This window comes from Typopeltis vanoorti, chromosome 21, assembly GCF_054136105.1.
Source record: "Typopeltis vanoorti isolate ZY-2024b chromosome 21, IOZ_Tvanoo_1.0, whole genome shotgun sequence".
In the NCBI taxonomy this organism is placed as follows: Eukaryota; Metazoa; Arthropoda; class Arachnida; order Uropygi; family Thelyphonidae; genus Typopeltis; species Typopeltis vanoorti.
Window position 1 is genome coordinate 20,783,798 of NC_143569.1, and position 1,134,978 is coordinate 21,918,775.

General features: G+C 36.2%; 2 protein-coding genes, 1 long non-coding RNA gene and 1 other non-coding gene across 8 annotated transcripts; 3 read left to right on the top strand and 1 right to left on the bottom strand.

Moving 5' to 3' along the window:
• Positions 1-1,749: 1,749 nt before the first annotated feature.
• LOC150094665 (NPC intracellular cholesterol transporter 1-like) lies at positions 1,750-539,435 on the top strand. Of its 5 annotated transcripts, none has more exons than XM_090411500.1 (27): positions 1,750-1,851; positions 39,622-39,677; positions 108,498-108,657; positions 119,694-119,931; positions 130,027-130,266; positions 161,128-161,357; positions 181,710-181,829; positions 191,213-191,576; positions 218,188-218,320; positions 232,639-232,838; positions 234,704-234,883; positions 261,864-261,924; positions 287,772-287,900; positions 304,110-304,292; positions 317,775-317,889; positions 329,742-329,869; positions 349,804-349,944; positions 365,300-365,389; positions 388,232-388,425; positions 411,163-411,284; positions 415,489-415,603; positions 438,037-438,104; positions 450,256-450,400; positions 474,437-474,668; positions 486,154-486,267; positions 510,869-511,028; positions 539,300-539,435. In XM_090411500.1, the coding sequence occupies exons 2-27, from the start codon at positions 39,624-39,626 to the stop codon at positions 539,362-539,364; spliced, it is 3,981 nt and encodes a 1,326-aa protein (XP_090267626.1). In that variant the 5' UTR covers positions 1,750-1,851; positions 39,622-39,623; the 3' UTR covers positions 539,365-539,435. The 5 variants fall into 5 exon arrangements, with proteins under 5 accessions (XP_090267626.1, XP_090267627.1, XP_090267628.1 ...); XM_090411501.1 differs by lacking the exon at positions 1,750-1,851 and adding an exon at positions 3,922-4,000; XM_090411502.1 differs by lacking the exon at positions 1,750-1,851 and adding an exon at positions 5,595-5,613.
• TRNAK-UUU (transfer RNA lysine (anticodon UUU)) lies at positions 522,287-522,359 on the bottom strand. The gene has a single exon. It is a non-coding gene; the product is annotated as a tRNA-Lys (tRNA).
• Positions 539,436-560,757: 21,322 nt separating the features above from the next.
• On the top strand, positions 560,758-675,098 carry LOC150094667 (uncharacterized). Its single transcript, XR_016550189.1, has 2 exons — positions 560,758-561,067; positions 674,921-675,098. It is a non-coding gene; the product is annotated as an uncharacterized LOC150094667 (long non-coding RNA).
• Positions 675,099-806,785: 131,687 nt separating this feature from the next.
• Positions 806,786-1,066,468, top strand: LOC150094668 (adenylate cyclase type 8-like). Its single transcript, XM_090411618.1, has 22 exons — positions 806,786-806,869; positions 885,586-885,749; positions 903,847-904,619; positions 920,384-920,604; positions 933,166-933,315; positions 935,834-935,970; positions 964,095-964,206; positions 967,643-967,770; positions 975,673-975,831; positions 977,055-977,208; positions 986,818-986,943; positions 996,326-996,571; positions 1,002,365-1,002,462; positions 1,007,902-1,008,103; positions 1,015,025-1,015,105; positions 1,015,279-1,015,451; positions 1,024,256-1,024,337; positions 1,048,997-1,049,155; positions 1,055,997-1,056,137; positions 1,060,272-1,060,364; positions 1,060,461-1,060,572; positions 1,064,960-1,066,468. The coding sequence occupies exons 1-22, from the start codon at positions 806,786-806,788 to the stop codon at positions 1,065,520-1,065,522; spliced, it is 4,158 nt and encodes a 1,385-aa protein (XP_090267744.1). The 3' UTR covers positions 1,065,523-1,066,468.
• Positions 1,066,469-1,134,978: the final 68,510 nt, after the last annotated feature.

The following is a 1,134,978-nucleotide window of genomic DNA, read 5'->3' on the forward strand; positions in this document are numbered from 1 at the left end:
ATGTGCCCCCATTCAGCTTGGTGCTCGGGGCTGACCCCCCACCCCTCTGGGTATGCCACTGGATCCGATACACAGCTGGCATAATAGACTGGACAAAAGAAGACCTAGACCGCAAAACTAGAAAAGTAATGACTATGCATCATGTATTACATCCACGAAGTGATGTTGACCGGTTGTACCTACCGAGGAGAGTAGGGGGGGAGGGGTCTGCTGCAAGTGAGCAGACGGTGAAAGAAGAAGAAATTAGTTTAAGAAATTACATTGACAATAGCTCTGAGCAAATGCTTCAAGCAATTACACAAGCGGGCCTTCTAAAATCAACAGGAAATAAATCCGATTACAAAAAGTTATAACAAAATAACCGATATGTGCGCTGGAAAAATAAACCCTTACATGGCCAATTTCTTCAAGATACTGAGGACAAAATTGACGTGAACAACACCTGGTAATGGCTACAATATGGATATATTAAAAAAGAAACAGAAGGATTTATTCTACCAGCTCAAGAACAGACATTACAAAAGAATGCAATGAAAGCAAAAATTTTTAACATCAATAATAATAATAACACCAAAATGCAGATTATGCGATCAGAAAGATGAGACTGTAGAACATGTAATCAAGTACATGCAGCAAGATAGCTCAAACTGACTATAAATACCGCCATGATCAAGTGGCTAAAATAATTCATGGCATGTATGCAAAATATATGGCTTTCGTACTTCTGATGGCTTCTAGTTAGATGGATCCATCAGTTAGATGGATTCTTCTAACTGGTGGCAGCATAAAATAGAGACTGTATTGGAAAACGAAACAGCAAAAATTCTCTGGGACTTTAAAATACAAACTGATCGGCATTTGGAACACAATAGACCTGACATCACAATTATCGAACATCGACAGGTTTGGATTATCGATATCGCAGTATCCAGTGATAACCACATTAACAACAAAGAACTGGAAAACATTACTAAATATCGAGATCTGGCAATCGAAGTTGACTGACTGTGGCTTAAACACACCGAAGTCATCCCAGTAGTTATCGGTGCACTTGGTGCATCTTCAAAGACTCTATCCAACTATTTACAGCAATTTTGAACATCAACGAAGTGACCCCATATGACCTACAAAAAACAGCATACTTGGAACGGTCCATATTTTACGACGCGACCTGAAGGACTGTTCTTAGATTATTGTGTAGAATCTGAATTGTTCTGAATCACCAGTCAAATTGTTGTATAAATGATATCTTGTTTTGACTGTGTATCAATTATGTGAATGAAATAATAATAATAATAATAATAATAATAATAATAATAATAATAATAATAATAATAATAATATTATTATTATTATTATTATTATTATTATTATTATTCACCTTGCCAGTCTTATCTTAATGTCTAAGATGGCTTTGCGTCTTTTTTATCCAAAGAAACTTTGTTACAGTCTGTTTTCCAGTACTTCAGATCCCTGTACTTGTATTAATATATAGCAGGTTAATTCTCCTAATACTTCTCAAGCATGCATATTATAGTGTATCAAATATGAAATCCATGACTACAGATGTATATGTATGGAATTTCATGCGAGTAATTAAAACTGCTTTGCGTGCTCTTCGCGATGGTCATTACACAACTGCATTGGCAAATGTTATAGTACGTCTGTTTACAGAAGTGTACACGTGACTAAGTACTGTAACCAATATCAAACACTTGTCTTGTAAACTAGAAGAAAGTCGCAGCTTGGCAAATTGATCTACGAGATCTGCAACAGCTGTGTCTGAAGAGCATGTCGTGGATTATTCATAAATTCCCGTTTCGTTTGTTTCTCCAGTGATTACTGCAACAGGTACGTACTCGCTCTATAATGGAATACTAGGGATTATATCTGTAATGTCTTTGTATTTATTCATACTGTTCACACCTCAGAACAATTTACAGTATTATAAATGGTCGAAGTAACAAAATTTGATGTTTTATTTATATCATAGTTAGTAAACCATTTATTAAAAGCTTCTTTCCTGCGCATACACTTGAAATGTTTTATTTTAACTGGTGTTCATTCCAGCCTTTTGCGAGATCATGCCTGCTATTGGTCTTTTCACTTGAGCTTTCGTGTTTAAAATATTTATTCTATTTATGGAATCGTTCTCCTACAGCTGCAATAAAAAAATTAAACCCATTTCTTTTACTTAGCATAATCTAGAACATGCCCTGAGTTTCATATGATCCATAGGATCTGATTTTCCTAATGAGGAAGGGAGTGAGATTCATGTACCCATCACCCTAAATCTCGTGTAATGGCATTAGGTATATACTGTTAGGGACACAGTGATATTACTGGGACTAATAAGTACATGTGGAGAAAGATTATACTTCAAGCGCAATTAAAAACAGTGGTTTACTCAAAAGAATTGGAATATTTAAATGCAAGTATTTTTCAAATCAAACTGTTCATACTTTCTTAACTATTACCTTCTAGTAATAGTCAAAAAGGACAGAAAGTAATTTTCTGTCCTTTTTGGTCGAGTGGATAGTGTTTCATTCGGCAACTTACTGGACTTGGGTTTCAAATCTCAGCGTGGAATGAATGCCTGTATTAATAGCAGTAGATGATTTCGTAACCAGTGCAAATCATCACTCCCACGTGATTGGGGAGGGGGGGGAGTGCCATATTTGGCCCTAGTGTAGAGTTCATGAATTATCTATCCATTGTAGTGAAGTGTCATAGATTTACAGCTTTTCTTGGGATGTAGCCTATCATGAGATATTATGTTATTTTCCAGTTAGAGGGCACTCCCGCATTTTGGAAACATTGCTCGACAAATTTTAGGTGCCGTTTTTGAATAGCTGGTTGAGTAGAAAAAGATCACTTCCTAGTTTCGATCTTACTTAGATTTTTTTCCCTATAAGATTTTAGTTATAAGATTTACGGCAAGAGATATAAGTTGGATGTATGCCTAGCTACACATGGAGATATGGAAGTTATTAATCCCAAATGAAAAAATTTACATTAACTTCTCGTGCACATTATTTATTATTGCTAACAGAGCATGCTTTGGTAGAAAAATTCTGCCGCAGAAGGAAATCAAATTCGAAATAGCTAGAGTTCTTTCCTAAATTCAACTCCATACGCCCACTAGTAATTATTATAATAGCTTATTAAAATACAATAAATGTTCAGCTATCGAAACTAACAGAATAGAAGAAGAAGACAGATAATCGAATTCTAAATTTGAACCATAACATCTTAGAGTTTAAGCTGGTCTAAATAAGTTCCAGCAAAGATTTTGATAGCTTGTTCTTATCGTTAGGAGAGGATAAAATCATAGCTACACCATTTTGTAGAGCATACATTTGTAGCGATGAGCTGGAACTAGTTCTCAACGGTTCTATAGAACAAGTTGTTAAATTTAAATAATTACGCTTTCAAGAACCAGTTCTTTAAACTTTGTGGATAGGCTTTATTGCTGTTACTTTTAAAGAAAGAGGGTGTCATCAACGAAGCATTTTGTGAATATTGATTAATATTATTGTTATTATTATAGTCAGTTAATATAATATTAACTGACTATATCCAGTGAGTTCAAGGTTCGTCCGTTAAAAATATGGAAATAAAATTTGCAATTTTTAGACGAATTTTACGTATTTGTGTGCGTTTAGTGTTTTTTTATTATTATTTATTTATAATTCGAGGAAACGATCTGAAATGCCCTGGCTCTGTGTGACAGAGGAGAAATAATCCAAAGTCCAGCAATTAGGGTTGCATTTTGGCAGTCAGTGAAGATAAATTATATACAAACGAATGTAAACATTCCTTTGTATATGCATGTGTAAGCTAATCAAAAAGTGAAGTTAACTGCCGATTGATTCACTTTTTCAGTGAAGCTTTTAGATAACACATGCAGTCCTGAAAAACGAAACGATCGATGCAAGAAAACGACATTCTTTATTGGTTTTAGGTGTTACAGTCAGGACGGTTTAATTTTGGTCCACAGGTACTGTTTTTTTTTTTTTGTGGAGCCATTTTTTTTTCATTTACAAGTAGATTTTATATAGATATAATGTTATTTCAGCTTTTATTATAACTATTAAATTGTTATATTATCTTTAATTAAATTTTAGTAGGCCTGTGTATCCCTGTGGAAATGACATGCTGACGGGGAAGCTTCCCGATTCGTGTTGATCGCTGATTAGTGACCGGCACTAATCAGCGGTTGGTCTGTGGAACAGTTTTAATGCTAATACTGTACTCTGGAGTGCTAGAACCCCTATAGTGCAACTGGCATGTCAAGTGAAGGGGGGGGGAACAGAAACAATTACTCATTAAGCAAGATGGTGATATTTCACCGAGGGATGTCAAACATCTGCTACCTAGAGATCAGTTGGCATTTCAAACTGCATATTCCAGTTTTCGCATCTCACTTCGCGATTACCAAATCTAATAATCTTAATACTTACCCTGTGTACTGCTTGGACTTTGGACGTGGCGCAATATAATTGCCCAGAAGCCAATAAAACCAAATCAAATCATTCAAGTTATAAATGTCTGTTTGTATTTTTCTCTGGAAAACCTTTATGCTTTCGTGGCGAGATTTCCGCTGAACACAGTTTAAGAAGCATCGAGTGCCGTAAATATTTATTGTAGAAATGCATTTATCAGCAAGAATTTATTTCTTAGTTGGCTATTGTGTGTGTGAGAGACTTAACAGAACTGCGTTGTTACACTCTTCGTTAAATTGACAGTACTAGCTATAACCGTTAATTTAATAAGCACTATTAGTTTCGTCGGTGCGCACAAAGAGAAAACGATTCAGAGAATATTTCAGATAGGCGACGTGCTTGTAAGCAGGCAACAGTTCTGTACATCGATATAATTCTCCCTTCCCCTATTATTCTGAATAGGTAACTCTTATTGTTCGAACTATTTAGCATTGCTAATTTTAGATATTTTTGAGTTTAATGTTATTAAGTTTGGGTTGAAAGAACAAGAAAAAAAAACCATGCAAGATGTTTGTTCTGGAGAAACAGTGGCTGTCAAACAGAGACGCAGAAATTTAGCTGGAAGTCGTTTGCAATTACTGCCGAAGCAAGACTATAAGGCCAATGTATTATGTCTGTAAACTGCATATGTTGTTGTGACCTTTTTTCCCCTTTCGAGAGAGGGGGGCGATGCCACTACCGTATGAGGCCGTGCGTCCGAAAGGATAATTACATGGCCGATCGTGTTGAATATACAAGATCACGCACGTGACACGTAGGTTTTCACAAGAAAAGTGTACTACTCCTTCGTAAGCAGTGCATCGTAATCGCAGTATTAAAAGCAAACGATACAGATCTTAAGAAGTCTAACATTGTGCTCTGCAGTATACCTTGTGAAAAAGGAAGATTAGTGAGTCGAGTGTATGATTAGTTAACAAGTTACTCGAGTTTAAGTGGTGTTATGTACGAAAATCGTTAAGAGAAAAAATTAGTAAACTTAAATTGCAGGCAACGTCATGTGGGGGAGGAAGGTAGAAATCAGAGGATAAAATTCTTCAGAGCTTGAAAAAAAATATTCTGCCAATATTTCCAACTTTTTTGCGTATATGGATTTCGAAGGATTAACCTGGTGAGTGTTATAAGGGAGTTAAATAGACTCGTTTTCCAATTACGTGAATTTTTAACAATGATGTTAATATGATAGATATCGCATTACAATTTGTGGAGATTCAATGATAGCAATCTCCGCAAGAAGTTGGAAATGTATATAGTCGCGTTGCCTGGTGCGAAGATTTAGGGTAAGTGTGCTCTTTATAAGGAAATAAATTCTGAGGTATTCATATTTAATAGGATCCAGTTACTTATTATTAAGATTATTTAAGAAAACGTAGGCGGATTTTTAGAACTCATTTTCTTGTAAAATGAAGATTGAATACATCAGATTCCTAAGTAAACTGACTAGACATGATTTTATGTACGTGATCGTTTCTTAATGACTACATACACATGATTGCTGAAGTTCACATTAAACTGGGTAACTTCGTATTGGTGTGATGCATAAAAAAATTCTGGAGAGAAATCAAAGTTGCTGTAACAGAGAGAGAGAGAGAAAAGCAAGTATATAAGGTAGTGGTGGGTAAACGGCCAGTAAATTATGTCTTCGAAATATGATTTATAGAAGTTTACCATTTATTTACCTAATGCAAGAAGTTTAAAAATAAGCTCCCATGTTTGGAATTAGTAGCTGGAGGTAATAAACCTCCAGCTACTAATTATAATTAGTAGCTGGAAATTAAATAACCTATAACAGAAGTTACCTAAACTTGGCATATTATGTTATGAGGAGAGACCAAGTGGACAAAGGAAAAGTCAGAGTAAGTAATTTGAATCAGTGTAGTTTCACTAAACATACGGGAAGCAAAATTAAGAGCGAAAATCTTTTATCGCAGCAGAAAATTCAGTGATATGGGCCAGTTGTTTTGTGATCGAGGAAAGGGTCAAGTTTAAAAATCGGACGATTTTAATATCGGTGGTATTGAGTAGGAAATAAAACAGCAGTAATTCAAATAGGTAGCAATTTGGAACAGCTTTTTTTAAAAACAACGTGTACATGAAGCCATCTAGCAAGATCTTAAATTTAAGATTTAATATTAAAATCAAAGGCACTACTAGTTGGTTATATTAACTCATTGCTGCTGTGTGATAGTGATCATTTAATCCTAGTATGGAAATTAAAATTAAGGGAAATGATAAAGGCTGCAATTTTAAGACCTTATTTTTCGGGTATAAGAAAATTGAAATGCGTAAGTTGGTTTGAATTTATTGAATGACTATTAATAGCAAATGGAAACTTTTAAGAATAGCTTTCATAATTAGATGTTTAAATTTATCTTGAGAATTATATTGAGAATGAATTGAAAGACACGGGTTTGGTTGGATGAATAACCATGTTCTTAAGGACGTCAATCAAAAAAAAAAAATAAATAAATAAATAAAATAAAAACTTCGAAAAGAATATTAATCTGGAAAATAATCTGAAATACATGATAACTATATAAAATTTACAGTTATTATTAACTAAATCATTTTAAAGATAAAAAAAAGAGTTGAATTACAATTGGTTAGAAATGTGATAGAGAGAGACCAAGCGAAATAGAAGTTAATACAACAGCTCTACGGATAAAATAAAGATCTATGGTACAGAGGAGTTTAATAATCATTTCGCGTATTGGCATAGAAGATGAGATTTTGTCTTCTATCTTGCGACAATGCAAGTTGAGAAGGCAAAAGCATCTATGGATCTACAGGATAAGGAACTTGTAGATGTTTGAAATGTCTGGCAATCAACAAGGCACCTAGACATGTTAAAGTAAATAAATGGTAGGCATGATTATTTTCAAGGAATCGTCCCTGCTGCTAATTGGAAATTTGCACTGACCAAGAAGCCATTTCGTAAAGGAAAGCTCATTGTATAAAATAGAAAACTATATGCCAGTTAATCTCATAGGAGTTGCTGACAACTCCTATGAGATTAACTAAATAGAAAAATTAATTCGGAACCATATCCAGTATTACATTCTTGACAGGGATCACTCATTAAGTGATCGGTTTTGGGACTTTGTTATTCGACACAATTATCAATGATTTATGTTAATGTATTAAGAGCAAAGTTGTTCTCTTCGTTGATGATGTAAAATTGTGTACAGTGATAAATTGTCCAGACAGCGTAATCTTAAACGACCGGAAGAACGGACTAGGACTTGAGGATTAACATTTAAATAAATAAATCGCTAACGTGTTTTATTGTCCAAAGGGAATAGGTATTGGAAACTGGTGGCAGCCTGTTCTCCATCATCAGCCAAACATGATAGCTAGCCCAAGACTATAAAGTGACTTTAATTGGCATTCGGAGAAAAGACTACCGTAGACACCTCGCCATCTCGTAGCATAAATTCGATTTGGTAATGAAGTAGAATTAGATTAAAAAAAAAAAAATTGAAACGGAAGGAATTACTGAATATAAGGACTTGTGTGTTATGGTAGATAAGAAATTTAAATTTCTGGAGTCATATTTGTTAAGACGAATAGCGAAGGATTGATTGTCTAATTAAAAGAAGCCTTACTCATTGGAGGAAGTTATAACATCTGTATAGGGATTTCTAATCGATGTTAGAACTTTAGAAAAGTTCACTAAGTATGTTGAAGGGTTAAATTAGAAAAGTCGACACGGTTGGTAAATTATTACTTATTGAGCTTAACTAACAAGAGAAGTGACTAGTTAATTAGTCATTAACTAGTAGGGTATACAAGGATTTCGCTGATTTACGATCTGGGAAACCTTGTTCCTTCTCCTCCCTGCACAGGTATTGAGTTATTGTGCACTTTATTATCTCTCTCTTAGAGCTTCCATCCATACGGCTACTTCACTAGGGGAAATATAGAGCAAGGTGGATTCCTGTTGCCTGCCTTGTTCAGCAATAATCTTCTAAAGAGGTTGGGTTTTTCTCATTCTTCAGATTGTTCGCCTTATATGCTTCACACCATTACCACTTATGGGTGATCTTCCGCTGATCCGGATGAAGGTCTTGCAGCCCAACATCCAGCAGGCTGTAACTTATTTAATGGTGGTTAGATCTCGCCATGTCGCATCCTTGTCATAGAGACAGCCATGCCACTGAATATCTCACCACTTCTTGTTGATAGACGCCGTCGTATTGTCCGCGACTGATATTTACAGGTTTCCTTGATTATTCTCAGCTAATCTCCGTATCTAGAGGCCAGTTCTCTATTCGCAACCTGGAGCCGTGCTTGCAGCATGGAACCCACTCCTCAAGATAGACGCCTCATATAAGAAAAATATGGACATCGTTGCCAATAATTTGTTAGCGTCCCTCCGAATATAGATTTTTATATGATTGATGATTTGTATACCATTAAACAATTCAATAGAGAATAATTTTACTTATTCTCCTTCTTCAGCTTCATTCCCACTTCAGTGAGAATGAAGTTGCAGTCGCTTCGGTGGATCAACCTTCTGACTAAGACCATATTCTCCTCCTGTCCGAAATCTTCGAGGTCCTTTCTCAAGCTACCCAGTCATCGTTGTTTAGGTTTCCCCCAACTTGTTTTGCCACATTTTGTAGGAATATTAATATAATTAGCATTAGTAGTCACGGCGTAGAATTCAGAGTTTTTGATGCATGTGGTTATTTCTCTGTCTTGGTTTCTTATCTTAGCGATGTTCTATAATCGGTAATATGACCATATTCTAATATATATTGCATGCGTATGTGTGCTGGCGAGCATAAATGAAAGTGCAGGAGGATACAATAAACGGATGACGCTGCCTCCTGGTCGAATCCTAAAGTGGTATTATTGCGTGTGAAATAGTGTGTCTGCGAACGACTTTTGTTAGTTGCAGGCTTAACTTCCTAAAGATTCACTAACTCAGAAATTAGCTGAAAAAGATTCTGGTCTCGTTTGCTAGTCTGACATCATGAATACCTCAACCTGCAGGTGCTAGTCCAACAAAACTGATATTTCATGACTAGTTGCTACCGACAACTTTAATCTAAACTAGTCTATTATTTGAGAGGTCTCTGATTGGATCAGCTCTTAATTTTTGATCTAACCAATTTCTTTAATCTATTTAATCTAACCTATCTATATCTCTGTCTTCTTTTGGGTCTTTTTCCTGCCATTTTTGCTTCAAATACTTGTTTTACTAACCTATCACCCCCCCCCCCTTCCCCCATTGTATGCAAGTGACGAAAACATCCTAGATTATCTCTGCTTCACGTTCTTGAATATTAACAATGTCATGTTCTTTTTGGATTCTTTGGCTTTTATATATACAGAAGTTGAGAAACTTAAAAGCATTTTCTCCCCACTCTTTTATTTGAGCATGATAAATTTGCTTTGGTCATAATCTCAGCAGGGCTTTATTCAAAAAAATGCTTGCATCTCATTTTTATATGCGAGAATATTATCTTTCTGGGATATAAAAGTTCTCCATGTCCATAAAACTGTTATTGTAGATATATCAGAATTCAAATTATTGATGGACAGTACGATCGTCTATTGACCATCAAGTGTTTTCGGTAATATGGCCAGCAGTTCCATTTCGTGAGAATAGTCTTTCCCCAGCACAACCCCTCCTCCTGCTGATCCCATTTCGGAATGATGTGCTATCGAGTCTAAGAATTTCCGCTTATAGTGAATTCTCAGGCCCAGAACTTAAAAGACATGGACACTGGTAACATGAATCTTTGTCCATGTTACCAGATCACGGTTTTCGGATTATATAAAATATAAACAAATCTACAAAATATATAATATTAATAAAATTCGTAAAAAAAAAAAAAAAAATCCTTATTCCCTCACTGCATTAATGTACTATAGCTTTACAACTTTTCGTGTTTTGGGGTCCAATTAAAAAATAAATAAATTTGTTTGATTGTACCTTTCTTCTGAATTGAAAGAAAAATTCAAACTTTCATCCCCACAGAAGCTTTTTTTAAGACTTTATATATTAGAAATGTTAGTCTAACAAACGATTTTGATACGAATAATCTTGCATTCTTTTCATGAAAAAAAATGAGTTCACTGAGAAAAAAAAGTATGTACAGATTTTATGGTTTATCAAAAAAATCTGAGTCGGGTAGCATTTGAATCTTATTATTGTTAGGAAATATTACAATCACTTAAAAGGGAGTTTGAACGTGTTTGGCTTACCATATTTTACAATTTGCAAAGGACTGTGATGCTTTTATTTGGGTACAAATCCGATAAGAAAATGTTTCTTGCATCAGAACTCTTTCAAGGTTCTGAAAATATGGATATGAAATTAATAAAAAATCTATTAGGATATTGTTTTTGAGGTTTTAATTACTTGTTCGGTTACTATATTAAAATTAATTTTGTTAATAAAATGTTTGTGTATTATCTTCGTTTTTTTATATTACCGATTTTTTAAGTTATTATTTCTTTATTTCTTTATTTTTGCTGTCTCGGTTTATAGTAGATGGCCGTGTATCCTAACTTTCTTAACGGTACACCTTTTAGCGGAAAGACCGTTTAATAGATTCCATTCTAGTCGTCGAATAGAAGAAACTCTTTTAGGAATTCCAGAGGAACCGTTCTTCAGCTAGTTCTCGAATTATTCGGTTCTTTGGCGCAGACATATGCTTTTCTTCCTGAAGAAAAGCATATGTCTTCCTCAAGCTTTTAACCTTGAAGCTCAGAAAATGGTCTGCAGAACTCACTGTTTCAGAAAATATCACCAGTAGGATTAGAAACACGAGAGGAACAGTTGTCTTCATTATCTTTTGTCACTCGTAAGTTTTCAAGTCGTCGGCAGTCGTAACCTGTCAGTCGGCTGCACTTAAAGATTAACAAATGTTGAGAAGGAAAGACGTTAGAGGATTTTATTTTATTATTTATATTTTATTTGTTTTGGTTTACAGTTAAGGTTTGAAAAAAAAATGATTGTTTATACATAAACGTACATGAATTTATTTTAATTAATAAATTAATTTTTGATTCATGAGTCAAAAATCTTCCTTTAAAATTTACTAACCGAGATGATTTAGTGTTTTAAATAATCCCGGTTTTAAATCCTTCGTTCCCACCAATAAGCACGTCAGAATTTCTGAAATTTTCCTTACGTGTAGCTCTATTTAGATCTAGTGTAAGTTAATACTTGAGTAATATTCTTGACACGAATAATATTGACACGAAATATTTTCTATCTTTTGTTACTAGAAAAAGTATCATATTCTCTTAACATAAGTTGCTATAATTCTCTTACCGTAAAATCTTATCAAATATTTTAAAGCTAACATTTAAAGTACGCGCTTGTGTGTGTGTCTAATATACAATTAGATAAAATATCCCACTGGTTCGAATTTTCCTTCTCTTTTCAATTTATCTACCAAAAGCCAACTATTTTTACCCCAATTATGACTAGAATTTTCAATTTCTTAATTCGTCGTTTCCATCGCAACAGCCATCTCCACTAAATAATCCTACTCAATCTATAGGTTTTCTAGATAACTTATCCACAATCATTCCCAAGCAGTTCTCTTCAAACGCTTTCTATATTTAAGTGATGTGAATCAAATAACCTGATAATGGGCTAACCTCTGTTATCTGGGCGAATTCTCTCCTCGGAAGCTTGCACTCTACACTGCACTATTTCAGACGTACTGGTTATTATGTTAAGTATTGGCTTTCATAATTCAGCTGTTTCAAGTGCTGCTTGAAGATCAACCTAATATTACCTTCACAACCTTCTTTGCATTTCATATGTTCGGCATAACGCCTGGCTTGACATAATAGTATTATACGAACAACTCCTGTCCCCGATCATCTCTTCTGAAATAACGCCTATTAAATTTCCTTCATATTCCAAGAAAATTAAAAATGACTGTTACTCTAACTGTAATATAAACACCATACCGCTTACAACATAATCAGTCTTTATGCTTTAATTCAGTACAGTTTTCATAATATGCAGTACAATAAACAATCGAAAGTTATGGCGCTCACAGCACTTATATGATCAGAGCCTTGTATTCTAGGCTATACTTACAAACGTCCACATTTCTTTAAGCTCAAGGTTGTACAACTGTTATGAACCATCTATTTGAATCAGGTATATATATTTCTTATGGATGGAACAGAAATTCCATATGAAATCTACAGGAAATAAGATCACTGGGGTAATGGGCCCAAGAATTTGAGAGCTATGTCTTGTCATTTGGGAAACACTTTTTTTTTAACTGCGCGCTTTTCAGTTTGAGATAAATTTACAATAACTCCTGCATCCTCCAGCCAAGAATGTCTCGGCAACAACACAACTCGATTTCCTTTTCCACTCAGTCAGAAGATTAGATTAGTTGCTTATCTTTGTTATCAACAGGAGGAAATATATATTGATATATGGCAAGTCCGTAAGAACAAATCATTTGTTATTGTTCGCGTATGTGAGTATCCTGGATACTCCCATACGCTATACCAGTATTAGCATGTGGATCCGACGAAATGAGGTCAAAAATTACTACTTCATAGCGGGGGGAGGGGGGGTGCTTTCATCATTCCCTGAAGTATTCTATGTCTGCATGTGTGGTCATTACTCGGTTTGCCTATTTTAAGGCAAACTAGTTTCGAGAGGAAAAACTCTCAACCACCGTATGAACCCAGAATTTCTGGATTCTTTCCGTCTCCAGAATTTCTTTCCGCCTCCTAATGGGCAGTCTAACTCACCTTCATTTGGAAAGTCCCGATAAAGGTTAATCGCATCCTAAACTGGATTCGAACTCATATCTTTCCAACCGAAGGACATCGTCGAAATCAACTGAGCTACGGAGGCTTTTTTTTTTGCTTTGTTTCTTGGCATTCAACTAAAGTGTCTGGCGATCTTTTACCAGACACTTTCTCCATCCTCTTTCTCTCCCTCCCATCCCGGCAGAATGGTGTTGTTCTCTTCTACTGTGTACTATGGTCAGCCCTGAATCAAAGATCTTGGCGAAGGGGGGAGGTCCGCCCCTGGCGGGGCTTTGAACCTTTTTGAACCTTTTCTGTTAATTCTAAAATACAGTCTCAAGAACTCATTTCTAAATATTGTTTTTAGAAATACTAGTTTTTTCTAAATAAAATTGATTAAGAATCACCTACATTACTATGAAATAGACTTCGCCAATGTCATTGACGATTTTGCTAAAAGCAAAGCAAGAATAATAACATTTTAGAATGTTGAAATTAAAGTTTTACTTCAAAAATAAACAGTGTTTTATTTCCCTATACGTCGTTTTAACTTTCTGTAGTCTTTTTGGTGTGTATTGAGAGGGGCGGCAAAAACTCTAGCTACACCACTGAGTCTTGGTTTTTAATATCTAAACTGGTTCACCATTTCTGTATCATTCATAAATTTAATGGGAGGTAAGCTTTCCTTCATAACAGGAACACTAAATGCAGCTGACTTTGTCGAATCATTCACCAGTCACTGCGGAAGAACGGCCAAGTCGACATGATATGAGGTAATACAGCACTTATCTCCTTTTTAAAGGGTTACTATGCTCTGTCTTCGAGAGGTTTATTCCTCCTTTATTCTAGGGGTTGATTACTGTAAGCCTAACAAGTGTGGTTCGCTCCCTGGTTTTGGGATAGTTATGATACTTGGAGAATTTTAATCTTTCATGAACAGATGTTATTCTGACTCTATCTATATACACCTTCCTTTTTATTCCTGCTTTAAGCCTTCTTTCCTTTTTGCTGTCGGATATTTTCTGGTATATGAGGGGCTTTTCTACAAAAGCCTTCTTATATCCATCTGTTTTTTTATAAGAGAACGTGGATTTCAAAGTGGCTAAGACTGGATTGTTTTATTTCATCTAAAGATGGTGTACATCCAATCCAATCCAGACGATGCTTCCTCTTCGTACGGTCTTGTGCATTCAGCAACCCTCTTAGAGCATGTTTTTCCACTTTTTTTTTTGGACTTATTTAATAAATGGTAAGTATGATCATCTTATGATTATATGTGCACAGACAGCGCACATACCAATTGAACAACGAGACGCAAATAAGGAATGATTTGATCGTTAACGATGCACACGCGCGCCCGCAGACACAAATACATATGTGTGTGTTTGTTATATAGAAAATAGGTGAGGGGAATACCTTAACTGCGAAAATCTTGGCGATTTGCCAAGATATTTTACAGTAAAAGTTATTGCACAAAGTTTTTTTGTCCTTGAATAATTCCTTCTTTCGCTGTTTCCTTAAAAAAAATTTAAAACATGTATTAAAGTTATAAGTTTTAATTAGATGATTATTTTTATTGTCTTTAACCGCAATGATTTCCTAGAACTAGGAGTAATCATTACTTGCAATTTTACTCGCCAAGGCAAGGTATTATCCTCTCTTCCTTCCCTCCCTCCTGTTGACTGTTACTTACAACATTATTAATTCATCTTCGTATCCGGCAGTGATTCATACTACCCAGTGGAATGGTGAAGTGTTTACTCCTTGTCTTACTGTGAATAGTTGTCTACATTTCTTTAAGTAAGTCGCACACGTACATGTAGTTTTTTCTTATGTTTTATTTATTCTGCATGCATTTCTGCATCCTATGTTTATATATTTTCTGTTACAAAATTCTTTTTGGTTTTTGAATTTTTCTGATTATTAGCAATTATTCTAATTTACATGGTGAAGTTGTACATCAGATCGGGGTGGTTAACTTTTGTTTTATAGACTTGCGGTTTAAGAATTCCATTAAATTAATGTCTATTAATGTTATGAATGAGTCTATTACTCTATAAGTACGAGTTTAAAATAATAGCCAATAATTGTATTATTATATTTGTTGTAATTAAGTCTGTATTTTTTTTTCTCTCCAAAGGAAATGCTGCTTCTTCCGTAAGTAGTAATAAAATTAATAAACGTTAAGGGAAAAAATATTAAACTTGAAGGGAAAAAATATCAAATATAAATACTGAAGTATTTAATTTAAATGCATTCGTCAACGTAAATGATGTTATGTCCCTTTGGACATCACATGAATGCTGGCGGGCGAAATAATTAAAATTGAACGTAAATTGTGCTTAAGACTGGAGCGTAAAGGTTTTTTCGCTGTTTAGGAAAAGGAAGAAATAAGTTCAATATGAGTTGTATGCGCGATTCAGCATTTTCAGAATAAATGAAGCTGCAGCGACTTTAATTTTCTTTCTCTCTCTTTCTCTCTCAACTTAATATAGTCAAGTCGCTTTCGATGTGTACACTTAATTATTTTCATAATCCAAAATATCTAAGGGTGTAAGCAAAAGGAACCCCAAATTTTCGAATTAAATTCGGAAATTGTTCCACAGTGTTTCCGAAATGCGTGCCCTCTCCCCATTTCTGGAAACTTGAAAATAATATCAGGATGATTGTCAAGTTATGGAGGATCGTAATTTAACTTTGCTCTTTTCTTTATGTGAGTGCTGACTGTTTTTTTGTGGGAGATATCTTTCAGAATCAAGATATCCAGTGGATAAACTAGAACCTCAGATTTTACAACTGTTTGTTTACACGTCTCGAATTTTGAAGTCTTCCTTTGTTTCAACATGCAGTTCCTGCTGAATATACATAATCATAATTATGGCGAATTTACAATGAACTTTTCCTATCGGTATTAGTGATATGCTGAACGGTACATAACTAATAAGGCTTATACTACTATGCTTTTATAAAGTATTCTGTGAACAGTGAACTGAGCAAAGCCTAACTCGAAACATGCACTAAAATTTTTTTTGAGAATGTGTAAGGATCAGGTATTGAGTGACCAAAATGGTGATCGGTTTGTCGAGTATGCTTCCTATGAGGATAGACTAACGGTTTTTGGATTACAAAGTTTAATTGATAGAACATAAGTTATTAAATTGATTTTCTAGAGTAGGAGTTGAAGAAATCTTCCAATATATGACACGACATGAGGGGGTCGCCCTGAACTGCATAAGAATGCGGGTAACAAGTGTATGTTCTTTTGCTTCAACAGTGACAAATGAGTGGTATGATTGTCATGAGTGCTTTGTCAAGGAAGAAGTTTACCGAGAAAGAGAGATGATATAAGTGTTGTGTAAATAATTAGCGAGTCTCCCGCAATGAGTTCTTGGACTCCGTGGAGGTTTTTTGTGTAATAATAGTAAATATTGCCAGCTTCTTTAGATTGATTTGATTATCCCACTGCTTGTTATTTATTATGAATGGATTAGCTTTAAACAGTTTCTAAATCAAATCAAATTGGCATTCTATTTGCACACGAATACTAACTCGAACTTGATGCTTACTACGATGCTCATTATCTTACTCTCGCTCTTCATACCTTATAGATTTTAATGGAATGAGCGCGCATGTGCATACATAAAATTTTGAATAGGTGAACAACTGTTTTAGATCAGGTAATATCAACAGCTGAACTTGAAAAATATTTGCATTTCAGATATATTTTTAGTCTCTTCTTCTTTTTTTTTTTTGTGGAAATCCTAGATTGCATGCGTTCAAAATTTCTTCATATTCTCATTTGCATCATTTAAATAGCAGTTTGAATGATGCAAACAATCTCTTTAACAGCTAACGGGATAAATAACGTATTTAAATTGCTAGCTCAAAGATTCAGAAGTATCGCAGAAATAAAATCAAGGTAAACTCGTCTTCGGAATTTCTTCTACGTAGCAGATGGACGGGTGTGGATGTGGCGGATGCCCGGTGAACGTCTCATACCAGAGTGCATAACTCCAACTATGAAATTCTGAGGTGGCGGTGTGATGGCATGTTTCTGATTTTGGGGTTTGGCCTCGGACCTCTGTGTCAATGCAATGCCTCCTACTTTGTGCAGTTTCTCCGGAATTGACCTTTGCCTTTTTTTTTCAGACAGACAATGAACCTTGTCATAAGGCTGCTGCAGTAACAGCGTAGTTTGTGGACATGAACGTCACCACAATTGACTGGTCTCCACAGAGCTCTGGTCTCAATCCTAGCGAAAATCTGTGGGATTAACGAAATGGTTGGATAAGGTCATGAGACGTCCGCCCCACAATCATCCAGGACCTCATTGCATGCCAACAGGAAGAATGGTCTAAAATTTCCATTGATAGCTATTGTACGCTTGTGTGAAGTATGCCCGTAGGATTGTTGGAGTTATCGCAGCGAAAGGAGGTCTTACATCTTATTAAGGTGGGCGCTATGGCTGTTTGTTCCTTACACTATGGTGTCCGATGACTTCTTTCCAAGCTGTGTATGAATGATGTGCACTTGTTTACCGAATACTAAAGATATGACAGTACGGGAAAACCTCGCTTAACGCGATTAATTAACCCATAAATTAATACATGCTAAGAGATATCGCATTAAGCGAATACAATAAACAATAGGAATAATTATAATTCGTCCATCAGTTAGCGTAAATTTGGAAAAAAATACAGTATAAGCTATATTAGAGGATAAAATCATCAAAGTTAATAAAAATCATTTGTTTAGACATGAAATAAAAATTTAAGCATTTGATTGAGCTACTTATTTTACAAAAAAATCAAATAAAGATGTTTGAGTAGTGCTCGACTTTTTTTTTTTTCATGTTGTCATGAAATTTGCGCGATAGCTGGCGATCGCTTTATCAAGATTTCGGCGAACTTCAAAGCTTCGTTCCATATCGGAATCAGCATCAAACAAAATTTCCTTAGCATACTCAATATGATTGAAAACTAGCTCAAGTTCATTTGCAGTTAGCTTCTTAGTCGTAACATTCTCTTCTTGTTCGCACTCCTTATCTCTCCACATGCACGCTGTTCTTGTAGTTGAAGGCGATCATTCTCGCTAAAATGTTCAAAATGGGAATCGAGCAAGTTTCTTACATCTTCATTATCCAGTTCATTAAATCCAAGTTCTTTTCCAATGTGCTGATTTCTTCAATAATGTTAGATCTTGGATTTTGCCCACGATAAACTAACATAGGCTTGAGTTTAAAGTCGCCTTCTGTATTGCCTCCTAATAAAAGCGTAAGAGGATCTTTAGATACTTCGTATCCTGGTTGACATGTTTCAGGTTTAGCTAGGAAAGTTTTTGTTGGTATACTCTTCCAAAAGAGACCAGTTTCGTCGACGTTGAACATTTGCCGTTCGTCATAATCACCCTCCTGAATTATCCTTGCAATTCTTCAGGGAACATGGCCACAGAATCTTCAGGCACTAGCAGATTTCCCAGTTATTCTTACGTAATGCAGTCCGGCTCTATTTTTAAACGGTCAAACCATTCTAAACTCGCAGTAAAGCTTTCACATTTCTCTTGAAATTTGGTCTTTTTCAACGAGATAAAAAGATTGGGAACTTTTGCCTGAATATTCCCTGTACTAAGAGGTATTATTTTTTGGTTATAATCCTCCAGAGTGATAAAAGACGCTCCATCTCGATCATTAAATGGCTGCTATTTCGGGTGATCTGCATGTTTAAAGAAGCAGTATTAACTTTACTTTCTATTCTTTGTTCTTTATTTAATAGCGACCAAACTGTAGACTCGCTGTATCCCAGGTCTCGCACAATCATTGTATTACTAGCGGCACTTTCATGTCTCTTAATGACGTACAGCTTTTCGAAACATTTGAAGCACATTTTTGAAGCATTTGACGTATACTCCATTTGAAGCATTTTTCGAAGCATTTGACATCCGTATCACCGGGTTTTGTCGCCAATCTACAGCAAGCAGATATTTTCACATGACGTAAGAAATCGAGTTAACTGATTAATCACGCGCATTTGACTCAATCGCGCATATCGAATTCGCATAAGCGAGGTTTACCTATATATCCTTCTTATTGGATGCAGAAAAATGATTATACAGGCCGCTATTTTATAAATTAATATATTTTTCAAGATGTTTCAAAATATTTAATAAAAATGAATTTTATAAATTACTAAAATTTTTATTAAACTGATATTAAATTTAAATAGTAACTGTACAGTAAATTTTAATATCACTTAAAATTATTTAATAATTTACTATTTATATATAAAACTAAAATGAAAACAGTTAAATTGAATGCAATAATATGAAATTTGAATTCTTTAGTAGATCATCCACATGAATACATGCGATGGTGTACATTTGGTAAACAGAAATACATCCCTTATATTTTTCAAGAGATGTAGAGGGACTGCCGAGTTTGACAGCATTAACCCCTTAACGTACCAATTAAAAATCAGAAAGCGGTCGTTTTTCTGCCAATTTTTTGGGCGAGGGTGATTTGCTGGATCAAATTCATCATTATTTGAAGAATAATGATGAATTTGTGCAAACGAAATAGCCGATAACACGCCGTTGGCAACTCTTCTTGGCTGAAAGGAAATAGGCACAAGATTGTCTAGCGTCTATATTCAGTTGTATTTATATGTGAAACCAAAATTCAAAATCAATTTTGGTGCAATAAACTAAAGACGTGTCACAGACGTCTTTGTATGTTAAGAGGTTAAAGTAGTCTGGTCACTCGGCTGATGAAGCAGCTAGAAAAGAATACTTTCAATCTTTTTTTGATAGTCTTCTTTTCTAGCTGCTTCATCAGCCGAGGGACCAGACTACTTTAACCCCTTAACATACAAAGACGTCTGTAACACGTCTTTAGTTCAAAGAATAAAAATTTCCCTCAATAAAAAGTCCATTTAAGAATGGACTTTTTATTGAGGGAAGAACCAAATCAGGTCGCTGTGGTAAGAAAACAGCCCTCCAAAAGAGGATGAACCCGCGTGCAAATCACTTGGGGGAGGACGAGGAGACGCTCCGACCTGCATCGTTTTAGCACAAACACTTTTCATAATTATAATGCCTACAGTTGGGCATAAAAATGTTGTCTCTTTCCGCTTGTATCAAAGTGATGATCTTATACGTCTACTAATAATAATGCGGTACATTTAAGATTGGTATTGTCGGTGAGTTGGGAGTTAGATAATCTAGACGCCCTGTTGAAGAGACCAAAATGGAAGTTTCAAGTCACTTCAGGCATATAATAAGGAAGATGATTTCACATCGAACAATGAAATTTATTCCAACACCAACTGAACACTGCAAATATCCTGCCTACTGGGGGAAATCGAACCCATAGGCTGATTGTTTCAGGGCCGTAACGCTATCCACTTAACCATCAAGGCCAGATTATTAGTTATCAGATTTTTTATGCGTATTTGACACTAACCTATATTCAATAGTTGTTTTTATCAGAGAAGAACAAAAAATAATCATAGCAATCAATAATAGCCCGTTGTTAACTGAGTTTCTGTGTCCTTCGATCAGAGAAAAGTAATGTCTATCTCCGAATAAAAAATACTGCTGATAAGAAAAATGCTTAATATTACTTTTGTTTACTTCATAATAGAAGAACGATAAAGCACTTTTAAATAAATACAGGATTCTATAAGGAGTTAATGAGCCTATATATACAGTTGATGCCAATCCTATGAAATTAGATCCTCGGTTCTGTATCACCAGATAAGTAAAATGCGCTGTGTCATTTAGTGAACTATGCTCTTTGAACGTGGAGGTAATTTATATTCAGAATATTAGTAATAGTGATGTAATCATCCAAAGAAATAAAATTGCTGAAAAAAGATTGCGTCATACATATCTATTAGATTCATAACTGCAATCAGATTCCATGTAAAAAAGAAAAAAAAAGATTAATTTTTTATAGCAGCCAAACTTCGTTAAATAAAATAAGATATTGCAAAACTATCTCAACTTAAAAGTTTTAAGCTGAGATATAAATAAGCAGCATTATTATTATCTAGTAATCAAGTCTTATCATTACACCTTAACCTTTTAAAGAGCATTATTAATTTCTATTGATGTAATTTTTATAGCTGATGTAACTTAGGCGAACAGGAACAGCTAGAAATTATAAAATGCCGTGTTTGGTCTCCAGAACAGAGTTCCCAGATTTTGTAGCCTTTAGCCTACTTAATGTAGAGCTAGTTCTCAATTTGTTTCTAATCGGAAATGGCATTAAAATAAATGAAACTTAAGATTGCACGGTGTATCTACAGTATAACAGAAGTTATAAATAATAGTTTGTTCTTTAACCTGTTTCTTCAGGATAAAGAAACATACTTCATTTTCTCTATATTTAACATTTTAGCTACGCCATTCGGATAAAGCACATGATCAAATCCGAGTATCAATGTTGATCTGGCTGACCTGTTGTCTTTCATGTTCCATCTCTGTTAGGTTAAAGTGTTTTTATGAGCAGGCTTCCACGGCTAGACATTAAATCTTGATTCCTATTAGTTGAAGGAATCATTTCCAACATTTTATCAGGAAATTGATTAATTCAATATGTACCCCAATGGGTATTTAGGTTACTATGACAGCACTACATGATTAAATTTACATTATTATTAATCTCCTATTCACAGTTTTGCTCAAAATTAGTCTATTACTTGTGAGTACTCCAATATTATCGTATCTAACATCCTGTTCTTCTAAGGGACTTCTAACTGAATCAGTCCACTTTGATCTTCCTCTGGGTCTCTTTCCTGCTATCTTCGCATCAAATACCTGTTTTTGCTAACCTTTCCTCATCCATTTTATTTAAGTGACCATACCGCCTTAGATTAGTTCTGCTTACACATTGTTGGATGCTAACAGTGCCAAGTTCCTTTCTAATATCTTCATTTTTGATATGATTCTGCCATTGATGCCATCGGTTCGCTTCCCTAATTATTTTTCTCAGAACCCTCATATCTGTGGTCTCTAGTCTTTAAGTGCTTTATTTCTAACCCAACTCTCAGATCCGTAACTTTAAAACTAGTTTAAACACTGTCTTGTATAGTGCTAGTTTGGTGTTTTGTCAAATTCCATATAAATTTATTCAGCTGGCTATCCACTATACCAGTTTTGCTCTGATTTTAATCTGCCATCTTCACTAAAAACTGTGACTTAATAGCTGAAATATTTTACTTGTTCTATAGGATCTCCATTCAGAATGCAGTTGAAGTTTTCTGTGTTCCTACCTATTTTCAAAGTTTTTGGTCTTTTTATTGCTGATTTTCCTGCCAAACTTGTTCTGTTATTCAATTTAGTTAGAGAATCCTGGAGACATGCACTAGATGTGTTTAGGACTAGTATAACTTCATCTGCATAAAGCAAACAGCTAAGTTTGACATGTCCAATTCTAATATCAGGCCTAATTGCATTTCCTTTATAATGTGATCGATATAGGTGATGAATAAGATATTGTGCATCCCTGTCTTACCCCTGATTTTATATCAAACCATCTTCCCATATTTCCTTCAATTCTAACTGCTGACAACTTAAATATAGATGATGTATTGCACTGTATAATGTTCCATTTACTCCATATAATTGTAGTGTTCTGAAGAGCTTTTTCTGGGACACCTATGCCTTTTCTAGATCTACAAAACTTAAGTACAGATCCTTGTCATATTCTCACGAATGCATACTTAAATCGTAGCTGTATCACTTAGTAGAGAAATTCTTCTGTAATTCCCACATTCAGCTTTATTCCCTTTTTTATAGATAGATACTATAAGAGCTCTATTCAGATCATTGGGAATTCGACTTTCTGTCCAGGCCCTCTGAATTGTACACTGTACCTACCGCAAAACTTTTATACTTCCATACTTTTTTAAAGTTCCAGATGTAACTAATTATATGAGATACGAGACATTTCGGTTTGCAGCTATATAACGTTATATTTCTCCCTGGTTGTGTGCACGGGCACGAATAGATTATGATTATTTTTTCCCTGTACATCTCTATATTCACTTATACGAATTTCTCATGAGCTTCCATCTGTTCTGCATAACAAATTCCACAAGCACAGTATGTATTGTCATTTCCTGTCTACTTTAATGGCTTATGAGGTGGCTAAAGTAATTTTATAAAATAGCTCGTACATTGTTTAGAGAGATGAAGGCAACTTATACTGTGTTGTTTCAAGATTAGATTATTCTGTCGATCACCTTTTTGTATAAGAAAGTGAGAGTATACAATACGCTTACTGTCATTAACATGTTATAATATACACTTAGAGAGGCATCCAGTAGTTAAGAAAATTCATAAATGCAGAGATGCTATCTTTTATTACTTTACATTAAAAAAAAAATGAATATCACGCAGGAAAATTCAGGTTTTGAAATAAAATAGCATAAAAATAGTACAAATCTTAATTTGTATAAACAAAGTATCCGTCACTCTACGATCATCAAGGCTCATCATTAATATTAAAGAAGCCAGGAGTTCACAGCATCCACTGTGCCTAGCGGACCTTGAATATTTTTTAGTTGGCAGTAAAACCAAAATGTCTTATATCTGATAAGTTACTCCGGAAGTTCAGAGAAGCGTAGGAAATGATTCTCTTATCCACGTGGTACAGTAAGAATTAAAGTTTAACAGTCAGCAGTCTGTAGTTTTTTTTAACAGCTTAACTTGAGATGAAAGACAACACATCAGCCAGATCAACATGATGCTTGTGTTTGATTAAGTACATACCGTATTTTTCTGTGTATAAGACGAACCCTAATTTTTCGAACCCAAAATTAAGAAATCAATATTTTAAACATAAAACAGAACACATTTGACATTTTTTAAAATATTCAAAGTATATTTAGTAATTAGGTAATATTTTTAAGATACATACTAAGAAATTATGCATAGTTCCAGACATATCACTTTCTTCAACCTCTACTGCATCACTGCTGCCTTCTGAGTCACGGTCTATATAAATGAGATCATCCTCATTTCCATCCATGGCATTGCTGATTCCACATTTCTTGAAGAACTTCATGAAGGCATTTTATGGGCTAACTTGGTTTGTGTTCTCATGGCCAACTTTTCTCTCCTCAAGAAGTTGAAGCACCATTTTGCCTTTCCTGTGAAATCAACAATGTTAATTTTTCTTGCAAATCTTTTTGTTTCATATTGAATAAGCTTGGTTGACACACATATCCCACTCTGGCGCTGCTCCATAATCCAAATCTTAAGCCTCTGTTCCAAGTTTGGCCATTTTACTGGTTTTCTTCTTAAGGCCCTCTTCTTTTTTTGACATCTTGAATACTTGTTCTTCCTGTTTTCTCCACTGTCTAATCATACACTCAGTAGGAGGAGGTACAAACTGTCTCTCTGAAGCTTTATTTTCATGTTCTTTGGCGTAATTGACGACTTTTAAGTTGAATTTTGAAGAATATAGCAATCGTTTTTTTTTATAATTTTTTTTTTATTTATTTTTATTTTCGGACATTTTTATGGGCTAGTGCTCGAAATATTGTTAATGCATTAACTTACCCCGCCAACGAGTTGCAGAACGTGTGAATGCTTACAGAGTTCTGATTGGTTTATTCAGAATCAGCCGTAAATGAAGTCAGTCGATTGAGTTAACAAAAGCAGTGATTGGCGGAAGCCTGTTCACGGAGACAAGGTACCGGCACTTTAGCCACGGCAACCGCCGGTCTCTCAACCTCTTATCCCCGTGTATAAGACGACCCCCAATTTTTGGTCTAAAAATTTTAGAAAAAAGTATTGTCTTATACTTGGAAAAATACGGTATATATATGAAGTCTGTGTTTTTACCTAAACCTCTCTGAAACAATTTTTGAATGATGAATTTAATGTTCTCTGTATCCAACATATTTTAAGCAGATTTTTTTTTACATTATCTTTATCTTGCGGAAGCAAACCATTCATGATTACAACGGCATAATTCTTTAGAGCTTGCACAATGGTTTTAATAGGGAATTAATTCATTGTTGCTAAGTGTAAAGTCATACTCCTTGGCTAGAGCAGATGGAACAAGGTGTAGTGTGTTGGGGGGGGGGATCTGGGGGTGGTAGTGAGTAGAGGATCATTGGATTCACTGCAAAAATTTTAAATTTACTCATAAAATTGGTGACATAATGCGAAGGATACTAACATAAGGAGGTGGCAATGCTGCTATACAAAGGACTAGTCAAGCCATATCTGTATTTCTGTGCGCAGGCCTTGGATATCCAAGTGATAAGGAAATAGAGTCGAAAAGCGAGTCATTAAAATTGTCTGGAGACTGTGGAATGTCACTGCGCAAGGTCGTACAGAGAGAAATTGCCCAACAGAGACTGCCAAGAAGGAATGGTGTCATAATATATTTTATTTCCTTTGTGTGCAGTTTATTTAGTAATATCAAATATAGTCTGTTGTGACAAGAACTCTTTATTTCATTACAATAAGCATTTTCTTGTTCGAAGTTGTTTAAATACTACGTCTTCTAATGTATATAGATATTTGTCTTGAATTACAAATAGATTATTAGTTGATAATTAAAGTTAACATGACACTCCTGCCCCCTCCGATATTCTTACGGTTTACTCTGTGCATGTGTATCATACGTCACCGAGTTAATTTTCGATGTTTACTTTGCGCAATGGATTGATTTTTCCATTCTTTCTTAATTTGACATAAATAAATTTTGGTATAAGCCTCTATGAATAATACTAAATAATGATAAACACTTCAATGGAATAGAAATAAGTCGTATACATGAGCTCCGCAGTAGTGCAGTTTAGGGAAAAAAAAAAAGACATTGCACCCCTCGATTGGCAAAGATCCGAGTTCAATTCCCGTCATGACGAAAGAAATCTTAATTTGGGCTCTTTCAGTTGAAAGTGAGTTAACCGATCTTTTATATGGAGGTGGAAGGTCATTTTTGGAAACTGTGGTTTTTCATCCCTATACAGGCAAATTGTCCATTGAACACACTCAGTAAATAAAAATGCTATTGTGGGAGGGAGAAGAAGATTACGGTGTATACCGTGGATTGTGTATGTGGAATAAGAGGTGTTGTCACGTTATAATAATGGTATACTGTCATTTTTTTTGCATTTTACAATACACTGTGCAGATGTAATATTTGTCTCAATGACATTAATACATCAGAAGTATGAACGCTTGCAATTATTAAACTGACGTCAGTTAATTGTCAAAAATATTTAAAAAAAGTAATATCTTAAACGTTGTTTCATTTCCCAAAGAGAGGAGGCATTTTTCTAGCCATGACTTCCAGTAAATAAACCAGCATGTAGTTGATAAAGATATTGTATTTATTGAATTAAGTTATTGAGATATAAATGGTGATAAGAACGTGGCGGGTCGTGGCTTGAAATCGTGGCGGTGCTGCAAGTTTCGAAATATACATACACACTGTCAGTACAGTGTATACGTGTTTGAATAAAATATCAAAATTATGGTAAAATTAAACATGAAAAAATATTGTTTATTATCGATAAAATGATACAGTTCGGTATAATTCAAAATTACTTAAAAATAAAATCCATTATCATAACCCCAATAATGTTCTAAAATAAAAGCTATAACAAATGTTATGTCTTTAATTGTAATGTCCAAATATTTAAAAGAGACGAAGTGAACACGATAAGTACTATGAACACTCTGCTATTGGCACAAACTGCATATAAATAACAGTTGAACTGCGCAACAGACAGTGCCGCATTACGCTAATAGCTATCTATTGGACGTGCATTGTGGTAAACACAGTGCTGCTAGCATCCTTCGCCCTCCTAAGTGCTACAAGATGGATTTTTATTATTATTTTATACAAAATAAGAGAATTGTATAGGATGTTGATGATAAAATTAAATATTACAAGCAAATATAAATATATTTATATATCGAGAAAATTTGGGAGTGCTTCAGTTCCGTAGTGCCTATGCACGAGCCGCCCCCGGATAAGAAGTTAATTACAGCAATCACTAAAACGTTTCCTCCCCCTCCCCCCTTCCTTTAGGAAGGGAAGACACTTTTTAGTGAAGTAAGCAACTCCGTTGGGCTTACTTCTATTTCAAAAAAAAAAAAAAACTGCTTATGCTATTAATGTATGTGATAAGTGTTCAGAATGTACCCGAAGTGGATGTATATTTCGATGCGTACTTGATATTATTACAGCGCAGAACATGGCTGTGCATGTTTAGATAAATTAAACCAGTGGTCGCTGTATACCACTATTGTGAACCAATAACGCTTGAGAACGTATTTCGCGATGGTTATTATCATGTCTGATAGCCAGCACCTAGTGACGTGTTTCTATTACTATTTATTTTTTAATCCCAAATGTAATGAAAATATGATTTATTGAAATAAGTATGAGATGATGCTATGGAAGTATTAGCGGATCCATTACTTTTCTCAGTTCATCTAACTTTTTTTTTTCCCTTCCAAAAGAAAAACGCCTTTAGCACAATAATCTCATTACTGGAATGAATTCCTGACGCGTTTTGTGTTCCTGAGGTTAAAATTTTCGAAACAACAGATTTGTGGACATCGAGGTCATTAAATAAGATACATAAAAATAACCTTGCGCAGTAATCATGCTTCCACCAGATTTCACTGCCTTATAGGCAATTCGTCATCTCTAAAGCGTTGGCAAGAATATTGTATGCGGTAGACTTCCACAAGATACACATTACACTTGCGGCCCGACCCTTCGCTAAGTAGTTTCACTAACTTAAGAATCGTTTGCATCAAAGTCACTGGTTAGGAAACACTCTGGTTTTATGAAGAGTTGCATGACCATGAAACATCTTCCCCACCTCTAATATCGTCTTTTCGATATCCATCTGAGCTCCGCAAACGTGATCGTGCAGTTTTGTTATCATGCCACTTTTCAGTTGACACAAGTATGGGATCCGGAAGCTTGATAACATTTTTCTCTTTCTTTTGCTAGTGTATAACGTTTTCCAGTCTTAGTCGATGTTCAATGCCTCTCCTGCATTAATGGCGTCTTACTAAATACTGACGAATCGTTTTCACTGCTTTTCCTTGATTTAAAAAAAATAATAATAATCAGCTAACGCCTTTTTATTCCCGTATACGGGAGTAGGCGAGGCCATTTAGACCTATCTAACTTTGATTTATCAACTTAAAATTGCCTCGGTGTCTGCAGACCATCCCCCCCCCCCACCCATACAATTCAAGTTTATTAAAAAAAAAAAAAAGAACAAAAGTCTATAACCAAGAAAATCAGTGACAAAGTATCACTCATAGGTTCGTTCCAACATTTAATATCTGAATTGCTATGCTCTGCAGTACTATTCCTGAAACGCAAAAGAAAGAGGGAAGAGTAGGGAGTCAATACCTGAGTGGGAGCCCCCTTTCAAGGCTAGCCTGCCATGATTTAGCCTTCTCTGCCCAGGGGTTCATAGGACTCCATCCCCTCTAAGAACATTACATTATTCATTGGATTACTTGCTGGTTCTGAAGTTACTAAAGGTAAACAAATGAAGTGTCAGAAAAATTAGAATTCTGTCATTTCTTGTCGTGCACCAATACTATATGAACTGAGAGTTTTCCGAAATCGATTGTTATAAAGGCAGAAATTTAGAGATAGAAGCTGTGGAAGGCTCTGATTATCATGGAATATAACTTGGTTGCTGGATTTTGTGCGTTCTGTTTCCGCTCCATAAAAAAAAAAAAAAATACTAGTGGTGGTCGGTAGATGGCGTTGGTGGTAGTAGTAGTGATTGGCAGATTAAATGATGGTATATATTGGTATATTTTGTCAACTAATGCGAAATCAGATACCTCTTATTAGAGGACAGTAGTTAAAGAAGTGATTGTTTGTTTGTTTCAAGCCGCCATATATGGAGCAAATTGGGATGTCTGTCTGTCTGTAATTTACAGTATGTTATCTACTTCACTGGTGAATTCCCGTGTGCTACCCACCAGGACAAGTCTTGCTTGGAAGGGTAGCAGTGAAGTTTGCAGAGACTATTTGAAAAAAAAAAAAAAAAAAAAATTCGTATATGCGTATATATTCGTTGCTAAGGTGATTTTGAAATTGGAAGATTTTTGGGTACAATTGTTTAGATTTTAGAGATAAGATTTATTCCTTTGACTGATGTTAGTCTAATATATGGCATGTAGTCTGATACCTAATTCGCCTGTCGGTACATATATCACGTGAACATTGAATTTGACTATTATATTTTTTGAAATTGACGTCTCCCAATCCACTCTGTGTGTGTGTGTGTGTGTGTGTGTGTGTGTGTGCGCGCGCGCTTAATTCCTCTTTCTTCACACAGATATGAGACGGTAACAATTCTTGTACTAGAAATATCGGATCAAAGAAATATACTTATTCTGCTGTAATTCACATCAGAAAAAGCATTGACCTATTCATTGTTATTAAAACAAAAAGTTATTCACTTTTCTATCTGTGTATAATTGTTAATTTTTTAAGATACCAATTAGGTGTAGAAAATATATGCATGATCGGAAATAAATAAAATTGAAATATGTGCCTCTGTAACTCAGTCGGTATAGACGAAGCCCTTCTGGGCTCGATTCCGTCCATGACGTGAGGAACCTTTATCTAGTCTCACTCGACTAAAAGCGAGTTAGCGTCTCATACGGTGGTAGAGGGGTTTTCGTCCTTCAGAACAAGCAAACCTTACAGGAGTGTCTTATGTTCTACCGACATAAGACACTCCTGGAATAAGGATTAACCATCCTATTCCGAAGGATTTCGGTTTGAACACCTACACGGTGCAGTGTGGGTCTGCGCGTGAGCGTAAATCAGGATGTGAAGCTTGTCTCTATCTTACTTAAATAATAATACATTTTAAAAATATATTAAAATATTTTATTACTACAGTATAACAGAACTTTTTTTAAAATGTTATTTATTTAAAACACGAGGAAAGTATTCTTAATTTAACTTCTTTAAAAGAAAAAAAATAAACAAATGGAGGACAATGCGTGTCCAAAATTGTACTAAATTCTAACTGCTTTGTGACCATCGTTCAGATTCCACTTTTTCACCCGGTGCACGCAGATTTATTCCGTTTCTGTGCTCTGTAACTCATCATTTTCATACTTCGTTTACATATTTCTTTATGTGAATCCCACCCATGAAAGATTGCTTGCACATTGCTACTGAATATTTTGCCAGCCTGATTGGCTGAGTGATTGGCATATCTGCCCTCCAACCAGCAGGCTACTGGTTCGAATCCTACTGGAACATGGGTTGTCTTTTGGAAGCCTGAAGTGGCTTGAAAATGTTTCATGTTTGGTCTCTAGAACAGGGTTTCCAGACCAGGTAAAAAATAATAAATGAAAAAAAATATAATAATAATAGACTAACGTCTTTTATTCCCTTATGGGGAGTAGGTGAGGCCTTTTAAACTCTATCTAGCTTTTTGGAGACTAAGTGGGCAGTTCAGTCTCCACCGGTAGCCAATCGTAGATAGCTGGCCCATGTCTGTCACTAATTAAAGCAGCCACCGGCAAAGAGACCAGCAAACAAGTGCTGCCTTCTCTTAGTACCTAACATGATATGTTACTATCTGAAATAATGTGGGTTCTATGGTCGATTTCTTGAGTTTATGGGATGAAAAACCCGTTTGCCTATGCCAGAGCTCAGCTAACTCGGGAACCGGTCTTAGAAACAGGAACTTAGAAGAAGTTCCTCTACTCGGCGACTAGACTCAAGCTATAAGTCTGACTTCGTGTGGCCCAGTACAGAGGATGCATGTGCCACTTCCACTAATAACAAGAATGTTATCTCACGCCAAGCAATGGTAATTATCTACCATCTATTGATCCACAGTGAAAATTTCATTGCATCAGCGTTGTAAAATAAAAAAAAGGTGCTTTGTTCCGGAGTAATCCGTTCGTTTTTATCCATTCACTGTTTTCTTTGAAATATTTCCAGTTATTTATATTCCAAAATGAAGGAAATCAGTGACTGTCATCCAAACTTGCGTTGCTTTGGAAACGTGTGGAATGTAATTTTCTCTTAAAGCACTGAATAAATGCTGTATCTTAGAACTAAATACATTCTTAATCTGCACGTGAAGTCACCTGAGGTACATTGTCAACAATTACCTATACTCCGTCATTTGATCTGTCTTATCTGTACTGTGTCAATAATTAACTCTTACCCATGTCAGCACTTCGCCTTAACATTTCGGTAACTCCAGGAAGTGTGGAATGAGAATATCTTGAGATAACGCCCTTTCTTAAGTACCTCCTTCTGGTATGTATGTTTAATGTTTCTGGGAAATCAAAAATGCACCCTTGTATCAAGACTATTGATTCTCTTACCCTGATATGAAACAGATAATTTTCGACATTAATAAGAAGTTCATCTGGTGATAGTCCTTAGAAATTGACTAATTACTATCAGCATGCGGAGTTACCTATAGTCTACAAACTGTAGCCTACTTTAGACTGCTGAGATATTTCAGCCAGACAACAAATTGTTTTCGAAAATACTGTTTGAGTGGCAAGAATATTTTTCGTGAGTATTTTACCAAAGAATTCTACAATTAAATAATATTCTCAGTTTGATTTAATGGCAATCTTTCTTTTTATTTAATAAGTGTTTTTAGTAGCAATTATATTGCAGTATTGTCTTTATCAAAACTCATTAATGAATTAATATGCTTTTATGACCAATCGTTACGATATTCATAATACATCAAAGAAAATTTATCCACAAATATTTCTCTTTAAATATCGGTCGGTTTTCGTATGTCTGAATTGTGACCCTGTACAATTCATTTTGAAGATAATGGTTACAGATGCGAGCGGTGAACTCTTTCCTCAGATTTAATAATCTTAACCGGAAGGAACTACCATATTGGAAAAATTCTGTAGTGCCAGAGGAGGAGTAAAACACTTGGTCCTAACGAAATCACTGAGGCAGCGCAACAAAATTTCTGACGGTCTCCAATAACCCATTGCAAGTTTCTTGGGGGGGGGGGTTACAAAAATTCGTACTTTTAATTTTCGTTAACTTTCGAAAACGAAAAAAGTGACTGTCTTCTTCAATCCATCCGTTCATAGGAAAGATAGTCTCTCTCCTGATTAGAGGTAATGGCTCATGAATTAATACATTCGTATGAGACTCGATAACTCCTCACAGTGGCGTTGCTAGAGCTTTTGCCGCCCCTCTCAATAGATACTAAAAATGCTATAAAAAGTCAAAACGACGTATAGGGTAAGGTTCAAAGTGGCGCCCGGAGAGGGTCGCCCTCCCCTAGCAAAGCCACTGACTCCCCAGTTGATTGAAAAGACCTGATAAAGGTTCCTCATCTCATAGAGGGATTCGAACCTAGGTCTTTCCAACCAAAGGGTTCTAGTAAAACAACTGCGGAGGCTCAAAAATGACTGTAGAACTGTCGAAACCATCTTACATCGTCGGTATAAGATGGTTTCCTGTCAGGTGACGATGATATCACCTGACAGGAAAAAATCTGAAATATCGGAAAACTGTCAGCTATTCATGTACTTTATGGATGCACCTCCTGTAATACGACACACATCAAAGCGATAGTCCATTTCTTGCCAGACTCTTTGTAACTGGTCGACAGTTACTGAATTCACTGCTACTACAATTAGATGCCGAAGTTCTTGCAATGTGGTGGGTAAGGGTGGCAAGTTAACGGTCTCCATTTTTCAATGAGATAATTACGGACATTACGGTGAGAGTGAGGCGATGTCCCATCTTGCATGAGTATGAAATCAGCAGAGTCGTCTTTGAATTATGAGGAAACAACTAGATTTGTAACATGTCGAGGTATGACATCCCAGTTTTTGTTGCCTCGGCAAAGAAAAAAGACCCATAACTTTTCCTGAGAGAAATGGCACAAATCACGTTCACTGTGGTTGAGTTTTCATGTTCAATGTTTTCAAGTGGAGATTTAGCACCCTCATATTTTCACGTTATGATGATCACTTCACCACTTTAGCGAAAGTTGATTCATCAGAGAAAAATGAGTCATGCTGCGAAGGCATTGTCATCCAACATCTTTATGCAAAAGTCTATTTTTTTTTTCTTTGTCCCCGGAATGTAGTGCCTGCATTTACTGCACCTTGTAGCCTTTCATATGCAATCGTTTCCTGAGAACACACCATACCGTTGTTTTGAGGTATTCCTAAGTCCTTGCTTGCGCGGCAAGAACAAGTTGAATTAACTGATTGGCAAGGGAGTTAAGCAGGGTTACCTATTTCTCCTCACCTGTGATATTATGTGTGTAGCATTAGGTGAGCTGAATACAGGAATTAGAATAAGTGGGAGACTCATCAGTAGTCTGAAGTACACTGATGATATTGTAATAATAAGGCAGAACTAGGACGAATCCATGACAAACTTAATGAGGTCAGTAAGAACAGAAAGCTTCAACTCAATCTCAGCAAGACATAGATTATGGTTCTCAAAGGAAATATAGACAAGGGAGCTTCTGAGAAATAAACTGTACCTTAACGACCAAAGAATTGAGAAAGTCAGCAAGTTCGAGTACCTTGGATCTATTATTAATGTTTATCCTCTGATGTCTTCTGAACATTAGGAATTGCTAAAACCACAGTCAGATACATCCTTCCAGATTTCAGGCAGGTCTCTAACTCCATAATTCGCTGTTTTTCCAACACCGACTTATTGATGTAAAACTTAGAACCTGATCTGATAAGAAAAGGATAGCCGCTTTTGTGCTGATGCGATGTTACAGAAGATCATATACTGAAAGGCAGTCAAATGAATGGGTGTGAGAAAGGATTGGTAGAACTTTAAGGCTCTTTAAAGATAATGACAAAAGAAATCCGATATGTTGGAAGCAGTACTTCTTAAAACAGTAATAGAAGGTCAAGTTCATAGGGAAAGGGGATAGACCTTTAATGATATAGAAGGATGGCGTGTCTTAAGTGACTGATCTTCAGAGAGTTGAAGCCTCCAGGAGAACCAACAACGACCGCCTGGCGAGGACTGGTGTGGCGCATCACCAAGGAACGAAGTGACCATGTGGCATCTGATGATGTCCAATGAACAGATGGATGAATTGTATATATGTAAATACAATAAATACTGTGAATGTACGATAAAACATTTTAAACTTTAAAATAAGGTAACAGTATTATTATTATTAACAGACTCCTCCAGGGAGTCAGGAACGCATCTAGGGAGGCTACATACATGCATCAGCTATGATACGTATTCTTGAATTCATTTGCACTGCTTGCACTCACAACATCCAATAGCAATCCATTCAGTCACGCACGCCTATGAGAGAAAACTCCAGCCCTCACCTCCTTCTTAGCTGCATTCATTCTCAGCTTCCAAGGATTCCCTCTTGTTGTTTCCCCATTCTCAAAAATTAAATTCCACCAACTGAAATCCTGTATGACCCTTACAAACTTCTGAAAGTCTCAATCATATTACGCCTCTTTCTCCTATTTGCAGTCTAAATCCTCAATCTGTCTTTATAATCAGTATTTCACAATCCTGATATTATTTCTAACACTCATTTGCACTCTCTCCACTGTATTAGAATCACAACAGAAACCAGAGCTGCGCACAGTAGTTCCAGTGTGGTCTTATCAAGACCTTGTAAAGAGACAAAATGACATCCTATCTTTGTGTGTAAAAGTTCGTTTCAGCATTGCAATTATCATTTCAGTTATATTTGCAATTTTTGTTACATGGTCCCTGAACTTCAACTTACTATCTACTAACACTCCAAGATCCCTAACCTCATCAGTTTCTTCATGCATAATCCCACCAATATAATACGGCATTGGATATCTATCTAATCACCTCAAACTGCAAGATTTTGCATTTACTGATATCCATTTTCCCATGCTCGCAATTCCAGCCTATTGAAATCATTCTGCGAGTACTGCATATCACAATCATTCCTGATTACCCTACCAATCTTTTGCATCATCAGGAAATAGCTATATGTCGCCTGTCAAATCCTTCCCAATATCATTAATGTACAGATTGAATAACAGTGGACTAAGCACTGATCCTTGTGGTGCACCACTAGTTGCCTTAAATCTTGCTGACTCGCATCTCCCGTATATTACTTTTTTAATATGGCAGTCAGCCATCCTCTATTCCACGCTAATATTTTATAATCCAAACCCCATATTCTCCAGTTTATGTAGAGTCTTTCATGCTGTATTCTGTCAAAAGCCTTAGCAAAATCCACAAGTATCATGCTGTATCCATTTCCCTTGTGTAGTTCAATGGTAACATTGTTATAGAATGTGAACAAGTTGCTAAAACATGACCTTCGTTTAGTAAATTCATGCTGTGCATTGAAAAGTACAGATTCACTGTCTACCCATTTCTGAATGTGAGCCGTAACCATTTTTTCTAATCTTCACCACCACTCCTGAGATATCAATTGGTCGCTAATTGGATACATAGGTCTTTGCACCACCCTTGTGCTATGGAATTATCATACATTCTTGTTTCAATTACCATAAATTCCTGTTTCAAGACGTAGATTATATAGCCTGGTCAAATGAATAACCATTTGGGCTGAACTCTACGTTCAGACGAGTTATTCTTTCATATTCATTCTTTGTATTACTTGCAGCATATAGGTAGAATTCTTGTGGGTTGTCTTTAGCTTGCAAAGTCAGCTTCTTTTCATACTCAGCTTTCCGTACAAGAGTCACAACTCTTGCTTAATAAGATTGCGCATCCATTAGATTCCTACCCTATTTATTCTTCGAACTCTCGGAACACATTCTGATATTGAATTATTTAAGTGTTTTGTAAATGCTGCCCATGCACTCTCGATATTCTTACCATCCAGTAACCGATACCATTCCGCTGAACTCGGTGTACTTCTCAGTTGGTCATAATTTTCTGCTTTGTAGTTCAGCATGTAACCTTTACTGAATGGAACATTCATAAACTTAGTCACTTTCCAAGTGAGTACCACATGATCACTGTCACCAAAAGGCAGAATTGTTATGTCTTTAACTGAAACAACCTCTGACACTATAATCAAATCTAACACTCTTTGACCTCGTTCCTTCTGTCACATGCTGCTTGAAGAAGTTGTCTCGTAACAGCTCAATAAATTCAGTTTCATTCTTCTCATGAGATTTTACTCCTACCCAATCGATAATTAAAGTCGCCTATTATGATTACTCTTTTCGCGCCCATCTCTATTGGGCGATGCATTTCTTCATTACTAGCAAACGATCCACCAGGTCTGTAACAACATCTTCTTGTTGATCTTCTTAGGTTCCACCTCACACCAGATGGTTTCAAACTCCCTGCCACGTGAAATACTGTTAGTAGTAGTAGTACTACAATCATAGGTCTCAAAACTAACTGGATTCAAGTTATCCGATACCATTAGCAGCACGCCTCCTCCTCTCCTATCATATGTATCCTTCCTAAAATTGCTTTATCCTTTACACTCCATACCAGTTAGTATGTCTGATTCTGATAGCCAGGTATCGCTAATCTGAGGTCCTAACATATTGACCAACGCAACAAACTCAATCCCTTTTTTTCTGATACTCCCAGCATTCGTGTATAGATATAATAATCTTCTTGCATGTTCTTTTGTATACTCTTGTCTACAGTCTGCATAACGTAATTGGACACTTTCCTTAGTGCTTTATACATGTAGATATCTTTGTGCACGTTTGATGGGTCCGAACCGGATGAACGCAGAGACACAAAGTCGAAATCGTTCTTTCCTCGTAATCTTTTCATGATAATGCTCATTCCCGTCATTAGCACAATTAAATAACATTGTCACTCTTACACTCATGTTCTCACCATTCCTCCTATTATAGTTTAGTTTCCCTGACTCTCTGTGTTTGGTCTCGCACCAGTTATTACACGCCTGATACTAAACTCATTCAGATATAAGCCGACCCTGTTATACAAATCTAATCTTTCCTCAATCTCACTCCACACATCCAAAAACTCTCATCCATTCCTTCTACATAGTCTACGCATCGAGTCGTTTGCCATCATAGATCTTCTTAATTCATTTTTATCATAACGAGGTAATTTACTTACTATTTTCCTTTGTCACTCTTGCCTCTTCCAAAACCCTTTCATGTCCTGTCTCATACTGAACTAATCACTAGTTAAATCGTTAGTATCTACTACAGTTATGATCTCGTTTACTTTTCTTTTCTGTTTTTGAATTTTTGCTCCTGGAAAACTCAAAGTTATAACCCGCTCATCAACAGCATGTTTTATGATAGAGCCGCCATACCAAATAACTTCCTTTTCACAAAGAACGTTACTTACTGACTTACCTGATTCCGTGCTTTGGTGTTTGTTATTTTGCTACTTAATTTTCTTTTCCTGTGTTCATTCATACGCCTCTCGAGTTTCTGTAATTCCCACGTCGTCTCTCTCTGATAATTTGCTTTAAAATGTCGCTATTTTGGAGGTGAATTCATTTTCAGTTATCTCCTCAATATCCCCAATAACCTCCTTAGCAGGGCAAGCCTTCTTGTTCTGGACTTCGCTGCTCTTCTTAGCGTTGAGTTTCTTGCAATAATAAATATAGAGTAGTTTAAAATAGCTCCAAAAACTCGCAAGAAACATGCCGCTAAGAAGAGAAACAAAGTCCAGAACAAGAAGGCTTGCCCCGCTAAAGAGATTTCTTTATATCTTTATTGGTCTTCAAAAATATGTTATAAAACACTAAATACACTAAAAGATGAAAATCTATTCTAATCTACTCTATAATATAAAATGATAAGCCATTTTTTTGTAACGTTTTTTATCAAGTTATTTGAAACGTTTTGAAACTCAAGGCTACCCTGAGTGTCGAGTCTTCAAAATTCGAGTCATCAGAATTCAAGGAGAACAGGCTTACCAGTCCGGAACTCGGGGGGGGGGGGATCCGGGGGGAAGGGGGAGGAAACCCCCTTTCGAGTCATCAGAATTGAAGGAGAACCGGCCTACTAGTCCGGAACTCGGAGGGGGGGGGCACGGTAGGCGTCAGGGGGAGGATACCCCCTAGTATACTACAAAATAGTTATTTTTCTAAGGGAAAATCAGATAAAAATTACCAATTTTACACGAGCCCTAAATTCACCGACCAATCACAATGTAGCCTCGAACCCAATGTTAATTTTAATTAATTGGTGGCTTAAAACTATAAAATATGAATACAACAAACCAGAATTTCACCTTTTATAAGTAACATTTTTTTTACTTTTAATTGGTAAATATCAGCTCTATAAAACGTTAAAATGCATCTACATTATCAACGCTGCATATCATCATGTACTATTCTGCTACTCGTGTTAATGTCTTGACTGCTTTATAACTATTCTCGAAGACCAATAAAGATATTATTAAAATTATTATTATTAAACTTTGCATTGCCTCGTGATAACATATATGTTCGATTGCAATCATCGACTAGAGCTTTTGGTTAATTCGAGTTAGTTGATCTTCCGGAGGAAGCCGACCGCAAAACACACTTTGGTATAAACAAGTAAATACATTTTTTAATGGACGTATTTTAATAATATCAGCGTTTTTGGCTATGCTAATATCTGTAACTGTAGAATCTTACTCAGTAGACATGGGATTGCTGAAGTGATATCCTTATAACTTTAATTAGAATAAAGTTAGTGGCTGAACACACTTCATTTAAAATATGTTTCTCCACTAAGTTCATTTTAATGTTAGTCTCGTGATAGCGATTCTATGAAATGAATATATTCAGTATTTGTTTCGAGACATGTAATATATTTGAGGACTTTCGTTAGTTACTCATGGCGATCTACCAGGAGCATTGCACTTCGCTGAACGCAAGCGAAGTGCAAAGTTCACTGTTATCAGATTTCATTCAGTTATATGAGCACCGGGCATGATTTATAGGCTTTGGCGCTTTAGCAGAAAATTCCAGTGTCGTATTTTAAATTTCACGTAGGTTTTTTAATTTTTTTCGATGTAATTTTATAATTATCTGTTTGGTATAATAATAGTTGGCTTTATTTTAACTCTGATATAAATTTTTTGAATTTAAACTGAGGTAAATTCTGATTTAGTTTCCAGACATACTCGCAATTGTAAACTAAAGTACGTATGATGCTGGAAGACCGTTAAGTCTGAAACAAGATTAAAGTTGAGACGGTATCCATATCACATCCTACAAGTGTCATTGGCCGAGAAAGAGCACTTCAGCATTTAACAAAACATTTGTCCTTGATTTTTTAAATGAAATCGCTGTTAACAGACTTCTCAATATAGCGTTTAAAACGTTGTTTTAAATTTATTAAACGGTAATAATTTCTTTCTTTCTTTCTTTTTTTTTTCCAGCCATGGCTACTCTACCACATATTTTGAGTGTGGCACTTTTGCTGATGAAGCTATCGGTAAGTGGTATTATTGGCTATTTTGTCAATATCAAGATTTTGCTCGCTTTGGATACGTGTGATTGTATATTAATATTATTCATTCCATGCTATGTAAGTGACTTCAGATTAAAATATGTTTTTACTCATTGATTTAAAATTATATTATTATAATAACTGTAATTTCTCTCCTCCCCCCCCCCTTCAACAGAAGGGGGGAAGGAGTTTTTTTTTAGAAAATCACCATTTTGTTAAAGAATTTTTTGGATGTTTTAATATATCCAATACACGTCGGATACATTTATATATACAACTGCTGATATATATAAATATATCAGCAGTTGACTGATCTATTCTTCTTGGTAATGTGTTCATCTTATTTTTAAAAAAGCCGATTTATTACCTGAAATGCTGTAAATATATCGTTACTCAGCAAAATAAAGGAAGTTAATATCATCCTATTTACTTTAAGACGATCTGAAAAATTGCTACAAAGTAGCTTGAGTGTCATTCAGGTCCAAACTAGAATTTCTATGATATACCTTGTAAGAGCTGATGAGCTGTGATGAGGAGCTTTCATAGTTTTCCATTGATGGGGAAGGCAGACGTCGATATTATTTGTAAAATGCAGCGTAGATTTTTTTTTTTTTTTTAATTTTAATTAAAGCTCATTTTATGGCTGAAATGGACTGTTTCCTTCATCCATAATCGCTTTATGTAATTATTGTCGAGGTAACTTGATTTTCCCCTTTACTCTGTTTCTCCCCCCCCCCCCCGCCCTCTTTTTTTTTTTTTCTTTTTCCGTTTGTTTTTAGTGTATTGCTTCCTGTTCAAGGGGGGGGGGAAGAGCGCATGGATGGACGAAAAGCGTGTGGTAATTAACAAACTGCAATACTGCTACTCTTATGGCAGTTTCATTGTCTCTTGCTATTGAGGCGTTCTTACCCCCCTCCCCCCTGCTTTTTTTATGTCTTTGTTTGCCAATATAATTAGCTGTTGTAGTTGAATTGGCGCCATTACACGGTAGGTATGCGATGTATTATTATTATATTATTATTGAGTAATGAGAAGTAATAGAGGAAAAGAGCTAGTGGTAATTGTGAGGAGAATGAATGATTTGTTTGGACAGAAGAAGAACGTGAGAAAAGATATTAGCAGGTTACTGAGGAATGCGAAAGACGACTGCATGATGATAGAGAAAGGCTGGGTGCTGATGAGTTGAGATGGCAAGCAAGATTCATGAAGTACCTTGTCAGATATGCGTGAGTTGATGAGTGAGATGCATTTGAGGAAAGGATAGAATTGTACAAAAGTGACGGATTGCATTTAACTCGATTTAGTGTGAGTCATCAGGGGATGATTAATGCTAAAACGAAGTGTAAACGGGCGATATGAACAAGAGATCAGTGAAAGTAAGAGGTGATGTGAAGAATAAGGAGCTGGAACAGGCGAGGCAGAAGTGTTTGTAAACGGAGAAAATAGCAATGTCACCGATGAGGATGAGGGACGCACAAGCAGTGGTGTAGCTGGAGCTTTTGCCACTCAGGGCGATCCCTGAGTTTGCCGCCCCTCTCAGTACACACCAAAAATACTACAAAAAGTCAAAATGACGTGTAGGGAAATAAATTAAAACACTGTTTATTTTTGAAGTAAAACTTTAATTTCAATATTCTAAAATGTTATTTTTCCTGCTTTTCGTTAGCAAAATCGTCGATGACATTGTCGAAGTCTATTTCATAGTAATGTAGGTAATTCTTAATCAATTTTATTTAGAAAAACTCCTCTCACAACTAGCAACACTTACAGCAATTGTGAAGAAAATTCGCTGTGGTATTACAATAGTTGGAACTGAGTTTCGAGACTGCATTTTAGAATTAACTGCAAAAGTTTAAAAAGGTTCAAAGTGTCGCCCGGAGCGGAACGCCTACTTCGCCCCCTCTAGCTACGCCTCTGCGCACAGGAAAGCATCTTATAAGGAGAAGAGGGTGGAAGCTAGTGAAAGGGTATATTGGGGTTAGTCAGCATAGGAATGAGATAGCCTAAGAAGTAAGGTGAGTTGTTAAGTTTATGGGATATGAGGTAAGCGGTGATAAGGGTGATTTCGCCATGATCAGGTGAGAGTAATAACACCTGAGTGGTAGCGGTATGAGTGGTTATAGATCTAAAAATGAGTTTTGTTTATTTAAGAATGCCAGGAGAATCAGAAATAAGGGAGACGAATTTTCACTAATTGAGTTTATTCGCTCCAAAAGTTTTTTGAATAAACAAAACATGGTGTGATGACGATGATATTCTGGCAGAAAGAGAAATGGAGAGTTACTGTGTTTTTTCCTGAGGATAGGAGGGATGAGAAGAAAGGGGGGGGGGTGCTGTTGATACCAGCAGAGGAATTACACCTGCAGTAAGAGGAAAATAATGGCACTGATCTTAAGGTAAGTGTCAGGAGAGATATTTAGTTGAATGTTTATACAGGGTGTCCCAAAATTCACGCAAGATTTAAATTTAGCGCCATTTGTGCGGTAAAGTATTGCCAACGAGAAAAATAAAGACAGCATGACAGCTGGCAGTTCAGGGTTATTAAAAATGGATCGCTACACGAAAGAACAACGCATTTTCATTGTTGAGCAATATTTTAAAAATAATGAAGGTTTGGCAGCTACAGTTTGCAATTTTCGTACAAAATATGGTCGGAATAGTGATTTAACTTCATCAACTGTGAAAAGATTAATTAAAAAATTCAAGGAAACTGGATCAATTAGTGATCTTATACACTCTGGCCGTCCTTCAACAAGTCGTTCAACAGAAAACATCGAAGCAGTTCGTGAGTGTGTTGCTGAGAGTCCAGGAACATCAATTCGGCACCGTGGTCTTGAATTGGGCATTTCGAGAAGCTCTCTACAGCGTATTCTCACGAAAGATTTGCATCTTTATGCATACAAAGTTCAATTGACTCAAGAACTGAAGCCTACTGACCACACAAAGCGAAGAGAGTTCGTTGAATGGATTATGGAACAACAACAAGTGGATGCTTATTTTTCGAACAAAAGCATCTTCAGCGATGAGGCTCATTTTCATCTTGATGGCTTCGTTAATCGACAAAATTGTCGCATTTGGGGTTCAGAAAATCCACGAATGATTGTTGAGAAACAAATGCATCCACAACGTGTCGCTGTTTGGTGCGGATTTTGGGCTGGAGGCATCATCGGTCCATTCTTCTTCGAAAATGTGGCTGGTAAGGCAATAACAGTTAATGGTGCTCGCTATCGCGACATGATAATCCAGTTTTTTGTGCCTAAATTGCAAGATATGGATGTGGACGACATGTGGTTTCAACAAGATGGTGCCACATATCATACAGCCCGAGAAACAATTCAATTACTGCATGAGTCATTTCCTGGTCGTGTAATTTCCCGTTTTGGTGATCAGAATTGGCCGCCCAGATCATGTGACTTAACGCCGTTGGACTTTTTTCTTTGGTTTTTTTTTTTTTTTTGAAGTCTAAGGTTTATGCCAACAAGCCTACGACCACCCACGCCTTGAAGGAGGAAATTGAGCGCTGTATCAACGAAATTTAGCCACATTTATGCAAAACGGTCATGGAAAATTTCGACAAAAGAGTGCGTATGTGTCAGCAAAGCCGTGGAGGCCATTTACCCGATATACTATTCCATGCATAACCCCATACTGTATACTTTATGAATCAATAAGAAATTACAATTTTTAATTAAAAACCTGTGTTTTCTATCAAAATTACTTCTAGCGTGAATTTTGGGACACCCTGTATAAGCTGGAAAATGTGAAGGATAGTGATGATGAACAAAAATTGTAGGCAACGTGAGTTGGTGAACAAAGAGTGATGATTATGGATGATTTTAATTGTGGTAAATTAGATTGGAGTGAAGAGATGCCATCCGGGAATAAAGAACTTGAATTCTTGTTTTTGAGAGAAATCTTAATCAGCATGTACTATGTATCAGAGATCACACAAGAATCCAGGATCGCAGATCTGATCACCAGATTAGGTGATTGTGAATGAGGTCTCATTTTTCTCCAGTTGACGAGAGTGATCATGAATTGATCATCTGGGTGGTGTCCACCTAGATGAAAACCTTCTGTGAGGAAAGGGTGTATATGGAACTACAAAGTCAGTGATTATGAAAAGATTCGGAGATAGGTTCGTATTGTTGCATGGAATGAGGGTTAAGCCAGAAAGGAGAACTGCTTAGGTAGTGATTAAGAGCTACTGGACAGCAGTCATGTAGGAATACATTCCAAAGTTCAAAGACGAATAATTTAGATGTAAAATGAATGGGTGAAGAGGCTAAGCATGCAATCTGGAAAAGAGGGCACTGTGAAGATAGCACAAGCTAAAAACTGGTGGTAATCAGCTACATGAAGAGGACAAATAGTAGTAGGCGAGGGAGATATTCAGTTGGTAACTGCAGCAAAAGAAGTAAGAGTATAAACTAGGTAATCAAGCCAAAAAAATACCAGAGTTCTTTCGATACTTGGCAAGTAGAACAAAGAGTGATTACGATAAAAGGATATTAATAGATGAAAATGGTAGATTATTAACTTCTGTAGAGGAAAAAATCGACGTATTCTATTAGCAGTTCCACTCTACAGAGGTGGTAATAAGGATGAGGCTACAAATTATAGACTAATCTGTATGTCTGGAGTATGATTAGGGTGTGGAGAGATTGATAAGACTTAGGATTTAGAAATGAGTTGATAAGTAGCAGTGGTTTCTATTATGGTCAGTATGAGTTTAAGGGAGGTCACGTTTTACAAATTTACTTAAGTACTACAACAAGGCGGTGAATACATTGCACAAGGTAAGGCTTCATCCATATGTTCACTGGGCATCCACAGATGCTGTATGGTCACTCCGATGCTCGGTGATGTGCCACACCAGGCCTCGCCACATAGTCCTGTTGTATGCTTTTCTGGATGCTTCAACCTCTGAAGATCAGTCACTCCACACACACATTTGATAGATTGCCGCACGACAAGTTGGTAACTAAACTGTACCAGATGGGGTTAGATAATGAATTGAATAGTTAATTGCCTGCCAGACGGACATTGACAAGTTGCGTGTGGCGATGCAATATCCCGAAAGAAGAAAGTCACTCACTAGTAGTGTGCTGTACCGATCAGTGTTGGAACCATCGTTATTTATCGTGTATATTAATGATATTGGGATGTGTTTAACAAGAGATATGCAGATGGTGCAAAGTTGGGAAGAACAGTGAAGAGTTAAGCAGATATGGTCCTACAGGAGGATCTAAATAGACTGTATAAGTGATCAAGCGAGTGGAGCATACTCCGTTAAGTATGCCTAAGTGTTTTAAAGTTTCGTAGTCAGCTCTCAGCTGTGACTATAAATGGAAGATTTTTTTCACTTGTTTATAAAATAAATTATAGTTGATAAGAAATTCTTCTTTCAATTCTTAAGCAGGTGTAGCAAACAGAGTTCCGAATGAAATAACCTACAGAAAGCCTGCTTGTATATAGAGGCTGTTGATTTCATCGCAATTGCCATAGTATTCCAATACAAAACACGCTTTCTTTGGAACTTGTATATTACTAAGCATTGCGGGACCTGTCACCACCCAAACTAGTTTCGACATATATCGACTTGTTAGTAAAAGACAGACCCAGAAAGATACTAATGTTGAATCATAGCAGAAGTAATCTTTCAGATCCATTTTCGATATACTTGATGGTTCTGGAATAAAACATTTCTCAAAGCAAGGGCTCAGTTTTGAGAATCTTCCTTTCATTGCAGTTTATAGTTACAGAATAAAGATTTTTTTTTTTTTTTTTAATCTGTTGGTTATTTGCCTGTTTTAAGAAACACCACGATTCTGCTTTTCCTCCAGATTGCTGTCAATGAAAGTGTTCCAAGACAGTAGTTAAACGGACATAAAATATAATGTTGACACTTGCGTCAAAATGTAATAGTTTTTCATTGCACAAGGTCATCTCCTGCACTTCAATTTTAGGAAATTCATACCTATGTTAAGTTCTGTTATATCAAAAGGTGAGCTAAATTGTCTGTCTCAGTTGGACTTTCTTTTTCTTCTTCTTTTTTTTTAATTAAAGATGGAACTCTGATCAACAGCGACGTCAAAAATGACATCTTTTCCCCCCCCCTGTATTTAATAAAACGTATAATCCAGTGCCTCATTTTTTTTTTCATCCACTTGTCACGCCTGGTGATAATATGCCATTGCAATGGTCAGATTATTACTAGCTGACATGGTGTCCTCAAGAGACACCATATCAGATTATTTAATATAATGTTTGATATTTTTATATAATTTACTTTAGTTCATATAGTATTGACCCAGTTCCGTTAGCATATTATGCTCCACACCCTCTTCGCATATGTTGTCTTAATGTTTTCTGCAATATCTTAAGAAGGTAGGATAATTTTTAGGGGGGGGGGGGTGTTGTCAATGTTATTTAGTTGTACTTTCTCATAATCAAAACATTGGTGAAAAGGGATTATGTTAGGTGACTAATTTCTCAATTTTGAACCATGATGGGGCTACCAGCCCTGACTGTTTTCACACAGTTCTCAGTAATGTTGCTAGCAAACGTAAAGTCAAGGTTAGATCTCCAGCACTACTTGCCTCTGTTAAAGGAGTAAAACAGTTTGAGGGATATGTAATAAATCAAGAGGAAAAATATTTTGTCCACTGTTCCGCATATTCATCATCGTTATTTGTTTCTGATATCCCCAGTCCACAGTGTGGCTGTTAAAATCGCCAATAAAAATGTTACAATTTGCTGTTATCTTAAGACAGTTAAGGATATTGACTCTATGTTGGGATTTTGTAAATATATGAGGCTACGATGTTTCCTACTCCAACACTGACGACTTCAATGTCGCCATATCTGGTAAGCTCAGAAGATGTGTCATGCAGGAATATGAGATCGCCTTGCACTACTCTAACGCTCCTGTTGGTCTCCTGCAAGCAAAGGATAACTCATTCTTTTTCTTTGCATATTTGTGCAATAATGCCCGGTTTTGTTATTAAAATTCCTATTTTAAATAATACAATGTTCATTTTCGATGCTTAGAGGGAACCTAAATTGCGAGACTAAATTCACATCAAAGTACGGTGTTGCATAGTGTTTAATAAGATCTGCGGGGAAAGAAAGATCCCTTGGGGAGCGATGTGGATTTTCTTTCAATCGCTCCACGCCAGAGCACTACTAATATATATCAGGCATGCACAGAATTTTCTTAAAATAGATGAGAACTATTAAGTGTTGTTAAACATTTAACAACACTTAGGTATAAAAGATTTTTTTTTTTCATATTAAAATTGCCATGTTCAGTCGCTTATGTGGTCGGTTTGGTCAGCTGAATATCTAGGTGATAAGGCTCAGGAGAGAGAAGGGAAATAGTCTTGCATAGCTTGACAGATGGGAGGGAAGGGACGATATAATTGAGAGTATGCAGAAGATTCACCGAAAATAATTCATTCATCAAAGGAAGCTATCAGTCAAATACAAATTAACTGTTGTATGGGGCAGTAGATAATGCGAAAACGAGAGGAGATCCCTAGAAACTGTATAGGCGTAATATGAATAAGGAAATACAATAATTAAAGTTTTTTTGTTTGTTTTTTCGTGAAGAGTGAATAAATGGACTGTCATGCAGAAGTAAGTGGCAAAATGAGCCAACGTTAAACGTATTTAATGCAAGTTAAGAAAGGTAGCTGGCTATATTGACGCCAGTTGACGAGAGCGATCATGTAGTTTTGACCTGATAGGTAGCTTTAGCGAGAAATCGACACATGTCGATTTCTTGCTAAAGAAGGGTTTTATATGTGGAATTACGGAGCTGGTAATTTTGATAAACTCAGGAGACAACTTGGAGAGATGCTATATTATAACAGACTGCAGGAGAAGCATGGTAGTAGTAGTGCATAGGAAATAAAGTAGGTATTAAATGGATGAGTATCATCATTAAACAGGAGTTGCTAAAAAAAGAGGCTTGTGGAGGACATTTAAAGAGAAAGGTCATCAATAATTTCATGAGCAGTATAGTATAGCACAGGCTAGAAGGGTGAGCAGAATGGTAAGGAAAGCAAAGTCAGAGTAAAAAAGAAATTAGCTGAGCGAGCCGAAAGTTAATCTGAAAGAGTTCTATGTATATGCGGCAAGTAAAAGGAATAATGACTATGGTAGAATAATTCTGATGGATACTGATAGTAGAGAGGTTTCTGAAGCAGATAAAATAAGTTTAATTCTCTGGTGATAACTTTGCAAAGATGTATCATCCAGGTGGAAATATTGCAGTAATAGATGTAACAAGGGATGATATGTTTTATTTTCAGAATGTTAGTGGAAATTGCTCTATTAACTTACATAATCCATTGAGGTATCCATAATAATAATTGCACAATGCGTGATGAGACGAAAGTAGATTGTCATCGATCCCTGTTGAAAAATATTCGAGTGTGTCACCCTCATATCCTCCAAGTGACAACATTATTCAACAATCAAGATAACAGACCAAGAAAGATATATTGAAATTTTGAATATGTTGCAGTTTTGCTTGTGGCACAAATAATTTCTCCCCACAATATTTGGATTGGCTACTACAGTTAAATGAGGAGATAGTCAAGGTCTAGGAAGATGAAAAATACACTGCTTGAAGTCCCGACACCATAATGTGAGAAACAAACGGCCATGGCGCCCACCTTAATAAGATGTAGGACCTCCTTTCGCTGCGATGACTGCAGCAAACTTACGGGGTATACTTGGAGCAAGTGTGCGATAGTGATCAATGGGAATTTTGGACCATTCTTCATGCAGGCATGTAATGAGATCTTGGGCTGTAGTAGGGCAGAGACATCTCTTGACCTCACCCGACCATCCCACAAATGTTCAGTAGGGTTGAGATCAGGACTCTTTGGCGGCCAGTCAAGTTCGGTGACGTTCATGTCCACATACCACGCAGTTACAGCAGCCTTATGACAAGGTGCATTGTCTTGCTGAAAGAGACAATGGTCAGTTCCGTAAAAATGCCACAAACTAGGAAGCATTACATTGCCTAGGATGTTCAGATACCTCTCGCAGTTCATTGTTCGTGGCAACACAAACAGAAGTCCAAACGAGGAAATCAGAACCATACTCACACCACTACCTCCGAATTTCACAGTTCGGATTAAGCACTCTGGTAAGAGACGTTCACTGGGCATCAGCCACATCCACACCCGTCCATTTGCACGGTATGGGTATGGGATAGCATGATTCATTGCTCATAACATAACACAACTCTCCATGTCCCACTGTACACGCTCTTTGCACCACCGAAGACTACACTGCATGTTGGTTTGGTTTGGTTAATTTTGAGGTTTGCATATTGCGGTCCTACCTTGGAAAAACCATGTTGTGAGCCTCGGTTTCTGAATATTTTTGAGCAGTTCGTGTTTCAGTCGATGCCCAGAACTCCGTATTTGACGTGTTGGCCGATGAATGGCGTGTTTCACATTATAATCTTTTGTAGTACCCTACAATCACGTTCGGTGAGTGTGGTGAGTCACCGAACGTAATTACAGGAGTCAATCACCGAACGTGATTGACTCCTGCGATTCCATCTCAGCATGGTATCACTGGTTGTTGATTGCAGGTAACCCAATTTGTCAACAATTTACTGAATAGATAGGTCTATAACATGGCATCCTATTATAATGCATCTTTCAAATTCCATTTAGTTCCCTTCTTTCAGCCATTTCACTTGGACACAATCGCACTGACTTAGGAGCATCATATTCCTCCAATTTATACCGGCTACAAGACTCGTTACATGGCACGATGCACCTTGTTCATCGGAGTTTCCGTTAACTTCTTTGCAAGCAGTGTATTTTCTTATATATCTTAATTTATGTCATCTAAATGGTTCCCTCCAGTTTGTTATACACTTTGCATAGCTTGTAGTTCCATCTTTGCAAATTATAGTAGATTATTTCTCATTCTGGAATCAATCCTATCTTCAGGGTATTGAAGCTGGTAATCTCATATATTTAAACCTTTAATTTTTCGAACGTACTCGTAAATTTTCCTTTCTTATAAATGAATGTTTTTTCGTAAAGCATGTTAATGCCAATCAAAAATTTAGAGAATTTTTATATCCAGTTCTCAAATTCATGTTGAAAAAACCTTGAGACTGTTTATTTATAAATTGCTGAAATTTAGTTTATTATCTTATGAATAAAGAGCTTGAATTTATGAATATACGAGGGTGGTCTGAAAAGTTCTAGGCCTCTACCATAGATTGCAACATTATATGCACGATTTTTTTTTCTAAGTTGGTACATCTGTCATAAGCATCCATGTGAAATTGCAAGTCATTCTGTCAAGTAGTTTGTTTTATAGTTGTCTGCATCCCTTAAAATGGATAAAATTGAGTATCGTGCGGTTATAAAATTCTTTGTAAAAGAAGGTTTAACGCCAAAATAAATTTATTCGAAGTTCATAAAAGTTTATGGGCACTTTTCTCCTTCGTTTTCGACAATTAAGAAATGGGCTGCTAGTTTAAATGTGGCCGTACCAGCCTTGAAGTGATTCACGTGAAGGACGTCCAAAAAGTGTAACAACACCAGAAGTCATTGATCAAGTGCACGATATGGTACTTGAACTGGCGAGTCCGAGTGCGTGAAATTGCTGAGACTATGGCATTTCAAAAGATCGTGTAGAATATATTTTGCACGAAGAATTGCAAATGAAAAAGGCTTTGCACAAGATGGGTGCCGCGCTCCCTCACAGCAGATCAAAAACGCACTTGCATGAAAATCTCTGAACAGTGCTTGGAGCGTTTTAACAAGAATAAAACTGATTTTGTGCGTCGATTTATTACTGAAATGGATGAGACTTGGATTCATCATTAATTACACACCAGAATCCAAACAGCAGTCAAAAGAGTGGACAGAAGCCGGGTGTTCAGCGCCAAAGAAAACAAAGTTAATTCCATCAGTCATAAGTGTTTTGGGATTTTGTTTATTAATTATCTTGAAAAGGGTAAACCAATAACATGGGAATATTATCCCGATCTTTTAACCAGACCAGACGAAAAAAATTCGTGAGAAAAGACCTGGTTTTTGTAGAAAAAAAAAATTACCTTTCATCATGACAGTGCACCTGCTCACAAAGGTGTTTTGTCAATGGGAAAATTAAGGCATTCGCACTATGAATTGTTTGAACATCCGCCCTATTCCCCAAATTTGGCTCCCTCTGGCTTTTTTCTCTTCCCAAAACTAAAACTCTTGCACGCTGGTCAGTGTTTTTCTTCGAATCAAGAGGTGATTGCAGCTGTAGAGGGGGTATTCTGCAGATCTTACTGAGAACCACTACAGGGACGGGACAATAGCGAGCATCGCTGGAATAAATGTATTAGTCTTAAGGGAGATTATGTTGAAAAATAAAAATAATTTTGAATTTATAAATCCGTTTTATCATTGTTACGCTGAGAACTTTTCAGACCACCTTCGTATAGCTTGAATATATTCCAGAGAGGAAAATAGTGTAAAGACAGTAAATAGAAATTAAGTTTATATTTTTGCACATTTGTTTTACCTCTGAAAAATACTAGCATTTAGTAAATAAGATCAAGAAATGTAGTTTAATACATTAAATAAAATTCGTTGCTTCTTTTTTTTTTTTTTTTATTTGCTAAGCCAAAAAAGAAGAAAATCTTTGTGTAAATAATTGTTAGTCAAGATTTGGCATGATCGAAGATAACTTTTTGTTTTTTTCCTTGGAAACTTGTTTTAATTCAACTCAAGGAAATTACCACAGAACTCATTACTTCGGGCAATAATGTGCAGGGATAGAGACTGTAAGATGCAAACAGATGCCTGCCGCCAGCTTATTCCTTACGAAAGCCATAATTTTTACGCAAGACTCTCCTTACATAGAAATGGTTAATGGAATGATGTAATTGTTTCTACAGTGAGAGTAAGCTAGACTGAGCAAAAAATAAAAAAAAATGGTATGCTTGTTATGTTCTTGCTATTCTTGATCCGCGAAATAAAATTTAAAATGGAGGAATAATTTGGCTCAGGTCGGATATCACTCCCTGAGCCCTAATTTTGCGTTGCTTAGGAAGCCGCACGTTTGATATGAAGTATCCAGTTTAATAGAAAAGTATGATGGCATATGCTTCCTTTACCGTCCCCATACATTACTGACATCAAGCCGTAAGTTTTCCAAACCTTAAATCTGTTCCCTAAGTTGAAAGAACCACTCTATATAAAATGCTTCACTACCATTGACGATGTTTATTAAGCAATGATTCGACTTAAGAAGCACACGCAAAAGCAACACTTACCGAAATATTGGGTAGTATTTAGAAGACTGAATGAAGATTATACTGAAGGCCTGTATAATGCGTCTATTGTTATGCTGTTTGGTTTAACAACACAACTTTGAAAATAGCCCACGCATGACCAACTGTATGCATTTTAAATTAACAAGCCGGCTAAATTTAAGCAATATGTTTTCTTCTAAGATTGTGCATTTCACTTGTCATGACCCATCTAAAACTTAAAAAAAAAAAAAAAATCGTCAACGTATCATTTTTAAGATGCTTATACTATTCATGGTGTATTCTTCACTGCAAGATGGTATCACCTGTTGGGATGGAGATTACTACAACAATCTGCTTCCTTTGATAGTAACACAAAATGGAATAATCAGTTATGGCCATTACTCATTTTTTTTTTTTTTCCTAGACGTATTCAACTGACTGTTTTTCATTCTTAACATTTTTGATTTCAGAAATCTATATAATTTTATACTATACTTAGAAATAACAATGCAAATTTTTCCATATATAATGTAGATTATGGTTTACGCTGTGGCCGGAACTTGCTGGCTACAGAAAGACTACCTCATGGGGCTAAATAATGCTGACTTGTATTTTAAACTTCTGCTGTAGGAAATTCCTCTAAATGTCATATATCATGGATACAGTCACTTCATTTTCTAGTGACTGTATCACATGCATTCGTATTTTACAACAATTAGTATGACTACGTCCATTGGTTACGCACCCTGTGCAGTTCCTTCTAGTCCATTTTCTGTTCTTTATTGCTAAGTATTGTCTTTAACATGTCAATCTACCCATACCCACCAATGAATTAGACACATTTATTTAAACCTTGTTGGATCTCTTTTAGCCCGAATTACAGCACGTGTGAGGTTTGGCATAGATTCCACAATGGTTGGATTGCATCTACGTCTACATCATGAGGCATTCACCAGACAGTCCTTTAATGGCTCAGATTTGTTGATGGGAGAGGACTTTGCTCTCGGATCTGTTTTTCTAACGTGTCCTGTACATTCCCAATGGGATTCAGATCCGGGCTTTGTGGTGGCCAGGGAAGATATGAAGTAGCTGTCATGCCTGCTGAACAATTCTTTCTACATGGAAAAGATTGTCATTAATAAAAACAACGTCATCTTCTGGATAAAACGTATTGCAGGATGGACTTGATCGGCAACAATGTTCAGATATTCCTTGAAGGACACCCGACCTTCCATCAATATCAGGGGACCCGTTCCATACCAAACAGAACATGCCGCACACCATGACACCACCTCCAGAACCTTGAGTTGTGTGTACAAGACAAATTTGGTTCATTGCTTCATAGGGCTCACGCCAAACACTGCATATCGTTGGTATAGAACAAAATGTACCGTGACTCGTCGTACAACATGACTTTTTCCCAGTCTCCTATCACGATATCCCTGATATAGACGAACTTTCGGGTTTTCTTCAGAAATGGCGATTTCTGTATAGCCATGTCTTATTTTCTCTCCAGAAAGGAAATGGAAAAACCACTCCAAAACGCTCGCTTTTATGATGTGGCTCATTTCTATATAACGCTGACAACGCCACTCGTTTGTATACCATAACCAGACTCAGCATCACATTTTACAATTATGTAAATTACTGTACTACTGATTTTCATGTGTTCTGTTTTCTCTTTCCACCTGAGTTATTGCAATTTTTCTCTTTGTTCCTTAATTTATGAAAACCAGTTTATATCTAACTCACTGGCAAAAAGGTTGCAAAACTATACCACTTTAGTGCTGTGTCCTGGGAAGAAAGTGCTGAATTCACATTTTATGTGCTCTTGCCCCAGGCTAGAAATCAGTAATTGAGTGTACATTTCAAAAAAAGCTTCTCAGGACTGTCGTAACCCACTAGACAGCTCAGGAGTGGCAAAAAGCGGCAAAATTTTATCTCAACCATAAAAACGCCGTTTTTTGTCGTATTTCCTTGAATTTAGTTCCGTGCTTGCATCCTAAGAATGGTTCTGTATTTAGTATATATGCTATTAAAGCAGTGTGCTGTGAAACAATTGCAATGCTATTATAAAACTGTCTATTCAGATAGGAAAAAATAGTATTAAAAATTATATATTGAAAACATTCTCCCCGCCCCTAGATTTGACATTTATAAATTCATTAACAAGGTCCTCAAATGATAATTTTTTCTATTTTTGTTAAGTCGCAATTTTATTTTATAAAAGCGCACTACATGCAAAACTTAGTTTACAAAGACACGATTACAAGAGCGTTTCTCTATGGAAAAAAGGTAGAACGTAGAACTGTAACTTGCGCAACGTAAGATGACTGGGCATGCGTAAATTGTCGCTTATAAAACTACAAGGGCACTAATAGGTGACAGCATAATGAATGAGTGGATTAACTAGTTCTTAAATTTCAATTTTCTTTATATATCACTCTCACACACGCCACATGTCACAAGGTGTATAGCAAAAAATGCTGTTTGTGAGCTGGATCTAGAGTAAAGTAATCTAATATTCTTAAAGGTATTCTTGATTTTTTAAAGGACTGGAGTTGGTAGTCCTTGGGAAAGGCTCCCCCACAAAGGGAGTTAGACGGAATAAAAAACAACAAGGAGTAACTGATTTGGTGAGTCTGCACTTGAACTAAAAGGATCTTTCAAATTAAAGAGTAGTGGCACTGGTTAAGAGCACTCGGGCACTCCACTAGTCACCAGTCAGCCTCGGTTGCACTTCACCATACACTGTCTATCCGTCAGTCTATCCATGCCACCAGCCTCATACCCGTTCCAATTTGCTTCAACTTAGGTAAGTTTCCCATGCGGTATAAGTACACATCAAAAGTTCAGCAGAATCATGGTGTAACTATTTCCTTTATTCATTTTCGCTGTCACTTTTTTTATAATACGTCAATAAATTACTAAGGCTGGATCTTCCGTTTAAGAAAGCCGTGCTGTCCCTTACAGAGTATTCCTATCCACTCCACCTATTGTTCTAAAGCAAAGTTGCGTATCTTTTAAAATTACATTAGAAAGAATTAACACGAGGATGCATTGTCTCTGGCTGTTTTCATTAAAAAAATAATAATAAATAAAAATAAGGGTAGATGCAAATAGGAGTTCACGGCATGATTAATATTACGAACGTGGAATTTACGATTCCCCCCCCCCCCCCACCCATCACAACTGACAGTCACTTTATCTTGCTTTTCACGAAAACATGATATAAATATTCGGATACAGGTGTGCATCCCTTGAAAGTTAAAGTTGTTTATTATAGAGTGGAAGTAGTAATACTAAATATGAAAGGTGAAGATTTGGATGAAAAATTAAGGATAGTATATATGAAGGAGGATAAGTGTCCTGAAAACCAGAAAATTAGTACCAATGGAAGTGTTTCAAATATTTTCAGAAGAGTTCAGAGCTTGTTATATAACTTTGTTACGCATGTTGGTTGTTTCGAATTTAAGGCTGAAGCAGCTCAGTCTCTGTAGCCAGTCTATTACGCATGTTAAATGCGTGTGCTTTTATGGTTTTATATATGTTTTGCGAGAGGAAGAACCTTCCACCTTCAATTAAAATGCCCTGATAAAGGTTCTACGCACACCCTAGACGGCATTCGAATCAGGTCTTCGTAAATGAAGACATCGTCAATACCTGACTGAGCTAGGGAGAAAACACTTCGCAAGACAAGATGATTATTATTAACCTCTTTAATGAATGCCAAAATTAACGCGAGTAGTGAAAAACGAAATTTTAGTATTTAAGATTATATTTATATCATAAAGATAATTTATGATATAAATATCATAAATTCTATTCTAAAACAAGAACAGATCACTAAAACTTTTCAAGGTTTTAGTGATCTGTTCCGGCCTTAGAAGTCATCGTTAAATTTCTTTAGAGGACGTCCTGGTTTTCCTTTTCCTAATGGCTTGTAATCGAAGGCTTGTTTTGGTAATCTTTATTTTCATTTTATCAACGTGTTCCATCCATTTATGTTTATATTTTTTAATTTTTTCTATTACTGGCTTAATTCTTTCATACTTTTTTTTCTTTCTTTTGTGATCGAATAGAGTGTACTTTGCAGTTTTTCTCATAAATTATATTTCAGCTGTTTATTAATCTTCGTTTGTCTTGTTGTTTTATTATCCAGATTTCACTTCCATACAATAGGACTAGTAGGACTATTGTATGGAAATTCACGCTTTTTTCCATTCTGTTGGTAGGTTACTTCTTGAATATATTTATGATATATTATAAGAATTAAATAAAAATAATAAGAATCTTATTTTTATTTAAAAATAATAAGATTCTTTCTTTGAACCTTATTCCTGCAGATTTATATAATGTGCAGGAATTCCTCTAATATCAGTTCGGTGTGTAATTTTACGCTTTCTTTAGTATCTGTACTTAAGTGTTTCAAAATCTTATATACATTGGGTCTTATTTTATAAAAATCATACAAATTTCTTCCATGATTCTCTGTCTTTTCTGACTTCTCTTTTAGCTATGGCTCTTATTCTTTTATATTCTGTTTCATCTTCTAATCTTTTACTGCTCAGCCATTTATCATATGCTTCTTTTTTCATTTTGATTATTTATTTGGTTGTATCGTTCCATATCTTCAGTTGTTTCTTTTTACTGAATTTTTGATCTTTCCTATACTTTCATTTGCTGCTATATTTAGTACTGTTTTTTTATATATTAAGCCATTCTATTTTTTCATTTCATTTTATTTTTCTAAATATTGGTTAATTCTTTGTTCATATAGCCACTGTATATATCTGTCATTTAATAATCTAGATTTATATAAAAAAAAATTAATTTTCTTTCTGTTCTTGTTATTTGTAGCCATTTGGGTGGTAATCTTAATTTTATTTTAACGTGGAAGTGGCCACTACCTATTTCATATCCTCTGTGAACTCTAACATCTAAAGAGAATTTTGTCTTTTCATTTAAGATAAAGTAATCTAATACTGATTTCCATCCTTTTGCTGCCTAAGGATATTTATGTATGTATTTATGTTTATAGAGAGAATTCATTATTTTAAGGTTATTATAAACTACAAAGTCGATCAATTTTTTACCATTCCTGTTTAGAGTATGTTCTCCATATATTCCTATATTATTATTAATTTTCGTGTTTCCAATTGTTGCATTTAAATTTCCTGCTAATATTATATAACACTTTTTATTTATTTTAATTAAAAGAAACGCAAGTATTAACCACAGTGAAAATTATTTACTTGTAAATATTTCATCCTAAGTATCTTAGGACATCATCAGTATAGTAGTTGAAACAATAATAGGAATAACATACAGTTAGGGCGCATGATTACAATAGAATCTCATTAATCGTACGTAACGTGTTACAGAAGTAAAAAAAAAAACTAATAATTATTTTACACAATTCTGTATGACAATTTCCCATACTTTAGGAATAGTAAGAACGTCGTTGCGGTTTAAATTTGGTTTGTGTAGTAGGGCTTCAGAACTATCTTTATGTAAACGTTTATATAAAGTTCTATGTAAAAGTTTAGACTTTTCCCAATGGATCCTATGGCTTGGATTTTCAATTCCGTGTTGAGAGAGGCCAGATTTCTGCGGTTTAAAAAGACGAATGTGGTCTTGATGATCCGAGATGCGTTACTGAACAGACCTACCTGTCTGTCCAAAGTGAGACAATTTGCATGCGCATGGAATCTCATAAACGCCAGGCAACATCAAAGGTGAGAGTTTGTCCTTAGGAGAAGGTAACAAGTTGTAAATTTGGTTGATAGGTTTGTAAGTAGTGGCAAAATTGCATTTCTTAATAATTTTAGAAAGACTTTCGGAGATGCCTTTGACGTAAGGTATGGGAATCCTATGGACTTCTTCTTGTCTGGTTTGATGTGTGGGAAAGCGACTGATGATTTTTTGAGTTGATTTAGGATTATAACCATCTAGGATGGCTGTATTTTTGATTATTTCTAATTCTTGGTTTAGAGATTCTTCAGAGGAGCAGAATTTGTGTGCTCTGGAAACTAGTGATTTAATAATGCCAGATTTCTGAGATGGATGATGAGTGGAAGAATTGTGAATGTAGGCTTGTGAAAGACAGACGTAGCGATGGAACCGTCTTATTTTCTTTGAATGTGTAAATCCAGAAAGGAGATACCCTGTGGAGATTATTTTTCTAACGTAAAGTTGATGCGATGATGAAGAAGGTTAATTTTATCTAGAAACAGTTGTAATTCATGTTCGGGATGATCCCAGACTGCAAATCGACATATCTTAACCAAATTTTTGGTTTGGGTTCAAAAGTGAACAGTTTTCCCTCAAGGTGTTCTAGAAACAAGTTTGCTAGGTTTGGTGATAAAGGAGATCCCATTGCTGTTCCTTCTTCTTGCTTGTAAAATAGTATCCATTTGGAAAAGTCTAAACTTTTACATAGATCTTCATATAAACATGAACGTTTATATGAAGAAAGTTCTGAAGCCCTACTACACAGACCAAATTTAAACCGCAACGACGTTCTTACTATTCTTAAAGTATGGGAAATTGTCATACAAAATTGTGTAAAATAATTATTATTAGTTTTTTACTTCTGTAACACGTTACGCACGTTTAATGAAATTCTATTGTAATCATGCGCCCTAACTCTATGTTATTCCTATTATTGTTTAAACTACTGTACTGATGATGTCCTAAGTTACTTAGGATGAAATATTTACAAGTAAATAATTTTCACTATGGTTAATACGTGTTTCTTTTAATTATGATCGCATCACAGGTTTCGTTATTTAAAAAAGTTTTATTTATTTTATTATATACATTTTGTAATTGATTATAAAATTCATTATCTTCTCTTCCTTCTTTTGAGGAATATAAACCAAGTTTTGTTAAATAACCTCTGTCTATTTTTATTCCAGCTTCTATATTCGTTCATTCCATGATTTATAATATTTTAACCGTTTTGAGTGAGCCTCCGTAGCTCAGTCGGTATAGAAGAAGCTCTTTGGTCGGAAATACCTGGTTCGATTCCCGTCAGTGACGTGAAGAACCTTTATCTGGTTTCTTTCGATGAAAGGTGAGTTATCCTGTCTCATACGGCAGTAGTTTTTTTTTTCACCCGGAAACTCGGGTTTTTCGTCCCCCAGAACAGGCAAACCGGCCCCGTGTATACACACGGATTACAGTCAGGAATACTTAAAACTGTCACTCCAGCCATAAGTCTAATTCGTCATCTACGCCCGTCCCGAGCCCGGATAAAAAGAGGGGAAACTGAGGTGTTGCCGTACCGCTCCATAAAAGGGCTCTCGGCCGTTGAATCACCATACGAAATAAAAATAAAATAAACTGTTTTGAAAGGGAATTATGAATCCAAATCATAACACATACTTGTGCTCTTTGGTATCTGTCAACTCCACTATATATTGCAATAAAAGTTCGCATAGTTCCTTTTTAATTTCTTTTTTTTTTCTTTTTCTTTGTTTCAGTGGATACTGCTATTTGAAAATTTCTTTCATTTAATATTTAATCTCTTACGTTCCAGTTTACTATATGTATTATATTTTGTCGTTTCCATTTTCGTTTTACCTTTTCCATTCCTACCATAGATTCATTTCGATTACTTTTCTCTATTAGCTCAGAAGTACAGGGTGTCCCAAAATTCACGCAAGATTTAAATTTAGCGCCATTTGTACGGTAAAGTGTTGCCAAAGAGGAAAAAAAGACGGCGTACCAGCTGACAGTTCAGGGTTATTAAAAATGACCACACACAGCGAAGAGAGTTCGTTGAATGGATTATGGAACAACAAGTGGATGCTTATTTTTCGAACAAAATCATCTTCAGCGATGAGGCTCATTTTCATCTTGATGGCTTCGTTAATCGACAAAATTGTCGCATTTCGGGTTCAGAAAATCCACGAGTGATTGTTGAGAAACAAATGCATCCACAACGTATCACTGTTTGGTGCGGATTTTGGGCTGGAGGCATCATCGGTCCATTCTTCTTCGAAAATGCGGCTGGTAAGGCAAAAACAGTTAATGGCGCTCGCTATCGCCACATGATAATCCAGTTTTTTGTGCCGGACTTGCAACATATGGATGTGGACGACATGTGGTTTCAACAAGACGGTGCCAGATGCCATACAGCCCGAGAAACAATTCAATTACTGCATGAGTCATTTCCTGGTCGTGTAATTTCCCGTTTTGGTGATCAGAATTGGTCGCCCAGATCATCAGTCCATTGTGACTTAACGCCGTTGGACTTTTTTCTTTGGGGTTTTTTGAAGTCTAGGTTTATGCCAATAAGCCCACGACCACCCACGCCTTGAAGGAGGAAATTGAGCGCTGTATCAACGAAATTCAGCCACATTTATGCAAAACGGTCATGGAAAATTTCGACAAAAAAGTGCATATGTGCCAGCAAAGCCGTGGAGGCCATTTACCCGATATGCTATTCCATGCATAACCCTATACTGTATACTTTATGAATCAATAAGAAATTACAATTTTTAATTAAAAACCTGTGTTTTCTATCTAAATTACTTCTTGCGTGAATTTTGGGACACGCTGTAGATTAATGTTCTCCATATAAGGTTATTAGTCTTACGATGGATACTCCAGTGGTAGAGCTTACAGCTTCTGAACTAGACTTCTTCCAAATTTAAACCCGTAGGAGGAATAGGGTATATTAAAGAGTAGATTTTAGAGGGGAGAGAGATATAGGCTAGAAATGGAAGGTACCCCCGAGTTATATTACCATAAAATAAGAAGAATTGGCTGATAAGGCCTTATAGGAAAGGTTAAAGTGAGCGGATCTTCCTCAAAGTAGAGGAAGAAGAGGATAGATCCGACTAGGGAACCATGAGAGTGCCACTAACCTTACAATCAAGGTGATGGCCCTGTTGGTTCACGAGTCCTTATTCAATATTATATTTATATATTATATTTAATTATTATATATTTAATGTTAACGTAAAATCGATCTTTCCATGGAACTTTCAGAATTTTTATAATAAACAAGTCCTTACATCTAGTCTGAAAGAACCATGAATATTTTTTCGGCATGTTTTTTAAGAATATGGAACTTTGAAAACTGCACTCTTTTAGGTTGTTGTTGACTGGTCAAGTAATCTTGCGGACGCCGCCGCGTGGTGGTGCTATTGAAATTTGCTCTTCAACCTCGTAAAATGTGACGTGTAAAATTACTTCAGTATACAGGTATCCCTTGCTTAACGCGGATTTGATTAATGCTGCGAAATTAATTGCGGCCATCCCTTGATATATGTGGCAAGATTTTTGATTAACGCGCCTTTAACCCTGAGGAGCTCGCAGCTGATCTGACAGATACATGCAAAATGTTTAATATAAATATTCTTACACAATTCAGTGTATAGCTTGGAGGTTATGAGTAGCTGTGCATTCATATATTACAAGTGATATTCCACACTGTTTTTTTTTGCTGTCAGTTTGGTTTTAGACATGTTAAGTAAAGGTTTGTGATATTTGACAGTAAATTGTATCTGAGAGATATGGCGACCTCCGATGTCAGTATAATATGATTTAATTGTTGTTTTTATTCTCTGTTCAATAATTTCTAGATTGTAACTGAAAATAAATAAACTGTGTATTACTGAAATAGAGAGTCAAATGCTTATTTATCATATATGTCCTCTAAGAGATGTGCTGTACATTATGGAAAATTGTAAGGAAAGTGATCTGGAGCTTAGTCCACCTTTACTACCAGTTGCCTATAAGGTTGCTTATGCTTGCATCCGCCGAAACTTTTATAGTTTCTATATGTTCGGCACGAAGCTCTTGTAGTTTCTATATTCGGCTATGAAATAATGTTGGATTCAATATCCACTTAATTTGTACCATCATATATTACATTTGCAGTGTTTTTTCTTTGTTTTATTGCTGGTTTGCCGAGGTCTAGGGAATCATTTTGCTTGTTATCTAGAATTTATGTGCCGATAAGAAAAAAAACTAAAACTGTTCAAACGACTCTTGATAACTTCTTTTGATAAAAAAAAAATTGCAGTAAATAATGTATAAGTGTAAATGTATAATGTGTAAGGTATAAGTATTTATTAAACATTTACTTTGCATTCATTTTTTATCTTTCCTAAAATAGTACCATACAAAACGAATAATTAATACAGTAATCGATCATGGACGAATTGTAATTTTTACCATTTATTATTAGATTTGATTAACGTGATTTTGATATACACGGTAACATCGAGGGATTAATTAACCACGTTAATTAATCGAGGGATACCTGTAATTTATTATTATTATGTGATACCTCCAAGGACTCATTGCGGGAGGGTCTCTGCTACATACATTACACCGGCTCTCCTACTAATTTCGTTAAATTTAAATATATACAAGATACTACTACTATGAACTGCCCATCACTACCAACAATAGTATTTTTTGGCTGTAAATCGCTTGTGTTCTCCTGGCCAAATTTCCTGTACGCAGGAAGAAAAATCAGAGTTTCCGGAAATCTGCTACCCCCATATGAGGTCGGCTCTCTCACCTTCAACTGAAAAAGTCCATGTAAAGAATCTTCTCTTCATAACCAGAATCGAACGTAGTTTTTTTTCCAGTCAAAGGGCGAAATTATCCGCATTTTATTCCAGTTGTGCTACGGAGATGTGCATAGGCATTTAGAGAAAAATGCAAGTAGAAAACTTGCAAAATGAGTTTAAAAAATGCAATTAGAAAGGATGTAATGTTCTCTTTATTGCTTTTAGAAGGTTGGCATTTGGCAAAAACTGCAAGACGAAGATATTATCATTATTATCCTAAGAATCCCACGGAGTCATGGACTCATCTACAAGGTCCTTTGTCGTATACACAGCTCGTTATACTGTGCCTTGAACACATTCAGATTTTATGCAGACACCACTCCCCGAGGCAGTGCATTCCAATCATTCACAACTCTCCATGTAAAAATTCTGCTTCTCACACCCTTCTTATACAGCTTCCAGGGATGAACTTGTTCTCTCCCCGTCTCCCACCAGTTTATGAAAAACCTCTTCAACGTTAATCCTATAACAACCCCTTACCAACTTGTACCTCTCTATCATATTACCTCTCTTACTCCTATCCACCCCACTGTGTAATTTGCATCTTTTCAACCTTTTTTCATATTCAGCATTACAGAGATCAGAAACTACCTTAGTCATTCGCCTGTGGATCGTTTCTATACACAGTAGCCCATATGTGGTAATCAAGGCCTTATACAATCAAACCAGAATCTCTTTACTTCAAATCAGTGTCTTCTGCACATTGCCAGAATTCATTGTATTCTCCTCACAATTTTGGCAACGTGTCCTCTAAATTTTAGATCCTTATCTACCATCACCCCAAAATCTCTTATTTCCCCCACCTCCAACAATATATCCCCACCAAGAGTAAATTCTACATTCCATCTTTATTTCTCAAAATTTAAAACATTACATTTCGCAACATTGAACTGTAATCTCCCACACCTGTGACCAACTACTCAACTTGTTCAGGTTTTCTCATAAGGCCATACATCTGTTCTACTCTGCACAGTTCGTCCCAACTTTGCATCATCTACAAATAATTGAATATTCCAATTCAAATCTTCCTCAATATCATTAACATATGGAGTAAATAGCAATGGCCCTGAAACATCCCTGAGACACACCACTAGTAACTTTCCATCTCTGGGATATTTCTCCCCATACACAGCTTGCTGACATCTATTAGATAGCCAATCTCCAATGCACTAGTTTAATATCCAAACCCATCCACTCTAGTTTGACCATCAACTTACCATGTGGTAATCTATCAAAAGTCTTTGGAAAATATAAGTATCCATCTCCCTTGTTCAATGCAGCTATCACCCTATTGTAATAACTAAGTAGATTAGAAAAACACGATATCCTTTTGCACAGCATTTCCCAAATTTTTCCTACGACGGAACCCTTCATAAATCCTGAAATTTTAACGGAACACTTTGGTTAGAGTCGAGTAACATTCTCGTATTCAATGTAAAGCTAAGCGCACACTATCGTATCGCATTGACTTTGCTTGCTTTTAACGCACGTTTCCCCTCCATACTTCACTTGCACTCGGACAACCACGGGTTGCTCTCAGCCAGCGGCTGAGTCAAGGCCACCGCATGCTGGCCTTAATAGCATAATTCGCATGCAAAATAAGGCGCGCCTGATTTTTAAACATGTTTGAACTTGTCACAGCATTTAAAACCATTCCAGGCTCATATTAATTTTGATAATTTTTCACGGAACACTTATTTGCCTTCCATGGAACACAGTTTGGGAAACCCTGCTTTAGCAAATCGATGCTATCCATCAAATATAATACCACTGTTTTCAACCCAGTTTCAGATCCTGGTTCTCACTAGCCTTTCCAACACTTTAAGCACAACACCTGACACACAGATTGGCCTATAATTTGTTGCTCGAGTTCTGTCACCTTCCTTATGAAGCCGTACCATCTTGCCTTCCTTCCACTCATTTGGAACTTGAATAAGTGTAAGACTCATATTAAACAGATATGTCAAGGCACATGTAAACTGCCTCATACATTCGTTCAAAATATGTGGTAATATATCATCAAATCCCACAACCTTATTAACATCAAGTTTGCTAAATTTACCCCATATTCCTCGTCCTCACTCATAGCCAGTCTCTCCTCCTCATCATCAAAAACTCACATGGATGAAGACCTTTATGAACTGTTCATTAGTATCTCAATTGCATGCTCCATAGCAGTTGTTCTTATACCATTTTCTCCAATCAATATCATCACACCATAATCATTCTTTTTTTTTTTTTTGCTAGCTCCATATCCAAAGAAATCCCCAGGCTTTTTGGCTTCATTGGCTAACTACTGTATATACTGCATTTTTGATTTTCTTACCAAACCGAGTCACCCTCCTTGCCTGTTCTTTCGACTCTTCATGGAATTGATTATTACCATTCGTCTTTGGTTGCTTCCACAATGCATTCTTTGTCTGCATTCAGGCCCGGCTGGTAGCGTGTGTGAAGTGTGCAATATACGCAGGTGCCGCAGAAGAAAAGGCACTTATTAGATGTCAAAAAATATGAGATAAGAGTTTAAACAAACAACGAATGGTACAGAATGGTACATATAATTATGAATGTACATTGTCTTCCGTTCGGGCCCCTTCAGATCTTCCCGGAAACGAAGAAATAAATTCTGAAATTGTATCCTGGACCCGATTATATCATAATTTTTGATTAAAATTTACGAAAAATATACCTAAAATAGTTCTTATTTATTTTTTGATGTATCATAAATCAACTTATGATTAATTGTTGAGTTCCATGTAAAAAAAAATGTATAAGCAGGACTAATCCGTAGGCAACATTATACTGTAAAGCGGTTTTCATTTGTTTTTCATTTCCTGTTCGTTTTATTCACACTTTATTCAAAAAAACATTTTTTGGAAAGGCACTAAACATTAATCGCGCACACAAGAAAAAGACTATGCGCCGGTGCTGTCTGCATTGCACGCTTAATCTCTTCATTCGTTCACTGCACACCTACCGTGTTTAATTTTCTGACCCTTGGAATACATTTACCGATTGCTTCTACAAAATAGTTCTTGAATATAACTGAAACAGCATTGATCTCCTTACCATCCCACTCTTCATTCCATGCTACAGCTGCAACCTGTCTCCTCATATGGCTGGCAACCACAGAGATAATCACTTCATGGTCACTCTTGCTAACTGTAGAGAGATTTGACACCTCTTTATAATATCCTCTGATGAGAGGATCATATCCAGACCCTCAATCCTCGTGAGTGCTCTGTTACTTACTCCGTGATGTGATTGTCCCGCAAAAACTCGGCAAACTGATTTTCTTCAAGTTGCTATCTCATGATCTCTGTCTATATTACCTTGATTACAATCACCTATAATGGTCACCATTTTCATATTTGTTTGGCTAATTTCCTTATTTCCTGTTCCCTATTCTCCACATTATCAGGTCTATAGCAACATCTAAGTGTTTCATTCTATTCTCTTCTATCTCACACCATACTGCCTCAAAACTACTGTTATTATTTCCTCCTTGCATCTGTACCTTTTATGGACATATAACTCTTTTTCTATCATCAATAGCATCCTACCTCCCCTTTTATCTTGATGGAATACTTCACATTCCATCACTATTTTTCTATCAGGATGTCATCCTCTAATAATCGTGAATCACTCATTCCAACAATTTTTCGGTGAACGAACCCAATCAATGTAATCATTTGATTTCCCTTATTTTTGATCCTTGTAACATTCTTATACAATTTTATTTATTTGTATGGTGAAATACAGCAAAATAGGGCTATTTACATATACAGTATTACAAATAAAGTTTTAAATTGGACAACCATTGCACTACTCCCTCTGTAGCCTGATATAGTTCTGCTATTTCCCCTGGGAAATTGGACAGGACTCCACTATATGAGACATGGTTTGCAGAGCAGAGTATTCAAAATTTGGCTGAGTGGCAATTTTCCATTTATGAAGTAGATATTTTCTTCTTCCGTGGCCCATCCTGATCCTGTTTAGGAGGACCATTGTGTGGCAGATCAAATCTAGGAGGCTCAGAACAGGGATCATCAATAAGTGATCGATTGGTAATATTAGAATTGTTCCAAAGATTCCTCCATAGTCTTCAGGGGTTAAGTTGTGAATTTCGATTAATTATGCCTCAGACCAAAAGGGAGTACGTGATCTGAGTCGGGTTTGGGGCGGGTTGTTTATTATATTTGAGATCGTTAGTAGAAGATCAGATTTAAGTGTTTATATTTTTTCAAAGTTGTCGCCTGTCTTCTAAGATCTGGTGGGGTGACATTTGCCAGCACAGGAAGTCATTCAACTTTAATATGAGTTCCTGAGATAATTACGCAGGATTTGGTTCGGTTTTATATCCGTTAATTTTAACTTGACATGAGTATTTCTACTCCAGACCGGAGCACAGTAATCTGCTGTTGAGAAGACCAGCCATTTCTTTTTGGTTTCAATCTTCTTTCCCAGTTGTTGTATATATATTCCCAGTTAGGTGAAAGTTCTGTCTAGGATGGGTCCTAGATATTTTGGGTAAACTTCACAGTTTATGATTAGTAAATTAAGATTTAATGTGCAGTTGGCTTCAGAATTGAGCAGGTCGAATGTAGTTGAAACAGTTTTTCCTGGATTAGGTCTTAGATACCAGGAGTTGAAATACTTTTCAAAGTTGTATTAGGTTATTGTCAAGGGATTTTTTCCACTTTGCCAAAAGTAGGCTTGTGACTAATGATAGCTAGGTTATCTGTATACATAAACTTGTGGGAGTTTATGGATGGTAAGTCAGATATATAAACATTGAAGAGCTGGAGACGAAACTGATTCCCGGGGCACGGGAGGGGGGCGTTTTGGAGGAATCTTTCCTGCTTTTTCTTGCACATGGAATTTTCGATTTGAAAGCATTGACTTTAAAAGATTAGTTATCTTTCTGCATTGGAGGATATTTGTTAATTTAAATAAAAGTTCTTTTTCCATATGGTATCATATGCAGATGAAGTAAAATCTATAAAGATGGTCCTGTTTTCTGGTTTTCCTGGAATGATTTTTAATATGTGCTACAATTGAAAGCACCCGGTCACAGCAATCTCGGCTAGGTCCGGAACCCACTGTTCTGGGAGTAAAATACTTTCTAAGATGGGGGTGGGTAATTCTGAGGATTACTCTTTCAAAGAGTTTGTAAGAAGAGAAATACGTCAGAAGTTCTTTGGATCATCAGGCATTTTCCCAGGTTTTTAAATGGCAAGGATTTTTGATTCTTCCCACTTTTTAGAAAGTTTATCAGACTGAATTATTGTGGAATAAAGTGCTGTAGGCCAGCCCTGTGCACATTCTCCCAGGTTTTTTAGGAACTCTTGGAGGATACTATCAATACCAGGTGCACAGCCATTTTTTGTTCATTTTAATGGTTATTTTATTTCTTCTATTGTGATCCGATCGGCTAGGCATGATGGTTCTTGTCTAGATGCTGATACACTCCTCAAAGACTTAATCTTTTGGAGTTTTTACTGGGCTTTATTTTTGAAGTTTTCAGTAAACATGAAACTATACTATTTGCTGTGCCTTGGGATTCTTGAGGTGCAGTCATAGAGGCTGCCTCCGGTTTTCTAAGAAAGTTCCAGCTTTTCTTACTGGATTTCGTGAAATCCAAATTCTCCATAGTTTTGATTTCTTCTTGCATCAAGTGTCCCTAACAACAGTTTTGCTATTTGAGGATATAGGCTTTCTTTGCATTGTTTAAGGAGGCCATCACATTCCTTATTCCAGCATGGAATGAGGGATATGGTACAAGGGATGGCATTTTTAGCAGTTGAAATTAGTAGTTTGGTAAAAGTCCTGTAGTTTACAGGTATGGGATATGTATTAACGATTTCTTCTTATATTATATTTCTAAATTTTTCCTAGTCTTCCTTGTTCAGATTCTAGGTAAAAGAGTACTTTTGAAAGTACAGAGGGTGATACCTATTTCAAGTATAATGGGGCAATGTTAGCTTTTCGGAAACTGTTTCAAAACTGTTATAGTGTCAGGAATTGGGAAATCCTGACTGTTCCTTGTTACAAAGCACATATCAGGAGTGTAACTCCTATTCCATCTGCCCAAGTTGAAATTACCTGGCTATTTTGCATCAAACACCAGATGCAGTCGAGCTCTCTGCCCATGTGGCTAGCTTCTCTCTCTCATTATCATTTTGAGGGTATCCCCTGCATATCATGGTGCGAGTTGACGTCACCAACTATAAAGCTAGGATGAGCAGTACAGTAACGAGGGTATGAAAAGCCTGTGGCAAGTATCTAACTTGCACCCCATAACCCAAAAATGACAAAAATTTTGAAAAATTTAAATGTAACAAGTTAAATTTTACTAAATGCAATATGTTAAATACTTACTATTAACCCCATCAAAATGAGTTGCAGTGTGTTGCAGAATTTGTGTGTCTAAAGCAGCGTATTGCCGAAATTTAAAAATACAATATAAAATAGCAAACTTTTATATCTATTTATTTATTTTTTTTACATTTTGCACCCCAAACCGAGGGTGTGGCGAAAGAGGTGCGCCCTTGGCAGGCATCCCTTTCGCCACATCCTCGTTATGGCACTGAGAATGAGTTGAAATCAAGGAGCAAAATGTTGGCCAGGTTTTAGAAGGAAGCATGTACACATAATAGATTGTTAGGTTTTCTGATTTTATGCCAGTACATGGTTCATTCACTTGGGAGAACTGTAATAGAGTTTTTTAGGCAACGCCATACAAATATAGTTAATACGTGCTTAGGATTCAGCAATTAGGTTGTATGCAGGAACCCTGTGTCTAGTTGTCGCTGTTTCAGAGATGTGGGTTTCCTGCAATGCCAGAATGTCCATGGAATTATCAGCAGCCATTTTCCCAAGTATCTCGCCCTTAGATCTCGAAATTCCCTCAGTATTAAGGTGGAAAATCTGAATACTCTGGTGGGCGAGAGAAGGTATGCATTTTTTAGTCTGCTTTATCCTGACGGAGTTTAGAAATTGCAAGTTTGGAGACTGTAGCTTACTTATCATGGACTGCATTCTTCCTAAGCAGTCCATGCGCCTCTTGTTGTTCTAGGCGACGATCAAACTGGCAGGTAAACATTTTGTATTCGTATTCATGTTGAGTGACCAGGTGATGACATTAGTTTCCCCTGGCATGACATGGTGCTCAGAGGAACCATGTGAAGGCTGTCATCTTCCCCCATTCCTATACAGTCATATATAATAATAATAATTATTATTATTATGGGCAACCAAGAAGTCCTTAAACTCATCGAGGGAGGTTCTGAACATCATATCAAGAACAACTATATGGGAGAACCATCACCAGACCTGTTTTGAAAAATTTCCTCTGAATTATTCTTGTAAAAACAATTCAGTAATTTGAATGTCTCAATCATATTACCCCTTTTCCACCTATCAAACAATTTCTCTAACCCACAGATCTTCAACCTGTTCTCTTAAGGTTCATTCCATAGACCTGCTATCATCTTGGTCATTCGCCTCAGGATCCTCTCTACCTCCTCCCCATCAAGAAGAAACCCTGGTGCCCAGATCTGGGTACAGTAGTCAAGATGGGGTTGTATCAAGGCTCGATAAAGAGGAATAATAACTTACTTATCTCTGCTCATCAAAGTATTCTTCAGTAACCAAGTGATCTGATGAGATGATTTAGCCACTTTTTGCTATGTGTCCCCTAATCTTTGACTCCCTATCCACCAGCACACCCGAATCTCTGGCTTCATCAACCTCCTGGAGTAAAGTTCCACCAATGGGATATACTGCTGCTAATTTTTAACCCCAAAATGCATAACCTTACACTTTGCTATATTAAACTGACATCCATTCTCATTAGCCCAGACTGCCAATTTATCCAAATCATCCTGCAAAATTTTGACATCATGTGAATTCACTATTGCTCTACTCAACTTTGCATCATCAGCAAATAAATGAACAGTTCCTCTCAGATCCTTTCCTATATCATTAATGAACAAATTAAATAGCAGTGGTCCAAGAACAGAACCCGGTGGCACACCACTAGTAACAGGCTTTCTTTTGAACTCCACTCCTGAATAAACTTCTCTCTGATACCTTTCCATCAACCACCCTCCTATCCATCTCACTAACTCTATATTCATCCCCATGTGCTGCAGTTTACTGATTAGAATTCAATCTGGTATCCTGTCAGAGACCTTAGTGAAGTCCAGCAGTATCACAGTAAATCCATTACCCTTATCCAGTTCAGCTGTCACTGTATTATAACATCTGAGCAAGTTACTGAGGCATGATTTACCCTTCACAAAACCATGCTGTCCTCCACTCAGTATCCCATTTTCATCTATCCATTTCTGTATTTTGCTTTTGACTAATATCTCCAAAACTTTGACAACGATTCCGGATATGCTGATCGGTCGGTAATTTGCAACAGCAGTCTTGGAACCTCATTTATGCAATGGAACTATCTTCCCCTCTTTCCACTCCCTTGGGACTAACCCAGAGCTGAGACTTAAATTAAACAATATGGTCAAGGGGACTGACAATTCCTTTGCTACTTCATGTAAGATTCAATCCCATAGACGTATTTACATTAAGGTTCTGTAATATACTATTCACCTCCATTTCATTCACTTCAATTCCTGTATCAGCCATTCGTTCTCTCATTCCTGCAACATCACAGCCTGGATGATATACTCTTGCAAAGTGTTTGCTTAGTAATTCTATTATTTCAGCTGATTCAGTTACTTCCCTGTCATCGGCATTCCTTAGAATTATTTTGCCATATACATTTTTTCTTATTTGCAGCATATCAAAAGAACTGTTTGGGATTCACTTTAGCTTGCATTGCTAATTTCATGTCATAATCTGCTTTTGTTTTTCTTACCACACTAGTTACCTTTCTGGCCTGTGCTTTGTACTATTTGTGTGTGCCTGCAAGTTGCCTTTCTCCTTAAATTTCATCCACAATTGTTTATTTTTTTTGCAGCTCAAGCTTAATGGTGTTATTCATCCATTTAACTCCCACTTCATTTACTCTCTGGACTCTAGGTATGCAGTCAGCCATTACCTCCCTCAAACGCTTCTCATGCACTATCAACATCTGGTCCTTGCAGTTTGACATGCCATGGCACCGATCCAAGCAATCTCCAAAGCTTGTCATACTTTCAAGCTTGGTAATTCCACATGTACCCTATCTTAATTGAAAATTCTACACATTTGGCCACTTCTCAGACCTTATGATCACTCTCACCAATTGGTGACAATATGGTCATATTCATAATAGTCAATTTCTCAGATGCAATTACTAGGTCAAGCACTCTCAAACCCCTAGTATATTCCATTACATGCTGTCTCAGGTAGTTATCCTTTAGTAACTGCATAATATTCATTTCCTTCCATTTTTCCTCTCCTACCTCCAATCAGTGTTACCCTAGTTGAAATCCCCCATAATAATTACATGTCCTCCACTCATTGAGTCCATGTGCTTATGCATACTGCTTCCATCATCTATTCCATTGCCTGGTCTATAGCAGCATCCAACTGTAAATTTTGTTCTGCTGACCTCAATCTCACACCAGATGGCCTCAAATGTGCTATTTCATTATCCTGAAGTTGAACTTCTATTCTCTTGGGCTGCAGTTCATCATCTATAACACTCTTCCCCCCCCATTCTTTTCTCTCTTGTCTTTCCTGAACATACTCTGCCCATCACGTTCTCTCCCACTAAGTATATCATCTTCTGTTAGCCACGCCTCACTAATGCCAATAACCTGTGACCAGGAAGAACTAACCAAGGCCAAAAATTCCTCCTCCTTATTCCGCATACTACTGGCATTAGTGTACATAAAGTGCAGAAATCTCCTAGTCCCACCACTATTTTGACACCTTATACTAACAATCCAATTTTGGTTTGTTATCCTTTGTCGTAACTCAGGCATATTACAGTGCCATAACGAGGACGTGGTGAAAGAGTTGCCCGCTACGGGTGCAACTAGGTTTGGGGCGAAAAATGTTAAAAATAAATAAATAGGTATAAAAGTCTGCTATTTTCTATTGTATTTTTAAATTTTGGCAATACGCCGCTTTAGACACAAATTCTACAACATACTGCAACTCATTTTGATGGGGTTAATAGTAAGTATTTAATATAATGCATTTAGTAAAATTTAACTTATTACATTTAAATTTTTCAAAATTTTTGTCATTTTTGGGTTAATGTTAAGTTAGACACTCGCCACAGGCACTTCATGCCCTCGTTACTGTACTTGTACTATCATATTATACACATTCTTGCACTCAACTGTCTCACTGATGTCTTAATACATGACCTCTTAACAGTATCCCCACCCTCCCTAAAAGTTCTAGTTTCTCTGATTCTGTACATCCATTTTCACTTCATTCAGCAACAGTTTTTCCAGTCTCCGAACACCAAATTCATTCAGATGCAAACCATCCTTCTTGTATAAGTCCTTTTGCCTGTCAAACTCACTCCACACCACTCCTCTTGCATAACCTACACATAGTCATTTGCAATTACTGCCTTCCTTCTCAACCCTACTGTCATACTGCGGCAACAGACTAACTATCTTAACTCTCTCGCTCTATGAAAATTTTCACCTTTTAAATCATTTGTTCCTGCCACTACTATCATTTCTTTCACCTTATCCTTCTGTGCTCTAATTGCCCCACTTACATTATTAATTTTTGCACCCGGAAAGCACGATTTTGTCAAACTCTCATCTATTACACCTTTTACTACTGAATCACCATATAATACTCACTCCTTAATTTTTCTTTCTCTCCCGATCATGTTCTCATTTATCTTATCATGCACTTGCTTCCTTTTGTTAGCTGATCTGCTCGGTAGACATTTTTGTAATCGCTCCAGCTGCTGCTTCGCCCTATGTATCACTCAGTGCAACCGAGCTATCTCCCTCATTGCATCTAACTCTTCATTTTTTTTATCAGTCAAACCATTCTCTTGCTCTGTACTTTTACTTTCACCATCAACTGTAACACTTTTAAACTCACTCTCTATGCTATCTGGCATTAATCACAATTTTCTATTGCATTTACGAGCCTTATCCAAATGTGGCTTGTTAAATAAATAAATAAATAAAAAAAAAAAACACGTATCCCTATTGCGTGTGTCTAAATGCCCATCTTTATTATTATTATTATAAATCAACAAGGAAAGGCACACTGCTCTACGCCTCATCTTATCTTATCACCCCATAAAAATTATGGATACGAATTTCACGTATTGTAGTTGTATATTTTACTAATTTTGCATGTTTTCTAGTTGCAACTTTCCATATATCATGTATAAATTAAAATACGTAAATAATTACACCGTTCACATTTCTCACGAAATCGAATTGTCCACATTGCACGATGCCATCCACAGGATTCCATGGCTTAGCAATACCTGAAAAAAATAATGCAGTGTTCATAGTTCGATATACTGTATTTGCAAAGAAACTCCAAGTGCGTAAAAAAATTCTTATCTTTTAGTGCAGAGGTAAATAAACTCTGTTACATGTGAATTGAATGCTCAACAAAACTAGGTCATTTATCGCAGCCACCTTCCAATCCACATCCGTTTGGTAAATGACACACACTTATTTAGAATAATATGTAGTTTGATTTTTAAAATAATATGTTTGAGTTTAAAAAAATGATGCCATTATAAAGAAAAAAACATTACTGTAACTCTCAAAAATACTCTGAGCATTTTGCAACATTTTTCTTCAAAACAACGTTACTGTCATTACAGAGAATATGAAGGCTTTCAATGATACATCCCGGTCATTGTACCAAAGAGGTTAACTAAACATCTTCATGCACATGCCCAAAGACTCATTGCTGGAGGTATATAGTAACAGTGATTCACACAATGCCTATCTTAATTCTCCTTGAATTAATTTAGTGACTGCACACTTGCAAACACTCATAGCATTTCTTTTAAATTATTCACCCCCTCTAGCTAATTTTTTAACCCACAAAGCTATCCTCATACAAAACATTCCATTGACCTTTCAATCTTCTCCACTGAGGATAATGTTCATTGTTCCTACTTGTCAGTATATCTTTCAACATTCAAGTTATCCTCTATACTGTTTTGTCAAGTGATCCTATGTACTGTTTTCCAATTGTTGCAACTGAACTTCATCTCCCTGTTTATTTTCACTCCTAAATCTTAGACATCATCAGCTTCCAACAGTGAATTCCTTCCAAGCTTTTCAGTCCACTTCACTGAGGTGGATTTGAAAAGCTCGGAAGCTATCCATTATAAATGCATACCTTTTATGCTTTGTCAAACTAAACTGACATATTTTGTCTACAGTGACAGTTTAAGTCATTTTGCAGATATCTATCACTTTTATATACTATTGTCCTGACTAATTTAACATCTTCAAAAAACTGAATATTGCTTTCCAAGTCATCTTCACAATCGTTAATTAATCTACACATTAAACAGCAGTAGACAAAGTTTAGAGCCTTGTTGCATACCTGGTCACCTGTTTTCTCATTGATCATTCTGCCCCAGAATACTTTTCTTTTGATGTCTGTCAGCCATATGTCTGTTTATTCATTTCACCATCCTTATTTGCACCAAGTTGCTTGACTGATTACTATGCAGTATATCATAGTTTAGCCTTTATCCAACTTGATTGTTACTTTATCGTAGATGGAAAGTAAATAGCTAAGGCAACCCCCCCCCTCCTCCTCACAAAATCATGAATCCCCCAATAGTATCATATTCTGATTTACCCATTTCTCAATTTTAGTCTGTATCAGTTTTTCCAAATGGAACTGTTTTGTCCTTTTTCCACTCTCTTGAAACTTTAATTAAACTGTCTGGCCAATGATTGGAATGCCTTGCCTGAGAGTATGATGTCTGCAGAGAATTTGAGTGTGTTTAAGGCATGGTATGATGAGCTGTGTATATGATAAAAGGACCTCCTAGATGAGTCTTTGACTCCATGGGGTTGGGGTAATAATAATTTCTCTGCCAAGTTCTCTTGCATGTTGACATAACATACAGACTGATATCCCATCTAATTCCAAGGGCTATTTCAGTTGAGGTTCTGTAAGTTCAAGTGAGGTCCTTAGCACCTCCAATTAATTACCTTAATCTTATATCAATCTTGCAACAATTGCTACATTATCATCCACCTGGATGATACATCCTTGCAAAATTCAGCTATCTGTCACTTTCAGATTATCTATAATTATTAAATATCCTTCCATAATCATTCTTCTTACCTGTCATGTAGAAAGCACTCTCTTGGATTTCCTTTGACCAAGCTGACTAATTTCCTCTCTATCTCATTTTACCTTCATTCCCTTGCTTTCTCTGCTGAGTGCATTTCACCATATATTTTCTCTGCATTTTCTGTTTCTTTTATTAATGTCTCTGCTTAATGATGCCATGCATCCATTTAACTCCTAGCCGATTTATCTTCCTAACTCTGAATGTGCAGTCTGATACTGTGTCATGACTAACTCAGTATTAGACTGCTGATATCATACTCGGTTTGTTGTAATCACCAGCTCTGTAAGTCCACATTTATCCTTTTTAATAGCAGATGGTAGTGTGATGTAATGATAATAAAATTCCATGAATTTAGCCATCTTCCACATCAAGATTGCAGGATCACACTTTCAATCTTACTTTCAATCTAGCATTCTCAAAGATATTCTGCCCCAGTTAATTGCTGTTATCTCCAATCAGATGCATGAAACAACATAAATTTAATTTCCTCCCACAGTTACTCCTCTTTATTTAATTTTTTAATAATTATGCCTGTTAAATCATTACTTCATGTTGGAGGTTTAATGGAATATTATCACCACTGAGAAAAGATTAAAACTAATTTTAATACTTCCAATATTTCGTCTGTCATAGAGACATCTTCAGGGATTACAAAAAAAAAACTTTTTGTAATCCCTGAAGTAAATTTAGTAAATTCAAAAAAGAAAGATTATTCTTTGAAACTGCATCTGCACTCAGGAATCAACCTAATTTAAACAAATACAGTTGCATTAAACTTCCCAAAATTTGGGAAACATTAATTATCAGAGATCCCTCTTTACATCCCAGGCCACCTGCAAATGCCCATAGAGGACACGCCACCTAGATGGGACCTTAGTTTCACTCATTATTGTATTGTATTTGTGTGTGTGTTTTTACAAAAAAAATTTTTTTTTTGTAATCCCTGAAGATGTCTCTGTGATGGATATGAAATATTGGAAGTATTAAAATTAGTTTTAATCCTTTCTCAGTGCTGATAATATTCCATTAAAATTCCAACATGAATTCTACACAGCACTTAAACCTCAACACACGGATTCTAAATCATTACTTCAGTTTATTTCAAGCTATTTCTCTGAAGTAAATAGTCGTTAATTCATAGATAGATACTGATTCCATTCTTAGGTGGTACTTTTCCAGTAACCTTAGTAAACATTCTACTTATCCAACCTCCTATTCTCATCTGGTCAGTTACTTTTTCAGGCATCATGTAAAACAGCCTTCAGCTTACTTTCATTGTTAGTATGATCCAGTGTCTCATTCATGGTGGTTTTATTTTATTATTATTATTTTTATTATTATCATCTGACCTCCATGGAGGCAGAGACTCATCGTGGGAGGTATACACTATTGCACACAATGTTCATCAAACTGTGCCTTAAACTGATTCAATGTGTCTACATTCACAACACACTCAGGCAATGCATTCCACTCTCCATTCAAAGAACTGCTCCTCACTCCTCATTTTGATTTTACAGTGGTGGGGGGGTGGCAGGGGGAGGCTCTTGAATTATGGTTTTGTTTGTTTTGTCACTATGATTTCATACAAATTGGAATAAAACACATTCATTTTGTTATATATGTGGCAGCTATGCTGTGGATATTTAAACATTCAAAGACACTGAATTTTATTTTTTATTTTTAGGTACGTTATTCCCACGTGAAAGTTTAACTTGGTGCAAGATAAGTACTGGGTCTTATCTTGCACTCAATCTTAATGCTGCAATGCAAGTTGCAACATGCATTGCAGCATTAAGATTGAGTTGAAGGCATGCAGAACAGTATATCGTTTTTTGGCATTCTTATGGTATGATGAGAATCAAAGAACCATTTTTTTTGATAGCTACTCCAGTGGATGCTGTGATATCCTGACAGGAATAAAGATAGAGAAATATGAATATAGAAATATGTGAATAGAAAAGGCAAAATGTGAGGAGTACTGTTGTTAATAGCAAAGGAGTTATACAGATGCAAGGTGGAGATGAGGGAAATAATGGCATGTTTTGAGTGCAGGATGGGCATTTCCATGAACATTCAGAATAATAGTTTATTGAAAGTTGATTCACCAAAAGAAATAATTTAGTCATTGAACAGAAATTTATCATAAAAAAATAATTTATTGGAAAAACAAATTACTAATAATTTTGATTGAATTCCTTTTCATAATTGGAGTTGATTTGATGTCAAAAGAGACCTGTCTGTGAGAAATGGAGGCTGCATTTGAACATGGAAAGACATAGGCATCTGGAGAGATCATTGTTCTGTGGACAAGTCAGTGCTGACCCAGAGTCAGTAGTAGTAGTAGCAGAGATGACTTGTCTTTCAAGATTCGAGCGATCCTCTGTACTGTTTTGCCTACTATTGCTAGTGAAATTCACTGCTGAAAGCTGACGATCCCCAGGTTTGGGAATGAAAATGGACAGGGGGTTGAGACAGGATATTATATCCATATATTCACTCATATGCATATTTTATTATTATTATTACGTGACACCTCCAGGGAGTCCAAAGACTCATCGTGGGAGGGCACCTACTCTACAACTCTCCATCTCCATCAATGCCATTTACTGCCAACCACTAGTATTTTCGCAGACAATCACAAACATCCATGCCCATAGCAGGATTCGAACCCGCAGTCTTCTGGAGATCAGATATGCTGACCACACACAACTAGGCCAGCAAATATTTTCACTCCCAATCCTGGGGATTATCAGCTTCCAGTAGTGAATTCACTTGTCACTTATTGCATTAATTCGTATTACACTACAGTAATACTTCTTTATTACAGTATTAGAGGGTGTCGCATTAGGACTTCAGATTTTTTGTCTATTACAGTTTGAATTGTTTCACTTACTCATTTTCACATGTGACATGTTGTTTGCTCTGAAGATGGTTTGAAATCTAGCAAAATATACACTAGTTAATAAACATCTTTTTATAATTTAGTTTGTTTGGTATTACAATGGTTTTACTGGAAATAAGTTATGGACAGCTGAGTTACTATTTTAATGCTAATAAGTGGCAGGATTGCAATTTGGTGTGTAGAGGCATAGAGCTGTGATGTAACGGAATTGTACTCCAAGAGGAGAAATTAGGGATCTGGGGGTGATGATCATCAGGGGCGAATTCTCCATGCTTGCTATGCTTGCTGCGCAAGCTCATTAATTGAGAAAGAAGTAATATTTATTTGTTAATAAATGCATGCATTTCTAAGCATTTCATTTAGGCTTTTATTTTTGTAGACAGAAGACGTCTTAAGCTTACGCAGCAATAATTGAGCTTTGTATTGTGTATCAAAGCTGATGCTTGCTTGTCTAGTCAAAGCTACCTTGGCTTGCTCGGTTGTAGGAGCTTCCAGATTCTCGCAGCAGCACTGTGATTTCATGCGCGCGCATACCCATTTCACATAGTCTCACTCTGTTGGTTAAACACAGGCCATATGCAGTCAACGTAGCTCTAGCCAGTGAGCTTCAGCCAGCCTTTAAAAGTGTGTGTGTTGCTTGGGAAAATTAAGTTACAACCAACTTTTTATGACGATGTTATTGACCAGTTCATAAAGAAGAACCGTAGGGTAGAATTTGTATTCAAGTCATTTGTGAAATAATGTTGTATTTGTATGATTAAATGTACAAAATTTTTAAATATATAGTTTTAAATGGTCAGTAATTCATTATTCCACTAATCAGACTTCAATCACACCTCTCACTCCCTGAATGATAACAAGAGCAAGCATGAATTTCAAGACCAGCATTCGCTCCTGATGGTCAGCAGAGGTGGTTGGGTTTGGATTGTTTTGAATTACATACAAAGCAACTAAAACACTGAGCCCAGTGTTGTCTAGTTTGTGTGTGTTATAGCTGGTTTGCATGTTTTGCAGAATGAAAAACCAGATTCCAGGAGAAGAAAACCTGCCATCTCATTATGAGACCATATAACTCATATGCAGTTGAAAAGCCATTATAAGGTTCATTTTGTGCTAGATGGGATTAAACCTGACTTTTTCAGCCAAAAAGTATTATCGTTGTTATTACACAGGTTTCTCCATGAATAACTCTGTAGACCTGTAGAAGTGCATTTGCTTCCTTAGTTCTAGGTTGCCTGAAGAAAGCCATTCTTAGTTCAAATCAAGTCACCAACTAGTGGAACTTTTTTTTAACCTTTCTTCAAAATGATTTTTAAGTTAGTTGATCTAAGGCACAGGCAAGCGAGTTTTTTCTAGTGAAAACTGGGGGTTTGTGTCCCAGAAATTCAAGAAAATCTTCTCCAGAGTTTCTATGGAGTTGCTTAAAAATAATGCCTCTGCAAGGCAAATCTCATCTCTGCAACTCCCTCAAACCGAGTGTGCTCTTGAATGTTACTCGCTTCATTAGCATCACTACTATCTCCATTATATCAGCAAATAGATATGCTTTATTAAAGCCTTATATAGGTTAAAAATAACTTTGCTGTCCCTGTTTGACAGTGAATTCTTCATCAACCATGTAATAGGATGTGCTGTTTTGGCTACCTTTGCAATATGCCCCCTCAACTTCAACTCCGTCCACAATCATCTGCACAAGTCCATGGCCTCATCAGTTTCCAAAAGTTGATTCCCATCAGTATAATGCACTGCTTGTAATCTCCTTTTCCCAAAAGCATCATCACTTTATACTTAGCACATTACACTGGTAGTCATTTACATTTGCCTATACTGCCAATGTATTTGTCTTCCTTAAGAGATCTTTGCACATTACCTTAATTTACTATTGCCCTTCTCAGTTTGGCATCATCAGCAAACAATATTTCCTTTCAAATCATATATTAATGATGTACAAATTAAACAACAGAGGACCAAGTACTGAGATCTGTGGTACACCACCAGTCACCTGCTTTTTACTGGTCTCACTCCCCCATGAACCACTCTTTGGTATTTGTCAATCAACAATCCTCTAATCCAAATCACCAGATTCATACCATCTCGAATTGCTCCAATTTTGCAACAGAGTTCTATGTGAAATCCTGTTAAATTCCTTTGCAATGATATCACCATGTACCCATATCCCTTATTCAACTCCATTGTCATTTTATCAATCAACAATCCTCTAATCCAAATCACCAGATTCATACCATCTCGAATTGCTCCAATTTTGCAACAGAGTTCTATGTGAAATCCTGTTAAATTCCTTTGCAATGATATCACCATGTACCCATATCCCTTATTCAACTCCATTGTCATTTTATTATAAAAAATAAAAAAATTACTAAGACAAGACCTACCCTTCACAAAACCATATTGTATCTTATAAAGTATGTTATTCCTGTCCATCGTCCTGAATTCTGTCTTACATCAATTTCCTCAATACATGAACCACTGCTCCGGAGATACTCATTGGCCTATAATTATTACTTCTGTCTTGGAGATTCTTTTTTTACAGCAGGATTATTTTGACCTCTTTCCACTCCATTGGCACTTTTGAGTACTGAGTCTTCAATTAAACAACTTGGTCAGAGGAGCTGATAATCTCCTTGCACATTCCATTCTCGTAATACACAGGCTGATATATCATATAATCTCATGACAATGTTCCCATTAAATTCTGCAATATTTAAAGATTACTCCATTTCTCCTCTTCCTCCACTGAGGTGAAATGGATTTCTCCATTTTCTATTTCACCCTCTATGCTGCCATCAGTCATTGTCACGTCTGACATTGCAACACCACCACCATTGGATTGTACACCCCTGCAAAATGCTCACTCAGTAATTCAACTATTTGGTTTGCTTCTGTTTCCTTCCCACTATCATCACTTTTTGAAGTAATTTTTCCATAGCCTTTCCTCCTTTTACTTGCCACATAGCAAACAAACTTTTATGATTTCTTTTGGCCTCATCAGTTCGCTTTCTCTCATAATTAGCTTGTGTTTGTGGTGCATGGGAAGTGATCAAGGGGTGTTGGAAAAAAAGTGATATCAGAATGTATACCCAAAGTCAGAATAATTCAGGTGGGAGTTAGAGTTAGAACATCCCTTGATCACTTCCCATGCACCACAAACATCTCTCCCTTCCAAATTCTTAAGCCATAGCACTGCTGAAAGCTGACTCCTCAGCTTGTCATAATCACCTACTCCATAATTCCATATATATGGAATTACAGAGTAGGTGATGGTGTGTAGTGTTTGTAGAGAGCTCCTGAACAGATAAATGTTATTTTAAGTAATAATTGGTAAATTTGCATGAATCTTAAATAGTATTATTTACTTTTCGTATATTAGCGTGTCTGGGTGATTTTTGTGTTTTCTGAGTTTCCAATTAGTAATTTGATAGATACGATTATTTGTGCACATGGCGCCGATAAGGAGGAATATGAATACAATGGCATCCAGGTCGCCATCTTTGTCTAAAACTTTTAATTTAAAGGATTTTATTCAGTGTACTGTTTGTGAAATGTATGCTTTCAGGAGAGCGGTTGGAGTCTAATTAGATGATAGTGGAGTGAATGTGTGCAGCAAGTGTAAGGAATGTGAGGATTTAAAGAGTGTTTCAGGTCGTGAGAGTGATATCATTGTTGAAAGTGAGAATGTAGAAAATAGTGATATTTGCGAGGTAGTGCCATATAGCTATGAGAGTGATGTTGAAAGTGAGAATGAAGGTAAAAATACAGAACGAATGAATGAATTAATGGATAATAAAATTGATGAGACAGATGCAATGAGTGAGATCGCACGGTTACACGGAGCGATACACAGGGCACATCAGCAGCTGGAGCGTTGGCAAAAATGTTTACAGAGCGTACCAACTAATAAGTATGATGTGTTTACACTCACTATCATAAGAGTATGATAGTGAGTGTAAACAAAATGAAAGAGCGAGTGTTGTATGGAGATTCTTTAGTAAGAAGTGTGATAGATGAGAGTTTAACAAAATCGTACCAACCTGGTGTGAACATTAAGGATGTGAGTCAATTAGAATGCAAAAACAGAGGGTGAAAGAATGATAGTAGTAACAGGAACGAATAATTTGAAAGGAGACAAAATGGCTATGAGAGAGGATTTGAAGTAATTACTTGAGGTAGCAAAAGAGAAGAGTGAGAGAGTTAGTATGGTGAGTCTGTTGCCGCGGTATGATGGTGAAGAGTATAGAAGAGGGCCAAAATTGCTAATGACTTTATGCACGGATTATGCAGGAGTGGAGCGAGTTTGATGTGCGAAAGGATTTATATAAGATGCATGGTTTACATTTGAATGGATTTGGTGTACAGAGACTTGAAAAGATGTTGTTGAATGAAGTGGAAGTGGATGTGCAGAATCAGGGAAACTAGAGTTATTAAGGGGGGGGGTAGATATGCAGACTTTAGGGAGACAGTTATGTGTATGAATGTGTGTAATATGCCCAAGCTAGTACGAAGGACAACAAATCAGAATGGGATAGTTAGTATAAGGCACCAAAATAGGGATGGGACAAATGGGCTTCTGCAATTCATGTATACTAATGCCAGAAGTATTAGGAATAAGAAGGAAGAATTTTTGGCCTTGGTTGGCACTTTCAGGCCACAGTTTATTGGCATTAGTAAAACGTGGCTGACAGAAGATGATATAGCTAGTGGGATTGAATGTGAGGGGTATGATGTGTTCAGGAGTGACAGAAAATGGGGTGAGGAGTGTTATTGATGATAGCTGATGAGCTACAGCCAAGGAGAATAGAACTGGAACTGCAAGATAGAGAAAAGAGCACATTTGAGGTTATTTGGTGTGAGATTGAGCTAGCAGAACAAAATATACAGTTAGGTGCTGCTATAGACCAGGTGATGGAATAGATGGTGGAGATAGTACATAAGCAAATAGAAGAAATGAGTGGAAGGAGGATAATTATTGTGGGAGATTTCAACTATGGTAACATTGATTGGAAGAAGGAGAGGACACATGGGAGGAAGGAATTGGATTTTCTGCAGTTATTAAGGGATAACTATCTGCGACAGCATGTAATGGCAAATACTAGGTGTCAGAGAGTGCTTGACCTAGTAATTACATCTTAGAATTTGGCTGTAATGAATATGATCACATTGCCACCAATTGGTGAGAGAGATCATAGGGTCTTGACTTGGGAGGTGGCTAAAGGTGTGGAATTTACAATTAAGACAGGGTACATGTGGAATTATTGGGCTGGTAAGTATGACAAGTTTAGGAGTTGGATTGGTTCAGTGCCATGGCATGTAAAACTTCAAGGGCTGGATGTTGATAGTGCATGGGAGGCGGTTAAGAAATGTTTGTATGAGCAATGGCTGACTGTATATCTAAAGTCCGAATAATAAATCAAGTAGGGGTTAAATGGATGAATAACACCATTAAGCTTGAGCTGCAAAAAAAGAAACAACTATGGAGGGAATTTAAGGAGAAAGGTGACCGGCAGGCACATGAACAGTATAAAGCGCAGGCCAGAAGGGTAACGAGTGTGGTAAGAAAAGCAAAAGCGGATCATGAAAGAACATTAGCTATGTGCAGGCTAAAGAGAATCCCAAACAATTTTTTCGATATGTTGCAAGTAAAAGAAAAATGTATATGGCAGAATGATTTTAAAGAATGCTGATGGTAGGGAGGTAACTGAATCAGTTGATATAGTTGAATTACTGAGCGAGCACTTTGCAAGAGTATATCATCCAGGTGGTGACATTGCAGGAATGAATGAACCAATAGCTTATATGGAAATTGTGGTGAATGAAGTCGAGGTGAATAGTCTATTACAAAACCTCAATGTCAATACATCTGTGGGATTTAATGGTATACCAGCTCATGCCGTACGTGAAGCAGCTAAAGAATTGTCAGTATCCTTGACCATTTTGTTTAATTTGCATCTCGGATCTGGGTTATTCCCGAGGGGGTGGAAAGAGGGGAAAATAGTTCCACTGCATAAAGGAAGTTCCAAGACTATTGTTGTAAATTACCGATCGATCAGGAATCGTTGTCAAGGTCTTGAAGAAAATAGTTGAGAGAAAAATACAGTATTGGATAGATGAAAATGGGATACTGTACTGAGGACAGCATGGTTTTGTGAAGGATAGATCATGCCTCCCTAACTTGCTCACGTTTTATAACACAGGGATGGCTGAGCTGGATAAGGGTAATGGGTTTACAGTGATTCTACTGGACCTTGGTAAAGCCTTTGACAGGATACCACATGGAATTCTAATTGGTGAACTGCAGCATATGGGGATGGATATATGGTTGGTGAGATGGATAGGACGGTGGTTGATGGAGAGATATCAAAGAGTGGTTTATTCAGGAGTAGAGTCCAAAAGACAGCCTGTGACTAGTGGTTGCTGCAGGGTTCTGTTCTTGGACCACTACTTTTCAGTTTGTTCATTAGCGATATGGGAAAGGATATGAGAGGAAGTGTTCATTTGTTTGCTAATGATGCAAAGTTGGGTAGAGCAATAGTGAGTGCACAGGATGTCAAAATTTTGCAAGGTGATTTGGATTGTTTGGAGGAGTGGGATAAGAAGAATGGATGTCAATTTAATGTGGCAAAGTGTAAGGTTATGCATTTCAGGGTGAACAGATTAGAGATCAGTATATCACATTGGTGGAACTGTACTCCAGGAGATTGACGAGGCCAGGGGTTTTTGAGTGTTGGTGGATAGGGAGTTGAAGTTTAAGGGGCACATCGTATAAGTGGCTAAATCAGCTTATCAAATCATTTGGTTGCTAAAAAATACTTTAACAAGCAGAGACAAACAGGTTATTGTTCCTCTGTACTGAGCCTTGATAAGACCCCCATCTAGACTACTGTGCCCAGATTTGGGTGACAGGGTTTCTTCTTGATGGGGAGGAGGTGGAGAGGATCCAGAGACGAGTGACCAAGATGATAGCAGGTCTATGGAATGAACCTTATGAGAACAGGTTGAAGATTTGTGGGTTGCAGAAATTGGCTGATAAGCAGAAAAGGGGTGATATGATTGAAACATTTAAATTACTGAAGGGTTTCTATAAGATTAATTCCAAAGATATTTTTGAGAATAGGGCTGGTGGTGGGAGTAATAGGGACCCATACATGGAAGCTGGGCAAGAGTGTGGTTAGCAAGGGTGTTAGAGCTAGGTTTTTAACTTGGAGAGTGGTGAATGAGTGGAATAAGCTGCCAGTCTGTTGTGGGTGCCATGACTGTGAACGAGTTCAAGGCGAGGTATGATAGATATTGTGTGAATGTCGAATTGTTGTTCTTGACATGATGTTAGGGCATCCCTCGATGAGTCTAAGGACTCCTTGGAGTTGCCCGTAATAATATCCTTTCTTAACAGAAAATAATGCATGTCTGGCAATCTTCCAAGTTGGAAGAGATGATCACTTTCTCCAAGCAGAGGCAATGTAGTTGGTAAGTTGGTAATTAGTAAATTAGCATAATGAGTGCAGATCAAGTAATTATTATGGGGGATTTCAACTATAGTAGGATACAGAATGGGAAGGAATAGTCACAGGACAGGAAAGAAATGGAATTTATACAGCTGCAGAGAGATAATTGCCTAAAGGCAGCAGGTAATGGAGATGACATGACATTTGAGGATACTGGATCTGATTATACAATCAGAGAACTTAAAATCAGATCCAGTACACTCAAATGTCATGTCATCTCCATCTCCAGCAGGTAATGGAGATGACATGACATCTCCAGCAGGTAATGGAGATGTCATGTCATCTCCATTACCTGCTGCCTTTAGGCAATTATCTCTCTGCAGCTGTATAAATTCCATTTCTTTCCTGTCCTGTGACTATTCCTTCCCATTCTGTATCCTACTATAGTTGAAATCCCCCATAATAATTACTTGATCTGCACTCATTATGCTAATTTACCAATTACAATGCATGTCACATAGGTTGTGCCTGGCAAAATATATAATTGATTATAACAGCAACCAGTTATATACATTGTCCTGTTGGCCTGTCACCCCACACAGCTTCAAATGTACTGCCCTCTGCATCCTTGTCCTAATGATATATTTATACTCTTTTTGGCTTCAAATCCTCCATCATTAGCAATCTTCCTCTCAATCCTGTTCATTATTTCTTCTCTGAAGATACTTTGCATTCTCTTCCTATGGTTACATAATCCTTGATCAACCAAGTCTCACTGATGCCTATAACTTTTGGCCAAGTTGATCTATCCATTGCCAAAAAACTCCTCAGTGTTACTTTGAATACTTCTGGCATTAGTATACATGAACTGCAATACCCAGGAAGTTAAGTACCTGGGGTGCTATATTTAACATCATGTGATCACTCTCCCACTTAACCTCTAGGTTGCCTGGATCCATACTCACCTGCATCCCTCCCCCAAATGTTCTAGTTTCCATGACTCTGCACTTCCAAACTCTCACTGAGAAACACTTCTCAAGACTCCTGACTAAAAATCTATTCAAATTCAAGCTATAGATGTTCCTTCTATTAAACTCACTCCAAACTATTCCTCTTGCAAACCTGTGCACTTATCATTTGCAATTATAACTTTGTCTAAACTTGCCTCTATCATACACCATGGAAAGAGACTTACAACTCTTACTTTCTCACTTTCTTTTTCACATACACTAGCATTTTCTTTCATATCTTCGTGTAAACTACATGTGTTACATGCTAAATCATTTGTAATAGCTAAAATAAACATTTCTTTTAATTTCACTTTCTGCATCCTTATATCATTATTATTAACATCTTTAATCTTGGCACCAGAAAAACTAATTTCATTACACTCTCCTCAGGCACTCATGTTTTTAATGAATCACCATATGAAAGTTAGTAGTCAAACTAGAGTGTGGATGGGGTTAGATATTAGATTAATGCATTGGATTGGAGGCTATCTGATAGGTATCAGAATGTTGCATATGGTGGAGCAATATCCTTGAAAAGGAAAGTCACTAGTTGTATGCCTCAGGGTCTTTTTTAAGGCCATTGCCTTAAAATAGACCCTGTTTTATCCTTTCTTTTAGACACTTACACAGTGATCTGAATACATTTTGGAAAATTATGGAGACAACTACCGTGTTTGAGTAAAACTTTAGTTTAATATAAACTAAGATCCACTTTCGATGTTTCGACCTTTATATCAAGGCATTAGTTTCATCTTCTGGAGCATATGCACTATATACAGAAAACAAGCTACATAATACAATCTACATGGTTTGTTAAAGTTACTGATCAACGGTTACAACAATTATTGGCCTGACCTCTGGTGAAAAAAATAAATGAAAGAATTTTTTTATTTATTTTTATTTATTTATTTTTTATTGGCCTGATGTCTGGTGGAAAAATAAATGAAAGAATTTTTTTTCTTTTATTTATTTATTTATTATTATTTTTTTTCGCCAGAGGTCAGGCCAATAATTGTTGTAACGGTTGTTCAGTAACTTTAACAAACCATGTAGATCGTAGTGTAGCTTGTATATAGTGCATATGCTCCAGAAGATGACCTTGATATAAAGGTCGAAACGTCGAAAGTGGATCTTAGTTTATATTAAACTAAAGTTTTACTCAAACATGGTAGTTGTCTCCATAATTTTCCAAAATGTAGACCCTGTTTTAAGGCAATTCCTTCTCCCTGTGGGCAATTTCTGTGTTATGATATTGGTGAAGATTTGGATGGGGGATACTCAGTCATTTACAGATGATGCAAAGTTGGGACGAACTATGAACAGTAGAGAAGATATGTGGCCTTGTGAAGACTTGAATAGATTGAGTAAATGGGCACAGGAATGGGGATGTCAGTTCAGTGTTGCAAAATGTAATGTGTTAAAATTTGGGAAACAAAGATAGGATTAGAATTTATGCTTGGTGGGGATATATTGTTGTAGGTGGAGGAAATAAGAGATCTTAGGATGATAGTGGATAAGGATCTGAAATTTAGGAGACACATTACCAAAATTGTGAGGACAACATGATGAGTCTTTTGACTCCATGGAGGCCTGAATAATAATAATAATAAACACAAAGAATTCTGGGAATGATGTAGAGGACACTAACTTGTAGAAGTAAGGATATTCTTGTTCCATTGTATAAGGCTATGATTAGGCCACACATGGACTACTGTGCACAGATTTGGTCACCTGGTTTATAAAAATGTTGGAAAGGGTCCAGAGGCAACTGACTAAGGTAGTTTGTGATCTCTGGAATGTCAAATATGAGGAATATCTTCATGGTTGATAGAGACCTAGAAGTTAGTAAGGGGATAGGATTAGTGTTGAAGAGCTTTTACAGAAAGTGGTGGAAGATCAGGAGAGAACCAGAAGTCATCCCTGGAAGCTGTATAAGGAGGATGTGAGGAGGGCAGGTTGAAGCAGGTTTTTTGCATGAAGAGTTGTGAATGATTGGAATGCCTTGCCTGAGAGGGTGGTGTCTGCAGAGAATATGAGTGTGTTTAAGGCACAGTATGATGAGCTGTGGGTATGACAAAAGGACCTCCTAGATAAGTCAAGGCATTCCAATCATTCACAACTCTTCATGCAGATTCTATTACCCTAAAACTTCATGTAGTTTTAGGGTAATAATAATAAAATACAAATCTTATTCTCATGCTTATGTCCTTCTTGCATCTCCCCTTTTTTTCACTTCTGTGTCATTCCATCTGCCAGGCATTTCTCCAATTATACAGTATCATGGTTTGTTTTGTGGAGAACTCCATGTTAGTATGCAATCTTTTCTTTTACCATCTGGTCATTCTCTTATTTTTCCACTGCTTCAATCATAGTCACTGATATACCTTGTAACATCAACCTCACCAATTGCATTATCATGCATTTTGTCTTTCAACTCCCTTCTGTCATTTTTTCTTACTCTCTTCATACTTCTGGCATTTGCTCAAAACACCTACGAAAAAACATGTTCTCCAATATAAAAAGATGTAAAAGATCTTAATCTAAAGAGAGCAACATCATGACCAACTTATTTTATATTGATAAGAACATCGGTTCTATCCTTTTAAGGCATTGATTACACCACAGATGGAAGAATAATGTTCACACATTTTGCTCAGTTTCTCCCATTGAATGTAATTAGACAAAATCTAACAAAATAAAAAAAAAACTGAAGATTTATTTTTAAATTTTATTATAGACATCCTTAGTACACAAAACAATTTAACTCCATAAACAAACAGATAGTCCACATATATCCATTGCAAAGTTGTATTGTAATTATTGCATGAGCATTTCATTAGTGCATATCACACTGGTGCAAATGCTGGGCAATATGTAGAAGGGAGGCAAGCATTAGGAGAATTAAAAGTGAAAGAATCAGAGGTAATGATAGTGTCAATAAAGCTGTGGAAATTGGATATGCAAAACAGTAAGCCTATGCATCTGATCTGGTTATTTAATGAAAGTCTTGCAGTAGGTAAAGTTCCTAGGGAGTGGAAAATGGCAAAATACTACCATTCCACAGGCATGGTTCTAGGAAAAGAAAAGTTTTTCAGTTATAGACCACTCTGTACATCTGGATTTGTAATCAAGGTGTTGTGGAGATTGATTAAGAGTAGAATAGTCCAAGATAGAGGACTGGGTTGACAGACCTGGGATTCTTAATAATGTTCAGCATGGATTTGTAAAGGGTATGGCTTATTTTAGCTCTTCTTGTAGAAAGGCTTATACGCTGGTTAAACATGATTATTAAATTCTTAAGGAATTGACAATGTATACTGGAATATAAATTAAATCAAACTTTAATATATACTTTCCAATATTTCGGCAATGTCACGTTGCCATCTTCATGGGAACTTAAGATAAAGACGTGCACACAAGTACTACACAACAGCAAATGAGAAACAAAGAGAGGAAGCTACCGTTTTCCTAAAGGCCTGATGGTGCCCCCCCCCCTCTAGCGGGCTATATTAGGTGTTCTTGGCCTTCGGGCTGAAGTTCTCCTGATGTATGTTTCCCAAATTTGGGGCAGCCTTATGCATCCAAATTTGTTGAGGTTTGGCATGTTCCTAAGGGCTGAGGCTGATTCCATGAATATTCTTTCATATTTGAACTTGTTGCGATGTATTACTGTGGCTTTCTTCCACTTCATTCTGTGGCGAGTATCCAGAGCATGGTCTGCAAGCCCAGAGTGGCTGTACTGGTGAAATTGGATGTAGTCCTTGTGTTCTGAGATTCTGATGTCTGGCTGGCCGAGTGGTTAGCGTATCCACTCTCCAGCCAAAAGGGTTCAAATCCTGCTGAGGGCATGTATGTTTGTGATTGTCTTTGGAAATACCAGTGGTGATGGTTGGCAGTAGATGGCGTTGGTGCAATTGCGGTCAGTTGGTGGCAGAGACAGGAGTTATAGAGCAGGTGCCCTCCCTCGATAAGTCTTTGGACTCCCTGGAGGTGTCTAATACTAATAATATTTGCTGTCCTGCCTGTTTGGCCAAAATAGGACAATTTACAGTTGCAAGGGACCTGGTATACACCAGGTTGGTCTAGGGGAAATGGTTGGTCTTTAGTGGAGTAGATAAGGAATGCCAATTTTCTATATGGTCTGTAACAAGAGGTCAAGTCATGTTTTTTTCAAGTCGTGGTGGAAGAAAGCCACAGGAATACACCGCAGCAAGTTGAAATAGGAAAGACTATTCATGGAATCAGCCTCAGCCCTTAGGAACATGCCAAACCTCAACAAATTTGGATGCATGAGACTGCCCCAAATTTGGGAAATATACATCAGGAGAACTTCAGCCCAAAGGCCAAGAACACCTAATATAGCCCGCTAGGGGGCACCATCAGGACGTTAGGAAAATAGCTACCTCGCTTCGTTCTCATTTGCTGTTGTGTAGCACTTGCATGCACGTCTTTATCTTAAGTTCCCATGAAGATGGCAATGTGACGTTGCCGAAATAATGGAAAGTATATATTAAAGTTTGATTTAATTTATATTCTAGTATATGCTGTCAATTCTGTAAGATAATTGGACTTATTTTAGCAAAATTTGCTTGCATTTTATGATAAGGTGACAAGTGTGTGTGTGTGTGTGTGTGTGTGTGTGTGTGTGTGTGTGTGTGTGTGTGTGTGTGTGTGTGTGTGTGTGTGTGTTAGATTATCTCATGATAATGTTTTTCATTCTCCTAGATTTCTACACACAAAAAATTACTCCTTGTATCCTTCTTTACCACACTCTTACAACTTTCACGAATAGCCTCTGGTTCTTCCCCCTTTCACCTTCTACTCTTTTTATGATACCCTCTCTGAATCCCATAAAATTCACTTACTAACTTAAATGTCTCTATCAATTACACCTAAACTCTTTTCCACCTATCCACTAAAGTCTGCAATCCACATTTCTTCAGCATCTCTCCATAGCCTGTATGCCAGAGTCCCGAAATTGTCTTAGTTACTCTTCTCTGAACCTTCTCCAGTGTTTCCACATCAAAATGAAAACTATGTGATCAAAATCGGAGCACAATAGTCTGGGTGTGGTCTGACCAGTGCTATATACAGCAGAACAACCACCACCTTATCCCTTCATGTCAGTGTACTCCTTATAACAGCAGCAATGTGACATGAAGTCTTTTCAGTACTTGAATGTTTCCTCTGAACTTGTCTACTTATACCTATCACACCCAAATCTCAAATGTTATCCACTACTTCAAGCACAGTTCCATCAACAGTACACAGCTTATATCTTCAAAATGCAACACTTTGCTCTTATTAATATTAAAGCCAAAACCCTCGATCATTTGCCCAAGTGGGGTTATTCGGATCTTTTAAAAGAATTAACATCAGCAAATGTTGCTTATAATTCTCTCTATCTTTGCATCATCAGCAAACAACTGATGGTCCCCAGTCAATCCACACAAAATATCATTAACAAACAAGTTAAACAGCCGGGGCCCAAGAACAAAAACCTGAAGCTCACCACTGGTTACCTTCCTTTTTTTTGAGACACTGCTCCATAATATGCAACTTGCTGGTGTCATTTAATGGAGTCTCGTTCATTACGAACATAACTTGAAAAGTTATGTTGGTAATGAGTGAGACTATTTCCAAACTGAGCATAATATCAGGTGTGCCAGACAAAGATTGCAAATTTTGTTCTTAAAATGTCCAGCATGTTTTTAAAATGAGAGGTAGTCTTCCTCTGAAAACAGAGAGCAAAATTGACACACTTGGATATGTTATGTGTGGGACAAGCAATACAAGTAATAACAGTGCACATTTAAAGGATTATTCAGCTTGTAGATCTTGGGAAAAACTCATTTACACTATACACTCACTACTATAACAGACAAACTGTTTTACTTACTCATGGGTCTCTGAAAGAAAAATCTACAAAATCGGCATCAATTCAACCTTAATATCTTTCTTGGTCTAGCTCCTACTGATGAGATCTCAATAAAGGTCAAAACCAGAGCTTTTCCAGAGATCTCATCAGTGGTATGAGATCTCTGGATAATACATAAGAATATAATATCTGAACAAAAGCGCACTTTGTTATTCATTATTAAGGCAGTTGATGTGAAATCAATAGCCTCTATATACAAATAGCCTACTTTGAGGATACTTAGAGTGCAAACTTTGCTTACACTCGATTAAAGGATTTAAAAAAAAAAAATATAGAATTTCTTGGAAAGTATAATTTGTTTTGTAACCAAATGAAAAACATTCTGCTCAACTTTTTTTCACAATCTGGAGTCTAACCAGGTAACCAATAACTACCTTTATGGATTCTGTCACTTTAGATTCTCATCATATTTCCTAACATACTACTTGATGCACACCATGGTAGGTGTGAATAGACCTGTGCTGTTGCTATCCTTTGGTGTACATTCCACTCTCTGTAACTGGGTCTAGTTTTTCTCTTTGGTCAATCACTGTATCTTGTCTTGGCTCTTCAGACTTGCTAACCACTACAGGATGTACAACAACTCTTCCTTAAAATATCTCTCTTTAAATCATCATCCCAACTAGAAATATAATCATATTAGTGAGTTATAATCCGATTTATAATGTTTATTTGAAGAGAGCAACCAATAAGTTCCTCTCCCCTGTAGAATTAAAGAAATTTTTCCTTCACCTAATGTCTGTCAGATTTATATGAGGACAAGTAAAAGTAAACCACGTCTAATATATCAACTTATGAATTATGAATATTCCCACTTGTGAATTTCTTCTTTTGGGATACTGCATCCCATACACAACTTGCTGATATCTATCTGACAGTCAATGACCTATCCAACTCACTAATCTAATATCCAGTCCCATCTGTTTCAGTGTAGTTAACAACTTGTGTGACAATCTATCAAAAGCCTTTGCAAAATCAAATATATCCCTATATGCACATCTCCCGTGTCCAGTGTATTCGTCACCCTGTTATATTGCATAATTAAATTGCAAAACATGACTGTTCTTTAACAAACCCATGCTGACAGTCATAGAGCATGCTCTTAATTAATCTATTTCTGTATCTTAGTTCTCACCAGTCTTTCCACCATCTTAACTACTTGCCCAGTCCTGAAAATACTTCTCTTCTGCTCTTACTGTTAGCCAGATTAATAAACTCAGCAATCTTACATAATGTTTAGAGTTATGATGATTATTTAAAGAAAAAACTGAAGTCTTTTATGGCCAAAAAGTCTTAATGGCCATGGCCAATCATCTTCCTAGGTTATTTGGTATCTTTTCAAGGTATATTTGGTCATTTCATTGGTATTTTTTATAGGTATTATCATCATCATCATCCTAAGATCTCATGAAGACAAAGAGACCTCCTAGATGAAGACTCATCTATGAGGTCCCTTTGTCATATACACACAGCTCATTATACCTTGTCTTAAACACATTCAAATTCTCTACAGACACCACATTCTCAGGCAAGTCATTCCAATCATTCACAACTCTGCATGCAAAAAATCTGCTTCTCACTCCCTTGCTCACATCTTCCTTATACAGCTTCCAGGGATAACTCACTGTTTTCTGAAACCTCTTCAACATTGATCCTATAACAACCCCTTACCAACATGTACATCTCTATCATATCACCTCCTCTTCCTCTTATCCACTAGACTATGTAAATTGCATCTTTTCAATCTTTCCTCATATTTAACATTCCAGAGATCAGAAACTATCTTAGTCAGTTGCCTCTGGATCCATCCAACATCTCTTCAACATCTCTTTCTTTTTGAAAACCATGTGACCAAATCTGTGTACAGTAGTCAAATGTGTGGCTAATCAGAGCCTTGTAACAGGAATCTCCTGATTTCCACAGGTCAGTGTCCTCTGCATCATTCTCAGAATTTGCTGTTGTCCTCGCAGTATGTCCTGTAAATTTTAGATCCTTTATCCACCATCAAAAGCTCTCTTATTTACTTCACCTTCAAGAATATATCCCACCAAGTGTAAATTCTTCGTCCCCTCTTTGTTTCCCAAATTTTAAAACCTTCATTTTGCAACATTGAACTGGCATCCCCACTCTTGTGCCCATTCACTCAATTTACCCATTCACTTGTAAGGCCACAACATCTGCTCTACTCCTCATAGTTCATCCCAACTTTGCATCATCTACAAATAACCTGAATATCCCTATCCAAATCTTCCCAGATATCATTAACATAAAGGTTAAGCAGCAATGGCCCTAAAACAGTTCCCTGAGGAACACCATCAGCACTAGTGACTTTCTTCTTCTGGGATATTGCTACCCCCATACCCAAATGTTGATCATTTCATTGGTATCTTTTAAAGGTATGTTGGTCATCCTAATGCAGACGTACTCTGGAAAAGATTCTGAAGTTTGTTTTTAAAGTCTAGATTATTTTTAATATAAGAGGGGAACTTTCACAGGAGAACGGAACTGTAGAGAGCAAAATTGGCAGAATTCTTGGATAGGTTATGTACTCAATAACAGGTCTTAAGGGAATTCTAATTGTGGATTGTATCAACTTTCCCCACATGTAATCTATCTAAACATTCTGGAAGTTTTGTGGTCTACTTTGACAGGAGAGTTCATCCCTCATATTAAGAATAATCTTACATTACAAAAAAAAAACACTTTGTACTCCCTGTCTGGGAGCATGTAATATTATTTGTAAGTTTGGGTATAGTCTCACTCTTCAACATACTTTTAAAAGATACCATTGAATTATTGAAGCAAGATTTTCCTGTTGATATTAGCTTACAGTGTTATTTGATTTCATTATGGACCTAAGAATTGAAGGTTCTAAAATGCAGAGCCCTATTTCTCTTCACACTCATGCATACTACTTTTTTTTTTTTTTAGAATACTATGAACAGTGTTTTATGAGTAATATTTCTCCTAAATCTACATTACAGTACAGTTATGCTATACTGTAATGTACATTTGGTAATTTTTTATGTAATTTTGAGATCTTTTGATATTGAAAGTTTTGTGTCCTAGATAAATGTGGTTCACTTTAGAAAAAGAAAAAACTCATCCTGCTGATTTTTCATCACTCAGATTGAAATTTCTTTATTTTTGAAGAAAAAATCAATTTTTTTATCATTGTTAAAAGCACTGTTTGTTTTTATTATGTGGCTATCTGCATGGGGTCAAGTGATGCATCACGGGAGGCCCACACTAACCTTTATACATAAACCTATTATTTACATCTCACCTTAACTCATTCACAGTCAAACTCACAACTCATAACTACTGCCATTCCATTCATTCACCACTATCCAAGCAAAAAATCTAGTCCACACATCCTTACTAACCATACTCTTACACAATGTCTGGAGGGAGGGGGGGGTGACCCCATGTTCTCTATGTTTGTTATGTATTGAAAAAGATTTTTGTGTTTATTTTATAAAGCCTTTTTAGTAACTTATAAGTTTCTATTCTTTCCCTCTCCTCCACCTGTCACCTAAACTTTGCTTTTGAAACACATACTTTCAATCTATGATTTCAATCTTGAGAGTGTGTGTGTGTGTGTGTGTGTGTGTGTGTGTTGGCTAGCGTCGCCGTAGCACGTGGCGGTGAATTTGAGCTGTGTAGAAGAAAGTGATTTTTAATTGGTGAATAGTCCGTTTTTCTACGTTTTTGAGTGCTAAATTGTTTCTCTGAATACGAGTGTACTTCAGTGGTTGTTTTTTGGAAGTTAGTTGCTGTCGCGATATAATATATTTTGGTTACCGTCGGAATCGAATGCATAATGGTGGAAGACAAAATGAAGCTAAGTTTTCATTCAGTACTATAATTAGTTATATTTCATTTTATTTAGTGTACTTAAAGGTTTTGTTTTGCTTGTAATTGTTTGTACTTTTTTCTTATTTATTTAACGGAATTTATTAATTGAATAATTAACGATTATGCTACTCGGCAGTAAGGAATGATGGCGGATTCAGCTGCAGTCGCAAGTGACGTATTGCCAAGTCCTCCGCCATTTAAGAACTCTATTATAAGCAATATCATAAGGAACTTTGTGGCATGCAGTACTTGCGGCATGTATGCGTCTCAGGAATTGGATATGTTGCTTGTGAAAGAGAGCGGAGAGCGTATGTACACAAAATGCAGGCAGTGGGAGGAAATAAGTGCATTCGAAATATCAGTATCCGACCTTATTGCTCCAGGAACGGGGAATGAATGTAGGAAGACAAGTAGTGTGATAGGAGAGAATGAAAAAAATATATATATGAATGAGAAAATAATAGTTGATAGTATGGAAGGCGTGAGTGACTGTGAAAGTTTAGGAGATGGTTTTGTTTGGAAGAGTGAATTTAGATTAAGAGTGACTGACCTGCAGATGGAGATAGATGAGTCGAAAGAGGAGGTGGAATGTCTTGTGAATGAGAGCAGAAGTATGAAAGATAAGATTAGGAGAATGGAAGAGATAAATTCAAGCTGAATCAGAGTAGGGGAGGGAGAGAGAATTTTGGGAGCGTTAGAAGAGGAGAGAAAGGAAACAGTAGAAGAGAGGGAATGAGCGAGAGGTATGGGGGTGCTAGAAGAGGAGAGGATGGAAACAGTAAGAGAGATGGAATGATAGAGAGATATGGAAGTGCTAAAAAATAAGAGGATGGAAACAGTAGGAGAGACAGAATGAGAGAGGGATATGGAAGTGCTACAAAATGAGAGGATGGAAACAGTAGGAGAGACGGAATGAGAGAGGGATATGGAAGTGCTAGAAGTGGAGAAAATGGAAACAGTTGGAGAGAGGGCATGAGAGAGATGTATGGGAGGGCTAGAAGAGCAGAGAATGGAAACAGTAGGAGAGAGAGGTATGGGAATGCTAGAAGAGAGAATAGCAGTAGAGGAGAGGGAATGAGAGAGACCTATTGGAATGAAAGAAGAGGAGAGAATGAAAACAATAGGAGAGAGAGAATGGTAAGAGGTATAATGTATGGCGACTCAATGATTCGTGGTGTTCAAGATAGGATGCGTGAGGAATGTTTGCCAGGAGGAACAATAGAAAGGGTGGCCATGGCAATTAAGAGAGGTGAAAGGGTGGATGACTTGAGTGATAATGTAAGTCGGGCAGCGAGAGATATGAGATTTTTGCTTGAGGCTCTACGGAAGAAGACAGAAAGAGGAAAAATAGTGTGCGTGTTGCCTAGGTATGATAATGATGAGCTGAGCAGAAGAGCGGTGATATTGAATGTCATAATAGCGAGAATGTGTGCCAAGAGAGGACTGATATATATGGATGCTTGGAGTGCGTTTGAGGAAAGAGAAGAATTGTATGCGAGAGACCGCTTACATTTGAATGAGGAAGGACATAGGCATCTGGAGTGATTGCTGTTCTGAACGAGTCAGTGTGTCCCAGGGAGGATGATAGCAGGGGTGGCCTCTTGTGGGAATGGATACTTTGGAGAAGGGAAATGACATCAGATAACACTGAGCCCAGTGGAGTCTAGAGGGGATAATGCTGGGTATAGAAACAACGGCATTTATATGCTTTATACTAATGCCAGGAGTATCCGGAATAAGGGAGAGGAATTGGTGGAGCAGATAGCATCAGCCTGGCCAAAAATCACTGAGACTTGGTTGGCAGACAAGAATATAATAACAGGATTAGAAGTCGCTGGGTACAGCATTTTTCAGGAGGATAGGAAAGAAAAGCATGGTGGTGGGGTACTGCTTATGATAAGTGATGACCTATGTCCTCTAAGAGTGGAGGCTTTGGAAGGAAGTGAGACAAATGATTTTGAGAGCATATGGTGTGAGGTAGAGGTAGGCAAGACAGGATATTTAGTGGGGTGTTGCTACAGACCCAGGAGCACAGAGGATGGGGACCAGGAAATGTTTAGACAGTTAAGTTTGGCAAGTGCAAGAAGAATGATTTTTATGGGAGATTTTAACTATAGTAATATAAATTGGAGAGAGGAAGATGTGTGTAGCAATAGGGGAATGGAATTTCTAGAATTCTTGAGGGACAAATGTCTTAGGCAACATGTAACAGAGGGAACAAGAGGTTCAAGAGTTTTGGATTGGGTTATAGCATCGGAAGAGTTGATAATAACTGAGATGACATCTCTCCCACCAGTTGGAGAGAGTGACCATATGGTTTTGACTTGGAAAATGAATAGACATGCAGGAGTATCTAAGAGACAGGAACGTATTGTGGAATTATAAGGTAGGTGATTATAATAGTCTAAGACTTCAATTTGGGGAAGTTTCATGGAGGGAGGAGTAGGAAGGCCGGGATATCATTAGTGCGTGGAAAATAATGAAAGAATATTTGTTAGCAGCAATGGTAAGTTGTATACCAAGAGTGAACAAGAGGACACAATTTGGAGTAAAGTGGATGACAAACAATATTAAACAGGAATTGCATGCAAAAAAGTGGCTGTGGAAGAGATATAAGGAGACAGGTGAAGAGAAGATGCAAGACACAGGCCAGAAGAATGACTAGTATGGTAAGGAAGACGAAACTGGAATATGAGAGGAGATTAGCCCTAAGATCCAAAGAAAATCCTAGAGAATGTTTTAGATATGTGGCCAGTAGGAGGAGAAATGACTGTGGAAGAATGATATTATGGGATCAAAATGGGAATAGAGTGACTGATGCAGAAGACATAGTAGAATTGTTCAATGAACACTTTATTGGAGTATTTCATCCTGGAGGAGTCAGTTTTAATGCTAGAGGGATAGGACAGGTTTGAGGTTTAGAGGTACAGGAAAAGAGTGTTTCAAATACTGAGTACTCTGGATGTCAGCAAAGCTGTGGGACTGGATGGTATTTCATCACGAGTTTTGAGAGAATGTGCTAGGGAACTGACAGTGCCTTGGACCTGGCTTTTCAATGAAAGTCTGGCTGCAGGAAAGGTGCCCATGGAATGGAAGGAAGGTAAGATAGTACTATTGCATAAGGGTGGTAGCAGACTGGAAGTGTCTAATTATAGGCCAGTTTGTGTGTCATCAGTAGTTAGAAAGATCTTGGAGAAAGTAGTGAAGGACCGTATACAGCATTGGGCAGATGAGGGTAATGTTATCGGTGAGAGTCAACTTGGATTTGTGAATGGGCGCTCTTGTTTTAGCAATATGCTAGCTTTTATGATAAAGTTACAAGAGCATTAGATGAGGGAAAGGCATATACTGCCATTTTCTTAGACTTAGCAAAGGCATTTGAGAGGGTATTACATGATAAGCTGATATTTAAGTTGCAGCACATGGATCTGGATGTCAGATTGGTCAACTGGATTCAGTATTGACTGTCCGATAGGTATCAGAGAGTTGTATATGGTGGGGCAGTTTCAAGGAAGCAGAGTGTTACAAATGAGGTCCCACAGGGCTCAGTACTGGGACCTATATTGTTTAACCTTTATATCAATGACATTGTCAGTGGATTGCAAGGGGATATTCAGTTGTTTGCAGATGATGCAAAGCTGGGAAGGATTATTAGTAATAGTACAGATGCGGCAGCCCTGCAAGAGGATTTAAATAAGTTAGATAGATGGGCAAATGAATGAGGGTGTCAGTTTAATGCAGCAGAATGTAAGGTCTTGAGGTTTGGGAAACATCGATGGGACACTGCATACTCTATGGGAGGAGTTATACTGGAGGAAGTAGGGGAGACAAGAGATCTGGAGTTGATGATTGATAGCAATCTGAAATTTAGGGCACATGCAAAGGTGGTGCAGGTAACACAGAGGATTGCTGCAATAATGAGAAGGACACTGACCTGCAGAGATAAAACAGTTATCATTCCATTGTATAAGACTCTGATCAGATCACACTTGGACTATTGTTCTCAGATTTGGTCCCCAGGATTTAAAGGGGATGAATTAACTGTGGAAAGGGTACAAAGGCGGATAACAAAGATGGCTTCAGGACTGTACAATGATAGTTATGAGGATTGACTGAGGGAATATGGACTGCAGAGTTTGGTGGATAGAAGAAGGAGAGGTGATATGATTGAGACGTTTAAACTGTTGAGAGGTGGTTACAGCGTTGACACTGGGGAGTTCTTTCGCTTGGTTGAACAGCGGGAAGGATTGATGACAAGAGGCCATCCCTGGAAGTTACGAAAGGAAACTGTGAGCAAGAGGGTTACGAGTGGTTTCTTTGCATGGAGGGTGGTTGAACCATGGAATGCATTGCCTGATGGAGTGGTGAGAGTGAGAACGGTCCATGAGTTCATGGAGTGATATGATAGACTTTGTGTTTCTTAGGAAGGACCTCCCACGATGAGTCTTTCGACTCCATGGAGGCCTGAATAATAATAATTCAAAATTCGCAGCTAGCAAAGGCAGGCTTGAAATTTTTAAATCTAGGGCTGAAACTAAGAATGTAAAAATAACAGGTGAAACTGCAAGTATCGATGAAGACTCTGCATCCACATTTCCTGCTGAGCTGCAGAAAATTATCGAAGAAAATGATTACAATTACTGCCAGATTTTCAATGTAGATGAAACTGGTCTCTATTGGGAAAAAATGCCATCTGAAACTTTTATATAAAAAAAAAAAAACAGCAGTGAAGCCTGGCTATGAAGTATCAAAAGATTGCTTCACTGTTATGCTTGGAGGGAATGCTAATGGAGATTTTAAATTGAAGCTGCTGCTTGTCTATCAAACTCAGAGCCCAAGGACTTTAAAAGGATGTAACAGAACGCTTTATCTGTAATTTGGCAGGTGAATCAGAAGGCTTGGGTTACCCAAACTCTCTTTGCAGATTTGGTTTAAGTCTTATTTTAGCCTGGCAGTTGAAGCTTATTGCAAGAGAAATAACTTAGCTTTCAAAGCTCTTTTGCGTTTAGATAATGCACTTGGTCATCCAAATTCTCTTAATGATCTGTGTGAGAATGTGAAAGTTTTATTTTCCCCACCAAATACGATATCGCTGCTGCAACCTATGGACATGGACGTCATTGCAACTTTCAAAGCCTATTTTCTTAAAACGACATTCTCAAAGGCAGTAGAAACAACAACGGGAGAAAATGTGATTACGCTACAAGAATTTTGGAAAAAATGTAACATTAAACACTCAATTGAAAACATTCATGACTCGTGGGTGCAAGTGTCATCTAGCTGCATGAAAGCTGTTTGGAAAAACCTTTTGCAGCATGACTTAGATGGTTTCCAAAATCCTGTGAACAAAGTGGTTGAAGAAATCATTGCAATTGGTGAAGACCTTGGTTTGATGGTGTTGATGCAGATGATGTTAAAGAATTATTGGATTCAAATTCAAGAGATTGCAGTATCTTCTTGAAACTGAAGAACAACGTGCATATGAAGACAACGAACAAATGGATTGTAAAGATGAGGTTCCAAAGGAGATAATAATCAAAGAAGTGGATGGAATATTTCGCAGTTTAGAATCGCTTAAGCAGCAAGTAATGGATATTACTTGTGGTTAGCATATCCGCTCTCCAGACAAAAGGTTGCGGGTTCGAATCCCGCCGTGGGCATGGATGTTTGTGATTGTCTGTGGAAATACCAGTGGTGGTGGTGGTAGGCAATAGATGGTGCTGGTGTAGATGATGATGGAGATGAATAGATGTAGAGTAGGTGCCCTCCCTTGATGAGTCTTTGGACTCCCTGGAGGTGACAAATAATAATCATAAATAAATATGGATCCAGATGTTAATCGAAGAATGCTTGTCTGCCAAGGTTTGGAAAGTCATTTTGCTTATTATCGTAGAATTTATGCCAATAAGAAAAAAAATTAAAACTGTTCAAACGACTCTTGATAACTTCTTTTGATAAAAAAAAATTGCAGTAACTGATGTAGTTACAAGTATTTATTAAAAATTTACTTTGTATTCATTTTTTATCTTTCCTAAAAGAGTACTATATAAAACGAACTATTAATACAGTTATCAATCATAGACGAATTGTACTTTTTACCATTGATTCTTATATTTGATTAACACGATTTTGATATACGCGGTAAGATCGAGGGATTAATTAACTGCATTAATCGAGGGATACCTGTACTTATGGAATTGTGCTTGAAGTAGTAGATGAGATTTTAGATTTGGATATAATGATTAACAATAGACAAGTTTAGTGGAAATGTTCAAAATTGAATATCACATTGCTGCTGTGATAAGGAGTGCACTGACGTGAAGGGATAAGGAGGTGGTTGTGCTACTGTATAATGCACTGCTCAGATTTGGATACATGATTTTCAGTGTGATATGAAAACATTGGAAAGGATCCAGAGAAGAGTTAATAAAACTATATCAGGACTCTGGAATGCTGGCTATGAAGAGAGGTTGAAGAAATATGCATTGCAGAGTTTGATGGATAAGAGGAAAAGAAGTGATATGATAGAGATGTTTAAGTTAGTGAGGGGGATTTTATTGGATTAATCCAGAGAAGATGATGATGAGAGTAGAAATTGAGAGAGAGAAAGAAAGAAGAACCAGAGGCCACCTTTGAAAGTTATGTAAAGAGTGTGGTGAAGAGGTGTATTAGGTTGATTGATAGAAGTAAATTTTTTACATGTAAAATTGTGGGTGAATGGAACACATTACTAGAATATGTTGTAAATGCAGGGAGTTTTAAGATTCAGTATGATATTGGTTGAGTGAACTTTCAACTGTGTGTTGCTGACTGCATGGAGGTTGGTGTGAAAATAATAATAAACAATGACTAATTATGTAAGCTAGAAAATTATTTCATATAAAATTTTCACTTAGCAGCATAATACTTAAAGAACAGCTGTTTAAGTATGATTTCCTTTGATGACAGTTGATTTGAGTATTGTTAATAACTAAATTAATAACTTTATTTTTATAAATAATTAAAAATGAAGAAATTGTGAAAGCTGGAAAATTATTTGATATAAAATTTAAACCAGGTAGCAACAGTGTATGTTAACATGTGATCACAAGGTATGCATAGAGCAGCAATGTGATGCTAAAGGAAAAAATACCCATTTGACAGAGATGGACATTTCTTATTAAATCTCTTGAGATAATGCAGTTTAGCAGTGTATCATAATTCCCATTATATAATTTTTCCTGAGGAAATTACTCTTATGTCATGTGTTCATCCCATTGTCAGAGAAACTTGTTCTTAGTTAATGGATTTAATTTTTCTTCATTTAATTTTTTTTAAAATTTAACTTATCCCTTCAATAGGACTTGAGTTGTAATCAGACCATGCTGCTTCGTGTGAACATGTGACCCCAGCATTTTGATTCTGGAATGTTTGTGCTTATATTCCAGCTCAGTTGCTTGTTAATTATTTTTAGAATATATCTACCGTAGTTACATTTCCATTAGTGATAGAATAATAACTATTCTATGCAAATTCCAAAGATTTATTTAACTCATGAAAAACATTTCTATATCAGGCTGCTGTTGGCTTACTGCACTCTTCTTTTATGTATCTTGTTTAATATGTCTTTTTTATTAATTTATTTGTATTAATAGCCTGATAACATCAGGTAACTGATGAAGCAGAAAAAAATGAATATTCAGTGATTATCTGGCACTCAAATAATCAAACTTCAGTTACTAATCATATATTCAGTTAATACTCTGAATTAACTGACTAGGTGAGCCTCTGTAGCTCAGAGTCCCTTTGGTCGGAAAGACCTGGGTTCGATTCCCATCCATGAAGTGAGGAATCTTTATCTGGTCTCTTTTGACTAAAGGTGAGTTAGCAGGTCTCATATGGAGGTAGAGGATTTTTTCACCCAGAAACTCAAGTTTTTCATCCCTCAGAACAGGCAAACCAGCCTGTGAACACGCAATGATCTACAGTCATAAAATACATCCTTAATCCCTCACTAGAAGGACTCAACTAGCCATAAGGGATGGTCAAGGAGCTGGGGGAACCCCCACACAAATAAATAAATAAATAAACTGACCAGGTAATTGATCTTCTAATGCTGTGAGATAATTGATTGTTTTAAGTTATTCCTGCAGTGTGATAGGAAATTTACTATGTCTAATAATGAATGTGTTTTGTAAAAAAAAAAAAAAAAAAAAAAAAAAAGCTTTAATATTATTAAATAGATCGATAGCAGCAAATCTGAAAAACTACGGTACATCTGTTGTTCTTGGAGAGTTACGTTTTCTGATTGTTGTTTTTTTTCTGTGTAATTTTATATATCTTGCTATTTTAGATAGCTGTTGGTATCTTCATTGTGCAGTGTGAGACCACATTCTGCTTATTGGTAGTCTGAAGTAGAATGCATCAAATATTCTCTTGTTTTGGTATTTGACCCATTTGGCATCTTTGCAAATACTTAACTTCGGCTGAATTGGTAGAAAATTCAGTGTTCAGCCTGCTGAATCAGAAAATGTCCTGTTATATATTTTCATAACAAGCACAATGAATCAGGGAAAGCTTCCTGTTATCTTTCATGAACTCATTGCATGCTATAATTATTTTATTTGATATTGTCTGTGTTTTTATTTTAGTTTATATTATGCAGTCTTGAAATTTGTTTATTTTTATGAGGTCTTAAAATATTTAAAGAGTACAGTTTTTGGCCATGAATAATAAAAATTTATATGAAGATTCAAAATTTACAAACTGTAAAACATAACAGTCAAATATCTTGGGGTGGTAGAGGAAAAAATGCATGTAGTACATCTGTTTATGATTAATTATGGAAAATAAGCAGAAAATAATATAAACCAAAATTAAGAACAAATAAGTAGTCAGAATATACAGTAAATCCACCAAACAAACAACAAAACATTTCATGTTACAGATGAATATATATAAAAAAATGGGAGTTAGATGATAATTATGATTATTCCTTATCTGCTTGGAGTTAATAACTAATCGTGGGACAAAGGAGCAAAATTTGTTGTATTAATCCATAGTTGAAATGATTGCATTGATAACATGGCATGCTGAATTCTTCAAAATAAAAATTAATTACAAGACTGATGAGTAAACTTACTTCACAGTACAATTTGCCTCAAAGATATTTTACAGAAAAAAATTATATTTAATGACCAATTGTAGCTATTAATTGTATCTATTAAAAACAAGAGTGAGGATGCTAAATTTATTTCTTTTACATAGGAATATATTATTATTATTATTACGTGACACCTCCAGGGAGTACAAAGACTCATCGAGAGAGGGCATCTACTCTGCAACTCTGTCTCCACCAACTCAATCCACCAACTACAACGAACTGCAACTACCGTCATCATCTACACCAACGCCATCTACCACCCATTACCACCACTAGCATTTTCGCAGACAATCACAAACATCCATGCCCACGGTGGGATTTGAACCCACAGCCTTTTGGCTGGAGAGTGGATATGCTAACCACTCAGACAACCAGGCTGGCTATATGGACCTGTCATCATACAAACAAAACTTCACAGGTGGCTTGAATAGAAACTTTCAGTGTAATTATATAGTTCAGAAATGTCAAGGTTTTTCTAGGAATAAGTGAGATGATTAAAAAAAATTCTGCTGTGCTAAAAATGTGGAATATTACCCATTTCTGTTATTGCAGTTGGCAATAACAGAAACTATTGATTCACAGATATCAATATCCAGTAGTGTGTGTGTGTGTGTGTGTGTGTGTGTGTGTGTGTGTGTGTGTGTGTGTGTGTGTGAAAAAAAAACTGGAAGAACATTTTAACAATACTCTTGCCATATGCTTGAAATTGAAAGATAAAAAAAAAAATCTGCTAATGCCATTTATTTTCCAAAGAAAGTAGGTAAGACCATTTAGCCCTAATTTATGGATACTAGTGGAGAGCCAACCTCCATCCTTAGCCCATCACAGAAACTTCGCCTAAAACTATCAGTGATTTTAATTGGCATCCATGGAGGGGAGGATGTGACAGACAATTGCTGCCTTCTTGTGGTCTCTAATACTATATATTGTCAAAGAAATAGTGAGTTCTATGGTCAGCTTTTTTTTTTTTTTTTGAGTTTCAGAATTAAAAACTCAAGTTTCCAGGGGGAAAACCCCTTCTTGCCCAGTCAAAGAAAAGCTAAGAAAAACATCCACTAGTTAGTGAATAGAATCGAATTAAAAGATGTTCAAACTGAATTAAATGTCAGCCATATAAAATTAGTTCAAGATTACCTTCTAAGTGGGAACTCTACTTTTTATGTATTACAACAAATACAAGAACAGAAAAGCATTAAATATCTATGCACTGAACAACAATTTAAATTTGTTAAACTGAAATCAGTTGTCTTTAATGGAGGCCACTGGTAAATTTACAGGAGCCTTTCGAGTAATTTCATAAGTGTTTCCAACTATTACAACTCTTAAACTCTGTTTACCCAAAGATGAAGATAATTTTTATTTATTATTATTATTTATTTTTATTTTTTATTTTTGAGTAGGAAAAATGGAAAAATTTGTCTATGAAGACCTAAATAAAGATTCGTTACTTTCATCGAAATTTAATGTTATACATTTCTACATTAGACCAAAGATTTAAGGTGGCATTTTTCAAGTCGGATGAGAAATCAGATTTGGAAATATCAAGTGATGAAGTCAATATTTATTTATTTTTATTTTTTAATCAGAAAAGTGAGATTGATGAAAAATTATAATGAAAACAAAAAATAAGAGTAAATTATTGAATTGTTTTGATGATTATCACTTCAGAAGTTCATTTACTGCTATGTTACCATCAAATCAAAAGCAGAATCAACTGCAGAAAAACATTAATGATTAGATTATTAAATCTTTTAATAAACCATTCTTAATAGATCTGTTAGTGTGGTGGCAAGAATCCATTTTGAGTTAGCATATCTGCTCTCCAGTCAAAAGGCTGCGGATTCGAATCCCGCTGTGGGCATGTTTGTGATTATCTTTGAAAATATTAGTGGTGGTGCTGGTGGGCAGTAGATGGCGTTGGTGTGGATGTTGAGGTTCGCTGTAGTTGGTGAAGACTGAGAGTTGTAGAATCCTCCCTCAATGAGTCTTTGGACTCCCTGGAGGTGTCACTTAATAATAATAATAATTATCATGCATATATTTTAATCTTTCCTCAATATTTTACAAAATCAATTCTTTGCCAAATTTGAAACCAAATATTCATTTATTAGCCAACTGTATTCATTTATTAGCCAATTCATGCTTCAGCACATCTCTAGTCTGGCATACACTAAATGTCCAGTAGGAGTCTATGTCCTTTCTGGATGGAATTCACATTTAAAAAAAAAAATGCTATCTAATTCTGCCATCAGTAAATTTTGAATATCCTTCCTTACATCACTCGAATTTCTGAGAAAGTTATTTTACTCATACAAAAATATATTTCATTTAGGTAACAGAAACTGTTCCAGATGGCCACTGTGTGTCATATAAAGTTTGCCAGACTGGACTGTTGGGTGCTGAGCTGTCTTGTGTTTATAATGGGCCTCCAAAGCCTTTTCCAAAGGAGCATGCTGAACTACTTAAAGATACTTGCCCTGATTTACATACAGGTATACCATAAGTTGTCTGTTTTCTTTCATTATTATATTTCTTATCTAAAAGGAAAGATATTATTATTATTATTAATAGTAGCAATAGTAGTATCAGAACTCCACAGAGTAAAAACTCACCATGGAAGGTTGCACTCTCACACACAGCTCATGATATTGTGACTTAAAGGCTTCACACCACCACTTTCAGGCAGTGCATTATAACTGCCTACCACTCTCCATAGAAAAAAAAAATCTATTCTTCAGTTCCTTTCTCACACCCTTCTTATGCAACTTCCAGGGATGGCCTCTTGTTCTAGCCCTGTCTCAACCCATTCTCTGAAAATTTTCGTCCACATTAATCTAATAATAATCCCTTACCAACCTGTATGTCTCGACATGTCCTCCCTTTTTTCTTCCATTCAAATTGCAAATTTGCAATTCAAATTTAATGCCCTTAATCTGTCTTCATACTCAACTTTCCAGAGACCTTAGCCAATCATTTGAAACCCTTTTCAAGATCTCTTCATCTTTTTGAGCACCAGGTTACTAAATTTCTGCACAGTAATGCATTTGCAGTCAGATCAAAGCCTTATACTGTGGAATTTTAACATCCTTATTTCTACATGTTGGTGTCCTTTACATCATTGCCACAATCCACTTGCATATTCATCCAGTTCATTCAAGTCCACTTGTAAGGCCTTTCTGTTCTAATTTTATAGCTCTTCCCAGCTTTGTATCATCTGCAAACAATTCGTTATCCATATACAAATCTTACCCAGTATCATTAAACTAGGTGACGCTAGTGTTGCAAGTGAACGTGGCGGTCGTTTTGAGCTATGTCAGAAAAAGTGTTTTTAAATTAAAGTATAGTGAGGTTTTTTGTCTCAAATTGTGCTTCGGTTGGATATAAGTTGTGTTATTGTTGAAACTTTGTATATATATTGTGTTTTCACTGTTTTGTTGCACTATTTCAGCATCTAAAGATGGCTTCCATCAAGAGATATCTATGAGTGGCTCAGAGGACTTCTATATGAAAGTCTAGCTCTGCCTTGGATTTTTCGCAGTGGATGCATTGCAGAAACTGCTATATGTATGCGACGAAGAATGTGAAGGATCTGTGGACTGTTTGGCTATGAGAAGAATGAAAACGTCGGCATATGTGGAAGTGTCAGGATAGACTGAGGTGATTAGGAATGGAAGCAGATGTCGGGACTGTAGCGGAAGAGCTTTTTCGCAGTGGATGCATTGCAGAAACTGCTATATGTATGCGACGAAGAATGTGAAGGATCTGTGGACTGTTTGGCTATGAGAAGAATGAAAACGTCGGCATATGTGGAAGTGTCAGGATAGACTGAGGTGATTAGGAATGGAAGCAGATGTCGGGACTGTAGCGGAAGAGCTTCGACAGGCGTTCATGAAAATGAAAAGTGACCTTCATTTCCTGCAAGAGGAATTGGAAGTGCTCAATAAGGAGGTTCTGGAAATTAAAACTGAGTTAAATGTGTTGAATAGAGAAATTAGGACTATGGAGATTACATTAGCTGAAGTAACTAGAACAGGATTAAGTAAGGGAGAGTCTTTGGTGAATGATGAAGTAATAAATCGCAAATGAACTCATGGCCTTATTTGCTATGCTGAATAGCATAGCAAATGAGGCCATTAGTGGTGACGCTTGCTTGGATTTTAATGAAGTTATGAGTGGTACAATATATGGTGATTCTATGATTAAGGGTATGGAGAGCAGTTTGCCTGAGGAGTGCTTGGCTGGTGGAACAATAGATAGTGTCACTTCAACAATGAAGTGACTTTAGCAATAAAGAGAAGGCATGATGAAGGAAAGATGATAGTTATGGTGGGTACAAATGATCTGAGTGGTAGTATTAATCAGGTAACAAAAGATTTAAGAACACTGTTAGATATTGTGAAGAAGAAAAGTGTCAAATGGAGGATAGTGTGTGTGCTACCTCATTTTGACAGTTATGAGTTAAGTAGATGAGCGATGATAATGAATATGATTGCAAGAATGTGCAAAAAAAAAAAGAGGTCCAGAATTTGTTGATATCTGGAGTGTATTTGAAGGCAAAAGACAGCTGTATTTTTATTATTATTATTCGTGACACCTTCAAGGAGTCCGAAGACTCGTCGTGGGAGGACACCTACAACTGTCTCAACTACTACACCGAACCTCTACTACGAATCATCTCCATCAACTCCCTCTACTGCACCACCTCCACCACTACCACAACTAGTATTTTTTGTCTGTAAATTGCATGTGTTCTGAAGGGCCGATTTGTCTGTATGCGGGATGAAAAACCCGAGTTTCCGGGAGAAAAAACCCTGCTACCTCCATATGAGATCGGCTAACTCACCTTCGATTGAAATCGTCTAGATAAAGATTCCTCCCGTCATGACGAGAATCGAACTTAGGCCTATTCCAATCGAAGGGCGCAATATACTGTCGTTCTTCCAATTGCACTACGGAGAGATGGGTTGCACATCTGATCATGGAAAGTCATAAGCAATTGAAGAAGTTAGTTTTCTGAACAAGTTGAAGTAATTGGGCAGGGAAACTAAAATTGAAAAGGTTGAGTGTAAGGGGGAGAAACTTATGCAGTGAATGTGTATTTGTTTATCCTTGTTTGCAGAATAGAGTGGATAAAATCAGCATGGGACTACTGAAATTAGTGACATGTATATCAGTTCTAAAGTGGGTACAAGAACTAAAGGGAATCTGCAATTTTTGTATATTAATGCAAGAAGCATTTGAAATAAGAGGGTTGAATTTTTGGCATTAGTCAGTGCAATCTCACCAAAAGTTGTAGGCATTAGTGAAACTTGGCTGTCAGCAGAAGATGTGGTTATTGGAATTGAATGTGATCGGTACAGTATTTTCAGGGAGAAGAGAGAATGGGGAGGAATACTGTTGATGACAGCCGATGAGTTGCAGCCAAAGAAAGTAATATATCGAGAGGATAGACATGTTAATAATAGTTAATTTGAGGCAGTCTGGTGTTGAAATAGTGACCAACTCAACCAAATATACAGTTGGTTGCTGCTAGGCCAGGGTGTACAGGGGGTGATATTGAATTCATGCATCAGAAAATTAGTGCAATCAGTGCAGGGTTAGTTATTATTATGGGGGATTTTAATTATGGTGATATCAATTGGAAGGAGGATATATCACGCAGCAAAAAGGAAATGGAATTCATACACCTTCTAAGAGATAATTACTTGAAACACCATATAACTGAAGGGACTTGTGGTGTGAGAGTGTTGGACATGGTCATTGGTTCAGAGGACATATGCACAAGTAAGGTGTCCTCGTTACCTCCAATTGACGAGAGCGATCTCAAGTCAATACCGCTATGTGGTATCGACTTGGGAAGATGAAAATTTGTGGATTTCTCTCTTAAGAAGGGGTATATATGGAACTACAGGTTAGGTAATTATAATAAGCTTCAGAGTGAGCTTACAGCCATCCCATGGCAGAACATATTGCAGGGGAAAGATGCAATATGTTCTGTGCATGCAATAAAATCAGCAAGTATCCGAGGAAGGCAATATCACAACGTATTATTCCCATGGTCAGGAAGACAAACAAGGTAAGTGTTAGATGGATGAGTTGCAGGCTTGATCCGCAAAAAAAGAAAATGTTATGGAGGATTTACAAGGAGAAAGGTGATCAGTACACCCATGAGCAGTACAAGGCTCAAGCTAGGAAGGTTACCAGCATAGTAAGAAAAGCTAAATCAGATTATGAGAAGACCTTAGCCTAGGAGATCAAGGGTAATCCCAAATAGTTCTTCTGCTATGTGGAAAGTAAAAGGAAGATTGACTTTGGAAGGATAACCTTAGTGGGTGCTGATAGTACTGAGGTGACCAATTCATGTGTAATAGTATAGTTACTGATGATCACTTTTCAAAAGTCTATCACCCAAGTGAAGATATCGCTGTACCTGTAGCAATAACTAATGTTAGAACTGAAGTTAATAAATCAGAGGTACTTAGTATATTGCAGAATTTAAATGCAAACACTGCTGTAAGTTTAGATGGAATATCAGCTCAGGTGTTGAGTGAATGTGCAAAGGAATTGTCAGTGCCTCTTACTTGTTTATTTAACTTAAGTTTGAACTCTGGTATGGTTCCTAGGGAGTGGAAGGAAGGCAAAGTACTTCCTCTGCATAAAGGTTGCTCTAAGACTGCAGTAGTTAATTACAGACCAATTACCATCTCAGGAGTGGTGGTAAAAGTATTGGAAAAGTTAGTTGAAGACAGAATTCAAGAATGGGTGGATCAGAATATGATACTCTATAGGGGCCAACATGGTTTTGTTAAAGGTCAATCCTGCCTTAGCAATTTATTAACTTTTTATAATAGAATGACATCTGAGTTGGACAAAGGAAATGACTACACAGTGGTACTTCTGATTTTACCAAGTCTTTTGACAGGATACACCCATGGAATACTTGTGCAAATTGGAACAGATGGGGATGGACACTAAACTGGTGATATGGATAAGAGAATGGCTCAGGGAGAGATACCAGAAAGTGGTGTATGGAGGAGCAGAGTCCAGGATGAGGCAGGTGAACAGTGGTGTGCCTCAGGTCTCTGTGCTTGGGCCATTATTGTTTAATTTGTACATAAATGATATATGAAATGGCTTGAAAGGAGATATTCAGTTGTTTTCTGATGATGCAAAGTTGGGTAGCACAATAAAAAATCAAGCTGATGTTCAGAGTTTGCAGGATGATTTAAATAAGCTGTGTGTGTGTGTGTACATTGGGATGTGTGTGTGTGTGTACGTGTGTGTGTGTGTACGTACATTGGGGTGTGTGTGTACGTGTGTGTGTACGTACATTGGGGTGTGTGTGTACGTGTGTGTACGTACATTGGGGTGTGTGTGTACGTGTGTGTATGTACATTGGGGTGTGTGTGTACGTGTGTGTGTGTATGTACATTGGGGTGTGTGTGTACGTGTGTGTACATTAGTACGTGCATGTGTGTGTACATTAGTGCGTGCGTGTGTGTGTACATGTGCGTGTGTGTGCATGTGTGTGTGTGTCAGTGTATAGGTGTGTACGTGTGTGTCATTGTATAGGTGTGTACGTGTGTGCATGCGTGTCTGTGTATAGGTATGTGTGTGTGTGTCTGTGTATAGGTATGTGTGTCTGTGTCTGTGTATAGGTATGTGTGTCTGTGTATAGGTGTGTACGTGTGTGTGTGTCTGTGTATAGGTGTGTACGTGTGTGCATGCGTGTCTGTGTGTACGTGTGTGCGTGCGTGTCTGTGTATAGGTGTGTACGTGTGTGCGTGCGTGTATATATGTGTGTCTGTATATATGTGTATGTGTGTGTATAGCGGCGCCTGCATGCGGGCGCTGCTATGACACAGTTCATAATTTCGTTTTTAAGAAACAAAATATTTATCATAAAAACAAAAAAATTCTTAGAATGATCAATATTAAAATAAATAAGGCCGGATACACCAAATAATAAAAAAAAAATTGTATATTGCCACCTCTTTGATCAGCTGGCTATTTATAATTTTGCAGCGAGAGCAGGCGAAATGCTTGCTTGCAGAATGTTGTGTCTACTGCAGTCTATCTAAAGTGCAATGGTGAACTGTTTTTATGCACAGAAACGAATTTTCGTACAAAACATTTGTTGCTAGTTAACCAGTCATGGGTACTCATCTCAGGCTACTGACAGTAGCGCAGTGCAAACTATTATTTCATCTGTGTGATGTTGTGTAATAATTTCTTGTGGGTATAAAATAGAAATGGAATCAAAAATTAAAAAAAAACGTTATCTGGTGCAGAAAATTGTAAGCATCATGCTGCAAAAGAAGCAGCTATTAAGAAACAAACTGGGGCTCTTAATAAATTTGTTAAAATATTAAAATATTCTGATGCAGATTGTAACCAACTTGATACATGAGAAATCACAGTTGAAGAACCATGCACATCATCCATTTTTCATAAAATTACTATTGCAACTATTGAACAAGATAACAAGACGCATGATTTAATGAAAAACAGTTAGGGGAAAATTTAGTTGTAGTTGACCACAAAACTAACACATTGTTAATCTCTGAAAATTTAGAAGATCCAGGTAAATGAGGAAATATTGATGGAAAATTAAGAGTTGTTTTATTGAAATGGGGCCTGTTCAAAAGAAAAATATAATATTACCCTTTTACTGTTTTTTTTTGCTTTTGTTGCAAACTTTTCGCACCTACCGAATCAAGTAGTCTTGTAGAAGGTTATAATGATTGGAGAAATGTAAGTACAACTTTGCACAGACATGAGCCTAGTTTAACTCATATGAAAAATTTCTTAAAATGGAAGGAACTTGATAAAAATTTAAAAAACAAAACTACTATTGATTGCCAGACTCAAAGAGTGTATGAAATGGAAAAGAAACATTGGACGAGTGTTTTAGAACGCTTGATTGAAATTTAGCTTTTTGCGAATTATCTGATAAATTATATGAAAGGAATAACAGCAATTTTTTAAAATTAGTCGACTTGTTTGCGAAGTTTGATCCTGTTATGGAAAATCATGTTGAAAGAGCCCTACAAAAACTATAGAGTACACTATTTGAGTAAAGACAGTCAAAATGAAATATTGGAAACTTTAAGTAACGCAATCAGGGATATAATTTTATTATCAATTCGAAAATGTAAATATTATTCCATAATTTTAGACTGCACACCATATGCAAGTAAAACAGAACAAATGACCATTATTATTCGTTTTGTGTCCTGTGACAATGGAATTGTCAACATCAGGGATAACTTTTTAGGTTTTGCAGATATATCAGATTCCACAGGACGTGGTTCATGTGCAACAATAATGGAACAACTGGAAAAATGGAACATTCCCATTGAAGACATGCAAGGTAAAGGGTATGATAATGGGGCAAATATGAAAGGGAAAAAAATATGTACTCCAAAATTTGCTTTTGAACAAAAATCCTCCAGCTTTTTACGTGCCATGTGCAGCTCATACTCTAAATTTAATCATTAATGATGCAGCAAAGTGAATGCAGATACAATTAGTTTCTTTGCAATTATTCAAGAAATATACAATTTCATTTCATTCTCTTACAAACGTTGGGCAATCCTTTCAAAGTTCGTAAAAAAATTAAGATTGAAACAGCCATCAGAAACGCGATGGGAAAGTAAATTAATGCAATGCGCCCTCTATGATATCAATTAGGAGAAATTTACGATTCACTTTTTGAAATTTTAAATAATGAAAATTTTAATAAAGAAACTCAGCATGAAGCACAAACATTATGTGCTAAAATAAAGGACTACAAATTTATTTGCTCTCTTATAACTTGACATGATTTACTTAACAGAATAAACCCTGTGAGTAAAATGCTTCAAGACAAAAATATGAACATTATACTTGCTTTAGAATCTATCGAAAATTTAAAAATATTCTTACAAGAATTTTATTATTATTCCTGATACCTCCAAGGAGTCTGAAGACTCATCGCGGGAGGACATCTTCAACTCTCTCTACACCTTACCTCTACTACGAATCAACGCCATCTACCGCCCACCTCCAACACCACCACAACTAGTAATTTTTGTCTGTAAATTGCGTGTGTTCTGAAGGGCCGATTTGTATGTATGCGGGATGAAAAACCCGAGTTTCTGGGAGAAAAAACCCTGCTACCTCCGTATGAGATCGGCTAACTCACCATCAATTGAAATCGACCAGATAAAGATTCCTCCCAAATTTTAAAGAAGTTCTAAAAACGACCAAAGAACTGAGTGAAGAGGTGGATGGAGAACAAGAATTTAAAACTGGTACGCAAGTTCGATGAAAAAAAAAAACACGACAATTTGACTAAGAGCATCATGACAAAACGCCACAATCGCCAGAAGATAAATTTAGAGTGGATGTGTTTTATACGCTTCTAGACGTTGCACTGCGTTCGTTAATAGAACGTTTTAACCAACTAAAAACATATTATAATAATTTCAATTTCTTGTATAGATTACTACAAATTAATGACGAAGATTTATGAAAAAATTGTGACGATTTAAAGATTCTCTTGAAGGTTGGTGACAATAAAGACGTAAATGCAATAGAATTATATGACGAGTTATGTGCTTTCCAGAATATTTTTTTCTGAAGAATAATTTAAATATTCAAAACCCTTTTGATATTCTTAATTTTATTGTGTCCAAAAATTTATCTTTCCCTAAGTTTTCAATTGCTTTAAGAATACTATTAACCTTACGAGTTAGTGTAGTGAGCGGTGAATGTCCCTTTTCCAAGTTGAAATTGATTAAAACCTACTTAAGAACATGTATGCCAAAAAAAAAGTTTGTTAGTTTGTATTGAAAATGATATGTGTGGAATTAAACGTTAAGACCATTATTTCTAATTTTGTAAATATGAAATCAAAAACCCTAAAATTTAAATTAAAAAATTTCAAGTATATTTATGTAATTTAATTTTATTTTCTGTTATTCTGTAAAGATGTTATTTTTTGGATACTTATATTAAATGTTCTAATTATTTCTGAATTCTTTTCTTATTTTCTCATCTATCTCGAGTTTCTTTTATTTTCCTAAAAGATAGTTCCACTTGTAAAAATTTTTTAATAATTTTTATAAGTTACTAAGAATTTAGTAACTTTTAAAATGCAAGAATTTTTTAAGCTTTAGTTCAAATAAATTTTAACTTTAATTAAAATTCATTTTAATTTTGTTAGCGATTCGGGTCGGTGAGAAGGCTATAATCCCTGTGTCATTATATTCAACAATTAAAGTGAAGTGGCTTTATCAAAATTTGCTTTAACTTTTGAGAATTTTTTGGGGTTTTTAATGATTATCCTGCCTGGTCAACACCCTCGCTTCGTTACATTTTGCGAACCAACGTGTGTCTGTTATTTCGAAATTAATTTAAGAAATTTCAAATAATTGAAATTTTTATTATTGTAAAAGAACCACAGACGTCCGGATCATTACAGGGGCGCTTCGATAGAAATCGCATGCGGGCAGCAAAGACCCTAGCGCCGGCTCTGTGTGTGTGTGTGTGTGTGTGTGTATATATTTTGACAAAAATTTTTTTAAAAATTTTTCTGCAAAATTTGAACATCATGTGCATTCACTATTGCTCTACCCAACTTTGCATCATCAGCAAACATCTGAACAGTTCCTCTCAGATCCTTTCCTATATCGTTAATGAACAAATTAAACAGTAGTGTTCCAAAAACAGAACTCTGTGGCACACCACTAGTCACAGGCCATATTTTGGACTCTACTCCTCAATAAACTACTCTCTGATATCTCTCCATCAACCACCCTCCCATCCATCTCACCAACCCTATATCCATCCCCATATGCTGCAGTTTACTGATTGGAATTCCATGTGATAGTCTGTCAAAGTCCTTAGCAAGGTCCAGCAGAATCACTGTAAACTCATTAAACTTATCCAGTTCACCCGTCACTGTGTTATAAAATGTGAGCAAGTTACTGAGGCATGATCTACCCTTCACAAAACCATGCTGTCCCCCATACAGTATCCCATTTTCAGCTATCCATTCCTATATTTTCCTCTTGACTACCTTCTCCAAGACCGTCACGACCACTCCTGATATGCTGATCGGTCGGTATTTTGAAACAGCAGTCTTGGAACTATTTTCACCTCTTTCCATCCCCTCGAGACTAACCCAGACCCACCACTGAACAAAATGGTCAAGGGCACTGACAATTCTTTAGCAGTTTCATGTACGACAAAAGCTGGTATACCATACAATCCCACAGATGTGTTCTCATTAAGGTTTTGTAATAGACTATTCACATCCACTGCATTCACCACAATTCCTGTATAAGCTGTTGATTCCTTCATTCCTGCAATATCACCACCTGGATGATATACTCTTGCAAAGTGCTTGCTCAGTAATTCCACTATATCAACTGATTCTGTTACCTCCCTACCATCGGCATTCTTTTAAATCATTGTCGTATACATTATTTCTTTTACTTGCAACATATCGAAAAAACTGTTTGGGATTCTCTTTAGCTTGCATGGCTAATTAACTTTCATAATTCACTTTTGCTTTTCTTTCCACATTCGTTACCCTTCTGTCCTGCACTTTATACTGTTCGTGCCTGCAGGTCACCTTTCTCCTTAAATTCCCTCCACGGTTGTTTCTTTTTTTGCAGCTCAAGCTTAAGGGTGATATTCATCCATTTAACCCCCACTTGATTTACTATTCGGACTCTAGGTATACAGTCAGCCATTGCCTCCTGCAAACGCTCCTTAACTACCTCCCATTCACTATGAGCATCCAGCACTTGCAGTTTTACATGCCATGGCACTGAACCAAGCAATCTCCTAAGATTGACATATTTACCAGCCTGGTAATTCCACATGTACCCTGTCTTAATTGAAAATTCTACACATTTAGCCACCTCTCAGGTCAAGATCCTATGATCACTCTCACCGATTGGTGGCAATGTGATCATATTCATTACAGTCAAATCCTCAGATGTAATTACTAGGTCAAGCACTCTCTGACCCCTAGTATTTTCCATTACATGCTGTCGCAGATAGTTATCCCTTAATAACTGCATAAAATCCATTTCCTTCCTCCTGTGTGTCCTCTCCTCACTCCAATCAGTGCGACCATAGTTGAAATCTCCCATAATAATTACCCTCCTTCCACTCATTTCATCAATTTGTTTATGCATGCTATCCCCACCATCTATTCCATCATCTGGTCTATAGCAACCCCCAACTGTATATTTTGTTCTGCCAGTTTCAATCTCACACCAAATAGCCTCAAATGAGCTCTTTCCATTACCCTGCAATACTACTTCAATTCTCCTTGGCTGCAGAATGAATAATGAATGTCACTGCATAATAATCTGGCTATAAAACCCATTAGCTTGATCATCTTTGATTATTTCTTGACTTTTTAAACAAACTAAAAGATTTATTTTGTTATTTTAAATTTTCTTAGCTTTATATTTATTTTAAAGCCTGTTTTTCTTTGTTGAATTTAAAGTATGTTTTAATTTTTTAGATACAGAATTAAATGTTTGCTGTGATTATGAGCAACTCAGTGGCTTGGCATTTCAGATGAGATTAGTTGGTGGTTTAGGTCTGAAGAGATGTCCATCTTGTATAAGGAATATCAAGAAATTGTTTTGTGAAATGAGTTGTTCTCCACAACAGAGCCTGTTCATGAATGTGACAAAAATGGAAAATATGAAAGATGGAAGACAGAAACTTAAAGAAATAGATTTCTATTTCTCTGGACAGTAAGTTTTATTTATAATGATATTATTATTATTATTACTTTTAACTTATAATTGATCAAAAATGATATCCCCACCAAAAAAAAAAAATATTTGGTTTAATCCATTATCCAAGTGTAAGCAAACAAAGTTTGTGCCTGAAGTATTTTCAGGACTGGGGCAACTTGTGGCAAAGGTGGTATAACTTCTCATCACTTGCCTTAGTATCCCATAATGCTATTCATTAATCCTTTAACTGCTGAGATACTAAATGACCAGTATGACCCTGCTTGCTGAGTTATTTTCACAATTATAAAATATGAATAGTTATTATAATGTATTGCACATTTTTGCACTGTTTTCTTGTGTAAATTGAAGTCACTGAACAAAACTGTTATATAGGAATTTTATTTTCAAGTTAGGGGTGTCGAAAATTTATCTTGAAATTTATTTGTTTATTCCATGTCAAATAATGTCACACACAACTTCAAGTGAGAAACATCTCCCCCAAAATACTTCAGTATTGTAGTAGTGTGTGGTAATTTTGAAAGCAGGGGGCGTACACATAAGGCTATGCCACATTTGGCATACACATACCAGTTCTCTTTTCTTTTTCTTTGCACCAATGTGGTATTCGAACACACATGACAATGCCTAGTGGGATTTGCTTTCTTGGATGTGGATGGCACAGGTATTAGGAAATGTCTTTCTCTCGGTCTGATGGGTTCGTCACCCTGTGATGGTTGTCCAGATGTAGTGGTCAGTCTTGGCATGTGGAACTTTTGAAAAATTTCTCTGATGAGAGTCAATTGAAAATTAGCATGTGTGATATTTTCACCAGTATGTACATTATACAAAATATGTGAATTGAGAACAGTGAGATCCAAGAGATGGAAAAAGAATTTTCTATACCATTTGAAGGCCTTTCGCATACATTCAAGAAAACCACCCACCATGTATGTCCTGTCCAACAGCCCCCATATTCCTATTATATCCATGACACTCAGCTTTCATTATTGGTGTGTTTGTTGTCCTGTCAACTTTCCCTGATTGTTTCATAGTCTGTGTGGAGTATGGTCAACATACAAACTTCTCGTTTATCAATCCATTTTACCACCATCATATTATCTCTGTGTCTGGATTCTACCTGTCCTTTGTCTAATTTTTTGTTCAGTTTTGTCAACCCTTTCCTGTTTTTCCTAACAGTCCCACATGCATTGGTACCATTTTTATGTAGGCCAGTCGTACAGAAGAGGGCCAGAATACCAATTGTCTAACCATAATGTGTGTCCTTTCTGCAAATACTTTGCCACTAGGGTTTGCACCACGGCCCCAGAAATCCCAAATTCACGTTCTGGAATAATGTCTGTAGTTGCCCCTGTGTACACTACGAAATCTAACACATATCCAGTCTCACAGTCGCACAACACAAAAACTTTGATCCAGAATCTATGCCTTTTCGAAGGAATGTACTGTTTGAACTAGAGGTGGCCCTTGGACAGTACTAAGCTCTCGTCAATACATATATTTTGAAAAGGGGTAAATACTTCATTGTAGGTTTTTCTCAGATGATCGATAATTGGTTGTAGTTTGTGTAGTCTTTGTCCCGGAACCAGAGTTTCATTGTCATTGAAATGTAAAATACGTAAAAGTAAAAGGAATCTGTCCCTGGACATGTAGTCTGTGAACTACTCCACAGTTCACAGTGGGGAGTAGTTCACCATGAGGGGATCCTTGGACCAATATTCTGCTATTGTTAGTTTTTTTATCCTAGCCATAAGCATTATGATTCCAAAAAGTATATATAATTCCTCTAGGGTAGTATTTTTCCATTTTTCAAACGAGATTGAGGTGTTGGTAGTAGTTTCTGAGTCAAAAATACATAATATTTATTAGTTTTGTCAGCAATATGATGCATTATATGAAGGGGATAAATAGTTTGAAAAAATCAAAAACAGCTGAACCATCATCTATAATTGCTGAAATACCTGAATTATCATTATTAAATTGGTGAACTCTTGGGCGAAAATTTGTATCGTGCAATTGAAACAATGAAGCGTCAGTATGATTTCTTTTTTGCAGATGCACTGGTGCTGGTGGTTCGTTATCTCACTATCACTATTTTCACAATTTTCTAAAAAATAAATATCATCATTGTCACTGTCACTCAAATCTGATAAATCGGAAGATAAAGTTTCTAATACTTCTACTAATTTCGCCTCAGTAAGAGAACACTGCCGTCTGCTTGTCGAAGCCATTTTTACTAACCCTGGAATCACCGCATCACGTGATCGCCTATTGTCAATGACCTATTGAATAGCTCCTATTGTCAAGGACGGCTCTGATAACATTGTGCATGGTCTCACAATTTTTTACGAAGATAGTGCCCCAAAGCAGACAGAAGCTTGAAAATTAGTTCCTTCTAATCCTAAGAGATGGCACTATAAGCCCGCTCAATTTGAATGCTTTCACAAACTAAATTAAATGAGTATTACACATTGAAAGTTCAAATCAAGTTAACTCGATCGTAGCAAGGTTGCCATTTTTTCCGCACTTGAGTTAACTCGACCATAGCAGTTAAAGGGTTAAGGGAAGGGTCACTACCCAGACCGGTTTCGACCTTTACTGAGGTCTCATCAGTGGGATCCAAGTGAAAAAACTTCCATCATCGTGATACCCAAAAGTTTCTGTGCTTACACTAATTGGCCCACACTTGTAATAACTGATACAAACTGACTTTGGATATTAACCGCAGAATGGTGAATATGCATTGTGTATTATTCTGTGTTTTTGGTGTTGACTATGAGTTTTATTAGCTGTATATGTGTGCATGTGCGTATGTATGTATTTAAGCTTTCAGTTCATGAATATTTGATGTGGGGGGGGGGGTATTTACATTCTAAAATGTCATATTTAGATTAAGCTTTTAGACATTTTTATGTTACTCCTGCTAAAGAAAGGTTTCAAGCTTAGAGGATAATTAATACTGTGCAATGGGCCAAGATATTATTATTATTATTATTATTATTATTATTATTATTACGCAACACCTCTAGGGAGTCCAAGAACTCATCACAGGAGGTACTCTACTTCACTAAATACATCTCATCCTCTCCACTGCTATTTAATTCTCCAACTATGACACTACTACTCTCTTTAAGATTTCTGCCTGGTCTCTGAGGATGAACCAATAAGTTCGAAACATATCTCAGTCCAGTGAAACCTTATCAAAATGGACCAATAGGAGGCAAATATACGGATGCTTGATAGCAGTCATCATCACCTATTCGCCGGCTAGGGCAACTTATAAATGCCGGCTAATGTATTCCCATAATCTCTCTGATCATTTCGTATGAAATTTGACCAGAGAGATTACGGGAATACATTCACCAATGTTTACAAGTTGCCCTAGCCGGACTTAATAGGTGACGATGACTACTATCAAGCGTCTGTATATTCGCCTCCTATTGGTTTCTGTATTCGGCTTTGAAATAATGCTGGATTTAATATCCACTTAATTTTTATAAATTTTGCATCGCTGAACTGAAGCTTTTTGGCTCTTTATTTTAGTAAACACATTTTGATACACCGGCCGAGAGTTCGCTTATGGAAAATACACCTCTCCGATGTTTCAAGTTCCTTAGTATTTAGTGGATTAATTAGAGTTACAAGTCAGAGAGTTTGACGAAGACAGACGTGCTTACTTCCATCTGCTAAAAATCTGCGCTCTTTTAGGCTGTATTACTGTACTTACAGAGGTATTCCGTGAATCTTGCATTGCACTGGCTCTAACCCTGCCCGAATTCCTATTATCTCTCCCTCTACACGAAATGTGTACTAGGTCAATGGCTGTGTAGGCCCCCACCGTAATGAGGACCAGTAATGGATGTGTGGTTTTTATGGAGGTAGGTAATTCATGCCGAGCCAAGTAAGTTGACAGTTTCATCCCACAACACTACAACACTTATTGATTTTTATCTCACAAATGCTGCTAGTGGACCACCCCAGTCTACAGGATTTTTGCTGGCAGGTCCCTAGACCTGCTGGATTTTACTTGCGATTGATCGTACATTTAACTCCATGAGTGATATCGATCCAGAAGCTTTCATAGACTTGCTCAATAAAGTACTAGCATGCTGCTATTTAAAAAAGCTTCTAAAAAAGTTTGAGCTTGAGTGGCCCGGCTTCCTTAATTTGTTATCCAGTGATGATGATGAGAATGAAGACACTCCTCAAACAGAGGAAATATTAAATTTAGTGGTATCCACTCCTGCTCCCTCTGATCAAGGAGAGATCCACTTGTGCAAAACACATACCTTGGAACCTTCCAATGATGATGGAATGGATGAAGACGCTCCCTTCAGATTCCTCTGCCTCCCCCAACAAGAGGGTGCCCCTGATTATCCTAAGGGAAAAACAGAGATGGACAGCTTTAAGATCCACCATGGCTAATCTACAGATAAACTACTCTATGGCCAAAAATGTAGATGAGGGCATCAAAATGCAGCCTGCCATGGTGATAGCCTACAGACAATTAACAAAGGAAATGGATGGCAGAGGTATTCAATACCATACTTTTTTAACTTCCCTTGGAAAAAAATTTGAAAGTGGTGCTCCGAGGTGTCTCTGAAGACAGATCTTAACTTACAAGATCTACCTCCTATAAAGGTCAGATAAGACCCCTATGCCTTTAGTTCTTGTGGAGATCCACAATATTTATAAAAATATCTACAATTTAAAATCAATCTGTGGGCTCTGAAGCACTGAGGAAAAGAGCATCTTCAGGGCAATGCCACAGGTGCCAAAAGTTTGGCCATGCCCTGAAGTTGTGCAAAGCTTCGTGCAGATCTTAAAATGTGGCGAGACCCACCCCACAAACACTTGCACCAAGGTGAAAGCCACCCCAGCTAAGTGTGCTAATTGCAGCGGTCCTCACCCTGTATTCATCATCCCAAAAACAGGCGGACTGAACTAAACAGATGATCCACTTCATTATCCATGACAAGAGCTCCAGAAACTCAAGCTCCTCATTCCCCCACCAGTACAAAAAGGGTGACAGGTGACCACCCTCCACTAACTGTGAATTTCCCAAGAAAATAAACTCTCAACAACCACGTCTGCATAACAATATGCAGACGTGGCCTGCCCAAAAAGACAGTCCAGGATCAGAATCTGCCTAAACCACATTTAAATCTAACAGCTGTCATCACTTCTTCTTTTTGCAAATATTCTGCAGGACTTCAGGAATTCAAGTCCTTCATTAAATACTATGAGAAGATTTTTACAGCAAACCCAGTCCATTTTATCTGTACTCCTGGATGTATAGGAAAAAACTCTCCCTAGATTCTCTAAATATTATTGAGTGAAATGCAAATTGTCTTAGAAACAAAGTACTAGAAATCCAAGAATTCACTGATAGATATAACCCAGATATTTTATTAATTAATGAAATGCACTTTGAGACCTTCTGACAATCCCAAAAATCAAAGGATACCAGCTCTACAGAAATGATTGATTCGATTACAGAGGTGGAGGTACTGACATCTTCATCAAAAACTACATTAACCACCATTCAGTAACCAACCCTTCAACCACTAACCTTGAAATCACAGGTATTGAAGTCATCACAAACACAGCTGGAAACCTAAAAATTTATGCAACCTACAACCCATCATTAAAAACATTGCTGACTTCAGACCTGGATGCTCCTTGGAGTTGAAGAGCCAGTCATTATCGCTGGAGACTTGAATGAAAAACATCCCACCTGGAGTAGTAAATCTACCAATAAGAATGGCCGTATCCCTTTTAACTACTCTAGTTACAACTGCTCAGCTGTGGCTGGCCCCACAGAACCAGCCCATCATAGATATGAAAAAATGATAAAAATGGGAATTAAGTGTGACTGATGCAGAGGACATAGTGGAGTTGTTCAATGAGCACTTTTTTGGAGTATTTCATCCTGGTGAAGAAGGTTTTAATACTAGAGGGATAGAGGAGGTTTAGAGGTGCAAGAGGAGATAGTGTTCCAAATACTGAGTACTCTGGATGTCAGTAAAGCTGTGTGACTGGATGGTATTTCACCATGGGTTTTGAGAGAATGTGCTAAAGAACTGACAGCTCCGTTGAGCTGGCTCTTCGATAAAGGTCTGGCTGCGGGAAAGGTAGTGCCATTGTATAAGGGCGGTAGAAGACTGGAAGTGTCTAATTATAGGCCAGTTTCTGTGTCATCAGTAGTTGTTATGGTCTTGGAGAAATTAGCGAGGGACTATATACAGTGTTGGGCAGATGAGGGTTATGTTATCTGAGAATCAACATGGATTTGTTAATTGGTGCTCTTGCTTTAGTAATATGATCATTTTTTATAATAAAGTGACAAGAGCAGTTGATGAGGGAAAGCCATATACTGCTATTATTTTGGATTTTGCAAAAGCATTTAATAGATGCCACGTTATAAGCTGATATTTAAGTTGCAGTACATGGGTTTATATGTTGGGTTAGTCAACTGGATTCAGGATTGACTGTTATAGTTTTCAGAGAATTGTGTATGGTGGGGCAATATCAAGGAAGCAGAAGGTTACAAATGGGATTCCACAGGGCTCAGCACTAGGACCTGTATCATTCAACCTTTATATTAATGGCATTGTCAATGGATTGCAAGGGGATATTCAGTTGTTTGCAGATGATGTGCAGCTTGGAAGAATTATCAGTAATAGTGCAGATGTGGCAGCCCTGCAGGAGGATTTGAATAAACTAGACAGATGGGGAAATGAATGGGAGTATTGGTTTAATGCAGCAAAATGTAGTCTTGAAGTTTGATATCCATTGATGGGAGGCTGTGTATTCGATTTGAGGAGCTGTACTGGAGTAAGTATGGGAGACAAGAGATCTGGGGGTAATGATTGATAGAAAACTGAAATTCAGGGAGCATACAAAGGTGGTGAAGGTAACCCAGAGGATTGTTGCAATACTGAGAAGGATGCTGACCTGTAGAGATAAGAGTTATCATTCCATTGTATAAGACTCTGATCAGACCACAATTGGACTACTGTTCTCAAATTTGGTCCTCAGAATTTGAAGGGGATAAATTAACTGTGGAAATTGTACAGAGGCAGATAACAAGATGGTTTCAGGACTGTACAATATCAGTTATGAGGATCGGCTGAGGGAATGTGGACTGTAGAGTTTGGTGGATAGAAGGAGGAGAGGTGATATGATCGAGACTTTTAAACCATTGAAAAGCAGTTACAGGGTGGACATTAGGGAGTTCTTGCACTTGGTAGAACAGCGGGAAGGAGCGATGACAAGAAGCCATCCCTGGAAGTTATGAAAGAAAGCTGTGTGAAAGAGGGTGAGGAGTGGTTTCTTTGCATGGAGGGTGGTTGAACCATGGAATGCATTGCCTGAGAGAGTGGTGAGAACAAGAACTGTCAATGAGTTCAAGGATTGGTATGACAGACTTGGTTTCCTAAGAAGGATCTCCCGCAATGAGTCTCTTGACTCCATCGAGGCCTGAATAATAATAATACTCCAAAGATACTGATTGGTCTATAATTCTTTGCATCAGTCCTAGCTCTATCCTTATGTAATGGAATTATATTGCTCTTCTTCCAGCCTTTACATTAATTAACCTCCCTACTGGCTGAAGTGGATGAAATAGTGGGAACAAATTGCAATTCTTATCCATGTTATTCAATAGGTGTTACTGAATCGTATCCAGATTTAGCTGGACATACAAGTAGCAAAAAAAGGTGTTACACCTTATTATTAAAATACTCTGAATTAGAGATGTAGAAAATTAATTGCACATCTATCTCTAATCCTGAGTATTTTAACAATAACATTTTAATAATAAGGTATGACCCCTTTCACTACTTTTATATGGGATATATGTGACTTCTGCATTACGAAACCTTGGTATCTCTTTTGGTTTACACTGATGAGACCTCAATAAAGGCAAAAACCAGTCCCTCCCATAATGCATAGCATTATACATAGCCAAAAGAATGTGTGCTTTGTATTATGGGATATTGATCATGCCCCTAATCAGAAACCACAGTAAATCACCTTATCTTTTTATAATGTTAGTGGGGTTTGTGGGACTTGTTATACAAACAGAAATGAGGTATTGTATATATTTACAAATGCTAGAATTATTCAAAACAAGGGGAATGAAATTGTAGCATTGACAGAATTCATTCACGCAAAAATTGTTAGTATGAGTAAGGCATTTTTAAACAAGGATGACATTCTGACAGGAATAGAGATGGAAGAATGTAGTCTTTTGCAAAGACAGACAAAGCAAAAAGTTATTGATGATGGCAGAGGAGTTATGTCCATCTAGGGTGGAGATGCAAGAAGCAAATACTAACATTGGTTTTGAAGCAGTATGGTGTGAAGTGGAGGTGGACAGGATGAAATGTTTAGTAGGCTGTTGACATTGCAAAGGGCTTAAATGGTGATACAAAGTTGTTGTGAGTAGTAGAGCAGTTGTAGTTTTGCAAGAGGACCTAAATAGACTGTCTGAATAGATAAGTGTAGGGTTGTCAGTTTAATGTTGAAAAGTGTAAGGTTTATAAATTTTGGGAAGCAAAGATGGGATGCAGAGTATAGTATTGATGGGGGGATAAGGAGGTGGTATAGATGAAGAACTTATGGGTTATGTGGATAGGGACTTGAAATTTCATGGACATTTAGCTAAAATTGTGAGGACCATACCACAGTTTATGGAATGATGTGGAGAACACTCACGTGTAAAAGTAAGGATCTTTTGATTCCATTGTACAAGCTTTTGATCGGCCCACATATGGATTATTGTGCACAGATTTGTTTGCCAGGTTTTTAAAAGGATGATGACATGTTGGAGAGGGTAAAGAGACAATTGATTAAATTGGTTTCTGGTCTCTGGAATGCGGAATATGAGGACAAGTTTGAGAGAATGCAAATTACAGAGCCTAGAGGATAGAAGGAAGAGTGAAGACATGATTAAAACATAAGTTGGTAAGGAGTAATTATCAGATTAACATGGATGAGATTTTCCATAGCATATCTGGAGATGAGGAAAAGGAGAGGCCATCCCTGGAAACTGTATAAGGTGGGTGTGAGCGAGAGGGTAAGGATTAGATTTTTTGCATGGATAGTGGTGGGTGATTGGAATGCATTGCCTGAGAGTGTGGTGAGTGTTTGGAATGCATTGCCTGAGGATGTGATGAGTGCAGGAACAGTGAATGCATTTAAGTCGAGGTATGATGAGCTGTGAATGTGAGAGTGGGACTTCTTACGATGAGTTTCTTGACTCCATGGAGGTCGGTTGATGATAATAATAATAATTTCTGGTTTCTTGTGAACATCTTTGTGTTGGAACAAAGTGTTTATAATAATTAGTTCATGTCCTCCTAATCAGAAATACAGCATGTACTTCAGTAGTTTTGCTCATGGTACTAGGTAATTCAGCAATTAATCAAATGATATATTGCTCTTTCGTTCCTACTTTATCACAAGTATTCTTTCTTGTTCTGAAGATGATATATCATTTTAGAAATCAGCTAAATGAAAATAATTTTAACTACTTTTTTAATTGTTATCTTATATTCCATAAAATTATGGTTATGTGTTGATTATTTATTTTATGTCATTTTTATTTATTTTTATTTTTATTTTATTTTTTTTTGCCATGCTATCTGAAGATTTCTACCCTGATGCAGCAGTCATCAGCTCACAAAAGATGCAAGTACATAGCAATATACACTGTCACTGTTCATGTAGCCCACTGATCAGATAGACTGATGGTTGTATCATGTTCATAAATTGTTCTAAGTTTAGGATATATTTTGGAAGGAAACAATAGCATTTCTATTTCAAGGCAAAACAAAAAGTAAAAAAAAAAAAAAAAAAAAAAAAAATACTTTCTTGATTTTATGTGAGACTAGTTTGTTTAACCTCATTTGAAATGATCAAATCCTAGACATTTTTTCTCATCCTTGTTTTCCCAGTCAAGGAAGATTGTTGATGATAATTTTAAATTAGTTTAATTTTAATTAGTGACATATAGGTAATTTGCTTTTGTTTAATGTTGAGTTCAGAATTTTTAAAAAATATTCTTTTATTTTTATTTTTTTGCAGAGAAGCGTATATTTATTATCAGTCTTGTAAGGATGTACAGGGACTTCAGCCTGGTACAACTGTACTTGAACTTATTTGTGGTGAATGGGGAAAAGATTGCTCACATGAGAGGTGGCTAGACTATATGGGATCTACGAGTAATGGCTACACATTTCTTAGAATCAATTTCAGGTTGTCACCATATGAGACAGTGAATGTTAATGGTCATAATTTCTATCCATTTAAAAATAACTTTACCAGGTAAATGCTGATTTTTTTTTATTTATTTATTTTTGTGGTTAAACATACTTTACTGTGCATTGTAAAGAGTGATAAAAAGAATTGAATAAATTGAATTGATGTTAAATTGAACTGAAAGAAATGTGGAAGAAAATTTTTATAGAATGGGACCAGTATGTAGATGGTGGATCATGTAATAATGTGGAGATGGTGGATTAAGTAGAGGGTTTTCTTGTGATGAGTACTTGGACTCTGGAGGTATCACATAATACTATCTAACATACTCCAAAAAAATGATGGTTAATACCATTTGCAACAAATTTGAAGTATCTTCCATGTTTTGTCGTGTGCAGTCTGTACACCAAATTAAAGAGCTTGTTTTTGCAAGTAAAAAATATATAGCTTATTTATGTGATTTCGAGGTAAATTTTTTGGGAAGACCGAAATACTAAATTCATCAGTTGGTATTGGCAACTGATGTATTTACATCACTTACCAATACCTTTGACTGCCCATTGACTGGAAAGAGCTGGGTTCAAATCCTGTCTAGGATGTGAAGAAGCTTCATAAATGCTTTTCAATTCTGACTGAGTTAAGCAGTCTCATGTAGATGAGGCAAGGTTTTTCCTCCCAGAAACTTGGGTTTCATCTTGCAGAACACAAACTCACCAGATGAACACATGCAGTTAACAGACATAATGCACACTGGCCTTATATAACCTTAGTTGCTTTGGCTGTAATTCAAAATAAAGCAAACCCAAAGTTTGTCTGTTGATGAATTTTAAAGGTTTGAATTAAGACATACTGCAGTTGAGGCAGTATGAAACATGTGCAGAGCATATGGATAGAATGCAGGAAATAAAAGCAGAGTACTGCATTTGACTTTTTTAAAGAGTTCAGGGCTACTAACATCATTATCAGATATAAATCTGATTCTGAAATTAGTACTTTCAGTCAACCCTGACACATGTCAAGTTGTCCGTTTTTTTTTTCCTCCTTTGGTATTTTCATGGAGTCAAAGATATATCATAGATATGGAGGCCTACACCAACCATTATTCACACAATACTCATCATAATTCTCCATGAATTCCTTTACTGATTAAACACTTATGACTGACTCTTGCAACCCATCTCACCCATTTACCACTTAGATATAGTCCTGATTGACACCCTTCTTCATCCTCTTATACTGTTTCTAAGAGTAATCCCTTGTTTTCTCCCTTCTTGTTATATTTTTATGTTTCTATCATAGCCCCTCTTTCCTACCTATTAACTAGCCTTTCTTGTCCACAAAACCTTTAACCTATCCTCATGGAAATTGGAAGTCTCCATAGCCTAGTTGATTTAGATGTTGGCTTTCGGTTAGATGTCTTGTTGGCTTCAGATGAGTTAGACATCTAACTCATCTGAAGGTGAGTTAGATAGTCTCATATGGACATGGAAGTGTTTTTTCTCCTAGAAACGCATATTTTTCATCCTGCAAAACTGGTTCACTGGCTAACATATGCAATATAAACACATAGGAGACTACTAGAATAAGGATAACCACCCCATTCCATTGGATCTGGTTTTGAAAGCTTACATGGTACAGTGCAGGTCTATGCTAAAGTGTAAAACAGAACATAGTGAACATTCCACCAGCCTGTCATTATCTTGGTCACTTTGCTCCTGAATCCTCTCTGCAATTTCATTATCTCAGGAACTCAAGATCTGTGCATAATAGTTCCATGTAGATTGTCCAAACAGTACTCATAAATACTCAAAAAGTAACTTATTTTAGTCATTTATAAATACTTAAGAAGTAATAATAACTCAATTGTTCACACTCAGTAAACGAAAATCTGTGCAAAGTAAGTTCCCTAACCCTGGTGAGAGCAATAGAGCTGTGAAAATGTTCATAATTTGTCACTACACAAGCTGAGCACTTGGAGAACTGTTCATTGGTTTCAAGGGCATCCAATGAGCTGCTAGCTGTAATAAATGTAGTCTGCTTAAACAGTCACACACAAAATCCAAGGATAGTTGAAGCTTGAATTTGTATTCCTGAGTGAAGCAGATGTGTGTGCGTGCACACACACAAAGCAAGAACAATAATTTTGATAGAAATTTAAGATTGTGCAGCTGATTGCAGAAAAGAATCACCTCAAAGTTGTCATTGTTTAAAGAATTTGATCAAAGGGAGTTCGTCCAGTGCATTGTCTGTGGAATATTTGCTTTGCTGAGAGCGGCTGGAGTTTGATTTGAGAGAGATGATGGTGGGAAAGTGTGTCGAAAATGTCATGAAAGCGAGGATCAAAAGTGTGTCTCAGGTCGCGAGATTGATGTAGTGGATGAAAGAATATGATTGAAAATTGTGATGTAATGCCAGATAGCATTGAGAGTAAGATTAAATGTGACAGTTGAAAGTGAGGGTAAAAGTGAAGAAAGAGAGAATAGTTTGACTAATATAAAAAATGAAGAGTAAGCTGCAATGAGGGAGATAGCTCAGTTGCACGAAGCAATTGCAAAAATGTCTACTGAGTGGATCAGCTAATAACAAAAAGAAGCAAGTTCAAGATAAGAAAAATGAGACAATGATAGGGAGAGAAAGAAAAATTAAGGAGCGAGTGTTATGCAGCAATTCAATCGTAAAAGATGTGATCAATGAGACGTTGACGCACTTTCCTGGTGCAAAAATTAATGATGAAAATGAGGCTATTAGAATACAAAAGTGTAAGGTGAAAGAAATGATTGTTACTGGCTGGGAATGAATGATTTAAATGGAGAAAAGTATGATATGAGAGAGGACTTTAAAGAATTACTGGAAGTAGCAAACGAAAAGAGTGAGAGTTAAGATAGCAAGTTTGTTGCCACATTATGACAGTAGAGTTGAGGAGGAGGGCCATAATAGCGAATGACCATGTGGTAGGAGTTCTGTGGAGTTTGTGTATGTCTGGAGTGAGTTTGATATGCAAAAGGACTTATACAAGAAGGATGGTTTGCATCTTGAATGGATTTAGTGTTCAGAGACTGGAAAACTTGTTGAATGAAGTGAAAAGTAGATGTGCAGAATCAGGGAAACTGAAACTTTTTTTTTGGGGGGGGGTAAGCTGTTGTAAGCTGTTGTGCAGACATCAATGAGGCAGTTGGGTGTAAGAATTTGTATAATATGCCTGAATAAGTACTGACGGTAACAAACCTGAATGGGATAGTTAGTATAAGGCATCAAGATAGGGGTGGAACTAGGGGGCTTTTGCTCTTTATGTATTAGGAACAAGTAGGAGGAATTTTTGGCCTTGGTTGGCTCATCCTGGCCAAAGGTTATTGGCATTGTGAGACATGGCTAACAGAAGATGATATAATTAGTGGGTAGAATGTGAAGGGTATAGTGTGTTCAGGAAGGATAGAGAGAAAAGAATGGGGGAGGAGTGTTACTGATGATAGTCGATGAACTACAGCCAAAGAGAATAGAAGTTCGACTGTAGGACAGTGAAAATAGCACACTTGAGGCTATCTGGTGTATGAGATTGAGGCAAGCAGAACAAAATATACAGTTGGATGCTGCTAGACCAGGGGATGATGGAGATAGTATGCCTCTTGCATGATCAATGATATGGACAAAAGAAGTATTGGATTGGATTGGATTTCATGAGAGGCAAAATTATCACGACACCAACCAAAATCACGATTGGAGTGTTAATATCATCAGATTTGCAGGAGTGAGTGATTTGAGGAAGGATAGACAGATTGTGTTTGAATCATCTTGAAAAGGCTTTCATCTAGCAGTGGATCGACAACTGATGATGATGATGATGATAATACATAAACTGGTAAATTTGATATGAGAAAAAGTAGAGATACCCTAAGAATGGAAAGAGTTCACTAATTATTCCAATATATTAGCCAGCCTGGCTGGCTGAGTGATTAGTGTATCTGCTCTCCAGCCAAATGGCTGCTGGTTTGAATCCTGCTGTGGGCATGAATGTTTGCGATTGTCTTTGGAAATACTAATGGTGGTGGTCGGCAGTAGATGGCATTGGTGTAGTTGGGGTCAGTTGGTGGATTGAGTGGCGGAGACAGGAGTTGTAGAGTAGATGCCCTCCCTCGATGAATCTTTGTACTCCTTGGAGGTGTTAATAATAATATAAAAAGGGAAATAAAAACGAATGCAAAAATTAGAGTGATATTGCTTCTTTCTGCAGGCTACAAAACTTTATCTAATATTAAAATTGGAATGATGAGATGTCCAACTGCTTATTATATTGGTGGAATTATGCTTGGAGTAACTGACAGGACTGCAGATTTTGGGATGTCCATTGGCAGAGTATTGCTTTCCAGTTTGTAAAAGAAGTCATCTGAAGTCATCACATAGTTCACAGCTTGTTGAACTGGACACAGTTTGACATAACAATTAGAAACATCCCTAATACTTTAAGGTTCACTCCTCTTCCATGGTTTCCTGTTCTTTCCCACAGGCTACTGTCAAAGAAATAAATAAAATCAGAAATAACATCAACCTTCCCATTTATCAAGATATCTCTCCACCTCCAGCTCTAGGGAACAGATTGAAGTCTGGAAGTTCATGTCAGGACTGTGCAGGGTTGTGGAAGGTTGTCACATGTTGTTCCATAAGATCAGATACTTCATGTAATGAATGGTATTTTTTGCACAATAATTCCCTATATACATAATAGTATTCTAAAGAAATTCACCAAAGTGAGTTCTCCACTATAAACAAACTATACTGTAAGAAGTGCAGTGAATTCGATGGATTTTGATCCGAGTTTCGTACCTGGCTATAAAATAAAACTATATTGTAGTTCCTGTGATCTATGCTGAAAGAGCTATATCATGTCTGTAGTTGATTCTTTTGGGTAAATATAGATTTGACTATGTTATTACTTGGAAGCATAGTCTAACTAGATTATTTTAAGTAGCCAAACCAAGGATGTAGACTCATCATCATATCCATCAAATTCCTGATATGTACCCTCAAGGGATGTACAGGATATTGATATTATGACAGTACTAGATAAGAACTTAAATCATTGCTAACTTCCTATCATTACAATCTTCCTCCAAATCAATCTGTTATCAGTCATATATTTTATAGATCTTATATTTCTGTCTTCTAAGGAAGTTTTCACTGTATCAATCCACCTATATCTTGGTTTTCCTCTGGGTCATTTTTCTGCCAACCTCACGGAGAACACTTGTTTTGCTAATCTTTCCTCCCCAATTCTGTTTAAGTGACCATATCACCTGACATTAGCTCTGCTCTCACATTCCTGGTTGCTAACAATATCAAGTTCTTTCCTAATATCACTGTTTTTAATATGATATTGCCACTGATGCAATCTGTTCATGCTTCTAATCTTTCTTACGACTCTCATATCTGTGGTCTCTAGTCTTTGTTTAATTGTCTTATTTCTAACCCAGCTCTCAGATCCATAAGTTAAAATTCGTTTGAACGCTGTGTTGCATACAGCTAATTTAGTAATTTGACTAATTTCTCTCTTATTCCAGATAAATTTTCATATAAATGGAGTTCTTTTGATATGTAGCCAGCATAAAAAAGAATGATTATGGAAAGATGACATTGATTGGTGAAAATGGCATAAGGAAAACTGCTGCAGAAGATATAATGAAGATACTTCGATTGAGTCTTCGGACTCCTTGGAGGTGTCACGAATAATAATAATAATAATAATACTTAATGAGCAGTTCATAAAGGTATTATTTCATACTTGTGAATGTGACATCATGGAGAGATTGAGAGGAGTTGATGATGGAGAGGAGAAACTAACTATAAGTAACCAAGATGTGTATGGAGAATTGAGCAAACTTGATGTTAATAAGGCTGTGGGACTTGATAATATATCACCATGTATTCTGAAGGAATGTGCCAGTGAGTTTACATTTGCCTATTTTTTATAGACACATTTTTTTAATATGAGTCTTGTACTGGGTCGAGTTCCAAAGGAGTGGAAGGAGGGCAAGATTGTGTTGCTTCATAAGGGAGGTGATAGAACTCAAGCATCAAATTATAGGTCTTTCTGTGGTGTTGTGGTGTTCAGGTGTTGTGGTTAAGTTGTTGAAGAAGCTGGTGAGAACTAGGATCCTCTCAAACTAGAGTGGATGGAGTTGGATATTAGACTAGTTCATTGGATTGGAGATTCACTATCTGATAGGTATCAGCAAGTTGTGTATGGGGGAACAATATCCTGGAAGAGGAAAGTCACTAGTGGTGTGCCTCAGGCATCTGTTTTAGGGCATTGCTATTTAACCTGTATGTTAATGATATTGGCCAAGATTTGGATGGGGATATTCAGTTGTTTGCAGATGATGCAAAGTTGGGACGAATTATTTACAGAATCTGGTAGACTCTGTAAATTGCATGAAGAGGGGTGATATGATAGAGACCTACAAGTTAGTAAGGGATTATTATAGGATCAATGTTAGAAAGGTTTTACAGAAAACAGTGGGAGATCAGGAGAGAACCAGTGGTCATTTCTGGAAGCTGTATAAGGAGGGTGTAAGCAGGAGAGTGAAAGGCAGGTTTTTTTTTTCATGCAGAGTTGTGAATGATTGGAGTGGGAGGTCTGCAGAGAATTTGAGTGTGTTTATGGTGCGGTATGATGAATTGTTTGTGTGTATGACAAAAGGACCTACTGGATGAATCTTTGACTCCATGAGGTCTTGGGATAATAATAATAATAATAATAATCTAACTATTAAACTCATTCACCATTTCTTCACTCACCATACTCTCAAAATAACTGAGTGCCTTAAAACTTATTCACTGTTTCTTCAGTTGGCATACTTTCATGTAGTGCATTCCATTCACTAATTACTCTACATGTAATGAACTTGCTGCTCACTCCCTTCCTACATCCTCCTTAGACAGCTTTCGTGGCCTTTTGTTTTACTACTCTTTCCTCCACTCTGCAAAAATTTTCATCGATATTAATCTGGTAACAACCTCTAAACAACTCACATGCCTCAATCATACCCCTCCTTTCTCTTCTGCTTTGCAAGCTCTGCAAATGGCATTCCCTGGGTCTGTCTTTATTTCTCAGAGATTAAACACTGCCTAATTTAATTTTCTCTGGACCTTCTATAGAGAAGGTCCAGAGAAAATTAAATAAGGCAGTGTTCAAAAGGTGTCCAACAGAAGACACCCTTGGGACCTTTGGTATGTGTATCAATGACTCTCAATACATCCTGGTACGTGGAACTCATAGCCAACCATTTACAACCCATTTATGTCTATCATGTGATCCCAATGGAGATGCAGTCTATCAACAAGACAGCTGTTCATCTCACAGGTCCAGGCAGGCTACTGCTTGGTTCTAGGAGCATTCTGTTGACTTTGAAATAATGAAGTGGCCACTAAGAAGCACGGATTTAAATACCATCGAAAATCTTTGGTTTTTTTCAGTGTTTAATCTCTGTTTGGGCCCATGTCCCATAGAGGATGCATGGGATCACCATACCTGAGAAACATTTTCGCAAGCTTTTGGAGTCCTTGCTTCAATGTGTCGGCCATTATCAGGGCCAGAGGAGGGAGGGTCCAATATGTTACTAGGTAGCTATCCCTAATTTAATGGCACATCAGTAATCTGTAATCCCTGATATAGCAATCAGATATGGAACTTTTACTCAAATGATGAAATTCATCTCCTGGATAAAGACAATCACAAACATCCAATTCCTCCATCATAATTCAGACCCATAGCTTACTGGTGGAGAGTGGATATGTTAGCCACTCAGCCATAATTAAAATTAGGTGCCACAGGTATCAAAATATTGTATGAAGGTGCCGGAAGTTTCAACTCTCACATAGAAAGGCCATGTGTGAGATCTCACATATAATGGCCAAATGTGAGACCCCATGGTCTTACGCTTTTTTCTGAAAAGCTGACTGGAGGCCCAAGATGGCTAAAAAAACATACTAATTCTTAGAGGCCTGAAATGGCTTTAAAAAAAGTTCAGTGCTTAATCTCTAGTGCAGTAATTCAGGATTACTTAACTCTGAACTCACTCAGTATCAACATACTATAGGTTTGCTACCCTTCACTGTGGGTGGCTAATATAAATTTTTTTTTAAATATTCTCATCCACTAAAGGTCGCTTACCTATAGGACATTAGTATCATGGCTGGTAAGGGTAAGGGATAATTTTCTTTACAAGGAATTATTCCAGGGTAAAGATATGTGCAATACATTTCTAATACAGAGACTTAGCCTCTTCATTACCAAGACTGCACTGCGTGGCGAAGCGCCTCATCCTTTCAGAGGTGCCCCTATTTTCAGAGAACATTGTGGATCTAGACTGGAAAGTCGAAAATTATTCCAGAGGAAGGCAATGGCAAACCACCTCTGTACCTTGTCAGGAATATTCTATGAACATGCCAAAAATGAGAAAGTACGATATGGTGCTGGATGGTAAGACCCCCCCCCCCCAGGCCTGAAGGCATCCAACATGCAACTAACTGGGGAAGAACAGAGGGCTTCCACAAGTAGAACTAGTTTTTATGATGTGTCCAGGTCAAACCCAGAAGGAAACTTGGTCACAGTTGTTGCTGGTTGGAAAAGGGAGGCTCCCTGTTTCACAAGAAACCACACGATTGGAACGTGCAATGTTAGAGGTATGAACCAAGGTAAGCTGGAAATAATAAAGATGGAAATGGAGTGCAAGAAGCTGGATATATTGAGAATAAGTGAATTTAGATGGACAGGAATGGGCCATTTTCAGTCTGATGCGATGCTCAAGACATGAGACAAGTAGTAAAAATGGAGTATCTTTCTTACTCAGGAAAAAAGAAGGCTAGGTATGTATTAGGTTATAATCCAGTGAGTGACAGAATCATTTCTCTCAGAGTGAGTGGACATTTCAATGAATATGACCATCATTCAGGTTTATGCACCTACTACAGAGGCACCAGAAGAAGACATTGAAGAATTTTATGGCAAGTTACAAGAAGTGATAGATGCAACACCAAAGCGAGATTTATGGCTACTTATCAGAGATTGGAATACAAAGGTGGGAGAGACTGAGGAACAAGGAATAACTGGTCATTTTGGTTTAGGTATTCATAACACTTCAGGGAAGAGACTAGTTGAATTTTGTGCAGAGAATTCTTTGTTTGTTGCTAACACCTGCTTTAAATAGCACAAAAGAAGATTGTACACATGGATGTCACCTGATGGACAATACAGAAATCAAATTGACTATATACTTTTACAAAGAAGATGGAGAAGTGCAATTCAGTCTGTCAAGACTTTTCCAAGTTCAGACTGTGGAACAGACCATGAGTTATTAGTGGCTACGATACATGTAAAATTACAGAAACTGAGAACAACACAAATGTTGATCAGATATGATCTTGGAAATATAGCGACTGAATACAATATTAATATACAGAACTGATTCAACACACTCAATTTGTGTGAAAGAGAACCAGATGAACTATGGGAAGAAGTTTAAATGGCTGTCAGAAGATGCCATCAAAACTGACCAGGGAAGGAGGAAAATGAAGGCCACAGGAAATTTGCAAGAAGTATGGCATTTGAATGCAGAGCTTCAACGACAAGCGAGAAGAGACCAAGAAAAATACTTTAACCAGGAATGCCAACAAATAGAAAACCAAAACAAAAGATCTTTTCAAAAAGATCAGAGAACCAACAAGGTAACAATACTGAAAAGTAAACACAAAGAATATCTTACAAAAGACATCAAAGAAAGATGGAAAGAGTATACAGAAGCCCTTTACAAAAAGGACTCCAAAATTACTGAGAAATTTGAAGAGCAGGATTATACACAGGAGACAGTACCACTGGAGAGTGAAGTGAGGTGGGCACTGCAATAGCTATCCAGTAAGAAGGCACCAGGAGGAGATGGAATACCTATTGAGCTGCTCAAAGCCCTGGGAGAAGAGGCAGTTAAAATTTTAACAGCTGTATGTCTGCGAATATGGATCACAACTACGTGTTTAGGGAATGAAAAAAAAATTAGTTTATATACCTTTATTGAAGAAAGGCAATGCAAGAGAGTGCAAAATTTACAGAATTATAGCACTGATTTCTCATGCAAGTAAAGTCTTACTTAAGATCATTCAGAAAAGACTAGAATCATTCATGAAGAGAGAAATGCCAGATGAACAGGCAGGATTTCGAAAAGGCAGAGGAACAAGAGATCAAATCACCAATGTGAGATGAATAATAGAAAGAGCACAGGAATATCAAAAGAATGTCTACCTTTCATGTTAAAATGTATTTTCTTGACCACAAAAACTATGGAAATGACTTCTATTGGGATTTATTGATCAAGTATATTTTGGAAACAAATATGTTATACCAACTAGTTTCACCAACTGAGGCTGTTGGCATCTTCAGGGTACATAACTGATATAAGGCACTTAAAGCTAAAAATTGTTACAAACTATAAATCAACCAATTCCAATTATATTTGACAAAACAGAACACTTACAATACATGCAGAGCGTGTGCATGATCTCAATTGTTGTTATTTAGGAACGTTCTATAATTGGCACTATAATTTAGTTCTTTTATGTTTATAGATCTCATACGGGTCTTCCAGATCTCTGGCAAGATTAATGGTTCCTGTTTAAGTTTTGTACAGAACGGGCAACTGTTGTGGCTTCTTTAATAATTTGGGAGCAGAAATCCTCCTCCATGTAAGGAATGGAGCTTTTTTCCCATTCTGTGATATGGTTAGTTCTTGAGAAATGAAACGATAGACCCGAATTTTCTTCTATGTTATTGTTGACGTCTCCGATGTGTTCCCTTTGTCTAATCTCAAGGCTTCTTGAGAATATCTTGAGAATTATATTGGCCAGACTTCAAAGCTTTTGAAGTCTGGCAAGGCTTTTGACTCTGTAGATCATGTGAAACTGTGGAATGTGTTAAGAACAATGGGAGTCCCAGAGCATTTCATTATCCTTCTGAGGAATCTTTATTACGAACAAAAAGCTACTGTCTGAACAGATCTTGGAGAAACTGAGTATTTCACAATAGGTAAAGGGGTGCAACAAGGATGTATTTTATCTCCATACCTGTTTAACTTGTACAGCGGATGCATTTTAAGAATGGCAGGGGTGGAGGAGTCTTCAGTTGGAATTAAAATTGGTGGAAAAAATATTAATAATTTGAGGTATGCAGATGATACTACCTTGCTAGCAGAATTATTATTATTATTATTATTATTCAGGCCTCCAAGGAGTCAAAAGACTCATCGAGGGAGGTCCTTTCTAAGACATAAAGTCTGTCAAGACTCATCGAGGGGAGGTCCCCCCCTGAGAAACACAAAGTTTATCATACCACTCCTTAAACCCACTGACCGTTCTCGCTCCCACCACTCTATCAGGCAATGCATTCCACGGCTCAACCACCCTCCACACAAAGAAACCACTCCTTACCCTCTTGCTCACAGTTTCCTTTCGTAACTTCCAGGGATGGCCTCTTGTCATCACTCCTTCCCGCTGATCAACCAAGCGAAAGAACTCCCCAGTGTCAACCCTGTAACCACCTCTCAACAGTTTAAAAGTCTCAATCATATCACCTCTCCTTCTTCTATCCACCAAACTCTGCAGTCCACATTCTCTCAGCCGATCCTCATAACTATCCTTGTACAGTGCTGAAACCATCTTGGTCATCCGTCTTTGTATCCTTTCCACAGTTAATTTATCCCCTTCAAATCCTGGGGACCAAATCTGAGAACAATAGTCCAAGTGTGGTCTGATCAGAGACTTATACAACGGAATGATAACCCTCTTATCTCTGCAGGTCAGTGTCCTTCTCATAATAGCAGCAATCCTCTGTGTTACCTTCACCACCTTTGCAATATGTCCCCTAAACTTCAGGTTTCTATCAATCATCAACCCCAGATCTCTTGTCTCCCCTACTTCCTCTAGTATAACTCCTCCCATAGAGTATGCAGCATCCCATTGATGTTTCCCAAACCTCAAAACCTTACATTTTGCTGCATTAAACTGACACCCCCATTCATTTACCCGTCTATCTAGCTTATTTAAATCCTCTTGCAGGGCTACCACATCTGCACTATTACTAATAATCCTTCCAAGCTTCGCATCATCCACAAACAACTGAATATCCCCCTGCAATCCACTGGCTATGTCATTGATATAAAGGTTAAACAATATAGGTCCTAGTACTGAGCCCTGTGGGACCCCACTTGTAACCCTCTGCCTCCTGGAAACTGCTCCACCATACACAACTCTCTGATACCTATCAGACAGCCAATCCTGAATCCAGTTGACCAATCTGACATCCAGACCCATGTGCTGCAACTTAAATATCAGCTTATCATGTGGCACCCTGTCAAATGCCTTCGCCAAGTCTAAGAAAATTGCAGTATATGCCTTTCCCTCATCTAATGCTCTTGTAACTTTATTATAAAAGGCTAGCATATTGCTAAAACAAGAGCGTCCTTTCACAAATCCATGTTGATTCTCACAGATAACATTACCCTCATCTGCCCAATGCTGTACACGGTCCCTCACTACTTTCTCCAAGATCTTAACAACTACTGATGACACACAGACTGGCCTATAATTAGACACTTCCAGTCTGTTACCACCCTTATGCAATGGCACTATCTTACCTTCCTTCCATTCCCTGGGCACCTTTGCCAAAGCCAGACTTTCATTGAAAAGCCACGTTAAAGGTATTGTCAATTCCCTAGCACATTCTCTCAAAACTCGTGGCGAAATACCATCCAGTCCCACAGCTTTACTGACATCCAGAGTACTCAGTATCTGAAACACACTCTCCTCCTGTACCTCCAGACCTCGTACCAGTCCTATCCCTCTAGCATTAAAACTGACTCCTCTAGGATGAAATACTCCAATAAAGTGTTCATTGAACAATTCCACTATGTCCTCTGCATCAGTCACTCTATTCCCATTTTTATCCCACAATATCATTCTTCCACAGTCATTTCTCCTCCTACTGGCCACATAGCTAAAAAATTCCCTAGGATTTTCTTTGGATCTTAGGGCCAATCTCCTCTCATATTCCAGTTTCGCTTTCCTTACCACACGAGTCACTCTTCTGGCCTGTGTCTTATATTCCTCATGCATCTCTTCACCTGTCTCCTTATATCTCTTCCATAGCCTCTTTTTCGCATGCAATTCCTGTTTAATATTGTTTGTCATCCACTTTACTCCAAATTGCGCCCTCTTCTTCACTCGTGGTATACAACTTACCATTGCTGATAACAAATATTCTTTCACAATTTCTCACGCACTGGTGATATCCCGGCCTTCCAATTCCTCCCTCCATGAAACTTCCCGAAGTTGACGTCTAAGACTATTATAATCACCTGCCTTATAATTCCACATAAGTTCCCGTCTCTTTGATGCTCCTGCATGTCTATTCATTTTCCAAGTCAAAACCATATGGTCACTCTCTCCAATTGGTGGGAGAGACGTCAACTCAGTTATTATCAACTCTTCTGATGCTATAACCAAATCCAAAATTTTTGAACCTCTTGTTCCCTCTGTTACATGTTGCCTAAGACATTTGTCCCTCAAGAATTCTAGAAATTCCATTCCCCTATTGTTACATGCATCTTCCTCTCTCCAATTTATACTACTGAAGTTAAAATCTCCCATAACAATCATTCTTCTTGCACTTGCCAAACTTAGCTGTCTAAACATCTCCTGGTCCCCATCCTCTGTGCTCCTGGGTCTGTAGCAACACCCCACTAAATATCCTGTCTTGCCTACCTCTACCTCACACCATATGCTCTCAAAATCATTTGTCTCACTTCCTTCCAAATTCTCCACTCTTAGAGGACATAGGTCATCACTTATCATAAGCAGCACCCCACCACCACGCTTTCCCCTCCTATCATGGCGAAAAATGCTATACCCAGCGACTTCTATTCCTGTTGTTATATCCCCTTCTGTCAACCACGATCTCAGTGATCGCAATAATTTTTGGCCAGGCTGATGCTATCTGCGCCACCAATTCCTCTCCCTTATTCCGGATACTCCTGGCATTAGTATACAGCATATAAATGCCATTGTTTCTATACCCAGCATTATCCCTTCTAGACTCCACTGGGCTCAGTCTTACCTGACATTGTCTCCCTTCTCCCAAGTATCCATTCCCACAAGAGGCCACCCCTGCTATCATCCTCCCTGGGACACACTGACTCGTTCAGAACAGCAATCTCTCCAGATGCCTACGTCCTTCCTCATTCAAATGTAAACGGTCTCTCGCAAACAACTCCTCTCTTTCCTCAAACGCACTCCAAGCATCCACATATGCCAGTGCTCTCTTGTCACACATTCTCGCTATTATGCCATTCAATATCACTGCTCTTCTGCTCAGCTCATCATTATCATACCTAGGCAACACGCACACTATTTTTCCTCTCTCTGTCTTCTTCCGTACAGTCTCAAGCAAAAATCTCATATCTCTCGCTGCCCGACTTACATTACCACTCAAGTCATTCGTTCCTACCATCACAATCATCTCATCCACCCTTTCACTTCTCTTAATTGCCATAGCCACCCTTTCTATTGTTCCTCCTGGCAAACACTCCTCACGCATCCTATCCTGAACACCACAGATCATTGAGTCACCATACATTATACCTCTTACCATTCCATCGCTCCTATTGTTTCCATTCTCTCCTCTTCTTTCATTCCCATACCTCTCTCTTCTACTGTTTCCATTCTCTCCTCTTCTAGCACTCCCATACATCTCTCTCATTCCCTCTCTCCTACTGTTTCCATTTTCTCCACTTCTAGCACTTCCATATCCCTCTCTCATTCTGTCTCTCCTACTACTGTTTCCATCCGCTCATCTTCTAGCATTCCCATACCTCTCTCTCATTCCATCTCTCCTACCGTTTCCATTCTCTCCTCTTCTAGCACTTCCATATCTCTCTCTCATTCCGTCTCTCCTACTGTTTCCATCCTCTCGTCTGCTAGCATTCCCATACCTCTCTCTCATTCCCTCTCTTCTACTGTTTCCAATCTCTCCTCTTCTAGCACCCCCATACCTCTCACTCATACTCTTTAAATTCTCTCTCTCTCCTCCTCTGATTCGCCTTGCATTCATCTCTTCCATTCTCCTAATCTTATCTTTCATACTTCTGCTCTCATTCACTAGACATTCCACCTCCTCTTTCAACTCATCTATCTCCCTCTGCAGGTCAGTCACTCTTAATCTAAATTCACTCTCCCAAACAAAACCATCTCCTAAACTTCCACAGTCACTCACACCTTCCACACTATCAACCATTATTTTCTCATTCTCTCCTATCATACTACTTGTCTTCCTACATTCATTCTCCGTTCCTGGAGCAACAAAGTCGGATATCGATATATCTAATGTACTTATTTCCTCCAACTGCCTGCATTTTGCGCACATACGCTCTCCACTCTCTTTAACAAACCACATATGTAATTCCTTAGAAGCATACATGCCACAAGTACTGCATGCCACAAAGTCCCTTATGATATTGCTAATAATTGAGTTCTTAAATGGCGGAGGACTTGGCGTTACGCCACTTGCGACTGCTGCTGAATCCACCATCATTCCTTACTGCTGAGTAGTGTAATCCTTAATAATTATTCAATTAATAAATAAGAGGGGAAAAAAGTACAAACATCAGAACATTTAAGTACTAATATAATTAAATAAAATGAAATATAACTAAATACAGTAACTTAGCTTCGTTTTGTCTTCCACCGTTACGCGTTCGATTCTGACGGTACCAACATATATTATATCGCGACAGTAACTAACTTCCGAAAAACAACCACTGAAGTACACTCGTATTCAGAGAAACAATTCAGCACTCAAAAACGTAGAAAAACGGGAAAAAAACGGGCTATTCACCGATTAAAAATCACTTTCTTCTGCACAGCTCAAATTCACCGCCACGTGCTACGGCGACGCTAGCGCCACACACCAAATGAAAGAAGATTTGGAGGAACTTATTATGAAAGTTAAAGAAGAAAGTGCTAAATATGGTCTTTAATTTAATCTCAAAAAGACAAAAGTTATGGCAACATGTGAACTTAACGATTTTGAAGTAGATGGGGAGAAATTGGAAGCAGTTAACACTTTTGTGCTCCTAGGATCCCGAATTGATAAAGATGGTTATTGTACTGAAGAAGTTAGAAGAAGATTATCACTTGGAAAGAAAGCAATGACAAATTTAAGCAAGATCTTTAAAGATATTAGCCTTGAAACAAAAATCAGAATCGTGAAAGCAATAGTATTCCCTGTGGCACTGTATGAATGTGAAAGTTGGACCCTGAGAAAGAGTGAAAGAAGGAAGATAGATGCATTTGAATTATGGGTTTGGAGATGCTTACTAAGAATACCATGGACTGCAAAGCAAACCAATAAATCAGTGATAGACAGAATAAATCCAGATTGCTCCCTCGAATCTATGATCATCAAGTAAAAATTATCATTTTGACATATTATGCGAGCAAATGACAGTCTGGAGAAGATGATGATGCTTGTTAAAGTTGATGGAAGCAGGAGAAGAGGAAGACCAAGAATTGGATGGAGTTAAAGAAGCAGCTGGAGTATGCTTGGAAATTCTAAAAGACATGGTCAGGGACAGATCTGAATGGAGAATGTATGTTCATAGGATCACCAGGAGTTGAAAACGACTTGATGGAACATAACAACAACAACCATGGCTGGGCTAAGGATTTTTTTCTATTTGTATTAACTTTTATAATTTTTTGCATTTTTTATTTATTGTTTGCCTAGTCTGGAAACTGAACTCTAGAGACCAAACATGGAACTTTTTCTTTCAAACAACTTCAGGCCTCCAATAAGTGGAGTGGTCTTCCACTGAGCAGTGAAGTTCATCTACCACCTCAAGTTATCTAAATTCCTCTAAAGACACCTAAATTCATATACCACCTAAAACACTTTATATTAAATGAACTGTTCTAGATAAACAAAATATTATTATTATATGGGCGCCTCCATGGAGTCCAAAGACTCATTGTGGGAGACTCAGTCTATCCACACAATCCATTATACCTCTCCTTGAATCTATTAATAGAAAAAGAACTCACAACTGACTCTGGCAACCCATTCCACTCATTCACTACTTTCCAAGCAAAAGATCTATTTCTCACACCCCCTACTAACCACACCTTTATTCAACTTTCAGGGATGACCCATTGTTCTGATCTCTCTAGCCAAATGCTGAAACATTTTCCCTGCATCTATCTTTTAAAATCCTTTAAGCGATTTAATTGTTTCTATCATATCCCTTCTTTTTTTTCTATCAACTAACTTCTGCAATCTACACACCTTCAATCTATCCTCATAGGGCGCATTCCACAGGCCGCTCACCATCTTGGTCACTCGCCTCTGAATCCTCTCCATCGTTTCCTCTTCCTCAAGAAACTCAGGGGACCAGACTTGAGCACAAGAAAAGTAGTTGGAGTTTAGGCAGTGAGCAAACAATGAGGTTATATCTTGTGGGAACAAGGTACTTAAGATGTCAATGACCTGTACTACAGGAACGTTTGTAAAGAGAGAGGTGGCATCTAAACTGGCTAGAAGATCATTATCCGATATCTTGATGTTTTTTAGCTTTTCCACAAAATGTCCGGAGTTTTTAATGTAACTCTCTGAGTTGTGGATGTGTTGCTGTAAGAGTTTCGAGAGATGTTTTGACAATAAGTAGGTAGGAGAGTTGATTGCATCAACGATTGGGCGTAAAGGAATACCATCTTTGTGCACTTTTTACACGCCATAGAGTCTCGGAGTTAAAGGATGCATCGATTTTAGTTTTTTAATCAAGTCTGTTGGCCAGTTGGATAAATTGCATAATAATTCATTGGTATCATTGTGGTTTTTTAATGTTGGATCTACTACAGGAACAATTTTTTAATTGTTCCTGTAGTAGAGGTTATTGACATCTTAAGTACCTTGTTCCCACAAGATATAACCTCATTGTTTGCTCACTGCCTAAACTCCAACCACTTTTCTTGGAAAAATAAGATCTATCAACAATTAACAGGCTTGGCAATGGGGAGCCCACTCTCACCTTCATGTGTTGACTTCTTTATGGAAGACTTAGAAAACAAAATCTTATCGCAAATTTTTCCTAAACCTAAAATTTGGTTTAGATATGTGGACGATATCTTTATCGTATGGAACAATAACAAAGATGACATATATGATTTTCTCAAAAAGATCAACGCCTTCCATCATTCTATTAAATTCACTCTGGAACTTGAAAGAGAAAAACAACTATAATTTTTAGACATCTTAATCAAAAAACAAATTCATGGCAGTATAAATCTATTGGTGTACAGAAAACCGACCAATACAGGTCACTACCTACATTTCAACTCCTCCCACCACATCTCACATAAACTCAGCATTGTACACATCTTAAACAAAAGAGCGATTTACATCAACGGACAACAAGACCCTTCAAGATGAGTTAAAATTTATTTCCAACAATCTATACTTGAACGGCTATCCAAGAAGACTAGTCAATAAAGTCCTTTTCTCTGAACCACCACAAAGAGAACAAGAAGATATTCAATATATAAAAACGATTGCAATTCCTTTTGTAAGTGGCATCTCCAACAAGCTCGCCAATCTCCTCAAACAAACAAAATAAGAGTAACATTCAAACCAATAGAATCTATTCATAAACTACTAAGATCGCCAAAAGACAACCATCCTTTCTATAAATATGCTGGAGTTTATAATATTCCATGCTCATGTGGCTCTAGTTACATCGGACAGACTTCGAGAAGCCTCGAAATCAGGCAAAAAGGAGCACATTGGCTATGTCAAAAACAACAGACAGGACATTTCTGGCCTATCGTCTCATTTCTCTACAACTAACCTTGTCTTCGAGTGGGACAAAAGCTGTTCCCCTTACATAGAGGAAGATTACCATTCAAGAATTTTCAAAGAAGCAGCCACAGTCGCCCGTTCTACTGTCAACCTTAACAGAAATCAAGGCCTAATACTCCCAGAGATATGGAAAACCCTAATCAGAACCTTAAAAACGGAAGAAATTAACTTTAATACAAACTACAGAAAGTTCCTCAGCAACAGCTAGCTGATCTTGTACACGCAATACGTCTTTCACTCACGTTCGATACTATTTTATTTGTAATTATTCTAGTCAGTTTTTTACAGTTAATCTTGTCAGTTTTGCAGTTACGCATAATTGTGAGATTGTTTAAACCTCTATGTAAGTGCCCTGAAGATGCCAACAGATAAGTGTGGCGAAACTTAAAAAAACTTGGTTCAGTTAATAAAATTGATCAACACTTGATCGGTAAACCAAATATTATTATTTACTAATTTATGATCAAGAAAATAACCTTCATGATCATTGTGTAGCCATTTCCTTTATCCAACTCAGCTGTTACTCTATTATAAAAAGTTAGTAAATTACTAAGGCATGACCGATCCTTCACAAAGCCATGTTGACTCTCATACAGTATCATATTTTTATCTTCCCGTTCTTGAATTTTCTTTTTACCAATTTTTCTAATAACTTTACCACCACGCCTGAGATACTGATTGGTCTGTAATTTGCTACTGTAGTCTTAGAACCTCCCTTATGCAAAGGAATAATTTTGCCCTCTTTCCACTCCCTTGGAACTCTACCAGTTTGTACACAAATTCACATGGAGAGAAGAGGCTAGGAATAAGAAAATCTCATTGACTATGTTATTGTAGATAGTGATGTTTTCTTCCTGGTGCAGGACACCAAAGTGTACAGAGGATTTGAAATTGGAAGTGATCACTATTTAGTCTTGAGCAGGATAAAATTGATATTTGTAAATTTAGGGACACAAAAACACATGTGTTGAACAGATTATTTTGTTAATTACTAATAAAATAAAACTCGATGTTTCGACCCCTGTATCGAGGTCATCATCGGAAGAATACAAGTGTATAAGTCTAAAAGGTAATGCCACGGTCGAAAAGGACAGTGACCATTTTTTCGTGATTATAATGTCTTGGTTATTTTTTTAAGGATTTAAGGGCTAGATTTTCGGTTTTATTTAAGTTGGTGCTTAGTTTTTTGTTTGAATTTAGCTCCATATTTATGCCCGGTTGGAAAAAGCCTTGTTACGCGAACAAATCTACGAGGCACGTAAAAATCTAGCATCCACCCAGGCCAAAGTTCTACAACTTAAATTAGAGCTATCTGACTACGTTATTCCAGAAATTTGGGAGATTCTAGACAGGATCACAGATGACTCGGCCAAGCACTCATTATTGAAAAACAAAGAAAAATTAGTAATGAAATTTCAAGCCCTACAACAACAGAAAAGCACAAGACCATCAAGACACCATAACGAAAGGAACAGCTAATCACAAACCGACATCATAAGGAGCAGCCAATCACCCGCAAACAATGTTAGGAGTAACCAACCACCGTCGGACCACTGCTTGGTTATCAACCAATCAAACCACAATCTCACCCAAGGTGAACTCTCGCTACTAAAGAAAGGTTTGAACTACGCCATTGCTCCGAGGTCAGTAAACAAACTTGATATCGTGTATTATATCGAGAGAGGTTTAAGATCCCTCCCGACCATTTTGGCTGATAAAATACGAATGGAAACATCATGTATACTAAATTCAAACAAAAAACTAAGCACCAACTTAAACAAACCAAAAATCTAGCCCTTAAATCCTTAAAAAATAACCAAGACATTATAATCACGAAAGCAGATAAAGGCAATGCCACTGTCCTTTTAGACCGTACAACATACATTGAAAAAATGAACCATTTAATATCGGGCCACAGCACCTACCAAATGGTAAACTACAACCCCACAAAATGTAACAAAAAGAAAACAACTGAATTAATCAAATTCGTCCACACATGGCCTGAAGAAACAACAAAAAAATTAATACCTCATTATGCCCGTGTGCCCAGAATTTATGGCCTGCCAAAAATACACAAACCAGGCACACTGCTACGTCCAATTGTTGAAGGAATTGACAGCCCAAATTATCACTTAGCCAAAAAATTAGCTGCCACACTCAAGGAATTGGGTAGGTCAGCCCCCTTCCTACATAAAAAATACACAACATTTCATTAATAAAATTAAAAACATTACACTCAACGACCAAGATTTATTAGTCAGCTTTGACATAACTTCCCTTTTCACCAATGTCCCAATCAATGACACGATCTTGCTCCTACAGAACATATTTCCAGATGACATCACGGCCCTCTTTGCCCACGTGCTCCGCTCCGGATATTTTGTGTGGCAAAACAATTTTTACCTTCAAAAAGAAGGTACAGCCATTGGCTCATCACTTTCCCCCCCAATAGCTAACTTTTATATGGAAGACTTTGAGCAATGTGCTCTAGAGACAGCATCTCTAAAGCCCAAAATTTGGCTCAGATACGTCGACGATATTTTCGCCATTTGGCTCCCATGGCCGCAAAGTTCTAAATACATTCCTTAGCCACCTAAACAAACAACACAAACGTATCCAATTCACCATTGAAATGGAAAAAAACAACTCTCTTCCTTTCCTAGACAAACTTGTCACATTTCTTCTCTCTGGCTCTCCTTCTCAGTTTACCGCAAACCTACACACGCACAGGCCAATACATACACAAAAATTCTTACCACCATCCAACACAAAAATAGGTGTCATAAGCACTCTTAAACACAGAGCCCTAACTATTTGTTCTAATGAACAGGCTCTAAACCTGGAATACAAGATCATCAACCAAACATTTTATCAAAAATGGATACAGTAAAAAAACTATTCACAAGAGCCTCCATAAAGATACCAGTGAGAACAAAAAAGATTTCAAGAATGCTATTGCCATTCCTTATGTTAGAGGCATTTCTGATAAAATAGACAGAACACTATGCAAATACAACATTAAAACCACCTTTAAACCCCCAAATAAGTTTAGACACCTACTCAGTTTTTCTAAAGATCCTCTTCCACACCTAGCCCACCCAGGGGTATACAAATTACGATGAACATGTAACATACCATACATAGGGGAAACAGGGCACGAACTATCCCAATCAGACAAGACGAACACTTGTATTCTTTTATGTTAACACTTGTATTGTAGTATACACTTGTATTCTTCTGATGATGACCTCGATACAGGGGTCGAAACGTCAAGTTTTATTTTATTAGTAATTTAAAAAATAATCTGTTCAACACGTGTGTTTTTGTGTCCTTAAAGTTACAAATATGAGTGCTGATCACCGTATAACCTTAAAAGAAAGGATAAAATTGAATTTCACATTGAAAAGAATAACATGTTAGAAAGTTTTAAAGCGAATAAAAGTCGAGCAGCTCTCAGATGTGAACTGTAGACTAAAATACGCAACGATTATTGAAGAAAAAATGAAAGAGTTTGAGAACAGGAACTAAACTTGGAGATTCAGTGGCAAGCCTTGAAGACAACACTGATTGATTCAGCCAGAGAGGCATGTGGTGAGATTGTCTGCAAAGATAATAAAATCAGAACTCCATGGTGGACACGGGAAGTTAAAGAGGCAGTGAAGGAAAAGAAGAAAGCATATCAAAAGTTCCCTCTCAAATAAGTCAGCTTTTGCTCTTAGAGAATACAGAGACAAATGTAAAAAGCTAAACACTGTGTAAAACTAGCTAAACAAAAGCCATGGGAGGACTTTGGCAAGAACATAGAAAATAAATATCAAGTAGGTGGCAAGATATTTTGGAGGTTGTTGAAGAAGCTTAGAAATGGAGGAAAGAGTTCTGTAAAAGGAGTTAGAGATGATAAATGTGACATGAAAATGGAAGAAAAAGATATCCTTGAAGTATGGAGTAATTACTTCGAAAAATTGCTAAATGAAACAAGCAATGATAGCACAGTGGTAAAAAAACACTCAACAGGCATACAGTCAGGAATACATATCCATACTTGAAGTAGAAAAAGCCATCAAAGGCTTGAAATGTGGAAAGGCAGCTGGAGTAGATGATATTCGACCAGAAATGCTGAAGTATGGTGGTATAAAAGTCTTACAGTGGCTGCACTGCATAGTTCATAGGCCTGGACAGAGGGATGAATTCGTGATGATTGGAGTAGAGCTCTCTTAGTACCCATATATAAGAAGGGAAATAAAACTGAATGTGAGAATTACAGAGGTATTTCCCTACTGAGTGTTCCTGGTAAGATTTTTCAAGTATAATTGAGAAATGGTTGAGAAGAATTGTGGAAGAAAAGCTCGGAGAAGAACAAGCTGGATTCAGGCCAAAGGCTGTCAGGATCAGATTGTCACTTTATTTAGCAACTCATATGTTATAGTATAAGTTCTACATCACTTCAACCTGAGTATTTCTGGGTCTGGCTCCCACCGACAACACCTCAACAAAGGTTGAAACCAGTCTGGGTAGTGACCCCTCCCCCCCCATAATGTATAACATCATACATGTCTGCTAGGAGATGTGTTTTACATTATGGAAAATACTAAGGATAGTGATTAAAGCTTACTCCACCTTTACTATGAGTTGCCCCTGTCATGAAAGGTTTGCTTACGTTTGGATTCGCCAAAACTTTTATAGGTTCTATATTTGGCATGAAACTCTTGTTTTTCTATTCGGCTTTGAAATAATCTTCTTCTTCTTCTTCTACGCGTTATTCCCGCTTCCTATGCAGGGTCCGCGTGTTACTTTTAGATGCGACTTCTTGTTAGTACTACTCCCAACCGACCCGTCGCCTGGTCTGCCGCTGGGGGGGGGATATATTTTTGACTGTAGAGGCGTATGTTCACGGGGCCGGTTTGCCTGTTTGCGGGATGAAAAACGCCAGATAAACTGGCGGAAAAACCCTACTGACCGCGCCCAAGACCGGCTAACTTGGCTATGCCTGAGGAAGATCCTCAAATTCCTCACGTCTACAACGGGATTCGAACCTGGGACACTCCTTCCTATATATCTTTGCGAAGCGCAAAGCCACTAGGCTAACCGTGCGGTCTTCGGCTTTGAAATAATGTTGGATTTAATATCCACTTAATTTGAATAACGAAGCTAAAGATTTGGAATAGATGTTGGTGGATAGAAAACTAAGTTCAGAGGGCATATTGCAAAAGTCACCAAGGATGTTATCACTGCTCTTTATAAGACTTTGATATGGCCCTGTCTTGATCACTGTACATGGGTGTTGTTTGTTGGGTTTCTTAGGGATGAGAAAATGGAGAGAATCCAGAGGTGAGTGACCAAGATTGTAAGTATCTATTCAAGACATTGTGTCTGCATTGCAAAAAAGTTTTTTTTTGTATAACGAAACCTGTGCAGTATCCATAATTATAGAAACACGTGTATACTGCAGTAAAAATAAATTACTTGTACAGACACTTTGTCTTGCATAGTGTAAAGACATCATCAATGTAAGCAGAGAACTGTAGTAAGGAATTTGAATAGTAGAGCACTTGCATTACATTGGAATCCCTCTATATATACAGTCATGTGTTCATTGGTTAAAAACTATTGTGCTAAAATTAAATTAGATAATTTGAGTTTAACGGTTAAACTCATTTTCCACACTTTAGTAATTGTAATGCAGTCATTACAATTGAAGTTAGGTCAATGAAGTAGAACTTCAGCACTTTCTTTGTATAAACATTCATGTTTATACAAAGAAAGTATAATAGTTCTGTGTTTTCCCATTGGATCTGTGTAATAGTTTTGGTGTTTCTTCATTGTATCATGTGGCTAGTGGTTTCAATCCTGTGTTGTGTTAGTCTTGTGAAGTTTGAGCTGGATGTGACCTTTATGTTCAGAAATACATTTATTGATTGAGCTTCCAGTTTGTGCACAGTAAGGCAAATTGCATGAGCATGGTACTTAGTATATGTCAGGTAGTATCATTAGTGAGAGTTTGTCTTTTTGGGAAGGTAACAGATTATGAATTTGATTGATAGATTCGTCAGTAGTGATGAGCTTATATTTTCTCAGCAATACCTTTTGTATATGGCATTGAAGTCCTGTGGAGCTCTTCTTGCATTGGTTGCTCTATAGGACAGCTGTTAATTATTTTCTGTGTTATTCTTGAGTTGCATCCATTAAGTAAAGCTGTTTGTTAGAAGTGGATCTATTATATTCCAATTGGATATGTACATTTAGAAAGGAAATTCCTTTTTAGTGATTCTTTATTTCTATCATGAACTTAGTAAACACTAGGAGAATCATCAAAAGGAATTTTCTTTTTTAGATGTACACATTCACCAGGAACATGATGGATCCACTTCCACTTTGTTTACAGAACACCAACTTTTACAGGACACTATATTGACAATACAGCCAACCATTCATCTCAAATATATGATATCATAAAACCTTTAGTGGCTAGACACATAATTTTCCCATAGGATCTCTTAAACAAGAACTGGAAACTATCAAATTTTTACTTTTTTACAAACAGTTTTACTACATATATACAACTCAAGAATAACGCAGAAAATAATTAACAAATCTCCTATACAGCAATCAAGCCAAGAATTCCATAGGACTTCTATATCATATATTAAAGGCATCTCTGAATGAGTCGCAAAAATTATGAGAAAATATAAACTCATAGCTAACTACTAACTCCTCGACCAAATTCATAATCTATTACCTTATCAAAAAGACTCTCACCAGTGATGCTACCTGGTGTATACCAAGTACCATGCTTGTGCAACTTGTTTTGCTACAGATAGAAAGATCAGTCAATGAATGTACTTCTGAACATAAAGACCACATCTGGTTCATCAAAACCTTACAAATTTGGCTTAGCACAACATAGGATTGAAAACATTAGTGAGATCAAATGGGAAAACACCTAACTATTACACAGATCTGTGCATAAACATGAATCTTTAAACGTGGATCATTGGCACTCTCTTTATTCAAGAAAGTGCCAAAGCCTATTTCATCGACCTAACCTCAATTGTGATGTCTGCCTTACCATTCCTAAAGTGTGGGAAATTTTTATCCTTAAGTGTATTAAATAAATTTGTATTAAGTTTAATTTTTAAACTCGAATTACCTAATTTTATTTTCAGTCCAATAAAGTATACATGTTATATTGGGATTCCAGTGTAATGCATGCTATGTAGCGTTTCTTTCATTCAAATTTCTTACTATTGGTCTCTTCTCACACTGACATCTTATGATACATAAGATAGAAATATTCATGCAATAAATTAATTTTTACTATGTTACAGAAAGAAGAAAAGAGTGGGATGTGATAGAATAGTTTAAATTCCTTAGTTTTATAAGACTGATGTTTGATCATATTGGCTATAGGCAGAAGAAGGAGGGTGTGATTTCTGGAAATTGGAGTTAAGGGTGTGATATCAGGACTAAATTTTTTGCTTGGGGAGAGTGGTGAATGGAATGGGTTGCAGTCTGTTTAGTGCTTTGTTGGTTGAAGGAGAGGTATGACAGGTATTGTGTGAATGGTGTTGAGCCTGCTGCAATGAGTCTTTAGAGTACATGGCGATTTATTGTAATAATAACCACCACCAAGGAGTCCAAAGTCTCATTGAGAGAGGGCACTCCACAGCTCTCCGTTTCCACCACTCAACCCATCTACTACAGAACCGCAACTATCATCATCATCTACACTAGTTCCATCTACTGGCCACCACCACTAGTATTTTCACAGACAATCACAAACATCCACGCTCATGCCTGGATTCAAACCTGCATCATAAGTCATTCACATTTCTAGTATTTATGACATTATATTCTGGCATTATTTTCCACTTCCTCAGCATTCTTGATGTAAAAAATGTATTCCTCACTCCCTTCATCACACATTTATGTAACTTCAGGGATAGTTTTTTCTCCTCTTGCCTTTAACGCTATAATATCCCTTCTGAATGAATGTATGTTTCCTATGTATAAACCTCTGTTCATGAAAAACTTCACTTGAGAAATTTTTGTTTACTCCTTTCTGGGTAAAGGATGAAAACAAAAATATAATTTCTTGTGAATTATAAGTGATTCCCTTCCTTACTAATCCTGTAAATCCTGTCATCAACTTAAATATGTCTCATATCATCACTTTTCTGTGACGCTAAGCTTTGCAAGTTACATTTCTTCAACCTTTTCCCAAGTTTTCTCTCAAAATTCTCTCAAGTCTGATATTGCCTTAATAATTTATCTCTGGATTTTCTCCAGAGTTCTCTCATTACAATAAATATTGGTGAAGAAACTTCACAGAACAGTGCTGTAAAAGGAGTTAGAGGTGATAAAGGTGACATGAAAATGGGAGAAAAAGATATCCTTGAAGTATGGAGTAATTACTTTGAAAATCTTCTAAATGAAACAAGCAGTGATGACAGCATAGTGGTAAAAAAACACTGACCAGGCATGTAGTCAGGAATACATATCCATACTTGAAATAGAAAAAGCCATCAAAGGCTTGAAATGTGGAAAGGCAGCAGGAGTAAATGATATTCGACCAGAAATGCTGAAGTATGGTGGTGTGAGAGTCTTATAGTGGCTGCACTGCATAGTTCAGAAGGCCTGGACAGAGGGACGAATTCCCGATGATTGGAGTAGAGCTCTCATAGTGCCCATATATAAAAAGGGAAATAAAACTGCATGTGAGAATTACAGAGGTATTTCCGTACTGAGTGTTCCGGGCAAGATCTATGCAAGTGTACTTGAGAAACAGTTGAGAAGAATTGTGGAAGAAAGGCTTGGTGAAGAACAAGCTGGATTCAGGCCAAATAGAGGCTGTCGGGATCAGATCTTCACTTTACGACAAATAGTGGAGAAAGCATGGGAATATAACAAAGATCTGTATTTAAGTTTTGTCGATTTGGAAAAGGCATATGACAAAGTGCCAAGAGAGAAGCTATTCAATACGCTGCAGTTATATGGTGTCAATGGGGCATTATATCAAGCAATACTTAGTCTTTATTTGAGTTGTAAGTCAGCAGTTAGAATTGAAGGAAGTACAGGAAGATGGTTTAATGTTAAATCTGGTGTGAGACAAGGATGTACATTATCTATATGGATCACATTATGAAGGAAAGTGGTATTAAACATGATATCAAAATTGGAGATGTTAATGTCAGCTCTTTGCTTTATGCGGATGATGTTATACTTCTAAATAAATCTGCTACAAATCTGCAACATTCTCTGACTAAATTGAATAACTGTTGTAATAGATATGGTATGAAGGTCAGCAATAAAAAAACAAAGACAATGAAAATAGGCAGAATCATTGAAAATGTCAACCGTGTTGTGAATGGAGAACCAGTGGAACAAGTAAAACATTTCAGCTATTTAGGCACGATTTTTACTGAAGATGGTAAATTAAATATAGAAATAGACAACAGAATCAGCAAAGCTGGTATGGTGGGAAGTCAATTGAATAAATTCATACAGAATAAGAGAGAAATTAGTCAGAACACCTAAATTAGCTGTATACAAGACAGTGTTCAAACCAGTTTTAACTTATGGATCTGAGAGCTGGATCAGAAGTAAAACACTTGACCAAAGACTAGAGACCACAGATATGAGAGTCCTGAGAAAGATTATAGGCATGAACAGATGGCACCAATGGCAATATCATATTAAAAACGAGGATATTAGGAAAGAACTTGACATTGTCAGCATCCAGGAATGCATTAGCAGAGTTAATCTCAGGTGGTATGGTCACTTAAACAGAATGGGCGAGGAAAGATTAGCAAAACAAGTGTTCTCTGCTAGGTTGGCAGGAAAACGACCCAGAGGAAGACCAAGATATAGGTGGATTGATACGGTACAAAGTGCCTTAGACTAGCGCTTCCCAAACTGTGGGCCGCGGCCCCCTTGGGGGCCGTAGGTTTTGTTGAGGGGGGCCGTGAAATAATGAAAACAAATTTAAAATGTTTTAAGACTAAGTAGATTTTTTTTATTTTAAAAGAAACGTATTGAACTTTTATTATATATTATTTCTTCTTTGTTATTTTTTATATTTTAATGGAAAAATTCACACATTGGTGTTGGTTCACAAACTTTGCTTCCTGCGTATTTCGGCGCTTAATGAATATTAGTAAATATTGCTTATTCATGTTTCATTTCAAAGCAGTGGTTAATTGTATTTACTTCGAATGCTCTCCAGGGAAGCTCTAAATCTTCCTGTCCCTTTCATCACACGTTCATAATCAGGGACTGTTGATATTGACTTTATATACATATCAAAACTCGTTTTATATTATCACTGTCATCCGAGCTAGTTTTCTGTTATCAATAAAAGTTTTGCATATACTTCACACATGAAAAAAAGCTTAAACAAGTTCGTGTGGGGAGATAGTAACTCGCTTGCAGTGGTAAACAATATGCCCTCCCTAAGAGCCGCTATACTGCAGAGGCAATAAAAACAAGTACTTTTATTATGCCAGTGAATAAGGTATGAGGAGTCTGTGTAATATATTTCTCAACAAATAGTGCAATTAGAGACAACTGGAATAAAAACACACTCATTAATGAATCACATGTCCCCTCATACAGAAACTATGCTGTATAGACTGAAACAAAACCATATGTTGCATGGGTAAACACAGCATCTAACTGAAAACTATTGTTATTAATTAGATGTGTGTGAGTTCGATTTCCCAAGGTAGCAATAAAATTCAACCTAACGTGTTAAAATTCGTAAAAGTGTTAAAACTAAGTAATATATATATATATATAATGACTGTTATGGCAGTTTCACATATGGAATTCGGTTGAAGAGAGTTAGCATTTAAATTCAATTGTCAGCTATGCTTTTATCTTTCGGTTGTGCGATCTTTTGTTAATACTGCACCAATCATATTCACGTTTTAATAACCTGCCTTTGCTGTCTATTTCGCGTTAAGCTTAATTACCTTAAAGGGAGAAAAGTCACAAAAGGGAAAAATGTTCCTGGTCTGGGGATTTTCCTTATTCAGGTAATATTCACTAATTTCATGTTATCAGTCTGTGGTGTGCCAGTATCGGTAAGTGGTGATATTATTTGATCTATTCTACGTTAAAAAATTTAACCCTGAGATGGATAAGTGGCTCATAAAAAAAATTCCCGCGAACAATCAGAAGAAGCAGAAACAGACTCAAAAAAAAAAGGACAGTATTATTTTACCAGAACAGCCCGCATCGTCTTCAGAACCAAATGGTAAGAGGCAAAAAATGTAATATATGCATTTGATTTTTGCAATATTCGCTGTGTATGTTTTGTATTGAATATAAATACAACAAATATTATAATAATATATCTCTCTATTACGATTTTTTTTCGAGGGGGGCCGTGAAATATTTTAATTTTTGCAAAGGGGGCCTTGACATCCAGAAGTTTGGGAAGCACTGCCTTAGACGATAGAAATATAAGATCTGATAATGTTGGAGTCTTGACAAGTAACAGACTGATTTGGAGGAAAATTGTAGATAGGAAATTAATAATGATGTAATTTTTTTCATGTAGTACTATCATATCCTGTACACCCCTTGAGGGTACATAGCAGGAATTTGATGATGATGATAGAATTTTAACTTTGATTTTAGAGTTTTACAGTTAAAAAGAGCTTGAATTTAGATTGCTGCACTTCAATAGAATATTTAAAAGCAGTAAACATGAAATGAAAGTTCTCAACAATGAAACACTATCTTTTGAAACAGTGAATATTCTTTGCTTATTTAATCATATTATCATACTGTTTTCTTATATCTCTTCTAAGATGTATGGGATTGAATTGCATTTGTTTACCTGGTAATTTTCTGCATGGTTTCTCTGAAGATAGCTAAAATTATGTCTGTGAAAGTGTGAGATATATATCCAAATAAAAAGTGGATTTCTTATTTTTATATATTTTATCATACATAAATACATATTAATGTCTCATTTTCATTAGGTGTGATGTTGCTCCTGATGTGAATTCCACAATGTGCAGTTGTAATGATTGTGAAGCTGCTTGTGGTTTGGATATGTCATCTTTTCCAGTCTTGCCATCAGATGCAGAACCATGGCTTCTTTTAGAAATGGATGGATCATTAGTTATCACATTGATTGTGTGTTTTGCTTTGTTTGGTATTATCACTATTGTCTTCTGCAGAGGTAAAAGAACTTCAACCATAATAAAAGGTATATTTTCTTCTTTATTAATACTTGACAGACAAGAGAGTACCTGATGCTGGACCATGCCTTACTTCATGTAATATTCATCTGTTATATTATTTGTAGACTGGTTCCTCCTCTTCTTTCTTCTCTTCTTGCTCCTTGCCCCCAGTGCTATTAGGGAATTTGAGGGCTAGGGGTGAATCTTTTCTATTTTGCTGTGTCATTTCATCTTATGCACTATTGTGAGGCACAAACCTGTAAAGCCAAATTCCTCCCTATGAGGAGAATGTAAATAATGAATCAAGTAGAAAAATTACATACTGGCTCATCCATCACCCAGCATAAAAAAGGGACACGTCCTGGATTTAGGCAGAGGGTATATGTCGAAAAATATGCTAGTCTCCACTATCTACAATGAAACCACCTATAATGCACAATGACAGAAGGATATTAATAGGAACATATAACTGCACATCTCTATGAAATGATGATAGATTGGAAGAACTGATGAAGGAATTGGACCATATGAAATGGGATGTTGTGGGCCTAACAGATATAAGAAGGAAAGAAGAAATTCTCATGCAATTAAAAGATGGACAACTTGTGGCATAGGATTCCTAATAAATAAAACACTCAAATACAACATACTGTTTGTTAATAAAATAGCATCATATGAAGAGACTTAATTTATAGCTGACCTAAGTCTCTTCATATGAGGGTGGTTTGAAAAGTTCTCGACCTAACAATGAAAAAAAAAACGAATTTATAATTTCAAAATTATTTTTATTTTTCAACATAATCTTCCTTAAGACTAATGCATTTATTCCAGCTATGCTCCAGTGCCATTATCCTGCCTCTGTAGTGGTTCTCAGTAAGATCTGCAAAATACCCATCTACAGCTGCAATCACCTCTTGATTTGAAGAAAAACGCTGACCAGCAAGGAGGGATTTTGGGAAGAGATAGAAGTCACAGAGAGCCAAATCTAGGGAATAGGGTGGATGTTCCAACAATCATAGTGCAGATCCTTTAATTTTCCCATTGCCAAAACACTTTTGTGGGCAGGCACATTGTCCTGATGAAGGATGATTTTTTTCTTCTGCAAACCAGGTCTTTTCTCACAAATTTTTTCTTCTAGTCTGATTAAAAGGTCGGAATAATATTCCCCAGTTATCATTTTATCCTTTTCAAGATAATTAATAAACAAAATGCCTTTAGCATCTCAAAACACTGATGCCATGACCTTTCCTGCCGATGGAACCGACTCTGTCTTCATTGGTGCTGAACAACCAGCTTCTTTCCACTGTTTTGACTGCTGTTTGGATTCTGGTGTGTAATAGTGAATCCAAGTCTCATCCATAGTAATAAATCGATGCACAAATTCAGTTTTATTCTTGTTAAAACACTCCAAGCATTGTTCAGAGATTTTCATGCGAGTGCGTTTTTGATCTGATTTTGATCAGATCAAAAATCACAGCACCCATCTTGTGCAAAGCTTTTTCATATGCAATTCTTCATGCAAAATTTATTCTACACATTCTTTTGAAATGCCTATAGTCTCAGCAATTTCACTCATATTAACTCACACCAGTCATCCAATACCATATCGTGCACTTGTTACACTTTTTGGATGTCCTTCACGTGGATCATCTTAAAGACTGGTACAGCCATGTTTAAACTCGGCAGCTCATTTCTTAATTGTTGAAAATGAAGGAGAAGAGTGCCCATAAACTGTTATGAACTTCGAATGAATTTCCTTTGCCATTAAACCTTCTTTTACAAAGAATTTTACAACTGCACGATACTCAATTTTATCCATTTCAAGGGATACAGACAACACTTTTGCTTTAGACCGCTGTATAGAACAAGCTACTTGATAGAATGACTTGCAATTTCACATGGATGCTTATGACAGATGTACTAACTTAGATAAAAAATCCCTTGCTGATAGTGTTGCCATATATGGTTGAGGCCGAGAACTTTTCAGACCACCCTCATAAGTAAAAGATACCAATCGAAAATTATACATATATATGCCCCAACCATGGATCATCCAAATGAAGAGATAGAAGATTTCTATGAAACATTTGAATCCACATTAAATAATTCTAAAGAATTCTACATAATTATAATGGGTGACTTTAATGCCAAGATTGGAAGCAGAGATGACCTTCTGAACTCCATCAGTAAATTTGGATATGGACAGAGGAATGAAAGAGAAGAAACACTTATTGGATTCGCAGAAGAAAATAACCTCTTTATTATGAACAGCTTTTTCAAGAAGAAAATCAACCAAAAATGTACTTGGAGAAGCCCTAATAGACAAATCTGTAATGAAATAGACTTCATCCTCTCCAACAGAAGATATATAATAAATAATACCCAAGTGCTTAATAGATTTGCAGACTAGTAAGGGCAAAAGTATGGATTTAAGTATGAATGGAATAAGCTCATAAAAAAAGAGTCCAATTTAGTGAATCTACAAAACCTCTACCACAATTAAAAGCTGTTATAGAGAATTACTCAGAAATTGAACTAAAAAAGTTAAACACAGCTACTTCCATTGATGATGCTAATGAAATCTTAACCAAATCTCTCCTGAATTGTGCACTAGAAATAGGAGGTGTAAAAAGGCACCAAAGAGAGGAAAAACTAAGACAGGAAACCTTTAATCTGATGAAGAAAAGAAGAGATTTGAATGAGACCAATAAAATAGAATATTCAGAAATTTGTAAAACCATATGCAAAAGGATGAAACATGAAATTAGATTGTATAATTAATACTAGGAAAATTAAAGAAACAGTACAAAATAATATTAATATGAAGGTCCTAAGATGAACATTATTAGTTGGTACAAAGGAAATAGCTGCTGTAAGAGGGAAAAATGGTGAACTTATAAAAAATATAGTTCAGTATAAAATTAAGGAATTTTATACTGAACTCTGTGAAGACAAAGACTGAGACATCCAAGAATCAACTATGGATAATTCAAGTGAAGAAGAATACGATGCCCCTGAGATCTTACAAGGTGAAGTGGAAATGGCACTGTGGGAAATGAAAAATGGAAATGTCCTGGGGAGAAGATGGAATTATGGTTGACTTCTTAAAACTGGGAGGAAGCCCTGTCATGAAACAACTGACTAAACTCTTTAATAAATGCCTAAAACAGAGAAAAATTCCAAAAAATTGGAACAATTCACTTCTTCTTCTTATTATTATTATGTGACACCTCCAGGGAGTCCAAAGACTCATCGAGGGAGAGTGTACCAACAGCATTGAACGATTGATCCCTTCCGACTACTAGCCATGCTCAAACTTGCTTAAATTTTTGCTGAGCCATTAGTAGCAGAGGCTCTACCAATTGACCAACCTCTAATATTAATTTTTAAAAAGGGCAATAAGGAAGAAATTAAAAACCACAGACCTATTAGCCTACTCCCCACCATATATAAAGTCTTCACAAAAATTATAAATAATAGAATAAAGTCTAAACTTGAGGGAATGGAGTCCTTGGAACAAGCTGGATTTAGAAAGAATTGCAATATTTTGGACCATAATCACACATTAAGTGAAAAATGAATTGAATATGATAAACCCTTATATCTGGCCTATATAGACTAAGAAAAAGCATTTGATTTAGTTAAAACATCTGCAACACTAAAATCTCTTGAAATCCAGGGAACTAAGAAACCATATATTGAAACACTAAAACATAGTTACAATAATGCAACTTCTGTAATTAAATTATATAAAAACAGTGAAAAGTTCCCAATACAAAAAGGCATCTGGCAAGGCATCCATATCTCCAAATTATTTACAGCTGTACTAGAGGAAGTCTTGAGAAGCCTCTATAGGGAAACAAAAGGAATAAATATAAATGGAGAAAGGCTGCATCATCTGAAATTTGCAGATGATATTGTCCTAATTCCAAATATTGAAGATCTGGAAGAAAGGATAAATCAGCTAAATGAAGCCTCCAGAGTAATTGGATTAAAAATAAATAGAGAAAAAAACAAAAATAATGATGAATAAATACATAAACCATAGAACTGTCAAAGTTGAAAACCATAAAATAGAACAAGTTACCTCGTGTGCATATTTGGGCCAATTGTTTTCCTTTGAGGATTGCCAAAGAAAACAGATTGAATGAAGTTCACCTTGGATGGATGGCTTATGGGAAAATGAGAGACATATTCAAAAGTTACATCCCTATGAGTCTAAAAAGGAAAGCTTTTGACCAGTGCATACTTCCTGTCCTAACATACAGTGAAGAAACACTGACTTTAACAGAAGCCCTAAACAAAAAGCTAAAAACAACACAACATCGCATGGAGAGAAGTATGCTAAAAATAACATTAAGAGATAAGAAGACAAATACCTGAATAAGATCTCAAACAGGTGTCATTGATATTGTAAAATACATTAAACAGGTTAAGTGGAGATGGGCTGGCCATATTGTCAGATGTAATGATGGGAGATGGACTATAAAAACAATAGAGTGGAGACCAATGGATGGAGCAAGACAAAGAGGAAAACCAAGAAGAAGGTGGAGGGATGAACTGGAACAAATTGCAGGAGGGAGATGGATGGGAGAGGCAGTGGACAGAACCGAAAGGTTGAAGAAGAAGATGATGTTTAAATTGCAGGATGCATTTTCCCACAGAACAAATACTTGGAGAATTTCAGGCCAATGTTTCCAGTGCAAGAAACTTAATGTTTGTTCATTGTACTAAATTTAGACTAGATCATATATTTTTTTTTACATATGTTGGCAGCAGAAATTTGTGGAGGGATTATAAAGAAAAAGGCAATTAGCATGCTAATTAGCAATATAAAGTGCAAGCAAGAAGAGTGATCAATATAGTAAGGAAGGTTAGTTTGTTTTGGCATCTGATGATGCCAAAACAAATCCTAAAGAGTTATAAATTAAAGATGCCAAAAAATTATAATCCTATATAGGATCTGTGCTTTGCATTATATAATACTAAGGCAAGGTGATGTGAAGTCATTAACCTCTATGTACGAGTTGTCCAGTCCTGAAGTTCAGGCACAAGCTTTGTTTGCTTACACTTGGATAAAGGATTAAACCAAGAATATAATTTCTTGTTATCTTTAATTTATATTATAACCAAGTGGAAAAACTTCCAACTCCTAAATGGTTATTTCTTTATGTGGGGACGTAACAAACCAAATAGTTGAATTACTGAATAAGCCTTTTTCAGGGGTGTACCATCTAGGTGGTGATGTTGCAATGCCAGATGTGACATAGAAGTTGAAGAAATGAAGTTTCTTAAAATATTGCAGAATTTCAATGTGAACATAGTCATGGGATTAGATGACATATTGGGCTGTGTGTTACAAGAATTGCATGTGCAAGGGAATCATCAGCTCCTCTGACTAAGTTGTTTATTTTAAACTTCAGTAGTGGGAAAGTACCAGCAGAGTGAAAAGAGAGCAAAATAGCTCACTGTATAAAGGAGACTCTAAGATAGAAGTAGAAATTATAGATCAATCAGCATCTCAGGAGTGGTGGTTAAAGTATTGGGGAAATTGGTGAAAAACATAATTCAGGAATGGGTGTATAGGAATATGATACTTTATAAAATACAATACGGTTTTGTGAAGAGATCTTGTCTTAGTAATTTTTTTTATTTTTTGTAATAAAATGACAATAAAGTTGGATAAGGGATATGGCTACTTGGTGGTATTGCTGAAAAGGAATTTGATAGAACTCTGTTACATAAATTCGAGCAATTGGGAATGGTATGAATCTGTTTTGGATTAGAGAGTTGTTGATGGGCAGATAACAAAGACTAGTTTTTGGGGAGTTGAGCCCAATAAAAAGCAGATGACCGGTGGTGTACTACAGGTCTCATACTTGGTCATTATTATTATTATTATGGGCAACTCCAAGGAGTCCTTAGACTCATCGAGAAAGGCCCTAAATCATGCCAACAACTATTCAGCTTCCACACAGTATCTGTCATACCTTGCCTTGAACCCACTCACAATCATAGCACCCACAACAGACTCTGGCAACTTATTCCACTCATTCACCAATCTATATGCAAAAAACCTAGTTCTAATACCTTTGCTAACTTTACTCTTGCCCGGTTTCCATGGATGGCCTCTGCCACCAGTTATCCTCTGAATATCCTCTGAATTAATCTTATAGAAACCCTTCAGTAATTTGAATGTCTCAATCACCCCTCTTCCACCTATCAACCAATGTCTGCAACCCACAAATCTTCAACCTGTTCTCATAAGGTTCATTCCATAAACCTGCTATCATCTTGGTCACTCGCCTCAGGATCCTCTCTACCTCCTCCCCATCCAGAAGAAACCCTGGTGCCCATATCTGGGCAGAGTAGTCAAGATGGGGTCTTTTCAAGACTCAATACAGAAGAACAATAACATGCTTGTCTCTGCTCGTCAAAGTATTCTTCAGTAACCAAGTGATTTGATGAGCTGATTTAGCCACTTTTGCAATGTGCCCTCTAAACTTCAACTCCCTATCCACCAACACCCCCCCCCCACAAATCCCTGGCTTCGTCAATCTCCTGGAGTACAGTTCCACCAATGTGGTATACTGCTGCTAATCTTTTCATCCCAAAATGCATAACCTTACACTTTGACCACATTAACTTGACATCCATTCTCCTTAGCCCAGTCCCCCAATCTATCCAAATCATCTTGCAAAATTTTGACATCATGTGCATTCACTATTGCTCTACCCAATTCTGCATCTTCAGCAAACAAATGAACAGTTCCTCTCAGATCCTTTCCTATATCGTTAATGAACAAATTAAACAGTAGTGGTCCAAGAACAGAACCCTGCAGCAACCACTAGTCAAAGGCCGTCTTTTGGACTCTACTCCTGAATAAACTACTCTCTGATATCTCTCCATCAACCACCCTCCTATCCATCTCACCAACCCTATATCCATCCCCATATGCTGCAGTTTACTGATTAGAATTCCATGTGGTATCCTGTCAAAGGCCTTAGCAAGGTCCAGCAGTATGACTGTAAACCCATTACCCTTATCCAGCTCAGCCATCCCTGTGTTATAAAACGTGAGCAAGTTAGTGAGGCATGATCTATCCTTCACAAAACCATGCTGTCCCCAATACAGTATCCCATTTTCATCTATCGAATACTATATTTTTCTTTGACTATTTTCTCCAAAACCTTGACAACGACTCCTGATATGCTGATTGGTCAATAATTTGCAACAGCAGGCTTGGAATCTCTCTTATGCAGTGGTACTATTTTCCCCTCTTTCCACCCCCTTGGGACTGACCCAGACCCAAGACTCAAATTTATCCCCATTTCATTCACATCAATTCCCATATAACCTGTTGGAGCTTTCATTCCTGCAATATCACCACCTGAATGATATACTCTTGCAAAGTACTTGCTCAGTAATTCCACTATATCAACTAATTCAGTTACCTCCCTACCATTGGCATTCAATTAAAATCATTCTGCCATATACATTTTTTTCTTTTACTTGCAGCATATCGAAAAAACTGTTTGGGATTCTCTTTAGCTTGCATGGCTTATTTCCTTTCATAATCAGCTTTTGCTTTCCTTACCACACTCATTACCTTTCTGGCCTGTGCTTTATACTGTTTGTGTGCCTGGAGGTCACCTTTCTCCTTAAATTCCCTCAACAGTTGTTTCTTTTTTTTGCAGCTGAAGCTTAATGCTGTATTCATCCATTTCACCCCTACTTGATTTACTATCTGGACTCTAGGTATACAGTCAGCCATTACCTCCTTCAAACATCCTTTACCACTTCCCATGTACTATCAACCTCCAGAGAACCAAGCAATCTCCTGAGATTGTCATACTCAACAGCCTAGTACTTCCACATGTAACCTTTCTTAATTGAAAATTCCACACATTTGGCCACCTCCCAGGTCAGAACTTTATGGGCACTCTCACCAGTTGGTGGTAAAGTGGTCATATTCATTACAGTGAAATTCTCAGATGCAATTATTAGGTCAAGCACTCTCGAACCCCTAGTATATTCCATTACATGATGTCTCAGGTAGTTATCCCTTAATAACTGCATAAAATCTAATTCCTTCCTCTCATGTGTTCTCTCCTCCTTCCAATCAATGTTACCATAGTTGAAATCCCCCATAATAATTACCCTCCTTCCACTCATTGCATCTATTTGTCTATGCATACTATCTCCACCATCTATTCCATCACCTGGTTTATAGCAGCACCCAACTGTATATTTTGTGCTGCTTGTCTCAATCTCACACCAAATAGCCTTAAATGTGCTCTCTTCACTATCCTGCAGTTCAACTTCAATTCTCCTTGGCTGCAGTTCATCAACTATCATCAATAACACTCCTACCACCATTTTTCTCTCTCTGTCCCTCTTAAACACACTATAGTCTTCACATTCTATCTCACTAGCTATATCATATTCTGTCATCCATGTCTCACTAATGCCAATAACCTGTGGCCAGGAAGAGCCAACCAAGGCCAAAAATTCTTCCTTCTTGTTCCTAATACTCCTGGCATTAGTATACATGAAGTGCAGAAGCCTGTTAGTCCCACCCCTATCTTAATGTTCTATGTTCAACCTTTTTTACTACGCGAGCTACTGTTCTATAAAAAGTTATTTGGCGATCTAGTTCTTCTAGATCGCCAAAGAACTAGCATTAGTACTAGCGAAGAACTAGAGTTAGCACTTCTAACTACATCATTCAACTTATATATCTTTATCCTGCCACACTGTCAAACATCTTGATACATTCCTGAATACTAAGAATCTCAAGTTTCTTTCTAATATTTTAATTTTTAATACGATTCTACCATTGATGCCATCTCATCATTTTGCTAATCTTTCTCCAAACTGACATATCTGTGTTTACCAGTCTTTGATCAATCAAGTGTTGTTTTCTCCTTCACCTGGCTTTTAGATACAGATTTCAGACCCAGTTAAAACTGATTTGAATACTGTCTTTATACTGCCAGTTTAGTGTTTTGACTAATTTCTCTTATTCCACATAACTGCCTGCCTATAGGATTCCTTAATCCTATAGACAAGAAAGAGTTTTTATTAAGTTGGAGATCTTAATCTCCAACTTAATAAACATCATTAAATTTTGTATTCATAAATTACATACATCAATAAACACAAAGAGTGACAAACAATTTAACAAATCTTATAAAATTATGAACATTTTACAGTGGCACGCTTTGTCACTCAGTTCTCAGAAATTAATCAGTATCAGTGTTTTCAACTTAGCAACTTTGTTGCTAGATCCAGCGACGTTTGAGCTCTCACGGTGTATCCCCAAAAATTTTACCACACTTTGAGAACTACTGATCTATATGAATCACCCTATGAAGCCAAGTGGCATTAAACCTACAAGTGGCAACATAAAAAAAAAAAAAAAAAAACCTGATTAAGTCGGAGATTAACATCTCCAACTTAATCAGGTTTAATGCCACTTGGCTTCATAGGGTGATTCATATAGATCAGTAGTTGTCAAAGTGTGGTACATCTATCCCTTGGGGCTATGTGGTAAAATTTTTAAGGGTACACCATGAGAGTTCAAAAGTCTAAAAGGATCTAAAAAGATCTAGTAACAAAGTTGCTAAGTTGACAACAGTGATACTGATTAATTTCTGAGAACTGAGTGAAGAAGCGTGCCACTGTAAAATGTTTATAATTTTATAAGATTTGTTAAATTGTTTGTCACTCTTTGTGTTTATTGATGTATCTAATTTATGAATAAAAATTTAATGTATATATATGTGTGTGTTTGTGTGTGTGTGTAAATAAGTTTTTTTACCTTGGGAATAATGTATATTATGGTTACCAAGTAATTTTATAAACTTGGTTATTTTACTCCTAATCCCAAGTAAGCAAACAGTTAAGTTTGCACCTGAAACGTAGTTCAAGTCTAAAGGTGGTGCAACACCAGGGCAACTCATTGTAAAGGTGGATAAAGATCTGATCACTATTCTTAGTATTTTCCATAATGTAAAGCACATCTCACTAAGAGATGTATACTGCAATACATTATGGGTGGGGTCACTACCGAGACCAGTTTCAACCTTTTTTGAGGTCTCCTCAGTGAATAGCTAGACCCTTAACTGTTTGCTTACTTGGGATTAGGAGTAAAATAATCAAGTTTATAAAATTACTTGGTAACCCTAATATACATTATTCCCAAGGTAAAAAAAACTTATTTACATCTATATCTCCTCCAGAGATTATTCAAAATAAAAACCCCTTTTAGCAACTTGCATAGGTAAAGTTGATAAGGCTCTGTATTACTAAAACCTTACTATTTAGGGTCTAGCTACTCACTCAGGAGACCTCAAAAAAGGGTTGAAGCCGTTCTGGGTAGTGACCCCACCCATAATGTATTGCAGTATACATCTCTTAGTGATATGTGCTTTACATTATGGAAAATACTAAGAATAGTGATCAGATCTTTACCCACCTTTACAATGAGTTGCCCTGGTGTTGCACCACCTTTAGACTTGAACTACGTTTCAGATGCAAACTTAACTGTTTGCTTACTTGGGATTAAGAGTAAAATAACCAAGTTTATAAAATTACTTGGTAACCCTAATATGTATATATATGTATATATATATATATATGTATGTATTTTTTTATTTTATTCCCATTTGTTATACTATGATATAATTTTATCATCTACACAAGGGGTATGCCAGTTACATACACATTTCCAGAGGGTATGTGAAGCATAAAAGGTTGAGAACCACTGATATAGATGATGAATGACTGTGGAGATAGGATGCACTCTTGTTTACACTTGATGGTGCACTATTGTATTACAATTAATTTTACATTGAAACATTTCCTGTACTTCCTTAATTTCTAACTGCTGCCTTACTGCTTAAATGGAGACTGATTGTCGCTTTGTATAATTTCCCATTTTCACTATAGAGTGCAACCTATCTCGACTGTTTTTCATTATCTATTTGGATCATGTTAGAAAAGAAAGTGGTAGTAAACCTGATATCAAAATTGGAGATGTTAATCTCAGCTCTTTACTTCAGAATTTAGGAGTGTAAAAGCATCTGAATAATCTTCTCTCATTTGCTGACAGTGACCACAAGCTTATCACCTGGATTGTTGCCAATCACATAAGAACTTCTGTGAAGAAAGGATATATGTGAAACTACAGGACTGGTGATTATGAAAAACTCAGGAGACAATTGAGAGCTATAGCATGGAAAGAGGAGTTGGATGGAAAGGAGACAGATACTGCTTAGAAACTAATGAAGAAATAGTTAGCAACAGCAATGTCTAAGTGTATATCAAGGATGAAAAGGCTACATAAGGTAGGAGTAAAAGGTGAATGAAAGGATTAAGCATGAAATCTGGAAGAAGGCACTGTGGAGACAATACAAGATGATTGGTGGCAATAATCAGGTGTGTGAAAGGTAATAACTGGCTAGGATGATAACTAATATATTTCTTTTCATACAGCACAAGTGCAGTATGAAAAGAAATTAGCTAGACTCCTAGTGAGTTTTTGATACATGATACATAGTTGATGACAATGGTAGTTTCATGAAACAGATGGATGGAATTATAGATTAGAAGACTGATAATTTAAGGAAACAAATTGGTGACCTGCTGTGGTCTTATCAATTGAAGAGAGAGAGAAATCTACCAGGCCTAGAATTTGGTCCAAAATCAGTTATTCATTGCAATGTTGGATTTTATTCCTAAGGTTTTGGGAAGGTAAAACCAGGAATGAAATAAACAAAACATACAATATGTAGAAATTGCTGAGGAGGATGTTATGGAAACTTGTTATGGAGGTATAAAGAATTTATACTTCTCATTCTTCTTAGGAATGAGAAGTATAAGTTATGTGAGAAGTATATGAAGGTGACTAAGTAGTGAGGAAGGAGACTTTTTCACATGAAAGAGTGACTGAAGCAGCTAGATAAACCTTAGAGAATTCTAAGGTTTTGCCAATTCAGTTATGTGGCTAGTAGAAGAAATGTTGAATGGGTGAATGTGAATAACTGATAAGTTATATCAGTTATTCACATTATACTGATAACTGAATAACTGTGAAGAAGTTTTATGTTGAGGGGATAGAGTAGTGTTGAATAATGGAAGAGGGGAGGACAGAGGATTGAAATTTTGGGAATGTTAACTGTTTAGTGTTATGAATTTTAAGTAAACATGATTGTAAATAAGGCTGCAGAACTTGGTAAGATATCACCACATACTCAGTCTGCCTATTAAGTAATGAGACTAAAATTATATCAAAACAAAGAACTATATTTAGTATTGTCAATTACACAGATTCAAAATAATCTTCCCCCAACTCCATGCAACATTCACATCTCTCATACAGGTGTTTGAAGGAATGGAGGAAGTCCTAAACAGAACCCCCTTCAGTCTCTGAGTCACGCCGCGTTGGATATCCTCAGTGTTGCTGAAGCGCTCTGCTCCCTTTTCAAGGCATACTTCATCTTTGGGAAGAGGAAAAAGTCTGCAGGAATCAAATCTGGCAAATATGGGGGGGGGGGATGTTTGATCACACAGATCAACTTCAAACCAGAAACTGCTTCACAGGCAGTACATGGGCACACTTTCACCTTAGTATCACCACCTCTGGGTCTGGCTCCTACTGATAAAGATCGAAACAGTCTGGGTATGCATTAAGGGAAGGGCATAGCATTATACATGTCTGCAGGGAGATGTGCTTTGCATTATGAGATATACAAAGGCAAGTGATGAGAAGTTATACCACCTTTGCCACGAGTTGCCCCAGTCCTGAAAATAATTCAGATGCAAACTTTGTTTGCTCACACTTGGATAAAGGATTAAACCAAATATATAATTGTAGCATAGCCAAGTGGAAAAACTTCCATCTTCCATCATGGGCACATTGTTGTGCAACAGAAACCAGTTGTTGTCGTGGAACAGTTCTTTCCTGAAATGCCACAAGCAGGTGTACATACGTTACATTCTCCTAAATCATACTGACCGTTTTCACTGTGGTGCCCTCAGGAACAAATTTGCAGTGGATAATTCCAGCAGTGTCGAAAAAAATCAATGAGCATTCTCTTGACATGTGATTTTTGCAACCTGACTTTCTTCTGCCAGAGAGAAGACATTCTATGCCATTTCATTTCATACTCTAGCGTATCATTCATTCATCTAACCGAAAACACCAATTTTCATTATCACTGGTGACAATTCTTTGTAACATATCACGATCTTGATCAACTGCTTGGATGAAATTTTGACACCATGCAACCAGGTGCTCTTTCTGTTCATGTGTCAACTGTGCAGCACAAACACCAAGGCTGTAGAGCAAGTAGCCTAGTGGTTATTTGCCTGTCGTGGGCAACAATTTCTTTGGCTTTCACCACATTTTCATTTGTCCATGCAGAAACTGGCTGTTGACAGTGTTGTTCATCCTCCAGCGACTCCCTTTCCTCTTTAAACATTGAAAACCAGCAGAACACCTGTGCACGGCTCAGACAATCATTGCTGTAAAGGTCTTGATACTCTTCTGTAGAAGTTTTTCTAATTTACAGTAAAATTTTATCCCAGCTCTTTGCTCCATGACATAACTTCAGAGACGCTTTCCTTACACACTCTTACTTCAACGGTTGCACACAAAAACTACTTTGTTACCTGACTCAAATTGCACTGGCAGTTACAACACACACTATTGATCAAAACTAAAAAATCAACCTCGTTACTTAAATGGATACACTCTGTATATTAACATGCTCGCTGCCAACCACGAGTATACTCGTAGTTGATATACGAGCTCCACAAGCCAGCTACGAGTATACTCGTATGACGTTACCACTGGCAACGAGATTACCTGTACTGACCTTGAAGAAGTGAAAATGCTTGACGTGTGGAGCTAGCAGCAAAACTGTGTATACTCGCAGATGGTATATGCTCTTCACAAGCCAACTATGAGTATACTCGTATGTCGATTACCGCCAGTAACGAGATTACCCGTACTGACCTTGAAGAAGTGAAATTGCTTGGCATACGGGAACAAACTATGCCAAAGTAGCGTGGCAGCGAATGTGTTAAGATAATGTGCAAAATTGCTGGAAATCTCTTGGTTTGGTTGTTCAATAGGAATCTGGAAACAAGAAGAGTCCCAAAAGAGTAGAAAGAAAGAAAAATTATGTGACTGGTGGCTGTACAAGGGAGAATCCAAGTCAGTACTGCCTACATATAGACCAGTGTGTGTCTAATATCAGGTGTAGTGGTAAAGGCATTTAGGGAGACTGTTTACAGATAGAATACACGCCTAGATTGATAAGAACAGAAATCTTTCAAGAGAGCAGCACAGGTTTGCTAAGAGGAGATCTTATTCCAGTAACATGGTTATATTTTATTATAGTGTGAGGGTATTTGCAGAGAAACACTTGTATGTTAATTTTTCTAGTTTTTTGCTAAAGAATTTGATAGAGTATCATGTGATAAACTACTGTTGAGATTGAGCAAGAATGAATGGATAGTTGGTTGGTGGTTTGGTTACAGGGATAGTTGGCTGACAGGAGCCAGCAACTTGAGTATGAGACTACAGTGTCCTTCCCTCCTCCAAAAAATATGATAAATGGGGGGAGGTACCACAGGGTTCTTTCTAGATCTACTATTTTTCTTTTATATACCATGATGAGTAGAGATTTGGGAGGAGGTATTCAGTTGTCGGCCAATGATTCTAAATTAGAAAGAGTAATATCAGGAAGCTTTAATCTGATGCTCTTACAATAGAATTCGAATAGTTTGGTATTTGATGCTGTAAGAATGAGATATTGCTTATATGTTGCCACATTGCACAAGTTGTGAAGACATCACATTGGATAATAGCAATGATGCAGAGGATCTGACATGCAGAAATAGAGAGGTTATGATGCCATTGTATAAAGTCTTGATCAGGCCTCATATTGATTATTGTGCACAGATTTCATCACCATGTTTTTAATGATGATGAAGATATGTTGGAAAGGGTCCAGAGAAGATTCACAAAGGTGGTCAGTGGCCTGTGAATATGGAGTAAGAGGATAGATTGAGAGAATGTAAGTTGCAAAGCCTTGTGAATAGGAGGAAGAGGGTGGGGATATGATTGAGACATATAAACTAGTCAGGAGTTATTATCAGGTTCACATTATTATTATTATTATTATTATTACATCCTCCATGGAGTTGGCAGACTCATCGTGGGAGGTTCATTCAACTGACAACATATTTATCATATAGAATCTTATAATCCTTAACACTCCTTTAATTAACAACACACTCTGGTAATGCATTCCATTTACTGACAATTCTCCATGTAAAACATCTACTCCTCACACCCTCTTCACCACATTTTTACATAACTTTCAGGGATGACCTCTGGTTCTTCCCCTCTCACGTTCTCTTTTTATAATTCTCTCGGGATTAATCTGATAAAATTCTCTCACTAACTTAAATGTCTATATCACCTCTCTTTCTCCTATCCACCAAACTCTGCAATCCACATTTCTTCAACCTCTCTCCATAGTCAGCACTCCAAAGTCTTGACAATGTCTTAGTCACTCGCCTCTGGACCCTCTCCAATGTCTCCACATCACATTGAAATCCAGATGACCAGATATGAGCTCAATAGTCCAAGTGTGGTCTGACCAGTGCCAACCACTTCCTTATCCTTACATGTTAGAGTAGTACTTCTTATCATAGTAGCACCATGATGTGCAGCCTTTGCAACATGAGCAATATGCTCTCTAAACTTCAGTCTACTGTCAGCCATCATTCACAAATCTCTAATGTCATCTATTTCCTGCAGTACAGCAACATCAATATAGTACACAGCCTTATATTTCTGCACTCCAAAATGCAACACCTTGCACTTATTGATATTAAAACTACAACCCCAATGCTTTGTCCAAATAAAAAGTCTGTTCAAATATTCCTAAAAAAGAATTAACATACAGTTATAATTCTTTCCAACTTTTCATCATCAGCAAACAACTGAAGATCATCAGTCAGTCTGCATGATATATTATTTATAAACAAGTTAAACAGCAGGTGCTTGAGAACAGAATCCTGAGGTGTGCCACTGGTCACCCTCCTTTTCTGTGACACTGGTATTGTTCAGAGAACCAATCTATGATTCATCTAACCAATATTCTGTCTTTTCCAATCCTCTACAGCTTGTATACCAACTTATGTGGTAATCTATCAAATGCTTTTACAAAGGGTAAGCATATCACTCTATATGATTCTCCTTTATCTAACACACTTGTCACCTTATTATAAAATTCAAATAAATTACTAAAACTGGACCTAACCCTCACAAATTCATGCTGATCTCATAAAGAATGCTATATCTATATCCATCAACCCAATTCTGTATTCTATTCCTTACCAATCTCTTCAACACCTTGACCACAACCACAGTCATACAGACTGGCCTATATTGGAGAACTCTGTCTTTGAACCATGCTTGTAGAGTGGTACTATTTTGCCTTCTTTCCACTCTTTGGGAACCCTACACAATGCAAGCCTTTCATTAAATAACTAGGTAAAGGGCATAGCCAACTGTGGTGCACATTCCTTAAGAATACATGGTGATATCTCATCCATTCCCACAGCCTTATTACCATCCAACCCAACCAACATCTGATATACCGCTGATTCTTTCACTTCCAAATCTCCTAATACTTGCCTCTCTTCTATATATTGCACAGTGTCATTTACACCAGTATGATATATGCTGATAAATCTGCTGCCATGACTATCCACTAGTGTTAATCTGCTATAATTATTCTTTCTCTTGCTTGCGATATAGTGGAAAAATTCCCTTGAGTTAACCTTGGCCTGACCAGCTAATCTCCTTTCATACTGCACCTTTTCTTTCTTTACCATGCTCGTCACTTTTCTAGCCTGCGCTTTATACTCTTCATGGATTTGATCACCACCAATGCAAGATTTTTAATGAAAGTCTTACATTGGGTAGAGTTCCTACGGAGTGGAAAGTTGATTTTACTGTTTGTCCATTTCACTTCTACTCTATTTACTCGCTAATCCCTTAGTATGCAGTCATACATTGCTTTTACCAGATACTGCCTTATGAGTTTCCATGCATTGTCAATATCTTTTCCTCTCAGCTCATCTGCCCAATGTACTGATGCCAACTGACTATAGAGTTTTGTATACTCACCTGCTTTATACTTCCACATGTATCCATTTTTGGCAGTAACCTTTTCTTGTTTCACCACTTCCCAAACAAGTACCTCATGATCACGCTCACCAACCAGCAACACTGTCAACACTTCATTAACAACCACATCTTGTGAAGTTATCCCCAAATCCAAAACATTAAAGTCTCTAGTTGCTTCGATCACATGCTGCTTAAGATACTTCTCTCTCAGAAATTCCACAAACTCACTCTCCTTGTTCCCATACACTATCTTCTTCTTCCATTCTATATTCTTGGAATTAGTCTCCCATCAGAATCACCTTCTTTTTACATGGCCACCCAATTTGGCTTAACATTTCACAGTCAGTATTGTCTATATTCCCTGGCATATAACAGCATCCTATCAGATATACTAACCTGTTTATTTCAACTTCACACTACATAGATTAAAATTCCACATTTTGCAGACACAATTCCTCTTGTTGTTGTTGTCTTGTCCTTTGAAGAGTCTTAGATGTTTCCGTGTGCTCCTTGTACTGCTTTGGCTATGTCTGTGATTTTGTTTGTATAGAGCTGTTGTTCAGGATTAGGATCTATTTCTTGCAATTCCTCTGCAATCATTAATATCACCCCCCCCCCCTTCTTTTCACATTTCTGTCCCTCCGGAAAATTATATGCCCGTCTAATTCTAATCCTGACACATCCTCCTCAGACAACCAAGTTTCACTTATTCCACTTATCTTTGGGCATACTGTCTCAGTCAATGCAACAAACCCAGCTATCTTGTTTCAAATACTCCTTACATTTGTGTATAAACATAATAATCCCTGTGTTTGAGGCCATTCTACCAGCACCAACATTTTCTATTCTAGCTGCTATACCACATCTCCCCGTTTGGTCTGCACACTCCCGTTTCCCTGATGCTGTTTACATTTCTACGTGTCTCATCCTCACCTTTATGCATTACATCATCTTGTGCTGTTGCAACCACATCTTCAACCTCATATCCATCTTCCTCCTGTTGTACAATCCATTTATTTGTGCTATCTTACTTCACAAGTAGAATCTGATCATTTTCTACATTAACTTCTTGACTCTGTGCCTTCTCAGAAAACAATAGGCTTTCTAAATGTCCAACATCAAATCCATTGAAATGTAATCCATCTGCTTTAAACCATTCACTTCCCATTCCACTTCCATTCCACTTCCCATTCCATTGAAATGTAATCCATCTGCTTTAAACCATTCACTTCCCATTCCACTTCCCCTTCAAATTCACTCCACAGATTTACAAATCGAACCTCCTTTGTCTCACACAACTGAACTACCGTGCTATTCATTGTTTCTGCTATCCTTCTCAGTTCACTGTTGTCATATCTGGGCAACACACCTATGACTTTCCCAACAATATTTCTTCTTTATGGAAGAGGTTTTTTTATAGAATGGGAGAGCACGAGGGAGGGATAGAACAAGAGGCCATCACTGGAAACTGTATAAGGAGGGTGTGATCAGAGGAGTGAGGAGAAGGTTCTTTGCATGGAGAGCAGATGGTGAGTGGAATGCATTGCCTTGAGTGTGTTGTGAATGTAGACACATTGTTTTAAGTTTAAAGCACAGTTGAATGAGCATTGTTTGCAATAGTATGTACCTCCCATGATGAGTCTGACTTCATAGAGGTCAGATATTAACAATAATAATGTTATTGAGTGTAAAATCCAATACTTTGGCTAGAGAAGATGGAGCAGGATTTATTATATTGGAGAAACTGGTGGTGGAGGGCAAGGGAGCTGGTGATTTTGGTATATAGGGAAATGAAGCCCAAAGGGCAAATTGCAAAACTTGTTCTCTGAACTGCAGTTCCCTATTGCTACTATAATCACAAAAGACTCACCCTGAGAAGGTGATAATTTCACTGTATAAGGCACTAATCAGGCAGCATTTTGATTTTTTTGATCTAGTTACTTGATTATGTAGTTGACATGAAATATTAGAGAGAATGCAGAGGGAAGTAACTAAGACTCTCTCAGGAATTTGTTGAATATAAGGACAGGTTAAGAGAATGTAATCTACAGAATTTCAGTTAGGATTAGAAGAGGTGATATAATTGAGACATAGTTGCTGACAGAAGCCTATCAGATTGATTCAGGGAACTTATTGCACAAAGTTATAGGTGATGGGAGAAGGAGAGGTCATTCCTGGAAACTGTACACAGGTCATGTGAATATGGAAGTGCAAAGAAGTTTTTTGCATGGCAGGTGGTAAATGAATGGATTGCATTCCCGGTATGGGTGTTGAATTGTTCAAATCTGAATGTTAAGGCTCCATGAATGCCTGGAAAAATAATATATACAGTAGTCCCTCCTTATCTGCAGGTTTGCTCACGGTTAACCCTGTGGTCTGAAAATATTGAATGTTCCAGAAATAAACAATTGAGTTGTATTAAATTGCATGCTGTTCTGAGTAGCATGATGAAATCTTACATCCAGGATGTGAATCATCCCTTTGTCCAGCATATCCAACCTGTACTGTATATGCCACCCGCCCGTTAGTTACTTAGTGGCTGTCTGCTATGAGATTGAATGTTTTGGTGCTTGTGTTTAAGTAATCTTTATTTTACTTAATAATGGACCCTAAGCATAAGCATAGTGATGCTGGCATTTTGAATATGCCAAAGAGAAGCCGTAAACTGCTTCCTTTTAAGTGAAAAGGTGAAAGTTCTTGACTTCATAAGAAAAAAAAAATAAACAAAAACGTATGCTGATGTTGCAAAGATTCCATTCACATAACTTTCAACACAGTATATTCTTAAAATTGTTCTATTTTATTATTAGTTACTGTTGTTAATCACTTACTGTGCCTAATTTATATATTAAACTTGATCACAGATAGGAAAAAACATAGTATGGGTTTGGTACTATCTGCAATTTCAGTTATCCACTGGGAAGGTCTTTTAATGTATAAGGGGGGACTACGGTAATATAATATTGATAATAAAAGTAATCAAATATTCATCATTTATTCCCTTCATTCTTACATAATTCTTTAGATAATTCTTAATAATTATAACACATAAAATAGTGAATGTTTTTGAGATTATAATATATGTCACATCTTTTATATAAAATTCATTGTATAGTATATGATAACTAAGAAAGCTTTTAAAATTGAGAACTCTGTTATTTAGCTTCATCAAAAAAAAACTATGCCTTCCTTCCGGAAAATGCTCATGGTGAACCACGCTTTATCAGGGGAATTAATCTTGGCACACTAAAGGAAGTTGATCCATTAAGATCTAAATATCCAAGTAAGATTAATTTTTAAGTTTTTGAAAATTGTATTATCAGATTTATTCATTTTTTTATTATTATATGGTCTCCTCCATGGAGTCCAAGTACTTGTTGTGAGAGGCCATTCCCCATATGTGGCCCACTCCAAACTGACCTGCCTTGCAGATGTTTATACAAAAACAAATTTTAACAAATGTATGTTTCTGTGGCGATTTTTACTGTTTTGCAGAAAAACAAAAAGGAAAAAAAAACTGTTTCCACAAGAAAGTCAGGTTGAAACTAACTCACTAACTGAAAAATAATAAGTAATATATATAATATTGATAATAAAAACAATCAGATATTTGCTTCATATTCCCATCATCCTTACACTATTAATATTCCTTATGCTAACTCTCCTTGAAATGACTACCAGATAGTAGGTGCATGAAGAATGTTTTGCAGACTGCAGCAAGACAGCAAGATAAGTCAGTTTTATATTTATTACATGACAATATTATGTAATTTATAGATTGAGTGTTGCTGTGTGAATATCACACAGATATTGTTATTTACAGGCTACTCCATGGAGTCAGACTCATCGAGGGAGGCCCTAAATATTATGTCAAGCCAACATTTGCACAGTATCTATCATACTTTGCTTTGAACTTATTCACAGTCATGGCACCCACAACAGATTTTGCAACCTATTCCACTCATTCACCACTCTCCACGCAAAAAAACCAGTACTAACATCCTTGCTAACTGCACTCTTGTTCAGTTTCCAAGAATGGACTTTAGTTTCCCCACAAACACCTGTTCTGAAAAATTTCCTCTGAATTAATCTTGTAAAACACCCCTCAGTAATTTGTATGTCTCAATCTAATCACCCTTGTTCCACCTATAAACCAGTTTCTGTAAGCCACAAATCTTCAACCTGTTCTCGTAAGGTTCATTCCATAGACCTCCTACCATCTTCATAACTTGCCTCTGGATCGTCTCCACCTCTTCCTCATCGTCAAGAAACCCTGATGACTAGATCTGTGCACAGTAGTCAAGATGGTGTCTTATCAAGGTTCAATAAAGAGGAATAATAACCTTCTTGTCTCTGCTTGTGAAAGTATTCTTCAGTAACCAAGTGATCTGATGAGCTGCTTTAGCCACTTTTCTGTGTGCCCTCTAAACTTTAACTCCCTATCCACTAACACTTCCAAATCTCTGGGTTTGTCAATTTCATGGAATACAGTTCTATGAACGTGGTATATAGCTGTTAATCTTTTCACCCCAAAATGCATAACCTTACACTTTGTCACATTCAACTGAAATCCATTCTCCTTTCCCCAGACTACTAGTCTATCCAAATCATCCTGCAAAATTTTAACATAGTCTGTATTAACTGTTGCTCTACTCAACTTTGCATCATTGGCAAACAACTGAACAGTTCCTCTCATATTCTCTCCTATATAAGTAATGTACAAATGAAACAGTAGTGGCCAAAGAACACAGCTATGTTTCATGCCACTAGTCACAGGCCTTCTTCTGGACTCTACTCCTGAATAAACTACTCTCTGATATCTCTCCATCAACCACTCTCTTATCCACCTCACCAACCCTATATCCATCCCCATGTGCTGCAGTTTACTGATAAGAATTCCATGTGGTATCCTGTCAAAGGCTTTTGCAAAGTCCAGCAATATCACTGTAAACCCATTCCCTAATCCAACACAGCTGTCACTGTATTATAAAATGTAAGAAAGTTACTGATGCATGACCTACCCTTTACAAAACTATGTTGTTCCCCATATGGTATCCCATTTCTGTTTATCCATTCCTGTATTTTCTCTTGATCCACTTCTTCAGTGCCTTGACAACAGCTCCTAATAATTAGATTGGTTTGTAATTTGCAACATCAATCTTGGAGCCTTCTTTATGCGATGGAACTATTTTCCCCTCTTCCCCCCCCCCTTGTGACTAATCCAGAACTGAGATTTAGATTAAACAATATGGTCAAGGACACTGACAATTCCCTAGCATCTTCACATAAAACTCGAGCTGGTATACCACTTAATCCCATAGCTATATTCACATTAAGGTTCTGTGATATGCTATGCACCTCAATTTCATTTATTGGAGATATTGCAAAATCATTCTGCCATAAATATTCTTTCTTTTACTTACAGCATATCAAAAGAACTGTTTTGGGATTATTTTAGGCTTGCACTGCTTTCAATTTCCTTTCATACTCTGCTTTTGCCTTTCTTACCACACTGGTTACCCTTCTGGCCTCTGCTTTGTACTGCGAATGTGCTTGCTGTTCACATTTCTCCTTGAATTTCCTCCACAATTGTTTCTTTTTTTTTACAGCCCCAGCTTATTGATTGATCAACTAGTTCCACACATTTAGCTACCTCACAGGCAGGGCTGCCACTCCTTGGGATTTTTCCCAAGATCTAGGGAATTTAGCCTCAACTTACGGATTTTTCATAAAAAAAACTCTCAAAATCTTGGGAAATTTGAACAAAAGTTTGAATTTTAATATTTTTGTTATATTTTACTATTATATTCACGAATTTTTTTTTTGATAAATCTGATAAATAAACTGTTTTTGCTCTGTTCTGGTTTCGTTTTTCCTTTCTTATCACACAGGTTTTACATTGTTACATATAGCGCAACCTCTTGCAGTGTTATTGTAGAGATCCTTGTGCTTGTACAGTGTTTGACAAATTGTTTAAATTATCAGTATTTTTACTTATTTTGATATTTATGGTACTTCCAATCCAACCATATGGAGCAAAAAAACAAAAACAGAAGTGGTATTCTCAAGTATTTAAAGAAGATTGGTTAAAATATCCTGAATTAAAAGATTGGCTGCAGCAAGACATGAACAGCAAAGATACCAGTTACTGTAAGTGTTGTAATATTACATTTAAAAATGCAAACAAATCTGTGCTAATAAAGCATAAAGATTCAGCCAAACATAAAAGTAATTATCAGTCTGCTAAGTTGACAGCAGTTATTACTCAATTTCTTAATAAGAAAGCATCAACAGAGGATAAACAATTAGCTAGGAGTGAGTTAATAATCGCTAGCTTCTTTTTTGAGCATAACGTCCCATTTTCTCATGTTGATCATTTTGTAACGATGTGTAAACACGCATTTCCGGCTAGCCAAATTGCTTGAAAGTTGGCAATGAAGAAAACTAAACTTTCTTATGTTATTCAGGATGGAATATCATTCCATGAAAAGTCTCAACTTACCGAAATATGCAAGAATCAAAAATTTTCAATTATAATAGATGAGAGTACAGATATCTCCATCACTCAAATCTTGGCTGTTGTTGTACGGTATTTTGATACAGATAAAAAAAAGATGTAGCTGATGCATTACTAGACATAGTATGTGTAGAGAACAGAAGTGCTAAAAGTCTTTACAGTGCCGTCAAAACTCTTCTGCTGGATCACGGCATTCCCGTTAGCAATATCATTGGGTTTTGGTAGTGATAACTGTTCCTCCATGATGGGCATTGGCAGTAGATTTCAGAAACTGTTGAAAGATGATGTCCCATCTGTTTTTGTGATGGGTTGCATTTATCATTCATTTGCTCTATGTGCTAGTCATGCAGTCATTGTTTTACCCTCATACTTCGAAGCTTTTCTAAAGGATTTAACCTCCTACTTCTCCCGCAGTGCTAAGTGGCAAAGAGATTTTGTACTCATTCAAGAAGCTGCTGATATAGCTACATATAAAATTCCTAAACTTGCTCAAACCAGGTGGCTGTCGAGGGAAAAAGTGGTATCAACTATTTTAGAACAGTATGATGCATTAGTTCTATACTTTCAAAATGAATCAAGGACAGATAAAATTGACAATGCCAAAAAAAATTATGATACACTTACTGACCTTGGAACAAGACCAATGCTTTTTTCCCTTCAGTATATTCTTGAAAAAGTAAATACACTTAATATAGATTTTCGATCAGAGCATTTCAGGTTACACCAACTATTCCTAAATGTATCAACAGAATATCTCAATTTACTTAGTTGCTTCATTAAAGATGAGATTTTAAGAACAGCTAAATTATCAGAAATTGATCCAAGAAACCAAAACAACTATAAAAATGTCAATGATATCTACTTCGGTGGTAGAGCAATGGCGCACTTAATTAGAAGCCCTTTTGAAGATAACTCTGTTTTGTTGAGACTTAAAAATGATTGTTTCAAGGTTCTTGTGGAACTTAGTTCGCAAATAAAGAAAAGATTTGTCTTCGAAGAAGACAGCATTGTTGCAAAATTATGAATCTTGGACCCAAAAGTTGCTAGTGACCCTAGCCAGTCACAATCTACCAATATTCCTCTTGTTGCTCAATTCCCCTCACTTGGTGATGATATTAGGTTAAATCAAATAGATGACGAGTGGAGAAGTTATCGTCTCGTAGCATCGGATTTACCAATTCCTAAAGATATTGGCATTCATTGACTGACATAAAAGATGGCATGAATAATAATAAATATGGTTTACTGTCATATTTTATAACAAATCTTACTATTCTGCTGCATTCATCTGCATGCATGGAGCAAATTTTCTCACAAGTGAATTGTATAAAAACAAAATTAGCTAATTCATTAAAAACAGAAACTGTGAGAGACAGAATCCTAGCAGAGCAGTGCTTAGCAAGACAAAATGCAACATGTACTTCTTGGGAGCCACCAAAAACATTAATCAAGGAGTTGGAAAGTCACACAGTTCATAATAGATATAAAAATTGACTTAATACCACAAAGCAGCAAAGGGAATGTGATCAATTACCAGAAGATATTGGTGAAGAAGAAGAGGGAGGAAATGTTAATTAAAGTAAGTTAAGCACGTATTCTTCGTATAATATAAACTTATAATTTTTTTTTTTAAAATGAAAGTATTCTTTGTTACAGGAAAAGAGAAAGAGAGAATTAATAATAATTAATAAAAAAAATGAGCAAATTTTTAAGTCATTTTTCTGGTCAGTTAGTAGGTAACTATTTAAATATCAATTTTTGTATTTTATATTATGTTTTAATTTATGTGTAATATTTTAATTAAACCATGCAGAATTATAAATTAATAAAGGCAAATTGAAGTGCATAGATTGAGTTTTTTGCATATTTAAGAGCACATATTTCGGATGTTTTAAATGTGTTTAGTGTATATTTGGATGCATATTTTGCACTTTTTTACGACCTAAAAATCTGAGCCCTAGTTATTACTGCCTGGGGAATTTTTGAGGTCTAATCTGGGGAATTTCGAAACATGTGAGTGGTAGCCCTGCTCCCAGGTCAAGACCATATGATCACTCTCACCAATTGTGGCAACGTGGTTGTATTGATTATGGACAAATTCTCAGATGCAATTACTAGTTCAAACACTCTCAAACCCCTAGTATATTCCATCCTATGCTGTCTTGGATAATTATTCCTTAGTAACTGCATTCCATTTCCTTCCTCCCATGTGTCCTCTCTTCCTTCCAATGCATACTATCTCCATCTTTTCCATTCTCTGGTCTTAAGCGGTATCAGTGGAACCTCTGTTATAACAAGTTCCATCGATTTTTCTGTTCTTTAACTTGTAACTATACTTGTTCTCTATACTTGTGTCTATAATAAGTTTCAGTTCATTTATCTTATAGACACAGAAATGAACTGTTTATGTTTGTTTACAAATGTTAGAAATATCAGAAATAAGGAGAATAAAATTGTTGCATTGATAGTTCTTTTTGCCCAAAAATTATTGGAACAAGTGAAATATAGTTGGATAAGGATGACTTCCTGACAGGAATAGAGATGGAATGATATGTGTCCATGCAAGAGGGAAATAGTGGCAATGGTAGTGTGGTGTGAGATAGAGGCGAAGAGAAGAAACACTCAGTTGGATGTTGCTATAGACTTGGTGATGTGAAGAGCAATGGCATTGAAATGTTTAAGTAAATTAGGCAAACAAATAGGAAAAGGGTAATTTTAATTATGGTAATATAGATTATATAACTGGTCATAAAGATCAATGATGTGCAGAATATAATTTCTCTTGATCCACAGGAGAGGTGATATGATTGAGACTTTTAAACTGTTGAGAGGTGGTTACAACAGGGATGACACTGAGGAGTTCTTTCGCTTAGTTGAACAGTGGGAAGGAGTGATGACAAGGGGCCATCCCTGGAAATTATGAAAGGAAACTGTGAGCAAGAGGGTGAGGAGTGGTTTCTTTGCATGGAGGGTAGTTCAACCATGGAATGCTCTCACCACTCTATCAGGCAATGCAACCATTGCCTGATAGACTGGTGAGAGCAAGAACGGTCAATGAATCTAAGAAGTGGTATGATAGACTTTGTGTTTCCTAGGAGAGACCTCCCACAATGAGTCTTGATAGACTTTGTGTTTCTTAGGAAGGACTTCCTGCGAGGAGTCTTTTGACTCCATGGAGGTCTGAATAATAATAATAACGATGATCTGTAGTCACAGAAGGGAATCTGGTGACCAAGTATTTTTGGTATATGCATAACATCTTAAGTTGGAGAAAATGGCAACTAAATTTCTGTAAGGTTGGCATCTGCAAGGGCATGCTGCTGTAAATGACTCTTTGCCAGATCAAATTAACCAAATGCAGACAAACCTCATGGAAGTGGATAGGACTAGAGCATACCCCCAGAAGTGGTGTGTATGTCCTGGTCCCCACAAAAAATGGCAAGGGCAACCATACCAAGAGCAGGTGTGGCTAAAGAAGATAGCCCAGAGGAGGAGAGAGAGAAACTAAAGTCAAAAAGGGCTTCACACATCAGAATAGGAACTCTGAATATGGATTCCCCCAGTGGAAGAGGCTTAAAAGTTGTATACTTGATGTAGCAGAGAAGTCCATCGATACTGTATGTGCAAGAAATGAAATGGAAATTACAAACAGAATGAGAGATTGGAGGAGGAGGAGGAGGATCTAAGTTATTTTATTGTGGAATGGACAGACAGCAGAATGGAGTGGGAATTGTACTCTTTCAGGAACTTAAAGAAATGTGCTCAAAGTGAATAGGATATCAAACAGATGAACTACATTTTGTATGGACCTTGATGTGAAATTCTACCTTTGGTTAGTGTTTATGCACCTCAAGCTGGTTTGTGAAGAAGATGAAAATAAAGAAAAATTGAAGGGACCTTAGAGTGTATAATAAGCAGATTACAAAGCAGGGAATGAATCTTTATTTGTGGTGACCCTAATGGCCATGTTCTAAAAAGTAATGAAGGTAAGAAGAAAATACAAGAAGATATGAAGTCAGGGAATCAGTGGCAGGAAATGTTGCTTTATTTGAACACACACCTTTCTAGAAAACCACCAAATGACTGGTACAAATACAGCAGTGGGTGGATTATATACTCTGCAGAAGAGAACATACCAAGGAGGTACATAATTTTAAGGAAATACCATTAGAGGCAGTGGCAGGGCAGCACTGGCTCCTACTCTGCCGAGTGGAAATAAAAGGGGTAAAACAGAGACAGGTGAAAGGGATCATCAAAACCAGATGGAGGAGCCTAGCAGAAAATGACTGAGAGAATACTTCTTCAAAAAGGTAAAAGCAATAATTGCTGAAAATAGAAGATGGAAAATGGGAAAACTCCTGTAATATTAGAAAAGAGGTGTTGGTGCCAGACAAAAGGAAATATTAATGTAGAAACAGTGGTGGAATAGTGAAGTACAAAAGTGTATTAAAGAAAAGAAAATGGCTAAGGAAGTGGGACAGAGTAGGTGATGAGAATAGCTGAATGAAATATAGAGAAGCAATGAAAAAGGCAGAGAGAGTGGCAGCAAGATCTAAAGTTGAAGCCTGCTAACCTGTATGCAAATCTCGATAATGAGGAAGGAGGCAAACATAGTGGAAAAGTAAAGATATATAACAATCCAGAATGATCGTGGGAGAGGATGGTATGGAAGAAATTGATGTGTTAGATAGGTGGAAAGAGTATTTAGGAAATTAATGAAGTAAATAGGACAATAGGAGGATAGAAAAGGATATGAAGATCTGGTTATGGGTCCAATACCTAACATTACAAGAATATAGAAGTGGAAGTAGCATTGAGAAAGATAAAAAACAGGAAAACACTTAAATCTAATGACATCCCAGTAGAAGTATGGAAATGTCTAGAGGTAAATTGTGCATGATTCTATTAATAGATGACTTTAACATCATTGAAAATGAGAAAATGCCAGAGGAATGGGGGGGAGAGAGAGGATACTAGTTCTATTATATAAGAACAAAGGTGATATCCAGTTCTGTAGTAACTACAGAGGAATTAAACTATAAGTTGCACTATGAAGATAAAGGAAAGGTTAATTGAGAAGAGATTGTGAAGGTTTGTGTCACTTAGCAAAGAGCAATTTGGGTTTATGCCTGGCCGTGGAGTAACTGACCCTATCTCTTCAGCAGATAGGGTCAGTTGCTCCCTCTAAGACATATATCTCATAGAAAGGTACAGTGAGATGCATAATGATGTTTTACGAGAAAACATCATTATGCAGAGGGAAAAAAATATATTTATTAAACACTTACTAATATTTTGCTGGTTTTCTAACCAGCATCTTCAGAGCATAGTTATAACTGTGATAGGCACATAGCCTTAACTACATACTTGAGATGAACAATTTAAATTGTAACTGACAACAGAACATTAATAAGGGTAAATATGGCACCCTCTATGGGTCAGATAACTAATTCAGGAAAGAAGCTGGTGAACACATCCGTTTCTTTTCCGAATCTTGTTGACCAAGCGGTGGTTGAAAAGATTCAGACTAGTGACCAAAATGGTGACAGGGCTGTAGAATACTCCCCACGATGATAGGCTGAAGGTTTGTAGGTTACAAACTTTAGTTGATAGGCAGAAAAGAGGGGACATGATAGAGACTTTTAAAATATTAAAGAGGTTTTATAAAATTGATGCAAATGAAATTTTTCAATATATGACAAATAGTCAGAGAACCAGGGGCCATCTGTGCATAGTTGTGTAAGAGTGTGGTTATTAGGATGTGCAGACCAAATTTTTTGCCCGGAGAGTGTAAGTGAGTGGAATGGATAGCCGGAATTGGTTGAAAGTTCCCTGACAGTGAAAGGATTCAAGGAGAGGCATGATACAATTTGTGTGTATGGTGGGTGATATGGGTCTCCCTTAATGATTCTCTGTACTCCATGGAGATGCCATAAATATTAACAAATTCTCATTTTTTAATACTGTATATGTTTCTATATCCAATCTTTCTTTTGCTTGGAAACCTAACCTATTTTACAACTTTGTTTTAATATAAAAAGTCTTTCATTATGTATTCAAATAGTTGAGTATAAGTAAATAAATTTATATAAATACTTAACCAGAACAGTAGTACTATATTGCATTTTTTTAAAATATTTTTATTTCAGCTATTTCTGCCTCGTCACTTGATCACAGAAATGAACATATATCTAATGGGAACAGTGAAACATTTCACAGTGGTAAAGTACAGTTTGCTCCATTTGAACAGTCAAACTCTGTTCACTCTAAGAACTGTGAGTTTGTGAATATTGGTTCAAGAATAGAATACTTTCTACAAAATAAGTTTAGCATCTGGGGAAAATTTGTAGCACTTCATCCTGTAGCTGTTGTGCTTATTTCTCTGTTAATCAGTGTGACACTATGTACTGGTGCGATTTTTAACTTTCAGATCACTACTGATCCTGTTGATTTGTGGGTATCTGAAACAAGCCAAGCTCGTAAAGATATGGAATATTTCAATAATCATTTTCAGTAAGTCTTTATTATTTAAATGTTTTTCTTATGTTATTATTAACATACGCATGTGTGTGTGTGTGTGTGTGTGTGTGTGTGTGTGTGTGTGTGTGTGCGTGCGTGCGCGCGCGTGCGCGTGCGCGCGTGTGTAAAATCATAAAAATGACATTTTATAATTTCTGTATTAACAAGTTATGTAAATGGTGGTAATATCACAATGGAGTTTTGTGTTAAATTGTGCTGAGAAAACAGTATTTAAATCTTATTCAGTGAGCCCCGAATTATCCAAATGTCAATTAACTGATTGTCTTGTATAACCAAATTATAAGTTTCAGAGCAGCATAGTTTCAGTTTTTCACCACTGGAAACTTTATGTCCTGTTCTCTGTTATGATTGTTTTGCAGAATTGCAACATTTCACCTTTTCCTTGAACTCATTGACCATTCGCACTCACACCACTCTATCAGGCAATGCATTCCATGGTTCAACCACTCTCCAAGAAAGCACTCCTCACCCTCTTGCTCATAACTTCCTTTTGTAACTTCCAGGGATGGCCCCCTTGTTCTTGCTTCTTCCCCCCATTCCACCAAGCAAAAGAACTACCCAGTGTCAACCCTGTAACTACCTCTCAACAGTTTAAAAGTCAATCATATCACCTCTCCTTCTTCCATCTACCAAACTCTGCAGTCCATATTCCCATGGCTGATCCTCATAGCCAACATTGTATAGTCCTGAAACCATCTTTGTTATCTGCCTCTGTACCCTTTCCACAGTCAATTTATTCCTTTCAAATCCTGGGGACCAAATTTGAGAACAATAGTCCAAGTGTGGTCTGATCAAGGCTTTATAAAATGGAATGACAACTTTTATTTCTGCAGGTCAATGTCCTTCTCAGTATTGCAGCAATCCTCTGAGTTACCTTCACCACCTTTGCAATATCTTCCCTGAATTTCAGAATTCTGTCATCATTCCCCCCCAGATCTCTTGTGTCCCCTATTTCCTCCAATACAGCTCCTCCAACAGTGTATGCTGCCTCCCATCGATGTATCCCAAACTTCAAGGCTTTTCATTTTGCTGCATTAAACCGATACTCCCATTTATTTGCCCATCTGTCCAGTTTATTCAAATCTTCTTGCAGGGTTGCCACATCTGCACTATTATTAATAACTCTTTCTAGCTTCACATCATCTGCTAACAACTGAATTTCATGGAATGGAAGCAAGCACAATTCCAGGAATAAATAATTATATAAATCATGGAATGGAAGTGAACAAGACTACAGAAGTGAAAGAAACCATAGCAGAAAACGAAAATGAGTGACACAGTGGGAATGAGGAAATGAAAGAAATTAATGACAGACTGACAGATGGTGCCTTTGCCAGGATGAAAGACTTGAAAAATGAGTTGATCAGAATGAAAAGTGAAATGATGAAAGATATGCATAGTGAGATGAGAAGTTTTGTGCATAAAAATGGAAAATTCAAAAAGTCGAGATGAAGAAAAGCAGAAAAAAAAATATGACAAATGAGAATAAAATAGCAATGTTTTGAGATTTCTTAATCAGGTTTGTGTTGTAAATGACAGATTCCAATGGGCATGTTTTCCAGGAGGAAGAATTATTAGGATTAATGATGTGTTGGATATGAGAAGTAGATGGGCAAGCGAGTTGGTGCTGGTTGTTGGAACAAATGATGGTTGTGCATAAGCTGAATATGAGGATGGATATCAGGAAGTTGTTGAGGAGAGTGAAAGATAAGAGTGTGGTTGGAAAGGTAGTCAGTGTGTTGTTGTATGATAATGATGAATCAAGATGGAAAACAGGAATCATGAATGGTATGTTGGTAGAGCCATATGAGGAGAAAGGAGTGGAGTTTGTAAATATGTGGGATTTGAAGAAAGCATAGAATTGTAGAAATGTGGTGGGTTGCATTTAAATGAGTTTGGTGTGAGTCAGTTAAAGAGTCTGTTGCTGCAAGCAGTAGAAGTGAGTGATGTGAGCAAAAGAGCACAGGAAACAAGAGAAAGATTGAGACTGGTGAGCAGAGTGGTTGTAAATGAGAATAGTAGTCTGAGAGATAATGATGAGAATAAGGATGCAAGATGGACAGAGAAACCAGGGGAGTTTGGGTGGACAAGGAGACACACAGTATATAAGGAGAGTGGATGTGGAAATAGCAGTGAATAAATATTTGTATTATGATAGTCAGTATGAAGTATAGCTGAGTCTGAGGAGGTAGAGTAATTGGTGATGAAAGCAATTAGGAATGGTTAGATGTGGAGGAAATCACAGCAACAAGTAGCATTGGCAGGAATGGCTGTAGACCTAAAAGTAAAGTGCTGTTTATTTACAAATGCCAGGAGCATCAGAAATAAGAAAGATGAAATTGTTTTGCTGATTGAGTTTGTTCACCCGAAAATTGTTGGAATAAGTGAAACCTGATTGGATAAGGGTGATATCCTGACAGGAATAAGGGGATGATGTTTTTCTCAAGAAGGGAGGTGGGATGCTAGTATTGAAAGAAGTGAATTATGTTTGGACAAAGTGTAGATGTAAGATGTAAATGGTAACAGTGGTTTTGAGCCAGTATGGTGTGAAGTAGATGTTCTCAGGAAGTGATATTTTCTCAGGAAGGGAGATCAAAATTAAGGGCAGTGGTGGTTGATGTTCTGTAGGTTGAGGTGAGTTGTGTAGAATATAGTTTATCAAATGAAAGGGAGGAGTGCAATGTGCTGTTATCTGCAAAACTATGTATTGGGTTGGAGGTCAGCTGAATAGGATGTTTGCTATGTGGTAAACATAAGGAGGAATAAATATGGAAGTATCACTTTAAGAAGTTCTGATGGTATTGGCAGTAACAGAATGACTACTACCAAATAGCTGCATTACTGAGTGATAATTTTTCAAGGATGTACCATCTTGGTGGTGATATTGCAATGCCCAAGATTCATTGACTGATGGGAGAATGGATGTTGAAGAAATGGAAGTGCTTAAGAATATTGCAGAACTTCAATGCAAACATGGCCATTGGATTAGATGGCATATCAGTGTGTATTACAAGAATGTGCAATGGAATTATCAGCTACTCTGACTAATATGTTTAATTTAAGCCTTAGTACTGGGAAAGTGCCAGTAGAGTGGAATGAGGGCAAAATTGTCCATCTGCATAAAGGAGGCTACAAGACAGAAGTCTTGTAGCCTACTAATAAAATGACAGTGCAGTTGGATAGGAGAAATGACTACTCAGTGATACTGCTGGACTTTGCTAAGGCATTTCACAGGATTCCACATAGAATTCTGCAAAAAACCTTCTAATCCAAATCACCAGATTCACTTGAATGTGAATCTGGTGATTTGGATTAGAAGGTTGCTGATGGACAGATATCAAAGAATAGTTTATGATGAGATAAATCCAGGAGTAGGCAGGTGACCAGTAATGTATACCACAAGGCTCAGTACTTGGTCCTATGATGTTTAATTTGTACATCATTGATATGGGAAATATTCATTTTTTTGCTGATGATGCAAAAATGAGAAGTTGAAGGTGATGTAGAGATCCTGCAGATATATTAAAAGGCTAGTGGTATGGGACAAAGGTAATTGGCTACTGGTTTAATGTAGACAAGTGTAAAGTTATTGGGAAGAAGAGATCACAAGTAGTCTGCTATATTGATGGAACTGAACTACAGGAAACTGATGAGGCCAGGGACCTGGGATTGGTTATGAACAGGAAGTTGAAGTTTAGAGATATATTGCAAAGGCTGCCAAAACAACACACTAGATTACATGGATGTTGAAGAACACACTAAAAAGAAGGGATAGAGAAGTTAGTTTCCCTATATAAAGCTTTAATAAGTCCACATCTGTATTACTGCCCATAAATTTCTTCACCCGGTTTCTGTGGGGGTGAAGAAGTGATGCAAGAGGAGCTAGAGGCAAGTGACAAAGATTGCAGCAAGTGTGTGGAATGCTGCCATTGAGAATAGATTGTAGGTCTGTGGACTTCAAAAACCAGCTGATAGGAGTACAAGAGGAAACATGACAGAAGCAGATGAGTTGTCATTGGGGTTTTACGGGATTGACACTGTAGACTTTTTTTTAGTGAATGGAACGAAGGGCGACAGTGAGGGGTTGATAATTGGAAATTGTGTAAGAGAGTGTGGTTAAGTTAGCAAGGATGTTAGAACTAGATTTTGTGTGGTGGGTAGTCAATGAGCATAAATAAGTTGGCAGAGGTGGATGTGTGTGTGTTTTGTTAGTGTGAATTTAAAACGAGGTATGATAGGTAGTGTGTGTGAATGATGGATTTCCTGCAGTGTCTCTTCTGACTCTATGGAGATACTTGTGTAATGATAATAATTAATACTCTTTTTATTTGAAAGAGGAAGAGTAAATGACTGTAAGAATATCATTTTGTTCAGGAGAAGTGTTTAAATTATAATCAAGCAATCGTTATAATATAAATACGCCTGAACAAATTGATATTCTGATAGCTGATTACTTGTAGAAAGGTTTTTATAACCTGGGTATATTTAACCAAGTAATTTTATATAAACTTGATTTTTAATCCTATTTCCCAAGTGAGCAAACAGACAAGTAAATCAAGTTTGCGCCTGCACGTAGTGCAAGTCTGAGGCAACTCGTGGTAAAGGTGGATTAAGATCTGATCACTTTCCTTAATATTTTTCATTTAATGTAAAGCACATCCCCTTGTGGAGATATATGATGCTATGCATTAAAGGCAATGGTCACTACCCATACTGGTTTCCCTTTGTTTAAGTGCGGGGATACCTTTCCAAAAAATCATAAAATCCCCCTGATCACCCAATAATGAGCGACCCGCAGGATCAGAAAGTCAGAAACTCAGTTGGCTCTACACCGTGGCAGGCTCCCCCCCGCCACTGAGCAGAGCTGCTCATCTGGAAGGGTAACAGCAACAGCTGTGCCTCAGTTAACTTCACAGGCTACAGCATTGCCATTTATTACTCCACCACGCAGGCCCTGGGTGAGAGCAACAGCCGAGCCTCAGTTAAAACTTCACGGGCTACAGCATTGCCATTCATCACCCAAGCTTCCAACTGGTTTTGACCTTTATTGAGGTCTCGTCAGTGGGAGCCAGACCAGATAATGCTAAGGTTGAAGTAATGCAGAGCTTATATGAATTTTACCTAAACAAGTTGCCACAAGCAACTTTGACCTTCTTAAATAAAATCTCAGGATGAGAGATAGATGTAGAAAGTGTTTTAACTTGGGTATATTATGTATTCAAGATACCAAGTAATTTTATATAAACTTGATTTTTAATCCTATTTCCCAAGTGAGCAAACAGACAAGTAAGTCAAGTTTGTGCCTGCACGTAGTGCAAGTCTGAGGCAACTCATTGGTATCTTGAATACATAATATATCCAAGTTAAAAAAACTTTCTACATCTATCTCTCATCCTGAGATTTTATTTAAGAGGATCAAAGCACCTTGTAGCAACTTGTTTATGTAAAATTCATATAAGCTCTGCATTACTTCAACCTTAGCATTGTCTGGTCTGGCTCCCACTGACGAGACCTCAATAAAGGTCGAAACAGGTAGTGACCATTGCCTTTAATGCATAGCATCATATATCTCTGCAAGGGAATGTGATTTACATCATAGAAAAATACTAAGGAAAGTGATCAGATCTTAATCCACCTTTACCACGAGTTGCCTCAGACTTGCACTATGTACAGGTGCAAACTTGACTTACTTGTCTGTTTGCTCACTTGGGAAATAGGATTAAAAACCAAGTTTATATAAAATTACTTGGTATCTTGAATACATAATATACCCAAGTTAAAAAAACTTTCTACATCTAGTCTACATCTTTCTACTTTCTACTACTTCTTAAATAAAATCTCAGGATGAGATTTTATTTAAGAAGGTCAAAGCACCTTGTGGCAACTTGTTTAGGTAAAATTCATATAATCTCTGCATTACTTCAACCTTAGCATTGTCTGGTCTGGCTCACACTGACGAGACCTCAATAAAGGTTGAAACTGGTATGGGTAGTGACCATTGCCTTTTGATGCATAGCATCATATATCTCCACAAGGGGATGTGCTTTACATTAAAGAAAAATACTAAGGAAAGTGATTGGAGCTTAATCCATCTTTACCATGAATTGCCTAGAGTGGCACTACCATGAGTTACCTCAGACTTGCACTATGTGCAGGTGCAAAACTTGTCTGTGTGCTCACTTGGGAAAGAGGATTAAAAACCAAGTTTATATAAAATTACTCGGTATCTCATTATCATTTGGAATTAATAACACCAGACTTCCATGGAGTCTTAAAAACTCATCATGGGAGGCAAACATTGCAACACACAAAGACCATCAAACCAAGCTTTAAACTCATTCAGTGTATCTGTATTCACCACAATGTTTGGCTAATCACTCTATGTAAAGAAACTACTCCTTATGGCCCTTCTCACACCCTCCTTATACAACTTCCAGGTATGTCCCTTTGTTCTATCCCCTTTTTCTCCATTCTACAAAACATTTCTTCCACATTAACCTAGTAACAACTCTTTATTAACTTAAATGTTTTCCCTTTCTTCCTCCTATTCACAAGTTTTTGCAAAGTGCATTCCCTCAATAAGTCCTAGCTTTCCAAAGGCCAGTTACAACCTTAGTCGTGAACTGGTCTTTGGGATGTGAGGAGAGGATATGTTGGAAAGAGTCCAGTCATCTCTGGACTGTGTCCAGACAATTCATCATGGGAGAAAATTCATTGCAGAGACTTTCATCATAGGAAAATTAATCTCATGAAAATTCTTCACAGATATAATACGAGAAAAAAAAAGAAATATTTTATATATTATTTAATATTTTGATTATATTTAGCTTTCTGAAATTTTTTATTCTGTATAAAGTTATTAATATTCTTTCTCACTACAGGCTCTTTAGATGGAATATTAATTGTTGCAAAACTGGGGTAGGATAATTATGGAGAAAGAGAACCATATTTAAGAATATTTAATGATAATAATTATATCCAAGTGACATTTATAGTTAACTATTTACTTATTACTATTAACTATTCTAACTATTAATAGAATAGTTATTAGGGAGAATAAAATATTTAAGAATAGTAAAGGAGAAAGGGTACAAGAAATAACAATATTTATTCTTCTAACCATTCACTATTTTTCTGTTCTGTGCATTTAGACAACAATCCAGATGTGATATATTTTTTATCTGAACTAATTCAGAAGGTGATGTATTTCTGTTATTGAATGCATGCATATTTTGAAAGTAACTTCACTTTTCCTGTGTACGAAAGATATGTTGTACACTGTTATCGTTTACAGAGCTAGTTTAAGATATGGATGCACTTTTGAGTAATTATATTAAAGAAAAGGATAATAACATTACATAAATCTTATCATCATTACATAAATCAGCATAAGCAAAATTGCCATCTGCAGATGCAATACTAGTCTTTACCTTTTCCTCCAGTCCTAGTATGTTATAACACTAAGAAATTTTATATTTGTTTAGTCTTCTTTACTGAAAAAAAATGTGTGTGTGTGTATTCATATTTATATATACTGACTATAACCGAGACTAGAATAACAATTAAATTTATTCAAAACGCAACATGTTTCATCGGATTGTCCGACTTCTTCAGGCGTGGGAATATAGTCAGTATATATAAATATGAACATATCCCAGTACCGAGTTAATACTACAAATTGCTATATATATATATATATATATATATATATATATATATATATATATATAGATAGATAGATAGATACATATATTTTTTTTTTATTTTTTTTTTTATTGTAAACATAACAATCTTATATACAGGATTAACCGGTTTTTGGTTCTCTGCAGTCAGACAGAGAGGTTACATGCTCATACTCTTGTTGAGGTATGTTACATCGAAGTCACTTATAAGGCTAATTACATTTTTTTTTTTTTAAATAAATTAAAGCCATTAAGAGTTATTTTAACATGATAACATAAGATCTTATTTTAACATAAGAACATAAATGTGGAAGAACATAGAAGTTACTATTGCACAATATTATCTATTAACATGAGAGTGCCAGCTGATTAACTTTTGCACTGTTAAGCACAACAATCCTTCTTTCTTCCCCCTTTCTTTTTTTTTGGGGGGGGGGAGGTTAAGGTGTCACTTCTATGCTGGAAAGTGGATTATAATGCAGTCGCCCTGCTCAGCCAGGAGTTGATTCCGTGGATTCCATTCTTGGTGGAAAAGATCTAAGGTGTTGTTTTGCCTATGGTGGTGATGCTCGTGTAGGATCCGACATGTCACCTTTTGTTGGAAGGCTGCAGTGAGTTGGTCAGTTGCCTCTCTCTGTGAAGTTGCTGTGCTGTCTGGTCTTGTATGTCTGAGGTAGAAGTTGTATATTACCGCTTTTGCGGTGATGAAAAGGTAATTGCAGAATGAATGGTTATTTGAGTCCACATGGACGAGATTGAAATATTCCTCTTCTGTATGAAGATTACCACAGGTAAGAGCTGCCGTTTCCCGAGTCAAACTGATTAATTTAGTGTTGACTGGGCATTCCAAGTAGATATGCCGGACCGTTCCTAATTGGTAGCAGAAGAGGCAGTTATCTGAGACGTTTGAGCTAAATTTTCGTAATATAGTAGGAGTGGGTAATATATTATGCCACATTCTCCACTGAATATCTGCGTCAGGTTTGATGGCTCTTGTGCGATATGGTAGATCCCATTGAAATAGTGTTTGATCAGATGATGCAGGATTTTCCAACAAAGTGCTTTGGTTCAACTGTTGTGTTAGTGTGCTGTAGATCTTGTTGGTGTTGCTGGGTGTAAGTTTCTCCCATGAGTTATTGGTTTTTATCAGAAAGATAGGCGCCAAAACTTCTGAGTTTGGAGGGCTAAGCCCCACTTCTGTTATGCTATCAGGCATAGCGGCTTGAAACGTGGCCTTTACGGTGTCTATCTGCTCAGACTCATTCCCATATTCTAGGTTTTCGAGCGAATTTGAAAGCGCCAGGTGAGGCTTGGAGAAAGAATGTCACCCAAGATCCTCATGTTTCGCCAGCTCCATGGAGGAAAGAAAAATTCTTTCTGAGTGATCGAGCTTCTTACCATCGTGTTGTGAAAGATGGGTTCAATGAGGATTTCAGGTAGGGATGCTGTCTTCACTGTGTGCTGGAGGTTTAGCTTCTTCTATCGTCGAAGGGCATCTTTGTAGAAGTTTGTTAAATTTACAGGCACTTGAGCTGTTTTCATTCTTAAGGTGGTGGAGAGAGAGAGACCTCTAGTGGCAGAAGTGAAAATATACTCAGTGGTGCATTTGTGTGATATTTCCTGTTGTAGGGCATTTATGAGAAATCGAGCGCGGAACGTTGTTATCCTGTTGTCAATGGAGACCAACTTTTGTCCTCCATCTTTGAGAGAAGTACATAGCTGGGAGTAGGAAAGCCAGTTTGTTTTATTCCATATGAATCGATATATGGTTGACTTTATTTGTTTGATGAATTGCACTGGTGGCGTAAGAATTTTTAGTGTATGCCAAAGGACACTGGTGGCTATTTGGTTAACGATTATTGTTCTCCCTCTTGTGGAGGCAGAGGCTCGTATTGCTGCCCACTTTCCTAGAACTTGCTTGAAACGCTTGTTTAGTGTTTCCCAGTTCTTATCCACATAAGAGGGTGTGTTTCCTAGGTAAATTCCCAGGTATTTGTTTCCCTCTGTGGACCAGGTACCAGACATTGGGGAATCGGTTCGGTTTTTCCATTTGCCACACCACAGTCCTATGGTTTTATGTGTGTTTAGTTTGGCTCCTGAGGTTGCCTGATATTGTTGGTATGCCATTTGTATGTTATGAAAGTCCTCTTCTTTGCGGGCTATGATTGTAACATCATCAGCATATGCTGTCAGGGTTATGGTTTGGTAGGGAAGTTTAGGGTGGCATGCTTTGAGCAGCATGCTGAGTCTACACAAAAAGGATTCGATGGCAATTGTGTAAAGAGGACCGGAGAGTGGACAGCCTTGTTTAATACCTCTGCTGTATGGTGCAGTTATGGTAAGCCTGTTGTTTATTTTCATGCAAAACTGTGCCTTGGCATACAACATTTTAATAGAGTGAATGATGCCTGAGCCAAAGCCAAATGCTTTCAAGCAGTTGAAGAGGTAAAGGTGTTCAACGCGGTCGAAAGCTTTTTCTTGGTCTAGTGTTACAAGACTCATTGTTTCACTGTTGTTGTTCGCTATGCTTATGAGATCCCTTATGAGGTGTAAGTTTTCGTGGATAGATCTTCCAGGGATGGAATAGCTCTGATGCCTATTTATTATTTCGCTCAGAGCGGGTTTAAGTTTGTTGGCAATGGCTTTGGATATAATTTTACAGTCGGTGTTTGTGATAGAGATGGGTCTCCAGTTTCCTAGTTTCGTCATGTCTCCTTTCTTTGGAATGAGTTTGATAACTGATGTTGTCATATTGAGTGGAAAGCCATTGGTATTCGCTTCGACAAATACTCTGTAGAGGATAGGTCCAAGCTGTTCCCAGAAGGACTGATAAAATTCAGTGGTGAGCCCGTCTATGCCAGGAGATTTATCTTTAGGTAAGGAGGTGCAGGCAGTTTTCAGATCGTGTAACGTGATAGGGAGTTCTGTGTTACTCCTTGTTGTTGGTGAGAGTCTTTTCACCTCGGAGAGAATTATATTCGTGGCCTCCATAGATGTTGGGTTGGCTTGGTACAAATTTTTGTAGTACTGCAAGGTATATAAGAGGATTTCGTCATGATTTTCTATGATGTTTCCATTATCTGTTTTAATAGCAGATATAGTGGTGCACGCTTGTTGCCGTTTTTCTAGTGAAAAGAAATACTTTGTAGGGGCATCTGCAAAGTTAATATGTTTGCGTCGTGCTCTTATTAGTGCTCCTCTTGCAGAGTGCTCTAGGTGTGAGCGTATGGTGGCTTCTAGGGACTGGTATTCCTCAGATTCTGGATGATGCAATTGCTGTTGTTGTTGCAAATTTTTAAGGGCTGAATGCTTATTCAAATTTCTTCGGTGACTATATTTTTGGGTGAATACCTTAACTTTGGATTTAAAAAGTGACCACCACTCGGAAATTGATTGTGAAGTAGGTATATCTCTGATGAGAGTTTCGATATAGATTTTAGAGGTGCTGAGATATTCTGTATCCTTTAGTAGGCTGTTGTTAAATATCCAGTATGCTCCTCCTTTGTATCTGGTGTGTCCAGGAAAGCAAATGTTAAGAAGGATGGAATCATGGTCTGATGCATGAGATGGATGGTATGTGACTCTCCTGATGTAGGGTATTGTGTGCATCGATGTGTAGTATCTGTCGAGCCGTGCCTGGTATAAGACACTGGTAGGACCACCTTTGGCTCTCCAGGAGAACATTTTCTCATGTGGGTGCAAGTGTCTGAAGGTGTCAGTCAGCTCGAAGTCATTTATTACATCCTGGAGAAGCTGAGCTAGTGAGTGTCGATGTTCTTGGCATTGCTGTCTGTCCATTGCAGGATCCAGAGTGCAGTTGAAATCCCCTGCCAGTATGATGTGTTCATTGACCTTGCTGAGGTGGTTTTGCACAAACTCCAGTACCTGCACTGCAAGCTGGTCATTTTGTGGGATGTATATGTTAATGATATATATTTTCTTTCCTGTCTGAGTTGTAATGAGTGCATATATTGCACACCCAGGAAAGGTATCGATTATTTCTACTTTTAGAGCGCTGTTTTGGTGAATTCCAATGCTGACTCCCGATCCATGAAGTTGTATGGCAGGACAGTGGTGCATGGTATAAGGCCAGTTCTTCCAGTGTTGATATGAAGCTTTGCTGTTGCAATGGAAGTTTGTTTCCTGCAGCATAACTATTTCTGGCCGGTAGGCAAGGATATGCTGCAGGACCAGCCTGTTTCGCAGTGGTGTGGCACATCCTCTAGCATTTAGTGAGAGAAGGTTTATTGAGGTGCTCATTATTTTTATGGTTTAGTTTTATTTGGTGCGGTAATCCTCACTTCCTTTACAGATAGTTACGCTGCCGCTGGGATTCAAGCCCGTTTATCAGGTAGTATATCCTTTTCCTGAGATTGGTGGTTTTTCTCCCTCTTTTTCCTGCCAGAATAGTTCTTAATTCTTCCAGCTGGGTGATAAGGCCACTGATGTCAGCTGTGTAGTCATAGGCTGTCAGCAGTTTTTGTGAAGAGCCTCGAACTTTTTTAAGAAAGCTCTGAAGCTGCTCACTTGTAAGTGGGCCTTCAGTGTGAGGAAGACCTGCATTTCCAGTTTCCTCTTCATCATCTGAGGACTCAAGAAGCTCGATCTCTTCATCCCCCTCTACAGGCTGTTGGGAGGGTTCCAGAATGCTTGGAGGTAAAGGTTCCCTGCTGCAGCTGCGCTGGTTTGTCTTTGGCTTTTTTTCCGTTTTTGTTTCTTGCTCCTCTTCGTTATTTGTATCTTTATCAGAGTTAGTTAGTTGTCTGTGTTCCGTTTCCTTTTTTCTAGGATTGCTTTTAATCGATGTTGGTGGGGGTTCTTTCGAAAGTTGGGTTTCTTTAGTGCTACCACTTGATTTTGTCTCCTCGGTACTGGACTGAGAGCTGTTTCCTTGAGATCTTTGTTGTTTGTTAGGGATGCTCTGTGTTTTGGGGTTGGCTGCTTGCTGCTTCTGATTCTCTGATCCGCTAGGGTTAGTAGTATTGTTAACCGGTTTCTCATTTCTGGGTATATACGGTCATAACTTCCTTACATGGCCTTCTTCGTGGCAGTAAAAGCACTGAGCAGCAACAGTAATATAAAAGGTGTAGGGTACTCCGTCTATTTCTGTGTTGATTATTTTGGGTATGGAGCCGATTGTATTGTCGCCAAAGTGCATTAGAGCCTGTCTTCTAAAGCTCTTGATGTGAGCGAATTCAGGCCTAGTTGTAGAGGCGCGAAGCGTTCGGATTTTACCTGTCACTGCGCCGTATTTTGATAGTAATCCGCGAAGCATTTGATGGCTTATTTCCGGTGGGACATTTGACACTGTTACTTTTGTGGGAGCAAGTGCGATTGGTGAGACATTCACGTGGCATGCTCCGATGTCTATTCCCTTTTCAATTAATGTCTCAGACCAAGATGCGTTGTTAAAGTACATTTGTACGGTTCCAGCAACTCTTGAAATGTGAGTTATATTTTTGGGGGGAACATGTTGAGCTACTGCGTCTAGATACTTTTCCGGTGGGGTATTTTCGATTGCGAAAATTACAATTCTGTTATCTCGGGAAAAACGGTTGGCAAGGTGAACGCTTGTACGCGTGGTGGTCGTTGTTGCAGTAGTATTAATTCGTGCGGAGGTATTAGCTACAATGTTGGCATAAGAGACAGAGTGTACTGACCTTTGTCCGTTGTTGTCCGGGGGACTGAGACTGATGTCTTTTCCTTCTCTGGAGCTGTGTCTGGCGTCTTTTCCTTGATCGGAATTCTGCGACCTTTGACCGATTCCTGCTGCTGCTGGTGGTGATTTGCTGTGGTTTATACTGGCCATTGCTTCGGGCGAATATGGGGAAACGCAAGCTATCACAAATTCCCGGTACTCGAAGGCATACCGTTGTAACAATAAGCACACGAACAAAGAAGATTTTAAATTTTTAAATTTAATATAACTTTTCCTAGCTTCACAAAATTAGAAAACTAATTTTTTAACGCGATAGATTAGGTGCTTACGATTATGTAGGTATAAATCTTGAAGTTGATTGACGTATTCGACCGCACAAAATACAACTTTAGGCAAGAGCGACTTTGGACACGTCTGCACACTTCAGCGTAGATATATATATATATATATATATATATATAGATAGATAGATAGATAGATAGATAGATAGATATAGATAGATAGATAGATGCCTGCTCCCAAAGTGAAATAAGTAATTCATTAATAATTCTTATGTGAGAAATTTATTTTTTGAAACATTCAAAAATAACCTAATCAGAAATATCACGTGGTTAACAATCGACTGGATAACATACCCTCTCCCCAATGAGCTGTGGATTCGAAACTCGCAATGGGCACATATGTTTGTAATTGTTTTTAGGTAAGAGATGAATTTCATCATCTCATGTGAGACCACAGCACTGCTTATTGGAGGGGCTGAAGTGGCTTGAGTGGTTTTCCATTTGATCATGGAATTTGAGCAGGATTTCCAAAACAGGTTAAAATTAATAAAAATTACAAAGAAACAGAAAATAAGAAACTTGACAATCAATAAATTTATTACTTTCATTGTATAAGAATAAAAATATTATGAAAATCTAATTAAAATCTAAACAAATAATACATAAATACATAAAAGAAATATATTTTGCTTGGAGAGTTGTTCATGAGTGGAATGGGTTGCCAGAGTCAGTTGTGAGTGCTTTGTATTTTAATAGATTCAAGGAGAAGTATGATAGATTGTGTGGATAGTTTGGGGTCTCCCGAAATGGGTCTTTGGACTCCATGGAAGCACCCGTACAATAATAAACATAATAATAATAATAATATAATGGAACCAGAACCTTTTCATTTCTACAAGTTAAGGTCCTCCACATCATTACCATATTCTGATTTGATGTCTTCACAACTTGTAATGTGACCTCTGAACTTCAGATCCTTGTTTACCATCACTTCCCTTATCTTCTCAATTTCCTTCAAAATTTCCCTGCTGAGTGTATACTTTTCATTCCATTGCTGTGTACCAAATTCAGAGCCTTACAATTGGAACATTGAATCGACAGTCTATACTCTTTCCCACTCATGCAATCTATTCAAGTCCTCCTGTAAGGTCACAACATCTGCTTGATTTCTCATCATTCTTTCTAGTTTTGCATCATCTGCAAACAGTTGTATATCACCTATCCCAATTCCATTAATATTCAAATTAAATAGCAGTAGTCCCAAAACTCACCCTTGCAGCACACCACTAGTGACTTTCCTCTTTCGAGATAGTACCCTCATACACAACTTGTTGATACTTAGCTGATAGCCATTCACCCATCCAACTCACTAATCTGTCATTCAATCCCATGTGTGTTAATTTAGTGGCTAACATGTGGTGTGGTCGAAACTGGTCTGGTAGTGGCCCCTTGCCTTTAATACAAAGCATTATACATCTCCTCCAGGAGATGAGCTTTGCATTAAGGGTAAATATTAAGATTAGTGATCAGAGCTTATTCTACTTTTACCATATATATATATATATATATATATATATAAGATCCATATATATATATGGATCTTATATCTTACTTACATCTTAACTACAACTCCAGAAATACAGATCACTATGTAAGTTATTGCCTTAGCCTTATCACCATAGTTGGGAAGTGGAATGATTTTGCCTTCCTTCCACTCCATAGGGATTTATGCTGTCACAAAACTTTTGTTAAGCAGGTAGGCCAAGGATGATTCTTTGGAACATTACTTCAATACATGTAGTGATATGTCAAGTCCTATTGCCTTATTGACATCTAGCTTACTTAATTCCTCATATACCTCTTGCTCACTCACCATTGAGTCTTGTCTCATTTCATTCTATATGCTTTGGCTTCTGATTTCACACTGAGGATGAAACACTCTAATGAACTGTACACATCGACTATGTCAATGGCAGTTCTGAGGACATAGTCGAGGTGTAGTGGTCTAGGAATAATCATTCTTCTTTCTACTTGCCACATCAAATAAACAGATAAGGTTTTTTCTTGGCATGATTTGCTAATTTGTGCTCTTAATGCACTTTCATTGTCCTTACCAACTAAGTCACTTTCCTAGCCAGCTGTTTATACTCTTCATACAACTAATTATTATCATTCTTCATCTTGTGCTTCCTTCAAAGTGCCTTCTTCTTCAGATTTCTTGCTTAATCTTTTTTGTTCATTCATTTTACACCAACCTTATTCAGCCTTTTGACTTTTGGAATACATTCACACATTTTGCTCTTTAGTATTTTTTTTTGTCATTTCCCGAGTGGCGTTTATTTCTTTACTACTCAACTCTTCATTCCATGCAGTAGCTTCAAGCTTCCTTCTGAGCTTGTCATAATCACCAGCCTTATACATCCACATGTATCCTTTCCTTAAGAAGTCTTTATATGGCTAGCCACAGCCCATGTAAATCACTTCATGATCAATGTCATGAACTGGAGGGAAGTGCAAAAGAGCACTCACAATTGCATTCTATAATGAAAAATGATCAGATCCAAAATTCTTGATCCTGGCGTGCTCTCCTTTATTACTATTTGAAATAGTTGTCTCTTAATAACTTGAGAAATTCATTTTCCTTATTCCCAAATGCTATCTCTTCATTCCAATTTATATTGTCATAATTAAAACTGCCCATAATAATTACCCTTCCCTTGTTCACTAATCCAAGTTGTTTATACATTTCTTCATCACAACTCTCCATATTCTCTGGCCTATAGCAATATTCAACTAAATATCTCTTCCTGTCAACCTCCATCACCTTGTGTGGATATAATTCCCCTGCTGTCATCGTTAGCAGCACTCTCCTTCTCTTCTTGTTGTTTCTATCCTTGCAAAAAATATCATATCATTCCAATTCTATTCATGTTAGGATATAATCTTCATTTGCCAATGCTACACTTGTTCCAATGATTTTGGGGTGAATAAACTCAATCAGCGAAACCATTTTATCTCCTTTATTTCTGATACTAATGGCATTTATAAACACAGATCAGACATATGGTTTTCTAAGTTGCATGCATTGTTTTGTTGTTTATTATGTTTATATTTTGTTTAATTATTGAAAATAATATTATTGTGTTCATACTGAAAAAATTATATTTCATATTTTTAAATGCAAAAATGAATTGTATTTCAAGTATAAAAACGTTTTTTTTATAATATTTTCTTGAATTTAGAAGTTACGAAATATTGTGTATGAGCAGGAGTGCCATATACTCCAGGAACATTCTTGCTAAAATATTCTTTTTTTTCTGCTAAACTACACAAAATAATTTAGCTAGGTAAAGTTTTTGGTTTGAAAATAATAGCTGCTTGTGTTCCATTTTGGAAGTTTGGAAATTTCCAAACTTTGGAAATTTGTGTATGAATCTGGCTGTCTTAAAAATCCAAATCCTTTGAAAAAGAATTGACATGATTCTTTGACTTTCCCTGAAAATGTGTTAATTCTTCTTATTATTAGTTGTAAAAGATGATATACAGGATGATTCAAAAAGATGGACTAAATCTGGTACAGCTATATTTACAAAATTGAGTCCATCTTTTTGAATCACCCTGTATTTAGAACCAAACATTATTTCATTTATTTCCTTAAATTTTTTATCGATAGGAATTTAAACATCTCATGACATATTTTACTTCTCAGGCTTAAAAAATTGACAATGTAAGGCCTAGTGTACCTGTAGAAACTATACATAAAGAATAATGTCTATGTAATAAACATCTACTACATACTATATTGATATAATTTTTGAAATAATTTTATGTATCAAAACTTAATTTCATAACTTTTTTGGGGCTTTTCCATCTGTGTTTTTCCCATGTACTTTCTATATATATCCTTTCACTCTTGAAGTATAATTTCTTGAAAGTATTATTTCCATTTTCATTCACTTATTATTTTTATCCTATGACCTATGGAGACACATTCATCTAGAAGATCCCTTTGTCATAAACACAGCTCATCATAATGTGCCTTAAACACATTAAATTTCTCTGCATTTAAATCATTCCATGCAAAAAACCTGCATCTTGCTCCCTTGTACCCAACCTCCTTATAACACTTCCAGGAATGACCTTGATTGTTCTCCCCAATCTCCCACCATTTTATGAAAAACCTATTCAATGTTTATCCCATAACAACTCCTTACCAACTTGTATGTCTGTATCATATCAACCTCTTCCTCCTATCCTATCCTAAATTGCATCTTCTCAACCTTTCTTCATACGTGTAGAAAGGCTTATGTATTTGTCGTACATGTTGTTTAATTTTGATGGTATATATATCAGAACACAGAATTATAAGTAAATAATTATTTATTGACTTATTGCTGATATTTCACTGGTGTTATAACTAGCATCTTCAGAGCACAAAAACACAGTTTGTCATAGCATGCGAGACTATAACAACATGGTGTAACAAAGCGACTAGTTTAACAAAATTGTAGTAACAACACAAAGACTAAAGTTCTAAAAAACAGAGAGTGAAAGCAGGCCCTAGTTATGTCTTAAGATGACTGTCTCCTAAATCTTAGGCAAATTTATACAGTCATATTTGTTGAGATTCGGAGTATGTTTTAAGTTGCTTCTAAGAACAATCTCTCTGACTTATAAAAGCTTCTGTGCAGTACTTTTATTTTCTTCCAGTTGATTCTGTGTGCAGAGGTATCCAAATCATGGTCTGCTAGGCCCAACTTGCCATAGTGATAGTGCTGGATGTATCTTTTATGTTCACTGATGCGGATGTCTGCAGTTCTTCCTGTGTGACTGTAGTAGGGTTGATCACACGAACAGGGTACTTCGTAGACTCCTGGATATGATAAAGGAGGGATGCTGTCCTTGGGTGAATGGATGAGAGTTGCTAATTTGACACACACAGTCTGAATATAGTGCATAATTGATGTTTATTGAGAATTCTAGATATCTTTCCGATGTGCCTTTAATATATGGGATGGTGACTGTTTTGTTGTAGTTCTCTGTGGTGGATAGTGGGAGGGGATTTCTTAGGAGCATTTAGTATTTTGTTTATCTTATGGGGATTATAGGTATTGGCCAAGAAGGTGTGGCCTAAGCGAGCCAGTTCAGCAGCAAGAGCAATGTCATTGGAACAGATTGCTCTCACTCTGTGACTTAGTGTTTTTTAAGATACCATACTGTTGAGAAGGGTGATGGTGTGATTGTTTGTGTAAATATCTCCCTGTATGTGTGGGTTTTCTAAAAACTGAGAATGATAAGGAACCATCTGGAAGACATGTGATTAGTGTATCCAGGAAGGACAGACAGTTATTAGCTTCCAGTTCCATTGTAAAGTGGATTTTTGGATGTTGGCTATTTAAATGAACTAAGAATGTATCCAATGTGCCTGGGCCATGTGGCCAAATAGCAATCACATTGTCAACATAGTATAGCCAAAGTGTTGGTTTGAGAGAGGCTGTATTGATAGCTAGTTTTTCTGGGTGTTCTATGTAGAAGTTGGCTGGGGGGGGGGGGGGGGAGCATAGCTGTCCCATCTAATTGTTTGTATATTTTCCTTTCCATGTGAAATATCCTGCATGTATTGTGAATTTAAATAGTTTAAATATATTAGGGGGAAAGTGTGACTTTAGCAGATTAAAGGTTTCAATTAGTGATACATTTGTGAATAGTGAGGTGATATCAAAACTCACCATTAAGTCTGAGCTTTTTAAGGTATGATGTTCTAAAATACTTTTTAGGTGGGCAGAAGTTTTGACAAAGGAGTCTTTAGTCTTTGTGTTGTTGCTACAATTTTGTTAAACTAGTCCCTTTGTTACACCATGTTGTTATAGTCTCGCATACTGTGACAAACTGTGTTTTGTGCTCTGAAGGTGCTGGTTATAACACCAGCAAAATATCAGCAATAAGTCAATAAATGATTATTTACTTATAATTCTTTGTTCTGATATATACCATGAAAATTAAACAACCTTTCTTCATATTCAACATTCCAGGGAGCAGAAACTCCCTTAGCCAATCACCTCTGGATCCTTTCCTATGTCTCTTCATCCTTTTGAAAACATGGTGACCAAATCTGTGCACAGTAATACACATGTGGCTTAATTAAAGCCTTATGCAATAGAACCAGAATCTCCTTGCTTCTACAAGTCCTTAGCATCATTGCCAGAATTAATTGCATTTTCATTACAATTTTCAAATTGTGTCCTCTAAATTATAGATTCTTATCCATCATCACCCCAAGAGCTCTCTTATTTCTTCCACCTCCAACAATATATCTCTACCAAGAGTAAATTCTACATCCCATCTTTATTTTCAAAATTCATCAGCTATGCTGTCTAAGCATATGCAATCTTTGAATATCCTTATGAAAGAAAGATTGTGCAGAACTTGCCAGCAGCGGGGAGGGAGGAGAGGCCATACCTGGAAGCTGTATAAGGTGGGTGTGAGCAAGGGGAGTGAAGTAAATTTTTTGCATTGATAGTGGTAGGTGATTGGAATGCATTGCTTGAGAGTGTGGTGAGTGCAGGGAGAGTGAATGCATTTAAGTCGAGATATGATGAGCTGTGCATGTGAGATCTTGACTCATTTGGGGTCTCTTGATGATAAGAACATTTCACGACAAAGAACTAGTGTCCATTTACTCAACTCATTTATGGTAAGGCCACAATATCTGCCCTACTTCTCATACTTCGTCCCATACTCCTTTGGAACTTGACCCAGTGTAAGATTCATATTAAACAAATATCTCAAGGCAGATGTGAACTTTATGGCACATTCTTTCAAAGTATATGATGATATATTATCATGTCCCACAATCTTATTAACATCAAGTCTGCTCATTCCCTACATACCTCTTGTGTATTAAGTCAGTCTCTCCTGTTCATCATCTACTGCTCTCAAACTCTCCATAATATTACATTCTCGAGCATTAAAGGCTTTTATGAACTGCTCATTACATGTATCAACTATATCCTCCACAATAGTTATCCTTATACCATTTTCTCCAATCACTGTCATCCTACCATAATCATTTTTGCTTTTGCTGACTATGTATCTCTCTGGAGTTTTTTTTTCTTTTCTGCAATCTATTCAAGTTCTCCTGTAAGGCCATAACATCTGCATTGTCTGCAAACAGCATATCACTAGTTAAACCCATCCCAATATCATTAATATACAAATTGAACAACCGCTGTCCCAAAACTGACTCCTGCGGCACACCACTAGTGACCTTCATCTTTTGGGATACTGCATTCCCGTATACAATCTGATACCTATCTGACAGCTAGTCACTGATCCAACTCAGAATCTGTTATCCAATCCCATCTGTTTCAATTTATTTAACAACTTTTCATGTGGCAGTCTATCAAAAGCTTTTACAAAATCTAAGCACACCACTGTATATGTATCTTTCCTGTCCGAGGTAATTGTCACCTTGTTATAGTACATAATTTAGTAAAACATGATCTCCCTTAAAGAAATCCATGAGAAACAAACCCAATCATCATCATACTGTCATCAGCAGCAGCACTCTCCTTCCCTTCTTGTTCTTTCTGTCCTTGCAAAAAACACTGTACCCTTTCAATTCTATTCATGTTAGGATATAATCTTCATTCATCCATGTTACACTTGTTCCAATGATTTTGGGGCTAATAAACTCAGTCAGTGAAACCATTTCATCTCCCTTATTTCTGATACTTTTGTCATTTGTAAACAAACACAGCAATTCATTTTTAGGTCTATAACCAGTGCTATCGAAGCCACTTGTTGGTTATGATTTCCCCACCACACCTTTCCCAATTCTCTTGTCCAATCAATCACCTTTATCACCGCTTATCACATATATTTGCTCCTTCTCAACTTCTCCACCTACATTGCAATTATTTCCAATTCTATGCTGATTATCTCCATACATTCACTGCTACTTTGGACATCCACTTTCCTTATGCCATTCTCCTTGTTTGCCTGTCCCCCCCCCCCCCCACTTTCCCTGTTCCTCTTGCCATTCTCATTCTCTCTTCATCTCTCTCACAACTATTGTTTCCACTGCCAAGCACTTCCATCTCTTCAATACCACTCTGTTGATCTTCATCTCTTACTTCTAATTTCTTGCTTGCATTACACACACTGCACTTCCATCTAGCAGCTCTTTCTCCAGTGAATTCACTCCAAAGTCATTCAATTACAACCCATCATGCCTGCATAATTCCATTCTTCCCTTTACACACATGCCACACATCCACAAACTGTACTCTCTTCTCCTCACACAGCTCTGCTAACATAACATTCATGATTCTGACTCTCTATCTCAACTCATTGTCATGTGTCGACAACACACTGACAAGCTTTCCCACTATACTGTTATCTTTCACTCTTCTCTATAACTTCCTGATATTCACCCTTACATTCACCTTATGTCCACTTAAATCATTTATTTCCACACAACCACTGCTAATTCTCTTGCTTGTTTCCTTCTGATGTTCAAAGTCTAAATTATCCCACTCGTTCTTCCTCCTTAATAGTATACCTTATGGACTCTCTCACTAACTAATCCTCTAACAATAGAATCTCCATACCCTGCTATCCTGGAATCACTCGTCATCTCTTTTATCCTTTTTTCTTTCATTCTATTATTTTGCACACTTTCATTAGTTTTCACTAAATGTCTAATATCCCTCTGCATATTTCTCATTTCATTTTTCATTTTAAATAACTGTTTCATCAAATCTTGCATTCTGACAATTTCATTTTCTGTCACTCAACTCCACATGGCTTGTTACATGTAGTCTCACAACCCCTTGTTCTGTCACGCCTTACTTTTGTTTCCTCATTCATACTTCCTTTCACTCTCTTATCACTAACTTTCCCTTCTACATTCTTGTGTTTTTTCACTCCCTCAGTTCATTATCTTTTTTTCCATTTACACGATATTTTATTTCTTCAGTCTGTTTCGCATTCATGAACTCATGCTGTAATAATATATCACATTTTCTACAAAACCATAGTTTCTCTTTTCCCCTGTTCAGTCTCTCCACGAACATATCTCTCACATTCTGCCACACATACATATTACACTCATGACGTCGAACCATTTTTGAAAAGCATGCCATTAACAGCACTTGATTTTTATGGCACTTGCCTAGTTGCGTCATTTGACTATGGTTGACCTTGTGAGTACTGCCATTGTATTCTGTTTAAAGAAAGTAATTTCAATTAATAAATCATGCAGAAATTATGCCAAAATTAATGTAGACATAAGTTAACAAAAATAAACACCATGAGACTGAAATTCAAGCAATACTGCCAGTTTTTATTATTAAAATAGCACTTATTTTATCCAGAGCTCTTTTCTAACTACAAACCTTGACAAAAAATTATATTATATTATACTGTATTATACTACTCTTTGCTCCTTTCTTTTATTACTTTTTTTTTAACACCAATTCCACCATACTTTGATAAAAATGGCAGAAGAAACTTTGCCTATTTCATTGAGCAGTTAATATTTTGATAAACTAAGCAAATTTTGCTGTGTTGTCAGCTTCCACATATATCAAATGAGAAATAGCAAGGGTACTTAAAATAAGAATTTAAGATTACAATAAAAGAATGTTACATGCTTTCTCGTTTAGTAAAACTGCTTGTTGTGTTTTATGGTATTTTAGAGATTTAGTTTAGCCCATTGCATTTACTTACACTGATATATATATATATATATATATATATATATATATATATTTAAAAAATAGATTTAATGACTTAAATCGAGGTAACTTATAAAGTTTTAATGAGAATAATACAACTAGTTTCGGCTTATAACAGCCTTCATCAGGTATTCATTAAAGGAAGAGAATAGTAATAAACATTGAAGCATCTAAAAAACTGGAAATTACGGGTAAAAATTGCAACACATAATTGAAACAAAAAACGTTGTATTTTTTAAGTTGTTCTAACTGGCACACTATTGTTTATTGCGTGTATGCGTGCAGGCTCTCGTGAACGCCAATATTGAATAACTGCAGTATGGCTATCTGGGATGTTATAACTCAAATTGCTGTTTAAGTGTTCAGGATGATTTCCCTGGAAAAATTGTGGAATCCAGGGAAATCATCCTGAACACTTAAGTTCCTCTGAACCTAAATATCTGCCGGCCTGTGTTCTAAATTCCTTCCAAACGCTATCTTGTTTACAGGCATTACTCAGATACGAACACTTTCCTTGTTAGCTGTCAATCACACATCAAACTTCTCGACGAGCATGCGCACTCCTTGAAAATGACAAGCGAGAAACTAGGTGTATAATGGCTGACACGGTTGTTTCCGTTAGCGACAAGAGAATGTCTTCATAAAACACAAAACTTAATATTTCAAACTATAATAAATTTGTTTAAAGTAACACAACTATTCAAATCCGGTAAGTACATTAAATTTTTAACTGCTTTACATATCACTTTTAACAAAACAATTTCCATAACGGGCACATTGCATGTGCCGACAATGCATGTTATGAAACTAAAACTAATAAACATTTTAACAAAAACAATTCGTAAAAATATTCAGAATTTTAATATGATTATTTTTACAGAGCAATGTCTCAAAAAAGGAGGGTGACCGGTGGCATGCCCAAGAGTTCTGTTCTTGGGGCCCTGCTGTTTAACTTGTTTGTTAATAATATGTCATGTGAACTGACTGGGAATCTTCAGTTATTTGCTGATGATGCAAAGTAGGGAAGAATTATAAGCAGCACTGTTGATGTCATTTCCCTTCAGGAAGATTTGAATAGACTTTTTACTTGGACAAAGGAATGGAGTTGTAGTTTTAATATCAGTAAGTGCAAGGTGTTACATTTTGGAGTGCAGAAATATAAGGCTGTGTACTATATATTGATGGTGCCATACTGCAGGAAGTGGATGAGATTAGAGATCTGGGAGTGATTGTTGACAGTAGACTGAAGTTTAGAGGGCATATTGCTAGTGTTGCAAAGACTGCACATCATAGTGCTGCTATGATAAGAAGTACTCTAACATGTAAGGAGAAGGAAGTGGTTGTGCCACTGTATAAGGCACTGATCAGAACATACTTGGACTATCGTGCTCAGATCTGGTCACCTGATTTTCAATGTGATGTGGAGACATTGGAGAGGGTACAGAGATGAGTGACTAAGACAATGTCAGGACTTTGGAGTGCTGGCTATGGAGAGAGGTTGAAGAAATGTGGATTGCAGAGTTTGGTTGATAGGAGGAAAAGAGGTGATATGATAGTCATTTAAGTTAGGGATTTTATCAGATTAATCCAGAAGGGATTATAGAGAGGGGGTATAGAAACGAGTGACTAAGACAATGTTGGGACTTTGGAGTGCTGGCTATGGAGAGAGATTGAAGAAATGTAGATTGCAGAGTTTGGTTAATAGGAAGAGGAGATGTGATATCGGACATTTAAGTTAGTGAGAGGATTTTATCAGATTAATACAGAGGGAACTATAAAAAGAGTAGAAGGTAAGAGGGGAAGAACCAGAGGTCATTCTTGGAAGTTATGTAAAAAGGTGGTGAAGAGGGGTGTGATGAGTAGATTTTTTACATGGCGAATTGTCATTGAATGGAATGCATTATCAGAGTGTGCTGTTAATTCAAGGAGTGTTAAGGATTATAAGATTCTATATGATAAATATGATGTTAGTTGAATGAACCTCCCATGATGAGTCTGCTGACTCCATGGAGGGTGTAATAATAATAAACAGCAGTGTACACCACACTTCATGTTTATTGAGTGATAAGCAGGATTAGTTTTATTTAACATCATGTCTGTGGTCATAGTGATAAATTATTCTTTAGTTTGGTTGTGGGGTCACCTGTAGTCAATATCTTCTATAGTTGCTGATAACAGCAGCTGCTGCTTATGCTTGTTACACATAAATATTTGAATAATTTTTCTGTATCACACATTTTTTCATTCATGAAAATATAACTCTCTAATCTGAAATTATTTTTAAAATAAAGCTAGCTTAACAAAAAAAAAAAGAATTTCATCATCCTTTAAAAACAAAACATCAAGAATGAGTCAAATCAAAAATACTGCTGCAGTATTTTTGCAGTCAAGTAGGATATAAATTACTAAAATATAAACCAAACGGCTTCATCAGTGCTTAATTTAAGCACTAATGTAGGTTCCTGGGAAATGCTTGTGTTCAGTGCAAACCTAGGTAACTCTGGTACTGATGGTTATATTCTCATTAGCTCTCTAGTAAAATTTTTGAAACTTTAAATTCCCTTTTTATATTTGGACTGTAAAGAATAGCTGAAGCCATAAAATCCTCTATCGTAATAAATAAGATATATAAATCTGTTCAATGTTAGTATCTGACATTTTAGCACAGTTAAGAGTTTTAAGCTGTAATCCACATTTCTTTGCTCGTTTCCAAACTAAGTATTAATATTCATCTGTGTGAACAGTAGTTTATTGACTTACCGTTTTAACACAGTTTCGTAGCTGCATAATGATATAACCATTTTTTTTTTATTTGAATCATATTGCTATTAATTTCTTTCTATTTCTCAATCATTTGTCTAAGTGTTTTAGCAGCTTTCAATTTCTTTCTTTCTTGTTGTCTATTAGTATTCTTCTCATGCTTGCTTACAACAATGTTCACTGTATTCTTTGCAGGATCTGAATAAAATAATATAAATCTGCATTATTAATAATAATGCATCGTACTTTTCATACTTGGCTTCTTTGAACTTCATTTCTCAAGTACACATGTGCAGGGCCTGCTGTGTTATTTTATTTTTCTATAAGCAGAATGGAAATACTACTTTTTATTAGTATTACTTATGTAAATATATAAGTGCTTTGTTAATTCAGTCATTTTCACTGGATACAATATATTATATTAATATGCATGGATAATATATTCTGACTATACTTTTTCAGACCATTTTACAGAGTAGAACAAATTATCATTACACCCACAAATAAAAGTCGCTTTTATAGTCCAGTGTTTTTTGATGGAGGTCTTCACAATATTAGCTGGGGTCCGGTATTTAGACATGACTTTATATTGGAGGTAAGTTTGTTTTCTATTGTGCTCAGGAGATAATTTTATAACTTTGTGTATATATGTTTTTATATACTGATTTGCTAACACATAGCATTCCTTTCCCTAATTTCATTCATTGTCAGCAGATGCCTTGTGGTCACTCTGTCATCCATACCTTGGTGATATGCCACATGAATTCTTACTTGTTGTCTATTAGTATTCTTCTCATGCTTGCTTACAACAGTGTTCACTGTATTCTTTGCAGGATCTAAATAAATCCTATTGTGGACTGTTCTTGAAGCTTCAACTTTATGAAGACTTGTTACTTTTGACACACTAGCCATCCATCACTTTAAATTCTCACAGATTTATAACTTGAGGAAGTTACAAATTTGTGAGAGGATCCTTTCATTCCTTTCTATGTCCAAAGGATTTTAGCTTTTCTATTGATGCTCTTAAGGAGTCTCAAAGTTATACTGATCCTTTGATAGGTCTATCCTTCCAGACTTTAAATAAGTCTCTGATCATTGTCATAGCCATTCCTACTCTTCTTCTGATGTCTTCTGAATAGCAATTCTTTACATTAATAATGGCTCCCAGCTACTCAATTTGTAACTTCCTCAAATATTTTGCCATTAAAGTGCATTTCTTTCTCTAGACTTTCTCTGTCTGTATCTCTTTCAAGAACAATGATGTTCATTGAGGATCCACAACTTCAGTTAAATCTCATTAACTCTGTCCAGTATTCTCTGGCTGTTCTCTCTCAGTACAGAAGGATAATATTTCTTCAGCACATCTCAGATTGCTGTCCATCTGTCACCCATCCTAATTCCTGTCTGTCTCCCCCAATGTGATATGCATAATGTCCTCAGCATTGATAAAGTAAAGCAAATGTAGGCATTTTTGCCTAATTCACTTGCCTACCTGAAATGAGTTACCGTATTTTCTGGTGTATAAGACGCTCCTATGTATAAGATGCACCCAAGAAATTTAATACAATTTTCTGGAAAAAACCTAACACAAAATATCTCAACACGTCAACTCAATACTGATAAACATCGGTAACTGATTACTCAGATAAGATATTATGAAACTTGAATAGGGACTCCCCATTCTTAGCCAATGACGCGCTAGAAGTCACGTGAAGGTCATGTATCAATCTGATTGCACCATTAACTGCCTACAAAGATCTTGGAACATAAAAGGGAGTGTGTATGACTTTGAAAAGAGGAAACAATCTTAACCTTCATTATATAAGACACACCCCATTTTTAAGATGAATTTTTAAGGTAAAAAAGTGCATCTTATACACCGGAAAATACGGTAAGTTAATCCAAATTCTTACTTTGGCCTTCTTCCTCACTGTACAAGTTAACAGTGAGTTAACTTAATGTGTTAAGCAAAAACCTATTACCTTCCACAGTTTCACATGCTGAACACAATCAGAAGCTTTTGAATAGTCTGTAAAGCACATTACCAAAAAAACTGAAATTCCTGATGATTCACCTAAAGCAAAGGATCTGATCTCTGTTATCCCTCTCTTTAAAAACCTGCATTTCCTCAGGCATCTTTGCCTCAACTTTGGCCTGAATTCTATATAGAATAATCTTTAATCTCCCTACTGCCCACCATGTGTTTTGACATCTACCAAAATATGGATGTAAAGCATATGATAGAGTTGAAATAATGAATAAGAAGTGCAGGTCATCAGTTATCTCCATGAGGTGTAAATAATCCTTCACACTTTGGAAACTCTCAAAAAGGATTAATTGTATTCATAGCTGCATTCCAGAGTGTGAATCAAACCAAATACATGGTTCTTTACAGTATGTTCCTTACAGTATGCAGGGTAGCTCTGATTTTAAATAGAGATATTATAGTGTAATTTCATGCAGTATTTTTTCTGTTTCAAGTTCTTATGTTGTATAATTATATATTGTTGTAAATGGTAGAATGAAATAAAAGAGACTTCTGTATTGTAATGCATGTTTTTTGTTTAACATGTTCATACCAGATGATGTTTTCAATGCATTCTATTTCCTGCAGTAACTCTTTATCATACATTATGTCTCCTTTCCACATCAGGTGGGCACATTTTTATAAAGTTTTCCATACACAGGACATGTTAGTGTAATTTTTTCAATATAATTTTACTTGTAAAATTAGTGCCTCTATTATATCGAAAATATCAAATGCAATTCAAACTGATTTCATGTTTGAAAATTTACTTTACGTAAATCATTTGCTTGCTGCACAGAGTGACTGCATTATAAACAGATATTACCATATATTGTCTACAACTAAAAATTTGAAAGAGGATGTTAGGACATATGTATTTAGATACTTTGTTTGGTGCTACAATAAAATTTTGTTTGCTTGCATGTGTGCAGTAGCTGTCTGTGGGAACTGGGGATGCTTTTTCATCATTGCTTCCAAGCTTCCATGAAGCTGAAGACTCATTGCATTATGTAGGGTTATTTTCATTCCAACTGTCTTGATTTATATTAATTGTTCCTAAGTATAGTGCATAGCCTAGAATAGGTATATGAGTAAAAATTTATCTATTCCTCAATAAAAATGAATCCTTCTCTGTATTATGAACTGCATCTGTGATCTCCAATGAAACACACATGGAATGTCTAAGAAAATCAAATCGAAATGTACTCCCAAGCCCTTAAGAAACTGCATTGTGTGATCCAGAATAAATGAACCCCCTGGCATACTTACCAGGGGCGTTGTTTTGATTCGTGATAATGCCCACCCATATACGGCTGGCGTAACACAGCAACTTCTCGCCACCTTTGGCTGGAAACAATTCCATCATCCCCATATAGTCTTAACCTCGCACCTAGTGACTTTCACCTGTTCAAACATCTGAAATCTTTCCTTGGTGGCTGGCAGCTTCAAGACCATGTCGAGGTCAAAGAAGCAGTCAATATGTGGTTTGCGTCACAGGCAGCAACCTTCTACGATGAAGGTATACAACTCTAGGTGCCCTGTTATGATAAGTTCCTGAACAATGATGGAAATTATGTAGAAAACTAGTGAAGGATGTCTACTTTAATTTTTGTTTCTCTGACAGCCCATCAGAACTTACTTTTTGGACGTCCCTTGTATATATGACTAAGTAAAGTGTACTGGTCCTTAGTATATAAAAGAAAATTCTTAGAAAACAAAGAGAAATAAAAAAAAATAGAAATAAATGCACATAACAAGCACAGTAACAAGATGATTTGCTGCTCTTTCATTTCACTCATATTCTTGCTACATCTAAATAAATCACCTGATCAACATTATTAGTTCATTGGATAAATCTTCCCTGTAATTTACAAATGCATGCAGCTGCTGTTTATTATTGGTTAGTTAGTTATGTCTCACAAACAAATCTCTTTCTCTCTCCTCATAAGATTTGAATTATGCCCATAATAAATGTGAGTATGCATGCAGGGCCGGTGGAAGCAGGCCTGCATTTGAAGTGTTAGTATGAAGTTTCATTCTTTCTTTAAATTTTTGTAAACGAATTAAGTAATAATAATTAGGTAAGTCAATATAATTGCTGCAAATTTACATATTCTGCATAAAAATAGATCAGATTTTCTCCCACTAACAACATTGTCATGAACGCGCCTTCTTAGGCAGCAACGATACAGCAAACTGTATCGTTGTTGTGTATACTGTATCAACGATACAGCAAAAGTAAATGCAGATACAATTAATTTTTTTTTGCAACTGTACAAATATATAATTTTTTTTCATCACATCCAAGGCATTGGACAATTCTTTTGAAATTTATATCAAATATAACATTAAAACAGCTATCAGAAACTCGTTGGGAGACAACTTCAATAAAGAAATTCAAAATGAAGCACATTTTATGAAGTTTTATGGCTTAAAATCAAAGACTATAAATTCATCTGCTCTTTAATAATTTGGCACGGTTTGCTTAACAGAATAAATCCAGTTAGTAAAGCTCTTCAGGATAAAAATATGAATATATCACTAGTCTTAAGATCCATTGGAAATTTAAAAAAAATCATATCAGAATATCAATCAGATACAAATTATAAAAAAGTTCTTGAAATAGCAAAACAACTAAGTGAAGACATGGATGGAGAAATTCTTCTAATTCGAACTTCTAATACAGAGTTTAAATCTGTATTAGAAGTTCGACAACAGAAGAAAAAACAGTTTCAATATGAACATCCTGATGAACAGCCACAAACACCAGAAGATAAATTTAACTGCATGAACTTCGTTAAACAAACGTTTTGAACAACTTAAAACTCATGTTGATAATTTTAGTTTTTTGTATAGACTTTTCCAAATTATTAATGAAGAGTTAAGAAAAAACTGCGACGACTTAGAAATTATTTTGAAAGATGGTAACAATAAAGATATAAATGGAACTCTTTGACGAGATACAATCTTATACAGATATTTTTCGAAATGATACTTCAAAAATTGAAAACCCCCTCGATATTCTTAAATATATTGTGTCAAATAAAAATATTTTTTCCGAATTTTGCAATTGTTTTAAGAATATTATTAACTATACCTGTTAGTATAGCAAGCGGTGAGCATTCGTTTTCGAAACTTAAATTAATTAAGACTTATTTAAGAACAAGTGTCACAAACAAGGCTTGAAAATCTAGCATTAAATAGCTATTGAAAATGATATATGTGAAAATTTAGACATTAAGAATATTATAGATAATTTTGTTAATATCAAAACTAGGAAATTTAAATTTTAATTAATAAAATATTTTCAAGAACAAATGTGTAATTTAATTTCTTTCTTGTAAATTCTTTCCACATGATTACAATAAAAATAAATAAATAAATTGCCATTTGTTTGAGGTGCCCATTTCAGCTTTGCAGGCGGGTAACATCCAGCCTAGTGCCAGCCTTGCATGCAAGTCTACAGGATAATATATAATTTGCTCCACTTTAGGACTCAACTTATTGGACAAATGCATATAATAACACAACTATAAATTATTATTATTTTCTTAACTTTCATGAAGTCACAGGACTTATTGTGGGAAGTCACTAGTCAATGCAAAGTCTATCATGCCATCCTTTTAATTCATCTCCCATTTGCACTTTCACCACCATGCTCCTTTTCCATGCTCCTACAACTCTCCACGAAAAAAAAACTTACTTCTTACACTTTTACTCGCTACTTTTACTTTGGTCCTTGCCTGTGTTCTTTCCTCTTGTTCAACTATGAAAAATCTCAGTATTAATCCAATAATAACCCTTCAACAGTTTAAATGTCTCAATCATATCCCTCCCTCCTTTGTCTTCTCTCTCTCTGCCAAACTCCCCAGTCTGCATGCCCTTAGTCTATCCTCATAATCAACATTGTACAGCTCTGATATAATTTTTGTTATCCATCTCTGTTCCCCTTCCAAGGTTACTTCATCCCCTTCAAATCCTGGTGACCAGATCTGAGCACAGAAATGTTTACCATGTTTGCAATAATTTCTGTGTACAATCATCCCTTGCTTCTGCCAGTATAACTCCACCAAGTGAGTATCAAGCATCCCATGTGTGGATCTCAAATTTCAATTCAAATTCAAAATTTAAATCCTCTTGAAGAGCCAAAACATCAGAACTATTACTAATAAGCCTTCAAAGCTTCACAACATATGCAAACAACTGAATCACTCCCTGTTGTCCTGTGAGAGTATTATTATTATTATTATTACATCCTCAATGGAGTAGACAGACTCATCGTGGGAGGTTCATTCAATGAACAACATATTTATCATATAGAATCTTAAAATCCTTACCACTCCATGCATTAACAACACACTCTGGTAATATGCTCCATTCACTGACAATTCTCCATGTAAAAAATCTACTCCTCACAACCCTCTTCACCACAGTTTTACATAACTTCCAGGAATGACCTCTGGGTCTTCTCCTCACACCGTCTACTCTTTTTATGATTCCCTCGGATTAATCTGATAAAATTCTCTCACTAACTTAAATGTCTATATCACCTCTCTTTCTCCTAACCACCAAACTTCGTAATCCACATTTCTTCAACCTCTCTTCATAGCCAGCATTCCAAACTCCTGATATTGTCTTAGTCACTCATCTCTGGACCCTCTCCAATGTCTCCACATCACATTGAAAATCATGTGACCAGATCTGAGCACAATAGTCCAAGTGTGTTCTGATCAGTGCCTTATACAGTGGCACAACTACTTCCTTATCCTTGCATGTTAGAGTACTTCTTATCATAGCAGCACTACGATGTGCAGTCTTTGCAACACTAGCAATATGCCCTCTAAACTTCAGTCTACTGTCAACAATCACTCCCAAATCTCTAATGTCATCGATTTCCTGCAGTACAGCACCATCGATATAGTACACAGCCTTATATTTCTGCACTCCAAAATGCAACACCTTGCACTTATTGATATTAAAATTACAACCCCAATGCTTTGCCCAAGTAATAAGCCTATTCAAATCTTCCTGAAGGGATTTAACATCAGCAGTGCTACTTACAGTTCTTCCCAACTTTGCATCATCAGCAAATAACTGAAGTTCCCCAGTTAAACAGCAGGGCCCAAGAACAGAACCCTGGGACATTGGTTACCCTCCTTTTTTGAGACACTGCTCCATCATATCAGCCTGCTGGTATCCTTCAGAGAGCCAGCCGATCTCTGATCCATCTAACCAATATACTATCTATTCCTATCCTCTGTAACTTGTACACCAACTTATTATTATTATTACCCAAAACCTCATGGAGTCAAAGACTCATCTGGGAGGTCCTTTTATCACACACAGCTCATCATACCTTGCTTTGAACACATTCAAACTCCCTGCAGACACCACACTCTCAGACAGGCATTTCAATTGTTTACACCTCTGCACGAAAAAAATTTCTGTAAACAGCACTTCTTACTCATCCTTATATTTGCTAACCATTCAGTCAGTTAGTTCACATATTTATACCTTTTAGTAATTTAAATATTCCAATATGTACCTGCAAAATATAGGATTTTTTAAAATTATTTTCTAACATATCTTGAAACAAATGCATTCCTTTCCCCTCATGAAGATTTGGTTGTAATCAAAGAACCTATCACTGTGCGTGGTGCATCTTCTATTACGCAAACAGGAAGACCAAGAAGCTATATCTCATCTCACCACAGTCGAAGAGGTTTCTTATTCCTGACACTAGTGTGTTATTCATCAGTGGGGAGAGCCATCAATGGGAACTCTAAATAGTTGTAATTGCACATAAATATTTTATCTGCAAGGGAATGTTGGAGTTGATGTTAATTTTGCCTAATTAAACTTAGTGAACTGTGTGTTTTTTGGTCTCTAATAATCACTTATGTCAGGGTTTTAAAAAGTTCTCTGTTCTTTGTTTATTCATATTGTAGTTAGAAATCAACACTTTGCAGAATGAATGCTTAGTTTCTGCACTTTTTTTTATATGTAGGAAACAAAACATAAATGTTTATATATATCACAATGTTTATGAGAATTTATAAATGCATTTATAAATTTATTTTCCAGTACTCTGCACTGCATTTTCCTAGAATGCTTATTTTGAATTGACATAAATAGTTATGAAACAAATTGTTATATGTTGGATAAGCCCTCTGTATAAGGTTAAAACAAAAGCAATATTAATAATGTTGTTCTTATAATTATTTTTGATGCAGCTGATGCAAAATTAGTGAGAAAATAATCTTCCACTCTGTTTTTAGGAAAAAAAAAAAAGGAATCGTTGTTGTGAATTAAATTTAATTCTGAAAAGATCATGTTCCATGAATAATAATGATAAGAAAATATTACATATTTGAAACAAAATGCATTTTTACTGCTAGTTTTGATATGTCAAGGAAATATCAGTATTGTTGTTTACATTTTTTGTTCATTTTTATTCAATAGCATTTTTGTTTAACATTCTCATTTTCATGTTTTTGTTAATCAAAAGGATGAAAACAAGAAATTTCTCATATAAACTTGGCTGTGGTTTCAGAGCCCTTGGATGTGCCTTCTGGTCAGTAGTAGTGAGTAATCTCTCATGAGCAATCTTTTCTTTCTGCCTGGCAATTGCTAGAAAGTGGTAAAAAGGATTATTAGCTAGTATACTTAAGATGTAGCTGATTTCAGAAATTTCAACCATTAGCAATTGCAGTGATATTCAGAATTACGTTTTAAGGGTGGGGAGGAGTAACACTCGGGTAACTTGCATGAACTCTCTGGGTATCACTCTGGCATCTAATCTAGTGGGATGGGACCATATTCTTCTCCAGGAATAGTGTATACATCACTTCCATCAATTGAAGAGAGTGACCATGTCGTTTTGACTTGGATGATGAATAGACATGCAGGAATATCAAAAAGAAGGGAAATATATGTGGAATTATAAGGTGGGTAATTATAACAGTCTTAGATATCAACTTTTGGCAGTTCCATAAAGGGAGGAAATGGAAGGGAGAGATATCATTAGTGCTTGGGAAATTGGGAAGGAATATTTGTTAGCAGCAATAGTATGCTATATTCCACGAGTGAAGAAGAGGACACAACTTGGTGTAAAGTGTAATGACAAACAATATCAAACAGAAACTGCAGATGAAAAAAGAGGTTATGGAAGAGATATAAGGAGAGGGGTAAAGAGCAGATGCATGAAGAATATAAGAATCAGGCCAAGAGAATGACTAGTATGGTAAGGGAGACAAACTGGAATATTTGAAGAGATTGCCCTAAGATCTAAAGAAAATCCTAGGGAATTTTTTAGCTTTGTGGAAGAATGACATTGTTGGATTAAAATGGGAATAGAGTGACTGATTCAGAGGACATAGTGGAGTTGTTCAATGAACACTTTATTGGAGTATTTCATCTTGGAGAAGAAGGTTTGAATACTAGAGGGATAGGTCAGATTTAGAGGTGCAGGAGGAGAGTGTGTTTACTGAGTACTCTGGATGTCAATAAAGCTGTGGGATTGAATGGAATTTCACCTTAGGTTTTGAGGGAACATGCTAAAGAACTGACAGCTTTGTTGACTTGGCTTTTCAATGAAAATCTTTCTACAGGAAATGTACCCAAGGAATGGAAGGAAGGTAAGATAGTGTCATTGCATAAGGGCAGTATCAGACTGGAAGTGTCAAATTATAGACCAGTTTGTGTTTCATCAGTGGTTGTTAAGATCTTGGAGAAATTAGTGAGGGACCATATATAGCATTGGGCAGATGAGGGTAATGTTATGGATTTGTTAAAGGATGCTCTTGCTTTAGCAATATGATTGCCTTTTATAATAAAGTGACAAGAGCGGTTGATGAGGGAAAGGGATATTCTGCCATTTTTTTGGATTTTGCAAAGGCATTTGACAAGGTGCTACATGATAAGCTGATATTTAAATTGTGGCACATGGGTTTAGATGTCTCAGGTTAATCAACTGGATTCAGGATTGGCTATCTAATAGGTATCAGAAAGTTATATATAGTGGGGCCATATAAAGGAGGCAGAAGATTACAAGTGGGGTCCCCAAGGGCTCAGTAGTGGGACCTGTATTGTTTAACCTTTATATCAATGACATTGTCAGTGGATTGCAGGGGGGGGGATATTCAGTTGTTTGCAGATGATGTGAAGTTAGGAAGGGTTATTAGTAATATTGTGGCTGCCCTGCAAGAGGATTTGAATAAACTGGACAGATAGGTAAATGAATGGAGGGGGGGGTCAGTTTAATGCAGCAAAATGTAAAGTCTTGAAGTTTGGGATACGTCGATGGGAGGCAGCATACTCTGTTGGAGGAGCTGTACTAGAGGAAGTAGGGGAGATAAGAGATCTGGGATGATGATTGATGGAAACCTGAAATTCAGGGAACATATTGCAAAGGTGGTGAATGTAACCCAGACGACTGCTGCAATACTCTTTTATCTCTGCAGGACGTTGACCTGCAGAGATAAGAGTTGTCGTTCTATTGTATGAGGTCCTGATCACACCACACTTGGACTATTGTTCTCAAATTTGGCCCCCAGGATTTGAAGGGGATAAATTAACTGTTGAAAGGATATAGAGACAGATAACAAAGATGGTTTCAGGACTATACAGTGTTGGCTATGAGGATTGGCTGAGGGAATGCAGACTGCAGAGTTTGGTAAATAAAAGATGGCGAGGTGATATGATTGAGAGGTAGTTACAGTGCCAAAACTGGGGAGTTCTTTTGCTTGGTGGAACAAGAGGGAAGGAGCGAGGACAAGGGGCCATCCCTGGAAGTTACGAAAGCAAGCTGGGAGCAAGAGGGTGAGGAGTGGTTTCTTTGCATGGAAGGTCTTTGAACTGTGAAATGCATTGCCTGATAGAGTAGTGAGAGGATGAACAGTCAATGAATTCAAGGAGTGGTATGATAGACTTTGTGCTTTCTAGGAAGGACCTCTCACAATGAGTCTTTTGACTCCATGCTCCTCCACTGATACAATGCCAGGATATAAACAGTCTGATGCCTTGAGTTATCTATCACATTTTATGTCCAGGTACAGGTGCAGGTGCTTCTGAAGCAGGTATTAGTGGTAGCTAATCTATTAGTAGAGGCAAATTCTAGCAGTCATTTACCATAAGTGTTATGTTTTGTCTAGACCAAACCTATCATACTCTGACTTGTTATGTTCTTGGTTTTATATTGTCTGTGGTCTGTGTGACTATGTGACTGCCTTATTGTTATATCTCTAACTGTCTTTACTTTAACTTTACAGTTAACATAATTTTTTATTTGTATCACTTAATATCAGATATTCGTTTGCCGACAAATTTGTATTGATTAAAGACTGCACCAGCCGGCAACTAGACTCTGATACATTATCCAAGAATACTTAAAGAAAATGTAGGGATCATGAGGCATGCAGTCGTGGTCCCGATTCTTACACCACTATTGGTTTCCCCCTTAATGCACGGTACATAAGTTTTCAAACAGTAGCTCAATCCGCAGAAAGGATGATAAACTCATTTGATTGTATATAAAGAAACACATTTATTATGGCACAAAGACAAGTATACATGTTAATCAAATACTTAATATTAAAAGAGTCTGGGTTCCCTTTACTTAATTAATCACATCCAAAACTTCTATGTTATAGTCCCTTACTTGACATAAATTTCTCACTTCTATACGTACATCTATTCTCAGACTCTTATAACTAAGTTACCTAATATTATCACACATGTAATATTTCAATATCATATTAAAAATGAGGATATTAGGAAAGAACTTGACATTGTCAGCATCCAGGAATGCATTAGCACAGCTAATCTCAGATGGTATGGTCACTTAAATAGAATGGGAGAGGAAAGATTAGCAAAACAAGTGTTCTCTGATAGGTTGGCAGGAAAACGACCCAGAGGAAGACCAAGATATAGGTGGATTGATACGGTACAAACTGCCTTAGACGATAGAAATATAAGATCTGATAATGTTGGAGTCTTGACAAGTAACAGACTGATTTGGAGGAAAATTGTAGATAGGAAGTTAGTAATGATGTAATTTTTTCATGTAGTACTGTCATATCCTGTACACCCCTTGAGGGTACATGGCAGGAATTTGATGATGATGATGTAATATTGCATATATACACAAGACAACTTGATAATTCTGACATGAACTTCTCTAGGGTAATACTTCTTATTCTTACTTAATCCTCCCTCCAAAATTTTAAGCTAACATTTAATTACATTCTGACCATATAATATTACTGTTCCTAAATCACACAAACAGTTCGGGCGGCGTCCTGTTTGCCTAATATGCTTTCTTCTCAGCCACAGACAAAAGTGTCCGAATTGCAGACTGTTCTTATAGCACCACACGGAAATAGCATGTTTCCTTAACTTCTGCTTCCTTACCCCACGGCTACTTTAATCCAACGTTTAACATAAGAAAATCTTACACTTACCGTTCTTGCCTTGAACTGGATATTCTGGTCTGCTTACAGTGTCTTCACTGATGGCAGCCTTGCTATTCCTTTGTTTCCATACGAACCGAAAACACTCATACACAGGTTTGAACACTGACGTTGATCTCATCAGTGGCTCTTTCTTCTTATGGATCTGAATACATTGTAGTTGCAGCCTTGGCCCACGTAGCATACATAGCAAGGGAGGATTCTTGCTACACGTGGCGGCAAGCTCTACACAGCTCTCCAACAGGAACTAGGTGCTGACGAAACCCTGAGACAAGAGACAAGAGAGTGATTCGAATCCCCGCCGAAACCTTTATACCTCAAAACAGCTCCCTCACTTGGTGGTGTCGTCACGCATACGGCGACTGCCGATTGGACGCAGTGGCCACGGACTGTTTTTACATGTCTTAAAACATGCTCTAGCTTATGCATATTTACTTGGCAATTTATACATAATTTTATATTCTAATTCATTTACAACTATTCTCTATTAAACTCATGGGTTATTTTAACACTGTTCAGAGCTTACACACTGGATATTTACATGTTCTTGGGACATTAGTCGGTACATTTCCCATCTGGAGGCATATGTATGTCCTTATCCACTCCTGAGATAACTTGATGTTGGGTGGGAAAAAAAAAAGGCGACTTATCATTTTTTTCCGACACAACAGACTTAATTATTGTATTCTTTCCCACTTTTGCAAGTCTTATAGAATGAAGAGAACATCTCTCTCTCTCTCTCTGGCAGGCAGTCCAAAACAGTCTGTAGATTTCATAGAATTCCTCACCCTCCAATCTGAGTGAAGTGAATAAACTACTTTGCTTGATTGTGGTTTTATCGATATGGGCTGGATGAGCCATAAGTCTAATAAGAACTATTCTGTCATTTATGTTTTTGTAACCAAGAAGGATTCATAATAGTACTTTGTATAATGAACACCAGTAGAACAGATGAAATATTATTGAATTACTAATCCAATAATAACTAGTATGTTCAGAGCACAAATTACAACTGTGGTAATACACTTCACAGTCGGCTAGATTGTTGCAGAAACAGTTCAGATTGTAAATGGGGGAAGGGAAGATAACTTATTTTAAGGCAACCTATAGCTTGCCTTATCTGACTGTCTCCCAAATCATAGGCAAATTAATACAGCCATACTTAGGGGATTGTTTCATTGCTGATTCTGAAAATAGTCTCTCAGAGCTATAGAAATTTCTGTGCAGCACAAACGTCTTCTTCCTTTTAATTCTGTGTGAAGGAATATCCAGAGCATGATCTGTCTGTCCTGACTTGCCATATTGCAAATGATTGCAAATGGTATGTTCTTCAGGGCATATACTAACATATCTACCAGTCTGTCCAAAATAGGTTAATTGTAGGCACAATGAAACTTATTCATTCCAGAATATTCAGAGTGGTAGGAGCATGGAATGCATTGCCTGAGAGGGTAGTGAAATGTGCAGACAGTGGATGAGTTTAAGGAGTGGGATGATAGACTTTGTGTTGACCTCCCATGATGAGTCTTGTGACTCCATAGAAGTCAGGAAAATAACAATAATAAAATAAGATGAAGATAATAAGAAGTTGATTCTTCAGAGGTTATGTGAAGGTTTTAAAGGGGAGTTGTTGTTATGAACCTTTTGTTCAACAGACTTGTAAATGGGTAAACATTTACATTTAATTGGTGTAAACATTTCCTATAGGAGAGAACTGGAGGGCCCATAACTTTAGTCTGCTTTTGCAGGAAAAACTGTAGCATTCCAGAGAAAGTATCCTGATTACAAGACATAAGAAGAGGGCAGTAATATATGGTGAAAATTTGATTTGTAACAGCAGACTTGTCTTTAATAAGAACATTAGTGAGCTGGGCAGTGATATCAAAACTGACCAAATTCTCTTCAGTTTTGAGTTATTAAGGATTTTGTGTTGGATCATTAATTTTGTTAACGAAGTTGCTGTATGTTCTTAATTTAGGAGGAGAAAAACCAGTTAACTCCTTGAGTGTACTTAAATAATTAATTAGTGTTGCTGCTAGCTCTTTGCAAACTGGTGGGTCTGTCTATGACAGCTATTGGCTTGAAAGACGTTCCATGTTTGCCTTAGAGCAATGGTATTAATTGTTATCAATGTTATTAGAGCAATAGTATTAAGTGTATGATAGGTTTACAACTGTGAGCAAGATTTACAAAAAAACAAAAACAAATCCTACTGCATCATTCTCTTAATTTCCTGCTGCCATCTTATTCTCACTCACTTGACTGCATGCATTATTCAGTTTACTCACACCATTCATCTTGTTCAATCTGCTCTCACCCCATTTAGTGTACTTTTTTTAATATAATTTTTTGTTAATCATGTTCTATATTGGTAGAACGCTTTGATAGAATGTGCTTCATAGTAATCTTCTTTATTAGGTATTTCATCTCCAGGAACAGATCGAGTCCCTCACTGTGCAAAGTGGTAATAGAACTCTCACAATCAAGGATATCTGCATTATGCCACTTTCTCCAGTGAATTCATATTGTGCTATTCAGAGTATCTTTGCATTTTATCAGAACAATTTAACTAGATTAAAACAATATAATTATTTAAGCCACTTTAAAAACTGCTCACGGTAAGTACTTGCTTCATATTATTTCTAAAATAGGATTTTTATACATAGTGTAATCAGTAATTATCTAAACATCATGTTGGAATTTAATACCTTTGAGTGAAAAAATGCTTTTACTGAATGTTACTGTTAAAATATAATGGAGGGTCATTTTTTACATTGATCAAAATCTAGAATGATGTAATAACTATTACATTTGCAAAACTCTGCATAAAATTACTTTTCTAATTCTGTGCTTATATTCTATGTTTAAAAAAAAAAGTCTAGATGGATTGATATGTATTTTGGTTTGTTTCTGATCAAGCATCCATTGAGAGATTTGCCTACATATCAAGATTTCTCTGTAGTTTTTTTTTTCAGAAAGAAATATATTAAAAATAATTTAAAAAAATAAATAAAAGTATGTAGTTGGTCTTGTAACACTAAAGGAAATCATTTATGCTCAGAATTAACAAGTTAGAATGAATGTAATTAAAAGCAGATACAAACCTCTAGAACATTAAAACACCTAAATGCCACAATTTGGACTTGAAGACATTTTGGATTGAGTAACTGCAAGGTTAGAGAGTTAAAGTTCAAGCATCATATTCTAATCTAGTAAAGACAGCATAATGAATTATTGTGAAGTTTAAGAAGATATTAACTTAGTGATAAGGAAATCACACTTCCTTTGTATAGTTCTTTAATATTGCCACATCTGGACTGTTATCATTAGATTATCATAAGCTCTCAGGTCAATTTACGAAACTTTCATAGTTTCTATAAACATTCAACTTTGAAATTATGTTGGATCTAGTTTTCACTTTGTTTATGTAATTTTACATTGCCAAAATAAAACCTTATGGCTCTTTCTTTTAGTAATTACTTTTATGCATCGACTGAGAGCTCACTTATGAAAAATACATTTCTCTGACATTTCAGTTTCCTTGGTACTGAAAGGGAGTTTCTACTTTCTCTTAAGGTTTCTGCCTTGTCTCTGAAGAGAACCAGTCAGTTCACAACATCTGTCAGGCCAGTGAAACCTTTATCAAATGCACTAATAAAAGGCAAATATATGGATACTTGGGCATCATTCATGCGTTTTAAATAGTGCAAGCTAAGGCAACTTGAGGATGCCAAGGATTGTATTCTCATAAGCTCTCATATTACGAAACTTTCATAGTTTTTATAAACATTTGGCTTTGAAACAATGTTGGATCTAGTATCCACACTACCTACGTAATAATAATAACATTCTATCCTTAATAAACAACAAACATCATAGTTAGAATATGTTAATCCGATTATTTTCATAAAATCTTAGTCTAGCTTTGAAGATAATTATTATCATTATTATTATCATTCCTGATACCTCCAAGGAGTCTGAAGACTCATCGCGGGAGGACACCTACAACTGTCTCTCCTTGTTTTACTATCAGTCACTGTAATGATGCTTAATGTACTCAGAGTCCGCAGCACTTTAAAAGGAAAAATTTGAAAATACTATAGTTTTTTTTTTAAGAACCATGCATAAATAATCATACCTGTGGGATAATAATAAAATCATAGTCTTTATTTTTTGAGATTACTTCTATTAGTGTTTTGTTTTGCATATTGTTACTGAGCAATTTTAATGTCATTCAATAATTTTTTTTTATTCATATAAAACTGACAAATTGCAATTGAAAATATTATTTTGCATCTTTAAATAGTGTTCTTTAATTTAAGAGTATATCAATATTTAACTTTATCAATAATTTTAATGTTCATTTTTAAATATTCTAAAAGGCAAATAGACTAATTAAAAATAATAATAAATTGATCATATAAGATACTACACATAATGTTATTATTAACATATGGATTCAGTTTTTCCATTGAATTTTTAGAGCACCAACTGATATGAAATGTTTTGCATTATATGGTGGCCCAGTAGAATCAGTGGATGTGATAATTGGAGGTTTTGATGGCCAGAATTACACCAATGCTACTGCATTAATTATAACAATCCCAGTAAGGAATTACAACAATCCTGCAGAAAAACAAGATGCCATGCTATGGGAAGCAGTGTAAGTTTTCTGTTTAGTTAATTTTAAACTAGCTTTTGCATTATATTAGTATTTAACTATTAGAAAATTTCATATAACTAAGGGAATGATTCAAATATAGGGTGAACTAATCAAGTTTCAAATTAATTACTATACTTTCTGGTAATTGAATTCTTGATAGATGAGATGTACCAGAATATCAGAAAAAAAATCAGCTATTGGCTGATATTTTTATTTATTAGGGAGTAGGCAAGGCATTTCAACCCTGTCACACAGCTTTTTGAGACTAAGTGGGCAGTTCAATCTCCACTGGTAGCCAATCAGAGATAGTTGGCTTAAGACTATCACTAATTACAAGCAGCAGTTGATAAAGAGAAAGGCAAACATAACCTTAACAGGATATGTTTTCATCTGAAATAATGTGGGTTCTATGGTCTATTTTCTTGAGTTTACTTGATGATAAATCCAAGTTTCCAGGAGAAAAAACCTGCTTGTCCATGCCAGAGATCGACTAACTTGGGAATCAGTCAAAAAAAGGTTTAGAATAAGTTCCTCCATTCAGCAACTAAACTTGAACTTAAGTCTATCTTCATGTGACCTATATGTGAATGAAATATTTTCATTCACATATTCTTTTTTTTTTTTAAATGTACTCACATAAAAAACATTGTGAACATTAACAAGTTGAATTTAACATAATCGATATTCTTGTTTTATAGACATTGAAAGCTAGAGGAGCTTTTTCCATGCTGCTGTCCTGTCCACTGACCACACAAGTACAAAACATAATTTCTTCCCATCCTCAATTTAATTTGAAACCTACATATATATGAAATGCTCCTCTGTTTTCTGCCCATTGCATCAGGAGAATAATTCTTTCATTCACCTGATTATTGCTGTTTGTCGCTGAACAGAAGCTTTCACTTGCTTTAAGAATGAATCGTAGAATAATCATTATTATCTCTGCTGCAAGCACAGGAATCTCAGTTGTTATATTGATGCACTCTTCTGGCTGTAGAGAATGTAAAGATGTAGAGAAATTTTTTACACTATTTATAAAATTCTTCTGCATCTTAGACTTTTTTCAAGAAAATTTAGCAGTATCTTATACTTTTTTTTTTCAAGGCAAAAAAAACCACTTAGATCCAAGTAATTACCTAAGTTTTATTTAATTATTAAGCCAATATTGCACTCTGGTCACCAAGACATCTTCATAAGCATAAAGATAATATGCATATAGGCACACAGAAGGAAAGTACTAATCAGTATGATCCTAACTGTTGTTGAATTTCCCAGATTTGTGATACAGCCATATTTGTTGAGGTGAGGGAAAATATTTGTAGAGCTGTAGCAGATTCTAAAAATAATCTCTTCTGTAAAAGCTATTTCTTCTAGATTCATGGGAATGGTGTGCAATCCTAGAATAGCTGTAGTATACATGCTGAATGTAATTTTATGTTCATCAAATAGTGTTTTTTTTTTCTCAGAATGGTGAAAATATTCAATTTTCATGAGAAGAGAATCCTACAAATGCCTGGATGATGGACAGGAGATATGTGATGGAAAAGATCTTTGATTGGATAAAGGTAGCTACTTTTTGATAAGGCTCAAAAGTGTTACTGTTAGTTCTTTTTTTAATAACTTATGACACTTCTTCAGATGTACTCCAGATGTATGAAATAATGATAATGAATTTTTAGTGATCTGAGTTTTGGGAGCATACATTGCAGTTGTTGTAAAGAAAAAAAAAAGGTTGGTTCTTGTTGGAGATTTAAACAGCAGAGTAGGAAATAAGCATCAGACATAAAGAAATAAATATTTTGAAGAAATGAGCATCATAATAAAAATAAGAATCAGAAAAAAAATGCATGTTATAAGAAAATGCAGATAAATTCACATGGAAAGCATAAGCAAAATTAAGGAAAGTCTTCATGTTAATTTCACAGTGGCTCAGGATAAAAGTGTATAGAGGGAATTTGAAAGAGAACACCATTTACATTTCAACAGCATAAAAATGAATAAACTGAATATAGCATTTTCAAAGAAGACAGAGGGACAGGATGGGAACAGGAATTTTGCTAACAAAAGCAGAAGAATTGAAGCTAAAAGGAGTCAGCAGGAAAATAGGTATATAGAGGGTGGTTCAAGGCTCTCTGATGGGAAATAGAGGCAAAAGGGTGAAATATATAATTCATTGTTACTAATACCGTAACGTTATTACGAGGGGTGGCAAGGGAGAATTTGGATGGTGTGCATTGGTAAATTAGCACACTTAGTGCAGGACAATTAGTCATAGATGGGTAAGAGGAACAGTCAGAGGGAGAGAATAGAATTTTTTCATATGCCAAGAGATAATTACCCAAGATAGCATGTAATGGAGGGTGGGAATTCAAGTTTTGTGAGTGCTGTGTATGGTGAGAGTTTGGAGCAACCAAGGACTTGGGCACTACCTCTGATTAGGGAGAGTAATGAATGCGGTCTTAACCTGGGCATTTCCATATATGGAATTTTTGCTTAAGAGAGGAATATGTGGAATTGCAAAACTGTTGAAAGTTTTTTCACTTAGTTCTACTATAAATTAAAGATGCTAAGAAATTATATTCTTGGTTTCATCCTTTCTCCAAGTGTAAGCAAAAGTTTGAAGTTACTTCATGCACAAAGTTTATGCATGAAGTAACTTCATGATTGGACTATTTGTATATAGAGGCTGATGACTTCACATCAATTGCCTTATTATCCTTTAATGCAACACACATATTCTTATTCACTTCTCATACATGTATAATGCTATGCATTATAGGAAGGGCCACTACCCAAACTGGTTTCGATCTTTGTTGAAGTCTTATGAGTGGGAGCCAGACCCAAAAGTGATACCAAGGTTAAAGTAATGCAGAAGTAAGGATATCCATAAGGATATGTGTATTGCATTATGGGATCCTAAGGCAATTAATGTGAAGTCATCAGCCTCTATATACAAATATCCTAATTGTGAAGGCACTTCATGCACAAACTTTGTTTGCTTACACTTGGATAAAGGATGAAACCAAGAATATGATTTCTTTGCATCTTTAATTTATACAAAACAGATGATTATAACTCTGAGAAGCATGCTTAGAGCAGTCATAGGAGTGTTTAAAGAAAGCAGTATCAGTTTATATATCCAATGTCAGGAGAATAAACCAGGTAGGGGTTATATGGTGAATAGTATCATTAAGGAAGGATTTCTGACCAAGCTCTAAAGTGTATATAAAGAGAAATACACTCATCAGACATGTGAGCAGTACAAGGCACAGGCAAGAAGGGAGATGGTGGCTGTTAAGGAAGGCAAAAGCAGATTTTAAGAGCATACTAGCTGAGCAGGCCAGAGAAAATCTTCCAGAGTTCTTTTATTTTATGATGAGTAAAAGGAAAAATGCTAGGATAACTTTAGTGAGAGCTGATAGTGGGGGAAACATATAAACTAGTTATTATACTTGTGACATAGGGATTATTTTGTAATGGTGTATATCCACTGATTGATGTAAGTATAGATAAATTGGAGGTGCTTATGATGTTGCAGAATTTTCTTGGAGACACAGCCATGAGATTAGATGAGGCATCAACCCGAGTATTATGAGAAGGTGCAAGGGAATGGGTGGCTCCTCTGACTGTACTGTTTAAGTCTTAAATCTGCAAAGGTGTCAGGGGAGTGTAAAGAGAGCAGTATAGTTCCATTGCATAAAGGAGACTCTAAGATAGATATAGCAAATTAGACCAATCATCTTGGGATTGGTGCTTAATATATTGGAAAAATTGTTAAAAGGTAGAATTGACAATTGAAAATGACATTTGAGTTGGATAAAAGAAATGGCCATACAGTGATACTGCTGGACTCTTTGTAGAGACATCCAACAGGATATCATACAGAACTCTCTTATTTAAACTGGAGTACAAATGGCTTTGGGTATGATGTTGGTGATATGCATAAGTGGGCGGCTGATGGACAGATACCAAAGAGCAATATATGGAGGAAGTGAATCTTGGAGAATGCAGGTGACTAGTTGTGTGCCACAGAGCTCTCTCTACTCGGGTTCTGGTATTTGATTTTTATATGAGTTGTAGAAAATGATTTAAGGTGAAATAACCTTATAATCGGTTGTTTCCTGATTATAGAAACGGAGAGTTCAAGTAACCCAGTTTACTAGGAATGGCAATTCGCAGGATCCCAGATGATTGCTAAAAGTTGGTAAGAGGATGATGCATAGATAGTTTCAAGGGCAAAGCCTGCAGAAATAATTCAACAATGATCGACAGACTTTCGAAAAGAGAGAACTGTACATGAATATGAAATGTATTCAGGATCTGATTAAAAACATGTACGAGTTGTGACATTTATATTGATTGAAGAGACAGGTAAAAAAGTTGGTGAATTTTAAGCCTGTAGTCAGTTGAATAATAATTTCTAAATTATATTCTTTAAACCTGTGATTCATGTTCCTACTTCACTCCATAAATCGTTACATCAATTAGACAGGTTTCAGCACTTAGCATTTCACTGGTGGACATGTGTAAGAAGAGCTCCGGATTGAGATAAGTATTCTTGGAATAATTAAGTATATATGAGTATTTATTTGAGTAAGAGCTGCTGTAAAAGTTGTGTGCTACCAGTATTATTACTGTGGGGGATTTTCATTTGCCTAAACTTAATTACGAATTCGTTATTATTAGACCTTAGAGTAGTAACCGGCAGAGGAAATAACATGGCGGCAGCTTTGTCATTCCATGAATTTAATTTAGACTTCATTTCTTTCATTAAATGTGAGGTGTGTTATATGTATTCTTTCGATTACATAAATGACTTGTGGATGTTTAGGGCAGATGGAATGAGGAATTGATGAATGCAAATATGAAATTGATGACAGAAAGTGTTAGTAGTGAAAATGTCGCGGGGAAAATGAGTGCACGTTCGAAAGAGAAGAATGGTGTGAAAGAGAGGCAAAAGAATGTTAAAAAATCAGTAAAAAAAGAAAACGAGTGATTTAAAAACCGTAACGGGTGTTAAAAAAGATGAAAGTGAGGCGAGAGTGGCGGAAGGAAATGAAATTGAGAGAACGAATGAAACTGGAAATGGTATGATGCAGGAATCGAAAGTGGAAAAAATCGAAAGAATGAAAGATTGCACCAATGACCAATCATGCTTGGTCATGTTGGACTAAGCATGATTTCCAAGCATGCTTGGAAGTCCAAGAGATTGGACTTTCGAATCTCGGAAGAGATTCAGAAGTTGAATTGGATTGGATGAGGAAAGAGATGAAATCAATGCGGAATGAAATTAAGAAAATTCTAGTAAAAACTAGCAAAATTAATCATCATGGCACGAAAGAGTTAACGAAAGATTAGCAAGTGGCGTTATATGGCGACCCCATTATTAAAGGTGTGCTGGATAATAGGATGCACAAGATATGTATTCCAGGCGGTAAAATGAGTAGAGTGATTGAGGCATTGGATATGAGGAGGGAGAGAGCAAAATAATTGATGGTTTTAATCGGCATGACTGATTTGACAGAGGACAAAGAGCACGGCAGAATGGATATCAGGAGGCTGCTTAGAAGGATAAAGAGAATAGTGTGACAGGAAGGATAGTCAGCGTGTTGCCTAGGTATGACTGTGGTGAAATGAGGCAGAGTGCAAGGATTATGAATGATATGCTGGCTGAAATGTGTGAGGAGACGGGAGTACAGTTTGTTAATGTGTGGAATGAGTTTGAAGGAAGAAGTGAACTGTATGGGAGCGATGGACTGCCTTTGAGTGGTTATGGTGTGAGTCACTTGGAGAGACTGCTGCTTGAAGGTAGAGAAGTGAATAGAGAGAATGAATCAGATCGAGAGGGGAGTGATGTGGAAGAGCAGGAGAGTAAGACATGGGGAAGTGAGTGGTATGAGTATAGAAAATGAGTGAATGGGTGTGCAAGAGGAACAGAGAAACGGGGAGGCTCAGGGTGGACGGGTACACAGCATGAGAAAGGTGGATGCTCCAAGAGGAGGTGAGAGCATCTCTCGACGTTCGAATCCGCCATCTTGCTAAAAGTCACTTTCATAAAATAAAGGAAAACTAATTGCAAATTAATCACTGATCTAAGGGTAGAGAAATTTCTATTATACTGCACCACTCTATCCTTAGATAAGTCTATATGAATTAGTAGGATTAATTTAAAATTAGTTAGCAGTGTTTTCATTCATTCAGGCCGATGGTTCTATTTTCTTTCTGGGATTCCTGCTAGATCCGAATTTTTGTGAACGGTGCAGTAAAAAGAAATTCAGGCAAACACAATATTTAAATTAACAAACAAAACATTTAATATATGGTTATATAACAATTACATAAATTCCACTTCTAAATATGACAAACCAGTCAAGTTAGCATGTCAAGTCATTCATATTAATCCAATCTTCCAAACTTTCACATACAATTTCACAGTTTCAGAATCACTAAGTTCCTATACCCAACTTATCACAATAGAAATTCTTAATTAATCAGTTTCCTTGTATCTCTCAACTACACTCTACGATTGACTCATAACAGGCACTAACCACGGCAGATATCATTTCAATGTCTATATTTTCAACTCTCAGCCTCGATGGTATGCTACAGTTAATGTTAGAAACAGCGCAACGGAACTAATACTTAAATCTTCATACACTGAAATAAACTAATATGACTGTCCTTACCAGAAATAATCTTCAGTACTTCCAATATTTTGTGAGCACACTTTCAAATTGTATTTATCACACTTGCGAGATACCAAATAACTAAAACATTACTAATCGCGCTTCAAAAACTCCAGATAACAACTATAAGGTACATTAATTATTCTTATTTTTCATTCATCAACTAGTTTAACTCCGTACAATTCCTTTTTTCGTAGTATAGAAATAAGTCGTAATTGTAGACTGACTGGATTTATTCAGTATTCTTCTTTGAATGTCCAGTTCTCTAATTATCCGATTACGGCAATAATTTCTTTTTATTACTACGGCTGGTTTTGCTTTCAGCCAACTATAAGATTCACTTATATAAAAAAATATCTACTCAACTCCTATCCTTAGGAATCTTTTAATTACTTGTACTTCTTTAGTTTACTTCCTTGCTACCTTATAGTTCCAAAGTTCCGTTCCGACTCCCTATTTACTACTACGTATCTATTTTCTCTTCTCCTCTACAAACGCTCCCTTCACACGCGCTCGTTTATTTCCACGCGTCTCTATGACAACCGATAGACGTAAACATTCTCGCGAATGTTACATTAGGTTATAAAACTACATTCAGTTATTACATAACGTTAACTTTCATGAAAAGAATAAATAGAATATTTGCATTCCAATAAATGCATAGTTAAATTACAAATATAAGTTCTTACAATATTGACAAAATAATAAATAAAACAGCTTAATAATATTTAATACAGAATCTATTTACCATTAAAACATTTCTTTGATTAAGCAATTAAATATTTGACATAATTAAGGTAGTTATATGATATCAATTATAATTTATGGTATTTACATTAAATAATATTTACAAATATAGTTCTTGTGACGGAAAATCATGTTGGATTCTGAATTAAATAACATTTATTCTATTTTCTACATAATTAGAATCCAACAAGTGGTATGAGTATAGAAAATGAGTGAATGGGTGTGCAAGAGGAACAGAGAAACGGGGAGGCTCAGGGTGGACAGGGGTACACAGCATGAGAAAGGTGGATGCTCCAAGAGGAGGTGAGAGCATGTGTAGGCAGGAAAGGAATGAGATGACCAGGGATCAAGAGGAAACAGTTGGAATTGAAAAGGGTTCTAAAATGAAGAAGCAGCAAGGGAAATGGCCCCGGTCTAGCACGGAGAGATCACATCGAGTGAGTGGTATCAGCGGAACTAGCTGTAGATCCAGAAATGAGGTGTTGTGTTTGTATACCAATCCTAGAAGTATAAGAAACAAGGCAGATGAAATGGTTGCACTAATTGCGTCTGTTCACCCAAAGATTGTCGGAATAAGTGAGACATGGTTAGATGAGGACGACATCCTGACAGGAATAGAGATGGAAGGGTATGATATGTTTTGTGAGGAAAGAAGGGGGTAAAAAGGGAGGGGGGAGTGCTATTGATGATAGTGACAGGGGCGTGCTAGTAGTGTCCGGTGCCTGTGTGCAAACCTTTAGTTGGTGGCCCTATACCCCTCTCCCAATAAAAAATCACTTTATAAAAACGTATTAGTGAGTAAAAATGAAATACGAAATATATTAATTAAAAGTTTATTGAACAAAAAGTAGAAATTACAAAAAAAATGAATTAAAAACAATAAACATAGAAGAAGGGTACAAAAACAACAAAAATAATTTGGAAAAAAATAAAGTAAATAAATAATAAAATAAATAAAGAATAGTAACTTACAAGTATATAAAATAGGAACATATTAAACATTATTGGGTAAAGAAATAGTTAAATAAATATTTAAACAGAAAAAAAAATCACTTAGTGAATATTGAACTTTTTCTAGTTTTCATTAATGAAAATTCTCGAATCTTCTTCTGCAGCTTCTCCCAATTAAGAGGGGTCACTGTTGATGATGAGTCTCAAATGAAAATTCTCGAATAATATCATGTATATCTAGTTGATCTAAAATATCTGACTCTGTTGATATAATGGCAAGATTTGAAAGTCTGTCTTGTACCATTGTGGAGCACAAGTAGTTTTTAATAATTTTAAGTTTAAAAAAGGACCGTTCTGCAGATGCTACAGATACCGGTAATGACAAAAGAATCTAAGAGCAATTGGAAAGTTTGGATAAACTATGATTAAGTCGCTTGAATAAATATACTGAATTATCTGATATATATCGTTTTTAAAATTAGAAATAAATGGTTGACAGTGTAAAATTTCTTCGCATAAATCGCCTGCATCAATGTCTGAATGATTCTCATGTGTTAATTTTTGTCGTAACTTTTTACAACAAGATAATAAATATTCTTTATTTTGTGAAGTACTTAACAAATACAAAAACTGAAATGAATTCATATGTTCTTTTAATAAAGTAAATCTTTCCTGCAAAGATTGTAATGTTTGATCTATTATGCAGAGAAAAAAATTACTTTGAATGAAATTTTAGGATCTACTATATTTTCATTTTCATGTTCGTAATGAAATTGTGTTGTCTTTTTACGTCACCTTAGTGGTCTACTACTCTATTACAAAATACAGATTCTGCGTCAATTTTGCTGCAATTAATTTTGAGCTTTCTACAATTTCTTGGAAAGTTTCATCAGACCTATAATCGTTTAAAAATTGATTTAGATCATTCAATGCATCTAAAGCAAGATGACATTCATAGATGAAGACTGCAGTATTTTGCATACAAAATTCACTTTATTTAAAATATCATACCAAATCTCTGTAGCCTTTACTATCCTGGCACCTGTGTGCATCACACACATTGCACATATGGCCGGCACACCTCTGGATAGAGAAAGAGTTATGTCCATACAAAGTAGAGATGCTGGAGGGAAATAGTGGCAGTGGTTTTGAGGCAGTATGGTGTGAGATAGACGTGAATGGAATCAAATACTTGGTTGGATGTTGTTATAGACCAGGTAATGTTGTTATAGTCACCAGGTGGTGATAATGAAATGTATAATCAAATTAGCCAAGCAAATAAGAAAAGGTGATCATTATGGGCAATTTTAATTATGGAATATAGAATGATGAGATAGCAAGTGGAAGTAAAGAAAATGAGTTTCTTGAGTTTTTGAGGGATAACTACCTCAGACAGTATGTAACAGAGGGCACACGAGGATTGAGGGTCTTGGATTTGATCATCTCATCAGAGGATGTAATTATAAATGAGGTGTCAAATCATCCACCAATTGGAGAGAGTGACCATGAGGTGATTACCTGGGTGGTTGCCAGCAGTGTGAGGACCTATGTGAGTAAAGGGTATATGTGGAACTACAAGGGGAGTGATAATGAAGAGCGCAGGAGACAGCTTGCGTGTGTAGCATGGAACGAGGAGTTAGCTGGAAAAGAAATCAACGCAGCTTGGGGGATTTTCAAAAACTATTTAGTAGACGCAATGTATAAATGTATTCCAAGGGTGAGAAGGTTAAATAAGGTAATTGTGAGATGGATGAATAAAGAGATTAAGCATGCGATACAGAGAAAGAGAGCATTGTGGAGGCAGCATAAGAGAGTGGAAATAACCAATTCCATGCGGTCTACAAAGACCAGACAAGGAGGGTGACTTGGTTGGTGAGAGTAGCTAAAGAGAGGTATGAACAGCAGTTAGCTAATGAAGCCAAAAAGAATCCTAAGGAGTTCTTTTGATATGTAGCCAGCAAAAGAAAGAATGATTATGGAAGGATGACATTCATAGGAAAAAATGGTATAAAGACAGCGGTTGCAGAATGTGTGGTGGAGATACTTAATGAGCAGTTCATAAAGGTATTTCAATTTTGTGAATGTGACTTCATGGAGAGATTGAGAGCAGTAGATGATGGGGAGGAGAGGCTGACTGTAAGTGAGCAAGAGGTGTATGAGGAGTTGAGTAAACTAGATGTAAATAAGGCTGTGGGACTTGATAATATATCACTGCATATTCTGAAGGAATGTGCCAGAGAGTTGACACCTGTCTTGACATATTTTTTTAATACGGTCTTGCACTCGGTAAAGTCCTAAGGAGGGTGAGATCATGCCACTTCATAAAGAAGGTGATTGAACTCAAGCATCAAACTATAGGCCTATCTGTGTGTCAGGTGTTGTGGTTAAGTTGTTGGGGAGGCTTGTGAGAACTAGGATCTCGGGTTGGGTCGACAACAATGGTATTATCTTTGAAGTACAGCATGGATTTGCTAAAGGGAGGTCATGTTTAGTAATCTACATATTACAATAAAGTGACTGCTTCCTTGGACAGAGGAGAAGGTTACACAGTAATATACTTAGATTTCACAAAGGCTTTTGATAGAGTATCTCATGATAAATTGATAGTCAAACTAGAGCAGATGGGGTTGGATATTAGATTAGTGCATTGGATTGGAGACTGGCTATCTGATAGGTATCAACAAGTTGTGTATGGGGAAGCGATATATAGGAAAAGGAAAGTCACTAGTGGAGTGCCTCAGGGATCTGTTTTGGGGCCATTACTGTTTAACTTGTATATTAACGATATAGGTGAAGATTTGGATGGAGATATTCAGTTGTTTGCAGATGCAAAGTTGGGACGAATCATAAAGAGTAGTGAAGATGTTGTGACCTTGCAGGAAGACTTGAATAAATTGAGTGATTGGGCACAGAAATGGGGATGTGAGTTCAATGTTGCAAAATGAAAAGTTTTAAAATTTGGAAAACAAAGATGGGATGCAGAATTTATGCTTGGTGAGGATACATTGTGGAAGTAGAAGAAATAAGAGATCTGCAGGTGATAGTGGATAAGGATCTGAAATTTAGGGGACACATAGCCAAAATTGTGAAGACAACACAAAGGCTTCTGGGAATGATGCGGAGGACACTGACGTGTAGAAGTAGGGAGATTCTTGTTCCGTTGTATAAGGCTTTGATTAGGCCACACACAGACTATTGTGTCTGGATTTGGTCACCTGGATTACAGAAGGATGAAAAGATGTTGGAAAGGGTCCAAAGGCAATTGACTGAGATAATTTCTGACCTCTGGAATGTCGAGTATGAGGAAAGATTGAGAAGATGAAATTTACACAGTCTGGTAGACAGGAGGAAGTGGTGAGATATGATAGAGACCTATATGTTGGTTAGGAGTTGTTATAGGATCAATGCTGGAGAAGTTCTACCAAAAATAGTGTGAGATCGGGAGAGAACCAGAGGTCATCCCTGGAAACTGTATAACGAGGGGGAGTGAGAGGCAGGTTTTTTTCGTGCAGAGTTGTGAATGATTGGAATGCCTTGCCTGAGAGTGTGGTGTCTGCAAGGAGTTTGAATGTGTTCAAGGCACAGTATGATGAGCTGTGTGTGTGATAAAAGGACCTCCCAGATGAGTCTTTGACTCCATGAGGTCTTTGGGTAATAATAATAATAATGATAATAATTTCAATTTATGTCCCAAGGAACTGTATCTTCAATTACTTAAAGAGCCAATAGGCTTCACTTCGGCGATGTAACATTATTTAAATTAAGGGTATATTAAATCCCACATTATTTCAAAACCAAATAAGAAACTCAAAGATCAGAATCAAAGAGTTTCATACTGAATATAGTAGACTATAAAAGTATCGGCGGATACTGGCATAAGTCAAAGTACGTAGTACAAACTAGGGCAACTTGTAGCAAAGGTGGGTAAAGATTCTGACAATTTGTATAGCAAAGTATATAAGTTCTTTTCGCTATACCCTCAGTATTATTTTGATCTACCTACTCACTCATGAGACCTCAATAAAGGTTGAAACCGGTCTGGATAGTGACCTTTCCACCATAATGTATAACATCATACATCTTCTAGGAGATGTGTTTTACATTATGGGAAATACTTAGAATAGTGATTAGAGCTTTACCCTTTGCTACGAGTTGCTCTAGTTTGTACTACATGCTTTAGTTTACGCCAGTATTCGCCGATACTTTTATAGTCTACTATATTCGGTATAAAACTCTTTGATTCCGATCTTTGAGTTTCTTATTCGGATTTGAAACAATGTGGGATTTAATATCCCCCTTAATTTAAATAATGTATCTTCAATGATTCTTTCACAATAGTGGACTTGATTTACTCAATGAAATATCAGCTTTCCACCTGCTACCATCCTTTGATGCAGCATAGGTGTTTTTGTCTCAGAGATTATGCATGCCTCTCATATTACTTCATTCCATGTTTTTTCAATAATTCATCAGGTTTTAGATGTCCGTATTTCATGGCATTCTCATATTCAGTCCCATAGAACTTGTATCTTCAATGATGCACTCACTATAGATGTGCTGATTTGCTCAATGAAATATCAACTTTTTTGTCTGCTACCATTCTCTTAAGTCAACAACACACAGCTACAGACCCATCAACACAGACACTACCTTCAAGTCACCACAGAGATGCCAGCCATACTTTCTGTATTGAAGACAGTCCAATAGCTATTTTAGATCATAGGTTTCTTTCATGTAGACAGCATATCCGACATCTTGAGACTTGATGTCTATGAATAGTTGCCATTCGTGCGGGTCATGTTTTATTCAAAGTGCATTTATCAGGCAGTCTATATCACGGCAGAACAAGTCACTTCCATTCAGAATTAAGGCACAAACTGCTCATGATGACTGTGAAACACTCACTCTGACATTTTCCTTGTGAAAATTCATTGTAGAAGTCTTCATCCCAGTAATTCCACTTTGGCCTTGGACAGCTCCACATTGCGAACAAGATCATTCATTTCTTGTATGAAAATGTGTGGTGCAGATGATGCACTGTGGCCAACATATGGATCATTAGACAGCAAAGGCTCAGGAGAATCTCACATTGATTCACCTTCATCAACAACGGGAAGTCCTTTGCCATGCAGAAGTGGTCAGATTTGGGTAAACTATTGTCAACTCCCCCCCCCCCCCATGATGCATACTGAAAGAGGTGGTATCATGTAGAAATAGCAGTCATTTACATGATTGCTTGGCTCGCTTCAGACCATAGGTATAGCAAATGGTATCGACTTTACCACCTTTCAGCCACTTGGGAAGATTTCTAGCACATATACCACAGCATATGTGTGGGGCCCAGGCCTTCTTCTAGTCTCCGATCTTACATCCTAATTGAGGCTGATACACCTTTTTCTCTACCTCAGTGATGGGCTTTTTTTGTCTTGCAAACATCACTTCCTTGTAAATGTAACAAGTTATTTGTACTATTTAATACAAATATGAGCCATCACTACTGCTGGATTTGCACTGTGGAGATCACTTGTGTATTACTTCTGACACAGGAGTAAATGGGAGTGTAGCTCAGTAAGCATCCCTGCATTCCTCACTCTCTCTCTCTCTCTCCTTGGTCTCCCATTTATCCGCCTTCCTGTAATACAGGAATTGAGTGTAGTAATGGTCAAAATGCATCTCTTCACTGTAACTTGGCTACTGCCTCTTCCCATGGTTCTTCAGTTCCCTCTATTCTGTTATTCCCATAACTCTCTCTCTCTCTCTCTCTCTCTCTCTCTCCCTCCTACTCTCATTTGTGTTGCATTTATTCTTTTTAATGTCCTAATCTCTTCTTTCGTGTGTCTTAAATCATTCCTCATACATTCTACTTCTTTGTTCATCTCTCTCTCTCTCTCTCTCTCTCTCTCCAGGGAACCTACTCTCCCATAACATTAACTCTCCTAGTCAATACCAGTAGCACCATCTTTCAAACATATCACACACCTAATGTTATATTCACATGGTGCTCATCTTCTTCACCATCTCTTTCTCTCTCTATTGGCATTCACAAGTGAATGCAAACAGATGTAATGCTGCTAAATACTGTTAGACTAATTTCTATATCATTAAGTATCTCTCATTTTCTACATTTTAAGCAGACAGGCACTCCTTGGTCTCTCACCTGCCACATTTCTACCTGCTGGGATGTGAACATGATGCAAGCACTGCATACCACAAAATTCTTTCTTATGCTGTGTAAAATGTAGTCCTTATATGGTGGTGGACTGGGCAATAATATATTGGCAAACTAAATTGCGACAAACATTATTATTCCAATACTGAACAGAGAACACTAAAAAATTATACTAAAATATTATGTTAAATACATATTCAAAAAGCATAAATTATCCACGGACTATACATTCCGTCAGGTTAAACTTGCTTTAAATTTAAAGGAAAGTGTGTAGCGTTGATAAGGAGCTATGGAAAAAGCCTGCCCTTTTCACTAATATCCCAATCAGTGACACAATTCTTCTCTTACAGAACAAATTTCCACCTGCCATTACAGCCCTCTTTGTCCACGTACTACGTTCTGGTTACTTTGTGTGGCAAAATAAATTTTACCTACAAAAAGTAGGTACGGGCATGGGCTCACCACTATCCCCCCACCCATTGCTAACTTTTATATGGAAGCTTTTGAGTAAAGCGCTCTTGATTCCTTTACTCTAAAAGCTACAGTGCAGCTTAGATACGTTGACGATGTTTTCGTTATATGGCCACACAGCTGACAAACATTAAACACATTCCTTAGCCACCAGAACAAACAACATGAACGCATACAATTTACTATCGAAATTGAAAATCAGAACTTTCTCTCATTCTTGGATACACTGATCACACATCTTCCCTCAGGCAGTCTATCCTTCACAGTGTACCGCAGACCTATACATACTGGCCAATATATACATGCTAACTCATATCACCACCCATCGCAAAGATTTGGAGTCATTAACACCCTTAAAAACAGAGCTATAACAATTTCCTCTAATCAACAAGCTTTTAAATAAGAATTAAAAATTATTAGCAACACATTTATAAATAATGGCTATAGCAAAAATACTATTAATAAAGTTCTTCATAAAACTTCATCAAAAAAGAATATAGATTACAGTAAAACCATAGCTATCCCTTACATTAAAGGGTTATCAGAAAAAATCAATAGAATCCTACACCATTATAATCTCAATGCCACTTTTAAACCACCTATAAAATTAAAAAACATATTCAACTCTAAGGATCTTCTCCTTCCATTGGCTCATCCTGGAGTTTATTGCATCTACTGCACCTGTAACTTACCTTATATTGGTGAAACTGGACGTATAATCCCTATATGTAAAAAAAAATAAATAAAATAAAATAAAATAAAAAATAAAATAAAATAAAATAAAAAAGAGAGAGACATTAAATATAACAATTTTGGTAAAGCAGGCCTCTCAGATCATGCTCTCAACACCCTACACCAAATTGATTGGAAAAGTACCTGCTCTTTACATCATACAAAAACCTTGTATGAAAGAAAATTTAAAAGAAGCCTGTGAAATTCTGATTAACCACCCTAATCTCAACAATAATGGAGGCATAAAAATTCCAAGAATTTGGATGGCACATATTCAGCCTACTTAGTATCTAGCATACTTTAGGACTTTAAGCAATTTCAGCCTTTATTGGAAACTATCCCATACCATTTGGTTGAAATTTATATGTATAAATTTTTTTTAATATATATATATAAACATGTTGCTCTCCAGCCCAATTTAATTTTGTAACCTAATAGATAATAATAATAGGACTCTAGCTTTGATGTAGTAAAGTTTTTTTTTTTTTTTCACCAGAGGTCGGTCAGGTCAATAATTGTTGTAACGGTTGGTCAGTAACTTTAACAAGACATGTAGATTGTAGTGTAACTTGTTTCTGTGTATATATATATTGTGTATGCTCCAGATGATGACCTTGATATGAAGGTCGAAATGTCGAGCGTGTATTTTGGTTTATTTAAACTAAAGTTCTCTCTAACATGGTAGTTGTCTCCATAAATTTCCAAAATGTATTCTGATCACCGTGTAAGCATGAAAGAAAACAAGCACTATAAATAATTCTTGTAACCAATTCCACTAATTCACACACTCCAAGCAAAAAATCTAGCTGTAGCATTCTTGCTAAATTCACTCAAACAGTTTCCAGGGATGACCCCCCCAATTCCTCCCATGTATTGAAAAATTGTGCATTTCAACATCTCCAAGGGGAAGTTGAAATACATGCACAAATGCCTGAAGTATCAGAAATAAAGGAGAGGAGTTTTTAGCGTTGGTCAGCTCAACTTGGCCAAAGAATTATTGGCATCAGCGAGACCTGATTGTCAGAGAATGAAGTAGTTACCAGGATATAATATAATAGATATTGTATTTTCAGAGAAGATAGAAGAAATATGGCAGGAGGAGGAATATTATTAATGATAGCTGAAGTACTTCAACCAATAAAAATATGTTAAAGAATCTTTTAGATCTGATGAAGTGGTTCCTTTGAGTCTGTCTGGTGTGAGATAAAGGACAATAGGACAAAATATATTGTTGGTTGCTGCTATAGACCAGGGGATCCAGTAAAAAATGTGGATGACATGCATCAGCAGATTAGCACATTGAGTGCAGGTTGAGCAATTATCATGGGAGATTTCAACTATGGTGATATAGATTGAAAGGAAGAAAGGGCACATGGCAAAATGGAATGTATATAGTAACTAAGGGATTGAAACAGCATGTGATGGAAGGAATCAGGGGTTTGAGAGTGTTGGATCTGGTAATAGCATCAAAAGATTCTAACTGCAGTATAGTAACTCCCTCTAATTGAGGAAACTGACCATGCAGTCTTGTTGTGGAAGGTTGCTCAACATGTGGAAATTTCAGTCAAGAAAGGGTTTACGTGAACTACAAAGATTTGCAATTATGGCAAACTTAGGAGGCAACTTGGAGCAGTGCCATGGCATATGGAACTACATGGAATGAATGTCAGTAGTGCATGGAAAGTGGTCAAGGATTACTCAAGGTCAAGTGGATAAACCAAGTAGGGATTAAGTGGATGACTAGCAATATAAGGCAGGAGCTGCAAAAAAAAAAAGAAAAAGAAAAAGTGTTGTGGAAGGAATATAAACAACAAGGTGATCAGCATGCCTATGAACAAATGAACAATATAATGCACAAGCAAGAAGGGTGACTAGTATGGTAAGGAAGGCTAAATCAGATTTTGAGAGAAAATTAACTAAGCAGACTAAAATAAATCCAAAAGTTTTTTCTGCTATGTAGCAGTTAAGAGAAAGAATGATTATGGAAAGATAACTTTACTATGCCGATGGTAGGAAAGTGACTGAAGCAGAAGAAATAGTTCAGTTACTGTGTGATCACTTTGCAAGGGTGTATCATTCTGGTGGTGACTTTGCAGTTACTGAGGTGAGAAAGATTGATTTGAGCATTCGGGTAAATGAACTGGAAGTACCCAGTATATTGAAAAATATCAATATGAATACAACAGTTAGCCTAGACAGTACATCTGCTTGTGTGCTACGAGAATATGCAAGTGAACTGGCAGCCTCTGACGAAGTTGTTTAATCTGACCCAGCTCTGGCAAGGTTCCAAGGGAGTGAAAAGAGGGTAAGATAGTTCCATTACATAAAGGTAGTTCCAAGAAAGAAGTAGCAAATTATAGACCAATTAGTATCTCTGGAGTGGTGGTTAAAGTATTTGGAAAAGTTGGTTAAAAGTAAAATTCAGGAATTTGGTGGATAGGAATATGATACTTTATAGGGGCAGCATGGCTTTGTAAATCTCACATTTTATAATAAGCTGACAGTGAAATTGGATAAAGAAAAGGCTACACCATGATACCACTGGACTTTGCAAAGGTATTTGATAGAATGCTGCATGACAAACTATTACGTAAGTTGGAGCAAATGGGAATAGATACAAGGCTGGTGGCATAGAAATCGGGTTGGCTGATGGACAAACATCAGGGGTAGTGTATGGTGGAGTGAAATCAAGGTGAGCAGACTAGTGGAGTGTCTTAGTGGAGCTCTGTACTAGGACGACTATTCCTTAATTTATATATTAATGATATAGCAGAAGATTTGAAGGAGAATATTTAGTTATTTGCTGATGATGCAAAATAGGGTGGGCAATAGTCATTAAAGATAATGTAGATAGATATCTTACAGGATGATTTAAATAAATTGGCAGTGTGGGCAAAGAACAATTGTTGTTAATTCAATGTTGTAAAATGGATTCAAGGAGAAGTATGATAGATTGTGTGAATAGTTTGGGTCTCCTATGATTAATTTTCGGACTCCATGGAGGCGGCACAATAATAATAGCAAAATATAAGGTAATGCACTTTGGGATGAAAAGATTACATACTTCATATCAAATTGATGGTACTGGAAATTGATGAGGCTTGGGATCTGGGAGTGAGAGTGGATAGAGATTTGAAATTCAGAGGACATATTGCAACAGGTAGCAAAACAGCTCAGAGGAGTACTTACACTCTGAAGAACACGTTGACAAGTATAGATAGGGAGACTATTATCCCTCTTTATAAGGCTATGGCTACATATTGACTACTACTGTGCACAGATTTGGTAACTTGCATTTCTTGGGGATTGAAAGGTGGTAGAGAGGATAAAGAAATGAGTGACCAAGCTTGTGACAGGTCCATGGAATGTCCCCTGTGTTTCTATCATATGTATCCTATCTATCCTGTGTTTCTATCATATGATAGAAACACAAAACAGGATATCTGTCATAGATATGTCCTATGATAGAAACACAGGATATATGTGTTTCTATCATATGATAGAAACACACATCAGGGATATGTTTCTATCATATCCCTGAAGGGATATGATAGAAACTTTTAAGATATGATAGGAGAAGGGATATGATAGAAACTTTTAAGTTAATAAAGGGCTTCTATAAGATTGACACAAAAGAAAATGTTTCAATACGTGGGGAGTAGGGGGAAAGCGAGGGGTCACACATGGAAGTTATCTAAGAGTGTAGTTAGTAAGAGTGTGCAGACTAGGTCCTTTACTTGGAGAGCAGTGAATGAGTGGAATAGATTGCCAGAGATGGTTGTAAGCATCCCAACATTGAACAGGTCTAAGGAGATGTACGATAAGTATTATGTTAATGAATTTTGTGGGTATCCAGAAATATTATTTACATGGACACTACATGTAAATAATAATAATATCAAAGCTAACCAAAATATCCATATTATTTAAAATTAAGTTAAATTCCCAGTAGAAGTTTTAAAATGTGTAGACTTTTTATATAGGATATAGTATGACCGCTGGGGGGGGGTAAGAGAGCTTACTAACTGTTTTGCTAAATTATAATGTGGGGGAATCACTAACATCTGCTTTAGGTCTATGGGGATGGGGGAAATTTGGTTTTGTATTTTTGGTAAACCATATATCCAGGAAGGATGAAAATTGAAGGGTTTGAATTTTTTTGTGGTTTCAAGAGTCCAGGAAGCAACCTTTTTGAGTATACTTTAATTTTTGATCTGTGACTTAGTGAGATCATAATCTAATCATGGTCTGTTGGTAGGCATCCTGTTATTGGATAGTGTGGATTTCCAGCTATGAGTCTTTTGACTCCTTGTAGTACCCATGTAAATAATAATATTAAAGCTAATCAGAATATCCATGTTATTTAAAATTAAGTCAAATTCCCTGTAGAAGTTTTAAAATGTGTAGAATTTTTTATATAGGATATAGTATGACCAGTGGGGGAGGGGGGTAAGAGAGCTTACTGTTTTGCAGAGCAGTATCTGAGAATGATGTCCATTTTTCTATTGTATTCACTGACATTAAGATTAACAGTAGCACTCCCTTTGCCAAATTTGGGTTTTTGCATGGTGATTATTGCTATTCTACTGTTATTCTTAATTCCAGTGAATATAATAGAAAAACTGACATTCTCAGAGACTATTCTACCTACAAACCTTTAGATTATGATCCACTAAATCACAGAATAAAAATTTAAAGTGGTGCCATGAAGATGCGAGGGAAGTGGATATGCATTTGGCTTAGGACCAGTCCTCCTGTCCATTATAGGAGGCATAACTTCCATTTGAACAGGAGCAAGTGCCCTTGGCCTTTTTGAAATCAGATTTAGATCTGCTAATGACTGTTTAGCACTTGCTCTATGCTTCAGCGTAGGCTGATATAGCTGGAGTTCTTGATTTCTGTCATCTATGGTAAGCTGAATTTTTTTTTTTTTTTATTCAGCTGTTTCTTACACTTTGTGTTGAACCAGGGCTTGGAAAGTGGATTAGTATTTTGGGTAGAATAGGGAATGAAAGCCTGCATGTCAGTGAGGATAATTTATTTGACTTACTAGGAGCAGGTGTTTGGGTTGGAGAAATGGAAGCAATAAGTTATACCATAGAAAGGAGAAGTAGAAATTTTGGAAGTCATCTGGCATCTTTGAAGTACTGCTAGAGGACTTGAAGTCAGGAGTGGTTGGGGATAAGGTGTTCTGTGAGAAAGGAGATTTGCATACTGCATGGAGAAGAGGAGATGGAACAGAAACCAGATATACTACTCTGGAGACCATACATGCATTTGCCACTTCAAGCATCCAGTAAGCCCAGTGGTGATATTTCACCAGGTCATGAAGGCCATCTACTACCTAGTAGGTCTAATTACAGGCAGAGGATGTATATTGTGCATTGCCTGCCCATATCTTCAACTATCAGGCATTAGACAAAGCCATCAGATTGGAGACCAACTAGGAGGGGAAGTAATGTAGACTTGGATTAAGGTGTGATGCTTCTATCCTATAGAGGAAAAGTCAAGCATCTGTAGTACTAAGCATCACTATGCAGTAGGTGAGTTTTATCACCATTGACCCTTTGCTTACTGGATGCTTTAAGTGACTGAAAATGGTTTTGGATTCTAGAGCAAAGACCTGTTTACTATTTTCTGTATTTCTTCTAGCATGCAATATGAGTGATATTTTCCAATTTTTGCCAGACATAATGAGAAGACTCAACATTTCTTTGAGGTCATGTCTTTAAAGTGGTTATTCTGGAGATCGGCTGTCCGATATGCAATCTAGCAGCCCAGTCATTAGCTGATCTGCAAGTTTCTTAATGCATTAGGAGGCTTGCAGATCAGCTAGCAAGTAATCTTTCTGCCACTATTTTGCCAAGTGTGCCTAATGGGAATCTGTATAGTGATGCATGTGTGTGTGGAGGAAACACTGCATAGCCCATATGCCACAATTTGCAGAGCAGTTAAATGATATTCCTCTCTTATATGGCTTTTAAAAGTCAAACAAATAGATGAAACCTCCCATAGCCTTCCAAATTCACTTCACAAATATATGTGATCTTAGATACAACCAAACTATGTTCATTTTCACGCTCTGTTCTGCAAAACTACACCTTTTTTTCTAACAGAACTCAAGTTTCACACAGAGGACATTTTACCTCACTTTATCTATTTACTTGATTCTTTTTCATCTCATAGGAGGCATCTATTTTTTAATTTTTTTTTTATCTTGAGTGGATAAAATTCTCTGTCATATTCAGTCATATTTGATAGAGTAGGGAATTTCTCCAGTTCAGCTTTCCTCATGATGAGGTCCTTTTACTTGGAGATTTTCATGTTCACATCTCTAGCTGGTTTTTGTTTTCCAACTACACAGACCAAACAGATAGAGATCTCATGACATTTGCTTTCACATGTGATTTTAAACAAATCATAACCAGTGTTGATTTCCTCTACACACACACACACACACACACACACACACACACACACACACACACACACACACACACACACACACACACACACACACACACACACACACACAGGCTCTTCCTCTCACCCATCCATTATGTTTCTGGCCTTATAAGAATGCCAATGAAATGAGCTTCCATTCCTCACTAGTGACCCTTCTCAGTATACTGTAGATGTTTTGTTCTCTAGACAATTCAATCTGCAATGTACTGTTGATTTCTTAACCTGTTGAGTACTCACACAGGCTGCCTCTCTCACGAATCCATATGTTTCTGGCATTATAACAGTGCCAAGTTTTGCAACTTATTTGGTTGTTGGGTTAGTCTCTCCTCTATTTTGATGCAAAGACTTGCACTGAATGTATTAATTAAGAAATTCTTATTAATATGAATACAGTTATTCCCTGATCCCCTTTAAATTCTTATTCCTTAGTTAAGCCTTGGTTCTCCAGAAGTGTTCCAAGCCTACAAGAGAAGAACAGGAATATTGTGATGTTTTTTACTAAAATCTCCATCTTCCTTTTGCATTTTGGAAATATGTGGATTAGTTTGAGGGATGAATGGAGCAATGAGAGAGACTGCATTTAAATAGTTTGGGTTGGGAGACTAATGCTGGAAGGGAGAGTAATAGCTGCAGTGAACAGAACCACTGAGAGGGGAAGAGATGATGTGGAAGAGCAGGACCTTAGAGCTTGTGAATGGAGATATGAGTGAACAGAATGAGAGAAAAAAGGGGCCTAAGACACAGGGAAATCAACAGGTATCATTTGCTTATGTTGCTTGCCTTTGGACAAATGCCACAGAAGTTTGTAGCCAAGTGACTTCTCTTGATATCTCCAAGGTATTTGATCAGATTTGGCAGAAAGGTCTGTTAAGTAAGCCTCCATGATATGTTCTGGCTTCTACAACCAGATTGCCATCTGTTTTGTCAGGATACATGTGATGAACTTTCATCCATAAACTTTGCAACTAATTCTGGTGTTCACAATGCTTCATTCTTCATCTGCTGTCCTTGGTCTTATCTTAATGATCTTCTTAAGTTTACTGCAAATCCAACAGATTTTCTGATAATTCTACACTTGCGTCCTTCTCCTATTAGACAAACCTTGTACTACACAAATCACTGAAATTTTTAGAACTAATAGGATTATTGGAACTCCATTGAATAAGAGTTTGGAGATAAGAATACAGGTTCTTAAACAACCCTAAATTCTGATCTCCAAAGCATTTTTGTTGGGTGTTCTGATAACCTTGTTAATTTCAGTACTGCCACCAAAACTCAGTTATGTTTTGTTTCTTGCAAAAAAAAAAAAAAGTCTTACTTTTGACAACATCCAAATTTCTACACAGGATGATATTTCTCTTTTTGAGATTACCCTAACATGAAACCTGTCCTAGCATATTACAATTGGCTCTCACTATAGCAAACACTGTTATTAGGCACTTGCTCAGAATAATAAACTACTGCAAAGGCATATGACAGAATACCGGATTATAGGAGATACTGAGATAGGAGTGTTGGTATCTTGCTCCACCTTTGCAACGAGTTGCCGTGGTGTGTACCACCTTAACCCAGTCCTGAAGATACTTTCAGGCGCAAACTTTGTTTGCTCACACTTGGATAAAGGATTAAACTAAATTTATTATACTCTAACCAAGTGAAAAATAAACTTTCAACATCTTTCTCTAAATCCAGAGTAAATTATTAAAAAAGGGTGGCACACCAATTGGCAATTCCTATAGGTAGAGATGACCTGCTAATGCTTCTGCCTGATCTGCCTGATATCTCTACTTGGGCCTGGCTCCCACTGAAGAGACCTCAATAAAGGTCGAAACTAGTCTGGGTAGTGGCCCTTCCCTTAATGCATAACATTAGACATATCCGCAAGGAGATGTGTTTTGCATTATATAGGAGATACTGAGATAGGAGTGTTGGTAGCTTGCTCCACCTTTGCAATGAGTTGCCCTGGTGTGTACCACCTTAACCCAGTCCTGAAGATACTTTCAGGCGCAAACTTTGTTTGCTCACACTTGGATAAAGGATTAAACTAAATTTATTATGACAGAATACCATATTGAAAGCTGTTACAAAAGTTGGAACAAATGGGAATAATATGAAGCTGGTAGGAAAGGTGTGTGTGTGTGGGGGGGGGGGGAATTAGCTGATAGACAGACACCAGAGAGCAGTATATGAGGAGTGGATTTTAGGAGAATGAGGGTGACTAGTGCAGTACCACAGGATTCTGTACCAGGGCCACTACTCTTGAATATGTATATTAATGATATTAGGGACATATTTAGGGAAGGGGGTATACGAGTATTCAGTTGTTTGCTGATGATGCAGAACTAAGTTGATAAAGATGATGTATATACAAAAGTTTGGGGAATTTGAATATCACACATGAACCACTTGTTGTGTACCAAGGTAGGCAGTGTGTATACTCATAACCTTGGTTATGAGTATACACACTGCCTACCTTGCACACTGCCTACCTTGGTACACACTGCCTACCTTGGTACACAACAAGTGGTTCATATGTGCTATGAGTATACATCTGGTAACAGCATCACATCCAACCCTCTGAAACCCTCTTGTTCCCTCCATCACATGTTGTTTCAGGTAAGTATCCCTTAGTAACTGTATAAAATTCCCCCTAATGATTCATTGGTATCTTCCTGTGGACCCTTGGTCTATCGCAGCAACCAACAATATATTTTGTCCTGTTGCCCTCTATTTTGCATAAGATAGCTTAAAATGAATGATTTCTCTCAGATGTAACTGTTTAATTAGAATTTTTTGTTGGTTGAAGTTTTTTGGCTATCTTCAGCAATACTGCTTTTCCCTGTATCCTCCCTGAAAATGCAATACCCTTTACATTCTTCCCTTGTAACTATCATTTTCTGTCAACCAGATTTCACTGATATTTATTATTTTTGGCCAAGTTGAGCTGATCAATAGCAAAAACATTGACAGTGACCCTATGTTTCTGCAATTGGATCAATGCCAAAAATTAATCAAAATATCTTGATGAGTATCTTTAAAAAATATCTGATCTAAACACAGAATAATCTAACAAATTTATCAAAATCAATGCACACATCCTACCTTCCTCCTCCCACTTTGACTTCCACCGTGTGTGAAATAAACATATGAAGCGGTTATAGCTCAGTTAAAAATCTGTCCATCTACACACTTTTTAAGATGAAATTTAAGTATTAAAAGTTCAAATTTATTTTACTACTTTCCCTAAACACATTCTTATTAAAGATCATATTATAGAAGCTCAAACTAAATTTGAAAGTGATGCCACCAAAAATATGCTTTTTAAAATGGTAAATAATGGTAAAATAGTTTTAGTAAATAATTCCAAAACAAAATTTACCCTTCACCTTTCTCCATCAAAATAATAATAATAATAATATGAATCTTCTTATCAATATAGCAGATAAAGATGATATTACTATTATAATCAACAAAATCATGAATGACAATAAAATTTTATATTTTGTCAGCAACACCAAATACTTATAAAATAATTACAGAAGACCCTACTTCCAATATCATAAAACAAAGTGAAATCTTTTATATCAATGTAAAGAAGAAGAAAACCTATATAAATACACCACTAAAAAATCTCTCCTCTACAATGATACTCTCTTACTATTTTTTGGACAAGTAAATGTACACAAACCATTCTATCCTATAAACTCATATTTTCACACCAGGTTTTATAGCAGCTTTCCATGCTTGTTCAACAAGTCTTCCAAATGGTAGGTCTTTCTTGACCTACCATTTGGAAGACTTGTTGGAAGACCTACCATGAGGATGTTGTACCTTGGAGGTGGAGAAAAAAAAAAGTGGGGAGTGGACCAAAAAGCAGAAATAAAATTACTTGGAGTTCTGGTTATGATTTACATTTTTTTATTTTATTTTGTATGATGATACAATGTCTGTGGGCCCCTTTTATCAGAAGGTATGGCACCATCTCAATCCACACTATTTTATCTGGGCTCAGGACCAACATTACAGATGAATCAGGTCTATGAATGGGAGGAACCGTTTTTTAACCATTCCTGACTGTAATCCATGTGTGTTCATGGGGCTGATTTACCTGTTATGGGGGACGAAAAACCTTTCTAGGTGAAAATACCCCCTGCCTCTGTATGAGACCAGCTAACTTACTTTTCATCGAAAGTGACCAGATAAAGGTTCCTCACGTCATGGACAGAATCGAATCCAGGTCTTTCCGACCAAAGGGCTTCATCTATACCGACTAAGTTATGGAGGCTTGTTGGCTATGATGCTAATAGCATATAAAAAGTCTGTGATTCAGGATTGAGTTTGATATCAGCATGATTCTCTCTAGCTTTTCCTACTGAATCTCCATTGCTGGCCTAAGTGGATTAAGAAAGTAGCATTTAGAATATGATAAAACTGATAAGAATGCAGCAGTACAAATATGTTGGTTGTCTTATTTCTTTATAGATACAGATCACATAATCTATTGAGTTAGCAAGAACATTTTTTGATGATATTAGTATAGAAACATTCTTTTGAATGCTAAGTTATTATTTTTTATAATTCAAGTTCAAAGAAAAAAAATCAGTTTTTATTCAACAGCCTGATGAATGTTAATAAGTGGTGTTAATTTGGCAAAGATTTTTATTTATTAAATGTAAAGTTTATTAAATTATGTAATGATTTATGACTTTCATGACTATTCAACATAATTTTCTTTTAATTTCATTTCATTATGGTATAGATTTATTGAATTTATGAAAAACTACAGTAGTCCTAGTATGGAGATAGCTTTCAAGGCAGAGGTAGTATGCTTTGTCTAAATTTATTATGAAACCTATAAGTAAAGCATTTTTTGATATTAATGATTAAATGCATTGCCAGGTGTTGTGAATATATATATATATATATATATATATATATATATATATATATATTATTTTTGAGTCTGATTCATTGTATTAGATATGTATTTCTGTGATATCTCCTCGATTGAATCTGACTCCAAAGATTTGTTTATAATAGTAATTATTATTACTATTAAAAATAAAAGAAACAAAATTCACATAAAAATTGATCTTAAAAAAATTCTAAATAACACTACAATAGTTACAGTAAGATAATGATCAGCAAATTCCTAATTATATTTAAAAATGTAATTTGTTGACCATTGGTGTGTTAAATATCAAAGCTGGATAACTGGGAGGAGATCTTCATATAGTCTTTTAAGTACCTGGTTGATACTTAAAATGGTACCTATTGGTCAGAAAGGCTTCTGATGTACAATAAGATGACAACAGCATTGGACGTTGGAGATGGATTACCTCATGTTAAGTTGATAGTCAAAGAGCAGATGGGCTTGGATATTAGACTAGTACATTGGATTGGAAATTGCTGTCTGATAAGTGTCAGCAAGTTGTGTATAGGGGAGCAATATCCCAGAAGAGGAAAGTCACTAGTGGTGTGCTTCGGGGATCTGTTTTAGGGCCATTGCTGTTTAACCTGCATGATAATAATATTGGAGAAGATTTGAATGGGGGTATATAGTTGTTTCCAGATGATGCAAAGTTAGGATGAACTCTGAAGACTAGAGCAGATATTGTGGCTTTACTTGAATAGACAGACTGAATGGGCATGCAAGTGGGAGATTCCAGTTCAGTGTTGCAAAATGTAAGGTTTTAAAATTTGGAAAACAAAGATGGGAATTTATTTCTGGTGGGAATATATTGTAGGAGGTGTAGGAAATAAGAGTTCTTGAAGTGATGGTGGATAATGATCTAAAATTTGAAGGACATATTGCCAAAATTGTGAGCACAGCATAACCACTTCACGTATTGACTTGTAGAAGTAAGGAGATTCTGGTTCCATTGTATAAGGCTTTGATTAGGCTATATATGGACTACTGTGCACAGATTTGGTCACTTGGATTTTAAAAGGCAATCTCTTGCTAACCATAAAATTTGGAATGTTGAATATGAAGAAAGGTTGATGTAGTTTGCAGAGTCTAGTGGTTAGGAGGAAAAGGTTTGATATGATAGAGACATACAAGTTGGTAAGGGATTGTCATAGGATTAATGTTGAAGAGGTTTTTCTTAAAATGGTGAGAGATAACAAGAGGTCATCCCTGGAAGCTGTATAAGGAGGGTTTGAGCAAAGGAGTGAGAATCAGGTTTTTTACATAGAGTTGTGAATAATAGCAGTATACCACATTGGTGGAACTGTACTCCAGGAGATTGATGAGACCAGGGACTTGGAAGTGTTGGTGGATAGGGAGATGAAGTTTAGGGGGCACATTGCAAAAGTGGCTAAATCAGTTCATCAACTCACTTGGTTGTTGAAAAATACTTTGACGAGCAGAGATAAGCAAGTTATTGTTCCTCTGTACCGAGCCTTGATAAGACCTTATCTCGACTACTGTGCCCAGATTTGGTCACCTAGGTTTCTTGTTGATGGGGAGGAGGTGGAGAGGATCCAGAGGTGAGTGACCAAGATGATAGCAGGTCTATGGAATGAACCTTATGAGAACAGGTTGAAGATTTGTGAGTTGCAGAAATTGATTGATAGGCAGAAAAGGGGAGATATGATTGAGACATTCAAGTTGCTGAAGGGTTTCTATAGGATTAATTCAGAGGATATTTTTGAGATCAGGACTGGTGGCGGAAGAACTAGGGGACATCTATGGAAGCTGGGCAAGAGTGTGGTTAGCAAGGGTGTTAGAGCTGGATTCTTTACTTTTAGAGTGGTAAATGAGTGGAATAAGCTGCCAGAGTCTGTTGTGGGTGCTATGACAGTGAGTGAGTTCAAGGCAAGGTATGATAGATACTGTGAGAATGTCGAATAGTTGTGTGGACACAATGTTTGGGGCCTCCCTTGATGAGTCTAAGGACTCCCTGGAGTCGCCCGTAATAATAATAATTGGAATCCATTGCTTGAGAGCATGGTGCCTGTAAAGAGTTGGAATGTGTTCAAGGCATAGTATAATGAGCTGTGTATATGATGAAATGGACCTCCTAGATGAGTCTGTGACTCCATAGGGTCTAAGGATAATAATAGTATTCTGGAGACTATTTATTAAGTTTAGAAATGCAGGAAAGAGTACTATGAAAGGAATCAGAGATCATAAAGATTACATGAAAACTAAAGATAAAAATATGAATGAATGCGTAATGTTGATGTTTATGTGGAGAGTTGAATAAATGACAGGAGCAAATGTAGGAAGTTCAGTACATTGGTGGACCATGAAGCTTTTTGAAACAGAGTAAGGAACACCTCATCATAAGTGAAATGGATGCTGAGGAAAATTGTGTGAGAAACTATTTTCAGTAAAAAGTGCCTGGCTAACCATAAAAAATCTGTGAGAATGATGGTGAAAAACAGAGTGCAGACATCAGCAAGAAGATGAACGTAGTTGATGGCAAAAATGCATGTGCTACTGGTAATAAAATAGCAAGAGAAAATGATAGTGAAAAAATTATGCAAAATTTGAAATATGAGTTAGTGAAGATGAGGCAAGAGATGATGTGGAGTGAAATTACAAGAATTATAGATATGTAAGGAAGAGTGAAGTGAATGATATCTGAATGAAGAGGTAACAAAACACTTGCGTCTTTGTATGGGGGATTTCATTATCAGAGGTGTGGTGAACAAGAAGATAAAGGTTTATTTTCTGGGAGGTAGGATAATTAGAGTGATTGAGCATTGAATATGAGGAATAAGTGAGCAAAATAGTTGGTAGTGGTAATAGGAACAAATTACTTGATGGAAAACAAGGAGAATGTTAAGAATAGATATCAGGAGGTTGTTGAGAAGAATAAAAGTTAATATTGTTATATGAAAGATTGTCGGTGTGTTGTTGCCCTGGTTTGACAGTGATGAGATGAGACAGAGAGCAAGAATTATGAATATGTTAGCAGTAGGGACATATATACTGGGTGTGCTGTGAACATCCACAGAATAGCAATACCACCAATATATTTTTACATTTATTCCTGTTAAAGACTCCCTGATTGTTTCTTGGCTTCACATAATTTCTAAAATTAAATACAATACACTAATGCTTCATTAAGAAGACACTTTTTGATGTGTAAACATTGCATCACATTCACGTTAATAGCCCCAGGTGTGTAGAATTGATTATCGCAAATACAGACACCTTTGAGTCATTTGAACAAATGGTGCAGCTGGTCACATTCTTAGCATTTCAATGTTTCAAACCACCCAGAAGGCAGGGTGTGCACTAAGACAATAGCCCAGAAATCAGTAGCTGTGATTAGTTATTGTGTCAACCTATCCAATTGGACATTGTCAATTGTCATGAGTTGTGTTTTTGTTTTCTAAGCTTCATCTGTTTTGCACACGTGATGAGCCCTTGACTCCATTGAAGTCTTGAAGGGTTACTAGTGGGGTTCCACAGGACTCAGTACTGGGACAATATATCTTTATATCAGTGACATTATCAGTGGATTGCAAGAGGATATTCAGTTGTTTGCATATGATGCGAAACTGGGAAGGATTATTAGTAATAGTGCAGATGTAGTAGCCCTGCAGGAGGATTTGAATAAACTAGACAGATGAGGAAATGAATGGGAGTGTTGGTTTAATGCAGCAAAATGTAAAGTCTTGAAGTTTGATATCGATCGATGGGAGGCTGCATACTCGATTTAAGGAGCTGTACTGGAATAAGTATGGAAGACGATATCTGGGGTTGATGATTTATAGAAACCTGCAATTTAGGAGATATATTGCAAAGGTGGTGAAGGTAACACAGAGGATTGCTGCAATAATGAGGACACTGACCTGCAGAGATAAAAGGGTTATCATTCTGTCGTATAAGACTCTGATCAGACCACACTTAAACTATTGTTCTCAGATTTGGTCCCCAGGATTTGAAAGGGGATAAATTAACTGTGGAAATTGTAAAGAGGCAGATAACAAAGATGGTTTCAGGACTGTACAATGTTAGTTATGAGGATTAGCTGAGGGAATGTGGACTGCAGAGTTTGGTGGATAGAAGGAGAGGTGATATGATTGAGACTTTTAAACTGTTGAAAGGTTGTTACAGGGTTGACACTGGGGAGTTCTTTCACTTGGTTGAACAGAATAGGGGCCTGTCTGGGAAGGAATGATGACAAGAGGCCATCCCTGGAAGTTATGAAAGTAAACCGTGAGCAAGAGGGTGAGGAGTGGTTTCTTTGCATGGAGGATGGTTGAACCATGGAATGCACTGCCTGATGAGAGAGAGAACGATCAATGAGTGGTATGATAGACTTTGTGTTTCTTAGGTGGGACCTCCCCTCGATGAGACTTGATAGACTTTGTGTTTTTTAGGAAGGACCTCCAACGATGAGTCTTTTGACTCCATGGAGGCCTGGATAATAATAATAACTTCACATCACTTACCTTAGTATCCCATAATGCAAAGCACATATCCTTTCTGTTATGTATAATGCTATGCAATATGGGAAAGATCACTACTCAGAACGGTTTTGACCTTTATTGAGGTCTCGTCAATGGGAACCAGAGCTAGAGGTGATGGCCCTTATAAGGACTGGCTTAAAGGGGCGAAGCAAGAATGCTTTTCATCTTCCCTGTTTTCTGTAGAGGACAGTGTAGGGATAAGGTGTTATTGAGCTATTAAAGTTCTGATCATGGCAGGAGGGTAACAGCAATAGCCGAGTCTCAGTTAGAACTTCATTGGCTACAGCATTGCCATCCATTACCTTCCAAGGGTATTAATCACCACATCTCACAGTCTATCCAAATCTCCTTCCTTTTCCAATCAGAGGTGATGGCAAGGTTGAAGTAATGCAGGTCATATTTTCATATATGAGTTGCCAAAAGGTGTCACAGCTTATTATTAAAATACTGTGGATTAGAGATAGTTGTTGGAAGTTTTTTCCACTTGGTTATACTATAAATTAAAGATACCAAGAAATTATATTACCTTAGCTACTTAGGTGGGGTTAGAAGAACACCAGTCGTACATCCAGTACCTTGAACCCGAACAGTCTGGAATTGCAGAACATGCCATCAACACCAGACATAGAGTTAAGTGGAACAAAACAAAAGTCATTCACGAAAGTCTGTTCCTAATGGAACAGCTATAGAAAGAAACATGTAAAACATTACTTCACTCTCCTAACCTAAACACATCCGATGGTCTTTCCTCCTTGTGGGAGATAGTACTTTATAAAGCAGCAAATCTCTCCTAATATATAATTGTATACACATATATATATTAAAAAAATAAAATAATAATAATAATAATTATGATAATTTAATAATTAATAATTATTATTTAATAATTAAATAACTAAATAATTAAATTTAAAATAAAAAAATAATAATTAAATAAATTTAGGAAATTTAACTTTAGCTACTTAGGTGGCGCTTTGTGAATATAACAGTTATTGTTTAATTAGCCTTGTACCTGTACTGATGATGTCTATGATACTCAAGTGAAAATTCTATGAATAAAAATTAATTGACGCGAGTTAATTCCATTATTATAATAGTAATAAATAGGGTAGGAGGCAAATGGATATGTAATCCATTTGGAAATTCAAAAATCAAATGGAAAGAAACTGGTTCTGCATGCTAAAGATGACGAGGCTGTTTAATATTAGTCTCAGAACAGGGAAGATTCCCCAGGAATGGAAGGAATGTATGGTAATTCCATTGCGCAAAGGTAGTGCAAAGACTGATATATCCAACTATTCACCAATTAGTATCTCAGGAGTGTTGGTGAAGGTTTTGGAAAATTTGGTTAGGACTTGCATTCAGAAATGGGTTGACGGTGAATCTCTACTTTGCAATGAACAACAAGGGTTTACTAAGGGAAGGCCATGTTTTAGCAACTTGCTCACATTCTATAATAATGTTAATATTGAACTCATGCATTTTTGAAAATTATGGAGACAACTACCGTGTTTGAATAAAAACTTTAGTTTAATATAACTAAAATCTACATTCGACTTTTTGACCTTTATGTCAAGGTCATCTTCTGGAGCATACAACTATACACAGAAAACAAGCTACACTACAATCAAACTGGTTTGTTAAAGATACTGACCAACTGCTGCAACAATTGTTGGCCTGACCTCTGGTGAAAAAAAATAAATAAACATAAGATAAAATAAAATTATACATCAACGCTAGAGTCCTATTATTAGTGTTATCTGTGTTGTAGGAATACGTTGGGTGTAACAACAAGTATCTATCTATATACATATATTAACATCATGATTATACTTGTACATTCCAGCCAGTTGGTATGGAATGGTTTCTAATACTAGCTGAAGATTTGGCTAGAGTCCTGACTTATGCTGGATCATATATATTAGGTAGGCTGAATGTGTGCCATCAAAGAAAGGATTAATATTGAACTAGACAAGAGGAATGGATACACCATGATACTTTTGGATTTTGCTAAGGCTTTTGACAGAATATAGCATGGTAGACTGTTGCATTTATGCAACAGTCTACCATGACTCATATTGGAAAAAATGGGTTTTAGTTATAGAATATTTGCATGGATTAGAGGATGGCTGACTGAGAGATATCAAAAAGTGGTATACAGGGGGTGTGAGTCTGCAAGATTTAAGAATCTTGATTAGTTGCCAGTTGGAAAGCAGCAAATCTTGAAATCTTTAATAAGAATTCAAGATTTGGGAGTCCAAAGCGTTGTTGTCTTGGCTTGCACATCCCCTGAGACACTTCGCAAGTGCAGCAGTAGGTATGTGGCCTCCTAGGGGCGATTCCTGGATACCTTCGGGTGACTGGCTGGCCTGCTACACTATTCGTCCCTTCCAGGGTTAGCAGCCCTGGTAGGGTTAAGTTTCCTAGCTTGCAATAACTCATCAGATGAAGGCTCTGACTCTCTTATAGGCCAGAGCCAGGAAACTCGTCGAGTGTGAATCCAGATGTCTGTTTCTTGTTTGGAGGTGATCCTGCCACCCGTCCCAATGACGTCCTCAGGAATAAAGTTAAAAGAAAGCTCTGCAAGGTCTGTCATCAACTCATTTATTCAAGTTCTCATCATGCTTGTTCCGGTAGTCAAGGAGTTTCCAATCTCAGACACTTCGTATGTCAGGTCTGCAATCGTGCATTCCCCACCGCAGTCATGGCGTGCATCGCACCTTGAAATATCCAGCCGAAGCCAATGCTGCAATAAGAATGGAGCGCATCAAAGCACGTTGGACTGCTGAAGAAGAAAAGATTCTCTCCTCTTATGAGATCAAGTTGACAACTCGAGGGATAAAGAAAATCAACGAGGCTTTATTTAAGGTGTTCCCATCAAGATCTTTAGATGCTATCAAGTGTCATATACGGAAAGCCAGTTACAAAGCCTTAGTTCAAGAATTGGCAGCCCATCTGCCACAGGTAAGGACAGGTAATATCTCTGTATCTCCTGCCACTGCCTCTCCATCTTCCAGCCACCATCCTGTTGAAGAAGAAGAGGCTTTGGTTCTCAGACTGGCATAATCTCTTGATGATGCTCCTCTTTTCAGGATATAACCATCAAATTCTTAAATCTCTCATCCAGACTCACCTTCTGGGAATGGATATCACAGATCAGTTAAATGACTACCTCCATGCTGAATTCTCCGAATTCTTGATGCCTCGTCAACATCAACTTACTTCTCGTTCTACAATGGCTTTGTCAAATAGGAAGCAGAGGAAATAAAAAGAATAGAGGGCAATGTGCCAAAACCATCCTGGACAATGCTTCCCCTCCCTCTAGCAGATTTAAATGATGATTTTGTTAAATTCTGGAGTAGTCTTTTCTGCTCAACCTCCACACGTCCCTGATTATGATGACCAACTTACAATATTGAGGTCCATTCCTGCCCTTCAAATATACCAGCCTGTCTCCATCCAAGAGATTAAAGCAGCTCTTCCATCCAATTTCTCTGTCTCCGGTCCTGATGGCTTTCCTGCGTCTACACTTTGGAAGGTGCCATTTAAGATTCTTCAATACTTATTGAACATTCTCCTTTCCAGTAAAGCAATACCACCATACCTACGTGCTTCAAGAACTATCTTCATTCCTAAGAGAGAAACCTCAAGCTGTACATCAGACTTTAGGCCTATTACTATCTCCCCTGTGATACTTAGATTCTATCATAAAATTTTAGTTAAACGACTTCAGCAACATGTACAGCATGATTATAGACAGAGCTTTTGTCCCTTCAGACGGCTGTGCCAGGAATATATATATCGTCTTTCTTTTCTTCTCTCTGCTTCCAGATGCTGCTTTAAGCCTCTATATATGGTGTCGCTGGACCTCCAAAAGGCCTTTGATAGCGTCTCTCTTCCTGCTCTCCTTTGAGCACTGTCTATTGATGGATGCCCAGAATCCTTTCTTTCCTATGTTATGGAGCTATACTTGGGTAGCTCCATCACTATCACTACAGGGTCCCGTGCGACTTCTATTCCTGCAGTGCGGGGCTTCACCAGGGTGATCCTCTATTTCACCTTTTCTTTAACTGCATCATAGATGAGTTTCTTCACTCTCTTCCTAGCCATATAGGCTACTCTCTAGGCGCTTCTTCCTTTAATGCTATGGCCTTTGCGGACGATCTTATTCTCATAGCCTCTACAAACGTAGGCTTGCAGGAACTCCTTGACCAGGCATTTGACTTTTTCACTATTTGAGGTCTTTCTATTAATGTAGAGAAATCCTGCACTTTAACTCTTGTCCCCTCTGGTTGTGACAAGAAGCTTAAGGTCGAGACTATAGAGTTTTTCCCTGCACGGGAGGCTGTTGCATGCTTTGACCATCCTGGAAGAGTGGAGATATCTCGGTATCATGTTCACTCCAAAGGGAAGGTCTTCTGTCCCTTCTATCCTAGAAGCTGGGATCACTTCTTTGAGGAAAGCTCCTCTCAAGCCCCAGCAAAGACTGTTTCTCCTTTCCCACTATGTCCTACCTCGCTTTTACCACAAGTTGGTGCTTGGTAGGACATATATCTCAGTACTGTCCCGAATGGACAGGGCTATCCATTCAGCCATGAGATCATGGCTCCAACTCCTTCCTGACACCCCTACTGCATATTTCCATGCTAGGGTGAAGGATGGTGAACTCGGGGTTTCATCACTTAGATGGCTGATCCCACACCTGCGGCTGTCCAGAATCGCAAATTTAGAACTATCTCATTCCCCTATCTGCAGAGAGGTTTTCTATAGCCCGTTGATACAAGAAGACTTTAGGTGGGCTAAAGGCTGGTCCCATTATCAGGGTACCTTAATTGAGTCAGCACCTGCAGAACACAAGAGGTGGGCATCTCTGTTGCATTGTTCTGTAGATAGTGCTTCTTTAAAAGAGTCATATCTGGTGCTTCCCCAGCATGATTGGGTACAGGATGGCACCAGACTCCTCCCTGGATTCGAGTATATTGACCTTATTAGAACGAGGATCAATGCCCTGCCCACTCGAGCCCGCACAGCTCAATGGAGTAGTGATGATTCAAACTATAGGGCTGGCTGCCACTATAGTGAGATATTGTCTCATATAGCTCAGTGTTGCTTCCGCATCCATGGGGTCCGCGTGCGAAGCCATGATGCCATGGTCTCCATTCTGAACAACCCCTTTAAGAACAAAGGTTGGGTGACCGCGGTGGAACCTCTGCAGGTTTGCATAAGCCAGACTTAGTGATTAAAAGTGATGGTGACGTTTGGGTTGTTGATGTAGTGGGAACAGGGTGCCCACTAGCCTATAGCCATAATAATAAAGTAAATTATTATAAAAATAACCAAGCTAGTTAGTAAGATACGGGAGGAATATGGGGCAACCCCAAGGTTTACTAGCGCCACCATCTCTTTACATGACGTATGGAGCACAGATAGTTATATGGACTTAAAACAGCTTGGGCTTATGCAGAAGGATATAAAAGTTCTTTCCTTGAGGGCCCTACAGGGCACACTGGTGGCATGTTGTTGCCACCAGCAAATGACTACAATGATAAGTAGAACAGGCATAGGGTAAAACACTTGTAAAGGCTTAGGCCTATATATCAAGTCTGGATGTGATGTATGGGTAGTACTGCCCATAACCAGTACAAAGATTAAAAAAAAAAAATTAATAAAAAATGGTTTACCAGAAGGATCAGTGCTTGGTCCACTGTTATTCAATCCGGTCATTAATGATATTGGTAAGGATTTGAAAAGTGACAACTGCTACTTACAGATGATGCAAAGATAGGTAGGGTAATCTGGAATGTTGCTGATATGCAGTAATAGGCTGGAATTGTGGGCATGGGATAATGGGTGTCAGTTCAATATCAGTAAATGTAAAGTCATTCACTTCACCGTGATTAGATATCCAATGTCGTATTATATTGGTGGGATTATGTTAGAAGAAACTGATGAGGCTAGGGATCTTGGAGTGTTAGTAGATCGGAAGTTGAAGTTCAGGGGCCATGTGGCAAAAATTGCAAATACAACTCAAAAAATAATTGCAATGCAGAAATGAACTTTCACATGTAAAGATAAGGATGTTACTTTGTCTTTTTACAAAGTCTCTTTACAAAGTGATATGACCTTACTTGGACCATTGTGTGCAAGTCTGATCTTCTGGTTTCTGTTGTGATTATGATATATTGGAGAGAGAGAGAGTACGAAGGAGAGTGTTAAAAATGATATCAGGATTATAGAATACTGATTATGAAGACAGATTGAGAATTTGTAGACTGCAGACTCTAGGGAACAGGAGAAAGAGGGGTGATATTATTGAGACTTACAAACTTCTGAAAGGGTCATACAGGATTTCAATTGATGGGATTTTTCAATTTATGGAAGCTGGGGAAAGGGCATTCTTCGAGGCTGAGAGTGAAGGCCACTAAGAAGAGGGTGAGGGCTAGATTTTTCTATCATAGGGTGATGTGTGATTGTAATTGATTGCCATTAGATGTTGTGAGCACAAGCAGTGTGAATAAATTCAAGAATAAGTATGATAGCTGGTGTGTGTGTGTGTGTGTGGTATGTCTCTGAGTCCCTGGAGGTCCATTAATAATAATAATATCCTGATAGGAACAGAAATGGAAGTGTACAGTCTTTTTCATGAGAAGAAAGGACAAGGGAGGTGAGGGGGGAGGTGATGCTGATGACAGTAGTGGGATTATGTCAATAACAGGGTGCGAAGTATACACTTTGTGGGGAAATATTGGAGGAAATTGAGGAGTCAAGAGGCCTTGAAATGGTGGTTGATGAGTTCTGAAGGATCTGAAGTTTAGCAGTTACATTACACAAGTTGTATGAAGTCAACACATGAGATTATGGCAATGATATGGAGGACCTTAGCATTCAGAAATAAAGAGCTTCTGGTTCCTCTGTATGAGACCTTGATCACGCCTCATATGGATTATTATGCATGGTGATGTGGATATATTGAAAAGGGTCCCGAGAAAGCTGACTAAGATAATAATTGGATGCGAGATATGAAGACAGATTGAAGGATTGCAGTTTCTAAAGCCTTGAATAGGAGGAAGAGAGTGAATTTGTTTTGGACATCATCATCATCAACATCAAATTCCTGCTATGTACCCTCAAAGGGGTGTACAGGATATGATAGTACTACATGAAACATTTACATCATTACTAACTTCCTATCTACATATTTTCCTCCGAATCAGTCTGTTACTTGTCAGGACTCCAGTATTATAATTATCAGATCTTATATTTCTATCTTCTAAGGCACTTTTTACTGTATCAATCCACCTATATCTTGGTCTCCCTCTGGGGTCTTTTTCCTACCAACCTGGCAGAGAACACTTGTTTTGCTAATCTTTTCTCGCCCATTCTTTTTAAGTGACCATACCACCTGAGATTAGCTCTGCTAATGCATACCTGGATGCTGACAATGTCAAGTTCTTTCCTAATATCCTCATTTTTAATATGATATTGCCATTGATGCTATCTGTTCATGCCCCTAATCTTTTGCACTCTCATATCTACAGTCTCTAGTCTTTGGTGAAGTGTTTTACTTCTAACCCATCTCTCAGATCCATATGTTAAAACTGGTTTGAACACTGTCTTGTATACAGCTAATTTAGTGTTCCGACTAATTTCTCTCTTATTAAATATGAATTTATTCAGTTGACTTCCTACCATACCAGCTTTGTTGATTCTGTTGTCTATTTCCATATTTAATTTACCATCTTCACTAAAAATTGTGCATAAGTAGCTGAAATGTTTTACTTGTTCCACAGGTTCACAACACAGTTGACATTTTCAATGATTCTGCCTATTTTCATTATCTTTGTCTTGTTATTGCTGACCTTCATACCATACCTATTACAACAGTTATTCAATTTAGTCAGGGAATCTTGCAGACTTGTAGCAGATTTATTTAGAAGTATAACATCATCCTCGTAAAGCAAAGAGCTGACATTAACATCTCCAATTTTGATATCAGGTTTAATATTACTTTCCTTCATAATGTGATCCATATAGATAATGAATAACAGAGGGGATAATGTACATTAAATCAGGTGTCAGACAACTGATTTAACATTAAAGCATCTTCCTGTACTTCCTTCAATTCTAACTGCTGACTTACAACTCAAATACAGACTAAGTATTGCTTGATATAATGCCCCATTGACACCATATAACTGTAGCATATTGAATAGATTCTCTCTTGGCACCTTGTCATATGCCTTTTCCAGATCTACAAAACTTAAATACAGATCTTTGTTATATTCCCATGATTTCTCAACTCTTTGTTGTAAAGTGAAGATCCGATCCTGACAGCCTCTATTTGGCCTGAATCCAGCTTGTTCTTCACCAAGCTTTTCTTCCACAATTCTTCTCAACCATTTCTCAAGTATACTTACATAAATCTTAGGAACACTCAGTAGGGATATACCCTGTAATTCTCACATTCGTTTTTATTTCCCTTTTCATATATGGGTACTATGAGAGCTCTACTCCAATCATCAGGAATTCGTCCCTCTATCCAGGTCTTCTGAACTATGCAGTACAACCACTGTAGGATTTTTATACCTCCATACTTCAGCATTTCTGGTTGAATGTCATCTATTCCTGCAGCCTTTCCACATTTCAACCCTTTAATATCTTTTTCTACTTCAAGTATGAATTCCTGACGGTAGAGTGTTTTTACACCTTTGCTATCACTGCTTATTTCATTTAGCAATTTTTCAAAGTAATTACTCCATACTTCAAGGATATCTTTTTCTCCTATTTTTATGTCACCTATATCATCTCTAACTCCTTTTTTACAGCACTCTTTTCTTCATTTCTAAGCTTCTTCAACAATCTTCAGAATATCTTACCATCTTCTTGATATTTATTTTCTATGTTCTTGCCAAAGTCCTCCCATGCCTTTTGTTTAGCTAGTTTTACACAGTGTTTAGCTTTCTTACATTTGTCTCTGTATTCTCTAAGAGCACAAGCTGACTTATTTGCCAGGAACTTTTGATATGCTTTCTTCTTTTCCTTCACTGCCTCTTTAACTTCCTGTATCCACCATGAAGTTCTCATTTTTCTATCCTTGCAGACAACCTCACCACATGCCTCTCTGGCTGAATCAATTGGGGTTTTCTTCAAGGTTTGCTATTGAATCTCCAATATTTGGTTCCTGTTCTCAAACACTTTCATTTTTTCTTCAGTAATCTTCGTGTATTTTAGTCTACAGTTCACATCTGAGAGCTGCTCAACTTTTATTCGCTTTAAAACTTTCTTACATATTTTTCTTTTTCAAAATGAAATTAAATTTTATGCTGCTCAAGACTAAATAGTGATCACTTCCAATTTCAAATCCTCTGTACACTCTGGTATCCTGCACCAGGGAAAAAAACATCACTATCGACAAAAACCTAGTCAATGAGACTTTTCTTATTCCTTGCCTCCTCTCTCCATGTGAATATGTGCACATTTTTATGTTGGAACATGGTGTTAGTAATAACCAGTCCATGTCCTGAGTAGAAATCCAACAGGTATTTGCCATTATTATTAGCTTTGCTCTTTTCTCTAAATTTTCCCAAAATATTTTTGTATGTCTGACAATCATTTCCTACTCTGCTATTTAGATCCCCAACAAGGACCAACTTTTCCTTTTTCATTGTGTCAGTTGCTTTCTCTAAAGCATCAAAAAATTCCTCCACTTCTACCTTAGTAGAACCTTCTGTGGGACCATAGGCACAAATAAGTCTCATTATTAATAAGTTAATTATTTTTATTTATTTTATTATATATGTTTTGTAGCTGATTATAAAAATCAATATTATCCTGTTCTCTTCCTTCTTCTGGGGCATATAAACCAGTTATTGTTAAATAGCCTCTATCTATTTTTATTCTAGCTTCTATTATTCTTTCATTCCATAATTTATAATGTTTTAACTGTTTTGAAAGGGAGTTATGAATCCAAATCATGACTCCTGCTTGTGCGCTTTGGTCTCTGTCGACTCCACTGTATATCACATTAAAATTTTCGGTTCTCATAGTTCCTTTTAATTTCTTTTTTGTTTCAGTGATTACTGCTATTATAAAATTTCTTTCATTTATTGGTCTAATTCTATTTCTTTATATGCTATTCCTCTTACATTCCAGTTTGCTATGTGTATTATATTTTGTCGTTTCCATTTTTGCTTTACCTTTTCAATTCCAGGGTCATTTCCCATAAATTCAATCCGATTATCTTTTTCTGTCAGCTTACAAATAGGATTATGTTCTCCATGTCAGGGGACTAGCCTGATGATGGAATAGTTCAGTGGTAGGGCTGCTACCTTAAGGCTTCTGAACTAGCCTTCTTCCGAATTTAAACCCATAGGAGGAATAGGGTATATTGAAGGGGGGGGGGAGTAGATTATAGAAGAATTATAGTAAGGATTATAGAGAGGGCATAGTTGTAAGGCCAGAAATGAAAAGACCCCATGGGCCTTGAGTAGTCTAATAGCATAAGGGTCATAAAATAAGAAGAGTTGGCTGATAAAGCCTTATAGGAAAGATTAAAGTAAGTGTATCTTCCTCAAAGTAGAAGGAGAGGATAGATCCAGCTAGGGGTCCATGGGAGTGCCGCTTCCCTTACAATCGAGATGATTGCTCCTTATGGTCCTGTTGATCCATGAGTCCTTATTCAGTATATTCGGACCACCCCACCATATACACACACACACACACACACACACACACGGTGGGCTACCCTATCTGCCACCCAGGGGACGCGCTCTGTAGGGGTTAGAGGGTCCCCCGAGAGAAATAATAATAATAACAATTCTCTAAGAGCACAAGGTGAATTTATTTGCCAGGAACTTTTGATATGCTTTCTTCTTTTCCTTCACTGCCTCTTTAACTTCCTGTATCCACCATGCAGTTCTGATTTTTCTATGTTTGCAGAAACCTCACTACATGCCTCTCTGGCTGAATCAATCAAGGTTTTCTTCATTGCTTGCCACTGAATCTCCAAGATTTGGTTCCTACTCTCAAACCCTTTCATTTTCTCTTGAATAATGTTTGTGCATTTTAGTCTACAGTTCACATTTGAGAACCCCTCAACTTTTATTTGTTTTAAAACTTTCTTACATGTTCTTCTTTTCAATGTGAAATTCAATTTTATCCTGTGCAAAACTTAGTGGTGATCATTTCCAATTTCAAATACTTTGTATACTCTAGCATACTGAACCAGGGAGAAAACATCACTATCAACAATAACATAGGCAATGAGACTTTTCTTATTCCATGCCTCTTCTCTCCATGTGAATTTGTGCACATTTTTATGTTGAAACATTGTGTTAGTAATAACCAGTCCATGTCCTGAGCAGAAATCCAATGGTTATTTGCCAATATTATTAGCTTTGGTCTTTTCTCCAAATTTTCCCAAAATAAATTTGTATGTCTGACAGTTATTTCCTACTGTGGTATTTAGATCCCCCAACAAAGACCAACTTTTCATTTTTCTTTGTGTCAGTTGCTTTCTCTAAAGCCTCAAAAAATTCCTCTACTTCTACCTTAGTAGAACCTTCTGTGGGACCATAGGCACAAATAAGTGTCATTGTCCAGTTCCCCATTCTCACATTTGCCCACATCACTCTACTTGAGACTGCCTGCCATTCAAGAAGATTAGCCTCGTATTTTGTGTTGAATACTATGGCTACTCCTTATTTTCATTGATTGCCATTGCCTGAATATAACATTTTGTATTTATTGCTCAGAAAGATCTCGCCAGTTTTTTTGTTATTTTTGTTTCAGTCATCCCTATTATGTTGATATGATACTTATCTAATTCCTCAGCTAGCTCCATTTCTTTGCCATTCAGACTTTTTATGTTGATAATACTGATCTTTAACTCTGGTGATGTTGAGTTGGGGTATGTTTTCAGATTTGTTCCAGTAGCTGACTTTTGACTGTTTGCTCTGGTCCCCTGGTGAAAACAATGGGGCCTTGTTTAACCAGGCGACATCCCAGCCAGCATGAAATGCTGTCATGTTGTACCATTATTTTGGTTTAAACCAATAAGAATACAATTTGGTCAACTAAATCCCATATTGTTAGCCCATCCTCATTTGTTCAGTATCCAGGTTTATACCTAACAGGGTGCACCACGAAAAAGGTGCAGATTGGACATTGATCAGAATCCCTGGTAGGTTCTTCACATTCCTTTAAAGGCTATGTGGAGGTTATAGTTATATAGCTTTGACTCTTTAAGCACTCCTGTTTTGGACATTTAAGTTGGTAAAGGGTTATTACTGGGTTAATGTGGAAGCGATGTTTTATAGAATGGGAGAAGCGGATAGAACAATGGGAATATCCTCGTTCAGGTTTTTTGCATGGAATAGTTCATTGCCCGAAGAGTGGTTGGTGAGTGGAATGTATTGCCAGACATTGTGGTGAATGCAGATACATTGAATGAGTTTAAAGCATGGTTTGATGAGTTTTATGTGTAACAGTGTATACCTCCCACAGTGAATCTTTTGACTTTATGGAGGTCTTGTTTTAATAATAATAGTGCTATTAGAAAACATGCTATCTCTATCCTAAAGAGTGATGAAAAGGAAAACTGAAGAACTGCAACTTCTACTCAACTAACTGTCTGAGTTGTGTTCTAGGAAATTATTCTGAAAATTACTACTTTCTAATCATGCTGCACATCTAAATCATGATATGCCCTACAGAGACTGTTTCAATCCTGTGTATTGGTAGGCCTTCAAGCAAAATTTTCATCTCCTGAAACATCACAATATATGAGTGGCTTACAAACCTGTTCTCACCATGTGCATTTGTCTCCAGTCTAAAAGATATTAATTCCTTCTACAAACAAAATGAGGTTTGCAGAATTCCTTGTTCTGTGCTCTTTATACATGTGTCAGACTTCAAGAAATTTTGAGAGTAGAAAAAACGAATAACTAGGAGATTCAGCTCATAACAGAAGATCAGGTTTAGTTCATCACTCTTGGCATACACATAATGACATTGATTGGGAAAATAGTTCAATGCCATCTTGAAGACAGTTTCTTTTCTCATTAGATAAAGGAATCTGCTGTGCCATTTTTTTCTCATAGTCAGAACTAAGTACTGTTTCTAAATAACATTTGGGAATTTTTTATATTTCTTTGCACATCAAATTTCAACTTTTTCATCTAGTACCTCCAAACAATGCTGGAAAGTGAATGATTCATGCCACAGTTCTTCCAACATTTACTTGTTAATTTTTAGTTCTCATCTGCTAGCTTTACATTTATATTTGTTTTTACTCAGAAGATGGCACACATTATTGGTAGTGTGGAACTAGTCATTTCTTTTTATCTTTTTTATTATAATGACCTAATAAAAGCTTAGGTTTTCAATAATTGAACTTTTTTGGTCAAAAGTTCTACCTGAAACATTAGATATTAAGTTTGAATTTTTGGGACCCCATATTATTATTATTATTATTATTATTATTATTACGGGTATCTCCATGGAGTCAGTAGACTCATCACGGGAGACCCAAACTAGCAAAACAATATCTGTCATATCTCTTCTTGAATTCATTTACAGACGAAGAGCTCACAACTAAGTCAGGCAATGAATTCCACTCATTCACCACCCTCCAGGCAAAAAAACTTGTTCTGACACCCTTGTTAACCACACTCTTCTTTAATTTCCAGGAATGACCTCTTGTTCTTCCATCACTATCGCACAGCTGAAACATTTCCCCTGCATCAATCCTATAAAAACCTTTCAGTAATTTAAATGTTTCTATCATATCCCCTCTTCTTCGCCTATCAACCAATCTCTGCAATCTATCAATGTAGGGAGCATTTTGCACATCACTCACCAACTTGGTCACTCTTCTCTGAACCCTCTCCACAGCCTCCTCATCTCCAAGGAATCCAAGTGACCAGACCTGAGCACAGTAATCCAAATGTGGAAATATCAACGCTTTATAAAGGGGAATAATAACCTCTTTATCTCTGGATGTCAGTGTGTTCCTCAACAACCAAGTAATCCTATGTGCAATCTTGGACACCTTAGCAATGTGTCCTCGGAACTTCATCTCCCTATCTACCAACACCCCCAAGTCCTTAGCCTCATCAATCTCTTGGAGTACCTTTCCATCAATTTAGTACACAGCTGGTAATCTTTTAATCCCAAAATGCATGACTTTACACTTTTCCACATTGAACTGACATCCATTATCTTTTGCCCAATTCACCAGCTTATTTAAATCATCCTGCAAACTATCAACATCAGCTTGATTTTTTATTGCGCTACCCAACTTTGCATCATCAGCAAACAACTGAATATCTCCCTTTAAGCCATTTCCTATATCATTTATATACAAATTAAACAACATTGGCCCAAGCACAGAGCCCTGTGGCACACCACTGGTCACCTGCCTCATTCTAGACTCGGCTCCTCCATACACCACCTTATGGTATCTCTCCCTGAACCATTCTCCTATCCATATCACCAATTTAATATCCATTCCCATCTGCTCCAATTTGCTTAACAGTGTTCTATGGGGTATCCTGTCAAAAGCCTTAGCAAAATCCAGAAGTACCACTGTGTAGCCAGTTCCTTATATCTGAGGTAGTTTGACATACTAATATGTTTTTTAATATGTTTTTTGTTAATTTCTTTGGGCCAAGTCTCACAGCCTTATATATATATATCAAGTTATCTTAACTCTCCATATACACCTCTTCCACTGCTCTTGCACTCTCTATGATGTCAGATTCACATGGATGAAAGACCTTTATGAACTGCACATTAAATATCTCAGCTATATCCTCGCACTAGTGTCTTTATACCATTTTCAGCAATTAGTGCCATCCTACCATGATCATTTTTATTTTTACTGGCTACATATTAAAAGAGCCAGCAAAAGTTGGTCGATTGATAGAGTCTCTGCTACTAATGGCTCATGCAAAAAGTTAAGCAAATCTGAGTGTAGTTAGTAGTTGGAAGGGTTTCAATTGTTTGATGCTGTTGGCACTCTGCTGAGGTCTGGCCATTCTCACAGGGTTAACTTCGGCATGTAAACTGGCGTATGACATACCTCTGTACCCTCAAGGGCATGTGGGGATATGACATATCAAAAGAACTTCCTAGGTTTTTTTTTGCTTCATTAGCTAACTTCTGCTCATACTGAACTTTTGCTATCAACCGAGTCGCCCTCCATGCCTGTTCTTTGTATTCCTCATGAAATTCATTATTACCACTCTTATGTTGCCTCCATAATGCTTACTTTCTCTGTATTGCATGCTTAATCTCTTCATTAATCCATTTCACGCCTACCATATATAGCCTTCTGACCTTTGGAATACATTTAGACATTGATTCTGCTAGATAGTTCTTGAATATCACCCAAGCAGTATTGATGTCCTTTCCACCAAACTCCTAATTTCATGCTATAGGTGCAGGCTGTCTCCTGAGCTTCTCATAAACACCAGCCTTGTTAGTTCCACATGTATCCTTTCCTCCTGTAAGTTCTCATGTGGTTGAGAACCATCAAGATAATCACTTTATGGTCACACTCGCCAACTGAAGGGAAATTTGACACCTCATTTAAAATAACATCCTGTGATGAGAGGATCAAATCCAAGACCCTCAGTCCTCATGTGCTCTCTGTTATATACTGCCAGAGGTAGTTGTCCTTTAAAAACTCGTTTTCTTTACTTCCTGTTGCTATCTTGTCATCCCAGTTTATATTGTCATAATTAAAATCACTCATAATGATCACAATTTCCTTACTTGCTTGACTAATTTGCTTATACATTTCCTGGTTATCACCCTCCACATTGCCAGGTGTATAGCAAATCCCATGAACTATTTCATTTTGTTCACCTCTATCTCATGCTATACTCTCTCAAAACCACTATAGTATTTCCCCCTTGCATCTCTGCCTGGTATAGACATAACTCTTTTTATATTATCAATAGCACTCCACCTCTGTTTTTACCCTTGCAATCTTCACAAAACGTCTCACTTATTCCAGCAGTTTTTTGGTAAATGAACTCAATCAATGCAACCATTTCATTTACCCTGTTTCAGATTCACAGCCCATTAAGTAATGAGATTGATTGTTTATAGGACAGTTCTTTAAATAAAAGTAACAAATGTGTTTATTAACAAATGTGTGTCCTTTCCTTAACAAATGTGTTTATATGCTTTCCAGTAGAGTATATTATAACTGCAAGTGTCACTTTTATGTCAGGTGACAGCAATTTTCGCATGCCGACCGTTGAAGTAAGAGTGTGTGAGTAGAGCATGTCAGAAGTTGCGTCATGCCTATTCGAGTCTATCTTTTAATCAAGTAATAAAATTTTATTGTAAATTATGAAAAAATGCTGCATAAATGTATCAGGACCTGAAAGAAATTTACAGTGATGATTGTCTGAGCCATGCACAAGTGTCCTGCTGGTTTTCAATGTTTAAAGAGGGGAGGGAGTCCCTGGAGGATGAACCAAGCTGCAGACAGCCAGTTTCTGCAAGGACAAATGAACATGTGGTGAAAGCTAGGGAAATTGTTGTCCATGGTAGACAAATAACCACTAGGGTACTCTGTGTGCAGCTTGTTGTCTATAAGGAAATGGCCAGATTAATCTTAGAAAAAGGTTTTCACAAGAGGAAGAGTTATTTGAGGTTTGTGCTACACACGTTTTCACATGAACAAAGAGAGCACCGGGTTACAGCATACAAGGGTGGTCTGAAAAGTTCTTGGCCTCGACCATAGATGGAAACACTATTAGCAAGATTTTTTTGTTTTCAAGTTGGTACATCTGTCATAAGCATCCATGTGAAATTGCAAGTCATTCTATCAAGTATTTTGTTTTATACAGCTGTCTGAAGCAAAAGCGTTATCTGTATCCCTTTGAAATGGATAAAATTGATTGGGTATCGTGCGGTTATAAAATTCTTTGTAAAAGAAGATTTAACACCAAAAGAAATTCATTTGAAGTTCATAAAAGTTTATTGGTACTCTTCTGTTTCATTTTCAACAATTAAGAAATAGGCTGCCGAGTTTAGACGTGGACGTACCAGCCTTGAAGATGATCTATGTGAAGGATGCCCAAAAAGTGTAACAACACCAGAAATCTTTGATCAAGTGCACAATATGGTATTGGTTGATCGGCGAATCAAAATGCTTGAAATTGCAGAGACTATAGGCATTTCAAAAGAATGTGTAGGATATATTTTGTATGAAGAATTGCAAATGATGGGTGCCATGCTTGCTCACAGCAGATCAAAAACGCACTCGCATGAAAATCTCTGAACAGCCCTTAGAGCATTTTAACAAGAATAAAACTGACTTTGTGCATTGATTTTTACTATGGATGAGACTTGGATTCACCATTAAACACCAGAATCCAAACAGCAGTCAAAACAGTGGAAAGAAGCCTGTTGTTCAGCTCCAAAGAAGACAAAGTCAGTTCCATCAGCAGGAAAGGTCATGGCATTGGTATTTTGGGATGCTAAAGGCATTTTGTTTATTAATTATCTTGAAAAGGGTAAAACAATAACCGGAGAATATTATTCTGATCTTTTAAAAATTTGTGAGAAAAGACCCTGTATGCAGAAGAAAAAAATCATCTTTCATCAGGACAATGCACCTGCCCACAAAGGTGTTATGGCAGTGGGAAAATTAAGGGATCTGCACTACGGATTGTTGGAACATCCAACCTATTCCCCAGATTTGGCTCCCTCTGACTTCTATCTCTTCCCAAAACTAAAACTCGTCCTCGCTGGTCAGCTTTTTTTCAGCAATCAAGAGGTGATTGCAGCTGTGGAGGGGTATTTTGGAGATCTTACTGAGAACCACTACAGGGACAGGATAATGGCACCGGAGGACAAAGCGTGAAAAAGAATGTCTCGACACGAAATTCTGAAATTAGCATGTCATGATATTTCTTACCTTTCAGTGGAAATAGCGCGACTTACTAAAATTCCTGCTCGTTTCTGGTTTGGGAATTAATCCATTTCGAAAATCGGACTCCTTCCCTTCCAATGGCCGGTTCTTTAACATGGTAGCCTATGGGAGACCGCAGCAGACATGCTAATGCATGAATGGGTACCCCATCTTCATTCGCTACTGGAAGAGAAGTCACCAGAAGGAGGATGAAACGGAAGTAACATCAGGTTGACGTCACTGTGACACTTGGCTCTCTCTCTGGCTGCAAGTAGGATAGCGGCCGTTGTCTCCGTATGTCTCTGGTTACGATACGGTCGCTTGCGCGAATATGCGCGACCACATGCGGCTTGTTTACCGAGGCTCCCTATCTTGCTTTGGACAGTGTTTGACTCCTTTGGAAAATTGCAAGACACATTGAATGCTTAGGTTAGGTTAGTTCTTAAGGTTAGGTTAGGTTAGTTCTTAAGTTCTTCACTAATAAGTTTTATATGTGGTGACATCCAGCAAAAATGCTTCCGATTTGTGTTATAGCTGTTTTTTTTATATCCTACGTACGTTCAGTTCCTCTGGTAAAGGAATATCCATTTCGAAATCAGCGGGTGCCATTATTCTAGTAGCGCAAAGCTAGTCTTCTCTACGTGTGATGTCTGCCTGATGTATGCTAACGCATCGCGATGTGCACAGCGGTCTCCCATAGACTTCAATGTTAAAAAACAGACCATTGAGTCCCTTCTAAAAATGGATTAATTCAAAAACTAATGATTATCCATATTTCCGGTTGGTTGCATTGTGACATTCTGCAGGTAAGGGATTATGTGTCATGCTTTTTGCAAATTTTCAATCGAGACATTTTCTTTCCATAGATACCAATTCATTTTTTCATTGTTAGGCTGAGAACTTTTCAGACAACCCTCATACAACCCTGAGAGAGAAGATTTTTAAATTTTCTGAAATTTCTTGAAAATTTTGCACTGGGCTGCAAAATTTCATCCATGCAATTGATCAAGACTGATGTGCTACAAAAAATTGTCACCGGTGATGAAAGATATTGTTTTCAGTTTGATCTGGAAATGAAATGTCAGAACATTTAATGGTGTGGAATGTCTTCCCCATGGCAGAAGAAAGTCAGGTTGCAAAAATCATGGGTCAAGACTAAGGCAATGGTCTTTTTTTTTGACACAGCTAGAATTATCCACATGAATTTGTTCTTGATTGCGCCACAGTGAATAGTCAGTATTATTTGGGATAATGCAATGTCTGTATATCTGGATGTGACAATGTCAGGAAAGAACTGTTTCACAATGACAGTTGACTTTTGTCAGCATGACAACCTGCCCACTGTGAAACAGTTTCTGGCTTCAAAGTCTATGTGATTGAACCCCTCCCCCCCATTTGTGAGATTTGGCTCCTGCAGACTTTTCCTTTTTCATAAGATGAACTGTGCTTTGAAAGGGAAGTGCATCAGTGACATTGAGGACATGCAATGCAGTATGACTTAGAGATGGAAAGAGATTAATGTTCAGGACATCCACCTTGCCTTCAAACACCCTATGACAGATGTAAACATTGTGTGAAGTTAGAGGGAAATTATTTTGAATCTGTGTAATTGAAAATTCCAAATATAGTTGTTTGTTTTGATATATAACAGACACATTGTGTACAAACATAACAGCTCATTCCTGGATCTATAAAAAGTTTCATATACCAGTTATTAGATATGACTTTTCCATACTTTCCTGGAACCATTTCTTTCTCTCCTTACTTACCCCAGAACTTTCTTCAAATCCAGCTGTTTTCCCTACATCTCAGGTTATCACCTTCCCTTTTTATCTACACATGCATTCACGTCCTCTTGGAGCATCAACGTTTGGCGCACACTGTGCCCCTGTCTACACTGAGTCTCACCATCCCTGTTTGTCTTACATATTTCTCTACACTCATGCTATGCACTTCTTCATTCATAAGCACCACTTCAACTCTTCTTCTTTATTATCCTGCTCTTTCATATCACTTCTTACTTGCTCAGATTCATTCTCTGCACTTATTACTGTCCCTCCCTTCCAGCAGCAGTCTCTTCCAATGACTCGCATTTGGAGTCATGATTTGGATTTGAAAAAAAAAAAAAAAAAAGCCTCGCAACCATTCAAATGCAGTCTTTCACTCTTATACAGTTTAATTCTTTCTTCAAAATTATTCCACACATCAACAAACTGCACTCCTTTCTCTTTACACGTTTCTACTAACATATCATTTATAATCTTGCCCTCCACCTCATCTCATCACTGTCATACCTGAGTAACACACTCTTATACAGTTTAATTCTTTCTTCAAAATTATTCCACACATTAACAAACTGCACTCCTTTCTCTTCACACATTTCTACTAACATATCATTTATAATTCTTGCCTTCCACCTCATCTCATCACTGTCATACCTGAGTAACACACTCTTATACAGTTTAATTCTTTCTTCAAAATTATTCCACACATTAACAAACTGCACTCCTTTCTCTTCACACATTTCTACTAACATATCATTTATAATTCTTGCCCTCCACCTCATCTCATCACTGTCATATCTGAGTAACACACTGTGACTACCTTTCCTATCACACGATGATCGTTTATCCTTCTCAACAACTGCCTGATATTCAATCTTATGTTCTCCTTGTTCCCAGTTAAGTAATTTGTCTCTATTACTAACTCCTTTTCTCACTTACTCCGAATATCCAACACCTCAATCACTATTAATTTTATCTCCAGGAGAGCAAACTTGTGTATCTTCTCATTTATGACCTCTAATAATCAAATTGCTATACAGCTACACGCGTGGGTCTTTTGTTATCTTTTTCATGCTGACCTCATTTGTTTTTGTCTACTTTACTCTTCCATGTATATTTATATGCATATCAAGACATTAGAATGCCTACTATGTGGGTGGATTGTTGGCATTCTTATTGAGAAATAGCTATAAGATGGTTTATCAAAAGATATTTCAAAAGTTAGAACAAAGAGAAAAGTACAAGTAGCCATTCCAATAAGGGAATGAGAAATTGTTTTTTTGCATAGATAGAAAAGAGGGGGGGGGATATAGAACACATACCCTTGAAAGTGTAATGGAGAGTGTAAACTATAAATGCATTTAAGGAGTTACATGGTATACTTTGTGTAATCTACAGATTTCCTGTAATGATAATATCAGATTTAATGACAGTATCAAATCAAAGTTGCTATTTTATTTTTAGTCTTCAGATATAATTTTTATATGTATTAATTACAAAAAAATTAATATTTTTTTAGCGCTCTATTGAAGATGAACTACAAAGAGGTAGCCATTCAGATATTGTAACAATCTCTGTTAGCTACATCATTATGTTTCTTTACATCATTATTGCCCTGGGTGATATACGCAGTTATAAACTTATTTTGGTGAGTCATTTATTAATCTTCTCTTTGTTAATTTGATTTTTGGTTTTATAATTGTCCTTCATTTTATAGTTTCCAAATTTAAGACTATACAAATTTAATGCAGTTTATTGAGTTTGGTATCTATCTCTCTCTCTCTCTCTCTCTCTCTCTCTATATATATATATATATAACTGGCCTGCATGTTAAAGTGGATAGCATCTCTTCATTCTTTGCTATATGCTGTGAGTTTGAAATCATTCATTCCAGAGAAGGATTCAATCTTTAGTCAGTTGATGGTTTTCATTAGCTAATGAGTTGTTGTGTTTGTATACCAATGCTAGAAGTATAAGAAACAAGGCGGATGAAATGGTTGCACTAATTGCGTCTGTGCACCCAGAGATTGTCGGAATAAGTGAGACATGGTTAGATGAGGATGACATCCTGACAGGAATAGAGATGGAAAGGTATGATGTGTTTCGTGAGGATAGAAGGGGTAAAAAGGGAGGGGGAGTGCTATTGATGATAGAGAAAGAGTTATGTCCATACAAGGTAGAGATGCAAGGGGGAAATGGGGCCAGTGGTTTTGAGGCAGTATGGTGTGAGATAGAGGTGAATAGAATCAAATACTTGGTGGGATGTTGTTATAGACCTGGTAATGTGGATGGTGGTGATAGTGAAATGTATGGTCAAATAAGCCAAGCAAATAAGAAAAGGGTGATCATTATGGGTGATTTTAATTATGGCAATATAGACTGGAATGAAGAGATAGCAACTGGAAGTAAAGAAAATGAGTTTCTTGAGTTTTTGAGGGATAACTACCTCAGACAGTATGTAACAGAGGGCACAAGAGGATTAAGGGTCTTGGATTTGGTCATCTCATCGGAGGATGTAATTATCAATGAGGTGTCAAATCATCCACCAATTGGTGAAAGTGACCATGAGGTGATTACTTGGGTGGTTGCCAGCAGTGCAAGGACCCCTGTGAAAAAAGGGTATATGTGGAACTACAAGGCGAGTGATTATGAAGAGCTCAGGAGACAGCTTGCAGGTGTAGCATGGAATGAGGAGTTAGCTGGAAAAGAGATCAATGCAGCTTGGGGGATTTTCAAAAAATATTTAGTGGATGCAATGTCTAAATGTATACCACGGGTGAGAAGGTTAAATAAGTTAGGTGTGAGATGGATGAATAAAGAGATTAAGCATGCAATACAGAGAAAAAGGGCATTGTGGAGGCAGCATAAGAGAAGTGGAAGTAACCAATTTCATGAGTTCTACAAAGACCAGGCAAGGAGAGTGACTTGGTTGGTGAGAGTAGCTAAAGAGAGGTATGAACAGCAGTTAGCTAATGAAGCTAAAAAGAATCCTAGGGAGTTCTTTCGATATGTAGCCAGCAAAAGAAAGAATGATTATGGAAGGATGACATTGATTGGAGGAAATGGTATAAAGACAGCTGTTGCAGAATGTGTGGTGGAGATACTTAATGAGCAGTTCATAAAGATCTTTCAATCTTGTGAATGTGACTTCATGGAGAGATTAAGAGCAGTTGATGATGGGGAGGAGAGACTGACTGTAAGTGAGCAAGAGATGTTTGGGGAGTTGAGTAAACTAAATGTAAATAAGGCTGTGGGACTTGATAATATATCACCGCGTATTCTGAAGGAATGTGCCAGAGAGTTGACAACTGCCTTGACATATTTTTTTAATACGAGTCTTGCACTTGGTCAAGTCCCTAAAGAGTGGAAGGAGGGCAAGATTGTGCCACTTCATAAAGGAGGTGATCGAACTCAAGCATCAAACTATAGGCCTATCTGTGTGTCAGGTGTTGTGGTTAAGTTGTTGGAGAAGCTTGTGAGAACTAGGATCCAGAGTTGGGTTGACAACAATGGTATAATCTTTGATGGACAGCATGGATTTGCTAAAGGGAGGTCGTGTTTTAGTAATCTACTTACTTATTACAATAAAGTGACTGCTTCCTTGGACAGAGGAGAAGGATACACAGTAATATACTTGGATTTCGCAAAAGCTTTTGATAGAGTACCTCATGATAAGTTGACAGTCAAACTAGAGCAGATGGGGTTGGATATTAGATTAGTGCATTGGATTGGAGACTGGCTATCTGATAGGTATCAACAAGTTGTGTATGGGGGTGCAATATCCAGGAAAAGGAAAGTCACTAGTGGAGTGCCTCAGGGATCTGTTTTAGGGCCATTACTATTTAACTTGTATATTAATGATATTGGCGAAGATTTGGATGGAGATATTCAGTTGTTTGCAGATGATGCAAAGTTGGGACGAACCATAAAGAGTAGTGAAGATGTTGTGGCCTTGCAAGAAGACTTGAATAAATTGAGTGATTGGGCAAGCAAATGGGGATGTGAGTTCAATGTTGCAAAATGTAAGGTTTTAAAATTTGGAAAACAAAGATGGGATGCAGAATTTATGCTTGGTGAGAATATATTGTTGGAAGTAGAGGAAATAAGAGATCTGGGAGTGATAGTGGATAAGGATCTAAAATTTAGGGGTCACATCGCCAAAATTGTGAAGACAACACAAAGACTTCTGGGAATGATGAGGAGGACACTGACGTGTAGAAGTAGGGAGATTCTTGTTCCATTGTATAAGGCTTTGATTAGGCCACACATGGACTATTGTGCCCAGATTTGGTCACCTGGTTTTCAGAAGGATGAAGAGATGTTGGAAAGGGTCCAAAGGCGACTGACTAAGGTAGTTTCTGACCTCTGGAATGTCGAGTATGAGGAAAGATTGAAAAGATGTAATTTGCAGAGACTAGTGGAGAGAAGGAAGAGGGGAGATATGATAGAGACCTACAAGTTGGTAAGGGGTTGCTATAGGATCAATGGTGGAGAAGTTCTACAGCGAATAGTGGGAGATCAGGGGAGAACCAGAGGTCATCCCTGGAAACTGTATAAAGAGGGTGTGAGTAGGGGAGTGAGAGGCAGGTTTTTTTCGTGCAGAGTTGTGAATGATTGGAATGCCTTGCCTGAGAGTGTGGTGTCTGCAAGGAGTTTGAATGTGTTTAAGACCCGGTATGATGAGATGTGTGTGAGATAAAAGGACCTCCTAGATGAGTCTTTGACTCCATGAGGTCTTGTTTAATAATAATAATAATAATAATAATGAGAATGCCATCACCTTGCATACTGACTTCAGGATTATTATTATTTGTTCAAAACTTATATAGAATCACAAGACTCATATTAGTAGGCCCATCTTCGAAAACAGTATCATAAAGAACATATTGCTATTCCTCATAATGAAGAGTAATGGAATAACTACAGCACAAAGAGAAATAATTAAACAGTAGGTTTAATTTTTTTTCAGTATTTCATCTCTGTCACAGAGCCATCTTCAGGAATACAGTGTTAAACTGCAATTACACACACATGAAGATGCAAGAAACAAAAAGTGGGAGAAATGAAATTACTCTGTATGAAGAATCAAGTCTTATGAGGGGGCATTCTTTACTGGTGCTGTTGGCTAGCATTAGATGCTGGGCAGAAGGCTTAAAATTAGTTTTCCCAAATCTTGGGAAGTTAATGGGCTGTAGCTTCAAATTATAGGCTAATCTGGAGTTGTGGTGAAGGTACTGGAGAGAGATTGGTGAGGTATGATACAGAAATGGGTTGACAACAGCAATATTCTGTGTGGTTATCAGGTTTTGTTAAAGGGAGATCATCTTTTACTTACTAACTTATGTACTATAACAAGGTGACAAAACCCTTGGACAGGAGAGATGCATATACAGTAGTGTACTTGGATTTTGCAAAAGCTTTTGATAGACTGCCACATGACAAACTGTTAAATAAATTGAAACAGATGGAACTGGATAACAGAGTTCTGAATTGCATTAGCGACTGGCTGTGAGATAGGTATCAGAAAGTTGTATATGCAGGTACAGTATCTGAAAACAGGAAGGTCACTAGTGGTGTATTGCTGGGGTTAGTTTTGGGACCATTGTTCAGTTTGTATGTTAATGATATTGGGATGGTGATATGCAGCTGTTTGCAGGTGATGCAAAACTGGGGAAAGCAATGCAGAGTCAAGTAGATGTTATGGCCTTACAGGAGGACTTGAAAAGATTGCATGGATGGGCATGTAAGTGAACTGTAATTGACTGGTCAGTTCAATATTGCAAAGTGTAAGGTTTTGAGATTTGGTAAGCAATGATGGGGTGCCAAGTATACACTTAGTGGGGAAACTTTAAAGGAAGTAGAGGAGATGAGGGATCTAGTAGTGATGGTGGACAAGGACCTGAAATTCAGGGGCCACATTGCATGAATATTGAAGATGTCACATCGGATAATGGCAGTGATGCAGAGGACCCTGGCTTGCAGAAATAAAGAGGTTATGATGCCATTGTATAAGGCCTTGATCAGCCTCATATGGATTATTGTGCACCTGGTCACCATGAAAACCAGGTTTTCATGGTGACCAGGATATGTTTGAAAGAGTCCAGAGAAGATTCACAGAGGTTGTCAGTGGTCTTTGGAATGTGGAGTACAAGAACAGATTGAGAGAATGTAAGTTGCAAAGTTTCATGAATAGGAGGAAAGGTGGGTGGGGTATATGATTGAGACATTTAAGCTAGTCAGGGGTTGTTATGAGGTTGACATGGAAGCAATTTTTCATAGAATGGGAGATGGGGGGGGGGGAGAACGAAGGCCATAATTGATTACTGTATAAGGAGGGTGTGAGCAGAGGAGTGAGGAGAAGGTTCTCTGCATGGAAAGTGGTTGGCGAGTGGAATGCATTGCCTGATTGTGTTGTGAATGTAGACACACTGAATTAGTTTAAGGTATTGTTTAAGGCAATAGTGTGTACCTACCATGATGAGTCTCTGACTGCATGGAGATCAGATGATGATGATTATATGATCATAATAATCATAGTGATGGAGCATGATAGTTTTCTTCCATCTGATTCTGTGCAAGTTATCCAAAGCATGACTTACCATAGTCATGGCAGCAGATGTATTTTTTTTGTGCTCATCTGGGCAGATGTTAGTAGATCTTCCCACCTGATCATAATATGATTAATTGCAAGAACAATGAATCTTGTAAATGCCTGGAACAGAGAGGAGGAGGAAGTGGATCCTTAGGAGAGCAGAAAAGAGAAGCCAGCTTCAAATGAGGATTAAAAACAGCAAAATGCTCTCTTTCCCTCTATAAAGGGAAAGAGAGGAGCACTTCAGGAAAAATAACCAGAACTTTAAAGAAATATAACTCTAGTAATGGCATTACTGCAGTTATGTTGGGATGTATGGAGGTGGAAGGGACAGTTAATTTGTAGATCTTTTTGGCATTGTAACCATTGGACAGGAGGTTTAGTGAATAAAGGCAAGTTCTGCTGTAAGGAAGCTTGGGTACAACAGTGTTGGAGGCTCTCTTCACAACGGTTTAGATGACACCATTTTATTTGAGAGGGGTGGGAAGCTTGTATGTATCTACCTGTATCTGTGAGTTTTCTGTAAACTGCAAAAGAAAAGATGCTATTGAGCAGACACGTTATTGGAATATCTAAAAAAAAAAAATAAATAAAAAAAAAGCAAGCTGTTGTTTTCTTTTGTGAGCTGAATACTGGGGTGCTGACTGTTGAATTGAAAGAGGAAAGAGCCTAATGTGCCTGAGCCATGTTGTCAAATAGAGAACACATTATCAATGTATCTTGGGAAGTTTGAGACTGGTAGTATCAAGAGCATGTTTTTCAAAATGCTTCATACAGAAATTGGCTATAGTGGGAGAAGAGCCCATGAAAGCCCCTGTTATCTGTTTATATAAGGTGGCCTTCTAAAAGAAGTAACCAGTATGGATAGCAATCTAAAGCTTAAATGTTGACGGTTATTCATGACTTATTTTTAATGGTATTAACAATACCAAACAATTTTATCAAAAGATGTTTTATTAACTGCTTATAAGTGCTGCTTAATTCAAATCAGCATCATCAGAGGACAACACAGCTTGTATAAATAGTGAGTAAGTAGTTAATACAGTATGGATAGCAAAATTAAGAAAGATGAATAATGTCAGGGAGAAAGCATTTTTCAGTAAATTTAATTCCAGAAAGGGGAATATTTGTGAATAAGGAGGTGACATCAATGGTCACCATGATATCATTGTAGTTTAAAAATTAAATTCTAGATTAAGGATTTGAAATGTGTGGAATTTTTTATATAAGAGGATGTGTTTCTAGCAAGTGTAAGTACAGATTTAGCTAACTGTTAGACTAATTTAAATGACGGGGAGTCAGTATCATCTACTATTGAATGTAGAGGGTAATTGAGTTAATGAAGTTTTGGCAATCCATATATCTGGGGGTCGGGGGTAAAACTAAAAGGTTAGTTTTTTTATCAACTTCAGGAGGCAAAGATGTAACATATTTTAGAAGCATTAACGTTTTTTCTGAGACTTAGTGGAATTATAATCTAGTGGTTTATAAGTTGTATGGTCTTTGAGCAGTACATTCATTTGCTGATTATAATCACTGGAAATGAGGACATTAGTAGCATCACCTTTTTTGACTCTAGTAATGATTATGCTGTGGTCTTTACAGAGTTTACAAAGTGCCTCAATCTGGCTATTATCTATAATTTAGCTCAAGTAGCAATGACTTATTAACAAAGCAAACCTAATGCATCTGCAGATATCGAGAATTTTAGGAGAGAGAAATTTTGCTTCAAGCTTAAAACTAGTAGGTATGAATCTATCGTCCTTATACCTTTTAAGGAAGGCCAGCCAATTAAGTTCTTGGGATAAACATATTTTCCACTTACCATACTGTTTAGCTTTAATAAATTTAGTTTAATCCTTTATCCAAGTGTGAGCAAACAAAGTTTGCACCTGAAAATATATCAGGACTGAGGTAAGGTAGTACAACACTGGGAAACTCGCAGCAAAGGTGGATCAAGCTCCCAACTCCTTGTCTTAGTATCTCCCATAATGCACAGCATATCTCCTAGTGGACATGTATACTGCTATGCATTAAGGAAAGGGCCACTACCCATACCGGTTTCGACCTTTATTGTGGTCTCGTCAGTGGGAGCCAGGCCCAGAGTGGAGATACATACTAAGGAGTTGGGAGCTTGATCCACCTTTACTGTGAGTTTCCTGGTGTTGTACTACCTTACCTCAGTCCTGAAGATATTTTCAGGTGCAAACTTTGTTTACTCACACTTGGATAAAGGATTAAACTAAATTTATTATAGTCTAACCAAGTGAAAAATAAACTTTCAAACTGTTTAGCTTTGTGTACTATATCATCTCCATGCAGAATTTGTAAACAAGTATACAAGTATTTATGCTTGGATACTGGCTTACACTTATAATACAATTTTGTTTTGTGTGTATTATCACTATTTTAACATTGTATTCCTGAATATGTCTCTTCAACAGAGAAAAAATACTGAAACAATTAAACCTGCTGTTTTTTTTCTCTTTGTACTGTAGTTATTCCATTAAATTGTATTATGAGTACAAACAGAGCTTCAAGCCTCTTACCCAAGCTTCCCTTATAGCAGAACTTGCCTTTATTTGCCATATCTTCCTGTCCGATGGTTACAATGCCAAAAAGATCTACAAATTAACTGTCCCTTCCACCTCCTTACATCCCTCTCAACATAAAGACTACAATAATACCATTACTATTCCCTATATCCAGGGCACTTCGGAAAAAATAGCCATAATTTGAATGAAATATAATCTCTGTACTGCTTTCAAACTTCATTTGAAACTGATTTCCCTTCTCTGCTCTCCTAAGGATCCATTTCATCCCCTCTCTGTTCCAGGTATTCACAAAGTTCCTTGTTTTTGCAACTTATATTATGGTCAGACTGGGTGATCTGTTAATATCTGCCACAACTATAGTCATTTGGGTCTAGCATACCATTCCTTAGATACCTTGCACAGAATAAGATGGAAGAAAACTGTCGTGCTCCATCACAGTAAATACAAACTTATAGATTCTTCAGAGTCTTCTAGGAGATTTAAAAAAAAAAACAGCCTTATCTTAATAAATATGGTTGTATTAAACTTCCCAAGATTTGGGAAACTTGAATTCTTAGGCATCCCGTTCAACATATAATGCAAACCAACAACACCTATGCAGTGCACCCTTCATTAGAGTTTAGTCTTCATGTAGTCTAATTTTGTTTCCTCCACTTTTTTTGTTTCTTGTGTGTTATTACAATTTTAACATGGTATTCCTGAAGATGTCTCTGTGACAGAGATGAAATATTGAAATGATTAAACCAATTGTTTATTTTTTTTATTAAATATTGGTTAGTCTATCATCCCATTCTTAAACCTGTTCACTGTCTGCACTTTCATTGCCTTCTCTTTCATTGCAGTGCATATTATATACCACCCTCCCTGCAAGACAGCCAGTCCACACACATTTACTTGCCACTTTCTTTTGCAATCCCTAGTGATTTCCTAATTTTCTACCATATAGGAAATCTCTCTAGTTTTAATTCTGCATATACCTGTCTAGCAGTTGAAATTGTGATGTATCTACTCTTTCAACTTTTATCGAGAAAACTGCATGGTTTGCATTTTCTATTTGTCCTAATACCCAACACTGCAGTTCTGATATCATTTCTCAGTGACAATATCATTGACATAAAGATTAATCAGTCAGCAAAGGTCCCAGTATTACTGAACTTGTAGAACACAACTCGTGACCATCCTTTTCCATGATGCTATTTGCCCCTCCTCATACATAACTCTCAGATAGCCAATTTCCAATGTAGTTCTCTTACCTGATACATAAGCCTATATAAATGACAACATAAATATCCATTTATCATGTGACACCTTGTTAAATACGTTTGCAAAATTAAAAAGCAGTATATTCCTTTCCCTTATCAGCTTGTGCTTTTATTATTTTTTTTATAAAAGACAAGCCGATTACTGAAACAAGAGTACTCCTTAACAAATAAATATATATTATAAATGTATATTTATAAATATATATAATTATAAACTTAATAAATATTATCTTCATCTCCCCAATTTTGTATACATGCTCTAACTTGTTTCTCCAAAATTTTAATAACTATAGAAGAAATGCAAACTGATTTATAGTTTGATATCTCTAGACTTTCACGGAACAGCCAGGTCAATGGAGATGTCAGGTTCTTTAGAAATTCTATTAAAACATGAGAAAATTCCACCCATTCCCACTGTCTTATTGTCTTCCATATTGTATTAGAAATATATTCTCCTCATGTACTGCTTTACCAGTATGAAATACCAATAAAGTGATCATTAAATAACCAATGTGGTCACTTGACTCCCATCTCCATCTAGGGATGTTCATCCAGAATCATCTCCAACTGGCCACATAATGAAAAATTCCTTAGGACTTTCCTTGAATTGGAGAACTAGTTCTTCTCATATTCCAATTTTGTTTTTCTTTCTATATACACTTTCATGGCTCCAGTCTTGCATCCTAAAGAAAGAGGTGATGTGCAGCAGCTCATCACCTCTTCCTTTATGCTTTTTACATAACCTCTATTTCATCAGTTCCTCTTTGATTTTGTTATTAATCTACTTTACACCAAACTATGTTATCTTTTTTATTAAAGTTACGCTATTTCATTATAACAGAAAGTTATTGGAAGTTTTTCCTCTTGGTTATACCATAAATTAAAGATGCCAAGAAATTAAATTCTTGGTTTAATCCTTTATCCAAGTGTAAAGATTGTGCCTGAAGCACTTTCAGGACTGGGCAATTTATATAATCTAATGACTTCACATCACTTGCCTTAGTATCCTATGATGCAAAGCACATATCCTAATGGACATGTGTAATGCATTAGTATTATGTATTAGCATAGCATTACACATGTCCGTTAGGATATGTGCTTTGCATTATGGGATACTAAGGCAAGTGATGTGAAGTCGTTAGTTTCTATACACAAGTTGCCCAGTCCTGAAAATACTTCAGGTGCAAACTTTGTTTGCTTACAATTGGATTAAGAATTAATCATTACTTCATCATTACATTACAACCTTAGTATCACCTCTGGATCTGCTCCCACTAATAAGATCTCAATAAAGGTTGAAACTGGTCTAGGTAGGGATCCTTCCCATAATGCATAGCATTATACATGTCTGTAAGGATATGTGCTTTGCATTATGGGATATTAAGGCAAGTGATGTGAAGTCATTAGCCTCTATATACGAGTTGCCCAGTCGTGAAGTTACTTCACATGCAATGTGAACTAACATCTTGATAATGTCAATGTTATACTCATCAATACTTCTAGGAATAAGATATTCGTGCCTGGCAGGGACAAACTTACGTGTTGTATCTGCTTATGGAATGGATTGCAAGAAATTGAATTATGAATTATAATTCTTTTTCATATTGGGCAAGCACACCATGCATTTTGCAGTGCATGTGTTTTGGAAATAACCCAGGGTTAGATATGACACTGACTGATGAAAGAACAGAGGTTGATGAAATGGAGTTGCTTTTTGGTATTGCAGAACTGTAATGCGAACACTACCGTGGGATTAGATGGTATATCAGGTTGTTTGTTTTGAGAATGTACAAGGAAATTAGCACCTTCTCTTACCAAGCAGTTTAATTTAAGCATCAATTCTGGTTGATAAAAGAAGAAATCAAGACGTGATAGGAATGTGATACTTTATGTGGGGCAACTTTTTTTTTTTTATGAAGGATAGGTCTTGCCTTAGTAAGTTCTTACTTTTTATAATAAAATACAAGTGCAGTTGGTTAAAGGAAGCAGTTACTAAGTGTTACTGCTGAATTTGACAAGATTACACACAGAACTTGTGCGGCTGATGGGATATCAGCATGGGTGCTAAAAGAGTGTTCAGCTGAACTGGCTATTCCTTTAACCAGGCTATATAATTTCAGTCTTAGATTCTGATACAGTGGAGCAAGTGTTAAAATGATATCCGGATTGTGGAATACTGATTTTGAAGACAGATTGAGAATTTGTAGAGTGTAGACACTAAAAAACAGGAGAGAGAGAGAGGGATGTGATTGAGACTTACAAACTTCTGAAAGGGTCATACAGGAGTTCAGTTGATGGAATTTTTCAATTTATGGAGGGGTGGGGAAAGGACGAGAGGGCATCCTTGGAAGCTGAGAATGAAGACTGCCAAGAAGGAGAGTGAGATATAGATTTTTCTCTCATACAGTGGTATGTGATTGGAATGGATTGCCATTGGATGTTGTGTGCACAAGCAGTGTGAATTAATTCAAGAACAAGTCTGATATTTGGTACGTGTAGTATTCGGCCTCCCTCAATGAGTCCCTGACTCCCTAGAGGTCTCCCTTAATAATAATAAACTCTGTTGCATAAATTGGAACAAAATTAGATGGATATGAAGCTGATGGTTTAAGTTAGAGCAACTGATAGTCATCAAAGAGTGATTTATAGAAGAATTGAGTCCAGGAGAACACAGGTAATTAGTGTAGTACCTCAGGGCTTAGTACTTAGTCCTCTGCTGTTTAATTTCTACATATCAATGATACAGGAAATATTTTGAGTGGAAATGTTCAGTCTCTTGCTGATGATGCAAAGTTAGTGAATGAAGATGATCTAGAGATTCCACAGAATGACTTAAATAGATTAGCAGTATACGCTATGATAAATGGCTGCCAGTTTAACGTTTAATGTGCCAGTTGCCAACCCTTGATCTAGACCATGGCAAAAATATGCATTGGTGAAACTCATAACACATAAAACATTTAGTTTGGATTGCTACTGCTGTTTTAGAATTACAATCAAAGCATCTAAGGCTAGAATGGCGATGTATTAGGTCTGTAAATTGTGTGTTCTTTTAGCAAGTTTGGCTGTTTTATGGAATGAAAAAATTTGTCAAGTATGATGTGTGTGTTGAGAGTTTATTTTTCACTTGGTTAGACTATAATAAGTTTAGTTCAATCCTTTATCCAAGTGTGAGCAAACAAAGTTTGCACCTGAAAGTATCTTCAAGACTGGGGTAAGGTAGTACAACACCAGACAACTCGTTGCAAAGGTGGAGAAAGTTCTCATCACTCCTATCTCAGTATCTCCCATAATGCAAAGCACATCTCCTTGCGGATATGTGTAATGCTATGCATTAAGGCAAAAAAAAAAAAAGTTGTACACCCTTTGGCAACTCCTTTAGGTTGGGATGACCTCTCATTGCTTCTGCCTTAGTGTCTCCACTACTGGGCATGGCTCCCACTGCTGAGACCTCAATAAAGGTCGAAACTGGTATGGGTAGTGGCCCTTGCCTTAATGCATAGCAGTACACACGTCTGCAAGGAGATGTGCTTTGCATTATGGGAGATACTGATATAGGAGTGATGAGAACTTTCTCCACCTTTGCAATGAGTTGCCCGGTATTGTACTACCTTACCCCAGTCCTAAAGATACTTTCAGGTGCAAACTTTGTTTGCTCACATTCGGATAAAGGATTAAACTTAACTTATTATGGTGTGTGTGTGTTTCTGGAGTGGGGGGGGGGTTTGCTGTCATATCCATATGCAAAATTAGATTCACAAAAGAGATTTGTGATATGAACAGAAGAGTTGTAAACTAGTTGGTTGTCTGGCAGGTATCAGAAAATGATGTAGATACTAATTTTTGATAGTGGTATCCAGTTATTTGCTAATGATATTAAGTTGAGAGAGAGAGTGATAATGGACATATCTAATATAGAATCTCTGCAGGGAGAATTGAACACACAAATTCTGTGGACAAATGTTAATACATATATCAGTTTAAAAGGTAAGATTATGTATTTTGGACAGAGGACAGCAAGCAGAGTATTATATTAATGGAAATTGGCTGCAAGTAGTTAATGAAGCTAGAGATTTCAGGGTTATAGTAGATAGGTAGGTAGAGAGAGAGAGAATTAAAGTTTAGGGCCACATTGCTAAGATGGTTAAGGCACTGAATTAGATAACTGAAACTTGGAAGCAATGCTAACTCGGAAGAATGCAGAAGTTATTCTCCCTCTTTATAAGCTTTCATAATACTACATCAGGATTACCATGTGTAGATATGGTCACTTACATATGGTTACAAGTTTCAAAGGTTACCATATCTAGCAGGGAGTAAGGTTTATTCCCGAGAATTCCTGGGAAAAATTTGTAGTTTTTAAATTATTGATCGCCTGGAATAGCAGAAATATCTCCCAAAAAAAATTCAAGATTTTTTATGGTCTTTTCTGATCTAAAATTCCCTTTTCTCCTTGCATAAGAAATAAATTAACTGGTGTATTTGCTGAGTTCACCATAATCCCAGTCCCTTGGTGTGTATGTTATACATATCAGTATGAAAGCAAAGTTAGTAAAGTATTTAAATATTTAATTTTTAATAATTAATTTTGAATAAATACTAATTTCACTTTGCTATAGTTACCTCTAACACTGAGTAAAATGTATATAAGGAATGGTTGCATCATTTATTTATTTTTTTAAAAAATAAAGCAAGAAACCATACATTTTGTTTTCAAATGTGTTTCAAAACACTGCACTGCAAAACATCACAAAAAAGTGGAATTCGTCATCTCCAATATATTAATGGTATTTAAAGAAAATAAAAAAGCAGTGATAGTTGCAACAAATTTTATAATCCATTAATTTATCTTTGGTAAATAAAATTTAGATTATAAAAATTATTTAAAGCTAAATAAGAAATACACAGTAATTGTATAGTTTTTATAGCTTTCACCAGATATTTCAGTGTATACGAAATGGCTGTATTAAGAAAGGGATAAGAATGGAATATAGCTTAATATCAACATTCAATAGATTATAAAATTTGTTGCAACTATCAGCTGCTTTTTTTTTTTTTTTCGTGTCTTATCAGTATCTTTGTAAGAGCTTTTGAAATGAACACGATTTTTTTTAAAAGTTTTTCCCCTCATGCAAAATGGGAAACTGGCAGAGAACACAGTTCATAGACTGAATTACATATCATTGCCAGCCTAGTTGGCCGAGTGATTAGCGTATCTGCTCTCCAGCCAAAATGCTGTGGGTTTGAATCCCACCGTGGGCATGGATGTTTGCGATTGTCTGTGAAAATAATAGTGGTGGTGGTGCTCGGCAGTAGATGCTGTTGGTGTAGGCGATGAAGGTAGTTGTGGTTGGTGGAGATTGAGAGTTGTAGAGTAGGTGCCCTCCTTCGATGAGTCTTTGGGCTCCCTGGTGGTGTTATGTAATAATAATAATAATAATTTGCAAGGCAAATGAGCACAGTTTGGAGTGTACATAAAAAGCAGGTTAGCATAATGGGGAATTATTATCCCAAGATCTCATGGAGTCAATGACTCATTTGAGAAGTCCTTTTATCACACACACACAGCTCATCATACTGTGCCTTGAACACATTCAAACTCCTTGTAGACACTACACTCTCAGGCAAGGCATTCCAATCATTCACAACTCTGCACGAAAAAAAACCTGTCTTTCACTCTCCTACTCACACCCTCTTTATACAGTTTCCAGGGATGACCTCTGGTTCTCCCCCGATCTCTCACTACTTTCTGTAGAACCTCTCCAGCATTGATCCTAGTACAACCCCTTAATAACTTGTAGGTCTCTATCATATCTTCCCTCTTCCTCCTGTCCACTAGACTCTGCAAGTTGCATCTTCTCAATCTTTGTTCATACTTGACATTCCAGAGGTCAAAAACTACCTTAGTCAATCACCTTTGGACCTTTCCAACATCCTTCTGAAAACCAGGTGACCAAATCTTGGCACACTAGTCCATGTGTGGCCTAATCAAAGCCTTATACAACAGAACAAGAATCTCCTTGCTTCTATATGTCAATGTCCTCTGCATCATTCCCAGAAGCCTTTGTGTTGTCTTCACAATTTTGGCTATGTGTCCCCTAAATTTCAGATCCTTATCCACTATCACCCCCAGATCTCTTATTTCTTCCACCTCCAACAATGTATCCTCACCAAGCATAAATTCTGCATCCCATCTTTGTTTTCCAAATTTTAAAACCTTACATTTTGCAACATTGAACTCACACCCCCATTTCCGTGCCCAATCACTCAATTTATTCAAGTCTTCCTGCAAGGTCACAACATCTTCACCACTCTTTATGATTCGTCCCAACTTTGCATCTGCAAACAACTGAATATCTCCATCCAAATCTTCACCTATATTGTTAATATACAAGTTAAATAGTAATGGCCCCAAAACAGACCCCTGAGGCACTCCATTAGTGACTTTCCTTTTCCTGTATATCATTCCCCCATACACAACTTGTTGATACCTATCAGATAGCCAGTCTCCAATCCAATGCACTAATCTAATATCCAACCCCATCTGCTCTAGTTTGACTATCAATTTATCATGAGATACTCTATCAAAAGCCTTTGTGAAATCTAAGTATATTACTGTGTATCCTTCTCCTCTGTCCAAGGAAGCAGTCACTTTATTGTAATAAATAAGTAGATCACTAAAACACGACCTCCCTTTAGCAAATCCTTGCTGTCCATCAAAGATAATACCAATGTTGTCAACCCAACTCTGGATCCTAATTCTCACAAGCTTCTCCAACAACTTAACCACAACACCTGACACAGATAAGCTTATTGTTGGATGCTTGAGTTCAATCACCTCCTTTATGAAGTGGCACAATCTTGCCCTCCTTCCACTCCTTAGTAATAATATAGTATGTAATAGCCTCCAGTAATGGTCACTCCCAGGACTCCATGGAGATGTCTTACAATAATCATATAAAAATTTGAAGGTCATGCTACAATTATTAAATAACAATCTTGTTATTTCATGTAGAAACGTATTCACTAGGTACTAAAACCGTCTCTGATTTCAATAATATATAATATTTTAAAATTAAATACCGTTTCAATTACTTGAAATATTTGTAACAGAACCTTAGTTTTATGATGGTTTCTATGAAACTGGATTATTTAGATGATTCAAGTGTTTTATATGAAGATTCTAACAAAAAAAAAATTAAACTGGCTTCTTATAAATGCTGACAAATTTTCAGCTAACTCTACTGAACACAGAAAATACAATATGTAGTATGGCAAGCTCCTGTTTAATATTCAAAATTATTGACATTTCCATTTTTTTTCAGTTTCCATTTTGCATCACAATAATTAAAACTGAACTAGCTTGCTATGTGCTTTATCATTTTGTACTGATATGTTTAATAGCTGTAGAAATGAACATATTTCTGAAATTAATTTTCATATTTTAGGTGGACTCTAAAGTTTCTTTGGGACTTGCAGGTGTCATCATTGTGCTGATTTCTGTATTTGCCTCCTTTGGTATCTTCTGTTATGCAGGGGTTCCGGCTACCCTTATTATTATGGAGGTTATTCCATTTTTAGTTCTTGCTGTTGGAGTAGACAACATATTCATTTTAGTGCAAACATTTCAGGTAAAGTCTATATAAAATATTTGATATATTTAAATTTTATAATAAAAACATTTTTATATAAGCACTTAAAAAATATATATATATATATAATATCAATACAAAAGAACTGCTGGTACAAATGAATAACAGTTAAGAGCAGAGATTGTTAGTGTGCTGTTATGGTGGAATACAACCAGGATTAAAGAACCATGATTACAAATAAATCAATACATAGGTTGTGCAATTGGCATGGTAGGTAGTTGATTTATGGAGAGAGTTTAGTGGAGAAATATCATTTCATTTGTTTCCACTAAATGTCTAATATCACTCCACATGTTCTTCATTTCACATTTCATTCTGAATAACCCGTTCTTAAAATCTTGCATTCCGGCAATTTCACTCTGTTCCTTCCATGGGCTCACTACCAATTGTGATGACCTTACTTCTGTTTCCTTAGGACATTTTCATCACAAAATTTCTTCTTTTCACTCCTTTTCACTCCCATATCACTTACTTTTGCTTCTTCATTTTTGCATGCTTTCACTCCCTCAGTCTTCCTAGCTTTTGTTCATTTCTTTCATTTATATTAACTTTCATTCCTTCTGTCACTAACCAATGCTGCCAGCCTGCTTCTGAACAAGGCAAGTTGGATTGTAGTATGTTGTCTTGATCTGAGAAATTGCTAGATATGTGGAATTTTCTGTTAGGAAGGACTATACACTGAATTAGCTTTGCATTAGGAATCCCCCCCCCCTCGATTTACATATTTGCCTTGATAATGAAGTACAACGTGATATCAATGTCATGTGTGGCTACTATTGATATTTTTCCTGATACACCTTTGATATTTCCATATTAAGGGTGTATCAGGACTAGATTAATCATGAACAGACATCCAGCAGAAGGGCTCTCATTAGTCACCAATGCGTGGTCGAGCATTGGACATCATGACTGGTATTTCAGCAATGAAGTGCAACAGTACAATAGCGGGTCAGTTTGACCCATTTCCACATGTACTATGAGATGTACCTTGCTTCACCTAGGGTTCCACAGTCAGAGACCAACAAGGTACCCATGATGATGATGATGGTCAGGCATTGCAAACAACACTTCGCATGGGCCAAGGAACATCAGTAATGGACTCTCAACAGATGGAAGAAGGTCGTCAGAGGTGATGAGTCCTGTTTCCTATGCATCATGCTGATAGTTGGGTTTGCATTTGGTATAAACATCATGAAGTACTATCCCCTGATTACGCAGTTGGGGTTAAACAGGCCAGTGAAGGTGGTGTTATGGTATGGTCTTTTTCTGGCATATACTAGGTCCATTGGTTATCATCCATCAAAATATGAATAGTGAATGCTACAGTGATCTGTTAGCTGACCATCTCCATCCATATATGCAAGAGGTCTGTCCCAACCACAGTGCCATCTTTCAACAGGACAACATACCTTGTCATCAGGCTTGTACAACTACTGAGTTGTTGCAGGAGCACGACAATGAATTTGCCATATTGCCTTGGCCCCGAAACTCTCCCTGACTGTAATACATGTGTGGGATATGCTAGAATGTTGTGTGAGAACTGATAGAGTTGCTGCAGCAGACATGGGTTGAGTTATGCATGGAGGATGTTCAACACCTTGTGAAATCTGTTCCTAGGCTTCTACGAGCTGTGATTCCACAGGTAAATGGACCATTGTGTTATTAGGTGTTCCTAATGTAAAGCTAACTGTGTGTGTGTGTGTGTGTATATATATATAATTGCAGAGTATGTGATTATGACAGCTCAAGTGGTAGCTTGGAGTAGTTCCATTTCATAAGAATTTGGAAGGGAAAAGATGTTAGCATTACATGGAAGATGGGCAATAGATCTTTGAAGAAAGTAGTATCAGACATTATGCACAGTTAGGAGAATAAATCAAATAGGAGTGGCAGGAAAAGAAAAAAGTTTGGAGGACATATAAAGAGACAGGTAATCAGCAGGCTTATGAGCAGTACAAAGCATAAGAAAGAAAGATGACCAGTATTATTATTATTATTATTATTCCGGACAACTCTAGGAGTCGACAGACTCATCGAGGGAGGCCCTAACATCATGTGAAGAACAACTATTCAACATTCACACAGTATCTATCATACCTTGCCTTGAACTCATTCACGGTCGTAGCACCCACCACAGACTCTGGCAGCTTATTCCACTCATTCATCACTCTCCAAGTAAAAAACCTAGCTCTAACACCCTTGTTAACCACATTCTTGCCCAGCTTCCATGTATGGCCCCTAGTCCTCCCACCACCAGTCCTATTTTCAAAAATATCTTCTGGATTAATCTTATAGTAACCCTTGAGTAATTTGAATGTCTCAATCATATCACCCCTTTTCTGCCTATCGACCAATTTTTGCAACCCACAAATCTTCAACCTATTGTCATAAGGTTCATTCCATAGACCTGCTATCATCTTGGTCACTCGTCTCTGAATCCTCTCCACTTCCTCCCCATCAGGAAGAAACCCTGGCGCCCATAACTGGGCACGGTAGTCCAGATGGGGTCTTATCAAGGCTCGATACAGAGGAACAATAACTTCTTTGTCTCTGCATGTTAAAGTATTTTTCAGAAACCAAGTGATTTGATAAGCTGATTTAGCCACTTTTGCAATGTGCCCCCTAACCTTCAATTCCCTATCCAACAACACTCCCAAATCCCTGGCCTCATCATTCTCCTGGAGTACGGTTCCACCAATGTGATATACTGCTGCTATTCTTTTCACCCCAAATGCATAGTCTTACACTTTGCCACATTAAATTGACATCCATTTTTCCTAACCCAGTCCTCCAAACTATCCAAATCATCCTGTAAAATTTTGACATCCTGTGCACTCACAACTGCTCTACCCAACTTTGCATCATCAGCAAACAAGTGAACACTTCCTCTCAGATCCTTTCCTATATCATTGATGAAATTGAAAAGTAGTGGTCCAAGAACAGAGCCCTGCGGCACACCACTAGTCACAAGCTGTCTTTTAGACTCAACTCCTGAATAAACCACTCTCTGGTATCTCTCCATCAACCACCATCCTATCCATCTCACCAACCCTATATCCATTCCCATCTGCTCCAGTTAACTGATTTGGGTTCCATGTGGTATCCTGTCGAAGGCCTTGGCAAGGTCCAGTAGAATCACTGTAGACCCATTACCCTTATCCAGTTCAGCTGTCACTGTGTTATAAAATGTGAGCAAGTTACTGAGGCATGATCTACCCTTCACAAAACTATGTTGTCCCCCATACAATATCCCATTTTCATCTATCCAATCCTGTATTCTTTTCTTGACTAATTTCTCTAATACCTCGACAACGATTCCTGAAATGCTAATCGGTCAGTAATTTACAACAGCACCTTTATGCAGTGGAACTATTTTCCCCTCTTTCCACCCCCTCGGGACTAACCCAGACCCGAGACTCAAATTAAACAAAATGGTCAAGGGTACTGACAATTCTTTAGCCACTTCTTGTATGACATGAGCTGGTATACCATCCAATCCCACAGATGTATTGACATTGAGATTATGCAATAGACTACTCACCTCCACTTCATTCACCACAATTCCTGTATAACCTACTGGTTCATTCATTTCTACAATGTCACCGTCAAGATGATATATTCAGCAACTGATTCAGTTACCTCCCTTCCATCGGCATTCTTTAAAATCATTCTGCCACATACATTTTTCCTTTTACTTGCAACATATCGAAAAAACCGTTTAGGATTCTCTTTAGCCTGCATGGCTAATGTTCTTTCATAATCCTTTTTTGCTTTTCTTACCACACTTGTTACCCTTCTGGCCTGCGCTTTATACCGTTCATGTGCCTGTCGGTCACCTTTCTCCTTAAATTCCCTCCATAGTTGTTTCTTTTTTTGCAGCTCAAGCTTAATGGTGTTATTCATCCATTTAACCCCTACTTGATTTATTATTCGGACTCTAGGTATACAGTCAGCCATTGCTTCATGCAAACACTTCTTAACTGCCTCCCATGCACTATCAACTTCTAGTCCTTGCAGTTGTACATGCCATGGCACTGAACCAATCAAACTCCTAAGCTTGTCATACTTTCCAGCCCAATAATTCCACATGTACCCTTTCTTAATTGTAAATTCCACACCTTTAGCCACCTCCCAAGTCAAGATCCTATGATAATTGGTGGCAATGTGGTCATATTCGTTACAGCCAAATTCTCAGATGTAATTACTAGGTCAAGCACTCTCTGACCCATAGTATTTTCCATTACATGCTTTCGCAGATAGTTATCCCTTAATAACTGCAGAAAATCCAATTCCTTCCTCCCATGTGTCCTCTCCTTCTTCCAATCAATGTTACCATAGTTGAACTCTCCCATAATAATTATCCTCCTTCCACTCATTTCTTCTATTTGCTTATGTACTATCTCCACCATCTATTCCATCACCTGGTCTATAGCAGCACCTAACTATATATTTTGTTCTGCTAGCTCAATCTCACACCAAATGACCTCAAATGTGCTCTTTTCTCTATCTTGCAATTCAACTTCTATTCTTCTTGGCTACGGCTCATCAGCTATCATCAACAATACTCCTCCCCCCCATTTTATTCTCCCTGTCATTTTTGAAAAAACACTATACCCATCACACTAGCTATATCATCTACAGTTAGCCATGATTCACTAATGCCAATAACCTGTGGTCTGGAAGTGCCAACCATGGCCAAAAACTCTTCCTTCTTGTTCCTAATACTCCTAGCATTAGTGTACATGAATTTAAGAACTCCATTAGCCCCATTCCTACCTTGATGCCTTATATTAACTATCCCATTCTGATTTGTTGTCCTTATTCGCTCAGGCATATTATATTCATTTGTACATTCAACTGCCTCCCTAAGGTCTATATATCTACTCCCCCCCCCACTTAATAAATCTAGTTTCCCTGATTTTGCACATCCACTACATTCAGCAACACTTTTTCAAGTCTCCTTACACCGTATCCATTCAAATGCAAGCCATCCATCTTATATAGATCCTTTTGCTCATCGAACTCACTCCACACGTCCACAAATTCCACACCACATGTCATACATAACCCACGCATAAAGTCATTTGCAATTATGGCCCTCCTTTTAAATCCTAACTCTCTCACTCTTTTCTTTTGCTACCTCAAACAATTCATTCAGGTCCTCTATCATTCCAGTTTTATCTCCTTTCAAATCATTCGTACCTGCCACAACAATCATTTCTTTCACCCTTTCCTTTTGCTCTCTAATAGACTCAGTTACATCCTTTATGGGCCCACCAGGTTGGTACGATTTTGTCAAATCCTCTACTAACACGCTTCGTACTAACGAGTCTCCATACAGCACTCTCTCCTTCATTTTGTTTATGTTCACACTCGTACGCTTATTTTTCCTGTCATACTTTTTATTATTGGCTGGTACACTCAGTCGACTTGGTACACTCTAGCTGCCGCTTTGCCCTTTGTATCACTCCACTCAACAATGCAATCTCACTCATTGCATCTATCTCACCTTTTTTATTCTCTGTAAAACCATTAATTTGCCCTGAATTAATACCATCATTCACACTTTCTACATTCACGTCCTCACGGTTCTCTGGTACAACCTCGCCATTTCTTGTCATATCACTATTTTCTTCATTCTGAAGTTTGACAAAAATATCACACTCACTACCTGAAATACACTTCAATTCCTCATTCTCCTTACATTTTCTACATACATTCACTCCTTTATTATCATCTAACCATACTCCGACTGCACTCCGCAAAGCGTACATTTTGCAGATAGTACACTGAATCATCTCCTTTATATTACCGTTATTGAATAAAGATGGCGAACCATCATTACTGGCCGCCATTTTCCTTCGTACGAGAGCCATACCCACTTCTAACGTATTTTATCAAATTATAAAATGAAACACACAACCAGACACACTAAGATACGCAAGGCGAACAAACAAACGTAATATTGAAGTAAATTTATCAACGATAACTTAAAATAACACATCTTATCAGGAGCTCTCAACAAACACAAACGACTACGAATCCCTCTAGCGGCCCAATTTAAGGAAAGTATGGTTAAGGAAAGCAAAATCAGATTATGAAAGATGAAGCTAGCTGAACAGGCAAAAAAGAAAAGTGCAAAGAGTTCTTTTTGTGTCTTGTGAGTACAAGAAAGAATACTATGGGAGGATGACTTTAATGAATATTGGTGTTAGGAAGGTAACAGAAGCAGATGAAATAGTTGAGTTATTGAGTGATAATTATTATTTTGGAACCAATCCAGGTGGAGCTATTGCAGTGTCAGATGTGACACTGACTGATATTAGAACTGAGGTAGATGAATTGGAGGTGTTTAAGATATTACAGAACAGTAATGTTAATATGGCCATAGGGTTAAATGGGATATCAGCCCATATATTGGGACAATGTGCAAGAGAACTGGCAGCTCTTATGACCAAGCTGCTTAAGTTAAGTCTCAGCTCTAGGAAGATGCAAGAGAGTGAAAATATGACAAAGGAAAGATTTAAGATAGAGGTAGAAAATTATAGACCATTCAGTACCTCAAGAGTGGTGGTGGTTAAGGTATTAGAGAAGCTGGTAAAAGAGAGTAGTCAGGAATATGACTATAGGGGAGCATAGTTTCTTGAATGGTGGGTCTTCCTTTATTAATTTGCTCACTTTTTTATAATAAAGTGACACAATTACATAATGATACTGCTGGTTATTACAAAAGCATTGAACAGGTTGTTACCAAATGGAACATTGTTATATAAATCAGAGAAAATGGTAATGGATAAGATGGTTGCTGATGGACAGACTTAAGAGTAATGTATGGGGGATTTTAATAAATGAGAAGGCATGTGACTATTGGTATACTTCAAGGTTTGATACTTGTGCTACTGCTATTTAATTTGAACATCAGTGATATGGAAAATGACTTAAAGAGAAATATTCATTTCTTTCCATGGTGTAAAACTGATAGCCAGCGAAAATGATCGAGTAGGCCATCAAATGAGCTCAATTCATTACCTAGATGTTGATGAGCAAACTGACAAGTAGAGATAATGAGGTTTATCCCTCTTTATAGATCTTGTTCTTTAGGCTGTGGGTTAAAAATACCAACTGCTGAAAGGTGGAAAAGAGGGGATATGATTAGAAACATAAATGATTAAAGGAGATTTATAGAATTAACAAAGGAGAATTTCTTTTTTTAATACTTAGGACTGTAGAGGACAGAGAGCCACCCTTAGAAATTGTGTAGAAGTGTCATTAACAAGGATGTGCAGACACTCTTTTTATAATCGCCAGCTTTGTACATGACTTATTTTTTACGACTTATTTTACATTTGTACATGACTTATTTTTCACGGTATTAATAACACCACACAGTTTTATCAAAGAGATGTTTTATTAACTGCTTATATTTCGCTGATTTTCAACTCGGCATCATCAGAGCACAACACACTTGTACACACGACAGTGAGTTAGTGAAACATTGCAATTGCAATGGACAAAAGATATAAAGTCCTATTTTTGGCACCCTCTAATGGATAAAAATTAATGCAAATTAATTATAAAACAGCTATGCAAGAGTTTTTCTTAGGATAAGTCTCCCAAATATTTGGCAAATTAATGCAACCATATTTGTTAAGGTTGGATGCATTCTTCAAAGCCATTGCTGACTCAAAAAATAATCTTTCAGATCTGTAACGACTCCTAAATAGCACATTCGTTTTCCTCCATCTAATCCTGTGTGAAGGAGTGTCCAAAGCGTGGTTTGCCAGTTCCGACTTGCCATAGTAATAGTAACGAATGTATTTTTCATGTTCTTTCAGGAGAATCTTAACTGATCTTCCTGTTTGCCCATAATAGGCCAAGTCACAGTCACAAGGAACTTCATACACTCCTGGGTGTGCTAAAGGGTGAAGTTTATCCTTAGGCAAGCGGATCAGAATTACCAGCTTGACATGAGGTTTGAAAGTGGTGTGAGGGCCATGTTTCATCCTTTGGCTAGCTTTTCTGATGTACCTCTGATATAGGGAATAGAAATGGTCATGTTGTATTCTTGTGTATTAGGAGAGGGCAGAGTAATGGGCCTATGTAGTATTTTATCTATTTTATAGGGATTATAGTCGTTGGCTAAGAACGTATGGCCAGGTATTGGAGTTCTGTGGTCAGAGCTGTATCGTTAGAACAAATGGCTCTGGCTCTAACTGTTTTTAAAATGCCATACATAGAGCCAATGGATATAATCCCTACAAAATAGATAAACTACTACATAGGCCCATTACTCTGCCCTCTACTAATACACAAGAACAACATGACCATTTCTATTCCCTATATCAGAGGTACATCAGAAAAGATAGCCAAAGTATTGATGAAACATGGCCTTCGCACCACTTTCAAACCTCATGTCAAGCTGGTAACTCTGATCTGCTCATCTAAGGATAAACTTCACCCTTTATTGATTCATCTCATATTAATAACAGCCTTAGCTACAATATTTCTGATGCACACATTGCCACTGTCCAGTACTGGCGCACTCGTGTCAGCTCATGCACGTAGTCAACTTCAGTTGGAACTCAAGCACGCATTCCTGTTTTTAAATGTACTTGTGTGGTTTATACTAGTTCTGTTAATGTATTTTATTGTCTCTATTATTTTTTATTTAATTCTTTGCCTGTGATACCTGAAGAAGTTGAATTTCAACGAACTTAGTCTTATCTTAACATTAAACTTTTTCTTTCTCGGTATAGAGTCATTTAAATTCATTTTTATATACATTATCTACTGAGTATATTATGCTCAATTTTATATATATATATACAAAAGTAAAGTCAGGAAAAATTAGCAGATTTAAAAAGTACTATCTCCCACAAAGAGAAATATATCATCATCATCAAATTCCTGACATGCACCATCAAGAGGTGTACAGGATATGATAGTACTACATGAAAAATTTACATCATTACTAACTTCCTATCTACAATTTTTCCTCCAAATCAGTCTGTTACTTGTCAAGACTCCAGCATTATCTAATCTTATATTTCTATCGTCTAAGACACTTTGTACCATATCAATCCACCTATATCTTGGTCTTCCTCTGGGTCGTTTTCCTGCCAACCTGGCAGAGAACACTTGTTTTGCTAATCTTTCCTCGCCCATTCTGTTTAAGTGACCATACTACCTGATATTAGCTTTGCTAATGCATTCCTGGATGCTGACAATGTGAAGATCCTAATATCCTCATTTTTAATATGATATTGCCATTCTAATCTTTGGTCAAGTGTTTTACTTCTGACCCAGCTCTCAGATCCATAAGTTAAAACTGGTTTGAACACTGTCTTGTATACAGCTAATTTAGTGTTCTGACTAATTTCTCTCTTATTCAATATGAATTTATTCAATTGACTTCCTACCATACCAGCTTTGTTGATTCTGTTGTCTATTTCCATATTTAATTTACCATCTTCACTAAAAATCGTGCCTAAATAGCTGAAATGTTTTACTTGTTCCACAGGTTCTCCGTTCACAACGCAGCTGACATTTTAAACGATTTTACCTGTTTTCATTTTCTTTGTCTTTTTTATTGCTGACCTTCATACCATATCTATTACAACAACAGCTATTCAATTTAGTCAGGGACTCTTTGAAACTTCTAGTGGATTTATTTAGCAGTATAACATCGTTTGCATAAAGCATAGAGCTGACATTAATATCTCCAATTCCACTTCCCTTCATAATGTCAGCTTCAACGGTGCAAGCGGTGCAGCCACTGTAAGACCTTTATACCACCATACTTCAGCATTTCTGGTCGAATATCATCTACTCTTGCTGCCTTTCCACATTTCAAGCTGTTGATGGCTTTTTCTACTTCAAGTATGGATATCTATTTATCTGACTGTATGCCTGTTGAGTGTTTTTTACTGCTGTGCTATCACTGCTTGTTTCATTTAGCAATTTTTCAAAGTAATTACTCCATACTTCAAGGATATCTTTTTCTCCTGTTTTCATGTCACCTATATCATCTCTAACTCCTTTTACAGCACTCTTGCCTCCATTTCTAAGCATCTTCAACAACCTCCAGAATATCGTACCATCTTCTTCAAATTTATTTTCTATGTTCTTGCCAAAGTCCTCCCACGCCTTTTGTTTAGCTAGTTTTACACAGTGTTTAGCTTTCTTACAATTGTCTCTGTATTCTCTAAGAGCAGAAGCCGACTTATTTGCCAGGAACATTTGATATGCTTTCTTCTTTTCCTTCACTGCCTCTTTAACTTCCTGTGTCCACCGTGGAGTTCTAATTTTTCTATCCTTGCAGACAACTTCACCACATGCCTCTCTAGCTGAATCAATCAGAGTTTTCTTCAAGGCTTGTCACTGAATCTCTAATGTTTGGTTCCTGTTCTCAAACTTTTTCATTTTTTCTTCAATAATCTTTGTGTATTTTAGTCAACAGTTCACATCTGAGAGCTGCTCAACTTTTATTCGCTTTAAAACTTTCTTACATGTTATTCTTTTCAATATGAAATTCAATTTTATCCTGCTCAAGACTAAATAGTGATCACTTCCAATTTCAAATCCTCTGTACACTCTGGTGTCCTGCACCAGAGTGTACAGAGGATTTGAAAGATACAGAGAGAAAACATTGCTATCAACAATAACATAGTCAATGAGACTTTTCTTATTCCTTGCCTATTCTCTCCATGTGAATTTGTGCACATTTTTATGTTGGAACATGGTGTTAGTAATAACCAGTCCATATCCTGAGCAGAAATCCAACAGGTATTTGCCATTATTATTAGTTTTGGTTCCAACAGGTATTTGCCATTATTATTAGTTTTGGTCTTTTCTCCAAATTTTCCCAAAATATTTTTGTATGTCTGACAATCATTTCCTACTCTGCTATTTAGATCCCCCAACTTTTCCTTTTTCATTGTGTCAGTTGCTTTCTCTAAAGCATCAAGAAATTCCTCCACTTCTATCTTAGTAGAACCTTCTGTGCGACCATAGGCACAAATAAGTCTCATTGTCCAATTCCCCATTCTGATATTTGCCCAGATCACTCTACTTGAGACTGCTTGCCATTTAAGAAGATTAGCCTCTTATTTTGTGTTGAATACTAAGGCTACTCCTTCTTTTCCTTGATTGTCATAGCCTGAATATAACATTTTGTATTTATTGCTCAGAAAGATCTCGCAGTTTTTGTCTTTTTTGTTTCAGTCACCCCTATTATGTCGATCTGGTATACTTATCTAATTCCTCAGCCATAATTTCATTCAGGCTTCTTATGTTGATAGTACCGATCTTTAAGTCTGGTGATGTTGAGTTGGGGTGTGCGTTCAGATTTGTTCCAGTAGCTGACTTTTTTTGCTGTTCGCCCTGCTTACCTGGTGAAAACAGTGGGGTCCTTGTTTAACCGGGTGACGCCCCAGCCAGCATGAAATTTTGTCAAGTTGTACCATCATTTTGTATATAGGTTTAAGCCAATAAGAATACAATTTGGTCAGCTAAATCCCAAATTGCCAGCCCATCCTCGTTCATTCAGTATCGTGGTAGATACCCAACAGGGTGCACCACAAGAAGGTGAGGATTGGACATTAGGTCAGAAGCCCTGCTTGGTTATCCGCATTCCTTTAAAGGCTATGTGGAGTTCTCCTCTCAGTTATACAGCTTTGACCCTTAAGCACCCCTTATAGAGAAATATATTATTATGCTAATTCATAGTATTCTGATATTGAAGCAAACCTGTTCCCATAAATCCCTGTGCCACTCCCCACACATACATATGACACTGATGACACATTCTCAAAAAAGCCATGCCATTCAATTTGTCTTTCAAGCTAACACATGCAGTAGTGTCTGTCTCTCTCTCATTACCATTTTGTCCCAGAGCGCTACACCAGAAACAAAATACTGTCTAAAAAAATTAACAAAATGCCATGTACCAATCACAGATATCACACAGCAACACTGAGTCTAAAAATGACACAATATTGTCTCAAAATAAATATAAAATTAACTTATCTTGCTGGAGCCCTTACATATGATTTTTCTTCATACATTCACCATCAGAATAGCAAGAGTGGGTGTTTGTTTGTTAACTGAGTGCAATAGCAAGGAATTGAGGCATGTGGCAATGACAACAATGACATTATAGTGATATTGTCCTATAACAGAGGTTGTTGAATATGTGGATGTCTAGAGTGCAACTTATATCAGAAGAGAGAGAGTAGCATACAGTAAATGAGCATGTGAACAAGTGAGTGCTGAGTCAGGTAAAAAAGTAACACTGATAGAGTTAATATACTTTTTGCAGCTTTCACATGAGGCAGTAGGTAATTTTTATTGTCTGGTATTATATTTCTGTAAGCCTGCACATCTCACTTGCAATCCACATGCAAAATGAGGAGTACCGGATTTTCAAACATGTTTGCACTTGTTGCAGCATTTAAAACCATTCCAGGCTCATATTAATTTTGATAATTTTTCACGGAACACTTATTCACTTTCCGTGGAACATCAGTGTTCTGCAGAACACAGTTTGGGGAACTCTACCTTAAACCATGATGAGTTTTGACTTCATGGAGGTCTGATATTAATAATAATGGGGCACTAGTTCAAATCTCACTGCATGCTTAGATATGTGCAAATGTCTTCAGGTGAATTTTATCACCTTGTCCGAGTCCCTCACTCTGCTTATTCAAAGCCTGAAGTAGCTCGAGAAAGTTTTATGTTTGGTCTAGAAGAGTTTCTAGATTTTGTAAAAAGTTTTTGGCATTGAGACCATGCTTTTTAGACATAACAAGTTTAATGAAATAAACAGTATAACTTACAAGTTTCGTAAGTTGTCAAGGATGCTAACAAAAGTTATACACAAAAGAAAACTAGACACAGTCAATTACACATTTGTTTAGTATCTTAACGATGAAAGCCTGACAAGTTACAAAACTTGGGGGTTATAATGTTTATTTTATTAAACATGCCATATGTCTAAAAACACATGGTCTCAATTTCTGAACATTTTCTACAGAACTGCCAAATCAGAAACTTGTATATTTATCTAGAGTTTCTAGATTATCTAATCCTTAGTCTTTCTATGATACTAACATACAATAGGCTTATATGACTCACATGCACTAAAAGTATACTTAATATCATTCTAGAGGTATTGCAATCAAATAAGTATTTCACACACACACACACACACACACACACACACACACACACACACACACACACACACACACACACACACACAGTATATGGAGCCTGGTGAATTTAATAAAGGTTCACTTTAGTACCTCTCTTATAAATGCTCTGAGACAATTTTGAGATGTGTGCTGTTAACTTAATGTTGCTATAATATAACTCGGCTGAGGGACTGAAATAAATTCCTTTCATAAATTAATATAACATGTTTTGTAATAATATTTTAATATATGTTATTCCATTTTAAAGCGGGATAAACGACTTCCAGATGAAACAGTTGAACATCAGATTGGGAGAGTGGTGGGAGAAGTAGCACCTGGTATGATGCTATCAAGTTTTTCGATGTCTTGTTGCTTCTTTTTAGGTAGGTGTTTCATAATGAGTTACATTTTGTCCTTGGCATATGGTTTTCTAATTATTCTAAGAACATGCATACATTATAAAATATATGTACATATTTTAAATTTCCAGAATGTGACTATGCAGATAGAATTACTATTAATGAAGTGATGAAGAAATTCTACTGATATCCAAATATTGATTGAGTAGCAGTAGAATCTCATGAAAAGAATGAAAATGCATTTATTGAGCTGGTGTGGGACAAATTCCTCAAGCAGCATGCAACAGAAGGAACTCGAGGGCAAAGAGTGTTAGATTTGCTTATAGTGTCAGAGGACATTTCAGTTAAAGATGCAACTATTCTGCCTCCAGTTGGCGACAGTGATTGTGCGGTACTTACTTGGGAAGTGACTAAGTTTATGAGTGTTCCATTCAGAAAAAGAGATTCGTAAGAAAAGGATGATGTGAGTTATGAACTTTACAAGCAGCAGGCTAGAATAGTTACACTGTATTGTACAGAAAGCAAAGTCTGAGTATGAAAAGAAACTGGCTCTGCATGCTAAAGACAACCCACAAGAATTCTATCGATATGCTGCAAGTAAAAGAAAGAATGAATATGAAAGAATAACTCTTCTAAATTCTGATGATATGAGGGTTACAGATTTAGAAGAGGTTGTTTAGTTAATGAGTGCCCATATTGTTGAAAGCTATCAACCTGGTGTACACAACATTGAGTTCACTGTATTAGAACTGTTGCACAAATTGAATAAGAATTCAGCAATAGGGACTGATGGGATATCAGCACGTGCTAAAACAGTGTCCAGCTGAACTGGCCATCCCTTTGATCAGGCTGTTTAATGCGAGCCTCAGAACATGGAAGATTCCGCAGAAATGGAAGGAATGTATGGTAATTCCATTGCACAAGGGTTGTGCAAAGATCGATGTATTCAACTATCGACTAATTGGTATCTCAGGAGTGGTGGTGAAGATTTTGGAAAAATTGGTTAGGGCTTGCATTCAGAAATGGGTTGACAGTGAATCTCTGCTTTGCAATGAACAACATTTTTTAGCAACTTGCTCACATTCTATAACAATGTTACTATTGAATTAGACGAGGGAAATGGATATACCATGATACTTTTGGATTTTGCTAATTCTTTTGACAGAATACAGCATGGTAGACTGTTGCATAAATTGGATAAAATAGGTTTGGGTTATAGAATATTAGCATGGATAAAAGGATGGCTGACTGACAGATATCAAAAAATGGAATATGGGGGATGCAATTCTGCAAGATTTAAGTTTGTGCTTGGTAGGACATATATATATCGGTACTGTCACGAATGGACAGGGCTATCCGTTCAGCCGTGAGACCATGGCTCCGACTGCCACCTGACACCCCCTACTGTATATTTCCATGCGAGGGTGAAGGATGGTGGGCTCTGGGTTCCATCACTTAGATGGCTGATCCCAAGCCTGTGGCTGTCAAGAATCACGAAGTTAGAACTAGCTTCTATCTGCAGAGAGGCTTTCTTCTATAGCCCATTAATACAGAAGACTTTAAGTGGGCTAAAGGCTGGTCCCATTATCAAGGTACCTTAATTGAGTCAGCACCTGCAGAACAAGAGGTGGACATCTCTGTTGCACTCTTCTGTAGATGGTGCTCCTTAAAAAGTCATATCTGGTGTAAGGGATGGCACCAGACTCCTCCCTAGGTTCAAGTATAGTATTATTATTATTACCCCAAGATCTCATGGAGTCAAAGACTCATCTGGGAGGTCCTTTTATCACACACACACAGCTCATCATGCCGTGTCTTAAACACACTCAAACTCCTTGCATACACCACACTCTCAGGCAAGGCATTCCAATCATTTACAACTCTGCACGAAAAAAACCTGTCTCTCACTCCCCTACTCACACCCTCTTTATACAGTTTCCAGGGATGACCTCTGGTTCTCCCCTGATCTCCCACTATTTTCTGTAGAACTTCTCCAGCATTTATACTATAACAACTCCTTACCAACTTATAGGTCTCTATCATATCTCCCCCTCTTCCTCCTGTCCACCAGACTCAATATTGACCTTATCAGGACGAGGATCAATACCCTGCCTACTAGAGCCCACACAACTCGATGGGATAGTGACGACTCAAACTGTATGGCTGGCTGCCACTACATAGACATTCTCATATAGTCCATTGTTGCTTCTGCACCCATGGGGTCCACGTGCGAAGCCTTGATGCCGTGGTCTCCATTCTGAACAACCGCTTTAAGAACAAAGGTTGAGAAACCACGGTGGAACCACATTATAGGACCTCTGTGGGTATGCATAAGCCAGACTTAGCGATTAAAAGAGATGGTGACCTCTGGGTAGTGGGAACAGGGTGCCCACTAGCCTATAGCCATAATAATAAAGTAAACTAGTATAAAATACCCAAGATCTAGTTAGTAAGATACGGGAGGAGCATGGTGCAACTCAGAGTTTTACCAGCGCCATCTCTTTACATTGTGTATTGAGCACAGATAGTTTAAAGGACTTAAAACGGCTTGGGCTTACACAGAAGGATATAAAAGTTCTTTCCTTGAGGGCCCATCAGAGAATAACTACAATGATAACTAGAACAGCCATAGGGTAAAACACTTGTAAAGGCTTAGGCCTATATCAAGTCTAGACGTGATGTAAGGGTAGTACTGCCCATAACCCAGTACAAAGATTAAAATAAATATAAATAACAAGTGGTAAACCACAAGGGTCAGTGCTTGGGCCACTGTTATTCAGTCTGCACATTAATGATATTAGGAAGGATTTGACAAGCGACATACAGTTATTTGCTGCTGATGATGCAAAGATAGGTAGGGTAATCAGGAATGCTGCTGATATGCAGTACTTGCAGAATGATTTGAATAGGCTGGAATTGTGGGCATGGAAGAATGGGTGTCAGTTCAATGTCAGTAAATATAAAGTCATGCCAATGTCATATTATATTAGTGGGATTAGGTGGAGAAACTGATGAGGCTAGAGATCTTAGAGTGTTAACAAATAGGAAGTTGAAGTTCAGGGGGCCATGTGGCAAACATTGCAAATGCAAGTCAAAAGATAATTGCAATGCTAAAACAAATGTTCACATGTAAAGATAAGGTAAGGATGTTATTTTGCCTCTTTACAAGGCCTTGATAAGACCTCACTTGGACTATTGTGCGCAGGTCTGGTCTCCTGGTTTCTGTTGTGATTCTGATATATTGGAGAAAGTGCAAAAGAGAGTGTTAAAAATGATATCAGGATTGTGGAATACTGATTAGAAGATAGATTGAGAATTAGTAGACTGCAGATCCTAGGAAACAGGAGAAAGAGGGGGTGATATGATTGAGACTTACAAACTTCTGAAATACAGGATTTCAATTTATGGAGGGTGGGGAAAGGATGACAGGATATCCTTGGAAGCTGAGAATGAAGGCTGCTAAGAAGGGGTGAGGGTTAGAATTTTCTCTCATAGGATGGTGCATAATTGGAATGAACTGCCATTGAATGTTGTGAGTGCAAGCAGTGCGAATGAATCCAAGAATAAGTATTGATAGCCGGTGTGTGTGGCCTCCCTTGATGAGTCTCTGACTCCCTGGCGGTCTCTCTTAATAATAATAATTATAATTATTTGGATAGTACCACTGAATCAATTTGAAAATTCTTTTTAGATAACAAGATTACTTTGTTACAAGAAATTAATACACCAGCAATCCTCATCTGCTACATCTCTTTCCAGCTCCAGTCAGTTATGCCTGTCAATTCCATATGCTCTCAGATTAGTTTGCTTGTCTTTATTTTATTCATCTGAATCAAGACACTCACTGTGGTAGGTCTTCACTATTAAATAACAGTGCTCAAACTAATCTTTTTTTTTTGTTTAATTTTTCTACATTTCAGAGACAAAACATTTATTAAAAATATTTTCAGTGCCTTCATTTAAAAAAAAAAAAATAATAATAATAAATTCTGGGATGACATAGTCTGTCAGTTTCTCTCCTGTTTATGTAAAATCTTTTCTACATTAATCCAGTACAAACTGCCAAATAACTTCCATGCTTAATTATACATCACACCTCATTCACTAACTCTGCAGATGGCATTTCCTGAATCTTCATACATGACAAGAAAAACAGCAGTGCCTTTGTCATTTCTCTCTGCAACTTTCTAAAGTCTTTTCATTTAATTGAATTAGGAGACCAAATGTGTGCAGCTATTCAAATACAGTCTGAATAAGGCTTGAACAGTGGAAATATAATCTCTTTCCATCACTGTTAATCCTTATCCTCACTACCATGATTATCATTAATATTTGGATGACAGTATTCATATTCATGGAGTCCCAGAATACCATATACAATGCTTTCCATATCTCCTAATCAACTCATTCACCGGTAATGCACTCACATCTCCTTTTTGCAACCCTCTTCAAGGGCAAAAAAAAAATCTACTACTCACATTTTGCTAACCATGCTTCTGTTTCCTTGGGTAACTTGGTATGTTATTCTCTCTCGTTTTAAACATAGATTGAAAATATTTCTTTATTACATAAAATCCTTTTGATAGTTTTTAATCATTTAATAATTCTGTCCTATCTTCTCATTTCACTTACGAACCAAATTTTGCAACTCATGAACCTTTAATCTATTCTTGTTACAAGCATTCATCTTTGTTATCTTACTCTGAAGTACCCTTACTGTTTCTTCATCCCAAGGCAAACCCGTAAACCCAGGCAATCAAATATGAGCACATTAAGTCATGTTTGGCCATATAAAGGCCTTATGAAAATAAAAAAGGAAAATGACTTTCTTATCCTTACTCAGCACTAAAGAAGCTGAGGAATAATATTCTGTAACTATTACTCTTAAGCTTCTTTAACTTCTTGCTCTATAAGTGCCTCCATAGTACAACTGGAAGAACAACAGAACATTCTATCCATCAATCAGAAATGACCTGCATTCAATTCTTGTGATAATGAAAGGAATCTTTATGTGGGCTTTTTCCAGTGAAAGTGAGTTAACCAATCTCAATTAGCAGGGTTTTTGCTCCAGGAAACTCTAGGTTTTCATTCTGTAGACAGACAAATTGGCCATGAGAATACACATGATTTACAAACAAAAAATACTGTTATAATAAGAAATTTAGTTTAATCCTTTATCCCAGTGAGAGCAAACAAAGTTTGTGCCTGAAAATATTTTGCATTATGGGAGATACTGGGATAGGAGTTGTTGGTAGCTTGCTCCACCTTTGCTACGAGTTGCTTGGTGTTGTACTACTTACTCAGGTAAGATAGTACAACACTATTTTCAGGTGCAAACTTTGTTTGCTCTCACTGGGATAAAGGATTAAACTAAATTTATTATAGTCTAACCTAGTGAAAAATAAACTTTCAAAAAATACTGTTGTTGTTAGTGGCATTGTGTGTAGGTGGAGAATTAAGTAGTAGGTGAGATGTGTGTAGCAGAGTAAAATGCCTTTCTGTGATAAGTCCATGGACTCCTTGGAGGTGTCATGTAATAATATAAATGTAATACACAGACTGTAATCTCTTCAAACTAAAGTTCATATATGATCTTTTATTTGCAACAATGACCTAGCTCTTTGCTTTGCCTACAGTATCACTTGATTCATAACCATCTTCAGGATCTTTATATCAGTTTTCCTCTTCAGGATCTTTAATGTTGTCCTCTCTATCTTGAAAAAACTGGATATTCTTCTTCAAACTATTCTCAGTATCATTAATGTATACATTAAACTGCACAAGTGAAAACAATAGAGTCCTGTAGCACACTATTGTTTAGCGCATTCACCTATGCTCAAAGGTCAGAAAGAAAAGTGCTTTGGATCACTTGATTTAATAGAAAAAATAAGGAAGAAAGGCAAATGAAGGTGTGAGACTTGTGCAACTTCAGAGAAAAATGCTTCTCCAATACTTCTGTTTCTAGAGGTGTTGTTTTCATCACCAAAAGCCATTTACTCATCTTTATTGCTTTCATCTGAGTCATCAATAATAATTTGATATGATTTTGAAACTTTGTAATACCAGTGATGTAATAATATTTAGATAATATTTATCTCAGATAAAATAGGAGTTAGATAGATGAGTAATATCATTAAGCATGAGCTGCAGAAGAAAAAAAAATGCTGTAGAGGGTATATAAAAAAAAAGGTGACCAACAAACTTATGAACAGTATACAAGGCTTAGGCAAGAATGGTGACCAACATGGTAAGGAAGGTGAAATCAGATTATGAGAAGAATCTAGCTAAGCAGGCCCAAGGAAATTCCAAAGAGTTCTTTCATTATGTGGCAAGTAAGATGAAGAATTGCTATGGAAGGTTAACCTTAATCTTCCATAGCCATGATGATGGTCATGCGGAGACAGAAGCAGATAAAATAGTTGAGCTACTGAGTAACCACTATGCAAGGGTATGTTATCCTAGTGAGTTACTGCTTCAACATATGTGACAGACACTGATGTGAGAACAGAGGTGGATGATTTGGAGGTTCTTAGGAAATTGCAGAATTTCAATATAAATACAGCTGTAGGATTTGATGGAATATCAGCTGAGGTTTTGCGAGAATGTGCAAAATATGGAATATTGCAAACATTAATTTACTGCATAAAATAGGAAGTAAATTAAAGCTAGCAAACTACAGAGCTATTAGTTTGTTATACCATGTTTATAAGTTTTTCACTAGAATTATAACCAATAGATTAGAAACAAGACATGATTCAATACAACCCTCTGAACAAGCTGGTTTTACAAAGAACTTTTACTTTAATACAATAGTTCATATTCAATCAATAAGCCTGCTTATTGAAAAATGAATACAACCTTCCTCTTCACATGGCCTTCACAGATTTTAAAAGAGCTTTTGATTGCATAAAAACTTCATCCATAATAGAAGCTCTTAGAGATTATGGCATGGAAAAACAATTTATTGATGTAATAAAATATATTTATGGAAATGCTACATCAAATTTCATTTCTTAATGAAATTTGATGTAGCATGCAGGAAAAATTTCATATAAATCAAGGAGATACCATTTCTCCCAAACTCTTCACATTAACACTGGAACTTATGAGTTATTTAGAATGGTCCAATAAAGGAGTTAATAATAATGGAATTAAATAACCCAAGATTTGCTGATAATATTCTTATTATTGCAAACAGCATGAAAGATTTAAAAGAAATGATAGAAAATCTAACAATAAATCAATAAAAATTGGATTAGACATTAATTTTGAGAAAACCAAAGGCTACGATGAAAGATGCAATGTTATTTGGGTAAACAGTTAAGAAATTGATATAATAGATGAGTGCGTATACTTAGGAAAGTTGTTAACAATGAAGAAACAAGTCAGGGTAGATGTGAAAAGAAGAATAGGAATGGGATGGTAAGCTTTTGGAAAATTGAAGAGATTTTTAAACAGCAAAATAAAACCTTAAAACAGAGTAACACTGTTCACCAATGTGCACTGGCCTGTTGTGACATATGGAGCAGAAACCTGGCCAATCAAAAAGGAAATTAAAAAAAAAAAAAAAACAGAAAGAAGAATGGAAAGGTGTCTGCTAGGTATAAGACTCAGAGATATAATCAAAAATGAAGAAATAAGAGCTAAAACAAAATTTTTAGATATTGGAGAAAACATACTTCAAAAGAAATGAAAATGGTTGGGACACATTACAAGACTCAAGGACAATAGATGGACAAAAGTTATACTGAAGTGGTGGCCATATGAAGGTAAAAGATCAGCTGGAAGACCAGAAAGAAGTGGTTATAAAAAGGGTTAAAATAAGATGATGATTTAAAACAACATAGCAATTTTGTTGACACGGGACTTTGATATTCCTTTAAGACTAAGATGGTTAATGTAATACAAGCAGTGTAAAGAATGAATTAACAGATTGTTTTCAATATTTTGTTTCTTGCAGAGACATTTTCAAGGTACAATATAAATTGTAACATACATACAAGCAACACAAAATGAAGTGGAACTTTAAGAGACTTAAAATCTATCATCATATGTATAAAGAGAGTCTTTGTAGATGCTCTCAAGAAGCCATAGTGTTTATGTAGATATCTAAGAACATATTGGAATTTCTCACAACCATATTTGTTTAAGGTGATTTTTAAGGGCATTACGAACTAAGTAAAAGCCTTCTTATATTCATGTTTGCTGACATGATTTTATACATGTGGTGGCGAGTTGTATTTTTTGCATTCTTCTAAACTCATGTTAGCTGATTTTCCAGTCTGCCCATAATAATATACCGAAAGACTGATTAACATCTGTTTGAAAGAAAGGAAGATCTGAACATCTATGGGTAGTCAAGATCAGATCTAGTGTATCATGTCTTGGAAACTACCCACAGAATCAAATGGTAGGAAGCTATTGTGTTTCGTCACGGCAAGTTTAAATTTGAGATTTTTGTTTATATATATATAATTATATATATATATGTGTGTGTGTGCACGCGCGCTTGTGCAACTGTCCTTAAAAAACAGCCTGACTTTAATATTATCTCCAAATGCCCATGAGTCACAGAAAGTTTTGTCATATGCACAGCTCATCATTCTCTGCTTAAATACATTCAAATTCTCTGCAGACATACTCTCAGGCAATGCATTCCAATCATTCACAACTCTCCATGCAAGAAGCCTCATTCTCTCCCACTTGCTCACACTTTCCTTATACAGCTTCTAGGGATGACTTCTTGTTTCCCCCCCCCCATCCACTGCCCACCATTTTAGGAAAACCTCATCAACATTAATCTTATAACAATCCCTTATACTCTACAACTTGCATCATTTCAACTTTTCTTCATACTCAACATTCCAGGGACAAGAAATTACCTTAGTCAATTGCTTCTGTACTCTTTCCAATATCTCTTCATCCTTTTTAAAACCAGGTGATGAGATGTGCACAGTAATCCATATGTAGCATAATCAAGGCCTTAAAAAATGGAACCAGAATCTCCTTACTTGTACAAGTCAGTGTCACCTGCATCATTGCCAGAAAATGTGCTGTGTTGTCCTCACAATTTTGGAAATGTATCCTCTATATTTTAGATCTCTGATTTCCTCCACTTCCACAAATATATCCCCACTAGGAGTAAATCCTACATCCCATCTTTGTTTTCTAAATTTTAAAACCTTACATTCTTCCACAATGTTGAACCAGTGTCGCCTTTGTATCATCTAGCAACAACTGAATATCCCTATTTAAATCCTAAATATCAATGATCCTAAAACGGATCCCTAGTTACTCTCCTCTTTCAGGCACACTCTGCCCAGGATAAGAGAATTTTAAGCATTCCATTTAACAACTAGATCTATATAGCTGTAAAGGAAGCTAGGACTCAAGTCTGTTAAGTTCTAATTTGTGTTGCTTATGTGTACACTACAATTTATGTTGCAACTCTGAAAATCTCTCCTTGATAGAGACTAAACAATGACAGAATATTTAAATATGAGTCTAGCATGCTTGCTGTGTGCAAACCATTGTTATGTATAGGTGACCGCATGCAAATATAATATACTGGAGACTCATGTCATGCAAATTTTTTATTTTTTTTTTAAAGAATGTCATGTGAGTGTATAATTATTATTATTATTCAGGCCTCCATGGAATCAAAAGACTCATCGAGGGGAGGTCCCTCTGATAAGCACAAAGAGTATCATACCACTCCTTATACTCATTGACCATTCTCACTCTAACCACTCCATCAGGCAATGCATTCCATGGTTCAACCACCCCTCCATGCAAAGAAACCATTCCTCACCCTCTTGCAAACAGTTTCCTTTCGTAACTTCTGATGGCCTCTTGTCATCAATCCTTCCAGCTGTTCAACCAAGTGAAAGAACTCCCCAGTGTCAACCCTGTAATCATGTCTCAACAGTTGAAAAGTCTCAATCATATCACCTCCTTCTTCTATCCACCAAACTCTGCAGTACACATTCCCTCAGCCGATCCTCATAACTAACATGGTACAGTCCTGAAACCACCTTTGTTATCTGCCTTTGTACCCTTTCCACATTTAATTTATCCTCTTCAAATCCTGGGGACCAAATCTGAGAACAATAGTCTAAATGTGGTCTGATCAGAGACTTATACAACGGAATGATAACCCTTCTATCTCTGCAGGTCAGTGTCCTCATTATTGCAGCAGTCCCCTGTGTTATCTTCACCGCCTTTGCAATATGTCTCCTAAATTTCAGGTTGCTATCAATCATCAACCCCAGATCTCTTGTCTGCCCTACTTCCTCCAGTATAACTCCTCCCATAGAGTATGCAGTGTCCCATCGATGTTTCCCAAACCAAGACCTTACATGTTGCTGTATTAAACCGATACCGCCATTCATTTGCCCATCTATCTAGTTTATTCAAATCCTCTTGCAGGGCTACCACATCTGCACTATTACTAATAATCCTTCCCAGCTTTGCATAATCTCACCAAATTCTTTGAAAAAACAGAACACGAGGTTATCAAGATAAAATTATGAACCAATCCATATCCTGTGATGACCTTAGAGGTAAGATCTGATTTATTCTTCTGTTATTGACTTCACTGCGATATTTATTCTCTTGAAAATTCCAAAACTTCTTCCAGGTTGATTATGCATATTTGCTGCAGGAACAGATTCTACAGAAAATGTTTTTCTGCTCTTGTAAAAGGCCTCTCTAGAAACACATTTTTAACCTAGAAATACATTTTAATATAGAAGTTATAGATTGGGAAATTTCACTAATGTGATGACGAGACTGTTTATATCTGAAATATGTTGACAAGTACGTATATCCATACAGGGTGTTCGGGATAAATTTGACAGTTTCGTAAGGAAAAAGAAAATCTTCTTTGTATCTATTAAATTTAATGAATTGACAAAAAAACATTACAGGCAGAGTTAATTACAATACTATCAACAAGATTTACTCAAAATAACCACCATTAGCATCGATCACAGCTTCAATTCTGCTTCGGAACCTCGAACAAGCTGATGCTACAGTCTCCCTGGGAAGGGCCGCAAAAACTGTTTTAATTTTATCCATTAACTGGGTTTTGTATTACTGGAAGTGCGATTGGTGTCTTTTTCAACTGCGCCCCATACAAAATAATCCATGGGGTTAAGGTCTGGGGAGTTTGGAGGCCAAACATTTGGACTGGTGAAGTCGTAGAAATTTTCAGACAACCATTTTTGACTTTTCCCAGAGGTGTGGCAAGGGGCCGAATCCTGCTGCCATACATACGGCCTACCATTGGCTACCCTTGTTATCCAGGGCTCGACTACAGTTAGCAACTCCACGAACAAAGCCCGAATTCCAATGCCAGGGTTCTTCAACACCTGTTCCTGCAGATTTGCGAGGAATTCTGCTGTACGAACGCAATCAGATCGTCTGCTAGGGATCTTTCTTCTTGCTACATCCTCGTAGTCACCATTACAAGTCTCTAGTTCATTCCTGATTGTTTTTACTGTATTCAGGGAGCATTGGGCAGCAGTCGTAATATCCTTATTTTGATGGCGGGCACGAATCATCATGATACAAGTTATTCTCTTCCATGATTCAGGTGGGTTCCAGCTATCCATCCTTTCTGACATCTTGTATGTGAATGAAGAAGGGTCCAAACTTTTAAATGAAGAGAAGTGTGTGTTAATACATGTAACTTACGGAAAAATATAATTAATTATAAATATGTCAAATTTATCCCGAACACCCTGTATATAGTTAAACAATGTCTTGTCAATGTGAACATTTCTTGTTGTGTTTTAGCACACAGATATGTTTTGTTATGTTCAGAATTCTAATACACACACATATATACAAATACCTTTTTTCTTATTTTATAGGTGCACTAACTGAAATGCCTGCTGTAAAGATCTTTGCATTATATGCTGGAGTTGCACTTTTACTGAACTTCTTTTTACAGATGACTTGCTTCTTGAGTATTTTTACATTTGACACAAAACGCCAAGAGGTAAGCATTTACAAATTTAGAGCAATAACTTAATGGTAATTATTTTATTCTCATGCAACTGAAATGCCTGCTGTAAAGATCTTTGCATTATATGCTGGAGTTGCACTTTTACTGAACTTCTTTTTACAGATGACTTGCTTCTTGAGTATTTTTACATTTGACACAAAACGCCAGGAGGTAAGCATTTACAAATTTAGAGCAATAACTTAATGGTAATTATTTTATTCTCATGCATTTCCATCCCAGGAGGCTCACTGACCATTATTCTCACAATACTTATCATGGCTTTCTTTGAACTCATTCACTGACAAAGCACTCATCACCACCTCTGGCAAAACATTCACTTTACTCCAACCACAAAAATCTAATTCTGACACTTTTGTTAACCACAATCTTACATCATGTGTAAGGGATGAACCCTCGTTCTCTTTACATATACTGACGTCTTTAGTAACATTTGTGAATCATTTTAGAGTATCAGCATTGCTGTTTCCGCTATTATTTTGACTAGTTAAGCTTGTTCTAGAATGTTTTTTTTTTTTAATTGCAAAATTACATTCTGGAAATACTGCATTTTAAACAGTTTATCTAGTAGCTAATAAATTTCTATTCATCATGCATCACTTATAGTCTGTAAGGATGTGTTTCTTGAGCATTTTCCTTAGATTTTAACAGCATTTCATCTCAGAAGATATACATCATATATACATATACAGAAGCATGTAGACTTTACCATTTCATGGATATATGAATAAGAGTTTATAAGGCTGACTCTGATTAAAAATGTTTCATTCTAATTACATAGGATTTCTTCAAGTGTAAACATGAAAACTAGTAGACAAACAGAAACAGTAAAGACTAACGAAGGTAACAACTGCTAAGTAATTAGTGGAAGTCACCTTTGCATGTTTATGCATTTGGCTAATTATAGCTAGGATGTATTATGACAAGTTGATACTTGGGTTTATATTCAGATATTTTGGAGCCAATGCCATTTCTAAGGATTCTTACATTCTTCTCTCAGTTATGTTACAGGTGCGAGGGTGTAATGGTGTAATAGTTCAGACATGAACTAATAGTTCAGGGATGTCTGAAACACTGGTGTAACATTGTGTGGATCAGCTGAAGAGAGTACATGTGATGACAAAGCTTATTTTCAATATCTTGGATGTATTGCTCAATTTTTGTTTTTAATTTTTGTTTATCCGAACAATATCAAACAGGAACTGCAGGTTAAAAAGAGGTTATTAAAGATATATAGGGAGATGGGTGGAGGGCAGATACATGAAGAATATAAAACTGATCAGGACAGTAAAGTATGGTAAGGAAGGCAAAACTGGAATGTGGGAAGAGATTGGCCCTGAGATCCAAAGAAAATCCCAAGGAATTGTGGCCAGGAGGAGGAGAAATGATTGTGGAAGAATGACATTGTTGAATATAAATGGGAATAGAGTGACTGGTACAAAGGACGTAGCAGAGTTATTCAATGAACACTTTACTAGGGTATTTCATCTTGGAGAAGTAGGTTTTAATGCTAGAGGAATAGGGCAGGTTCAATGTTTAGAAGTGCAAGAGGAGAGAGTGTTTCAAATACTGAGTACCCTGGATGGCAATAAAGCAGTAGGACTGGATGGAATTTTGCTACTGGTTTTGAGAAAATATGCTAAAGAACAGAAGGAGGAGGCTCCATTGACCTGGCTTTTCAATGAAAGTTTGGCCAAGGGAAAGGTACCCAAGGAGTGGAAGGAGGGTGAGATAGTACTATTGCATAAGGGTGGTAGTAGACTCTAAGCGTCCAATTATAGACCAGTTTTTGTTTCATCAGTAGTTGCTAGATCTTAGAGAAATTAATGAAAGCCCATATATAGTGTTGGGCAGATGAGGGTAATGTTATCTGTGAGAGACAGCATGGATTTGTTAAAGGGTGCTCTTGCTTTAGTAATATGATTGCCTTTTATAATAAAGTGACAAGAGCAGTTGATGAGGGAAAGGCATATTCTGCCTTTTTTTTTTTTTTGGATTTTACAAAATATTGGACAGGGCACAACATGATAAGCTGATATTTTAGTTGCAGCACATGGGTTTAGATGGCATGTTAGTGAACTGGATTCATGATTGGCTATCTGATAGGTATCAAAGTGTTGTATATGGGGGGGGGGGGAGCAATGTCATGGAGGCAGAAGGCTACAAATGGGGTCAACAGGACTCAGTACTGGGACCACTATTGTTTAACCTTTATATCAATGACATTGTTAGTGGGTTGCAGGGGGGGGGGATATTCAGTTGTTTGCAGATGATGTGAAGCTGGGAAGGGTTATTAGTAATAGTGCAGATGTGGTAGCCCTGCAAGAGGATTTCAATAAACTGGACACATGGGCAAGTAAATGGAGGTGTCAGTTTAATGTAGCAAAATGTAGTCTTGAATAAATTTGGTTTAATCCTTTATCCAAGTGTGAGCAAACAAAGTTTGCGCCTGAAAGGTAAGGTGGTACAACACCAGGGCAACTCGTTGCAAAGGTGGAGCAAGTTACCAACACTATTGGTAGCAAGCTACCAATGCTTCTGCCTGGTATCTCAGCTTGGGCCTGGCTCCCACTGAAGAGACCTCAATAAAGGTCGAAACTAGTCTGGGTAGTGGCCCTTCCCTTAATGCATAACAATAGACATATCCACAAGGAGATGTGCTTTGCATTATAGGAGATACTAAGAAAGGAGTGTTGGTAGCTTGCTCCACCTTTGCAACGAGTTGCCTGGTGTTGTACCACCTTACTCCAGTCCTGAAGATACTTTCAGGCGCAAACTTTGTTTGCTCACACTTGGATAAAGGATTAAAGTAAATTTATTATACTCTAACCAAGTGAAAAATAAACTTTCAACATGTAGTCTTGAAGTTTGGGATACATTTATGAGAGGCTGCATACTCTGTCAGAGAAACTGTGCTGGAGGGGTTAGGGGAGGCAAGGGATCTGGAGGTGATGATTGATAGAAACCTGAAATTCAGGGAACATATTGCAAAGGTAATGAAGGTAACCCAGAGGATTGGTGCAGTGCTGAGAAGGATGCTGATCCACAGAGATAAGAGTTGTTATTTCATTGTATAAAGCCCTGATCAGACCACACTTGGACTATTGTTCTCAAATTTGGTTCCTAGGATTTGAAGAGGATAAATTAACTGTGGGTGGCTATGAGTATTGGCTGAGGGAATGTGGACTGCAGAGTTTGGTAGATAAAAGATGGAGAGGTGATATGATTGAGAATTTGAAAAATTTAAGAGATGGTTACAGGGCCGTAGCAGCATGAATATTAATCATCATCATCATCAAATTCCTGCCATGTACCCTCAAGGGGTGTACAGGATATGATAATACTACATAACAAAAATTACATCATTACTAACTTCCTATCTACAATTTTCCTCCAAATCAGTCTGTTACTTATCAAGAGTCCAACATTATCAGATCTTATATTTCTATCGTCTAAGGCACTTTGTACCGCCTCAATCCACCTATATCTTGGTCTTTCTCTGGGTCGTTTTCCTGCCAGCCTGGCAGAGAACACTTGTTTTGCTAATCTTTCCTCGCCCATTCTGTTTAAGTGACCATACCACCTGAGATTAGCTCTGCTAACGCATTCCTGGATGCTGACAATGTCAAGTTCTTTCCTAACATTCTCATTTTTAATATGATATTGCCATTGATGCCATCTGTTCATGCCTCTAATCTTTCTCAGGACTCTCATATCTGCAGTCTCTAGTCTTTGGTCAAGTGTTTTACTTCTGACCCAGCTCTCAGATCCATAAGTTAAAACTGGTTTGAACACTGCCTTGTATACAGCTAATTTAGTGTTCTGACTAATTTCTCTCTTATTCCATATGAATTTATTCAATTGACTTCCCACCATACCAGCTTTGCTGATTCTGTTGTCTATTTCTATATTTAATTTACCATCTTTAGTAAAAATCGTGCCTAAGTAGCTGAAATGTTTTACTTGTTCCACTGGTTCTCCATTCACAACACAGTTGACATTTTCAATGATTCTGCCTATTTTCATTGTCTTTGTCTTTTTATTGCTGACCTTCATACCATATCTATTACAACAGCTATTCAATTTAGTCAGAGAATCTTGCAGACTTGTAGCGGATTTATTTAGAAGTAACATCATCCACATAAAGCAAAGAGCTGACATTAACATCTCCAATTTTGACATCATGCTTAATACCACTTTCCTTCATAATGTGATCCATATAGATAATAAATAACAGAAGGGATAATGTACATCCTTGTCTCACACCAGATTTAACATTAAACCATCTTCCTGTACTTCCTTCAATTCTAACTGCTGATTTACAACTCAAATAAAGACTAAATGGATAATAATTGATGTTAAAAATAACTATACAAAACTATGTATTCTGTGTTTTTAATAAATAAGACATGTAACTTTTGGTTTGCATAAATTGTTATTTTATTTATTATAGTAAATGCTACATGTAATTTCTTTTAGTTATTTTTTAAGGGACAGCCAATAAAAGTTTGCACCTGGGTGGCAAATACCCTTGGTGCGTTCCTGGGTGGTTACAGGGTTGACACTGGGGAGTTCTTTTGCTTGGTGAAACAGAGTGAAGGAGAGAGAGAGAGGACAAGGGCCATCCTTGGAAGTTACAAAATGAAGCTGTGAGCAAATGGTTGAGGAGTGGTTTTGTCGTGACGACTCTTTTCTGTAGTGTTCTAATTACCATCTAGTCCAAGTCACTTTTATAATTAAAATAACTAATTACGAAGTGATCACCGATCCAAAAGTAGGGAAATTTATATTTATACTGTGCCACCCTATTCTTAGATTAGTCTATATAAATAGTGGGATCAATTCTAAATTAGGTTAGCAGTCATCTCATTAGGCCGAATTATTTATTATCATTTTTTTACTTGGGGTTCCCGCAAGATTCGAATATTTATGAACGGTGCAATAATAAGGAATTCAGGCAAATACAATATTTAGATCAACAAAATAAAACATTTAATATATGATATGGTTAACAAATACAAGAACTCTATTTTAAAATGGAACTATACAATTAACTTAACACATCTTCCTAAATCAGTATGCCAACTCAATGTTCTAATCTTCATATACAATTCACAGTCTCAAAAACGCAAATCTTCTTATCTCAAGTTAACATAACAACTTCACATTTAATCAATCATCACAAATCGATCAGCTCAATGTTTATATTCACAGCAGGCAATAAACTACGTAAGCAATAATCCAAGCAAATATATTCCGGTCCTTGAGCGTCGGAGATATATTACAGTTAATGCTAGAATAGAAAAACTTATACAACTACTCTTACCAGACAAATTCTTCAACACATCAAATTATTGAGAGAGCACTTATGAATTAACTTGATTAACGTTAGCGGAACACACATAATAAAAATTCTCCATAGTTTAAACTGTATTATTGTAAGTCGCACTTCACTATTCCAAATAACAGTAATTAGGTACTAATATCTTTTCCAGTTCACTTTCCTCCAAGTAATCAATATAACGTTTTCCTAGGGCAACATAGAATTTAATCGTAATCCAGATTAACTGGAAATAATCAGAATTTTCACATTGACTGTCCAGTTTCCTTTTATCTGATTACGGTATCAACCTTTCTTCATAACAACAGCAGATTTCGCTTATAACATTAAACTTTGTTTCACTACTTATAGGTTCACTTCCGAACACTATACTCATAAATTTCTGCCCTGAGGATTTTATAATCTTGGTTCCGCAAAACTCTCTCCTCACTCCTTAATAATCATTCTTCTCTTCCTCTCTATCTTATCTATGACCTTCCTTCTTCTTTACCCTTTTTCTCTATATTCTATATGACCTTCACTCCCACCTTACGTTCGAACGCCACGCTCTCTTCACTCGTGGTTGTTTACGCGTGCGTCTCCATGACAACAGACTAAACGTAAACATTTCGCTAATGTAATGTATGCTCTATTACTGCTACATGAGTGATTACATAACATTAAATATTTCACAAATAAAAACAACAGAATATTTAAGCTACTTCTTCAACTTTTGATTACATATACAGTTAAATATAAAAATACACTTTACGTTACACCATATATATTTGGTTATACAAAATTCTATACATTTTAATATTTTATAAAATTAATAGTAGGTCAGGTTTTGAATAAATATTTAATTGGTAATTCTCAATCAAGGAATAATAAATAAATTTATATGAGCCATGATTAATATTTAATAAGCAATGTTAAATGTGAATGAAAAATAATAAATTACAAAACATAGCTTCATTCACAATTTAACAGTTTATTTACGTGGAGGGTGGTTGAACTGTGGAATGCATTGCCTGATTAGAGTGGTGAGAGCATGAACGGTTAGGGAGTTCAAGGAGTGGTATAGTAGACTCTGTTTTCTAGAATGGGCCTCCCATGATTAGTCTTCTGACTCCATGGAGTAAGATGACCTGCATTCGCATCATAGCTGGTAGACACCTGGATATATAAGTGGGCACGTCAAGGTTTTGTGTATTGGAGGTGATCTCATCTTGATAAAGTGGGGCGAATACTGTTTTGATATCATGTTCTAAAGTATTTTTCCAATTTTTTTCGAAATAGAGCTAATATTTGGAAGAGTGATGAAGCCTTTGTTTTCCTCGTCATTAGAAAAATATCAAATTATGTGTTGGTTAAGCAGTCTAGAATTAATGTGTTCATTATAGTCATTTTGTAGAAGTGGTTTTCAAGTAGTGCAGTTCTTCAGCTAGTTTATCCTTGTCAGTAATGAGGCAGTGGGCTGTTGCTCCAAGTGTTGAGATTCCCGAGTTTAGTGGTTTGTAATGATGGGAAGAGGCATGTAGATACCTGTAAGTGTGTTTAAGCTTTTGAAATATAGGGACTTTTAATTTACCAGATTCTTTAGTTAGTTGAAGATCCAGAAATGGGAGTAAACCATTAGATTCTAACTTGCAGGTAATTTTATGTTAGATGTTGGTTATTGAGGTGCTCGTGGCAATTCAAAAGTGAAGGTTGTCCATGGTTCCAGACTTAAGAATATATTGTCAATATACCTTTTTTCCATGTTGGTTAATGATGATATTGTGTGTGTCTGGGGGGAGGGATATTTATTTTTACTTTACTTTCCACAACTTCAGTAGTTTAAAACTCTCAAATTCAAATGAAAACACTTCAAACTAAATTCCTGATTAACCTTGCACATAGGTTTTTATCCAAGATATCTCATAAACAACTTTACTTCTTAAATTAACCTGATAACTCATTAAGCACATTTAGAGATTGAGTCTTTATGATTTTTAACCAAAATAAAAATATTTAATTTATGTAAAAACAGATATATACAACAACAAATCGGCTATTTAACTACTATGCAAGCACAGTGTATTTTCTTCCTAAAACAACAAGAAAAAAACTATAGCTGCACAACTTCTTTACAATCACATAAACCATCAGATATTGTCCTATCCAGACAAAACTTTTGGAAGCTTAGTCTCTATGCTCCTAGACAACAAAACATTCTTTTCTCAGAAGAAGATTCAAACTCACAGCTTGTTGGCTAGAGAGCCTATATGCTCGCTGGTTGACCAACCTTTTAAACACTTTAAAAGTGTTCTTAAAGGTGTGTAGTGTAACTTTTGTTGTGAATTGTGCTACATTTCCCTCAGTAATACAAGTGTTCTTTAGTGGTGCTGCTTTTGGAATTTAGTTGTTTATATTGTGTTATTTTAGGTTACCGAGAAGGCGAGGTCAGAGTGGGACATCTGCAATGTAAGAAAAGATAAGTTTTTGTTATTCGCTATTTAGTATAGTTAAATATAATTTATACTTATAGTATCGAGTAAGTAAATTAGCTTACAGTAAAGTATATAACATAGTATTAAGTGTTTAGTTATAGTAGTTCCTTGGCACCATTTGAATGATGGCAACTGCCACTACTTCAATTACAAATGGCATATCACCAAGTCCACTCCCATTCAAGGACTCTATTTTGCATAACATAATAAAGGATTTTGTGCTGCGGGACTTGTTGCATGTATGCATCCCAGGAGTTGGATATGTGGCAGGTGAGAGAAGGAGGGGGGGTGCGTATATGCTTAAAATGTGGGCAATGGGAGGAATGCAGTGAGTTAGATGTTAAGAAAACAGACCTCGTTGTGTCAGGAGTGGGAGATTTTTGAGAGATGAGTAGTGTGATAGGAGAGAGAATAACAAGCAGCAAAATATGAATTAAAAAATAAGAGTGGGGAGCGTGGAAGGCTTGAACGATTGTGAAGTTTTTGGAGATGGGCATGATTGGGAGAATGAATGGTGAGTAAGTGGGGCTAACTTGCAGAGAGAGAGAAAGAAAGATGAGCTGAAAGAAATGGTGGAATGTCTCTGGAATGAGATTAGGCAAATGGAAGAGATGAATGCAAGGCAAATCAGAGTAGGAGTGAGAGAAAGTTATGGGAATGATAGAAGAGGAGAGAATATAAAGAGTAGAAGAGAAGGAATGAAAGAGAGGTATGGGAATGATAGAAGAGGAGAGAATGGAAACAGTCAGAGAGAGAGAATGAGAAGAATGTGAGGGGAGTGCTGGAACCAGGGATGGAGTGATGCCAGGAGAGCAGGTAAGTAGATAAACACAGAATGAAAGAGTTAGAGGAGAGAGAGAGTGAGGGATGGAGGTAAGCAATCAAGGAATAGAGTGCTAAGAGCTGTGATGTATGGAGGCTCGATGATCTGTGGTGTGCAAGATAGGATGCCAGAGGAGTGTTTGCCTGGAGGAACGATAAAGTGTGTGGCTATGGCAATTAAGTGGGGTGAAAGGGTGGATGAGATGATTGTGGGCACGAATGACTTGAGAGGCAATGTAAATCAGGTGGTGACAGATCTGAGATTCTTGCTTGAGGTTGTACAAAAGAAATGCAGAGATGAAAAATAGTGATGAGCTGAGCAGAAGAGAAGTAATAATGAATAGCATAAAGCCAGAATGTGTCAGAAGAGAGGATTGGAATATGTGGATGCTTGGAGGACAGAAAAGAACTGTATGCTAGAGACCACTTGCATTTGAATGAGGAAGGACGTAGGAATCTGGAGAGATTGCTGTTTTGTTCTCTAGGAGCAAAGAGACTAAGGTTCCAGAAGTTTTGTCTGGATAGGACAATATCTGATGGTTTATGTGATCATAAAGAAGTTGTGCATCTATAGTTTTTTTCTTGTTGTCTTAGGAAGAAAATACACTGCAGCTTGCATAGTAGTTAAATAGCTGATTTATTGTTATATATATCTGTTTTTACATAAATTAAATATTTTTATTTTGGTTAAAAATCATGAAGACTCAATCTCTAAATGTGCTTAATGAGTTAACAGGTTAATTTAAGAAGTAAAGTTGTTTATGAGATATCTTGGATAAAAACCTATGTGGATGGTAGCAGGGGTGACCTCTTGTAGGAATGGGTGTTTGGGGGAAGGGGGATGACATCAGATAACACTGAATCCAGTGGGGGCTGGAGGGGATAATGATAGGTATAGAAGCAGTGACATTTTTATGCTTTATACTAATGCCAGAAGTATCTGGAATAAAGGAGATAAATTGGTGGCACTGATAGCATTAGCCTGTCCAAAGATTATTGGGATCTCTGAGATGTGGTTGATGGAAGATGTTATAATAATAGGAATATTTTGGCAGGATAGGAAAGCGTTGGTGGAGTACTGCTTATGATAAGTGATGACGTATGTCCTCTAAGAGTGGAGGCTCTGGAAGACAGTGACACCAATGGTTTTGAAAGCATATGATGCGAGGTAGAGGTGGGTAAGATAAATATATAGTGGGGTGCTGCTACAAGCCAAGGAGCACACAGGGTAGGGAGCAGGAGATGTTTAGGCAGCTTAGCAAGTGCAAGAAGAATGATTATTATAGGAAATTTTAACTACAGCAGTAGAAGCTGGGAAGAGGAAAATAAAAGTAGTAATAAGGGAATGGAATTTCTATAATTCTTGAGGGACAAATGTGTTAGGGAACAAGAGGTTCAAGAGTTTTGGATTTAGTCATAGCATCAGAAGAGCTGATAATAACTGAGATGACATCTCTCCCCCAAGTTGGAGAGAGAGTGATCATGTGGTTTTGACTTGGAAGATGACTAGACATACAGGAGTATCAAAGAAAAAGGAACGTATGTGGAACTATAAGGTGGGTGTGATTATAATAGTCTTAGATATCAACTTGGGACAGTTCCATGGAGGGAGGAACTGGAAGGGCGAGATATCAATACTGCTTGGGAAATTGTGAAGGAATATTTGTTAAAAGTAATAGTAATCTGTATTCCACAAGTGAAGAATATAACACAATTTGGTGTAAAGTGGATGACAAACAATATCAGACAGGAACTGCAAGTGAAAAATAGATTATGGAAGATATATAACGAGAGGGGTGGAAAGCAGATGCATGATGAATATAACACTCAGGCCAGGAGAATGACTAGTATAGAGAGGAAAGCAAAACTGGAATATGAAAGGAGATTGGCATTAAGATGCAAAGAAAATCCTAGGGAATTTTTTAGCTATGTGGCCAGTAGGAGGATAAATTATTCTTGAAGAATGACACTGTGGGATAAAAACGGGAATAGAGTGACTGACAGAGGACATAGTGGAGTTGTTCAATGAACACTTTATTGGAGTATTTTATTCTAGAGAAATATGTTTTAATACTAGAGGGATAGGGCAGGTTCGAGGTTCAAGAGGAAAGTGTGTTCCAAATACTGAGTACTCTGGATGTCAATAAAGCTGTGGGACTGGCTGGTATTTCATCATGGGTTTTGAGAGAATGTGCTAAAGAGCTGACAGCTTCCTTGACCTGGCTTTTCAATGAAAGTCTGGCTATGGGAAAGGTACCCAGGGAATGGAATAAAGGTAAGATAGTCCCATTGCATAAGGGCAGTAGCAGACTGGAAGTGTCTAATTATAGGCCAGTTTGTGTCATCAGTAGTTGCTAAGGTTTTGTAGAAATTAGTGAAAGCCCATATATAGCGTTGGGCAGATGAGGGTAATGTTGTCTGTGAGAATCAACATGGATTTGTTAAAGGGCACTCTTACTTTAGTAATATGATTGCCTTTTATAATAAAATGACAAGAGCAGTTGAGGGAAAGGCATATACTGCCATTTTTTTGATTTTGCAAAGCCATTTGATAGGATACCAGATGATAAGCTGATACTTAAGTTGCAGTACATGGGTTTAGATGTCGGGTTAGTCAACTGGATTCAAGATTGGCTGTCTGATAGGTATATTATTTATTATTCAGGCCTCCATGGAGTCAAAAGACTCATCATGGGAGGTCCCTTCCTAAGAATATAAAGTCTGTCAAGACTTATCGAGGGGAGGTCCTCCTGATAAACACAAAGTCTGTCATACCACTACTTAAACTCATTGACTGTTCTCACTCTCCAGGCAATGCATTCCAAGGTTCAACCACCCTCCATTCAAAGAAACCACTCCTCACTCTCTTGCAAACAGTTTCCTTTTGTAACTTCCAGGGATGGCCTCTTGTCATCACTCCTTCCCGCTGTTCAACCACGTATCAGAGTGTTGTGTATGGTGGGGCAATATCAAGGAGGCAGAAGGTTACAAGTGGTGTTCCATAGTGCTCAGTACTGGGACTTGTATTGTTTGACATTGTAAATGGATTGTAAGGGGATATTCAGTTGTTTGCAGATGATGTCAAGCTGGGCAGGGTTATTAGTAATAGTGCAGATGTGGCTGCAAGAGGAAGGATTTCAATAAGCTGGATGGGCAAATGAATGTGGAATGAATACAACCATTCCATTGAATAAGACGCTGATCACACCAGACTTAGACTATTGTTCTCAAATTTTGTCCCCAGGATTTGAAGTAGATAAAGTAACTGTGGAAAAGTTAGAGAGGTGTATAACAAAAATGGTTTCAGGACTGTACAATGTTAGTTATGTGGATCGGCTGAAGGAATGTGGACTGCAAAGCGTGGTGGATAGAAGGAGAGGTGATATGATCAATACTTTTAAATTGTTGAGAGGCAGTTACAGGGTTGACACTGGAAAGTTCTTTCATTTGGTGGCACAGCAGGAAGGAGCAATGACGAGGGGCCATCGCTGGAAGTTACAAAAGGAAGCTGTGAGCAAGAGGGTGAGGAGTGGTTTGGATTGGAGGGTGGTTGAACCATGGAGAGCAAGAACAGTCAGTGAGTTCAAGGAGTAGTATGATAGACTTTGTGTTTCCTAGGACGGTCCTCCCATGATGAGTCTCTTGACTCCATGGAGGCCTGAATAATAATAATATGATGTACTAATTTCTTTTATTATGATCTACTCTTTAGCAAGGCTTTGTGAAGAGTACATAGATAATACCTATTTTTGTCTGCCCCTAATCAACTTTTCTAGTTTTACACCACCTTTCGTGATACCTAGTGGTGCGTGCTGCAAAGAGAAATAGCATTGTATTTGAATGGTGTACGAAAAAGTTTTTGTTTTTTCCTTAATTATATTATGTCTATTTTTATAATAATGCTTTTGTGTGATAGACTCGATATAATCATCGTATTACAGCTGTGGTTCTAAAAGGGTTTGCTTCTTCAGTTGTCATTTTGATTAATGTGGAAGTGCTAGTTAATGTTACAAAAATGGTGATAGTAAAGAAGCTTATGCTAGCAACACAGAAGATTTTTGTTTGGAGGTAGAGTTTTCCCCTGGACTTTTTGCAGGTGATATGATGCAACAATTGTTTTATGTAGATGATCAGAAATGCTAAATATTTATGGAATGTTAGATTAAATTATAAGAAAAAACTGAGAAGTGCAATGAAAGGTTAGGATATTCCAAATTAGGCTGATTTCTGAGAACCTCTGCAGCTGCTATTTTTGGAATTTGCAAAGATGTGTGAATTGTATTCCAAAGGTCAAAGGCTGAATAAGGTAGGCACAAAATGGATGAATGATGAGAGATTAAACCATGAAATCTGGAAGAAAGCACTTTGTAAGTTACAAAAGATCAATAACAGTAATGATCAGTATATAAAGAGCAGGCCAGGAACAGTGACTCAGTTGGTAAGGACAACAAAAGTGCAATATGAACAGAAATTAATATATCAGGCTAAGAAAAATCCTTGTGAATTTTTTTTCAATATGTGGCAAATGGAAGGAAGAATGATTATGGTAAGATGCTGTTAATGGATGAAAGTGGGAGATTGGTGACTGTTGCAGAGGATATAGCCAAGATATTCAATGAGCATTTTTTTGCACTGAGGATGAAACACATCAGAGTGTTTCATCCTCAGTGCAAAATCAGAAACTGAAGTGTCAAGAATGAAATGAGAGAAGACTTAATGGTGAGTGAGCAAGAGGTATATGAGGAGTTAAGTAAGCTAGATGTCAATAAGGACTTGAGGGAATGTTCCAGGAAGTTAGCGTCAGCCTTAGCCTACATTCTTGCAACAGCACAGCCCTAAAGGACTGGAAGGATGACAGAATTGTTCCACTTCATAAAACACCTTGGTGATAAGGCTAAGACAAAAATTATAGGCTGATCTGTATATCTGAAGTTGTAGTTAAGATATTGGAGAAGTTCTTTGTGATTGTCAGCATGGGTTTATTAAAGTCTGTTAAAGGGGAGGTCATGTTTAACAAACTTGCTTATGCACTACAACATCCAATACGAATGTATTGGACAAGGGAGATGCATATACAGTTGTATAATTGGATTTTGCAAAGGCTTTTGATAGATTGCTGCAGTACAAGTTGGTCATTAAACTGAAGCAGATGGGACTAGATGGTAGATAGTTAGTTGACTAGGTATCAGCGAGTTGCGTATGGGGAGTACTATCTCTAAAGAAGAAAGTCATTATTGGTGTGCCGCAATGGTCAGTTTTAGGACTGTTGTTATTTAATTTGTATATTAATGATATTGTCATAGGTTTAACTGGTGATATACAATGTTTGCAGAGGAGCAAAACTGGGAAGAGTGATGAGGAATCAACCAGACATTGTGGCCTTACAGAAGGACTTGAATAGAATTTATGAGTGGGCAACAGTTATGGAACTGTCAGTTGAGTGTTACTAAGTGTAAGGTTCTGAAATTTGGTAGGCAACAGTGGGATGCATAGTTATATACTTGGGAGGAAAATTTTGGAGTAAAATGAGATAAGAGACCTTGGAGTTGGTAGACAAGGACCTGATATTCAGTGGTCATATTGCACAAGTTGTGAAGACATCACATTATGGCAATGATGCAGAGGACCTTAACTTTTTGAAATAAAGATAAAGATATTCTATTCCATTGTGTGAGGCCTTGCACAGATTTGGTGCCCTAGTTTTCAGGGTGATGAGGATATATTGGAAAAGGTCCAGAGAAGACTAAGGTTGTAACTGGTCTTTGGTAAGTGTGGGATGTGATGATTTATGGAATGCAGTTTGGAAACCCTTGTGAATAGGAAGTACATGAATATGATTGAGACATTTAAGTTGGTAAACAGTTTTTACTAGTTTAACAAAAAAAAATTTCATAGAAGGGGTTAGAGGGGGGGGGTCATACCTGGAAGTTGTATAAAGGAGCGCAGAGGCTTGGAGAGTGGAATGTTTTACCTGAGGTTGGGTTGAATGCAGATATGTTTGAGTTTTGTATGTGGCAGTGTTTTTCCCCTGTGAATCTTTAGACTTCATGGAGGCCTGGTGTTAATACTACTAATAATTTGTATATTCCCAATGCCTTTCTGACAAAACATTGGAAAAGCATGCAGTGGGATATTAATAGAGTGGGAGGTGCTGTATACAATAGTTCGAAAAGAAAACTGAAGTTATAAGTTTCAGAATTATCTTTCGGTGATGTTAGCATGGTATTCTGAATATCTTAATAATATATAGTCAGTATACAACCTGTTTCGGTTAAGTCCACTCTGCCTTCTCATGGTGTGGGAAGGCAGAGTTGTTTTTCATGTAAGGGACTCGGGCAGCAGTGAGTATTCCTGCTGCAAAGAGATACCTTCCTACTTAGAGTAAATACTAGACCTACCTAGCGAAGTACCACCCTGCTTGTTGGAAACCAGAAGTTTGCTGTCATGTTTAGTTCCTAGGCCCTCTTCCCTCACCTTCTAAATGTATTATGAGCGATTATTATTCCTGACACCTCCAAGGAGTCCAAAGACTCATCGCGGGAGGACACCTACAACTGTCTCAACCACTACACCGAACCTGTACTACGAATCATCTCCATCAACGCCATCTACTGCCCACCTCCACCACCACTACTACAACTAGTATTCTATGTCTGTAAATTGCGTGTAATCTGAAGGGTCGATTTATCTGTATGCAGGATGAAAAATCCGAGTTTCCGGGAGAAAAAACCCTGCTACCTCCGTATGAGATCAGCTAACTAACCTTCAATTGAAAATCGTCCAGATAAAGCTTCCTCCCATCGCGACGAGAATCGAACTTAGGCCTATTCCAATCGAAGGGTGCAGTGTACCATCGTTCTTCCAATTGCGCTATGGAGGCACTTACTCATCAAGGGCATGCCACATATACTGCAGATATCCAGTATATGTGGATATCTGCAGTTTGTGATATCCAGTATATGTGGATTGCTCCCTTTCCAAATGGGAGCAATGATGACATTATTGCTCCCATTTGGTAAGAATTAGTTACAAATGAAGAATCGATCATACCACAACTGGCTATTATCAAGAACTTCATTTTTCCTTTCTGCTTATACCAAAGCCTGAAACAGATGCAAGAAAACCATCAGAACACATTGAAAAAAAACCTAATTTTGAAAGAGCCCAAATGAGAAAATATGTATCATGTCTGCAGGCAGTCATGCCTTTTGGCCTCTTGCCAAAGCAATCAACCACAACTTTTGTCCAGCACTGCCCCCTTCCCCATTTCACTGGTCTTAGTAACTGGTATCATTTGAGTGAATCAAATGATACTGTTGCATTGTCACCCACAGAAAAAAGCCAGTCTCTGGCTTTATACTTTCCTCAAATTCATACATAGCTCATGTTGGTAAATACACAATCCATTTCTAAGAAAGGTAATAAATAATTACCATTAAATTACCATCCAGTCTTTCTATCGCCAAAGTAATGGAACGTCTGTTCCTATCAACAAATTATCAGCATGGTTTCCATCTTCAAAAGATAAACGGTCTCACCTAGCTCTCTCTCTCTCTCTCTCTCTCTTTCTAATCTCTACCAAGTTCCTTGTGACTGTCATTGTTCTTACTTTGGACAAACTAGACCTTCTGTAGAAACAAGATTACAAGAACACCAATCTTATATTAGCAACAGCTTTGCACAGCATGGAATAGATACAGACTACAACATCCTGTGGTCTGAAACACGCTTATTTCATTGATGTCTGTATAAATTTGAATGTTTGTTTAAAGGAAGCACTGAAGCCTTAGTTCACTGGCCAAACTTAAATCGGAACAACTACCTCCCTCCCTAAAATATTTTGGGAAAGTCTTATTTTAATCACACAATGGACCCTCGACACCGCAAGGTAAAAGAGGGTATAAAGAAGATGAGATGAGATGAATGTTTTTTTTAGCTAATGAATAATTAATATTGCAATATTTTCTCAGTTATACGATTGTGTTGTTTTATATATAATATCACAATACTCTTACTTTTTCAAATCAATCAATTGTTCCTGTTGTACTTTGTAATTAACAATTGTTGCCTCTGATGATGGCCTGTAATATTCAGGCTGAAATATATGGCCATAAATAAATAGTATTACACATTCCTTGTGTTTTTCGTGTTAATTTGAAGAAACCTCTCATGGCACATGTATATCTTAAACAACACAGCCAAGATTTTTATATATAGTAAAACAATAAATAACTTTTTTATTATGTAAATATTTCATCTTGTCTCTTAAGACATCATCAGTACAATGATCGAACAACAATAGGAATTGAATTCAAAAAACAGTAGTATTCATGCTTAAATTGGAATCTGTTTACGTACACAGTCATGTGTTCATGAATTAAACCTAATGGACTGAAATGAAAACAATAAATTAGGTAGGGTCCTTACTTAATTTCAGAATGTTGGACGATCCAGAACTTACAAATAAAGACATGCCTCCGGTCATTTAGCGACAACAAATGCCCTTATTTGGCAGATTCAACTTGCAGTAATGACATAGCCCTACACTCATAAACAGTATGCACCCCGTTAACGTTTTCCCCTGCCCCAGTTTCCCCATAAGTAAGTAAACCCTTTCCCTTCTCCCCCCAAGAGCACCCTTAAACACAATATATATATATATATATATATATATTATCAATACAAAACCGGGTTTCCAAATTTATTTTTCCCCGCATCAACCCCCCCCCCCCCCCTCATTATAAACAACCTTCAGCAGGATCATGGAACTGGAAGACATCCTAGTTTCAAAACAAGGTATGTACAAAATTTTTCCACCTCTTTTATTCTGCTACAATTGCCTTCTATACTCACCCATAATGCCCTAAAATATATATACCCTTTTTTGAGTAATTATAGCCGATGTATTTAAAAGGGACACTCCTAAACAAAAACAGGCTATAATAGCCGTAATTTATAATAACAGTGTTTAAGAGGAGTAGCATAGGAATTTTCCCAGAAACTATACCTAAACATTCATGTTTATATATGAATCTATGTAGCCGGTTAATGCTTTCAATTCCATGTTGTACAAGGTCAGATTTGTGAGGTTTGATAAGATGCATGTGTTCTTGATGTTCAGAGATACCTTTATTTATAGATCTTCTTGTTTGTCCATTGTAAGACAAATTACATGAACATGGTATTTTGTATATGCCAGTTAGCATCATTGGTGAGAGTTTGTCTTTTGGAGAAGGTATCAAGTTGTGAATTTGGTTGATGGGTTTATAGGTAACAATAAGTTGATATTCTTTTTATAATTTTGCCACACATTCAGAGATGCCTTTATTATATAGTGTAGGAGGCCTGTGGGCTTCTTCTTGTATGGGTTGATTTGTATGATAATGGCTAATTATTTTTTAGGTTATTATTGGATTATATCCATTTAGTAAGGCTATTTCCTTGACAATTTGCAATTCTTGTTTTAGAGATTCTTTAGAAAAACAAATCTTATGTGCTCTGGATACCAAAGATTTTATGATGCCATATTTTTGAAATGGATGGTGAGATGATATAACAACCTGAAAAAGTTGGTCTTTGGTAGACAGAAGTGGAAGCATAAGCAAGATGGATCCATTTCCACTTCAGTCTACTGACTCTCCTACAAATCAATCTAGACAAGAAGAAGCCCACAGGACTCCTATACCACATATTAAAGCCATCTCTGAACATGTGGCAAAAATTATGAAAAAAAAAATAAATATATCAACTTATTGCTACCTATAAACCTATCAACCAAATTCACAACTTGCTGCCTTTTCCAAAAGACTCTCACTAATTATGCTACCTTGCATATACAAAGTACCATTTTCATGTAACTTGTCTTACTATGGACAAACAAGAAGATCTATAAATAAACATATCTCTGAACATTAAGAACACATTGTCTTATCAAATCTCATAAATCTGGCCTTGCCCAACATGGAATTGGAAATTTTTAATACAGGATTCAATGGCAAAATGCTAAGCTGCTACATAAATCCATATATATAAAAGCATGAACATTTATATAAAAAAATTGCTGAAGCCTTACTTTATAGGCCTAATCTTAATCGGAATGACTATCTTACTACTCCAAAATTGGTATGCATTATTCTATAGTTTGTGACATCATTAAGGTAGTCATTACCTATTCATCAAGGTATTACATCTCATAAGTGTGACATTATGAGGAGTTTCAGTGTTAAGGAAGTGATGGAGGAAGCAAAAAGTAGCAGATTTATGAGGAAATAACTAAACCTGATTTAATAGAGCAGTAGGTTATATATTTACTGTACACTGAAATAACTAAACCTGATTTAAGAGAGCAGATGATGCAAAGTTGGGTAGAATTGTGAAGAGTAGAGCAGATGTTGTGCTTTGAAAGGAACATGTGAAGGAGACTGTGTAAGTAGGTAGCTGCTTGGAGCTACCAATTTAGTGCTAGGAGGATTAAGGTTTTAAAATTTGGTAGGTAAGAATGATGAGTATACAGTCAGCTTGAAAATTTTAAAGGGATTAGAGGAGATAAGGACCCATAGAGGGTCACACTACTAAAATAATGAATACATCACAACAAATTATGGCAGTAACGACGAGGACCTTCACATGTAGATATCAAGATGTTATAGTACTGCTATATAAGATCACATATATATTTATTGTACACAGATCTAGTCATCTGGCTTTCATATAGATGAAAATATATAGCAGAGGGTTTCTAGAACACTGCCCACAAAGGAAGATTAAGGGGAATGCCAATTTCAGAATCTAATGAATACGAGAAGAGGGGTTGATATGATAGAAACACACCTTGGAAAGAGGTTGTTAAAAGATTAATGTGGAAGATATTTTTTTCATAGCATGAATGGACACATGAATAGAACAAGAGACCATCTGTGGATACTTTTAAGGATGGTATGAAGAGAGTATGTATGGGTAAGTTCTTTCATGAAGAGAAATGAGTGGAATGTATTGACTAAGTGAGTGGTAAGTGTGGTAATGGCAAACAAGTTTGTGCACAGTTTGAAAAATCTTTGTGACAGTAGGGACTTCCTAAGTCTTATGACTCCATGGAGGTCTAATGTTAAAAAAATTAATAAGAGGCCACGAGTGAATTAAAATATAAAAATATAACTTTTGGCATTAAAAAATTATATTTACATCTGTTAAGACAAACCCTGTTTTATTTGTTTCTATATTAATTAATATTTTGTTTAAAAAAATAATATTGAATTTATATTAAATCATTATTTTAGAAGCACAGATTGGATTTATGCTGCTGTATCCAGATTTCAGTTAAAGAAAAACCCATATTAACTTCAGAAGGATTACTGTACAGGTTTTTCAAAAATATATATGCTCCCTTTTTGTTGAAAACACCAGTAAGGTATTTGGTTGTAAGTTTCTTTTCAATTTACAATTTTCTTTTATTAAAATATAGTAAATATATAAAATATATAAAATAATAAAATATATAAAAATATATTTTATTAAAATATAGTTAAAGCTATTATACATCCTATAAAGCCATTCTAATAATGTTTCTATCATCTCTTTTCTGCCTATCAAACAGACTTTGAAATCCATGGATCTTCCATCTATCCTCCACCACTACCTGCTCATCTTCAAAGAATTCAGGTTACCAGATATGTGCACAGTAATCTGGGTGTGGCTTATTAAAGTCACACCCAGATTACTGTCATCTATGGATGGCCTCTTATTCTATTCCTTTGTCTCTCCATGCTATGAAAAATATCTTCTACGTTATTCCTGTAACAACCTCTTGCCAACTTATGGCTGTCATAATGTCTCTATCCCTGTTTTTCTGTGTGTTCTTCAACATCCAAGTAATCTGATATGCTATTTGGTTTAGTCAATAAGTAAAGAAATCTTTACTTATCAACTAAAAGAGGAGTTTGTTTAATAGTCAGTTTTATTTACATATGCCAAATAATTTGATATTTTCTTATTGCAGTCTTTTGGAGTATGTATAAGATTATGAGCACATCTTTTGTCAATTATCACTGATTTTGTCATAAGTGAATGTTAAGAGGATGGCATACACCCTTTTATATTTACAGAGTGGTCAGTTGTACTTCAAAGTAACCAACTAATCATGACACGATAACTTAAAATAGATGAACAGTAATAAATTGGCATATTATTCATAATGACAATATATGCAGAATTTGATAAATTAATTGTAAATATTAAAACATAAAAAGATGAAAGCAGTATCAACGTTTTTTTTTTTTTTTTCATTATCATCAAATTCCTCATGTATTCTTCAGTGGGTATATTGGATAGGTCATTACTAACTTTTGATCATCAATTTTCCTCCAAATTAATCAGCAGATTAAGTGGATCAATGAGGACTGTTATAGAAACAGAAATGAGTTTGTGTATGTTTACAAATGCTAAAAATATTTGAAACAAGGGGAATGAAATTGTAGCACTGATAGAGTTGATTTGCCCAAAAATTGTTGGAATAAGTGAGACATAGATGAATGAGGATAGCATTCTGAAAGGAATAGAGGTGGAGGGATGCATAGTCTTTCATGAAGACAGACAAGGCAAAAAGGAAGGAAGAAGTTCCAGAGGAATTGTGCCCATCTAAGGTGGAGATGCAAGGCACAAATTCTGACAGTGGTTTTGAAGCATTAAGGTGTGAAGTGGAGATGGATAGGATGAAATGTTTAGGCAAATTGGTTTGGCTAATAAGAAAAGAGTGATTATTATGGACAATTTCAATTATGGTAATATAAACTGGAATAAAGAGCATCTGGAATCAAAGAGAATGAATTTCTTGAATTTTTGTGAGACAACTATCTTATCTTATTTTTCATAGAATCTCTGAAGACAGGAAGAGAACAAGAGGCCATCCCTGGAAGCTGTATAAGGAGGGTATGAAAAATTGGTTGAGGAGTAGATTATTTGCATAGAGAGAGAGAGTCATGAGTGATTGGAATGTGGTGGATGCTAAGACAGTGAATGCATTTAAGTTAATGTATGGTGAGCTGTGCATGTGAGAGTGGGACCTCCAGTGATGCGTCTCTTGAATGGAGGTCTGATGATGATGATAATAATTCATTATCTCTCATGACTGCATTTTGATCTTCTAAGGCACTTCTTATTGCATCAGCCTACCTAGATCTTGGTCTTTCTCTGGTTTTTTTTCCTTAACATTCTGGCAAAAACACTTGATTTTGCTAACCTTTCCTCCTATTCTGTTTAAGTGACTATACCACAAAGATTAGCTCTGATAACACATTCTTGATTGCTAATATCCAATTCTTTCCTAATATTCTCAGTTTTATTATGCTTCTGCCTCTGATGCCTTTAGTTTTTATGTAGCTGTCACTCATGTAAACCTATAGTACATATAATGGGCAGACTAGTGATTTCTTTTTCTTCTATTTATCTTAATTTTTTTATATTTTCCTTATGTATTTTAATTTATTTATTCTACAGTCCAGAAATCCTGCTCTAGAGACAACATGGAACTTTTCAAGCCATTTTTAGACCTCCAATGAGCAGAACAATCTTGCACTGGACGAAAAAATTCATTGGGAAATCATTAAGACAATAAAAATGTCCATACAAACAGCAGAGTTGAACCTGTAACCTAACCACTCGCCCAAAAAGGCTAGCAGATCTGCTCACTTCTCTTTCTAACCCACGTTGCATATCTATAAGTTTTTTTCTCCTTTATTTTTCCAATTTAAATCTGCAGCTGAAAGGAAATGTGATCAGGAAGGTTAGGACTTTAGATACCTAGGTTCAACAGTGAAAGAAGATGGAGAGCCTGAGAAGGAGGTGGAATGCAGGATACAAGCTGGATGGAGGAATTGGAGAGAGATTGCTGAAGTGCTATGCGATAAAGTGCTGATCAATCTAAAAGTCAGATTCTACAGGACAGTAGTGAGACCAGCTATGATGTATACTATGGAAACTGTGGCCCTGAGGAAAAATAACATCAGCAGGATGGAGGTAGCAGAGATGAGAGTGCTTAGGTGGATGTGCTGTGTGACCAAAAAGGATCGTCTGGGAAATGACTATATAAGAAGAATAGTGAAGTTCTTCATCTTCAAGTCCTCCACCAGCTCCCTCTATCCCTTTGGCTGCCTGCAGATGGATGTGTAGGGGAGAGGAGGAAGTGCAGACAGCCAAAGAAGGGATGAAGGGAGCTGGTGGAGGAGGACTTGAAGATGAAGAACTTGGATGTGGTTACAGCCCAAGACAGGAGGATATGGAGGAGACTCACGAAAAACAGCAACCCTACTTAAGTGGGATACACTGCAGAAGAATTTTTCCAATTTAAATAATATCTTTATAATATTATTATTATTCAGGCTTCCATGAAGTCACATCGTGGGAGGCCCGTTCTATAAAACACAGTCTGACATGTATGACAATACCACTCATTGACCATTTGTGCTCTAACCACTCTATCAGGCAATGCATTTCATGGTTCAACCAACCTCCATGCAAATAAACCACTCCTCAACCTCTCGCTTGTAGGTTCCTTTTGTAACTTCCAGGGATGGTCCTCGTTCTTCCTCCTTCCCTTTGGTCCACCAACTGAAATAACTCCCCATTGTCAACACTGTAACAACTTCTCAACAGTTTAAGAGTCTCAATCATATTACCTCTCCTTCTATTTACCAAACTCTGCAGTACACATTCTCTCAGCCTGTCTTCATAACTGACATTGTACAGTCCTAATACCATCTTTTTTTTTTTTTTTAATCAATATCTTCTTCTTTTCCACATTTAATTTATCCCCTTCAAATCCTGGGGACCAAATTTGAGAACAATAATCCAGTTATGGTCTAATCAGAGCTTTATACAATAACATGCCAACTCTTATCTTGCACTCGGTCAAGTTCCTAAGGAGTGGAAGGAGGCAAGATTGTGCCACTTCATAAAGGAAGTGATAGAACTCAAGCATCAAACTATAGACTTATCTGTGTGACAGGTGTTGTAGTTAAGATGTTGGAGAAACTTGTGAGAACTGGAATCTAGAATTGAGCTGACAACAATGGTATTATCTTTGATGGACAGCATGCATTTGCTAAAGGGAGGTCATGTTTTAGTAATCTACTTACTTATTACAATAAGGTGAGTGCTTCTATGGACAGAGGAGAAGGATATACAGTAATATACTTAGATTTTGTAAAGGCTTTCGATAGATTACTGCATGATAAGTTAATAGTCTAACTGGAGTGGATGGGATCGGATATTAGATTATGCATTGGATTGAAGACTAGCTCTCTGATAGGTATCAACAAGTTGTGTATGGGGGGGGAGCGATATCCAGGAAAAGGAAAGTTACTAGTGGTGTGCCTCAGGGCTCTGTTTTAGGGCCATTGCTGTTTAACTTGTATATTAATGATATTGGTGAAGATTTGGATGGAGATATTGAGTTGTTTGCAGATGATGCAAAATTGGGATGAACCATGAAGAGTAGAGAAGATGTTGTGGCCTTACAAGAAGACCTGAATAAATTGAGTGATTGGGCATGGAAATGGGGATGTGAGTTCAATGTTGCAAAATGTAAGGTTTTAAAATTTGGAAAACAAAAATGGGATACAGAATTTATGCTTGGTGAGGATTTATTGTCGGGGGTGATGGTGGATAAGGATCTAAAATTTAGGGGACACATAGCCAAAATTGTGAAGACAACACAAAGGCTTCTGGGAATGATGCAGAGGACATTGACTTGTAGAAGTAGGGAGATTCTTGTTCCATTGTATAAGGCTTTGATTGGGCCACACATGGACTATTGTGACCAAATCTGGGCACAATAGTGACCAAATCTGGTTTTCAGAAGGATGAAGAGATGTTGGAGAGGGTCCAGAGGCGACTGACTAAGGTAGTTTCGATGTATCCCAAGCCTTTTCATAATAGAGTCTGGTGGACAGGAGGAGGGGAGATATGATAGAGACCTACAAGTTAGTAAGGGGTTGTTATAGGATCAATGTTGGAGAGGTTCTACAGAAAATAGCGGGAGATCAGGGGAGAACCAGAATTCATCTCTGGAAGCTGTATAAGGAGGGTGTGAGTAGGAGAGTTAGAAGCAGGTTTTTTTCATGCAAAGTTGTGAATGATTGGAATGCCTTGCCTTAGAGTGTGGTGTCTGCAGAGAATTTGAGTGTGTTTAAAGCACGGTATGATGAGCTGTATGTTTGATAAAAGTACCTCCTAGATGAGTCTTTGATTCCATGGGGTCTTGGGTAATAATAATAAGGCTTTGATAAGACTGCAACTCGATTATTGTGCGAGGATGCGGTACTGGGTTCTAACAGAATAAGTAAACTGGGGAAAGGGTGCAAAGAGAGTTACTAAGATTATATCCAGATTATGGCATGTATATTATGAGGACAGACTGCAAGTATGTGGATTACAGACTTTGGTTAGGAAGAGAAAAAGGGGTGATATGATAGAGGTCTATAAACTTCTGAATGGGTGTTATAGGATATTGTCTGATGAAATTTTTCATTATATGAGAGGTGGGGGAGAGAACATCGGGATGTCCATGAAAGTTAAGTTTGTTTGCAGTCAAGGAAGGGACAAGAGCTAAATTTTTCTCTCACAGAGCAGTGAGTGATTGGAATAGTTTTCCTTTAGGGGGTAGTGAGTGCATCTAGTGCGAATGAATTTAAGGGAAGGTATGACAGCTGGGATTTGGGTGATTTATAGCCACTCTCAATGAGTGCTTGACTCTCTGAAGGTCTGAGATAATAATAATTATCTCTGTAGGTCTTTTGGGTTATCTTCAGCATATTTTTGCAATATGTTCTCTGAATTTCAGGTTTCTATCAATCACCACCCTAAGATCCCTTGTCCCCTCCACTTCTTCCAGTACATTTTCTCCAACAGAGTATGCAGCCTCCCATCAATATACCCCAATCTTCAAGCCTTTATATTTAGCTGCATTAAACTGACAACACCCATTCATTTAAGTACATCTGTCCAGTTTAGCCAAATCCTCTTGCAGGGCTACCACATCTTCACTACTAGTAATAGCTCTTCCCAGCTTCGTGTCATCTGCAAACAACTGAATATCTTCCTGCAATCCATTAACAATGTCATTGATATAAAGGATAAACAATACAGGTCCCAGTAATGAGCCTTAATCTCCTTGATACTGCTCTCCCATTCACAACTCCCTGATATCTATCAGATAGCTAATCCTGAATCCAGTTCACTAACCTGACATCTAAACTCATGTTCTGCAACTTAAATATCGCTAATCATGTGGTACCCTGTTAAATGCCTTTGTAAAATCAAAAAGCAAAATATGTCTTTCCTCCTCAATTGTTCTTGTCACTTTATTGTAAAAGGGAATCATATTACTACAACAAGAGTGCCTTTTAACAAATGACTCTCACCAATAACATTACTTTGATCTGCCCAGTAAATGATGCCTCACTAATTTCTCCAAGATCTTAACAACTACTGATGAAATACAAACTGGTCTTATAGTTTGACACTCTGCTATCACCCTTATGCAATGGCACTATCTTATCCTCCTTCTGCTGCTTGGGTGTCTTTTTCATGGCTAGACTTTCATTGAAAAATGAGGTCTTAACACATTCTCTCAAAACTGTGGGAAAATTCCATCCAGTCCCACTGCTTTATTGATATCCAGAGTACTCAATATTTGAAACACAATAATTCTCCTTTTGCATTTCTAAATTTCGAACTTGCTCTATTCCTCTAGCATGAAAACCTACTTCTTCAGGATGAAATATCTCATTAAAGTGTTTATTGAATAACTCTGCTTTGTCCTCTGCATCAGTCACTCTATTCCCATTTTTATCCAACAATGTCATTCTTCCACAATCATTTCTTTTCCTACTGGCCACATAGCTAAAAAATTCCTTAGGATTTTCTTTGGATCTCAGGGCCAATCTCTTCTCATATTCCAGTTTTGCCTTATCCATACTAGCCACTCTCCTTGCCTGAGTCATATTCTTCATGTATCTGCTACCCACTCCTTTGCTTATATCTCTTTCATAATATTTTTTTATCTGCAGTTCCTGTTTGATATTGTTTACATCAAATTATGTTCTTTGCTTCATTCCCTGTATACAGCTTGCTATTGCTACTAATAAATATCCCTTTACAAGTTCCCAAGCAATAACAATATCTCACCCTTTCAATTCCTCCCTCCATGTAACTGCCTGGGGCTAAGACTATTATAATCACCTCCCTCATAATTCTACATTCATTCTGTTTTCTTTGACACTCCTGCATGTCTGTTCATCTTCCAAGTCAAAATCACATGGTCTGTCTCTCCAACTGGGGATAGAGATGACATGTCAATAAAAATCATCTCTCCTGATACTGTAACCAAATCTAAAACTCTTGAACATCAGTTCTACTACATGTTGTCTAAGATGTTTTTCCCTGAAGAATTACAAAAATCCCATTCCCTTATTACTACATGCAATTTTCTCTTCCCAGTTTATACTGCTGTAGCTAAATTCTCCCATAACAATTATTCTTCTTGCATGTGCTGAGCTCAACTGCCAAAACATCTCCTAATCTTCATCCTCTATACTCCCTGGCTTGTCCCACTAAAAATCCTGTCCTGCCCACCTATACCTTACACCATATGCTTTCAAAACCATTAGCGGTTTCAAAAGCATATGGTGTAAGGCCTGGTTGGCCGAGTGGTTAGCATGTGCACTCTCCAGCCAAAACCTGTGGGTTCGAATCTCGCCGTGGGTATGGATGTTTGTGATTGTCTGTGGAAATACTAGTGGTGGTGGTAGATGCTGTTGGTGTATTCGGTGGAGAGTTGTAGAGTAGGTGTCCTCCCTCGATGAGTCTTTTGACTCCCTGGAGGTGCTACATAATAATAATAATTAGTGCCATTGCCCTTCAAATCCTCCACTTTGAGAGGACATAAGTTATCACTTATCATAAGTACTACTCCACTACCAAGTTTTCCCTTCCTATTCTGTCAAAAAATGCTGTACCCTGCTGCTTCTTTGCCTGTCAGTATATCATATTCTGTCAACCATGTCTCAGAGGTACCAACAATCTTTGGACAGGCTGATGCTATCAGCACCTTTTATCAGATTCTTTTCCTTTATTTCATTGGATCAACGATTCTCCATGCATCACACCTCTTAGAACTCTGTTTTGGATAGTAATGGCATTAGTGTAAGGAATCAAGGCATTGTCACTGTTTCTATACCTCTCTTGTCCACTGGATTCAGTAATCCCTCTTCTCCCATGCACCTATTCCCACAAGAGATCACTACTGCTACCATCCACCCTGATAATTCTAGTTTCCCTGCACTGACATGCTGACTCATTCAGAGAACAGCATTCTCTCCAGATGCCTATGTCCTTCCTCATTCACATGCAGTCCATCTCTGGCATACAATTCTTTTCTTTCCTCAAATGCTCTCCAAGCATCCACATATTCCAAGCCTTGTTTCAACACATTCTGGCTATTATACTATTCATTATTGTTCTTTTTTTGCAGTTCTGCATTATCATATCTGGGCAACACACACACACACGCACACACACTTTGCCCTCTCTATCTTCTTCCATACAACCTCAAGCTCGAACACCTCAGATCTCTTGCAATTCACACTGCCTCTCAAGTGATTCATGTCCACCATCACAGGTGGATAGGACAGGATATTTAGTGAGGCATTGCCACAAGCCAGGGAGCATAGAGGATGAGGAGATGTTTTGACAGTTGAATTTGTCAAGTGCAAGAAGAATAATTGTTATGGGAGAATTTAGCTACAGCAGCATAAACTGGGAAGCCTTTCATTTTAGTAAAATGAATCAACTGGGAAGAGGAAACTGCACCTCATCTACCCTTTCACCTTGCTTAATTGCCATAGTCATACTTTCTATTATTCTTCCAGGTGATGCACACTCCTCAGGCATACTCTATTGCACAACATGGATCATCAAGTCTCCATATATCACACCTCTTAATGCTGTTTCTTCCTTACTCACCTGCATCCCCTTGTCTCTCTCTCCTCTACCACTTCCTTTGTTCCACTACTACTTATATGTTGTTCTGTCATCTCCCCATCCTTGGTTTCAACAGTTTCCCTCATTTTTCTCATTCCCTCTCTTTTACTGGTTCTCCTATTCCAATAACTCTCCTTACTCCTACTCTGATGGGTTTGGCATTCATTGTTTCCAGTCAAGTAATCTCTTCTTTCATGCTTCTCAACTCATTCCTGAGACATCCCACTTCCTCTTTCAGCACATCTCCCTCACTGCAAGCTATCTACTCTTGCTCACCATTCATCCTCCCAGTTAATACCATCTTTGAAAACTTCACAATGAGTCAAACTTACCATAATCCCTACTTTTATTTTTTTCATTTGTTTGCATTCTGCTCGTTATTCTTACCCTCGATTATGTTACTCATCTCTGTTGGTCAGTATTCTCCCATTTCTGATCTAATGCTGTCAAGGTCCATTATAGTAATGTTTAAATCACAAAGTTCTTCCCATTTTCTACATTGATTCTTTTAAACATAAATTAAATATTTTTTGTTTCTTTTCAGAGTTGCTACTGCATAATTACATTACTGACTATGTTCATCCAATGATCTTCAGTTAATCCCATTCAAACATTAGTGAGTTTGAGCCACTTTGAAAACCACTCATGTAATTAATAGTATAAGAAACAAGGCGGATGAAATGGTTGCACTAATTGCGTCTGTGCACCCAGAGATTGTCGGAATAAGTGAGACATGGTTAGATGAGGATGACATCCTGACAGGAATAGAGATGGAAAGGTATGATGTGTTTCGTGAGGATAGAAGGGGTAAAAAGGGAGGGGGAGTGCTATTGATGATAGAGAAAGAGTTATGTCCATACAAGGTAGAGATGCAAGGGGGAAATGGGGCCAGTGGTTTTGAGGCAGTATGGTGTGAGATAGAGGTGAATAGAATCAAATACTTGGTGGGATGTTGTTATAGACCTGGTAATGTGGATGGTGGTGATAGTGAAATGTATGGTCAAATAAGCCAAGCAAATAAGAAAAGGGTGATCATTATGGGTGATTTTAATTATGGCAATATAGACTGGAATGAAGAGATAGCAACTGGAAGTAAAGAAAATGAGTTTCTTGAGTTTTTGAGGGATAACTACCTCAGACAGTATGTAACAGAGGGCACAAGAGGATTAAGGGTCTTGGATTTGGTCATCTCATCGGAGGATGTAATTATCAATGAGGTGTCAAATCATCCACCAATTGGTGAAAGTGACCATGAGGTGATTACTTGGGTGGTTGCCAGCAGTGCAAGGACCCCTGTGAAAAAAGGGTATATGTGGAACTACAAGGGGGGTGATTATGAAGAGCTCAGGAGACAGCTTGCAGGTGTAGCATGGAATGAGGAGTTAGCTGGAAAAGAGATCAATGCAGCTTGGGGGATTTTCAAAAAATATTTAGTGGATGCAATGTCTAAATGTATACCACGGGTGAGAAGGTTAAATAAGTTAGGTGTGAGATGGATGAATAAAGAGATTAAGCATGCAATACAGAGAAAAAGGGCATTGTGGAGGCAGCATAAGAGAAGTGGAAGTAACCAATTTCATGAGTTCTACAAAGACCAGGCAAGGAGAGTGACTTGGTTGGTGAGAGTAGCTAAAGAGAGGTATGAACAGCAGTTAGCTAATGAAGCTAAAAAGAATCCTAGGGAGTTCTTTCGATATGTAGCCAGCAAAAGAAAGAATGATTATGGAAGGATGACATTGATTGGAGGAAATGGTATAAAGACAGCTGTTGCAGAATGTGTGGTGGAGATACTTAATGAGCAGTTCATAAAGATCTTTCAATCTTGTGAATGTGACTTCATGGAGAGATTAAGAGCAGTTGATGATGGGGAGGAGAGACTGACTGTAAGTGAGCAAGAGATGTTTGGGGAGTTGAGTAAACTAAATGTAAATAAGGCTGTGGGACTTGATAATATATCACCGCGTATTCTGAAGGAATGTGCCAGAGAGTTGACACCTGCCTTGACATATTTTTTTAATACGAGTCTTGCACTTGGTCAAGTCCCTAAAGAGTGGAAGGAGGGCAAGATTGTGCCACTTCATAAAGGAGGTGATCGAACTCAAGCATCAAACTATAGGCCTATCTGTGTGTCAGGTGTTGTGGTTAAGTTGTTGGAGAAGCTTGTGAGAACTAGGATCCAGAGTTGGGTTGACAACAATGGTATAATCTTTGATGGACAGCATGGATTTGCTAAAGGGAGGTCGTGTTTTAGTAATCTACTTACTTATTACAATAAAGTGACTGCTTCCTTGGACAGAGGAGAAGGATACACAGTAATATACTTGGATTTTGCAAAAGCTTTTGATAGAGTACCTCATGATAAGTTGACAGTCAAACTAGAGCAGATGGGGTTGGATATTAGATTAGTGCATTGGATTGGAGACTGGCTATCTGATAGGTATCAACAAGTTGTGTATGGGGGTGCAATATCCAGGAAAAGGAAAGTCACTAGTGGAGTGCCTCAGGGATCTGTTTTAGGGCCATTACTATTTAACTTGTATATTAATGATATTGGCGAAGATTTGGATGGAGATATTCAGTTGTTTGCAGATGATGCAAAGTTGGGACGAACCATAAAGAGTAGTGAAGATGTTGTGGCCTTGCAAGAAGACTTGAATAAATTGAGTGATTGGGCAAGCAAATGGGGATGTGAGTTCAATGTTGCAAAATGTAAGGTTTTAAAATTTGGAAAACAAAGATGGGATGCAGAATTTATGCTTGGTGAAAATATATTGTTGGAAGTAGAGGAAATAAGAGATCTGGGAGTGATAGTGGATAAGGATCTAAAATTTAGGGGTCACATCGCCAAAATTGTGAAGACAACACAAAGACTTCTGGGAATGATGAGGAGGACACTGACATGTAGAAGTAGGGAGATTCTTGTTCCATTGTATAAGGCTTTGATTAGGCCACACATGGACTATTGTGCCCAGATTTGGTCACCTGGTTTTCAGAAGGATGAAGAGATGTTGGAAAGGGTCCAAAGGCGACTGACTAAGGTAGTTTCTGACCTCTGGAATGTCGAGTATGAGGAAAGATTGAAAAGATGTAATTTGCAGAGACTAGTGGAGAGAAGGAAGAGGGGAGATATGATAGAGACCTACAAGTTGGTAAGGGGTTGCTATAGGATCAATGGTGGAGAAGTTCTACAGCGAATAGTGGGAGATCAGGGGAGAACCAGAGGTCATCCCTGGAAACTGTATAAAGAGGGTGTGAGTAGGGGAGTGAGAGGCAGGTTTTTTTCGTGCAGAGTTGTGAATGATTGGAATGCCTTGCCTGAGAGTGTGGTGTCTGCAAGGAGTTTGAATGTGTTTAAGACCCGGTATGATGAGATGTGTGTGAGATAAAAGTACCTCCTAGATGAGTCTTTGACTCCATGAGGTCTTGTTTAATAATAATAATAATAATGTGTGTATGCAGACTGAAGGGTTTTTATCGTGAGTGTTTATGATTTTAAATGTTTTTACCTTCATCATTTGTTTATAATGGCAAAGAAGAATTATTTCAGCTTTTTCATAATAGCAATTGAAGGCATATGGTATAACTGAAAATGCATTTGAAAATGGTCATATATTAGTAATAAATAGTAAAACATCGTCATGCATTACTGATAAAATGAGTTTTTCCTTCATGTCTCACAGACTGATAAACATACGATATATAAGTAGTTAACATAGTTTTTCCCCACTGTTAGTTACACAGAAATACAAATAACATGCAATAAGACAAGCTCGTAAAATGATCACCTCTAGAATTAAAAATGTTACTATGAGATATTAAGTGACCATGAGAAGAACATACCTAGGCTGACATCTGACTAGTGAGATATTTGCATAAGTGGTGAACCACACTAAATTTTTCAAATCCTACCTATATCATTGGTGAACAAATTAAATAACTGTGACCCATGTACAGAGTCCTGCAGTATACCACTAGTGACCTGCCTTCTCCCCGATTCATTTTTCCCATACAAACTGATGTCTGTCCATTAGCTGCCCTCTTACCCAAATTACCAGCTTCGTATTCATCCCATTCACTAAATTTTATCATCATTATTATTATTATCATCCCAAGACCCCATGGAGTCGAAGATTCATCTACAAGCTCATCATACCATGCATTAAGCACACTTTAATTAAACATACCATGCATTAAACACACTCAAATTCTCCGCAGACAGCACACTCTCAGGCAAGGCATTCCAATCATTCACAACTCTGCATGCAAAAAACCTGCTTCTCACTTCCCTGCTCACACCCTCCTTACAGCTTCCAGGGCTGACCTCTGGTTCTCCCTTGATCTCCTACCATTTACTGTAAAACCTCTCCACCATTGATTCGATAACAACCTCTTACTAACTTGTAGGTCTCTGTCGTATCTCCCCTCTTCCTAATCCACTAGACTCTGCAAGTTGCATCTTCTCAACCTTTCCTTATATTAGACATTCCAGAGATCAGACACTACCTTAGTAAGTCATCTGTGAACCTTTCCAACATCTCTTCGTTCTTCTGAAAACCAGGTGACCAAATGTGTGCTCAGTAGTCCATGTGTGGCCTAATCAAAATATTATACAATATAATGGAACAAGAATCTCTTTACTTCTACAAGTCAGTGTCTTCCACATCATTCCTGGAATTCTTTGCGTGTTATCCTCACAATTTTGGCAATGAGTCCCTTAAATTTCAGAACCTTATCCACTATCACCCCAAGATCTCTCATTTCTTCCACCAAGCATAAATTCTACATCCCATCTTTGTTTCCGAAATTTTAAAACCTTACATTTTGCAACATTGAACTCGCATCCCCATTTCTGTGCCCATTCACTGAATTTATTCAACTCTTCTTGTAAGGCCACAACATCTCTACTCTTCATAGTTTGTCCCAACATTGCATCATCTGTAAAAACTGAATATCTCCATCCAACTCTTTGCCAATATCATTAACATACAGCAATGTTATACAGCCATTGCTGTTTAACATACAGGTTAAACAGCAATGGCCCTAAAACAGACCCCTGAGGCACACCACTAGTGACTTTCCTCTTCCTGGATATTGCTCCTCCATACACAACTTGCTGATATCTATCGGATCGCCAGTCTCTGATCCAAGAGCACTAATCTAATATCCAACCTCATCCGCTCTAGTTTGAATATCAACTTATTAAGCAGTAATCTATCTAAAGTACAAGGGTAATCTGAAAACTTCTTGGCCTCTACCATAGGTGGCAACGCTATTGGCAACTTTTTTTTTTCTAAGTTGGTACATCTGTCATAAGTATCCATATGAAATTGCAAGCCATTCTAACAAGTACTTTGTTGTATACAGCTGTCTGAAGCAAAAGTGTTGTTTATATCCCTTGAAATGGATAAAACCGAGTATCATGCAGTTATAAAATTCTTTGTAAAAGAAGGTTTAATGGCAAAAATAAATTTATCTGAAGTTAATAAAAGTTTATGGGCACCTCTTCTCCTTCGTTTTTAATAATTAAGAAATGGGCTACTGAGTTTAAACGTGGCCATGCCAGCCTTGAAGATGATCCACATGAAGGACGTCCAAAAAGTGTAATAACACTAGAAATCATTGATCAAGTGCACGATATGGTATTGGATGACTGGCAAGTCACAGTGCATGAAATTGCTGAGACTATAGGCATTTCAAAAGAATATGTAGGATATATTTTACGTGAAGTATTACAAATGAAGAAGCTTTGTGCAAGATGGGCGCCACACTTGCTCACAGCAGATCAAAAACGCTCTCGCATGAAAATCTCTGAACAGTGCTTGGAGCGTTTTAACAAGAATAAAACTGATGCTGTGTGCCAATTTATTACTATGGACGAGACTTGGATTCACCAGTACACACAAGAATCCAAACAGCAGTCAAAAGTGGACAGAAGCCAATTGTTCAGCGCCAAAGAAGACAAAGTCATCTTTGTCTTCTTTGGCCATCAGCAGAAAAAAAGGATCAATATACACAAACTACAACAGTTCCATACATAAAGGGTAGACCATATGTACCAAAAGATTATCATAAGAAATGGTCTTATGATAATCAGTCATGGCATCGGTGTTTTGGAATGATAAAAGGCATTTTGTTTATTAATTATCTTGAAAAGGGTAAACCAATAACCAGGGAATATTATTCCAATCTTTTAACCAGACTAGATGAAAAAATTCATGAGAAAAGACCCAGTTTACAGAAGAAAAAAAAATCATCTTTCATCAGGACAATGCACCTTCCCACAAAGGTGTTTTGGACAATGGGAAAATTTAGGGATCTGCACTATGAATTTTTGGAACAACCACTCTATTTCCTGGATTTGGCTCTTCTATCTCTTCCCAAAACTAAAACTCTTCCTCTCTGGTCAGCGTTTTTCTTCGAATCAAGAGGCGATTGCAGCTATAGAGGGGTATTTTGCAGATCTTACTATGAATCACTACATGGATGGGATAATGGGAGTGGAGCATCACTGGATTAAATGTATATTAGTCTTAAGGGAGATTATGTTGAAAAATTAAATAATTTTGAAATTATAAATTCATTTTTTTCATTGTTAGGCTGAGAGCTTTCAGACCACCCTCGTAACTAATGCAAACTCAAGAAATTTATTAGCCTTGAAGAAACTGACATTACTTAAAACATGTATATGGAGATTGATCTGTTTCTTCTTGTATTTTAATAATGTATGTTTTTATATAGATGGTATTCTTTACTGCATGGCTAGGATCTTCTTTTGCTGTGATTGACAAACTGGACATTGGTTTTGATCAAGAACTCTCAATGCCAGAGGTAAGTTAGTGCTATAGATTTAAGAGGGTGGATCACATAACTTAAGACCATTTCTTATGATAATCTTTTGGTACATATGGTCTACCCTTTATGTATGGAACTGTTGTAGTTTGTGTATATTGATCCTTTCTTTCAGCAAATTTCAACATTGAATAGCACTCATGATATACAATTTATGGAATCAATACCTACCTATTTGAGATAAAACATTAATCATGATTACTTAACTTTATTAATTATTATCAGTTAATTTCTATATGAAACAGTTGTTGAATTCATAAAAAACATATATAATTATTATTAATAGTTTCCTGATCTCCATGGAGTCAAGACTCATTGTGGGAGGTCAACACTAAGTCTATCATACCACTCCTTAAACTTGTCCAATGTCTGCATGTTCACCAACCTCTCAGGCAATGCATTCTATGCTCCTACCACTCTCCATGCAAAAAACTTACTTCTTACCTTTTTACTCACCACTCCCTTTTGCAACTTCCAGTGATGGTCCCTTGTCTTTGCTCCCTCCCCTCAGTGTTTACACAATAATAACCCTCCATTAGCTTAACTGTCTTGATTATATTGCCCCTTTGTCTTCTCTCTGCCAAACTCTGTAGTCGGCATGTCCTAACTATGTCCTCATAATCAACGTTGTATAGTCCAATATCATTTTTGTTATTCATCTCTGCACCCTCTCCAGGGTTGCTTCATTCCCTTCAAATCCTAGTGACCAGATATGAGCAAAGAAATCCAGGTTTGGTCTGATTAAAGCTTTATACAATGGGACCACTGCACTTATTTGTTGTGGTCAGTGTCCTTCTTAACATTGCAACAATTCTCTGAGATGTCTTCACAACCTTTGCAAATTGTCCATGGAACTTCTATTCACATCACCCTGAGATTCTTTTCTTCCTCCACTTCTTCCAGTATAACCCCACTAAGTGAGTATGAAGTATCCCATCTGTGGATCCCAAATCCCAGTCCACTACCTGATATCCAAACTCATATGTTGTAACTTAAAATTCAACTTATGTGGCACCCTGTCAAATGCCTTTGAAAATAAAATGACAGTGTGTGCCTTACCCTCATTCATTGCTCTTACTTCTCTATTGTAAGAGGTTACCAGATTATTAAAACAAGAGCACCTTTAACAAATCTACCCTGCCATCATAAATAATGTTTGCCCAATTCTGTATATGACCTTTTACCAATTTCTTTAAAATCTTAACAACTACAGAAAGAAATAAAAATAGACATAGTTTGATACCTCCATTCTGCTGCCACCTTTATTCAGTGGTATATTTTACTCTCCAGGAATCTGTCCATTGCAAAACTTTTAGTAAAAATGGCACAATCAGTTCCAAGGCACATTCCTATAAAAACACATGGTGAAATTTTAGTAATGCTTAGCATACTCAGTATTTGGAATACATCCTCTTCCTTCACTCATTGAACTAGGAATATAGCCTACTGCACCAGGATGAAACACTCTAATAAAGTGATCATTAAACTATTATTCCTAAAATCTTTTGCAAACTTGCAAATTTTTGAGAATGCAACTTATTATTGTTAACAGACCTTCATGGAATCCATAGAATTGATACACTCCTGGCCTGTACAGTCGGTTGAACTTCAGCCAGTTCAACCGACTATACTGAAGAGTAGGGAAATCTGTACAAGTTAAATAAATATGACTTGATTTTCAGTTTACTACCAAGCTGAAACAGCCAAGTTATATTAATTATTGAATGTGTTTTCACTTGGTTAAAAATTATTATTATTGAGGCCTCCATGGAGTCAGAAGACTCATCGAGGGGAGGTTCCCCCCCCCCCCCCTGAGAAACACAAAGTCTATCATACCACTCCTTAAACTCATTGAATGTTCTCGCTCTCACCACTCCATCAGCCATTGCATTCCATGGTTCAACCACCCTCCATGCAAAGAAACCACTCCTCACCCTCTTGCAAACAGTTTCCTTTCGTAACTTCCAGGGATGGCCTCTTGTCATCACTCCTTCCCGCTGTTCAACCAAGCGAAAGAACTCCCCAGTGTTAACCCTGTAACCGCCTCTCAACAAATTAAATTAAAGATGCCACAAAATTATAGTTGTGTTTAATACTTTATGCAAGTGTAAGCCAAAAACGTTTCAAGTGAAGTATCTTCATTATTATATACTTGTATATAAAAGCCAATGACTTCACATTAATCACCTTAGTATTCCTTAATACAAAGCAAACATTCCTTCATGTGTGTTTATGTTATGCATAATGGTAAGGGCCACTATCCAGACAATTTGCAATCTTTGAGGTCTCATCAGTGGGGGGTCAGACCCAGAAGAGACACTAAGGTTGAAGTAATGCAGAAATCATATAATTCCCAAGTAGTTGACACTGGAATATATATTTTTTGGCATCTTTAATTTTTAACCAAGTGAAAATTTCAACAACTAGCTCTAATCCAGAGTATTTTAATAATGAGGTGTTGCACCTCTTCCCTACTTGTATATGGGAAATATATAACATATGACTTCTACATTACTTCAACCTTGGTATCTCTTCTGGGTGTGGGAATGATGATCTGATATACAGTCTGTTCTAATACATTTAACTCAACGTGAATTATTCATTCTGTTTTTAGGGACCTTGGGTGCATGACTTCTGAGATAAGTACCAGCTAGTAATTAGATTTATTCTATTTCTTTCTTAACTTAGAATTTCGGATTGCTTTACAAATTTTAAATAGGCGATCACCAGTGAAAAATACTAGCGTTCAAGCAGATGTTTGCACAGTTCAGAAATTTTTATGACTTCTTGCAAAAGAAATGGCCTAATAAACTCCAGGTTGAGCTTCGCTGAAGCATCAGCATCCCAGATTCTGTATTCAAAATGTGGCTCATATTTAATCTAGGAAACCTGAGGAATAAGTCTGGTGAATTTATGAACCAACATAAGGAAAGAGTGCCTCCTGGCTAGTTTGTTCCATTGTTCCTTGGCTCACATGATAAAAATGGCCATGGTTAAAAATTCTAAAATAAATTTTACAAAAGCCAGGAACACAAGTGGATCTGAATATAGTCAAGACAGTTTCTGACTACCATTAATTGATAAAACCTTATCAATTCTGACTACCTTAGTTGATAAAAATGTCCAATACCACGGGTTCATTTTAAAAAAGTGAAAAAACCTCAATCCATTACCATGGATGCAACTAGGAAAAGAGGCATTGGCCAGTGGAAATCAGTAAACAGTACAGAAAAATATATGACCTAACTACAGTGTGCAACCTGGCTATAAAACCAGAACCACTATAACAAAAGGCATAAACTGGACAATGCCACTATTACCAAAAATTCAGCCACTTGCAATGCAGCTACAGGGCCAATTTCCACTGTATTAAATATGGAGAAAACCATGTAATGACTTATTGCAAAAAATCAAAAATAGAGCTAAATGCACCAACTATAGTTGGTGGGCCACATCCTACCAACTACAGAGGGGTGCAAACAATACTTCATCACCCAAACCTAAGATCTCTAGATCTTCATCAACAACTGCATGGGCACCCACAACAAAGGCTGGCAAAATCCCGAAGTGCACAGCGAACCACCCAAGCACATGCCTCATACACAGAGGTGGTGGCTTCAAAACCCGCAGGAAAAACTGAACCCTAATCCCCAACCAAATTCCACAAAGCTGCAGTCATAGCAGCCACTTCAGACGATATGTCAATTGCACTCCGCAATGCAAACCCCAGCCAGGATTCCACAAACAAGTGGTAATGTAAGTCAGGCAGCGAGAGATATGAGATTTTTGCTTCAGGCTATACGGAAGAAGACAGAGAGAGGAAAAATAGTGTGCGTGTTGCCTAGGTATGATAATAATGAGCTGAGCAGAAAAGCGGTGATATTGAATGGCATAATAGTGAGAATGTGTGACAAGAGAGGACTGGTATATCTGGATGCTTGGACCGCGTTTGAGGAAAGAGAGGAGTTGTATGTGGGAGACCGCTTACATTTGAATGAGGAAGGACGCAGGCATCTGGAGAAATTGCTGTTCTGAATGAGTCAGTGTGTCCCAGGGAGGATGATAGCAGGGGTGGCCTCTTGTGGGAATGGATACTTGGGAGAAGGGAGACAATATCAGGTAACACTGAGCCCAGTGGAGTCTAGAAGGGATAATGCTGGGTATAGAAACAATGGCATTTATATGTTTTACACTAATGCCAGGAGTATCCGGAATAAGGGAGAGGAATTGGTGGCGCAGATAGCATCAGCCTGGCCAAAAATTATTGGGATCACTGAGACGTGGTTGACAGAAGGGGATGTAATAACAGGAATAGAAGTCGCTGGGTATAGCATTTTTCATCACGATAGGAAGGGAAAGCATGGTGGTGGGGTACTGCTTATGATAAGTGATGAATTATGTCCTCTAAGAGTGGAGGCTTTTGGAAGGAAGTGAGACAAATGATTTTGAGAGCATATGGTGTGAGGTAGAGGTAGGCAAGACAGGATATTTAGTGGGGTGTTGCTACAGGCCCAGGAGCACAGAGGATGGGGACCAGGAGATGTTTAGACAGCTAAGTTTGGCAAGTGCAAGAAGAAGAATGGGATATTTTAACTACAGTAGTATAAACTGGGGAGAGGACGATGCATGTAGCAATAAGGGAATGGGATTTCTAGAATTCGTGAGGGACAAATGTCCTAGCCAACAAGTAATAGAGGGAACAAGAGGTTCAAGAGTTTTGGATTTGGTTATAGCATCAGAAGAGTTGATAATAACTGAGATGACATCTCTCCCACCAGTTGGAGAGCGTGACCGTATGGTTTTGATTTGGAAAATGAATAGACATGCAGGAGTATCAAAGAGACGGGAATGTATGTGGAATTATAAGGCAGGTGATTATAATAGTCTAAGATGTCAACTTGGGGAAGTTTCATGGAGGGAGGAATTGGAAGGCCGGGATATCATTAGTGCATGGGAAATTATGAAAGAATATTTGTTAGCAGCAATGGTAAGTTGTATACCACAAGTGAAGAGGACACAATTTGGAGTAAAGTGGATGACAAACAATATTAAACAGGAATTGCATGCAAAAAAGAGGCTGTGGGAGAGATATAAGGAGACAGGAGAAGAGAAGATGCATGAAGAATATAAGACACAGGCCAGAAGAGTGACTAGTGTGGTAAGGAAAGCGAAACTGGAATATGAGAGGAGATTGGCCCTAAGATCCAAAGAAAATCCTAGGGAATTTTTTAGCTATGTGGCCAGTAGGAGGAAAAATGACTGTGGAAGAATGATATTGTGGGATAAAAATGGGAATAGAGTGACTGATGCAGAGGACATAGTGGAATTGTTCAATGAACACTTTATTGGAGTATTTCATCCTAGAGGATTCAGTTTTAATGCTAGAGGGATAGGGCTGGTTCGAGGTTTAGAGGTAGAGGAGGAGAGTGTGTTTCAGATACTGAGTACTCTGGATGTCAGTAAAGCTTTGGGACTGGATGGTATTTTACCACGAGGTTTGAGAAAATGTGTTAGGGAATTGACAGTGCCTTTGACCTGGCTTTTCAATGAAAGTCTGGCTTCGGCAAAGGTGCCCAGTGAATGGAAGGAAGGTAAGATGGTGCCATTGCATAAGGGTGGTAACAGACTAGAAGTGCCTAATTATAGGCCAGTCTGTGTGTCATCAGTAGTTGTTAAGATCTTGGAGAAAGTAGTGAGGGACCGTATACAGCATTGGGCAGATGAGGGTAATGTTATCTGTGAGAGTCAAAATGGATTTGTGAAAGGGTGCTCTTGTTTTAGCAATATGCTAGCTTTTTATAATAAAGTTACAAGAACATTAGATGAGGGAAAGGCATATACTGCAATTTTCTTAGACTTAGCAAAGGCATTTGACAGGGTGCCACATGATAAGCTGATATTTAAGTTGCAGCACATGTGTCTGGATGTCAGATTGGTCAACTGGATTCAGGATTGGCTGTCTGATAGGTATCAGAGAGTTGTGTATGGTGGAGCAGTTTCAAGGAGGCAGGGTTACAAGTGGGGTCCCACAGGGCTCAGTACTAGGACCTATATTGTTTAACCTTTATATCAATGACATTGTCAGTGGATTGCAAGGGGATATTCAGTTGTTTGCAGATGATGTGAAGCTGGGAAGGATTATTAGTAATAGTGCAGATGTGGTAGCCCTGCAAGAGGATTTGAATAAGCTAGATAGATGGGCAAATGAATGGGATATCAGTTTCATGCAGCAAAATGTAAGGTCTTGAGGTTTGGGAAACATCGATGGGCTGCTGCCTAATCTATGGGAGGAGTTGTACTGGGAGACAAGAGATATTTGGGGTTGATGATTGATAGAAACCTGTAGTTTAGGGGACATATTGCAAAGGTGGTGAAGGTAACACAGAGGATTGCTGCAATTATGAGAATGACACTGACCTGAAGATAAGAAGGTTATCATTCTGTTGCATAAGTCTCTGATCAGACCACACTTGTACTATTGTTCTCAAATTTGGTCCCCAGGATTTTCAGGGGATAAATTAACTGTGGAAAGGATACAAAGACGGATGACAAAGATGGTTTCAGGACTGTACAATATTAGTTATGAGGATCGACTGAGGGAATGTGGACTGCAGAGTTTGGTGGATAGAAGGAGGAGAGGTGATATGATTGAGACTTTTAAACTGTTGATAGGTGGTTACAGGGTTGACACTGGGGAGTTCTTTCGCTTGGTTGATCAGTGGGAAGGAGTGATGACAAGAGGTCATCCCTGGAAGTTACGAAAGGAAACTGTGAGCAAGAGGGTGAGGAGTGGTTTCTTTGCGTGGAAGGTGGTTGAACTGTGGAATGCATTGCCTGATGGAATGGTGAGAGCGAGAACGGTCAATGAGTTTAAGGAGTGGTATGATAGACTGTGTTTCTTAGGGGGGGGGGGACCTCCCCTCGATGAGTCTTGACAGACTATCTTCTTAGGAAGGACCTCCCATGATGAGTCTTTTGACTTCATGGAGGCCTGAATAATAATAATAATAACAAGTTTGTGAGACATACACAAAAAATCCATACTGCATTAGTCAATGGTTAACAAATGTAGAAGGCAAAAATCTCTACAGATTATGTTTCTGGAATGCCAGTGGTCTAGGAAACAAAATGCACGAAGTACAAGAATTCATGACATGCTATAGTGCTGATATAATCCTTGTAAAGGAAACATACCTTCAATCAGCTGATGACCCAAAGCTTAGGAAATATGTTCTATCCCATAGTGACCACTCAGCACCTTGGAGGAGGGGTTGTACAGCCCTGTTTTTCAAGCTCCATATAGAACACAATGAAACTGTAAATCCTGCCACTGACAACATAAAAATCATGGGAATGCCAGTCCAAACTGCAAATCTGGGTTTTCCTGAAAATATACCCATATACATCACTCTGTACACAAAACTGTGTACAGAGTGGAAACAAACTTTACTGAAATTCTAGACACAAATGAAGCAGTGTTAGTAGTAAGAGACCTTAATGCTAAGCACACGGTCTTGATCAGCAGAACTAAACATCAAAATGGAAGAACTTCTAATGACTTTGCTACCACCAGGAATACAGTAATTATAGGACCTCTAGAACCCATGTACTACAATGCTGCAGAATTTATTGATGTCCTTGACATAGCGATATTACAAAATACTGCACATCGATATCAAATAAATGCAGTGGATGACCTCAGCTTTTATCACAATCTAGTTTTACTCCAACTGGGCTTAGAACATGAAAATATCCCAGGCCAGGTCCCAACCATCAGCTAGCACCTGGTCTGGGACATTTTCGTGATGACCACTCTACAAACATTTTTGGACCAGTTCCAGCTATTGACCCAAAGGAAAAAATTGACAACTCAATTTTGGGTTTAGAAAAACAGATAACTGCATTAACAGCTGCCACTGCAGATGTGTCACAGTAGCAGCACAATCTATGACTTCTGCATGAGAAAAATCAGATCTATGAAAAGAACAGAGCCAGCTGCCTTTACTACAAACCACTTGCCTCAGAACACTGACAAGCACTCAACAGGGCCACAAAGAAAGTTTTGGATGTACTTAAAACCTATCAAAATCAACAGTGGACAATAAAACTTTAATCCTTGAACACAGAGGACCAAGTATTATGGAAAAATAACCAAAGCTTTACATACAGACTATATACCTCTCTCACCAATCCAATGTGATCTGATGTAGACAAAGATCAAGCCTTTGCTGAAAACCTGGAGGAGTGTAATACAAACTGCACCCATGCAGATCTAAACTTCATTAGTAAAGTGCATACCTGTATACATAGTATACTAAAATGCACAGAGTACCTAAAGCCCATCGAACTGACATCACCTGCTGAGGTACATGAAATCCTTACCAAACTTAAGGAAAGTGCCATACCCAGATGAGATTTCTAACAAAATCATCAAATGCCTGCTACATAAAAAGGTATAATGAACTTTGTTGCTATTATGAATGCAATATTAAGATATCAATACTTCCTAGCATGATGGAAAGTAGCAGATGTAATCTTAGCAGAACTAATATGCTGTCATTTAATCCCAAAACCAGGAAAAGCAGCACACCTTCTCCAAAACTATTGCCCATTTAGCCTGTTTTCCTGCTAGGAAAATAGTTGAGAGGATAATACTAAAAAGACTGCAGAAAGTCACTAAGAATTAAATCTCATCCTCTGTGAGCAGTTTGTATTTCAGGAGAACCATTCCTCAGAACAACAAGCATTAGACAAAATATGGCACAATGGGCTTCTTTTCGAATTCCTGAGTCCAAATTCCTACTAGTACTGGTCAAACTTACCAAGTCATACCTCGGAGATTGCAAACTCTGCAAGCTACAGGGAATTAGACCGTCTAAATGCAGTATCACAAACAGGCATCCTCCAGGACTCCCTGCTGTCATCTCTGCTCTTTGTTATCTTTGTGGCTAACATCCCTCTACAATGGTCCTGATAGTGCAGTAATGGTCTGCTCCTTGCAACCTAGACTGGCAGTCAAAAAACTGCAAAACCGTAGTCTCAGTACTAGAGAAATGGTTGAAGAAAAATGGTGAATTGATGTTAATGCAGATAAGAGCACTGTTGCTATTCACAAAGAGATGAGTGTTCCCAGAGGGTGAAGTTATGTTTGGCACTCCCATTCCATGGCAACCAGTAGCCAAATACTTAGGGGTACAACTAGGTAAAGGGTTTTGCTTCACATCTCATATCAATCATTTCTGCTGAAAAGCAAATAGGGCAGCTACTTGTCACTGAATTATAATAGCTGACTAATCATGTAACTTAAATTGCTGCAATGCAAGATACTGATCAGGCCAATCCTGATGGTATGGCTCGTCCATATGGAGTCACCCAACAGATTCAAATGTTAGCAAACATTTGGTCATATTATGCAAGCTGATGAATCATTGGAAAAGGCAGTTATGTTGGGGAAGACTGAGGGAATGAGAAGAGGAGGAAGACTGCAAGAGAGTTGGATAGACAACATAAAAGAACTTACCAACTTGATCTTACAGTTACTGAAAAAAAGGACAAAAGGCTGAGTGGGATGGAGAGCATTTGTTCACAGGATCACCAAGAGTCGAAAACAACTGGATAGCACATAACAAGACATGGTGTTAAGAGAAAAGTTGTTCAAAATGCTAGTTGTATGGTGTAAATGGTACATTATGCCCAGTAACACAGTCTATATTTGAGTTTTAAGTCAACAGAATTGAAAGAGGTACAATAAGATAATTTGATGTTAAATCAGGTGAAGCCAAGGGTGTACATTATCTCTTCTTATTCATCATCTATGTTGCATTATGAAAGGAAGTGGCATTAAACCTGATATCAAAATTGGAAATTTTAAAATCTCAGTTTTAAAATTTCCAAATTTGAAAACTGAGATTTTTAAAATCATTATTTTAAAATTTAAAAAATCAAAATTTTAAAATAATGCTGATGATGATATACTTCTAAATTAATCCAATACAAGTCTGCAGGATTCTCAGACTATGGCTGTATAATGGCTGTAATAAATATGGTGTGAAAATCATAAAAGACATCAATGAAAAATAGGCAGTAACATTGAAAACATCAACTGCATCCTGAATGGATAATCTATAGAATAGATAAAACATTTCAGCAATTTAGGCATAATTTTGAGTGAAGATGACAAATGAAATATAAAATTATATGGAACAAGAGAGAAATTAGTCAAACACTAAACTAGTTGTATACAGGACAGTTAATCCATAAGTTAAAGTTGAAAAACCAACTTTAACTTATGGATCTGAGAGTTGGATTAGAAATCTAACTCAACTCTAAAACTCCTGATCTTGATAGTTCTGAGAAAAATTAGGGAAATGAAAGAATGTATAAGGGATGGTATCAGTGGCAGTATTATATTAAAAATAAGGATATCAGGAAAGAACAAGACACCTCCAAGGAGTCCAAAGACTCATGAAGGGAGGGCACCTACTCTACAACTCTCTGTCTCTACCACTTAATCCAACTAGAGCAAACTGCAACTAATATCATCATGTACACCAACGTCATCTACTGCCAACCACCACAAGTACTTTTGTCTGTAAATTGTGTGTGTTCTAAAGGCCGATTTTTCTGTATGCAGGATGAAAAACCAGACTTTGCAGGAGTAAATCCCTGCTACTTCCATATCAAATTGGCTAACTCATCTTCATTTGAAAAACTCCATATATAACAATTCCTCTCATCACGATGAGAATCAAACTTAGGCCTTTTCCAGTTGAAGGTCACAATGTACCATCATTTTTCCAATTGCACTACGGAGGTGCTGAATTCCAACAAGACATTGTTAGAATTCAAGAATGTGTTAGCAGAGCATGGTCACTTAAACAAAATGAGAAAGGAAAGGCCAGCAAAAGAAGTTATAAATTTAGTTTAATCCTTTATCCAAGTGTAAGAACAAAGTTTGCACCTGAAGTATCACTTTAAGGGAAGGGCCACTACCCAGACCAGTTTCGACCTTTATTGAGGTCTCGTCAGTGGGAGTCAGCCCCAGAGGTGGTGATACTAAGGTGGAAATAATGGAGAAGTCATATTTACCTATATGAGTTGACAAAGGGTGTCGCACCCTATTATTAAAATTCTCTGGATTAGAGATAAGTTTATGGAAGTTTTTCACTTAGCTATGCTATTAATTATATATTGGGTTTTATCCTTTATCCAAGTGTAAGCAAACAAAGTTTGCTCCTGAAGTACTTTCAGGACTGTGCAAATCATGGTAAAGGTGATATAAGTTCTAATCACTTGCCTTAATATCTCCCATAATGCAAAACACATCTCCTTACAGACATGTATAATGCTATGCATAAAGGGAAGGGCCACTACCCAGTGCCCTTCCTTTAATATGTGGTAAATGAGACCTTTATTGAGCTCTTATTTACCACAAGTTGTCCCAGTTCTGAAAGTACTTCAGGCACAAAATTGGTTTGCTTACTCTTGGATAAAGGATAAAATCCAATATATAATTAGCAGCATACTAAGTGAAAAACTTCCATAAACTTATCTCTAATCCAAAAAATTTTAATAATAGGGTGTGACACCCTTTGGCAATAAGGGATGATTTATTTTTATCAACTAAATTTCAGAATGTTTCATCATTCTGATGTGATCTTAACATTATATCATGTTTTATATTTATAATTCCAAGTCTTCTGCAGTACTAATTTGGAAATCATCATCTTCCTCCTCCTAACATGGAATTTAGGCCACATGGCCTATTCCGGTCTCATGCCATCTCTTTCTTGGTCTTCCGATTCTTCTTTTTCCATTTATTTTGTATCTGTATAATATTTTTGGTAGTCTGTTCCATTCGATTTAAATGTTCTAGCCATTTTTGTTTATACTGTCTTATGTAGTAATTAATTGGTTTTATTTTCAGGGATTGTAAGATTTCTTCATTTGTTTTGTGGTTCCACTTGGTATAACCAGCTGTTTTTCTAAGGAACTTCATTTCTGCTATTTCAATTCGTTTTTTATCTTTCCTTTTCATGGTCCATGTTTTGCTTCTGTATAGTAGAGTTGGTTTTGACAAGACATTATATAGTCCGATTCTAGTGTGTTTTTGTACTAGGGATGGCCTGGTTGACTGAGTGGTTAGCGTATCTGCTCTCCAGCCAAAAGGGTGCAGGTTTGAATCCCGCCGCAGGCATGGACGTTTGTGATTATCTATGAAAGCACTAGTGGTGGTAATCGGCAGTAGATGGCATTGGTGTTAGATGAAATTTGGTGGAGTAGTGAGACGAGAGCTGTAGAGTTGATACCCTCCCTCGATGAGTCCTTGGACTCCCTGGAGGCGTGATATAATAATAATTTACTTTGACAAAGTTTTACTATTATTATTATTACTATTATTACGGGCAACTCCAGGGAGTCATTAGACTCATCGAGGGAGGCCCCAAATCATATTCATCACAACTATTTGACATTCATACAGTATCTATCATACCTCGCCTTAAACTCATTCACTGTCACAGCATCCACTACAGACTCAGGGAGCGCATTCCACTCATTCACTACTCTAAAAGTAAAGAACCCAGCTCTAACACCTTTACTAACCACACTTTTGCCCAGTTTCCATGGATGTCCCCTAGTCCTCCCACAACCAGCCCTGTTCTCAAAAATATCTTCTGAATTAATTTTATAGAAACCCTTCAGTAATTTGAATGTCTCAATCATATCTCCCCTCCTCCGCCTATCAACCAATTTTTGCAACCCACAAATCCTCAACCTGTTCTCATACGGTTCATTCCACAGATCTGCTATCATCTTGGTCACTCGCCTCTGGATCCTCTCCACCTCCTCCCCATCAAGAAGAAACCTAGGTGACCAAATCTGAGCACAGTAGTCTAGATGGGGTCTTATCAAGGCTCGATAGAGAGGAACAATAACCTGCTTGTCTCTGCTTGTCAACGTATTCTTCAGCAACCAAGTGATTTGATGAGCTGTTTTGGTCACGTTTGCAATGTGTCCCCTAAATTTCAATTCCTTATCCACCAACACTCCTAAATCTCGTGCCTCATCAATTTCCTGGAGCAGGGTTCCACCAATGCAGTAAACTGCCGCCAATCTTTTCACCCCAAAATGCATAACCTTACATTTTGCCACATTAAACTGACATCCATTCTCCTTAGCCCAGACCTCCAATCTATCCAAATCATCCTGCAAAATTTTGACGTCATCTGCATTCACTATTGCCCTACCCAACTTCGCATCATCCGCAAACAAATGAACTGTTCCTCTCAGATCATTTCCTATATCATTTATGAACAAATTAAACAGCAGTGGTCCAAGAACAGATCCTTGTGGCACACCACTAGTCACAGGCCGTCTTGTGGACTCTACTCCCGAGTAAACCACTCTCTGATATCTCTCCGTCAACCACCCTCCTATCCATCTCACCAACCCTATGTCCATTCCCATATGCTGCAATTTACTGATTAGAATTCCATGTGGAATCCTGTCAAAGGCCTTGGCAAGGTCCAGTAGAATCACCGTAAACCCATTACCCTTATCCAGTTCAGCCGTCACTGTGTTATAATACGTGAGCAAGTTACTGAGGCATGACCTACCCTTCACAAAACCATGCTGTCCCCGATACAGTATCCCATTTTCTTCTATCCAATCTTGTATTTTCCTCTTGACTATTTTCTCTAAGACCTTGACAATGATTCCTGATATGCTAATCGGTCGGTAATTTACAACAGCAGTCTTGGAACCACCTTTATGCAGTGGAACTATTTTCCCCTCTTTCCACCCGCTCGGGACTAACCCAGACCCGAGACTCAAATTAAACAAAATGGTCAAGGGTACTGACAATTCTTTAGCTGCTTCTCGTACAACACGAGCTGGTATACCATCCAATCCCACAGATGAATTGACATTGAGGTTATGCAATAGACTACTCACCCCCACTTCATTAACCACAATTCCCGTATAATCTACTGGTTTATTCGTTTCTGCAATGTCACCACCTGGATGATATACTTTTGCAAAGTGCTCACTCAGTAACTCAACTATCTCAACTGATTCAGTTACCTCCCTACTCTACCATCGGCATTCTTTAAAATCAATCTGCCATGTACATTTTTCCTTCTACCTGCTACATATCTAAAAAACTGTTTAGGATTCTCTTTAGCCTGCATGGCCAATGTTCTTTCGTAATCCTTTTTTGCTTTTCTTACCACACTCGTCACCCTTCTGGCCTGCGCTTTATACCGTTCATGTGCCTGCCGGTCACCCTTCTCCTTAAATTCCCTCCATAGTTGTTTCTTTTTTTGCAACTCAAGCTTAATGGTGTTATTCATCCATTTAACCCCTACTTGATTTATTATTCGGACTCTAGGTATACAGTCAGCCATTGCTTCATGCAAGCACTTCTTAACTACCTCCCATGCACTATCAACTTCTAATCCTTGCAGTTGTACATGCCATGGCACTGAACCAATCAAACTCCTAAGCTTGTCATATTTTCCCGCCCGATAATTCCACATGTACCCTGTCTTAATTGAAAATTCTACACCTTTAGCCACCTCCCAAGTTAAGACCCTATGATCACTCTCACCGATTGGTGGCAATGTGGTCATATTTGTTACAGCCAAATCCTCAGATGTAATTACTAGGTCAAGCACTCTCTGACCCCTAGTATTTTCCATTACATGCTGTCGCAGATAGTTATCCCTTAATAACCGCATAAAATCCAGTTCCTTCCTCCCGTGTGTCCTCTCCTCACTCCAATCAATGCGACCATAGTTGAAATCTCCCATAATAATCATCCTCCTTCCACCCATTTCTTCTATTTGCTTGTGCATACTGTCACCACCATCTTTTCCATCACCTGGTCTATAGCAGCACCCAATTGTATATTTAGTTCTGCTAGCCACAATCTCACACCAAATGGCCTCAAATGTGCTCTTTTCTCTATCCTGCAATTCAACTTCTATTCTCCTTGGCTGGAGCTCATCAGCTATCATCAACAATACTCCTCCCCCCATTTTATTCTCTCTGTCATTCCTGAACACACTATACCCATCACATTCAATCCCACTAGTTATATCATCTACAGTCAGCCATGTTTCACTAATACCTATAACCTGTGGTCTGGAAGTGCCAACCATGGCCAAAAACTCTTCCTTCTTGTTCCTAATACTCCTAGTATTAGTGTACATGAATTTAAGACCCCCATTAGCCCCAACCCTACCTTGATGCCTTAGATTAACTATCCCACTCTGATTTGTTGTCCTTATTTGCTCTGGCATATTATATTCATTCTTACATTCAACTGCCTCCATAAGGACTGTATCTCTACCCCCCCCCCCCTAACAAATCTAGTTTCCCTGAATTTCCACATCCATTACATTCAGCAACACTTTCTCAGGTCTTCTTACACCGTAACCATTCAAATGCAAGCCATCCATCTTATATAGATCCTTTCGCCCATCAAACTCACTCCACACATCCACAAATTCCACACCACTCGTCATACATAACCCACGCATAAAGTCATTTGCAATTATAGCCCTCCTTTTAAACATTTCACTGTCATACCGTGGCAAAAGACTAATCATTCTAACTCTCTCACTCTTTTCTTTTGCTACCTCAAACAATTCATTCAGGTCTTCTATCATTTCCATTTTATCTCCTTTCAAATCATTCGTACCTGCCACAACAATCATTTCTTTCACCCTTTCCTTTTGCTCTCTAATAGACGCAGTTACGTCCTTTATGGTCGCACCAGGTTGGTACGATTTTGTCAAATCCTCTACTAACACACCTCGTACTAACGAGTCTCCATACAGCACTCTATCCTTCATTTTGTTCATGTACACATTCATACGTCTATTTTTCCTGTCATACCTTTTATTATTGGTTGGTTCATTCAGTCTACTTTTGTTCATGCACTCTAGCTACTGTTTTGCTCTTTCTATCGCACTATTCAACAACGCGATCTCACTCAATGCATCTATCTCATCTTTTTTGTTCTCTGAGAAACCATTTATACTATCATTCACACTTTCTACATTCACACTCACAATTTTCATGTACAACCTTGCCGTTTCTTGTCATATCCCTATTTCCTTCATTCTGAAGGTTGACAAGTTTGATATTTTAGGGTCTATGTCTTTTCTTCTTCATATGATAGATCACATCCTAAGTATCTGAAAATGTTTACTTGTTCAAGTATTTTATTATCTATCACTATTTTATTTCTTATTGGGGTTTTCTCCTTTGAATGCCATTATTTTTGTTTTTTCTTTAGATATTGTCATATTATATTCTTTGAGATATCATTTAATGATCTTTGTAAGTCATCTTCTGATGTAGCTAATACTATTTGATCATCTGCAAATAGTAGTGTATCTATCCAGGGAGGATGATAGCAGGGGTGGCCTCTTGGGAGAAGGGAGACAATGTCAGGTAACACTGAGCCCAGTGGAGTCTAGAAGGGATAATGCTGGGTATAGAAACAATGGCATTTATATGCTTTATACTAATGCCAGGAGTATCCGGAATAAGGGAGAGGAATTGGTGGCGCAGATAGCATCAGCCTGGCCAAAAATTATTGCGATCACTGAGACGTGGTTAACAGAAGGGGATATAACAACAGGAATAGAAGTCGCTGGGTATAGCATTTTTCATCAGGATAGGAGGAGAAAGCGTGGTGGTGGGGTACTGCTTATGATACGTGATGACCTATGTCCTCTAAGAGTGGAGAATTTGGAAGGAAGTGAGACAAATGATTTTGAGAGCATATGGTGTGAGGTAGAGGTAGGCAAGACAGGATATTTAGTGGGGTGTTGCTACAGACCCAGGAGCACAGAGGATGGGGACCAGGAGATGTTTAGACAGCTAAGTTTGGCAAGTGCAAGAAGAATGATTGTTATGGGAGATTTTAACTTCAGTAGTATAAAGAGAGAGGAAGATGCATGTAGCAATAGGGGAATGGAATTTCTAGAATTCTTGAGGGACAAATGTCTTAGGCAACATTTAACAGAGGGAACAAGAGGTTCAAAAGTTTTGGATTTGGTTATAGCATCAGAAGAGTTGATAATAACTGAATTGATGTCTCTCCCACCAGTTGGAGAGAGTGACCATATGGTGTTGACTTGGAAAATGAATAGACATGCAGGAGTATCAAAGAGACGGGAACTTATGTGGAATTATAAGGCAGGTGATTATAATAGTCTTAGACGTCAACTTCGGGAAGTTTCATGGAGGGAGGAATTGGAAGGCCTGGATATCACTAGTACGTGGGAAATTGTGAAAGAATATTTGTTATCAGCAATGGTAAGTTGTATACCACGAGTGAAGAAGAGGACGCAATTTGGAGTAAAGTGGATGACAAACAATATTAAACAGGAATTGCATGCGAAAAAGAGGCTATGGAAGAGATATAAGGAGACAGGTGAAGAGATGCATGAGGAATATAAGACACAGGCCAGAAGAGTGACTAGTGTGGTAAGGAAAGCAAAACTGGAATATGAGAGGAGATTGGCCCTAAGATCCAAAGAAAATCCTAGGGAATTTTTTAGCTATGTGGCCAGTAGGAGGAGAAATGACTGTGGAAGAATGATATTGTGGGATAAAAATGGGAATAGAGTGACTGATGCAGAGGACATAGTGGAATTGTTCAATGAACACTTTATTGGAGTATTTCATCCTAGAGGAGTCAGTTTTAATGCTAGAGGGATAGGACTGGTTCGAGGTCTGGAGGTACAGGAGGAGAGTGTGTTTCAGATACTGAGTACTCTGGATGTCAGTAAAGCTGTGGGACTGGATGGTATTTCACGAGTTTTGAGAGAATGTGCTAGGGAATTGACAGTGCCTTTAACGTGGCTTTTCAACGAAAGTCTGACTTTGGCAAAGGTGCCCAGGGAATGGAAGGAAGGTAAGATAGTGCCATTGCATAAGGGTGGTAACAGACTGGAAGTGTCTAATTATAGACCAGTTTGTGTGTCATCAGTAGTTGTTAAGATCTTGGAGAAAGTAGTGAGGGACCGTATACAGCATTGGGCAGATGAGGGTAATGTTATCTGTGAGAGTCAACATGGATTTGTGAAATGGTGCTCTTGTTTTAGCAATATGCTAGCCTTTTATAATAAAGTTACAAGAACGTTAGATTAGGGAAAGGCATATACTGCAATTTTCTTAGACTTGGTGAAGGCATTTGACAGGGTGCCACATGATAAGCTGATATTTAAGTTGCAGCACATGTGTCTGGATGTCAGATTGGTCAACTGGATTCAGGATTGGCTGTCTGATAGGTATCAGAGAGTTGTGTATGGTGGAGCAGTTTCCAGGAGGCAGAGGGTTACAAGTGGGGTCCCACAGGGCTCAGTACTAGGACCTATATTGTTTAACCTTTATATCAATGACATAGCCAGTGGATTGCAGGGTGATATTCAGTTGTTTGCGGATGATGCGAAGCTGGGAAGGATTATTAGTAATAGTGCAGATGTGGTAGCCCTGCAAGAGGATTTGAATAAGCTAGATAGATGGGCAAATGAATGGGATGTCAGTTTTGAGGTTTGGGAAACATCGATGGGATGCTGCATACTCTATGGGAAGAGTTATACCGGAGGAAGTAGGGGAGACAAGAGATTTGGGGTTGATGATTGATAGAAACCTGAAGTTTAGGGAATATATTGCAAAGGTGGTGAAGGTAACACAGAGGATTGCTGCTATTATGAGAAGGATACTGACCTGCAGAGATAAGAGGGTTATCATTCCGTTGTATAAGTCTCTGATTAGACCACTATTGTTCTCAGATTTGGTCCTCAGGATTTGAAGGGGATAAATTAACTGTGAAAAGGATACAAAGACGGATGACAAAGATGGTTTCAGGACTGTACAAGGATAGTTATGAGGATCGGCTGAGAGAATGTGGACTGCAGAGTTTGGTGAATAGAAGAAGGAGAGGTGATATGATTGAGACTTTTAAACTGTTGAGAGGTGGTTACAGGGTTGACACTGGGGAGTTCTTTCGCTTGGTTGAACAGCGGGAAGGAGTGATGACAAGAGGCCATTCCTGGAAGTTACGAAAGGAAACTGTGAGCAAGAGGGTAAGGAGTGGTTTCTTTGTGTGGAGGGTGGTTGAGCCATGGAATGCATTGCCTGATAAAGTGGTGGGAGCGAGAACGGTCAGTGAGTTTAAAGAGTGGTATGATAGACTGTGTTTCTCAGGGGGGGGACCTCCCCTCGATGAGTCTTGACAGACTTTGTCTTAGGAAGGACCTCCCTCAATGAGTCTTTTGACTCATAATATGACTGAATAATAATATCTTCATTTGCAGGGTCATTTGTATACCAAATGGGTTATGCTGTTTCCAGATTATGATTTTATTTATATATATTGAAAGCAGAGGTGAGAGGGTACATCCTTGTCGTACTCCTCTTAATATATCTTTCCATTCTGTGATGTGTTCTAATTTAACTGCTATTTTAATTGTTGTATATATTTCTTGAATGGATTGTAAAAGTTGGTTTGGTATGTTTAAATCGGTTAATATTTTAAACAATTTTTGTCTACTAATTTTGTCGAAGACTTTTTCATAATCAATAAAGGCCATGTGTGTTCCTTTTTGAAATTTTCTTCTCTATTAATAATTTTAAAGTAAAAATTGGATCTATGCAGGATCGGCCTTTTTGGAAACCATTTTATTCTTCTAGTAATTTGTCTTCTACAATGCTGCTTAGTTTCTCTTTTAATATTCCTGCATATATTTTATATCCTGTATTCTGCAGGCTAATTCCCCTCTAATTATTGCAATCGTCTTTATTTCCTTTTTAATAGATTTGGATAACCAGTGCTTTTTTCCAAGAGTTAGGTGTTTTTCCAGACATCCAAACCGTATTAAAAAACTTTTCAGTAGTCTTTCATTAAATTTTTTACCTGCATTTTTGTATAGTTCTATATTTATATTGTCTTCTCCTGGTGTTTTCCTATTTTTCATCTTCTTTATTATATTTTTCAGTTCTAACATGATATTTTCTATTAGGTCATTCTTTGTCTTATAAAATTTTATTTCATTGTTCTCATTTGTCCAGAGATTTCGGAAATAGCTCACCCATTTTTCTAAATCTATTGTTTGTATTTTTATCTTTTTTTTTTTAATTTCTTTATTCATTGATTTTATTGCTTATAGGTTTTGGGTTGTGGCTTAAATAAATCCTTTTCTAGTTCTGTTACGAAATTGTTCCATCTTTCTCTATGTTTTTTCCTTACTTCTCATTTTGCAATTGCACTATTTCTGCTTCTATTGTTTTGGAATTTAGTCATTTATGGTAACTGTCCTTTTTTGGTTTTTATTATATTTTCTATTTCTTTGTTCCAGTCTCGTAGTCCTCTTTTTCTAATCCATTTGTGCTTTATTCCTAAGGTTTCTATTACTGCTTTTGTGAGAATTTGTTTCAAATTTTCCCATTTATCTTCTATGTCACTTGATTCATGTGTGGTTTCTGTTTTTAAGTTTGTGCATTTTTGATATTGTTGTCTAACTTGAGGATCCTGTAATGAAGAAATTTTGTAGCTTGGCTGGTAAGAATTTTCAATTTTATGTGTTTTTAGCCACTTTGGTTTAAATCAAATTTTTGCTGATACCATATAATGATCAGAATTTAATTCAAAGCCTCGATATGCTCTTATATCTAAAATTAACTCTGCTAATTTAAAATTTATGGTAACGTAGTCAATTAATAATTTTTATCCTCTGGCTGATCAAGTATATTTATGTATTTCCTTGTGTTTAAACATTGAATTCATTATTCTCATATTATTATAAATGACAAAATCAAGCAATCTGCGACCATTTCGATTACATGTATCTTCGCCAAATTTATCTATGTTTGTTTTGTATTTTTTTGTTTCCTATTCTGGCATTTAAATCTCTTGCTAGCAGTAAATAGTCAGTTTTGTTTGTTTTATCTATGACATTCTGTAATTCTTTATAAAATATATTACTGTCTTCTTCTTTTCCCTCTTCTGGTGCATATGCACCAATTATTATGTGACCTCTTAATGTATTGAGTGTAATTTCTATTAGTCTTTTTTATTATTAGTAGTAATTTTTATAATTTTTATTAGTATTTTACTGTTTCCTTGATAGTCCATCTGGCTTTTCTGTGCATGAAACTTGAAAGTATAACTGACTGTCACTCTAGAAAAGAATTCGGGCCACTAGCCTAGTGTGACAAAAGTGCATAACCCATAACTGGTGATATGCAGTTCACATGCACACTAAAAATGTGAAGGTTGTTTGATGCTTCAATATCTGGCACAGTGGCAGGCACTTCAAAAATATGTAAACATGGGGCGCACAGGCACCCAAGTGCCCACGAGTCCCATGTTGCTGACCCCTGTTATAGGTTATAAACTGATGAAATTTTTAGTTATATGAAAGGTGAGTAAAGGACAAGTAGGAATTCTTGTATATTTACTTTGTGTTCAGTTATTTAAGGGATGAGAGAGCTAAATTTTTCTCTCATGGAGCAGTGTGAATAAGTTTAAGAGCAAGTATGATGTTTGGTATGGGTAATCTATGGCCTCCCTTGGTGAGTCCTTGACTTCTCGGAGATTTCTGATGATGATATATCAAGAAGCACTACAGCCTTATTAACATCAAGTTTACTCAATTTTCATATATCCCCTGCACATTCACTATCATTCCTTTCTTTCTTTCCACTGCACTCAAGTCACACATGATGTAGGGCTTGAGTGCAGTGAGGAGGAAAAACCTTTATGGATTGGTTATTATCAGTTAATATCCCAGTTATATCCTCCACAGTAGATAGGAAGTCTGTATCAATGTCCTCTTTCACCCATAATAATTACCTTTTTCCTGTTTGTTGTGCTAAGTTATCTATACATTTTCTTTTCCCTGCATTTCCCATTACCAAATCAATAGCAACATCTAACGAAATATTTCAACCTTTCCACCTCTACCTTCTTTGGATTACAGATAAGTTTATGGAAGTTTTTCACTTGGCTATGCTACTAATTATATATTGGGTTTTATCCTTTATCCAAGTGCAAGCAAACAAAGTTTGCACTTGAAGTACTTTCAGGACTGGTGCAACTCGTGGTAAATGAGACCTCAATAAAGGTCGAAACTGGTCTGGGTAGTTCACAGATTCTGTTTCAAAACCACTGCCACTTGCATTTCTGTTTTGGATAAGCATAACTCCTGTACTATCATCAATATAACTAGCTTCATGCAAAACATCTCGCCCCCTCCATAAGAGTTGTTAAACTGTCTGCCTTCCACTTGAATACACATTTGTGTATTGTATGGTCATTTCTAATGGTGTCTGCAGGCACTCAAAATTCTTCAATGTAGTGTAATGTATACCATTTCATTTGGATAGCCATTTAGATGTTGTAATATTGTTTGTTTCTCTCTCTCTCTCTCTCTGTGTTATTGGTTGCTCATTTCTAATTTCTTCAGCATTCTGAATTCTGGAATATAATGTATTCTATTTCACATCCTTGGGAGTATAGCTATTTCCTTTATCCAACTGAACTCTCTTTATGCTACCTCTAACATCAGTCTGGTCTCAATTAGTCACTTAGTATGGCAGCTATTTCTTGTGCCTGTTACCTTCGTACCATGTGCAGTCACTTAAGTTATTTTATAATTATTCTTTCTCTTATTAATGGCACAGAGCATACCTATATTCTTTGACCACTGTGAATAACAGAAAAATAGAAGTAATAACAATATAAAACATTCTTGAAGTTTACAATTTTTTTTTTTTTTAATTAAAACTTATATATTTCAGGATTCCTATATGTTGAAGTATTTTCAGTACCTAAATATGTATTTGAATGTTGGGCCACCACTGTATTTTGTCATAACAGAGGGGTATGATTACAATAATAAAGTTATGCAAAACAGGATTTGTTCTGCTCATACAAGATGTGACAGCACTTCTCTTACATTCCATCTAAGATATGCTGCATTAATGAAAAACAAGTAAGTTTTTTTTTAATTAAAATAATTAAAAAGTTAGAAATTTATTAGACTTAGCAAAGATTAAGCAAAAAGTCAATTTAAATGATCATTACAAGTTTCTGATGAAGGTGTGGACTCACCAGGGATGGACTATTTCTACATTGTGTAATTGCACAAATACTAGGATTTCTGTGTCTCTTATAATTTTTGTGTTCGCAGGACTTTACTTTTTTTTCCTCAAGTCATGGAACTACATAGTTTCCAGTTTGACTTATGAAAATTATGTCATCTGAACTTCAAATCTGTTCACCATTATTCCCAAATCTCTAGTCTCATCAATTTTATACAGTCCAGTGCCATCATTATTATCTCAAGACCTCCACCCTAATGCAGCCAAAGACTCATCATTGGAGGTCATCATTCACAACTCTTCATGCAAAAAATCTTCTCACTCCCTTGCTCACACCCTCTTTATATAGCTTCCAGGGATGACCTCTTGTTTTCCCATCATTTTATGAAAAACCTCTTCAACATTAATTCTATAACAACTCCTTACTAGTGTGTATGTCTCTATCATATCACTGCTCTTCCTATCCACAAGACTATGTAAATTGCATTTTCTAAACCTTTCTTCATACTCAGCATTCCAGAGACCACAAACTACCTTACTCAATTGCCTTTGGACTCTTTCTAATATCTCTTTATCCTTTTGAAAACCAGGTATCCAAATCTCTGTGCAGTAGTCCATTTGTAACCTAATCAAGGCTTTATAAATGGAAGCGGAATCTCCTCCCTTCTACAAGTCAGTGTCATTTGCATCATTGCAAGAATTTGTTCCTCATGATTTTGGCAATGTGTCTTCTAAATTTTAGCTCATTATCCACCATCACCTGAAGATCTGATTTTCTCCACCTCCAACACTATATCCCCACCAAGCATAAACTCTCCATTACATCCTTGCTTTCCACATTTCAAAACTTATTTTTCTATATTGAATTGGCATCCCCATTTCTGTGCACATTTTCTCACTCTATCCCAGTCTTCTGTAAGGTTACAATATCTGCCCTACTCCTCATAGTTCTGCCTAACTTTCCATCATCCACAAGCAATGAATATCCCTATTCAAATTTTCCAATTTTTTTTATCTTCCCCAATATCATTAACATATAGGTTAAACAGCAATGGTCCTAAACAGACCTCCCTGAGGCACCTCGCCAGTGACTTTCTTCTTTTGAGTTATTGCTCCCCCATACATAACTTACTGATATCTATCACAAATAACTCATGAACTTATGTGATGATCTATCAACCATCAAAAATCTTCACAAAACCTAAGTATACCACTGTGCATCTATCTTCTTCATCCAGTGATGAAGTCACCTTATTGTAATATCACTAAAATGTCACCTTATTGTAATAAATAAGTATATTACTAAACATGACCTCTCTTTAGCAATTCCATGTTTTCCATCAAAGATAATACCACTGTTGTCAAGCCAATTCTGGATCCTGGTTCTCACCTCTCCAATACTTTAACTGCAACACATAACACACAAATTGACCTATAATTTCATGGCTGAATTCTGTCACCTCCCTTATGAAACAGTAAAATTTTGTCTTCCTTCCACTGCTTTGGAAATTGATCCATTACGATCCTCATTAAACAAATATGTCAAGGCTGCAACTCCCTGGCTCATTCCCTCAAAATTAATGGTGATCTATCAAGTCTCAAGTCTTATTTACGTCTAGTTGACTTAATTCCACATCTACCTCTTGCTCACTCAGTTGGAGGTAGAGACTGACTGAGTGAGCAAGAGGTAGATGCTCACTGACTGAGTGAGCATCTACCTCTTGCTCACTCAGTCTCTACCTCCAACTGTTCCACCTCATCCACTGCTCTCATACTCTCCATGATGTCATGTTCACAAGGATGAAAGAACTTTATGAACTGCTGATTTTAACATCAACTATATCCTCTCCAGTAGTTATCCTTATACAGTTTTCTCCAATTAGTGTCATCCTGTCATAATTTTTTTGTTTAATTAGCTAACTGCTACCCTTATCAACCAAGTCACCCTCCTTGCCTATTCTTTGTACTCCTCATGGAATCAACTGTTATCACTCGTCTTATGTTGCCTCCATAATGCCATCTTTATTGCATGCTTAATCTCTTATGAATTGATGATCTTTATGATCTTATGAATCTCTTATCTACCTTATGAATAGTAGACACTGTTTTGACAAGACAGCTTTTGAACACCACTCAAGCAGTATTGTCTCCTTTCCACCTAAGTTCTCATTCCATGCTACAGTTGCAAGCATCTCCTGAGTTTCTCATAATCACTAGCCTTGTAGTTTCACATACTCTTTCCTCACAGAAGTCCTCACATGGCTGGCAACCACTCAGGTAATCACTTCATGGTATTTCACCAACTGAAGCAAGATTTGACACCTTATTTATAATGACGTCTTCCAATGAGATGATCAAATCCAAGACCCTCAAATCCTTGAGTACCCTCTGTTATGTACTGCCTGACGTAGCTGGCCTTCAGAAACTCAAGAAATTAATTTTCTTTATTTTGAGATGCTATATTGCCATAATTAAAATTATACATAATGATCACCTTTTCCTATTGGCTAATTTGCTTATACACTTGATAGTCACTACTCTCCACATTACCATGTCTATAGTAACATCCACTAAGTATTTCATTCTGTTAACCTCCATCTCACACTATACTACCTCCTCAAAACCATGTCAACCATTCTCCCACCCCCATATCTCTACACTTTATGGACATAACTCCCTTTCCGTCAGCAATAGCACTCCACTTCCCTTTTTATCTTTTCAGTCTTCATGAAAATCATCATATCCTTCCATCTCTATTCCTGTCAGAATGCCCTGATATGTCTATGATTCGAACATAACAGCTGATTTCTGGTTCTACATCCATTTAGTGGTATCATTATGTGACATCTTCAATGCCCTCCTTGAGTGATTTTTCTCCTTGCCCATCCCAGAATCTTTTTCAAATCTAATTGTTTTACCCCTACATTCCAGGAAATCCTATTCCTTTCTTATTTACACATCCATTCACTTCCTCTTTGAGCATTGACATTTCTCTCATGGTATTCCCCAATCCACCCTGAGTCTCCCCTTTTTTCTGTCTGTCTGTCTTGCACACTTCTTCATTCATAAACACCACTTCAATGCAATCTTTCTATTCTTCTCCTCCATCACATCACTTCTCACTTGCTCAGATTCATTCTCTGCACTCCTTATTCTCCCTTCCAGCAGCATTCTCTCCAAATAACTCGCATCATCACTCTTATACAGTTCAATTCATCCTGGTATAAAAACAGCTGTTGCAGAATGTGTGGTGGAGATACTTAATGAGCAGTTCATAAAGGTCTTTCAATCTTGTGAATGTGACTTCATGGAGAGCAGTTGATGATGGGGAGGAGAGACTGACTGTAAGTGAGCAAGAGGTGTATGGGGAGTTGAGTAAACTAGATGTTAATAAGGCTGTGGGACTTGATAATATATCACCACGTATTCTGAAGGAATGTGCCAGGGAGTTGACACCTGTCTTGACATATTTTTTTAATATGAGTCTTGCATTCGGTCAAGTTCCTAAGGAGTGGAAGGAGGGCAAGATTGTGCCACTTCATAAAGGAGGTGATCGAACTCAAGCATCAAACTATAGGCCTATCTGTGTGTCAGGTGTTGTGGTTAAGTTGTTGGAGAAGCTTGTGAGAACTAGGATCCAGAGTTGGGTTGAAAACAATGGTATTATCTTTGATGGATAGCATGGATTTGCTAAAGAGAGGTAATGTTTTAGTAATCTACTTACTTATTACAATAAAGTGACTGCTTCCTTGGACAGAGGAGAAGGATACACAGAAATATATACTTGGATTTCACGAAGGCTTTTGATAGAGTATCTCATGATAAGTTGACAGTCAAACTAGAGCAGATGGGGTTGGATATTATAAGGCTTTGATTTGGTCACCTGGCTTTCAGAAGGATGAAGAGCTGTTGGAAAGGGTCCAAAGGCGACTGACTGAGGTAGTTTCTGACCTCTGAAATGTCGAGCGTGAGGAAAGATTGAGAAGAGATTAGTGCATTGGATTGGAGACTGGCTATCTGATAGGTAACAACAAGTTATGTATGGGAGAACAATATCCAGGAAAAGGAAAGTCACTAGTGGAGTTCCTCAGGGGTCTGTTTTAGGGCCATTACTGTTTAACTTGTATTAATGATATAGGTGAAGATTTGTATAGAGATATTCAGTTGTTTGCAGATGATGCAAAGTTGGGACGAACCACGAAGAGTAGAGAAGATGTTGTGGCCTTACAAGAAGACTTGATAAATTGAGTGATTGGGCATGGAAATGGGGATATGAGTTCAATGTTGCAAAATGTAAGGTTTTAAAATTTGGAAAACAAAGATGGGATGCAGAATTTATGCTTGGTGAGGATATATTGTTGGAGGTGGAGAAAATAAGAGATCTGAGGGTGATAGTGGATAAGGATCTAAAATTTAGGGGACACAGACAAAATCATGAAGACAGCACAAAGGCTTCCGGGAATGATACAGAGGACAGACATGTAGAAGTAGGGAGATTCTTGTTCCGTTGTATAAGGCTTTGATTTGGTCACCTGGTTTTCAGAAGGATGAAAAGCTGTTGGAAAGGGTCCAAAGGCGACTGACTAAGGTAGTTTCTGACCTCTGAAATGTCGAGTATGAGGAAATATTGAGAAGATGCAATTTGCAGAGTCTTGTGGACAGGAGGAAGAGGGGGAAAATATGATAGAGACCTACAAGTTGGTAAGGGGTTGTTATAGGATCAATGCTGGAGAAGTTCTACAGAAAATAGTGGGAGATCGGGGGAGAACCAGAGGTCATCCCTGGAAACTGTATAAAGAGGGTGTGAGTAGAGGAGTGAGAGGGAGATTTTTTTCGTGCAGAGTTGTAAATGATTGGAATGCCTTGCCTGAGAGTGTGGTGTCTGCAAGGAGTTTGAGTGTGTTTAAGACATGGTATGATGAGCTGTCTGTGTGATAAAAGGACTTCCCAGATGAGTGTGACTCCATGAGGTCTTGGGGTAATAATAATAATCCTTCAAACTCATTGCACGCATTAACAAACAGCACTCCTTTCTCTTCGCACATTTCTGCTAACATATTATTCATAATTCTTGCTCTCCATCTCATCACTGTCATACCTGGGCAATACGCTGACTACTTTTCCTATCACGATATTATCTTTTACCCTTCTCAACAACCTAATGTCCAGTCTTACATTCTCCTTGTTCTCAGTCAAGTCATTTGTTCCTACTACCACTACCATCTCTTGCCGACTTACTCCTTATATCCAGTACCTGAATCACTGAATTCATTTTACCACTTAAAAATGAACCTTGTATCTTCTCTTTCAGTACACCTCTAATAATTGAATCCCCATATTATACTACTCATGTCTTTTGTTACCTCGTTCATACCAATATCATTCATTTCCATCTTCTTTACTCTTTGATATATAAAGTCATACCCCGACTTACACGAATCCGGAGTTACATGGTTTCTTATATGTACGTATTCCTGTTCTGTTTCACCACTAGTTGTATGTTTCCGGCGCTGGCCACATTCGCCAGTGTCGCACATGCTGTGAACAAGCACTGACATGTTTCACATGTTCTCCATTCATAAACGATTTTTATAGTCTACAAACCTTGCGATTGTTTAATGTTATGTTCTTGATAGAAATTTTGTCACATAAAAAATAATAATGTCGTCCAAAAGAAGCAAGTCCGATTCTGATATAGCTAGCAAGAAAAGAAAAACATCGACTTTGGAAACAAAATTCAACATTATTAAGGATTTTGAAGGCAGAATGAAAATTTGTGAGCCAGCAAAGAAGTTCGGTCTACACGAATCCATAATAAGAACAATCATAAAAGAAAGGTTTACAGATTTTGGAGGACATAGATTCTAAGGGAAAACGAATTGTAGCCACAAGGCGAGGAATAAAAAATCATTAGCTTGCTATGAAGAAATTTTGCATGACAAGAAAAAGACATTATGCCATCAGACGAATCTATTAGATTTTATGAAACAAATGACATAGAAATAACTTTCTTTTTTTTATGTACGAAAACTTACAATTCTGATTATATTTCTTAAAAAAAAAAAAAAAAAGGTGTTTTTGTAAACCTTTGGTCCCAATTAACTAATATTTTGTATGTTTGTATATATAAATTACATACAAAATTATACCCAGAGTTACGCTCGACTTAAGCGCTTTTTGTAAGTCCCACCTACCACGTAACTTCAGGGTATGACTGTATATATCTACAATTCTCTTCATTTCACTCTACATATGCTTCATCTCATGCCTAATCTTCATCAACTGAGCTTTCAAAATCTTGCATCAATTTTTCATTATCATTCACTCTTGCTATCTTAGCCTTTATCCACATAAGCTTGTTCTTGTCAACTCTACATGCCATTTTACCATTAATTGCAATCTGTTTCAATGTCATTATCACACACTTTATCATCAATCACATTCTTTTATTCATTATCAGTTTCACTTGCTTTCTTGACATTCCCACAGCCTTCTTCAAACCATTTCTATTATGGCATGTTCCCTACTCTGATTTAAATAAACCTTCTGGTTCATCAAAATTTCATGGTTCCTGTACACTGACAGTCACTCCTTTCTCTTATCATGTCTCTCCACATAAATATCTGCAACATCTTCCCATGCATAGATACTGCATTTACAGCACTATACCATTCTTAAAAAATCCACGGCATCACTTTATTTGTCTTTTGCACCAACCTGTGCAACCTTTCATCACCATTTTTACCAGAGCACTAATAAACAATGAGTTTAAAATAATACTGCCTAAGAACTAATAAAATGCCACAATCCACACTCAAATATCACACAGTAACACTCCATCTAAAATCATACAATATTGTCATGCAATAAATATAAAATTAACTTATCTTGTTGCAGACCATACGACAACTGATGTTTAACAATTGTCACCTAGTCGCCAAAAAAAAATCCATTAATATGATACAAGGTATGTAATCTTTTGATCTAGAAGTGCATTACGTTACATTCTGCAACATTAAATTGACAAATATTTTTCTTTACTCATTATGCCAGTTTATTCATTTATTTATTTCACAAAATATCTGCATCACCTTTATCAGTAACTGTCTCTCCAGATTTACACCTTCATCAATCAACTGAATAGCTACACCCCCTCCTTACATCATTCCCTATACAAATTAAAGAGCAGTGACCATAGTATAAACCACTGAGGCACCTCATTAGTTACCTTGATTTGCCTATCAGCTATCCCTATCCATGCCACCAGTTTCATATATCAATTTTTAATTGCTCCAACTTATGTAATAGTTTTCCATGTGGTATTCTGTCAAATGCCTTTGAAACGTGATCTTGTTAACTACTTCCAAGTCCTTTATGTAATTCTGTGGTTACTTTATTATAAAATATGAATAAATTTATAAGGCAGCACTTATATTTTATAAAGCTATGCTGCCTATCATAGAATGCAAGGTTTACTATTCACCAATTCCTGAATTTGACCTTTAACCAACTTTTTTCAGTACTTTAATCAACACATCTGAGACATCAATTTGTCTGTTGCTGCTTCTATCTGGGAGCCATCTTTATGTTATGGAACCATCTTAGCATTTTTCCACTCCTTTTAAACGTTGCAAGAGTTTGAGAAACATAGAACGAACAACCCCATCAGAGGTACTTCCAGTTCTTGTGCACATTCTTGTAATACTTGGAGCGATGTGCACCATATTCACATTGATAATTTTCAATAGTTCATCTACCTCAATTTTCACATCAATCTCTGTTGCACTACTAACTGCAAAGTCTCCACTAGATGATACCCTTGTGAAGTGATCACTTATTAGTTCAACTATTTCTTAAGCTTATGTCACTTTGTTATAATTGAGCAAAGTTATTCTTTCATAACCATTTTTTTCTTACTTGCTACATAGCAAAAAAAAAAAAGTATGGATTTTACTTTGGCCTGCTTGACCGATTTTCTCTCGCTCTTATTTAACATTCCTTACCATGTTATTCACCTTCTATCCTGTGATTTGTATTGCTCATGAGCATGCTGCTAAATTTTTTTTTTGTTTGTTTGCATTCCCTCCACTTTTTTTTTCTTCACAATTCTTTCTGTGACTACTCATTCATTTAACCTCTACTTGGTTGATCCTTCTGCCCCTGAGTATGCAATCTGACACTTCTTTTCTTGAAAAACCTCTGACCACTTCCGATGAACTAATGATATTCATTCCTTGTAACTTCTCACACCTCGACACTGAACCAAGCTGTCACCTAAGTTTGTCATAATCACTAGTTTTGCAGTTCTGTGTAAGCCCTTTCCTGACTGAGAACTCCATATGTTGACCAATCACCCCAGAACAAGAATGCATAGTCGCTTTCCTCGATTGCAGGTAAAGTTGTTACCGTAGTTGTGAATAGATATTTTTTATAATTGTCAGATCCAACACACTGAAACCCCTGGTCCCCTCTTGAAGTCCTTCATGATAATTGCTCAGCCTATGCTCGTTGTGCTAATCTGTTGATACATGACACTACCCACATCTTCCTCTGGGCTCCCAGGTTATAGCAGAAACCAACAATATATTCTTTTTCTTATTGGCTTCTATCTCATACTAAGACAGCCTCAAATGAAAAATCCTCTTTAACTTCTAATTTTGATGCTCTTCTGCATTTTTAATACCCCTCTTCTTGTATTTCCTCTATTCCTTGTGGTCTATCCCTATTAACTATATGATTTTCTGTACACCAAGTCTACATGTAGAATGACAAAAACACCTCTCCCTTAATTCTGATACTTCTGTAATTTGTGTACATACCTTTCAACATTTCCTTGGGCCCAAGTTACCCTTATGTAATGTCATTACCAACCTACTCACATTCAAAACCAGGAAAACTACACTCAGCCATTCACAGTTATTTCTGCAGCTGCACTGATTTGTTCCACAGGTGGCTAAGACAAATACTTGATTATGTATTCCTTCTAATACTGCTAATTTTCTTGACCTTGCACTTCTAACCTCTCAATGAATAATAATTTCTTGAAACAAACTCCAAAACCATTCAAATGCAGTCCATCAGATATATACAAGTCCTTTCATCCATCAAATTCACTCCATTCCTCCTGCATAATCTTCTCATTTACCTCTTAATGACCATGACCCTTCTCAAATCTGTACTATCATGTCGAAGCACCAGACTCTCAATATTGACTTTCTCATTCTTTATTTTTGCATCTTACAACAACTTTCATATCTTCTCTCCTTTCAAATCATTTGCCAAAACAATCAGCTCTTTCAATTCTCCCTTCTGTGAACTAACATCCTAGATCTTCACACCTGGAGAATATGCTTTCATCACTTTCTCATTAAGTATACCTTTTATCATTGAATCTCCACACAATACCTTATCCTTACTCCCAGTTTCTCATTCCAGAGTTTCTCACACTTTTATACTTTTCCCATTTATTTTTTCTTTCCTTCTCTCTCTCTCTCTCTCTCTCTCTCTCTCTCTCTCTCTCTCTCTCCCCTGATGTATGACAGGCGAGTCATTTCCCCAGCTGCTTGTGTTTATGTATTGTTCTATGAAGGACACCATGTAGACACACTTTCTCTCCTTGGTGTCACCTTATTATCCATATTAATTCCAGCTCACTTCTTTCATACTCTCATTCATATTTCAAACACCATTGTTTACTCCTTCCACTACATTCTCTACAACACTTTCACCATCCTGCCTTAGTGGTTAATATTAGCTACTTCCTTCTCCCAGTTTCAATATAATTTGCATTTCATGCACTAGCTCAGGAAATGTTTCTGACACACTCTCTCCACGCTGAATATGCAAGTCTTGGTCACCATTTTTCTCTTATGCACTAGTACTATGCAGAATGCTTTTTTAAACACAATGTCATAATAAGATTCACAATTGAAGATACACATTCCACTACATAGTCTAAAATAAGGAACATTTCATCAATAATGATATGGCTAATATTTAATAAAAAAATACTTATCTGAAGAATGCATAATGCTGCTACTTCAAAGGATGATGCTAGTAACCTATCAATATAGTGTTATATTATCAAGTTTATTCAATCCCTATATATCTCCTGTTCAGTCACCAGTGCACTCAAGCTATGCATAATGTCACATTCACAAAGAAGATACAGTAAAATCTTGATTTAACAGACCCCAATTCAATGGACTTCAGATTTAACGGACATCATTTTACAAATAAATACAGATAATGAAATAATTAATAAAAAATAAATAATATGATGCTTAATCGGAAGCAATCGGCAGTGTTTATAAATTGCATCTTTGGATACATTCATGCGTACTCATAATAGTTTGTACATGTGCTTTGGTAGCATAGCTTCAGTAGCATTGCTAGCACAAAACATGTGGTGTTTAGACTGTTGCTGGAGTAATTTTTTGTTAAACCATTATTAATATCAGTTAATATGTCTGAGGTTAAAAGAAAATGAGTAAACTTGATGATGGTACAGAAACTTGAGTTAATAAGTAAGTTGGAAAGTGGTGCATCTGTTACTTATGTTTGTGAACTTTATGGAGTGAAAAAGCAAAACAGTTTCGGATATATGCAAAAATAAAGACAAACTTACTCAGTTTTTGCTAAGATATAGCGTTGAAAGCTCCCAAAGCGGTTTCACTGGTGGATAATAAACGTGAAGTTGGCCAAGCATAAGAATTTAGGAGTTTATAAGTGGTTCATTCAACAGTGGTCTAGTGGCGTTGTTGTTCGTGGTGTTGAACTAAGATTGGCTGCTGGAAAACTGGCACAACACATGGGCATACAGTTTCAGATGAGTGATAGGTGGTTTTGGCACTTTCTTAAATGCCATGGCATTACGAACAGGCAAACATGTGGTGAAGCGCTGATAATGAACAAGTTGAGCCCTTCAGAAAATACATCAATGATGTAATTGAATCTCAGGGTCTTATTTTGTCTCAAATTTGCAATGCAGATGAGACTGCTTGTTCTATCGTACTAGTCCCAAAAATACCCTCTTGAACAAACACGAGATTAGCATGCCTGGCCACAAGTTAAACAAGGAGCGCATTTCAGCCCTACTTTGTGCTAATGCCGATGGCATGCATCGCCTCACGCTTTTGAAGAATGTTATGAACCAGTTGCCTGTCATCTATTCCAAATGAAGAAATGCCTGGTTTACAAGTGACTTTTTTTCCGACTGGTTTTTCAATCACTTCATACCTGAGGTGCAAAACTACCAAGAGGAGGTCCTGAAACTCTCTCTCCTGAAGATGTAAAAGCTGTTTTACTTTTTGATAGTGCATCAAGTTGGTTAGTAAGAATGGAAGAATAAAATGTATCTTCCTTCCTCCAAACCCCACTTCTATAATACAGCCTACACACCAGGAAGTTATTGTTGCCTGCAAGAGGTTGTCTTGGAGAATGAAAACGATCCCAAAGAAAATTCAAGAAGAGCCAGGACACTTCAAAATTTGCACACATACAACATCAAGTCTGTCAATTCTTTAATTTTGCTGCAACTTGTAAGGAGATAAAGACTACAACATTAGCTAATAGCTGGACCAAGTTACTGAACAGGAGTGAACCAGAATATGATTTCAGAGGTTTTGAAACCTCCGATTTCCGTGAAACTTTGATGCAAGCTGGTGATAATGTCAGTGAGAATGACATTGAACAATGGCTGGACATTGACGAGGGCGACCAAATTCTCAGCCAAGAAGATTGCTGAAGATGTTCTATGGGACGATCAGGAGGTTGACAATGAAGAAGAAGAAGAAACGGTTCCAGCTGGTCTGAAATTATCGGTGGTTAGAGAACACATGGATGACATCATCTCATTCATAGGTGCATCTTCAGATCCAGAGGCGATTGCTTATTATGAAAATTTTTGGCAATTTTGATTGTTAATTATTAAGAAACAGTATGAAAGTGGAAAGCACTGAAACTTGATGCTTTTTTTTTTTTCAAGCCCAATCCTCAGTAAAATGGTATTTGCATAAAAATGTTCTCGTTAAAATATATTAATACTGTACCACTGGAAGTGTTTCATTTTCAATACTATTCCTAAGATTTGTGATTTAACGGACAACCCTTAGTCCCTAATAGTCCGTTAAATCAAGAGTTTACTGTGATATTTCAGCTATATCCTCCTCAGTGGTTATTATTCTACCATTTTCTCAAACCACTATCATCTTGGATATTTTTTTTTTCTTCTACTGGTGTATTATTATTATCATTATTATTATCATTATTCAGGCCTCCAAGGAGTCAAAAGACTCTCGAGGGAGGTCAATCAAGAGTTTACTGTGATATTTCAGCTATATCCTCCTCAGTGGTTATTATTCTACCATTTTCTCAAACCACTATCATCTTGGATATTTTTTTTTTCTTCTACTGGTGTATTATTATTATCATTATTCAGGCCTCCAAGGAGTCAAAAGACTCTCGAGGGAGGTCCTTCCTAAGACATAAAGTCTGTCAAGACTCATCGAGGGGAGGTCCCCCCTGAGAAACACAAAGTTTATCATACCACTCTTTAAAGTCACTGACCGTTCTCGCTCCCACCACTCCATCAGGCAATGCATTCCACGGCTCAACCACCCTCCACACAAAGAAACCACTCCTTACCCTCTTGCTCACAGTTTCCTTTCGTAACTTCCAGGGATGGCCTCTTGTCATCACTCCTTCCCGCTGATCAACCAAGCGAAAGAATCCCCCAGTGTCAACCCTGTAACCACCTCTCAACAGTTTAAAAGTCTCAATCATATCACCTCTCCTTCTTCTATCCGCCAAACTCTGCAGTCCACATTCTCTCAGCCGATCCTCATAACTATCCTTGTACAGTCCTGAAACCATCTTTGTCATCCGTCTTTCTATCCTTTCCACAGTTAATTTATCCCCTTCAAATCCTGGGGACCAAATCTGAGAACAATAGTCCAAGTGTGGTCTGATCAGAGACTTATACAACGGAATGATAACCCTCTTATCTCTGCAGGTCAGTGTCCTTCTCATAATAGCAGCAATCCTCTGTGTTACCTTCACCACCTTTGCAATATGTCCCCTAAACTTCAGGTTTCTATCAATCATCAACCCCAGATCTCTTGTCTCCCCTACTTCCTCCAGTATAACTCCTCCCATAGAGTATGCAGCATCCCATAGATGTTTCCCAAACCTCAAGACCTTACATTTTGCTGCATTAAACTGACATCCCCATTCATTTGCCCATCTATCTAGCTTATTTAAATCCTCTTGCAGGGCTACCACATCTGCGCTATTACTAATAATCCTTCCCAGCTTCGCATCATCCGCAAACAACTGAATATCCCCCTGCAATCCACTGGCTATGTCATTGATATAAAGGTTAAACAATATAGGTCCTAGTACTGAGCCCTGTGGGACCCCACTTGTAACCCTCTGCCTCCTGGAAACTGCTCCACCATACACAACTCTCTGATACCTATCAGACAGCCAATCCTGAATCCAGTTGACCAATCTGACATCCAGACCCATGTGCTGCAACTTAAATATCAGCTTATCATGTGGCACCCTGTCAAATGCCTTCGCCAAGTCTAAGAAAATTGCAGTATATGCCTTTCCCTCATCTAATGCTCTTGTAACTTTATTATAAAAGGCTAGCATATTGCTAAAACAAGAGCGTCCTTTCACAAATCCATGTTGATTCTCACAGATAACATTACCCTCATCTGCCCAATGCTGTACACGGTCCCTCACTACTTTCTCCAAGATCTTAACAACTACTGATGACACACAGACTGGCCTATAATTAGACACTTCTAGTCTGTTACCACCCTTATGCAATGGCACTATCTTACCTTCCTTCCATTCCCTGGGCACCTTTGCCAAAGCCAGACTTTCATTGTAAAGCCACGTTAAAGGTATTGTCAATTCGCTAGCACATTCTCTCAAAACTCGTGGCGAAATACCATCCAGTCCCACAGCTTTACTGACATCCAGAGTACTCAGTATCTGAAACACACTCTCCTCCTGTACCTCCAGAGCTCGTACCAGTCCTATCCCTCTAGCATTAAAACTGACTCCTCTAGGATGAAATACTCCAATAAAGTGTTCATTGAACAATTCCACTATGTCCTCTGCATCAATCACTCTATTCCCATTTTTATCCCACAATATCATTCTTCCACAGTCATTTCTCCTCCTACTGGCCACATAGCTAAAAAATTCCCTAGGATTTTCTTTGGATCTTAGGGCCAATCTCCTCTCATATTCCAGTTTCGCTTTCCTAACCACACGAGTCACTCTTCTGGCCTGTGTCTTATATTCTTCACCCATCCTCTCTTCACCTGTCTCCTTATATCTCTTCCATAGCCTCTTTTTCGCATGCAGTTCCTGTTTAATGTTGTTTGTCATCCACTTTACTCCAAATTGCGCCCTCTTCTTCACTCGTGGTATACAACTTACCATTGCTGATGACAAATATTCTTTCACAATTTCCCACGCACTGGTGATATCCCGGACGTCCAATTCCTCCCTCCATGAAACTTCCCGAAGTTGACGTCTAAGACTATTATAATCACCTGCCTTATAATTCCACATAAGTTCCCGTCTCTTTGATACTCCTGCATGTCTATTCATTTTCCATGTCAACACCATATGGTCACTCTCTCCAACTGGTGGGGGAGATATGTCAACTCAGTTATTATCAACTCTTCTGATGCTATAACCAAATCCAAAATTTTTGAACCTCTTGTTCCCTCTGTTACATGTTGCCTAAGACATTTGTCCCTCAAGAATTCTAGAAATTCCATTCCCCTATTGTTACATGCATGTTCCTCTCTCCAATTTATACTACTGAAGTTAAAATCTCCCATAACAATCATTCTTCTTGCACTTGCCAAACTTAGCTGTCTAAACATCTCCTGGTCCCCATCCTCTGTGCTCCTGGGTCTGTAGCAACACCCCACTAAATATCCTGTCTTGCCTACCTCTAGCTCACACCATACGCTCTCAAAATCATTTGTCTCACTTCCTTTAATATATAATGAGTGTATATTGATTGTGTAAGAGTGTGGTTAACAAGGGTGTTAGTAGATTTTTTGCTTGGAGGGTTGTAAATGGGTGGAATGCGTTGCCAGAAGTGGTTGTGAATGCTTAATCTGTGAATGAATTTAAGGGGAAGTATGACACGTATTGTGTGAATAACGGTTAGTATGTGAATGTTGGGTCTCACATGATGAGTCTTTTAACTCCATGGAGGCACATTACATAATAATAAGAAGAAGAACTGGGATTTTTTTTTTTTGTCTCATTAGCTAAACTAATGCTCATACTCCATTTTTGTTATGTTACCAACAGAGTCACCTTTCTTACCTGCTCTTTGTACTATTCAAACAACTAATTATTACCACTCATCTTATGGTTTTTTTCATAATGCTTTCTTCCAGATTTCATTTGTACTTCTTCATTAATCCCTTTCACTTACCTTATCCTCCTCAACTTTGGAATACATTCAGACATTGCCTCTGCTAGATAGCTCTTGAGTATAGTCCAAGAAGCATTCATATCATTTCCGCTCATTTCTCCATTACATGATAAAGCTGTTTACTGAGCTTTCACAATCACCAGCCTTACTGTTCAACATATATCCTTTGTGGAAGTATGTTATAGCTGGTTGTCACCAGGTGATCACTCTGTTATCACTTTCACCAGCTGGAAGATTTGAGATCCTGTTTTTCATAGCATCCTCTGATAAGATCAGTAGTATATGTAGGATTTTGGTACCTTGGGAAATTCAGAGGAACTTGCTTTTTTTTTTTTTTTTTTTAAGTATGGCAATTTTGATTAGCAGTAAATCACCTTTGATTAGCACTCTTAGCAACATCCCTAATGCAGTAGTGTTTCTATGCCTCTAGAAGAGATGATCAAATCCCAGATCCTTGTTTCTCGTGTACCTTCTCTTACATACTGAATAAGGTAGTTGTTGTTCAAAAATTTGAGAAATTCATTCTTTTTGCCCCTAGGTGTCACCTCTTCATTCTAATCTATATTATTATTATATTATCTTCATTGAATCAGAAGCCTCATCATGGGAGACCCATGATTCATGCAATACATATCATACCTCTCCTTAAACTCATTCATGGATGAAGTATTCAGAATGACTTCTGTTAATCCATTCACTGCCCTCCAAGCAAAAAATCTTATCTTCACATCCTTGCTAACCACACTCTTATGCCATTTCCGGAAGTGATCCCTTGCTCTCACCCTTCCTGCCATGTATTGAAAATGGTCTTAAGTGTTAATCCAATAAAATCCCTTTAATACCTTGTGTGCTTCTGTCATGTCTCCTGTAAAAGGTTTAAACCTATCATAAACCACCCACAATCTTTGTCACTTGCCTATGGAATTTCTCCACCACTTTTCATCCCTGTGGAATCCAGGTGACCAGATCTCTGCTCAATAGTCCAGATGTGGCTTATTAAATTATATTATAAAAGCCACATTATAACCTTATAGAAGCTTCAGATGATCTGATGTGTTATTTTTGCTGCCTTTGCCCTCTAAACTTCAATTCCTATTTACAGTTACTGCCAAGTCACTGGACTCAATTTCCTAGAGTTCAGTTTTAACAATGTAGTACAGATTTTGTAATGATCTACTGTTCCCAAAGTAGATCACCTTACACTTTGCCACTTTAAAAGAAACTACAATTTCATTTCTCTTAAACATTGGAGTTGTACATCATGCAACTTCAAAAAATTCTTAGGCCCCTATATCAGGTTGCTGCATATTACCATTTAAATGTTTTCCAGTATCATTAATACAAGTTAAGCAGCAAATTCAGGTTAAATACAGTAAAAAATTGCTGTATCGAACTCCAGGGAACTACAGACAGTTTAACGAATGGTTTGCTATAGTGAATTAGGGTAAACATACTAAGTCCCGCACTCGATTCTTCTTCTTAGCCATTTTCTTTCAACTGCTGGACAAAGGCCCAGTTCCTTCCACCTTTCTCTGTTCTTGGCAATGGTTGACCACATTTTCCCAACAAAATTTGACACTTCATCACTTCACCTTCTTTTAGGATGTCCTCTGCCTTGTTTCCCCTTCTTTTGGAATCCAGTTCGTTAGTATGGTAATCCATCACTCATCTTCTCTTCTGGATAGATGTCCAGCCCATTTCCATTTTAATTGCATGTGGTGAAGAATGATGTCAGTGATATGAGTCTAGCTTCTTATCTAGGTGTTTTGCTTTTTATCTTTTAATGTGATGATGCCTAGCATCAGCCTCTCCATTTTTCTTTGAGTTGTTGCTACTTTGTCAGTGACCAAGTTTCACAACCATATGTGATGACTGGAAGTATACACTGGTTAAATGTCTTACTTTTGAAACAGAGTGGGACATCATTGTTTTGAAAAATGCTTTTCAATTTTCTGAATGCACTCCAGGCAAGTTGAATTCTTCTATTTATTTCCTTTTGAAGTCCACAGTTTTAGATCAGTAAGATTATTATTACGGGAGACTCCAAGGAGTCCTTGGACTCATCGAGGGAGGTCCTAAACATCATGTCCATCACAACTATTCGACATTCACACAGTATCTATCATACTTTGCCTTGAACTCATTCACTGTCATAGCACCCACAACAGACTCTGGCAGCTTATTCCACTCATTCACCACTCTAAAAGTAAAAAACCCTAAATATGTATATGAAGATGTATATGAAGAGATTCTTTCCAAGAATTTTTTTTATATTTTTTATTGTTTTGATTTTGATTCTCATTTCTAAATTTCTGATTTAGAATTTTTGACCAAAAGAAATTGTCTGAAATAGAACACAACAAATCCTGCATTACTTATTCAATGTGAGGACAACAGAAAATTTAGACATAGCTGGCATAAATTGATACCTGATCTTTTAGAACTGAAAAATTAAAGAATATTACACAATATACAGTATTTCTTTAATTCCAAGTGTAAGTAAAAGTTATGAAATTTGTTTGGGTAGCACCTAATTTCATATTTGAAGGGAAAAAAAAAAAAAAATCTGCTAACGCCTTTTTATTCCCGTATGTAGGGAGTAGGTGAGGCCATTTTAGCCCTATCTAACTTTTGGAGACTGAGTGGGCAGTTCAATCTCCACTGGTACCCAAGGCTATCACTAATTAAGCAGCATACAGTGAAGAGAGATGACTCAACAAGTGCGCCATCTCATGGTCCCTAACACTCGTATTTAATGTCTGATATAATGTGGGTTCTACGGTTGATTTTCTTGAGTTTACAGGATGAAAAACCCGAGTTTCCGGGAGAAAAAATCCTCTTGCCCATGCCAGAGATCGACTAACTTGGGAACCAGTCGAAAAAAGGCTTAGAAAAATTTCTTCTAGTCGCCGACTAGATTCGAAACCAAGAAGTCTTCCTTTGTGCAGTCAAGCGCTGTGGTATGCAAACGCCACATCCACTGAGCTACACAGGCATCTGTGTAACTCAGTCATATTAGTGTAGCAGGCATCATATTTGAAATAATCTAAGGTAAAAAAAAAATGAAATTTCTGATTTAAAATTTTTCTAAATTTTTCTATTTTTTTTAGTCTGCACATATTTACAGTAGTTCATTATAAATATTTCAGGTAAGTGATACTTTAAGCTAATGTAACCATTCAAAATATAAACATTAACTCTAGTTTTTTTTTTAAATTGCATGTGCTAGTTCTTTCTTATGTCTCCTGCTATTGTTTGCATTTATACTTTTTCATGTTGTCACTGCATGTTAGTTGGCCAAGATTTTTCAGCTTTTACCGATTGTAATAGTGAGTTTAAAACAGCATTCGTTTTATGGGACATTTCTGTAGTTTGTTATAGTGATGTTTGCTATAGTGTGCATCTCTTGTATAATAATATTTGGATTGTCTTTGCAGTCCAAAATGCATAATCTTACATTGACAGTTCTTTATCATTTGCCCATATAATTGTTAATAATATATTATTCTCCACAGAGTCGAAAGACTCATTGTTGGAGAGCCACGCTAACCATGATTCATACAGTACTTACACATCTCTCCTTAAACTCATTCATTGTCAGGACTCTTACATCCTCTGGCGCAATACATTCCACTTATTCACTACTCTCCAAACAAAGAACATAGTCTGCACACCCTTACTAACCACACTCTTATGCAATTTCCACGGGTCACCACTTGTTCTCTCAGTATACTCATATCATATATTGACAATTTTCTATTCTGCAAATTTTATAGAATCCCTTTAGTAATTTATAACTATATCATGTTCATTCTCTTCCTACTGTCAATTAAACCATACAATCCGCACAACTTCAGTCTATCCTCATAGAGAGCATTCCACAGACTTGTCACCAGCTAGGCAACTCATCTCTAAACATTCTCCAACACCTCAAGATCATGAAGAAATCGAGGTGATCAATTCTGTGCACAGTAGTCAATATGTGGCTGAATCATAGCCTACTAAAGAGGTATAATAACATCCTTATTTTTTCTTCGTGTGTCCATCAAAATCCCAGAAGCCTGTTGAACTATTTTTGCAAACTTTTGCAATAAGCCCTCTGAACTTCAACTCTGTCCACCAATATCCCCAAGACCCTACTCTCATCAATTTCCTATAAACCAAGCTCCATAGAGTCTGGATACTCATCAGGTGGAAGACCCACACTAACATACATATACAAAACTATCATACTTCTCCTTGAACTCATTTACTATCAAGATCATTCATGACTAATTCTGGTAATTCATTCCATTCACCACTCTCCAGGTAAAAAATCTAGTTTGCATGCCTTTATTAACTACACTCCAGGGGCGAATGCTGGTCTTAAAATGCTTGTTCTTGTTATCATTCAGGGAGTGAGAGGCGTGATTGAAGTCTGATTAGCGGAATAATGAATTACTGACCATTTAAAACTACACATTTAGAAATTTATGTACATTTAATCATACAAATACAACATTTATTTTGTGTTTCTGTGTTCTATCTTTTTCAATTTAGCTACTTAACACGTTCGCTGCCAACTACGAGTATACTCGTAGTGGATAAACCTGCTTCACAAGCCAGCTACGAGTATACTCGTAGGACGCTTACCGCCGGGAACGAGATTATTGTAGTGACCTTGAAGAAGTGAAAATGCTTGGCTTGTGGGGCTAGCTTCAAAACTGTGTATTCTCATAGACCGTATATGCTCTGTACAAGCCAACTACGAGTATACTCGTAGGACGTTTACCTCCGGTAACGAGATTATAGTACTGACCTTGAAGAAGTAAACTGCTCGGCGTAGGGGAACAGACCATGCCAAAGTAGCGTGGCAGCGAACGTGTTAAATACAAATTCTACCCCACGGTTCTTCTTTATGAACTGGTCAATAACATCGTCATAAAAAGTTGGTTGTAACTTAATTTTCCCAAGCAACACGTGCACTTGTAAAAGCTGGCTTAAGCTCACTGGCTAGAGCTATGTTGACTGCATATGGCCTGTGTTTAAGCAACAGAGTGAGACGACATGAAATGGCTATGCGCGCGCATGAAATCACAGTGCTTCTGTGAGGACCTGGAAGCTCCTACAACAGAGCAATCAAAGGTAGCTTTGACTAGACGAGCAAGCATCGGTCTTTGATACATAACGCAAAGCTCAATTATTGCCGCGCAAGCTTAAGACGTCTTCTGTCTACAAAAATAAAAGCATAAATGGAATGCTTAATAAATGCATTCATTTATTAACAAATAAATATTACTTTTCTCAATTAATGAGCTTGCACAGCAAGCATGGAGAATTCGCCCCTGCTACACTCTTACACAAGTTCAATGGACCCCCCCCCCCCCCACACACACACACCACCAGTTCTCTATGCCCAGGGCCACTACCAGATTAGATTGCGCCCCAAGGCAAACAATTAAATATCGCTGATGATGGATTATAAGACAAAAATATAAGAAAATCTTCAATTGCTATTTTGTTTTTATTACAAGAGAAACATTAATGCAAAATGATTATATAATAATATTAATTAAATGTTTGCTCTACAGGGATATTGCACAATAAAGCTGTTTATAAGCTCTTCTAAACTTAAATTATAAGCTATGTCCACCTCTATCAGTATAGTTGCTAGACTAACCAATCTTTCTTGAGTCATAATTTTTAATCAGTTTAAGCTTGGAAAAACTTCTTTCTGTATTTGCAATGCTAACAGGAATTGTTAGCATAGCGACAGAGCCTACAACAATATGGCTGAATGAGCCCTTATTAAGGTGTAGTACAGAGGCAGCCTGCATCACGGTAGCCTGCCTCTATGCTACACCCTGTCGATGGTACTGTCTTTGTCACATATTGAAAAATTTCCTTTTTGCATTAGTTATATAAAACTCCTTTAATATAAGATATTAAAGTATACTATATACTTCAGTATACTTTAAAATTAAGTATATATAGTATAATATATAGTATACTTATGGAATAAGAGAGAAATTAGTCAAAACACTAAATTAGCTGTATACAAGACAGTGTTCAAACCGATTTTAACTTGTGGATTTGAGAGCTGGGTCAGAAGCAAAACACTTGATGAAAGACTAAAGACCACAGATATGAGAGTCCTGAGAAAGATTAGGGCATGAACACATGGTATCAATATCATATTAAAAACGAGGATATTAGTAAAGAACTTGACATTGTCAGCATTCAGGAATGCATTAGTGGAGCTAATTGAAGGTGGTAAGGTCACTTAAACAGAATGGGAGAGGAAAGATTAGCAAAACATGTGTTCTCTGCCAGGTTAGCAGGAAAACGACACAGAGGAAGACCAAGATATAGATGGATTGATATGGTAAGAAGTGCCTTAGAAGATAGAAATATAAGATCTGATAATGTTGAAGTCTTGACAGGTAACATACCGATTTGGAGGAAAATTGTAGATAGAAAGTTAGTAATGATGTAAATTTTTCATGTAATACTATCATATCCTGTACCCTTGAGGTAAATGTCAGGAATTTAATGATAATATAGTATATTAAAGTATATATTAGTAACATACTAAAACAGTATCTGCTCAACTAAGAGAATATTTCTGTCTATACACATATCTACCCCTGCACTCAAATCCTGCTTAGCTTTTAGCCATTCATAACCACTTCTATAAACTTGCAGGCATACCAGTAATTCTGCATATTTTTAACACAACTGTTATGTTACGGTTAAGTTACCATCTCTCTTCATGCTTTGAACCCATCCAGATTCAAGTGTCATTAAGTGACTAAGTCAAGGGTGTTTAATTCCCTAGAAGATTTCCATAAAATGCATAGCAAAGTCTTGTTAATACTTGGGATAGGTACTTATTGCAAGCACCACCCATCTTCCATCACTTTATTCTCTTTGTCTGGATAAAAAATTTTCACCATTTTTGAGCTATTTGTTCCTTATTTTATATTCATATTATTATGTTATATCATCTATTGTAGACATTGTCACACTGCCATAATCATTCCTTCTATTGCTGAACATAAAATTAAAATCTAACATAATTAGGTAGAACTTATAATTAAATAATATCATTCTGAGATCAACTTTTATTCTTAAAATGATATATGTTGCAATTAATTGATTGATTTTTTAGGACATTCATTGCTCTAAATCCTATTGGATGGATTGATAGTTTCATTGAGTTTTTGGATAGTGAATCTTGCTGTTTTCATTATCCTAACATGTCACATTGTCCATCTTTCAACTATGTGTCATGTAAGTATTTCATTTAATTATTTATAAATTTTGACTTAATTTAGTCAAATTATGATATGGCTTTCATGGAATTTTTTTTTTTTTTTTTTTTTAAATTTTTCTCCTGTTATCCAACTCTGGTAAAAAGAATATATAAAAAAAAAACATTCTATGTCCAAAAACTCTGAATATCATCCACTTTTAAATGACTAGCTTCTAAGTTTGCATACCAAATTAACCCCCAAAATGGCAGGTATGTCTTTGATAAATTTAGTTGCTTCTAGTAAATAACTTCATTAAATTTGAAAATGATATCTTTTCAGACAGAAATTTTTGGGCTCTTGTTGGGACAAAATATCACCAACTTGCTGAATATTACAGATAAAACAGAAATTTATTAGTCATTACCTAAATAAATTACACAGACTAGTTTTATCACCTAAAAGAGAACTGGTGGCTTCTTCAGGGTCAGACATATCAAAACAAATATAAATACAAAGCTCATGAAGTTGATTAAACACTAAAAAACCATTACAATATAAATAGGCAAGTTCATGATAGGGAGTAAATGTAAAAATACATGGCATGCATTGCTGTCTGCAGTTAGTGATAGAAGGTGATTCTTGGTGAAACTGAAATCTCTAATGTTGAAAGATTTAATGAGAGATTTTCAAATATCACTTAGTGTCAGTCCATGATTTCTTTATTCAATTATCCTTGTGAATGGATGACTGCAACAGATTCCTTCAGAAGTCTGGAATAAATGTTCTCTTCTAAATAAGAGTTGAAAGTTCCAAGAAACTGCATGGTTGGTATTCGAAGTATGGCTGTCTAAACCAAATCTGTTTTTTCTTTTTGTGGTCAACATCTACAACATATTCCTTCTTTCTCACAGCTTGTCTGTCCTATATAGCCAAAACCACAAGAGCATGGAATTCTCTATAATCTTGGATATTTGTGAAAAGGTGTGCCATTCTTTAGTAGGCATCAGGAGGTTATGAACAGTTAGAATTGGTTTAAGAGTTAATCTGACATTGTGATCTTTGAAACTGTGATCTTTAAGATGCTATTTTAATAGATAAACTTTCAACATATGGTATTGTGATGAAGTCTCTGAATTGGATATTTTGGTTATTAAAAGCTGAAGAGTTTGAAAATAAAATCCTTCTAGCAGAAGGCCTTGCTCTCAAAACCCACTGAGGTATGGAAGTGACCATACGGCATCAAAATGACGTGAAATGTGAATAACTAACTATTTTCTTTGAATTGTCATTGAGAACAAAGAAATTAGAAAGAGTGTGGAGTTCTGTTTTCAGTCTGTCATCATTTTGTGTATAGAAACTGCTCTATTCTTTAGTGTATAGATTATGCCTAATTTTTGAGCAGGATGGTGAAGGGATGAGCCACAAACATAACATCCTGTATGAGAAGGTTTAAGATACGCATCAAGAAGTAACATCTCTTTCAGGCTTTTTTGGTGATAAGAACATCAAGGGACAGGAGTTTTAACATCTTCAAGTTCTAATGTAATTTTGATTGTAGGTTCATAAGAGTTAAGAGAAATGTAGAAATTAGAGTTATAAATATGTAATTAGTGATTTGCATCAGCTACTGCTAGTACAAGCAACACTTATATGCAAATGTTTAACATGTTTGCTGCCACGCTCCTCAGGCATAGTTTGTTACCGCACGGCAAGCACTTCAACTTCTTCAAAGTCAGTACGAGTATATTCATAGTTTCATAGTGTGTTAAGAAAAGCAAAAGCAGATGATGAAAGAACATTAGCCATGCAGGCTGAAGAGAATCTCAAACAGTTTTTTCAATATGTTGCAAGTAAAAGAGAAAAAAAAATGTATACGGCAGATTGATTTTGAAGAATACTGATGGTAGGGAGGTAACTGAATCAGTTTATATAGTAGAATTACTGAGTGAGCACTTTGGAAGAGTATATCATCCAGGTGATGATATTGCAGAAACGGAAGAACCAACAGCTTATATGGGAATTGTGATGAATGAAGTGGAGGTGAATGGTCTATTACAAAACCCCAATGTCAATTCATCTGTGGGATTGGATGGTATACCAGCTCATGTCATACGAAAAGCGGCTAAAGAATTGTCAGTGCCTTTGACCATTTTGTTTAATTTGAGTCTCGGGTCTGGGTTAGTCCCAAGGGGGGTAGAAAGAGGGGAAACTAGTTCCGCTGCATAAAGGCGGTTCCAAGACTGCTCTTGAAAATTACTGGCCAATCAGCATATCAGGAAATATTGTCAAGGTCTTTTGGTGAAAATAGTCAAGAGGAAAATACAAGATTGGATCGATGAAAATGGGATACTGTATGGGGGACAGCATGGTTTTGTGAAGGGTAGATCATGCCTCACTAACTTTCTCATGTTCTATAACACAGTGATGGCTGAACTGGATAAGGGTAACAGGATTACAGTGATTCTACTGGACCTTGCTAAAGCCTTTGATAGGATACCACATGGAATTCTAATCAGTAAACTGCAGCATATGAGAATGGATATAGGGTTGGTGAGATGGATAGGAGAGTGGTTTATTCAGGAGTAGAGTCCAAAACACGGCCTGTGACTAGCAGTGTGCTGCAAGGTTCTGTTCTTGAACCACTACTGTTCAATTTGTTCATTAACGATATAGGAAAGGATCTGAGAGGAACTGTGCATCTGTTTGTGGATGATGCAAAGTTAGGTAGAGCAATAGTGAATGCTCAGGATGTCAAAATTTTGCAGGATGATTTGGAGGACTGGGCTAAGGAGAATGGATGTCAATTTAATGTAGAAAAATGTGAGGTTTTGCATTTTGGGGTGAAAAGATTATTAGCAGTATATCAGATTGGTGGAACTGTACTCCAGGAGATTGACGAGGCCAGGGATTTGGGAGTGTTGGTGGATAGGGAGTCGAAGTTTAGGGGACACATCGCAAAAGTGGCAAAATCAGTTCATCAAATCACTTGGTTGTTGAAAAAGACTTTAGCGATCAGAGACAAACAGGTTATTGTTTCTCTGTATCGAGCCTTGATAAAACTCCATATAGACTACTGTGCCCAGATATGGGTGCCAGGGTTTCTTCTTGATGGGGAGGAGGTGGAGAGGATCCAGAGACGAGTGACCAAGATAATAACAGGACTATGGAATGAACCTTATGAGAACAGGTTCAAGATTTGTGGGCTGCAGAAATTGGTTGATAGGCAGAAAAGGGGTGATATGATTGAGACATTCAAATTGCTGAAGGGTTTCTATAAGATTAATTCAGAAGATATTTTTGAGAATAGGACTGGTAGTAGGAGGACTAGGGGCCATCCATGGAAGCTTGCTAAGAGTGTGGTTAGCAGGGGTGTTAGAGCTAGGTTTTTTACTTAGAGAGCAGGAAATGAGTGGAATAAGCTGCCAGAGTCTGTTGTTGGTGCCATGACTGTGAATGAGTTCAAGGCGAGGTATGATAGATATTGTGTGAATGTTGAATAGTTGTTCTTGACATGATGTTGGGTCTCCCTCGATGAGTCTAAGGACTCTTTGGAGCTGCCCGTATTAATAATAGTTGGCTTGTGAGGCTCTAACATTATTATAATTCTTCACAAAGTTGTGCAAGTTTTAGGACAGTCTGCTGAAGCATTTTCATCAATATTAACAAATATAAATAAGAGAGAGGTGCTGATTGTAGATGAATTGAAAATTATTGGAATCCATAGATTTTTTTTTTTTTAATAAAGAATATGCTTATCATTTAAGCCCTATACTATTGGATTATTTCTACAGAATAATGACGTTAACTACAAAAAATAGACACTATCTCAAAGGAATGCATGAAATTGTTGCCCAAGACAATGGAAAAGGGTCCCATTCCAATGAACAAGTGAAAAGCATGTGAAATTACATAAAATGGCAAAAACTGATACTGCCAGTCTTCCCTTCTGTACTTTGATTATTGAACCAACTGCAAATATAGATGTCACTAATGGAGTGGTAAATAGTGTAATTGACAGTTTAGAATATATTGAGTACTGGGGGGAGCTTCCCCCAGTACTCAATACACTATTTAAGTAAAGGTAGGTTAAGTAAAGGTTATTAAATACACTATTTAAGTAAAGGTAGGTCTTAAGTATGTAAAGATATAATTGCTACTAGGTTAGTCATAGCTAAAGTTATACAATTTTTCTGTCTCCCATTGCATTGTTGCTAACTTCATGCCTTTTTTCCCTCTTCCAGATTCAAGTTGCATGTCATGCAGTACTCACAGTTCTCCTCTTCAGGATCCTGATGATTTTGCAAACCGTTTAGATTATTTTCTACAAGATGTTCCTAGTCCCTCTTGTCCAAAAGCGTATGTTTCAAAATAAATATATATATTAAATATATTCTTATAAACTTTGAATACACTACTTATTACTATTTCTCCTTCATTCAATATCTATCCAAGAACTGACTGGTTTTCTTATCATAAAATGCAGTAAAGATATTGCACTCTGCTCAATCATCTTTATCATTACTTTTTTATATTATTATTACCCAGAGACCCCAATGGTGTCAAAGACCCATCTAGGAGGTCATTTTATCACACGCACAGCTCATTACCACACTTTACACACTCAAGTTGTTTAAACTTGAGTGTGTTTCTCACCTCACTTGAGCTGCTTCTCACTTCCCTGATCATACCCTCTTTATACAGTTTCCAGGGATAACCTGGTTCTCCCCTGATCTCCCACTGTTTTCTGTAGAACCTCTTCAACATTGATCCTATAACAACCCCTTACTAACTTGTAGGTCTCTATCATATCTTCCCTCTTCCTCCTGTCCACTAGACCGTAAATTGCATCTTCTCAATCTTTCCTCATATTTGACATTCCAGAGGTCAGAAACTAACTTATTCAGTCACTCCCTTTCCAACATCTCTTCATTATAGAATGCAGGTTGACCTGTATTCTATAATGTCACCTGCAAAACCAGGTGACCAAATCTGGGCACAGTAGTCCATGTGGCCTAATCAAAGCCTTATACAATGGAACAAGAATCTCCCTACTTCTACAAGTCAGTGTCCTCTGCATCATTCCCAGAAGCCTCTGTGTTGTCTTCACAATTTTGGCTATGTGCCTAAATTTTAGATCCTTATCTACTTTCACCCCCAGAATCTCTTCTTTTCTCCACCTCAAACAATATATCCTTACCAAGCATAAATTCTGCATCCCATCTTTGTTTTCCAAATATTAAAACCTTATATTTTGCAACATTGAACTCACATCCCCATTTCCATACTCAATCACTCAATTTATTCAAGTCTTCTTGTAAGGTCACAAGATCTTCTCTCCTCTTCATAGTTTGTCCCAACTTTGCATCATCTGCACACAACTGAATATCTCCATCCAAATATTCGATAATATCATTAATATACAAGTTAAACAGTAATGATGGCCCTAAAACAGACCCCTGAGGTACACCACTAGTGACATTCTTTTCCAGGATATTGCTTCCCTGTACACAACTTGCTGATACATATCAGATAATCAGTCTCTGATCCAATGCACTAATCTAATATCCAGCCCCATCCGCTGTAGTTTGACTATCAACTTATGTGTTAATCTATCAAAAGTCTTTGCGAAATCTAAGTATATTACTGTGTATCCCTCTCATCTGTTCAAGGAAGCAGTCACCTTATTGTAATAAGTAAGTAGATTACTAAAATATAACCTCCCTTTAGCAAATCCATGCTGTCCATCAAAGATAATAAATACCATTGTTGTCAACCCAATTCTGTATCCTAATTCTCACAAGGTTCTCCAGCAACTTAACAACAATACCTGACAAACAGATAGAACTCAAGCATCAAATTAAAAGCCTATCACCTCCTTTATGAAGCAGAACAAACTTTTCCTCCTTCCACTCCTTAGGAACATGACCAGTGCAAGACTCGCATCAAAAAAATATGTCAAGGCAGATATCGACTCCCTGGCACATTCCTTCAGAATACGTGATGATATATTATCAAGTCCCACAGCCTTATTAAATCTAGTTTGCTCAAATTTCCATACCCCTCTTGCTCACTTACAGTCAGTCTCTCCTCTCCATCATTAACTGCTCTCAATCTCTCCATCTCCATGATGTCACATTCACAAGAATGAAAGACCTTTATGAACTGCTCATTAAGAATCTCCACTATATCTTCCGCAGTAGTTGTCCTTATACCATTTTCTCCAATCAATGTCATTCTTCCATAATCATACTTTTTTTTTTTTTTTTGCTAGCTACATATCAAAAGAACTCCCTAGGAGTCTTTTTGGCTTCATTGTCACATGCCGTGCCTGGACTTTGTAGTCCACATGGAATTGGTTATTACCAATTCTCTTATGCTGCCTCCATAATGCCCTTTTTCTCTGTATTGCATGCTTTATCTCTTTATTCATCCATTTCACAGCTACCTTATTTAACCTTCTCACCCTTGAAATACATTTAGACATTGCATCTACTAGTTAGATTTTGAAAATCCCCCAAGCTGCATTGATCTCTTTTCCAGCTAACTCCTCATTCCATGCTACACCTGCAAGCTGTCTCCTGAGCTCTTTATAATCACTTCCCTCTTGTAGTTTTATATATATACCCTTTTCTCACCGAGGTCCTTACACTGCTGGCAACTACCCAGATAATCACTTCACGGTCACTCTCACCAGTTACTGGGTGATTGGACACCTCATTTATAATTACATCCTCTTGGATTTGACTTGATCAAATTCAAGACCCTCAATTCTCATATGCCCTCTGTTACATACTGTCTGAGGTAGTTGTCTTTCAAAAACTCAAGGAACTCATTTTCTTTACTTCCAATCTCATCATCCCAGTCTATATTGCCATAATTGAAATCACCCATAATGATCACTCTTTTCTTATTTGCTTGGTTAATTTGATTATATATTTATCACTATTTGTCACTGTCATCCACATTACATTAGTGATAAAAGGGTATACTTCAGCACTGTGATCATCTGATGAGATGACTTAACAGCCTAGCAATGTGGGTCTTAAAATGCAACTACCCATCTACCATCATTCCATGGTATCTGATCTCACTGACCACTTGCAGCAGATTCCCATTCATACAATACTAGGTTTATAACAACAATCCAATCAAGTATTTCATTCTATTCACCTCTATCTCACACCATACTGCCTCAAAACCAGTGGCACTATTTCTCTCTTGCATCTCTACTATGTATACACAACTCTTTCTCTATCATCAACCCTTCCTTTTTACTGTTTCTATCCTCACAAAACACATCATACCCTTTCATCTCTATTCCTGTCAGGATGTGGTCCTCATCCAACCATGTCTCACTTATTCCAACAATTAACAGAGTTTATACAGTTACCATTCATCTCAAGGAATGTTCAACCAGCAATATATATTTGCTACAATGAATGTTACTGTCAATTCAAATGTTCCTGATACACTCTTACAGTGCATCTCACTCACCCACTACACTGAAAAAATAAATAAAAAATCCACTATTCACTCTGACTCTCATTCAATTCCCATGGGTAGCTTTTTGTATATCCTTTTCTACCATCTACTCTACTCTCCTCCATATTTGGTTATCCTCTATATCTAATAAGGTTTTCTTACAACCTAAAAGTTATACTGTAAAATCTGAAAAATTGGAAATTATGCATTATAATTGTTTTTCAGTGTTATAAATATTAAGTATCTTATACATTTTTTAAAATTAAGTTTTAGTTAGAGGATAAAACTTTTAAAATTTATTTGTACACATTTCTTAATGCAGCTGTTCATTTAGTATTATTAAAACTACCATGTGGATGAGAGATGGCAATATAAGGAAACAGATTATCTGTTTTCTTTATATTACCAGCTAACTAAAATATTTTTTAGTCAGCTGGCTTACCTTGATACTGTAATCCTTAGGGAGTTACATAGAAAAGTTGTCTATGTGTTTTACATCACATCATTGTACTAGTGACAGCCATGTTGGCATAACATTTGCTTTGAATCTTTGTGTTGGACACGTGTACACTTGCTGAATTGAATTTTGTAATCTTGGAAGTTCTTTTATGTGGATTTTTATCTACTCTCCAGGATGAACTGTGAAATTGATATTGAAGGACATACACTGCATCAAGCCTTCATATATCAGTGAGAGTGCTGTATGTTTAAAGTAACTAAAAGCAAGAAAGACACATTCTATACAGGGAAATGTAATCTACACTGGAATTAGTTTCCTTTGAATATCTTTTGAAACTGTTCAGTGAGGATGGTTATATTCATTGCCATTTTCCAAAAAATAAAGAAAAATGCTCTTCATCCACCTGATTACTAAAAGAAGCTTGTGATTTAAGGAGTTTGAGAAGTTTTTTTTCACTTGTATAACCAAGTGAAAAAAAACTTTCAAATCTATCTCTAATCCAGAGTATTTTAGTAATATGGTGTGACACCTTTTGACTACTTGCATATGGAAATATGACTTCTGCATTACTTCAACCTTGGTATCACTTCTGGGTCTGGCTCCCATTGATGAGACCTCAATAATGGGCAAAATGGGTCTAAGTGATGGCCCTTCCCATAATGTATAGTATTATACATGTCTGAAAGGATATATGCATTGCATTATGGGATACTAAGTCAATTGATGTGAAGTCATTAGCCTCTTTTCACATGAAGTTACTTCATGTGAAACTTTGTTTTACTTATACTTGGATAAAGGATGAAAACAAGAATATAATTTTTTGGTATTTTAATTTATAGCCTAACCGAGCAAAAAAAACTTTCAACAAAAGCTATACTGTACAAGTAGTAGCATGGGTTTACTAAAGAAAGGTCGTGTTTTAGCAGTTTGCTCTTATTTTATAACAATGTCATAAAATGAAAAAATATTACAATGTTGGATTTTTTAAGGCATTTGAAAAAATGCCAAACAAAAGGTTGTTGCATAAACTGGAGAATATGAGATTGGAATATAAACTCTTGATTTGGATCAGTGGATGGTTGATAAACAGATATAAAAAGTGGAATATGCTGGGTATGAATCTCCTGGTGACCAGTGGTGTTCAGGATTGAGTCCTTGGGCCATTGTTGTTTAATCTATATATTAATGACATAAGGGTTTAACAGAAGATGTGCAATTGTTTGCTGATGATAGGCTAATCAGAGATGCACCTGATATCCAGTATTTACAAAATGATTTGAATAGGCTGGAAATTTGGGCAAAAGAAAATGGCTATCAGTAAGGAAGTGCACCTTGGTGTGATGAGATTTCCAGTTGCATATTATATTAGTGAGGCTATGCTACAAGTAACTGATGAGGCTAGGGATCTTAGCATAATGGTGGATAGGAATTTGGTTCAAAGGTCACATAGCAAAAGTTTCAAATACAACTCAGAGGATAACTGTGACATTGAAGAAATTTTGACACATAAGGATAAGGAAATCATTTTGCCTCTTTAAGGGCCTTGATATGACCACACTTAGATTATTATCATGTGTTTTAATAGGAAAGGGTGCAAAGAAGAGTTTTTTATTATTAGTATTATTATTCAGGCCTCCATGGAGTCAAAACACTCATCATGGGAGGTCCTTCCTAAGAACATAAAGTCTGTCAAGACTCATCGAGGGGAGGTCCCCCCCCTGAGAAACACAAAGTCTATCATACCACTCCTTAAACTCATTGCCCGTTCTTGCTCTCACCACTCCATCAGGCAATGCATTCCACAGTTCAACCATCCTCCACGCAAAGAAACCGCTCCTCACCTTCTTGCTCACAGTTTCCTTTCGTAACTTCCAGGGATGGCCTCTTGTCATCACTCCTTCCTGCTGTTCAACCAAGCGAAAGAACTCCCCAGTGTCAACCCTGTAACCACCTCTCCTTCTTCTATCCACCAAACTCTGCAGTCCACATTCCCTCAGCCGATCCTCATAACTAACATTGTACAGTCCTGAAACCGTCTTTGTATCCGTTCCACAGTTAATTTATCCCCTTCAAATCCTGGGGACCAAATCTGAGAACAATAGTCCAAGTGTGGTCTAATCAGAGATTTATACAATGGAATGATAACCCTCTTATCTCTGCAGGTCAGTGTCCTTCTCATAATTGCAGCAATCCTCTGTGTTACCTTCACCACCTTTGCAATATGTTCCCTAAACGTCAGGTTTCTATCAATCATCAACCCCAGATCTCATCTCCCCTTTCCTCCAGTATAACTCCTCCCATAGAGTATGCAGCATCCCATAGATGTTTCCCAAACCTCAAGACCTTACATTTTTCTGCATTAAACTGACACCCCCATTCATTTGCCAATCTATCTAGCTTATTCAAATCCTCTTGCAGAACTACCACATCTGCACTATTACTAATAATCCTTCCCAGCTTCACATCATCTGCAAACAACTGAATATCCCCTTGCAATCTACTGGCAATGTCATTGAAACAATATAGGTCCTAGTACTGAGCCCTGTGGGACCCCACTTGTAACCCTGCCTCCTTGAAACTGCTGCACCATACACAACTCTCTGATACCTATCAGACAGCCAATCCTGAATCCAGTTGACCAATCTGACATCCAGACACATGTGCTGCAACTTAAATATCAGCTTATCATGTGGCACCCTGTCAAATGCCTTTGCTAAGTCTAAGAAAATTGCAGTATATGCCTTTCCCTCATCTAATGTTCTTGTAACTTTATTATAAAAGGCTAGCATATTGCTAAAACAAGAGCACCATTTCACAAATCCATGTTGACTCTCACAGATAACATTACCCTCATCTGCCCAATGCTGTATACGGTCCCTCACTACTTTCTCCAAGATCTTAACAACTACTGATGACACACAAACTGGTCTATAATTAGACACTTCCAGTCTGCTACTGCGCTTATGCAATGGCACTATCTTACCTTCCTTCCATTCCCTGGGCACCTTTGCCAAAGCCAGACTTTCATTGAAAAGTCACGTTAAAGGCACTGTCAGTTGCCTAGCACATTCTCTCAAAACTCGTGGTGAAATACCATCCAGTCCCAAAGCTTTACTGACATCCAGAGTACTCAGTATCTGAAACACACTCTCCTCCTCTACCTTTAAACCTCGAACCAGCCCTATCTCTCTAGCATTAAAACTGATATCTCTAGGATGAAATACTCCAATAAAGTGTTAATTGAACAATTCCACTATGTCCTCTGCATCAGTCACTCTATTCCCATTTTTATCCCACAATATCATTCTTCCACAGTCATTTCTCCTCCTACTGGCCAAATAGCTAAAAAATTCCCTAGGATTTTCTTTGGATCTTAGGTCCAATCTCCTCTCATATTCCAGTTTTGCTTTCCATACCACACTAGTCACTCTTCTGGCCTGTGTCTTATATTCTTCATGCATTTTCTCTTCACCTGTCTCCTTATATATCTTCCATAGCCTCTTTTTCGCATGCAATTCCTGTTTAATATTGTTTGTCATCCACTTTACTCCAAATTGTGTCCTCTTCTTCACTCGTGGTATACAACTTACCATTGCTGGTAACAAATATTCTTTCACAATTTCCCACGCACTAATGATATCCCGGCCTTCCAATTCCTCCCTCCATGAAACTTCCCAAAGTTGACGTCTAAGATTATTATAATCACCTGCATTATAATTTCACATAAGTTCCCGTCTCTTTGATACTCCTGCATGTCTATTCATATTCCAAGTCAAAACCATATGGTCACTCTCTCCAACTGGTGGGGGAGATATGTCAACTCAGTTATTATCAACTCTTCTGATGCTATAACCAAATCCAAAACTCTTAAACCTCTTGTTCCCTCTGTTACATGTTGCCTAAGACATTTGTCCCTCAAGAATTCTAGAAATTCCATTCCCCTATTGCTACATGCATCTTCCTCTCTCCAATTTATACTACTGTAGTTAAAATCTCCCATAACAATCATTCTTTTTGCACTTGCCAAACTTAGCTGTCTAAACATCTCCTGGTCCCCATCCTCTGTGCTCCTGGGTCTGTAGCAACACCCCACTAAATATCCTGTCTTACCTACCTCTACCTCACACCATATGCTCCCAAAATCATTTGTCTCACTTCCTTCCAAAGCCTCCACTCTTAGAGGACATAGGTCATCACTTATCATAAGCAGTACCCCACCACCACACTTTCCCCTCCTATCCTGACGAAAAATGCTATACCCAGCGAATTCTATTCCTGTTATTACATCCCCTTCTGTCAACCACGTCTCAGGGATCCCAATAATTTTTGGCCAGGCTGATGCTATCTGCGCCACTAATTCCTCTCCCTTTTTCCGGATACTCCTGGCATTAGTATAAAGCATATAAATGCCATTGTTACCCAGCATTATCCCTTCTAGACTCCACTGGGCTCAGTGTTACCTGACATCGTCTCCCTTCTCCCAAGAGGCCACCCATTGATGGATTTACAGGGCTACGAAGATTATATCGGGATTATGGGATTTAGATTACAAGGATGGATTGCATCTACATGGATTACAGACTTGCTATCAGGAGATAGAGGGATGATCTGATAGAGGTATATAAACTTTTGAATAGGTGCTATAAGATATAGTCTGATGAAATATTTCATTATATGGAAGGTGGAAAGAGAACACATGGGCATCCATGGAAATTAAATTTGTTTGCAGTCAAGAAAGGGATAAGAGCTAGGTTTTTCTTTCATAGAGCAGTGAGTGAGTGGAATAGTTTGCTTTCAAAGGTAGTGAGTATATAGAGTGTAAATGAATTTAAGAGAGGGTATGACAATTGGTTTGGGTGATTTAGAGCCTCTCTTGAGGTCTCAGATAATAATAATAATAATAATAATAATAATAATGTGATAAAAGAAATAATGGAAAAGATGAATACCAAAAACCCTTAGGTATGTCATTCATAGATTTTGAAAAGGCATTTGATTCAATATCAACAATAGCTGTTTTAGAAGCCCTTACAAATCAAGGAATATAAAAAAAAACTTATATTGATATACTTAGTCTTACATATAAAAATTCAACTACATCTATAAAATCAGGAACAAATATGAAATTTCCTATAAAAAAAAAGAGATTAGACAGCGAGATACCATTTCATCTAAATTATTATTATTATTATTATTATTAGACACCTCCAGGGAGTCCAAAGACTCATCGAGGGAGGGCATCTACTCTACAACTCTGTCCCCACCACTCAAATCCACCAGTGCCATGTACTGCCCATCACCACCACCACCACCACCACCACTAGTATTTCCATAGACAATCACCAACATCCGTGCCCAAAGCAGGATTCGAACCTGCAGTCTTTTGGCTGAAGAGCGGATACGCTAATAACTCAGCCAAGCCCTAGAAGAAATATTTAAAGATCTGGATTGGAAAAATAGAGGAATTATACATGACTTATTTTTCACGGTATTAACAACACCACAAACACTTTTATCAACAAAGATGTTTTATTAACGCTAATATTTCGCTGATTTTCAACTCAGCATCATCAGAGCACAACACACATGTAAACATGACAGTGAGTGAGTGAAACAATATAATTGCAAAAGACAAAAAGATCTAAAGTCCTATTTTTGTCCCCCTTTTACGAAAAAAGCAGTTATCCAGGAGTTTTTCTTAGGATAACCGTCTCCCAAATTTTTGGCAAATTAATGCAACCATATTTGTTAAGGTTGGGAGAATTCTTTAAAGCCATTGATGACTCAAAAAATAATCTTTCAGATCTATAACGACTCCTAAATAGCACATTCGTTTTCCTCCATCTAATCCTGTGTGAAGGAGTGTCCAAGGCGTGCTCTGCCAGTCCCGACTTGCCATAGTAATAGTAGCGAATGTATCTTTCATGTTCTTCCAGGCGGATGTTCACTGATCTTCCTGTTTGCCCATAATAGGCCAAGTCACAGTCACATGGAACTTCATACACTCCTGGGTGTGCTAAAGGGTGAAGTTTATCCTTTGGCGAGCGGATCAGGGTTGCCAGCTTGACATGAGGTTTGAAGGTGGTGCGAAGGCCATGTTTCAACAATACTTTGGCTATCTTTTCCGATGTACCTCTGATATAGGGAATAGAAATGGTCATGTTGTATTCTTGTGTATTAGGGGAGGGCCGAGTATTGGGCCTATGTAGTATTTTATCTATTTTGTAGGGATTGTAGCCGTTGGCTAAGAACGTATGGCGCAGGTACTTGAGTTCAGTGGTCAGAGCTGTATCATTAGAACAAATGTCTCTGGCTCTGTGTGTAAGTGTTTTTAAAATGCCGTACTGTTGGACTGGATGATGATGTGATTGTTTATGTAGGTATCTTCCTGTGTGTGTAGGCTTTCTGTAAATAGAAAAAGATAGTGATCCATCTGAAAGGCAGGTGACTAATGTGTCAAGAAATGGTAAACAGTTATTTGATTCTTTTTCTACTGTGAAGTGAATTTTGGGGTGTTGGCTGTTTAGGTAGGTGATAAAAGTATCCAAAGTGTCTTGTCCATGGGGCCAGATGGCAAACACATCATCTACATAGCGCAACCATACTTGTGGCTTGTATGTAGCTGTGGTAAGTACTTTGTTTTCAAAGTGTTCCATGTAAAAATTTGCTAACGGGGGAGAGAGGGGGGAACCCATAGCAGCACCATTAATCTGTTTGTAGAATTTCCCTCCCCATGTAAAGTAACCTGCATTCATGGTAAATTGAAATAATTCAAAAATATCTGGGGAAAATTTAGACTTGATTAATTCAAGAGTGTCTATAAGTGGTACATTGGTAAATAGGGAGGTGACATCGAAACTAACCATTATGTCTGAATTTTTTAGGATTAGATTTTTAACCAATGTTTTGAAATGGATTGAATTTTTTACAAAAGTAGAGGAGTTGCCAGTAAGAGGGCAAGCAACTTAGCTAAATGCCGGGCCAGTTTATATGTGGGACTATCTATGCTATCAACTATGGGGCGTAGGGGAATATTAGTTTTGTGGATTTTTGGTAATCCATAAATACGGGGTGTTTTAACATGAATTGGTTTTATTTTTCTGATGATTTCTTTGGGCCATGATGTCACTTTTTTCAGTAATTTTCGGACTTTTTTCTTTTGCGACATCGTAGGGTCTCGATGTATAATTTGATACGTGGAACTGTCACATATGAGATCTTGCATTTTTCTGTTTTACTCTTCTTTATTCATGATAACTGTTGCATTTCCTTTATCGGCTTTTGTAATAATGATATTTTTATTATTATATAACTTTTTTAGGGCAGTTATTTGCTTATGTGGCATATTGCTTTTTGGAGGCTTAGCCATGTTTAGAATACTTGCTATGTCTAGTCACACATTATTGGCTATTGCTGGCGGAAGATCGTGGATACCCTGCTCTACTTTCATCATAATTTCGAGTCTAATCCTAAAAAATTCAGACATAATGGTTAGTTTCGATGTCACCTCCCTATTTACCAATGTACCACTTATAGACACTCTTGATTTAATCAAGTCTAAATTTCCCCCAGATATTTTTGAATTATTTCAATTTACCATGAATGCAGGTTACTTTACATGGGGAGGGAAATTCTACAAACAGATTAATGGTGCTGCTATGGGTTCCCCCCTCTCTCCCCCATTAGCAAATTTTTACATGGAACACTTTGAAAACAAAGTACTTACCACAGCTACATACAAGCCACAAGTGTGGTTGCGCTATGTAGATGATGTGTTTGCCATCTGGCCCCATGGACAAGACACTTTGGATACTTTTATCACCTACCTAAACAGCCAACACCCCAAAATTCACTTCACAGTAGAAAAAGAATCAAATAACTGTTTACCATTTCTTGACACATTAGTCACCTGCCTTTCAGATGGATCACTATCTTTTTCTATTTACAGAAAGCCTACACACACAGGAAGATACCTACATAAACAATCACATCATCATCCAGTCCAACAGTACGGCATTTTAAAAACACTTACACACAGAGCCAGAGCCATTTGTTCCAACGATACAGCTCTGACTACTGAACTCCAGTACCTGCGCCATACGTTCTTAGCCAACGGCTACAATCCCTACAAAATAGATAAAATACTACATAGGCCCAATACTCGGCCCTCCCCTAATACACAAGAATACAACATGACCATTTCTATTCCCTATATCAGAGGTACATCGGAAAAGATAGCCAAAGTATTGTTGAAACATGGCCTTCGCACCACCTTCAAACCTCATGTCAAGCTGGCAACCCTGATCCCCTCGCCAAAGGATAAACTTCACCCTTTAGCACACCCAGGAGTGTATGAAGTTCCATGTGACTTGGCCTATTATGGGCAAACAGGAAGATCAGTGAACATCTGCCTGGAAGAACATGAAAGATACATTCGCTACTATTACTATGGCAAGTCGGGACTGGCAGACCACACCTTGGACACTCCTTCACACAGGATTAGATGGAGGAAAACGAATGTGCTATTTAGGAGTCGTTATAGATCTGAAAGATTATTTTTTTGAGTCAGCAATGGCTTTAAAGAATTCTCTCAACCTTAACAAATATGGTTGCATTAATTTGCCAAAAATTTGGGAGACGGTTATCCTAAGAAAAACTCCTGGATAACTGCTTTTTTTTTTTTTTTTTTTTTTTTTTTCCTGTTAGAGGGCGCCAAAAATAGGACTTTAGATCTTTTGTCTTTTGCAATTATATTGTTTCACTCACTCACTGTCACGTTTACATGTGTGTTGTGCTCTGATGATGCTGAGTTGAAAATCAGCGAAATATTAGCGTTAATAAAACATCTTTGTTGATAAAAGTGTTTGTGGTGTTGTTAATACCGTGAAAAATAAGTCATGAATAACCATCAATGCCTAAGCTTATCTGTTAGAGGAATTATAGTAAATGGAAAAGAATTAAATCACTTGTGATCTGCTAATGACATTGTTCTTTTAGGAAACTCTGCAGAATAACTTCAACTTGCAAAGAAGTTCAGTGAATTATTATATTAATATTGTAATATTAAACCATGATGATCATATCCCCCTCCTATGCTTGTCAGCGAAGCCCTGCAATCCACACAACTTCAGTCTGTCCTCATCAGGAGCATTCCACAGACCTGTCACCAGCTAGGCAACTTGTCTCTGAATACTCTCCTCCACCATCTACAGATCGTGAAGAAACTGAGGTGAACAATTCTGTGCACAGCAATCAAGTGGTTGAATCATGGCCTTATAAAGAGGGTCAATAACCTCCTTTTATACTTGTTAGAGGATTAATTGGATGTTGAAGAACACAGTAAGTTATTTGTAAACTCTTGCAGTATGCCGTCTGAATTTCATATCTCTATCCACGATTACTCCCAAATCCCTAACTTCATCAATTTCCTGTAATCTACTATGATTGGGGGTTACATACATACGAGGTATGTAACCCCTTTCATCCCAAAGTGTATTATCTTACATTGTACAACATTAAATTGACAACCACTATCCTTTGCCCACATTGCTAATTTATTTAATTTATCCTGCAAGATATGTATATTACCTTTATCAACTATTGTGCTCCCCAATTTTGCATTATCAGCAAACAACTGAATATCCCCCCTCCCCTCCCCCAACCAGCACATCTGCTATACCATTAATGTACAAATTAAAGAGTATTAGTAGTCCTAGTACAGCGTCCTGGGGAACTTCCCACTAGTCACAGTCACCCTCATTTGCCTTGATTCTACTCCTCCATACACCACACTCTGATGTCTCTCACCCCCCCCCCCCCATTCATGCCACCAGCCTCATATCCATTTCCACCAACCTTATGTAATAGTTTTCATGCAATGTTCTGTCAAATGCCTTTACAATGTCCAGTAGTATCATGGTATAACCATTTCCTTTATTCAATTCTGCTGTCATCATCACCATATTATAAAGATGTGAATAAATTAGTGAGGCAGGACTTACCTTTTACAAACCATACAGCTACCCTATAGAGTATCATATTTCTATCCACCCATTCCTGAATTTTACTTTTAACTAACATTTCCAATACTTTAACCACTACTCCAGTTTTTAACTTGGTCTATAATTGCTACTTCTGTCTTGGAACCACATTTATGTAATGGAACTATCGTAACTCTTTCCACTCACTTGGAACTTTACCAGAGCTGAGACTTGATTCGACAACTTCATCAGAGGCACTGTCGGTTCACTTGCACATTCTCATAGTGCACAAGCTGACATGCCATGCAATCCCACTGCTGTATTCACATTGATGTTTCTGAATATACTGAGCACTCCCAGTTCATCTACCTCAATTGTCACATCAGTTTTTATCACATTAGTAACTGCAAAGTCATTAACTGGATAATATACCCTTGCAAAGCAATCACTTACTAACTGAACTATTTCTTCTGCTTCTGTTATTATTCTACCATCGACACTGAGTAAAGTTATCTTTCCATAATCATGCCTTCTATTACTTAATTAGTGAAAAAAAAAAGTTTTGGATTTACTTTGGCCTGCTTAGCTAATTTTCTCTTAAAATCTGATTTAGCTTTCCTTACCATACTTGCTACCCTTCTTGCTTGCAGTTTATATTGCTCCTAAGCACTGTTCACCTTTTTGTTATTTTTCTTCCACAATGCTTTTTTTTTTTTTTTGCAGCTCCTACTTTATATTGTTACTCATTCACTTAATCCTTACTTGGTTTATTATTATTATTACATGACACCCTCCAAGGAGGGCACCTGCTCTACAACTCTCCACCAATGCCATCTACCTGCCTACCACCACTACTAGTATTTCCACAGACAATCGCAAACATCTATGCCAACAGCGGGATTCGAACCCGCAGGCTGGAGAGCGGATATGCTAATCACTTGGCCAGCGTGATCATCCTTCTGATATGTAATCTAATACTGTTTTGCTCAAACAATCCCCGACTGTTTCCCATGCAGCTTCTTACACCATGACACTGCTCCAAGTTACCTCCTAAATTTGTTATAATTGCCACCTTTCTAGTTTCGATAAACCTTTTCTTGATTGAAAATTCGACAACCTCCCAGGAAGTATATGGTTAATTCCCCCAATCTTGGTAGATTTGCTATTTTAGTTATAGATAGATGTTCTGATGCTATTACCAGATCCAACATTCTCAAAAACCCCTTTGGTCCCCTGGAAATGGAATTTATACAGTTACTGAAGGTTAATTACCTGAAAAAATTCCATTTCTATTTTGCCATATGCCCTTTCTTCCTTCCAATCTATATCCCATAGTTGAAGGAAGAAAGGGTCCTTTCTTCCTTCAACTATGGGATATAGTTGAAGGAAGAAAGGACCTTCCTTCAACTTCCTCCCATGATAATTGTTTGGCCTGCACTCAATGTGCTAATCTGCCAATGCAAGTCATTCACATCTTTTGGACATCCAGGTCTATAGCAGCAACCAACAATATATTTTGTCCTATTGGCCTCTATCTCACACCAGACGGCTTCAAATGAATCATTTTCTTCAGATTTACAATCTTCAGTAATTTCTATATTATTTGTTTGAAGTTCTTCAGCTATCATTAATAATATCCCTCCTCCTGCCCTATTTCCTCTATATTCTCTGAAAGTGCAATATCTGTTACATTTTATCCCTGTAACTACATCATTCTTTGACAACCAAGTCTCACTGATGCCTGTAATATTTGGCCAAGATGAGCTGACCAATGCCAGAAATTCCTCTAATTTATTTCTGATAATTTGGGCATTCATGTACTTGCATTTCAAAATCTCCTTTGGCCTACAGTTATCCTTATGTAATGTCATTACCTGTCCATTCAGATTCAAAACCTGGGAAACTGTATTCAGCTCTTCAGTCATTCCTGTACTCATACTTGTCGATCGTCAATGTGGCTATTTCCTCAGTTATTCCTACACTCACATTCATTTGTCCTAGAGGGTGGTTGTACGCATGCATAATGAGGATGACATTGACATGCAGAAGGAAAGAGGTTATGGTTTCCCTGTATAAGGCTTCGATCAGACCACATGTGGACTACTGTGCACAAATTTGGTTAGCTGCTATTCAAGGGGATGAGGATGTATTGGAGAGTCCAGAGAAAGTTTACTAAGTTCGTGTCAGGTCTGTGGAATGTCAGATGTGGGAAGAGATTGAGGGAATTTACATGAAGATGGAGAATCTTCTTTACATGGAGAGTGATTGGTGAGTGCAGAAATGGTTAATGGGTTCAAGACACAGCAATGATCTTTTAGCATGAGAGAGACCTCTGCAATACGTCCATGGAGATCAGATAATAATAATTAAACGAAATAGATTCCAGACTTTAATGAATGAGACAAAAGAAGATCAAGCTGGCATCAGATCTGGGAAGTCTAAAAATATAGACGATATTTTTAATTAATAGCCTCGCTGAAAAGCTGGGTGTACATCTTACTTATATACCGCAGATTTATTGACTTCAAACATTTGATTCTGTTGACAGGAACAAAATTATAAACATCTTGAAATCGACAATTTTAGATTCAGAAATACAAGCTTTTATTACGAATTATTATAAAGATACCAAAGCAACTGTCAAATTTTCTGTAAAAACAGAAAAATCCAACGTAAGAAAGAGAGCATGCAGTTGTGCCCACTCTCACCAGATTTATTTACTGTCTATATTGAAGAAATATACAAAACCATAGCAGAAGAACCAGGTCTATAAATAAATTACATGAATATCAACTATATTAAACATGCAGATATTATTTTTGCAGAATCTAGAGTACAAATGATAAAGACAAAAATTTTAGAATGTAAAACAATCAAAGCAAAACTAAAACAATGAAAATTGGAATAGATGAGACAAAAATTTCATAAACCTAGAAAATAATATACTTTAACATGTAAAGCAATTTACATATCTAGGCAATCTCATTACTCATAACTTCGACAGTACAGAACCAGTAAAATACAGACTTAATATAGGCTAGTCTAATATGAATAAATTAAACAATTTAAACTCTTAAACTTGAACTTTATATTGACTTTATTAGTTGACCAGAGATTTTTTTGAAAAATATAACAATTGTCTACAAGCTTCACCAGCAGTTCTGTCTGGCTTCTTCAGGATGTGTAACAGTACATGGAATTATTTCAAAGTGAATGACACAATATACGAACAACTTGATGGCTTAGCCATGGGCAGTCCCTTATCTCCCTGTGCTGATATGTTCATGGAAAAACTAGAAGCTGACATCCTTTCCAAATTAAACCCAAAGCCATTGGTTTGGTGGAGATATGTAGATGATGTTTTCATAATTTGGAGAGACACAGAAATAACCCTATTTGAATTTCTTACAAAAATAAATTCCTTCCACCAAAAAATACAGTTCAAGTTAGAGCTTGAAAAGAATAGCCAATTACCTTTTCTAGATACACTAATCAAGAAACAAGAGGATGGACAAATCCAGCTCACAATCTACCACAAATCAACACACACTGGATGTTACCTGCACTTCAAATCGACTCACCATATTACATAGAAACTCAGCATAATTCATATGTTTAAGAACAGAGCGACAACATTATCGCAGAAGAAAAATATCTCCTTGTTGACCTCACTCTCAATATCTCAGACCCTGGTAAACAACGGTTACTCAAGAAATATAATGAAAAAGATTCTTCATAGAAACCCTCCATAACAGCAACCTTCTGTCATGCAATATACATCGTCCATAGTCATCCCTTATGCAGGCTCAGTGTCAACAAAAATTGCCAAATTCCTTAAGTCCTTCAACATCAGAGTTGCTCTTAAACCAGTTAAGACAATACATCAGATTTTAAGATCACCAAAGAACATTAATGCCTTCTACATATACGCAGGTGTGTACAACATTCCATGTTCCTGTGGATTAAATTACATAAGGCAAACATCGAGAATCCTGGAAATTCGAAAAAAAGAACATGAATCGATTGGGATAAAAGTTCCATGCTTTATATAGAAGAGGATTTTCGATGTAGAAACTTCAAAGAAGCTGCAGTTATACTCTACTCTGGAGAAAATCTAAACAGAAATCAAGGAATGATTCTGAAAGATATCTGGAAAAGCCTAATAACTTTGCTCAGCTTACCAGAATTTCATTTTGCTAAAAACTATATAACGCGCTCAAAAAACAATGACTGATACACCACTTTCCATGCGTATGATGTTACACATTGATTTAATTTATTTCACAGTGTTACTTCATTCTTCTTTTGTACTAGCAAACGTTGAGTTCCATGTACCATTACACATGTCCTGAAGAAGCCAGACAGAACTGCTGGTGAAACTTGTAGACAATTGTATATATTTTTCAAAAAATCTCTGATAAACTAATAAAGCCAACATAAAGTTCAAGTTTAATATTTAATTAGTGACCAAATACAGCATAGAGATCAATTTAAACTATAAAACCATTATTATACCTATGGCATCAAGGCATGGAGACTCAATCAGGAAGAAATACAGAAATTCGGAGTATTTGAAATGAAATGGTTAAGAAAAATAAATAAGACTCAGCTGTGTTAAATATCTGTACATCTGATGAGGTTTTACATTATCTAGCATAAAACCTCATAGATGTACTAGATAATGTAGAGGATTTGAAAGTGAATACTCAGTTTAAGATAACAATAAACTAGAAAGATAAGAATAAATAAAGGTGAGGTTAAGCGTCTATAGAAGGTTTTCAATAGATTGACAAACAGTACATGCATAGGATACTGGATACTAGCTCAATGTTACCAAGTGTAAGGTTATCCATTTAGAGGATTACAAGCTGTGTATTTCATTGATAGGATTATGCTTTAAGAAAGTGTGGTTCACATCTGGGAGTGATTAATAGGGAGTTGAAATTCAAGGCCCATATAGAATAGTATAATGAAATAGTATAATGATGAGTACATGATCATCAGCAAACATCCAGCCTCATCAATGAAACTGACACTCAATGGGAAAAATATTGATCAAGTGTCAAGATATAAATATCTTGGTTGCTGGCTTAATGAACGGTGGGATCCAGAAATAGATATAAAGACAAGGATTGAAGTTGCATGGCAGTCCTTCATGAAAATGAGAACACTATTCTGCAATAAAGACCTAAACATGGAAGTCAGATGCCGAATGCTGAAATGTTATGTGTGGTCTATTCTGCTCTACGGAGTTGAAACATGGACATTGAAGGCGACAACCATCAAGAAAATCGAAGCCTTTGAGATGTGGCTATACAGAAGAATGCTAAAGATATCATGGACAGAAAAAATTACCAATGAAGAGGTCTTAAAATCCATTGGCAAAGCTAAACATCTTGTACAAATAATCAAGAAACGAAAAACATCATATCTTGGACACATCATGAGAAACAGCAAATACCAACTTCTACAAACTATTTTGGTAGGAAGAATTGATGGCAAAGGAACTAGAGGAAGAAAAAGAATATCATGGTTTGACAACATCAAGACGTGGACAGGAAAGAGCAGTGCACAACTGCTCAGATTGGCACAGGAGCGCGGTTTGTTCGCCAAGATGGTCGCTGACCTTCGATAGAAGATAGCACAATAAGAAGAAGATAATGATGAGTGGAGTAGAGAAGCTGCTTTTTCTTTATAAGAGTGATGGGAATGATTCAGAAACTGGTAGCTTGATTGTGGAATGCTGGCTATGAGGATATATTGAAGGTCGCAGACAAAATTTGATTCATAGATAAAAAGAGAGGGAATATGGTAAACAAGCAAGTTAATAAGGTGACATTAAAGAATAGATGGAGAATAAAATTTTTAATTCATGGCCTTCTGCAAAGAATTAAAAGAAGCAGTCATCCTAGGTCATTGAGTAGGTTAACTGGATGTGAATATTGTACTCATTTTTTGCTTGGGGAGGTAGTGATCAAATAAAATGGATAATTGGTTGTGATCAAGGTGTGGACTGCAAGTGCATTGTTAATGAAGAAGTTTAAATAAAGGTGTGATATAGGCCTTGTGCAATGGATCCTAAATATCCATATTATTATCTGGACAATAATTAAATCACAGGCCTCCGTGGATTCAAGAGACTTGCATGAGGGGAGATGCATTATTTCCTATAAAGCCAATCAACCACACCTTATGTTCATTCACTCTTTGCATGTTCACCACCCTCTCAAGCCATGCATACCATCCATGCAAAAAAACCTACATTTCATTCCCTTGCATAGCTTCCAAGGTAAGCCCCTTCCTTAGATTAACTTTCATAAAATATTTTGTCTGTTTAATAAAAGACTTTCAATTCAATCACCCACTCCTTTTATCCACTGTTTTCTGTAGATTCGTAAATCTATCTTCAGAAATTCCAAACTCCTTCTGTTATGTTGTTTCTTACTTATTATCCTTTCTAAAGTTTTCTCATCGATTGTGGCACTGTATAATGGAATTAAGAATTACCCTGTCAGTCTTCAGCATTATGCCAATTCACTGGGTGAATTAGCCACCTTTACAGTGTGTTATGAACACTTCAACACCCTGTCACAGATATCCTTTCCACCTTCTTCAGTATAGTTCGCCAATTATTACATGGCTGTCCATTGTTGAAAAAAATGTTTAAAACACTATGCTAGACCCACTATATCAACACCATTTCTAATAACTATCATCTACAAACAACTGCATATAACCTTGCAAACCATTTGTAATATCATTAACATACAAATGTATAATAATATCTTTCTTTATCAGATATTATTCTACTTGGATGGTTTGAGCCTATGTGAAACCTGAATGCCCAATTATTTTTAGAATAACTCCCCTCATTGGCATACTGTCTGCAATGTAATATAGCTTGTCTCTCTCCCTCTGTATTCCAGATTATGACCTTAATATGAAAATCAAAATGATGGGAAATTAAAGTAATTAATTTTCATCTAATTTCAATAAGGAGATTTTTTCCTTTAGTGTTGCACAGTAATTTGAAATGAATGCTGATCACTGTGTAACACTGAAGGAAAGGATCCCCTTATTGAAATGAGAATAAAATGAAAGCACACATGTATACATGAGATATGATAATTATCTTTACTTATACTTTGTAATATTTAGTGACATATACATATGAAGCATCACTGAATTAGGGATAGCTACCTAGTGATGTATTGGGGTGCCCTGATAATGGCCACCACCCAATGAGGCAAGGACTCCACAAACATACAAAAATGTTTCGTAGGTATGGCGATCCATGCATCCTCCAGAGCTACCCACAATTCTCTCAAGTTCAGCAGTCATGGGACACTGGCCTGAACACACTGCTCGACAGTATAATCCCAAAGATTTCAATGGGATAGCTTCTAGATGGCCACTTCATTATTTCAAAATCAACAGAATGCTCTTGGATCCAAGCAGTAGCTTGCCTGGGATCTGTGGGATGAACAGTTGTCTTCCTGTTTATGGAAGTTTTTTCACTTGGCTGTGCTACTAATTATATATTTGGTTTTATCTTTTATTCAAGTGTAAGCAAACAAAGTTTGCGCCTGAAGTACTTTCAGGACTGGGGCAACTCACGGTAAAGGTGGTATAAGTTCATCACTTGCCTTAGCATCCCTAGTACCTTAGTTGGGTAGTGATCCTTCCCTTAATGTATAGCATTATACATGTCCGCAAGGAGATGTGCTTTGCATTATGGGATACTAAAGCAAGTGATGAGAACTTATACCACCTTTACCACGAGTTGCCCAGTCCTGAAAGTACTCCAGGTGCAGACTTTGTTTGCTTACACTTGGATAAAGGATAAAAACTAATATATAATTAGTAGTTGTCTTCTTGGTAGACAGCATCTCCATTGGGATGCATGATGAACATAAATGAGTGTAAATGGGTGACCATGAGCTCTATGTACCAGGATGCATTGAGAGTCATTAGTACATTTACCAAAGGTCCAAATGAAGATACTCCAGGTCATCACTGAGCCCTCCAGCTTGTACAGTTCCAACCTGACATGTAGGATCCATAGCTTCATGTGGTTGGCACTATATCCTCAGTCTCCCATCAGTGCTCTGAACTTTAAATCATGATTCATCACTCCAGGCTACACATCTCTAATTTTCAATCGCCCCGTTTTGATGTTCTTTATCTCATGCATGGTGTTCAGTCTGGTGTCGTGTCATTAAAAGTGGGACTCTCGTATGTTGGCAGCCCCCGAAGCTAAGACAGTGAAGTGAATATTGCACAGTCCTTGCACTGATTTTCTGGCTGGAACCCTTATTCAGATGGGAGGTGATTTGAGATAATGTCTGCCCCCTATTGGTCCATACGATGCAAGTCAGATGGTGAAACCCATGATCAATGAAGGCTGGCTGCCTTTGGAGTTTCTCCATTTTTTTTTTTTTTTTTTTGCAGGAATTTTCTTATCAGGGATACGAACAGTCTTGAAACTATCATACGAGAAAATTCAAGTTCGTTGACAATTTCAGAGATCGAGTGATCCATCTGTCGGGCACCTACAATCTGCCCTTTGTCAAATGCATCTAATCCTGCACCTTTCCCCATTATGAATACTCGGGGAAGCCAACTCTGGTTATACATAGCTGACAGCTGAGTATAACCAGTTTCAGCCACATGTGTGTAAATGTGGGAGTTGCGGTACAGAATTTGCATAGAGTCTCCTATCCCTAATTCAATGGTACTTCACAGTGTATTCTTTTAGGAGCTGGAAATCACTATTCATTTTATAAAAGAGATTTCATTATTTATTATTTTATAAACTTTGTTTTCATCATTTATTATTATTTTGCTCATTCTGCATTGCATTATAGTGGAAAAGCAATGTTTGAATCATCAGTAGAACTAATAAAAATGGCAAATGGAACTAAGAAAATTGGAGGTAAATTTATAATGAAGTAAATAATTGCATTAAGATTCAGTATATTTTTATTTCTTGTTATCATTTTGTGTGTGATTTTGTTTGGATAGCCTTATAAAACATTTTAAGAGGGGGTGCTTAAGGGTCAAAATTGTATAACTGAGAGGAGACATCCACATAGCCTTTAACCACCCTATCGGCGAATATGGATGAAATAGTGACACCAAATTGCACTTCTCATCCATGTTATTCAATGAGTTTTAGAGCTTCGTATCCAGATTTAGCTTGATGTCTATAGACATCGTGGCCAGTTGGGGGGGGGGGGGTAAAGGAATGCAGAGAACCGACAAACTCTGGTAACCTAATGTCCAATCCTCACCTTCTCATGGTACACCCTGTTAGGTATCTATCTACATACTGAACGAATGAGGATGAGCTGGGAATGTGGGATTTAGCTGACTAAATTGTATTCTTATTATCTTAAACCACAATATACAATGATGGTACAACATGACAGAATTTCATGGCGCCAGCTGGGATGTCGCCCAGTTAAACAAGCCCCCTAGTTCCCCCGTTGTTATCACCATAGTTCAAGATCAGTACTATCAACATTAGAAGCCTGAATGGCAAAGAAATGGAGCTAGCTGAGAATTGGATAAGTACCAAATCGACATAATAGGGGTGACTGAAACAAAAAAAGACAAAAACCGATAAGATCTTTCTGAGCAATAAATACAAAATGTTATATTCAGGCAATGACAATCAAGGAAAAGAAGGAGCAGTCATAGTATTCAACACTAAATATGAAGCTAATCCTCTTGAATGGCAGGCAATTTTAAGTAGAGTAATGTGGCAAATATCAGAATGGGAAACTGGACAATGAAACTCATTTGTGCCTATGGTCCCACAGAAGGTTCTACTAAGGTAGAAGTAGAGGAATTTTTTGAGGCTTTAGAGAAAGCAACTGACACAATGAAAAATGAAAAGTTAGTCTTTGTTGGAGATCTAAAATACCACAGTAGGAAATGATTATCAGACATACAAAATTATTTTGGGAAAATTTGGAGAAAAGACCAAAGCTAATAATATTGGCAAATAATCATTGGATTTCTGCTCAGGACATGGACTGGTTATTACTAGCACAATGTTCCAACATAAAAATGTGCACAAATTCACATGGAGAGAAAAGGCATGGAATAAGAAAAGTCTCATTGACTATGTTATTGTTGATAGTGATGTTTTCTCCCTGGTTCAGTACGCTAGAGTATACAGAGGATTTGAAATTGGAAATGATCACCACTAAGTTTTGCACAGGATAAAATTGAATTTCACACTGAAAAGAAGAACATGTAAGGAAGTTTTAAAACAAATAAAAGTTGAGTAGTTCTCAAATGTGAACTGTAGACTAAAATGCACAAACATTATTCAAGAGAAAATGAAAGAGTTTGAGAGCAGGAACCAAATCTTGGAGATTCAGTGGCAAGCTCGGAAGAAAACCCTGACTGATTCAGCCAGAGAGGCATGTGGTGAAGTTTCCGAAAGCATAGGAAAATCAGAACTGCATGGCGGGCACAGGAAATTAAAGAGGCAGTGAAGGAAAAGAAGAAAGCATATCAAAAGTTCCTGGCAAATAAAGTCAACTTGTGCTCTTAGAGAATTGTTATTATTATTATTTCTCTGTGGGGACACTGTAACCCCTAGAGAGCATGTCCCCAGGGTGGCAGATAGGGGAGCCCACCATGTGTGTGTGTGTGTGTGTGTGTGTGTGTGTGTGTGTGTGTGTGTGGTGGGGTGGTCCGAATATACTGAATAAGGACTCGTGGACCAACAGGGCCATAAGGGGCAATCATCTTGATTGTAAGGGAAGCAGCACTCCCATGGACCCCTAGCTGGATCTATCCTCTCCTTCTACTTTGAGGAAGATACACTTACTTTAATCTTTCCTATAAGGCTTTATCAGCCAACTCTTCTTATTTTATGACCTTTATCCTATTAGACTACTCAAGGGCCATGGGGTCTTTTCATTTCTGGCTTTACAACTATGCCCTCTGTATAATCCTTACTATCATTCTTCTATAATCTACTCCCCCCCCACTTCAATATACCCTATTCCTCCTATGGGTTTAAATTCGGAAGAAGGCTAGTTCAGAAGCCTTAAGGTAGCAGCCCTGCCACTGAACTATTCCATCTAGTCCCCTGACTTGGAAAACATAATCCTACTTGTAAGCTGACAGAAAAAGATAATCGGATTGAATGTATGGGAAATGACCTTAGAATGGAAAAGGTAAAACAAAAATGGAAATGACAAAATATAATACACATAGCAAACTGGAATGTAAGAGAAGTAGCATATAAAGAAATAGAATTAGATCAATTATTAAATGAAAGAAATTTTAAAATAGCAGTAATCACTGAAACAATAAAGAAATTATGAGAACCGAAAATTTTAATGTGATATACAGTGGAATCGACAGAGACCAAAGAGCACAAGCAGCAGTCATGATTTGGATTCATAACTCCCTTTCAAAACAGTTAAAACATTATAAATTATGGAATGAAAGAATAATAGAAGCTAGAATAAAAATGGATAGAGGCTATTTAACAATAATTGGTTTATATGCCCCAGAAGAAGGAAGAGAACAGGATAATATTGATTTTTATAATCAGCTACAAAACATATATAATAAAATAAATAAAAATGATTATGTAATTTTAGCAGGAGACTTAAATGCAAGAATTGGAAACATGAAAATTAATTTACTTAAATATAAAGAGTTAATAAGCTTCATTTCGGCGATATAAACAATATTTTAAATTAAGGGGATATAAAATCCACATTGTTTCAAAACCGAATGAGAAACTCAAAGATTGGAATCAGAGAGCTTCATGCCGAATATAGTAAACTATAAAGTATCGGTGAACCTAGCGTGAGCTAATGCAAGTGACCCTAGTACGGTACCGGACCGGTACCGTACTATGTACTAGGGTCACTTGCATTATCTCATGCTAGGTTCGCCGATACTTTATAGTTTACTATGTTCGGCATGAAACTCTGATTCCAATCTTTGAGTTTCTCATTCGGTTTTGAAACAATGTGGATTTTATATCCCCTTAATTTAAAATATTGTTTACATCACTGAAATGAAGCTTATTAGCTCTTTATATTTAAGTAACTTAATGGTTGCACCTCTTTGGAAACTCATATAGCAGAGTATATAAGTTCTTTTCGCTATACACTTTGGTATTATAGTCTAGCTACTCACTAATGAAGCCTCAAAAAAGGCTGAAACCGGTCTGGGTAATGACCTCCCTCCATAATGTAATAACAGCATACATATCCTAGGAAATGTGTTTTTACATTATGGAAAATACCTAAGAATAGCGATCTGAACTTTTCCCCACCTTTGCAATGAGTTGTCCGGTACTGTACTACGTACTAAGGTCACTTGCATTAGCTCACGCTAGGTTCGCCGATACTTTATAGTTTACTATATTCGGCATGAAACTCTCTGATTCCAATCTTTGAGTTTCACATTCGGTTTTGAAACAATGTGGATTTTATATCCCCTTAATTTAAAATAATGAAAATTAATAATAATATAGGAATACATGGAGAACATACTCTAAACAGGAATGGTAAAAAATTGATCGACTTTGTGGTTTATAATAACCTAAAAATAATTAATTCCCTCTATAAACATAAAGACATACATAAATATACTTGGGCAGCAAGAGGAAATCAATATTAGATTACTTTATATTAAATGAAAAGACATCAAAATTTTCACTAAATGTTAGAGTTCACAGAGGATATGAAATAAGCAGTGACCACTTCCTTGTTAAAATAAAATTAAGATTACCACCTAAATGGCTACAAGTAACAAGAACAGAAAGAAAAAATTGAAACATTTGTTTATTATTATTATTATTATTAAAACAAGATCTCATGGAGTCAAAGACTCATCTAGGAGGTCCTTTTATCTCACACACATCTCATCATACCGGGTCTTAAACACATTCAAACTCCTTGCAGACACCACACTCTAAGGAGGCATTACAATCATTTACAACTCTGCACGAAAAAAACCTGCCTCTCACTCCCCTACTCACACCCTCTTTATACAATTTCCAGGTATGACCTCTGGTTCTCCCCTGATCTCCCACTATTCTCTGTAGAACTTCTCCACCATTGATCCTATAACAACCCCTTACCAACTTGTAGGTCTCTATCATATCTCCCCTCTTCCTTCTTCCCACTAGACTCTGCAAATTACATCTTTTCAATCTTTCCTCATACTCGACATTCCAGAGGTCAGAAACTACCTTAGTCAGTCGCCTTTGCACCCTTTCCAACATCTCTTCATCCTTCTGAAAACCAGGTGACCAAATCTGGACACAATAGTCCATGTGTGGCCTAATCAAAGCCTTATACAATGGAACAAGAATCTCCCTACTTCTACACGTCAGTGTCTTCCTCATCATTCCCAGAAGTCTTTGTGTTGTCTTCACAATTTTGGCGATGTGTCCCCTAAATTTTAGATCCTTATCCACTATCACTCCCAGATCTCTTATTTCCTCTACTTCCAACAATATATTCTCACCAAGCATAAATTCTGCATCCCATCTTTGTTTTCCAAATTTTAAAACCTTACATTTTGCAACATTGAACTCGCATCCCCATTTGCTTGCCCAATCACTCAATTTATTCAAGTCTTCTTGCAAGGCCACAACATCTTCACTACTCTTTATGGTTCGTCCCAACTTTGCATCATCTGCAAACAACTGAATATCTCCATCCAAATCTTCGCCAATATCATTAATATACAAGTTAAATAGTAATGGCCCTAAAACAGATCCCTGAGGCACTCCACTAGTGACTTTCCTTTTCCTGGATATTGCGCCCCCATACACAACTTGTTGATACCTATCAGATAGCCAGTCTTCAATCCAATGCACTAATCTAATATCAAACACCATCTGCTCTAGTTTGACTGTCAACTTATCATGAGGTACTCTATCAAAAGCTTTGCAAAATCCAAGTATATTACTGTGTATCCTTCTCCTCTGTCCAAGGAAGCAGTCACTTTATTGTAATAAGTAAGTAGATTACTAAAACACGACCTCCCTTTAGCAAATCCATGCTGTCCATCAAAGATTATACCATTGTTGTCAACCCAACTCTGGATCCTAGTTCTCACAAGCTTCTCCAACAACTTAACCACAACACCTGACACACAGATAGGCCTATAGTTTGATGCTTGAGTTCGATCACCTCCTTTATGAAGTGGCACAATCTTGCCCTCCTTCCACTCTTTAGGGACTTGACCAAGTGCAAGACTCGTATTAAAAAAATATGTCAAGGCAGGTGTCAACTCTCTGGCACATTCCTTCAGAATACGCGGTGATATATTATCAAGTCCCACAGCCTTATTTACATCTAGTTTACTCAACTCCCCAAACACCTCTTGCTCACTTACAGTCAGTCTCTCCTCCCCATCATCAACTGCTCTTAATCTCTCCATGAAGTCACATTCACAAGATTGAAAGATCTTTATGAACTGCTCATTAAGTATCTCCACCACACATTCTGCAACAGCTGTCTTTATACCATTTCCTCCAATCAATGTCATCCTTCCATAATCATTCTTTCTTTTGCTGGCTACATATCGAAAGAACTCCCTAGGATTCTTTTTAGCTTCATTAGCTAACTGCTGTTCATACCTCTCTTTAGCTACTCTCACCAACCGAGTCACTCTCCTTGCCTGGTCTTTGTAGAACTCATGAAATTGGTTACTTCCACTTCTCTTATGCTGCCTCCACAATGCCCTTTTTCTCTGTATTGCATGCTTAATCTCTTTATTCATCCATCTCACACCTAACTTATTTAACCTTCTCACCCGTGGTATACATTTAGACATTGCATCCACTAAATATTTTTTGAAAATCCCCCAAGCTGCATTGATCTCTTTTCCAGCTAACTCCTCATTCCATGCTACACCTGCAAGCTGTCTCCTGAGCTCTTCATAATCACCCCCCTTGTAGTTCCACATATACCCTTTTTTCACAGGGGTCCTTGCACTGCTGGCAACCACCCAAGTAATCACCTCATGGTCACTTTCACCAATTGGTGGATGATTTGATACCTCATTGATAATTACATCCTCCGATGAGATGACCAAATCCAAGACCCTTAATCCTCTTGTGCCCTCTGTTACACACTGTCTGAGGTAGTTATCCCTCAAAAACTCAAGAAACTCATTTTCTTTACTTCCAGTTGCTATCTCTTCATTCCAGTCTATATTGCCATAATTAAAATCACCCATAATGATCACCCTTTTCTTATTTGCTTGGCTTATTTGACTATACATTTCACTATCACCACCATCCACATTACCAGGTCTATAACAACATCCCACCAAGTATTTGATTCTATTCACCTCTATCTCACACCATACTGCCTCAAAACCACTGGCCCCATTTCCCTCTTGCATCTCTACCTTGTATGGACATAACTCTTTCTCTATCATCAATAGCACTCCCCCTCCCTTTTTACCCCTTCTATTCTCACGAAACACATCATACTTTTCCATCTCTATTCCTGTCAGGATGTCATCCTCATCTAACCATGTCTCACTTATTCCGACAATCTCTGGGTGCACAGACACAATTAGTGCAACCGTTTCATCCGCCTTGTTTCTTATACTTCTAGCATTGATATACAAACACAACAACTAATTTCTGGATCTACAGCTAGTTCCACTGATACCACTCACTCGATGTGATCTCTCCATGCTGGACTGGAGCCATTTCCCTTTCTGCTTCTTCATTTTAGAACCCTTTGCAATTCCATCTGTTTCCTTTTGATCCCTGATCATTCCATTACTTTCCTGCCTACACATTCTCTCACCTCCTCTTGGAGCATCCACCTTTCTCACGCTGTGTATCCCTGTCCACCCTGAGCCTCGCCGTTTCCCTGCTCCTCTTGCACACCCATTCTCTCATTTTCTATACTCATACCACTCACTTCCACATTCATTTCCACTCCTTCAATCTCTCCTGTCTTACTCTCCTGCTCTTCCACATCACTCCCCTCTCGATCTGATTCATTCTCTCTATTCACTTCTCTACCTTCCAGCAACTAGACTATTGAATAACACAACTGTGCACTGGCTATATGAACACAGAATTAACCAATATCTAGATAAAATAAAACAAAATGAAGAAATAGAAATAGAATGGCTTAATATAAAAACGATACTAAATGCAGTAGCAAATGAAAGCTTAGGAAAGACCAAAAAATTCAATAAAAGGGAAAAAACTGAAGATCTGGGATGATACCATCAAAGAAATAATCAAAAAGAAAAAAGAAGCCTATCACAAAGGGTTAAGCAGTAAAAGATTAGAAGATGAAATAGAATATAAAAGAATAAGAGCCATAGATAAAAGAGAAGTCAGGAAAAGACAGAGAATCATGGAACAAATTTGTTTCTAATTTAGAACATGATTTATATAAAACAAGACTCAATGTATATAAGATTTTGAAACACTTAAATGCAGATACCAAAGAAAACATAAAATTAAACACTGAATTGAAATTAGAAGAATTTCTAAATTACTACAGAGAATTGTGGACAGACAAGTATTTCAAAAAAGGCAACTGGCAAACAATTAACGAAACTGTAAAGGAAATAACTAAAGAAGAATTAGAAATCAGCCTGAAAGAAACAAGACACGGAAAATCACCTGGAGAAGAAAAGCTAGGTTCAGAACTATATAAATATTTAGGAACAATATTCAAATTAAGACTCTTATTATTTTTAAATAAAATGTATTCAACTGGTATCCCCCCAATAGAATGGAAAAAAACAATTGTGATTCCTATCTTTAAAAAAGGTAATAGAGATGACCCTAAAAACTATAGAGTTATCAGTATACTAAATTCCTACTTCATTTGTTACAAAATATATAGCAGAATCTTAAATAGCAAACTAATGAAATATTCCGAAAACTTTATCTTAGAAGTACAGAACGGATTTAGAAAAGGACGATCATGTATAGACCTGGCCTTTTGCCTAAAATTAATAATAGAGAAAAAAAGAGAATACAATTTAGAAACACATATTGCATTTATTGAATTTGAAAAAGCATTTGACAGATTAAAAGAAACATTATTTAACATATTAAAAAAAAGACAAATACCAAAATAATATCCTAAAAGTATATATGAACAAGTATATATGAAAATAATCAAATACAAATAAGATTAAATCACAAGCTGTCATAGCCAAGGGGTCCAACAGGGATGTCCCCTCTCAGCAATTTTTTAATATCTACTTAAATGAAATAATAATAAAATAGAATAAAAATTTACATCGAGGAATTAAACTTTCTCCTACAGTAAACTTAAACACTCTCTTCTTTGCCGATGACCAAATAATAATTACAAATTCTGAAGATAACTTACAGAAAGCTATTTTAGATCTAAATGAGATATCTAAAGATTATGGTATGATAATATCAACAGAAAAATCAAAAACTATGGCCTTTAAAGGACAAGATCTAGCAAGAACTAAAATAGTAATAGATAACAAGATCTTAGAACAGGTGAATTCATTTAACTACCTAGGATGTATAATCACATATGAAAAAGATGTAAACATAAAAATTGCAAAATATTTAAAAGTAACGGGTGTAATTAACTCTATATTTAAACCAAACCTAGTTCAAAAACAAACCAGACTAAAAGTATACAATACATTAGCCCTACCAGTCTTAATGTATGGAAGTGAAATCTGGACAATAAGACAAACAAAGATTAACAACAGCAGAAATGAAGTTTATTTGAAAAACTGCAAAGTATACCCTATTTGATCATAAAAGAAATGAAAAAATTATGAAAGAATTAAACCAAGAACCAGTAATAGAAAAAATTAAAGAATATAAACATAAATAGATGGAAAACGCTCAAAGAATGAAAACAGAAAGATTACCTAAACAAGCCTTAAAGTACAAGCCATTTGGAAAAAGAAAACCAGGACATCCTCTTAAAAGATTCAATGATGACTTCTAAGGCCGGAACAGGCCATGTTAGGCCTAAATCCTTGATACGCATGATGATGATTATTATTATTTGATACCTCCAGGAAGTCCAAGACTCATTGAGGGAGGCCATCTACTCTACAACTCTCCATCTCCACCACTCAACCTCATCCACACCAACGCCATCTACTGGGCACCACCACCACTACTATTTTCACAGACAATCGCAAACACCCATGCCAATGGCAGGATTCGAACCTGCAGCCTTCTGGCTGGAGAGCAGATACGCTAACCACTTGGCCAACCAGACTGACAAAGACAAATGTAAGAAAGCTAAATGCTGTGTAAAACTAGCTAAACAAAACTCATGGGAAAACTTATTATTACATGACACCTCTAGGGAGTCCAAAGGCTCATCGAGGGAGGGCAGCTTCTCTACAACTCTGTCTCCACCACTCAATCCACTAATTACTACGAACCGCAACTACCATCATCATCTACACCAACGACATCTATCGCCCACCACTAATATTTTTACAGACAATCACAAACAATGGTGGGATTCGAACCCACAGCCTTTTGGCTAGAGAGCGGATACGCTGACCACTCGGCCAACCAGGCCGGCAGTTGTATTAGTGCAAGAACTTTAAAATCTTGTATACTGGAAGAAAAAAGGCCACTTTGACATTGTAATCACAAAATAAAGGTAAGTGGAACTGTTTCACTGAAACTGTGGCTTCAAATTATGGACTGCTTATTCTACTATGAATATAAACAACCAGACTATTGTATTTTCCAGTTGATAAAGAGAAGCAATACTCAGTCACTCCAAGGAATGTTGCTCTTGCACTTTGCCTGAAACACATGAATCAAACATTATCAGACTGTCATGGAGTCAAAAGACTAATTACGAGAGGTCCCACCTTAACAACCGTAACTCATCAAACCATGCCACATTCACTTTCTGGTAACCCATTCCAATCACCTACTGCTCTCCATGCAAAAACCACTTACTCCTCACCCTCCTTATATAGCTTCCAGAAATCATCTGTTATTCTCCATCTGTCTTCACCATTCTTGAAAAACTTTTATTAATCTAGTAATAACGCATCACCAACTTATTTCTAACTTCAGGACAAGAATTGGCCTGAGGACTTGGACTGTTGGCATGGGATCCAAAGCAGGTATGCCACTGCACTGGCTTTGGTTTGATTAATTTGGATTTATGGCCAAAGCAACTCAAGCTATGAGACCAACTGCCCTGGGCAGTGAAACTGTCCTGTGATTGGAAGAGTTGAGCTTGGACCAGAATCAAGGTCTTCTTGTGAAATGCCTCAGCTTAATGATTGTGCCAGATGGTTCTTGTGGAATGAGTGATTTGGCCAGTGAATAATAGCCAACTCAGAACTGGTATGGACCAGGAGAATCCAACTTTCTAATAAAAACAAAGCAATGCAAGGGCCATTAAGAGGTGTATACAATATGATTTCTGCTTAGTGCTATGAATGTGTAAATGAAAAAATAGCAATCAAGAACAATTGGAATTGGTGGGAGTGATTATGCATCTCTTGATGGTAGACAGTTTGGATACCTGGTGCTCATAATTCAGTGAGCTAACCAGTGAAGTCAAATCATGGACATATACTACACTGTTCTTTCACATGTAATCATAAGGAACCATTTCACTGACTCTCAAAATGATGTTTAACTTGTTAAATCCAGTAGATGGTTTCAAAAGGACAACAAACCTTAAGGTTTTGGAAGTTTATTTTTCACTTGGTTAGACTATAATAAATTTAGTTTAATCCTTTATCCAAGTGTAAGCAAACAAAGTTTGCACCTGAAATTATCTTCAGGACTAGGGTAAGGTAGTGCAACGCCAGGCAACTCCGAGCAAAGGTGGACCAAGCTCTCATCACTCCTTGTCTCAGTATCTCCCATAATGCAAAGCACATCTCCTTGCGGACATGTGTACTGCTATGCATTAAGGGAAGGGCCACTCCGCAGACCGGTTTCAACCTTTATTGAGGTCTCGTCAGTGGGAAGCAGACCCAAACGTGGAGATACTAAGGCAGAAGCAATAGCTTTAGTGGCAAAAAAAAAAATAGAACAGTTCTGCTTTTCAGAATTCTCGTTTATCATACTAACTGTACTGAGACTTTATTTTTAACATTATTATAATGATGAGAGGCCATGCTATAAATAGTTCATTTTATTATTATTATTATTATTGACACCTCCAAGGAGTCTGAAGACTCATCGGAGGACACCCATTGTACAATTCTCCGTCTCCACCACTACACCGAACCTCTACTACCAATCATCTACATCAGCGCCATCCACTGCCAGTATTTTTTGTCTGTAAATTGCTTATGTTCTGAACGGCCAATTTGTCTGTATGCAGGATGAAAAACCCAAGTTTTTCATCCTGCATACAGACAAATGGATGGTAGCAGGGTTTTTTCTGGGGAAAAAACCCTGCTACCTCCGTATGAGATCAGCTAACTCAATTTGATTGAAAAAGTCCATATAAAGATTCCTCCTGTCATCATGAGACTCGAACTTAGGCCTTTTCCAATTGAAGAGTGCAATCATTCTTCCAATTGCGCTACAGAGGTGCTATTATTGTTGCAATTATTATTATTGTTTCATGAGGTGATATTTGTTATGGTTGTTTACAAGAAGTGAAGGAAAAGACTGATGCTAAAAGGTGCACTTTAACTTTGGTGATATTACTGTGATATTAGATGCAAGAAAAAGCAGATGTTATACTCAAAAAGTTTTAGCAAAGGACCAGAAGGCCTAACTGTTGGTTGAATGGGAGGCAAGCTTGTTTCACTTATGTCCTTATGAAGTTGGCTTTGGATGACCACAGATTGGCTTGTATTTGGTTAAACACTTATAATGCTGTTAGAGATGGCCGATCTGATTTTAGTGTAAAAAATTAAAAAAAAAAATGAAAGTTACATTAAAATATATATATATAAAAATTTTCTCTTTGGACAGAATATCTTATAAAAATGTTTTAAATTGACTGCTTTGTCCAGTAAATTGTTTTCCTAAAAACAGTTATTTGTAACACTATACTTATTGATTTGTCTACTTTTAAGTAAATGTTATTTTCATAATCTAGCAACAAATATAATGACTTATCATACAACCCTGAAGACTTCTCGGGATTTTTATGAAGCTTTAAGATGGTCTCGAATTGTGGCCCACTGGCTTACTGATACAATAAATGCCAATTCTTCTTCAGAGATCAGAGTGTTTCCTTACAGGTACTTATTTTCTAGTTCTAATATAGTATAAACCATTAGTTTTCCTCATATTTTTTTAGATTAAACCGCTTTATGCACAGTTAAGTACATCACTTAAATTTTGAATTATTATAAACAACTGAATTATTATTATTATTTAATTATTAAATTAATGATATAGGTGAAGATTTAGGTGCAGATAATCAATTGTTTGCAGATGATGCAAAGTCAGGACGAACCGTGAAGATATTGTGACCTTACAAGAAGACTTCAATAAATTGAGTGATTGGGCACGGAAATGGGAATGCGAATTCAGTGTTGCAAAATGTAAGGTTTTAAAATTTGGAAAACAAATATGGGATGCAGAATTTATGCTTGGTGAGGATATATTGTTGGAGGTGGAAGAAATAAGAGATCTGGGAGTGATAGTGGATAAGGATCTGAAATTTAGGCACATAGCCAAAATTGTGAAGACAACACAAAGGCTTCTGGGAATGATGTGGAGGACACTGACATGTAGAAGTAGGGAGATTCTTGTTCCATTGTATAAGGCTTTGATTAGGCCATACATGGACTATTGTGCCCAGATTTGGTCACCTGGTTTTCAGAAGGATGAAGAGATGTCGGAAAGGGTCCAAAGGCGTTTGACCTCTGGAATGTCGAGTATGAGGAAAGATTGAGAAGATGTAATTTGCAGAGTCTGGTGGACAGGAGGAAGAGTGGAAGATATGATAGAGACCTACAAGTTAGTAAGGGGTTGTTATAGGATCAATGCTGGAGAAGTTCTACAGAAAATAGTGGGAGATTGGGGAAGAACCAGAGGTCATCCCTGGAAACTGTATAAAGAGGGTGCGAATAGGGGAGTGAGAGGCAGGTTTTTTTTGTGCAGAGTTGTAAATGATTGGAATGCCTTGCCTGAGAGTGTAGTGTCTGCAAGGAGTTTGAGTGTGTTTAAGGCACAGTATGATGAGCTGTGTGTGTGATAAAAGGACCTTCCAGAGGAGGCTTTGACTCCATGAGGTCTTTGGGTAATAATAATAATTAACTGAAATTACTTTTAGGCATTTTCATCAGTTTATTTAATTGTTTCATTGATAATGTTTTGAGTGAATGGGCAAGGGAGTGGGGATCCAGCTCAATATTGCAAAATGTGGGGTTTTAAAATTTGTGAAACAAAGATGGGATGTGTTGTTGAGGTGGAAGAAATAAGAGACCTTGGGGGTGATGGTGGGTAAGGATCTAAAATTTAGAAGACACATTGCCAAAATTGTGAGGACAACGCAACGACTTCTGGTAATGATGCAGAGGACTGACTTGTAGACATAAGGAGTTTCTGGTTTCATTATATAGTCTTGATTAGGCCACATATGGACTACTGTGTACAGATTTGGTCATCTGGGTTACAAAAGGACGAACTGATGTTGGAAAGGGTAAGAGGCAATTAACTAAGGTAGTTTCTGATCTCTGGAATATTGAATGTGAAGAATAGTTGAGAAGATGCAATTTACAGAGTTTAGTGGATAGATGGAGGAGAGGTGATATGATAGATGTATAAGTTGGTAAGGGGGTTACTTATTGAAGAGGTTTTTCATAAAATGGTGGGAGATCAGGAAAGAACAAGAGATCATCCCTGGAGGGTGTGAGTAAGGGAGTGAGAAGCAGGTTTTTTGCATGGAGAGTTGTGTATGATAGGAATGCATTGCCTCAGAGCGTATTGTCTGCAGAAAATTTGAATGTGTTTAAGGCAAGGTACGATGAGCTATGTGAATGACAAAGGGACCTCCTAGATTAGTCTGACTCCATGGGGTTTTTACGATGCTGATAATAATATAATGAACAGAAAAATAAAGCCTCTCATAGCTAAATTCACAGCCACTTTGTAAGAGAACCATTTTTCAGTAGGATCTAGTAAGAACAAACTAACAATACATGACATGTTCACAGAGCCTGGCATAATGAGTTTAACAAAGGACTGAATTTGATGGTAGTACCCAAGACCATCAACAAATTAGATGTCATCTAAATATGTACCCACATATAAAGTGGATGAAAGATGACTATGTTGTAAACATCCATAGAGACTAGGTCTTTAACCAGTTTCAGTATATCAATTAATGGCCAACAACCTGGCTTTAAAACTTTGAGAGATAAACCTTTAACATGAGTCTTGAAACAGACAATTCCTAAAGGAATAGGAAGGGGATAAAATTGTTCTACTTCACAAAGGCTTATAATTTGCACCTTCAGTCAATCTGTGTCTGGAGCATGAATGTGCTGGAGAGGTTGGTGAAGGCTGGGATTCAGAATTGGGTTGATAATAGCAGGTATTTTCTGATAGTCAGCAAAAAGTGATGAATGTCATGGACAAGGAAAATATATATACAGTGGTATACTTAGATTTTTTAAAGGCCTTTGAAAGATTACCACATGACAAGATGGTAGCTAAATGGGGTTAGATAATAGTCAGTTGGACAGGTGACTGACTGATATCAGAGGGTTTGTTTATGAAGAAGTGGTTCCCAAAAGAGTAAAGTCACTAGCAGTGTAATGCACATAAATTTTAAAAAAACAATGAGGAATAAAGTGCATGTTGTGGTCCTACAAGAGAATATGAATAGACTGTATGAGTGGAGCTACCAGTTAAATATTGCAGAGTTTTGAAATTTGGTAGGCAACAATGGGATGCCCAGTATAAAATTGGTGGATAAATCTTGAAGTGGAGCAAATCTGGAAGAGTGGTGGACAGAGTTATTGCTGAAATTGTGAGTACATCATATGGCAAAGATAAGGAGGACCTTAATATATAGAAGAAAGAGGTTATGGTTTCCTTGTATAAGGTCTTGATCATGCCACATATGAACTATGTGTAGATTTGGTTATGTGGTTTTCAAAGGGGGGGGGATGATGAGGATACCTTAAGCGTTTGGAGAAGATCCCCCAATTTTGGAGCTGAAATGTAGGATGTGAGGAAATACAACTTGCAGAGCCTTGTGAATAGAAGGAGAAGGGTTATGATTGAGACATAAGTTGGTGAAAGGTTTATTATCAGAATAATATTGAGGAGATTATTCACAGAATAAATGGAGACAAGGAAAGGTGATTGGTTGGTTGGTGAGAGGAAGGCATTGCCTGAGAGTTTAGTGAGTGCAGAAAATGAACAAGTTTAAATCATGGTTCAATGATTTTTGTGAGAGTGTGGACCTCCAAGTGATGAGTCTGGACTCCTTGAACGGCTGATGTTAATAATAATAAAGCTATCCCAGATAAAGTATTGTACTGTAATTAAACTGATCTTCCATTTTAAAATAAAGTAGCTATAAATCAATAGATATTATAATCCTGGAAGATGTAAATAAAAACAATTGCAAAGAAAAAAAAATCAGCTTTTAAAGAATGATTACTTCTTAATCCTGTGACTAGTTAAAAAGTGAAAAGGCTGCATTATTTCTTCCTTTTCCATGCAGTTGTTTAAGAAACATAGGCTTGAAAATTCCCAGAAACTAATAATAGATGATAAATTTAATTAACTTACTTCTATGTACTTGTTAGATCCAATCTTAAAGGCAGGCAACAGCACCTATTTGCATCAGCAGTATTAGGCATCACTTTCCTGTACTGCTGATGCTATCCCCTTACTATAAACTTTCCTCTTGAAAATATGGCCTAAAATTGTTCTATTTACTCTCATTGAGAAAAATGCTCCAAATTCTGGCATTCTGAAATGAAATATATGCATTGTCAATAATGCATTTTCAATTTGGACATATGAATCTCAACTCTCTCACTATGTTCCTAAGAACTTTGATACTAACATTGGCATATTTGATTCACATTTGCCCTGGAACTAGTATGCTCCTAAACATGTTCTCCACCCCACAAGCTGACTCCACTCTGTTGCCATCACATGGAAAGACTCGGTCAATCACACTTGTTCACCAGCCAGTACACAAGATTTCTTTTTCAAAAAAGAAATCATAATGGTTAAAAAAGATATCAAATTTTGAGCCTCTGTAGCGCAATTGGAAGAACGACGGTACGTTGCGCCATTCGATTTGAAAAGGCCTAAGTTTTATTCTCATCATGACGGGAAGAATCTTTATATGGACTTTTTCAATCAAAGGCGAGTTAGCCGATCTCATACGGAGGTAGCAGGGTTTTTTCTACCAGAAACTTGGGTTTTTCATCCTGCATACAAACAAATCGGCCCTTCAGAACACACACAATTTATAGATAAAAAATACTAGCTGTAGTGGTGGGCAGTAGATGGCGCTGATGTAGATGTCAGTGTAGTGGTTGAGACAGAGAGTTGTACAGTAGGTGTCCTCCCGTGATGAGTCTTCGGATTCCTTGGAGGTGTCATGAATAATAATAATAAAATTTTTTGTACAACCTGGAAATCTCAAGCAAGCTCATGACCATGAATTTCAAAAGAAGCTGTTACTAGCTGTATATTCCATGGAATAGCAAAATGGCTAACTGGAATTTTCAAAAAACACATACTGCACTGATAATTAGGATATTTTCATGCCTCCATAAAGAGGAAATAATCACATTGTGATTATTTCTTCAATTACTGCTACCTTAAAAGTTGACAAGGAAAATGATGCAGACCATGGATTCAACAGAATATAGCCATGACGAGTTCTGCCAATAAATTAATCCTGGGAGATCTGAAATCACAAGTTAATAAACTAAATTAGTTGCTTTACAATGTTAATTCTTTGGATGATGATGCTATCAAAAGGTTAAGGATTTCTGGTGCTAGAAAACCTAGGATACATACATTTTGTTTCACTCACTGGTTAACTGTATTGGCTGTGTTGTATATAAGCTCTAAAAAGTTTTTATCTAATCTACTCAGTAGACTAACAGTAAATCTCCATCATGTATAGAGAATACCTCCAATTTCATTTCAAAGTGAAATATCTCCATCTTTGTCACTTCTGATGTTTTGCTCTTTGCTACTGTACTTTTGGAGAGAACTACTACTACCCCCCCCCACACACACACTTAACTTTCCACAAAAAAAAACCCTTAAATTATCTGACTCAACTGGCTTCACTGCACTGTGCAATGTAGTCAGATAATTTAAGGATCACAGATGAGTCTGTGACACCATTGCTTCTTGTCCCTCCACATGCTTTTGCTATACTAATATTATTATCTCCAGACTCCATGGAGTCACAGACTCATCTAGGAGGTCGCATTTGTCATACACACAGCTCATCATACCATGCCTTCAACATATTCAAATTGTCTGCAGATACCACACTCTCAGGCAACATTCCAATCATTAAGGGACATAACTTACCCTTATTCTCCCCCAATCTCCCACCACTTTATGAAAAAACCTCTTCAGGATTAATCCTATAACAACCCCTTACTAACATGTTTCTATCATATCACCACTCTTCCTCCTATCTGCTAGAATCTGCAAATTGTCATCTAAACTTTTCTTCATATTCAACATTCCAGAAATAAAAAAATATTTTGCTCAACTGCCTCTGAACCCTCTCCAACATCTCTTCATCTTTTTGAAAACCAGGTGACCAAATTTGTTCATAGTAGTTCATATGTAGCCTAATCAGAGTTTTATATAATGGAACCAAAATCTCCTTACAAGTCAGAGTCCTCTGCATTATTCTCAGAATTCATTGTGTTGTCCTCACAATTTTGGCAACGTGTCTAAATTTCAGATCCTTATCCACCACACCCTTATTTCCAGATCTCTTATTTCCTCCACCTTCAAACAATTTATCTCCAAGGTCAAGAGACAAAAAAAGTCTCTTGGCCCTGATTGCATTCCTCCAATTATCTTTGAAGGTTTGTGCACCAGAACTTACTTATGTTATTATTATTTCGGGCGACTCCAGGAGTCCTTGGACTCATCGAGGGAGGCCCTAAACATCATGTCCACACAACTATGCGATTTCATTCTTACAGTATCTATCATACCTTGTCTTGAACTTATTCACCGTCATAGCACCCACAACAGACTCTGGCAGCTTATTCCACTCATTTACCACTCTAAAAGTAAAGAACCCAGCTCTAACACCACTGCTAACCACACTCTTGCCCAGCTTCCATAGGTGTCCCCTAGTTCTCTCACCACCAGTCCTGATCTCAAAAATATCCTCTGAATTAATCCTATAGAATCCCTTTAGCAATTTGAATGTCTCAATCATATCTCCCTTCCTCCGCCTATCAACTAGTTTCTGCAACCCACAAATCTTCAACCTGTTCTCATATGGTTCATTCCATAGACCTGTTATCATCTAAGTCACTCGCCTCTGGATCCTCTCCACCTCCTCCCCATCAAGAAGGAACCGAGGTGACCAAATCTGGGCACAGTAGTCGAGATGAGGTCTTATCAAGGCTCAGTACAGAGGTACAATAACTTGCTTGTCTCTGCTCGTCAAGGTATTTTTTAACAAGCAAGTGAGTTGATGAGCTGATTTAGCTACTTTTGCAGTGTGCCACCTAAACTTCATCTCCCTATCCACCAACACTCCCAAGTCCCTGGCCTCATCAATCTCTTGGAGTACAGTTCCACCAATGTGGTATACTGCTGCTAATCTTTTCACCCCAAAATGCATAACCTTACATTTTGTCACATTAAATTGACATCCATTCTCCTTAGCCTAGAACTCCAATCTATCTAAGTCATCCTGCAAGACTTTGACATCTTCTGCATTCACTATTGCCCTACCCAACTTTGCATCATCAGCGAACAAATGAATTGTTCCACTTAGATCCTTCCCTATATTGTTAATGAACAGATTAAACAGCAGTGGTCCGAGAACAGAACCCTGCGGCACACCACTAGTCACAGGCCGTCTGTTGGACTCTACTCCTGAATAAACTACTCTTTGATATCTCTCCATCAACCAACCACCTATCCACCTCACCAACCCTATATCCATTCCCATATGTTTTAGTTTACGGATTAGTATTCCATGTGGTATCCTGTCAAATGCCTTGGCCAGGTCCAGCAGTATCACTGTAAACCCATTTCCCTTATCCAGTTCAGCCGTCACCTTGTTATAAAACTTGAGCAAGTTACTAAAGCATGATCTACCCTTCACAAAGCCATGCTGTCCCCTGTACAGTATCTCATTTTCATCAATCCATTCCTGTATTTTTCCCTTGACTACTTTCTCTAAGACCTTGACAACAACTCCTGATATGCTGATCGGTCGGTAATTTGCAACCATAGTCTTGGATCCTCCTTTATGCAGTGAAACTATTTTCCCCTCTTTCCACACCTTCGGGACTAAGCCAGACCTGAGACTCAGATTAAACAACATGGTCAAGGGCACTGATAATTCTTTAGCCGCTTCACGCAAGACCCATGCCGGTATACCATCCAATCCCACAGATGTGTTCACATTAAGGTTCTGTAATAGACTAGTCACCTCCACTTCATTCATCACTATTCCCGTATAAACTAATGGTTCCTTCATTTTTTTAATGTCACCACCTGGATGATATGCTTTTGCAAAGTGCGCGCTCAGTAACTCCACTATATCAACTGATTCAGTGACCTCCTTTCCATCGTCATTCCTTAAAATCATTTTACCGTGTACAGTTTTTTCCTTGCTTGCAGCATATTGAAAGAACTGTTTTGGATTCTCTTTTGCTTGCAAAGCTAGTTTCCTTTCATAATCCGCTTTTGCTTTTTTTTACCACACTCGTTACCTTTCTGGCCTGCACTTTATACCGTTCATGTGCCTGCAGGTCACCCCTTTCTTTAAATTCCCTCCACAGTTGTTTCTTTTTTTGCAGCTCAAGCTTAATGGTGTTATTCATCCATTTAACCCCTACTTGTTTTACTATTCGGACCCTAGGTATACAATCAGCCATTACCTCCTGTAAATGCTCCTTGACCACTTCCCATGCTCTATCGACATCCAGCCCTTGCAGTTGTACATGCCATGGCACTGATCCAAGCAATCTCCTAAGCTTGTCATACTTGCCAGCACGGTAATTCCACATATACCCTGTCTTAATCGAAAATTCTACACCTTTAGCCACCTCCCAGGTCAAGACCTTATGATCACTCTCACCAATAGGTGGCAACATGGTCATATTCATGTTGCCACCTATTGGTGGCAACATGAATATGGTAATAGCATCAAATTCTCCTGGTAATAGCATCAAATTGACCTGGTAATAGCATCAAATTCTCAGATGCTATTACCAGGTCAAGCACTCTCACACCCCTAGTATTTTCAATTACACGCTGTCTCAGATAGTTATCCCTTAATAATTGAATAAAATCATTTTCCTTCCTCACATGTGTCCTCTCCTCCTTCCAATCAATGTTACCATAGTTGAAATCCCCCATAATAATTACCCTCCTTCCACTCATTTCATCAATTTCCCTATGCATGCTATCTCCACCATCTATTCCATCACCTGGTCTATAGCAGCACAACTGTATATTTTATTCTGCCAGTCTCAATCTTGCACCAAATAGCCTCAAATGAGCTCCTTTCACTATCCTGCGATACAACTTCAATTCTCCTTGGCTGCAGTTCATCAGCTATCATCAATAATACCCCTCCCCCCATTTTATTCTCTCTGTCCCTCCTAAACGCACTATAACCTACACATTCTATCCCACTAACTATATCTTCTTCTGCCAGCCATGTTTCACTAATGCCAATAACCTGTGGCCAGGAAGAGCCAATCAAGGCCAAAAATTCTTCGTTCTCGTTCCTAATACTCCTGGCATTAGTATACATGAAATGCAGTGATCCCTTAGTCCCACCCCTATATCGATACGTTATTCTAAATGACCCATTCCCATTTTTTGTCCTTAGTGCTGGCTCGGGTACATTATATACATTCTTACACTCATCTGTCTCACTGATGCCTGCATATCCATTCCCCCCCCCCCTCCTTGGTAGTTCTAGTTTCCCTGGTTTTGCACATCCATTTTCACTTCATTCAGCAACACTCTTTCCAGTCTCCGCACACCAAGTCCATTCAAATGCAGGCCATCCATCTTGTATAAGTCCTTTCGCCCTTCAAACTCATTCCACACGTCCACGAATTCCACACCGTCTGCATAACCTACGCATAATGTCATTTGCAATTATGGCCCTCCTCCTAAACTCCTCTCTGTCATACCGCGGCAACAGACTAACCATTCTAACTCTGTCACTCTTTTCTTTCGCTACCTTTAACAATACTTTCAAGTCCTCTCTCATAAAAAATTTATCACCTTTCAATTCATTCGTACCCACCACAATTATTAATTCTTTCACCCTCTGTTTTTGCACTCTAATACTCTCACTTACATCCTTAAATTTCGTACCCGGTAAGTACGATTTAGTTACACTGCCATCTATCACCCCTCTTAATAACGAGTCACCATACAACACTCTTTCCTTCATTTCAGAAACTCTCTCATTCTTGCACTGTGTTTTTACGTTATCCGAATCACTCTGGAAAGAGTTTTGCAGGTGCTCTAATTGCCACTGCGCATTTTGTATTACTGCGCGCAACCTAGCGATCTCACTTCGTACAAACAATTCCTCATTATTTTTATCATTTAAACCATTTTCTCTCTCAGTATGGTTGCTTTCACTCTTTCTTAGATCACCGCTCTCATTGCCATCTTGTACATCGCAATTCTCTATCAAGCCACTATTTTCACTCACATTCTGGCAATTCTGGCTTTCTTCAACCATAACTATCTCACTATCTGACACATACTTCAACTCCTCACTTTGCTTACACTTTCTACGCATTCTCCCACCACTATCACTTTCAATCCAAATTCCAGCCTCATTCGGGAATGCATACATCCCACACGCATCACATTGGACAAACTCTCTCACATTATAGTTTTTGTACAATGGCATCGTATTTTTGGATGCCATTATCTTACGTCGCATTGGCGCCATATTCAAATCTATGAAACGTAACGTTATATACTAAATTAAATAACGTAATTCACACCAAAATCCCACAGACACAACAAGCTACCAAAATTAGGCAATATTATGTTATGATTTTAACCTATATTCTAATTTTTACTCAAAATTGTACTTAGCTTTCGGGAACTCTCTGAAAACACAACCATCCTTCTGGCCCTCTAGCGGGCAAACTTCCTGCCAGTATATACTCTCTTACTTCACTGATATCAATCCCACAGCCTGGAAATTGGCCTATGTTCAAACCTGTTCCCAAGAAAGGTGACAAATCACTGCCATCAAACTACCACTGTATCTCATTCACCTCAGTCCTATCTAAAGTAATGGAGAGAACCATCAATTCCCAACTCCTACACTACCTTGAAGGCACCCAGCTAATAAATGACCACCAGTATGGATTCTGTCACTGCTGATCAAGAGATCTAATTTTTTTTTTTTCTATTGTAATCATGCGCCCTAACTGTATGTTATTCCTATTATTGTTTTAAACTACTGTACTGATGATGTCCTAAGATACTTAGGATGAAATATTTACAATCAAATAATTTTCACTGTGGTTAATACAAGTGTTTCTTTTAATTATGAAGTTTAGTTAATCTCAAGTGCTTGCACTTCATATCTCCAAAGCTTTTGACTGGATCTGGCACAAAGGTTTACTAAACAAACTTCCATCATTTGGTCTGTCCCAGGACTTCTACAGTTGGATTGCCAGCTTTCTGTCTGAATGCTCACTATGTATGATGGTTCCTTATTCTCTCGCCATTCAACTAATTCCAGGGTTTCACAAGGTTCTGTTCTCTAACCAACCCTTTTCCTTCTATATATCAGTGATCTACTTCAGTTGACCTCCAGTCCAATACACGTTTTTGCAGATAACATCACATTGCACTCCTCCCTTTCATTTGATAAACCTTATTCTACATCAACCATCACTGCCCTCAATTCTGATCTCCAAGCCATTCTCCAATGGGGTTCTCAATTTCAATGCTAGTTAAACCCAGTTCTCCTAAAAAAAGCCATTTTCTCAGAGTATTATTTTTGACAACACTCAAATTTCCAGACAAGATGAGATTTCTGTTTTTGGAATAACCCTGACATTAAGCCTCTCCTGGCATAAACACATCACAACCATATCATCAGCTTCTAAAAAAACTAGGATTTCTCTTTTACTCAAGATGTTACTTCATCTACAAACAGCTGTTAACCTTATACAAATCACAAATCTGCCCACCTATTGAATACTGATCTCACATTTGGAGTGGACCCCCCCCCCAAGAGCTCCCTCAAAATGCTTGACTTAATACACAAGAGGGCATTTAGATTGATACTCACTCTGATAAGAGTACCGTACTCACTTTGATAATACATCTCTTACCAACTCACTCCTCCCACTTTAGCATAGGCATTTGGTTTCTGCAGTATATGTATTCTATAAATATTTCCATTGCAAATATTAATCTGAAATAGCACTGATAATTCCCTCACTCAGTGCTGTCTGTTGGAACACATACAGCTGCTGCTCAACATTCCTTCACATTACACCTTGAAACTCACAGAACAAGTTTCTTTTCCTCCTTACTACTGCTGTATTGCGGAATAGTCTTCCCCTGATGTGTTTTCCATGGGATACAATATACAGGCTTTAAATCAAATGTAAATAAGTTTCTCATTTGCCAAACCGCTATCCATATACGGTACTAACATACTATAGGTTGATTAACCAACCTCTCATGTATGGGATGAACATAAAAATTAGTGGTGGTAAAAGTACTGGAAAAATTGCTCAAAAAGAGAATTCAAACATGAGTGGTTAAGAATATGATACTCTATGATTGGCAGAATAGATTTTTGAAGGGTTGGTCATACCTTAGCAAGTTACTAACTTTTTATAACAGATTGAGAGTTGAGTTGAATCAAGGAAATGGCTGCATGATGATACTGCTGAATTTTTCAAAAGTGTTTGACAGGATACCACATGAAACTCGGTTATGCAAATCAGAACAAATGGGGAGGGATATGATACTGGTTACATAGGGTGGCTGATGGATAGATACTAAAAAGTAGTATATGGAGGTGCAGAATTCAGGAGAATGTAGTTAATCAAGGCAACATGGAGAGCTTGCAGGATGATTTAAATAGGCTGTCAGTATGGCCAAAAGCTAGTGGATTGTAAGTTTATTATGGAGAAATGAAAAGTTATGCATTTTGGGATAAATAGATTACAAGCTGTGTACTACATTGATGGATCTATACTCCAGAACGTAGATGATACTAGGGATTTGGGAGTGATAGTAGACAGAGTTAATGTTTACAGAGCATATTGTTAAGGTTGCCATGGTAGCTCATAGGATTGCTTGGCTATTGAATAACACACTAACAAGTAGAGACAGGAAATTGTTTTACTCTTTATAATGCTTTGATACATTTACATCTGGATTACTGTGTGTGGGTGTGGTCACTGGGATTTCTTTTGATTGAGGAAGCAATAGAGGATCTGGAGATGAGTGACCAAGATGGTGCGTGACCTGTGGCATGTTCGTAGATCAACTGATAGATTGACAGATTTTGGGGTGTAGAACTTGATTGACAGGAGAAAGGGTACATAAACAGAAATATTTATGTTAAAAAATTTTATAGGAATTATGCAAAGGAAGTATTTCAGCACTCAGCTACAGGAGCAGAATAAGAGGTCATCCCTGGAAGTTGAGTCAGAGTGTAGTTAGTTGGGGTGTGAGGACTAGATTTTTTACTTGAAGAGTGGTGAATGAGTAAAATGGGTTGCCAGAAACATTTGAATGGGTTTAGGAATGGTATAATAGATACAGATGTACTTAAACATCACTTATGCAGATGCAAAATACTTGGTCATGTATCCTAGACTCTTTAAGAATGCTTCTGATCAGTAATCATCAGTAGTGTTGATCACAGTGGTTTGATTGAGGGTTTATTGTGGCTCCAGCCCATCTGGCTGGAACCACAATTTTGAAAACAGAATGGCTAACGTTTCTCAAAAGGTGAGATATCTTGGGTGTTTAATCAGTGGAAAATAACCCAAATTGCTTGTCTATGAGGCATAACTCATCCTAAGAGTGCCAGGAATTAAATCATTGTCATCTGAGAAGACTTGTACAGAAAAACAGAATTTCCTGTGTGGAGCAATTGACTGAAGCATTTAATGAAGGTTGTTTCCAATCCATATCTAACCAAACTCTGCACAAGGAATTGAAGAAGATCGGTATTGGCAGTTACATGCCTATACAGAAATCAGTTGTTTCTGCAAAGTTTCTAATTCAGTGGCTGGTATGTGTGGAAAGGGCAAGGTACACACAATGCAGAATGATAACTATTTTTTTTCAAATTTAGTTAATATGGGGGTGGTCTGAATGTTCTCAGCCTTGAACATAGATGGCAACACTATCGGCAAGATGTTTTTTTCTAAGTTGGTACATCTGTTATAAGCATCCATGCAAGTCATTCTATCAAGTAGTTCATTTTATACAGCTGTCTGAAGCAAAAGTGTTGTCTATATCCCTTGAAATGGATAAAATTGAGTATTGTGCAGTTATAAAATTCTTTGGAAAAGAAGGTTTAACACCAAAAGAAATTCATTCGAAGTTCATAAAAGTTTATGGGCACTCTTCTCCTTCGTTTTTGACAATTAAGAAATGGGCTGCCAAGTTTGAACATGGCCTTACCAGCCTTGAAGATGATCCACGTGAAGGACATCCAAAAAGTGTAATATCAGAAATCATTGATCAATTTCTTACATGCTTACACAGATCATTGATCAAGTGCGCAATATGGTATTGGATGACTGGCGAGTCAAAGTGCATGAAATTGCTGAGACTATAGGCATTTCGAAAGAATGTGTAGGATATATTTTGCATGAAGAATTGCAAATGAAAAAGCTGTGCACAAGATGGGTACCACGCTTGCTCACAGCAGATCAAAAATGCACTCACATGAAAATCTCTGAATAGTGCTTGGAGCATTTTAACAAGAATAAAACTGATTTTGTGCATCGATTTATTGCTATGGATGAGACTTGGATTCACCATTACACACCAGAATCCAATTAGCAGTCAAAACAGTGGACTGAAGCTGGTTGTTCAGCACCAATGAAGACAAAGTCAGTTCCATCGGCAGGAAATGTCATGGCATCAGTGTTTGAATGCAAAAGGCATTTTGTTTATTAATTATCTTGAAAAGGGTAAAACAATAACCAGGGAATATCATTCCTATCTTTGAACCAGATTTTTTCTTCTTCAAGTGTCATCTCCTAGAAGGAGGTTGACAACCATGTCACGGAACCTTTTTCTTTCTTTTGCTACTCTGGAACATTTTTGGTAATTCAAGCCAGTCCAGTCCTTAATGTCTTCGAACCACATTTTCCTGGGTCTACCGCTCCCTCTTTTTCCATCCAATTTCCCTTCTAATATTAATTTCTGAATGCCTTCTTGTCTGGTTAGATGTCCAAAATATTTAAGTTTTTGCTCTTTAATTATTTTCATTCATGTTCTTTTCATTTTTGCTTTCTTTAAAACATCTTCTTTTTCATTTTCTCTGTCCATGGTATTTTCAACATTCTTCTGACGGTCCACATTTAGAAAGCTTCTAATTTTTTCTCTGCTTCTTTATTTAGAGTCCAAGTTTCACTGTTGTAGAGAAGGCTTGACCAGATATAGCATTTTATTAATCTTTTTCTTGTGTCTATATTAATGTCTCTGGATGTTAGAACAGTTTTCATATCAGTAAAGGCTTTTCTTGCTATCTCTATTCTTCTTTTTATTTCTTTAAGGGAATTTCCTTCGTCTGTAAACATTTGTCCCAAATATATAAAAGACTGAACCTGTTCAATTTTCTTTCTATTAACAGTTATGTTCAGTTTCTTATTTATTGGTTCTTTTGATATAATCATGCACTTTGTTTTCTTTAGGTTAATAATTAGTCCCATGTCAAAGCTTCTGTTGTAAGCTTCTGTGATTAAGTTTTGGAGATCAGATTCAGCTATAAGAACTGTGTCATCTGCATACCTGAAGTTGTTGAAGTTCCTACCTCCGACTTTTACACCCTTCAGTTGTGAAATATTTTTAAAAACTTGCTCACTATATATATTGTACAGTAAGGGTGATAAGACACATCCTTGCCTTACTCCTTTTTTGATTTCAAAGTTGCTAGAATATGTATTTTTATATCTTATTGAGGCCATTTGATTCCAGTATATATTTGTAATTATACATAGATCTTTTCCTTTTAACCCATTATTCTGTAGGATATGTATTAATTTCTTGTGATCTATTGAATCAAATGCTTTGGTGTAATCAATAAAACAAAGATATATGCTTTTCTGGTTGTCAAGGCTTCTTTCACATAATGTTTTGAAATTGAAGATCCCTTCTCTTGTACCTTTTGTCTTTTTGAAAACCTGATTGAGTGTCTGCTATTTCTACTGACAAAGTGCCTTTTATTCTTTCTAGGATTATTCTCAGTAGTAATTTTGCAACATGGCTTGTTAAACTTATTAGTCTATGTTCTGTACATTCAAAAGTTCTTGGAATTTTGGGAATAGTGACAAAGATGGATTTCCTTAGATCATCAGCGATGTATCCTGAATCATAGATGTTATTAAAAATAACCTTTAGGTCATTAAGTGTGTTTTCATTTACTTTCTTTAACAATTCAATAGGGATATGATCAGGGCCAGAGTAGATGAAAAATTCGTGAGAAAAGATCCGGTTTACAGAAGAAAAAAAAATCATCTTTCATCAGGACAATGCACCTGTCTACTTGATGGCAGTGGGAAAATTAAGGTATCTGCACTATGAATTGTTGGAACATCCACCCTCTTCCCCAGATTTGGCTCCCTCTGAGTTCTTTCTCTTCCTTGCTGGTCAGTGTTTTTCTTCGAATCAAGAGGTGATTGCAGCTGTAGAGGGGTATTTTTTAGATCTTACTGAGAATAACTATAGGGATGGGATAATGGTGCTGGAGCATTGCTGGAATAAATGTATTAGTCTTAAGGAAGATTATGTTGAAAAATAAAAATAATTTTGAAATTATAAATTCGCTCTTTCATGTTAGGCCGAGAACTTTTCAAACCTCCCTGGTATTAGGTTAATTTGTTACTTTATTTGTTTGTTTTTATAAGTGTGTGATTGACAGTTGTTTATATTTTGTATAAAAGCAAATATTATCAATATGGCTCCAGTGGAACACTAGAACAATGGCAGCCAATGTATGTTTTTTGAGAAAGTTTAATATGAGAGAATTTTTTTCCATTTGGCATAGTGTATGAGAGATGTAGTTGTCAAAGATTTGCAAAAGGAGAATCAGACTAATAAGCAAATATGTGGGAAGTGTTTTGCGAGTGAGAACCAGTCAAGTGTCGAGAGTAAAGCATGTGACAGTGGAGTAGAGAATATCGACAAAAGCCAGGAAAATGTATTGGCAATATTGTTGATGCAAGGGCATTGACTGAAGGTTATGAGAATGAAGCATCTCATGAAAGAAATAGCACTGTCAATCACCTAACCTTTCATAATTATTTGATCTTACATAAGTGAGTCTAACAATTACTGAAAGGTCAGATGATTTGCAAAACTGAAAAAAAAAAAAGGTGTAGAGTAAGAAACAGGAATATATAACTAAGCAAGAGAAGGAGAAATTTTCTATAGTAATTGTGTGATAAGAGGAGTATTAATAAGAAATGATATTAGTGAAACTGCCAGGGTGAAAAAAATAACTGTTTTGGCACTAATGACTAGAAAGGAGAAAAATTTGTATCCGAGAAGACATAAAAAAAGTTATCGAAAGAAGTGAAAATGAAGAATGACATTTGGGTGATTGCAAGTCTGCTGCCATGCTGTAATAGAAATTAGTTGAAGAGAATGATTGCAAGTCAATCAATACACAGGTTGTGCAAAAGAGTGATGTACAGTTTGCAGACCTATGGACTGAATTTGATGGAGGGAGGAACTTATATAATAATGATATGGATCTGAAGTTAAGCATCTTGAGAAAAAATTGTTCAGTTAGCATATAGAAGTGCAAATTCAATAAAATAGAGCTGCTATGATTGATTCAAGTGAATATACATGTGCAGGTACTTGTAGGGCGAGTGAATGATCGAAAAAATGTGGAATCAAGTCTCACAAGCGACAAAATTGCATAGGGTAGTCAATACAAGGTGTAAAGATATATGTGGGTCTAAGGGGATAACATAGTTTATGTATGCTAATACTAGAAATATCAGGTCTGGCAGTAGTTGAGGCAACCTTAAAAAATTTATAAAAGTCAGACTTAACTGACAGCAGATGATGTGGTTACAGGGATAGAATGTAAGGGATATGTTATTTTTAGGGAGAATAGGGAAAGAGTACTACTGATGATAGCAGATAACTACAGCCAAAAAAGAGGAGATCAGGAAGACAGGGATGTGGAAGGCTGTTTATCTGTGGCAGTTCAGTGCAATATTAGAGACAGCAGGATAATATCCCAGGTTTCGGCAGAGAATTTTAGCCAGGAGTTGTGGCGGGCTTGAATAATGAGAAGCGTACCAGCAGAGACGTAGCAGGCAAAAGCTTCTGCGTCGTACAGTAGTGGGATCGCGTCTGTGAACAGGCATTGTGTAGCAGCCAGGCCAATAAAACTATACCCAATTCTTTTAAAGCGCCTCCGTAGCACAAATGGAAGGACGATAGTACATTGCGCCCTTCGATTGGAATAGGCCTAAGTTCGATTCCCGTCGCGATGGGAGGAATCTTTACCTGGACGATTTCAATTGAAGGCGAGTTAGCCGATCTCATACGGAGGTAGCAGGGTTTTTTCTCCCAGAAACTCGGGTTTTTCATCCTGCATACAGACAAATCAGCCTTCAGAACACACGCAACTTACAGACAAAAAAATACTAGTTGTAGTGGTGGTAGAGGTGGGCGGTAGATGGCGTTGATGGAGATGAATCGTAGTAGAGGTTCGGTGTAGTGGTTGAGACAGTTGTAGGTGTTCTCCCGCGATGAGTCTTTGGACTCCTTGGAGGTGTAAGGAATAATAATAATATATTTGGTTGCTCCTTATAGACCAGGAGAGTAAGGGATGATGCTAATTTGCTGATGCATGCATCAGCAAATTAGCATGGATGCAGGTAGAGTAATTATTAGGACTTCAACTATGAGGAAGTAGACTAAAATAAAAAATCATGACATGACAGTATAGAAATGGAATTTATTCAACTACTAAGAGTTAATTACTTGAAATGGCATATCAGAAAGCGAACCCAGGGTTTGAAAGTGCTGGATCTAGTCTTGGGATCAGAAGATAGGAGAATCAGTACAGTCAACAATGAGTGAGGGAAATGTTTCATTATGGATTTTGGCAGATCATAGAAATGGGGATATTATTATTATTATTATTTCGGGCAACTCCAAGGAGTCAACAGACTCATCGAGGGAGGCCCTAACATCATGTCAAGAACAACTATTCGACATTCACACAGTATCTATCATAACTCGCCTTGAACTTGTTCACAGTCACAGCACCCACAACAGACTCTGGCAGCTTATTCCACTCATTTACCACTCTCAAAGTAAAAAACCTAGCTCTAACACCCTTGCTAACCACATTCTTGCCCAGCTTCCATGTATGGCCCCTAGTTCTCCCACCACCAGTCCTATTCTCAAAAATATCTTCTGAATTAATCTTATAGAAACCCTTCAGTAATTTGAATGTCACAATCATATCACCCCTTTTCTGCCTATCAACCAATTTTTATAACCCACAAATCTTCAACCTGTTCTCATAAGGTTCATTCCATAGACCTGCTATCATCTTAGTCACTCGTCTCTGGATCCTGTCCACCTCCTTCCCATCAAGAAGAAACCCTGGCACCCATATCTGGACACAGTAGTCTAGATGGGGTCTTATCAAGGCTTGATACAGAGGAACAATAATTTGTCTCTGCTTGTTAAAGTATTTTTCAGCAATCAAGTGATTTGATGAGCTGATTTAGCCACTTTTGCGATGTGCCCCCTAAACTTCAACTCCCTATCCACCAACACTCCCAAATCCCTGGCCTCATCAATCTCCTGGAGTACGGTTCCACCAATGTGATATACTGCTGCTAATCTTTTCCCCAAAAATGCATAACCTTACACTTTGCCACATTAAATCGACATCCATTTTCCTTAGTCCAGTCCTCCAAACTATCCAAATCATCTTGCAAAATTTTGACATGTTGTGCACTCACTATTGCTCTACCCAACTTTGCATCATCGGCAAACAAGTGAACACTTCCTCTAAGATCCTTTCCTACAGGGTGTTCGGGATAAATTTGACATATTTATAATTAATTATATTTTTCCGTAAGTTACATGTATTAACACACACTTCTCTTCATTTAAAAGTTTGGACCCTTCTTCATTCATATACAAGATGTCAGAAAGGATGGATAGCTGGAACCCACCTGAATCATGGAAGAGAATAACTTGTATCATGATGATTCGTGCCCACCATCAAAATAAGGATATTACGACTGCTGCCCAATGCTCCCTGAATACAGTAAAAACAATCAGGCATGAACTAGAGACTTGCAATGGTGACTACGAGGATATAGCAAGAAGAAAGATCCCTAGCAGACGATCTGATTGCGTTCGTACAGCAGAATTCCTCGCAAATCTGCAGGAACAGGTGTTGAAGAACCCTGGCATTGGAATTCGGGCTTTGTTCGTGGAGTTGCTAACTGTAGTCAAGCCCTGGATAACAAGGGTAGCCAATGGTAGGCCGTATGTATGGCGGCAGGATTCGGCCCCTTGCCACACCTCTGGGAAAAGTCAAAAATGGTTGTCTGAAAATTTCTACGACTTCACCAGTCCAAATGTTTGGCCTCCAAACTCCCCAGACCTTAACCCCATGGATTATTTTGTATGCGGCGCAGTTGAAAAAGACACCAATCGCACTTCCAGTAATACAAAAGCCCAGTTAATGGATAAAATTAAAACAGTTTTTGCGGCCCTTCCCAGGGAGACTGTAGCATCAGCTTGTTCGAGGTTCCGAAGCAGAATTGAAGCTGTGATCGATGCTAATGGTGGTTATTTTGAGTAAATCTTGTTGATAGTATTGTAATTAACTCTGCCTGTAATGTTTTTTTGTCAATTCATTAAATTTAATAGATACAAAGAAGATTTTCTTTTTCCTTACGAAACTGTCAAATTTATCCCGAACACCCTGTATATCATTAATGAACAAATTGAAAAGTAGTGGTCCAAGAACAGAACCCTGCGGCACACCACTAGTCACAAGCCGTCTTTTGGACTCTACTCCTGAATAAACCACTCTCTGATATCTCTCCATCAACCACCCTCCTATCCATCTCACCAACTTTATATCCATCCCCATATGCTGCAGTTTACTGATTAGAATTCAATGTGGTATCCTGTCAAAGGCTTTAGCAAGGTCCAGTAGAATCACTGTAAATCCATTACCCTTATCCAGTTCAGCCATCACTGTGTTATATAACCTGAGCAAGTTACTGAGGCATGATCTACCCTTCACAAAACCATGTTGTCCCCCATACAGAGTCCCATTTTCATCTATCCAATCCTGTATTTTTCTCGTGACTAATTTCTCCAAGACCTTGACAACGATTCCTGATATGCTAATCAGTCGGTAATTTACAACAGCAGTCTTGGAATCTCCTTTATGCAGTGGAACTAGTTTCCCCTCTTTCTACCCCCTCGGGACTAACCCAGACCCAAGACTCTACCAAAATTAGTACCATATCTACCAAAATGCATCTTAAATTTTTAATAGTACCTTCATCCCAGCTGACAAATCATTCATCAGATTTTTACTTAATTGGCTGCAAAAAAAAGAGGATATTATTTTGGCTCTTAAGTACTCTGATTGGCATTATACTTTTACTTTACAAAAAAAGCATATTATATTATGGTCAGTTGTTTGCTGATGATGCAAAGCTATGAAGAGCAACCATCAGATATAGAGATCCTGCAGTAGGACTTAAATACACCAGCATTATAAGCAAAGGTAAATGACTACCACTTTCACATGTCCAAGTGTAATGTTTGGGATGAAGACATCACAAGATATGTACTATATTGATGGAACTGAACTGCAGGAAATTGATGAGGCCAAGAGTTGGGATTGTGAATAGGGACTTCAAATTTAGTGGCACACTGCAAAGATAGCCAAAGCAGCATATCAGATTATGTGGTTATTGAAGTACACACAAGCAGGGATAAGGCCTTATGTTATTATTCTCATTATAAGGCCATCTGAATTACTGCATCTGGTCATCTAGATTCCATGGGATGAACTAGTGAAGAGGGTTTGGATGTAAGTATTTTTGTGGCAAGTCTGTTCAGTGCTCCTTGTGAGAATAATTCGAAGGTCTGCAGACTTCAAAAACTAGCTGATAGCAATAACAGTGGGAATATGATAGAAATATATAAATTATTAAAGGGGTTTCATAGGATTGATACCAAGACATTTTCAGTATATGGCAGGAAGGGAGAGAACAAGAAGTCATGCCTAGAAATCGTATAAGAGTATGGTTAGCAATGATGTTAGGACTAGATTTTTTGCTTGGAGGGTGGCAAATAGGCAGAATGTGTTGCCAGAGATGGTGGTGAGTGCTTCATCAGTTAATGAGTTAAGGATAGATATGATGGGTATTGTGTGACCAGTAGTTAGGGCAAGTCTTCTGTAATGAGTGTTTGACTCCATGGAGATGCCTGAGAAATAATGATGTTTTTTCCATATGGCTTCACCCTGAAATTGCTCTACCCTCTTTCCTAACTAAAATCAGCAACTTACACTCACCCCCTCCCCACACACACACACTGCATTAACTTCACAGAGACTGGAGACAGAAAATGATCCTTCTTGGACATCCTTTTCTTTTTTCTGTTATACTGAATACTTCTGTTTATCTGAAACCCACCTTCACTTGTATGCACTGTTATGAGCAAACAACTTTGAACTGTAGTAAGGTTTTTAGCTACAAAGGAAAGTAAATTATACTTGATAAACAATTACATTTTTGTTTTTATCTACATTTTACCTAAGTGTTACAAACAAAAGTTTGCATCTGAAACATTTTCAGGACTCTGCTACTTATATATATAGAGTATCTGGTTTTCACATTATGCTACCTTAATCCCACATGTACAAGCATGAATTAAAAGTTTGCTGTGCACTTATCGGATACTAGGGAAATTAATAGAAATCATCTGCTCTATACACAAGATGCTTAGTCAGGAAGATATTTCATATGCAAACCTTTTTGCTCATGTTGGGTAAAAAAAATGGTTGAAAATAAGTATGTAATTTCTTATCAAATACACTGGTGTCCAAAAGCTAACGACAAATTACATTTTTTTCCTGTATATTAAAAACTTTCATCACTACAGTCAAATGTGGATATAAATTTATTGCCAGCATGTGGATTTATACCAATAAATTATATTACACAAAAATGTGTTATACATTTCATATAAATTAAACTGCAATATGCTTTCCCCAAATGTTACAAATTTCCTAAGGATGTAGTTAAGGAAATAATGAACAGTGCTTACAGAAAACTATGCAGAGAGAGACGTTTCACTATGGAATATGTCCACCCTGAATGGTGATGCAGTTCTCATAATGTTGTACCATACTTACCACCAACTGAGTCAGGATTTCTTGAGGCAAACTGGCTCACTCCTCCTTCAGAGCAAGGAGGCAGCCTTGTTTGTTTTCTGAGTGGAATTTCAAGCAGCAATGCATCTCTCTATTGCATCTCAAACGTGTTCTGTGGCACTGAGATCTAGGGAGCATGCTGGCCACTTGATTCAATTAATATTTCTAGTCCCTACAAGTATCTCAATTGTTTATATATGATGTGTTGTGGCATTGCCATCCATAAAAATGAATTCTTTGCAAACAGCACCATAGAACAACTGAACAATATGTAGAAGAACTTCATTGTGATATTGTTTGCCAGTCTTAGTCCCTTTTTCCTGCATTTGTAGCTTGGTGCATCCTTTAAGCATAATGCCTCCTCACAACATGACCCCAGCAGTGCCATATCTATCCCTTTCAAGAACATTTTCACTATGGTAAGCAGTACTACTTTCACATCAGATCAAGTGTCATCTACAATTGGAGGAAAAGGTAAAATGACTCATGTAAAGAGTACATTAGCCCGTTGGTGTCTTGTCCAATTTTTATGGATATAACACCACTGAAAATGTGCTCTACAATGAGCTGTGGATAAAGGGATGCCTGTAGTCTGCATAGGCTTACTTGTCACAGTTTGGCAAGATATCCATACCTGTGCATGAATGGAGCCAACTTGCAAGCTGACCTGCCATGGTGCATTGATTACATTTTGCTGTTATAACCAAAAATCTGTCTTCATGCTCTGTGGTAGAGGAGGACAATCTCATAGTAAATGTCTGGAACACATTCCACTGGTATGAAATGCTTCCCAGAGCATGGATACATTGCTATGAGATTCCAATCTTCTGACAATATGAGTAATTCTGCAGCCTTTTTCAAGCTTTCCAATAATTAATTCCCACATGAAATCATCTAGATGATGTCTTTGAGATATAACATTACAAGACCTCCAAGTTTGCAACTTTATTCCTTCATGAAAAGAGCTTCCTTCAAACACAATTTGCTTAGTGCAGTGTTTTGCCTTTTATCTTCTTGAGTGTTACTACATGACCCCTTCGTGTGCAGTTTGAAAATTTGAACATTTTTTCTACTCGAAATCACAGTCATACAAATTGCCACAAGCTGATTCATCTGAATTTGCAGTTGTAATCTTCAGAAATAGGTGTTCATCCTTAGGTTTTGGACCCCAGTGTATAATTAACTTTTCTTAAGCATTTAAGATCATAGTACTCACAAAATGCAAGATATTTCTATGTTCACTTTTGGAGACTATAGCTATGACTTTTAGGAATTCTGTAGTATAAATGTCACTTCCCAAAATTGTATACAGTGTGTGAATTTTTTAAATATAAAAAGTCTTCAAAAGTTGTGCTACAGTTTTAGTTTTTTCTTTTGTAATCTCACTTGGAATTATCTAATTCTAAATATTTATTTTCAGTCTTCCTCATGTGTTCTATGAACAGTACCTCACTACCTGGTCCGACACTTTGAAAAGCTTAGGATTCTCATTTGCAGCAATTTTTGTAGTAACCTTTTTGCTTCTTGGTTTTGACTTACATTCTGCAGTGATAATCATTTTAACTATAGTAATGATAATTGCTGACCTCATGGGTTTGATGTACTGGTGGAACATTTCACTGAACGCGGTTTCTCTTGTAAATATAGTGGTGGTAAGTCTTTTTTTAAATGTTGCATCAAGCTTATATATAGATATAAAAGATAACTAGTTCCTGCATGCCTTTCATGTTGTTTCCATAATTCAGTACATTTTGCTGTTTAGGTACAGATAACTTCATGAAGAATGACGTTATCTGTACTAATGAAATTACTGAAATGAAACTACTGAACAGAGTTTCAAAGCCATTAACAGTCACTAAACAGTTAATACCTTAAAGGTTTTTCTTTAGACATCATATCTATATAGATAACCTGTGTAACCTAAAGTGGGTTGCTAATGGTTGTAAGTTTGGGATGCAGTTAAGTGTAACTAAGTCTGTTTCATTGCAGTTGAAGATTGGATTCATGTGGATTTATAGGTGACAGGAGAAGGTAGGAAAGTTTGTGAATGGAGAGATGAGTGGCACAAGTCAAGAGAATAAGAGAGAAGGAACATAGAGTGGACAGGGAGGCAGGGTAGACAGGGGGACTTTTAAGTAGTTTTATTCTGTTTCACAAGTTATTATTATCAGACCTGCATAGAATCAAAACCAAATTCATTCTGGGAAGTCACACTATCATGCACATAGCTTATCAAATTGTATCTTCAATTCATTCATTGTTTCTATGTTCACTGCACTCTCCATTAAAGGAAAAAAAAAGCTTGTTGCTTCTCTGATTACATCCTCCTTATATACATTTGAATGGATCTGATGTGAGTCAGTTGGAGAAACTCTTGCTGCAAGAAATAATGACTGAAGTGAATGCAAGATCTGAGGAAGCAAGAAATGCTGTGGAAGAGCATGAGAAGGTAGTCAAATTTGTGAATGGAGAGATGAGTGGCACAAGTCAAGAGAATGAGAGAGAAGGAACACAGAGTGGACAGGGGGACACTGAATGAAAAGTGTAGATGATGGTTTCAGGAGTAGATGTGTGAGTGCACAAGAAAGGATTAAGACAGTCCAAGATGTGGGGGTGTTTAGGTCTAGGGATGGGTGTAGTATCAGTGATGATAGACAGGAATGGATGAGGGAGAGTGTAGAGGAGTCATGTCCAAGATGTGAGGTTAGTGGGACTTGTTAGAGAAACTGAAATGAGCTAGTGTGCATGTTTACAAAGGCTTAAAGTATTCACAACAAGGAGAATGAAATACCATTGATAGTCCATCTGCCCCAAAAGTGTTGGTATAGGTGAGACAGATTGAACAAGAATGACATTCTGGCAGGAATTGAGATGGAGGGATATTTAGCCTTTAATGAAAACAGACAAACTAAAAAGGGAGGAGGAGGAGTGTTATTGATGATGATGGCAGAAGAGTTGTGCCTGTCTAGGGTGAAGATGCCAGGAGCAAATACTAACAATGGTTTGAAGCAGTATGGTGTGAATTGAAGGTGGACAGGATGAAATATTTAGTAGAGTGTTACTATAGACCTGGGAGGCAATGAGAAGGAAATATTTAGACAAATTGGTCTGGCTAATAAGAAAAGTGTGATCATTATGGGCAATTTCAATTATAGCAATATAGACTGGAATGAAGAGATAGTATCAGGAACCAAAGTGAATAAATTTCTTGAGATTTTAAGGGATAACTACTTTAATCAGTAAGTAACAGAGGAAACACATGGATTGAAGGTGTTGGATTTGATAATCTCATCAGAAGATATTGTTGTAAATGAAGTGTCACGTCATCCTCCAGTTGGTGAAACTGACCATGAAGGAATCATTTGGGTTGTGGCCAGCCATGTCAGGACTTTCGTGAGGAAGAGTTATATGTGGAACTGTAAGGTGATTGATTATGGCAAACTCGGGAGGCAGCTTGCAGAGATATCATGGAATGAGGAATTGCATGGGAGGAAATGCTTGGTCTCTACTTAGGAATTATCTAGCAGAGGCAATGACTGAGTGTGTTACAAAGGTCAGGAGACTGAAGTAGGTAGGTGTAAAATGGATGACTGAAGAGGTGAAGCATGCAATATAAAAAAAAAAACACTGTAGAGGCACAAGATAAGTGGAGATAATTAATTACATGAGGAGTACAAAGAACAAGTCAGAAAGGGGACTCACTTAGTGAGGGTAGCAAAAGTGTGGTATGAGCAGAAGTGTGCAAATGACACTAAAAGAAATTCTAGGGAGGGTTTTTTTATTTATTTTTTTTTATATGTAGCCAGGAGTAGAAAGAATGATTATGAGAGGATGATGTCGATCAGTAATAATGGGAGAATGATAAGCACTGGGGAGGATATAATAGAGGTGTTAAATGAGCAGTCCATTAAAGTATCCATCCTTGTGATTGTAACATAATGCAGAACTTGAGAGCAGTGGGAATGAGGAAGGAACCAGTGACAGTGAGCAAACAGCAACCTGCTTATCTTAGTTATTATAACAAGGTGATGAATGCATTGAACAAGGGGGATGCATATACAGTAGTGAATGTAGATTTTGCAAAAGCTTTCAATAGATTACCACATGAAAAACTAGTAGTTAAATTCAAACAGGTGGGGGCTGAATGGTATGGTAGATTAGTGTGTTGGATTGGAGATTGGCTATATGATAGGGATCAACAGGTTGTGTATGGGGAGTGATATCCCAGAAGAGGAAATTCATTAGCGGCATGCCTTAGGGGTCTGTTTTGGGACCACTGTTGTTTAATTTGTATGTAAATAACATGGAGAGTTTTGAGTAGTAGAGCAGATCTTGTAGCTTTGCAAGAGGACATAAATAGATTCCCTAATTGGGTAAGTGGGTGGGGAAGTCAGTTTAGTGTTAGAAAGTGTAAGGTTTTAAAATTTCGGAAGAAAAGATGGGATGCAGAGTATAGGATTATTTTGAAGGAGGTAGAGGAAATGAAGGTTTGGGGGTTATGGTGGATAGACACTTGAAATTTCATGGACATTTTGCTAAGATTGTGGAAATGATGTGTAGAAGTAAGATGTTTTGATTCCATTGTACAAGACTTTGATCAGGCCGCATATGGATTACTGTGCACAGATTTGGTTACCAGGTTTTCAAACAGATGAGATGTTGGAGAGGATCCAGAGATGATTCGCTAAGTTGGTTTTTGCTTTCTGGAATGTGGAATGAGGACAGATTGAGAAAATACAAATGGCAGAGCCTAGTGAATAGCAGGAGGAGGGGGAGACATGATCGAGACATAAGTTGGTAAGGGGTAATTATCAGATCAATGTGAAAGAGAATCTTCATAGAATATCTCTAGATGGGGAGAATGAGAGACCATCCAAGAAAGCCTAATAAGATGGGTGTGAGTAAGGGAGTGAGGAATAGATTTTTTGTATGGAGAGTGTTGGGTGATTGGAGTGCAGGGGCAGTGAATGCATTTAAGTCTAAGTACAATTGCACAGCTCATTCTACACCTAGACTTAAAATTACGATGTATATTATAGATTAGCTAATTTCATTCTCCCATAACCATTCTGTCTTCTCCTGGCCACATATGGAAAGGATTCCCTGAAGTTTTTCTTTGCCTCATTTTGCACTTGCCACTTCACTCATTTTGCACTTATGTCTTACCAAGCGAGTTGGTCACTTTCCTAGCATTTTCTTTGTACTCTTAATGCAATGGATTATTACCACTCATGTTATGTTGCCACAATAATGTCCCCTTCCAGACTGCATGCTTAATCTCTTTATTCATTCATTTCACATCTGCTTTATTTGTTCTCCTGACCTTTGGAATACATTCAGATGTCACTGCTGTTAAATTCTGACCAGCATTCAGTCAGCACTGATCTCCTTTCCATCCAACTCCTCATGCTATCACAGCTGCAACCTGTCTACTGACAGTTTTCCATTATCACCAGCTTGTAGTTCCTCATATGACTTCCCCACTATACTAGTGATCACTTTATGATCACCAAATGGAGAAAAATTCAACATCCCATTTACAACAATGATCAGATGATCAAAATTATGACCTTTGATCCTCATGTGACCTCCAGTACATACTACATAAGGTAGTTGTTCAAACTTCAGAAATCCATTCTCTTTGTTCCCAGATGCCATCAGAAGAGGCTGTTGTACATGGGATGTTGATATCATCCTCGTCTAGTATCTCACATATTCAAATAATTTTTGGATAAATGAAATTAATTAATATAACAGTATTGTTCTCTTCATTGTGTATACATTCTGTTAGTGTTGAGGTTAGAAATGCTGAAAGGAACACCATGGTTTAGAAGTACATGTTCACTACTAAAACTAAAATAGACACTGAATTGATTGTATAAAATTTAAAAAAATAACCTGTTCTTGCAGAATTTTTACCTGTTGGGGTATGGAGTGGCACGGTAAGTTAGTTGAGGAGTCATAAAAATTTCATGGGATCTACAGTCAGTCATCAGGGTGAAGTAATATTTAGAATGGAATTTTACATTTTTGGGTGCATATCGTAAATTATCAAACAGTAAAGAAAATGCACAGTTTTGCATTTTGTGTTGTGCCTGAGGTGGTAAAGAAAAGGCTAGCAGAGGGAGAGATTGATTACTATAAATTAAAGATAACAAGAAATTATATGCTTGGTTTAATCCTTTATCCAAGTGTAAGCAAACAGAGTTTGTGCATTAAGTATCTTTACAAAACTGGACTAGTTGTATATAGAGGCTAATGACTTTACATCAGTTGCCTTAGTACCCCATAATGCAAAGCACACATCCTTTAGGGTGTATATAATGCTGTGCATTACTACTAAAAGATAGACTTCTAAAAATAATGTTTATACCTACAAGTGGCATGTTAAATGGTAACAGGTGAATGATGGACTGTATGCAAATATGCAAAACTTTACATTTTCTTCGCTGTTTAGCAATTTACTATATACACCTAGATGTCAAAATCCATTTTAATTATTATTCCCTTCCCCCCCCACACAGTAGATGTTGACTGACTATAGACCCAGTGTAATTCTATGACTCCTCAAGTAACTGCTGGCCTGGTTGGCCAAGTGGTTAGCATATATGCTCTCTAACCTGCAGGTTCGAATCCTGCCTTGGACATGAATGTTTGTGATTTTCTGCGAAAATACTAGTGGTGATGGACGGCATTGGTGTAGATGACAATGATAGTTGCAGTTCGTTGTAGTTGGTGGAAGCAAAGAGTTGTAGAGTAGGTTCCCTCCCTGGAGGTGTTACATAATAATAACTTACTGTACCACTCTATACCTCCAAGTAAAAATTTCCTAATTACTTGTTATTTTTTTTAACTTTGCACATCCAGTTCACTTCCTATTAGTTATGGTTTCAGCATCTGGGTGTATATAGTAAATTATTAAACTTTGAAGAAAATGCTAAGTTTTGCATATTCATGTTGTGTTAAGTAGAAAAGAATAGGCTAACTCAGTACAAAAAAAAAGTTCATACTTGAAAGTGGCATGCTAAATGATCAGAAGTGCTCATCCATTACAATATGACTAGATGAATGATGAAATATGCAAAAGAGAAATAGTGGCAACAGTATTGAGGCAGTGTGTGTGTGTGTGTGTGTGTGTGTGTGTGTGTGGTGAAGATTGACAAGCAGAGATAGTTAATCAGACATTGCTATAGGCCAGAGAATGGAGAGGGTGGTGATAAAAAAAATATATATATATAATATATATATATATATATATATTAAGAATACCAAGCAATTTTTAAACCTGGTTTTACTCCATTTCCCAAGTAAGCAAACAGACAAATAAGTCATAAGTCAAGTTTGCACCTGCAAGTGATGCAAGTCTAGCTGATCCTACAGGTAGTGCAAGACCAAGGCAACTCGTGGTAAAGGTGGATGAGCTCTGATCACTAATCTTTATATTTACCCTTAATGCCAAAACACATCTCCAAGAAGGAGATGCATGATGTTTTGTATTAAAGGCAAGAGGCCACTACCCAGACCGGTTTCGACCTTTATTGAGGTCTCATCAGTGGGAGCTAGGCTAGAAATACCAAGATTTAGTAATACAGAGCTCATAAGTATTTTACCAGAACAAGTTGCCATAAGGTGTTTTAACCTTATTAAATAAAAATCTCTGGAGGAGATATAAATGTAGAAAGTATTTTACCTTGGGTATAATAAATGTTAAGAATACCAAGCAATTTTTAAACCTGCTTTTACTGTGTTTTGGCATTAAGGGTAAATATAAAGATTCGTGATCAGAGCTCATGCCACCTTTACCACGAGTTGCCTTGGTCTTGCACTACCTGTAGGATCAGCTAGACTTGCATCACTTGCAGGCGCAAACTTGACTTATTTGTCTGTTTGCTTACTTGGGAAATGGAGTAAAACCAGGTTTAAAAATTGCTTGGTATTCTTAACATTTATTATACCCAAGGTAAAATACTTTCTACATATATATATATATATATATAAGCAACTTTAGTTAACAAGGGCAGAATGATCACTGGGCAATTTTAATTATGACAATATCGATTGGAATGAAGACAGCTTTTGAGTATGAGAGACAGCATGTAAGGGAGAGCATGCAAGGATCGTGAATTTTACATTGAAGATATGCTTGCGAGTGGAGTGCCACATTTTCCTCCATTTAGTGAGAGTGACCATAAAGTAATGTGTTCTGAAGGTCAAAAGGCTGAAAAAGGTTGGCCTAATGGACGAATAAAGGGATTAAACATAAAATCTGAAAGAAGGCACTATAGTGGAGGCAGTAAGATGAATAATGGCAATAATCATTTACATAAAGAGTATGAAGAGCAGAAATTAGCAAATTGGGGGAGGGGGGTCCCAGGGAGTTTTTTTTTGATATGTGGGAAGTAGAAGGAAGAATAATAATTATAGCAAGATGTTAATGAATGAAAATGGTAGATTAGTAACTGCTACAGAGGACAGCCAAGGTATTCTATAAGCAATTCATCAGGGCATCTTCATCAGTGTGAAATCACGAGAAGCTCAAGAATAGAGGAAATGAGGAAAGACAGACTGGTAAGCAAGCAAAATGTATATGAGGAGTTAAGCAAGCTTGTTATTAAGTTTTTAATGGTACTTGTGACATAATACATGTATTCACAAAAATCAATAATATTTTTATATCAATATTTGATTGATATCAATAGGACAAAAGAACTTGATACCATGTGTCTTAAGGGAATGTTCTAGGCAGTTAGCACACCAGCCTTGGCTTACCTGTTTAATAAGAGTCTTGCAACAGCACTAGCTCAAAAGGAGAAGAAAGGTAAAATTGTTCCATAAGGTGACGATAAAGCTGAGGCTATAAATGACAGGCTGATCTGTATATCTGGAGAGGGTGGGTGCTAGGCTAAGGGAGTTGATAATAGCAGTATTCTTTGCGATTGTCAGCATGGATTTGTTAAAGGAAGGTATATTTTACTGACTTATGTACTGTAACAAGGTGACAAATATATAAGGAGATGCATGTACTATGTAGATTTTGAAAATGCTTTTGATAGATTGCAACTAAATTGCAGCAGATGGGATTGGATGCTAGATTAGCAAGTTCGACAGGTGACTGGATGTCAGCTAGGTATCAGCAAGTTCTGTATTGGGGGGGGGGGGAGTTATCCAAGAAGAGGAAAGTCACTAGCTGTGTGCTGTAGTGGTCTGTTTTGGTGCCATTGTTGTTTAATTTGTATAGTTATGATAATGGGATTGGTTTGACTGGATATGCAACTGTTTGCAGATGATGCAAAATCTTCTTCTTCTTCTTCTGCAGCTTCTCCCACTTAAGTGGGGTCACTGTTGATAATGAGTCTCCTCCACACCTTCCTGTCTTGGGCTGTCACCACATCCAAGTTCTTCATCTTCAAGTCCTCTTCTACCAGCTCCCTCCATCTCTTCTTTGGCCGCCCACGCTTCCGCCTTCCTTGCACATCCATCTGCATGACCCTTCTTCCCACATATTCGTCCTCCCTCCTCATCACATGACCAAACCATCTCAACCTTGCCTCCTGTATTTTCGCTCCTAAGTTCGTAACTTTCACTGTTCCCCTGACATAGTCATTTCTCAGATGATCCTTTCTGGTCACACCGCACATCCATCTAAGCATTCTCATCTCTGCTACTTCCATCCTGCTAATGTTATTTTTCCTCAGGGCCACAGTTTCTATAGCATATGTCATAGCTGGCCTCACTACTGTCCTATAAATTTTGCCTTTCAGATTGATTGGCACCCTCTTATCACATAACACTCCAGCCATCTCCCTCCAGTTCCTCCAACCTGCTTGTATCCTGCATCCCACTTCCTTCTCACCTCCTCCATCTTCTTCCACTGTCGAACCTAAGTATCTAAAGTCTCTCACCTTCCTGATGACATTTCCTGCCAGCTCCAGGTCTGTATCCTGGCCACCGCCCACTGCGCAACACATATACTCTGTCTTACTTCTGCTCAGTCTCATACCTCTCTCTTCCAGTACTTTTCTCCATCTTTCCAGTTTAGTTTCCGCTTCTTCTCTTGAATCTACACACAGCAAGCTGTCATCTGCATACAGCATTGTCCAAGGTGCATCTTCTCTCACCTCCTCTGTTACCACCTCCATCACAATATTAAACAGAAACGGACTTAATGCTGACCCTTGATGCAAGCCAACTGTTACTTGAAAACTTTCTGTCTGTTCCAAACAGGTCCGAACACTTGTCTTCACATTTCTGTACATTTCCTGCACCAACCTGACATATTTCTCTGGCACCTTCTTCTCCCTCAGACACCTCCAGACTTCTTGCCTTGGCACTCTATCGTATGCTTTCTCCAGATCAATAAATACCAGATGTAGCTCCCTTTGTTTCTCTCGATATTTTTCCATCATATGTCGTAACCCAAAGATAGCATCTGTTGTTGATCTACCAGGCATGAAGCCAAATTGTTCCTTTGCAATCTCCACCTCCTCCCTCAATCTACCATCAAGAACCCTTTCTAGGATCTTCATTGTGTGGGACATCAACTTTATTCCTCTGTAATTTTTACAGTCTTGTGCATCCCCTTTACCCTTGTAGATGGGAACAAGAGTACTCTCCCTCCATTCATCGGATATATTTTCCTGTTGGCAAACTTTCATGAACAAGTCCCACAGCAGGTCAATTCCCTCTTCCCCCAGTGCCTTCCATGCCTCCACTGGAATTCTGTCGGGGCCCACCGCTTTTCCATTCCTCATCCTCTTCATGGCCTCCATCACTTCCATTCTACTGATGTTCTGCACCATCCCCTCAGAAGGCTGCCCATCTCCTCTGTGAGTCCTTGCATTTTCCTCATTCAGAAGTCCCTCAAAGTATATTTTCCATCTGTTTCTTATGTCCACATCCCTCCATAATACTCTTCCTTCAGCATCTTTGATCTGCCTCACATGTAAGATGTCCTTAGCTGCTTTATTTCTACATTTCGCTAGTTGGTAAATTTTTCTCTGTCCTTCCTTTGTTTCTAATTGATCATACAGATCTTGATATGCCATGGCCTTCGCCTGTGCCACAACTCTCTTGGCTTCTTGCTTTCTCTCTTTGTACACCTCTCTGTCCTCTTCCACTCTTGACTCATCCCACTTCTGCTTTGCCTTCCTCTTAGCTGTCACTGCCACTTGTACATCATTATTCCACCACCAACCCTCCTTCTGCTCTCTAATCTTTCCAGATGTCTCACCAAGCACCTCGATTGCACAGCTCAGGATTACTTTTGAATTATGTTTCCACTAATCTTGTACACTTTCCAGTCCATCCGAAATCCTCTCTAACACTCTCTCCCTAAAATGATTCCTCACACTTTCTTCTTTTAAGCGAAACCACTTAATTGTCTTCATCCCATGGCAACCAGAAGTTCCTATCTTCGATCTTAATTTAAAGTCTGCGCACAGCAGTCGGTGTTGTTGTGCTACTTGATCTGTTGGAATTACCTTACAATTTGTCACAACCTTAAGATGTTTTCTTCTAGTCAAAATGTAGTCAATTTGTGAGCTGTTGTTACCACTTCTAAATGTTATCAAATGTTCTTCCCTCTTGAAGAAAAACGAGTTCACAATTGCCAGATCAAACGCTACTGCAAAGTCCACAACCCTCTCTCCTTCCTGGTTCATCATTCCCACTCCGTGGCCACTGAACCCTTTCACAGTCTCTATTCTGTCTTCCTATGTGCCCGTTCAAGTCTCCTCCGACAATCACCATCTCATTTTCTTCCAATTCCCTCAATTTCTTCATCTAACACGTTCCAGAACTCATCTTTTTCCTCTGCTGTACAACCAACTTGCGGGGCATATACACATAATACGACCACCCGCTCTTCTCCGAGACCCAATTTCATTCGCATGATCCTGTCGTTCCTTCTACCCACGTCCAGTACTTCACCCTTCATTCTGCCACACACCACAATTCCTACACCATTTCTTCCCTCGTTATTCGCTCCAGAGTAGAACAATTTATATCCATCTCCCAGTTCCTTTGCCTTTCCACCTTGTCTCCTGCACACATAAAATGTCCAACTTCCTCTTCCTCATCATGTCTGCCACCTCTCTTCCCCTTCCAGTCATGCTTCCAACATTCAGTGTTCCCACTCGCAACATCCTCTCCACCTGCTGGGCTCGCTTCTTTAACCGCACCCGCCCTTGATGCGGTAGCCCTCGTCCACTTCTCACAGCTGTAGGGCGATGTGGCTGCGCATCGCTTAAGGGGTACGCCCTAGCCCTTATATCATTTTCTCTTCGACTCATAATCATAGTTTGAGTTGGCACTGAAGTTTTACGACCGGATGCCCTTCCTGACATCGACCCTCGCATTTATCCGGGCTTGGGACCGGCACCTATTGAGGCTAGCTGGCCTTCTTCGGTGGCTGCATAAGATGAAATGACTTAGCAAGATAGGAAAGACTCACCACTAGCCCTCGAATACTCTAATAGCATCAGGGGGAAGGAGCAAGGAGAGGAGAAAGAAGCAAAGAAAGAAGAGGAGGGACCAGTCTACAGAATAATATAACAGATATATATTACATGAAGTAAGGCATGGTCCAGCATCAGGTACCTCGGGTTCCATATTTTGCAGATGATGCAAAATATGGAACAATTATGAGGAGTCAAGCAGATGCTGTTGTGACCATAAAGGACTTTGCTGGGAAATTGTTCCTAAAGATAGCAGTCCTTAGGAACAATCTCCCAGCTCATGTATTTCATTAAGACAACAATCTGAGGTCTTAAAATCAAATATTTATTTCTTGTCAACATTTTTACTCTCCTCAGTACTAATGAGCTATATATATTTAGTATACAGAATTACCTTAAAAGAATTACCTTAGCCAATAAGCAGCCTATTGTTATGGGGAGAATTCTTCCCTCCATAGCAATAAGTATATATTATAATGTAGATGACTACAATAGTGTGTACACACACACACACACACACATCACTGTTGCAATAAAATGCAGTTTTAAACAAATCTTTTTTAAAGCATTTGATCAGTGTATATGTGTGTATTTATTTATTTATTTTTATGTAATCTGACCTGTTAATGTTAGAATAATTCAGTTTCTGAAATTTATCAAGTATGTATTCAAACTTTTGCAGGGAATTGGCATATCCGTTGAATTCTGTTCCCATATCGTAAGGTATTTTGCTATTAGTGCAGAAAAAAGTAAAACAGAAAGAGCCAGAGAATCTCTACAGATTTTGGGTAGTTCAGTAAGTATACAATCCTCCTCATTATATTTAGTTACAAACAAGGTTTCTGATTTTACTGAATGATAAATGATATTTAATGATGTATATATATATATATATATCTGTCTACCTACTTATTTCCACTCAGTAATGTTGGGAGATGACATTGAATGCTCTGAGTTAAAATATACTGGACATGACGATCCAATATCCATTATTGCTTATCACTCTTGTTTAAGTATAAAGGAAATCAAATGTTTGGTTTCCAAAATGTTAGGGAGAAAACAGAATTCAAGTATTCCCCAACACAGACAATAGTCTTTATATATATTGTTATAATACAATCACCTATGACTATTTTGCCATTAATCTGTTTTGTCATTATCTTTGCAATAATGGATGGAAGTAAGTATGAATAAAGAACACTGTGTAAGATTATGATCATAAATAGCATCAAAAACATTACAATGAAACTGTAGAAAAGAAACACATTACTTTTACAATGAAAGAACAAGATAATCAGCATAAAATAGGTAGTCACATTGCAGATATCACTGATTAACCCTCCAGAAGTCGCACACGGACTGGGAGTCCGCACATTTGCTTTTTTGCATATATTTCTAAAGCAGCTGGTTAAATCCGGTTGTGCATTTATGTAGCGTCATATATAGGCAGGACATATGTTAGTGTAGAATATTACATTGATGCGATAACAACTGTTCCCACTGAGACATTGCGCAGTCACCAAAATTTTTAAAATTCATAAGTACTTGTAATTTGAATTTTATACAAACCTGAAATTCTGACTACCTATAACCATACAAAAGGAGGAGCAGATGTTGTTGATCAATTGTGTTCAACATACAATTGTGCTAGATCAACAAGAAGATGAGATAGCCTATGGTAGTTTTTTATCTTGCATTAACATTTGCTGGAATTAATTCTCAAGTTATTTACCATGCAAATAACATTAACAAAAAAATATTGCGACGTAAATTTCTGCAAGATCTTGGATTCTCTCTACTACAAGCACATTTGCAAGAAAGGGTATCAATTCAAAGTTTGCTAAGAAATATAAAACTAAGACTCACAAAATTTGTGGATCACTCGAGAACAGAATTGAGAACGAAACTGCAGTTGCATATCCAGAAAAAAGGAAGATGCTATTATTGTGATAGAAAAAAAAAACCATGCATCTAAATATTATTGTAAGAGATGTTACAAATTTATGTGTCTTGAACATGCTACAATCATGTGCAATGAATGTGTAGAACTTAAGTAAAAGAATGTTAATCCAGTTCTACACATTTATTGCACATGTAGCATATGCAGTTCTATTTCTAAAACATTTAATTATTTTTTTTATTTTGTTTTCTCTTACAAATACAGGGTGTTCGGGATAAATTTGACAGTTTCGTAAGGAAAAAGAAAATCTTCTTTGTATCTATTAAATTTAATGAATTGACAAAAAAACATTACAGGCAGAGTTAATTACAATACTATCAACAAGATTTACTCAAAATAACCACCATTAGCATCGATCACAGCTTCAATTCTGCTTCGGAACCTCGAACAAGCTGATGCTACAGTCTCCCTGGGAAGGGCCGCAAAAACTGTTTTAATTTTATCCATTAACTGGGCTTTTGTATTACTGGAAGTGCATTGGTGTCTTTTTCAACTGCGCCACATACAAAATAATCCATGGGGTTAAGGTCTGGGGAGTTTGGAGGCCAAACATTTGGACTGGTGAAGTCGTAGAAATTTTCAGACAACCATTTTTGACTTTTCCCAGAGGTGTGGCAAGGGGCCGAATCCTGCTGCCATACATACGGCCTACCATTGGCTACCCTTGTTATCCAGGGCTTGACTACAGTTAGCAACTCCACGAACAAAGCCCGAATTCCAATACCAGGGTTCTTCAACACCTGTTCCTGCAGATTTGCGAGGAATTCTGCTGTACGAACGCAATCAGATCGTCTGCTAGGGATCTTTCTTCTTGCTACATCCTCGTAGTCACCATTGCAAGTCTCTAGTTCATGCCTGATTGTTTTTACTGTATTCAGGGAGCATTGGGCAGCAGTCGTAATATCCTTATTTTGATGGTGGGCACGAATCATCATGATACAAGTTATTCTCTTCCATGATTCAGGTGGGTTCCAGCTATCCATCCTTTCTGACATCTTGTATATGAATGAAGAAGGGTCCAAACTTTTAAATGAAGAGAAGTGTGTGTTAATACATGTAACTTACGGAAAAATATAATTAATTATAAATATGTCAAATTTATCCCGAACACCCTGTATGTTGTAATTTGAATCGATAATCTTTTTTCTATAATATGCTTATTTATTATTATTCAAAACACCTTCAATTTTGTTAAAAATGAGTACAGAATGACAGTTTGCATGCGACCCTTGATGCCAAAAATTTTCTCGCGACCTCTGAAGGATTAACAAGTTAATAACTATTACACATGAAGCTAATTTGAAAATATGAAGAGCAAATAAATTAACTACAGAAAACAACAAATTAGCTTATATAAAATGTGTGTGTGCATGCACAAAATGAAAGCTTTGCACATTTTGAGAAGAGAAAGTATGATGGAAAAGAGAGGAAAATAAGAAGAGAGTTTAGTGTGAAAACTCCATGACAAGAAGAGTGTTTGAGGAGAGCATGATAGTCATATTTTTTGGGACAAAGATCAACAATGTTAGTCAATCTGTTAACATGAAGAGAGGAAATGCAACAAATTATATTGGCAGGTACAAATGATCTGTCAGGTGATAAGCATTGTATGCAAGAAGATATGAAAGTTGCTAGTGCAAGTGAATCAGAAGAGAGAAAAAAGATTGTTAGACTGCTGCCACAGTATGATAGAGGGAAGTTGACAAGAAGACTCATGATCACATATAAATCAATACATAAACTGTGCAGGTGAACATGTGAAACAAATACGATGCATGGAATGATGTAAATAAGGCTATTGATTTGTATTTGAATGGCAATGGAGTTAGGTTTCTGGAGAAATTGTTCAATGAGAGGTTAGAGACATAGGAGAGTGCATGTGAGTACAGGCATCCTTGAGCTGAGTGAGTGATCAAATAAATGCTGAATGCAGCTCCTCGGGTTCTGAAATTGAGTAGTATAGACAACACAAGGAATGAGAGAAAGAGATTGTGGACCAAAGCACATACTATAATTAATGTATATCAATACCAGAAGTATCTAGAATAACTGGAATGAGTTTTTGGTATTGGATAGTTTAACTTGATGAAAACTTGTAACAGTGAGATAGTTGACAGAGGATGATATACAGACAGAATACAAGGGGTATACTGTTTTCAGAAAGGATGGAGGCAACAAGATGGGATGGAAGGCATGGGGGAGAGAGAGAGAGGTTTTGCTAATGATAGCAGAAGAATTGAAGACAAAACATTATAATTAACATTTGACCTCAATGTATTCAGAGACATCTTCGGAGGTACAAATTGCACACAAAACTCATCTAATGCATTCCACTCCCCATGCAAAAAACCTGCTCTTCATTTCTCTCCTCACATCCTCTTAAACAGTTCCCAGGGATGGCCTCTTCTGAACTTTCTCTCCCATTCTATGAAAAATTTCATTTCTTCCATGTTAACCTGATAACAACCCCCAACTAACTTATGTCTCAATCATATACTCTCCTCTTCCTATTTACATATAGGATTTTAGAATAAACGGGAAGAAAAGTGCATTTGAAGCTATCTATTCAAGATAAAGACCAATGGAATGAAATATATAGTTGGTTGATGTTGTTATGGGCTGAGAGGGGAGAATATGGTAAGGAGAGTGTGGATGGCAAACATTGGCATAATCAGTGGGTGCAGAACAAGCAGATATTACTGGGAACTTTGGGGGAGAAAGAATAATCACAAGATGAGAAGAAAATGGAATTTATACAGCTTCTAAGAAATAATTACCTGAGACAATATGTAATGAGGGAAGACTTGAGTTTTATGTGTGCTGGATATGGTGAGAGCATCAGAGAACTTGGAAATAACCAAGTCAGCCAACATTGCCTGCCAATGGGGAGAGTGATCAAGTGGTGCTGACCTCGGAGATTTGCAGACATGGAATTTTCAGTAAAGAAAAGTACGCATGCAATTGCAGATCAGGTCATTATGACAAAATGAAGAGTCAAGCTTGGATTGGTGCCATGAGATAAAAATCTGAAAGGGAAAGATATTACCAAGAAAGTGGGAGAAAATCAAAGGGGTGTTTGAAGAAAGCAATATCAAACTGTTTATCTGGAGCAAGGATGATAAATCAGATAGAAACTGGAGGTGATCAGCAAGCAATATAAAGTACAGGCAAAAAAGGAGTGAGCAGTATGGTTAAGGAAAGCAAAAGATTGAGAGGAGATCTTTTGCTATGTAGTGAGTAAAAGAAGAATGAACTAGAAAAGATAAATATGAGTGTTGGTGCTGATAGTATGACGGTGTCAGAAACAGACAAAATAGTTGAATTACAGTAAATATTTCGTAAGAGTATACCATATGGTTGAAGACACTGCATTGATAGATGTAACATTCACTGATGTGAGAATAGAAGTACATGAATTGGAGGTGCTTAGGATATTTCAGCACCATATGATCTTTAATTAAGCCTCCATTCTAGGAAGACACTTGGGATGTTTAGAAAGATGGCAAAGTAGATCTGATGCATAATGTGTAGCGAATGAGAGAACAAGTATGCAAGACAAATGGGGAACACAGTGTGAGAAAGGATGATGCTCAAAGAGGATGTGAACATGTATAGACAAGAAGGGAATGGGATGACCTGGGATGTAGGAAGAGTTGGATTTGAAAAAGGTTCTGGGATGAATAAGTTGAAAGTTTATTTTTCACTTGGTTAGAGTATAATAAATTTAGTTTAATCCTTTATCCAAGTGTGAGCAAACAAAGTTTGTGCCTGAAAGTATCTTCAGGACTGGGGTAAGGTGGTACAACACCAGGAAACTCCTTGCAAAGGTGGAGCAAGCTCCCAACACTCCTATCTCAGTATCTCCCATAATGCAAAACACATCTCCTTGCGGATATGTCTAATGTTATGCATTAAGAGAAGGGCCACAACCCAGACTAGTTTCAACCTTTATTGAGGTCTCTTCAGTGGGAGCCAGGCCCGAGTGGAGATACCAGGCAGAAGCATTAGCAGGTCATCTCTACCTATAGGAGTTGCCAAATGGTGTGGCCCTTCCCTTAATGCATAACATTAGACATATCCGCAAGGAGATGTTTTGCATTATGGGAGATACTGAGATAGGAGTGTTGGGAGCTTGCTCCACCTTTGCAAGGAGTTTCCTGGTGTTGTACCACCTTACCCCAGGGATGAATAAGGAAAAAAAAAAAAAAAATGGGTTGAGGAAGGAATGGAGAAGTCACATGTAATAAGTAGTAACAGTGAAACGTTATAGATCCAGGAATGAGCTGTTATATTTGTATACATATGCTAAGGAAATGGAGGGATATGGGTGTAGTGACAAGTAGACATTATTGGGAACTTAAAACTTTTTGGGAGTTTTATGGTGATATGGCAATATACGGTAGAATGGAAAGACAAGATAGCAACCAGAAGTAAAGAAAATTAGTTTCTCAAGTTTTTGAGGTACAACTATGCAAGGATTGCAGGTATTGGATTTGATCATCTCATCAGAGGATGTCATTATAAATGAGGTATCGAATCTCCCTTCATTTGGTGATAGTAATCATGAAGTGATTACCTGGGTGGTTGCCAGGAATGTGAGGACCTGTAAGAAAAGGGTGTATGTGGAACTACAAGGCTGCCATTGTGGAGGTGACACAAGATGAGTGATAATAATCAATTCCATGAGAAGTACAAAGAACAGGAAAGAAGGTGACTTGGTTGGTAAGGGTAGTAAAAAAACCCTATGGAGTTCTTGTGATATCTGCAGGATATTCAGTTGTTTGCAGATGATGCAGGGTTGGGACGAGCTATGAGGAGTAAAGCAGCTGTTGTGGTCTTACAAGAAGACTTGAATAGATCGAGTTAACTGGCACTGCAGTGGGAATACCAGTTCAATGTTGCAAAATATAAGATTTTAAAATTTGGAAAACAAAGATAGGATGCAGAATTTATGTTTGGTGGGGATATATTGTTAGAGGTGAGGGAAATAAGAGACCTTGGCATGATGGTGGATAAGGATTTAAAATTTAGAAGCCATTGCTAAAATTGTGAGGAAAACACAATGAATTCTGGGAATGATGCAGAGGATGCTGATTTGTAGAAGTAAGGAGATTCTTGTTCCATTGTATAAGGTTCTGATTATGCCACACACATGGACTACTGTGCACATATTTGGTCACCTGGTTTTCAAAAGGATGAAGGGATATCAGAAAGGGTCTAGAGGTGACTAAGGTAGTTTCTGATCTCTGGAATGTTGAATGTGAGGAAAGGTTGAGAAAATACAATTTACAGAGTTTAGTGGATAAGAGGAAGGGGGTGATATGATAGAGGCATATAAGTTGGTAAGGGGTTGTTATAGGATCTATATTGAAGAGGTTTTTCATAAAATGGTGGGAGATTAGGGGAGAACAAGGAGTCATTCCTGGAAGTTGTATAAGGTGGGTGTGAACAAGGGAGTGAGAAGCAGATTTTTTTGTATGCAGAGTTGTGAATGATCGTAATGCCTTGCCTGAGAGTGTGGTGTCTGCAGAGAATTTGAATGTTTAAGGTGCAGTATGATGATCTTCTATGTGTATGACAAAGAGACCTCCTAGATGAGTCTTTGACTCCATGGGGTATTAGGATAATAATAATCATAAATAATAGGTAGCCAATGAAAAAAACGAATGATTATGGTAGAATGACATTGATTGGAGTAAATTAATAGAATAACTGCTACAGTTGATATAGTTGAGATATTTAATGAGCAGTTCATAAAGTTCTTTCATCCTTGTGAATGTGATATCATGGAGAGTTTGAGAGCAGCAGATGATGAGAGACTGACTGAGAGTGAGCAATACATATATCGGGAAATGAGCAAACTTGATGTTGATAAGGCTGTTGGACTTGATACATCACCATGTATTTTGAAGGAATATGCCAGGGAGTTTATGTCTCCTTTGACATACTTGCTTAATCTGAGTTATATTGGGTCAATTTCCAAAGGAGTGGAAGGAAGGCAAGATTGTAATGCTTCGTAATGGAGGTGAAAGAACTAAAGCATCAAATTATAGGCCAATCTGTGTGTTAGATGTTGTGGTTGAAATATTGGAGAGGCTAGTGAGAAACAGGATCCAGAATTTTGTTGACAACAGAGGTATTATCTTTAATGCAGAGCATGGATTTGCCAAAGGGAGATAGCAATCTACTTATTACAATAAGTTGACAGCTGCACTGGATGAGGGAGATGGATATACAGTAGTACACTTAGATTTTACAAAATCATTTTATAGATTAGTGCATGATAAATTGATAGTCAAACTGAAGTTTTTGTGGTTGGATATTACACGAGTATATTGAATTGGAGATTGGCTACCTGATAGGTATCAGTCAGAAGTTGTGTATGAGGAGTAATATCCCAGAAGAAGAATGTCAATAGTGGTGTACATCAGGGATCCATTTAAGGGCCTTTCTGGTTAACCTGTATGTTAATTATATTGGGAAGATTTGAATGGGGATATTCAGTTGTTTGCAGATGATGCCAAGTTGGAATGAATTATGAGGAGTAGAACAGATGCTATGGCATTACAAGAAAAACATAGAATAGACTTAGTGAATGAACATGAGAGTGCAGATGACATTTCAATGTTGTGAAATATAAGGTTTTAAAATTTGGAAAACAAAGATGGGATAAACGATTTATTCTTTGTGTTCGAGGTGGAGGAAATAAGAGATCTTGGAGTGATAGTGGATAATGATCCAAAATCTAGAGAATGCATTGCCAAAATTGTGAGGCTACCACAATGAATTTTGGCAATGATTTGGAAGACACTGACTTTATAGAAGTAAAGAGATTCTGGTTCCAGTGTAAAAGGCCTTGATTAGGCCATATATGGACTACTGTGGATAGATTTGATCATCTTGTTTTCAAAAGAATGAAGAGATTATTATTATTTTATGGGCATCTCCATGGAGTGCACAGACTCATCACACAATCTGTCATACTTCTCCTTGAAACCATTAACAGACAAAGCACTCAAAACTGACTCTGGCAACCCATTCCACTCATTCAAGCAAAAAATCTAGTCCTCGCACCCCCTAAACACATGTTTATTCACCTTCCATGGATGCCCCTTGTTCTGACCCCTCTAATCAAGTGTTGAAACATTTCACCTGCATAAATCCTATAAAACCTTTTAAGCAACTTAAAAGTTTCTATCATATCCATCTCCTATCAACCAACTTATGCAATCCACACGCCTTCAATCTATTCTCATAGAGAATATTCCACACACCACTTGCCATCTTGGTCATTCATCTCTGAATCTTCTCCACTGCTTCCTCATCCCCAAGAAACCCAGAAAACCAGACCTGAACACATTAATCCAGGTGTGGATAACAAGGCCTTATAAAGAAGAATAACAACTTCCTTATCTCTCCTTGTTAATGTGTTCTTAAAGAGCCAAATAATTGTGTGGGCAACCTTAGAAATATAACCTCTGAACTTGATTTATTACAAAATGCATAACTTGACATTTCTCCACATTAAACCGATAGCTGTTATTATTATTTTATTATTCCTGACACCTCCAAGGAGTCCGAAGACTCATTGCGGGAGGATACTTACAACTGTAAGCGTCCTCCCGCAATGACAACCCGAGTTTCTGGGAGAAAAAACCCTGCTACCTCCGTATGAGATCGGCTACCTCACCTTCGATTGAAATTGTCCAGATAAAGATTCCTCCCATCGTGACGAGAATCGAACTAAGGCCTATTCCAATTGAAGGGCGCAATGTACCGTCATTCTTTCAATTGCACTACGGAGGCACTTAAAACAAATTTCGTTGTTTTTTTTTTTTTATTACTTGACACCTCTAGGGAGTCCGAGACTCATTGAGGGAGGGCACTTGCTCTCAACTCTCCATCTTCACCACTCAATCCTCTAACTACATCGAACTGCATCATCTACACCAATGCCATCTACTGTCCACTACAACCACTAGTCTTCATAGACAATTACAAACATCCATGCCCACGGCAGGATTCGAACCCGCAGCCTTTTGACTGGAGAGCGGATACGCTAACCACTCGGTCAACCAGACCGGCATTATTATTCTTTTACCAATACTGACAGCCTTTTTAAATCATCCTTCAAGCTCTCCATATCACTTTGATTAGCTATTAATTTACCTAATTTTGCATCATCAGCAAACAACTGTATATTTCTTCACAATTATGTGCAAATTGAACAGTAGTGCTCCAGCACTGAACCTTGCAGCACACCACTAGTCCCCTGTTTTCACCTTGGTTCTCCCCATTCATATACCACTCTTTGATATTTGTCCAGCAGCCAGCCTATTATCCATTTAATCAGTGTCATATTTCTTCCCCATTTGCTTAACAGAGCTTCATGTAGTATTCTGCAAAATTTGAATATTTTGCAAATATTCAAATACCTTTGTGAAATCCAGCAGAATCGTCATGTAGCATTTCCTTTATCCAACTCGGTGGTTACTCTATTATAAAAAGTTTAGTAAATTACTAAGGCATGACCTACGTTTACAAGCCATGTTTTCCCTCATACAGTATCATATCTTTATCCACCCTTTCATGAATTCTCCTTTTGATCAATTTTTGCAGTACTTTTACCATCACATCTGAGATACTGATTGCTCTATAATTTTCTACTGCAGTCTTAAAACTTGCCTTATGGAAGGAAATTATTTTGCCCTCTTTCCACTCCCTTGGAACTCTACCACAGCTGAGACTTAAAGAGCCTAGTCAGAGGTATTGCCAGTTCCTTTGCACATTCTCTCAAAACCGGAGCCGATATCCCATCTAATCTCACAGTTGTATTCACATTGAGATACTGCAATATCCTAAGAACTTCCTATTCATCCACCTTTGTTTCCATATTAGCGTGTCACACTAGGATGATATTTATGCAAAGTGGTCACTCAGTAACTCAATTATTTCATCTGCTTCTGTCACCTGGTCACCATCATCACTCATTAAAGCTAATCTTCCATAGTCAATCTTCCTTTTAGTTGCCACATAACTAAAGAACTCATCGGGATTTTCTTTGGCCTGATTGGCTAGATTCTTCTCATAATCTGATTTTGCCTTCCTTGTTATGCTGGTTACCTTTTTTGCCTGAGCCTTGTACTGTTCATGCGTTTACTGGCCACCTTTCTCCTTATATACCCTCCACAGCATTTCCTTCTTCTGCAGCTAATACTTAATGATATTACTCGTCCATCTGACTTCTACCTGATTACCCATCCTTACCTTAGGTATACAATTTAATACTGCTTCCTCTAGATCATAGGTTCCCAAAGTGGGCGGTATCACCCCTAAGTGGGTGCTGAAGCCTTCTAGGGAGGCTATAGTGGGATCAGAAGCATTTGGGGGCGATCAGGCAGTCTAGGGGTCGGTGGCTCTTTATAGAAGAAATTAATAATATATATTTAAAAATTAATTATTTTCGTGATTTTGCAATTAGATAATCATTTAAAATTTAAATATTGCATTTTAATTCATCTTATGCTGTCTTACACGATCAATTTTTTTTTTTTTTTTTTTTTTTTATCAATTTTCTATTTCAATTATTTAATCATTTGAAAATTTACCATGTCAGATAGAAATGGATGTCAATTTCTATGTCAATGAGAAAATAGAGCATGTATATATGTGTGTATAATAGGTTATGTTTACAGTAGCATATGTATTCGTTATATTTCATTTCAAAATATATATAAAACCACTTTTCTAATTGAGTTGTACAAAAATAAACCCAATTTTATATAATGGCGGGCGTTACAAAATTTATGTCTTGCAAAGTGGGCGGTGGCCCGAAAAAGTTTGTGAACCTATGCTCTAGATGATCCTTAGCTATCTCCGATGCACTAGTAATATCCTTACCATGCAGTGTTTTATGCCATGCCACCGATTTAAGCTTGTGGTTCCACATATACTCCTTTTTGACAGAATATTCTTCATGTTTTACAATCTCCCAACTCGAGATTGCATCGTCACTTTCACTAATAGGAGGCAATGTGACCACGTTGGTTATGGATAGTTCTTCTAATCCTATGACCAGATCCAATGCTCTCACTCCCTTAGTCCCCTCCATCACATGCTGCCTCAAGTAATCTTTCTTCATGTGATCTTTCTTCCTTCCAGTCTATATCTCTGTAGTTGAATTCCCCCATAATAAATCACTCAAACTGTACTCTTACTAATCTGCTGATGCATGTCTCCCATTTCATCCGTGTAACCCCCCTGGCCTATAGCAACGATTCACTGTATATTTGTCTTACTGGCCTTGATCTCAACATCAGACTGCTTCAAATGAACAGCCACACTCCTGCCTATCTCCTATTCTTTTTTGGCTGCAATTCATCTATCAGCAGTACCCCTCCCCCAATCCTATCTTCTCTTTCTTCACTGAAAATACTAAACCCTTCACATTCTATCCCTGCAACTACATCATCTGCTGTTAGCCAAGTTTCACCAATGCCAAAATCTCCTCCCTCGTGTTCCTGATACTGCTGGCATTAGTATATAGAAACTGCAGCATCCCTTTATGTCCCCACCCACCTTTACTTACTGAATTGACAACCCTATTCAGTACTTTTTGCTTGCAAAACTAGAGTCCACACTCATTCACCTCATGGTGCCTTCACACAAACTCGCTGCTTCTATCCTAATTTCTTAAGTTTTCCTGAATTTGCACTTCAGCAAGCTTGGTGAACAAAGCTTTCTCTAGACACCTAACACCAAAATGATTTAGATGCAGTTTATCAGCATTACACAAATCTTTTTCTCTGTCAAACACAGATGACAAATTTACAAATCCTTCATCATTCTTTCTGCATATCGTACATATTGATTCATTTGTTACCAATGCCCTAGTTCTCAGTTCGTCTCTATCATGGCATGGCAGGAGACTTGCAATCTTCAACTTGCTCTTCAGGTTTACTTCTAACAACTTCTTTACATCCTCCCTCATAGAAGACTTCTCACATCATTTGTCCCAAATAACACAATCAGTTCCTTCGCTTTACCTTTTTCATCTGGACTAATATCGTGAGTTTTTGCACCAGCAGATTTTGTCATACTTTCATGAAGTACTCCCCTGTTCATTGATTCTCCGTATGTAATTTTCTCCTTAAATTGTTTTTCCTTTTTTGTTTGCTCTGTCTTTATTACTACTTTGGACTGTTTACTTCCATCTCTTCATGGCCTTGCTAATCTCTTGCCGCTTTTGCAATTTTTCAATTTTGCTGCATTCTGGTCACCTAATAGGCACTCAACTTTTGGAACATTTAATACATACTTTTTCTCCAGTTTCAATTTCCTTCCACATATCCTTTAATTTTCTTGATGAATACATTTCACACACATTGCACTGCCCAAAATCCTGCAAATTCTAATCACCTGACAACGTGGCCTTTGCTACCATTGTTCTACCATGCTGACTATATCCTATTTAAACAAAAAAATACAAAGTTTACTTGCAAACAACTCTGTTAATCACACATCCATTAAAAAATAAAAAAACAAATTAATCTAATATTATCAACTAAAATACAAAAGTTAAATATCCTTCTGGAGTGTTAATAACCTCTCTGCACACACAATACACCACCTAAATCCACAGGCAATTCACTAAGGTAGTTTCTGATCTCTGGAATGCTGAATGTGAAGAAAGGGTGAAAAGATGCAATTTATAGACTAGTGGATAGGATGAAGAAGGATGATGATGTGACAGACATATAGTAATAACAAAAGAAGCTCCAAGATAGAGGAGCAAATTACAGTCCAATCAGTAATTCAGGAGTGGTGGTTATGGTACTGGAGAAGTTGGTAAAAGGCAGAATACAGGAATGAGTAGACAGGAATATGATACTCTATAGGAATATCTCAGTTTTGTAAAGGGTGGGGCTTGCCATAGCAATTTACTTATTTTTTATAATAAAGTGACAGTTGAGTTGGATAAAGGAAATGGTTATGCAGTGATACCATTGGATTTGAAAAAGCATTGGAACTCTTATAAAATGCAACAAAATGGAATGAATATGAAGCCAGTAATATAGATAAGAGGATTGGTTGGTTTAATTTTTTTTAGGCACATAAGCTGCCTAATCTATAATTCACCATACTCATGGTATAAATTATAAGTCAAGAGAAAAGTATATACAAAAAAGATATGAAGTCTACAAATCTAAAATTAATAAATAAAACAGTCTCTTTCAAAGTAATATATATCTGTATATAATTAAAGAGGCTAGTCTTTTGTAGAAAAGACTAGCCTCTTTAATTAGCCACAACATGAGTATAACTAATTAAACTATGTTTAATGGTTATGCAGAACCAACATTCTCACACATAAGCATGTAATGTGACTAATGCCCATGTACAGTCAAGCAAGAACAACTTCCTTTTGCTCAGGCCAGACTGCCACAGTTTTAATTTCAGGTTTAATATGGTTATTACAGAAGTAACTGTAACTTAAGAGTTTTAGATCTAGTATAATGACAGAGAATCTGTAATTTGCAATGCATAGGTTTATTAAGGGAAGAGCAACTTGCTCGCATTTTATAATAATATTACTACTGAGTCAGACAAGGGGAATGGATACACTTCTGGATTTCGATAAGATGTTTGACAGAACATCTTATCGAAATTGGAATAATTGGATAATATGGATTGGCATGTATAAGAGGATGGTTGGCTGACAGATATCAAAAAGTGATATATTGGGGATGTCTAAGATGTAAAGTAACCAGTGGTGTACCACAAGGATCAATCCTTGGTCCATTGATATTCAATTTATACATTAATGACTTTCATATGGCTATAGTAATCAAGAGTGTAACTGATATGCAGAACTTGCAGAATGATTTGAATAGGCTGGAATTGTGAGCATGTGAAAATGGCTGTCAGGTCAATGTTAAAATGTAAACTCATGCACTTTGGTGTGATGAGATATCTCATGTCATATTATGTTGGTGGGATTATGCTAGAAGAAACTTATCCTGCTAGGGATCTTGAAGTTTTGGTAGATAGTTTAAGTTGAAGCTCACGGGGCATATAGTAAATTTAACTCAGAGGATAATGGCAATGCTGAAACAAACCTTAGATAAGACCTTGCTTGGACTACTGTATGTATGTGTGCAGGTCTGGTCTCCTGGTTTGGGTGGCGATTCTGATATAGTGGAGAGAGTGTTAAAATTATATTAGGATTGGTAGCTTTACCAACAGACTTGATATGAGAATTTGTGGACTGCAGACACTAGCAAGGAGGAGAAAGAGAGGTGATAAGATTGGACTTACAAACTTTTGAAAAGTTTATACAAGATATCTCAGCAGATGGAATTGTTCATTTTATGGAAAGTGAGGAGGATGGATCTTTAAGAATGAATGCCATCAAGAAAGGAATGAGAGCTAGAATTTTCTCATAGAGCGGTGTTTGTGATTGGAATGGATTGCCAATAAGTGTTGTGTGTGTGTGTGTGTGTGCAAGAAGTAGTGAAAATCAATTGTAAAACAGGTATGATAGCGGGTGCAGGTAGTACGTGGGCTCCCTTGACGAGTCCCTGATGTCTCTGTTAATAATAATCTATGGGTAATTATGTAGGGAAGAGGCAGATGATGGTATCTTAGGGAAAGAGCTGGCCCTAGCTGCTGCATTTGTAGTCTCGTATCCCACGATGGCAACATAGTTTATGGTCAACTAGTGAATATTTAGATGGAGGCTCCTTATCCAATAGGAGGAATGTTGGATCCTGAAGAGATCTTTTTGAATCAGTATAAATAATGCACCTTTGGCAGCATTTCAGTTTTATGTAATTTAATGCAAGCACTATTGCATATGGCTCACAGGATTGTTGGTGGGATCTAATTAGATATTATGCTCTGTGGGAACACAGCTATAGACTCCACCAGAGACATATTTTGAACATCCTTTGTGTAGAAAGATACAAAATTAGGGTATTCTACACTGTGTGTATTTGAAAGAGGTGCTGGTATATGAAATAATGTTTCACTAATCTGCAAGGGGAAACTAAACATCATAACTAAGCATCCCATAATGATGAAAAATAAGTATATTAAAAAACTGCTCTGTTAATGATTGAAACTGTTAATAATTTAAGTCAAAAAGAGAAGTATTTCAGGTGGACAGGGATGCAGAGACAAGTAAATTCAGTAGGAGTGGGGGGGAGATGAATGTAGATGCATGCATGGGCACATTAGCATGATAGGTGTGAGATGGATGAATAAAGAGATTAAGCATGCGATACAGAGAAAGAGGGCATTGTGGAGGCAGCATAAGAGAAGTGGAAATAACCAATTCCTTGAGGTCTACAAAGACCAGGCAAGGAGGGTGACTTGGTTGGTGAGGGTAGCTAAAGAGAGGTATGAACAGCAGTTAGCTAACGAAGCCAAAAAGAATCCTAAGGAGTTCTTTCGATATGTAGCCAGCAAAAGAAAGAATGATTATGGAAGGATGACATTGATAGGAGAAAATGGCATAAGGACAGCTGTTGCAGAATGTGTGGTGGGGATACTTATTGAGCAGTTTATAAAAGTCTTTCAATCTTGTGAATGTGACTTCATGGAGAGAGTGAGAGCAGTAGATGATAGGGAGGAGAGACTGACTGTAAGTGAGCAAGAGGTGTATGGAGAGTTGAGTAAACTAGATGTTAATAAGGCTGTGGGACTTGATAATATATCACCATGTATTCTGAAGGAATGTGCCAGGGCGTTGACACCTGCCTTGACATTTTTTTTAATACGAGTCTTGCACTCCGTCAAGTCCCTAAGGAGTGGAAGGAGGGCAAGATCGTGCCACTTCATAAAGGAGGTGATCGAACTCAAGCATCAAACTATAGGCCTATCTGTGTGTCAGGTGTTGTGGTTAAGTTGTTGGAGAAGCTTGTGAGAACTAGGATTCAGAGTTGAGTTGAAAAACAATGGTATTATCTTTGATGGATAGCATGGATTTGCTAAAGGGAGGTCATGTTTTAGCAATCTACTTACTTATTATAATAAAGGGACTGCTTCCTTGGACAGAGGAGAAGGATACACAGTAATATACTTATATCCAAAAAATATTAAAACCAGTTAACCCCTCCTCCCCCCCCCCCACTCTAAATCTGTCACTATTCCTTATATTCGTGGTACTTCTGAAAAGTTAACAAAAATCTTTAAAAAAATATGACTTGACAACTTGTTACAAACCATATCAAAAATGGGCATCTCTTATCTGCTCTCCCAAGGACCAGCCACTTCCTCTAGACCTACCTGGAGTTTACCAGGTCCCTTGTGGTTGTAAACTGTCTTACTATGGCCAAACAGGCAGGACTGCTAATATCAGGATATCTGAACAGAAGAATTATATCCATTTCCACCATTATAGCCACTCAGGACTTGCTGACCTTGCCTTGGACAATTGCTATAAAATACATTGGAAGAAAGCTTCCTTACTACACTGCAGCAAGTTTCAATATCAGATATTATTCTTAGAATCAGTCTCAGCCTTAAAAAACTCCCCAAACCTCAATAAATTTGGATGTATGAGACTACCCCAAATATGGGAGGCTTGCATTCTTAGAAAATCAGCCCAAACACCCAAGATTAATACTGAATTTGGCCAACTAGGTGGCACCCTTTACGACTCTAGGACTGACTTCAGTTGTTTTCTTTAGCCATTTTTGCTCAGTGTTAGTGCCTGCATACACATTTCATTAATTTTTATGTTCCCTGAAGATGGTAATGTGACATTACCGAAATACTGGAAGTATTAATTAAAGTTATTTAGTTAATATAATAATATAACTTGTTCTTTCCTTAAAATTAACAGTTATATATCACCAACGTATCTTGTTTTAGCAATATGCTAGCCTTTTATAATAAAGTTACAAGAGCATTAGATGAGGGAAAGGCATATACTGCAATTTTCTTAGACTTGGCGAAGGCATTTGACAGGGTGCCACATGATAAGCTGATATTTAAGTTGCAGCACATGGGTCTGGATGTCAGATTGGTCAAGTGGATTCAGGATTGGCTGTCTGATAGGTATCAGAGAGTTGTGTATGGTGGAGCAGTTTCCAGGAGGCAGAGGGTTACAAGTGGGGTCCCACAGGGCTCAGTACTAGGACCTATATTGTTTAACCTTTATATCAATGACATAGACAGTGGATTGCAGGGGGATATTCAGTTGTTTGCGGATGATGCGAAGCTGGGAAGGATTATTAGTAATAGCGCAGATGTGGTAGCCCTGCAAGAGGATTTAAATAAGCTAGATAGATGGGCAAATGAATGGGGGTATCAGTTTAATGCAGAAAAATGTAAGGTCTTGAGGTTTGGGAAACATCGATGGGATGCTGCATACTCTATGGGAGGAGTTATACTGGAGGAAGTAGGGGAGACAAGAGATCTGGGGTTGATGATTGATAGAAACCTGAAGTTTAGGGGACATATTGCAAAGGTGGTGAAGGTAACACAGAGGATTGCTGCTATTATGAGAAGGACACTGACCTGCAGAGATAAGAGGGTTATCATTCCGTTGTATAAGTCTCTGATCAGACCACACTTGGACTATTGTTCTCAGATTTGGTCCCCAGGATTTGAAGGGGATAAATTAACTGTGGAAAGGATACAAAGACGGATGACAAAGATGGTTTCAGGACTGTACAAGGATAGTTATGAGGATCGGCTGAGAGAATGTGGACTGCAGAGTTTGGCGGATAGAAGAAGGAGAGGTGATATGATTGAGACTTTTAAACTGTTGAGAGGGGTTACAGGGTTGACACTGGGGAGTTCTTTCGCTTGGTTGATCAGCGGGAAGGAGTGATGACAAGAGGCCATCCCTGGAAGTTACGAAAGGAAACTCTGTGCAAGAGGGTAAGGAGTGGTTTCTTTGTGTGGAGGGTGGTTGAGCCGTGGAATGCATTGCCTGATGGAGTGGTGGGAGCGAGAACGGTCAGTGACTTTAAAGAGTGGTATGATAAACTTTGTGTTTCTCAGGGGGGGACCTCCCCTCGATGAGTCTTGACAGACTTTGTCTTAGGAAGGACCTCCCTCGATGAGTCTTTTGACTCCTTGGAGGCCTGAATAATAATAATAATAATAATAATAAGTTATCTACAAGAGAAAGTTAAGTAATATACTTAGATTTCACAAAGGCTTTTGATAAAGTACCTCCAGATAGATTGATACTCAAACTAGAGCAGATGGGGTTGGATATTAGATTAGTGCATTGGATTGGAGACTGGCTATCTGATAGGTATCAACAAGTTGTGTATGGGGGAGCGATATCCATGAAAAGGAAAGTCACTAGTGGAGTGCCTCAGGGGTCTGTTTTAGGGCCATTACTGTTTAACTTGTATATTAATGATATAGGTGAAGATTTGGATGGGGATATTCAGTTGTTTGCAGATGATGCAAAGTTGGGATGAACCATGAAGAGTAGTGAAGATGTTGTGGCTTTACAAGAAGACTTGAATAAATTGAATAATTGAGCATGCAAATGGGGATGTCAGTTCAATGTTGCAAAATGTAAGATTTTAAATTTTGGAAAACAAAGATGGGATGCAGAATTTATGCTTGGTGAGGATATATTGTTGGAGGTGGAAGAAATAAGAGATCTGGGAGCGATAATGGATAAGGATATGAAATTTAGGGGACACATAGCCAAAATTGTGAAGACAACACAAAGACTTCTGGGAATGATGCGGAGGACACCGACGTGTAGAAGTAGGGAGATTCTTGTTCCATTGTATAAGGCTTTAATTAGGCCACACATGGACTATTGTGCCCAGATTTGGTCACCTGGTTTTCAGAAGGATGAAGAGATGTTGGAAAGGGTGCAAAGGCGACTGACTAAGGTAGTTTCTGACCTCTGAAATGTTGAGTATGAGGAAAGATTGATAAGATGTAATTTGCAGAGTCTGGTGGACAGGAGGAAGAGGGGAGATATGATAGAGACCTAAAAGTTGGTAAGGAGTTGTTATAAGATCAATGCTGGAGAAGTCCCACAGAAAAAGTGGGAGATCGGGGGGGGGGGAACCAGAGGTCAATCCTGGAAACTGTATAAAGAGAGTGTGAGTAGGGGAGTGAGAGGCAGGTTTTTTTCGTGCAGAGTTGTGAATGATTGGAATGCCTTGCCTGAGAGTGTGGTGTCTGCAAGGAATTTGAATGTGTTCAAGGCACGGTATGATAAGATCTGTGTGTGTGATAAAAGGACTCGTAAAGGACCTCCTAGATGTCCCTGAGTCAAAGATTCATCTGGGAGATCCTTTTATCACACACACACACACACACACACACACAACTCATCATACTGTGCCTTGAACACATTCAAACTCCTTGCAGACACCACACTCTCAGGCAAGCCATTAAAATCATTTAAAACTCTGCACGAAAAAACCCTGCCTCTCACTCCCTTACTCACACCTTCTTTATACAGTTTCCAGGGATGACCTCTGGTTCTCCCCCGATCTCCGACTATTTTCTGTGGGACTTCTCCAGCATTGATCTTATAACAACCCCTTACCAACTTGTAGGTCTCTATCATATCTCCCCTCTTCCTGCTGTCCACAAGACTGCCAATTACATCTTGTCAATCTTTCCTCATACTCGACATTTCAGAGGTCAGAAACTACTTCAGTCAGTCGCCTTTGGACTCTTTCCAACATCTCTTCATCCTTCTGAAAACCAGGTGACCAAATCTGGGCACAATAGTCCGTGTGTGGCCTAATCAAAGCTTTATACAATGGAACAAAAATCTCCCTACTTCTACACATCAGTGTCCTCCGCATCATTCCCAGAAGCCTTTGTGTTGTCTTCACAATTTTGGCTATGTGTTCCCCTAAATTTCAGATCCTTATCCACTATCACTGCCAGATCTCTTATGTCTTCCAACTCCAACAATATATCCTCACCAAGCATAAATTCTGCATCCCATCTTTGTTTTCCAAATTTTAAACCTTATATTATGCAACATTGAACTGACATACCCATTTCTGTGCCCAATCACTCAATTTATTCAAGTCTTCTTGTAAAGTTACAACACCTTCAATACACTTTATGGTTCATCCCAACTTTGCATCATCTGCAAACAACTGAATATCTCCATCCAAATCTTTACCTATATCGTTAATATACAAATTAAACAGTAATGGCCCCAAAACAGACCCTCTGAGGCACTCCACTAGTGACTTTCCTTTTCATGGATATCGCTCCCCCCATACACAACTTGTTGATACCTATCAGATAGCCAGTCTCCTATCCAATGAATTAATCTAATATCCAACCCATCTGCTCTGGTTTGACTAATCAATTTATTATGAGGTACTCTATGAAAAGCCTTTGTGAAATCTAAATATATTACTGTGTATCCTCCTCTGTCCAAGGAAGCAGTCACTTTATTGTAATAAGTAAGTAGATTACTAAAACATGACCTCCCTTTAGCAAATCCATGCTGTCCATCAAAGATAATACCATTGTTGTCAACCCAACTCTGGATCCTAGTTCTCATAAGCTTCTCCAACAATTTAATCACAACACCTGATACACAGATAGGCCTGTAGTTTGATGCTTGAGTTCGATCACCTCCTTTATGAAGTGGCACGATCTTGCCCTCCTTCCACTCCTTAGGGACTTGACGGAGTGCAAGACTCGTATTAAAAAAATATGTCAAGACAGGTGTCAACTCCCTGGCACATTCCTTCAGAATATTTGGTGATATATTATAAAGTCCCACAGCCTTATTAACATCTAGTTTACTCAACTCTCCATACACCTCTTGCTCACTTACAGTCAGTCTCTCCTCCCCATCATCTACTGCTCTCGATATTTCCATGAAGTCACATTCACAAGATTGAAAGACCTTTATAAACTGCTCAATAAGTATCCCCACCACACGTTCTGCAACAGCTGTCTTTATACCATTTTATCCTATGAATGTCATCCTTCCATAATCATTCATTCTTTTACTGGCTACATATCAAAAGAACTCCTTAGGATTCTTTTTGGCTTCATTAGTTAACTGCTGTTCATACCTCTCTTTAGCTACCCTCACCAATCAAGTCACCCTCCTTGCCTGGCCTTTGTAGACCTCATGGAATTGGTTATTTCCACTTCTCTTATGCTGCCTCCACAAGAGATTAAGAATGCAATACAGAGAAAGAGCATGCTTAATCTCTTTATTCATCCATCACACACGTACCTTATTTAACCTTCTCATCCTTGGAATACACTTAGACATTGCATCTACTCGATAATTTTTGAAAATCCCCCAAGCTGCATTGGTCTCCTTTTCAGCTAACTCGTCATTCCATGCTACACCTGCAAGCTGTCTCCTGAGCTCTTCATATCACCACCCTTGTAGTTCCACATATACCCTTTTTTCACAGAATTCCTCACACTGCTGGCAACCACCCAGGTAATCACCTCATGGTGGATGATTTGACATCTCATTTCTAATTCTCTGATGAGATGACCAAATCCAAGATCCTCAATCCTTGCATGCCCTCTGTTACATACTGTCTGAAGTAGTTATCCCTCAAAAACTCAAGAAATTAATTTTCTTTACTTCCAGTTGCTATCTCATCATTCCAGTCTATATTGCCATAATTAAAATCGCCCATAATGATCACCCTTTTCTTATTTGCTTGACTAATTTGATTATACATTTCATTATCACCACCATCCGCATTACTTAGTCTATAAGAACATCCAACATCCAATTCGAGATCCAACCAAGTATTTGATTCCATTCTCCTCTATCTCACACCATGCTGCCTCAAAACCACTGGCACTATTTCCCTCTTGCATCTCTACTTTGTATAGACATAACTCTTTCTCTATCATCAATAGCACTACCGCCCACCCTTTTTACCCCTTCTATCCTCAGGAAACACATGATACCCTTCCATCTCTATTCCTGTTGGGGTGTCGTCCTCTTCCAACCATGTCTCACTTATTCTGACAATCTTTGGGTGAACAGACGCAATTAATGCAACCATTTCATTTGCCTTGTTTCTTATACTTCTAGCATTTGTATACAAACACAACAGCTCATTTCTGGATCTATAGCTAGTTCCACTGATACCACTCACTCAATGTGATCTCTCCATGCTTGACTGGGGCTATTTCCCTTTCTGCTTATTCATTTTAAAACCCTTTTCAATTCCAACTGTTTCCTCTTGATCCTAGGTCATCCCATTTCTTTCACGTCTACACATGCTCTCACCTCCTTTCTCACGCTGTGTACACCTGTCTACCCTGAGCCTCCCCGTTTCCCTGCTTCTCTTGCACACCCATTCTCTATACTCACACCCCTCACTTCCTCATTCATAACCACCTCTTCGATCTCTCCTGCTCTTCCACATCACTTCCCACTTGATCTGATTCATTCTCTCTCACTGTACTCACTTCTCTACCTTCCAGAGCAGTCTCTCAAAGTGACTCACACCATAACCACTCAAATGCAGTCCATCACTCCCATACAGTTCACTTCTTCCTTCAAAAGAAGTGAACTGTATGGGAGCGATGTGGCAAGTAAAATGAGGAAGAGTATGCAAGAATGATGGTGGGGAGGTAACAGAAGCAAACCTAATAGCTGAGTTACTGAGTGATCATTTTGCAAGGGTATTTCATCTAGGTGGTAATATTGCAGTATTGGATGTGATATTGACTTGAGGTGTGCTTAGAATATTGCAGAACCCCAGAACAAACATGTTCATAGGCTTAGATGGCATATTGCCCCTGTGTATCATGAGAACGAACAAGGGAATTATCAGTTCCTCCCACCACACCATTTAACTTGTGTCAGTACTGGGAATGTGCCAATTGAGTGGAAAGAGCAAAATAATCCTATTACATGAAGGAGGCTCCAAGACAGAAGTAGCAAATTATAGACCCAATGAATATATCAGCAGTGGTGGTGGTGGTTACGATATTAGAACAACTGGTAAAACGGAATTCAGGACTGGATGGATAGGAATATGATACTTTATAATGGGAAACATGGTTTTGTGAAGGACAGGTCTTGCCTTACTAATCTGCTTAATTTTTATAACAAAGGGAAATGGCTATGCAGTGATACTGCTGAACTTTTGCAAAGGAATTTGACAGGATTCCACATCAAATTCTTTTGCATAAATTGGAACAAGTGGGGATGGATATGAATCTGGTGATTTGGACTAGCAGGTGACTGATGGAGAGATATCAAGGTGTGATTTGTGCAGGAATTGATTTCAGGAGAAGGCAGGTAACTAGCGTAGCACAGGGCTCAGTACTTTGTCCTTCGTTATCTAATTTGTACATCAATGATAAAGGAAATGATATGACAGGAAATATTCAGTTCTGTATTGATGATGCAAAACTAGGAAGAACAATAGTATGGGCAAAGGTAAACGGCTACAAGTTTAATATGGCCAAGTGTAAGGTGATGCACTTTGGGAAGAAGAGATCACACATCTTCTGTGTACTATATTGATGGAGCTGAATTACAGGAAGCTGATGAGGCCAGGGACTTGGGGGTGATTGTAGACAGGATGTTCAAGTTTAGAGGGCATATTGCAAGGTAGCCAAAAACAGATTACGTGGTTGTTGAAGAACACATTAAAGCAGGGATAGGGAGGTATTATTTCGTTTATAAAAGACTTGAATAAGGTTACATCTGGATCCTGGAGTCCCTCAGAAAATGAACAAGTGGTGGAGAAAACCCAAAGATTATGGTAGGTTCTGTGGAATACTCGCTATGAGAATAGATTGAAGATCTGTCTGTGGACTTCAAAAACTAGCTGATAGGTGAAAAAGAGGAGACATGATAAAGCATATAAAGTTATTAAAGGGATTTTATAGGATTGATACTGAAGAACCTTTTGAATTCATGGCAGGAAAGGGGAGAATGATTAGTTACTCATGGAATTGTATAAGGATTTGGTTTGGATCAGATTTTTCACTAGGAGAGTGGTGAATGGATAGAATGGATTGTTGGTGAATGAGATTAAGTAGAGGTAAATGCTAATGTGTGATTAATGAATTAATATATATGATTAATCTCACATGATGAGTCTTCTGATTCCATGGAGCTATATTATAATAATAATATTGTGCGCATACACAAACACACACTGTCAATAAAATTCTGCAGTGGAGCTTCAGGTCAAATGACATATTGTAACATTCATGCTGGATCATAAGGTTGTAGTGGGTGGTTAGTCTAATGATTTTAGAGTAGATGACTGCTTGAGACCTTACATCATTGTAAGGCCACAAGTGAGGCACATGACTTGAAATGTCTCAAAAAGAAAGAGGTATTAGAAATACATTAACTGCCACTGAAAATTATTTCAAATGCACATTTTTGAAAACATTCATCATTGTACAAAAGTATTATTATAATATATTACTTAACTTTTTATCTTTGTTTAATTTATAGGTCTTCTCTGGTATTACACTGACTGACTGTGGAATCCTTGTTTTGGCATTTGCTAAATCTCGCATTTTCCAAGTTTTTTATTTTCGCATGTTCTTAGGCATAATTGCTTTTGGTACGCTCCATAGCCTTGTCTTCCTGCCTGTGTTCTTAAGTATAATTGGTATGTATTTGATACATAATTGTGCATTTTGTTCAATATCAAAAGGATGTATAATTTGATATACACTGCTCAAAACAATTAGGCAATATTTTAGTTTCTGTTGGATAATTATAAATTTCTGCAAATAATTATAACTATTGGGTACTTTATACATGAATAAATATTTCTTACTTATGGATAGGGTGTAATCGATGAGATATTGTTTACATAATCGATATTTATTATAAATTTAACAAATTATACATTTTAGCGTGAAATAATTTAAACAAGAATAGACAAAAACGCTTTTGTTAATTTTTAATAGGGTCATGGTCTCCATTAACAGCCAAAACAGCGGTACATCTTGATTGTATGGACCAGATAAGATGATCAAACAGTTCTTGTGGGATATTTCCCCACTCTTCTGTGAGAGCAATTTCAAGCTCTTGAAGCGACCGTGGTGGCACCAGCCAAGCAGAAACGCGCCTACCTAAAGCATCTCAGGCATGTTCAGTTGGATTACAATCTGGTGAACAGGCAGCCAGTCCATTCGTTCAATATCTTCTTCCTCAAACCACTTTTGTACCCAATTTGCATGGTGTGGACTGAGCATTGTCATCCATAAAAATGAATTCTTGGCCAATTGCAGCAGCATATGAATGAACTATAGGTTCCAAAATCTCATCGCAATACCTTTGGCTGTTAAGGAACTGTTTCTGATAAAATAGAGATCAGTATGGCCATCTATACTTATTCCAGCCCATACCATCAAACTCCCACCTTAATGTTGGGGTTTTTCACGAACAAACTGTGGATTATTTCTTGTTCCACTTTCACGCCATATCAAGATACGTCGGTTATCTGGTTGCAGACTGCTGAACCTGGACTCATCACTAAAAAGTACATGAGTCCAATTCTCATTTCCTGCCTCTAGAAAGCATTTCCAAAGTCGCAAAATTACTCTTTGAGATACATGACATGCTTGAGCGACAAATTGCTGCATTTATCTAATCGACTGTTGGCTCTCCAAGCCATGGATTTCGGGATATCATGTTGCTCTGCCATTTTTATTATTATTATTATTATTTAGACCTCCAAGGAGTCAAGACTCATTGCGGGAGGTGTGTGGTAAGCAACAAGTTTACAATTGAAGTGATAATTATGCACTGTGGAAGTGAGTGCAACAAGCTATGCTTTTATACCTCCCACATGCTAAGAAGGTTTCGACAAGTCTTACCATGATTTTGTATGCAGTTGCATGTTTTATATACTATTGTATATTAAGAATATTTTAAAATAAATGTGTTACATTTGTAAATTATTTTTATAACTTTATAATTTACAAGAAAACCAAAATATCCCCTAATTGTTTTGAGCAGTATACATTATTATTATTATGATATAGGCATCCCCATATATAAAAATTCATTGCAGAACAACTATAATACTTCTCCTTGAACTTATTCGCTCACAAACTACTCACATAATCCCAATGGATTATGTGAGTAGTTTGTGAGGAGGAGTTTGACATTTTTTCATCATATTTCATCATTAAGGATTTTTACTTATATCAGGCCACATATGGACTACTGTGCACAGATTTGGTTGCCAGGTTTTCAGGGAGATGAGGATGTATAGAAGAATTTTTACTAAGTTAGTGTCAGGTTTATTGAATGTTATATATAAGGAGAGATTGAGGGAATGCAATTTACAGCATCTTGTGAATAGAAAATAGGGGATATCTTTGAGACATAAGTTGTTGAGGGGTTGTTACCAGAGTAATGTGGAGAAGATATTTCATAGAGTGAAGGGAGGCAAGGGCTATTGGCCATCCATGGAACTGTATAAGGAAGGTGTGAGCAGGGGAGTGAGAAGCAGGTTCTTTGCATTAGTGAGTGGAATGCATTGCCTGAAAGCGTGGTGAATTCAGAAACTGCCAATGGTTTCATGACACAGTTCGATGATCTTTTCCATTAGAGAGTATAGACCTCCCACAATGAGTCCTTTGACTCCATGGAGTTCAGATGTTAATAATAACACTTCTGGTAATACATTTCACTCATTCACCTCTCCAAGCAAATAAATAAAAAATTAGTCCTTATGCTCTTGCTAGCCACACTTTTACACAACTTCCAAAAGTGACCATTATTCTTTCCCTTCTTATATATATCTGTACACCAGAGGTAAAGGGCACTATGTCCATTTTTATACATGTCCGAAGTAAACAGCTACTTGTCCATTCAGTGCTCTTTACCTCGATACCATGATGGCACGTAGTACCCTTTCCAACTAGTCAGTGCCCAGCTGTGGGTAGGAGGCAACCTTGTGCAAAACGTTTTTCAGCACCCCCATAAAATAAGTTTCCATGAAAAATTTTTGCGAAAAATTTTACTTTGTTAAAAGTACAAAACAGTTTATACGCATACATAAAAATAAATTTTATTTAACAGTAGTAGAACATTGTAATCACTGAAATTCATTAATAAGGAATTTTTAATAATAAAAATTTTCAAAAATGTTTATTCCTTTATATATAAATATAAACAAAAATTACTTTTATTTTAATATAAAAAGAAATATTACATAACAAAGATAATTTGGAGATATACTTTTAACCTAATAACAATTAGTGTAAATGTAGATTTATTTTGCATGTTTATCTGTCTTGCTTTAGCCACCACAAAATTTTTAATAATATCTTTAATGTCTAATCAATCCATAATATTATTTTCAATTGATATAATTAATAAATCCATTAGACGTTCTCCAGACATTGCTGACTGCAACTAATTTTTTATTAGTTTCAGTTTTGAAAAGCTTCTTTCCCCTGATGCTACGGATATTGGTAATGTTAAATAAATACGCATCACAATCGCAGTATTCGGAAACGTGTTGGTTAATTTATTTTTGTATATATATTTAAAACATCCTGAGGAGCCGACTCTTTTTTAATAAAACATTGGGAAGTTTTTAATTACTCAAATGAAGTCATACCATCAATATCGCGATGTCGGAATCTTCATTGTCGCTTAGTTTTAACAATGTTTCATTAAATCTTCATCGCTCCAATCTTTTAATTTGATAATGTCTCTTATAACTTTAATGTCCTCGCTATGTTATTTTAAGAGTATGAATCTTTCCGTGACTGAAGTTATTGTCGTGTAGAAAATCGCGAAGAAAAAATTTATTTTAAAATTTTGTTTAGGATCATGGCGTTGTCTCATCTGATACTTCGCAACCAAACATTTTTGTTTTTGTTCTTTTGCAAATGTCATGAAAAATAGGATCAATATTAAGATCGTTTGCTACTTCTTTTGCAGTTCTAATGATATTTTCAAAATATTGGTCTGTTCGGGGAGTATTTAATTCTTATATAACATAATCAAGATTTTCTGAAATTTTTCCTATATCACATGTCAGGTTTTGCTTGCAACATTTACGAGACTTAAGATTTTGTACCAAACATGAATAGAGCAAATAAATTTAAACAAATAAATCTTTGAAATTAAGTTGTCTGCCTGAACTCTAGAATCGATATCGTTAGTTTCATCTTCTGTAATATCAAAAACAGCCTGATAAATTTCCTTGATATTATTTTTAAGTGGCTTTATTGCTTCTACTCTACTTTCCCACCTAGTAGCAGAAAGTGGTTTCAAATTTAAAATACGAATGTGTTTTTTTCATATAGCCAAACGCTTTACAGATATTGAAAAATAATTATATAATTCCTGTATTAGCCCCCAAAAAATTTAGTTTCACATGATATCTTAGCTGCATCATTAACTACTAAATTTAATGAATGAGCAGCACACGGAATAAATAAAACCCTTGAATTTATTTCAAGGATTTTTTTCTGCAGTCCATTATGTTTACCCCACTTATTTGAATAGTTAATATAAGCTTGGCCACATAAATCAGAAATGTTAATATTCCATAATTTAAATATTTTTTTATAAATAAATTAAAATAGTCCTTGCCCAGTGGTATCTTCTGCAGTTTGAAAACCCAAAAAATATTCCTGAATTTCTGCTACATTTGTATCTTTATTTTGATTAACAAATCTAATAACAATAGATAATTGTTCTGTGTGGCTTATATCCGGAGTAGTGTCAAGAATTAATGAAGATTAATTAAAAGAAACACATTATAACCAGAGTGAAAATTATTTAATTGTAAATATTTCATCCTAAGTATCTTAGGACATCATCAGTACAGTAGTTTAAAACAATAATAGGAATAACATACAGTTAGGGCGCATGATTACAATAGAATCTCATTAAACGGGCATAACGTGTTACAGAAATAAAAATAAAATAAAATAAAACAAAACATAAAATAATTATTTAACACAATTTTGTATGACAATTTCCCATACTTTAGGAATAGTAAGAACATCGTTGCGGTTTAAGTTTGGTCTGTGTAGTAGGGCTTCAGAACTTTCTTTGTATAAGCGTTCATGTTTATATAAAGATCTATGTAAAAGTTTAGACTTTTCCCAATGGATCCTGTGGTTTGGATTTTCAATTCCATATTGAGAGAATCCAGATTTCTGCGATTTAAAAAGACGAATGTGGTCTTGATGTTCCGAGATGTGTTTCTGAACAGACCTACCTGTCTGTCCAAAGTAAGACAATTTGCATGAACATGGAATTTCATAAACGCCAAGCAACATCAAAAGTGAGAGTTTGTCCTTAGGAGAAGGTAACAAGTTGTAAATTTGGTTGATAGGTTTGTAAGTAGTGGCAAAATTTCTTAACAGACAGGAAGGTCTGCTCAGAAACACATCTCGGAACATCAAGACCAAATTCGTCTTTTTAAACTGCAGAAATCTGGCCTCTCTCAACACGGAATTGAAAATCCAAACCATAGGATCCATTGGGAAAAGTCTAAACCTTTACATAGGTCTTTATATAAACATGAACGTTTATACAAAGAAAGTTCTGAAGCCCTACTACACAGACCAAACTTAAACCGCAACGACGTTCTTACTATTCCTAAAGTATGGGAAATTGTCATACAAAATTGTGTTAAATAATTATTTTATTTATTTTTTTTTTTTTTCTGTAACACGTTACACACGTTTAATGAGATTCTATTGTAATCATGCGCCCTAACTGTATGTTATTCCTATTATTGTTTTAAACTACTGTACTGATGATGTCCTAAGATACTTAGGATGAAATATTTATAATTAAATAATTTTCACTGTGGTTAATACGTGTTTCTTTTAATTATGATCACACCACAGGTCTCGTTATTTAAAAAAATAATTAATGAATGAATGAATAATGGCGGCCTGGCTGGCCGAGTGGTTAGCATATCTGCTCTCCAGCCAAAAGGCTGTGGGTTCGAATCCTGCTGTGGGCATGGATGACTGTGGGAAAACCAGTGGTGGTAGATGATGATGTTGAGGTAGTTGCGGTCAGTTGATAGATAATTAATGAATGAGTGGTGGAAGCAGCTGTAGAGCAGGTGCCCTCCCTTGATGAGTCTTTGGACTCCCTGGAGGTGTCAAATAATAATAATAATATTTCACCTCTTTAACCATTTCTAAACTTTTTTGTTTTATAGCTTCAGAAATTATACGGATGATTTCATTTTGTATTTTATCACCTAAATAATGAGCAATCTTCCTTTTTTTGTGATGTTTGGATGCAATGCAAGTGTTCTGCATTATCAAATCAAATTTAGCAACAGTTTCTACTAACTTTAAAAAATTGCCATTATCGTTTTCAAAACGTTTTTGTGAAGAACCTCTAAAAGCTATACACTCTCTTGATAAATATTGTATTGTGTAGATTAACCGGTCTATATCAGATTGCCAATATTTTTTCTCAGTTTCATATAATCTTTGTTGTGTGCAATCAATGCATTTCTTAATCAACGACATTTTAAGTTTGCTCTATTTTGAGCAGTTTTTAATGTGCACGGAACTTGTCTCGTGTATTTTTAGTATACGACTCAAAGGTTGCCAATTGTTACAACCGTATTCGTTAGTAAGTTGGGAATTTTGACTACCAAATATTTTACAATAATTACAGAAAACCGAATTTCGCGATTCTGAATAAACTAAATCACTTCGTAAAAGTTTTTCTCCATTTGCTAAAGTTGGATAATAGTATGAATCGGAAAACTTGTGGCCAGATTCATCTTTGGGAAATTCTTTATTAACTACTTGATGCGGGCAATGCTCAACTAAACTATCTCTAACTTTGGTAGTTATATGATTCGTCCAAGTACCTGGCTCATTAACATTAAAATTCAAAGTCTCGTGTTTCACTTAATCAGAATCCAATATTTCTTCTGCTGCAACTTCTGTAGACAGTAGTCAGGCCAGTTACATCTTCACATGTAACATTTGTTTCTTCATAATTATCTTGTGCCCTCTCTTTTTCTGTAGTAGAGCTGCACGGAGTACTTGCTTCGTCAGAACTGTCTGTTCTTCGTTTTTTACGTGGTCCTGAAGTTAAAAATTTATTCAGCGATCCAGCCAATTTATGTTGCAATTGTCTTTTCCTGTTTTTTGCACCAGATAACTTCTTTGGCTTTTTTCCCCTGACATCTGGGGGTTAACACACTTGGTTAGACTTTAAAATAAGAAGAGCGTTAAAAGTTGCCCACCAAAATAAATAATAATTTGCTGAAATTTTCCCTTAAACTTATTTTTTAACCAACTATTATTTTAAGGTAAATGGCCCAAAACTGACTTTTTTTTTTTTTTTTTTACTACAGAATTTGATTTTTCAGATGTTTTGAATAATAAATATGCTTACATTTTAGGTATTTTTTTTAAAATTAACATGCAGAGATATTAGGCACTGATTGATTTCTCAGTGATATTTAATTAATATTTTTTACATTCTTGTAATTGTTTAATAATTAAGAAATTTCTAGAATATTAAAATTATTTATTAAAGAAATTAGTAAAAGGACCCCAACCCGAATGTCTTCCAACCAGAACAAGAACAAATATATAAATAAATCTCTTATTGAAAATTATTTATTTTCTAGATGTCTACCCAACATAAGATAAAAATCTTTTGTTTTCAAAATAAGATAATTAACTAAAATGAGACAATGAAACTGATTTTCAAACTTAGCTAAAATATAATAGACATACTTACTTTACAAGAATAATAATCCAAATTCACAAAAACAAGTTAAAAATTGTCCAAAGTTCACTTAAACATAAACAATACACTCAATATGTTTCCCATTCAAAATTGAAATGATGCTGAAAAAAATGTAAGACGTGCATATTTGGATAGACACTATTTTGTCTATCCAAATTCGAAGTTGAATTTAAGAAAACGAACATCTATGTTTCAGACTAAATATTTGGATAGATCGGTGTTTCTGAAACTTCAGATATCTGTATACCCACCTTCTTTAATTTTTATTATTACCAAGTACCTTTTCAAAATACCCTTATCAAAATAATAAAAATATATTTCTTTGTAAATGTCTGTTTTATTTGAATTTAGATGTACATTTAAGCACAAAAAAAAAAAAGATTTATTTTTAATAGAACAAAATTTATAAAGATACTATACATTTTTGCTTAATATAAATAATTTATCATCAATGAGACAAGTGAAATTGCCTATTTCCATATCTGCTATATTGCTCTCTTTTGTACTTTTTACAAATACAGTCTTTAACTAATGATCCATACATAAGAATTTGAAAGCTAAAAAAATTACTGTATTTACTCGACTATAACTCGCACTTTTTTCCCAAAATTAAAGCTCAAAAATCGTGGTGCGAGATATATGCGAGGATTTTCGGAAACTAATGTTTTCAGAAAAAAAAAACTGAAAATGGGTATGGCTTACCAAGAAGCTTCTATTCTCCATCACTTCTGTCCTCGAGAGCGGTTTCCTTGTGTGCAATCTACCCAAATAGAGTTATCTTCTTTCCCATTATATCAAGCAAAAATTACCAGTAATTTCAGACTTGAGATACCTAATGAACAATCCTTGACAAATTACTAATGAGAAGTGAAAGATTGTAGGCCAGTAGAAAAAAAAGCAACTATTAAGAAGTGCATATGATTGGCGAGATATTAACAAAAGATCGCACGACCCAAACAAAACAAGCTGACAATTGAATTGAAATGCTAATTCTCTTAAACCGATTTCCATAATATCTGAAATGCATTCACTATATATTATTATTATTATTATTATTCAGGCCTCCAAGGAGTCAAAAGACTCATCGAGGGAGGTCCTTTCTAAGACAAAGTCTGTCAAGACTCATCGAGGGGAAGTCCCCCTCTGAGAAACACAAAGTTTATCATACCACTCCTTAAACCCACTGACCGTTCTCGCTCCCACCACTCCATCAGGCAATGCATTCCACGGCTCAACCACCCTCCACACAAAGAAACCACTCCTTACCCTCTTGCTCACAGTTTCCTTTCGTAACTTCCAGGGATGGCCTCTTGTCATCACTCCTTCCCGCTGATCAACCAAGCGAAAGAACTCCCCAGTGTCAACCCTGTAACCACCTCTCAACAGTTTAAAAGTCTCAATCATATCACCTCTCCTTCTTCTATCCACCAAACTCTGCAGTCCACATTCTCTCAGCCGATCCTCATAACTATCCTTGTACAGTCCTGAAACCATCTTTGTCATCCGTCTTTGTATCCTTTCCACGGTTAATTTATCCCCTTCAAATCCTGGGGACCAAATCTGAGAACAATAGTCCAAGTGTGGTCTGATCAGAGACTTATACAACGGAATGATAACCCTCTTATCTCTGCAGGTCAGTGTCCTTCTCATAATAGCAGCAATCCTCTGTGTTACCTTCACCACCTTTGCAATATGTCCCCTAAACTTCAGGTTTCTATCAATCATCAACCCCAGATCTCTTGTCTCCCCTACTTCCTCCAGTATAACTCCTCCCATAGAGTATGCAGCATCCCGTCGATGTTTCCCAAACCTCAAGACCTTGCATTTTTCTGCATTAAACTGATACCCCCATTCATTTGCCCATCTATCTAGCTTATTTAAATCCTCTTGCAGGGCTACCACATCTGCACTATTACTAATAATCCTTCCAAGCTTCGCATCATCCGCAAACAACTGAATATCCCCCTGCAATCCACTGGCTATGTCATTGATATAAAGGTTAAACAATATAGGTCCTAGTACTGAGCCCTGTGGGACCCCACTTGTAACCCTCTGCCTCCTGGAAACTGCTCCACCATACACAACTCTCTGATACCTATCAGACAGCCAATCCTGAATCCAGTTGACCAATCTGACATCCAGACACATGTGCTGCAACTTAAATATCAGCTTATCATGTGGCACCCTGTCAAATGCCTTCGCCAAGTCTAAGAAAATTGCAGTATATGCCTTTCCCTCATCTAATGCTCTTGTAACTTTATTATAAAAGGCTAGCATATTGCTAAAACAAGAGCGTCCTTTCACAAATCCATGTTGATTCTCACAGATAACATTACCCTCATCTGCCCAATGCTGTACACGGTCCCTCACTACTTTCTCCAAGATCTTAACAACTACTGATGACACACAGACTGGCCTATAATTAGACACTTCCAGTCTGTTACCACCCTTATGCAATGGCACTATCTTACCTTCCTTCCATTCCCTGGGCACCTTTGCCAAAGCCAGACTTTCATTGAAAAGCCACGTTAAAGGTATTGTCAATTCCCTAGCACATTCTCTCAAAACTCGTGGCGAAATACCATCCAGTCCCACAGCTTTACTGACATCCAGAGTACTCAGTATCTGAAACACACTCTCCTCCTGTACCTCCAGACCTCGTACCAGTCCTATCCCTCTAGCATTAAAACTGACTCCTCTAGGATGAAATACTCCAATAAAGTGTTCATTGAACAATTCCACTATGTCCTCTGCATCAGTCACTCTATTCCCATTTTTATCCCACAATATCATTCTTCCACAGTCATTTCTCCTCCTACTGGCCACATAGCTAAAAAATTCCCTAGGATTTTCTTTGGATCTTAGGGCCAATCTCCTCTCATATTCCAGTTTCGCTTTCCTTACCACACGAGTCACTCTTCTGGCCTGTGTCTTATATTCCTCATGCATCTCTTCACCTGTCTCCTTATATCTCTTCCATAGCCTCTTTTTCGCATGCAATTCCTGTTTAATATTGTTTGTCATCCACTTTACTCCAAATTGCGCCCTCTTCTTCACTCGTGGTATACAACTTACCATTGCTGATAACAAATATTCTTTCACAATTTCCCACGCACTGGTGATATCCCGGCCTTCCAATTCCTCCCTCCATGAAACTTCCCGAAGTTGACGTCTAAGTCTATTATAATCACCTGCCTTATAATTCCACATAAGTTCCCGTCTCTTTGATACTCCTGCATGTCTATTCATTTTCCAAGTCAAAACCATATGGTCACTCTCTCCAACTGGTGGGAGAGACGTCAACTCAGTTATTATCAACTCTTCTGATGCTATAACCAAATCCAAAATTTTTGAACCTCTTGTTCCCTCTGTTACATGTTGCCTAAGACATTTGTCCCTCAAGAATTCTAGAAATTCCATTCCCCTATTGTTACATGCATCTTCCTCTCTCCAATTTATACTACTGAAGTTAAAATCTCCCATAACAATCATTCTTCTTGCACTTGCCAAACTTAGCTGTCTAAACATCTCCTGGTCCCCATCCTCTGTGCTCCTGGGTCTGTAGCAACACCCCACTAAATATCCTGTCTTGCCTACCTCTACCTCACACCATACGCTCTCAAAATCATTTGTCTCACTACCTTCCAAATTCTCCACTCTTAGAGGACATAGGTCATCACTTATCATAAGCAGCACCCCACCACCACGCTTTCCCCTCCTATCCTGACGAAAAATGCTATACCCAGCGACTTCTATTCCTGTTGTTATATCCCCTTCTGTCAACCACGTCTCAGTGATCGCAATAATTTTTGGCCAGGCTGATGCTATCTGCACCACCAATTCCTCTCCCTTATTCCGGATACTCCTGGCATTAGTATACAGCATATAAATGCCATTGTTTCTATACCCAGCATTATCCCTTCTAGACTCCACTGGGCTCAGTCTTACCTGACATTGTCTCCCTTCTCCCAAGTATCCATTCCCACAAGAGGCCACCCCTGCTATCATCCTCCCTGGGACACACTGACTCGTTCAGAACAGCAATCTCTCCAGATGCCTACGTCCTTCCTCATTCAAATGCAAACGGTCTCTCGCAAACAACTCCTCTCTTTCCTCAAACGCACTCCAAGCATCAAAACATATCTTCGCCCGAACAGGGACTTGAACCCTGGACCCTTAGGTTAAAAGCCTAATGCTCTACCGACTGAGCCATCCGGACACACCGAATATATTTTAGTTTTAACACATTCATGATGGGGGTAGTGTCAAGCAAACCCATATGTTGCACCTGCAACATGTGGTTTGCTCCAGTCTATACAGCAGTTTCTGTTGAAGGGGAGATGTGATTATTAGTTAGTGTTTATATATTTTTATATATTCCCAGCTGTCTCTAATTGCACTATTTGTTGAGAAATATATTACACAGTCTGCAAATGTCTGTGAACCTTATAAAACTAATTGCTTTTCATGTTTTTGAAGTAGTTGCTGTTGTGGAGGGTGTGTTGTTTATTGCAGGGAGTAAAATATGAAAGTTGGGGGTGATAGTGATTCGCAATTTGAGTAGGAGAATTCATGCATTATATATATATATATATATATATATATATATATATAATATATATATATATATATAATGCTTTTATAGTCTATATATATAGACTATAAAAGTTTATGAAATTCACATCGTATGATACTTTATGGGTTGTTTCCTTAAGTATCTAATAAGTGGGTTCTAAAATGTTTAGTTTTAGTATGTAGGACTGTAATTTTTTTTATTAATAAAATATAATAAGCACATATTTAACTGTCGATGGGAACTGACACCTTTTCTATTTGCTAAACTAAATGCTGTATTTTTGTAAAATATCATGTTGCCATAATACGGCTGAACGAGCACCGTTAGGCAGGCTGCCTCTATGCTACACCCTGTCGACAGTACGACTTCACGGTCTGTCTTAAACTAACAATGTCCACTGAAAATATAATAAGCAATCGAGAATATTTATACAATTTTCGCTGAGTCGATGCTTACTCTGAAATAAAATCTGTGGTAATATTGATAACGTTTCACTTCAAACAAATTATAAAAAACTGGTGATATATTAAGTTAAAAATGTTGTTAGATTATTTAGAATTCATAATAATTTGAGTGATTTAAAATTTCATTTTTATTGCATTAACTATAATTTGTAATTGTGATATTTATATAGTACGATATAATTCAAGAATAAGAAAATTTATATATACACACACACACACACACACAGATATTTTTTTATTTTCTGTCATGATGCCTGCAACTGGCTAATCCACTTATTACACACAGGAGATAGTGCTTTGCACAACTGAAAAGAGCGTGAAACAAATATTAAAAAGGACATAGTGCCCTTTATCTCCGGTTATAGATATTGAAAAATGTCTTCTGCATTAGTCCTATAACACCATATCCTCTCTTTTCCATGAAACCGTAAATCCACATACCTTCAATTTATCATCATATGGAGTATTCCACAGATTTTATTTTATTTTATTTTATTATATTTTATCATCATATGGAGTATTCCTCAAGATCCTATCTTCTCCACTACTTTATCATCTTCAAAAAATCATCTGCAAACTTTAAGTATATTTTATGTATCTTTCAATATCTGAGTGATTCCTTTCAAGTTATTTTGTCATTTTTGCATATGCCTGCTGATCTAACTCACAAAATTCATGCTATCATCAGTTTATCCAGTTCTGTCAATGCACCACACATCTCAGTCATTTCATCCTAAAGTGTTATTCCCACTTCAGTCTGTTTAAGTCATTCTGAATGATCTCTACATCACCTTTATTAAAACAGTCTCCCTCTCATTTTGTATTACACAAAGAACAAGATATTATCTCTTCAGTTCAATTCCTGTATGATTACTGAGCAAATTAAATATTCAGATTAGAGCCCTTCATCACACCACTGGTCCCATAACTTCTATTGCATTTTACTTACCATACTATTCTGATGTCTGTCCAGAAGCCAGAATGTTTTCATGTTATTACCAATTTAATATCAGTCCCTATTTTCCCAAATGCCTCTGCACATATGGTGTCACTGTTTCATTTATCAACTTATTTTTGAAGGATACCCTCTGTACTTTCACTCTCTAAATTCTTACTGCCATAAGCTCAGCTCTCACTTTACTACAAAAGGCGAGTCCTGCTGAGGCAGTAATGTTCAAGAGCATTGGGAGTTCCTGTGACCCAGCTGATTAATTTAAGCTCAGCTCTTGCAAGTTCCCAAGGAAATGGATAGAAGGTAAAATAGTTCCATTACACAAAAGGCAGCAGGTTTCAATACAGAGTAGAAAATTATAAACCAATCAATATCAAAGGAGTGGTGGTTAAGCTATTAAAAGTGTTGGTGAAAAGCAGAATACAAGAATGGGTGAATAGAAATTCTTTATAGGGAGGGCAGCATGGCTTTGCGAACGGTTTGCCTTGCCTTGTATTAATAATTTATTCACTTTCTATAATTAAGTGGCAGTTGAGTTAAATGAAGGAAATGGCTGTATCAAGATTAATACTGTATCTGCAAGAATATTTGGAAGGATACTGTATGGAGTTCTGTTCTTCAACTGGAGCAAATAAGGATGGATATGAATTATCTGACACAAATAAAAGTGATCTGTAGATAGCTATGTTTGGTCTCCGGAGCATGATTTCGGGATTATCTAACTTTTAACCCATCCACAATACTAGTATTAATGAACTATAGGTTTATATTATTGCATATTAGTAGCTGGTATTCACATGCAAAAAACACCACCAAAAAGAAGTATGTGGTAGAATAAGATCAAGTAGGTGACTAGTTGTGGACCACAGGACTCTCTACATGGCTGCTGTTTAATTTGCAATTTAACGATATTAGGGACGTTTTCAAATTGAAACATCTAGTTGTTTACCAATGATGATGCCAGAACTGAAGAGGATAATGCTAATAAAGGCAACAGAGAGAACTGGTAGCTAAGCCTCCGTAGCTCAGTCAGTAACAGAAGAAGCCCTTTGGCCAGAAAGACCTGGGTTCGATTCCTGTCAGCGATGTGAGGAACCTTTATCTGGTCTCTTCTGACAAAAGGTGAGTTATCCAGTCTCATAAGGAGGTAGAGGGGGTCTTTCACTCTTCCCAGAACAGGCAAACCAGTCCTGTGAACACATATAGATTACAGTCATTAATATGTTCCAGCCATATGCAGGTCCCAAGGCTGGATAAAATGGAGTGGGGGGAGAAATGGTGAACTACCCTGTAAAAATCTCACAGAACACCTTATGGGCAATGCCTAAAAAGCCACCTAGGGTCAGAAACGACTGAAGGGATAATAAACAACCACCACCAAAGAACTAATATGATATGTTACTGTGGGGACAGGGAGTATAGCTTTGTAAAAGTTAAATCCTTACTTCATAATTTAACTATAGAAAGATTCCATGTCTGTACTCACACTGATATTTTGTAATGTCCAAAGGATCTATTTATTATCTGTTCTCATACTGGTCTGTCACATGAGCAACTGCAGTATCTCTACCTGGTAATACACTCTCACACAAAGTTGATCAGTAACAATTATTTCTTTTACCATTTTCATACCAACAGCATTCATGTATTCCACTCTTCCATTTTAATTTCTGCACAGCAACAACATAATTCCCCAACCTAAATGCACAAGAGGTCCAAAGACCTATAACATAATGTTGATGTCTGGGAGATCATTAAGGAGAAAGCCTGTTGATGTGTTTCTTGATCATGTGGAAGTCGATCATTGGTGAAAACAGTGTGAAAAAGGCTTTTATAAACAAGAGAGGCAAAGAGTGAAGGAGGATGATGAAAAGCTGGCTTGATAAGTTTGAAGCAGAATTCTGTTTGGATATTGGTCAGTTGCTGTTCATGTTTTGGATATTAGAGAAAATGGAGGTATGACAGTGGCTAGTTTGGAACAAATGTTAGTGCCCAAAAAAAGGCCTTAAAATGAATAATGCAGAACAGAACATGATTTGTGAAAGTAAGTGTCTGTGGAGGATCATCTGATAAATAGACTGCCCTCTTCTTGATATCAAGAATTTTTAGGGTGGTTTTAATACATCACCCCAAATGTGAGAACAGTATTCTAAAATTACATAAATCTCAAACCAAGTTTTAGAAGTTGCATAAGTGAGAATTGGTGCTGTGAATGAAAAAGGGCAAGTTTTTTGGAGGATGTGGTGTGTTGATATAAGTCAGCCAAGAAAAGAAATCTTTCTCAGTATTAAAGTTCAAAGGTCACAGAGCAAAAGTTGCAAATACAATTCGGAGGATAATTGTGATGTTGAAGCAAACTTTGACATGGAAGGATAAGGAAGTCATTTTGCCTCTTTATAAAGCTTTGATAAGACCACACCTGGATTATTGTGCACAAATTTGATCTACCGTGTTCTAAGGGGGATAAAGAAACGTTGGAAAGGGTGCAAAGAAGAGTTACAAAGATTATGTCAGGATTATGGGATTTAGATTATGAGGACAGATTGCAAGTATGTAGAGGGGTGATATGATAGAGGTCTATAAACTTTTGAATGGGTGTTATAGGATGTCAACTGACATCCTATAACACCCATGGAAGGGAGAGAACATGGGGCATCCATGGAAGTTAAGTTTGTTCACAGTCAAGAAAGGGGTAAGAGATATGTTTTCCTCCCAGAGAGCAGCGAGTGAGTGAGTAGAATAATTTGCCCTTAGGGGTAGGGAGTGCATCTAGTGTGAATGAATTTAAGGGAAGTTATGATAGCTAGTTTGGGTGATTTATAGCCTCCCTCGATTATGAGTCCTTGACTCCCTGGAGGTCTCAGATAATAATAATAGTAATTATCAAAAAATGTAAGAAAAGAAATGAGATCTTTTTGATGAGAAAGAAGACAAGACTATTTTGGAAGCATTAATTACTAGGTTGTCCTCATACCCCACTAGAGAGTTTAAGACACTGGTTTAGAAGAATGGATCTTTTGAACACTATAGTATCTATCAAATAGAAGAATGGATGTACTGTTGTCTGTAAAACCATGGAAAAGGTTTGAAGTTGGTGATAGAATGTCATTTACATATGGGAAAAAGAGTGGGTAAAAAATAGAGTCCTGGTTAATATGTCATTGGAATTTTATATTTATTAGAGGAAATTTATATGCCAAAGGCATTTGGCATATAAATATCTACAACAATCACACAAGTTTCTTCAAACTTTCCATGGCATGTGTCCAGAGGTGGATTGAGTTGGTTAGCCGATCTTCTATGGAGTAAAAGTAGCAGAATTTGCATGTTACTTATCACTAATTAAAAGAAGGGCCTCAAGATAATAAAGAAGTTGGCTACAGATAACATTATTCATTGCTTGGGAAACTTGAATAGAGTAGAATTTAATGATATGTAATGACTAAACATTTTAGTTTAAAAGGGTGGAAGTTGCTTTGGAAAGAAAATAAAGATTAGTATTTGAGTAGAAGGTAAGCTTTCTGCATTAATTGGTTGATTTTTTTTAACAAATGTTGCAGATTGCAGGATAGGTGAAGTGCAAAGCTAGAGTTTGACTTCCATACTTATATATTGAATTTTTATCTATGACTGTTTACACCTGTTGGATAATTCAGGGATTTGGGGTGGAGTGGAGGTGATGGTCATCATTCTGGCAAGTATTATTTCAGTTGGTTGAGGCAGGTGTTTCAATTTGGTGAGCAAGAACAGTATTCAAACCACTGAAAAGATGAGTAGAAATTAGTAGACTTAGAATGGTTGGTTGAAGAACATTCTATAGAAAAGGAAATGTAGGAAAGTTATGATATGAGTTACCAAGACTAGAGCCGACATTTACAGTATATTTTGAAAGGGAGGCTGATTTTGAAAAGGTGCATGGTGTTAGAAGAATGGTGAGGATTATTGTATTCTGGTAAGTAGAACAATTTGTCTATCATCTACCAACATACCAATGATTATTAAAGCAAAAATCATTGCCAAACCTGACTGTGGCTTGAAAAGTTCCACATTTTGGTTTTTTAAAGCAGTGTTTTATGTACACGGTATTAATTTACTACAGGTTCACAGTCTTATGTGGGATTTTCTCACACACACACACACACACACACACACACACACACACACACACACACACACACACACTTATGATAAGGGAACATGACATTTAAGGTTTTATTTTGTTCTCATTTGGATGCTTAGTGAAGCTAAAAAGTACTGGAAAAGGATTAAAAACACTATTTAATTCTTCCTTCAGTTATGCAAAGACAATAGTATGGCCATCAGAGCAATAAAGATAGCAGCGCAGTAATCCTTAACACACCAGTGAATACAATCAAAAAATGAATATCATTGAATTCAATGGCTCCACCATTAGATTATGATCATACTAAATCTCAAGTTATAAAAATCAAAGAGGTATCTTCCTGGCCTCCTGAAATCACAACAAAACTGATACCCTTCAGTTCTCACCCCCCCCTTTCCCAAGACTTATATGCTATGGATTCCTCCTGCTATAAATTAATTAAACAGTGAAATCTCTTATTCCTTTCACTGACTGTATTACATTATACTTAGAACCATTTTGAAACTTCCAGCGAAAATTTAATTGTAAATAATACAGATATTAGTTGGCTTTGACATCACCTCACTTTTACCAATATTCTCTTATGACACCTTAATTACACTTTTGAAAATGTTTTTACTCTTTACTCCTGTCACAGATCTCTTTTTCTTTACAATTCATTTTGGATATTTCTCTTGGAAGAACAAGACTTACAGATAGAAGGTACTACTATAGGTTCACTTCCCCTTACCAATTTTTTCATGGAAGATTTTGAAAAATAAGCTTTTTATTCAGCCACTCTCTCAAGCCTTCTATATGTCTAAAATATGTAGATGGTGTGCTCTTTATTTGGCCTGATAACCCAGACAGACTCTTTCCTCCATTACTTCATAGTCAACATCCTAGAATCCAATTTACAATGGTAAAAGAAACTAACAATAGCCTGACCTTCCTTGACATCTTGGTAAATCACTTTCCTAATGGTAACCTCTTCTTCACAACAATATACATGAAACCCACTCACACAACCTTCCAATCATCCTCCTCACCCCATCTTTCTATCTCAACAATATGGTATCATAACCAACAGAGCTTACCATCTTTATTTTAATGAGGCCTCTCTTGCAGTAGAACTCAGACATAAACACTACATACTATTTAATAACTACAGTTCTTACAGAAACCAAAAAATAATCAATCCTTCACAAAGTTCATGACCTCTTCTTCAGAAGGATTTTAGTAATCCTATCGGCATTCCCTAGGTCTGAGGCACATCAGAAAAAATAGCAAGAATACTAAAGAAATACAACCTCTGCATGTCTTTCAAGCCTCCACTTGAAACTAGATACCCCTTATCTATTACACTAAGGACCATTTAACTCCTCTCTCAGTTTCTAGTGTTAATAGTTTCCAGTTCCTGCAAGTTGGTCTACTATTGACAGATAGAAAAATCAGCCTTCATAAACATAGAAGAACATAAATATATCTGATATCATGACTATGGTCAATTTGGTCTTGCAGACCATGCTTTAGATGCTAATTCATGGTAGCACTTGGGGAAAAAACCACCATGTTCCATCAGAGCAAGTTCGGAAGAGAAAGACTGTTTTTAAAACAGTCTTTCTGCAGCTGTCCTCAAAAATCAGCCTGATCTAAATAAATATGAATGCATAAAGCTTCCAAAAATATGAGAAACACTAAGATTTCCAATAGGTGTCCAAAGAGGGTCCCATCTACTTAGAATTAGTCTTTTGTGTATGTGTGTTACAAGTTTTATACCATACCACCTGAAGATTTCTCTGTGATAGATAAAATATTAGAAGAATTAAATAGTGTTTTTAATACTTTCCCATTGCTTTTTTACTCCATTAAACCTCCAACATGAGTCCCCTCCCCTCCCTGCAGCATGCAATCCTTAACACTTGGGTGCTTAAATTTTTTGGTTAACCTGTTTATGCTAATTGTATAAAGTACTATTCTCTTACATTGTTGAGAGAATTTTCCTTCCTTGGCTACTAAATTAATTATAGTTCACAAGCAAATATTTTTTTTTTTCATTTTAATCTTTTAACAAAACATGAGTAAACAAAAGTCAACATGTGAAGTACCTTCACACCTATGCTATAGTTTCATAAATGAATTAGTTTAAGATGCAGTTGGACGAGCTTTGTGTGTGTGACAGTGTGTACATCCCACTGTACACACTGTACGATGAGTCTCTGACTCCATGGAGGTCAGATGTTAATAACAATAACATGAAATTCCATATGCCAATTAATATCTTGGTTATCCACTACTGGATCTTTACAACTGCCTTCCCATCTGCTTGGAATCCAGGTAACTATATCTGCATACATTAGTGTAGGTCATATCATCTCAATAAGGCAATTAATGTGAAATCATTAACCTCTATATACAAGTAGCTCAGTCGTGATGTTACTTCACATGCAAATTTTTATTTGCTTACACTTTTGATTACTTGTATGTGGGAAATATACGGGTTTTTCATTACTTTGGCATCTCTACTGGATCTGACTCCCACTGATGAGACCTCAATAAAGGTTGAAATTGATCTGGGTAGTGGCCCTTCTATAATGAATAGCATTATATATGTATGTCTGTAGGGATATGTGCCTTGCATTATGGAATATTAAAACAATTGATGTGAAGTCATTAGCCTCTATATACAAGTAGCCCAGTCATGAAGTTACTTCACATGCAAATTTGTTTGCTTACACATGGATAAAGGATGAAACCAAGAATATAATAATTTCTTGGCATATTTAATTTATAGTATAACCAAGTGAAAAACTTTCAACACTGCTATCACTTGTTTAGTTTTTATTTCACCACATACTTAGCCAATATATCTTACTATAATGACATTGAAGTGGAGTAAACATCATCTGTATACAGGAGACATAAAAGACTTGATCGAATTATAATTTAATTAAAGGATATTATCAATGGTGGTTGAAATGAAATCCGGCCATTATTTTAGTGTATGTATAGAGGAGTTTGAAAGTGATCTGGACACTTTTTTTTAAATTGTGTAAGGTTGACAAGAAGAAGAGATTTTTTGGATGCTGCTATAAGCCAAGGTACATGGAGGGTGATGATGAAGAATTATATAAGCAACTTCAGTTAGTGGACAAGGGAAGGGTGATAATTATGGGTGAGTTTAATTATGGCAGCATAGACTGGAATGAAGAAATAGCATTTGGGGGAATAAGAAAAATGAAATTCTCAAGTTCTTGAGAGATGACTATCTTATGCAGTATGTAAAGGAGGACACACAGGATCAAGAGTTTTAGATCTTATCATTTCATCTGAGGACGTAATTGCAAGTGAGGTTTCACATGAAACCCCACTCACAATCACATGATCACTCTCATCTCCAGTTGGAGATGAGTGATTATGAGGTGATCACCTAGGTTGTGGACAGCCATATGAAGACTTCTGTAATGAAAGGATATATGTAAAATTACAAAGCTGGTGATTATGAAAAGCTTAAGGCGACACTTTGGAGCTGTGGAATGAGGTGTTAAGCAGTAGGGAGAAAAATGCTGTGTGGGAAATGACTAAAAGATATTTAACAACATCGATATGTAAATGCATTGTGAAGGTCAAATGACTGAATAAAATAAGTGTCAGATTAATGAATACAGGGATCAAGCAGGAAATTTCCAAGAACAGGATACTGTGAGAGCACAAGATTAATGATGGTAGCAATCAATTGCATGAGAAGTATAAAGAGCAGGCCAGGAAGGTGACTCATGTAGTGAAGAACAGAAATGCAAATATGCCCATAATGCAAATATTGATAGTGCATGGAGAGTAGTAAAGAAGTGTTTGAGGGAAGTAATAGACTGCATACCTAGAGCCAGGAGAATAAATTAAGTGGCAGTTAAATAGATGAATATTATCATTAAGCTGGAGCTAAAAAAAAAAAAAAAAAAAAAAAAAAATCTGTGGAGAGAATTCATTGAGAAAGACTAGTAGGTACATGAGAAGTATAAAGCACAGACAAGTGTGGTAAGAAAGACAAAAGCTGAGTATAAAAGGAAATTAACACTACAGGCAAAAGATAATACCAAAGGATTATTTCAGTATGTTATTATTATTATTATTATTATTACCACGGGCTACTCCAGGAGTCCTTAGACTCATCGAGGGAGGCCCTAAACATCATGTTCACACAGCTGTTCAACATTCTCACAGTATCTATCATACCTTGCCTTGAACTCGCTCACTGTCATAGCACCCACAACAGACTCTGGCAGCTTATTCCACTCATTTACCACTCTAAAAGTAAAGAACCCAGCTCTAACACCCCTGCTAACCACGCTCTTGCCCAGCTTCCATGGGTGTCCCCTAGTTCTCCCACCACCAGTCCTGATCTCAAAAATATCATCTGAATTAATCCTATAGAATCCTTTTAGCAATTTGAATGTCTCAATCATATCTCCCCTTTTTCGCCTATCAACTAGTTTCTGCAACCCACAAATCTTCAACCTGTTCTCATATGGTGCATTCCATAGACCTGCTATCATCTTAGTCACTCGCCTCTGGATCCTCTCAACCTCCTCCCCATCAAGAAGGAACCGAGGTGACCAAATCTGGGCACAGTAGTCGAGATGAGGTCTTATCAGGGCTCGGTACAGAGGTACAATAACTTGTTTTTCTCTGCTCGTCAAGGTATTTTTCAACAACCAAGTGAGTTGATGAGCTGATTTAGCTACTTTCGCAATGTGCCCCCTAAACTTCATCTCCCTATCCACCAACAATCCCAAGTCCCTGGCCTCATCAATCTCTTGGAGTACAGTTCCACCAATGTGGTATACTGCTGCTAATCTTTTCACTCCGAAATGCATAACCTTACATTTTGTCACATTAAATTGACATCCATTCTCCTTAGTCCAGAAATGTTCCAAATAAAAGGAAGAATGTTTGTGACAGAATGATTTTAATGAATGCCAATGGTAAGGAGGTAACTGAATCTGACAAAAATAGAAGACTTATACTAAGTAAAGAATTTTGACAGGATATCATAAGGAATTCTAATCAATAAATTGCAGCATATTAGGATGGATATAAAGGGGTGAAGTGGATAAGAGAGTGGCTAATGGAGAGACATCAAGGAGTAGTTTATTCAGGATAGATTCCAGTAGAAGGCCTGTTTCATGTCACAGAGCCCTGTTATTGAGTTGCTACTATTTAATTTGTGCATTAACGACGTAGGGAAGGATCTGAGAGGAACTATTCAGTTGTTTGCCGATGATGCAAAATTGGGTAGAGCAATAAAGATGTTAAAATTTTACAGGATAATTTGTATGCTGAAAGTCTGGGTAAAGGAAAATGGATGTCAGTTTAATGTGGCAAAGAATAACATTGTGCATTTTGGGTTGTAAAGAATACCCGCTGTACTCCACAAAAGTAATGAAGCCAGGGATTTTGGAGTGTTAGTGAATAATCATGGACAGCTCATTGGATTACTTGGTTACTGAAGAGTACCCTGGTGAGCAGAGACAATCAGGTTATTATACCTCTTTATAGAGCCTTGTAAGATCCATCTTGGAAAATGTATGCAGATCTAATCACCTGGGTTTCATGAGGACTAGGAGGAGGTAAAGAGGATTCAGAGGAGTGACCAAGATGGTAGCAGATCAGGTTGAAGATTTGTGGGTTACAGAAATTGGTTGATGGGCAGAAAAGCATCGATGATATGATTGAGACATAGAAATTAGTTAGTTAATCACATGCGATGTCATTTGATGCCATATGGTTGTTCCTGTACTTTATTGGGTTTTGGGAGTGAGGTCTTCTGCTAGAAGCGGTAGAGTCACAGATGCCCTTTCCACAAAGAATTAATAGAATAATCACAAATATCCATGCCCCATCTGGGATTTGAACCTGCAACATCTTGGCTGGAGAGCAGATACACTAACCACTCAGCAAACCAGGCTAGCCTAACATACAAATTACTGAAGGATTTTCACAAAATTAATAGAGAAAATTTTTCAGAACAGTCTAGTTATGGGAGAATTAGGGACCATTCTTGGAAAATTAACAAGAATACAGTTAGCAAGGGTGTTAGGATTGAATTTTTGCTTAGAAAGTGCTAAATGAGTGGAAAAGGTTGCCAGACTGTCTTGTGTGTTTGTGCGTGCACGCACGTACTATGACTGTGAATGAGTTCAAAGCAAAATATCATACATACTGTGCAAATGTTGAATAGTGATGTTTAGGTGCATGATATTTAGCAGCTCTATGGAGTAGCCCATAACAATAATAATGATAATAATTTGTACTTTGTCCAAGCATATACACTCAGTAGGCATACTCTGGAAGATGACATAAAACAGCACAAACTTAGGAAGCCTGGAAAAAGATTATTGGAATCACTGAGAAGTGGTTGACAGAAGAGGATATAATAATAGGAATAGAAGTAGCAGGGTACAGCATTTTTCAGAAGGATAGAAAGGGAAAATGTGGTGGTGGTGGAGTACTACTTATGATAAGTGATGACTTATGTCCTCTAAGAGTGGAGGCTTTGGAAGGCAGTGACACTAATGGTTTTGAAAGCACATGGTGTGGGAAATTGCTACAAACCAAGGAGCACAGAGGGCGCTCCTTGGTTTGTAGATGTTTAGACAGTTGAGCTTGGCAAGTGCAAAAGAATGATTGTTATGGGAGATTTTAACTGCAGTATAAATTGGGAAGAGGAAGATGCATGTAGCAATAAAATATCAAATATCTTAGGCAGCATGTAATAGAGGGAATAAAAGTTTCAAGAGTTTTGGATTTTGTCATAGCAAGAGATGTCATCTTGATAATAACTAAGATGACATCTCTCCCACCAGTTGGAGAGAGTGAACCATGTGGTTTTGACTTGGAAGATGAATAGACATGCAGGACTATCAAAGAGACATAACTGGTAATTAATTTACGGAATTAACAACGCATATAAAGTAAATTAATTAAAGATAACTTTAATGAATCACTTCTATATTTCGACAATGTCACATTGTCATCTTCAGGAACATAAAGATATGGTATGTGCACTACAGGAACTAACAAAGCAAATGAGGAAGAAATTAAGACACTAATTTTGTTCCTAAAGTCCTAATGGTGCCCTCTTGCGGGCTAATTTGGTAGTCTTGGCCGTTGGGCTGAAGTTCTCATAATGAAAGTCTCCCAAATGATGAGAGATGATGCTGAAGTTCTCAATTATGAGAACTTCAGCCCAACGGCCAAGACTACCAAATTAGCCCGCAAGAGGGCACCATTAGGACTTTAGGAACAAAATTAGTGTCTTAATTTCTTCCTCATTTGCTTTGTTAGTTCCTGTAGTGCACATACCATATCTTTATGTTCCTGAAGATGACAATGTGACATTGTCGAAATATAGAAGTGATTCATTAAAGTTATCTTTAATTAATTTACTTTATATGCGTTGTTAATTCCGTAAATTAATTACCAGTTATGTCTAACCAACGTATAAGTCTTACCACTAGTATCAAAGAGACAGGAACTCATATGGAATTATAAGGTACGTGATTATAATAGTCTTAGACATCAACTTGGAGAAGTTTCATGGAGGGAGGAATTGGAAGGCTGGGATATCATTAGTGCTTGGGAAACTGTGAAGAAATATTTGTTAGCAGCAATAGTAAGCTGTATTCCACAAGTGAAGAAGAGGACACAATTTGGTGTAAAGTGGATGACAAACAATATGAAACAGGAGCTGCATATGAAAAACAGGCTATGGAAGAGATATAAGGAGACAGGTGAAGAGCAGATGCATGAAGAATATAAGACACAGGCCAGGAGAGTGACTAGTATGGTGAGGAAGGCAAAACTGGAATATGAGAAGAGATTGGCACTAAGATCCAAAGAAAATCCTAGAGAATTTTTTAGCTATGTGGCCAGTAGGAGGAGAAATGATTGTGAAAGAATGACATTGTGGAATAAAAATGGTAATAGAGTGACTGATGCAAAGAACATAGTGGAATTGTTCAATGAACACTTTATTGGTGTATTTCATCCTGGAGGAGTAAATTTTAATAGTAGAGGGATAGGGCAGGTTTGAGGTTTAGAGGTGCAGGAGGAGAATGTGTTCCAAATAATGAATACTCTGGATGTCAGTAAAGATGTGTGACTGGATGGTATTTCACCATGAGTTTTGAGAGAATGTGCTACGGAACTGACAGCTACTTTGACCTGGCTTTTCAATGAAAGTTTGGCTATGGGAAAGGTGCCCAGGGAATGGAAGGAAGGTAAGAGAGTGCCATTGCATAAGGGCGGTAGCGGACTGGAAGTGTCTAATTATAGGCCAGTTTGTGTGTCATCAGTACTTGTTAATATATTGGAGAAATTAGTTAGGGACTATATACAACATTGAGCAGATGAGGGTAATGGTGTCTGTGAGAGTAAACATGGATTTGTGAGGGGGGGAGGTGCTCTTCTTTTAGTAATATGCTAGCCTTTTATAATAAAGTTACAAGAGCAGTAGATGAGGGAAAGGTACATACTGCCATTTTCTTGGATTTAGCAAAGGCATTTGACAGGGTGCCACATGATAAGCTGATATTTAAGTTGCAGCATATGGGTTTGGTCAACTGGCTGTCCGATAGGTATCAGAGAATTGTGTGTGGTGGGGCAGTTTCAAGGAGGCAGAGGGTTACAAATGGGGTCCCATGGGGACCAGTACTGGGACCTATATTGTTTAACCTTTACATCAATAACATTGTCAGTGGATTGCACGGAGATATTCAGTTGTTTGTGGATGATGTGAAGCTGGGAAGGGTTATTAGTAATAGTGCAGATGGATTGCAAGACTCATGCAAGAGGATTTGAATAAGCTAGACAGGTTGGGCAAATGAATGGGGGTATCAGTTTAATGCAGAAAAATGTAAGGTCTTGAGGTTTGGGAAACATGTATGGGATGCTGCATACTCTGTTGGAGGAGATATACAGGAGGAAGTAGGAAAGACAAGAGATCTGTGGTTGATGATTGATAGAAACCTGAAATTCAAGGGACATATTGCAAAGGTGGTGAAGGTAACACACAGGATTGCTGCAAGAATGAGAAGGACACTGACCTGCAGAGATAAAAGAATTATCATTCCGTTGTATAAGACTCTGATCAGACCACACTTGGACTATTGTTCTCAGATTTGGTCCTCAGGGTTTGAAGGGATAAATTATCTGTGGAAAGAGTACAGAAGAGGATAACAAAGACAGTTTAAGGAGTGTGCAATGTTAGTTATGAGGATCGGCTGAGGGAATGTGGACTGCAGAGTTTGGTGGATAGAAGAAGGAGAGGTGATATGATTGAGACTTTTAAACTGTTGAGAGGTGGTTACAGGGTTGACACTGGGGGGTTCTTTCACTTGGTTGAACAGCGGGAAGGAGTGATGACAAGGGGTCAAATCTGGAAGTTACTAAAGGAAACCATGAGCAAGAGGGTGAGGAATGGTTTCTTTGCATGGAGGGTGATTGAATTGTGGAATGCATTGCCTAATAGAGTGGTGAGAGTGAGAACGGTCAATGAGTTTAAGGAGGGGTATGATAGAATTTGTGTTTCCATGGAGGGATCTCCCTGATAGACTTGCATTTCCTAGGAAGGACCTCCCGCGATGAGTCTTGACTCCTTGGAGGCCTAAATAATAATAATATGCAATGTATACCATAAGGCTTCAAATAATTTAAGTATTTTAGCCTTAATCTCCTTTAAGCATAGTAATCTCTCATTTTACATGGTTATGTATCTTGTGAAAACACAATGCAAAGTGTAAACATGTTAATCATATATAATAAGCAATGAAAAAATTTTAACTCATCAATGGGCTAATTTTTACTAAATTTTTTCAGATAAATTAAGTATTTATCTGAAATTATTAAGTATTTATTTAATAATAAAATGTATTTAAAAGAAAATTATTAGAAATATTTGAACAAAATACTTTGCACTGAATTTTGTTTCTTTTTTCCATGTGTGTATCTTGGTGACAGATCATAAAGTTTACGCTGCTGCTGCCTCATTCAATAAAAATTTCACGCAGAACAGGATTAAATGGAGTGCAATTCTTCAGGACAATTCTGGTAATGCTGTCAGGTCCAGGGGACTATATCTAATTTGGACAGGAATCTTCATAATTTTCTGACAAAATGTCATGGGGGGGGGGGGAAGGACATTGAGTATCGGGTGTTTGGAATATTTGGGAAACATTTACCAAAATCATCTTTGTATGCATTTGAGGAGAAGTATGAAGTCAGGAGGGTTTTTTTTTTTTTTTTTTTTGTGGGTGATGATGCAATAGAGCCCATCTGGATATTCTAATACACTACTGTTCTTCAGTAATTCATTACCTCTTTTTTCCTTTCATTCTATTATTTTGTCCTCTTTCATTTGTTTGCACTAAGCCATTTAATATTTCTTTGCATATTCCTCATTTTGCTTTTCATTTAAACAATATCTTTGTCAAGTCTTGCATTCTGGCAATTTCACTCTGTCACTCCTTCATTCTTATGTTCTTTCACTCCCTCAGTCTAACTACTTTTAATTCCATTATTCACACAGCCTGTTTTGCATTTGCTGATAACTCAGTCTAACAAAATATTGCCCTTTTTATAAATACATACCATCTGTCCTCTGCTGTTCAAACACATCTTTTGCATATTTGCCATGCATACATGTTGCAGTCATGACATCAAACCATTTTCAGAAAGTCTATCGTCAATAGACTTTGTCCTTCATGCTGCAAGGTGTGCAGATATCATTCGTACTGCCATTTAGTTCTGTTAAAGGTAAGGTTCAAAAATTCATTAAAAAAGTCAATATTAAATCGGATAAATTCAACAATCAGATGGTTACTAAGCTCCAAAAATAAACAATAACATATTAAAATGAGCAATATTGCCAGTTATTATGGAAAATAGCAATTATCTTTTCAAGAGCTGCTTTTTTTTATAATGAAATGTTTTTCTCGAGTTTACTTTTTTTTTTTTTACTAATTTTATTATTATTATGTTACATTTTTATAATGAAATATTTTTGTAGGGCCTTGTCGAAAGAAGAAAACTGCACCCCAGCATCTTCAAGAAGAAACAGAACCACTTAATTGATAGACATTTCATTAGACATGAAAAGATGTAAATAAACATAAGTTCATCCACATTAAAAATAGTATATATTATTAATGCTTCACTTTATCACTCTTTCTGACCAAGTGGTTTATATAGCTATATCAGTATCATTATATGTATAAAGGATGCAATAAGACAGACCTAATGAGGTTTGCAGAGAAAATTAAAGAACTAGAATAACTTCATTAAAATTATAATATCTATTTCAATTTCTTGATTGAACTATGTTTCAAAAGTAAATTATTGCTAGACAGTTATCTCATGGAGTTGGAAGACTCACTGCAGAAGATACACAGTACTTACTCATTCATTGTCGAGTCATTTGCAACTACCTTGGGCAATTCATTCCAGTCATTCACCACTCTCCAAGTTAATCTAGTCCTCTCACCCCTATTAGCCATACTCTTACCTAGCTTACCAGAGCTACCTCTAGTTGTTTCTCTACTCAGTGTATTGAAAAAAGTTTTTTTTTTCCCCTCAATCTTAGAGAATCCTTTTAGTAACTTGCAAGTTTCTATCTTGTCTCCCTGATAATTAAACTATGCAAGCTCCACACCTTTAGTGTATCCTCATAGGCAGCATTCCGCAGGCCCGTCACCAGCTTGGTCAGTCTTCTCTGGATCCTCTCCACCAGCTTCTCATACCCAAGAAACCTTGGCAACTAAATCTGTGCACAATAGTCAAGATGTAGCCATATTATAATCTTAATAAAGAGGACGAACCACCTTCCTATCTCTACTTCTTAATGTGTTCTTTTCTCCTTTCACTAATTTTAGAATTTCACAAATTCCTCTCCTCCATTTCTATGTTGAGACTAGACATGGTCAATGCTTAATTTCAGATTTATCTTGTGCACTTAGTTTGTCAGTTCTTCCTCTCATGACTGCCATTGAGTAATTAGCTGTGATCATATAAACTTATAAACATGCATAGAGCAGCCATTTGTATACAGTTCAAGATCTGAGACTTCTGTTGCAGTGTTTCCTGACCTTATTATATACAATCAGATCTTACTTGATTGCAGTAACAATTCAGCAGAGTTTCATGCCATTCAGCTTGTGCACATAAAAGGAAACTGCTACCAAAAATACATGATTTGTATATTAATAGATTTTTATAACCTATCTATAGTCCCATAGACAGACTATAGGCAGTTTATAAAAATCTGTTTGGTTGTGCTGGTTTCATGCCATTCAGCTTGTGCACATAAAAGAAAACTGCTACCAAAAATACATGATTTGTATATTAATAGATTTTTATAACCTATCTATAGTCCGATAGACAGACTATAGGCAGTTTATAAAAATCTGTTTGGTTGTGCTGGATTCCCAACATCATTGAAATTAATGGAAATGAGACTGAATATGCAGTTGATCTAGTAGAAACTCAGAAAGCACTCGATATGAATTGTACAAAGGAAATTAGAGGACTTGGCCTGTAAAGAACTCAGTGAATCTCTCTCTCTATACATATAACAGACATATTTTTGGTAGCAGTTCAAATTATCCTGAAAGTTCTCGTTGCCAACATGAAGAGCTTAAGGATCTTTTTCAGACATAGCCAAGTTACTGGTCTTGGGCATGGACAGCAGGGTTTTTCTTCCCAGTTTATCTGGGGTTTTTCCTCTTACAAGTAGGCAAACCGGCTCCGTGAACACACAGATTACAGTCAGGAATACTTAAGACCCAGCCATAGGTCTAATTCGTCAGTTATGCTGGTCCTGAGCCCAGATAACATTTGTGGGGATTGAGATGGCGCCATACTTCCCCATAAAAGGGGCCTTCGTGACCGTTATATCATCATACGAATAAATAAAAATCCTGAAGGATCCCTACATCTCCAATCCACCAAATATTATTATTTTGCAACACCTCCAAAGACTCATCAAGGAAGGACACCTATTCTACAACTCTCCACCAAACCTCTACTACCTTCATTTTCTGTAAATTGCATGTGTTCTGAAGGGCCAATTTGTCTGTATGCAGGAGAAAAAACCCTGCTAACTTATGGGTGAGTGAATATTTTCCCTCACCCCCTCCAGATGCTTTCTGACATCACTGACGTATACAAATTAAACTGGCCTGGTTGGCTGAGTGGTTAGCGTATCCGCTCTCCAGACAAAAGGCTGAGAGTTCAAATCCTGCCATGGGCATGGATTACATCCCATCAGTCCCTATTGCCAAATTCATATTCACTTTATGCATCAGCTCCAATACCTCCTCCTCATACATATGAGTTCATTCCTCCAGTGTAGAAGTAGTAGTTATATTGCATGTTGCATACACCAGGTTGATAGCTTTTAGCAAAATGGGTACTCATTAGTTGAAGAATTTCTTCTACATCTGATTATTTATCAGATTATCAGAATTATTTATCAGATTTCATAAAAGAAACAATATTAATTTGAAAACAATGCAAAAGAAAAAATTACCAGCTGATACATATTGTAAGAGTGCAAAGGGAAGAAGATCTAGAAAAGTACAGCTTAATGAAGGAAATGCACCAGATACTGATGATTCTTATGTAAGAGGTAAATTTAGTATGAACTCTCATTCCTATCATGGATTCTTTAAAAAGTCAGTCATTCAAAAAGAAGAACCGAAGTTTATAAGAATATTTCTCAAAAGTTTTCATTACTATTAAATTTTGACTAGATAGACAAAAAAAACTAAGATATAATAAATATATAAAACATTTTAATCTGTATATAAAGGACAATTATTCTCAAACAAATGAGCATAATTATCATTTATATGATATATTTCAAAACAAAATACAGTGAATTTTTAAAAACAATAAACTATATTTGAAAATTTTCCTACCTTGATAACTAATTCCTCTGGAAAAAGATCATTTGTGGGGACTGGGGCAAGTGTAAAAATGGAAGTCATCCTTCTACCTTGACAAATATACCTTCCTAATGACAAAAAAAAAAAAAAAAAAAAAAAAAAAAAGAAGGTGTAAATCTATGTTTTTTATATGACTGAAAATCAGCAAATTATCAAAGATGAGTGAATTTAATTATTATTGTATACATGTCTGGGTTGTTTGGTTGATGGGCTGGTGATGTTTGAATGAGTAAGAAAAAGACATGCATAATTCATAAATTGTTATATATTTATTCCATAAGGTTGATTCTAAATATTTCATTTTTACCTCATTTAATTTGTGTGTGTGAGAGAGAGTGATATGCATACTCTCTGAAGTGCTAGGCCTGAGACAGGCACTCCTCTTGCCCAGGTCTAAGGGCTGCATTACTTAGCAGACTTAAAAGACAAACTGCTTGGCAGTAGAAACAGTAATGCAAGAGGAACAGGGAAATGGGGGGGGACAAAGCTCAGGTGGACAAGGAGACATGGCATGGAGAGGGGATGTTGAAAGTAGCAGTGAATGTGTGTGTATATAAGGGCAAATAACAGGAGGTTATTGAGAAGAGTGAAAGATAGTAGTATAGTGGGAAAGCTTGTCAGTGCATCTGCCGAGGTATGACAATGATGAGTTGAGACAGAGCCAGAATCATGAATGTTATGCTAGCGGAGCTGTGTGAGGAGAAGACACTACAGTTTGTGGATGGGATGTATGTCATGTGTTTAAAGGGAAGAATGGAATTATACAGGCATGATGGGTTGCATTTGAATGGCTTTGGACCGAGTTCACTGGAGAAAGAGTTGCTAGATGAAAGCGTAGTGTGTGATGTAAGCAAGAGATTAGAAGTAAGAGATGAAGTGAAATATCAGGAGAGTAGTATTGCAGAGACAAACTGCTTGGCAGTAGAAACAGTAGTAGTGTGAGAGATGAAGAGATAACAGGAATGCAAGAGGAACAGGGAAATGGGGGGGGGCAAAGCCTGGGTGGACAAAGAGACATGGCATAGAGAGGGGATGTTGAAAGTAGCAGTGAATGTGTGTGTATGGAGATGGAGTTTATTGCGATGTGAGTGGGGAAGTTGAGACTAAACATATATATGTGGTAAGCAGTGATTGGGCAGGAGCATGTGGTGAGGAAATAACAACCAACAAGTGACTTGGATGGGATTGGCTATATACCTAGAAATTAATTGCCGAGTTTGTTTACATATGCCAGAAGTATCAGAAATAAGGGAGATGAAATGGTTTCACTGATTGAGTTTATTTGCTCCAAAATCATTTGAATAAGTGAAACAGTTGAATGAAGATGATATCCTAATGGGAAATAGAAATGGAAGAATAAAGTATTTTTCATGAGGATAGAAAGGACAAGAAGGGAGAAGGAGTGCTGCTGATGATACAGGGGAATTATGTCCACATAAAGTTGACATGAAAGAGGGGAAACAGTGGCAGTAGTTATGAGACTGTGAGGTGGATGTTGACAGGAAGACATATATAATTGGATGTTGCTATAGGCCATAGAATGTGAAGGGTGGTGGATGAAGAAATGTATAAACAACTTGGATTAGTGAACAAAGGAAGGGCAATTATTATGGGTGATTTTAATTATGGGAGTATAGATTAGAATCTTGAGAGACATATCTTGGGCAGTATGTAAAGGAGGGCACAAAAAAAGTGAGACTGTAGATCTAATTGTGTCATCACAATATAATTGTGAGTAGGGTTTGCACTTTCCTCCAGTTGGTGAGAGTTATCATGAAGTGATCACCTGGGTTGTGGCTAACCATATGCAAACTTCTGTGAGGAAAGGATATATATGCAAATACAAGGCTGGTGATTATGACAATCTTAGGAGATAGCTTGGAGATATACCACTGAATGAGGAGTTGAGCGGTTAAGGAAATAAATGCTTGGGAACTGACAAAAAAAATAAGAAGAGAAAAATGTGTGAATGTATTCCAAAGGTCAGAAGGCTGAATGAGGGGCTTAAGCATGAAATCTGAAAGAAGGCACTTTGGAGGTAGTACAAGATGAATAATGGTAATTATCAGTTACATGAAGAGTATAAAGAACAAGCCAGGAGAGTTACTCGATAAAGACAATGATTAGCAAATCAGGCAAAAAAAAAAACCCTAGAAATGTTGTTTTTTTTTCTTAAGATATGTGGCAAGTAGAAAGAAGAATGATTATGGCAAGATGATGTTAATGGATGAAAATAATAAAATGGTAACTGCTGCATAAGACTTGTTTCATCCTCATCAGGGTGAAATCATGAGAATCTTAAGTGTAGTGGACACAGCAGAGGATGGCTTAATTGTTAGTAAACAGGGGGTAATTTGAGGAAATCAGGCCTCATATGGATTATTCGGCACTGATTTGGTCACCAGGTGATGAGGATATGTTAGAAAAGTTCCAGAGAAGATTCAAAAGGTGGTCAGTGGTCTTTGGAATGTGGAGTACTAGAACAGATTAAGAGGATGTAAATCGCAAAGCCTCGTGAATAGAATGAGGAGGAGTGGAGGATATGATTGAGACATAAGCTAGTTAGGAGTTATCAGGTTAACATGGAAGAGATTTTTCATATAAGACAGGGGGGGGGAAGTAGAACAAGAGGCCATATCCCACAAACTGTATAAGGAGGATGTGAGCAGAGGAGTGAGAGGTATCTTTGCATGAACAGCAGTCTGTGAGTGTGGACACACTGAATCAGTTTAAGGCATAGTTGGACGAGCTTTGTGTGTACCTCCAATGACGAGTCTGACTCCACGGAGGTCAGATGTTAATAATAATATATAATAATTTTAAAATAATGAATACATTCTACAAACATAAAAATTACATGGTGTATTTTTTTTTTAAATATACACAGGAGGACAATAATCAATAATAGACTACCTTATAACAAATTTAAAAGCAGCAAACTTCATTCTAGATGTTAAAGTCAGGGGAGGGCTAGAAATAGATACAGATTATTGAGGGCAGGCAAAATTAAAGTTTCCACCAAATTGGTTACAAAAAAAATAAATAAATAAACTAGAGAAACAAAGTCTTGTTACAAAGTAAACCTATGATTTAAGTATTAGAAATTTATACTAAGAGAGGATTATTAACTATTTAGAAAAAATACATGCCCTGTAGATAGAGAAATAATGGAATAATATAAAAGAAATTATTATATCAACAGCATATGAAAGTCTAGGGACATACAAAAAAATTCCATAAAAATAAAGTTTGGAGAGCCTCTGCTACTAATGGCTCATGCAAAAAGTTAAGCAAGTTTGAGTGCAGTTAGTAGTTGGAAGGGTTTCAGTCATTCGATGATGTTGCCACACTCTCCCTTGATGAGTCTTTGGACTCCCTGGAGGTGTCACATAATAATAATATATGGGACAATGAAATAAAAACAATAATTGAAAATACAAATCTGGCCTTTAAATGATGGTTAGCAAATAACAAGAATATAAAAGAAAAATGAGCAATAGTCAAAAGAGAAAGCTGGGAAAAATTTGCATATAAAACATTAAAAGACATGAATGCAGATATAAAAGAAACTGCAAATATAAATTGCAAAACAGATTTAAAATAATGCTTGGATTACTTAACAGATCTTTACACAGATAATACTAACATTAAAAAAAAAATGACACCAACAACCTACAAAATGCTTTAAATGATAATGATATAATTAACAATGAAAGAATTTAAGAAAACTTCAGTAAAATAATAAATGATAAATCAGCAGGATAAGATGGGATAAACCATATAAATTTTCTGGAAAAAATTTGAGATTATTAAAATTTTTAAATAAAATATATACAAATGGAAAAATATGAAATATCTGCATTTAAAAAAGGAGGATAAAAGAAATCTTGGATTACTTGCTGAATGTTTTAAATAATATATGAAAGAATTAAAGGACAACCTAAATACTTAATGAAAAATTGAAAATATAGTGAAAAAATATAAAAAAAAATTAGAATGTCAAAATGGATTTTGAAAAGGATGCTCAACAGTAGATGGAGTTTTTTTTGTTTAAAACTACTTATAAAGAAAAGAGAATTTAATTTAGAAACTCATTTTGTTTATAGATTATGAAAAAAGCATCTGACAAAGTAAAAAAGATATATATTCTGTTTGATATACACAGTATCTGTTTGAAGGCATATTGGAAGACTTCAAAACCAGAAACTGCTTCACTGGCCATACACAGCATGGTTCATCCTCTAGGGACTCTCTCCCCTCTAAGCATTGAAAACTGATGGAACACCTGTGCATGGCTCAGGCAGTTATTATCGTAAACTTTTTTTTTTTTTTTAGGTCTTGGTACACCTCTGTAGCAGTTTTCCTAATTTACAGTAAAATGTTATTACACTTTGCTCCATAATGTAACTTTTGGCATGCCTCCAATCACACACACTTACTTCAACAATAATAAATTTAGTTTAATCCTTTATCCAAATATAAGCAAACAAAGTTTGTGCCTGAAGTATCTTTAGGACTGAGGCAACTCATGGTAAAGGTGGACCAAGATCTCATCACTTTCAGTCTCAGTATCTCCCATAATGCAAAGCAATATGATACTGAGAAAGGAAGGGCCCTACTCAAACGGTTTATTGAGGTCTCATCAATAGGAGCCAGACCCAGAAAGGGCCACTACCCAGAAACTGCTCTGGCCCTTCCCTTAATGCATAGCAGTCCACCTTTAGCATGAGTTGCCTCAGTCCTAAAGATACTTCAGGTGCAAACTTTGTTTGCTTACACTTGGATAAAGGATTAAACTAAATTTATTATAGTCTAACCAAGTGTGTGTGTGTCAGGGGGGGGGGGGGACTTCCAACATCTTACTTAAACAGTTGCCACAAGAAAACTGCTGCATCACCTGACTCAAAAGTTTTACCTGCGATTATAACACACTCTAGCTGTCAACACTAAAAATATGTTTGTTATTTTTATTCGAAAGGGCATCCCATAAAAACCAGTCTTGTTACTTAACAGTCATACTATGTATTACGAAGAATAAATATCCCTAAATTTTATTATTACATGCAATATTGGATATATGCAAAGATGATGAAATAAAAATAAATGAAAACAATGTCTGAAAAACAATCTATAAATCAAAGAAAGTAAAATACAAAATGTCCTCAGTATCCAAAACTAATATTTATACAGGGTGGTGCAAAAGTAGCGAAGGGGTTTACAATAATAATATCTTTTTAAATTATAAGTTTTAAATTATAAGTTTTAAATTTATTTCCCTTCAAAACAGTAACATATACTCTGTGGAGAATTTTACGAGCTAGGTATGGAAGACTATGTCCTGTAAGTGACTGTCATTTTCAGCTTCACAAAGTTGGGCTCTTTTTCATTACATTTTCCATTACGCATGTCAGAGTATCTGGCGTTAATTCCCGTATTTCGGCTTGAATGTTCTCCTTGAGCTGCTCTGTGGTTCTGGATTTATTCACATACACCCTCTCCTTAAGATGTCCCCAAAGGAAAAAGTCAGGGCCGTTAAATCTGGTGAATGAGCAGGCCAATTGAATGCTGAATTTCATGAAATAGACGTTCACCAGAAATCTCCCTTAAGACCCCCCCCCCCCATCGTGGCTCGAGCAGTGTGTGCAGTGGCCCCATCTTGTTGGAACCACATCTCTGGAGTATCAGCAAGAGCTGGTCTTAAAAAATTATTGATCATATTGCTCATCGGTTACAGTTACGTCACTTCGGGCAGAATGTGGTCTTCCAGATCTTGCACTGCACCTTGCTACCAAAAACCTCTGAATCGATGATCCAAATGTCGGATCATTGATTCAGAGGATGCATTTCGTGCATTAAAATGAGGTGATAGGCTTGTTGGGTCTGGATTATTGAATGATGTTCAAAATAAAGCTTTATGATCTTGGTTTGTTGCATAATGGTGTAACGTTCCATACTAAATCTCCCAGATGTACTTCACAAGCTCTGAAAAGAAAAATTAGAACATTGAATTTCAAAACGTTATGATTTTTTTCAACCCCTTCACTACTTTTGTGCCACCCTGTATTAATGATATATTAAAACAGTGAAACACTTTAAATAATCCAGATATAGAAATAAATACACAATGATTTGCAGATGATCAGGAAATACTATGAGATAGTATTGCCTGATATGCTGATTGCTTGATAGATATGTTTATTAGCATGCACATGGTGCTGATAAGAAGGAATACAATGCCGTCCAGATCACCATCTTCGTCCAAACATTTTAATATAAAGGATTTTATTCAGTGTACCGTTTGTGAAATGTATGCTTTGAGAAGAGTGGTTGGAGTCTGGTTAGACAATGATAGTGGAGTGAATGTGTGCAGAAAGTGTAAGGAATGTGAGGATTTAAAGCGTGTTTCAGGTTGTGAGAATGATATCGTTGTTGAAAGTGAGAATGTAGAAAATAGTGATATGTGAGGTATGAATAGTAATATTTGCGAGGTAGTACCAGATAGCTGTGAGAGCGGCATTGAAAGTGAGAATGAAGGTAAAAATACAGAACGAATGAATGAATTAACGGATAATAAAAATGATGAGACAGATGCAATGAGTGAGATCGCACGGTTACGCAGAGCTATACATAGGGCAAATCGGCAGCTGGAGCATTGGCAAAAATGTTTACCGAGTGTACCAAGTAATAAATGGCAAAAGTATGATAGCGAGTGTAAACAAAATGAAAGAGCGAGTGTTCTACGGAGATTCTTTAGTAAGAGGTGTGATAGATGAGAGTTTGACAAAATCGTACCAACCTGGTGCAAACGTTCAGGATGTAAGTGAGCCAATTAGAATGCAAAAGCAGAGAGTGAAACAATTGATAGTAGTAATAGTATCAGGAACGAATGATTTGAAAGGAGACAAAATGGCTATGAGAGAGGGTTTGAAGGAATTACTTGAGGTAGCAAAAGAGAAGAGTGAGAGAGTTAGGATGGTGAGTCTGTTGCCGCAGTATGACAGTGAAGAGTATAGAAGGAGGGCCAAAATTGTTAATGACTTTATACACGGATTATGCAGGAGGAGTGGTGTGGAATTTGCAGAGTGAGTTCGATGGGCAAAAGGATTTATATAAGATATAAATATAAATTTATAAAAGGATTTATGTACAGAGACTTGAAAAGGTGTTGTTGAATGAAGTGGATGTGCAGAATCAGGGAAACTACAGTTATTAGGGGAGACAGTTAAGTGTATGAATGTGTGTAATATGTCCGAGCGAGTACGAAGGACAACAAATCAAAATGGGATAGTTAGTATAAGGCATCAAAATAGGGATGGGACAAATGGGCTTCTGCAATTCATGTATACTAATGCCAGAAGTATTAGGAACAAGAAGGAAGAATTTTTGGCCTTGGTTGCCACTTCCATTCCACAGCTTATTGGCATTAGTGAAACATGGCTGACAGAAGATGATATAGCTAGTGGGATTGAATGTGAGGAGTATGGTGTGTTCAGGACTGACAGGGAGAATAAAATGGAAGGAGGAGTGTTATTGATGATAGCTGATGAGCTGCAGCCAAGGAGAATAGAAGTTGAACTGCAGGATAGAGAAAGGAACACATTTGAGGCTACTTGGTGTGAGATTGAGGCTAGCTGGATGTTGATAGTACATGGTAGGCAGTTAAGAAGTGTTTGTATGAAGGCTGACTTTATACCTAGAATCCAAATAATAAATCAAGTAGGGATTAAATGGATGAATAACACCATTAAGCTTGAGCTGCAAAAAAAAAAAAAAAAATAACGAAACAACTGTGGAGGGAATCTAAGGAGAAAGGTGACCGGCAGGCACATGAACGGTATAAATTGCAGGCCAAAGGGGTAACGAGTGTGGTAAGAAAAGCAAAATGCCATGAAAAGCAATCTTTAGATTGCATGGCTTCAGAAAAGCCATGCAATCTAAAGAGAATCCCAAACAGTTTTTTCGATATGTTGCAAGTAAAAGAAAAAATGTATATGGCAAATTGATTTTAAAGAATGCCGATGGTATGGAGGTAACCGAATCAGTTGATATAGTGGAATTACTGAGCGAGTACTTTGCAAGAGTATATCATCCAGGTGGTAACATTGCAGGAATGAACGAACCAATAGCTTATACAGGAATTTTAGTGAATGAAGTGGAGGTGAATAGTCCATTACAAAACCTCAATGTCAATACACCTGTGGGATTGGATGGTATACCAGCTCGTGTCATAAGTGAAGCGGCTAAAGAATTGTCAGTGCATTTGACCATTTTGTTTAATTTGAGTCTTGGGTCTGGGTTATTTCCAAGAGGGTGAAAAGAGGGAAAAATAGTTCCAGTGAATAAAGGAGGTTCCAACACTGCTGTTGTAAATTACTGACCAATCAGCATATCAGGAATCGTCAAGGTCTTGGAGAAATTGGTCAAGAGGAAAATACAGGATTGGATAGATGAAAATGGGATACTGTATGGGGGACAGCATGGTTTTGTGAAGGGTAGATCATGCCTCAGTAACTTGCTCATGTTTTATAACACAGTGATGGCTGAACTGGATAAGCAAGCCGGCAGAAGCAGGCATGCGGGCGCTGCTACGAAGGGGGCGCCACCACCAGGGCATGGTTCATAAGTTCATTTTTAAGAAACAAAATTTTTATCATAAAAACAAAAAATTCTTAGAATGATCAATATTAAAATAAGGCCCGATACACAGAATAAAAATTTAAAAAAATTGTATATTGCTGCCTCTTTGATCAGCCAACCCGTTTACAATTTTGCAGCGAGAGCAAGCTAAATGCTTGCCTGCAGATGTCGTGTCTACTGCAGTCTATCTAAAGTGAAACGGTGAACGGCTTTTACGTGTACGAGTCATATGGTACGCATCTCAATAGTCTACTGACAGTAGCGCAGTGCGGACTATTATTTCATCTCTGTGTCGTGTTGTGTAATAATTTCTTATGGGTATAAACTAGAAATGAAATCAACAATTTAAAAGAATGTTATCTGGTGCACAAAATTGTAAGTGTCTTACTGCAAAAGAAGCAGATATTAAGAAACAAACTGGGGCTCTTAATAAATTTGTTAAAATATTCTGATGCAGATTGCAGTGGCGCACTCAGGATTTAATCTTGGACGGAGCTGAGCACTCAGGATTTAACCTTTGGGGGCCCCCCCCCCCGAGTTGAGTAGACGTTTTGCGAATAAACACTACACATCACATACAACCTATAACTGAGCATCTGCAGTGATCGCTAATTCATAAGTAGCACACAACAAAAAAAAAAAATGAATTTTAATTAGGAAAAGATTTTTGGAAATTTTTCTAGTGTTTTTTCCTTTTCTTTGGGGGGTGCCCGGGGGCACTTAGCCCCTCCCCCTCCACCCAGAGGGGGAGGGGCTAAGTGCCCCCGGGTGCGCCACTGGCAGATTGTAACCAACTCGATACATCAGAAATCAGAGTTGAAGAACCGTGCACATCATCCAGTTTGCATGAAAGTATTGTTACAACTATTGAACAAGATAACAAGATGCATGATTTAAGAAAAACATTTAGAGATTTAGTTGTAGTTGACCACGAAACTAACACATTGTTAGTCCATGTAAATTTAGAAGATCCAGGTGAATGGGGAAATATTGATAAAAATTTATGGGTTGTTTTAATTGAAATAGGGCCTGTTCAAAAGAAAAATATAATATATCCCAGAGATACATATGGTCGTAAATTTGGCGACACATATTATAATAGAAAAATGGAAAACGGGGAGCTTGTGCCAAGAACATGGCTCATTTGTTCCAAAACTTTAAATTCTGTTTTTGCTTTTGTTGCACCTACTGAATCAAGTAGTCTTGTAGAAGGTTATAATGATTGGAGAAATGTAGGTACAACTTTGCATAGACATGAGACTAGTTTAACTTGCATGAACAATTTCTTAAAATGGAAGGCACTTGATAAAAAATTAAAAAAAAACAAAATACTATTGATTGCCAGACTCAAAGCATGCATGAAATGGAAAAGAAACATTGGACGAGTGTTTTAGACCGCTTAATTGAAATTATAAAATTCCTTGGTAGCCAAAATTTAGCTTTTTGCAGATCATTAATAAATTATATGAAAGGAATAATGGCAATTTTTAAAAATTAGTCGAACCGTTTGCGAAGTTTGATCCCGTTATGGAAAATCATGTTGAAAGGGCCCTACAATAAAACAACAGAGTACACTATTTGAGTAAAGACAGTCAAAATGAAATATTAGAAACTTAAAGTAATGCAATCAGGGATACAATTTTATTATCAATTCGAAAATCTAATTTTAGAGTGCACACCTGCTGCAAGTAAAACAGAACAAATGACCATTATTATTCGTTTTGTTTCCTGTGACAATGGAATTGTCAAGTTCAGGAAAAACTTTTAGGTTTTGCAGATATATCAGATTCCACAGGACGTGGTTTATGTGCCACAATAATGGAACTGGAAAAATGGAACATTCCCATTGAAGACATGCGAGGTCAAGGGTATTACCATGGGGAAAATATGAAAGGGAAAAAATATGGGCTCCAAAATTTGCTTTTGAACAAAAATCCTTGAGCTTTTTACGTGCCATGTGCTGTTCATACTCTAAATTTAATCTTTAACGATACAGCCAAAGTGAATGCAGATACAATTCGTTTCTTTGAAATTATTCAAGAAATATACAATTTCTTTTCATTCTCTTACAAACGTTGGGCAATCCTTTTAAAGTTCGTAAAAAAATTAAGATTGAAACAGCCATCAGAAACGTGATGGGAAAGTAAAATTAATGCCATCTGCCCTCTACGATATCAGTTAGGAGAAATTTACGATGCACTTTTTGAAATTTTAAATAATGAAAATTTTAATAAAGAAACTCAGCATGAAGAACAAACATTTTGTACTAAAATAAAGGACTACAAATTTATTTGCTCTCTTATAACTTGGCATCATTTACTTAACAGAATAAACCCTGTGATATGAACATTACACTTGCTTTAAAATCTGCCTAAAACTTAAAAATATTCTTACAAGAGTATCGATGAGATACAAATTTTAAAGAAGTTCTAAAAACGGCAAAAGAACTGAGTGAAGAGATGGATGGTGAACAAGAATTTAAAACTGGTACGGAAGTTCGACGACGAAAGAAGACACGACAGTTTGACTATGAGCATCATGACGAAACACCACAATTGCCAGAAGATAAATTTAGAGTGAATGTGTTTTATACATTTCTAGACGTTGCACTGTGTTTGTTAATAGAACATTTTGAAAAACTATAAACATATTATGGTCATTTCAATTTCTTCTATAGATTACTACAAATTAATAACGAAGATTTACGAAAAAATTGTGACGATTTAGAGATTCTCTTGAAGGACGGTGACAATAAAGACGTAAATGGTATAGAACTATATGACGCGTTATGTGCTTTCCGGGATATTTTTCGGACGGATAATTTAAATATTCAAAAGCCCTTTCGATATTCTTAATTTTATTGTGTCCAATAACTTACTTTCCCTAACTTTTCAATTGCTTTAAGTATTATTAACATTAAGTGTTAGTTTAGTGAGCAGTGAACGTTCCTTTTCCAAGTTGAAATTGATTAAAACCTACTTAAGAACAAGTATGTCACAAAAAAGTATGTTAGTTTGACTTTAATAGCTATTGAAAATGATATATGTGTAGAATTAGAAGTTAAGACCATTATTTCTAATTTTGTTAACATGAAATCAAACGCATTAAATTTTAATAAAAAATTTTCAAGTATATTTATGTAATTTAATTTATTTTCTGTTATTCTGTAAAGATGTTATTTTTTAATACTTATATTAAATTTTATAATTATTTCTGAATTCTTTTCTTATTTTCTCATCTATCTTGAGTCTCTTTTATTTTCCTAAAAGATAGTTCACTTATAAAAATCATTAAAATTTTTTACAAGTTACTAAGAATTTACTAACTTGTAAAATGCAAAAAATGTTTAAACTTTAGTTCAAATAAATTTTAACTTTATTTAAAATTCATTTTAATTTTGTTAGTGATTTGGATTGGTGAGAAGGCTATAATCCCTGTATCATTATATTCAATGCTTAAAGCAAATTTTGATAAAGCCACTTCACTTCAACTTTTGAGAATTTTTTGAAATATTCGGGTTTTTAACGATTATCCTGCCTATACAACACCCCTAGTTCATTAGATTTAGCAAACCAGCATGTGGCTGTTCTGTCAAAATTTATTTAAAAAATTTCAAATCATTTAAATTTTTATTATCGTAAAAGAACCACACATGCCCGGATCGTTACAGGGCGCTTAGATAGAAACTGCATGCGGGCGGCAAAGATCCTAGCACCAGTTCTGGGGATAAGGGTAATGGGTTTACAGTGATTCTACTGGACCTTGCTAAGGCCTATGACAGGATACCACATGGAATTCTAATCAGTAAACTGCAGCAGATGGGGATGGATATAGGGTTGGTGAGATGGATAGGAGAGTGGTTGATGGAGAGATACCAGAGAGTGGTTTATTCAAGAGTAGAGTCCAAAAGATGGCTTGTGACTAGTGGTGTGCCGCAGGGTTCTGTTCTTGGACCACTACTGTTTAGTTTGTTCAATAACGATATAGGAAAGGATCTGAGAGGAAGTGTTCATTTGTTTGCTGATGATGCAAAGTTGGATAGAGCAACAGTAAGTGCACAGGATGTCAGAATTTTGCAGGATGATTTGGATAGTTTGGAGGACTGGGCTAAGGAAAATAGATGTCAATTTAATGTGGCAAAGTGTAAGGTTATGCATTTTTGGGTGAAAAGATTAGCAGCAGTATATCACATTGGTGGAACCATACTCCAGGAGATTGAAGAGGCCAGGGATTTGGGAGTGTTGGTGGATAGGCAGTTGAAGTTTAGGGAACACATTGCAAAAGTGGCTATATCAGCTCATCAAATCAATTGGTTGCTGAAAAATACTTTAACAAGCAGAGACAAGCAGGTTATTGTTCCTCTGTATCGAGCCTTGATAAGACCCCATCTAGACTACTGTGCCCAGATATGGGTGCCAGGGTTTCTTCTTGATGGAGAGGATCCAGAGATGAGTCACCAAGATGATAGCAGGTCTATGGAATGAACCTTATGAGAACAGGTTGAAGATTTGTGGGTTGTAGATTGATAGTTGGTTGATAGGCAGAAAAGTGGTGATACGATCGAGACATTCAAATTACTAAGCGGTTTCTATAAGATTAATTCAGAAGATATTTTTGAGAATAGGACTGGTTTTGGGAGGACTAGGGACCATACATGGAAACTGGGCAAGAATGTGGTTAGCAAGGGTGTTAGAGCTAGGTTTTTTTTACTTGGAGAGTGGTGAATGAGTGGAATAAGCTGCCAGAGTCTGTTTTGGGTGCAATGACTGTGAATGAGTTCGAGGCGAGGTATGATAGATACTGTGTGAATGTTGAATAGTTCTTGACATGATGTTAGGGCCTCCCTCAATGAGTCTATCGACTCCTTGGAGTTGCCTGTAATAATAATAATAATAATAATAATAATAATAAGGAAGACAATTTACAAAACAGCAATATGCAATTTAAACATTATGGTAGAATAATTTGGAATGGAAACATCCATAGATAAAACTACAAGAATGGTATTTTGTGGACAAACTCACGTTAGAAGTAAAACTGTTAATAATAATAAAATAATAGAATAGAAATAGCTAGAAACAGAATTGACAGAAATTTCAGTTATCTTGGATGTGAAATATCATATGAAGGAGAAGAAGACAGAATTAAAAATTTCACAGATTATAGACCTGATAAATAGGATGGTCAATCCAAACCCAGTACAAAAAAGAAACACATTTTAAAATAATTTACTTTCGCAGTACCTACATATATAACAGCAAAATCTGCACCATAAACAAACAAGATAAATAAAGAAAAAGTTAACAGGTTAACATGGAAGAGATTTTTCATATAATAGAATGGGGAGGGGGATTAGAACAAGAGGCCATCCCTGAAAACTGTATAAAGAGGGTGTGAGCAGAAGAGTGAGTACAGGTTGTTTACACGGAGAGTGTTTTGTGAGTGGAATGCATTGCCTGAGTGTGTTGTGAAAGTAGACACATTGAATCAGTTTAAGGCATAGTTGGAAGAGCTTTGTGTGTGATAGTGTGTACCTCCCATGATGAGTCTCTGGCTCCATGAAGGTCAGATAGTAATAGTATGCAATTCTATATGCCAATTAATATCTGCTATTATCCACTGCTGGATCTTTACAACTGCCTCCCTATCTCATTGGAATCCATGTAACTATATCTGCAGATATTAGTCTAGATTATTATTATATTGTATGGCCACCTCCATACAACCCATTCACAACTCTCCAAGCAAAAAATCTAGTCTCTAATAACCACACCTTTAGTCCCTCTAGCTAGATGAAACATTTCCCCTACACCAATCCTACAAAATCCTTTAAGCAACTTAAAACATTTCCATCATATCCCCCTTTTTTTCTCCTATCAACCAACTTCTGCAATCCACACACCCTTGTCTATCCTCATAGGGAATATTCCGTAGGCTACTGATCATCTTGGTCACTCAACTCTGAATTCTCACCACCACTTTCTCATCCTCAAGAAACCCAGGGGACCAGACTTGAGCACAGTAATCCAGATGTGAACATATCAAGGCCTTATGAAGATGAATAATAATTTCTTTACCTTTATTTGTTAATGCATTCTTCAATAGACAAGTAAACTTATGGGTTACCTTAGCAACATGTTCTCCAAACATTAACTGTGTCTATAACCATCCCTAAATCTCTAGCTTCATGTATTTTCTGGAGTACAGTGCCATCAATGTGATATACAGCTTGTAATCTATTTATTCCAAAATGCATAACTTGACATTTCTCCACATTAAACTGATATCCATTATCTTTTGCCCATAATAATAGCCTATTTAAATCATCCTGCAAGCTCTCCACATCGCCTCCATTAACTGTTACTCTACCTAATGTTGTATCATTAGCAAAAAAACTGACTATTTCATTTCAGGTTATTTCCTACATTGTTTCGACCTGGTAGCAGATCCACTCTCCAGATAAAAGGCTATGGGTTCGAATTCTGCCATGGACATGGATGTTTGTGATTGTGAAAAACTAGTGGTGGTAGTGGGCAGTAGTTGCAGTTCATTGTAGTTGGTGGAGACAGAGTTGTAGGTGCTCTCCCCCCTCAATGAGTCTTTCCACTCCCTGGAGGTGTCACGTAATAATAATAATAATTTATGTACAAATTAAACAGCCATGACACAAGCACTGAACCTCGGCACACTACTAGTCACCTGTTTACGCCTTGATTCTACCCTTCCATATACCACTTTTTGATATTCATACAGCAGCCATCCTTTTATACAATGGTACTAATGTGTGTAACAGAGTTCCATGTGGTATTGTGTCAAATGCATTTGCCAAATCCAGCAAAACCATCGTGTAGTCATTTCCTTTATCCAACTCAGCTGTTATTGTATTATAAAATGTTAGTAAAATACCTAGGCATGAGAGATCCTTCACAAAGCCATGTTGATCCTCATACAGTATATTTTTTTTTTATCTACCCATTCTTGAATTCTCTTTTTTACCAATTTTTCTAGTACTTATAACACCACACCTAAAATACTGATTGATCTAATTCACTACTTAAGTCTTATAACCTCCCTTATGCAAGGGAATTATTTTGTCCTCTTTCCACTCCCTTGGAACTCTGCCAGAGCTGAGATTTAAATTAAAGAGCCTACTCAAAGGCATTGCCAGTTCTCATACACATTCTCGCAAGACCCTAGCTGATATCCCATCTAATCTCACAGCTGTATCTACATTGAGATTCTGCAATATCCCAAGACCCTCCAATTCATCCACCTCTGTTCTCACATTAGTATGTCATGTAGGTTAAAGCAGTAACTTAACTAGGATGATATACTCTTGCAAAGTGGTCACTCAGTAACTCAACTATTTTATCTGCTTCTGTCTCCTCATGACTATCATCACTCACTAAGGTTAATCTTCCATAGTCATTCTTGCTCTTACTTGCCACATAATGAAAGAACTCTTTGGGATTTCCTTTGGCTTGATTGGCTAGATTCTTCTCATAATCTGAATTTGCCTTCCTAGCTATGCTGGTCACCTTTCTTGCCTGAGCATTGTACTGTTCATTAGTTTGCTGGCCACCTTTCTCTTTATATACCCTCCTCAGAATTTTCTTCTTCTGCAGCTCGTGCTTAATGATATTACTCATCAGTCTGACTCATACCTGATTAACCCTTCTTACTCTTTATATACAATTTAATACTGCTTCATCTAGATGATCCTTAACTATATCCCATGCACTAACATCCCTATTCTGCAGTGTTTTATGCCATGGCACAGATTTTTAAGCTTCTTCCTAACCTTGTCATAATCACCTGCCTTGTAGTTCCATGTATACTCCTTCTTGGCAGAATATTCCTCATGTTGTACAATCTCCCACGTCAAGACTGCATGGTCACTTTCACCAATTGAAAGCAATATGGTCATCATGGTTATGGATAGCTCAAGCCGCTTGCTGCTTGTGAAGTAATTTGCTATGGCACTCGAGTCAAATTTTATTATTTTTTTTTATTGTATTTATCACAAAAGACAAAAATTCATGATGTGTGTATGTCTATATTTAATCTTATATTTTACGGAGTCTATTTTATTATTTTTAATAATGAAATTGTTTAGAAAATATCTTGCGTTTGGCAAACTTCTGATATTCTATAGTACTAAGTATTCAAGTAGTCATTTTGACTGTGACAATTCTCGTGGAAATATACAATATAACAAAGTAATATTAATAGAAACGACTGTCAATTGAGTACGTTTATAAAAATACGAGTGCGCATAAAGTTATAGCGTGTTTATAACAGATTGTCTTATGTATTCAATGCAACAACTTTTTTTTTCCTAATTTTTTTCAATGTTACACATGGCCCGACTGAAACAAAATTAAATTATATTAATTTTAATAGAGATTCTGTATACCAAATTGATTAAATCCAGCCAGCGCGGAATTATTCTTAATTCAACTGGCGAAATTTTGCCACAAAAAAGCACCCATTGAAAACCAAAATGAAAATACGGCATCAGGTGTATATTCTAAATACAAAATTTCATTAGCATCATTGATATTACTTATCAGAGGCGGAGTTACTGCAATATACTGTATAATTTCGACATGTTTTTTCTCCCCGCCCCTTCATTGTAATCGGTGCAATTAGAACAAAAATTGGATGGACTTAATTATTATTATTATTTTTTTTTTTAATAAGAGTTCCAAATACCAAATTTAAGTAATATTCGTCCAGCCAGATTCTTTGAATAAATTGAGTACCGACGACTCATAGATGCGTACTAAATTTTAAAAAAACGCACCCAATTGCAAATATGAACTGGCTCACTATACGATAAAACGATGTTTGGATATGGGTTCCCAGCATGTGGTCTTGTGTGGCTTATGCACTGTGTTTATTAAAATGTACTATTTTAATTTTTTTTTCTTCCCTAAGAAAATCTGGATTTAATTAATTCAATTCATGTTTCGTATGTAGTAAGGAGATAAAAATTATTAAAAACAGAGCGAGATAAAAATTATTTTTTTTCTCCATTCAATACATGTTGCAATTCGTATTTGTGAATTATAATATGTATGAAACAAAGGGAAATTGAATCCACAGTGTATAAGTTGAAAAGTGGGGATCCACTTGACTACCTTGGCCGGCATTGATGAATATTTTAATTTTCTGTGAAAAAAAAAAAAAAAATCCTTTCCCTTCGTGGGGAGAATATTTTTTTATTCATAATTATCTCATCAAAATATTCATCAAAACATGTAGTCTCATCATAATGCATGTATCATATCTGGTACATCCCTTTCAGGGTATATAAAGAAGATGAGAATACCAGTGTTAGCTTTCATCAAATATAGCGTAACATATCGCTGCATAAGGTTGAATGGGGTGCGCTCCCTGACCTTTGACTTAATTCATATCTTTATATCAGAACACCACTTTCAACTTGCTCGAAGTTTCTAAATTACTTCTTAGTATCAATGAATGCTACACAGCTTCCATCTACCAGGATCTGCGATACTTGTCCTCCTTTACTTCTCTTATTCAAGTGAAGAGCCAAGTTTCATGCTCTGTCTCTAGGATACGAGTTATCTCCTGAGCAACGGACTAGTTCGGAAATGAAACTTAAACAAGGCGCATTTCCTTCTTCCCAACGTGCTCATATACCGGCTGGTACTCGAGATTTTTTTTGTGACGTCATTCTTGGCATGCTGTACTACCTGCAGTCTGGGCGTAATTGTTTGTTCTAAAGCGAATCGTTGAATAACAATTCACCGCACCACAGAGGAAATGAGTTACAATTCAAAACGACAGTTAGGAATCAGCCATTTCATTTTGTGCGCGTTTTTCAAGTGTTAAGGTTCAATTGTTAGCTGTTTAACTGAAAAAATTTAAAAATAAGGCCGAAAGTTGTAAAAATAAAAAATAATTAAATGCATTGGATATATCCAATGCATTTAATATAATTGGTTTTAGCAGCATCAAATGACAGGATTTGTAGTTAATATGTAAACACGATATAAGTTTATAACTGGATACTAATTACTGAAGTGACTCTCCTAACGCGAAGTCTGTGTTTCAAGTTGACAGTAAGTAATGGTGCTTCCCAGGGACCGAGATATTAACAAACAACGTTCCGCTATGGCAGTCCATTCTTGTGATAATAATAGCGAAAGTAGTGGCAAGTGGATCAGGTAAGCTCCTTGCAATATACTTGTTTACAATTTGAGGAAAATTATCTCACCTTCTATCCAATGCCTGTATTATTATATCCTATTATACTCCTCCATCCTAAGACGGTTTGAGTCCCGCCATCCCCACCCCTAATGAGGAGGCTTACGACTAGTTATTGCAGCCGGGTGTCACTCCTTACTGCATTCCTTCAAGGACAGTATTTCTGGTTGTAATCCGTGTGTTCACGGGGCCGGTTTGCCTGTTCTGTGGGACGAAACCCCCCCCCCACCTCCATATGAGACCGGCTAATTCACCTTCCATCGAAAGAGACCAGACGGGAATCGAACCCGGGTCTTTCCGACCAAAGGGCTTTGTCTATACTGACAGCTATGGAGGTTCATATTAATATATGTTTAAGTATATGACACCTGTTCGTTCTTTGTAGCAATATACATTCGTGGCCTTCTTGATGCTCTGAAATAAAAAAAAGAGTTCAGGTAAACGGAGCAGAACCTTTCTGAACAGCAGTACATTTTGCTTTCAATAAACAAGCCTCATATCATATAATTAAGGTATTTTTCAATGTCACACCTAGGAAATTCCAAAAAAAGGAAGTTATGTTTGAGAGCATTTCTTCCTCCAGTAGCGGAAAGCCTATCTGCCTAACAAAATCGGCTAACCGGTTAGAGAACAGGTGCATTTTACAACATACGAGTACATATCGTATATCAGCAGGCATTTCTTTCCTATCCTCCTTTGTGTTCTCCTGATTTCTTTAAAATCATGGAAGTAAAGGAAAAAGAATCTCTTCTTGGCAGCATTTTAGGAGGCAAGGTGAAATGAACGTACATACATTTTTTTGGAGGAAATTTATTGTGCAAGCAATGTCTTAAGTACAAACTGAAACAGCATAGCACGTGATAATATAGAAATGAACAAAACAATGCCTTCACTCTGCCGAAAAATTCTATATAGATTGAAAGCATCCGGACAGACGTCGAAGTGATAGCCCACAATTGTGTGTTTATTAGTTGCTATTGTAAAAAAATTTCTAGGAGATTTGTCAACTAGAAATTTTCTTAGTACTAAATTCGTCATCTTAGGATGACGTTATAGTTAGAGTTCCTAAGAAACTGTATTTACACTTTGGTGTCCCTAATATGATTCAGCTGCTGTTCTTGAGATGTCCGTGATAAAAATGCCCCTGGAAGGCAGTAGGAGAGATTTCAAGTTGAAGAAGTCATCTGCCAGAGGTCTGGCACATGGTGGGGACCATCGCTTAACGTTATAGAATGTTACAACTTTCTAAACACTTTACCATAACAAAGTAACTAATGCCACTGACCATAAATCATGAAATAAAACTATGCTAACACAAACTTCACAACCGTCTCTACTGTGTTCGTAATGTGCGTCACGATTTTCTCCATCCATCGCAGGACGCTATGGTAATTATCTTTCCTGTACGTCATGATTGAAGACTATACTATAATCATGATAATGATCTCATCGAGTCATCGCAAACTTGCAGAAGACTTCATTGTCACCTTATTATATAGGCTACTGCAACATTCTTAAAGGATACGTGCTCTCAAACAAAGAGAAGTTTGTACTTAATTTGAATTCTTGTATGTCTAGTCAAGTTTCACAATTCCGTCTTCAGTGGGAATTTTGAAAAGAAATAACCAAAAATCTCACTTTCTAATTTCACTAGTCCAAGTATCGTTGTACGAGATGATATGAAAAGCTGTAGTATGTTGTACCATCATCACGTGAGTGAGCTCGTTTAGATATCACATCCAGAATGGTAAACTCGTATATTTTTGCTCGACTTTTTAATCAGAAATGTTTTCAGTTCTCGAGCAATACACAATAAAATTTACTTATAATATTCACTTCACTAGCTCTCGCGCATGCGATATTTCAAGATAAAATTTCCAAGTACATGTACAAGAATTTTTTTTCTGATTTTGTCTATTAATTTCTTTAAAAATTAATCTATTTTGCGTTAAGACTAAAGACCTCTAAATAAGAAAGCGATACACAACTAGGAAGAGAACCGTCTTGAAATCTTGCAGATACTGAAAATGCAATTCAATTTAAAATTATAAATCGGATCAAAATAGAATAGGCTTCCGAATGTTTTTCATTGCATACTTTATTTATATTTGCAAAGCGAAACTTCTTAAAGAATTTTGCATTTAAAAATAAAAAAAAAAAAGAACTTTAAATCTTAGCAGTGAAGCTATATTTACATTTTGGCATAAAGAAGGTACATTGAATAACACTTTCGGCCTTTGCTTGAAATAGATCAAGAAATTTATTAACAAGAAGAGTAGCAGTCGGTTCACTTTTATTATTTTATATGTTATATTCGTTACGTTTCCATGGAGATGCCAATATCACTAGGAAGAGCCGGGCAGTCTCCGATAATGTCTGCATCGATGATAAAGTAATGAAAATATTATAAAAAGCCAAACGGCTATTTTTTCTGGCCAAATTAATTAAATTAAGGGTATAAAAATCCCTTATTATTTTACAACCAGTATGCGAAACTCTGAGATCGAAAACTACAATCTAAGAGTTTCATGCCGAAGAACTATCGGCGAATCCATGCGTAAGTGAACACCTGGTAGTACAACACCAAGGCAACTCGAAGCAAAGGTGGAGCAAGAGCCCTCACTATCCTTGATATTTTATCGATACTACCAGGTGTTCACTTACGCTTGGATTCGCCGATAGTTCTTCGGCATGAAACTCTTAGATCGTAGTTTTCGATCTCAGAGTTTCGCATACTGGCTGTAAAATAATAAGGGATTTTTATCCCCTTAATTTAATGAAAATATTGTTTACTTTGGGGGAAAATGATGTATTAAATTACACAAAGTGCTGCCTGGCCCAAGTAACTTAAGGTTAGAAGGGAGATACATGTCTCCTATATAATGCAAGCATTCTCAGGCTTTCTATGTTAGTGTAACAAGATTCTTGTTTTGAAAACTGATGAGCAACATGAGTTTAAAAATTTCCTGTTAAGTAAATTAACAAAATTTGATATTGCAGAAATATATATGATTTCTCTTGGTCGGGTACATTAAATAACTCGATAATTTTCCTTTGGTAAATTGCTACAATCAGAAAACTATTTTAGTTTGTGAAGTGTTCAAAAACCTACCTTGGAATAAACTGCTGAAATAAAACTCCCTCCTACTACAGAATATGCTAGAAAACTGATCTTTATTCCCATTTATATTAAGCTGTAAATACATATAAAAAGAGAGTAGGGTTTACCCTTTATAAATCTATAAAGAATATCTCACACAAGAATACAGAGATAGTTCAGATACAGCCGATAAATATTTCATAGCTTGTATTTATGATTAGGTTTATTTTATACCCAAGAACTTCTGGGTATGAAATAAGCTTCTCAGAAGCCACATATGACTTTCCTGTCAAACAAGGGGAAATTTCTCTATTCAACGTTAACCAGTTTCTTCTAGCAATGGAATTCACGTATTTGTATAATCTTTATCAGATAAAACATCATTAAAGAATGTTTCCACTGCTTTCCTCTGGAGAAATATATTTCGTTTTTCCATACTACGGATACTTTCCCCATAAGGATTAAAAGGCCAAATATGGTTTATATGCATTCGCATCCGTACTTACAGGCATCTAATAACTGCTTTTCAGAAAACCCCGAGTTTCTAAAATGTATCTCGGTAAGCAATATTTATTTAAATGAGCGGTGGCTATTTTCCCAGTTTCTATTACATATTTTGCGATCAGTTCGATACATAAAATTTACAAATTAAATATAAAATAAAATTACGCAAATTCCTTGCGCAAGTGGATGATCCTGTTGTAAATGATACGTATGAGTGCGCGAAGTGGTAGACGATTCGAAAAGATCAAACATGATGCATAAGTGTAGCGGTTTTACAAGGGCTTAGTTATGGCAGAAGCACAGAAAAAAAAGTATCAAGCCAGTGTATTATGTTGACTAATTTCATGTATTCTTCTGTCCCGTTTGGTTATTTTGATGATAAACGCAAGTTTCGGAAGGACAAAGAAACAGAGCCCTGTGATACACCATTAGTTACAGGCCTTCTACTAGACTACTCCTGAATAAATTACTTTCTGATATCTCTCCATCAACGACCCTCTTATCCAATTAAACTTTATATACATCCCCATATGCTACAATTTATTGATTAGAATTCCATGCAGTATCCTGAGAAAAACTTTGGCAAAGTCTAGCTGTATCACTATAAACATATTACCTTTATCCAGCTTAGCTGTCACTGTATTATAAAACGTGAGCAAGTTAATGAGGCATGATCTACCCTCCACAAAACCATGTTGCCTCCATACAGTATCCCATTTCCATCTATCCATTCCTCTATTTTTCTCTTGAACAACTTCTCCAGTACCTTGACTACGACTCCTGATATGCTGATCGGTCGGTAATTTGTTACATCAGTCTTGAATATTCCTATGCAAAAGGAATTATTTTTCCTTCTTTCCACCGCTTGAGTCTAACCCAGAGCCGAGACTAAAATTAAACAAACAACGTGGTCAAAGGCAATTCCCTAGCATCTTGTAAAACTCCAGGTGGTATACCATCTTATCCCATGCTGAATTCACATCAATGTTCTCTAATATACTATGCACCTCCAGTTAATTTTTTTCACTTTTAACTTTCTGATCTCTTGTTTCTGCAATATCTCCACCTGGATGATATACACTTGCAAAGTGTTCACTTAGTAATTCTACCATTTTGACCGATTCAGTTACCTCCTTACCATCGGCATTCATTAAAATCATTCTGCCATGAACATTCTTCTTTTTGCTTATATCAAACATAAAGAACTCTTTGGCCTGTATGAAATTAGCACTAATTTCCGTTCCTACTCTGCTTTTGCCTTTCTTAGCATACTGATAAACTTCATTTCCTTACTACCATGTTTATCTTTTCCTTCCAATCTATGTTCCCATAATTGAAGTCTCCCGTAATAATTACCCACTGCTTTTTACTTCTCATGTGCCTCCTGGTCACCTTTCTCCTTGAATTCGCTCCACAATTTTATTTTTTTGTGGCTCCAACTTAATGATGGATGGTATTCATCTACTTAACTCCCACTTGATTTATTCTGCCGACTCGAGGTATACAGTCTACTATTACTTCCCTCAAGCATTCCTTCACCACTTCTCATGCACTATGAACATCGGGCCCTTGCAGTTTGACAGTCTATGACACTGATCCAAGCAGGTTCCTAAGTTTGTCATACCAGCCTTGTAATTCCACATACACCTTCCCCTCTTAACTGAAAATTCCACACATTTAGACACCTCCTAAGTCAAGACTATATGATCACTCTCACCAGTTGATGGCAATGTAGTAATATTTGTTATGGACAAATTCTCTGATGCAATTACTCTATCTAGCACTCTCAAACCCCTAGTACATTCCCTCACGTGCTGCCTCAGGTAATTATACCATAGTAACTGCATAAATTCTGTTTCCTTTCTACCATGTTTCCTCTCCTCCTTTCAATCTATGTTCCCATAGTTGAAATCCCCATAATAATTACCCACCCTCTACTAATTGAGCTTATTTGCAGATACATACTATCCCCATCATCCTTTCCATCTGTTGGTCTACAGAAGCATCCAACTGTATATTTTATTCTGCTCGTCTATTTCATACCATATGGCCTCAAATATGCTATTTTTCCTGGCTTGCAGTTGAACTTCTACTCTCTTTGGTTGTAGTTCATCGGCTATCATTAATAATACTCCTCTGCCCATTCTTTTCTCTATATCTTCCCTGAACACACTATATCTTTCACATTCTATCCCACTATACAATTATCCATCAGTCATGTCTAAGTAATGCCAATAACCTCTGGCCAGGATGAACTAACGTATGACAAAAACTCCTCCTCCTTGTTCCGGTGTACATAAATGGCAAAATCCCTTATGCTCTCACCATCGTGATGCTTTATACCAAGTATCCTATTCTGGCTTGTTACTAGTGGAACTAACTTAGGCAATTTACGCATATTCTTACACTCAACTGCTTCACTTTATTTTATTTCGTATGGAGTTTCCTACTTTCCTCCCCCCATCCCTTAGGACGGGCTGAGCCCTCCTAATGCGGAATTATTGTATTTTATGACTGTAGATCCCTGTGTGTTCACGGGGTCGGCTTGCCTGTTCTGGGAGGGACGAAAAACCTACCCCTACCTCCATATGAGACCGGCTAACTCACCTTTAGTCGAAAGAGACCAGATAAACGTTCCTCACGTTTTGGGCGAGAATCGAACCCAGGTTCTTTCCGACCAGGCTTCGTCTATACCGACTGAGCTACGGAGGCTCCCTGATATCTGCATATCCACACAACAGCTCCGCCTGCCCTAAAATCCCTATTTTTCCTGATTGTGCAAATTCACTATCACTTCATTCAACAACACTTTTTCCAGACTCTGAACACCATATCAATTCAGGTACAAACCATCCGCCTTGTACAAGTCCTACCGTCCTTAAAATTCACTCCACACATTTGCAAATTTCAGACCATTCCTCATGCATAACCTACGGATCGACTCATTCGCTATTGTGGCCCTCCTTCTCACTTCAACTCTGTCATACCGCGGCAACAACTCACTCTTTTCTTTTGCTACTTCCCGTAACTCTTTAATGTCCTCCCTCCTACCATTCTTTTCTTCTTTCAAATGATTCGTTTCAGTCAACGCTAAATCCTAATACAGGGATGCCTGTATATAAGGATTTAAAACATAAGAATTTATGTCTAAAAAAAAAGGATCGTGGGTCTTGACAATTTCCCCACCCTGCACCTTGTTATATTAACATCCCATGAAGCACAGAAAAGCCACGTGCGGTATATCATTAGCGCGTAATCCCCTGCATTCAGACTTTCATTTCGTCTAATGAATATTTGATTCTCGAACATTTCTTCATTGTTCAGAGTTGGATGTTTTTATTCAGTAATGGATGTTATGAAAAATAAATCCTGTTTAATTGATTCCCCCTAAAATAGTAAGAGATAACAAGATCTTACAACAGGTGAATTCATTTAACTACCTAGGATGTATGATCACATATGAAAATGAAAAAGATATAAACGTAAAAATTGCAAAATATTTAAAAATAACAGGTGTAATTAACTCCATATTTAAACCAAACCTAGTTCAAAAACAAACCAGACTAAAAGTATACAATACATTAGCCCTACCAGTCAATGTATGGAAGCGAAAATGGACAATAAAACAAAAAGACAAACAAAGATTAACAACAGCAGAAATGAAGTTTATGAGAAAAACTGCAAATTATACCCTATTTGATCACAAAAGAAATGAAGAAATTATGAAAGAATCAAACCAAGAACCAGTAATAGAAAAACTTAAAAAATATAAACATAAATGGATGGAACACGTTCAAAGGATGAAAACAACAAGCCTTAAAGTACAAGCCATTAGGAAAAAGAAAACCAGGACGTCCTCTTAAACGATTCAACGATGACTTCTAAGGCCGGAACAGGCCATGCTAGGCCTAAATTCTTGATACGCATGATGATGATGATTTATTCCCCCTCCTCATTTTTTATAGCTTCTAATCCTTTAGTTTTAGATTACTCTTGTAAAGTTTTTTTTATTCAAGTTACAGCAAATTCAGAACTAACTGATATGACCTTGTTGATAACCTTTGTGTGAACTTATTTTTAGGTGATATCTAATATTTAGTGGCAAAAAAACGAAGTCTACTTCTCTGAAGTTTCAGATTATCGCATAATTTCATACACTTCATTTGAGACACCAACCAGATCCCTTTATTTCTAACAATAAAATATTTCCCAAAACTATCGAGATCTAGAGCTCTAGCAAGTCAGGTTAGGCTGCCTCTGTAATGCGATGTTTTTCTTCTTTATAGAAATAATTTCTAGTCCTGACCAATAAGTCATAAGTCGAAAATAGACTAGTATCTTTGGTTTATAGTTACGTAGATGATGCAATTAGATTGAACTAGTACTTACACGTTACTTAATTTTTTAGTGAAAACACAGAAAATAGTATATTTTGATATGTTCAAGATAAGGCAGTTTCTTTGTTCATTCACTTCTTACTACTTAGATGTGAATAGATACCAAGATGAATTTTCGTGATATGAACTTATCGTGTGGTCTTTATTACTCTTCGAATCGGATGCTTTTCGCAATAAAAGAGACGTCCGTGACGTGATTCTAACAAATAGTGTCACATATGAGATCGTTTCGTAGCTCAAGGAGATGGCTTGTGATAGTGCGTCGAGAAAAAACAAGAATAAAAGGGACATTCTGGCGCCAAGGAAAGCAAATAAAAAATATGAGCTACACGTGTTCTTGACCGATATTTTGTCTCGATGATTGTCGAATCATATCAGTTGTGTCATGCTCCAGTTTACTTTAAGAGTTATGCAACTACGATATGTGAGGGGTTGTAATCTAGACAAGAAGTAACATGTTTATGAGTACGAGTTCATCTCGTTCAGTATTACATTGATAAGTTTGGTATCATTTAGTGGGGTTTCAGGCTGACAAGGCAACTATTATCGATAACAACTCTTGCATGATTGCATCGCCCGATTTGAGACCTCCTGAGGTGGCTTGTGAAAGTCTCATGTCGGATCACTGAACAGTTTTTTAATAAAACAGACAAAAACGTGCACTGTCTGCGTTTGAAATGCGAATCCTATTTGTCAAAGTAGGGAAAGGCAGTAAGTTAAAAACTCTTATAAAAAATAAAACAAGTGAGATACGAACCTCCGAAAAACATTTCTCTACATAATCCCCTTCAATATTTATACACCTGTCCCATCGCTTTATCAGTCTTTAAAAACCAGCGGCATAGAATTCTTTTGTCTGTTGTTTCAGCCAACCCCACGCCTCATTTTCAATCTTCAGATCATCAGCGAGATGTCTTCTAAGGTGCTGTTTCAACGAGCTAAATAGGTGAAAGTCGCTTGGGGGCGAGGCTGGGAACTGTAAGGTGGATGTTGAAGGTGTTCCGACTGAAGTTCTTGAATTCTCTTCAGTGTTCCTGTAGCTGTATGAGGTCTCGCACACAGTCATGTAGAAGCAATACTCCTCTTGCCAGAGAGGAGAATATTTTTGGACTCGGCTATGAACTGCTATACGTGACAAAACACTTCTTGCTATAAACAGGATACGTGTCTTCATGAATTCCCTTCGTAGAAAGTCTATCCGTCCCATCCCCCCCCCCCCAAAAAAAAACGCACAACACCATGCTGTTCGACAGTTGTACACTCCTCCGGCGTGGTCGCCATTTTAAGCTATGGAAAAGAGCTACAAAGCATACGCATCTACTACATGTACTGATATCTTCATCCTAGAACTGTGCTGCTACCTAGTGATGCATACTGAAAAACCATTCATTTCCAATTCATTTGCTCTCCCTTTTGTTTATAACTTACCGACTTTCCCTCTTATTTCAACGAGAAACAATGGATTAGAGAATCATCTGGAATAGAAATTGTCATAAGTATCCATGGGAGATGCAGGCTATAAAAGAGAAAAAAAAAACGCTTAAAAATAGCTAAAACATGATTAAACACCTTCCGAAACAGTAGTACTGTTGGAATTTAAATCCGAGATGTCCATTTATTGTAAATAGATAATCTGGCTTTAAGTATAAGGAAGACCACACGAGATAGATTCCTAAAATGTTGCCGTCTCTATTTACAGTCTGTAGAAGTCTGGATCATTAAAATAATATATGTACTGAACTTTCCGATATTCCTGGGACAAACTGCTACAATTTGGTTCAACTATTTCAGATCAGGTACTTCCAACAAATGTTATTTCTATTCTTAAGATGATGCGTACTTTCAAAAATAAGGCATCCGTCTCTATCATAATTACTTTCAAGCATTTGACCTTAATCCATCCAGATCTATAGTATACACATCGGGACAAAATCTACTATATTAGAAAGCTGGCTTTAACTTAGATATACAGTTCGCTCACAAGTAGAATTTTTATAGCACTATAGTATTGCATGAATTCTATGGATTACATCACAGAATTCCGATATATGGATTCAGTTGCTTACGACGCTTCCCTATTTTCGCGTTAGCAGATTTCCTTCCTCGGGGAGTTTGTGATCAACTCCTCGAAACGTTAATGGTACGACCATATTTCATCTTCAGATGAAATATATTCTTTCTCTTTATAGCGCTTTTATCGTGATTAGTGCAGGGTCCGCTATGATTATGCGACTGTGGGAAATCCCAACCGGCTTGTCGCAGAGTCTGGCTTTGAGGGTAGAAGGTACAATTTTTATGACTGTAGAAATTGTGTGTTCACGGGGCTGGTTTGCCTGTTCTGGGGGACGAAAAACCCGGGTTCTGGGTTGGAAAAAATCCTACTTCCGTATGAGACGGGCTAATTCACCTTTTTATCTAGTCTCCTAGTCGAAGGAGACTAGATAAAAAGGTTCCTCACGTCTTGGACGGGATTCGAACCCAGGTCTTTCCGACCAAAGAGCTTCGTCTATACTGACTGAACTACGCAGATACTCATGTTCAGATGAAATATATACTAAAGTGAACCAGTTAAATTTATCCACGAAGATCCTTGCTTACGATAGAACGCGACAAAAAAGAAACACCACAATTCAAGCAGTGAGGTCAGTTTGACCGAGAAATTTTCAACACATCAGTGAAAACAAAATCCAGAAACTTTAAACAAGCCAGGACCGTATCCCTGGAGATCACACATAACTTAACCGCTTCAAACTTCCTGTCATTGAAAGATGAGGGTAAATTATATCAAACGATGAAAATCATCTTTCACTTTTTTTGTTCTTTTGGCAGGGGAGGAGGATGTAACATAAATAACTTCAGCTTAGCTAGACGTTTTATAAGCAATATCATCGTGGGATTCAAAACCACAGCCTACGGCAACAAAAGGAAACATTTACCTCTCAGTCACTAAGGAGGGCAATAAATTATTCCTACCTACTCTGATACATATCACGCAGTAATTTTCGGTTGACATTATAACAAAGCAACTAGAGCTATGAAGTCAGTATATTACGACTGTCAATGACGTATGTTCACCAGCTGATGTGCCTATATATATGCGGGAATGGCAAACTCAATTTTCCTGGAGGGGAAAAAAAAACAACAACTCAACATCCATGTAAGATCACCTCACTCACCTTCATCAGAAAAATCTCTTACCGTTCCTTACGTAGTTGTTGGGATCCGACGTGCAGGATGACATGAATACCCGATATGGCATCGACAAGAACCCGAAATGAACTTTTTCATGGGATTTACACCCTATTTCAGCTACAAATTCTCGAAGACCTGGGTAGAGGTAAAAGCTGTTATTGCAAGCACTGGTCTAAAAAGGTATACTGTTAGTGGCGCTGATATAAACAGTAAGGACGGCATTTTTCGTGCCATTGAGTCTCCAGTAAGAAAGGCAGACATATCACATCAGGATGAAAGTTGTCACTTTAAGACTATCACCAACATCCATGTCACAGTGTAATCTTATGCTTAGCAAAGAGTAAGCGTTATCTATTCGGCTGCTCCGCAGCATATCTCGTTTATTAGGAGGCCTAGGGAAGACTTTTTTGTGCTTCGAAAAATAAATGATAATATATGCTTGTGAAACGGAACACTTTCGAAGAAATCCCTTAAACAGGAAATAAATTACATTTTAACTAGATCATTCATAATCCCTAGGTAAAAAGCTGCAATGCTCATTAAAAATAATTTACGGTTAATAATAAAAGTATTATAGTGCAATATACTTTTTTCAAAAGTACATTACACTGTAATTGGAATATAGATTGTTACCCACAGAACTGGAGAACTGAATCCCAAATACAATACATAATATCAATAAGAGTAAATAAAAGACGGTGGTGTAAATTATTGGTTAACAGCGAAAAATGCCACTAATAGAGTTTTGCTCCTGTTTCTCATAATGAAAAAAAAGAGGGAGAGAATTGAATAGACCTGAACCACTGCAGAAACTTCAGTTAGTGTAAAGTGGGAAATAAAATTGTTTCATTTGAAATATATTTTTTAAAAATATATTTTAGTACGAAAACCCTATACTAAAATCATCATTTTTAAAGATGTCAAAGACCGAGACATGTGAGTAACGGTGAGCAAAATGCGCTCACCATTATAAACGAAAATGTAGTATGATTTTATATATGCTAACAGCATACTGGTGGAATGAAAATTATTCCCCCCCCTCTTAAAAAGATGGATATATTATATCGGGCACTGATTTCGGCAAATTAAATATGCGATCAATTGACTTTAAGGATGGAGGGAGGGCTTTGGTAATAACAAAAAATTTTAGTTCGAAGAAACATTCAATTAGAATATCAATGAATTTTATGCAATCCCCCCCCCCTCCATGGAATAACGTAATCTAACCTTAGGAAAATCATACGCATCTCCCACTGAATAACACGTATTATTCTGCTCTTAAAGAAGAGAATCTTTATAATGAATACGCTAAACCATCGTATTATGTCTTACATTCACGCTTGAATTTCATTACGAATAAACTCCCAAAGTGGCGATCCCACAGATGAACAGATGAGTGCTACGAATCAAGATGACGTTTTGGATTTCTCTCTTTCTTAGCTGCAAAGTTAGTCAATCTTGGCAGTTCCCCTCCAGGGCTAGCGAAATCGCAATTTAGTTGGTAACGTTACGGTATCAAATTTCTGCGCCGTCTGGTCGTTAAGTTGATGGACCCCGAGGCTAGCAAATGGTAATGTGGCCGTCAAGGATGAGAGAAACGGTCGAAAGCGTGACGTGCTTTCTATAATGTACTGCAAAGAAGGAAACAGTTGCGATTTACAGGGTCACAGTAGAGAATTCAAGAAATGACAAACTCTACAGATGAAATTATTATCCTTTTGTAGCAACCTCTAAAAATAATAAGAAGCAAACGAAGCAAAACTCCGTTTTGTGGACAACTTTGATATGTGACGTTATACTGTGTGTGTGTGTGTGTTGGGGAGATCGCAAAACACTGCATCTGTATTTCCTGATCATATTTACATTTTTCATTTTATTACCAAGTTTATCGATCCAATACAGATCAACGTTTAAATAGATTTCTAATTAATCAAATGCTTCATACAATATCATCCAGCTACTATCCACAGTAAGTGAATTGACAAAATGAGATTATACTCTAAATCAGTGCTAATTGTTCAGGGATTGAAATATAAAATAAAAAAACATTAAACTAAATTATATTAGAGTAACTGCATACAGTTACTAAGAAACTACACTCAATGTTAATGTTGGATGATAGCTGTTTAATTAATTATATGTGTTCGATGAGCTGTTCATTGATGTGTGAGATGGAACTCTTCCTCCCTCTCACAGTCTTATCCCAGGACCATAGAAAGCGGGGAGAAATTCTTTGACGGATTTGAACTAGATCACTTATTCGATGCGTGCATAGTTGACTTAGGACTAGTAGGCCTCCAGGCTCTAGATGTGCCATTATTTCTGGGGTGTTTGGGCTGAATGGCTAACGTACTTGCTTTCCAACAAATAAGTTTGGAATCCTGCAGTGGACATGGATGTTTGTGATGGGGGGGGGGGAGAATCGCATAATACTGCACCTGTATTTCCCATCATATTTACATTTTTCATTTTATTACCAAGCTTGTCGATCCAATACAGACCAAAGATCATCCAGACAAATATGTATAATATGTATACTCTTCCCCAGCAGTGGGGAAGTTACAGGCTGTTTTCATTCATTCAAATAGTTTCAGTCGAAACCAAAACTGAAAGAGCAAAATCAGTCCAAGAAAATTGTGTTCGCTGTACACAAGCGAAAAAGGCGTAGACATTTCATACAGCCACCTATAACTTTTGATGCTCTCATCCATTCATTAGCCTTTAAATCATGTAAATTTACTATGATTATTATGATAGCTGCCTCGGAAACGATGAGAATAAAATATAATATCGACAATAAAATTCAACTTTAACCAATATCATAGACTACACTGTACGTAAACAATTACAGGATAATCTGCTGCATATTTGATCATATGTGCCCTTTGTGGTACAGTGATTTTCGACTAAAATTACTGTACCTAGATTCCTTCTTCCATTCCTGAGAATGGAATTTATTTATAACTGAACTGTTTTCTTTAGAAAAATGAATAGAAACGATAAACCTTTCCAGAATGACTGAATCTGTTGAAATTTGGTATTAACTATCCTTAATTTGTGGCAATTTCAACTATACCATTATTATTATTATGCGGGAACCTCCATGGAGTCTGAAGACTCATCGCGGGAGACCCAATCTATCAATTTCATCCATATTTTAATGGAAAAATTTGGCAAAACAAAATTAACTCTACAATAAACAGTATATTGACATAAACAGCCCTAGGTTTAACTGATAAGACAAGAAATCATTGTTCACAATGATTTCCTTGCTAGCGGATACTTGTATGTGTAAAACGAATCGTGATCTGAAACATATTTAATAGGCTTGTAAAGTTGTTAACAGTGGCGGCTGGTGAAAATTTAAAGTGGGGGTGCTGCATATACAAAAAAAAAAAAAATCGTTACTGATTAAAAAAAATAACTTTTTTTAGATCAGTAACGAATTTATTAATAAATAAATTTACATATTAAAAATTGCTTTATTAAAAATATTTCATCCTCACCACGAACAAACACCAATAATAAAAGTTTCGTATCAATAGCAATGACAAGTGCAAACGAATATCGGCGTTAGATCGCAGTGCATTTGTTTCGTGTAACGATAATTGAAAAAATATAATTATTTTCATATTTTCAACAGTGACACTCGTTATAATTCAGCCTTGTATCTATAATAAATAAATAATTATATGTTATTTTAACAAAATTAAATAAGATTTACAAAAAATAGTTCACCACGCACCAATAATAAATGTTCTTATCTCACAGAAATAACGCACTGAATCATACTAAAGATACACTGCCGTTTGAGCAGTTACAGTTGGGAATGACGTAACGTGCAATGACAAGCGCAAAAATATCGGCGTTTAGTGCATTTGTTTGTAATCTAAAGAGTTAATAGAACAATTCCAATTTTTAAGACTTTTAATGGGATTATATTGATCAAGTGCATATAATAAAAAACTAAGTTATACCAACTAGTTTCACCAACTAAGTCTGTTGGCATCTTCAGGGTACATAACTAATGTAAGGCACTAAAAAGTAAAAAACTGTTACAAACTATAATCAACATTACAAACTATAAAAAACTTAGTTTTTTATTATATGCACTTCATCAATATAATCCCATTAAAAGTCTTTCTTGATCAAAAGAGCTTTTTGATCAAGAAAATTAATAATTGGAATGTTAACTATTCAATCAATGTCAAAACATAAGCTGTAACCTTTAACATGTTGTACTGCATTTATGTAATGTTGTAAGCATTGTTATTATTTATAAACAAACAAAATTTAATTTTTCATGTTTTCCTTAGGGGTGCTGTAGTGTATCAGTGCTCATGTACGGGCCGCAACTGGTTATTAATAAACTGATTTTGTTTAAAAAGCAAAAGTAGTAATTCAGAACTTGACTACTGGAAATCAGGAATGCAACTGATATTCACACACTATTTAATATTCTAAAACTAAGTCAAACCATCACTGAATTCAAAAGTTAAAGTTGGATTGCTTTGAATTATGATCGAAGCCAAATACTATCACGACTGCGTATTTGTTAAATACGTGTTTCTTTTGCAGGTGTTTATCAGGATGAAAAACTCTGCCAAATGGGTTTTTCATCCTGAAAAGTGGGAGAATTAAACATTCAAGTATGTCGACAGTGGGAATACTTGTTTCAATACCGCAGGCTTCAAAGCAGTATAACATGTACTCTCAAAGAATGTATACAATAAAAATAGAAGAAATTATTACATGTTCTCAAATACTCCTCCCCATTTAGCGATATAGTGAACAATACAAGCTTTCGAGGAGGTTACTCCGGTTTGTAAAGGAGGTGTACATAAACATTTTCAAGATCTTAGAGTTGCGACATAAAAGTGATATCTAAACAGATAAATCAAATCAGGCCAGCCTGATTGGCCGAGCGGTTAGCGTATCCACTCTCCAACCACAAGGCTGTGGGTTCGAATCCCGCCGTGGGCATGGACGTTTGTGATTGTCTGTGAAAATACTAGTGATGGTAGTGGGCGTTGGTGTAGATGCTGCTGCTACTGACAGAGTTAGAGAGTAGGTGCCCTCCCTCGATGAGTCCTTGGACTCCCTAGAGGTGTCACGTAATAGTAATAATAACAAATTAGAACATTTCTTCGATCCCCTAAGCTCTTAAGCAGCATTCAGGTGTGTACCCGATAATACTTGGCAGAGTGATGGATAGTAAAACCAATTAGAGAGAGAGAGGGGGGGGAGGCCGTTTGATCGTAACTTATATATATCTACATATAAGCCTCGACATTTCTGAAATCCTACTAATATAATGTACTAATAATACATGTAACAATATACTCGCCCAACACGAAATCATTAAAAAAAACGACTGTCTCAATAAGTCAGTAGGAAATCCATAAACTGAACAAGAGTACTGTGTTTATATAAAATGTTTTTTTTTTCAAAATTTTTTTTCATAAAAGTATATTTTCTTTTAGAATATATAAGAAGACAAAGTTAATTTTTATTCCAGGTGTTTATCAGAACTTTTTAGCTATCCCCCCCTCGTGTGCGTGTGTGTGTATATATATATATAAAATAGTAGACAAGAAACTGCATTCGTTTTCCTATACACCAAGCGTAAGAAAACAAAGCTTGAGCATGAAGTATCTTCACGACTATGCTACTTGTATATAACTGCCTGACGTGACATCAATTGCCCTAGTGTGTGTGTGTGTGTGTGTGTGTGTGTGTGTCAAAAACATGACCACCTACTTAGTAACGTGTTGGTCTCCTTTGGCCAAGATAACTGCTTGCATCTATCTCGACAATGACTCTATCGGACCATAGATGGTGTTCCGGTATTCTGGACCAACTAGATAGGATAAGGACTCTGAGGTCAGGGACCGAGCGAAATTGGCGTAGGCTGGCAGATGGTGCATTTCATATGATCCCAAAAAATGCTCGAAGGGATTTAAATCAGGAGAATTACGAGTGGAGGAGAGCACACTGAATGCTTGGATGTGCTCTTCGAAATATGCTTGTACAATGCAAGCCTTATGACATAAAGTGTCCAAATCCGTCAGGCCACCACCATGTAGGGCAATACCTCTCAGAAACAATTCCTAAGTGTATGAATTAGCCTTTTTCAATGGAGATGGCAGAACCGAGCAATGCCTGTGAGAACAATCTCCATACTAGGAGATAAGTTTGTTCAATAAACTCCTAATATGGCCACGCATATTAGGTGTGTGTGTGTGTGTAAACCGTTAGTGTCGGTTTCTGGCGAACAGTGCAGTCTGTTTTGGTCGAAAAAGACCTAGTAATCATGTTTTCGGCTCATAATTGTATGTATAAATTCACTCGCGCACACACACACATACCGATGGTCATTCATACCGACTTCTATGATTTCAACACTTTCTAGTAAACGTTAGAAAATCAGCCACCCTTCATTAGCAATTAAACTCCACATGTAGAGCAGAACTACGAATCTTCATTTTCTCATTAATATAATTAACGGCTATTTTAGCCTGTTTTTGTTTAGGAGTGTCCCTTATATTTAATACATTGGCTAACATAACTCAAAAGGGGTGTATATATATATATATATATATATATATATAATTTAGGACATTACGGGCGAGTGTAGAAGGCAATTATGGCAGAATAAAAAATGTTGAAAAATTATGTACATACCTTGATTTTGGTTTAAAGATGCCTTCTAAATCCAAGCTCTTGTGGAAGGGGGGGGGGGAAGAGAGGGAAAGAACATGGGGATATACTTGGGACACGGGAAATAAGTTTGGGAATCCGGGTTACTATTAATAATATTAATTATATTAATAGTGTTTTAGAGGTATGGCCCCTAGTCTTCCCACCACCAGTCCTATTCTCAAAATACCTTCTGAGTTAATCTTAAAGAAACCTTTGAGTAATTTAGATGTCTCAATCATATCACCCCTTTTCCGCCTACCAACCAATTTCTGCAACCCACAAATCTTCAACCTGTTCTCATAAGGTTCATTCCATACACCTGCTATCATCTTGGTCACTCATCTCTGGATCCTCTCCACCTCCTCCTCATCAAGAAAAAACCCTGGGGCCCATATCTGGGCACAGTAGGCTAGATGGGGTCTTATCAAGCTCGATACAGAGGAACAATAACTTGTTTGTCTCTGCTTGTTAAAGTATTTTTCAGCAACCAAGTGATTTGATGAGCTGCTTTAGCCACTTTTGCGATGTGCCCCCTAAACTTCAACTTTCTATCCACTAACACTCCCAAATCCCTGGCCTTCAATCTCCTGGAATACGGTTCCACCAATGTGATATACTGCTGATAATCTTTTCACTCGAAAATGCATAACCTTACACTTTGCCACATTAAATTGACATCTATTTTCCATAGCCCAGTCCTCCAAACCATCCAAATCATCTTGAAAAATTTTGACATCCTGAGCATTCACTATTTCTCTACCCAACATTGCATCATCAGCAAACAAGTGAACACTTCCTCTCAGATCCTTTCCTATATCGTTAATGAACAAATTGAAAAGTAGTGGTCCAAGAACAGAACCCTGCGGCACACCACTAGTCACAAGCCGTGTTTTGGACTCTACTCCTGGATAAACCATCTCAAAGGCTAGAGAGGCAATGACGACGATAAAAGCAATTATAAGTGATTGGGATATGATCTATAAAGTTTCACTGTATGTTAATGGAGAACAGTCGAATATTATTCATTTCTTCTGTTAGTGGGTTCAGAAAACAGTCTCTGATGAATTCTAATATCAAGTTGAAAGGGCACAAAGCTTACTGTTGCAAGATGTAACAACACCTGTGGTCAGTTTTGATTTTGGAAAACTGTTCCCTTTGAACTGGGCACTTTATACATAAAATATTATACAGGAGCTTCCAAATAAAAAAATAAAGTAATTTATGCAAAATACTACAAGAAAATAACATTGACGTTGTGCTTCTTCAAGAAACGCATGCTGAAAACGAACGACCTTAATAGAAGGAGAAAAATAACTGGTTACACTTTGATTGGTGCTACATACCACCGGAATTATGGCATTGCAACATATATCAAGGATGATATAGAAAATGCTTCTGTCCTGAACGAGATGTGATAACGATACCCATCTTGTGAGGGTGAAAATTCACAACATAACAATAGTCAATGTCTATAAACCTCCTTTAACATCATGGTCTATAGATGTGATACCTACTTATCAATATCCAAACAGTATGGATTGGTGATTTTAATAGCCATCATGAAGAATGGAAGTACCGTGATAACAACGACTGCGGTACTACTCTCGTTCAATGGGCAAAAATAAATAATATACACCATGTATTTGATGCCAAGGAGAGAAACACCTTTAGATCATCAGCATGGCAAACAGAGTCTAATCCGGACTTATGTTTTGTTTCAATAAACACAAAGGGCAACCATTACCAGCAAGACGATATGTACTTTCTAACTTCCCACACGGTCAACATCGACCGGTGTTACTGGAAATTGGTATGACACTACCTATAGCAAGATCCTTTCCACGACCGCGTTGGAATTATAAAAAAGCAAATTGAAAAAAATTTGCAAATGAATTGGATAAATATGTTCGTTGGATACCTGCTAGAGTTTCAGAGTACAAGAGATTTGTAGGAGCAATCATATCAACTGCGAAAAAATATATCCCTAGAGGTTACAGAAAAGATTATGTCCCCGGATGGAATGAAGAGAGTGAACATCTCTATAGAGAGTTCCTGAAAAGTGAAGATCCTGTAGCAGATCAATTACTACATAGCCTGAACTCATCTCGAAAAATAAAATGGATTGATACGATTGAAAACCTTGACTTCAAACGATCAAGTAGAAAATCTTAGAATCTTCAACTATCCACAACTAATCTACCTAAAAGAAAAAGCACAATTATCTCCCCTGAGAAAATAGCTAATCAAATCGTTAATATGTCAAGGGCACCTAGGGACCGTGAACATACCAAGAAAGTTAAGAAAGAACTTAGAGCTTTAAAAACAAATGCCCCGGCTTTCTCACAATATGCCTAAATCTTCATTATAGATGAAGTAAAAGCCATCATAAAAGATATCCAAGTAGGCAAGGCCCCAGGTTTCGACGGTGTTCATCCTGAATTTCTGATTAATAGCGGGCCAAATACTATAAAATGGCTCTGTGAATTCTTTTCTGATATATTATTGACTGACCGACTACCTAGGCAGTTTAAATAGTCAAAACTAATTGCTATTCGTAAACCTGGAAAACCACCCCAGGAGGAAAAAAATTACAGATCTATTGCTTTATTGAGTTGCACCTATAAAATGTTAGAACGCCTTCTGTAACAGATTGTCCATACCAATTATCCAGCATGTCCTGATTGAAAAAGCTGGTTTTAGAGAAAAACGTGGTTTCTGTGATCAAGTGCTCACTTTAACAACATCCATAGAAACTGGATTTCAGAAGCAAGAAAAAACATCAGCTGTCTTCTCGGACCTAACAGCAGCCTATGATACACTATGGCGTGAAGGTCTTATATACAAATTTCTTAGCATTGTCCCATGTAAACGGACTGCACACTTAATTTCCTCCATGCTCACTGAACGTTTCTTTCAAGTTATATTAGGAAATAAAATGTCCCGACAACGAAAACTTAATGGTCTTCTACAAGGGTCAGTATTGGCACCCTTACTTTATAACCTAAACACATATGATTTGCCTGCTACCATCTCATGCAAGTTCTGTTATGCTGATGACACTGTAATTGCCATTCGACACAAAAACATGAGTCAGGCTGAAGAGGTACTTACAAAAGATCTGAAAACAATAGGTGAATATAACAAAAAATGGGGGCTCCAGCTCAGTCCAAAGAAAACAGAAGTATCAAGCTTTCACCTTAATAATCACATGGCAGATGTCACTTTACATATCTTCTATGAAGGATGTTTACTACGACACAATAAGTTTTCAAAGTACTTGGGCGTGACCCGGACCACATGCTCTCTTACAAGCAACACTTAACAAACGTTTCTGCTAAGTTAAGAACCCGTAACAACATAATACAAAAACCAATAGGCACGACATGGGGAGCAACAGCTGATAATCTGCGGATTACAGCTCTTGGTCTAGTTTTCTCTGTTGCCGAATACTGCTCACCAGTGTGGCTAAATAGCACACATGTTAAACTTGTTGATAACCTACTAAATAATACAATGAGACTGATTTCTGGCACAATTAAATCAACGCCAGCACACTGGCTTCCAGCTCTTAGCAACATTGTTCCACCGAATCTGCGCAGGACTAAGGCTCTCTTACAGGAGTATAAGAAAATCTTGGAGAACACAGCCCTACCAATACATTTAGATCTCCCCGACTTAAGTGTACGACGATTGAGATCAAGACATCCACCACTACAATTAGCCCAACTACTACTACAATCTAACTTTGACCTGAAGCAGAAAAAGTGGCAAGAATAGTGGGAGAGCCAGACAGATGACATCACAAAATTTTCTCTCAAAGAATTACAAGGAAGTTTTATGCTTGCTCGCACCTCCCACGAAAATCCTGGATTATTGGAGCTCAAAGACAAACTGTGGACTATTTGTGACTCAGTGTTATCTCAGAGCATATTCAGGAGACAAATTGGACTTTTTAAGTGCTACACCCGAAGCTATGTTCGGGTGTAGCACCATTTGATCAATATGGATGTAACCTTTTAATTTTATTGATTTTAAAATGACTTTTAATTTTGTATGTTTTTACAGTGACAGTGTATTGTACTGCATGTTTTGTTATTCATACCTACGAATAAATAAATAAACTTGACTAAAGTAGATATGCTGAATTTTAAGAGCATTAAGAGTGGGCAAATATTTACTGAATTGAGCGTTACTGCTTAGGAACTTAAAATATCTTTCCAAAGATTTGACCAAATCTCTATTTATTTATATCTCTCTTCTTCTCGTCGACCTGTTTATTAAAAATCTTTATTCAGGAATGCTGAATGCCTAAGTGCGTCATTTTCCACTTCAGTGATATTATCCGTGCTTACCTCGGGATATGCAAATCTTTATCAACGTCAGAGCACCAAATTGTTCATTTCCGCTTTATTATATCTCGCATTTCCTGCTGCTTTCTCTGTCTCTCGAAACGAATAAAGATCATTATTGACATGTGAACGAGATGAAGGTATGTGTAGTCAGCACTCTTCATAAGCAAGATCTTAATAAAAGCTGGTCCGAGCCATTTATAACATCATCGTGAAATATGGAATAAAGGACAACATCACTCTTGTCATTGTGATATAAAAATTCCTCTAAACAACACACACGTTTATACGTTACGAAGAATTCATTTTGAAACCCATAACGTAGTTTAAAATAGCTCCATCGCTTTTTCCAAAGGATAAAGGTGATAAATGCAAGAGGAAGAAATAAATATCCCTCGGTTATATATGATGAGGTTCAACAAAACACATTCTTATTAAATTTCCCTGACCGGATCCTATTACATATGAATTTGAAGACGCACTCAGTGATTTATTTGAACTTGTTAGGTAAGAGCTCGGGAAAGAATTTCTCTATTTTGAGACTGACTTGTATCATTAAGCGAGATCAATTTTGTACATCTGAATGTGTATTATGAAAATGTTTGCTACAAGACGCAAATATTACATTAAAAAACAGTGAACAATAGGTTTTTCTATATCAGGATGATCAAGAATACGAATGCTACTTTATGAAAAATTTATATTGAATATTGAATAAATTTATATTGAATATATTCTTAAATGCTCACCAATTTGGAGCATATAAGAGTAATCTGATTTTGTTATGAACTCCAAGAAGTTCCAGTACATTACTGGTTTATTCCAATATATAACTGGTTTATCGCTTCCTTAATAATGTGGCTATTCTGCTATCAAAGTCTGGGTTGGATTAATAACCAAATTGCTAGTCTTAATAACCATTTAACAAAACAAATGTTATTTACAGTACAGTAAAGTTATACTTACTATCCTGTAAATACTTACTGTGTTTATAGGACAGTAAGTATAACACATTTTTCTAGCTCAGACCTAATTCTATAAAGACCGAACAAAGCCATAAATCTTGCTCAAATACCTCATATGACAAGCGGTAATACCTTCATTGTTATCAATCCGTTAAGCTACGTTGATGAAAGGCTAAAGAATGTTTGGAGAAGTCCAAAGGTGATGTATTTTTAGCATTATGCTACTTGTTTGTTACAAGTCTGTATGTGTGTATACATGTGCACGGTCATAGCTTTTCTTTGTTCTTTCTTCGTACACACGTGCGGTGTCGCCAATTCCGGCATTTCCACACAACGAGCTTGTTACAGAGTTGCACGCGCAAAACATTGGGATGAGATATTGCCAGGTGAATTTGATAAGCGAGCTGCGTGCTAGCGATCGATATTTCTGTAGGATTATTTTCTGCCTCCCCTAATCTACTCAACTTACGCCCAGAAAAATAGGTGCTAAACACGTCTCTAGAAACAACAACAAAAAAAAAAAAAGGACAAAGCATGAAATGAGATAAGCAAATAGTTTCCCGTAACAGTAAACAGTCGCACTATAAGCCGATATATTATTGCATTTACATCAAATTCCACATACAAGAGATTTCACAACCTATAGAACGAGGAAAAGGAGCCTAATGTTTTCTTTGAATAGTTGGAGGTTGAATCACTTGCGATATACTTAGTGAGGAAGACTGTTCCGTGAATAGAAGCAGATGCATGAAAGAGGATGATAAGGCAGATCTAACGGGTTTAGCAGCTGGACTGTGAATGGAAGTTTAACAGCTGATGCTCGCGCTATTATAAAGGTAAGCGAAAAGTTGAACATCAGTTCAGTGGAAAAGTGCCCATGGAAATATGTAGAACCGATGGTAGAAAGAGATCGAGAATGAGTTTGAGAAATGAATCATCAATAAATCAAATTGCTTTGATGGAGATAATTTTATTTATTTTTTTGTCACACCGCTTCAATGTGAGAACAATATTCCAAGGTTGCGGGTATTTGGAATGTGCACAAAGTCATGAGAGGGAAAAGAAAACCCAAGTTTTTGGAGGCTAAATCTGTACATGCTGTGCTATTGGCAGCAAAGACTAGTAAATGTCAGCCCAATAAAAGAAGTGGTGTTCTTGCGAAAAGAAGATATGAAATGACTAGGTTGTCCGAACTAGACTGAAGGATGGGGTGGAGAATAATGTTTAAGGCGTTTTATTGTTTTTCTATAGAGAATATTTAACCTTTGGATGTTTGACCAATGCAAAGTTTTCTTTTTAAATGAGAACGGAAGGAATCGCAGGCACATATAAATAGGATAAAGTTCGAAATTAGTAAGAGATCATTGATCACGTATTGATGGAAATATCTGAGTGATAGCTGATAAAAAGAAATTATGCCAGATCCAATCAGATGTTGAAAAGGAAAAAGCGATTGCACATGATTCTTTAAAACTTTTTCAGGTGTCCTGATAAGAGTGATGTAGGATGAAAGATCCACAATGAATGTAGCGTGATAAAATCCATGCTGGTTGTCACTGATTAGATGTTGGGTCTGAAAGTGGAGTTGGGAATAAGTTAACGTAATGACGTTCTCTGTGATTTTATAGGAATGAGGTAAGGGCATTGGGTTATTAGTTATCATTACAGACTTATTGTGGATTATGCTCACTAGGCTTCACAGTAAGTGAACATGAAATAGTGTGGATATGATATAGGACCAGTTTTAGTTGGGAAACAACTTCAGTAGATTTAGAGGGGGGGATCCGAATCAGAAGTTTTCTTTCTTTTTATAATCAAGCCTTATAAAAGAGCTATCATAAGCGTCTAGAGCAGGCTTTTACAAACATCCATGCTCAAGGTGGGATTCGAACCCACAATCTGTTGGTTGAAGAGTTGGTACGCTATCCACTCGGCCAACCAGGTTACTACATAGTTTATTTAGGACTTTTGCAAAATTTCAGGCGAAATACAAAATGAAGCATGCAGGAGTAACGAAGGAAACAAGATTGAGTGTATTGCACGAGGTTTAAGCTCAGAAAAGACAGGCAAAGGTTACCGCTATTATATACATCATAGCTGAGAGCCAGGCGTGCTTTACACAGCTAACACTTCATTTATTCTGCTTGATCAGTAGAATATTAAAAAAAAAAAAGAAACAATTTGAATTGGTTTCTTTTTCCCCCCAGAAAATTAAGCTTTACTGTTAAAATCGTTGAAAAAGTCATGATGATTTCACTTTAGCAGGAGTACGTACCTACGTTGTGAGGTATGGTATCATATGGAGTTTATCCTGAACAGTCAGGATGTAGTGGTGGATTTAGCTGCAATTTGAAATTCAGTTTAAAACAGAGATCGTACCTGGACAGTTGTGAGTAAATGCACCATCTCTGTTTATGCCGAAAATGATAGTTAAGTGGCGCTGCTTTTGAGTTTCATGCATTTTTGGTGCTGTTTTTGCGGAAGTAAGTATTTTTAAATGAAGCAGTGATGCTATAATTGTTTTGTAATGGCTAAGTGTAAGATTCAAGAGAAGTTAAAAATACCCCAATCCTACTTATCATAGAGATTTCCTCAATACACGACCGTATTGAGGGAATCTCTGATCAGGTTCTATCCCATGTACAATCTAACGGTGGCTTAAAAAGACGTAATTGTTACATTCGCGAATGGTGAGAATTCTCGTCTCCATAGTATGTTTGGCGTGCATAAGAAGAACGCCAGTCATTTCGTATATTAGCTGCCATGAAATTATGAAAAATCTACCTTTTAAAACTGTATTCGTAATAAACATGATTTATATGCATACTCAAGCTTTGTTGCATAGCCTGTCTATTATTACTGATTTTTTTTTTTACTGCAAAATTCAAAGCAAGAGAATTCTCGTAGAGATTTTACATAGTTTACAATTTCTATTTCCACTAGTTATTCTTATAAACGTGCGCTGGTTAATAAACTGACTCAAATGCAAAACGTTCGGAAATTATGGAGAAAAGCTTACTACCACTACTTGGTCTGCAAGGTCATGCCTACAGAAGAGTCCGGTATGTGGGGCATATAATACGGAAAGGTTTGGACAAAACTATGATTATGATATTTCCAGAGCATCTGATTGGGTATGATCAGCTTCGCAAACGGTTAATCCCCCCCCCCCCCCTCTCTCTCTCTCTCATTGTGTGATCCTCTTCTCCTTACAAAAAACTGTTAGCGTATAGTTTATTCATATTAGTACCATGCATGGGTTAAGGATTGTATAATCCTATTCTGTAAACTGAACGCTACACTTTTTCAAACCATTTCATCAGGCTTCCAGTAAGTAGGATGGAAATCTTACTCTACTTTGCGAAGCAATTAATCTATAACCAAAAACTGGGTAGCACCACTCTCTTTAGACGATCGCTGCATGTCATGGTAGTGATTTTTACCCGGACTTCCCACTAATGCATGAGTGCCCCAAGAGATCTGCAACTCTGCTCTATCAGTTACTCTGTTTGTCACACATACCTTCTCTCCATGACCTAATCCTGGCCCCAAAACATCAAGCGTCAAGATCTTTTGCAATCTTAAACGCAGACCTTCATACCATTATTCAATGGAATGAGGATGACCTAGTCGATCATCAGTACTAAAACACAGCCCTGCTTTTTTTTCTCGAAAAAAAGGATATCACTAATTTATCTAACTTATCCTTGTTGACATACAAATTACCCAAAGGAATAATCAGATATTTTGGGTTGACATTTATCTCGTCATTCCTGGCACAAACACATCACAATAATTGCTTTCTCAGCCTCTCTAAAAATATTTATCCTTTTCGCTCAAGATGCTATTTTTTATTATTTTTTTTTTTTACCAACCCAACTATTAACAAATCTCAAATTTACAGAACCTTAGAACACTAACTGTTTCGGGCGGTGTGCCAAGGACCTCTCTCGGAATTCCTGATGCCGTATATAAGAATGGACCACTGAATAATCAGGCAAACAAAAGCAGCTGCCCAACTTTCTTTTTATAGTTTAACCGCAAACCCCTCGATTCTGCTTCTCTTTTGTGGGATTTTCTAGCAAAATCCTCCTCAAGAAGTGTTCAACTACAACTTTCAGCTCTTCAAGAAAAATATTAATAAGCTCCTTATTGCTTAATTCCATACTTGGCATTAATGTGCTATAAATTCTGCAGCCTTTAGGGTACAGAACTGATATAGGTAGCAAAACAAACAAACAAAGTCTGCAGTGAGTCATGTTCTCATGCAGACTTAGATACTGGATTGAAACAAAAAACGAACATCCCCAAGTATTAAATAATTTATTGATACGTCTATACCATGAGTCTAACAAACAGTATACACCGTTTGTTAGTCTCAAACTCTTTGGTAGGAAAGACCTGGGTTCGATTCCTGTCAAAGACGTTAGGAACTTTTATCTGATCTCTTTCGACTAAAGGTGAGTTAGCCGATCTCATACAGAGGTAGTTTTTTTTTTTTTTTTTTTTTCACCCAGAAACTTGGGTTTTTCTTCCTCCAGAACAGGGAAACCAGACCCGTGAACACGCACATCTACAGTCATAAAAAACTGTCTCCCCCCCCCCCCCAACGCCAGATTCTGCGACAGTCGTATAATCATATCGGAGCGGACCCTGCATCAACCGGGATAAAAACGTTATAAAGATGAAGGAGAAACTGTGAGTTTAAAGAAAATCCATAGTCGTTACGGTTTGAGATCCTACTTCTTCCAGACAGTCCATTACTCGGTAGATCGGATTATCGCATATTTAAGCCAAATATTCCTCTGGAATATTGTCGGTTTGCTTAAAAAGGAGAAGGCAGCACATAAGCGTTCGAAATAGAAAATAATCTGCAGTTAAAAGCATCTGTACTACTAAATGGAGCATTTTCAAACCTAGAGATCTGAATGATTGCAATATATTTGAATGATTCCAGTGTATTATCTCTGTTATCTGCGATAAAGTTGCGGGATGAAAATTCTAGCTGCTTCCGTAGAATGCACTCCTGATACCTTCCGACATTGTACAGAAACACATTTTACAACACAATTTATAACCTTTCGCGGGGCTTTTTTGTTGTTTTTTTCTTTTTTGTCATGAATTTGTGCATACTCTGGATCAGGCACATGACAAGCTTCGTGTGCATGGTTTTCAATAATTGGTACTGCAGACATTTACGAGTACGGATAGTTTAATTATGATAACCTGGTATTTGATGTATTTAGAACATGGCCTCTGAGTGATTATGACCTACTTTCATTAACGGTCGCGCACACATATTCATTCTTAGCCTTCTACAAATTAGCTACATTTTCCGAGGGGAGTTCTCATCATTACGCTTAATAACATAATGACATAGGTCGCTTAGGTTTAGAAATGTCAACGGAGTTCAGATAATCACGGATAAGTCCGAATGCCATGCACTCGGACTTATCCGTGCTTAATAAATAAACACGATATGCCATGCCTAATTCTACAAGGCTGCGTGCAGTTATTTTAAATGCAAAACATTTAATTAACAGAAATATGAAAAAAAAAATCCGGTTTGACCGTAGTTGTCATCACATGCTAAATAACGCATTTTATTTTCGTTTGCTAAATATAGCTTATAAAGTTTAACTAATTAGTACTAATCTTCTCCACTGCTGAATAATTTACGACTGCATTTCATGAAATTTATTTTTCAATAACGAAGCATCTGAAAATTTGCATACTAAGTCATGACGCTAATTCTTAATGAAACTTCAAATGAAATTTGTCATTTTTTTTTTTAATATCAGACCTGCACATGAAAGGTTGCAAAACTCACAACTCCAAATCTGTGCAGTCAACATTTAAAGAGAAAGATGAAAATTTGATGTGTTTCTCCTTCAGCCGACAATTGTAGTCATGAGGCTGTTGTCTCTAGCAATTCTCAGAAATAAAGGAATTTTTTTTCCCTGAGATTATTCTCTGAACATTATTTTTCAAAAGGAAAAGAATAAAATAAAATTTCAAAATCGAAATAAAACTAGAATGTTATAATTAGGAAGGAAACTTAACTGTAAAATTGAAGCTTTACAGTCCACAGAACAAGCCTGAGAACTAGAAGAATGTAGAAGAAAAAAAAAAAAAAACACCTTTGTTCTCATTTGAAGAGAAAACGAAGAAATAAAAGTTCTCGTTGCTAAGTAGTTAACTAGATAATTCCCTGAGACCTCAAATAAAATGTAGAACGTGTGTGTAATTCGTGACTACACTGCTGCAGATTATTGCAGATCAGAGATAAACATACTTAGCTGTGGAATTTAATTAAACTATTCTCTTGGAGCAGATATTCACTGTAAGAAGCTAAAAGAATGTAATGAATAATATATACGACTGGAAGTGAGGTGGGATGAAAAAGAATGCTGTCCCAATTCGAAACGAGACCGTTACACTCTGAGGGGTAACATATCCAGGTATTTGGATACAACTTATTTCTGGAGAAAAATAATTTTTAGGAGAAAACTTTTTAAAATTTCAGTTTGTTTTGCATAAATTTGTCGACATTTGGTAAAAGGTTTATACGAAACGGCGCGTATAAAATGAAAGCGATTGCTTAAAATGACCATTTCGATGAATAAAAATAATTATAAAACGATTTAAGAAAAAAATATTTCATAAAAGACCAATAAAATTGTTTTTTAGAATTCACTTTAATTCTTGTGTCAATTCTAGTTGTTTCGGCCTACTTGAAAAACACTGGCTTTTTTTTTTTTTTTGGTAAATGTTTATATCAATCAGAAGCCGAATAATTTGCAAGATACTTCTTAGTCTGGCAAGGATCCCCCCCCTCCACACACGCACTTTTTTCCCCCTTAAATGTCTTCCCAATCATTTCAATCAGTAGAGAATTCACTGACAGCAGGAAAGAACTGTTCATAGCAGCAATGGCCTAACTATTTTTTACTCAGGGCCGCTTTTCTTTCGTTTGAAAGACTTGAAGTATAAAAAGATTTAAATATAGAAATCCAATATATTACGAATGCGAATGTATAATATTTATTTTCAATCAGAAATGTATTTATTGAAAATATTTTTCCTTAGCATACACAAACCAGTCTCACGGAAAAAAAAAAAAAACTAATATATTTTCAATAAAAAACAGAAACATCTCCAGGCCTATCCAAAATATACGTCAGTTCTCAAGACCAGATTAGATTACACTGTGAACCACGTCTGTTGTAACAAACCAATGAAAGCTAAACGATCTTATTTCAAGGTAATTTTTACGAAATGCGAAAGTTTTAAATATTGCATACAGTTTGTTTTAAAATTATCAAAATAGCTAGAGAAAGATCTGATTTAGAGAAAACAGCATGTGAAGTATGCTGTAAGGGACACAAGTACTGTATGATCCATGCGAACAGCATGGGACATACAGTCCCGTAAAATATGTTCATCTGAAGAACATGGGACATATACATGTTGTAGTGGTTCTGTGGACTGAAAGAGAGAAGCACATCAATCGAAAATGATCCGTTCTCTGGACAAACGTTCCTGTTTCTGCAGACATGACAGAATGAAAGGAAGTACTCAAATTAGTTTGACATGATTATTCAAAATTTCCAAAGTTTTAAGCGACTCAAATTTTAAAAGGAACATCTGGAAATCCAGACGATTTTTTGGCCAAAATAATAAGCTTTAAGCGGGTGCACACTGCTATTGAAAGAAGGACAGGAAATGCCCCTTATTTTGTAAAACAATCTAGATACCTTCGATTCTTATCATGGCCGGAAAAATCTTTATTTGAAATTTCAAAGTGAAGATGAGTTATTCGATTTGTTTACGGTATAGCAGGATTTCCCCCTCCTGCATACAGGCAGATCGGCTTGAGAACACAACAATTAATGCATAAAAGTAGCGAGCGCTAGATGTCATAGCGTAAATAGTAGATTGCATACTGTAGACAGTGTGGCGAAGAGTGCCACGTAATATTCACGGATTTTTGCTCCGTGCAACTTTTTTTTTTTTTTTTTTTTTGTTCTAAAAGCTAAATTTGAAAAAAAGAGTACCCAATAGACAACGTCAGACCATTAAACCAAATGAGATGATATCTTTGATTTTGACAGAGGATTTCGAATGAATGTTGGTAAGGAATAAAAAGCATTTGTTTAATTATTATAATTACGGCTATTTTGCCTGCCTGGATTTGTTTAATCTTGAAAGAATTAGCTTCACAACACGGAAAAATTCTTACTGTTTCTTGGTTAGGTGGCATTAGAGCCTAAATAAAAATAAAAACGCTACAAGATCAGTATATAAAATGCTAAATTGTGTGTCCTTTGGCAGGTTTGGATGTTTTGTGCGATGACCACCATCCTTGTATGAGATTGGCAAACACTTCTTCCAACTGCAAGTGTTTGCTGATCATCTTTCCATCCTCGTTTTTATTATTTGTGCAAATCACGTCAATCCTCATTCTCTTTCTAATAGATCTCCTGTATGAAAAATACAATTCCATAATTCAGTAAAACGAATAACATTTCTTACTTTGATGATTAGAAAGAGTATACGGGAAGAATACTTCCGTTAAAAATGTTTGTGGCATTTGATAAACTATCTACACGAAATGTGATCCATAGGAATGAACACAACATTTATTTCCAATGAAATCACATTTATCGTATACGTAAAATTCTGTGATTGGATAACAGTAAAAAAATTATCGTCACGAATCTGCTCTTTTGTACTGTTGCTCCGTTATGAGTAACCATTCCTTCAATGCATATTTCATAATAATTCTTCTTGATATACTTGCAATTCAAAAAAAACTTTTTATCCGCTATAACTTTGAACCGCCTCTCTCCACACCAGTGATTTCTAGTGATGCATGTGAGTTAGACATTTCACGATTACATTGTGATTTAGCTGGCAACAGAACAAGAAAAGTAAGAAAATGCTCCGTGTCGTGATTCCCTTGATGCAGCGATCAATCTTTGTCCAGAACCATACAGACTTTGAGGAGAGCGATGAGTATGTTTTTTGTGAATGCTACAGCCATTTAATAATACAGATGGGGTCCTACTGATTATAGTTAAGATCAACCAGAGACAAGAAAGAAAAGTAATGTTATGAATATAATTTCGATCAATTTTCGCATCTATTATTTTCTAAGGTATTAAATAACACTAGATGTGTGCACGCACACATAATTATATATGATCGACTATACATGAAAATGGGGTTTGGACAAAATCTTATCCATTTAATGAAATTAGGAACCACTTAAGGAATGCAACATTGTAATAATGTTGCGTTTCTTACAATGAGCTTATGCATGCAGTGGTCAGTGCTGCTCGCATGTGTATACAAAATAAAAATAAATAAAATCTTAGTCCATCCATGACACCGACCTACTAAATTTACAACTTTTCACACGGAGTCATAAAAAAGTATAATCAGGTGTCCAACAGATCAGTAGATGAAAACAAGTTCCATACGTCACTAACTATAGGAATTGTTTTAATCATTACTTATTTATTTTTCAGCCTTCCCGAGTTAGTCAATCTTTGGTGTGTTTAAATTAGGCATTTTCTTCAAAAAAAAAAAAAAAAAGTTAGGTTTTAACATTGCAGCTCAAAACTGACCGTAGACCAAGCGTAACTAAAGTATTGGCGTGTCACCCTTCTATTACGTCATTTCCGTCAAACGACGAAGACAGGGACTGGACAATCGATTTTTGCCTATTCCCTTTGGTGAATAAAAAGTTGAGATCGTATATAGATTACTTTATACAATACTAGAAAATATTTTAATGGAATTATTGGGATCTTTTATTTGTTAGTTTATTATGTGAAATTCTGCCAGCTATAGATGGGTCAAATGCTTTGATATATGCGACTTGGGTATGTCATATATGAAAGATTATGGCATACCCAATATGGAATTAGTGAATCTTTTAGGTCATAAAAGATTCACTAATGCCTTTCAACCAGAGACATCGTGAGAAATATTTTTCGCCTATGGCCAGGAAAAAAAATTGCGCCGTTCTAAAAAAAAAAAAAAAACTTTAAAAATCTCAACTTTTGCCCCTATGTAAAATTAGCCGGGGCCACATTGGCCATAGCCTCACTACGCCTCTGCTTTCAACACTAAGTATATATAAAAACTTGCACTTTGCATAATTTGATCAAGCGTCTGAACTGAATTTCAAAACATATCCAATAATGGATGGCTAAATTGTTAAAACAGTACGAACGATAAAATGAAGAGCAGATCACATAATTATGGTTATGTAGTGCAATTCTCTGAAGTACAAAGAAAGAAAAGTAAATTGAAATGGTTATGTGCATTAGAGATACTAAAAATGCTGTTACATTCACGTCTTTCACTTCTACAAATGAGTCAATCGATATCATTGTTTATAGAGTACGCGCGGTTAGCCTAGTGGCTTTGCGCTTCGCAACCATATGCCTGGGGAAGGAGTGTCCTAGGTTCGATTCCCGTTGACGAAGCGAGGAACTTAAAGATCTTCCTCAGCCATGACCACGTTAGCCGGTCTTGGGCGTGGACAACAGAGTTTTTCGGCCAGTTTATTTGGGGTTTTTCATCCTGCAAACCGGCCCCGTGAACATACACGGATTACAATCAGGAATACTGACCCAGCCATAGGCCTGATTCGTCAGCTATGCCGGTTCCGGAGCTCGGACAAAATTGGGGGAATGAGATGGTGCTACATCTTCCCGTAAAAGAGGACTCACGGCCCTAGTACCATCACATGGAAAGAAGAAGATTGTTTATAGAATGAGGAAGCTTGCATTAAAAGTGGAACACATGCCCCTCAACTTTAAACCTGATTTAAGGCTAAATATTAATTGGAAAATAGTCCAGTCTTATCTACGTTCAATTTAACGATCGCATTTAAATGAATGGGGATTTTTTTTTTTTTTTTCTAGAAACAAAAAAAATCTCAATTATGTAAACGTTGCTAGAAGCATTTATACCAATTACAACATTCAAAAATTCCTAGGGTGGGGAAATGATCAATAATTTATGAATATCAAGATTGAGATGCAATGCATTGTTACACATATGCACTGTGATGGCTCAAGGCTGTTTACATTTCTCCCAAAATAATTGTCATCTAAAGGCAGATCAATGAAATCAAAGAGAAAATCACAGATCGCATTCCTTATGTTTACACAGACACTCGATATTCAAGAACGGAAATTCCTAGTGGCGGAGTGGATAGGTAGTAGTTTAATGCCATCATCTAGTTAGAAACAATCACTCTGCTTACTGGCAGTGGTTTCATAAAATGTCCATGTTTAGTTCATAGAGCGAGGTTTCGAGTTAATTACCCGACATATCCAAGGAGTAAAGTGTAAAATTAGTGCAAAGTGCCTTCGCAGGAAGGCACTGTACACTAAATCCTTCATCTACCGGCCATTGACAGTACTTTTTGCCTGTTAACTGCTTATGCTTTCTGGCTGATATGACTATATGAGTGATAAAAAAAATCCTGCTACTTCGGTATGGGATCGATTAACTCACCTTCAGAAGAAAAGTCTATATAGCCCATAAAGATTTGTCTTCATGACGAGAATGGAACTCGAGTCTTTTTAATCGAAAGGCGCAATGTGACGGTTCTTATAACTGCGCTTAGAGGCATATTTAATCCTTATCCCATTGACTGTTATAATATTAATGTAGTACGGTTTAGATTCACATAAAAATAAATATAATATACTAAGTATGTCCGCGCGGTTAGCCTAGTGGCTGTGCGCTTCGCAACCATATGCCTGGGGAAGGAGTGTCCCAGGTTCGATTCCCGTCGATGACGTGAGGAGCTCAAGGATCTTCCTCAGCCAAATTAGCCGGTCTTGGGCGTGGGCAGTAAGCTTTTTTCCCCAGTTTATCTCGGGGTTTTTCATCCTGCAAAGCAGGCAAACCGGCCTTGAGAACTCAACACTACAGAACATAGGATACACCGGGGCGTAGGGCTGACCACCACATCCTGTGAACGGGTTGAGGTCCGATGATTAAAAACCCTCGGCACTGCAAGGTAAGAGGGTAAAAGGAAGATGAGATGAGATATACTAAGTGTGATGGCCTTAGCTGCCAAGATCGTAATTACAACTAGACAAAGCGTTATTCAATTAACACCGAGTTAATGCAGTGAAATCTACCTGTATCCTTGATGTCTGAATCAGGTCAAAATCAACTAAGTAGATTTACATTCCCTTACCTTGTTTCCTCAATTTTTTAAAACACTTTTTTAAGGGAAATCTAATCCTGTTCGCTAGACCAGCTTCTTCTGGTTAATCAAAAGTTCATCATATAATAATATCATACTTGGTTGGTTCTTTTCCTTTCCCTGATATATTCTCTTCTAATAAGTTCACAATCATTTGTTATATCGCGATACGTGTACCAAGAATTCATTTTCCTTCCTTTCTTCTTCAATACTCTGTTCTTTTATCTCAGGTAAGACTTCATTAATGTTTCTTTCTCCTTTTTTAATTTACTCCTAGTAATATCAATGCTAACTAAATAGTACATTTCCAATGTTTCAATTCTTTTCCAGTTTTCTGCTACAATAATCCACTTCTCAATTATGTAAGCCCAAAATAAACTAATGCTATTACCAGAAAGGACCATTTTTGTTGTAAAAACCCATGAAAATTCACATCTGGGTTGTCTTCATAAAGAAACCTAATGCAATGCAAATTATACTAACAGGAAAGCTTGTTGGAGTTATTCCTTTTTGAAATATAAATGTACTTGTGATTAACAAGTGAAATTATCGACACCGTAACAGCAATTGAGAATATTGAATAAGTACTCTATTAGCACAATGGCATTCAGTGAATTTCTACACCTTTCAAGATTATTAAATTGGGGAAAGAATCTACATGCATATTAGCCTATTCATGTCAGAAACTATTTCAAACGAAGGCAATTTGGATAGCAACTGTTTTAAGATAATGGTATTACAGATAAATTTATGGTTCTTTGATGAAGTAGTATGCCTTGAGGTTAGCGTCCATTAGAAACGCCGCCGCTCTAGGCATGCGTTAATTGAAAGGACAATGATTTAATCAACACCTTTAATTCCCACGCCATATCTCGTACTCATTAAATGAATATAGATATATTTTATATTCAACCATTCATCAGCTTTCTACAGATTCTGAAGTTTATAAAATATGTTAAGAGCCTAAATTACAATACCTTATCAAACCTTTTCTATTATTATTCCATATAAATTAAGGTGAATTGGATACATTTTTATTCTTTACGAAGGAGATAACATAAAACTAGAATATGCCTGAAATATATATTTCAGGCGTATTCTAGTTAAAGCACCTAATAGATTATAGTTTTATAGTTTGTTTTATACTTTAAAGTTAAGAGCAACAGTAGCGATTTACATCTCAAAGCATTTTATTTTCTTGCCCGATATTAACAGCAAACTGCAATGGATGAATGAGCAGTTGCTAACAAATGGGCGAATTAAAAATTAACTTGAAACAGTGATTTCACGATACTATAATTTTTACATCTGATATTTTGAGATTGTGTACGTGTTATGGCTATGCTATAGGGAAAAAACCAGAAAGAAAAATGTTTACAGATCATTCCTCTTCATTCTGCCTATCTTCTTCGTAATTTTTCAAATAAACTGTTAAGAAGACGTTCTTCATTATAGCAATTGTTGGATTACAAACCCAAAAGTTCAATTCAAACGGACCCGCGCGGTATCATTTTCACTTGCAACTGTTATGAAAATCTACACCCGAAAAGCATCCCCTGCGTGGTGTCGCAAGATGAAACCAGGTAAACATTTACGCTTCACTTATTGTTAGAACACTGAAAGTCTAGTTGAATCTATTCATTACTGAAGATGAAAAGAAACGCTTTATTGCAATGATAAACCATCGTCTACCATGCGTCAGTGGCTGATAATCTGCTACAGCACAGCAGAAAGTCCTTTTCATGAGAAGTAGATTTTAAAGGTGGATTCCGCCACAAGGTTTTAAAGCTGCAATACATTTGGGTATAACGGTTAAATAATCCGGAAACATCAAGAGACCAAAACAAACATAGAACTTTTTTCAAGTCACTTCTTCCCTCCTATAAGCAGGGAAGTAGTCTCATGCCGTGAAATGCAATTCGTCTTCCACACAAAAACATTTATGTCACAGTGGGATTCTAACCTACAGTCAATTGATAATAAGCGGAGATATTACTACCAGGCCAGCAATGGCTAGTGCATTCAAGATATGTTTTGAGATATTGCAGCATCATGAAAACCATTGCAAGTGAATTGGTAAGTTTCGCTGTTTATGTGCTAATAACAAAAAAAAAATCCTGTACTGAACAGAAATAGCGTAGGATGTGCGGCAAATCAAACCTTCCTGGGAAAAAAAAAGCCATCTACTGTAATCATAGTTCTTATACAATCAACCTATCTTGAAGACTACACTGATGCAATAAAAAAGAATTTTAAAGAAGATATTGCAGACAACTTCCTAACCTAGTCCATCAATGCTGTGAAGAAAGTACATCCTATCTAATTGCTACGTATGTTCTCCGGTTGGTTCTCTATTTTCTGGGAGGAAAAAAAAATACATAGTGTCATATTAACGAGAGGCAAGCTAACTAAAATCAACGTCATCAGAAAGCCTTTTAAGTGCTCATCGCTTTCTAGATAGATTCAAACTGAAGGCTTTTCAAAGAAAAGTAAACGCTCTTCCAACTACAACTGAAATCTGTATGATGGAAGAAAAAGTCATAAAACTTTACATTTAATTGTTTATTTTAAGAAAGAAATATGGAAATGCTTAGACTGAGTTTCGTAAAAGTATTCTTGTATGGCGAGGTCATTAATCATAATAACTGAACCTGGAACAGTTCTTGAATTCAGTACTGTGAACAGTTTATTTCCATTTCACGAAAACGATTATTATATGCCACACAAGTACATACTCTGTGTATATACTGGATTCTTTAATTTCAGTATGTACTTATGCTTACACATTTTAAAATCACTAAGTGAGAATTTAGGAAGTATTTTACAGTCAAGGAGCGTGCCTGTTGCGCAAAATCATGTTGCTACAATCTTGATAAGTACTAAGCTACTTTATTCTTTAAAAAAAAAAGGGGGAGGGATGAGTTACAGTAGAGAACAAATTAATATTTTAAAGTTAATATTCATATTTTAAAGAAAAAAAAAAATTTTGCAAGAACATAAGTATAAAAATTAGACTTCAATTTACCTAATAATTTATATGTGCTCCTCTGTTCCTCATGAGTTCAATAATTCGCTTAGGCGTGGATTCTACCAACGTAGAACATATTTTCCTTATTTCTGTATCTCGAAACGATAATTTTATGGTATCCGGAGAGTTCATCAAAAAGGCAATCCATCGAACGACAATTCGTCGAAAATAGAATTCACCGAAAATTTTAAATTTTCGAAAATGTTATGAGAAAATTGATCCATTTAGAACAAAAACTGAACCGTGCGGAGTGAAATAGCAATGCTACTTTAATAGGAAAAAAATTATAGAATAATATGGTTTCTTACAGTCTTTCTTGTCCGATAACTGTTTCATGTCTGTTTATGGGAGTGATTTGCCTGTTTCCGAGGGGAAAAAGCCCAGCCATCTCCTATTTATGCCTGCTAACTTACCTTTAGCTGAATAGGACTGATAAAAATTATGCGCGTCGTAAATGGGATTCCAACTACCCAAGTCTTTCTAACTAAACGGCTTCGTTTATATCGATTGAACTACGCAGGCTCCATTATTATTATTGTTGTTGCTAGTAGTAATATGCGACTTCAATACAGCAATTATTATGGAATGAATTTTACTCAGATTCGCTATTTGAAACTTTTACAAGAAAATGTCGAACCGGTTTTCAGTTCAGCTATATTCGGGGTGACAAAGAAATAACGTGTCCAAATTATGTACTGTATTACAAAAACTCTCTGACTTAGCGGAATTAGTAGAAGTTACTAGTACAAGAAGCAGTCTGCATGGTTCGGTTTTTGTTCTAAATGGATCACTTTTATAATAACATTATCAAAAATTTTAAATTTTCAGTTAATTGTTTTTTCGATGAATTTGCATGTAACCACTTTTATAATGGACTGTATTAAGTTATCTTTTGCATCTTAATTTTTTTCTTAGTGTATTTTTCACTATGATCCAGAAATTTTCTATTGGGTTAATGCTAGGAGAGTTGCCTGGCCACTGAAGCAAATGAATGTTGGTATTTTTGAAGAACTCTCACTTTTTTTTTTTTTTTTTTGTTTGAAGTGTGGCATGGAACGAGATCCTGTTGGAAGATGAGATCTTTGTCTTTATGGATCTGTGGGACCACACGTTTCTCCAATATTTTTATGTATTGGTAACTTTATCATACCACCAAAGGCACAAGTGATGCTGGACCGTCATGTGAAAAACAACCCCAGAACATATTTTTAGTTGGGCGTTTAGGAACTTGTTGAAGGTGTACGGGAGAAGTCTTCAGTCGCTGATTTGCGAACACAAGGTACTCGCTCTCCTTGGACAAAGAAATGACTCATCTGAGAATACATTCTTCTTCCACTTTTCAACAATCCAATTTTGGTACGGTTTTGCTCGATGGAGCCTCTTTTTTCTGCATAGCCTTCGTCAATAGTTGTTTCGGTTTGGGTCTGTAGGCAGTCCTCCCTGCTTCCAACAATCTTCGACGGACTGTCATATCAGAAACATTAATCCCATTAGCAGCGAAGTCTCTATTTACGTCTACACCAGACAATCTTGGATTTATTTTGCTTTTCCAAACTAGTAAACGATCTTAAGTGTGATTTTCCTTTTTCGGCCGCATTTTCCTTTTCTGTCAGTAGAAAAAGAAAAAAGGTACCGGTCTCCTTAAGCCTCTTTAAAATTGCATTAACAGTACCCAAACCAACACTACACTCATTGGCAATTTGTCTTTGAGTCATGGATGTGCGCAACGAAAGAAAGATTGCATATCTTTGGACGCTTTCGTGGAGATGTATCCATTTTATAGCTACACAAAATGAATAAAAACACTATGAATGTTAAATTGTTTACACTATTAAACGCACAATACCATTAATAAACACCACAGACACAGTTAAAACAGGCAGCACTCAACCAAAATAGTGAAATAAAACCAAAAATAGTAAACCGAAATCCAAACGAAAATTACTGCGAACGGAAACAAAAACCAAATCAAAACGAAAACCTTCACGAAAATTCGGCTTGTTCGGATTAATTTGTTCGCTATTTTATATGGGTAAATACAGGAGATATTTCAATACACTGTAAAAAATGTAAAGAACTGGAGGTCATTAATGAAAGACGAATATGAATTCAGTCAACAGGGAGTTCGGAGAAGATCCGTAATGGTAAGTGGAATAATTGCCATGGAGAGTGATGATGCAATGTAAGTGACCGAGTTTAAAAAGAGATGTCTATGACGAGAAATGTGGAATAGTTAGATCACGCCTGGGAATTGTGGTTTGTATATTCTCAAGGCCATAACTAATTCGCCATTTTTGTTTCTTTTATTTTCTATAAAATCAGCGTAATTTTACGTTAGAGAAATATGCACGCCTATTAACTCATTTATCCATCCTTGACCATTTGAACATAATTTACTTACATTTAATTTTTTGTTAAGTTTGAGAGATTTCAGATCTTGATTTAAATCTGTATTTTTAGTGGCCAAATTTTGCGAAATCATTTGAAATAATGCACAATAATTTTTTTGGTTTTAAAAAGCAACAATAAATAAATAACTGCCTATAGTATTGTGGATGAGTTAACGGAACGCTCTAGAAATCGAACATTTGAACTTTTTCCATTTCAACACAACGAAATTCACCTCTCACCTAGAGACAAACTATCCATGTTCGCGTTGGAACTCAACGCCGCAGCTTCTTGGTTGGTGAGTGGAACATGCGGTGAACCATGCTGGCTAAAGTTTATATAATATACTAAGTGTGTGTGTGTGAAAATTCTATCCACGAGAGAATGGGAATCAATTTTACATGTTAGTACTGTTTGCAAGTTATACTTACAAGATGGTAGGATATACAAATACAGAGATATCAAAACGATGCGTTCTGTAATAACATTTTCGTACAGCGAGATACTGAATCATCTCGACAGCTGAACGCAGATCCGCTTGACTTGCGTATTACAAACAATTATTTTGCCATATTTTTCTACTGAAATGACCCAACCACCAAAATTCATTTAACACCATCCAAAATGAAAGGAGTTATTGCATTCAATACTTATGTGATGCTGGCCAAAATTTAACACATGAAAATGATCCAACTTAACGAGTGTCAAACTGTCTCAGTTTTCTTAACGAAAACTGAGACGGTTCGATACTTTTTGATGGGATTCCAACAAAATAACGAATTTTAGAATTAGAAGTACTTATACACCTAAACACGACAATAGCTTATTGTTGTGAAAATTAATGCTATTGCGAAAATTCACCTTTTCATGATCGTCTTAAACCAATATCATAACTCCTTTATGACACTTGGGGAAATTTCATCGCCCCCCCCCTTGTATCAAATCGTATTCTTTTCCCATTATATTCTGAATCACTCCATCTAGTCCTCTCTGCAATATTCTTATTCCTAAAATCCATTTTCAAAGTTTTATAGTTCTTTTTGCTCTCCTGAGCAAAATGTGAATAGCTATCTTCAGAATTTATTTATTTAATCAAATAATGTCATAATTATTTAGAAACTAGTTCTCACATTAGTAAAAGAATGGTAATTCACTGTTCAAACTTAGATGAGTATAACAGAACAGTTCTCACATTTCTCTACGAGAGAAACGCTAGAAGTTGCTGCAAGCTCATCTTGTCTGTTGCTGTAATACGACGCTGTGCTTGCGGTATCATGGGGTTATTCTGCATGACTGCACCGTGTTCGTGTATGCAGCGCTTCGGTTACATCGATCGGTGTTAATGAGCGATTCCTTCGTTTGAAGTTGAGAAGATTTCCAGATCAATGCAGTTGAAGACCGGGTTCCAGATTGTTAGTACGGGGTAAGTCAACGAGGAGGTTAGCACGGTTGTTTGTAACTGCAGCATTCATGCCATTTGTATATAAAGAATCAAATAGATTAATGTGCATTGGGTGCCGATCTAGGTCTCTAGTGCCCTATCATCATTGCAAAAGCAGTTTAAAAGCAGTTTAACTGCTTTTGCAACATACAATAACTTATGTTACTATGAAGGAAACATGGCGAGATGACTGTGGCGCCATCTTTTTACCATATGTTAAACAACATAAATTTTCCATATGTTAAACAACATAAAGCAACGGTTTGTAAATGTCCTTTTCGCACATATGACCGGAAAGCTTCATTTGTCTGATATATAACAACATGTAGAAATATGAATGGATATATTTAAATTGTCAACATCTTTTTTAAACATACATAAACAGACTTCAAAAAAGAAGCTACACGCAAAAATATTTCAAGTTTCTCAGATATATTTTACGTGTTATATAACGTCTGCCAGAAGACAACTGAATATTATGGATTCAGCATACAATGAATATTATGGATACAACATACACACTAGCTAAGAAATAGCTTGGATGTGAAAAGTTTGACAATTACGCCACCAGGAAAGGATGAGTTAAGCTTGCATATTTTAACTCGCAATTTTTTCATATACGTGGTTTGGTTACTATTATCTGACACCTCCAGGGAGTCTAAGGACTCATCGCGGGAGGGTACCATGTACAGTTATATTAAAAACGGAACAATCAAAAATCAAGACATATTTAATAATTTCTTTAACATCTTAATGTTATAAAGATAAGCCTTTTGTAGCTAGTGCGAAACCACAAAAATAATATTTTCTAGTTAGTGTGCCAGTTAGGACCCCGGGAAGAAAATTCCAGGGAAATTTGTAAACAGCTCAAGACCTTTTTCATAAATTTAATTTTACAAATCTGAAACAGAAAAGTGTATTTTTTTTAATAAAATGAGTATTGTAATATATAAATTATATATAATTTTTAACATTTTATTACGGATTAATTAAACTATTTAACGAGTTTAGAAACCGTGTATAACGTTTACACGGTTTCCAAGATAAATTATTCAGTTAATTTTTTTACTCGTTCATTCACAGATGGGCATCATGCTTGTTCCTGTTTCGAAATTGATCTTTTCATTGCGTCTTCAGTCTTTGAAGCCTCACTTTTCTTTAGGATGATCATTTCACCATTCCTTATACTCGATTAATTTATCTTTTTAAGTATACACATTCAACGTTTTTAATAACGTAGTTTGGGTTATGATGTAATCATGTACAACATTTTTAATAATCTTTGGAATTTCATTTCTGCAATTTGTATTTTATTAAATCGCTTAGTTTAGAGTTCAGATTTAATTTACATGCGGTCATTACTTTATTTTTTATACCCTTTCAAACTTCTTGCTGTTCCATTTTGAATTCTACTTATTTTTATATTATTTTATTATTTTTTTTTCAGCATCAGTTTCATTATTAGATGTAATGTTGCATTCCAAATATGCAAACTGCATCACTTGTTCAGATATGAAAATATCGAAATAAAGAATACCTTTTCCAATAAAAGATATTCTTCACTTTCCTTTATTATTATCTGATTATCAGACACCTTCATGCTACTAGTCACCTTTTTTCGCCCTGATTCTACCCTTGCATATACCACTTTGATATCTGAGCAGCAGCCACCCCTTATCTACTTAACCAGTGTGGTATCCATCCTCATTTGTTCTAATGTACGTAACAGAGTTTATGCAGTATTCTTTCAAATGCATTTGCAAAATCCAGAAGAATCACCGTATAGCCATTTCCTTCATTCAACTCAGCTACTACTCTATTATAAAAAAAAGTAAGTAAATTACTAATGAATGACCGACCCTAGTCAAAATCATGTTGTCCCTTATACAGTATCATATTCTTATCCAGCCACTCTTGAATTCTCTTTTGACTACTTTTTTCCAGTAGTTTTACCACCACGCTTGAGATACTGATTGGTCTATAATTTTCTACTGCAGTCGTAGAAGTTCTCTTATGCAAGGGAACTATTTTACCCTCTTTCCACTACCTTAGACCTATACCAGAGTTGAGACTTAAATTAAACAGCCTAGTCGGATACACTGCCAATTATACACATTCTGACAAAACCCGAGCTGATATCTCATCTAATCACAAAGATCATTTACGAGATTCTGCAATATCCTAAGAACCTTCATTCATCTATCTCTGCTTCCACATCAGTGTCTGTCACAAAGATTAAAACAATAACCTCACTTTGATGATATAGCTATAATTCAACTATTTTATCCTTCCGTTATCTCGTCACCATCAGCACTCATTAAGGTTAATCTTCGTCATTCTTCCTCTTACTTGCCACGTAACGACAGAACTCTTTATTTGGGCTTTCCATTGGCCTGCTCCGCTAGATCCTTCTCATAATCTGATTTTCTTCTCTGCCATACTAGACACCTTTCTTGCCTAAACCTTGTACTGTTCATGTGTTTGCTGGTCACCTTTCTCCTTATATAGCCTCCACAGCATTTTCTTCTTCTGAAGCTCATGCCTAATGATAGTCATCCATTTAACTCCTACGTGATTACTCCTTCTTACTTTAGGTATACCATTTCATAATGGTTCCTCTGGATGCCCCTAGACGAACTATCTATAACCATCTCCCATGCACTACTAATATGCTTCCTTTATACTGTATCATTCAAGCTTGCAGCCATGTTTGTCATAATCACCCGTCTTATAGTTCCATCTATGTTTCTTCTTGACGGAATAAATATTCCCCATTTCACAAGTCAACATCGCGTGGTCACTTTCGTCAATCGGAGGCAATGTGGTCACCTTGGTTATAGATAGTTCTTCTGATCCTATGATCAGGTCCAATACTTCCACAATCATAATCTCCTTCATCACTGCCTCAAGTAAGTATCTCTCAGTAGGTGTATAATTTCCATTTCCTTCTTCCGATGTGATCTTTGTTTATTCCAGTCTATATCTCCATAGTTGAATCCCCCACAATAATCACTTGACCTTCACTCATTCGTACTAAATTGCCAATGCCCATCTTCCGTATCATCCGTGGAACCTTCTGGCCTATAGTAACAACCAACTGTATATTTTGTCTTACTGGCCTTGATCTCACACCAGACTGCTGCAAATGAACAGAAACCCTTTCACCTATTTATTTATTTATTTATTTTTGGCTGCAATCCATCCGCTATATCTCTCTCCCATCCTATATTTTCTATCTTCCCTGCAAATACTAAACCCTTCACATTCTAACCCTGTAACTACATCATCTACTGTTAGACATGTTTCACTAATGTCTGTAACTTTTGGCGAAGCTGCACTAACCAATGCCAAACTACCTCCTTGTTCCTGATAGTTTGGGCATTAGTATATAAAAACTGAAGCATTCCTTTAGACCTCCAATCACCCTTCCTTACTGAACTGACTACCCTATTCAATATTTTTGCTTGAGAGACTAGATTTCGCATTTGGTCATTCTCACACTCACTCGCCTCACGGGTGCCTTCACATAAACTCACCTGCTTCCATCCTAATTGTTTAAGATTTCCTGAATTTGCGCAGTTAACAAAGCTCGTACATACTTAAAACAAAAAACCTCTTTAGATGCAGTCCATCAGCATTATACAAATCATTCTTTCCGTCAAACAGAGACCGCAGATCCACAAATCTTACATCATTCCTTCTACACAGCCTACGTATTGATTCATTTGCTACCAATGTCCCACTTCTCAGTTCGCTTCTATCATGGCTTGGCAGGAGTTACAATCTTCACTTTCTTGCTCTTCAGTTTTCCTTCTTCTAACAACTCATTTACATCCTCCCTTAAAGAATACTTCTCACGGTGAGCAAGTCTTTTGAACAGCCTCTTTAAGCGTCAAGATAAAATGTGCAGGTAAGTAATCGAAGACTTACGAATAGCCATCAAGCTCTTATTGTAAGAAGAAAGACAATTTAACTCTATGTATTTATTATAAAACAGAATATAAAAAAAAATGCTAGGTTTAGAAACTTATGACGCTAATACGATAGTCAACACTTCATACAGGCTATTTGAAGTATATACGAATTACCTTTAAATCATTTGAATACAAATAATTTTAAATTTTTGCTATAAAGATTCCCAAGGAATAACCGTAAACCAAGGAGTAAAAGAAACTTGCAGCTGATCTCCTTTATTTAACACGTTCATGACATCAATAATCATGGTGAAAAAAATATATATATGCATTATTCCGAATTACTCTGTGAATGGCAGTGCTTTTTTTTTTTTGGTATGTACTTTATTTTATATATAAATTTATATACATACAAGTTCGCCATAAAATAACTTTTACTTGGAGGTACCTGTAGCTAAAACCAATAAACTGAATGAGACCAAATTTTATATTGAGACTTTTGAAAGCAAGGGGAGATGATTTCTTCGAAAAAAAGATTTAGTACCAAACGTTGCCGAAAACAAGCGGATAATTACATTAAAGGCAAATAAAATGGAATAACAACATTTCGACGGTGCAAGCGACAGCCGCGTCACTCATTCCCAATTGGATATGTGGCGCGTTACAATGATAATTATTAAACTAAAACAACAACTTGCGAAAGACACAGCAACTGGTCCAAGCGCTCGTGCCATAAGCCATATCAAGTTTCAGAGTTATGGCAGGAGCGCTTTGACCAGTACGGGTCCCTGTGTCGTCGAACACCGCAGTAACAACGTCTGTTACTGTCTCTTCTTACACTGCTTTCCATCCTCTTCCAGGTCTAACTCCTAGTGATTCAGCTTCTTCAAACTTCTTAATCATAGCTCTCAGTGCTACAGCTGACATAGGACCTGTACGTAGGTTATGAAGCCTTCTAAATTCCCGAAGGGCCGCTACGGCATTACACTGTTTAAGGTAAAACAACTTAACAAGTTGAGCACGCTGAGGCAAGGTAGAACGCATATTGAGCACAATTCGTCAGTCATTCGAATAACTGCCTGAACGTTCCCAATCCCTTTTTAAGTGGAATTGGTGGCGCTGCTGTCACGTAGGCACAGTAAAATTTGCATAATCCTTTTAACCTGCGTTTACTGCAAATAGATGACACTTTCGGCTCCGCTAGCACCAAAATTTCCTCTATCGGCGATTTTTGGTGCTAAATCTTTTTTTCGCGGAATTCATCTCCCCATGCCTTCAAAAGTCTCAATATAAAATGTGGTCTCATTCCGTGTATTAGTTTTAACTACAGATACCTCCAAAGAGGGACCGTTAATTTATGGCCACCCTGTATATATAAATTATTTCCAGCTGACGATAAATTAGAGTACAGAAAAAAATCAATTCAGAATGTTTCAGTCAATATGCGAAAACAAAAGAATCTTTCGGAATACTCTGCAGAATACAATTTATTCTGTAATAACGAATTACATTATTTGAATTACGTAATTCTGAAATTACGGCCGAAGCAACTAAGCTTGTATCTTTGTCTATATTCAATCGTTTGGCCAGTTTGCCTATTATGTGGATGAAAAACTCTTACATCTCTGTATAAGACCAGCTAACTCACCTTCAGTTAAAACGCCTTCATAAAAAGGTTTTCGCGTTCAAGAGATTCAAACCTGAAGGTAATGAAAAATATTTTATGTAGTATAATCTGGCTAGTTGTTTACTATATGAGGAGTCCATTTTCTCATGTGAAACCCTCTCACTCACTATTTTTAATTTCACTGATTTCTACACCTCGGAAGCTTTCAGATATCCTAATCCCTAAATTGGTGTTTCCTGATTGTCGATCACAAAGATCTCCAATTAGCCAGTTCCTTCTTACATTTCCTACGAATCCATTCTTCAGATAACGTCAAAGCAAATAAGAAAAAAAACATTCGCCAAATGGCCTTTTTTTTGTCTGTGTGTGTTCTCAAATTAGTTTTTATGTTATACGAGATGCCAAACAAAACAACTCTGGAAGGACAATATGACTCTTAAGTTAATTTTAGGTGGAAACTTAATTCACAAGTTTTCGGACTACGAGAAAACCAAACCTAGTTTTTTTTGTTGTTATTTTTATTTTATTTTATTTTTATTTTTTTTTTAACTACATGGCCCTTTCACCTCCGTCTGCGCGCGCCGAAGATGCTCATTCTCAAAGAATTATTATTGCTAGAGTAGAAAGCACGCAATCACTAGCTTCAGTAATGAATGATGCGCAGATGCCGCCATTGCGTTGTTTTCTTTTTCGTATAGGTAACTGGTAGAAATAATGAGTTGGCTACTGTTACTTTAGTAACTTCAAAGATGTAGGGAACAGCTGGGCATATCGAATATTTCGGATAATTGGTCGATATATATATATATATATATATATATATAATATAACATAACATTGCGCAGTGACGTGTGGCTGTCGGCTAATTTAGTGCTGTAAGCTTTGTTAATGTATTTAGTGAAACATAGTATAAAAAATACTCCGCATTGCTGTGGAGAATTTTTTATACTATGATGTTTAGATTAAGCATTGCATGTAGGTTTGTGTAAATCATCCATTGGTTTTTAGGGAGTATACTTGATGAAACTTGTAGTGTGAACTGAGCCTACGCCTAACTCATTTCATTAGTAGTATATTACGTACTAAGTACTGTAGGTGGTATATACGTTATATGCAACTGCAATAGAAATTCTGTCGATGGTATTATGCATCTCAATCTAGTTTAAGGAATACTAATATATGTAAATGTTAGTTTGGTAATAAATATGACAAGATTGCAGAAAATTTGCCTTAAAGGGTACAATCATAAAACTGATATATTTACTGCTTTTGCTCGTTTACTTGCTAGCGAAAGTCTGGTTGATGTAACATTAATCTGTGAGCGAATGACCCTTAAGGCTCCAAGTAATTCTACCTGAAAGTAGTCCTCTTCTCTACAGCTTATTTTTAGAGAACTCAAGTAAGCATCCTATTGTGTTATTTAGTGATATGAAATTAATCGGCTTAAAGTTGGCGGTTCAATATATGTAGCATGGAGAAGTTAATATTTTACGGGATGAGCTTCCATCATTGTTACAGGCTGAGGAGTTGTTAAAATTTAAAGATTTTTTGGAAGTTACTAGTAAGTGCTATGATATTGTAGAAGGCACACAGCAAGAAGCACGCTTCAAGTAATTATCATCAGAAAGTACAGAAACTGAATATGAATAGTGATATTTGTTTGGAGAAAGAAATCTGCAGTGAACTACAGAGATACAGCTCAGTAAGAGTCGAAGAGGTAAATCAGCAAAAAGAACGGTGATGGACTTAAATCACAACGTCATAAAAAACCAAATGCCATCAGGAATTGAACAATTAATTCGTTGTCTGATATAGGTGATATTAGGCAGAAGATGTCAGGGGTTAAGCATCCGGAAACGCTACTTTCCATCCCACTTAATAGAATAAAGCTAGGTGAATATTTGAAATCAACATTTCACAACTCAAGTGACAGTGTCATAGATGAATTGGTGCCATTAAAGAATAAGGAGTCAGACGTGCCTAGTGAGTATGGTCGTCTACATCAACTTTCAAGCGGTCTTGACTTGGTTGCTGAAGACCAACTGTCAGGTGAATCTCTACATATCAGTGTATTGTCCCTTCTAGTTTCTGATGCTTCGGTCAACCTACGACTCAAAACCTTGGGTCTGATGACAATAATCCTTTATTTTCTAGTTTTAAAAATCCATTCGAATCTACGATTTCTTCTGTAGTTACAGCGCAAACCAGTCCAGATTACTTATCATTTCATCATCTTATGTACCTATAATATCACCTCTTGCACCTGTTTCCAAGAGTCCAACAAAAATTATGTAGACCATTTCACATCATGTAATATATTTACTGTTTTGCCTGTTTTATCTGACTCATATAAACACCGAAGCATTTGTAAGATGATGCATCTGATTTGTTGATCAAGACTTCACAGTTAAGTGCGATCAGTCTCATAGGAAGCATGTCTTCGTTATACAACCATACCCAAATGTAACTTAGAGGTATGTGGGGTAAATTGCGCTGTAAAGGTTCTCCTGGGAAAAAGGAACTGGCATTTTTAAGTGACTGGAATATATTTTATAATTTCCAAATTCCAACCAATTTGTATAGCTTATCTTGCAGCATTCCAATGAAGTCCGATGTCTTTATGGAATAGAAAGTATGAGGGACTGAGAATAATAAGAATGGCGGATTATTTAGTAGCAGATTAAGTGAGTATGTGAATAAAAAATGAAGAAACACGCAAACAGAATTACTGAGCGATGTAAGAAAGAATGCGAGAAGAACAGGAACAAGAGAGCGAGTGCAAAGGGCGTGAAGATTAAAAGGAGGAAAAAATATAGTGCTATATGGGGATTCTATAATTAGGGCTGTGAAAGGTGATAATCATTAAAGCATGTTATACAAGGCAAAATAGGGATATAACCGTGGCCGTGAAGTTGCAGAGGGATAGAGCGAGAAATTATTGTAGTAGTGGGAACGAGGGATCTAAGTAACAAAACATTTTCTGCGAGACAGGATTTGAAAGACTTGATAGCAATGAATGCAAAGAGCTAGAGTAGGAAGATCATGAGTGTGCTACCAAGTTGACAGTGACGAATTAAAGAGAACAGCGATTATATCAAATGGTATGATCTCAAGATTGATTAAAAACTTTTGTAAAGAAATGAAATTGAATATTCATTTTATGAATATCTAGTATAAGTTTGATAAAAGGAAGGACTTTTTAAGAGTGATGATTTGCACTTAAACGGATTGGGCGCATACCATTTAGAACATTTATTGATAAAGGATAGAGTAAATTATCAAGAACAGAGAAAAATTGGATTTGGTAGGGAAGTAGGCGACAGAGTCAGCTGTTAATAGTATTAAGGCCAATAATCGCTGAATATGGGATTAATTGTTCTCAGAAAATTAACTGCATACAAAGTGGGCCAATTCACACACAGGGAGATTATGGAATGAAGGGGGTATTGAAATTTATGTATACCAATGTAGAAGTATTCGGAATTAGTGCGAGACACTTTTGGCATTAGTTAATACAACTCGGCTAAAATTATAGGAATTAGTGAGACTTGGGTGACTAAGGATGATATAGTCATAGGGATAGAATGTAGTACTTTCAGGGAGAACAGAGGGAATAGAATGGTAAGTTATAAATGACAGTCGATAACTGAAGCTAAAAAAGAGCAGAAGTGCCTGAAGACGACGGTTATGCAGGGGAAAGTTCATTCGAGGCTATTTGGTAGGAGTAAAGATCAACAGGATAAAATAAACGGGTATTAGAAAAAATGTAGATGGTATGCATTGGTAAATTTGTATGATGAGTGCAAGTTGAGTAATCATAGGGGATTTTAAATGTCCCTCCCAATCTATGTGGTCATAGATTGGGAGGAACAATAGCCACAAGGAAGAGGACATTATAGAGTTATTAAGAGATAATTACCCGAGACACCATGTAATGGAGGGGACAAGAGGTTCGAGAGTGTTGGATCTGATCATAACATTAGAGAATATATCAATAACCAATTCAGCCACACTGTCTCCACTTGGGAAAAGCGACCTGGAAGACTATCAGACGTGCAGAATTTTCTGTTAAGAATGAGTATATGTGGAATTACAAAGCTAAGAAGTCAGCTTTCAGCATTGCTATGGCATGAGAATTTGGAGGGGGAGAGATGATGCATGGGAGGTTGTTAAGGAGTGTTTAAGAAAATCAGTATCAGACTGTGTTCCCAGAGTCACAAAGATAAATCAAGTAGGATGAATAATATTATTAAGCAGCAGTTTTCAGATAAAGAAAAGATCGTAGAGGGAGTAGAAAGAAAACAAAGATGCATACCCATGAACAGAACAAGGTATAGGCAAGGAGAGGGTAAGGAAGACCATAGCTAATTATGAGAGGAAGCTAGCGGATGAGTCCACATAGCGAAAGAAAGTAAAAGGAGGTATACCTATGGAAGGATGACTTTAAAAAGTTTTGATGGTAGGGAAGTAACAGAAGCAAATGAAATAGTTGAGTTACTAAGTGATCATTTTGCAAAGGTGTATCATCTTGGTTGTGATATTGCAATACCAGTTGTGTCATTGAATGATGAGACTAGAGATGGAAGAAATAGAGGTAGTTAGTATATCGCAGACCCTTAATGCAAACACTGCCATAGGATTAGATGGCAAATCGGCTCATATGTTACAATAATGTGCACGAGAATTAGCACCTCCTCTGACCAGGCTGTTTAATTTAAGTATCAGTTCTGGTAAGGTTCCAATACAGTGGAAAATAGTTCTCCTGCAGAAAGGAGGCTCCAAGACATAGGTAGAAAAGTATAGGCCAATCAATATATGAGGAGTGATGGTTAAAGTTTTGGAGAAGTAAATAAAAATCAGAATTCAGGACAGGTTGGACAGAAATATACTTCATAAGGGGAAACGTGGTTTTGTGAAGGGTAGGTCTTGTTTTTGCAAGTTTCTTTATTTTCTATGATAAAGTAATAGTGGAGTTGAATAAAGGAAATGCTTACTCAGCGACTGCATACTGCTGGACTTTGCCTTTGCAAAAGGCATTTGACAGGATTCCACATGAATCTGTTACATAAATTGGAGCAAATGAGAATGGTTCTAAAGCTAGTGATTTAGATTAGGGGGTTATTGATGGACAGATATCAAAGAGTGGTTTACAGAAGAGTTGAGTTAAGGAGAATGCAGGTGGTTAGTAGTGTATCTCACGGCTCAGTACTTGGTCCTCTGTTATTTAATTTGTACATTAATGATACTGGAAATAATTTGAAGAGAAATATCCACTTGTTTGCTGATGACACAAAACGGGGAAGAACGATAGTCAACGAAGGTGATATAGATATGTCGCAAGATGACAAATATGCTGGCGGTATGGACAAAGGTATATTGCTACCAGTTTAATGTGCCTAAGTGTAAGGTGATGAACTTTGGGAGGATAAGATCACATACTGGGTACCATATTAATGGAAATGAACTGTAAGAAATTGACGAGGCAAGGGGGTGAATGTGGACAGAGAATTGAAGTTCAGAGGGTTTATTGCAAAAGATGACCAAAACAGCGCATCAAATCGCATGGCTGTCGAAGAACACATTGACAAGCAGAGATAGGGAAGTCATTGTTCCACTTTATGAAGCATTAATAAGGCCACATCTGGACTACTGCGCGCAGAACGTGCTTTGTCATGAGGTGGTAGAGAAGATCCAGAGGCGAATGATAAAGACTGTGGCAGATCTGTGGAATGCTTCCTATGTGAATAGACTGAAAATCTGTGGGCTCTAAAACTAGCTGATAGGCGTAAGAAAGGAGATATGATAGAAGTATAAAAGTTCAATTTTTTTTTACGATTGAAGAACGAGCATCCCTGGAAATTGTGGAAAAGTATAGTTAACAAGGGTGTTAGGACTAGATTTTTGCTTACAAGCAGGTGAATGGGTGGAATGAGATGCCAGAGGTGGTTGCGAGTGCTTTGTCTGTGAATGAGTTTAAGCAGAGGTATGATAGTGTTAATATAAGTTCTCCCGTGATGAGACATCTATTCGAAATTAGTTTGGGTTTTCTACGTAATTAAGTCAGAAAAGCTTCACTTGATGGCATTAGTATGATTGGTTCCTCACCATCAATTTTATATTTTGGGTTGGGAAAGTGTGCTGTATGTGTCATGCCTATTCACTAAAAGAATTTATTAATTCTTTTCGTATAGATTTCAAAGCAGAATAGCTGATTTATCAGAACACTCGGCTTCTAATAGTCTTCGATTCGACCACTACTGATTAAAGCCTGAATATAAAACGCATTAACGAAGTTTATGTTTACTCCAGTTATCTATTATCTCCAAGAATTAAAGATGGATATTTTTAATTCAGGAAATTGCAGAAGACAGTTGATCATGTCGAAGATTTAATATGACCTATCAAGATATTGGAAAGAAAGAAGAAAATTCATATTACTTGCTAGGAATTTTAATGAGATTTTGAATATAAAGAGACTTTTTTTATTTTTTTATTGTTAAGTTGAAGATTTCAGTGATACAAATTACGCTTCCTGATGCACTTGACAAAAAGGGGATTACCTTGTCCTAAAATCCTCTTAAGTGATATTCACTTCTTGAAATGATGCCTGCTTCGGACAACTGGAAATAAGTTTACGTGCCCATTAGAGAACCAAGTAGTTGGGTCAGAAATCCTCCCATAGATTATAAAACATGTGGCTTCTTTGAATGTTTTTCGATTACCGAAGCAGCTTTATGTCACTTTGCTAGAGCTAGAAATACTCTGGAGAATTTTACTTTAAGAGAAACAAATACCACGGCAGAGTTGCATCTGAGAAACGAAGAAATATGAAGCAGGAAAGATATTTTATCAGCAAAGAAAAGAAGATCAAAACAGTACTTCAAGTAATCTTTTATTTATACAGGGTTTAAGAAATATAGTATACGCGATGCTACCAAAGCGCTTATGTTCATTATCGTTTCAAATATTTCAGCGTAAAAAAGATATTATTTTATTGTGTATAACAAAAGTTCAGATGGAAGCAACTGCATGCATCAATGCCTATTTTTTTCTATTTTTTCCCCTTTCCTTCATTATTACCATTCTTTTCTTTCATACACACCGCACTTTCTGGCAATACTCACACTTAAGCAGTCAAGAAAAGTTAAATGTACCGAACATACAGTCCTATGTAATATTTATAATATATATAGAAATTTGTTTCGTTCGTTCTATAAGACGAGGTTGCCAGTTCAATGTCTGCACTAGTCTGGCACCACTTTTGCTACTGGAAACGTCCTAACAACTGACCAATCTTCTTTATCCTGTTTTAAAGCGATGACTTAACCCACTTCTAGCGCCACAGTTCTCAAGATGCGCTGTCAGCAGTTGGCTGGGTAGCTCGTTACATCTTATGGCGATGCCAGTTACCAAGTAAAGAGGTCATTCGCCTCAGCATTAAAAATTATCGTCTGCTAGGGTCACCTTGACTTCTTCAACTGCACATAGTTGGAATAACAGGAATGAAATCTAGATTTTACTAAGAAAAATAAATGCGCATATAAAGCTTCAAGAGGCCAACGCTATTCCATTTAATAGGCGACTTAATAATTTAAGTAGAGTTTCTGCGAAGTACGTGAATAGAATGATAAATACATGTGTATTGATCGTACACTTTTTGGATGTTTAAATTCTTAATAGGTTAGAAACAATTACGGAGAGAGAGAGAGAGAGAGAGATTTGTCACATTATTCCATCTTTCCTTTTCCAACTGCAATAACACTAACATTTCGGCCTTTATAATCGTACAAATCTATTGAGAGGTAACTTATGTGCATGTGAAATATGATGTTGAATATATAGGGATGTAGAACTACTTCATGCTATATAAAAATGATCAGATAAAAGAGTACTCTCCGATTATCTAGGTGAGGGTTATTCGATTTGTGGATTGTATGTAATTTACAGTGTATATAAAATTGTTTTGGGGTAGCTTAAGGCTCAAAGTAGTTAGACAAATGAGCAAATTTCAAATTAGCCTTTTACAGAATGCAGAAAAGCGATCGTGGCTTCTGACCTAATAATGACAAAACCATTTTTATGTGGTGCATCCCGTTAGTTCGTGTCTACCTGGATACTGAACAAACGACAGCAGGCTAGCAATTTGGGGATTAGCCGACCAAATTGTATTTCGTATCGACTTAAATCAAAAACCTAAATGATAGGACATCAAGATGAAATATCACGCTCGCTGGAACGTCGCCTGGTTAAACAAGGCTTTGCTGTTTTTGTTATGGGATCGATGGGAGTTAGACCTGTTAGAGGTCACACATCAATCAGTTCACAGAATCAAGCTGCTGCTGCCGCCGTTGTGATGCAGCACATGAATTACAACGTTGGTTCCTGCAGTGCACGTGCTTATCAAGACATGGATGTACCTAGTACAACTCTCTGGAAAATTCTACATTTTTGCCCATTTAAGATAACCCTGACACAGGAGTTGTACATGGAGGACTTTGAAAGTCGACTGACATTCGCTTTAGCATTCCTTGCTCAAGTGAAGTTTGACGCTGTGAGGCCATGGATGATTTGTGGGGGAGATAAGGCTCACTTGAACGGAGCTGTGAATACTCACAATTGCTGGGTACGGGCTACGAAAAACCTGCATGCAATTAAACAAATTCCTTTGCATTCACCAAAAGTTGCTTTCTAGTGCGGGTGTTTACAGCTTCGTTTATCATTGGACCATTCTTCTTTAGGACATTCGCCAGTCGGGTCCTGCGACCAGTTCAGTTACTGCTGAGAGGTATCGCGATATGATAATTTTGTTGTGCCAAGCTACAGCAACTCCTGTGTATGGATTCAGTCATTTTCATGCAGGATGGGGCCCCTCCACATATCGGTCGATCCATACAGGAGGTTCTTCGAGAAGATTTCACAGAGGCCAGAGTGATCCACTGCATAGCCGCCTCGTTCACCTGATCTGATCCCCCCCTCCCCCTCCGTGACACAGAAAAATTACTACAAAATATATTGAGTACATCATACAGCGCTCTTGGTGGGGAATTTCGGAACTAGTCAACCCCTTCTTCTCAGAGATCGCGTGTGCATGATGCGCAATGCATTCCTGCAAGGTTTCGCAGCATTTGGATCACTATGTGGCGCTCAAACAAGGCCTTAAACAGGGATACTTAATTTTGATCACCTTGTACTTTAAAATACAGCTTCTCATTGGCCTCATGCTATTCGCATTTGTTGTATACCGGAATCGTATTTACAGTACTTGATTTCCAAGTTCGTATCTATTTGAAATAGCTAGACAAATTATCAGGTCATTCGATTAAAAAATCCTGTTTGTACTCCGGGATAAATGGGGGAAAAGAGGATGCACATATAATCGAAAGACATGCATAATCCAAATGTATACTATAAATTATATCGAAACGGTGGTTTTAATAGGAAACTGAGTTATCAGTAATAAACTTTTCAGTCTCTTAATAGAGTCAGTTATACAAAAAAAAACAATTCTTGAGAAGGCTAGGATTTCAAGTGCCAACCATTTTTTTTAAACCAAAAGTCATTTTTTAAAAAAGGCACATATTCCGTAAACTATCGACATACATTATTTTAAAAACCAGCAGCGCTTGAAGATTTTTTTAATAGTAGTACTTTTAGTCTGTAAATTAAAGAATAATTCACGGATAATCTAGAGTATCTACTACATAAACGGAAGTAATTTCATCTCCCTTAACAAAGCAGCAAAATATGGTGCGTGAGTTGCTGAGTTCAGCTGCCAGGCGGAGGAGAGGGGGGTATGATAAAACTAAAATGTCACTAAAGGGAATTTATAAGAATGACACAAAATAATTTTTTTTAATACATGGAGAGTAGGGGAAATACAAGAGTCATACCTGGAAGATGTCTAAGAACGGTTATTAAGGGTGTGCGAACTAGGTTCTTTGAAAGCGGTGAATGAGTGGAATGATTTGCCAGAGGTGGTTGTCAGCGCCCCTTAAATAATCTTAAGGAGATGTATGATAGGTATTGTGTTAACGGATAGTATGGGTCTCCTATGTGGAGTCTGTTGACTCCATGGAGTTCCCGTATGAATAACATTACTAGGCTAGCTGGAAAATCACGAGGAGTATATTTCTTCCTCACCAACTCTATTGTGGGAGAACAGATCTGAATGTTTTTGCTCATGTGGCCGTTTACTCTAGTGCTTTACTCGAAAATTATAACGTTTCCTCACAAGATTGCACTTACATAAATTTATGCCATGATAGCCTTGGCTATCTCATCTACATTCAGTTCACCCAAAAGGAGGAAAATTGCAATGATTTTCCTTAGTGTATTCTCACAGCTTTTTTAATACATGGAGAGTAGAGGAAAAACAAGGGGTCATACTTGGAACCTGATAAATTTATAATGAACAAAACAGTCGATAGCATATGCAATGCAGAAAAACTTCATTTAAAAAAAGTCAACAGGTGGAAACAGACAACTTAAACTGGAAGGAAATACACTATAAACAGATTAAAATTTTTAATTATTCAGGCATGTATCACAGACAGATTATGAAGAAAATTAATAAACAATATAAATCTAGGGTGGTGTACTATGACAAACCTTATAAATATCTGAAAAAACACATTTCTCCAAAGAACTTAAAAGTATGTACTTAGTGGTACTAACCACAGTTATTTATTGTGCAGAAGCATGGGTTGTCAAAACAAAAGAAAGAACGGCAATATTGATCTGAAAACAAAACTTTTGTAAGAAAATATACAAAATCAACATGGAATGAAATTAAAGCCAATCAAGAAATCAGAGGTTAATTATACTACCATATTCCTACATCAAAGTTACAACAGCAGACGCGTCAGAATGCCTATCGCAAGATTTCCCCAAATTCTCTAGAACTTGAAGAGCATAATGTGGACTGAACTTAAATAACTAACTTGGCTGCAAACAGATTGGACTCGAAACTGTTGCTCATGGTAGCCTTGGGTAGATAAGGATGAAAGCCGATCGTTAGAAAAAAAAAAAAAAAAAAAAAACGCTTCTTTCAAGGTCTTCAACCAACTTAAGGGCTCACAGTAGTCCAAGGTGTTCTCAGATTTCATACGTGTTATTTGCGGATAAGGTAGTAACCCCTATGCCTATAGTATATTTTGTTCTGTAAATTGCATGTATCTCCCTCGCCGGTTTGCCCGTATGCAAGATGAAATACCCGAGTTTCCGAAGAAAAAGCCTTTCCACCACCATATGAGATCGACTAACTCATCTTCAATTTGAAAACTCCTGATAAAAAATGTTATTCACGTACTAGAAAGGGATTCCAACTCAGGTCTTTCCAACAGAAAGGCATCGTTGAAGCCTACTAAGCTACAGAGGCTCTATTCTGAATAACTACTACTTAAGAATTGCACCAAACTTTATCACAAGGATCGATTATGAACATATCGCCTTCCTTTGTCTTGAAAATCAGTGTTATTCATAAGGCAATACTAATTAAAACTTTATTAAAACTGTAGGATATATAAAAGAAAGGCATTTAAAGTAGAAATAAAATCTTATTTTAAAGTAGTTATACTATCTCCACAATTATGATTCTTCGTTCCTAACCCTAACGATCGTTGTTATGATATGAGGAAATGCTTTCTCAAGTGTTAGTGTTCAAAACTGCTGTCGCAAGTGAACCATGAAGCTTAAGCGCCATGTCGCCAGTATTGGCCAGGTGTTTAATTTAAGTGAAAGGCTGTTTACTACATCGTTCGTGTTCTCATTACGCGTTTTAATCAGGAGATTAAGTTCAAGTATTCATCAGGTATGATCCATTAAAATGATGTGTCCGTTATCAACAAGCCTCAAGTAATAGGACTCTTCAAATTCAATTTGTTTTCTGTTGCTCTTTCAGTGATTCCCCCCTTTCAGTCTATAATTAAACGAAAATATGATCTTATAAAAATAAAAAAAAGGAGTCGACTTCTTCTGAAGTTGTACTGTTATGTGCATATTCTGAAGTGCAGATGCGCAGGATCCTGACAAAAGGATAATGTGCAGGTTCTACGCGAATGGTTAGGGTATGCAGATTTTAAATACTGCAAAGCTGAAAACTATTACATTCTAAGAGAAAGAAAAATTCAAAACTAGATTTAGTTGTTCACCGTTACGACTACTGCAATCAAAGTTATGAATAACGTGTTTTGCTAATTACCGTCCTCGATACTTCTTGACTTAAATTACAGACATGAACTTGAATCAGGGAATGGAAGTTCTCTAGTTATTGTCAAATATATTTTTATATACAAAGGGAAAATTAATTTTCACTTTGTGTATATGTTAAGAAAGTGGGTATTTAACCGTAATCATGATTGCGCGGACTGGTGATTACGGTCTACTACTGAAAATCGAAGCGTTCCTGCGCACTGCCAACGTGTGCATCTTCACTAGCTTCAGTATTACAGCAAAATGTATGTGTATAAAATATTATACACATAAATATAATTTCACTATAACACTGAAGCTAGTGAAGATGCACACGTTGTCTGACAATGTAGCATGCTATTTTCTTCATTAATATGAGGCAATGTTATTTAAGATATGGAAGAAAAGCAATACTAATTTGAATTGTGTGACTAGCTGGAGGTATCTAAATATATCCGCCTCCGTTACATTAATTCTTATGAAAAATTGCTTCAATCTCTGATACATCGCAATTTTCGCACACGCATCCCCGTTTTGAGTGGGGCATACTCAAACGTGTATCCCAAAATTTCTTTAGGTAGCAACCTGTGTGGATTTCATCGATTTTAATTTGGTCTCCTAATATTGGTACTGGATACAAAGATTAAACTTGTCGGATTTTTAGCTAATAATTCTGTTATTCCCAATTCAGTTGTTAACTCGACGCTTGAAACTCGTAGTAAAACTGCTTATTTTAACCGTATTTCAATATATCTGAATAGTAATTGCAATAAAATCATCGGGTTCATCAATTATCACACCTGTGTATTTGGTAAGATATGTGCACTAAAAGTTCAGTTAGATTTTGTGGATGTTTCTCATGAGTGTGAGCTCTTCATGCACAGCAAGAATACAGGGCAATCTGTGCAATCTGTTATCCTAGGAAGTTTAGGACACCGTGACACACTAATCAGTCTCACAGCCTTGGTCATTAACCATGAACTAGTTGGTAGACAATGCTATCAATCGACTGGGCAGGTTCATTCATTTCGTATGATGATTCAACGGCCGTGAGCCCCTTTTATGGGGAGGTAAGGCACCACCTCAATCCTCCATATTTTTATCCGGGCTCAGGACCGGCATAGCTGACAATTCAGACCTATGGCTGGAGGGATTGTCTTAAGTATTCCTGACTGTATCAGTGTGTTCACGGGTCCGGTTTGCCTGCTTTCGGGATGAAAATCCCCAGATAAACTGGGGGAAAAAACCCTGCTGTCTACGCCCAAGACCGGCTAACTTGGCTATGGCTGAGGAAGATCCTTAAGCTCCTCACGTCGTCGACGGGAATCGAACCCAGGACACTCCTTCCCCAGCATATTTTTGCGAAGCGCATATGCAACTAGGCTAACCGTGCGGACACTGGGCAGGTATCTTACACAGAGAGAAACGCAGTGTCCCAGCGTGATATTTCAATTAGAATCTTTCATACAACTCTAGTCACCAGGTAAGTAAAAAAAAAAAAAAAAAAAGATCAGACAACTATGTCATTCAGAAGAAAGCCCATCAGTCGGTCTTTCATGCCATACAAGCACCCAAACTTTATGAATCTTTGATCAAATCATGACACACAGTTATAAACATATCGCACGCTCCCGCCAAACACTTATAACTTAAAGCAAAACGTCATGATTCACCCACCCTGCTGCAAGCAGCAGCAGCACAGAAGGATCAAGCGAAATTATTTCTGAAATATCATAGTACAGTATGGCGTCAAAAAAAGTACTCAACTTCGACACTCGTTCATTATGCGCTATGAGATAAAGCAGTACAGACCGGCATAACTGATAGCGCGTGTACTGAAAGGGCTGTCGAAGTTCAGTATTTATTTATTTTTTTAAGCCATCCTGTACTATCAAACCAATACAACTCTACAGAGCCTCCCAGGAGGATACTGGAAAAATCAAAAGAACACCTCAGCCACGCAGAAAAACTTAAATAAAACAAGACAATTAATTATTCTATGACAGCTGAAAACAACATGGATTTTCCTAGTGAAAAAAAATCCGCAAGCATGGGATGGATGGATTGCCAAGTCCAGGTTTTCTGAATACACCTCTCCAATACCACGTGTACCATCTAACCTCCAGCAGAACGTCCCGTATGAGATTGCAAGCACGCAGAAATCCAGTGGAGGGCTGTGGCACAACATCCTAGCAAACCTAATAAAGTTGCACAAATATAAACTTGCTGATTCAGATCTTTGCATGTACTGGAACTCATACCTGACTTATCCTGCAAATGCGGCTATTATCAGATATGTCCTGAACACTGCTCTGCTACCTGCGATCAGACAGAATTTATAAGGCTGTTGGCATCTACTCCACACGGATCTCAAGAAGCAGAGAATAATACACCTACTTCTTCATTGGATTGTCTTAAAGATCATCCATCACTCACTAAAACTATGGACACCCCCAAGTGAAGCCTGTACAGAAATCTGCAATGAGGAAGTCTAGAATCCATCTGGTAATTTTTCATCAAGAAGACATCAAGAACACGAGAAGAGTCCAATCCGACCAGCACAATGAAAATCAATAGAAACGCCACTCCTCTCTAACGCAAGAAAAGTGTCATCGATCCCTGAGAAAAAAACTATTTATGGAAACGTAATTAAAACTTTCATTAAAAATTAATCAGAATATGTAAAATATACATTTTCAGAAATATGCTTCTTTTTAAGTGTACATAGTTTGTTGTGTTATTATTCTTCACCAGATTGTAAATTTTAACCAAATTGAAATTAAAAAATAAAATGAAAGTGTAAGCAATAGCAATGAAATGTGAATATAATTGTTTTGATGAAAAGTTTATCATACTGAAATTCAAAAGGAAATCCTCGCTATAAATAGTTTTGAGATATTGTCTCATTCATTTAATTTACATTTTCATGCTCTCATTCAAAATAACAAACATTTCATAATGATTACGAAATTATACGGACTTAATCTTAAATCGAGATGCCTTTATCCGAAGTGGAACAAGGCCACCTTACTGAAATATAAAACGTGTAGCAGAGTAAAAAAGGCTAAAAACACCTTTAAAGTTGCACACACACAGAATAAGATGATAACAACAACGTCATGGAGCTTGAAAGGTAAAGATCATTAACTGCTTTCATTTCGAATACGGCATGCCTTTTGCTCACGAGATTAAGATTACAGAACGGCTATTAACAAGTTTGCCTGTTAGGAACTACATTAAGTAGGTGCTCATCATGAGTGAAGGATACAACGCTATATACGGGTTACTCGATAAGTGACATTGCTGCAGTTGACTTCTCAATGAATTGCATGGACAATATCCCAGAGGATGACTCGCACGTACCTCGTAAGAAGGCTTCGGACAATCTCCTCACCGAACGTAGTCATTGAAAGCGATGCAGTGATATCAGCAAAAGATGAGCTCATTCAACAAGTGGCAGTTACTATTATATCTCGCAGATGAATGAACCACTACGCGTATAGCAGACGCAGCACAAGTCGATGGATCTTTCGTGCATGGTAGAAACCACACAGTTGAAATGGAATTAGGGCAATGTGTTACATTTTTCTAGTCAGAATTATGACTACTGTTACTTATTTAAACAGATGGCTGATACGGCTTAGCAGCTGTGGCAAACAACATACACTATGCCATGGGCCCAAGGGCCCAAGCTGCTAAATGAGAGGAGGAATATAGAAAACATCATGCATCTTTGACTAGGGAGGTTTCACTAGCTCCAACCCAAATGAATAACTCTGGGATGTGTTAGGTGAAAAGATGGACCCTACATTTCTCCATTCATGAAATACAGGATGTTATGTGGCTACAAATCCGTACAGATATCTAACAGAATGAATGCTATGATGAATACAGATCGTTATCCCAAAAAAGGTGGCCTAACACGATATTAACGCAAATCTTAATTGAAATGTTGTGTCAGCGTATTCAGATTGGTACAAAGACGCCCTCAGCTCAACATTATTCCAAAATAATGCATCTTTATGGATTAATTACATAATTAATTGCAAATTTATGAGAATTAACGTTGCACATACGTATTAATCGAAACTAACGAGGGATGAAGTGGAAACAAACCATAAAGGTGGACGAGAGCCACTAGCAACAAAATGTGGTAAAACCAACTGGAGAAATAAATAAAAAATATTATATAATGAAAAATTAGAAGAAAACTATTAATTGTTCACAAGAAATTTTATTAAGACTATATCCCCTAAATTGATATTTAGGGGATATTTAAAATTTGGATAGAGGCACATAAAATTAATTATTTAGCTCATGCAAAAATCTTTCAACGAGTAATACAATTTCTTTATGCGGCCCGAGAGGCAAAACAGACTATCGTAACATAATGCAGAGGAATCCATTTGAAGTTTTCTTTTAATTACCATCCATACGCACGAAGGAGTGTAAATCTACAACACGTCAAGTAGCGAAATGGATTATGGATTTATGGTTAGCCTGAGATATAGTAGGGAAAGTATTACATAAAGCTATTCACTAACATTCATACACGAGTGGGCTTTTTTTTATCACCTAGTATCTTCACTTCTGGTTTGCTTGGCTGTCTGCAACGGGATTCTTACACGAATAAGAATTATTATTGTATTTGGTTACCAGTAAAATAATATATTCATATTAAAATGCAAATAAAAAGCATAGGAATTGATTATTTCTATGCTTTAAAGGCTACGTTAATTGGTCACGAACTATGAGCCCGGCGTTATTATTTTTAAAAATACTCTTTACTTGAATTATTCGTTGTTATTGTTTGTTCGATACGAGGAGGGGCTTTTATTCCCATCCGCGCAATGGAAGAATGTGCTGGACCCAACTGATGGTAAATGTGTCTAATGAAAGCAACTCAATTCTGCTGTCAAGTAATTTAATAGTGAACTCCCTCACTTTAACCCAAATCGGCAAAGCAACGAATAATACTTTCGTATATCATACATAATTCACACTTGAATATACCACTAACTTTGTAAGCTTAAATGTCAAAGCATGTAAGCAATTAAAATATTTTCAAATACGTTACTTACAGCATACAACTCGCTGCGGATACTTCAGGGCTGAGAGATTTGACCGCAGCCTTTGTGGTAAACAAATTGCTTTTACTAAGCTAATGCAGCACTATGATTCTGTCAGAGATGGCAGCTTCGAAAAGTTCGGCATACAGAGTTGAATGTTCATTTAACAGCAAAACATTGAAAAAATAACACCTATGGATTTTCAAGTGTTTTGTGAAGCAAACTCTTGTCAGCAATAGCTTTAAAAATGTGTATCATTAAAATGCATCACGGGTCCAAATAACAGCAAAACAATACCTGGATGACGGCATACTTTATTCATTTAAATCTTATTTATTCGATAAATGAATAACAGCATTTTAAACCATTTATCAACAGCTAATGCTACTACTACTACTTGCATAATAAGGGAACTTGAGTAAATAGAAATACCTTATATTTTTAACCCTGAGTTCGGAAAGTTGCACATAACACCAGAAAGATATTTTAATCATAGAAGTGCCCGTCAAGTAATTTACGGGCCTTACTTAGATTCAGAAACAGAAAATAATTAATTATGAAATACCTTTTAATCCCGGAGGATGGTAGTCAAAGTAGTACGTCCGGCTTTCTTAGAATGTATAGCTAACAAAGATGCCATTTGGAATCATCGAGGAAATGAACTTCTAAAATAAATCAAAATAATGTCTCAGAACTACTCTATTACCTAGTTACGAAACAAGGGTATACTCATTTAGCTGATATTATTCAAAAATAACAGGAGAAAGTTTGTTCGTGAAACAGAAACAACATCAATCTTTCAAATGCTCGATTTTTTTTTCCTAAAAACTAAAGAACTTTTTCAAGCATTTTGCTATCAATGGGTACATCACACGTATAGTTATCTATGCACAGCAGCCCACGGAGTACAGTGCAATACTCTGTCTCCCCCTCCAGGAAAGGACCATATCGCTCATGCTACTACTTCCGAGTCACCTGACCTAAACGTAGATCAGGTGACTCCGTGAGATCACGCATAGTTTTCACGTTTACTGAATTTCAGAGAACTTTAATTATATAAAAGTATTAACTTATCTTTTTTAATTGTAAATAAAGAATTTTATAAAATCTGTATTTCGCTTTTTATTTAGTGGCAGAATAACGGTCTGAGATTGTAAGTATTTAACTTCAAAAGCTTTATCATTCGGATCGAATGATCAATTAGATACTTTATCAAGATAAACGCTAATCAAATATTACATTTATCTAATGATGGACATTAATAAAAAAAAGATGTACATTAATAATAATAATAATAATAATAATAATAATAATAATAATAATAACAATATGAGACTAAGATCCATTTATATACTACAGTGATTATTGCTTCCATGTAGGATTACGCATGAATTTAAAAAAAAAAATGAAAGAAAGAAAAATCGTACATATTCGATTTTCACGATTACTTTCTATTAACCAAAATGATAATTGTTCCCAAACAACGTTACATCACTTTCGGACAAGACTGTACTAGACGTGATATACACAAATAATGATAAACCAATTACACATACCTTAAATAATATCAAATTTGGATAACATTTAATTTCACATTCTATAATTAATTCTTCAGCAGCATTCAGAAGATTTGCAAGTAGAAATGCCAGATATATTTACCGAAGTGAAACACCAGTTCAATAATTCCGGTCTAGACAGAATGGTTAGCGTATCTGATCTCCAACAGACCATGGGTTCGATTTCCGATTATTTTTAAGTGGGAGACGAATTTCATCGCCTTGTGTAAGACCATTGGTCCATTTATTGGAGGCCTGAAAAAAAAAATTCCATGTTTGGTCTCTAGAGCGAGGTTTCCGGACTGTGTAAAAATTCAATAAAAATGAAAAAAAAAAAAAAATAAAATGAATCTTTATTTTAAATTAAGGGGAAATTAAATCCCACATTGTTTCAAAACCGAATAAGAAACTCAAAGATCGGAATTGGTGATTATATACTAGCGTAAGCTAAAGCACGTAGTACATAGTACAAACTAGGGCAACTCGTATCAAAGGTGGGTAAAGCTCTGGGCACTATTCTTAGTATTTCCCATAATGTAAAACACATCTCCTAGGAGATGTATGATGTTATACATTATAGTGGGAGGTCACTACCCAGACCGGTTTCCCTTTGTTTAAGTGCGGGGATACCATTCCAAAAACTCGTAAAATCCCCGGATCACCCAATAATGAGCGACCCGCAGGATCAGAAAGTCAGAAACGCTGATTTGCTCATCTGGAAGAGTAACAGCAACAGCCGTGCCTCAGTTTCGATCTTTATTGAGGTCTCATCAGTGAGTGGCTAGACCAAATTAATACCAAGGGTACAGCGAAAATAACTTATATACTTTGCTATGCGAGTTGTCAAAAAGGTGCACCCATTAAATTACTTAAATATAAAGAGCCAATAGGCTTCATTTCAGCGATGTAACATTATTTTAAATTAAGGGGATATTAAATCCCACATTGTTTCAAAACCGAATCAGAAACTCAAAGATCGGAATCAAAAAGTTTCATGCCGAATATAGTAAGTAAACTATAAAATAAAAGTATCGGCGATTACTAGCGTAAGCTAAAGCACGTAGTACAAACTAAAGTAACTCGCATCAAAGGTGGGCAAAGCTCTGATGAGACCTCAATAAAGGTCGACACCGGTCTGGGTAGTGACCTCCCACCATAATGTATAACATCATACATCTCCTAGGAGATGTGTTTTACATTATGGGAAATACTAAGAATAGTGACCAGAGCTTTACCCACCTTTGATTCGAGTTGCCCTAGTTTGTACTATGTACTACGTGCTTTAGCTTACGCTAGTAATCGCCGATACTTTTATTTTATAGTTTACTATATTCGGCATGAATATAGCAAATTTTGTAATATAAACAAAATGTTTACATTACAAAAATGCACTAGTTTGATATTCTAGTTCTTATGGAGAATATGGATAATATCCGGACTCTACAAATACTGTCGCACACTCGTCCGTGGCAAGTATATTTTGATTCCGATCTTTGAGTTTCTTATTCGGTTTTGAAACAATGTGGGATTTAATATCCCCTTAATTTAAAATAATGTTACATCGCCGATGTGAAGCCTATTGTCTCTTTATATTTAAGTGATAAAATGAGTCATTAAAGATTTGTCTTTAAAACAGACTCTGGTCTCTGGTTAGCGTTAAAGAAACACGCAAAAAAGTTAATACTTCAGTGTACTTTCATATAATACCGAAGAAATACAGTGTGATAGCGATTTTCGTGATCTTATTTTGCGAGGTTTTGAGATAAGGTGCTCTAGGAATAATAAAAATAATTTTATTATGCGAATGAAAATTAAAATAATGCAGCATGCGATTACGTATGATAAAATAAATAAATAAATAAAATAATAGAATAACGAGTGCAAAACTGATCACTAAATTAAGAAATCAAAAGATTAGTGAATGATATTTTCATAAGAGTTTGTTTTGTTCTGTGCCAGTTGCTATGTGCAGTAGTGCAATAAATTTTCATAGCAAAGGTTTTGTTTTATCTTTTGATAAAACGGTGTAATCTTTATATCTTTTTATGCTAATTATAAAATTGTATTATTTTAATATATCTGCATAAAATAATCCGAAAAATGATTACGTTGGTAACTATTTTTGCGTTGCTGAACGATACCTACATTAATTTTAATATATTTCTAAGGGATGAGTTCTAGGAACTATGAAAGTTTCCTAAGGTAAGTTGACCAGAGAGCTTACAGGAATACATTCCCCAGTCCCGTAATCTCTCTGGTCAACTTACCTTACGAAACTTTCATAGTTTCTACATTCGGCGTTGAAATAATGCTGAATCTAATATTCACTTTGCTCATATAATTTTACACAGCAGAACTGAAGCCTTTTGGCTCTTTGTTTTAGTAATTACTTCTACGCATCAACGGAGAGTTCGCTTATAAAAAATACATTTCTCTGACATTTCAAGTTCTTTAGTACTGAACGAGAGTTTTGCTCTCTTAAGGTTTATTCCGGAATTTCGTTCCCGGTGGGGGAAAAGCCTTGAGATTTCGGAAGCTCATTGTGGAACCAACGCTGAGTTGAACGATCTTTCGGTCACTTGTAAGAAGCGGTTCGGGGGATCGCCTAATTTTTAGAGAAGCCCTTTACTTAAACACCGGTCTGGTCCCTCTGAGGGGCTTAAGATTTCGGGGGAGTTTTGCCTTGTGAGAGCAATTTGAGTCTCTGGGGACTGGCGTTTTCCGGCAGGGCCTCTATCGGGGTCGTGTCGGTGGGTGCTTTTCTCTAGAATATGAGCAGTTCTGCTCAGTGGTGGGGTGAGCCTGCCACTGGGTGGAACCAACACTGAGTTGGACGATCTTTCATTCACTCGTAGGGATTAGTCTGGGGGATCGTCCTAATTTTTAGAGAGGGATTTACTTAAAAATTGTCCCGCTGAGGGGATTTAAGATTTCGGGGGAGTTTTGACTTGAGAGAGCAATTTGAGTTTCCGGGGAAGGTGTTTTCCGACGTGGCGGGTGTGGGGCTTTGTCGGTGGATGCTTTTTTTCCCTGGAATATAAGCGGTTCGACTTAGTGGTAGGGTGAGCCTGTCACTGAGTGGAGCCAACGCTGCATGGGACGATCCTTTGGTCATCCGTATGGAATGGTCTGGGGATTCGCCTAATTTTTAGAGGGGTTCTTCACTTATACAGTGTTTCAAAGAGAACGAACTAGTTCGAAACAGCTGTCAGGTCAGTGAAATCTTATCAAAATGGACTAATAAAAGGCGAATATATAGACGCTTGGGCAGTGTCAATGTCTTCTAACTCCACACTAAGGCAACTCGTGAATGCCGGGGTGGAATCTATGTTTAAGTGTGCGCTACTATAAGGCCTCTGCGCTGCTTTTTGGATCTACTCTGATTAAAGATATCCTTATCTGATTCTTTACAATTCAATGACTGCTTCTACACTTTCTTAACTCGACAAGTCACTATGAAGTGTACCTGATAGAATGACTTGCAATTTCACATGGATGCTTATGACAGATGTACCAACTTAGAAAAAAAAATCTTGCCGATAGTGTTGCCATCTATGGTCGAGGCAGAGAAAACTTTTGAGACCACCCTCGTAGAAGTAACACGTTGGTAAAAAGTTGGACTTCCAAGAAACTGCTTGCAAATCTCAAGTCAGAAGATCCGACTAGTAATGGAATGTTGTTCCTGTGTTCTAATAACTTTAGAAATCCTAAATGATATTCAACAACAATCAGGCTAATTAAAAACTACTCCTCTCTGCTGGTTCGTTCTACTTCCTAGCAGACACACACAAGTCTCTGCCTCTATAAATTTTCTATGCCTTTTCTCGGATAATGTTCATCCAAGTTATACTTTCACTTCTCTCTTCTCTTTGAATTCTGCGAACACACGTATAATGCAACCAGCCATTACCGATTCACGATCCAATGGTGAACGCACCGGACTAACTATTCATCCTCTTTTGTCATCTCTATAACTAGCATCAGTGTTTTCCACCCATTATAATTAAAACATTTTTCCTGTCTTCTTCTTCTTTTACTGTCTATAGCTTAGAGTCCTTAACCGCTCGTAAAAAGCGAGATCATACCACATTTGGCCTAGTTGCTTACTTGGGATTAGGAGTAAAATAACCAAGTTTATTTATAAAATTACTCGGTAACCCTAATATACATTATTCCCAAGGTAAAAAAAAAAACTTATATATATATATATATTATAAATATTATAAATTATATATATATATATATATATATATATATATATATAAAGTATGAACATTTCGATTTATAATAGATCTCGGTTCAGCTGGTGATCAAATCTTAAAGAAACATAAAGTCTAAAAGGAACAATAGCAACAATGGCCAGAATGATATGAACGCCTTAATATTTCTGAGACCAGTCAGGGTGGTCGAATAGATGTCGTCTCTACTCTAATTGTTGGATCTAGTCCCACTACTGTATAGTATAGATGTCATGAAGTTCGTTTGGATGGTAAATGATTTTGATTAACCGATGTGGTACTTTATCACCACCATCACCACCGATGTGGTGATGGTGGTGATAAAGGTGATGGCCTGAATGGCTTGTAAAAGTACCATCCTGGACTCGACAGCAACTGGACTATTTCAGCCTTTCCATACATTGAACAAAGCTTCGTGGTTTGAGTTGTGATAACAATGGGAGCCAGAAGATGATAAATGCGAAAGGTTTATGTAGTGTAAACATTTTGTAATACAAAATTTGTATTACACACTTTGTAATACAAAATGTTTACATTACAAAAATGCACCAGTTTGATATTCTAGTTCTTATGGAGGATAGGGATAATATCAGGACTCGACAAATACTGTCGCACACTCGTCCGTGACAAGTATATTTTGCTAGCTGGCAAGGAGCTGCAGAATGAACAAAATAGAATATATTTTATTTAATAAAAAATAAATATCTTCTCCAACTATGGTACAGCACTATTATTATTTTGTGGAACTTCCATTGACATGAGGCACATATTAAAACAGTGGGTTATCTTGGGCGAGTAAATTTTTTTGCGTGGCTAGTAGAGTTTTGAATAAATTGTCGACCCCTGCATATATAACAAGTCGGACAAATACGAACTTGCTACCAAAAAGAAGAATACCGTAAATAATCTTACTTGAGTAAGAAAATTAACAGTGTGCTTCCCGCTTCGATAAGCTGAATGCTTTTAGTGGGAAAGTAAACGTTACGTCTGATCTTCACAGAAAAGTATCCCCCCCCCCATGAGGAGACATCATTTGTCTCCTCATGGGGGGAATCTTTGTCTCATCTAAATGATGAGACAAAGCAATACACGATCTCTGTTATCAGAATTATTGCCCGAACAATGTCTGATTGAAACAGACATTGTTCGGGCTATGGTACGCATGTCAAACGATGTCAAAGTGGCAAACGATACAATATTGGTTAGCATGCCAGCTAAATACTCTAGACTTTTACCTTGTTTTTCTAAACGAAATATAGTTAAACAGTCATTTGGGATGAAAACAAATGCTGAAACTGAGCAAGAAGAAATATTTTATTTATATGCTTGTCATGTGATGCATATCAAATTTATGTATATTAACGCATTCTCAAAAATAAGTAACAGATTATATTCATCGTAAAATAACGCAAATCATGAGACACGAGTCGTCTATTGCTATAATGATTTCGTCCATACACTTCTAAATTATTATACTCACTAAAATGAAATAAATAAAATGCATTTCTTTTAAATTATAATATGTAAATTCTGAACAGAAATTTAATTAACTTGGCTGCTGATGGATTAGATTAGAAAGCTACTGTTCATGGTAGCCTCAACTCGCTTTAGTCGGATGAGGAAGAAGAAGAAGAAGAAAATGATGATGAATAGTTAAAATAAATCGAATTCGTACATAAATTAAAACAAGTGATCAAACTGATTTTAATAATTTAAATGCGATATGACACATGAAGTGTGTCATATCGCATTTAATGAAAAAATCTCGTAAATACAACACAACGTGTACTTACAGGCGATATAGTGCTTATTACGCCACAAAAGAGGTCACATACTGGTATGCAGTGAATCACATTTAGTGTTAACAACGTTAGTGTGATTTTTACATCTAAAAAAATAATTTTTAAAAAATTATTAAAATATGACACACTTCCATGTGTCATATCGCATTTAAATTATTGAGTTTGATCACTTCTTTTAATTTAGTGGTAACCATAGAAAACATTTGAGCGAGAGATAATGTATATAAATAAAAAAAAGGTGAATTAAAGAAGAAATAAGCATAAACATACGGTGCTAGAATATTTATGCGTACTGTAATTTGAATATAATACAGTACAGCAGATTGCAGTAAACACGAAATTAATCGCTTATCGCCAGGCAATTATTGTGATGAAAAACACGAGTTTTCGGAAGAAAATAAGCACCTCATGAGACGTGGCTAACTCAACTTCAGTCGAAACTCGTAATAAAGATTATTCCCTTCCTGGACGAAATTCGGACGCAGAGCTCTCCAATCAATTTATGAACATAAGACTGTTCATAAATTTTAGCATTTTTAATTTTAAAGTTTGTAAAGATACTACTTTTTTTAACAAAAATGAATTCAGTTTTTTTTTGTTACGGATGCATTAGTTATACAGCTGTACGTTAATCAGCCACCTCGCATCACCAATGCGAGGCGACTGATTAATTCTGTAGGAAAATGAACTGTTACAGAACTGTTACAATACTGTTAATTTACTTTGAGTTATTAGTTTCATCTTCTTACTAGAAAACTTCGTCGGTTGAAAATACAGAAAGGAAAAGATTCAGAAAAAGAGATAAATGTAAACACAATATATAACCTCTTATTGCAACAATAATTATTACAATTATAGATTATGTTTTAGGAGTGATTTTATGATTTTAATCTAAAAAACAACTTCAAGACAGATTTCAGGATGGGTTTGTTTCTTTTTCCTATAGGCACGTGAAGCTAGTGTTTCTGATCGTCTATCCAATGAAAATGGATCCGTAAATTCCATTTACATCAAAAATTATTTTTTCAAACATGAAAGATTTTATGAGGTGTTATAAACGTGAGAGGCTTGACTGCCTTTCAATTTCTCGGTATTCACTTTCCTAACTGGTTTATGAAAGCGCAATGTAAACACAGCGCAACCAACAATGTGTGTGTGTAAAATAAATATAAATATATTTTAATGTCATACTGATCGGAGATATCGCGAAGGTTCCCTCCGTTTTATTTAAACCCATTATTCTGTAAGTATTATTGTAGAGTACGTCTATTCTCTCCCTGAACTTAAAATCAATTTTGAGATAGGATTTTTGTGTTTACTTTAGAAAGGATAATCAATTTTCTCAAGGATGATTTGTTATTATTTTGTTGAATCCGTTCTGTTTGTTCTTGATATACAGATATAGGTTATTTAATTTTACAATAAAGTAAGTTTAGTTTAAGGCAAAGTATAAGTGAGGAGAAAACATAAATTCTTATTACTGCACCGCGCAGATACAGTTCGAGAAACACTGATCTCACTAAATCTGCGACGACCGTCGAATATGTTATTATTTAATGATTATTTTTTATATCAAACCCGCAAAGAATACAATGTGGGAAAACTTTCTCTCGTAAGGGAATGAATGAAAAGAAAGAGAAGTTGGCATTGTAAGTTTGAAACTGAACCGTGTACGGATGATGTTGCCACTTTTAGTAGTCCAATTAAAATACTTATAGAAGATGTATAGATAGAAACAGAACATCTATTGAGGAAGTGGTTGGAATTAGTCGTGTGTGAAAGAGAAAGAGAGGTGGATAATTTAGGATCATCCCATCCTATTCAAGTGCCGTCTCCTATTCAGGACTATTCTATTCTATTCTATTGACTACCATGACGTGACTCATGGCTAACTACGGGTGTAACGACATGTGGTGAGGACCCTATCTCTTCCACATATTGTCATAAGTATTCATGGCTGTAAATCCGTGTGTGTGTGTGTGTGTTCATGGGGCCGGTTTGCCTGTTCTGAGGGACGAAAAACCCGAGTTTTCGGGTGAAAATAACCTCTACCTCCGTATGAGACCTACCAATTCATCTTAAGTCAAAAGAGATCAGATAAAGGTTCTTCAAGTCATGGACGGGAATATCGAATTCAGGTCTTTCCGATCAACGGACTTCGTATGTACCGACTGAGCTACGGAGGCTCTAATTTAGGATCATAGGATCATTAATTAGGCAAAATACCCTTTCTGATCTCATCAAGCATTTCTAGGGAAGATTTTGTTTTCATCGATTACCAAACGAGAAGAGTATTTTAAGATTAAACGAATTTAAAATTTCTATAATGCTAGCAGTGAGAACGGTTGTTACCTTAAGATGAAAAGCCATTATATAAGGTCCTCGCATCTGAATGAAACCAAAGCCTTTGCAACCGACGGGCATCGTCCATGCCAAGTGAGTTCGGAAATTTCAAATCAAGTTAACCTGCTTGTCTCAATTACAAGTCTATATCTTAAAGATCTTTATATCGAAGTCACTCTGGAGATAAACGTGCATGAGGAAATATATGTTTATGCTATGCTATTAACTAAATCAGTAAATAAGGTTTTTCATTTAGATTTGGACTATTTGGAATAGCAATACACTGATGAGCTACAGTACAGTGTGAGCAATCATCTGCATTATCTACAAATAACATTCAATGTAGTCGTACAATTATAATACGCATATAAATTGAAATTCGATGTTTTCTAATGCCTTAGGTAGTAGATAATTTTCATTATTTTCTGTTCGGTTGGAATTACGGCCGAAACAAATACGTCTACGAAGGTAACGTATTACGTTTGTTAATTGCTTGTATCCTGGTCAGTTTGTCTCTTTCGCGAATGAAAAACCCTGATACGCGTGTATGACATCGGATAACTCGCCTTCAGCTGAAAAGCTTTATAAAGGTTCTTTGAGTCCTAGAATATACTAACTAAAGGGCACTGTTGTTACCAACTATAGAGCTTATGAGCCTCCGTAGCTCAGTCGGTATAGACGACGTCGTTTGGTAGGAAAGACCTTGGGTTCGATTCCCGTCTATGACGTTTATCAGGTATCTTCCGACTGAAGGTGAGTTAGCTGGTCTTATATGGAGGTAGAGGGTTTCCACCGGGTTTTTCGTTCTTCAGAACAGGCAAACCGGCCCCGTGAATACAACGCATTTACGGCCATGAATACCTACGAGTGGAAGAGATAGAGTACTCACCAAATGTCGTTACGCCCGTAGTTAATCATGAGTCGCATCATGGTAGTCAACCTCCTGGATAGGAGATGGCACTTGAATGGGATGGGATAGAGATTAGAGCTGGTATATCCTCTATTGTGCTCTATAACTAGATGTACAATTCCCGGATTATCTAATACTTATCTCACTCACGGTACTAAACTATGTTATAAGTTTATATTCTTTCATAGGTGGAATTTACATAAAAATGTTGTAGCGATCATGGATAAAAGTATGACATAATTCAGTGAGTAATATAGCCGATGAAAGTAACCGCGGGCGATGGCGATTTTAATCACATACATGATACAATTATAATCACCTGAAATTACGGGACGGCAGCGATGCCAGTGCAGAAATTAGCTCTGTCTTATATAGAGGTGGCAGAGTTATCCTTCCCGGAAATACTGGTTTTTCTGTAGAATTTTCGGTACTGAGACTACATAGTAATATTAAGAGTTTATTAAAATAAACAATTAATTTAATAAACTTTTTATATTACTATGTGGTCTCAATATCGAAAACTACCTACAGAACTGCTTAACCACAGAAATCTACGTCTACATACTGGTTTTTCATCCTGCTAAATAGACAAACTGGTAAGGATAATATACGCAATTTACAGACAACTCTGAACCTCATAGCCTTCCAAAAACAACAACAACAACAGAATTTAGTTGCTTTTAATTTATTATTCTCATACACAGTTCACGAAGATGGAAAACAGAACTCCTTTTCCAGAGCCTAAAATTTTCCCATGAGTCGAATGATGTGCCAGTGATAGTTCGCCTTGAATGTGACTAAAATTTAATGGCACTGTCAGACTAAGCACAACGACCGTTTTCTTTAAATAAGGATATGTTGGTTCTTTTCTTGTAATAGATTTTTCCGTTTTTGCATGTGTATAGGTATACCAGAAAATATTTTTTCCTGTTATCTTTTAAAGGCTAGCTTTTTTTTAATAGCAGAAAAGTTAATTCATTTAATTTTTAAATCAAGCTGTTTGTGATTAGAGAAATATTATACAAACTAACTGAAATTTTGTAAAACAAAAGAAAGAAAATTGGATTAAAATCGCCAAGAAAAATAAAGGAAAGAGAAAAAATACTAATATGAATTTAAACTTGCATTAGCAAGCTTAAATTTATGCTTGCATTAACAAGCTTAGATATAATAATTTTACATTTCACGACACAAACGACCACACCACACCATACCACACACACACACACACACGCATGCGCGCGCAAAGTCAATCATTAACATGTAATAAGTTTTGATACATCTAGTTTTACTGCTTCTAGTCTAGTATACAGTTCTGAAGGTCAAAACACTAGAGAAAACCTTCATTTAATAGATTGATCTCTTTCCCCACCCTTATGTTCCAACCGATCTAAGGCTTCCCACTTGAAAACGGAATACTAAACCTTTAATCAAGTGACTATTTAGCTTTGAAGACCACGATTTCACTTTTACTTTTATTTATTAACATCTAACTTCAAACATTGTCTCGTTTCCTCTTCGTTATAGCTATTTGTGACTAAGTCAAGAAAACGCTTAATGAAATATTTTGTTCTTTCTAGTGGAAACTATGTTGAAGATGTGGGCGATATATGTTTGTAAATCTAAAATATAATGGAATGTAAGTCAGCTTTCTGTGTTGGACGAGAGAACGCCGAGTTTAGAACAGCACACAGAACAGACGTCTAGTGTGTTTAGTTTCCGATGTTCGTAGAACGAGATATTCACCAAGGCCTGCACTTAAGTATAGATGTAACATGACAGGCTGAAGGTAATGTAGTCCGATGAGACATCAACTTGGAGATGCCTTTTTGCGCATACCAGCATCAACACAAGACATATTTTAAGCACAAAGAATGTGCCGTTAGTTTCACGCACACATGTCAGCATTTGTTTTTCTTATATGAATAAAAATGGACCTTTTATTCTCCTTTGAGTGCTCTCAAAGTCTCTCTCAAATTAGTGTTCTGTGGGGGGAAAAAAACGCCTTCCTCAACGATATTAACTACACGGATGTGCTGACAACAAAAGAAATCTTTCTTCCACTAAGCCGAAGAATTAATTTTCCAATGAAAATAAACGACAGATCGCTTGACAATCCATAAGTACTGTATAAGGCCATCTTAACAACAACAGTATAATTTATATTATTATTTTATTTATTTATTTTTTCTTAAAGCACTAGTAATCTGAATGTTCAAAGGACACAGGATTTTCATCGCTCCACTTCCGCCATCATTATGAAAACCTAAACTAGTTGAAGATTACCATTTGGTCTCCAAAGCTCCACGACTATTAAATAATCCAAGAACGTGGTTTCTGAATTATTTAATAGCCCACCATGGTAATAACATCCCGTAAGTTTACAACATTTTGTGGGTGAACGTATAATAAAATTATAATAATTTTTAATCAGCAGATCATAAGAAACATCCTAAATTTTGATTTAGGATGTAACTTAAGAACGATAAGTTTGCAACGCTCTGCCTCTACTATTCGTTGCAACTAAATTTTCGCCGCTCTTAAGTTAACGAACTTTTGAATTTAGTTCTCTACGTGGTGGACACAGGACAGGGGAGAGAAAGCTGCTCAAAAACTTAGAATGATGATTTACTCGTATTACTTTCCACTTGAGAGCTCTTCAATATATTCATGCAGTTACTGGTGATGGTCAAGTTATCCATGATAAGTTTCCGAGCAATTGCATGCTTTTGCTTTACTTAATCCTCCTCTTTTACCTTTTCGGTGTCGAGGTTTTTATTCTTGGAACCGCAACCGTAACTTGAGGTTAGCCCTATGCCTCCCAGCGTGCCCTATGTCTGTAAATGCGTGTGTTCACGGAGCCGGTTTGCCGTTTCTGGGGGACGAAAAACCCTAGTTTCCGGGAGAAAAAAAACCCTACCTCAGAATGAGACCGGCTAACTCACCTTTCGCCAAAAGAGACCAGATAAAGGTTCCTCACGTCACTGACGGGAATCGAATCCAGGTCTTTCCCACCAGAGGGATTCGTCCATTACGATATTACGACTGAGCTATGGAGGCTGCATTTTATGCACAGCATTAAATTCAAAATTTCAAAATGAATATATGTGATATTTTATATATTTTTTATTTAATTTTACTGCATGTCTTACAAAAGCTAGGACAAGCAATGAAAATCGTTTTAAAATCGTATAGCATATTTATGCTTCTTATAATACTTTAAAAACTAACGGCTTAAATACTCTTATGTAAATATTAATGTTGACATTAAATCTTGTCTAGTATGTGTCGATATGCCTAATCATTCTAACTATATTATTATTATTATTATTGCATACTTCCATTGAGAGATATCTGCCCAACTAGGATGATAAGAAGTAGGACCTCCATGAATTATGCACTTCTACAGAGTAGTGAAGCAAAGCTAACTAAAAATGTGCTAAAAGTATGATTTTTGTTTAAGAGATGAAACCGAAGCCCTCTCATGAAGGAGGAAACAAACTACAAGACATTTAACACATTGTTGGAGATTTTAAAAAAAAATTAGAAGCAGTTGAACTACTGCTAATCACTTGTATAGCGCGATGAATCCAATGTGAATCTCAACATTCACCTTCCTACCTACCGCAAACGTTGTTTTTTCATCTTTTTCAAAGACTTTCTCTCATGGATCCATTTATTTTTACTTATGTATTATAAATTCTATAAAGCCTGATTATTTGAGCAAAGGAGTCAGAAGCACTCTTTTGGCTATAACTCATATTATTTTATTTCATTTTATTTGTATAAAAACCGGGTAAGCAATAGGTTTCCGCCTCTCACCATCAAAGAAGATGAGTGCGCATTTCTAACACATGTAAAACAAACAGATGTTCCTGATCCCCACTCATCTTTATATATATATGAACCAGTGTATGTTCTACGGTAGGCTGAAAAATTATCTGAAAAAAGTTACTGTATTTTGTGATCAGAATCAAACTTGTAACAGCCTTTCTTCTTCACGAAGCTATGTGGACTATAATATATTACATATCCACAAAAAGAATATGTATATTAAAAACGATTAACTTAATAAAGAACGCTAGCAATAATAATAATTAATAAAGCTAACAACAATAAATACTAACATGTTCAATAGCAGTAATTTATTATTATCATTCCCATATACGAAGCTGCTGATGATCTTATCGCCAATCAATGTCATATGTGGGAAGGTTATAGTCTTTGCAACATACTTCGTGGGAAAGGAAACAGTTCAGAAAACAGAGGAAGGTAATAAAGATGAATGGGAGTAGCAGTTTTAGAGTGTTACCAGTTCAACTGGATAGCTGCTGCTCGTGTTGTTATAGGTTTATCAGAAAGAGGGAATGATGGCTGCTAATTCAGCTGAACACTGCCTGTGGAAATATATGGAAGCCACAACTAATGTGAGAGCAGTATTCCAAGGTGTTGAGTTAATCATAACAGTTAATAGTCGGAGAGATAAAAATAACTCCTTAAGCGAAAAAGGATGCCAAGTTGTTTTTAGAAGACGAAAATTCATGTGTTGATATCAGGAAATGATAGAAGTAAATGACTGTCCAAAAAGAGAGAGCGATCTAGGCGTGACTGTTATTAAAAAGTAAGAAAAGAATAAGGAGAACTAGGGTCTTTTTGTGAGGAAAAAATAAACGAAATCGTGTTTTTACAAATATGAAGGTAATTAATGATGTCATCACCTCATTGAAAGTCGTTGAAGGTCGATATGAAAGTTGTTGCGTATTACTCAACAACTTACTACCCTTTATAATAATTGTCATTAATTTAACAATAACAAATCACTTACACTTTATTAACTGTTGCTTGGTATTTACAGCAAAGATTGCAACTATCAACTATGAAAGCAACAAATTCAGTAATACGCTAATTACTTATATTAATGACCCATTATTAACCATATTAATTTCTGAGTAGGTATTGATAATCCATGATCAACTGACATTATTCAGCCTGTCCACTACCCATAATAGTTAGTGAATTCATTCTTAAAATTAATTAAATGTCTGCATCCATAACCCTCTGTTGAATACATTCCGTATACTTTTTAACCTTAATCCAAAACATAAATGTTTCTGAATTTTCCTTTTTTAATAATTTTCTATTTCTCTAAGAGAATAAAGCTCAGTCAGGTGTAATAGAATTCAGTGACCTGCGTTATATAATTGTTAAATGATCTGCAAAATTCATTTGATTTCTCTCCTGTTAAGTTCAACGTTACAATTAACTAACCGAATCGCGTAACTCGTGATACAATCTCTTCACTCAGTGAATCTTCTGATACATTCACTATCTTAGTATCCATTACATACATGGAGAAAACCTAACCGAAACTAGTCTGGCACGCGACTTATGTGTATCATAATTTCTATCCTCTTCCTGCAAGTTAAGTTTCCTGTAAATAAACCGTCTTCTGACTTTCATTTATCATTCCAATAAGATACCTGAACTTAAATTCATTGTTAACAATTATAACAGGCTGTGGGTGCAATAAGGATATCAGGAAATGCTTCCACGGATGTTGGAAAAAAAAAATCTTTAGGCGGTAGATGATTTACGTCGACTTGTGTGAGATCACCACTACCCTAACTATGTCTCGGAGAGTTTGAAAAAAAAAAAAAAACTCACCCCGCACAAGGCATTCCGACTACATGTACAATAGGTTTATAATATGTGGTAAGTAGAACTCACATCAAAACAAAAATCTCTAAATCCTTCTTAGCAAATATTTATATTTAGATTTCTCTAAAGTAAATTTTAATTCCCACTTTCCTGTTTAGTTTTTTTCTGACCTTTAAGATGATTAATTGTAATTGATGATCAAAAAAGAGTGAGCGAGAGCATTTGTTCTTAATATTTGAAAATCAATATTTAATGGACAAACTAAACAAGAAGAGCTAAAATCGAAACTTAATGTATCCAACTCCTAACTCCTGGATGTCTTCCCTGTAGATATACTTCCTCTTTTGTCGCTAATCTCTCAACGAATAAGTTGGTTAATGAATGAACGAAGATGAATAAGTTCATCTCGCCAAACAACCATCAGTGCAGAAATGGTACATTTTAATTATTTAAATTCACATGCAAAGCGTTGTCCACGGCTTTGCTGAAATTCAAAGAAAACCACATCGCAGCCACTACTATAATACACGAGTTTGAAAACAGCAGAGCTGATTGATTTCTCAAAAGAGGAGATATCCTGGGTATTTAATCAACGGAAAAATAACCCACATGGCTTGTCTAAGAGGCGTAACAATGGTTCTAAGATAGTCTGAAGAGGAGCGGAATTGGCAGTCGCATGCTATACGGAAACAACTAATTTCTGAGAAGTTTCTAATAGCCGAAATACGTATATTTTCTCGCAACCTTGGAAAGAATATAAACATTTATATAAACATTCTATAATCATTTATCAGATTTCTCAATATTGGTTGACCCGTCAATATATGACCCTATCAAAAACGCTCTGAATACGAATCCTATGAACTTTTATTTTTATTTTTTATTTGTTGTAAATATTGATATTTTATGTGTTAAATTTTTCCGTGTCATATATTCATTCTCTAGACACTCTCTTTGCTCCCAAAATGAAATTTTCTTTCGTATCTCTCCGATCGGCTGGATGTTGCTAAGCTCGTTGGGATGGCCACTTAAATTTTAACGATCCCCATTAAGCCTCGAGTTTTCTCAGCCGGAATGGCCATTTATCTGCTTATATGAACAGTATTCGTCACGTGAATAATTTCAATATAAGCCCATTAGCTAAAGTTATTTGAAGGAACCTTCATGACGTGCTTTAGGATATAAAAACATCTCTCGAGCGTCTTGTTAAAGTCACGCGTGCTAAGTTAAGAAGTATGGTTGACTACTATATACAGGATGGCAATATAAGCCAGAATATTTTCCATATTATTTGGTTCCGTATCCTAGGAAACAGAAATGTGATGTATTATACATGACTTCATGTATAATAAGGGGTAAGACAAAAATACATTAACAAATAGGTCTATAAAAAATTACTTGCAATTGAGATTTTAAGCACGAAAGAGTTGATGCATAAACTAAACAAGATATAATCCTCGTCATATAAAGTGCAGATGATTCATTCAATGACAAAAATCAGTGGCATCTTTGATATACCACTGATGGATATCAAGATTTATTATAATTGGTATGATTTTTTCTTTATTGAAACGCGAATTTTTCATGAAACTAGTATACTAGTATCAGTCATAGTTAGAGATGGTTCCTCCATTGTGGGTTCATCAACATTTCACCTGGTTGTGAAAACCTTTCAACAGAGGGACAATGGTTTGTTTAGCAGTCTCTGAATTCCTGAATAATTTCGTTTTTCGTGGGTAATTAAATATAAATATAAATATATATAAAATTATATAAATAAATATATAAAATAATAAATATAAATATAAAATAATAAATATTATTATATAAAATTTTATATAAATATAACGATATAAAGAATATAAAATAATAAGAGCCATAGTTAAGAGAGAAGTCAGAAAAAGACATAGGGAATCATAGAACAAATTTGTTTCTAATTTAGAGCATGATTTATATAAAATAATATCCAATGTGTACAAGTTTTGAAACATTTAAGTAGAGATACTAAAGAAAGAGTAAAATTAAACACCAAATTGAAATGAGAAGAATTTCTAAATTGTTATACAGAATTGTGGACACATAAATATTTTCTTTAAAAAAAAATAGATAACTGGCAGAAAACACTTAATGAAAATGAAAATGTCCCCATTCAGCAATTCTTTTTAATATTTATCTAATTGAAATAATAATAAAATAGAATAAAAATTTCCATCAAGGTATTAAACTTTCTCCTACTGTGAACTTAAACATTTTCCTTTTTACGGATGACCAAATAATAATTACAAATTCTGAAGATAACTTACAGAAAGATATTTTACATTTAAATGAAATAGCCAAAGAATATGGAATGATAATATCAACAGAAAAAAAACGATGGCCTTTAAAGGACAAGATCCAATAAGAACTAAAATAGTAATAGATAACAAGATTTTGTGAATTCATTTAACTACCTAGGATGTATGATTACATATGAAAATGAAAAATATATAAACCTAAAAATTATTAAATATTTAAAAATAACAGGTGTAATTAACTCTATATTTAAACCAAACCTAGTTCAAAAACAGACCAGAAATAAAAGTATGCATTACATTAGCCCTACTAGTCCTATTGTATGGAAGTGAAATCTGGACAATAAAACAAAAATTAACAACGGCTGAAATGAAGTTTACGAGAAAAACTGCAAAGTATACTCTATTCGATCACAAAAGGAATTAAAAAATTATGAAAGAATTAAACCAGGAATCAGTAACAGAAAAAATTAAAAAATATAAACATAATGGATGGAACACGTTGAAAGAATGAAAACAGAAAAATTACCAAAACAAGCCTTAAAGTACAAGCCATTAGGAAAAAGAAAACCAGGACGTCCTCTAAAGAGATTCAACGATGACTTCTAAGGCCGGAACAGGCCACGATAGGCCTAATTTCTTGAAAAGCATGATGATGATTAAATATCATTGGTTGTTAGTCGGTATTGGAGTGTGTGACTTATATCCTCTTTTTAGTATCCCACTGAATCTGACGAACTGTTTATGTTCTTCAGATTGAGTAACATATTCAATTAACTTTTTATCTGCCAGCCTTTTCTTTCGACAAATTATTTTACTAGTTAAATTTCAGTAGTCCTGGATCTCGGTGTCTTTTGTGACGGGTTTTATAGCATTTTTAACCTAATCTCATATTAACTTTCTTTATCTTTACGTACATTATTGAATATATGCTTTTCTTTCTTATTTGTGAACTGAAGGATTTCTTCTACACAACGAAATACTATTATAGATCTGAGTTTGTTTTCTGTGTTTCTCTCAGGTATAGGAAGGATTGAATACTGTACTTCCTAATTTTTCTATATATCGCCCCTTAGCAAGTTTACATCCTCACACTTTTCGACATTACATGAGATAGTATTTCTGTTTCTGTTCGCATCTCTACATATAACAGAAAGTCTTAGCTTTAAATATGCAACTACCAGCTAATGATTACTATCTGCATCAGCGCCTCTTCAAATAGTGTAACTGATGAAGAAAGTAATCTTCATGTTATTCATGCAGATTACTTGTTATTCATCTCTTATCCGTATTGCTTATTATTATATGGTCTATTTAGCTGCTTATTGTTCCATCTGGAAAGAGGCAAGTTTTTTGTTTTTAATAGATACTTTTTCTGGGAAAGTATGTACTAGTACTCTAAGCCTTCGTGAGGATTCAAAGTTAAATAGCTTTCATCTTCATGACCAACGTCATGCAGAATATGTGGTCCAATTTTCTTGATCTTGAGTTCCTATATATTGAGTTCTTCTTCTTAATGTGCAAATTTCTGTCAATGTTCCCGTTTTGTGAAAAAGTGTTAAGCATTTCAAAATACAAAGATTATTTGTAATAATATTATATAATGAAGAAAACTGAAGTGATAATTAGGAATAAAAAGAAAATGGGAAAGAGAAATAGACTGAAACGGTAGCAGACTTCTTGATACATTAGTAAAATTAGTTAATCCATTAAGACTGCACACCGTCAACAACAATGTCTTTGTAATCATTTCTTAAACTAAATTCACAGGCATGTCTGTTCTATAATACTTTATCTACATCTTTTCAAAATTAGATTGCTCCGAAGAGGTCAATAACACAAGATTTTATTTATTTAATTTAGGCTTCAGGTTTACTCTAGTTTTGTTTTACGTTGCTGTTATATAACAATAATAAATATTTCTTTTCTTTTATGATGATGATGATGATGATAAATATTTAAAAATGGTTTATTTAAAAGAGACTTATAGAGAAGTCATATAATAGAACTGATGCATATTCATTGATGTGACACGAATATGAATAAATACAAATCCATACAAATTATTATTATTTCAGTCGTTCGCCAGAAGATATATACATTTAGGGTGGCAACAAAATGGACGCCATACCACTCAACATAAAACTCTGTAAAGCGGCATATGTAAAATGCTACTAGTGAATTCCCTTTAAACTGTTTCAGAAAACGTTCATAGAACATATAACTCATATCTAGATTTTTCTAGATTCAAAATCAAGTAATTTAGATTAATGATGCAGGAGTTTCACTAAATTTTAAACATAAATTAAGTCTAGAAATATCAGAAACCAGAGCAAATACTTTAATTTACGAATGTCATGTTAATGCGCAGTAGAAAAATACATTTTAAAGACGTAATCTACAAACGGCCACATAGGAAGGCTATATTTGATTAATTTTCTTAATATCTTATTTGTTAGGTTTCGTAGGATATGGTATTATTTTTACATAAAAGGCATTCAAATTTATTTCCGAAATCTATTTTAGAAGATAAGCACTATGTCTCATCTATCCATCGTCATCTTTGCTGCAGGTTACAGTTTGTACTGTTTGTACTGCGCACATGTAACATTTTAATACACAACAGCTTTCATCTTATATGAAAAATTTCCACATTAAACCGTATAATATGTTTCTATACAGTAGCTTATTGAAAATGCTGCTGGTCTAGTGGAGTTGTAATAAAATCCTCTTTCCTTGCAGGGCGGTCTTTATACAAGAACTGACAGAAAACTCAGGCCTCAAGTCACTTTGATGCACACTCAGTCACGTGATATATATATATATATATATATATATATATATATATATATATATATATATATATATATATATATATATATATATATATATATATATATATATATATATATATATATATATATATATATATATATATATATATATATATATATATATATTTGAGTGTATAGCGCTGGTGTAGTGAATGGAATCTGATAGAGCTTTTTACTTGCACTCTTTATTGGCTTCTTGGAGACGTCTGAAAGAGTAAAAGTCAAACAAAAACAACTCTGTATGTAGGTGACTGAGTGAATGAGAGAGAGAAAGAGAGAGAGAGAAGAAGAAATGGGATTAAGCTGTTCATACTTCGAGAGACGAGATTTCTGGTGACATCAGATTTGAAAAAGTGGCTTGTCACATACATCTTTGACATTCTACTTTCTTTATAATCCTGGGGTATTTCAACTACATATTCCCACCTATAAGGGTTCTTTTAGATAGAAATACAAGAGATAGAAATTTTAAAAAATAAAATAATCGCTCTTAAAGCTGCGCTCAACATAGTTCTGTGCTTTTGCTGTTAAATATGCGATAGTGATGGTCTTTTTGATCTATAACTGCGCAAGTTTTCCGTAAATCAACTATTCAGTTATAAATTATTGTATGTAAATGTGGAAATTCGACCTGAATTTCATTATCACAGTTGAGTGATTAAAATAAAGGAATTTGAATGAGCAGTGACATCAAATTCTAGGCATTCTTTTCTATCACATTTTGCATCATAGTACAAAATTATACAATCTCATCATCATAACACTAAATATGGGTATAGACCATATTCGTCTGTTCCGGTCTCATTATCCATCCAATATCCTTTTTTTGAGGTCTACCCTGCCTTCTCTTTCCAATTGGCTTATATTTTAGTATTTGTTTAGGATGTCGGGTGTTGGCCATTCGGTTTACATGTTCAATTTATTTTTGTTTATAATTGTTTAGTTTTTCTTCTATCGATTTTGTTTTTAGTTCTTTTAAAATGTCTTCGTTCCTTTTTTGATCTAATAATGTGTATTTTGCAGTTCTTCTCATAAATCTCATTTCACTTGTTTTTATTCTTTGTTTATCTTGTTTGTTTATTGCCCAAATTTCACTGCCATATAATAATGTGAGCACTGCTAAAATATTGTATATTTTCAAGCGTGTTTCTTTTTGTACTATATTTGGGTTGAGTGTTCTATATATCAAGCCTATAATCTGTAAAAAAATTTTAAGTTTTTAATTTTATGTCTTTTTCTCCTTCATATGATATTTCACCTGCAAGATAACTGAAAATATTTATCTGTTCTATTATTTTATTATTAATAACTATTTTGCTTCTAACTGGAGTTTGTACACAAAATGCCATTGTTTTAGTTTTATCTATGGAACTTTTCATTCCAAACTGTTCTACTATAACGTTTAAATTATATATTGCTCTTGGTAAATTATTTTATTTATCTGATATTATCACCTGATCACCTGCAAATAATAGCGTATTTATTTTGTTATTCAGGGAAATTTCTATACCATGATTGTTTAAGGTGTTCCACTGTATTAATATTTCATTAATGTAAATATTGAAAAGTGTTGGAGAAAGAGGGCATCCCTGTCTTACTCCTTGGTTTATAAATTGTTTTTCAGAACAACTTTTCATTTATTTTTATTTTTATTTCATTATCTTTATGTATATTCAATATTGCATGTAGTAAAATATTAGGTATATTTATTCTTTGTAATATATCAAACAGTATATATCTTTTTACTTTGTCAAATGCTTTTTCATAATCTATAAATAAAAGATGAGTTTCCAAATTAAATTCTCTTCTTTTTTCTATAAGTAGTTTTAAACAGAAAGCTGCATCCATTGTAGGGCGTCCTTTTCTAAATCCATTTTGACATTCTAATAATATTTTTTCACTGTATATTTTTAGTTTTTTATTAAATATTCTGCTATATATTTTGTAGAATGTATTCAATAAACTAATACTTTTGTAGTTATAGGGTTTTGTTTTATCCCCCTTTTTTAAATATAGGTATTAATATGCTTGTATTCCATTCTATTGGTATTTGTCCATTGTATATATTTTATTTAAAAATTTTAGTAATCTTTGATGAAATTTTTTTCTAGCAAATGTATACAGTTCGGAGTTTATCCCATCTTCTCCTACTGATTTGCCATTTTTTATTTTATTTAGATTCTCCTTTAATTCTTTCATTGTTATCATATTATTTAAGGTATTTTGTAAGTTTCTGGTGTAATCATTTTTAATGCTGGTATTATCCGTCCAAAGATCTAAAGTAATCCAAGAATTTTTTTACATCTATTTCACAATTTATATGTGCAGTTTCTTTTATATCTGCATTCATATGTTTTAGTATTTTGTACGCACTGGGTCTTATTTTGTATATGTCATTTTCTAGATATGATGCAAAATTTTCCCAGCTTTCTCTGTGTCTCTTTATGGTTTCTCTTTTGACTATTGCTCGTCTTTTTTATATTCAATTTCATCTTCTTGTTTTTTGCTACTTAACCATCTTTTAAAAGCCAGCTGTTTTATTTTCAATTATTGTTTTTATTTCATTGTCCCATATATGTAATTTTTTATTTTTATGATATTTTTGTGAGTTCCTAGACTTTCATATGCTGCTGATGCGATAATATCTTTTATACTATTCCATTATTTCCCAATGTCTTCATTTTCTTGTATTTTTTCTAAGTAGTTATTAATCCTCTTTTGGTATAAATTTCTTATACTTGAATCATTTAGTAGTCTTACTTTATAATTAGATTTCGTTTCTCTAGTTTGTTTATTTTATTTTATTGTATTTTTTGTAGCCAGTTTGGTGGAAACCTTAGTTTCCACCAAACTGTACTGAATAGTGTACTGTACCTGTATTGAATAGTGATCTGTGGCGATCTCTAACCCTCTTCTAACTTTAACGTCTAGGAAGAGGTTTTCTGCTTTTTCGTTTGCTATAAAGTAGTCTATTATTGATTTTTGGCCTCTTGAACAGCACGTATTATGTATATGTTTATGCTTGGAAAATGTATTCATTATTTTTAAATTATTATATATTGTATAATCAATGAGTCGCTTTCCATTTTTGTTTACTGTTGGTTATCCAAATTTTTGTATATTATTGTTAATTTTTTTCATTCCTATTCTGAATGAAAAATAATCATTCAGATCATTAAGATCTCCGGCTATAATTCTATGGTCTTTTTTATTTAATTTTTCATATATTCCTTGTAACTCTTTGTAAAACTAATAATTTTCTTCTTCTTTTCCTTCTTCAGGGGCATACACTCCAACAACTGTTAAATTTTCTTTATTTAATTTTAATCGCACTTCTAGTGTTCGTTCATTCCAGTATGAATAATGAGTTATTTTTTCTTTAATTGATTTATGGATCCAAATCATTACACCAGATTTTGCATGTATTTGTTTGTCCACTCCACATGTAGTTAGCTGTTTCTTTTGTTCCTTTAAGTTTCTTTTTTTGTTTCTGTAAGAACTGCAATTTCTATATTTTCGTCATTTCAAATTTTATCTAATTCTTCTTCTTTATGTGCTATGCTTCTAATGTTTCATGTAACATATTTCACCACGTTTTTCTTTTTCCAAAGTTTCTTAACCTTTTCCAGTTTGCATTCGGTTCCCATGTTTTCTGTCCGGTTTGGATTTCGTTGAGACTCGAAAGTAATATGTGTTCCCTATGTCAAGTGACTAGCATGACGATAGGTATCCTAGTGGTGGGGCTACCACCTTAAGACAACTAGGCTTGCCTTTTTTTTTTTTTTTAGTAGATAGTGGAAACTACAGTTTGAGAGGAAAGAGTCACCCCCTCGCCCTCGAACTACTCTAATAGCACTGGGGGGGGGGGGGAGTAAGAAGTAGGAGTAGAGGAAAAGAAGAGTAGAAAACCAGTCTCCAGATATGATATACCAATTGTATATTGCACGAAGTAAGATCAGGTCTAGCTTGGATATCTCGGGTTTGCCATGCCCGTACTCATCAATGTGAGCCCCTGAGACCTATATATGCAATCGCCGATATAGATAATCGCTTATGTATAAACTATTTTAGATAGTGTAGAACTCAGGGTTTCTGAGATGCACTTATTGTTACAATGTACACCGATTACATAATACATAAGTTCCTAGAATTAAAAAAAAAGCAATAAAACTGTTTTCATTTAACTCTTTCAACATTCCTTTTTTTACAATGTACATAGTGCATTTTTATGGATCTGATTTGGATACCAGTTTAATGCTCATAAATGTAAAGTTTAGCATTTTTGGCCATAGAAGAAAGAATGCAGTGAGCTCAAGCAACTTGAGACTCCGTCGCTCAATAGGTAACAACGATGGCTCTTTGATTGATAAGCCGGGGTTCGAATCCCGCTAGAACTTGAAAAAACTTCATAAAGACTATTCTAGCGGGTGTCATATGGAAGTGGGAGGCTTTTCCTCCCTAAACTAAATTATTTTATGCCACAAACCGGCCAGAATAATAAAAGGAACTAGCATACACAAGGCTTTTGTGTATGCTAGTTTTGTGTATACACATCGCTTCTGCATGAGGTACAATGGGATTTTGAGTCACATTGTACCTCATGCAGAAGCGATATCCGAAAAAAAAAGTAGCTCCAAAATTAACAACCAAGGAGCGCTGTAGGATGGATGTACCCAATGTTGATGCAGTAATGTTTCTATGTTTATAAGAAAGAGAAATGCAACACATAAATGGCATATTTTTTATTCACTTCCATTATACATTCAAGGGCCTTTCCGGTATGCCACAAACTGCATCATTTGCACAGTATGTTAAACGGCAGAATGCAGCTGTCGGGACTGATGTTGGCGCACATGCTGGGTAATGCGGTCTTTCAGCACCGACAAGTTATCAGAATGAACACAATAAATTCTGTCTTTCAGAAATCCCAAGAATCAGAATTCACAAGGGATGAGATCAGGTGAACAAGGTGGCCATGTAGTGGGATACGTACGGTTGATCACGCTGGCTTCTATGAAATGTTCTCGAAGAACCTCATGTACGGATCGACGATGTGTGGAGGGGTCCCATCCTGCATGAAAATGACTGAATCCATGCACAGACACTGCTGGTGGCACAGCAAAATTGTTTATTATATCGCGATACTTCTCAGCAGTAACTGATTAGGTCACAGGATTCAACTAACGAATATCCTTTAATAATGGTCCAATGATAAACGAAGCTTTAAAGCAGCACCAGACAGTAACTTTGGGTGAATGCAAAGGAATTTGTTGGATTGCATGCGGGTATTGCGTAGCCCATACTTGGCGACTGTGGTTATTCCCAACCCGTTCAGGTGAAAGTGAGCCTCATCTCTCCCACAAAATTATTCACAGCCACGCAGCGTCCAACTTCACTCGATCAAGGAACGTTAGAGCAAATGTCAGTGGATTTTAAAGTCCTGTGGGCGCAACTTCTGTGTCAGGGATATTTTGAATTAGTAGAAATGCAGAATCTTCCGTAGAATTTTCCAAACAGTTGTGTAAGTCACATCCATGTGTCTTGCACAGGACGTGGACTGCAGGAACCAACACTGTTATTCATCACCTGTTCCACACGGCAGTAACAACTTCATTCACTTGTTGTGAACTGATTGGTCTGCGATCTCTGCCAGTCTAACTCCCAACAATTCCCACTTCTTCAAAACGACTAATCATTCGTCGCAGAGTATATGGAGATACTGGACTTCTTCCACATTTGTTCAGATGACAAAATTCGCGGAGGCAGCAACAGAATTGCAATTGTTTAGATAGTACAGCTTCACCAGTAAGGATAGTGGGGTAAGGTTAGTCATCACTGTGGACTGTGTTAACAATCACAAGGAAGAGAAAAGGAAGATAAAAATTCCATGTTCAACCTTTTAAACTCTCCTGTGACCTACCGACTTACGTGATAAAATTCAACGCCCTTGATGGTGAATTTTGGAACTTACTTTTCTTTTCTTTTCTCTTGTCTCAGATGTTGCTTCCGCATGATGGACAATATATTCCTCCAAATTTTCTCATGATTTCGATCAATGGATGGTGCTGCACAAGGCCTAAAACTGAGAAATATTAATTTTGATCACATTGTACACTCTGCTTGGAAATATGTCAACGGATACCCACATGGGCAAGGTGCATCGTGTCATGAAACGAGTCACGTGTTTGTATCGGTATGAATTGGAGGAATATGATGCTCTCAAGTAATGCAACTGTGTTCGGGTGAAATGGCTGGGAGAAGGAAATTGACAGTTTGAAAGAAGCGTTGTGATAGATGCCATATTGCCGGCCTATCTGTTCAGCAAATTGTTGACAAACTGGGCCATCTCAGGGCAACAATCACTGTTGCCATACCAAGATCGAAGTGCAGGGAGTCAACTTCAACTACTATCCGCAGTGGACGACCCACTACGCTCAACAAACGTGACTGTGAGGTGCTACAAAGGATAATATGTAAAAACCACGATTAGTTGGCTGATACGTTGAATGCAGAGTTTCGGACATCGAATAGAACACGAATCTACACAAGGCTAACAACATGGGACGCCATGGTAGGACCGCAATATGCAACCCCACATTACCCTAACCAACATGCAACATTGTTTTCAGTGGTGCGTGAAGGTTGCAAAAAACTTGTTATGGAGCGTGAATCAAGTTACATCCTCTATGAGCAGACGGACGACGGATGCCCGGCGACGTCTCTTGCCAGAGTGCGTCCAACTATGAAATTCGGAGGTGGTGGTGGTGTGATGATATGGTCTGTTTTTCCTGGTTTGGCCTCGGAACGCTGTTTGCACTACCACGAACACTGAACGTCGAGAGGTATATGAACATTCTGGAAATGCAATGCTTCTTACTTTGCCGCGTTTCTAAGAACTGAACATTTTCTCTTTCAGGAAGCCAATGCACCGTGTAGACTACTGCTGTAACTGCGTAGTTTGTGGACATGAACGTCACCACACTTGACTGACCTCCGCAGAGTCCTGTTCCCAACCCTACTGAACATTTGTGGGTTGAACGGAGACATCGTTTGAGGTCAAGTGTCCCACAACAGTTCAGGATCGCATTACATACCTACAGGAAGGATGGTCCGAAATCCATTGATCATTATCGTACGCTTGTGGATGCATCTAGCATACTTTCCACAAGCATGAACAAACAGCCATGGCACCATTGCTGTTTGTTCCTCAAACTATGGTGTCCGTTGCTTCTTTCCAAGCAGTGTATACTCCGTATATGTAGACAGGAATGTGAATTTGCAGAGTTTGGAAAGTCGGAGATAGTGAAGAGGTGTTGTTATTATTGTATATTGTAGATAAGATGATCTTCCCTCAATAAGTCTTGTAACTCCGGTGAAGCCTAAACTTGCTAAAACCATTTGGAACTATACAGCTACTTATAACTGCACGAAACTACTACAGTAATGTTGTGCCTAAATAACGTGCTCAGTGCATTTGTCACAGCTTGGTCTATGGGAATTTCTACTCTTCCCCTTCTCCTTCCTGAGTAAGTCATTTGAAAAGAACAGCTTTGAAGAAATGTCCAGATGTCTTGTCCTCAAAAACGGAATTTATATATGTTGATGTCGTTTAATATTATAAAATGTCGCGTAGGGAATAAAGTATAATCGATTTCGCTTTTATTTTTCATTTACCACTTCACACAGTTTTATGAATTTCGAATTTGGTAAATAATTCAACCCTTTGTGTCTTTCTACATAAGTGCATGGTTCTTCAAAATGTAGTCTTAAATCGTAACCTCGTTACTTAATGTACAATACCTCTGTCCAGTTACTTAGAGTATAGTGGATGCTATTTTTTCGAAGCGGCTGGCCTTACTAATAGATTACAATAACGCTATTAATGACAGTAAGATTAGTCATATCTTTGTTAAAACAAATATATGACAAATTTAAAATGTGGTTACGAATTTTGCGAAATAACAACAACAACGAAAAAAAAAAAAACGGGATGGAGGATATTATTGCTAAAAGTAGAGAACATATCATTTCAGTCGTCCTTTCCAAGCAAGTTCTTTCAGGATAGGCGTCAGCAAGATTATTCTGCTCGTGGGATATCTAATAGCCGTACAGCTTACGGAGCTTTACTGTCGCACTTGAGTGGAGAAGATACAGGATTTCCACAGTATATTTGTTAAAACTCTGAAGGTTACCAATCCCACTATATGTGAGAAGAGAAAGGCTAGGAAAAGGAAAGCCGGAGCATCCCTGCTCTGGAGAATAATATGACCTCAGCCATTTGACACTAAAACAGATAACAAATTGTAATGGGGTGTAAATTCATTATCCTCTAGTACACGGTATAAAAGTTGCTTGAATGAGGAAGTTACGCTTTGATGGTGGCAATACTCTTTATAAAGAAAGTGTCAGTTTCTGCTCTAGTAAAAATGCGTGGGATGATAACTGAGAGAACGCCTGGTTATATATTGTACTTTGACTTTTTTTCCATGCAAAATGAAAGGCTGTAAACCTATAGTACATTAATACCGTGGGTGCGCTGAGGAATTTTTTATTTTCTATTGAATCCGGAAACCCTGCTTTAGAGAGCAAGCATGGAACAACTCACTTTGGGCCTTCAATTAGCAGAATTTCATCATCGCACACCATATGATGAAATTCATCTCCCACCTAAAGAGAATCACAAACATCCATACCAACGGTAGGATTTGAACCCCCAGCCTGTTGGTTGGAGAGCGGGTCAGTTAACTACTCGGCCAACCAGGCCGGAATGTTCAGTTGGGGCTTAACAAACTGCCCAGTTTGTTAAGCCTAGATTCATATTTTAGCTGTCACGTGCTAGTAAAGTTTTCCTTCGGGAATCTTCAAGTAGATAACGTGAACCATTCTGAAAAAAATTACCGAACTGACTCCCAAAGATTTTGGATTACGTCAGGTCAGAACGTCGTCCCCATCATATGATTCGGATTTTTCTAAGACGCGGCGAAGAAATGAAAAGGATTACACAATTCAATTAATGGGTGGAATAAGAATGGGTGATTCACCGTGTCCAGTACTATTCAATACAGACTAGTTGACTGTATTTACATCTATGTTACATTGCAAAAGTTTATACGGTTACTTTATCTGTAAAGACATATAATCTACTGTATGTCTTTCCATTCCTCTTCCTCCCGAAAACAAAGTTTTTTTTTCATCCTAAAACTTAATGAACTGGTGGGCAAACACATGTAATCATAATTAACAGGCAATATATTTGTCTCATTATCTTAGCTGCTTCGGTTATAATTCCAGACAAACTAATATGTTACAGTAGCACGACAACACGATCAAATATGAGTGTGAGTACACATTCAGCAGAAGCCATGGCAAATTCTACGGACGTGGCTTCTGTATCAAAATCTTAGGTAACTTCTTCTAGCAAGCTTCCAGTTCGAATCCCTCCCCCCCAATCCCTTCCTCCGAGACTCAAGATAAAAGTAAAATATTTCTAAGCCTTTCTCGATGGAGGATGAGTCTCAAAGGGAGGAGGGGAGGGTATATTTTCATAAAAGAAAGCAGAATGAGAAAACACAATCGATCTAATCTCAAAAAGCCTAATTTCAAATTGTTACTCTATATTTCTTCATCGGCTGAAAAAGGATAACAACTATTCATTCTTTTAGATGAATATTGCTATGAAAGCATGTTGCTGAATGAATACTGTTTAAAGGATGGTTTCAACAGCTCAGCCTTTAGTTTTTAACAGAACAGTCCCACAGGGGAGATTAGTTTCAATGAAGTGTTTAAATACGCGAGATCTTAGACTATTTTTACTTTTTTTTTACACTTCAAGTGTATTTCAAGCTAGCATAAGAAGAAGGTTAAATGAGTCCTCAGGGAAGAGATGGTCGTTTCGATTGACACAATGACAGCTCTACTCTCAGTGCTTATGTAACGCATCCGTTACCGAGGCATTATTTGGTGAAAAATACATTTCTTTGTAATTTTCCACAAATTAATTATCACTGCATTAGCGGCCAAGCAAAAGAACCGAAGCTGATGATTAGAAAACTTTCATAGCATAATTAAAATCTGAATGCCTTTGACTGAATTACTGAGATTAATAGAAAATGTTATCATAAGGAACTGGAAAAAAAAAACAGCTTCCGTTTAGAAATTCAATGAATAAAAAATATGTCATACCCGCACTTTCTTGTAAGATCTCTTTTTATGATGCATCAGCGCTGTTCCTTAATTAGCACTCTTTACAAAGAATTCGTTTACGTCCTTGAAGTTTTTTTTCTTTCACACGTCGAAACTTCTATAGGAGACTCAATTATTTTTTAATATCAAAGACACTGTTAAGCTCTAGCTTAAGAGTTTGATGAACACAGATATAGGGGATTCTGAGAAATCTTGCATTAATTGCGGAATGGATTCTTGGATGAAAGTAATAAAAATGCGAATTGCCATAGGTCGGGAACGCACTTTCTTTTTTATTTATGGCCATTGAAAGAAAACAAAAAGTATGTTGCTTTACTTATGGTGTTGACATCTTCGTGAATACATGCCTAAGAAGTTACCGAGAGACATAAGAATTATCTCAAATGGGTTTCACACACACACATTTCACCATTCATTTCCAGTTTCAGTTTCTATAGCTGAATAACAACCCTAATAATTTTAATTAGTGAACCGAAAGGACACCGAAGTAGAATCTACTCAGTCCAACGTAGAGGATTGAATTATAAAGATGATTCTTTAACAAATGACAGAAATACGATGGTGCAACATCATGCGAAATGTCATATAACTTGCAGAATATGAAAAGGTAAAGATTAAAGTAAAGGTGAAGGTGAAGGTAACGCGAACACAGTCTGTTTATCTATTTATGAATAAATAGCTCAAACAGACTATGCACAAAGAAAATGTTTTCGTGTTAAAATGAAGGAATCGAAAAGTAACTTTTGGGATCCAATCCAACGCGTCTAGTGTTTGACTACTATTGCTCCTGATGAACTCTATCAGTTGTCCAAGTATAGATGTTCTTCTGCATAAATGTGCATATTAAGAGAGGCAAGAATTCTCTCGGAAAGTTAGCCTCATCTGTGAAAAGTACCCGACTAGAAAACAAGATGTTTATCATTTCCAATGTGACACTAAAAATCAAGTAACAATACTCTAGTTATTGGAGATAATCAGTTGGATTCAATGCGTAAGCTGTTAGCAGAATAAATGAGTTGACTTGGGCTTTGTGAAGTCCTTCAAATAATAATTCTACATAAATATGCTTCAAGTACTTGTGTTAAAGTTTCTCAGTAATAACTGCTGTCGCTAAAGGCTACAGAATGAATGTAGTCATTCTGTAACCTTTAAACTTTAACGTTTTCAACTTTAACTCATACTATGTCTTTATTTTACCTGAAATTGGACAGAAGCTACTCTTCCATATTTATGCTAAGCTTTTCATTTGCAAAAATCTTAGTGCTGTCCCAGCATGTCGCAAGTATACTTAATTTCTTTTAGTACGATCTACTTTGAATAATGTGGGAACATGCAGATATTTCCTGCATTTCTACCTGCTTTACATAATATGGAATGATGCAGATAAAATTTGTATGGTTGGAAAGACCCGAGTTCGAATCTTATCTAGGACGTGAAGAACTTTTATAATGGCTTTTCATCTATAGATGAGTTAGCTAGTCATAAAATGAGACAGCAGAGTTTTTTTTTATTCTAGTAACTCGAGTTTTTCATTCCGCAAAGAGGCAAATCAGTTAGAGAATATGTGCAACTGACAGACATGGTAACTATGCAAATAGGGTTAGCTTCTTTTTCAGAGTATTAATTCGGTTTCTAAGAAACCAATTTATTTGGCTGTGAGGTCATTGAGCCTAGTCAGTTCATCGAAATAAGCTAGCAATCCCGGCAGCGTTCTTCACCGAAGCTCCCGCAAAATCCCTAATAAATGCATCTAATTCGAAATCACTGAAGTCTTTGATTACGACTATACTGGATCTTCGCATTTTACTTGAGAGACATGAATATTTACATTAAGTGTTCTTGTTAAGAATTAACGCTAGAGGGAAGAAGGTATACCACCAGCTGAGTTCTGATGTGTGGAGTAAAAGAAATTTTTTTTCTCGAGTCATTCAGATATACTTGCGTATTCCTTTTATTTTTAATGGAGCCAAAACTACCAAGTGTTTACACTTTTGACTATCACCCATATACAAGTCCAATTATACATTTAGAGATATAAAACTAAAATTATACAAAAATCAGCATCTGTTTTCAATAAAAAAATGAAATGATGCTTTAAATATTAACTTTATCTATTTCGTAATAATAACTTGTGAAATTTGATATCAGAGTAACTTCCTTTTTCTTGTAATTTTTCATCTATCTCTCTCAGTTTCAAAAGTTCAGTAAAGTTTTAATTTAATTTATTGCGTAGAGAAGCGTATTGATCTCTTAATTTTCTTCACTTCAAAACACGTGCTTAAAGTTGGATGCGAGTTAGGTTGATGATGGTGTAGTTACAGACTGAGTCACTATTTCAAAGAAGTGTTAGCATTCTCTCTTTCTCTCTCTCTCTCTCTCACACACACACACAAATGTTATCATATCTTGTTACTTTTAAGTTTATTCAGTTTGCTCCGGTTAAAATATTCACTTTTGTCTAGATTGCCGATAATGAAGCGATAGTTTAAGATATTATTTACTTTGGCCAGCAAACTTATCATTTGTAAGACAATATAAACAGCTACTCAACTATAAGACTTCAAACTCCCATTCATCAGTCAAGTGGAAAACTAATTATCGTCGGAAAACTTTATGCAATCTGTAAAGTAATGCAGAGTTCCAACGCTTTTAGATATTAAAATATTTCTCTTGTCTTGTGTTTTCCTGTATTTATCTCTGAAAGGAGATTGGTTCTTTTTATAATGAGTTCTTATCTAATATAACGATCCACAAATTTCATTTAGTTGTGCATCAAAAATATTGAAAATTCCGTGCAACGTACTGAAGCTGACTTCTACTTTTTCTTACTAATCAAATTTTAGCATATTAAGTCAGAAGATCACAGTGCTAATCAAATCAAGAAGCCAGAAAGTTGATTCGCTCTCTTGTTCTAGTAATTCCTGTGCTGTGCGGAAGCTCACAGTTGCACTCTTTATTGTTATAGTAAATAAAACTTTACAGTAAATAAAACTGATCCACCAAATTGTCTTGCTAAAGATGCAGGCTGTTAGTTTGAACTGAGAAACTATACATTAGGTGGCTCTGGCGTTCTTTAATAACACAGTACATCGGTCTGCTCAAAAGAATCTCTACTCTTTTATTCTGCAATTACTGTCGATGTTTTACTTGACCTAATCTTCGCAGACTAGAACCTGCAAAACGTAATGATCAGTGCACCTCATTGGGATGGATTGTGGATCTCTACAATATGTGATCAATGTTTCCCTCGATGAGTGCTGAGAGAGAAAGTATCAAATCTAATTAAATACTTTTAGTGGCCATGCATCGATGTCGCCCATAGAGAAAATATCAGGAAATTCATTTTGCGGCGAATTCATTAAGGAGATAGTGAAATTTAAAATAAACTGTATGAAAAAAAGTTCTGTTTCGAAAACAATAGGCTATGCAAAAATGGATGCTTTAAGATCAATTTTTTAATCAATTTTTTGAAAAGTTGCAGTTTGTTTCGGATCATGCTGAAACAAAACTTTTAATATAGCAAATTTTCTGGTTTCGTCTCCTCCCCCTTTGCTTTCTCGAAGAGTATTATTATTATTTTGGATTTTGGAACAGAAATTAATAGAAACTGCTGAAAGAAAGTGATATATTTGAAAACATGAAAAAATTAAAAAAAAAAGAAATTAAACTAAATAAAGAGGGTGCCGGTTTATAAAACGAACAAAAATAAATAAAGGATACGCAGTTTGATTTATGGATTTTGATATTAATAGTGCTAGTAAAGTGACATATTATTAATGAACTAAATGCTGCGCAGTTGAACCAGCTTTAAGTTATAAAGAAGTTTCACTTACCTTTATCGATTAGTCACAAGCGTACATATGACATTGAATATATGTTTACCTGCTAAAATATATTTTATCTGGTAAACATATGACTAATGCATATTGATATATATTAATATGCATTAGTCACAAACTCATTAAAACAGTATCCAATCATGATTTCTAAACCAAATCTATATCGCTTTTATTGAAATGAAACTGTATTATATCGCCATTTATATCATAATCTTATGCTATGTCACGTATTCTCATGTAAATGTAATCTCATAGTGCATACTTTTGTTATATATATATAGAATTCATTTTTACTCGGTTGGAATATATTATGAAAAACCTTTAATGACTAATACCGAGAGATAAAAAGATGACATGATATATTAGAAAAGATACTACGTTTACTAGTTTCGTTGAATTGATCTTCAGGTACAATCAAAGAAGTATATAAAGAATTACAGAGACTTAAAATTGTAATAACAGAACAAGTACAAAAAGACAGTAGCGTGTTTGAAAACAAAATGCGAGCTTGAGTTCCAAACAAACGTATACTTGCATATAAAATATATTTTATATTTTATATTATATATTGCATATAAAATATACTACGTTTATTTTATATGCAATACTGAACAGAGGCAACGTGTGCATCAGAGAGATTAAAACTCAGGCTGTTGTTGATATGAGAGGAATCTAGAGAAATGTCCCTAGATTCGACAAACTTTCTCTCGAGTTCATCATAGCACACATTTTATTTCATCGTAGCATTATTTTTATCTCGCGGTATTAGTCATTAAATGTTTTTCATATATATATATATATATATATTTTTTTTTAAATTTAAATTTTTTTTTCTCTTAGACAATTTTCTGAATCTTATGGTTCATGTAGCTTCTATTGAGAATTATATCAGTAATTAATTAGAAAATTTAGGTGGCGATAATTGTTAGAGTTCAAATCAAAAACGTACCCTAAATCAATAACAAACCAGCGTTGCAGATTTATATTATTGACTTATTGACAAAAAACCTAGTTGATAAAAACCTTAAAATTTTTATCAGTTAGTTTACTAAAGCTTTTCTGGCATTTCACTGTACTAGTGTAAATGGTATAGAAAGAAACTCAGTGAAACTACTTCAATGGACGATTCTACAACATCATAGTCATGAACAACTTGTAACTATTATATGGATGTGGCTCATTTAATATTCGAGAAAACTGGAAGGGTTTAGGGTTTGCAACTGTTAGATTTAATCAAATAGTTCTGATCCGCGCAAAATCGTTCGTATATTTCAAATATAAGGCTGCAGCTGCCTTTTTTACAACTCTATTTAACTCATATTAGTAAGTGACACCAGATAAACAAGCAGAAAAACATTCCCAATCTGTCATCGAACTATTCTTTCTTCTTTCGTAAATTATAGTTTCTGTAAATTACTTTAAAATATGTCTTGGCCTGTATATATATATATATATATATATTATGATACTTCCGTCAGCGCTACATCCTGAGAAAGTGCCTCATTCGTCATCCAATTCATATTCATCATATTCGGTCAAATTCTGGCTGAGTCTATATATCATTCCCAGTACCGCTTAGCGAGGTAGTTTTATCTGCTTGAAGCTACTGCATGATAAATACTCCATAGTTAACCAGATGTGAGTTCCCGCAGTGTATAGTAAAGTGCAGAATATTATTTAGTATAATAAGACAATTTCTATTATATTTATAATTACGATATATCAAAAGCAATATAATCTGTGATCCGAGGGTTCGGATCACAGATTATATTGCTACAAAATACGCATAGATGCGAAGAAAAGGGATCTCCACAAATATTTTATATATCAATAACTACTACATTTATAGAAATTGAAGCATAATTTATTATGAGTTTAACCACTGCTTGAAGTGAGGAGAAGGGATGAGACGGAACGCCATCCCATTTTTTTTTCCTGTAAGGCACTAAACCATCGCGGTATGTTGACAATAACTGTCAGATCAATACCAATTAAAGGTGCTATTGATTTTATTGATTCTCCAGCAGTTGTGCAATTATAACTTTTTGTTCTTACGAAAAAAAAAAAGTAATCACAGCAGTCAATAAGTAAGATTAATAACAGTTATAGTTGGTATTGATCTTACGTATGGACCAGATTTCACACTGAATCTCACGTTCACGACTCTATGTGATTTAGGTTCTGATGTTTTCATTCATATGAGAACTCAAATCATATTTTCAACTGATTACCTCCATCAATTGCAGTTTTCTGAAAGGTAAATTAATAGCAAAGGAATATTTCATCATAAAATAGCCTCAGATACACAAATTTTCTTGTAAAACTTACTAGATTACGAATAAAGACTAACGAAAATTAAAAAAAAAAATAATGAACACGCAAATAAAACTGACAAAATAACAACTGACTGAATCATTAGGAAGCAACGAAATCATTCCCACACCGTTAACGATATCATCATATGCTTGCAGTGGCAAGTACTGTAATTATAAAAAAACGATGTCCATTTAGCTAACATACGAAATGAATACATAGATCTCAAGCTTGACTTTTTGTGGTGAAATACAAAAATAAAAAAAAATCTACCTTTTTTTTTTTTAACTTTTAAAAAATAAAACAAAACTGTTCACAAAAGGGTAAACCTTCGCAGCGTTACATCCTAAGAAAGTGTCTCGTTCGTCATATCTGTTCCAATTGATATTCATCATATTCGGTAAAATTCTGGATGAGTCTATATATCATTTCCAGTACCTCTTAGCGATGCAGTTTTATCTGTTTTATTTTTTATTTAATTTTATTATTTTTTTAGAAAAGTTATCTAATGGCTCTGAGAGTGGTTTTTTTTTATTGCTGATAAAAGCTAAATTTTTATATTGTCATACAAAATAGCCCGTCCAATCAACTAAGGCGAGTAATATTCGCCTTCTTCACGAGATTTATTATTATTATTCGTGGCACCTCCAAGGAGTCCGAAGACTCATCGTGGGAGGACACCTGCCATATAACCGTCTCCACCACTACACCGAACCTCCACTACCAATCACCTCCATCAACCGCCCATCACCACCAACACAACTAGTATTTTTTGTCTGTAAATTGCGTGTGTTCTGAAGGGCCGATTTGTCTGTATGCGGGATGAAAAACCCGAGTTTCCGGGAGAAAAAACCCTTCTATCTCCGTATGAGATCGGCTAACTCACATTCGATTGAAAAGTCCACATAAAGATTCCAACCGTCGCGACGAGAATCGAACTTAGGCCTATTCCAATCGAAAGGCGCAATGTACCGTCGTTCTTCCAATTGCGCTACGAAGGTGCTTTTGTGTCAAGTCTTTACAGTTTCAGTAAATACGTGTTGGTTAACTCGTTGAACTACCTTTCATGAACTGAAAATTCTGTAGATAATGACCACATAATAACCTGGCCAGCCGGCAAGATATAACAAAAATCATTATATAATTGTGGGGGAAGGGAGAAATCCTTTCTTCTTTGCACAGTATATTCTGAATGCAGAAATGGTATTAAAATTAAAAATAAAATAAAATAAAATAAAAACATACGAAACTCCACGAATTCTTACTATTGGATTTATAATAAACATCTATATAAATTTTATTATTTTCTTTGATGGCATATGCGAGTCACTATTTGGTAGATAAATAATAGACTGTTCATATTAAGCCATCTCTATCTTACTATGTTCATCGTTCAATAAAATAAGTGGTTCTTAAACTTCATTCAAATTCCAGTCTTCTACTCAAAAAATGTATTTATTTTATTTATTTATTTTTGTGTTTCCTTCGTGTAGTATGTTTCCCAGTACACGACAACTAGCAAATATATGTAGTATAAGGAAGACAACAAAATGTCAGAGTTTTTGCAAGGCTGAGAAATAAGGGCCCTTTGCTTCGGAAGTAACTCAAATTACAAATGAGCTTTTCTCTATAGATTCCTAGCATAACGGCGAGTGTTAAGTGCCCTGTCAACATACACTTTGTTCCACACACTTGTATATCTCGTAACGATGACAGCTATTAGGCTTCTGCGCTAAATATAGTCCTACAGTATGGTACATGCTGCAGCGCCATCTACTTTATGCAGTTGAGTGATGAAGTAAATCGGAAACAAGAACTGCAAACTCAATTCTAAAAGTTTAAACATGCTGCGGAAGTAATAAGTTTCAGATTACTCTCAGCGACATTCTACTCGTTGCGGGTGTCCTATTTTTGTTATAATGAGAAGCCAGCTGAACCGTATCTTGCTAGCTTCATCAATGAATATTACAGGATTTGAAATACGTAACGTAACAGCAAGAACGTATGAATATATAGATGCATAAAAGAGAAAACATCCTTCTAAAACAACATAACTGGTTTAGTTGAAATTACTGCCGAAGTAACTGAAGTAATGAGACCAATGTATCATGCATATTAAATGAGTGAATTCTCTGGTCTAATTGTTTATTTTCCATAAGAAAAATCCCCCCTCCATTACTAATGAGATCGGCTAATGTTCAATTGAAAAGAACTTATATGAATTCCCATCCCCAGATGGAACTGGAATCTGAGTCTCTCCAGCCAAAGGTCAAATGACAAGACATCGAAAATGGAAGGAAATTTGTACCTAGTTATAAGTAAAGAAATTTTACAATTCTTTATATCTTTTTAAAAGCATTCTTTGCAAAAAATACTTATTTAGATTTATACATAGCAGACTTCGCTTTGACGGAATCCGTCCTCCCTTCCAATTACTACCACAATTTACTGCAGAGGATTTTCACTTTTTCACGGCATCATCATCTATAAGAATGTGCAACAACACGCGTGACCTTTGACTTTCGGAATTTGTGATGTTATAAATAAATAATTAACTTGGGAATGATAAATGCCAGTCTTTGTCAGTTATGTGGTATAAATATATTGCATTATTTGGCGATACTGACTTGTAAGTATATCGAGTCTTTATCTGGTTTGTCTGCAGTTCAGTTTGCAGCGATATATTGCTGTCTATTTTGCAGTTAGTTTGTATGTACGACTCAGGAAAGAGTAGGAGTTGTTAACCTTAAATCGAAGTAGTAAACAGACAAAATATTGATCTCTTTTTAGATACGCATACATGCAAGAACCATATGGCTGGTACAGCTAGGTTAAGACCGTGAAGAACAATATATAAAATAACATACATGCAAATTATCTCAGACAATCATAAAAAAGTTTATTTCGCAATAACTTTCTTGTGTGGTAATGGCACTCATTATCATATCAACTGACCCTAGAACCATTCTAGTCTATATGCTTTATAATAGTTCTATAAAATTATGATAAAACAGTTATTTTTGACCACAAGAACTATAGTAAAATGAAGGACTACTATTTGGGGTTTTTTTTGGGGGGGGTCAAATTTATTTTAAAACTAAGTTATAGCAACTAGTTTTGCCAACTGTGGCTGTTGGCTTCATTAGGGTAAAAGATGTATAAAAAATAAGAACACTTAAGCGCTAAAAACTGTTTATACTAAAACCATAAAATGAACTGAATACAATTGCATTTGTATAAAAGCAGAAGAACGCGTACATCACACGCATAGCGCGTGTATGATCTACTAGTTGTTATGTAGGAACGTTCTGTAGTTGGCAGAAAGATTTAATTCTGGCATGTTGAAAGATCTAACGAAGGTCTTCCAGATCTCGGGCAAAATCAATCCTTGGTTTCTATTAAGGTTTTGTTTTGAACGGTCTGTTTTGAAATTTGTTTTGTTTGTTTTGAAAATTGGCGAATGGTCTGTGCAGGTTTAAAAGCTATTCGTATTTCACGAGGCTTCAGGAGTCTGGCAATCTTATTGAAAATTGTCCACGCAAACGGAATCACTATGGTAGAATTATAATGTATATCTTCAGGTTGTCTTCACAGAAAAGAATCTTGTGGATTAATTTTCTAGGATAACCATTTTTTGTAAGGTTATTTGATATCAGGGACAGTTCATCTTGGAAGTCTTTATCATCTGTCGTAATGGGAGAGTCTCTATTTTTTAGCATTTGTGCAATGCTGTTTTTGAGAAATATGGTATGAAGAAGTGAAGTGCAAGTATCTACCTGTATCGGTCGGTTTACGATAAACTCTAAGGCTGATACGACCATCTATTCGTTTCTTGATTAAAATGTCCAGAAATGATAATTGGTTATCTTTCTCAAGTTCTAGAGTGAATTTAATTTTTTGATGCAAAGAATTAATCTTGCTTAGAAAATCGAACAAATCCTTTTCCGTAATTTTCAACAATAAAAATATCATCGACGTATCTCCACCAAACTGTGGGTTTAGGGTCTAGTTGAGAAACTTGAGAAAGATAACCAATTATCATTTCTGGACATTTTAACCAAGAAACGAATAGATGGTCGTATCAGCCTTACAGTTTTATCGTAAACCGACCGATACAGGTAGATACTTGCACTTCACTTTTTCATACCATATTTCTCAAAAACAGCATTGCACACATGCTAAAAAATAGAGACTCTCTCATTACGACAGATGATAAAGACTTCCAAGATGAACTGTCCCTGATATCAAATAACCGTACAAAAAATAGTTATCCTAGAAAATTGATCCACAAGATTCTTATCTGTGAACCCCCACAAAGACAACCTGAAGATATACATTATAATTCTACCATAGTGATTCCGTTTGCGTGGACAATTTTCAATAAGATTGCCAGACTCCTGAAGCCTCGTGAAATACCAATGGTTTTTAAACCTGCACAGACCATTCGCCAATTTTTACGATCTCCGAAAGACAGTCATCCATTTTTTAAATATGCCGGAGTTTACAACATCCCCCTGCTGGTGAGGCTTGAACTATATTGGCCAGACTTAAAGAAGTTTTGAAATCAGGAAGAAGGAACACATAGGAGACATCAATAATAATAGAGAAGACAAACCAGGTTAGCCTTTCATTTTGCTAGGACTAACCATATGATACAACGGGATAAAAGCTCAATGCCCTACTTAGAGGAGGACTTCCGCTTCCGAATTATAAAAGAAGCCACAGGTTCTCCGTTCAGAACAAAACCTTAATAGAAACCAAGGATTGATTTTGCCCGAGATCTGGAAGACCCTCGTTAGATCTTTCAACATGCCAGAATTAAATTTTTCTGCCAACTACAGAACGTTCCTACATAACAACTAGTAGATCATACATGCGCTATGCGTGTGATGTACGCGTTCTTCTGCTTTTATACAAATGCAGTTGTATTCAGTTCATTTTATGGTTTTAGTATAAACAGTTTTTAGCGTTTAAGTGTTCTTATTTTTTATACATCTTTTACCCTAATGAAGCCAACAGCCACAGTTGGCGAAACTAGTTGCTATAACTTAGTTTTAAAATAAATTTGACAAAAAAAAATAGTAGTCATTCATTTTCTATAGTTCTATATAGTATACACTAATCGTGTTACTTCATTATGTCGATAACAGGAGGAAATTTATTTATATGGGACTATTTGATTCCAGATGAACATAGTACAGCTGTTATATGAATCATGAAGGATGGACAACACGAATCTAACAGGCCCTTAAGTAATTTAAATAGAGCATCTAAAGGAAAAGAAGAGTTAAAACTGCATATTATTATTTTTTCATATGTGGTCACCACTTCATCATGAATCGGTCCTATCTATTATTTATACATAGTCAGTTCAAGATAACTCAGCTAATTGTGCCTATCTTTCACTGGCAGAAAGAAAGAATTCCAACAATTAATCTAAAGCTATTTTAAATAAATTCTGCTATGTTATTTAAATTTATTTCCAAAAAATATTTACTTAGCTTTAATAATGCATTACAGAATTTATCAAATGCCGTTATTTTTATATTCGACAACAGGTAAGTCTAAATTGCCATATTGTTCTACGTTTATGTCTGTATATATAATTGACACTATTTTGCAATTTTTCTAATAGCCCGATAAGATCCGAACAAGCAAATGAGTTCAATGTGTCTGTTGTCTCTTGGCCGCAATGTTATTCTGTTTTGAAATACATGAAAGAACTTATCATGTACATATACATACATATAATCTCCTACGTTGGCAAAAACTAAAATAAAAATAAATTTAAAATACTTACAAGATTATTGTGTTAAAGATTCCATAAAATTCCCATAATTAAATATTCCGCAGAGAACCAGAAATTTAGTTTCCACGCAGACCTATTTTAATAAATAAAACATTCTAAAGTTTCCCAGTTACTATACTAAAATGGAAAAATGCAAAATTTCAAATTTTTTTATTTGCAATCAGAAATTAGGGTAAAAAAACGTTTTTTGCAGAGAGTACTCCATAGAGGAAGTGTCATGTAATAATAATAATAATAATAATAATAATAATAATAATAATAATAATAACAATTTTTTTAATTGATCTCTCAAATATTTACATATACTATATACAATTTTCATCTTGAGTAACATTCAACATATTATTTTACAAGGTTCAGCACTAAGTGCTATATATAATGAAATTTCAATACTAATGATGATAACATAGTTTTTTTTGCTATCTTTTAAAATAACAATCACAGTAAATAATTTACAATTAGATCGTCCAGAGTTACACAAGTTATATAATATTACATGTAGGTTACTATATTTGTTTCTTTTCTTTTTTTTTTTCAAAGTTTGAGAAAGAGTGATTATACATGCAATTAAAATATTATATTTCCTATTTCTCACAAACATACAATGTAAATTCATTATTTACATATTTTTTTAATAAGAAGAATAGTTTATTACATTATTTTTTTCATGTTACATAGTAATATTATATTAATGGTATTATCACATAATAATCAGTATCTTCTTTATTGTTTTATATACTTTACTGTTTTGTTACATTTCTGCGTTTGATTATGAGGATTACGTGTAAATGAGTGAGGCAAGTTAATCCCACCTACTTCGAAGCTTGGGTTAGCTTTTATGAAGTGAGTGCGATTTAGCCTTCACTATTTATGTTGTTGTTACTGTTTATGCATGGGATGTAGGCATTGGATGGTGGTGATTTGTGATGTGTATATTAGTGTTAGTTGAATATTAACTTTGTTGGTATATTTTCCAGAGTTCGTTTTTTACTGTTCTGTAGTTATCTATGTGTTTTAACTTTCTTGGTAGGTTGTTGAGTTGCGTTGGTATCCGATGTGATCTCATAAAAGAACCCTATGAGTTGATGAAGGGTGCAGGAATGTAAAGAGTTGTTGTAGATCGTGTTATATGATATCTGTCTCTGTTGTTTCGATAGGTGATGTTGAAGTAATTCCTTGTTAATGTTATGTAGTGGTTCAGGTTTTTAATGCTCAGGATTCTGTGTGTCGCCATGTGCTGGTCGGATATTGGTTGTTGCATGTAAGGTGTCCAGATCACTGCTGACACAATTTTTCTACGTAATGTTTCTAATTTTGTTAGGTGACTGATGTGTTTGCATAGACAGTTATGCCGTATCTGAGTAGGGATTCGCAGATACCGTGATATAGGAGTTTTTTTATGTTGGATGGAATAATGTCTTTTACTTGGAAGAGTTTTGCTGCGATGATGCGAAGTTTGGTATATAGGTATTCTATATGTTTTGTCCATTTAAGGTGGCAATCTATATAGAGACCAAGGTATTTTGCAGGTGTTACAGGTTTGATTTCGGGACATTGGCAGGTATTTTTGTTGTTAATGCAGCGGTATGTGTGACAGTGTATCGATAGTGGTGCGGGGCGCATGATTCTTGGGTTGTGTATTATGAGCATCTGTGTTTTGGTGCCGTTGATTAGAATTGCGTTTTGATAGAAGTATGTTGCGATTTCATTTAGGTCTTGTTGTGCTTTGCAGAGAGTCGTGTTGATGTCTGTGTGGATTGCTAGTAGTGCGGTGTCATCTGCGTACTGAAATATTTGACTTTTTATGGTAATGTTAAGAACATCGTTAATGTATATGTTGAATAGAGTGGGTGATAATATGGCACCTTGAGGAACACCGTGTTTTATTTGTATACCCCGGCTGTTACGTACCTATTTTTGTTACTTGTGTTCTGTTTGAGAGGTAGTTCCTGAACCATGTATGCAGCGTTCCTCTTATACCTACTGAGTATAGTTTGGTAAGTAGTATGTCATGTTCAAGTGTATCAAATGCTTTGATTAAGTCAAGCAGTATAAGGACGGTGTACTTGTTTTTGTCGAGAGCTTTGTTTATTGTGTCGTTTATTGAATTATAATAATAATAATTTACAAAGTAGTGTAAAGTTCTCTATTTTTATATAAATACAATTCGTGAAAGGTTGAAAACCATGTAATGTTGTAAACCTATAATGCGTTCTGCACCCTGGGCTGTCTAAGGATTAAATAATACAGAACCCTTCTCTTGATGCCGAATATGGAACTTTTAAGCCACTCCAGTAAGCAGGATGGTGACCTCATATCAATGAAATTTATCTTTTCTCCTTAAAAAAAAAAACTTCACTTCAAACTTTACTTTCAAATCAAACTTGTTTGGTTGGAAAAGGGAGATGTAAAACTCGATGTCGGTTCGAATTTTACAAGCGCTTTACATCGACTTTTACAGAGGTCACATCGCAAAAGTTTATGTTGTAAAAATAAACCTTTGTATAAAGAATGTACATAGTCCGATGGGAAATTAACCTGCTCAAATGTAGTAAACAAACAATGTCTAAAATTAGTAACAACAAGAGAAATGCTGTATCACTGGAAACTATATGTTTATTGTTTTAACTAAGTGCATAGGAAACAAACCTTTGTTTAAACAAACCTCTGTGTATGCCCACCTTCAAGGTCATTCTTAAAAAGGTCGACGCGGATCAGACAAGGTTTCGCTGTCCGACAAATCGAATTTTTGAAGTGCATTGGAGATAATAAAGAAATAGTCGGCTTTAAGAATAGATCAAGGAGTCGCGCCGAATTCTTCGGGGATCTCAACCCTTCATACAAGGTCAAGGAGACGGAGAAATAAAAAGGTTGAGTAGAACATCGATATCGGCAGTCGAAAATACAGGACACGACTATACGGCTAGGGCACGCCAGAAGTCGGAGGGAGGCAGAGAAGAAAAGGACGCCAGTCCACCTGAGGCTGTCTAGATCTTGGACTTGGCTGTGGGAGGTTGCCGGAAGCTAATAACCGAGGAGCGGACTTCAGCGCCCGGAGAAGAATGTACTGCTATCTGAACGAGACTTCATAAGCTCAGCATGTTGGACCCCCCCCCCCTCGTCCGAGCACATGAGTGGCAGAAATCAGCGTTCCAAAATCCCGCCAACAATCCCTGATCAGACGTCGGTGAAACAAGACACTGCAGGAAGAAATCTAAGGCCGTAGACGGAAGAAAGGTTTGAGAACTCTAGAGCAGAACCTAGAATGAGTGTGCGACCCAGATGACAGAGCCTATGTGAGTTCGTTCAATTTATTTTATGTTCTATGTTTCTTTTATGTAATCTAGGAGATAAATTAGATGAACTGATAAAATTTAAGGTACGAGTTATAAGCAGTGTCTATAAGAAAGCCTTTCGGGTTGTCAGCAATTGGAGTACACTTGTGGAATAACTTGGCATAACTAATTAATTTCTGTATGAATAGATTAGAATTGTTTTTCAATAAGCTGAGACGAAATGAGTATTTATGCTGTATAGGTTGTTTAGAATTGCAAAAGGAAGTTTTTACGCTAAATTTTAACGGATAGGTAGAGAGAGTAACCTCCCTATCGTTTAATTGATGTACTTCTGTATTAGTGTAAATAAATGTGTTTTAATTATGTGTGTACAGAATGCCGCCTGATCTTTTGATTTACAATGCACTGTTCCTAAATAAACTCTAACCTGAGAGCGGAAAATAAATAAGGTATTAGAAGCGTAATTTAAGTGCATGTGGACCACGACTGTTTATGCTATTTTATTTGAAGGAATTTATGCTAGGGAGAGAGAGAGAGAGAGAGAGAGAGAGAGAGAGAGATCTACTGGCCGCATCACTGAGTCTTATGCCGAGAAAGGAATACTGGTGGTGCAGTCTAAACAAATAAATTTCCAGTACTCCTTGGCATACGACAAGTAGTGCGAAAGGTGGATAGATTGTGTACGAAAGAGTACGTCACTAAGGAAACACAAGATAGATTAAGAAATTAGCAAGGATAGAGAATAAATAAGATATTACAAGATAGCACTGATTAAAGTGTAAAGCATCAAGGTAAAGAATATAGGATCGAAGTTTATATTATATAAACATTATAATAAAGATTACATAACAAAATAATAAAGAAAAGCGAAGATCCCCCCCCTTTTACAACGCTAATACACACAAACCACTTCATGCACAAGGTATAGTGCACTGTCTATAAAACTCGTGATCCAGAAATATCCTTGGGCATTACAGAGGTAAACAGAGTCTCTGTAGCTTTGTCGGAATCAGAGATGGCATTTGTTTGAGAGACATAGATTTGAATCCAGTCCAGGAGGGTAGGGACCTTTATAAGGGCTTTCAACTAAAGATAATTTGTGGCTATAACAGGGAGGTGGGGAAGGTTTTACCTCCTGAAAAATTGTGTTTGCCATCCCACAAAAGAGACAAACTGGCAAGAAGAACACAAGAAATTAACAGACATAATGCACTGGCTTCGTGGTTTTAGTTGTTTTTGGACGTAGTTCCAAACAACAACAACAACATAACGCAGATTGCTATCATTTTGTTCTTGGTGGACTTAATCGGGCCCAATATCAGTATATTGGGTACTGCTGTCTAATATATTCACATTTAGAAAAAGAAATAAGAAACATGCCATGTCAAGCATTTTATACTATCAATTATTTATAGCACTACTATACATGATGACTATATCTGAAGACAGATATGTGAAGACAAATTGCTGGATCTTGGTGATTTTAATAAATGCTCTGGAGGTGTTTTTTTGTTGTTGTTCTTTTTTTATTATTTTTTTATTTTAATTTCTTTATTCTTAGTATTTCTATTATTTATTTATCTATTTTATTATTTTATTATTTTTATTATTACAGTCGATTGCAAACTCGTAAGGAAGGAGAACCATCGACATATAGCATCCATCAGTACCCTTCTGACGGATGCTACATACTGCAAATAGCGAAAAACGTCATTTCATCTAAAGTAATTTCATATTATATAATTTATTTTCCAATGTTCCAAAAATGTTTATTTTATTCTATTTTTACTTAGAAAACGACAGAAACTGTTATCTGTTTATAATATGGTCATCTATGGAAAAACTAGTACAATATAACACGTTTTTCCCCTAAAGTTCTATTGCAAATATAAATGTAAATGCAAACTGATGACTCACAATTGCTTCTGTATCGAAGTCAATAAATAACAATGCATATACTTTCTCAAAGCTCGATGCAGACGTCCTCTCTACTTCACTATAATAAACAATGTTAAAATCGTTAAGACCAACCACAGCATTGATACATGATATATCATGAGATAAGATCTCTTTTTCTTTATTCCTTGTTATTATTTTCTCCTCCTTTTCACGACACTTTTTATGCCATGGATAAATTCCACGTTGCAGCACAATTCATATGCAAATATAAGCTTATGCTAAAACAGCCTCATAAAAAGCTCTTGCAGTCACGGATCTTTGACCTTTACGGCTACTTCCGGAGTCTCAAGAAAACGCCCGAAAGACAAACATTCATTAGTTGAGCCCAATTACGTTTGCATTCCCTGTGACTCTGAACGAGAGTATTTATGTGACGTCATGGGACACCCAATCTATTCATTTTCTTTTCCTGCTTTGTTATTAAGCAATCTGTTATGTTGGCATTTAGTTGGTTGTGGAAGCATATCGCGCACAAGAGAGAGAGAGAGAGGGAAGAAATATTGCGTTTGCTTGAATGTAAAAAGCAGGACGTGGAGACTGGTTAAGAGAGAGAGAAAAAATCAATAAGGTGGTCCATCTTCATCTTTGTAGATGGGGCCTAATTTTGTTGGCTATTGCGTTGGATGAGATAGTGCTGCACCCTAGGGATTAAAAATAAAACTTTAAATCTTCTGCTAAAATGCTCAGACTCCTTAAAGTATCCGACGTCTAAAAAGCATAATAAAAACTCATTCGCGAGCGCTGCTGCATTGAAATTTTTGATATGTCTAGGCCATTGAACTGTAGAATTAATTTTCTTGAAAAATTTTATTAAAATCCATAAACACTTTAATTCTTTTTATTTATTTGTTATTTTTATGTTAGGCCATTTACACCCACAATTCTTAGGGAGATAACACATATAATTATACTGTACTTATTTGTATAATTGTTTATTTAAATGTCGGGTTGATAAATAAGAAGTATTATGATAATCATTATATGTGTGGTGTTTTCTCAAAGGCGGCGTGAACTATTTTTATCAGTTTAAACTATGAGTAGAAACACTAATAGTTAAGAAATACAGTTTGCGTAGGGAAAAAAAGAACCTGTCTTAGTCTTTCTATACAAACAGTTACTCTCTCTCCCCTCTCTCTCTCTCTCTCTCTCATTTTTTTTAATACTAAAAATTGACAAAACTAGAATTCTGTTCTAATTAACAAAATTCTACTCTAATGTCACAAGCATATATTTATTTTCTTTTTTGTATGTAGTTCCAACTGAACGATCGTTTTTAAACCTATAGTTACATTAGTAGCTTGGAAAGCAAGGATTTTTTTCTATTTTTATTAATTTTATAAATGTTTTGTATTTTACTTATTTTGTACATAACATGGAACTTGTTTAAGCCATTTAGATCTCAAATAAATGGAGAAGCGGTGTCACCTCCGTGCGACGAAATTCAGCTCTCAGTAAAGACAATCACAAACATCGATGTCCACAGCGGAATACAAATCCAGAGCATGCTGGTTGGAGAGCGAATACGCTAAACACTAGGGGATGACCGAGTAGTGACTGTTAACTTGAAAAAGTTTCATGTTTCCTTTCTAGAGCGAGTTTTTCGAATTATGTAAAAAATAAATAAAAACGAAAAAAGTAATAAAAATAGAAAGAAATAAGTCCGTAGCCAACCAAGGGCACAAATGTACTTAAAGTTTACAACCTTTCAAGGATGGGAATCACATTAAAAATAGTATTTTCCCTCTTAGAGTCTCCAATCAAAATTGGAATTTCATTTTCCCCAACAAATAAGTATACGCCCAACTTTCAGATATTATTTATTGTTTGTTTATAAACAAGCATCCGTTTTCTCTTATAAACTGAATAAAGTGACAAAGAGGTGCTTATATGTATTAAAAATTCTCACATAATACTTCCACTATAAACTAAACAAAAGTGACAAAGTGGTGATCAGCTGTAACAAAAAACTGTCTTGAACTGAACTCAATATGAAAAATCACAGCTTGTTCTACACATATATTAATACTAATTTCAGATACAAAGAAAGACTAATTGTTTGCGCAAACGTATCAAGGATGAATGAACTGTAATGAGAGGCGAATACTTGATAATGAAGCAAAGGAAATTAGGATACAAGTGCGCTGTCATTAATTATGACTTTCTATACATAACATATCTTAAAACACTCATCATAAATAACCGAGTATATTATGAGCCTCCGTAGCTTAGTCGGTATAGACGAAGCCCTTTGTTCGGAAAGACCTGGTTTCGATTCCCGTCCAAGATGTGAGGAATCTTTATCTGGTATCTCTTTCGACGAAAGGTGAGTTAGCCGGTTTCATACAAAGGTAGGGTGTTTTTCATCCCTTAGAACAGGGAAACCAGCCGAGTGAACACACACCGTTACAGTCAAGAATACTTAAGACCCAGCCATAGGCCTGATTCGTCAGCTATGCCGGTTCCCGTCAGAGAGACTGCCCAGATCCACGTTGCTCCCGCTTCCAGAAAGGAGATTCTCGGTTCTAGATGTCGCTAGAGAGAGAGAAAGAGACTACTTCTAGCAGCAGACAAGGTTTCAAATTACCGAAAGGAAGAGTTCCAATTGCTGGAGAAAAGTTCCCAGGCCAAGTTAATGTCAGACATTCACCAGTGTGTTGCGTTTTCATTACAATTTGATGAATCAAACGACTTCACTGATATTGCTCAGTTAATGGTATTTATTCGCATGGTATTTCAAGATTATTCAAGTAAAGAAGAACTTTTGAAAATTATACCAATATTGGGAAGGACTAGGGGAGAAGACATTTGATGAATTTGTGAAACAAACGAACTTCCGCTTTTTAAACTTGTGTCTATTACTACTGATGGTGCTCCTGCAATGATAGATAATAAACCAGGCTTCATTTCATTATGTAAAAACGATGACAAACATCCAGATTTTTTAACGTACCACTGTATTATTCACCAACAAGTACTGTGTAGTAAAAGATTAAACACAAAAGATGTTTTGGATATTACTATTATTATTACTATTATTACATCACACCTCCAGGGAGTACAAAGACTCATCGAGGGAGGGAATCTGCTCTACAATTCTTCGTCTCACTACTCCACCAACCTTCATCATCAATGCCATCTACTGCCGACTACCATGCCATCTACCCCTATATCGAGGGCACCGGAAAAAAAATAGTTGGAACTTTAAGAAATATAATCTCTGTTCTGCTTTCAAACCTCATTTGAAGCTGGCTGCACTTATCAACTCTCCTGAAGAAAATCCACTCACTACATCTGCCAACACCTTATCCTTAATACCTGTTTGCTAACCACTCAATACACAATCTTTTCCTGAGTAAATTTTCATGCAACAAAAGAAAATTCATTAGCTCATCCTGCATCACAAAGGAGAGCTGCTCTAGCCCTTTGATTAATTCATCCATCAACACAATCTGTCAATAGTGAATTTTCATTTACATTTGTTTCAGTTTCATCACTATCAATTTCATGACTTTTACTGTTTTTATTTTCTTCATTAAGCCTACTTGCTATATCCCATAACACGTTTTGCATTATTATTATTATTAACAGCCCTCCATGGAGTCATTCTCACTCCTTTGCTCACACACTCCTTATAAAACTTCCAGGGAGTTTGGATATGATGATAGGAAACTTCTGTTGTACAATAATGTTCGCTAGCTCAGCAGAAGTCAATTTTTAAAGATTTCCTGTATTAATTAAGGATATAAAATTTTTTCTTGATGAAAAAGGAGATATTTCTCCACAATTTAGTGATAAAAGATGGTTGTTACACTTATCAATTTTAGTAGATTTCTTTACGAAATTAAGCAATTTAATTTAGAATTGCAAGGTAGTGATAAAATTTAATTGACATGTTAAGTTCAATAAAAACTTTCCAACAATACTTACTTTTATTAAAGAAAAATATAAATGACTGCGAATTTAGACATCTCCCATATTTATGAAAATATTTTGAACAAAATCAAGAAATGCTTCACTATGATTTAAAAGAATTTATTCGTGAAATAGAATTAGTTGAGGAAGAAATAAATTCAAGATTTAAAGATTTTAATAAAACTGAAATGATTGAATCATTTATCAATAATCCATTTCAAGAAAACTTGAATATCACAGAAATTTCAAATAAAATTAGTCAGCTGTTTGATATAAACCAAGCTGAAGTAGAACTTGAGATAATAAACATTCAGAATAGATTACATTTAAAATCAATAAAGAATGAAGTCATTTGGAAGTATGCACATGAAAAATTCCCAATATTAACTGATAGCGCGAAAAATTCTGTGGTGTTTCAGATCGACATACTTGTCAGAATCTGCCTTTTCAAATATGACCGCCAGAAAAAATCAAATAAGAAACCAATTTACAAATGATCATTTGGATGATTGTCTGAGATTGGCCACTTCTTCATATCAACTTGACTATGAAAATATTGCGAGGTCCAAACAATGCCAAATTTCACATTAACTTTTTTTGAACAAGATCAAGATAAGATAAGGAATCATGACGTGTTGGTTGATAAGAAGATGACGTCGTGGGCGTGACGTCATGCGATTGGAATGTTTGGAATTTCCCTGGGGATATATGTGCCAGTGATGTTGTTATCAGATGAAGATAAGTGACGTCATTTGTTATTTATAAATAAGTGATGTCATTTGTTAGTTGAAAATAAGTGACGTTATTCTTTTGAATGGAAAGGATGATATTAGTGGATAAGGAGTCATCTCATGATTGGTGGGACACTTCTGACAAGATCAAAATCAAGATAAGATAAGGAATTGTGACGTGAATGTTTGTTGTTATAGAGTTTGGAATGTTTGGAATTTCGCTGGGCCCTCGTCTGTCAGGGACATCACGTGGTGTTTTTGGTTCGCTTATTGGATTGTGGGTGTATTTATAGATAAGAATCATGACATTATGTGTTTGGAAATTTCTGGTGAACATATGTCTCTCTGTGATATCACATGGTGTTTTGGTTTGGCTATGGAATTCTGGGCGATGTTTTTGAGATAAGATATCTTGAAATTTTCCCAGGGTGACATACATCCATCATTGTTGTCATGTTTTGTGTTGTCTTGGTTGTCTATAGATGGCTGTACTAATTTTCCAATACATTTTGGGGTATTTCTTTCCTGTTAAAGGGTGGGAATTCTTAGAGTAGAGTAGAGTCTAGTGATGGCTGTGTTTCGAGCTTTTCTGAATAATTTAATTATGTTGGTGTCTCTACGGCATTCTAAAATAAATTAAAATAAATGCACAGTTAAATGGATTACAAAACATTTTGTGTGTATTCTAGAAATTCTAATGATAATTAAAATTACTTACTATCTTTCCAGAATGGCTCTTCTAAATGCGAATATTCCAAAATAGTTGAATTTTATATCCACACCACAACGCAAACACAACAACAGAAAGAACGAAATTTCTGTAAATACTATAACCTGAAATAGTTGAGTATTTCTTCCTTTAGATTTCAGCCCATACAATCATGCTATTAAACAAGAATTCTGTTTTTTACCTCTTTCAGGTAATTCTTTCCAACTACAAGGTGATTTTGTCAATGCATATCTTACAGTAATTCCATCAGAAATACAAATTTCTTTACAAAATATATTTGAAGTCTTATTGAAAAGAAATTGGCAATCAATTATCCCAATGATAACTGAAAATTCGTATTTTTCACCCACTGTCGATTTTTCATAATCGTTTTCCTTCATTCTTCTTCTTAGATTACTTCATATGGCACCACAAATAAATAGTTATTTATTATCATAATTATATTTCACTGATTATTAGCTCTGATCGTATATTTTATGTTAACTTTCTGTTACAAAATTCTAAACAATTAGAATTTTTCACAAAGAAACTTTCAAAGAATTTTGTGGCTCACACATGATTTCTCACACATTACCAAACACAAAACAGCAGCTGCAATGAATGAACGATTACCTTAAGTCCAAAGTCACTCGACTCTATGGTATTTTCTTATAGTACTGTTTATACTTACGCTGCCCTACCCTGACCATTCCTTCAAAAATGAACCTTTTTCACAGATGACTCAACGACATGTTTTCATATGCTGCTGGATATACTGTTGGTGTGTTTTTATATTATCTTACTTTGTGTGGGGAAAGGTAAAATTTGTATATGTGTTATCTGGAGAGTAAAAACATTTTTTCTATACCAAACTTTAAGAGTTTGAGTCACGTTTTTGGGTTAATTATCTGTTAAATATCTCTGTAAAACAACCAAATTCTAACAGTTCGGAATTTCGATTATGTGAACGAATTGTATTCAGATAACTCAAACAATGTCAATAGGTAGCATTAGACAATTTCTAAAATAATCAATACATGGATATCAGTTTTCAACATTTTTTTGTGAAATCAATGCCGTTCCTGGCATTAATTTCACAGTCGTGATTTTTTTTAAATAATTAAACAGAATTGCACTAAGGTATAAAGTTGTGGATTTAAATATCAAGTTCTAATCAGAATAACTGAGTAAAAAATTCACTGTGGAAAAACACAACAAAAGCGCACATCTTTGTTCATTTAAGTTTACAAATGCATATTTTATTTTGCTGAATTATTATTTACAAGTATATTCACTGAGAAAAATTCGAAAACATGTAATCACCTCAAAATATTTTACAATATTTAGTTTAGACACTTAACATTTTCCAAAGAGTTCAATGAATAAAATTTTTGTTACTCATCATCATCATCAAATTCCTGCTATGTACCCTCAAGGGGTGTACAGGATGTACAGTACTACATGAAAAAATTACATCATTACTAACTTCCTATCTACAATTTTCCTCCAAATCAGTCTGTTACTTGTCAAGACTCCAACATTATCAGATCTTATATTTCTATCGTCTAAGGCACTTTGTACCGTATCAATCCACCTATATCTTGGTCTTCCTCCGGGTCCTTTTCCTGCCAACCTGGAAGAGAACACTTGTTTTGCTAATCTTTCTTCTGCCGTTCTGCATAAGTGACCATACCACCTGAGATTAGCTCTGCTAATGCATTCCTGGATGCTGGCAATGTCAAGTTCTTTCCTAGTATCCTCATTTTTAATATGATATTGCCATTGATGCCATCTGTTCATGCCTCTAATCTTTCTCAGGACTCTTATATCTGCGGTCTCTAGTCTTTGGTCAAGTGTTTTATTTCTGACCCAGCTCTCAGATCCATAAGTTAAAACTGGTTTGAACACTGTCTTGTATACAGCTAATTTAGTGTTCTGACTAATTTCTCTCTTATTCCATATGAATTTACCATCTTCAGTAAAAGTTGTGCCTAAGTAGCTGAAATGTTTTACTTGTTCCACAGGTTCTCCATTCACAACACGTTGACATTTTCAATGATTCTGCCTATTTTCATTGTCTTTGTCTTTTTATTGCTGACCTTCATACCATATCTATTACAACAGCTATTCAATGTATTCAGAGAATCTTGCAGACTTGTAGCGGATTTATTTAGAAGTATAACATCATCCGCATAAAGCAAAGAGCTGACATTAACATCTCCAATTTTGATATCAGGTTTAATAACACTTTCCTTCATAATGTGATCCATATAGATAATGAATAACAGAGGGGATAATGTACATTTTTGTCTCACACCAGATTTAACATTAAACCATCTTCCTGTACTTCCTTCAATTCTAACTGCTGACTTACAACTCAAATAAAGACTAAGTATTGCTTGATATAATGCCCCAATGACACCATATAACTGCAGCGTATTGAATAGCTTCTCTCTTGGCACCTTGTCATATGCCTTTTCCAAATCGACAAAACTTAAATACAGATCTTTGTTATATTCCCATGCTTTCTCGACTATTTGTCATAATGTGAAGATCTGATCCTGACAGCCTCTATTTGGCCTGAATCCAGCTTGTTCTTCACCAAGATTTTCTTCCGCAATTCTTCTCAACCGTTTCTCAAGTATACTTGCATAGATCTTTCCAGGAACACTCAATAGGGAAATACCTCTGTAATTCTCACATTCAGTTTTATTTCCCTTTTTATATATGGGTACTATGAAAGCTCTACTCCAATCATTGGGAATTCGTCCCTCCATCCAGGCTTTCTGAACTATGCAGTGCACCCACTGTAAGACTTTTATACCACCATACTTCAGGATTTCTGGTCGAATATCATCTACTCCTGCTGCCTTTCCACATTTCAAGCCTTTGATGGCTTTTTCTACTTCAAGTATGGATATGTATTCCAGACTGCATGCCTGGTTAGTGTTTTTTATCACTGTGCTGTCATCACTGCTTGTTTCATATAGCAGTTTTTCAATGTAATTACTCTATACTTCAAGGATATCTTTTTCTCCTGTTTTCATGTCACCTTTATCATCTCTAACTCCTTTTACAGCACTCTTTCCTCCATTCCTAAGCTTCTTCAACAACCTCCAGAATATTTTGCCACATTCTTGATATTTATTTTCTATATTCTTGCCAAAGTCCTTCCATGACTTTTGTTTAGCTAGTTTTACACACTGTTTAGCTTTCTTACATTTGTCTCTGTATTCTGTAAGAGTAAAAGCTGGCTTATTTGCCAGGAACTTTTGATATGCTTTCTTCTTTTCCTTCACTGCCTCTTTAACTTCCTCTGTCCACCAGGGAGTTCTGATTTTTTTATCCTTGCACACAACCTCACCACATGCCTCTCTGGCAGAATCAATCAATGTTTTCTTCAGAATTTGCCACTGAATCTCCAAGGTTTGATTCCTGTTCTCAAACTCTTTCATTTTCTTTTCAATAATATTTCTATATTTTAGTCTACAGTTCACATCTGAGAGCTGCTCAACTTTTATTCGCTTTAAAACTTTCTTACATGTTATTCTTTTCAATATGAAATTCAATTTTATCCTGCTCAAGACTAAATAGTGATCACTTCCAATTTCAAATACTCTGTACACTCTGGTGTCCTGCACCAGGGAGAAGACATCACTATCAACAATAACATAGTCAATGAGACTTTTCTTATTCCTAGCCTCTTCTCTCCATGTGAATTTGTGCACATTTTTTGTTGGAACATGGTGTTAGTAATAACCAGTCTATTTTCTGAGCAGAAATCCAACAGATATTTGCCATTATTATTAGCTTTGCTATTTTCTCCAAATTTTCCCAAAATATTTTTGTATGTCTCGCAATTATTTCCTACTCTGCTATTTAGATCCCCAACAAGGACCAACTTTTCCTTTTTCATTGTGTCAGTTGCTTTTTCTAGAGCGTCAAAAAATTCCTCCACTTCTACCTTAGTAGAACCTTCTGTGGGACCATAGGCACAAATAAGTCTCATTGTCCAGTTCCCCATTCTCATATTTGCCCACATTACTCTACTTGAGACTGACTGCCATTCAAGAAGATTGGCCTCGTATTTTGTGTTGAATACTATGGCTACTCACCAGTTTTGGTCTTTTTTGTTTCAGTCTCCCCTATTATGTTGATCTGGTACTTATCTAATTCCTCAGCTAGCTCCATTTCTTTGCCATTCAGGCTTCTTACGTTGATAGTACCGATCTTTAACTCTGGTGATGTTGAGTTGGGGTTTGTTTTCAGATTTGTTCCAGTAGCTGACTTTTCACTCTTCGCCCTGTTTCCCTGACGAAAACAACGGGGGCCTTGTTTAACTGGGCGGTGCCCCAGCCGGCATGAAATTTTGTCATGTTGTACCATCATTTTTTATTTTGGTTTAACCAATAAGAATACAATTTGGTCGGCTAAATCCCAAATTGCCAGCCCATCCTCGTTCGTTCAGTATCAAAGTAGATACCCAACAGGGTGCACCACGAGAAGGTGAGGATTGGACATTAGGTCAGAAGCCCTGGTCGGTTCTCCACATTCCTTTAAAGGCTATGTGGAGGTCTCCTCTCAGTTACACAGCTTTGACCCTTAAGCACCTCATTTTTGTTACTCACTGTTTCTTAGTTACATTACATCAAAAGAGCTGTTCACGCAAAAGAGTTTTTAAATTAGATACCATGGTAACCATACTTCTATACGTTTGATATTGTCAGTCTGGAAATGACACCATGCCTCCCTAAAATTCTGTGTATTCTTTTGTCAGCAAATATACACAAATAGTTTTCGTAAAATGTTCGTAAATGTCCCAAAATAAAGAATCTTTATCGAATTGGATAAAATCTTGAAAGTCTAATTTTAGCATTAATGAATTTAAATGATTAATGCTCATTTTCCTCATGATACGAATAGGTGGTAATTCAGTTTCCAAAAATAGTAAATGATTATCAATGTCGTACATTTTTGGCGAAAATCTCTCAGCTTCTTCACAACTAATAAAAAAAACTTTACTTCCATCAGCTCCTGTATCATCAAGTATTTGTTCCCCATCTTGGCATTTCAGAATATAACACTCACCAAGGTCCATTTCGCAGTCAACTCTTCTTTGAGGGTAGCCGAAGATATCAGGCCACTTCCTGTGTAACTTTTCCCAAGTGATCCTGGATAAATACATTACAATGTATGTGTCTTCTAAAATAACAATCGGTTTCCATTTAGAGCAATGTGAAGAGTTTTGTCTCATGCTATTTTCCTGAAGAAAGAAAATTTCAATGACTTTTGTGGCTCAAACTTTATTTTACTTTACTTTCCTGGATACAAAACACTACAACACAATATGATAACTGCACGGGATGAACGAATTGTCATAACTGCAAAGACACTTGACTCATTTGTTTTTCCATATAGTACTGTTTACCTGACCCTTACCCCTGACCATTCCTTCCAAAATGGAACTTTTGCACAGATGATTCACGGACATGTTTCTACATGCTATTGGATATGATGTTGTTGTGAGATTATCTTACTTTGAGACATCATAGGGCAAATCTTATCTCTGTGGCTCGAAGGATATATCTATATTATTTGACCTTATTATGTTAAGTATTTTATCCTCAAAAAGTGTTTTTGATATTAGACCATGTGACTATTTCTCTCAGTCATATGTCCGAAATTGTTGGGATGGGGGGAAAAATAGTATTAGGTGGTGGAAGTGTAAAGGTCGTCAAGAGGGTGACAGAGGTCTTCCCTGCAATTCTTCCCCACCCACCCCACCACCTAACTCCATCACCCCCTCTCTCCTCCAGAAGATGTCTGCTTAGCCTAGTGGAGATGAGCGAGCTCATCTTTTGCAGATATCTTTTAGTGATGTCACCTCCAACTGATACTGATGACTATTCATCATGAAGGTATTTTCTTGATCATAAATTAGTATAATAATAATATTTGGTTTACAGATCAAGTGTTGATCAATTTTATTAAACTGAACCAACTAGTTTCGCCACACTTTAGCTGTTGGCATCTTCAGGGCACTTATAAGTTTAAACAATCTCACAATTATGCGTAACTGCCAAACTGACAAAAATAACTGTAAAAAACTGACTAGAATAATTACAAATATGTAGAATCTCTTTACAAACGTTTCTGTAGTGGAGGTCATTGACATCTTATGTACCTTGTTCACACAATAACCTCATTGTTTGCTCACTGCCTAAACTCCAACTACTTTTCTTGGAAAAATAAGATCTATAAACAATTAACAGGCTTGGCGATGGGGAGCCCACTCTCACCTTCATGTGCTGACCTCTTTATGGAAGACATAGAAAACAAAATCCTATCCCAAATTATTCCAAAACCTAAAATTTGGTTCAGATATGTGGATGATATCTTCATCACATGGAACAATAACAAAGAGGACCTATATGATTATCTCCAAAAGATCAACTCCTTCCATCGTTCTATTAAATTCACTCTGGAACTTGAAAGAGAAAACCAATTACCGTTTTTAGACATCTTAATCAAAAAACAAATTGATGGCAGTATAAATCTATCGGTGTACAGAAAACCGACCAATACAGGTCGCTACCTACATTTCAGCTCCTCTCATCACATCTCACATTAACTCAGCATTGTACACATGTTAAAAAAAAGAGCATTTCGCATTACAACGGACAACGAGACCTTTCAAGATGAGTTAACATTTATTTCCAACAATCTGTATTTGAACGGCTATCCAAGAAGACTAGTCAATAAAGTCCTTTTCTCTGAACCACAACCAAGAGAAAAAGAAGATATTCAATATATAAAAACGATTGCAATTCCGTTTGTAAGTGGCATCTCCAAAAAGCTTGCCAGCCTCCTCAAACAACACAAAATAAGAGTAACATTTAAACCAATAGAATCTATTTGTAAACTACTAAGATCTCCGAAAGACAACCATCCTTTCTATAAATATGCTGGAATTTATAATATTCCATACGCTTGTGGCTCTAGTTACATCGGACAGACTTCGAGAAGCCTCGAAATCAGGCAAAAGGAACACATTGGCTATGTCAAAAACAACAGACAGGATATTTCTGAACTATCGTCTCATTTCTCTACAACTAACCATGTCATCGAGTGGAACAAAAGCTCTTCTCCTTATATAGAGGAAAATTACCATTCAAAAATTTTCAAAGAAGCAGCCACACTCGCCCGTTCTACTGTCAACCTTAACAGAAATCAAGGCCTAATACTCCCAGAGATATGGAAAACCCTAATCAGAACTTTGGAAGAAATGAACTTTAATACAAACTACAGAAAGTTCCTTAGCAACAGCTAGCTAACCATGTACACGCGATACGTGTTTCACGCACGTTCGATACTATTCAATTTGTAATTATTCTAGTCAGTTTTTTTATAGTTATTTTTGTCAGTTTTGCAGTTACGCATAACTGAGATTTTTTAAACTTATAACCCCTGAAGATGCCAACAGTTAAAGTGTGGTGAAACTAGTTGGTTCAGTTTCATTAAAATTGATCAACACTTGATCTGTAAACCAAATATTATTATGATACTGATAACCTTGGAGGGAAAAAAAATAAAAAAACGCATTTTTTTATTTTTTTTCCTCCAAAGTTATTAGTATCAGTTGGAGGTGACATCACTAAAAGATATCTGCAAAAGATGAGCTCACATATCTCCACTAGGATGAGCAGACATCTTCTGGAGGAGGGGGGTGATGGGGTTAGGGGGTGGGGTGGAGTGGGGTGGGGGAGAATTGCAGGGAAGACCTCTGTCACCCTCTTGACAACCTTTTCACTTCCACCACCTAATGCTATTTTTCCCCCCATCCCAACAATTTTGGACATATGAGTGAGAGAAATAATCACATGGTCTAACATTAAAAACACTTTTGAGGATAAAATACTTAACATAATAAGGACAAATAATATGGAATACCCTTCGAGCCACAGAGATAAGATTTGCCATATGATGTCTCAAAGTAAGATAATCTCACATCAACAAAGTTTCTTTGTGAAAATTTCTAATTGTTTAGAATTTTGTAACAGAAAGCTAACATAAAATATACGATCAGAGCTAATAATCAGTGAAATAATAATTATAATAATAAATAACTATTTATTTGTGGTGCCGTATGAAGTAATCTAAGAAGAATGAAGGAAAACGATTATGAAAAATCGACAGTGGGTAAAAAATACGAATTTTCAGTTACCATTGGGATAATTGATTGCTGATTTCTTATGAATAAGACTACAAATTTATTTCCTAAAGAAATTTGTATTTCTGATGGAATTATTGTAAGATATGCATTGACAAAATCACCTTGTAGTTGGAAAGAATTACCTGAAAGAGGTAAAAAACAGAATACTTGGTTAATAAAATATAACCATCAGCTGAAGTGGGAAATTGGTTCACTATCTCTGAACAAACTAAGAATTGGATGATAGAATCAACATACAAATATCAAATATTACTTGCTAAAGGAAGAGAAAAATCAAAATCATTAACGAGGTTAATAGGCAGGCCTGTTCTTCATTTAAATGAAATTGGATGCCCAAAACTTGAAAACATAATGTGTACTTTTAAATGCTTTTGGAAACATAAGGAAAGATTCTGTACTTTTAATAATTCTCAGAAGTATATGTATTGGCTTAAAAAAATAAATATGCAACCCTTAATTTTACTACAGTAATAAATTCCCAACGATCACCAGATGAAAATTAACTTTCAGATGAGGATCACATTGTCAAAAACCACATGATGGCAATTCCACAAGCATGGGAAGAACCTTGTATTTTTCACTTTATTTATTTTCTGTATGTTAGGTTCAGTAAATACAATTTGCAAATAACATTTCATTCAAATAAAATGTGTAAATTTAAATGAACAAATTGGGTGTCGTTGATGTGTTATACAAATTTAAGTAAGACCATAAAATTTTTTTTCTCCTTGTAAAATTTCATGCCACAAATTAACCAGAGATTTTTTTTTAAATCCACTCAATGAAACTGTGTCAACTCTTGGAAGCAAAAGGAAATGGGTATTAAATTAATAGGAAGAATTTTAGTGAAGAATATTTCACTTCAAAAGTGATAATTTATTTATTATATATGTAGATACCTGTCTTTTTCACTTTATTTAATTTCTGTATGTTAGATTCAGTAAATACAATTTGTTAATAATATTACAGTCAAATAAAAGGTAACACAGAAATTAAAAAGTATATATTACAGAGCTAATATTCATTTGTAATAATAAGAAATAACTATTTATTTGTTGTGCTGGCAAAAGAAATTTCTAAAAGAAAAAGGTACAGCGAGTTCAAAACTTTGTTTGTCGCATATCTGTTACTTAAAATTACTAATGCTAAAGAAAAAATAATAATAAATTTCAGTTACAGAAATAGGTTAAGAGCACAAGGAATTGCAGGTAAAATTAATAGTCAATATTGGTTTAAAAAAAATAAAAGTAAATATTAATTTACTACAGCAATAATTTCCCATGGGAACGAAGAGTTCCAATTTAAACACACGATTTCTTACCAACATACAACAAAATTGGGGACCAGATAAGAGATTACAGAGCTAATATTCATTTGAAATAAATTCCAGTTTCCTGATTCCATCTGAGATAAATTCCTGTTTAAGGATTTTGAAATAAAATCCTTAATCAGGAATGAATAATTTTAGGATATGTGTCATCAAAATCATGTGAATGATAATCACTTAGTCATATGTAAGTATTTGAAAAACATCCAAACTTGGGAAAATGTTACCTTTTGAACAATACCGCAATTTACGGATATGACTCATGTCATCTTCATGAAAAGACCATTTGAAGAAAACCGCAATTTATAGTAACCTCTCGCTGGGAGATATTACTCATGACGATAACATAGCATGATCCTATGGGCTGAAATCTAAAGGAAGAAGTACTCAACTATTTCAGGTTACAGTATTTACAAAAATTTCGTTCTTTCTGGTTTTTGTGTTTGTGTTGTGGTGTGGATATAAAATTCAACTATTTTGGAATATTCACATTTAGGAGAGCCATTCTGGAAAGATAGTAAGTAATTTTAATTATCATTAGAATTTCTAGAATACACAGAAAAGGTTTTGTAATCCATTTAACTGTGCATTTATTTTAATTTATTTTAGAATGCCGTAGAGACACCAGTATATTTAATTTAATTATTATACTGGTGTTTAAATTCTATCATTTCCTTTTAAATTATTCAGAATAATTAAATTATTCAAAATTTCTGAATAATTAAATTATTCAGAATATCTCGAAACACAGCCACCACTAGACTCTACTCTACTCTTAGAATTCCCACCCTTTAACAGGAAAGAAATACCCCAAAATGTATTGGAAAATTACTACCAGCATCTATAGACAACCAAACACAAAACACGATGACAATGATGGATGTGTGTCACCCTGGGAAAATTCCAACATATCTTATCTCAAAAACATCACCCACAATTCCATTCACAGACAGTGGTGATGTCTATAAATTCCTATTTTTGCATATTATATTGTAAATAATATCTGTGCAATAAAATGTGTAAACTTAAAAGAACAAACAGTGTCATTGATGTGTTATGTATGTTTAAGTAAAATCACTTTTGAAATCACTGTGAATTCACACACGATTTGTTTATTTATTGAACTCTAAGATCTTAATTTTAGACAAATCAAAATATTCGGATGAATTATAAATAAAATATGAACTTGAATTAGAATATGAATATAGAAGAAAATATGGATGAGCTATGGAAAAATAAGTGTGTGTTTAAGGGACACCAGTATATAATTAAATTATTCAGAAAAGCTTGAAACACTCCCGCCATCACGACTTTCTCTAAGAATTCCCACTCTTTAACAGGAAAGAAATACTCCAAAATGTATTGGAAAATTCCTACAGCCATCTATAGAAAAAAAAAACCGTATGTTTGAGTGATATTAGCATATAATTAAATTATTCAGAAAACCCTAAACACCGACGCCATCACGACTCTACTCTACTCTAAGAATTCCCATCCTTTAACAGGAAAGAAATACCCCAAAATGTATTGGAAAATTAATACAGCCATCTATAGACAACCTAGCACAAAACATGATGACAATAACGGATGTGTGTCACCCTGGGAAAATTCCAAGATATCTTATCTCAAAAACATCGCCCAAAATTCCATAGCCAAACCAAAACACCATGTGATATCACAGAGAGACATATGTTCCCCAGAAATTTCCAAACACATAACGTCACGATTCTTATCTCTAAATATCACGCACAATCCATACAAGCGAACCAAAAACACCACGTGATGTCCCTGACAGATGGGGGCCCAGCGAAATTCCAAACATTCCAAACTCTATAACAACAAACATTCACGTCACGATTCCTTATCTTATCTTGATCTTGATCTTGTCAGAAGTGTCCCGCCAATCACGACACGACTCCTTATCCACTAATATCATCCTTTCCATTCAAAAGAATAACGTCACTTATTTTCAACTAACAAATGACGCCACTTATTTACAAATAACAAATGACGTCACTTATCTTCATCTGATAACAACAAACATACACGTCACGATTCCTTATCTTATCTTGATCTTGATCTTGTCAGAAGTGCACCACCAATCACAACACGAATCCTTATATCTACCATCACCCATAATTCCATACGCGAACCAAAACACAAGAACTCACATCACTGGCACATATGCCCCCAGGGAAATTCCAAACATTCCAATCGCATGACGTCACGCCCACAATGACGTCATCTTCTTATCAACCAACACGTCATGATTCCTTATCTTATCTTGATCTTGATACCATACTACTAACCAGCATTTCCTGTAACTTTGAGTTTGTAATCAATCTGTTGTTTTTTCTAACTTGGTGTATGAGTAATAAATATTTAATTCCAATATTTTTTTGTTGTATTAAAATAATTAAAAGTGATAAATACATTTTCAAATACACAAATAAAGTTTTTAGTTGTGTATTTTTTTTTAGTTGTTTATTTGTGCATAATCAGATATCAGGTTGGGGGAACGTGATCTATATAAGAGAGTAGATTGCCAAATAACTTATATATAAGAGAGTAGATCGCCGAAGAACTTTTTATAGAAAAGTAGCTCGCGTAGTAAAAAAGGCTAAATACACTGCCCTTGGTGGTATTTAGCCTTTTTTTTGATAACAATTAATAACAATGTTTAATAACAATTAGATATGTTATTAAGCATTTTTAAAGATGCTGAATTAAAATTAAAAAAAAAAAACTTCTAACAGGATATATTCCATCTAGGATGGCAACAGTATGGATCCTATGAATTGCCAATTGAAGTTATAAGAATACATGTTCAAGGCTTAATTTTGTAGTTTTGAGGTGAAAACGAGCACCGGAAAGAAAACTAACCTTATACTATAAGCTCATTTGATATTAATCATTTGATAAGCTCATATGATATTAAGTGTCACTAAGCGACAGTTATAGGAATTAATAATGATTAACAGTACAGTACAGTGCCATTACACCAACATGTTCAACAGCGTTAATTGCATGTTCATCGTTAAATAGCCTATCGTTCTAGCTGTCATTAAACTTAACACTGATAGCAACATAGCCAGTGTTAATTGTTCATGAACTGGTCAGTCACGTAACTTAACTTAATTTGGTAAACTTTGAAACATTTTAGCAAATTCAGCTTTATAAATTCCTATAACTGTCGCTTAGTGACACTTAATATCATATGAGCTTATCAAATGATTAATATCAAATGAGCTTATAGTATAAGGTTAGTTTTCTTTCCGGTGCTCGTTTTCATCTCAAAACTACAAAATTAAGCCTTGAACATGTATTCTTATAACTTCAATTGGCAATTCATAGGATCCATACTGTTGCCATCCTAGATGGAATATATCCTGTTAGAAGTTTTTTTTTTTAATTTTAATTCAGCATCTTTAAAAATGCTTAATAACATATTTAATTGTTTACATATACAAGTATATACCTTGAGTAAATTCTATCATTTCCTTTTACAAGATCAGCACTTTCATCGCTGCATATATACTAATTGGTCTGCAGTTATAACAAGTGCTTTATTTAATTTTTTTTGTCTGTATTGATTTATTTTGCTTCCGTGGAAAATAATCTGTTTTCTGTCGCAATACTTCGTTTTAATTCATTCTTCTGATACCTCAGTAATCGATTTTGTTTCAAGGTTGTGTTATTTTACAAGACTGCTCTTGATCTCTTCCTGCTTAAGTTGTCCTTGTTTTAAATTCTTAATAGCTGGCATCTGGTCAACGCTTGTTTATTTTATTTTATTTTTTTTTCGAACGTAATTTTTATTTTTTGTGACTCCTCTTTTTGATTACCTATTTTTTATTTATTGTATAACTAAGTTTTTTTGTAACTACGACCAATATACAGTAAAACTGAGGAGAACTTCCCAGACAGTGTTGAACAACCGAACAAAGTAAAAACAATCAAGTTCTGAAAGAGGCTGCGGGATAATCCAAAAGAACGTAATAAAAATGCTAACTGGATAAAAGATGTTCAAAACAATTGAATAACACTCTGATAGAATACATTGTCATAACGATGGAAATAGCTCAAAGGCAAGCAAAGAAAATGGAGAAACAGAGTGTCCAATCAAAGATGGAATGCATGGAATTTGGCTTAAAAAACTGACCATTACTTACGCCCGATTGGCTACAACCTATTGCATACATGCTAAATGAAAAGTGGATGACAACAAGAGACATTTCTGATTTTGAAAAACAAAACAAATGAGCTATTTTAAGTAACTGGCGTCCAATAATACACTTAACAACATTTAAATTATTCACAGGATTTCTAGTGAAGTCTAGTGAATAATTTCTATAAGTCAGTATTTATAGTCATCTGCTTCTGCATATTAAACAAAACAGGTGTTTCTTTAAAAAGTCCAGAGGAACAAAGGGATAATTGTTAAATAAAATGATTTTGAAAAATTAAATTTTGAATCTGAAAAGATAAATTTTAAAAAGAACGAAAAAGAAACTTTTATGTCTCATGGATAGATTACAAGAAAAAAGTTGGTTCCATTACACGTACGTGGATTAGAAAATGTCTAGAAATTTTGATGTGAATAAAAACATCAGAAAATTCCTCAGCAGTTATGACATGGAAAACATAACTAATTTAATGAAAAAATCTAGATGTACTGAATATCAACAAAGGAATTTTCCAGTGTGATTCGTTATCACCTCTATAGTTCACCCTAGCAGTGAACTATAAAGGTGATTCCTGTAACATTTGTTCTAAAGAAAACTAGCTTCGGATATGAAACATCAAAACACGCAAGAGAAATATCACATTTATTGTCCACAGATGATCATAAACTATATGCAACATCATCCGAAGAAAATTAGTCACTGCTCGGTACATTCCGAATTTTCAGTGAAGAAATGTATGAAATTTGAATATGATAAATGTACAACACCGTCTTTAGTTTGAGGCAAAATTTTTAGGTAACAGGAATACAATTTGTAGTTGGAAAGAAAATTAAAATCTTGTCCCAGAACGAATCCTGCAATATTTTGTATTCAGAAGTTACCAAAACCGAGTATGAATATCTGAAAAGAGTCAGAAGAGTTCTCGAGTCCAAACTCAATGGAGGCAACACAGTAACGACAATAAATGCATGGGCTATCCGTGTAATCAGATACGGGGAAGGAATAATTGACTAAAATTAAGTCGTTGGCGGCATTTGATAGTAAACGACAAAATTAATGACAATGAATCATACCTGACATTCACGTAGTGATATGACTCTATTATATCTATTCAGGAAGAGTGGAGGATGAGGACTTTCAGAAGTCATGCAAACAATGGAAGAAGAAAAGCGAGCAGGGAATGGTTAGATCGCATAAAAGTATGCACAAAACTATACCTCAAACTTCGCAAGAATAGCAGTGAATAGTTGATACAGAAAAGGCAGTATAAGGGGAAAATGACAAAAGATATGAAGATTGGAAAAATAAAGCACTCCATAGTAAATATGGAGAACAATTCAATAGAAATTTGACAATCACTCGATCGGCAGCAGAAAGTCTGACGTTTTCTGCTGCCGACTGTGCAAAGATAAAGAAGAAGCAGTGGACCATATGATTCATTCTTGCAATAAGATTGCTCAAACAGACCATAAACACAGGACTGATAGGATGACAAAATGTATACTGGAGCTTTTGTCAGAAAACACGGTTTCCCAACTTTCAAACCCAGATAGAGGAACAAATAGGGAAAACGTTATTGAAAATGAAAATACAAAAATAAGAGATTTTAAAATTCACACAGAAAGTCATCTGAAATACCACATGCCAGACATCGCTGTAGTCGAACAATGTGTATAGCTTATTGCCATTGAAATACCAGGGAGACAGTAAAGCAGAATTAAAAAGCAAATGAAAAATTGACTACTTAAAACGATCTGGAGATTGGAATTGAAGAAAATTTTAACAAAAGAGCAACACAATTTGAGCTATCATACGAACGCTAGAACTACCAACACAATTTATGAAACGAAGTTTCATAAATTGTGTTGGTATTTCTGGCGTTGATGTTTGTGTTGGTATTTCTGGTAATCTGACGTGCCAAGATTTAATACCATCTCTACTCTAGAAAAGCGTTATTAGGGGACATCCTGCATTTTAACGCGACAATCGATTATCAAGCCTTTTAATAACGCTCGAATTGGACAAATCTGCTAATCAACAAAGTACTGTAATTATTTTTTAACGTTTCCACCCTCTGACTGTTGTTTCTATATTTGGTTAACTCTTTCAGTTAAAAAAAAAAAAAAAAAAAATATATATATATATATATATAAATATATATACACTGTGTTGAATAGGAATTTCTAATTTTCACGTTATTAGTATTCTAATTATGTTAGTTGTTTCAGCTAATGAAATATTACTATTAATAAATATGTACTAAATATTTTAACTGATTCATCAAATCCGAATGTTCTCAGTATTTTGTACAGCACGGTAAGCATAATAATAAAGCTTTAACTGTATACATATGTTAACAAACATTATTATTACTTATCACTACTAATATTATCATTATCATATCCTTTACTTTATTTTATGCTATAATTTACAGACACTTAATATTTTTTTAAAAAAAAGTATGTAATCTACCCTATGTCTACCCTATATATATAAAATGATAAGCATTTTCATGTGACGTTTGTATGTCACGTTTTTTGAAACGTTTTGAAACTCAGGGGCTACCCTGAGCGTCGAGTCTTCAAAATTCGAGTCATCAGAATTCAAGGAGAACCGGCCTTACAGTTCGGAACTCGGAGGAGTTGGGCGCCGTAGGCGCCAGGGGGAAGTAGCTCCCCCTAGTATATATATATATATATATATACATACACATACACACATATATATATACACACACATATATATATATATATATTCTTTTACACCTTAAGATAATATCTGTCATCAGGTTTAGTCACCTGAGTTTGAGGCGAGTGGCGAAGATGGTTATTGTTCTATAGACGCTCCCTATTAAGAGAGACTGAAGGGTTTGTGGTTGCAAACGTTAGCTGCTAGGCGATAAAGAGTAAGATGATACAAATTTAAGTTGAGTTGATTAAAGGATTTCATAGGACTGATGTAGAGGAAGTCATGAGTATAACTTTGGTCATTCCTCAAAATTGAGCAAGAGTGTGGTTAACAAGTTGTACAAACTAGATGTTTTTTTTGCTTGGATAGCAGAGAATGAAGGGGAATGCGTTGCCAGTGTATTGTGAATGCTCTGTCTGTCAATGAGTTAAGCAGTAATACGACAACTGTTGTGTGGACAGTTTAGTTCTCTCATGATGAGACTTCGGACTATATACTACTACTACTAATAATAATAATAATTATATATATAGAGAGTAAATAATTTGAGATCAATAAAAATATAATAATGCAATGCTTTGCAGTTAACATTGCGCAATTTTAGATGTGTCTACTATGATGTATCACACTGTGTTTAATAGGCAGTTCTAATTTTCATGTTATTAGTATTCTAATTATGTTAGTTGTTCCAGCTAATGAAATATTATTATTAATAATTATGTACTAAAATTTTTAATTGAAAATTTTGTCATCGTAAAAATATAATTATCATTAATAATCTAAGACTGATATATCTTAAGATACCACGATTAACTTCCTTAATTACTATTGATCTTAATAAAGTAAAAATAAATCACAGATCACATTCATAAAAAGGATAAATTTTAAAAAATGTATTCATTGTAAAAAATGATTATACAATATATATCACACTTTCGCTCTGAACGTTTTAAAATAATATCTTGGGATGCCAATCAAAATGTTTATTCTACATACATGAATATTTGGGAGATCAACAAAAATATCATTATTAAAAATATCATTATTAAAATTATTATTATTATTATTATTATTATTATTATTATTATTATTATTATTATTATTATTATCGTGTCGTGTTCAAAAAAATTATTATTAAGAATCATGCGCCCCGCACCACTATCGATACACTGTCACATACCGCTGCATTAACAACAAAAATACCTGCCAATGTCCCGAAATCAAACCTGTAACACATGCAAAATACCTCGGTCTCTATATAGATTGCCACCTTAAATGGACAAAACATGTAGAATACCTACATACCAAACTCCGGATCATCGCAGCAAAACTCTTCCAAGTAAAACACATTATTCCATCCGATATAAAAAAACTCCAACCTCACAATATCTGCGAATTCCTACTCAGATACGGTATAACAGTCTGTTCACACGCCTAACAAAATTAGAAACATTACACAGGAAAATTGTGTCAACAGTGATTTGGATAACCTTATAACCAATATCCGATCAGAACATGGCGAAACACAGAATCCTGAGCATTAAAAACCAGAAACACTACATGACATTAACAAGGAATTACTTCAACATCACCTATCGAAACAGCAGAGACACATATCGTATAACACGACCCACAACAACTCTCTACATCCCTACACCCTTCAACAACTCATACGGTTATTTGGTGAGATCTCATCAGATACCAACGTAAATGAACAACCTACCAAGAAATTTAAAACACATAGATAACTACAGAACATTAAAAAACGAACTCTGGAAAACATACCAACAAAGTTAATATACCATTAACACTAATATACACATCACAAATCACCAGCACTCAATGCCTACATCCCATGCATAAACAGTAACAACAACATGAATAGTGAAGGCTAAATCCCACTCTCTTCATAAAAGCTAACCCAAGCTTCGAAGTAGGTGGGATTAACTTGCCTCACTCATCTACACGTAATCCTTATAATCAAATGCAGAAATGTAACAAAACGGTTAGTAAAGTATATAAAACAATAAAGAAGATACTGAAGATACTGATTATTATTTGATAATATCATTAATATAATATTACCATGTAACATGAAAAAAATAATATAATAAACTATTGTTATTATTACAAAAATATGTAAATAAAAAATTTAAAAAAAATAATAATATTATTATTATCTAAAGTGGCACATATAATAATAATAACACAGAATTATACTTTTATATCAAACTACATTAATTATAATCACATAATTTTTAATCTCTATTGAACCACTTTTAAGAAAATATAGTATTGTCGCTTAAATTTTACGTATTACCTTAATATTTTACTTAAATATTAAGGTAATAGTTAAAATTATTAAATTATTATTATTATTATTATTATTATTATTATTATTACCGGATAAAATATATCGAATATCTACATACCAAACTCCGGATCATCGCAGCAAAACTCTTGCAAGTAAAAGACATGATTCCATCTAACATAAAAAAAAAACACTTATATCACTGTATCTGCGAATACGGTATAACAGTCTATGCAAATAACAATATAACAGTATAACTCAGATACGGTATAACAGTTTATGCAAACACATCAAACAGCCCCCTAACAAAATAAGGAAAATTGTGTCAACAGTGATTTGGACACCTTATACGCAATAACCAATATCCGACCAACACATGGCGACATACAGAATCCTGAGCATTAAAAGCCTGAAACATTACATAACATTAACAAGGAATTACTTCAACAACCCATATCGAAACAACAGAGACACATATCGAATAACACGACCTACAACAACTCTCTACATCCTACACCGTTCAAAAACTCATACGGTTCTTTTGTGAGATCACATCAGATACCCACGCAACTCAACAACCTACCAAGAAAGTTAAAACACATAGATAACTACAGAACATTAAAACATATTGATAACTACAGAACACATAGATAATTACAGAACAGTAACAACCACATAAATAGTGAAGGCTAAATCCCACTCTCTTCATAAAAGCTAACCCAAGCTTCGAAGTAGGTGGGATTAACTTGCCTCACTCATCTACAAGTAATCCTTATAATCAAAGAATACAGATTATGTAACAAATCAGTAAGAGTAAAGTGTATAACAATAATGAAGATCCTGATATTAAAAAAAAAATGTGTATATGTAAGCAGGCTGTATAATAATAAGCTATGATATTAAAAAAATAAGTATGTACCTTTATATATAAAAAAATCACTGTACTCTACATTTGTACTGAACAGAAAATGTAATAGTATAATCTATTGTATAAATGAATACAAAATTGGAGATGTTAATTTCAGCTCTTTGCTTTATGCGGACGATGTTATACTTCTAAATAAATCCGCTACTACAAGTCTGCAAGATTCCCTGACTAAATTGATAGCTGTTGTAATAGATATGGTATGAAGACCAGCAATAAAAATACAAAGACAATGAAAATAGACAGAATCGTTGAAAATGTCAACTGCGTTGTGAACGGAGAACCTGTGGAACAAGTAAAACATATCAGCTATATCAAGTAAAACATAACATATCAAGTAAAACATATACACGATTTTTAGTGAAGATGGTAAATTAAATGTGGAAATAGACAACAGAATCAACAAAGCTGGTATGGTAGGAAGTCAACTGAATAAATTCATATGGAATAAGAGAGAAATTAGTCGGAACACTAAATTAGCTGTATACAAGACAGTGCTCCAACCAGTTTTAACTTATGGATCTGAGAGCTGGGTCAGAAGTAAAACACTTGACCAAACACTAGAGACCGCAGATATGAGAGTCCTGAGAAAGATTAGAGGCGTGAAAAGATGGCATCAATGGCAATATCATATTAAAAACGAGGATATTAGGAAAGAACTTGACATTGTTAGCATCCAGGAATGCGTTAGCAGAGCTAATCTCAGGTGGTATGGTCACTTACGCAGAACGGCAGAGGAAAGATTAGCAAAACAAGTGTTCTCTGCCAGGTTGGCAGGAAAAAGACCCAGAGGAAGACCAAGATATAGGTGGATTGATACGGTATAAAGTGCCTTACAAGATAGAAATATAAGATCTGATAATGTTGGAGTCTTGACAAGTAACAGACTGATTTGGAGGAAAATTGTAGATAGGTAGTTACTGTAGTAATGATGTAAATTTTTCATGTAGTATTATCCTGTACACCCCTTGAGGGTACATGGAAGGAATTTGATGATGATGATAATGATGATGTATATATGTAAATACTCTGTATGTTGATAAATAAAATGTTATTACAGTTTTAAGAAATATATTATTATTATTATTATTATTAGTAGTAGTAGTAGTAGTAGTAGTAGTAGTAGTAGCTGCAGCAGCAGCAGTGGAAGTAGTATCGAGAATGTCAGAGAAAATTATAGAAATGCTGGAATTTATACTGGAAAGATGGATTCTTATTCTTCTCAACTAAAGTAGGTAAGCTTGACACTTGTAATCTGTCTCTCTCTAGCACGCGAAAGTACATACACTTCGTTAGGGTATTCGTTGAGCGCCGTGTGCTGATGTAATATCACGACTGAAGAATTTATTAATTGGGTATCCTTCTGTAAAGAACTCTTCTGTCATAGCTCTTGAGTACAAGTAATTTCTTGTTAAGACAACGATTCTATTATGATTTATTATCAGTGATAAACCTCAACGGAGAAGAAGTGGAGGGGTGGAAGAGGAATGAGTTATTCATGTGTCACTATAATTAGAGGCAAAGGGTAACGAGGCATAGTGATAAAGCTTAGCCAGTCTGATATTGTGAGGGATCATGATACAATAACCAAGCCTATGACTGTCATCATTCCAGTAAGAAAAATTGACATCAAATGTCACTTTAACATTAAATATTTAGCAACTCCACTAGTTTCCATTTACTTATGATAAAGAATGATATTTTCCTCAAAACTTACTAATTAATTAGCATCTGTAGGCAGCCTACGCCAGCACAATCAATCATTTTCTATTGTTTAAGTGGCGGAAGCAAACTTGCATGGTGGTTTGCAACACATTATATGGGGAACCAAATCGATAATTACCAAGTTGGCTGTCTATATTTAGATTACATTTCAGAGAACTGCTTCCGATTTTACAAAAGGAACACGAAAATGGATGACACAAACACGGTGCTTACCAAGAGAAGTGATATACGACAGTATTCTCTCTTCCCTAGGTAGTACGTTAATGTTTACCTCACCAAAGCACACTAGAGCGTTGCTGAACACAGAACAAGAATTTTTAAATGAAAGGGCGTAGCACATGCAAACCTCTAAATCTTTACCTTCGGACCCATTTGTTAAATAAATGAAATGAACTCGAAAGAAAAAATTTAAAAGCACTGTAGCGGTAATTCAATAAAAAAAATTATTGAGAATTTAATGATTTCTCTTAAAACTAAGAAAGACTCCATTAAGTATTCTTCTGTAATAATAGGGCCTCAATTTCTGTGGCATGCATTAATTTTTTTCATACGATACTATTAATGGAATGTCCAAATTCTTAAGTATAAATCTTGAGAATCCTTAAATCTAATTACTAAAGAAAGAACCATTAGGCTTCATTTCGGCGATGTTAAATTACATAGGTAAAGTGGATACTACATCCAACATTATTTCAAAGCCGAATGTTTGTAGAAACTATGAAAGTTTCATAAGCTTACGAGAATACAATCCCCGGCATTCCCGAGTTGCCTTAGCTTGCACTACTCAGAAGAAATAAGTGCTGCCCAAGCGCCCATATATTCGACTTTTATTAGTGCATTTTATTAAGGTTTCACTGGCCTGACAGCTGTTACGAACTGGTTGGTTCTCTTCAGAGACAAGGCAAATAAAATTTTAAAAAATTAAAAAAGTGAATGAATGAATCCAGTGAAATCTTAAAAAAATGCACTAATAAAAGGCGTATATATTGGCGCTTAGGCAGCGCTCATGTCTTCTGTAGTGCAAGTAGTGCAAGCTAAGGCAGCTCGGGGATGCCGAGGATTGTATTTTCGTAAGCTCTCAGGTCAATTTACGAAACTTTCATAGTTTCTACAAGCATTCAGCTTTGATATAATGTTGGATCTGGTATCCACTTTGCCTATGTATCTTTAAATGTGTTTTTTTTTTTTTTTCTGATGCTATTCAGGACTGTCTTCATACTTCACTCATTCTTTTGTTGTTATTTTATATTGTTTCCCTTCAAAGATCTTTAATTGCGAAATTTCTTGAAATTGAAGAGTTCAGCTCTTTAGTTATTAATCAGTAAGCCTCCATCCAAAACAATGACTATCAGCTGTTTTAACTGCTAATATAATTGGAGAATAATAGGACAGAACTACTGATTATTGATTACCCTAATTAATACAGATTAGTCTACTTAAATAGTGATCACTCTGATACTACTAATTTCGTATGCTTTTTATTCTTTTTTGACTTTGTCGATTAACAAAAGATTTTTTAGTCAGTAATTCTATCTCGAATTTAAAGATCACTTAACAATCAACAGAAAAGTAACAAAAACAACAGATTATGTATTCCTCCGTAGGAATTATAAAAATGTCAAGATCATTTTTCTCAATTAATGTACTAACCATGAAGCAACCATCCATTTTTAATTAATATAACCTCGCTGCTTAATTTAAAAAAAAATAATACTTCAAACTACTGACCACTATGCTACAGCATGAAGGAGGCAGTCAAAGGAAATGTTTCGTTATCAAGACACTGCAGGAAGAAATTTCCACTGAGACGTACGGCTGGTTACATACAATATACTCTTGAAAAGTAATTGTTGCTAACTACCGTCAGAGGTAACTTGAAATGTATTGCAACTTGGGATCCTTATTTAAATCTCCCTTGATTTCTCTACCTAAGGTTTATGCTATTAGTTAGTTAATTGACTCATCCGGGAAATACTAAGAGAGTACACTGCTCAATATACCACGTGATCTGTTTTAATGGTTTAGCATTTCGAACAACGCTTAATACCTATTCTACAAGATGAGTAATAATTTACTTTCTCTGTCTCACTTGAAACGGGATTTTGTGTAATGAAAAGTAATAACCTTCTTAGTGACATTTCGCATTCGGATACATAATCATTTTCAAAGCCCATAGGAAGAGAATAACTGCTGATTGTTTATATGCGAACAACAATTTATGTTTTAGAATAAGTTAAATGGGTGGTCAGATGCTCAAAAATTTCGACTTTTGATATCGTTAATTCGAACTATTGATAAGAAGAAAGTAGACAGCAGGCCATCACTGCCAGTGTCTGTCAGTATGCTAATCTGTTTAGATAGCGATTAACTACTATTCATAATATCGAGCAAAAAGCACGAAAAGTATAGTGCTTTATTTTTTATTTAATTAATTTTATCATTCATGCGACTTCCACCCAGGAAAGTTGTAAACCTATAAAACATTAGTACCGTGAATTTCCTAATTTTTTATTTAAATTTAATTAAATTTTGCGATGCAAAACTTTAATATAAAAAGAGAAAAACTTCAATAAAAACAATATAAAACTTTAATTAGCTAAGTTTCCTTTTAAATATTATACACTTTTTAATCTAATAATAATTTTCGATGGACTATAAACTTTATAAGCAATTTTACGTGTCTTTTTTTTTTTTTAATTCTCAGCTTGGTTGGCTTAGCACTCTCCACTCAACAAGCTGTACATTTGAAAGCCACCATAGGCATAGATGATTGTGAATGTCTTTTGGTGGTAAATACATGAATTGCTCAAAAGAAAGCAGACGGCTAGCTTTCCGTGCCGGTTTCTGTCATTGCACGCCCGCCCGCGCGCGCGCGCACGCACGCACGCACACACACACACACACACACACACACACACACACACACACACACACACACACACACACACACACACACACACACACACAGAGAGAGAGAGAGAGAAAGAGAGGGGAGGGACATCCCATAAATTAATAATGCCACAGTCATGCAGAGCTCATAGTTTGGTTTCGATTAGCTGGCACTCTAATGAATTTCTTGCTGTCACAATCCCGGAATTATATGAATGAAATTAACATATTTAACTCTTGATTTATCAGATAATACGAATACCAAAATCCATTTGCAGTCTTTTAAATAATCCCAATTTTAAATCATTCGTTCCCACTTCATAATGTGACAGAGTGTCATTTATCTTATAGCTTGGTTTAGATAATTTATTTTAGCTGTAGGAAAACATACTCGAGTAACATTCTTGAAACTAACTTTCATAAAATATTCTCTACATTTTCATCATATAATTTAATGCCATCTTCATCTATCAATTTGCCTACAGTTTCAAAACCGTTGACAATTGACATTTATGTATGCCTTGTGCAGAGCTTTCGAATCTCTCGAATACATTTATCTCTGATGCTCCTCTTACTTTAAAAATAATTTAGCTTTTATCATTTCTTTCTTGACTTTCTCCAGTCTGTTTTTCTTAACTGTGTTGCTATCCTCGAAGATATCAACTTTCCAACTCTGCCAACTTTCCCAACCTTTTCCAACTGCATTAACAAAATCAACCTTCTGTCTCTATTTTTTGTGCAACACTTGATCAAGCTGTTAGAGATGCAAAGACAGTTACTGTAACCAACGAATCTCACACACACACACATTCCTATTTCGAAACTCTTGACCTCTGATAAATATACTGTCAACGTTAGATGTTCTCAAGGTACTTCAAAGCAGAACTAGATATTGATTTCTTTTGTGAGCACAACTTGTACAATGGCGCTGATCTCGTGTTGTCTGACTATAACATTATGCCATTCTTATGAGTGCCCACTGGAATGACCTTCTCAATGTCACTCCAAAGTCACTCCTTCGTTCCCACTTATGTATCTTCCCAGTCAGTGATGATATTGATGTTATTTGAATAACGAACACGATAAAAGATATCCGGTTATACAACATGCACAATTTTTAAATGAAACTGCAATTCGTATTCGCGTGGATAGGCTTATGTGTTCGTCAGATATGTTATGATAGGTTTCACGGTATAAAAGAACACAGATGGAAGAAAATAACTATTTATTAACTTAAATGCTAATATTTCGCTGGTCTTATATCCAGCATCTTCAGAGCACACAACACAAAGTTTGTTAAAAAGGCAAGACAACCACAATCCGGTGTAACAGTGGGGACAGTATAAGTGATTGCAGCGTGCAACACAGAAGCTTCTACAAGTCAGAGAGGTTGTTCCTGGAATCAACAGAAGCCTTGAAACATACCCCAAACCTTAACAAGTATGGCTGTATAAATCTACCAAAGATTTGGGAGACAGTCATCCTAAGACCAAATTAATATTTATTACTTTTATTTTTATCATTTGGACTACTATTTCAAAACTTGGAATTTTTTTTTTTTTTTTTTTTTTTTAACCTAGATGGCGCCATATTAGGACTTTAGTCTTGTGTTGCGCGCTGCAATCACTTATACTGTCCCCACTGTTACACCGGATTGTGGTTGTCTTGCCTTTGTAACAAACTTTGTGTTGTGTGCTCTGAAGATGCTGGATATAAGACCAGCGAAATATTAGCTTTTAAGTTAATAAATAGTTATTTTCTTAACCATCTGTGTTCTTTTATACCGTGAAACCTATCATAACATGCAATTCGTATTAGCGCAGATAGTGTTTAAGAGTGACAACTGAATTCTATAAGAAAACAGCGGAAATATTTATTAGTTATTTTTGATTTCTTGTTTTATGGATAAAATTTAGTTCAATTTTTCACGAATCATATTTTTTAAACATTTATTTGGAATTATCATTTCAAAATATATACAGACTTAATTTTGTTATTTAATTAAAATCCACAATATTTCTCTTCTTACAAAGACTTGCTTCAATCACTCCTTCCAGTATTATACTGATTCACATGCAGCTGAAGAGAGAGAGAGAGAGAGAGAATTATCAAACAATCGTAAATGAAAGTTCTAAGATAGATATGCACTACACTGCATTGTTATTTATTTAATATGCACTATGCACATTCAGTTGCATCATTTCTTTTCGAAAACCTTCAGATGCTGGAAAAATTCCTTCACTTTATGACACTTTTAAATTTAGAAAAGACAAAAATCAGTTCTAAATTGTTGCTCAACTGTTATTAGATTCATCAATTTGTGGAAATCTACTGTTCCATCAATACTGTTCTGAGAACAGTATAAGAAAAGTTCGACTATTCAAAAGACTGTATGTGAGCGTTCAGCATGATCACTTCTAAATCTCTCCTCATTTTGTTTTCTCTCACTTAGTTCCTGACACGTGATCAAAGCAACTTTTAATGATGTTCTGTTAACGACTGAATCGGTAGCAATTTCGAGCGCGTTTATATTTGCATAACTGACTGGGCACACTGATAATATAGCTGCTGACGATAAACACTTCTCGACGGTTACATCACGAATTTACGTCACAGATACTAGGGGGAGGGTCTGGAAAGTTCTGATAAAAACCTAGAACAAAAATAATATTAAAATAACTGATATAACCACAAGAAAGAACATATCTTAAAGCCATTTAACCCCCCCCATGTTTCATCAAATTGTAATAATTTGTTTATTATTATTATTATTATTATTATTATTATTATTATTATTATTATTATTATTATTATTATTATTATTATTATCTCAGACCTCCAGGGAGTCAAGGACTCATCGAAGGAGGCCGTAAATTACCCAACCCAGCTATCATACCTTCCTTTAAATTAATTCACACTAGATGCACTCACGACCCCTAAGGGCAAATTATTCCACTCACTCACTGCTCTCTGGGAGAAAAACCTAGCTCTTATCCCTTTCTTGACTGAGAACAACCTTAGCTTCCATGGATGCCCTCGTGGTCTCTCCCCCTTCCACATAACGAAAAATTTCATCATTTGAAATGCTATAACACCCATTCAAAAGTTTATAGACCTCTATCATATCACCTTCTTTCCCCTGTTAGCCAGAGACTGCAATTCACATACAATTTGTCTTCATAATCTAAATCCTGTAATCTGGATATAATCTTTGCAACTCTTCTTTGCACCCTTTCCACAGTTTCTTTATCCCCTTGGAACCAGGGAGACCAAATCTGTGCACAATAATCCAGGTGTGGTCTTATCAAAGCCTTATAAAGAGGCAAAATTACTTCCTTATCCTTACATGTCGAGGTTCGCTTCAAAATAGCAATTATCCTCTGAGTAATATTTGCAACTTTTTCTATGTGACTTTTCAACTTTAAATTCTTATCCACCAATACAACAAGATCCCTTGCCTTTTCAGTTTCTTGTAGCATAACCCCGCTTTACACACTAACATTAAACTGAAAGCCATTTTCGTTTTCCCAGATTTCCAGTCCATTCAAATCATTTTGTAATTGTCATAAAATATCAGTACCATCCCTGATTGCCCTGCCTATCTTCGCATCATCAGCAAACAATTGCAAATCTGATGATAGACCCTGCTTGATGTCATTAATATATAGATTGAAAAATAATGGCCCAAGAACTGAAGCCTGAGGTACACTACTGGTTACCTTAAATCTGCCAGATTCACACCCACTGTATACTACTTTTTGATATCTGTCTGTCAACCATCCCCTGATCCAAGTCAATAGAATCCCCTGATCCAAGTCAATAGATTATATTCCAATCCCATATTCTGCAGTTTACGCAACAGCCTATCAGATTTCTTAGAAAAACCCAACATTATCATAGTGTATCCATTCCCTTTATCCAACTCGGCCGTAACATTGTTATAAAATATGGGCAAATTTCAAAAACATGATCTTTCTTTAGTAAACCTATGATATCCCCTGCAGAGTATCGAATGTTTATCTACCCATTTCTGTATGCGAGTTCTTACCAACTTCTCTAAAATCTTCACTACCACACCAAAGATACACGTCGGTAGTTAGACACATCAGTTTTTGCACCACCCTTGCAATGGAACTATCATACATTCCTTCCATTCCTATGGTATCATTTCTGAGCTGAGACTCAAGTTATACAAATATGTGAAAGGCCTAGCAATTCAGCTGAACATTCCATTAGCAAACGGGCTGACATTCCATCTGTCCCTATTGATAAATTCTTATCCAGGTTATGCAAGAGCTCTTCAACCTCATTTTCACGAACTCTAACTCTTCATCCAACGTAGCAGTAGCACTGTGCACCATGCTGCATGCACTTGGTTGATATATCTTAGCAAAGTCAGCACTCATTAACTGAACAATCTCCTTAACTTCCGATACTCGTCTACCATCTGCATTCAATAAAGTTATTCTTCCGCATTCATTCTTTCTTTTGCTTGCGGCATAACTATAAAATTCTTTTGAATTGCCTTTAACTTGCATGGCCAATTTCTTTTCATACTCCGTTTTAGCTTTTCTCACAATACTCGTTACTTTTCTGGCCTGAGCTTTATATATTTCATAACGCCTCTCACTCTTATTCTCACGATATTCTTTCCATATCATCTTCTTGTGGATCTCTTGCTTAATAAGGCTGCACATCCATTTCGCGCAAAACCTATTTATTCTTCGAACACTAGGGATACATTGAGATACCGCCTCATTTAAGCACTTTTTCAAAGATCCCCATGCATTGCTGACATCAATTGCTTTAATATCATTTTTGCTCTAGGTGTTTATCAGAACTTTCAAGACCCCCCCCACCCCACTTCGTCAGTCTCACGTACACCACGGTAAAAACCATATCACAGAGTTCTTATTTAAAGACAGTGCTATGGAGAAGACAGCTGAATAGGAATGTCACCTTTAAGAAAACAAAGAAATAACTTGGAAAATCACAAAAATGAACTTTAGCAGTTTTAGCATTAAGAAATATCGACATAAGCTTGTTCCTTAATGCTAAAACTGCTAAAGTTCATTTTTGAATTGGATCATTTCAGTTGGATCAAAAAGATCCAACTGAAATAACTGGACAGTTTTAATAGTGATCATAAATACCGAATTTCACTAAAATATGATCACAATCACTTCATTCATTCTCCAATATTTCATACTAGCAACAGACAGATAAATTCAATATGCTGATGGTTGCAAAGGAGCTGTAGACAAAAAAGATCTTACTTGCTATATACAATGTTAAGAAGTATTGTGATATGCCTGTTTTCGAATGAAACATACTATGTAAATTTCTGTCGTCAAACGTGGCCTATACTATTATATAAAACAAATTTATCTACAGCAGAGAAGAATTAATGACATAGGAAGAGCTGTTATCGCAGAATGCCAAATCCGTGCCTTATCAGCTCGTGACAAGGTAATAGATTGCATCGCTCAAAATCTGACAAACAACTATTTCCTAAGTAGAATTAGAATCCATTCCGTGAACAGACCAGCAACTGATAACACTATCTAAAAATAGGACTGCTCCCAATAGGTTGAAAGTCTGTAATATTGAGTAAAACGACTCACTTGCATCATTTCCAATTGGATGGGCAAGCATGGTTGGGTGTGAACTGGATAGAGCGGGTAACGCCTGTATCGTTACCAGCTCTATCCAACAGAACACCTTCGAGATCAACCGGAATTCGAATTGCTGGGTGCAGTATTAGTGCCAGATGACAGTGGAAAAAAAGAACAGCATCTTTCAAGATACTGACTTATTCTAAACACACTGGCATAAAGTATGTCTAGAAGAATGTAAGGTATACTATTATAAGGCCGAAGGAGGACTTACACGAAGAAGGGTTCCATTAAGGTGTTTGCAATTTTGATTTATCTAAAACAGAATTCTGATCCAGTTCTTATTAATACATACCATATTCATATTTAAGAAGAACATGGTGAAAATTCTTCATTTTATGAACTCCAATCATGTGCATATACGGATGAGAAATTTCCTCTTCTTATTATATTTTCTCAAACTTATTCCTGTAGATTAAATTTCTTACCAAAACTGAGTAAAAACCAAGCATAAACAGCTCCAAATTAGTATTTTGGTTCATGTTCGTTAGCTAAATTTTTCTTTCATATTTTCTTTCGAACATTGTAGGGAAATTTTATTTGGAAAGATTCCAAGTCAATTTTGAAAATATTTTTTAAGTTGAAGTCAAAACTACAAATTGTTACGATATCATCATCCAAAATTCAGCGCGCTGCACAATGTACTTTGCTGCAATCTCAGAAACATACAGCACATGCTAGGATTACCTAATTGGATTCATTTTGATCTGCAGCCGCTAATGTCTGAAATAATCGGCGGCTGTATCTTCTACAGTTCTCCATGAATAACTCTGCACTTGCACTGTCTTAAAAATATTTTATTTAAAATGCTGAAGCATTTTGTTTGTTTATGGCCGAATATTCTGAAGACGGACTTATTTTCTCTAGCAATAACTTATTTTGTATTTATGTTCACAAACAAGCAACTCCCTTAATGCGAGAGTGAATCTTAAACATATAATATGATAATATCACTTCTTTAAAAACAGCAAGAAAAAATGACAAGTAAATTTCTAATTTCTTGTAACTCCAAGAGTTTGCTTTATTTTTGATTCATGTCGCATAATACTGAAACCGTCTGAAATCAACACTACGAAGCTAAAAATAAACAATTCCATTATTTACCTAGATGTATGCCCATCTGGTAGAGAAATATGAAGAGTAATTATCAAAAATATGACGAACGCACTCTGGTGGGAGGATAGAAAAGAAAAAAATAACATCACACAATGCTATTTCCAGACATGTGTACGAATATGATAACGGGAAAATAAATTTAAGTTACCGAGGGAGGTTAGTAGATAATTTACCTGCGGTGAAGTAGACTTAACTTGTGAAAAGAGTCTGGCTACAGAGCAGGAACAAAATGGCACTAAATTTTAAGGCAAAAAAAGTAATGTTTAAGTAATTTTCAGCTTAATGACTAAGAAAGACTATAGAAATGGTCACAAAATGCAAGTGCTTTGTTACATTAAACAAACAAAAGACTAATATACTGAATATATTTTCAAACACATTTGAGAAAATGATTAGATTAGAGCCAGCATATTAATCTGATACTGATAATGACTGGAAAACAACTAATTTTGAGGGAGAGCGGGATGTTTTTTTTTATATTTTCTTGAAAAAAATGAGCTATGCACGTTCTGTACAACAATTTTGTCCATGATAAGGAATCATCTTATGCCATTTAAATCTTGAAAGAAAGTAATAAAAAATATTTCGAGAACCAGAACCAATACGCATTAATCGTTTTTAGAGATACTTGCAATGAGTCAGCAAGATAGGTACAAATATGAAGAAAAACAAGCAGAAATTGGTTCTCTAGCCTTCCAGTTCTTTACTGTGCTAACAAGATAAATAAGCACTATTACTATTATTACGTGACAGTTCCAAGGAGTCGAAGGACTCATCACGAGAGAGCACTCTGCACACATCTCACCGTCTTCGCTATTTAATCCTCCAAGTAGATACAATGATATTTCCTACCATCAACACAACGCCATTTATCGCTCACCACCATCAACAACAGAATTTTTTTCTTTGTAAATTGCGTATGTTCTCTTGGCCGATTTGCCTAAATACGGAATGAAAAATCCCAGTTCCCAGCAGAAAATAGAACTGCTACCTCCGTATGAGATCAGCTAACTCACCTTACATTGAACAAGCCAATATAAAGATTCTTCTCGTCACGACGGGAATCGAACCCATGTCTTTTCCAGTCGAAGGAAGCAATGTCCTCTTGTTCTTCCAATTGCGTACAGAGGCGGTTAAAAAAACCATGAGATGGAAATGCAAAATCGATTAATGGGTTGGATATGACACTAAAAATAATGAAGCATGGATACATTTGAATCATGTGACATTTTAGTAATTGACATGGATTTATCACTGATGTTATAAAGACGGAGGATTCAGTTGTAGACGATGAAAAATTCAAGAGCGCAACTACGAATAAAACTAAGAGGGCAATGGAACCAGTATATCTGTTATTTGAGTGTTCTGGAAGGTTTGTTTCGCAGTATTTCTCACGTCCTAGACGAGGAGGCAGTTTATGTTTCGCTGTCAACAGCATAATATGATTGTCAGTAAACAGGTCCTTTTCATGTAGTTGTAAATTTATGTCTTCACTAACGAAATAGGAACAACTTTGCAGGCACAACAAAAGCCAAAACTAGCTGCACACCAATGTTGCTTTTTGAGACTAATATTATTTAGCCTTTCGTTTAATGACTAGTATCACTGCAATTTAGTGAACTTCACCAGTTTGCTTTCCTTGATTTGATTTATAATATAAATTGCTAGTTGATATTTTCATTTGTATCATTGCTATCATTTGTCAAAATTCTGTGCTTTAAATTTTTGCAAAAGTACAATTAAATCTTTGCATAAATCACTTTAATCATAAGTAGTACTTTAGAAAAATCCTTCAAAATACAAGATTTTAGAGATGTGCAATATAATCTAAAATGTTGTATTTTCAGTTATTTAATGTCCTATATGTTGCTAAGCTGCATATAAAATATAAATTACCAACTACAGTAACTATTGTTAATACATTTTACATTATACGGAATTATTATTATTATTATTATTATTATTACACGCAACAACCAATATCCGACAAGCACATGGCGATACTCAGAATTCTGAGCATTAAAAATCTGAAACACTACATGACATTAACAAGGAATTACTTCAACATCATCTATCGAAACAACAGAGACACATATCGTATAACACGACCTACAACAACTCTCTACATCCCCACACCCTTCAACAACTCATACGGTTCTTTTGTGAGATCACATCAGATACCCACGCAACTCAACAACTTACCAAGAAAGTTAAAACACGTAGATAACCACAGAACATTAAAAAACGAACTCTGGAAAATATACTAACAAAGTTAAGAAACCATTAACACTAATATACACATCACAAATCACTAGTATCCAATGCCTACAACCCATATATAAACAGTAGCAACAACACAAATAGTGAAGGCTAAATCCTACTCTCTTCATAAAAGCTAACCCAAGCTTCGAAGTAGGTGGGAATAACATGCCTCACTCATCTATAAGTAATCCTTATAAGCAAATGCAGAAATTTGTATGTATAATCACTTTTTCTCAAACTTAAAAATAAATAAATAAATAAAATTAAATTAAAATAAAAAAAATAAAAAATTATACAAAAAATTCTGTATAATCTTCATTGTTAATATTAGAACAACATGTGTTGTAAATACATAATATAAAGGCAAAAAAGTATTATTAAAAATTTTAATTGAAATCCATTGTAGGAATTGCAGCACTTAGTGCTGAACTCTGTAACCCGCGCGGTTAGCCTAGTAGCCTTGCGCCTCGCAACCATATGCTTGGGGAAGGAGTGTCCCAGGTTCGATTCCCGTTGTAGACGTGAGGAATTTGAGGATCTTCCTCAGGCATAGCCAAGTTAGCCGGTCTTGGGCGCGGTCAGTAGGGTTTTTTCCGCCAGTTTATCTGGCGTTTTTCATCCCGCAAACAGGCAAACCGGCCCCATGAACATACGCCTCTACAGTCAAAAATATATCCCCCCCCCAGCGGCAGACCAGGCGACGGGTCGGTTGGGAGTAGTACTAACAAAGAAGTCGCATCTAAAGTAACACGCGGACCCTGCATGGGAAGCGGGAATAACGCGTAGTAGAAGAAGAAGTGCTGAACTCTGTAAAATTATAAGATGCAATGTCACACAAGATGTTTATTGTATGTATAAATATTTTAGCAATCAATAAAATATATTTAAAAAATATTATTATTATTATTATTATTATTATTATTATTATTTGATAGAGAGGGCTAAGCCGAATCTAAATTTTTAAATACTGGTATATCATGGGTGGCATTTTCTGCTATTAATGCCATTATTAACAGCAAATATAATAATTATTTTATTGAAATATTTTCCTGCATATTTTATGGAAGGGCAATAGCTCCATTCCTTTCAATATTTGTGTGAACCAATCGAAAGATATTCGCGTTTCCTTAAAATTCAACCGATATAATATATAATCCACCATTTCACAGATCATTTAATCCATACGTAATGTTTTTCTCTACACTATATTTGTAAAAGAAGCCTCGATGGTGACGTCACTTTTAATTACCCTCACTTTTTTTTATTAATTTATTCTTCCAATGATTTCCATTACGAGGAGGCTGATGAAAGATTTTTTCTAATTCCTTTCCTGTCACACTTCACGAAAGATTTCCTGGTTCACTCATTATGGTCTTATTTCCCCAACGCAACGAAAGCTGTTTAATGTGTGCTGCTATGACGATAAAACAACCGATTACTTTCATTAAGCAGCTAATAAAGAGGTTTAGTTACGTTGTCTGTCAGGCATACCCGTGAGGGCAGTCAATCACCGTGGTGATGTTCACCAGAATGAAAACATGGCAAGAAAAATACACATATAAAAGTTACGTCAGGAAAGAATATACAAAATGACTTCAATGAGTATAATAATTTTAATAGGATCTGGCTAATGAGGTTATTAATACAGGAATTAATACACAAGAATGTAGTGCAGATAACAAGGACTTTGAAAATTGGTTTTATTTGTTAGGATTTTTTAATTTTTTTTTTAAACCTACAGGAAATAATTTCCCTGAAGACAATCCGTAATATAACTGAATATACTGCATATGTTAAATGGTTAACCTCAGGGAAACTATAAAATGAAATCGAATATAAGAAGAAAAGAGTAATATCAAAAAGGGAGGCAAGAAAACTTCACAGGAAACGTTGGAATAATTATATTAGTAAATTAGAAAAAGAAATATATAAACCGCTACCCAAATCTACAAAGCAATAAAGTTCTTACAGAAAGAAACAATAGATATTGAAGAGACAGATGATCAACAATGGATAGATTATTATTATTATGAACTCTGAAAAGGAAATCAAGTCAGAATTATCATTTAAAACATTTTAGAAAATTTAAGTGATGACACCTCCCAAATAACACTACATCGGAAGAATTAATTGAAGCATTCAAAGAAATGAAATATGGAAAATCGCCATGAGAAAATAAAATCTCAACAGAACTTATAAAAGTATGCAGAAAATAAATTCTACCAACGTTTTCTTACTTTAATAAACAAAAATATAACACATTTTAAAGATTGAAACCACATTGTAACTGTGGTTTCGATATTTAAAAAAAGGAAGTAAGAATGACTGTGACAACAACGGAGGAATAAATTTATTAAACAGAGGTTATACGATATATGCCAAAATACTGAAGAACAGAAAACGTAGTGAATCTACGTTTCCAAAACTTCGCTCCACACTAAGTAAACCTAAAGTGAAACTTCTCCCTACTCAGTATCCAGGAGTCTACAATATTTTGTGTGATTGTGGAAAGCCATATTATGGCCAGACAGCTAAATCCATCCTTTGGCGTATGGATGAACATCAGAGAGACATTTCCTACAATAGGACCAGAGCCAGCGCTCTCTCTAGCCACGTTCTCTTCTCTATTAACTCAGATGAAGGCAGCCAACACCTCGTAGACTGGCCAAAGACTTCTAATATCTATGTGTGTGTTATGATGAACTCAAAAGAAAGATCATCGAATCCAGAGAAATTTCACTAGATTTATCACATATTAACAACAGCCTTAGTTTCAATCTCTCTGACGCACACGTTGCCACTGTTCAGTATTGGCGCACTCATGGCAGCTCACGCACATAGTCAACTTTAATTGGAACTCAAGTTCGCATTCCTGTTTTTAAATGTACTATTGTCTTTTATACTAGATCTGTTGATGTAATTTTTGTGTCTCTGTCATTTTTTGTATAATTCTTTTCCTGTGATACCTGAAGAAGTTGAATCATTCAACGAAATTAGTTGTATCTTAATATTAAACGTTGTTTTTTCATTCTCGGTATATAGTTATTTAACTAATTATATATATATATATATATATATATATATATTATTATTATTAGTAATATATACATATTACTAATAAGAGGCTGAATTAGTAATAGAGGCTGAATATAGAATTTGTGCGGGATTTCCTTATCTAAAGCCATTCCGTCCTTCATTTATTATTAATCAACAGGTCTTAGACACACAGATGCTCCCTTTATCCCAGTATTATTTGGAACATATATGAATGGAGTAATCAAAGAATTTAGGTTAATCAACAGAGAAGTAATTCAAATAGAAACAATTTTATCTTATACATACCAGCCACTGAATTAGAAACGTCTATTTAATACCCTGTCAGCTCAAATTACAGCACATATGCGGTTTAGCATAGATTCTACAAGGTGGTGGATTGCAACTACGTCTGCAACATACCGCGAGTTAACCAAACAGTCATTTAAGTGGCTCAGATTGGACAGAAGAGGACTTTGCTCCCGGATCTGTTTTCCGAACATGTCCCATACATTCTCAATACGGATTCAGATCCGGGATTTGGGATGGCCAGAGAAGATGGCAGAAGTCGCTGTTATGCTCGCTCAACCACTGCTGAACAATTCTTGCGCGACCGACAGTAGCAATGTCATCCATGAAACAACCGTCACCTGATGGATAAAAAGTCAACATTTCAGGGTAGACTAGAGGAGCCGTTTCCTACCAACAGAACAAGCCCTACACCATGTCACCACTTCCAAAACCTTGAGCTGTGCTCATTACTTCATGGGGCTTCCGCCAAACCCACTGCCTACCGTCAGTACAGAACAAGATGTACCGTGACTAGTTGGACCACATGACATTTTTCTAGCCTTCCAGTGTCCAGTCACGGTGTTCCTGACACCAGTGTAGATGAACTTTCCGGTTGTTCGCAGAAATCAGTGGTTTTCGTATAGGCATGCGACTGCCAATACCGATCCTTTTCAGTTCACTGCGCCTAGTTCGGTGAGGTATGGGAACAGCCTTCATTAAATGCTTCGGTCAACTGCAGCACACATAAAGTTCTATTTGTGCGTACACGCCTTCTCAGACGACAGCGATCTCGTTCCTGAGAGACTATCTTCGCACCACAGTTAGGCCTCATAGACAAACTAAAGCGGGTTATTTTCCTGCTCGTTAAACAGCCGGGACATCTCACCTTTTGAGAAACCAGTCAGCTCTGCTGTTTTCAAAATCGTGGCTCCAGCCAGACGCGTACCCACAATAAGCCCTTATCAAACTCTGAAAGATTCTTTTGTTTATTCCATTGTGGTCAATGCTATTTACGATAACTAACAGCAGCATGATTCCTAAATAGTTACCCGGAACAGTGGACACCGTGACTAAGTATTTTGCATATATGCTGCGTAAATGACGTTTACGTATATCTGAATAAAGAGCAAGGGCGAATTAATTACTATATGTGTGTGTGGAGAAATCTTTGCCAGCTTAATTCAGTTAAGTTTTCGATGTGTTGCTAATCATTGAAAGGTGAGTGTGAAGGGAATTTTATCCCGTATGGTAAAACGAAAGTTTTAATTTTAAACTTTAACTGTACGAGACGAAACACTGTCGTGATAAACCTTTTCTCAAATGGCACACCATAATCAATAAAACTCAGCTTTAATCAGTCCGAATAACCCACCCATGTATTTTATAGGGGTGCATACTACGAGTAATACCATGCTGTAAGCTTACAGACTAGATTCAGGGCTTTGAATTAAGTCTTATTATTTTTTACTCTCCTTTGCGTTTAAAGTAGATTTTCTGAGAGCGACTTTAGAGTGACAGATATGCCAAAGTACGCGAAAAGTCTTCTTACAGTGTTTCCGTCTGCGCAAGTGATTTTAGAGGAAGATGAAATTCACGCTGTAGATTTCCCTGATGCATTGTCAGGCACTTAGATATGCGCATCGCTGATAAGGCTTGAAGTTTTGGACAGCGCTAACAAAAGGGAACTTTTAACTTAAAGTGATTTTCCTAAAATTTACGAAACTAATTAATACACAGAGATGAAGATTGAAGGCCAGAATGTCGTAATAAACCATGTAAAAATCACTCTTTTTTGTGTTGATTGATATTGTTTTTGAACACTGTAAATAAAAACAAGCGCATTCATTTTGTTTCATTTTGTTAGCAAATTGTTTCTTTTTCATAAAGAATGAAAAATAAAATTCAGTAGCATAGATGGTGGTGATGACATCCATCTTTACAAAAGACTTCGATTCGAATGTCGTCTAGCATACCATACCAGGAACATTTATCAAAACTTTCAGCTGAAAATGAGCTCGTCGGTCTCTACGTGTACTGCCACTGCAAAGAACTGTATCTCGTAAATACAATGTTTCCAAACGACTGTTTATTAAGATGTTTTCGTTAGTTTTGACTGCAGAATAGGTCTTTAAATTTTATGGCAGGAATCATTTGTATAAAGAATACCGAATGCTAGAATTCTCTCAAAGCTATCATCCTATACTTATTATGTAAATAAACAAGTCTCTAAATGTTCTTTTTCAATTTTTTATGCTTTACATACCTTGCAAAGCCTGGAATAAATACGCGTAGGTTAGTTTCAATTTCCGAACAAACGCGCTCTCATAAAGTGTTTGTGTTTAGAAAGGAACAAATTCTCTACGACTTACAGAAGAATGCTATTTGGGGAGAGTAAATAAGCCAAAGAAAAATATAAATGCTTTGAATAGTATACGAGCACAAAAATATTTTAAAGAAATTGAAAATATTTGGGCGACGACGACCATTTAAGCTGTCACACAACTTCAACAATAGCAAACAATGCTGAATAAGTGAATGATCTCATAGATGAAACCAGGCAGATTATTATTTCTACTAAGTGCGCCGCCAAGTGCAAAAGTGTGTTAGAGCTCTAAACAAAGCAATGCGTGGGCATCGATTTTCATATGATGAAAATCGAAGTTAAAGAAGCGGTGCACACTTGACAGAAGAAACAAAAACGCCTTTCCGGATGGTATTAAGAAGTTCGTCAACTGATTTAACATTTGAAAAATTTAGGAGTATTTGAAAAATGCTCATTAAAAAGATGGCATGTTGAAAAGTAATAACAACATTTTAGATTTAAACTTTTTAAGTTAACGATAAATAAATTGTATTTAGATTTTGATTTACCCTCGTTATATAATAAAACATACACGCCATTGTTAGGTATAGTAACCTTTTCAATAGTTCTTAAATTAGTAATAACTTCTGTGTTATTTATAAACATGTATCGCCAGCTTAGTTTCTGAGCTTTTCGTTAAGATGCATACCGTAAATGAACCCACTGGTTACCTGACATTCGTTTCTATAGACGCATACAAGATTTTATGACTGTAAAAGCTGAATAGTATATAAATGTTTTACAAATTGTAACGTATTATAGATATGCAAATGAAGTTGCTGCAAGTATAAATACTTTCAATGAGTTTTGTGTTTTAAGGAACATACTAGTGACTCAAATTTGTACTTAACTATAAACTTACAAAAAAAAATATAAAGGTGAGAGGAGAGGGGAGAAAGAGAGAGAGAGAGAGAGAAAATGATGAAGCGCCGCAAATAAAATATTTATTTGCGGTACTGATCAAACATTAAAACAGACTGTAATCAGGAAATTTCAAACCTCGAAGTATTAACTGGAAACGAAGACGGCTGAACTCATAAATATTGCAAGAATGGATTGTCAGAGATTTAAGTTTGAGAAAAGGTCAAAATTCATATTGAAATTACATTAGGTTGGTAAGCAGAGACTGTAAATAATAAGAAAAGAAAAATTTTAATCAGAGGAAAAAAAAGGACAAACTCTGCTATTCAATGTGTTATATAATATGGAATTCTCATATTCAGAAAATTCAAGTTAAGATAAGAAAGAAGAAGAGTTAACCGGAGGTTGGTAAAAACAAGTATAGTTTGTGAGATGGATATGAATTTCCTTAAAGTTAGAATTTTAGCAAGGATATTACTGAAGTGGATTTCCAATTTTCTGGAGAAACTTTTTTGTTTCAACGAAGTGTCATTCATAGCTGATGAAAATATTATCGGGCCAAAGGGATCATGGAATGGAAGGTGGACCAGTTTGATTTCATTTGCTAGAATTACAGCGGAAGCAACTAAGGCTTATCAGTCCTGCAAATATTAAAAAAATGTTTCCGGAAGAAAAACTCCTACCTTCCATATGAGGTAAGCTAATTCATATCGTCAGTTGAAAAATCCTTATAACGGTTCCTCGCATCCTAGCCGATATTTAAATCCAGATCTTTCCAGCCGATGTAGAAATGTCGCGTTGTTTTTGAAAATGTAATATGGATGCGCTCAGCTAAACAAAGGAAGTTTTTGGTTGCATAAAAAGATAAAGGATTAACATTAGCTTCCTCTCAAGAGTGACTTCGCGTGTGCTTCTAACTTTTCGGGAAGATTATTTTCTATCTGATTCAGAATCCATTTTAGCATACAGCTGGTGAAATAACGGGCGTTTGATCGTTGCATAGAAAGACCAGAGAATCAAGAAATTCCAGTTCCAAAATGAACTAGTGTCTCTGAGTTGTAGTAAATTTCTCAGAAGTTAAATAAGACGATGTAATGAACATTAACGCCATTTTTAAACCACATTTAAGATCATTGGCAGTAGCTAGCAAGCGAATATGGCTGTCTTTTGAACAGATACGTGAATTCGGAGATGTTAGGCTGATGCATGATTTTGGACAGCTTCCGTAGCAGTGCCTTACATCCAGGAGGCACTTCATGATACTGCATCTTTCTTTTTTTGAAGCTAGAAAGCACTGACTCTTTAGTCAGTGCTTTCTAGCTTCTTATACGAATGATACATTTCTTCTTATTAGTCTGGATGTTGTCCTTGAAGCATTTCACTACTTTCCCCCTCCTGTTCTCTATCCCCTTTTAGTTCTAAGGAAGATCTATTTTGCTATCTGGCATACAGTTTTGCGACTAAATATCTATAAATTATATTAGTCGAATGGTGCACACAGAAGAAATTGTTAGTGCGTAAGAAACAGCATATTAAGATTGAGTTTTTGACTGCAGGAATCGTTGCGTTGATTATAAAAAGTTTACCAGTGAATGAACGTTATCAATGGGAGCGACTGAGTACACCTATCCATTCGACGTTAGACTCTATCTCCGTATTACCAACTTCAGCATAGTATTCTGAATGGTGTAGTGCATGCAGGATTCATTCTACTGACACTATTGATATCCAGTTGAAAAATGCATAAACAAAGTACAGATTAGAAGAGTTCGCCCTGATTAGCTGTCCTTTTTTTTTTAAACAAACAATTTTTTTGTACTTTCGGAAAAAAATCTGTATTTTTTGGTTATGTTTTTGTATGCTTTCTTTACCTGACATAAGCACACGAACTACTAAAATTTACTCCTGTTGATATCACTGTCTTAGGACACTCAATGTACAGTTCAAACATAGTTACATCTAACTTTTATCCGATTCTTCCGAAGATTGAAGGAGTTTCGCCTCTTGTCAGATGATAAAGTCAAGACAGCAGTAAGATTTAGTTTATTAAAGAAGACGATCAGTTCTATTTTACTGGACTCGAGACTACTTAAACACTCTCAAGGAAAATAACTGTTTTAATTTTAACGAAATATCTCCTCTCTTTATGAATAAAGATGAGTACCCAGCTGTCTAACAAAAGGAACAAGAAAGGAACAGCTGTGATGATGATGACAACATCATAAATGAACACCAAGGTCTGGAAAAGGTTGTACGGAATGGTGAATACCGTTTTTATTATTTCGCGTGGAAAGGAAGTATACTGAGAACAACACGAAATCAGTGTTGAATCCACTAATGAAAGGCAGGAGAGTCAATAAAATGACTGGAGAATATTTTTCGACCTTTATTGTGTGCTCGGATACTAGTAGCGCAAGGATTGAAATTACGGATGAAGTAGCTACGCCTATGAAGCCAACGAAGTTCATCCATTAGCGTGAATTCTCCAGCCTATTTGACAGCTTTTCGGAAGTAAAACAACCCAATATTCCGGAAGGAACACACAAATTTCTTTCCAACCTTTCTATGTAAACCGATAATTTATCTTCAATTAAAATAACTTATAAATCTTCCTCGTATCCTAAAAGGAATTCGAACCTACATCTTTCTAGCCGAAAGGTAAATACCACGACTGCGCCGTTGATACACTGTAGAGAAAATGCTGAATGGCACTGCTGCCAATGTTAGTTATGGAAAGATTCTTTATCCCAGACAATCGGAATTTTCATTCCACGAAACAGGCAAACCAGCCAGAGAACACCCAGAAATGAAACAAACATATTTCGCTACCTTCATACATTAGTTGCTTCAGCAGCAATTCAACAATCAACCACCCAAACAATTCAGTAAATAATACCTGAACATCACTATCATTCAAGTATATCCATTCATGGTACCACTTTGCGCTGCATGCGCAGAGAAGTTCAAGTAAAAGTGTATTACCTGATTTCTTATGGAGTTGGTAAAGTTTTACGCCTAAAACAGATAGATAAATCTGAAAACATGTGCAATTAATTACTTAACACAGTGAGACTAGTGCACCAAGTTTGCCTTCATCGTATTAAATCTAACTTAGTCCTACATTAAAGAAAGTTCTATTATGAAAATGCATCATGTAAAGGAATGGTGCATGAGAACAATTTCACCTTAATTATTCGCATTTGATTTGACGTCACTGGACGCCGTATGGCACGTCCGTACCTCATAAGGCTTTGGAAGTAGAGTCTTCTGCTAGAAGTGTTAGGATTACAGATGCCCTTTCCACAGAGGCAATACAATCACAAACGTCCGTGCCCACGACAGGATTCGGACCCACAACCTCTTGGCTGGAGAGTGGATACGCTAATCACTTGACCAAATTTTACCTTAACTGAGTTTTTCATCAATCATCGGATCTCGATTTCATCTAGCATCTTTGGGATGTAATGCACGAGGTGTTCGTGATAGAACTACAGGACTTCATCCATCATGTCGGTCTAAGATAGAATACTTGGAGATATTTTCGAAACCTGATGAAGTTGATTACGTGGTGTAATGAGATTCTTCTGAAGGCTCACCATACTGATCCACCAGGTCACTCGGTGCACAATAAAAGCGAAAACATTCTTCGGAAGTGCGCAGCAATGCAAACGTGAAGTGAAATGTTTGGAATTCGAATTCGAATTGAATATTTCGTCTTAGTAATCAGTTACAATGAAACTAAACTTAAAGAACTTTAGCAGGTGAGATAATTCTGAAAGCATTAAGTTTTCTTTGACATACAAATATTTGTTAATTTAGCATTTCTCAAAATCATTCATAAATTATTAAATATTTCCAGGTTCTGAAAACAGATCAGATACTCCGTATTGCAATTGTAATAATGATGTATGAGACTTACTGAAAACAAAAACTAGAAACTATTCTATTCATTGCAAACTATTGAGTAAAACTCATAATCTTCGAGGACAAATGATGTCGGCTTGTTGAGATTAGGACAGTTTTTTCCCGACCTTTTATTAGTAATTCATAAATTCAATTTTAGAATGCTTTAAATATGATATTTTAATTTAACGTTGATCTTCAAATATGTAATAAAGGCAGCGGATGAAACAACCGACTATGTTTTTTTTTTTTTTTTTTTTTGCAAAGAGTTCGCAGAGTAAAATAAAACTGCGATTTTTGCCTTTAACTGAACGAATTTTTAATTGGCGTTTTCATGTTAATGAGGCGAAGACATCTTTTAGTGGCATCATCAATCACAGATAAAGTTCGCAAGCTTTCTTTTCAAAAATAAAAGACAGCAGAAGGTAATTAATACTAACCTCTTTTCTTTAGCATAAAAAGTTCTAAAAAATGCAAAAGTGATTAATTTTCATTATTTCAACGTTTCTTTGCTGGAAGCTTTAACTTTTTTGTAGCATTAAAGAATTTTAATATGTCCTTTTTATTTCACGCATAAGACATGTCCATGGATTCATTCGTATTAGTTTAGCTAATTGAATTTTAACGTTCTTGTTTTCTGATAATTCTCTAAATGGAAATAGCAGTGGTTTTTCTCAACCTATTGAGGACTATGTTCACTAATATTGTAATATCCAAATCTTCATGAAGGAAAATTACTTGCATCATATTCTTAAATTTCAATAAAATTGAATAACTAAATCCTTTCTTACTTAAACGATTTCAGATCCGATATAGTAAAGATGATTCCCATTTACATTGGCAAAAGAAGCATTACAGACCATGCAGAACAAGGAAGTAATTTTTATTTTTATTTTTGCAAATCGACTGAAAGAAATATTTACATAATACTGGGTTATCCGAAGATCGACAAAAAAAGAAGGGTTAGGATAATATCGGATAATTCTACACGATCATATTTTGAAATAGTGCTGTGTTTTAGATATTTCTGTATCAAGACGTAATAAGCACAGATTCAAATGGCAGAAAGAAAGAAAAATTAAAGAAAGACATTTGGGGAACCATGGCCTCGTTAAGTTATGATTCCCTCAACTCCCACATAAAGAGAGGTATGGTGCATCCATTAGCGTGAATCCAACGATTAGCGTGAATCCAACGAAGGAAACCTGTATCGATGATATCGATACAGGAAAGTTTTGACAAACACCTAGAAGATAAATGATATTAAAGCAACTGACATAACCACAAGAAAGAATATATCTTAAAACCCTTTAACCCCCATGTTTTATCAAATTATAATAATTTATTCTTTTTCTTTTAGGATATATAAGACAAAAAATTAATTCATTTTTTCTAGGTGTTTATCAGAACAATCCGACCCGAATCTTTGCATCATTGAAAAGTTTTTATTTAGATTTATATTATAAATTATCCGTCATAGCTATTTTTCATGTCATATCTGCATTTTATATAAATGATTATAAATTTATAAACATTTTAAGGGGAAGAGGTATAAAATGTCGAGAACCGCTGTGATAAGCCATTCGAATTTTATGTGGCACTAAACTTTTAAATGAAGCTCTTCCTTTGGAAACATAAGCGATAACGAAAGAAATGAGGAACGCAGATTACTGATAAAGATGATGCTTCTATTGCTGTAGTCATTCAATTTATTCAGTGTGATTTACTTAATATCGTTATTATAAAATTTTAATATATATTACTTTTGAATACAGCAATTCCTCGATTAATGTACCCCCAATTAGCGTTTTCGATTAGTGCGTCAATTTTTTTCGATACCCAAATTCGATTAGTGCGCCTCTAAAATTCGATCAGTGTGCCTATATACATCTTAAAAATAAATGTTACAGATTTTAAAAATTTTCGATCTATGCATTTTTTATGGCTAACTATTTTAAAAAATCACTCACCAGAATGAAATAATTTAGTTACCGATTTAAAACATTTTACAGAGTTATTTTTTAATGGCATACTACACTATTTCCATGTACACTATGTTCCAAATTTACCGCCAAAATTTATCCGTACTTTTTTATTTTAAATTATTTTCCTAACCTTTAATCATGAGTAAAAGAATTAGTAAGTAAGCAAAAAACAGAAGTGTGAAAATTATTCGAAAAGTAATCTGATTGGAAGAAAAACTTGAAATAATAAAGAAAAATGACCAAGGCGAGTCCAGAGCAAAGATAGGACAAGAACACAAAAATGGGTGAATCAACTGCTGAATACAAAGAGAAAGGTAAGGCTGCATCAAATTCATCATGCATGCACTGAAAATCAAAGTATTATAATGATTGAATTAGAGAGACTTCTTTTTACATGGATCGAAGATTGTAACCAAAAACGGATCCAGCTAAACAGTGGCCTTATAAAAGCATTGTCTCTTTGTAATCTGGAAAGAAAGGGCTATCAATGATGGGAAAAAAAAGAAGAATTCCGCGTTAGTGCTGGGTGATTTCAGCGTTTCAAAAAGAGAAATAGCCTACGTAATGTTCTAATCACAGGAGAAGCTACAAGTGCAGATAAGAAGATATCCAGAGATTTTGAAGAAAATTGTGCAAGAAAGAGACTATTGTGACCAACAAATATTTAATGTCGATGAAACCGGCCTTTTTTTAGAAGCGAATGACTTCCAAGACTTTTCTAGCCAAATCAGAGAAATTTCAGCCTGGTTAGAAAGTCGCAAAGTCGAATGAAATTACTGCTAGCAATATGCGAGCCGTTTGGTAGCACATTCTTCCACATTGCAAATGATTTTAGAGGCTTTTCAAATGAATCTTAGTAAATTAAATCTCATTCTGAGAAGTTGAGTGATTCCAACCTGCTAAATTTATACACAGCGGGAAGATCCTGAAGAATATGAAGAAAATTTAATCACTGACAAGCCCAAAGAGGTTTCACAGAAACAATTTGAAAATAGTTTTCGTACAATCGAAGTTTTTAAGCAGCAATGCTTAGAGACTGACCCTGGTGAAGAGAGAACCAGTAAAAGTTGCAGAAGAGGCAATAAGGCCATACCGTCAGTTGTATGAAAAGAAGAAACAGAATGCCCGTCAAACTATGTCAGCTCAATTCTTTGTTAAGAAGTATAATAATAAATTTATATTCTGAATATGTTTTATTGTCTTTCAGCTTCATAGTTTTCCTTTAACTAGGCCCTGAGACATACCCTAATTCTTTTATAAAAAGAATTAAGGGTCAAAAAAGAAATCTAAGGAACGAATTATACATTTTCCCATAGGTTATTATATTCGATTAGTGCATTTTAGATTAATGGCCTTTAAAAGCCTGTTTTAAAGAACGCATTAGGCGCATTAATCGAAGGATTGCTGTACAGATTGCTAATCATAGTTATTTGATTGTTTGCAAAGCGAATTCACCGAACAGACACATACGAGTATATACACACAAAGTAGGAGCATTATATATATATGTGATAAAATGGTGTCTATATATATATAGTATTTACTGCATGAATTATAGTATATGGTATACCATTTATCAGATTTCATGTTTACGACTGCGCGCATAATCGGCAGTGGAATCAATCGAGGAAAAAAAACACATTAAACACTGCAGACGCTTTTTGAATTTACTCCCCTCCTTTCCGTAGCGAAAAGCGTCAAAGCACTTCGGAGTGATTCCAATACCCACAGTTTAGGAAACACTAAATAACAGTTGAGATGAGGCTCATATCAAAAATATTGCTTTTATTTTTAAACTAACATTGAACATGATGTAATGTTTAAGAACAGCAAATGACATAGTTTTCCCTTTTTTTTGCTTTCATTTGAACAACGTATATTTTATGTATCCATCTAAAATGTAATATTCTAAAGAATAACAGCAGGCATTAGATGTTTCTGACAGCAAAATGCTTTCACGAATGATCACCCTCAAATTTTAGAAAGACTGAATATCTACATCCTATTCCACACTTAATCAATCAATATTTTGCAAAGTTCAATTAAAGAAAACAAATTCAAATTTTGATTGAAATAGAAACGACATACCTGTATGAAGAAAATCATGGTTGTCAAACTTTTGATAAATGAAATTTCCTTGACTCTTGAGAAATGGATCCTAAATTAGACAGAAGTCACCTTTACTCGCTTAAATTTTCGTTGTAAACACAGAATAATATACTGTATATCAAAACCATAGCTAAAAGTAATTATAATTTTTTCCAACTTAACGAAGTGTGCTAAAAGTTATAATAATATGTATGTGTATATTACTAAGAGGTAAATATATATTCTTTTTGACCTAGTGTAAAATAATTGCTTGTTTAATGAAGACCGTCAGTGGCATAAAAAAGCAGTGAGTTTTGGATAATGACCAAATACCACCAGCGATATATTCTGAAGTTTTATTATTTTTGACCTAGTGTAACATAATTGCTTGTTTAATGAAGACCGCCAGTGGCATAAAAAAAACAGTGAGTTTTGGATAATGACCAAATACCACCAGCGATATATTCTGAAGATTTCAGTCTTAAGTGGAAGGGTTTCACATGAACAAATCGTGCCCTCGTGTATATCGGGAAATAGTTAAATTATTACGTTTATGTTATTTTAGTATCTCTACTATATATAATAACGGTCATACAGGAATCCATTCAACTCTACTATGACCGTAATGAAGAGGATGAGGATGTAAGAGATATTTTATAAAGGATAAGTACCTTCATCACTCTATGGTCATTATATTAAAAATATGTAATGTTTTGAAAGCCACTTGAAAAGTGCTTCCTATTTTAAAAACATAAACAATTCACTAAAGCAGATTTGAAGAATATAATTAATATGTGTATTTCATTCTCGCTAACTGAAAATGAGTTGTACAATATGACACTTGAATTACTCTCTGTTACGTTAAAAATCACTGAAGTTTTCTGTAATATCAAGACCACCTTCGCAGAAGCACCCATCTGCATCATGCCCTAGTATCAAAGGAAATGAGGATTACCCAACTTAATGGGCCTGTTCGTAGTAATAGCTGTCGTAATGGACCCACGTAAGTGCAAGTAGGAACTGAATATAGACTCTCTGATCCCATTCCAACCAATTTTGTTCCACGAGTTATGGTAATTGAATGAAGCGATCTCCTGTGAATAATCCAGCAGCAGTTAAATCACAGTAGTTACCCAAATTAATTGTTGCACTTACTCTAAAGTACAATATCACTTTCCAGGTTATATGAATACTTGGTAAAATGAAAATAAGTATAATATGATTATAGGCCACTTGCTGATTACCTTTTACAGCAGTTCAGGCTGACAACAAACATTACAGTACGAATAAAAAAAGGTAAGAAGTTATTCCAAATATACGAGTATGAGGCTTCTTTTCACTTTAATTATAAAGTAACTTACAATATTTATCTAGAGATATATTACGTACTTGATCATTTTCAAAATTATATCAATATTCACTTTAGGTAGTTTACAGTTCTCCCATTTTTTTTCCTGGTCCGTTTTTAATTATTAGTAATACAGAGAAACGTGATTTATAGTACATTTCAGTCAAAGTGCAAATAGGTTAACTACCAATTTAAGGAAGTTGTATACTTATACATAAAATCCATTAACACAGATATTTTTCGTCGCGAACTCAGATGCAAGCCGAAATTGCTACGAAAGGAGCGGGCTACAAAAACTTTTAGAAAGGGTAACTGATTTATTTTACTTTAATTTTTTTTTTATCTCCCAGGCTTCATTATCGTGTTTTGTGCATATACTCCATTAATTTGTTTCGCTGCTTATTAATAAAATTATATGTATTTACAAGTAACAATGTGATACTGATACAATAACAGTTTGAAAATAAGGCAGCGCAGTAAAGTTCTTCACTCTAGTTGAATATATTATTCTCTATGCTAAATGAATTCAACAAATAATTGATTTAATAATAAATATAATGCATATGCAGCATTAAATACAATCATTTAGTTAATAATTCTTAAGAAAAACTGCAATCGAAATGTGTATTTTAATGATGTCCAGATTACAGCAGTGATAAATGTGTGGCACTATAAGGCATGGAGCATGGAGAGAAAAAGAGAGAGAGAGAGGGGGGGGGGGGGGGAGGAGTAATATTCTTACCTCAAGAGCATATAAGAAGAAAACGCGAGCTTTTCAATAAAGTGTCTCTCACCATTCCAGCAATCATTTTTCAACAGATTAAACTTTATTCATTGACTACTAGTTTTGAACACTTCCATTTTCCAAAGATTATTTGAAAAAAGGAAGTAATGATTTTCTTAATCTTCTTAATTCATTTAAACTATTCGCATCATGTGAATTAAACATGAGTTAAAATTTTAACATACTTAGAACACAATGATCAATAATAGCGGTTCGCAAGTTTTCCCAATTATAAATATTACTTTTAAATATTTGTCTTTTGTTCCACATATTTCTTTAAATCCATTTTGTCCTCTGCTATTTTTTTATTTTTTTTTGAAACTGAGGAAAGTCTATTATATTCAACTTAGCAGTTCGATTTACCATTTTAGAGTTAGTCATTCGTATAATTTCTCTGTAATTCTAGTAAATCTAGTATATAATTTTCGTCACAAGTCGGAGATAACTGAGGTGATCCTGTTATCTTCTGCAGAAGCATGAGATAGTGATCAGGATTACTAGTAAGTAACTTAAAAGTTTATAAAGATAAGGGTCGCATAATCCAAGAGCTTAGTTCCTGGATTATCCAACCCTTACACCACCTTTGTAATAAAATCTGATGTGCTACAGATTTTTTATGTATTCATTTATATATATATATATATATATATATATATATATATATATATATATATATATATATATATATATATATATATATATATATTCAGAATTCATTTTTACACGGTTGGAATATTATTCAAAAATCTTTAATGACTGTTAATTCTAGCCACATTCTCTTCTCAGTTAACTCAGACGAAGGCCGCCAACACATTGTGAACTGCACTCAAACTTCTAACATCCATGTGTGCTATGATGCACTCGAAAGAAAGATTGTCGAATTTAGGGAAATTTCTCTAGATTCCGCTCATATCAACAACAGCCTGAGTTTCAATCTCTCTGACGCACACGTTGCCTCTGTTCAGTATTGGCGCACAAGAGACAGCGCGTGGTATACGTTTATTTGGAACTCAAGCTCGCATTTTGTTTTCAAACACGCTACTGTCTTTTTGTACTTGTTCAGTTATTACAATTTTAAGTCTCTGTAATTCTTTATATATTTCTTTGATTGTAATACCTAAAGATGTTGATCTATTCAACGAAACTAGTAAACTAGTAGTATCTTTTCAAATATACCATGTCATTTTTATATCTCTCGATAACAATCATTAAAGCTTTTTAAATGAATATATATATATATATATATATATATATATATATATATATATATATATATATATATATATATATATATATATATATATATATATTAAAAAAACTTCTTTTTAGCTCACCTTATCCTTCCTTACATTTGCTTGCTGTTAATGAATAGAGAGTCATTTCTTTCCATGTACATAATTCGACAAAGAACAAGAAAAACTATTGTATTTCTCAAGAATAAATTTGCCCTATTTTATTTTATGGATAGCAAAACAAATCCATATTTCAAGACCAACTAATCTAAACATGAAAGTTGTGAAGAAAGGTCAAGAATAATTTATGCCTTCTCTCGAATGCATTTCCAAATAATGTTTTTACTTTTAATGCATTTAATTATCCAAGTAATGTATGGAATTGTACTAATATACTGAAAATCAATATAACAACAGAAATGTATTCATATTTCTTATGTTATTTCATATATAAACAGAGGCTTCATAATGCAATAGTGAAGGAATCTAGACATTCGCCCTTGGGTTGTAAAAACCAGGATTTGAATCCCATTCTCCAGCCTATGATACGAAGAACTATATGACGAATTTTCAACTAGGTTTTCTCATTAAAAAAAACCTGGCTGTTGAAGAATATGCACACTTAAGAGAAATATACTATCCTTACAGCATTGGTTAATTCGACTGTAATTTCAACCAAAAGTAATACATCAATGATAAAAAAGAATGCACTTGATTGGTCGAAATTATAGTCGCAAAAAATTATTTATTTTATTTTATTTTATTTTATTTTATTTTTTGTTTGGTTTTTAAGATGACCGAGTGACCGGTCTGCAATGTAATAAGAGATACCAAGTTATTTCCCATCGGTTTGAAAATCGCCAAGTTTTTCAAAAAGTAGTAAATAATAATTATAAAACTGTTAAAAAGAAGAATATGAGATAAATAATCTATAACGATCATTAAGATAAAACAAAAATGGAAAAAGCGTTTTAGTAATCAAGACGATTGGTGAGAAGACTGTGAAAAATGTTTTTGAAATATTCCGCTCCCGCTTTGAAATCAAATACATTAAAAAGTTATCTTACTTGTTAAAGATACCAAGCTATTTTAAACCTGGTTTTACTCCATTTCCCAAGTAAGCAAAAAGACAAACAAGTCAAGTTTGCGCCTGCAAGTGTTGCAAGTCTAGCAGACCCTGTACGTAGTGCAAGACCAAGGCAACTCATGGTAAAATAGCATAAGCTCTGATCACTAATCTTAATATTTACCCTTAATGCAAAGCACATCTCCTAGAGGATATGTATGATGCTTTGTATTAAAGGCAAGGGGCCACAACCCCGACCGGTTTCGACCTTATGAATAAGTAAAGCCGTTTCTAAAAATTTGGATGATTCCTAGGCCACTCAATTGTGGGCGAAAGACCGTCCATCTCAGCGTTGGCTCCACTCAGTGATGGCCTTCCACACACCACCACCACCGAGCAGAACCGCTCATATTCCGAAGAAAAGCATTCACCAACAAAGCCCCTCACCGGGCCGTGCCGGAAAACACTCTCCCCGGAGACTCAAATTGCTCCCTTATGGCAAAAACCTTAAGAGAGCGAACTCATAATAGCCCCCACCGGTTTCGACCTTATGAATAAGTAAAGCCGTCGCTAAAAATTCGGACGATCCCTAGGCGAAAGACCGTCCATCTCACCGTTCTTCTCAGTGACAGGCTCACCCCGTCACCGAGAAGAACTTCTCAGCGTTGGCTCTACCCAGTGTCAGGCTCACCCCACCACCAGCCAGAGCCATAATCTCAGCGGTGGCCCTACTCAGAGAGAGGCAAAAACCTATCCCCAAGCAGAGCCGCTCAAGGCCATCCCCCACGTCTCATCAGTGGGAGTCAGGTTAGAAATACCAAGATTTTAGTAATACAGAGTTTTAGTAAGTATTTTACCAGAACAAGTTACCATAAGGTGTTTTAACCTTATTAAACAAAAATCTCAGGAGGAGATATAAATGTAGAAAGTATTTTACCTTGGGTATAATAAATGTTAAAGATACCAAGCTATTTTAAACCTGATTTTACTCCATTTCCCAATAAGCAAACAGACAAACAAGTCAAGTTTGCGCCTACAAGTGTTGCAAGTCTAGCTGACCCTGCACGTAGTGCAAGACCAAGGCAACTCGTGGTAAAAGTAGAATAAGCTCTTAGAACTTATAAGCTCTGTATTACTAAAATCTTGGTATTTCTAGCCTGGTTCCCACTGATAAGACCACAATAAAGGTCGAAGCCGGTCTGGGTTGTGGTCCCCTTGCCTTTAATACAAAGCATCATACATCTCCTCTAGGAGATGTGCTTTGCATTAAGGGTAAATATTAAGATTAGTGATCAGAGTTTATTCTACTTTTACCATGAGTTGCCTTGGTCTTGCACGTAGTGCAAGACCAAGGCAACTCATGGTAAAAGCACATTTTATGTGCTTTTACCATGGTAAAAGCACATAAAATGCAAGACCAAGTGCAAGATAAAGTGCAAGACCAAGGCAACTCATGGTAAAAGCACATTTTAATGCAAAGCACATAGAGGAGATGTGCTTTGCATTAAGGGTAAATATTAAGATTAGTGATCAGAGTTTATTCTACTTTTACCATGAGTTGCTTTGGTCTTGCACTACGTGCAGGGTCAGCTAGACTTGCAACACTTGCAGGTGCAAACCTGACTTGTTTGTCTGTTTGCTTACTTGGGAAATGGAGTAAAACCAAGTTTAAAATAGCTTGGTATCTTTAACATTTATTATACCCAAGGTAAAATACTTTCTACAGTTATCTTACTTGTTTAAAAGAATGTTCACACGATATTCCTCTTTATTGAACATATAACTTGACACCTTCGCTGATCTGTTAGTACTCATCTAGTATTCTCTGAATTTACTTTATTATAATACATTTTTAGAGCTTGTATTTATATTTATTGCGCAGTTACTATTGGTATCGTGATAGAATATTTCGAAACAGATTTTGATGAGAATGAACTGCCCATTCCCATCTGCTATTCACCATTGAATGAAATGTGAGGAGACATTTCAACAGTTCCCGATAGAATGAATACACCTAAATGAAATGTCTGCTTTGTTCAATTACTAGAAAGCGGCTAATTAAAATTTAATTAAACCTTCGAGACCATAATCAAATGAAAGCCGTATAGTTTATGTAAGATACTCAGTTCGCAACACACTAACATAAGTAATTTATCAGTGCAATTGTTCAGATGAACACCTCTTTGTGGTGTTCACTTGCACAAGGTACGCGCCAAGGTTTGTTCGATCTCTACAAACTGCGCTGTATGTGCATCACGCTATTCGTGAAAATTAAAATAAGAACAGAAGAAACGCATTACGGTTATAAAGCCAATTTTAATATTGAAATCGGGAATTTAGTATGTGAATATATTTATTTACGTATTATCTGTTGGGATAAAGATATAACAGTTAAGGAGACTGCTGAATACAATGTGCTCAACAGGGAGATTGAATTGTCCGGAGTGAAAGTTCTTAATAATAACTTTACAGTGTGATTGGCGACTACCGTTTTTTATAATATATTAGAATGCGTCCTTCGACATAAAAATGGTAGAAAACCCTGTCTTCGATCACTCTCTAGTATGCGATCTTTTGAGCATCTGTATAAAGCAGGTCAACACTTTACCGATTAATCATTTAGCAAATGACAAAAGCATACAGGAAGTTAAAGAAAAACTAACTTGAATAACATAACTAATGATGATGAAAACATACTTTTCAAGCAAAGCAGCAGTGTAGTGGTGCTATAAAATTTCACGGAACTTTTTACAAATAAATACTATTCTGTTCGAGGAGCTTGTTATTTAGGTTAGTGGAAACAGCCTCTAGAGATATTTCGAAATCGTAGGGAATGGCTGAGAACTATGGCGCCTGATTAATATCCAGGTTAAACGTGCTCTTTGCGCTAAAATAGGGTATTGATTTGTTATACCCCCCCCTACCTTCACGTGAAGGCGAAGGATGTTTTAAGGTGTGGCACTAAAATAATTGCTTTAAGCGATATACTTTGTAAAGGCTACATGAATGTACCGCTGATTATCAACAGAGCTGTCTCTTAATAATGTGAAATAAAACTGGAGACTTGTTTATATAGTGAGTTGTGACTGATTGATATGATTTGGATCAAAAATAAAATTATTCTAAAGCAGGAAAGCATGATAATATAAGCAATATTTGGGTTATAGTTAATATAAAAAGGCAGAGTATGTTGGATCTTGCTCATCAAGCCTCGTCCAATAGTTATACAATTAAGTGGGAGCGCATAAAACAAGTCCACCACAGTCCACAAAAATCTTCTGAATCCCTACTTCATCAGCCTACTAAACCCTTTAATACCAGACTACTAGGGGAGGGGGGGAGCGCCTTTTCTTTCTCTCCAACAGACAGATCATGGATGTTTGTGAAAATCCAATAGTTATACAATTAAGTGGGAGCGCATAAAACAAGTCCACCACAGTCCATAAAAATCTTCTGAATCTCTACTTCATCAGCCTACTAAACCCTTTAATACCAGACTACTAGGGGGGGGGGGAGCGCCTTCTCTTTCTCTCCAACAGACAGATCATGGATGTTTGTGAAAATCATCTTCGTTAGAAAAAGTTTCATATCTGTTCTCTGAAATTGGATTTTAGGCTTATCGAACTCCTAACACGACCCATACTAGAAGCGTACTATACGTTTGCAACCTTTGGGAAGAGGGGGGGTCACTAAAATGACGGATGTGGAAAGTCGTAATTAGAATATATATATATATATATATATATTATTATTATTATTGATTACAATATTCAAATTATTGTTTGCTTCTCTCTAACAGTATACTCCCGCAGGGAACTTGCACAATGTGCAATATTTGTCCTGTCATACTTCATCAAATGCATGTATATATTTTAGCACTGTAATGTTGGCTAATACAGTCAATTAAATAAAATGTTTCATTAATAAAACCATTTTAAGTTACATGCCCAGTATTCCATGCATTATTTAATGTTTTACTTCGTACTTTAGCCCACTGTTATCCAAATGGGTAGAAATAGGTAACAATGACGTCAAAAACAACTTTAACGACATAATTTGCAGCGCAGTACATGGTAGATTAGTTGCGTTATGCGATATTTATCATAAATGTCATTTAATTTTTTTTTTAATATAAGAAGTAACTTAAATTTTACATCTGGCGAAATATACACAAAGGGAAAACCGAAATGTGAATTTTCCAACTGTACGTGTATAACATTTCCCGTGCCATAAACTATAAATTTCAAACAAATTACTCCAAAGGCAATTATTATAAAATAAAATTAGAAAAATATATTTTATCTACTTACATGACTAATAGCTAATGTTTTAGGAACTGATAAAATAAATATGATATTTGTTATTTTAAACGTAATTTTATCAATGATTATTATTCTAGTTAAGTGCTTCTCCAATACTGTGAATCTCTATAAGAACAATGCCCTTTGAGAAAATTTGCACTAAACATGACTATTTATTAATATATTTTTAAATGACGTAAACCACTATTGTACTTAGTTATACAGATATTATTCGAAATGCGTGCTTTATTAATTATTACGCATCAATCTTCCTTGTGTTTTTTGTGTATTTTAATACCTAATCATAAAAATTAATTTTATTAATACCTTTCAAATACCAACTTAGATTGATAATCATTTTTAATTATATAATGAAAAGGAAATTGAAATGTTTCGAAGATTGGGGACGTAGTTAAAATTCCTGTGATGAGAGTACGTCTGGTTTTCCTTTTGAGGCGTTTCCGACCGTAGGTGACTTTGTAGGCATTGCCCACAAAGTATTCCTGATGATATTTTTAAAGGGTAGTTCACCATTGCTTTCCTCAACCCCTCCAATTTTATCTGAGCTCGGGACCGGCATATGGCTGGGACGTATTCATGACTGTAATCCACGTGTGTTCGGGGCCGGTCTGCCTGTTCTGGGGAACGAAGAACCCCTACCTCCGTATGAGACCGGTTAACTCACCTTTAGTCGAAAGAGACCAGACAAAGGTTCCTCACGTCACTGATAGGAATCGAACCCAGGTCTTTCCGACCAAAGAGCTTTGTCTATACTGACTGAGCTACAGAAGATCTTTGAGAGTATGCTGCTTAAATTTTGGAAACTGCTGCATCATCCCTTTGATGGGAAAAAGACCTGGGTTCGATTCCTGGCATTTATAAGAATCGTAAAAAATGAAAATAAAATGAAAAGATACAGTTAAGCTCATTTAAATATTTTAGAATAACAAATTTCAATGTTTATACCCGTAATGTCACTGATTCCTTTCTAAAAGAATAGTAGAACAATCTTCTGCTGTATTATTATTTTAATACATCAAGAATTTCTTTATCCAGAGAAAATGCAAGTTTCATTCATATATTCTGGATCGATTAGGAATACCACAGAAAAAATAAAAAATAAAAATAGAGATTTTATTATTGTAAAATGACATATTTAAATAAATAAAATCTACAATTAAAGCTGAAAATTTGAACACTGATCATTGAAATCATTAAAAACGTGTACTAGTTCAGCATGTTATTTTATTATATATACAGCAATTGAAATGCATATTACATATTACTGTAGAATAGGCAAGGATAAGAATTATTTCTGCTAGCATTTTCTAACAGAAATCGAAACACAAATGTCAGGTGTCCATAGGTCTTAACGATGCTTTTTTTTTTATTTTCCAGCCAAATTCAGTAACTATCCTTTCTGAGTTTGTACTAGGCGCATTTACCGCATCTTAGTAGAAGAAGCGTTTCTTTTGCCAATTTATTTTCAGTAAGAGAGTGAAGGTCGGATCAATTTTCACTTATGCTTGACAACTAGAGTTTCACTGGAAGGAAAAAAGAATAAAAAGAAACGCTTTTGTTTCTCTTTTGTCTGGTACCTTAAATTCAGACAGCGAAGTTAAAGTACGTCCTAAAAAATAAGACAACATAAAGTTACCAAATGTTTTGGTGAACTTATTGGCACATCCATATGAAAATCAACTTCACGGAGAAAGTTTTTCTCAGTGTTTTATGTGGAGATTTATGAAAACATTCGCGTGGAGTTTTAAAGAGTTTCAGCATTTAAAGCTGCAGAATGGCGAGACAGCGTTTCATCCTTTTAATACTGTCTACTTCGAGCTAAGTCTTAATTGAGACCACATAATGTTGAATCTGAAATTATTACCTAAGTGCATTCTGGCAGTCTACATAAGTTATAAATCTTTAGCAATGTTCGGCGATCAACAAGCGTTGTACTTCTAAACATACATTCAACGTTCCGAAACAACTGACCCCAAGAGAATAAGGTGGACAGTATAGTAAAGCTATTAAGCGATAAGGACTGCTTATCTGTGGACGCAACTTTAACTTTATGGATTTCGTAACTTTTCAATTACTTGCTTTTTTTTTTCTTTTTTTTTAAATTCATCCTCTTGCAGTACGGTTGTAAACCAGGGATTTGTTCTCTAAATATAATTTAAGGTTTGGTACTGATATTTATTTTATTACTTTTTTAAATTATAAAGTTAAGACTCTCTTAGCTATTACTTTTCTTTATGTTTGGAGATAATCTAAAGAAAGCCATCTGTTTATGTAATTTCTTTTGAAGACATTCCATGTCATGGAAACCACGTTTCCTTGATGCATTTTGTGACTCTCTTTCCTGGTTTTTGGAAATCAATAGTTTGTTTCCAATGAGAGTTTTCTATATATTTGAAAAGGTATGCAACATTTTCATTCACTGTCGAGTTTTTACTTTACTTTATTTTTACCTTTTTTTTTTTAATAATTTCTTCTTAATGGTGTTTATTGTTTTAACTCTAATATCAAAACATGGTACGCAGAGTCGCTCTAAGAAACAGTTCATCATATTTCTCAGAGTATATGCGGATGCATAGAATTGCTTTTCGCAAAACTGTAAGGTACGAAAAATCAGATTTATAATAAATCCATCAAAATCTTCTTTAACCGAAGTGGAGGAGCCAAAAATCCCTGAAGAGATAGTACTCCAAGAGTATACACGCTGTCCATCATTCTTGAATAAATAAACAACAGTAGTAACGTAAGTTCATGACTGCACGAAACAGGTGTCTTTGCTTTTTCAATCTAACCGGCACTAAAGCGAATGATAATCCAATATGTGCAAATGATGTTTACTTTTAAATCAGTTTCAGGGCTATATCAGCACTCCTCTTTATCTGAACAGTTTACTTTCCTAAGATCTGAATATCTAACGCCCCATAATTAATACTATTAGACACACTCGTAACGCCTTAGATTCAGTTTTCAACGTTCAAATAGTTTATGCTTGCTGCAGCAACACTTTGCTGTCCAACTCGTCAGTCCTTTCTGATTTGTAGCTAAGGCGATAAGTATTTGTCAACCTCTTGTTCGTTAATTAATTTATTTATTGCGAATGCCGTTAATCAAAAATAGAAGTTTGTAAACTTCTAGCGCATTAATGAAGTGAATATATTAATGGTTATGTAGGGAACACTACTCCAGAGACCAAACTTCTATTTCAAGCCGTTGTAAGTTATAAACAGGCGGAATTGTGGTGATTCAGCTTATTAGGAACTTGAAGCGGCAATAAAAACTCTCTGTCATCTAAAGATACTCAAAAATATTCCACATTTACGGTGGAATTCGAATCCAGTCTGTAGGGAGAACGCTCGGCAATTAGATTGGCTGCTTTTATTTAGATTTTGAAATGTTCAAAACAGAATTTGCCATGCCTGAAAAGAGAAAGCACAATGTTAAAAATAAAAAGCTATTTTAAACCTGGTTTTACTCCATTTCCCAAGTAAGCAAACAGACAAAAAAGTCAAGTATTATACCCAAGGTAAAATACTTTCTACGAGAAAGCACAATGTTTCTTCAATAAGGAAAATCGTAAAAGGTTTCGTATGAAAGTGAAAATAAATGTATGTGATTCTGAAAGAAGTTATTCGAATATCGAAATAAGTGGGGCATTAGGAATAGTATTCGTAGGAGATGAATAATTGGAAGGATATGGCTCAAGTTTAGGAAAATAATATTTTTTTTTCTCTTTTCAATGACAATTCGACTCATTAAAAACCAATAACATATTAGTACAACAAGTAGACTAAGCTTCAGATAATCCAGAAACAATACACCGAAGACCAAACTTTTCTTAATTTTTCAAGCTCATTCAGGCCTCTGATAAGAAGGATGATGTTTTCATACCACGATAAACAGACAGGTTAAATAAAACGTAAATGGGACAAATAGCTTACTACTCATTGCTAGTTTAGTTGGTAAAAGCCAGCTCTGAATATTGCTTCTTAAAATTATAAGGAATGTCTTAGAAAATAAAACTGAAGAACATATTATGTCAAGTGAGAACTCCTTTTATTATGTTTGTTTTGGTTGCAGTGGATAACGAGAGAGAGAGAGAGAGAGAGAGAGAGAGAGAGAAAGAGAGAGAGAGAGAGAGAGAGAGGAGAAAGAGAGAGAAAGAGAGAGAGAGAGAGAGAGGAGAAAGAGAGAGTACTGCTACTCTGTTTAGCATTTATTTACTTAGGCATTTGTAATTAGATCTAGTCAGGCATAGAGAAGCCACTGAAAAGACTATCGAACCGAATATTGGGTGAACTACGATAAAAAAAAAATCAGATATGTTGATTAGCCCATCAGACATAACAACAACTAGCTAATGCGATTCTAAAATAATTGAAACGATCGTCCTAACGGAATATTTCTTTTTAAAATTGCTATAACGAAATATAATATATGCTTGGAACAGAAGGAATGACTCTCATAAACAGTAGATACTAAGACCATTTATGTTTTGTTTTCTTCCATTCACGTAAAGTAAGGCTTTATTATGAAAGTAAATTTTCGTTCTACTTTTTGTTGTTCATCTTCATAGAATTGTAGTCGCACACAGGATGTTTACTTTGTTCTAAAGTAAACATACAGAAGTAGGCTGTTGACTTTAAAATGTCTTATTACAGGAAGTGAAGGTTTAAATGAAAAGCTTTAGGTGAGAGTTCCTAGAATATTGCTTAACTTCTGAAATGATTTACAATATAAAGTTGATATCATCCTAAAAGGATTAGATTTAATCAAGAGTAGGTTATTATATCTAAAATTTCTGGCAATAAATACTTTGATGGCCTCAAAAACTCTGCCTCTCAGGTCACAGATAGTTATTTGTTGCTAAACCTAAATGACATTTTTTTTGCTAGAATTTGGCATATTTGGTTATATATAAACGGAGAAAGAAAATATTTCTTTTATACGAATCTATTCGAGATCAACTAACTTTTCGTGTCATAAGGTACATGTTTTATTGACAATCTTTCTGCCATTCTTCTCTGTCTGCACACCAGTTGCGTACGCCGAACTTCGTCGCTTACAACAGACAAAGCTCCTCGGACCTGCCATTTGTAGGATGCGTTCGATTCATGCGCTGTATCGCTCACGCGCCGTCAGAGTAAGTTTCGCCTCAGAGCGACGAGAGGCGACTGACTGTTTTCAGTTCGTGGTGTAGTCTCGATGGACGACAGGCTTCAACGGAGTCCGAACGGATTGTTGCGTAACACACAGCGAAAGGAGCCACTGGATACAATAAACATGAGAGGCACTGTACGAAATACGAAGTGTATAAAAGCAGTTGATTTTCGTGGTAAGTACGTTTTTTTTTTTATATTATTCAATCAATATTCGCTGAGCAAATCTGATAACAAAGCATTATTTTATAGCAATAGATAAATGCAGCAAAAACAATGAAGAAATATCAAAACACATGTTGGCCGATAAATACGTGAAATCAAAAAAAAAAAAAATAAAATAACGAGCTACGATGAAAAATGTCCCACGAAGACAACCATAACACTTCATATTTGCTTGTTGTGTGAAAAGTTGAAGATATTCTCGATTATTCATATCTTACGTAATAGGCCGACGTAAACTATCGATTCCGTGTTTACTCAACTAAGTTATTAAATTTTTGGAGAATTTAATAACTTTAAGCAATATAAAGGCAAAAGGTTTTTACCGATTTCTAAAGCCCTTAATAACGTCATAATGTACGGTGCGACATCATGTTCACGTCCTTCGAGTCACTGAATTTATTAGGTTCCAAGGTTTGCTAGGGTACTTGTGCAGCTCCCCGATTTGATGAACGAGACTTAACATCGACGTTAAATTGAAAACTGGAACTGCACTCTTCCTTTATGATTATCTTTTTTTTTTTTTGTGTGTGTATGTACACTACACGATTTTTTGTCATCTTTCATTATTCTGTACTTTCCTGTCTCATGTTTTCAACTTTCGAGCCTTGCCTTGTCTTTGTTGGAATCAAGTCAGGCAAGAGTCAACGACAACAGATAATATATAATATAAGGAGAAGGAAATCATATGAATGCTTCGAGGTAAGGAGAAATAATCTTAGAACAAAAATTTGAAAGCATTTTATATGGAAACTAGATTTGTCACTTACGTACTACAATAAAAGATACCTCAATTAAGCCACATGGGAATGTCCATACAAATAATAAAATATTTAATAGAAGAACCTGGATTATAATTCATACAGCTGGAGTGCAACTGCCCGAAACTTAGGACTGGGATGCATATATGTTCTTTGAGAACAGAGTTTTAGTAATTGCGATTATGAGAAATAACTCGAAAATCAATATGACTGTTTTTCTAAGCAAATATATTGAGAGATGTTTTAAATCATGCTAAGCATTTTATTGCAATGCATCTCATTGTATTCATTCTCGCTAATCGTAAACTGACACGATCTCTAGATGCTTGATTTTAATTGTATTAAAGAATAATTTATTAGGATAATGCGCGTTATACGCACATTTATACGCTTCATACGCACATTTACAGTAATTTATTCATGTAATCAATAGGAACCAAACTGGTTACTGAATCAAAAATCAGTCAGTAACTAGTCAGTGGTTAAAATTATCTGCTTTTTTAAAAAAAGATGTATTCTGTATTATCATACAGATGAGGGGGTTTAAAATTTTAAGATTCCTTCTTTCTCGGATATCCCAGGCTTCTAATGTCTGAGAGAATTGACATAGTTCGATATGATTATACTGCAAGCATCTTTGGAGAGATACGATCCTCGCATCTGGAGGAAAGTTCCAGCTTCGGATCCCATATAGGATGTGCAATATTTGAAAAGGCTTTTTTTAACAACCCGTTTCATGCAGAGTTGTTTACCCTACATCAAAACAGACAAACTAGCACGAGAATAACACACCTGATTAGCAGGCATGGGTTAAATATTAGGTTAAGAAAACCAACTAACTTACTTGGCTGGTAGATTTCTAATAAAGAATGAAAGATGAAACGAAATTAGATTTTATATTGCAAATAAACAAATACTGCATTGGATACATACATTTAGCAAGAATTTAGTAATGAAAACCATTGTGCATTTCTTAATTATATTTATTTTATTTTATTTTTTATCTTCAGTGAAGTTAATCTGCATAAGATACATTTTTCCCCATATTTTCCCCTCTACATTATTTAATTAAATTCTTTGCATTTTTACATTGGAGTAAATCTTTTTGTTCGATTCTATAGTATTAATAATCTTTTAAATTGTGATATGGGGAAAATGTTAAAAGCACGAGAAAAATTACGGTGAGAAGAACTGAAATAAACTTTCCATGCTTACTGTCCGTGGATGTTACATGAAGTACATTACATCGTATTTAGTGATATTTTGAGGACTACCTTCTCATGTCTCTGTTTTTCAGATGCTTGGAACTTGATTCGCATACTTTTCATCGAAACAAATTTGGTAGAAATGCTATTTAGGTAACAGTTCTTGTCTCTTTTTTGTGTACTACGTTCATTTCGTTAATGGACTAATAATTTTAGTCCATTAACGAATTATCTTTTGTATATATTAAATGCACGTGTTCGAGAGAGTCTTATTCCGTAAGAAAAATTCCATTTCTGAGCGAGCCTAAAATTAGCTAACTTTGTCTTTCCTAAAAACAGCCTAGAAAATTCTTCTCGTTACTGAGAGATTTGGACTCAGATTTTGCCAATTAAGCGCAAAGTGGTAAAATCAATATGCCGCTGTGACATTTACTTTAGAGTTAAATCGAAAATGGAAAAAAAAAAACCCTACAAATAAGTTTTCTTTTTATCAGTCTACAGGCCTCATCTCCGGTCTATTAAGAAATAGACAGTTGCAAATATAGAACAAACAGAGATCATTAAGCAATTAATAAAAATTAAAGTAATTATATCAAAATATGCTGTTATAAAAATAATAATTTAGTAGACCACTTTGCTCCACCTTTGGAAAAAAACGCAAAAACGATGTTCGACTCAATGATATCAAATGTGGTTAAATTTCTAATGAAGATTTATAAACGTAACCCGTTGCCGTTTTTAAAACTAATTCCTAGAGCCATTCCATAGTTCAGTCTGTAACGACGATGTTCTTTGGTCGGAAAAATCTAGATTCGGATCCCGTCTAAGGCGTGACGAATCTTCATGCGAAGATTTTTTTTCAACTGATGTGGGTTAACAGATCTTGTACAAATATGACAAGTTTTCTCTTCTGGAAACTTGGATTTTTTATTACAAAGAACTGAGAAAGTGGAATGAGAAGACATAGAGACTATGCAGATAGAATTAGCAGGCACATAATGACATTAATATTAGGTTTATATGAAGCCAAGTCACTTGGATACATATTTGAAAATAACAGGAAGAAGGCAGACTCGCTATAAGTAACGAGGGATATATCTACTTACCATAATCAATTGAGGCAAATAAAAAAAAAATCTTGATAAGCAAATATCATAATCAGCTACTAGTGGAGACCATTTCCCCCACTTATAGCTTTTATAATGATATACAGATGGTACTTTAATAAAGAATATGCGGAAAAAGCATCAGTGACGTTTCCTTTTTCAAGAATTGAGACACCAACACTTTAACAATAACAATAATAATAATGCAAAAAAAAAACGTAAAAATGTAAAAAACTTAACAAAATTTTGAAAGTAATAAAACAGAAACGCATTTTAATAAATAAAGAAACTTATAAATTACAGCAAAAAAATAAATAAAAAAACGTTAAATTGGCGTGCATCTTGTTCAGTGATATGAATTTCCTATTTCAAAACTATACATCGTTAGAAGAACTAGTTTTGCGTTTGAACCAGATTCAGCATCACTTTTCTATTTATGTCGATGTGTCATAACTAAATCAGTAATTCATACTATTATACTAAATCACAAAAAGTTTACTTTTATTAATAAAAAAATATTCAAATCTTTTGAATTGTTCAAATCGTCCAAAACCCCAAAACGTTCGCGTATGTACTCATGGATGCAACCTCTTAACAAGTGATCACATATTTTCTCCCATCCCTTTTCCCTGTGGTGTTAGCAGCACAATATATCTTGTGCTGTTTATCTGACATAAGGCAAAACAAAAAAAAAACGAAGATTTTTTTTTCTTTCTGTTTGAGTAACTGGAAATGAATACAAATCTAGCTAATAACTAAACAAGCAATAAAAATAAATAAATAAAGGATCAAAATTTGGTGGGCTTCAAAAAAAAAAAAAACAGAGTAGATGAACATTCTATTTGATATTGTCGATTCAGAAGATTACTCTCAATCACATACTTGTTTCTGACAGGAGATATTAAATTTCACTCCTTTAAACTGGAAAAAAAAATACGTGTGCCAGAAAATCACACTCACGCAGGCCTTTTCAAAGGGAAAAAAAACCCGTAAGCGATACAAGATATGAGGAACCCTATGAATCTGGTTTCAAAAAGCAGCCAGAAACTGAGTTCAAAGTCTCATTCTACTCATTCTCAAATCTTTAGGAGATGAATTAGCCAATTCCACACGGAGATAGTATAGATTTTCATTTTCAGCCTTCAATTTCTTCGCGATGACCTTAAACGACAAATATGAAATTTTTTTATATGAGCCTCATATGATTTTTTACCTTGTAATTATAGTTTTAACTTATATCGTTTCATTTGTCAATTTGATTATCATGAAGCTATCGGAGAGAGAGAGGAAAAAACATCCTCATTTATCCTTTGTGTCTGCGCCTTATACATTAAAAGAAATTCCAGGATACTTACTAGAGACAGCAATTATAACTTTTAAATAAGGATAATCAGCTTGTAATAATGAGAGTAATTTGGAGTAAACTTTCAAGTAATAATTTTCTGGTCTGGATTGGCATATTTACTCTTCAAATAACATGCCGTTAATTCTGTTGTGGACACATGGATATTTCGTGACAATCATCTGCTTACTGGAGACTTAAAGTGGTTTGAAAAGTTGAATATTTGATTTCGGGTTATCTAACATTCTTCCCACTCATGGTACTTTATCGTACTATTAGCAAACAGCATTTCATTTGAAATTCACCAACAATACGTGCCAAATCGGAAAGTACGGCTCACAGTAAAAAAATAAAAATAAAATAAAATAAATAAATAGATAAACAGATAAATGCAACTCTGAAATGTTTTTGAACTTAAATGCGTTTGCCAGTAAAACTACACTTTGCGCTGACGTTTCATGTGCGTTAATATTTTAAATGTATAATTAAATAAAGAGGATTTTTGTGACTGCACAAAAAACATTTTCCATTTCAGAGTCGCACAAGAAGAGTGTGGCTATTCAACTATCTTTCAAAATATTCGATGTTGGTGACAAACACTGCGGTGCACAAAACAACAATCCGGACACATTCAATAGTCTAAATTACATACACTATGTGGACAAAAGGTATTCTCCTATAGCTCTACGTTCCCTCGCCCGATAGTGCAGATATCTAACACTATATAAGCATAGGCACGTGGGCATTAGCAGTGTAGATATTCTTGGCAGTCAGGATGAGTGGCGGAAAAGAGTTGAATACGTTCGAACGAAGTATGATAGTCGGAGCCCACAAGTTCGGTCATTCGGTCTGAGAGATTTCTGCAACATTGCACGTGCCCGAGTCTACTGTCTGCGAGATTATCGTGAAATGGAAACGTGAACCCTCCCGAATTGGTAGTACCAAGAAACTGACAAATCGAAACAGGCGAACTCTCAAGCTTGTTGTCACAGTAAATTGTCAATCATTTGCGATGCCAGCGACAGAACTATTCGCCGGGGAGTGTTTGCCCTTGGGTTTCATGGTCGTGTTGCGGCTCACAACCCTTCATTATACCTACCAATGACCGGCTTCGTCTGGAATGGTACAAACAACACCGCGATGAATCGAGACACAGGATCTGGCAATCCGCTGGACGATACTTACATGAATATCTTGTACCAACCGTGAAATTTAGAGGCGGCAGCATAATGGTCTGGGGCTGTTTTTCTGGTTTGGACTGGGTCTATTGGTTTTATGTGTCCGGATCTTTAAACACTGATGCCTACCATGATAGTTTTGGCAATTACGTTCTTTCCACACTGTGGCAACAGTTTGGAATAGACCCTTTCCTGTATCAGACGATAAAACGATAACGAACCTGCTCACAAAGCAAGGACCTTAGCTCCGCGGTTCAAAGATGGAGGTGGAAGAAGTAAATTGGCCAGCCCAAAGACGCGACCTGAACCTTAATGAGCATCTTTGGGATGAGCTGGAACGAGGTTGCCTGCCAGATCTACTCGCTCAAATAACACTTGTCAGCTGTTCGTCATGAAAACGGATTCCAGAGCAGTTTACCAGAACTTAGTGGAGTTCTGTTATACACTGCTATTATTGCCCTTACCCCGAAAGGACTATAATAGCAGTGAAAGGAGGCCTGACCTCGTATTGGCAGGAACACGGTATCGACCAGAAACACAAACAGTTGCTTTCTGGACACTTTTGGATACGCAGTGAATAATCTTTATTCATCAAATTTTCTTAGCTTATTCATCAATACACCAAGTATTTTTCTATAATCCCTTTCTGAGAGCCTTTCCACATATTCCCCTAATAGTCAAAAAAAAGTACGCAGTACGGCCCTTAATTAAAATATTTAATTTTTATTAATGTTTGTAAATATGCTGTTTTTAAATTAATTTAATGAAATAAATGCAATTCAATTCCTTTTATATTGAACATTTTACAAATAGACACATCGGGAAAATGTCTTGCTTTCTAATTTCTAGCGCAGACCTACTTGAATTGTCATTTTAAGAAATAGACTTATAGGGATTCTACCTAAAATGTAAGCAGGTGAGGAATTTTACCTAGGATCTGAAAGTATTTTAAAATATATTTAATATATCTAGTATTGTCACGTTTTCGTATTCGCCATCAACCTTAAGCTGAAAATCTGACAACTACGCCATATAACATTTCCTGTTTTTGAATAGATAAATAAACACAGAAATCGTATATAGCGAAAGGATATTCCTTATTAATTTTTATGTTTGGTGAAATGAATGCATTCAACAAATCGCACATCATTCAGTATTACTTCAGAAAAAAAAATAATATAAGAAATGGAATCATTTCTAATAATTAAAATTCTAGACCATTCTAGATAAATCTTGTTGCCTTAATGTCTGCTCGCCGCACAAAAACAGGAAACGCTAATACACTCGGACGTTATTTTGTGTGGAGGAAGATATAATTTTAAGAGAACAACTACGTCATTCAAAGTATTACTATTTATTACGCTGAGTTCTTTTTAATATTCATTTCGCTGAGCTTGGATGCTGAAGTTTAATAAATGACACCTTATTACAGTTATAATAGAAAACAAACAAAGGTATTTCTTCCGTTAGCAGTTGTAAAATCATGAATGTAAAAATATTTTTCTCTCGTTAGTGAAACTATGCAGCTGTTAAACATTAGCTTCGAGTTCTTTCTAGTACTTCTTTTGACGTTCATTTCCAGACAAGCTGTACGATAACAGCTGAAAGTATGTCACGTGCTGCTATGAGGAACATATTAGAGTAGCTGTATCACAAGTAACGTTTGGATTTTTTATAAGACAAAGTGTTTAGTAGTATTTCAAAATGAAGAGAAACAGTTCTTACTGTATTTTTGAAAATGGAAAATATTACATAAAATAAAATCCTTTATGATTCTTATTTTATTTAGAACTACGTTTTAAAATTAAAGCGTAGTTTCAAGAACTAAATCTACATTCTTAAACGTTTCCATATGAAGGTGTGTGTGTGTGTGTGTGTGTGTGTGTGTGTGTGTGTGTGTGTGTGTGTGTGTGTGTGTGTGTGTGTGTGTGTGTGTGTGTGTGTGTGTGTGTGTGTGTGTGTGTGTGTGTGTGTGTGTGTGTGTGTGTGTGTGTGTGTGTGTGTAAATTTAAAACGCAACGCGTGTCTATACATAATTTACGACCGTGACTAAAATTGTCAAAATCAAAATTGATTTTGACCATCTTTGGTCAAATTTGCTACCCGAAAAAAATTATAAATTTTTCGTTCGTCCTCACTTTTCTGTAACCGGGAATTGCAACTGAAATTTTATTAACACCGAATAAGTAGTACAAATGAAAATATATTACAATAGACGCAGGAAGTATTTAGAGCAATACAAATGATAACAATAAATAGTAAAAAGTATACTAAGTATGATGTAAAAATATCCTACAATTATTTTCCAAGTGTTTGTAAAAAAAGATCGATAGCAAACACAAACAGTAAATGATTAGTAAAATAGTAAAAGACTTAAGAATAAACAACAGAAAAGAGAAAGAGACAGGAAGACAGAAATGGAAAGAAAGAACTGTACAATGTGTGTATCCATGGGATGTAGCCATACTGATTGCTGTAAAAATACAATATAGGCGATACAGTCACTAAAATTTAAATGACTGTATGTATGAGGGCACACGAATACATACAGAAAATAATTGAGACGTAATATATAACATTTAGAGAATTTTCCATAATATGCGTTTAAAATAAAAGTCAACATTATTTAGAATAAAAAGTGTAATATAATTTATACTCTCTACGTATCCTACTTTCTTTCTAAAACTGATCTATTACAAGAGCTTTTTTAAATGTAAGTATGTCAGGTATCATGGTAAAAGTATGTTTTTTTCGGTCCACAAAACGTGACAACTAGCCGAAGAACACGCGCACAATGTATAGACAAAAATATGTCTGAGAAGTTAGTACTGGTTTTCTACAGCATTTCCCAGTACTAATATACTGCATAACAATAAGAAAATAAATAGTGCAATTATTTCATATAAAAATAGGCATATATATGATGCGACTGATGATAGTGTTTAAAAAAATTTTAGAACATGCTTATAAAATATTCATTAATATTTATTTTATGAAAAGGGGATAGTGATATCTGTGGTATCCTACTGTTGTATCTCTGTATCTTCAAAAAAAAAAAAAAAGTTTGTGATTAGGAGTAGCCCAGAAATGAAAACAGCTCAAGTACTCATCATTCTAAACACCACAAAACTTAAATTCTGTTATTACTTCTGCAATGGAGAAACGTCATTATTTCACAAAAGAAATCCCTCTTCAGTGCACATATCTCAACTGATCCTAGCAGTTTCTTGAGGTGTCATGATAGAAGAGCGCACTTTATTTATTATTATTTTTAGTGACAAAATCACATCACCATAATCCTGTTGTTATCATTTCGTATAATGTGATGGTCTCATAAATGTTACTTCAATTTCAAGAAGAGATGGAATTCCTGTGGAGTCAAGTCTGTGATGAATTACATGCTCAAATAGCAAAACCAACGTAGTGAATCCATGCATCTACGAGTATTCTTGTTCTTGTGAGTGAAGCTATATGTTGTTGGAGCAAATGTCAAGATGAACACTACATTTTGACTATTGAATTGTTCAATAAAATTGTTAAATTTTTGAAGTATTTTAGTTTAAAGCTAAGTGTTAATGGTGCTTACAGTAAGCATGAAATCTCAATGAACTACGTTATTCAGATCCCTGAAATCAGCGCCATGGTTTGTATCGAGGATGTATAGCCTATCGTTGAAAAGTGCTGGTGTCTACACATTAGTACCGGTATAAACAACTTTCATTTCTCAATAGATATCAGTACGTGAAATACTTATACTTCTTGCTTAGAAATGAAATTATTGTACGCAGTTTATTATCTCTGACATCGTCTCTTAATTCTTCACTATTTCAATGCTATAATTCAGAAACTCTCCGCAGAAGAGAGTTTCTGAATTATATTAGTTCGCACTATTACACCATTTTTTTTTCACAAAGATATACTTTTTACGCTCTCGTATTTCAAACATTTGTTTTTGTTGCTTTTATTTCCTCTTATCTTTGCTTAATTATTGTATCAATCGTCGTCAAAAATACGCATGTATTTTAGACGACGCATGTAATTTTGCGTGCATGTATATGTATTGATGAAAGAGAGCTGTCATGGACTTGTTAAATTTTTTCCGTTGCATTAGTTTTGTAAATTACTGAAGAGTTTGACAGCTGTCTCAAACCTCTTAGAAGTAATGTACATTTACTTGATGATATACAGAGATACTCTTTTATTACAAGTACATTATTTTCAAACTTTGAAGTGACCACACTAGATGCATTTTTAAAAACGTTCCTATTTAAAGTATTTTCTTCTTTCTTTACCACTGCATGCACACCCCCCCCTCACTATTACTTTTTATTTCTTTATTTATTTATTTCTCTAGAATATTTGCTCTTTTACTTTTCTTCCGATGACGCACTCTGCGCTTTGCAAATTTTCTCGCAAACTTGTCGCGGATGCCTTAAGATACATATCACAACATACCCATTAATTTGAGAGTAGTTTAACTACTTGTGAATATTCTAAATTCTTCGAGTACCTGATAAGTATGTCCTTATACAACAGTATCTTCTTTTACAAGGTAATTGCATTCTACACACTTCATCCAGAGATGCCAAGAAAATGAAACAGCGGCACCTTTCAAGGAAGAAAGGTCGACATAACGTCGCGTGCCTACAAAGGGACATTATACTGCACATTTGTTGCATTCTTTCTCCTCACTTCCAAATATCCCAGGTTATCTGCGATATTTCAGGTTACACGATAACTTCCTTGTGCGAAGAGGTAATGATCTACTACTAAATATAGGAAGGAGATCCCCGATGAATCTGCTACGTATCAAGCAGAATCTTCCGCTGTGCAGTGGACAAGTTTCCTACCATGAAGGATCACGACTGATTATAGAGACATGAGAATTCGTTTAGCGCGTGTTGTTATTTATTAAGTCACGTAGTTCGCAAACTAATGCAGTGATAGAATAAGATGTTTCTTGGCAGATATTATTTTCCTCTGCTCCTTTTCCAAGCATACCTTTGAACGAAATACTTCCAATGAATGAAGAAATGTGTAACGTGCCACTTGATATATCTTCACATCTTATTCATAATAATACTCACAGTTTATTTTTTCTGAAATCTTTCTTGAAAGCATTTATTATGCTTTTATTCTCACGTGGAAGAAATTTTTAGCCATTCAGTGCGAAACAATAACGCTGCATAGTAAATGACTTATTGAAAAGTACCCTTTGATCTGCGTCTGCAATTTCCGGGTTCTGACTTGCAGTTCATCTACATTACTAGTAATAGGAAACACACTGTCTGGAGGAAGTCAACGAACTCTCATCTTTCCAATGGTCAAGGTGCATCGTACCATGTTACAAGTCACGTGTTACTCCAATTTATACTGGCTAAATTGGAGTAACCATTCGTCTTCCGACACGCTGAATGCGGAGTTCTGGATATTGACTGGAAGACGAATCTGTACAAAAACGTTCAGAACCGAGGCTCACAACATGGGTTTCCATGATAGGACCGCAATACGTAATTCTATATTACCGAAACAGCATGCAGCCCGTCTTCAGTGATTCAAAGAGCGTGTATAGTGGGACCTGAAAGCTTGGAAAGGCATGTTATCACGCTACAGGCTCAACCAAGCAGATGGACGAGTGAAGGTGTGGCAGATGCTCGGTGAATGCCTTTTACCTGAGTGCATAATCCCAACTATGAAATTCACAGGTGACGGTGTGATGACAAGATCCTGTTTTTCCTGGTTTCGCCTCGGACTTCTGTTTGTGGTACCACGAACATTGTACGCCGATAGTTATCTGAACAAACTGGACAATGCAATGCTTCTAACTTTGGAGCAGTTATGTGGAGTTTACATTGCTTTTCAGAAAGAAAATGCATCGTCTCATAAGGCTGCTGCTGTTGCTGCGTTTTTTTTTTTTTTTTTTTTTTTTTTTTTTTTTTTTTTTTTTTTTTGGAAATGAACGTCACCTCGCTTGACGGGCCTACATAGAGCCCTGATCTCAACCCTACTGAACATCTGTTTAGTGAACTGGAGCTTTCGATGAGGTACAGGACCTCATTACATGCATCCAGGAAGAATAGTCGCAAATTTCCATTGATCTATCATACGCTTGTAAAAAGTATGTCCTGTAGAATTGCTAGTTATCGCAGCGAAAAGAAGTCCTACAACTTCTTAATGTAGGCGACATGGTTGCTTGTTCCTCAGACCATGGCGTCCGTTGACTTCTTTCCAAGCAGTGTAAGTTTGAAAGATTTTTGTGGGTGAGATTATCATAAATTTCTAATCTTTAGTCCACCTACGGTGGTATTGAGGTTTGGAATTAAACTCTAGTGGTCATAAAAATCAAGTAGTAACTTCAGTCCACTTTAAATTTCTATTTCGTTTTAAATTCATCCATGCATTAAATTCTCGTCCATTAATGATGGGTTCGACTAAGATTAAATATTTTATGTCTGTATATATGTGTCTGTTCAGGGGGCCAGTTTGCAGGATAAAAACTGGAGATGGCGGAGACATAAACCCACCACATCTGTATGAGATCGTATAATTCACCTTCAGTTGAAAAGCCCTGATAAAGATTCATCGGGTCATACAAGGGATTCAAACCCAGGTCTTTCTATCCAAACATCTTCATCTATACTGACTCACCTATGAAGGCTCCTCACTTTCACTGATACCGTATATATTTACATTAACTTTATTAATTTAGATAATTCCTCTACGCCTCTGCTTATAGTTTATCTTCGTAAATAATCCATAAATCGTCGATGGTAGAGATTTGATGGCAATGGTATTTTCCTGAGATTCTTACACAGGATAGGATGCAACCCTATAGTGAATTAATACAGTGAGTTGACTAAGGATTTTTTTCTGTTTTTATCAATTTTTAATTTATTTTTACCCAGTATGGAACTCCTACTCTAGAGACAAAACATGGAACTTATTTCAAGCCACTTCAGGCCTTCAATAAGCCGTAAGGCGGCCTCACACAGGAGGATGAAATTTCATCTATCACCAAATGACAATCACAAACATCCACGCCATGGCAAGATTCGAGCCTTCAGCCTAATGGTTGGAGAGCGGATATGCCAACCACTCAGCCAACTAGGTTGGCATTACTTAGCATACATGATTCATCTACTGTTAATTTTTTCCAGTAACAAGTTTGAGCTATGATTGTGAAATTGGTTTACATAAAGATGTTCTAGATTTTCCCAGTTAAACATAAAACTAATCTCAAACACACAGGGAATTGTGTGCAATTAATAAAGTAAAATAATATTCCTTCTCATATTCAGTGTGGAGTAGCACAGTGGTTTGTGGGCGAGCGTTTGTGTGAAAAACAGCTAGCTTGTAAAATACACTCGATGGTAGCTGAACACTCCATTATTCGAAAATAAGGCGCTCTATATTATTTCGGTTGCTAATATCCTAATGCTACTGACTGCTTTCTTCTACTCCATCTTTCAAGTCAAAGGCATGCATGCCTTTTAAATAGCATCCGAATCTTATTCTGTTTCAAACAAGCCCATTTGGTGGAAAAGCCCAGGTGGAATGGCTTTCTCACCTGAAAACTGGGATTTTTTATTCACAACTATGCAATCAGGCTGGATCACACAATTTATACACAAGAATATACAGTATATACAAGCCAAGGAGACCCTCCTTATGCTAAAATTATCGTTATGAAAGCCAAATTGGGCAAGCTGTGGGATATACAGGCATGTAAATACCACAGAATATTATTAATACTATACGTGTGTGTGTGTATGTGCGTGCGTTCGTGCGTGTGTGTGTGTGCGTGCGCGCCATATTACTGCAGCGCTGTGGTAAATATCAACTCAATTAAGTGCCAATCTACTTCCAACACAGCAACAAACCAGTAAACAATAACTAAGCAATGCCATCCTTAGATAAGCTTAAAACAAGCTTCGAGGATGCTGTTGATACGTTATTCTTCAACTGGGACTTATGGCGGCTAAGACAGTATTTTAAATGCATAAAAAATAAACAACAAAATTTAGTGCAAAATGTGTAAAAAAAGAAAAAATATAACGAATAAATACTTACGCATACATCTTTGTAATATAAACAGAACTGATGAAAAAAATTTTTAGGAACGATAATCACCGTAAAATGTAAATGTATTCAACGTAACTGTAAATTACTAATTTTTATTATTGTTATGACTGCTAATCTATGTATAATAATTACTAATTATAATAAAGTGCAAGCAATACACATCACTGAAACTTGCATCATAGTGTTATATTCTTCTTTATCGTCTTTCTCGACATGTCATTTGTATCACGCAGTTAAAATAATCAAATACTAATGATTACGTAATTTAATCAAACCTGAATATCTGCATTAATTTTTAAAATATCTGCTATGAAATACATTGCGACTGTTTAATTTATTCATTAACAGTATTTTAATTTCTCCAGAGAAATTTCCTATTGCATTTCGTCAATCTCAATTTCTCAGTACATGTAATAAGCTGTGATTTTAGATTTAGAAAGAGGATACTTAGACCCTCTTTTAAATCTAAAAATAAATGAAATATACGCCTAGAAGAAGCAAGAAAATGATCGATATCATTACTATATTTGAGAGTATGAGTTACTGGTATTGTGTTATAATGGCAGTGTGATGATTTTATCGTGAGAAGGGGGATAAATCTGTATTCTAGATCAGCTGACCAAGAAGCGCTTGTGTGTGGTGGTGGGGGGGTGAAATCAGGGACAGTTATTTTAACATAAGGAAGTATAAGAGAGAAAAGGCAATTATATTAACACGTGTCTCTGCCTCTCCTAGTCTTCTAGAGCATATTTATATTTAAAATTTCATTACTTAATATAATTTACCAGTAAATAATAAAATAATGAACTTCCGTAGGTAGTTCAGTAGATCCAGTCTCGAAAGCAAAGATTCTTTACAGGGGTTTCCAACTGAAAGTCATTTAGCTGGATTCATACGTAAATGACAGAGATTCCCATCCCGCAAAACCGGCAACCAGCCAGCCAGAAGAACACGTGCAACTGACAGTCACAATACACTATGCAGTCTCTAAAGCAGTATAGCGGGATTATCTAACTATTAGAATACTGTTGGTACTAAATACGCCACCTGTAGCGTTTGGAATTCACATTAACGCTCATATCATACGAAATAGTTTATTTATGATAAGAGGTACTTTTTTTGCTTTCATGAGAATTGAAATTCCATCCGATCGTAATTATGCGTTCAGTAGTCATTATATTTTAAGTCAACCTACTTTATGTATTTTGATAATTTTTGCCTTGTTTAAGCATTGTGAAAGAAGAATGATAGCTATTTCTTTCGAGTCTCAACTCTGGTTATGACGTCCTTGAATAAGAATCACACTTAAGAATAGAGGTTATCCTAAATTAGACAGGTTTCTCTAACCGAAGGAAGACAATTCTCTTGTCATATTTTGTGAATGCGCAGCGGAAGCCCTACTATCAAATAAGAAATTGAGTTTCTACAATTTTATTACTTGAATTAATAAACGACATTCAAAAACAAACAACAGTACATTATTTTAAATTAACAATTTGTATATTGAAGAAATTACTGAGAAATAGAAATTCATGTGACCCTTAGTCTGCTGACCTGCAAATGTACCAGGGATTGACGCATAAGTAGTTCTATTCCCAAGCTTATTTCCATTCGCAGTGATGATGAAATGCGACTCGCTCACTATGATGAAAGATGAAAGAGGTTTGATTTTTATACTTTTCTATAAAGTGCTGTTGCTATTTAAACAGTAACGCTGGCAGTAGGTATTATATTATAATATACTGATTTAGGCCAGATTGAAATCTGTAGAAGGTTTAGAATTTTATTCCAGGAGAATTGTTTTAATTTATTTATATTTAAAGTTATTTAAGATAAGAACAGGATGTTCTAAATTATAATAAATTCTGAAGATTCGACACTGATGAGCATATCGATGCCACCAGCCAGTTCATTCTAAAATTGCATTTGTGACTGAGCCGAAATCAGACATCTTTACACTCTTCAGATTCACTGCTAATTAGTCTGTTAATTATACTTTCTGCTGTCGAAGCCTGTTTCTCGGTTTATACTACTCTTCATGTTAGTTTCTGATTTTCAATACAGTTTTAATCACTGTCCGTCTGCATGATCTGGAATCTAACTATGTAAATATACGTTCTTGATACTTTGATACTTCTTTTGATTCTTCATTTGATACTTTGAAAAAGTATCAAATGAAGAATCCATTAAATGGGCTCAATATTTCATGGAATATTTTAATTTATCAGAGAGATTCAGAATTAAACAAGAATTTAAGATTGAATAATGAAAGCAATCTTCATAAGCTGTATTTTTATAGCTTCTGCAAAAGAAAGAAAGAAAAAGTCACTAATTGTAAGTAACAGCTTCCACTAATCTTACTTGTTATTTCATTGTAATATAGAGGTGAAGGGATAATGTAGGCGAAACCGACTTCCAGAAGAGTCACACAAGGTATGAAGACAACATTAGTATACCAGGCCAAAACAAGAGGTGTTCTCCGGTTGGGTTAGCAGATAACGTTACACTCAAACCGAAATGTTCAGGAAAAACACAGTTTGAAAGACCGGACGGCTATATGGGAACTGACCAGGAACGGAATAAAGAAAAAGAAACTGAAAGAAGAAATACTGAGAAATGGTTCCCAGAATGTAAGATCGCTGAAATGAGAAGATTAATTGAAGAGCTAGAAAATGATAACATTATATTTTGTGAGGATAAATTATTAGATAATATTTAACGAAACGAGCCTCTATACCGACTGAGATATAGTCGAATCCATTTGGTTGAAAATAACAGAGTTCGAATCCAGTCTAGGACGCGAAGAACCTATATCAGGGCTTTCAACTGAAGGTAAGTTAGTCGGTCTCGTATAGATTTGGTAAAGTTTTTTTCATCTGGAAACTGAGGATTTTCATGCCGCAAACCGACCCAGTGAACACATATACAGATATAAAATAGTTATTGTTGGGCAAGGAAGGCAACGGAAACCATTTTTCTATTATTATTCCCTAGTAAAAGTAGCATGGCTACTAACCAACCATTAGGTTGAAGAGAGAAGATTTAATGAAAATGGAAGACATCTGCTACAAGTTTATACTAATTATGGATAAAAAATAAATCATGTATTCTTTAATCATAAAGTGCAACATAAAATAAAATCATTAAAATAACTGATGTACAAATTCTAATATCAACGCATCTAGGAAGTTACAGTAAGGTAGTGTTTGGAAAGATGAAACTAGAAAATGTGTAAAAAAAGAAAACAAAGCGTGATATACAGAGAAAAACAAAATATATAACAGAAAAGAAAGGATAAAGTACATATACCAAAAAGATTGTTAGATAAACTGGAAACAAAAACAAAAATAACGGAAAAAGATGTATAGCATTTAGAGATACTGTAGATAAAGCAGCAAAGAAACATCAGGAGAAAAACAATTAATATAAAACTATGAAGGATGGATACAAAGTATAAAGAAGGAAAAGCAAAAGAAAATTAACCGCATTTCGCAAATGTCTATAAGATAAATTATATGCATGAAAATACATGAAGACAGATACAAATACTGTACTTCAATATATGAAGAATGAAGAATATATAACTACCCGAAATAAGGAAAGTTCATCAGGAATACTGGAATAATTACTTCACGGAATTAGAACATGATTTTTATGCTACTCAAATAAGAATCTGGAAAATAATACAAGGTCAAAAGAAAAAAAGAAAGCATAAAAACAAGAAGATACAGAAAAGAAGAGAATAAAAGAAGAGAGGATACGAAAATTTACAGAAAAGAAGAGAAGATAAAAAAAGCAACAAAAGAAGAAAGTTAGTACAAGACAATCTATGTTCATGAAATCACAAAAAAATATATTAAAAAAACGGAAACTCATCGGAAATTTATAAAATACAAAATGAACTATTAGAATATGAAAGGAAGCATTTTGCAAAATAATTGTGATATTCAAACAATAGCATTTTTTTTTAAAAGGAAGGTAGAACAAATCCATAGTAAAATGAGAGAATAACTTTGCATTCAACAGAATGAAAACAGCACAAAAATAATTTGCTTGAATTTTCTGATGAGCATAATAGACGTAACAAAATGGGGGAAAAATATATATATATATATATATTATAGCAAATAACAGAGAAATAAAGCAGTTGTAAACTTCTTTACATATGCTTTAAAGTTTAATAAAGAATTTTTAGGATGATCTCGACACGAAAGGTCACAAGACAAGTAACACTACATGCCGTGTGCAGGCAAGTGATCAAGAAGAAATGTAGTTTGTTGATGTTTTTTAAAGAGTGGGAGGTTGTAGTCAGTGGAAAAAATAGTAGGGGGGAAAATTGTTCCAAAGAGTAGAAGTGGATGGAATGAATAACGCTGATGAGAAGTTAGTTCGGTGTGTTTGGAGCTGGACAACGTATGGGTACTGGCCAGTGGATGCTCTAGTTCTTACATGATTAGAAGAAAGTGCAGGAATGGTAGAGCAGCCAATTCAGAGGTGCAATGCCCAAGAAAGTACCTACAGAAAATTGAACATTCTATGTTCATTTTTATTCTTTAAGGGTTACTACCTATGCTAATAAATACGCGAGTTACAACGTACCCAAATGACTCATTCAAGGTCGGATGCTGAGTAATAACAGCTATTTGGTATCGTAATCCGGATCCATATGTACTCTATGTAGCCTCTAATACCTACCAAAGTTTCGTCCATGACTTTTTCATGAGGGCGACATACGAAAGTATAATGTGACCATTTTTGACAACAGACATAGAGAAACTATTTTTTCTATGGATTCGTTTTATATTTCAATTTTATTTCAATTTTAGATGTGTTTCGAGAAATGAGTAAGCAGTTATTAGATCCGAGTGGATGAATTATTATTTCATCTTAGATTGCGTCTGCTCGTCCACATAATATAGCCTCGTCTGAGTGGATTTTATGAAAATGTAATATTTGTGACCTTTTCTTAATTTCTCGAGTCGGCCAGATCAGCCGTTTTCACGGTAAATTTTAGCGAGGTGATTTGAAACTGTATACAATATTACAAATGACAATAATTAAACATACGGCAATAAACAAAACTACTCTGCGTTCAAGAGTTCAATGGTCGATGCTGCAATTTTATGACAACTTCTCAACACACGAAACGTTAGATCCACTAACGCAGTGTTTCTCAAAGTGTGGTACGGCGTACCTCCGGGGTTACGTGGCAATTTTCAGCTATGCATCATTAACGCATGGAATCATTATTAAGGGAAAAAAATATATATATATATATATTCTTTTATATATATATATTTATATATATATATATATATATATATATATATAAAAATAAATTTAACTGACTAGAACCCGAGAAAGTATAACAAAAACCTTTAATACATCACAACTAGTTTCATCGGTGATCCGACTTCTTCAGGTGAGAAATAAAAACATAAGACATAAAATAACACGGTAAAAAATGAACTTTACAGCTTAATAAAAAGCAGAATAATAACAGTCATATTTGAATAGGTGACCGCGTGCTACCGTTGGCATGAGTAGAATGTGTGCGACAGCTAATTTTTGAGCGCCAGTACTGGATTACTGCGCTATGGGAATCGGGTAAATTGTAGCTAAGATTATTGTTTAAATGTGAAGGGTCCAGAACTATTTCTTTTGATTCGATGATTCTTCTTTCGAATTCATCCTTGCAAATATATAAATTAGTAGTGCGTTCCCAATCAACTTGATGTGGCTGTTCTTCAAGGTTAGAGTTTGCCGAGAAAAGGACATGACTGGAAAGGGCGCTCGCTCGTGCTCTACTGTAGGAGATGTCACGTCTATGTTCCTCAAGACGAAGTGAAACAGATTTGTCTGTCTGGCCAAAATAAGGTCGACCACAGTTGCACAAAACTTTATAAACACCAGGAAAATGCAGATGGTTGTGTTTTGGTTTTGGTCGACTCAGAAAAGAACGAAGTTTTGGCAGCGTAGTATAGTCGGTCTTTATGTTGAATTTTTTCAGAATCTTAGCTAGTTTTGGGGTAAGAGTGCTGATAAAAGGCAACTGTATATGAGTGATTGGGTTGGAGTCATCTTCTTGTCGAGGATGTTGGCGTGGTCTCAAGCGTTTAGTGATGTTACGAGACGAATATCCATTATTTAAGAAGGTGTTTTTCAGGAAGTTAAGCTCTGTTTGAAGGTCTTCTTCTGTGGAAATGAGACATCTTGCTCGATGGGCGAGGGTGGAGATGATGCCCAGTTTCTGAGGTGGGAAGTGATGAGAAGAACCATGTAAATATCTATCAGTGTGGGTGGTTTTTCGAAAAATTGAAAATTTAAGACAGTCAGGAAATCTACTGATCTTTAGATCCAAGAAGGGGAGAACGCCGTTAACCTCTAGTTCAGATGTGAATTTAATGTTTTGATGTTGGTTATTTAAATGGTTTAGGAAGTTTTGCAGTTCCTCTAAACTATGTCCCCAAATAAGGAAGACGTCATCGATGTAACGTAACCACAGTTTAGGTTTCAAAGTAGCTGAGGAAATAGCTTTCTCTTCAAAATCTTCTAGAAAAAAATTAGCTAAGACTGGAGATAGAGGGCTGCCCATAGCTAAACCGCTAGTTTGTTTGTATATTTTCTCTTCGTAGCAGAAATAGCCGGAATTGATGCAGTGAGTTAGAAGAGCGAACACTTTTTTAGAAACCTTGTCCTTAAGAAGACTCAGAACTTCATCTGTAGGAACATTCGTAAACAAAGATACGATGTCAAAACTCACCATTCTGTCCGAGTCTAAAAGATTCAAATTTTTTATTTTTGAGATGAAATCTTCAGAGTTTTTGATGAAGGAAGAAGAATTGCCAACTAAATGTTTTAAAGAAGCTGCAAGATATTTAGACAGATTGTATGTAGGTGAGTCAATCCCTTCCACAATAGGTCTTAAAGGGGTGTCAACCTTATGGATCTTAGGCAAGCCGTACAACCGAGGAATGAGGGGATGGAGAGAGCGGAGAGATAGTCTTGTATGTCTAGGAAGTTCAGAAGTTGATTTCAGAAGATTGTTTGTACGGTTTTGAAGTTCTCTTGTGGGATCACTTTCTAGCATAGAATACGTATTAGAACTTAACAAGTTGTTCATCTTACAACGGTAGTCAGCTTTGTCTAAGATTACAGTTGCATTCCCTTTATCAGCAGGTAGGATAATAATGTCATTGTTGTTACGAAGTTGGTGTATTGCTTTCCTTTCTGTCGGCGATAGATTATCTGTAGGACGACGACTGTTGTTAATGGTAAAGATGGCTTCGATCCTAAGTAGATTCGCAGTTTGTTTTGGTAATTGTCCAGCTGCCTTCTCAACTTTCGTAAGAAAGAGTTCTTTAGGAATGAAGGTCGGAGAAGGAACGAAGTTAAGGCCCTTTGAGAGCACACTAAGTTCTGCAGGAGAAAGTGTGTGAGAGGATTTGTTAATCACAACATTTTTAAAATTTTGTGAGTTGATATTGGATTGGCGAGTTTGTTCCTGTTTGAGTTGGTTGAATTTTCTGATAAGAATTAATTTGTTGGAGAGTTGCGATCTAGAAGCACGGAGAGAGCTCGTGTTTTTAATATCAATCCAGAACCTGTTGTCTAAAGATGAGTTTAAGTTATTTTCTAAAGAATCTCTTTTGCGGAACAAAGAAGCTAATGTGGACTTGGTATCTGCGATTCTTTCATATAATAAATCAAGTTTAGCCTTGTGATAGATATTATGAGCACGTTTAGTGCGAATCAATTCTTTGAAATCTAAAAACTTTGGGATGACAGAGTGAAATTTGCATCTTTTCAGAAAAACTAACCTATTAATAAAAAGTCCAATTTTTACCAGAGTTTTTTCATAATCCTTGATAAGATGTACATTAACCTCGTCAGAAGGTAGATAAATATTGTTGAAATTAGGATTTACTCGGGATGTATACATTTATAAAAATAAATTTAACTGACTAGAACCCGAGAAAGTATAACAAAAACCTTTAATACATCACAACTAGTTTCATCGGTGATCCGACTTCTTCAGGTGAGAAATAAAAACATAAGACATAAAATAACACGGTAAAAAATGAACTTTACAGCTTAATAAAAAGCAGAATAATAACAGTCATATTTGAATAGGTGACCGCGTGCTACCGTTGGCATGAGTAGAATGTGTGCGACAGCTAATTTTTGAGCGCCAGTACTGGATTACTGCGCTATGGGAATCGGGTAAATTGTAGCTAAGATTATTGTTTAAATGTGAAGGGTCCAGAACTATTTCTTTTGATTCGATGATTCTTCTTTCGAATTCATCCTTGCAAATATATAAATTAGTAGTGCGTTCCCAATCAACTTGATGTGGCTGTTCTTCAAGGTTAGAGTTTGCCGAGAAAAGGACATGACTGGAAAGGGCGCTCGCTCGTGCTCTACTGTAGGAGATGTCACGTCTATGTTCCTCAAGACGAAGTGAAACAGATTTGTCTGTCTGGCCAAAATAAGGTCGACCACAGTTGCACAAAACTTTATAAACACCAGGAAAATGCAGATGGTTGTGTTTTGGTTTTGGTCGACTCAGAAAAGAACGAAGTTTTGGCAGCGTAGTATAGTCGGTCTTTATGTTGAATTTTTTCAGAATCTTAGCTAGTTTTGGGGTAAGAGTGCTGATAAAAGGCAACTGTATATGAGTGATTGGGTTGGAGTCATCTTCTTGTCGAGGATGTTGGCGTGGTCTCAAGCGTTTAGTGATGTTACGAGACGAATATCCATTATTTAAGAAGGTGTTTTTCAGGAAGTTAAGCTCTGTTTGAAGGTCTTCTTCTGTGGAAATGAGACATCTTGCTCGATGGGCGAGGGTGGAGATGATGCCCAGTTTCTGAGGTGGGAAGTGATGAGAAGAACCATGTAAATATCTATCAGTGTGGGTGGTTTTTCGAAAAATTGAAAATTTAAGACAGTCAGGAAATCTACTGATCTTTAGATCCAAGAAGGGGAGAACGCCGTTAACCTCTAGTTCAGATGTGAATTTAATGTTTTGATGTTGGTTATTTAAATGGTTTAGGAAGTTTTGCAGTTCCTCTAAACTATGTCCCCAAATAAGGAAGACGTCATCGATGTAACGTAACCACAGTTTAGGTTTCAAAGTAGCTGAGGAAATAGCTTTCTCTTCAAAATCTTCTAGAAAAAAATTAGCTAAGACTGGAGATAGAGGGCTGCCCATAGCTAAACCGCTAGTTTGTTTGTATATTTTCTCTTCGTAGCAGAAATAGCCGGAATTGATGCAGTGAGTTAGAAGAGCGAACACTTTTTTAGAAACCTTGTCCTTAAGAAGACTCAGAACTTCATCTGTAGGAACATTCGTAAACAAAGATACGATGTCAAAACTCACCATTCTGTCCGAGTCTAAAAGATTCAAATTTTTTATTTTTGAGATGAAATCTTCAGAGTTTTTGATGAAGGAAGAAGAATTGCCAACTAAATGTTTTAAAGAAGCTGCAAGATATTTAGACAGATTGTATGTAGGTGAGTCAATCCCTTCCACAATAGGTCTTAAAGGGGTGTCAACCTTATGGATCTTAGGCAAGCCGTACAACCGAGGAATGAGGGGATGGAGAGAGCGGAGAGATAGTCTTGTATGTCTAGGAAGTTCAGAAGTTGATTTCAGAAGATTGTTTGTACGGTTTTGAAGTTCTCTTGTGGGATCACTTTCTAGCATAGAATACGTATTAGAACTTAACAAGTTGTTCATCTTACAACGGTAGTCAGCTTTGTCTAAGATTACAGTTGCATTCCCTTTATCAGCAGGTAGGATAATAATGTCATTGTTGTTACGAAGTTGGTGTATTGCTTTCCTTTCTGTCGGCGATAGATTATCTGTAGGACGACGACTGTTGTTAATGGTAAAGATGGCTTCGATCCTAAGTAGATTCGCAGTTTGTTTTGGTAATTGTCCAGCTGCCTTCTCAACTTTCGTAAGAAAGAGTTCTTTAGGAATGAAGGTCGGAGAAGGAACGAAGTTAAGGCCCTTTGAGAGCACACTAAGTTCTGCAGGAGAAAGTGTGTGAGAGGATTTGTTAATCACAACATTTTTAAAATTTTGTGAGTTGATATTGGATTGGCGAGTTTGTTCCTGTTTGAGTTGGTTGAATTTTCTGATAAGAATTAATTTGTTGGAGAGTTGCGATCTAGAAGCACGGAGAGAGCTCGTGTTTTTAATATCAATCCAGAACCTGTTGTCTAAAGATGAGTTTAAGTTATTTTCTAAAGAATCTCTTTTGCGGAACAAAGAAGCTAATGTGGACTTGGTATCTGCGATTCTTTCATATAATAAATCAAGTTTAGCCTTGTGATAGATATTATGAGCACGTTTAGTGCGAATCAATTCTTTGAAATCTAAAAACTTTGGGATGACAGAGTGAAATTTGCATCTTTTCAGAAAAACTAACCTATTAATAAAAAGTCCAATTTTTACCAGAGTTTTTTCATAATCCTTGATAAGATGTACATTAACCTCGTCAGAAGGTAGATAAATATTGTTGAAATTAGGATTTACTCGGGATGTATACATTTATAAAAATAAATTTAACTGACTAGAACCCGAGAAAGTATAACAAAAACCTTTAATACATCACAACTAGTTTCATCGGTGATCCGACTTCTTCAGGTGAGAAATAAAAACATAAGACATAAAATAACACGGTAAAAAATGAACTTTACAGCTTAATAAAAAGCAGAATAATAACAGTCATATTTGAATAGGTGACCGCGTGCTACCGTTGGCATGAGTAGAATGTGTGCGACAGCTAATTTTTGAGCGCCAGTACTGGATTACTGCGCTATGGGAATCGGGTAAATTGTAGCTAAGATTATTGTTTAAATGTGAAGGGTCCAGAACTATTTCTTTTGATTCGATGATTCTTCTTTCGAATTCATCCTTGCAAATATATAAATTAGTAGTGCGTTCCCAATCAACTTGATGTGGCTGTTCTTCAAGGTTAGAGTTTGCCGAGAAAAGGACATGACTGGAAAGGGCGCTCGCTCGTGCTCTACTGTAGGAGATGTCACGTCTATGTTCCTCAAGACGAAGTGAAACAGATTTGTCTGTCTGGCCAAAATAAGGTCGACCACAGTTGCACAAAACTTTATAAACACCAGGAAAATGCAGATGGTTGTGTTTTGGTTTTGGTCGACTCAGAAAAGAACGAAGTTTTGGCAGCGTAGTATAGTCGGTCTTTATGTTGAATTTTTTCAGAATCTTAGCTAGTTTTGGGGTAAGAGTGCTGATAAAAGGCAACTGTATATGAGTGATTGGGTTGGAGTCATCTTCTTGTCGAGGATGTTGGCGTGGTCTCAAGCGTTTAGTGATGTTACGAGACGAATATCCATTATTTAAGAAGGTGTTTTTCAGGAAGTTAAGCTCTGTTTGAAGGTCTTCTTCTGTGGAAATGAGACATCTTGCTCGATGGGCGAGGGTGGAGATGATGCCCAGTTTCTGAGGTGGGAAGTGATGAGAAGAACCATGTAAATATCTATCAGTGTGGGTGGTTTTTCGAAAAATTGAAAATTTAAGACAGTCAGGAAATCTACTGATCTTTAGATCCAAGAAGGGGAGAACGCCGTTAACCTCTAGTTCAGATGTGAATTTAATGTTTTGATGTTGGTTATTTAAATGGTTTAGGAAGTTTTGCAGTTCCTCTAAACTATGTCCCCAAATAAGGAAGACGTCATCGATGTAACGTAACCACAGTTTAGGTTTCAAAGTAGCTGAGGAAATAGCTTTCTCTTCAAAATCTTCTAGAAAAAAATTAGCTAAGACTGGAGATAGAGGGCTGCCCATAGCTAAACCGCTAGTTTGTTTGTATATTTTCTCTTCGTAGCAGAAATAGCCGGAATTGATGCAGTGAGTTAGAAGAGCGAACACTTTTTTAGAAACCTTGTCCTTAAGAAGACTCAGAACTTCATCTGTAGGAACATTCGTAAACAAAGATACGATGTCAAAACTCACCATTCTGTCCGAGTCTAAAAGATTCAAATTTTTTATTTTTGAGATGAAATCTTCAGAGTTTTTGATGAAGGAAGAAGAATTGCCAACTAAATGTTTTAAAGAAGCTGCAAGATATTTAGACAGATTGTATGTAGGTGAGTCAATCCCTTCCACAATAGGTCTTAAAGGGGTGTCAACCTTATGGATCTTAGGCAAGCCGTACAACCGAGGAATGAGGGGATGGAGAGAGCGGAGAGATAGTCTTGTATGTCTAGGAAGTTCAGAAGTTGATTTCAGAAGATTGTTTGTACGGTTTTGAAGTTCTCTTGTGGGATCACTTTCTAGCATAGAATACGTATTAGAACTTAACAAGTTGTTCATCTTACAACGGTAGTCAGCTTTGTCTAAGATTACAGTTGCATTCCCTTTATCAGCAGGTAGGATAATAATGTCATTGTTGTTACGAAGTTGGTGTATTGCTTTCCTTTCTGTCGGCGATAGATTATCTGTAGGACGACGACTGTTGTTAATGGTAAAGATGGCTTCGATCCTAAGTAGATTCGCAGTTTGTTTTGGTAATTGTCCAGCTGCCTTCTCAACTTTCGTAAGAAAGAGTTCTTTAGGAATGAAGGTCGGAGAAGGAACGAAGTTAAGGCCCTTTGAGAGCACACTAAGTTCTGCAGGAGAAAGTGTGTGAGAGGATTTGTTAATCACAACATTTTTTAAATTTTGTGAGTTGATATTGGATTGGCGAGTTTGTTCCTGTTTGAGTTGGTTGAATTTTCTGATAAGAATTAATTTGTTGGAGAGTTGCGATCTAGAAGCACGGAGAGAGCTCGTGTTTTTAATATCAATCCAGAACCTGTTGTCTAAAGATGAGTTTAAGTTATTTTCTAAAGAATCTCTTTTGCGGAACAAAGAAGCTAATGTGGACTTGGTATCTGCGATTCTTTCATATAATAAATCAAGTTTAGCCTTGTGATAGATATTATGAGCACGTTTAGTGCGAATCAATTCTTTGAAATCTAAAAACTTTGGGATGACAGAGTGAAATTTGCATCTTTTCAGAAAAACTAACCTATTAATAAAAAGTCCAATTTTTACCAGAGTTTTTTCATAATCCTTGATAAGATGTACATTAACCTCGTCAGAAGGTAGATAAATATTGTTGAAATTAGGATTTACTCGGGATGTATACATTTATAAAAATAAATTTAACTGACTAGAACCCGAGAAAGTATAACAAAAACCTTTAATACATCACAACTAGTTTCATCGGTGATCCGACTTCTTCAGGTGAGAAATAAAAACATAAGACATAAAATAACACGGTAAAAAATGAACTTTACAGCTTAATAAAAAGCAGAATAATAACAGTCATATTTGAATAGGTGACCGCGTGCTACCGTTGGCATGAGTAGAATGTGTGCGACAGCTAATTTTTGAGCGCCAGTACTGGATTACTGCGCTATGGGAATCGGGTAAATTGTAGCTAAGATTATTGTTTAAATGTGAAGGGTCCAGAACTATTTCTTTTGATTCGATGATTCTTCTTTCGAATTCATCCTTGCAAATATATAAATTAGTAGTGCGTTCCCAATCAACTTGATGTGGCTGTTCTTCAAGGTTAGAGTTTGCCGAGAAAAGGACATGACTGGAAAGGGCGCTCGCTCGTGCTCTACTGTAGGAGATGTCACGTCTATGTTCCTCAAGACGAAGTGAAACAGATTTGTCTGTCTGGCCAAAATAAGGTCGACCACAGTTGCACAAAACTTTATAAACACCAGGAAAATGCAGATGGTTGTGTTTTGGTTTTGGTCGACTCAGAAAAGAACGAAGTTTTGGCAGCGTAGTATAGTCGGTCTTTATGTTGAATTTTTTCAGAATCTTAGCTAGTTTTGGGGTAAGAGTGCTGATAAAAGGCAACTGTATATGAGTGATTGGGTTGGAGTCATCTTCTTGTCGAGGATGTTGGCGTGGTCTCAAGCGTTTAGTGATGTTACGAGACGAATATCCATTATTTAAGAAGGTGTTTTTCAGGAAGTTAAGCTCTGTTTGAAGGTCTTCTTCTGTGGAAATGAGACATCTTGCTCGATGGGCGAGGGTGGAGATGATGCCCAGTTTCTGAGGTGGGAAGTGATGAGAAGAACCATGTAAATATCTATCAGTGTGGGTGGTTTTTCGAAAAATTGAAAATTTAAGACAGTCAGGAAATCTACTGATCTTTAGATCCAAGAAGGGGAGAACGCCGTTAACCTCTAGTTCAGATGTGAATTTAATGTTTTGATGTTGGTTATTTAAATGGTTTAGGAAGTTTTGCAGTTCCTCTAAACTATGTCCCCAAATAAGGAAGACGTCATCGATGTAACGTAACCACAGTTTAGGTTTCAAAGTAGCTGAGGAAATAGCTTTCTCTTCAAAATCTTCTAGAAAAAAATTAGCTAAGACTGGAGATAGAGGGCTGCCCATAGCTAAACCGCTAGTTTGTTTGTATATTTTCTCTTCGTAGCAGAAATAGCCGGAATTGATGCAGTGAGTTAGAAGAGCGAACACTTTTTTAGAAACCTTGTCCTTAAGAAGACTCAGAACTTCATCTGTAGGAACATTCGTAAACAAAGATACGATGTCAAAACTCACCATTCTGTCCGAGTCTAAAAGATTCAAATTTTTTATTTTTGAGATGAAATCTTCAGAGTTTTTGATGAAGGAAGAAGAATTGCCAACTAAATGTTTTAAAGAAGCTGCAAGATATTTAGACAGATTGTATGTAGGTGAGTCAATCCCTTCCACAATAGGTCTTAAAGGGGTGTCAACCTTATGGATCTTAGGCAAGCCGTACAACCGAGGAATGAGGGGATGGAGAGAGCGGAGAGATAGTCTTGTATGTCTAGGAAGTTCAGAAGTTGATTTCAGAAGATTGTTTGTACGGTTTTGAAGTTCTCTTGTGGGATCACTTTCTAGCATAGAATACGTATTAGAACTTAACAAGTTGTTCATCTTACAACGGTAGTCAGCTTTGTCTAAGATTACAGTTGCATTCCCTTTATCAGCAGGTAGGATAATAATGTCATTGTTGTTACGAAGTTGGTGTATTGCTTTCCTTTCTGTCGGCGATAGATTATCTGTAGGACGACGACTGTTGTTAATGGTAAAGATGGCTTCGATCCTAAGTAGATTCGCAGTTTGTTTCTGAAAAGATGCAAATTTCACTCTGTCATCCCAAAGTTTTTAGATTTCAAAGAATTGATTCGCACTAAACGTGCTCATAATATCTATCACAAGGCTAAACTTGATTTATTATATGAAAGAATCGCAGATACCAAGTCCACATTAGCTTCTTTGTTCCGCAAAAGAGATTCTTTAGAAAATAACTTAAACTCATCTTTAGACAACAGGTTCTGGATTGATATTAAAAACACGAGCTCTCTCCGTGCTTCTAGATCGCAACTCTCCAACAAATTAATTCTTATCAGAAAATTCAACCAACTCAAACAGGAACAAACTCGCCAATCCAATATCAACTCACAAAATTTAAAAAATGTTGTGATTAACAAATCCTCTCACACACTTTCTCCTGCAGAACTTAGTGTGCTCTCAAAGGGCCTTAACTTCGTTCCTTCTCCGACCTTCATTCCTAAAGAACTCTTTCTTACGAAAGTTGAGAAGGCAGCTGGACAATTACCAAAACAAACTGCGAATCTACTTAGGATCGAAGCCATCTTTACCATTAACAACAGTCGTCGTCCTACAGATAATCTATCGCCGACAGAAAGGAAAGCAATACACCAACTTCGTAACAACAATGACATTATTATCCTACCTGCTGATAAAGGGAATGCAACTGTAATCTTAGACAAAGCTGACTACCGTTGTAAGATGAACAACTTGTTAAGTTCTAATACGTATTCTATGCTAGAAAGTGATCCCACAAGAGAACTTCAAAACCGTACAAACAATCTTCTGAAATCAACTTCTGAACTTCCTAGACATACAAGACTATCTCTCCGCTCTCTCCATCCCCTCATTCCTCGGTTGTACGGCTTGCCTAAGATCCATAAGGTTGACACCCCTTTAAGACCTATTGTGGAAGGGATTGACTCACCTACATACAATCTGTCTAAATATCTTGCAGCTTCTTTAAAACATTTAGTTGGCAATTCTTCTTCCTTCATCAAAAACTCTGAAGATTTCATCTCAAAAATAAAAAATTTGAATCTTTTAGACTCGGACAGAATGGTGAGTTTTGACATCGTATCTTTGTTTACGAATGTTCCTACAGATGAAGTTCTGAGTCTTCTTAAGGACAAGGTTTCTAAAAAAGTGTTCGCTCTTCTAACTCACTGCATCAATTCCGGCTATTTCTGCTACGAAGAGAAAATATACAAACAAACTAGCGGTTTAGCTATGGGCAGCCCTCTATCTCCAGTCTTAGCTAATTTTTTTCTAGAAGATTTTGAAGAGAAAGCTATTTCCTCAGCTACTTTGAAACCTAAACTGTGGTTACGTTACATCGATGACGTCTTCCTTATTTGGGGACATAGTTTAGAGGAACTGCAAAACTTCCTAAACCATTTAAATAACCAACATCAAAACATTAAATTCACATCTGAACTAGAGGTTAACGGCGTTCTCCCCTTCTTGGATCTAAAGATCAGTAGATTTCCTGACTGTCTTAAATTTTCAATTTTTCGAAAAACCACCCACACTGATAGATATTTACATGGTTCTTCTCATCACTTCCCACCTCAGAAACTGGGCATCATCTCCACCCTCGCCCATCGAGCAAGATGTCTCATTTCCACAGAAGAAGACCTTCAAACAGAGCTTAACTTCCTGAAAAACACCTTCTTAAATAATGGATATTCGTCTCGTAACATCACTAAACGCTTGAGACCACGCCAACATCCTCGACAAGAAGATGACTCCAACCCAATCACTCATATACAGTTGCCTTTTATCAGCACTCTTACCCCAAAACTAGCTAAGATTCTGAAAAAATTCAACATAAAGACCGACTATACTACGCTGCCAAAACTTCGTTCTTTTCTGAGTCGACCAAAACCAAAACACAACCATCTGCATTTTCCTGGTGTTTATAAAGTTTTGTGCAACTGTGGTCGACCTTATTTTGGCCAGACAGACAAATCTGTTTCACTTCGTCTTGAGGAACATAGACGTGACATCTCCTACAGTAGAGCACGAGCGAGCGCCCTTTCCAGTCATGTCCTTTTCTCGGCAAACTCTAACCTTGAAGAACAGCCACATCAAGTTGATTGGGAACGCACTACTAATTTATATATTTGCAAGGATGAATTCGAAAGAAGAATCATCGAATCAAAAGAAATAGTTCTGGACCCTTCACATTTAAACAATAATCTTAGCTACAATTTACCCGATTCCCATAGCGCAGTAATCCAGTACTGGCGCTCAAAAATTAGCTGTCGCACACATTCTACTCATGCCAACGGTAGCACGCGGTCACCTATTCAAATATGACTGTTATTATTCTGCTTTTTATTAAGCTGTAAAGTTCATTTTTTACCGTGTTATTTTATGTCTTATGTTTTTATTTCTCACCTGAAGAAGTCGGATCACCGATGAAACTAGTTGTGATGTATTAAAGGTTTTTGTTATACTTTCTCGGGTTCTAGTCAGTTAAATTTATTTTTATAAATGTATACATCCCGAGTAAATCCTAATTTCAACAATATATATATATATATATATATATATATAATATATATATATATATATATATATATATATATATATATATATATATATATATATATATATAATATATATATATATATATATATATATATATATATATATATATATATTAGGATAACCAAGTTATTTTATAAACTTGGTTATTTTAACTCCTAATCCCAAGTATGCAAACAATTAAGTTTGTGCCTGAAACAAAGTTCAAGTCTAATGATGGTACAACACCAGAGCAACTCATTGTAAAGGTTGGAAAAGCTCTGATCACTATTCTTAGTATTTTCTCATAATTTAAAGCACACCTCACTAGAAGATGTATACTGCAATGCATTATGGGTGGGGTCACTACCCAGACCGGTTTCAACCTTTTTTGAGGTCTCCTCAGTGAGTAGCTAGACCCTAAATACCAATACCAAGGTTCTTAAAGTTCTTAAAAGAACTGGGCGATGGACTGAGTCCTTGACTCTTTATCCCGTCATCTGAATGAAGTAAATCTGTGTGGATGGGGTGTTATCGAGCTAAGAGCTCCAGTCATGGCTGGGTAACGGGCAATAGCCGAGCCTCAGTTAAAACTTCATTGGCTACAGCATTGCCATTCGTTAACCTCCAAGGTTATAGTAATACGGAGCCTTATCAACTTTACCTATAGAAGTTGCAACAAGGTGTTTTTATTTTTAATAAAAATATCTGGAGGAGATATAGATGTAATAAATTTTTTAACTTGGGTATATTGTATATTAGGATAACCAAGTTATTTTATAAACTTGGTTATTTTAACTCCTAATCCCAAGTATGCAAACAATTGAGTTGCTCTGGTGTTGTATCATCATTAGACTTGAATTTTGTTTCAGGCGCAAACTTAATTGTTTGCATACTTGGGATTAGGAGTTAAAATAACCAAGTTTATAAAATAACACTTGGTTATCCTAATATACAATATCCCCAAGTTAAAAAAAAATATTACATATATATATATATATAATTCTCAATAAATTATATATTATGTATGTATTCTCCTACTCAAACTGTGATAACTGCTTCGTTTTCAAACGAAGCAGTTATCACAGTTTGCAAATTCGCGGGCGATCACTCGTGAATCTTCTTTCAACTTCATATATGAACGTATATTGTGAGCCTGCAACAACGCGAAGAGCGTAAGATAGCGACTGATAAAAAAAAAGTAATTATATGAATCATTAAATCTAATTAAGACAGTTAAGCAGATATTAATCGATGTGCTTCATTTGATCATATTCACATAACAACAACAAATTTGTTGTTAGTTAAAATAATGATTAATAGGTTAGTACTACTTTAACAGTGATATAATTGCTTTAATAATGTACTGAAGTTATAATACCTATAATAAATATAATAGCTTTCGAATTCTTAAGTATGGATCATTGGTTAAAGATTGGATTTATAAAACGCCCAAAAGAGAGCAATATTAGCAGATACAAGTAGCGTAAGCAACAAGAAAACGTTGATATTGTATTATCTGGATCAAACGACAATGATAAGCGTATGTCGTCTGACGTCTCCAAAGAACCAACTAGGAAGAAGATGAAAACTCTTTGTTAGTACGATATGAATTACTTGAAATGTGGATTTTCATGGACAGGAAATGAAGAGGAACCGATTATATTATGTGTCATTTGTGGTGAAACTTTAAAAATTGAAGCATGAAACCATCTAATTTAAATCGCCATTTTGAATCGAAACATAATGAATACAAGAACAAACCTGTATAATTTTTTCAAAATAAATTTAGAACAATTTAGAACTAGCATCTCATCAGATGCTAGTTCTAAATACAACGAGAATACGTAATCATCATTTTGGCTACAATTACAGAATGAATTCCCTGAATTAACAGATAAGGCTCTAAGGCTCATTTTTCCATTTCCAAGTTCATATCTATGCGAAGTTGGATTTTCGGCCCTTGTAGATATTAAGACCAAGAAGAGGAACCGCATTACAGATGTCGAACCGCATCTGAGATTGAAATTAACAACTATAGAGCCAAATTTTGCTGAAATGTTATCCCACCATAAGCAATTTCACTCTTCTAATTGATGATAAATTATTTAAATTTAAACATAGATACTATAAGTAAAAACTTATAGTATCTTTATATATTTTGTTCCATTAAAAATAAATCATACTTTTTTCTTTACGTGCACATCTACATTCAAATAAAATAGCCATTTACAATGAAATATACTTTATTATTTATTTTTTATTTGTTATTATTTTGATAAGGGGTTACTTGATAATAATGGACATTTAAGAAGAGAGGTACACGGATATCCGAGGTTTGAGAAACACTGCTGTAACGCATTTGAATCATGCGTGAGCATCATTATACTCGTACAGATATCAAATTAATAATAATACCACCCATAGTACTAAAGTCTATAGGTTTATAACTTGTAGCGAGTGGGAGTTACATTAAAAAAAAGCCTAAGACCTAAACAAAGAAAAGAAGAAAATTTAATTACAAATATTTCGTGTAAATTTGTAGTGAATGTCTAGTTTATTAAGTACAGGTACTTTTTGTTTTGCATTACCTACCCACGAACGGCTGTAAACTCGTATATTAAATACTGCGGATGGAATAAGGATAACTAATCCGGAAAACCTAATTTACAGACCAAACATGGAACTTTTTCAAGCTTCTTCAGGCATCCAATAAGAAACATGGTGATCTCAGCAAGGACGATGAACCTCATCTAACACAAAAACTTTCACAGATATCTATGCTGCAGTGGGATTACAACTAAAGAGGGATTCCGTTGCTGAAATTGACTGAGAACAACATTAAGGCTCACCCCCCCCCCCCCATCTCACCTATGCGAGCTTTCAGCTGGGCTGAAACTCAGTTGAGCATTTCTGGAGTGTTGTAAATTGTAAACTGTGTATTGTACAGAAGAGTATTGTAAAGTCATCGGCATGCTCCTGGAATAGCGCCGATCTGAAACTTGTGACACAGAACATTTCCTTGAAGTAACCATTATCAAATGAAAAGGTTGATATGAAGAGATGCTTCTACTCGGAAACAATGTCGTATTTAAAGTCTGTCGTCTTCTAAGTACTCTCCACTGATATCATATTATTTCACATGTGCATAGAAAATACTCCCCATACTATCACATTTCGATATGCTTCTCTGTAGACTAATATTACTTTGTACTGACACATCCCATTTTGGTCCTTTTTTTAAAGTATTACATGTGCAACACAGGTATTAGAAAAAGTGCAATATAAGTATTGCAGTTTTTGTAATATTTTTGTTGATATTTTATAGTGGCTATCGTATTAGTGCAAAGTCACTTGGATCGTTATTAGTATGTTGAACTGCACATATTATCTCATTTTATATGGCTACATACTTTACATAACTTGAAACGCAAGTGACGTGGTGAATGGTGTACCTCATAACTGAACATTCAGTGTCCAGTTATGAGGCCTGCACAAACTTCATGATACATGCGTATCTAAGCGATTTTATGACTGAAATCTCGGATGTTACATATAAATTATAATCCAAAATTGTATTCTAAGTCGCAATTTTTTAATTGATCGTTCGTTGGATTCTGTATCTCACCTGTTCATTATTTCTTATTTTGTTTTCAGCAATTGTTTTTATTCGCTTACTTACAGTAGTAATCACCATAGCAGCTTCAGAAGTTATGCGTGTATTTCCCTAACACTCACCACAACCGTGTATTACGTATTTAAAACATATTTTCCAGTTATTTCTTAAAAAGTAGTTCAGTAGCAACGCTAGTTTATGCACGAATATCTTATTTTAAGACTGAATTTAATAAACAACATAACAGAATGTAAGAATGTTGTGTTTCGTAGTGAAAGAAATATATGTATGCATGTCGTTCGAACAGTCTTATTTTTGAATATATATAACATATCGAAATAAAAAGGCAAGAATAATTTAACCATTCCTGTACATGTCTATTTCAATCAGTCTTTGTATGAATCTCACCTATGAAATTACATAGGCAAGTGGATACTACATCAAACATATTTCAAAGCGGAATATTTGTAGAAACTATGAAAGTTTCGTAAGTTGACCTGAAAGCTTACGATAATACAGTCCTCGTAATCCTCGCTCGACTAGATTTCAGCCCAGCTGAAAGCTCGCAGTGGATGGGGTGGGGCGAACCTTAATGTTGTTCTCAGTCGAATCTCGCAAACGGATTCCTCTTGGGTCGGAATTCCACTGCAGTATAGATATCTGTGCAAGATTGTGTGTTACACGATGTTCAGGTCAAGTTCTCACGTCAACTTACGAAACTTTCATAGTTTCCATAAACATTCGGCTTTGAAATAATGTTGGATCTAGTATCCGCTTTGCCTATAAAATTTTACATCGCCGAAATGAAATCTTATAGCTCTTTATAATCACCTATGAAAGATTATAACCTATCGCACGTCAGTACAGTGGGTGGGTTAAGGGTTACATAAGCACATTCTAAAGATAAAACATTGAAATTTAATTTCGAAGCCTCTTCAAGATTCCAGGAATTCAGGAATGAGTGGTGCGGTGGCCTCACAGTGGGCAATGAAATTCATCTTTCAGAAAATGGCATTCATAAACATCCAAACTCACTGTAGGATTCGAATCCACAGCCTATTGGTTGGTAAGTGAGTATGATAACCCCTCGACCAACTACACGTAGCGTCCATTGAATTAGAAACCTTCATGCAGATGTATGTAAACGTCACTTACGCAGCGTATATGCAAAATATTCGGCCACCTGTGTCACCACGTGTTCTAGGCAATTATTTATGAATGCCACTAGTTAATATCGTCAGTTTTGTTCATCACAATAGGAAAAACAAAGGATCTTTCAGAATTCGATAAAGGCCTTATTGTGGGTGTGCGTCTGGCGAGAGCCACGATTTTGAAAACACCAGAGCTATCCGATTTCGCAAAAGGTGAGATACCGCAGTTTTAATCAGTGGTAACCTAAATTTCTTGTCTAATAGGCGTAACTGTGGCCTAGGACAGTTTGTCAGGAACGAGACTGCCGTCATTTGAGAAGGCTTGTACGGACCAATAGAACTTCCTCCGTGCAACAACTGGCTGAAGCATTTAATGAAATCTGTTCCTAACCTATATCTCACCAAACTATGCGCAAGGAACTGAAGATAATTGGTTTTGGCAGTCGTTAAAGGAGGCCCACTCGCCCAACCATCCGACATTAGCTATAATTATCCAAGTGGATTCGCATATAATGTAGATAACCTAGAACACAAAGAACATACACATACCGGATCCACTTGTGTAATTATAGCTAACGGTTAATGGTTGGGCGAGTGAATAGCATACCACCTTGGGCATGTAAGTTTATAGAAGCCTGCTCTAGACGAGTATGATAACTGTTTGATTCTTATAAGGCTTGCATATATATATATATATATATATCTAAAACATGCTATATGCATCAAGTAACTAGAATTATTACGGTAACTTATGTACATATGATTATATGCAAATAAGGAGAATTCAAACTCAAAAAAAAAAGAAAGAAAAAGAAAACATTTAAGTCCAAGTATGTGATATATTGAAGGTATTGGACTTTTATACAGCACAAAGAGGAGAAGCAAAAGTCCATTATTCATGTGCTTTCTCCGTTTTGTGACAAGTGGCAGTATATCACACACACTCAAAAGGTGTGATTACAGGTGATCATTAAAGCAACGAATCTCTCTCTCTCTCTCTCTCTTAAGACTCTTTCCAATTGCTCTTTGCCATATTTCAATGCTAGTAATAACTTATATTTCGGAAACTGTATTTAGAGACGAAATTGATTGTGGAATATATTATAAGTCAGCATTATCGTGTCGCTACCGCTACTTATCATGAGATAATCTCCAAAGTCCAATTCCAGACTATACATCGTAATGTTAATTTTATTTACGATAGATATATTATTTCCACAATAACAATTTTAAAGAAAATTAAAATTCTTTTCTTAAAATATCGTTAACAGCAAGCTTTGCGCCTTTCAAACTGCAATCGTTAAACTTGTGTAAATATATTATCGTTAGTCGTAAAGTTTAGTTATTAATCAGATCGCCTACTGAGATAAAATGAATCAATATTCTTACCAACTTAGTATTGGTAAGAATTGGGACTGCAAAATTAAAGTAATAAAATCAAAATGAAAGGAGACAGGTTTCTTACAAGAGTCATCATTTTCTATTTAATTGTCCTTGCATGGTAGACATTAATGAGACCCCTGACTTCGTAAATTGCTTACAGTTGACTGAAAAGTCTAATGATCTGGTTCATTAATTCCACTTCAGAAAGGATGATACGTTGAGTTTTCCGGCAGCGGTAATAAGAAAAACTGCAGACATAACGGATGTCGTATTTTTGTTAGCAACGTGAAAATGTTTTTGTTTTTACCGATTCACTACCATATTTGACAGCGGCACGTTCTTTAAATAAGTGTAGATATTTAAATTTCAGGTAACTGAAATCATTTTTTTTTCAATCTTAATTTAATGTAAAAAATATATTTAAAAACACAACATTGGCGAAGATCAATCCTCCTTTCTAATCCGAGTTTGCAAAATCAGGCTGGAAATCATGATGCGATAAAGAAGAAATATTTATAGTCAGTTGAATAACGGAAAGGACAACTACAGCTTGGATGCAGCATGTATTGTTATGTTTTCAGAGTCTGCATGAAAGAAAAAAAAAGAAAGCTCTTCCCCAGGTAAAACGGTCACCTCGGTTTAAGTTGAATTGTTACAGGTTCGGTTGATAAGGCCTAGAAAACCTTCTACAGTCCTTTTACAGCCTGGCTGGCGGGATGGTTATCATGTATAAAAAAACGAACACACTCCTTAAAAGCTCGCTTGGTTCGCAGAGAGTGGATAGTGTGTACACTCTTCAACCAAAGTAGTATCAGTTCGAACATCCCCCCCCCTCCCTGTGGGAATGGCTCTTTCTGGATGTTTTTAAATGGCAGATAATTATATATCAGGTATAGCACTACCAAAATCATTATGAAGGTCTGAAGTGGTATGAACAAATTCCATGTTTGGTCTTCAAAGTAGAGTTTCCATATTATCAATCCTTAGCCCACCCAAGGTACTTAATGTACCGCAAGTCTGCAACCTTTTGCGACTGAGATATATATATATACAGCATGTAATCCCACTTACAATATATAAATAACCACTCATTTCATACTCAACCATTAACCCCTCCTAGGTGGCACTCATATCATGGTGATATACAGAAAAGATAATACTGGTGGTCTGTGAAGCACTGTTCATTCGTAGTCGCTTATCGACATGGGCAAGCGAGGTGATGTCATGAACTTCGAAAAATGCATGCTTGTAGAGGATACTGGTTGATGAGTGGCAGTATTTCGATACTGCCACTCATCAACCAGTATCCTCTACAAGTAGTTGCTGGGTCAATAGTGGATGCTCACGTCTGATCGACGCTCGTGGCAAAGGCCAACTGTTTTCCTCCTTGGGCAAGCCCATAGAAGAAAATTTTTGCAGCGGCTGAATGTGGAGTTCAACCACGGGATGAAATGCAGTGTTTTCCAGATCACAATCTAACATACACTTCTCCATATCACCCACCGAATTTAGCACTCAGTCAAGGTAGCCATGCTTACGCAATCATCGATGATTACATATGAGATGTTACTGGACCCATAAAGACTAGAAAAATATTGCCTATTCGGATCAATCTCGTTTCCAGCTATACTCTGGGAATGGTATGTGAAGGGTAAGGCATAATCCTGGCAAGAAGAATCACTCCAATGTCACGGTCGACCAAAAACAGGCAGAAGATGGCGGATGTTTTTTTATGGGAATCTCTTAGATCCATGATCTGTAAACTACACCATGAATGCTACAGTGCACATATCCACTACGGGAGATTAGATATCTCTCTTTGTGTTGGCTATTTTTGCAGATAGTAGATGCTGAATATGTGCTCCGGCAGATTTAGGGTAAACATACCTCCTGCAACGCTCAAAGGTCCTATCGTTTTCTCCGAAGGCCGAATCGTTTTCTCCAGTCTGATTAAAACATATTGTGGCAAGATTTATCACTCATAAATATATTTTTAAAGTTGTCCTAAGCCCAACTTTTGCATGTGAAACGTCACTGAACTGTTGTTGAGCATGAATGCTTGTTATCGCTTTCAACACTAAGTCGCCACATTCAATTAAAACTGAATGAGGTGTTTACTAATGTCTCTTTATGTATCTATATTCGCAGAACAACTACATCATCGCGAAATCTGTGTGTTTATATTCTGTGCAATACCTATCTTGGCTTTTGATTTCACGTGGGGATGAATTATTGGAAAGCTTGAAGAAGGCCGCAGAATTACTGATATTGCAAGCGAGTTTGGAATCTCACATAGTGTTGTATTCAAGCTCTGGACAGCGTTTCAAACCAATGGAAAGTTTGCTAAGAGATCTCCCTTACTCTACCATGGAGCATGAATACAGATTTTTGGTTATAACAACAAAACGTAATCGACAAAACGTAAACGTCGATTACGTTTTGTTGTTATAACCAAAAATCTGTTATGTATTAAAACATATTGTGTAGAAACTTTTTCTACATAATGTGAATGCACATTATGTAGAAACTATGAAACTATAATTTCATAGTTTCTACATAATGTGCATTCGGCTTTGAAATAATGTTGGATCTTTAATATCCACTATTTCGATGTCTTTTACGTTGCCGTAATGAAGCCGTATGGCTATTTCTTTCTACTTAATTTTACAAATCGACTGAGAGTTCACCTATGAAAATTAGATCTCTCTGACATTAGATTGCTTCAGTACTGAAAGAGAATTTTTGTCTCTTGAGCTTCCGCGGATCTGTAGCCACTGAACTGTTCCAATCACTGCATTCCAGTAGATGCTTGCCTATGGTATATATATATATATATATAGCTCTACTTACATGACCTTTATTGGGGATCTTCGGTGAGTGTTTTCTGTGGGATATAGACTGCTCAGTAGCAAGGTCGGACTGTCACTTATTAGAACTACCGCTAATGATCTTTCGAGTCACTTATTCAGGGTAGGCAGATCTAGGGGATCGCTTAGTTTTTGGAGTAGTCATTTTACTTATACAGTGGCCTTTATTAGGGCAGCTTCGCGGATGCTTTTCCTTCTACTTGGTGGTGGTAGGGTGAGTCTGTCACCAGTAGAACTACCGTCTGAGTAATGAGTTAAATGATCCTTCGGGTCACTCACTGACTGGGTTGTCTTCAAAAACTCGGACGATCTGAGGGATCGTACGAGTTTTTGGAGACGATCCGCACTTAAACAGTCTGCTGATATCGAAGTTTGCCGATCACTGCATCTCGGTGGATACTTACCTATGGTATAGCTTCTACTGACATGGCCTTAATCGGAGCCTTCCATGCTTTTTCTTGGGATATAAACTGCTCGGCGGGAGGGTGGATCTGTCACTGAGTGAAACTACCGCTGAGTAATGAGTTAAATGATCCTTCAGGCCACTCATTTAGATTAGGATGATCTGGGGGTTCATCTAGTTTTCGGAGTAGTCACTTTACTTATACAATGGCCATTATTGGAGCAACTACGGTGGATGCTTTTCCCTGTAATATAGGCGGTTCTGCTCGGTGGTAAGGGTGAGCGTGTCGCTGAGTAGAACTATCACGAATAATGAGTTAAATGATTCTTTGGTCACTAATTATTTGGTGATCTGAAGGATTGCCCAAGTTTTTAGAGATTTCTGGTTTTACATCGACTGACGTGGCCGTTATGATATGAGTATGATATGAACCGCTGAATATGAGCGGTTCTGGTCAGTGGTAGGGCGCGCTGGTCACCAAGTAGAACCATCGTTTAGTTATGAGTTAAAATGATCCTTCAAGTCACTCATTGAGGTAAGAATGTTCTGAGAGATCACCTTGTTTGAGCGGTTCTGTTCGGTGGTACGGTACTCCTGTAACTGAGGAAAATCACCGCTGAGTATCTTTGAGTGAGCGAAAGTTATCAGTTAAAATGTTCACTCTAACTTCACTCGTTGAGGGTAGAGTGATCTAAGGAATCATCTAGGTTTTTGAAGAAACCCTTTACTTATACAGCGGTCTCTGCAGAAAACCAGCCAGTTTGAAACAGCTGTCAAACAATTGAAACCATTATTAAAATGCACGAATAAAAGGCGAATATACGACCGCTTGGGTGGAGATCGTATTGTTTTAAGTGGTACATCTAAGGCAATTCTCATGGCGAGGATTATATTTTCATAAGTTCTCAGATCAACATTACGAAACTCATGGTTTCTACATACATTCGACTTTGAAAAAACGCTTGGGTTTTAATATCCACTATTTCTACGTAATTAAATGACTAAATTTACTGAATTTAAAGATTACTAAATTTTCATTTAGTAATCACTAAATCTTTTTTACGTCTAATATGATATACAAAGTCCGCGCGGTTAGTCTAGTGGCTATGCGCTTCGCAAACATAAGCCTGGGAAAGGAGTGTCCTGGGTTCGATTCCCGTAGCCGACGTGAGAAGCTTAAGGATCTTTTCAAACAAAGTCAAGTTAGCCGGTCTTGGGTGTGGACAGCAGGGTTTTTCTCCTAAGTTTATTGGGGGTTTTCTCCTGCAAGCAGGCAAACTGGCCCCGTGAACACACGCAGCTACAGCCATAGACTATACCGATAGGCATAGGGCTAGTCACCTTATCCTTGGGACGGGTACGAGTTAGAAGGGCTTAAGATAGCTCTGTAACAGACCAGTAGGCCTAACACGTAGAAGAGAGAAGAAGATGATGATGATAATATATAAATAGGTAAGAACTTCATGATGCTTAACAAAATACTGAAATATTTTATGCAGAGTATAAATTATAAATTTATACATAGTAATAATTAGCAAATAATTTAAAGTACGAGAATTAAAATCAAAAACATATATACATTAAATATGGGATGCTTTGTTTCATATTAATCCCTCAACTGAAAGATCTGTGACATTAGTGGGTTAAAAGGTTACATGCAAAGTCAGAATCTGTGAATATGCTTTTTGAGCAGCTGGAGGTTGTAGTTCTTGGGGAAGACAGAGCGCGAGCATCAGAGATTATTACAAAGAAGATAAGCTAATAGACTGAGAGGATATTAAGATAATGTTGCTAAAAAAATAATACAGCTACTGCACGACTGAGCAACATACAAACAAGTCGAAAGGAACCTAAATATAAGCATTCTTTCTGGACAAGTAAATGGATTATACTAGCAGTAGGGTAACATTAATGATAGCTTTCCGATATATAATCATGATTATGAATTCAGTGATTTGGAAATAAAAGACTCATCTTTTCAAATAAATAGAGAGTGGGTTATATTGCCACTGAGGCAAATATATGATGTTCAAATATCTATTGTCAAAATAAATTCTATGGGAATTACTTCTTGTATCTAAGCGTTTAGTAGTAGTACCTCAAATATCTATTGTCAAAATAAATTCTATGGGAATTACTTCTTGTATCTAAGCCTTTAGTAGCGGTATCACAAATAGGCTGGATTAGCAGGCATACTCTCAACTAAACCTTGTTGTGATTCGCTTTTAATTTTATAGAGATCTAAATATCTATTATCCAAATAATTCAAATAGTTAAACACTGCTCAAAATAATAGAAACACACGCACTCAATAAAAAAATTCAGACATTTAAATATTCTTGTTGATATTGTAATTGCGATTTTAACTTGTTTATCCGAGCAAAGGAAAATTATTTTCCCGAGCATTTTCTTTCTCTTGTATGATGACTTGCATATGTCAAACTTTCACTGTTTGTTTTCATCTATCGCTAAACCGTATTTTAATATTACCATATGTTATATGAACGAACGTCACCTGGTTCCATTTTTTCCCTTGCATTAGCTGAAGTTTTGATTTGCTCACATTTCCACACACACACACACACACACACACACACACACACACACACACACACACACACACACACACACACACACACACACACACACACACACACACACACACACACACACACACACACACACACACACACACACACACACACACACACACACACACACACACACACACACACACACACACACACACACACACACACACACACACACACACACACACACACACACACACACACACACACACACACACACACACACACACACACACACACACACACACACACACACACACACACACACACACACACACACACACACACACACACACACACACACACACACACACACACACACACACACACACACACACACACACACACACACACACACACACACACACACACACACACACACACACACACACACACACACACACACACACACACACACACACACACACACACACACACACACACACACACACACACACACACACACACACACACACACACACACACACACACACACACACACACACACACACACACACACACACACACACACACACACACACACACACACACACACACACACACACACACACACACACACACACACACACACACACACACACACACACACACACACACACACACACACACACACACACACACACACACACACACACACACACACACACACACACACACACACACACACACACACACACACACACACACACACACACACACACACACACACACACACACACACACACACACACACACACACACACACACACACACACACACACACACACACACACACACACACACACACACACACACACACACACACACACACACACACACACACACACACACACACACACACACACACACACACACACACACACACACACACACACACACACACACACACACACACACACACACACACACACACACACACACACACACACACACACACACACACACACACACACACACACACACACACACACACACACACACACACACACACACACACACACACACACACACACACACACACACACACACACACACACACACACACACACACACACACACACACACACACACACACACACACACACACACACACACACAACACACACACACACACACACACACACACACACACACACACACACACACACACACACACACACACACACACACACACACACACACACACACACACACACACACACACACACACACACACACACACACACACACACACACACACACACACACACACACACACACACACACACACACACACACACACACACACACACACACACACACACACACACACACACACACACACACACACACACACACACACACACACACACACACACACACACACACACACACACACACACACACACACACACACACACACACACACACACACACACACACACACACACACACACACACACACACACACACACACACACACACACACACACACACACACACACACACACACACACACACACACACACACACACACACACACACACACACACACACACACACACACACACACACACACACACACACACACACACACACACACACACACACACACACACACACACACACACACACACACACACACACACACACACACACACACACACACACACACACACACACACACACACACACACACACACACACACACACACACACACACACACACACACACACACACACACACACACACACACACACACACACACACACACACACACACACACACACACACACACACACACACACACACACACACACACACACACACACACACACACACACACACACACACACACACACACACACACACACACACACACACACACACACACACACACACACACACACACACACACACACACACACACACACACACACACACACACACACACACACACACACACACACACACACACACACACACACACACACACACACACACACACACACACACACACACACACACACACACACACACACACACACACACACACACACACACACACACACACACACACACACACACACACACACACACACACACACACACACACACACACACACACACACACACACACACACACACACACACACACACACACACACACACACACACACACACACACACACACACACACACACACACACACACACACACACACACACACACACACACACACACACACACACACACACACACACACACACACACACACACACACACACACACACACACACACACACACACACACACACACACACACACACACACACACACACACACACACACACACACACACACACACACACACACACACACACACACACACACACACACACACACACACACACACACACACACACACACACACACACACACACACACACACACACACACACACACACACACACACACACACACACACACACACACACACACACACACACACACACACACACACACACACACACACACACACACACACACACACACACACACACACACACACACACACACACACACACACACACACACACACACACACACACACACACACACACACACACACACACACACACACTATTTACAAAGAAGTCAACGAACACCATAGTGCGAGAAACAAACAGCCATGGCATCCATATTAATAGGATGTGCGACCTCCTTTCGCTGTGATGACTGCAGCAATCCCATGAGGCATACTATCTACAAGCGTATGATAGAGATCGTTTGGAATGAATTTTGGAGCATTCTTCCTTTAGGCATGTAATGAGGTCCTGGACTATTATGGGGCGGATGTCCCTTGACCTCATACGACGCTCCAGTTCATCCCACCGATTTCAATAGAGTTGAGATCAGGGCTCTTTGGAGGCCAGTCAAATGTGGTGACGTTCATGCCCAAAAACAACACGGTTACATTAGCAGCCTTATGACACGGTGCATAGTCTTGCTGAAAGAGACAATGGTCGGTTCCGTAGAAACGCCACAAGACGTGCCACGGCAAGTAAATATTTTCATATACAGGTAAGTGGGAAGGATGACATTGTTCCAGAATTTCAGATATCTTTCGGAGTTTAATGTTCGTAGCATCACAAACAGAGGTCAGAGAACAAACCAGAAATAACAGAACCATACCATCACACCTCCACCTCCGACTTTCACAGTTGGATTACGCCCTCTGGTAAGAGACGTTCAATGGGCATCCGCTACACCCACGTCCATTCATCTGCTCGGTAGAGGATGCCCATTGAACGTCTCTTACTAGAGGGCGTAATCCAACTGTGAAAGTCGGAGGTGGAGGTGTGATGGTATGGTTCTGTTATTTCTGGTTTGTTCTCTGACCTCTGTTTGTGATGCTACGAACATTAAACTCCGAAAGATATCTGAAATTCTGGAACAATGTCATCCTTCCCACTTACCTGTATATGAAAATATTTACTTGCGATTCGTCGCTCCAGAACACAGCTATTTATCTGTCTTTTTTTCTCCTAATACTATCAGGTTCTCTAACACCCCTATACTAACTACTCTAGGCCTGTGATGAATAACCCTTCCGCTTTCAATGAATCGCTTTTAACTTTTAGATTTATGTTTTATCTCTCATAAATTCTGCCGTCACTTCACTGTATATCTGACATTGGAGAGCATCAGTAAAGGTTGAAACCGGTCTGGGTAGTGACCCTTCCTCTAATGCATAGTATTATACATGTTCGCAAGGAGATGTGCTTTGCATTATGGGATACTAAGGCAAGTGATGTGAAGTCATTCCGCCTTTGCCACGAGTTGCCCCAGTCCTGAAAGATACCCACCCCCCCCCCCCCCCACCCCCCCCCCCCCCCACCCCCCCCCCCCCCCACCCCCCCCCCCCCCCACCCCCCCCCCCCCCCACCCCCCCCCCCCCCCACCCCCCCCCCCCCCCACCCCCCCCCCCCCCCACCCCCCCCCCCCCCCACCCCCCCCCCCCCCCACCCCCCCCCCCCCCCACCCCCCCCCCCCCCCACCCCCCCCCCCCCCCACCCCCCCCCCCCCCCACCCCCCCCCCCCCCCACCCCCCCCCCCCCCCACCCCCCCCCCCCCCCACCCCCCCCCCCCCCCACCCCCCCCCCCCCCCACCCCCCCCCCCCCCCACCCCCCCCCCCCCCCACCCCCCCCCCCCCCCACCCCCCCCCCCCCCCACCCCCCCCCCCCCCCACCCCCCCCCCCCCCCACCCCCCCCCCCCCCCACCCCCCCCCCCCCCCACCCCCCCCCCCCCCCACCCCCCCCCCCCCCCACCCCCCCCCCCCCCCACCCCCCCCCCCCCCCAAGGAAAAGAAAAGCAAAAAAAAAAAAAAACACTATAAATGGTTCCTGTAGAATAAGAATGAGATCTGATTTTTTTAACTGATTGAACGACATGAAATTTACCATGAGACTAGGAAAGCACAATTTAGATTAAATTAAAATTTGTGGAGAAATTTTAGTGAATATATCATAAGTTTCAACTTTCATTACAATCCATCCATAAATTCAAAATTTGATATTTAGAACTTTTATTAAAAGTTATTTTAGTAAAAATCCTAAATATCAAAATTTCTTAAAAATCACCGGTTCGTACGTTATATGCATACAGTAGTACGATATAGTATAAGCTGATAAACCCAATGTTAGCATTTCTCGGGGGAAAAAAAAATTAAAAATAGCCAGTGGAAGAATATCTTTGCTGACACGATTTTCGAAAGGAGAAGGGAAAAAATGAGAAAAGAACTGTACATTAATTATACGATTTCACATATATGCCCTTTATTAAAAAAAAAAAAAACAGTCGATAGCTTCTTTTCTTCGGAAGAGGAAATATATCCAGACAACATCGTTACAACCAACTCATTTAAATATAACATTTCACAAAACAATATTAGAAGGGTTTTCTAAATGGAATATTAAAGAATAATGATTTATGAAATTAAATTTGACATCGTAACAACAATTTCGTTTGCGTTTACAATGTTCTACCAAGTTCCATCTATCATAAAGTTGGGGAGTTCATAAAACAGTCGCAGTGGATAAAGGAACCTGCACTTCAGTCACGCAATCCTACTTCAGAAAAACATTTCAACGCATGCATTCAATTTATAATCACATCGTTGTATCGTTAAATTATTATCCCCATCACAAGTTTCTTTCTAAAGAATGCTAAGCAGGTAAAAGCACTGAAGACAAGAAAACGTATATGAGTGACAGGCATGGGAGTTTTAGCAGATGCTTAATAGGAGTTTATGTAAATTTGAAAATGTTTTATCACAGAAGTAATGCAATAAGAATGTTAGTAAAAATTTTTATTTATTTTTATTTTTATTACTTTTTATTACCATCAGAAGTTTTATTCAATAAATATATCATTAAGTATTCGATTCGATGCGTACACTATCATTCTGCTAACAGTAACGTGGCTACTTCTTTAGGAAACCTTTATCTCTATTTATTAAAATGTCATTGATGTTTTACTCAATAAAATATTTTAAATTAGCAAATATGCTTAAAGAAATTGCGAGAAAACCAGAAGAAATATGGCACCATACTTAGACAGCTAAGAAATATAAATGAGCCTTGGTAGGAAACATGACACTTTCTTTTATCATACAAAAAAAAATGTTAAATTCATCAGAAAACTAGAAAAGCATCTAGAATAATCTATAATAACATTGGCTATATACTATGGCCGTTATTTATTCTCTTAAAATAAACCTACCTTATTTATAAGAGAACAGTAACTTTTCTTGGAGCTGTTAGCTAATTTACTAACCATCCCAGATACATTATTCAAGCACAACAAACAGCATATTTAAATGATGCGTATAAATATCAAAATGAAAACATATTTACAACTTAATACGTAGCATTCGATATTCAAACACATCCAACACTAGAGTGTTTTTCGCTTTCTATTTGTTCTTGAATTCTCTCAGCTGCTCAGTGACTGGAGAGGAGAGAGATGCCGGTAAAGTGGTTGTAATGGCAGTAGCAACTTGATTATAAAGAAAGAGAAATCTTGGAAATTGAGTTTTAGAGTGACAGAGATGAAAGTGCACGTACATAAAGGCGGATATGAAATGGAAACTTAATTAATATCATGATGAAGAAAATGTAACTACAGCGAAAAGTATAAACTAACTAATTGATTTAATTATTTATCAGATATTTCGTTTTGAGTATCACAAAACATCTTTGCATTAAAACTAAAAGAGAGAGAGACGTGAAGAAAGCAATTGGAAGTTAAAATGCAAGATAATTCCTAGATAAACCATTATTATACCGTTACTGTCTGTAACGATGGTTTATTTATATTACTTTCTTTATTTATATCGGAAACTGGTAAGGGTAATGGGTTTACACTGATTCTACTGGACCTTGCCAAGGCCTTTGACAGGATACCACATGGAACTCTAATCAGTAAACTAGAACAGATGGGAATGGATATAGGGTTGGTGAGATGGATAGGAGGGTGGTTGATGGAGAGATACCGAAGAGTGTTTTTTCAGGAGTGGAGTCCAAAAGACGGTTTGTGAGTAGTGGTGTGCCGCAGGGTTCTGTTCTTGGACCACTACTTTTCAATTTGTTCATTAACGATATAGGAAAGGATCTGAGAGGAAGTGTTCACTTGTTTGCTGATGATGCAAAGTTGGGTAGAGCAATTGTGAGTGCACCGGATGTCAAACTTTTGCAGGATGATTTGGATGGTTTGGAGGACTGGGCTAGGGAAAATAGATGTCAATTTAATGTGGCAAAGTGTAAGGTTATGCATTTTGGAGTGAAAAGATTAGCAGCAGTATATCACACTGATGGAACCGTACTCCAGGAGATTGATGAGGTCAGGGATTTGGGAGTGTTGGTGGATAGAGAGTGAAGTTTAGGGGGCACATTGCAAAAGTAGCTAAATCAGCTCATCAAATCACTTGGTTACTGAAAAATACTTTAACAAACAGAGACAAACAAGTTATTGTTCCTCTGTATCAAGCCTTGATAAGACCCCATCTAGACTACTGTGCCCAAATATGGGTGCTAGGGTTTCTTCCTGATGGGGAGGTGGAGAGGATCCAGAGATGAGTGACCAAGATGATAACAGGTCTATGGAATGAACCTTATGAGAACATGTTGAAGATTTGTGGGTTGCAAAAATTGGTTGATAGGCGGAAAAGGGGTGATATGATTGAGACATTCAAATTACTGAAGGGTTTCTATAAGATCAATCCAGAAGATATTTTTAAGAATAGGACTGCTGGTGGGAGGACTGGGGCCCATACATGGAAGCTGGATAAGAATGTGGTTAACAAGAGTGTTAGAGCTAGGTTTTTTACTTGGAGAGTAAAAAATGAGTGGAATAAGCTGCCAGAGTCTGTTGTGGGTGCTATGACTGTGAATGAGTTCGAGGCGAGGTATGATAGATACTGTGTGAATGTCGAATAGTTGTTCTTGACATGATGTTAGGGCCTCCCTCGATGAGTCTGTCGACTCCTTGGAGTTGCCCGAAATAATAATAATAATATTATTATTATGATAGGATGATGATAACATATTTTGTAGATATGATGCAAAATAGAATCTCCTTCTCCCTTCTATCTGTTAGACCTACTGGTCTGTTACAGAGATATCTTATGCTCTTCTAAGTCATACTCGTCCCAAGGATAAGGTGACTAGCCCTATGCCTCCCGGTTATTCTATGGCTGTAACTGCGTGTTCACAGAGCCGGTTTGCCTGCTTGCGGGAGGAAAAACCCTGCTGTCCACGCCAAAGACCGGCTAATTTGGCTGTCTTAGAAAGATCCTTAAGTTCCTCAAGTCGGCGACGGGAATCGAACCCAGGACACTCCTTTCCCAGGCATATGGTTGCGAAGCGCATAGCTTAGTGGCTATGCGAAGCACGGACGCATAATAGAATACTAACGAATTTTAATATATACTTGATAATTGTTTCATTCCTTTATTAAACTCTTTTATATTATTATTTTAGTTTACTTCTCTCCATGTATCATACGAAACGAAATAATTAGTATATTACACGGAATACTTCACAGACGGGAACTTTTAAATTCATGGTGATATCAATCTATCTAACTGTTTACTTTACTATCAATTTCATCTAACTGAATTGTCTTAATAAGGAGATATGCACTGCTTGGAAAGACAACGGATACCCCATTGGCAAAGTACATTGTGCCATGGAACGAGTCACCTGTTTGTAGCCCGTATAAATTGGAGGAGTATGATGATAAGTATACTAAATTCCTGTTACAAAATATATAGCAGAATTTCAAATAACAAACTAATAAAGTATTCTGAAAACTTTATTTTAGAGGTACAGAATGGATTTAGAAAAGGACGATCATGTATAGACCCAGCCTTTTGCCTAAAATTAATAATAGAGAAAAGAAGAGAATACAATTTAGAAACACATATTACATTTATTGACTTTGGAAAAGCATTCGACAAAGTTAAAAGAAGCATGGTATTTAATATATTAAAAGAAAGACAAATACTAAATCATATATATATATATATATATATGAAAATAATCAAATACAAATAAGATTAAATCATAAGCTATCATATACGAGAGAGATAAACCAAGGAATCCGACAGGGATGTCCCCTCTTAGCAACTCTTTTTAATATTTTAATATTTTAATAATGAAATAATAATAAAATAGAATAAATATTTCCATCAAGGTATTAAACTTTCTCCGACTGTGAACTTTAACACTCTCCTTTTCGCCGATGACCAAATAATAATTACAAATTGTGAAGATAACTTACAGAAAGCTATTTTAAATCAAATAAGACAGCCAACGATTATGGCATGATAATATCAACAGAAAATTCTAAAACTATGGCCTTTAAAGGACAAGATCCAGTAATAACTAAAATAGTAATAGATACCAAGATTTTAGAACAGGTGAATTCATTTACTACCTAGGATGTATGATTACATATAAATATGAAAAAGACATAAACCTAAAAATTGCAAAATATTTAAAAATAACAGGTGTAATTAACTCTATATTTAAACCAAACCTAGTTCAAAAACAAGCCAGACTAAAGTATACAATGCATTGACCTTACTAGTCCTATTGTATGGAAGTGAAATCTGGACAATAAAACAAAAAGACAAACAAAGATTAACATGCCATATTGCAGACATATCTGTTCTGCAAATTGTTCCCAAATTGGCCTGTCCCAGGACAACAATCAGTGTTACAATACTGAGATGGAAGCGAAGGGGAGTCAACTGGAACATCAATTGAAACATGAATCTGCACAAAAACATTCAGAACCGAGACTCAACAATGGTTTCAATGGTAAAACCGCAATATACAAGCCCTCCCTCAATTACCCGACCCAAAATGCAGCGTCGTCTTCAGTAGTGCAATAAGCGTGTACGGTGGGATATGGAAACTAAGAAAGCTGTTATGAAGCGACGAATCCCGCTACACTCCGTACTGAGCAGATGGACGGGTGTGAGTGTAGCGCACGCTAGGTGAACGAGAAGTGCATAACCCCAACTATGAAATTAGGAGGTGGCGGTGTGATGGTATGGTCATGTTTTTTCTGGTTTGGCCTAGGACTTCTGTTTCTGGTGCCACGAACAGTGAACTCAGAGAAATATCTGAAATTCTGGACAATGCAATGCTTCCTACTTTGTGGAGTTTTTACGGACCTGACCGTTGTCTCTTTCAGCAGAACAATGCACCGTGTCACAAGGATGCTGCTGTAATTGCGTGGTTTGTTGACACGAATGTCAGTACACTTCACTGGCTTCCACAGTACCCTGATTTCAATCCTATTGAACATCTGTGGGATGAATTGATCTGTCAGTGAGGTGAAGAGACGTCGGCCCAACAACAGTTCAGGACCTAGTTAGATGCCTACAGGAATGATGGTCCAAAATTCTCATTGATCGGTATCGTACGCTTGTTCCTCACAGTATGGTGTTTGTTGATTTCTTTTCAAGCAGTGTATAACTGTTGGTGCTTTAACGAAGGGAAAGACATTAAAATCTAGAAAATTGAAATAAAAGTTAAAAAAAAATCTCAGAACTTATGAAGTGCCAAACATGTGCTCATTCCTGTTCGCTAGTTCACATGTTTCGAGATGACTAAGACTGCCATACATTCTCAAGTATCCTCATAATACAGTACTTTAGAATCCACGGTGTTGGGGGGGGGATTATAATTTGTTGTTCGTGGTCGTAAAAATCAGCTTGGTAGCTGCTTTTTGACAGCACTGAATTTTTTTTCTCTCTCTCTCTCTCGTATCTGTGTGAGAGCAACAGAGAGAGAGAGAGAGAGAGAGAGAGAGAGAGAGAGAATTATCATTGTGATGTTTACCTTTTTTTTTGCATTGTCTGTTAACACAAAAATAATCAACTCTGAAAAAGACACCCATATGTTTGATTATATTACACCTACTACAGGATATTTTTCCATCTAAAGTGCAGGCAAGCAGGAATTTTTTTATACCAGAAGAAACGTCGACTTTTACCTCTGCACCTCGAAAACCTTGACCACTCTACATACAGTACAAATGCATACAGAAATATATTAGTTTGCGTCAGTAACACTGCGACTAATCTAGCACGAAGAGAATGCATCCAACTTTCATGGTAACAAGAAGTGAAGATTGGCTATCTGTCAGCTCCCAAAATTAGAATTAAACAATATATCCATTCTCCTTTTGAGGAAAACAAAAGAAGTCAGTCGATAATTCTTTTATTTTGCAGTTTCCTGTAGAGTAAAACTATAACGAACATCATAGTTTTATATTCTACAGGATATAGAGAACATTTCATCTGTTCTCTATATTCTGCTTAGGGTTTTGTATGACAGAGAATTAATTTACATAGATTCTATAATAAGTTTAGTTTAATCCTTTATCTAAGTGTGAGCAAACAAAGTTTGCGCCTGAAAGTATCTTCAGGACTGGAGTAAGGTAGTACAACACCGGGAAACTCGTTGGAAAGGTGGAGCAAGCTAACATCATTCCTATCTCAGTATCTCCCAAAATGCAAAACACATCTCCTTGCGGATATGTATAATGTTATGCATTAAGGGGAGGACCACTATCCAGACTAGTTTCGACCTTTATTGAGGTCTCTTCAGTGGGAGCCAGGCCCAGACGTGGAGATACCAGGCAGAAGCAATAGCAAGGTCATCTCTACCTATAGGAGTTGCCAAACGGTGTGCCACCTTTTTTTATTAAATTACTCTGGATTTAGAGAAAGATGTTGAAAGTTTATTTTTCACTTGGTTAGACTATAATAAACTTTCAACATTTTTCTGTAAATCCAGAGTAATTTAATAAAAAGGTGGCACACCGTTTAGCAACTCCTATAGGTAGAGATGACCTTGCTATTGCTTCTGCCTGGTATCTCCACGTCTGGGCCTGGCTCCCACTGAAGAGACCTCAATAAAGGTCGAAACTAGTCTGGATAGTGGCCCTTCCCGCAAGGAGATGTGTTTTGCATTTTGGGAGATACTGAGATAGGAATGATGTTAGCTTGCTCCATCTTTGCAACGAGTTTCCCGGTGTTGTACTACCTTACCCCAGTCCTGAAGATACTTTCAGGCGCAAACTTTGTTTGCTCACACTTGGATAAGGGATTAAACTAAATTTATTATAGTCTAACCAAGTGAAAAATAAACTTTCAAAATTACATAGAATCCGTGTAACTCCCAGTTGTTTTGAAAAGAAATGAGGCTCAAGGTTTAAATGCATGGTGTCTTTTAATACGTATCACTTGGTAATATAAAACTTGTAAATTAACACTATTCACCAACCGTGTGAACGACTGTGTGTGTGTGTGTGTGTGTGTGTGTGTGTGTGTGTGTGTGTGTGTGTGTGTGTGTGTGTGTGTGTGTGTGTGTGTGTGTGTGTGTGTGTGCACGCGTGCGCGCGCGTGCGTTCTCGTATACTTTACAAAATTATAGCTGTATATTAACAGACGTTAAATAGAGGCATGGGGTTAGACGTAGTACATTCTTTAAAAAAAATATCAGCTTCACACATGTAAGAGAAAACTAAATAGAATTTATTACTCCAAAGTAATAGATTCTATTTAGTTTTATCTTATATGTGTGAAGTTGTTATTAAAAAATTATACTATCTAGTTATATATACGGCAGTAAAAGAGGTCGCATAATATGTTAATAAACAGTATATAAAAATTTTACCAGAAAGGTTCTAAATTCTTGAGAGAATTCTACAAATCCTACAAATTGTAACATTAAAATATAGATCACGGTGAGCGCTGTTATTTTTGAAGAATCTTAACTTATAGTTCTACAGCGATCTAACGTACTGCACATTATCGTTTCCTCTTTCATTTCCTGATATTCAGGAAGCCACATAAAACGATAACAACAAACTTTCAAACAAAGCCAATTAAAAAAAAGAGAGAAGTACTTTTTTCCCCTTCAATTTGTTCGTTTCGAACTTTCCACTGGTGTGTACCTGTGTTCTTTTCTCTTATTTACAGTACCAGGCTTTTGGTCTTTCTCTCTCAACCACAACAGGGTGAATTCTATTTTCAGCTTTATTTTGCATTTGTACTTTTGTTCATTTCCAGAACAAATAACATTTTCCCCTCGAGGTTTACAGAGGAAATTGAGTCAGGAATAAGAGAACTAAATTCAGACGGAGATATTTTCCTGGCTTTGTGTCTATCACTCCCTACATTTCAAACGTGATAATAAAGTTTACTTTCGTCGATTTTCAGATGAATTCTAGATAGACATATAATGCGCGGTCTTCGAAAAGATACAAAATTCAAGTCACGAAAATGTGTAAATATCATTTAAACCAAATAAAAAACCCTACAAGAGTATTATGCAGCGGTTATTATTTGTGTCATAAAATAATGATTTTCAGTTATGTCTAAATACTGGAAAAACATAAAAAAATCGCTCACCAACTTTTTTATGACACGCTTGTGATTTTTCACCTAATACTTTTCACTAGATTTTTTTTCATGGATCTCATTTTCAAAAACACATTGTCTAATTTCGAATTTTTCATATCTTTGAAGCAGACAAAACTCTACATAAGAGAATGTGACCAGTTGAAGAAAGTATGATTGGTGAAAATGAAGGAATGATAACCGCTGCAGAGGATATAGTTGAGGTATTTAATGCGCAATTTATAAAAGTGTTTCACTCTCGTGAATGTAACATCATGCAGAACTTAAATGCAGTAGGAAAGGACGACGAGGAGGAGGATCTGTTAATAACTGAGCAGGAGGTATATGAGGAATTGAATAAACTTGATGTAAACAAGGCTGTAGGAGATGAAGCTATTTCACTACGTGTTTTGAGGGAATGTTTTGGAGAGTTAACAGCAGCTTTTATATATTTTTAACATGAGTCTTGCAATGTGCTAAGACCCAAAGGAGTGGAAAGAGGGTAAAATTGTTCCGATTTATAAAGAAGATGATAAGACTAGGGCTTTGAGCCATACGTCTCCAGTCTGTGTGTCTGGAGTTATAGTTAAGGTGTTAGTGAGGTTAGTTAGGACCAAGATGCGCAATTGGGCTGAGAACAAAAAATACTCTTTGGTGATCACATGGTTTTGTTAAAGGAAGATCGTGTTTTTATAATTTGCGTACTTATTATAATAAAGTGACAAATGCATTGGATTGGAGTGAGGCATACACAGTGGTAATATTTTTAGATTTTGCAAAGGACTTTGATAAACTACCATATGAAAAGCTGGTAATAAATTGGAACGGATGGAGCTAAACAGCAGATTAGTTTGCTGGATTGGAGATTGACTGTCTGATAGGTATCAGCGAGTTCTATGGAGGAGCGATATCCCAGAAGTGGAAAGTTACTAGTGGTGTACCCCAAGGTTCTGTTTTTGGTTTATTGCTGTTTAATTTATATGTAAATGATATTCGTAGAGGTCTTAATGGTGGCATGCAGTTGATGCATAGCCGAGGAGCGCTATCAGGAGTGGAGCGGATGCTGTGGTTTTGCAAGAGGACTTGAATACATTAGCTGAATGCGTAAATAAGTGGGGATGTCAATTCGGATACGGAAATCGAACCTAGGTCTCTCCGATCAAAAGGCTTCATCAATATCGACTGAGCTACAGAGACACTAGTGAACATATTTAAGGCACGGTATTATAAACTGTGTGTTTAACACACAGTTATACAGGAACGTGGTTAATACGCGCCTAAAAATGTCGTGTTATGCAAAAGCCGCACCGTTTAAAACATTATTATAATAGGTAATAGTGTAATGCGTTCCAAAAAAACAATTATAGTACTGTAAAAAAATTACGCATCATTTGTCTACTGTAAGTTCACTATAAATATACTACTCAATGCGCAGAGAAAAATTAAAAAGGGTTCAAATAAAAAGAAAAAGTAGTAAATATTTTTATCGTTGATAATTGGACAAGCGTTTTTATTTGAAAGAATTGTATTTAATCAATGTAGTCTGCACATATTTTTTAATTTATTCCATGTATATCTTTGTAATATCGAATAGCATTTGCAATGCTTGCCGAGGTTTAATGCTTCGTTCGATGTCAGGATCGACTTTTATAAGAAAATTAGAAGCATCATCGTGTACTTTTCCGATAAAAGTCGAAAGCTCATTTAATGAGAATTCTTTTGTAGACGGGTATAACTGCGTATAAAAGGGTACTTATGTAATAAAAATAAAAAATAAAAATATTGTAGAGCGACCACGACTTTGCGACATCAAGACTTAAATAATACTAAAGCATGCATCAATACAGCTGTTAGTGCAGTATGTTAAAGCCTACCGTACTATTCAGGAGAGTGGAAATCTCGGTAATGCAGTACAGTGCCGTACTGCAGTTATTATTAATATTTTTAATTGGTAAAAATGATAAACCTTGATACAGCGAAATCCCCGCTATTCAAAACCGCGTTATGCAAGATATTGTTGTAGTCATGAGTTAGAAAATTCCTCAATATTTAATATTGAGGAATTATTTATTAAAATATTTATATTTTAATATTTAACAATGGCAACAAAAATTTGCAAATATGTCTGGATCACAGTTTGATAAAAAAACACTACACTAAGAAAAACGGATGTATCATTTGAAAGTTTGGTTTTTCTTGGTGTAGTATTTTTTAACTCTCGCCCATGAAAGGTTGTAAACCTTATATAATGCATTAGTACCACAGTTAGACTATGGATTATTTTTTATTTTTTATTCATTTTTTTACTTAGTTCATTACCTCTGCTCTGTTATCAAACATGGAAGTTTTTCAAGAAACTTCAGACCTCCAATTACCTGAGTTGTTTACATGATCAAGAATTATCTTACAGGATACTTAAATGTTTTAGAGAGCAGATAACAATTTATATAATATAATAACTAAATGCATGTACTTATTTTTCCTATATTTCACAAAATTCCAATTTGCAATTTCTGTAACCATAAACAAATAAACATAAGTATGCAAGTAAGACATGAGTAGCTGAGAGTAAAACAAATATAAGCAAACATGCATTTCCGAAAATACAAGATGCAACAATTAAATTCATGAGATGCACACGTAAAATCTATATCTGGTTATCTGTAGACTAGTGGCTATTATGACCTTGGAAGTAATCATAGCCCTTGTGCAGGAATGCACTTTGATGATGCTGCCATTGTTCGAAACACTTCTAGAATTCGTCTTCTGGAATACTTTTTATTACAGTCGTCCAATGATGTTGGATTTCGGAAATGTTTCGAAATCTTCACCCTTCGAACGCATTCTTCAGTTTTGGGAATATCCAAAAGTCACAAGGGGATAAGTCTACTGAATATGGAATATTCCATTTTATGATTGATTTTTAGCCAAAAAACTAACGGAAAATTATCAGAAAAACTCCCAGACTCTATTATATCATATGCATGTACACTGTGGTGACGAATGATCCATCCGTTAGCCCAAAGTTCAGGTCTCTTCTAATGGACAGACATATAACCTTGCCAGCAATTCTAAATAACAATGTTGATTCACTGAGTTGGTCCTTTTTTTAATGAATTTGAAGTGAATTATGCGTTTCGATCGAAGAAGAAAGAACAGTCAAGAAACCGCATATCAAGAACATTGTCTTTATATGCGTTGTGATATTCGCGCCTTTGATGTTTTCTATAGAAAGCATCGAATTTCATTACTTGTAATAATTCTATGAAAAACAGCCAACTACGAAAAAAGATCAGAACAAACTTCTAGCCGCTGCTTCTTCCCTCCTACCGGCCGAGGTGGATGAAATAGCCAGACCACCCCCAGCATTTTTCATGGATCAAAACTTCATCCGCATTCTACCTTTTATCAGTTATTTACCCTCCTCCGCCGTTAATCCCATAACGGTGATTTTAGAGCCATTAGCGGATTAACTGTGTGGAGGACTTTTGTGTCGTTTATCTTTACATGTACTGTGTTACTTGGAATTTCCTTTATGTACTAGGATATTTGATCGTGTTTTTTTTCTTTTTCTGCACATTTTATTGTCTCTTTCCAAAAATAAAAACGAGTTTCACATCTGCCAAAATAAATAATCAATCCTGCAATGACCACATATCAGCCTTTGCAATGAATATATTTTAGGTAAATTTCTTTCACTTTACTGACAATATGGATTTTTTTTCGCGAATTTTCAAATGTTCATTTACATTTAAAATATTTTGTCAAATATTTATATTTTTAAATAACATTTAGTGAAATAAATATGACATTTGGCTTTCTTTCTTTGCAAAATACCTTTATATGGATCGTCACATTTCAATTTTAGGAATGATTTTAAAAAAATGTTTTTTTTCTGAACAACAAATGATTATAAACTGCATTACTCGGTTTCCGATTGTGTCTTTTTTTAGTATCAAAAATTTATATCCAATGGTATTTTATCAGAGACTCTTCACCTTCTTCTTTTGCTTAAAATTACAACAGTTTTTTTTTTTGTAGGATGCACATTACTATAATATCCAGTGCTTAACCACTGTAGATATGTTAAAAATATAATTGAAAGGATATCCTGTATGAAATGATTCAAAATTTATGCTCATTTTAAGATTTTTTTTACTGAAACTCCCCCCCCCCCCTCCTCTTCTGGAACTCAGTTACATGACTACTTTAAATTTTTACTCGTTTGAAAGCTTTCAGACAGAATTCAAAATCTCTTATTTCACTTTACCGTTTTGACCAAAGAAATAGAGCAATAATATTGTTGTATATTCGAAGCTTCTAATTCTGTACTCTTTCTTTGCATCTGAAATCAGCTGTTCAGCAGACCGCTGAAATTATTCTAAGATTTATAAATACTATGCTATATTTTCAATATGTTTATATGTTCAATACGTCAATATATACTATGCTATATTTCAAAATTCTATAATGTAATCAATTTACAGATTTTTGCACTCTTGTATTCACAAAAGAAATATGTGCAGTAATTTCTTCTTTCTACTACATGAAAAAAAAACAGATAATAACAGAAGAAAAATATGTAGTATTTTCTTTTTAATTGGGTGAATTTACAATGTTCTTTCTTTGTGTTTTGAAATGAAAGTGCAAATGATTATTTTCTTACCATTTTTGCCAATAGAAAATCTGCTATGATTACAGGAGTGACATTTTACCATTTTTCTCCTACAGGAGAAAAGAAATAATGCAATAATATTGTTCAATCTCTCGAACTTTATTGTAGCGGAAATTTTTATTATCAAACTTTGCTGTTTTGTAATAAAACAAAATATATATTATTGTTGCTATTTTGAAATTTTCTAATCTGTTGCACACACTGCTATGAAAATTTAATAGACAAAGTTTCTGCAAACTGTATCCTTATTTAAAAAAAAAAAAAAAAAAAAAAAAAAAAACAGTCTTATAATAGGCATATTTGAAGGCGATTGTGGTACAAAGAATGTTACAAAAATTAAGAAATAAAACATCTCATAGAATGATTTACCCTACTATTCAGAATTTTTTGGGTAAGGTATTATATATAATTTTCTAATATTCCTTTCTACCCAGTAATAAGCTGTAAGCTAACGGAGATTACTTACCCCCCCCCCCCAGCAGGCAGCACACTAAAGTGTCTCATGCAATAACAATATTTTACAGGCAGAAATTCCTTGTTTTGTTTATCAATTTTCTGATTGATTAGCAGACATTCGAAACATATTATACTGATATTGCATTTGTAGGATGACAGTGTTTTTTAAATATTAATTTCCCCTAGTACCCAATATCACATAACTTCCTGATTTATAACATTGAGGAAATATGTATATTTTCTTATTTATAATTTGCTAATTTATAATAATCAAAACCTAGTTTCTGTAGAAAAATTAAACGCTATGTGTAACAATTACTATGGAAAAATAACGAATTAAATAAAACTGTACCTATGTTTTATAACAAGTTTTGGGTGTGTGGTAGTCTTGCAGCGTGAGAGAGGTGTAAAACTATCAAAGTCGAAATAAAGTTCAATTCTATTGTGAAAACAAAAACATGAAATTTCACATTTGATGCATGCACATATACATATTTTGCATGAGAGAATATACGCAAAAATATCGCTTACTTTAAATTGGAACAAAATATATAAACTAGCAGAAAATATATACATATATTTTGCCCGATGCACCTTGCCCATGGGGGATATCCGTTGACTTCTCTCCATGCACTATGTATTGCTTACTTTTGCTGTGCTTTTGGCAATGACGAACTGTCAAGTTTGACGTGCCGATTGCAAATGGTTTTAAAACTGATATATGAAAGGGAGTTAAAAGAGTAAAAATAAATAACATGATATTATTAAAGATGACAATACATTTGCTAACGAATGATGTGATTTTATTGGTAAATACTCTATAAAACTTGTAAAATTAAAAATGAAATATTAACAGATTAAAAACTAGAACGCAAAATTGTAAAGAATAAAAAGGAATGTAAAGATCTTGATAGTAAAACATAAAATATACAAATACATGATGAATATGAAATAGATTTACGGGACGGAGTAAGGCCGCTTCGGTATAAGCGTCATCAGAATAACAGACAAAATTTTGTGGCGTATATTACGTAGGGTTGTGTCAATGTCGTTGTGGTACTTTGATCGGTTAAACGTTTTGGGTTGTTGGAGAGCTACCTAACCTCAGATATAATGAAAGGACAGTGTGAGTGTTACACTCTCAATGGCTTCTGTTATTCTTAACTTTATTTCATTTTTTTTAGAAGGTAAGAATTGTTGCTTTTCTGTTTGTGGTATATGGTTGTATTCTATTGCATGTGCTTCTATTTCTGTACCTGGGAATTTTGTGGTTTGCTTAGTTTGATTTCTGGCTTTCTTTTGAAAAAAATCCGGATATGGATGTAAACCCAAGAGTTAATCAACTAGTTAATTCGACAGCCAAAATAGCAGCAACCAAGCCTCGCGAGTAAGTAAATATTTCCTATAACAAAATCTTAAAATTTCCATATATACAGAATATAGATAAAGCTACAAGACACATATTCAAACATTCTGATTAAAAATTGTTTTCACCAGTGATTCGAAATTATTAAATCTACTAAAATAAACAGAAAAGAAAACAGTCTAATCTATAACATTATACAGTGTTGCAATTCTGTTTAATTTCCCTTGTCGACTGAACTGCAATGGCACTTATATTGGGTCTACGACTAGATCACTTCATTTCCGCATTATCGGGATATATACCATTATCGGATTTTTTCAAAAGAAACCCAGAAAGCAAAACCAACCAAACCACAAATGCCCCAGCTACAGAAACAGTAACACATGCAATAGAATACAACCATACACCACAAACAGAAAACGTAACAGCGCGGTGTAAGAAAATCTCCTTTAGATGGGAAATTTCCAGGTTAAAATCTTTGCGAACCGTCGTATATTTGCATGCATTGACAAAATGAGAAAGTGCTACTGATTCTTTAACGGTGTTAGGGTGGTAGGCATCAAAGTCCGGGTGAAATATCTTCGAGAAAAGAACTAACGGAGTTTGAAAGAAGCGTTATGATATTATGCCATTTTGCAGGCCTCTCTGTTCGCCATCCTAGATCAGTCAGTCAGTCAACAATCAACGATACTATACTCACATGGAGAAGCAAAGATTCAACTGCAAATTCCCACAATGAACGACCCACCACACTCACTGAAAGTAACTATAGAGTGCTACGAAGGATAATAAGTAAAAAATAGCTATTCTTCGGACAACTTGTTGAATGCGGAGTTCTAGGCATCGAAGGGAACACGAATCCACAAAAAAAACACACTCAGAACCGAGGCTCATTATATGGGTTTCCATGGGAAGATTGCAATATGTAACTCTCACATTTACTGGACGATATTGCATCTTGGTCCCACTGCAAAGAATGTGTACAGTGGACGGGGAAGCTTGGAAACCCATGTTATGAAGCGAGATATCACGCTACACCTTCTACTCGGTAGATGGACCGGGGCGAGTGTGGTGAATGCCCGGTGAAAGTTTGTTACCAGAGTGCATAATCCCAACTATGAAATTCGGAGGAGGCAGTGTGATGGTATGGTCCTGTTTTTCCTGGACCTCTGTGTTGCCACGAGCACCGAACTCCGAGAGGTAACTGAACATTCTGAACAATGAAATGCCTTCCTTATACTTTGTGGTGTTTCTACGGAACTAACCACTGTCTCTTTCAGGAAGACAATGCACCGTGTCATAAGGCTGCTACTGTAACTGCGTGGTTTGTTGACATGACCGTCACCACACATAACTGGCATCCAGAAAGTCCTGATCTCAACCCTACTGAACATCCGTGGGATGAACTGCGGCGTCAGGTAAGGTCAAGGGATGTTCTCTCCACAACAGTGCAGCGCCTCATTACATGCTAACAAAAAGAATGGTCTAAAATTCCCATTGATCTCTATCCTGCTCTTGTGTTAAATATGCCCCGTAGGATTGTTGCAGTTATCGCATCGAAAGGAGGTCCTTCATCTTATTAAAGTGGGCGCCACTGCTGTTTGTTCCTCACACTTCTCCGTTGACTTCTTTCCAAGCAGTGTATACGATCACTTCATAAAATGTTTATTTTAATTTTAATTAAAACATAGAATTGCAGTTAAACGACATGTCCTGATGTAAGGGTTCTCCATAACATGAAATCTTGGTTATCTCATTATATCAAAGATTACAAAAGGAGCAAAATGAACAAGTCGTTCAGAAATAATATAAATATACATATGGAATGAAACAGGTGAAGAAGAAAAATCTGGTTCGGTGAGTTTCTAAATAGAATATTAAAAAGTTGCAGTTTACGTTTAAGTAGACTTAAGAGAAAAAGAAAGGAAAGGTAAGAGACGAAAACAGCATAAACGGAATTCTCTGCAGAGTAGAAACAAGTAAAAAGAGATATATCAGATAGCAGTTGAGTGAATATGTGAGCGGTTTGCAATGAAATATTCCAGATTGCTCCCTTTGTCCAGGGAAGGTTCAAGAATTTTAGAGAGGTTTTCTGCACAAAAATACAAATGTTACATTAATTTTTTTTTAATGTTTGAGCGAAAAAGATTTTCAGGTTTACACAATCTCCTAAAACCGTGTTTGTCAATATCAGTCCGATAAAAGTTTTTGTTTCTGTGTGGGCGTCTGAAGATTTTCAAACATAAGTGAAGGTGAGGTGAGGAATTTTTTAATTTGCAAGACTCAGGAAATGATAGCTTTTGGGTAGCATTAAAGTTGACAACACTGTCCTCGCCGTATCGAAAAATGACTGAGAGAGAGAGAGAGAGAGATCGGATTTTATTCCCTTTGTTGAGAAAGCTTTAAAAGCATGGAATCTTGGCGCACTGTAAAGTAGAAAAAATTAGGAAGAGGATGAGCGTGTACTATCATCAGCAATACCATGAAGAGGTATTTGTATTTAGAGCGAAATTATATATTTTGAAGATGTAAAGGCTAGGAAAGTCTAAAGAGAACAAGCCGTCCATTACGATACGCACTGTTCCGGAATTACAAATTTAATTACGAAATTAAAAATCCCAGAATTACAAAGGATGGGAGTTTGTAGATAAAACCTCCACGCAAAATTCGATTCAAATGTCCTGGAAATCTTAACAAAGGCTGCAGACGTTTCCATCAGATATTTCTGTGTCGAGTATCCAGTGGTTATTGGCATAGGTAAAGATATCTGCTGTCGACAGAGAGATATAATCCATACAGGAAGACGTTTTTAATCAGTGATTAACTGGCGAATGTCTAGGAGTGAATGGGTTGGCTGTTTGTGACCTCATCCATTATTTTAGAAAGAAATGAAGAGAGGCAAAAAATTGATAGTTTGAAGACATGCTTTTGTCTCCGTTTTTAGAGTGAGTTAAGTATTGGATTGTTTTCGCACTTGAGGAGCAGATGCCAAAAGAGTTGAAAAATATAAACACAATAATGGATGATGTTACTTCTGGAGCGCAAATTTAGAGAATTCTTAATTTGCGCAAATTTAGTGGTTCCAGTCACATTCTTGCCGTTCGTGTGTGTGTGTGTGTGTGTGTGTGTGTGTGTGTGTGTGTGTGTGTGTGTGTGTGTGTGTGTGTGTGTGTGTGTGTGTGTGTGTGTGTGAGAGAGAGAGAGAGAGAGAGAGAGGGGGGGGGGAGGTAGGGAAGTAGATGGACGAAAAAGCACCCAATAGCATGGCCGTAGCAGGGAATCAGTAATAATGACATTACTATTTCTAGAGGAGACAATTTCTCTACGTGAGTTCATTTCGACATACGATATTGACTTATTCCTTTTTTTTCAACCGTTTGTAGCTTTGTGTAGATTGAGAGTGATGTTATAAATGTTTCCTGGATTTTTCAGTATAGCATTTGTGATATACCCATTTATTTATTTATGTTTTTTTAGGACTGCTTTTTTACATCTGACGGGAAACGAATGCTTGAATAATCAGCTGGAAGTCTGAATAAAATGGAAAATAAAGACGTGTCGGTGACTACACCAAGCAGGTGTTTCGATCAAGAGTGAAAACTGTAATATGACTAAAGAAAACGATGAGCACAAATGACGTAGTGCATCCCATTTCGCACCAGGGAAGTGCTGCTACGAGGCTGAGAAGGGTGTTCCATAACAAAGGCAACTTGCGTGAAGCTATGATCTAAGTTATCGAAAAGAATGCTAATATCTAATGCACTTAACAGAAATTGTGAAAAAAAAAAGATCCGGTTAGCAGAAAGCACCAAGTGTTTGGAATTTCGAAGAGCAAAGAGATCATCTATATTTTAACTGAAATATTTACGATTCAAAATTAATACAAAAGATAACCGTTAGTCATTTAGTATAAAACACACGCTTGCTTCTTCAGGTTTGAAGGTTATAATGATTTATTAATATGATATTATATCGCAGGAACCTAATAACATCAACTGATTTTATACGGATAATCTTTTTTATTTGTTTATTCTACAAGTATTTTGAAGAAAATCATTCGTTTCTCGGTGCAGATGCGAGGACTATAACATTCGACTTCTGCTTGGAAATATAGGTTTGAATGCTTTCTAGAACACGAGAAACTTTTGCAAAAATTTTTCCGCTGAATGGGAATTAGGCAGTATCACAAGAACGTGGATTTTTTCCTCCCAGAAACGTTTTTTTTTTTTTAAATCAGGCAAACTACAGCTGTATGGAACCAACCAACTCAGTCCAACCCAACCTAACTAAACCTTTTAAGAAAATCATAAGGTGAAGCATATTTAAGGTAGCTAAAAAAGATAATATATTTTTGCAACTGCTGAAACGCATCGTTCTCCCTACCAGAGCTTATTCAGTGTATGCCTGAAGATATTTCCTTCGTAATACAGCGCCAAGAACCACAGTTGCCCTTTTTTTAAAGAGTCATTAACTTCTAATTTTTTTTCGAAAATGCAAGGAACATTTAGTGCCTTTGTACTGAATGCTAACTCGCTCGTCACGTATGGAAGTAACGGGAATCTCCTGAAATTTAGAGTTTTCCTAAACTGCTAAACGGATACGTCGGCACCAGAGTATACACGCAGCTGATGTGAACAGAAGACAAACGTGAGAAAGAAAGATCCTTTTTTTTTTTTTGAATTATTGAACTGCTTTAATATCATTTAATAATGATACCGAAGCATATCAAATGGATAAACAGTACTGCTTTATGAATAGGATGCTCGTTCTGTGTGATTAAACGTAGAGATTTCGCAGAAAAAAGGAGATTTCCCATAGTTTGTCGCTAGTCAAATTTAATTACTGGAAACAAAAAATTTAATGATCCGCGAAATAAATTTTTCACAAGAAATAAAGATTAACTGTGTGGGAATCTTCTAAATGATTTTTGAGAAACTAAAATGTGAGCAATGGAATGATAGTTTGATGTCTGATTTGTATCACCTTTTTTTAAATGAGCTGAATATATGCTGACTTCCGTGTGCCCATGGGTTGATGTTCGACGAACACAGGGGATTGTCGAGACGATGCTGGACGACTGTTAATTCTGAATCACAAGTACTGAGGACAACTGTGGAGATGACAGCTACCCAAGGCCAGATGGCTTGTTGGTATCTAAACTATTTGGGATTCTTTTGATTTATTTCTGACGAAAGACTGGGAGGTAATTTTCTTTTATCATCTATGCAAGAGTTAGAGAAGGAGGAAAGAATTATGCCACGGGATCAGTTTATTTTTAGGTGATGTTTCTATAATAAATATACATGTAAGATAAAAAGAAGCATTGAAGAGTGGAAATTGTACTTAATGATATGAGGAAGGGAGGGAACAGATAGTGACAGTTCGACTGAAATTTGAACAGGAGGAGAAGGAGGAGAGTTTTCTGTCTTTGATACATTCAAAAGAAGTATCATCCAAATCCAAATATGGATTTGGATTTGTTCATTTTTGCAGCATTTACGAGCTTCAGTTTGTGCTAAGGCAAAAGACGAAGTTTTCGTCTCGATCCATATGTGATATACTGATTTTTTTATTCGTGTGACTATTCTGGAACATAGTTGTGGGAGAATTAAGGCCTAAACAGAGATCAGGGATTTTTGAGTGAAATGGGGTATAAAGGCCTTATTCTAGTTAGAACAACTAATTTATTCGATCGATGCATGCATTTTTCATCGGAGTAAAAAGGAAAAGTAATCAGACTTGGAAGGAGAGTTCATTCAAGTTATCCGATTCAAAAACATTGTAATGCCAAAGGAGAATATCAGGGTATAGGATGTTCGCAAAAAAACTCTGGCGAAATTATGATCCGCCAACATGTACTTGGAAGAAATTGTTAAAGAAAATATCAAGGGAATATCAAGAGAATGAGGATGATAATCTAGTATTCTGGTAGGTAGCAATCGTTAGGTTAGTGCGAATAACAAATACCTCAGCATGACATCTAGTTTGATCAGTGGAATTGACGAATAGAAGCATGTTTGACTAGAGACATCGTAAAATATGTACTACTCGCATTTGAACTGCTGTAGAAAATTTATCTCCTTGATTATTTATCTAAAGCTTCAGAGATAAATAATCGAAGATGTCCTGTTTAAATGTGTGAGCGAAGAATTTCATTGTCCGATATGAAAACTTTATCTTGCTTTTTGGAGGAAATAGGAGGCAAGTATTTTTCAATAGTTGGTCAATATAGCAGAATTTCCGAATTTCCTAACGTTTAGCCCCCGACGCACGGTACTAATATATGACAGATTTACAATCTTTTCGAGTGGCATGAACAAGAAAAACATTAAAAAAAATTTCTTCTCTCGTAATTGTGAAATTCTTCCGTAAAGGAATCTTCACACCACATTGGTATTTCATGTTATGGTTATTTTGTGAGAAGTTGGAGTGCAAATGAAGAAACTATTCATGAACAACCACAAAATCGAATTATTATATATATAAAAAAAGAGTAGGTAATATTAGTGCTGATATTTCTGCAACAATCTGTCGTATTTCGTTTTTTGTTTTTTTAAGACAAACATTTAGTGATATATGCAAGCCTAACGTCAAGTATAAATAAATAAAATTCAAAACTAATTTGAGATAAACATATAGAGCATATTAATCTAATCATAAAGAAACATAATTTTTCAACAAAAAAAAATGTTTACTGAAAAATTAAATTATAACTATTTTAACTGTTCTTTACATTTCCTTCCATTTGTGATGATTACTGGACTTAATGTTTTCACTGATTTCCAGCCAGCACTCTATATTCTGAATAAGCAACATCTTAATACTGTAAATGACAAAGTACTTTAGTTTACCAGAGGAAATTAACTTTTGGATGTTCGTTGCTCAGATAGATTCTTGCAATACTCAACTGGAAATATTTCATTTCATTAATCCAATAAATGAACTACTTTACTGTTAGCGTACCTCAGCAGTTACTACCCGCTACTCTGTGAGCACAGAAGAATAAATATTACTACGGACAACACACTCCCTTTTCCAATATTAAGCATAGCCTCGTGTTGCGACCAAGTCGGTGACTTCTAAACTTAATTTGGCAGCAAATTTTCCAATATTTGCATGAAGCGGAGCCTTAAGTTGGCTTCACAAAAGACAATAGTAACAGTAATAATAATTATGATGTTTGGACTACTATATTCTGTCAGGAAAGCCTGCCCAAATACTCTAAATTAAATCGAAAAATCATCAGTAAAGAATGACATATTGTTATTGTTATTTTAGAGTTACCGCCAAAGCAACTTAAGTTACGAAACCAGTGTATTTATGTCTGTTCATTTTGTGTGTTCTTCTAGCCGGTTTGTCTGTTTTGAAGGATAGAAAATTCTACTTTTCTGAATGATAAAACCTAATTTTCCGGAGGAAAATCCCTACCACCTCTGTGTGAAAAAAAAAAAGAGAATAAAAAGGTTAGGTAGCATTGCTAAGCAAGCGGCTACATATCCTAACCTCTTGTGACTTTTATAGGAAGAGGCTAGAATAGCTGCTAAGCCAGAAACAGCTATTGTAGTATAGAGCCTACTGTAGTGTTAAAGTTAGCTCCAAGCCGGTACCTGGCTATTGCAGTACTGAAACGCCGGTTTCGTAAAGTAAACGTTTGTAAGCTTTGTTATAGTCATCTGAAAATATGAACGTCGTATTCGATTTCGTTTAAATATATATAAAATTCTCTTAGCAAGATCCCACACAAGATAATTTGCATCCGAATATATCTTCCACTAAAATTATTTAATATGCATTCCTTAAAGCTCTATAGTTAATTTTTATTAATCTATGGTGACAAAGAAAAGTAAATTGAATGATATATTTATCTTGAATTAGTCAAAGCATACTATATCCAAAAATCAATAATTTATAATCCTTTTATCCCCATTTCATTTAAAGAAATAAAACAATGACTGCATTTTATGAACTCACTTCTGTCTTTGCACTTTTGTATAAAAGCCCTTCGCAAATCACTTGGCTGGTCGTTTAGATTATGCAAAAACACCGGAGGGAGCCACTGCAATAAAGTTTTTAAATTCTACCTTGATAGTTCAGGTAGTAAAATACTGATTGATTACCATAAAGGATGTGGATTTAAATGCAGTGTAAGGCCCGTCTTAAAAAAAAGTATTTTGTCGGGCTCTTCTCTATTATTTTTACCTTAATTTCAGGTAAAATATTACCTGGAATTACGGTAAAATTCCAGGAAGGAAATTGCTGCCACCTTCGTAAGACAGAATAATCTGCCTTCAGCTGAAGTCCTCAACTAAAGGCAGATTATCCTGTGGAATTCAAACTGAGGTGTTTCAAACATAGAGCGGACATGTTTCTTTCAGTTGAGCGGAAGGTATGTTCCTCCATAGGCTTAAATGAATAGTTATAATTGAGATCCTGAATGTATCTTTGCTTTCCTTCAGAAAAAACCTTTTATTTGCCTCAGAAAGTGTCCGTTTGTAAGGTGAGTTGGTTTGATATTACGCCCAAAGCAACTCCCGCTATGATGCCAGCATCTTATATCTATTCTATTAACCGAGTGCGTGTTGACCCATTTTCTGTAGTTGTTGGTTTTAGGTTCAAATGAATGTATCTGTGTATCAACTGAGCGTGACCTAGCGATCTTGTCTTGGGTTCCGTGATATGGATGTTTGTGGGGTGAAGAGAAGCCTTCATTTGGAGTTCAATACTATATTTTTGCTACTGACATGGTCATAGATAATTCATACCTACGATAAGTAGGAGTGAGCATATTGAAACATTTTCCTAAAATTAACATCTTTTTTCAACATAACCTCTTCTTTTTCTTTTATTTCTTTTGCAGAACGATAGTTAAAATTATAAGTGAACATATAGCATTACGTCAGTATACTTGAAAAGAAACACGGATTGTCCCATTCAGGCTAACTTATCAGTCCAGTAACGCCAATAAAACACGCTTCCTATTTTAAGAAAAGAAAACTATCTGGAACATAAGGTTATCTCATGCCACTTAGTGTTAAAATAGCAGACAATGTTTCAATGAGCATAATTTTCGCAAACAGATAACTTAAGCACATTGTAATGAAACGATGTTTCTTTTCGAAGTCTCGGTTCTGCGTCTTTATCTTGTTTTTAGGCATTACATTCCTTTTCCCTTTTTAGTTTCTGTTTTTTACGGTATTTCTTATTTCGTCATTCTCACCTTCATTTCAGCAAGTTCCTCCAGTAATCTTCATATCGATATCTCTGTAATTACAATCTCCTGGTCATTGCATTGGATTCAGATATACTGCATGTAGCATGCACAATAAAAACATTATTTGAATTATTATAGATTTCAAAATACATAAAGATCGGAACATGCACAGCGAATATTTTTGTAAAGGGAAATCCACAAAGCTGAAGAAAATTTCACTAAACACTCATTTAATACGAAAACATATTTTTACAGATATTCTTCTCTGGAAGCAGCGTCAAAAATTGAAGTACGATCAAGCAGGGTGACTTCAATAACAAATTACATTCACGAATTAATTTCATTAGAATTAAAAACTAATCAATAGGAGAACATATGTTTTTCTTTTTCTTTTCTCTTTCTTTTTTCTTTTTTTAATGTGTACTTTTAATTTAATGGTGTACTTAATTTAATGATGACTGCTGTTAGCTAGAAATAAAAGCATGTCGACTATCGATAAGCATTTATTTAAGCAATGATGAATCACCTATTAACACTTCCAGTCTAATACGAGAAAACTAAGAAGGCAAACATAACAAGAGCTTTATCATCAGCAGCCGATGAAACCACCTAATAACTACTCTATAAAGGTCAAAAGTGCCAACATAGTATAAAGGCACGATATTTTTTTAGTTTTCCGATGCAGAGCAGTATCGCTGTGGTGATCGGTTGCAGCACTCGTCACTGTTATTAAGAAAGAGGTATACACTATTTCATGTCAAGTAGAGCGATTATGTAAATGTGTAAAGATTACAGATAAATATTAGTTTCGTAAAATGCTTAAACAGTATTTTTCTCATAAATTTTTAACGCCGGAAAAGAAAAACAGAAATATCTCTTAAGAAGAATATAAGATTGCCGTGAATTTAAAGTTGCAGTTCCAGTTTAAATAGAGAAGAAAGCCGTAGTATTTAAAAGAGTGATTAACAATGCCTGAAATTTTAAATAAAAGAAATATCGGCTGAAAACAAAGTTTATTTGAAGTAAGTACATTTGAAGCCAAAAAATAAATAAATATATAAATAAAAATAACCAATTGTTCCGTTTTTTCCTTTTGAATGACATCATTTTCTTTTTCTATTTTTTTTTTTTTCATATAATCATCAGACTAATCTTGTATTTATATTATACTGCAGTTTTCAGGGGTTCGTAAATAATTTTTGAAGTGGTTGCCATAAGATAATTAACAGTGGGCAGGCAACAAACTCTCAAAACAGGAGATTTACTGTTGAAACAAACTATTTGATTTTTAAGACCATGGATTTAATATACATATATACAAATCGTCTACTAGTTTCGCTAGCTATACTGTCTAGCTTTGTCAAGACGAGCAAGATTATGCTAGTATTAAATGCAAAAACAAAAGAATGAAGTAAATGTTAAAAACAGACAAATTGGCGTGCACGCGAGACATCACACGCTTAAGGCGTGAAGACTTAGTTATTGTTATTAAGTTGCGTTATGTAATTTTTCGCGTAATTTAGTTCCGTTAAACTTAATGAATTTAACAAATTTTCCACATGTCTTTTAATATTATTCCCTGGATTCTATTGAGATTATTACCTGTTGTAGGACTACTGCAACTTCTTTAAAGGTTATACATCTAAAACCCTCTTTGACACATGGCATGGAACTGTTGTCCAAATCTATTGAATGCTTTGAAGTTGAGAAATGGTGTGCTAACCCTATGGTATCTGTTCTATTATGATTGACATCTCCGACAAGTTCCTTCTTTCGAAAGAAGGAACACGTCAGAGATGTCAATCATAATAGAAGAGGGTTTTAGATGTACAACCTTTAAATAAGCTGCTAGTCTTACAACAGGTAATAATCTCAATAGAAACCAGGGAATAATATTAAAAGACATGTGGAAAAATTTGTTAAATTCATTAAGTTTAACGGAACTAAATTACGAAAAATTACATAACGCAACTTAATAACAATAACTAAGTCTTCACGCCTTATGCGTGTGATGTCACACGTGCACTCCAATTTGTCTGTTTTAAACCGTTACTTCATTCTTTTGTTTTTGCATTTAATACTAGCATAATCTTACTCGTCTTGATAAAGCTAGACAGTTGCAGCTAGCGAAACTAGTAGACGATTTATATATATGTTTATTAAATCCATGGTCTTAAAAATCAAATAGTTTGTTTCAATTTTAATGAAAAGGACCAAATAACAACTTGTGGGTGGTTGGTGCAAAGTATTAATCGTATTAATCATAGTGCGCATATTGAGAAATAAACACTTCACAACTCATATTCATTACATGCAATTTTAAGAGTAATACACAGATGGATATTATTCTTAAAACTAAAATTTTAAGAATTCTGAAGTGATCGTGGGAAATAAGCATCCTTGATATATTTGAGTTCCATTTCCCTTGTTCACTTCTAAAATTTGATATGCCTATAATCAAATAGCTTCAATCAAAATTTTATCATTAGCAATTTATTTCCTGAAAATTGTCTAAGCCTCCAACAGTTCTAGAGAGAGAGAGAGAGAGAGAGAGATAGTACAAAGCAATTTTAAAATATTTATCTTATAAATTATCAGCTTCTTTTTCGTTTATTTTTTGACAAGAAAAAAAGTATCTAATTTGATTGCTGCATTCGCCGATACGAGAAAATGAATTTAACTCAAATTATCTGAATAAAAATCCGTTTTTATTAATTATACTATATAAATGAAATTTTGTAGTTAAACCTAAACTAATATAAAAAGAAATAAAATAATGATTTAGGATTAGCCAATGGATTCATTGCGAGAGTGTTTTCATTTGGTACAAAATTGCAACAGAGTTCAGGTCTTGAAATATGTAATAAAAATGTCTGGTTCTGCTGTTCCATGTTTAAATTTAGAAAGCAAGCAACTTCATCATGCGCATTTATGCGCAAACTAATTCTAATCCAATAACTTTAAAAAAAATTCTATATATGAGTTATTCGTGTTTTTGTTTTTCTTATTTCTTTTTTTTTCTCCTAGATTTATTTACTGACTTTCATTCTTTTCATCAAATGGGAAATTTTTTGAAAGGTTTATTAAGTTCATTATTCTAATCCACTGGCTTCATGGAGGGTTACTCTTCCTCTGCTTACTTTTCTTTCCATTTCGTTAGTTATTAACAGGAAAAGCAGGACCATACTATCACATTACCACCTCTGAATTTCATAATTGTGGTTAAGCGAAAACAGCAGTCCTTGTATTTCTCCTACTTCATAGTCTCAGAATATTCTTGAATTGTTTTCCACTCAACCAACTTGTGAAATTTACACTCATGAAGAACAAATGTATGGTGGTTGAACTTTAATTTTGAACATACAGCTTTCTTGGTATAGCAGTACTAATCTTCTTTTTGTAATTTTAATATATTTACCAAAACAACAAAAACATAGTTGTGGAGACACATTTCCCCATTTCCGTGATGATATAATAATGACGCTTGCATTTATGTACACTGTATGTACTGTATTTACCTTTAATGTCAAATCCCATCAACTAGTGAACTATTGGCACTGCACTTACTGAATTCAACATATATCAAGCAATTATCTCTGCTATAACGTCTTAATTACTGTCGAAATGTGAGCTTTGGGTAACTGGCTATTTCAGGTAGGCGGTAAAATAATTTCTAGTTATTCCCTGATGTTTTAAACATTAAAATAGCATTAAAAACATTAAAATGGGAAATGTGAACATAAAATATTTTACAATCTATTTTAATTTCTTATTATTCAAATTATGGGTGTTAGGAAAAGTACAAGGCTATTTCCAAATTCCGTTACAAAAGTAAAATTAGTATCCTTTCATTCAAGAAAGAAGTTCATTATTTGTCAATGTAAGTAACGTAATAGGAAAGTTGCAGAAAATGTAGCGCCAAGAAAATGTTGGCTCTACATTTTCAGATCCAGATTACTGATATTAGGGATTCAGAATACTGATTATACAGTAATCTGAGTAACCTATCCATGGCAAACTGCACATCTGGAAAATGTCATCTGTAAATATCCAACAAGAAATCGATTTATGATGTGTAAGATTTGATACCCTTCAACATGCGTTGTTTCAGTCTTCTGATCTATCATAAACTCTACATCTAGCTGATGTCTTGTCAATCACCAGGTTTCAGGAAGGAGTAAGAATTGCATTTTATATTAATTAATGACGGACAACCGCTACCAGATGTGAAGCATACTATCAGAACTAACTCCTCGCAATTACAAATGTGAAGTGTTATTATACACTGCTTAGAAAGAAGTCAAGAGACACATAGTGTGAGGAACAAGGAGTCATGGCGCCCACCGTAGTAAGAAGTAGGACCTCCGCTGTGCGGCAATCCTACAGTGCATACTTTTTAAGTGAGTACGATAGTGAACAATGGGAATTTTGGACCATTCTTCCCATAGGCATGTAATGAGGCCTCGGCCAATTCTCCGGCGGACGACCCTGGACCTCACCCGAAGCTGCAGTTCATCAAACAGATGTTCAATAGGGTTGAGATCAGGGCCCTATGGAACCCCGTCAAACGTCGTGACGTTCATGTACAAAAACCGCGAAGTAACAGCAGCAGCAGCCCTATGACACAGTACATTCTTTTGTTGAAAGAGAACGGTCAGCTCCGTAGAAACACCAAAAAAGTAGGAGGCACATTGTCCAGAAAGTTCAGATACCTGTCGGAGTTCAGTGCTCGTGGCAACACAAACAGAGGTGCGAGGCTAAAACAGGAAAAACAGGACCATACTATCACACTGCCACCTCCAAGTTTCATAGTTGTGGTTACGACTTTGGTACGAGACGTTCACCGCCATACCCCCACCTGTTACACCCACTTCTCAGTAGTGGGTGTACTGATTCGTCCCTTCATAACACAGCTTTCCAAGCTTCCACGTCCCACTGTATACTGAAATCAACGCTGCATGTTGGTTCGGGTAATATGGGGTTTACGTATTACGGTCTTATCATGGAAAACCATGTTGTGAGCCTCTGTCAGCCCAAGGGTTTGGGAGATTCGTGTTCCCCTCGATGCCTGGAACTCCGCATTCAACATGTTGGCCAACGAATGCCAGTTTTTACGAATTATCCTTCGTAGCACCATACGGTCACGTTCGCTAAATGTGGTGGGGCATCCACTATGGGTAGTACTTGTAGTAGACTCACTGGGCTTCAATCTTAGTAAAGTGTCACTGATTGGTGACCTGGGATGATCCAATTTGTGAACAATTTGCCGAATAGAGAGGCCTGTGATATGGCATCCTATCATAACGCCTCTTTCAAACTTCGTCCGTTCCCCTCTCGCAGCCGTTTCATCCGGACAAAGTTGCACTGACTTGGAAGCATCATATTGCTCCAATTTATACTGGCTACAAACACGTTACTCGTTACATGGCGCGATGCACCTTGCCCATTAGATGTGTCCTTTGACTTCTTTCCAAGCAGTGTAGAGCGTTATATTATATCAAGTCACAGCATGATGAAAACATGCGGCTTCATCGGTATAACCCAGCAGGATCCACAAGCGTATTTTATGAACATGTTCCTGGTCACCAAATAAATACATTCTAAACCTATACATAGCATCGTTCACTAAAGTAAACGAACTCCGAATTCTAGCATTTTATGTATACATGCATGCACCCAAAAGAACAAGGCGAATGCTATCCCTAAGGAGTGTTTTGCTGCAATCCTTCTGTGCCAGCATAACTTATAAAAGTGAGTTCGAAATTCACTTTGATAATTGATATTTTATTTTCATTAACTTAGCTGGCTAATGTAAGAAACAGACACATTTTTCTCTTTCTGTAAATAATACTTCTGGTTCTATGCAATCTACGATCATTGCGAGTTGTGAGCCTTAGAAATGTTATTTCTACATATTAATGGGCTTAATTTTGGCATCGAAATTTAGCTCATTTCTGTCGGAAAAGAAGACTACAAACGAGAAATCAAAGTAATTCTCAGGAAGACAGGATTATGACGATATCATAAGGAAAAGGACATATCCCAGGTGTTAGACTTCCATCGGGAATATATGATTAAACTTATAAGTAGCATTTATGACCAAGACAGAAAAAAAAAACATTCTTAAAGAGGATCACGCACATAAACATTTTCTAGCAATAAGCATTGTTTATACAACTTTTATCTTTTTGCCACGTACTCTCATGTGCCATATTAGAAAACTTACTAAAGCAAATCTCGAGACTCTTTAAGAGATTATTTTCATTTCATCAAGAACTTATTTCTATTTCGGAAAACTCTCCTGAGTCTGTCTTTATGAAATTTTCTTCTTTCCCCTCTCCCGTCTCTATTCTCCTTTCCTTGGTGAAACTAATCACTTAGAATAGCAATTGATAGTTCTTGTCCCTGCTCACCCTTTCTTCGTTGGCACACATACACAGTGGTGACGGCAGTGTTGTAATTAGTTTGAAGTGACATTTGCTGCGGTAATTGACGTCGATCAACAGGATGAGAGAATGTCACGTGCAACACATAGTTGGAGAAACTTTTCGCAGCAATGGATTATAGCTGTTGATGCATTATTAAAGCTTAGTTTGCGGTTGTTATTGATGGTAACAACCGAAGTTATATACTTAACTTCTAGATATCTCTATGTTCTACAGAAGCTACTCAGTATTTGAAAGAAAGGGAACATTTATAACGTGAAAATGTTAATATGAAACCCTCAATGGAACTCATAATAATTAAAAAAGGGCCAAAGCTATTTGAAATTATTTTGTGACTATTTTTAAAGCAATTTTGTTATGCGCGATACGAGCTGATAGTATTTAATGTTGCTAACAGAAGCATCGAATAAAGAACATAACGCTTCATGTATCTCAATACACATTATGCAATAAATAATATCAAACAGGATAACTCAACAGGTCATTTCCATATAAATTAAAAACATGTTAGCGCAACAAAAAGCCAAAATGTAGAAAATTAATCTTTTGATAACACAACATACAGATTTCAATATGGAAAATGTTCTGAGAAAAGCGATAAAAGTCCCTTGCATACAGAGTTTCTGTAGCACAATATATTTTTAAACTAAAAAATCGTGAGGAGGTCAGTTTTCAACTGAAAGTGAGTTAGCCCGTCTCATACAGAGGTTACAAGGTTATTCCTTCCGAATCTCCGGTTTGTCTTTTGTTGCAAACAGGCAAGAAAGGTGCACTTAACAGACCTATACCAGTGACCTTAACCGTCAGTTCTTTCGGGCGTAATTTTAACCCTCCACTAATTTGAAACTGCATATCTGAAGCATTAGAAATTCAACTGCAGCCAGATTTAGATAATTAAACTATGTAAATTTATATACTTTATTAAGAAAAATAAGCTTATTTTGACTGAAATAAATCCAATATCCGCTGTGGACCTGCTAACATCAAATAATGTGTCTATGGTCAACACAGTGGATTTTATGACAAAATTGACAATATCATATTTCTTCAGGAGTAATTTTTTCCCTTTCCTTAGTACACGTACATCGGTGCGCCTACTGAAGATTTACAGACATGATACACTTTCGTTATAACTACTTCTTTATTTATCTGCACAATCAAAAAAATTTAGATCTGATATGCTAATACCATGATTAGTACGTACGTATATACTAATACCATGATTAGGCGGTACATCCTGCATTCCCCTTGATATCCTAAAGAACTTCTTGAAAGCAGTTTATTTTATTTTCTTACCAATTTCACCCCACGAGAGTCAGACCAATACCGTACGCAAGCAAGTGATCAGAGATAAATAAGAAACATACAGACAAACTTTATTAAAGTTTGTTAATGTGTTTTTAAAAAGTTGGAAGTGGATTCATTAAGGAAAGCGGTGTGGAGGAGACTGTTCCAAAGAACAAAGGTGAACAAAATAAAAGCTCTTGTTATTTGGATTTACAACTGAAGATGGCCAGTGCATTCTTTCTGTTTAAATGTGTGTGATCTTCTGGCTAGTCTGCCTGTTTTGCAGGATGAAAAACCCGAGTTTCCTGGAAGAAAAACTCAGGTACCTCCGTAAAGGAGCAGCCAACTCATCTTTTCAGTTGAAAAGTCCTATAAATTTTCTTCGCGTTACAGAAGAATTCGAACCCATGCCTTTCCCACCAAATAGCATTTTCGATACTGGAGGCATTCATAGAATGAAAAAGCAAGATTCAACATTTTTGACAAGATGTTCGTGCCATAAATTTTGAATTTGAACGTATGCGGATACTGATCAGCAGCTGCTTGTGCTCTTGCACTATTAGAGGAAAGCGATGGCAGTGGCTAGTTCGGTTGAGCACAAACCTGAAAATATTCAAAGAAGACACAATGCAGAAACGGAGTATACATGAGAAAGTGACAAGAGAAAGCCTGTGACAGTATCAAGGACTCTTAAGATGGTCCCCACCACTACCAAGATCGAGCGGAATTTCAATCCATAAAATGTCAGGAGTTGTGCAAAAGAGCAGCAAGCCTCCTGGAAGCTGAGGAGGTCATAGATGCGATGATCCCATACGAGGATCCCATAGGAGAGCCTACAGGTGAGCACAAATCTAAGAAGAGATATCTGATACTGAGGAAGAACGGAATATTATCAAAAGCAATGGGAATAGAAGCAAGATTTTTTCGGTTTTCATCCAGGAAAACAGAACTGTAGTTTAGCATCACAGAAATTTACCAGACCATCATCACCTCACTTCAGAATGATCTGATTATTACTTAAGACATCAGCCATGGAAGATCCAGATGCTTTAATTACTTGAGCATGGTAAGGTTTTTCTGGAAGAAGAGGAATGGTATACATTGTCATTAGCAAAACCATGGACAGAATTTGAGTTCTGTGGGGGGGGGATGGAAAGCACAGAGCTTGAGGTATTACAGCCGAAACAGGAAGCCGTCCACCATGACACTATATCAGCAACCAGGGAGGAAAAAATCATAGAGGACAAGATGGAGAATTGGAGATAATAAGATCGCAGATGACTTTCTCCAAACTTTCCCATGACTTCGTGGTGGCTAAGGTTGGCCAAGAAATATTCAGCGGAATGAGAATGGCAGAATTCACATCGTTGATCACCAATCAGTGGTGAGCCTCTAGGTGGTGAAGAAATTTGAATGTTTTTATTTATTAATTTTATTTTATAAGATTATGCCATAATATTGCAATATTAAGTAGGCGTATTATGTTTCATAAAATGTGTATTTTCCGGGTTATATATTCTGCAGACAAAATATTATTATTATTATTATTAGACACCTCCAGGGAGTCCAAAGACTCATCGAGGGAGGGTACCTGTTCGACAACTGTCTTCGCCACTCAATCCACCAACTAATTTCTTAACTCAATCCACCAACTAATTTCTTAACTCAATCCACCACCGTATTTCCAAAGACAATCACAAACATCCATGCCCCGGCGGGATTCGAACCCGCAGCCTTTTGGCTGGAGAGCAGATACGCTAACTACTCGGCCAGCCAGGCTAGCTAGCCAAGTGGTTAGCGTATAAACCGAGTTTTCTGGTGGAAAATCTTTACCACCTCCATATGAGAACAGCTCGCTTCCTCGTGGCCTAAATGAGATTGGAACAATGTGACTAAGGACCATTGTCCATCGTTCCAATTAAAGAGAATGGATGCGACGGCGACGTTTTGACTTCGCAAAAGAAACCCTCTCTCTCTCTCTCTCTCTCTTTCTCTCAGAGTTCAAATCAAATGTTGGTTTGGCTGATTGAAACATACTAGTCGACACCTGTTCTTTTACAATTAACTTTTCAATTCTAAAAGTTAATTGTAAAAGTAAATTCTAAAAGTTCAATTCTAAAAGTAATGTGGTTGTTAAAGTTAATGTTGCCCATACTCTCAAAGAATATATACGAATGCATATAATATCAGTAATAAAAATGAGGTTACATTCATTTGAAATTCTAGTGATTGATAACCTGGATGGTTGAAGAAATGCATGTAATCTAGATATATATTAGATGTTTAATGCTAAAAGATAATCCAAAGGAATGTGTATTCGCACGGAATTTTGAACATTTGTATGTGCACTTCATTTACAAAACTCCCTTGACTTGGCTATTTAATGAAAGCCTTGCAACCAGAAACGTCCGTGGAGAGTGGAAGGAAGTTAAGATAGTGCTACTGCATAAGGGTGGTGGAGAATGGAGGCATCAAATTATAGAACAGTTTGAGTTACTTCTGTGGTTGTTAAAGTATCGCAAAAATTGGTAAGAGCTCGTATACAAAAATGATGAAAATATTATCTGTGAAGGTCAGCACAGATATTAAGAGGCGTTCTTTTTCAGTCATCTCGTTAACTTTTATGGGAATAATAAAGTAAGAAGAATGGCTGAAACGCATACACCGTATTTTGCAAAAGGTACCACATGATAAACTGATATTTAAGCTGAAACGTATAAGTTTGGATACTAAGTTGGTGGAGTGGATTGGCAGTTGTTTGTTTGATAGATATCAAAGTGTTATGTATGGAAGGGTAATATCGGGGAAAAGGAAAGTTACTAGTGGAGTTCGACAGGGCTCTGTACCGGGAACACTATTTTTCCTACTTTTTTAACATTTATATCAATGATACTGTCACTGAAATTCAAGGCGATATTAGTTGTTTGCAGATGACATGAAACTAGGAAAGGTTATTGAGAGTAATGATGATGTAGTGGCTGTTCAGGAGGATCTGAATAAGCTGTGAATGTCGGAAGATTAATTGGAATAATAGTTTAATATTGCAAAATGTAAGGTTTTGAATTTTGGGAACTGCAAATGGGATTCTACACACTCTACAAGGCTGGAGGAAGTTGAGGAAGTACGGGTTCTTTGGGTTATGGTGGATAGAAATTTGAAATTTATCGGGAATGTTGCAAAGGCTTTTAAAATAAACTCAGTAGATTGCTGCAGTATTACGACGAACATTAATCAGCAAGAGATAAAATAGTAGTGATTCGCCCTGATAAGGCCATTTCTGGACTATTGTGCTCAAATCTGGTCACCGGGGTTTAGAAGCAATGATACTTTGAAGAGGGCACAGAGGCAGTTCACAAAAATGATTTCAGGACTGCGGAATATTAGCTATAAGGATAGATTGAAGTCATGTAATCTGCAGTGTTTGGCCGATAGAAGGTAAAGGGACGATACGATTGAAACGTTTAAACTCTTTAGAGGTATTTACCTGATGTAAATAAGGAAGGGGCGAGAACTAGAGATTTCCCTAAAATTGCGCAAAGAAGTGGTGAATAAGAGGGTGAGAGATTTTTTCCCCCTTTTATGTGGAGAGTGGTGGGTGAGTGGAATGCATTGCTTGAGTATGCTAAGAGTGTGAACGAGTTTCGTTTCTAAAACCCGGTTTTAGAGACGAAACAGAATTCTAGTCACTGAAGTGTCTCCAGTAAGCATGTAACTGTCTCCCAGTAGGTGATGAAAATTATCGCCCACATAACAGTGTTTATCTATCTTCTACCAGAGATTTTGTTCCATTCCCTAAATGTTAATTCAATTGTTCATTAAATGTTTAACAGTAAAAATCACAGTCTGACTTCCTTATTATCTGGTATACCAACAATCTGACATAAATCTTGAATATCAGATTTTCTGGAAAAAAACAAAACAAAACCAAAGCTTGTTGAGAAACCAGCGTGTTCATTTGACATGCAGATGTAGATGACCGAATGGAGATACCGATATCAAACAATCACTGTGAGTTAGAAATCTACTGCATTGTAGCATGAATGGTTGTGAAAATATGTATATATTAGATGACTTTCATCACCGGAAATGCAGCGATCACATTGCTTATTAAATCACTTGGAAATAACAGGACTGGCGTCCAGAATGGTATTTTCAGATTATCTGACCCTAATTTCATCAACTATAATGAAAATGATATAGGCTTCCAGCCTTTTGTGGGATTGCCGTATAGAACAAATGAAAAATGAGAATAAGAAAAAAAAATAGTATAAATTATCACCCTGTGCTGAAGTGTGGGATTTCTAATGACGACAATACGAAACGTGTAGTTTCATATCCATACTTATTAGATAGAAAATGAGAGGGGAAGTAGAAACTCGAGCTAAATAATTGAATCAGCGATTTTAGAAATTTAAAACCACGAGTAACGATATAAGTAAATTTTAATTTCCTTCTCAGAAAAATTCTTTGCAGCAAGAATACTTCTGATGAAATGAATGTTCAACTCCATCTGTTCAATCCGGAAAGTATCAGTTGTTGATGTAATGGAATGTCAAGGTAAGTCATGAGATTTGAACACCACTACTCGTCAATGAAAAGAAGTGAAATATTTTCGAAGCAACAAGAAGGAGAGACTTGGTTTTTACTAGCATTTTTATATATTATTTCGAGAAAAGAACTGAAAATCTCTACGGTTTCCTTTTGTAAACTTATAAGGCTGCCGTTCCTAGAAATTGAAAATTCCCAAGAAATCAGACATTCTTGAGATTAGCTCGCACAGTCAGGATATACGATTACTGGTTGGACTTCACAGCTGTCACTTCAAGTAGCTGATTATAGAACAGATAGAAACGACTACTAAAGGAACAGTCTGAAAATATTTATAAAAAAGGTTTTGAAGAGTAAAAGTTTTGGAGAATTTTATTCTTTTCTATTTCCCTGGCAGTTACAAAATGGTGCAGCACAATGAAATTAAAAATTATATATATAAAGAGAGAGAGAGAGAGAGAGAGAGAGAGAGAGCTGACCTCGCAAAGAATTATTATTATAATTATTAATATTATAAAAATCTATAACGTATTATGTGAATGCACCATAAAATACGCAGTCACAACATAAGCGTAACGCACAGAATATAAACTAAATAGATTAAAATAACTAAAATATAAAATGATAAAGTTGATTTTATTTTCTGGGAACAAAGAGATGATGCTATACTCATATTGGCTACAATGACATAAAAATGGATGTAGCAGGGTTTTTCTCTCGGAAACTCGGGTTTTTCACCCCGCATACAGACAAATCGGCCCTTCCGAACACACGCAATTTGCAGACAAAAAATACTGCTTGTGGTAGGCAGTAGATGGCGTTGATGTAGATGATTGGTAGTAGAGGTTCGATGTAGTGGTGGAGAGGTAGAGTTGTACAGTGGGTGTCCTCCCGCGATGAGTCTTCGGACTCCTTGGAGGTGTCACGAATAATAATAATATTATTATTATTCAAATTAAGGGGATATTAAATCCCACATTGTTTTAAAACCGAATAAGAAACTCAAAGATTGGAATCAGAGAGTTTCATGCCGAATATAGTAAACTATAAAGTATCGGCGAATTACTAGAGTCAGCTAATGAAAGTGGTCCTAGTATAGTACAATCTCGGGCAACTCGTTGCAAAGGTGGGGGAAGTTCAGATCGCTATTCTTAGGTATTTTCCATAATGTAAAAACACATTTCCTAGGAAATGTATGCTGTTATTACATTATGGTGGGAGGTCACTACTCAGACCGGTTTCAGCCTTTTTTGAGGCTTCTTATATCGCCTTTTTATATCGCCGAAATGAAGCCTATTGGCTCTTTATATATATTTAAATAATAATAATATTATTATTATTTACGATAAAACGCCTATGCCACGACACAGAGTTAAAATACTACAGAATAACCAGAGCAGCATATCAACAAACTACTGTGTGTGTGTGTGGGGGGGAGTAGTTTCCAAAGTTAGCCGTAGTGGTATCCAAGGGTAGCTTTAGCTTGTTAGGCGAAATTTGTCGAGATAGAGGATTTATGAATTAAAGCAATTCCATTTCATGAAAACTGTTAAGAACTACTGAAAGGCATCGAAAATTGTTAAGAACTCACTTATCTAAAGGGAAGGAGTGCTGAGAGAGGACAGGCGAATATATAAAAAAGTTCGCTGCATTTCTTTTATTAGCATTGAATTTAAAATAAAGTGTTCGTATAATGAGGGTACAAATTCAACAACACAACAATGGAAGTGCTAATTCCAAAACAATGCTAATTCATTTTCTTTCAGCCAGAGCGGAGATCTTACATGCTCAGGAAAAACAAAAAGTAACTAATAGGTGTTTAGAATTTTGTGAAACACAACTAAAGCAAAGAGTTGAAAACATCTTATTCCATAACTTTTAAGAACAATCTCTAATTCCTATTCATTCTTCAAAAGGGTGGCACTATTTTAGCCCGAATGTTGTAGAAATTAATAAGCAGCCGATCTCCAACTCTCATCATTGGCAACGATGAGGGATGCGCATTTCCAAAGCGCTAGGTACGAAACGGTATTTCTAATCCTACTATTTATTTGCAAATATTCCTTTGAATAGTAGGACTAAAATCCCGAGTTTCTTCCGGGAAAAAAAACAAAAACAAAACTACTTTTCTTGTCAAAGAAATGCTACAGAATCGGCTGAGAAAAAGACAGAAAAAGTTCCTTTATTGGTGATAGGAATCGAACTTTAACGGCCTTTTTCCGCACTTTTAGCTCTATGGAAGTTACTAAGTGGTTACATTAGATTAATGACCACCGAAGTCCCAATATCATGACCTCACTCGTGTTGTATTCCAGAGGCTCCCAAATCGCTCCTATATATATATCTGATCACGAGAAAAAAAATAAAAATTTCTTGCATGAATCCATTGGTAATCTTTTTTTAATTATTAAAATATTCTTAAAATTTCATTATTAGAAACATTTAAAAATATATTTTATTTTATTGTTATTTTTATGGAGTAGCTAAAAGAAATAATTCATCCTAAAAATTAAAATTTCCAAAAAATAAAAAATAAAAATTTGCAGTAGTGTTTTTTTTAAGCTATTTCCAAGTCATTAATCTAAATAGGGAATATGAGCGATGGAGACAGATTTTCAAACATGCGTAAAAATAATATCTGCCTAACTGGCTATAAGCTGCACGATTATTAATTGGAAATACACTGCTCCAGTCAGTCAGTCTAGTTCACTGTAAAGGCCTTTTCGCAAAATATTCAAAGGAAGCATCGGAAAACTATCTTATTTTTAATCTCAACAATGATTTTTACGTGCTTTTGTTCACTGACTGACATAAGTTAGAATTACAATCGGAGAAACTAAGGCTATGAAGCCAGTGAATGTATTTATTACTATTAATGATGTGTATTAACTGGTCGGTTTATTTGTTGTGCTGTATGAAAAACACAAGTTACTGGAAGAAAGAAGAGAAAAACTGTCATCTCTGTAATGAGACCGACTAAACTTTTAATTGAGACTCTTATTAAGGTTTCATATATCCTCTAGTGGACTCGAATCCAGAACGTTCCGATTTCACAACAAATTTCAATGCAGCAAAGCGGTGAATCTCAAATTCTGCTGTAAACTTGGTAAAACTGATGGGTCACAAATTTATGTCCCGAGACCAGACCATTAATCAGATTTTCTCTGGTCATTATCCAAAGTCTTCGTGATGCAGCTCGCAAGAAACGGTCTCACAAATGTTTACTGATGCATACGTATGAAAATAAAACAATTAAAATTGGAATGGATATTTAGATAAAAACTCTGGAAGCAGTTTTCTCTACATTTATAACAACGATTTAATCATTTCGATCTGTTCTAAGTACTTGTCGCTTTATGACTAATCATCTAGAACTGTGAAAGATGGAACGTGTCGTAAAAGTATGTTGGGACATTAACTTTTTTTTGTTTTCTTCTAGAGAGTCAATAATGAAGTAATCTTCCATGTATTCAACTTTTTTTCGCTTGGCATGTAGAACGTGATGTCTTATTTAATAAGACAAATCATTGAAAAGACAAATAAAATAAAACAATCCTTAGATCTAGCTTTCATTGATTTTGAAAAGGCTTTTGATTAAATCTCAACGTTAGTTAGCTATTTTAGAATAGCTAAAATTAAAGTACTCAAAAACCGTTATTATTATTATTATCATTATTATTATTATTATTATCTGGGATCTAAGGGAGTCAAGGACTCGGAAAAACAGGCTATATATCACCCAAACCAGTTGTCATACCTTCCCTTGAACTCATTCACACTAAATGCACTCGCTACCATCAAAGGCAAACTATTCCAATCACTCAACCTTCCATTAACGAAAAATTTCATCAGACGATATCTTATGACACCCTGCAAAAGTTTGCAGACCTCTATCATATCGTCCCTCTTTCTCCTGTTAACCAGAGTCTGCAGGTCCCATATTCGCAATCTACTCTCATAATCTAAATCCCATAATCCGGATATAATCTTTGTAACTCTTCTTTGCACCATTTCCAAAGCTTCTTTATACTCATGGAACCCGGCAGAGCAAATCTGCACACATTAGTCCAGATGCGGTTTTATTCTTGTAAGGAGTCATTTTGCCTTTTTACAAGGACTTCCTAATCCATAGATGTCTAGGTTCCTTTCAATATCAGAAATATCGTCTGAGTTGTATTTTCAAATTTTGCTATATGACTTTTGAACTTAAACTTACTATTACGCCAAAATCCCTAGCCTCAGTTTCTTATAGTATAACCCCGCTAATATAATATGCCGTTAGAAATTTCATCCTTCCAAAGTTCTTAAAACTGATAGTCATTTTCATTGGTCCAAATTTCCAGCCTATTCAAATCATTCTGTACGTTGTGGATATCAGTATCCCTGATTGCCCTGCCTATCTTTTCATCATCAGCAAACAACTGAACATCTCCTATTAAACTCTTCCCAATTCCCAATGTCATTAATATATAGAATGAACAACAATCACCAAGGACTCAACCCTGGAGTACATCACTTGACTTCTCCAGGACTCAACTCCTCCATTAATCAACTTTTGATATCGGTCCCTTAGCCATGCTCTAATCCAAGTTACCACATTCATATCCTTCTGCATTTGCTCTCATTTATGCAATAACTTCTATGTGAAATTTGGTTAAATGCTTTTGCAAAGTCTTGCAATATCACTGAGTAGCTATTTCCTTTATTCAAATCTATTATCAATTTTCCATTATTGTCACAATTCCATGAGATAATAAATTTGCCGAGATGTCATCTAATCCCATGGCTGTTTCGCAATGAGTTCTTCAAGCTCTATTCGCTATCAGTTAATGGCGCATCAGGCATTGCGATGTCACCTAGATGGTACACATGTGCAAAATGCTCAAACAGTAATTCAAGTATTTGGTTGGTTCTGTTACCTTCCCATCAGCAGCACTTTTTAAAGTCATCCTTACATAGTCATTCCTACTTTTACTTACCCCCTAGCGAAACAACTCTTTAGGATTTCTCTCGACCTCATTAGCTAACTTTTCTCCCATAATTAGCTTTTGGCTTTGCTTATCATGCAGGTCACCCTTCTTGTTTGTGCGAGATCTCTGAGGAAATGGAAAAACTATATAGAGAGAAATGCAATGAAATGAATAAGGGGGTTAGAAGAGACAAATCAGAATTACTAGAGGAACAGTGCGAAGATATAAATGAATGCTATGGTCAATACAGAACAACAGAAATATATAAGATGATCAGAAATCTCAATAAACAATGTAGTCCAAAGCTGAGAACCATATTAGATGAAAGTAGTGAAATCTTCATGAATATCACAAAACAAATAGTACAGAGATGGATAAGAGAGTACTCAGAGTTAAAAAAACACAGGAAGATGTTGCGATGCAAAAGAGAGTTGATGAACTGAATCAAATATCATCACCAAGCACAGAGGGAGAAATATATATACTGAAGGATGAGGTTGTAAACGATGAGGTTGTTATCTGAAAAACCATAAAAATATGGCGAATGATGAGATCACTGGAGAGATGCTGAAACATAGTATTGAGGTGATTATAGACGAGTTCTACCTATTTTGTAGCATGAACGAAAGCAAATTACCAAAATCATGGAAAAGATCAATCCTAAAACTCCATTCACAAACAAAGGAGCAAAACGGATTGCAAAAACTACAGAACAATTGCTGTAACGAGTGATGTGGAAAAAGTATTTATGATGATATTAACAGAAAGAGTAAGGAAAATAATGGAAGAAAATCTAGATGAGTAAGAAGAATTTATAAACGATAGTAATACAGTGGGTGTAAGGGATAATTTTTTTTTACTGGGAATTATTCCAGGGTAAAGATATGTGCAATACATCTCTAATGCAGAGACTTAGCCTCTTCTTTACCAAGACCATATTGCGTGGCGAAGAGTCACATCCTTCCAGAGGTGCCCCTGTTTTCACAGAACAGTGCGGATCTAGACCGGGAAGTCGAAAAATATTCCAGAGGAAGGCAATGGCAAACCGCCTCTGTACCTTGCCAAGAACTTTCTATGAGCATGCCAAAAATGAGAAAGTACGATATGGTGCTGGATGGTAAGACCCCCGGGCCTGAAGGCATCCAACATGCAACTGGGGAAGAACAGAGGGTTTCCACAAGTAGAACTAGTTTTTATGATGTGTCCAGGTCAAACCCGGAAGAAAGCTTGGTCACAGATGTTGCTGGTTGGAAAAGGGAGGCTCCCTGTTTCACAAGGAACTACAGGATTTGAACTTGGAATGTTAGAAGTATGAACCAAGGTAAGCTGGAAATAATAAAGATTGAAATGGAGCGCAAGAAGCTGGATATATTGGGAATAAGTGAACTTAGATGGACAGCAATAGGCCATTTGCAGTCAGAGGACCATATGGTGTATTACTCAGGACACAAGACAAGTAGTAAAAATGGAATATCTTTATTACTCAGGGAAAAGATGGCCAGGTATGTATTAGGTTATAATCCAGTGAGTGACAGAATCATTTCTCTCAGAGTGAGTGGATATCCAATGAATATAACCATCATTTAGGTTTATGCATCCACTACAGAGGCACCAGAAGAAGACATTGAAGAATTTTATGGCAAGTTACAAGAAGTGATAGATGCAACACCAAAGCGCAATTTATGGCTACTTATCGGAGATTGGAATGTAAAAGTGGAAGAGACTGAGGAACCAGGAAGAACAGGTCGTTTTGGTTTACGTATTCGTAACAATGCAGCGAAGAGACTAGTTAAGTTTTGTGCAGAGAATTCTTTGTTTGTTGCTAACACCTGCTTTAAACAGAACAAAAGAAGATTGTATACATAGATATCACCCGATGGACAATACAGAAATCAAATTGACTATCTACTTGGACAAAGAAGATGGAGAACTGCAATTCAGTCTGTTAAGACTTTTCCAGGTGCAGACTGTGGAACAGACCATAAGTTATTAGTGGCTACGATACATGTGAAATTATGGAAACTGAAAAGAACACAAATGTCGACCAGATATGATCTTGTTCTGTATATTAGTATACAGAACAGATTCAACACACTCAATTTGTGTGAAAGAGAACTAGATGAACTATGGGAAGAGATTAGAGATATAATTAAAACAGAAGCAAAGAATATTCCAACAGTTTGTAAGAAGAAGTTTAAGTGGTTGTCAGAAGATGCCATCAAAACTGCTCAGGAAAGGAGGAAAATGAAGGCCACAGGAAATTTGAATGCAGAGTTTCAATGACAAGCCAGAAAAGACAAGGAAAATACTTTAACCAGTAATGCCAACAAATAGAAGACCAATGCAAGAAAGGAAAAACAAGAGATCTTTCCAAAAATGTCAGAGAACTAACAGTGAAGTTTAATGCCAAGGTGACAGTATTGAAAAGTAAACACAAAGGATATCTTACAGAAGTTGCTGACAACAAAGAAAGATGGAAAGAGTATACAGAAACTCTTTACAGAAAGGACTCCAAAATTAAGAAATTTGAAGAGCAGGATTATACACAGGAGCCAGTATACCACTGGAGAGTGAAGTGAGATGGGCACTGCAACAGTTATCCAGTAATAAGGCACCAGGAGGGGATGGAATACCTATTGAGCTGCTCAAAGCCCTGGGAGATGAGACAGTTAAAATTTTAGTAGTTCTATGTCAGCGAATTTGGATCATAACTAAATGGCCTACGGAATGGAATGGAAAAAATCAGTTTATATACCTTTATTGAAGAAATGCGATACAAGAGACTGCGAAAATTACAGAACTATAGCACTGATTTCTCATGCAAGTAAAGTCTTACTTAAGATCATTCAGAAAAGACAGGAACCATTCATGAAGAGAGAAATGCCAGATGAATAGGTAGGATTTCGAAAAGGCAGAGGAACAAGAGATCAAATCGCCAATGTGAGATGGATAACAGAAAGAGCACAGGAATATCAAAAGAATGTCTACCTTTGTTTCCTTGACTATAGCAGGCTTTTACTCTGTAGATCATGTGAAACTGTGGACTCTGTTAAGAACAATGGGGGTACCAATGTCCGAACATCACTTGGAGGAAACTGAGTATTTCACAATAGGTAAAGGGGTGTGACAAGGATGTATTTTATCTCGGTACCTGTTTAACTTCAACAGCGAATGCATTTCAAGAATGGCAGGGCTGGAGGAGTCTTCAGTAGGAATTAAAATTGGTGGAAGAAATATTAATAATTTGAGGTATGCAGATGATACCACTTTGCTAGCAGAATGCAAAGAAGATTTGGAGGAACTTATTATGAAAGTTAAAGAAGAAAGTGCTAAATATAGCCTTCTACTTAACCTAAAAAAGACAAAAGTTATGGCAACATGTGAACTTAATGATTTTGAAGTAGATGTGGAGAAAATGGAAGCAGTTAACAATTTTCTGCTCGTAGGATCCCGATTTGATCAAGATGGTTATTGTACTGAAGAAGTTAGAAGATTATTACTCGGAAAGAAAGCAATGACAAATTTAAGCAAGATCTTTAAAGATAAAGATATTAGCCTCGCAACAAAAATCAGAATCGTGAAAGCAATGGTATTCCCTGTGCTGTATGGATGTGAAAGTTGTACCCTGAGAAAGAGTGAAAGAAGGAAGATAGATGCATTTGAATTATGGATTTGGACAGGAGCGCGCCAAAGGTATTTGCCGCCTGGGTGCAAACTTTTATCGATCGCCCCTTAAAAAAATAACTAAAAGAAATTGCATTTAGCATTTACTACAATAAATAAAATATCAATGCTGCCGCCCGGGTGCGGTGCACCCTTTGCACCCTCAGATTGGCGCGTTCCTGGGTTTGGAGACGCTTACTAAGAATACCATGGACTGCAAAGCAAACCATGGTATTCTTGATGATCATAGCTTCGAGCAAAAAGTTTTTTGCTTGATGATCATAACACAAAAATCACACATACTTCGGACATATTATGCGAGAAAATGATAGTCTGGAGAAGATGTTGCTTGTTAAGTTGATGGAAGCAGGAGAAGAGGAAGACCAAGAATTAGATGGGTGGATGAAGTTAAAAGATGCAACTCGAATGCGTTTGGAAATTCACCAGGAGTCGAAAAGGACTTGATGGAACATAACAACAACAATACAGTGCACCATGCATTAATGTTAAGATTAATTGTGGGGAGAACTCTATTAAATATAAAAATTTTATACTGTTTTGTTGACTTTAGGCAGTATTCAATAGTATAGATTAGAAAGTGGCACGGGCTACCCTTAATCTTATGGAGTGGACAGGAACCTGATATCTCTATTGCAGAAGAGAACATTAATGACAATGCGAAAAATGATTATACTGTTTTGTTGATTTTAGGCAGCATTCAATAGTATAGATTAGAAAGGCACGGGCTGCCCTTAATCTTATGGAGTGGACAGGAACCTGATTTGTCAATTGCAGAAGAGAACATCAATGAGAATGCGGAGGTTGCTGTGAGAAATTGTGGAGAAATGGGAAAATGATTCTGGACAACAAGATGCATGAGACAAGGAGACCCAATATTCATTTATCATGCTTTTGAAAAGAACACTGCATGCCATAAAGGATAATATACACTTCAAATCAAGGTAAAAATTAAATAATTTACGGTTTGCAGATAGCATAGTCATTATTGAAGAAGACGGAGAGGAGATAGAAAGAACAGTGCTGAAGCTAAGCGAAGAAGGGAAATGGATATGGATTGATAACGAACACCGAAAATACAAAAATAATGATATTCGGAGAAAATAGGATGAAAAGCAAATAAAGATCAATGGACGAGAGCCAGAAGAGTTAGGAAATTCACATATCAAGGGAGCAACATGACACGATTTAGACTTTAAAAAGATAAAATCTCAGAAAACAAAAGCGAAAATAAACCTCCAGGCACTGGACGAGATATGGAAAGTAACTCGGTGACTACTGCAAATATGCATGTTCACGATCGCTCTTTATGGTTGTGAAATGTGGATAATGGTCAAACACGTAAGGCGAGTATTAGCTTTCGAAAGAAAGCCAATACTGGTCTCACAGAGTCTTTCTATATTATAAAAATATTCTACGAATTGAATAGGCGTAGATTGTAACAAATGAAGAAATGTATAGCAAAGTCAACTGCAAAGAGAATCTGATGCTAAAATAATTCTAAGCAAACTAAACCTTTTTGGTCACATCTTCAGAATGGATAACAGTAGATAGATAAAAATCTTGATGCTTAGTACAATGAACAGTATAAACAGAAGATGAAGGCGCCAAGGCGAGAGTGGGTAGATGATGTGAAGAAGAGGTGTGGTAAAGGTTTGCAGGATCTGAGTCACTTGGCAATGGACCGAAAAATTGTAAATAATGGGGAAACAAGTATCAGGCACAAACGGATATTGATGGTGATGATATTATTTCCAAATGATATTTATAAACTTATTCTTCGCTGAAGGCAGCACCTACTGCTTGAAAGATGCTAAGAAATCAACAAAAACATAAGAAACACAAGCAAGGTTGAGAAAAAATGGAATATGATATATTCTGTTATTGATCTATTAATATATGAACTATTAAAAAAACAATTCGTTAAATTTCATAATATTTGGTCCTCTATCCGTAATTTAACTGCATTTAAAGAAGCATTTCCATTAAGAAACCAAAGTTTACACAAGACAGCGTAATGTCAATACAATACAGAGTTTATTTTACACAGTGTGATATTGACTCTCTGTGTTTACACTTATGCCAGTGACTAGGGACAGCACTTTTACTTCAACGCGGTAAACAGAAAGCCCATGTCTCCAACTGATCAAACACAAACACATAATACAAAATATTAAATGGGTTTGCCTCTACATATTGCGAAGTAACATCGCGTTTTTAAGAGAATGCTTAAAACTTCCATTTATAACTAAATGATACGATGACGAAGGAAAAGCTGTTCATATTTATCAGCCAACTAAAGCGAAACAAAGCGTTGCACTAAGAAAGGAAACCGATTTCAGATTAGCATATTATGGTGACTCTATCTATATACTGATCGAGTGGAAAGGTTTAAGCTTGAATAATACTGAGGCATAGAGATGTGCGCGAAATTCTTTAAGTAACCCACTGCTTTCATCGCACCGTGTGAGATTACCATCCTGCTAGAAATCTGAAACAACTTGAAAAAGTTATATTTTTTGTTTCTAGAGAGAGATTGATAGCTGAATTTCTTAACCCTCGGCCTATTTAAAAAGGCACTGCTTATCTTATCAAAAATTACTGAACGTACTACTAGTTATTAACAAATGTTAATAACTAGTAGTACACACGCACATGCGCACACACACACGCGCACACACACAATTACTTCACTGGCCTTCTCAGTCACCGAATCTTTACCAGGCCGAACATCTCTAGAATGAGGTGGAATGACCTGTTCCTGACAGGAATCCGATTTCAATCGAATCCGGTGTAAAGGGAGGAGGGGGGATAAGCTATCCAGTATGAAGAATCGCTGTGGAACACTTGAATATTGAGCAGTTTATATCTCAGTTAGCAGAACATAGAATGAGAGAACGGTTTAGAATGAGGTAGTCGAACGTTCCCTGCAGCTTTAGTCAGGGATTGGTCTGGTTATTTATAATTCCAGAAGAAGCAACTAAGGCTATTAGGTCAGTGTCTTATTGTGTTAATTGCGTGTATGTTTAATAATATTGATTGATGAAATTTCGACCATGGAATTCGTGAGCGCTTACAATCTTTATAATGATTTTCAACTGATGGTGAGCCAACAGGTCTCATAAAGTGGTGAAAGTGTTTTTTGTTTCCCTCGAAACTCAGTTTATCATCCAGCACAACAGGCAATTACACACGCAGTTAACAAATACACTACGCTGACCTTACTTGTTTCGGCCTATTCCAAAACTTTAAGTAGCCCAAATAGCAGGATGAAAAACTCTCCTACACGGGATTGGAATACACGTCTTCCCAACGACATCACAGCCGGAAATAATAACAATGCCCTTTCGCTGGTAAGACTCTATGCAGAAGCTATTTCAATTACTGGGAAACAGGTTTTGTGAATTTTTTATGGAAATCATTGAACATCTCAAAGGGATCGTCTCGTTTTCTATTCATTAGGACAAATTAATCTTTAAGATGAATACCTCCGTAGATGCTTTCGTTAAATTGCTTATTTCATTAACTAGAAAATCTATCTACAAAATTCTACGTCTACTCTATACCTCATGAAATATAATAAATATGTGGAATGGACAGCGCATCCGTTCTCTAATCAATATGCTATACATGAAATCGTAAGGTGAAAATAGATGCATTGTAAATGAATTTCGTCACATGGTATGAGACCACCGCACTGCTTATTAGAGAAGCGAAGTGATTTGAAAAAATGCCTGTTGGTCTCTATAGCAGCGTTTCTGAAGTATGTAACGTATCTTTTAGCTAATGTGTTATAAGGTTACAAACTTTCGTATAGAGGATACACAAAAATGATGATGATTAAAAATAAATAATTAAATACCCCAGACTAAATGATGGTCTTGAGCATTACATGAATAAAGTTGTGTTCGCCATCAGAAATAATCTCAAGCAAACAGTACATATAAAAACATACCTTTAAATATACTTTTAATTAAATAAGGTACTTTTCGCTTTCAAGCTGCAGTTGTTTTTTGCTATGGCAGTTCGTTTTTGTTATTCAGAACATATCACTTCCAGTCGCTTATTTCGAATTAAAATTAAAATTAAGGTATCTCAACAAAATTCGAGGTCAAATATCTCTGCAAAACAAATATCTCAACAAAAGTTTTGCAGGGATTCTAAATTCCAAATGTTATTAATCCTAGAGGAATAAAAGATAAGGATAACAAGATATGTGACCCACCTTGTGTAACAAATCGATCATTTCATTCGGCATTAAATGTCCACAATTTTTCAGAACATAAATTTAGCAAGGGGTTATTACTATACCATAACACGCAATACACTCATTTCGTGCTTCTTTTCTGTTCAAACGTTTCATCATCGTAAGTTGTCTAACTTCTTAGTTGTCTTAACATGTTTTCTCCTGGGATCAATCTTCAAGGTTTTGCGTTTTCAAATAAGTTTACATATTAATCCACTTAATTAGTTTTGTCGTTTCCTATGGAGTATAAAGGAAATGTTAGTTAAGCTGTTTCTAGCAATCTAACATCATCAGAGGGTAAAAGCGCACAAATAATAAGACAAACGATTTCGTAGGTGACTGGTAAATTAAATGTAAATCATTTATACGAATGCCAATTATCTCTTAATCCTTCAGGGCTGATTGATTGTAATATTTATGTCAACTAATTATGTCAACTAATTTTCTTGGCAAAACATTAAAATAAATAACAATGAAAGAAATTTTATTAAGTGGAATGGTTATTTTATAAATATTTACAAACATCAAATGCCATTATTTTCAGTGATTGGCAAGCAACACATCTTAATCAATATTAAAACAAATAACTTAGACCGCATTTATCGCATTTTCATTTTATATCCCTTCTTTAATTAATAGGTATTAATAGGTTGCAGGCCTAATTTTGCAGAGTTGTAAGCATATCTCTAGATGGGAGATGTATTTCATCACGCGATGTGAGACCACCGTCTCATTCACTGGAGGTTTGAAAAAAGTTCCATGTATGATCTACAGAGTAAGGGTTTCTAGGTTATGAAAAAAATACAAAATATGTATAATTAGTAAAAATGAAAAAAAAAATAAAATAAAATAAAACTTAGCTAATATACCACAGGTTTATAACACTCGGATGAGAGTCACATAAAAGTAATAATAACAAGCTAGAAAACCAATTAATGCACATTAATGTATTAATTACTGTTCATTTGTGATGCAAAATGATGTCTAGCGATCGCATCCTGCACGGGAAAATAAATCTCTGTGTCACATATTTCAATATATTTCCCTATTTACAAATACATGTGATACGTACGCGTATATATCAGGTAAATTACACTAATTGGTTTTTTGCCTCTTTCAGTATGCAGCAAATGAAAAACGTATTTGGACTAATCATATAAAAGGATACGTTCGGCTGTAATTATTTTTAAATAGAGACATTTAGGACTCTGAAGGAGCGTGGAAGCGTGCTATATCTGAGATGCATGTCAAATTTATGGTATTTCACGTAGGATAACAATACCAGAGAGAGAGAGAGAGAGTACTGAGTTGTTAAATAGATTCTAGTAAAATATTTATTTTTCCGTTTGTCAAAAAATCACTTCCTTGACACATGAAACATGTACTTCTTCGAATAAATGAAGATGTTCGTCAAGAATGTACGAGAATTAACAGATGGAAAACAATTACATGTCGGACGTTTTTCCCACTTAGTTAAACTATAAATTATATATTTAGTTTAATCCTTTATCCAAGTGTAAGCAAACTATCTTCACGACTGGAGCAACTCGTAGCAAAGGTGGACAAAGCTTCACATCACTTGCCTTAGTATCCCATAATGCAAAACACATCTCCTTGCGGACATATGGACATAGCAAAGGTGGACAAAGCTTCACATCACTTGCCTTAGTATCCCATAATGCAAAGCACATCTCCCTGCAGACGTGTATAATGCTATGCATTATGGAAAGGGTCACTACCCAGACCGGTTTCGACCTTTATTGAGATCTCTTCAGTGGGAGCCAGACCCAGAGGTGATATCAAGGTTGAAGCAATGCACAAGTCATGTTTCGACCGATAAAGGTCGAAACTGGTCTGGGTAGTGACCCTTCCCATAATGTATAGCATTATACATGTCCGCAGGGAGATGTGCTTTGTATTATGGGATACTAAGGCAAGTGATGTGAACCTTTGTCCACCTTTGCTACGAGTTGCTCCAGTCCTGAAGATACTTCAGGCGCAAACTTTGTTTGCTTACACTTGGATAAAGGATTAAACTAAAACATATATATAATTTATAATTACGCGTCTGTCAGCTGTTTTACAACGTCATATTTCACAAAATCAAGTCCAACCATGTGCTGATAAAACATGCTACATTGTAATACGATTATTACGAACAGCTGGATTAAGTTTCAAGGAATGTTCGTTTGCATATTGATGTATCTAGAGAACAATATTATCATTTCTCATCAAATCAAATGTTTGGTAAACAAGAGTCTAAAACTGCCTCCTTTTCACGGAACAAATGGTTTCTTACAAACCTCCAAACCAAAAATGTGAGCTACTGTGCAAACTTGGGGAGCTTACGGTAAGCTATATGGTTAAATGTATTCGAAAATCATTCATGACAGTGAAATTTAAAACTGTCACATACAAGGAAATAATCTTTATTGCTTAACCATATCCGTCTCTTCTTCCTGTCTTTCACTTCCAGTCACGATGAAAAAAAAGTTATATATTTTTACTAAAATAAGAACAGTAACTAGAGACTTAATCCCTCTAGTATAATCAGCTCACACACTGAAAAAATCTCTCTTCTCTCATTAATTACTTCAGATAATTAATACTACAACAAAAGATGATTGCAGGTATTCATTAAGGCTGTGCTAATTACAATGTTACGACTACCCAGTTTCCACTTTGTGACGCATGATACAAAAGTGTACTTTTCTAGGAGTCGAGAGATAGACGGATGTATGTATCGATTTTTATTATTTTACTCTTGCTCTTAATATTTAGCAGTGTTTCTCGATGTGAGCAGTGATTTGTTTGAAAGTGCACGCCTCTAAGGGATTGATGAGCTTCGCGTAGAATATATGGATACAATTTTTCCTTCTTGACTAATAGCGCTGTCAGATTAATTTCTCGATTGGCTTGCCTGAAGAAAGATTTTAATTCATAACTAATAAAGAGATGAAAGTTTCGTATAAGTATTATTTGCCATGTGAAACTTTTTCAGTACTTTATATGTATACAGTATATTCAGTACCGAAAAAGTTTGGGTGGAAAAAAAAAAAAATATATATATATATAGATTTTTGTTTTATTTTATTGTAAACATAACAATCTTATGTACAAGATTAACCAGTTTTTGGTTCTCTGCAGTCAGGTAGAGAGGTTACATGCTCATACTCTTATTGAGGTATGTTACATCGAAATATCAGTTATAAGGTGAATTACATTTTTTTTTTAAATTTAAGCCACTAACAGTTATTTTGACTTGATACTGTATAAGAACATAAAATCTGAAATGTATGTCATAACATAACTGTTACTATAGGACAATATTATCTATTTACATGAAAGTGACAGCTGATTAATATTTGCATTGTTAAGCACAAAAATTCTTTCTTCCCCCTTTCTTTGGGGGAGTAAATGATGATGTCACTTCTCTGCTGGAAAGTGGACTATGATGCAGTCGCACTGCTCAGCAAGGAGTTGATTCCGTGGATTCCAGTCTTGGTGGAAAAGATCTAAGGTATTGTTTTGCCTGTGGCAGTGATGGTCGTGTAGGATCCGACTTCTAACCTTTTGTTTGAAGGCTGCAAAGTTGGTCAGCTGCCTCTCTCTGTGAAGTTGCTGTGCTGTCTGGTCTTGTATGTCCGAGGTAGAATGCTGTATATTATCGCTTTCGCAGTGATGAATTGCAGAATGAATGACTATTTGACTCTGCATGGACGAGATTAAAATACTCCTCTTCTGTATGAAGACTACCACAGACGAGAGCTGCCGCTTCCCAAGACAAACTGATTAAATGGGTGTTGACTGGACATTCCAAGTAGATATGCCGGACTGTTCCTGATCGGTAGCAGAACAGGCAGTTATCGGAGATATCTGAGTTAAATTTTCGTGATATAGTTGGAGTGGATAATACATTGTGCCACATTCTCCAATAAATATCTAAGTCGGGTTTGATGGCTCTTGTGCGATATGGTAGGTCCCATTGAAATAGTGTTTGGTGGGATGATGCAGGATTTTCCCATAAAGTGTTTGGTTCGACTTTTGTGTTAGAGTGCTGTAGATTTTGTTGGTGTTGTTGGGTGTAAGTTTCTCCCATGAATTATTAGTTTTCATCAGAAAGATAGGCACCGGATCTTCTGAGGTAGGAGGGTTACGCCCCTCTTCCGTTATGCTATCAGGCATAGCGGCTTGAAAAGCGGCCTTTATCTGCACAGTGTGTATCTGCTCAGCCTGATTCTCGTATTCCAGGTTTTCGAGCGATTTTGGAAAGCGTCAGGTGAGGCTAGGAGAAAGAGTATCACCCAAGATCCTCACGCCTCGGAGGAAAGAAAATCTCTTTCTGAGTGATCGGGTTTCTTAACATCATGTTGTGGAAGATGGGTTCCATGAGGATTTCAGGAAGCGATGCTGTCTTCACTGTGTGCTGGAGGTTTAGCTTCTTCCATCTTCGAAGGGCATCTTTGTAGAAGTTTGTTAGATTCACTGGCACGTGCGCTGTTGTTACTTTTAAGGTTGTGGAAAAAGACCTCTAGTGGCAGAAGTGAAAATATATTCAGTGGTGCATTTGTGTGCTATTTCCTGTTGTAGGGTATTAAGGAGAAATCGAGTGCGGAACATTGTTATCCTGTTGTCAATGGAGATCAAATTTTATCCTCCATCTTTGAGAGAAATACATAGCTTGGAGTAGGAAAACAAGTTTGTTTTGTTCCATATGAATCGATAGATGGCTGACTTTATTTGTTTGATGAATTGCACTGGTGGCGTGAGAATCTTTAGTGTATGCCAAAGGACACTGGTGGCTATTTGGTTAACAATTATTGTTCTCCCTCTTGTGGAGGCAGAAGCTCGTATTACTGCCCACTTTCTTAGTACTTGCTTGAAACCTTTATTTAGTGTTTCCCAGTTCTTATCCATATAAGAGGACGTGCTTTCCTAGGTAAATCCCCAGGTATTTATTTCCCTCTGCGGACCAGTGACCAGGCATTGGGGAATCGGTTCGGTTTTTTCCATTTGCCACACCACAATCCTGTGGTTTTATGTGCGTTTAGTTTGGCTCCTGAGACTGCTTAGTATTGTTCGTATGCTGTTTGTATGTTATGGAAATCCTCTTCTTCGCAGACTATAATTGTAACATCATCAGCATATGCTGTCAGGGTTATAATTTGGTAGGAAAGTTTAGGACGTGATGCCTTAAGCAGCATGCTTAATCTACACAAAAAGGGCTCAATGGCAATTGTGTAAAGAGGACAGGAAAGTAGACAGCCTTGTTTAATACCTCTGCTGTATGGTACAGTTATGGTAAGTATACTGTTTATGTTCATGCAAAAGTGTGCTTTGGCATACAACATCTAATTAGAATGAATGATGCCTGAGCTAAAGCCGAAGGCTTTCAAGCAGCTGAATAGGTATAGTGTTCAATGCGGTCGAAAGCTTTTTCTTGGTCTAGTGCTACAAGACTCATTGTTTTACTGTTGTTGTTGTTGGCTATGCTTATGAGATCCCTTATGAGGTGTAAGTTTTCGTGGATAGATCGTTCAGGGATGGAATAGCTCTGATGCCTATTAATTATTTCGTTCAGAGCGGGTTTAAGTTTGTTGGCAATGACTTTTGATATTATTTTACAGTCGGTGTTTATGATGGAGATGGGTCTGGCAGGACAGTGGTGCATACTATATGGCCAGTTCCTCCAGTGTTGATCTGAAGCTTTGCTGTTGCAATGGAAGTTAGTTTTCTGCAGCATAACTATTTCTGTCCGGTGGGCAAGGATATGCTGCAGGACCAGCCTGTTTCGCAGTGGTGTGGTGCATCCTCTAGAGTTTAGTGAAGGAAGATTTATTGAGGTGCTCATTATTTTATGGTTTAGTTTTTTTTTTGTTGCAGTAATCCTCACTTCCTTTACGGATAGTTACGTTGCTGTTGGAATTCAAGCCCGTCGATCAGGTAATATATTCTTTTCCTGAGATTGAGGTTTTTTCTTCCTCTTTTTCCTGCCAGAACTGTTCTTAATTCTTGCAGCAGGGTGATAAGGCCACTGATGTCGGCAGTGTAGTCATATGCTGTCAGCAGTTTTTGTGGAGAGCCTCAAACTTTTTTTTTAAGAAAGCTCTGAAGTTGCTCATTTGTTAGTGGGCCTTCAATGTGAGGAAGACCTGCATTTCCAGTTTCCTCCTCATCATCTAAGGACTCAAGAAGCTCGATCTCTTCATCCTCCCTCTGCAGTCTGTTGGGAGGGTTCCGGAATGTTTGGAGGCAAAGATTCCCTGTTGCAGCTGCGCTGATTCGTCTTTGGCTGTTTTTACGTTTTTGTTTCTTGCTCCTCTTTGTTATTTTTATCTTTATCAGAGTTGCTTAGTTGTCCATTTTCTGTTTCCTTTTCTCTAGGAGTGCTTTTAATCGATGTCGGTGGAGGTTCTTCCGAAAGTTGGGTTTCGTTAGTGCCACCACTTGATTTTGTCTCCTTGGTATTCCATTGAGAGTTGTTTCCATGAGACTTTTGTTGTTTGTTAGGAATGCTCTGTTTTTTGGAGTTGTCTGTTTGCTGCTTCTGGTTCTCGGATCCGCTAGGGTTGGTAGCATTGTTAACCGGTTTCTAATTTTTGGGTATATACGGGTATAACTTCTTTACATGACCTTCTTCATGACAGTAAAAGCACTGAACAGCGACAGTAATATAAAAGGTGTAGGGTACTCCATCTATTTCTGTGTTGATTGTTTTAGGTAAGGAGCCGATTGTGTTGTCTCCAAAGTGCATTAGAACCTGTCTTCTTAAGCTCTTGATGTGAGCGAATTCAGGCATAGTTGTAGCGGCTCGTAGCGTTCGGATTTTACCTGTATTTTGACAGTAATCCGCGAAGAATTTGATAGCTTATTTCCGGTGGGACATTTGTGGGACCTAGCACGATTGGCGAGACATTCACATGGCATGCTCCAATGTTTATTCCCTTTTCAATTAATGTCTCAGACCAAGATGCATTGTTAAAGTACATTTGTACGGTTCCCGCAAACTCTTGAAATGTGAGTCATATTTTTTGGTGGAACATGCTGCGGTACTGCATCTAGGTACTTTTCAAATGGGATAATTTTAATTGCGAAAATTACTATTCCGTTGTCTTGGGAAACGCGGTTGGTTAGCTGTACGTTTGCAAGCACGGTGGTCGTCGTCCCAGTAGCAGTAATTCGCGCGGAGGTATTCGCTACAATGTTGGCATAAGAGAGAGAGAGAACTGACCTTTGTCCGTTGTTGTCCGGGGGGGGGGGCTGAGACGGATATCTTTTCTTTCACTGGAGCTGTGGCAGGCGTCTTTTCCTTGATTATCGGAATCCTGCGACCTTGTACCAATTCCTGCTGAGCCCTGGCATGGAACGGCTGCTGGTGGTGATATACTGGGGTTTAATGAGTTTATTTTTATGATTATTATAATTATAAAAATTATAATATAATTATAATTAATTATAATTATTATAATAATTAGTTTTTACTTCAGGCGAATCTGGGGAAACGTAAGCTATCACAATTTCCCGGCACTTGAGGGCATACCGTTGTAGCAATAATTAAAGGGACAATGAGGATTTTAAAAATTTTAAATAACTTTGCCTAACTTCGCAAATTTAAAAAATTAATTTTATAACGCGATAGGTCAGGTGCTTACGATTATGCAGGTATAAAACTTGAAGTTGATTGGAGTATTAGACAGCACAATATTCAACTTTAGGCAGGAGCGACCTTGGACACGTTCGCTCCCTTCCGCGTCGCGACTTGTAGACATAGATATCCCACCCCATTTCTTCCAATTCAACTATGATTTTTATTTTATTCTATTTCGTAGAAAGACCAATGTGCCAGTTCTACATGATTCCACTGTATCCTGAGTTTAATGGACTAATCAGCAGTATCGTGAGAGCTGAGTATGTGTTCACCATTTAGAGACATTATTTTTTTTATTGCTGATATCCCTAGCATGCCCTTCAATAGGTAAATCAATGACTTTTTCAAATCGTTAATACGATCACTCAAACTACAATATCTTTAATTGGCTCACCCAGACGAAAACGGGAGCTAGTTGCAAAATCTCTTCATTTAATTCTACTTTGAAAGAGGCTTGATGGTGGTTATGATCTTTAAAGTTTAAGGATTTGGGCTAATATTGTAAAAAAAAAATAATTAATTAATTAAATAAGTGTTTGGACACACGCTAAAGTGGACTCAACCTCTATTGAGGGATTTTCAATTTAGGTTTCTCTGATATATAATGCATTCCTAATACTTATTTCAGAATAATGCATGTATGGAAGGTTAAAATGAACATTCCGTGCAGAGTGTGTATCCTTTTCGAACACCAACGCTGTTCTTCCAGCTTCATCAATATACACTGCATCTGATTCTTTCTATTTGATAAAAGGAATAATGGATCTAGCTTATCTGATCCATATATGTAACACTTTTCTCTACAGGTTTTTAAATCGTTCTAAAAGTGAGTTGTCATAAAATATTTGCTGGTTTAGATACGATAATTCCAAGTGTTAATTTTTTTGAAGGTTGCTGTTCAGTTTTGGCTACGGACATATATACAACGCTAATATTTCTACAATTCTGGTATAAATTTCACATGCCTGAATTGAACAAAATCATGAAATATAAAATATCCTTTGACCAAAGCTTGCAACAAAAAGCTTACTATTAAATTCATTATTCAGCGAATAGGAAGATTATTCGTAGCATTGGCAATTGCACATCATCTGCTCGTACTACTGTCGTTGCTAGAAGAGCTACAATTCCTTATCTGCCCCTTACAGTTCAGAATAAGTTGCTAGGATACTGAGAACGAGCCAGATTTTCACCACATTTAAACCTTGAAACAAATTTTCCAGACCAATTAGTTCTTTTTTTTTTATTTGTATTCACTGACAAAGACAATGGCCTCTCTTTTATGTGATCTGCATTGGTTACCATGAAGAATAAAATTGCTATTCCAAAGCTACATCCGGTGAATTATGATGAATCGCACAATCAAGTATGGGCAAATATGGTGTAGTCGTTACCGCATAGAGACTCCTTTGGAAGGATAACAAATTTTCCACAGACGCAGTTTTTAGAAGTTCTTAAGAAGAGGTCGAAAGCTGTGCTATATCGCTCTAACACAACTTTAACACATCTACGAATAATACAAACGGTGGGGAAGAAAATTCTTATCTAAACGACATTAAGTAGTTCACTTGCAAGAATGTCAGCAATCGAACTTGCAAGAACGCACAGATCTATGGGCAATAGTATTTGAATAGTAAGCGAAATTAAACGCTCTAATTTTTGGTTTTTAAAACTAGCTTTGTATTTTTTGTATCACTGAGGACAGCATGAATTATCCATTTCAAAATATTCGATTTTTTGTATGAAATACTCGTTTTAAAATCAGAACATCATAATCTTACGATACAATTGTCTGAACCGCAGATCTTTTGAAATGTGTTCCTACAACCCACTGCAATCTCCACAATAACAAAATTTAGCCGACTCATGACATTATTTCAATTAGAAGACTTAAAGATTATTTTGGAAGGTACTAACAGCTAAGGACCCTACACTAAGGTGAAGTGATGTTCCTCCCTTCTATAATAAGACGCGTTGGAATATCATTTATTACACTGAACAATCTTTCTTACACATGATTACATTCAATTATTATTTTAAAGTGTGCAATATAAGTGGGAGCACATCAGTTACTTTCCGCGTTTTGCTTTTTTGTTGATGTATTTATCAGCACTGATTTTTCCTTTCTTTCTTGCATCCCTTTCTGTCTTCTATGTATAGTTCTCGTTCCACTCTTCTCCTTCTTCCTGTTTATCTTTGTCCTGCAGGTTTCCAGTTATGGTCTCATGTGTACATTGCACAATAGACATGAGAAAAGAATGCGCTCCATCTCCAAAGGGCGCACTTATGTTCTCAGACACTTGCCATAATCTCGCTCCCTCCCTCTCTCCACCTGCGATTCGTACATGTAACGGAAACTAGCATAAATAGGAGAAGAAGGGGTGGGGGGAATTGCAACGAAAACAGATAGTAAAAGCAAAATACAAAGATTTTGCTACTTCGAATAAATAGTTTTCTCAGAAAGAAAGTCCTATACTAGATAGTATAAAAAAGGCCAAATAAATCTGCCTATCACTCCTTGAGGTTCCGGATACTATTCTGCTTTAATGGACAACAAAGCCTTAAAATGGGGCAAACACGCCATGCGATCAAAGCATTTCAAGTCGTTTCTCGTTTAAAATTCTGACAGTTGGGACAAGTAATGAAAGAGTGTCTACCTTATTTTCTCTCATATTTGTTTGATATCGGTCTCCTATTTTCTACACAAAGAAATGTTCTTTTTAACTTCTATTTAAATGTCTATAATATTCAATCGAAAGATTTCTAATTATCTGCAAATGAAAAAACACAGATTTGCATCCACTCTAGCTAGCTAATCAAGAGAAATAATCAATTTACATAAAAACATCGGCACTATTTAATGCAGTGTAAATATTAAATATTCAAATTAGCCAAAGGAATTCCAGAAATATCTGTAACAGAGTTTAAAGTATTCATGTCTGTAACATTATTCTTGAACTAAGAACTAAGGAATCCAATCCATAAATCGGACTTCAAATTTTCATTTGGAGATAAGCCCTCAGTGTTATCTCCAAAACGCTGTCTCAGATAACACATTTGTGGAATAAATAAAAACATAACTCATTTGAGCTAGGATAAAGTGAAATAGCCAATTAAGTCAGAAATTAATGGCTTAAGAGAAAGACCGAGAATGTCCTTGAAAGTTAGTGAAATGGATTGACCTCCAGTTTCATTAGAAAGCATTCGGACATTTAGCTAATAACCATGAAAAATTAAAGAAAGTCTAACTGATGTATATCTTTTGAGAGTATTAAGCGTCGTGCATTAAAGATTACTTTAAAATGGATGGAATCTTTTTCTCAGCACTGAATCATTTTATGTTGCTTCCCAAGAAGTTACTAGGTAACAACCTGCTAGGTTAGATTATAGCTAGTTTATCACCATTAAGATATCTTATAGATTCCATAATCCCCCCCCCCCTTGTACCGATATATCTAGATAAATAACATAAGGAGAATAATCTAACCAACACTCTTCAATGTTTATCAAAGGCTTTTAACCACAAATTCATAGTTCAAATACAGCTTGAAACATGAATAAAAATGTTATATTTTCAACTATTCATAGTAATTTAGAAGCTAGAGATAAATATGTAGAGAATTTTCTCACTTCAATTTACAAATGTTAATTAAAAGGCGAAAAGTTATAAAATTAATCAGAAAAGGTCACAATTAATTTTAGCTGCGTTGTCAGAAAGGCTTAGCATCATGCTATCAGTAGAATATTACATAAATTAAAATGTACTGGTTTTAATTTGAAGAATTCTTTGGTTTCATTATTTTTAGCAATCATACCCCCTAAGCTCTTATATGGACATACAAATAAATAGTTTTGCTATGTGTATTATTTTCTCAACATGAAAAACTCAAGTGATATAAAGCGAAAAATCAGTTCGGATCATGGAAGGCTGGATATTAAAAATAACATTACAGCATATACATATCGCATATACAACACAGTCAGACAAAGTTTGATTAGTCGGGGCTCAGTTAAGGTTTATAAGATTACTCCAAGCCAGCTAAGGCTATGAAGTGGGTATTTTGGCTGTATATTCTCTGGTTAGATGCCATGTTAGTTGGTATGAAAAAGCCGACCTTCCGAAAGAAAAAAATTAAAAACTTTATCATTGTTTATAACAGTTTTAGTTGAAAAGAAGGTGGTATAAATGATTTCGTAAGACCTGATTTTATAAAAATTAGGTGTCATAAAAAATATTACAGAAAAAAAGTGATATAATGAAATATGTGAAAAAACACGCAGATCTGCAGTGTTTGCAGATACAGTTTTAAATAACTTTCTTAAATAAAATCTCATCCCTTTAAAAGGCGACATTCTTTCTTTATTTTCATTGTGTTTCATTTGTTTAAACCTTCTTCTTTTTTTTTTTCAAGATGAAAACATAGCCTCATATATAATATTAAGTCTGTTCAAAAAATATTTGAACTGCACATATAATTCAATGCAACAATCGCTCAACTGCAGAACATGCTTAAGCAAGTTCAGGTAAGTTAAGCTAAATGCTGCGCAACTTTGGTCTCTGCATGTGGTAAGCCAAAAAAACTACGTATTGGTTCATGACAATTATAAAAATTGCCACAGAACCAACACTCGGTACTTATAAACTAAACAAAGTTACTTCGAAACAAAGCTCTATACTTAGCGACATCATAAAGATGTCTCTAATTAAGTTTCCTTTTAAATTAACGGAACGGCTAGCAAAACATATGATTTACTAAACGTGACACACATGAGATGCTGGACCTTCAAATATCTGTCCCTGAAGTTCATTCATTCATTCATTCATTTCGTATGGTGATTCAACCGTAAGCCCCTTTTACGGGGAGGTATGGCACCACCCCAATCCCCCTCTTTTTTTATACGGGCTCGGGACCGGCATAGCTGACAATTCAGACCTATGGTTGGAGGGATTGTCTTAAGTATTCCTGACTGTATCCGTGTATATTCACGAGGCCGGTTTGCCTGCTTCCGGCATGAAAAACCCCCAGATAAACCCTGCTGTCCACGCCCAAGACCGGTTAACTTGGCTATGGCGAAGGAAGACCTTTAAACTCCTCACGTCGTCGACGGGAATCGAACCTAGGACACTCCTTCCCCAGGCATACGGTTGCGAAGCGCATAGCCAGTAGGCAACCGCGCGGATCGTCTCTGAGGTGTCGATTTGAAAGAGTTTCAACAGAATCTGACCCGGAGTCTATATATACACCGGTGACAAAAACTTGACACTATTTCTAAAGATGATAACAGCACATTCAGTCGAATCGGCTTGTGGCAATTTGTGCAATTGACAATTCCGAGTAGACAATGTGCACACATTCAAATTTTCAAATCGTGCGCAAAGGGGTAGCACTCAACAGGATAAAAGGCAAGAAACTGCCCTAAGCGAACTGCGTTTCAAGGAAGCCCTTTTCGTGAAATTGCAAACTTCGATGTCTTGTAATGTCTCAGAGACATTCTAGATGATTTCATGCTGGGAAGAATTATTGGAAAGCTAGAAGAAGGCCGCAGAATTACTGATATTGCCAGAGCGTTTGGAATCTCACATAGCGTTGTATCTGGGCTGCGGCCACCGTTTCAAACCAACTGAATTTGTTCCAAACGTTTGTTAAGAGTTCGCCCTCGTTCTACCACGAAGCATGAAGACAGACTTTCGCTATAACAGCAAAACGTAATCGACACACCGCGGCACGTCAGTTTGCAAGTTTGCTCCATTCAAGCACAGGTACGCGAATATCTCGACAAACTGTGGCATGACGTCTGCGACAAGTAAGCCTATACGCAAGAAGGCGGCTCATACGTTTTCAGCAGTGTTGTATCCACACAAATTGGACTAGACATCCATGGGGCTAATGTACTCTTTACAGAAGAGAGGCATTTTAGTCTTTCCAGAGTGAAAGTGCTACTGCTTGCCATCGCGAGAATGGTCGTGAAAGGGATAGATACGGCGGTGCTGGGGTCATGGTGTGCTGAGCATTATGTTTAATGGAGCTAAAAGTGCTAGAAAAGGGACTATGACTGGAGAACAACATTGCTACGAAGTTCTCCAACATCATGTTCGATTGTTCCGTAATGTTGTAGGCGAAGAATTCATTTTTATGGATGACATCGTACAAGAGCAGTGGAGATACTTCTGGAGACCGAGGATATTAATCGAATCGAGTGGCAAACACGCTCCCGAGATCTCAACTCCATGGAATACGTTCGTGACGCAATAGGGAGACGCATTACTGTTAAAATTCCTCTCCATAAAACAAACAATTCTTTATCCATGCTCTGAAGGAGGAGTGGGACTGTTTGCCTTTGAATCACTTGATGCTAAGCATGGTACGACGTTGTGAGAGCCGCATCGCAGTTCAGGGTGGACATATTCCACACTGAAATGTATTTTCACATAGTTTTCTGTAATATGTTTAGTATAGTCAGATAACTGAAGAGAACTAATTTCTTCGTTACAGAAAATTATCTAATTAAGCAAAGTTTAATTTGCAATGAACTAAACTGGTGTCCAAAAGCTAAGATGGAACTACGTTTTTTTTTCCTGTATATGAAAAATATTTTCATGACTACAGTTAAATGTGGTCATAAGTTTATTGCCCTCATACTAATAAATTATATTACATTTATAATATATATGTGTGTGCGAAATTTATAACACATTTTTGTGTTATAAATTTCGCACACATTAAATTTAAATACGTTTTTTGCAAAAGTTACAAATTTCCAAAGGACGTAGTTGTAGTTAAGGAATTAATGTACAATGCTTACAGAAAACTATGCGAAGAGATATTTCGGTATGGAATATATCTACTCCCAACTGCGATGCAGCCCTCATAACGTCGTACCACGCCTAGCATCAAGTGATTCAGGAGTTCTTCAGGCAAAATGGCCCACTCCTCCTTCAAAGCAAGAATAAGGGCTTGTTTGTCTTTTCTGGAGGGAAATTTCGAGCAGTAATGCGTCTCCCTATTGCGTCCCAAACGTATTCCATGGAGTTGATATCTGGGGAGCGTATTCGCCACACCACCACGGAACAATCGAACATGACGTTGAAGAACTTCGTAGCAATATCGTTTGCCAGGTATTTGTCCTATGGTTTTGGACATTGTATCTTTGACTTCCATAACCATAATCTTAGGATAAGGTAGTTAGTCCAATGCCTAAATATATATATTTGTTGAATACGTGCTAGTTTCACTAGTAAGTATTCTCCTGATCGTCTTTCCAGTCATAGGAATTCGTAGAAATCGAATGAGCTACTGAGGATCTCACAAACTAAAACGCTTTCAATTTAACACATAAACGTGAGTTTCGAAAACGAGTTGTAATATCCCCTGGCATAGTCCACTGAAAAGCGTGAAAAATGTGTAAACAATTCAGTAATTATTGTAAAAGTGTAGCATGAATACAAGCTAACTACTTATCACTAGTTTTATATACTTATAAAACTTATAAATTCGAACTGGTTTCATTATGATTCACAATACTCTTAAAAACCTTAATAAAAGTTCCTTTGGTTAATGAATTATTATTTCAATTTTACAGTGATGACAACAACCATGTATTTCTAAAATTAGGATCAGTCAAAATGTGAATAATAATAATAATAAATTTACCAGACTTCGGGTTGGAATATGAATATTTACAATCATGCTATATATTGAATAAAATTCTATCAACTCTCTTGAAATCACTCTAAAGCTGGTTCCTAAGAATATTTCATAATGAATGAACAGAAATGATAAACTATGAGTGTGAATATATGCAGAACAACCTATATAATAATACAAATAAAATAACCAAAGTTGAGTTCGCTGAATATAAACTGAAAGAATATAAAACTGTTGTATTTTTTTTCAACCTACGGAAATTGTCACTTATATATATATATATATATATTTTTTTTTTTTTCATTTCATCTTCATTCCTAAATTCAATAGTTTAAGCAATTCTCAATTGCTTAAACTATTGATCAAACTAAAGACTGCTAAAACTGTGCCTTTTAAATCAGCATTGCTTGAATGAAAAATGAAAAATTAAATAAATAAATAATAGCCGTGGTACCTGATATCGACTGAGAGCCGGGAAATTGGGAAAGTACCACGGCTATTATTTATTTATTTATTTAATTTTTCATTTCTCATTCAAGCAATGCTGATTTAAAAGGCACAGTTTTCGCATTTTCGGGGAATAATATAGTAATGAAAAAGTGCTCAAGATAATCATTCGAGTCAAGGCTTGCGCTTAGGTGCATGTCACTGTTGCTTTCTAGAAACTTCTAAAGAAACATCGTAGCGCCAAACGCCGTTGGTCGGAAATATCTAGAAAACAGCTACTTTTCTATATATACTAAGAACAAAATGCTCTATTTCACTTCATAAAACTATGATATGCAATTAAAATTTAACTGCGATTTAAAACTGAAACCATAGCAAAAAATTGCTTTCATTTAAGAGTTGAGCTAGGTTTCTGTGGCTTGAGTTAGTTTCATTAATTTTTTTAATCGAGTGATGCTATCAAAACATGAATTAACTCAAATGCTGGAGTGAGAAAAGGGCTCGTAATATCAAAGAAATTAAAAGTATTATTTTTAGCAAGTGAATATTATTTCTTTACAGATAAAACACCGTAATAATAATAATAATTATTATTATTATTTAACACCTCCAGGGAGGCCAAAGACTCATCGAGGGTGGGCACATATTCTATAACTCTTCACCACCGCCATCTACCGCCCACCACCACCACTAGTATTTTCACAGACAATCATAAGCATTCATGCCCATGGGGGGAGATTCAAACTCGCAGCCTTTTGGCTGAAGAGCGGATACGCTAACTACTCGGTCATCCAGGCCGGCAAAAAAAAAAATGCTATTTTGCGATAGCTGGGAATCAAACTCGAATCAACTGCTTGGAAGGTATTTATTCTAACCTCTATTCCACCATCGCACCATTATTAGAATAAAATTTTTAGAAGAGCTAAAATGATGTTTGCAAACATAACGAAGCTGCTTTCAGAGATTGCTGCGCAGCAGCGATGCCATCCTGTATATGATAAGTGTTGCACGAGGTAAAATGGTACACTGAATCGAGAAAAAAAAAAAAAATTAAAACCAATCTTAAACGAATGCTAAAACTATACTGTAAACATCTTGCATTAAATCGGGTATGCAGTACAATAAATATGGCAATTAACTAACTTTATTTCATATTCTAATTTATGTGACATTAATTTAATTAAATTAAACACTATATTTATCTTATTGACAAATTACAACTGATTCACAAAACAAAGACATGAACACCCGCTGAAATAACTCGAGAAATTCATACTTCGAAAGTTAGAGTTGAACAAGTTAAATGTAAGTGAAAATCAATAGCTATTCTATGCATGTATAACTTAACTTTGTTACAATCATATGATTTTAATATTCCCAGAATTTTTGACATAATCATTAAGGAAAAGTTGTTATACAAATGGAAAATCAAATCAATCAGTGGACAACCACAATGAGTAAAAGTAATATAAAATCCAAAAGAAACATATACTTAGAGGCGTATATTTAGGTTGCGCTAGATGTAAACACACACACTAGAAATTCGTGAAGACATAGTTTTTGAGCAGTTATTTATTTGAAATAAACGATGATGAACTGTTTCAAATATCAAGCGATTCAAGTGTGACTGCAAATCAAATAATGCGAGCATTGCGTCAATTGACTATTCATTTATGAAGAGAGAGAGAGTAATGTTATTCCCTACGCAGAGTCTGCCGTGAGGCATCGAAATGCAATTTTAACGCTAAAGACGAGCGGAGATTATGCGGCACACATGCCTGCGCAGGTACAATCACTGAAATTTCTTCTTCTTAAGCTTTCATGAACCATTAAGTTTCTTAGCTGTAGACTTCACAACCGCGACCGTCTCAAGGATAAGGTGGTTGGTCCAATGCTTCCCGGTGTGTCCTATATCTGTCCATGCGTATGTATTCACGGGAGCGGTTTGTCTGTTCTGGGTGGAGAGACGAAAAACCCGAGTTTCCAGTGATAAAACCCATTACTTCCGTATGCGACCGGCTAACTCTTTTAGTTGAAAGAGACCACATAAAGTTTCCTCACTTGTCTTGGACGGGAATCGAGCCCAGGGCTTTCCGAACAAAGGGCTTCGTCTATACCGACTGAGCTACGGAGGCTCTAATAATTAAAATTTTCCTGGGGATTAAAGGTGTGCGGGATTCCAATGCGCAGGTAACTTAGGCCAACTCAGCAGATAATTTGCAGCCGAGAAGTGTAGTGCAGTTAGTAATTCCTTCTGGTTCCTGTTAGATAACATTTTTTAAAACTCATATTAATTTTGATCTTCCTCAACAATGGGAAACAGTGTTCAAGGTACTTTATGTACACGCTTTTCAAACCGAGAAGACGAAGTCAAGTTAAAAATTATTAGAAACGGTAAATTACCGTGTCCGCCTGTTCTAAATTCAAGTATTTACATTTCAGAAACGAAAGATTGAACATGTATAAACAGAATGGTTTGCTTACTAATAAAGCAATTTTTATACATATTTTTTTATTTTATTTTTTTATAATGATGCCTTACTAATGCACACCAGGAGGTGTGCTGTGATGTCATCAACAAACCGTGTTGTGACCAACAAAAGAATTGTTACCGACAAATGTCCAAGTCGCATAACTTCAGTAAACGGGTTAAAATTGCTTTATAATGAAAACGCGCTTTCGTTACAACCAAATATTCTTTATTAAATATAATTCCATTTACAGCGCCTGCAAAACGCTCGTAAAAATGGACTTTTCATTATAAATTGTATTGAAATCACCGGTTTCATCTGTTTCTAACTCATACCCTGTCGTGATTTATTTATTTAAATTTCATTACATTTTTATTGTTACAAGGTGCAGAAACTGTCGAAGAAACTATTCCCAGTTCCAACCATTCACTCTTTTAATCACAACACTAATACCCCCCTTTCCTCTCTATGTGTCTTATCTTTCTGCTTGACTATTTCTTTACAGGAAGGTTCCATTATCTTATTAAACTCACGTCTGCTTTCTTTCCCCGAAACTTGACCGCTAGTTTCCTTATATCCACACCGCTATGTGGGTCGTCCTTTGTGTCTGTTCACGATTATCGATTCAGTGACACATGTTTTTCCATCTCGCAGAGCTAATGGCTTGTTTTCTTAACAACGGAAGGTTGTATTTCCGTGAAAATGATCGTTCCAGGTGTAACATCTCTCAATTCAGTCTCCCTGAAGAAATATTGACCCTGTATCAACAAATAGAATTTCCTTTCTTTTATTAATAATATGCTTGTTCCAATATGTGACAGCAGTGTCGTAAAATAGGGTTGCCTGAAGTTAATTCTGAGGTTAACAAGTGATTATAAATTTAACAAAACTACTCAAAGTTCTCTTACTTCACGAAAGTATATCTCAGCTTACAGAATATCAATAATATATCCAATTCCTGTTTTTCTAGACATGCAAAGTTGTATCACTTTGTCAGCAAGGAGAAGAAGCCAAAGTTTAGATAATTTTGTTCTCGACCGAAATGAAGACAAATAGAACTATATGGTAATGTTTCTAGAAAATTATCAAGGATAATATTTGAAAAAACTCCACACCCAACAGCACTAGTGTGGGCAAGCAATCTGGAAGAAAGAAAGAATCTATTAATTTGTTTCTCGAAGATTGTCTTGATTAGAGAAAAACCAGTTTGGGAAGGCTGTTCCAACTAACAGAAGTAGATGGAATGAAAGAAGTGGATGAGAAGATCTCGCAGTAAATTTAGAATAAACAACTGTATTCCGATAGGCAGCTGCTCGTGTTATATAAGTAGAGGAAAGGGAAGGAATGGAGGTGGAAAGTTTGGTGGAGTAGTGCCCATGAAAGAACCTTTGCTGACCTATGTTGAAAGAATGTTGATCTTGTTTATTGCAGTGTGCTTGTTTTCCACTTCTGTTCTACTAATTGTGTTAGTACCACTATAAAAGACTAATACACAGATCGTGCTTACGTGATCTTTATTTTTTTTAAGTGCTTTCGGTTGGGCGGTAGGTTGTTTAACTGTGGGTCTGATATGGTCTCTCAGCTGCAATCCATTAGAATTCGTAGCGCCAGGACGATTAATAGATAATGGATATATAATGGATATGTATTTCTGTTGTTAGGATAAACGTTATTGAAGTAATATTTAGTAATAGTACACAGCGTTATTATAGTTTACAGTTTAGTTATGCTTAGCCGAGGATTTTGTGCCGTCAGTCATTACAGGTTCAGTTATTCGTTTCTCCAAAGCACCGTTCAAAGAATTCTAATTTTTATAAATTTTCTAATTTGAACAGTGGCTGTAAAGCAGTTTTTGCTTTGGCCAGTTCTGCAGAATCAGAGTATTGACTCAGAAATTCAGTAATTTATGATTTTTGTTCATGTAAGTTCGCATCATGTTTTTTTTTGCTTGGAATAATTTTGCAGCAGTGATGCATGATGTGCATATTGTAACACAATTAAATACTGTGTATATATAATACTACATTATGATGAAGTCAGCTGAAATGGGCCACTATAGACAGTTTTAATGGAGAAAATTTGAGAAAATTTTTCTTAAATTTGAGAAACGAGGTGAGAAAAAGTAATTACTTCAGAACTGTTAGGAAAACTGGATCGAAATAGTCTCTGGCCTGGTTAGCTGAGTGGTAAGTACATATGTCATCATCATCATCTTCATTTATTTATGATTTTACAATAATAAATAAATTATAATGTTGTTTATGTCGAGTACATATGTACTCGAACGTAAACAACAATTGGTGGGTTCAAATCCAACTCTGGGCATACGAGTTTTGTGAATGTCTTTCGTGAGAGATATATTTCATCGTCTGGGGGAGGACAGCTGCCCCTCTACTAAAAAGGCCTATATCGACTTTCTTATGTTTTGTCTCGGAACAGCATTTCCGAATTATGTAAACAAATTTCTATAGGTTTTCAAATTTTAATAGGTGAAGTTACTTAAAAAAAGAAAGAAACTAGAATTATGCTGATTGACTCTTCTAGTTTTAAATAAAACAGAGCTTGTATCGCTAACGGATCAGACAATAATATTACTTGCATATTATATATTAACAATTAAATTCAGTTAAAAGTGTATGTTAACACAAATGTAATTTGCTTGACAATAGAAGAAATCCCGTTTTCTGAATTTTGTTGCGCTCTGTTGTAAGACTGACAATTCATGTTCACAGAAAATCGACTTCTGAAAATATAAATACATTTAGAAATTCGGTGACATCTATTACGATTCGACATAGCGCTTGAGTCTCAAGGGGAAAAAAACGACTACTAAAATTGACTCTGTAACTCGTATCCAGTTTATTTTACAGGAGAATGCAAATAATAGCAGAGATTATGCTTACATTAAGGAACACAAAATAAATATCGGAAACCGGTTTCTTTAACCGTTTACATGGCAACATACAATACAAATATTTAGTTGATACACAAGCGATAATTTTAGTTGTTCTTTTTCGTAGTTCTTTGATATCATAAATGCTATTTGATAGTACAAAGAAAATTCTTACTTTAAGATTAAAATAGTTGAAAAGTGAAATAATCATGGTTATCTAACATAAAACACTTTGCGAACGAAATCTTTAGAGGTGGTATTAAAGTCGGTAAAATTTCCTAGAGCTTCAAAAAGGAAGAAGACAGCCTAATTTATTATTCTAGAATGAGTTACTTTACAACGCGACGCCTTTGTGCCGAGCGCAGATAAGACTCATGCCTCCCGGGTTTGGTAAATGCAATATTCGCATTTCGTCTAGGACGACAGGAACACTTTATAGGCGTCTTTACAACCAGAGTATCTCATATAAAAGTGGAAGGATTAAAAAAAAATATTCAACTGAAAAACTTAACATATGCTATGTTTTACAATGTTAGCAACCTTAGTGCTGAAACAACTCCGCCTACACTGAACAGTAAAACGCAAGCGTAATGGAAAAGAAGTGACACAGCTGCTGAGATGAAGATTTTTAACTAGAATGTTTCCAAATTTATTCAGATAAAAATTCCATGCCTTGAAATGCATTGGAGATAACACATCATCTCTAAACAAGTCCATTCGAAGGTTTATCCATTAAAATAGAGATGAGATTTTTTTCTGTTGTAGGCGTATTAATTGGAAAGCTACTGTCTTATTTCTCTCTCTCTCTCTGAGCCTAAATTAGTACGATGCTATAATTTAAATTCACTCATCTACAATAGCAAAAACAAAAAACTTAATTTAAAAGTATTTGCATTTATAACAATTTCAGTCACTTCAACAGTCTCATCTCATCTCATTTTACTTTTACCCTCTTTTACATTGCGGTGTCGAGGGTTTATTAATCATCGGACCTCAAACCGTTCAGGATAAGGTATTCAGCCCTACGCCCCGGTGTATTCTATGTCCTGTAGTGTTGAGCTCAAGGCCGGTTGGCCTACTTTGTGGGATGAAAAACTCCAGGATAAACTGGGAAAAAAACTCTACTGTCCACGCCCAAGACCGCCTCACTTGGCTATGGCTGAGGAAGATCTATCAGCTCCTCACGTCACCGACGGGAATCGAACCTAGGACACTCCTTCCCTAAGCACATGGTTGCGAAGCGCACAGCTACTAGGCTAACCCCACGGACCACTTCAACACTAATCCCAAAGTTGATGTTCTCAATGTGGCCTCACAGGTCGGATTCTTTTAACAATTCAAAGAAATAAAAAAAATATTAAGTATTTAAAATTTTGATTAGTCATCACTTAAATAGAGTCAGTACTTAGCTAACCTTCTAATTAAACTTGAAAGATATTATTTTCCACTACGTATTAACAATCAACTTTCACGCATATTTTGTCGAATAAGATGTTCATTCATTATTTCAGAATGTACAAACAAAATAAATATTATATATACATCTTTTACTTTTACATACATTTCATACATAACGTATTTCAAAATTTGTATTTCAAACATAAATACAAATACAAAAATACAAATGACATACATCTTTCTTCATATGAGTTTGGGGAGATAATTTTGAACTCTAAATCATCTTGTCGTCTTATAATTCTTCGTTGTAAAATTAGCTCATATGCTACTGAAGGTTCGAAGGACTGCAATGTATTTCACGCACAGAAAATCGTTCGTCATCTGTCAGAATCATTCGTTAGTTAATCAATTTTAAAAATATGGTGCGTTTTTTATTAATTATTCTTGTGTAATTCGTAGAGCATTATACGGAGATAAAAGTTTAAAAAACTGTTCTTAATAATTTCTAATCCAAAGAAAGGAAAAGCCTTTCATCATTTACTGTCGATGTTGCTATGGAAACGTTCAGAAAATCATCCTTTTACAGAGACAGACTAATATGATGATGAGTAAATTTTTAATCGTCTTACTCTGCAAAAGCAGATAAATCGACACAAAGGACAAAAACTGTAACGGAATTATAATGCTTTTGTTAGCTCCATTTGTGAAGTCACACAATAGCTTTGCTAGCGCAGAATGCTGGGTATCAAAATACTTCCATCTCTAGGAAATAAACTACAAACTTGATGGAAGGTTTATAGTTCATTTACATTCAAAAAGCTATAGGTCGTTTACTATTTCAGAGAACAGAAGCTTTAAGCTTTGAACCAGATCAACGTCCTTTTTTTTAATAAAAATTCATAAACAGAAAATGACAAGACTAGAGAAAACTACGACGTTTAGTATTTCAAAATCTTATAAAATATATATCATATACAAATTTCATATCAAGAAATTTGTATATGATACAAAATCTTTCCCGAGAAAAGAAATTTCATTTCTTTTCTCGGGACCCTTAATAACATTCTCGAATAATTTTGAAAATGCTTTCTGATTATTATGGGATAAAACAATTTTGTTCGATTAAAAATATAAAATATTGATCATTAAAGAGAACATAAATGTAATACTTAAAAGAAACTTCACAACTTACCCTTCATGAATGATAATTTACGAATTAATTCTGTGCTCGGCACATTTGGAATTCATAATTTGATCTAACTGATAGGACAGGCAACTACATGCGGTCTAAAGAAAGAATAATGAAAAGTAATCAAATAATCAAGCAAAATAAATCAATCCAAACAAGATAGAATTATTGTAAATAGAGTCTATTTTCCAGAAATGATGGTAAATTAGTAAATATAGATAAAAAGTAATGATTAATTATATTTAACTTAAATTTAATCTTTCTAATTTCGCAAGTCTCATTAATGGTTTGACACATTAGCTACGCCAAATAGTTTTAAAATTGAAGATTTTCTACTAAATAACTATCGCAGTACTACGTGTTGTATTTTCCTAATAACAATTGCTTATCAATCAATATATTTATCATTAGACGTATCATTAATCATTACTCTCTTTAATCATTACTTCATCTTTTCTTGTATGGAAAAATGCTTTATTAAAGGAAAGGATATAAAATTACTCAGAAACCTACACATGAATTTGCTCAGTGTCACTTTCTATTTTTTAATATATGAATTACTGGCATTTGTCTGGGGCGCCGGTTACCGCCTCAACCCATGCAATTTTATGGAGTTAATGTAGCTTCAAGGATGTACAGCAGCTGGTAATGTTAATGTAAGATACAATAAAATAATCTAAGGAGTACATTACTTTTTAAAATTAAAAAAAAAAAAACATGATTCGAAAAAATACAGAAAATAACTTCAAAAGGAAGGGGATATAAATCTAAAATATCATAATAACAGTGAAAGGGAGAACATTAAGAACATTTCATGCTATATTTAGGTGCACGAGAAGGAGATTCTAGAGCTGTTGCATAACCTGGATAAGAATTCGGCAAAAGAGACAGATGAGATATTAGCACGTATGCTAAAGTAATGTTCAACCGAACTAGCTAGGCCCTTGGTGAGTTTGTACAATATGAGTCTTAGCTCACAAAACATCCCACAAGAAAGGAAAGAATATATGATAATCCCATTGCACAAGGATAGTGCAGAGAGTGATGTGTCTAACTATCGACCTATAAGTATCTCTGGAGTGACTATGAAGATTTTAGAGAGGTTAAAACTCATATACAAAAATTGGTGGACAAAGAAGCTATACTTTGTAAGGAAGAGCGTAGGCATCCATTTACTCAGACATTATTTCCCTTTAGTAAAAGGAAATGATGTCTGAGTAATTTGTTCACATTTTATAATAAAGCTACTGTTGACTTAGATAAAGGAAATGAATACATTATGATACTGTTGAACTTTGCTAAATTTGATAAATTACCACATGAAAGACTGGTGCATAGATTGAAGACTATGACACTGGAATACAAACTATTGGCTTGGATAAGTAGGTGGCTGACGGAGAGGTATCAGAAAGTGATATATGGGGATGGGAATCTGCCAAATTTAAGGTAACAAATTTAAGGTGACACAATTTTTCCGGTTGAATTCAAAAAATTTCCCAAAAAGGATATTCTTTTTCATTCAACTAGTTAGCTTTTAGATTACATATAATAATGCATAACAAATATTTGACAGATTTCAATATATAATGCCTGTTTTGAAATCTGTCAACGAGTCTAGAAAAGTTATCAAAAAAAAAAAAAACAAGCAAGACAGTTTCTGTTTCTTCGGTCAGGCACACATGAAAGAATCCACTTTTAGGTGAGTCTTATTTTAATTATCTAAACACACCGCTTCACGCAAATGAATTTATGAGAAATGTATCGGAGCTCATGGTTTAAGTGTCTTTTTTTGGGTACCAATTCAAAATGACACTACTGCCTGTCGATTAATAAAAAACACTTCTATCAGAAGAATTCCTCGTAGTTCATTTACTAGTAAACGCTGTTTGTTTTCAGCACAAGAGAGAGAGAGAGAGAGACACGATCGATATTCAAGGATGGCTGATCTTTTAGTAATCTGATATAGCAAGATTTATAACCTAAAGCATTTTTGAAACAACTTTTGAGAAATGCAGTAAGTGCAGTCAAACGTCCATGAAATAATGTTGTGTGTTTATTCGGAAAAAAATCGATCCGCCATTATTTATTCATGTTCTAACATAAATATGCAAGTTTCCAGCTTATCTATTCAACACACTAAAACTGCATAAAAAATAAGTGAAATTAAGATAATGAATATAACTATTTTTCAGGAAATATTGATAATTATTTACTCAAGATGGAAAGAAAACTACGAGTATTTCATTTTTATTCAGTATAAAAGGGGACACTGTATTATAATCTACAATCTATAGGAACAACATCTTAAAACACTCATAGTACAAATGAAACCTAATACAATGAATCATCACTGTCATCTTAGAAACCACAGTGTTAAGTGTCATATGCTGCTTCCCTTCATCATGCGAAGTTGAAAAGTTAATATATATATATATATATATCCTCTTTTCAATTTTCCTCTTTTCAACTTTCATACCATGATACTGTATATCTGATCTATCTAAAAAAACTGCATCGTTAAATGGAATCATTTAACGATGTAGTTAAAGAGCTAGACAGTGATTAATGTACGGCAGTTGATCAATGGATCACAAATTTCTTTACTCAGGCATAGCATGTAACTTGGATATATTAATAAAGTTAAGCGTGGTTTGTATAGTAATGATTTTTACAAAATAACGTGCTTGCATTAAATACCGTTTTGCAATTGACGGATCGTGAAACATGATGAACTAAAAATTGCGCATGCGAACACGTGTATAAATATACATATCTTTAAGCATTCTGCTGATTTAAAGAGCAGTAATAGAGAATGACTTATGCTCTCACGACCAGAAATTTCGTGAAATACTAAATACTGAGAAATGGCGAAACAATAAGACAAGTATGCAGTTTGGTTAGAAATGATCCTCAGTTAACGGAATGTGAGATAGCTGAAGAAGTTGAAATTTCCATGGGCATGTTTAACTCTACTCAAAAATCTGAACAAAAAGCAGGCTTCGGTAAGTTCGTGCAATATTACTTACAAATCATTTATCATTTATTATCCAAAAAACACGGAATATCCCGAGTAAAATGCCAACATACTCGTCAATTTTGGCTCCATGCAATTTTGTCTTCTTCCTGAGACAAAAAATATTTGACAGCGATCTGATGACTCAGGTTATTAAACAAAAAATGATGACAGAGTTAACAACGATGAAGAGTGTAATTTGCTGAAGAAGGGACTTTAAAGAAGGCCTGAAGTCTGAATACTATTCTATCATTCATTGTTCAGTTACTAATACGGATAATTTATGACTAGATCTCGAATGTGAAGTTGAGTACTAGTTTAAATCATAAAAACGCTAATAAATTATGACATTCTTAAATATTTTGTTTTAAACATAAAAGGCCTTATAAATCTTAAGGCTTCGTGCCTTGATTGATACAGTTAACATTTTCAACTGGTTAAAAATTAAAACAGCACATTAACGCGTTGTAATATTCGAAATATAACGACTTAGCTTGAAGAAATAATCGCATTTCATGAGACCTGTTACTTCTGATGCTGCAGACGTTTTCGTCTGTATCTGAGTAAGGCGATTTACGAAAGAGGTAGAGTTCAGTAGATAAACTCAGGAATTACGCAAATAGGAATCCTTCATCAACCAGTTTTGAGCCTAATTCTGGTTCAAGAAACCGAACTGTCACACTACTACGACATAGTCACATGAATAGTTAAAAAATAACATTTCCAGATATCTAATAAATTTATTATACCATAATTATCGAATAAAAGAGCCTAGAAGGCTTCAAATTGGCTGTGAAAAGTTAAATATATAGAAAATTATAGGCCTATCGATCTGAAAATTCGAAGCTATTTTGGTAAAGAAGAAGCGCTTTTTAAACCATCAAGGCTAAAAACATTAATTAAATAAAATATCTTATATTAAAGAAATATTTATTAATTTGACATATCTGTGTGCATTTTGAGGATAAAGACATAGTATCAAGTATAGGAGTTGAGAAAAGCTGAGATGGTACATGGTAACGGAGAAACGTTGAACACGAAGAACCGATAAATAAAAGCATAGAAATACTTTTTCTCAGACAGTCGAAAAACATGAACTAAACCAATAACAAAAAACGAATTAAACAAATTATGAATGTAAAGTAGCTGAAAATAAAGAACACGTAATAAACAAAAACCTGTTATACACGGAAGTGAACAACATGACAGTATGGTGACCGTTTCTTTTAATATCATTTTTAAAAGTAATAAGCTTTAGTGGGCGAAGTATTAAGAGGAGTTAGGTTGGTTCGAGACTCGTAGGGAATAATTTATTTTGTTCAACTGCCAAGAGAGTGAGAGTAGATATGATATGGTCTTTGCGTATTTATGACATATTGGGTGGTTGTTATCGCTAAAGATTCTAAGTGACGTAATTTTGTTTAGTGTTCTTGGAAATCGATAAGGTGACCTCCATTACAAGGGTCTGCTTGGATTGTGTTGCATATAAGAATATCTTATTCTTGGAATTTTTGATTATTGCTGGTGGGTTTTGTTTATTTTTTCTTAGTCTAGTATGAATATTGCAATCTCGATAATGTTCAATTACCTGTGACTTTATGGAACGAATGGTGGATCCCAGAAGTACTGCATCCTGATTGACAGTTGAACGTATAAACAGAACAATGCCATAGTAGCATGGCGGTCTGGGTTATCGTGATTCTGTGTTTTAGTAAATTTTATAATTTGTTGATGATGGTGAAGATAATTTTACAATATGAATATGCGTCTCATGGCTTTATAAATGTTATGGGTATATTGGAGTTTTAAGACCATATTAGATTTTATTATGTTGCTTTGAGAAGAAAGTACATGCTTTTGAGCTGAGTAAATGATTAGTATGACGATAGGATTTAATGAGAGTCAAGTTTAAGAAGTTTATGGACTTATCTTATTTTCGTCGTATTACCAGGTATTCAATGCAGAATTTTAATGTGACTAAAGACGTTGAATGTTTAGCCGATACATAGAACATCGTCTACGTATCTACTGTAGTAAGAGATGCCAACCAGTAGAGAAAGAGATAACAATTGTATTTCCATATGAATAAGAAAAAGTTCGGTGGGAAGAACGCTAATGTTTTGGTCCATGAGAAGACCGAAAATTTGTTCATAAAGGTGGTTATTGTATTTAATGTTTGTATTAATAGATCTGTCATTATTTCATAGCAAAATAATTGAATATGAAACTTCCAGATGGTGTATTTTTTCCTTTTACTAATGCTTTTGAATTTTCAGCATTACGGTTGTTTCTAACTATTGCTTTTCATAAGAGAATAATCAGAAATTCTAAGATGGCAATCGCCCTCTTTTTAATACCGTAGCAGTAAATGAAAGGATTTTTATACATTATTATATAGCTTTTATATATTCTTGTATTTTCATAAGCTCTTTGGTCAATTTTTAAACTGTTGATTCTATGATAGAATCAGCAGTATGAAAGAACTGTCAGGACAGTGAAACCATAGTCAGAAGCACTGATATAAAGTGAACACGCGAGCTCCTGGGTAAAGTTCGTGTCATTAAAATAGTGCAATATGAAGGTAACTCCAATGTCAAAGGGTATCTTCAATCTGTTGAAATATATAGATATTCCAATATCCGAGAGCTGGATAATATGCTACATGTTAGACAGTAAAACAGGAAGAAAACTTTAAGAATGCCAGTGATAAAACTGCACAAATTCAATTAAATAATGATGGATCTAAACATCCTCCATGTCTGTTTAGTATAGCATCTTTGTGCAGTTTTATCACTGATATTCTTAAATTTTTCTTCCTATTTTATTGTCTAACATGTAGAGTATTATCCAGCTCTCGGATATTGAAATATCTACAAATTTAGTAATTGTTATTTAATATTAATTTCTTTTGTACAAACTTCTAAGTTACCCATATATCTTTCATTACGTTTAAATTCCACGTTCCGCTATTCCTTTTGCTTCTAAGTTTCATATTTATAATTCACATTATTTTGTTTGGTTTCTAAATCTGTATCCTACAGAATGTCTAGTTGGTATGATGCTACTTTAACATCTGTAATCAATATGTAGGATGTAGCTCCTTTTATGCCCGTATTTTGTCAATAATCACGCAGAGAATCAGCAACATTCGTTTTGTGCATAAAACTTTACGGTCGATTAATCTTTGATATCTTTTTTTTTTCTTGTCAGTGCAAAATGACCTATATTATTTAATCCGCAGTTTATTTTTTCTCTCTCACTAATGCATTTCCCAGTTCTCTGTTACTGCTACAAGATCTCTTGATGTTGCTAAATGTTGCTTCTTCTTTTTCTGATGCTGCTCATGACTTTCTTGTTTGAAAGTTGAAGTGATGTTTGAAGAAGAGGCGATTTAAGAATGAATCAAAGTAAACCAGAGAAAGAAAGAGAGGGAGGGAGATGAGGAATGTTTGACTATCTCTCTCTCTCTCTCTCTCTCTCTATATATATATATATATATATATATATATATATATATATAGAGAGAGAGAGAGAGAGAGAGAGAGAGATTTATAAAATATTTTATAAATATATAAAATTATTATTATATATAATAATAATATATATATTATTATTATTTGCATTGACACCTCCAGGAGTCCACAGACTCATCGAGGGAGGTCACCTAATCTACCTCTCCCTCTCCACCACTCAATCCACCAGCTGACTCCAACAACGCCATCTACTGCCGACCACTACCACTAGTATTTCCACAGACAATCACAAACATCCATGCCCATGGCAGGATTCGAACCCGCAGCCTTTTGGCTGGAGAGCGGATACGCTAACCACTCGGCCAGCCAGGCTGGAAAAAGAAAAATCCATGCTTTCCAATCGAAGGAGAGCAATGTCTTTCATCTGTTCAACAACGCAGTTAAAAACGAAAGAAATATATATATATATCATTTATACAGTGGATTCGCACCGTCCTAATGTACGTTAAAACGATATTTGCTTCTCTTTTTTATTAATGTATTATCATCTTCTCCTCTGCATTGTAAAGGATCTTCGTACTGTAAGAAGAAACGACGTGCCCTTTGGCTGAAAAACACGAATATACGAGTATATCCTGTCTATAACGCGAGAAGAATTTATACAAATTTTTCAGACGAAGGTGCGTTAGGAAGTTGCATTGAACGGTAGTAGGTTTTCCATGCAGGAGCTCGACATTTTCCCTCCAGCCTACCTCAAGTCTACAAACTGGTCAGAGCATATGACTAACATATCGCAGGTGGCGCATCATCTTGTTCCACCAAACTATTTTTAAAATTATACTGTTGGCTTCCGTAAGTAAACTGCATAAATTTTAAAGTGGTTGTTCGTTTTTCTTTTTTTCTTTCTTCCTTTTCCCCTCTTTCACCCAGCGGTGTCCAGGGTTTTCTATTTATTTAACTGCAACCGTACACAAGGATAAGGTGGTTAGCCCTATGCCTCGCGGTGTATCCTATGTCTGTAGAAGGATTGAGTTCTCAAGGCCGGTTTGCCTGCTTGCGGAATGAAAAATCGAGATAAACTAGGGAGAAAAACCCTGCAGTCCATACCCAAGATCGGCTATGTCTGAGAAAGATCCTAAGCTCCTCACATCAGCGACGGGAATCGAACCCAGGACACTCCTTTCCCAGACATATGGTTGTGAAGCGCGCACAGCCACTCGGACCATTATAACTCAAATGTGATGTTAAGAAAAAACAGGGCTAATGAACATTGTAGTACCTAGTCCCTGTGGCATAAATAGAGGATGTAGTAGTTATTAATGACTTGTGATTACTACATGCATTGAAATTTGCACTGTTTGAATTTGCCGCCGAAGAAAGGTTATGAAAAAACGGTATGTATAATATAATTACAATTCGCTAGATGTGTGAAAAGATGAGGGCGAAAGGATGAGAGCTCCACGTTTTTATAGACCCAGAAAAAAACTTATGACACGCTGTCAGTTACCCAATTGTGAAAAGCACTTAGGAAACCTGGGGTGGATGACCTACTTATCCTGGGCAACGGTTAGAGTCGGACGAAAGATTTCGAAAGAATTCAGAGGGAGTGATAACACTTTTTATTTTTCGCCGATGAACAAGTGATAATAATCCAAGACAAAGATGATATATATCATATTTGTCTTGTACTGTTATCACTGCTTCCTGAATTAGGAGGACTTAAAATAAATCTTCAGGAAACAGAATATCTAGTGAGAACATTTATGACTTGGATATACCAGTAGTATGGAAAATAAAACTTGGTTGGGTATTTAAACATGTAATGAAAATATTGCATAAATCTGGCATTTGTGAAACGTGGATTTTCGCATAAGTCGAGTAAGTGGAGCATTGCGTATGATAAATGGGATCCTGTGGTGTCCACGAAGTACACGAAATAACAAAGAGGACAATTATAAGGGGTCATTATTGAAAGTAGTTTGATATGTGGCGGTAAAGGATGGTTATTAACACAACATCAGAATCCAAGATTCTGATGTACAGTAGAAAGGGATTGCCTAAGAAGTTGTCACAGCTCTAGAATCCGGCAAATTCGGAATAAAATCATCAGAGAACGGATCACAGTCAAAAAACGTATTTGACTGGTCTCTGCCAGGTTGAAGAAAACGTGGGAAACCTTGAGTAACTTAGAGAGGAGGAACAGTGCAATCCATGATGGAGAGAAATTTGAGACAGCCTATGGATGGATAAGAAAGCTTGGTTCAGGCAATACAAGGTAGCTGCTGATGAAGAAGTTAGTAAAACTAAGTAAGGAAGGAAGGCTCTGATGGCAGTGTATTATGTCTGTATTCTTCTGACTGATTTTCATGTTTTGTGTGATGAAAATCCCGACTTAAGAAAAGAAGAAAAGAAGAAAAAATTGGTATACTTCCGTATGAGATTTGCGACTTCAATTGAAAAACTGGAATGCGTACAGTAATAGGTACATAATAAGAGGGCATTCTTGGAAGCTGAGAATGAATACCGCTAAGAAGGGACTGAGATCTAGATTTTTCTCTGCGTAATTGGATGGACTGCCATCGGATGTGTGTGCAAGCATGAATTCAAGAATAAGCATGATGGCTGGTACGTGCAGTATGTGGCCTCCCTCGATGAGTCCCTGACCCCCTGGAAGTCTCTCTCTTAATAATATTTATATGTCGTCAGATCTATTACGAATTCACAAAATTATGAATTATTCATGTATTTAAATAATTTTCAATAAATTACTTATACATTTTAAGTTACAAAGTCAGAACAATTATGAACGCTAACAGAGTGAAATAATAAATTAATAAATAAAACTCCTAGCGCTTCCATTTATATATCGAATGTAGAATATACATATCATTGCATACTGAACAATCAGTTCAAAGTAGAATAAATGGAAGAGTGAATTTCAAATCACATGAGACATCCGCAAAATGAGCTTACAAGTAAACATTAACCAAATTTGATTTAAATCATTATTTTCAGTATAATGGTAAGAAGAAAAAAAGCAGCATCTATATCCAGAGTCAGCCAGCATACATCCGTTGTTATATTTCGTTCCTGCACTGATATACCACTTGGTAGCTAGCTTTAATTATAATAGTGTAATATATTAAACTCAATTCCCACTGCTTCTATCACAGTAATTGCAATTTGTTGATTTACACAAACTTAACAAGCATAGGAACACTAACTGTGGTCATGCGAAGTTCATTATAAATGCATTAATTATCTAAGGCAGCAGTTCGATTGAAGAATTGACTGTAATTTCAGGCCATTTCCACTCTTGGCAACATCGAATACTGTCGTTAGTAGCGACGATCCAGGAAATGCAAACATCATTAATTGCAAACTGCTCTAATAAACCAATCATATATATGAAAATATTTCGTACATCTTAGTAGTAAATCCGAAGGCTACAATGTTACAGGAAGTTCGACATATATCTATGTATGGCTTCTTCGTTCGCATTACAAGCAATTCTCTCTCTCTCTCTCCTTCTCTTTGTATCTCATTCCTTGCTGGTTCTTCTTCATTGCTTTTCTATAATATTTTAAATTTGTTATTGAATATTTTTATTTTAGCTGCATTATCAGAGAATTAATTAGATTTCTAGGAAGACAAGTTACTGGCCTATGACAAGTTGATCCTATTACGCAAACGATAAAATAAGACTGGAGGGATTCCATAGTGGTATGGAGATTTTAACTTCTTATAAATAGCAGTAAACCTAAGATTCGTGGTTTATAATGGTTACATGCCACTGAGAAACGTCAATTTCGATCTTCTTCAATTGTCCTCAAAAAGGAATGAAATGGCGAACAATCAGTGAATAGGAGAATTTATTTTGCCTTCTGTTTCTCTCTGAAACCCTATAATGTGTGACATATGCTGATTGCTGTTAGATAAATTATTAGTTTATGCAGAATTCTTTATTATAATGGAAGCCCACTTGTGAATCTAAAAACGTTAATCCAAATAAAAATTTTATCAAAGAAAAGCTGTAAAAATACGGTATATTATTACCATGAGTAAGCTAAAACTGGCGGCACATAAGAAATTTCAGTTTCTCTAATACTTTCTCTCTTTATGGAAATTATTTAATGAATTTACCTTATATATTTTAATTTAAGTTAATATATTCTTCGTTGCTTGATTTCTAAATACACTGAAATCACTAAACTTTCTCCTGCAACTTGCATTAGTTTTAACAAGACTGATCTGTTTTAAAAAAGAAAATCAACATTCAGATTTGTGTGTGCGTACGTGCGTTTGATCACCATGGGCATTCCCCTTTTCGCCCTTTTTTGGCAATATTAGTTCTTTGGGATACACTCAACCAGTCAAAACAAGTAGTTGCCAGCTTAGAATTCTTAAACCGTGGCGTGGAAAAACTACGTTTTTAAAACAACATAACATATAATATTTTCCTGCGATTAACATAATTGTAAACAAAATCAGTTTATTCTGGGGAATGAACAGCGACCATTTATTCGGTAACGTAGGATAAATAAAGATTAAAACTGAATGAACAGAAAAAATTCATAATTAATTGGAAAGATTATTTTTAATATAAATGATAAGCTATTTGGAAGAATGTGATATCAAGTTAACTCTACATTTTAATTGTTAATTGGAATACCTTAATACCTCTAGAGGTTCTCATTAAAGAACACTCTTATTCTCTGTAGACAAAATGCTGATGCATTTTCTTCCATTCCTACATGGCTGGTTACCATACTTGTATAAAATGTGAATTCACTCTCATTCTTCTGCTGTTCGGTCAAGTAAGAAACTGAATGAAAGAAAAGTTCCAGTGTTCACTGCTTACAGTGGCTCACAACGGAATCCTAAATCCTGCCATGTGGAAATCCCATCTCATATTTTGATCAATCATAGAGTACATCAAATAACGTCTGCACAAAAAAAAAAAAAAAAAAAAAAATGTTGGGTACCCAAATGAAATGCAGAGATCCGAAAGAACTTCATAGAGTAAATTTTCTGTGAACTTTAAAGCTGCACTCCAAACATATGACCTTATTCCTTACAAACAGGTAATCATTCTTGGATGCCACGTAAGTAATTAATAACGGCTCAGTCTTCTGCTGGAAAGTTTAATGCCCCAAAATCATATATTTATTAAAAAAATATAATTATTTAGAATTATTGTCATAAAAAACTTGGATAAATATAGTGCGATAAAAGGACACATCTAATTAACTAAAGAAGAAAAAAACATTTTAATCATTTTATATTGTTATGTATAGTACTATAGAACTCTACACTTTTCATTATTTTCGAATACTTAGAGTTGGTATCGGGAGCAAGCAAGCCACATAGAAGTTAGTACTTGATATGCTGTATAATTTAGAACAATTTAGAATTACGGTACTACATGACAAAGTGGTTTATTCAGATACAAAGTTATTTTCTTGTGAAAAGCGATCCCGTCTACTACAAAGAGGGGAACACTGAATATTTATATCACTTTTATTCATGGAATCACACAGCAAAATGTTAAATTCACTATTCTCTTTTTTTAATCTTCTTTAGATTTCTTTGCTTTTCAATAGACCGACTACCCAATCAGTGAAGTAATCTTCCTTAGTGACTTTAATGACAACATCTTCATCTAGCTTCCCCTTTCTATTTCCACTTACCAAGCTGGAAGACTGAAATTTGCTATAATCAGCCGTGTGAAATCATGAAATAATTCACTAGAATACCAGCGAACCCTATCCTATTCTCAGAATACTCTTAGTATATTTTAAACCAGTTTTTCTAAGTATATCGCGGAGATCATCCCTTCTCTCGTATTTAGATCAGAAGTTTGCTAAAGTCGATTTTCATATGAAACGTCCTTCCATCGGCCACTTTGAACCTCATGATGATATCCTTATGTGTGTACTACGTGTCTGCTATGATCTTCAGCCAGAAAGACATGAAGGATGGTGAACCTTCTGGTGCTGATTTCTAAATATTCTATACATAAATGAGCTTTTATTAGTAACCTTGAATCCTGGCTTACAGTTTTGTTGATGGTAATACCTTCATTCGTACAATTACTTACTGAAGGAAGAAGATTGAGAACAATGTTTATCCTTAAGCCGAAGTAACTAAAAGGAAAAAACGAAGTTAACAGATATGAGACAAGTACATCATGTATATTAACCAAGCCTGTTCTCTGGCTGGTTTGCTGGTTCAACGATATGAGAAAACCGGGTTTTTCTGGCAAGTCAAACATTTTTAAAACTTCTGTGGGACTAATTAACTCACCTTCCATTGATAAGCCATTATAATGGTTCCTGGAGCCCTAGATTGAATTAGAAGCTAGATCTTTCCATCCAAAGAGTAATGTTATAACGTATTCGAGAATGCACTATGAGATGCTGCTGAACACAGTGAGGACAAGCCCTCAACTTCAGTGTTTAAAATCCATTGCTACCTTCTATCCCGCTAAACGTCTCGTTCATCTTCCTGTACATTTCATAATTTTTTGACTGTCATCACGCATGACAGTCTGCTCATTTCTTGAGCAGATATTTAACTCTGGCCTTCCCTAACACAAGCTACACTCTATAGATAGTACAGTCTAAAAAACGTGGTGCTCTTTTCAGTTCAAGAGTTCATTCATTCTATTACAAATTCAGTCTATCTTAGATTACTGGAATGTTATGAACAGAAAACTGCGCTAAAGAATACAATCACCTCTCTCATAGACTAGACTACACACACAGAAGTATATGCAACGGAAAAGGACTAAACAGCTCGTTAAGGATTAACTAGCACTGTTATTAAAACCACAAAATATTTCGATATATATATATATATTCATTATTACTGTATTAGCTTTTTATTTTCTTCTTATTGGCTTCCCGTATTAGGCAATTGTTTCAAGGGTTTAGTCAATGGCTTAAAAAGTCTTCTGCCCATCTCCTCCTGGGTCTGCCTCTTGATCGGTGTCCCTTTGGTTTATATTTCCAAGCATTTTCGGCCGTCTGTCCTGATTCATTCTTTCTATGCGGTTTTCCAGTTCTTTCTATAGTTTGTGATGTCTTCTGTTATGTTAATTATGAAAAACTGTTTTCTTATTTCTTCATTTCTTATCTTGTCTATTCTTTTATAGCCTGCGAGCGGTCTTAGGAACGAACTTCATTTCTGAAGCTTCCACTTGTCTTTTATTTCGTTCTCCACAAGTCCATGTTTCACTTCCATATTTCAGAATTGGTTTGGCTATAATTTTATATAGTTTCATGTGGGTTGTTCTAGACATCTGTTTACTAAAGTGTCTGTTCAAAGTTCCAATGACTGTTACGAATTTTTGTTTTTTATATTTAATGTCGATTTCTCCATTAGGACTTATATAATTTCCTAGATATTTAAATTTGTTCACTTGTTCTATTACTTCGTTGTGGATGACTAGTTTGCATCTTTAATTTCTTTACTTTGAAATGCTATTGATTTCGTTTTATTTATTGGGATTTTGATGGCATACTGTTCTATTGATTTGTCCAATAAGTGTAGACTTTTCTGTAATTAGTCTTCATTTTCAGCAAAAATAACTTGATCGTCAACATACAAAAGGCTGGTTAATTCTTTATTTCCTATTTGAATTCCTATGATTTTGTTTTTACTCCATTCTCTTGAAATGTTTTCCATATATATATATATATATATATATATATACATATATATATATATTTTTTTTTCATTTAAGTATTTCATTATTAGTATTAACTTTTCATTTAAGAAAAAAAACTCGTAAAAACGCTCTCAAGTAGTGCTTGGTGCATCATAGCTGTTTTTGATTTTGCAAAACTCATGACTAGTTAACGGAATTGTGATCGAAGTTTCAGGCTGCCTGGCAAACGTATATTTACGTACTATTTTCTTCCTTATTATATTCATCCAAAATACCTGGAATTTTAGTGCTGATAAATGATAAGTGCATATTTGTTTAGAAAGTGACGAGAGGCCTCGACATTCAGGATTGTCTGGTCTGCGTAGACTAAACAAAACTATATGAAACAGTCTCCCATCGTTATGGTTCGAGCAAACATTCTACATACTCTCTTTTATTCTTTAGGTATAATTTTTGTTGCAGTAGCGTGAATAGGCAAATGACTGCCTGTCTTCTTCTGTTAGCTTCTTGTCTCCCCTCATTAAGCGTTTTAATAATAATTTTCTTTGGTATCTTTCCTGTTCTGTTTCTGGACTACAGAAATGTAGAATATGGAAACATAGAAATATCTCAATACCAAGATGAAGATTTACTACTGTAGCTTTTAATTGACGAAAGTTTATTTATTTGTTAATCTACAAAATAAAATATGTTGTTAAAATGCTAGTAAGATGCGATATATTGCTTAATTCAGTTTACATTATTAAAATCAACTTTTAAGATATCAGAGTGAGCAATAAATGGCATAAGATAATCAACAACAATTCTTGTTTCAGGTTTTCCATGTAGAATAGACAGTGGAAGTACTAGAAAATTTACAAGCAACATTTATTGACAAATTAGTATAATTAGAAAACAGAGGATTTGGTAGCAACTCTTAAACCAAATATTGTAATAACTGAAAATTATGTGTAGATTAAATGCAAAAATTGCTTCATGTTTTCGGGATATGGTTATGGCCATTCTTTACTTATATAAAAGCATGCTATTTGTATTAACAAGATACAGAAAAAACCTCAAGGAATCTATACAGGGTGTTCGGGATAAATTTGACATATTTATAATTAATTATATTTTTCCGTAAGTTACATGTATTAACACACACTTCTCTTCATTTAAAAGTTTGGACCCTTCTTCATTCATATACAAGATGTCAGAAAGGATGGATAGCTGGAACCCACCTGAATCATGGAAGAGAATAACTTGTATCATGATGATTCGTGCCCGCCATCAAAATAAGGATATTACGACTGCTGCCCAATGCTCCCTGAATACAGTAAAAACAATCAGGCATGAACTAGAGACTTGCAATGGTGACTACGAGGATGTAGCAAGAAGAAAGATCCCTAGCAGACGATCTGATTGCGTTCGTACAGCAGAATTCCTCGCAAATCTGCAGGAACAGGTGTTGAAGAACCCTGGCATTGGAATTCGGGCTTTGTTCGTGGAGTTGCTAACTGTAGTCAAGCCCTGGATAACAAGGGTAGCCAATGGTAGGCCGTATGTATGGCAGCAGGATTCGGCCCCTTGCCACACCTCTGGGAAAAGTCAAAAATGGTTGTCTGAAAATTTCTACGACTTCACCAGTCCAAATGTTTGGCCTCCAAACTCCCCAGACCTTAACCCCATGGATTATTTTGTATGGGGCGCAGTTGAAAAAGACACCAATCGCACTTCCAGTAATACAAAAGCCCAGTTAATGGATAAAATTAAAACAGTTTTTGCGGCCCTTCCCAGGGAGACTGTAGCATCAGCTTGTTCGAGGTTCCGAAGCAGAATTGAAGCTGTGATCGATGCTAATGGTGGTTATTTTGAGTAAATCTTGTTGATAGTATTGTAATTAACTCTGCCTGTAATGTTTTTTTGTCAATTCATTAAATTTAATAGATACAAAGAAGATTTTCTTTTTCCTTACGAAACTGTCAAATTTATCCTGAACACCCTGTATATCAAAATAAGACTATATTTGCGATATGAATAAGATTGTTCTCTGATGATCCAATACATTTTGGTTGATTCTCTGAAGTTACAGAGCAGACTAACGTATGGTTAGTCTGCTCTTTCTGCTATGAAAAATGTTCACAGAAGAAAGAAATAAGTAAAGAATTAATATCGACGGTGTGTTCACTAAATGGATAATGAAAGTACCTGAAACAGATAATATTTGAAAAAAGGGAGCTATACGGTTCTGTGACATCTCTTTGGCAATTTTGTATAACACATCGACACAAGAAACATCATATGAATAGATAATGGCTTGATATTCAAAAGCCTTTTCCATTTTAAATGAATGCCTATATCTACGGGAGTAATTGGCAATGAAGCTAAATGCTGCAATACCTGCAGCGTTCATATAATTTTACTGAAAGAAATAGTTGAAAACTATTTCAACAATGCGAAATTTATTTATTTATTTATTCGTGTGGGGTAACCCCGTTCCTCGACTGCCCCATAGGAGTGGTTGAGCCCTCCCAATGAGGGATTAAGTATGTATTTTTTGACTGTAGTCTATGTGTTCACGGGGCCGGTTTACCTTCTTGCGGGATAAATATGAAAACCCCCAGATAAACTGTGGGGAGAAGGGAAAACCCTACTGTTCACGCCTAAGACCGGCCAACTTGGCTATGGCCAAGACCAGCTAACTTGGCTATGGCTGAGAAAGATCCTGAAGCTCCTCACGTCGTCGACGGGAATCGAACCTAGGACACTCGTTCCCCAGGCATATGGTTGCGAAGCGCATAGCCAATAGGCTAACCGCGGGGACACAATGCGAATTAAATGCAGCAACAGAATACATCCGCTCAGGATAGTTAATCATGCTGCAAAAATATGTAATCGCAGTTATTAGTATAATTTCATAACGAAATACAAAAGTCATTATTTCGTGATTGATTGGCAAAGAAATTCTCTTTACACAACACAAGTGGAGTTCCAAAAAGTAATAAATATTGATGAATGTAGTTTTCCTTTATACCGTGATATCAGAATCAAAAGGTTGACTTTATTGCTCAGATTACAACAGAACGAGCAAGGATTGGAAAGTTTTGATAAACACTTATAACAAAAGTGATATTAAAGCAACATACAACCACAAGAAAGAATATACTAGTAGCAGATTTATGAAGGTAATTTATGTTTTTATATTCTTATATCCTCGTATGTTCTTATTTGTGATTATATCAGTTGCTTTAATATCATTTTTGTTCTAGGTGGTTATCAGAAATTTCCAGTCACCCCTACCTCGTATAACACTAATTTTACTTTGAATTTATTCCTATTCTTTGATGGATACAGACAGTAAAAATCATATGAAAACTACAGAACTTTTCTTTTCTCTTCAAAAGTATCAACAATCGAAATTTACTTAAAATGAGGATGTTAAAACTATGATATTATTAGGTCCAGATACTGCCAGGAAATGAGTTATTCCAAGAAAAATTGGAATGAAATTAAGAAAGAGAGCTCACTGATAAGTAAAAAAAACTTGTCAGGCAAGGCAACAGTATAAAAACAGACTGATAAATATGTTATAAAAATTAAATAATGCTGACCTTGTTGTTAAGCGCAGTTCTTGAACTTTGCTTAACAACAAGGTCAGCATTATGTCCTAAGTATGAAAAAGATGATGTAGCATAATCGTCGTACTAATCGGTTGACATTACGAATGAAGACATTAACGTCTTTTGGCATTCTTAACATCACTTCTTTCAGAAAAATTTAACCGAGAAAATAAACACAAAGTTATTTTATTTAACATGTCATATCTGGTTGCGACACAGCATTTTATCCCTTTTTTAATAAAGATACATTAGAACTCTTCAATGTCAAAGAAACAAAATATGTTAAGACACACTGCAATAATCTTCAAACAGCAAAATGCTTCGCCTTACATTCCCAAAAGTGGAGTTTCTTTTAGCTCTCCTAGCTATATATAGTGCGTCTCATACCGCGACATTCTTGGAAGAATATTGTTACAAGATGCGTGACGAAATCTATAGGCAAAACTAAAGCAACTAATGTCCTTTCATTGCCAACAACAATAAAAACAGTTCAAGAGCACTTGTATCGAGTGAATTATTAGGTCCAGAAATTGCCAGAAAATTAGTTATTCCAAGAAAAATTGGAATGAAGTTAAGAAAGAGCTCACTGATTCTGGCTGCAACTTCTACATCTTCCCGTATCCCCTCCCTTCAAAAAATTCTATTCTTCAGCCTCATTTATTGCAAAGGAATTAAATTATGTGAGCCAACATTAAATGGTGGAATATTTGAATTTGACTTCTTAAAAATACATGATAATTTCCAATGCAATGCTTTCCATATTGCAGAAACAAAATAATAAATTAATCAATGGATAAAAATACACATATTCCACTATACATATTATGGAAGAATATGCTGGATTTTGTAACAGTTACATGTAAAACTGAACATACCATTAACAGTAAAAACTGAAAAGTTAAAATAAGATATCTAAGAATGTTAACGAAATGACTGGTATATAATTTCTTTGCAAAGAATGTGATGGCGTTTACTTTAATCATGATATTTATTTCGATTGCCAGCATCAAATTTCCGATATGTACCGTCGATAGGTATACAGGACACTATTAGATACTACATGACTAAGATTACATTATTGCTAATTGCCATCAACTGTTTCCTTCCTAAGTAGCATTGATACTTGTCAGCATGTCTGTACTGAGTCTAGAATGATTCTAGAAATCAAAGTACCTTCACAACTAAAACAACTGTAACAATTACCCTTGTGGGAAGCCAAACTAAAAACGGACGAATATATTTACATCAAATTAAGTAACGTAGCACAGTATACACGATGCAGGAGGACGAATATTCCAAACTTCAGGTCTTGATTCTTTTGAGTGATTGGAAGTAAAATGTTTCTAATCACTTTGGTCCGATTCCAAGCGAATGGGGGAAGTCATTTCACTATTCCGTGCAAGTAGCTGCTACACCACTATGTAAATAGTGCAGTATTAATTGAATAAAGTAGTTCTCGCAACTATTACGTTGTAAGCTATTAAACAGACAATAATAAGTGTGTTACATTTCTGCTGAAAAAATACCGTCCAAATTTACAAACGAAGAGTGCGTTAATATCCACTTCATTTGCGATTCTGCTTAATGACATGGCAAGTGAGGTTGAAGAATAATGACCACGTATTAATTTCCAAGGCATTAACCATATACTCACCCATTCAACGGAAAAAGTGTATCATGATTACTAGCTTCGCGTGGCTACATAGTGAGGCTTCGAATGCACTTAAGGACCTGGCACAATGTTATTTGCATCAATGCATAATGTATGCTATTGATTGCTGTTATAGATGTTTCAATTACGGGAAACATAGATTCTTGGATTCCCCCGCCTCACATTTTACATCAGCTGGTAACGTTGCCGGCACTTCGTAGTTAGTTCTACAGTCAATTTACTAATGTGACGAATTAACCTATTAACCTATTGTCGTCACACATAGCCTGCGCTGCTACATCAAGCACATGATGTGTGGGTATATAGCAGCGCAGGCTATGTGTGACGACAGGAATATACAGGAACGAGTATGTTTCATTCTAAAACAAGGATGGGGAGTTATCTCAGTACTTATTTTAACATAACATGTATCACACCTTCCTGTACGTGTTAGGCCGAAATACCAATTACGGCCTAATAACATGGTTTCCTGTAAACTAATTAATATAATTTTGGTATAAAGTAATGTATACATAAAAAAATGGAACTGTGGTTAGTAGGTTAGTATAATAAATTTGATAAATATAACCGTTGCGTCAACATTATTGGAGGAGAGATCCAAGTATTGATATAGTACTACTACACGATTAAGTTTATATTATTCTATTATGGATCGTAGCTAGATAAATGGCAAAAGACACTGAGATGGCCTTAAGGAATGCAAAGAATCGATCAAGCTTCTAAGCTAGCGTCCAATGGTCGCCTTCTTGTAGTACGTCATGTTAATAGGCATCGGCTCAGATAGTGAATGAAAAAGGATAAGCTTGCAATGTGGGAGTAAGCTGAACAAATTGTATTATTTATTTTATTGATTGATTTTTCAGTTTTTTTCTTCTGTCATCTGCCACATCTGCCTACAGGTTAGAAATCGAACCTAAGTCGATATAAATGTTTCTGTTAACATCACTGAATGAATCAACATCTGAAAGGTGTCAGTTTTTTTTTCCATGAAAGTTTTACAAAGGTCGCTTTCTAATTAAATGTAAGCTGCGGAAGAGTTTTCCCCACCTCCAAGAAAACTGAAAACGCGTCTCCAACTAGAGAACATTCGCGATGATGACTAATAGCTGCAGATATATTCTACCCCCCCCCCACACACACACACATACATACATATGTTTTACGAATGAAACATATGTGTATTCATATTGTCACTCGTGGCCTATACTGACATATGCCATATCAGCGAATATCGGTTCGTCGTACTAGTAAAAGTTTGCATCACCGAGGAAAATCAACTATAGGTAGCAGCTGACTGAAATGCAAAGATATCAATTCATCCGAGAAACTTATTAAACCTACAAAGCCAATACCAGTGGATCAAGAATGTTCAAAAGGAAAATACGGAAATTTTGGGGTGGTCGAATGAAGAAATGTTCAATCAGGAATGCAAAAAGTTAATAGAATACAGATTAGTAGTAGTGACACTAGGTTAAGAGCTGAAAAGTCTCGGTGGCCACCAAAGGGCAGCTGCAGCTAATCGAAATATTAACATCACACAGTGCACTTATGTAAATAACATCTTGACTATTCGTAGAGCATCACAGACTATGTATGAAGCGAATAATCACAACATATTATTTCCATATCAAATGGATGAGTGTGGTTATGGTAGCTGCATTAGGAACACATTCTGGAATGTGTTCCTAAGTCTGGAACATATTATAGATATGCATTTTTTTTATTGAGACAGTTTTTTAGAAGAAACCCATGTCTCTTTCAGCTCGATTTGCCGATAAAAGAAAAAGAGAAAAAAAGAGAGAGAGAAAATAACTGATAAATTCTGTCAACTATACTGGAAAGTTTCTCATAACAAAAGCATTGGATAGAGACTCTTCTGAAGTATTCTGGACCAACTAGACCTACTAATGTTATCGAGTTTAGCAACCGAACCAGGCACTGGCGTTGACTGGCGTCCTACAGTCGACGCCAGTGCCTGGGTCAGTAGCTGACGGATTTGAATCGCATCGAACAAATGTTCGATGGGATTCAAATTCGGAGAACTAGACAGCAAAGGGAGCACATCAAATGCTTGGACATGCTCTTTGACTATGCTTGCCCAATACAAGCCTAGTGACACCGGGTATTATCATGTTGGAAGAGTCCAGATCCATCGGGCTACATTTTTACCATGAAAGGCAATACCTAGTTCGAAATAATCCCCAGGTAAAGCTATCAAGAGGTGCTCATTGAGGATGAGAAAGCCCACTGATGTCCACGAAAACAATCTTCATACCAGGATACTACTGCCAGTCTGTTTCCGGCCAACTGTTCAAGCTCGTTGGCGCAAACAGGCTGTGCGGACATAATATTTTGGCTCATAAGTGCATATTTAATCTAAATATAAAATCAACGGCGATATTGATTCCAAATTCTGAATGCTGTTTAAAATCAACATTCTGATTTTAAATGCTACCTCCTAAATGAAAGTACGAACCAAATGATTCAGGTGTTGGCGAGTGAATAAGTGTAAATAACTTCAAAGCTGACCGCATTTTGAAACTATAATCTAATATTCAAAAATGCATCGAAAAGCCCTGTTCTACATCATTTATACAAGTACGTGCAAATTTTCTTCCCTCCAGCAATACAAATATCGATGGAATGAAGTTATACGTCGAAGAATAAATATTCGTGAAGATTTCCAGAAACGGAAATCTTGGAAGAGTGGTAGATGGAAAGTGAATGTTCCTAGTGGTGAACTTCAGACAAGCTTTGCATATTGTACCCATACTACACTTGACCAGGTGTAAAGGATTTTTTTTTTCAAACATCTTCATAGCAAGCCAAAGTTTTCAGGTTTGCTTCCAAGCAAAATATGTGCAGAGGTAAAGTTTGCCCCAAGGGATCTGAAATCTCAGAGAATATATTTTGTTTGTCTGTTCTGATATATGATACAGTTGCCTACAGCTAAATTTGATCAGTGATTATAAATTCTGAAGCATGATAAGACAAAGCAGAAGAGTTTTATGAGTGCATTGCTTGCACACTTACTTTCATAAATGATGTAGAACAGAGAAGACTTTTATGAGTGCATTGCTTGCACACTTACTTTCATAAATGATGTAGAACAGGACTTTTCGATACATTTTTGAAAATTGGATTATAGTTTCAAAATGCTATAAAAACTCCGTGTGTGTGTGGGGGGGATTCCAGTATATTTGTAAAGCAAAAGAGGTATATCACATATTTTAATAAGCAGAGAGACAAAGCAATACAGAAGGCAGTCATTAAGACAAAATTATAGATACATCGATGTTGGACTTAAATAATTTTTTTAATATAAAATAAAATACGCTCTTGACGAGTCATCACATGAAAGAGAATAACAGCACTCAGTGCTAGATAAATTACTAAACTGTGAGTCGATTCCCGTTAAAAATATTTAACCATCAGCAGCATACTGGTTCTAACCTACAAACAATTATATTCCCATTTATAGTTTTAATTATAAAATAGTATATACTTAAATAAAATTAAGTTTATATTAATTAACAATCCGCTTTAAATATCATTAATGTAAATTATAAAAATGTATAATTATTAAAGGGAAAGCGGCATTAAAATTAAAACAATTTTGCTAGCAAAGAAGTTGAAAGTGATAAATCGAGTTATATGCGACATATACTGGCTCACGATAAGCAAACAGCTTTTCCATCATCACTGCATTTATTAATCTCTGTATTTGAATATCCATATTAAACGATTATGGTTATTATTCGTGTATTGTTACAGAAGTTCACGTATTTTCGGATCAACTTCCCGGCTCTTTGGATTAATTTCATTTCTCAACATTAGGAATAAATTATTTAAAAATGATGTCAAATAAGTAGTATTATCAGAGAATTGCCTTTTTATGCATTAGTTTTGGGGAGCATAATTTATATGAACCTTTCCATGTTCTTTTTTTGCCCTTTTCATATCAGCCCCATAGATGAAAAGTCCGTGGGATCGCAAAGAAGAGACAGATTGAAGGAAACTCTTCAAAATAATAGAGATACTGTAGATGGAATGAAAGAAGAGGAGAGAAGTTTGTTCGGTAAGTTTGGAAATGGAAAATAAAGCGATGATGACTGCTCTTATTATTACGCTGTTGAAAGAAAAAAAAGAGGAATGACAGCCAGTTCTGCAGAACACTGTCCAAGAAGGAAACTATGCATCTAGTGAAATAACATTCTGTTTGATGTGCGCGTATTTAATATTGCATTCTACGAAAAAGACACAGTATTTACAACTAATTTTAATACTGATACCTGTGAAATTTAGCAGTACTCATAGCGAAGCTGGAATTATTAGCATAGTTATTTATTTTTCTCTATGTACATAGACTGTTCATTTGGGCCACATGCGGCCCAAATGTGTATTTTTGGCTGCCCATAAAAGGTTAACCATACTTGCATGGCATGTGGCCCGTATGTTGAATTGGTCAGTGATGTATGATTTATTCAGCATGATTAATTAATCAGTTTCGCAAAGAAGATGATATTCGCATTTCGAGGCACATACATTTGCGAACAAGCATATTCTGTCATGAGTTTTAGAAAAAATAAATTTTCTTCTCGACTGACTGATGAATATTTTCATGCTTCTATTCGAATTTGCACCTCAGGTTATAAAGTGGATATAAATTTGGCTAAGGGAAAACAATCATAAAAGTCACATTAAGCAGGGAGATATACATGTTGTGATACATAAACTATATTACTTGGTTTTTAAGTGATAATAATTTTTTGTTGAATTTTATTTTCATGGTTGTTTAATATCTCGTACTTTAAAATATTTCTGTGTATTTTAAGATTGATATAATGAAAATTGATAATTTAAGTATTTTTTAACTCACTATGTTCTCTTAATTAAATGCTTGCGGCCCGATTCTTTAAAATAAAAGTTGAATGTGGCCCGTGAATCCGCAAAGATTGCCGACCCCTGTTCTATGAACATAGACTTGCGAAATAAAAAGATTTTAACATCCTTATATTTGAGAATATTTATTTTCGAAATGGAAACTTATGTTCCATTAATTAACATTAATTCTACGTTTTTTTTTAATAGAAAGCTGTGTGTAATTCATTCTGAATAAATATGTCTATGTGTTACTTATTCGGAATAACATCAGTTCTCTTAACAATATATCTACAATTTAGTGTCCATCTTAAATGTTACGTATGCAAAATCATTCACTATTCAAAGAAAAGATAAGATAACAGATTATTTAATATTTATAGCCAAATAAAGCGACAATGATTTTGTAAAAGTTTAAAAGTTGTCCTTACTTTTAGCAATCACTTTTATGCTACCATGAAACCAGTTAGAACCTTTTCTTTAATTATTATAATTTAAGTATAGATGAAAAACTTCCAGATGAAAAATCATGACTTGGCTGTAGTGCAAGCCTATGCACCTAATCTGGAGTCAAAATACTCTGCCTTCCTAGAAGAAGTGAATGCTGCTTTGGACAAGGTGGCAGACATGGAATCAGTCCTGCTAATGGGTGACCTCAATGCATACGTTGGAACAGATGACCAGACGTGGAGGCGTGTGGTTGGGAGGAATGGAGACCCTGATCTTAACACGAATGGGTTGAAATTATTGGACTTCTGCTGTACTAACAGCTTGTCCATAATGAATACCTTCTTCCAGCACCGAGAAGTCCATAAGTATACCTGGTACAAGGATACACTTGGACAAAGGTACTGGACTCTGATTGACTTCTTTATAGTCTCAGCAGACCAATTTTCCTGAGTGTTGGACGTTCGTGTGAGGAGAGGGGTAGAAAAGTCAACTGACCACCACCTTATTGTCTGCACTCTACAGCTTCAGAGACCAGATGCTACCATCAACACTGGTAGGCCTAAGCAGCTATACTGCGTGAAATGGGAGGCACTGGAAAATTAGGCTGTGAGGAAGAATTTTGCAGATGACATTTCCTCCAGTTTCAAAGAGATTCCCAAGCATACTGAAGATGTTGAGGAGGAGTGGGAGTCGTTCAGAACAGCTGTCACTGCCTCTGCACTCTCATGCTGTGGCAGAAAGTGGCTTGGCGTGGCGACGGGCAGTGAGAAAAGGACACCTTGGTGGAACCAAGAAGTCGAACAAGTTGTCCGGGAAAAAAAGGAGGCCTACCTTACATGGCTTAGGGTCAGGTCACCTGAGATGCGTCTCCGGTATGCTTAGGCACAAAACTCTGCTGCTGAGGCAGTAAAGACAGCAAAGCAGAAGGCTTGGGAATCGTTTGGAGAAAGATTAGACTCATCCTATGCAAATGCAAACAAAGTATACTGGCAGACCATCCGCCTACTTCGAGGGAGGAAATCGCGCACAGCAGGGGCAATTAAGGCCTCTGATTGTGCACTATTAACAACCGAGAAGGATATCCTCCACAGATGGAAGGAATACTTTGAGAGCCTTCTTAACCCAAGTGGCCCAGCAGTTGTGGACAATCAAGAGGTGCAGATGGGGGAGATGACTAGTCTCACAGCAGAAGAGGTCCATTTAGCAATAAAATCGCTAAAATCAGGCAAGGGGCTGCTGGTGATGATGAAATTCAGCCTGAAATGCTAAAAGCCTTAATTCGAGACGTAGTTCTCTGGATGAATCGAGTGCGTGAGGCTGCTTGGATATCTGGGCGAGCACCAAAGCAATGGTAGACAGGCATAATAATACCAGTCTTCAAAAAGGGAGACCAGATCGATTGCAGCAACTATCGTGGCATCTCTCTCTGCTCAGCCTGCCTGCGAAAGTGTATGCTAGGTGCTTGGAAAGAAGGTGTAGGAGCATAGTTGAGTCAAAGTTCCAGGAAGAACAATGTGGCTTTCGTCCTGGTAGAAGCACAACTGACCAAATCTTCACTTTAAAGCAAGTCTTTTAGAAATCTTGGGAATATGCCGGGAATATCTGCGCGTGTTTTGTGGACTTGGAGAGGGCATGTGACCGAGTTCCTCGGGATAAGCTTTGGCAAGTAGTACAGGAGTATGGAGTGGATGGCCAACTATTGGCTACCATGAAGTCCCCCGGAGTTTTGTGTCGGGGTGAACAGCGCAGGGTCCGAGCCTTTCATGGTCTCCATTGGCCTCTACCGAGAGTGTGTTCTGTCACCCCTCCTTTTCATAATATTTATGGACTGGATTGATAGGTGAAGCCGAGGCAGTGAGCGTGTCAGAATTGGAAGATGTGGCATTGGACGTCTGCTTTGTGCAGATAACCTAGTTCTGCTCAGCTCTTCCACAGATGTCCTCCAGCTGACCCTGGATAGGTTTGTAGCTGTTTGTGCAGAAGTCGGAATGAAGATCAGTTGGCCAAAATTTAAACATTTGTAGTCTCAAGACAACCATCTCAGTGCACTCCACTCGCATCCAAGTTTAAATATTCAAATCCAAGTATAAATACCTTGGGTCCATATTCATGAGTGATGGAAAGTGGGCCGTAGAGCTAGATACTCGAATTGGCTCAGCAAGTGCAATATTGCGAGAGCTTGGCCATTCTGTAGTATTGGGGCGGGAGTTGGACCAGAGGGCAAAGCTGGCTGTCTTCAATACAGTCTATGTCCCTATTCTCACCTATGGTCATGAGAGTTTGGTAATGACCGAAAGAATGCGGACACGAATCCAAGCAGCTGAAATGAGGTTCCTTCGAGGGGTTGTGGGGCTGACAAAACTCGACAGAATCAGAAGCTATGCAATTCGGGAAACCCTCAATATTCAACTGCTGCTTCTCCGTGTTGAGAGATCACCGTTACGTTGGTACGGGCACCTGGTCAGAATGCCACAAGAGAGGCTCCCTCAGCAGGCCCTCTTTCCCAGGCCAGAGGGTGGGAGGCCACGTGGAAGGCCAAGGACTCGCTGGATAGATTATATCCAAAACCTTGGGTGGACACGTTTGGGAATCCCACCAGAACACCTGAGCTTGGTGGCGGAGGATCGTGACCATTGGAAGTTCATCTTGCAGCTGCTGGCCCCACAACCCAATTAGAAAAGGTGGGTCTTGAAGTTGTATGTATGTATGTATATATGTGTGTATAAAAAAACTTCACATATGAAACCTTTTCAGAAGTCAAACAATGTTTATCTTTTGATCAGGAATATTTATTACCCTTTCTTCAAATAATTTCAGTGGCACTATAACAGTCAGTATTGTGATTCAAATTTGAATTAATTCAGCGATTCGGATCATAAATTCGAATCAACAAATCCTACTGAGTGCACTTCGCAATTAAAAAAAACAAAACATAAATTTTGTTTTGTGATACTAAAAGTAAGTCTCTTAGAGTGGAACAAATCCGTTATTTTCAGATCCATATCCTACGAAATCTATCATACGTATATTGTCTGAGGATTTTCCTGTTGTTTAATTAATAATTATACAACAAGACAATCCTCAGAAACACATTTGTTATTTAATTTAAAGAAACTGCTTTAACTATGATTTATTTTTTGCTGTTAAGACATAAATATTAAAGAGCCATATAACAATCCTAAATTAAAAATCCAGTAGACATTTTTCTGGAATAGTGTAGCAAATTCATTTTGCAGCTCTAAAAATATACTGACGTTCATTGTGGTGATCTGAAGAAATATAAAAGTTTCTGTATTACGCTAAACCCTGTTCGATACTATACTAAAAACAAGCGAACTCATTTTTAAGAACTAAATTGGTTCTAATATATTTTCTTTGAAATTATTTTTGGAATATTTTTAAGGAGATACGATCTGATACTCAATCTGAACGTTAACATTTATATTATGGTGTCTAGGAGTCTTCGAATTCTTAAGACCTATTATAATAATTACATTATTTTCTGTAACTATAATTAATTCATCTGCTTATGTCTTTCATCATTTATATGTAAACGACTGATATTGATATCATTGAAATATCATTCAGAGAGTTCCCATGCTTTGAAGTCTTCGAATTATCCAGTTGAAAATACTCTCATATCATTTATGCAGAGAAGAAAATGGAGCTTATACCATATGACCGCAAAATGTTATTCACATTCACTTTCTGGTACATATTGCATTTGCAATGATAATATTGAATGATAATGAATAACTGATAATTGTAACATGTATACACAAAGTTCTATTTAAAGACATTCTGCAGTACATACTAGTGTTTTCCAAACTATATGTAACAGCGTCACATTTTAAGATTTTCACTGCAGTTCTTTTTCTTCCATTAAGAATTTTCAAAAATAACTGCTTCATTAAGTATTTTATTAAAATGGAATAATCGCTGTTTTTCTCTTTCTCTTAAATTAGTTTGAGAGAAATTAATTTGTCAGCAGGTTCTATCGATGGACTATAATATACAATGTAACAAAGTACAGTGAACCAACTGCATGGAACTTAATCCAAATCGAGCAACAGAGAAATTTCACTTCACTTTTAGATTACACCATTATTGCCTCGAACACAATTTAACTTCATTTGCTTTCTTGCCATACAATTATTGATAATTTTATGCTTTTGACTTCAATTTCTAAAGAAGACAGTAAGTTCTTGTTCAGTAGAACTGCATCGGTAATTATTCCGCGATCCTATAAATCTGTGGAGGAAGATGAGAGATGAAGTGGCTATTCATCGTTACATTCACCTTACATTCACGCTGCATTTACCTTATACGTCTGTTCAGCGTGTATTCAGCAGGTAAAGATGCCAAAACATATGCTCTCACCAATGACCTTATACAAACTGCTCACTTGCCATGCAGATAATCCTCAACCAAGTTTATGATAATCTTGGACTCTTCCTCACTAATGATTCTTCTACGTGTACCGTAGCTGTCGATAGTTCTCTAGGCAAGTCAGATCAAAACCCATCATTGATTTTTCGATAAATTATATTCTCACAGCCATTCTCATCTGAGCGCGTTGTCTGGCATTAAAAGAATGACAAGAGGAATGACCATCAACTTTTAATCTTATTTGAGTCAATTCCAGGAAGAATTCATGCTGTACGGAAAGCAAAAGATGATCCAACACCATAATAATAAAGAAATACGTATGTCCAACAAGTGTTTCTATTATTTTGTCTAACTTCTGTATATGATTAGAATATTACTTTGATTGAACTTTTTGGTAAGTCGTGAAGGCCTTAGCTCTTGTAGTATAATATCACAAGGGAAGAGACAATAGAAATTAAAACTATGTTGATTTTTTTTTTTCAAATAAGAAAAATACTAAAAGAGAAGAAATAAAATTTGAAAACGGGTAGAGTTAAGAGAACATAATGAGTCTGAATTTACTCTGAGACTTTTCATAACGCATTTATACAGAAATGTTGTTCGTGGTCTTGAGATATTTGTTTCAAGATACCAATAACGAAGTGGATGTTGATTACTTTTTTTTAAATCATTTATATGCACAATATGATAATATTTCATACAGTGATACTGCACTGGTCTCTCTTTATAAAACATTAACCAAAGTACTTGATGGATGTAGATATATTTTGGTAAAATAAAATGGATGTACGGAATCAACTTCGTATTCATTCAATATGAAGAATATTTTACAAGGGGGAAGAATTTGGTCTACCACTGTATATAAATGGAAATGCGCGTGCACACCATTAGCATAAAACAGAAATTCCACTTTTTGCGTGTGATTTTACGTTAGTAAAGAAATGTGAGTAAAATTAAGATCATCATTAATTAACAACATTCATACACTGTTAGGATACTTTAATTAGAAGCTATTGGGTAACGTTTCGCAATGTTATACATAATACGTAATATTTATATAAATGTTTTTCTATTTATTAGCAATTAACGTAAATAAAATTTAATAATATTGTAATAACACAATACTTTACATATATAGCAATGTAATAACAATTGGAAGTAGTACGAAAAGCACTGCAGCATTTTCAATATTCAACAATAGCTTCTGGTAAAGAATACATAGAGATCGGATTTTATTATCGCTTTCACCAGTATTAAAACAATACAGAACAGTCTCTTTCATAGGTTAAACAACGGAAAATAGTAAATCTTAAATAGATTTTAAATTATAGGAAATAATTTTCCGTATATTAAGTTAGAACTATATCCATTTTAATTTGTGTACGTTCTAACTGTATATCAAAAGGTCAGCACTGAGAAAAGAAATTATTTCAGAAATAAAGGAACGAGTACTTTCCAAAAGAGTACGTTAAGAAAAATACGCAATAGCGTCGAGTTCAGTTTGAAAGAAGCCGTGAAAAAAGAAAGCATTGACGTAAATACTAAGAGATGAAGAAAAAGGTCCAGTACCGGAGCAAAAAAAAAAAAAAGGAAATGTAAAAACTGTCATCAAATATATAAATACCGGAAATATGACTAGAGCCGTATAGAAAAAAGACTCTCTTGCGACTGTGTATGCCGGATGGAAACAATTATGAAATTGTTTCCATCCTACAACAGAACAGTCATCACCCACACGGCAACAAGGTACGCCTGCCGAAGTAAGTACCGAACTTTTCATGTAAGGTCAGCTAGAAAGGAAGAAAAAGAATAAAGTTTGAGGAAAAGTTTGAAGCTGGTATCTTGATAATAGTTTAGAATTTTCTGAAACAGATTCGGTAATTCAAATTATAACATACTTGAACACCATCCGTTTACAGGTAGTCATATTTTAGTCCGAGATAAGTAAACAGGAACCTTAATGACAGCTCACTTTCCGACTGGTCATACCGTCTGTAAAATATGCCTACCTGTAAAAGGACGCTGTTCAAGTCTGTTTTAATTTGATTTAACATATTTAAGCCTTTTTCTCCATCTAAAGAGGCTCATATACTTTATGTTGTCGACTACTTCAGCCTCTTTATCAATTTAGAGAGGCTCAAAATCCTAAAATATAATTATGTCTACCAAAATAATAATATCTGTATGGTACGCAGCACAATACTTTGTTAAGTTCCTCCTTAAAATATACTAATTTCCTATTTACAAAGTATTTTTCTGAAGACTCATTCTCTTTACAATTACAACAAAAAACCAAATGAAACTTACATCTAGGGCAATATCTAAATGTGATCTTCCAGTCTAACATTGCAAATTTTAATAATATTACATTGCAAATTTTGATAACTATAATCATTTTGGAAGCTCTGTATGCGACTGTTTCAGCAAATAATGTGACGAGAATTCTTATATGAATAACGAAGGTGGATGCAAATATGGAATACCCAACTTCGGTACATATTACTTTTCCACATACTCACCCAATATTTTTGATCATTTGCTCCATCGTGACATTTAGCCATTCACTGACCCTCCCTGCACAGAAGAAATCTGTATCATGTATCCTTAAGGAAACGATACAGTGATGGATAAGCAGATGAAGGGCGTTTTCCTTCTCATATCACCTTTGAGAAGTTTATACGTGTTTTCAAGAATATCCTTGCGTTTCGAATTTTTAAAATATCTAAATGGAGACAGTATGACATTTTTAGTAGGTCGGGATGAAAATGGACTGATATTTGTGTTCTTATTAATATTACAAAGATTTTGTCTGTTTAATAATTCATTATGTCTTTGTGTTTCACTACCAGTGTGGAACGCGTAACATGCAGAAATAGGATTACGCTAAGCACTTCTACACATGACCATGTGTCCAGTTGTCTTGCCATCTTGCAACTGATGATGATGCTATCTCGCAGTTGTTATCTGAGGATATCTGAGGAACAGACAATGCAAACTTTTCATATGAAACTTTTTCTTCTAGTTTTAAATTCAGATGAATTTTTTTAAAACTATCACTTTTAATTTACGAAAAAAACAGCAATCACTTGTAGAATTCTGTGAACACCGCTTTTAGCTATTTTTTCTTTTATCAGCAGTAAATTCTGTATTCTACTTTTTTTTTATCCCATTTGTGCTATTTTCTGTTTACAAAAATCTCATAGGACTTAGTTATCAATAAAGTAATCTGCATAAACGACTATCTCTGCAGGTTTTATTTTTCGTTTCCATTCTTCTCTAGCTGAGAATTTTCAAACATGTGCAACCAAGTGGGGTTAAATTTTTAACGGAGATCTTTATAAAGCGTGCTCTTCTTGTACTCGCAGTTCTCTAAGGTAAAAAAAAATATAAATAAAAAATAAAGTTGCACTGTGTTAAGTCCATTCTTTTCTTCCAATCCCTTTTTCTTAGTCTACCCTAAAACATCTTTATTCTGTATCTTTCTATTGCATCATGTCTGTAATTGTCATTCACGGTTGTAAATATATTTTATTCATGTCGTCTCCTTGTTTCTCTCTTTCTGCACCGACTGACTCAAAGAACTTTCCAGAAATAGCACCCGACATTTCTTAGAACTATTATCTGTAAAACTGCAGATGGCGCATTTTGTTTAAAATGTTTCGTGAAGAAAGGAAACCTACAAACGTGATTAGTAGGGTTCCAACAGGTTGAGTTAAGCTCTCATAACTATATAAGCAAAACGAAGCAAGTATCTAGTCTTACAAAAAAGATAGAGAGAGAGAAAGGAAACAGAGCGAGAAAGTTTGGTCTTTAATCTTATGAATGTACAGAATACTAGTGTGAATAATTTCTGAAAGTTAAGTCAACAACAAATAAAAAATATTAGTCCTCCTTATATCTAAAAGTAAGGATTATTGTACGCACATTACAAAAATAAGATTGATAAGTGAGAACCCCATGCGCTCAGCCAGTGTGTTCTATTTAAGTTTCATTGATTGTTGGAACTGTGGAGGTAGCCATGGAAGCCATTGTTCTCTTAAAAATTCCCCCCCCCCCCCAAATTTTTTTTCACATCTTTTGCAATAAGCAATAGCTCGTATTTGAAATATACTTTGAAATGTTTCTGAAAATACGTTTCAAAATCATTTTCTGGGATAATATTCAAATGCTTTTTTCTTTGGTTAAATATCATTAATGTTTTCAAACCTACACCACTTTTGATTTATCATCTCAAATGCCAATCAATAAAATATATTGATTGGCATAAAATATTTCCTTAACCTAATGCTTTCCCTTTACAGTAACGAATCAGCACATATCAACACAAATGCATAGTTATTTCTTGCAAAAGAACCTTCTGTCAATTATTATGCTATTTGCCGGTTCTACCCTTGCAGAGTTATTTTTCGTTTCAAAATATAAAGATAGATCTAAAATAGTGTAGATTTGTAGAATTACATATATACAAAGGAATATAACGAAGGAATTAAACAGAGTGCCAAAAATTATTTCTAAAAGTTTTGATAATTTCTAAAAAAATTTGAAAACATGTAGGCACATGTTATGCATGGGATAAAATCCACCCAAATACACAATGAATCCTAGATAATATTAGCGGGAATGGTATAATCGCTGTTTTACTTGAATATTTTTCTTTATCGTATAAAAGTTCTTCCCTTTCTCCTCATCTGCTGACAGGAAATCACTTAAGACTAATAATAAGTGTCATTAACATTTTTGAGTCTCCGTAGTTCATCTGATTTTTGACAAAGTCCTTTGACTTCGTCGAAAATCTTGTGTAATCTTGAGAATCTTGTCGACAATCTTGTGTAAGGGAAGCGAAAAATCTTTTTGGAGCCTTTCAGTGGAAGGTAAGTTAGCCGGTTTTATACGTCTCAATGGGAAAGAGTCGAAGAAAAATCAAAATGTTGCATATTCATTAGTAACTGAAGATTTAACGTAAGCGATCCGGAAACATAAAAAGAAACTGAAAGTTAACGGCAGTAAATGAGGTATAAATAGGTATTTCATCTTTATGAATAAAATAATATATTAGACAACTGCATGTTCAAAATGTGAATATGTATTTATCTAATATACGAGTATAATATAATAATTCACACGTTTGTCCCGTAAAGTTAACTGACAAAGGTGTCAACGGAAAGAGAACTAACTAATTTCAGATAAATCTACAAGTGTATACAGAAACAGTGATACCCCGCCTTACAACACTTTGCTTTACTACGATCCACTCATACGACGATTTTCAATTATAACTAATGCCGATTTATACACTCATATGACGGGTTTAGCAACATGACACTACTGTGAATCAACCAGTATATGCCATTATTAACGACAATAAAATAAATAATAGCTATAAACTGTTTATAGCTATTATTTATTTTATTTTCGTTAATAATGGCATATAAAATTCAAAGTAAGGTACTATTGCTTCCGGCAGTGAAAATAAGAAGTCGCTTGAACCTATTGCATAATATGCTAAGATAAAAATTATTAAATTTACTGACGATGGGATATCGAACACCAAGATAGGCCGCAGGATAAATTTACCTCGCACTACTGTTGTTAAAAAACAAAGATAAAGTCTTTTGTGAAGTGAAAAATGTCACAATAGTTAATACTACAGCTGTCGGCAAAAACATGACAATCTCATTGCCGAAATGAAAAACTTTTAATGATGCAGATCAAGCTGGTTGGCTTCTTCTTTTTGGCTAAGCTATTCAAACTAACTTTTTCTTTTATGAAAATTATTCTAAATTGTTCGTTTGTGTATTTGAAGTAACTAAAAATGTTATTAAACGATTATATGCATCTACAAGTGGTTAAAAAAAAGAGTTAATCGCTATATACGCTATAATGCCTGCATCTCTAAAATAAGCAGTTATCTCTAAATTCACTTGGGTATCGAAATCTCATTATTAAAGCTACGTCATTTATCAAATAATATGTTAGGAGATATCATTCATAATTCCAAAATGTAATGTAGAGGAAATGAGTAAAATTACTGAATCAGTTATTTTTCATGTACAACAAAAGAATTTTAAATTTCTATCATATTCAAAATATCCTCAGCAGACTAACAGTCATATTTTAAATATTTTTCCACCAATATTAACCAGAAGATAATGTAAGACAGACATTAAATTCTGCCGGTTAGATTTTTTTTTTAATTCGCGACTTTCATTGGTTTGTTGCATATATTAACATTAACTATATACACTATATTCCGTATTTTCCTTCAGCCTTGTGGCTGATGGGGTAGCGATATGCCACCATACTAGGGATATGATTACGAAGCAACGTGGTTTCCAGTTGCCTAATTTGCTGCAAGTACGTATTTATGACTATAAACGTATGTGTATTCATGGAACCAGTTTGCCTGTTTTGAAGGATGAAAAACCCGAGTTACCGGGAGACCGGGAGAAAAAAAAACCTCCACTGTCGTATGACCAGTTAACTCACCTTTAGTCGAAAGAAATCACGTCAAGGTTCCTCATTTCACGGACGGGAAGCGAACCCACGTCTTTTCGACCAAAGGGTCTATACCGACTGATTTACGGCGGCTCATATGCACTATACACTGTACATATTTTTTGCACTCCGATTTCGCTTAGCCATCGAGAAAAAAACTGTCGTTTTGATTTTAGCATTTTAGAAGCAGTTATTCGTTTAATGTCTGAAAATGTCGAAGAGGCGACATATTACGAGGTGCATGAGATCCGTTTAATTTCAATTTATTTTGCTGAAGTGCATTTATTCGAGTTCATACTCTCGATTTCTCATTCCAGCCTGTCATTATTCTCGCCTACGTTTTATTATCATGTTTCAGAATAAGTTGAAGTGTGTTGTTGGAATATATATAATATTTATAAGTCGCCTATATTTGGATAGAAAGCTTGTATAACTTTTCTTTATAAACAGTCTATATGAAGATTAGGAATAACGTAGAGAAAAGAAGCGAGAAATGGTAATCTTGCTTTTATCTGAACATTCTTAAAGGACTTTAATAGAATTCCACTCTAGGAATGTTCGGATGAAAGCAATTTTATTGTTCAGCGAACAAACTTCAACTTCGCTTTTCATGTCAGATGCAGCTGATAGAATGCTATCATTTCCGTAACGTGTTGGTAATTTTCCGTAAGAAATGTTAGTCTCGGTATGTAAAATAAGTATTCTTTTGTTTTAATTACTTTCCCATTTCAATAAGCCTCTTAAACTGAATTTCATAGTTTTAGTTTTTGTGATCTGCAAACATATATAGTATAAAAATAAATATTTGATTAGATAAATTAAGTAAAGTCCAGTAAAAATCCAAATCAAGTAAAAAGCAAACTAAAGTATTCGCGTTGGAAATAAAGTTCATATGCGCAACAGACTGAAACATTTTCTAATTTCCTACTACGCGCTGTAAGGAAAAGCAAATACATCACTCTTTACAGCATCAGTTTGTTTCAATTATAGAGCAATTAAAAAAAAAAAACCAGCTACAGTTGAAATTCAAGTTATGCGGCGGTTAATCTTTTGTATGACTTTCTGGTTAAATATAACATAAATATTTTACCCATCATAACTAAATATTTCATATATCAAGAATTAAAAACTAAAGAGTATGATGTAGCTCAAACGGGTGTTCTCACTCTGGGATGGTTTATCTACACATGACCTTGGTGAGCAACTCCCACCCACGAAAGGTTTATTTGTAAACCTATAGTACATTCGTGCCGTGGGTGGGCTAAAGATTTTTTTTATTATTATTTTGATTGATTATATAAATATATACTTTTTTGTGTTTTTATTCATTTTTACTTACTGGAAACCCTGCTCTAGAGATCAAACAAGAACCTTTTTCAAGCCACTAATAAGTGGTTCGGTGGTCTCACGCTGGATGACGAAATTCATCTCTCTCCCTCCCTCCCACCAAGCCACCAGCCTTCCCTCGAGGGGGGGATGAAATCCATATGTTTTCTTTTCTAGTTAGAGGTTATTAGTGACATTTCTTTCTTTCTGAGAACTTGATTAAAAGCTATCAACTATTTCGTTTCTGCTTTAAGTTGAATAATTAAAATTTGGTTTCATCATGAATAATGGTCTTGAGTGAAAGAATTTTCATTTGAGATTTTTGATGAAATGTGGTTTTTTGTGTGTTCGATTTAAATCTTTCTGACCTGGTTGGCAAAGTGGATAGTGTCTTCGCTTTCAGCTCACCAGTTGTGGGATCAAATCTTACTGCTACAAGGCATAAAATAAATAAAGAAAATAAAAGTTTATATTCCTAACGTGTTTAATTAAATTTATATTGTATATATATATATATATATATATACATACAGTGCTTGGAAAGAAGTCAAAGGACACCCCATTTCCAAAGAGCATCGTGCTATTTCACGAATCAAGTGTTTGCAGCCGGTATAAGTTGCAGAAATATGATGCTTCTAAGTCAGTGCAATTGTGTTCGGATGAAATGGCAAGAAGAAAACTGACGAAGTTTGAAATAGGCGTTGTTATATTCAGCAAACTGTTGACAAAATGGGCTGTCCCAGGTTTGGTCTATAATCAGTGGTAGCAAATCGAGATGGAAGCATAGGGAGTCCAGTGCTACACGCAGTGGACGACCCACCACACCCACCGAACGTGATGTAGAAAGCTACGAAAGATATGTAAAACCGCCATTCGTCGGGCGACAAGTTGAATGCAGAGTTCTGGCCATCGACTGAAACGCGAATCTGCACAAAAACATTCAAAACCGAGGCTCACAACATGTGTTTCCTTGGTATGACCGTAATATGCAAGCTCCCACATTACTCGACCAACATGCAGCGTCGTCTTCAGTCGTGAAAATAGCGTGCACAGTGGGGAAATGGAAACTTGGAAAGCTGTGTTATGGAGCGAGGAATCACGTTACACCCTCTACTGAGCAGATGGACACGTGTGGGTGATGCGCGATGAGCGTCTTGAACGTCTCTTACCAGAGTTCGTAATCCCAACTATGAAATTCGGAGTAGGCGGTTTGATGGTATGGTGCTCTTTTTCCTGGTTCTGCCTCAGATCTCTGTTTGTGTTGCCACGAGCCCTAAACTCAGAGAGGTATCTGGACATTCTGCACAATGCAATGCCTCCTACTTTGCGGTGTTTCTACTGAACTTACCGTTCTTTTTCAGCAAGGCAATGAATCCTGTCGTAACTGCATGGTTCGTGGACATGGTCATCACCACACTTGACTGGCCTCCATAGAGCCTTGATCTCAACGCTATTGACCATCTGTAAGATGAACTGGAGCGTCGAGTGAAGTCAAAGGACGTCCGCCCAACAACATTCCAGGACCTTATTACATGCCTATAGGAAGAGTAGTCCAAATCAAATTTCCCATTGATTGCTATCCTAAGCTTGTGGAAAGTATGCCCCGTAGGATTGCTGCAGTCATCGGAGCGAAAGGAGGTCCTGCATCTTATTAATGTGGGAGCCAATGCTGTTTGTTCCTCACAATATTGTGTCCGTTGACTTCTTTCCAAGCAGTGTATAACAATTCTCTTATTCTTTTCTTCTTCTTTAGCTTGCTGAATTTCTAATTTCAGCTAAATCGTTTTGGATATTATCCTCCCAGCGCATCCACAGTCTATTTCTAGGTTGCTTTCCATCAGGCGTGCTTCATCTTGAATACTTGATTAGCCATTCTCTTCACCTACAATCTCCACCATCTTAATCTGCAAGCTCCGATTTCATTAAGTAGAATTACGGAACTGTAGAGGTCATATAGTTGATTACCTCAGCTTCGTTCACCAATTTCGTTATCTTTTATAGGTCAATTGACTTTTCCGAGGAATTTATTCTTAAAGATCTACAACACGTTTTCATCATGTCTGTTATACTCCAGGTTCCTGTTACATATAAAGCAGTAGCTCTAATGTGATTATCTTATATATTTCTATTACAATTCTGCTTGATAGAAGTTTTGAAGATAGTAAATTATTATTATTATGTGACACCTCCAGGGAGTCAAGGACTCATCGAGGAAGGGCACATACTCTACAGCTGTCTCCACCAACTACAACTACACCAACGACATCTACCGCCCACCACCAATAGTATTTCCACAGACAATCACAACCATCCAAGTCCACGGTGGGATTCGAATCCACAGCCTTTTGGTTGAATAGCGGATACGCTAACCATTCAGCCAACCAGGCCGGCAATGATGATGTAAATGATGTAGTGAATGTAAGATCTATCGGAGGCATGTATTCTAGCTATTATTTCCGTACAATTTTCCTATCTCGAGTAATCAATATGCCATGATCTGAAGGAAATGGCACTTATAAATTTCTGGTTAACAATGAGAAACTAGTCATCCCCCCCCCTTGATTTTGATTTTTGCATATACGTATTTAATTATTCTGTTTTATCCTGCTAGATTTGTAATCAGTTTTTCAGCAGCAGTGTTGAGTTTTCTAAATGTTATCCTAAGGTCATCAGCAGTTTCTCCAATGAGGTATACATCATCTGCATATCCTAATAGTGCTGTTCTGTTTGTGTTATCTTTGAATTATAACGAAACATGACTTGAAGACAAAGACATAAGAGTAAGTTAGATTTTAAGTGTTTGATAAATATCAAACACATGCTTGATAATATTAAGGATTCTAATTTTGATGAAAAGTACTGTACTTGGAGAGTTTTAAAATGCGACCTAATTCTGAAACAAAATTCCATTATGGTGTAGAGTTGTTTCATATGGCTTAAAGAAAACAACATACAAAGATTCATCATCCCTATATAGACAATTCCGTTTTTGCATAAAAGCACTGTCTGTCATTACGAAATAATCCTTGTTTATCTTGCTGGCTTCATGTATGTATAATTTCCGAGTGATAAACCAAAGCTAGAGAAAATACTGTTTCAGTACGATACTGTATAAATTAATCAATGATGGCATTAGTGAAAACGCCCAATATTCATTTTCTTCTTCTTTTCAGACTATGGTCTATTTTTCAATGTTGCAATGGCAAAACTTATAATTGAATGTAAGTTTTAAATTAATTGGAATCATTGACTGCCGCTTAATATTTATAATAAGTTATTTTGTAAGGTTCTGCTTTAATCACTGAATTTCATATTTAGTAATTCAAGTTATGTTTATATTTCAGAGGTAGTACTACATTCTCCTGGCCTAAACGTATTCGCTCACTGAGGGAACTCAGAGTAATTACTCCTAATCCAATCAAGAGCTGTCGGTATCTGCTTCGTTCTCCATACCTCCACACTGTGTCTTTGCTTGTATCCAGAATGTCATCAACCGACAGCGGATGCGGTGAATCGTACGCTTCTTCACGCGAACTCCTGGAAATGACAGATGGCCGTTCAGTGAGTCCATCAACAAAATATCAGGCAAGCACTACAACCATACCTTCGGTTGACATTTCCATCAATAATGGATCAGCAGCAGATGTCAATTCAAATACATCATTTATGTCTGGCCCAGTAGATGGTAGCACCATTAACTCAGACAGAAACCCATCATGTCTGATACCTTTTCCATCTTTTCCTCTGAGCGAGTCCACTGACAATCATGTTGCTCATTTTAAACAAGGTTTTCGTTACGGTGGACTCAGGTGTCCCCGATTGACTAACAGTTTCAAAGATACGCATCTAGAAGATGCTTATCAAAAATATTCTCATCGCCAAAGGCAAAAATCTCTGATTATTGTAAACATCGTGGATGTAATTCTGAAGGTATCGCTTTTCGTATCATACGTAGCCAGTCCGGGTTATACAGTTTTCCCAAAGATTGGAGTGCTGAAGAATATTCCATGGCTTGTAGTGAATATTTTTATATGCTTTCTTACTTGCTGGAAATGTTTCGCAAATAACTATCTTCATTGGGGTGCCATACTTACATGGATTGTGCTCAACGTTCAAGGTAAAACACATTTATTTTTGGTCTCTTCAGGATAACATCACGTTTCTTATGATATATAATAAACTAAATTAAATGTGACGATTATACTAAAGAATTTTATGAAAGTACGGAAATTACAATTCAATAGAAAACGGAAAAGTCGAGAGGAATGTTATTGATGGTATACAGTTAAAGTTTGTTATTACAATAATATTAGCACAGCAATAACTGCCGATTCACCGAAACTACTGTCAAGTATCATACTTTCTTCATTGGTAGAAACTACTTGCCATTCCTGTCGCTGTTTCCAGCAGGACATATACAGAACAAATGAGGTTACATATGGCATTAATGTACAATACCTTTTCCAAACTTTCGTCTGAAGACAGACGAAAGATTGGAAAATATCCAAGCTGTTTGGTTTAGATTAACTTCTTTTAATCGTCACAGATGCCTCCTGAAAATCGTTCATAGTCAGAATGATGCCTGTTCATTTGTGGATTCAACTGCCAAGCATTTGACCATGACAATACGCTGCTAAAATATATCTGTTTAAAATGGTTCAAAATATCTTGTTTAAATCATTAGAGATTATATTTAAAAAAAAACTCTCAAGAATATTTATTAATGAAAATTAAAAGATAATAAAGAACAGAGAATCATAGAATTATTATCCACAGACAGAGAATATGTTATGCTAATAAACTTAAAAGAAGTGATAGGAAGGAAATTACCATACTATCGTATCACGCAGAATTGTATCCAGTTAGCCGGAATATTAAAAGTAGACGACTCTATTGATCTAAGTAATTAATGATCATTATCAAGATTCGGAAATAGATGAAAGTGTTTTTCACTTGGTTATATTATAAACTAAATATGCCAAGAAATTATATTTTTCGTTTAATCTTTTATCCAAGTGTAAGATTGTTTTCCACAGGAAACCAGAGCGAACGGCGAAAATTCAGCTACTGCAACAAATCCCAGCACACGTCCCAGCTCATCAACAGAGTTTAAGATTGGTACTTTCAACATAAGAAGTATCAATAGAAAAGAAATAAAACTAGCAGAAGAATTGGATGAGTACCAGATCGACATAATAGGCGCGACAGAAACAAAGAAGACAAAATCAGGTGAGATCTTTCTGAGCAACAAATACAAACTGTTATATTCAGGCAATAACAATCAGGGAAAAGAGGAATATCTATAGTATTCAACACTAAATATGAACATAATCTTCTTGAATGAAAGGTAATATCAAATAGAGTGTATCAGAATGAGGAACTGGTCAATGAGACTTATTTGTGCATATGGTCTCACCGAATTCTATCAAGGAAGAAAAGGAGGAATTTTTAAGACATTAGAGAAGGCAGCTGGCGCAATGAAAAAGGAAAACTTGATCCTTGTTAGAGACCTAAACAGCAGAGTAGGAAATGATTACCAGACATATAAGAATGTTTTAGGAAAATTTGGAGAAAAGCATAAAGCTAATAATAATGGTAAATACCTGCTAGATTTCTGTTCAGAACATGGATTAGTTATTACTAACACCATGTTCCAACATAAATATGTGCACAAATTTACATGGAGAAGAGATGGCACAAATTTACATGGAGAAGAGATGCAAAAAATAAGAAAAGTCTCACTGACTATGTTATAGTTGAGAGCGATGTTTGCTCATCGGTTCAGGACACAAGAGTATACAGAAGATTTGAAATAGGAAGTGATCACCATTTAGTCTTGAGCAAAATTAAATTTCATATTGAAAACAGGAGTTTGCAAGGAAGTTTTAAAACTAATCAAAGTTGAGCAGCTTTCAGAGGTGAACTGTAGACTCAAACACACAAAGATCATTGAGGAAAATATGAAAGAATTTGAAAACAAGAACCAAACCTTGTAGATTTAATGGCAAATTCTGAAGAATATATTGACTGATTCAGGCCAGAAAGGCATGTGCTAAGGTTGTCTGTAAGGGCAGAAAAATCAGAACTCCACTGTGAACTTAGGAAGTTAAAGAGACAGTCAAGGAAAAGAAGAAAGCATATGGAAAGTTCTTGGCAAGTAAGTCAGAAATAATAGAAAAGTAGGTCAGAGGGTAGAATTCCAGATGATTGGAGTAGAGCTCTCACAGTACACATCTATCAAAAGAAAAATAAAACTGAATATGAGAATTACCAGGGTATTTACCTACTGAATGTTCCTGGTAAGATCGATGCAAGTATTCTTGAGAAACGGCTAAAAATTGTGGAAGGATAGCTAGATGAAGAACAAGCTGGATTCAGGTAGCAGGATAAAATTTTAACTTTGATACAAAAAGCTGATAAATCTTGGATATATAACAAGAATTTGTATTAAGTTTTGTTGATCTAAAAAAGGTGTATGACAAGGTGCCAAGAGAAAGCTCTTCAAAAAACCCTACAGTTGTATGGTGTCAATAGGGCATTATATAAAGCAATACTTAATATATATTTGAGTTGAAGAACTGAAGGAGTTACAGGAAGATGGTTTGATGTAAATCAGGTGTGTGACAAGGGTGCGCGTTATCTCCACTGTTATTCATTACCTATATGAATCACATTATGAAGAAAAGTGGTATTAAATCTGATATCAAAATTTATTATAATCTTAGCTTTTTACTGTATGCAGATGACATTATAGCATCTTCAGACGTAAAACTCGAAACCGGTCTGAGTATAAACATGTAACCAGTCGGGGTATAATGTCCGAAAAGAGGGGTGCTTTGCATTATGGGATACTAATACTTTACTCGCAAACCTTGTTTGCTTACACGCGAATAAAGAATTAAATCAAGAATATAATTTCTTGGCATCTTTAATTTAATTATGAAGATTGTTTTTAAGTGTTGTGATATGCCACCCTTCATCGCGCAGGTATTCAAAACCAAGTCTGATGGAATAGGGTGATTAATCCTTTTGCGCGTGTTTTTTCGACTGATTTATCTGTTTAGAGGACGAAAAATCCGAGTTTCCTGGAGAAAAACATCTCCACCCACCGGCTAACTCTCCATTGATTGGAAATACTCGGATTTTCAGCCAAGTATTTTAAACCAAATGGTTTAACCAACTGAGCTAAACAAAGTTGACTGGCAACATTAATATAAAATATAGTTTTTCACTCTATACCCTATATGCAGTGTACCATCAAAAATTAAATTAAAAAATATGGAATATACAATTTGTTGACAATAAAAAAAAAGCATTTATGATAATTTATAAATTCAACATTCTGATAACAAAATATTTGCAGAAATATGTAATAATTTTTTTTTCAAGAAACCTTGAGACATAAAATACTTTTTGTTATGCCATTTAACTCTAAGGTTTGTTTCTGCTTAACATTCATGTTTTTTCTTAAGAGGAAAAATGTCTCCAGGTAGTATACAAAGCTTTCTCTTTCTTACTTTCCTTCAATTTACCTACAGTTTTGCTTTTGTAATTAAATAAGAAAGACCTATGATGAAGACAAATAAACTGGTTTTATAAGCAAGCTGATGAGATCTCCAATCGGAAAGCTTTCATAAACACCACTGATTACCTTAGAAAGCCATTATCAGATAAACGATTCTTTCAAAGCGTATGCAAATAATAAAAATTTTCCATTCGTTACTCTGGCAACGACAAGGAGCGACAAGCTAACTATTATTAAAGAAGAGACAATTTTCTTAATTCAAAACAAAATCCATCGTTTGAGTAATTACAACGCTAATTCGTTTTCGTATATCTATGTACCAGAAATAAATTTAATGAGAAATGTGATTGTCTTAGTTTTAAAACTTCGTTTTCAAAACTATTTACAAAGAAAACTGCTTGATATCATATCTGTCAATGTATGTATACACACTCACTTTAAGTCGCACATGTTTTATTTTAATGCTATTTGCTGTTTCTTTGGATTTTTTCAACGAAGTTTTTTTTTTTTTTCATATATATATTTCTCCAAGCCGATAAATTAATGGCAACTGAGTACATAGTGTGAGGACATATAATCCATATAGAATAATATTAAAACATACAATTCTATATTTTTATGCGGAAAGGTTGTAAATTTATGGTACATCAGTACAATGGACGAGGTAAAGAGTTTCCATAGTCCGGAAATCTTTCCCAAGATTTCCGGACTATGGAAATGGCGATCTATCTCAATTTATGGAACTTTTTCGAGCCACTTCAGGCCTCCAATAAGCGGAGATAGTATTCGCACACGGGGTGATGAAATTCACCTCTTATCTGAACACAATCACAAGCATCTATCCTCTGAGAGGGATTCGAACCCGTAGCTGCTTGTTTGGAAGTAAGTACGTAACCACTTCGCCAAACGTGAAGGCTATATAGAATAATTTTAAAAATAATGATTAAAAATAAGAATATTTTTTTTTTAAATGGAGGGGGGACAAAAAATTAATACATAAGAGAAGCTATATGGATAAATTTTATTTTAATATCAAATACAGTAGAGAAGTATAAATATGTCCATAATAGCATAGAAGATATCTATAAACAACTATATTAAAATAAGAAACTGCGATAATAATCACAAAGGTGAGATTTCAGGTTCAGTTATGTCAACTTAAGGATCAAGAATATAGGAGGAAAATAGATAAAGTCTTAAAAACGAGAGAAAAATCAGGGATTAACGACTGTTGTTCCAGTAGGATATAAAGTGTGGATGATGTTTCTCTCAAATGACTAACAAAGTAACATCGCTTATGAGTACATAGAATTCTATTAGAAAGATGGAGTACGGTTTATTTTTTTTTTCTTTATATACTAAGTTACCAATTTATACATGTCACCTAGCCTATTAGACACCTCAACGTTCCGTCTAAGCTGCGCGGGTGCATAGCCACGCAGTAACTGAAATATTTCTGCACACACATTGAATTCTTGCCGCACAGTAATTGCAATTCTCTTACAGTTTCCAGCTGCTATAACTAGTCCCAAAATTATACAAGCAAACATGCATATAGAAGAATAAAACAATCTCTTTCATTTTTTGGTAAAAAAAAAACATGACTGAAATTAACGGAGAACAGCATGTCATTGATTACTGACATACTCCTTTCTTTCAGCTGTAAATGTCAACCCAGACGTCGCTGGTTATTATAATAAACATTATAATAATAACTAAATAATGGTTACGCCCTCTGTAACGAATATAAAGTCGTGTTTGCTGTTTATCTTCTCACTATAAGAAAATAGTACCTTTGGCTTAATGAGCAGGTTAAGTTAGTAAACATGGAGACAATCTGTCAAATTAAAATGCATCATATCTGGAGGCAGGAATCCAATTTCTGGTAAACTAACATTTTTAGATTGAAAAGAGTATAACACTACAATGCAGCGAAGCGAATGAAGATACGATTATCAACCAATTCTAAGTGAATTTAAATATACTTCTTAACGGAGACAAATGGGTACAGAGATTTCACACGATTTTCAAATGCACAGCCGCACTTTTATGTTGGAATGTACAATCCTTTTCCTTCATAATGCAAAATTTCTGTGACTAAACATATTTATTGGCATATAATTCTATATAGAATAATATTAAAACAGTTAAAATGGTTAAAATGGAAGCTCATTGGAAAATTACTCGTTGGTTGTTTTTATATTACAAATAGCTAAGCAAGCGTCTCAGTTGCGTTAGCGTAATCTGAGCTTAGTTATGATTGTTTATTGAGAAATCGATATTTCCTCTTAACCAGTGGTGGGTTATGGAAATTTTAACAAAGCGTCGTCGAGAAAAAAAAAAAAAAGACCTATTTCACACAAAAACTTTATTAATACAGCTTGTGTACAAATTCCAATGAGAGGACAATCAACCTCTAAAGGCTATCATTTTTAAACAAATATTTCATGATCTAAACATAAAATATTTGCACACAATCAAATGTGCTAATTTTTCTTACATAAGAAAACCATTTTTTAATTATCAAAATATAATAACAATGAAATATTTTATAATATTTTATAAAACATTTGATTGACTACTGGTTTTACCATACGATTGGCTACCAGAAGGGAGAAGGATAAAGATAGCGCATGCACTTCTTTTATTTTCAAACTTGGGCGCATTCTTTATAGAGAAGTTGAAACAATAATTACAGCTGATCTATACACTGCCGAATAGACAAATTTTTGTTAGGTTACCATATGAGTTTATCGCTTAATATGTTTCAAAACAATTTTTTTTTTCGAAAAAATAGAAAAGTAAACAAGAAGAACAAGGGGCTCGCAAATTTGACAAAAAATTAACAAAGGGCTCGCGCGAGCCCCTTATAGCTCACCACTGCTCTTAAATGAGATAAAATATCCTAAATTCCTACAACTAGTTATGAAACTGGCTAACTCATCAATTGGTTGATGAGCTCTTAAAATTGATCATCTTATCAGAATTTTCTGACTAAGGAACAATATTGTTACCACTAGGAGGACGCGGGTTTGAAATTTTTTGTTTAAATAACGGTTACTCCCATCTGAGTTCCAACCTCATTAGTAACCTTTTTCTCCTATTGTTGTCGAAATATGGAATGGGTTCATGATGCTAGTGTGTGTGTGTGTGTGTGTGTGTGCGTGTGCGTGTGTGTGTGTGTGTGTGTGTGTGTGTGTGTGTGTGTGTGTGTGTGTGTGTGTGTGTGTGTGTGTGTGTGTGTGTGCGCTCTCAATTCAAAATAAAAAGAATAACATCTAAAACTAAACTCCAAATGCACACAGGTTCTTATCCAAGGATATCTCATTTGTAACTCAGTCTCTTAAATTATTCATTTAACCTATTAAGAGATTGAGTAGTCACATCCTTGTAGCCAAAATAAAACTATTTAATTTATGAAAAAAAAAGTTATATACAGGCATCAAATCAACTACTTAACTACGCAAGCAATAATGTATTCTTCATATTATCTCAAGAAAAACACTTTAATATGCACAGCTTCCTTTCAATCACATAAACCAATAGTTATTATCCTATCTAGACAAAAATCATGGAACCATAGCCGCTTGTCTCTCAGAGAACTTTTATTCTTTCTTGAGTTGACACAGGCGAGAGACTAATACAAAAACTGCTCTCTGTATGACAGCAACACAACAGTCAAACTTTTTTGCATCATAAAATCACAGAACACTGAATAAAACAAATATTGTCTTTATCCAAGACACTTCTGCAACTTCACTATCTATATGAAAGTAGCAACAGACTCTACTGAATACATCACTTTTAAACCTCATCACTTTAAAATGAATAACTTTTCATGTTAATTCATTTTTAAAAGTCTCATTAATTCATCATTAAAAGTCTCAACATTCTTCTTAAAACCATATCTACAGTTTAACACTTCAGAACAATCTTTGTCTTCTATACGAAAACGTCTGAAGAAATAACTAAAACAATGTCCACAGTTAGAAATCATTTATGAGATGTGAATCCTAAATAAAACAAACTTTACTGGGCCCATTCTATATGAACTGGAAATCAATAAAGTTTCTTTCAGCTTCAACTGAAATAAATCCTATATGGATTAATGACTACTAAAGACTTCACACTTATCTCTTTACAGCAAGAATATCCTCTCTAAGTCTTCTATTTCTTTTCTTCTTATTTCTATCCATTCTTCATATATTAAAGATACAAGAAACGCCACAGTTTTCTCCTGCCGTGTTCCTTTTCTACCTCCATGGAGAGCTGAACGCCTAGAAACGTCCGGTAACATTATTTTCGCTATCGCGCATGCTTGGAAATGCAACTAAGAAACTTCCGCTCAAGTCTAGCACCGTGTGCTGCTTTCCATCTGCTTTGAAACGACGAAGTCCCTTCTTCACAGTGCAGGAAATTTTATTTTATTACAAATTCCCATTAAGAAATTATGAGACTTCTTAATTTTTCAATCTTTTATGCACTGAGATACATTCATTTAATTGTTCACGCAACGTGAATTACAGCGGTAACTTTCGCTTATCTCGCAATTGACGACAACGTATCTTGTAAACAACGTTGTCTACATACAAACAATGTATGGTCTCAATTTCCATGTTCGGCTTGTACACAGCAGCCCCATCCCTCTATGCAAAGCTCGAGTTCGACTACATACAAAGTTCGAAGTGATATGCTGTGACGTGACAGAAATTGCTGGAAAGCTGTCCTATGAAGGATGAATCATCATACGCACATCTGAAATCAGATGAGTGTTTTGCGATACAGCTACTTTCCGGAGAACGTCATTTCCTCGAGGGTATCGCCGATCTGTTAAGTATGGTCGGTGATATCTAGGGACGCGTCTCGTGCTGTGCATTATGTTCCCTTTTCGCAATGACCTTGTTTCAATGTGGCGATAAAATTGAATGCCGAACGTAATACCAAACATTCTTAACGATTCTCTATTGCCTTCTTCTCTGTGACAGTTCTGAGGCAAAGTTCAGTTAAGTAGTAACATGAAAAATCGCCATGTCATATCTCAAGGCTATGGAGATAGGCTTAGGATGATCAGTATAGATTCATCGATCTAAACTTTACAGAGTACGTTTAGGAAGAGTTCAGGATTCGCTGAGATCGAGGCGATTAATGCATTAAACCATATTATGGGAAATGACTACTAATTTGATAGAGATATGGCTGTAGTATCTGCTTACATTTATCAACATTTAACATAAAGTCTATCTAGGGGACATCTTTAATTACGAACAAAGATGGGTCAACGTGTAATGTGGTTTGGAAAATAAAGAATTTATAGAACAATGGTGCTCGCATAATTTTGGAAGACAATGTATAAATACAATAATTTACGTGGTAGGAATATAACGAAACATTTCTCTCTCTCTCTCTCTCTCTCTCTCTCTCTGTGTGTGTGTGTGTGTGTGTGTGTGTGTGTGTGTGTGTGTGTGTGTGTGTGTGTGTGTGTGTGTGTGTGTGTGTGTGTGTGTGTGTGTGTGTGTGTGTGTGTGTGCGTGCGTGCGCGCATAGAGTAGAAGTATGCAAGCATTATTTGAGTGCACAATTAAAATTCGAGGGAATATGAAACGCCCATAAAGTATGACTTTTTAAAAGAAAAAAATAATAATAAGGAATATATTTTATTCTTTGGCACACATTATAAACACCAGGTAAAATTAGTATTCAAAGTATTCAATTAAAATTAGTATAAGAATACCTAATATTGGGTATTCTTATAGTGGGTCTTAGGGTATTCTTCCTGGTAACTGTGTACTCATATTTCTCTCTATTAGTTTTTAAGATGAAAACTGTTCACTCTATAGATACATATCAGTGTGTGTGTGTGTGTGTGTGTGTGTGTGTGTGTGTGTGTGTGTGTGTGTGTGTGTGTGTGTGTGTGTGTGTGTGTGTGTGTGTGTGCGTGCGTGCGTGCGCGCATAGAGTAGAAGTATGCAAGCATTATTTGAGTGCACAATTAAAATTCGAGGGAATATGAAACGCCCATAAAGTATGACTTTTTAAAAGAAAAAAATAATAATAAGGAATATATTTTATTCTTTGGCACACATTATAAACACCAGGTAAAATTAGTATTCAAAGTATTCAATTAAAATTAGTATAAGAATACCTAATATTGGGTATTCTTATAGTGGGTCTTAGGGTATTCTTCCTGGTAACTGTGTACTCATATTTCTCTCTATTAGTTTTTAAGATGAAAACTGTTCACTCTATAGATACATATCAGATCTCATTTGAACTTTTAAGGGTCATCCAGTTCTGAAGAAGAGTGCTTCCCTGATGCTTCAATATGCCGTGCGAACATTATAAATGAAGTCATAACAGGAATACAGTACTACTACTACTACTACTACTACTATATCCTGCACATATCTGTTTTACCAACAGATAGCTCACGATATTGCACTGTAACTGCTTACTTCCATATTTGTAGAAGAAAGGCAAAGAAACTAACTAATATGTATCTATAGACATAACACACACAATCTTACGGTGCAGAAGAAAGGAAAGCCAGTTACAATAAATGACTAGAAACTCCTAATTAGGAAACTAAACTCGTCCTAGGTTGGTCGAATGATGATGATAAAGAAAAGAAAAAGATGATGACACGAACTTCAGAGTTACAGGAAAAACCACTCGTTCGGAGATTTTAATTACTAGGCCTAAGAAGAATTCCATGAGGGAAACCAAACAAATTAACATTTTCTCATGATTTTGTTTTGTTTTTGAATTAAGGACTAAGCAACTAAGAACTTGAAACCAGTGTCAATGTGTACGTTAACTGCATGGGTTCTTCTAGCCGATTTGCCTATTTTGAGATCTGAGAAAGAGGTATAAATCCTTCTAGAAAGAATGAGACTGGCCAATTCATCCTCAGCCGACAATAACAGCAAAATACAGGATATAGAAAGAAGACAAAAAGAGAAAGAAAGAAAGAAAAGAAATCAAATTTGAGTTATATATGTAATCAAATTATATATATATATATATATATATATATATATATATATATATATATATATATATATATATATATATATATATATATATATATATATATATATATATATACATATATATATAGACATAACACACACGACCGTAATGGGTGCAGAAGAAAGGAAAGCCAGTTACAATAAATGCCTAGAAATATATATATATATATATATATATATATATAAATATATGAAAAAGCTTTAATGACTGATACCGAGAGAAAAAAAGATGACATGGTATATTTGAAGAGATACTACTAGTTTACTAGTTTCGTTGAATAGATCAACATCTTCAGGTATCACAATCAAAGAAATATATAAAGAATTACAGAGACTAAAAATTGTAATAACAGAACAAGTACAAAAAAGACAGTAGCGTGTTTGAAAACAAAAAGCGAGCTTGAGTTCCAAACAAACGTATACTACGCGCTGTCGCGAGTGCACCAATACTGAACAAAGGCAACGTGTGCGGCAGAGAGATTGAAACTTAGGCTGTTGTTGATATGAGAAGAATCTAGAGAAATTTCTCTAGATTCGAAAATCTTTCTCTCGAGTTCATCATAGCACACATGGATGTTAGAAGTTTGAGTCCAGTTCACAATGTGTTGGCAGCCTTCGTCTGAGCTAACTGAAAAGAGAACGTGGCTAGAGAGATCGGTGGCTCTAGTCCTGTTATAGGAGATATCTCTACGGTGTTCTTCCAAACGTAGAAGAATGGATTTAGCAGTCTGGCGATAGTATGGCTTTCCACAATCACATAAAATCTTGTACACTCCTGGAAACTGAGTTGAAAGATATTTCTCTTTAGGTTTACTAAGTATTGAACGAAGTTTTGGGAGCGTCGTAGTGAAGCAAATTCTGAAGTTAAAGTTCTTGAGAATTTTTGCCAGTTTTGGTGAAAGAGAGCTGATGTAAGGTAAAGAGATGAAGGCTCTGGGGGAAGAGGGATCTTCAGAAGTAGTTGAGTGACTGCGGGAAAGAAATTTGTCAATTTTCTTAGGAGAGAAACCATTATTAATAAACGTTTTTTTTAAGAAAAAGGAGTTCATTTTCGATTTCTGTTTCTTCTGTAAGTAAAGATTTTGCTCGGTGAGCTAAGATGGAAATAATACCAAATGTTTGTGGGGGACAGTGATGGGAGGATGCATGAAGGTATCTATCAGTATGAGCAGGCTTTCTAAAAATTGAGATTTTAATACTCTTAGCACATCTGGTAAGTTTCAGATTTGAAAAGGGGAGGCAGTCATCGGATTCCAGTTCGAAGGTAAAAGAGATTTTTTCATGGCACTTGTTTAGGTGGTCTAAAAATAAATTGAGGTTGTTGACATCATCTTCCCAGATGAGGAAAATATCATCAGTATAACGATACCAGAATTTTGATTTAAGGTGGAAGGAGTTAATAGTTTTTCTTCAAAATCGTTGAGAAATATATCTGCGAGAATTGGAGAGAGCGGGCTGCCCATGGCCAGACCTGAGTTTTGTAAGTAGATCTTATTGTTATATTTGAAGTATCCTGACTTTATGCAAAAGCCTAAAGAAAAACTTTAGGTTTACTAAGTATTCTTCCAATCTTCCAACTCAGTTTCCAGGAGTGTACAAGATTTTATGTGATTGTGGAAAGCCATACTATCGCCAGACTACTAAATCCATCCTTCTACGTTTGGAAGAACACCGTAGAGATATCTCCTATAACAGGACTAGAGCCACCGTTCTCTCTAGCCACGTTCTCTTTTCAGTTAACTCAGACGAAGGCCGCCAACACATTGTGAATTGGACTCAAACTTCTAACATCCATGTGTGCTATGATGAACTCGAGAGAAAGATTTTCGAATCTAGAGAAATTTTTCTAGATTCTTCTCATATCAATAACAGCCTAAGTTTCAATTTCTCTGACGCACACGTTGCCTCTGTTCAGCATTGGAGCACTCGGTACAGCACGTAATATACGTTTGTTTGCAACTCAAGCTCGCTTTTTGTTTTCAAACATGCTACTCTCTTTTTTTGTACTTGTTCTGTTATTACAATTTTAAGTTTCTGTGATTCTTTATATATTTCTTTGATTGTGATACCTGAAGATGTTGATCTATTCAACGAAACTGGTAAACTAGTAGTATCTTTTCAAATATACCATGTCATTTTTTTTTCTCTCGGTATCGGTCATTAAAGCTTTTTCATAATATTCCAACCGAGTAAAAATGAATTCTAAAAATGAATTCTAAAAAAAAAAAAAAAAAAAAAAAAAAAATATATATATATATATATATATATATATATATATATATATATACAGGGTGTTCGGGATAAATTTGACATATTTATAATTAATTATATTTTTCCGTAAGTTACATGTATTAACACACACTTCTCTTCATTTAAAAGTTTGGACCCTTCTTCATTCATATACAAGATGTCAGAAAGGATGGATAGCTGGAACCCACCTGAATCATGGAAGAGAATAACTTGTATCATGATGATTCGTGCCCGCCATCAAAATAAGGATATTACGACTGCTGCCCAATGCTCCCTGAATACAGTAAAAACAATCAGGCATGAACTAGAGACTTGCAATGGTGACTACGAGGATGTAGCAAGAAGAAAGATCCCTAGCAGACGATCTGATTGCGTTCGTACAGCAGAATTCCTCGCAAATCTGCAGGAACAGGTGTTGAAGAACCCTGGCATTGGAATTCGGGCTTTGTTCGTGGAGTTGCTAACTGTAGTCAAGCCCTGGATAACAAGGGTAGGCAATGGTAGGCCGTATGTATGGCAGCAGGATTCGGCCCCTTGCCACACCTCTGGGAAAAGTCAAAAATGGTTGTCTGAAAATTTCTACGACTTCACCAGTCCAAATGTTTGGCCTCCAAACTCCCCAGACCTTAACCCCATGGATTATTTTGTATGGGGCGCAGTTGAAAAAGACACCAATCGCACTTCCAGTAATACAAAAGCCCAGTTAATGGATAAAATTAAAACAGTTTTTGCGGCCCTTCCCAGGGAGACTGTAGCATCAGCTTGTTCGAGGTTCCGAAGCAGAATTGAAGCTGTGATCGATGCTAATGGTGGTTATTTTGAGTAAATCTTGTTGATAGTATTGTAATTAACTCTGCCTGTAATGTTTTTTTGTCAATTAATTAAATTTAATAGATACAAAGAAGATTTTCTTTTTCCTTACGAAACTGTCAAATTTATCCCGAACACCCTGTATATATATATGTATGTATGTATATGCAACATGAAACGATACAAAAAGAGATAACACGAAAAGTAGAGTAAAACAGAAAAATGCCTACCATTTCTAGATTATGTTGTTCTGTATAAACGTGTTCGAAAATATGAGAACATTAACAATTTTATTGACTTCTGAATAGAATTGTTATTACATTATTAATAAAATCCGCGTATAGGTTGTTTGAAATAAATTGTCAAAGATTTATGAATGACAGAAAACACAAAAGGAGCAATAACGGGAGTGTTCTAGAGTTGGAGGAACCGGTAAGTGTCAAAAGCAATAACATAGGTCAAGATCTCCGCTTGTTGAGTACTCCACTTATAATAAAAAAATCAAGAAAACACGCAATAGTATCGCTGAGTCGGAGAGAAAAGGAGACAACACTGCGTTCATCGAATCGTTTCCAAAGTGGATTTCTATAGGTTGAGTCACGAAAGAGACTACGACAATTCTGCTTAGTAACTGATATTTTATCGATACATAAAATATCATAAACAGCTGTTCCTGTGCATTATAATCTAGAAAAAGAATTTGATCGATTAAGCAAATAACGATTCTCTAAGCATTACTTGATTAGAACTATTAAAGGATGATTCACGTTTTTCTTTCAAAAATGCAGCATTCGTTGTTACTTAAAGGAATTAGCGGGGTTTAGCGGGGAAATACAATATTTCCCTTGATAAATTACCAGATTTAGTGAACTGTGTGTGTGTGTGTGTGTGTGTGTGTGTGTGTGTGTGTGTGTGTGTGTGTGTGTGTGTGTGTGTGTGTGTGTGTGTGTGTGTGTGTGTGTGTGTGTGTGTGTGTGTGTGTGTGTGTGTGTGTGTGTGTGTGTGTGTGTGTGTGTGTGTGTGTGAGAGAGAGAGAGAGAGAGAGAGAGAGAGAGAGAGAGAAATACAATTTTGGCATCAACATTCCGTCATTAAAAATGAGGTTTGGGCACTTTCTTTGAAGAGATAAAGAGATAATCAAAACTACGAGGGCATCGTTTAGCGTCATTCCAGAGGATGGCTGGTAGCTCCGTGTATTCAGAAATGCCAGATTTGTGACTTATTTTGGGTTCGATATGGGAATGGTCAGATGAGTTTTCTGAAAGTTTGTAATAAGATAATCTGCAATTACATGGAATCGAACAGACTCCAGGTAGCAGTAAAGTCTGCACTCTATCCTCTGCAGATGGGAAAAAAAGTGTTGCTTTGATTAATAAGTGCGGTATGTGATGAGAATTTCATAAGGATACAAGCAATACGCTCAGCAGTGCCTATAACATAAGCGATGGATATTTTATGGAAGTCATTTCTTCTTCTGGATTGGAGAAAAACGGCTAATACTTTTTTCACACCATTGACAGGGGAAGTTGGTTGGAATGGTGAAAATTTCTTGTTGAAGAGACTCGAATGACAACATGGACTTTTTATTGCATGCATTTAATAATACCAAATTTCTATGAGATGATGATCCGCTAATGTTTCAATAATATAACAATGGGAGAAAGACTGTTTGCGGCAAACTGAAGTAGACAGTAAGCCATTTGTTCCTCTTTTTAAGAAAAACAGATGGTTCTCCACAAATCTGAACTTTTTTTTCCCAAAGTAAGTGCTGACGTTCTTCTTCTTCACCTTAATGAAGGGGGTGTCTAAAAGTTGGGAAATTATCAAGAATAATCGTATTTCTTATTTTTTTAATGTAGTCACACCACAGATACCTGTATCAAATCCTGATAGTATTACATTTACCTGTTCTCTCGCGACTGCACATGAAAAACATACCATTCTCAATGAGCCAAAGTTATTGATTTTGATTTTCTAATTATTTGTTCTGTTGTACTGACAACAGTTTAAGATACTTAAACCGAAATATATCTATAGTTAATTATAATTTATTAAATATTTCCACTGTGTTCATGTATATATTACGATATTTTTCCAAAAATAAAATACTCAGAGAGTGTGAGAATTAAAATTTGTGCAAAGAAATTCTCATACAAGACAAGTGATAAATAAGGAAACGAACATATATGATGATATTTTTCTTACTATAAAATAAATCTTTTGAAACAAAGAGAACTTTATTAATTTATTGCTTGTTTTTTCTGGTAGGAAACGGCAGTTTTGGAATAGATTTTAGTGACTCGGGTATTATTAATGGTAGCGGACTTGGCGCCCATGCCGTATGGCAGATTCTCTTCATTGTTTTTGTGACGTACGCCATGTTACCTTTGTCACTAAAGTGGTGCATTGTATGTGGCTCCATCAGCTCCATAGTTCATCTAATTGTTACCTGTGCCATGCCTCATAATGACGAAGCATTTTTCAGGAAGGTAAGATTATATAGATATGTGCATTGATTATACTTATAATATTGAAAGACATGAAACTTTCTTATACAACTTGAGTTGCTTTTGTATGCCGTGTACAACATTTTTACCATTAACAAAAAAAAAAAAATACAACTAGTTATATTTACACTGCGTGCTGTGTTCTGTATAAAGAAAGCAAAATAATGCATGAAGTTTCAATAAATTAACAGTCGCTTGTGCCTTTGCTTATATCCAAAGCTCAGAAACCTTACTGCGTTAAGATTTTTATCAGTAATAATAATAACACCTTAAATGGCATGCATCATCACTTTCGGGCATCGAACCCTGATAAAGAAAGCAAAATAATGCATGAAGTTTCAATAAATTAATAGCTCTCTTGTGCCTTTGCTGATCCAAAGCTTAGGCAAATTTCAACAGTTATTTAATAACACCTGCCATGAGACGTACTGTATATGTAGTGTTTATTGACCAACATAGGATATTATTAGATGAAATTATTCAAATATAAGTTTGCACCATATGGTGCTGTAGAGTCTACTGTGCCGAGCAACTTCTTAAGGAGACCAATAATAACAACAATTTTCTCAGGGAAAAAAAAAAATTTTTAAACAAATGACATACTTCATCAGTTGCTAAAAATTTTCAGTAATCAGTAAATCAGTATAACTTTGTGGTTCAGATATAACTGCTGAAATCCTCATTGTTTTGATTGACCACAGCATATTAATAAGGTTGTGCATGACAGATATTAAGCGAATTTTCCTGTTATTGGTATAATTGCTCAGAAACCGTACTGCGTTAAGATTTTTATAAGTAACTCGACAGAGTTAATTAATTATACCTAATTTTTCAACATGCGTTAATGAATTGAGAAACCGTGGTTTCTCTGGAATATTACGTACGTTTGCAGAAGATATAGTTTAATCAATGATGTATATAATAATAAAGGAAAGTACTTTTAAGTAAATTCCGAGAACATTTTAACCAAACATTACTGCTGTTAAAATAAAAAACTAAACCTGCTTCAAATTTTGCGAGCAAAAAACGTAAAAAAAGGTCAAAAATCTTACAAACCCTCAATATTTACTGTATCAACATTCGTGGCATTAATAATAACAACTTAAACGGCATGCATCATCACTTTCGGGCATCGAACCCTGATGTTTTATTTCTGACTGAACCTCAAATTTCAGCTCCATCAACCACAACCTATCTTAACTGTCCAAGTTACACTCTGTGTGATTCCTTCCCCCACAAGACAGCTTCTTGTGCCTTTATGTGATCTGATATTTTTGACAAAGAACGCCTAATCTACAATCTTACCTTACTGACCTTCTCTGGCTTATGATTTCTTTTCTATAGTTTGGATCATTCATCTGCTACCTTTTCCTTCCTCCAAATTCAGAAAATCATTCTGGCTTCTTTAACTTCCCATCTTTGATGCTCGATTTTATATTTTATTCAATCCAAATTCCTAAACCGTGAAATCATTTTTCTTGGTGAGTAGGTTAACGTACACAACTCTAACTGACTCGTTTTCTCCAATTTCATTAACCAATCAGGAAGAGAGAGGTAGATATTTTGCTGTAAGCAATCACTTAAAACAGGTCGTTCCTCTCCCTCAAAGAATTTCCACAATCCACTTCACACACCCAAAATTCGTAATTAGTTCTTCTTCCACGTACAATGTTCAGATTCTCTTCTCTTGGTAACTGAGATAACAATTTCACCCAAGTTTCATCTCCGATGGAACGTTCTTCCCTCAACCATTCACAACTGTATTTACTCTTGCACTAGAACAATGCTTGGTGGAAGCAGGTGACTCTTACTCCTCCTTTCCATTGTCAGGCTACTATTTTCATTCTTCAGATCCAGATACTGTCATCTTGTTTCAGAAATAATCCATATTGGAATAGATGCTTTCATTCATCATTATGTTCAAACGTCCTACCATATATCTAAACCATGGTTTTTCCAAAAGTGTGTCAGGGCGGCTCAAGAAAAGAAAACAGCTTATCATAAGCGGCTTGAGACCAAAACCCCAGCTTCCCTGAAACATCTGTAGAATCATCATTACAATTACGGCTAAGTATAACTTATAGGACAAAATGTAGAAAACGTGTTGTAAAATACACCGGTAGCAGTGCTTTCTGGCACCTCGCCAAAAAAGTTAGGTGCAACTTTTGTCCATTTCTGCTCGCTCCCTCCTTTTACTCACTCGAATGGTAACATTGCATCATCGCCTAACGACAAAGCTATAGTCTTGATTATATTCTTCTCTTCCAACTTCTCCAGAGAGGACTAAGGCAAATCACTTCCTTTGTTGCCTAGAACATTGTATCGCATCTGTGACCGTATGCCAGAAAGACATCAGAAGAATCTAGAAAATCCTGGATACCAAAATGGCAGTTAGTTCCGATGGAATTCCATCTGTTGCACTCAAGAGATGTGCTTCTGTACAGATTACTGTTTTTACAATCTATATAGTACAGTTATACTCGTTCATCTTAGGCAGAAACAAGCTTATATACAGCCAATTCCTGAAAATCGTGATTAATGTATGTCATCAAGTTATCAATACTTCTACTGCTCCCACTTCAGTTTTGTATATCAACAGTCAATTCTTCACACCTTGAAAACTGTCATCTTATTAGTGACCACCAGTATGTGTCATTTAGATCCACAGGAGAACTTCTGGTCTACTTCACCCACCTTAGGATTCATGCCACAGAAACGTTTGTAGAAACTTGTTTCGTTGCAAATCGACCATATCAACTCCATTTGTAATTAAATTGCCATCAAATCAATCATTACCGTGTAAGGTGGAAGGTCTTCTCTCTTCAGATTTACCTATTAATATAGGAGTCCCTCAGGTCTCTGTAATTTCACTCGCGCTATTTCTGATTTGTATAATCGACCTGCTCTTATTGACTGCAAACCTTATTCATAATTTTGGGGATGACAGCAGTTCTCCCCTCCTACTCCTACTCATACGACAAGCTTTGCAGTGCTTAAAGATTTAAGTTTCCAGATCATCTCTAATAAGTGCCCTGAACATTTATCTCTACAGTGTCTTTTATTGGGGTGAAAATAATCTAGTCGCCTTCAATGATTCCAAAGTATATTTGTGCTTGATTATTTTTTTGCAATAAAGAAGACCTTAGACCATCTCCACTTACTTTTGATAATGCTCAGTTCAACAGTCAATAACAGATCTCTCTCTCTCTCTCTCTTTTCTGATATGGATTCTTACTCCAAATCTTTCCAAGCAAAGTCGCATCGATTCTAAGCCATCCTCACCTCTCAAAAAAACTTGGCATTCATTTTTTGCTCAAGACGGTACGTCTATTCTGACAAGTTACTTAATCTGTATAAATCTGGCCAATCTTGGAACACTGCTCTCATGTTTGTGGAAGTCCACCCAAGACCTCTCTAACATATCTGATTCTATTTAACAAAGGGCGGTCTGGTCGATTAATTACATTGCTCTTAAAGATTCTCAGAGAGAGTCTTTAAGAGCAATTATGAAAGTCATGAACATATCTTCTACAGATATGTTCATGACTGCTGTTCAATAGAACTAGCATTCACTGACTCCAGTTTCTGCCAGATCTACAGATACTCGAGTAGCATCTACTTAACATCCCTTTACAGTAGAAATGCATACAAATGAACCTGCTAATTCCAGTCATCTTTCATTACATCCACCTTGTACTCCTTTGAAAATTCTTTATGTGAAGGCTGTTACCATCGAACATGAAGTATTTTGAAAGGAGTACAACTTCTAATTGTTTAAGAATATCAACAGGTCACTCTGCCTTGTATCGCTTCCCACACATGGCATTTATTTGTTATAGCCCTGTTGCTTCTTGTAAGTGGAAGCAACACATAAAAAGTATAGCAGCCCCAGTCCAATCAATCATTTTAACAGGCATCAGGAAAGCAGAGTATTACAGACAAATTTCTCAATTTCGTGATCCTTAAAACTTATACATTATTGTATTGTATATTATTGTCTAAAATAATGTGTTCTACAAGTGATTTTCTTCGGTTGGTATCAGGATTAAAACTTCCAGTTTCTGGGAGGAAAAACGCTGAACACTACCCGTGATAGTGATCATCTAACTCAGAAACCCGTCGAAGAAAAGCTTAGAAAACGTTTCTGTAATCGGTAACCAGAACAGAACTAATAATGACCTTTCCAGGAATCCTCGCGCTAGCACAAGACTACGCAAGAAGTTTATATAAACATATAAACGGACTGACTGCACCTCGTGTAGAAAAAACGGTTGCGTCCTTATCTGTAACTGCTCCAAGAAAGACAGTTTTAAGCTCGATTCTAGAGGAACGTTTTTGAGAGCTAACTGGGTCCTGTGGAAATGACGTTTGCATCCATAAAGCTAGGTCGCTCAAATAATGTCGTTCTTAGTTCGAATCCATTGGTCGACTAGTGGAACTTTATCTAATCTTTTCTGTAAGCGCTTTTCGTAACAGTCAATCTCAGACACGGGCAAGTCGTGTTTTCGTCCGGAATCTTGGTTTTCGTCACGTAAACTTAAGAAATCGCCCGTAGATTCCACAGTTTTTCATACAAATAATATGCTATATTAGGGTAGTGACAACGAGATGATTACGCTTCTCTCTCTCTCTCTCTCTCTCTCTTCATCGGAAGCCGTTTATAATTAGTAACAGTCTTCAGCCTCGCTTACTCTCTATAAAGAACGAAGGCCTTGGCAATTTTTTCATAATTAGCAAGTTGTAAAATTTCGCTATTTATAATCTGCAGGAGAGAAAGAAATTAGAACGTCTTTAAGTAAAAGAGGTAGTCAAGGAAAAGAAGAAGGCTTATCGAAATTCTTGGCAAGTAAGTCACCTTGTGCTCTGAAAGAATATAGAGAAAAATGTAAGACATGGAAAGACTAAACCCAGATAAACAAACGTCGTGGAAACGACATTTGTTTATCTGGAGACAAAGACTAAAGACGGCAAGTTATTTGGCGATCTCTTTTTTTTTATCGCTGATGAGAGTATTTGCACACGTTCCTAAAGTAGAAACATTACCAAACTTCTTTTCAGGTGGATAATGATAGGTATATGTTAAAATGTGGTGTGTATATATATATATATATATATATATATATATATAAATAATTTAAGATGAAGAAAGATTTAAATATGTTATATATATATATATATATATATATATATATATATATATATATATATATATATATATATATATATATATATATATATATATATATATATATATATAACACATTTAAATCTTTCTTCATCTTAAATTTAAACGCAGTACCGAGTATTTGGGCCGAGGCATGTTAAAATGCTCGCGGAAAAAAATACACTCCTTTTAATTAATGTACATTTTTTGTTCAAAACACTTGTTTATAAAATTTAATTCAGGATGCTGCGGCCAAATATTCAGTGCTTCGGCAAATTTCAAACCGAATATTCGGCATTTAGTGCTTCAGCAAAATTATAATTCAGCACATTCCTAATTAAAAGTGATGATATCGGAATTTGTTTTCCAGAATGGCAGGAAGAAAACTCAGATGAAGACCAAGGTCTTTCTCCTGCCATTTTTACCACTACCAGATTACCGTTAATGCCATACTCTTATTAGGGTGGATATTGCATCCTTATATTACTTGATCTCTATATTACTCTAGGCTTAGAACACGCTTTTAATTTTTCATAACAGTAACGGTTAAAATGGGTTTAGGTAGTGACCCTTCCCATAATGTTTTTGCATTACGACATATTGAGGCAACTAAAATGAAGTCTAAAAACGAGTAGAATAATCATAAAAATACTTCATGACAAACTTTATATATATATATATAGTGAAGACGTGAGGACGGGAATCGAACGGGAAAAGAATCTTTATCTAGTTTCTTTCGACTAAAGGTGAGTTAGCCAGTCTAATACGGAAGTAGGTTTTTTTCGTCCCCCAGAACATGCAAACCAGCCCTGAACACACACACACACACACACACACACACACACACACACACACACACACACACACACACACACACACACACACACACACACACACACACACACACACACACACACACACACACTTCTACAGCATTAAAAACTGTCTTCTCCTCCCCACACACGCCAGGTTCCGCGACAAGCCGATTTGGATTTTCTCACAGTCGCATAGCGGACGCTGCACCAACTGGATAAAAGCGCTATAAAGAGGAGGAAGAAGTAATTTGATATTAATCAGTTATATTGAAATATATCACAAAATTAAATTATGCGAGTTGCACATTGGTGGAATAAAACCAGGAAGGTAGTTCAAGAAAGTGAATAGCGTTTTCACGCATTATTCGTCGAAATGTACGCAAATATAGCTGGGATCCGACAAATTTTTCATCATGGTGACAGCTATGTATTCAAGATTTATTATTCTTTTTGACAAATATCATGCTTTCGATGAAATATCGTATCTTTTAATTAACTGTCAGATAAATGAATGGATTAGCTTATTTATTGTTAGAGAAGCAAAAGCTCCAAATCTACTATAAAAATATTTCCATAAACAGGTCGATAATTAGATTATCGACCTGTATTCAAGTCGTCTAAAATACACCGTGTATTAAAGTATTATGTATTATGCATTTTTATGTATTATATATTAAAGTATTATGTATTGTGTATTTTTATGTATTATATATTAAAGTATTGTGTATTAAAATAACTTGTTATATATTTCTGTATTAAAGTCGTCTAAAATAGACGACTTTAATACATAATAATTCCGAAGCATAATAATAACTAGCAGTGTGCCAACTCCGATAGCGAATAATATGAACAGAATTGTTACCTTCCTATTTGTTGAATGAAATGAAGATGAAATTAATATTATAATCTTTTTAAAAGTATTGTAGTATTTAAATTTCTTGTATTACAGTATTTTTCGAAAAATGGGATTTAATTGGCTTTTAAAAATCCTATGAAATATCTTTGCAGCAATTTTTTTTCTGCTTTAGAATTGGTTCTGCAGTCAAGGTCTAAAATTTTATGGCTAATGGGATAAACATTTCACAATGATGCGAACATTGTTGACAGCACTCATAATTAGGTTGTACAATCTCTATTTTTAAAGCAGTTGAGTCAATTGATTTCTATCAATCCGACCCAGGGAAAACAGTATCGAAACCTTCCCTGGAAACCCAACGATTTAACAAAATAGAAGTATATGCCTATTATATAAAATAATATGCAAAAAAAAGTAAAATGCATAGAGAAGTATGCATATATTAATATTATTTAGAGAGACCACCAGGGAGTCAGGAACTCGTCGAGAAAGGCCATGCTATTCGCACTAGCTGGCTGTCATACCTGTTCTTGAATTCATTCTTGCTACTTCCACACACAGCATCCAATGACAATCCATTCCAATCAGGCACCATTCTATGAGAGAAAAATCTAGATCCCATCCCCTTCTTAGCGGCATTCATTCTCAGCTTCCAAGAATAACCTGTTGTCGTTTCCCCACCATTCATAAAATAATATCACCCCTCTTTCTCCTGTTTGCTAGTGTCTGCAACCTATAAATTCTCATTCTGTCTTCATGATCATTATTCCACAATCCTGATATCACTTTAACACACTTCTCTGTATTCTCTCCAGTTTATCAGAATCACTACTGAAACAAGGAGATTAGACCTGCGCACAATAATCCAAGTGAGGTCTTATCAATGCTTTAAGAGAGAAGGCTAAACAGGCAAAATGCCATCCTTACCTTTAAATGTAAAAGTTCGTTTCAGCATATATTATATATATATATACTACAGTACTCAAAGGATCCGTTTTTCTACTTGTTTCTCCTGACACTCTGCTCTCTTTCGAGTTTTCATTTAAAAAATGCAGCAAGCAAATTTACTCCCCCCATTTGGGAAGGATCCCATCAGATCCCTTTCTTTTCCACTTTACAGCTTTAAAGGGATCTGACTAAGCACATATATCGGCACCATGCAGTTCTCTTGTCGTCATGTTACGATGTTTCTCTGGGTAAAGGAAACAGTTCGGGTTCAACGTGTAGTTCGTTTAATATATATAATCACAACATCGTAGGTAGAGCTGCATTATCTAGGATATCGCTTTATGATGCTCAGGTGATTACGATGTCAACTGGAACCAGTAGTCTTATTTCTTGTGATTCCATGAAAAGCTGCACTGTACTAAGACACTTCTACTAGCAATATACGAAGTGGTCATAAAATAATGCGAATAATTCTAATAAGTTCTATGCTAAGAGTGTTGCGTTCCATTAAGAACAAGGAAAAGTTATTTAGAAGAAACAACTGCCATTATTTATTTATTTATTTATTTTTGCATTATTTTTATTTTATTTTATTTTTCTAAGAAGTTCGGAAAGTCTCGAAGTCTGACATATAAATATGTTTAAAACCAAAAATTTTATGAGAATCGAATACTTTCATTAACAAAATGTTACTGTATACAAAAAAATGGCAGAAAGGATAAATCTTATCCTTTCTGCCATTAATATTTTCGAAAGGATAAAAAGATTAGCGTACGCTTCAAGATCAGTGGGTCCCAAGTGTTTGGTTTATCATCGATAACGGAACATTACAGCCATCTGGTAGGCGATTTTGAAAACTTTGTGGAAAGTGTGGATATAAGTAGACGGTGAGTGTCGGACAGATGGATTTTAAGTTGAGCAATGAAGCAAGTCGATAGTTATATCGATATTTTTTTATAAGAAAAGCATTTAATTTGTACAACAGCAAATATAATTTGCTGTTGTACAGTGTATTGTTTCAAATTTATGGCCGTTTTAATGTGTAAAGGTCAGTACCATGAATTATGAAAAGAATACTTGGATAAATATTGGAGCTCCAAACTGGGAACTAGTGATATACACAGTAAACTACCTTGATTGCACTACATGATTACAATGACTGATATATACTTTCAATGAGTGTACAGGATGCAATAATAGTACTATATATTAAGATTACCTTGATGGGCCTGTGGTTTCAGTCAGGATTTCTGCAGGGAGTAAAGAGTCTAGCTATTCCTGTCTTAGGTTTTTCTTCTCCATTTTCTTCCAACTTTCTTAATCATTGGATCTTCCCACCTTAAGGCTGCTGGTCTTCCAGGTTTCCTTTTGGTATCTCTCGGATACCAGTTTGTAACTCTGACTGTCCATCTGTTGTCTCTCATTCTGGCGAAATGTCCTGCCTATCTTTTTTTGCTATTGTAGATTGTTTTTATTATATCTGTGAGTCTAGACTTCTTCCTGATTTCTGTGTGGCTTACGTGGTCTATTTTGTTTATATTGCATATTCTTCTTTCTATTGCACGCTGAGTTGTTATTAAGCTTTGTTCTTCTTTTAAAGTTGTGTTCCATGTTTCACTGCTATAAGTTAATGCTGGTAAGATGTGATTATTGGGCTCTTATGTGAAAAGATGGGCTCTTATGTCTATATCTATATTTTGGCTGGTAATTGTTGATTTTATTTTGTTGAAAGCTATCCAAGCAGCTCTTTTTCTCCTTGTTATTTCATTTGATATATCATTATTCATTTTTATGGACTGGCGGAGGTAGATGTATTGTTCAACTTTTTCGATGGTGTGAGATTCTAGAGTGATTGTATGATCTTTACAGTTATTAAAAACTTCTAATCAACTATTTTATTCCACAGTAGTCGATCAGAAATTTACAGTATTAGAGTTATTCTTCAAAAATGTTCATATTAGGATAGCCCTTAGAACACTTTTTCCCCTGTAAAAAACTGTTCAAAACATTTATCCACCTCAATTGTCTGGTGCCTATCTGACTTTCACAGATCTAAAAATACGTGCTGAACTGAATGGACGTCGACTTAATTGGGCACTAATTATATTCGAAAGAAGGCGATGGGGACGTTGAACGTAATTATAAAAACTAAGTCCAACAAATATTTATTTGGATATTTTATTATCCTTTTAAAATGTTAAGAAAAGGGAGGAAGCAATCAGAATCTATAAATGAATGTTTGTTCATTACTTTATATTCACACTTTCTATGCTGTGGTTCGAGTACTGAATGTTTACACACACACTCTCTCTCTCTCTCTCTTTCTCCCCTCTCTCTCCCTCCCTCCCCCTCTCTCTCCCTCCCTCCCTCTCTGAGTGAAAGAGAAAGTACGTACTTAGTTGACTGGTTCTAGATTCATCATTATTACAATCTCTCTCTCTCTCTCTCTCTCCCTCCAAATGAGTACATAGTTGGGAAGCTGAGAATTTCCATCCCTCGAGCGCAAAATACACTCCTTTTCTCTCGAAAAGGCACTCTTGACAATACTTAAATCTCTGAACAAAATAACTGATTGGTTGATTGGTTTGTTGGTTTATGGTTTATTGGCGTAAGCCATAGCAAAGTACACAAGATCAAACTGAACAAGATGAGATTTCAAATCTTGGGATGAAGCAGACCTCAAACCTTGTTTACCGTTAACATATCAGAAACTGTCTCCTCAACATTCCAGAAATTAAGTGCCAAAATTTTGTTGTGCGCTGAACTACAAAATTCTACATTGAATACTATTCTACAACTGAAGAGTACTATATAAGAGTACCCAACACTCATCTTAGTAAAGAAGAAAGCAAATAAGAGCTGAAAAGTGACAAGTCTCCCTCAACATTTTAATACTTGGATTTGCTGCATTTATTTCCTTGGTCACTGTTCATAAGAATTAGCGTCTATCATTCTCCTACTCTTCTTCAAATCTGTTAAAATCCGTGTAATACTCGACACCTTTTGAAAGGAAAATTCCAAAGGTACGAACAAATTTTCTTTCCATTCAGTTCATTAGCTACTATTTTTGTTTGCTGGAACAGACCCTGTCTCATGCATTTCCGAAATATAGGTCTGCATTTTTATGTTTGCAAGTTTGTTCTTTCTCGTCAACTTTCTGCTCATCTAAGGTACAATTATTAATGTATTAATAGCTAAAATCTTGAGTAGGATTACTATAAAAATTCTGATTATACAATGCAGTATAGCAATTTATGTTTACTAAAACAAATTAAAATAATAATTTAGTAATGGCCTGCTTGAAAATGTGTCATGTTTTACTCTGCTATTCCCTTTTTTTCAAGAATATTAAAAAGTATGTTACAAGGTCATGGTACTGTCGTTTGTTACAAAATATATTAACATTTTTAAAATTATAAACGTCTTTAGAAAAATTCCTCCTTCCCTGTGTCTGGAGCCTATTTGAAAAATGTATCATATTCTTCTCTACTATTCACTTTTCTTCAAGAATATTAAAACGTATTTAAAGTTACCAGGTCCTTGTATGATAGCGTTAAAATGTATATTAACATTTTAAAGATCTCTATAAAAATTCCTCTATTTCTTCATCTAGGAGGACAGCTTACAAGTATAATCTTTCGAAGAGACGTGCAATCTCATCAAAAATTTTTTATATCAATGAAGCAATTCAAAATAAGTTCAGTTCACCACGCCCTTTTCAACCTTTCATTGGTAGAATCTCGTAAAAAGAAAGGAATAAACAGTCGACGGACAATTTAAAAGACGATAGATGTGCATTCCATTATATTTTCCCTAGAAATTTACAAAGTGATCGAGCAAATGCAAAAATTGCTAGCATTAATCTATTTATTCCAAGAACGGAGAAATCATAAAATTAAACAAATTCCTAAAGGATCTAAAATTCTTATTATGCAATTAAAAAGAGTGCTGGTTTTCACATATATCCCAGTTTGAGAATGACTTTGGTTTCAAAATGCATGACATTCGAAGCTGATAAACACGCATAACCAAAATGCCATTCAGATTTCAGTTCAACTGACGACAATCGCCAACCAACAACGAGCATGCTATTTTAGTCACGTCGTTTCCAACTAAATGCTTCTGCATTTCAGACAGGGCGCATCACTGATTTAGCAAATGACTAGTGTCACGTTCCACTGAATATTATCCCTGTAAGCTTATTTGCAAATTAGGCTATGCCCATCTTGTGAAGTTCATGTTATTAGGAGCTCTTTTGATTCGATCCATAAGCCTACTTGTTACTGGTTACCTTCTCCTTGGGATTTTTCTTGTAAATGTTAATGCTAAAATTCCCAAAATTCGATCTCTTGTGTTGGAAAGGCTTTGTTTAAATGGCTTTCCATTATATTGTCATGCATGTAAGAGTAGTGAAAATTTTACCAAACGTTCAACATTAAACGAGATATCTAAGCCTCAACTAATTAAACGACGAAGGATTTCTATGCGAAGATATAAATGGTGAACACATTTCTACTACGAATCCAATAAGTTTGAAATGTATTCATTCGAAATCTATTTATATTTCAAAGAATTTTGTGTTCGTTTTGTTCTTTTTGACGGTAAAAGCAATCATGTAGCTATTATTTAATAGATTAATGTAACCTGCTAATATTATAGTTAATAATATAGCTGCATATGAATTTAAGTGCGAAAAATGTATTAAAGTACGAAATTAAATATTCAAAAATTGTCCACACATTCTCTTATTGCATTGACAGGTAGTTACCAATGCATTGCTCTATCTATGTATCAACTTTGTCAGCATGTACACCAAATACCTCACAGATCGAGCACAGAGGAATGCTTTTTTGGAAACAAGAAGGTCCATTGAGACTCGATATAAGATAGCAAAAGAAAATGAAAAACAGGTAAGTTTTAACATCCAGACATTTTCTCTCTACTTTAAATGGCGGATATTATATAGCGAAATTAAGGTATTCTTATTCTTCTATAATGCTGAATCTCTAAAGTCCTTCGCTGGAAACATTGTCTTCGTTCACTCTTCTGTCCTGCACTCTTCCAATCTAATCCAGAATCAGCACATCTTGGCCAAGTCATTACGAATGTTATCCTTTTCATTATCACCGTATGTTTATCTAAGTAGCCTTCTACCAAGCTTCATCTTAAATGCTGGTTTAAAAATTCTTTTAGGCTTTTAACAACTAAACGTGAGTTGGAGAAGGTCTCATATGGATATATTAGAGTTTTCCCTCCAGGAAATTCAGGGTTTTTAAATCAGCAAAACAGGCAACAGCCAAACCAATACAAGCAAACACGCATTTTAAGGACATAATCTACTGGCTTCATTTCCTTAATTGCTTCAGTATCAATTCCAAAACAACAACCCAAGTATTTCCATGTGTCAAAGTCATCTAAATCAGGTTTTGATTTCGTCAGTTGGTAGCCGGTATCCATATACCAATTGTAATAATTTGTGATTACGTCTTCTTCTTCTTCTCCTCCTCCGCCCCCCCCCCCTTCTGTTATTTCTTACAAGTGAGGATCTATTTATGCTCCATGTTTCAGCTCTAAGCAAAATAATAAGTGTAATATTTGTTTTTTATATGTCTATCAATTCTGTTTTCAGAGAAATTTCTAATATATCTGATGTAGTGAATGACAAGCTTTGATTAATAATAACCAGAATCTACCTCGCATTTCTGTAAATTTTGTGATCTGTACCAATTAATGTTTCAAGATATCTGAAATAGCATTTTGTTATTATTTTATAATTTGATTGCATTGTTTTCTTTGATCCGCTAGTTTTTTTTTCATTCTACATACGTTTAAATATTCAATCTAATTCGGATTAAAATTTATTCCTAATTTTGCAGTGACTGTTTTGAATTTTCTAAACATTACTTTCATGTCTTCAAAATTTGAAAATAGAGTGTAAATCGTCCCCCAATCATTATTCACTCCAGTCTATTTCTTATTTCTTAATAGCTTCCTTTCTTTCTGCTCCTTATGCATTTATTTCTGCAGAAATATTTTCTCTAGTGCTGTTCTGACAAACTGAACATTGTCATTCATTCTTTCTCATTTTTGTAAACCTGAATATACACGATTCCACTAAGTTTCTGCTGATAATTTTATTTCATCTCTGATATCACTCGATATGCTTCCAATATTTTCAACTTTTACTGTTTATCTTTCAATTTTTGTTTCAACTGAGAAAGTATTGTAATGAAAATTCGGAAGTGCAAAGTCAGAAAACGTTATATTTTGTCATACAGAACTGGTACCCGTTAGCCTTCCATAATGTCAATAATACTTTTATTTACTACAAAACACTTTCATTTACTATCCTCCTGTCTGGCTAGCATAACCAGTAAACAACTGTATCTTGCTTTTCACTCTTATCAAATATCAATAATGTACAAATTAAACAGCAGTGAGCCAATTACAGTCTTGACGCACACCACTGATCACCTGCCTTCATTTTGATTCTACAACACCACACACTAGTTTTTGACATCTGTTTGTCAGATACCCTGTTATCAATATCAGTCTATCATCTATCCCCCATTTGTTCTAGGTTACCTAACAGACGACCATAAGGTGTTCTGTCAAATGTCCTTGCAAAATCCAACAATATCACAGTGTAGCCATGTCTTTTATCCAACTCCACTATCACTTTTATAGAAGGAAAGCCAGTTGCTATGGTAAGATTCCGCCTTTAAAAAGCCGTGAATCCCCTGGAGAGTATCATATTTCCATCTATCCATTCCGAAATCTGTCCAGTACCAATGTGTCTAAAACTATAACCTCCACTCCTTCGGTGCTAGCATGTCCATAATTTCCTACCCTCTTTTTTTTGAATCCACTCTTATGCAATGGAATTATCTTACCTTCCATCCACTCTCTTGGAACCCTAGTGCTGTGAATTAAAGCATTTGGTCAGAGGACGTGCCAGTTCTCTTGCACATTCTCGTAACATAAAAGGGCTGATATTCTATCTAAAACATGACCGTAATAGCATTGAGATCTTGCAATATCTGAAGCACATTAACATCATCTACCTCAGTTTTCAAATCTCGTCCCTGTAACAATACACGTGCATTATCTTCACCTGGATGACACTCAAGTAAAATGATTACTCGGTAATTCAATTATATCTTCTGATTCTGTGAAGGTCATACCATCTCTATTCATTGAAGACATTCATCCATAGAATCTTGTAATTATTTTAATTTTCTTATTCTTTGTTATTCAAAGTTGGCCAATTTTATATAACAGTACTTATAAATGCCGATCAAAATAGTCGATAAAAGTACAGTGCATGCAAACAAATATATTTATCTAGTATAGGAATATTGCAAATGTTATCATATATCCGACATTCTCAGAAGAAAACTAACTCGCTTCAAATTTCTCTGGAATTAGGAGCGTCTACTTCTATCAGTTCTTCCTCGTTTTGTGGTCATGGAAATCATCAAAGACATAGCTCACGAAGACGACCATCGTAGAATCCTTTCTGCGCAGTTCCACCGGATCTACATTCATTGCTATAAGGACGTCAGGTAACGATAATTTTCTGGCACATATTAATTATAAGAAACAAGTTTACTTCTTAACAAGGTTAATTTTTCTTGCTGTAATTCCATTATCTGGTGAATAGCGATAAAATATTAATTCCATATCAACAAATGTCATGGCAATGTTTATTTCTGTCATTTAAACATACCTGAATATGGCGTCATTTCAATTATAACATGCAGTATGTCGACATACTAAAGACACCAAGTGCAACAAAGGTATATCCTCCAGCCGAACTCTCACTACTTTTAATTAATAAAACTAGCTAGATTTAAAAATCCTAAAATTTTCCAGAGAAAAGGTACCTTTCAGCTAAATATTATATGTATAATAGAAAACTGACCACAAATGTGAACCACTTAATTCCAATTAGTATTTGACTTAATTCGTAGAAGAAACAACTCCTTGTAATAGGTTATTTCAATTCGATGTAGATATTGTCTTCAATTCCATATGTAATTTGATTAATTTGTTTCTGTTTTCTGCTATTAGAATGGTATCATCAGCATATTTTATACCATTGATACTAATTCCTGTTTTTTATGTAAAAAGTCATTGTTGCCTATCGTGTAATGTTTATTTTAACAAGTTAAATAAAAAAATAAAAAAAATATCTATCTATCTATCTATCTATCTAAAAAAAAAAAAAAATATATATATATATATATATACAGGGTGTTCGGGATAAATTTGACAGTTTCGTAAGGAAAAAGAAAATCTTCTTTGTATCTATTAAATTTAATGAATTGACAGAAAAACATTACAGGCAGAGTTAATTACAATACTATCAACAAGATTTACTCAAAATAACCACCATTAGCATCGATCACAGCTTCAATTCTGCTTCGGAACCTCGAACAAGCTGATGCTACAGTCTCCCTGGGAAGGGCCGCAAAAACTGTTTTAATTTTATCCATTAACTGGGCTTTTGTATTACTGGAAGTGCGATTGGTGTCTTTTTCAACTGCGCCCCATACAAAATAATCCATGGGGTTAAGGTCTGGGGAGTTTGGAGGCCAAACATTTGGACTGGTGAAGTCGTAGAAATTTTCAGACAATCATTTTTGACTTTTCCCAGAGGTGTGGCAAGGGGCCGAATCCTGCTGCCATACATACGGCCTACCATTGGCTACCCTTGTTATCCAGGGCTTGACTACAGTTAGCAACTCCACGAACAAAGCCCGAATTCCAATGCCAGGGTTCTTCAACACCTGTTCCTGCAGATTTGCGAGGAATTCTGCTGTACGAACGCAATCAGATCGTCTGCTAGGGATCTTTCTTCTTGCTACATCCTCGTAGTCACCATTGCAAGTCTCTAGTTCATGCCTGATTGTTTTTACTGTATTCAGGGAGCATTGGGCAGCAGTCGTAATATCCTTATTTTGATGGCGGGCACGAATCATCATGATACAAGTTATTCTCTTCCATGATTCAGGTGGGTTCCAACTATCCATCCTTTCTGACATCTTGTATATGAATGAAGAAGGGTCCAAACTTTTAAATGAAGAGAAGTGTGTGTTAATACATGTAACTTACGGAAAAATATAATTAATTATAAATATGTCAAATTTATCCCGAACACCCTGTATATATATATATCTATCGTGTCCAAGAGACGTGTCCAAAGTCGCTCTTGCCTAAAGTTGTATTTTGTGCGGTCGAATACGTCAATCAACTTCAAGATTTATACCTACATAATCGTAAGCACCTAATCTATCGCGATAAAAAATTAGTTTTCAAATTTAGTGAAGTTAGGAAAAGTTATATTAAATTTAAAATTTTAAAATCTTCGTTGTTCGTGTGCTTATTTGTTACAACGGTATGCCTTCGAGTACCGGGAATTTGTGATAGCTTGCGTTTCCCCATATTCGCCCGAAGCAATGGCCAGTATAAACCACAGCAAATCACCACCAGCAGTAGCCGGTCCACGCCCGAGCTCAGCAGGAATCGGTCAAAGGTCGCAGAATTCCGATCAAGGAAAAGACGCCAGACACAGCTCCAGAGAAGGAAAAGACATCAGTCTCATCCCCCCGGACAACAACGGACAAAGGTCAGTACTCTCTGTCTCTTATGCCAACATTGTAGCTAATACCTCCGCGCGAATTGATACTACTGCAACAACGACCACCACGCGTACAAATGTTCACCTAGCCAACCGTTTTTCCCGAGATAACGGAATTGTAATTTTCGCAATCGAAAATACCCCACTGGAAAAGTATCTAGACGCAGTAGCTCAACATGTTCCCCCAAAAAATATAACTCACATTTCAAGAGTTGCCGGAACCGTACAAATGTACTTTAGCAACGCATCTTGGTCTGAGACATTAATTGAAAAGGGAATAGACATCGGAGCATGCCACGTGAATGTCTCACCAATCGCACTTGCTCCCACAAAAGTAACAGTGTCAAATGTCCCACCGGAAATAAGCCATCAAATGCTTCGCGGACTACTTTCAAAATACGGCGCAGTGTCAGGTAAAATCCGAACGCTACGCGCCTCTACAACTAGGCCTGAATTCGCTCACATCAAGAGCTTTAGAAGACAGGCTCTAATGCACTTTGGCGACAATACAATCGGCTCCATACCCAAAATAATCAACACAGAAATAGAGGAGTACCCTACACCTTTTATATTACTGTTGCTGCTCAGTGCTTTTACTGCCACGAAGAAGGCCATGTAAGGCAGTTATGCCCGTATATACCCAGAAATGAGAAACCGGTTAACAATACTACTAACCCTAGCGGATCAGTGAATCAGAAGCAGCAAGCAGCCAACCCCAAAACACAGAGCATCCCTAACAAACAACAAAGATCTCAAGGAAACAGCTCTCAGTACAGTACCGAGGAGACAAAATCAAGTGGTAGCACTAAAGAAACCCAACTTTCGAAAGAACCTCCACCAACATCGATTAAAAGCAATCCTAGAGAAAAGGAAACGGAACACAGACAACTAACTAACTCTGATAAAGATACAAATAACGAAGAGGAGCAAGAAACAAAAACGGAAAAAAAAGCCAAAGACAAACCAGCGCAGCTGCAGCAGGGAACCTTTGCCTCCAAGCATTCTGGAACCCTCCCAACAGCCTGTAGAGGGGGACGAAGAGATCGAGCTTCTTGAGTCCTCAGATGATGAAGAGGAAACTGGAAATGCAGGTCTTCCTCACACTGAAGGCCCACTTACAAGTGAGCTGCTTCAGAGCTTTCTTAAAAAAGTTCGAGGCTCTTCACAAAAACTGCTGACAGCCTATGACTACACCGCTGACATCAGTGGCCTTATCACCCTGCTGCAAGAATTAAGAACTATTCTGGCAGGAAAAAGAGGGAGAAAAAACACCAATCTCAGGAAAAGGATATACTACCTGATAAACGGGCTTGAATCCCAGCGGCAGCGTAACTATCCGTAAAGGAAGTGAGGATTACCGCACCAAATAAAACTAAACCATAAAAATAATGAGCACCTCAATAAACCTTCTCTCACTAAACGCTAGAGGATGTGCCACACCACTGCGAAACAGGCTGGTCCTGCAGCATATCCTTGCCCACCGGCCAGAAATAGTTATGCTGCAGGAAACAAACTTCCATTGCAACAGCAAAGCTTCATATCAACACTGGAAGAACTGGCCTTATACCATGCACCACTGTCCTGCCATACAACTTCATGGATCGGGAGTCAGCATTGGAATTCACCAAAACAGCGCTCTAAAAGTAGAAATAATCGATACCTTTCCTGGGTGTGCAATATATGCACTCATTACAACTCAGACAGGAAAGAAAATATATATCATTAACATATACATCCCACAAAATGACCAGCTTGCAGTGCAGGTACTGGAGTTTGTGCGAAACCACCTCAGCAAGGTTAATGACCACATCATACTGGCAGGGGATTTCAACTGCACTCTGGATCCTGCAATGGACAGGCAGCAATGCCAAGAACATCGACACTCACTAGCTCAGCTTCTCCAGGATGTAATAAATGACTTTGAGCTGACTGACACCTTCAGACACTTGCACCCACATGAGAAAATATTCTCCTGGAGAGCCAAAGGTGGTCCTACCAGTGTCTTATACCAGGCACGGCTCGACAGATACTACACATCGATGCACACAATACCCTACATCAGGAGAGTCACATACCATCCATCTCATGTATCAGACCATGATTCCATCCTTCTTAACATTTGCTTTCTTGGACACACCAGATACAAAGGAGGAGCATACTGGATATTTAACAACAGCCTACTAAAGGATACAGAATATCTCAGAACCTCTAAAATCTATATCGAAACTCTAATTAGAGATATACCTACTTCACAATCAATTTCCGAGTGGTGGTCACTTTTTAAATCCAAAGTTAAGGTATTCACCCAAAAATATAGTCACCGAAGAAATTGGAATAAGCAATCAGCCCTTAAAAATTTGCAACAACAACAGCAATTGCATCATCCAGAATCTGAGGAATACCAGTCCCTAGAAGCCACTATACGCTCACACCTAGAGCACTCTGCAAGAGGAGCACTAATAAGAGCACGACGCACACATATTAACTTCGCAAATGCCCCTACAAAGTATTTCTTTTCACTAGAAAAACGCCAACAAGAGTGCACCACTATATCTGCTATTAAAACAGATAATGGAAACATCATAGAAAATAATGACGAAATCCTCTTATATACCTTGCAGTACTACAAATATTTGTACAAAGCCAACCCAACATCTATGGAGGCCACGAATATAATTCTCTCCGATGTGAAAAGACTCTCACCAACAACAAGGAGTAACACAGAACTCCCTATCACGTTACACGATCTGAAAACTGCCTGCACCTCCTTACCTAAAGATAAATCTCCTGGCATAGACGGGCTCACCACTGAATTTTATCAGTCCTTCTGGGAACAGCTTGGACCTATCCTCTACAGAGTATTTGTCGAAGCGAATACCAATGGCTTTCCACTCAATATGACAACATCAGTTATCAAACTCATTCCAAAGAAAGGAGACGCGACGAAACTAGGAAACTGGAGACCCATCTCTATCACAAACACCGACTGCAAAATTATATCCAAAGCCATTGCCAACAAACTTAAACCCGCTCTGAGCGAAATAATAAATAGGCATCAGAGCTATTCCATCCCTGGAAGATCTATCCACGAAAACTTACACCTTATAAGGGATCTCATAAGCATAGCGAACAACAACAGTGAAACAATGGGTCTTTTAACACTAGACCAAGAAAAAGCTTTCGACCGCGTTGAACACCTTTACCTCTTCAACTGCTTGAAAGCATTTGGCTTTGGCTCAGGCATCATTCACTCTATTAAAATGTTGTATGCCAAGGCACAGTTTTGCATGAAAATAAACAACAGGCTTACCATAACTGCACCATACAGCAGAGGTATTAAACAAGGCTGTCCACTCTCCGGTCCTCTTTACACAATTGCCATCGAACCCTTTTTGTGTAGACTCAGCATGCTGCTCAAAGCATGCCGCCCTAAACTTCCCTACCAAACCATAACCCTGACAGCATATGCTGATGATGTTACAATCATAGCCCGCAAAGAAGAGGACTTTCATAACATACAAATGGCATACCAACAATATCAGGCAGCCTCAGGAGCCAAACTAAACACACATAAAACCATAGGACTGTGGTGTGGCAAATGGAAAAACCGAACCGATTCCCCAATGTCTGGTACCTGGTCCACAGAGGGAAACAAATACCTGGGGATTTAGCTAGGAAACACACCCTCTTATGTGGATAAGAACTGGGAAACACTAAACAAGCGTTTCAAGCAAGTTCTAGGAAAGTGGGCAGCAATACGAGCCTCTGCCTCCACAAGAGGGAGAACAATAATCGTTAACCAAATAGCCACCAGTGTCCTTTGGCATACACTAAAGATTCTTACTCCACCAGTGCCATTCATCAAACAAATAAAGTCAACCATATATCGATTCATATGGAATAAAACAAACTGGCTTTCCTACTCCCAGCTATGTACTTCTCTCAAAGATGGAGGACAAAAGTTGGTCTCCATTGACAACAGGATAACAACGTTCCGCGCTCGATTTCTCATAAATGCCCTACAACAGGAAATATCACACAAATGCACCACTGAGTATATTTTCACTTCTGCCACTAGAGGTCTCTCTCTCTCCACCACCTTAAGAATGACAACCGTTCAAGTGCCTGTAAATTTAACAAACTTCTACAAAGATGCCCTTCGACGATGGAAGAAGCTAAACCTCCAGCACACAGTGAAGACAGCATCCCTACCTGAAATCCTCATGGAACCCATCTTTCACAACACGACGGTAAGAAGCCCGATCACTCAGAAAGAATTTTTCTTTCCTCCATGGAGCTGGCGAAACGTGACGATCTTGGGTGACATTCTTTCTCCAAGCTTCACCTGGCGCTTTCCAAATTCGCTCGAAAACCTAGAATATGGGAATGAGTCTGAGCAGATAGACACCGTAAAGGCCGCGTTTCAAGCCGCTATGCCTGATAGCATAACAGAAGTGGGGCTTAGCCCTCCAAACTCAGAAGTTTTGGCGCCTATCTTTCTGATAAAAACCAATAACTCATGGGAGAAACTTACACCCAGCAACACCAACAAGATCTACAGCACACTAACACAACAGTCGAACCAAAGCACTTTGTTGGAAAATCCTGCATCATCTGATCAAACACTATTTCAATGGGATCTACCATATCGCACAAGAGCCATCAAACCTAACGCAGATATTCAGTGGAGAATGTGGCACAATATATTACCCACTCCTACTATATTACAAAAATTTAACTCAAACGTCTCAGATAACTGCCTCTTCTGCTACCAATTAGGAACGGTCCGGCATATCTACTTGGAATGCCCAGTCAACACTAAATTAATCAGTTTGACTCGGGAAACGGCAGCTCTTACCTGTGGTAATCTTCATACAGAAGAGGAATATTTCAATCTCGTCCATGTGGAGTCAAATAACCATTCATTATGCAATTACCTTTTCATCACCGCAAAAGTGGTAATATACAACTTCTACCTCAGACATACAAGACCAGACAGCACAGCAACTTCACAGAGAGAGGCAACTGACCAACTCACTGCAGCCTTCCAACAAAAGGTGAGATGTCGGATCCTACACGAGCATCACCACCATAGGGAAAACAACACCTTAGATCTTTTCCACCAAGAATGGAATCCACGGAATCAACTCCTGGCTGAGCAGGGCGACTGCATTATAATCCACTTTCCAGCATAAAAGTGACACCTTTACCCCCCCCCCCCAAAAAAAAGAAAGGGGGAAGAAAGAAGGATTGTTGTGCTTAACAGTGCGAAAATTAATCAGCTGGCACTCTCATGTTAATAGATAATATTGTGCAATAATAACTTCTATGTTCTTCCATATTTATGTTCTTATGTTAAAATAAGATCTTATGTTATCATGTTAAAATAACTCTTAATGGGTTTAATTTATTAAAAAAAAAAATGTAATTAGCCTTATAAGTGACTTCGATGTAACATACCTCAACAAGAGTATGAGCATGTAACCTCTCTGTCTGACTGCAGAGAACCAAAAACCGGTTAATCCTGTATATAAGATTGTTATGTTTACAATATAAAACAAATATCTATCTATCTATCTATCTATTTAATATCTATAGTGAGACAGTGATGAAAAAGATTGAAAAACAAAAAAATAGGAATTAGTATCAAAGAGAGAGAGAGAGGTGATTAAAGACAGCCAGCAAACTACTGTCCGGTTTTTCTCACTTCTGTTCTCTCGCTGTATGTATGTGCTTTTTTCTTTCAGAAAAAATTGGAAAAACTTCCGCCCTGAGACATATAGACTCTTCTTGTATCCAGAAAACGGATTTTGCGAAACCGATAAATGAATATTTAACAATATTTCCAAAGAAATAACAACTTTTCAAAATATTTGTCGCAATGAAGACATCGTTGTGCTCAGATTAAATAAAGGCAACGTCACATGAAAGCCAACGTATTGTCATAAAAAAAATGGAAGATTTACTTAATGACTAAATATATACATGTATATCAGTTATTCAACACCGGCCGGACGAGCCCATTCACCCATTTACAACAGCATCAATAATAAGGCCTCTACAAATGGTCCAAGAACACTTTATTTCATATGGGTTCCCTCCCCTTCCTCCCCCGTTCCTTAGAAGAGGTTGAACCCTCATAATGAGGGATTAAGTATAATTTATGACTGTAGATCCGTGTGTGTGTGTGTTCACAGGACCAGGATAGAGGGTTTTTTTACCCGGAAACCCGGGTAAAAAAACCCCTCTACCTCCGTATGAGACCGGCCAACTACCTTTAGTCAAAAGAGATCGGATAAAGGTTCCTCATGTCATGGACGGAAACCGAACCCAGTTCCTTCCGATCAAAGGGCTTCGTCTATACCCGCTGAACTACGGAGGCTCCAAAAACAGTAATGAGGGCTCAATACCACATGTATCCACTGGTACTAAAAATTTATGGCATGTCTAAAGTACACACTGACGTGCTTTTACTCTCCATTGTGGATGCCAGCTACTGACAGATGGATAACTGGCACCACAAATAGAAAAATCTGAGTCATTTGTGAGAAATTCTTTTAATATCATTGAGAAGACGAAGGATTTAACATCGTGTCATCCGACTTCCTAGCAAGCCTCGATCTCGTGAACTTGCTCACGAATATTCCCAGAGTGACACCTTATATCTTTTATAAGAACGTTTCCCTTCTGATTTACCATCAAACTGTTAAAATAATCGCCTATCAGTACTTGTGTTTTTTTTTTCGATTTGATACTACAAACAGAATGAAGATTCATCTATGAGTTCATCACTTTCCTCACTAGTGACAAAAATGCATGGCATATCGCGATAGAAAAACTTCAGAGAACTGCCAGATACCAAGAATCTGGTATGTCGACGACATGATCTAAGGAAAAACTGGAGGAATTTACAGGATATTAAAACAACCTGTAGACGAATCCGAATGCTTTTAGAAATAAATAAAAATAAATAAGTAGAATTAGAACATTTCCTATTTCTAAATGTTCTCGTGAAGGTTTCTGAGCAGAACAAGTTTTTACATGTGCTGTTTACAGGAAAAAAAAAAAAAGAGCATACTAAGTACTGAGAGAGAGATATCCGCCCATGCTACTTCCAACCACTGGCATAAAAAAAAAAGGAGGGGGGGGGGGAATTGCGTTTCAAGATTAAGAGATGGAAACCGAGAACTACAGGTCTGCAGTGGAAATCTATTCCAAAATGATTCTAAATGCAAAACAATACCAAACATCCTTTAGCAGTGCGTTGCAGGGGCCATAGCTCTATCATGCATTCAACTCATGACAGATAGTACAGCAACAATATTGAAGCTGCATGAAAATTTCTTCTATCCTATCTGCAAGGTCTCTGTACTTTTGTGTTCACCGAACCCGCCATGTACTCAAAATAATAATAATAATAATAATAATAATAATAATAATAATAATTAATAAATAAAAATTAAAATAAAACGTTCGTTTATAAAATCTACTACATGTGATCTCTTACGATATGTTTCCGAACAAAACTGTTTTATGGAAATCCGCATACGTCAATGATGTCGAGAAGCAAAGAAAACATAAGTCCGGTTTAGCCTTCCACAGAACAATTAAAGGTCGTCAAATGCTCTACCAAACTGGGACGGTCCATATCGCTACAAAATTTCAGGACTTATATGAAACTACACCTGTCCAATTTCACTGAATATTTGAACTACTAAGTGTTAGGAGCTAATGGAGATTATGCTTTGCATAACAATAATACATGCATGTTACTGTGGTTTTAACCGTTTATTTAACCGTTTTATTCCAATAGTGTTATGTACCTTTATCGGTTTGGCCACAGTAGTGATTAGTGAGTATATAATTCATCTGCTGTTCATTTTCCCGCAGCAATGACTTAGTCGCTCTCAAACTGTGAGTCTTAAGTCGGTTTTCCACATTTTTATGCCCAAACACAAACCCAGGGTGAATACATTTTGGTGTTAGTTCATACGGTTACCATCCTAGATGGACATGTCTCTTAATGGAGTTTAATAATAATAATAATAATTTTTTTTAATAAATAATATTTTTATTCATTGTTAAAATATTTACACACATGTATACAATAGTTATCTTGAGTATAATTTTACAAACTTTTTCTACATTGGATTTCAGTTAATAATTTTAATAACACTCTTTGCCTCTGTATTATGCATTTACAACACATGTTCTAAAATTAACAGTGATGATCATACGGAATTTTTTAATATTTTTTATTGAATAACTAATATAATAATAATAATTTGGGAGGTATTTTGGGAGGCATTTCTGATTTCTTCCTCGAAGCTTTGCAGAGCTTATCTGAGGGAGATAATAGATGGCGGTGGTTTCGTGGTTATGTTTCTATACTGGTCGCAAGCCAGGTGTTGATTTTACTGTTTGTTGGTATGTGCTTGGAAGGCTTCAATTGCTATTACACAGTTTAACTCTTTTTTTTGCAAGTAGGGTTGGATTTGGACAATAATAATAATAACATGTTAGTTAGCTTCTATTTTAAAATCTCAATTTATGTACTTTTTTTCTTAAAAAGCGTTCTTCTACAAAGAATTCGAAACTTGGTGGATGTAATAAACATCCATGCAACATCCATCAGAACAGAGAAAAAATAAAACATTGTTTTATTTTTCCCCTATCATGCGAATAATTCCGAGACACCTTTGCATTATTAGGTTCCTTCTCTTCATAACCAGATAACATTCATTAGCATTTAATGATGCGATATATCATGCATGAATAATATGAAAATGGAAGTATCCCACTAACATTGCACTGAATATGTTTCAGGAAGTAAAACGTTTACTTTCTTGAAATGATAGTAAAAATGCGTCTTAATATATATATATATATACACCCTCTGTCCAAAAAAGAAACCGAACTTATCGAAAATAGAAGACACTACTGGCGCCACCTGTTGTATCTTTTTGATGTCGAAAGCGGCAACCTTCGTTAGTGTTGTATCAACTGTTTATGACATTTGTTTCATTAGAAGCCGAGTTATAGTGCCAAGAGTGACAGTGTGTTTTGACGAAAGGTCAGAAAATGAGTTTCAAACAGAGAGCTGCGATTGACTTGTGTGTTAAACTTGGTAAAAGTTTTACCGAAACGCATCAAATGCTTCAAAAAGCATACGGTGATGAATGCGTATCGCGTACTCAAGTTTACGAGTGGTTTAAGCCAGCGTTTCCCAAACTTTTCCGACGACGGAACACTTCAAAAATCCTGAAATTTTCACGGAACACCTTGGTTGTTTAGTAATGTATTAATTAATAATTAATTGTTAATTTAGCTGATTTTTTATTATTAATTAATAATTAATTAAACATCAATTAAACATAAACATTATTAAATTAATTTGTGCTGATTTTCATTGACATATCCCATTTTGATCACCAAAAATTTATAATATTATTATAAGTACTTACGAGTGAATGCAGACTCTTTCTTCTGTGTGCTGGTAGTTTTCCCTCCTTTTGTACATCCTGGAGATCGCTTTGCAGGCTGGTGGTGGACGACTCTATCTGTTTCGTCACAAACACCTTCAATAAGAGATTTCTTAATACCGAAATTAAACAAAGTCCCTTGTCTCTTATTCAAATTAAAATTTAAATCTGCAGGCCTATTACTTTTAAAAAATCACAGTACTACGGTTTCGAAACTTTCACCCTACAATACGAACTTGCGAAGAAAGTATTCAGTATTACTAGAGTTGAGAACCGGATACAGATTACCTTGATCTTCAATTTTCGTGGAAGAAGTTTCTTTATACTTCCTTTCTGATTGGTCACTAACATTTGCAACACAGATGTTATTTCTTTCAGTTTTGAGAACAGCGGTATTCTCTTTCCCGATTGTTGAAAGATTTCGATGTGTGAAAATTAACGATAATTCATGAATATTTCCATGTTTAAAAATATGCCCCTTGGTCACTGACATTTGCACAGATGCCATTTCCTTCAGTTTTCAGAACAGAGGATACGCCACCCATTGTTATAATCTGCTTGCAGGCAATTTTTATGACCGGTCATAAACAACGGTATTCCCTTTCCCAAATGTTGAAAGGTTTTGATGTGTGAAAATTAACGATAATTCATGAATACTTCCACGTTTAAAAATACACGGCTTGGTCACTGACATTTGCTACACAGATGTTATTAGGCGTTCTGAGTCTGAGTTTTTCGACATATTCACGAATATTATACTCCTCAGAACATTTCCACTATAAAATATTTATTCATGAAAAATGCTTAGAAAATTAAAATGACGAATTCCCGGAGAACTTCTCGCAGAACATTTATTCACCTTCTGCGGAACACAGTTTGGGAAACCCTGGTTTAAGCGATTTCAAAGTGGTCGTGAGACGCTTGAGGACGACGAAAAGCTGGGCCGTCCAAAACTGGACTGAGCGAAGTTAACATCCAATAAATGCATGATTTCATCAAAGAAAATCCTAAGTCCTCCGTGAGATTGATCGAAGATGAATTGTGAATTCCAAAACCAACCGTGCATAACATTTTGACTGAGAGTGCCTTCGTAAATTAAATTCGCGATTTGTTTTCCCCAAGTTGACCGACGACCAAAAAAATTTATCGAATTGAACACTGGAAGGACTTCATTAAAACAGCTCGTAAGAACTGAAACTTCCTTGAAACGATCGTTACTGATGACGAAACGTGGTGTTTTGAGTATGAGCCTTAAACAAAGCGCCAGAGTTCTGAGTGGAGACCACCAGAAGAGGGGCATCCGAAAAAAAATCGCTTGGAGAAGTCAAAAAGTAAAGACAATGCTGATTTGTTTCTACTATTCCAAGGGCATTATCCACAAAGAATTCATTCCGCCTGGCCAAACGGTCAATGGTGAGTTTTATATCGAAGTTTTGAAGCGATTGATAGCGAGAATTCGTCGCATACAGCATGAATATCGTGATGCAGGCAACTGGTCACTTTTGCACAATAATGCACCATCTCATCGTTCGAACATTGTGAGACAGTTTTTGAGCAAAAATCAAGTTTGTGTGTTTGATCACTCGCCGTATTTACCTGATTTAGCACCCTGTGACTTCTTTCTCTTCCCCCGACTTCATTTGCCGATGAAAGGAAAGCGATACGATACCATTGAAAAGTTCAAGCGCAAGTAACCGCAACTATCAACAGTATCCCAAAAACCGATATAAAAAACTCATTTAACAAATTAATTGACAGTGCCAAACGCTGTATCGAAGCTAAGGCTGAGGGAGAGTATATTGATTGAAATAAATGATTTGAATAATTATAATTGGCCTGTGTTTTATTTTCTATCAAAAGTTCGGTTTCTTTTTGGATATAGGGTGTGTGTGTGTGTGTATATATATATATATATAGATATATATATATATACTGGATAACGAGTGTGTGTGAAAGGTAGAACAAAATTAGAATTAAGCAGCCATTAGAAGCTGTTGCTGAAAAAAAAAAAAAGAGCATACTAAGTACTGAGAGAGAGATATCCGCCCATGCTACTTCCAACCACTGGCATAAAAAAAAAAGGAGGGGGGGGGGGGGGAATTGCGTTTCAAGATTAAGAGATGGAAACCGAGAACTACAGGTCTGCAGTGGAAATCTATTCCAAAATGATTCTAAATGCAAAACAATACCAAACATCCTTTAGCAGTGCGTTGCAGGGGCCATAGCTCTATCATGCATTCAACTCATGACAGATAGTACAGCAACAATATTGAAGCTGCATGAAAATTTCTTCTATCCTATCTGCAAGGTCTCTGTACTTTTGTGTTCACCGAACCCGCCATGTACTCAAAATAATAATAATAATAATAATAATAATTAATAAATAAAAATTAAAATAAAACGTTCGTTTATAAAATCTACTACATGTGATCTCTTACGATATGTTTCCGAACAAAACTGTTTTATGGAAATCCGCATACGTCAATGATGTCGAGAAGCAAAGAAAACATAAGTCCGGTTTAGCCTTCCACAGAACAATTAAAGGTCGTCAAATGCTCTACCAAACTGGGACGGTCCATATCGCTACAAAATTTCAGGACTTATATGAAACTACACCTGTCCAATTTCACTGAATATTTGAACTACTAAGTGTTAGGAGCTAATGGAGATTATGCTTTGCATAACAATAATACATGCATGTTACTGTGGTTTTAACCGTTTATTTAACCGTTTTATTCCAATAGTGTTATGTACCTTTATCGGTTTGGCCACAGTAGTGATTAGTGAGTATATAATTCATCTGCTGTTCATTTTCCCGCAGCAATGACTTAGTCGCTCTCAAACTGTGAGTCTTAAGTCGGTTTTCCACATTTTTATGCCCAAACACAAACCCAGGGTGAATACATTTTGGTGTTAGTTCATACGGTTACCATCCTAGATGGACATGTCTCTTAATGGAGTTTAATAATAATAATAATAATTTTTTTTAATAAATAATATTTTTATTCATTGTTAAAATATTTACACACATGTATACAATAGTTATCTTGAGTATAATTTTACAAACTTTTTCTACATTGGATTTCAGTTAATAATTTTAATAACACTCTTTGCCTCTGTATTATGCATTTACAACACATGTTCTAAAATTAACAGTGATGATCATACGGAATTTTTTAATATTTTTTATTGAATAACTAATATAATAATAATAATTTGGGAGGTATTTTGGGAGGCATTTCTGATTTCTTCCTCGAAGCTTTGCAGAGCTTATCTGAGGGAGATAATAGATGGCGGTGGTTTCGTGGTTATGTTTCTATACTGGTCGCAAGCCAGGTGTTGATTTTACTGTTTGTTGGTATGTGCTTGGAAGGCTTCAATTGCTATTACACAGTTTAACTCTTTTTTTTGCAAGTAGGGTTGGATTTGGACAATAATAATAATAACATGTTAGTTAGCTTCTATTTTAAAATCTCAATTTATGTACTTTTTTTCTTAAAAAGCGTTCTTCTACAAAGAATTCGAAACTTGGTGGATGTAATAAACATCCATGCAACATCCATCAGAACAGAGAAAAAATAAAACATTGTTTTATTTTTCCCCTATCATGCGAATAATTCCGAGACACCTTTGCATTATTAGGTTCCTTCTCTTCATAACCAGATAACATTCATTAGCATTTAATGATGCGATATATCATGCATGAATAATATGAAAATGGAAGTATCCCACTAACATTGCACTGAATATGTTTCAGGAAGTAAAACGTTTACTTTCTTGAAATGATAGTAAAAATGCGTCTTAATATATATATATATATACACCCTCTGTCCAAAAAAGAAACCGAACTTATCGAAAATAGAAGACACTACTGGCGCCACCTGTTGTATCTTTTTGATGTCGAAAGCGGCAACCTTCGTTAGTGTTGTATCAACTGTTTATGACATTTGTTTCATTAGAAGCCGAGTTATAGTGCCAAGAGTGACAGTGTGTTTTGACGAAAGGTCAGAAAATGAGTTTCAAACAGAGAGCTGCGATTGACTTGTGTGTTAAACTTGGTAAAAGTTTTACCGAAACGCATCAAATGCTTCAAAAAGCATACGGTGATGAATGCGTATCGCGTACTCAAGTTTACGAGTGGTTTAAGCCAGCGTTTCCCAAACTTTTCCGACGACGGAACACTTCAAAAATCCTGAAATTTTCACGGAACACCTTGGTTGTTTAGTAATGTATTAATTAATAATTAATTGTTAATTTAGCTGATTTTTTATTATTAATTAATAATTAATTAAACATCAATTAAACATAAACATTATTAAATTAATTTGTGCTGATTTTCATTGACATATCCCATTTTGATCACCAAAAATTTATAATATTATTATAAGTACTTACGAGTGAATGCAGACTCTTTCTTCTGTGTGCTGGTAGTTTTCCCTCCTTTTGTACATCCTGGAGATCGCTTTGCAGGCTGGTGGTGGACGACTCTATCTGTTTCGTCACAAACACCTTCAATAAGAGATTTCTTAATACCGAAATTAAACAAAGTCCCTTGTCTCTTATTCAAATTAAAATTTAAATCTGCAGGCCTATTACTTTTAAAAAATCACAGTACTACGGTTTCGAAACTTTCACCCTACAATACGAACTTGCGAAGAAAGTATTCAGTATTACTAGAGTTGAGAACCGGATACAGATTACCTTGATCTTCAATTTTCGTGGAAGAAGTTTCTTTATACTTCCTTTCTGATTGGTCACTAACATTTGCAACACAGATGTTATTTCTTTCAGTTTTGAGAACAGCGGTATTCTCTTTCCCGATTGTTGAAAGATTTCGATGTGTGAAAATTAACGATAATTCATGAATATTTCCATGTTTAAAAATATGCCCCTTGGTCACTGACATTTGCACAGATGCCATTTCCTTCAGTTTTCAGAACAGAGGATACGCCACCCATTGTTATAATCTGCTTGCAGGCAATTTTTATGACCGGTCATAAACAACGGTATTCCCTTTCCCAAATGTTGAAAGGTTTTGATGTGTGAAAATTAACGATAATTCATGAATACTTCCACGTTTAAAAATACACGGCTTGGTCACTGACATTTGCTACACAGATGTTATTAGGCGTTCTGAGTCTGAGTTTTTCGACATATTCACGAATATTATACTCCTCAGAACATTTCCACTATAAAATATTTATTCATGAAAAATGCTTAGAAAATTAAAATGACGAATTCCCGGAGAACTTCTCGCAGAACATTTATTCACCTTCTGCGGAACACAGTTTGGGAAACCCTGGTTTAAGCGATTTCAAAGTGGTCGTGAGACGCTTGAGGACGACGAAAAGCTGGGCCGTCCAAAACTGGACTGAGCGAAGTTAACATCCAATAAATGCATGATTTCATCAAAGAAAATCCTAAGTCCTCCGTGAGATTGATCGAAGATGAATTGTGAATTCCAAAACCAACCGTGCATAACATTTTGACTGAGAGTGCCTTCGTAAATTAAATTCGCGATTTGTTTTCCCCAAGTTGACCGACGACCAAAAAATTTATCGAATTGAACACTGGAAGGACTTCATTAAAACAGCTCGTAAGAACTGAAACTTCCTTGAAACGATCGTTACTGATGACGAAACGTGGTGTTTTGAGTATGAGCCTTAAACAAAGCGCCAGAGTTCTGAGTGGAGACCACCAGAAGAGGGGCATCCGAAAAAAAATCGCTTGGAGAAGTCAAAAAGTAAAGACAATGCTGATTTGTTTCTACTATTCCAAGGGCATTATCCACAAAGAATTCATTCCGCCTGGCCAAACGGTCAATGGTGAGTTTTATATCGAAGTTTTGAAGCGATTGATAGCGAGAATTCGTCGCATACAGCATGAATATCGTGATGCAGGCAACTGGTCACTTTTGCACAATAATGCACCATCTCATCGTTCGAACATTGTGAGACAGTTTTTGAGCAAAAATCAAGTTTGTGTGTTTGATCACTCGCCGTATTTACCTGATTTAGCACCCTGTGACTTCTTTCTCTTCCCCCGACTTCATTTGCCGATGAAAGGAAAGCGATACGATACCATTGAAAAGTTCAAGCGCAAGTAACCGCAACTATCAACAGTATCCCAAAAACCGATATAAAAACTCATTTAACAAATTAATTGACAGTGCCAAACGCTGTATCGAAGCTAAGGCTGAGGGAGAGTATATTGATTGAAATAAATGATTTGAATAATTATAATTGGCCTGTGTTTTATTTTCTATCAAAAGTTCGGTTTCTTTTTGGATATAGGGTGTGTGTGTGTGTGTATATATATATATATATAGATATATATATATATACTGGATAACGAGTGTGTGTGAAAGGTAGAACAAAATTAGAATTAAGCAGCCATTAGAAGCTGTTGCTGTTTTTTTTTTTTTTTTTTTTTTTAATTATAGCTAAAATAACAAAGGCGCTGTGAGAACGGTATACTATGTCTGTTAAATGAACGTGTTCTGTAGTCAGTTTGTATGTTTTAGGGAAGAAAAAAATGTGCTTCAGTAAGGAAAAATCAGACATTCCCTACATGAGACCAGTTAACTTTTAAGGTGACCTAATTCTTTCTTAGAAAGAACTAGGTCTTTCTAAGAAAACGTCATCGTTGTTACCTACGAGGCTCTGTTATTTGACGTAACCTTTTCAAGAAATATTTCTCTAATATAGTTGCTTACGCATTCACTAAAAGATCAGTAATACGTTTCATTGCAAATAACCAGTAAATATCAAATAAGAATTTAAGAATGTATTTTTCCTAAGATTTTCAAAAATATCCATGTTTGGTGTTTACGAAATGAAAGAGATGTGCGTTTTTTTTTGTATTGCAATAATAAATAGATTATTATTATTATTATTATTATTATTATTAAGAGAGACCTCCAGGGAGTCAGAGGGAGGTGACATGCTACACACACACCAGCTATCATACTTATTCTTGAATTCATCACACTGCTTGCACTGACAACATCCAATGGCAATCCGTTCCAATCATGCACCATCCTCTGAGAGAAAAATCTAGCCCTCACACCCTCCTTGGCGGCCTTCATTCTCAGCTTCCAATGATGCCCTCTCGTCCTTTCCCCACCCTCCATAAATTGAATAATTCCATCAATTGAAATCCTGTATGATCCTTTCAGAAGTTTGTAAGTCTCGATCATATCAACGCCCCCCCCCCTCACTCTTTCTCCTGTTTGCTAGTGTCTGCCGTCTACAAATTCTCAATCTATCTTCATAATCAGTATTCCACAATCCTGATATCATTTTAGCACTCTCCTTTGTACTTTCTCTCTCCAATATATCAGAATCACAACGGAAACCAGGAGACCAGACCTGCGCACAATAGTCCAAGTGAGGTCTTATCAAGGCCTTGTAAAGAGGCAAAATAACTTATTATTTTGCCTCTTTTATTTTTTTATTATTTTATTATTTAAAAAAATCATTTGTTGTAGTAAAGTAGTAGTAGTAGTTGTTGTGGCAATAGTACTAGCAGTCATAGTAGTTGTTATAATAGACTAGTAGTAGTCGTCGTAGTAGTAGAGCTTATGCGTGATTTGATAACTCCTTTTCATTACGTTAGATCTACAAAAGAAAACAGATTCTTTTCTAGCTAACAAATAGAGACACGTTTTCTAAATCTTATTTTTCAGACATATTTGATGCAGAACATGTATTCGTATTTCGAACTCAGTAAAATCGACAGCAATAGATCCCAAATAATACATATAATGAATACTAGGAAGATTAAACACTTCATCTCCATCTAACGTGAAGCGAAATTACACTTGATTTCAGTAATGGTGACAGAAGGAGACTGACTCTCTACCGATTTTCAAAGGTTTGGGCTGAAAGAGTGCCATATACTCCTTTGAGGAATAGAAAGGTGTTCTTTCTTTATTTACTACGTTTACTATTGGAAAGACAAGGCTATAAAAAGCAAGGGAAATAAACAAAAATTAATAAGAGTAAATGAGAATGAGAATGTAAGCTATCACTCAGAATGAAAATCTGAAAGGGATAAAAAAGGAACGTGCATCATGTTCAATTGGCAAAAGTTCTGTTCTTTTGCAAAAGTTATTCAGGGTAACTTTTTTAAACCCTGCTTCCACCCCTTTTGCACTCGCATAGATTCTGTTCTATAGTTCTGTTTTATCATTATCCACAGAGAAAACCAATCTTCTGGCTTCTTACTTTTCTTCAAATTTTTGTATAGATCTTAGTAAATATTCTTTCTGCCATTCCAAACACACAATACACAGTGTCCTTCCTTTTGATTATTTTTGCCAAAAAAAAAAAAGAGATCAGAAGAATCTTGTCCGATATGGATACGAAACATTCCCCTAATCCTCATTACATTTCTCCGTTTACTCTGGTGATATATGACTCAGAAGAGGTTCGTTTTTGTCGCCTTTTTATTATCATTCATTTGTTCTGCAACTTTAATTACTCCAAAATTCGGTCTATTCCTATGGTGAATCATTGCCATCTAATTACCGTCAAATTTCACTCAATTCAGTTCTTTTTTTAAAAAAAAAAATAACGGAGAAAATTATTAACACTCGACTTTTACGCTATCTTTAAAGTTCTCGCTAATATAGATTTCATAATTGTCTTATATTCCACTGATTATCCTCCAACCTTGCAATTATCCCATATTCAATGCAACCCTAAGAAGAGTAACAAATCTTTGCCATCTGATTATATCCAATTTTATTCACTTCAGTTCCTTCTAAAGAAGTGGAGGAAACCATTAATACTAAACTTCTACTCTACCTTAAAACCTTTCACTAATAATAAGTGATCGACAGTACCATTTCTGCTATGTTTGATTAACTGATGATCTTGCTTATGTTTTCCACTTCTGGAAAAATTCCAGGATAGGAGAATCTTACATGGTTTCTCTTGATATATCTAAGTAAGGTGATTAAGTTGGTACTAACGCATATGAAATAAGTTCCTGTTATATTAGGTGAGTTCTCATTCCAGTTGCAGAAGTCAGAAGGCACCTGACTTCTACAACACTGTTGCAACCGTATGTACATTACGTCCAGTTACAACTATTTGCTGGAGCTATCTTTATCCTAAAACTTTTCAACTAATGATGGTATTCGACAAGATTCTGTTTTTCACTTACCCGCTTCTTTTTATATATCAACGCCCTACAGCAGATGACTGCAAATCCAATATACAGTTTTCATAGTAAGAGTGCACTATACTCCTCGTATCTCATTTGACAAACCATGCATTATACAAATCTCCAAAACATCCAGAATATCAAGTCTTGAATATTTGCTAGAATTGAAATTAATCTCGTCAATTTCAATTCCAGTGAAACTTAATCCCGTTTTATTTCTTGCAACAAATAACTGTTTTCTTCCTGTCTTGATAACCCCCAGTTCTTTGGATAAGATTAAATTTTCTGTTCTTGGGATCAGTAACCGCAAATCTTTTTTGGAATAAACATATTAAAAATATCGCCTTCTCAGCATGAAAAAAAAAGTTTTTTTCACTTTCGCTCAAGATGTTACTTTACCTCTTAACCGCTCATAATTCTATATAAATATCAGAAATCAGTCCAAACACTGAATATTGTTCGTTCTCATATTTCGGATGATGTACCTAAGAGCTCTCTAAAAATGACTCAGTGTAGAATAAATTATGTTTATTAACAACCCATGTATTACCAATTCACTCTACTCTACTCTACTCTATTTCAATACAGACGCTGCTCACTTTATCATATTTTGCATTTTTATAAATATTTCCAGATTCGCTGCTTATTAGATAATACAATCGATAAACTCCCTACCACCACCGCCACAGTGATCTCCTCAAAATCTGATAATACACGTGAAACAGCAATTCAACACTCTTTGACATGTCAGCTGGAAACTCACTGAACACATTTTTTGATTCATCATTAATACCCTCTAATGCTCTTTCTTTCGGAAGAGACTTTTCTCTTATGTTTTTCTTGAAATATACAATCTACACGTTTTCAAATCCCATATTAAAATGTTTTTCTTAAAATTTTAAATTAAAAAATTCTTTCTCCTCAGAGTTTTTCAGACACAATACTAATTTAGTACAGGATGAACAATTTCTAGTTTATGGGATTACCATAAAAATTATAACTTTAAAACTAAAAATATTAATGCAAAAGAACACAAACCATCTTTCAATGCAGATAAGAAACTCAAACAGAAATTACTGCAAAAATAAATTAATCTAGAAGTCAAAATATAAAGCAAATCTGACATTTAATTAGACAGCATGTTCCACCCAAAACCCCAACTTCACGGAAACAATAAATTTAAACCTCATAAATAAAAAAAAAAAAAACAATCAGTGAATGACCATGACTTCACCAAAAAATTTGTTCGACTCCATTAAGCTACAGGAGAATCTTCTCCGGCATTATGCAAAGAACTTTAGAAATGTAATACATTATAAATTAAAAGAAAGCCAAAAGGAGTATTACAAAACTTAATTCTTAAAATGGCAGGGGAAACTCCAGAAAACGATAGAAGCTCGTGGATAAATTAATCAGCAAAGACATACGTAAACACCCATCCCACACTTTAAAGATATCAGTGAGAATGTAGAAAATGGAGACAGAGGATCAGCTGAAGAATTCAATAATCAATTTGTCACGGTCAGTGAAAGCATTCCAAGGAATATTAAACCTACACTTTTAAATTGCACTCCGAAAAGAATTGACAGCCCCATATATCTTTTTCCCACTTGCAAAAATAAAATCAAAAGTGTTATAGCTGGCCTAAAAACAATCAAAACATTATGAAACCCAGAATGTACATTTTTAACTTATCACTGATGACAGGCAGGTTTCCATTAGATTTTAAGGGTGTAATAGTACCGATTTACAAAAAAGAAAAACGAAAATAACTTTAAAAATCTCCCTTCTATCTTAAAATATCAGAAAAATTGATAAAAATCAGACACGTGAAATACTTGGACAAAAATAACTTATTTTCAAAGAATCAGTTTGGGTTCAAGCAAACGTTTAGCACAGAACATGCTTTGCTGAACTTTACAAACACAATTTATTCCACCTGGATTACCATAAACTAACATTAGTAATATTTTCAGATCTATACAAACCTTGTGGCACTGTATTACAGGAAATTTTAATCAAAAAAGTTAGAAGTCATAGAAATACGAGGTATTGCCCTAAATTGGTTCAACAATTATGTAAATGCTAGATCACAAATCGCAAAAATAAACAACTACTACAGCAGTCCAAAAACGATATATTGTGGTGTACCACAATGATCTGTCTTATAACTAATTTTATTTAGTATTTATATCAATGACTTCTGAAATCTTAAACTATCCAGTAAAATAAACGCTTTTGCATATGATACGGTCCTAATTTTCTCATCGGACACAGCCGACCAAATACAAACCACAGTGAATGCTCTTAAAAGTAACAAATTAGTTCCAGTCAAATAAGCACAGTTTGAATGTCTCAAAAGCTAAATGTATAAATTTTAATTTGCGAAATACAAGTAAACTGAACTTCACTGCACAATTATTTTTGCATGATTGGAAATACAGATCAAATTCAAATTGCAACTGTGCATAAATAGAAAAAGTCAATGTAATAACTTACTTGGGATTAAAAATTGATAGTAATTTAAATTGGAACCCGCACATCACCGATATCGTAAACAAAGTAAGGATTATGTTAGTTAAGATTATGAACAGACTTTACTACCTAAATAGATTCTTAAATTTAAAAATGTTAAAAATATTCTATTCTACGTGAATTAAAAGCACACTACAATATGGTATTTTAAGATCAGAAGAAATCTATCGTACTACACTGAAACTTCTAATTTAGACTCAGAACAAAGCACTTCAACTCTAACTAGAAACACATACAATGATACTGCGAGGTGCAATAAATACATCACACTAAACATACTACCCCTTAGATATTTATACATTTATAGGTTACTGTTATTCCTAAAAAACGATAATGAATATGTATAAATATCAAACAAGATGTTTTCTTTAGTAGACATAAGGACATAATATATATCGTTTCTAAATCAAATAAAGAAATAACAGACAAATATTATAATTACTTAGCGCAAATATATTCGATACACTACCTTTAATAACAAGAAGTGGAACCAACTCAAACAAATACAAAATTCTAATCAAAGAATCTTTATTTTTCTACAGAAATGAGGAATCTCTATTCAAAATAAATGTATAAATTATTGATTTCAGGTAATGGTTTCTAGCATAACTGTCTTCAATAGATCTAATCTCTTGTATAAAATGCAAATGCTCTGTGTATAGTAACATTCTCTTCTTCTAACATTCTATCATCTTCTCTGTATACGAAGATTATAAATAAATTAGTAGCAACACTGTCAGGAGACGTAGTTGGTAATTGAAATGTTACTTTTGACAGATAGAGGCGCTAGTTATTTGTACTGTATACATGATCACAAGGCAACACAGTCCATTCTAAAAAGTGTCCTTGCGTGGAGAAGTGGTTAAAATCAACGTCTCATGCGCAAAACTCTAACTCAGGGGTCGCCAAACTTCTTTGACTGTCGACCCCTTCAAGAGTTTCTTGACTTTTCATCGACCCTCTCTATTTTACTATTACGTAATTATAATAGGACAAGCAAAAAAGACGCTTATGAGTGTTTAGATTGTTTATTTTATATTTACAGTGTTTATTGTATGTATAATATAGTATATATTATTATATTGGCTTAACGTCAAAGGGATACGTTTTTGTTTTTGACGTCCTTCTTAACATTACATATTTGATAAAAGGAATAAATAATATGTAAAATATAAAATTTACTTTAGATAACAAAATAACAATAATACAATCTTCCTTATATATATGAAAATAAGACTTAAATAAAAGAGCCAATGGGCTTCACTTCGGCAATGTAACATTATTTAAATGAAGGGGATATTAAATCCCAGATTCGGCATGAAACTCTTTGATTCCGATCTTTGAATTTCTTATTCGGCTTTGAAATAATGTGGGATTTAATATTCCCTTCATTTAAATAATGAAAATAAAACTTTTATTAACTTAGTATACAATTTACTAACGTTGTCAATGTGAAGGGTGTGCTTCGTGACTCTTCACAAGATTAGAAATGTTGAGTTTAAAATTATAAGTTTCAGCCTTAAATCCCCACGGAATTCTATATCTAGCTTATTTCTTTGTTTCGTTAAAATGGAATTAACATGACTGAAACCATGTACGCGCCGGCCAGGCGGGAACCACTGACATCCGTTTATTGGTAAATACGTCATTTTGACCTACTTGATTGGCCTCCGTAACTATTTTCATGACCTTGCTCCATCTTACAAGTCCTATTCATGTCACTGTTCCCACGATTCATTCTTAATTGCGTTGTCATTCAGGATGAAGGTAATTCAAGTTAACCGAATTAAATATTACCCATACAATGATGTCTTATATTTTTCTATCGACCCCCAGTAGACCCCTCAGCCCGAATCGACCCCTAACAATGTTATATCGATTCCTGGGGGTCGATATCGACCACTTTGGCGACCACTGCTCTAACTTATGTTCACAAGATTAGAACAACGATCCTGAATCAAGATTGTTACCTCGTCCAGGTTGCACGAGGTAAGACTGCGAGGCGATAGTGCCTACTGTAACGTACTGTCGTAAGATGGCTCAGTGGATTTATTGCAGGGCGAGCTCACCCGGTGAACATCACCGTACAAGACGATCCACATTTCAGATGAACATGTTGAGCTTGTTCGAGGATTTCTCGCGGCTGATCGGCGATATAAAGATGTATATATGCATATCGAAAGCTAGACGAGCTGTTGCTCGTAGGTTACGAATGTATATGATTATCCAAAATTCCTAACTATAATATGAAGTTTAGAAATTTTACGCAACATATAAAAAAAAAAGAATCAAGAAACACTATCAAGATCCCAACCGTAACAGAAAGAAAACTGTTTGCCGAGATATATCAAATTAAGTTAGGAGGAGGATAAGAATTTCGTTCCATAATATTTGAGCTAAACTGTATTTATATGGGGGTTGACTAGCAGCTGCTCTCAAATATGATTGAAGGAAAGTGGCCAGTTAGCAGAGCAGCATCGATGGAAATACAGAATAGACATGATGTTACAATAAAGCGCCTATAGGAAAGCGAATGGAGGTAGTTAGTGAGAGAGGGGATCATCAATTAGGTAAATAGGTCTATTCTTAATACAATACTTGCCGGCGAATGATTAGTGTGCCCGCTCTCCGAGCAACGCCTGTTGGTTGAAAAGCAGGCACGAATCCCGCCGTGGGCATGTTTGTGATTATCTTTAGCTGGGATATAAATTTCATCTCCCGGTGTGAGACCACCGGCAAGCTTATCGGAGGCCTGAAGTTGCTCAAAAAAGTTGCATGTTTGGTCTCTAGAACAGGGCTTCCAGACCATGTAAAAAATAAATTAAAAATACAATATTATATATATATATATATATATATATATATATAATTATCAAAAATAGAAAAAAAAATCCTTAGCTCACCCACGGTACGAAATGCACTATAGGTTTGCAAATAACTTTTCGTTGGTGGGAACAATATAAATAAATCAAGAATTCAGAGAGGTCCTAATTCAGGGAGGTTCAAAATTCAGGAAGGTCTTATGTGGATCGCAGCAAATATAAGAACAGCATTTTAAGGTTGGGCGAATTTGAAATTTATAAAGTGTCAGGAATTGAGAAGGGGAAAAGTATTGTTTAGAAAGAAAAAGAATAATAAGCTTTTTGGAAGATATAGTGGCAAATGACTTGATGTGTTTGTGCCAAAACAGAACGTTTGCAAAAGTCAATCCGAAAAAAGAGAAAGGTGATCCTGGTAAGCAGAATATTAAATGAAGGAGAGTGAAAATCAGACATAACTGCGTTTTGGCAGCACAAAAACTCGTCAAGTTATCCTCACTCCCACTCGACAATGGCAAGGAGATTAGTGTTTAAGGCATTCGTTATGGAGGATCTTGAAAGCTGAATCATCAGAGTACTGCAAGGTTTTGAGAATGAAAAAAGAGTAATGAAGATTACTCGTCAGCAAAGCCATTTGCCAGTTTGAGATTATACAATTTATTGGATTCTTGAATGCACATATCAGGCCGAAATGTCTTGTACTGCCAAACTTGGTTTTCTTGTTGAAAAAAAATCGGATTTTTTTTCAACAAGAAAATACATATGCCTTCATAACAATGGTTAATTCTTTCAGGTGAAAAAAAGTTGTTGTGTATATATGACAGGATGAAATGACAGTTATTATATTAATGTGTTAAAATCTTAGGTTTTGCATATGGTTGTTTCCGCATACAGATACCCCGGAGACTTAAAATATTGGAATGCTGTTCTCATGAGAATGACATCATGATTTCAATCCATTTTAAATAATAACACAATTTTAAATAATAACACAATATTAGCTATGATGACCGCTTATAAACCACCGAGACAGTCTAACAACTCATTCCAGTATGAAACTGAGGGTACAAACGAACATGGGCGCAACAATGTCACAGAACAAGAAGTTATGTATTAGCATCGCATAGATATTAATATACATAACCTTGGCCATGATTCCTGATATGACCAGCGTACATGTATTTATAAGAAAGATTTTAGACAAGGTTATATCAAACCACCTGAAAGACGAACTTTTGTACCTATTACAAGAGATGGAAATTCATGCTATTCAGATGTTAACAGCAATCAATCCGCACATCCGCAGGGTATTTTGTAACGTTTAAAGAACTGGATATTTCCTGAATTATGGAAAAATATTAATAAAGCAATAAAAATGTGTTAGAAAAACAGCATACATCACAGGTTGCAGAAAGCCTGATTGAAGTTTACAGGTTCTGGTCAGGTGACCAGAGGGGTGGTGCTCGAGAAAGTTCTTTGCATCATGCTGACATTATGAAGACTATAAGTGAGTTTCAAATATCTCAGAAATGAAGGCAGCTATAAGGGGAGAGAGAGAGAAAAAAACAATGGTGACTGTCCTTCATGGTATTCATTTGCTGTCATATCTATACATATCCACATATGATATTGTTCTTTGGTTTATTAGTATCTGAGCCAAGCAGTATTTATCCTATTTGGGAAACATCCGAAATAGGTGATTCTTTTAAGTAGCTATGATTCCTGATTCCTGAAATCTTGAGCTTGCACCTTAGTGTTATTTCAAATTAGAAGGGATAAAACAATGAAGTGGGAATTCTACAGAAAAAAAACTCCGAAAATATTTCAAAATATTCAGTATGAAGTGAGATAATGAGATATACTATTGAAATATATGGATAATCATTAATGAAATTAAATTCAAATTGACTTTCTTCAATTTATTTCGATGATAACAGTGAAAGTTAACTTGGCTAGTTTTATTTTATCATACTATTTCAAGAAGGATATTCACTTTTAATAATGTTATGATTTTGAGAAGTTATTTATTTATTTTTCAGCATTTTGTTTGCAGACATCCAAGGATTCACAGCTCTTGCATCCAGATGTTCTGCTCAGGAATTAGTAAAAGTCCTGAACGATCTCTTTGCAAGGTTTGATCATTTAGCTAATGTGAGTATCGCACTCTGAAAAACTGAGGCATGTTATTTTCATTCGATAATCATTAAGTGTTATTATGTAATACATCATGATTAAAACACCAGGCATTAATACACCAAGATTAATTACGCAATAAGTAAATATGACACCATACGAATATGATAAGATAGTAAATAATCCCATCTATCAGCATAAAACAGCTTGAAGTGGATAAATCGATTTAGATGGCATTTAGTGACTCCAGAAGCAGATTTTATTGATTTTTTTTAGTTTCCCCACAGAAAGCATATTTTAGTTCAATAATGTAACTTGTGAACTATTATAAACGTTCATATACTACAGAATGCTGCATATGCTGTGTTTGCAAACTGTTTCTAAAAAAAAAAAAAAATACATATTCATGAGCCAAAACATTAACCCCCCCCCCCCCCCCGCCAACCTGTTTCTGGCCAACCAGAAAATTCACTTGCACAGTTGACCGGAAACAGGCGGTATGGGCGATATCTCCTGGTATTAGTATTGCACTCATGAACCTTCCTGGGTTCTGCTATCCCCCACTGAACACACACACCTTCACCGCTAATTAGTACCTGGGGATTGTTTGGACCAGGTATTTTCCTACATGGTGACAATATGTCAGTATGGATCTGGACTCTTCTAGCATAGCATTGCCACGTTCACAAGGTTCGCGGTCAATTGTGCAAGCATAACTCAAATAACATATCCAAGCATTCGGTATCCCCCCCCCCCCCCAGCATCGTAATTCTCCTGATTTGAATCCCAAACTAACATTTGTATGATCATATGGAACGAAGTGTCCTGAAGTCGATGCTAGTGCCTCGCTCGGTTGTTGACCTCCGGGACATTATTCTATTTAGTTCGCCCAGAATACTTCAGGACACTTTGTCTAATGCAGTCAAAGTCAAGACAACCGCAAACAGGAAGCCAACACGTTACTATATAGGTGATGATAATGTTTTGTCTCATAAATTTAGCCTAACAAAATTGCATTTTGCCCGACAATAGCCACCATAGATCAGCATACAAGGTAAGTCAGCCTACAAACAGACGATTGTATTATGCACCAGCTCTGTTTCGTCATATGACAGTCGCTCACAGAAGTTTGAGGAAATTAACAACTCTATTACACCTGTATAACAGCGAAGATCTCAGCGAATTATTCAAAAATGCACTTGAAAGAACTGGACACTCCCCTGCAAATTTGGAGACAATCGAAAACGGCTCGGTACAATGAAACGTTAGCGAAATTTCTTATCAGTTAATGCCTTTCCAGTACTGACTAGCGCTCGAGAAAGAAAATAAATCTCCAAGGCTATAATGACTCACTCATTTCTGAGATTACTAATACAAGCTACATGCTATTACAGATTTATTGAACAAGAATAAATTAAAAGACACACACTGACTTGAAATAATGTTAGAAAGATTATATAACAAAATAATCGATACTCTGTCTATTATCAACAGTTCGACAAAATAAATCGAGGAAATGAAAACTAGATATGTTCAACTGAAAAGCGTATCAGAAGTATATAGAGATCAACACGCAAAACATAAATGCAAATCTGGAAATCTGCATTTAATTTAATAATAATATCAAGTTTAAACTGAATGAAGGCAAAACTAAAGCTACGAATCTTGTTTACAGCGAACACAGAAATAAAATAAAATCTGTAAATTATAAAATTCAAATCTAAGGCGATCAGGGACAATTAATATTGAAGTATTTTGGAACCATTTTACCTTCGGCTTGACTACTAGTCCAGACACCATTAACAGTGCATACAAAATGAATTACAGATTATCAAACTATGTCATCTACAACAAAAATATAATGGGAAGACTAAATTTGCTCTCCAGATGACTTCATCCTAGTGATCAGCATTTCTGCTTGGTTACAAACAGACTGTACGTGTAATCTTATGTAAAGTGAATGCCTAAGAAAGAGTTCAGGTGTAGATGATTTTCATTGTACGATATGATGCCCCCACCTATCTCTATCGTCTGCAGTGACTTAGAAAAAGCGCATTTGAACTTTAGTACAAGGTTCCCATTTTTAACTGAAGAGAATCACCACCGGTATTAATGTGTTAAATTTAATAAGTCGGAATAATTTAATAACTCTTCAGGCAAGTCAGGTTTTCCCAGATCATGAATATCTGTTGATATTCATCTGTTCGGAAACTGTAAAGAAAGGTCCTTGCCGAGTTTCAAATTATTAAAATTCCCCTCCAAACAATAGTTAGAAAAATACACTTGAGCAAAAGATTCCCCCCCCCTCCCCACACACAACAACAACAAAAACAACAATATGGGAAATGGATGTAGCGTGATTCCTTGTTGCACATCACGGACTCACTACATTTAAAGTAATGGTCGCGAACGTATTTACAGCCGCGTAGTCTTTAAATTGCATTATTATGGTTAATCTTTAGCTTATGTGAAGATGCTCTTGCATAAAAACCGAGCATATATATATATATATATTCATTTGCTCACTAAAAATAAGGGTTTCAGAAAAGATTAACCTTACTTGCCTATGCCAGAAATCAACTGACTCTAAATCTTAGCATTCGTATTATTGTTTGTTATCATAGTTTTAGTTCTTGTGGTCGATTTTAGTGAAGTCTTTACTGACTTTACTAGTCCTTGTTGTTTACATAACTGGTAAATTAGATCATGTGGCAGTGACAGAAGCAGAAAGGAAGAAAGGAAAGAGAGGGAGACCTTCCTGTCATTGCATAAAATAAAACAAGAACGTAAATGATAAAAACAGAAACTGAAATTTAGATAATGAAGAGGATCACCCAAGGCAAAATGAGTGTTGTTTGCTATGATTAAAAACAAAATCCTTTCTTTGTTTTCTTTCTGTTGTATCCTAATCTGCAAGTATGGTGGTCTTCACTCAAAGATGTTACAGATATGTTCTTCTACTTAAGGAATCCACATAAGAAAGTGTTATCCTAGTGAAGTCACTGTATCGAATATCTAAATGAAATTGTTTTAGTTGCTATTTGTAATACTATGTACGATGCCATAAGTGGCATGGAGATATTCGAATGTCTTTATTTGAAGGTGCAGACAATCGTTCTCTACTTACGAGTATTAAGGAGTGTAAAAGTATATGTCTAAAGGAAACCTATAGGAAAATACTCTGTTTTGTCATATAAACCAAGCAAAACTATAGTATTTTGTTTGTATTAATGGATGGAAAGGAGTTTCTGCTATTCGCTAAAGATGTTTTAGGAAGTGCAAAGTGACTCATATATATCGTTAGTTTGTTTAATATTTCTGAATAGGGTAGGCATTTGTAGCAAGCTTTCTGCAAATCTTTTGGTATACAATAATTCACAATATTTTTATTATATATCGCAATATTCATTAAACGATATTTATCTATTGTACTGTTCTAATTTCGCCATCCCAGGAAAACCACTGTCTTCGAATTAAGTTACTGGGTGACTGCTATTACTGTGTAAGTGGACTACCAGATCCTCGTCCTGACCATGCCCACTGTTGTATAGAAATGGGTCTGCATATGATTAAAGTCATCAAGTAAGTATTATCTGATTTGGAAAGTACGAGTATAAATTTATTTATTTAGCTTCCGCAGTGCATACAAAATGAATTACAGATTATCAAAAGAATCAAACTATGACATCTGCAACAAAAAAATAACGGGAGAACTAACAGTGAACAGTATTTCTGCTTGGTTACAAACATACTGTGGGAGTAACCTTATGTAAAGTGAATGCCTGGGAAGTAGTTCAGGTGTAGATGATTTTCACGGTACGATATGATACCCCCCCCACCTATCTCTGTCGTCTGCAGTGACTTAGAAAAACCGCATTTCAACTTTAGTACCAGGTTCCCGGTTTGTCTGAAGAGAATCAACACCGGTATTAATATGCTAATTTTAATAACCTTTCAAGGACAAATATTTGACCTTAGGACTAGGTTTTTTCGTTGTGCAGACAAAGCATTCTTTGCACTGACATTGCCTGAAGATCGATTCAAGTATTATGGCAAATAAAATCGATTGAATTTTAAAAAAGGTAGTGAAAAGAAGGACAATTCATGAAAAAAAAAACTTATGGACAATATGGGGCCCATTTTATTATTCTCTGATAATTTCTGAAAATACAATTAAATATTAAGGTATAAAAGTTGCTATGAAAGTAATAATAATTTAAGATAATACTGTACTTAAACTGTTGTATACAAAAAGTTTTTAATTTATTATTTTAATTTATTCTTTCCTTCAATTTCTGTAAACATATTTCTCACAGCTGTCTCTTTTTATTAATTTCTTCAACATTGTTTGTCAAACTTGTTTAGATAATATTCAAAAATATGGTATTTTTTATTCTTCTTAAAACTAGTCATATATATTTTCTAAATTTATTACGACTATTTTTATTAAAACCAGAGCAGTATACAGTATTTAAAATGATAAGATATGAACATAAACATTATCGAAGTATTGCAATCAGTGTGGAACAATCATGATAACAACAAACCAAAATCAAACTTCCAGAAACGAAAACCACTGACGATCAGAACTAAACCACATGATTATATTATACTATACATGATGATTTCATTATTATTTAATGAACTATGAATAGACTTGCTCTGCAAGCTAAAGACACCCCAAAACAATTCTCGTTATGCTGCGAGTGAAAATAAGAATAAAAGTGGAAGAATAACTTTACTGAATGCAGATGGTAAGCAAGTGATAGGTGCAGGAGATATTTGTCAATTAATGAGTACCAATTTTGCTAAGAGCTATCAACCTGGCGTATGCAACGTGGAACTCAATGTTACCTCTACGCTACATAAAGAAAAAACTTTTGTGTATGAAGAGGGAGATACGATAGCTACTGAATAAATTGAATAAGAATTCGGAAATATATTCTATTAAGATATTAATACGGATGGTAAAAGAGAGTTTAGCTAAACAAGCTCTGCCTTTGACATGGTTATATAATTTGAGTCTCAGTACAGGGAAGATTTCGCAGGAGCGCAAAGAATGTATGATAATTCCATTGCACAAGGGTAGTGCAGAGACGAATGTGTCTAATTATAGACCTATTAGAATCTCAGGAGTGGTGGTTATTTTGGAAAAGTTGATAAGAGTTTGCATACAGAAATAGATTAACAGAGAATCTATATTTTGCAATGAACAACATGGGTTAAATAATGAAAGGTCACGTTTGAGTAACTTACTCACATATAATAATAATATTACAACTGAGTTAGACAAAGGAAACTGATACACACCACGATAATTTTGGACTTTCTGAGATAAGGGTTCACTGACAGATAAAAACTGGTGTAAGGTGATTAGTGATTTACCTCAGGTATCAGACTGAAATGCTGTTCAGTCTTTACATTAATGACGTTGGGAAGTGTTTGATAGGAGACAAAGCTGTTTGCTGATGATGGAAAGATAGCCAGGAATACAACTGACATGCAGCACACATTACCAAAATAGGCTGGAATTGTTAGCATGTGAACACGGCTATCAGTTCAATGTTTAGTAAATGTAAAGTTATGCACTTTGGTGTTATGAGATATCGAATAGCGAATTATATTGAGAGGATTACGCTAGAAGAAGCTGATCAATCAGACTAGGGATCTTGGAGTTTTAGTAAATATAAAGTTCGTGGGTTCATATAGCAAAGATTGCAAATGCAACTAAGGAGATTATTGCAAGACTGAAACAAACATTGACGATTGTGTTCGATCTCACCTGGAATGTTGCGTGCAGATCTGGTCTTCTGGTTTCCTAATTGATGCACATAAAAGCGGAGCGGGAGCAAAGGAGAGTGTTATAGATGACATCAGGATTGTGAGTGTAGTAATGGTGACAGTTTTGGTAATGTGTGGACTAAACGCACTAGCAAATCTTAAACTTCTGAAATGGTCATACAGAATAGTAGAAAGTTTCATTTTATGGAAGTTGGGAGACAACAAAGGGCATACATGGAAGTTAAGAATGAATTCGGTCAAGAAAGAGGACAGAGGTAGATTTTTTTCATGCAGCGTGCGTGCTTGAAATGGATTGCCTTTGGAGGTGATAAATGCAAGTAGTGTGAATCAATTTAAGAAAAGATGTGACAGCGTGTCGCTGATATGTGGTGTTAGGTGGGAGATGAAGTTCTCGGCCACCTAAGTACTAATAAGCGTGAATAGTATAAAACCACTACTCCTGCTTATTGGAGGCCTGAAGTAGGTTGGAGGAAAAATTCCATACTTGGTTCGTAGAAGAGGATTTTTGAATTGAGAAAAAAAATAATAAATAAAATAAAAATACAAAAACTTATATGAAGTTAATAAAAACTAGAACTCTTTATCTGACCATGTTGACCATGTTGGGTTGCAACTTTTCGTGGGTTAGGAGTTACCTAAAAATAAATGAAATATGTTTTTTTTAAGGTAGCATCATAGCTGACAAAATATGTACATCTCAAAAAAATGTTGACAAGCATCTGAAATAACTGAAGCGTACACAGTTCAAATAAGGTTGTGAAAAACTGTGATCTTCGAAACCAAGAGAAGCAGCTGTTTGCTTTTCAATTAAAATAGTAAAAATATAGACTTTTTGCTTAAAAAAGAGGGACATGCTATGAAAAGAGAATTAGCTGTTTAAGACGGGAATTTTTACATTTGCACCGTATGCGAGCAAAGGACTAGATAATCATACTCTAGAAATAAAATAGGAAAATTTTATACCGACACAAGCATCCAATAAACTAACATGGTTTCTCATCCGCGATGATAACCATTAAAGCATCCGTGAACGAAATAGGATTCGATCACAGAGCCGATAGCGCGGAGAGCGGAGACGCTTCCACTTAACAACTAGCGGTTAATAACAAGCGCTCTTGTGAAATACTTCAGTCTTCCACAGTTGTATTTATGTGGCAAAGAAGTCTTCTTTTCACATATCAATGTTCACAGAATCTACGAAGATGTTTAAGCATTTTCCCTGCCATGGAACCCAGGCATCCATCCTAACGTAGACATCAACGTAAATTGCTTACAACCATAAAACTACAGGGTGATGAACATTGTTTTCGTTGTAAAATTTTCCAAAACTATTTATTAATTATATGAAGAGCCAAGGTGTACTTCCGTGTCTAATTAAATAAAATAACTAAGTGAGATATCCGGAACCTAAAAGCTGTTCTAATGGCATACTCAATCGCATGTGTGGTTGGAAATCTACGGCACGCCATTATGAAGGCATTTCATCGCACCAAAGCTAAACCTATTTGTATGAATCATAAATGTGTTTTCTCCTGCAGACACTTCTACCAACTAGCGATTCATCGCTAACATGCAGAAAAGCAATGCTGTGTGTGAGTAGGAGTTAAGAAAAAAAATCAATTTCCTGATATTCTTTTGAAGCGTTGGAGCTAGTAGTCTTTGGGACATACTTCATGGAGAAGACTGTTCCACAGAATCAAGGTAGATAGAATGAAAAATGAAAGGGAGAAGTGGGTGCGGTCAGTCACGAATTAAAATATAACAGGATGTTGAGCAATCATTGCTCGTGTTACTGTAGCTTAGACAGAAATGCAGGGAGAGAATGATAGATGTCAATTCTGCTGAACAGTTCCCATGAAATATCTGTAGAACAGATATAATGAAATTGATTGTCTGTGAGACAATTGCCAGAAAGAGAGTCGGTTAGAAAGGTAGTCAATTAGATGAACTGCCCTCTTCTGAGCATCAAGAATTTTTAGAGAGGTATCACGTGCAACATCAAAATGCGAGAGCAGTATTCCATGAATGGACGGATTTGCGTGTACAGAATTAGTAGATGAACAGATGAAACGAAATGTCTTGAGCGAAAAAGGATGCTAAGTTTTTCTGAAGCTTAGGACGCCACAAAAGTGGTGCAGTTATAGCAGGAAAGGCTAGAGGTAAGAGCGTCAGTTCGAGAAGCAAGATCTGATCTTGAATGTTAAGATGAGCCTTATCAAAAGACATGGGAAAAGAAGTATGCTCCATTTTACAAGAAAAAAAAAACACCAAACTGCATTTTGGGAGCATTAAAGACGACTACATTGTCACTTCCACATTAATGGTATGGAGATCGGTGTTTAGTAAAGGGTACATGGTGGTCATGGAGTTGAAATTATGAACCAGGAAGGAGAGAGGATTTTAGACTTTGCAGTAGCGTTTGATCTGGCAATTGTGAACTACTTTGGCTGTAAGAGGGAAGAGCATTTGACAACATTCAAAAGTGGCAACAATAGTTCACAGATTGACTACATTTTGACTAGACGAAAACATCTTAAGGCAGTAACAAATTGAAAGGTAATCCCAACAGATCAGGTGGCGCAGCAACACCGGCTGCTGTGCGCAGACTTTAAAATAAAGTCAAAGATAAGAACCATTGGAAACCATGGGAGGAAGAAAATTAAGTGGTTTCACTTAAAAGAAGAGGGTGTGAGGAACCGTTTTAGGGAGAAGATATTAGAGAGGATTTCGGATGGACTAGAAAGTATACAAGACTGGTGTAGACATAATTCAAATGTAATTCTAAGCTGTGCAATTGAGGTTCTTGGCGAAACATCCGGAAAGATTATAGAGGCAGAAGGAGGATTGGGGGTGGAATGATAATGCACAAGATGCAATGACGGCTAAGAGGAAGGCAAAGCAGAAGTGGGACAAGTCCAGAGTGGTAGAGGACAGAGAGGAATACAGAGAGAAAAAGCGAGAAGTCAAAAGAGTTGTTGCACAGGCGAAGGCCATGGCGTCAAGACCTTTATGATCAATTAGGAACAAAGGAAGGACATAGAAAGCTTTATCGATTGGCAAAATGTAGATATAAGGCATCAAAGGACATCGTACATGTGAGGCAGATAAAACACTCTGGAGGAAGGGTATTAAGGAGGGACGTGGGTATAAGAAACAGATGGAGAATATACTTTGCAGGGCTTTTGAATGAAGAAAATGCAAGGACTCACAGAGAAGATGGGGAGCCCAATGAGGGGATGGTGCAGAACATTAGTAGAGTGGAAGTGAAGGAAGCCATAAAGAGGATGAAGAATGGAAAATCGGTAGGCCCTGACAGGATCCCAGTGGAGGCACGGAAGGCACTAGGGGAAGTGGGAATTGACGTGTGGGACCGGTTCATAAAAGTTTGTCAACAGGAAAATATACCTGAGGAATGGAGGGAAAGTACTCTTGTCCCCATCTACAAGAGTAAAGGAGATGCCCAAGACTGTAAGAATTACAGAAGAATAAAGTTGATGTCCCACACAATGAAGATGCTAGACAGGGTTCTTGATGGAAGACTGAGGAAGGAGGTGGAGATTGCAAAGGAGCAATTTGGCTTCATGCCTGGTCGATCGACGACAGATGCCATCTTTGGGTTGCGACAGATGATGGAAAAGTGTAGCTCCCTTTGCTTCTCTCAAAGCAAAGGGAGCTACACCTGGTTTTTATTGATCTGGAGAAAGCGTATGATAGAGTGCCAAGGCAAGCAGTCTTGATGTGTTTTAGGGAGTAGAAGGTACCGGAGAAATATGTCAGGTTGGTGCAGGAGATGTATAAGAAATGTGAAGACAAGAGTTTGAACCTGCCTGGGAGAGACAGAAAGTTTTCCAGTGACAGTTGGCTTGCATCAAGGGTCAGCATTAAGTCCGTTCCTGTTTAATATTGTGATGGAGGTGGTGACGGAGGAGGTGAGAGAAGACGCACCTTGGACAATATTGTATGCAGATGACATCGTGCCGTGTACACAATCGAGAGAAGAAGTGGCAGCTAAACTGGAAAGTTGGAGGAAAGTACTGGAAGAGAGAGGTATGAGACTGAGCAGAAGTAAGACAGAGTATATGTGTTGCAATGTGGATGGCAACCAGGAGACAGATCTAGAGCTGGAAGGAGATGTCATCAGGAAGGTCAGTGACTTTAGATACTTAGGTTCAACAATGAAAGAAGATGATGAGGCTGAGAAGGAAGTGGGATGCAGGATACAAGCAGGATGGAAGAACTGAAGAGAGATGGCTGGAGTGTTATGCGATAAGAGGATGCCGATCAATCTGAAAGGCAAAATCTATAGGACAGTAGTGAGGCCAGCTATGACATATGCTATAGAAACTGTGGCCCTGAGGAAAAATAACATCAGCAGGATGGAAGTGTCAGGGATGAGAATGCGTAGGTGGATGTGCGGTGTGACCAGAAAAGATCGTCTGAGAAATGACTATGTAAGGAGAACGGTGAAAGTTACGAACTTAGGAGCAAAGATACAGGAGGCGAGATTGAGATGGTTTGGTCATGTGATGAGGAGGGAGGAATAGTATGTGGGAAGAAAGGTCATGCAGATGCATGTGCAGTGGAGGAGGAAACGCGGACGGCCAAAGAAGAGATGGAGGGAGATGGTGGAGGAGGACTTGAGGATGAAGAAATTGGATGTGACTACAGCCCAAGACAGGAGGTTGTGGAGTAGACTCACCACAAACAGCGACCCTACTTAAGTGGGAAAAGCTGCAGAAGAAGAAGAAGATCAGTGTTTAGTAAACTGGTTGTAGATCTTCACAGATGGTATGTGTAAGCACTGCAAGGTTCAAGATTGTCATATGAGGAATGGAGTGCTATCATCAGCAAAACTGTGAATAAGGTGGCCACTATAATGTTTCATATTACTCTGTAGTCACGATAACGTAGGATGTTTCATCAAGTTACCGCTGACAAAACTTCTAAAAGGCTGCGACATTTTCAAATCTTCACATTACCACATAGAACACGTTATGTGAAATGACGCCTGAATTACCGTTAATAGTACTGGATGCTGTTCAAAAGAGAATAAGTTGATCAGTCACTATTCCTCTTTATCACCAACATGCTCTACCATGAATGAAAACGAAGTTTACCATTTGCTAAATATCTTTGGTATAGCTACTTCCAAGGATACCTTCCGCTCTATTTCACATTTAAATTTGAACATATTCTTCAAAAAAATTTAAAAAAATAAATAAATAAATAAAATTCCTAAAGAACAACTGCTGTCTATTTTGCAATTTAATCGAAAATTAGAAAGCTAACTTTTCCGCTTTGTGTTTGAGATACTCGTATATAATGTAGTTGTACAACAAAGGTGCTATAAGCCTGAAGAGAAAAAGCAAAACGTTTGTTCCTAATCCGTTGTTGGAATTATTGCAGAAAAAAGAAAATAATAATCATAAAAATGTCATCCCAACTACCTTCTGCTTCTCCTCGCTATATCACTACTATTGTTAGTAAGTTTATTCTCAATCTACACTCCAATGCAGTTAACTGCTATATCGATTAAAATTTGTTTACTATAATACACAGATAACATTCATATTTAATAAAATATCATTAAGGGCAAAAATTAAATCCCTATTTAGAAAATGCTGAATTTAACAATCCTTATTATTGTTTTTTTTTTCTAACTTAATACATGTTTTTTTATAGAATTGTTCGGCAAAAAACTGCAGTTGACCTTAATATGCGGATTGGTATTCACAGCGGATCTGTTTTATGTGGGGTACTTGGACTCCATAAATGGCAGTTTGATGTGTGGTCCAATGACGTCACCCTAGCCAATCACATGGAATCTGGAGGAATAGCAGGGTTAGCAATGCAACTTTTATTTTTACAGACAGAGTGCTATCAGGATGTCAGCTTCACTTGTTGGTCATGATTTGTTAAGGTATTTTGTTCCGATTTCAACATTTTAATAATCGCAGTATTAGTATCTTGTTTTTCTACACTCCGAGTTTATCAATGTAAGTAAGATTGTTTAATATTATCAACAGTTTAATAGATACTCTTGAAAAATTTAATTTTTTTGTTTGCTTTATAAACCTATAAAAATAAGAATTTCTAAGAAATTTTGCCTAAAAAATTCAGTTAAGTGACTAAATGCAAAACCAACAATTCAAAATTAATAATACCGTCAATTAAACCGAAGGTATTATTAAACTGAAAATGTGATTATCTTTCTTTCTATCTTACTTATCATCCAATATTATATAATTAACTGCAAGCGATAAAGCTGGTGTCAATTTCTCAAAAGTATTTCCACTTTATAATTGGTTAACTGGTTCATGGTACCACTAGTTTTGTGTAAAATAAGAACTCTAATTGTGTAAAACTTCCATGAAGTAACAATATATAACAAAAATTATGCAGATTTCTTTCCATGGCATCAGTAATATTTAATGAATAAAATCCATTCAATTCAAATCCGTGGCATCATTAAAGCTACACTTAACTGAACATTACAAAAACGACAACAATAATAACAAACAAATGAATGTAACAGTTTCACTCACTATACGAAACGAAAGCAGTTCATCTCAATTAGCTGTAACGATAATAAAGACACAAGTCAAATTACAGCGACGAATCACAATGGTTGTCATCCATTAAATATTTGTGTGCGGATGTTCGAGTGCGCACGTAAACACACACGCGCGCATAAAACACCTCGGCAGAAGAGTTGGTGCCGACGATATCTTTGTTTAGAAAGATCTGGATTCGAACTCGATTAGGGCAAGACCTTTAATCTGAAGGTGGATTAGCACGTCGTAATTTTTCAGCACGCTAAACAGTTATTTGAGGATAGTACTTGCTTCATTAATAAGACTTGCCAAATATTAAAATCAATTATCAGAAAGTAGTTTATTTTTCTATTTAAAATTTATAATGCTTATTAAATCCGCTTGAAGTTCTAACAGTTTAAAATAAAGTTTACGTAACTAAATTTAATGAATACATTATCCTTTTATATAATTGACTATGATTGTTATATAGTAAAATTATAAGTATACCGTTGTTCTTTATCTTTGCAGCAGAGTCCACATTTCCAAGGCAACCTTAGACTGTTTGGGTGAAGCTTACGAGGTGGAGCCTGGCTATGGTAGTACAAGGGATTCCTACTTGAGACAGAATAATGTGGAAACTTTTCTTGTCAAACGTACAGAACCATTGTGTCAGTCAAGAAAAGTAAGTTGATTCAGTATCCTAGTACAAACAGTAATGTGTTTATCTATGCATCAAGCCATTAAAATGGTGTAGAATTTTAACACATTAAATTGTAAGCGCTTAAACTTTTATGTGGAGTAACGAATATGAAAACCTCAAATAAGATTTACAAACACACCTTTTCTTTGTGGATATATCATTTATGTACGGAGTTTTTACTATGACAAGTCGGATATGTAGCAAAACTTTGGGGGGGGGGACAGAGGGCTAAAATATTTTGTGCTATTTTACCAATCAGGTAATTCATTAGTCAGGTTTCAGTCTGAGTGGCCGGATATATTATAGGTGCGTATTCAATCGTCGACCTGGTCAATTTAAAAGCTTTTTAACAATCTGCCTATTTTTTAAAATCTATTTAACTATCAATATTTAAGCGAATATATCAACTACTTATATATTATTATATATGTTTATCAGTCAATTACAAGAACAAAAAAACTCATACATTTTATCAGTGACACACGATACAGGCGAATCAGCCAGCAGAACACACGCAATTTACAGATAAAAACTACTAGTAGTGATGGGCAGTAGATGACGTTTTGTGTAAATGATGGTAGTGGATTAAGTAATGGAGAACGTGAATTGCGTGTTGTAGAATGCCCTACCTCGATGAGTCTGGAGGTATCACGTAATAATAATATCAATTTATTATTATTACATTTTTAATTAATGATTCATGATCAAACAATTTTTCAATACTCACTCAGTAGGTTTTGAAGCACTTCTATGATAAAAATGTCAAATAATTATTTCCATGCCATTATACACAAATGTAGAGGAGTAAAAACACAGCATAAAATCTCTGAGTAAAATAAAACTCATATACAGATATTTAACTGCATCAGTGGGGTTTCTGAAGTCCAACTGGTTCTGTAACTTTGGCAGAAGGTCAGGGACATTGGTATCATTAACGTCGTGGTATCTGAGAAACACATTCAAAAACATTTTGATTACCTTCTTAGAATCAACATGAATAAATTATATATATATATATATATATATATATATATATATACAATGAATCTGTAATCTTTATCTTTGGAAGTTTTAATATCCGCTATTAACAGTTCTATCTTCGCATATTCCATCATATTTCCTATATTACTCTTACTGATCGTATCCTATTATAACAAAATCAGACTAATCAAGAAAACCGCTTGCAATTGACTTATTGCGCTACTGCGCAATAAGTCAATTAAAAATTTAAAAAAATAAATATATACGTAAAACATTTCACAGGAATCGGCATTTTATGAATGAAACTGACAATTAAACTTCTCTTCTGATTTTTGTACCTATCAACTACATTTTTTTCTTCTCACACGAGCAGACGATGCCACCAGAATACCATATCTACATTCACGAAGTGTGAAGTTTTGTACGTGTGCGAGAGTGGGTGAGGGTGAGTATGTGTGTATGTTGTCAATAGTAGTAGGAGTATCTAACTGAGCAAAAGCGAATGGAAGGAGGAATGACTGCTGAATCCAGATGAGCCAGTAAGAATAACTCAAAAAGCTACCTTGCTATAATTACATGTACTGAGTTTCAATGGATTCTCAGATATACCAATCAAGTTGTCGGTGTCGAATATATGGCTGGAAATACTTGATCAATGCAAAAGGAAAACGACTTTGATAGGATCATGTACAATATACATGATGCAACATGTCAAATGACTGACCAGTACAACTAAAGACAAATTGTATTTAATATGTGCTGTAATTGAAAATGAATTGCAGCAAACGAGGACTATCATGACGGAAAATCAACAGCAATGGATGCAAGAGGACTGAAAAAAAAATCATACAACGAGAAATGGTAGTTCCTGTCATTTCATGGAGACAACAGAAACCATGTACCAGTCAAGGTTAGTGACAGCAGTGAAAGATAATAAGTGAAAAGCGGTATCTGAAACATGTTTTCTTGACATTTCGTAGTTCCAGTGATATTAGAAACGCAATAGTGTCAACTAGCAAATCCATTCATGATTATCATTTTTTAATATTGAATTAGTCTGAATTTATCAATTAAACAAAATACTTATTGTTCTACTTAAATTTGGTATAATGTAAATTTCATCATCTAGAAAAAAAACGGAAAAATCATTATTCAGATTGAGAGTTATTGATGGTTAAAAAATTATGGAAAACTATTCAACTAATAATAAATCCATTGGATCTACTGTGCTCTTAACTGTGGGCAGAAATGATAGTTCATTCATAACCCTGAGCAAGACTCTTCCTGCACCGAACGCCCTCACACCACTCTTAATCTCGCATTATCTAGCACTACAAAGGTACCAATAAGGACGACCTTCGGAATTTCTACTCTTTTCTTTGGTATATGACTATTGCTTCCGCTCATCCAACCCTAACACGTCCGAATGACAGAAATTCACTGGCATGAAGCCCTTCATTCCCTACCCAATTCTGCCCCAAACTCTCGTCTGCTTTCCAAGACCTGATTCAACACAAAGTATATCAAAACAAAACGCTACAAGTTCATCTACATTTAGTACCTTAAACATTGATATACTCGTACTTACCATTCTTCAATGGGGTGAGGACAATCTTGTCAAGTTCAATGCCACCGGATCTCAGCTCACCTACCTTTACCTTCAGTAATACACAATTTACCAGACAAAATTAGATCTCTCTGTCCCAATTAACACTTACGTTCACTCTCTCCTAGCATACGTCCATCACATGAATAGCTCACTCAGCATCCAAAACTAGGCATTCATTCTCTTCGTTCAATATGCCATTTTACACTCAACGAACTATTAACTATATATTCAAATCGCAAATCACGTCATGCTTAGAATACTGATGAGCATATGCATATGATGATCTATGTAAAGAAAATTTTCCTAAAAATTCTTTATGCTATACAGAGGAGAGAAATTCGGTTCGTATATCTCACAGATGTAATATTTCAGCACTGTATTATGGATACTTCAATTGTGGTTATTGTTCCATTGTCTTGGCGACCTCATTCCTCCATTTTCTATTGCACTTCTTAACATAAGAGTAGCAGCTGCTCAGCATTATTATAATATGCAACTGGAAACATACCGAACCTGCGTCTCTTCTTCCTCTTTTATACCATCCATTTCTGTCCTCTGAAACAGTCTTTCTAATGAAGTATTCCAAAACAACTACAACCTGAAACTCTCTCAAAAAAAAAATATAATAAATAATAATAATAATAATAATAATAATAATAATAATAAACTTCAATAAATTAATTAATTTTATTATTTTAGCCCTCCCCTGCACCCCACACACTGCACACTGCAAAGATGTATTTGTAGATCCTTCGACCTCTCGTGTATGCGATTTATGCAAATAAAAAATTAGAAATCCAGAAAATAATTTCGAATATTACGGTGGCTCCATGGCATAGTCAGTAACAACGATTTGATTGTAAGGACTTGGATTTGAATAAGCAAATAGCAACAGAATAAGCAAAGCTGGCATGTTTAGGAGACAGTTATGTAAATTTATATGGAATAAGAGAGAAATTTGTCAAAACACTAAAGTAACAGTATACACGATTCTGTTCAAACCAGTTTTAAGTTATGAATCTCAGCGATGGGTTAGAACGAAAGCACGTGATCAAATATTAGACATTCACAGGTATGAGAGTTCGGAGGAAAATTAGGGGTCTGAAAAGGTGGAATCAATGGCAGAGTTACATTAAAAATGAAGATATTAGTAAGAAACTTGACATTGTTAGCGTTCTAGAATGTGCGAGAAGAGCTAATGTAAGGTCATATGATCACTTCAACATACTGGGAGAAGAAATATTAGCAAAACAGATGTGTAATGCCAAGATAGCATAAAAAAGAACAGAAGGTAACCTAGATCTAGGTAGATTGATTCAGTCAGAAGTACCTTAAAAAACCGACAGAACAATACTGGAGTGCTGACAAGTAATAGACTAATTTCGCAGAAAATTGCTAATATGAGATTGGTAATAATGTAAACTTAATCATGTAGTACTGTCCTAGTATATTGTACATCTATCACAGTACATATCAGGAAATTAATGATCATGATGATGACAGTTAAGTGATTTTTGACACTTTTGAACTCTTTATGGAGTATTTTAAATTCCTCTCCACAAATTCTAGTTAACACATTAATTATTAATTAAGCGTATATGAAATTCCTGTGATAGGCTGTCTTGCGCATTCAATGAAAAGACTGCAAATTTAGCGAAAAAAATGTGTGTGTGTATATATATATATATATATATATATATATATATATATATATATATATATATATATATATATATATATCAGATAAGAAAAAAAACAGTATCAGAGTAGTGAAGGAAGAAAAAACAGATAAAAGTGAATAAAATATTCAATCGCGTGGTGGAAATAACTGAAAAGCGGAGTCAATGGCAACGAAAGGTATAATGAAAGAACTGGGTAAATGTTATTCGAAGAAAAATAACACATATTCATTTGCTGCAGGAAGATCCCTCCCGGATAGAGCATGATTCTAATTAAAAAAAAAAAATAGGGCAACATCTTAAACTAAAACTAGTTTCTGAATCGACGGTATCAACGATCGCTACGGTTTGAGTATCTGCAAGTATATTTGTATTTGTGTTTTACTATGACAGCCTTGATTTAAACATGGCAGTGAGGTACTTTCTGATTGATCTTATGTACACATTTAAACTCCGAGACTTTCACAGAGAAATTAAATTCCTATTGGATTCCAGTAACATTCAGTGGACAAGTAATCAGCTAAGTCTCGTAATGGAACCGAGCCGAAGAAACAAAAGAAGCGATGACACTTGAACCATCTGCTCAAGGAGCACATGCTCTAACAGTTTAAGCATGTCCTTTGCCATATATTGGTTTTGACTACATATTAGAGTTTATAGAATCGCTTGAGTTTATCCTAGTAAAGATGACATGGTTTCAGTATTTTCATCTATTTTAAACTGCTAGATTAAATCAAGACGTAAACGCAATATTCGTGTATAAGTATAACATGCCACAATATGTCACAATATATCACACGTTCGACCTCTCATCAAGCTACGCCGTTAAACAAACCAAAATGTTGTTTTTTCCAGTCTTAAGTCTTATATCACATGCAGAGGAAAATCAAATCAGCTGTAGTTTACAATTGTATGAAGAGCTTGTTCTGATCATATTAAATATAAATCTGCTAACGCCTATTTCCTTACAGGGAACTTTTGGAAACTGAGTGAATATATATATATATATATATTCAAAATACCAAGTAATTTTATATATATTCAGGATACCAAGTAATTTTATATATATTCAGGATACCAAGTAATTTTATATAAACTTGGTTTTTAATCCTATTTCCCAAATAAGCAAATTAACGTAGTGCCAGTCTGAGGTACCTCGTAGTAAAGGTGAATTAAGCTCCGATCACTTTCCTTAGTATTTTTCCCCTAATGTAAAGCACATCCCCTTGCGGAGATGTATGATGCTATGCATTAAAGGCAATGGTCACTACCCATACCGGTTTCGACCTTTATTGAGGTTTCGTCAGTGGGAGCCAGACCTGAAAATGCTAAGGTTGAAGTTATGCAGAGCTTATGAATTTTACCTAAACAAGTTGCCACAAGGTGCTTTGACCTTATTAAATAAAATCTCGCGATAAGAGATATATGAAGAAAGTTTTTTAAGTTGGGTATATTATGTATTCAAGATACCAAATAATTTTATATAAAGTTGGTTTTTAATCCTATTTCTCAAGTAATCAAACAGACAAGTAGGTCAAGTTTGCGCTGTTTAGGTAAAATTCATAAGCTCTGCATTACTTCAACCTTAGCATTTTCAGGTCTGTCTCCCACTGACGAGACCTCAATAAAGGCCGAAACTGGTATGGGTAGTATAGCATCATGCACCTCTGCAAGGGGATGTACTTTTCATTAGGGGAAAAATACAATTGAAAGATCATATGCGCAGACATCTGCTATGAAAGATCACATGCGCAGATGCATGTGATCTTTCATAGCAGATTCTCTCTTATGCTCCTCTATACGTAGTTCAATAGATTTGTTAGTCTGTCCAAAATAAGGAATATTACAATCGCACCATACCCTACACTTGTATACTTTGTATACTTTCTATACACTCCCTAAAATCCGTTCTCTTATAAGCCATCCGAAGCCTATTCATCACAATCTGAAATATCCAGGTGTATACAAGTTATGGTGCGATTGTAATATTCCTTATTTTGGACAGACTAACAAATCTATTGAACTACGTATAGAGGAGCATAAGAGAGATATCTCCTATAAAAGATCACATGCATCTGCGCTATCCAGTCATGTTCTTTTCTGAAACAATCCTCATGATGATCTACAGAGTCACTCAGTTTGCTGGGATAAATCCGAAAACATTTTTCGCTGCAGTGATGAGTTTGAAAGGAAAATCGTGGAGTCCAGGGAAATCCTCCTTAATCCTGAACATTTGAACAGCAATTTGAGTTACACCATCCCTGATAGCCATGCTGCAGTTGTTCAATACTGGCGTTCACGAGAACTTGCAAGCACGCATGCAACAAACAATAGCGCGTTAGATAGAACAACTTGAAAAATACGTTTTCTGTGTCAATTATGTATTGCATTTTTTCCCGTAATTCTCAGTTTTTTGTAACTTCGATTTTTATTATTGTGTTCTACCTTTAGTGGATATCTGCTGAAGGCTGTAAAAGCCTGAAACTAGTTGTATAATTTTCATTCTATATATATATTTCATTATATATATATATATATATATATATACACACGCACACGCACACACACACACATATACACGTGCACCTGGACATCATCAGGAAGACATATCGGAAACTATATTCGAAACAGGAATACGAACGAATCATATAAAGCATGCACATAGTAGCTCGGGTTTCGGTCAGAGTTGAAGTAAATAATTACTGTTGGAGGTCAAAGGAACAATTGTAAAAGTTGCATAGATAAAAATAGTTTAAAATAATTAAAAAAGGGCGTGATCGCAATTAATAGTGATCACGTCCCAAAATTTACAAATTAGCATGCAGTCTGAGCGATTAAAGTTCGAACGATTTCGTAGCGTCTACATGTTTAAAGGAAAAGACGATCAAATTTGAACTCTATCCTTATAAAGATCTCTGTGCCTGGTGTCAATAGCATGAGAATTAAGAACAGACTTGTCGGATTCCAAAAATGTAACATAGTCTTAATATTCTTTGATACTAATCAATGCAGAACAGACTCTGTCAAAAACAGAAACGACCACATGAGCAGGGTACCTGATAGACACCCGATAAGGAATGAGGTGGTAATATATCATTTGTAGATAGTAATAATGATAACAGTTTCCCAGCTGATTTGAAGGAAGTGTGTAGATTCAATTTGCGATCTGTGCTATTTGCTCTGAGGTTCCTTTAAGGTAGGGTTTTGAAATTCTTTTCACATCGGATTATAGTCTGGTAGAAGGATGATAATTATCAATAAAATTTTTGAATGGCAATTTTGTTGTATTCATTACACATCAGATTGCTTTTAATTTTATTCAGTCCATCTAACAAAAGGGAATCGCAAGAGAAGATCGTATGAGCTCTATGTACAAGATTTATAATACCCTTCTTTTGTGAAGAATTATGGTGCGAGGTAGCTTCTGACAGTAAAGGATCGCTTCTGATAAACTGAAAATTCAACATAACCTGTAGGATTGGGATTGAGAATTATTATGGCATCCAAAAAGGGTAGATGTTTATTGGATTCAAGTTCAACAGAGAACGACACAGAAGTAGACGAAATTTATTTTACCTAGAAATTTAAGTAATTCTGACTCTGAGTGTGACCAGACTGCAAATGTATCATCAACAAAACGTAATCATATATGAGGCTGAGGAAATATAACGTCAAAGAGTTGTTTTACTAGATGCTCCATAAAATAATCAGCTAAGGCTGTTGAGAAAGAACTGCCCATAGCTGTTCCTTTCATCTCTATTTGAACAGATCGAAGGAACAGCAAGAAAAAAAAGTTCTTTAGAACCAGACAAAAAAAGATTCTTCATTCCAGCAAGTTCAAATTGATCGTATTTTCCTTGAAACATGTGAAACGCTTCGAAATCATCCGAACATTAACCGCACAGACTGCATACCAACCTCGGAGTTTGGGGAAGTGATCGTTATTAATTGCCTAATTTTTTATTAATTATTTTTATCTACGCAACTTTTGCAATTGTTTCTTTGAAATAGAGTAATCATATACCTCAGCTACGGCCAAGACGAACTGGTATGCGCATGCCTCATGATTTATGACTCATTCTTGTGATTGATGTTCTGAATGTAGCTGCTGGTTTGTCTCCTTGATGATATCTATGAAACTTTGGGTGAAATATATTAAGGTTTTGAATAAAATTCTATATATTTTTATTACATGTGTAAGATGTGAAACTTTTTAAATATGTCTATCACACATTATCCATTAAAACTATTTATTACAAACCTCTACGGTAAGGAACACTGGAAATCCTGATAGTAATATCACCTAAAAGTATGAATAACCTTTTCATTTGCATCGGTCTTTTCCTCCAACTCTAATATAAATGAACAAGAAAATCACTTGTACTATACCATGAACATTGTATGTCTCTTTTCATCTTTCTTTCGCCAGAAAGACATTAGATAAACCACTCGCCTTAGTCTGCATATAAGTATCCTCGTCACTAACTATGCTCGAAGTGTACATTTCAGAAGTCGTATTCATCTTACTATCGCCTATTCAAAATATCATACTCACCTCATATATCCACCCAACAGAATGGAAGTTTATATTCATCTCATCTCAAAACAAAGGGAGATAAAATTCAGCCATCAACCTGTGGCCTCATTGCGCTTACCACAATCTTCTCGAAAATAATGGAGAAGGTCATTACGTCATGTTACTCACTACTTGTAAGTTCAACGATTAATTAAACATCACCAATATGAAATACGCCATTCTCGTTCCACAGAAATCTCCTAGCTAAGCTTTGAAGAAGCTCGTGTGATTGCTCTTAACATTTCCAGGTCATCTAATCTGGTATGGCACAGTTGCTTCCCTACCCAGCCATGATCTTTTGAGCTGCCATCAGTCCTCTGAGAATGGGTTTCTTTCTGGTGGTTTACTTCGTGTTCTGGTAGACGGCTTTCTCTTTTCAGATTTCTCTATCAGTTCTGAGGTATCTACCTACAGTTCTGTTTTTACTCACACTGTTCATCCTATAAATTAATTATCTTCTCTTATTGAGCAAATTTGTCCGTAGTTTAGCTGTCGACAGCACACACTATTCCTTTTCTTCATTTGACTAACCATGCAATGCTCAAATGGTTCAAGATTCAATTTTCCATAACACCAATTTCTTAAATTTATAATGATCTCAATACCATTTTCCAGTGAAGTAAGAATAACGATTGAACTTTAACGCTACCAAAATATAGTGTGTGCGTGTGTGCGTGCGTGCGTGCGTGTGTGTGATATATGATTAAGTGTACTTTTATTTTACCAGGAATTTTTTTTTATTTCAGTTTTACTTTTTTAACAAAGGAAGGCGATCAAGTCCTGCAAAAACACCAAGACAAAATAGTACTGCTAGTTCTTCTAATGATGAGGAGGGTGTAATGGACTGGACTCCGGAGATTCCCTTTGAGGACGTAAGTGCACACATTTATATTTATTTTATATTAAGATATAACTTTTCAAAACAAATGCTTGTAATTAACTTCTCAAATCAGTTACAGATAACTGCAAATCAGAATTTCACGCTGATATGATTTTTGCAATCCTAAAATATACTAAAATTATTTGTATAATGATGTGTAGGTACCGATTTCAATGTTTCAAAAACCTAGTCACCTTTGATTTTCGCTAGGTTAACATATGAAACAAAATATAAAATAAAACACATATATATAGAACGCACATATATATAGAACGCATATATATAGAATAGCATACTTCGTCTAGTAGGAAATCGCGATATATCACACAAACCTCGGATTGGTTTATTCAGAATATCAAACTGAATAAATACGGCTTATGAAATAAACTTTAATTTCGTTGAGCTCGGTATCGATAACTGGTTTTACTACACATATTACTGATTAAAATGTATGAACATGTATGATGTTAGTCTTTAGACCACATTTTTACTGGAATTCTTCACTTATAAACATGTATGTACAAGGATTTAACATACTCATCGAGTAATACATTAAAAAAAGAAAGATATTTGAATGAAGCTTATTTAAAAGTTCAGGTAATTTGTCAACGTTGTTGGCAGAGTAAATAGTGCCTTCGCTCTCTTACCAATAAGTCGTGTAGGTTTAAATATTACGGCAACACTGGATATTTGTAAATGTCTTTAAATGAGATATGAATTTCATCATACCGCTTCCCCCTTACTGGAGGCCTGAGACCTTGCTAGACCAGGGTTTCTGGATTTATGTAAAAAAATAAATAAAAAATATAATAAAGAAAATCCGTAGCCCACCCACATCATAAAGAACTTCCGAATTATGTCTCTTTTCATGAACGAGGCGTACGAAATGTGGATTAAAAGCATATTTAACCAAATAAAACACGAACGTGCAACATAGCGCCCACTGTTCACACGCTGTCTCTAATTCACATTAATGCGCGAAATCAGTGGATCCACTTCTTAAACTGAATGGACTCACTTTCTCTACGCCTCGTAGTCAGCTGCTAAATGAGTTTAATAACGTTCCCTCTTAGCCAGGGAAGTCAATGAGCACGTCATGATGTCTTTTGAACAGTAAATGGATTGGCTTGCACTTGGATGGGGGTATGGGGTAACCTTCGAAAAAAAGTACGAGCATACTTTACATTTCTAAGTCCCCGAAATTATAAAAGATGCGAAATTATACATCGTTATTCAAGAGAAGGATATCACTGTACATAAAATACATGTGTATCTATATATATCCATTCAATTTGAGAGACTTTCTTGTCTTATTTTATGAAAAATAAAAGTCGAGTAATTTTTAATTACACCAATCTAATGATGCGGAACACTCTCGAACCTAAAAAATTCAAATCATTATCTCTAGAACGACTCCACAAAGTCATGAAGTGTTATGAGAGAAGTAACCTATGAAAACTTGATTGTATTCCGACGTTAATTCAGATCGGAACGTATCAACGATCAAATTCATTCCCTTTTGTCCCTTCACCCATAGATATTCAACTGGACTGAAATTTTATGATTGATCAAGTAGATTTCATAAAATCGCACTCATAATCGTATGTCCATTTCTTACCATTTGTGGATTAAGGCATATCGTCTTGCTTGAAATAACAATTACTAGATGTGAAAACTGTGATGAGAGAGGAATGAAACTGAAACAATATTCAAACAAGTTGTGTCGTTTTCAGGCATCACTTCATCCATCCATATTAGGAGATCTAATATACCAATAAATTACTCTCCATAATTCCACCATAATTCCATAATACCACCAATAGACGCCAGCAGTGTTACCACTCAGCAAGTGATTCGTCAGCGCTGTTTTTGACCCATTATCGAGTTGCACGCACACACACACAAACACATAAAATTTTGTGATGTAAGGACGAAGACAAAGGTTTTAGGAGCATAAACTATTATTCCATCAAGTACCTTCCTCCACCAAAACACTGACAGCTATATTAAGGTTGTGTGCAGAGTTTCATGAGGTGAACAGATATTTTGAAAATCGCCACAAGAGCACAAAAAAGGGGAAATACACTAGTGTCCAAAGCTAAGGACAAACTACATTTTTAACCGTGTATGAAAAGTTTTCACACAGCCAAATGTGGACATAAATTTCTTGCCAGAATACCAAATGAATTATATCACACGAACATGTGTTATACATTTCGTACAAATTAAATTGCAATACGTTTTGAGAAATTTCCTAAGGACGTAGTTAGGGAATTAATGTACACTGCTTATATAAACTATGCGGAGAGACATTTCGGTATAGAATACGTCCACCTCGAACTGCAATGCAGGACTCAACGTCATACCATTCTTAGCACCAAGTGATTCAGGAGTTATTAAGATAAACAAGCCCACCTTCTTCAGTGGAAAGATAAGGCATTGTTTGTTTTCTGGAGGGGAATTTCGAGCAGCAGTGCTCGAAATTCCCCATTGCGTCCTAACCGTGCTTTATGGGGTTGAGATCTGGAGAGCGTGTTGGTCACTCGATTTGATTAATATCCTCGGTCTTCAGAAGTATCTCCACTGCTCCTGTACGATGTCGTGTGGCAATGTCATTCATAAAAATGAATTCTTCGCCTACAGAAGCACAGAACAATCGAACATGACGTTGAAGAACATCGTTGCAATAACGTTCACCAGTCATAGTACCTATTTCCAGCACTTGTAGCTCAGTGCATCCATTAAGCATAGTGTGGACCATGACCCCAGCTTCGTATCTATCCCTTTCAAGAACTTTCTCGTGATGGTAAGCAGTACGACTTTCACACCAGATCAAGTGTCGTCTAGAATCGGAGGAAAGACTAAAACGGAGGAAAGAGCTGACTTGCAAGCTGGTCTGCCGTGGTGCGTCGATTGTGTTTTACTGTTATAACCAAATATCTGTCATGCTCCGCGGTAGAATGAGGGCGACTTCTTAACAAACATCTGGTACACATACCATTGGTTTGAAACGCTGTCCAGTGCCTGCATACAACACTGTGTGAGATTCCAAACTCTCTAGAAATATCAATTATTCTGCGTCTTCTTCAAGCTTTCCATTAATTTTTCGCGGCGTGAAATCTTCTAGATGATGTCTCTGAGACATTACAAGACATCCACATTTTCAACTTTATTCGTTATGAAAAGGCCTTCTTTCAAACAGAATTAGCTTAGCGCAGCCTTTTGCCTTTTATCCTGTTGAGTGCTACCACATGTGACTCCTTTGAACATGTACCCACATCTTATTCGAAATCGTCAGTTATACAAATTGCCCCAAGCCGATTCGTCTGGATTTTCGGTTGTAATCTTCAGAAATAGTGTTTGTTGTCCTTAGGTTTTGGACACCAGTGTATTTCACACAAAAACAACATGCCGTGTTTTCTTTTCTTGCCAGCTATAGGAGGAAGAAGTTGCCAATGTATTCCTTTTCCTAGCAGGCAACTACACCGAGTTCAGAGAAGAAAATTAATAGCGGTATTTCCACAACATTCTGCTAGTAAAAAAAAAGGAATCAGTCAACAGAAGGTAATAAACCTACTGCATAAATTTAGTTATGCTCATTAAGCAAACCACATATGCATTAACTAAGTCATGGTGATCCAGGTAGGCTAAGACAGAACTATCTCTTGTAAAATTTTAAGTGTATTCTGGCCTTAATAGTACCTTATAATATTAAATTAATTTATCTGAAGTCAGTTTATTGTTATCTTCTTCTTCCCTTAAGTATTAGGCCTAGTGGCCTGTTACGGTCTCACTCCATCTAAGTATGGGTCTTATTACTGTATGCCCTTTGGCCTTAGTTCAAGATTTTCTTTGGAAGTCAGTTAATATTCATTCTCTGCACGTGGTTCTTCCAGTTTTCCCTGTATTGCTTGATGTGTTCGACTATTGGTTTTACATGGATTTCTTTCAAAATGTCATTATTTCTTTTATGGTCGAGAGGAGTATATCCCGCTGTTGTTCTTATAAAGTGCATCTCAGCTGCTGTTATCCTCTGTTCATCTCTTTTCTTTAAAGTTCCAGGCTTCACTTCCATAGCATAATACTGGTTTTGCCAAGGTGTTATAGGCTCTGATTCTGGTGTGCTTTTGAACAATTGAAGGTTTGAAAACTTGATTTGTAATGCCTACTGCTCTGTTGAAATTTATTATTTTATGATCAATATCTTTCTCTTCGTCATAGGTTAAATGATAGGCTAGATATTTAAAAGTATTTGTAACAAGTAAACATCTTGTTCCAAATACTAGAACAAGATATTTACTTGTTCCAGTATTTGGTTTCCAAATACTGGAACAAGTAAATATGCAGTCAGGAATACATATCCATACTTGAAGTAGAAAAAGCCATCAAAGGCTTGAAATGTGGAAAGGCAGCAGGAGTAGATGATATTCGACCAGAAATGCTGAAGTATGGTGGTATAAGAGTCTTACAGTGGCTGCACTGCATAGTTCAGAAAGCCTGCACAGAGGAACGAATTCCCGATGATTGGAGTAGAGCTCTCATAGTACCCATATATAAAAAGGGAAATAAAACTGCATGTGAGAATTACAGAGGTATTTCCCTACTGAGTGTTCCTGGCAAGATCTATGCAAGTATACTTGAGAAACGGTTGAGAAGAATTGTGGAAGAAAAGTTTGGTGAAGAACAAGCTGGATTCAGGCCAAATAGAAGCTGTCAGGATCAGATCTTCACTTTACGACAAATAGTCGAGAAAGCATGGGAATATAACAAAGATCTGTATTTAAGTTTTGTCGATCTGGAAAAGGCATATGACAAGGTGCCAAGAGAGAAGCTATTCAATACGCTGCGGTTATATGGTGTCAATGGGACATTATATCAAGCAATACTTAGTCTTTATTTGAGTTGTAAGTCAGCAGTTAGAATTGAAGGAAGTATAGGAAGATGGTTTAATGTTAAATCTGGTGTGAGACAAGGATGTACATTATCCCCTCTGTTATTCATTATCTATATGGATCACATTATGAAGGAAAGTGGTATTAAACATGATATCGAAATTGGAGATGTTAATGTCAGCTCTTTGCTCTATGCGGATGATGTTACACTTCTAAATAAATCCGCTATAAGTCTGCAAGATTCTCTGACTAAATTGAATAGCTCTTGTAATAGATATGGTATGAAGGTCAGCAATAAAAAGACAAAGACAATGAAAATAGGCAGAATCATTGAAAATGTCAACTGTGTTGTGAATGGAGAACCTGTGGAACAAGTAAAACATTTCAGCTATTTAGGCACGATTTTTACTGAAGATGGTAAATTAAATATAGAAATAGACAACAGAATCAACAAAGCTGGTATGGTGGGAAGTCAAGTGAATAAATTCATATGGAATAAGAGAAAAATTAGTCGCAACACTAAATTAGCTGTATACAAGACAGTGTTCAAACCAGTTTTAACTTATCGATCTGAGAGCTGGGTCAGAAGTAAAACACTTGACCAAAGACTAGAGACTTCAGATATGAGAGTCCTGAGAAAGATTATAGGCGTGAACAGGTGGTATCAATGGCAGTATCATATTAAAAACGAGGATATTAGGAAAGAACTTGACATTGTCAGCATCCAGGAATGCGTTAGCAGAGCTAATCTCAGGTGGTATGGTCACTTAAACAGAATGGGCGAGGAAAGATTAGCAAAACAAGTGTTCTCTGCCAGGTTGGCAGGAAAACGACCGAGAGGAAGACCAAGATATAGGTGGATTGATACGGTACAAAGTGCTTTAGACGATAGAAATATAAGATCTGATAATATTGGAGTGTTGACAAGTAACAGACTGATTTGGAGGAAAATTGTAGATAGGAAATTAATAATGATATAATTTTTTTCATGTAGTACTATCATATCCTGTACACCCCTTGAGGGTACATGGCAGGAATTTGATGATGATGATGAAATAGCCACAATAGTATCAAATACACAATAAACACAATATACAGACCCCCAGATAATAATCCACTCAGTTTTCTTCACGAGTTAGAAACATGGCTAAGCAGCATCGAACCACGTACAACACACAAGCTCATCCTAATAGGAGACATTAACATAAATACTCTTGACCACGCTTCTCCAACCACTAACACATATCTTGATATACTAAGTCAGTACAACATAAACCCTACCATTAACTCCCCAACATGAGAAGAAATACTCAATAACTCACTAACACATTGATATGATCATGCATTGATCATTTCAATATACGGGCTCCCATCCATACATATACATCATCAGTAATACCAATGCCAACATAAAAATTGCCGATCACTACTTTGTCACAACTGTGTTTAATCACGTTTCCTACCCCCCCCCGCCCACCACCACAAAACTCGACAAAACTGGATCATACTAAAGAGCATTGTCGATAACCAAGTAACAAATACAGACTGGAATTCCCTACTTAAAATAAACAATCCTGTAATACGAGAATTTTCAACTAAATTTGACAGAAATATACAAAAAAGCAACAAAACCTACACGGGCGGGGCGACGGGCAGACAACAATCCATGGATAAATGACGACATACTAAATACTATTACTGAAAAAGAAAATCTATGGAAAAAACTTAAAAAGTCACCCAGTAACACACATTTACAAACCTTATACAAAAACACAAGAAATAAACTAACAATAAAAATTCGTAGGGCAAAAAGACGCTACTACTTCCAAAAATTCATGGAATATAACGACAACATTAAGCAAACATGGGCTACACTCAACGAATTAGTAACCCGAAAAAAGAAAACTTCAGCACAAGATTTTATTGCAAAAAGCTTCGGTCAGGACACAAACCAAGAGGAACTAGCAGACTCATTCAACCATGCTTTCACAAACAACATCACACAACTCAAAAAAGACAAACTACCACCGATCAACGAAAAACTACCAACACAAAGCCAACACAAACGATGTATTTTCCACCCATAACAAAACAGGAACTGAAAGAAGCACTCCTAAAACTGAAACCAAAGACCACTCCAGGAATAGACAAAATAAGACTCACAGACCTTATAACACACTTTGAAGAAATAAATCCAATACTTTTGAAACTCGTGAACATAATATTCGACACAAGCATTATTCCGCAACAACTAAAAACTGCAGTAATTACGCCAATATACAAACACTGCAAAAGAAACAATACTCAGAACTACAGACCAATAGCTACACTACCAGTCATCTCAAAAATTCTAGAAAAAATAACACACACCAGACTACAGAACTATTTACAGAAGTACATCATCTCACAAAACCAATACGGCTTTCAGAAAACAAAAGGCACCATTACTTTATTAGAAGACATCACCGACACAATAAACAAAGCTCTCGACAAAAACAAGTACGCCGTCCTTATACTGCTGGACCTAATCAAAGCATTTGACACACTCGAACATGATATTCTACTCACCAAACTATACTCAATAGGTATAAGAGGAACACTGCATACATGATTCAAGAACTACCTCTCAAACAGAACACAAGTAACAAAAATAGGTACATGTCACAGTCGGAGTATACAAGTAAAACACGGTGTACCTCAAGGTGCCATATTATCACCCACTCTATTCAACATATACATTAACGATGTTCATAACATATCCATAAGAAGTCAAATATTTCAATACGCAGATGACACTGCACTACTAGCAATCCACACAGACATTAACACAGTTCTCTGCAAAGCACAACAAGACCTAAACGAAATCACAACATACTTCCACCAAAACGCAATTCTAATCAACGGCACCAAAACACAGATGTTGATAATACACAACCCCAGAATCATACGCCCCGCATCACTATCGATACACTGTCACACATACCGCTGCACTAACAACAAAAATACCTGCCAATGTTCCGAAATCAAACCTGTAACACACGCAAAATACCTCGGTCTATATAGATTCCCACCTTAAATGGACAAAACACATAGAATACCTACACACCAAACTCCGGATCATCGCAGCAAAACTCTTCCAAGTTAAAGACATTATTCCACCCAAAATAAAAACTCCTATATCACGGTATCTGCGAATCCCTACTCAGATACGGAATAACAGTCTATACAAATACATCAAACAGCCACCTAACAAAACTAGAAACACTACACAGGAAAATCGTGTCAACAGTGATCTGGACACCTTACATCCAACAACCAATATCCGACAAGCACATGGCGATACACAGAATTCTGAGCATTAAAAACCTGAAACACTACATGACATTAACAAGGAATTACTTCAACATTACCTATCGAAACAACAGAGATACATATCGTATAACACGACCTACGACAACTCTCTACATCCTCACACCCTTCAACAACTCATACGGTTCTTTTGTGAGATCACATCAGATACCCACGCAACTCAACAACCTACCAAGAAAGTTAAAACACGTAGATAACTACAGAACATTAAAAACGAACTCTGGAAAATATACCAACAAAGTTAAGAAACCATTAACACTAATATACACATCACAAATCACTAGCATCCAATGCCTACATCCCATACATAAACAATAGCAACAACACAAAGAGTGCAGGCTAAATCCCACTCTCTTCATAAAAGCTAACCCCAAGCTTCGAAGTAGGTGGGATTAACTTGCCTCACTCATCTACGAGTAATCATTATAAGCAAATGCAGAAATTTGTATGTATAAATCATTCTTTCTCTTCTCTCTCAATTAGTATGTTTGTGCGAAATAGAAAATATAATATTTCAATTGTATATGTGTAGCTGTGTATAATCACACTTTCTCAAACTTCGAAGAAAAAAAAAAGTGAACCGTAACATGTAATATTATTTAAGTTGTGCAACTGTGAATTATATAATTGTAAATTATTACTATGATTATTATTTATAAAAAAAGAAAAAATTATGTTATCATCATCATTATTATTGAAATCTCATCATTGTAGAAAATGAAGTATATATGCAGCGCTTAGTGCTGAACCTTGTTAAATAATATATTGAATGTTACTCAAGATGATTATTTTAAATATGTAAATATTTGAGAGATCAATAAAAAAAATTATTATTTTTATTATTATTATTATTATATTAACAAATATATACGTATGCATAAACTGAACGCTCATGAAACGTATAAATGTTCAATGCATGAATAAATTGATCATTTAAATATTTAAGTTGTAAATATTTAATATAATGGACTATTTAATTCCAGCTAATATTCATCCATGACACAAAAAAGTGAGATGATATAATGATGAACGAAAAATAATATAATTTTATTTAAGATAAGGGTCATGATTCTTTACACTTATTTCAAAATTAAACTAGAATCCTTGTTTCAGCTTAGTGGACTAGGAGATTCCCTTGATGACACATCTTTTGAGATAACCGTGACAACTCCAAATAAGGAAGAAGATAAAGTATTAGCAGGGAACGCAATGAAACACAAACCTTTAGCGCCTACAATGAGTGAAGAAGTTGATGAACTCATTGATCACTGCATAGAAATTGAGTCCAACAAGAAAATGAGAAAAGATAACGTGTACTGGTTCACTCTCACTTTCAAATGTAAAGATATGGAGAATAAGGTAAAAAAAAGTTTATAAAGAATACCGAAAATTTGATATTATTCATAAAAGAAAAAAAATTATGTAAGACTTTCAAATGTTATTTAAAAGTACGTAAATGGTATTTTTTATGGTAAACCCATGACGAAAGACCAAAATTGCAGCATGCTAATACTCTGAGCAGTTATTTAAGTGTTGGTGTTAGATAAACTGCATTTTCATGTACATTAGTCATATAATCAACAAAGTTATCGTCATATTTTGCAACTTCATTCTCTTCTTCTTCTAGCTTTCTGAGCCTTTAAGTTTTTTTGTTGCAAGTACCAACTTCACTCTTTTCTGTACTGAACGATTTCAGTCCAGTCAAGGAGTCTTATCTCGGCTGAGTCTTTGGATATCATTCTACCAACGTTTCTGTGGTCTTTTTTCTAGGACGCTTTTCATCAGGCCTCACTTTGAATATTATTTTAGCCATTCGCTCCTCACCAATTCTTTCGACATGTCTAAGCCATCTCAGCCCGCAAACTTTGATTTCATCAGTTAGTAGTGGAGATCTAAAGAGTTACTATAGTTCTTGATTATGTCTTCTCCATTCACGTGTTATTTCTTACAGATCAAGACTCGTCAGACGATTTTATTTTCAACGACCTATAAGTTTTTTTTTTATATCTTGGTCTGCTATGCTCTGGGTTTCTGGTCAATATAAAACAATACTTCAAATATTTGTCTTGTATATTTCTATTTTAATTCTGGCTGAGGGAAATTTGAAAAACAACAAGTAATTTAAGTGATAAAATCTACCTGGAGCCATTTCTTTTAGCTTGTATTTCTGTATACATTTTATTATTTCTAGTAATCAATGGTTCAAGATATTTGAAGGAAGTATTTTTAAACCTTGTTATCTGTAGTAAATGGCTTATTCCTCTCCCTCCCCTTGTTTAGTTTACGTTTACCCCTATACTTTTTGCATACAGTAACTATTCGGTTTTATCGTGGTTGATCTGTAATCCCAGTTTTTCATCAGAAGTTTTAAGTTTCCTGAATATTATTGTAATGTCTTAGCACTTTTCTCCACTAGGCAATAATCTGCAAATTCTAATATTACTGTTCTACTTGTGTTCTTTTAAAGTTTCTAACACATTTTTTCTAAAGTTAAATTGAATAGAATGGATGAAAGGTCATCTTCTCCTTGTTTCAATCTTGTCTTCATAGCAAATCAGATGTAACCACATTACCCAATATCGTGCAGGGTGGTCATTGCTGCAATTCTGATTAAATATATTATGTCACTGAACCCATCTCTTATGTATTCTGATTGATATTAATTATATTTTTTCAGCATAACACAAAATTCTTTTCAGTATGATAACGAATAAAATTTGTAGCCTGTGGTGCCCAGTGTGTGTGTGTGGTCAGTTTTCCGTGTGTGTTCGTGTATGTGCTGATATATAAACGGAAAGGGGGGATGAAAAAGTAGACTGCTGGGCATGCCCCCCCCCCCTTTTCGGGTGGTTTAACGCTTTGGGTTCGCCTTCGCAGCCCAGGTTTGCTTAGAACTTCTCCGTTATCTAAAAGAGCTTTTTCAAATGAGGGAGAGTAAGAGAAGGTACCAATAATCGCATTATATAACTTCCATAAAGGGTGAGATATGTTCCTTTGCCTGATGTTCCAAATATGATACTTTAATTCTGCAACGAGAAAAGTTTAAAGTTTGGCTTCCTTGTTCGTCGGAAGTGGGGAATGGGAAGGAATAACACTTTACTGACCGTAAAGGTTGGAATTTGTAAAGCCAGGCCTACATTATCTATATATATCCATATATTTTAAACAGTCATAAATGGAATGTCTGATCGCTTCTATAGAGCCACATACCCGGCAGATGGATTTGTCTGTTTTTGGTGTTTCCATGTCTTGCAACCATATCTCAGAATTTATCACAAAATGCCTTGTTTTCACTCCAGACACGAAATGGAAAACGATTTTAAAATATCTGCTTTTATGCCACGGCTTATTTGCATATACCGCTCACAGAGCCCCTCACTTGTATACGGTAACAAGACTCAAAGTTTATTTTGACGTAATTTACCTGATTTCCACATGCTTTTTACCTTTCCTCCCCAAGTTATCGCGATTTTCTCTATTTTTTCCTTATTTTTTTGAAACTAGTGTAGTTTATCAATACTGTATCTTAAATGATTCGCATGTGCTGGAATATATTTACTGTTTATTGTGACCCCCACGAAGTGGACCAATTAGAAAATCGCCGTTGACTCATTTAGCTTCTCTGTAACTCCGAATATTTTGGATTCAATTCATGTCTTTTATTGATTATGGTACGGACTATTTAGTTCAATGTATATCTTATAAGATGTTGATGTTGGTATGTGGATATTTTCCTCAAAAACATAGTTCTGCTTAATATTAAATTTCTAGACGCGATCACATCATCAATCTTAGGCCATTAATATTTTTTCTTCGTGAAGGTTTTCGTTTCCAATAACTATTATATATTTTTTATTTATTTTTTCCTTAATAAATTTCCCAATAGGATGATTATATCATTTTTTAGAAATTTCAAGGATTAGTTCCGTTTGTATGAATTCACAGAAATCATCTTTTATTTCTTCTTCAGAAGCTTTAATGGGTAAATCTACATTAAATAAAAGTCATCTTGAACCATTTTACTTGTAATCTCAACTTGCTTACAGATGACCATATTTTTTCCCAGATAATGAAACTTCCCACAAGTTCATATTTATCTGGATTGATTCTACCTTAAAATAGTAAAAGGTTTTCTTTCTTCAAATTATCATTCCCTGTCAATCAGGTCTCTGTTATCGTTACTAAATCCATTTCATATCTATTTAGTTCAAGGGTAAGTTCTTGAAACACTCCAGCTTTATGAAACTTCTCATGTTCAATTATCCTATTCCAAGTCTTAGTCGATATTCATTTAAGTCCCTCTGCTGATGATTACATGAGACTTCTTTCGGTACTTATAGATCTTTTACGAGATGGGGTTGTCTACCTCCATGCTCAATCCTTAACACAGAAAATCAAAGTGACTGTTTGTCAGACCCTTCCACTTTGACATGCTCTGCTGAAAGCAGTACTACCTCCACTGTCGCATCAAGGTAGTGAAACCATCGCGGTGGAAGTACTTGCAACAGGTAGTGAACTCCAACAGGTAGTCCACTCCATCCCATCTGACGTCTTAAAACTATCTGTTTAAGATATATAGTTGCCATTGGGACTGAGAATTTGTATAAATAAGGGCATAGATTTGTTAATGGAAAGGATGAATTTACGCATATTTTATAATACTGTTACTGTTGAGTTATATGTGGAGAATGGATACACCATGATACATGTGAACTTTGCTAAGGCTTTAGAAAGGATGCAGTATCAAAGGCTGCATAAGCTGAAAGACATGAGATTGGATTATAAACTGATAGCTTACGGACAGATATCAAAACGTGCTGTGTGGGGGAGGAGTTTGCAACAATTAAGTAAGCAGTGCTGTACTCCATTGTTATTCAACCTTCACATTAATGAAATTGAGAGAGATTTGATGTGAGACATAACAGCTGCTTGCTGAGAAAAGATAGGCATGTAAAAATAGTTATCAATACAGTGTTAGTAAATGTAAAGTTTGGACTTTGTACTGATGTGACTTCCATTCGCATATCACATTGGCCGAATATAGAAGTAAGTGATCACGTTAGGGCCATTAGTATCCACCCGAACTATCGGATGGAGCAGTCAGAAACAGAGCGAAAGAAAAAGAGGACCAGCCCAGCTACTGAAGGATAATCTGAAAGTTTATAAAAAAATTAAAACAAAGAAGAAAAAAAAAACATTGCCATCTTTCAGAAACAGCACTACAAATACATTACATGGGAACTCCGAATTAATTAGCATGTTAATATTGATATTTATTATTTTAAATAAACATTAAATCTGATATAAGAATACATTGCTTGGAAAGACAATGTACACCATAGTGTGAAGAACAAAGCCATGGCACTCGTCTTAATAATATGTAGGACCTCCTTTCGCTGCGATGACTGCAGCAGCCCTATCCAATGGGAATATTGGACCATTCTTCCTGTAAGCATGTAATGAGGTTCTGGACTGTTATGGAGCGGACGTCCCTTGATCTCACCCAACGCTCCACTCCATCCCACAGATGATCAATATGGTTGAGATCAGGGCTCTGTGGTGGCCAGTCAAGTGTGGTAGCGTTCATGTCCACAAACCACGCAGTTAGAGAAACGGCCTTATGACACGATTCATTGTCTTTCTCAAAGAGACGATGGTCATTTCCGTAAAAACGCCACAAATTAGAAAGCAATGCATTATGCATAATGTTCGGATACCTTTCGGAGTTCAATGTTCGTGGTACCACAAACATAGGTCCGATGTCAAACTAGGAAATATAAAACCATAACATCACATCCCCACCTCTGAATTTCATAGTTGGGGTTTTGCACTCTGGTGAGAGACGTTCACTGGGCATCCGTCACACCCACACCCGTTCATCTGCTCGGTAAACGGTGTAGCGTGATTAGAAAATCGGTCTACAACACACACCTTCCATACAGTACACATCCTACTGTACACGCTCTTTGTACTACTGGGGTGCTTGATGGTTCGGGTAATGTGGGGCTTGCGTAATGCGATCCTTCCGTGGAAACCCACGTTATGAGCTCGGTTTTGAATGTTGTCTGCCGATTCGTGTTCCAGTAGATATCCGAAACTTCGCATTCAATGTATTCCGAGACGATTGGCGGTTTTAACATATTATTCTTCGTAGCAACCTACAATCAAGTTCGGTGAATACGGATGGTCGTCTACAGCGGGTAGCACTTGCAGTTGACTTCCTGTGCTCCCATCTAAGTACAATATCACTAATAGCTAACCTGAGATGGTCCAATTATTCAACTATTTCAAGAAAAGATAGGCCTGCTACATGGCATCCTATCACAACGCCTCTTTCAAACTTCGTCAGCTCCTTTGTCGCAGCCATTTCAACACTTTCAACATAGTTGCATCACATTCCTCCAATTTATACCAGCTACAAACATGCGACTCATAATAGGCACGATGCACCTTGCCCATGGGGTGACCGTTGACTTCTTTCCAAGCACTGTACTTCATATATCCGTGTTATTGTTGAAATCATACTGTCTGAACCAGCTACTGCCTTCTATTAATTAGCACATTAGCACTGCATATTTATTAGTGTTATAATAGCACTTTTTGCTATACGCCCACCGATACAAATGTTATGACTTGTTGACACCACACATCTCAACTAGCTACTTCTTTCTGTTAACGTAAAGAACTACAGTGGCACGTCACATTAGCTGTGAAAACATCAATCTATACTTTTTATAGAATGGACACTGGACACTGCTAATGTGTTTAAGTTTGACAACAATGAAGAATCCTGCACATGTGCAGGATTTCTCACTTACTGTACATAGAATATTTTATAAGAGGGGCTCTGGTCAAAAACATGAAAGAATGAGTTTGTGTCAGCGTTAATTTTGAATCACGGATCAAAAGCAAAGAAACTCATTCAGGTTTTCGATCAAAGCCTCTTAAATATTATTCTATGTAAGTGAAACTTAACAATGCAAATCAAACTAATAAAAACAATAGAAATTTCTAACATACAGTCCCTGGACGCAAACAAAATGTTTCATGATCTGTTCAGAACTTGTAAAGCTTTAAATTCATTAATTAAAAATGAAATTAATTTCTGAAATAAATTAATGAAATTATTATTTTTCTTCTTATATCCATTAGTTCCATCAAATAAGAGATACAGTTTTCCGGTCCAACATGTCCTGTGCCTTTACCATATGGCTTTTCATTGCGATTTGTCAGATCATCATTATTCCAAGGTAAGTGATGTATGAAGTATAATAAAAATCATACAGTAATCGCGATTCTTCCCTGCATCACATGCATATTCTATTAGTATTCTTAAAATGTTCCTGTTTCTATAATCAACGACATGAAAATTATACCGTACTTAACTTTTGATATCAACTGCCATTAATACCTAGAGAAATCCCAATAGCCATTTCACAGTATAATATAAAAGATACTGAAACGTTATTACTACAAGTTTAACAAAGACAACAGACAAATAAAAAAAAGTTGAACAAACTTATTGTTGAACTGCTTTTTGGGAATATTATGAAAAATTATGAACTCTGCTAATTCTGAAAATTCTTTCACAAATTAATGAGAACTCTTTCGAAAACATAATTTTTTATGAAATGAAAAGTTTCATAAATGCTCTACAATTATTCGATATTTCTACACTGTAAGAGTACTTAATCTGCTTTTCTGTTCCAGAATCCAACATCTTATTAAATGCCTTGTAAAAGAGAGTATCAACATTTTGAGAGACGCCTTCTGAAAATGGAGAAATGGAAATTTCTCCATTTTCCCTCAGATGACAATGATTATTCAGCAGAGCTCAGAAAGTACCACATTACATTCTAATGATGAGTGATTCCTAACCATACCAGGAAAAGTGCCGCATATTAATATGACACCACAAGTTTCTTCGCTGCTCTAATAAGATAGTCGAGTTGTAGAAATCAGTAGCTATCCTCATGTGAGAATCTTTTTATAAGCATCGTGACATAGCACTGCCTCGAGACCTGCGACTTTTCAACGGCTTGAAAGATGAATGTCAATGCGTACTGCATTACTAAATCCTCACAGAAGTTACGAGGAGTGATGAGTTTGTGCAATCAGAACTTCAACATAATAAGCCATCCTTGTGATTTGAAATATTTGAGATATGGGTTCGACCTATATTTCTAGTTTCTGACTTCATATTTAATTATATTTAATTTAATTAAATGACGTCATAATATGACGTCATTTAATCGTCTACGCAATTTTTAAGAACATTATAAAATTACATAACTATACCGCATATGGGTATATACCAGTTATACATTTAGTATTAGGAATGAAAAGGGACGCACATTAATAGGAATCGAAGGGATGTAAAACAAAAATAAACCGAAAAAGGAACAATAACAAGTCATACAGTTTGCGGTCGTTTTTCTGTCTGGTGAACAACAAAATGTTCAAATAGAAAAACAACAAAAACATGTCTTCTGATTGGACATATGAATTATTTTTGTCCGAAATAGTTCTTTTACTTATATAAAAATTATTGTTTCTGAGCTTAATAACTCAGAAAATAGCACTTCAGAACATTTTGGAAGTCTTTACTATCGGAAGTCTGGGGCGTCTTGTGAAGTCTAGGAACATCCAACCAACAACAGTCCAGGACCTCATTTCATTCGTACTGGAAGAATGGTCCAATATTCCCACTGATCAATATCGTACACTTGTGTAAGTATGCCTCGTAGTATTGCTGCAGTCATCGCAGCGAAACAAGGTGCTACGTCTTATTAAGATGGGCGCCATGGTTGGTTCTTCCTTACACTATAGTGTCGGTTGACTTCTTTCGAAGTGGTGTATTATCCTTCGTAGCACCCTAAGGTTAAGTTCAGTGAGTGTGGTGGGTCGTCTACTGCGGGTAGCAGGTACGGTTGACTCCTGAGCTACTAACTGAGGAACATACTGAGTTCAGCAGAATGGTATGGGTTGCTGGATCGGATGAATATCGACAGTGCATGGGAAGCATTTAAAAATACTTAAATGATGCACTGTCAGGATGTGTCCCTAGAGTTCAAAGAATAAATAGGGTAGGAAGCAAATAGATGGGTAATCTTATTAAGCAAGATATTCGTAAGAAACGAATGATGTGGAAGGAATGTCGTGTGCCTAATTATGATGCCCGTTATGAAAATTCTAAGCAGAAAAGTCATAACTGTTGTACGGGTATATAAGTTCGAGTATGAAAAGAAACTGGCTCTGCAAGTTAAAGACAATCCAAAAAAATTCTCTCATTATGCTACAAGTAATAGAAATAAAGAATACAAAATAATAGCTCTACTGAAAGCATATAGTATTCGGGTTACTGATGCAGAAGATGTTGTATAACTAATGAATGGGCATTTGGTAAAAGCTATTAACCTGATGTATTTAACATTGAGCCTCTTCACTATATGAAGAAACTCAGGTGTATGAGGAGGTATCAAAGCTGTTGCACAAACTGAATAAGAATTCGGCAATAGGAACAGATGGGGAATCAGTATGGATACCAAAGAGTATTCGGATGAACTGACTATTCCTTTGACAAGCCTATATAATTTGAGTCTAAGCACAGGGACGATACTACAGGAGCGAAAAATATATATGTAATCCTGTTACACCAGTGTGGTGCAAAGACTGATATATCCAACTATTTACCTATCAGTATGTCTGGAATGACGGTGAAGATTTTGGAAAAGTTGATTAGGGCTCGCATCCAGATATGGGTTGACAGAAACTATTCTTTGCAATTAACATAATTTAATATACTACATTAACGTTATTTTTTAACAACTTGATCACATTCTATAATAATGTTGCCTATAAGAATACCTCTATCAGAAATTGGTAATCACTTTAATTTCTGTCAGATTTTATATATATATATTATATTATCAGGTGACACTTCCAAGGAGCCCAAATATTCATCGAGGGAGGGCAATTACTCTACAACTCTCCGTCATCACCATTCAATCCACCAACTACAACGAACTGAATCATTTACACCACCGCCATCTACTGTCCATCACCACTAGACACCATTTCACAGACAATCAAAAATATCCATATCCACAGCGGGATTCGAACCTGCAGCCTTTTGGCTGGAGAGTGGATACGCTAGCATATCCTATCCGCTCGGCCAACCAGGCTATATATTAAGAAAGAAAAAGGAAAGCGTGCGTTCTTCTTTTGCTTTTTTAATCTATACGACATTAAAAAAATAATGTTGCCTAATGGAAATTATGAAATATTATTTTTATATTTTTGCTCTTAATGGGCTTTGATCTCTAGTGTCCATCGTTTTTGTAATTTTGCAATAATTGAGTGGAAAGAAATTATTTTGGTAAGCCACCCATAATGTCAGTGCAATCAGTATAACTTCAAGAATAGACTCATTTATAAAAGAAATTTATACAACATGTTTAACTCACTGTGGAAATCATGCCTGGTGAATTACGTTGAACTTTTAGATAAATTTATTTGGATTCATTTACATAATGAATCAAACCATATCATATCCAAATTTCGCACGGCTTTACTAACAATTAGGTACATCAAAATAGAAAACACGTTTAACTTAATTTGCTTTCGGCATGCTACGAATTTCAGCATTCTCCCAGACTAAAAACATTTTCAAGAATTACAGATCATGTGACTTTCTGCAAATAAGAAAAAAATACAAAAAAAACCAAGCAGGCTTATATATTATAGTGAAAAATACGAAACATTCAGTAAGTATAACTATTTAAACAATATCTATTATATAGGAGATTAATGTTGATCATGAATGGATATAACAATGCTATGCACCTATATATATTATTATCTGTACTATTATCATATACACTATGTTGACAAAAGTATTTGGACACAGGGTGTGCCAGTGTAAGTCATGGAATAAAAGGTGGGTTGTACTACGTATTTTGCACTGTGCTCGATGTATGATAGATGCCATGTTCAGATGAAGTGACAGACTTCCAACATGAGTTGGTAGTTTGGTGTGACACCAGTGGTCTTACTATCTGTGACATTGCTACCATCTCAGTATACCGAAATCTACCGTTGCTTATGTCATTCGTAGATGGAAAGTTGATGATACTACCACGGCAGGAATACACTCAGGGAGGCCACTGACACTAACTGACAGAGATCGACGAGCTCTGTCTCAAAATGTTCGAGAATACTGAACGTCACCAACGACAGACCTCGTAGTCAACCTGGAAAATGCTGCAGAGAAATCTATCAGTACTAGAACTGTCAGCAGAGTTGCATGCCTTAGGTTACCACGGAAGAGCCGCTCGGACAAGCTACACATCACCAATCATAAGACGTTTGGACTGGTGTTCCTGGACCATAAATGATTGGAAAATGGTTCTATAGAGCGACGAATCACTCTTCCAGATTTTTCACTCTGATGGTCGTATCTGGATTTGAATATTACCATGGAAATTGCTCCAGCAGGACTGCATCATTCCAACTGTACAGGTTTGGTGGAGGCTCGGTAATGGTATGGGGGGATATTTCAGTTGAATGGGATTTGGTCCATTAGTGGACGTGCCCAAAGCCATGACATCTAATGGCTACCTGGATAACTTCATTTTTCCGACGCTTTGGAAGCACTTTGGCAGTGACCCTTGCATGGTTCAGCACGACAGTGCTCCATGCCATACTGCACTGCGTTGTAGTGTTGGACTGGCCAGCACAGAGTCCAGACCTCAATCTTATCGAACATCGTTGGGACGAATTAGAACGCCGAATTCGCTACGAACCGAAGCGGCCATTATCAGCATCAGAAATGCGGATAGCTTTGTGAGAGTAATGAAAGAATATTTCTCTAAGCAGTGTTTTAAAAAAATGGTTGAAAGTATACCCGAAGGGTAGTTGCAGTCATTCAGGCTAAAAGTGGTCCAACTTGATGCTAGAAATGTAATTAAAACGCATTTTATGATCAGAACTAGGTGTTCAAATACTTTTGTCAACATAATGTATATTTTCAGCAGTAACACATATTAAGTTCATTAAAACATAAAGTTAGAATTGTAGAAATCATAACTGAATTGTGAATAGGTAAATAGCAGGAAGCATGATTCCCTGACTTAAAGATGTTCGCACTAGTAAAGTACCTGTGTAATATTTGGTTCTGATTAAAAAGAAAGCTTACATTTTCCAAATATATGATTTAAAAAACTTAGAGTGTCTATCAGATAATTCGCCATTCTAACGAATTAAAACTAGTTCCTTATCTATGGATTTAAGAACATTCAAATTCATTTTAGTGGTCACAACTGGCAATGCTATCTTAATTTTAAATATCAAGTTTTAGAATTTTCAGTTTATAAATTTAGGTATTTTCATTACGTATTGTAAATGTTAGTTTCCTAATAATTAGAATACGTAATATAGAAACCTAGCAAACGTAGTCACGATATTGTTGTATGGCGTATTATTCCTCCTTATGCAAGCAATATAGTAGCTATTTTGTGATTATGTAACTGAAACTTAAATAAATCATAAATTCCAACATGAGAAATTATTTCACGAGAAATCGATATTGACTGAAAGTATATTCGCCTATTTAAGCTTGTTGCATCGCTTGTCAATAAGTTTAAGAATTTTATTATTGCTGTAATATATGTTTCTGATCCTATTTACAGATCTATTGTGATGCTTATATCCTTCACTACAGCAACGGTCCTGTTGCTGTTAATCTTCGTTATTTCCATAGCAGCCGAATTCACCTTCTTTCCTCAGATACTTAAGGAAGTGTCCTTTAAACTAGATGACAAACGGCTATTAAGAAATATCATTATATGCGTTACGATTTCCACTATATTCCTAGCCTCGTCATCCACCATGGTAAGTATAAAAGGAAGGGTAAAATTGCCATAACTATTCAATCACTTGAAATTAAAAACTTATTGGTTAATACAAGCCATTGCGACATGAAATATAAATCCGCACTCGTTTGTAGCGAATAAGCTAAGGCAGTTTTTGCAATTTGTTTTATGTACAAATTATACCTTTCCTTCAAGAGTTATGCATTATTAATCAGTAATAACGCATACGTGTGAGTGGTTTTATTATTATTTTTAACTTGTTGCTGATGAGATTAGTAAGAACCAAGGATCACTTGATTCAACAACGATCATCTTAAACGTACACAGAAAAACTGAGCAGTCAGCCTATTTTTGGTTGTAGGTCATTTTATTTAAATGAATTTAAATTAAATTAATTAACTCAGATTAATTCAACAGTTCAAACTTTTTACTTTCTCTCTCTTTCTCTCTCTCTCTCTCTCTCTCTTAACTATTACAGATAACAGTAAGTGGTATCCTGGATTATAGTTAAATGAAAATTGTAATAATGGGGACAAAAACCATTCAAAGAAAGAATATCAGCTAAGTCTTAAATTAAAGATATTAATATATTAATAAACCCTTATTTTTATCATCAGAAGAAAGTCTTGAGCGCGATTTCAAAATGGAAAGATTATTTCCTAACAACAACAACAATAAAAAAAAATCGCTACCAACCAGGAAGCAGCCTAAACTAGTATACTCAGGTAGAAAAAAATATGATGGGCCGAAATGTGATTATGCAGAACTGCAATGAACATAAACGAAACATATTTCAAAGAGAGAGAGAGAGAGAGAGAGAGAGAGAGAGAGAGAGAGAGATGTAGGATTCATACTAAGTTCAGTAGCCAAAAACTATTAACACAGCAGCGAGCAGTTAGAGAAGAAAATTATTTCCTTTCGAATGTACCTCAAATATATATTGTAATGTATTTACATATCCAATATACAGAGTCGTCTGCATAGCTTAGTCGGTCTAAAAGAAACCTTTTGATCGAAAAGACCTGGGTTCAATTCTGGTCCATGACGTGAGTAACCTTTATCTGGTTTCTTTCGACCAAAAGTGAGTTAGCAGGTCTCATAGGGAGGTGGAGGGGATTTTTCTACCGGAAACTGGGGTTTTTCGTCCTTCAGACGAACTGATTCAGACAAACTGGTTCCCTAAACACACGCTTCTACAGATAAAAAATACCTCTTCCCTCAATATCAGGCTCTGCGACAAGTCGGTTGAGATCGCACGCTTAAGGTCGAATCATTTAAAAAAGGCAAACCCCAAATATATGGGAAAAGGCACAAGAGGAAGAAGAAGAAGAAGAAGATAAACCAATAGGAGGTGAATATATGGGCGCTATATAGTGTGCATCCCACCTATTAGATTCGGCTAGGACAACTCGTAGTATAGCGGCGAGCGTATTTACCGTAAGCTCTCTGGTCAAATTTTCGTACGAAACTTCTATAGTTTCTGTCGTTGGCTTTGAAACGATTTTGGATTTAATATCCACTTTGAAACGACTTTGGATTTAATAATTCGTATAATTTAGCATCGTCAACATGAAGCCTTTGGCTCTTTATTTTTAGAAGATATATCCAATATTGTATATTCAATATACATTATATCATGTCTTCATACATGTTTTATATGGCTGCTGAAACAGTTGAAAAGTTAATTGATTGTATATTTATGGTTCAATAGCGTATATGCCGTGCTGATATCCGCTAAAATTAGATTAGTGTAATTCGCAATCTCTGACGTTTAAGTAGTTTTCTGAATTGCATCCAAATCGCTTGTTGATTGAATTAGGGCTAGAATCAACTTTAAAGAACTTTCAATAATGATACATCAGCTGGCTGGAGATAGATTTGAAGTTTTCCGACTTAGACCTACCTTGTTTTCCGCCAATTTCAGGTTTTTGATGAGATATTGGCTAATTTGGTCTAGTTAGAAAAACAGTCTAAAAAATTTCGTCCAGTCTTTCAGAATTAAATTAAGGTCTAAGAGATGTCAATTGCATCTTCATGGATAAGTCAGGTAAGATAAATGATTATTCTCCTTATGATGGTTTGTCCTTTCTCTATTTTTCTGAACCGAGAGTACGGACCAATGATTTGCTCCTAACTGTCGATAAGACATAAGCATTAGATTTGCCGATAAAGAAACTGGCAATTAAACTTGGTATTACTAAGAAATTGGAATGCTTTGAGGAGCACGTGCATGAGGTACCATTCTTCCTTCATGACTGTTATGCTTATTCAAATTATGTAGCATAACTGTACACCAATCATTAAGCGCTGTGTGCAAAAAAAAAGAGAATATCGTATGTCACTAGGTTCGTGACTACACTACACTACACTAGAGAAAATGTGTAAAAGGTGTCTCTCACTGGAAAAATATTATTTTTTTAATAACAGCGAAAGAAAAGCAAACTATCTTTTACTGATTGGTGTTTGTCTGCCTTTTCTTCTCGTTTCTTCAAAATACGAAACATGCAGATTTTACTCCTGACCGTCAATGACATTTAGTGCTGGCCGAATTCTATGAGCATAAATTCATAGACTTCATTAAACCAACTAACTAACCAGCTAACTAATGCTTCAATAAAATATGCATGTAAGAATACATATCTAAGAACACATTTCTCGAAAATAATATGGCTACATATGGGATGCAATCTCTTCCCTTCAGAGACCTATCATTTTGCTGCAACAGTGAAAGTCGACTCTATAACAGCAACATGACTATGTACGTCAGAAGAATCAAGATTTTAGAACACAACTGGGATATCGCTTCTGTTATGCAGTCCGAAGAACCGACATAATCTTGGCATTAACCCGGATTTGAATACCATCTCTAACTTACAAAGAACATTTATAATAATTTTTTAACTGAAAGTAAGTTATTTATCATGTAGTATGTAGAGAAAGCGAAGTTTGTTGTCACTCAAACAGAGAGAATATATTCATTTAACTGATATAATACATATGGGTTATAGTCTTAGTTGCTTCGTATAACATCAAAACAACCAGCTACAACTAACACTGGATTAATAACTAAAATATGTCATATTCTGATAATAATATGATATAAACTTAGATAAAATGATATACCGGGTGATTATAAAATAACGTCAAGTGTTCAGAGCCCTCTAGCGAGTAATGTATCGGACGAAACACACCAATATTCGGTAGACGTACACAGTGGAACATGGGGATTCGATTTAACGGAAAAAAAGTACCAAAAATCGCTAACAGGGGAAATTTTAGCGCTGCCAAATTAATTTTAGTAGGTGTGACTAATGAATGACTAAATGGCAAATGAGAGACAGCACACATCAATTTCATGACGTTCATTGTTAATTACAAATGAGGTTCAATATGACCACCATTCTGATGTTCCAGGAACTGCATACGGTGCACGATATTTTCCACAGTGGCTCGCAACATATCGGAATTGATTTGTCTCACGTGTAACGTTATTCGATCATTCAAAGTTGGAATATCGGGTACATGTCCTTGATACACAATGCTTTTAAGAAATCCCCACAGCCAAAAGTCACAAGGATTGAGGTCAGGCGATCTCGATGGCCATGGCGTGGGAAATGCACGACTAATGATTCTTCTGTCAGAGAAATGTTGTTGCAAAACACGCTGTACCTGAAGTCCGATGTGGGGTGGTGCACCATCCTGCATGAAGATGGTCGAATCGAGACATCCTCTTTGCTGCAGTTGTGGAACCACATAGTTCTGTGGTGCACCACCCCACATCGGACTTTTAGCATTGACGGAACAGGTCACTGGTCCATTTTGGCGATTTTACTCGTAAAAGTATGGACCGATGATAAAAGATGCCGTAAATCCGCACGACACTGTGACTTTGGGCGAGTGGATAGGCATCTGCAGACACATGTGCGGATTATTTGCAGCCCAAATGCGATAGTTGCGTGTGTTAATATCGCCGTTCAAATAAAAGTGCGCTTCGTCACTCCATAAAATCTGCCACGTCCATGCATCATCCACTTCCATGCGCGCTAAGAATCTCAAAGATAAGTCGATTCGTGTGGTCGCATCACCAGGGCGCAATTCTTGAACATGACTGATTTTATAGGGGTAAAACTTCAACATCTAATGTAGGATTTTCCACACCGTTGTGTATGCGATATCCGTTTGCTAGGATATTGCTCGTGCACTGCTGGTACCCTGCACATTCGTCATCTCCTGTTCTACAATAGCAGTTGCAACTTGTTCAACTTGGTGATTGATTGGTTTGCGTTCCCTGCCTACCTGCACTGCTAGAGTTCCAGTAGTTTCAAATCGCCGAATCAGTTTTCGTAAGTTTGTTACGCTAATCGGTCCTTTTTCGTAAATTTTTCATACGCCGAAAATCACGAAGACAAACACTGGCATTATTGTTTCGCTGATAATAGAGTTTGACTAACAAAGCACGCTCACGTAAGGTAAGAGGCATCGAAAAGCAGTTCGTCTACGAATGATAAGAAATCTCACAGGCTTTCCTTTTATTGCATGATCGCTCACAAGAAACGCGATAATGCAAATTAATGCATTTTACTCAGTAAACAGCGCCAAAATTTCCCCTGTTGGCGACTTTTGGTACTACTTTTTTTTCGTTAAATAGAATCCCCATGTTCCATTGTGTCTACCGAATATTGGTGTGTTTCGTCCAATACATTACTCACTAGAGGGCTCTGAACACGACGTTATTTTATAATCACCCGGTAGATGAATAAAGATTTAAAATTAGGATTGAACTTTCTATTCATTTATAATGTCTATGTTTAACATCCATGCATGCAATACATATGCACCATGTAGAAATGTAGAAATAAAATATAAATAAAACACGCAGAAAATGTGTGTTTATTCTTTTAATAAATAGTATTTCAGATAGTGTTTTTCAAGCAAAATTAATGCAGTTATTACTGTAATAACATTAAAATAGAACTGCTAGACTATTTCGATATTCATGTAAGCATAATTCCCAGGCTGAAGTGAATTTTAAAATATATAAACTAAGAGAATTAGACAGAAGGTATCCTTAGTGTATTTAGTAAAATTAGCATAATAACAATGTAGAGCACAGAGAAGCACTACACTACAAAGCATAATACTTATCCCCGGCGGTTTTGCACTTTGATTCACAAGTATTTGCACGCATGCACTTTTTTAATCTGCTTACAATCCACTTATGTATCGATTTCTTCGAATCAGAATCACGCCTGAAAAAATGTATAGAGGATTCAGGGAATCTCAAACCATGATGTCTCGAATGTTTCAAAATTTGGCAGGCAGTATACAATAACGGCATTGTCATGAAGCAAACAAATTCGGTGTGTTTACGGTCTCAGAATCTTTCGCTTCAGCTTATAAAGCGGCAACTCACTATGAAGTATGCTATTCACTGTTTCAGGGGTTTCGTGACACTAGCTCAACCAGTAATGATGGCGCTATTTGGCTGGAAAGGCGTGTGTTCTAATACTGGGTAAAGATGCGAAGAACCTTCATAAGGGCTCTGCAACCGAAGGTGAGATAATCGATCTTATCCAGATGTGGTACGATATTTCTTCATGGGAGATTTCATCTCTCAAAAAAACAGAAAGACATATGCAATTAACAGACATAAGACACTAGTTTAACAGCAGCATTTGCTTTGGCTAATTCCAAAACTTAAACCCTATCCTAATTATTTTTATACACAAACATTTCAGAAAAGGGTTAGCATTACGTTTTTTGCTAAATATTTTACTTTGAACTTTTTTTTTGCCAGGATACATTTTGTATGTCCATTAACTGTGAATTCACATTTCGCCACAAATGACAATGTGCCTCAGACAACGCTATATTCTTTACATGAGTTTCAAAGGCGAACTGTACGCCCACAGATGCGAGATCCTTCGACACTTCTGCACATGTCAAAAGAAGGAGAATCCATTCTGATAATAGGGTAATCAATTCATATTGTGGGATGAGTTATTTATTATTACACGTCGGAAAATTAACTTCTCTTTTATGATCATTGTAGTTTTTAAAATGATAACTATTTTGCTTGTATAACAGGTGGAAAATTTTACGTATAAAGCACATCATTTCGCGTGTTGGTGACCAACTCGTACATCGCCTTATTTCTTTCTCCCCTTCAACATTAATTGACTCCTCTTGGCAGTCTACCAACGACGACTCTCTCTTGTGTGTTCGGACCCAAACAGTTTTACATATTTTCAAGCGTGAGCTCTTTGTATATCCACTTGATTAAATTATATGGAAGTGAAATCAGTTATGGATGATTTCATAATCAGAACCGTGAATAATCTAAAGTTACTTTGTGATGCCATCAACAAACATCTCTTGTTGCTGAGTAGAAGTGGTGTGCTAATTTTTTAAACTGACAAACAAAAGCAATAAATCTATTCTTCACTTTTCAGTTTTGAATGTGAACTGACTCGTATCCTCTTTTCGTAACCGTTGTACGAGGGGATTTCTGAATTTCTATGCACTGCTAATGTAGACCTGCAGTCCAAAAAACACTTTCTCTCTGAAACTTACATATCCAAAATTTTCATATCCAAAAAAGATGAATCCTCTAGAGAACAATTACTCGATTAACAAACTTAACATACACAGATTACAACTAAACCAATTGAAGCACTACATGCTGTTCGTCTTTGGCGTAAGTAATTGCGAAGCAGATATGTTTAAAGCGATCATTCAGCAAGACAAGTCTTGCTGAACTGTCGAAGGATAATCAGTAAAATGGGTCAATTAAATAAGCACGAGATTTCACGCTTACAATTTTGGCACATAACTTTTGTATGTCTAATGGGGTGGGTGGGGGGGAAATTAAGGATACTTTCTGACTTACCCTCGAATATTTATTATAGTCAGTGATTTATTAAGCATACATTTTTTGTAGTTCGCATTTGATACATCCTCAGATGTCATTAATATCACCAACGGAACATATCAAGAGACGCTGACTTATCCGTATCCTCAGGTAATCAATTTTGATAATTCCTCTCTCTGTGTGTGTGTGTGTGTGTCGTAATCATTTATATTTTATATATAAAATATATACGCAATCAATATGTAATTATAAAATTCATTAAGAATATACTCTATAGTTCAAAAGTGCAGTCTCGATGGGTGTTTTTCTTTCCTTTATTTCAGTACTTTGTCTTTACATGGATCCTGACGATGGTAGCATGTGCAGCATTTCTGAAACTAAATTACTTGCTGAAGATGGTCATGCTCTTCACCATGATAACAATATATGTTATCTTAATAGAAGTTGATTTTGGAAGTGCTTTCCAAAAAGACGAAACGTGCATTGATGTTGTCAAGTAAGCCTCAAATATTGTTGGATTAAGATCAGTCATCCACTTTTTCTTATTCTTATTTGTGACATTTAGTAACTATCACGTGGCAAAACGTTTATGCTGAGCAAGAAATCAAATACTGGTAAGAATTCTTTTAGATGTCATTAAATCTTATTGCAAGGTAGTGACATTGTAATGTCAATGAACTCTAAACCCCTAACGCGCACCAATAATCACTTCGCATTTTTATCCCAAATTGGTATCTTGTTCCTAACTCTAAATTAATACTATTAGTCTAGAAAAATAAATGTTGCTTCGAGATTTCACGTTTGTGCGTATATGATTTTCATAGTGTAGCAGCTATTGACAACCAAGAAAGTGGTTGTCAATAATATAAGATATACTCTCCTGATGCGTAGCAAACTGTTTTCCCAGGTATGCAGAAAATTCACCGATAACAATTTACCGAACGACAATGTAACGAAAGGAAGTTTATCCGAAAAAAAACAATAAATTATAAATCGAAAAACAGTTAATCGAAATGTAGTTCATTGAAAAAAAAAAACAATTCATCAATCGGCAATTAATCGAAAACACAATTTATCGAAACTAAAAATCATCTAATGAAGAGTACGCCGAAAAATGAATTATAAGGCACGTGGAGTTAAGTCTGTTTATCAAAAAGAACTGCAGTTTTTATTAGATTAACTTGTGAATGTGTTTAAAGTTAGCATATTATTCCCCTTATCTACGTTATGTAGATAAATATAAAGATTTTGGGGGGGGGGGGGGGGGGGAGAGGCACATTCCTTTCAGTCATTAAATGCGTTTCATGTATTTTAGGTGTATTTTACAAAATATAGAAAAGATAATGTAACATACTTTGCTTGGAACCAAACATGAAATTTTTTCAAACACTTACGTGAGGTCCCCAATGAGCAGGATAGCTGTATCACGCAGGACAATAAAATTCATCAGTTATATACAGTAATCAACTGTTTATCCGATCTCGTTCGGAAAACGATTTTTTTAGGCGATTTGAGGGATCGTTAGGTGGTTATACTGGTTGGAGGGAATGGTATGATGATAACCACTGAAAAGGATATACTAGAGACGTTAAATGAGCAATTCATAAAGATATTTCATCCTCATGAAATTAACATTATGCAGAACTATACAGCAGTGGGGAGGGGGAAGAAACCACTGATTGTGCAGGAGGTATATGAGGAAATAAGTAAACTGGATGTCAATAAAACCGTAGGACTTGGTAGTATATCACTGCGTTTCTTCAGGAAATGTTCAGGGAATTAACAACAGCCTTAACTTACCTCTAACTTGTGTCTTAGAGTTACCCACGTTCCACAAGAGTGGAAAGAGGACAAAATTGTTCCGCTTCATAAAAGGGGATGATAAGGCTTCGAATTACAGACCGATTTGTTTATCTGGAATTGTGGTAAAGGTGTTTGTGAGGCAAAAGAAGACCAGGATTCAGAATTGGATTGACAACAGGACCATTCTCTTTGATGAGAATATGAGTTTGCTAAAGAAAGATCGTGTTTGAGCAATCTACTTACTTACTGTGGCAAGGTGACAGATGCATTGGACAAAGGGGGAAGCATACACTGTGGTATATTTAGATTGTGTTCAAGCCTTTGATAGATTGTCACATGACAAACTTGCAATTAAACTGGAACAAATGTGATTGGATAATAGATTAGAGTGCAACGGATTGGAGATTAGCTGTCCGATGGGTATCAGCAAGTTGTGTATAGGAGTGCGATATCCGAGAAGAGGAAAGTCACTAGTGGTGGGCCCAAGGATCTGTTTGTGGATCATTGCTGTTTAATATGCATGTGAATAATATTAGGAAGGGCTTTAATGGTGATATACAGTTGTTGCACATGATGCAAAGTTGCTAAGACCTATGAGGAGTAGAATGGACATTGTAGACTTGCAAGTGGCTTTGAATATACTTGCTGAATGGGCAAATAAATGGGGCTTCTGCTTCAGTTTGGGAAGCTAATATGGGATGCAGAATATAGGAATGGGAGATATCTTAGAGAGTGGAGGAGATGAGGGATCTGGAGTGTTGTTGGATAAAGGACCACAAATTTCAGAGATATTTTGCTAAAATTGTGAGAGCAACAGGACGCATTACGGTAATGATGCTCAGAACACTAATATGTAAGAGTAAGGATGTTATGATTCCATTCTATAAGGCTTTGGTAAGACCACATATGGATTACTGTGTACAGATTCGGTCACCAGATTTTCAAGAAGGATAAAGAGATATTACGTTCCAGAGACCAGAAATCACAATTGACTAAGGTGGTTTCTGATCTCTGGAAAGTTGAGTATGAAGGCAGACTGAGGTAATGCAACTTGCAGAGTCTGTAGGATAGAAAGACGAGTGGGAATGCATGACCGAGACATATAAAGTCGTAAGAGGTAATTACTGGATTAATTCGGATCAAAGGTTTTGAATAAGTGGAGACAGAGTGGAGAACAAGAAGTCATCCCTGGGAGCTGTATGAAAAAGATATGCGTAAATGGGTGAGGAGAATATTGTATTTTTGCGTGTAGCGTTGTGAGTAGTTGAAATGCGTTGCCTGGAAGTGTGTTTATGGAGCCAGTGAATTAATTCAAGCCACACTATGTATGTGTGTGTATGTGTGTATGTGTGTGTGTGTGTGTATGTGTGTGTGTATGTGTGAGAGAGAGAGAGAGAGAGAGAGAGAGAGAGAGAGAGGGGGAGAGAGAGAGATGGAGGACCTACAGTGATGAGTCGTTGACTCCAGGAAGGTCTGATAATACGTTAGGCTAAAGACCACCGAAGTATAGCGAATCATTGCCTTCATTTTTATCTGCTGTAGAATATGTGATGGTTAAATAACGTTTTAAGCAGTCATATATGTGCGTTACTGACATAAATAAAGCATTACTTTAAGTCAATCACGTAAAAAAATTAATTAATTTTGGCAAACGTAAGTTATTCTGAATAGCTTGCTTAAGGGAACACGCTAACCTGTTTAATCATTAATCTACATTAAAAGTTTTTCCATTTCGTGAAAACGATTATCGTGTTTACGGATAACTGCTATTAAATAATGTAACACTTTTCACTTCACTAATAACTTTATATTTGTTTATAATAAACGTAACAACAGTAGTTTGAGATTAGTTTAGCATACAGCCTCTCTCTCTCTCTCTCGTGTGTGTGTGTGTGTGTGTGTGTGTGTGTGTGTGTGTGTGTGTGTGTGTGTGTGTGTGTGTGTGTGTGTGTGTGTGTGTGTGTGTGTGTGTGGGTGGGTGGGTGGGTGTGTGTGTGGGTGGGTGGGTGGGTGTGCTTGCGATAAACCATTGTCACTGAATTGAATATAATTTTAATCTTAGTATGTAACATACTAGTTTACGTGTCTTCTTTTTTTCACTGGAAGCAACAGTATTCTTAGTTTGAATTTTATCTGCTATCATTAACAACAATGAAATAAAATAGTAATTATAAACAGTAATGGATGGCTTCTGGTTCACTCCTCTTTGGACCCTCTCCAATGTTTCCATATCACACTGAAAACCAGGTGACCAAATCCGAGCACAATAGTCCAAGTGTGGTCTGACCAGTACTTTATACAGTGGCACAATAACTTCCTTATCCCTACATGTTAGAGTACACGTCTAGGGATAATAAGTACACACGTGTACTTCTCATCATTGCGGCACTACGATGTACAGTCTTTGCAACACCTGCGATATGTCCTCTAAACTTCAATCTACCGTCAACAATCACTCCGAAATATCGAATTTCATCCACTTTCTGCAGTACAGAACTGTCATATAGTACAGAGCCTTATATTTCTGCACTCCAAAATGCAACTTATTAATATTGCAATTATTAATATTAAAACTACAACCCCACTCCTTTGTTCAAGTCAAAAGTCTATTCAAATCTTCCTGAAAGTAATTAGCATCAGCATTGCTACTTATAATTCTCCCCAACTTTGCATCATCAGCAAACGACTGAATATCCCAGCAGTCAGTGCACATTATATCTCCTCTTCTTCTTTCACTACGCATTATTCCCGCTTCCCATGCAGGGTCCGTGTGTTACTTAGATGCGACTTCTTGTTAGTACTATTCCCAACCGACCTGTCGCCTGGTCTGCCGCTGGGGGGGGATATATTTTTGACTGTAGAGGCGTATGTTCACGGGGCCGGTTTGCCTGCTTGCGGGATGAAAAATGCCAGATAAACTGGCGGAAAAAACCCTACTGCCCGTGCCCAAGACCGGCTAACTTGGCTATGCCTGAGGAAGATCCTCAAATTACTCACGTCTACGACGGGAATCGAACCTGGGGCACTCCTTCCCCAGGCATATGGTTGCGAAGCGCAAAGCCACTAGGCTAACCGCGTGGACTGTCAGTGCACATTATATACCATTTACAAATACGTTAAACAGCAGGCCCAATAGCAGAACCCTGAGGTAAGCTACTGGTTACTCCCCTTTTTATTTGAAAATTCTCTGCTTCATCATACGCAACTTATTGGTATCGTTCAGAGAGTCAATCACCGATCCATCTAACCAATATACTATCTATTCCCATCCTCTGCAGCTCGTACACCAACTTATTATGCGATAATATATCAAACGCTTTTGCAAAGTCCAAGAATATCACTGTACATGATTCTCCTTTATCTAACAGTAGTTAACTTATAAAATTCAAGTAAATGGCTAAAACAAGACTTACTCTTTAGAAATCCATGCTGACCATCATAAAGTATGCTATGTTGATCAACCCAATCTTGTATTCTATTCCTTATCAATCTCTCCAACACTTTGACTACAACTGCATTTATACAGACTGGTGTATAATTGGAAACTTCTGTCCTGGAACCATACTTGCGGAGTGGTACTGTTTTGCTTTCTTTCCACTCCTTAGGAACCATACCCTCTGAAAGACTTTCATTATGGGCACAGCTAAATATGGTGCACATTCCTTAAGAATACATGGTGATATGTCATATATTCCCACAGCATTATCATCTGACCCAATCGACACTTGATACGACTCTGATTTTTTCACTTCCGATTCTCCTAATATTTGCCTCACTTCTATATATTGCACGGCATCATTTACACCAGTATGATATACACCAATAAAGTGCTCGTTCAATAATTCCACAACAGTCACTCTGCTGCCATGACTATCCACCAGTGTCAACCTGCCATAATTATTCTTTCTCTTGCTTGCCATATAGCGGAACAAGTTAACCTTGGCCTGACCATCCAATCTTCTCTCATACTGCAGCTTTTCTTTCTTTATCATGCTCGTCAGTTATAAGAGTATAAAGTGAAGTCCCAGGATGCACTTTATACTCTTCATGGATCCGATGGCCACCAACTCTCTTGTACCTCCTCCATAGCATTTTCTTTTCCAACACAGCTTTCTTGATTTCTCTGTTCATTCATTTCACTCCTACTCGATTTACTCGCTTAACCCTTGGTATGCGGTTATACACTACTTGTGTCAGATACTGCCTTATGAATTTTCATGCACTGTGAACGTCTTTTCTGCACCGCCGATCTACCCAATGCACTGATGCTAATTGTCTACAGAGCTTTCCATAATCACCCGCCTAATACTTCCACATATATCCGTTTTGGGCACTATCATTGAATATATTTTAATAACTCTTGACTTATTGGAATTTGATAAATCTCGGGATTTGTGAAACGGACAAGGAGTTGTCAACGTGATTCAGTTTTAGTTCGAACTATATCACTTTTATTAGGAAATTTGGTAACAAAGTTTCGAAATGGCTGGATGATAATTAATGAAAATTTATAGTTAAGATCTATATGACCTATATTAAATTCGTCAGTTTTGATTTTACTCTGACCATTGTTGTTTTGAAACAAATCTGGTAGAACGCAATTTTTTTGTCTAGAGACAAATCAATGAAGCAGTATGTATACTTAGAGAATAATGTTCTAAAATATAACGAAATAATTATTATCTCTCGATAACCACCTACATATGTTTCCTGCATCTTGGTTAACGTTGAGTATTGTTACCGAAAACGTTTAAACAACAGTTTGCAAGAAAATTACTCTTTCGGTGAATTATGAAAGAATTCATCGAAAAAATATCGATGAATTATTTTTTCGATCAATTGCATTTGCAACGAATTATTTTACAGTAAACTATTATTCAATGAATTGTTTATGCGATGAGTTGCCTTTTTAATGAATTGGCATTCGGTAACTTATTGTTCAATGAATTGTTTATTCGACGAATTGCTTTTTTGATGAATTGTCGTTCGATGAATCATCATTCTGTAAATAAACTTTCGATTAACCGTTTTCAGAAAACTTTTCATGGAAGCATTTTCCCATATAAGAAAGTATCAGAAAATTAAAAAGAATAGATTACATGACTATCTTGAATCAAGGAAAGACAAAATAAATAAATAAATAGCTCAAAAATAAATTTAAAAGATTTTCAAAATTATTAAGTATTTAAACTAAACGGCACAACTGCGCGAGCATCAACACTGGAATTAACTGAAACTAAATTTAAGAGTAAAAAGTGTTATAATGTTGATAACTCTTTTTAAATATTCGATCATAAGCCCTCGACCCTCTTTCTTATCAGCTCTGTTTATAGTAAAAAGTCCTCAAGAAATATAAAATTCGTACCTTATTCATTCCCTTAATGAAGCTTCGAACCTGGCTTCGACCAGGATCGAAGTTTCATTAACGAGGCTTTTCTATTTTGTTATGTTAAAACCTAAATATAACAATTTGAAGTAACCAGGTATGTACTGTCTTGGGTGTGGCTATAATTCCCCATATTATGGACAAACAGAAAAAGCAATTCAGCTTCGTATCGAAGAACATCTCAGAGATATCATCTATGGAAGAACTACTGCTACTGCCTTATTCATTCATTTATGTGCTTAATTTTTCTGAAGGAGAAAAAATATATATTTACATATACAATAGACCCCTAGTAAATTAATAACGCTCGCTTTATAGTACTGTAGAGTGTGCTGGCGGGAATTAAATGGAGGACACTTCACTCCAAAGTAGGAGGTAGATTAATAATCGATGCAGATAATTTATATATAATGTTTGTCAGTTATGTATATTTATATTCTGAAGTTCGTTTGATTGTTTTGTGGGAGGAAAATCCTGAGTTTCAGGGAGCTAAAAACTCAGCTCTTCTCCTCATAAGGCCAGCTACATAGTTATTCTTTTATTTAACGCACGCACGCACACACGCACACGCACACACAGAGAGAGAGAGAAGAAGTTCTGGGATTGGTACATGGCGAAAATTATGTGCAATTTCTGCAAAGAGCATTCGTCAATATACCTGTGTCATTCAGTGGGACGATGTTTTACATTCAAAGTTACAGACACTGTGCGCTTTTTTCCCTGCTACATGTTAGAGATCTCTAGTTACCTGAAAAGTCGGGGAACTTCGACCAAATTGCGAAAAAGTTGAATTATCGATAATTAGTTCGGTTAGGTAGATCAGCGTCATTCATAGCATTAAGTAAGGTTTATTAATACTTGAAAATTATTTTATATGATAATAATGTAAACCTTGTTTATTTTTAACTCATGCTTCAATTATTTTGAAGAATAGGTACTACAGAACTAATTATTAAATTTATTGCATTCAAGTGAAATATTATGAGCGTATAACTACCTATAATAAACATATTCATAATATAAAGCATCTAGTTATTTGAAATTCTGTCGTCTCTTTCCTGACCCCCCCCCCCAAAAAAAATTGTATTCAATTTTTAACTCATCTCAGAACTGAAACATCATTTTAGAGGTGATCACTTACAGCCAGATAATGGCAAAGATGTAGTTCTATCAACAATATATTGAATTATATTGTTGTAAAATCACGAAAGTACCTTAAAATTGGCGAAAATAATTTCAGAATTTCACTGATGAACCATTTACTTCCACTACCGTTTTTTAAGCATTACTTTTAGACAGGATCGTGCATTATTAAAGAATTTTTCGTCATCCAAGATACAAATTCGGTGTTACAGCAATACACGTTCAACTGTAGGGAATTGTTACAAAGGGCTTATTTAGGCTAATAATGTACTTTCAAATAAGCCTGGGTCGGCAATTAAAAGTGAGTTAGCCGTTCTCATATGGAGATAGCAGAGCCCTATCTTAAACCCAGTTTTTATTCCCACAAAATAGAAAATACAGCTAGAGAACACAAAAAATTAAGAGACGAAATAACAATCATCATGTAGTGTGCAGTCTATCATTTTGTGCAGATGGTAGGTTGTGTAGTATGGAGAGACTTCCTACGATGAGTCCTGGGATTCCATGGAGGAAAAATGATAAAATTTAAGACAGTTTACAATAAGGAAAGTTGGAAACTAAAACTTGTCTATTCATCTTAAGATGTGCGAGATGGTTATCTTCACTTTATATACCACCCATCTGTATAACTGTCAACTTCTATCTTACATTACATTGATAGAATTGAAAAATAAGGCTTTGTATCAGCTTGCCAATATCGTCAGTTAAGAATAAGATAATCTGAAAGGATCAGTTCCTAAGTAATGTAATGTTATCTTAACAGAATCATAACACACACTATATGTGAATGTTATTTTCTTTAGCGGAGTATGCAAGTAGGGACAAAACATAACATAATATATGTTGCATAAAAAATAATTATTTTAAAAGTCCTTAAAATTCTAAATAATCAGTTGCTTTTCAGTGTTGCTTTCTTTTCTTTAAGTTGCAAGGCTCTGCTAATTTCGGAATGTTGTTACTTTCTACAGGAATGAATGCAGTTCCTTGAAAGCCAGAATGCTTGTACTGCTTATCCTTTATTTCTACATGGTCATCTATCATTCTCGTTTGGTAAGTATATTAATAAACAGAGATTAATTAAAAAGAATATGAATCAGTTCTGATATTATTACCGAAATAAGCAAGAAATATACGGAGTACACGTTTTGATCCCATAAACTCTAGGAAAGTTTCTTGAAAATGAAAGCTCTTATCTGCAAATATTTTAAATCATGTCTAATATTTTATCTCATGGTTTTTAAACTATGCTCAGCCTCAGCTAACTAATATCACATACAGAAATTTAAAAAATGAAAAGGGTTAGAAATTTATTCAGTTGAATAAATATTTTGATGTAGAATAAAGAGTTGAAGCTATATTACATAAATACTCCAATAATTCCGAATAATACGATATTGCCAAAATCAGATGCAAAAACATATGACTTCTAATTACTAAACAACAAATTGCACGTTATATGACAGATTCTAATGATAAAATGCACAGCTATGACAGGCTAATGATGCTCAAGACAAAAGCACTGCCTGTACAACCCCGAGCAAATAATTGATGGCACTGAATGTGACTAAGCTAACTTGCAGTTCTCAGGAAAACTCACGATATAACATAAAATGACCGGCAAGGAAATTTATTGATTAAAACTACCCACATACCTAAATTTATGATCTGTAAATATCTACCTCACTGGACATTAATGTTTATTAATTTCACATGTTTTAATTCTTATTTGTTGTATACTACACCAAACAAATAATGCTTTCATCTGGAGCAGTTCCGGCAGCAGCAAATGCAGAATCTAATTGGGATCATTTTGGTGGGGTTCACATACTCTATTAACAATATTAAAAATTAAATAATATATTTACTGATTATACTTTTACAAAAAAAAGAAAGAAACGTAATTATAAAGAAATTTTCTTCCATTTTGTTCAGTAAAATCTTCCAAAATTTTTCCCAATCGGCTTTAGGCCAGCCTTGATTAAAAGACCTTTAGTAGGTCTGAAATACAGAACTCCAGCGTACTTTAAAAATGGCGAAACTATTTTCTGAATTCTTAAAGATATGTTGCACTAATTGATTTTGCAGATATCAATGACTGACGTTGATGGCAACGAAAATGAGAAATACGGTAGGCTAGGGGGAAAGGTAACCCCCCCTATTCTGAATTCGGAAGTCTGCTTATAAGTGCTGAATTACGTGGCCATAAAATTTGGTCAGTAGGCCTAATACGTGAACAGCAGAAGTGATGATGATGATGATAATAAAACTAATGGTAAACCACTGGAAACATTTTTACAAAATACATCAGTTACTAGATATATGAAAGCGACAAATGTTTACGACAAAAAAGTGATAAAGAAAAGAAAATATGTGAGAAAAATGTATAGAAATTATAAAAAGAAATGACGTGACTTCACTTTTGAAATATTATGTAGAAATAGCAGAATTTCTGACGTTTAAAAAAAAATTTGGAGTTTTATTTAAATAAATGGCATTATTAAGAATTCATACTAATTATTGGAATCGACCTGGTATTATCGCAAATAACCATGGCACAATGAGCCCTTCAACTAGAAAGACCAGAGTTCGATTCTCATCCTGACTAGAAAAATCTAGCTAATCTCATGGAGGTAGCAGGGTCTTTTTTATTTCTCAATATATCTCAGATTTTTCAAATGGCATAGAGGCAAATGGGCCAGATAACACAAGCAATTAATATACAGAAATATTGTTAGTGAGCTGTATGTGGCGTAGCGTGGATGATGGATTATACGATATGTTGATGGCCGGGTTAAACAATATTAAAGATATTGTTAAACAATTTTATTAGAGCGCTTCCTTCAGTGAGGCCTTGCACTCCACGGAAGTGTCATGTAATAATAATTATTATCATTATTGTCATTATAATAATGAAACTGTAAGGTAGACTTCTGTAGAAAAGGGTATTATCTGTCGGCCTTCCACCAGGCGACTAAAGTCCATCTTGGTTGGCCATGACATAAACTCGCAAATTATCCAAGTTCTTTTATACCTATACGATACATGTAACTATTACCAAACGCGTTTGAGTTCGAGTTTAGAGAAGGGTAAAACGGATAAATTGAGGAAATCCAACCACACAATTCTACATAGATATTGGAGACAATGGTTAATGCAAAACCTCTCATGACTGTCGTAGACATCATTCAACGCTGGACCATTTGGTCCGCTTAGAAACATGTATTAAACCAGCATTCCTGAATCGAGAAAATCTTGTTTCAGTATCCTCTGACATGGAAAAAGCTTGACACAGCCTAGAAATATTGGCGTATTAAAAACCTCTATAATCTAGGTCTCAGAGGGCGCCTTTCTGTATTTATTAAACGCTGTCTAGCCTAGTCTTCCAAGTCCGTATGGGAAGTATGCGATCTCGACCATATCATCAATAAAAGGGTGTTCGCCAAGGCTCTTTCATAAGTGTGACAGTGCCGTAAAAGTTAATTCAGTCACTGAGCAGCTTTCTCCGGCAATAAGCAATGCATTTCATGTTAATAACTTCACAATTTACTCTCACTCTTGCAAGATGATGGTAAGAGTGGCAATCGATCGTCTCTCTTCCTAGGCTCTTAATACCGAGTTCAGGTTCTCAGTAGAAAAAAAGTGTCTGTGTACACTTCTTCCGAAAACACTTTCTTCACCTGGATTCTGAGTTAAGAATCAGACGATAAAGTATTACACTAGTAGCGATCACAGAAGCCAAATTCTTAGAATTCATCCTTGACAGAAAGCTTACATTCCTTGCACACATTCTTCAACTTACGGGAAAGCGCAAAAGAGAATGAAATCGCCTTCGCTCTGTATTCTCGACTGAAAGGGGATGCAAATCGATATTTATTGATTTAACATGGAATGGATTATCAAAAACATACACTTATAATTTCAAAACTGGATTATAAGCCTGAAGTCTACGCTTATTCAACCATTGCAAGCTACTTTGCTTGCAATGGTTGAATCCTATCCATCAAGGAATACGGATAGCTACTGGTGTTTTTTGTACGACGCCCATTCAAAATTATTATGTCCAGACGAACGAGCCGGCTCTATCACTAGGACGGAAACAGTTATCTCTTAACTATGCCCTAAAATTAAAGTTTCTTACAGAGCATCCTACATGGATTGGTATATTTTTCTGTTTTGAGAAGCTCAATATCACTCACATCAGACTGCCATACACTCCTTTATGATATTCCAAAACATTAGATATTTCTAACTAAAGGCTAACACTTAACAGTTTTTAAGTATAGTTAATGAAAAAAAAAAAAAAGAAATTAAAGAAACAACAAGGGCTTGTTTCTTCATTACTACTTCATTATTACCTTTAATACTACTGTAACTTCTGGTTTGGTACAATATAACCTTTGTTGTCCTTGAAAAAAGAAAGAATTCTTTTTTTCGCTGCGACCATGTTAAAAGAAAGATGTAAAAAATGGTTGTATATATAGTATGGCGAAATTGTAAAAATCTTATAAATGTATATTTGTTTCTTGTCTGCGATAATTGTTCTGTTGGCTGAATGGCATCAGATTTCTATACTGAAATACAGTTATATCCTAGATATATGTATTTTGCTTTCATAATTTTCTTCTATTCTATTTTTATTATATATAAATAAAAAATATACGACATATGCCATTTAACGTTAACATCGGAAACTCATCTTAAGACCTAAAAAAATTAAATAAATCTCATTTTATCTGGATCCCAAATATCCGCTCTAGAAAATCAATCTGTCTTAAATTCAACTGAACTTCAAATAAAAGTTGAAGCAACTTCTTTAACTCTTCGACGGAAACAATTCTTTTCCTGGAAAATCGCGATAACTGCAGAATTCCTATTTACCGTTAGAGACGGGAAAGTTCAGAGTTGGACAATAAATCCTCAATTTCAAATACTCCATTGTTCTTCTTTAAACGGCTTGTAGACTTTCCTTCTTTCTACTTTCTTTTTTAAGATACAAAACTTCTTCCTCATCTATTACGAAAGATTTCCAAGGAAAAATGTTCAAACACTTGAAAATATGAGATGCTTTCATATTTATTTCCAAAAAAAAGGCACAAAGTAACTAGTTATAATGAAACGTTTAATATCCGTTAAACATTCCTCCGTCTATATGGAAAAACAAAATTCGTATATATTTCACGTTCCAAAGTTCTTTTAATTTTTTTCCACTTGTTATCCTAGTTAAATATTTTATTTTTTATGAAAGACTACTATTAATGAACCTTTCTACTAACTCGGTCAAACATTCTCCACATCTCTCCTTCTAACATTCCTTCATCCATCTAATTCCTACCTGATTTATAAATCGTACATTCTCTTACTGCTTTCTTCAAATATCCCTTAACCACTTCCCTTGTATCGCCAACATCTGATATGCTGACTGGCCTATAATTTGCTACTTCTCTCTTGGAGCCTCATTATGCAGTAGGACTATTTGGCCTACTTTCCACTCCACTGGCACCTTAACAGTACAGAGGCTTACAATAAACAGCTTGGTCAGAGGAGCTGATAATTCCCTTGCACATTCTCGTAATTAACATGAATCCTCGGAATTTACATTAATTTCGTTTAATAAATTAACAAGCTTAAGTTTGTAAATTAACAAAATGCCCCTGACGTTAATTCCAAGAATGTGATTTAAAATTGAAAAGGGAAATGAAATGAATTTCAAGGATGACGAATGTATAAGAATTTAGTTAATGCATATTTTAGTTTGTCTTGATATTTTACGAAATTACTCATGTATTCAATGTATTCATGTATTCAATTTCATTGAATACATGAAAATTCATGTATTCAATTACATGAATTTTCATGTAATTCAATTACATTTCATATAATTGAATTACATGAAAACCATGTAATTCAATTACATTCAAACCATGTAATTCAATTACATGGTTTGAATCATGTAATTCCAACCATACAAATTTATGGTTTGAATTACTCAAAATTCAAACCATAAGCCTACTGGATGGAAAACTGATATCTTTAATTATACACTTGATGGCAATTATAAATGGCAATTCACAACTGATCATATTTTCAGACGGATCATTCTTGTTTTTGTCCATAAGAGTCAATTGCTGTTTTAGAATATTATATCCGAAATAATTAGGACCACGATAAAAATATATTAAGGTATACAAACCGCGCATGTTCTGAACTGATTTACTTGTACGGGATAAAAGACTATTTTCCTGGAAGAAAAATCATGTCATCTCTGGATAGTACAAACTAACTCACATTCAGATGAAAAGAGTCAGTTGTACTTAAGTTTGGATTTTAGCCTAGCAAAGATAAATCTTTCTTGTGTATGTGCATCCTGGAAAACAAAATTGCGAAATACTATGAATTAAGTTAGATAAAATGAGACAGGCTTAATTTCTCCTCGCAAAAATGGTAAACCAAACTATAGGGACACAAATTATGCGCATTTGAGAGACAGAAACTCACTTTTCTTTTCGCAATCGAAAGAATACCTAAAATCAAAGAGAAGTTATTAGTTGAGGAATTTTTATCTCGATCAAAAACGCGACCCTTTCGGCAAGACTTGATTCAATGCCATTCTTCAAAAATGTAATAAATATAGTGAGGAAATGGCATTAATTGCATGTGCTCTGAAAATCTAATTCAATAAAAATTCTCTGGAAAAGTGTCTACAGTGGGTAGCATAACCAAATAACAAGCTGATTTTTGCATCAATAATATCTGTTCACAACATAATTGGAGACTCCTTACTACAAGAATGTTCAGCCATCATTTAAATATATATACTGTATATATATTTCTCATTTCTCAAACAAAAACGGTAGTTTTGTTTGCTGTATTGAATTTGTTTCTAACGGAAAAATGTTTTCTTGAACTGTTTATAACTCACTCTTTTAAATCAGATGGAGAATTGTAACTCCCTTCCCATTAAAAATAATAATTTATTTTGTAATATTTCAGAAAAACATAACTTCTTCTAAAAAAATTCATTTCAAATTTTGAAATGCAATACAATTCAAAATGCCAGTAATTTAAAAAAATGACGTAAGCAGACAATCGTGTACACCCTTCCATTTAAATTTTCCTAAACTCACCTGCCAGCTTCTAAAGAGTTAGAGCAAAATATAACAAAGATATTCGATAATTTTAAAGGTAACTAAAATGATACATTATAACCAGTTGTTAATCACAGGAGTATTGACAGTTGCTAATTTAGAGTTACCTCGCTTCTTGTTGACTTTATTTTTGTGATGTATTATTTTTTACTATCACATTATCCAATTAGTTGCGGTTTCTCTCTCTCTCTACCCCTTTCCCCAAGATCTCAGTATAAACAACGATGTTTTTTGATGGAAATTTTTTCACTTGGCTATGCTACCAATTACATATTTGGTTTAATCCTTTATCCAAGTGTAAGCAAACAAAGTTTACGACTGAAGTATTTTCAGGACTGGATAAACTCGTGGCAAAGGTGGTGTAACTTTTCATCACTTGCCTAAGTATCCCAAAATACAAAGCACATCTCCTTGCAGACATGTTTAATGCATAGCATTGTAGGAGGGGTCACTACCCAAAGGTCTCATCAGTGGGAGCCCACCCAGAGGTGGTGATACTAAGGTGATACACGAGTTGCGCTGCCGAGTTTAAACGTGGCCGTACCAGCCTTGAAGATGATCCACGTAAAGGACGTCCAAAAAGTGTAACAATACCAGAAATCATTGATTAAGTGCACTATATGGTATTGGATGACCGGCAAGTCAAAGTCCGTGAAATTGCTGAGACTATAGGCATTTCAAAAGATAGCAAATGAAAAAGCTTTGCGCAAGATGGGTGCCGCGCTTGCTCACAGCAGATCAAAAAATGCACTCGCATGAAAATCTCTGAACAGTGCTTGGAGCGTCTTAACAAGAATGAAACTGATTTTGTGCGTCGATTTATTACTATGGATGAGACTTGGATTAACCATTACACACCAGAATCCAAACAGCAGTCAAACCAAGCCGGTTGTTCAGTGCGAAAGAAGACAAAGTCGATTCCATCAGTAGGAAAGGTCATGGCATCGGTGTTTTGGAATGCTAAAGTGTTTATTAATTACCTTGAAAAGGTTAAAACAATAACCGGGGAATTATTAGATATATGAAGAGCCAAAGGCTTCAATTCGGCGACATATGACTTGTTGAAGTTAAGGGATATTACATCCCATATCGTTTCTTAGCCGAATAAGAAACTCAAAGAGTTTCATGCCGAATATAGTAGAAACTATATAAAGTTCGGCGATTCCAAACGCAAGCAAATACCTGGATACTGCAGCAACTGACCCTAAAAGTAGTGCAAGCTGAGGCAACTCATGTCTAAGGTGGAGCAAGCTCTGATCACTATTCTTGATATTTACCCATAATGTGAACTTAGCTCCTAGGAGCCGTATTTCTGTTCTCATCAGTGAGACCTCAATAAAGGTTGAAACCGGTCTGGGTAGTGACCTTCTCTCATAATGTAGAACAGAAATACAGCTCCTAGGAGCTAAGTTCACATTATGAGTAAATATCAAGAATAGTGATCGGAGCTTGCTCCACCTTAGACATGAGTTGCCTCAGCTTGCACTACCTTTAGGGTCAGTTGCTGCAGTATCCAGGTATTTGCTTACGCTTGGAATCGCCGAACTTTATGTAGTTTCTACTATATTCGGCATGAAACTCTTTGAGTTTCTTATTCGGCTAAGAAACGATATGGGATGTAATATCCCTTAACTTAAACAACCGGGGAATATTATGCCGATTTTTTAACCAGACTAGACAAAAAAATTCGTGAGAAAAGACTAGGTTTGCAGAAGAAAAAAAATCACCTTTCATCAGGACAATGTACCTGCCTACAAACGTGTTTTGGAAATGGGAAAATTAAGCGATCTGCACTATGAATTGTTGGAACATCCACTATACCCCAGATTCTTCTATTTCCAGATTCTTACATATCTCTATTCCCACTCTTCCTCGCTGGTCGGCATTTTTCTTCGAATCAAGAAGTGATTGCAGCTGTAGAGGGATATTTTGCAGATCTCACTGAAAACCACTACAGGGACGGGATAATGACGCTGGAGCATCGCAGGAATATATGTATTAGTCTTACAGGAGATTATATTGAAATATAAAAATAATTTTTAAATTAAAAATTCGTTTTTTCATTGTTAGACCGAGAACATTTCGGACCACCTCATACTGCTGTGGATCCACCTCCCATGTCCAATGCTCCGTCATCTGATTGTAATAAGCAAGTAGGTTACTAAAACATGACCTCCCTTTAACAAATGTATGCTGTCCATCGAAGATAATACCATTGTTGTCAACCCAATTCTGAATCCTGATTCTGACCAGTCTTTCCAACAACACCTGACCCCATGAATTGGACAATTTCATGCCTTGAATTCTTTTGTGAAGCGGTACAATCTCGCCTTCTTTCCACTCCTTTGGAACCTGACCCAATGTAAGAATCATATTAAACAAATATGTCAAAGCAGATGTCAATTCCCTGGCACATTCCTTCAAAACACATGGTGATATATCATCAAGGTTCACAGCCTTATTAATATAAAGTTTGCTCAATTCCCCATATAACTCTTCCTCACTCACAGTCAGTCTCTCCTCCTCATCACCATCCACTGCTCTCAAGTTCTCAATGATGTCACATGCATAAGAATAAAATAACTTTATGAACTCATTAAATATCTCAGGTATATCCTCCGCAGCAATTGTCCTTATACCATTTTCTCCAATCAATGCTATCCTACCATAATCATTCATTTTTAGGCTGACTACATATCGAAAGAACTCTCATGGATATTTTTGGCTTCATTAACTGCTGCTGCTCACACTGAACATTTGCTACCCTTGCCAACCGAGTCGGCGTGTCGTTGTTTGTTCTTTATACTCATCATGGAAATTATTATTATCACTCCTTTTATGTTGCCTCCATAAAGCCTTTTCACTCTGTATTGAATGCATAATCTCTTCATTCATCCATTTCATATCTACCTTATTTAACTTCCTGATCTTTGGAATACATTTAGCATCGCTTCTACTAGATAGTTTTTGAATGTCACCCAAGCAGCACTGATATCCTTTCCACCTAACTCTTCATTCCATGCTACAGCTCCAAGCTGTCTTCTGAGCTTCTCACAGTTACCATCCTTGTAGTTCCACATATACCCTTTCCTCACAGAAGTCTTCACATGTTTGGCAACCACTCAAGTAATCACTTCGTGGTCACTTTCACCAATTGGAGGAATATTTGGCACCTCATTTATAATAACATCCTCTGATGAGACGATCAAATCCAAAACTCTCAATCCTTGTGTGCCCTTCTTCATTCATAATTTCAGATTCATTCTCTACACTCATTACTCTCCCTTCCAGCAGCAGTCTCTTCAAATGATTCACCAAAACCATTCGAATTCAGTTCATCACTCTTATTCAGTTCAATTCATCTTTCAAACTCGTTCCACACATTAACAAACTGCACTCCTTTCTCTTCACACATTTCTCCTAACATACCATTCATAATTCTTGCTCTCCGTCTCATCCCATCAATATCATACCTGAGTAACACACCGACTACCTTTCCTATCGCCCTATTATTTTTTAATCTTCTCAACAACCTCCTGATATCCAATCTTACGTGTTCCTTGTCCCCAGTCAAGTCATTTGTCCTTATTACCACTTCCAACTCTTTTGCTCGCTTATTCCTCATATCCAACGCCTCAATCACTATTCATTTTACGTCCAGTAAAACAATCTTGTGAATCTCCTCGTTCACCACACCTGTAATAATCGAATCGCCATACGCTCGTACAATGCCACTCGCGGGTCTTTCGTTACCTTTTTTCCGTACTGACATCAATTGTTTTCATCTTCTTCCCTCTTCCATACATATATGCAATTCTCTTCATTTCATTCAGCATTCGCCTCTTCTTCATAAACTCAGCTTTCCAATCTTGCAAATCTATATCACACGTAATATCATAAGAAACTTCGAGTGTTATATTAGGAACATTTTTCTTTAAGGTTAAGATATACAGTATATCGATATGCAGAGGTAAGAACGCTGTGCTTGTAGGGCCGGTGTCAGTAGGGCGCTAATAACGTGATATTTTATGGAAATTGTGACATTGAAAGAAGGCGCGTAGCTACGAATTTCCAAGGATGCTAGTAACGAACTGTACTGCTATCAATATAAACTTCGTTTCTAAAGTATCTTAAATTGTAAAATCTCTTTATATATCGCAACCGACGATTATAAAAAAAATGACACCGTCAACAATAGCTGATTTTAAGGTACGCTGCTTAAAAGCATGCCGATGGAATACACTAAACTAATCAGTAGACCCACGCAAGTTATTTACAGTAATCACTATAGAAAAACAGAAGTGTCATTTTTTTCCGTGTAGTGTTGAAATGACCGCGGAATGTTCCGTGGTACTTGAATGAATTCATGCGATGTAACATACGTTGGGCGATGAGGAAAAATTACATTTAGAATTATCGCGCCTTTTTAAAAGAACAATGAAAAATATCAAGAAATTGTATGATGTTTCCGTATTATTAATCGCTTCTGTGTACATCAGAGTAAACTTATGAAACCACTCATACTTTCCTAAAACGACTACGTTTCATAGCTGAATTGAGCATTAATAATCGAAATTCAATTTCGTGAAAAACGGTTGAATTTAGCGTGTAGTTTTTCATGTAGATCAATAACTGCAAAGAATTTGGTTGGAACGCTTAAGCTGTTTAGAGTTATTTGCTGAATGGAGACAGAAGTTTTTTTTTTCTTTTTTCAAATGGTAAAACTAGGGAAAGGGACAAGAATTAGGGGCATTCCTAGAAAGTGAGCAAACCTATGCTGAATAAGAACGAGAACTTACTTAGAGTGAGTGATTCGTAGATGGAATTAGAGTGCGTGGTGATTCGTAGATGGAATTAGAGTGCGTGTAGATTTAAGAGTGTGTGTCAAACCATTTCGCCGCTTATCGGATGCCAGAAGTGGCTTAAAAAATTGCGCGTTTGGTTCCTAGAGAGGGTTTCCGGATTATGAGAAAATACATTTCAAAATATATAAAAACAAAAGTTAAAAATAGAAGAAAATCCTTAGCCTACATCTGATGCCTTATATATACGTGGGCTGTTCAATAAGTAATAAGACTAATTTTACTGTGGCGAAACCACTCATCACAATATTAATTTCTGTGGAATAAAGAAATGTTGCTGTCTGTATTAACAAAAGAGGTTGATAGATGGCGTATACGGGCTGATATGCCAGAGTGTCACGTGATTAAACGCAAGTGCTCATCGGCGCGCCTACGAGGCGCGACCAGTCTTCGAAATGGAAGCGTCCTTGGAACAGCGTTATGCGATTAAATTTTGTGTGCGTTTGCAAAAATCGGCATCGGACACTTTTAAAGTGATACGCGAAGCTTTCCACGATGAAGCAATGTCGAGGGCAAGTGTTTTTCGCTGGCATAAAACTTTTAAGGAAGGAAGGCAAAATGTGGAAGATCTTGAACGTGAGGGAAGACCTTCAACATCCATCACAGAGACAATGATCAACACAGCAGCGATTATCATCAAGCACGTCAAAAGGAAGCGTCCATTGCTGAAGAATGGCTTCTTATTGCACCACGATAATGCAAGGCCACATATTGCTGGTTGTGTAGTGGACGTTTTGCAGAAGAACAACACAGATATCCTACCACACTCTCCATACAGTCCTGATCTCGCACCGTGCGATTTCTGGCTGTTTCCTCAGCTCAAGAAACCAATAAGAGGCCACCATTTCGAAAGCAACAAAGCATGTGTGAAAGCTGCGGAGGCGGTTTTGAAAGAACTCTCAAAAAACGGACTCTCACATGTGTTTAAGAAGTGGACGCAACGTTGGCACAAATGCATCGAGTCTCACGGTAGTTACTTCGAAAATGACCATGCAAATGATGACGATTAAAGGTAATCTGTTTTCTGTATAAATATAGTCTTATTACTTATTGAACAGCCTACGTATATATGTAGAATGTTTTTTACCTTGGGTATAATATACGTTAAAGATATCAAGCTATTTTAAACCTGGTTTTGCTTTCTTGGGAAGTGGATTATATATATATATATATATATATATATATATATATATATATATATATATATATATATATATATATATATATATATATATATATAAGAACGAGAATAACCGATGCCTAGAGATAGTTTCTATGAAACTAAACTACTTTCCATCCGGTTTCTTAGAACATACAATGGTTCCATGAAACAAATTCCAATGAGCCCATTATACGTCTGACCATTAATCTCCGAAATGCATCACATACATGAGCCACTTTACTATATTTCAAGGATAAGAACATTCTGCTTCGCATTTTATTGATATCGTTTGTTCATAAGAGATATAAAATTTCACATGTGTGAAAATAAAATAAATTACTCTTATTTCGAAATATGAGATCAATCTTAGCAATATGCTTGTTATTACTAGCAATATTTTCTATCTTTTATTATTCCAATTAGTGTAATGAAAAAGGTAGTTTATTCAGGTTCTTTCATTTTGCTGAAAATATTGCAGACATTTTTCGTGCTATTTTCGAATTCTTCAGAGAAAATAAATATGTTAAACATATATGAAAAATACAATGTTTTCAAATAACATTTATTAAAATATATGCTTTTTTATTTCCTTGTGAAATTCCAGTATGCCTTGTCATCATGCTTATAGTTACATACGTTATTGTTAATCACAATATTATTATTATTATTATTATTATTATTATTATTATTATTATTATTATTATTATTATTATTATTATTATACTAGCAGCTCGATGGAGTCCAAAGACTCATCGCGGGAGACCCAATTAATTATTTTTTAATTTTTTAATTAATAATACACCATTAATAATTAATTAATTATTAATTATCCCCCGCTTAGCGGTCTGTGCACGTTGTTTATTTATTTATTTCAAGGATGGTTGTAGTTCAGAAGTGAATTTGAAGTACGAGTGTTTACAAGATGCCTTCATCGTTTATACGGGAAGAACCACAGGAATTGGTGGTAGAGTAGATTCAGTGCGCCAGATGAATATCTTGAATAATATATAATTAGTCGCCTTAACTGAGTGTTAGAAACACATTCCAAAACATGCAACGAGCAAAACAATTCCAAATTAAGTTTTTTTTTTTTTTAATTTGTTATCAGTGAACTGGAATTAATATAGGTAGCACAACTTTTGGGGAAAAAGCGGTTGCTTTTAGTAAAACTGATCCTGATTTACTTCTCCTGATACTGTATTTGTTTAAATGCAAGTACAAGCACGGTGAATTTTGGAAACGCGATTACTGAATGCAAAATACAAGCCTTCAATTGTCACCGATCCAAATGTATCTATATCTAGGTATAAATATTATTATTATAAATTCTATGTATAAATAATAATAATGATTATTATTATTCCCCCTTGTTCTCTTCTCTCCTCAACCAAATGATTGCTGGGGCAGCACTGCTATTTTACTAGGGAATAATTAGAGAACCAGAGGAAGACCAAGATCCAGGAGGATTGATTCGGTCAGAAGTGCCTTAGAAGCACGAAATGCTAGATATGACAATATTGGAGTGGAGACTAATAATATAAATATTATTATTATGAAGGATGAAGGAGAATTGTTGTTGACAGGTAGTGCTGTCATGTAACCTGAACATCCCTTACAGGCACATATTAGGAAATTGATTATGATAATTAGAGAACAGGATATTTGTCCCATTCTCTTTCTTAAGTTCAGTAAGTGTTTTATGTCTGTAGATATGTGTGTTCATAGAACCGGTTTGCGGGATGAAAAGTCTGAGTTTCTGGGCGTCAAAACTCTGCCATCTCTATATCAGACTGAATAACTCGCCTTCAGCTGAAGAAAACTGATAAAAATTATTTGCGTCATGCACGAGAATCGAACTTAGGTGTTTCTAACAAAAAGGTTTCGTTTATACCGACTGAACTACGGAGGGCCCATTATTGTTAGTAGCAATAGTAGTATTACAATGTGACGTCCGCAAGCGCAAGCGCGCACGCACGCGCGCACACACACACACACACATCAGAAATATGGGATGAATTTTACTCCTATTTGGTATGTGAACTTTTTACAAAAAATTATCCAACCGTTCCAGTTTTCGATTCAACTATATTCAAGGCTACAAAAGGGCAACATGTCGAACTATTATATTGCATTAACTCTCTGACTTAGTGGAATACGTGCAAATGTCGGAATTTCTAAAACAAAAAAAGAGATCTGTGTGGTTCAGTTTTAGTTCCAACAGGATCACTTTTATTAGAAAATTTTAGTGAAGAAGTTTCGAAATCATCTTAATAATTTTGCTTTGGCTGGATGAAACTTAATGAAATTTCATAGTTAACATCTATATTAAAATTTGTCAGTTTACAGAACTTTACAATCCAAGTGAATATTCCATTATTCACCGTTAAAAATTAACGGAATTTACTATATAAACGAAAAGTTATAATTAATTCGTGCTTTTATCACGTTATATTTTGTAATAAAAATGAAATTGGTAATTAGAAAAGAGAGTTTAAATTTATATTATTAAATAAAATTACTGTAGAACATTTGTACACATATTCTTATTGACTAGAAAGAACAATAAATATTCATTTTTATACTACCATACCGTTTTAAACTAAACAAAATTTTCGTAAGTTCGGGGGAGCTTAGAAAATCTGACGAACCTTAGATATGGAACTGCTCTCATTTAAGCACACGAACTAAGTTCAAAAGCACAATTATTCGCATTTTATTATTACTTTAGCGAAATTCTAGTTGAGCCTGTTAGCGCTTACTCAAATGCACTAATAAATTCGAATTACACTCCCCCCCCCCCCTAATCGTCGTTAAAGTAATGGACTGTTGGACTTGCTTATGTAAATCCATCATATAATCCGGAAACCAATGTCGTTTCTAAAGTTTCTTCCTACCATCATGAAGCCTATTGCCAGCAGCTGAGGTGAGTGGTGAGATCCCTCATTTGTAGCCTATGATGAATCTGAACAAACTCATTACAATAATAAAGGACGAAACCAATCTGAATAATGACTCTTCCAATAATGCATAACAGCATGTACATTCTAAAGGAAGTGTGCTGTGCATTACAGGATACTAGAGCCAAATCTTTGAAGTTCAACTGCCTCGCTTAACGAGTAGTCTAGTCGTGAAAATTCGGTCTGAAGTCACACAACAAAAGCTTGCGCGTGAAGATATTTCACCCACAAACGTTTGTTTGTTTGTTTGTTTACGCTTGGGTAAAGGATTAAAAAAATAATAATACAATTCCTTGCCTATTATAATTTACTATGTTTATGCAAATCTATATATTTAATGTCTTGAATTATGCAAGCGTAACTTCTTCTTAACACATCCCGCCTATGAAAGGGTATTTGTATGTTAACCCAGAGTAGGATATTTCTATGTTAGTGAGATAAAGATAACATAACGGGCTAGATACGTTTCATACAAATACAGGTACAAGATTGTGAAAATGAAGAGCAAAATTAATCTACAAATATCTTTCTTCACTATACACGAAGTCTTCAATTATCCGCCACAAATACATTTCCTCAACTCAGATAACAATTAAGAAACGTTTTTTTTTTCCTTATAGGAGAAATGTTATGTAAAGGTTAGCGTTCATCGAAATACCAAAAAGTGTTTCATTAACATGCTGATAGTTTTATTATATCTTTAAAATAAGGCCAGAAATATTAATTTTCATGCCAAATTTAAGCTTAAACACCATTTAAAACATCTGTTCAAAACAAATTAAAACTAATATGTGCTATCACTGATGGCGGTCTTATATTTAGAGTACATGCCCTATTTCTGAAAGTGTGTATTGGTTTGCTTTATTTATTTATTTTTTTAGTGGCATGCACACGCCACTGAGTTTGATCCATTAGCCAAATTACTCGTATGTGGAAATTTTCAAGAGGACCGTTATAGGAGACCATAAAGGCAAGAGGAACCACATCGGTTTGGTGTGTTTCAGGAGGATGTATACGTTTTCATTTTTCAGCCTTCGACTTTTTCGGCCTCAGGTGAAAAGACCTATATGAAGATCCAAATACGGTTCTTTCCAATGTACTATGGAAAAATTATTCCTTCACAAATTTTTAAAAAAATACAAACGGAGGCCTTGATTATGTTTAACTCCTTCCATAATAAAAAATGACGTTCTATAATCTGTCACAAGAAAACCTATACGCTCTTTTTTAAATATAATGTCTTTATGAGCAATAGTTGCAGTAATTTAATATTATTGATTATTTATTAATCAATATTGATATTGACGAATTAATTATTTTGTCAATTAATAATTGTGTTCTCTGGCTGGTTTGCCTATTTTGGAAGAAAAATCCTGTCACTCCCGTATCATCATGATCATCAGCTATTTTCTGTTTACTGCTGGACGAAATCCACCCCCCCCCCCAAAAAAAGGCCTCGATTCATTCCTATCTTGAAGCTTTCTATACTACTGACTTCCTGCCATTTCTGTAATCTTGTCCTCCCATCATCTCTTTGGTCTTCCTTGTAGCTCTCTTTTCATCTGTAGGATACATACGTTCTGATATCAACTCTGTCTTTTTTGAGTGTTACTTCTTGCAATATGACTTGCCCATTGCCGTTTGGATCTATTAATGGCTGTTATAATGTTTCTCACCCTAGTTTGATCTCTGACTCAAGTACTGCGCTTTCTATCTAAAATGGTAATATCGAGTAATGATCTTTCCATTTTCCTCAAGGCAAATCTCAACTTGATGATCAACTATTAGTCCAAGTCCATGTTTTACGTCCATATATCATAGCCAGAAGTATAAAACTATCGAATATTTTTCTTGCAGATTGGGATGTTTCCTTTGATTGCTTCACAGTGAGTAGTATACCGGTCACTTCTGACAAGATCAAGATCAAGATAAGATAAGGGATCATGACGTGATTGGTTGTTGAGATGATGACGTCATTATGTGTGTGACGTCATGAGTTTGGAATGTTAGGAATTTTTCTGGGGAGCATCTGTGTGTGTGTAACGTCACGTTGTTTGTTTTTTTGGCGTAGAGAATTATGGGTGATGATTAGAGATAAGAATTCGTGCCGTGATTGGTGATGCACTTCTAACAAGATCAAGATCAAGATAAGATAACAAATCGTGATGTGGGTGTCTGTTATTATGAGATGTAGATAATGACGTAATTTGTTAGTTGTAAATAAGTGACATTATTGTTTTGAATGGAAAGGAAGATATAATAGTGGATAAGGAATCGTGTCGTGATTGGTGGGACACTTCTGACAAGATCAAGATCAAGATAAGATAAGGAATCGTAACGTGCAAGTGTGTTGTTTATAGATGAAGATAAGTGATGGTATTTGTCAGTTGTAAATAAGTAACGTAATTGTTATTTGCAAATAAGTGATGTTATTGTTTTGAATGGAAAAGGAAGATATTATTTTCGTGTCGTGATTGGTGGGATACTATGAACAAAATAGGGGTAGGGTGAATTGGGAAAGCGACGTCAGTGTCTTGGATGTGTATTGTTATGAGTTGTAGATATGTAAAAGGTTTGCATATGGTATTATGGGTGATAAGATAAATTTTGGAATGTTTGCAATTTTGATGGGACTACCTTCTGTCAGGGACATCACGTGGTGTGTTTGGTTCCCGTCTTACATTGTGGATGAAATTTAGAGATAAGAATCGTGACGTTATGTGTTTGGAAATTTCTGGAGAACATATGTCTCTCTGTGATATCACATGATGTTTTGGTTTGCCTATGGAAATGTTAGCGATGTTTTTGAGATAAGATATCTTGGAATTTTTCCAGGGTGACACACATCTGTCATTGTCACCATGTTTTGTCTTTGGTTGTCTATGGATGGCTGTACTAATTTTCCAATACATTTTGAAGTATTTCTTTCCTGTTAAAGGATGGGAATTCTTAGAATAGAGTCGTGATGGTGGTAGTGATTAGGCTTTTCTGAATAATTGAATTATTTGCTGGTGTCCCGCAAACACACACACACACACACACACACACACACTAGACATAAAAAGTCGCTAATGTATCTGTGTTGATACGCTAATATGTATGATTATTCTTAAGAAAAAATCAGTATTAGAATTACGCTTACCAAAACATACGAGCAGTGATTATTGAAATTACAATTATCAATTGTTATATTTAAGTTTAAAAAAAATAACTTACATTTCTTTTCAGAATGAGAACATCTTGGTACTATCTAGGTTTTCTGAATATTCCAAATTGTTGATTTTCACATATATTCACAGCAAAGAACACAAACGCAACTTTGAAAATGCAGTTGACTTTTTCATTATAGGTTACTGGGGCTAACATATATTCACAGCACAAAAACATACAAACATAGGAGTTGAAAGATATTTCTGTAAATAACCAGAAAAGCTAGTTGACTACTTAATTTAGATTACTCTCTGATTGCTTCTCTGTATTAATTCTTTCCCACAGTTGCTCATGCTATGTTTTCCCAAGCTTGATGGGAAAGTCTATGTGCCATTTTGTTTATGGTAAGTGTTATTTCTGGTTTCCAATTCCGAATGCTGTTAGAGTATGAAATTTTGACAAGTGAAATTTTTTTTTTCAAATTGATTGGTTATTTTCTGTATTTTACTTTTAAAATTCAGTTTAACTACATATTCTAAAAGAATAACTGAGCAAAATTAATAAATAAATAAAATGTATGTGAATTTATTTTCCAACACTAGATTTCTCTCGTCTTAACCCAAAAACGTGACTTAAACTCTTACATTTTGGTATAGAAAAAATATTTGTACTCTCCAGATATAAACACACCAACAGTATATCCAACAGCATGCAAAAACATACTGTTGAGTCATCTGCACAAAAGGTTCATTTTTGAAGGAACAGTCAAGGTAGGGGATTGTAAGGGTAAACAATACTATAAGAAAAAACTGTAGCATCAAGTGACTTTGGACTTAAGGTAATCGTTCATCCACTGCAGCTGTTGTTTTGTGTTTGGTAATGTAAAAATAATGGGTGAGCTAGAAAATTCTTTGAAAGTTTCTTTGAGAAAAGTTCTAATTGTTTAGAATTTTGTAACAGAAAGTTAACATAAAATATAAGATCAGAGCTAATAATCAGTGAAATAATAATAATAATAATAATAATAATAATAATAATAAATAACTATAGAGTCTGTGTAGCTCAGTAGAAGTGGAATTTGCACTCTACGGCACTTGACCACATTTGAACGACGAAAGGCATTCGAATCTAGTTGGCGACTAGAGGAGCTTTTTCTCGAATGGTTCCCGAGTTAGTCGATCTCTGGCACGGGCTATCGTGTTTTTTCTCCCAGAAACTCGGATTTTTCATCTAATTAACACAAGAAAATCGGCTGTCGAACCCACACTATTTTCAGACATTAAAAATATCGTGTTAGGGTTAGGCACCACGAAATGGTGGCACTTGCCAGCCGCCTTCTTCACTGTGTACCGATTAATTAGTGATAGCCTTGGGCCAGCTATCTCTGATTGGCTACCAGTGGAGATCGAACTGCCCACTCAGTCTCCAAAAGTTAGATAGGGCTAAACGGCCTCACCTACTTCCTATATACAGGAACAAAAAGGTGTTAGCTGATTTTTTGATTTTTTTTATAAATAACTATTTATTTGTGGTGCCATATGAAGTAATCTAAGAAGAAGAATGAAGGAAAACGATTATGAAAAATCGACAGTGGGTGAAAAATACGAATTTTCAGTTATCATTGGAATAATTGATTGTCAATTTCTTTTGAATAAGACTTCAAATTTATTTCCTAAAGAAATTTGTATTTCTGATGGAATTATTGTAAGATATGCATTGACAAAATCACCTTGTAGTTGGAAAGAATTACCTGAAAGAGTTAAAAAACAGAATTCTTGGTTAATAAAATATAACTATCAGCTGAAGTGGGAAATTGGTTCACTATCTCTGGACAAACTAAGAAATTGGATGAGAGAATCAACATGCAAATATCAAATATTACTCACCAAAAGAAGAGAAAAATCAAAAACCTTAACGAGGTTAAGAGGGAGGCCTGTTCTTGATTTAAATGAAATTGGATGCCCAAAACGTGAAAACATAACGTGTACTTTTAAATGCTTTTGGAAACATAATGAAAGATTTTGTGCTTTGCTTTTAATAATGTTCAGAAATATATGTATTGGTTTCAAAAAAATAAATATGCAATCCTTAATTTTAATATAGTAATAAATTCCCACGATCACCAAATGAAAATTAACTTTATAATGAGAGTCACATTGTCAAAAACCACATGATGGCAATTCCACAAGCATGGGAAGAAGCTTTGAACAACAATGCAAATTTAACAATAAGAAGATTAAGGAACAAAAAAATAGATTATATTTTTCACTTTATTTATTGTCTGTATGTTAGATTCAGTAAATACAATTTGCAAATAATATTTCATTCAAATAAAATGTGTCAATTTAAATGAACAAATTGGATGTCATTGATGTGTTATACAAATTTAAGTAATACCATAACTTTTTTTTTCCTTGTGAAATTTCATGCCAGAAACCAGACTTTTTTTTTTGAAAATCCATTCAGTGAAACTGTGTCAACACTTGGAAGCAAAAGGAAATGGGTATTAAATGAATAGGTAGAATTTTAGTGGAGAATATTTCACCTGAAAAGTGACAAATAAATAAAAAGGTATTGTAGCATGCAGATAACAAGTGAATCATCATGCATATATCAAAAAATACTCAGCATTGGAAGAGAAAAATCAAAAAACATTAACTAACTTAATAGCCTGACCCGTTCTGCATTTAAATGATACCAAATGATGAAAACAATATGTGCATGAATTTCAAAACTTTGAAAAAGCTGATAAATTTCTTGTTTGCTGTGATCATAAATATTAATTTGAGAGTAAACATTTTTTTTTCTTTACAATTTTTATTTCTTTCTTTCTTTCCTTCTGAGCTAATTTTCATTTGAAATAAGAATAAATACTTATTTATTTGTATTGGAAAGAATATCTAATATAATAATTGTATTAATATATATATATATAAATATCTCTACTGTGAAATAAATGTCGGGCTGAGAGGACAACACTCAATTGGGACTAACGGAAATGAGTTTTACATAATTGAACTATGTAAAAACCATAGTTCAACTTGTTTTGAAATGTCACATGGAGAAAAATGACATGAATTACACGTAAGCACCAGTGGCAAATCATACACTATGATCATCAGCGCAAATGTTAAATCAGAAGAATAAGGGGAAAACTGTCTTTGTTCACTTTATTTATTTTCTGTATGTTCAACTCAGTAAATAAAATTTGTTAATATTACAGTCAAATAAAAGGTAATAGAAATTAACAAAGTATGTATTACAGAGATAATATTCATTTAAAATAATAAGAAATAACTATTTATTTGTTGTGTTGGCAAAAGAAATTTCTAAAAGAAATCGCAACGACGAGTTCAAAACTTTGTTTGTCGCACATATCCGTTACTTAAAATTACTAATGCTAAAGAAAGGAAAAAATAAAATAAATAAATTTCAGTTACAGAAATAGGTTAAGAGCACAAAGAATCGCAGGTAAAATTAATAGTCAATATTGGTTTTAAAAAAAATAAATGTAAGCATTAATTGACTACAGCAATAATTTCCCACGGGAACAAAGAGTTCCAACCTAAATACACGATATCTCACCTACATACAACAAATTTGATGATCAGATAAGAGAGATATCTTTAAGATGAGACATAAAGAGAAATCTACAGTGTTGGAAAATAAATTCACATACATTTTATTTATTTATTTATTTTGCTCAGTTATTCTGTTAGAATATGTAGTTAAACTGAATTTTAAAAGTAAAATACAGAAAATAACCAATCAATAAAAAAAAAATTCATTTCACTTGTCAGAATTCCATACTCTAACAGCATTCGGAATTGGAAACCGGAAATAACACTTACCCTAAACAAAACGGTGCATAGACTTTCCCACCAAGCTTGGGAAAATATATCATGAGCAACTGTGGGAAAGAATTAATACAGAGAAGCAATCAGATGGTAATCTAAATTAAGTAGTCAACTAGCTTTTCTGGTTATTTACAGAAATATCTTTCAACTCCTATGTTTGTGTGTTTTTGTGCTGTGAATATGTTAGCCCCAGTAACCTATAATGAAAAAGTCAACTGCATTTTCAGACTTGTGTTTGTGTTCTTTGCTGTGAATATATGTTAAAAATCAACAATTTGGAATATTCAGAAAATCTAGATAGTACCAAGATGTTCCCATTCTGGAAAGAAATGAAAGTTATTTTTTTTTAAAACTTAAACATAACAATTGATAATTGTAATTTTAATCATCACTGCTCGTATGTTTTGGTAAGTGTAATTCTAATACCGAATAGTTTTTTTTTCATACCAATAATCATAGGGTACATATTAACGTATCAACATGGATACATTAGCGACTTTTCATGTCTAGTGTGTGTGTGTGTGTGTGTGTGTGTGTGTGTGTGTGCGCGCGCGCGCGTGCGTGCGTGCGTGTGTGCAGGACACCAGCAAATAATTAAATTATTCACAAAAGCCTAATCACTAACGCCATCACGACTCTGTTCTCAAAATTCCCACCCTTTAACAGGAAAGAAATACCTCAAAATGTATTGGAAAATTAGTATAGCCAGCTATAGACAACCAAAGACAAAACACCATGACAATGACGGATGTGTGTCACCCTGGGATAATTTCAAGATATCTATTTTAAACTATCTTAAAACTCTATTTTAAGATAGTTTAAAATAGAGTTGTAGATATATAAATACGCAAACCATTTACATATCTACAACTCATAACAATACACATCCAAGACACTGACGTTGCTTCCCCCATTCACCCTATCCCTATTTTGTTCATAGTATCCCACCAATCACGACACGAAAATAATATCTTCCTTTTTTGTTCAAAACAATAACGTTATTTATTTACAAATAACAATTACGTCATTTATTTAGAACTAACAAATACTGTCACTTATCTTCATCTGAAAACAACACACACTCGTCAAGATTCCTTATCTTATCTTGATCTTGTCGGAAGTGTCCCACCAATCACGGCACAATTCCTTATCCACTAATATATCTTCCTTTCCATTCAAAACAATAATGTCACTTATTTACAACTAATAAATTACATCATTATCTACATCTCATAACAACAGACAACCACGTCACGATTCCTTATCTTATCTTGATCTTGTCAAAAGTGCACCACCAATCACGACACGAATCCTTATCTCTAATCATCATCCATAATTCCATACGTGAACAAAACAAACAACGTGACGTCACACACCCAGATGCTCCCCAGAAAAATTCCTAACATTCCAAACTCATGATATCACACACACAACGACGTCATCAGCTCAACAACCAATCACGTCACGATTCCTTATCTTATCTTGATCCTGATCTTGTCAGAAGTGACCGGTATACTACTATGGTGTTTTTCTACGGCTATCGAACAAAGTTGAATTATCAATTATAATTTCTTCTTTACAGTCACCCTCTACTGTGATCTTTTGTCCTGATTAGAGGTTGCTCTATCAATTTCCTGGTGTTCCCTTGTACTGGCTTTTTCTTTTGGTAATGTACTTATACATTCACTCCTGTATTAGATAGCTTAAAATCACCATCGACTGAAAAAACTTTATGATGTTTTAACGCGTTAGACGGGATTCGAACCCATGCAGCCGTAAGGTAAGGTAACGATGTTCTCGACTGCGCTATGATGGCGCTAAGATAGTTGCAGCGATTGGACAAAGGCTATGAAGCTGGTTTTCAATTGCGTGACATTCGATTAGGCCAATTAGTCCAATTATGAGAGGGAAAAAAACATTCCATGTTGTGCCTACTAACTTTCTATAGCATCCTCTTCATGAGAGATTTACTGTGATTTCAAAACTCGCTTTGTAAATTTAAAGAAAATACCACTAAATGGTAATGGGAAACACTTTATTATTATTATTATTATTATTATTATTCGTGACACCTCCAAGGAGTGCGAAGACTCATCGCGGGAGGGCACCTACTATACAACTGTCTCCACCACTACACCGAACCTCTACCAATCATCTCTATCAACGCCATCTACCGCCCACCACCACCACAACTAGTATTTTTTTGTCTGTAAATTGCGCGTGTTCCGAAAGGCCGATTTGTTTGTATGCGGGATGAAAAACCCGAGTTTCCGGGACAAAAAACCCTCCTACCTCCGTATGAGATCGGCTAACTCACCTTCGATTGAGAAAGTCCACATAAAGATTCCTTTTATAGTACTAATAATTAATATTACTTGAATATTCTTGAGAGAGATTACAATAATATGAAATAATATTGCTAGTATAAATAATATTACGCTAATAATATTAGTTCTGGTGTCCGAATAGTTTGCATATTTGTTTAGTTACGTTTGTTGTATTCCTGTACGATTTTAGCTGAATATTACTTGCCAGTTAAGTTGTTTAGTTTCACTCTGATATGTGTTTGCCCACAGACTGAAATTACCTCCAGGCTGGACTTTCTTTGGAAACTTCAAGCTCAAAAGGAACTTCAAGATATGAGGGAACTGAGACAGTACAACACGCAACTATTAAAAAATATTCTTCCAGATCACGTGGCAGTGTATTTTCTTACACATGATAGAAATTACGAAGTAAGTAGCATGCATAAAGGAAACTTCTAATTTATGCTTCACCTGCCTTTTTACATAAAATATAAGTACTGGTATTATTATCAAACAAGTTACAATATCAATATGGACCTACTGTGTTGCGACTTTTTGTTTCAAAATATATTCCTGATTCGCACTGGCGCTGGCACAAAACTTAATGGCAACACTGAATTGCAAAAAGCTGCAAGCCCCCAGCGTCTTGAAATGGTTAGGCGTTAGGAGGAAAACATTAACATGACATTTCTTTGGAATCACTATAGATGAAATCAGTGGCGGCCGGTGAAAATTTTAAGTGGTGGTGTATAAAAAAAAAAAAAAACTTTTTTCCTAATCAGTAACGAATTTATTAATAAATAATTTACATATTAAAAATTGCTTTATTAAAAATATTTCATCATCACCACGGACAAACACCAATAAAAGTTTCGTATCAATAGCAATGACAAGCGCAAACGAATATCGGCGTTAGATCGCATCATATTTACAAAGTCCACCGCCACGTCAGACACGTGTTAAAACGGCCTGATACCTGTACTAGCCAACTCACACCTATTTCCCCAGCTGAAATTTATGACATTATAAAGAATTTAAAGAATAAAAAAGCTCCAGGGCCTGACGGCATCTCCAACAAAGTTATTAAACTGCTACCCCGAAAGGCCATCGTATATCTCACAACAATAATAAATGCTATGTTCAGGTTTAAGTACTTCCCCTCTGCATGGAAGTTGGCAGACGTAGTTCCTATATACAAACCAGGCAAGGATCCTCAGCAGCCTCAAAGTTATCGTCCCATAAGTCTGATATCTAATCTGGGCAAAATAGCAGAAAAAGCTATCCTTTCCAGAATTCAACTTTCAGTAAAAAAATTAAACATCCTTCCTTCAGAACAGTTTGGTTTTCGCCAATTTCACAGTACCACCCAACAAATTCACAGACTAATAGAATTCATTATCACAAGTTATAATTGGCATCAATACACCGGGGCAGTTTTTCTTGATTTAGAGAAGGCGTTTGACAAGTTATGGCACTTTGGACTACTATACAAGTTGATTTTAGCTGGCATTCCATCAGATCTAGTTCAAATTATAAAGTCATTTCTTAGTGACAGACGAATGCAAGTCAAACTAAATGATATATTATCTACCCAACGACGCATCTTGGCAGGAGTTCCTCAAGGGTCCCTTCTGGCACCGATACTTTTCACGATTTACATGGCGGACATTCCGCACAATCCAATGTCATCCATCATTGCCCTATATGCAGACGACACAGCTATACTAGCCAGATCTATTAAACCTCACCTTATCACCAAGAAACTGCAAGAAAATCTGCAGAGATTACAGCACTGGTTCTCGGAATGGAGACTGCAAGTAAACCCTCAGAAGAGTATTGCCATGCTCTTCACTAAAAACTCAATACTCCCCAAAGATGATATCTTCCTATTTAATACCAAGATTCCCTGGAAAGCAGAAGCCAAATATCTGGGTGTACTGCTGGACAGAAAACTAACTTTCAGTTCACATATAAAAGCCTCATGTTCAAAAGCATCAAGAGTCATTGCACAGCTTTACCCTCTTATCAATAGGAATAGCAAGCTGGATACCAAAATAAAACTGCTCCTTTATCAACTGTTGATTCGACCCATTATCACTTACGCATCCCCAGCCTGGAGTCACACCTCAAGTGCAAATGTCCTCAAACTGCAGAAAGTGCAAAACAAATGTCTCCGCATGATATTAAACGCACCATGGTAAGTCAGAAATGTCCAACTTCACCGGGATACAAATATCCCCTACATCTATTCTTTCCTGCAGTCTTCAGCAGTGAAGTTCTTCTCAGTGTCCTCTTCACATCCAAATGAATTAGTGCAACAAGCAGCAAATTATGATGAAACAGACTTCTCAAAGTATAGGAGACCGAAGGCCATCCTACTTCCAAATGAAGATCTCTGAATCGCACCCACTCAGGCAGAGCTCTTAGCTCATAAACTTTTCCTCACACAGTAATCCTTATCAGATAGCAGGGAATAAAAAAGCATTTTGCTTCGCCCTTATAGTCAGCAACGTCTTGCGTCTTGCGGCGTTAGATCGCAGCATTTGTTTCGTGTAACGATAATTGAAAAAATATAATTCTTTTCATATTTTCAACAGTGACTCATCATAATTCAGCCTTGTGTCTATAATAATAAATAAATAATTATATGTTATTTTAACAAAATAAAATAAGATTGACAAAAAATAGTTCACCACGCACACACACCAATAATAAACGTTTCATATCTCACAGAAATAACGTGCGTAAGCGTACTAAAGATATACTGCCGTTTGGGCAGTGTTTGAATGACGTAACGTGCAATGACAAGCGCAAACGAATATCGGCGTTAGATCGCAGTGCATTTGTTTCGTGTAACGATAATTGAAAAAATATAATTGTTTTCATTTACTGAAAATAAGAGCCAACAGGCTTCACTTCGGCTAAGTTAAATTATTCAAAATTAAGTGGATATTGAATACCACATTATTTATTAGCCGAATAAGAAACTCAAAGATAGAAAATCTAATCTAAGAGTTTCATGACGAATATAGAAAACTATATAAAGTTCGTCGAGTCCAAGCGTTAGCCAACACCTGGTAGTGCAATGCTAGGCAACTTGTAGTAAAGGTGGAGCAAGCTCCGTTCACTGTTCTTTTTTTCTCATAATGTAAAACACAGCTCCCAGGAGACTTAGGACACTTGCTCCACCTTTACTAAAAGTTGACTAGCATTGCAATATCAGGTGTTGGCTTACGCTTGGACTCGCCGAACTTTATACAGTTTTCTATATTCGGTATGAAACTCTTAGATTAAATTTTCTAACTTTGAGTTTCTTATTCGGCGAAGAAATAATGTGGTATTCAATATCCACTTAATTTTGAATAATTCTTTTAATATTTTCAACAGTGACACTCGTCATAATTCAACCTTGTATCTATAATAAATAAATAATTATATGTTATTTTAACAAAATAAAATAAGATTGACAAAAAATAGTTCACCACGCATACGCACCAATAATAAGCGTTTCATATCTCACAGAAATAATGCGCGTAAGCATACTAAAGGTACACTGCCATTTGGGCAGTGTGGGAATGACCTAACGTGCAATAACAAGCGCAAACGAATATCGGCGTTAGATCGCAGTCCATTTGTTTCGTAATCTAAAGCGTTAATCGAACAATTCCAATTATTAACTGTTCAATCAATGTCAAAACATAGGCTGTAACCTTTAACATGTTGTATTGCATTTATATGATGTTGTAAGCATTGTTATTATTTATAAACACAAACACAATTTAAATTTTTCATTTTTTCCTTGGGAGTGCTGCAGTGTCGCAGTGCTTATGTACGGGCCGCCACTTGATGAAATACTGAATAACAGAGATGATGGAACGAAAGGAAGAAATTATGGTTTTCTGGTTCACTGATTATATATAGATGTCACTATTAGAGTTTATAAGATAACATGAAAACAGTGGATGGGCTAAGCATGTAATTTCACTAAAAGAAAAGTATCCACTGTGATGACTATTATACGATTTTAGCTGAATATTACTTGTCAGTTAAGTTAATTTCACTCTGAAATGTTTTCACCCTGGACTGTTTTTGGAAACTTCAAGTACATACCCTGTCAAACATTATTTTCTCTTCTGAATTACGTTCTTTTCTGAACAGAATGGAGATTTCTACGGAGATGTAAAGCGCATTATCCCAAATGTAATCCAATATTTTTACAATGTGACGAATTTGGGTTTAATAAAAAAGAGTAAGTTCATGAGAAAATTAACGTGATAAGCGGGAAATAAAACAAAGAATTTAGATATTAAATTTGAGTTATGCTTGTTAGAAATAGCGACGCAACTAAGACAATGAAGCTATATTATTTCTGTTAAACGTGTCTTCTGGTTTGCTTATTTTAAGGAATGATAAACGAAGTTTCCGGAGGAAAACTCCGTCACGTATGAGAAATGTTTTTTTTTTTGGAAGTAGGATTGGGTTGTTTCCCTCCATTAACGGCCGAAGCAACTAAGGCCAGTATGCCATCCAGTCGTTTTCGACTCTTGCTGATCATGTGAACAAAGGCTCTTCATCCTACTCGCCCTCTTATCCTTTCTTTCAACAACTGTAAGTTCAAGTTGGTAAGTTTTTTATGTTGTCCATCCAACTCGTTTGTAATCTTCTTCTTCTTCTTCTTCTTCTTCTCATTCCCTCAATCTTCCCAACATAACTGCCTTTTCCAATAATTCATCATCTCGCATAATATGTCCAAAGTACATCAACTTCTGTTTAGCGATCATGGCTTCCAAGGAGTATTCTGTCTTTATATTCTTTAAAATCATCTTAATGGTTATTCTTGCAGTCCATAAGATTCTTAATAGTCTCCCTCCTCCACACCCATAATTCAAATGAATCAATTCGCTTTCTGTCTTTCTTCTTAATAATCCAGCTTTCGCATCCATACATCACTACTGAAAATACCATTGATTTGACAATTTTAACTTTCGTGGCCTTACTCACCCCCTCTATTTTACATCATTTTTGGCAATTTCAACATCGCTTTTTTTTTCATGATTATCCTTCTTTTAATTTCATCTTCACATTTATCATCATTTCTGATTCTGGACCTCAGGAAATCATAACTTTCAACGATTTCTATTTTATCTCCCTCTATTATAAATTCATTTAATTTGCCAGAAGCCATCACTTTTGTTTTGCTGATGCTTAAATTAAGCCTTACTTTATTGCTTTCCACCTTAACCAATACAATCACCCGCTCCAGATCTTCCTTAGTTTCTGATATGAGGGTTGAATCATCTGTATATCTTAAAGTATTTATTTTCCTGCCACCAATTTTAATTCCAGCGGAATCTAAATCAGCCATTCTCATAATATATTCACTATAAATATTAAAAAGGCAGGGCAGCAGTATACAACCCTGCCGCGTCCCCTTTTTCACTCGAACACTGTCTCTAAAGGTTGTTTTTACTGAAGCTTCATGATTATCATACAGCTCTCTTATCAAGAGAATTAGATGTTCAGGAATTCCCATTGATCTCATTAAAATCCACAGTCTTTTGTGACCCACACAGTCAAAAGCTTTCTTATAATCAATAAAATAAATGAATACCTCCTTCTGAAATTCTCTTGTTCTTTCCATAAATCATCTCATGTTTTCTATTTGGGCTCTAGTTCTTCTACCTCTTCTAAAGCCTGCCGGTTCTTGTGGCATTACTTTCTTAGCGGTATACAAAATCCAGTTTCTGATAGGATAAAGGTATGTGTGCAGTCTATGCACCTACAAAGGGCCAAATTGAAAAATGAATAGATAGTTTCATCTAGAGGGTAGCCGCAGCAGTACTAGAACACAAACTTCTTTATTGTTTTATTGAATTTAAAAAATAATTATTTTGAAATCTTCTATAAGTACGCACATGCGGTCCCTTCATTCGCATAAAATGACTTCTCTTACGTTCTGAAAAATCTAATAATTGGTCAATACATTTGATACTTTGCATTTTCTTTTATTACGACAGAGGGATATTTATTTTGTTTATAATAGTTAACTATTGAATCTGACACATATCAATTGTGTAATTAGTTGTTGTTTTTTTCTGGGTTAATCCAATCCGAAGAGAATATGGAACTTTTTTTTTTCAATCCACTTCAGATCTTTAATAAGTAGAGTACTGTTCCCACAATTGGCGATGAAAATCATTTATATTTTAAGGACATTCAAAAACAGCCATGACCACAGTGAGATTTGAGCTCTCACAGCTTGTCGGTTGAAGAACGGGGACGCTATCCACTCGGTCAATCAGGCTAGATGCATATTTCAATTTAATACAATAGTCTTCACCAAAGGAAAAAATAGGCGAAGAGAGACTTTGTACAGTCCGTGTCTTCTATGAACATTAGATGGTCACATAAATGGCATACGGCTAAACTATCATTTGCAAAATAGGAGGATGAGTGGAAATACCATATTGCGATCCTTTTTCTGAATCTTGATGATATAACACCAGCAGAAATTCAACGCCTCTGGATTCATCTTGCCATTCACTGCGTCCACGGACTTTGATACATCTGACTGTAACGTCTTCCCAAAACGGAAGCATCCGAGGGGAAAATGTGAAATTTCTTGTCAGATGACAACGTCAAGAACAACGCGATGACGTAGTCCGTCAAAAAACGCGGGCATTTTCACGGACTCATGCAATTACTTCAATATTGACGTAAATGAGTGAACTACAGAGATGAAAAGTTTAGAAATACTTGTGTAAAACACAAATGAAGTTCGAGGAAAGACCTGTTTATTTCTGAATAGATCTGAAATATCTTCTCCTATTACAAAATAAATAAAAAAATTAATAGGATTCTTTTAAGCATTGCATGATACATAATCATGAGCATATCAATTGTGTCATCTAAAATAATCATCCCTTTAAAAATGTCTCTACCATAACAGCACAACTTATTAAGGAGTAGGTAAGGTCAAGTAACTAAGTAAATTAGTATTCAAAACAATTTCGACATAAAAAACGGGAATTAAGTTGTTCAGCTGAATTAAGTTTTGCAGAAATTTGTTAGCATTTGCAGACGTTTTTCCTTTTTCCTTTTAATATATCCATAATAATATTAATATTAATATTAATAATAACTGCCTTCATTGCATATAAAATTTTTAACCTTTGACTGTTTCACTGCATTCCTTAGAATCATATATTCCGATTATCTGTTAAGAAATATTGTAACGAAAGTATTTCATTAAAGATATTTTTTCATTTAGGAACTGTATGCTCAGTCATACTCCTGTTGTGGGGTTCTTTTTGCTTCCATCCCTAACTTCGCTAGTTTCTACTCTGAAGACATCAATAACGGAGTGGAATGTATTCGTCTTCTCAATGAGATTATCTTTGACTTTGATCAGGTAGGATGATGAAATGTATTTCAGAGTTTATTTTATCCTAATATTGCAGCAGCTTCGTGTAATGTGCAATTGTCAGTTATTATATACTTGACCGGTTGAAGAACAGTAGCTAATACCCTTATAAATGCACACACTGCATATTATTCAAACAGTAAGCACTGCTATTCAGATAGCTCATTGTACAGTCTAAGCCTATTTTATACGCTGACAGCAATGGTGATCCTCTTTCATGCCAACTTTTCAAAATTACGAACAATAAAACATGTAACTTCGAGATTTTTAACCTAAACATTAGTTTCTTTGAGCAGAAGAGAACAACGTTCAACCAAACACGGTTTTGATTAAATAAAGTCATCAAATGACACACTATATATCAGTATCACTATACAGCAGAAGTACGCTTTTTGTACTAGAGAGAAAATGATTTTAATAGCTAAAAAGGAAAGAATTTATCACATGGAATAAATATGACATATGATAAATTTTATTAACAACATGAAGCAAATGAAACAAAAAACTGAAATAACTTCAGATTTTAACAGATATCCAAAACACTAAAGTTTTAAAATATCAATAAAATCCCGTCCAGCAGAAGAGGAATCATAATTTCGAATCTTTTGTGTGTTCTATTTTGTTCCAAGTCGTTTTTGCAAGTTCTTGGATCTCAAATTGTCTCTCAAATATAAGAGAGCACATTTATTCCCATTTTAACTTAATATACAGATATACAATTTATGATGCCTAATTTTCTCCCATTTATATTAGAACTGAAATTACTAGAAAAATTTTAAAAGCGATTCTAAATAAGAAATATCATTAAATTCAATCAAGTCAGATTGGAATGACTACTATTTGTTCTAAATATTTTGCCAATAAAAAAATCCGTTTGCTACTTGGACAGCTTCTTATTTTATCGTTGTATTTACCATCATACTAATAAACGTTTTCATGGATATGAGGAAAGGCAAGATTTCTTACTATGAGTGACCGTACGAGTACGAAACACGAGATTTTTAAAAACTTTTCAACAATATCTTGAATTTATGTGCTTACAAGTACTTCGAAGACGATTCGAGAGGGACAGCATGGAAGAGAAGAGCAAGAATATTATCGTATATAAAAATTAAAATAAAAAAAATAATAATTCCAGTATTTGATTAATAATTGCATAATTTAAATGAATTATTTAGAAATATCTAAACCAAATATGAAATAATTAACTGACTTTGGTGTGTCTCTTCTTTTCCCTTTATGACTAATCACGAAACAAAAAAAAAGGATATCTTTCTTCGAAAAGAAGCAAGCAAGCAAGAAAAAAAAAGACATGACAGACAGATTTTAAAAACGTGTGGAAGTAAATGGATAATCAAAAATACTTTAATTTCTTAGCTAATTGCGCATAGCTAATATTTGAAACCGTTATAAAAATTGTCCACTCGGTCCAAATTTTAAACAAGATATTTGCATGGAGGAGAAAGCGAGAGGGGTGTCGTCGAAAATGCACTGGTGTCCGATACCTAAGGACAAACACGATTTCTGAAGATTACACCCGCAAATTTAGACGAATCAGCTTGTGACAGTTTGTATAACTGACGATTTCGAGTAGAAATCGGAAAAACATTTACATTTTCTAATCGGCGCAAATGGATAACGTGGAAGCACACAGCAGAATAAAAGGCAAAAGGCTACTTTAAGCGAATTGTGTCGAAGGAAGCTCTTCTCGTAAAAGAATGAAAAAGACATGAAAGTTGCAAACTTTCATGTCTTTGGTAAACTTTGGCAAGATGTCTGCGACAAATAAGTCTATACGCCCGAAGCCAGCCGTCTACGTTCCTTTATCCACAACTCATCGTAAAGCACGTTTTCAGGGGCGTTGTATCCATAGAAATTGGACAAGATATGGACGTATGTACTATTTTACAGGTGAGAGTGGCTTCAGTCTTTTCTCCGATTCTAGACGACACTTGATCTGGCGTGAAAGTGGTACTGCTTACCATCGCGAGGATGTCCTTGTAGGGTATAGATACCACGAAAGGGGGGGGAGTCATGGTGCCAAGTTGACAGGACAACAACTTGACCCTAATTTTAACAAATCAAGCAGGCTTTAAAATAAATAAATATCAATTTTTCATCTTATGTAATTCGAATCAACAAAAGAATAACTCGAATGAATGGCTTTATTAAGCGAATAGCTCAAAACCTTGCTGTCTATTTTATTGAAAAGTTTAACCAGTATTCCATATTATTATTCATATTATTATTATTATTATTATTATTATTATTATTATGGGCAACTCCAATGAGTCCTTAGACTCATCGAGGGAGGCCCTAACATCATGTCATGAACAATTATTCGACATTCACACAGTATCTATCATACCTTATCTTGAACTCATTCACTGTCTTGGCACCCACAACAGATTCTGGCAGCTTATTCCACTCATTCACCACTCTCCAAGTAAAGAAACTAGCTCTAACACCCTGCTAACCACACCCTTGGCCAGCCTCCATTATGGCCCCTAGTCCTCCCACCACCAATCCTATTCTCAAAACTTTCTTCTGAATTAATCTTATAGAAACCCTTCAGTAATTTGAATGTCTCAATCATATCACCCCTTTTCCGCCTATCAACCAATTTCTGCAACCCACAAATCTTCAACCTGTTCTCATAAGGTTCATTCCATTGACCTGCTATCATCTTGGTCACTCGTCTCTGGATCCTCTCCACCTCCTCCCCATCAAAAAAAAAAAAAACCCTGGCGCCCAAATCTGGGCACAGTAGTCTAGATGGGGACTTATCAAGGCTCGATACAGAGGAACAATAACCTGTTTGTCTCTGCCTGTTAAGTATTTTTCAGCAACCAAGCGATTTGATGAGCTGATTTAGCCAATTTTGCGATGTGCCCCCTAAACTTCAACTCCCTATCCACCAACACTCCCAAATCCCTGGCCTCGTCAATCTCCTGGAGTACGGTTCCACCAATGTGATATACTGTTGCTAATATTTTCACCCCAAAATGCATAACCTTACACTTTGCCACATTAAATTGACATCCATTCTCCTTAGCCCAGTCCTCATAACTATCTAAATCATCTTGCAAAATGGTGACATCCTGTGCACTCACTATTGCTCTACCCAACTTTGCATCCTCAGCAAACAAACGAACACTTCATCTCAGATCCTTTCCTATATCGTTCATGAACAAATTGAAAGTAGTGGTCCAAGAACAGACCCCTGTGGCACATCATAGTCATAGGCGGTCTTTTGGACTCTACTCCTGAATAAACTACTCTCTGATATCTCTCCATCAACCACCCTCCTATCCATCTCACCAACCCTATATCCATACCAATATGCTGAAGTTTACTGATTAGAATTCCATGTGGTATCCTGTTAAAGGCCTTAGCAAGGTCCATTAGAATCACTGTAAAATGTGAGAAAGTTACTGAGGCATGATCTCCCTTCACAAAACCATGCTGTCCCCCATACAGTATCCCATTTTCATCTATCCAATCCTGTATTTTCTCCAAGACCTTGACAACGATTCCTGATATGCTGATCGGTCGGTAATTTACAACAGCAGTCTTGGAACCTCCTTTATGCAGTGGAACTATTTGAATTATATCACCGGTTTTATGAATGACGTCTCTGACTCCCACCCCTGTCGACTATGACAGGGATAAATATTAATCCAATAAGAGAATGTAAAAAATATTATTTAGTTCAATCCATGTACAGGTAAACAGCGATGTCTTTCTTTTTTGCTAAACAGTTTTTATTACTTCTCATGAGGATAAATGTTCTGTTTTCTCCCTAATCTGGAACTCCTGGCTAGAAGGAAGGAAAGTGGCAAATTAGTGGCGTCCTCCTAACAAATTAGACTACGTAGTCTAATCTTAACAACAAAATTGATTGGTAAATCTCACGTTAAAATTAATATTAAATAAAAGCGCGGCCTGCTTGACTGCGTTTGTATATTTCAATGAGTCTACTGATTAAATTATGGCACAGTTTGTTATAACTTTACAATGTATTTAAGCCATTTATTTACCTCAAATAAATTAAAGTGAAATATCGTCTAATATGATAGTTTCTAAAACCATACCACTCAAGCTAATGTATTCTTTTTCCAGCTTCTGGACGATGATCGTTTTCGTCCTGTTGAAAAGATAAAAACAATTAGCAGTACATATATGGCAGCTTCCGGATTAAATCCAGCTCGGAAGGTTCGTTTTTTATTCTAACCCAGCAAAGCAAACTTTTCTGATTTTGGGATTATGAGGTATTATTATTCACACATATCTTCACTTTAATCCCCACAGGGAAAGGATGAATGGGGCCATCTAACAGCATTAGTCGACTTTGCATTAGCTATGAAAGAAGCCTTGGAAGAAGTAAACAAACACTCTTTCAACAACTTCAAACTTCGCATTGGTAAGTTAACAATTTAACAATTAACAACTACCAAAAAAAAAAAAAAAAAACTTCCTATTTAGAATACACTCAGTTTTTCTCATATTTCATAAAATGTTTTACTATAATAAACAACTCCTTCCTAAAAATAAATAAAAATAAAAATTAAGTGTAATGGCCTTTTTATGTGAATCATATCTACGAAGATAATCTATAGAACTTAATATGGTGGGTGGGTTAGGGTGTTTTTGTTCTTTTATATTTTATTGTTTTTTTTTTTCACATAATCCAGAAGTATTTCTCTAGAGACCAAAAATGTAACTTTTTTTTCATGCCACTTCAGGCCTCTACTATGAAATTAACATAAAATAGTGAGATTCGAATCCACAACCTGTTAGTTGGAGAGCCGAGAGGCAATCCCCTCGACCAACCAGTCGGCATAAAAACAGTAGTCATTTGTTACGGTTGACATCCGGATTAGCAGAGTGCTGTTTTGATGGGGAAAAAAAGTAATGTTAGCTGAAGTCGTATAAAGTCGAATGTAGCTATAGGTTTCTTTCTTACATATAGTTACTGTACCGAAGGGTAGTAGGTAAGGCTTCTTCTCCGTCTGATAACTTTATTATGCAATTATTTTTATTTGTTTTTATTCATTTCTGTTATTTTTGATATTTCTAACTCTGCCAGTTAAACTTAATGTCGCTCTGTTTCGTAGATCAACATCAATTAAACTGGCAGAATACAGTTATTAGATCGGTTAGAGACAAACGAGTCTTATGTTTCGATAGGCAGCGATTTATGGCATGAAAAATTGTAGCGTTTTAATCGTTCGAGTAACATTATCAGGAAATTGTTGATAAACGGACTAAACAATACAGTGAAAATATTATGACTATTCATTGTTTCATAATTGGCCATTCCATTTCGCCGGGCAGCACTAGCATTACGGAGAAAGCGAGTATACACTACTTGGAAAAAAGTTGTTGACATCCCTATGGGTAAGGTGCAACATGACATGTAACGAGACCCATGTTTGTATCCGGTATAAATTGGAGTCCCCAAGTTAGTGCAGCTGTGTCTGAGTGAAATGGCTGCGAGAAGGGAGCTGACGGAGTTTGAAAGAGATGTTGCGATAGGATGTCATGTTGCATACCTATCAGTTCGCCAAATTGTTGGGTCCATCCCAGGACAACAATCAGTGACACTATACTGAGATGAAAGAGAAGGGAATCAACTGCAAGTTGGTTCCCTTCGCTTTCATCCGCAGTGGACGACCATTTCATCACAGTGGACGACCCACCACACTCACCAAACGTGAGCGTAGGGTGACACGTTGAATGCAGAGTTCCGGGCATAAACTGGAACACGAATCGGCACAAAAACATTCAGAACCGAGGCTCACAACATAGGTTTTCATGGGAGGACTGCTATATGTAAGTCACACATTACGAAAACCACAAATGCAGCATCGTCTTCAGTGGTGCAAAGAGTGTGTACAGTGGGATGAGGAAGCTTAGAAGGCTGTGTTATGGAGCTACGAATCACGCTACATCCTCTGCATATCAGATGGAAGGATATGGATGTAGCGGATGCTCTGTGAACGTCTCTCTCTCTCTCTCTCTCTCTCTCTCTCTCTCTCTTACCAGAGTGCGTAACCCCAACTATGAAATTCGGATAGTGACAGTGTGATGGTATGGTCCTGTTTTTCCCATCGAACATCTGTTTACGATGCCACGACATTGAACTCTAAGAGGTATCTGAACATTCTGGATATTGCAATGTTTCCTATTTTGTGGCATTTCTACGGAATTGACCATGGTCTCCTTCAGCTAGACAATGCACCTTGTCATAAAGCTGCTGCATGGTTTGTAGACATGTTCGTTACCACACTTCACCTGCCTCCACAGAACACTAATTTCAACCCTAGTGAACATCTGTGGGATGAAATGAAGCGTCGAGGACCTCAATACATGTTTACAAGAAGAATGGTCCAAAATTCCCATTGATCACTATTGTACGCTTGTGGAAAGTATGGCAGCACGGACGATCGATTGCTGCTGTCATTGCAGCGAAAGGATCCTACATCTTATTAAGATGGGCGCCATGCCCTGTCACACTCATAGGGCATCTATTCAAAGGTCGGATGCGCGCATTTAGTCAGCCTATTTCTAGAAAGCAAGATCAAAGTCAACCATCAAGCTATCACCCTGCTGCTCTCACTTCAATGCTAACGAAAATAATGGAAAAGATTATCAGCAGCCAACTGCTTCACTACTTGGAGACGCACCAATTACTTAGTGATCGCACTTCGGCCATTCTTGCTGCACAGCAGATTTCCTAGCTAACCTTACTCAGACATGGAATATGCAGAGAAACTCAAGTTGTCGCTCTTGATATTTCCAAGGTATTGGATCGAGTCCGGCATCGTGATCGTCTTACCATGGTACCCTCTTATGGTCTTCCTTGTACCATTTTTAAGTGAATTACTAGCTTCTTCTCTGATAGCGCATATTGCAGGTCATGGTAATGATTTCCTCGAATCAGACTTTTCAGTCAGTACTGAATTACCCCACAGCTTTTTGCTTTCACCTACAATTTTCCTCCTATAAATCAATGATCTTCTCTCTCAGACATCAAATCCTGTTCATAGTTTTGCTGATGATAGTGCTCACTATCTCTCTTCTTCATTAAAAAAAACTTTGTGCTGCTCAGGTGACACGGGCTTCAACAGCTTCTATAAACAATCTCTTAAAAATAATCTTCTTGAGGAAACTCTGGTAATTTTAATACCATCGAAACGCAGCACTGCCTCATTTCCTAGAAGAAAGATCACGATTCACTTCTAACAGTATTCTGCTTGCATACAGAAACGGGTAGACAAACCAGCTATACTTTGCAAGAAGCGGCAGAGGTTTACTTAGTAAACCTCAGGAAGGTCATGTTTTAGCAATTTGCTCATATTTATAACAATTTTACGGCCGAGTTGGATAAAGGGAATGGATACACTATGATAATGTTGGATTTTTCAGTATTCTCCCACGATCAGCTATTACTTCTTGAGTTTATTTTCACATCTAAGCTATCCTGACACATCACGTCCATGGACTCTTTAACCTTAAAAAAAAAAAAAAAAGCGTGGTATTATTTTTCGTTCTAAACAATACCTCTCTCTCGTGATTAATTCCTGACACTCATTGTAAATCTTCTGATCTTGTTCAGAATAATGTTAGCAATTAAAAGGTGGGAAATGCTACAGATCATGTGTTAATGTGGGTGGGTGAGTGTAATGACGGTGTATTTAGTAATTAGAGAGCAGTCTAAGAGGACAGAAATACTCTGAATTCAATACAGATACTCTCAGGGTGATATACATGTAATGACGAAAGTGTGGTTCGAAATGGATAGAATTGAAACATGAGAGCACCGAAGTGATAAAGGTATGATTTTAATGAATACTGATGATTTTAATTGTAGGAAATTGTACGTAATCAAATATATGCAGTAGTGAACATGAAAATGAAGAATGAACTTCTTTATGAAAGCTGTATGCGGAGAAGAGAAATGGTTGCAAATATTATAGAGCGAAAGTTATAAACATGTAGAAGCCAAGATATTAGATTCTATGAAGATTGTGTTAGATTTAACTTATGTCAGAGTTCAGTTTCACGTGGATAATTATTTGCTCAATAACGGTTATTCAAATAAGTAGTTAGTTACAAAATAACATATTCTAGCCTTTCACAATCAATAGGCGTTCACTTAAATAGCATTTACCAGTAAAACGGAACAAACAATACGTGGTCGGAATTCCCTCTAAACAAGCAGCAGACTACCTCCGAGGAGAGAAGACCGTATATTGCATTCAAAGTGTGTAATAATGGATAAAGTTCGTGACTGTGGCAGTTATCTGAAAACTGGCCACACAGTGCAAAATACGGTGTGTAAGGGTAGGTAGTTCAATATCTGAGGGTTTAGTAATAAGAAAGAGAAGTGATATAAGAAGATTTCTATAAGAGGATTATGGAAATAGTGGTTGTTGTTATGGCCAAGTATATTTGGCTAGTGCATCGTGGATTGCCAGTTGTGGGAGAGTGATCGTAAGGTTGGGAAAAGGCAAGGTGGTGGCTCACACCAGGTAAAGATAATCATTTACCACTTCAAAAAATTATGCTTTCAAATTTCACTGCCATGTTTCAAAATTCCCTTTATTTTCTTAGTTTAAAAGCGCAGCATTTAAATTATTTTCCATTAAGTTGCAGAAAACTATTCTTGCATTACTTATTTTTCAAGTAGAGTGCATATATCGTTTTAGCTTTACTTCGAGTTTAAATCGTAAAGTTTAATTTGTTTGAAATTTAACTAACTTTAAAATGTTTATGAACTAACTTATAATTTTATTTCATCCCAGGTATGAGCCACGGACCTCTAGTTGGTGGCGTAATTGGAGCTAAGAAACCTGTCTACGATATCTGGGGTAACACTGTAAACGAAGCTAGCCGTATGGACTCTACTGGCACTATTGACAGAATCCAGGTTCCCAAGGCTACCGCCCAAATTCTTGAAGCCCACGGTTACCGTGTTCAGTACCGAGGATTAGTTCCAGTGAAGGGAAAAGGTGAAATGGATACTTATTATATCATGGGAAAACGAATAGGCCGTCAGCGTTCTGTTGGAAGACAACCTAGCATCCACAAGAGCTTAGCTGTTGTAGTATATGGTCTAGTTCAAGCGCGTAAGAAGCAAGCTTTAGGGTCAAGTCTAAGTGTACCAAGTTCGCGTCAGAGATTATCTCCATCCCCGACTGTTCATAAACAGAAACTTCACCGAATGCTTTCCGAAACTCCTAATCCAGGCAGAAGGAGAAACAGACTAGAAGAAAGACGAATGACAGATGCTGGAAGCAGCAGCCACTCCTATCCTGATATGAGAAACGCAGGAAAGGAGGAAGTCTTCCAAAATAAGGAACAATAGACATGATGAAGAAATTCGGTCTGTATTTAAGCAGTTGAACGAGAACTAATTAAGGATTGCTATGTCACTGCTTTCCGGTATTGTATTACATAAACCAACAGTCAGATGAGTGGATAATCACTAACACCAGTTTCTGTCAGGTTCCAAAGAGGGAGACATGATAATTTCAACTCATGTAAATTACAGTTTTCATTATATGTGTAGGTGTTCGTTAATATATTTGATTCGTTTGAGTTTAGCGGGTTGGACAATGTTCCTTGCCAGAAGTCCTTTGAGGAACAATTAATATAAAAATTGTACCAAATGCACGTCAACTAGTACAACGCAAAGCAATATGATACGTTGAGTATAAATTTATACGTTTTTTACAGAAAATCATCGCATACATCAGATTTTGAATAAACTTCAAGGGCAATGGCCACTGCAATATGAATCAAGTCTTCTGCTCTTTCAAACATCATCAATTATTAGCTTTATTTTCGGAAAACTTTCAGCAAAAAAAAAAAAAAAGATTTATTAAATATTTGGATTTTAAAGTAATCTTTATGTAAAATACGTTTTATAGATTCCATGAAAGAACTGTCACTATGAGATGAAAGCTGGATCATTGGCAGCAAACTAAAGTTGGATCAAGTATTTGTTTACTGTGCTTTATAAAAATGCAAGTTCTTAATTGCTTTATAAAGCTTTTTCTCATGAAAAGAGTTTATATTTTCTACTGTAAATAAAAAAACACCTGGTATGAAAATGTTAAAAAGTTTCTAGAAAACGACTTTAATTTTGAAGGAAGTATTTTTGAAAAAAATCAAAGACGAGCACTTAAAATTAATTTACTACGTGCAAAAGTCGTTTCTATTTACCCAATAATAAAGTTTAAAAGACCTGTTTGAAAGAAAAATGTGATAAGCGCAAATATCGATCAGAGAGTCACAACGTAAATGTTATGCAATGCAATCTGGACACATTCCCATTGCTTTCTTTGAGAGTGACAAAATGTATATGAGTGAATAAATATACGTGCCTCACGTGTCATTCAGTCATCCTTTATGCCTTCAATAACAGCACAGAAAAACATTTCAAATATATGTATCCGAAAGCTTCACAGTAATCTCTGAGTATTAGCAATTCTAGTGTAAATCTAATAGACAAGCTTAGGTGTTGAACTTGATTCATAATTTATTTTAACGGTATTACAAACACCAAATAACTAAATTATAAAAAAAGCTGTTTATTAACTGCTGGCTTATATTTCGCTGAATGTCGAACCAGCAACTTCAGAGCACATCACATGTTACAGTTAACACGCGACAATGAGAAAGTGAAACAATTTGAGATCGGATAAAAGATCTCAAGTCCTAATTTGGTGCTCTCTAATGTTGTAAAAAAGAAGTACTGCAGCTATGTAGGAATTGATCTTAGGATAACAATCTCCCAAATTTATGATAAAATAATGCAACCATGAATGCGTCACAGCCATGGCTGACTCTAAAATTAATATTTCTGACCTGTAACGACTTCTATAAAGCATACTCATTTACTTCCATCTAATCCTGTGTGAAAGGATGTCCAAAGCGTAGTCTTCCAGTCTAGACTTGCCATAATAATTGCATCCGACATACGGAATATTGGTGTTTTGCTCGTGTGTGTGTTTGAGGGGGGGGGGAGTAAGAGGGCCATGTAGTATTTTATCTATTTTGTAAGAGCTGTAGCCATTGGCCAGGAAAGTATGGCGAAGATATTTGTTCGAGGAAAGAATTGCATCATTTATGTTGGAGGTTTAATGGAATATTATCAGCACTGAGAAAGGATTAAAACTAATTTTAATGCTTCCAATATTTCGTCTCTGTCACAGTCACATCTTCAGAGATTACAAATAACTTTTTGTAACAACACACACAAATACAATACAATGATAAGTAAAAAAGTGAGTGAAACTAAAGTCCTATCTAGGTGGTGCGCCCTCTATGGGTGTTTGCAAGTAGCCTAGGATGTAAAGAGGGATCTCTGATAATTAATGTTTCCCAAATTTTGGGAAGTTTTATGCAGCCGCATTTGTTTAAATTAGGTTTATTCATGAGTGCAGATACAGATTCAAAAAACAGTCCTGTTGCATCATTAGAACAAATTGCCCTAGCCCTGTGTGTAAATGTTTTAAGAATACCATACTAATGGGTCTGATGATCTGATTGGTTATGTCGGTATCTTCCAGTGTGTGTTGATTTTCTATAAATGGAAAAAGATAGTGAACCATCTGAAGGTCAGGTGACTAATGTGTCAAGAAAAGGAAAACAGTTATTAGATTCATTCTCTCTTGTGAAGTGAATTTTGGGATGTTGACTGTTTAGGTAGGTAACAAAAGAATCCAACGAGTCTTGTCAATGGGGCCAAATGATAAACAGTCATCAACAACATCACATTCCCTTAAAAGATGTGAAGTTTTAAATCAGAAACAGTATAAAGAAGATCTTAATATAAAATGGCCTCCCTGAAATTTCCCCTACATAAAATATAACAGACAATTTTAAATTTAAGCTATGCTATTGGTATCCTTCTAGAGCCTCACAAAATTCAACTATATTCGGCTCTCTCAGAAAAGCAAAAGAAAATCCCAGCCACGGCCCTCTCTTGTCGTATTTCGTCTTACAAGCAAATCCACAAAAGACAATTTCATAAAAGAATGCAGATTGGTAAAACCAGTTGCTAAGGGTTTGAACGCATCGTACGACATCAGATAAAAGATTTTCTTGTCGTAGTATTAACACAGTTTTACCAGAATAGCAAAAACAGAAAAAAAATACCTTTTTTTTTCTATACAAATCCAAAGCTCAGAAGCTATAGACAGTCTACCAAAATAAAAGCAGATTTGTAATCATATCAAAAAAGCAATAGCAACGTATAACAAAAAAAAAGAGTGTGAACTATCTAACAGATATAATAGTATATTAGAATATAGAGAAGTTGTACCGTTGATTCGTTCGACGCATGGAAGCAACGCTCAGATCGAATGAGAAGACACTCCATCCAGCATATAAAGCATTTGAACATGAAGCATTCGAAAATATTGGGTAATGTAACAGACTTCTCTGGGCCTCTGTAGCTCAGTCGGTATAGATGAAGCCCTTTGGTCGAAAAGACTGGGTTCGATTCCCGTCCATGATGTGAGGAACCTTTAAGTGGTGTCTTTCGAGTGAGTTAGTCGGTTTCATACGAAGGTAGGGGTTTTTTTCACTCATAAACCCCGGTTTTTCATCCCGGAAAAACCAGGCAAACAGGCAAACCGGCCCAGTGAACACACACGGATTACAGTCAGGAATACTTAAAACCCAGCCATATGCCTGATTTGTCAGCTCGGATCAAATTAGGGGGGAATTGAGATGGTGTTTTAGCTCCCCGTAAAAGGGATTCGCGGCCGTTGTATCATATACAAATAAACTTATTTTTATCCAGTAGAAATTAATCTTAAAAAAAAAAACTATCTGTACCTTTGAACATGTTGAAAAAATCTGTTTCAAAATAATTAATTCTGTCAATTAATAACGCTGTATAATGCTAAATGCTGATTATAAACTACAAAAACAGAAAATGCTAAAATTTCTGCATGGACTAATTGGCTCCCTCATGATAAGAACCATATTTAACTGAATACTTAATCATAATCGGTGATATAACCATAAGCATTGCAAATACAAATCATAACAACACTCTGCAATAACTAGATACGTTATCCCCATATAACCTATAATCGACTATCATAACATTAGACACCAAAAATTAAATAGTCAGAAATACTATCACAGCTTCTTGCAGATCATAGAGATATCATTGCATAGAAACATTTTCATCATATAGGCAACGCTCATCTGAAAAGCAACACAAAAAATAATACACGAAGAAATAACCATTTAAGAAATAATAAAAACTAACAGGCATTAATTCAGTAGATACTTTGTACAACAATGACAACATTAAACTCGCACTGAAAAAAAAATTAAACTCGCACTATTAAAAAAAAAAAAAAACTACAAAGAAAATCAGAATTCGCAATAAAAGCCAGAATCCTTGGATAACTAAAAAGCCCTGCATAGAAAAAAAACAAACTAGAAAAGCCTTAAAACCGAATATAAGATAACAAGGAATCGAATTACAACGCAGATAAGAAATGCAAAAAAGGCAAAAAGGAACTACTATAGAGACAAAAAAACTTCCGCACAAAATGATGTGAAATAAACCTGGCATCTGATGAACGGGGTGCCATACTCTACTCCCCCAAAACCATTGCTATTGAAACAATAAAACACAACTTCGTGAAAGATGCCCGATCTTTCCAACAGCTAGTAAAGGACTGTAACAAGTAATTTTTACTCCCTTCTAGAATTATATGGAATGATCCCTCCACTCACAAAGAGCGATCCCCCTTTCCCCAACTCGGACCACAAGCAAAACAGACGTTATGGTTCCCAACCATAAGAGAAGCAGAACTGATCTCTGTAATCACTCAATCTAAACTAAACGAAGGTCCAGGAACTGATAGCATCAGACGCAAAAATATTAAACAACACAAAGCTAGCCTAGACACCGTCTTATTAAAATTAATATATAAAACATTTAAAACTGGACAAACACTCAGCATTTGAAAGACTGTCCCAATCATGCCTATATAAAAACATGGGGAAAAATTCAATCAGTGATTACAGATTATGGAATGAATAGTTCTTAACAAAATTGCAATATATATATATACAAAAATTTTCATATCGTTCCAAAAACACAGTATGGTTTTTCGGAAGCATAAGGGAACAACATGACTCCTGGAAGACTTTAGACTTTACATACATAATTAACACCATCTTATATAAAAACATGATCACTGCTGTCTTTATCGACTTGAATAAAGCATTCATAAAGCTTTGAATAAAGCATTCATAAAGCTTTGAATAAAGTATAGATGAAACTTTATTAGAATTAGGTGGCCTTCTTTAGAATTAGAATTAATATTAGGTGGCCTTCTATACACTTGGTTTAGAAATTACTTTCAGAACAGAAATCAAATAAAAGGCATCAGGTCAATCCGTAATAAAGAGTTACCAGTAACCTGCTGGGTCCCACAGGCAGCTGTTCTCTCTCTCTGCAATTCTCTTCAACATCTACATGCATACTATTAATCAATTATCTCCCAGAGGCAAGATCTTCCAATAAGAAAATAATACAGCTATAATATCCATTCATAATAAGGGAAGCATAGCCCAAACAAACATGCAACATAGCATAAATCTGCTCACAAACTGGCTCACAAGAAGGAAAAAAAATTTCCACGCATCTAAACTCTGATAAGACAAAATTAATGATATTCAAAAATCCACTGAGTCTACAGCTGAAAAAACAACTAGGGTTGAAAACACACAGTACCTTGGAATTTACCTTGATGCAGATATGAACTGGAATAGCCACATAAATAGCGACATATCATCTGCAAGTTAAATCCCGGACAACAGCAAGCAAACTCTTCAGATTAAAAACAATGCTTCCCTCAGACATAAGAAATCTAATATACAAAGTACAGTACTATGCGAAAACATTAAGGTACGTAATAATAACGCATGTATTTTGTGCAGACCACAAACTAAATAGTATAAAATATACTATATAAAAATATTATATCATTACAGTATAAAATGATAAACAACTAACTCAAACATCTAACTACGCATATAAATACAGTAAAACAATCACTATGGAAATATTAGCCACAGTAGAATGGTCCAGATATGTTAAACAAACTATCTTTTAAAATAGAAAAATTTATAAACTATATCATCCGAAAGTGTCCTGACGGCATATACGAATGAGAAATATGCATACAATATACCTTGTAGACTTGATGTATTATACTAGCTCAAGCTCTCCAGTTCAGCATTGTATTATGACATCCTTAGGAATCGCGTATGTGTTTGATGCATGTGTGTCATCCTGAATTGTTTACATGCATATATGTAAACAACAATTCTTTTAAATGTTAATCTGATTCCAAAACAGCAACAAACCAATAAATAATATCTAACTAGTGTCATCCTCAGATGAGCTTAACCCAAGCTTTGAATGTTACACCTGAATCGGAATAAATATAAAGAGGGGAACAAAATCATTTATCGCAGCTGCAGTATTGCAAATGGATAAAAAACAAACAGCACTTTATTGCGAAATTTGTGAAAAATAAAAAGATAGTAGATAGAACTATATTTATTGTAGATTAAAAAAATGCTGAAAAATGCAACTTACTCAACCATAATTGTAAATTACTACTGTTAGTAATTTACAATTATGGTTTTATTATTATTATTATTATTATTATTATTATTATTATTATTATTATTATTATTATTTTATTCACATAATTGATACACAGTCAAAACAAGATATCATATAAATAAAAATATGACTGGTAATTCAGAACAATTCAGATTCTACCCAAGAATCTAAGAATAGTCCATCAGGTAGCGTCGTAAAATACGGACTGTTTCAAGTAATGCAGTTTTTTGTAGGTCATATGGGGTCACTTCATTGATTTTTAATTGCTGTAAATAGTTGGACGGCTTCTTTGAAGTTGCGCCAAGTGCACCGATAACTATTGGAATGACTTTGGTATGTTTAAGCCACAGTCGGCCAACTTCGATTGCCAGATCTCGATATTTAGTAATTTTTTCCAGTTCTTTGTTGTTAATGTTGTTATCACTGGGTACTGCGATATCAATAATCCAAACCTGTCGATGTTCGATAATTGTGATGTCAGGTCTATTGTTTCCAAATGCCGATCAGTTTGTATTCTAAAGTCCCAGAGAATTTTTGCTGTTTCGTTTTCCAATACAGTCTCTATTTTATGCTGCCACCAGTTATCAGAAGTAGGAAAGCCATATTTTTTGCATATAGATAAAAGAGCCATTTTGCCATGACAATGAACTATTTTGGCCACTTGATCATGGCGGTATTTATAGTCAGTTTGAGCTATTTTGCTGCAGGCACTGATTAGATGTTCTACAGTCTCATCTTTCTGATCGCTTAATCTGCATTTGCTGTTATTATTGATGTTGAAAATGTTTGCTTTGATTGCATTAGTTTGTAATGCCTGTTCTTGAGCTGCTAGAATAAATCCTTCTATTTCTTTTTTAATGTATCCGTGTTGTAGCCATTGCCATGTTTTGTTCACGTAAATTTTGTCCTCAGTATCTCGAAGAAATTGGCCATGCAAGGGTTTATTTTTCCAGCGCACATATCGGATATTTTGTTGTTCCTTTTTGTAATCGGATTTGTTTCCTGTTGCTTTTAGAAGGCCTTCTTGTGTAATTGCTTGAAGCATTGGCTCAGAGCTATTGTCGATGTAATTTCTTAAACCAATTTCTTCTTCTTCCACAGACCCCGTCCACCTATTCTCCTCGGTAGGTACAACCGGTCAACATCACTTCGTTGATGTAATGCATGATGCATAGTCATTAGTTTTCTAGTTTTGCGGTCTAGTTTGTCCAGGTCTTCTTTTGTCCAATTTATCATGCCAGCTGTGTATCGGATCACTGGTATAGCTCAAGAATTCATTGCTCTAAATGTGTTTAATCCATTTAGTTTTGTTTTCAGAATATTTCTAATTCTTTTGATGTATTCTGATGCTGCCTGTTGTTTAATTTTCGAATGGAGAATATCATTGGCTTCTAATATTCCTAGGTGTTTAAAGTGTTCGTCAGCTGAAATTGCTTTTAGATATTTCTCTTGATCGAAATTAAAATTGCTTTTATCATTAATTTTTCCTCGTTTAATAGATAAAATTGCGCATTTGTCTAAACCAAATTCCATTTTGATGTCCTGACTGAAAATACGAACTATGTTCAATAAATAATCTATTTGCTGGGCCGATTTTCCATATAGCTTCAAGTCATCCATATACAACAGATGGGAAATTTTAATATTACATTTAGGAATTTCATATCCAAGTTTTGTTTTCTTCAGAATCATAGACAAAGGTATCAACGAAATATTGAAGAGCAACAGTGACAAGGAATCACCTTGGAAAATTCCACGTTTAATGCTTATATCTCCAAATCCTTCATTATTCACTATTAATGTTGTTTTCCATGATTTCATAGCAGTAGCCGGAAACTAACATATGTTTTTGCTAATTCCAAATATTTTTAGTGATTTTAGAATCCAGGAGTGTGGGAGGGAATCGAATGCTTTCTTGTAATCTATCCATGCCATGTTTAAATTAGTTTTTCGTCTTTTTGAGTTTATGAGAATCATTTTATTAATAAGGATCTGGTCTTTTATTCCTCTAGATTTTTGGAAATTGCCTTTTTGTTCAATCGGATAAATCTGATTATCTGATAAGTACTGGTATATGGAATTTGCTATGATTGCAGTGAACAGCTTAAGTATAGTTGGCAGGCATGTTATTGGACGATAGTTACTTGGGTCTGCATCCTTATCCTTAACTTTCATGAAGAGAAAAGTGCGCCCTGATATCATCAGGTCTTCCACTGAGCCAGACTGCAACAAATAATTAAATTGTTTTGCCATTCGATCATGTATACTGGTTAGATGTTTTAACCAAAATCCATGTAGTTCATCTTTGCCAGGTGCACTCCAGTTTTTTAATTTTCTAGCTTGAGAACTGACCATTTCTTTAGTGATAATGACATTTTGCATTTGTTTTTGTTTCATTTCTGATTCAATTCCATTAATCCATGAAGCATCTTTATTGTGTTCAATAGGATTATCCCAGATTGACTTCCAAAATTTGAGTGTTTCTTCTTTTCCGGGTGAATGATGGTTTGCGTTTGTATTTCTCTGGAGAGACTGGAAGAACTGACGTTGGTTCTGTCGAAATTGCATATTTTGTACATAGTGGTTTATTCTTGCTTCATATCTTTTAATTTTCTGTGCAGTCGCTGTAATTCTTTGTTCTAGCTCTTCGGTAACTTCAGCAATTGTTTTGTTGGCCAAATTATATGTGTTAATCAGTTTGTTTTTGATGTTATTATTTTACAACCATCCTTGTTTAAAACTCTTTAAGTTGCTTAGATCAGCTCGAAGCCTGTTGAACTTTCGTTCTAACCGGATTTTCCATGGTTCAGATTGTTTCATCCTCGGCTTTTGCTCTTTCGGTTTGCAACCAAGCTTCACTGAAATGATATAGGCTGTGCTGTATAGGAGCTGATTTGTTTCCTCTATACTGTTGGTTGTGATGGTTTCAATTACAGCATTTGCGTCTAAGAGGAGCTGTTTTAGCTTAGATTGCTGTAAAGCTTTTAATGGTGGTAGTCTTATACGGTCATTTATGGAGTGCATATGTTCCAATATCCCTGACTTCATTTTACACTGCCCTTCTGTCAAAACATTCTGTGGTATGTCGTCAGCTTGATGTTTACTGAGTTGAATTCCAAAGTTTGATATAGCTACCTCCTGATGATTTTCTGTTACTGAAGTTGTTGGTTTATTACGTAACTCTTGCAGCTCAAGTTCAGTAAATATTTTGTTACGGAAAATGAAATTCTTTTGGTCCATAAGTTTTTGTTCTGTAATTGCAGATTCTGGGAATTTTTGTTTCCAAATTAAATGCATACGCTTTCTGAAACTTCGTTTTTCTGGTGTTGATCTGTAAAAACATTTCATAATTTCTCTGTTGTTTTCTACAGTCCATTTTTTACGTTTGGTTTCATCCAGTCGCTTTTCAGCTTCCTGCCCTGATTGCCCAGCAAGGAGAGCTGGGTCCTGTAGCCCACTTGTCGCCTGATGCCCCGGATCGCCAACATCTGACGCAGTCCTTGATGACCCGGGCGTCGACTGTTCCGGTATGGATCTCTTCTTCCTTTTCACCATTAAGATGGGGGATGGAAAACTGTTAGTCTGGCTCCTCAGTTTAGACCTGTCAGGCAGGTCTCTCCTCAGTTATTATTATTATTATTATTATTATTATTATTATTATTATTATTATTATTCGCCTGATAATTTTTTTGAATTCACCTGAAAATAACAACACAGAACAATACTTAGACCTATTATCGGCATATAACATAACCCCATCCATACAGTCGTATACACGAGAAGAGATAGTCGGAAACACAACAACCTCAACCTGCATTGATCATATAAATATAAGGGCCCCTCCAAACAGCCACACAGCAGCCGTCATAACATGCAAACTAGCAGACCATTATTTCACAGCATTGCAGTTACACACTGAACCAGAACCCATAAAAATCACTGAGACTACAAAACAGTATCATAGCATTGTAAACGAAACAATAGTGAACGATGAAATCAGAAAAACAGACTGGATGCAGATAGCATCTTTAGACTCTGCTGAAGCTGCATATAATAATCTTAAACTTGCATTTAACAAAATATACAACAAAGCATTAACAAAAATAAAAATACGCCCCCAAACGAAACAAAATCCATGGATAACAGACAACATACTAACAGACATACAAAGAAAAGATGCCCTATGGAAACAACTTAAGAAGTCACCGAACAATATCGCTTTAAAAGCTGAATACAAAAGAAAACGGAATCTCCTAACAACCCAGATTCGAACGGCAAAAAGAAACTATACAGCAACAAATTAACAACAGCACAGAACGACATAAAGGAAACCTGGCACCTGATTAATGAAATGCTGGACAATATACACAGAACCACTGCCACAGAAACAATAAAACACAGCTTTGCCTGCGACCCCAAATCCCTCAAACAGTTGGCAAACAACTTTAATCAGCACTTCGTGAACTCTGTCCAAAAGCTACAAGAAACAACCTTTCCTCACACATACGAACATTCTCCACTAGGTCCACGAGCAACCCAGTCGATGTGGTTCCCCACAGTAACAAAAGAAGAACTATCACCGGCAATTCAACAAATTAATCCTAACAAAGGACCGGGGATAGACGGAATCAGACCAAAAGACATCAAGAAACACTCAACCGACCTACTTCCAGTTATACAACAACTGTTAAATAAAATCTTCGAAACGGGACACATACCTGAAACACTGAAGACTACATTAATCACACCCATACACAAACAGGGAAAAAGAAACATAAGTAATTACAGACTTATCGCCACACTGCCTGTAATCAACCAAATCATGGAGCGCATTGTACATCAGAAACTCTCCACATACGTTGAAAAATTTCAAATCATACCCAAAACACAATATGGCTTTCAAAAAAATAAAGGAACAGCAACACTCCTGGAAGATTTCACAGATCTAATAAACGCTGCATTGGATAAAAACAGAATAACATTAGTGGTATTCATTGACCTAACAAAAGCATTTGACACACTAACACATAAAACCTTGTTAACGAAACTTACCCATATCGGAATTGGAGGTCGTCTACTCCAGTGGTTTAAAGCATACACGAAAAACAGAAAGCACATCACACGTATAGGATCAGCACACAGCAAAGAGGTACATGTAACCTGTGGAGTACCGCAAGGAGCTGTCCTATCTCCCATTCTATTTAACATATACACACACGACATAAGCCAACTCCCCCTAAAAAGTAAAATCTTCCAGTATGCAGACGACACTGCCATAGTATCCATTCACAACACTGCAAAAATCTCTTACAAAAATATGCAACACGACATCAATCAAATCACTAACTGGTTAACCGAAAACGGCATATATATAAACCCTGGAAAAACAAAGCTAATGATATTCAAAAACCCCCAAACCCTGCCCATAGAAACTAAATATCTCACTATCAAACATTCATCCTCCTATACACAAAGTGCAGAACCTAAAATCGCAACCATCACACAGGTGAAAACAACACGCTATCTTGGACTTCACTTCGATGCTGATCAAAGTTGGAATAACCATACAAACTACCTACATACCAAGCTTAGGATAATAGCAAGCAAACTATACAGATTAAAAGACATTCCCCCAACCCACATAAAAATACTAATCTATAAAGCATTATGTGAAAACATTTTAAGATATGCAATCACATCATACGCATTCTGCGCAGACTACAGACTTAACAGGCTACAATGGTTGCAAGATAAAATGATAAAACTGATATTCTGGGAACAACCCACTCTTATGCAGGAAGCATGGACAAAACACAAAATATTTAAGGTGAAACACTTACGCCACTTCACAGTCATGTTAAAACACTACTACAGCCCAACATATAGAGTAACCAGAACAACATATCAAATAACAAGACCACAGTCAACAAACTACATAACATATAAGTACAACAATCACCACGGCAAAGCCACCCGAAACTTCTACGTACCTGACATGATAAACAAACTGCCGTTCGACAACAGAAACCTACGAACATACAGAGAGCTGAAACAGGCACTATATAAATATTATAGCGAGAATGAAAATTAGAGCAATTCCTGTTTCTCTCTCCCCCACCACACATACACACACACACACAAACCTACGACAACCCCCCCTCTCAAAAAACTACCACTACAAGAACACAAAGAAACAAACACACCATGTCTAAATCCAACCCTATTTTCACAAAAAAAAAAAAAAAAAAAAAAAAAAGTTAAAAATGTAATAGCAGTCGAAGTCTTTCAAGCACGTACCAACAAACAGTAAAATCAACACCTGGCTTGTGACCACAATAGGAACACAACCATGAAACCACCACCCTCTGTCATCTATTATCTTCCTCAGATAAGCTCTGCTAAGCTTCGAGGAAGAAAATTACTAACTTGCAAGTATCTGTTATACACACTTGTAATGCGTTATAAATATTATATACATATAATTACTACAGCAACTATGTATGCAATTCATCTGAGACATAAAAAAAAAAAAAAAAAAAAAAAAAAATCTGTATAATCCTTATTGTAAATACTGTAAATATTATTATTGTATGTAACTTATACTGAGACATAATAAAAAATAAAAATAAATAAATAAAAATTATTATTATTATTATTATTATTATTATTATTATTATTATTATTATTATTATTATTATTATTATTAGAGGAATTAGACAATAAAAAAACTAGTTGTCAGGAATCTGAATGGAATTCACGTCCATATCCTAATCTACATGTTCGAATTCGAACACTATATTACCAGAAACTATTCTAGCATACAAGAAAAGTAAAAACAGAGAAACACTATCCATTTTTAACAGCAAAATATTCATTAAAAAAGACATAAAGTAATTCAAATAAAATCCTTAGAAGATCTGAGCAGGCTGCCATATTAAAAGGAACACTAATGCATTTAAAAAAAAGGAACCAAGTGCCAATCCACGTGAAGGCAGACCATCAAGTAGACCTAATCACACCAGAATACGACAGCTGCCACATTCTAAACTTGACAGTGGCCGAAGAAAAGGACTGTCCATTTTCCATATCAACATAAGGAGCATCCAAAATTACTGACTTATCCTTCAGATAAGTCAGTAAGACTTATCCCCCAAAGACCCCCAAAGCTTATCTGAAGGGTATATAGAGACAACATAGATATTTTGTAATAACCAAAACATCCAGAACAAACAAAGAAGTGTAAAACTCCATGTAGCTTGGAAATACCAAAGCGCTTTACATCGATTTTTACAGAGGTCAAATCTCATGAGATTGTTACAAAACTAACCTTCTATGTCTCTATATATTTTATGCTAAATATCAATGTAAATAACCCTATGGGAATTGACTGTACTTACTGCTTTAACAAAAATTTCTAGAATGTCAAAAAGACAATGCTTTGCCACTGGAACTTTGTATAACAGCCTATGCAAGAGCATAAGAAAGTTGTTTACGATTTAAGTGTATGAGAAAGTTATTTGTCAGCCCTGCATATAAACACTTTCAAAGTCAGTGTCAAAGATATCGGTAACATTCAGACAAGTTTCCGCTGCCCGACAACATAGGATTAAAGGAGTGCACGGAGGAGAAGAAAGAATGGGTAGGTCTTAACAGAATATCAAGGAGTCATGCCGAATTCTTCTGGGTTACAACCCTTCGTGCAAGGTCGCAGAGAACGTGAAATAAAAAGGGACTGAGCCGAACATCGTGGTCGGCCGAGAACCAGGGAATCGGCAGTTAAAGGCAGTCGGCAGTTAGAGTTATCGGAGTAGGCAGTTAGAGGCAGAAATATCGGCAGGTAGAGGCAGAAGTTCCAGAAGTAGGATCCTGAGGACCGGATGTTATGGCGAGTCGTGCCAGAGGAGTATCCGATCGGAATGACGAGAGAACAGCCAATGTAACTACCCGAGGCAGTGTCAGTCGGATGTGTTTTTGTTGCGGGAGGTAAACCGAAGCCAAAAGCCGAAGAGCGATCTTCAAGCTGGTATGCTGAAACCTCTTGCCTGAGCTTTTCGAGTACCGGAAAGTTGAAGTCCAAAGCCCGCCAATATCCCGACGAAATCCCCCTGAAGCAAGACTCTCCAGACGGAAGCCTAAGGTCCGAGATGAAAGGAAAAGCATAGGGACTTTAGTGGAAAACCTTTGGATGAGTGTGCGACACAGAGCCTCTGTAATTTTGTTCCATCTTTTGTTGTACATTCCTTTTGTAATCTAGGAGATATATCATAGATGGACTGATAAGAAATAGTAATAACAAGTGTCTATAAGAGAGTCCTCTGATTTGTTATTAATTAGAATATAATTTGTGAGATAACTTGGCATAGCTAGTTAACCTCTTTGTGAGTAAATTAGAGAGTTTCAATAATTTGATTTAATAAGCAGAGAAGTGATTGAGTAGTTATATTGTATAGTTATTTAGTATTGAAAAGGGAAAGTTTGTTTCTTTATGCTAAAAGTCTAACGGATAGGTAGAGAGAGTAACCTCCCTATCGTTTAATTAATGTACTTTGTTATTAATGTAAATAAATGTGTTTTATTATATGTCATTAGAGTGCCACCTGATCTTTTAATTTACAATGCACTGTTCCTAAATAAAATGAGATCTGTGATTGGGAAACAACTGAGGCATTCATTAAAGTGTAGTTTAAGTACTTCGGAACCACGACTGTTTATATAAGCTTTATTGAAGGAATTTATGCAAGTAAGAGAAAGAGAGAGAGAGATCTACTGGACGTATTACTGTCTTATGCCGATATAGAAATACTGGTGGCGTAGTCTTAACAAATAAATTTTCCAGTGTTCACAGGCATACGGCCAGTAAATACGAAATGTGGATAAACATAGCGCGCAATAGAATAAGTAAGAAAGGTTGCGAAAGCAAAAGCGCACTGCTATAAAGAAGATATTACAATAGTACGGTAACCAAACAGGCTTACAATATAGGAAACAGCCTTCGTTACAATAACGCATTAGACCTCATTCGTTAGAAGCATCCAGTTACCAAATACCAAACTTTCAACAATACCAACACTGTAAACAAACTTAACAAGGCGGTGAAATAATAATATTTAGCAATCAAAATTAGAAGTAAAAGAGATAAACTATAAATTAGAATATACAGGAAATATACACATCGAAGTAAACAATACCAAAGTAGAGAACTCCTAAATATTAAATGCCGTCTATGTACTACCAGTTTAAAACAAAATGTCTCGATGAATTAAACATATAGCTCTCTAGTACAGAAGACAGCTCAGAATACTTGATAATAATAATAATAACAGGTGATATAAATATAAACATTCTGAACACAAATAACAATACAGCACAATACCTAGATCTCCTATCAGCATATAATTGACCACATAAGCATACAGGCTCCTCCCAAAAGCTATATATTGCAGGCGTCATAACGTGCAAACTAGCAGACCATTATGTCACTGCCCTATATCTGCATACTGAACCAGAAGTCTTAACTCTACCAGAAATACGAAACAGGATAAGAACATCATAAATGAAATATTGTAAAGTTGAAATCAGAAAAATAGATTGGATTCATACAGCATCCTCAAACTCTGCTGATACTATTTACACTAATCTTAAACTTACACTTATTAAGGTAAGTGTAAGATTAAGATTACTTAAACTTACACTTATTAGTTTAAGTAATACCTGACACTTTGCTATATAACAAAAATATATTAATATATTTTTCTTATATAGCAAAGCAATAACAAAAATAAAAATACACGCGCAAACCAGACAGAATCTATGGATGACAGAAAGATATTAATAGACACACAAACAAAATTACCTAATGGGAACAACTTCGCCAGCTTTGTTGGCCGAGTGGTTAGCGTACCCGCTTTCCAACGAACAGATCGCGGGTTCGAATCCTGCCGCGGGCTTGGATGTTTGTGATTGTCGTTAGGTGGAAGATGAAATTCATTGCACGGTGTGAGACTACCACTCCGCTTAATGGAGACCTGAAGTTGCTGAAAAACTTCCATGTTTGGTCTCTAGAGCAGAGTTTCCGCACAATGTAAAAATAAATAAAAAATATATAAAAATTGACCAAAATGGGAAAAAATGCTTGCCCATCCACGGTACAAATGTACTATAAAGTTAGTAATAATAATCTTTCGTGGTTGGTTCCCACATAAAAATATAAAAAACAATAAAGTATTCCAAGCTGAATATAAAATAAAACGAATGACCTTACAATACAGATTACAGCCACAAAAATAAACTATTAGAGAAACAAACCAAAAACAGCTCAGAGCGATATGAAGGAAACCTAGTATCTGATCAATGAAATGCCAGAGAATACATATAAATCCCCAGTCTCTGAAATAATAAAATACAGCTTTTGCTTGCGAGCTCAAATCCTTCAAACAGATAGCAAGCAACCTTAATCAGCACTTTGTGAACTCTGTCCAAAAACAACAGGCAACATTCTTCTCTCTCAAAAAGAAATATTCTCCACCAGGACCGCGGGAAATCCAGTCAATGCGGTTCGCAATAGTAACAAAGGAAGAACTGTCACTTAGTTCATCAAATTACCCCAAAAGAGGATTAGGCATAGGTAGAATCAGACTTAATTAATCACTCCCATACATAAACACGGAAAAATAAACATAAGAAACTACAGACGAATCGCTATTGGTAATCAACCAAATCATGGAGCCCATTGTGTATCGCAAACTAATCACACACATAGAAAAATTGCATATCATCTCCAAAACAAAATATGGTTTTGAAAGAATAAAGGAACAACAAAGCTGCTGTAAGATTTCACACGCCTAATAAACGCTGCGTCAGATAAAAACAGAATACTATTAATCGGAATCGGAGGACATCTACTCCTGTGGTTCAAATCATAGATGGAAAACAGAAAGCATATCACACGTATAGGATCAACGCAAAACAAAGAGCTACCAGTAACTAGTGGGGGTACTAAAAGGAGCTGTTCTTTCTCAGATTCTGTTTAATTCACACGCACGCACGCACGCGCACGCACACACACACACACGCACACACACACACACACACGCACACACACACACACGCACGCACGCGCGCGCGCGATATTACCCGACTTCCCTTAAAAAGTAATACCTTCCAACACACAACAACGCAAACACAGCTTACAAAAATATGCAACACAAGAACAATCTGATTACCAGGTGGCCAACTGAAAATATGCAACACAATATCAATCTAATCACCGGCTCGCTAACTGAAAATGACATATACATAAACCCTGGGGAAAAAAAGCTAAAGATATTCATATCCCCCAAGATTCAACCAGACTAAACATCGTACTATCCGACACCCATCCTCATATACACAACGCACTTATCCTAAAACCACAACTATTATACAGGCGAATACAACACATTATCTCAGACATCACTTTGATGCTGATCTAAGTTGGAATAGCCATACAAATTATCTACAGAACAAACTCCTCCGGATAATAGCAAATAAACGATACTAATGAAAAGACATTGCTGAACATACATAAAAATACTAATCTACAAGATATTGTATGAAAAGGCTTTAGGATATTCAAAAATATCGTACACATTCTGCGCAGAGATCGAAATCGTTGCAATATAAAATGGTAAAATTAATATATTTGGAACAAAAAGAAGATCCCACACTCATATGGGCCCCGATGACAGAATAAAATATTTAAAGTAAAACACTTATGCCACTCCACAGTCACGCTAAAACACTTTTTCAGTCCAAACTACAGAATAACCAGAACAACATATCAGTTAAAAAGTCAACAAACTACATAACATATAATTATGATAATCACTACGAAACTCACTAGGAGCTTCTGCATACCTGACATGATCAATACACTGCATTTCCATAACAGAAAACTAGGGACTTTGCAGAGAGATGAAACGAGCACTATATACATATTATTGAGAGATGGAAAATCAGAGGGAAATTACTCAAAAATAAAAAACAAAAAACGAAGTTCTCTTAATCAGCAATACAAGGACACAGACTCCCTGTCCACTCCCCTCTCCCTCCCCTTCATAAAGGCTAAAGCGCGCATATGCAGTGGGTGTCTAGCGAGTGTACTCGCTTCTACACACTAACCAGAAAATATTCACTTATGTATATGCATCAATTGAAAACAAGTCAACGGACACTCCCAAGGGTCATGCATCAAGGCAAATAACGAGCCTCGTGTTTGTAGCTGGTATAAATTGGAGGAATATGATGCGCTCAAGTGAAGTCAGTGAAATGGTTATGAGAAGGGAACTGACGTAATTTGAAAGAGGATTTGTGATAGGATGTGTTGGGACCTATCTGTTCAGCAAATTGTTGATAAGTTGGGCCATTCCAGGTCAACAATCAGTGATAGTATACTGAGAAGGAAGTGCTGGGAGTCAAGCGCTACCTGCAGTGAACGACTCATAACACACCAAAAGTGACAGTAGGATGCTATGTACAAATCGCCATTCACTGCCCGACACGCTGGATGTGGAGTTCTGGGTTTCAAGTGCAAGTGAAACACGAATCTGCACATAAATATTTAGAACCGAGGCTCGCAACACGGGTTTCCATGGTAAGACGTTAATATGCCCACATTACCTGACCCAACATGCAGCGTCCTCTTAAGTGGTACACAAAGTGTGTACAGTAGGACGCGGAAAACATGAAAAGCTGTGTTATGGAGCTACAAATCACCTACACCATCTACCCAGAATATGGATGGGTGTGGCAAGTGACCAGTGAAAGTCTCGTACCAGAGTGCGTAACTCCAACTAAGACATTCTATTGAAATTCTGTGAGATGAACTGGAGTGTCGGGCGAGATCAGTCCCACAACACTCCAGGACCTACAGGAATAATGGTCCAAAATTCCAATTGATCGGTATCGTACACTCGTGGAAAGTATGAGCTGTAGGATTGCTGTCTACCCAGCGAAAGCAGATTCTACGGCTTATTAAGCTGTGCCCCATAGCTTTTCTTATGGTGGCCGTTGACTTCTTTCAAACACAGCAGAAATGCCAACACAGATGAACACAGTAGAAATGCCACCAGAACAAACAGAAAAAAGAAGTTCAGTGCAGCAGTGACAAAACAAATCATGGCTATTTATCAAAAAGGAATGTTCATGATATTCTGCATTGAACAGTAAATGTAATAATAAATTCTGAATTCTGCTAACACTAATAAGGAAATCCTCATTCATCCAGGCTTATGGAACAAATCTGAAAATATCTTTCGCTGCTATGATGAACTAGAAAGAAGTATTGTGGAATCGAAAGAAATCAAATCCTTAATGAAATACATCTTAACAACAATCTCAGCTATAATCTCTCAGACTGCCATTGTACTGTAATCTAACTTTGGCGTTCACGTGATTTTGAACGCAAGCGCACGCCCAACAATGAGGACAGTCTCCCCCCCCCTCTCTCTCTCTCTCTAACTGTATAATATATTACTCAAATGCTTCTCCACGTATTAAATTGAATTATTGAAACTCTAATTTACTCACAAAGAGGTTAGCTAGCCATGCCAAGTTATCTCACAAAATATATTCTAATTAATAACAAATCAGAGGACTCTTGTAGACAACAGACTTCCTATTACTATTTCCTTATCAGTCCATCTATAACGTATCTCCTAGATTACAAAAGGAATGTACAACAAAAGATGGAACAAACTTACAGAGGCTCGGTGTCGCACGCTCATCCAAATGTCCTGCACTCAAGTCCCTATGCTTTTCGTTTCATCTCCGGTCTTAGGCTTCCGTCTGGAGAGTCTTGCTTCAGGGGGCATTTCGTCGAGATATTGGCGGGCTTTGAACTGCAATTTTCTGGTACTTGAAAAGATCACGCAAGAAGTTTCAGCATATGGGCTTGAAGATCGTTCTGCGGTTTTTGGCTTCGGTTGACCTCCCGCGGCAAAAAGACATCCAACCTACTCTGCCTCGGGTAGTTACATCGGCTGTTCTCTCGTCATTCCCATTCTTTTCCCCTGGCATGAGTTCGCCGTAACGTCTTGTCCTCTGGATCCTACTTCTGGAACTTCTGCCGATATTTCTGCCTCTAACTGCCCGCTCTGATAACTCTAACTGCCGACTCCGATGTTCAACTCAGTCCCTTTTTTTATTTTGCGTTCTCCGGGACCTTGCACCAAGGGTTGTAACCCCTGAAGAATTCGGCACGACTCCTTGATCTTCTGTTAAGACCGACCCGTTCTTTCTTCTCCTCCGTGCACTCCTTTAATCCTATCTTGTCGGGCAGCGGAAACTTGTCTGAATGTTGCCGATCTCTTTGACACTAACTTTGAAGGTGTTTATACGCAGAGCTCGCAAACAACTTTCTCATACACTTAAATGGTAAACAACTTTCTTGTGCCCTTACATATAATATAGCATATTATATTACATAGTATAATACATAGCTATTATACAAAGTTCCAGTGGCAAAGCATTGCCTTTGTTTTTGATATTCTAGAAATTTTTGTTAAAGCAGTAAGTACAGTCAATTCCCATAGGGTTATTTACATTAACATTTAGCATAAAATATATAGAGACATACAAGGTTATTTTTGTAACAATCTTATGAGACTTGACCTCTGTAAAAATCGATGTAAAGCGCTTTGATACTTCCAAGCTACATCGAGTTTTACAGTATTGGTTTAGGTGTTTTTTGTTTCTTTGTTCAATAATTTCTAGACTGTAACTGAAAATGAATAAACCTTCATGTATTATAGTTGTAGTGTTTTTTTTTTAAGTTTTATCATATACTAGTAATCATAGAAGGAAAAGAATAAAAGTATGACTTTTATAAACAGTTACAAGGAATATATGAAAAATTAAATAAAAACAGACAATATTATTATAGATGGAGATCTGAATGCCAGAATACCAATGAAAAAAAATTTAATAATCATATTGAAAAGTTTGCAGAACCAACAATAAACAAAAATGGAAAAAGACTCATTGATTATATAATATAAAATAATTTTAAAATAATTAATACATTCTACAAACATAAAAATATACATAACTATACATGGTGTTCATCATTATCATCACAATGAAATCCTGGCATATATACCCTCAGGGAGTGTACAAGATCTTATGATATGAAAAGTTACATCCTTTTCATACTTGCATCGTATGAAAAGTTACATCCTTACTAACTTCCTACCAACAATTTTTCCCCAGAATAGCCTGTTATCAATCAACATTCCAATATCATTAGATCTTATATTTCTGTCTTCTAAGGAACTTTTTACTGTATCAATCCTTCTACATTCTGGTCTTTTTCTAAGTCTTTTTTCCTGCTATCCTTACAAGGAACACTTTAGCTAATCTTTCCTCTCTCATTCTGTTTAATGGCTATACCATCTCAGATTAGCTCTGCTCACACATTCCTGAATGCTAACAATCTCAAGTTCGTTCCAAATATCCTCATTTTTAATATAATACTGTCATTGATGCCACCTGTTCAGTCCCCTAATCTTTCTCCGGAACTCTTATGTCTCGGTCTCCAGTCTTTGATCAAGAGTTTTATTTCTAACCCAGCTCTCAGATCCATAAGTTAAATTATATCACTGTCTTGCAAACAATTACATTAATGCTGATTTTCATACTAAATTTATTACAGCAGTTATTCAGTTTGGTCACAGAATCGGGAATCCTGTAGAATTCTCTTGGATTTGTTTAGGAGTATAGCATTATCTGCATAAACTAAAGAACTTAGATTAATATATCCAATTTTTATATCAGGTTTAATACCACTTTCTTTCATAACGTGATCCACATAAATGATGAATAACAGTGAAGATTATGTACACCCTTGTTGCACACCTGACTTAACATCAAACCATCTTTCTGTACCTTCTTCAATTCTAACTGCTGATTTACAACTCAAATAGAGACTGTGTATTGCTTGATATAACACCATATTACTGGAGAGTTTTGAACAGCTTTCCTCTTGGAATCTTATCATATGTCTATTCCAGATCTACAAAACTCAAAAACAGATCCTTGTTACATTCCATGATTTCTCAAACGATTTTTCGTAAAGTGAAAATCTGACCCTGAACCCATGTTTGGCCTGAACCCATGTTGTTTTTCTCCAAGCGTCTTCTCCCCAATTTTTATTACCTGTTTCTTAAGACTACTTGCATAAATCTTACCAGGAACATTCAGTAGAGAAATTCCTCTGTAATTCTCACATTTAGTTTTATTTCCCTTTTCTGGTCGAATATCATCTACTCCAGCTGCCTTTCCACATTTCCGGTTCGTGATAGTTTTTTCCTACTTCGACTACAGATATATATTCCAGATGACATTTCCACTGAGTGTTTTCTTACTACCATACTGTCACTGATTGTTTCATTTAGCAATCTTTCGAAGTATTTACACCATACATGAAAAATATCTTTATCTTCAGTTTTTATGTCCTCTTTATCATCTCTAGTTCCTTTTACAATACTATTTCCTTTATTTCTGAGCTTTTTCAATAGCCTACAGAATATTTATCACCTTCCTGATATTTGATATTTATTTTCGATGTTCTTACCAAAGTCTTCCCATGACTTTTGTTTTAGCTAGTTTTACACGATGCTTTGTTTTCTTATATATTTCTCGGCATTCGCTAAGAGTACAAGCTAACTTACTTTCCAGGAACTTTCGATATGCTTTCTTCTTTTCCTTGACTGCCTCTTTAACTTCCTGAGCATACCATGGATTTCTGATTTTTCTATCCTTGCAGATTACCTCACGACAAGCCTCTCTGGCTGAATCAATCAAAGTTTTCTTTATGGTTTGTCAATGAATCTCCGAGGTTTGGTTTAGTTTTCACTCTCTTTCAGTTTTTCTTCGAGTAGAGATATATATTTCAGATGGCATTCCTGTTGTGTGTTTCCTTACCACCATGCTGTCACTAATTGTTTCATTTAGCAATCTGTCGAAATATTTTATCCGTACATGAAAAATATCCTTATATTCAGTTTTTATATCCCATTATCACTCCATTAACACTCCTTTTTTCTTCATTTCTGAGCTTTATTTTTGATAATATATACAGATCATTAAAGAGATATAATATAAATTTAATAATTAAATATAACATAATTATAAAAAATAATTAAAACCATTTTAATATATAATTATATTAGAAAATATAATTAAAAATACTGATAGAAATAGATACAGATCGTTAAATGAAAATTGAAAATTAAATAAAAGCAGTTTATACCAGCATGGTGTGCAAGAGGACAAAAATCAATAATAGACTACTTTATAGCAAATGAAGTCAGGAGAGGACTAGAAATAGATACAGATCATTATTTAGTGCAGGCAAAATTAAAGTTTCCACCAAACCGATTATAAAAAATACAAACAAACAAACAAACTAGGGAAGATCTAATTACAAAGTAAGACGATTTAAGTATACGAAATTTATACCAGCAGAGGATTAATATAACTATTTAGAAAAAATACAAGAAAATAACGACATCGAGAAAAAATGGAATAATATAAAAGAAATTATTACATCATCAGCATATGAAAGTCTAGTGACACAAAAAATATCATAGAAATTTTTTAAAAAATTACATATATAGGACGATGAAATAAAAGCAAAAATTGAAAATAAATAGCTAGCTTTTTTTATGGTTAAGTAGCAAAATACAAGAAGATGAACTTGAGACGAGCAATAGCCAAAAGAGAAACGAGAAAGAGACACAGAGAAAGCTGGGAAAAAATCATATCATACCTAGAAAATTATATATGTAAAATAAGACCCAATGGGTATAAAATACTGAAGCACATGAATTCAGATATAAAAAACTGCAAATATATATTGCGAAATAAATAGATTTAAAGGAATTCTTGGATTACTTTAGAGATCTTTTGGACAGATAGTACTAACATCAAAAACAATTATACCAAAGACTTACAAAATGTTTTAAATGATATAATAGCAATAAAAGACTTAAAGGAAAACCTATGTAAAATAAAAATAAATAAAAAAAAACGGTAAATCACTAGTACAAGATGATATAAACTCAGACTGTATAAATGTACTGGAAAAAAATTTCATCACAAATTATTAAAATGTTTTAATAAAATATATATAAATGGTCAAATACCAAGTCAAATGAATATATGCAACAAAATACATATAGAAATACTTAATGAAAAATTGAAAATATACAGTGAAAAAATATTATTAGAATGTCAAACACTGGATTTAGGAAAGGACGCTCTACAACGAATGCAGCTTTTTCTTTAAAACTACTATAGAGAAAAGAAGAGAAGAGAATTTAGAAACTCATGTTTTGTTTATAGATTATGAAAAAGCATTAAAAAGATATATACCGTTTGATATATTACAAATATATTGCTACATGCATGTTACAAAGAGCAATATATAATTTAAACAATACAGTAGAACTGTTTCGAATGAAAATATCTATAGAACAGGCCTGCACAACGTGATTGTCTTAGAGGGCCAAACCCAACTTGGACCACCTGACCAAGGGCCAGAACACTTCGGACCTTGAATCTAAGACTAGTCCACTGCAGCTAAACTTAAGTAAATTTGTTAGTAGGTCTACAGTAAATACTAATTAATATGCATATTTAAATTTTTAGAGAGTTACAATTAAAATTATAATCAAATTATTTACAAACAGATATAGGTGCAAATATTCTCAATAAAAACCACTTAAACATAAACACAAAGTTTACTAATAATTTCACTGAGAATATCACACTTATTCTCAGTGAAATATCACTGACTGAATGTCACATTGTGACATTCAGAATGTCACAATGTGGCACATTGCATTTCTTTGTTGCCACTATTTTATCAAAGTTTGGTGTCATGTTTGAAGTGGCCGTTCTTAATATGGCCTCTAAATTGATATCACTTAAAGAAAATGTTTGTTCACAAGTATATGTGCTTCCAAACATACAAAATACCTGGTAGGCAGTATCCAACAATCCAGAGTAGAATAAAACTCTTGTAAAGTGCTCTCCCAATGCTTGACCCGATAGTTTTCAGAACACTGGAGATCAATATCTTCAATCTGGAGTTCGACAGGTAGATTTCCTGCTTCGATAGAAAATGGATCCTCAATCACTTTTATGGGGACTTCGTCTTCATTACTCAATGGCATTCTTTTCTGAAACTCCTCGCTTAGAAGTGATATGTGCTTCTTATATTTTTCACCCACCATTGAATGATATTCTGATGGAATATTCTGTCGATAAGTTAAGAAATGTGACATATGCCGCTTAGCAAGTTGATTTTCAAACAAACTTAATTTCATTTTGAATGCCTTATAAGAGACATTAACTGAAAAACAAACTTATTTTTTCCTTGAAGCTGTAAAGTAAGGTCATTCAAGTGACCCAAAATGTCACACAAGAAAAATAAATCTCGATTCCATTCTTCATCCATTATTCCTGGGAATTTTTCCATATCTTCTTGAGATTCCAAAAATTCAACTAGTTCATTTTTTAGAACGACAAAGCGTGACAAAACTTTACCACGGCTCAACCAACCTACATCAGTGTGGTATGGTAGATCCCCGTACTCGGCATCATTTTCTTCTAGAAACGCCTGAAACATTCTGTTTCAAATCCCGAGCTCGAATATAGTTGAACAGAGCAAATACTACTTTAATCACATGATCAAACTGCAAAACCTTTGAACATGACACCTGCTGATGAATTAGGCAGTGACATTTTGTCAATGGTTTACCTGCATACTCTTCAATAAATGTTACAGCACCAACATTTTTTCCACACATAGACGACTAGTTTCGGCTTGTAACAGTATAAAAGAAAGAAAAAAGACTGAAGCTTAAATAAACTATGAACATAATAGAGAGTCTCTATATATAATTGACATTAAATCGTTGTGGTGGTATTTAAAACTGTTCTTTCATTAGTTCTCATCATCCTCGGGACGGAGGAAAAACCCCAGATGAACTGGGGAGAAAACCCTGCAGTTCACACCCAAGAACGGATAACTTGACTATCTCTGAGAAAGATCCTTAAGCTCCTCACGTCAGCGACGGGAATCGAACCGAGGACACTCCTTTCCCCGGCATATGAACACGAAGCGCATAGCCACTCGGACACCATAATACCAAAATCCTTATATTCAGTAACTCTCTAAATCCTTTCCATTCAGTATACATCCATTTCATTCTACTTATTACTAAATCGAATATATTTACATTTTTTCAAAATGAATTTCACCAGTAGCAAAAGAATTTTAGTTATTCTCTCAATCTTAATCACCTGATTGCTTGCAGTGTCTCCTTCAAACACGACTTCTTGGGTGCTTACTGTAAATGAATTATTTATCCATTTAACTGAATACTCATCGACTAACGCAACTTTATTGGCAGGTTCATATGTAGAACGCTATTAAAGGCTTTACTGAAATCTAATTAAATCACGTAATACCTAATCTCATAATTCATCTCTCTCATAACGTCTTCATAAAAAGTTAACAGATTTGCCCAGTCGACCGACCCTTAATGAAATACTCTGTCATAACCCTCTGTCAATAATATATTGTATATTGTATATCGCAGCTAATTAATTTTTCACTCATTTGTCAATAACTCCTATTAGACTAAACTAACATACATTTCTCTATTTTATACAATTTGCCTCAATTATGAACTAATATTATCCACGTAGATTTCTAATCATTAGGGACGATTCCAGATTGAAGCAACTCGTCGAAAACAATCATAAGCGATTTAATGATCCCCGCTATCCATTTATTTATTGCCAAGGGCAATATATCATCTCCACTTTGTGAGTTGCCAGACATTTAAAATGCCATTAAGTTCCTTATCCTGTGTATATCGGCCCATTTATCTTCTCAACTTGCATTATCTCGTCTTCCCACTTTCTTTTAAGTAAACACTGGCAAACTAAAGGTTAACTCCTCTGTTAACAGGAGCTTATTTACCTAACTTCCATTCTACTTGACTTCGTTTGTAGGACAAAATTGATTTTAGCAGTAACTAAAAAAATGATAGCTAAACGTGACAATAAATTGTTAATTTTCTTTAAATTTAAATAGCCTATAACAAAACAGAAATTAGTAGAAGTGTTGTAGAAAGTAACATAAGATTGAATATAATGCAAATATTATTATGCAATTATATTTGGCGGGTGCATTCAGGTGCACACTGTTGTCATATTTACCCTGCTTTCTGTACTCGTGTAGCATATTCTACCATGCTTTCTAGCTATGTCTTTTTACTAATTACACGGATAAGCAGATGCATATCTGCTATATAATATACCCTTTCTAGATTTATGCTTTCTAGTTGCATTTTTACTAAAATTTCACAGAAGCTCTGGTCAGAGAGTACATTATCAGTGACGCCCCCCCTAAAGTAACCTTTTACTGTTTTCTATATTTATAAAAATTCTTAGAATAATTCATGATAACAATACTCAGCAAACAATTATAGCTCAAATTCAGTTTTACGGTTTTCGGTTAATGATTTAATTACGAGTGCTTTTTTTTTTTTTTTAATATTCATCATGCTTTTCAGCTGATTTTTCATTTTCCAGTGGCTTTGTTACTTACTTACTGGCTTCTTTATATATATATATATATATATAAACATAAAAAAATGAAATTTGAAATTAAAATTTGAACAGATTAGCTTACCAATTTGAACATTATATCTTATTTGCTTTGAGATTCGCGTTTATGAAAATTTGTAGTAACACAGTCTACATTAGTCCTAAATCACTATAGGTATTAACGCCACAGCAAGTCGACATGAAAGTTCAATTACGGCAAATAAACTTTTGTAATTCAAGTATACTTTATTTCTAGATTCTGACAGACTGTAATAAAGTTTAAAAAATGGGAGAAAAAATACGCACGACTCACACTCAAATTATTCGCAATGGCTCGGAACACAACCAAACGATTACGCTTTGCATTAAGCAATAACATACTAGTTTCCCGTTTGGGGCGCTTTTATGAATATAACTTAAACTCAAAAATTTAATTGCTTTATTGAGATATAGAGAACTGCAACTTTAGAATATCATAATTATTATGAATATTTAAAAAAAAAAAAAAAACTCTTCAGATGAAGTTCTAAATAAATGTTCTCTATTATTAATGTTTATTTATTCTTGAATGATCGAAGGTTGTAGTTTCGAATAAATTAAGCTTTGTAAATGTTATTTTAATTAGAATAGTGTGCTATTATCTGATTGATAATCAAAAATCAAATCAAATCATCTAATGCCTTTTATTCCCGTATATAGGGCGTAGGGGAGGCCTTTTAACCCTAATTAGCTTTTGAAAACTGAGTGGACAGTTCAATCTCCACCGGTAGCCATTCAGAGAAAGCTAGCCCAAGACTATCTAATAATTTTTTTTTTTTCATTGTCCGGGGTGATTACATCTGCTTGATGGTCTTCATTCATGTAGGTTGGTGTGCTGTTCCCTTCTTTACGAGTCGTCAATATTCCTTTTAATGTGGCAGGCTGTTGAGGTCTACGGATTTTATTTGGGTCGGTTTTGCGTCTTGCGTCTTTTTAAGGAATATATATAATTTTTAAATAAATAATATTTTTATTCATTGCTAGCATATTTACACATATATGTGCAATAGTTATCTTGAGTTTAATTTTACACAATTTTTGTACATTGAATTTCGGTTAATAATTTTAATAACACTCTTTTCCTCTGCATTGTGCATTTACAACACATGTTCTAATATTAACAGTATCCTCATGGCCTCACTTTAGTGAGTACGGGCATGGCAAAACCAAGGCACCCGATGCTGGACCATGCCTTACTTCATGTAATATACATCTGTTATATTATCTGTAGACTGGTCCTCACCCCATCTTTCTTTCCTTCTTTCATCTCTTCCTTTCCTTATCCCCCCCCCCCCAATGCTATTAGAGTATTCGAGGGCTACGGGTGAATCTTTCCTATCTTGCTATGTCAATTCGCCTATTGCAGCCACTGAAGGGGGCAAGTTAGCCATAATAGGCGCCTGTCCCAAGCCCGGATAAATGGCAATGGTTGACGTCAGGAAGGGCATCCAGTCATAAAACTTCACTGGCAGCTCTAGCTATGATCAAATGAGTCGAAAAGAAAATGATACAAGGGCTAGGGCGTACCCCTTAAGCGACGCTCAGCCACATCGCCCTACAGCTCCGAGAAGTGGACGAGGGCTACCGCATCAAGGGCGGTTGCGGTTAAAGAAACAAGCCGAGCAGGTGGAGAGAATGTTGTGAGTGGGAACAGTGAATGTTGGAAGCATGACTGGAAGGGGAATAGAGGTGGCAGATATGATGAGGAAGAGGAATTTGGACATTTTATGCATGCATAAGACAAGATGGAAGAGGGGAAAGGCGAAGGAACTAGGAGACAGGTATAAATGTTCTACTCTGGAGCGAATAAAGAGGGAAGAAATGGCGTCGGAATTCTGGTGTATGGCAGAATGAAGGGCGAAGTACTGGAAGTGGGTAAGAGGAACGACAGGATCATGCGAATGAAACTGGGTCTTGGAGAAGAGCAACTGGTCATCTTATGTGAATGTGCCACACAAGTTGGCTATACAACAGAAGAGAAGGATGAAACCTGGAACGTGCTAGATGAAGAAATGAGGGAACTGGAAGAAAACGAGATGGTGATTGTCGGAGGAGACTTGAACGGACACATAGAGAGACAGAATAAGGACTGCGAAAGAGTGCATGGTGGCCATAGAGTGGAAATGATGAACATGGAAGGAGAGAGGATTTTGGACTTTGCAGTAGCGTTTAATCTGACAATTGTGAACTCCTTTTTCTGTAAGAGGGAAGAGCACTTGATAACATTCAGAAGTGGCAACAATAGTTCAGAGATTGACTAAATTTTGACTAGAGGAAAGCATATTAAGGCAGTAACAAATGTAAGGTAATCCCAACAGATCAGTGGGTGCAGCAACACTGTCTGCACCCACTGATTTTAAAATAAATTTTAAAATAAAGTCGAAGATAGGAACCTTTGGAAGCCATTAGAGGAAGAAAATTAAGTGGTTTCGCTTAAAAGAAGAGAGTTCACGTGAGGAACCGTTTTAGGGAAATATTAGAGAGGATTTCCGACGGACAAAAAGTGTACAAGACTGGTGGGGACATAATTCCAAAGTAATTCTAAGCTGTGCAATTGAGGTGCTTGGTGAAACATCCAGAAAGATTAGAGAGCAGAAGGAGGGTTGGTGGTGGAATAATAATGTACAAGATGCAGTGATGGCTAAGAGGAAGGCAAAACAGAAGTGGTACGAGTCAAGAGTGGAAGAGGACAGAGAGAAAAAAGCGAGAATCCAAAAGAGTTGTTGCACAGGCGAAGGCCATGGCATATCAAAATAGATTAGAAACAAAGGAAGGACACAGAGAAAGATTTATCGATTGGCAAAATGTAGATATAAGGCATCAAAGGACATCGTATGTGAGGCAGATCAAAGACTCTGGAGGAAAGGTATTAAGGAAGGATGTACATATAAGAAACAGATGGAGAATATACTTTGAAGGGCTTTTGAATGAAGAAAATGCAAGGGCTCACAGAGAAGATGGGAAGCCTAATGCAGGGACGGTGCAGAACTTTAGTAGAGTGGAAGTGAAGGAAGCCATAAAGAGGATGAAGAATGGAAAATCCGTAGGCCCTGACAGGATCCCAGTGGTGGCATGGAAGGCACTAGGGGAAGAGGGAATTGACCTGCTGTGGGACATGTTAATAAAAGTTTGTCAACATGAAAATGTACCTGAGGAATGGAGGGAAAGTACTCTTGTCCCCATCTACAAGAGTAAAGGGGATGCCCAAGACTGTAAGAATTACTGAGGAATAAAGTTGATGTCCCATAAAATGAAGATCCTAGAGAGGGTTCTTGATGGAAGACTGAGGAAGGAGGTGGAGATTGCAAAGGAGCAATTTGGCTTCATGCCTGGTCGATCGATGACAGATGATGGAAAAGTTTCGAGAGAAGCAACAGGAGCTGCATCTGGTTTTTATTGATCTGGAGAAAGCTTATGATAGAGTGCCAAGGAAAGAAGTCTGGAGGTGTTTGAAGGAGAAGAAGGTACCGGAGAAATATGTCAGGTTGGTGCAGGAGATGTACAGAAATGTGAAGACAAGTGTTCGAACCTGTCTGGGAGAGACATAAAAGTTTTCCAGTGACAGTTGGCTTGCATCAAGGGTCAGCATTAAGTCCGTTCCTGTTTAATATTGTGATGGAGGTGGTGATGGATGAGGTGAGAGAAGATGCACCTTGGACTATGTTGTATGCAGATGACATCGTGCTGTGTGCAGAATCAAGTGATGAAGTGACAGCAAAATTATTCACTGAATTTTCAGTGAATAGCTAATATAATAATAATAATTTTGGAGGCATTTCTGATTTCTTCCTCGAAGCTTTGCAGAGCTTATCTGAGGAAGATAATTTTTTTTTACAATGGCAAAATTTATTATTCTCATCACAAATTATTTACAAATATATAACTTTAGTATTACTATCACATTTTCTGTTTACTACAAGTATTCATTACAGAATATTAAGTAAATAATGTTAGATAAATACTACTACTGGAATGTAATGTCTCAATTGCATCCTCGAAGCTTTGTAATTAGCTTATCTGAGGATGATACTAGTTTTATATATATATATGTATTATTGATTTGGTTGCTGGAGTTGCTGTGTTGGAAGTAGGCAGGTGTTTGGGAGGTCAAATGAATGATCTGAAAGGTATGATCATAGTGAAATTGCCCATATATTCTGTATTATTGCGTGTCTTGATGGTTCACATTCTTTTTTATTGTGGGCTTCGTTTTGACTTAATTAGGAGGCTTCTTTTTTTTTCACTATGGCAGCCTTTCTATGTGTTCTGAGCTTTTAATTTGTATCGGCTTTGAGGTTTGTGACTTCCTTATGAACATCTTGGCATCTCTGGTACACAAAAATTGGTAATTTGTTTGTATTTTTGCTTTTCTTGCTTGGTACAACAAATTCTGATTGAATGGTGTTAAATATTTGGATAGGAAGATTGGTGTATTGTCTTGCTGTGCGTTCAAGTCCTTGGCAACTGGTTTTTTCTGCCTGCTGGCTTTTATGAGATTGTCTCTTGTGGACTTGCTCGTAAGGCGAATTATGACTGGTGAAGGTCGTGGCAAGCCTTGGTTTTTGCTCTTCCATAATTATAATAATTAGAAATTATTGACTAAAGTCGTTATTAAATAATCATTTACTAAAAAATATAACATTGATTATTTAGGGTTTTAAATCTGAACAGTTTCATGCGATATTAAAATGAAACGTTTTTTTTAAAATGAGCAGTTTACTAAGTTATTCACAAATAGTTTTGTTAAAATGCAATAGTAAAGTTTTGTATCAATTACTACGCACACTGATATTATGGCACATCCTTCAAAATTAGATAGTATTTGTTAACTTTAGTGATGATGCCATGCGATTATAAAAATGTATAAAATCATGTTAAAATGACGTGTATTCTGCCATACTTATCGCCAAATAAAAATAATGGTCGAATTCATTTAATGAAGAAACTATTTAAAACGCTTAATAGCTAGAGAATTGTGTCACTAGTACCATAACTAAAAACGCTTAATATATAGGAAAGAGATTCCGAAAGCTTAGTTAATCGAATGAAAGTGCTCTGGGAATTCCGTCAAACTATAAAAGAGCTCTTCTAAAGCCTTTAATACCTACAGTTGAAAGGTTGTTGCAAAGGTACTCAAAAAAACTGTAGCTATGCCACTATTCCTCTGAACATATTGATATTCCAAATACAAAATGTTTTTCTTACAAACAGGTGAATATCAGGCATTGTTTATTTATATAAAAAGTTCTGTTTATTGTTAAATTATACTTAATATACACTAGAGTTAAAATACCTCATACGTCGTTCTTAATGGCATATAATGACACACATTTATTGATGATATTGTGTTGCATACAGTAGAGGCAGGTCCTATCCTATCCTAATTTACGCTCACTCGTAGACCTAAACATTTTACCCTGTAGGCATTCGGAACCGAAATCCTACGGAATAGGTTGGTTACGCCTTATTCCCTGGAGGTGTCCTATAGCTGTAGAATCGTATGTTCAAGGGGCCGGTTTGCTTGTTCTAGGGGACGAAAAATCCGAGTTTTTGAGTGAAAAACCCCTACCTCAGTATGTAACCGGCTAACTCACCTTTAGTCGAAAGATACCAGATAAAGGTTCCTCACGTCACTGACAGGAATCGAACCGAGGTCTTTCCGACCAAGTCTATACCGACCAAAGTCGGTATAGACTTCGTCTATACAGACTGATCTACGGAGGCTCAGAGGCTGCACTAAGTAAAAAACCACTTGGGTATACGTAAATACTGTTCACATAGAAGTAAAAAGGTAGATTGATACAAAGAAATGTTGAGACTGTAATTCCACTCGTTTAAAATCTAGAAAAAGCTTTCTTTCGAAATGATGGGATTAACATATCCTATATAAATAAATGCTCGTGCATTATATTGAGCCTTTGTAGCTCAGTCGGTATCTTATGGATCCACTTTTTCGAAAGATTTCAGTTTAAATCCCGTCTAGGACGAGAAGTTTAATAAAGATTTTTCAACTGTGGATGAAAGTGTCGGTCTCAGAATGAAATGCAAAATTTTTTGGCTACCATTAACTTGAATTTTTCCATCCTACAAAGCATCATAAAGTAGTAATGGCGTGTAGTGCTTGGCTTAGTTATTGTGTTCTATATTTTCTGTGAAGTGGATACAATCCAATCACGTAATAACTTTGTTGATACAGCTTTTAAAATTCTACTATCCATGTTTACAATTTACGATTACAGTTTTGAAAATGCCACATCCATTTGTGAGAGTTTTACAGCATAATTCTGTTACTGCATACCACTTGTGTTATAGCAATTGGAAGAACGACGGTACATTGTGCCCTTCGATTGATATAGGCCTAAGTTCGATTTTCGTCGCGACGGGAGGAATCTTTATCTGGACGATTTCAATCGAAGGTGAGTTAGCCGATTTCATACGGAGGTAGCAGGGTTTTTCTCCCGGAAACTCGGGTTTTTCATCCCGCATACAGACAAATCGGCCCTTCAGAATACACGCAATTTACAGACAAAAAATACTAGTTGTGGTGGAGGTGGGCGGTAGATGGCGTTGATTCGTAGTAGAGGTTCGGTGTAGTGGTTGAGACAGTTGTAGGTGTCCTCCCGCGATGAGTCTTCGCACTCCTTGGAGGTATCAGGAATAATAATAATAATAATAATATCTGCGGTTTGTTAGTTTTAATAAATCATCCGCAGATAAGTCGTTTCTTAACACACTCTTGTCAAGAAACCACATGACATTACTCGCATGAATGAATATTAAATAAGGATCAGGATGCCACTGGATGTTTATTTGATTCTTACTTAGGCTGACCATACGTACTGTTTTGAATGGGACCGTTTTAATTGATATTTCCCGGCCGTCCCGTCGTTTTGATAAAAATTTCAGTTTTGTCCCGTTTTTAATAAAAACTTAATATTGGTCAATCATAAATTATTATTCATAACCTATAATCGTATATCAATATCATGCATACCAGTAATTTGTATAACCATGGAGTCTCAGTGTTCGATACTAAATATCGATATCGGCAGTGATTTATTCAGAGAAAATAAGAAATACATGTTGGCAACCCTTGATCGTCTCAGACGTAGCCTCTGCTCTACTGTAGCATTAATGTTTGTTTTACCTGTATGCTAGCCGGTGGCTTTGTTATTCAATGCGGTGGTTTAAATTTCTCATTTTTTAAAGCTTTAAGTCTATCCTTGCAATGTCAAAGAGGTGAACTGCGGTTTTAATGATGATATCCAGAAAGAATTCAAATCTATTAATCTGGACAAGCTGTGTAGCGATGGAACAAAAATGGTATGCTAACATTGTATTGTCCATTTTTCCGTTGCTCATGGAGGCAGAAGCGACATCAACCAAGATCTACGTAGCCAGAAATATAAGGATGCTGAAAAGACTCTGGTTTCAGTTAAAAACATCAGCTCGTTTATGGTGATAGTGTAAACTCTTGTTGCTTATCATACTGTGCATTAGGGAAACGTTTCTGCGCAAATGACTGCTTGTCGACATTGATAAATAAAATTTATGTACCAAAATTTCTTCTGCACGTGCCAAATCAGAAACAGTAATTATCGACGTTTTATCACCAAACATATTGGGCAAAGTAATAGAGGATTTGAATAAAACAAAAAGCATTACACTCAGTTTAGATGCATCAACCAAAAACGACATCAAACTTGTTCAATCGTTGTGCGGTACTTTTTGCCAAATTCTAGTGTTCAAGACAAAAGTATAGAGTTTATTTCCTTACATGAAATACAGTCACCCTTTACGTCTACCTAAATTTTTGTATGGGTACTGTCACTGAAGAATAATGGCAAGCTCAATATTTTATGTAATATTTTTTTTATCGTCTTACATTTTCATGAATACAGAATATTACTTAATCCCCGTCCAGTTTTTGTTTCACGGAAATATGGTCAGCCTATTCTTACTGGGTTTCTCGACTAATACCTTTGGTACAGTCTGTGACCAGGAGGTTTCTATCAGAAAAGCATACTAAGAGAACCAGAATACAAGACAAAAATGGATGCTTGTGGAATGGAAGATATCGGTTGGTTTCTTTTGCTGACAAGAACGAAATGTTTAACAGCACATTTAAATTTATATATATATATATATATTCAGGCTCTGAAATGTTTACAAAACTTTTATTTTTGATTTTCTTTGAAGAGCATAATTTCTTTCCATTTGAATCCGCATGGACTATAAGTGAAACCTAACTTTTTCTGTTTATATTTTTTTGTTATCCTAAATTTTTACTTCGAATTAAAAATATTTCAATTCCTAAAAAAAAAATTTAAAAAGTGAGAATAAAAAATGTGATGAGAAACATTTATATACGTATCTTTCAAAGTACACAGATGGTAACCCTAAATAACTTTTTAATAGTTTTTCACTATTTTTTATTTGAAATTTTCAAGTTTTTATTAATATCAGCAGTATTACGGTACATCTCCAAGGAGATGTACCGTAATACTGCTGATATTATGAAATGTCCGTAGTGAGTCTAAGGATTCATTGTGGAAGGACCCTCTACGGACTATTGACTATTTCTCCTACTTAATCCTCCATTAATAGCATTTTTCCGGCAACGGCTGGTCCTGCGCCTCCTTTAGTCCATTCAAATTTATGAATATTGCACTTGAAATTTCTGCGAATACCAGATTAATTAACTGTATCCAAAGATGGCATTGTATCTTATCTTATTTTTCTGACATTTAATGCTATCTAGGGTTTGTAAGCAAACATCAGTTCACAGTGGCGCTGGTGTCAAGCGTAAGCACGTCCATATTCATTGGAGCATCATATCATTTATACAAATGCATTTTACTTAATCACTTAATTCACATTTATTATTTAAGTTTTTAGCAGTCCATGGTGTTTTATACTCACAAGAGAGGTGTACTGCTGAATTTTTATTACTTTACCTCCGTTGGTCCGGAAAAATGCTAATTCGGCAAGGCTTTGTCGAATTAGCATTTTAATCAGGGATGTTGGAAAATCGGTAGCGTACCTGTGAAGATTCCTCTCATCACGACGAGAATCGAATTCAGGTCTTTTCGAGACGAAGGGCGCAAAGTCCCGTTGTTCTTGCAGTTGCGGGTACGGAATTAAATAAATATTAGTAGTAACTTAAGTGGATTAAAAATATCTTACTTACTATTAAAATTTACATAAAAAACTTACTATTATGTGAATGTGCAAAGGAATCGTCAAGCCTCTTACTTGGCTTGACTTATTTGGTTCATAACTTAAGTTTGAGCTCTGTATGGTCCCTAGGGAGTGGCAGAAAGATAAAATATTTCTTTGCATAAAGGAGGATCTAAAACTGCGGTAGCAAATTACAGACCAATCACCATCTCGGAAGTGGTGGTAAAAGTATTGAAAAAGTTGTTTAAAAACAGAATTCAGCAATGGTTGAATAAGAATATGATACTCTATGGGAGCGAATATGGTTTTATTAAAGGTTGGTTTTGCCTTAGTAATTTATTAACTTTTTATTAATTTATTAACTGATACTTCTGGATTTTGCTAAGGCTTTTGACAGGATATCTCATGGAATACTCTTACAAAAATTACAACAAATAGGGATGTATATTAAACTGGTGATGTGGATAAGAGAATGGCTCATGGAGAGATATCAAAAAGTAGTGTATGGAGGAGCAGAGTCCAGAATGAAGCAGGTGACCAGTGGCGTTATTGTGTAATGTGTTAATAAATGATATAGGAAATTACTTGAAGGGAGATATTCAGTTGCTTCCTGATGGTGCAAAGTTGGGTATCACAATAATTAACTAAGCTGATGTAGAGAGCTTGCAGGATGACTTAAATAAGCTAGCAATATGGGCAAAAGATAATGGGTGTCAGTTCAGTGTGGAAAAGTGGAAAGTTATGCATTTTGGGATTAAAAGATTACAAGCTGTGTACCACATTGGTGGAACAGTACTCCAAAATGTTGGAGTACTGTTCCACCAATAACACACTACCATGCAGAGATAAAGAAGTTATTATTCCTCTTTATAAGGCGCTGATACGTTCACATCTGGATTACTGTGCTCAGGTTTGATCGCCTGGATTCCTTGGAGATGATGAAGTGGTAGAAAAGATATAGCGGTGAGTGACTAAATTGGTGAGTGGTGTAAGGAATGCTCCTTACATTGATAGATTGAGAGTTTGTGGATTACAGAGGTTAGTTGATAGGCGGAGAAGAGAGGATATGATAGAAGCATTTAAATTATTAATAGGGTTTTATAAGATTGGTGCAGGGGAAATATTTCACCAGTGGGAGAGTGGTGGAAGAACACAAGAAGTCATCCCTGGAAATTAAGTAAGTGTGTTGTTAACAAGGGTGTGAGGACTAGATTTTTCTCTTGGAGAGTGGCGAATGAATGGAATGCATTGCCTCACGCAGTTGTGAGTGTTTCGTCTGTCAATGAGTTCAAGAAGAGGTATGATAGATAATATGTGGATAGTTTGATTTTCCCGTGACGAGTCTTCTGACTCTGTGGAGATACCCGTATACTACTACTTATAATAATAATAATAATAATAATAATAATAATAATAATAATAATAATAATAACTTTGCATCGAACAACACATACTTGGAGAAGGTACGCCTACGATAATTAATAATGGGAAGGGGAAAAAATAACAGGAATTATGAATTATATAAAAATTCTTCTTTTAAAATGAATCGTATTCTTGAACTAATATATATTGATTAATAAAGGAGCATAAATGATACTTTGGTGATTTTAACTGCTTTATTTTTCATGCTTTTCAATAATCACTAAATAAATATTAACATTTATTTCTTTATAGTAATATTTCTTCAGTAAATATTAGAGCGCCCCAATCAGACTTTTTCTTTTTTTTTTTTTGTTTGTTTACAAGTGTTTCCCGAAAGTGCAGACGTTAAGTATACGTTGTTCTGTTTGTTGATAATATGTTCGCGTATGTTATTTGTTTGTGTTCATTCAATTTTAGGAGGCTGCATGTACTTTAGTGTTAGTGTTCTTTCAAACGTTATGTTCTGTGCAATCTGGAGTTTCAGGTAATAATCTTGATTTCATTCAAGTAATAGAAGGTAATACATACAAAGCTCATCAGACATATCTACTTTATATGACAAAGTCGTTTGCGACTATGAAAGTTTATAATATGTTAATATACCTATAATGACACTGTGATGTCGTTTATGTTAGATTTTTAGTTATGTGCATTTGAAATATTCAACAGACGAAGCAATTTAAAGTGGGAGTCCAACAATTTTGTTTGGAATGGGATAATTATCATTCTGGTATTAGTTTTATATGAATAACTGATGTTTCAATAACTTTTATTGACATAACTTTGGTCTCCGAAAGCGCCTAAATTCGTGCTATCAGAGCCGTCATTTTTTTTTTCATTATTTATTTCTTAAAATTTGTCTAAATATCCTATTTTAATTATGAAAGCTATGATTATTTAATTATGAAGATGAGCTCCCACAGATTTATTTACAAAAACATACTAATGTATTGTCTAGCATTCTTTTTTTTTTCTCCTAAAGGGAGTAAACGGAACTCTAATTAGTCCTAATTTTTGAGACTAAAAGCCTATCTCCAACCTTCACTATTTTTAGGAGTTGCGTTCATGGAAACCAGTGTTTGATGAGGTGACGTGAGTGTACGCAAAACCTTTCATTGGTGAATAGTTACATCTACCACGCCTGTAGGAATCACAGCGCAGAGGTTGAAATCGGCTTCATAGAAAATGTGTAGACAAATGCGATAAGAAAAAAAAAAAAAAACGTGCAACTAGTTTAGTATTTTTTACAAGATAATAAGGGTAGGCATTTAGAAGTTAATTCAAGTAGATAACGTGTAATTATGCCCGTATTTTTTTTTACTATGGCTTAAGGAGAGGCATTTAGAAGTAACTGTAACTAGTAAACGTCCAATTAGTTCCATATTCTTTGTCAAGGATATAAGGTTTGGAATTTAGAAGTACCATGTAATTAGAAAATATATGTTCAAAAATACGGAACATAACCGCATGCTCCAGGTGTTCCATGAAGCCGAACAGCAAACTTATATCTCTGCGCTAGTTTGTTTTGTTTTCTTTTTTACTTGAATTGCTACTCTATTTACACGTTTTGGTTTTTAACTAATCAAAAAAATAAAAAATATATAAAAAAAACCAGCAAGAATTTCGTAATTTTACTGTCGATTTTGGAGGAAGCCGTGCTCGTTATTATTAGTACAAGTATTTTTTTTCTTTTTCTTTTATTACTTTTTATCCGGAACATAATGATGGAGGAAGCCCCAAATATAGCTCCAGTTGTTCAACTGTAACCCCTGAATTCTTGTGATATGAATCACCTGTTGTCACAGAAGGGGCGAAAAACAACTACCAGTATAAACATACTAAGTTGCAGAAAATGCCACATATGTAACTGTTTTCTTCTTCAATAGAGTTAAACTTAAAGGAAGTTAACTCCCGAGAACTTAAGATAGCAATCTACCAGTGAACTATTGTTCACCTGGTTAGTATCCTAACATGAGAAATTTTACCTTACCATACTCTTTAGTCCCTAAAAAAGAACATTCAGACTGCTCTTTTGGAATGAGTGATCCTGGAATTAAAATGGTAAGATGTAAATATAAACGACAAAATATAATTAATATTGTCACTTGGAATATAAGATGAATAGCTTATAAAGAAATAGATTCAGTATTAAATAGAGAATTGTTTAAATTTGTAATAATTACAGAAACGAAGGAGAAATTAAAAGGCACTACATACACTGATAACTGCGATATATTATGTATAATATATAGTGGAATCAGCAGAGAATGGCCACTCGCATTATGATTTGGTTTCATAAATCTTTATACAACAGTCACAACTGTTGTATGGAAAAGAAACTGGCTCTGCATAAGACAACCCACAATAATTCTATCGATATGCTGCAAGTAAAAGAAAGAATGAATTTGAAAGAATAACTCTTCTAAATCCTGAGTGCATGAGGATTACAGATGCAGAATAGGTTGTTCAGTTAATGAGTGCCCAATTTGTTAAAAGCTATCAACCTGGTATAAGCAACATTCAGCTCACTGTTACTGCTTCACTAGATGAAGATACCCAGGTGTATGAGGACAAGGCAGTAGAGCTGTTGCACAAATTGAATTCAGCAACAGGAACTAATGGGATATCAGCACGTTTGCTAAAAGAGTGTTCAGCTGAACTGGCCATTCCTTTGACAAGGCTGTCTAATATGAGTCTTAGAACAGGGAAGATTCTGCAGGAATGGAAGGAATGCATGGTAATTCCATTGTACAAGGGTGGTGCAAAGACCAATGTATCCAACTATCAACCAATTAGTATCTCAGGAGTGGTGGTGAAGATTTTGGAAAAATTGGTTAGGGCTTGCCAAAACCCATTGGTTTTGGCAAGAAATAGGTTGACAATGGATCTCTACTTTGCAATGAACAACATGGGTTTACTAAAGGAAGGTCATGTTGTATCAATTTGCTCACATTCTATAACAGTGTTACCATTGAACCAGACAAGGGGAATGGATACTTTTGGATTTTTCTAAGGCTTTTGACAGAATATAGTATGGCAGACTGCATATATTGGAGAAAATGGGTTTGGGTTATAGAAAATTAGCATGGATAAGAGAATGGCTGACTGAAAGATATCAAAAAGTGGTATACAGGGGATGTGAGTCTGCAAGATTTAAGGTAACTAGTGGTGTCCCACAAGGATCAGTGGTTTTTCCACTGTTATTCAGTCTGTACATTAATGATATTGGGAAGGATTTGACAAGTGACATACAGCTATTTGCTGATGATGCAAAGATAGACAGGGTAATCATCAATGTTTCTGATATGCAGTATTTGCAGAATGATTGAATGGGCTGGAATTGTGGGGATGGGAATATAGTGTCAGTTTAATGTCAGTAAATGTAAAGTCATTCACTTCAGCATAATTAGATATCCAATGTCATATTATATTGGTGAGATGAGGCTAGGGATCTTGGAATGTTAATAGATAGGAAGTTGGAGTTCATGGGTCATGTGGCAAAAATTGCAAATACAACTCAAAAGATAATTGTAATACTGAAATGAGCGTTCGCATGTAAAGATAAGGATGTTATTTTGCCTCTTTACAAGGCCTTGATATGACCTCACTTGGACTATTGTGGTCTGGTCTCCTGGTTTCTGTTGTGATTCTGATATATTGGAGAGAGTACAAACGACAGTGCTAAAAATGATATCAGGATTGTGGAATACTGATTATGAAGACAGATTGAGAATTTATAGACTGCAGACACTATCAAACAGGAGAAAGACGGGAGATACGATTGAGACTTACAAACTTTTGAAAGGGTCATACAGGATTTCAATTGATGAAATTTTTCAATTTATCGAGGGTGGGGAAAGGATAAGAGGGCATTCTTGGAAGCTGAGAATGAAGGCTGCCAAGAAGGGGGTGAGGACTATATTTTTCTCTCATAGGATGGTGCATGATTGGAATGGACTGCCATTGGATGTTGTGAGTGCAAGCAGTGTGAATGAATTGAAGAATAAGTATGATAGCTGGTGTGTGTGTGTAGTATGTGGCCTCCCTCAATGAGTCTCTGACTTCCTGGAGGTCTCTCTTAATAATAATAATTAAAACTAACAGAGCCTATTTAATTTATTGGATTCTAACATTAATTTCATTGAATTCTGTGAACATTTACAAAACATATATTATCAACAAAAGGAATCATATGATTTTAGCAGGAGAAGAGTATCACAAGAGAATTGGAAAATCAAAAATTAATTATAATAGTAATAATAATAGAATATATGGGGACTATGCAACCTGTTTATAATGACATTGGCTTTCATAGCACTGTGCTAGTTTCCCCCTCTGAAAACAGGCTGTTATTGGTTGAATTCTAGTTATATATTTGATTAGTTTGATTCTAGAAACCCCCTCAGAATTCCTGAACTGGCCAGTACCACTACCATTCTTTCACATTCCTCTGATCATGTATGAACACAAGCAGATGGTAACTAAATCTTCCATATAAAGTTCATCTCTAAAAATTTCATTTTGCAACTTTTATTTAGAGGCTAATGACTTCACAACACTTGCCTTAGCATCCCATAATGCAAAGCACATGCCCTTATGGATGTATAATGGGTAGTGATCTTCAAAATAATTCATAGCATATGCCTGTAAGGATATGTGCTTTGCATTATGGGATACTATGGCAAGTGATGTGAAGTCAATAGCTTCTATATACAAGTTGCCCAGTCGTGAAGTTTACTAGACTTGCAAATTTTGTTTGCTTACACTTCGATAAAGGATTAAACCAAGAATATAATTTCTTGGCATCTTTAATTTAGTCTTTCCATACTGTTTTCCCAATCATTACAACCCCCAGCTCTTCAAGAAAAACATCAACAAATTCCTTTCTTCTCTTTACGACATTCTAGCGCACAGCAGTATCGTGTAATAGGTCTTGGTTGGAACCTCTCATGCCTGGGGGCTAATATATATAATATATAATAACTCACTATTTCAGGCATAATAATTACTGGTTAGGATTTATAGCCATGTGATGGTGGAAGTTTTATGCTTTGATTCATTCATAGCCTAAAGCTGCTGAGCTGCCAGTGAAAGCATGAGATAGAATGTGTGTGTGTGTTTATGTGTGTCGGGGAATGGCCATCAGAAATGTCTAAAGAAACTTTGTATACTCCCTTAGAAGGGACAAAGGCTGTTAGTGATTTCATTATTTTGGAATATATGGAAAATGTACTTTAAAATATTAATATATCAATAAATTCAAAGAGTAATAAATTTTGTCCTATATAATAATCTTTTTATATAAAGGCATCAGACAGAGATGCAGCTTATCTCCAACTCTATTCAATATATATATATATATATATATATATATATATATATATATATTGAATAGAGTATTTTTAAATCCTCCAGATTATTAAAATATAGAGAACAACAATAAAACAATGTATTAAATGTACAGAAAAATGTACAGAAAAGTGTTATCAATTTAATGCTGTATGCAGATGATCAGATTATATTACAAGACAATGAAGATCAAAAATCAGTTTATGAATTAAACAAAATAAGCCAACAATGCAATTTAAATATTTCACAAAAGAAAACAAGTCATGGCATTTAAAGGTCGAGGTCATGTTAAATTGAGAAATAGTTATAGAAAATAAAACAAAATAGAACAGATGACAGAGTTTAGTTATTTAGGCTGCATAATAACATATCTAAAAGATAAAGATATACATGAAAAAATAAAGAAATTTCAGAACGATTAAATGGTTCCATTAAATCGTTCCATCTGTGGAACGATTAAAAGGACACTGAATAAAAAAAAAAAAATGAGAAATTCAACTAAAATATTATAAAGATGGCCACACCCACTCTCCTATATGGATGTACAAAATTGGACCATATAAGAAATGAAGACAATAGAAAAGAACTAGATATTCATGATGTAAATGAAAATATCAAGGAATATAGAGAGAAATGGAAAGAACATCTATTTAGGATGAAAAGATGTCAGCTACCAAAAGAAGTGGATAGATATAGACTAAAGGGAAAGAGAGAGAGGAAGACCAGCTGAAAGATGGAAAGACCAGTGAAGCCAGAAGAGGCAGATGCCTAATCTTTGAGGAGAAGAAGAAGAATCTTAAAGTAATGAATTCCTTCAATAAACAACAAATATGCATAAATTTACCTTGAGAGGATGGAATCAATTACAGGTTAATTATTTTAGATGAATCAAAATTTTCTTTGAATGTTAGACTAAATAGGGACTATGAAACAGGCACTTATCATATCTTTACTAAGATGAAATGAATATTATCGCATAGATCAGTACTTCCCAAACTTCTGGATATCAGGATCCCCTTTGGAAAAATTAAAATATTTCATGCCTCCCTCGAAAAAAAATCATGATATAGATATATATTATTATAATATTTATTGTATTTATATTCAATACAAAACATACAGTGAATATTGCAAAAATAAAATGCAAATATTACATTTTTAGCATCTTACATATGCATTTGACATGCCACATTATCTCATATTTTTATATAGATAGATATATTGTTATTGTACATTTGCAGTACGAGCATATGAAACGTAAACCGATTAGTAATAAAGAAAGAAAGAATAAAAAAAACTTAAAAGATGTTTAATAACAATTTAATGTGATGGATGTGTTTCAATACTGCCACGCCAATATCAGGTGAAATATTTGAAACTGCAATTCTTAGATTTCTGCTTTGAAATGAAACTTATATGAATAAGCATATATTTACTAATATTCATTAAGCGCCAAAATACACAGGAAGCAAAATTTGTGAACCCGTACTACTGTGTGTTTTTTTTTCCATTAAAATATAAAAAATAACAAAAAAGAAATAATAAAAATGAAATATGTTTCTTTTAAGATAAATAAAATCTACTTAATCTTAAAAGATTTTAAAATTGTTTTCATTATTTCACCGCCCCCCCCCCCCTCAACAAAACCTACGGCCCCCAATGGGGCCGCAGCCCACAGTTTGGGAAGCGCCAGCATAGATGGCTACAGTTACTGACAAGCAAAAAAAAAAAAAGAAACATGTTATTATAAAATCAGATTATTAAATAATGCAGTACAATAACTATGTGAACAAAGAATTATCCATTCTCTTAGTGCTTTTTGCTTTAACAAATTAAAGAAAAATTGAAACATTGGTATAATACAAAAACAGTATTAAATATAGGAAAGACCAACAATTATTAAAATGAAAAATTTTTAAATATTTTGTTTCTTTTGATAATTATGACATTAAAAAATCAAATAAAAAAGAAACATACATATGGTTAAGGAGTAAAATATATGGAACATACAAAATGAGAAACAGATTTCTCTCTAATTTAGAACATGATATCTATAAAATAAGATGCAATGCTTGTAAAACTTTGAACCATCTAAGTATATATATTAGAGAAACAGTAAATATAAGTAGTGAAAGTTACAGAATTTCTATTTCTTTAATTAGAATTATGGATTGATAATAATTATAAGAAAAATCTGGAAAACAGCTCACGTAAATGATTGCAAGAAGGTAACTTAAACTCATAATTATATGAATATGCAAGAATAAAATTTACAGAGAGAACTAACCCAGATAAAATTTATTCAGTAGAAAAACTATCAGAAGTATGGTATAGAATAATAGTGATTCCTATTTATTAATAAGGCAGTAATGAAAACTTCAAAAATTATGGAGGTATAGCACATGTATTGATTCAGCTTAGCTTTCTATCTAAAACCGATGGTAGAAAACAGGAGTGAGTACAATCTAGAAACACATATCACATTTTCTGAGTTTGAATAAAAATCAATAAGGCAAAAAGAAATATATTTTGTGTAACATATTACAAGAAATACAAATGCAAATTTATATTATTTAAGCATTCTAAGAGGTACTATGGGAAGGAAGAAATACAGATACAGCTGATCTATCATTTAGAAAGAAATAAACCATAGTTAGACAGGAATGTTGCTTACATACAGCCTTATAGGATACATAATACTGATATGGAATAGAAAAACCTTTGAAGGTTCTAAATCAGTGATGGCGAACCTATGACACGCATGTCAGCACTGACACACTTGAGGTTTTCAGGAGACACACCTTGGATGTTGAAAAATATTGGTATTCTGATGAAAAAACTGCGATAAATCGTGTAACATTGCTCTCAGTTAAGGCGAAGGTAGGTTTCGGTTCATTGAAAGAATTATATTTTATAGTTAGCCTATTTCTATTTTATTTTGTAGTTAGAACTAAAGCTTTTCTAATAATTTTCTCTTCTACATACTCTTGTGAAACTCTATTTATTTTCTGCCTTAAATAATATCAAATCGAAAGGGAGAAATAGATGGCCCCTGTGAAAAAAGGGTATATGTGGAACTACAAGGGAGGGGGTGATTATGAAGAGCTCAGGAGACAGCTTGCAGGTGTAGCATGGAATGAGGAGTTAGCTGGAAAAGAGATCATTGTAGCTTGGGGGATTTTCAAACACTATTTAGTAGATGCAATGTCTAAATGTATTCCACGGGTGAAAAGGTTAAATAAGGTAGGTGTGAGATGGATGAATAAAGAGATTAAGCATGCGATACAGAGAAAAAAGGGCATTGTGGAGGCAGCATAAGAGAAGTGGAAGTAACCAATTTCATGAGGTCTACAAAGACCAGGCAAGGAGGGTGACTTGGTTGGTGAGAGCAGCTAAAGGGGGGTATGAACAGCAGTTAGCTAATGAAGCCAAAAAGAATCCTAGGGAGTTCTTTCGATATGTAGCCAGCAAAAGAAAGAATGATTATGGAAGGATGACATTGATTGGAGGAAATGGTATAAAGACAGCTGTTGCAGAATATGTGGTGGAGATACTTAATGAGCAGTTCATAAAGATCTTTCAATCTTGTGAAAGTGACTTCATGGAGAGATTAAGAGCAGTTGATGGGGAGGAGAGACTGACTGTAAGTGAACAAGAGGTGCTTGGGGAGTTGAGTAAACTAGATGTAAATAAGGCTGTGGGACTTGATAATATATCACCGCGTATTCTGAAGGAATGTGCCAGAGAGTTGACACCTGCCTTGACATATTTTTTTAATACGAGTCTTGCACTTGGTCAAGTTCCTAAAGAGTGGAAGGAGGGCAAGATTGTGCCACTTCATAAAGGAGGTGATCGAACTCAAGCATCAAACTATAGGCCTATGTGGTTAAGCTTGTGAGAACTAGGATGCATATATCTGACCCTAACGGCACCCTTTTTGCGTCAGTATTTCCACACTGTACTGAATTCTTCTGCGCTCGGGTTTTGCCTTCTCCCGTAGCGTCTTCCGAGAACCCCGCGCGCGCTACGTGCTCTGTGCGGACATGACTGCTTTAGGCTATTTCACTAATCCCGGTGTCTAGCTCGCGAACTTTGAACTTGTATTACTACTTGGTTACACATAATTTACAAAAACTTTCTTCCATTGCTAATATACAAAGTTAGGTAGTAATTTCATATATATATATATACTTATCAAAATTTGTCAGAATACGTTACTTTACAGATTTTTAAGTTATTCAAATTTTTACCTAGATACAAGCATATTCCCTTTGTGTTTTAAACCTGTTAAATCCCGAATGAGATAGTTCTTATTGAAATATCTTCATTCAAGATTTAACAACAGTCCATAGCGCTTAATCTAGGTTCGTCAGATCAATTCTCTTCCCTGCACACATTCATACCATGGGACAAGTTAGCCATGGTTCTTCCGGATTATATTGGTCCAGTGCCTAACATCCGTAAAAATGAAGAGATAGACTCGGCAGTAAATAACTTAACCATCCAAATTCAGAAAGCAATAGAATCAGTCAGGCAAACCATTGTCTTCCACCGAAACCAATCTAATCCCAGAGGAAATCACGGACCTAATTAGAGCAAAAAACAGAGCCAGAAAGAGATTCCATAATACAAGAGCCCCACAAGACAACAGTACTGTACAACCTAAACAGACAAGTTCGTGAACCTCTTCAAAAACACAGAAACCATCAATGGGAAGCCAAATTGGTTATCATTAATGCTGAAGATCACTCAGTCTGGAAATTCTTAAGAGCCATCCGCACCAAAAAGCAACTCATACCCCTATACAAACCGAGAAAGGGATTTGTCATACAGATAAAGAGAAAGCTGAAGTACTACTGGATAACCTTGAATCACAGTGCAATCCATCTTATGCAAATCTAAACATTAACCTTGTATACAAGATTCACCGTCATTTTAGGACAACTTTATGACAGCATATTGATAATTCAGAACATATCACTCCCACTACTCCGGCAGAAATAATATCTTAACTCATCTAAACAGTAAAAAGGCTCCAGGCCCAGATGGCATAACCAACCAAATAATAAAACTACTTCCAAGAAAGGCCATAGTCCATCTCGTTAACATTACCAATGCCATTTTTCGATACCAGCATTTTCCCACTGCTTGGAAGACAGCCACCATCGTGCCATTGAAGAAGCCGGGAAAAAACCCTCAACTCCCAGAAAGCTACAGACCTATCAGCCTGTTGTGACCGAAAAAGTGATCCTCACAAGGCTTCAAGCAGAAACAGATAAGTTAGGAATTTTACCCAACGAGCAGTTTGGCTTCCCCACGGGCCATAGCACAGTCCAACAAATGAACCCGCTAGTGGAGATTGTCACAAAAGGCTATAATTGGAAACTCCATACAACTGCCATCTTCATCGATGCTGAGAAGGTGTTTGACAAAGTATGGCATCAAGGCCTTCTTTATAAACTCATAAAATTTAACTTACCAATCAAGTTAACAAAAATAATCCACTCATAACTGAAAGACAGATATATGCAAATCAAAATCAACGAAACAGTATCACCCAGACGCAAGGACTTGGCAGGCGTACCTCAGGGCTCTCTTATGGCCCCTCTCCTGTTCTCAATCTACGTAGCAGACATCCCTCTGAACCAGAGAACAACAGTCACTGCATTATATGCAGATGATACTGCATTAATGGCAAGATCTTGAGCCCAAAACTGGCAACCAGAAGACTTCAAAGCAGTATACCTAGAAAAATGGCTAGCAGACTGGAGGATCCAAGTAAACCCCCAAAAGAGCTCAACCATAGTTTTCCAGAAAGAAAATCCATAGTATGGAGGACATCCATCTTTTGGGATGAATTGGGATGAAAAACGTTAAGATTCCATGGCAGATCTTGGAGTGATACTTGATAAACACTCCAATTCAGCAATCATATAAGACACATAGCCTCGAAGACATCCAAAGTAATTGCCCAGCTCTACCCTGTAATCAACAGAAAAACCAAACTGGATACACAAAGTTAATAATTTACAAGATGGTAATAAGAACGGTCATCACTTACGCATACCCTGCATGGAGCCACACCGCGAATACAAATATTCAAAAACTACAGAGATTACAGAACAAGTGCCTGAAGATGATTCTAGATGCCCCTTAGTTTATTAGAAACTCCCAGATCCATAGAGAAGTCAACATTCCTTACATCTCCTCCCTTCTCCTAGATCTAGCTGAGAAGTTCTTTACCAAGACAAGCAACCACCCAAACCAGATCAAGGAAGCTTCGGAATATAATGAAGTGGAAAGCTACAAATATAAAAGGCCCAAGTCAATCTTACGTCCAGCAGAACACAGCTAATTTCACTGCCCTCACTGGGCGAGCTCCTTTCACTCCATTCAAAGTTCTTCCTTTACAGACAAAGGGGAATATAAAAAACATGTTTGCTTCACCCAACTCGCCAGTGGGTGAAGTAATAAATAATGCTTTATTGCTTATTGTCAATTAACAGCATTGGATATATGCTCTCACAGTACTTTGTGAAAGAGACTAATTTAAGACAGTATAGCTAGAATAAGTAAAATAAATAGCTAAATCTGTGCTTATTTCAGCTGAATTGAGCTGAAGCAAAATCGAGAGCAAGTCATTATGTTGACGCATAATTACTAATTTGTACAGGTGTTGATAGGCGTTTAATTAGTACAACGGTACACAATTAAGTTTAATAGTGTAGAATTGTAGAATATTATTACTGTTGTAGTGTATAGTTGTAGAATGTTATTACTGTTGTTGAATAATTAGGGTAATTAATATAAATAGTTACTAAATGATATTAAGAAAAAAAAAAGAATTCAACTTTTATGTCAATATTCCACCCTAAAATTTCGTGGATGGGAATTACATTTACATTAAGAATTCCAACCCACTGTAAATGGACTGGTGTGAGGAACAAACCTGACACTTTTTAAGGAATTTCATGCCTCCTTTAAACTGCGTGAGGATTCTCTAACGGTGATGACATTCATCCGACTTCACAAATATCTATATCCGAGCACGCTTCGAAGCCACAGTTTATTGTTTAGAAATGGGAGATTCTATCCTCTCAAACAACCAAGTTAGTCATTTGCTTTTAGTGAATGAAAACGCGTCAGAGGCGCTCTCTCTATCTCTCTCTCTCTCTCTCTCTACTTTAAATGCAATTCGTAAATTTGATCTTTTCTGAGCTTTAAATCACGATTGTTTACGACTTGTAGTATCCATAGTTTTAATATAAAGATTACTATATAACAAGAACAGTCAGCTTCGAAAAGCTCTTACATTCGTATTTTAGTGATACCTTTTTATATTAGTATATTACTAGTTTCTTCTGCTGTAAATAGTTATGTTACAAGCTGTTAATACATGTTTTGCCCCAGGGATACCCCCGTTATTTTTACGTTACGCATTATTTAAATTAAATAAAAAGTTGAATATATTCATAAATATTTTATTTTTATTTATCCTCTTCGTGCCTCATGGCCCATAAGGCCGAGACCCGATTCTTCCAGATACCTCTGTCGTGAGCCACCAGTTCGGCCTCTCTCTCTCTCTCTCTCACCGACACGTTCTTTCATTTTCTGTCATTCTTCGACCCCTTTTCCGTTTTCCTTATGGGATCCATGTCAAAGCCACTAGGAATCTCTCTGCTGTCCACCATTCTCAGTAGGTGTCCAATCCATTTCCATTTGCGTTTTTCTTTGTTGTGGTCTTCTTTTTGAACTAATTAGGAGACTTTTTTGTGAAGGATTCTGCTAGTTGTTGTGGTTCTGTGTCTTTACCCAACTTTTTGGCAATGAAGTCTTGTGTGAATGTTTTACGTTTTGTGTTAAGCAATTCGTTGGGTGTCGACCATGTTTTTTTTTTTTTTTTCATACTGCCTCTGTCTGCAGAAAATTTCTGGAAGTAAAGTTTCTTTTTTGCAACGCGTATTTTAGCTGTTAGTTGATTTCTTGCCTGTTTATATGGTGTTATATTTGGATGTCATTATGTTATTTTTTAATCATTTCCAAAGATGAGGACAATGCTGTGTAGTATTTTGCTATTTATCCAAAGCTTTGTGTCTCTTTGCTTTCTTTTCTTAAAACATTTTGCTCACTTTTTCTGTATTTCTTTAAAACGAAGGGATAAATTTTCATACAAAGTTATTGGATCTTCTAAACTAAGCAGTCTGTTCTAATCTGTATTTTATAAGGTCGTAATATATTATTATTATTATTATTATTATTATTAAAAAGTATTATCTACAAGGCAAACAGAATATATCCATACAACCCTACTACTGCTAGTGTACCTTATAGAGTAGCGTACTATCAAAAGCAAGTAAAGAGGAATTTACGAACTTAAAAACAATTCATCAAAATATTACTTTGTACGCCATATTCATGGAATTGCGAAATGGTCGTTTCTGACAGACCTATTCACGGGAATCGCCGAATAGCCAACTGTGGCATCTAAAAATGTTGTTGTAGCACTGATTTTGTGAACTGCGGAGAAGGGGTGCATTTATGCGGTCTACTTTTTCCGTCAACGGTAGCCTACTTGACATTGCAGCCTTTAACAGACAGCCTGTGTTCCAAACATTTCTTTCTGATCCAGCATGACGACATTTTGAGCTCAAAAGCAATGAATCGTTGCTCCAGTTAGATGGCGCCATCTCGCGTTAATCAAACACGTCTGAAACTTGGAAGATGTACTCTAGCAATTTTTGTTTTCAAATTTCAACTTCGTGTAGTACTTTTGTGTATATTACATAATGTCAAGATACATTTCACAACAGACTTCATTATGGCAGAAACATCTACCATTCAATGCATAAATGAGTAAATAAAAGGTAACGTATTAGTTTGAAGTTTTATTTAGAACTACGGTATTTTAAACCTCATATAAATTTTAAAATTATTGAAAGTCAGAATTAAATATTAAAAAATTACTGATAAATTTGTTAATTAAAATGTAGCACAAATAGAAGAAAAAAAGTACTGCTTATCTATTCCATAAGATGGAGAATACATATAAGAACATTTCTCTAAAAGATCGAAACCTACAGCAGTTTCACATTAAGCTCGCTTACACTAACAAAAAAGGCAAAATTATAGAGCATACTACTGTTATCCTCCGTTATGGACTTTGATTTGGATATTTTTCTGTTTATTACACATCTGTCGTTGGTTATTAACTAGATGTATCGAATGTCGTGTTAGTTTTCTCAATAAGATAAGTTATTGTTTTTAGCCTTTATATTTTTTTCCGAACAGAAATACGGTCATGAAATATGGCAAGAAATAATAAGTTACTGGTACAGTTATATTCAGTTCAGACGATATGGATAATTTTCATCCGCTTTCAACGGATACCCGACAACCGATTGCTTTCAAGATGCCAAGTGCATCCTCTTAAACTCTTGAACTTGTTTAAATGTTCATTCGAGTGTCAAAAAAGCAAAATCATTGAAGACGACTCGTTTTGACCTTTTCTACATACAGTGTTATGTTTTCAGTGATGGTGTATGTACACGGCTTGGAAATGAGTCGACGAATTCTCCCCTCCCCGCGCGCCCAATGACAAAGTGCATCGTGTCATGTAACGAGTCACGTGTTAGTAGCCGGTATAAATTGGAGGAATGTGATGCTCTCAAGTCAGTGCAACTGTCTCAAGTGAAATGGTTGTGAGAAGGGAATTGACGGAATTTGAAAGAGACATTGTGATAGGATGCCATCTTGCAGGTATCCTGTTAGGCAAATTGTTGAAAATTGTGCCATTACAGGTCAACAAGCATTGATAGCATACTGAGATGGAAGCATGGGAGCCAAGTGGAAGTGCTAATCACAATGGACGACCCACCACACTGACGGAACGTGACCGCAGATTGCTACGAAGGATGATATTCAAAAACTCCCATTCTTCGGCTGTGTCAGTTGAATGTGGAGTTCCCGGCAGTCAGAACGAGGCACACAACATAGCTTTCCATAATAGGACCGAATATTCGAGCCTCACATTACCTGAATCAACATGCAGCATTGTTTTCAGTGGTCCAAAGATCATATACAGTGGGATGCAGAAGCTTGGAAAGCTATGTTATGGAGCGACGAATCACCCTACATCCTCTACCTAGCATATGGACCAGTGTAGGTGTGGCTAGTGCCCAGTGAACGTCTCTTACCAGAGTGCGTAACCCCAACTATGAAATTCGGAGGTGGCTGTGTGAAGGTATGATTCTGTTTTTCCTGGTTTGTCCTCGAACTTCTGTTTGTGGTGTCACGAACATTGAACTCCGAGAGGTACCTGAACATTCTGGACATTGCAGTGCTTCTTATTTTGTGGCGTTTCTGTGGAACTGACCACTGTCTGTTTTAGCAAGACAATGCACCATGTCAAAAGGCTGCTGCTGTAACTTCTTGGTTTGTGGACACGAGCATTATTATTATTATTATATGAGTATCTCCATGGAGTCAGAAGACTCATCACGGGAGACCCAAGCTATCAAAACAAGATCGATCATACCTCTTCTTGAACTCATTTACAGACGAAGCACTCACAACTGAGTCAGGCAATGCATTCCATTCATTCACCACTCTCCAAGTAAAAAGTCTAGTTCTCACACCTTGTTAACCACACTTTTCCTTAATTTCCAGGGATGACCTCTTGTTCTTCCATCACTATCACACAGCTGAAATATTTCCTTTGCATCAATCTTATAAAAACCTTTAAGTAATTTAAATGTCTCTATCATATCTCCTCTTCTCTGCCTATCAACATCACCACACTTGACTGGTCTCTACAGAAACCTGATCTCAACCCTCTTGAACATCGGTGGGATGAACCGGAGTGTGTTGTGAGGTCAAGGGACGTCTGCCCCACAACATTCCAGGATCTCATTACATGACTACTTGAAGAATAGTCCAGAATTCCCATTGATCGTATCGTACTCTTGTGGAAAGTATGCCATGTAGGTTTGCTGAAGTCACAGAAGCGAAAGTTGGTCCTGCATCTCATTAAGCAGGGCACCATGGCTGTTTGTTTCTCACACTATGGTGTCCGTTGATTTCTTTCCTAGCAGTGTATATAGTGCTTGTCACTTTGTTGCTTGTTAATCTTCATTATTTGTCTACTAGTATTTTTTTTTACACCCGAAGCATCCTTTGTAATTAGGATGAATTACACCGGAATATCTGTAATTTACTGGCAATAACCTATAATATCAATATCTTATAAGATAGAATGCAAACAATTGATTTATTCGAAATAGAACGAGCCGCGTGATGTTAAGTCGCCAACAGCGTTATGCTTTCACTGGAGAAAAGGTTAATCATAACAGTGTAATATAAATTGCATATATATATATATATATATATATACTCGTATATATAATTTATAATATCATACTAAAGAGATCATCGGATAGATGAAGTATCTAATTAATTTCTTAAGACCTTATACCTTTATAAAATGTCATAATTGGTCTTAATTAGTAATAATAAAAATAAAAACTGTAACATGTTATTCGAACCAAACTTTCCCATACTTTTGATATGGATAGGTAGTTATTCTGAATCAAGTTAAGGCGGTGAAGCAATGCCTCTCCTTAAATAGGCGTTCAAATTTGTACCGCCATCTATATAGAAGGCGTTTCAGACCAAAGAATGTTATGCTCTGCCTCTGTTCCGTGTTGAGGTAATCCAGAGTTATCGGATATTTTGTGGAAAATATATGATTGATGTTCTTGTATTCTTTTTTCTATTGAGCGTCCAGTTTGTCCGTAGTAGAAAAGATTGAAAGAAGAGAAGGCATTTCAGACCAAAGAATGTTATGCTCTGCCTCTATTCTTTGTTGAGCTAATCCAGAATTATCGGATTTTTTGTGGAAAATATATGATTGATGTTCTTGTATTCTTTTATCTATTGAGCGTCCAGTTTGTCCGAAGTAGAAAAGATCGCAGTCACATGGAACTTGGTGTACACTTGGAAGAGCGATAGGTGAGCGTTTATCTTTAGAAGAGAGGGAAATCCTTTGAGAGTTTATTAATAGGAATAAAAGTCGCTACAACATTCTTTGGTCTGAAACCCGCCTTCTACATAGATGTCAGTACAAATTTGAACACCTATTTAAGGAGAGTGCTGAGGCGTTGTTCACCGCTCTAACGTGAATCGGAATGACTACCTGTCCTTATCAAAAATATGGGAAAGTTTGATTCCAATAACACATCATTAAAGATTTTGTTTACTAATTAAGACCAAGAATGATATTTTATAAAGACATAAAGTCTTAAGAAACCAATTAAAAACTACGTCCGTCTGGCGATCTGTTTAGTATATTATAAATTATATATATATATATATATAGTGTGTGTGTGTGTGTTAAAGATACCAAGCTATTTTAAACCTGGTTTTTACTCCATTTCCCAAGTAAGCAAACAGACAAGTCAAGTTTGCGCCTGCACGTAATACAAGTCTAAGTGACCCATAAAAGTAGTACAAATCTAGGCAACTCGTGGTAAAGGGGCGGATAAGCTCTGATCATTATTTTTAATATTTACCCTTGGAGTAAAAACCAGGTTTAAAATAGCTTGGTATCTTTAACATATATTATACCCAAGGTAAAAAACTTTCTACATCTATCTCTCATCCTCAGATTTTTATTTAATAAGGTCAAAGCACCTTATGGTAACTTGTTTTGGTAAAATACTTATTAGCTCTGTATTACTTAACCTTGGTATTTCTAAGCCTGGCTCTCACTGATGAGACCTCAATAAAGGTCGAAACCGGTCTGGGTAGTGGCCCCTTGCCTTTAATGCATAGCATCACCTCAAGGAGATGGGCTTTGCATTAAGGGTAAATATTAAGAATAGTGATCAGAGCTTATCCCCCCCCCCCTTTACTACGAGTTTCCTAGACTTGTACTTCTTTACGGGTCACTTAGACTTGCATTACGTGCAGGCGCAAACTTGACTTATTTGTCTGTTTGCTTACTTGGGAAATGGAGTAAAATCCAGTTTTAAAATAGCTTGATATATTTAACATATATTATACCCAAGATAAAAAATTTTCTACATATATATATATACTGTATATATGTAGGAAGATTGATTTACCGTTGATATACATTTTAAAAAAATATTGAATGACTAGAAACCGAGAAAAATGAAAACAAAGTTTAATAGCACAACTAGTTTCAGCTTGTATCAGCCTTCTTCAGGTGCACAAAAGAAATACTGGTTATTTCTTTTGTAACCTTATGGTTACAAAAGAAATAACCAGTAAACATCTGTAAACAATGCGGAAAGTTAGTGCAGTGCATATGCATATATATTCAACGTAGAATGTGCAGACTTCAACGTTTCTACGTTGAATAGATATACACTAACTTTCCGCCTGTCAGTTATGGATCAGCGGTTGAAAACAGGAACGATTAAAAAACCAAAACTTGATGTGGATTATAACCCGTCGCCAAGTACTTCTCAACACGTGTCCGTAGCTACGAGTACACCGCACCGGGAGATAGTAAACAAGGCGCGTGTCTCAGGTACTACACAGAAGAAAAGGAAATATTGTGAAGAGTGTATTAAATGTGGGTTTTCATTTTTAGGGATGATGAACTGTCCTAACCCTTTGTGTGTTGTGTGTGGGAAAATATTATCCAACGGTTGCATGAAACCCTCTCTACTCATGAGACATTTAGAAACTAAACATCCTATGTATAAAAACAAAGAAATACATTATTTGCAGCGCTTAGAAAAGCATACAAATATAACTTCATACATGAAGTGAGGAAATAAAGACAATGAGAATGCAGTTGAGGCTTTCTACCGTATTGCTTATCGCATAGCTAAATGTGATAAAAACCATACCATAGGTGAAGATTTAATTTCTCCTTGTATTACATCTTTTTCTAATCAGTAGTACATCTTAATGTTATAGTGGCTCTTGTCTGTAAAATGTCCAGAAAACCTACTCTACCTTACAGAAAATTATTTTAATTTTCATTAATTACTAAATCTCTTAATTGAGTAATTATGGCTGGCCACCACGCAGCATCGAAGGCTCCTTGTACATCGAATGAGATCAGTGGTATGTCTTTTTTTTTTTTGCTGTAGACTGTCTTTTGTGAACTCTTTAACCTCCACAATTGCATATACTGCTTGATTGAGATCTTAATGCATATCGATTGCTGCTTAATAGGTTCTTGAGTAGACACAGTGTATTATTTGGTTTATCACAAGTTTTTCTAGTACTTTACTAGCAACATTTATGAGAATGATTGGCCTGTATTTTCTAATTTTGTCGGATGTTTCTTTGCTTGGTTTGATTATGGGTATAATTTTAGACCGTTTCCGTAATAAAGGAAATCGCCCTCGTTTTAGGCATTCGTTTTAAACTGTTGTTAAGAATTCGGGGAATTCGACAAACGGTCTTGGGAGTATATCGCTGTTATTCCGCCCTCTCCAGGAGTTTTTTCTTAGATCCATTGAACTTAATATTGACTCGATTTCATTAGTTATAAATAAATTCGTTAGGAGTGTATATGTCTGTTTCCATTCTTTATCTGTAAGTTGTGGGGATTCTTCCTCTGTTGATTCGTCGTCATCAGGAATAAACTTGTTTATCATAATAGCTGCACTTTCTGCTAACTTTTTTCTGTAAGAGCTGTCTGTTTTCTTAACAGTTGATAATATATCTGTTGCCTTATTCTTGCATGCTGCTGATTTATATATACAATTCCAAGGATTCAATACGATTGAAACAGTACAGAATGTTGTCTATGATTCTGTTTTCGGGTTTGTAATCTTGGACTGATAGCTGTTTGGCTTTATAGTAGTTATGTCGTATACTTTATCTTAAATCTTGATTATTGTATGTTCTTTGATATATCGTCTGAGTGCGTTTACACGTTTTCTTTTCTTAGAATTATTACTTCGTCGTTCCACTAAGGTACTGATTTCTTCTTGGTTGCTCTGAGTGTTTGGTCACTGGATTTTTTAGATCTGATGAAAGTGCAGAAGCAAGAAAGTGTATATCGGCTTGTGTTGATGCCCAGATGGCTAGGTTCTTGTCTAAGCTGTTCTTCGCTAATCCCATTAAAATGATGCTCAGAGATTAGGCATGCAGATTCTCTTTTCAATGCTTTTAAAAATATGTCTAGATTGGTGTCGTTGGTGAAGTACTTGATGTTAATGCGATGGTTTGTCTTGTGTATTCTGTTTAAATTTTTGTTACTAATTATGAAGCTTAATATGCGATGATCAGAGCAGCTTTCATCTTCCTCTCATCTCCATTCAGACACGTGATAAAATAGCGTCGTTTGCTATTCTCAGATCAATGAAGCAGTTTCCTGTAGTATTTGTAAATGGTGGGATATTACAGTCGTCGTTTAGTTTCTGTAGAGAATTTGATGCAAAAAAACTCTTCCAGAGTTTTACCTCTGTTGTTTATGCTCTCATTAAACCATAAAACCGAAAAGGCGTTACTATCCATTCTAAGAATTAGACCGTGATTGATGGTAATATCCACGATGTGGCCCATTTTTTTTTCTAAGTTGTATTTTATGTCCGTATGATAGTCTACATACATACTCGCAGCAGAAGTTTTAATTCTAGTGTACGTAATTTCGACAAGTACGGAGTCCTCGTTGCTGTACTGAGAAACTAATATTGCCTCGAATTCGGATTCGATCACGAGTATTGCAGCTCCCTTTCTTTCTGATCCTTTAGGAAATATTTTATAATTAGTTGGAAAGCTACATATTTTGTTGTTGATGTTGTACGATTCTTGTATTAATGCTACTCCTATATTATTTCTCTATTTATGAGTTCTGTTAAGTGATTAAACAGACTTGATAGAGCGTTGAAGATTTATTTGAATGACATGCCAGGGAATTAGTGCTGTTTCTGCTAACTTTATTGTTTCTTTCCATAATCTATGTTTAAAATTTTGAACTGTCTATAGTAGTTCTATGTCGGGCAGTTTACGCCTTTGCAGTCGTTTTTGGTTTTGGCATGCTTGTTATGATTTTGGCAATTTAGACAGTTCATCTCGGACTCATTTCATGTAGCAGAATCGACAAGTAGTTTTTCCCCTACAGTCTCGTATATCATGGTGGAACTTTTTCAGTTCAAGCACCTCAGAATGCTTTATGTAGCTTGCGCAGTGGCAAATTCTCCACAGTATTTTAACACCGGTTTTCAGCATTTTGGAACTCACCATTGGATTCACTTCAATAACTAAATTTCTGTTGTTCGTTTTTTTTTTTTTATTTGTTATGATGGATTTCTGTGTCATCTTTGTATCGCCACTGAAGAGTTCTTCGTTCTGCATGCGTATTGAGTCAATTGCATTGTTCTTTTCAATTTCGCTGGAATATCAAGCCTTTGAATATGTTTCGTAGTGGGATTTGCTAATAACGTGTGTTTGCATTCCTTAGAGCAGTGGTTCCGAACTTTTTTTCCACATGTGTACCCCTTTTAAACCCATTTCTATAAGTTGTTTGTTTGTTAAAATTTTGTTTTTAAAATAGCCGTTTTTGAATACTGACATTTATTGTTCCATAACTAACGTTTTGCATTTTGTTTACTTTACTTGTTTTTCCGCCATTACTGATTATTTTTCGTGTACCACTGAACTGCCCAGCACGTATCCCGGGGGTACGCTTACCATCGGTTGGGAAACGATGCCTTATAGCAGTTTCTCAACGTTTTTTTGATCATGCTCCACCTCACCTTCTCAAAGATTTTGATGCCCCCCCCCCCTCCTTTAGCATAATAGTCAGCGAAGTTCTGAAAAAGTATAATATAAATATGTACATGTACATTTTCAAATTTCCCCCAAAATATTCAAATTTCCCCCCTGTGGGGAATACGCCCCACGTTGAGAAACACTGCCTTACAGATTTCGGTATGTAGTAAGTCTGTGTGGATCTCTTTGGATTCATTTACGTCTCTTACGTTATTGATTATTTTCATTTTTGTGATTCCGATTTTGATTTTTTCTTGGATACCTTTGGCTTTTTTGTTGTTTAGATATCACTATTAATTTACTACAGCAATGATTGTTTCAGAGTTGTCTTTGTGGCATTGTTTTTAACCACTTGTGAGTATAGCTGAGTAGGCTGAGCTAAGTTAGCCTGTACCTGCTTGTTTGTAGTAGACTAGGGGTGGGAAAACCTTGGTACGCATGCCAAACGTGGCACGCGAACGTCTTTTTTTCCGGCACGCAACCCAGGCTCATCTTAAAAAAATAATTAAATAAATAAATACATATCCAACATCTTCACTGAGTTGTATATTTTAACTTAATAGAATACAGTTTTATTAAGTAGAGCGATACCAAATAAAATGTAATAAAGAAACAAACACTATCAACTGTTTTAGTAATAATAAGTAATAAGAAAATGAATCAAACATCCTATTTCCAAGCCATCTATTGCCGCGATATACTGACGACAAGTTTTGCCCCGTTCAGTTGTTGCATCATTCGTCTTGGAAGCCAGATGTGGCCTGATTCCTTTACCATCATTTCATATATATATTTTCGTGTTTCGTAAAGAATTAATTAAATCCTAAGTCATTAAAATATGGATTGGGAGTATTTATTGTAAATTAATATGTTTAATTTATTAGATATATAATCACTCTCAGACACTTAGACAATAATCCCTCTTACAATATTCTTTGATTTTACTGCTATAGTGTGATTTTTGATTATTTGAAAAGGTTCTCCCAATATTAAAATATTCCAAATAATAATATGTTCCTCAAATTTTGGTTAGCACGTGAGAAAAGTTTTGCATCAAAGGTTTGGCGATTCTAGCACGCACACTTAAAAAGGTTGCCCGTCCCTGTAGTAGACTGTAGTCCTTTTTATACCTTTGTTTCATTTTTCATGTTATTGAATACCTTGTTTAGTTCGCTCACTTCAGTTAGTGTATTCTTTTTTTAAATAATTTCTTTAATTACCGCTTACTTTGGCAAAGTTTTTTTTTTTGCTGTAGACTCTCTTCTGTGAACTCTTTAACCTCCACAATTGCATATACTCAGTAAATCGAGTGCTTTTTCAAACTCTAATTCATCCCGTGCCGCCATCTTAGTGTTAATCAAAGTTGTAGTATTATAAGGTTCCCATTGAACGTTATAATACTAGAACCATTATAACTTTTCTAAGCTACAAAGTTTAAGAAAATATACTTACACTTTTGATGCTTGTTCCTAGAAGTGACTCTTCCATTGAATTAGACTTCACAGGCTTGTTTCCTTGTGACCTTTGTCCCCCAGTGGCAACAGTGGGGGGGGGGGGGGCTAGCCCTTGTTATAGCAGCTAATTATGAGAGGGACGTTATCTTTAAGGGTAGCTAAACAATGGATACAGTCCGACAGCGCAGTATTCGGTCCAAAATATAGAATAAAAAATATCAGCCATATGCTTAAATACTATGGAGTAAATTACTCACTGTTAGTAAGAGCATTGTATATTCTATCAATCGGTACTATTTACATCCAGTTTTCCTGTGCGAACACTCCACAAAATCAAGGTAAAAAGAGGGGCGATCACAGGCACATCCGAGCCAACTCGTTGACCCCCCGCCCTCTCTGTGTGTGTGTATGTGTGTGTGTGTGTGTGTGTGTGTGTGTGTGTGTGTGTGTGTGTGTGTGTGTGTGTGTGTGTGCGCGTGCGCCTCAGAAAATTAGTCCTCATGAGCGGAATGCGATTGATTAAAGAAATGATGTAGCAGTCGTACTTATCAGAATAAGAAAAAGTTAAATGAAAATTGATGGAAAGATGCTGGTGAAACTATCGATTTAAGCAGTATTCATAAGTGTTATACCTGATACAATTCACAGTAGATATTATATATTAAATTTATGCGCATCAAATACTTTTCTAAAGCATCCTCTAGTTTGCTTAAGGTATCTTTTTAAGTTATCTTCTGGAATTTGTTTCACTAATCGTCAACAATTTCACTAAAAACTGCTGCATTATTAAGTCTAACCTAAAGGATTGGAAGTTCAAGTTGGTAATTTATTTTACGTTGCCCATTCGCGGTCGTCCTCTTCTTCTCATTCTTTCAATCATCCCCAACATTACTATCTTTTCCAACGATTCATCTGTTTGCATAATATGTCCAAAGTACAACTTATGTTTAGCGATCATCACCTTCAAGGAGCAGTCTGTCTTTATATTCTCTAAAACTTTCTTGTCATTCTAGAAATGAACTGTTTTCTGTCTTTCTTAATAATCCAACTTTCACATCCACACATCACTACTGGAATACGTTACTTTCACAATTCTGACTTTTGTGGCCTTACTCACAGCTCTATCTTTCATAATTTTTGTCAGAATTAACGTAGCTTTTTTCCATGACTATCCTTTTAATTTCATCTTCACAAATACCATCATTTCTGATTCTGGACTCAGTAAGTCAAAACTTTCAACGATTTCTATTTTATCTCCCTCTATTATAAATTCATTTACATTTCCAGGGAAATTAAGCCCAGCTTTGTTACTTTCCCTTTTAACCAATAGAATCAACAGCTCCAGTTCTTCCTTAGTTTCTGTTATGAGGACTGTATCATCTGCATATCTTAAATTATTTATTTTTCTGCTACCAATCTTAATTCCAGCTGGATATTTGTCTAAGTAAGCATATTGTCATAATATATTCACTATACATAGAGGAAGAGAAGGAGATAGTATACAACCCTGCTGCATCCCCTTTTCCACTCAGACATTGTCTGTTTTTCCAAAGACTGTTTTTACTGAAGCTTCTTGGTTGTCGTACAGCTTTCTTCTCAGAAGAATTAGATGCTCAGGTATTCCCACTGATCTCATTACAATCCACAATCTTGTGATCGCGCAGTCGAAAGCTTTCTTATAATCAATAAAACAGATGAATATTTCCTTCTGAAATTATCTTCTTCTTTCCATAATCCATCTCATGTGTGTCTAGTTCCTCTGCCTCTCCTAAAGCCTGCTTGTTTTTGTGGTATTTCTCTATTCGCATATGTTTCCAGCTTTTGTTGGATCACTTTCATCATAATTTACTTGCATGCGAAATTAAAGCGATAACTCTATAATTCTCACAATCTCTGGAATTTTATTTTTTATTTTTTATTTGGAATTGGAATGAATACTGATGTGTTCCAATCGCTGGGCCGGTATATTTTCTTCGAAGCCTGTTGACAAGTTTCAGTCAATATATGCACTACTTCATCCTCAGCTGTTCTCAATAATTTCACTAACACTCTTTCAGTTCCAGGAGCTTTTCCTTTTGGCAAGTATTGCATTGCTGATTATGGGTTCCTCAAAACAATTCTCTCCTTTCAAATTCTCCTTCATTATTATTATTATTTTAAAAGTCTCTGCATACTCTTTCCATCTTTGTTTCTCACTTCTTCTTCCGTCAAACTTTTGGAAGCTTCTTTGCTTCTTCTATTACTGTACATTTTGTTTCTTGCTACAATTCTTCTAATTCTCATCCTGTATTCTCCAAACCTTTTAATTTTGGGGGGATTTTACTTTAAATGCTTTAGTTATATGATTTAAATCAAATTTTATAGTGTCTTTTTTTTTCTTAGACGTTAATTTCAATTTAAGTTCAGCTATCAATAATTTATCATCTATCCCACAGTTTGCACCAGGTGATGTTTTTGCTGCTTGGATAGCACTACTCCACCCTCTGCTGGCAACAATATAATCTATCACATTTATGTATTCATCAGTAGGTAAAGTCATGTACAATCTTCTTTTATGCTGTTGAAAGCAAGTGTTTGCAATAAAACAACTGTTCTCAACACAATAGTCCAACATTCTTTCTCCTGCTTCATTCCTCTGTCCTCAACCAAATTTTCCAGTGATTCCTCGTTCTTCTTTTTTCCTACTTTTGCTTTCCAGTCACATAATATCAAGATAAAATCTATTTTATCAATACTGTACATTGCTTGTTCAAATGTACTGTAAAATTCTTCGACTTCATCTTCACTTGAATCTGTAGTAAGTGCATACACCTGTATGAATGTATCATTCACTGGATATGACTTTGTTCTGATTAGGATTATTAATCCGGACACTAGTATCTATTCGATGCCTTCCTACTTCGGTGTCCCATCTTCCAGCACCATATCACAATAATCTTAGCCTCTGTTCATAAGATTTTCTTGGCAAAATATATATACAGAAGTGGTTTGCCATTGCTTTCTGTGTTTTCTTAGCCTACTAGGTATGGCAAAAATTGGGAGAGAAGGCAGAATCTCACCGCAAAAGATGGAGAAACGTAAAATAGAAAAGATGTACTCATAGCAATTGAATACTCTAATAGCATTGCGGGGGGGGAGCAAGAAGAAAAGGATGAAAGAAGAATAGAGACCACTCTACAGATAATTATAACAGATGTATATTACATGAAATAAGGCATGGTCCAGCATCACGTACCTCGAGTTCACTACTCCTGTACTGACTGAAGTGAGCCCTTAAGTGAACTTTCTGGAAAAGTATACAAAATAATATATTTCCGTTAATGTTATTCAGAGATATTTTGACATTTAATGTTGAATGTTGCATTTATGTAATGATTTACAATTTTAGTAGGTTTCGCTGAGATATCTTGATCCTAGGCAATGATTACTTTTTTTGGTTTCATTTTGCTTATTCTGATAAGTACGATTGCTGCATCATATCTTCAATCAGTGTTATTTTCACGCTTGATTTGAGATGATGATTATTATGTAACACCTTCAAGTACTCATTGTGATAACGTACTCCTTTCCACTCAACCCACCATCTGCATCATTTAATTTTGTGGGATGAATTGGAATGTCGATTACAAACCAGGCCGAATTGTCCGAGATCAGTGACGGATTTCACTAATCTAATTCTTTTCTGGAAGAATGGAACGGTACCCCAGTAGCGTAGCAAAATCTAGTGGAAATCCTTCTCTGAAAACTGAAGGCTGTTTTAGAATCAGAAGGTGGACCAACGACATACAGTATTAATGGCTTTCATATGAGAGTGAGAATTTATTACCATTAGTATTATTATTATTGTTATATGAGCAACTCCATGGAGTCCTCAGACTCATTGAGGGAGGGCCTAAACGTCATGCCAAGCACTATCCAACATTCCTGCAGTATCTATCATACTTTGCTTTGAACTCATTCACAGTTATGGCACCCACAACGGATTGTAGCAACATATTCCACTCATTCACTAATCTCTAGGCAACAAAAATCTAGTCCTGACTTCCCTGCTAACCACACACTTGCTCAATTTCCAATTAGGGCCCCTAGTTCTCCCACCATAAGACTTGTTTTGAAAACTTTCCTCTGTATTAATTTTGTAAAAACCCTTCAATAATTTGCAGTCTCAATCATATCACACATTTCCCGTTTGTCAACCAATTTCTGTAACCTCAAATCTTTAACCTGTCCTCATAACGTTCATTTAACAGACCTGCTACCATCTTTGTCACTCGTCCCTGGATCCTCTCCTCTCACTCCTCATCCCCAAGATGACCAGATCTGTGATTAGTAATCCAAATGAGGCCTTATCACAGTCTTATAAAGAGGAATAATAACACGTTTGTCTCTGCTCATCACGGAATTCTTCAGTAACCAAGGAATACGATGAGAGGCTTTTGCAGTATGATCTCTCTTAACTTTAACTCCCTCTCCACGAACATCCCTAAATCCTCAGCTTCATCAGTTTCCTGGATTACAGTTCTATCATTGTGGTACATAGCTGGTAATCTTTTCACTCCAAAATGCGTAACATTACCATATTATCCTGATATGCATTCTCCTTTCCCCGTACTTCCAGTCTGTTTATATTATCTTGCAAAATTTTAACATAATCTTTATTTACTATTGCTCTACCCAATTTTGCGTCATCGGCAAATAACTAAATAGTACCTCTTAGATTTCTTATATTTTTTATATCGCTAATTTACAAATTAAATAGTAGTGGCCCAGGAACAGAACCCTGCGGCATGCCACTAGTCACAGGCATTCTACTGTATTCTACGCTTGAAATAAAGTGCAGTGTGATATTTCTCCATCAACCACCCTCTTATCCACCTCACCAACTTTATATCCATCGCCATGTTCTTCAATTTAATAATTAGAATTCCATGCGGTATTCTGCCCAAAGCCTTTGTGAAGTCCATTGTCACTATAAACCCATTACCTTTATCCAGCTCAGCTGTCTCTGTATTACAAAACGTAAGCAAGCTACTGAGTCACGACCTATCCTTCACAAAACCAACCCCCCCCCACCATATAGTATCCCATTTCTGTTTATCGATTTCTGTATTTTGCTCTTGACCGATTTCTCAAACACCTTGACTACAACGCATATGCTGAAAGTCGGTAATTTGCTACATTAGTCTTGAAGCTTTTTATACAACGAAACAATTTCCCCTCTATCCACCCCCTTGGGACTAACCCAGAGCCGAGACTTAAATTAAGGAACGTTCTCAAAGGCACTAACAATTCCCTGACGTAAAAGTCGCGCTAGTATACCACATAAACCCATAGCTATATTCATATTAAGGTTCTGTAATATGCTATGTACTTCCAGTTTATTTACGACACTTTCCATATAAGCCTTTGCCTGTCTTACTCAATACTTCCACTTGAATGATATACTCTTGCAAAGTGTTCACTTAGTCATTGTACTATTTCGTCTGATTAGTTACTTCCCTAACATTAGCATTCATTAAAATCATTCTTCCATAATCATTCATTCTTTTACTTGCAGCAACAAACCGAAAAAAACTCTGGGATTTTCTTGGGTTATAGACAAATTCTCTGATGCAGTTACTAGAGCTAACACTCCTAGACTCCCCCTAGTGCATTCCATCACATGCTGCTTCGGGTAATTATTCCCTAGTGACTGCATAAATTCCATTTCATTCCTCCCATGTGTCCTTTTCTCCTTCTAGTCTATGTTCCTTCCCAAAGGTTGAAGTCCCCCGTAACATTACCTCTCCTCCACTCATTGAGCTTATTTGCCAATCCATACTAGCCCCGTCATCCATTACATCCGCTGCTCTATAGAAGCACCCAACTATACATTTTGTTCTGCTGGCCGCTATCTCACGCTAGATGACCTCAAATGTGCTACTTTCACTGGACTGCAGTTAAACTCGTACTCTCTTTGATTGCAGCTTATTGGCTATCATCAGTAATACTCCTCCCCTCATTCTTTTTTCTCTATCCTCCTTGAAAACACTATACCCTTCATATTCTGTCACAACTAACTATATCATCTTCTGTCAGCCGTATCTCACTAATAACCGTTGGCTAGGATGAACTAACCAATGCCAAAAACTCCAACCCCTTGTTCCGAATCTTCCTGGCATTAGTGTACATAAAGTGCAATACAGTACTATTGGCCTCTGGCAGAATGAGCAGTGCCCAGTTATTTTTGATTAGATAGTGTAGCTGAAATGTTTGGCTTATTCTTTTTTTAGGTTGTTCATTGAGAATACAGTTATGGTTTTTCATGGTTCTGCTTATTCGCGTAATTTTATTGTTTATTGCCGATTTACATAAAAAATTGTGAAAGCAGTTATTCGATTTAGTTCTAATCTTGAAGACCCGTATCTGGATTTATTTAGTAAGAAGTCAAATACATCTGATATCAGTGTCAATTGATTCATAATGCGATCCAGATTAATGATGAATAAAAGTGCAGATAGTGTGCACTCTTACTTTATACTTGATTTTACATCTAAGTATTTTCCTGTACAGTTTTCAGTTTTGACTAGTGACATACAACTGAAGTCCGAGCTATGTACAGTATATGTAATCGAAGTGTTGAACTAGTGGAATGGATTGCCTGAGGTGGTTGTCAGTTCTACGTCGGTGAATCAGTTTAAGGAGAAGTATGATGGGCCCTGTGTTACACCCATGGTAAAATTTTGGTTACATTGTGGAAGGTATGATATGTATTTTGTGAATGATGTTTCTGGGCTTCTCACGATAAGTCTTTAGACTCCATGGAAATATCCGTTAACAACAACAACAACAATATTAAGTGTTTTCAACCACTTTTCTCTAGACAAGGTCAGTGATATCCCGCCTTGCGATGCTTCGTGAAGCGAAGCATCGTGATTTGGGATACTGTTCGATTATGACCAATGCCCATTTATACAAGCTGCATTCGCTTATGTCACTAAAACTGTCACTCATACGACGGTTTTAGTGACATGACTCCCGTGAATCAACCGGTGCGCAATTTTCGTGAACTTTTTGTTTACGACATTGTCGCTCGCTGTATCTCTCTGTGTTTCGGTGTTTTGCTGTGAATTATAAGCTGTTTTTAATTAGTATCTTATTGTTGTTAATAAGGATGAATAAATTTCAAAATAAAGAAGAGAATAAAGTAACGTGCAGTCTAAACTTACCTCGCACTACTGTTTTTACAGTAGTTACCAACAAAGATAAAGTTTTTAGTGAATGTAAAATGCTACCCTAGTTAATACTA

Excerpts from the sequence above, each read along its gene's own strand:
- LOC150094665 (XM_090411500.1), top strand. The coding sequence starts at position 39,624 with ATGGCTACTCTACCACATATTTTGAGTGTGGCACTTTTGCTGATGAAG. Across the intron at positions 130,267-161,127 it reads TTTAAAAATAACTTTACCAG|GTGTGATGTTGCTCCTGATG; the intron begins GTAAATGCTGAT and ends CATTTTCATTAG. Across the intron at positions 474,669-486,153 it reads CTCTTGTAAATATAGTGGTG|GGAATTGGCATATCCGTTGA; the intron begins GTAAGTCTTTTT and ends AAACTTTTGCAG.
- LOC150094668 (XM_090411618.1), top strand. The coding sequence starts at position 806,786 with ATGACCGTCACCACACATAACTGGCATCCAGAAAGTCCTGATCTCAAC. Across the intron at positions 1,015,106-1,015,278 it reads TGACTTATCCGTATCCTCAG|TACTTTGTCTTTACATGGAT; the intron begins GTAATCAATTTT and ends CCTTTATTTCAG. Across the intron at positions 1,049,156-1,055,996 it reads CACATGATAGAAATTACGAA|GAACTGTATGCTCAGTCATA; the intron begins GTAAGTAGCATG and ends TTTTTCATTTAG.